Below are 1153433 nucleotides of genomic sequence, written 5' to 3' on the forward strand. Positions count from 1 at the left end.
GGCTCGGGGACAGGCTCAAAACCAGGCAGGTACTAGCCGCAAGGCTGGGCCTGCAGTTGGTGAAGAGTCTGCTGCCGGGACTGGGCAGGCTGGTGAGGGGACAAGTGCCGGGGATCCCAGCACTGGAGGAAGCAAAAAGGATTCTGATAAGGAAAAAAAAATTACGGCAGCTAGGGTCAGGCGGCAGGAACAATGCCGTAAACAGAGGGAGCAGGAGGCAGCTAATCCCTCAACTGGTACCCTAGTTGAGAATCCGGCCAATAGTGGCCAAAATGACAGTGATAATGGGAACCCCGGAGTTCATCCTGAAGAGGCTGACCTCTCCGCTGTCTCTGTCTCCTCAGGTGGGGATAGTGTGGATGAGGAGGACAGTGAATGGTTGGTAAGGAGGAGGAACAAGCAGGGTAAGAAGAGAAACAGCAAGAGAGAGGACAGGAAGGCCTCTCTTGAGTGGGATCCGTCCATCCCACTCTCCCTTAACCAGATACCAAGGAAGGTTTCGGCTGGTGCCCCTCTTTTGGAGGTCTCCAACCGGTATTGCATCCTAAGTGATACCTCCGAGGCTGGCTTGGCTGAGGGGGGGGGGGGGGCGAGGGATGCAGTGCCGGAGGGTGAGAAGGCCTCCTCGCGGGTTGCCGGGCCCTGCCCTTCAGAGGGGAAACCTTCTGGAGGGGGGTGGCAAGTCAGATCCTGTGGGCAAAGAGAAATGTGATATGGATGTCTCCCAATGCCTGAAAAGGCAGAAAGAAAGTGAGGAGTCAGATGGTTGTGATGGTGAGGGTGGCGGTGGGGTTAAAAAGAAAGCTATCTAGTTCAATCACTTATGATGGCGGAACTCACCCCGTTGACGCTAGCAAGCATTAATGTTGCTAGCATTAAGTCAGACATGGCTCGTTATGTGGCCTTTGATTTTTTCAGCCATCTTGATGCTGATGTTTTATTTTTGCAAGAGACCTGGTTGATTTTCACTAGAGGTGGGACGAATCCAAATTTTTTCGAATCCAAATCCGAATCCGAATCCGAAAAGGTTCTCGAATATATCGAATCTTTCGAATCTCGAATCCTACGAATCCTGTACATAATTGTGTGAACGCATGGTGTAAGAAACAAAGTCAGACGGCGTCAGTTTGTCTGAACCTCCACCTCCCAGTCACGGTCGCACCCTATATGACCGCGATGACCCCTGCTATGACCCCTGCTCCTATCACTACAAAACATACAGGGTAATACAGCCACATACCTCTTACATCCAGTGACGTCTCTTGTAGATGTTCTCTTTCCTCATCTTCTCCTTTCAGACCTTCAGACCAGACACCAGTTTTCAGCCATTTTTCATCTCTGCAGCTTGACAAAAAAAAAAAAATCTTAGTTTACTACTTTTCCATCATCCTCCCATCTTCTGGACAAATCATCCTAACACCCCCAATACTGTGCCGCTGTGCTCCCCAATACTATACTGCAGAAACTACCCCTGATAATACTAGTACCACACAGAGCCCCCCATATAAAATACCCCTTCTTTGTGGCCTCAGTAGATGCCCCCACAGTGCCACCCAATAATGTGCCAGTAAGTGTCCCCATAGATGCCCCCCTAATCATGTGCCAGTATCAAGTGCGGAGTGCCTCTCTCCTCCCCCCATGTGCCGGTATGATAGTGCCATCTCCCCCCCAATGTGCCCGTATCATAGTGCCACCTCCCCCCATAATGTGCCCGTATCATAGTGCCACCTCCCCCCATAATGTGCCCGTATCATAGTGCCATCTCCTCCCATAATGTGCCGTATCATAGTGCCACCTCCCCCCATAATGTGCCCGTATCATAGTGCCATCTCCCCCCATAATGTGCCCGTATCATAGTGCCATCTCCCCCCATAATGTGCCCGTATCATAGTGCCTCCCCCCAATGTGCCAGTAGTATTATAGTGCCTCTCACCTCTCCCCTTGGCATTCACAGACCCCCCCCACCCCATAACGGTGCCATCCACAGACCCCCCCCACCCCATAACAGTGCCATCCACAGACCCCCCCCACCCCATAACAGTGCCATCCACAGACACCCCCCCACCCCATAACAGTGCCATCCACAGACCCCCCATCCTATAACAGTGCCATCCACAGACCCCCCCACCCCATAACAGTGCCATCCACAGACCCCCCCACCCCATACCAGTGCCATCCAGAGACCCACCCCACCCCATTACAGTGCCATCCACAGACACCCCCACCCCATAACAGTGCCATCCACAGACCCCCCATCCTATAACAGTGCCATCCACACCCCATAACAGTGCCATCCACAGACCCCCCCACCCCATAACAGTGCCATCCACAGACCCCCCCACCCCATTACAGTGCCATCCACAGACCCCCCCACCCCATAACAGTGCCATTCACAGACCCCACCACCCCATAACAGTGCCATCCACAGACCCCCCATCCTATAACAGTGCCATCCACAGACCCCCCCCACCCCATAACAGTGCCATCCACAGACCCCCCACCCCATAACAGTGCCATCCACAGACCCACCACCCACCCCTTAACAGTGTCATCCACAGACACCCCCCCATTGCCGCTCCAGTAGTAATATAATGTATAATTGTGATTAATAATCATGCTGCCCCCTCTGTGTGTAGTATTACATTGAATAAATCTTACTTACAGCCGGCTACTGCTATCATAACAGGCCGGCCGGGCAGACGAGCGGCAGCGTCACTGACTGACGTCACCTGCCTGAGCCGCCTGCTTTATGAATGAAGCGGCGCAAGCAGGTGACGTCAGTCAGTGACGCTGCCGCTCGTCTGCCCGGCCGGCCTCTTACGATAGCAGTAGCCGGCTGTAAGTAAGATTTATTCAATGTAATACTACACACAGAGGGGGCAGCATGATTATTAATCACAATTATACATTATATAACTACTGGAGCGGAGGGGCCGGAGCACAGTGAACGCACCGGCCCCCAGCTCCGCCTCCCAGTCCCTCCCACCAGAGATTCGTCGGATTCGTTTCAGGCAAATTACGTCTGGATTCCAGTCCACGAATCCCACGAATCCAGCAAGATTCGAGGGATTTGTGGATTCGACGAATCCCCCGTCCCATCTCTAATTTTAACTGAGTTAATAGAGAAAGCAAAGAGAGAGTGGAGACATGGTCCATCCTTCTGGTCTCTTGCGGCCAAGCCATATAGCGGGGTAGCGGTACTTTTTAAAACCGCTGGAAGAGTGGAATGCAGGAAAGTAATTAAACTAGAAATGGGAAGGTGCCTGATCCTGGATGTGCTCATGGAAGGACAAGAGCTGAGGCTCATTAACATCTATGGTCCACAAACTGTGTGGGACCGTAAATGTCTCCTCATGAGGATTAAACCTTACCTTTTTTCCAGCCGTCAGGTGATCTTTGGTGGAGACTTCAACAATGTGACAAGAGTCTGTGATAGGGGAGGATCCAGAGTCAGGCTGGATACTGATAGCGTCGTATTAAGTAAGATAGTTGAGGAAGCTAGTCTGGTGGATGCTCATTTAAAGCATAAGCCAGACCACGTGGACTTCACCTTTCAGCAGGGTAGCCATAGGTCTAGGATAGATAGGTTTTATTTGAAGGGGGAAGCAGTTTTTTCGGTCTTAAAAACTGAGGAAGTGGTTTTCTCTGATCACTGTTTAATTAGTTTTTCTTTGAATATTGCAGAGACCCCCTGTATGGGCAGAGGTTTGTGAAAGTTGAATTCATCTCTCCCGGAAGATGCGGCAACAAGACAATCCTTCGAGGAGTTCTTTCAGGGCCAGGAACCGTTAGTGGACCTCTGCAACAGTAAGTCAGAGTGGTGGGAGATGTTTAAAACAAGGACGGCGAGGTTCTTCTGGGAGCTCTCGTACCTCAGGTGCCAGGACAGAAATCATCTGTACCAGGAACTGAGGAAGAAACGTGAAAATCTTGTCTCGACGGAAAGTAGCCGCGAGGATATCTCTCGTGTGAAGTCCTTGCTTAAGAGGTGTCAGTACGATAGGTACGCATCTTTGGTTGCTGAGAGGGATTTCAGGAAATACCGCTCGCCCGACCCTTATGGCAACTGTAATATGTCAGTAAGAAGTAAGTTGGTGACAGGCCTGATTGATAGTACAGGATCCCTGAACAGGTACAAATCCGGGATCCTGGTGGTTGTCAGGTCTTTCTACTCTCACCTCTTGGGTAGGAAAGAACTAGATCGGGACAAGTTTTCAGCTTTCTTGGCTGAAGCTGTTCCCAAGGCAGGAATGGACCCCTCTATTGCCGTTTTGTCTGAACCAATCAGGGAAGAGGAAGTGAGACTGGCCATTGAAGGGCTTAGGCCCAAGAAATCGCCAGGTCCAGATGGCTTAACATCTGAGTGGTACAGGACTTTCATGAAACAGTTAGTTCCTCCATTGACTGAGGTCTTTAATGAGTGTCTTTCCTCGGGCACTTTACCAAAGTCAATGGGTAAGTCAGCCCTGATTATTCTGTCAAAGGGTAAAGATCCATCCCGTATTGAGAATTGGAGACCCATATCGCTTCTCAATACGGACAGAAAGGCAAAAATACTTTTTAATAGATTGGTGAAGTTTGCACCGAGACTTCTTTCGGGGGCTCAGCACTGCATAGTTCCCGGTCGGAGCGCTTTTAGCGCCATTCTCAGTGTCCGAGAGGCCGTGGAGCGAGGCAGGGCGGGCCTTTGAAAAGGGTTTCTTCTGACTTTGGATCAGGCTAAAGCTTTTGAACGGGTGAACCACGAGTACCTGTAGTCCGTCCTTTTGTGGTACGGTCTGCCGGGGAGGTTTGTGAATTGGCTAAAGGTCTTGTACAAAGGGGCTGAGAGTTTCCCGTTGGTCAATGGTTGGTCAGGACAGCCTTTCGAGGTGGCTTCCGGTGTCTATCAAGGATGTCCCTTAAGCCCCTTGCTGTACGTGTTTGCGATCGATCCCTTCATTAGAAGGGGAGATCGTGGACCGTTGGCAGGGGTGGGGATGGAATTGGCGGGGGCCGTCTTTGAGGGTGGTAGCGTATGCGGATAATGTCACCATTTTCGGGAGGTGGGGTGGGTGATGTCGGAAGTGGACGGCTATTCAGAGGTTTCTGGGTCTCGGATCAACCGTGATAAATGTGAAACTCTGTGGTTGGGAGAAGGAGATCCTGCTTTTGATCTCCAGGGCACTCTCCCAGAGCCTCAGAAAACTGTCAAAGTTCTCGGCATCAATTTTGGCCAGGATGAGGACTATAATCAGAAAAATTGGGAAGGCAGACTGAAAGATGTCGGTCAAAAGGTGGAACGCTGGAAGGGTTGGTCTTTGACCCTCAGGAAAGGGTTCACCTGTGCAAGGCTTATCTGATCCCGGTACTATTGTACTTGGGCACTGTCTGTGTCCTGCGAAGCTCTCTCTGGGCAACGGTCTACAGCCTCTTTTTCCAGATGTTATGGGGAAACAGGATGAACCTAGTCAAGAGAGATGTCACTTACCGACCAAGGAGACTAGGTGGGTTAGATATGGTCAACCCAGTGGTATTCCTAATGAATACCTTTTTAAAAGCTAACATTGCAAACCTCTGGATGGAGAGGGCTCCTTGGTGGGTAAATTCCTGTAGGGAATGGTTTCGGCCCTTCTTCCAGGAATGGGAGACAGGAGGGCGTGTGAAAGACCTACGCTCGTCAAGGCAGAGATATCTCCCGGCTTATGTTTCCCCGGTCCTGAGAATTATCAAGCGATGGGGACTTGGGAGGGGAGAGATAGAGACCAGGTCAAGGTTCGCCCTTGATTTTAGGGTTCTGTCTACCTTCTTCCAGCCTCCGTTGGCCTTGAGGGATTGCCCAAGTCGGGATCTAGAGGGCGGGTTGACTTTATTAAATTCGGTGAGGATCCCCTTGGAAGTTTGGGATGTGGCTTGGCGCTGCTTCCATGGTAAGCTATATGTAAGGGATAATGTGAAGTGTAGAAACTCTGAGGAAAGGGGTTGTCCCCGGGAGAAGTGCGGTGCTGTGCTGGAAAGCATGGACCATTTCTTGCTTCACTGTCCTTTTAATATAGAGGTCTACAAAAGGGTGGGGACTTCCATGGGCTGGCCTAGGCTGGCTGCCCTATTCTATGCAGAGTGGGCCTCTGGTGCATTCAAAGATCTGGGTGGACGGGACCGTTGCACTTTATTCCTAGTTAGCGCAGTGGTCAGGTATCACATTTGGTGCGCAAGGTGTCTAGTGTCGACGTGTTGTAAAGTCCTCCCAGTGGAGACGGTATATAGCAGGGGTACTCAACTGGCGGACCGCGGTCCAAATACGGACCGCGGCCGCCAGTTGCCCGGACCCCGGCCATCCTTCAGAGAGCTCCTCCTCTCCTGCACACTGTGCCGTGCAGGAGGAGGAGCTTACCGGCACACTTCCTCCTGTCCCAGAGCGCAGTGAGACAGGGCTCCCTCCACATGTAGCGCTCCTCCTCTCCTGCACACTCTGGTACGTGCAGGAGGAGGAGCTTACCGGCGCACTTCTTCCTACCCCAGGGGCGCAGTGAGAGACGGCTCCCTCCACATGCAGGCACCAGCGCTTTCATCCGGCACCTGCACGTGGAGGGAGCTTTCTCCCTCAGTGCGCTCACAGGTCCCTCCTCCCCTGCAGCAGCGGCAGCACGTAAGGGAGCTTCAAGCTCCAAAGGACACTTACGTGCTGCTGGAGAGGGGAGGGACATCACCACTGCCACCAATGAAATAAATGTCACATTTGGGAAGGAAGGGGGGCGTGGAGAGGGCTACAGAGAGGCGGGAACACGTCACTGACTGCAGGAAAGGACTCCAGTCAGTGTCGTGTTCCCATCTCTCCTGGGCCATCTTCTTTAAAATTAAAGGTAACCTGATTAAATAAAGTGATAAAGCCCCATCAAACCATGATAGTTTTGTTCCGCATCCAATTCCCATTATTGGGGCATTGGATGCGGACCCCTTCGTTTCAATGGAGCGGAAAAAGATGCAGACAGCACACAGTGTGCTGTCTGCATCTCTTGTGGCCCCATTGTAATTAAAGGGTTTCTGTCACCCCACTAAACTTATATTTTTTTTTGGTGTACTTATAATCCCTATCCTGCCATATTGCCATACATTATGTTATTAATAATTTTCGTTCAGTAGATTTAGCAAAAAACTTAATTGTATGATATGCTAATTACCTTTCTACCAGCAAGTAGGGCGTTTACTTGCTGGTAGCAGCCGCAGAAAACCGCCACCTCCTTCTGTTGATTGACAGGGCCAGCCGCGATCTCCTCCTCCGGCCAGCCCTGTCAGCATTTCAAAAATCGCGCGCCTGTGTTGATTCGGCGCAGGCGCTCTGAGATAAGGAGGCTCACCTCCTCAGCACTCCCTCAGCGCGCCTGCGCCGATGACGTCTTCTCTTTCGGTGACGTCATCGGCAGTAAACGCCCTACTTGCTGGTAGAAAGGTAATTAGCATATCATAAAAGTACGTTTTTTGCTAAATCTACTGAACGAAAATTATTAATAACATAATGTATGGCAATATGGCAGGATAGGGATTATAAGTACACAAAAAAAAAAAAAAGAGAGAGTTTAGTGGGGTGACAGAAGCCCTTTAAGGGGCCGCATCCAATCCCCCAATAATGGGAATTGGATGCGGAACAAAGCTATCATATGTCTGTTCTGTGGCTTGGGTTGCCACGCGGCCAGTAGTTCACCAGCAAGGCTGGTATTTTAGTTCCCTTGCCGGTGCCAGAATTTTCCTGTAAGGACTGTTAGGGTGAACAGCCTGTCGGATCCGTCCTGCCGCAAGTGTGAAAGTACCCTGTCAGATCCGTCCTGCCGCTATTTCGCCAGACTGCCACTCCCCATTGACTATAGCGGAAGTGGAGCTACGGCGCAGCATGGCAGTGCACGGTGTGAGGCCGCCAGACAAAAAAGTCGGACATGTAGTACTTTTAGTCTGGCGGCCTCTCACCGTGCTGCGCCGTAGCTCTGCCCCCATCCCCATTATAGTCGATGGGCACAGAGCAGCGGCACGGCGAAGTAGTGGCAAGATGGATCTGACAGGGTGAGCAGCCTGTCGGATCCGTCCTGCTGCAAGTGTGAAAGTACCCTTACTAATGAGCGCTTCCATCATGCAACGCCCATTAGTACAGCATTTACCTCCACCGCTACTTGTGCTAGTAAAAAAAAATAAAAAATTACGGTACCTCCACCTCCATTTGCTCACGCTGTGGAGAACACTCCCTGCTGACTAGAAGCTCAGGACAGGACCTACAAGACGTCATTACGTTGGAGCACCGGTCCTGAGCTTGCAGTCAGCAGTGAATGTTCACCGCAGCCAGGTGAATGCAAATTTTTTATTATTTTTTGCAAAAGCAGAGAAGGGGGGCACTAATGGGGGCATTACTCTTACTGGGGGCACTAATGGGGACATTATTCTTACTGGGGGCATTATTCTTACTGGGGCACTAATGTGGCCATTACTAATTCTGGGACTTACCCGGGGCGCTCCACTATAACGTCAGAGCGCCCCACGCGCATGGATCACATGATCACATGGCATCTTTACTGTTGGCGTTCAGCTCGGAGCTTCACCTGACTGCAGACCCAGGTATGTGGACCTTTAATAAAACTAGTTGAGTACCCCTGGTATATAGGAACATCATGTGTGACCTGGATAAAGTGCGCTCTCTTGAGAACGAAAGGTTGGGCGGCCCTAAGGTCTCTCATCTGTGGAGGGGCTTTTGTTTCAAGGTACATTAACCGAGTAACTCTCAGCCCTGGTGGTGGGCTGGCATGACACTATTAGATTTTTGTTTTGTTTTATGATGAAGCAGGATGGTTTTATAGGCACTGAACCATAGCTGAAAAGTTGGATTTTGTGTCATGTATTGTCTAAGAATTATATGATATGTATATGTATAAGTTGATGATATAGGGACTTAATGTTTTGGGGTTAGTCAGGTTGGGAGTTTTTTTTTGTGGGGGGATTATGTATATATGTATATATATATATATGTGTCTATTTAAAAAAAGAATAATAATAATTCAAACCGGTCAGCCCCAGTCCGACTGGGGATGAGCTATGGAACTGGAGAAGCTCGGGGTTATACTCTTTGAACTTCTGTGGGAGACCGGTTTGGTGTGTTATGTGGAGACGGGTGATGGGCTAGAAGTTAGATTTAGGGTTAGTAAGTTAAGGATAGTGTAAAGGATCTCCTGGCACCCCGACCGGGTACCTCCGTTGATAGATGCTCCTAGTGCTTCCCGAGGCCTCCAAGCACTCCGCTCTATACCAAATCCCACCACAGGAACCAGGAACAGCTCTTACAAGAGCTAGGAGTTATAGCCAGGGGAGTATACACATATAGCAATCCCCACACACATGAGACGAGGCTCTATGTTGAATTTAAAATAGGAACTCTTTATTGAACACACAGCATTGACTTATATACACATGACATACTGAGGACATGACATAGCAGCCAATCCTGTACAGTTTAAACACAAAACTAACCCTATTCAACAAACACAATGGCATTGTCTGTGACGCAATTAACAAACACACTGGCATTGTCTTTGATGCAATCAACAAAATTCAATTACCAAAACACAATAGGCTCTGTCTGTGATACAATTACCAAACATAATGGGCTAACTTAATCACTCACAGACAGAAACCACACATTTTTCCCAAAACACAGAAAACACCTCAAAACCCCACATATCCCCATAATGTATACATCCATGGATAGCTCTGATCTGGGTGAACAACATATCCAAAAATCACCCAGATCTGAGCAGGGGTTCCCGAATTCCATGGAAGTCACATTTGGCCGGCCGCAAGCATGGCTTTCCTGCCCAAAACAGTTCCACAGATTTAAGCTGTGCGGCCGGTCTGTCTTCTCCTTCAAAGTTAGTATGGGCCATAATCCTGAGGCAAGAGGCTGGCAAACAGGCCCCTCCAAAACCCAGTGGCGAGGTTATTTTCGCCACAGATAGGTCCTGTATATATTGTATATATTGTTGTCTTTTAATTTATTTATTCTTTTGTCCTACTTAGTTATGTAAATATGTTTATATGTAAATATCTAAATAGAGTATGGATGTGCATGAATGGGTAATATGAATGTAGAAAGGAGTGTGGGGTGGGAGACTGGCCGGGTTAAGTCCTTTATTGGAAATGGTCCTTGTATTGTTTTGTTATGATTTAAAATAAAAAGTCCTTCCTCAGGTGCGAATAGGCGACAGAACCTGCAGCGGTATTTGGTCGGGCCTAATGCAGCTCTACGAATGATGAGGCCTGAACAAGTGCAGGCGATAGTAGATTGGGTTGCTGACAGTGGCTCCAGTTCCTTCACATTGTCTCCCACCCAGTCTCATGCTGAAAGACCACAGTTGGCACCTGCAGCCGATGTCCATCAGTTTTTCACCTCACCCCCTTGCAAATCAGCCAAGCAGTCTGAGCCCCAAGTCATGCAACAGTCTCTTCTGCTTTTTGATGACTCTGTTAGCAGGGTTTCCCAGGGCCATCCACCTAGCCCTGCCCCAGAAGTGGAAGAGATTGAGTGCACCGATGCCCAACCACTTATCTTTCAAGATGAGTACATGGGAGGACCATCGCAGCACGTCTCGGATGATGACGAAACACAGGTGCCAACTGCTGGGGCTTTCGAAAGTGTGCAGACCGACAAGGAGGGCAGGGGTGAAGACTGGGTGGAAGATGATGTGGAGGACGGGTGGAAGATGATGTGGAGGACGATGAGGTCCTCGACCCCACATGGAATCAAGGTCATGTAGCACAGCAGAAGAGGGAGCAGGGTGCAAAAGCGGAGCGGCCGTCCTCTAGACAGTACGCCTGCTACTGCCCACTGCAGCAAGGGATCGAGCACACCAAAGCCAGCTCCAAGGAGTTCCCTGGTGTGGCAGTTCTTCAGACAATGTGCTGACGACAAGACATGAGTGGTTTGCACGCTGTGCAATCAGAGCCTCAAGCGAGGCATAAACGTTCTCAACCTGAGCACAACCTGTATGACCAGGCATTTAAGTGCAAAGCAGGCACTGCGGAAGTCACTTAAAGGGGCGGGCACTGTGGAAGTCACTGTTAAAGAGGCAGGTTCTGTGGAGGTCACTGTTAAAGGGGCAGCCACTATGAAGGTAATTGTTAAAGAAGTGGTCAATGTTAAAGGGGCGGGCACTGTGGAGGTCACTGTTAAAGTGGCAGGCACTGTTAAGGGCAGGCATTGTGAAGGTCACTATTAATGGGGCGGGCACTGTGGAGGTCAGTGTTAAAAGGGCGGGCACTGTGGAGGTCACTGTTAAAGAAGCAGGCATTGTGGAGATCACTGTTAAAGGAGTGGACACTGTGGAGGTCATTGTTAAAGGGGCGGGTACTGTAGAGCAAGCATGTCAAACTCAAAGGCTAACATGGGCCAAAAAAAACAAAATTCAAGTTTATGTGGGCCGCATCAAAAAAAAAAAATCGTACATTTTCATAGAACAACATTTTTGTTTCATGACTGCTGACCCCCAACATCCCGTTGCCCAATAACACAAGTGAGACCTATATATATATATACAAATATTAAACTTCACTATAAGACGCACCTAGGTTTTTGAGGAGGAAAATAAGAAAAATATATTTTTAACCAAAAGTTGTGCTTTTGGTGGGCTTTGAATTAATGGTGGTCTGTGCATGACACTATTATGGGGGATCTGTGGATGACGCACTGTCATGTGGGGGATCTGTGGATGGCACTGTTATGGGGGACCTGTGGATGGCACTGTTATGGGGGATCTGTGGATGGCACTGTTATGGGGGATCTGTGGATGGCGCTGTTATGGGGGATCTGTGGATGGCGCTGTTATGGGGGATCTGTGGATGGCGCTGTTATGGGGGATCTGTGGATGGCACTGTTATGGGGATCTGTGGATGGTACTGCTATGGGGTGGGATATCTGTGGATGGCATTGTTATGGGGTGGGGGGATCTGTGGATGGCATTGTTATGGGGTGGGGGTTCTGTGGATGGTGCTGTTATGGGGGATCTGTGGATGGCATTGTTATGAGGTGGGGGATCTGTGGATGGAACTGTTATGGGGTGGGATATCTGTGGATGGTACTGCTATGAGGTGGGATATCTGTGGATGGCATTGTTATGAGGTGGGGGGATCTGTGGATGGAACTGTTATGGGGGGGATCTGTGGATGACACTGCTATATGTCATCCACAGATCCCCCTCATAACAGTGTCCCCCAATACACCGGCCCTCTGCTCACCGAAGTATTTATAAACGTGAATCCTTATCCTGTTATTAAGTTGAACTAACGCTGCGCTCTCCCATGTTCCCATGTTCCCCTGTATCCCCACAGCACTTACTTAAGCTTCCATAGCAGGCAGAGCGGACGGCACCAGTAACGTCACTCACTGACGTTGCGCGTCTGCTCCGCCTGCTTCATTCATAAAGTGGGCGGAGCAGGCGCTCGACGTCAGTGAGTGACGTTACTGCTGCCGTCCGCTCTGCCTGCTATTGAAGCTTAAGTAAGTGCTATGGGGATACAGGGGAACATGGGAACATGGGAGAGGGCAGCGTTAGTTCAACTTAATAACAGGATAAGGATTCACGTTTATAAATACTTTGGTGAGCGGCGGGGCCCGGTGTAAGAGTACAGTGACTGCATTGGGCCCCGCCCCTAGTTACGGACTCCAGCCCCTCCTCTCTCCCGGCTCATACATAGCAGTCTGCGATGCTGCATCTTTGCCGGGCCGCAAAGATATTCATTGCGGGCCGCATGCGGCCCGCGGGCCGCATGCTTGACACCCATGCTGTAGAGGTCACTGTTGTGGGGGACACTATTGATATCTTTTTACAACACATGGAAACATAAAATTATATACATGAAATATACCCGTGTGAAGCCGGGTCTTTCTGCTAGTCTCATATATATATATTAATGAGTTTCTGTCTGTCTGTCTGTTCTTTATGCGCGACCAAACGACTGGACTGATCTGTACCAAATTTGGCACACAGGTACATCAGGTGTCCGGGGAGGTTTTAGACTGGGTCTCAGCTCTCAGCTCTCTAGGACGTACTGTTCCTGACCCACATTAGACAATACAAGCCTGCAAGTCTTTCTCTTCACATCCCAACTGCCATAAACACAGTTTTTCTCCAGGTTTCCATAACAACCCAGCCATTTTCTTTACTGCTTAAAGGGGCGGGCACTGTAGAGGTCACTGTTATTAAAGAAGTGGGCACATTGGAGGTCATTGTTATTAAATGGGCGGGCACTGTGGAGGTCACTGTTATTAAAGGGGTGGGCGCCATGAAGGTCCCTGTTAAAGGGGCGTTCACTGTGAAAGTCACTGTTAAAGGGGCGGTAACTGTGAAAGTCACTATTAAAGGGGCGGTCACTGTGGTAGTCACTGTTAAAGGGGCGGTCACTGTGAAAGTCACTGTTAAAGGGGCTGTCACTGTTAAAGTCATTGTAAAAGGGGCGGTCACTGTGAAAGTCACTGTTAAAGGTGCGGTCACTGTTAAAATCAGTTAAAGGGGCGGTCACTGTGAAAGTCACTGTTAAAGGGGCGCTCACTGTGAAAGTCACTATAAAAGGGGCGGTCACTGTAAAAGTCACTGTTAAAGGGGCGGTCACTGTGAAAGTCACTGTTAAAGGGGCGGTTACTGTGAAAGTCACTGTTAAAGGGTTGGTCACTGTGAAAGTCACTTTTAAAGGGGCGGGCACTGTTGAGATCTCTGTTAAAGGGGCGGGCACTGTGAAGGTCACTGCTAAAGGGGTGGCCTCTATGAAGGTCACTGTTAAAGGGATGGTCACTGTTAAAGGGGCGGCACTGTGGAGGTCACTGTTAAAGGGGCAGGCACTGTTAAAGGGGAGGGCACTGTGAAAGTCATTGTTAAAGGGGCGGGCATTGTGGAGGTCAATGTTAAAGGGGCGGCCACTGTGGAGGTCATTGTTAAAGGGGCGGGTACTGTAGAGGTCACTGTTATGGGGGAAACTGTTGGTATCTTATTACGACACACGGAAATATAAAATGAAATAGATGAAATATACCTGTGCAAAGCCGGGTCCTTCTGCTAGTCTCTTATATATACAAAAAATTTGTTTCTGTCTGTCTGTCTGGGCATTCTGTATGGGCGACCAAATGACTGGACCAATCTTCACCAAATTTGGCACACAGGTACATCAGGTGTCCGGAAAGGTTTTAGACAGGGTCTCAGCTCTCTAAGACTTACCGTTCCTGAGATATTACCCAAAAATGACCTGCATTAGCCAATAGAAGCCAGCAAGCCTTTCACTTAAATCCGAGCTGCCAGTTACAAGGTCACATGTCCCTTATTAGCCAATAGAAGCTTGCAGGTCCTTCTCCAGGTTGCCATAACAACTGATCACAGGTTTTAGCAGTACGCAGGTCCTTAAATATTCAGTCATATGACGTATGACGGCACAACTACACCGCTACATGCATGGGGGGCATGGGCCACTAGTAAACGGACGGGCGCTGTGGAGTTCACTGTTAACCTCCTCAGGACCGCCGTACGCAGGATTGCGTCTTTGCGGCGGTCCTGTTTCTCTGGGTGGACGCGCCGGCCCGCGAGATTTCGGGCATTGCCGGCCCGAGCATGCGCATCGCGGGTCGGCAAAAGTTAAAGAAGTATTTCGTCACCAGCCTGCCAGCCAATGATCGTGGCTGGCAGGCTGGCGATTTTCAAAAAATCAAATCAAAAGCCAGATAACAGATCATATTAGTAAATATGATCTGTTAAATGGCTTGTCTGCTCCTCTGCTGGTCCTTTTCGTCGGTTGGTTCCAGCAGAGGAGCAGACATCACTGTGAGTACCCACCAAACACTACCCTTAGCCCCAGATCACCCTCCATCATCCCCATCATCCAAATTAACCCCTTGATCGCCCCCTGTCAATCACTTAGTGAAAGACAAAAAGTGATCAGTGTAAACTGTCACTTTTTTTTTTCACTAGTATTGGCTGTTAGGTTTTAGGATAGTTTAGGCCCCTTGGTTAGGTAGTTAGCGATCGGTTAGCGCCCAGCCCACCGCACCGCAGTCACTGATTCGCTGATTAGCGTATCGCTAATCAGCATTTGTACTTTTATAGTATCTGTAAGTGATCAAAACTGATCACGGTCAGATCTATAATAGCATTAGTGTCACTTTAGTTCGCCCTCCACCCAAAACGCAGTGCTTGCCCGATTAGGCCTGATCGGTCGCCCACACGTGCGTTCACCCACGCCCGCCCCGCCGCAGTCACAAAAAAAATTTTGTTTTTTGATCACTGCACAATCACTTTACACGCACTTCGGCGATAGAAAAATCAGTTTTGATATTTTTTATCAACCGCAGCGACCTCCGCTACTTCGCTAGCCTCCCCTTTGTAAGACAGGCTTGCTTTTTTTCTTGGGTAGTCTCAGGGAATACCCCTAAATTTAGTAGTCCAAATGGAAAACAGGGGGTATTCTTCTGAAGAGGCCTACAGGATTCTGACCCAGTCGGATGAGGAATGGGAACCCTCACCTGACGAATCTAGCGGGTCAGAATATGAACCTGTAGAAAGCAGTGGCTCTCTGACCCAAAGTTCGGACGAGGAGGTGGAGGTCCCTGATAGAACCAGGCGTACCCGGCCCCGTGTCGCTAGACCACAGGTTGTGCAGGATCCGTTTCAAGAGCAGCAGAGTGGGGCTGTCGCTGCCGGATCACGTGGTGAGGCATACACCAGCAGCGCAGCCCTTCCTGGACCTAGTACCAGCACTGCCGTACAACATGGTGACGTGGCGAGCACCAGAAGGGCAGTTGAAGCTGGTACGGTGGCACGTGCAGTAGTTACCATGTCGCAGCCACCGCGACAGGCCCGTAGAGCCCCTAGAATCCCTGAGGTGCTGGCAAACCCTGATTGGCAGTCACCAACTTCAGCCGCACCATTAGTTCCCCCTTTCACCGCCCAGTCTGGAGTTCGGGTTGAGACAGCTCAGATCGGTTCGGCCCTGGGATTTTTTGAGCTGTTCTTGACTGCGGAGCTCTTGGACTTAGTCGTGGCAGAAACAAATCGGTATGCCACACAATTTATATCCGCCAACCCGGGAAGCTCTTATGCCCAGTCTTTCCGGTGGAAACCAGTCCAAGTTTCCGAACTTAAAATTTTTCTGGGCCTTCTCCTCAACATGGGTGTAACTAAAAAGCATGAATTGCAGTCATATTGGTCCACAAACCCAATTCATCACATGCCCATGTTCTCTGCTGCTATGTCCAGGACACGATTTGAGACCATCCTGCGTTTTCTGCATTTTAACGACAACACCACCTCCCGTCCCAGAGGCCACCCAGCTTTTGACCGGCTCCACAAAATTCGGCCCCTCATAGACCATTTCAACCAGAAATTTTCAGATTTGTATACCCCCGAGCAAAACATCTGCGTAGACGAGTCCCTAATACATTTTACCGGGCGCCTTGGCTTCAAACAATACATCCCAAGCAAGCGTGCCCGGTATGGGGTCAAATTGTATAAGCTCTGTGAAAGGGCCACAGGCTATACCCACAAATTTCGGATCTATGAGGGAAAATATCAGACCCTGGAGCCGGTCGGTTGCCCTGACTACCTGGGGAGCAGTGGGAAGACAGTCTGGGACTTGGTGTCACCCTTATTCGGCAAGGGGTACCATCTTTATGTGGACAATTTTTACACAAGTGTGGCCCTCTTTAGGCATTTGTTTCTAGAACGGATTTGCGCCTGTGGCACCGCGCGAACTAGTCGTGTGGGCTTCCCCCAACGGCTCGTTACCACCCGTCTTGCAAGGGGGGAGAGGGCTGCCTTGTGTAACGAAGAACTGCTTGCGGTGAAATGGAGAGACAAGCGTGACGTTTACATGCTCTCCTCCATTCACGCGGACACGACAATCCAAATTGAAAGGGCAACCCGTGTCATTGAAAAGCCCCTCTCAGTCCACGACTATAATACGCTCATGGGAGGGGTGGACTTCAATGACCAGATGTTGGCTCCCTATTTAGTTTCCCGACGCACCAGACGCTGGTATAAGAAGGTGTCTGTATATTTAATTCAATTGGCTGCCTATAATAGTTTTGTTCTCTACAGTAAGGCTGTAATCCTTCCTCAAATTCCAGGAAGAGATCATCGAGAACCTCGTTTATCCAGGAGGTTCCGTGGCCCCATCCACCAGTGTAGTTAGCCGTCTACACGAACGACATTTCCCCAGTGTCGTTGCTGGTACCTCAACCCAACCGCCACCCCGAAAAAAATGTCGTGTCTGTAGCAGGAGTGGAATAAGGCGTGACACCCGCTATTTCTGTCCTGACTGTCCTGACCACCCTGCCCTATGCTATGGAGAGTGTTTCCGGAAGTACCACACACAGGTACACTTAGCATAGGGATTGCATCTCACAGGACAGGCACACAGGGCTATTAGGGCCCTTTTACTCACAGCTGCTGCAAACCTCTCCTTTCACCTGGGATAAAGTGCATAACGTACTTCGCCACATCTTTAGGCGATTTGCGCTTTGCACATTGTCCCATGGGGAAGGAGAGGTTTGTTCTATAAAGGTAAAAAAAACTAAACAAAAAAAAATTACCGGTAAGTAAAAAAGTTAAAGTTCAGTTAAAAAAGTTAAAAAAAAGTTTCTATGTTCTGTTCAACAGTTAATAAATTTATTGCGTTGCGGCCAGGTGGACCAACCGATCGACTAGCTGCAGCACTGATGTGCATTCTGACAGAAGCATTGCGCTGCTGTCAGATTACACGCAAGTCAGTGTATGCGGCGCTGCAAGACAAGATTTCTCCTCTGCAGTAAAAGATAAGTTTGCCGAGGCATATGAGCTGAGGAGGTGGCGGTGTTCATATACTTTGGCAAACACTTTGTATATATAAAAAAAAAAATCCCGGCAAGGATTTATTCATCCACATCGATTGATGTGAATGGAGAAATCTGGTTTGCCAGGGCATACGAGCTAAGTGGGTATGGATGTTGGGCGGAGCTCCTATGTCCTGGCAGACGCCTTTCCCCTCCTTTTTCTTTTTTTGGCAGAGATTTTTTCATCCACATTGATCGATGCGAATGAAGAAATCTGTGCCGTTCATTTTTTTCTTTCAGCCCAGAGGCTGAACGAAAAAAAAAAATCTCATTACCCGTATGCTCAATATAAGGAGAATAGCAGAAACTCCTAATGCTGGCCATACATGTAATGATTGCGGAGACCCTCAAATGCCAGGGCAGTACAAACACCCCACAAATGACCCCATTTTGGAAAGAAGACACCCCAAGGTATTTGCTGAGGGGCTTATTGAGTCCATGAAAGATTGAAATTTTTGTCCCAAGTTAGCGGAAGGGGAGACTTTGTGAGAAAAAAATAAAAAAAATCAATTTCCGCTAACTTGTGCCAAATTTTTATTTTTTCTATGAACTTGCCATGCCCCTCATTAAATACCTTGGGGTGTCTTCTTTCCAAAATGGGGTTACATGTGGGGTATTTATACTGCCCTGGCATTTTAGGGGCCCCAAAGCGTGAGAAGAAGTCTGGAATCCAAATGTCTAAAAATGCCCTCCTAAAAGGAATTTGGGCCCCTTTGCCCACCTAGGCTGCAAAAAAGTGTCACACATGTGGTATCTCCGTATTCAGGAGAAGTTGGGGAATGTGTTTTGGGGTGTCATTTTACATATACCCATGCTGGGTGAGAGAAATATCTTGGCAAAAGACAACTTTGTAAAAAAAAATGTGTGACACTTTTTTGCAGCCTAGGTGGGCAAAGGGGCCCACATTCCAAAGAGCACCTTTCGGATTTCACCGGACATTTTATACAGAATTTGATTTCAAACTCCTTACCACACATTTGGGCCCCTAGAATGCCAGGGCAGTATAACTACCCCACAAGTGACCCCATTTTGGAAAGAAGACACCCCAAGGTATTCCATGAGGGGCATGGCGAGTTCCTAGAAATTTTTATTTTTTGTCACAAGTTAGTGGAAAATTATGATTTTTTTTTTTTCTTACAAAGTCTCATATTCCACTAACTTGTGACAAAAAATAAAAACTTCCATGAACTCACTATGCCCATCAGAGAATACCTTGGGGTGTCTTCTTTCCAAAATGGGGTCACTTGTGGGGTAGTTATACTGCCCTGGCATTCTAGGGGCCCAAATGTGTGGTAAGGAGTTTGAAATCAAAATGTGTAAAAAATGCCCTGTGAAATCCGAAAGGTGCTCTTTGGAATGTGGGCCCCTTTGCCCACCTAGGCTGCAAAAAAGTGTCACACATCTGGTGTCTCCGTATTCAGGAGAAGTTGGGCAATGTGTTTTGGGGTGTCATTTTACATATACCCATGCTGGGTGAGAGAAATATCTTGGCAAAAGACAACTTTTCCCATTTTTTTATACAAAGTTGTCTTTTGCCAAGATATTTCTCTCACCCAGCATGGGTATATGTAAAATGACACCCCAAAACACATTCCCCAACTTCTCCTGAATACGGAGATACCACATGTGTGACACTTTTTTGCAGCCTAGGTGGGCAAAGGGGCCCACATTCCAAAGAGCACCTTTCGGATTTCACCAGCCATTTTTTACAGAATTTGATTTCAAACTCCTTACCACACATTTGGGCCCCTAGAATGCCAGGGCAGTATAACTACCCCACAAGTGACCCCATTTTGGAAAGAAGACACCCCAAGGTATTCGCTGATGGGCATAGTGAGTTCATGGACGTTTTTATTTTTTGTCACAAGTTAGTGGAATATGAGACTTTGTAAGAAAAAAAAATCAAAAAAAAAAATCATCATTTTCCGCTAACTTGCGACAAAAAATAAAAAGTTCTATGAACTCACTATGCCCATCAGCAAATACCTTAGGGTGTCTACTTTCCGAAATGGGGTCATTTGTGGGGTGTTTGTACTGTCTGGCCATTGTAGAACCTCAGGAAACATGACAGGTGCTCAGAAAGTCAGAGCTGCTTCAAAAAGCGGAAATTCACATTTTTGTACCATAGATTGTAAACGCTATAACTTTTATCAAAGACATGTAGAACAATAAATTTAGAGCAAAATTTATATACGGATCTCGTTTTTTTTGCAAAATTTTACAACTGAAATTGAAAAATGTCATTTTTTGGCAAAAAAATCGTTAAATTTTGATTAATAACAAAAAAAGTTAAAATGTCAGCAGCAATGAAATATCACCAAATTAAAGCTTTATTAGTGAGAAGAAAAGGAGGTAAAATTCATTTGGGTGGTAAGTTGCATGACCGAGCAATAAACGGTGAAAGTAGTGTAGGTCAGAAGTGTAAAAAGTGGCCTGGTCTTTCAGGGTGTTTAAGCTATGGGGGCTGAGGTGGTTAAAGGGGCAGACACTGTGGATGTCACTGTTAAAGGGGCAGACACTGCAGAGGTCACTGTTAAAGAGGCGAGCACTGTGAAAGTCACTGTTTAAGGGGCGGGTACTGTGGATGTCACTGTTAAAGGGGCAGCCACTATGAAGGTCACTGTTAAAGGGGTGGTTAATGTTAAAGGGGCGGCACTGTGGTTGTTACTGTTAAAGGAGCAGGTACTGTGGAGGTCATTGTTAAAGGGGTAGGCACTGTGGAGGTCACTGATAAAGGTTCGGGAAATGTGGAGGTCACTGTAAAAGGGGTAGGCACTATGGAGGTCACTGTTAAAGGGACGGGCACTGTGGAGGTCACTGTTAAAGGGGCAGGCACTGTGGAGGTCTCTGTTAAAGAGCAGGCACTGTGGATATCACTGTTAAAGGGGTGGCCATTATTAAAGTCACTGTTGAAAGAATTTGTCAATATTAAAGAGGCGGGCACTGTGGGGGTCAGTGTTAAAGGGGCGGGCAATGTAAAGGTCATAGTTAAAGGGGCGGGCACTGTGGAGGTCAATGTTAAAAGGGCTGCCACTGTGAAGGTCAATGTTAAAGGGGCGGGTACTGTGAAGGTCACTATTAAAGGGACGGGTACTGTAGAGGTCACTGTTATAGGGGAAACTGTTCATATCTTTTTACGAATACACGGAAACATAACATGAAATAGATGAAATATACCCTTGCGAATCCGGGTCCTTCTGCTAGTCTCTTATATATATAAAAATGAGTTTCTGTCTGTCAGTCTGGACGTCCTTTATGCGCGACCAAACGACTGGACCGATCTTCACCAAATTTTGCACACAGGTACATCAGGTGTCCAGGAAGGTTTTAGACCTTTTATGCGCGACCAAACGACTGGACCGATCTTCACCAAATTTGGCACACAGGTACATCAGGTGTCCAGGAAGGTTTTAGATCGTCTCTCAGCTCTCTAGGACTTACCGTTCCTGAGATATTCCCAATAAATGATCTGCAGTAGCCAATAGAAGCCAGCAAGCCTTTCACTTAAATCCGAACTGCCATTTACACGGTCACATGTCCTTTATTAGCAAATAAAACCTTGCAGGTCCTACTCCAGGTTTCCATAACAACTGATCACAGGTTTTAGAAGTTTGCAGGTCCTATTCAGTCATATGAGGTGTGTCAGTCAATATAAGTTCATACTAAATTTATCCATGTTTTCATAACAACACAGCTATAAATAGACTGTACACATGGTCACATGTCCCTTAGCCAATAAGTCACAGTTATAGGGGCCGTCACTGTTAAAGGGGCTGGCACTGTGGAGGTCACTGTTAAAGGGGCTGCAACTTTGGCAATCACTGTTAAAGGGGCGGCCACTGTTTAGATCACAGTTAAGAATAGGGCACCGTGGAGATCACTTTTAAAGGGGCGGGCACTCTGGAGGTCACTGTTGAGGGGGCGGGCACTCTGGAGGTCACTGCTATAGGGGGGGCACTGTAGAGGTCACTATTAACCCCTTAAGGATGTCACTTTATGTGGTGATAACTTTAAAACGCTTTGACTTATTCGGGGCCATTCTGAGATAGTTTTTTTCGTCACATATTGGTACTTCATGACACTGGTAAAATGGAGTCAAATTATTATTTTTTATTTATAAAAAAATACCAAATTTACAGAAAATTTAGAAAAAATACCAAATTTCCAAGTTTACATTTCTCTTCTTCTATAATACATAGTAATACCTACAAAAATAGTTATTATTTTACATTCCCCATATGTCTACTTCATGTTTGGATCATTTTGGGAATGATATTAAATTTTTTGGGGAAGTTACAAGGCTTAGAAGTTTAGAAGCAAATCTTGAAATTTTTCCGAAATTTTCAAAAACTCACTTTTTAAGGACCAGTTCAGGTCTGAAGTCACTTTGTGAGGCTTACATAATAGAAACCACCCAAAAATGACCCCATTCTAGACACTACACTCCTCAAGGTATTCAAAACTGATTTTACAAACTTTGTTAACCCTTTAGGTGTTTCACAAGAATTAATGGAATATAGAGATAAAATTTCAAAATTTCACATTTTTGGCAGATTTTCCTTTTTAATAATTTTTTTCCAGTTACAAAGCAAGGGTTAACAGCCAAACAAAACTCAATATTTATGGCTCTGATTCTGTAGTTTTCAGAAACATCCCATATGTGGTCGTAAACTTCTGTACGGGCACACGGTAGGGCGCAGAAGGAAAGGAATGCCATACGGTTTTTGGAAGGCAGATTTAGCTGGAATGGTTTTTTGACACCATGTCCCATTTGAAGCCCCCCTGATGCACCCCTAGAGTAGAAACTCCTAAAAAGAGGCCCCATTTTAGAAACTAAACCTCTCAAGGTGTTCAAAACGGATTTTACAAACTTTGTTAACCCTTTAGGTGTTCGACAAGAATTAATGAAAAATAGAGATATCATTTCAAAATTTTACTTTTTGGCAGATTTTCCTTTTTTATAATTTTTTTCCAGTTACAAAGCAAGGGTTAACAGCCAAACAAAACTCAATATTTATGGCCCTGATTCTGTAGTTTACAGAAACACCCCATATGTGGCCGTAAGCTGCTGTACGGGCACACAGCAGGGCGCAGAAAGAAAGGAATGCCATACAGTTTTTGGAAAGCAGATTTTGCTGGACTGGTTTTTTGACACCATGTCCCATTTGAAGCTCCCCTGATGCACCCCTAGAGTAGAAACTCCAAAAAAGTGAGTTTCTACTCTAGAAATAGGATAGGATCGGAGTTTTGTTGCTACTATTTTAGGGTACATATGATTTTTGGTTGCTGTATATTACACTTTTTGTGAGGCAAGGTAACAAGAAATAGCTGTTTTGGCACCGTTTTTATTTTTTGTTATTTACAACATTCATCTGACAAGTTAGATCATGTGGTATTTGTATAGAGCAGGTTGTCACAGACGTGACAATACCAAATATTACTTTTTTTGGTTGTTTGTTTCAGTTTAACATAACAAAGCATTATATTTTTTTTAAATGATTCTTTAGTGTCTCCACATTCTGAAAGCCATAGTTTTATTTATTTTTTGGGAGACTGTCTTGTGTAGGGGCTCATTTTTTTGGGGATGAGATGACGGTTTGATTGGCACTATTTTGGGGTGCGTATGACTTTTTGATCGCTTGCTATTACACTTTTTGTGATGTAAGGTGACAAAAAATTGCTTTTTTTTTTACACGTTTTTTTTTTTTTTTTTTTATCGGTATTTACCTGAGGGGTTTTATCATGTGATATTTTTATAGAACAGGTTATTACGGAGGCGGCGATACCTAATATGTCTACTTTTTATTTTATTTATGTAAGTTTTACACAATGATTTCATTTTTGAAATCCAAAAAAATCATGTTTTAGTGTCTCCATAGTCTGAGAGCCATAGTGTTTTCAGTTTTTGGGCAATTATCTTAGGTAGGGTCTCATTTTTTGCGGGATGAGATGAAGGTTTGATTGGCACTATTTTGAGGTGCATATGACTTTTTGATCGCTTGCTATTACACTTTTTGTGATGTAAGGTGACAAAAAAAGGCATTTTTTTTGCACTTTTTTTTTTACGGTGTTCATCTGAGGGGTTAGGTCATGTGATATTTTTATAGAGCATGTTATTACGGACGCGGCGATACCTAATATGTCTACTTTTTATTTTATTTATGTAAGTTTTACACAATGATTTCATTTTTGAAACCCCAAAAATCCTGTTTTAGTGTCTCCATAGTCTGAGAGCCATAGTGTTTTCAGTTTTTGGGCGATTATCTTAGGTAGGGTCTAATTTTTTGCGGGATGAGATGAAGTTTTACACAATAACAGCTTTTTTAAAACCAAAAAAATGATGTTTTAGTCTCTCCATATTCTGAGCCATAGTTTTCTTATTTTTTGGGCGATTGTCTTAGTTAGGGGCTCTATTTTTGCGGGATGAGGTGACGGGACATCATGCCGTACCGGTACGCCATATGTCCGTAACAGGTTAAAGGGGCTGGCACTGTGGAGGTCACTGTTAAAGGGGCAAGCACTGTGAAGGTCACTGTTAAATGGGCGTGCACTGTGGAGGTCACTGTTGAAAGGGCGGTCACTATTAAAGGACCAGGCACTGTGGAGGTCACTGTTAAAGGGGCGGTCACTTTTAAAGGGATGTGCACTGTGGAAGTCACTGTTAAACGGGCGGGTACTGTGGAGGTCACTGTTAAAGGGGCGGCCACTATGAAGGTCACTGTTAAAGGGGTGGTCAATGTTAAAAGGGCAGACACTGTGGAGGTCACCGTTAAAGGGGCGGGCACTGTGGAAGTCCCTGTTAAAGGGGCGGACACTGTGAAGATCACTGTTAAAGGGGCAGCTACTATGACGGTCACTGTTAAAGGGGTGGTCAATGTTAAAGGGGCGGGCACTGTGGAGATCACTGTGAAAGGGGGAGCACTGTTAAATGGGTGGGCACTGTGGAGGTCACTGTTAAAGGGGCGGTCACTGTTAGAAGGGCGGGCACTGTTGAGTCACTGATAAAGGGGCAGGCGCTGTGCAGGTCACTGTTAAAGATGAGATCATTGTTAAAGGGGCGGGCACTGTGGAGGTCACTGTTAAAGAGGCGGGCACTGTGGAGGTCAATTTTAAAGTGGCAGCCACTGTGGAGGTCAATGTTTAAGGGGTGGGCACATTGGAGATCACTGTTAAAGGAGCGGGCACTGTGGAGGTCACTGTTAAAGGGGCAGGTACTGTAGAAGTCACTGTCATGGGGTATACTGTTGATATCTTTTTACGACACACGGAAACATGAAATGAAATAGATGAAATATATCCATGCAAATCCAGTTCCTTCTGCTAGTCTATGAATAATTTCGCATGTTGCTTTTATCACATAGTATTAATGCAAGATACTGTACAACACGGTTAACTGCTGATTCAATAACGCATCATGTGAATTATATACCTATCCAAGTGATCCAGGCCAGATATTTGATTTTACTTTGTTTAAAATAATTAAAAAAGGATCCAATATGGAGTCCGAGGTTTATATTTATTTGATTATATACCACTGAGGAAGAAAGAAGATTGTTTAGAAACGCGTCTGGTGAAAGTTGAATGCTGACAGAAAGATAGTATGGACGGAAACCTACTTTTTAAACAATTGGAACATTACCAAACTGACATACGGTGCTTTGGGGGGTTTCGGAGGAGTGCGCTAAGTGTCCTGAGACGGTGCAGAGTAGAGCCATAAAGCCGATCACAAGCTGACTGGAAACCACGCAAACCCGATTAACAGAACAGCGGGGAGATACACGAAAACAACGTGGTTGTGAGTAACAAAATAAATCCATCCTGCTGAATGTGAACACATAGCAAATAACACAGTGACACAGCACACGTACACCAACCATATCCAAACAAATGCCGCAAGAGCGCCAGTCAGTGCAGAGATTAAAACCCATGTGCACGGACATATGTATATGGAGTTAGTTGCAGCCAAGTTGCTGCTATATTATTTATATGGACAACAACATCCATTAGACAAATATACCGTCCGAAAACACTGCTACAATAAACTGTTTGGCCATTTTTATACATTTTTATATTTTTTAGTTTTTATGCGTGAGCTCTGTATGATTTATACCTGGGTCAATAATTAATGTATAATTAATGTATAACAATCTGATGCATTTTTTTAAAAAATGAAGGTTATATAAACGGTGAATTAACAAAATACAGGTGATTTGTTGAGAAGCTAGTCTCATTAATAGATTGTTTGTGTTTCTTGGTGCCGTGGGGTGGACGGCGGACTGTGCTCCAGAGTAGCGGGTGAGCTCCCTCAGATTGTGAATATTTGAATGATGTCATTTATACCTAACTATATTTCACTTCAGTTTGGGTGATAATGTTTTATAGTTTTTTTTATTTTATTTGCAGAACCACTGATGTTTCAATAGCCGTTTTGGGGTGGGGATCTACATACAATTTCTGATCACATTTTTGGCAGGTATGATGAACAAATACGGTGCCTCCGGAGCCTGTAGGCTTACAGAGGAGGCCCCTCCCTTTACAAAACCTCTAGGGTACTGGAATTTCTGTTAAACTAAGGGGTGAAATGAACGAGATCGGAGTTGGTCTCTATCCTTGTTATTGTAGCAAAGTGTACCAGAGCGAGGATACAGTTTTTTCCTGCACGCCGTATCCCTTCTAGTGGCGGTGCAGTATAAGATTGAAGAGGATTCAGAGTTAGCACGAGTGCTGCAACCCTTTCAAACAGCTAATCAGTTGGGGGCAGGGGAGAAAAGGTCCTGCAAAAAGTACTTTTTCTCCTGTCAAAAATAACATCTCTGACGGAAGTTACACAAACTGATCTGATGGATTAGAAGAATGGAAAGCTAAATGTTGATGTGAACTGAGCCTTAATACAACTAATATACATTGAGCTGAATGAATGAGAAGTTGAACCTTCACAGCCATAAACTTATAATGTATTACATGTTCCTAATATAAGCAGGTCTGTGGATAACCTGCACAGAACACACGGGTTTACTTTCATCCTGTAAATGACTTGAGGAGGTGGGTCTTAGGCTACCAGAGCCAGTGACATCACCGGCAACACTGCTAAGCAGAAGCCTCCTCTTAGTAGTGTTATAAACATAAAAAATCCCTTGCCCTGCTGTAAAGCGCAGGGCAAGGGAGAGCATCAGAGCATCAGATGCTCCAATGCTCATATCAGGGGGGGGGGGGAGAAAATGGGGGTATGTCCGGGTTCAGCTCTGAACCCAGACAACCCCATTAACCTGTTAAGGACACAGGGCATACCTGTATGCCCTGATGTCCTGGTACTTAAGGACACAGGGCGTACAGGTGCGTTCTGTGTAGTTCAGATCACTGCCGCGCGGCGGGCGGTGATCGGAACTGGATGCCTGCTGAAATCAATCAGCAGGCACCCTGGGTCAATGCCGAGGGGGCTCCTGTGACCCCCCGTATCGGCGATCGCTGCAAACCGTAGGTCAATTCAGACCTCCAGTTTGCAGCGCTGTCGGAAGTTTCTGATCCCCGCAGTCACAGACCGCGGGGATCAGAAACTTCAAAATGACCTAAATTTTCATTTTTAACTACCCCCCCCTGCAGCCGTCATTATCTGCTGGCGGGCTGTGCTGGGGGGGGCGGGCGCGCGATCATCCCGCCTGCCCCCTCTCATTTTCAGGATGGCCGAGCAGCTAGCAAGCAGAGTGTCAGCGAGTGATCGTTACCATGGCAACCGGACGCCTTCACAGGCTTCCGGCTGTCCATGGTGCTGATCAGACTTCTGCTAAAGGCAGAAGTCTGATCAGACTTTGTAAAGTGAAAATACAGTACAGTACACTATATAGTGTACTGTATTGTACTGTATTATACAGACATCAGACCCATTGGATCTTCAAGAACCAAGTGGGTCTGGGTAAAAAAAAAGTAAAAAAATAAAAAAACACATTTATCACTAATTAAAATAAAGAAATAAATGCACTACACATATTAGGTATCGCCGCATCCGTAATAACCTGCTCTATAAAAAAAAACACATGATCTAACCTGTCAGATGAATGTTGTAAATAACCAAAAAAAAAACGGTGCCAAAACAGCTATTTCTTGTTACCTTGCGTCACAAAAAGTGTAATATAGAGCAACCAAAAATCATATGTTTCCTAAAATAGTATAAAGGGTTAACAAAGTTTGTAAAATCGTTTTTGTATACCTTGAGGGGTGTAGCTTCTAAAATGTGGTCACTTTTTTGGGAGTTTCTACTCTAGGGGTGCATCAGGGGGGTTTCAAATGGGACATGGTGTCAAAAAACCAGTCTAGCAATATCTGCCTTCCAAAAACCGTATGGCATTCCTTTCCTTCTGCGCCCTGCCGTGTGCCCGTACAGCAGTTTACGACCACATATGGGGTGTTTCTGTAAACTACAGAATCAGGGCCATAAATATTGAGTTTTGTTTGGCTGTTAACCCTTTCTTTGTAACTGGAAAAAATAGATTCAAATTGAAAATCTACCAAAAAAGTGAAATTTTGAAATGTTATTGTCATGCCCCACTCTGACGATGTGCGGAGGTCAGCCAGGATTGCAGCACGAGTCTAGTATTTGTTTTGATGCTGTGCTGGATCCGCCTCGCATCAGGTGCACTGGGTGGAGTCATTAGTTTAAATAGTCTCCAGCCAAGGTGCTCTGAGCGGATTATACTCTTCATTGTGGTCTTGGAAGGAAGGTTGGCTGTTTGTTCCTGCTCTCAGCAGATAAGTGTATTTTCTTGTTTGGTTGTTTATGTCATCTATCCCATCCAGGTTCTGTGCGAGCTGGCAGCTCCTTTCTCCCCACTTCACCATCTCAGGGAGTTCAGGGTTCTGTTAGTATAGGCTGGTGGACACAGCAAATCTACCATCAAGATTTGGTCTGTGGGCTGAGCATTGTAGGGAAAGAGGTCAGGGATAAATTAGGAGGTGACCCTTCCCCCGTCTCTCGTCCAGAGCCTGGTTGGTGTGTTATCTGTTTAACTGTGCACGTCCGCCGTGACATTATAATCCGCCATACTGTGACCGCCATTTCTCAGTGTTTTTGGGATGGCGTCAATTGAAGCACTGGTTGACCGCATGCAGGGTTTGTCCCTGGAGGTTGCGGATCTACGTAGTACGGTCACACAGTGTCAGAGGGTGTTGGCTTCAGGTACAGGTCAAATTGTTGGGGAGCCTAAAGTCGCTCTTCTGGAGAAATTTGCAGGGGGTACTGATGATTTTTTCCGTTTCAAGGAATCATGTAAGTTGTACTTTCGTTTGTGCCCATTTTCATCAGGTAATGAGGATCAGAGGGTGGGTATCGTCATGTCTTTGCTGAAAGGGGACGCGCAATCCTGGGATTTTTCCCTGCTGCCCGATTCTCTGGCTCTCCGGTCGGTGGAGGAATTTTTTAAAGCCCTGGGATTGATTTACGATGACCCAGATCGAGTTTCAATGGCAGAGTCAAAATTACGTAACTTACTACAGGGTAAACATACTGCTGAGATTTACTGCACAGAGTTTAGGAGGTGGGCTACTGAGTCGGGGTGGAACGACCCCGCGTTACGTAGCCAGTTTTATCAGGAGTTATCTGAAAGGTTGAAGGATGCTCTGGCTTTTCATGAATACCCTGATACTTTGGAAAATGCAATGTCTTTGGCGATACGTTTGGATAGACGTATCCGAGAGAGGGGTAAGGGTCCCTCTGTGCAGGGGATTCCTCCCGCGTGTAGTTTTGTTCCACCAGCTGCCCAGGGAGATATTGCTTGTTATTCTGGCCTAGGAGAGGAACCCATGCAGTTAGGTCAGATATCTTTCCATTCGGATAGTAGAGACTTTCGTAAAGCGCACAATTTATGTTTCTTTTGTGGAAAGAGGGATCATTTTGTTTTTTCTTGTCCGTATGTTGAACCACAGGGGAGAGTGATAAAGAAAAAAGAAAAAGAAAAAAAACCTCCCTCACACTTGGTGGTATGAATAGTGTGGTGGAGCAGACTGGTGTGCAAGTTCCCTGCAGTTCATGTTTTCTCCTTTCAGCTATGGTGGCGCTAGAGTCTCGAAATGTGTTTGTTGATGTTTTTCTTGATTGTGGTGCTGGGGTAAATTTAATTGACTTTCTGTTTCTTCAGGGTTTGGTAAGGCTCCCTCTTTCTCAAGGGAGCCTTACTCACGTTGTTCATGATATTCATTTAAGGGTGGGTGGTTCACATACTGAGATTATTTCCTGTTTCGTCATGAAGGATTTGCCAGCTCCAATAGTTTTGGGGTTGCCATGGTTGTCTAAACATAACCCAACTATAGACTGGCAGGCGAGACAAATCATTGGTTGGAGCAAGTTTTGTTCGGATAATTGTCTTGTCACATCTATTTCTGAAGTGTCCGTTACGGCCTTGCCTCAGTATCTCTCAGATTTTTCGGACGTGTTTGCGGAGGGTGGGGCTCAGGAATTGCCCCCTCATCGTGACTATCATTGTCCTGTGAATCTCATTCCGGGGGCTAAGTTGCCTAAGTCTCGGCCCTACAACCTCTCTCAACCCGAGAGAGAGGTCATGCGAAAGTATGTCGCCGAGAGTTTGGCAAAGGGTCCTATTAGACCATCTAAGTCTCCAGTGGCTGTAGGTTTGTTCTTCGTGAAGAAGAAAGATGGATCACTGAGACCGTGTTTGGATTTCCGGGAGCTGAATCGTATTACAGTACGGGATCCATATCCCCTGCCTTTGATCTCTGATCTTTTTGATCAGATTGTTGGAGCCAAGGTGTTCTCCAAGTTGGATTTGAGAGGAGCATACAATCTGATCAGGATCAAGGAGGGGGATGAGTGGAAAACGGCCTTCAATACGCACGAGGGTCATTTTGAGAACCTGGTAATGCCTTTTGGGTTGACGAATGCGCCAGCGGTATTTCAGCGATTCGTCAATGATATTTTTCATCATTTGGTGGGGAGGTTTGTAGAAGTCTACCTTGATGACATTTTAATTTATTCTCCTGATCTGAAGACCCATCAGGATCATGTGAGACAGGTTTTGACGATCCTGCGGGAGAATAGGTTATACGCCAAATTGGAGAAATGTTTGTTTGCGGTGCAAGAGCTTCCATTTTTGGGATACATGCTTTCTGATTCTGGTCTTCGTATGGACCCCGAAAAGGTCCGGGCGGTTCTGGAGTGGGACCGACCGGAGAATCAGAGAAAGCTTTGATGCGATTTTTGGGGTTTACGAATTATTATAGAAAATTTATTTAGAATTATTCCACGCTAGTCAAACCTCTTACTGATATGACCAAGAAGGGCGCTGATGTCTCTGTCTGGTCGGATGAGGCATTGCAGGCCTTTTTGGCTATTAAGGAGCGTTTTGCGTCTGCTCCCATTCTGGTGCAGCCGGATGTATGTCAGCCATTCGTGGTCGAGGTTGATGCATCAGAGGTGGGGGTTGGGGCGGTGCTTTCGCAGGGTCCTTCTCCTGGCAAGTGGGTCCCATGTGCCTTCTTCTCCAGGAAGCTCTCGGTCGCTGAGAGGAATTATGATGTTGGAGATAGGGAGTTGTTGGCGATCAAGTTGGCCTTTGAAGAATGGCGTCACTGGTTAGAGGGGGCTTCTCACCCCGTTACTGTGTATACAGACCATAAGAATTTGGCTTACCTGCAATCTGAAGAAAAGAGCCCACTACCCTAGGTGTGGGGAAATATCCTTATTAAAATTTAACTTTTATAAAGTATACAATAAAATTTATACACCCAGGGATGCAACAATGTAACACATAAACAAACATATAAAGGGGTCCTTGTGAGGGTACCCCACTGCTGGTATAGCAAAAAGGAATTGGACCTGCTGCGCCTGTCCAGACGCAAGCAGTCTTACCCGACCAACACGAGGGCTAGGATCAGCTCAGGTATGGAGTGGTCTCCTGGGCCAGATGGAGTCTGTGCAGGCAGAGGGAGTGTTGGTTCTGTGCCCTATGTCACCCTATATACTTGGTAGGAAGGGGACTGCTCCCATACTACCTGTCTATACAGAGCACTCGCCCTGAAAAGGGCGACCCCGTCTGGATACCTGTCCCTAGTTATGGACCTGATCCCTAGCACTGTTGAGAAAAGATGTGGAATCTTCAGACCTCCTGACGTGGCACGTTTCTGTCGTGTCGACTCCTCAGGGGAAGTTGGTACAAAAAGAAGAAAAAACCGCATATAGCATGAATGACCGCAGGTACACAATCAAGTGGACCATACACCCAGAGATGCAAAGCAGGGCTCTATCAGCCAGAGAGAAAACCAATAGACAGACACCCCTGGTGTTGAAGTGCTGTATAGTGGCATACACAGCCGTGGGTCCAGAGAATGATCCCCACGGCCGGAGATGCCAGAGGTAGCTCTATCAGCAAAAATCAGAGCCGATGGGCAGGCACTCCCAATGTTGAAGTGCCGTGCAGCAGAGTTATGGATGTTCCTCTGCACGTTGGTGTGTGGGGATATAGTGATCCTCACTAAAGGTAAAGTCCCACTAGTTCCGGGGTTCCTACGTTTACCTGCCACACCGGTACATACCTTTGTGGGGTTTAAATAAAGCCCACACGCGCCTCTCCTGAATGGACCGCCCTGTGATCGTCCGTGCCGGCGTCTGACGTCATGCGCACGCGCCGCACATGTACTGCGCATGCGCCGCGCCGAAAAGACGCCAGACCCCGGCGCCCGACACCACGTGATAGCGGCAGCCAATCAAGGTCATGAGAAGGCCGTGGGAAAGTGCGGTTGCCTTGGAGACTATGACAACAAAGCGGCAACCTTATGGAATGCCTCCTAATAGAAGCGTCCATAGCGACGCTGTGACACAGAATCGCAGCAATGTAAAGACTGACATTTCCTGCAGGGTACCTGTTGGACTAGAAAATGCTGCAGAGGGCTGACGGAAAGGATTGAACATATAACTGAAACCCAGAAGGTAGTCTCGGTTCCTATGTCAATCATATGAAGCACCCATAATCCAGCCTTTCATTGAGGCCTAGTGGTGCGGTGGTTTTTAAGCAGAATATCCAACGGGATTCACGTTGGAGAAGAAGATTGTCCCAGTCACCCCCTCTAATGGGGGGCTTAACTAGGTCAATGCCCAGAAACACCAAGGATGCCCTACCATTGTGTACAGAGTGTACATGTTTGGATAGTGGGGTATCCCGTTTATGTGAGAAGTCCCCCTATCCGTTTCCTAAACTCACGTATTGTTTTCCCTACATACTCCATCCCACACTCGCACTGAATGCGGTATATGACCCCTCGAGATTTACAGTTGATAAAGTGTGGGATGGTGTATGCATGGCCTGTCACGTGACTTACAAAAGTTTTTGTGGTCTGTACGCGTTTGCACGCAATACAGTTCCCACATTTGTGGCAACCCACGATGTTTGACCGTAGCCAAGTGGACTTAGTGCGGCTAGGTGCAAAGTGGCTGTGGACCAGTTTGTCACGTAGATTAGGCCCCCTTCTGTAAGTGATCTGAGGCTGGTCTCCCAGCACATCCTGCAAGTCTGGGTCCATTTTAAGGACCTCCCAATGCCGTTCAATGATGCGCCTAACCTGTTTGGAACCTCTATCATAGTTAGTGATAATCCTCATCACTTTTTGTTGCGGGCTAGGGGATTGATTGGGAGTGAGTAAGGAGGATCTTGGTCGAGACAAAGCGGTCTGAAATGCAGACCTTAAGACATGGTCAGGGTATCCCCTTATCTGGAATCTCCTCCTCAGATCGGCTGCTTGATTGATGAAATCACGTTTATCCGAGCAGTTCCGTCTGAGTCGCAGATATTGGCCCTTAGGAATTCCACTCCTGAGAGGGAGCGGATGATTACTCTCCCATCTCAGGAGGGAATTCGTGGAGCTGACCTTCCTGTAAATGGAGGTATCAAGTTCACCTCTATTATTTTTGGAGATTTTGATGTCCAAAAAGGGTAAACTCGTGGGGTGTGATTCGCTCGTGAAGTGCATCCCTATTTGATTTTGATTAAGGTGCAGGACGAAGGCCTCAAAACCCACTTTATCTCCATTCCAGAGGATGAAGATGTCATCTATGTATCGCGCCCACAAGCCAATTTCAAGAGTGTCCAATGCTTCATCCTCACTGAAGACTATAGTCTCCTCCCACCAGCCCAGGAATAGGTTTGCGTACGATGGGGCACACAGGCTCCCCATCGCCGTACCCCTGAGCTGGTGGTAGGTCTTACCATCGAAGGAGAAAAAGTTTCGTGTGAGGGTGAATTCGAGAATGCGCAGGACAAATTGGCTGTGGGCGCGATACTGACATCCCCGTGATCGAAGGAAATGCTCCACGGCGAGAAGGCCTAAATGATGTGGTATAGAAGAATATAATGCCTCCACATCGATGCTGGATAGGAGGCATGTCTCCTCCAATGTCAGACCCTCCAATCGTTTAAGGAGGTCAGTGGTGTCTCTGACATGGGAGGGGAGAGCCGTCACGAAGGGTGCCAATATCTGATCAATGTAAATCCCCAAATTCTGGTTGAGATTACCTGCAATCTGCCAAGCGTCTGAACCCTAGACAGGCCAGATGGTCATTGTTTTTTACCAGGTTCAATTTCGTGGTTACCTTTCGCCCAGGGGTCAAGAACGTCAAGGCAGATGCCTTGTCTCGCAGCTTCCCTGGGGGAGGTGATTCAGAAGATCCAGCGCCGATTTTGGCGGATGGAGTGGTGGTCTCCGCTCTGTACCCTGAATTAGAGATGGAGGTGTTGGGAGCTCAGGAGGGGGCTCCTGGTTCGTGTCCCCCAGGGAGGTTGTTTGTTCCTGAGGGCCTACGATACAAGGTGTTCAAGGAACATCACGATACTGTTCTCGCTGGACATCCTGGTGGTAAGTCCACCTGTGATCTGGTGTCCCGGAGGTTCTGGTGGCCAGGTTTGCGTAAGAGTATTGAGAATTACGTGGCAGCTTGTGAAACCTGCGCTCGGTCTAAGGTTGCTCATACTCGACCGCCTGGTTCACTTCTTCCATTGTCTATTCCATCTCGTCCTTGGACACATTTGTCCATGGACTTTATTACGGACCTACCGAGTTCCTCCGGGAGAACAGTGATCTTGGTGGTAGTCGATCGTTTCAGTAAAATGGCTCACTTTATACCACTAACAAGTCTGCCTAACGCTAAGACTCTTGCGCAGATTTTTGTGGATAATATTGTTAAATTGCACGGTATTCCTTCGGATATTGTCTCTGATAGGGGCACGCAGTTTGTCTCCAGGTTTTGGAGGGCATTCTGCTCTCGACTTGGCATTCAACTTTCTTTCTCGTCGGCTTTTCATCCACAGTCGAATGGTCAGACGGAGCGTACTAATCAAAACCTGGAGACCTACTTGAGGTGCTTTGTGGCTGAGAATCAGGAGGACTGGTCCTCATTCTTGCCCTTAGCAGAATTTGCATTGAATAACCGTAGGCAGGAGTCCACAGGTAAGTCGCCATTTTTGGGCGCATACGGTTTCCATCCTCAGTTTGGTACCTTTTCTGGGTCTGGTTCCTCCGGGATGCCAGAGGAGGAGAGATTCTCTTCTGCCTTATCCTCTATCTGGCGGGGGATTCAAGGGAATTTGGAGTGGATGGGTGAGAGGTATAAACGAATGGCTGACAGGAGACGTGTGACTGGTCCGGACCTGTGTGTGGGTGATTTGGTGTGGTTGTCCACTAGGAATATCAAGTTGAGAATGCCATCTTGGAAACTGGGTCCAAGATTTGTTGGTCCATATAAGATTTCTGCTGTGATCAATCCTGTGGCATTTCGACTTGATCTGCCGCAGACTTGGAGGATCCACGATGTCTTCCACAAGTCTTTACTAAAAAAATATGTTAAACCGGTGGTACCATCGCCATTGCCTCCTCCTCCTGTTCTGGTCGAGGGAAACTTGGAGTTTGAGATCTCCAGGATTCTCGACTCAAGAGTTCTGCGGGGTTCCCTCCAGTACCTGGTTCACTGGAGGGGATACGGTCCTGAGGAGAGGATGTGGGTTCCGGCGTCAGATGTCAACGCCAGCCGTCTGGTGAGGGCCTTTCATAGGTCCCATCCGGATAAGGTTGGTCCAGGGTGTCCGGAGGTCACCCGTAGAAGGGGGGGTACTGTCATGCCCCACTCTGACGATGTGCGGAGGTCAGCCAGGATTGCAGCACGAGTCTAGTATTTGTTTTGATGCTGTGCCTGATCCGCCTCGCATCAGGTGCACTGGGTGGAGTCATTAGTTTAAATAGTCTCCAGCCAAGGTGCTCTGAGTGGATTATACTCTTCATTGTGGTCTTGGAAGGAAGGTTGGCTGTTTGTTCCTGCTCTCAGCAGATAAGTGTATTTTCTTGTTTGGTTGTTTATGTCATCTAACCCATCCAGGTTCTGTGCGAGCTGGCAGCTCCTTTCTCCCCACTTCACCATCTCAGGGAGTTCAGGGTTCTGTTAGTATAGGCTGGTGGACACAGCAAATCTACCATCAAGATTTGGTCTGTGGGCTGAGCATTGTAGGGAAAGAGGTGAGAGATAAATTAGGAGGTGACCCTTCCCCCGTCTCTCGTCCAGAGCCTGGTTGGTGTGTTATCTGTTTAACTGTGCACGTCCGCCGTGACAGTTATCTCTATTTTCCATTAATTCTTGTGGAGCACCTAAAGGGTTAAAAAAAATAAAAAATCTGTTTTGAATACCTTGAGGAGTGTAGTTTGTAAAATGGGGTCATTTTTGGGTGGTTTCTATTATGTAAGCCTCACAAAGTGACTTCAGACCTGAACTGGTCCTGAAAAAGTGGGTTTTAGAAATTTTCTGAAATATTTCAAGATTTGCTTCTAAACTTCTAAGCCTTGTAACGTCCCCAAAAAATAAAATGGCATTCCCAAAATGATTCAAACATAAAGTAGACATATGGGGAATGTAAATTAATAACTATTTTTTTAAGTATTACTATGTATTATAGAAGTAGAGAAATTGAAACTTGGAAATTTGCTAATTTTTCAACATTTTGGGTAAATTTGGTATTTTTTTTTATAAATAAAAATTAATTTTTTTACTCCATTTTACCAGTGTCATGAAGTGCAATATGTGACGAAAAAACTATCTCAGAATGGCCTGGATAAGTCAAAGCGTTTTAAAGTTATTCACACATAAAGTGACACTGGTCAGATTTGCAAAAAATGGCCTGGTCCTTAAGGTGAAATATGGCCGTGTCCTTAAAGCGAACCTTTCACCTGGATTTCACTTAATAAACTATCACCAGTACCTTATAGATTATCCTCATTGTGTTTCCATACAGTCTTGTGCCGCTTTCCTGCGATGTATATTCATAAAAAAAACGACTTATAAAGTACTCTTCTCCAGCTCCTGAAGTCACGGTAGAAGTCAAGGGGGTAGCCCTTCCCTCACTCCAGGCTGTAACTCCCCTGCCCTAACCCCGCCTCTAAGCAGTGTAATTGACACCCGGCTCAGTCGCCGGGACCGCGCTTGTACAGGCGGTGCATGCGCCGTCGGACTCAAGCACGATCCTGTAACTGAATCGCGCGTGAGGAAGAGAAGACAGGCAGGCATCGGGGACGGCGCATGCGCAATTCAGTTACAGGATCGCGCTTGAGTCCGCGCGATAGACGGGATCGCGCTGCTACTGAGGCCGATGGCGCATGCGCCGCCTGTACAAGCGCGGTCCCGGCGACTGAGTCGGGTGTCAATTACGCTGCTTAGAGGCGGGGTTAGGGCAGGGGAGTTACAGCCTGGAGTGAGGGAAGGGCTACCCCCTTGACTTCTACCGTGACTTCAGGAGCTGGAGAAGAGTACTTTATAAGTCGTTTTTTTCATGAATATACATCGCAGGAAAGAGGCACAAGACTGTATGGAAACACAATGAGGATGATCTATAAGGTACTGGTGATAGTTTATTAAGTGAAATCCAGGTGAAAGGTTCGCTTTAAAGGGATTCTGTCATCAGAATTTAGGCATATAACCTAAACCAGATGTCGGCAACCCGGCTCTTTTGAACCTTTGCCGCGGCTCCGGCATGGACGTAGGAAGCGGGGTATCAATTCCCCCCCAGGCCAGTGGCAGTGTGTGCGGAAGCGGCGGGGCAGGCACTGTGCGGCGACGGCTGGGCAGGCACTGAGATGAGCGCTTCCATTGTGGAAGCAAAGCGCTCATCTCCATAGTGATCTGTTTGTATCGCCGTCCTCAGGACAGTGATACAAACAGAAGGCTGTGCGGAGGAGCAGGGCAGGGAGGTGTGTCCCTTTCCTGTTCCTCTGATAGGCTGCCGGCACTACTAGGCCGGCAGCCTATCGGAGGCCGGCGTAGGCGGCGCGATGACGTCATCGCGCCGCCTGAGCCGTACAGCGCTGGAGTCGGGACACAGGCCGGAAGAGGCCTGCATCGCATCGCTCCAAAGGAGGTAAGTAGAAGTGTTCATTTTTTTTTTTTTTAACTGGCAGTCTGGCACATAATGGGGGGGGCCCTGGTATTATACTGGCACATGATTGGGGAATTTGGGGGGCCCTGGAATTACTGGCACATGATTGGGGGGGGGGTCTGGTATTACTACTGGCACATGATTGGGGGGGTCTGGTATTACTACTGGCACATGATTGGGGGGGGGTCTGGTATTACTACTGGCACATGATTGGGGCGGTCTGGTATTACTACTGGCACATGATTGGGGCGGTCTGGTATTACTACTGGCACATGATTGGGGGGTCTGGTATTACTACTGGCACATGATTGGGGGGTCTGGTATTACTACTGGCACATGATTGGGGGGTCTGGTATTACTACTGGCACATGATTGGGGGGGGGGTCTGGTATAGTGGCACATGATTGGGGGGTCTGGTATTACTACTGGCACATGATTGGGGGGTCTGGTATTACTACTGGCACATGATTGGGGGGTCTGGTATTACTACTGGCACATGATTGGGGGGGGTCTGGTATAGTGGCACATGATTGGGGGGTCTAGTATTACTACTGGCACATGATTTAGGGGACTGGTATTAATGGCACATGATTGGGGGGGTCTGGTATTACTGGCACATGATTGGAGGGGGGTCTGGTATTACTGGCACATGATTGGGGGGTCTGGTATTACTGGCACATGATTGGAGGGGGGTCTGGTATTACTGGCACTTGATTGGAGGGGGGTCTGGTATTACTGGCACATGATTGGAGGGGGGTCTGGTATTACTGGCACATGATTGGAGGGGGGTCTGGTATTACTGGCACATGATTGGAGGGGGGTCTGGTATTACTGGCACATGATTGGAGGGGGGGTCTAGTATTACTGGCACATGATTGGGGAGTCTGGTATTACTGGCACATGATTGGGGGGGTCTGGTATTACTGGCACATGATTGGGGGGGGTCTGGTATTACTGGCACATGATTGGGGGGGTCTGGTAAAGGTAAATTCTATATTTTAATTAGCTATTAATTTGCAAAAATATATTTTACATTGTTAAGTGAAAAAGTCCTTTTTTTCTTCAGATTGACAGCTGACTGCACAATCCTGTATATAGCATTAAGGTAAGAAACAATATATGCAGTGTTATATTTGTTTTAAATGTCGCAATGGTTTTGCGGCTCCCATTTTTTTTTTCCCTTCGGAAACGGGTCCAAGTGGCTCTTTATGTCTTAAAGGTTGCAGACCCCTGACCTAAACATATGGCGATGTCCCTACTAATACACTGAATCCTAAAGTGACCTTATCAAATGCGCCTGTGGCTCTATAATCATAAAAAACAGGTTTATATAACCTGTCACTCATGTCAGAAATGTGTCCAAGGGAACGCCTCATGGTGCAGGGTGCCCGGCTGCAGCCATCTCGTTTTGGTGCCCAGCGTCGCCTTCTGAATTGAAATTACCGCCCTCCCTTTCATTAGAGCCGCCTACCTCAGTTCATCGCCGCCTTTCTAACGTCCGCTCTCCTCAGCCAGATCCCGCGCATGAGCACTAGGTATAACCTGATGCGCCCGTGCGGACTCCTGGCCTCGTTAAGCGAAGTGCGCATGCGTAGGCTGGCGCACTTCGCTCGAACCTGCCTTTGACCGCCCTATTACAGCCATCCAACCTCCCACAGCTAGGTTATACCTAGTGCGCACGCGCGGGATCTGGCTGAGGAGAGCGGACGTTAGAGAGGCGGCGATGAACTGAGGTAGGCGGCTCTAATGAAAGGGATGGCGGCGATTTCAATTCAGAAGGCGGCGCTGGGCACCAAAACGAGATGGCTGCAGCCGGGCACCCTGCCCATGAGGCGTCCCCTTGGACACATTTCTGACGTGAGTGACAGGTTATATAAACCAGTTTTTTATGATTATAGAGCCACAGACGCATTTGATAAGGTCACTTTAGGATTCAGTGTATTAGTAGGGACATCGCCATATGTTTAGGTTATATGCCTAAATTCTGATGACAGAATCCCTTTAAGGAGTTAAATTGGTTATCTGAGATTTGCTGCAGTCCCATGCAGCCGCCACTTCCGGGATCATGTGCAGTACACTGGGAATGCGATGCCAGCCTGTGATTACAACCTGCAGCGTAACCGTGATTCTCTCGCCAAAGCACTTGCAAAAGATTCAGACTCGTGCATGCACCATGGGTTGTTACACCAGGCTGGGATCACATCTTCAATGCATGGCACGGGATCCATCACATCTCGAGTAACCCCCAGTAAATCTAAAATGAAAACTTAACATGGTTTTATTACATTCTGTGTCTTCATGGTAACCAGAAAGTGAACACATTCTGTGAAATGTTGGTCTCTTTCTTTAATATGTCACCTACTTTGTACTGAGGTACATTTCGTAGGTTAACCAAAAGTAAAGGACATATTGAAGGGAGTATGACTATCGGACCAAAACTACACAGTTTGTTAACGTGGTCATAGATTGCATAGGAGCTGTACAGACAAAACAATAGAAAATTAAGTCATGTTACACAGTTGCTCTTTATTTCATATGTACTGATAGAGTACATCCCCCAGCAGAACTTCTGGAATCTCCAAATTTGAAGAATCTTCTGTCAGATTTTACACGGGCATCAAATACATGAATCACAAATATGATTCTAAACAATGCTTTTTTTTTTAAAGGGGTTGTCCAATGCCAGAACAGCATGTTCGGTGGATAGCAAATAAATATAAAATAAAGAAAAAAAGACTGGCGCTCTCTGCCACCTGAGGCTGCGTAGTAGCATCAACATTTACAGGGGAAGACCTTAACTTCCAGGACCATGTGACTGCTGTTAAACTGGGCTATCTATGAAGTTTTGAAAAGTAGAGTATAAGTTTATTTTTTATCTTGCAAATCGACACAACCGTTTTTTGCATAACAAACCAATGAATGGCTTCATTGAAACATATGTCAAATTATCGAATCCCTCAATGTTGTGGAAAAAACTTTTATCGTAGAAAGAAACACATTAGTACTTTGTTGCACCTTCTCAGCCTGATACAATTTTCTACATTACGCTGGGATCAACATTCTTAAAGAGAAGTTGACAAATCAGTGGTGCGGGATGGTGCCTTGTCATGGACATGACCAGAAGAAAAGCTTTGAAGGTAACATGTCAGATCTGTTATAGTGCCCTCACTTAACCACTTCAAGACCAGACCATTTGCGCTCCCTCATGGCTAGAAAAATTTTCATTTCACTCACCTACAGCTTTGATAGGCATTTTTATGCCATCTTGATTGTAGTGTTTTTTGTCTTTGTTTTTTATACCTTGCAAAAATGATTCTCTTCACATTTTTTAGATTTTTTTTTTAGCATTAAGATATTTTCTTAATGGTACAAAGTTCAACTAAAATAGTGTTTTAAGTTCTGTCCCTTTTCCATTATGGTTGTTTTGATATAGGAGATACATAGTTTATGTGGGTGTGAACAGCAGCTGCGCTGTGGGCTTGTGGTGGTTTTGTTTTTTTATTTCTAGTCTTTATTAGTATTATTTTTTTTATTTTACAGATTGTTTTCCCCCTAAGCTCATGCAATACCTTTTGGGGAGTATTTAACATCTTCACGACATACACCGTACATGTACTGCGAATGTCAGCACTTTAAAGATGGCATCCACGCCATGTCGCTGATCATGGTGTATGGCATTTGAGGTAGCTTTCTCTGGGAGAGCTGTGCTCCTGGGATCCAAATGGCTTCTCCGCGATCAGGGAAGCCATTCTTTCCTTGTAATAGCCTGGGTCTCTCTGAAGCAACCCAGGCTATTATAGCTGTAATTCCTGTGTAGGCCTGAAGGTGGCAGAGCTGCCTAGGAACATACAGTATCTGCCATACATTGCAGTAGAAATTCATTTGTAAGGGAGAAAAGCTCACATATGCAAGTCCCCTAAAAAATTTCAAGATTTAAAAAGGTAAATAAAAATGCTTTAAAAAATATAGAGGGACATATATTAAATCAGATATGTCAGTTTTGTGGCTTAAAAAAATTCAAGTTGTGGCAAATGCACAATTGTGAGAGATTTGGTCAATTTTTGCAACATTTGGTGTTCCTCACCACTTTTTGAAGTGGTTTATGTTTTGAGGTGAAAGTGAGATTTGACTTGGATTACGGCATAAAAAGTTGTAACCTACGCCAGGCAACCCCCTGGTGTACTTTTAGACAAATAGGTGTAAACCACATTGCACCCAGGAACATCCTTGCAGAGATAAACGCTAACCACCTGGATGTATACACGCCTCCCAACTTTTGAAAAGCCCAAGGAAGGACAATAGGAGCATAGTGCATAAGTTTTACACTATCACGCCCCTTACTCTGCCCAGTGCTTTTTGAGCTCCCAGTAGTTATGCCCCGTTCATATCCTCACACAGTAGTTATGCCCCCTCAGATCCCCCTACACACTAAAATGCCCCCTTAGTGCCCCCACACAGTTATGTCCCCTTAGTGCTCCTACACAGTAAAACACCCCCCTCCTAACTATCGCGGATCCGGCAAGACAGTCCCGATAGGACCAAGGTATGTCCCACTCTCTACTGTCTCTTGTGTCCTTTGGCACAGAAACAGTTGATTGCAGTGGTGAAGGAGGCATCTTATTAACTATTTCAGTTAATTTAGCCACTTGATCTGCCAACTGATCAAACCGATCATTTGATTTGTGCACAGTATGGTTTTGTGGTGTACCCTTAGGTGGGTGACCGACTTCTAGGTGAAGTAGAGGGTTTAGACCTACCTTCCTTCTGTTGTATGGGCCTATTATTCCAGTGCCTGTATCCCAGAGGACCCCTATTGTAATATTTGGGATGGTAGTTAGAACTTTTATGACCATTATTATCCCCCTCTGACCCATTAGGGCTATGAGGCTTTGTTTGCTTATGTCCTACCTGTTGTCTCCGGGTTTGTTGGAAAGGTCCTGTAGACGGAGGGTACCTGTGTGGCTGCTTTTCAAATCCCAGGTTAGGGTTTATTTTAGCCTCTGCTATGTTTTGTTCTGGGGACTTTTTGTATCTTTTTTCACCCCTAATATGGCACTCATTGATCATCAATCTGTCCAAGGGAGCTTTACGATCGAGATCTCTAGCTAGGCAAAATTTAATTTGCATAGGCATTGCATCATAAACCTGTTGTTTGAATTCCCCAGTTTCCCAATTTGGGGACCTACAGTACAGACCAAAAGTTTGGACACACCTTCTCATTCAAAGAGTTTTCTTTATTTTCATGACTGAAGGCATCAAAACTATGAATTTAACACATGTGGAATTATATACATAACAAACAAGTGTGAAACAACTGAAAATATGTCATATTCTAGGTTCTTCAAAGTAGCCACCTTTTGCTTTGATGACTGCTTTGCACACTCTTGGCATTCTCTTGATGAGCTTCAAGAGGTAGTCCCCTGAAATGGTTTTCACTTCACAGGTGTGCCCTGTCAGGTTAAATAAGTGGGATTTCTTGCCCTATAAATGGGGTTGGGACCATCAGTTGCGTTGAGGAGAAGTCAGGTGGATACACAGCTGATAGTCCTAATGAATAGACTGTTAGAATTTGTATTATGGCAAGAAAAAAGCAGCTAAGTAAAGAAAAACGAGTGGCCATCATTACTTTAAGAAATGAAGGTCAGTCAGTCAGCCGAAAAATTGGGAAAACTTTGAAAGTAAGGGCTATTTGACCATGATGGAGAGTGATGGGGTGCTGCGCCAGATGACCTGGCCTCCACAGTCACCGGACCTGAACCCAATTGAGATGGTTTGGGGTGAGCTGGACCGCAGAGTAAAGGCAAAAGGGCCAACAAGTGCTAAGCATCTCTGGGAACTCCTTCAAGACTGTTGGAAGACCATTTCAGGGGACTACCTCTTGAAGCTCACCAAGATAATGCCAAGAGTGTGCAAAGCAGTAATCAAAGCAAAAGGTGGCTACTTTGAAGAACCTAGAATATGACATATTTTCAGTTGTTTCACACTTGTTTGTTATGTATATAATTCCACATGTGTTAATTCATAGTTTTGATGCCTTCATAGACATGAAAATAAAGAAAACTCTTTGAATGAGAAGGTGTGTCCAAACTTTTGGTCTGTACTGTATATGCTAACCTATAGGCATTTTTAAGGGTAGAGAGGAATTCTCGGGGACTTTGATTGGGTCTACATGTGAGTTTATAAATCTCATATTTTGCAGCAGTAATAGTCTGGTAAGGGCCGAATTCTAATTTTACCTCGTGCAAAGCATCCTGCCAATCCCGGATCCTCCTGTCTCTGAAGGAAATAAAGTAATGGCAATATTTATTTTCAAATGCCCATGGTAGGAATCTGATCCTGTCCATATCAGAATACAATTTTAAAGAATCCATGGTGGACTGGTACAGTTCTAAGTGATCAGCAATTTCAGGAGAACCTCTCTTAGAGAATTTAGGTACAGTGGCATTTAGAAATTTAATGATACTCGAGGAACTTTGATCCCCTTCTGGACACTGAGCATTTTTCTTTCTAGAGACCACTTCAGCATATGATGGTCGCCTGGAACTCTCATCCCTCTTGTGGGCAAACTCATGTGCGGTGGGGTATAAGCCACACGCTTTTCCACATCACTGTCATAATCACTCATACGCTGATCACTTCCATCATACCCACTTGGCACAGGTGACTTAACCCTAACATCCCTCTCTAGGGCAAGATGTAGGGGGGACACTTCAATGCCCTTTGGTGTCGCTAGCGCCTAGTAAGGCGGTTACAGCTTGAAACGCCTTACTTAATTGGGTTAATACCTCCCGTGTAATCATGCCATCACCCTCGGGTGCCTTAGGGTCTCAGATGGATTCCGCTTTAAGAGCCAGTGATGATAACATATCTATATTTTGGGGTGTGAGAGCTGGAGGATCCAAAAATCTCTCATTATCGAACAGATCACTTTCAACATTGACTATAGAATGACTTGGTCTGTCTGTTTGCTGAAGACTGCAATAATGGAGGTTCACCTCACCTGCCTCCCTTTTTAATTGCTGATATGCAGCATGGCCGAGATCGAGCTCACCCTTTAAGTCCTCGATCAATGCTTTTTCAGATTCTAACTTTGTCTCTATACAGGATATATAGGCCTGCATGTCTGCTATGCGCATATTTCTACTCTTTAAGAGGGTACTGACTTCTAATATTGCATACAGGAATGGGGGCAACATCTTTAAGAGGTTTTAGTCTTTACTGGCGTTACTTTGAAGCACATCAAAATAGGTTAGATATCTCCTGACTGTACCAAGTGATGTCCATACATCCACACATTCTCTTTTGGCTTGTGCCTGCAGCTCACTTAACCATGCAGTTACATCCTGATTCAAACACAACCGTGAATTTACATATTCAACAATATCATGGATTAACTGTTCTGGGCTAGATGGACTACCTCCTGTAGCTTCACCAGAACCCGGTTCACTATCGGCTGCACTCATTTTCCTTACCAATAATTAGTACACAGATGAATAATCTGGTTAGCCAAGAAAATTATGGAACGCTTTACTATTTGCACAAATAATTAATAAATTAACTATCTCAGCAGGGCCTCCATTTTATGTTGGGATATAAAGCAAAAGGCTTTATATAAAAGAAAGGATCAAAGAAAAATTTCAAATGGAACTAATCCTAGGGGTGGACATATAAAACACCTAAAAAAAAATATTTCTTTGTTTTTTAATTATGTTGTGCAATCAGTAAATCACGTTACAAGCGTCTATGCAAAAATATAAATAATTTATTATACAATAACTTAAGATAGGAAAAGAGAAATGTAGCAGCTCTCACCTGCCCTTCCTTTAGTTGTGAGCACGGATGGCCCGTGTCAGGTGCGGGCAGCAAATGCAGAAAGAAGTTGAGAAAAATCCAGCTCCACTTTAAAGGAATTGCGTTTATTCAGCTTGCGGTTAAAAACTCATCCAAGAAATACAAAATTTAGCAGTCTTGTCTTGTCTACATGTTTCGGGCTATCAGAGACATTTCCAGCCCTTCTTCATGACACAGAAAGACATTAAAAGTGAGACCTTTTAAAGGGGAGGGTACACCTGTGTTCACTAATTGTTTCCACAGGCCTGTAACCGCCCCCAGGAAAAGGTGCCACACTTCCAGTTAACTCTTCTCATGAAAATTAAATAAAAGAAAAAACAAAAATATATAACCATATGTATGCATAGAGAAAATAAAAGTATAATGACTATGAAAAAAAACTATGTCATACAAGGGTATACATATATAGAGGATACATGGGGTATGAGCCGGATATACAGCAATATTCTAGCAAACCATGGTGGAATGTAATGGAAATCAGGTCACCAGAAATGTGTTGTAGCATTCTCAGGAAAGGAAGAAATTCACATGCCAAAATATTATTAGCATGAGAATTATTGCTGCAAAATCAGATCTAGGCGTTTATTGAGCCCCTCAGGTTGGCGTGTATTCAGTGAAAAAATCCAAAAGGATTCCCTGTTTAATAATTTTCTTCTATAGTCTCCTCCACGTTTAGGCAGAAAAACTTTTTCTATGCCTTGTACTATCATATCTGATGTGTCCCCACCATGGCAGACAGCAAAATGCAGACTAGCTGCAGACACATTGCGACTGCCATGGTGGGGCACATCAGAGATGTGTTTGCGTATCCTAGATTTTATTGCATTAATAGTACAACCCACGTATTGCAGTTTGCACTTTGTGCAGGTGATCAAGTATACAGCGTGGGTTGTATTGCAGTTAAGATACGCTTTCATTGGAAAAACTCTGTTGTTTGCAGTTGAGGAAAAGGTTTTGGATTTCATCATATGTGTGCAGCAAATGCATCTGTGGTGTCCACACCTATAACTCCCCTTGGTCCTAAGCCACACAGGTTGCGACTTTTTGTCTTCTTGGTATAGGCTAGGGCTGACATAGTTTGCAATTGTGGGCGCCCGTCTGGCTGCGCATTTAACCCCATCTGCAACTATGTCAGTCCATTCTCTGTCATAAGACAGGACAGGAAAATGTTTTTTTATAATATGACATATCTGTTGGTACTCTGTACTATATTGTGTTACAAACAGATTCCTTCTGTCCTTGTCCTTGATAATGTTGTTTGTGTTTCTATTTTTGTTTTCACTATTAGTGCCTATATCCAGTAGTGGAACCTCCTTATGCACAGGATTTTGCTGTTTAGGATAAAGGAGGGATCCCCTTTCAATGGTTGAGACCTGAGCTATAGCATCTTTTACATGTTTAATGCTATAGCCTCTTTTACCCAGTCTATGGCAAATATGTCCAGCTTCCTCCATGAAGCCAATTTCCTCCGTGCAATTAATTTTTTTTTTTTTTTTTTTTTTTTTTTTGCACGGATGATTTCCCCCCTGGGTATATTGGCAGTTACATGTTTAGGATGACATGATGTCGCATGTAATGTGGTATTACCTGCCATAGGTTTCCTATATGTGCAGGTGGATACCTGACTGGTGGCGGGGTCCCCCCTCAGGCGCAAATCCAAAAAGGCCACCTCCAGCGTGTCAAAATGGACACTAAAGGAGATGGTATCCACACAGGAATTGATGTAACCACAAAAGGATGGTATGGCCGCCACATCGCCCGTCCAGATCAGGATCAGGTCATCGATGTAACGGCCATACCACCTGATGTGGTGCCAGAAAGGGTGGGTGTCGATGAAGAGAAAACACCTCTCCCACCATGCCATAAAAATATTGGCGATGGAGGGAGAGAATTTAGCCCCCATCGAAACCCCCGATGTCTGGAGATAAAATTTGTTGTTGAACATGAAGAAATTGCGCCTGAGGAGGAAGTCCACCACCATCAGGACATATTCCTGCAAGCCTGCAGTAATGTTGCCATATATCTGTAGGAACCAGGTTAGGGATTTAATGGCCAATTCATGGGGAATATTGGTATACAGGGACACCACGTCTGCTGTGATCCAAACATAATTTGAGGACCATTCAATGTTATCGATTGTTTGTAAAACAGACGTGGTGTCCCTGAGATAACCCGGTATTAATGGTATGAGTGGCTGAAGTATGGAATCAACCCATTGTGACATTCTCTCTGAAAAGGAGCCAATGCCAGCTACAATTGGCCTAAGGGGAGGTGGAAAAACATTTTTATGTGTTTTTGGAAGTGCATGGAACACTGGGATGACTGGGGACATGGTATAAATATACTCTGATTCTTTTTTGGTTAGGAAGCCTGATTGGATCCCTAAATCCAAGATGGCCCTGAGTTCCTTCTGAAAAGAGGGGAGGGGGTTGTCGCTGAGAGTGACATAAACTGATGTGTCACTGAGCATGGATTCTATCAGGGTCAGGACTGCGTGCACTCCCTGCCTCAGCTTCACTAAGCGGTTTGCATAAGGGTGCTTTTGTCATGGCACATGCTTCGCTGCGTCCCTTAGAGGACGATGAAAATAGACTACAGCGAATGAATGCTATATATGATGCACCCAATAGATCCATCCAGGAGAACATACAACTTACTATGTCAATGTCTTCACTTGAAAATCTCATGTCTAGAGAGCTCCGCACATGGTGGGATCTTACTTCCTTGAAAAAATATACAGATAAAGGAATGATCCCTAGAGGGCTCAGACTAAAGAAAAAACCTACCACCATATATTCGGATACTTTTTTGCAGGAATGGGAAATCATTCTGTCAGAATGTTCTCTGAAATTAATGGACTTAATCATCACCAATGAAAGTCAGGCTCTTGTGGATTACAGGGCAAACATCAAAAAAATACAAGAAACCCTATGCACACAGATTAATAACCCTGAATTTATTAACCTGGACAACAAACTAAAGGATGATCTTCAAAAAATGGAGGACGATCTCATTAGATTCAAGCAGAGGAAATTTAACCGTGATCTGCTAGACTATCAGTCCAACCAGGTGTATACATGGACAGACTCCAAACAGAACACACCTCGTTCAATCCTTAAAAAGTTGCGCAATAAAAATAAACAGAAAAGAAACAATCAACAAAGGGTCTCATTCAGCTCAACAGATTTGGATTCTGCTGATTCCGAACAGGATTTTATCTCGCCATCGGCGCAGGCCGCACAAAGTCAAGAGACTGTTTCACATAAAGCGGTTTCAAAAAACGGAGAGCAGGCCGAAAACATGGCAAACCGCCGATATCCGATAAGATACAAAAAGGACAGGATGAACTGGAAGTAATTAACCTATCTGCTTCCATATTGTCAGCTGATGATATCAGCATACTCAAAAGAGGCTTAACCTTTTCTCCTACCTGTCAATTTGACCTATACAGGACGCTCTTGGATGTTAACAGACTGGCCCGCGCCCTCACTCTCCGCCGGCATTTTCAGGTGGGTGGTAATGATGTTAGTGCTGCGGGGGCTGGGGACGCCGATCACCCTGTTGCATCCAATAGTGATCCCACCGTCTGTGTTGATGCGATTACTTTAGAAAATAGATATATGAGTTTCCATGAAATGATGCATATTTGTGAATTACAAGAGTCTAATACAGTTCTGGATGATCTGGATCTACATAATAGGTCCATGCATTTTCATACTAAAAATCAGGATTTTTATCCGATTCAGTCCAGATCTCCAGCACTGGATAGATATCAGGATTTGGTGGAACGTGATCTAGTTTTGCTGCATGATCAGATCAAACATGATAGTGGGGGTTGCAGCAATATTTCCAAAAAAGAAAAAAAGGCACTCCAGGATCTTAAAACAAGAGCTGATGTTGTAATTAAACAATCTGATAAGGGGGGCGGGGTTGTCGTGCTGGACAGTGGTCTCTACAGGACCCTGATAGAATCCATGCTCAGTGACACATCAGTTTATGTCACTCTCAGCGACAACCCCCTCCCCTCTTTTCAGAAGGAACTCAGGGCCATCTTGGATTTAGGGATCCAATCAGGCTTCCTAACCAAAAAAGAATCAGAGTATATTTATACCATGTCCCCAGTCATCCCAGTGTTCCATGCACTTCCAAAAACACATAAAAATGTTTTTCCACCTCCCCTTAGGCCAATTGTAGCTGGCATTGGCTCCTTTTCAGAGAGAATGTCACAATGGGTTGATTCCATACTTCAGCCACTCATACCATTAATACCGGGTTATCTCAGGGACACCACGTCTGTTTTACAAACAATCGATAACATTGAATGGTCCTCAAATTATGTTTGGATCACAGCAGACGTGGTGTCCCTGTATACCAATATTCCCCATGAATTGGCCATTAAATCCCTAACCTGGTTCCTACAGATATATGGCAACATTACTGCAGGCTTGCAGGAATATGTCCTGATGGTGGTGGACTTCCTCCTCAGGCGCAATTTCTTCATGTTCAACAACAAATTTTATCTCCAGACATCGGGGGTTTCGATGGGGGCTAAATTCTCTCCCTCCATCGCCAATATTTTTATGGCATGGTGGGAGAGGTGTTTTCTCTTCATCGACACCCACCCTTTCTGGCACCACATCAGGTGGTATGGCCGTTACATCGATGACCTGATCCTGATCTGGACGGGCGATGTGGCGGCCATACCATCCTTTTGTGGTTACATCAATTCCTGTGTGGATACCATCTCCTTTAGTGTCCATTTTGACACGCTGGAGGTGGCCTTTTTGGATTTGCGCCTGAGGGGGGACCCCGCCACCAGTCAGGTATCCACCTGCACATATAGGAAACCTATGGCAGGTAATACCACATTACATGCGACATCATGTCATCCTAAACATGTAACTGCCAATATACCCAGGGGGGAAATCATCCGTGCAAAAAGGAATTGCACGGAGGAAATTGGCTTCATGGAGGAAGCTGGACATATTTGCCATAGACTGGGTAAAAGAGGCTATAGCATTAAACATGTAAAAGATGCTATAGCTCAGGTCTCAACCATTGAAAGGGGATCCCTCCTTTATCCTAAACAGCAAAATCCTGTGCATAAGGAGGTTCCACTACTGGATATAGGCACTAATAGTGAAAACAAAAATAGAAACACAAACAACATTATCAAGGACAAGGACAGAAGGAATCTGTTTGTAACACAATATAGTACAGAGTACCAACAGATATGTCATATTATAAAAAAACATTTTCCTGTCCTGTCTTATGACAGAGAATGGACTGACATAGTTGCAGATGGGGTTAAATGCGCAGCCAGACGGGCGCCCACAATTGCAAACTATGTCAGCCCTAGCCTATACCAAGAAGACAAAAAGTCGCAACCTGTGTGGCTTAGGACCAAGGGGAGTTATAGGTGTGGACACCACAGATGCATTTGCTGCACACATATGATGAAATCCAAAACCTTTTCCTCAACTGCAAACAACAGAGTTTTTCCAATGAAAGCGTATCTTAACTGCAATACAACCCACGCTGTATACTTGATCACCTGCACAAAGTGCAAACTGCAATACGTGGGTTGTACTATTAATGCAATAAAATCTAGGATACGCAAACACATCTCTGATGTGCCCCACCATGGCAGTCGCAATGTGTCTGCAGCTAGTCTGCATTTTGCTGTCTGCCATGGTGGGGACACATCAGATATGATAGTACAAGGCATAGAAAAAGTTTTTCTGCCTAAACGTGGAGGAGACTATAGAAGAAAATTATTAAACAGGGAATCCTTTTGGATTTTTTCACTGAATACACGCCAACCTGAGGGGCTCAATAAACGCCTAGATCTGATTTTGCAGCAATAATTCTCATGCTAATAATATTTTGGCATGTGAATTTCTTCCTTTCCTGAGAATGCTACAACACATTTCTGGTGACCTGATTTCCATTACATTCCACCATGGTTTGCTAGAATATTGCTGTATATCCGGCTCATACCCCATGTATCCTCTATATATGTATACCCTTGTATGACATAGTTTTTTTTCATAGTCATTATACTTTTATTTTCTCTATGCATACATATGGTTATATATTTTTGTTTGTTCTTTTATTTAATTTTCATGAGAAGAGTTAACTGGAAGTGTGGCACCTTTTCCTGGGGGCGGTTACAGGCCTGTGGAAACAATTAGTGAACACAGGTGTACCCTCCCCTTTAAAAGGTCTCACTTTTAATGTCTTTCTGTGTCATGAAGAAGGGCTGGAAATGTCTCTGATAGCCCGAAACATGTAGACAAGACAAGACTGCTAAATTTTGTATTTCTTGGATGAGTTTTTAACCGCAAGCTGAATAAACGCAATTCCTTTAAAGTGGAGCTGGATTTTTCTCAACTTCTTTCTGCAATAACTTAAGATAGAATCAAAGCTTAATCAGTATAAAAGTCAATAATATGCAATAACACAGTGATATGCAGTACCCAAAACTCCAAGACTGTCATGGTCTTACCTTCTTGCTGTTCTCCTTCGTTTGACATGTGCTGGCGGCCATCTTGGTTTCTGGGTTTCTTGTAGCCTTCCACCCTGCGGCTCCTCCTTCCCACTAGGAGGAGCTGGATGCCTAGCTCATATATATAGGAGGTCTGTGGCTTCAGTTCCTTGCTTGGTCCTCCTGTGTTCACATGCTTCTAAGACTGCTGCTGCTTCTGGTTCCTGATCCTGGCTTCGTCTGACTACCCTGCTGGTTCCTGATCCTGGCTTCGTCTGACTACCCTGCTGGTTCCTGATCCTGGCTTCATCTGACTACCCTTCTGGTTCCTGACCTCTGGCCTCTCAAAGACTCTGCTTCGGTTTCACCATCCGTTTGGACTTTTGCTTTACAGCTTTATTTTCAATAAAGCCTTCTTATTTTCACTTATCTCTTGTTGTACGTCTGGTTCATGGTTCCGTGACAAAGACCAACATATACAAAATACCTCTCAAACTTAAAATGTAATACAACCGTCTCGACGACAATTATTAGATATAAAACTCTATAATGATAAGGACAGATACGAACCCTTGTTCTGCTCAAACTATGACAAATCTCGGATAATTGGGTAGTATTGTCACACAACTTATAAATTATTAAGCCTGGTATTGACTATGGAATGAAATTATTCCAATCAGACAGTTTCCTCTGAAATCAATATTTAGATCTTTTATTCAGTAATATGCATCTTTACTGAATATTGATGTAGCACTTTATTAACTCTATACATCCGCCATACAAGGGGGAGTTTTCTAAATATCAGGCTAATTATTTATATCAAGTTATATTTTACTTGAGAATGCAGATGATGTGCAGAGACTAAGGGAAGTCAGCTCCTAAGTCTGTTCTCCTGGGCTCTCTTTGTTTCTGTGTTTTCCTTGTTCCCCCTGTCTTTTCTCCTGTTGCTGTTCTTTTCCCTCATGAGTGTGTGGTTTATGATCACAAACATATCAGTTAGACACACCTTCCTAGCTTGGAGTTTTCTAATCATTGTCGGCTAGGCGTGATAATGACTGTGATGTCATTGTATTATCCAAAATGCATTTCTGATGTTGGTGTAATGTTACTCATTTACCCCTAGGTGACACTATTACTTAAGCTATTAGTATCATCCTAGTAAGGGTTGAACATTCCATACACATGACATATGGAACTTTAAATCAGAGCTAGGGGATTCATTTTTGACCCAAAACTAACTAAAACACAGACTTTGTGGTACCATTTGTATGTTTCCCATACTCTCAGATTTATGTACCGATAATAATATAATGAACCTTGTTCTCTCACAGAGATGTCTGTGCCTCCTCTGATACTCCAATAGGTGATTTATGGTTAGTTAAAATAACACATTTTTCCCTGAACAGAGACTCATTAACAAAGTCCATACTCAAAACGTTTCTCATCATGCTTTAGGAATGTATGTGTTCCTACTGAGAAATATATATATGATAATAGATACATAAATGTCCTTCATAATATTCAATATAAAACAATACATACAGTTGTGTTCAAAATTATTCAACCCCCACTGAAATTGAGTGTTTTGGCCAGTTTGACATTGATTTTGATCATTTCAGTCATCTTGTTTACAATTAAATCAAAGAGGCACTTGTAAGTCAGACAAATATAACATAACATTTATAATGAAATAACCACAAATGTATTTTCTGTGCTCACATCATTATCAGTTTTATTCAACCCCCAAGTGACATTCAATCTTAGTACTTAGTACAACATCCTTTTCCAGTTATAACAGCTTTTAAACGTGAAGCATAGCTTGACACAAGTGTCTTGCAGCGATCTACGGGTATCTTCGCCCATTCTTCATGGGCAAAAGCCTCCAGTTCAGTCACATTCTTAGGCTTGCGCGCTGCAACTGCTTTCTTTAAGTCCCACCAGAGGTTCTCAATCGGATTCAGTCTGGTGACTGCGATGGCCACTTCAAAATGTTCCAGCCTTTAATCTGCAGCCATGCTCTAGTGGACTTGGAGGTATGCTTGGGATCATTGTCCTGTTGAAAGGTCCAACGTCTCCCAAGCCTCAGGTTTGTGACGGACTGCATCACATTTTTATCCAATATCTCCTGGTACTGAAGAGAATTCATGGTACCTTGCACACGCTGAAGCTTCCCTGTACCTGTAGAAGCAAAACAGCCCCAAAGCATGATTGACCCCCCGCCATGCTTCACAGTAGGCAAGGTGTTGTTTTCTTCATAGGCCTTGTTCTTCCTCCTCCAAACATAGCGTTGATCCATGGGCCCAAACAGTTCTAATTTTGTTTCATCAGTCCACAGAACACTATCCCAAAACTTTAGTGGTTTGTCCACATGACTTTTGGCATACTGCAGTCGACTCTTCTTATTCTTTGGAGACAGCAAGGGGGTGCGCCTGGGAGTTCTGGCATGGAGGCCTTCATTACGCAGTGTGCGCCTTACTGTCTGAGCTGAAACTACCCACATCTGACAAATCTTTTTTCAGTTCCTCAGCAGTCACACGGGGACTTTTCTCCACTTTGCGCTTCAGGTAGCGAACAGCAGTCGAAGTCAGTATCTTCTTTCTGCCACGACCAGGTAGTGTTTCAACAGTGCCCTTTGCCTTGAATTTGCGAATGATGCTTCCTATGGTGTCTCTTGGTATGTTTAACATCTTTGCAATCTTCTTATAGCCATTGCCCTTCCTGTGAAGAGAAATCACCTCTTCTCTTGTCTTCCTGGACCATTCTCTTGACTTCACCATGTTTGTAAACACACCAGTAAATGTCTAGAAGGAGCTGAGTATCACAGTCCTTTTAAATCTGCCTAATTGGTGCTTATTATGCTTGATTGCTGCTCCTTGACATCCACAGGTGTTTTCAATACCTGATCGAAAACACTTGAATGAACCTCTGTTCTTAAGAGTGGTAGTCTTTAAGGGGTTGAATAATTGTGTCAATGAAGAAATCACAAAAAAAACATTTAATACTGTATTACAAAAACAATTGATGTCATTTTAGTTGCATTTGGTTCTTTAAAAAGTCCTTGCAAGATTTCATTCTGAACACAATTACAAATGTACACTAAATTCCCTAAAACCCTTTACAGCATTGGGGTTTGAATAATTTTGAACACAACTGTAGGTCCTATTGATTTTCTTATACAAACTAAGGTTGATTATAAGCGTATTTAGATATTACAGATTTTCTTCTTTATTAATAGATACCAAACTGTAGAGGTAATTAGCACCAGCTGCATCTAGAAAATATCCTTATCTTAGTAATAAATCTATAAGGAGACAAGAATTCCTTTTTTTAGACTGGTACATCCATGAGAAGAAATCTTATGAACAGTGTCCTTTCCATTACCCTCTCTCGGCCATCTTTAAAATACATAACATATAACAATATGGCCTCTTATAGGTCTAATAAAATCCACTATAATTAGGATATTTTGATATAAATGTTGTATATCTATGAAAAGGCACAACACATTGAATCAGTTTTCCCCAGGGTGATCCTTTATTTCCATTTGAGACATTTATGGCACATCTCCAGATACTCTTTTTGGCAATCCAGAGAGAAGAAAATGAGGTGTGCATTGCGATCTCTAAGTATTTTATGGGAGTTTCAAAGACACTCATCTGTTTCTGGGCTTTTCTGGAAGTTGAGAGACCCAAAAGTGTACTCTCGCATGTCAGACATTTATGGCATACACTGTTAATATGCCCCTCAAACCATAAAGGTTGTGCACTTTTGATCTAGTACTGGTTATAAAAATCCTTTTACAACTAGATTTATGCCACTATAGAGCTTTGTGTGTCATAAAATTTCAAGTGTGTTGCTTATTTTCTGTTGCATATATCTGTGATTTAGTTTTGCAAGTGCTTTGTTATACATAATATTGAAGTACTCTCTATATTTCTTTAATTTGGTTTACTCTAAATTTATTGTATGTGGAAGAAATTTAAACTACATGGCACTCACCCAAATGTTAAATATCTTTATTAGGCTTGCAGGTACATGTTTCATGCCTGCTCTCACTTTGTCTGGCTTGTCAGTGGACTAACTGTTATTTTCTAAAACTTTTCATATAACATAGTAACATGTTATAAGTTTTTATTGGTGGAGTCTTGGTGCTGAGATCTCTAACACAAAGGGACAGAAGCCCACTCCTGAGTGAGAAGTGTACAAATTCAGAGGGGAGGGGATTTATCAAAACTGGTATAAAGGAAAACTTGCTTAGTTGCCAATAACAACCAATCAGATACCTCCTTTAATTTTTCATTGCTCCTTTGAAAAATGAAAGCTGGAATCTGATTGGTTGCTATGGGCAACTAAGCCAGTTTTCCTTCACACCAGTTTTGATAAATTTCCCCTATAGACTCTATATGAGCCTGTTATGCTTGTTTCATTCTCTGATGAAAGCTGGGCCAAATTAAAACAATGGGGCACACAGGTCAGCTGAGCACTTCTGCCTTTCCTTTTTTTTTTGGTGATCATTGGAAGTCTCAACATCTGGACCACCGCTGATCAAAACTCACTATGATGTGTAAGAAGTTTTATTAACCCCTTCTCTACCAGCACCGTACATGTACGGCGCTGGAGCGATAGGCAGACATGGCGCCCGCTCGCACGTGCAGTGGGCGTCATGGCCAGCAGGTCTCTGCTGTTTCAAGCAACAGACACCTGCAGCTAATTACCGTGACCGGCAATAATGCTGATCACGGTAATTAAAGGCTTTAGATGCCGTGATCAAGTGAGATCATAGCATCTAAATGCACAAAAAACGGAAGCTCGCGCTTCCAGTAGCGTTACCAGCATCACCTGCGGCCAATGGGGACAAAAGGAAATTTATTTGAATGGGCTCTGCCTCGGTGAAGACATAAAAAATTTGCAATTCTCAATAATAAGTGCAGTTTAAAAATACGATTTTTCAAAATTAAAAAAGAAAAAATATATTTGTAGGCTCATACAGTTGTGTTCAAAATAATAGCAGTCAGACATCACTAACCTGATCAATCACTGTTTTTGGTAGAAATTATATTTTTACATGGCAAATAATTTACTAGCAGGTGTAGTAGAGTAATAGAAAGCCAACAGACCCAACAGTCATGACATGCATGCTGCTGATTCTGTGTAATTGAATCACTAATTGAAAGGGGCATGTTCAAGATAATAGCAGTGTGGAGTTCAATGAGTGAGGTCATTCATTATTTGAAAAACAGGTGGAAATTATTGCCCTTATTTAAGGAAGGAAGGCAGCAAATGTTGTACATGCTGGTTACAGTGCATTCTGAGGAATATGGGTTGTTCCAGACAATGTTAAGAAGAACAGCGTACCTTGATTAAAAAGTTGATTGGAGAGGGGAAAACATATAAAGAAGTGCAGAAAATGATAGGCTGCTCAGCTAAAATGATCGCAAATGCTTTAAAATGGCAACCAAAACGTGAAAGATGTGGACGAAAGTGAAAAACTACCATTCAAATGGATAGACGGACAGCCAAAATGGCAAGGACTCAGCCAACAATCAGCTCCACGAAGATCAAAGAACTTACCTGTGAGCACTGTTACAATTAGAAGACGCCTATGTGAAACCAAGCTATCTGCAAGAAGCCCACGCAAAGTCCCACTGTTGAAAAAAAGACGTGCTGAAGAGGTTACAATTTGCCAAAGAGCACATTGACTGGCCTAAAGAGAAATGGCGCAACATTTTGTGGACTGATGAAAGTAAGATTGTTCTTTTTGGGGCGAGTGGCCGGAGACAGTTAGTCAGACGACCCCCAAACACTGAATTCAAGCCACAGTACACTGTAAAGGCAGTAAATCATGGTGGCGCAAGCATCATGATATGGGGATGTTTCTCATACTATGGTGTTGGGCCTATTTATCGCATACCAGGGATGATGGATCAGTTTGAATACATCAGAATACTTGAAGAGGTCATGATGCCTTATGCTGAAGAGGAAATGCCCTTGAAATGGGTGTTCCAACAAGACAATGACCCCAAGCACACCAGTAAACGTGCAACATCTTGGTTCCAGACCAACAAGATTGACGTTATGGACTGGCCATCCCAATCCCCGGATCATAATCCAATAGAAAACTTGAGGGGTGACATCAAATATGCAGTTTCTGAGGCAAAACCAAGAAATAGAGAAGAACTGTGGAATGTAGTCCAATCATCCTGGGCTGTAATACTTGTTCACAGGTGCCAGAAGTTGGTTGACTCCATGCAACACAGATGTACAGCAGTTCTCAGAAACAGTGGTTATACAACTAAATATTAGTTAAGTGATTCAAAGGAAAAAAAATTGAGTTCATATACCGTATTTTTCGCCCCATAAGACGCACTTTTTCCCACCCAAAAATGGGGGGAAAATGCCCCTGCGTCTTATGGGGTGAATTCTGACAGTTTAACACCGCAGTTTGCGATGTACGAGCGAGCGGGGGAGGGACTGGGAGGAGGAGCTGGGGGCCGGCAATTGCAGCGGGGCGGTGCAGTCACTGTACTATAGCCCCGCCCCGCCGCTCCAGTGCTGAACAAATATAAAATGTGTTATTCAATTAAAAGTTATTAAACATGCCCCCCAACTCCTAATAGTACCGTACATCCTAATAGCTTCTGTACAATGCCGGCAGGCAGGCCGGGCGGGCGGCAGCGTAACTCCCTGATGTCATGTGCCTGCGCCGCCTACTTTATGAATGAAGCAGGCGGCGCAGGCAAGTGACGTCAGTGAGGGACGCGCCGGCCGCCCGGCCTGCCTGCCGGCATTGTACAGAAGCTATTACGATGTACGGTACTATTAGGAGTGAGGGGGCATGTGTAATCATTTTTAATTGAATAAGACATTTTATATTTGTATACTGGGACGGCGGCGTCAGCGGCGTCGGGGGGGGGGATCTGTGGATAACATCCGTGGATGGCACAGTTAAGGGGTGGGGGTCTGTGGATGGCACTGTTATGGGCTTGGGGGGTCTGTAGATGGCACTGATCCCCCCTGTACCAGTGCCAGCCACAGATCCCCCCCGTAACAGTGTCCGTCATCCACAGATTCCCCCCATAACAGTGTCCGTCATCCACAGATCCCCCATAACAGTGTCCGTCATCCACAGATCCCCCCATAACAGTTTCTGTCATCCACAGATCCCCCCATAACAGTGTACGTCATCCACAGATCCCCCCATAACAGTGTCCGTCATCCACAGATCCCCCATAATAGTGTCCGTCATCCACAGATCCCCCCATAACAGTGTCCGTCATCCACAGATCCCCCCATAACAGTGTACGTCATCCACAGATCCCCCCATAACAGTGTCCGTCATCCACAGATCCCCCATAATAGTGTCCGTCATCCACAGATCCCCCCATAACAGTGTCCGTCATCCACAGATCCCCCCATAACAGTGTCCGTCATCCACAGATAATAGTGCCATCCACAGACCACCATTAGTTCCAAACCCACCAAAAGCACACCTTTTGGTTAACAAATTTTTTTTTTCTTATTTTCCTCCTCAAAAACCTAGGTGCGTCTTATGGGCCGGTGCGTCTTATAGGGCGAAAAATACGGTAGTGAATGTTTGAGTTTGTAAAGAAGAATACAAACACCGCAATTTTTTTGAACAGTCTGATACTCACTTTTCTTAAATTTGTTTAGAGGAACAACACAAATTCGATATATTTTTCTTCATGTTTTGATTTGGAATAGAATGTGTAGTGTTCCCAATGCATTTGTGTGTATGGAAATAAAAGCTATTAGAAGGATTTTGAGCTTTATTCACTTTTTTAAACACACTGCTATTATTTTGAACACAACACAGCTTCAAAATCATCACAAAAATAAAAAAACAGTTAAATTTTTTTTCAAATATAAAAGTTTAAATCACCCCCTTTCCGTATAATAAAAAAATGATAATACCTAAATAACAAAAAAATCTAAACTTCATAGGTATCACTGCGACCAAAAACGCCCGTACTATTAAAATATAAAAATATTTTTCCAATGCGGTGAATGGTATAATGGAAAAAAGGGTCAAAATGGCCAATCTGCCATTTTTTCATTGCTTCTCTTACCCAAAAAAAGGAATAAAATATGATCAAAAAGTCACACAAACTCCAAAATGGTATCAATAAAAACTATTGTCCCACAGAAAATGAGCCCCCACACAGCTCAGTAGATATATCTATAAAAAAGTTATTAGGGTCAGAATATGGTGATGTAAAAAATATCTTTTTTCCCCTAAAGTTTAAATTTTACATTAATTTTACACTATTTAGGACATGAAAAACCTATACATATGTGGTAACGTTGTAATTGTACTGACCCATAGAGTGAAGGGCATGGGTCAGTTTTGCGCAAATGGACGTCGTGAAAACAAAACCCATAAAATGGTGGAGGAATTGCGTTTATTTTCCAATTCCACCCCATTTGGAATTTTTTTCCTCTTCCCACTAGATTGAATGCCATAATTAATTGTGGCACTAGAAAGTACAACTTCTCACAAAAAATAAGCCCTCGTACAGCTATGTGAATGGAAATATATAAACGTTATGACTCAAGGAAGATGGGGAAGAAAAATGTAAACGCAAAAATGAAAAAGTCTCCGGTATCCTAAGGGTTAAACAATAGGTGCACTTTTAAAGTGTAACTGTAGTTTCTGTTTATTTTAAATATAGTGTATAGTGACAGGGATTTTTTTAATTTTTTGTAATATACTTTATTATGGAAAGGTATCTCTTCTACAATAAAACAGGGTGTACAGAGTTTTCTTAGCAGAGGCTCCTGCTAACCCACATAAAAGTTGAAGCTGTTTTGTACAGAGGAATGTGCTAAATTTCCTCCAAGCCAATGTGCAGGACTAATAAGCAAACCATTCCAGTTATTGCTGCACAATGAGGTCACACCAGACACTGAAAGGTTTACATACCTTTTCTCCCTCACAGACATGGGATATTGGATCATTTCACTCAAATAAATGGCCAAGTCTAATATTTTTACTGATTTGTTTGATCTGGTTATCTTTATCTACATATAAGACATTTTTTGAAGGGTTAATAAACTTTCAAGCAAGGATGTTGATGCAAACTGCAAAACCCAGTGTTTCACACACCATTCTTAATACAAATTCCACTGCAATATTATGCAACCAGTTAAATAACCACTTAGTGACCACCGATACATGTTTTTACCGTGGTCAATAAGGGGCCTTAGGCTGGGCCACTGCTTTTTTACAGCGGAGACCCAGCTCTCAAATGAGAGTCGCAGCCCTGCTTTAACAGCCTGGACCGGCTGTAGTGCCGATCCAGGCTGTTTAACACTTTACATGCCGCGGGCAATGGCGCCAGCCACATGTAAAGTACTGACAGAGAGAGCGGACTCCCTCTGCCTCCCATCAGCACCCCGCAAATGCGAAGGCTGTGTAAAGGCTGGCTGGGGTCTGAAGTAGCTGGCTGGGGTACCTTGAGTAATTTGCAGCAGGCTGCGCCTCTCTGGCGCAGCCTGCTGGTCAATGTTAGAATAGGATTGCCATTAAAAGGCATTGCACTATAGGGATAGTGCATTGCATTTTAAAAGCAATCAAAATACTGTCTGTTATAGTCCTCATTTATTAAATAAAAAAATTCCATAAAAGAAAAAAAGCTTTTATTTCCAATGAAAGTACACTTTTCAATGACAAAATTGAAAAACAAAAATCTCCCCCATATGTTTGGTATTGCTGCATCCGTAACGACCCGGGCTATATAAATATCATGTGAATTATACCATACTTATACCCTACGTAAATTATTCTTAGTTGCCACGTAAAAAACTTAATAACAAGCGATCAAAAGGTGTCATTTACTCCAAAATGATACCAATGAAAAATACAAGTCGTCTTGCAAAAATCAAGCCTCACACAACTCCATAGAAAGAAAAAGAAAAAAGTTCTGGTTCTTTTGAAGCGGCAATGAAATATTTTTTTTTCCTTTTAGAAAAAGGGGTTTTATTGCAAAAAAGTAGTAAAACGTAAAAAAAACTATATGTATTTGGTATCACTGTAATCATACTGACCCAGAGAATAAAGATATTATGTTATTTATGCCGAAAAATGAACGCTGTAAAAACACAGTGGCAGAATTACTGTTTTTCCCAACTCCCTCCCAGAAAGAGTTAATAAAAGTTAATCAGAAAATAATGTGTACCACAAAATGGTGCCATTAAAAAGTACAACTATTCCTGCAAAAAAACAAGCCCTCATACAGCTATACAGACGGAAAAATAAAAAAATGTATAGCTCTTGGAACGCGACGATGAAAAAAGGAAGAAAAACGCTAAGGGGTTAACAGGCCTCCTAATACATTTGTTGCATCTGTGATTTTTGTGCATCACAAAGTGAAACTTAAACTAGATTTAAGATATATTTTATGTCAGCTTTCTGGCATGAATTAAAGTAAATACGTTGGGCCAGGGTGGCTCGGTCTACATTTTAAAAAAGTGGCAAGAAAGGGAAAAGGTGAGAACTCCAACTGTGTTGCAAAAAAGATGAATCGTTTATTTGAAGTGCGGCTTCAGCATACAGTAACACTTCGGCCGGGTATGGCCTTTATCAATCCGCACACTCGATATAGTATAATACAAATGGTTTTTGCCCAGTAGCATAAGAAACATTTTTTTTTGTTGCGTGGTGAATGATAATTTACAATGTAAGCATGCGTTCTATTTCACTCGACTCCATATAAAAGGTTGTTAGATAAGATTCGAAACTGTATTGCAGATTGCAAAGTATTAGAAACTCTCTTCTGTATAAATTCCATTTGAAAAATAATAAAAAATTCTATGTCTCGCAAAAGTTGGAAACTTGCGCAAATGGCATTTTTAACAAATATATGTGACCTTTTCCCTTTCTTATGGTGTAGAACTTTGTGGCACTCTGCCAGTACACACTTGGAGTCGGGTTCCCACCCCTCGTATAATAAAGAAGAGAACTCCAGCAGTTGTGTTGCAAAATAGATGAATCATTTATTTGAAGTGCGGCTTTAGCATACAGTAACGTTTCGGCCGGGTATGGCGTTTATCAAACTGTGACAAAAAGGGAGTGAGAAAACAATGTGTCAATATATAAGCAACTCATGGTGTAAATCAGTTATTACATAGTATAGGCGACTACGGTGCTCTGCGGTCCCGTGTGGTTACAGGGAACAATAAGATAGGGTATCTAGAGTGGTCATCTAAGGAAAACCCCTAATCATAGAGGCTGTGTACAATATGTCACATATATAATTCATGTGTAATATACAATATATACAATATATACATATTCCGGTATTTATACTGCAAGGTATTGCGTAAGCATTGGCATACAGGTATTGCAAATCAGAAGTTATACCATAGAAGTTATACCGTAGGGTAGACTTATCTTAGACGGGGAGGCAGTGATCAAAATTGTGCCAGAGGGACCGATCATTTAACAGGTGATAGAAAGCAGAGAAGCAAGAAGAATGATTAGATACAGTTAATCTGGTAAAGGTGCTAGTAATTACCTGCTGCCGCTATGTAGAAGATGGAGATGTGTAGTAGAAAAGGCTGCGCTCAGTGGGTAATGTTGGCGTGCAGTTGCACGAACAGGTAGATGCGCCACATGTGGTAGGGAAGGCGCCTATTTAAATCTGTCAGGCACGCTTAGTTCGGGCCGGTGCGCATGCGCATTGTGGTCTGACTCCGGAAGTGTGTGTGCCGGCTTTGAAGTGTGCGGTCCAAGCCTCGTTTTCATCTCAATGTTAGTTCTCTGGTACGGTCTCACTCAAAGCGCATGGTACCTGGCGAGCGCTACAGGTTATATTATACACAAATTGATATGTTTATAATTGGCACATAGAATATTACAGGCAAGACAGGACGCTAAATTATTATAAGGGATGTACAGGGAAACTATAGGAGATATAAGAGGAAGCAGGATAAGAGGATAGAAAGTGCAAATGGAGATGTATAGGAGATATGTATATGCATACATATACACATATATACATGCATACATATACACACACACACACACACACACACACCCATATGAGAGAGGAGGTGGAAAAAAGGGGGTAAGAGAGGAACAACTAGTTCTGTTAGTATATAGTACATTAACTGCAAATGTCAAGATAATACATTAACTGTAAATGTAGAATATAAAGGATATGGGAGGTTGTTTCAGCAAAGACCCGCTAGTTGATCTGTAGAGATGTCCCAAACATTCGCCGGCGAACAGTTCCTGGCGAACATCACTTGTTCGCGTTCGCCGCGGCGGGCGAACATATGCGATGTTCAGTCCGCCCCCTATACGTCATCATTGAGCAAACTTTGACCCTGTACCTCACAGTCAGCAGACACATTCCAGCCAATCAGCATACCCTCCCTCCCAGACCCTCCAACCTCCTATCAAAAAGCAAGGACAGCATCCATCTTAGATTCATTCGAAGCTGCAGTGTTAGTGAGAGGAGGGACAGTGCAGCTGCTGCTGATTTAATAGGGAAATTCTTAGCTAGGCCAGTGTTCTGTGTCCACTCCAGTCCTCAAAGACTCATCTGATCTGCTGTAAGAACAGCGTCCTGACAGCACCCCAAAAAGCCGTTTTTAGGGCTAGTACATCAGTCTGCTTTTTTTTTATTTTTCTCTGTAATATAATTGCAGTTGCCTGCCCGTGTGTGTCAGGCCCACAGAGTGTACTGTGCCCACTGCCAGTGCCCACCACTCATATCTGGTGGCACAGTAGCTTGCAGATAAAACAGTAAAAAAAAAATTTTTCCGTAATATAATTGCAGTTGCCTGCCAGTGTGTGTTAGGCCCACAGAGTGTACTGTGCCCACTGCCAGTGCCCACCACTCATATCTGGTGGCACAGTAGCTTGCAGATAAAACAGTAAAACAATTTTTTCTCGGTAATATAATTGCAGTTGCCTGCCAGTGTGTGTCAGGCCCACAGAGTGTACTGTGCCCACTGCCCACCACTCATATCGGGTGGCAAAGTACCTTGCACACATAGTACCACTAATCTAAAAAAAAATGACAGGCAGAGGCAGGCCACCCCGCAGGGGCCGTCGTGGTCGTGGTGCTGTGATTTCCTTTGGCCCTAGAATAATGCCCAGTGTTCAGAGGCCACATACCCTGAACTCGAAAAGTTCTGAGGACATAGTTGACTGACTAACACAGGACACCCAATCTTCTACAGCTTCCGCTCGGAACCTTGATGCACCATCCTCCTCCAGCTCAGCTTCGGGCACCTCTCAAGTTACCACTCGCCCGCCCGCCGCCACCACCAACACTAGCACCACAGCCGCTTCACTTGGTCTGTCAGAGGAGTTACAGTTGCAAGAAAAAGTATGTGAACCCTTTGGAATGATATGGATTTCTGCACAAATTGGTCATAAAATGTGATCTGATCTTCATCTAAGTCACAACAATAGACAATCACAGTCTGCTTAAACTAATAACACACAAAGAATTAAATGTTACCATGTTTTTATTCAACACACCATGTAAACATTCACAGTGCAGGTGGAAGAAGTATGTGAACCCTTGGATTTAATAACTGGTTGAATCTCCTTTGGCAGCAATAACTTAAACCAAACGTTTCCTGTAGTTGCAGATCAGACGTGCACAATGGTCAGGAGTAATTCTTGACCATTCCTCTTTACAGAACTGTTTCAGTTTAGCAATTTTCTTGGGATGTCTGGTGTGAATCGCTTTCTTGAGGTCATGCCACAGCATCGCAATTGGGTTGAGGTCAGGACTCTGACTGGGCCACTCCAGAAGGCGTATTCTCTTCTGTTTAAGTAATTCAGCTGTTGATTTACTTCTATGCTTTGGGTCGTTGTCCTGTTGCAACACCCATCTTCTGTTGAGCTTCAGCTGGTGGACAGATGGCCTTTAGTTCTCCTGCAAAATGTCTTGATAAACTTGGGAATTCATTTTTCCTTCGATGATAGCAAGCCGTCCAGGTCCTGACGCAGCAAAGCAGCCCCAAACCATGATGCCCCCACCACCATACTTCACAGTTGGAATGAGGTTTTGATGTTGGTGTGCTGTGCCTCTTTTTCTCCACACATAGTGTTGTGTGTTTCTTCCAAACAACTCAACTTTGGTTTCATCTATCCACAGAATATTTTGCCAGTACTGCAGTGAAACATCCAGGTGCTTATGTGCAAACTGTAAACGTGCAGCAATGTTTTTTTTGGACAGCAGTGGCTTCCTCTGTGGTATCCTCCCATGAAATCTAATCTTGTTTAGTGTTTTGCGTATCGTAGATTCGCTCACAGGGATGTTAGCATATGCCAGAGACTTTTGTAAGTCTTTAGCTGAGACTCTAGGATCCTTCTACACCTCATTGAGCAGTCTGCGCTGTGCTCTTGTAGTCATCTTTACAGGACGGCCACTCCTAGGGAGAGTAGCAGCAGTGCTGAACTTTCTCCATTTATAGACTATTTGTCTTACCGTGGACTGATGAACAGCAAGGCTTTTGGAGATACTTTTATAACCCTTTCCAGCTTTATGCAAGTCAACAATTCTTAATCATAGGTCTTCTGAGAGCACATTTGTGCGAGGCATCATTCACATCAGGTAATGCTTCTTGTGAAAAGCAAACCCAGAACTGGTGTGTGTTTTTTATAGGGCAGGGCAGCTGTAACCAACACCTCCAATCTCATCTCATTGATCGGACTCCAGTTGGCTGACACCTCACTCCAATTAGCTCTTGGAGATGTCAATTATTCTAGGGGTTCACATACTTTTTCCACCTGCACTGTGAATGTTTACATGGTGTGTTCAATAAAAACATGGTAACATTAAATTCTTTGTGTGTTATTAGTTTAAGCAGACTGATTGTCTATTGTTGTGACTTAGATAAAGATCAGAACACATTTTATGACCGATTTGTGCAGAAATCCATATCATTCCAAAGGGTTCACATACTTTTTCTTGCAACTGTATTTACACATCAGTTGGAAGAAATGAGTGATGCGCAACCATTATTGCCAGAAGATGTAGATAACAGGGATATGTCTCAGTCAGGCAGCATTACACACATGGACGTGATAGAGATGTGTGAATTTTATTCTATGTTTTGTATCTCTAGGATTGTAATTGGTTAACTTTTTCTCCCTTACAAGTGCCTCCCACCCCCCTTTTTGTTTCAAGACTGGAGAAGAGAGGGGGGGGGGGAAAGAGCTGTGCTGTGGGAAGTGTCTGTTTTCTCACCTTTGTACAGGTGTCCCAAGTGAGGTGTATAGACTGTGGAGGAATGCATAAGCCAATTATATGGCTTGATGATATATACATATTATTCACTGGAAAATACAAATGTGATAGCACTCTGCATCCAGCATTCTGCCCTGCCTCCATGCTGGATGAGGCATTGGTGTACATTTTGGCCAAAGCGTAATAAGCCACTCACCACGTCAAGGTCGCCTCTATTGAGTGGTCCCTAACACTAGTTCCTACCTGTTCATGGGCCATGACAGCCACACAAAGTCCAGGGAATGCAGGTCAGCATACACGCCAGGCACACTCTGCTTTTAACCCCGTCCGGTGCCATTACAGCTTTCATCGGATCCAGGGATGCAAGTACCAACATGCATGCTGAGCCCACCATATACTTCTCCTGGAGCCAAATGGCTACTGGTAGGTTCTATATAAGCAGACTCAGTTTTATACTGACTTTAAAACCAGCCTCCAGGACAGATTGACTGGTCAGGTGTGCATGACTCCAAGGAGATCGCCACGCCTCCAATATATACTACAAAGAAAAAATGTGGGGGATTGAGTCAGCACAACCTGTATGTAGGTGCACATCACTATGGTGAAATACATATACAAACGGAAAATACAAATGTGATAGCATTCTGCATCCAGCATTCTGCCCTGCCTCCATGCTGGATGAGGCATTGGTGTACATTTTGGCCAAAGCGTAATAAGCCACTCACCACGTCAAGGTCGCCTCTATTGAGTGGTCCCTAACACTAGTTCCTACCTGTTCATGGACCATGACAGCCACACAAAGTCCAGGGAATGCAGGTCAGCATGCACGCCAGGCACACTCTGCTTTTAACCACGTCCGGTGCCATTACAGCTTTCATCGGATCCAGGGATGCAAGTACCAACATGCACGCTGAGCCCACCATATACTTCTCCTGGAGCCAAATGGCTACTGGTAGGTTCTATATAAGCAGACTCAGTTTTATACATACATGACGTATGCAGTATTCTTGTTAGAATAGACGCCATGAGAATATGGCGTCTACTTGATGTTTACATTAGTTCACATTCCAAAGTGGTGCACAGTGCGCAGATGTTAGAGTTTTATCTCTGTTTCTCTTATCTCTTTTTCCCCTTTGACCAATGAAACAATGTTTAAGCCTCAGAGAGGACTCCCCTCTTCTGAAGATGTATATAATATTTACTCTTTGTAATAAAAGGTAGAGATTGCTTTGACCAGCGTCTGTGTCAGTGTCTAGTCTCTCAACCAGGCGTGGATATTAACCCCTGGGGGGTACATTGATTTGGAGCACCAGAGTGCATCTCAAATGCTCTAATTTAGGGCGACTTTAACAGTTGGCACCCCAGATGGGACTCTAAGCGAAGGTAGCATCCAACAGCTGACCAGAGGGGCCCTGAGCTTGACGAACGGCAGAGGTAAGAGCACTGCAGCCTCAAAAGAAAGGTGAGAAAACTTTTTTATCTTATCCGCCTTTCTGCTATTTCATGCTCAGATAGCTCAGTCTGCTGTGAGGTGGTACTGATGTAAGTATAGTAGTCGGCTGTAATGCTGAAAGCTTCGAGTCTATAGAACCAATAGTCTGAATTTATAGATCACTCTGGTGTGTATATGTTTTGTGTGTGTCTGTGATTTATCTGAGGAGTGAGTTGAGCACAGACGGTAAGACCACAGACAAAGGGAGGGGAGAGTAACCGCCTGGTTTGGAAGGGGGCGCTGTAGCGCCGAGGTGTGGGACAAAGTAAACTCCGGCTGACCTGGCCAGGAAGACGCGTGGAGCAGCCTGACCCTCTAGAAGGGAAGACTGCGGAGATATTCTCCACCTGACTTGACCCCAGGAAGACGCGTGCGGAGCCACCTGACCCTCTGGGGGGAAGACGTGCGGGGAGTCCCAGCTGACTAGTCAGATGTGATAGTCAGATTTGAGCCAACCAGAGGGGAGGGTGAATCCTTTGTCTGTGGAGGAAAGGGTTAAAGGTGCTGATCACTCTTCTGTTTTGTGTGTGTGTCAGTCTGAAATACTGCTGTTGAGATGGGCCAGTCCCACTCACATGAAGAAGGAGAATATACTGCTCCTCAGCTTGTAGCAAGAGAAGAAGGAAGTCAACATGTAAAAAAATTATAAGAAGATAATGAAGATTGCAGGATGTGATATTAATGGAGAATTGAATGTTGAAATATTGAAAAGACTGGTACAGCGATGTCGGGGAAAGCTGAATGATGAAGGATTATTAGGTGCAGCACAGGCATGGCACCGAGCGGCAAGTCGATTTATGTCAACTGGAGGGACAGAAAGATGGGATGAAAAAACAAAGATGTATATGTATACTGTGGGACCAGATGAGCCACCACCCTATCATGGTGCTCACAAACAAAGGAACTCGCAGGCCCTGTTGAAAAGTGCCCTCCCCCAACAGAGACCTGAGGGGTGGGTTTGTAATGTATGCAGGCAGAAAAACCCAGATGCACATAACACTTGCCTGGCATGTGGAGCCCCCAGGCCTTGTAGCACCTCCTCTCTGATAGCAGTAGCTGCAAATCCCTCAGCTCCCCCCCCTTGTGGCTCCAGATAATAATGTACCGCCTCTCATCTCCCTTGGGGAAACACAGGAGACAACTCAGCCCATGTTCCCCCTGCCAGCGCCCATATATCCAGTCATAAATGCTGACGGCACGTACTACGTACCAGAAAAGGGAGTGTCACAAAGAGGGAAACCAGTGGTGCCAATCATGATGGGGGAGTGAAGAGGACAGGAGCTGCAAAATTCAATAGAACGGAGGACCAGAGAACAGACGATGAGGACAAGGAGAGTACAGGTGTAGCAGATGAGGAACCACCTGAATTGGATGATATGTCCAGGATAGAGAAAGAGAAGGAACTGGATCTGATGGTAGCCAAACTGTCTGGACAAATAGACATCTTAGTACGACAAGCCCAGACCTCAATAGCCAGGTCCAGTGAAGAGTATAAAACAGGAGGAAGATATGTTACGTTTAGCCCCACCCAAGTTACAAATTTAGTGAACTCACTCCCGGATCCAGAACTGCACCCTATGCCTTTCTACAGAGCAATAGAGCAGATAAGGAAGACGCATTCAGCTGCATGGAGGGACTTGTCTGGGCTGGTACAAATCAAAGCAGGGGAATCCTTCTGGCCCACCATGCAGCGAAAATTGAATCTCCCACCGTATGCATCAGAAGAACACTTAAAGACATATGAGTCAGGGGAGGAATTTAGTCAGAAGTTGGAGGAATGGGCAAGGGGAAGATTGGCTGATCAAGCTACTCAGATACAAGATATGAAGCAGGACAAAAGTGAATCCGTAGAAATATTTGCTAACAGGATGGAACAGATGTTCTGGGATCTAGGATTCAATCGTAATGATACAGTGCAAGTAAGAATGTTATCCAGTGCCTTCGTGGATAGGCTAAAAATACCCATCCAAAAAGCCTTAAAAATTGCCCGCCCTGAGTATCGGACGGTTGACCTGGAAACACTTGTAGTAATAGCAAAAAGCATTGAGGCGGCCCCTCAAACTCATCCTGTCATGGTTAGCAGGGAAGGGCCCAGGGGAGCAGAAGAAAGATTTCAGGATCCGGCCTGGAGAGCCCATATCACCTGCTATGGATGTGGACAACAGGGACATTACAAATGGGAATGCCCACATCGGCCAAGGGGGGGCAGAGGAGACCTCCCCAATTTCCTTGGGCACTGGCCCAAACTACCCAGGCAGTTCAACAAATGGGGGCAGCCCCAAATTAACCGTAGGCCGGGGGCAAGCCAGATCCACACGTCGGAGAGGCCATTAATACTATGGCTTTGTGTCCTCCCCAGTGTGGCCCTACACCAACTGTGCAGCTGCAGGTGGGGGGGAACCCACACACCTTTCTTGTGGATACTGGTGCAGCCAGAAGTGTGCTCCGACTTGAAGAGATCTATGACCCGTGCTTTCTGGACAATATTACTGTACAATGTATTGGCATTGATGGAGAGGCAAAAACATCTGTGCTGACTAAACCATTGCCTGTGTCCTCAGGTTTAGTCCTTTCTCCCACGGTCCTGTCACAATTTGTAGTGTCTACTACCTGCCCCCTCAACCTCTTGGGGGCAGACCTACTTCAAAAAATGCAAGCAAACATCCAGTTCCATGAAGACGGAACAATTACACTTTCTTCCCTCCTACAACCAGAAGAGACAGTTATGCTTGCTGCCCTACAAATAATACAGGATGAGATATCGGGAACAACTATCCCATCAGATGTAATGAAGCTGATACCTCCCCATTTATGGTCCTCAGGGCCACAAGATATTGGAAGACTAAAGGTCCAGCCGGTAGTAGTGACGCTCAAGCCAGGTGCCATCCTACCACGCAAACCCCAATATCCATTGTCAGTGGCACAAATAGATGCAGTGACTAAGCAAATTCTGGCATTCCAAGGAAAGGGAGCAATAATTAAAACAACCTCTCCGTGTAACACGCCTCTTTTCCCAGTTAAAAAGAAGGGGAAAAAAGGACAGCCAGACACTTATCATATGGTACAAGATCTACGGGCTGTCAATGAAGTCACAGTCCTGGAAACACCAGTGGTATCAAACCCATATACCCTTTTTTCATGTGTGCCTCCAGAAGCCACCCATTTCACTGTAATTGATTTGGCAAATGCTTTCTTCTCAGTGCCACTTCATCCAGACAGTCAATATCTGTTTGCTTTCACACATGCTGGATGCCAATATACCTGGACGGTCATGCCTTAAGGAGCACAGAACCGTCCTTCTCAGTTCAGTAAAGCCATGTCTTCCATACTGGATGAATGGAGAATGGAGCATGATACAGTGACACTCCTGCAATATATGGATGATTTGCTCTTGTGTGCTGACACTGCACAAACATGCAGAGAAGCTTCTGTTGCACTACTACTCTTCTTGGCTCAACAAGGATGCAAGGTCAGTCTTACAAAAATCCAGTGGTGTCAGGACAAGGTGGTTTTTCTGGGTCATTGTCTCAGCCCTGGGGCTAAACACCTGACTGAAGATAGAAAGACAGCGGTCATGAAGATGACTGAGCCTACAACACCAAGACAACTTCAAGCCTTTCTAGGACTTATCTCATACTTCCGACCATGGATTCTGGATGCTTCAATCCTCATGCAGCCCTTGTATGATTGTGTTACTACTCAGACTTTCTACCTCACCTCTGAGGCCAAACAATGCTTTGAACTATTAAAACAAGCAGTCATATCCTCTCCAGCCTTGGGCCTCCCGAACTACAACTTAACATTCAGACTCTACGTCATGGAACGTCAAGGATATGCCACAGGTGTGCTAACCCAACTACATGGAGGCCGCAGTCGCCCTCTGGGCTACTACTCGGCCAGACTTGACCCAATGGCCAGAGGAAGTCCATCATGTATCCGAGCCATTCATGCATGTCACTTGCTATTGGTCAAAATGGCTGATGTTGTCCTGGGTCATTCACTTCAAATCCTGGCCCCTCATGACATATCAGCCATCCTTCAGCAGACTCAGCCAAAACACTTGTCTGCAGCTAGACATCTCAGAATGCAGTGTTCTCTCTTACTTCCGGATAGGGTCACTATCGGCAGATGCCATGTCCTCAATCCAACTTCACTCCTTACTTTCCCTCAAGGGGGGTCTCAAGAAGGTAAGGATGACAACATCGATGCCACATACTCAGATGATGAGTTTTATAACTGGGAAGCCCATGACTGCCTACAATTAATTGAACAGGAAACTGAGCCCCTATGGAACATCAAAGAAACTCCTATTCTGGACCCAGACTTGACACTGTTTGTGGATGGATCTAGATACGCAGATGAAACAGGAAACTTCCACACAGGAATGGAAACAGTATTACAGCAACAACCCCTTCCACCGGATAAATCAGCACAGGAGGCTGAATTAATAGCTCTGACTGAGGCTTGCAAGATGGCAGAAGGGAAAACTGCAAACATCTATACTGATTCACGTTATGCTTTTGGAGTAGCCCATGACTTTGGACCAATATGGAAAAGCAGGAAGTTTCTGACAGCAGGAGGCACACCTGTGAAGAATGCGGAAGCTGTGCAGGCACTGATGGAAGCTCTGAGCCTCCCCATACAAGCTGCAATTTTGAAGATCAAAGCCCATTCAAAAGCTGAAACTCGAGAGGCCCAGGGGAATGCTCTAGCAGACAAGGCAGCTAAAGAAGCGGCAGTGAGGGGAATGAAGGATCTCAGCACCATAATGGCTTTCGCTCCGGGTAAAGTGGCCAGGGGAGAAGGTGGAATTCCAAAGGGATTCTTTCTCACTAAGGAGATCTTGGAAGACAGACAACGTGAGGCTACAGATGATGAGTATGATGTGTGGGCTCAGAAAGATGCTGGCCCAGATGAAGATCGAATATGGAGATTGGACCACCTGCTGTGCCTACCGAGAAGTTTATATCCAAATGTAGTCTGTTGGGCCCATGGACCCACACATCTAGGGAAGACAGCCATGAACAATCTCATATCCTCCATATGGTTTGCACCCGCCATCTCCACTTACACCTCTCAATATGTGAACAGCTGCATGGTCTGTGCCAAGTGCAATCCAGGGAAACTGGAGAAAGTTCCCACAAAGTGCCTAGCAAAACCCTTGTACCCTTTCCAAAGGATCCAAATTGACCACATCCAAATGCCCCCTGCACAGGGGTTCCATTATGCTTTGGTGGTTGTAGACATGTTCTCTGGATGGCCAGAAGCCTACCCCGTAAAGAACCAGACAGCAAAAACTACTGTGAAGAAGTTGCTGAACGAAGTGGTTTGCCGGTTCGGGGTACCTGAAGTGATCGAGAATGATCAAGGGACTGATTTCACTGCGGACATTGCACAGGAAATATGGACAGCTCTGGGAACGCACTTGGCCTTTCATACACCATACCGACCACAAAGCAGCGGAAAAGTAGAGAGAATGAACGGCACTCTGAAACTAAAGATGCTGAAGGTGGCCCAAGAGACTGGCAAACCATGGCCAGAAACCCTTCCAATTGCCCTAGCCAGTGTTCGCCATACCCCCAGGGGAAAAGAGAAACTATCCCCCTTTGAGATCCTATTTGGTAGTGCCCCTAAGTTAGGACAGTATTTTCCAGAACAGCTTGCATTACAGTATGACTGTCTAGCTGATTATGTGATTGCTCTATGTAAACATTTGACTGATCTACATTTCCGAGTTTTTTCTTCACTTCCAGATCCTGAACAGATTCCTGGAAGTCACAAGTTGCAGCCCGGAGACTGGGTCCTAGTAAAGAAACACGTCAGAAAGACATTGGAACCCAGATTTGAGGGGCCTTACCAAGTACTGCTCACTACAGCTAACTCAGTGAAACTAGAGGGAAAAAAGACTTGGATACACGCATCCCACTGTAAAAGAATCACGAATCCTGACCCACCTCCTGAACAATGATGATATCCTTTTTCATGCTATTCATCATATGGGGGGGTTATGTAAGTTCAGACAAATGTTTCTACAAAGATGTGTGCCCAAAACCTCAGCTGAAATGTCATTATTGGGAATCACATTCAGACAGAAGTTCTTTGGTCTTTTGGGTCAACTTAACCAAAGAACTTCAAGTATATGACTTTGATTACCGTGATGTTGCTGATTGCAGATGTTATTATTTGATGACAATACAGGAGTATAAACTGTTCCAATACTATATTTGTGTTACTGAAGCAGGTAACTCTTACTGTTCCTCCTGGTCTAATGTCATCACTAATACAGGGGTAGATTGGGGATATATGCCCCAAAAGGCTTTAAAAAGTAAGGATAAACAGGGAAAGAACCTGATACATAGAATGCGTTTATTTGACAGAAATGTGGGGAAAACTTGTCCCAGTGGTTGTCAGCTATATCCAAATACTATAACTTGCAAGGGTCCCCAAAAATGTTACCCCCTGACCCTAACATTGCAGAACCCACAAAGTACAGATCTGGGCATGTACGTACTCAGAATTATAGACACTGTGCACCTTGGGGGCAGTTCTACCTAAAGGATTTGGCAAGTAGGTAAGCCAGCCCCACTCCAACCCCTGGAAACCCCTTACTGACCCTTGCTCGCAGTCAGGAGGGAAGGAAACCCTACACAGTGAAAGAAACCTTAGTCACAGAAACTGGCTTTGCAGATCGTAATGTGTGGCTTGATTGGGTGAGATATACTACAGCCCAGGCCAATAGGAGAGCGTGTATAACTTGTGCTGCAGCCTGGCCCCACCTAGGTACCGTTTCTCTGCATCTCCCTCGAGATCACTTCACCTGTTTCCTTGGCCTATACACCAACTCCACATCTAAAGAGATAGCCTGTGAACGATGGAAAAACCCGTACCCTCTTCTTAATTAAGGCCCCAAGATAATTGGTATTACTATATACAAGGGCAACTACACTTGTTTTGAGATAGAGGGCAAGGAAGGAAAGGAGATGGGAAAGTTCCCAGAAGGATATTGTGGTGAGATAGTAAATACCACTGGACAGGAGTATAAAATCCATTTGGTGAATCAAACCCAGGCTCTAGGAGATATAATATGGATATGTGCAGACATGAAATTGAGAACAAAAATCGAGGTACAATGGCATGGTCAGTGTGCATTAGCCATGGTATTGATGCCCTTCCATATCTTCGATATCCCTGATTGGAAGAAGGTTGTAAGTCATATACAGCAGTCTCCAAGATCCTAGGGGCACATAGGGACAAGGGAAAAATGGGAGACTATTCCAGGTGGTAGTTTGGACGCCCATGTATATATAGATGCTATTGGAGTCCCGAGGGGGGTCCCTGATGAATTTAAGGCACAGAATCAAGTTGCAGCAGGATTTGAATCTATATTCCCAATAATTGTGGTAAACAAAAATGTGGATTGGATAAATTATATCTACTATAACCAGCAACGCTTTGTGAATTACACTCGGGATGCCCTAAAAGGTATAATAGAACAATGGGTCCCACCAGAACTATGGCATTCCAGAACAGAATGGCTTTAGACATGTTGCTACCAGAGAAAGGGGGAGTTTGTAAAATGATAGGAGAATCCTGCTGTACTGTCATACCCAATAATCTAGGGCCCAACGGGCAGGTCATGAATGCTTTAAAGGGATTGACCTCCCTATCTGAAGAATTAAAAAGGAATTCAGGAATAGACAATTCATGGGCAGAAGGGCTAGAGAACTGGTTCAAAAATTGGAAACAGATGTTGTTGCAAATTGGTATCATCATCATCGTTGTTTTGATTTTGCTTGTTCTAATTATCTGCTGTATTATTCCCTGTGTAAAAAAATTGTTCAACAAGGCAGTTGATGAGGCCACACCAGAGATGATGATGGGAGAATTGTATGAAGACTTCGATCCAGAAAATCAGGAGCACTGATGACCTCCAGTCCCCCCATATAATGTCAACGCCAGTTAGGGAAAGATCATCTGACTTCCCCGTGCTCAAATCCAGTGTCATGGGAGGCTGTTTGCTAGGAATGGCTTGTCGTGGAAGCTGGTGAAGAGGATGTCGGAGCATTGGGACAGATGTTTAGGTTTAGAAAGAGAATGAAATTCAAGGGGGGACTGATAGAGATGTGTGAATTTTATTCTATGTTTTGTATCTCTAGGATTGTAATTGGTTAACTTTTTCACCCTTACAAGTGCCTCCCACCCCCCTCTTTGTTTCAAGACTGGAGGAGAGAGGGGGGGGGGCAAAGAGCTGTGCTGTGAGAAGTGTCTGTTTTCTCACCTTTGTACAGGTGTCCCAAGTGAGGAGTATAGACTGTGGAGGAATGCATAAGCCAATTATATGGCTTGATGATATATACATATTATTCACTGCCTATAGAGAAGCACCTCCTTGAAGTGTCACACATGACGTATGCAGTATTCTTGTTAGAATAGACGCCATGAGAATATGGCGTCTACTTGATGTTTACATTAGTTCACATTCCAAAGTGGTGCACAGTGCGCAGATGTTAGTGTTATCTCTGTTTCTCTTATCTCTTTTTCCCCTTTGACCAATGAAACAATGTTTAAGCCTCAGAGAGGACTCCCCTCTTCTGAAGATGTATATAACGTTTACTCTTTGAAATAAAAGGTAGAGATTGCTTTGACCAGCGTCTGTGTCAGTGTCCAGTCTCTCAACCAGGCGTGGATATTAACCCCTGGGGGGTACATTGATTTGGAGCACCAGAGTGCATCTCGAATGCTCTAATTTAGGGCAACTTTAACAGACGTACGGTGTGATGATGATGATGTTGTACCCACTGCTGCTTCCTTTGCTGAGTTGTCAGATACAAGTGAAGCGGTTGATGATGACGATGTGTCCGTGGATGTCACGTGGGTGCCCGCTCGAAGAGAAGAAGAACAGGGGGAAAGTTCAGATGGGGAGACACAGAGGAGCAGGAGACGAGTTGGAAGCAGGGGGAGGTCGTCGCAAGGAGCTAGTGGCACAGTCAGACAGCATGTATCGGCACCCGGGGTCAGCCAGACAGCACGCCAATCAACGCATGCTGTTGCCACCACCAGAATGCCGTCATTGCAAAGCTCAGCAGTGTGGCATTTTTTTGTGTGTCTGCCTCTGATAACAGCGATGCCATTTGCAACCTGTGCCAAAAGAAGTCGTGGGAAGTCCAACACCCACCTAGGTACAACTGCTTTGCGAAGGCACATGATCTCACATCACAAACGCCTATGGGATCAACACATGATGAGTACAAGCAGCACACAAACTCAAAGCCACCATCCTCCTCCTGGTCCAGCATCTTCAGCCACGTCAACCACTGCTGTCCTCCTTGCCAACTCTCAACCACCCGCCACTCCGCCTCTGGCCAAGGGAGAGGAAAAGATGGTGACCCCTGACTCACCTTGCGGCTGGCACCTGACTGCCCTGACGTCCCTAGACGGGTTCCTCACCCGTACGCCGATCACGTGCCTAAACCCTGGCTTTCCCTAAGAAGAGCCCTATGTAGTGAACGGGGCGGTGGGATCACTAGTCCGCACCACTGACACTAAGAGGAAAACACCAAGGAGAGGACAGACAATACAGACAAACATATAATCCCAGGTGGGCGACAACAGCAGACCACCAAGGCCCAACAGGGATCCGGAGGGTAACGTTCTGGAACAACAACCAGGGAACACAGCTACACAGCTCCAGTGGGTCAGTATAGAAGTCCAGGCAGGAAGCTCTATATCTGGCAACCAGAGAAGTGAGAGATGGGAATATAAGGAGGTTGGGATTGCTGGACAAGAAACAGCTGAGGAGGAGAAGCTACAGATCCCTGAGTGAGCCAAAAAGGATTGCAAGGCAAACCCAGAAAGCTACCATTAATAAACAGCACTGTCTTTAGACATAGAGCGCGCAGCCACCCGCTGCGACTTCCTGACCCCGGGTATAATGGAGTCAGGCGTGGCTCTTGACACCCTTGTGACAGTACCCCCCTCTCTACGAGGGGCCTCCGGACACTCAGGACTAGGTCTCTCAGGATGAGAGGCATGAAAAGCCTGAACTAACCTGTCGGCGTTTACCTCAGACGCTGGAACCCACATTCTTTCCTCGGGACCGTAACCCCTCCAATGCACCAGATATTGAAGAGAGCGGCGGACCCGATGAGAATCAACAATTTTGGATATTTGAAACTCTAGATTACCATCCACAACAACAGGAGGAGGTGGCAGCGGTGACGGTTCTAGAGGTGGAACAAACTTCTTGAGTAACAACTTATGGAAGACGTTATGGATTTTAGAAGTCTGAGGTAGCTCCAGGCGAAAAGCCACGGGGTTAATGATGGCTACTATTTTGTAAGGTCCAATGAACCTAGGACCCAGTTTCCAAGAGGGAACCTTTAATTTAATATTTCTAGTAGACAACCACACATAGTCATTCACTCCTAGGTCCGGACCTGGCGACCGTCTCTTATCAGCCATGCATTTATATTTACCTCCCATATTTTTCAAATTAGCTTGCACTTTCTGCCATACAGAAGAAAGAGATGACGAAAACCATTCCTCTTCGGGAAAGTACAGAATTGGGGATGAAAACCATATGCACCAAGAAATGGTGACTTGCCAGTAGATTCCTCACGGCGATTATTTATGGCAAACTCGGCTAACGGTAAATATGATGACCACACCTCTTGGTTTTCAGACACAAAACATCTTAGATATGTCTCAAGGTTTTGGTTGGTACGCTCAGTCTGTCCATTCGACTGAGGATGAAAAGCTGAGGAAAAGGACAAGTGTACCCCCAAACGGGAACAAAAAGCTTTCCAAAATTTAGAAATAAACTGGGTTCCCCGATCCGAAACAACATCGGAAGGGACCTCGTGAAGCTTCACGATTTCACTGATGAATACCTGAGCAAGAGTCTTAGCATTAGGTAGTGCGGGTAACGCAATGAAGTGTACCATTTTGCTAAACCTGTCCACTACTACCAAGATAACTGTTTTAACCGCAGACAAAGGTAAGTCAGTGATAAAATCCATTGACAGATGTGTCCATGGCCTATTGGGAATGACAAGTGGCAATAAAGACCCTGCAGGACGTGTATGAGAGACTTTCGCGCGCGCGCACAAGTAGAACAGGAAAACACAAAATCCATTACATCCTGACGCAACCTTGGCCACCAAAAACGATGAGACAATAGCTCCAAGGTTGCTTTACTACCCGGGTGCCCATCAAGTGCCGAATTATGATGTTCCTTTAATAATTCGAGACGCAGGTTTAACGGTACAAACAATTTCTCTGAGGGGCAAGAGACCAGGGCGTCCCCCTGGGTCTCTAACACCTTCCCCTCCAGAACAGAGTGTACCGCAGAGACAACCACTCCTCTTTGTAGAATGGGTACCGGATCACTCACATTACCCCCTCCAGGGAAACAACGAGATAGTGCATCTGCCTTGGTATTTTTTGCCCCAGGACGATAGGTAATAACAAAGTTAAACCTGGTAAAAAATAGCGACCACCTAGCTTGTCTAGGGGTGAGACACTTAGCTGATTCGAGGTACAGAAGGTTTTTGTGGTCCGTAATCACAGTGACAGGGTGGATTGCCCCCTCTAAAAAGTGACGCCATTCTTCAAATGCTAGTTTAATAGCTAATAGTTCCCTATTGCCAATATCATAGTTCTTCTCTGCTGCAGATAGTTTTTTAGAAAAGAACGCACAAGGACGCCATTTGCCAGGAGACGGACCCTGAGACAGCACAGCCCCTACTCCCACCTCTGACGCATCAACTTCAACAATAAAAGGCTGGGAGACATCCGGTTGGATTAGTACAGGTGCCGAGGTAAACCTCTCTTTTAGAGAGGAAAAAGCAATTTTAGCGGCGTCAGACCATTTAGAAAAATCAGTCCCCTTCCTAGTCATGTCAGTAAGGGGTTTTACAATCACCGAATAATTTTTAATGAACTTTCTATAGAAATTTGCGAAGCCCAAGAACCGTTGCAGTGCTTTGAGGTTCTCAGGAAGATCCCAATCTAAAATTGCCTGGACCTTCCTAGGATCCATACGGAAACCTGAAGCAGATAATAAATAACCTAGGAACTGTATTTCCTGAACGGCGAAGACACACTTTCAATTTTAGCATATAATTTATTCGTCCGTAGGACCTGCAGTACCTGTCTGACATGCACCTCATGTGTTTTCAGATCAGACGAATAAATTAAAATATCATCTAGGTATATCACCACAAACCTGCCGATAAGATGACTAAAAATGTCATTAACGAAATGTTGGAAGACAGCAGGAGCATTGGTCAGACCGAAAGGCATGACTAGATTTTCATAATGCCCCTCAGGGGTGTTAAAAGCTGTCTTCCACTCATCCCCTTCCTTGATACGAATCAGATTGTAAGCCCCCCTAAGATCAAGTTTGGAGAACCACCTAGCACCCGCAATCTGATTAAACAGGTCAGGAATAAGAGGAAGAGGGTATGGGTCTCGGATGGTTATCCGGTTTAATTCGCGAAAATCTAGGCAAGGACGCAGGCCCCCATCTTTCTTTTTAACGAAGAAAAACCCTGCAGCCACGGGTGAAGAAGAGGGTCTGATGTGTCCCTTAGCCAAGCTCTCGGAGATATAATCTTTCATGGCTTGTCTCTCTGGACCCGAAAGATTATATAACCTGGTCTTGGGTAATTTTGCGCCGGGAATAAGGTTAACCGGGCAATCATAAGGACGATGAGGTGGTAACTTCTGACAACCCTTTTCAGAAAAAACATCCTCAAAGTCCGAAATAAATGTAGGTAGGGTAGGTATGGAGGCGACTAAGCAATTGCTATTTAAGCAATTTTCTCTGCAATGCTCACTCCACTCCAATATCTCCCTGGCCTGCCAATCCACCACTGGATTGTGCGCTACCAACCAGGGAAGACCCAACACCACAGGAGTGGGAAGCCCCTCCAGAACATAACATGAAAGCCACTCGTTATGGTGGTCCCCTACCCGAAGGTTTAAGTTATGCACAATGTGACTGAGGTTTCTCTGAGACAGAGGAGCAGAATCAATAGCGAATATGGGAATAGGTCTCTGTAGCGTACAGAGAGACAAACCCATAGTGTGGGCAAAATGGGCATCTATCAAATTTACTCCTGCTCCACTGTCTAGAAAAAAAGAAATAGTCTCCGTCTTAACACCAAAAACAACAACCGCTGGCAACACAAATTGCGATGTTCGTATGGAGGAATTGTATACCCCCCGGCTGACATCCTCCACACAGCCTGGGGTTAGTAGTTTTCTGACGGTCTTTTGTTTTTGAGAAAGGAAGGACAGACATTAATAAAATGACCCCTCTCCCCACAGAAAAAACAAACCCCACGCCTACGGCGAGCCTCAGGAGGACGGACCTGACGAGTAGTTCCTCCTAGCTGCATAGGCTCGTCTAAGTTCGTACAGACTAACTGCTGCTTGGGAGGGGTTACCAGTTGCTCCGGATTTTTCAATCTGTCCCTAAGATGTCTATCTATCCTGATAGAAAGGGACATAACCGCATCAAGGGAAAAGGGAGTCTCATACAGCGCAAGCGCATCCTTAATCCTTTCGGATAACCCAGAGCAGAACTGACTCCTGAGAGCCGGGTCGTACCACTGGGTATCCGTAGCCCACCTACGGAACTCTGAGCAATACTCCTCTACTGGCCGCTCTCCCTGTAGGAGTCTCTGTAACTTTGATTCAGTCAGTGCGATTCGGTCAGGGTCATCATATATGAGACCCAAGGCCCCAAAAAATTCATCCACTGACCGGAGAGCCTGTGAATCAGTGGGTAAAGAGAACGCCCAGGATTGCGGGTCCCCCTGAAGCAGGGAAATAACAACCCCCACCCGCTGTTCTTCATTACCAGAGGAGTAAGGGCGCAGTTTAAAATATAATTTACAGGCCTCACAAATTTGTCCCTTCCCCCAGACAATCTGTCAGGAAGAGCAACCTTGGGTTCCGCAACAACCTGGTTACCTGTAGCAACCGCTGGGCTTGCGGTCTGTAGCAATTGCTGCTGTTGCTGGAGGACCGACACCTTCAATCCTGCCACCTCCAAAGACAGGCCTTGAAGTTGCTTTGATAAAGCAGCAATTGGATCCATACTGGATTCTAAGTAGGTGGAAAGAAAAAGTTTTTATTTTTTTTTTTTATTTTTTTTTTACCTACACAAAATAAGGGCCAGATATAATGTAATGACCGGCATCACGCCAAGGGAGGGAAATGGGAAGGCCCTGTCCAAGGGAGAGGGAAAGATGGTGACCCCTGACTCACCTTGCGGCTGGCACCTGACTGCCCTGACGTCCCTAGACGGGTTCCTCACCCGTACGCCGATCACGTGCCTAAACCATGGCTTTCCCTAAGAAGAGCCCTATGTAGTGAACGGGGCGGTGGGATCACTAGTCCGCACCACTGACACTAAGAGGAAAACACCAAGGAGAGGACAGACAATACAGACAAACATATAATCCCAGGTGGGCGACAACAGCAGACCACCAAGGCCCAACAGGGATCTGGAGGGTAATGTTCTGGAACAACAACCAGGGAACACAGCTACACAGCTCCAGTGGGTCTGTATAGAAGTCCAGGCAGGAAGCTCTATATCTGGCAACCAGGGAAGTGAGAGATGGGAATATAAGGAGGTTGGGATTGCTGGACAAGAAACAGCTGAGGAGGAGAAGCTACGGATCCCTGAGTGAGCCAAAAAGACATAGAGCGCACAGCCACCCGCTGCGACTTCCTGACCACGGGTATAACGGAGTCAGGCGTGGCTCTTGACACCCTCGTGACAGATTGACGCATAGAGGAATAAAATTTATGTCATGAGTGTGTCAACTATTGACAACTCTTTGCGGTTGTCTAAAATCTATTCAATACACGTCCCCTGATAGGGGACGTAACAGGGATTAAACTGATAAGAATAGTACTACTTAACACACCACTCATATAGGGTGGCACAGTACATTGCACGGCGCACGCGCAGTGCCCCAAATTGGAAGTAAGAGGACCGACCAACCATCTTTTTCCATCTCCCGGTTCCTAAAATCTATTCCATACACCGGCCCCTGATAGGGGACGTAACAGTGATTAAACTGATAGGAATAGTACTACTTAACACACCACTCACATAGGGTGGCACAGTACATTGCACGGCGCACGCGCAGTGCCCCAAATTGGAAGTAAGAGGACCGAGCAACCATCTTTTTCCATCTCCCGGATCCTAAAATCTATTCCATACACCGACCCCTGATAGGGGACGTAACAGGGATTAAACTGATAGGAATAGTACTACTTAACACACCACTCATATAGGGTAGCACAGTACATTGCACGGCGCACGCGCAGTGCCCCAAATTGGAAGTAAGAGGACCGACCAACCATCTTTTTCCATCTGCCGGTTCCTAAAATCTATTCCATACACCGGCCTCTGATAGGGGACAAAACAGAGATTAAACTGGTAAGAACAGATTTTTTTTATTTAAAAAAAAGAGGACAGCCTCTGCGGAGCTGGGTATTTTTTGGCCACGTTACTGAACGCTCATGCACAATGGCTATAGGAGGTGACAAACCTGGTCAGTCAAACCCAAGGCAACATCATCGACCTCATCCCATATGCGTTTTTTCTGCAGCGTGCCCTGCGAAGAGTGCTGGATCAGGCCGTAGATGAGCATGAAGAGGAAGAGTTGTGGTCACCATCACCACCAGAAGCAGCCTTGTCGTCGTCGATTGCTGGACCTGCGGCAACGCAGAGAGAGGAGTCTGAAGAAGAGGAGTCAGAGGAGGAAGGTGGCTTTGAGGAGGTGGAAAACCAACCACAGCAGGTGTCCCAGGGGGCTTGTTGTCACCTTTCGGGGACCCTTGTTGTTGTACGTGACTGGGTGGAGGAAGAGACCTTCAATGACGTCAGTGAGGACAAGGAATGGGACATGGCTAGCTTGGTATCCAACCTTGTGCAAATGGGGAGTTTGCGGTTGTGCAAATAAATCTGTTTGCGGTTGTTTGCGGTGCGTTAAACGGGGAGTTTGGTCTGTCAGAGTTTGGTCTGTCACTGTGAAGCGGGCGTAACCCTTACACTACCTGATCGATACAACATCATACCTGATCGTATACACACACTGGATGTTTTAAAGCACGTTATTCCAAACAATTTAGGAATGTTAGGTGATTTATGCCCTTTATGGATTAAAACCCGACTCTGCGTCAACTACGTAATTTTCCATGGGAGTTTTACCATGGATCCCCCTCCGGCATGCCACAGTCCAGGTGTTAGTCCCCTTGAAACAACTTTTCCATCACTATTGTGGCCAGAAAGAGTCCCTGTGGGTTTTAAAATTCGCCTGCCTATTGAAGTCTATGGCGGTTCGCCTGTTCGCGAACGGAAAATTTTATGTTCGCGACATCTCTATTGATCTGTAGGGAAGAAGGAATATCCGTCATAACTAGGTCTAAATATACCATCAATCAGACCTGAAAATAGTTTGATACATATTGATATAACATCGTGATCATGATATATCTATGGATAATACAAAATTGGAAAACTACCACTAATCAGATCTGAAAATGAGAGGTTCATAACATATCGTACGGTGTAATCATAATATGCATAGGGATGAGGGACTGGATCATGGTAAATTTAACATGAACCCCCAGCGGTAGGTAATGGCACCTTAGTAAAAACCTTGTATTTCATATTCTCCGTTTAATCCTTTAGGTTCCAGGCTGTCGAGCATATGGATCCAAAATGCCTCTCTTCTTTTCAATTGCGTTGTGCGATTGCCCCCTCTCCTGTGTGGCATTACTTGTTCAATGACCTGGTACTTTAGTTGCGCCAGGTTGTGTCCCGCCGTATCAAAATGGGACGGGACCGGCAATAGGAGATTCTTGGTCTGATGGTCGATTTATGTTGGCATACACGGTCACGGATTTTTTGTGTGGTTTCACCCACGTAGATTTTTCCACAAGGGCACTTAAGCAGGTACACCACGAATGAAGATTCACATGTGAAGTACCCCTTAATGGGGAAGCTCTTCCCCGATTGTGGGTGGTGAAAGTATGAGCCCTTTTGTACAGGTGAAATGTCGATACTGGAGAAGGGATTATCCTTTTGTCCGTCCGGACAATTCGACACCTTCCAACTTGATCTGGACATTCAAAGATTTTTTAGAAATATTCGCCTTAACCCCTTAAGGACACAGGGCGTACAGGTATGCCCTGATGTCCTGGTACTTAAGGACACAGGGCGTACCTGTACGCCCTATGTAGTTCCGATCACCGCCGCGCCGCGGGCGGTGATCGGAACTGAGTGACTGCCGAATTCATTCGGCAGGCACTCTGGCATAATGCCTAGGGGGGTCCTGTGACCACCCGCATTGGCGATCGCAGCAAACCGCAGGTCAATTCAGACCTGCAGTTTGCTGCGTTTCCGGGTTATTCGGGTCTCTGGTGACCCGATAACCCGGAACAGGATGGTGATCGGTGGTGTGATAATACACCACCAATCACCATCCTAAGATTCTGTGAGGTGATGGTGACATCACCTCACAGGATCTCTTCTGATTGGCTGCACGGGCGGCGGGGGTTAACTCCCCCATTCTCTCCTCTCCTCCTCCTTTCGGCCATTGGACGTCGCAGAGAGAGGAGCCTGCGGCCCGATCTCCACAGTGCACCCCCTTCTCTGTGCCCAGCACCCCCTCTTTCGATCCTCCACAGTGCCATCTGGCACTAAAAGGTAGGTTAGGGACAGGGTAGGGAAAGGTTTAGTTCAGGCAGGGAGACTTTAGGGAAAGTTAAAATTTTTACTGTTGCATAATCCTCTTAGGGTGTCTGGGGTCCACAGCACAGCTGTGTGACCCTAGACCCCCCCAGGGGTGCTGCAGCTTGCCCCCTTGCCCCTCCCCTCCTTCACCCTTTTTTGGGGGGCGCAAGCTTTTTTTTTTTTTCTTGCGTACGCTGACAGTGGCCGGCACTCTTTAGCGTCCGGCCACTGTTAGTGCATCGCCCACCCCACCACTGATCAGCTTTGGGCGGCTGATCAGCGATTTTGAATAATTTTTTTCTTTTTCACATTTTTTTGGGCTCTTTTTTTTTTTAGTTAGTTTTTTTTTTGTTACTTTTCCCTGTTAGGTTTAGGGAAAAGTCCGGGAACACCCGTGCCCCCACACATGCACACCTAACAAAGATTTACACGCACGCACACACAGACACACTGTCATGGCTGTATGTGAGCAACAAGAGCATACACAGTAAGTAGAGCTACTGATCGGACCCAAACTAGGGAGGATAAAGGGTGACCCCTGTCAGACCCTCAAAGCTCTCCCTCTGCTGCTAAAGCACATGCCCGGATCCAAATGGTGGAACGAGGCATGCCCGCGTACCTAAGACTGATGACCACTGTAAGCCCTACAATAGTGGAAGGGGCACGGCAGGTGCCCTGCTCAGTATATGGAGGGAACCGTGGTCGCCTCAGATCCAGTCAGAAAATAAACAGATACACTACAATGTCTGCACACTTAGCTGAAGGAGCTGCAGCAGCAGAGAAGATGGATCCAAAGACAGCTGGCAATATCCGGAGTACTTGCTGCAGCAGAACACAGGTCCAGTGAAATGATAGCTTACAAGTGAAGATACTCAAGCAAGAGCTACAACTCAAATGAGAAATATAATCCACACCCTACAAAAGGAGGAGGGGTGATTTAAAGGCAGGGAAATCAAACGCAGGAGGAACAGCTGGGAGGAAGGAAACAGAAAGTAAAAACCTCATCACAGGGGCGGAGAAACAGAGCAGTGAGAACTCCTCCAAGCTCTAGTAGTGACATCATCCCAGGGGTGGAGAAACAGAGCTGTGAGAACGTCCCAAAGCTCTGGTAGTGACACACACAGACACACACTGCCCTATGGCCTGCCAGACGTTCTCGGCCGAGGAGGCATACGCCCTCCTTGCCTCCGAGAGCCCCAGTGAGGATGAGGATGACCCCAAGTTCCTTTTGTCATCCGCGTCCACCTCATCCATCAAGCGATGATGAGCCTCCACGGCGGCGGAGACGCCGCCAGGCGGTTCGAGGGGACCCCCATGCTAGGGACCCTGTTGCCCACCCTAGTACGAGCAGCTCTGGGGCTCGTACTAGTTTTCCGGCCCACCAGGTCAGTCCACCTGAGCCCCCTGCAGGTGAACTTGGTTGGTGTACCCCAGAGCGATTTGAGCCCGTGATTCCTGATTTTGTTGGACAACCAGGAATCCAGATTTACACAGTGGGCTGAATACAACTTTTTTAGTCATTTTTTCAGTGACCAACTGGCAATCTAATGGTGGTGCAGACGAACCTGTACGCCCAACAGTTTGTCGCTCAAAACCCGGGCTCCTTTTTGGCTAGGCCCGGTCAGTGCAGCCGAGATGAGGACATTTAGGGGCCTCGTGCTGCACATGGGCCTAGTCAAAAAACCTATTGCCAGGCTGTACTTGAGTGGGACGTCTTCTACCAGACCCCACTCTACAGTACGGCCATGACACACTCCCGGTTTGAGGCCATCCGGAAATGTCTGCATTATGCAGATAATGCAGCATGTCCCCCCCGAGGTGATCCTGCCTATGACCGCCTGTACAAAATCAGGCCGGTCATTGATCACTTCGGGGCCAAATTTTTGGAGGCCTACGTACCTGGAAGGGAGGTCGCGGTTGATGAGTCTCTCATTGCGTTCAAGGGGAGACTCATTTTCCGCCAGTATGTTCCCTCAAAGCGGGCGAGGTATGGCGTGAAGCTGTACAAACTTTGTGAGAGTACCTCAGGGTACACTTACAAGTTTTGTGTGTACGAGGGGCGAGATTCCTGTATTCAACCGCCAGAATGTCCCCCCACTCTGGGTGTTAGCAGGAAACTTGTGTGGGACCTTATGCACCCACTGCTAGATAAGGGTTACCACCTTTATGTGGATAACTTTTATACTAGTATCCCCTTGTTCAGGTCCCTCGCCGCCAGATCCACGTCCACTTGTGGGACCGTGCGGAAAAATCAACGCGGCCTCCCTGCCCACCCCCTCCAGGTACCTATCCCCAGGGGTGAGACCCGTGCCCTTACCAGTGGAAACCTGCTGCTGGTCAGATATAAGAACAAGAGGGATGTCCTTGTACTGTCCACAATTCACGGTAACGGCATCACCCCTGTCCCTGTGCGAGGTACCGCGGCAACGGTTCTCAAGCCCGATTGTATCGTCGACTACAATCGGTATATGGGAGGAGTTGATCTCTCTGATCAAGTCCTCAAGCCATTTAACGCCATGAGAAAAATGCGGACATGGTACAAAAAAGTTGCGGTCTACTTGGTGCAGGTTGCCATGTACAACTCTTTTGTACTGTTCCAGTGCGCTGACAACACAGGGAAATTCCTCCAGTTCTATGAGGCAGTCCTCAAGGCCCTGATCTTTTCGGACCGGGAAAGAGCAGGCCGGAGTACCTCGGGAACTGTAGGCGCCCGGATCGTCCCTGGCCAACACTTTCCAGGTGTGGTCCCCCATACTGGAAAGAAGGGACGGACCCCAAAAAAGTGCAGAGTGTGTCACAGGAGGGGGATACGGAAGGACACCACTACTCAATCTGACACGTGCCCCGATCATCCGGGCCTCTGCATTGACGGTTGCTTCAGGGAGTACCACACTTCCATGGATTACTAAATTTATAATCCCCTTCCCCAATTTTAATTCCATTTAGCCACTGACAATCGATAAAAACTATGGTTCTCAGACTTGAGACACCCAAAAAAATTTGTTCAAAAAGTTTGTAAATCTAAAATAATTTTTAAAAAGTAGACTTATTAGGTATCGCCGCGTCCGTAAGAATCTCCTCTATAAAAATACCCCATGACCTAACCCCCCAGATTAACGATCAAGAAGTCATATAGCCCTCAAAACAGTGCCATTAAAGCCGTCCCCTCATCCCGCAAAAAATGAGCCCCTACCTAATAAAATCGGCTAAAAAACAAACAAAAAAATGACTCTTAGACTTTAGAGATACAAAGAAATTATTTTTGGATAAAAAAGGATAATATAGTCTAAAACCTAAATAATTGTAAAAACATAGACTTATTAGGTATCGCCGCGTCCGTAAGAATCTCCTCTATAAAAACACTCCATGACCTAACCCCCCAGATTAACACGGTCAAAAAAAAAACTGTGCAAAAAAAGACATTTTTTTGTCACCTTAGATAACAAAAAGTTTCATAGCAAGCGATCAAAAAATAATATAGCCCCCAAAATAGTGCCATTAAAACCGTCCCCTCATCCCGCAAAAAATGAGCCCCTACCTAATATAATCGGCTAAAAAACAAACAAAAAAAATGACAGACTTTAGTGATACAAAATTATTTTTTTTGTATCAAAAAGGATAATATAGTCTAAGACCGAAATAATTGTAAAAAAGTAGACTTATTAGTTATCGCCGCGTCCGTAAGCATCTCCTCTATAAAAATACCCCATTACCTAACCCCCCAGATTAACACGGTCCAAAAAAATACAAAAACGGTGCCAAAACAGCTATTTTTGGCACTTTTCCATTTCAATAAATTTTTTCCGGTAACAAAGTAAGGGTTAACAACCAAACAAAACTTAATATTTATTACCCTGATACTGCAGTTTACAGAAACGCCACATTTGTGGTCGTAAACTGCTGTATCACTAAAAGGCAGGGCGCAAAAGGAAAGGAAAGGACCGAGATGGTTTCTGGAAGGCCGATTTTGATGGCCTTTTTTATTGACACCATGTCCCATTTGAAGCCCCCCTGATGCACCCCTAGAGTAGAAACTCCCTAAAAGTGACCCCATCTAAGAAACTACACCCCTCAAGGTATTCAAAACTGATGTTACTAACCTTATTAACCCTTTAGGTGTTCCTCAACAGTTAATGGCAGATGAAATTTCAGAATTTGAATTTTTGGTAACCTTACCTCACAAAAATGAAATATAGAGCAACCAAAAATCATATGTACCCTAAAAATAGTCCCAAAAAAACCGCCAACTTATCCCGTAGTTTCCAAAATGGGGTCACTTTTAGGGAGTTTCTACTCCAGGGCTGCATCAGGGGGGTTGAAACAGGACACAGTGAAAATAAACCGATCCATAAAAATCAGCCCTCCAAAAACCACACGGCGCTCCTTTCCCTCTACGCCGCGCCGTGTGGCCGTACAGTAGTGTACGACCACATATGGGTTGTTTCTGTAAATGGCAGAGTCAGGGCAATAAAGATTCAGCCTTGTTTGTCTGTTAACCCTTGCTTTGTTAGTGGAAAAAATGGGTTAAAATGGAAAATTTGTCAAAGAAATGAAATTCTGAAATTTCATCTCCATTTGCCAATAACTCTTGTGGAGCACCTAAAGGGTTAACATAGCTTGTAAGATCAGTTTTGAATACCTTGAGGGGTGTAGTTTCTTAGACGGGGTCACTTTTAGGGAGTTTCTACTCCAGGGCTGCATCAGGGGGGTTGAAACAGGACACGGTGTAAATAAACCGGTCCATAAAAATCAGCCCTCCAAAAACCACACGGCGCTCCTTTCCCTCTACGCCCCGCCATGTGGCCGTACAGTAGTGTACGACCACATATGGGGTGTTTCTGTAAACGGCAGAGTCAGGGCAATAAATATACAGTCTTGTTTGGCTGTTAACCCTTCATTTGTTACTGGAAAAAATGGATTAAAATGGAAAATTTGCCCAAAAATTTTAATTCTGAGATTTCATCCCCATTTGCCGATAACTCTTGTGCAACACCTAAAGGGTTAAAAAAGTTTGTAAAACCAGTTTTGAATACCTTGAGGGGTGTAGTTTCTTAGATGGTGTCACTTTTATGGCGTTTCTACTCTAGGGGTGCATCAGGGGGGCTTCAAATGGGACATGGTGTAAATAAACCAGTCCAGCAAAATCTGCCTTCCAAAAACCACACGGCGCACCTTTCCCTCTACTCGCTACCGTGTGCCCGTACAGTAGTTTACGGCCACATATGGGGTGTTTCTGCAAACGAAAGAATCGGGGCAATAAATATAGCATTTTGTTTGGCTGTTAACCCTTGCTTTGTTTCTTTCTTTGATATCTTTATCAGCGAAATTGCAGAAGGCCTCAATGGTAAGGTGTGTCTTTTTGCTGATGACACAAAGATTTGTAACAGGGTTGATGTTCCTGGAGGAATACACCAAATGGAAAAGGACTTAGGAAAACTAGAGGAATGGTCGAAAATCTGGCAACTAAAATTTAATGTTGATAAGTGCAAGATAATGCACCTGGGACGTAAAAACCCAAGAGCAGAATATAAAATCAGTGATACAGTCCTAACCTCAGTATCTGAGGAAAGGGATTTAGGGATCATTATTTCAGAAGACTTAAAGGTAGGCAGACAATGTCACAGAGCAGCAGGAAATGCTAGCAGAATGCTTGGGTGTATAGCAAGAGGAATTACCAGTAGAAAGAGGGAGGTGCTCATGCCGCTCTACAGAGCACTAGTGTTGCAATCCTACAGGCTTACCTGAGTCAGAGGACAGCTGGCTGGAGGTTGAGCCCAGTGGCAAGGACCGCAGGCAGGTTGTAGTTGCAGGAAGTCAGGCAGAGGCGTAATCGGTTAGCAGGCGGTGGGTCAGGGCAGGCGGCAGTGAGCGTGGTCAGACAATCCGGATCGGGAACGGTGGAAGCAGTTCAGTTGGTAGGGACAAGCAGAAGAGTAGTCGGGGACAATTCCAAGGTCGGCAGCAGTCAAGTTGGTAGCAGTAGCAACAGAGGAACAGCAGTAGATGCAGCAGGATCAAGTCCAGAAGAACAATAACCAGCAGGGATCTGGTGCAAGAGGCTGGGCTTATAAAGAGGAAGTAGCAGGTGCAAGGAATCACAGAGATTAACAAGGCAAGGCTGGAACAAGGTAGATCAAAGAGTTCAGTAGAAGGAAATGTCCAGAAGGGTTGGTAGTCTAGTGGCTAGAGCTACTGCCTGGGACATGGCTGGTCACTGGTTCGAATCCTGACAGTACTCCCCCACTTCCAAGGTGACCTCCGGGCACCGCACATGATGGTTTATCGGGATGTCTTTGGTGGAAAGATTTTACCAGTCTGGGGGCATGGACATTTTCCTCCGGCTGCCAGGAGTTATCCTCGGGGGAATAGCCCTTCCACCCAACTAGATACTGCAGCCTTCCACGGTGGAGTCTGGAGTCAAGGATCTTGGCCACAGTGTATTCCTCCTGGTCTTGTACTCTTACCGGAGGAGGAGGAGGGGGGTGGCGGCCTGGAAAAGTGTTCTCAACATGTGGTTTCAGGAGAGAGCAGTGGAAAACCGGGTGCACTCGGATGGAGTCGGGAAGGTCGAGTCGGAAGGTGACTTCGTTGATTCGAGCCGTGATCCGGAAAGGACCCATGTATTTTTGGCCCAACTTCCGGGAGGGAACCTTTGGGCTTAGGTTTCTGGTGGAGAGCCACACCTTGTCCCCTACCTGGAATTCCGGAGCGGGTTTGCGGTGTTTATCCGCTGCCTGCTTGAAGCGGCTCTGGGCTCGATGTAGATTGTCCTGAATATTTTCCTGTGCCTGTTGTAGACTTGCAAGACGTTCGGCCACAGCTGGGACTGTGGTGGAAATGGGCAAGTGAGGGATGAAGGTTGGGTGTAGGCCGGTGTTAGCGTAGAACGGGCTGTATTGGGTAGAACTGTGCTCCGCATTGTTATAGGCGAACTCGGCCGTAGAGAGGTGGTCCAGCCAGTCGTCCTGCAGATGGGTGACGAAACAGCGCAAATACTGCTCGAGGGTTTGATTCGTTCTCTCGGTCTGCCCATTGGATTGGGGGTGGAACGCAGAAGACAGGTTCACCTTGATCCCAAGGGCTTGACAGAAGTTTCTCCAGAACCTGGAAGTGAACTGTACTCCCCGATCCGAAACAACATCGTCCGGGGCCCCATGTAGCCTAAAAACCTCTCGGAGTACGAGATCGGCCGTCTGTTTGGCGGTAGGTAGGCCCTTGCAGGGGATGAAGTGGGCCATTTTGGTGAGACGGTCGACGACGACCAGAACGGTGTTCATGCCTTTGGAGGGAGGAAGTTCCACAATAAAGTCCATGGAGATTGAACCCCAGGGGCGGGAGGGAACCGGGAGTGGACATAGCAAGCCCACGGGGGAGGAGCGGGGGGTCTTGTTGCGGGCGCACGTCGTGCATGAGGAGACAAACCTCTCGGTATCTTTTCTGTAAGTTGGCCACCAGAAGAAACGGGAGAGGATCTCCTGGGTCCTTCTGATACCCAGATGGCCGGCCGGTTTGGAATCGTGGTTGAGTTTAAGTACGTCAAGTCGTGCAGATTCTGGTACGTACAACTGCTGATCCCGGTACAACCAGTAGCCACCCTTGAGAGTAAGGTTTACAGCTCCAGGTGGGTAGGTGAGGAGGTGATCGTTCTCATACCCTTCCTTGAGGGAACCCAGGAGTTCCCTCAAGTAGGTGGCTCCTATGATGCTTCTGTCGGGAAGGATACCGGCCGGAGCCTCATTGATCTGAGAGGGTTCAGAGAACATCCTTGAGAGAGCATCCGCTTTGCCGTTCTTCGACCCAGGGCGATAGGAGATAACAAAATTGAATCTGGAGAAAAACAGACTCCACCTGGCCTGTCTGGCGGTGAGTCTCTTGGCGCTGCGGATAAACTCTAGGTTCCGGTGGTCAGTGTATACAGAGATGGGATTATGGGCCCCCTCCAGCAAGTGTCTCCACTCGGTGAAAGCGTCCTTGATTGCCAGCAGTTCCTTATTCCCGATGTCGTAATTCCGCTCAGCGGGGGACATCTGGCGGGAGAAGAAAGCGCAAGGGTGTAGGAGCATCTTTTCCCCTGAACGTTGAGACAGAATTGTGCCCACCGCAGCGTCGGAGGCGTCCACCTCGACCGTAAATGGTAATTCAGGGTTTGGGTGGGCCAGGATCGGGGCAGAGGTGAAGAGGGACTTCAGTTTAGCAAAGGCCTCCTGTGCCTCCGGAGTCCACACGAAGGGGACAGTCTTTTTTGTTAGTTGAGTGATTGGGGTGATGATTTTCGAAAAGTTCCTGATGAACTTCCGATAAAAGTTTGCAAAACCTACAAACCTCTGGACCTCCTTTTCGTTCTTCGGGGCGGGCCACTCAGTCACGGCCTGGATCTTCCGGGGATCCATACTTAAGCCCTCCGGTGAAATAATATAGCCGAGGAATTGGGTGGAAGTCTGTTCAAATTCGCACTTCTCCAGTTTAATATAGAGAGACTGTTCACGGTGTTTCTGTAGCACCCAGCGGACATGCCCACGATGTTGTTCAGGGTCTTCTGAGAAAATCTAAATATCGTCCAGATATGCTACCACAAATTGGTCAAGCATGTCCGTGAGGACGTCGTTGATAAAATGTTGGAAGGTAGCAGGGGCATTGCAGAGGCCGAAAGGCATGACCAGATACTCGAAGTGACCATAGCGGGTTCGGAAGGCGGTTTTCCACTCGTCCCCCGGGCGAATTCGGACCAGGTTGTAGGCTCCTCGGAGATCGAGCTTAGTGAAGACTTTTGCCGCCCGAAGTCTCTCAAGGAGTTCAGAAATCAGAGGGAGAGGGTACCGGTTCTTCACAGTAACGTTGTTGAGCTTTCGATAATCTATGCAAGGGCGTAGAGAAGAGTCTTTTTTCTCCACGAAGAAGAAAGGGGCCCCTGCAGGGGATGTGGAAGGTCGGATAAAACCTTTTTTTAGATTTTCGTCTAAGTACTCCTTCAGGGCCTTTAGTTCCGGCTCGAAGAGGGAGTATATACTGCCGAAGGGTATTTCGGCTCCAGGTAGCAGCTCAATCGGGCCGTCATAAGGCCGATGCGGGGGCAGTTTGTCTGCATTTCTTTTGTCACAGACATCCTGAAACTCCAGATATTGAGGGGGTAAAAGCTCCTTGGTGGATAGTCCGAATATGGTAGGTTCTTCGGGCGGAGAAGGGACGGATTCACGTAAACAGTTCTGAGAACAAAAGTCCGAGCGGAACCGTATGCAGCGGGCATCCCAGTCCACCGAGGGGTTGTGGGTTTCCAACCAAGGGATGCCTAGGATCACCGGAAACTTAGGGGAGGTGATCAGGGAGAAGTGAATGGTTTCCTGATGATCGGGTTTGACGAGAAGTTGAAGATCAGCGGTCTGGTGCGTAACCGGCCCAGAAGAGAGCGGGGTCCCATCGATGGTTTCCAGATCGATGGGGGCTGCCCTGGTTACCAGTGGTATGTTGTTCTCATGGGCAAAGGTCAAGTCCATGAAATTTCCGCCGGCCCTCGAGTCAAGCATTGCGGAGCAGGGAAGCTGTCGTTCACAATGGTGATAAGGATGGGAACAATGAAGTGGGACCTGGTACTTGTAGTGTCCATGGTTTCAGAGGCCAAGGGTGAAATTGTAGCTTGTTGTAATTCCCGTAATTCAGTGACAGCAATGGTTCGGCAAGTCTTATTGGGGCACCTAATAGCGAAGTGCCCTGGCTCGCCACAGTAAAGGCAGAGGCCCGCGGCCAGTAGTCTCTCCTTTTCAGCAGCCGATAGAGTCTTGCGCAGTGTGTCGACCTGCATCGGTTCGGTGGAGGGCTGGTGAGCCGGCTGAGTCATTGGAGTGAAAGGGTACGCGGGCCTGTTATCTAAGGACCAGAGTCTTTCTCTCCTTCTTTCCGCGAGTCTCCGGTCAATTCGGATGCACAGTTGGATGAAGTCATCCAGATCGTCTGGGGCTTTTACCCTGGCGAGCTCATCCTTTATAAGTTCGGAGAGTCCGCGGCGAAATTGACTTTTCTGAGCAGCGGGGTTCCAGGTGGTGTCCGTGACCCAGCGGCGGAACTCGGAGGTATACTCGGCTACAGAGCGTCTTCCCTGCCGTAGACTGTGCAGCCTAGCCTCGGCAGTCGCGCAGCGGTTAGGGTCGTCGAAGACTTGGCTCATGGCTGCGGTGAAGTTGTCTAGATTATTTAATAAGGGACTGTGGGACTCCACATATGGGGATGCCCATGCCAGTGCCTCGTCAGTTAGAAGGTTAATGATGAACAGGATCTTCTTTCTGTCCGAGGAAAAGGAGCCCGGCTGCATCTGAAAGTAGATACGGCACTGGTTGAGGAACCCCCGAAACTGGCTCCGATCGCCGTTAAACTTTGACGGGAGAGGCATGCGGGAGTCTGTGACCGCGCCGCGTACGTCCAGTAGTTGACGCTGCAAGTCGATAATTTCCCTCTGTTGGCTCTGGATTGCGCCTTGAAGTTGAGCCATTTCCTTTTGGGCAGAGGTGCCAAACTCCTGAAGTTCGGAGACTTGTTTGCGCAGGGTGGCCATCGCGGACTCCATTTTTGGGCTGGTTATTCTGTTGCAATCCTACAGGCTCACCTGAGTCAGAGGACAGCTGGCTGGAGGTGGAGCCCAGTGGCAAGGACCGCAGGCAGGTTGTAGTTGCAGGAAGTCAGGCAGAGGCGTAATCGGTTAGCAGGCGGTGGGTCAGGGCAGGCGGCAGTGAGCGTGGTCAGACAATCCGGATCAGGAACGGTGGAAGCAGTTCAGTTGGTAGGGACAAGCAGAAGAGTAGTCGGGGACAATTCCAAGTTCGGCAGCAGTCAAGTTGGTAGCAGTAGCAACAGAGGAACAGCAGTAGATGCATCAGGATCAAGTCCAGAAGAACAATAACCAGCAGGGATCTGGTGCAAGAGGCTGGGCTTATAAAGAGGAAGTAGCAGGTGCAAGGAATCACAGAGATTAACAAGGCAAGGCTGGAACAAGGTAGATCAAAGAGTTCAGTAGAAGGAAATGTCCAGAAGGGTTGGTAGTCTAGTGGCTAGAGCTACTGCCTGGGACATGGCTGGTCACTGGTTCGAATCCTGACACCTCATTTGGAGTATTGTGCTCAGTACTGGAGACCATATCTCCAGAAGGATATTGATACTTTGGAGAGAGTTCAGAGAAGAGCTACTAAACTGGTACATGGATTGCAGGATAAAACTTACCAGGAAAGATTAAAGGACCTTAACATGTATAGCTTGGAAGAAAGACGAGACAGAGGGGATATGATAGAAACTTTTAAATACATAAAGGGAATCAACAAGGTAAAAGAGGAAAGAATATTTAAAAGAAGAAAAACTGCTACAAGAGGACATAGTTTTAAATTAGAGGGGCAAAGGTTTAAAAGTAATATCAGGAAGTATTACTTTACTGAGAGAGTAGTGGATGCATGGAATAGCCTTCCTGCAGAAGTGGCAGCTGCAAATACAGTGGAGGAGTTTAAGCATGCATGGGATAGGCATAAGGCCATCCTTCATATAAGATAAAGCCAGGGGCTATCCATAGTATTTAGTATATTGGGCAGACTAGATGGGCCAAATGGTTCTTATCTGCCGACACATTCTATGTTTCTATGTTTCTATGTTACTGGAAAAAAAAAAATCTCAAATTTCATCTCCATTTGCCAATAACTCTTGTGCAACATCTAAAGGGTTAACGACGTTTGTAAAATCAGTTTAGAATACCTTGAGGGGTGTAGTTTCTAGAATGGGGTTATTTTTGGGTGGTTTCTATTATGTAAGCCTCACAAAGTGACTTCAGACCTGAACTGGTCCCTAAAAATTTGTTTTTTTTAAATTTCTGAAAAATTTCTAGATTTGCTTCTAAACTTCTAAACCTTGTAACATCCCCAAAATATAAAATATCATTCCCAAAATGATCCAAACATGAAGTAGACATATGGGGAATGTAAAGTAATAACTATTTTTGGAGGTATTACTATGTATTATAGAAGTAGAGAAATTGAAACTTGGACATTTGCAATTTTTTACTTCATTTTTGGTAAATTTGGTATTTTTTTATAAATAAAAATGATTTTTTTTTTTACTTCATTTTACCAGTGTCATGAAGTACAATATGTGACGAAAAAACAATCTCAGAATGGCCTGCATAAGTCAAAGCGTTTTAAAGTTATCACCACTTAAAGTGACACTGGTCATATTTGCAACAAATTGGCCTGGTCCTTAAGGTGAAATATGGCTGTAGTCCTTAAGGGGTTAAAGTACATTTCGCTAATGGTCCTAATACCACTGAGTCTAACACAGATAAACCTAGATTTCAAGTCTCTTTATGGGACTTTGGTCTAAGGAATAAGAGTAATTTCATGCCCCCCAAAAACCAACCTGCCTTAGAAACATTTGTTTCCCTAATACAACACGATATGACACAGTTCAGAATTGATCTCGCTAGGTGCAAATACAAATTTATGCAAAATTTGGATAATATACAGAAACAATCAACGGAAATAAGCAAATAACGCCATATCAGCATGGCTTCGTGAGGGATCGGTCATGACAAACTAATTTAATCAGTTTCTATGAGGAGGTAAGTTCTAGACTTGACAGCGGCGAATCAATGGATGTCGTGTATCTGGACTTCTCCAAAGCATTTGACACTGTACCACATAAAAGGTTGGTATATAAAATGAGAATGCTCGGACTGGGAGAAAACGTTTGTATGTCGGTAAGTAACTGACTCAATGATAGAAAACAGAGTGTGGTTATTAACGGTACACACTTAGATTGGGTCACTGTCACTAGTACTGACCTCAGGGGTCAGTATTGGGCCCTATTCTCTTCAATATATTTATTAATGATCTTGTAGAAGGCTTGCATAGTAAAGTATCAATTTTCGCGGATGACACTAAACTGTGTAAAGTAATTTACACTGAATAGGACAGTATACTACTACAGAGGGATCTGTATAGATTGGAGGCTTGGGCAGATAAGTGGCAGATGAGGTTTAACACTGACAAATGTAAAGTTATGCACATGGGAAGGAATAATGCAAGTCACCCGTACATACTAAATGATAAAACACTCGGTAACACTGACATGGAAAAGGATCTAGGAATTTTAATAAACAGCAAACTAAGCTGCAAAAACCAGTGTCAGGCAGCTGCTGCCAAGGCCAATAAGATAATGGGTGGCATCAGAAGGGGCATAGATGCCCCTGATAAGAACATAGTCCTAGCACTTTACAAATCGCTAGTCAGACCACACATGGAGTACTGTGTACAGTTCTGGGCTCCTGTAAACAAGGCAGACATAGCAGAGCTGGAGAAGGTCCAGAGGAGGGCAACTAAAGTAATAACTGGAATAGGGCAACTACAGTACCCTGAAAGGGTTATTCACTTTAGAAAAAAGACGACTGAGGGGAGGTATAATTAATATGTATAAATATATCAGGGGTCAGTACAGAGATCTATCCCATCATCTATTTATCCCCAGGACTGTGACTGTGACGAGGGGACATCCTCTGCGTCTGGAGGAAAGAAGCTTTGTACACAAACATAGAAAAGGATTCTTTACGGTAAGAGCAGTGAGACTATGGAACTCTCTGCCTGAGGAGGTGGTGATGGTGAGTACAATAAAGGAATTCAAGAGGGGCCTGGATGTATTTCTGGAGCGTAATAATATTACAGGCTATAGCTACTAGAGAGGGGTCGTTGATCCAGGGAGTTATTCTGATTGCCTGATTGGAGTCGGGAAGGAATTTTTTATTCCCCTAAAGTAGGGAAAATTGGCTTCTACCTCACAGGTTTTTTTTTTTGCCTTCCTCTGGATCAACTTGCAGGATAACAGGCCGAACTGGATGGACAAATGTCTTTATTCGGCCTTATGTACTATTTTACTACTATGTTAATCCCTCTCCTCCCTTCTTAAAAGAAAATAACTAATAATTAAACCAGCATAACCTAATGGACAAAGGCCAGTACAGGGCAGAAATACACCGTCAACTCCATGATGACACAGTATACCGTAAACTCACATGTGATCCAACTAAACAAATAAGAGAAAAAATACATAAGACACTTCAACACTACTTAACACAGAATGTGATTGACAATGCCACATTGACCTTTCTTTCAAACAGTGATCATATAACACCGGTATTGTACACATTACCCAAGATACACAAGGATCTACAAAAAAAAACAGGCCGCCCCATAGTGGCATCTACCAACTCCATCTTGTCCCCACTATCTATTCTTCTTGTGAAAGTGTTGACCCCGATTATCAAACAGACATGATCCTTCCTACTGGACACTTCCGCATTCTTAGACATCATCCATCACCTACCACCACTTCCAGCTAGTGCGTTATTGGTCACATGGGACGTAACTAGTCTCTATACATCCATACAGCATGAAAATGGCCTTAGCGCTGTCCATAAATGTCTTCTCTCCACCTACATGCAGTCAATCAATCGTAGTAGCCTTTTACATGGACCTATTAGAGCTAGTACTGACCAATAATTTCTTTCTGTTTGAAGATGATTTCTACCTACAGCAACAAGGGACCGCAATGGGATCCAATGTGGCGCCTCCATATGCAAATTGTTACATGGCTGATTTCTACATCTACCTGGACGATCGTTTTAACACCCAGGCTCTAGTGTGGAAACGCTATATCGATGACATCTTTTGCATATGGAATGGCCCATTGGATACCTTATTTGAATTCCATACCTTTCTGAATCAAATCTACCTTGAACTACAATTCACTATACATTTCTATTCTGAGTCCATCAATTTCCTAGACACGACAAACACAGACCTTTACAGGAAATCCACTGATCGCAATAACCTACTCCACTATTCGAGCTTCCATTCCCAAAACACTAAGAAATCTCTGCCACATTCCCAATATGCACGCCTTAGACGCATAGTCACATCAGAACAAACACGACAACTGAGGTTAACCGAAATGAGGCAAAGGTTCTTAGATAGAGGGTATCCGAACCACTTCTAAAAAGCCACACAAGATCAAAAATTCCTCAAAGGACCATTACCACAACGCGCATTCCGTTTGTTCACACATACCTTCCGAGCATCAACAAAATCCTGAATAACATCAGAGGCCATTGGCCAATTCTGCAAAATGCATACCCCGATATAATTGAATTTAGAAATCCCATAGTAGCGTGCACAAGACGACCCAAAAATTTACGCGATCTTCTAGTCAGAGCAGATATAGGATCCACCTATAAGATCCCTAAACAGATGGTCCTGGCCACACAGAAAACCGGGACCTTTTCATGTGTGCACTGCCTGCAGTGCTCCAATATTCAAAAGGACTCATACTTTCACCACCCACAATCGGGGAAGAGCTTCCCCATTAAGGGGTACTTCACATGTGAATCTTCATTCGTGGTGTACCTGCTTAAGTGCCCTTGTGGAAAAATCTACGTGGGTGAAACCACACAAAATCTGTGACCGTGTATGTCAACAACATAAATCGACCATCAGACACAAGAATCTCCTATTGCCGGTCCCGTCCCATTTTGACACGGCGGGACACAACCTGGCGCAACTAAAGTACCAGGTCATTGAACAAGTAATGCCACACAGGAGAGGGGGCAATCGCACAACGCAATTGAAAAGAAGAGAGGCATTTTGGATCCATATGCTCGACAGCCTGGAACCTAAAGGATTAAACAGAGAATATAAAATACAAGGTTTTTACTAAGGTGCCATTACCTACCGCTGGGGGTTCATGTTAAATTTACCATGATCCAGTCCCTCATCCCTATGCATATCATGATTACACCATATGATATGTTAATATAGACCTCTCATTTTCAAATCTGATTAGTGGTATTTTTCCAATTTTGTATTATTTATAGATATTTCATGATCACGATGTTATATCAATATGTATCCCTCTATTTTCAGGTCTGATCGATGGTATATTTAGACCTAGTTATGACGGATATCCCTTCTTCCCTACAGATCAACTAGCGGGTCTTTGCTGAAACCACCTCCCATATCCTTTATATTCTACATTTACAGTTAATGTATTATCTTGGCATTTGCAGTTAATGTACTATATACTAACAGAACTAGTTGTTCCTCTGTCACCCCCTTTTTTCCACCTCCTCTCTCATATGGGTGTGTGTATATGTATGCATGAATATATGTGTATATGTATTGTAAGCATGCAGTGGGTGACATCATAGATGGTAGGTATGTGTCACTGAGGCTGCTACGCTCAGTGATGTAAATCCCGGAGATAAGTAGTGACCAGTGGTGGTAGATCACTGAGTTGGTGGTAGCTGGAATTTGGGTCCGGGATTTAGGAGTGACTGAAGAGCTTGGGTGGGAAGGTCACTCCCATACTCCATCTCGGGTGTTACCGCCACACACACAGGTGCGAGGGTGATTTAAAAAAGACACTCTGCCAGAGAGCAGGGTGTGTGGATGGTGGTCTGAGAGGAAGACTACTGAACCAAACCTCTTGGCAGTGAGGATTTGCTGGGAGAAAACTGCAGCTGGTGAGAAGCCTGTATCACTGTGTTTTGTTATTTCACTTTGACTGTTCTGTTATTTGAAGAAAGCAAGCCTGTACTGTACTGTGTGCCTAATAAACCCTGAAAAGAGACTGTTTGAGTGGTCCCGTCTCACATATGGTGGAGAATGCGGGCAATTGGTTGCTAGGAGCAACGACATGAAAACCTGTCAGTGGTGAATGTCGTGGGTTAAGGCAGCAGCAGGATTGCAACAAGAATCTGTTGAAATGGAGGAGCTCCTCAAGCAGATGGTGCAGAGCAATCTGCAGCAGCGGCAGGCACTGGAGCAGCAGCAAAGAGCCCATGCAGAGGCTTTACAGGCTCAACGGCAGGCTAATGCGCAGCAACACGAGACTAACCGTCTATTGACTGAGCAAATTGCGGCCCTCAGAGATGCTGTGACAGCACCACAAGTGGTGCATATGGCTGGACAAGCTTCAGGTGGTGTGCGGAAAACTGTGCAGTCTGCTTTACAAAGAATGACAAATGAGGACGACGTGGAGGCTTATTTAACTGTCTTTGAACGTATTGCAGACAGAGAGAAACTGCCTGTAGATCAGTGGGCTGAGGTGCTGGCTCCATATTTCACTGGGGAGCCGCAGAAAGTATACTATGACCTGACCTTGCAGGATTCGAGAGACTACCGCAAATTAAAAGCGGAAATACTGGCTCGCATGGGAGTCAGTCCTGCACTCCAGGCCCAGCGGGTACAACAGTGGATCTTTTTCCAAGACAAACCACCGAGGTCACAGATGTTTGATCTGTTCCACTTGGTACGGAAGTGGTTGCAACCAGAGTCGTCGTCCCCAGAGCAGATGGTGGAAAAAGTGGTAATGGATCGTTACCTGCACTCTCTTCCCGGGCCAGTACAACGCTGGGTTGCCCAGGGAGACCCCCAGAATGCTGACCAGCTGATAAACCTGGTTGAGAGGTACACTGCAGCGGAGAACCTCCTTGCAGGAGCTGAGAAAATAAAAATAACTCCCGGTAACCCAAGGTTTATGCGGAACCCAGTAAGAGGGGGTTTAAACCCAGGGGAGAGCGGGGAAAGTGTCCGTGGAAACGAAAAAAGAATTACCAGAAACTGGTTCTAGACCTCCACCCCGCCGTCTTGTTTGTTGGAGGTGTCATAACCTGGGGCACATTGCAGCTCACTGTCCCATGACAAATGAACATATGGATTCTGATATGGCACGACGGTGCTCCCTGTTTGCCCATCCCGCCTGCAGTGCCATCCAAGTACCAGGCAACCGGGCTCATATGTGCAGGTGACTGTCAATGCTAGCCCCTGTGACTGCACTACTAGACTCAGGAAGCCTGGTTACACTTGTTAGAGAAAATCTTGTTCCCGTATTGCCGGCACCTGGACAGGGCATGGGGGTGATGTGTGTGCATGGGGATGTTAAGAACTATCCAGTTGCTCAGGTCACCATAGCCACTGAATGTGGGACTGTAATGCATACGGTGGGCATGGTGAAGAACTTATTGCATGCCATGATAATAGGGCGGGATCTTCCGTTGTTTTGGGAACTGTGGGGTAAAATGTCACCCAAACAAGTAAAATTTGTACCTGCTTATGATGTGTCTCATGTTGAGGAAATCACAAACCAGGCTATGCCTAGTGAACCAGCTGAGATAGTTGAGGGATTTCCGCTATCTGTCTTGGTGGGAGACGAGAGTGAGACCGTAGAATCTGAGCAGACCATACCTGTTCTGGATATCCCGCAAGGGAATTTTGGGACAGCCCAGGCGCAAGACCCCACTCTAAAAGGGGCTTTAGCAAATGTGACTGTTCTAAATGGTGTTCCCCAAGAGCCGGGTGCTGACCACAGGTATCCGTATTTTGAAATGCACAATGACCTCTTATATCGGGTTACCAAAGCTCACAATGAGGTGATAGAACAGTTAGTGGTTCCCGGGCCCTATAGAAAAATGGTCCTAGAAATGGCTCATACTCATGTGTTAGGGGGTCACCTAGGTACAGATAAAACCCGCGAACGAATATTTCAGAGGTTCTATTGGCTGGGGTGTTATAAAGAAATAGACGAATACTGCAAATCCTGCCCTACATGCCAATTAAAGGCCCCGTTGTCTCATTTTAAAAGTCCGTTGGTGCCACTTCCTATTATTGAGATACCGTTTGAAAGGATCGCCATGGACTTAGTGGGACCATTAGACAGATCAGCTAGGGGACACCAGTATATTCTAGTAGGGCTGGATTATGCTACCCGGTATCCAGAGGCCGTGCTGTTACGAAACTCCTCCGCTAAAACTATTGCTCGGGAGTTGTTTCATATCTGCACGAGAGTGGGACTCCCCAAAGAAATCTTGACTGACCAAGGGACCCCATTTATGTCCAGGGTCATGGTCGAGCTGTGTAAACTACTGAAAATTAAACAGTTAAAAACTTCAGTGTACCATCCCCAAACTGATGGCCTTGTAGAAAGGTTAAATAAAACCTTGAAAGCCATGTTGAAAAAGGCCATTGAGAAAGATGGCAAGGATTGGGATTGTTTGTTGCCATATCTGTTGTTTTCAATCCGGGAAGTTCCTCAAGCTTCTACAGGGTTCTCACCTTTTGAATTGCTTTATGGTAGACACCCTCGGGGTTTGCTTGATATAGCTAAGGAGACATGGGAGACTGAAGTTACTCCATACAGACGTGTCATTGATCATGTGGTACAAATGCAAGAGAGAATTGCCAAGGTGATGCCCATAGTGAAGGAACATCTACAGAGGGCCCAAGAAGCTCAGAGAAGTGTGTACAACCGTTCTGCCAGAATTAGAGAGTTCAAGCCAGGGGATCGGGTATTAATTCTGGTACCTACGGTTGAGAGCAAGTTATTAGCTAAATGGCAGGGACCTTTTGAGGTGATGGAAAAAGTGTCCATCAGCCAGGGAAAAGGAAACCAGTGCAGGTCTATCATGTAAACTTAATGAAACTTTGGAGAGAACGGGAGTCCTTGTCAGCTACGCTCTTATCTCCCACTGTTTCAGGTCCTGAGTTTTGAAAGGATACAATTGCTAGTTCCTTATCAAGTCCCCAAAGACAGGAAACTAAAGAGTTGTTGCAACGTAATACGGACATATTCTCTAGCTTACCAGGTTGCATTAATGTGGTGGAACATGATGTCATCACTGAACCCCACATAAGGGTTAAAGTAAAACCGTATCGCATCCCAGAAGCCCGTAGACAGGCAGTCTCAGAAGAGGTTCAGAGGATGTTACAATTAGGGGTAATTGAAAGGTCCAAAAGTGAATGGTCCAGCCCAATTGTGTTGGTCCCAAAACCAAATGGAAGCTGGCGCTTTTGTAATGACTTTCGGAAAACTTAATGAGGTTTCCAAGATGGATGCTTGCCCTATGCCTAGGGTGGATGAACTGGTTGAAAGGTTGGGTCCCGCAGGTATATAAACCACATTAGACCTCACAAAGGATATTGGCAAATACCCTTAGCAAAAGAGGCCGAGAGAAAAACAGCCTTTTCTACGTCAGAGGGATGTTTCCACTATGTGAGGATGCCATTTGGGTTGAAAGGGCCCCTGCTACATTTCAAAGGGCAATGGATGACATTTTGCTTCCCACAGGGAATATGCAGCAGCCTACTTAGATGACATTGTTATCTACAGCTGGATTGGAAAAGCCATTTAAGTAAAGTCCAGGCCGTTCTAGACTCACTCAGAGAAGCAGGATTTACAGCCAACCCAGAGAAGTGTGCCATAGGTATGGAGTAGGCCAAATACTTGGGTTATATTGTGGGAAAAAGGCATGATTTAAACCCCAGGCCAACAAGGTAGAAGCCCATACAGAGTTGGCCCGGCCCTCTTACAAAAAAACAAGTGCAGGCGTTCTTAGGGATAGTCGGGTAATACCGGCGATTTGTCCCAACTTTGCCAGTATTGCTGCTCCTTTGTCTGACCTCACGAAAGGGAAAAAGTCAGTCTATGGTTCAGTGGTCCTGGAGGCAGAAAAGGCATTTGTAGAACTAAAGTCCGTTCTTTTGTAGGCAACAGTGCTAATAGCGCCAGATTTCTCCAAGGAATTTATAGTACAGACAGATGCATCAGAGGTGGGACTAGGGGCTGTTATGTCCCAGGTGGTTAACAGTGAAGAGCATCCTGTCATGTATATAAGTAGGAACTGAACCCTGTGAGAGGAATTACTCGATTGTGGAACGGGATGAATGTCTGGCAATAAATGGGACCTAGAGTCCCTAAGGTATTACCTGCTAGGCAGAAAGTTCAGACCTCGTCTCAGACCATGCCCCACTGAAGTGGATGAGTCAAAACAAGGGAAATATTGTAGGGTAACAAGGTGGTTCCTGGCATTACAGGATTTTGACTATGTGGTGGAACACAGGCCAGGTAACTTGCACATCAATGCAGAATGCCCTGTCAAGAGTCCATTGTTGGTTATGGAAGGTGCCAAGCCCCCCGGCTTTAGCAGAGGGGGGGGGATATGTAAGCATGCAGTGGGTGACATATAGATGGTAGGTATGTGTCACTGAGGCTGCTAGCTCAGTGATGTAAATCCCGGAGGGTAAGTAGTGACCAGTGGTGGTAGATCACTGAGTTGGTGGTGAGCTGGAATTTGGGTCGGGATTTAGGTGTGACTGAAGAGCTTGGGTGGGAAGGTCACTCCATACTCCATCTCGGGTGTTACCGCCACACACACAGGTGCGAAGGGGTGATTTAAAAAGACACTCTGCCAGAGAGCAGGGTGTGTGGATGGTGGTCTGAGAGGAAGACTACTGAACCAAACCTCTTGGCAGTGAGGATTTGCTGGGAGAAAACTGCAGCTGGTGAGAAGCCCTGTATCACTGTGTTTTGTTATTTCACTTGGACTGTTCTGTTATTTAAAGAAAGCAAGCCTGTACTGTACTGTGTGCCTATAAACCTGAAAAGAGACTGTTTGAGTGGTCGTTCACAGTATGCATATACATATCTCCTATACATCTCCATTTCCACTTTCTACCCTCTTATCCTGCTTCCTCTTATATCTCCTATAGTTTCCCTGTACATCCCTTATAATAATTTAGCATCCTGTCTTGCCTGTAATATTCTATGTGCCAATTATAAACATATCAATTTGTGTATAATATAACCTGTAGCGCTCGCCGGGTACCTTGCGCATGCGCTTTGAGTGAGACCGTACCAGAGAACTACACTGAGATGAAAACGAGGCTTGGACCGCACACTTCAAAGCCGGCACACACACTTCCGGAGTCAGACCACAATGCGCATGCGCACCGGCCCGAAGTAAGCACGCCGGACAGATTTAAATAGGTGCCTTCCCCACAACACGTGGCACATCTACCTGTTCGTGCAACTGCATGCCAACAATACCTACTGAGCGCAGCCTTTTCTACTACACATCTCCATCTTCTACATAGCGGCAGCAGGTAATTAGTAGCACCTTTACCAGATTAACTGTATCTAATCATTCTTCTGGCTTCTCTGCTTTCTATCACCTGTTAAATTTTGATCACTGCCTCCCCGTCTCAGATAAGGCTACTCTATGGTATAACTTCTATGGTATAACTTCTGATTTGCAATACCTGTATGCCAATGCTTACACAATACCTTGCAGTATAAATACCGGAATATGTATATATTGTATATATTGTATATTACACATGAATTATATATGTGATATATTGTACACAGCCTCTATGATTAGGGGTTTTCCTTAGATGACCACTCTAGATACCCTATCTTATTGTTCCCTGTAACCACACGGGACCGCAGAGCACTGTAGTCGCCTATACTATGTAATAACTGATTTACACTATCAGTTGCTTATATATTGACACATTGTTTTCTCACTCCCTTTTTGTCACAGTTTGATAAACGCCATACCCGGCCGAAACGTTACTGTATGCTAAAGCCGCACTTCAAATAAACGATTCATCTATTTTGCAACACAACTGCTGGAGTTCTCTTCTTTATTATACGAGGGGTGGGAACCCGACTCCAAGCGTGTACTGGCAGAGTGCCACAAAGTTCTACACCATAAGAAAGGGAAAAGGTCACATATATTTGTTAAAAATGCCATTTGCGCAAGTTTCCAACTTTTGCGAGACATAGAATTTTTTATTATTTTTCAAATGGAATTTTTACAGAAGAGAGTTTCTAATACATTGCAATCTGCAATACAGTTTCGAATCTTATCTAACAACCTTTTATATGGAGTCGAGTGAAATAGAACGCATGCTTACATTGTAAATTATCATTCACCACGCAACAAAAAAAAATGTTTCTTATGCTACTGGGCAAAAACCATTTGTATTATACTATATTCAGTGTGCGGATTACGAATACGAAGTCAGAATTGTTGTAACACATCATGAAATTTGTATGTATAATAAGTATGCCTAAATGAATTAAGCACTTGGAAAGCATTTAATAATTTTGAACAGAACGAGTTTCACTCCAACAATTACCTGATCAACAACAAAGTTTGCGTAGTAAAAAGTGTATGAAAATGTAATGGAATAACAAAATTTCAAAAAGGCTTGTTTTTCAGTTTAACCCCTTAAGGACTTAGGACGTGTCGGTATGGCATGGGTCCTGAATCCTTAAGGACCCATGACGTACCGGTACGTCATGGGTTTAATTCGCGATTCCGGCGCCGCGGGGGTTAATCGGAATGGGATGCCGGCTGAAATCATTCGGCCGACATCCCGTAACAACGCAGGGGGGGTCATTTGACCCCCCCGTATCGACGATCGCAGAAAACCGCAGGTCAATTCAGACCTGCGGTTTGCTGCGCTTTTAGCCGATTCTGATCCCCGCGGTCTCTGACCGCGGGGATCAAACTTTAAAATGCCCCAAATTAAGTTTTATTAACCCCCCCTGCACCCCTGAATGATATTATGTGGGCGGGTGGTGCAGGGGGGGTGTCGCAGGCGGTGCGGGAGGTGCGGGAGGCGGGCGGTGCGGCAGGCGGGATCGCGATCCCCCGCCCGCCTCCCCTTGAATAATCGTTGGCGTCTAGTGGGTATACCAGGGTGCCAGCACATTGCTGACACCCTGGTATAAACGGCTGACATCGGTGATGCGATGTCAGCCGTTTAACCCTTTCCATACAGCGGTCCATACGGACTGCTGTATGGAAAAGTTTAACAGCTCAGGGAGCTCCCTCCCTCTCCCATCAGGGGGCTGCTGTGCCTTTGCAGCCCCCCGATGGGAGAGGGAGAGAGCCCCCAGACAGCCCCCCGACAGCCCCGTCCTTACCCTTCCCCGTCTGCGAAGTTCTGACCAGTACTGAGCAGACGGGGAAGGTTCCCATGGCAACAGGACGCCGTCTCAGGCATCCTGCTGTCCATGGTGCTGAACAGATCTGTGCTAAAGGCAGAGATCTGTTCAGACAAAGTGTAAGTAACATACAGTACAGTACAATATATATTGTACTGTACTGTATTATACAGACATCAGACCCACTGGATCTTCAAGAACCAAGTGGGTCTGGGTCAAAAAAATGTTAAAAAAAAGTGAAAAAAGTTAAGATTAAAAAAAACACATTTATCACTGAATAAAAAATAATAATATACTACACATATTAGGTATCGCCGCGTCTGTAACGACCTGATCTAAAAAACGGTCATGTTACTTTCCCCGCACGGTGAACGCCATAAAAAAAAAAAAAAAACTATGAGAGAATTGAAATTTTGCCCACCTTACTTCCCAAAAAAGGTAATAAAAGTGATCAAAAAAGTCGCATGTACGCCAAAATAGTACCAATCAAACCGTCATCTCATCCCGCAAAAATCATACCCTACCCAAATTAATCGCCCAAAAAGTGAAAAAACTATGGCTCTTAGACTATCGACCGGCCCTATAAAAATATCACATGACCTAACCCCTCAGGTGACCACCGTAATTTTTTTTTTTTAAAACGGTGTAAAAAAAGCCATTTTTTGTCATCCTACGTCACAAAAAGTGTAATAGCAAGCGATCAAAAAGTCATATGCACCCCAAAATAGTGCCAATCAAACCGTCATCTCATCCCGCGAAAAATGAGACCCTTCTTAAGATAATTGCACAAAAACTGAAAAAACTATGGCTCTTAGACTATGGAGACACTAAAACATTTTTTTTGTTTTAAAAATGAAATCATTGTGTAAAACTTACATAAATAAAAAAATTGTATACATATTAGGTATCGCCACGTCCGTGACAACCTGCTCTATAAAATTACCACATGATCTAACCTGTCAGATGAATGTTGTAAAAAAAAAAAAAAAAAAACGTGCTAAAAAATCTATTTCTTGTTACCTTGCCGCACAAAAAAGTGTAATATAGAGCAACCAAAAATCATATGTACCCTAAACTAGTACCAACAAAACTGCCACCCTATCCCGTAGTTTCCAAAATGGGGTCACTTTTTTTGAGTTTCTACTCTAGGGGTGCTTCAAATGGGACATGGTGTCAAAAAACCAGTCCAGCAAAATCTGCCTTCCAAAAACCATATGGCATTCCTTTCCTTCTGCGCCCTGCCGTGTTCCCGTACAGCGGTTTATGACCACATATGGGGTGTTTCTGTAAACTACAGAATCAGGGCCATAAATAATGAGTTTTGTTTGGCTGTTAACCCTTGCTTTGTAACTGGAAAAAAATTATTAAAATGGAAAATTTGCCAAAAAAGTGAAATTTTGAAATTCTATCTCTATTTTCCATTAAATCTTGTGCAACACCTAAAGGGTTAACAAAGTTTGTAAAATCAGTTTTGAATACCTTGAGGGGTGTAGTTTCTTAGATGGGGTCACTTTTATGGAGCTTTTACTCTAGGGGTGCATCAGGGGGGCTTCAAATGGGACATGGTGTCAAAAAACCAGTCCAGCAAAATCTGGCTTCCAAAAACCATACGGCGCACCTTTCCCTCTACGCCCTACTGTGTGCCTGTACAGTAGTTTACAGCCACATATGGGGTGTTTCTGTAAACGTCAGAGTCAGGGCAATAAAGATACAGTCTTTTTTGGCTGTTAACCCTTGCTTTGTTAGTGGAAAAAATGGGTTAAAATGGAAAATTAGATTTCATCCCCATTTGCCAATAACTCTTGTGCAACACCTAAAGGGTTAACGAAGTTTGTAAAATCAGTTTTGAATACCTTGAGGGGTGTAGTTTATAGAATGGGGTCATTTTTGGGGGGTTTCTATTATGTAAGCCTCGCAAAGTGACTTCAGACCTGTAGTGGTCCCTAAAAATAGTTTTTTTGTAAATTTCTGAAAAATTTCAAGATTTGCTTCTAAACTTCTAAGCCTTGTAACATCCCCAAAAAATAAAATATCATTCCCAAAATGCTACAAACATGAAGTAGACATATGGGGAATGTAAAGTCATCACAATTTTTGGTGGTATTACTATGTATTACAGAAGTAGAGAAACTGAAACTTAAAAAAAAATTCAAATTTTTGACCCAATTTTAGCAGTGTCATGAAGTACAATATGTGACGAAAAAACTATCTCAGAACGGCCTGGATAAGTCAAAGCATTTTAAAGTTATCAGCACTTAAAGTGACACTGGTCAGATTTGCAAAAAATGGCCAAGTCCTTAAGGTGAAATAGGGCTGAGTCCTTAAGGGGTTAAAAGTCTTACTTGAGCAAGGCCCAGTACTGTTAAAAGTGCTTCAGGCATCTGCTTTTGCATTTGTGAACGGTCATATTTTCCCGTTGCAAAACCAGCAGTAGTCCCCCATCATGTTGGGATTCCAGCTGCCTTGATCCATTCTCCATTGTAGAAATATCTTTATGGAACCTCCATGTTCGTCATTTACGTGTCCCAAATTGGGTGGGAAAAAGTCTAGATGAGAATGTAAGAAATGCACTTTCAATGACATTCGACAGCCAAGTTGTTCATATTCTGTAAGCATGTTGTCTACTAATTCAGCTTAGTTTGCAGCTCGTCTGTTCCCAAGGAAGTTCTGCACTACTAGCAGAAATGTATCCCAAGCTGCAAGACGCACTCGCTTTGTCAGATTCTTGCGCTGATCATAAGTAGTGTATTTGCCACATATGTAGCAGAAATTGTCTGGATCGTTAACACATTTGCGTTTACCCATCTTAAGTTTCAAAACTGATAGCACTATAACAGATCACTTTATCAAAATCGGTCCGGATTGCCTTATATACTTACTGCTGACATTAGCCTGAGTGCGTCCGAACAAGTCTGGACATGTCCATTGGAATATCTCCAATATAATGCATTAATATTATAACTGAATAGGCTTTGCATGTATAACTTTAAATCTAGACGTGTCAGGCAAATTTTGAGTTCATATTTGGAATCAGGGCGCTCATTTTAGTATAAATCACATGTTTTTCTCTCAGTAGCAAAATCATTGTTGCGTGGTGAATTATTAGTGTACAATGTTATTAGTGTACCTAATCCGGAGAATGGTGCAGACCTTTATTTCAAAGGGTCTTGCATTGTCATTTTGCACCACAGGAAACTGGGTACACCCTTTGTAAATTACCGCATGTGTCTGATCAGCTGTGTAACATATTTATTAAACATTGCTACCAGAAAGGTCACTTGCACCACTTGTAAAAGTTGAGTGAAAAGTGGACATGGCTTGCTGCTTGGTGCTTAGTCCGGATTTGTGACATGCAACTATTGTTAAAAGAAAGTTGTATCTCACCTCCACACATGCCCTAGCAAGCAAATAGTGATATTAACTTCCTGTTTGTGGCACATTAGTATATGGGGGAAACTTTGAAGATGGGTGGTGACCATGGTGGCCATTTTGAAGTCGGACATTTTGAATCCAACTTTTGTTTTTTCAATAGGAAGAGCGTCATGTGACACATCAAACTTATTGGGAAGTGTGCTTGATTTTAACGTAACTTTATTCTTTCATGAGTTATTTACAAGTTTCTCTTTGTTTACAGCCATTGACATGTCGCCGAGGTTAACATGTGAGGAGCGGATAGAAATTGTGTTGATGTCTGGTGAACGCAGTAACCGGGTCATTGCAGCAGATTTCAATGCAAGACACCCTACGAGACCACCCATCTCCCATGCTACGGTTAGCAAACTGCTTGCCAAGTTTCGTGAAACTGGTTCAGTGTTGGATTTGCCAAAATGTGGACGCATGAAATCTGTCTCTAATGAAGAAACATCAGTGGCTGTCCTAGCTTCATTCAGCAAGAGCCCACAGCGTAGCACCCGCCGCATGTCACTGGAGAGTGGCATTAGTCGAACATCCCTTCGGCGGATATTAGCTACTCACAAATGGCACCCTTACAAACTCCAGCTACTGCAGCATCTCAACGAGGATGACCCAGATCGGCGCACTGAATTTGCAGAATGGGCAAAACAAAAATTGGAACAGGACCCTCAGTGATGAGGCAAACTTTTATGTGAATGGTGAAGTTAACAAACAAAACCACCGCTATTGGTCTGACACTAACCCACATTGGATAGATCCCTCCAAGACTGTTGGAACAAAAAAATTGATGGTATGGTGTGGTATATGGGGTACAAAGATAGTGGGGCCATTCTTCATCAATGGAAACCTCAAGGCCACTGGATATGCGAAATTGCTACATGATGATGTGTTTCCCTCTTTATGCACTGAAGCTGGCACGTTCCCTGAGTTTTTCCAGCAAGATGGTGCACCACCACATTATGGGTGTCTGGTCCGAGCATTCCTAGATGAACAGTTTCCTGGAAAGTGGATTGGTCATTGTGGGCCAGTTGAATGGCCCCCAAGGTCTCCCGATCTGACCCCCTTAGACTTTTATCTTTGGGGTCATCTGAAGGCAATTGTCTATGCTGTGAAGATACGAGATGTGCAGCACCTGAAACTACGGATACTGGAAGCCTGTGCTAGCATTTCTCCTGCGGTGTTGCTATCAGTATGTGAAGAGTGGGAGAAGAGGGTTGCATTGACAATCCAACACAATGGGCAGCACATTGAACACATTTTATAAGTGGTCAGAAACTTGTAAATAACTCATGAAAGAATAAAGTTACGTTAAAACCAAGCACACCATTGTTTTTCTTGTGAAATTCCCAATAAGTTTGATGTGTCACATGACCCTCTTCCTATTAAAAATACAAAAGTTGGATTCAAAATGGCCGACTTCAAAATGGCCGCCATGGTCACCACCCATCTTGAAAAGTTTCCCCCCTCACATATACTAATGTGCCACAAACAGGAAGTTAATATCACCAACCATTCCCATTTTATTAAGGTGTATCCATATAAATGGCCCACCCTGTAGAATCGCTGTAATCATACTGATACAAAGAATGAGGTTAACAGGTCAGTTTTACCTCATAGGGAAACCAATAAAACTATGGTGGATTTGTGTTTTGTTTTCCCAACTCCACCTCATCAACTTCCACTACATAATATGCAATATAAAAAGGCACCATTAGAAAGTACAAATTTTTCTGCAAAATAAGCCCTTATACAGCTAAAAGAAAAACAGGGTGTCACTGAATACATAAATAGGAAGAAATCAAGTGTACCTAGCACCCCCATCAAAGAAAACTGGTCAGTTTTATCGCACATCGAACATCATAAATAAAAAACCCATAAAACTGTGGTGGAATTGCTTTTTTTTTGCAATTTCACTCCATTTGGATTTTTTTCCCAGCTTCCCACTACATCATATGCAATATTAAATTGTGGCGTTGGAAAGTACAGCTTTTGTGAAATTCCTTAAAAGTCTAGGAATAGATTTCAATTTGGTTAAATCAAAAAACAACAAGGGACCAAGATGACAAGGTGCGTTTTATATCTACGTATAACCCTCAGTGGAAAAAGATGAGATCTGCCCTGATGAAATACTGGGACATAATGCGATTGGACCCAATCCTGAAAAAATTCTTCCCGTGGTTCCATCTATCACATACAGGAGATCAAAAAATCTAAAAGATATCTTGGTGGGAGTTACCACCCGGGTGAACACCCTTCTAGAACCTTTGGCTCCAGGGGCCCTAGGTGGGGATGCTCTCCATGTGGGAAGTGTATGTACAAATGTTGATAGAGCCTCAAATTTTTTGAATCCGACGAAATCTAAAAAACAATAAATAATTACCTACAATATTACATGCAGTACACCAGGGTGATTTATTTGACTTTGTGCCCATGTCAACACATTTATGTGGGTATGACCTCGAGAGAATTGAGAAGACGGGTCCGTGAACATGTTTTAGGAATAGAGGGAGCAAAAGAGGAGAATGATTTAACCAAATTGAAATCTATTCCCAGACATTTTAAGGAATTTCACAAATGCGACAGCTCGGGATTTCGCGTTAGAGGCATTGACCGGGTGTTCATCTCCTTGCAAGGGGGAAATTGGAAAAAACTGTTTGCCCAGAAAGAGGTGAAATGGATCTATGAACTAGATTGTGTGGCACCTGGGGGTTAAATGAAGAAATATCCTTTTCACCATTTCTATAATATGGTATTACTGTTTCTTCCTGTTCTGTTTTCTTTTGACTTGTCGATCTTTGTTTTTATCTATGTTTTAACTCCGTGGTTTTATCTAGTTTATTTAGGCTGTTGTGATTTTTGATATCGGTGGCTGTCTGGAACCTAACAGGATTGATGGTTTCATGAAGTGTTTGAAAATGGACCGACACTGCGAAGAGGGGACTGTGTTCCTTGTTTTTGGCATCGTATGAACGTCTGATGAATCGATAAAAACATATTTTTTATTTTTTTACTTATATAATTATATGTGTATTTTAATTATGTATACTCTCCAGAGGTGATTTTCTATATCTGATTATTATTGAGCACTATGCACTTTATCACCATGGGTTTCACAGCATGTTTCACCCTCACTATTTTTTGCAGTTTTATTAAACTTTTTTTCATTACATTAATTGTTCGTTTTGTTATATATAGATGTGAATTACATGAGATATCCCACTAACATATTATTATTCAATCTTTCACGTTGCATTTATGCATTGGTATGCACATATAATGGTTGTTATGCATATGAAATTTATGCACGTGTATATAGGATCGAGCAGTATATATTATAGAATGCTTGATTATGTATTTCTAAGGTTTTTAACTATTTATATATTGAGCTTTTCACATGGTTTTGAGTCGTCACTAGAGTTGAGTGGACACCTGGATGTTCGGGTTCGACGGGTTCGGCCGAACTTCGCAAAAAAGTTTGAGTTCGGGACCCGAACTTGACCCCTAACCCCATTAAAGTCAATGGGGACCCGAACTTTTGAGCACTAAAATGGCTGTAAAAATGTCATGGAAAGGGCTAGAGGGCTGCAAATGGCATACAAATGTGGTTAAGAGCATGGCAAGTGCTCTTCAAACAAATGTGGATAGGGAAATGACTTTGAATAACATAAAATATGTAAAAATAAAAAATAATAATCTTGATCTAGGAGGACGAGGTCCATATGGAGTAGGAGGTTGAGGAGGCGGTGGATGTGGCGGTGTATTTGGAAGCGGCGGTGGAGGAGGTAGCCTACACTGCTTTTTGGTTTTAAATTTATTTATATTTTTTTAAATTAGGGTACACCCCAAAACATTGGGAAATATAACCTGTGATAACCCCCTTCAGTCGTGCTAAACACACGTTCAGACAATACACTGGCTGCAGGGCAGGCCAGCACCTCCAAGGGGTAAAGGGCAAGCTCAGGCCATGTGCCCAATTTGGAGAGCCAGAAGTTGCAGGGGCTGACCCCTGTCAGTCAGTTCGTGTAGGCGTGTGCACACTTACTGCACCACCATGTCGCACATCCCCGTGATGTTCACAATCCAATTTGATATCTGCTCTATCAGCTTTCGATGTTCTTTTATGCGCCTACCATGGTGATCACGGGTGGCGGCGAATCAGGGTTCCAGGCCGGAGAGGGAGCCTGAGAAAAGGATATCACATGCAAGGGAGGTCAATGGATGAAATGAAATGTAATCGAGCTGAAATGTGGGACAAAGTATTGAAGCATAAGCTTCCAAGTTAAGGAGGGGGCGCACAGCAATTACCCACTCCCGACTCGGGGAGGTAGTGACGATAAATAACAATACAGGACTCTTAAGATGCCCTGTTATTGGAATGATTAATAAAAAATTATAGGGAATGTCACTGTGGTACTTTTGATTTGTAAAACTTAGCCAGGAGAGGCCCTGCTGCCGCTTTGTTGACTCTAGCTAACTTCTGCCTGATCGCACGTCCCTGTGACGTCCACCATCCATTTGGATATCTTCTCTATCAACTTTTGATGTTCTTTTCTGAGCCTACCATGTTGATCACTGTTATCGGCGAATCAGGGTTCCATGCTGGAGAGGGAGCGCGAGAAAGAGAGACCACATCCAAGGGGGGATTAATTGTTTCAAATAAAAAATTATAGAGTGGAAATTTGGGACAAAGTATTAAAGCATAAATGTGGGACAACTTTTTAAAGTTTAAGCATTGAATGAAAGGATGTGGCGAGCATCAATTAATTAAGAATTTCTTACATTTTATTCCCTGTCAACTATGCAGAACAGGGAGTTCTATCCGGCAAAATTTTAAAAATGTCACCTGACAATGTAACAGACGATTCTTTTAAATTTATGTTCCTGTCACCTATGCAGAGGTGCCCCAGTGACGTCCACCATCCATTTGGAGATCTTCTCTATCAACTTTCGATGTTCTTTTCTGAGCCTACCATGTTGATCACGGTTATCGGCGAATCAGGGTTCCACGCCGGAGAGAGAGCGTGAGAAAAAGACACCACATCCAAGGGGATAAATGTATTAATTTTTTGGGGGATCGAGCCGAAATATGGGAAAAGTTATTGAGGCGCAAATGTGGGACAAATTACTGAAGCGCAAATGTAGGAATAGTTATTAGGGCGCAAATGTGGGACAAATTACTGAAGCGCAAATGTGGAAAAGTTATTGAGGTGCAAATGTGGGACAAATTACTGAAGCACAAATGTGGGACAAATTACTTAAGCGCAAATGTGGGAAAAGTTATTGAGGCGCAAATGTGGGACAAATTACTGAAGCGCAAATGTGGGAAAAGTTATTGAGGTGCAAATATGGGACAAATTACTGAAGCGCAAATGTGGGAAAAATTAGTAAAGCGCAAATGTGGGACCAATTATTGAAGCGCAAATGTGGGACAACTTGTTAAAGTTTAAGCATTGAATGAAAGGAAGTGGCGCGCATCAATTAAAGAAGAATTTCTGAAATTGTATTCCCTGTCATCTATGCAGAGCAGGGGTTTATTCACGTCCAAAATTGTAAAATGTCAACCCAAGAATGTAACAGAAAAATTACAGAAATGTATTAACCTGTCTACTTGGTAGAGCAGGGGTCTATGACAGAAAAAAATTGTTTATTGTCACCCGAAAATGTAAAAGAAAAATGATGGAAATTTATTAAGCTGTCAACTAGGTATATTACACCCCAAAATTTGTGAATTTCACACGAAAATGTAACAGACAATTTTTTATTTTTTTTTACCTGTCTACTAGGTATAGCAGTGGTACATCACACCCAAAAAATTTTGAATTTAAACCGAAAATGTAACTGACAATTTTTTTTATTTTTTACCTGTCTACTAGGTATAGCAGTGGTACATCAAAAATTGGTGAATATCACCCGAAAATGTAACTGACAAAGTAGTGAAATGAAATGACAGCTAAGACGATATCCCGTCAGAGGGAGAATAAACACGGGTGGTATGTATATATTATTTAGTCACAGGGTACCTCCTGTTGTAAAACGTAGCCTTTAATGTTTTATACGTATAAAATAACAAACTCCCACAAAAAACAACACACAGAAAGAAAAAGAAAAGAAAAATGCACTTTGTATGCTCTGAGGAAATGTTCCTGGTACTCTCCAGAGTGCTTGAGGAGACCGTGATATAGGCAGGGTGGTCGCTTCTTGGTTTTGGCCTGTCCCTAAATATGACCCTATACTGCGTGGTCCCTGCCTAAAAACGGAATGGCCGATAGGGGCGATCCCGTGTTCAGGGCCGTCTTGAAATACCCTAGACTGACCCTGTTAAGGGATATAACGGGCAGAGCCAGATCGGATGCCCAGTTGATAATGGCCTAGTCTAGGTACAAAAAATAATAAACCTTCAGTACATAGAGCAGTAGAATAACCAGTGCTATATATGTACTGTATACTGGATGATAAGTGCTCAATACAATATGTCGTTTAAATGATACAAAGTAAAGATGCTCGTAATATACGGTTATCTATGTACATATTTATACAGCTGCTGAGTACAAACATTAATATAATTCACAGTGCAGCTGTCTATCAAGATGCCAAACACATTATTGGTTTAGATGCAATATTTTAGGTTCCTAGGATTGCTGCCCTAAAGCAACAACACATACATAGGCACCTCAAACCCAACGCGTTTCGCCCACACCAATAACCTGGGCTCATCAGGGGACATCCGATTCAGTGTCCTAATAGGCATCAATGCTTAACCCTAAGGACACAGCCTTATTTCACCTTAAGGACCAGGCCATTTTTTGCAAATCTGACCAGTGTCACTTTAAGTGCTGATAACTTTAAAACGCTTTGACTTATCCAGGCCATTCTGAGATTGTTTTTTCGTCACATATTGTACTTCATGACACTGGTAAAAGGAAGTAAAAAATAAAATAAAAAAAATTTGCATAAAAAAATACCTAATTTACAAAAATGTTTGAAAAATTAGCAAATTTCAAAGTTTCAGTTTCTCTACTTCGGTAATACATAGTAATACCCCAAAAAATTGTGATGACTTTACATTCCCCATATGTCTATTTCATGTTTGAATTATTTTGGGAATGATATTTTATTTTTTGGGGATGTTACAAGGCTTAGAAGTTTAAAAGCAAATCTTTAAATTTTTCAGAAATTTACAAAAACACAATTTTTAGGGACCACTACAGCTCTGAAGTCACTTTGCGAGGCTTACATAAAAGAAACCACCCAAAAATGACCCCATTCTATAAACTACACCCCTCAAGGTATTCAAAACTGATTTTACAAACTTCGTTAACCCTTTAGGTGTTGCACAAGAGTTATTGGCAAATGGGGATAAAATTTGAGAATTTCATTTTTTTGCCTAATTTTTCATTTTAACCCATTTTTTCCACTAACAAAAACAAGGGTTAACAGCCAAACAAGACTGTATCTTTTTTTTTTTTTTATTATCTTTTTATTTTCATTTTAATAGCAAAGACAGGTAGACAAGTTGACATCACTTATCATTTTTTACAAAATGCCAAACATTCACAAAAGACTATTTGTTATCAATAATCTTAGAGTACAGAGAACATAAGTAAATGTTGGTACAATTATGCAATATCGTATCCAATTGTAAAGGATATGAATAGAATAAAAAGAAAAAATCAGCAATAAAAATAATCCTAACCTAGGCAAGTAAAGAAAAAGAAATAAATAATTGTCACAAACAACGGGGGTATTGACAAGGACACGACACAAAAGGAAAGGTAGTAAAAGGTAGACGCCATATGCTCACTGATTAAGCTCATGAAAGTCGTCCCATAACTGCCATATTTTGTTGAACCTATCCAAACTATTAGTTAGGCTAGCTGATAGATATTCCATCCTTCTAACTTCAGTGATATTGGTAAGGAGGTCTAGGTGGGTGGGGGAAATTGTTTTCTTCCAGAATCTAGCTATAAGACGCCTGGCTGCTGTCAGAATGTGTAAAGTAAGAAGTAAAACATGTTTCTTCAGTGATATCGGCGGCATATTTAACAAATAAAAGAAAGGGTCAAGTGGGAATCTGATATAGAGCAGACTGAAAAGAGCCTCCTGTACCATATGCCAAAAAGACTGAATCAAGGTGCATTCCCAAAAAATATGTAAATGAAAGCCTTCCCCTGTAGCACATCTGCAACATCTATCTGAGATGCTAGGGTTAAGGTGACTTAATAATTTTGGGGTGTGATACCAAAAGATAAGTATCTTATAAGAATTTTCCTTATGTGTAACGCAGGAGGAGGTCTTTGCAGTCCTTTCCCAAATCAGCCCCCATTCAGCAGGCAAAACAGAGCGACCAAGGATAGATTCCCATTTAATCATATAAGGATGTTTCACAGTTGAAGACGACAAAATACCATAAATCTCTGAAATGAGACCCCTAGTGGTGTTTGACAACTTGCATAATTTCTCAAATGTTGAAGGGGTGGCGACGCTTGAGGATTTAAAGAGGCCAGAAAGCAAATGTTGAAGTTGTAAATATTGATATCCAGAGGATTCAGGTAACTGAAAGGACATTTTTAACCTATCCAGTGGCAATAAGCGGAGCGTTTTATAGTCAGTTATATCCACAAAGCGAAATAATTTATTAGAGAACCAAGGCTTAAGAAAAGAGGCGTGCATACCCATCGGGAACAGGGGTTAAATAAAAGGAAGTCATTGAAGACTTTTCAGGTGCTAGAGAGAATTTACGATTACAACTGCGCCGAATGTTATATGTATGAATCATTGGACCTAACATTTCCGGAACCAAGGTGGTCAGAAGTGGTGTCCATAAAAGTGAATTGGGATGTATAGGAGCTAACCATAATTTTTCTATCTCTAGCCATCTGGAGTAAGCATATAAAGTAGACCAAGCTGGGAGCCTTCTGAGATGCGTGGCCCAATAATATCTCGTAATATCTGGAGCTGCCAGACCACCCTGAGATTTGAGTGCCGTAAGAGTTGCACATCCTATACGATGTCTCTTCCCATTCCATATAAACTTCAGCATACTTGCCTGAAAGGCCCTTAGTTCCTTTAGAGGAACAGGGATCGGCAGTGTTTCAAACAAATATAAAAGTTTGGGCAAAATTGTCATTTTGACCGCGGCTATGCGACCTAGTAAGGAAATGGGAAGAGACATCCATCTGGTCATGAGCATCCTTAGTTCACGGAAAGTATTTGGAAAATTTTGACCATATAGTGAACTATATGTCGGAGTTAGGCCAATTCCAAATAACGCAATTTTGTGTCTTGCCATCGAAAGCGAAAGTTAGTTTTTAGTATATTTAAGTCATCCGGGGAGAAGTTAAAGGGTAAGGCTTCAGTCTTAGCAGTATTAACCTTGTAACCCGATAGCCTGCCGTAAGTCTCCAGAAGGCGAAAGAGGTTAGGAAGTGAGATGTGCTGATTTGTCAATGCAAGCAAGATATCATCAGCGAACAAGGACAATTTGAACTCTACTTTGTTCACCAATACTCCATGGATATCAGAGTGAGCCCTAATGGCTGCTGCGAGGGCTCAATGTAAAGGACAAAAATTCATGGGGACAGCCCTGGCGTGTACCATATATATGGGGAAGATCGAGGAATGTGCATGAGACATTTTTACTGTAGCCGTAGGCTGGGCATATAGGACTTTCAGGGCATTAAGAAATGGTCCGGCAATGCCAAAGGCCCCCAGGGCGGAGAACATAAACGGCCAATTAATCGATCAAACGCTTTCTAAGCGTCGAGACTTAGCAAAAGTGCTATGTCGTTGCGCTTATTAACGATTTCTACTAAATCGATAGTTCGCCTAGTATTGTCTCCTCCCTGACGGTCCCTGACAAAACCCACCTGATCCTTGTGTACTAAATGGGGAGCCAAATGGAAAGGCGATTAGCTAAAGTTTTGGTAAATATTTTGAGACCGAATTAAGAAGGGCTATAGGTCTATAATTGGCACATTCTAGTGGGTCTTTTCCGGGTTTTGGGATTACTGTAATGTAAGAATGTGAAAGCGATGGAGGTATTGGGGATCCCTGCAAAAAGGAATTAAATAATATAACATTTGGGGCATCAGGATATCCGAAAAGGTTTTATAGTATACATACGGCAGGCCATCGGGTCCAGGGGACTTGTTATTGGGAAGCTGCTTCAGTACCTCTTGCAATTCCTCTGGCGTTATAGGGGCATTCAATGAAGAAATAGCTTCATCTGATAGTTTAGGTAGTTTGCATTGCGTCAGGAAGTTATCAAAAAGTTGTTGACGCTTTTCATGATCCATTGGCGTCTGTTGTGGTATAAATAAAGCGATGTGAAAAACTTTGAAAAAGTTCCGAGATAACAATAGGATCATATACTAGCGTATCATCTGTTTCCCACCAAGTTGGACTCGCGCAGTTGACGTGCCAAAAGGGTGTGTGATTTATTGCCCCATGCATAGAATCTTTGCCTGGAGTACAATAAAAGTTTTTCAGTCCTATGGCATATAATATCCCGTAGTCTGTCCCTAAGAACCACTATACGGCGAAGCAGGTGTCGTGAACGGCGCGAGTCCAACTTACTTTCTAAGTCCTTGAGTTGAGCAGTGAGAATGACCTGTTGTTGATTGCGGTCCTTTTTTAGTTTAGAACCCATGGCAATACAATTACCTCTAAAAACCGCTTTATGCGCTTCCCACAACGTAGAAACCAAGGAGACGGAAGACTGATTGAAGGCAAAGTATTCTGTTAAGCTATCCTTAAGTTCCTGTCTAAGTGTAGACTATTTAAAAAAGTCTCATTTAGGCGCCAGTGGCACGTTTTTACGTGATAACCCGAAGTTTTAAGGGTGATGGTGATCGGAGCATGGTCTGACCATGTGATATGGCCAAGATCAGCATCCTTTAGCATTCGGAGGATTGGAACATTTCCAAAAAAATTATCTATCCTAGAGTGGGTGCTATGTGGTGAGAGAAAAAAGTGTATGATTTTGCCGAAGGATAATTAACTCTCCAGAGGTCATAAAAAGCGAACGCCGGATGAGACGCCTAAAAAGACGTGACAATCTGCATTGTTTACGCGAGGGGGGGGAGCTATTTAAGGGCAACCTATCTATATGCTCAGAGAAAGAGATGTTGAAATCTCCTCCCACAATCATAGGGGAAGGTAGGTACTGGGATCATTTAAAAAATACCTTGTTCAAAAAGGGAATTTGGGCCGTGTTAGGCGAGTATAAGTTACTGGGTGTAATCGGTTGGCCCTTAAGTGTAGCCTTAAGTATGATATACCTTCCTTCCACATCAGAGATGCAAGATTCTACATGTATCGGACAATGAGTAGCTAAGAGGATGGCTACGCCTGCCACTTTTTTCCCTGACGTTGCAGAATAAACTCGGGGAAATAATATTTGTGCAAATTTAAAGGTACCCTGCTGATTAAAATGGGTCTCTTGAAGAAAGACTATATCTGCTTTTTGTGACCTACACTCATTAATTGCTAACCTTCTTTTAGTGTTGGAATTGAGGCCTTTTACATTCAACGACATACATTTGACCATCATAAGTAAGCTTGAAAAGGAATACTTGCTATACTCATGTCAATCTGCAGAGACCACAACATGTGCATAGTCACCACTTCACGTAGTAAGGGACGATTATACCATGGACATCCAGCTGTGAAAAACATAAAAGGGGAACACAAAAGGAAAGACGGGGAAGACACAAGACAATATACAGTTAAAGAACATAACCTTAAGGTGATTGTAACATTGGACCAAAATGTCCAGATAGGGATCAGTGGACCACATTGAAGGTGATTTAGTTTAATTTGTAACCATCTCATAATCCCTAAAAAAAAAGGGGATAAAGAGAGGGTCAAAGTACTCATCCCATATGAGAAGGTATGACTGAGCGTAACCCAAAAACGCCGCCCATAAAGGACAACTGATTAATAAGTAGAACAGTGTTATCAATAAGGAAACCATATAGATTCCTGAAACACTAAACATGGTTTCTGGAACAAGAAAGCAAGAACGCCGCACAGTAGCGGTCAATAAAAAAGAAAGAAAAAACAGGAGACGTGCAATGTATAGCACTACACAGTACATTACTCAAGGAGGTGCATCACGGGACTCCATATGAGACGAGGAATCTTGTGGAGGTGATCTTCTTCTTTTCTGTCGCACAGTCTGCCAGACTGGTTCCAGAGCAGGATTCGGATCTTGTATTTCACAGTCTGCAATAGAAGGCATCTCAATATCCAGAGCTGAACAGAAGGCTAGGAGATCCGCATGCTGATGTAGAATAGATGTCCTGCCATTTTTGGACGCTATTAAAGCAAACGGGAAACCCCATCTGTACGGAATCTTCTTTTCTCTCAGGAGATTCAATAAAGGCTGTAGAACTCTTCGTTTCTGAAGTGTCCACCAGGAGAGATCCTGGTATAGTTGGACGGTCTGGCCCTTAAAATCAATGGTTTTCATAGCTCTGGCCTTGGCCATTATGCTTTCTTTCAGCTGAAAATCATGCACACAGCAAATGATGTCTCTCGGCTGTGCTGCTGAAGATTTAGGACGAAGCGCCCTATGAGCGCGGTCAAGCTTGATGTCTTGTGGCGACTGAGACCCCAAAATAGTGTTGAAAAGTTCAGACAGCATGACTGGTATGTTTTCATCAGTGTCTGGTTCAGGCAGACCTCTAATACGGATATTATTTCTGCGTCCCCTATTATCCAAGTCTTCCAAATGACGGTATTCTCCCTGATGACTTGGGACTGGAAGTTATAATTGAGTGCAGGTTAGCAACACTTCTGCGTGTATCATCATGATCCACCTCCATAGAATCCATGCGACCAGACAATTGCTTAAAATCTTGCCTAAGTGCTGATATTTCTGACTTACAGGCGCTCCTGACCTCAGCAATCAATACTTTAAAATCAGCTTTGGTGGGTAAGTGTTGCAATGTCTGGTGCAAAAGCGCTGAGGATTGCGTGGAAGGCACAGACCTCTCGTCTCCTTCATCCATCGAGTCAGATAAACGATCCCATGTAGTTGTGCCTCCATCTCCTACTGCATGATGGCTTGGTTCATGAGGGTCCCCAGGGGGTTCACTCCAGTCACGCCGTCGTTGCGATGGTGTGGCCGACTGCCTAGTGTGTTTAGGCGCTTGTTTAGGTGGCATAATGGCGGCGCACTCTTCTCTTGGAAGCGTGATGTCTTTCAGCAGTGCCGTGGATTCGCACTCACCAGAGGCGGAGGACACAGGTAGGCTGCACTCCATGGACGTCTTCCCCGAGGCTCGACAAAGGTAAGAATCCAGTGTATTATTCGGTTTAGCGGCCATTCCTGCAGATGCTCAGGCCACGCCCAAGACTGTATCTTATTGCCCTGACTCTGCCGTTTACAGAAACACCCCATATGTGGCCGTAAACTACTGTACGGCCACACAGCGGGGCGTAGAGTGAAAGGTGCGCGGTTTGGTTTTTGGAAGGCAGGTTTTGCTGGACTGGTTTTTTGACACCATGTCCCATTTGAAGCCCCCCTGATGCACCCCTAGAGTAGAAACTCCATAAAAGTGACCCATCTAAGAAACTACACCCCTCAAGGTATTCAAAACTGATTTTACAAACGTCGTTAACCCTTTAGGTGTTGCACAAGATTTAATGGAAAATAGAGATAGAATTTCAAAATTTCACTTTTTTGGAAGATTTTCCACTTTAATATTTTTTTCCCAGTTACAAAGCAAGGGTTAACAGCCAAACAAAACTCATTATTTATGGCCCTGATTCAGTAGTTTACAGAAACACCCCATATGTGGTCGTAAACTGCTGTACGGGCACACGGCAGGGCGCAGAAGGAAAGGAATGCCATACGGTTTTTGGAAGGCAGATTTTGCTGGACTGGTTTTTTTGACACCATGTCCCATTTGAAGCCCCCCTGATGCACCCCTAGAGTAGAAACTCCAAAAAAGTGACCACATTTTAGAAACTACGGGATATGGTGGCAGTTTTGTTGGTACTAGTTTAGGGTACATATACATTTTGGTTGCTCTTTATTACACTTTTTGTGCGGCAAGGTAACAAGAAATAGCTTTTTTGGCACCGTTTTTTATTTTGTTATTTACAACATTCATCTGACAGGTTAGATCATGTGGTAATTTTATAGAGCAGGTTGTCACGGACGCGGCGATACCTAATATGTATACAATTTTTTTTATTTATGTAAGTTTTACACAATGATTTCATTTTTAAAACAAAAAAAGTTTTAGTGTCTCCATAGTCTAAGAGCCATAGTTTTTTCAGTTTTTGGGCGATTATCTTAAGTAGGGTCTAATTTTTTGCGGGATGAGATGACGGTTTGATTGGCACTATTTTGGGGTGCATATAACTTTTTGATCGCTTGCTATTACACTTTTTGTGACGTAAGATGACAAAAAATTGCTTTTTTTACACCGTTTTTATTTTTATTTTTTTACGGTGGTCACCTGAGGGTTAGGTCATGTGATATTTTTATAGAGCTGGTCGATACGGACGCAGAGATACCTAATATGTATACTTTTTTTTTATTTATGTAAGTTTTACAAAATGATTTCATTTTTGAAACAAAAAAAATCATGTTTTTGTGTTTCCATAGTCTAAGAGCCATAGTTTTTGCAGTTTTTGGGCGATTATCTTGGCTAGGGTATGATTTTTGCGGGATGAGATGACGGTTTGATTGTTACAATTTTGGCGTACTTGCGACTTTTTTGATCACTTTTATTACCTTTTTTGGGAAGTAAGGTGGGCAAAATTTCAATTTCATCCTAGTTTTTTTTTATGGCGTTCACCGTTCTGGTAAAGTAACATGACCATTTTATAGATCAGGTCGTTACGGACGCGGCGATACCAAACATGTGTAGGGAATTTAATTTTTTTCATTTTTAATCAGTGATAAATGTGTTTTTTGATTTTTACTTTTTTTTTACTTTTTGTCACTTTTTTTTTGACCCAGACCCACTTGGTTCTTGAAGATCCAGTGGGTCTGATGTCTGTATAATACAGTACAGTACAATATATAGTGTACTGTACTGTATTTTACTTACACTTTGTCTGAACAGATCTATGCCTTTAGCACAGATCTGTTCAGCACCATGGACAGCAGGATGCCTGAGACGGCGTCCTGTTGCCATGGGAACCTTCCCCGTCTGCTCAGTAGTGGACAGAACTGCGCAGACGGGGAAGAGTAAGGAGGGGGATGTCTGGGGGCTGTCTCCCTCCCATCGGGGGGCTGCAAAGGCACAGCAGCCCCCCGATGGGAGAGGGAGGGAGCTCCCTGAGCTGTTAACCTTTTCCATACAGCGGTCCGTACGGACCGCGGTATGGAAAGGGTTAAACGGCTGACATCGCATCACAGATGTCAGCCGTTTATACCAGGCTGTCAGCAATGTGCTGACACCCTGGTATACCCACTGTACACCAACGATTATTCAAGGGGAGGCGGGCGGGGGATCGCGATCCCGCCTGCCGCATCGCCCGCACCGCCCGCAACCCTCCCCCTGCACCTCCCGCTGCCATAAAATCCTTTGGGGGTGCAGGGGGGGGGGGTGAATAAAACGATATTTTAGGCATACACTGCGTGCAGAATTATTAGGCAAATTAGTATTTTGACCACATCATCCTCTTTATGCATGTTGTCTTACTCCAAGCTGTATAGGCTCGAAAGCCTACTACCAATTAAGCATATTAGGTGATGTGCATCTCTGTAATGAGAAGGGGTGTGGTCTAATGACATCAACACCCTATATTAGGTGTGCATAATTATTAGGCAACTTCCTTTCCTTTGGCAAAATGGGTCAAAAGAAGGACTTGACAGGCTCAGAAAAGTCAAAAATAGTGAGATATCTTGCAGAGGGATGCAGCACTCTTAAAATTGCAAAGCTTCTGAAGCGTGATCATCGAACAATCAAGCGTTTCATTCAAAATAGTCAACAGGGTCGCAAGAAGCGTGTGGAAAAACCAAGGCGCAAAATAACTGCCCATGAACTGAGAAAAGTCAAGCGTGCAGCTGCCAAGATGCCACTTGCCACCAGTTTGGCCATATTTCAGAGCTGCAACATCACTGGAGTGCCCAAAAGCACAAGGTGTGCAATACTCAGAGACATGGCCAAGGTAAGAAAGGCTGAAAGACGACCACCACTGAACAAGACACACAAGCTGAAACGTCAAGACTGGGCCAAGAAATATCTCAAGACTGATTTTTCTAAGGTTTTATGGACTGATGAAATGAGAGTGAGTCTTGATGGGCCAGATGGATGGGCCCGTGGCTGGATTGGTAAAGGGCAGAGAGCTCCAGTCCGACTCAGATGCCAGCAAGGTGGAGGTGGAGTACTGGTTTGGGCTGGTATCATCAAAGATGAGCTTGTGGGGCCTTTTCGGGTTGAGGATGGAGTCAAGCTCCACTCCCAGTCCTACTGCCAGTTTCTGGAAGACACCTTCTTCAAGCAGTGGTACAGGAAGAAGTCTGCATCCTTCAAGAAAAACATGATTTTCATGCAGGACAATGCTCCATCACACGCGTCCAAGTACTCCACAGCGTGGCTGGCAAGAAAGGGTATAAAAGAAGAAAATCTAATAACATGGCCTCCTTGTTCACCTGATCTGAACCCCATTGAGAACCTGTGGTCCATCATCAAATGTGAGATTTACAAGAAGAGAAAACAGTACACCTCTCTGAACAGTGTCTGGGAGGCTGTGGTTGCTGCTGCACGCAATGTTGATGGTGAACAGATCAAAACACTGACAGAATCCATGGATGGCAGGCTTTTGAGTGTCCTTGCAAAGAAAGGTGGCTATATTGGTCACTGATTTGTTTTTGTTTTGTTTTTGAATGTCAGAAATGTATATTTGTGAATGTTGAGATGTTATATTGGTTTCACTGGTAAAAATAAATAATTGAAATGGGTATATATTTGTTTTTTGCACAGTAATAGTCACCTGCACACACAGATATCCCTCTAAAATAGCTAAAACTAAAAACAAACTAAAGACTACTTCCAAAAATATTCAGCTTTGATATTAATGAGTTTTTTTGGGTTCATTGAGAACATGGTTGTTGTTCAATAATAAAATTAATCCTCAAAAATACAACTTGCCTAATAATTCTGCACTCCCTGTATAAAGTTTCTGATCCCCGCGGGTGATCCCCAGGACTGGGCATTTTCTTTACCTGCTGACGCCAGTTGTTTAACATCAGTGGAGGTTTTTTTTCAGGCCCTGGGTACCCTTTATGATGAACCAGACAGGACACTGGTAGCCGAGACTGCTCTAAAGGTTCTGGTTCAGGGCGATCTACCTGCGGAGGAGTATTGCACCCAATTCAGAAGGTGGTGTGTTCCCTCAGGATGGAATGAACCAGCACTTAAGAGTCAGTTCAGGTCAGGTCTGTCTGATAACTTAAAGGATCTTCTAGTGATTTATCAGCTTCCAGAGACTCTAGAGGAGATGATGACCCTTGTAGTCCGACTTGACCGACGGGTCAGAGAGAGACAACAGGAACGACAGTTCTCTTCTCAGATGGTGGTCCAGCCTGAGGTCTATCCCAGAAACAATACTGAGGTGTGTTTTTACTGCGGAGATCCTGACCATTGGATCAACCAGTGTCCTAAGAAGGCCCTCTCCGTTAAGTCTCCCAAGGCAAGGCAACCTAAAGACCAAGTACACTCTGATATTACGAAATGTAAGCTTTTGGTACCTATAACAATATCTCTGGGGGTTAATAAATGGCCGGGTAAGGCCTTTATGACTCTAGTTCAGCGGCCAGCTTTATTGACTCTGAGTAACGCCATTAGACTGGGTATTCCAACTTTTTCTCTTCCTACACCTGTCCATGTCATGGCTATTGACGCCACTCCCCTGGTAGGTGGTATGGTGAGGTCATGTACCTCAGATTTCTTTAACCGTGGGGTGTGCCACTCTGAGAAATGTTCCCTCCTCGTCCTGGAGAACTTACCTGTCGAGGTGGTACTAGGGTTGCCTTGGCTCCGATTACACACCCCACTATTGATTGGTCCAGGGGGGAGTTCGTGAAATGGGACCTAAGTGTGACTCGTGCTTGTCTGTGGTACAAGCTGGGGTCTCAGTAGAATCTGATATATTACCCACGGTCATTACAGAATATTCTGATGTGTTCTCATCACCTACTCCAGGTTCTACCACCCCATAACCTTATGATAGCCATAGAGTTAGTAGAAGGTGCCAGGTTTCCTGAGGGGCGTATTTATAATCTCTCTAAGCCCGAACGCAAGGCCATGGAGGTTATATTAAGGAAAGCCTCTGTAAGGGGCTGTCACAACCAGACAGTTGAGAAGCTCTGACAGGAGCTTTCCAGATCCTCCTCCTTGAGTTTCTTTGTTTTGGTTAAGTTCCTCATCTCGTTAGTCTATCTCAGTTGGACTGATTGCTTCCCATTAAGTTCCTCCCCATGATGCATTAGGTTGCGGCTTATACAACTTCCTGGAGTGTGTGCGCATGCTGTTTCTATTCCTCAGTCCTCTGCAAGATAAGTGCTGTTCCTTTATTTGTGATTTTCTGTCTGCTGGATTTTCAGGTGACCCTGACTCCCTCCGTGTCTTGTGTAGGGAGCCGGTGGTCGTGTCCCCTCACTATTGTAGGGTCTTCAGGTATTAGATAGCCGAGGTACGTGGATATGCGCCCATCCACCTTTGGGGTGTTCGCATAGGCTGAGCAATTAGGGAGAGTGGCAGGTCTCATGTAGGGGTCTCCCTTTTGTTCCTTAGTTGTGGTTCCAGTGAGTCATTAATTGTATTGCATTGTCTTGTTTCCTGTACACCATCCGTGACATTATAAGCCGCCAAAAACCGTCTCAAGCATGGTCCGGTTTCACTTTTGGCTGAGCGCTTCCAGGGTCTTTCATTGGAGGTAGCTGATCTCGTAAGACTTTTTCTCAGTTTCAAGTGACCGGTTCAGCTTGCGTTCATGGAGTTTGTTCTGAGCCTAAGATCTCGCTCCCGGATACGTTCTCCGGGGTAGTGAGTATTTTGTGCGTTTTAGAGAGGCTTGCAAACTCCATTTTCGCCTTCTTCCCCATTCCTCTGGTGATGAAGAACGGAGGGTGGGGATCATTATCGCTGCTCAGGGGTAACGCTCAATCCTGGGCCTTTTCGCTGCCGGAGGGGGCACGGCCCCTCCGTTCAGTGGATGAATTCTTTTTAGCCCTGGGTCAGATATATGATGATCCGGATCGTATTGCTCTGGCTGAGTCTAGACTACGTCTGTTATGCCAGGGTAAACAATCCACAGAGATATACTGCTCAGAATTTCGGAGATGGGCAGCTGATACTGGTTGGAATGATGCTGCACTCCGAAGTCAATTTTGCCATGGTCTTTCAGAGGGATTGAAAGATGCATTTGCCTTTCATGAGAGACCTACCTCCTTGGATTCTGCTATGTCTCAGGCCGTTCGTATTGACAGGCGTCTTAGAGAGAGAGGAGCGATCTCTCCTTCCTGTCATACTCAGTCCCGGGACAGTGCAGCGGTCTCTTTCTGTGCGCAGGGATCTCAGTCGCTGTCAGCCCCTTCTGAGCAGGAGCCCATGCACTGGGGGTTGATTGCCTCTGACAATAGAAGATTCAGCCCGCATGGGAGGGTTTGTTTTTGTTGTGGAGGTATAAATCATTTGGCAAATGTTTGTCCCTAGGAGATTCAGGCAGTCTTCTGGGAGTAATAAAGAAACAAAAAGGAAAAATCTTTTAAAAATGTTCCGTCTGTTACTATTGGCAGGGTTGAGGGGGAAATTGAAGGTTTTCTGTTTGCTTGTACTTCCCGTTTTGTCCTGCCTGCTAGGGTGGCGCTAGAGAGCAAGAGTATTTTCTTTGTGAGATTTTTGTGGATAGTGGAGCAGCTGTCAATCTCATTGATAATCAATTTGCAATAACTCATGGTTTCCAGGTATGCACTTTGGGAAAGGATATTCCTGTTTTTGCTATTGATTCCGCTCCACTTTCTCAGAAATCATTAAAGGACATAGTTCACAATATCTGTTTAATTGTGAGTGATGCTCATGTTGAAGATGTGTCATGTTTCGTCCTTAGCGGTTTGCCTACTCCTTTAGTGTTGGGGCTACCCTGGCTCACTAAACATAACCCCACCATTGATTGGCAAGCGAGGCAAATAAATGGTTGTAGTGACTTTTGCAGAGAGAATTGCCTCATGACATCTGTTTCTGAGGTTTCTACTAAGACTGTACCACCCTTCCTCTCTGAATTTTCGGATGTCTTCTCTGAGAGTGGAGTTCAGGATTTTCCCCCGCACAGGGAGTACGATTGCCCTATTAATCTCATCCCAGGCGCCAAGCTGCCTAAATCTCGTTTATACAATCTTTCCCAACCTGAGAGGGTCGCTATGCGTGCTTATATCGCTGAGAGTCTGAGAAAAGGACACATACGACCCTCGAAGTCACCTGTTGCCGCTGGTTTTTTCTTTGTTAAGAAAAAAGATGGTTCTTAAGACCTTGTCTGGATTTCAGGGAGCTGAACAGTATCACTATTCTGACCCTTATCCGCTTCCTCTGATCCCGGACCTGTTTAACCAGGTTGTTGGGGCTAAAGTCTTTTCCAAATTAGACCTAAGAGGGGCATACAACCTGGTCAGGGTCAGAGAAGGAGACGAATGGAAGACGGCTTTCAATACCCTGAGGGCCATTTTGAGAATTTGGTTATGCCTTTGGTTTGATGAATGCCCCAGCCGTTTTTCAGCATTTCGTGAACAGCATTTTTTTCATTTAATGGGAAAATTTGTATTAGTGTATTTGGATGACATTTTGATTTTTTCTCCTGATTTCAAGACTCATAAGGAACATTTACGTCAGGTCTTGCTCATCCTGCAGGAGAATAAATTATACGCGAAACTGGAAAAATGTGTGTTTGCGGTTCCAGAAATTCAATTTCTGGGGTTTCTTCTCTCCGCTTCTGGTTTTCGCATGGACCCCGAGAAGGTCCACGCTGTGCTTGAGTGGGAGCTTCCTGAGAATCAGAAGGCGCTGATGCGTTTTTTGGGCTTTGCCAATTATTACAGGAAATTTATTTTGAATTATTCCTCTGTTGTTAAACCACTCACTGATATGACCAGAAAGGGGGTAGATTTTTCTTCCTGGTCGGTAGAGGCGCGTAAGGCCTTTTCTAATATCAAGGAGAGTTTTGCTTCCGCTCCCATCCTGGTACAACCTGATATTTCGTTACCCTTCATAGTTGAGGTTGATGCTTCTGAGGTAGGGGTGGGTGCGGTCTTGTCTCAGGGTTCCTCTCCTGCCAAATGGCAACCATGTGCCTTTTTCTCGAAGAAACTCTCCTCCGCAGAGAGAAATTATGATGTGGGAGATAGGGAATTGTTGGCCATCAAGTTGGCTTTTGAGGAATGGCGCCATTGGCTAGAGGGAGCCAGACACCCTATTACCTGTGTTTACTGACCATAAAAATCTGGCCTACTTGGAGTCAGCCAAGCGTCTGAACCCGAGACAGGCCAGATGGTCTTTGTTCTTTTCAAGGTTTAATTTTGTTGTCACGTTCCGCCCTGGGGTTAAGAATGTGAAGGCAGATGCCCTGTCACGTTGTTTTCCGGGAGGTGGGAATTTTGAAGACCCGGGTCCCATTTTGGCTGAAGGTGTGGTGGTCTCTGCTCTTTTTCCTGAATTGGAGGCAGAGGTGCAGGCAGCCCAGTCAGAGGCTCCTGATCTTTGTCCTCCTGGGAGGTTGTTTGTGCCTCTTGCTTTGAGACACTAGATTTTTAAGGAACACCACGATACGGTCCTTGCTGGGCACCTGGGGGCAAGAGCCACACTGGATCTCATCGCTCGGAGATTCTGGTGGCCTGCGTTTCGTAAGTCGGTTGAGGGTTTTGTGGCAGCTTGCGAGACTTGCGCTCGTGCCAAAGTCCCTCATTCACGGCCATCAGGTCCTCTCCTTCCCTTACCCATTCCTTCCCGTCCTTGGACACATCTGTCCATGGACTTCATAACGGACTTGCCTCGTTCCTCGGGGAAGACTGTGATTCTGGTGGTGGTGGACCGTTTTAGCAAAATGGTGCATTTCATCCCTTTTCCTGGTTTGCCCAATGCTAAGACGCTGGCGCAGGCATTTATTGACCACATTGTCAAATTGCATGGTATTCCTTCAGACATAGTCTCTGATAGGGGCACGCAGTTTGTTTCCAGATTCTGGAAGGCTTTCTGTTCTCGCTTGGGGGTTCGGTTGTCATTCTCTTCTGCTTTCCACCCGCAGTCGAATGGCCAGACAGAGCGCGTCAATCAGAATCTGGAGACATAAATGCACTGTTTTGTGGCGGAGAATCAGGAGGATTGGTGTTCTTTTTTGTCCCTTGCTGAGTTTGCTTTAAATAACCGTCGTCAGGAGTCCTCTGATAAGTCACCATTTTTTGGTGCATATGGGTTTCATCCGTAGTTTTGGGACTTTCTCGGGAGAGGGGTCTTCTGGTTTACCTGATGAGGACAGATTCTCCTCGTCTTTGTCATCTATTTGGCAAAAGATTCAGGATAATCTAAAGAGCATGAGTGAGAGATATAAGCGTGTGGCAGATAAGAGACGTGTGCCTGGTCCGGACCTGAATGTTGGTGATCTGGTGTGGTTGTCTACCAAGAATATCAAATTGAAGGTTCCCTCCTGGAAGTTGGGTCCTAGGTTATTGGGCCTTACAAGATCCTGTCTGTCATCAATCCTGTTGCCTACCGTCTTGATCTTCCTCAGACTTGGAAGATCCATAATGTTTTTCATAAGTCCTTATTGAAACCTTATGTTTAACCTATTGTACCCTCGCCTTTGCCTCCTCCTCCGATTATGGTTGATGGAAATCTTGAATTTCAGGTCTCTAGGATTGTGGATTCTCGTCTTGTCCGCGGTTCCCTCCAGTACCTCGTTCATTGGGAGGGTTATGGTCCTGAGGAGAGGATGTGGATCCCAGTGACGGACATTAAGGCCACTCGTCTCATCAGGGCTTTCCATAGGTCCCATCCTGAGAAGGTGGGCCCTGAGTGTCCGGAGTCCACTCGTAGAGGGAGGGGTACTGTCACAACCAGACAGTTGAGAAGCTCTGACAGGAGCTTTCCAGATCCTCCTCCTTGAGTTTCTTTGTTTTGGTTAAGTTCCTCATCTCATTAGTCTATCACAGCTGTCATGCAGTTGGACTGATTGCTTCCCTTTAAGTTCCTCCCCATGATGCATTAGGTTGCGGCTTATACAACTTCCTGGAGTGTGTGTGCATGCTGTTTCTATTCCTCAGTCCTCTGCAAGATAAGTGCTGTTCCTTTATTTGTGATTTTCTGTCTGCTGGATTTTCAGGTGACCATGACTCCCTCCATGTCTTGTGTAGGGAGCCGGTGGTCGTGTCCCCTCACTATTGTAGGGTCTTCAGGTATTAGATAGCCTAGGTACGTGGATATGCGCCCATCCACCTTTGGGGTGTTCGCATAGGCTGTGCAATTAGGGAGAGTGGCAGGTCTCATGTAGGGGTCTCCCTTTTGTTCCTTAGTTGTGGTTCCAGTGAGTCATTAATTGTATTGCATTGTCTTGTTTCCTGTACACCATCCGTGACAGGGGCACATTAGACCTTCTGTCTCTCCTATGGGAGCGGGGGTTTTCTTCTTTAAGAAGAAGGATGGTGGTCTTAGGCCTTGTATCGATTACTGGAAATTGAATAAAATCACTATCCAGAGTAGATACTCTCTCCCATTGATTCCGGATTTATTTAACCAGGTTCTGGGAGCAACCTGGTTTTCTAAGATTGACCTGAAAGGGGCATATAATCTAATCCGAATCAAGGAGGGAGACGAATGGAAGACGGCGTTCAATACTCCAGCAGGACACTTTGAATATCAGGTTATGCTTTTTGTACTCAGCAATGCCCCAGCTGTGTTCTAAAACTTTATGAATGATATTCTTAGAGAGTTTTTAGGTAAATTTGTCATTGTCTATCTTGACGACATTTTGATATTTTCTCCTGATTTCAAATCTCATTTGTCTCATGTTAGACAAGTATTAGAGGTGTTGAGGGAGAATCAGTTGTCCGCTAAACAAAAGAAATGTGTCTTTGGTGTACAGGAGATACTGTTTCTAGGGCATGTCCTGACCCCTCACGTCTTCAAGATGGATCCTGGTAAGGTACTAGCTATTAAGGAATGGGTAAGGCCTTCATCCTTAAAGGCCTTACAACGGTTCTTAGGTTTTGCCAATTACTACCGTAAATTTATTAAGAATTTTTCAGTAATTGCTAAACCGTTGACCGACCTTACTAAGAAAGGGGCGGATTTGGAGAACTGGTCTACTGAAGCCATTACTTCGTTTGAAACACTAAAAAAGGCATTCAGTAGCGCTCCCATTCTGATCCAGCCAGATCAGGAGAGACCTTTTATTGTGGAGGTGGATGCGTCTGAGGACGGCGCAGGAGCAGTCCTTTCACAAGGTCCTGCTAGTATAACTAACCTGAGACCGTGTGCATTCTTTTCCAGAAAATTTTCTTCCCCCGAGAGAAACTACGACATAGGGAATCGGGAGTTGCTGGCCATTAAGTGGGCATTTGAGGAGTGGAGGCATTTTCTGGAGGGGGCAAGGCATTGTGTAACTTTTGTCACTGACCATAAGAACCTTATGTTTCTCGAATCTGCTAAGAGGTTGAATCCCCGTCAGGCTAGATGGGCACTGTTTTTTACTCGTTTTGAATTCTCCATTACTTTTAGGCTTGGAAGTAAAAACGTGAAGGCTGATGCATTATCTCGGAGCTTCCATGCTTTTCAGTCTACAGAGGCACCGCCTGAATCCATCCTACCAGCAAATATCTTCGTAGCAGCCTTAACCCACGATATCTCGGCTCTCATAAAGGCTGAACAACATCTGGCACCGGCAACCACCCCAACAGATAAGTTGTTTGTCCCCATACAATTTTGTCTCCAGCTGTTGGGTGAGTGTCATGATTCTGCCTTTTGTGGACATCTTGGTTTTGAGGGCACTAGAGAGCTGGTTTCTAGATCTTATTGGTGGCTCACTGTATTTAGGGATGTCAAGTCCTACGTGCCATTATCTGGCTACGATTCATTGACAACATTTTCTGCCTCTGGGGGGGACTATTATCCAGTGTACTTCTTTTTCATCAGTATCTAAACAACATTTATCCGGAACTGGGCTTCACCATACAAACTGACATAAAATAGTATCAGTTTCCTGGATACACTAATACTCAAAAACCAAGATGGACATTTTGAGTTTGATCTGTACAGTAAACCCACAGACCGAAATAGTCTTTTACATTTTTATAGCAACCATCCAAGGGCTACAAAACAATCATTACCGCATTCTCAATTCACACGGGTAGATCGCATTGTTTCAAATCCTTCCATGAAAACTAGGACAATGGATGAGATGGCTTTAAAATTCAGACAAAGGGGATACCCAATACAAATAACCGAGCATGAAAATATACGGACACAGGTAAGGCAGACTGAGACACAAAAACAGAAAAGAATACCATGCATTCTCACTTACCACCCCCTTGCTCCTAAATTACAACATACCATTAGAAAACAATGGCATATCCTCTCAAGAGCCTTTCCTGAAATAGAGGAATTTCAGAACCCACCACTGACATGCTATAAATGATCAAAAAATATCAGAGATCAACTGGTTCGCGCAGATATAGGCCCGCTATCCAAAATACCACGCCAAAGATTCTTGGGCACCCCTAAGTTGGGAACATTTCCTTGCCTTCATTGTGCACAGTGTTCCAGTGTTATTAAGGGAGACATTATCACACACCCCCAGTCAGGTAGGAAATACCCTATTAAAGGATACTTTACATGTGACTCCACTTATGTAGTCTATCTTATAAAATGCCCTTGCGGACTGATTTACATTGGTGAGACCACTCAACACATTAGAGATAGGATCTCTAAACACAAATCTACTATCAGAACAGATCAACTCTTGTTACCTATTCCTGCCCATTTTAAGCGACACAACCATCAGATCTCTTCTTTGCGGTTCCAAGTCTTGGAACAAGTCCCGATCCCCCGGAGGGGAGGCAATCGGACACTATTACTTAAACAACGGGAGTCCTATTGGATACATCGTCTGGATACGTTATCACCCAAGGGACTCAACAGGGAATGTGACTTTTATTACAATCTATGAAGGGTGTAATATACCATGAGACTTATTGTATTTTTGCTTTCTACAGCATTATTTAATGTCATAATGTTCTCATAATGTGTCTGATATATTACCCCTTTCTATTCACAGATCCGCTAGTCTTGATCTTGGTCCATAATGATCTAGCTATGGGTGAGAACCATACCCCTTCCCCGACCCACTCCCTCCCCCTTTCCCCTCCCCATTTCTCTCCCACCTTTCCCCCCTCCTTCCCCCCCTCCCCCCTTCCCCCTTCCCCTTCCCCCTCTTTCTGTCTCTTCCGCCTTTTCCTTCCTTTTTTCTTCTTTTTTTCTTCTTTTTTTTCTCTTTTTTCTCCTTTCCTTCCCCCCCCCCTTTTTTCTCCCTTTCCCCCTCCATGCCTTACCCCCCTCCTTCTTCCCATTCTTTACTTCTTCACTTCTCCTCTTCACTCTTCTTCTTTTTTTTTTTCTTTCTTTCTTTCTTTCTTTTTTTCTTTTCTGCTTTTCTTCATTTTTTCTTTCCTTTGGTTCACTTCCGCCACAATATAACACAATAATATTCTTAATATTTTCTCCATCCTTTATCACATACATTCCCTGTGGCTCCAAATTATATTTCCTCTTATTTATACACCCAGTACTTTCATTTAATATATTTCAAATAATATATTTACCACAGTCCTAACTCCAGGTTCTGATTGCATATTTTTACAGTGCATCGCTCTATTAATATTTCTACAGTGGATCGCTCTATTAAACACCTTAGCAGCGCCTATAGAGAAGAAGGGCATAGTCTTTGCCCTCCTCTGCCTTCAGATTATGCCATGCGCATGCGCCCGTCCTTAGACGATACTGACGCAAGACGTCAGATATCACGTTCTTTAGTAATCGCATTTAACGATAATGCGCGCGCCGTCTGCTGACGTTAGACGTAGGCGCCACCACATGCGATACGCTACATTTTTACACCTGCATATTAGCATCTCGCCAAAAAAAAAACTGCTAACTCTGATGACCACAGCATATATGTTTTAGCCTTGCTCTAGGAATACTCTATACTTACTTTATACTGTCTCTGTGTCTACTCCTCTGGGTGCCATGTCAATGTATCCCTCGATAATTTAGCCTATCTATCCTTTGTGTTTATCCACCCCCCCTACCCATTAGTGCCCCCCTCCTCCTAATATGGTCCCTTACTCCGTTTATATGCATCTTATAGCCATTACTAATATTTATTATTTAAAGGCAATTATTTTGAATATTTATCTATGTATCAAGGTACTAACAGTGTCTCACATCCTAGCAATGTACAAGCTGTATAGGTTTACTATTTTCAGTTCTTTTACTCTGGTTTTGTGATTTTCATTCCCCTTATTTTTTCCTCCCACCCTGGACCTCTGAGCAGAAGCTGTTGGTAGACTCAGACTTAAATTTTTAAATTATAAGACAAGACATCTCACAACGTTATGTATTGTTTAGTTTATTCATAATCTCTAGTGCTGCATCATTGTTCCGTCCTTATTACTTATTATTTTATTATGCATTCTTCACAGATCCCTTGATAAAGGTCGACACCGACCGAAACGTTGGGGTTGTACTGCTTAACTAAAATATTTTGCTCAAATAGATATAATGGAATGTTGCACTCGAATGGGGTGGTGATCTAAACAGAGGTGCTCCCACTAACAGACAACACCCAGTCTGAAAATTGGATAAATATAATAAATAGAAGTGGGGCACTCTCTAAGCAAAAAGGGATCTCTTAATACATATAAATACAATAAATTCACAATAAAATAGATATCTTCACAATAAAATAAATATACGGTTATTTGATAATAGCAGCAGATAATATATGAAACAGGAATCCTAAATATGATAAAAGAGCAAAAATAAAAAATACATTAAATTACGATCAGTATAAATATAGATCCCAAAAGGTGTTCCAGTTTTTAGATATTCAATGTTGTTCAGAATAACTGGTATTCCTTTATATTTTTCCCATTTAAAATATTGAAGCGGTAAGGTGTTATGAATAAGTCCAAATTGGAAACAATCTCCAATGTGTATCACAATCACTGAGCGATTCCAGAGCTTGCAAACTTATGGACAATCACGGCTGTAAGTGGATGAACCCGCAATATGTATCAAAGTCACAAACATACAATGATCAGAGTTCCAAAAGATGTAGCCTTCAGTCCTATAATTTTGTATCGAATGCGTCTCACAACAGAAGCTCCAAGCCAGTATGGCTTTCAGTAATTCATATAGGGCAGTAATGTGACTGCCGATGCGTGCAGCGGCGTCCCGCTGTAGTCAAATAGAGCGATCGCTTAATTAGAATATAAGGTATGCACACTCTTACCCGGTCGTCTTTGAGCTGGACGGGGAAGCCCTCGACTCGGTGAGTTGTGTAGGTGTACTCCCGGTCTCAAGGGCTATTACCTCCAATTTGAATCCTAGCGCCAAAATGATTTGTTTTTCCACGTGGTTTCTATGTCACCAGTAGCGTGGTCAATGGCTTAGCGGTTCCTTTGTTCTTATAATGATGTCCAGACTTCACCGGAGTGGCAGTGACCTTTCTTTCTTTAAGGGGGGGATTCACACCAGACGCGTTTCGGGGATTTTAATTGACCCTTCCTCAGTGGTGGATGGGGTCAATTAAAATCCCCGAAACGCGTTAGGTGTGAATCCCCCCCCTTAAGAAAGAAAGGTCACTGCAACTCCGGTGAAGTCTGGACATCATTATAAGAACAAAGGAACCGCATAAGCCAATTGACCACGCTACTGGTGACATAGAAACCACGTGAACAAACAAATCATTTTGGCGCTAGGATTCAAATTGGAGGTAATAGCCCTTGAGACCGGGAGGTACACCTACACAACTCACGAGTCGAGGGCTCCCGTCCAGCTCAAAAGACGATCCGGGGTAAGAGTGTGCATACCTTATATTCTATTTAAGCGATCACTCTATTTGACTACAGCGGGACGCCGCTGCACGCATCGGCAGTCACATTACTGCCTATATGAATTACTGAAAGCCATAACTGGCTTGGAGCTTCTGTTGTGAGACGCATTCGATACAAATTATAGGACTGAAGGCTACATCTTTTGGAACTCTGATCATTGTATGTTGTGCTTTGATACATATTGCGGGTTCATCCACTTACAAGCCGGTGATTGTCCTTAAGTTTGCAAGCTCTGGAATCGATCAGTGATTGTGATACACATTGGAGATTGGTTTCCAATTTGGACTTATTCATAACACCTTACCGCTTCAATATTTTAAATGGGAAAAATATAAAGGAATACCAGTTATTCTGAACAACATTGAATATCTAAAAACTGGAACACCTTTTGGGATCTATATTTATACTGATCGTAATTTATGTATTTTTTTATTTTTGCTCTTTTAATCATATTTTACGATTCCTGTTTCATATATTATCTGCTGCTATTATCAAATAAACCGTATATTTATTTTATTGTGAAGATATCTATTTTATTGTGAATTTATTGTATTTATATGTATTAAAGATCCCTTTTTGCTTAAGAGATGCCCCATTCTATTTATTTATATTTGCTCAAATAATCGCTCTGGATGGAACAACGAATTGATGTAAAACTACTATGAATTAAAAATGATTAATTGATGAAATGCATTTGGTGGTGCCGTGGATTCTCAAGTGAATCTATTGACGTCTGTCCTCTACGAGCACCCACCATCTAGGGTGTGCAGATCTCATATATTCCTTGTCTAAATCCTTCGTGTCAGCCTGTGAGGTTTGTGCTAGGTCTAAGACACCTAGGACTCGCCCTGCTGGTGACCTAAGACCCCTACCATTCCAGTAGACCCTGGTCCCATATCTCGATGGACTTTATTACTGACCTGCCGCCGGCGGAGGGTAAGACTGTAGTTTGGGTAGTGGTCGATAGGTTTAGCAAGATGGTTCATTTCATTCCTCTGTCTAAACTCCGAATGCCAAGACCCTGCGTCTATTTTTGTGAAAGAAATTGTATGGTTACATGGTATCCTGGAAAATATTGTATCTGACAGGGGTGTGCAGTCTGTGTCCAAATTTTGGAGGGCTTTCTGTCAAAGATGTCAGATTTCGTTGTCTTTTTCCTCTGCCTACCACCTGAGAGTAATGGGCAGTAATGGCAGATTAATCAGTCTGTGGAACAATTCCTGAGGTCGTATGTTGCTGATGACCAGCAATTATGGGTTAAATACCTTCTGTTGGCAGAATTTGCTTTGAATAACCGTGTTAATTTCTTCTGCTGGGGTCTCCCCTTTCTTTTGTAACCATGGTTTCATCCCCGTTTTCATTCTGGGTCGTCCGTCTCCTCCTCTAACCTGAAGCGGATAAACTCTCCTCCGAACTGTGCACAGTTTTGGGCCCGGGTTCAATCGAACTTAGAAAAGGCTCAAAGTTCCCAAAAACTCAAGGCCGATAGGAGACGTTCCAAGGGGGTGAACTTTCAGGTTGGGGATAAAGTATGGTTGTCCTCCAAGAATCTATCTCTCAAGGTAGCTTCTAGAAAATTTGCTCCTCGTTTTATTGGACCGTATAAGATCACGGAGGTGATTAATCCTGTATCGTTTAAGCTGGAGCTGCCCGAGTCATTCCACATTCATAATGTATTTCATAAATCTCTTCTTAAAAAATATTTTGAACCTGTTGTACCGTCGAAAGCATCGCCTCCGCCGGTTCTTGTTAATGATGCTGTCGAGTATGTGGTGTCTAAGATAGTGGATGTCAGGAGAGTGCGTAATTCCTTACAGTACCTGATTCACTGGAAGGGGTATGGACCCGAAGAGAGATCTTGGGTTCCTGCTAGGGAGGTTCATGCTCCTAGACTAGTTCAAAAATTTCATTTAGACACACTGAAAGGCCATCGCCTGAAGTCTTGGGTCTGGTGGCCCCTCGTAAAAGGGGGGGGTACTGTCACGGGGCGCCAAAGGCGCACTCGGTCTCCCATCAGCCGCAGACCTGCTGCTTAGCTTCGGGGAGCGAGGATCTGTGTTTGGCCTCTGTTCCCAGGGCGGCTTTGCTAGCTGGGAGGCTCCCTGCTCCTAAGTCTGCCTTGAGCGCCGAGCTGATCACTCAGTGCTCGACTTGTCTGTCTGTCGGTCATGTGACGCTGGCCACGTCACATGACCCTCAGACCCCCTATAAATACAGGCAGCCTGCTGGCCACAGGTTGCCTGTTAATTCTAGGTTCCTGATTACTCACCTGATCCTGTTCCCTGACGATCCTTTGCCTGCTCCTCCTGTACTGCGCATCCCTCCTGGTATTGTGAACTCGGCTCCCACCTGACTACTCTTGCGGACTCCTCTGGTACTTCTCTACTCTCTAGAATTTGACCGCAGCTTCTCCTGACCATTCTTTGCTTAACCCTTTGTACTGCGTAGCTCTCTTGGTTCTGACCCGGTCCGTTCACATTCCGTTATTTGTCTTGTCTGTCTTCCCAGCACGTATCCTAAGTTAGGGACTGCCGTTTAGTTGTCCCCTGTCATTAGGACTTGCGAGGCAAGTAGGCAGGGCCAGGGGTGAGGGTGGAGCGCAGTGGTCACTATTCTCCCCCCTGTGTGTAGTGTACGTGACCGTCACAGTTGTCATCCATAACAGGCGCTGTCATTAGTTACAAATGTACATTAATCATTCACGACGGATAACTCTTATGATATAATATATCGTTCCTGCCAGACAAATAGAGGTAAATTCATTTGGGTGGTAAGTTGCATGACCGAGCAATAAATGGTGAAAGTAGTGTAGTGCAGAAGTGTAAAAAGTGGCCTGGTCATTAAGGGTGTTTAAGCTAGGGGAGCTGAGGTGGTTAATGACAGCAATGAATGCAGTGGAAAGTTTTTTGGGGGATTAAGTTAATTTTCATGGCAAGAAGGACTATGCAATTCATCTGATCACTCTTCATAACATTCTGGAGTATATGCAAATTGCTATTATAAAAACTTAAGCAGCAACTTTTCCAATTTCCAATATTTATGTAATTCTCAAAACTTTTGGCTACGACTGTAGACTCTATCAGAAAAATAGTGCGCATCCTCCACTAACGGGGACAGTGGTGCACACCCCTTTATAACCAGGACAGCGGCGCACACCTCTGGAAGTCCAGAACAGCAGCGCAAACCCAGTAACAGGGTAAATAAAACATTTTTTTTTTTCTTTAAAAAAAAAAGGGCACTATCTCTGCCTCTCAAAAATTTGGAATGCCATTTTCTTTTCTGACTGGTCCTTATAAACCCCAGAGGTGTGTTTTCATTGATTCTTCCCTCTGATTGGCTCTCATGACCGTGGGAACATCTATCTCATTGGCTGGCTATGCTATGAGGTGTGTTTTCATTGGTTCCAAGAGTCACATGCCCTCCCCTGCCCATTCACAATAAAAAAGAAAAAAATGGTTTTATTCAAAGAATACAGCATAGCCAGCCAATGAGATAGATGTTCCCATGGTCATGAGAAGAACCAATGAAAACACACCTCGGGAGGCACTTTCATGGCTGGAGCCCTTATGATGTTAGCAACTTCAATTAGACTCATGTACACAGAGTTGTCACTGCAGGCACTGTATCTTCAGAGTGCCGATCGCTGTGTTGCGTGGGTGGGTGGGTGTGATGCCACGGCTTTTGGGAGTACTGATGAAAGGCTCAGTGTGTGAGATGTCTGGGGTATCTGTAGAGTCGCATTTACCTTTTGCTCATGTATATTTAGCTTTGAGGGATGTGACTCCTATACAGTAGTAGTTATATTGTATACTCTTTGGACTGAATTTTCATTACTAGGAACAGACAATATTGAATTGCCAGATTTTTTGTGGTCCCTAAAATCATTGCTTCTCTCATTTAAACATAAAAGCTTGACCTGATAAATAAAAGTAGAGCGCCACTGAACATACATTAGTATGTATATACAGACACATCAAACACATTATTATTATTATTATTATTATAATACAAACACATACTACAAAGCAGAGTAGCCTTTACAGAAAATTGATAATAATCATGATAAACATATAGACTATACCAGATAGCCAGTTCCTTACAAATGCCAGCCATCTACAGATATATATAACACTACCTTATATACAATGCGAAAAAGTAGGATATAGACCTCCAGCTTCTATTCAGTGACAGCCGTTATTAATGGTGTTGCAGTAAAAACAGCGGTGTGTTCCCGTCTACGTGTTTCGGATCAATAGATCCTTTCTCATGACAAAGGTAAGCACTTCCACTCTAGTTTAAGTAGACAGAGCCACTGATTACCAGGTGGATGCAATTAGCATAGCATACACCCACCTTACATTCACTAACAGTTTATAAAAGACAATAAAATACATACAGTGGCGGAAATAATTATTTGACCCCTCACTGATTTTGTAAGTTTGTCCAATGACAAAGAAATGAAAAGTCTCAGAACAGTATCATTTCAATGGTAGGTTTATTGTAACAGTGGCAGATAGCACATCAAAAAGGAAAATCGAAAAAATAACTTTAAATAAAGATAGCAACTGATTTGCATTTCATTGAGTGAAATAAGTATTTGAACCCCTACCAACCATTAAGAGTTCTGGCTCCCACAGAGTGGTTAGACACTTCTACTCAATTAGTCACCCTCATTAAGGACACTGTCTTAACTAGTCACCTGTATAAAAGACACCTGTCCACAGAATCAATCAATCAAGCAGACTCCAAACTCTCCAACATGGGAAAGACCAAAGAGCTGTCCAAGGATGTCAGAGACAAAATTGTAGACCTGCACAAGGCTGGAATGGGCTACAAAACCATTAGCAAGAAGCTGGGAGAGAAGGTGACAACTGTTGGTGCGATTGTTCGAAAATGGAAGGAGCACAAAATGACCATCAATCGACCTCGCTCTGGGGCTCCACGCAAGATCTCACCTCGTTGGTGTCAATGGTTCTGAGAAAGGTGAAAAAGCATCCTAGAACTACACGGGAGGAGTTAGTTAATGACCTCAAATTAGCAGGGACCACAGTCACCAAGAAAACCATTGGAAACACATTACACCGCAATGGATTAAAATCCTGCAGGGCTCGCAAGGTCCCCCTGCTCAGGAAGGCACATGTGCAGGCCCGTCTGAAGTTTGCCAATGAACACCTAAATGATTCAGAGAGTGACTGGGAGAAGGTGCTGTGGTCTGATGAGACCAAAATACAGCTCTTTGGCATTAACTCAACTCGCTGTGTTTGGAGGAAGAAAATGCTGCCTATGACCCCAAAACACCGTCCCACCGTCAAGCATGGGGGTGGAAACATTTTGCTTGGGGGTGTTTTTCTGCTAAGGGCACAGGACAACTTATTCGCATAAACGGGAAAATGGACGGAGCCATGTATCGTGAAATCCTGAGCGACAACCTCCTTCCCTCTGCCAGGAAACTGAAAATGGGTCATGGATGGGTGTTCCAGCACGACAATGACCCAAAACATACAGCAAAGGCAACAAAGGAGTGGCTCAAGAAGAAGCACATTAAGGTCATGGAGTGGCCTAGTCAGTCTCCGGACCTTAATCCAATCGAAAACCTATGGAGGGAGCTCAAGCTCAGAGTTGCACAGAGACAGCCTCGAAACCTTAGGGATTTAGAGATGATCTGCAAAGAGGAGTGGACCAACATTCCTCCTAAAATGTGCGCAAACTTGGTCATCAATTACAAGAAACGTTTGACCTCTGTGCTTGCAAACAAGGGTTTTTCCACCAAGTATTAAGTCTTTTTTTGTTAGAGGGTTCAAATACTTATTTCACTCAATGAAATGCAAATCAGTTGCTATCTTTTATTTAAAGTTATTTTTTCGATTTTCCTTTTGATGTGCTATCTGCCACTGTTACAATAAACCTACCATTGAAATGATACTGTTCTGAGACTTTTCATTTCTTTGTCATTGGACAAACTTACAAAATCAGTGAGGGGTCAAATAATTATTTCCGCCACTGTATATCAATATAATAATAAACATGAGAACAAGGAATCAATAATGTAAAATTAGATTTTGCTATCGATTTAAACCCATGGGTACAGAAGTACCCATGGAGAAGATCCAGAAGACCTCTCTCTTCAGTAACTTACGCCTGTAGTCACCTCCCCTGATGGGGGGGTTAACCCTTTTCAGGGCTTGTACTTGGAAACCTATGGTGTTGCCCTGGTGAATTGCAGCATAATGAAGGCTAACTGCTGATACATTCCTGACCTTAGTGAGGGATATGTCTGAAAGGTGTCTGTGGATCCTAATTTTAAGGCTGTTAGTAGTACAGACTGAAAAGAATGGCGTGGTATTAAACAGGCAGGAAATGCTCAAACCCACATGCAGTTGTGCATATATATACAGGGGAGCAAATACTTCACTTGTGGCCCGTTGCTAATGACGATCCCCAGCAAAAATGCATACAGTGGAGGATGCCCGCAGCGAACCACAAGTACCACAATAGACATCCTACACAAGAAGCAATTATGTGGATGTGATAATCAATATAACAATATAACAAAATAATAGCAAAGACAGGTGCACTCTGCGGTCTTACTAAACCTCAAAATGATTTTAAATGAGAGATTAGCCAACATGTCCTACTGTGTAGGACATGTCTGAGCCCGAGCACCGCGCCAAGGTTTCTCAAGTAGCTCGGGACCTAACACTCACCTACAGTACAGACCAAAAGTTTGGACACACCTTCTCATTCAAAGAGTTTTCTTTATTTCAGACTTTGAAGGCATCAAAACTATGATTAACACATGTGGAATTATATACATAACAAACAAGTGTGAAACAACTGAAAATATGTCACATTCTAGGTTCTTCAAAGTAGCCACCTTTTGCTTTGATTACTGCTTTGCACACTCTTGGTATTCTCTTGATGAGCTTCAAGAGGTAGTCCCCTGAAATGGTCTTCAACAGTCTTGAAGGAGTTCCCAGAGATGCTTAGCACTTGTTGCCCCTTTTTCCTTCACTCTGCGGTCACAGCTCACCCCAAACCATCTCCATTGGGTTCAGGTCCGGTGACTGTGGAGGCCAGGTCATCTGGCGCAGGCACCCCATCACTCTCCTTCATGGTCAAATAGCCCTTACTTTCAAAGTTTTCCAATTTTTCTGCTGACTGACTGACCTTCATTTCTTAAAGTAATGATGGCCACTCGTTTTTTCTTTACTTAGCTGCTTTTTTCTTGCCATAATACAAATTCTAACAGTCTATTCAGTAGGACTATCAGCTGTGTATCCACCTGACTTCTCCTCAACGCAACTGATGGTCCCAACCCCATTTATAAGGCAAGAAATCCCACTTATTAAACCTGACAGGGAACACCTGTGAAGTGAAAACCATTTCAGGGGACTACCTCTTGAAGCTCATCAAGAGAATGCCAATAGTGTGCAAAGCAGTAATCAAAGCAAAAGGTGGCTACTTTGAAGAACCTACAATATGACATATTTTCAGCTGTTTCACATTTGTTTGTTATGTATATAATTCCACATATGTTAATTCATAGTTTTGATGCCTTCATAGTCATGAAAATAAAGAAAACTCTTTGAATGAGAAGGTGTGTCCTAAATTTTGGTCTGTACTGTATATATATATATATATATATATTAAAAGTAGAAAAATGGCAGCACCGGGAAAAATGAGGAAAGATTTCCTCTCCTGAGTGCGGGGGGTGACTCTTTGTGAGTCGGGGGTGTGCCATGTTCAGTGCCCTATTCATAGCGATTGGCCTGAGAATAAATTGGAGGCACTGAATAAAAATACAATCATTGAATGTTAAATAAATTCTCTCTATTTAACACCCAATTTAAGTGTTTTGTGCACTTTTTTAATAATCTTTAGTTTGGGTGGTATTGCTTGGGAGTGAGCGTCCATTAAATATTGCATAGTGACAAAGCCAGAAGTCCAGGGGTGCGTTTTTAAACCTGTGCAGCAAGAGAATGGAGCAGAGATGACAAGCTTTTCAACGGTGACAAATTTATCAAAAAGGAACTCGTCTCATGATAAAGTTGATGTGCAGCGCCCTGGCTCATAGAAAAGGCACCAGGTGAGGAGAGAGGAGAGGGTAGGAGCGATGACTGAGGCAGTGAGGGTGGCTGTGGTCCTCAAGGGTGCCTGACACTGTGAGCCTGTGGCTTCATTTTCCAGCTAAGTGCATAATGATCAACCCTGGTAGTTGAACAAACATGGCCACTCATTGTGTCCTGAACACAGTTCCATCGCCCCGGGTACCGACCTCCCATTCTCTTGTTGCATGGACCTCAGGTACTGGGGGTGTGAAAGGATGCTAGCTCCAACTCAATAGAGGTCAGTCATGCCGAGAGGACTGCTTCACCTTCCTCCCTGGGGCTTAAAGGGTTTGTGTAGGTGCTATACATTGATGAGTCATCCACAGAATAGGTCATCAATATCTGAGTGGTGAGGGTCCGACACCAGGCACCCCAACCGATCTGCTGTTTGAAGAGGAGACTGTGCTCCACTGCCCGTGGTCTCGGAAGTGAAGTGTAATCACAAGTACTCACTCTGTTCACTTGAATGCCACCACTGCAAAGTAGCCGCCGCCGAGTGTAATGAAGAGGAAGCAGCTCTCGCATGGAGCGTCACCTCTTCAAACCGCTGATCAGCTGGGTTGTCAGACCCCCTCCCATCAGATATTGATGACCTGTCCTGAGGAGAGGTCATCAATATATTCCTTCTGCACAAACCCTGTAATCTTCTCCTGGAAATGTAATGGGACCCTAGCAGTCGCTGAGCCCACACCAGAGATCCTTGTCTCCGGGAACCAGTGGCGCTTTTCCCCCCAGTGACCCTGAACGGGTGGGGATTGGACCATGGAGTAGGACGGTGCTTGGGAACCATCTCCTCATAGCAGGGCACATGTTGATTTTTAAAGCAAGCTCAAAGAGGTAAGGTTTGAATTTGCCATCGGAGGAGGAAATCTGAAATTGCTCCCTTATGGAGCATCAGCAGACGCTGTGTCTAGGGCAGAGTTTTGCAGCCTTGAGTACCAAATTGAAGTTTTACCAATGCCTGGATCTTGGCTCCTAGAGTTTGCGGAAGGAAGAAGCAGGCGGTAGACTGCAGATCCATCCCAGCAGGGGCCATACATCCTGGGTCCAGAGGTTTAAAACTGTGTTTAAATGGGTCTTGCAAACATTTAGTAAGCTTACCATGTCAATTCATTTGAAGACTATTGGCCGAGATACTCAACTTTCAACTTTCTGCCTGGCCCTCAAGGACTCGGTGGTGGGATAAGTTACCCCACAGCGGGCTTCATATTCCTCCCAGAAGCTCAATCTTCCTTCCTGGGGCTTCATCTCCACCCTGGGAAGTTCACCAGTAATGACAGTGAAATCTGTTATTCTGCACAATCCACTTTTCCCCATCCCCATGCCACATTTACATCAGCCAGTTGTGCTCACCCAGGTGCTTTTGAGTATTTCTACAGAATTGGGATGCAAAATATATAATAATGCCCTCAGGCCTTATTAAAGACATAAATGAATAATAGGGTAATGAGTGCTAATACCCTATTATTCATTTATGCCTTTATGCCTTTAATAAGACCTGAGGGCATTATTATACATATTACACCCCAATTCTGTAGAAATACTCACCAACTTCTGATTGCTAGTCATCTTTTAAATGCCCAATTGATAAGGGCCTGTCTAGTGATGTGTTTATATTAGAGGCTTTTGTAGACCCACAAAAACCCACACATGGGTGAATTTATTAGGGAAAGAAGAGTTTCCAGTGAAGAGTCTCCATTTGAGAAGAAATGTGAACACATCATGATCAGATTGAGCAACCGCGGGTATAATGCCAATCATTTAAGTGGGGCCAAAGAAAGGGCTGCTGCTTGAAGAACCCGTGTACACAACAAGAAGATCATCTCAAGATAGATGTGCCTCTACATGTGACAAATTTACCATTAGTACACATTTCAGCCATATCTGTAAGGATATTGTGGCAATCATCTGCAAATCCATACTTGTCCTGTGTAAGGATGCTGACCTACGTTTCATTTTACAAAAGAAAGTTACGTTTATATAAAAAAGAGCTGTTACAGAGGGAAACATTTTTTTCCCCCACAGCATTTAAAGGGGTTGTCCCACAGAAAATATTCTACAGTTTTCCAACCAGCACCTGGGTCTGAATATTTTTATATTTATATGCAATTAAAAATTTTGCATAGCCACAGAGTTATTCAATAAAATGTATCTGTGTAGCGCCACCTGCTGTTTGTTTTTTTTCTTATTTCTTTGAACTGCTCACTGAGATGGCCGCACATGCTCAGTTTCATACTTCAACTGGCTCCTGAGCTGTGATAGAGAAAGCATGCACATGCCCCATTAGCTGCAGCAGAAAAGACACTCCCTTTGAGCTGCCAGCTTGATATAAATCTAGCAGAGCATTAAATGGGGAGATTTCTGGATCCATGTGAGGTACAGGGCTGGTTCTAGCTGTGTTAGAAAAAGGTTGTCATGTACTATATGATGTGTGATTTAAATTTTTTACATTAGTCATGGGATAACCCTTTTAAGTATAAAACAGGGTCAGTGTCTACCTGCTTCTACCTCAGAGGATCACACAAATGTGTTTACAGTCACTCCAATAACTGTAGAATGGTAGAACATGTCCTATTCTTGTCTGCTTTGTGGACAAGGATTGGACATTTCTACAGAAGTTGAAAAAATAAATAGTGGCATGCACTTGGCTGGGATCCGGCTTTTGCGGATCCGCCATTTACAAACAATAAACATTTACGACCGTTTACATGAGCCCTAATATGTAACAGTATATTTACTCATATTCCTATGTAGTCCTACAGCCTGTCAACCTCATTCTGTGAGTAGAGACTTTATCTCTAGACCTACATACATTTCCATGGGATTGAGTGATTTGCTTGTGTGAAGATTGGTGCTTATCTTATTAAACAATACCACAAGGGCCCAGTTGACCCAACATCTGGTATTAGCATAATTGATTGGATGAAAAATAGATGTTCCACCACCACACAGGCTCGCAGATTCAGCAGAGCCGAAAGGCATCCTTTATCAAATACAGAAGGATCAGAACAATATGGGATACAACTCACACAATAAGATATATAATCGCAGGTCCGATTCTACCTAACTGGTCAGAAAATTCCATACTGGATGAATAAACTCAACCCGAATTCAAAGTCCTCCAACTGTCCTGAAAATTCTTAGATGAGACTTAACGAGTTCTGTTTCAAAATGAAAGTCATAGCGTACTTCCGTGTAAGTGGTCATAGGGGTAAACAGCAGGACACTTTTATTTGGGTTCCTTATCACATAGAGAAATAAACATAAGAGACGGTTATCCATTTCAAAATCATTTATTAAAACAAAATCCCTGCAGAGAAAAATTGTGATCCAAAAGAAGGCAAAAATCTGGACACATTTGGCCAGTTTGTGTCACAGCGAAAAAAATCCTTCTTGACCCTGAGAAAAGGCCATCGGTCGGAAGCCTTGATCAGAGCCCATGATAATTCCACCTGGTTGGGGTCTACTTACCTGTATATCTCACTTACATATTGTGAAGGATGGAAATATATTGAAATATGCCCATCTGACCTCCATGTTGGATGTGCACACGGAGACGAAGACTGTTGTGATCTCTGTTGACTCTTGGTTTCTCCATCTGGGACTCTGGTCTGGGACTTGTATCCTGAAAGCTTCTTGCCTTAACTATCAGTCTGGCGTCCACCGGCATGCCACGCAGATAGGAAGACTGTTGTAACCGTCTCCGTGTGGTTGGTGATTGAACCTGCTTGGTTGCTGCATCATACATTTTGGTGATGCTATGACTGCTGTGTGTTTAATCCATAATCCAAGTCGAGTTCCTATTGAAACACAGAAAAGCATAGTAAATATGTGGTTGGAAAACAACTGTTTCCGATTGAAGACAAATCCTGTGCTGCGGGGTAAAATATCTGCCCATTAACGGCATATCCATATATAAAATATCACATCCGAAAAGAGCGGCGCTCGCCTACTTGGCTATTTTCTTAAGCCCTACTAAAGTGAAAGGAGAGAGCAGCACAACGTCGGCCACTTCCCCCTTTCCTGGCTGTGTGTGACAGGGTCCCATTCTTGAGACAGCAGCAGGTGTTAGAGCTAGGAACCTAGACACTGTAACCTGGGGATGTGACATACATTTCCAGATAGAACAAGCCCTTTAATAACAGAGGACACAGCACCCTCTAAGCAGATCCTAGAATGTCACCTTCATTATGTTGTAGGGCTGGTAGGACATACGCACGTGCACTAACAGTCCTGGCTGCTATGGCATGGCCACATGGGGAAGATTGCCCAACATGGAAATTTTACATCAGATTTTGCTGACATTCCACAGTGGATTTTGGTGCGGATTTACCAAAGATCTAACTCTATGCATTGCAAACGGTGAAATATACAATGGAAATCTGTAGCATAAATTAAACCAATCAAATTCCATCTTTTATTTTGGACAGCTCTTTTGGAAAATTAAATGAGGAATCTGGTTGGTTGCTATGGGCAACTAAGGCAGTTCTACTTTACACCAGTTTGATAAATGACCCCCATGATTATTTTCTGTGCCAATCATGATTCCTATTCGTTTTGAATGTGTACTCTTTGTAGAAGCTTCCATGCTGATTTTTTTTAGATGAGGTATTGGTCATTTCAAAGACAATGTATAAGAAACTGGTTATACTAATATCTTGTTAATGTGATAGTTTGGTAGATCGCTACTTATTGGCACCAAAAGAAAAGTCCACTGCAATATCTGTAAATTCAGATGTAGCAAATGGACTTGAGGGCATGGATGTGAATATTACACCTCAAATCTGTCATTACACTCCCTAACTTACTATTGTTAGGGCAGCTTTTAAATGCCATAGGGATTAGGGGCCTTTCTAGTGACAAGTACATTGTAGAGTCTCCAGTCAGTCAAGAAAGGGTTAATACTTGGGACCACTGTGGCTGACTTCATAGTTAAAGTGCATGAGATAGGTATCAATAATAAGCCCCTGTAGTAACTATAGTAATTGTGCTGCTGATGTCATAGATGCATAAGTCTATAACATAAAGAACCCACAGATGAAGGTTCCATAACAGAAGGACAAACGGCCATTTGCAGAGCCATGCTTGATGTGTCTGGAGACCTGGAGCTTCACCATCTGTAGAGGGAGGAAGGGGACGCCCGCCTAGCCAGCCAGATCAGCCCTATCGCCTAGCCAGCCAGATCAGCCCAATCCACCTAGCCAGTCAGATCAGCCCTATCCGCCTAGCCAGCCAAATAATCCAAAATAGCCCTAGCCATCAATGGGTCGACAGATGCTGCAGCCAGATCTCCCTCACATCCAGCGCCAGCTGCTGAAAATTTACATGTAAGGCCAGGAGTGGTTGAATATTGTGTACCTGCTTACCAATCTGTTTCTTTAACTCTTCAACATGTATGACTATTTAATGTCCTTTCTGTGATATCTTTAATGAATTTCTATCATGTCTCATTGAAAATGTGCACCTTCTGATAAAATATCTTGTTCCATTTTTGCATTAACCTTCTAAGCCCAAGGGAAGGGCAACCCTCCAGCCATGGTTCCCTAGAGGTTTCCCCCACAGGGTTTTTTCCTCTTCTGAGTGCGGGGGGTGACTCTTTGTGAGTCAGGGGTGTGCCATGTTCAGTGCCCTATTCATAGCGATTGGCCTGAGAATAAATTGGAGGCACTGAATAAAAATACAGTCATTTGATGTTAAATAAATTTCTGTCTATTTAACACCCAATTTAAGTGTTTTGTGCCCTTCTTTCATAATCTTTGGTTTGGGTGGTATTGCTTGGGATGAGCGTCCATTAAATATTGCATAGTGACAAAGCCAGATATCCAGGGGTACATTTTTAAACCTGTCCAGCAAGAGGATGGAGCAGTGATGACAAGCTTTTCAGCGATGACAAATTTATCAAAAAGGAACTCGTGTCATGATAAAGTTGATGTGCAGTGCCCTGGCTCATATCAAAGGCACTAGGTGAGGGGAGAGGAGAGGGTAGGAGCGGTGACTGAGGCAGTGAGGGTGGCTGTGGTCCTCAAGGTGCCTGACACTGTGAGCCTGTGGCTTCATTTTCTTCAACCCTGGTAGTTGAACGGACATGGCCGCTCATTGTGTCCTGACCACAGTTCCATGGCCAAGGGTACCGACCTCCCATTCTCTTGTTGCGTGGACCTCAGGTACTGGAGGTGTGAAAGAATGCTAGCTTCAACTCAATAGAGGTCAGTCATGCCGAGAGGACTGCTTCATCTTCCTCACTGGGGCTTACAGGGTTTGTGTAGGTGCTATACATTGATGAGCTATCCACAGAATAGGTCATCAATATATGAGCGGTGGGGGTCCGACACCAGGCACCCCGACCGATCAGCTGTTTGAAGAGGAGACAGTGCTCCATTGCCCGTGGTCTCGGAAGGGAAGTGCAATCACAGGAAGGCAAAGAAAGAGTATAGGCGTGCTCAAACCCTGTCACACCAAGCAGGGTCCACGCCAAGAACCACAGCGCTGCTTGAGTAAAAAGAGAAAAAGGTCCAGCTCGGTTAAAATGTTACATTTATTTTTCAGTGCAGATAAAAGCCAGTTACAGTCCAGTCTACATGTTTCGGATCAGAGACAATAGCGATCCTTACTCATGACATACACATACTGAGGAGGGGGTTAGATATATAGAGCCACCACTTGAAAACAGGTGGACACACTAACTGCAAGCCCCTCCTTCAAATGAAATTGACAACATGTGCTAAAAAGCATGGTTAATTAAAACAAGAGAACACACAATGACATGACTTGTGTGTGTTCTCTTGTTTTAATTAACCATGCTTTTTAGCACATGTTGTCAATTTCATTTGAAGGAGGGGCTTGCAGTTAGTGTGTCCACCTCTTTTCAAGTGGTGGCGCTATATATCTAACCCCCTCCTCAGTATGTGTATGTCATGAGTAAGGATCGCTATTGTCTCTGATCCGAAACATGTAGACTGGACTGTAACTTGCTTTTATCTGCACTGAAAAATAAAGGTAACATTTTAACCGAGCTGGACCTTTTACTCTTTTTACTGAAGTGTAATCACAAGTACTCGCTCTATTCTGTTGAATGCCAGTACTGCAAAGGAGATGCCGCCGAGTGTAATGAAGAGGCAGCAGCTCTCGCATGGAGCGTCACCTCTTCAAACCACTGATCAGCTGGGTTGTCAGACCCCCTCCCATCAGAAATTGATGACCTGTCCTGAGGAGAGGTCATCAATATATTCCTTCTGCACAAACCCTGTAATCTTCTCCTGGAAATGTAATTGGGCCCTAGCAGTCGCGGAGCCCACACCAGAGTTCCTTGTCTCCGGGAACCAGTGGCGCTTTTCCCCCCAGTGACCCTGAACGGGTGGGGATTGGACCATGGAGGGGGACGGTGCTTGGGAACCGTCTCATCATAGCAGGGCACATGTTGATTTTTAAAGCAAGCTCAAAGAGGTAAGGTTTGAATTTGCCATCGGAGGAGGAAATCTGAAATTGCTCCCTTATGGAGCATCAGCAGACGCTGTGTCTAGGGCAGAGTTTTGCAGCCTCGGGTTCCAAACTGAGGTTTCACCAATGCCTGAATCTTGGCTCCTAGAGTTTGCGGAAGGAAAAAGCAGGCAGTAGACTGCCGATCCATCCCAGCAGGGGCCATACATCCTGGGTCCAGAGGTTTAAAACTGTGTTTAAATGGGTCTTGCAAACATTTAGTAAGCTTGCCATGTCAATTCATTTAAAGACCATTGGCCTTGATACCCAACTTTCTGCCTGGCCCTCAAGGACTCGGTGGTGGGCTTAGTTACCCCACAGTGGGCTTCATATTCCTCCCAGAAGCTCAATATTCCTTCCTGGGGCTTCATCTCCACCCCGGGAAGATCACTAGTAATAACAGTAAAATCTGTCATTCTGCGCAATCCACCTTTCCCCATCCCCATGCCACATTTACATTAGCCAGTTGTGCTCACCCAGGTGCTTTTGCTCTACAGGCACATCAGATATACCAAGTGGACTGACATGCAGGCTTTCTCCGACTGCACCCAATCATTCCAAAGAGAACCAGGATCTTTTTCATCAGCCTCTCTGCGTATTTGACTGGCCAGGTGTAACACTCATTATACTATTATTCATTTATGCCTTTAATAAGGCCAAGTATTCCTCCATTTAATCCTTCCTGGTTTTTTGGTGGAGTTAATCTCCTTTAATCTGCATATTGTGTTGTTCCAATGTATGGAATTCTCCCTTTTTTTCTTTATTGGTTAGGGCCTCATTAGGGCTTCCAATATAGGATCAGAGTTCCAGTCTGGACCACCTCTTGCGGGGCTTTTTTGGACCCCGTCCCTTGGACACACGTTTTAGGGTGGACTAGGACAAGTAGGGAGGCACGAGGGCTAGTGAGTAGTACACACTTACACCCTCTTGCCTGACCCTCTACGTTCATATTTGTCCAGCCCACCATCAGTATTTATGTCTGTACTGTAACCGTCTATGCTCTCTCACCACACTTTGCTGAGAGTGCTCGTCTTACTTGTTGTTTGTCTGTAGGGGCCATTTTTATCTCCTACATCTTAAAAGTAAAGTTTTATCGAGTATACTGCCCCTTATAGTTTTCCCTGTTGCATTTTTGAGCAGTACTCAGGGGGGTTTCACTGCCTTTCCTGACCGACCATCTTTATTTGATTTCATCTTTTAAATGCCCAATTGATAAGGGCCTGTCTAGTGACGTGTTCATATTAGAGGCTGTTACAGAGGGAAACATTTTTTCCCCCCACAGCATTTAAAGGGGTTGTCCCAAAGAAAATATTGTACAGTTTTCAAACCAGCCCCTGGGTCTGAATACTTTTGTATTTATATGTAATTAAAAATTTTGCATAGCCACAAAGTTATTCAATAAAATGTATCTGTGTAGCGCCACCTGCTGTTTTTTTTTCTTATTTTTTTGACCTGCTCACTGAGATGGCTGCACATGCTCAGTTTCATCCTTCAACTGGCTCCTGAGCTGTGATAGGGAGAACATGCACATGCCCCCTTAGGTGCAGCAAAAAAGACACTCCCTTTTTTGCTGACAGATTTCATAAGGACAAGAGGGATGTCATTGTACTGTCCAAAATTCACTGTAACGGCATCACCCCTGTCCCTGTGCAAGGTACCGTGGCAACGGTCCTTAAGCCCGATTGTATCGTCGACTACAATCAGTATATGGGAGAAGTTGATCTCTCTGATCAAGTCCTCAAGCCATATAACGCCATACACAAAACCCGGGCATGGTACAAAAAAGTTGTGGTCTACTTGGTACAGCTTGCCTTGTATAACTCTTTTGTACTGTCCTGGAGCGCTGGCAACACTGTTACGAACGAGAGGAAATCAGACTAACATTAAGTATAACAATTAACATAATCTGCAATCTCTGAATTAAAATCACAAATTTGGACTTCTTTCATGATTAATAAGAAGCCATCATTCAATGACTTTCATTGTATATGCCCATGACTGCAGCACATGCTGCTGCTATCAAGGGACTAAGTAAGTCTATTATTGGTAAGTACTTTTTTTTTTCTAATTCATTTAAACACATATCTGTTTCTAACACTATAGATTTTAAACTGATTCTGACAAATAATGACTTTATATTGCTTGCTTACTCCTTAATACCTAAACTAAAACTAAAAAATCATTGAGGGTCATTTATCAAAGCACATACAACACTACAGCGGCGGTAAAAAGTCACAAGTGATGGTGCTCACCATATTCATGCATATCTTGTGACTTTTTGAGCTTCCCACCAATATTTTTAAAATGGTGAGGAACAAGAGGCACTTAGAGGGAGAGGGCAGGGCCCATCGCAGCCCTCTGAGTTTACTATAACATACGCCAGGAACTGGAGTAAGTTATACCTCAAGTTTTTGCCAGCCGCTAGCTGGCATAGACTGTAATTTCTGCTGCACAAAGTTCCAGAGATGCATAAGATTTAATAAAAAGGCATCTGCCTCTTAAAAAATGAGGCACATCTTACTCCAGAGCACAGGGAGATCAAGATTGGTGTATGGAAATACCAGTGTTGATAAATGCCCCCCAATGAGTTCCAAAACCAATAAACATTGAATACTGTCCTCTCTTATTCTACTTTATATACCTCCTCCCCTTCTTAGTTTCTAAATCCTCCTTTCTCATCCTTCACCTCAGCCTCAATTACCTGCCTCTTCATTCTCCTACTTAGCCTTTAACTCCTCTTCCCTCATCCACCTATTACTTCCTCTCCTCCTTAACCCCTTGTCTCTTCCACTACCTTCTAAGCTTCCCATCTTATATTCCTACTACTTAGACTCTATGTCTCTAAAAAATTTAATATAACAGAAATGCGCACTAATTAATAATGAAAAACTTTACTTATACAAAATAAAATAAAAGTAGCATAGATATGTGTATATTATAATTAGAAAAAAAAAAAAAAACTGGCCTCCTCATCATTCCCCTTAAAAGCCAGCCACACCTCTCCCAATCTCCTCATCGGTCATAACAACACTGTTACGAACGAGAGGAGATCAGACTAACATTAAGTGTAAAAATTAACATAATCTGCAATCTCTGAATAAACCACTTCTGCCCCCCTAGCTTAAACACCCTTAATGACCAGGCCACTTTTTACACTTCTGACCTACCCTACTTTCACCGTTTATTGTTCGGTCATGCAACTTACCACCCAAATGAATTTTACCTCCTTTTCTTCTCACTAATAGAGCTTTCATTTGGTGGTATTTCATTGCTGCTGACATTTTAACTTTTTTTGTTATTAATCAAAATTTAACGATTTTTTTGCAAAAAAATGACATTTTTCACTGTCAGTTGTAAAATTTTGCAAAAAAAAACGACATCCATATATAAATTTTTCTCTAAATTTATTGTTCTACATGTCTTTGATAAAAAAAATGTTTGGGTAAAAAAATGGTTTGGGTAAAAGTTATAGCGTTTACAAACTATGGTACAAAAATGTGAATTTCCGCTTTTTGAAGCAGCTCTGACTTTCTGAGCACCTGTCATGTTTCCTGAGGTTCTACAATGCCCAGACAGTAGAAAAACCCCACAAATGACCCCATTTCGGAAAGTAGACACCCTAAGGTATTCGCTGATGGGCATAGAGAGTTCATAGAACTTTTTATTTTTTGTCACAAGTTAGCGGAAAATGATGATTTTTTCTTTTTTTCTTACAAAGTCTCATATTCCACTAACTTGTGACAAAAAATAAAAACTTCCATGAACTCACTATGCCCATCACGAAATACCTTGGGGTGTCTTCTTTCCAAAATGGGGTCACTTGTGGGGTAGTTATACTGCCCTGGCATTTTAGGGGCCCAAATGCGTGCAAAGTAGTTTGAAATCAAAATCTGTAAAAAATGGCCGGTGAAATCCGAAAGGTGCTCTTTGGAATGTGGGCCCCTTTGCCCACCTAGGCTGCAAAAAAGTGTCACACATGTGGTATTGCCGTACTCAGGAGAAGTTGGGCAATGTTTTTTGGGGTGTCATTTTACATATACCCATGCTGGGTGAGATAAATATCTTGGTCAAATGCCAACTTTGTATAAAAAATGGGAAAAGTTGTCTTTTGCCGAGATATTTATCTCACCCAGCATGGGTATATGTAAAAAGACACCCCAAAACACATTGCCCAACTTCTCCTGAATACGGCGATACCACATGTGTGACACTTTTTTGATGCTGCTGCTATCAAGGGACTAAGTAAATCTATTACTGGTAAGTAAATTATTTTTTTTCTAATTATTTTATACACATATCTGTTTCTAACACTATAGATTTTAAACTGATTCTGACAACTAATGACTCTATATTGCTTACTTACTCCTTAATACCTAAACTAAAACTAAAAAATCATTGAGGGTCATTTATCAAAGCACATACAACACTACAGCGGCGGTAAAAAGTCACAAGTGATGGTGCTCACCATATTCATGCATATCTTGTGACTTTTTGAGCTTCCCACCAATATTTTTAAAATGGTGAGGAACAAGAGGCACTTAGAGGGAGAGGGCAGGGCCCATCGCAGCCCTCTGAGTTTACTATAACATACGCCAGGAACTGGAGTAAGTTATACCTCAAGTTTTTGCCAGCCGCTAGCTGGCATAGACTGTAATTTCTGCTGCACAAAGTTCCAGAGATGCATAAGATTTAATAAAAAGGCATCTGCCTCTTAAAAAATGAGGCACATCTTACTCCAGAGCACAGGGAGATCAAGATTGGTGTATGGAAATACCAGTGTTGATAAATGCCCCCCAATGAGTTCCAAAACCAATAAACATTGAATACTGTCCTCTCTTATTCTAATTTATATACCTCCTCCCCTTCTTAGTTTCTAAATCCTCCTTTCTCATCCTTCACCTCAGCCTCAATTACCTGCCTCTTCATTCTCCTACTTAGCCTTTAACTCCTCTTCTCTCATCCACCTATTACTTCCTCTCCTCCTTAACCCCTTGTCTCTTCCACTACCTTCTAAGCTTCCCATCTTATATTCCTACTACTTAGACTCTATGTCTCTAAAAAATTTAATATAACAGAAATGCGCACTAATTAATAATGAAAAACTTTACTTATACAAAATAAAATAAAAGTAGCATAGATATGTGTATATTATAATTAGAAAAAAAAACAAAAACAGGCCTCCTCATCATTCCCCTTAAAAGCCAGCCACACCTCTCCCAATCTCCTCATCGGTCATAACAACACTGTTACGAACGAGAGGAGATCAGACTAACATTAAGTGTAAAAATTAACATAATCTGCAATCTCTGAATAAACCACTTCTGCCCCCCTAGCTTAAACACCCTTAATGACCAGGCCACTTTTTACACTTCTGACCTACCCTACTTTCACCGTTTATTGCTCGGTCATGCAACTTACCACCCAAATGAATTTTACCTCCTTTTCTTCTCACAATAGAGCTTTCATTTGGTGGTATTTCATTGCTGCTGACATTTTAACTTTTTTTGTTATTATTCAAAATTTAACGATTTTTTTGCAAAAAAATGACATTTTTCACTTTCAGTTGTAAAATTTTGCAAAAAAAACGACATCCATATATAAATTTTTCTCTAAATTTATTGTTTTACATGTCTTTGATAAAAAAAATGTTTGGGTAAAAAAATGGTTTAGGTAAAAGTTATAGCATTTACAAACTATGGTACAAAAATGTGAATTTCCGCTTTTTGAAGCAGCTCTGACTTTCTGAGCACCTGTCATGTTTCCTGAGGTTCTACAATGCCCAGACAGTAGAAAACCCCCACAAATGACCCCATTTCGGAAAGTAGACACCCTAAGGTATTCGCTGATGGGCATAGAGAGTTCATAGAACTTTTTATTTTTTGTCACAAGTTAGCGGAAAATGATGATTTTTTCTTTTTTTTCTTACAAAGCCTCATATTCCACTAACTTGTGACAAAAAATAAAAACTTCCATGAACTCACTATGCCCATCACGAAATACCTTGGGGTGTCTTCTTTCCAAAATGGGGTCACTTGTGGGGTAGTTATACTGCCCTGGCATTTTAGGGGCCCAAATGCGTGCAAAGTAGTTTGAAATCAAAATCTGTAAAAAATGGCCGGTGAAATCCGAAAGGTGCTCTTTGGAATGTGGGCCCCTTTGCCCACCTAGGCTGCAAAAAAGTGTCACACATGTGGTATTGCCATACTCAGGAGAAGTTGGGCAATGTTTTTTGGGGTGTCATTTTACATATACCCAGCAATGCTGGGTGAGATAAATATCTCGGTCAAATGCCAACTTTGTATAAAAAAATGGGAAAAGTTGTCTTTTGCCAAGATATTTCTCTCACCCAGCATGGGTATATGTAAAAAGACACCCCAAAACACATTGCCCAACTTCTCCTGAGTACGGGGATACCAGATGTGTGACACTTTTTTGCAGCCTAGGTGGGCAAAGGGGCCCACATTCCAAAGAGCACCTTTTAGATTTCACCGGCCATTTTTTACAGATTTTGATTTCAAACCACTTCTCACGCATTCGGCCCCTAAAATGCCAGGGCAGTATAACTACCCCACAAGTGACCCCATTTTGGAAAGAAGACACCCCCAGGTATTTCGTGATGGGCATAGTGAGTTCATGGAAGTTTTTATTTTTTGTCACAAGTTAGTGGAATATGAGACTTTGTAAGAAAAAAAAAAATCATCATTTTCCGCTAACTTGTGACAAAAAATAAAAATTCTAGGAACTCGCCATGCCCCTCACGGAATATCTTGGGCTGTCTTCTTTCCAAAATGGGGTCACTTGTGGGGTAGTTATACTGCCCTGGCATACTAGGGGCCCTAATGTGTGGTAAGTAGGTAAATGACCTGTGAAATCCGAAAGGTGCTCTTTGGAATGTGGGCCCCTTTGCCCACCTAGGCTGCAAAAAAGTGTCACACATGTGGTATCGCCGTATTCAGGAGAAGTTGGGCAATGTGCTTTGGGGTGTCTTTTTACATATACCCATGCTGGGTGAGATAAATATCTCGGCAAAAGACAACTTTTCCCATTTTTTATACAAAGTTGGCATTTGACCAAGATATTTATCTCACCCAGCATGGGTATATGTAAAATGACACCCCAAAACACATTGCCCAACTTCTCCTGAGTACGGCGATACCAGATGTGTGACACTTTTTTGCAGCCTAGATGGGGGCCCACATTCCTTTTATGAGGGCATTTTTAGACATTTGGATCCCAGACTTCTTCTCACGCTTTAGGGCCCCTAAAATGCCAGGGCAGTATAAATACCCCACATGTGACCCCATTTTGGAAAGAAGACACCCCAAGGTATTCAATGAGGGGCATGGCGAGTTCATAGAATTTTTTTTTTTTGGGCATAAGTTAGCGGAAATTGATTATTTTATTTTTTTCTCACAAAGTCTCCCTTTCTGCTAACTTGGGACAAAAATTTCAATCTTTCATGGACTTAATATGCCCCTCAGCGAATACCTTGGGGTGTCTTCTTTCCGAAATGGGGTCACATGTGGGGTATTTATACTGCCCTGGCATTCTAGGGGCCCTAAAGCATGAGAAGAAGTCTGGAATATAAATGTCTAAAAATTTTTATTTTTACGCATTTGGATTCCGTGAGGGGTATGGTGAGTTCATGTGAGATTTTATTTTTTGACACAAGTTAGTGGAATATGAGACTTTGTAAGAAAAAAATAATAATTTCCGCTAACTTGGGCTAAAAAAATGTCTGAATGGAGCCTTACAGGGGGTTGATCAATGACAGGGGGGTGATCAAGGAGTCTATATGGGGTGATCACCCCCTGTCATTGATCACCCCCCTATAAGGCTCCATTCAGATGTCCGTATGTGTTTTGAGGATCCGATCCATGTATCCGTGGATCCGTAAAAAACATACGGACATCTGAATGCAGCCTTACAGGGGGGTGATCAATGACAGGGGGGTGATCAATGACAGGGGGGTGATCAGGGAGTCTATATGGGGTGATCACCCCCCTGTCATTGATCACCCCCCTATAAGGCTCCATTCAGATGTCCGTATGTGATTTGCGTATCCGATCCATGTATCCGTGGATCCGTAAAAAACATACAGACATCTGAATGCAGCCTTACAGGGGGGTGATCAATGACAGGGGGGTGATCAATGACAGGGGGGTGATCAGAGAGTCTATATGGGGTGATCACCCCCCTGTCATTGATCACCCCCCTATAAGGCTCCATTCAGATGTGTTTTGCGGATCCGATCCATGTATCCGTGGATCCGTAAAAAAACATACGGACATCTGAATGCAGCCTTACAGGGGGGTGATCAATGACAGGGGGGTGATCAATGACAGGGGGGTGATCAATGACAGGGGGGTGATCAGGGAGTCTATATGGGGTGATCACCCCCTGTCATTGATCACCCCCCTGTAAGGCTCCATTCAGACGTCTGTATGTGTTTTGCGAATCTGATCCATGTATCCGTGGATCAGTAAAAAACATACGGACATCTGAATGCAGCCTTACAGGGGGGTGATCAATGACAGGGGGGTGATCAGGGAGTCTATATGGGGTGATCACCCCCTGTCATTGATCACCCCCCTGTAAGGCTCCATTCAGATGTCCGTATGTGTTTTGCGGATCCGATCCATGTATCAGTGGATCCGTAAAAATCATACGGATGTCTGAATGGAGCCTTACAAGGGGGTGATCAATGACAGGGGGGTGATCAGGGAGTCTATATGGGGTGATCACCCCCCTGTAAGGCTCCATTCAGACGTCTGTATGTGTTTTACGGATCCGATCCATGTATCAGTGGATCCGTAAAAATCATACGGACGTCTAAATGGAGCCTTACAGGGGGGTGATCAATGACAGGGGGGTGATCAATGACAGGGGGGTGATCAGGGAGTCTATATGGGGTGATCAGGGGTGAATAAGGGGTTAAAAAGTGACGGGGGGGTGTAGTGTAGTGTTGTGCTTGGTGCTACTTATTACTGAGCTACCTGTGTCCTCTGGTGGTCGATCCAAACAAAAGGGACCACCAGAGGACCAGGTAGCAGGTATATTAGACGCTGTTATCAAAACAGCGTCTAATATACCTGTTAGGGGTTAAAAAAATCACATCTCCAGCCTGCCAGCGAATGATCGCCGCTGGCAGGCTGGAGGTCCACTCGCTTACCTTCCGATCCTGTGAACGCGCACGCCTGTGTGCGCGCGTTCACAGGAAATCTCGCGTCTCGCGAGATGACGCATATATGCGTGACTCTGCGCAGGGATGCCGCCTCCGGAATGCGATCCTGCGTTAGGCGGTCCGGAGGCGGTTAAAATCACAAATTTTGATTTTTCATGATTAATAAGCCATAATGCAATGACTTTCATTGTATATGCCCATGACTGCAGCACATGCTGCTGCTATCAAGGGACTAAGTAAATCTATTACTGGTAAGTAAATTATTTTTTTTCTAATTATTTTATACACATATCTGTTTCTAACACTATAGATTTTAAACTGATTCTGACAACTAATGACTCTATATTGCTTACTTACTCCTTAATACCTAAACTAAAACTAAAAAATCATTGAGGGTCATTTATCAAAGCACATACAACACTACAGCGGCGGTAAAAAGTCACAAGTGATGGTGCTCACCATATTCATGCATATCTTGTGACTTTTTGAGCTTCCCACCAATATTTTTAAAATGGTGAGGAACAAGAGGCACTTAGAGGGAGAGGGCAGGGCCCATCGCAGCCCTCTGAGTTTACTATAACATACGCCAGGAACTGGAGTAAGTTATACCTCAAGTTTTTGCCAGCCGCTAGCTGGCATAGACTGTAATTTCTGCTGCACAAAGTTCCAGAGATGCATAAGATTTAATAAAAAGGCATCTGCCTCTTAAAAAAAAAAAGGCACATCTTACTCCAGAGCACAGGGAGATCAAGATTGGTGTATGGAAATACCAGTGTTGATAAATGCCCCCCAATGAGTTCCAAAACCAATAAACATTGAATACTGTCCTCTCTTATTCTACTTTATATACCTCCTCCCCTTCTTAGTTTCTAAATTCTCCTTTCTCATCCTTCACCTCAGCCTCAATTACCTGCCTCTTCATTCTCCTACTTAGCCTTTAACTCCTCTTCTCTCATCCACCTATTACTTCCTCTCCTCCTTAACCCCTTGTCTCTTCCACTACCTTCTAAGCTTCCCATCTTATATTCCTACTACTTAGACTCTATGTCTCTAAAAAATTTAATATAACAGAAATGCGCACTAATTAATAATGAAAAACTTTACTTATACAAAATAAAATAAAAGTAGCATAGATATGTGTATATTATAATTAGAAAAAAAAAAAAAAAACTGGCCTCCTCATCATTCCCCTTAAAAGCCAGCCACACCTCTCCCAATCTCCTCATCGGTCATAACAACACTGTTACGAACGAGAGGAGATCAGACTAACATTAAGTGTAAAAATTAACATAATCTGCAATCTCTGAATAAACCACTTCTGCCCCCCTAGCTTAAACACCCTTAATGACCAGGCCACTTTTTACACTTCTGACCTACCCTACTTTCACCGTTTATTGCTCGGTCATGCAACTTACCACCCAAATGAATTTTACCTCCTTTTCTTCTCACTAATAGAGCTTTCATTTGGTGGTATTTCATTGCTGCTGATATTTTAACTTTTTTTGTTATTAATCAAAATTTAACGATTTTTTTGCAAAAAAATGACATTTTTCACTTTCAGTTGTAAAATTTTGCAAAAAAAACGACATCCATATATAAATTCTTCTCTAAATTTATTGTTCTACATGTCTTTAATAAAAAAAATGTTTGGGTAAAAAAATGGTTTGGGTAAAAGTTATAGCGTTTACAAACTATGGTACAAAAATGTGAATTTCCGCTTTTTGAAGCAGCTCTGACTTTCTGAGCACCTGTCATGTTTCCTGAGGTTCTACAATGCCCAGACAGTAGAAAAACCCCACAAATGACCCCATTTTGGAAAGTAGACACCCTAAGGTATTCGCTGATGGGCATAGAGAGTTCATAGAACTTTTTATTTTTTGTCACAAGTTAGCGGAAAATGATGATTTATTTTTTTTTTCTTACAAAGTCTCATATTCCACTAACTTGTGACAAAAAATAAAAACTTCCATGAACTCACTATGCCCATCACGAAATACCTTGGGGTGTCTTCTTTCCAAAATGGGGTCACTTGTGGGGTAGTTATACTGCCCTGGCATTTTAGGGGCCCAAATGTGTGCAAAGTAGTTTGAAATCAAAATCTGTAAAAAATGGCCGGTGAAATCCGAAAGGTGCTCTTTGGAATGTGGGCCCCTTTGCCCACCTAGGCTGCAAAAAAGTGTAACACATGTGGTATTGCCGTACTCAGGAGAAGTTGGGCAATGTTTTTTGGGGTGTCATTTTACATATACCCAGCAATGCTGGGTGAGATAAATATCTCGGTCAAATGCCAACTTTGTATAAAAAAATGGGAAAAGTTGTCTTTTGCCAAGATATTTCTCTCACCCAGCATGGGTATATGTAAAAAGACACCCCAAAACACATTGCCCAACTTCTCCTGAGTACGGGGATACCAGATGTGTGACACTTTTTTGCAGCCTAGGTGGGCAAAGGGGCCCACATTCCAAAGAGCACCTTTCAGATTTCACCGGCCATTTTTTACAGATTTTGATTTCAAACCACTTCTCACGCATTCGGCCCCTAAAATGCCAGGGCAGTATAACTACCCCACAAGTGACCCCATTTTGGAAAGAAGACACCCCCAGGTATTTCGTGATGGGCATAGTGAGTTCATGGAAGTTTTTATTTTTTGTCACAAAATAGTGGAATATGAGACTTTGTAAGAAAAAAAAAAAAATCATCATTTTCCGCTAACTTGTGACAAAAAATAAAAAATTCTAGGAACTCGCCATGCCCCTCACGGAATATCTTGGGCTGTCTTCTTTCCAAAATGGGGTCACTTGTGGGGTAGTTATACTGCCCTGGCATTCTAGGGGCCCTAATGTGTGGTAAGTAGGTAAATGACCTGTGAAATCCGAAAGGTGCTCTTTGGAATGTGGGCCCCTTTGCCCACCTAGGCTGCAAAAAAGTGTCACACATGTGGTATCGCCGTATTCAGGAGAAGTTGGGCAATGTGTTTTGGGGTGTCTTTTTACATATACCCATGCTGGGTGAGATAAATATCTCGGCAAAAGACAACTTTTCCCATTTTTTATACAAAGTTGGCATTTGACCAAGATATTTATCTCACCCAGCATGGGTATATGTAAAATGACACCCCAAAACACATTGCCCAACTTCTCCTGAGTACGACGATACCAGATGTGTGACACTTTTTTGCAGCCTAGATGCGCAAAGGGGCCCACATTCCTTTTATGAGGGCATTTTTAGACATTTGGATCCCAGACTTCTTCTCACGCTTTAGGGCCCCTAAAATGCCAGGGCAGTATAAATACCCCACATGTGACCCCATTTTGTAAAGAAAACACCCCAAGGTATTCAATGAGGGGCATGGCGAGTTCATAGAAATTTTTTTTTTTTGGCATAAGTTAGCGGAAATTGATTTTTTTTTTCTCACAAAGTCTCCCTTTCCGCTAACTTGGGACAAAAATTTCAATCTTTCATGGACTCAATATGCCCCTCAGCGAATACCTTGGGGTGTCTTCTTTCCGAAATGGGGTCACATGTGGGGTATTTATACTGCCCTGGCATTCTAGGAGCCCTAAAGCATGAGAATAAGTCTGGAATATAAATGTCTAAAAATTTTTACGCATTTGGATTCCGTGAGGGGTATGGTGAGTTCATGTGAGATTTTATTTTTTGACACAAGTTAGTGGAATATGAGACTTTGTAAGAAAAAAATAATAATTTCCGCTAACTTGGGCTAAAAAAATGTCTGAATGGAGCCTTACAGGGGGTTGATCAATGACAGGGGGGTGATCAGGTAATCTATATGGGGTGATCACCCCCTGTCATTGATCACCCCCCTATAAGGCTCCATTCAGATGTCCGTATGTGTTTTGAGGATCCGATCCATGTATCCGTGGATCCGTAAAAAAACATACGGACATCTGAATGCAGCCTTACAGGGGGGTGATCAATGACAGGGGGGTGATCAATGACAGGGGGGTGATCAGGGAGTCTATATGGGGTGATCAACCCCCTGTCATTGAATACCCCCCTATAAGGCTCCATTCAGATGTCCGTATGTGTTTTGCGGATCCGATCCATGTATCCGTGGATCCGTAAAAAACATACGGACATCTGAATGCAGCCTTACAGGGGAGTGATCAATGACAGGGGGGTGATCAATGACAGGGGGGTGATCAGGGAGTCTATATGGGGTGATCACCCCCCTGTCATTGATCACCCCCCTATAAGGCTCCATTCAGATGTCCGTATGTGTTTTGCGGATCCGATCCATGTATCCGTGGATCCGTAAAAAAACATACGGACATCTGAATGCAGCCTTACAGGGGGGTGATCAATGACAGGGGGGTGATCAATGACAGGGGGGTGATCAGGGAGTCTATATGGGGTGATCACCCCCTTGTAAGGCTCCATTCAGACGTCTGTATGTGTTTTGCGAATCCGATCCATGTATCCGTGGATCCGTAAAAAACATACGGACATCTGAATGCAGCCTTACAGGGGGGTGATCAATGACAGGGGGGTGATCAGGGAGTCTATATGGGGTGATCACCCCCTGTCATTGATCACCCCCCTGTAAGGCTCCATTCAGACGTCCGTATGTGTTTTGCGGATCCGATCCATGTATCAGTGGATCCGTAAAAATCATACGGACGTCTGAATGGAGCCTTACAAGGGGGTGATCAATGACAGGGGGGTGATCAGGGAGTCTATATGGGGTGATCACCCCCTGTAAGGCTCCATTCAGACGTCTGTATGTGTTTTGCGGATCCGATCCATGCATCAGTGGATCCGTAAAAATCATACGGACGTCTGAATGGAGCCTTACAGGGGGGTGATCAATGACAGGGGGGTGATCAATGACAGGGGGGTGATCAGGGAGTCTATATGGGGTGATCAGGGGTGATCAGGGGTGAATAAGGGGTTAATAAGTGACGGGGGGGGGGTGTAGTGTGGTGCTTGGTGCTACTTATTACTGAGCTACCTGTGTCCTCTGGTGGTCGATCCAAACAAAAGGGACCACCAGAAGACCAGGTAGCAGGTATATTAGACGCTGTTATCAAAACAGCGTCTAATATACCTGTTAGGGGTTAAAAAAATCACATCTCCAGCCTGCCAGCGAATGATCGCCGCTGGCAGGCTGGAGGTCCACTCGCTTACCTTCCGATCCTGTGAACGCGCACGCCTGTGTGCGCGCGTTCACAGGAAAACTCGCGTCTCGCGAGATGACGCATATATGCGTGACTCTGCGCAGGGATGCCGCCTCCGGAATGCGATCCTGCGTTAGGCGGTCCGGAGGCGGTTAAAATCACAAATTTTGATTTTTCATGATTAATAAGCCATAATGCAATGACTTTCATTGTATATGCCCATGACTGCAGCACATGCTGCTGCTATCAAGGGACTAAGTAAATCTATTACTGGTAAGTAAATTATTTTTTTTCTAATTATTTTATACACATATCTGTTTCTAACACTATAGATTTTAAACTGATTCTGACAACTAATGACTCTATATTGCTTACTTACTCCTTAATACCTAAACTAAAACTAAAAAATCATTGAGGGTCATTTATCAAAGCCCATACAACACTACAGCGGCGGTAAAAAGTCACAAGTGATGGTGCTCACCATATTCATGCATAACTTGTGACTTTTTGAGCTTCCCACCAATATTTTTAAAATGGTGAGGAACAAGAGGCACTTAGAGGGAGAGGGCAGGGCCCATCGCAGCCCTCTGAGTTTACTATAACATACGCCAGGAACTGGAGTAAGTTATACCTCAGGTTTTTGCCAGCACCTAGCTGGCATAGACTGTAATTTCTGCTGCACAGAGTGCCAGAGATGCATAAGATTTAACCGCCTCCGGACCGCCTAACGCAGGATCGCGTTGCAGAGGCGGCTCACCCAGGCAGAGTCACGCATCTATGCGTCATCTCGCGAGACGCAAGATTTCCTGTGAACGCGCGCACACAGGCACGCGCGTTCACAGGAACTGCAGGTAAGCGAGTGGATCTCCAGCCTGCCAGCAGCGATCGTTCGCTGGCAGGCTGTAGATGCGATTTTTTTAACCCCTAACAGGTATATTAGACGCTGTTTTGATAACAGCGTCTAATATACCTGCTACCTGGTCCTCTGGTGGTCCCTTTTGCTTGGATCGACCACCAGAGGACACAGGCAGCTCTGTAATAATTAGCACCAAGCACCACACTACACTACACTGCACTACACCCCCCCTGTCACTTATTAACCCCTAATTAACCCCTGATAACCCCATATAGACTCCCTGATAATCCACCTGTCATTGATCACCCCCCTGTAAGCCTCCATTCAGACGTCCGTATGTGTTTTGCGGATCCGATCCATGGATCTGTGGATCCGTAAAACACATACGGACATCTGAATGGAGCCTTACAGGGGGGTGATCAATGACAGGGGGGTGATCACCCCACATAGACTCCCTGATCACCCCCCTGTCATTGTTTACCCCCTGTCATTGATCACCCCCCTGTAAGGCTCCATTCAGACGTCCGTATGTGTTTTGCGGATCCACGGATTCATGGATCGGATCCGCAAAACACATACGGACATCTGAATGAAGCCTTACAAGGGGGTGATCAATGACAGGGGGGTGATCACCCGACATAAACTCCCTGATCACCCCCCTGTCATTGATCACCCCCCTGTCATTGATCACCCCCCTGTAAGGCTCCATTTAGACGTCCGTATGTGTTTTGCTGATCCACGGATCCATGGATCGGATCCGCAAAACACATACAGACGTCTGAATGGAGCCTTACAGGGGGGTGATCACCCCATATAGACTCCCTGATCACCCCCCTGTGATTGATCAGCCCCTGTAATGCTCCATTCAGACGTTTGTATGTGTTTTGCGGATCCGATCCATGGATCCGTGGATCCGCAAAACACATATGGACCTCTGAATAAAGCCTTACAGGGGGGTGATCACCCCATATAGACTCCCTGATCACCCCCCTGTCATTGATCACCCCCCTGTAAGGCTCCATTCAGAATTTATTTGGGCACAAGTTAGCGGAAATTGATTTTTTTTAGTTTTTTAGTTTTTTCTTACAAAGTCTCATATTCCACTAACTTGTGACAAAAAAGAAAATCTCAAATTAACTCACCATACCCCTCACGGAATCCAAATGCGTAAAATTTTTTAGGCATTTATATTCCAGATTTCTTCTCATGCTTTAGGGCCCCTAAAATGCCAGGGCAGTATAAATATCCCTTATGTGACCCCATTTCGGAAAGAAGACACCCCAAGGTATTCGCTGAGGGGCATATTGAGTCCATGAACGATTGAACTTTTTGTCCCAAGTTAGCGGAAAGGGAGACTTTGTGAGAAAAAAATAAATAAATCCATTTCCGCTAACTTGTGCAAAAAAATAAATAAATCTTTTATGAACTCGCCATGCCCCTCATTGAATACCTTGGGGTGTCTTCTTTCCAAAATGGGGTCACATGTGGGGTATTTATACTGCCCTGACATTTTAGGGGCCCTAAAGCGTGAGACGAAGTCTGGGATCCAATTGTCTAAAAATGCCCTCCTAAAAGAAATTTGGGCCCCTTTGCGAATCTAGGCTGCAAAAAAGTGTCACACATATGGTATTGCCGTGCTCAGGATAAGTTGGGCAATGTGTTTTGGGGTGTCTTTTTACATATACCCATGCTGGGTGAGATAAATATCTCTGTCAAATGCCAACTTTGTACAAACCGGATTCCAAAAAAGTTGGGACACTAAACAAATTGTGAATAAAAACTGAATGCAATGATGTGAAGATGGCAAATGTCAATATTTTATTTGTAATAGAACGTAGATGACAGATCAAACGTTTAATCCGAGTAAATGTATCATTTTAAAGGAAAAATACGTTGATTCCAATTTTCACGGTGTCAACAAATCCCCAAAAAGTTGGGACAAGTAGCAATAAGAGGCTGGAAAAAGTAAATTTGAGCATAACGAAGAGCTGGAAGACCAATTAAAACTAATTAGGTCAATTGGCAACATGATTGGGTATAAAAAGAGCTTCTCAGAGTGGCAGTGTCTCTCAGAAGCCAAGATGGGTAGAGGATCACCAATTCACACAATGTTGCGCAGAAAGATAGTGGAGCAATATCAGAAAGGTGTTACCCAGCGAAAAATTGCAAAGACTTTGCATCTATCATCATCAACTGTGCATAACATCATCCGAAGATTCAGAGAATCTGAAACAATCTCTGTGCGTAAGGGTCAAGGCCGTAAAACCATACTGAATGCCCGTGATCTCCGGGCCCTTAAACGACACTGCAGCACAAACAGGAATGCAACTGTAAAGGAAATCACAGAATGGGCTCAGGAATACTTCCAGAAACCATTGTCAGTGAACACAATCCACCGTGCCATCCGCCATTGCCAGCTGAAACTCTACAGTGCAAAGAAGAAGCCATTTCTAAGCAAGCTCCACAAGCTCAGGCGTTTTCACTGGGCCCAGGATCATTTAAAATGGTGTGTGGCAAAATGGAAGAGTGTTCTTTTTGGAAATCTGGGACGCCATGTCATCCGGACCAAGGAGGACAAGGACAACCCAAGTTGTTATCAACGCTCAGTTCAGAAGCCTGCATCTCTGATGGTATGGGGTTGCATGAGTGCGTGTGGCATGGGCAGCTTGCATGTCTGGAAAGGCACCATCAATGCAGAAAAATAGATTCAGGTTCTAGAACAACATATGCTCCCATCCAGACGTCATCTCTTTCAGGGAAGACCCTGCATTTTTCAACAAGATAATGCCAGACCACATTCTGCATCAATCACAACATCATGGCTGCGTAGGAGAAGGATCTGGGTACTGAAATGGCCAGTCTGCAGTCCAGATCTTTCGCCTATAGAGAACATTTGGTGCATCATAAAGAGGAAGGTGCAACAAAGAAGGCCCAAGACGATTGAGCAGTTAGAGGCCTGTATTAGACAAGAATGGGACAGCAATCCTATTTCTAAACTTGAGAAACTGGTCTCCTTGGTCACCAGACGTCTGCTGAGTGTTGTAAGAAGAAGGGGAGATGCCACACAGTGGTGAAAATGGCCTTGTCCCAACTTTTTGGGGATTTGTTGACACCATGAAATTCTGATTAAACATATTTTTCCCTTAAAACATTTTCTCAGTTTAAACTTGTTCCATGATTTATGTTCTATTCTGAATAAAATATTAGAAGTTGGCACCTCCACATCATTGCATTCAGTTTTCATTCACGATTTGTATAGTTTCCCAACTTTTTTGGAATCCGGTTTGTATAAAAAAATGGGAAAAGTTGTCTTTTGCCGAGATATTTCTCTCACCCAGCAAGGGTATATGTAAAAAGACACCCCAAAACACATTGCCCTACTTCTTCTGAGTACTGCGATACCAGATGTGTGACACTTTTTTGCAGTCTAGGTGGGTAAATGGGCCCACATTCCAAAGAGCACCTTTCGGATTTCACAGGGCATTTTTTACACATTTTGATTTCAAACTACTTCTCACGCATTAGGGCCCTTAAAATGCCAGGGCAGTATAACTACCCCACAAGTGATGCCATTTTAGAAAGAAGACACCCCAAGGTATTCCGTGAGGGGCATGGCGAGTTCCTAGAATTTTTAATTTTTTGTCACAAGTTAGCGGAAAATGATGATTATTTTTTATTTATTTTTTTCTTACAAAGTCTCATATTCCACTAACTTGTGACAAAAAATAAAAACTTCCATGAACTCACTATGCCAATCACGAAATACCTTGGGGTGTCTTCTTTCCAAAATGGCGTCACTTGTGGGGTAGTTATATTGCACTGGCATTTTAGGGGCCCTAATGCGTGAGCAGTAGTTTGAAATCAAAATGTGTAAAAAATTACCTGTGAAATCCGAAAGGTGCTCTTTGGAATGTGGGCCCATTTACCCACCTAGGCTGCAAAAAAGTGTCACACATCTGGTATTGCCGTACTCAGGAGAAGTTGGGCAATGTGTTTTGGGGTGTCATTTTACATATACCCATGCTGGGTGAGAAAAATATCTCTGTCAAATGCCAACTTTGTATAAAAAAATTGGAAAGTTGTCTTTTGCCGAGATATTTCTCTCACCCAGCATGGGTATATGTAAAAAGACAACCCAAAACACATTGCCCTACTTCTTCTGAGTACGGCGATACCAGATATGTGACACTTTTTTGCTTCCCATCTTATACTCCTACTACTTAGACTCTATGTCTGTAAAAAATTTAATATAACAGAAATGCGCACTACTTAATAATGAAAAACTTTACTTATACAAAATAAAATAAAAGTACCATAGATATGTGTATATTATAATTAGAAAAAAAACTAAAAAACTGGCCTACTCATCATTCCCCTTGATAGCCAGCCACACCTCTCCCAATCTCCTCATCGGTCATAACAACACTGTTACGAACGAGAGGAGATCAGACTAACATTAAGTGTAAAAATTAACATAATCTGCAATCTCTGAACTGAAATTACAAATTTGGACTTTTCATGATTAATCACCTTAGCCCCTATAGCTTAAACACCCTTAATGACCAGGCCACTTTTTACACTTCTGCACTACACTACTTTAACCATTTATTGCTCGGTCATGCAACTTACCACCCAAATGAATTTTACATCCTTTTCTTCTCACTAATAGAGCTTTCATTTGGTGGTATTTCATTGCTGCTGACATTTTAACTTTTTTGTTATTAATCGAAATTTACTGATTTTTTTGCAAAAAAATGACATTTTTCACTTTCAGTTGTAAAATTTTGCAAAAAAAAACGACATCCATATATAAATTTTGCTCTAAATTTATTGTTCTACATGTCTTTGATAAAAAAAAAATGTTTGGGTAAAAAAAAATGGTTTGGGTAAAAGTTATAGCGTTTACAAACTATGGTACAAAAATGTGAATTTTCGCTTTTTGAAGCAGCTCTGACTTTCTGAGCACCTGTCATGTTTCCTGAGGTTCTACAATGCCCAGACAGTACAAACACCCCACAAATGACACCCTAAGGTATTCGCTGATGGGCATAGTGAGTTCATAGAACTTTTTATTTTTTGTCACAAGTTAGCGGAAAATGATGATTTTTATTTTATTTTATTTTTTTCTTACAAAGTTTCATATTCCACTAACTTGTGACAAAAAATAAAAACTTCTATGAACTCACTATGCCCATCAGCGAATACCTTGGGGTGTCTTCTTTCCAAAATGGGGTCACTTGTGGGGTATTTATACTGCCCTGGCATTCTAGGGGCCCAAATGTGTGGTAAGTAGTTTGAAATCAAAATCTGTAAAAAATGGCCGGTGAAATCCAAAAGGTGCTCTTTGGAATGTGGGCCCCTTTGCCCACCTAGGCTGCAAAAAAGTGTCACACATCTGGTATCTCCGTACTCAGGAGAAGTTGGGCAATGTGTTTTGGGGTGTCATTTTACATATACCCATGCTGGGTGAGAGAAATATCTTGGCAAAAGACAACTTTTCCAATTTTTTTTATACAAAGTTGGCATTTGACAAGATATTTATCTCACCCAGCATGGGTATATGTAAAATGACACCCCAAAACACATTTGAGTACAGAGATACCACATGTGTGACACTTTTTTGCAGCCTAGGTGGGCAAAGGGGCCCACATTCCAAAGAGCACCTTTTGGATTTCACCGGCCATTTTTTACACATTTTGATTTCAAACTACTTACCACACATTTGGGCCCCTAGAATGCCAGGGCAGTATAACTACCCCACAAGTGACCCCATTTTGGAAAGAAGACACCCCAGGTATTCGCTGATGGGCATAGTGAGTTCATGGAAGTTTTTATTTTTTGTCACAAGTTAGTGGAATATGAGACTTTGTAAGAAAAAAAAGAAATAAAATCATCATTTTCCGCTAACTTGTGACAAAAAATATAAAATTCTAGGAACTCTCCATGTCCCTCACGGAATACCTTGGGGTGTCTTCTTTCCAAAATGGGGTCACTTGTGGGGTAGTTATACTGCCCCTGCATTTTCCAGGGGCCCTAATGTGTGGTAAGTAGGTAAATGACCTGTGAAATCCGAAAGGTGCTCTTTGGAATGTGGGCCCCTTTGCCCACCTAGGCTGCAAAAAAGTGTCACACATGTGGTATCGCCGTATTCAGGAGAAGTTGGGCAATGTGTTTTGGGGTGTCTTTTTACATATACTCATGCTGGGTGAGAGAAATATCTCGGCAAAAGACAACTTTTCCCATTTTTTAAACAAAGTTGGCATTTGACCAAGATATTTATCTCACCCAGCATGGGTATATGTAAAATGACACCCCAAAACACATTGCCCAACTTCTCCTGAGTACGGCGATACCAGATGTGTGACACTTTTTTGCAGCCTAGATGCGTAAAGGGGCCCACATTCCTTTTAATAGGGCATTTTTAGACATTTGGATCCCAGACTTCTTCTCACGCTTTAGGGCCCCTAGAATGCAAGGGCAGTATAAATACCCCACATGTGACCCCATTTTGGAAAGAAAACACCCCAAGGTATTCAATGAGGGGCATGGCGAGTTCATAGAAATTTTTTTTTGGCACAAGTTAGCGGAAATTGATATATATATTTTTTTCTCACAAAGTCTCCCTTTCCGCTAACTTGGGACAAAAATTTAAATCTTTCATGGACTCAATATGCACCTCACGGAATACCTTGGGGTGTCTTCTTTCCGAAATGTGGTCACATGTGGGGTATTTATACTGCCCTGGCATTCTAGGGGCCCTAAAGCGTGAGAAGAAGTCTGGAATATAAATGTCTAAAAATTTTTACGCATTTGGATTCCGTGAGGGGTATGGTGAGTTCATGTGAGATTTTTTTTTTTGACACATGTTAGTGGAATATGAGACTTTGTAAGAAAAAAAATAATAATTTCCGCTAACTTGGGCCAAAAAAATGTATGAATGGAGCCTTACAGGGGGGTGATCAATGACAGGGGGGTGATCAGGGAGTCTATATGGGGTGATCACCCCCCAGTCATTGATCACCCCCCTATAAGGCTCCATTCAGATTTCCGTATGTGTTTTGCGGATCCGATCCATGTATCAGTAGATCCGTAAAAATCATACGGACATCTGAATGCAGCCTTACAGGGGGGTGATCAATGACAGGGGGGTGATCAATGACAGGGGGTGATCAGGGAGTCTATATGGGGTGATCACCCCCGTCATTGATCACCCCCCTGTAAGGCTACATTCAGACGTCCGTATGCGTTTTGCGGATCCGATCCATGTATCAGTGGATCCGTAAAAATAATACGGACATCTGAATGGAGCCTTACGGGGGGGTGATCAATGACAGGGGTTGATCAATGACAGGGGGGTGATCAGGGAGTCTATATGGGGTGATCAGGGGTGATCAGGGGTTCATAAGGGGTTAATAAGTGACAGGGGGGTGTAGTGTAGTGTAGTGGTGTTTGGTGCTACTTTACTGAGCTACCTGTGTCCTCTGGTGGTCGATCCAAACAAAAGGGACCACCAGAGGACCAGGTAGCAGGTATATTAGACGCTGTTATCAAAACAGCGTCTAATACACCTGTTAGGGGTTAAAAAAATCGCATCTCCAGCCTGCCAGCGAACGATCGCCGCTGGCAGGCTGGAGATCCACTCGCTTACCTTCCGATCCTGTGAACGCGCGCGCCTGTGTGCGCGCGTTCACAGGAAATCTCGCGTCTCGCGAGATGACGCGTAGATGCGTGACTCTGCGCAGGGCTGCCGCCTCCGGAACGCGATCCTGCGTTAGGCGGTCCGGAGGCAGTTAATAATGAAAAACTTTACTTATACAAAATAAAATAAAAGTAGCATAGATACAGTCATGTGAAAAAATTAGGACACCCTTTGAAAGCATGTGGTTTTTTGTAACATTTTTAATAAATGGTTATTTCATCTCCGTTTCAACAATACAGAGAGATTAAAGTAATCCAACTAAACAAAGAAAACTGAAGAAAAGTCTTTTCAAGATCTTCTGTAAATGTCATTCTACAAAAATGCCTATTCTAACTGAGGAAAAAGATAGGACACCCTCACATGTATTCCCTCTTAAATTGGCTCAGATCTCGCACAGGTATATCACACCAGGTGCACATAATTAGTAGATCGTTACTCTGCATGTTGAATGAGGCTTGCCCTATTTAAACCTCAGACATTTAGTTTGGTGTGCTCCTGACTGTTGAAGTGAGAGTGAGCACCATGGTGAGAGCAAAAGAGCTGTCAGAGGACTTCAGAAAAAAGATTGTAGCAGCCTATGAGTCTGGGAAGGGATTTAAAAAGATCTCAAAAGATTTTGAAATCAGCCATTCCACTGTCCGGAAGATAGTCTACAAGTGGAGGGCTTTCAAAACAACTGCCAACATGCCCAGGACTGGTCGCCCCAGCAAGTTCACCCCAAGAGCAGACCGCAAGATGCTAAAAGAGGTATCCAAAAACCCTAAAGTGTCATCTCGAGAACTACAGCAGGCTCTGGCTACTGTTGATGTAGAAGTACATGCCTCTACAATCAGAAAGAGACTGTACAAGTTTAACTTGCATGGGAGGTGTGCAAGGAGGAAACCTTTGCTTTCCAAGAGAAACATCGAGGCCAGACTGACATTTGCCAGCGATAAAGTTGACAAAGACCAGGACTTCTGGAATAATGTTCTTTGGACAGATGAGTCCAAAATTGAATTATTTGGACACAACAGCAGAGGACATGTTTGGCGTAAACCAAACACAGCATTCCAAGAAAAGAACCTCATACCAACTGTGAAGCATGGAGGTGGAAGTGTCATGGTTTGGGGCTGCTTTGCTGCAGCAGGACCTGGTCAGCTCACCATCATAGAATCCACGATGAATTCTACTGTGTATCAGAAGGTGCTTGAAGAACATGTGAGACCATCAGTTAGAAAATTAAAGCTGAAGCGGAACTGGACCATGCAACATGACAATGACCCAAAACATACTAGTAAATCAACCAAAGATTGGCTGAAAAAGAAGAAATGGAGAGTCCTGGAATGGCCAAGTCAAAGTCCAGATTTGAATCCCATTGAGATGCTGTGGGGTGACTTGAAAAGGGCTGTACGTGCAAGAAACCCCTCAAACATCTCACAGCTGAAAAAGTTCTGCATTGAGGAGTGGGGTAAAATTTCCTCAGACCGATGTCGAAGACTGGTAGATGGCTACAAGAACCGTCTCACTGCAGTTATTTCAGCCAAAGGAGGTAACACTCGCTATTAGGGGCAAGGGTGTCCTATCTTTTTCCTCAGTTAGAATAGGCATTTTTGTAGAATGACATTTACAGAAGATCTTGAAAAGACTTTTCTTCAGTTTTCTTTGTTTAGTCGGATTACTTTAATCTCTCTGTATTGTTGAAACGGAGATGAAATAACCATTTATTAAAAATGTTACAAAAAACCACATGCTTTCAAAGGGTGTCCTAATTTTTTCACATGACTGTATGTGTATATTATAATTAGAAAAAAAAAAAAAAAAAATGGCCTCCTTATCATTCCCCTTGATAGCCAGCCACACCTCTCCCAATCTCCTCATCGGTCAGAACATTTTTTTATTTCTAATTATTTTATACACATATCTGTTTCTAACACTATAGATTTTAAACTGATTCTGACAACTAATGACTCTATATTGCTTACTTACTCTTAACTTACCAATATTTTTAAAATGGTGAAGAACAAGAGGCACTTAGAGGGAGAGGGCAGGGCCCATCGCAGCCCTCTGATTTTACTATAACATATGCCAGGAACTGGAGTAAGTTATACCTCAAGTTTTTGCCAGCCCATAGCTGGCATAGAATGTCATTTCTGCCGCACAGAGTGCCAGAGATACACCAGATTTAATAAAAAGGCATCTGCCTTTTAATAAGTTAGGCACATCTTTCTCCAGAGCACAGGGAGATCAAGTTTGGTGTATGGAAACACCAGTGTTGATAAATGCCACCCCAATAAGTTCTAAAACTAATAAACATTGAATACTGTCCTCTCTTATTCTACTTTATATACCTCCCCCCTTCTTAATTTCTAAATCCTCCTTTCTCATCCTTCACCTCAGCCTCAATTACCTTCATTCTCCTACTCAGCCTTCAACTGCTCTTCTCTCATCCTCCTATTACTTTCTCTCCTCCTTAACCCCTTGTCTCTTCCACTACCTTCTAAGCTTCCCATTTTATACTCCTACTACTTAGACTCTATGTCTCTAAAAAAATTTAATATAACAGAAATGCGCACTAATTAATAATGAAAAACTTTACTTATACAAAATAAAATAAAAGTAGCATAGATATGTGTATATTATAATTAGAAAACAAAAACTGGCCTCCTCATCATTCCCCTTGATAGCCAGCCACACCTCTCCCAATCTCCTCATCGGTCATAACAACTCTTACGAACGAGAGGAGATCAGACTAACATTAAGTGTAAAAATTAACATAATCTGCAATCTCTGAATTAAAATCACAAATTTGGACTTCTTTCATGATTAATAAGCCATCATGCAATGACTTTAATTTTATATGCCCATGACTGCAGCACATACTGCTGCTATCAAGGGACTAAGTAAATCTATTACTGGTAAGTAAATTATTTTTTTTCTAATTATTTTATACACATATCTGTTTCTAACACTATAGATTTTAAACTGATTCTGACAATTAATGACTCTATATTGCTTACTTACTCCTTAATACCTAAACTAAAACTAAAAAATCATTGAGGGTCATTTATCAAAGTACATACGACACTACAGCGGCGGTAAAAAGTGACAAGTGATGGTGCTCACCATATTCATGCATAACTTGTGACTTTTTGAGCTTCCCACCAATATTTTTAAAATGGTGAGGAACAAGAGGCACTTAGAGGGAGAGGGCAGGGCCCATCGCAGACCTCTGAGTTTACTATAACATACGCCAGGAACTGGAGTAAGTTATACCTCAAGTTTTTGCCAGCCCCTAGCCTGGCATAGACGGTAATTTCTGCCGCACAGAGTGCTAGAGATGCACCAGATTTAATAAAAAGGAATCTGCCTCTTAATAAATTAGGCACATCTTACTCCAGAGCACAGGGAGATTAAGATTGGTGTATGGAAACACAAATATTGATAAATGCCCTTTAATGAGTTCCAAAACTAATAAACATTGAATACTGTCCTCTCTTATTCTACTTTATATACCTCCTCCCCTTCTTAGTTTCTAAATATTCCTTTCATATCCTTCACCTCAGCCTTAATTACCTCCTTCTTCATACTCCTACTTAGCCTTCAACTCCTCTTCTCTCATCCTCCTATTACTTCCTCTCCTCCTTAACCCCTTGTCTCTTCCACAACCTTCTAAGCTTCCCATCTTACACTCCTACTACTTAGACTCTATGTCTCTAAAAATTTAATATAACAGAAATGCGCACTAATTAATAATGAAAAACTTTACTTATACAAAATAAAATAAAAGTAGCATAGATATGTGTATATTATAATTAGAAAAAAAAACTAAAACTGGCCTCCTCATCATTCCCCTTGATAGCCAGCCACACCTCTCCCAATCTCCTCATCGGTCATAACAACACTGTTACGAACGAGAGGAGATCAGACTAACATTAAGTGTAAAAATTAACATAATCTGCAATCTCTGAATTAAAATCACAAATGTGAACTTCTTTCATGATTAATAAGCCATCATGCAATGACTTTCATTGTATATGCCCATGACTGCAGCACATGCTGCTGCTATCAAGGGACTAAGTAAATCTATTACTGGTAAGTAAATTATTTTTTTTCTAATTATTTTATACACATATCTGTTTCTAACACTATAGATTTTAAACTGATTCTGACAACTAATGACTCTATATTGCTTACTTACTCCTTAATACCTAAACTAAAACTAAAAAATCATTGAGGGTCATTTATCAAAGTACATACGACACTACAGCGGCGGTAAAAAGTGACAAGTGATGGTGCTCACCATATTCATGCATAACTTGTGACTTTTTGAGCTTCCCACCAATATTTTTAAAATGGTGAGGAACAAGAGGCACTTAGAGGGAGAGGGCAGGGCCCATCGCAGACCTCTGAGTTTACTATAACATACGCCAGGAACTGGAGTAAGTTATACCTCAAGTTTTTGCCAGCCCCTTGCCTGGCATAGACGGTAATTTCTGCCGCACAGAGTGCCAGAGATGCACCAGATTTAATAAAAAGGAATCTGCCTCTTAATAAATTAGGCACATCTTACTCCAGAGCACAGGGAGATTAAGATTGGTGTATGGAAACACAAATATTAATAAATGCCCTTTAATGAGTTCCAAAACTTATAAACATTGAATACTGTCCTCTCTTATTCTACTTTATATACCTCCTCCCCTTCTTAGTTTCTAAATATTCCTTTCATATCCTTCACCTCAGCCTTAATTACCTCCCTCTTCATACTCCTACTTAGCCTTCAACTCCTCTTCTCTCATCCTCCTATTACTTCCTCTCCTCCTTAACCCCTTGTCTCTTCCACTACCTTCTAAGCTTCCCATCTTATACTCCTACTACTTAGACTCTATGTCTCTAAAAAATTTAATATAACAGAAATGCGCACTAATTAATAATGAAAAACTTTACTTATACAAAATAAAATAAAAGTAGCATAGATATGTGTATATTATAATTAGAAAAAAAACAAAAACTGGCCTCCTCATCATTCCCCTTGATAGCCAGCCACACCTCTCCCAATCTCCTCATCGGTCATAACAACACTGTTACGAACGAGAGGAGATCAGACTAACATTAAGTGTAAAAATTAACATAATCTGCAATCTCTGAATTAAAATCACAAATTTGGACTTCTTTCATGATTAATAAGCCATCATGCAATGACTTTCATTGTATATGCCCATGACTGCAGCACATGCTGCTGCTATCAAGGGACTAAGTCAATCTATTACTGGTAAGTAAAAAAAATTTTTCTAATTATTTTATACACATATCTGTTTCTAACACTATAGATTTTTAACTGATTCTGACAACTAATGACTCTATATTGCTTACTTACTCCTTAATACCTAAACTAAAACTAAAAAATCATTGAGGGTCATTTATCAAAGTACATACAACACTACAGCGGCGGTAAAAAGTCACAAGTGATGGTGCTCACCATATTCATGCATAACTTGTGACTTTTTGAGCTTCCCACCAATATTTTTAAAATGGTGAGGAACAAGAGGCACTTAGAGGGAGAGGGCAGGGCCCATCGCAGACCTCTGAGTTTACTATAACATACGCCAGGAACTGGAGTAAGTTATACCTCAAGTTTTTGCCAGCCCCTAGCCTGGCATAGATGGTAATTTCTGCCGCACAGAGTGCCAGAGATGCACCAGATTTAATAAAAAGGAATCTGCCTCTTAATAAATTAGGCACATCTTACCCCAGAGCACAGGGAGATCAAGATTGGTGTATGGAAACACAAATATTGATAAATGCCCCCCAATGAGTTCCAAAACTAATAAACATTGAATACTGTCCTCTCTTATTCTACTTTATATACCTCCTCCCCTTCTTAGTTTCTAAATACTCCTTTCTCATCCTTCACCTCAGCCTTAATTACCTCCCTATTCATACTCCTACTTAGCCTTCAACTCCTCTTCTCTCATCCTCCTATTACTTCCTCTCCTCCTTAACCCCTTGTCTCTTCCACTACCTTCTAAGCTTCCCATCTTATACTCCTACTACTTAGACTCTATGTCTCTAAAAAATTTAATATAACAGAAATGCGCACTAATTATATGAAAAACTTACTAACAAAATAAAATCAAAGTAGCATAGATATGTGTATATTATAATTAGAAAAAAAAACTAAAACTGGCCTCCTCATCATTCCCCTTGATAGCCAGCCACACCTCTCCCAATCTCCTCATCGGTCATAACAACACTGTTACGAACGAGAGGAGATCAGACTAACATTAAGTGTAAAAATTAACATAATCTGCAATCTCTGAATTAAAATCACAAATTTGGACTTCTTTCATGATTAATAAGCCATGATGCAATGACTTTCATTGTATATGCCCATGACTGCAGCACATGCTGCTGCTATCAAGGGACTAAGTCAATCTATTACTGGTAAGTAAATTATTTTTTTTCTAATTATTTTATACACATATCTGTTTCTAACACTATAGATTTTTAACTGATTCTGACAACTAATGACTCTATATTGCTTACTTACTCATTAATACCTAAACTAAAACTAAAAAATCATTGAGGGTCATTTATCAAAGTACATACAACACTACAGCGGCGGTAAAAAGTCACACGTGATGGTGCTCACCATATTCATGTATAACTTGTGACTTTTTGAGCTTCCCACCAATATTTTTAAAATGGTGAGGAACAAGAGGCACTTAGAGGGAGAGGGCAGGGCCCATCGCAGCCCTCTGAGTTTACTATAACATACGCCAGGACCTGGAGTAAGTTATACCTCAAGTTTTTGCCAGCCCCTAGCTGGCATAGATGGTAATTTCTGCCGCACAGAGTGCCAGAGATGCACCAGATTCAATAAAAAGGAATCTGCCTCTTAATAAATTAGGCACATCTTACTCACATCTTACTCCAGAGCACAGGGAGATCAAGATTGGTGTATGGAAACACAAATATTGATAAATGCCCCCCAATGAGTTCCAAAACTAATAAACATTGAATACTGTCCTCTCTTATTCTACTTTATATACCTCCTCCCCTTCTTAGTTTCTAAATCCTCCTTTCTCATCCTTTACCTCAGCCTCAATTACCTGCCTCTTCATTCTCCTACTTAGCCTTCAACTCCTCTTCTCTCATCCACCTATTACGTCCTCTCCTCCTTAAAGGGGTTGTCCCACTTCATTAAATCTGTTTAACCCAATATACTTTCCCCAATGAACATTTATTCCTATCTATGTCATTAAAAAAAATGCTTCAATCTTCTGCAAACAGCTTCTATTAGAAGCTGTTGTTTACCCTGGTGTCCCATGGATACGGCCGGCTTTTCGCCGGCCGCATCGTTTCGCCGCGCCTGCGCACTACAGGCAAAGAAATAATCGGCCGGCCTCTCCATTACATGAACGCGCACGACCGCGCATGCGCAGTATATCCGCGTCTTAGATAGAGCTGCGCATGCGTGGCCATCCGAACAGTTCGGGCGAGTCAGCGGAGTGAGCGGACGGACGTCGGAGGAACGGGATACTGTAAGTATAATATCTGCTGTCCCACTAATCGACCAACGATAATTGTATATTCTGCAATAAGGGGGGTTCATAGGAAATTCAATGGGGGCATTTTTGTGCACAACTGGGGGGCAACTATATTCTATCTATGGACACTGGGGGCAACTATATTCTATCTATGGACACTGGGGGCAACTATATTCTATCTATTGGACACTGGGGGCAACTATATTCTATCTATGGATACTGGGGGCAACTATATTCTATCTATGGACACTGGGGGCAACTATATTCTATCTATGGATACTGGGGGCAACTATATTATATCTATGAATACTGGGGGCAACTATATTCTATCTATTGGACACTGGGGGCAACTATATTCTATCTATGGACACTGGGGGCAACTATATTCTATCTATGGACACTGGGGGCAACTATATTCTATCTATGGATACTGGGGGCAACTGTATTATATCTATGGATACTGGGGGCAACTATATTCTATCTATGGACACTGGGGGCAACTATATTCTATCTATGGACACTGGGGGCAACTATATTCTATCTATGGACACTGGGGGCAACTATATTCTATCTATTGGACACTGGGGGCAACTATATTCTATCTATTGGATACTGGGGGCAACTATATTATATCTATTGGACACTGGGGGCAACTATATTATATCTATGGGCCCTGGGGCAACTATATTATAGCTATGGACACTGGGGGCAACTATATTATATCTATGGGCACTGGGGGCAACTATATTATAGCTATGGACACTGGGGGCAACTATATTATATTTATGGAAACTGGGGGCAACTATATTCTATCTATTGGACACTGGGGGCAACTATATTCTATCTATGGACACTGGGGGCAACTATATTCTATCTATGGATACTGGGGGCAACTATATTATATCTATGGATACTGGGGGCAACTATATTCTATCTATGGATACTGGGGGAAACTATATTATATCTATGGATACTGGGGGCAACTATATTCTATCTATGGACACTGGGAGCAACTATATTCTATCTATGGACACTGGGGGCAACTATATTATATCTATGGGCACTGGGGGCAACTATATTATAGCTATGGACACTGGGGGCAACTATATTATATTTATGGAAACTGGGGGCAACTATATTCTATGTATGGAAACTGGGGGCAACTATATTATATCTATGGGCACTGGGGCAAACTGAGTTTTATGCACAATGGGGGCAACTATATGAATTATATGCACAATGGGGGCAACTATATTATATCTATGGACACTGGGGGCAACTATATGAATTTATATGCACAATGGGGGCAACTATATTATATCTATGGACACTGGGGGCAACTATATTATATGTATGCACACTGGGGGGCAACTATATGAATTTTATGCACAATGGGGGCAACTATATTATATGTATGCACACTGGGGGCAACTATATGAATTTTATGCACAATGGGGGCAACTATATTATATCTATGGACACTGGGGGCAACTATATTATATCTATGGACACTGGGGGCAACTATATTATATCTATGGACACTGGGGGCAACTATATTATATGTATGCACACTGGGGCAACTATATGAATTTTTTGCACAATGGGGGCAACTATATTATATCTATGGACACTGGGGGCAACTATATTATATGTATGTACACTGGGGGCAACTATATTATGGGGGCGGATGGAGGAGGCACTTATGGGGACGGATGGAGGAGGCACTTATGGGGGCGGATGGAGGAGGTACTTATGGGGGCAGATATGCAGAGATGTGTATGTGGCGGTTTAGAATCAATGCGGGTGAAATATAGAATCAGATGTAGCAGAGCTGAATAAGCGCTGTTCAGTCACAGTACTAATGGTGAAGGAAATAGACGGATTTAGCAGAGATGTGTATGTGGCGGTTTAGAATCAATGCTGGTGAAAGAGAAACAGATGAAGCAGAGCTGAATATGCGGCTGTTCTGACACAGTGCTGGTTGAATAGAAAAACAGATGTAGCAGCGCTGTATATGTGGCAGGTCAGCATCAATGCTGGCAAAAGAGAAACAGATGTAGTAGAGCTGAATATGCGGCTGTTCTGATACAGTGCTGTTTGAAGAGAGAAACAGATGTAGTAGAGCTGAATATGCGGGTGTTCTGACACAGTGCTGTTTGAAGAGAGAAACAGATGTAGTAGAGCTGAATATGCTGCTGTTCTGACACAGTGCTGGTTGAAGAGATAAACAGACAGATGTAGCAGAGCTGAATATGCGGGTGTTCTGACACAGTGCTGTTTGAAGAGAGAAACAGATGTAGTAGAGCTGAATATGCTGCTGTTCTGATACAGTGCTGGTTGAAGAGATAAACAGTCAGATGTAGCAGAGCTGTATATGCATCTATAAAGATACATAGTGTGAGGTTTATACACAACTGGAGTACAGCTGTAATGGAAACAAATCTGCATCAGTGCTGGGGGGTGGGGGTCGGTCAAGCTTTTGGGCTAGTGTATAATATGGAATTATAGTTTTTGATGCACAGAATGGGTTTGTAAAAGATCAGACAGAGATTTTATGTGTAAAACTGTACACTGAGCTCACTTCACATGGCTCTGAGTGACCATTCCCCTCACAGACACTGCATACTGATGAGTCATACTCTTCACATGAACGAGCACATAAGAACTCAGTGCTCAGTGTGATGTCATAAGGAGGTGTGGCCGGCCTTCACTCTAGCTGCCTAAGCCCGCCCAGCCTTAGCTGCAGAAAACCAGGAAGTTACCAGCAGAGCTGGCTGCAGGTGAAGCTGATTTAGCAAAGTGGGAAAACCCCTTTAACCCCTTGTCTCTTCCATGACCTTCTAAGCTTCCCATCTTATACTCCTACTACTTAGACTCTATGTCTCTAAAAACTTAATATAACAGAAATGCGCACTAATTAATAATGAAAAACTTTACTTATACAAAATAAAATAAAAGTAGCATAGATATGTGTATATTATAATTAGAAAAAAAACAAAAACTGGCCTCCTCATCATTGTCCTTGATAGCCAGCCACACCTCTCCCAATCTCCTCATCGGTCATAACAACACTGTTACGAACGAGAGGAGATCAGACTAACATTAAGTGTAAAAATTAACATAATCTGCAATCTCTGAATTAAAATCACAAATTTGGACTTCTTTCATGATCAATAAGCCATCATGCAATGACTTTCATTGTATATGCCCATGACTGCAGCACATGCTGCTGCTATCAAGGGACTAAGTCAATCTATTACTGGTAAGTAAATTATTTTTTTTCTAATTATTTTATACACATATCTGTTTCTAACACTATAGATTTTTAACTGATTCTGACAACTAATGACTCTATATTGCTTACTTACTCCTTAATACCTAAACTAAAACTAAAAAATCATTGAGGGTCATTTATCAAAGTACATACAACACTACAGCGGCGGTAAAAAGTCACACGTGATGGTGCTCACCATATTCATGTATAACTTGTGACTTTTTGAGCTTCCCACCAATATTTTTAAAATGGTGAGGAACAAGAGGCACTTAGAGGGAGAGGGCAGGGCCCATCGCAGTCCTCTGAGTTTACTATAACATACGCCAGGACCTGGAGTAAGTTATACCTCAAGTTTTTGCCAGCCCCTAGCTGGCATAGATGGTAATTTCTGCCGCACAGAGTGCCAGAGATGCACCAGATTCAATAAAAAGGAATCTGCCTCTTAATAAATTAGGCACATCTTACTCACATCTTACTCCAGAGCACAGGGAGATCAAGATTGGTGTATGGAAACACAAATATTGATAAATGCCCCCCAATGAGTTCCAAAACTAATAAACATTGAATACTGTACTCTCTTATTGTACTTTATATACCTCCTCCCCTTCTTAGTTTCTAAATCCTCCTTTCTCATCCTTTACCTCAGCCTCAATTACCTGCCTCTTCATTCTCCTACTTAGCCTTCAACTCCTCTTCTCTCATCCACCTATTACGTCCTCTCCTCCTTAACCCCTTGTCTCTTCCACGACCTTCTAAGCTTCCCATCTTATACTCCTACTACTTAGACTCTATGTCTCAAAAAAAAACAATATAACAGAAATGCGCACTAATTAATAATGAAAAACTTTACTTATATAAAATAAAATAAAAGTAGCATAGATATGTGTATATTATAATTAGAAAAAAAAAACTGGCCTCCTCATCATTCCCCTTGATAGCCAGCCACACCTCTCCCAATCTCCTCATCGGTCATAACAACACTGTTACGAACGAGAGGAGATCAGACTAACATTAAGTGTAAAAATTAACATAATCTGCAATCTCTGAATTAAAATCACAAATTTGGACTTCTTTCATGATTAATAAGCCATCATGCAATGACTTTCATTGTATATGCCCATGACTGCAGCACATGCTGCTGCTATCAAGGGACTAAGTCAATCAGATTTAATAAAAAGGCATCTGCCTTTTAATTCATTAGGCACATCGTACTCCAGAGCACAGGGAGATCAAGATTGGTGTATGGAAACACCAGTATTGATAAATGCCCCCCAATAAGTTCCAAAACTAATAAACATTGAATACTGTCCTCTCTTATTCTACTTCATATACCTCCTCCCCTTCTTAGTTTCTAAATCCTCCTTTCTCATCCTTCACCTCAGCCTTAATTACCTCCCTTTTCGTAGTCCTACTTAGCCTTCAACTCCTCTTCTCTCATCCTCCTATTACTTCCTCTCCTCCTTAACCCCTTGTCTCTTCCACTACCTTCTAAGCTTCCCATCTTATACTCCTACTACTTAGACTCTATGTCTCTAAAAAATTTAATATAACAGAAATGCGCACTAATTTATGAAAAACTTAAACAAAATAAAATCAAAGTAGCATAGATATGTGTATATTATAATTAGAAAAAAAACCTGGCCTCCTCATCATTCCCCTTGATAGCCAGCCACACCTCTCCCAATCTCCTCATCGGTCATAACAACACTGTTACGAACGAGAGGTGATCAGACTAACATTAAGTGTAAAAATTAACATAATCTGCAATCTCTGAATTAAAATCACAAATTTGGACTTCTTTCATGATTAATAAGCCATCATGCAATGACTTTTATTGTATATGCCCATGACTGCAGCACATGCTGCTGCTATCAAGGGACTAAGTCAATCTATTACTGGTAAGTAAATTATTTTTTTTCTAATTATTTTATACACATATCTGTTACTAACACTATAGATTTTTAACTGATTCTGACAACTAATGACTCTATATTGCTTACTTACTCCTTAATACCTAAACTAAAACTAAAAAATCATTGAGGGTCATTTATCAAAGTACATACAACACTACAGCGGCGGTAAAAAGTCACAAGTGATGGTGCTCACCATATTCATGCATAACTTGTGACTTTTTTAGCTTCCCACCAATATTTTTAAAATGGTGAGGAACAAGAGGCACTTAGAGGGAGAGGGCAGGGCCCATCACAGCCCTCTGAGTTTACTAAAACATACGCCAGGAACTGGAGTAAGTTATACCTCAAGTTTTTGCAGGCCCCTAGCTGGCATAGACTGTAATTTCTAACGCACAGAGTGCCAGAGATGCACCAGATTTAATAAAAAGGAATCTGCCTTTTAATTCATTAGGCACATCTTACTCCAGAGCACAGGGAGATCAAGATTGGTGTATGGAAACACCAGTATTGATAAATGCCCCCCAATGAGTTCCAAAACTAATAAACATTGAATACTGTCCTCTCTTATTCTACTTCATATACCTCCTCCCCTTCTTAGTTTCTAAATCCTCCTTTCTCATCCTTCACCTCAGCCTTAATTACCTCCCTTTTCGTAGTCCTACTTAGCCTTCAACTCCTCTTCTCTCATCCTCCTATTACTTCCTCTCCTCCTTAACCCCTTGTCTCTTCCACTACCTTCTAAGCTTCCCATATTATACTCCTACTACTTAGACTCTATGTCTCTAAAAAATTTAATATAACAGAAATGCGCACTAATTTATGAAAAACTTAAACAAAATAAAATCAAAGTAGCATAGATATGTGTATATTATAATTAGAAAAAAAAAAAAAAAACTGGCCTCCTCATCATTCCCCTTGATAGCCAGCCACACCTCTCCCAATCTCCTCATCGGTCATAACAACACTGTTACGAACGAGAGGAGATCAGACTAACATTAAGTGTAAAAATTAACATAATCTGCAATCTCTGAATTAAAATCACAAATTTGGACTTCTTTCATGATTAATAAGCCATCATGCAATGACTTTTATTGTATATGCCCATGACTGCAGCACATGCTGCTGCTATCAAGGGACTAAGTCAATCTATTACTGGTAAGTAAATTATTTTTTTTCTAATTATTTTATACACATATCTGTTACTAACACTATAGATTTTTAACTGATTCTGACAACTAATGACTCTATATTGCTTACTTACTCCTTAATACCTAAACTAAAACTAAAAAAATCATTGAGGGTCATTTATCAAAGTACATACAACACTACAGCGGCGGTAAAAAGTCACAAGTGATGGTGCTCACCATATTCATGCATAACTTGTGACTTTTTGAGCTTCCCACCAATATTTTTAAAATGGTGAGGAACAAGAGGCACTTAGAGGGAGAGGGCAGGGCCCATCACAGCCCTCTGAGTTTACTAAAACATACGCCAGGAACTGGAGTAAGTTATACCTCAAGTTTTTGCAGGCCCCTAGCTGGCATAGACTGTAATTTCTAACGCACAGAGTGCCAGAGATGCACCAGATTTAATAAAAAGGCATCTGCCTTTTAATTCATTAGGCACATCTTACTCCAGAGCACAGAGAGATCAAGATTGGTGTATGGAAACACCAGTATTGATAAATGCCCCCCAATGAGTTCCAAAACTAATAAACATTGAATACTGTCCTCTCTTATTCTACTTCATATACCTCCTCCCCTTCTTAGTTTCTAAATCCTCCTTTCTCATCCTTCACCTCAGCCTTAATTACCTCCCTTTTCGTAGTCCTACTTAGCCTTCAACTCCTCTTCTCTCATCCTCCTATTACTTCCTCTCCTCCTTAACCCCTTGTCTCTTCCACTACCTTCTAAGCTTCCCATCTTATACTCCTACTACTTAGACTCTATGTCTCTAAAAAATTTAATATAACAGAAATGCGCACTAATTTATGAAAAACTTAAACAAAATAAAATCAAAGTAGCATAGATATGTGTATATTATAATTAGAAAAAAAAAAAAAAAACTGGCCTCCTCATCATTCCCCTTGATAGCCAGCCACACCTCTCCCAATCTCCTCATCGGTCATAACAACACTGTTACGAACGAGAGGAGATCAGACTAACATTAAGTGTAAAAATTAACATAATCTGCAATCTCTGAATTAAAATCACAAATTTGGACTTCTTTCATGATTAATAAGCCATCATGCAATGACTTTTATTGTATATGCCCATGACTGCAGCACATGCTGCTGCTATCAAGGGACTAAGTCAATCTATTACTGGTAAGTAAATTATTTTTTTTCTAATTATTTTATACACATATCTGTTACTAACACTATAGATTTTTAACTGATTCTGACAACTAATGACTCTATATTGCTTACTTACTCCTTAATACCTAAACTAAAACTAAAAAATCATTGAGGGTCATTTATCAAAGTACATACAACACTACAGCGGCGGTAAAAAGTCACAAGTGATGGTGCTCACCATATTCATGCATAACTTGTGACTTTTTGAGCTTCCCACCAATATTTTTAAAATGGTGAGGAACAAGAGGCACTTAGAGGGAGAGGGCAGGGCCCATCGCAGCCCGCTTAGTTTACTATAACATACGCCAGGAACTGGAGTAAGTTATACCTCAAGTTTTTGCCAGCCCGTAGCTGGCAAAGACTGTAATTTCTGCTGTACAGAGTGCCAGAGATGCATCAGATTTAATAAAAAGGCTTCTGTCTCAGAGCACAGGGAGATCAAGATTGGTGTATGGAAACACCAGTGTTAATAAATGCCCCCAATGATTTCCAAAACTAATAAACATTGAATACTGTCCTCTCTTATTCTACTTTATATACCTCCTCCCCCTTCTTAGTTTCTAAATCCTCCTTTCTTATCCTTCACCTCAGCCTCAATTACCTCCCTCTTCATTCTCCTACTCAGCCTTCAACTCCTCTTCTCTCATCCACCTATTACTTCCTCTCCACCCTTGTCTCTTCCACTACGTTCTAAGCTTCCCATCTCATACTACTACTACTTAGACTCTATGTCTCTAAAAAATCTAATATAACAGAAATGTTATACTAATTAATACTGAAAAACTTTACTTATACAAAATAAAATAAAAGTAGCATAGATATGTGTATATTATAATTACAAAAAAAATAAAAATAATGGCCTCCTCATCATTTCCCTTGATAGCCAGCCACAGCTCTCTCAATCTCATTGGTCATAACAACACTGTTACGAACGAGAGGAAATCAGACTAACATTAAGTGTAACAATTAACATAATCTGCAATCTCTGAATTAAAATCACAAATTTGGACTTTTTTCATGGTTAATAAGTCATCATGCAATGACTTTCATTGTATATGCCCATGACTGCAGCACATGCTGCTGCTATCAAGGGACAAAGTAAATATATTACTGGTAAGTACATTTTTTTTTTCATTTCTAATTATTTTATACACATATCTGTTTCTAACACTATAGATTTTAAACTGATTCTGACAGCTAATGACTCTATATTGCTTACTTACTCCTCCTTAATACCTAAACTAAAGCTATAAAGTCATTGAGGGACATTTGTCAAAATACTTCACACAACTGCGGTGGTAAAAAGTCATAGCTTCTGAGCTGTCCTACATTTAGACAATTTTCTACATTTAAAACAGGCATAGAAAATGGTGAATAAGACTAGTCTTCCGGCCTGTCCCCTTCCCTGCCCTCCCATTTTAGACCTGGCGTTAACAGGGCGAAGTCGCAGATAGTGGCATAACTGTTACGCTTGAAATATGCCTAATTTAGGTGTATTTCAGAATAATAAATGACCCCCGATCTAGTGTTGTTGATGTGATGTCACTCCTGCAGCAGGGTAAACAAAAGAACCTGAGGGCCAGCGCTGAATCTGTCAGGGAAGTGATGCTCAGTTCTTTATTGTAGTCCTTGGGTGGGATTCAAATTTTTAACAACAGGTTCCCCATTCAATAGGGAAAGGCAGACATGCAGCATCATGACACATATGTAAGAAGTCATAAATAAAAATACATCATATACTCTATATGGTCTTCACACATAAACATCAAAATAAAGAGAAATCCATGTTACTTAACACATTGCAGGTAATACAAAGGAGACAAACACATGTAGATTGGCCTTGAGAAAGCGTCAGAGGACACAAAACAGCCATTGGCTGATCTACATGTGTTTGCTTACCAAGTGTTACCTGCAATAAAGCACAACATTTTTTTAGGTGTCTATTGTTAATGGTGAGCGCCATGGAATATTATTTTATTTTATATGATGGTTTATCACTGATTGATGACATGTAGCACCATGATTTACTGGCAGTGTAGATTTTTTGCTTACTTACTAGCACTTTTGTAATGTAGAAGTTTGTGTTACAGTGCACCGAGTCATTTCAATTGCCCTTATAGTTCTCCCAGTAGTCATAATACCCCTTAGGCCTCTTTCACTTGAATGATACGGATTGGCTCAGGATGCGTTCAGGCTGTGTTCAGTGAAACTCGCACCATTTGGCAAGCAAGTTCAGTCAGTTTTGTCTGCGATTGTGTTCAGTTCACCGTTCCTTTCTCAGCGGGTGCGATGCATTTTGATTTGTTTTTTCCACGGGCGTGAAAAAAACCTAAAGATTTACATACTGTACAACATCTCCTAGCAACCATCTGTGAAAAACACACGGAACCCCTATTCACTTCTATGGGGCCACAGCTGCGTGAGAAACGCAGAATATAGAACATGCTGTTATTTTCATACAACGCAAAACACATGCAACGCTCATGTATGCAGACCCACAGAAATGAATGGGTCAGGATTCAGTGCGGGTGCTATGCGTTCACTTCATGCATCGTACCCACGCAGAAAACTTGCTCGTGTGAAAGGGGCCTTATAGTGCCCCCAGAAGTTATAATGCCCCATATAGTGTCCCCAGTTGTTATTATGCCCCCTATAGTGTCCCCAGTAGTTATTGCATCACCTACAATGTCTCCAGTAGTTATAACCCCCCTGTATTGCCCCGGTAGTTATATTGCCACCTACAGTGCTCCCAGTAATTATATTGCCCCTACAGTATACAGTAATGAAAATGCCCCTTTTGGGTCTGAGTAGTTATAATCCCCCTATATTGCCACCAGTAGTTATAGCATCACCCATAGCGTCTCCGATACTGCCCCCTATAGTTATATTACCCCCTATAGAGCCCTCAGTAGTTATCATGCTCCCTATAGTGCTCCCAGTAGTTATAATGTCTCCTATAGTGCCCCTAGTAGTAATAATACCCCATATAATATTCCTCAGAGTGCCACCAGTAGTTATGTCTTTTATAGTGTCCCCAGTAGTTATAATACAACCTATAATGCTCCCAGTAGTTATAATGCCTCCTATGGTGCTAACATTAGTTTTAATGCCCCATATAGTCCCCCCAATAGTTATAATGCCCCCTATAGTGCCCCCAGTAGTTATAATACAACCTATAGTGCCCTCAGTAGTTATTATAGTGCCCCCCTCTGGTGACTCCTCCATGCTTACACCGGCCTCTGCAGGCCTCAGCATGAGTTGGCATACGAGTTGGCGTATGAGGCCTGCAGCCTATGAGAGTGGGCATGGGAGCTAATGGCTCATGTGCACTACAGCAGTATTGAACTGTATCACCGTTCTGAGTATGGTGAAACAGTTGTCTCACTTCAGCAAGTGGCATTTATCATGTAGAGAAAGTTAAAACAAGCCACTTACTAATGTATGGTTATTACCAATATTGCTTCCTTGATGAATTTTTCTATCACATTATACACTGTTCGTTTCCATGGTTACGACCGCCCTGCAACCTAGTAACAGTGGGTTATAGCGTGCACACTATAGGAAAAATGCCGGCCTCTCTGGTCGCTGGGAACATGGGAGTGCACAAAGGCTGGTGATTTTCTATAGCTTGCAAACACGACCACTGTTGAAGGATTGTAGGATGGTCATAACCATGGAAACGAGCAGTGTATATTGTGATAGAAAAACGAATCCAGCCAGTAAAGGAAGCAATATGGATAATAACAATATTAACTTTCTCGACATAATAAATGTTATTTACTGAAGTGGCATAACCCCTTTAAGAGAAGGGGTTCTGAACTACTGTCAACATGAGAATGGGGTTCAGCCAGAAATATTGTTCTGCAATTCGGTTGCAATTTTAAAAACTGGATCTGGAGAACTGGTCAAATCCCTCCCCAGTTGCAGGCTATTCCCCAGTGTTGGTTTCTTACTGAAGCCAGTCAATCCCTTTAAAGAGTATAGTATATTTACATTTTACTGTAATTTATGCAATTGAAGATTATTTCCATAGACTTGAATGGGGTGGTTCTCAAAGAAGAATGATACAGTCGTCAAAATGTGTGCAACAAATCTGCCATGTGTCAATATACTGAAAATGAAAGAAGTAAACTGAAAGTATGAAGCAGCACTGTGGCCAAAGCAGGTGATGGGTGCAGATTCAGCTCACCAGTCCATAAACAACGACAGGAGGCAGCACTCCAGTCCAGAGCTGTCTGACACTGGGGGAATAAACATCCCTACTGCACTGGGTGCTGCTTCTTCTCCTTTGTTTCTGAAAATAAAAGATTTATTCTTCAGTTTTATAGCAGTCACATTTTTCCGATAAAGATCTTGAAATCCATTATATAAATATTTGCAACCAATTCTTTGTTTTAAGGTCCTTTACATATGTCGATGATCAGGAACAAAAACCATTGGTCCCGACCATTGTCCTGTGTAGAAGTGCCGCCAGTCCCATCTTTGTCAGGGGATTGCATCTTTTGTCAGCAGTACATTGAATGGAGATTCCAAAAATAGGGAAGTAAGCGTGTTCGGCCATAGCATTGAATAGAGAGAGCTGAACCTCCTTGCCATTCCCAGTGGAGGGCAACGGGTCCCTGTTCTTGAGATAGCAGACTAGACATTTATGGCATACTGTGTGGTTATGTTCAGCTGGTGTAAAGGAAACTTTTCATTTTTCAGAGCTCATTTGGAAAATGAAAGGTGGAAGCTGATTGGTTGCTAGGGGCAACTAGGACAGTTTTCCTTTACACCAGTTTGATAAACCTCCTTCTAAGTGTCTGGGTGGGACAACCCAGTTAAAAATGAAGCTATCCATTAATTCTGCTCCAATGTAGACTAATGTATCCACACGGCAACAGACAGCAAATAACCCCATGTAGCCGGATCGGTAGCTGTACTTTACTACACAGAGTTTGTTGTCTGTTACTATGGATAGCCAAAAGTTTGCACAGGAGGTGTACTAAAAAATATACAGAATAAAGACCTATTGCAAAGTTAGAGAACATGTCACCATGAAATGCAGTGTAATCTGCAGGCAGAGCTGAGCAATTTGATATACAGTTACGTGGTAAAAGAGTTAGTAAAAATTTTATTTTATTCATTTATATCTGCTATTTTATATTTCACTGTTCACTGGGGAGGTGTTATCAGTGATGACAGCTATCTATGTATACAAACTTACACAGAGAATGCTATCGATCACTGATAACACATCCCTTGTGTATAACTATCACTGACTGATAACTATGTATGTACACACTTACACACAGAATGCTATCAATTACTGATATCACCTCCTCTGTGTACAACTTTCAGTGACTGATAGCTATCTATTTATACACACTTACACAGAGAATGCTATCAATCACTAATATCACCTCCCCTGTGTACAACTATCAGTGACTGATAGCTATCTATGTATACACACATTGACAGAGAATGCCATCAATCACTGATAACACCTCCACTGTGTACAACTATGACTGACCGACAGCTATCTATGTATACACTTACACAGAGAATGCTATCAATCACTGATATCACCTCCCCCCTGTACAACTATCAGTGACTGACAGCTATCTATGCATACACATTTAGACAGAGAATTCTATCAATCACTGATAACACCTCCTCTGTGTACAACTATCACTGACTGACAGCTATCTATGTATACACACTTACACAGAGAATGCTATCAATGACTGATAACACCTTCCCTGTGTACAACTATCAGTGACTGACACTGACAGCTATCTATGCATACACACTTACACAGAAAATGCTATCAGTCACTGATGACTCCTTCTATGTGTACAACTATCACTGACTGGCAGCTATCTATGCATACACACCTTCACAGAAAATGCTATCAATCACTGATAACACCTCCACTGTGTACAACTATCCTTGATTGATAGCATTCTCTGTGTAAGTTTGCATACATAGATAGCTATCAATCACTGATAGTTGTACACAGGGGAGGTGTTATCAGTGATTGATAGCATTCTCTGTGTAAGTGTGTATGCATAGATAGCTATCAGTCACTGATAGTTGTACACAGGGGAGGTGATATCAGTGATTGATAGCATTCTCTGTGTAAGTGTGTATAAATAGATAGCTATCAGTCACTGATAGTTGTACACAGAGGTGTTATCAGTGATTGATAGCATTCTGTGTGTAAGTGTGTACATACATAGCTGTCAGTCACTGATAGTTGTACACAGGGGAGGTGATATCAGTGATTGATAGCTATCTATTTATACACACATACACAGAGAATGCTATCAGTTAGCGATAGTTGTAAACAGGGGAGGTGATATCAGTGATTGATAGCATTTTGTGTGTAAGTGTGTACATACATAGTTGTCAGTCAGTGATAGTTATACACGGGGAAGGTGTTATCAGTGATCGATAGCATTCTCTGTGTAAGTTTGTATACATAGATAGCTATCGATCACTGATAACACCTTCCCCGTGTATAACTATCACTGACTGACAACTATGTATGTACACACTTACACACAGAATGCTATCAATCATTGATATCACCTCCACTGTGTACAACTATCAGTGACTGATAGCTATCTATGCATACACACTCACACAGAGAATGCTATCAATCACTGATATCACCTCCTCTGTGTACAACTATCACTGACTGACAGCTATCTATGTATACTCACTTAGAGAATGCTATCAATCACTGATAACACCTCCTCTGTGTACAACTATCACTGACTGACAGCTATGAATGTACACACTTACACAGAGAATGCTATCAATCACTGATAACACCTTCTCTGTGTACAACTATCACTGACTGACAGCTATGAATGTACACACTGTGAGACAGTGACAGGTCTCACGCAGGTTAGAGGCAAGGAAGGGGTGGATAGTGCGGTCAAAACCCCTATTCCACCACAGGTGAGGCCAGCTGGAGGTACTCAGCCTGGCAGAAAGCACCTCCCAGAGTGTCAGCAAGGGGGGAGTGTGTTACCTGTGGACAGAGGCTTGGAGGCTCTGTCTGTGTGGTCTCAGCTGGGCAAGGCTGAGGGACCAAAAGGCTGGGAGATAGCCTGGAGTTGGGTGACGAAGCGACGCCTGGGAGGGTCGCAGGGCTATAGTCAGGCGGACTACTAAGCCCCAATCCCCCACCATAAACACTGAACTGGAGACAGTGGGCGTACTGGACTCTGTACAGCCAGAAGGCCATGGGACATTGGATTACAAAGCCGCATGAGTTCACAGGGTGTGAACTGGGACCTAGGTGAGTCAGGAAACTTTATGTTTAGTTAGAGCCTGGACGGGCGAGTGTTTATTATTTTGTCATTTTGTTGTTGCTGATGTTGCACAATAAATGCACTGTTTGGACCTGAAACCTGGTGTCCTAAAGGCGTATCTGTGTGAATGACCCCCGGAGAATAGCTAACCCCCCACAACACTTAGGCTCCATTCACACGTCCGTTATAACACTCAGTTTCCATTCCGTTTTAAATCGGAACGTTTTTTCGGATCTATTAATTTCAATTGCCTCAACAAAAATGCGGACACCAATCATAGTGCTGTCCGAATCACTGAATCTGTTCCGTTTTCCTATTTTCAAGTATGCGGATCCTGAAAAAAAATTAAGCTTGTCCTACTTTCTGTCAGTTTTTCTGGTCCGTTGTCCATTCAAGTCAATGGATCTGCATAAAAACGGATGACATGCACAAAACCATCCAAATGTCATCAGTTTTTTAACTGATCAGTTGACAGGAAACTAAAAAAAAATTAAGTCCAGCCCTCAGTGCCTGTGGTGAGAGAAGTTCAGGTCATCTTCTGCTCTCCTGCAAAATGGCATATGAAGTGGACCGATTGATCACTATGATCCAGGAACAGCCCTCTCTATGGGATACCAGACAAGAGGCCTACCAAAATAGGTCGCTAAAAGACTGATGTTGGGAGGAAATTGCCCATGAACTTTTGCCATCCTCCTGGGACTCAGGCAACTTAGCCAAGAGGGCAAAAATAAGTGAGTAAATATATTATAATATGTGTAATTTTACTTTTCCATCTGTCCTAGAGCAGTATACTGTACGTGCGTGTAATTTTTTTGTGCTAATTAGAAAATTGCAGCTTGCAGACATGTGGTTCACTGCATTTATCAGAGATTTCGTACACAGCTCCTACTACACCAAAAGCACAATAAAATGGCACCTGTTCTAGAAGATGTCATCTGTTTTCACCACTTTTTTTTTTTTTTGTACCCTAGCAACATCTATTCCTCCTCCTCTTTTTTCTTTTGGAAAAAAAACAAAAAAAACGGAATCACGGAAACACGGAATGGATTCGTAAGCACTTTAGTAAAAAAACGGAAAGTTGTACTGAAAAACGGATCCGTAAAAAATAGGAACGCTTATCTGGATAGGTAAAAATACTGACGTGTGAATGGACCCTTACACAGAGAATGCTATCAGTCACTGATAACACCTCCTCTGTGTACAACTATCAGTGACTGATAGCTATCTATGTATACACACTTACACAGAGAATGCTATCAATCACTAATATCACCTCCCCTGTGTACAACTATCAGTGACTGATAGCTATCTATGTATACAAACATTGACAGAGAATGCTATCAATCACTGATAACACCTCCACTGTGTACAACTATCACTGACCGACAGCTATCTATGTATACACTTACACAGAGAATGCTATCAATCACTGATATCACCTCCCCCCTGTACAACTATCAGTGACTGACAGCTATCTATGCATACACATTTAGACAGAGAATTCTATCAATCACTGATAACACCTCCCCTGTGTACAACTATCAGTGACTGACAGCTATCTATTCATACACACTTACACAGAAAATGCTATCAGTCACTGATAACTCCTTCTATGTGTACAACTATCACTGACTGACAGCTATCTATGCATACACACTTACACAGAAAATGCTATCAGTCACTGATAACTCGTTCTATGTGTACAACTATCACTGACTGACAGCTATCTATGTATACACACCTTCACAGAAAATGCTATCAATCACTGATAACACCTCCACTGTGTACAACTATCATTGATTGATAGCATTCTCTGTGTAAGTGTGTATAAATAGATAGCTATCAGTCACTGATAGTTGTACACAGAGGAGGTGTTATCAGTGATTGATAGCATTCTGTGTGTAAGTGTGTACATACATAGCTGCCAGTCACTGATAGTTGTACACAGGGGAGGTGATATCAGTGATTGATAGCATTCTCTGTGTAAGTGTGTATACATAGCTATCAGTCACTGATAGTTGTATACAGGGGAGGTGATATCAGTGATTGATAGAATTCTCTGTGTAAGTCTGTATAAATAGATAGCTATCAGTCACTGATAGTTGTACACAGAGGAGGTGTTATCAGTGAATGATAGCATTCTCTGTGGAAGTGTGTATACATAGATAGCTATCAGTTAGTGATAGTTGTAAACAGGGGAGGTGTTATCAGTGATTGATAGCATTTTGTGTGTAAGTTTGTACATACATAGTTGTCAGTCAGTGATAGTTATACACGGGGAAGGTGTTATCAGTGATCGATAGCATTCTCTGTGTAAGTTTGTATACATAGATAGCTATCGATCACTGATAACACCTTCCACGTGTATAACTATCACTGACTGACAGCTATGAATGTACACACTTACACACAGAATGCTATCAATCATTGATATCACCTCCACTGTGTACAACTATCAGTGACTGATAGCTATCTATGTATACACACATTGACAGAGAATGCTATCAATCACTGATAACACCTCCACTGTGTACAAGTATCACTGACTGACAACTATCTATGATGAAAAACAAATCTGGCACAATAGATGCTTTGCAGTAAAATCTTCCGTTTATTTCAGCAACATAACTCCACGTACAGACACGAGCGGTATGCCAGTTGACACGTCAACTGGCATACCGCTCGTGTCTGCACTGTCTGTACGTGGATTTATGTTGCTTAAATAAACGGAAGATTTTACTGCAAAGCATCTATTGTGCCATATTTTTTTTCATCATTACGTCTTGGATTCCCTGGTCCTTCCGTGCACGCGGAGTATTCATGCATAAAAAGAGCTGGAACCGCAACTTACTTTCATATAATTCAGGACTGTTTTCCGTGCTTCACCGCTTCTCCGCTGAATTTGCTTAGTAAACTTCCTAGCAACACTCCTGGTTCATCCAAAACCCACGGACTTGCTCTGACCTGTTGGTTTTGATTCACAATGGCTTTTTGTATTCCATCGGACCGCAAATTGAAGGCAGATTCAGTTTTTTCCATTGATGACAATGTCTCCCACAGTTCCACTGACCTAGGTGGCAAAATGAAAGAGCTTGAAAAATTGCTAACTCAAGAGGTTCGAGTTTGGTGGGATCATACCACATTAGTAAAGTATATTGAAAAATCCATGATTCCTAGGGGATTACGTATTAAAAAGATCCCTATCACTATTTTCTCAAATTCATTTGTGATTAAATGGAATGATATCCTCACATCCTGCTCCATTCAACTTATGACCATGATTATGGAATATGAAAATGAAAAATTGATATGTCTGCAAAATGAAATACAATCCTGCAAACAGACTTTGACATCATATGAAAATTCACAGGACTTTGCAAACATGGAACAAAAAATTATGTCTTCGATCAAAGATCTGGAATCAACTATAATGGAGACCAAACATATCAAGTTTCAACGCGATTTATACGACTACGCCCAGGACTAAGTTTATGAGTGGGGCAGGAGAGATAACCCACATTCTACTCCTAAATCCATTTTATAAAACAACTCAACAAAAAATCTACCAGGAAAAACCAACAAAAAATTACCAGAGTCAGCTTTTCGTCAGACTGTGATGTAACCGATGATCCAGAAATCTCACAAACAACGGTATCCGGCTCGAGACCTACCTATACAGGACATAAAGAGGGCACTGATAAACTTTCATATTACAATAAAAATCAGGGCAATACTAGTGGTGTTGAAAGCTCAAAAAACGGCCCAGAAGAGCCGGACGGAAACATAGAAAAACCACATATGATTTCAAAAAAGAAAAATGTAAATGAGGCCCCTCAATCTGATTTTGATGTCTTGAATCTGTCTAATGTTAAACTTAATAATAATCATGTAGAAGTTTTGTCCCTGGGATTAAATTTTGATTTGTTTTCTACTATTCTTGACATTAATAAGTTTGCACGTAATTTAACTGTCAAAAGACACTTCCATGATGTTCCAGCTCTGACTGAAATTTCTGACTGAAATTGCTAGCAACACAGAGACAATTGATATTAATATGTATGACAACAAAACATTTAAGGAACATGTCTCTTTTGTGTCTTGCTGATCTCCAATCTGAGTCAGAGCCTATTCATCATGACAGTATCAGCACTAAATTTAAAACACCTAATCCTAAATTCTATCCCACAGTCTCCCGGACACGTTCCAGGAGACATTGGAGAAAGAACTTTCCTTATTACACCTTCATAGTGCCAATACAAAACAACATGGTAACTTGAGTCATTCCCTGAGGATGGCCAAGGAGGAGTTAGCCAATCTGGATCAAATTGTGATCAAAATGGCTGACAAAGGGGGCGCAGTGGTGGTACTAGACAAGAGCATATATCACCAACAAATGTTAAATATTTTATAGGACACTTCCACCTACAGCAGATTAGATAGAGATCCTCTAACAGAATACCAGAGCAAATATAACAAGCTTTTAAATAAGGGTTATGCTCTGGGCTTCTTTGATCCTAAACAATATGCTTTTCTGTGCGTGGAATCTCCAACTACACCTATTATGCATGCGCTCCCTAAAATTCACAAGGGTATTAACCCACCCCACTGCGTCCCATATTATCTGGCATTGGCTCCCTCCTGGAACACCTTGGTGAATGGTTGGACTATTTACTTCAACCTCTAGTTAAAAGAGGGCTTGACAAATTTCCTTGGAATCTAGGAGCCAGCTAAAAAAGTTAGGAGACGTTTTTTGTTTTTTTTACCTTTATAAAGCCTTATTTTCAGCACCAAAAATAATACCTCTTAAATTAACATATAAGGAAGTCTAGAACCAAACAACATGGACATTGTTTATTATCAGTGTACTGTGACGTCACTGTGTGCAGCATCTCTTCAGTGTTTATAAGTGCACTGTGACGTCACTGTGTGTATGATCCCTGCGCTGTGACGTCACTGTGTGTATAATCCCTGCGCTGTGACGTCACTGTGTATAATCCCTGCGCTGTGACGTCACTGTGTATAATCCCTGCGCTGTGACGTCACTGTGTATAATCCCTGCGCTGTGACGTCACTGTGTATAATCCCTGCGCTGTGACGTCACTGTGTATAATCTCTGCGCTGTGACGTCACTGTGTATAATCCCTGCGCTGTGACGTCACTGTGTGTATAATCCCTGCGCTGTGACGTCACTGTGTATAATCCCTGCGCTGACATCACTGTGTATAATCCCTGCGCTGTGATGTCACTGTGTATAATCCCTGCGCTGTGATGTCACTGTGTATAATCCCTGCGCTGTGACGTCACTGTGTGTATAATCCCTGCGCTGTGACGTCAGTGTATAATCCCTGCGCTGTGACGTCACTGTGTGTATAATCCCTGCGCTGTGATGTCACTGTGTATAATCCCTGCGCTGTGACATCACTGTGTGTATAATCCCTGCGCTCTGACGTCACTGTGTGTATAATCCCTGCGCTGTGACTTCACTGTGTATAATCCCTGCGCTGTGACGTCACTGTGTATAATCCCTGCGCTGTGACGTCACTGTGTGTATAATCCCTGCGCTGTGACGTCACTGTGTATAATCCCTGCGCTGTGACGTCACTGTGTATAATCCCTGCGCTGTGACGTCACTGTGTGTATAATCCCCACGCTGTGACATCACTGTGTGTATAATCCCCGCGCTGTGACGTCACTGTGTATAATCCCTGCGCTGTGACGTCACTGTGTGTATAATCCCTGCTCTGTGACGTCCCTGTGTGTATAATCCCTGCTCTGTGACGTCACTGTGTGTATAATCCCTGCGCTGTGACGTCACTGTGTGTATAATCCCTGCGCTGTGACGTCACTGTGTGTATAATCCCTGCGCTGTGATGTCACTGTGTATAATACCTGCGCTGTGACGTCACTGTGTATAATCCCTGCGCTGTGACGTCACTGTGTATAATCCCTGCGCTGTGACGTCACTGTGTATAATCCCTGCGCTGTGACGTCACTGCGTGTATAATCCCTGTGCTGCAGCTGACAGAACTGAGATCCCTTCCCCAGGATGTTTGGTCCGGGCTCATTCATCTCATAGAACTGCAGCTATGAAATCCACAGCGTATTGCAGCAAATACCAGCAAAATGGATAAGATTTTACCAAAAATCCTCACACTTCATAAAATCCACACGGAAATGAACGTACTGTGCACATTTCAAATCCGCACAGTGGTAATATATGATTTCACCATGTGTAACTGATCGTGGCTGAATTCCACAGCAAATCCACCCGCTACATGTAGAGTCTGATATAAATCCACAACTGGTAATCCCAGGGGTCGAGTGGAGGGGGAACGCGTGGGAACGGCGTTCCTGCACTTTTTTCATGGCAGGAACGCCGTTCCCTTTCAGCCTCAAGCCAGGAGAACGCGGCTGAAATCAGATTCACAGGGCACAGGGGGCGGAGACGGAGCGGAGGCGAGGCCCTGCGTGAAGTGCACTGTGCAGGGCAGGCTAAGGGAGGAGGGGGGAGAAGGGAGGAGGGGAGAGAAGGGAGGAGCGGTGCTGCTGCCTGCGACTGCCTCACTGTGACTCCTCTCATGGCGCCTGAGAGCTCCCCTCCTCCTATCCTGAGCCAGCCTGCGACGAGTGCGACTGTCTGCTGACTGAGGTGAGCGTCCGTCATGTGGCTGGACCATCCGACTGTGACTCCCTGAGTGAGTGTCTGTCAAGTGATCGATCAGCCAGGGCAGGATTAATGTGCACAGCCTGGTTGGGAGGCCCCCCTTACCCTGACCTTAGGCAAGTGACAAACTGCCCCCCCCCCCTCCTCAATCTTAGACAAGTGACAAACCCAGCTCTGCTACAAACCCAGCTCTGTGATTGTGATGCCTTGGATAGCTTCCACTGGACCCACAGCCAGGGTCCAGTGGAAGCTATCCAAGGCATCACATAGAGGAACTGCAGTTTGGCATTACAGATTTGTTGTAGTTGCTAATTGTAGATGTAGAAGAGCTGAGTTTGTCACTTGCCTAAGAATGAGGGGGGCAGTTTGTCACTTGCCTAAGGGAGGCAATAGCTACGCCCCTGCTCACCGCCACCTTCCTGGTCCTCGGCTATCGGCTGTGAGGGCTGCGCAGAGGGGCCGAGTGAGTCGCTCTGTGACGTCACTCCGTGCACAGCCTACAGCAGTAGAAGAGGAGCGTCTGCGTCCAGGAGCAGGAGAGGTAAGTTTATTTTTTTTTTTTTATTTTATACTAAAGGTGTATAGGCTGAATGGAGAGGCACTGACTGGAGGCTGGTGGAGGGGGCACTCGGGGCTGGTGGAGGGGGCACTCAGGGCTGGTGGATGGGGCAGCACTGGGCGCTAGTGAATGGGGCCCTGGGGGCTGGTAAGAGGCACTGGGCGGCTAATGGAGAGACTCTGGGGGCTGATATAGAGGACTGGAGGGCTGATGAGAGGCACTGGGGGGCTGATGAGAGGCACTGGGGGGCTGATGAGAGGCACTGGGGGGCTGATTAGAGGCACTGGGGGGCTGATTAGAGGCACTGGGGGGCCAATAAATGTTGCACTGAATTTTCAGTGAAATATATATAATTTTTTTTGGGGGGGGGGGGGGTTGCAGTGGATCTTGGGTGAGTTCCCACACTTTTTTTTCCCAGGACTTGACCCCTGGGTAATCCTCTGTGGAAAATATTTCCATTGGAATTACCCTAGGAAGACTGAGGGGGCCTTCCAGCTCTCTCATGGATTGTCACCCAGCTTTCCTGGTCTCCTAGTCCTGAGGAGAACATATCTCAGTATGGGAACATATAGAGAAGTTATCAGAGGATTTAGCCATTCAGGAGTCTTATGGCAGCTCCTAGGAGAACTGTGTGGTATACAGCCTGTCACCCAGCTTTCCTGAGGAGAATATATCTCAGTATAGGAACATATAGAGAAGTCATCAGATGATTTGGCCATTCAGGAGTCTTAGTTCTCATAGGAGCAGCAACCCGGCTTTCCAAGACTCCTGAATGGGTAAATCATATGATAACGTATCTAAATGTTCCTATACTGAGATATATTCTCCTCAGCAGACCAGGAAAGCTGGGTGACAGACAGCCTGTATACCACACAGCTCTCCTAGGAGCTGCCACCCGGCTTTCTGTGTGGTATACAGGCTGTCACCCAGCTTTCCTAGAAAGGGAAAGAACTAAGAAATGGCCGAATGGTAACTGCAGGGATGGAGCACGGTGCAGGAATGGCCACCAGTTGTGGCTAGCAGGAGCTCCGGCCTAATGACGGCAGCAGGTATGCAGCTCCCCGCTGGGTTCATGGCCATGCTCGAGGCCAACTTGGCTGTAGCAGGCAGCCATTACAAACTTTGAGCCTGGCGGATAAGTGCAGAGCGAATCATTTACCGCCGCAGAGCCGGCCGTGCAGGGACCTGGCAGCACTTGGTGTCCTGGGATGTTGCGCTGCCCGATCATGTCCCCTGCAATATACAGCAGGAGGAATGATGATGGGCTGATTGTCTTCCCTCCACTTGTCAGCGAGTGCAGCGCCGCTTCCTGTGCTCCCGCTCTGCCTCCCCTGCACTAACTCATCTTCCTCCCCCGAGGCTCTCTCACCGGGACACGGGCTCTGATGTCTGCCGGACAGTTATCACATAAGTACCGGCCGGGCTCCGGTAAAGGCTTCGCCATTTTCAACTACCCTGGAGATGACGCACGGCGACTTCAGCACGCTGCGACCGATAGACGGCGAGAGAGAGTAGCCAAACCACGATGGAGCCGAAAGCTGCGGGGTCCGGGCAGGGTGGCAGTCCGAGCCTGGGCGCAAGTGATTAAAAAAAAAAAAAAAGGTTTCATTTTGCTCGCGGTCCTAACCCTCCAGTGGCTGCGCCCGGCTGCTGGTGTGCTGGGCCTATTTTCAAGCAGGGGCAAATACCCAGGCGCCAGAACAAAATTCCTAGTCGCCATGGCGACCTGGCGCCTGGGATTTATCGAGCCCTGAGTTAAAAGACTACCTGGTTATATTAAGGACTCAACGGACGTCTTTAAATCCATGTATCACACGATTTGGTCATCAAAATACACGTGGGTAACTACGGACGTTGTCTCCTTATATCCATCTATCCCCCACCATATTGCACTAGAGGCATTAGAATACCATTTACATAAGTATAGTTCCCACTCACCAGACTTTACTGATTTTTGGGACACACACACCACATATGTCTTCCCAGGAGAAGGGGGACCTCGATACTAGTCAGCCATCAACATATAAGATACCACCTACCTCTGCTAATTATTATACTGTAGCCCAACACAATAAACCAAATTATTATAAACAAAACCAACAAAAATACACGAAAGGAGGAGAACTTACCAACTCTTGTCCTCACATATAGCAGACAATTTACAGAAATTAGACGCATTGTCAAGAATTGTCTGCCTATTTTATATGATGACGATGTTCTCTATGGCATTTTGAAGGATGGTTGTAGTATAGTCTCTAGAAGGGCTCCTACTTTTGCAAACCAGTTATCACCTTCATTGTATTGATCTTCTGAAACTAAACCAGGCTCTTGGGTACAATACAAGGGCTTCACTAAATGCGGTTCTCATCCTTGCAAAACCCTTGCAATTTTGTTTATAATACTAAGTCATTCCATAATGCAGACCATTCTCTGACTTTTTCAATCAAATCATACATTAATTGCAATAGCACAGGTGTCATTTACGTGATCCAGTGCACACTATGCGATTTAATGTATGTAGGCAGCACGTCACGCAAGTTTAAAAACAGGATTTTGGAGCATTTAAACTACATATCCAATCCCACTGCATTAAATATTTCCAGTGCTGCCAAACATTTTATCATTAAACATGATCGCAAAGTGAATTATTTTTGCGCTTTCGCTTTTGAGAAAGTCTCCTCTTATCCCAGGGGAGTCGATCTCAAAAAAGCGATTCTGCTAAGGGAAGCCTTTTGGATATTTAGACTGAACACCAGAATGCCTTCAGGTCTCAATTTAAAAAGAGAACTTATGTACCTTTATCAATGATTTGTTTTCTAGACATGATTATTATCTTCATTGAATACATTATTTTCTGGAATACATCATGCCATTGTTTGTCAATAGATTCACTTTTGATTTTAATATGTAATTTATATATTGTCTTATTATGTGTCTGTTCACACCATGCGGTTTTTGCTGCACTGACCTAGCCATTTGCCATTGCAGATTCTGTTCCTTGGTATGCTAGTCAGTGCCACACCCGCATAGGATTGCCTCCAGGCGTCTGATGCTGGCTGAGTCAATTTCTCTTCCACCCCCACTACAAGGGGGCGGAGCTTCTATAGGAAGCATATATATTGTCTCAGTTCAGCATCCACCTGTGTTGCGACTAAGGACTCTGTCCGAAACGTGTCAACTAGCATACCCCTCGTGTCTGCACTGTCTGTACCTGGAGTTATGTTATTGAAATAAACGGAAGATTTTACTGCAAAGCATCTATTGTGCCGGATTTGTTTTTCATCATTATGTCTTGGATTCCCTGGTTCTTTCGTGCACGCGGAGTATTCATGCATAAGGTGAACTGGAACCGCAACTTACTTGACAGCTATCTATGTATACACACTTAGACAGAGAATGCTATCGATCACTGATAACGCCTCCCCCGTGTATAACTATCACTGACTGCCAACTATGTATGTATACACACTTACACAGAGAATGCTATCAATCACTGATAACACCTCCACTGTGTACAACTATCAGTGACTGATAACTATCTACGTATACACACTTACACAGAGTATGCTATCATTCACTGATAATACCTCCACGTGTACAACTATCAGTGACTGATAGCTATCTACGTATGCACACTTACACAGAGAATGCTATCAATCACTGATAACACCTCCTCTGTTTACAACTTTTACTGACTGACAGCTATCTATGTATACACACTTACACAGAGAAGGCTATCAATCACTGATAACACCTTCTATGTGTACAACTATCACTGACTGACAGCTATCTATGTATATACACCTTCACAGAAAATGCTATCAATCACTGATAACATCTCCTCTGTGTACAACTATCAGTGATTGATAGCATTCTCTGTGTAAGTTTGCATACATACAGTAGATAGCTATCAATCACTGATAGTTGTACACAGTGGAGGTGTTATCAGTGATTGATAGCATTCTCTGTCAATGTGTGTATACATAGATAGCTATCAGTCACTGATAGTTGTACATAGGGGAGGTGATATTAGTGATTGATAGCATTCTCTGTGTAAGTGTGTATAAATAGATAGCTATCAGTCACTGATAGTTGTACACAGAAGAGGTGTTATCAGTGATTGATAGCATTCTCTGTGTCAGTTTGTACATACATAGCTGTCAGTCACTGATAGTTGTACACAACTATCAGTGACTGACAGCTATCTATGTATACACACTTACACAGAGCATGCCATCAATCACTGATAAAGCCTCCACTGTGTACAACTATCAGTGATTGATAGCATTCTCTGTGTAAGTTTAAATACATAGATAGCTATCAATCACTGATAGTTGTACACAGTGGAGGTGTTATTAGTGATTGATGTGATTGATAGCATTCTCTATGTAAGTGTGTATGCATAGATAGCTATCAGTCACTGATAGTTGTACACAGTGGAGGTGATATTAGTGATTGATAGCATTCTCTGTGTGTGTATGCATAGATAGCTATCAGTCACTGATAGTTGTACACAGGGGAGGTGATATCAGTGATTGATTGCATTCTGTGTGTAAGTGTGTACATACATAGTTGTCAGTCAATGATAGTTATACACGGGGGAGGTGTTATCAGTGATCGATAGCATTCTCTGTGTAAGTATGTATACATAGATAGCTATCGATCACTGATAACACCTTCCCCGTGTATAACTATCACTGACTGACAACTATGTATGTACACACTTACACAAAGAATGCAATCAATCAGTGATATCACCTCCACTGTGTACAACTATCAGTGACTTACAGCTATGTATGTACACACAGAATGCTATCAATCACTGATAACACCTCCTCTGTGTACAACTATCAGTGACTGATAGCTATCTAGGCCTAATCATACCCAGTGTCACCCATAGCCAGTCTCCTGCCCCCCTTAATCATACCCTGTCACCTTTACCGAGTCCCCTGCCCCCCTTAATCATACCCAGTGTCAACCAAAGCCAGTCCCCTGCCCCTTAATCATACCCAGTGTCACCCTTATCCAGTCCCCTGCCCCCTTAATCATACCCAGTGTCTGTCACCCTTATCCAGTCCCCTGCCCCCTTAATCATACCCAGTGTCTGTCACCCTTATCCAGTCCCCTGCCCCCCTTAATTAGACCCTGCCCCCATTTAATGAAAGATATTTGGTAAAAAAAACTAAACAAAACAAAAAAACAATAAGAACAGGTACTCACTATTTGAAGTCTTCTGCTCCCTCCCTGTCTGCAGAGCACCGACCACCGCCCTCACACATTGAGAGGATCCTTCCGCTGCTCTCTGTGAAGGCGCAGCACTTAGAAGCTGCGCCTGCACCCCTAAGCTCCTCCGCCACGCTCCGTAACCTGACCTGGCAGCTGCAGCGGCTCAGCTCGTCAGGCTCGCCTCACACAATCTCGGGCCGGCCTGCTGTTGGAGACCGACTGCGAGCTGTGTCGGCCGCCGGGCGCCCCTGTTGCCTTGGCGCCCTGTGCGGCCGCACAGCTCGCACCATCCAAAGGCCGGCCCTGAGTAGAAGTCACGATTGGAAGTCTGTAATCATGAGCAAAGTCACTAGCAGGGCTGGCAGCATTCATGGGACAGGATTGTTGCATGTGAGACAGATTAGATAACTCATGGAAATAAAAAGATACAATGTTGTGTGGGTCCATACGTGTTTCTTGAGGAACCCTAATTGTCTCTTCCGAATTCTGAGAGTTAGCAAAATGTCTCTTTAAGGTAAGATTTCGAGCCAGTTTATTTACATCAAGGATGGTTCTATATATGTCAAAATAACACATAAGAGCAAAAGACAACCCCTTGGACAGGACATTAATTTGATCTTGAGAGAGTATAATTGAGGAGATATTGATAACTTGAAAATTACTCAGTACTTTTTGCTGCGTGAGGGATAGCGAGCGTTGCTTGGCGTGTTTCCGCCCATCTCAGCGTTTTTTTTGAAGATCTCCTTGGAGCTCTCGCGTGATCATCTGACATATCGCTGTGTGCACCTGACATATCAATCTCCGGGCCTGTTCGCAGAGTCTCGGCCGCCGAATCGAACAAATCAGGTTCTGTCGAGCTGAACACCACTCTTGGCATACGTGTCTTTTTTCCACTAGACATCCTTTTCATAATAGATCGTGGCGTGTGTGCTCTAGTATGAGACCAGGTGTACACGGCATTAGAGATGTCACAAACATAAAATTTTCCGTTCGCGAACGCGAATTTCCGCAAATGTTCGCGGACGGGCAAACCGGGCGAACCGACATAGACTTCAATAGGAAGGCGAATTTTAAAACCCACAGGGACTCTTTCTGGCCACAATAGTGATGGAAAAGTTGTTTCAAGGGGACTTACACCTGGACTGTGGCATGCCGGAAGGGGATCCATGGCAAAACTCCCATGGAAAATTACGTAGTTGATGCAGAGTCGGGTTTTAATCCATAAACGGCATAAATCACCTAACATTCCTAAATTGTTTGGAATAACGTGCTTTAAAACATCCAGTGTGTGTATACGATCAGGTATGATGTTGTATCGATCAGGTAGTGTAAGGGTTATGCCCGCTTCACAGTGACAGACCAAACTCTGACAGACCAAACTCCCCGTTTAACGCACCGCAAACAACCGCAAACAGTCCATTTGCACCACCGTATACTCCTCATTTGCACAGGGTTCGATACCAAGCTAGCCATGTCCCGTTCCTTGTCCTCACTGATGTCATTGAAGGTCTCTTCCTCCACCCAGCCACGTACAAGACCAAGGGTCCCCGAAAGGTGACAACAAGCCCCCTGGGAAGCCTGCTGTGGTTGGTCTTCCACCTGTCACGAGGGTGTCAAGAGCCACACCTGACTCCGTTATACCCGGGGTCAGGAAGTCGCAGCGGGTGGCTGTGCGCTCTATGTATAAAGATAGTGCTGATTCTTAATGGTAGCTTTCTGGGTTTGCCTTGCAACCCTTTTTGGCTCACTCAGGGATCCGTAGCTCCTTCTTCTCAGCTGTTTCTTGTCCAGCAATCCCAACCTCCTTATATTCCCCTCTCCCACTTCTCTGGTTGCCAGATATAGAGCTTCCTGCCTGGACTTCTATACTGACCCACTGGAGCTGTGTAGCTGTGTTCCCTGGTTGTTGTTCCAGAACATTACCCTCCGGATCCCTGTTGGACTTTTGTTGTCTGCTGTTGTCATCCACCTGGGATTATATGTTTTGTCTGTGTTGTCTGTCCTCTCCTTGGTGTTTTCCTTTTAGTGTCAGTGGTGCGGACTAGTGTTCCCACCGCCCCGTTCACTACGTAGGGCTCATCTTAGGGAAAGCCAGGGTTTAGGCACTTGATCGGCGTACGGGTGAGGAACCCGTCTAGGGACGTCAGGGCAGTCAGGTGCCAGCCTCAAGGTGAGTCAGGGGTCACCACCTTTCCCTCTCCCTTGGACAGGGCCTTCCCATTTGCCTCCCTTTGCGTACGCCGGTCATGACACCACCTCCTCAAAGCCACCTTCCTCCTTTGATTCCTCTTCTTCAGACTCCTCTCTCTGCATTGCCGCAGGTCCAGCAATCGACGATGACAAGGCTGCTTCTGGTGGTGATGGTGACCACAACTCTTCCTCTTCATGCTCATCTACGGCCTGATCCAGCACTCTTCGCAGGGCACGCTCCAGAAAAAACACATATGGGATGAGGTCGATGATGTTGCCTTGGGTTTGACTGACCAGGTTTGTCACCTTAGCAAAAGGACGCATGAGCCTACAGCCATTGTGCATGAGCGTTCAGCAACTCGGCCAAAAAATAGCCAGCTCCGCAGAGGCTGTCCTATTTTTTTTAAATTAAAAAAATCTGTTCTTACCAGTTTAATCTCTGTATTGTCCCCTATCAGGGGCCGGTGTATGGAATAGATTTTAGGAACTGGGAGATGGAAAAAGATGGTTGGTCGGTCCTCTTACTTCCAATTTGGGGCACAGCGCGTGCGTCGTGCAATGTACTGTGCCACCCTATATGAGTGGTGTGTTAAGTAGTACTATTCTTATCAGTTTAATCCCTGTTACGTCCCCTATCAGGGGACGTGTATCGAATATATTTTAGACAACCGCAAAGAGTTGTCAATAGTTGACACACTCATGACATAAATTTTATTCCTCTATGCGTCAATCTTGGTGTAGTGATGACTGTGCTCGTGCGCACGTTTGGGAGATTGCAGGCAATGGCGGTTTTTCAAAGCCTATGATCATGCTGAGGTAGTTCAGTGACAGTTAAGTGACCCAGAAAACAATGATTCTGCAGTGTGGGCCCATTGTTGGCCTAGTAGGCTTTAATGATCACCTTAGATGATCACAAAGAAAATGTTATGTTTTTTCTATGCAAAATTATCCAGCTGATCGCTTTTGGTCTGTTCACAATGAAGCAACGACCTTATCATCTGGGGTGTGCCAACATTGCCAACACACTCATAGAGGTGATCGCTTCATTGTGATACGCAAGCCCCTTCACCACAACAAGGTAACGATCACGAAGGGGAATTGACACATGTATGTGACTTTTTTTTGTTTTGTTTTTGCAGCCACAGTGCAGCACCAGAGGCCAGAAAAATTAGGCATGTACACATGCCTGAAAAATTACGTAATGTAGCAGCGGCCGGAAAAATTTGTGTTTTCCAGGCAGAAAGTGCACTAAAACATTGCGGCTTGAACCCTAGTTGCTGGCAGAGAAGTCACACAAGTCATCCGGCATGCAGAGATTAAATACAGCAGCGTGTGGACCATTTTTAGCCCAAGGCATCTCATCAGGCCTTTTTTAGTCAAATGTATCCCCCACTGTCAGTCCCTTCGGTATCCATGCCTCATTCATCTTAATAAAGGTGAGATAATCTAGACTTTTTTGACCTAGGCGACTTCTCTTCTCAGTGACAATACCTCCTGCTGCGCTAAAGGTCCTTTCTGACAGGACACTTGAAGCGGGGCAGGCCAGAAGTTCTATCGCAAATTGGGATAGCTAAGGCCACAGGTCAAGCCTGCACACCCAGTAGTCAAAGGGTTCATCGCTCCTCAAAGTGTCGATATCTGCAGTTAAGGCGAGGTAGTCTGCTACCTGTCGGTCGAGTTGTTCTCTGAGGGTAGACCCCAAAGGGCTGTGGCGATGCGTAGGACTTAAAAAGCGCTGCATGTCCTTCATCAACAACACGTCTGTAAAGCGTCCTGTCCTTGCCGGCGTCGTCGTGGTAGGAGGAGGATTACTTTCACCTCTTCCCCTGTTAGATTCCCGTTGTGCTGTGACATCACCCTTATACGCTGTGTAAAGCATACTTTTTAATTTGTTTTGGAACTGCTGCATCCTTTCCGACTTCTGGTAATTCGGTAACATTTCAGCCACTTTCTGCTTATACCTGGGGTCTAGTAGCATGGCCACCCAGTACAGGTCGTTCTCCTTCAGCCTTTTTATACGAGGGTCCCTCAACAGGCATGACAGCATGAAAAGACCCCATTTGCACAAGGTTGGATGCTGAGCTACTCATGTCCCGTTCCTCATCCTCACTTATCTCATTGAAGGTCTGTTTTTCCCCCCAGCCACGTACAACACCACGGGTACCAGATAGGTGACAACAACGAGCACCCTGGGATGCCTGCTGTGGTTGGTCTTCCTCCTCCTCAAAGCCACATTCCTCTTCCTACTCCTCTTCCTCAGACTCCTCTTCCAGCGTTGCCGCAGGTCCAGCAAACGATGATGATAAGGCTGTTTCTGGTGGTGATGGTGACCACAACTCTTCCTCTTCCTCTTGACGCTCATCTATGGCCTGATCCAGCACTCTTCGCAGGGCACGCTCTAGGAAGAAAACAAATGGGATGATGTCGCTGATGGTGCCTTCGGTGCGACTGACTAGGTTTGTCACCTCCTCAAAAGGACGCATGAGCCTACAGGCATTGCGCATGAGCGTCCAGTAACGTGGCAAAAAAATACCTAGCTCCGCAGAGGCTGTCCTAGAACCCCGGTCATACAAATACTCGTTGACGGCTTTTTCTTGTTGGAGCAGGCGGTCGAACATTAGAAGTGTTGAATTCCACCGTGTCGGGCTGTCACAAATCAAGTGCTTCACTGGCATGTTGTTTCGCCGCTGAATATTGGAAAAATGCAGCATGGCCGTGTAGGAACGCCTGAAATGACCACACACCTTCCTGGCCTGCTTGAGGACGTCCTGTAAGCCTGGATACTTATGCACAAAGCGTTGTACGATCAGATTCAACACATGTGCCATGCACGGCACATGTGTCAACTTGCCCAAATTCAATGCCGCCAACAAATTGCTTCCGTTGTCACACACCACTTTGCCGATCTCCAGTTGGTGCGGGGTCAGCCACTGATCCACCTGTGCGTTCAGGGCGGACAGGAGTGCTGGTCCGGTGTGACTCTCTGCTTTCAAACAAGTCAACCCCAAGATGGTGTGACACTGTCGTATCCGGGATGTGGAATAGCCCCTGGGGAGCTGGGGGGGTGCAGTTGATGTGGAGCAAGACGCAGCAGCAGAAGAGGACTTAGCCGAGGAGGTTAGCAAAGAGGATGGAGTAGGAGGAGTAGAGGAGGTGGCAGCAGGCCTGCCTGCAAGTCGTGGCGGTGTTACCAACTCCTCTGCAGAGCATCGCATTCCATGCTTGGCAGCCGTCAGCAGGTTTACCCAATGCGCAGTGTAGGTGATATGACTATGCTTTGCAGACCAGGTATCAGTGGTCAGATGGACCCTTGCCCCAACACTGTGTGCCAGACATGCCATGACTTCCTTTTCCACAATAGAGTACAGGTTGGGGATTGCCTTTTGTGAAAATTTTTTTGGGCCGGGTACCTTCCACTGCGGTGTCCCAATAGCTACAAATTTTTTGAAGGCCTCAGACTCCACCAGCTTGTATGGTAAAAGCTGGCGGGCTAAGAGTTCCGACAAGCCAGCTGTCAGACGCCGGGCAAGGGGTGACTCTGTGACATGGGTTTCTTATGCTCAAACATTTCCTTGACAGACACCTGACTGTGGGCAGATGAGCAGGAACTGCTGAAGGTGAGAGGCGGAGTGGCGGGTGGTTGAGAGGGGGCAAGGAGGACAGCAGTGGTTGATGTGGCTGAAGATGCTGGACCAGGAGGAGGGTGGTGGCTTTGAGTTTCTATGCTGCTTTTACTCATCATGTGTTGACCCCATAGACATTTGTGATGTGAGATCATGTGCCTTCGCTAAGCAGTTGTACCTAGGTGGGTGTTGGACTTACCACGACTCAGTTTCTTTTGGCACAGGTTGCAAATGGCATCGCTGTTATCAGAGGCAGACACACAAAAAAAATGCCACACTGCTGAGCTCTGCAATGACGGCATTCTGGTGGTGGCAACAGCATGCGTTGATTGGCGTGCTGTCTGGCTGACCCCGGGTGCCGATACATGCTGTCTGACTGTGCCACTAGCTCCTTGCGACGACCTCCCCTGCTTCCAACTCGTCTCCTCCTCCTCTCTGTCTCCCCATCTGAACTTTCCCCCTGTTCTTCTTATCTTCGAGCGGGCACCCACGTGACATCCACGGACACATCGGCATCATCAACCGCTTCACTTGTATCCACTCAGCAAAGGAAGCAGCAGCGGGTACAAGATCATTGTATTCAGCGATATTGGTCCACTGTTCATCTAAAGTCAGAACCGCCAAATGTTTCCTGACAATCCTGCATATTTTAGGGTACTCAGGACTAGAGATGCCCCAAACTATTCGCCGGCGAATAGTTCCTGGCGAACATAGCTTGTTCGCCGTGGCGGGCGAACATATGCGATGTTCGGTCCGCCCCCTATTCGTCATCATTGTGTAAACTTTGACCCTGTACCTCGCAGTCAGCAGACACATTCCAGCCAATCAGCAGCAGACCCTCCCTCCCAGACCCTTCCACCTCCTGGACAGCATCCATTTTAGATTCATTCGGAAGCTGCATTCTTAGTGAGAGAAGGGACAGTGTAGCTGCTGCTGATTTAATCGGGAAATCGATAGCTAGGCCAGTGTATTCAGTGTCCACTACAGTCCTGAAAGACTCATCTGATCTCTGCTGTAGGGGCCTTTTTTTAGGGCTAGAACATCAGTCTGCTTTTTTTTTTTTTTTTCCCTGTGTAATCTAATTGCAGTTGCCTGCCTGCCAGTGTGTGTGTCAGGCTCACAGCGTATACTGTGCCCACTTGCCCAGTGCCACCACTCATATCTGGTGTCACAGTAGCTTGCATTTAAAAAAAAATAAAAACTTTTTGGACTGTAATATAATAGCAGTCAGTTGCTGGCACGCGCGTGTGTTTCATGCCCTGCAAGTGCATAGTGTCACCAGCGCAACTCATATCTGGTGTCACATTCGATTCCATTTAAAGAAAAACAACAATTTTGACTGTGAATAAATAGCAGTCAGTTGCACACACGTGTTTGTGTGTTTAAGGCCCAGCTGCAAGTCCATAGTGTCACTTCAGCGCATTCATTTCTGGTGTCACATTTGATTACATTTAAAAAACAAAACAATTTTGACTGTGAATAAATAGCAGTCAGTTGCACACACGTGTTTGTGTGTTTAAGACCCAGCTGCCAGTGCATAGTGTCACTTTAGCGCCATTCATTTCTGGTGTCACATTCGATTACATTTAAAGAAAAACAACAATTTTGACTGTGAATAAATAGCAGTCAGTTGCACACACGTGTTTGTGTGTTTAAGGCCCAGCTGCAAGTCCATAGTGTCACTTCAGCGCCATTCATTTCTGGTGTCACATTCGATTACATTTAAAGAAAAACAACAATTTTGACTGTGAATAAATAGCAATCAGTTGCACACACGTGTTTGTGTGTTTAAGGCCCAGCTGCAAGTCCATAGTGTCACTTCAGCGCCATTCATTTCTGGTGTCACATTCGATTACATTTAAAGAAAAACAACAATTTTGACTGTGAATAAATAGCAATCAGTTGCACACACGTGTTTGTGTGTTTAAGGCCCAGCTGAAAGTCCATAGTGTCACTTCAGCGCCATTCATTTCTGGTGTCACATTCGATTACATTTAAAGAAAAACAACAATTTTGACTGTGAATAAATAGCAGTCATTTGCACACACGTGTTTGTGTGTTTAAGGCCCAGCTGCAAGTCCATAGTGTCACTTCAGCGCCATTCATTTCTGGTGTCACATTCGATTACATTTAAAGAAAAACAACAATTTTGACTGTGAATAAATAGCAGTCAGTTGCACACACGTGTTTGTGTGTTTAAGGCCCAGCTGAAAGTCCATAGTGTCTCTTCAGCGACATTGAATTCTGGTGTCACATTCGATTACATTTAAAGAAAAACAACAATTTTGACTGTTAATTAATAGCAGTCAGTTGCACACACGTGTTTGTGTGTTTAAGGCCCAGCTGCAAGTCCATAGTGTCACTTCAGCGCCATTCATTTCTGTTGTCACATTCGATTACATTTAAAGAAAAACAACAATTTTGACTGTGAATAAATAGCAGTCAGTTGCACACACATATTTGTGTGTTTAAGGCCCAGCTGAAAGTCCATAGTGTCACTTCAGCGCAACTCATTTCTGGTGTCACAGTAGCTTGCACGCATAGTACAACTTAACTAATCTAAAAAAATGACAGGCAGAGGCAGGCCACCCCGCAGGGGTCGTCGTGGTCGTGGTGCTGTGATTCCCTTTGGCCCTAGAATAATGCCCAGTGTTCAGAGGCCACGTACCCTGAACTCGAAAAGTTCTGAGGACATAGTTGACTGGCTAACACAGGACACCCAATCTTCTACAGCTTCCGCTCGGAACCTTGACGCACCAATCTCCTCCAGCTCAGCTTCGGGCACCTCTCAAGTTACCACTCGCCCGCCTGCCGCCACCACCAACACTAGCACCACAGCCACTTCACTTGATCTGTCAGAGGAGTTATTTACACATCAGTTGGAAGAAATAAGTGATGCGCAACCATTATGGCCAGAGGATGTAGATAACAGGGATATATCTCAGTCAGGCAGCATTACACACATGGACGTACGGTGTGATGATGATGATGTTGTACCCACTGCTGCTTCCTTTGCTGAGTTGTCAGATACAAGTGAAACGGTTGATGATGACGATGTGTCCGTGGATGTCACGTGGGTGCCCGCTCGAAGAGAAGAAGAACAGGGGGAAAGTTCAGATGGGGAGACAGAGAGGAGGAGGAGACGAGTTGGAAGCAGGGGGAGGTCGTCGCAAGAAGCTAGTGGCACAGTCAGACAGCATGTATCGGCACCCGGGGTCAGCCAGACAGCACACCAATCAACGCATGCTGTTGCCAACACCAGAATGCCGTCATTGCAGAGCTCAGCAGTGTGGCATTTTTTTTGTGTGTCTGCCTCTGACAACAGTGATGCCATTTGCAACCTGTGCCAAAAGAAACGGAGTCGTGGTAAGTCCAACACCCACCTAGGTACAACTGCTTTGCAAAGGCACATGATCGCACATCACAAACGCCTATGGGATCAACACATGAGTACAAGCAGCACACAAACTCAAAGCCGCCATCCTCCTCCTGGTCCAGCATCTTCAGCCATGTCAACCACTGCTGTCCTCCTTGCCCCCTCTCAACCATCCGCCACTCCGTCTCTCACCTTGAGCAGTTCCTGCTCATCTGCCCACAGTCAGGTGTCTTTCAAGAACATGTTTAAGCGTAAGAAGCCAATGTCACAAAGTCACCCCCTTGCCCGGCGTCTGACAGCTGGCTTGTCTGAACTCTTAGCCCACCAGCTTTTACCATACAAGCTGGTGGATTCTGAGGCCTTCCAAAAAATTTTAGCTATTGGGACCCTGCAGTGGAAGCTACCCGGCTGAAATTTCTTTGCACAAAAGGCAATCCCCAACCTGTACTCGATTGTGCAAAAGGAAGTAATGGCATGTCTGGCACACAGTGTTGGGGCAAGGGTCCATCTGACGACTGATACCTGGTCTGCAAAGCAGGGTTAGGGCAGGTATATCACCTACACTGCGCATTGGCTAAACCTGCTGACGGCTGCCAAGCATGGAATGCATGGCTCTGCAGAGGAGTTGGTGACACCGCCACAACTTGCAGGCAGGCCTGCTGCCACCTCCTCTACTCCTCCTACTCCATCCTCTTCCATAACCTCCTCGGCTGAGTCCTCTTCTGCTGCTGCGTCTTGCTCCACATCAACGGCAACCCCCCAGCTCCCCAGGGGCTATTTCACATCCCAGATACGACAGTGTCACGCCGTCTTGGGGTTGACTTGCCTGAAAGCAGAGAGTCACACCGGACCAGCACTCCTGTCCGCCCTGAACGCACAGGTGGATCAGTGGCTGACCCCGCACCAACTGGAGATCGGCAAAGTGGTGTGTGACAACGGAAGCAATTTGTTGGCGGCATTTAATTTGGGCAAGTTGACACATGTGCCGTGCACAAGGCCTGATGAGATGAGCTGCCTTGAGCTAAAAATGGTCCACACGCTGCGGTATTTTATCTCTGAATGCCGGATGACTTGCGTGACTTGTCCGCCACCAACTAGGGTTCAAGCCGCAATGTTTTAGGGCACTTTCTGCCCGGGAAACATAAATTTTTCGGGCCGCTGCTACAGCAGCGGCTGCAACAATACCTAATTTTTCAGGCATGTGTACATGCCTAATTTTTCTGGCCTCTGGTGCTGCACTGTGGCTGCAAAAACCAAACAAAAAAAAGGCACATACATGTGTCAATTTCCCTTCGCGATCGTTACCTTGTTGTGGTGAAGGGGCTTGCGTATCACAATGAAGCAATCACCTCTATGAGTGTTTTGGCAATGTTGGCACACCCCAGATGATAAGGTCGTTGCTTCATTGTGAACAGACCAAAAGCGATCGCCTGGATAATTTTGCATAGAAAAAAACATTAAATTTCTTTGTGATCATCTAAGGTGATCATTAAAGCCTACTAGGCCAACAATGGGCCCACACTGCAGAATCATTGTTTTCTGGGTCACTTAACTGTCACTGAACTACCTCAGCATGACCATAGGCTTTGAAAAACCCCCATCGCCTGCAATCTCCCAAACGTGCGCACGAGCACAGTCATCACTACACCAAGATTGACGCATAGAGGTATAAAATTTATGTCATGAGTGTGTCAACTATTGACAACTCTTTGCGGTTGTCTAAAATATATTCGATACACGTCCCCTGATAGGGGACGTAACAGGGATTAAACTGATAGGAATAGTACTACTTAACACACCTTATAATAATAATAATAATAATAATAATACTTGTGGACGTAACAGGGATTAAACTGATAGGAATAGTGCTACTTAACACACCGCTCCTGTCTGGTGGAACAGTAGATTGCACGTGCAGTGCCCCAAATTGGACGTAGGAGGACCGACCAAGCATCTTTTTCCATCTCCCGGTTCCTAAAATCAATTCCATATACACGTCCCCTGATAGGGGACGTAACAGGGATTAAACTGATAGGAATAGTACTACTTAGCCCAGGGGGCTTGTTGTCACCGTTCGGGGACCCTTGGTGTTGTAAGTGGCTGGGTGGAGGAAGAGACCTTCAATGACGTCAGTGAGGACAAGGAACGGGACATGGCTAGCTTGGTATCCAACCTTGTGCAAATGGGGAGTTTGCGGTTGTGCAAATGGACTGTTTGCGGTTGTTTGCAGTGCATTAAACAGGGAGTTTGGTCTGTCACTGTGAAGCGGGCGTAACCCTTACACTACCTGATCGATACAACATCATACCTGATGTTTTAAAGCACGTTATTCCAAACAATTTAGGAATGTTAGGTGATTTATGCCCTTTATGGATTAAAACCAGACTCTGCGTCTCTACTCAGGACTATAGCTGGTGATACTATAGCTTGTGCCAAATCCAGAGCCGACCTTGTTTTTTCTGACAAGTCTCTATCTGCCGCTGGTAGAGGGAGACACTCTGACAGGCAAAGGGAAGAGTCTGTGTCTTTTATCACCAGCTATAGTCCTGAGTACTTGCAGTTGGAAAGAACTTCTTAGCAAACCAATATGAACAATATATACATACAATGTTGAGAAACACATCCAAAAAATATCCTAGTAGTGAACTGATTCAGGAAATGATCACTTTTAAAGTGTTGAAAATGATTTGCGGAAGATTAAAAATACTATTAAATATAGACGCCAGAATTTAACAAGAGAAGAAATAATAGCTTTGAAAACACATCAAAAAAATTATGATATTATTATCTGCCCTGCGGATAAAGGGGGATCAATAGTCATACAAGACATAGACAAATTCAACTCAGAGTGTTTGAGATAATTGGCTGACGTTTACACTTACTCAAAATCGAGAAAAAAGATCCAACTTATCAGTTTTATTTGGAGCTGGTTAATTTCTGTGAAGAAGGGAAAACTAGCGGCATTTTAAATGAAGAGGAATACTATTTTATACTGAATAAACATCCACGTATACCAGTGTTTTATTGTATACCTAAAATCCACAAGGACGCGACTAAACCACCGGGACGTCCCATTGTTTCAGGGATTGATTCCCTGACTTCTAATCTTTCGCAGTATATTGATGTGCTATTGCAGCCAAGGGTTAAGAATAGAGTTGAGCGAACACCTAGATGTTCGGGTTCGAGAAGTTCGGCCGAACTTCCCGGAAATGTTCGGGTTCGGGATCCGAACCCGACCCGAACTTCGTCCTGAACCCGAACCCCATTGAAGTCAATAGGGACCTGAACTTTTGGGCACTAAAAAGGCTGTAAAACAGTCCAGGAAAGAGCTAGAGGGCTGCAAAAGGCAGCAACGTGTAAGTAAATCCCCTGCAAACAAATGTGGATAGGGAAATGAATTAAAATTAAAATTAAAAAAATAAAAATGAACCAATATCAATTGGACAGAGGTCCCATAGCAGAGAATCTGGCTTCACGTCAGCAGAGAATCAGTCTCTTCATGCCATAGCAAAGAATCTGGCTTCATGTCAGCAGAGAATCAGTCTCTTCATGCCATAGCAGAGAATCTGGCTTCATGTCACCCACCACTGGAACAGGCCACTGTCACATATTTAGGCCCCGGCACCCAGACAGAGGAGAGAGGTCCCGTAACAGAGAATCTGGCCTTATGTCAGCACAGAATCTGTCTTCATGTCATAGCAGAGAATCAGGCTTCACGTCACCCACCACTGGAACAGGCCACTGTCACACATTTAGGCCCAGGCACCCAGGCAGAGGAGAGAGGTCCCGTAACAGAGAATCTGGCCTTATGTCAGCGCAGAATCTGTCTTCATGTCATAGCAGAGAATCAGGCTTCACGTCACCCACCACTGGAACAGGCCACTGTCACATATTTAGGCCCCGGCACCCAGACAGAGGAGAGAGGTCCCGTAACAGAGAATCTGGCCTTATGTCAGCACAGAATCTGTCTTCATGTCATAGCAGAGAATCAGGCTTCACGTCACCCACCACTGGAACAGGCCACTGTCACACATTTAGGCCCAGGCACCCAGGCAGAGGAGAGAGGTCCCGTAACAGAGAATCTGGCCTCATGTCAGCGCAGAATCAGTCTTCATGTCATAGCAGAGAATCAGGCTTCACGTCACCCACCACTGGAACAGGCCACTGTCACATATTTAGGCCCAGGCACCCAGGCAGAGGAGAGAGGTCCCGTAACAGAGAATCTGGCCTTATGTCAGCACAGAATCTGTCTTCATGTCATAGCAGAGAATCAGGCTTCACGTCACCCACCACTGGAAAAGGCCACTGTCACACATTTAGGCCCAGGCACCCAGGCAGAGGAGAGAGGTCCCGTAACAGAGAATCTGGCCTTATGTCAGCGCAGAATCAGTCTTCATGTCATAGCAGAGAATCAGGCTTCACGTCACCCACCACTGGAACAGGCCACTGTCACATATTTAGGCCCAGGCACCCAGGCAGAGGAGAGAGGTCCCGTAACAGAGAATCTGGCCTTATGTCAGCACAGAATCTGTCTTCATGTCATAGCAGAGAATCAGGCTTCACGTCACCCACCACTGGAACAGGCCACTGTCACACATTTAGGCCCAGGCACCCAGGCAGAGGAGAGAGGTCCCGTAACAGAGAATCTGGCCTTATGTCAGCGCAGAATCAGTCTTCATGTCATAGCAGAGAATCAGGCTTCACGTCACCCACCACTGGAACAGGCCACTGTCACATATTTAGGCCCAGGCACCCAGGCAGAGGAGAGAGGTCCCGTAACAGAGAATCTGGCCTTATGTCAGCGCAGAATCAGTCATCATGTCATAGCAGAGAATCAGGCTTCACGTCACCCACCACTGGAACAGGCCACTGTCACACATTTAGGCCCAGGCACCCAGGCAGAGGAGAGAGGTCCCGTAACAGAGAATCTGGCCTTATGTCAGTGCAGAATCAGTCTTCATGTCATAGCAGAGAATCAGGCTTCACGTCACCCACCACTGGAACAGGCCACTGTCACATATTTAGGCCCAGGCACCCAGGTAGAGGAGAGAGGTCCCGTAACAGAGAATCTGGCCTTATGTCAGCACAGAATCTGTCTTCATGTCATAGCAGAGAATCAGGCTTCACGTCACCCACCACTGGAACAGGCCACTGTCACACATTTAGGCCCAGGCACCCAGGCAGAGGAGAGAGGTCCCGTAACAGAGAATCTGGCCTCATGTCAGCGCAGAATCAGTCTTCATGTCATAGCAGAGAATCAGGCTTCACGTCACCCACCACTGGAACAGGCCACTGTCACATATTTAGGCCCAGGCACCCAGGCAGAGGAGAGAGGTCCCGTAACAGAGAATCTGGCCTTATGTCAGCGCAGAATCTGTCTTCATGTCATAGCAGAGAATCAGGCTTCACGTCACCCACCACTGGAACAGGCCACTGTCACACATTTAGGCCCAGGCACCCAGGCAGAGGAGAGAGGTCCCGTAACAGAGAATCTGGCCTTATGTCAGCGCAGAATCAGTCTTCATGTCATAGCAGAGAATCAGGCTTCACGTCACCCACCACTGGAACAGGCCACTGTCACATATTTAGGCCCAGGCACCCAGGCAGAGGAGAGAGGTCCCGTAACAGAGAATCTGGCCTTATGTCAGCGCAGAATCAGTCTTCATGTCATAGCAGAGAATCAGGCTTCACGTCACCCACCACTGGAACAGGCCACTGTCACATATTTAGGCCCCGGCACCCAGACAGAGGAGAGAGGTCCCGTAACAGAGAATCTGGCCTTATGTCAGCACAGAATCTGTCTTCATGTCATAGCAGAGAATCAGGCTTCACGTCACCCACCACTGGAACAGGCCACTGTCACACATTTAGGCCCAGGCACCCAGGCAGAGGAGAGAGGTCCCGTAACAGAGAATCTGGCCTCATGTCAGCGCAGAATCAGTCTTCATGTCATAGCAGAGAATCAGGCTTCACGTCACCCACCACTGGAACAGGCCACTGTCACATATTTAGGCCCAGGCACCCAGGCAGAGGAGAGAGGTCCCGTAACAGAGAATCTGGCCTTATGTCAGCACAGAATCTGTCTTCATGTCATAGCAGAGAATCAGGCTTCACGTCACCCACCACTGGAAAAGGCCACTGTCACACATTTAGGCCCAGGCACCCAGGCAGAGGAGAGAGGTCCCGTAACAGAGAATCTGGCCTTATGTCAGCGCAGAATCAGTCTTCATGTCATAGCAGAGAATCAGGCTTCACGTCACCCACCACTGGAACAGGCCACTGTCACATATTTAGGCCCAGGCACCCAGGCAGAGGAGAGAGGTCCCGTAACAGAGAATCTGGCCTTATGTCAGCACAGAATCTGTCTTCATGTCATAGCAGAGAATCAGGCTTCACGTCACCCACCACTGGAACAGGCCACTGTCACACATTTAGGCCCAGGCACCCAGGCAGAGGAGAGAGGTCCCGTAACAGAGAATCTGGCCTTATGTCAGCGCAGAATCAGTCTTCATGTCATAGCAGAGAATCAGGCTTCACGTCACCCACCACTGGAACAGGCCACTGTCACATATTTAGGCCCAGGCACCCAGGCAGAGGAGAGAGGTCCCGTAACAGAGAATCTGGCCTTATGTCAGCGCAGAATCAGTCATCATGTCATAGCAGAGAATCAGGCTTCACGTCACCCACCACTGGAACAGGCCACTGTCACACATTTAGGCCCAGGCACCCAGGCAGAGGAGAGAGGTCCCGTAACAGAGAATCTGGCCTTATGTCAGTGCAGAATCAGTCTTCATGTCATAGCAGAGAATCAGGCTTCACGTCACCCACCACTGGAACAGGCCACTGTCACATATTTAGGCCCAGGCACCCAGGTAGAGGAGAGAGGTCCCGTAACAGAGAATCTGGCCTTATGTCAGCACAGAATCTGTCTTCATGTCATAGCAGAGAATCAGGCTTCACGTCACCCACCACTGGAACAGGCCACTGTCACACATTTAGGCCCAGGCACCCAGGCAGAGGAGAGAGGTCCCGTAACAGAGAATCTGGCCTCATGTCAGCGCAGAATCAGTCTTCATGTCATAGCAGAGAATCAGGCTTCACGTCACCCACCACTGGAACAGGCCACTGTCACATATTTAGGCCCAGGCACCCAGGCAGAGGAGAGAGGTCCCGTAACAGAGAATCTGGCCTTATGTCAGCGCAGAATCTGTCTTCATGTCATAGCAGAGAATCAGGCTTCACGTCACCCACCACTGGAACAGGCCACTGTCACACATTTAGGCCCAGGCACCCAGGCAGAGGAGAGAGGTCCCGTAACAGAGAATCTGGCCTTATGTCAGCGCAGAATCAGTCTTCATGTCATAGCAGAGAATCAGGCTTCACGTCACCCACCACTGGAACAGGCCACTGTCACATATTTAGGCCCAGGCACCCAGGCAGAGGAGAGAGGTCCCGTAACAGAGAATCTGGCCTTATGTCAGCGCAGAATCAGTCTTCATGTCATAGCAGAGAATCAGGCTTCACGTCACCCACCACTGGAACAGGCCACTGTCACATATTTAGGCCCGGCACCCAGGCAGAGGAGAGAGGTCCCGTAACAGAGAATCTGGCCTTATGTCAGCGCAGAATCAGTCTTCATGTCATAGCAGAGAATCAGGCTTCACGTCACCCACCACTGGAACAGGCCACTGTCACACATTTAGGCCCAGGCATCCAGGCAGAGGAGAGAGGTCCCGTAACAGAGAATCTGGCCTTATGTCAGCGCAGAATCAGTCTTCATGTCATAGCAGAGAATCAGGCTTCACGTCACCCACCACTGGAACAGGCCACTGTCACACATTTAGGCCCCGGCACCCAGACAGAGGAGAGGTTCATTCAACTTTGGGTTGCCCCGCAATATAATGGTAAAATGAAATTAAAAATAGTATTGAATGAGGAAGTGCCCTGGTGTAGAATAATATATTGTTAAGGGGAGGTAGTTAATATCTAATCTGCACAAGGGATGGACAGGTCCTGTGGGATCCATGCCTGGTTCATTTTTATGAACGTCAGCTTGTCCACATTGGCTGTAGACAGGCGGCTGCGTTTGTCTGTAATGACGCCCCCTGCCGTGCTGAATACACGTTCAGACAAAAAGCTGGCCGCCGGGCAGGCCAGCACCTCCAAGGCATAAAAGGCTAGCTCTGGCCACGTGGACAATTTGGAGACCCAGAAGTTGAATGGGGCCGAACCATCAGTCAGTACGTGGAGGGGTGTGCACAGGTACTGTTCCACCATGTTAGTGAAATGTTGCCTCCTGCTAACACGTTCCGTATCAGGTGGTGGTGCAGTTAGCTGTGGCGTGGTGACAAAACTTTTCCACATCTCTGCCATGCTAACCCTGCCCTCAGAGGAGCTGGCCGTGACACAGCTGCATTGGCGACCTCTTGCTCCTCCTCTGCCTTCGCTTTGGGCTTCCACTGGTTCCCCTGTGACATTTGGGAATGCTCTCAGTAGCGCGTCTACCAACGTGCGCTTGTACTCGCGCATCTTCCTATCACGCTCCAGTGTAGGAAGTAAGGTGGGCACATTGTCTTTGTACCGGGGATCCAGCAGGGTGGCAACCCAGTAGTCCGCACACGTTAAAATGTGGGCAACTCTGCTCTCGTTGCGCAGGCACTGCAGCATGTAGTCGCTCATGTGTGCCAGGCTGCTCAGAGGTAAGGACAAGCTGTTCTCTGTGGGAGGCGTATCGTCATCGTCCTGAGTTTCCCCCCAGCCACGCACCAGTGATGGGCCCGAGCTGCTTTGGGTGCCACCCCGCTGTGAACATGCTTCATCCTCATCCTCCTCCACCTCCTCCTCATCCTCCTCGTCCTCCAGTAGTGGGCCCTGTCTGGCCACATTTGTACCTGGCCTCTGCTGTTGCAAAAAACCTCCCTCTGAGTCACTTCGAAGAGACTGGCCTGAAAGTGCTCAAAATGACCCCTCTTCCTCCTCTTCCTCCTGGGCACCTCCTCTTCCATCATCGCCCTAAGTGTTTTCTCAAGGAGACATAGAAGTGGTATTGTAACGCTGATAACGGCGTCATCGCCACTGGCCATGTTGGTGGAGTACTCGAAACAACGCAACAGGGCACACAGGTCTCGCATGGAGGCCCAGTTATTGGTGGTGAAGTGTGTCTGATCCGCAGTGCGACTGACCCGTGCGTGCTGCAGCTGAAACTCCATTATGGCCTGCTGCTGCTCGCACAGTCTGTCCAGCATATGCAAGGTGGAGTTCCACCTGGTGGGTACATCGCATATGAGGCGTTGAGCGGAAAGGCCGAAGTTACGCTGTAGCGCAGACAGGCGAGCAGCGGCAGGGTGTGAACGCCGGAAGCGCGAACAGACGGCCCGCACTTTATGCAGCAGCTCTGACATGTCGGGGTAGTTGCGAATGAACTTCTGCACCACCAAATTCAGCACATGCGCCAGGCAAGGGATGTGCGTCAAACCGGCTAGTCCCAGAGCTGCAACGAGATTTCGCCCATTATCGCACACCACCAGGCCAGGCTTGAGGCTCACCGGCAGCAACCACTCATCGGTCTGTTGTTCTATACCCCGTCACAACTCCTGTGCGGTGTGGGGCCTGTCCCCCAAACATATGAGTTTCAGAATGGCCTGCTGACGTTTACCCCGGGCTGTGCTGAAGTTGGTGGTGAAGGTGTGTGGCTGACTGGATGAGCAGGTGGAAGAAGAGGAGGAGGAAGCTGAGTAGGAGGAGGAGGAGACAGGAGGCAAAGAATGTTGCCCTGCGATCCTTGGCGGCGGAAGGACGTGCGCCAAACAGCTCTCCGCCTGGGGCCCAGCCGCCACTACATTTACCCAGTGTGCAGTTAGGGAGATATAGCGTCCCTGGCCGTGCTTACTGGTCCACGTATCTGTGGTTAGGTGGACCTTGCCACAGATGGCGTTGCGCAGTGCACACTTGATTTTATCGGACACTTGTTTGTGCAGGGAAGGCACGGCTCTCTTGGAGAAGTAGTGGCGGCTGGGAACAACATACTGTGGGACAGCAAGTGACATGAGCTGTTTGAAGCTGTGTGTGTCCACCAGCCTAAATGACAGCATTTCATAGGCCAGTAGTTTAGAAATGCTGGCATTCAGGGCCAGGGATCGAGGGTGGCTAGGTGGGAATTTACGCTTTCTCTCAAATGTTTGTGAGATGGAGAGCTGAACGCTGCCGTGTGACATGGTTGAGATGCTTGGTGACGCAGGTGGTGGTGTTGGTGGTACATCCCATGTTTGCTGGGCGGCAGGTGCCAACGTTCCTCCAGAGGCAGAGGAAGAGGCCGAGGCGGCAGCAGCAGAAGATGTAGCAGGGGGAGCCTGAGTGACTTCCTTGTTTTTAAGGTGTTTACTCCACTGCAGTTCATGCTTTGCATGCAGGTGCCTGGTCATGCAGGTTGTGCTAAGGTTCAGAACGTTAATGCCTCGCTTCAGGCTCTGATGGCACAGCGTGCAAACCACTCGGGTCTTGTCGTCAGCACATTGTTTGAAGAAGTGCCATGCCAGGGAACTCCTTGAAGCTGCCTTTGGGGTGCTCGGTCCCAGATGGCGGCGGTCAGTAGCAGGCGGAGTCTCTTGGCGGCGGGTGTTCTGATTTTGCCCACTGCTCCCTCTTTTGCTACGCTGTTGGCTCGGTCTCACCACTGCCTCTTCCTCCGAACTCTGAAAGTCAGTGGCACGACCTTCATTCCATGTGGGGTCTAGGACCTCATCGTCCCCTGCATCGTCTTCCACCCAGTCTTGATCCCTGACCTCCTGTTCAGTCTGCACACTGCAGAAAGACGGAGCAGTTGGCACCTGTGTTTCGTCATCATCAGAGACGTGCTGAGGTGGTATTCCCATGTCCTCATCATCAGGAAAAATAAGTGGTTGTGCGTTAGTGCATTCTATCTCTTCCACCCCTGGGGAAGGGCTAGGTGGATGCCCTTGGGAAACCCTGGCAGCAGAGTCTTCAAACAGCATAAGAGACTGCTGCATAACTTGAGGCTCAGACAGTTTCCCTGATATGCATGGGGGTGATGTGACAGACCGATGGGCTTGGTTTTCATGCGCCATCTGTGCGCTTTCTGCAGAAGACTGGGTGGGAGATAATGTGAACGTGCTGGATCCACTGTCGGCCACCCAATTGACTAATGCCTGCACCTGCTCAGGCCTTACCATCCTTAGAACGGCATTGGGCCCCACAAAATATCGCTGTAAATTCTGCTGGCTACTGGGACCTGAGGTAGTTGGTTCACTAGGACGTGTGGATGTGGCAGAACGGCCACGTCCTCTCCCAGCACCAGAGGGTTCACTAACACCACCACGACCATGTCCACGTCCTCGTCCGCGTCCCTTATTAGATGTTTTCCTCATTGTTCCCGTTCACCACAATTTTGAGAATGGCAAATTTGGGAATAGTTTTTCAACCCAGAACAAAAAATGTGCTTTTACGGTCACTACAAATAACTTGACCAGCTAAAACAGTACAGATTTGGTTGAATAGAAATGTGAGGCCTGTTTTTTTTTGCGCTGTGTGACAGGTATAGGTTTAATCACAGAATCAGACTTCTATCTGCATGGTAGCGTGTGTCTTAGGTTTTTCTGAATGACACTATCAGCACCTTCAATGTAAGATATCCTTTTTGGGATAGATTTCAAGTAGGCCTCATATAGCAGAAACTAGTTATTTTGAGAATGGCAAATTTGGGAATAGTTTTTCAACCCAGAACAAAAAATGTGCTTTTACGGTCACTACAAATAACTTGACCAGCTAAAACAGTACAGATTTGGTTGAATAGAAATGTGAGGCCTGTTTTTTTTTTGCGCTGTGTGACAGGTATAGGTTTAATCACAGAATTAGACTTCTATCTGCACGGTAGCGTGTGTCTTAGGCTTTTCTGAATGACACTATCAGCACCTTCAATGTAAGATATCCTTTTTGGGATAGATTTCAAGTAGGCCTCATATAGCAGAAACTAGTTATTTTGAGAATGGCAAATTTGTGAATAGTTTTTCAACCCAGAACAAAAAATTTGCTTTTACGGTCACTACAAATAACTTGACCAGCTAAAACAGTACAGATTTAGTTGAATAGAAATGTGAGGCCCGTTTTTTTTTTTGCGCTGTGTGACAGGTATAGGTTTAATCACAGAATTAGACTTCTATCTGCACGGTAGCGTGTGTCTTAGGTTTTTCTGAATGACACTATCAGCACCTTCAATGTAAGATATCCTTTTTGGGATAGATTTCAAGTAGGCCTCATATAGCAGAAACTAGTTATTTTGAGAATGGCAAATTTGGGAATAGTTTTTCAACCCAGAACAAAAAATTTGCTTTTACGGTCCCTACAAATAACTTGACCAGCTAAAACAGTACAGATTTGGTTGAATAGAAATGTGAGGCCTGTTTTTTTTTGTGCTGTGTGACAGGTATAGGTTTAATCACAGAATCAGACTTCTATCTGCACGGTAGCGTGTGTCTTAGGTTTTTCTGAATGACACTATCAGCACCTTCAATGTAAGATATCCTTTTTGGGATAGATTTCAAGTAGGCCTCATATAGCAGAAACTAGTTATTTTGAGAATGGCAAATTTGGGAATAGTTTTTCAAACCAGAACAAAAAATGTGCTTTTACGGTCACTACAAATAACTTGACCAGCTAAAACAGTACAAATTTGGTTGAATAGAAATGTCAGGTCTATTTTTTAGGCGCTGGGTGACAGGCTCAACTTGCCCCTGATGTAGTATATGGCCAAAAAATAACCACACTATTGATGGTTAAATGCACTTGGGTGACACAGGCTCAGCCTGCACCAGATGTAGTATATGGCCAAAAAATAACCAGACTGTTGATGGTTAAATGCACTTCGGTGACACAGGCTCAGCCTGCAGCTGATGTAGTATATGGCCAAAAAATAACCAGACTGTTGATGGTTAAATGCACTTCGGTGACACAGGCTCAGCCTGCAGCTGATGTAGGATATAGCACAAAATAACCACACTATTGATGGTTAAATACACTTGGTGATAGCTTGTGCTGGCGCACCACAAGTCACAAAATGGCCGCCGATCACCCCAGAAAAAAGTGATCTAAAAACGCTCTGGGCAGCCTCAAAAAAGTGAGCAAGTCAATATTAGCACTTCAATGATCCACAGCTGCAGATCGATCACAGAATGAAGTCTTTTGGAGGAGTTAATCTGCCTAATCTCGCCCTAACGTCGCAGCTGCAACCTCTCCCTATGCTTGAATCAGCAGAGTGACGTGCAGCGCTACGTGACCCAAGCTTATATAGAGGCTGGGTCACATGCTGCACTGGCCAATCACAGCCATGCCAATAGTAGGCAAGGCTGTGATGGCCTCTTGGGGCAAGTAGTATGACGCTTGTTGATTGGCTGCTTTGCAGCCTTTCAAAAAGCGCCAAGAAAGCGCCGAACACCGAACCCGGACTTTTACGAAAATGTTCGGGTTCGGGTCCGTGTCACGGACACCCCAAAATTCGGTACGAACCCGAACTATACAGTTCGGGTTCGCTCATCCCTAGTTAAGAATATACCGTCATACACAAAAGATACGACACAAATCATCAAGATAATAAAAAAGGTAGCACTTGGGGAAGATTGGATAATGTGTCACGGCCAGGCCCATGACCGTGACTTCTTACCGCATGCAGTTGCCGGCGGTTTTGCATGGGTCTTCAACCACGGGTGAGGGCCGCTTGTCTGTGGCCTCACTTGTGGTTGCCGCAGGCAACCAGTGTTGGGGTTTAGCAGCAGAGCAGCCTGAGCGTTGCTTGGCAGCTTGCTGCCCTGGCATGCGGTCACACCTAGCAACCTTTTTGTTAGGTGTGTGTGTTGTGTGCACTGTGTTGTATGTTATTGTGTGCACTTTCCCTTTATGTATGTGTGTTTTCCCTTCTGTGGCATTGGAAGGGTTAACTTCCTTCCCAGTGTGTGTGTGATGTCACTGGGTGTGTCCAACCTTTGGGTGTGGCCACTTTGGCCTATATATACCCTCTCTCTAGCAGGGCTCAGTAGGTTGCTTCAGTCTTGCTAGCTGAGGCAGCCTCCTGTGCTTTCCATTCCTCTGTGAGAGCCACCACTGTGGTCATAGGTTTAAGTTCAGGTTTTATGTCTTATTAAGTTTATGCTTACCTGTATGTGTCATGTCTGGGTGATGGTCTGTTGGGATTTTCCTATGTTGGTTTGTGCAGCTAATGGTTTTGGATTCTCTGTGTCAGGGATCCAGTCAGCAAGGCTGTGGCAGGTTGGTTGAGGTACTGAGTTCACCTGCCATTTCCATTAGTCTGTTTATGTTTCCCCTTTTTCCCAACAGCTTGGCCGTTGAGACTCCTGCTCCTCCGTGCCTAGGAGGAGTGGGTTGTCTTACTCAGCTCCTAGCTTAGGGCCATCTTGAGGGCTAGCAGGGACTTCTAGGTTCCAGAGCATGAGCCCTCCTACCATCAAGGTTGGCTCATGTAGCTAGGAGCCAGGGTCAGGTTAGGGATGCTTTTAGGAGGTGACCTGCTCCCTAATCCTGTCTTCTTGGTCAAGCAGCCATACCATCACCTGGCTGCACACGGCTGAGGATTTCCCCCATCCTCAGCCGTGACATAATGGGGACGTTGGACGTCCAATCATCATATACTGTTATCAACCATGAACAAGGTAAACGAGCAGTCAATACTCAGTTACAACAAGAAGGTAGGTTGGCCCCAGAACAGATTAAGTTTTTAATTGATGGCATCGATTTTATCCTGTCCCACAATTATTTTAACTTTAATGGCGATTATTTTTTACAAATCCAAGGGACTGCTATGGGCACCAGGTTCGCCCCCAGTTATGCCAATTTATTTATGGCCAACTGGGAGGAGAAAGTTGTGGCTCCCAGACTGGGGACGGACCCGGTGCTATGGCAAAGGTATATCGTTTACATTTTTTTCATTTGGAAGTCAGGTAAAGAGAAACTGGATGTTTTTTTTAGAAGAAATTAATTTTAATGAATATAATCTTAAATTCACGGGTGTTACAAGTAGGGAATGTTTGGAATTTTTAGATTTGCAGATTTATGTTGAAAATAAAAAATTTAAAAGTTGCACGTATATTCAGCCGTCAACTAGGAATAGTTATATTTTATACAGCAGTTGTCATCTCCCTAGTTGGCTCATTAATATTCCTCAAGGTCAATTTCGACGAATAAAACAAAATTGTACACTGAACGCCTAATTTGAACAAGAAGCTGTCAAAATGAAAAATTTGTTTTTTAAAAAAGAATATCCCGTTGAACTGGTAGACGGAGCATTGAACAAAGTGAGGAACATGAGCTGATTTTTTTGGTGAAAATAAAGCCCAGAAGGAACAGAAGGCAGACCAATTACGGTTAATATTACCGTACAGTCATGACCACAAAAAGATTAAGACCATCATACAAAAACATTGGCACTTAATACAAAAAGACAAAATAATAGGCTCTACCATCCCTACAAATCCCCTTATTACATTCATCAAAGCTGCAAATTTAGGCAATAAAGTAGCACCTACAATTAAAAATATGAAACATACCACTTCGATCCAAAGTTGGGCGAATATTTTTTTTTTTTTTTTATATGTGGGCAATGTAACAATTGCAAGATTACTACTTTTCCTCAAATAACTAGTGAAGTGATATCAACTACAAATAAGCACACTGTATACAACATTTTTTATCTTGTAATTCTGAAAATGTTATTCATATTGTAGAGTGTCGCCAATATGTTGGGAGGACCAAAAGGTCCTTGAAGAAACATATATCTGAACATATTGCTAACATTAGGAAAGGTCTGGAAACCCATTCATTAGCCAACCATTTTAGAATTGCCCACAATAAAAATCCATCAGGCCTAAAATTTGCGGCCATTGATAAAGTAGAAAAAGATTGGAGGGGTGGGAATCATATTGCCAAGATGTCTAGGTTGGAAACCCAACGGATCTTTGAGTCGAATACCCTGCTTCCTGGTGGTCTGAATGCAGAGTTTGAACTCTTTGGTTTCCTTTAGACATCAGGTGGGCGCCCCTTGCCGACGGCTAACCTTGCCAGGTATTTTTAATTCCTGGCTGGTTTTCCCTTAGTAAGGGGCCCCTACCCTATGCTTCGCCATTATCTTTGCTAAGAAGTTCTTCCCAACTGCAAGAAACAGACTTATGTTCAGATGGGATATTATGTTCAACACAATCAATTTTGGGATGTATAGTATATTTATGCTATAATATACCCCTATTTGGAGGAGGGATTATTGTGGAAGATCCATTTAGCTATTTTTATACAAAATCGCAACATTACCGCATCGGGACCGCATGGGACCCGATGCATTTTATATACCAATTGAAAGAACAACTAAGTCTGTGTAACTGTATGTTGTGATTCTGAGCTACAATATTGCTTTGGCATTTTTTGACTGGTTTTATTATTCCTATTTTCTTTATTTTACAATTAATGAGATGGTCATATTTATTCATATTTGTATACTGATGTCTAAGTTATTATTCACACATAGCAGCATTTACTATATTCGAGTCAAGGATCGATACTAAATTTACTATCTGGTTCTGACAACAAAAAGATCCAGACCAGACTTTGTATGACATCACAACCCCTATAAAAGAGGGGCATTCTGGGGGTACTTGCAACCACTGAGGAAGGGGTTATTTAATACCCCGAAACGCGTCTGGTTTTAATCCCCAAAGGATCTTTCGTCAAGTGTGATGAAGAAAATCTATACGAAAGTGCCCACCCAATACCGTCTGCCACGCAGTAGGTGACTAAAATCTTGTTGATATAAAGACAGTGTACAACTATCGAGGTCCACGTGCAAACAAGCCGCCGGCGCTGGAGTTTAGACGGAAGAAAGTTCGTAAGACTACGGTCGATTACACTTGAAGACTGACGTCCAGAGCAATTTTTGGGCACTTGCTCCATCGAATGCCTAGACCTATTGTATCCCTAGAACGAACCTATATCCTATAAAGTGCTAGATAATTGGTATAACGTCTCTAGATAGACCTATATAGGAGACTACAAATAGTTATAGAGATATACACAACCCGACGCGTTTCTGCCGCTATGACGGCTCATCAGGGGGTGATGATTAAGATGTGTCATATACCTAATGGATGTAGTTTAAAGAAACAGATCGTGGGTGAAGATCAAAAAGTAAAATAGTGATACTTAGCTCCCTTAAGGTCAGTAATAAACATCCACATCAGAAAGATATGCCTAAGGCTCATAATATGAAATAATAAAACAGGTATTACAGATATTGAGTCCGAAAATAAAGCATATCGATAATGTGTATAACATCACTTACTGATGTGGGTCCTGACCAGGCTAACGCCGTCCGATGTGCGATATGGGGGCTAACACGGCTGGCTTCTAGTAGATGCGCTGGTTTATTTAAAGCTTGACGCCTTTCCTAACTATCCGGCATCATTTACGGTAATGTGACGGTCGGATGGACGTCACATCCGGCTTTTGGAACGCATTTGGAGGACGTCATATCCGGAACTTGAGAAGTACGGAAATAACGTCACTTCCGGTGAGTTGGACCGCATGCTGCGGTCATATCCTTCGCTTGGAACGCATCTAATCGCTATCTGTGAATATTACTGACTACAGGTCTCTATATTGCCTCTATCAGAGTACAGTAGCTTGAATTGTTCCTAGGGCGCATCCATTGATGGAGTTATATGAAATACCAGTCATATATATATTTTTTGTTAGGTTTTATGTGAATAGATAAAAAAGAAAAATCAGTGGTTGCTGTTATATATAAACAGTAATGATGGGAGAGGACATGGTCACTCAAATTATAGTGACTGACCAAGTCCAATCCCAAAGATATATCATGACTAGATAAAGCGTCATAATAAAGAAAACGGCACTTCACGTGCCAATCGACGCAGCTTGGGGCTCGTATTAATACAAGAGGTAGAGGCAGGATTAGAAACCGTAAAGAGAAAAGAACGGGTCATAGAAAACAAGTGTAAGTGAGTCTCTCATTAAGACCCACTGGTGACTGGGACTGAAAGCGACATATCCATTCTGTTTCTGTTTGCAGAATTTTTCGGTCCCAGTCGCCTTTCCTCAAAGGTAGAGGAATAATCTCAATTGCAGAGAAAAACGATGGACTTTGCGTTGCCGTTGTGATGTTCATTCACATGGTTTGCAATGGGGGTGTCCTTGTGTTTGGCTATATCGTTGACGTGCTCGCAGATACGTCGTCTAAGCTCTCTAAAGGTTTTACCAATGTAATCCTTTGGACACGAACATTGTCCTATATAGATTACACCTTTAGTTTTGCAGTTGATAAAATCCTTTACTGTATGGATGTATTTGGTTACTGAGCAAGTCACCGTCTTTGTCTGGGTACCAGCAATTCACTTCTGTCTTTCTGTACTGCCACTTTAAAGGCTTCTTTTAAAACAGGTTGGGGTAACCCCTTTGTAGGAGTCTATTTTGGAGCTTCTTTGATTCATGATAAAAGATCTTTTTGATCTTCACCCACGATCTGTTTTCTTTAAACTACATCCATTAGGTATATGACACATCTTAATCATCACCCCCTGATGAGCCATCATAGCGGCAGAAACGCGTCGGGTTGTGTATATCTCTATAACTATTTGTAGTATCCTATATAGGTCTATCTAGAGACATTATACCAATTATCTAGCACTTTATAGGATATAGGGTCGTTCTAGGGATACAATAGGTCTAGGCACGAGGACAGGGCACCCCCACCATCAGGAGGTGTCCCTGGGCTGAGTTAGCCATAGGGTTGTAATTAGGGACATTTGATCCCTCTTACATCATTAACCCAGATATCTATAACAGAGTTACCTATACTTTCTCCCTGTAAATTCGACCTTAGATAAAGGAAGAGGAAAATTTATTTATTTATTTTTTGTTTTTGTTTCTGTGAATTGACACGGTATTAATCTGTGTAAATAAATTTCACCAGGGCAACTATAGCCTACTACCCATAAATTAAAGGTATTTTTAGCACAACACGTTTAATTCTCTGATTCTCATTAACCAACCTCATTCGATCCAACAGCGATTCTTATGGGATTCAGACTTTTATCTTCATGCTTAGATTCACAATCGAACAAACATCGATCCTCAAGATCTTGAGGTTTTTGATTCCACACCATTGATTGCTGCTATTGTGTATGCTGTTTTACCAATTGTTCGATTTATCAGTATATGCACTTTGTTTTATACAGCGATTTTTTATCGATTATGTTATCGATTTTATTGTGATATTATTTTATTGTAGATGTCCTCGATTTTTATGTTCTAGCCCCCATTTGGGTAGGACTAGGTATATCTATTAAATTCAGTATTGGTCGAGATATCAGAGAATGTCCAGTTCATTTTTTTCAGATATGTCAGATATGTAGATATTTATAAATAAAATAGAAGAGGTAATATTATTACCATAAAAAATAGTAATAATAGTAGTACCATAAAAATATAAGATCGATAATTGATTGGTGGAAGACTATATAATTAATAACATAAATAAATAAATGATGAACCAGTAAATGAGGAATAGATAAATAACCTAAATTTTATAAAAGCTCATGTGGGGAGAACCATTTGCTTGATGGAGTGGAGAGCTCAAGGATGATGCTGATGTTTTATGAGTGGGGGAGTGGCAGCAGTGGGAAGTGCCGATATCAGTGGATGATGTGTGATGAATGAATGGGAATAAATGATAATGGAGAGATATATGATGTGGTAATACCTGACTCAATGATTACTTCTAAGTTATTAGAATGGTGAAGAATGTGTTGTAATATGGAAAAACAGAAGGGACGATAACATGATATGGCAGTACCTGACACGAATATATAAATGATTGGGTACAAAAGAATACATGATTGCTGCTAAATAGTAAATTGGAAAAGGATCTGAAAATATGTGCTTTAATATGGAAGAGCAGAAGGGACAGTGAAGCGTTACTGGTAGTGGTGCGCACTGAGAGGTGGAACCAGCGTCAGATAGATATTTTCTTGTAGCTGGGCTGGAAGTGTACGTCCACCGGTGTGACTCTCCGGTTCCAGCCAGCGCTGAATGCCGGCCAGTCGAGCTCCAGCAGCGGGGGCTCCACATCCTACACCTCTGGGTCATAAGTGACACGGACACCGGGTCTTCCTGGCACCGGACCGCGGCAGCAGAGTTCAGGATCTCCGCCACTTCAAGCTAGACAGGAAGTCCGGTAACCGTTCCCGCTGCAGGTAGACTCGCTGCAGATAAGCTCAGCTATGACTGCCATGTAATTTGTAATTAGAAAGGTAGCGGAGGAGGATCAGCATAGTGTAGTGTCATTACATACTTTAGGTTAACACTGCCATCTACTGGCCTTGTTGTGTATTGGTGTTTGAAGTCGGGATTGGTTAGTCTCGCTATGGATTGGTTAGTCTCGCTATGCATCAATTGTTAGCGCAAGCGATGCTACATCTGTACTTTTATATGTATCTTATATATATAAAAATGAGTTTCAGCGCTAATTTAAATAATTTGTGCCACATCTACTGTGTGTGCATTTGATCTATATCAATGACATATACTCTACTTTATCCATACACGGTGTATGCTAGTCTGTGACATTATCAAAGCTACATCTCCAGTGTAATGTGTGCACATCCCAAATAGCTATTTTTCTTTATTTGCACATACACTTACAAATCCTACGCTACTGTACGTGTGACATACTTTGAAGCTTATATAACATTTGATATTATGAAGGCGGCATAAACGAGCCGTGTAAGTGGCCGTGTTGCTGATGGTGCACGCAGAGGCCCAGGTCCTGTGCGCAATGAAACTGAGTAAAATAATGTAGGCCTACAGGTGCGCTAACACTTAAATACATTATTTGAAATGGCCTTCCGGTCAGCTAACCTTAAAAAATATTCTTTTCTAGTCCATTAGGTGACAGCGGTGATATATTGAATATGTTGTGTATATAAAGCATTGCTTTTTTTTTTTTTTTTTAGGCGTCTCCCCCTCTTTCCGACCAATTTGTCATAAACCTGTGGAGGCCTAATGATACTCACCTGATCATGTATGTGTTGGCTCACTATTGGTCACCTTATTTTCCAAACGTATATTTTACCTGTTACTTTGTGTGAGATTTTATTCTTTTGACAAAGGGCTAGTGTTGCCAGAAACGTGTCAAGAAAACTCAGTCTTTTTTAATTGCATGTGTACATTCCAATAAAGTCTATGGTTCAGAGAAAGGCAGTGCTGGATCCTTGTTTTCCATTTTGGGAGTGTTCACTCACCGTGACACGACGTACCTACTGACATACAATTTAATCCTGGTTTGGAGCTGGTAAGAGAGTTATCCTTTTGTATATTTCTTTGTCTGTGGTATATACATTGCTTCAGCACAGGTAATCTTCTTACCACAGGTAATCCTCTCCTCCCAATCCCTTACCATTTCAATCAACAAAAACACAATATATCACAACAGCGCTTCCAAATGGAGGTCAAAACATACAAGGTCTCAATACTGAGTACACTAGTGAAAGAAGGAAGAACAATCACAGGCAACCTGTGGCATCAGGCTGCCTGTTTAAATAGCCCTGGCTGGTGAGTCACATGAAGTGTCCAGCATCACGTGACTCACAATACACAGCCCAACACAGCCGAGCACCGATCATCAATATCGGCACTCAGTGCCCTGCGCATGGAGAGGGGCGAGGATGCAGCCTGCGTCCTCGTCTCCATGCGCAGGGCACCGGCGGCGCTGCAAAGGAAGCACGCACCGCTGGCCCCTCGTTACTGTACCCCCCTTCCACGAGGGGCCACCGGACCCATAATCACTGGACTGGGTTTCTCCGGGTGAGCTAGATGGAATTTCTTCACCAACCTCTTAGCATGCATCTTTCTAGCTGGTACCCAAGACCTCTCCTCAGGACCAAAACCCTTCCAGTGAACCAAATATTGCAATGAATTCCGGACCTTTCTCACATCAATAATTCTAGAAATTTCAAATTCCTGTGTAGGGACTACATTAGACACATATTTTTGGAGTAAGGCTTTATGGAAAACATTATGGATACGAAAGGAATCAGGTAACCGTAACTTAAAAGACACAGGGTTAATGATGTCAATAATCTCATAAGGACCAATAAACCGCGGTGCAAATTTATTCAAAGGTACTTTCAGAGACAAATTCTTGGTGGATAACCACACTCCCAACCCAAAATCCACTCCTCGAGACCGTTTTTTATCAGCATTCGTTTTTTGACTCTCCTGGACTTTTCTCAGGTTCGACTGAACCTGGGCCCAGACTGTGCACAGTTCTCTAGCTATTACTTCAGCCTCTGGAATCAGGGCCGGCGCCACCAGTAAGGCGACTTAGGCAGTCGCCTAGGGCGCCATTTAGCAGGGGGCGCCCGTTGCGGTGTACACTGCGTGCGGAATTATTAGGCAAATGAGTATTTTGACCACATCATCCTCTTTATGCATGTTGTCTTACTCCAAGCTGTATAGGCTCGAAAGCCTACTACCAATTAAGCATATTAGGTGATGTGCATCTCTGTAATGAGAAGGGGTGTGGTCTAATGACATCAACACCCTATATTAGGTGTGCATAATTATTAGGCAACTTCCTTTCCTTTGGCAAAATGGGTCAAAAGAAGGACTTGACAGGCTCAGAAAAGTCAAAAATAGTGAGATATCTTGCAGAGGGATGAGGCACTCTTAAAATTGCAAAGCTTCTGAAGCGTGATCATCGAACAATCAAGCGTTTCATTCAAAATAGTCAACAGGGTCGCAAGAAGCGTGTGGAAAAACCAAGGCGCAAAATAACTGCCCATGAACTGAGAAAAGTCAAGCGTGCAGCTGCCAAGATGCCACTTGCCACCAGTTTAGCCATATTTCAGAGCTGCAACATCACTGGAGTGCCCAAAAGCACAAGGTGTGCAATACTCAGAGACATGGCCAAGGTAAGAAAGGCTGAAAGACGACCACCACTGAACAAGACACACAAGCTGAAACGTCAAGACTGGGCCAAGAAATATCTCAAGACTGATTTTTCTAAGGTTTTATGGACTGATGAAATGAGAGTGAGTCTTGATGGGCCAGATGGATGGGCTCGTGGCTGGATTGGTAAAGGGCAGAGAGCTCCAGTCCGACTCAGACGCCAGCAAGGTGGAGGTGGAGTACTGGTTTGGGCTGGTATCATCAAAGATGAGCTTGTGGGGCCTTTTCGGGTTGAGGATGGAGTCAAGCTCAACTCCCAGTCCTACTGCCAGTTTCTGGAAGACACCTTCTTCAAGCAGTGGTACAGGAAGAAGTCTGCATCCTTCAAGAAAAACATGATTTTCATGCAGGACAATGCTCCATCACACGCGTCCAAGTACTCCACCGCGTGGCTGGCAAGAAAGGGTATAAAAGAAGAAAATCTAATGACATGGCCTCCTTGTTCACCTGATCTGAACCCCATTGAGAACCTGTGGTCCATCATCAAATGTGAGATTTACAAGGAGGGAAAACAGTACACCTCTCTGAACAGTGTCTGGGAGGCTGTGGTTGCTGCTGCACGCAATGTTGATGGTGAACAGATCAAAACACTGACAGAATCCATGGATGGCAGGCTTTTGAGTGTCCTTGCAAAAAAAGGTGGCTATATTGGTCACTGATTTGTTTTTGTTTTGTTTTTGAATGTCAGAAATGTATATTTGTGAATGTTGAGATGTTATATTGGTTTCACTGGTAAAAATAAATAATTGAAATGGGTATATATTTGTTTTTTGTTAAGTTGCCTAATAATTATGCACAGTAATAGTCACCTGCACACACAGATATCCCCCTAAAATAGCTAAAACTAAAAAAAAACTAAAAACTACTTCCAAAAATATTCAGCTTTGATATTAATGAGTTTTTTGGGTTCATTGAGAACATGGTTGTTGTTCAATAATAAAATTAATCCTCAAAAATACAACTTGCCTAATAATTCTGCACTCCCTGTAAAAAAATAATAATAATTGGTTATATAAGTTCGGCCGGCGGCGCCCCTCATGCTGCGCCTCCTGAATCTCCGGTGGAGTCCTGAGCGCTTGCCACTCTAATTTGAATCTCCGGCCGCCGGCTCATTGCTGCGCAGCCTGCGCCTGCTGTGTGTCAGCTCTGTGCTTTTGTTAATGTAGCGTGGCCGAGCTCTGTTCGGTCCGCGGTAGGAGCTTTTGTTTCCTGTACCCGGCCGGACTGACAGGAAGTGCTCATTTAGTGTGCACTTCCTGTCAGTCTGGCCGGGTGCAGGAAACAAATGCTCCTGTACCGCGGACCGAAGAGAGCTCGGCCACGCTACATTAGAGGTGTGTGTGTGGGGGGAATAATGAGATTGACAAGGGAGGGGGGGGGGGGAATAATGACATTGACAAGGGAGGGGGGGGGGATAATGACATTGACAAGGGAGGGGGGGAATAATGACATTGACAAGGGAGGGGGGGGGAATAATGACATTGACAAGGGGGGGGGGAATAATGACATTGACAAGGGAGGGGGGGGAATAATGACATTGACAAGGGAGGGGGGGGAATAATGACATTGACAAGGGAGGGGGGGAATAATGACATTGACAAGGGGGGGGAATAATGACATTGACAAGGGAGGGGGGGATAATGACATTGACAAGGGAGGGGGGGGGGGGAATAATGATATTGACAAGGGAGGGGGGGAATAATGAGATTGACAAGGGAGGGGGGGGAATAATGAGATTGACAAGGGAGGGGGGGAATAATGAGATTGACAAGGGAGGGGGGGGAATAATGAGATTGACAAGGGAGGGGGGAATAATGAGAGTGACAAGGGAGGGGGGGTGGAATAATGAGAGTGACAAGGGAGGGGGGTGACGGGGTGGAATAATGAGAGTGACAAGGGAGGGGGGTGACAGGGTGGAATAATGAGAGTGACAAGGGAGGGAGTGGGGGAGAAGAGAGTGACAAGGGAGTCCCCAGAGCCAGACTGCAGCCAGAGTCCAGATCATCTTATTGTCCTGGTGGTAAGTAGACAATGCAATATGTTTATTATGTAATTGTTTAGTTATTAATACTACATTGGAAACTAATTTACCTCACATTTAGGGTCCATTCACACATCCATGTGTGTTTTGCGGATCCACGGATCCGCAAAACACGGACATCAGCAATGTGCGTTCCGCATTTTGCGGACCGCACATTGCCGGCACTAACAGAATATGCCTATTCTTGTCTGCTATTGCAGACAAGAATAGGACATGTTCTATTTTTTTCCGGATCGGAATTGCAATTCCGGATCAGGCCCGCACGTCATGCGGCCCCATAGAAATGTATGGGTCCGCAATTCCGTTCCGCAAAAAAAGACAGCTACAAGAAGCTGGATTAACCCTAAGGGAAACCTAGCAGTTCTTTTTATTTAAAAGCTGAGAAAGGGATGGAACATATGTGATGTCATGATATGGGCAGATTATCTGATAAGGGAAGGCGGCAATTTTTATCTTGCCTAGGGCGGCAAAAATCCTTGCACCGGTCCTGTCTGGAATTTGCAAAGAGGTCGGCGAACAAGAATTAAATTGCGGATGAAAACCAAGATTACATTAAAAAGGTGACACACCAGTAGATGAGTTCACCTGGTTGTTAATGGCGAACTCAGCCAGGGGCAGAGGTTTCACCCACAGCTGTTGATTGTCGGAGACATAACACCTCAAATACTGCTCCAGGGACTGGTTCAAATGTTCAGTTTGACCGTTGGTTTCAGGATGAAAGGCCGAAGAAAAAGACAGCGAGATGATACATTTCTGACAAAAAGCCCTCCAAAATCTGGATACGAATTGCACACTTCTATCTGAAACTACTAGTTATGAGCAAGCATGCTCGGCTGAACTGCTGTTCGGCTCGAGCATCGCTATGCTCACCAGATCCGAGTGCTCGGCCGAATAATTCGGGTGCTCGAATACAATTGAATACAATGGAAGTCAATGGGAGAACCCCAGGCACCCGCTGCTCGGAAGAGAAGAAGGTGTCTGGTTCATAAAAAAAGGTTAGAAATTGATGGAAACCCCATCAAAATGGTTTGGAAACAGCATTAAGAGGATAGCTGGGTGTATCTTAGACTACTATTATGTATGACATACAATAGACAACCAAACAAAGGCTAAATGCCAAAAGACAGGTATGTGCAAGCCATCCATCTATCCATGAGACAGATAACAGCCAGCATACCTTACAATGGCAGCCTTGTGCACTATGAGATATTTCCAAACCAGCTCTCATCTGACTGAGAACCAGTAAACCTCAAAGTTATTTTGCATCTGTTGGATGGCTTGGGTGGACCTGCACACCTAGATAAATATCATTAGGGCGACAAAAAGTTTTCTGATTGTCCTAACATAATATCTAATCAAGAGCAGAATAAAGAGTAGAACACGGCGGCACTACCAGACAGGCAAACTATACATATCCCAGCGGACGGTATGGCATCGGCCAAACAGCCTCTTAAGTTAAAGGCAAAATATTTCGGTGGTGCACAGCATACAAAAACACAAGTCCATAGGATGCGAATGATGAAGAAATGAAGATGCGGCACTCACCAGATTGCGAAAATAATGTGCAGGCTTTATTCCTTACTGCAAAATAACAGACAGGCAGGGGAGCGGAACGAGCCAATCACAGAGGTTTGGCGGTGACGGCCGTTTCGCGCTGGACTAGCGCTTCGTTAGTGAGGTTTGATGACCCCTGGGAGAGTACTGCTCCTACCCCATCCTCAGACGCATCAACCTCAACTATGAAAGGCCTATCTTGGTCAGGTTGAACCAATATTGGGGCATTAACAAAACATTTCTTGAGTGTTTCGAAAGCCTTTATGGCCTCTGGTGACCAATTCACTAAATCTGCCCCCTTCCTGGTTAGGTCAGTGAGAGGTTTAGCAATAACTGAATTTTTTTAAATACATTTTTGATAATAATTAGAGAAGCCCAAAAAGCGTTGCAATGTTTTAAGAGAGGAGGGCCTCACCCATTCCTGAATAGCCTGTACCTTCCCTGGATCCATCTTACAGGACTGGGGTGTGAGAATATATCCTAAAAACAAAATTTCCTGCACACCAAAAACACATTTTTCACCTTTCACAAATAGTTGATTCTTACGAAGAACCTCCAATACCTGTCTAGTGTGGTTAATGTGAGAATCCAAGTCAGGTGAATAAATCAGAATATCGTCCATATAAACAATCATAAATTTACCAATGAATTGTCTGAATATATCATTAACAAAATTCTGGAAAACTGCAGGAGCGTTACTTAGACCAAACGGCATGACCAAATACTCGAAATGACCCTCAGGAGTGTTAAAGGCCGTTTTCCACTCACCCCCCTCCTTAATTCGAATAAGGCTACCTTCACACTTGCGGCAGGATGGATCCGACATGCTGTTCACCATGTCGGATCCGTCCTGCGGCTATTTCGCCGTGCCGCCGGCGGCGGTCCCCATTGACTATAATGGGGACGGGGGCGAAGCTCCGGCGCAGCACGGCGGTGCACGGCGAAAGCCGCCGGACTAAAAAGCCTGACATGCAGTAATTTTAGTCTGGCGGCCTTTCGCCGTGCACCGCCGTGCTGCGCCGTGCTGCGCCGAAGCTCCGCCCCCGTCCCCATTATAGTCAATGGGGATGGAGCGGCGGTCCGGCGGCACGGCGAAATAGCCGCAGGACGGATCCGACATGGTGAACAGCATGTCGGATCCGTCCTGCCGCAAGTGTGAAAGTACCCTAAGATTGTATGCTCCCCTGAGATCAAGCTTACTGAACCAATGAGCCCCAAGAACCTGATCAAATAGGTCTGGAATCAAAGGCAAGGAGTACTGATTTTTAATAGTAATTTTGTTTAACTCTCTGTAATCAATACAAGGTCTCAGACCCCCATATTTTTTCTCAACAAAGAAAAATCCTGCCCCCATAGGTGACACCAAGGGTCTAATACACTGCTCGAAAAAATAAAGGGAACACTTAAACAACACAATGTAACTCCAAGTCAATCACACTTCTGTGAAATCAAACTGTCCACTTAGGAAGCAACACTGAGTGACAATCAATTTCACATGCTGTTGTGCAAATGGGATAGACAACAGGTGGAAATTATAGGCAATTAGCAAGACACCCCCAATAAAGGAGTGGTTCTGCAGGTGGTGACCACAGACCACTTCTCAGTTCCTATGCTTCCTGGCTTATGTTTTAGTCACTATTGAATGCTGGCGGTGCTTTCACTCTAGTGGTAGCATGAGACGGAGTCTACAACCCACACAAGTGGCTCAGGTAGTGCAGCTTATCCAGGATGGCACATCAATGCGAGATGTGGCAAGAAGGTTTGCTGTGTCTGTCAGCGTAGTGTCTAGAGCATGGAGGCGCTACCAGGAGACAGGCCAGTACATCAGGAGACGTGGAGGAGGCCGTAGGAGGGCAACAACCCAGCAGCAGGACCGCTACCTCCGCCTTTGTGCAAGGAGGAACAGGAGGAGCACTGCCAGAGCCCTGCAAAATGACCTCCAGCAGGCCACAAATGTGCATGTGTCTGCTCAAACGGTCAGAAACAGACTCCATGAGGGTGATATGAGGGCCCGACGTCCACAGGTGGGGGTTGTGCTTACAGCCCAACGCCATGCAGGACGTTTGGCATTTGCCAGAGAACACCAAAATTGGCAAATTCGCCACTGGCGCCCTATGCTCTTCACAGATGAAAGCAGGTTCACACTGAGCACATGTGACAGACGTGACAGAGTCTGGAGATGCCGCGGAGAACGTTCTGCTGCCTGCAACATCCTCCAGCATGACCGGTTTGGCATTGGGTCAGTAATGGTGTGGGGTGGCATTTCTTTGGAGGGCCGCACAGCCTTCCATGTGCTCGCCAGAGGTAGCCTGACTGCCATTAGGTACCGAGATGAGATCCTCAGACCCCTTGTGAGACCATATGCTGGTGCGGTTGGCCCTGGGTTCCTCCTAATGCAAGACAATGCTAGACCTCATGTGGCTGGAGTGTGTCAGCAGTTCCTGCAAGACGAAGGCATTGATGCTATGGACTGGCCCGCCCGTTCCCCAGACCTGAATCCAATTGAGCACATCTGGGACATCATGTCTCGCTCTATCCACCAACAGACTGTCCAGGAGTTGGCAGATGCTTTAGTCCAGGTCTGGGAGGAGATCCCTCAGGAGACCGTCCGCCACCTCATCAGGAGCATGCACAGGCGTTGTAGGGAGGTCATACAGGCACATGGAGGCCACACACACTACTGAGCCTCATTTTGACTTGTTTTAAGGACAGTACATCAAAGTTGGATCAGCCTGTAGTGTGTTTTTCCACTTTAATTTTGAGTGTGACTCCAAATCCAGATCTCCATGGGTTGAAAAATTTGATTTCCATATTTTTTTTTGTGTAATTTTGTTGACAGCACATTCAACTATGTAAAGAACAAAGTATTTCAGAAGAATATTTAATTAATTCAGATCTAGGATGTGTTATTTTTGTGTTCCCTTTATTTTTTTGAGCAGTGTATGACCTTTTTGTAAGCTTTCCTTCAAATAATCCTTCATAGATATTCGTTCAGGGCTGGACAAGTTATAAATGCGACCCTTTAGGTATTTGGATCCTGGAACAAGATCGATGGCGAAATCGAATGGTCTGTGAGAAAGAAAGGCACTCAGCCTTGGACATAGAAAAAACATCTGCGAAGTCACTAATGTATGGGGGAAGAGTTTTAGACTCTGCAGTGATTCCAGCCTGAATAACAGGTAAACAATACGAGTCACATTTAGGTCTCCATTTCTGTACTTCACCAGTGGTCCAGTTAATAACTGGGTTATGAATCTGGAGCCAAGGCATGCCCAAAACTAACTTAATGGGTAAAAAAAATGTATATCAAGAATGAATGGATTTCAGTATGGCAAACCCCCACAGTCAAGGCTACTTCCGGAGTACACAATTCTACAGTACCGCCCACTAAAGGAGTAGAGTCGATAGCACCAATGTGGAAAGGGTTAGGAAGAGATACTATGGGTACCCCGATGGAAATAAAAAAATCATGATAAATGAAATTAGAGGCAAATCTTGAATCAATAAACGCTTCCCCAGAACCCTTACAGGACCACAAAGAAACAATCACCGGCCCTAATATTTTCTTTTTAGCTACTTCTGGGAGTACCTTATCCTTCAGGACATCCGGCCTTGAAGATCTTCTGGAGGGAGAAATCTTAGGGCATAGTCGTACCCAGTGGTCGGATTTTCCGCAGTAAAAGCAGGTAACCATTTGGCGTCTTTGATCCCTTCTGGTCATTCCGAGTTGCATGGGTTTTTCTGGAGGATTCTCTAACCTGGCTCTCAAGCGTGATAAATACGGGTTGACCACCACCTGCGGAAATGTCAGTAGTTCCCGTTGTCTTTCCCTAATACGTCGATCTAGTCTAACAGCCAACGTCATCATCTGTTCTAATGTATCAGGGGAAGGATAACTGACCAACATGTCTTTTAATTTTTCAGAGAGTCCTGACCTAAACTGACACTTCAGTGCTGGATCATTCCAGCCAGAGGAAACAAATCACTTCTGGAATTGGATACAGTACTCCTCCACCGGTCTGTCCCCATGTCTAAGAGATTTTAACTGAGATTCTGCCACAGTCGATTTATCGGGTTCGTCATGCAATTGTCATGCCCTGCTCAGGCTATGTGCGAAGGTCTGCCAGATTAGCAGCACGTGTCTAGCCTTTTGTTTTGTTTTGGAGTCAAGCTAGATCCGCCTCCCTTCAGGTGCACTGGGTGAGGTTGTTGGTTTCAGTTTAAATCACACCCACTCCCAGTGTTCCCTGCGGGTTATAGCTTCTGTCTGGCTCTGTGTTTGCAAGGAAGGAAGGATTGGCTGTTCCTGCTCAAAAGATAAGTTGGTTTTTGTTCTCTTGTGGTTTGCTGGCTAGGCTGTTAGAGAGACGCCTGCCCCTCCAGGTTCAGAAGGAGCAGGCTGCCTCTATTCCCCTTTCATAATTTTAGGGATTTTTAGGGTATTCTCAGCCCAGGCACGAGGACACGTTATTCCAACCTTAAGGGTCTGAAAATGGGCTTAGCAGTAAAGGGAGAGCTGGTAGGGATTTATCAGGAGGTGACCTTGATCCCCAGCTTCTCGTCTAGAAACTTGTTTGTTTATTTATCTGTGTTTCTATATCCTGTCCGCCATGACATTATAACCCGCCAATACTTTGACTGCCATTGCTCAGCGGTTTTGAGATGGAGTCAATTGATGCGCTAGTTGATCGCATGCAGAGATTATCCCTAGAGGTTGCGAATCTACGCAATTCGGTCACACGGTGTCAGAATGCTCTGGCATCAGGTGCAAGTCAAATTTATGGGGAGCCTAAAGTCGCACTCCCTTATAGATTTGAAGGGGGTGTGGATGACTTTATCCGCTTTAAAGAATCATGCAAGTTGTATTTTCGTCTGCATCCATCTTCATCTGGTGATGAAAATCAGAGGGTTGGTATAATCATTTCTCTGCTAAAAGGGGACGCGCAATCCTGGGCCTTTTCTCTGCCGCCCGGTTCTCTGGCCCTCCGGTCAGTGGAAGAATTTTTTAAAGCCTTGGGATTAATATATGATGATCCAGATCGGGCCTCGATGGCGGAATCTAAATTGCGCAATTTATTACAAGGTGAACATACTGCAGAGGCTTATTGCGTTGAGTTTAGGAGATGGGCTACCGAGTCAGAGTGGAATGACCCCGCGTTACGTAGTCAGTTTTGTCAGGGGTTATCTGAGAGATTAAAAGATGCCCTTGCCTTTCATGAGTACCCGGATACATTGGAGAATGCAATGTCTTTGGCAGTACGGTTAGATAGATGTATTAGAGAGAGGTGTAAGGCTCCCTCCACGCAAGGGATCCCTTCTGTGAGTGGTTTAGTCTCACCTGCTCCCCAGGGTGATATAACATGTAACTCTGGGGTAGCGGATGAACCCATGCAGCTGGGTCAGGTATCTTTCCATTCTGGTCGTAGAGACTTTAGAAGGTTGCATAAACTATGTTATTACTGTGGAAAAAGTGGTCATTTTATTTTTTCTTGTCCTTTCGTTAAACCGCATGTTGATAAGAAAGAATCACCAAGAGGTTTACTTAAAGAAAAAAAAAAAAACATTCCTGACACTTGGTAGTGTGAATAGAGTGGTGGAGCAAGTAGATATGCAAGCACCTTGTAGTACTCGTTTTCTCCTTCCAACTATGGTGGCGCTAGACTCAAGAAATTTTTTTGTTGAAGTATTCATTGACTGTGGTGCTGGGGTAAACCTTATTGATTTTCTTTTTCTTCAAACTCTGGGTCTAAGTACTTGCACTTTAGAAAGAGAGATTCCGGTTTTCGCAATTGATTCTTCCCCTCTTTCTCAAAGGAGTCTCACTCATATTGCTCATGGTATTCTGTTAAGGGTGGGTGATTCACATGTTGAAATTATGTCTTGTTTTGTCATGAAGGACTTACCCGCTCCTATAGTCTTAGGGTTACCATGGTTGACAAAACATAACCCAATTATAGATTGGCAAGCAAGACAGATCATTGGTTGGAGTGAGTTTTGTTCAGATAATTGTCTTGGCACATCTATCTCTGGTGTGTCTACTACGGCTCTACCTCTATATCTCTCAGATTTTGCGGATGTCTTTTCGGATGGTGGGGCTCAGGAATTGCCCCCTCATCGTGACTATGATTGTCCAGTTAATCTCATCCCAGGGGCTAAGTTGCCAAAGTTTTGGCTTTACAATCTTTCTCAACCTGAAAGAGAGGTCATGCGGAAGTATATTGCCGTGAGTTTGGCAAAAGGTCATATTAGGCCATCTAAGTCTCCAGTGGCAGTGGGTTTATTCTTTGTAAAGAAAAAGGATGGATCGCTGAGACCTTGTTTGGATTTCCGGGATTTGAACCGTATTACGGTCCGTGATCCGTATCCCCTTCTTTTGATCTCCGATCTTTTTGATCAGATTGTTGGAGCCAAGGTGTTCTCCAAGTTGGATTTAAGAGGGGCCTACAATCTGATCAGAATCAAGGAAGGGGATGAGTGGAAAAAGGGCCTTCAACACACATGAGGGTGATTTCGAGAATCTGGTTATGCCTTTTGGGTTAACGAACGCACCAACCGTATTTCAGCGGTTCGTCAATGACATTTTTCATCATTTTGTGGGGAGGTTCGTGGTAGTTTACTTGGATGACATTTTTATTTACTCTCCTGATCTGAAGACCCATCAGGATCACGTGAGACAGTTTTGACGATCCTTCGGGAGAATAAATTATATGCCAAATTGGAGAAATGTGTGTTTTCTATGCAGGAGCTTCCGTTTTTGGGACATCTGCTTTCTGACTCTGGTTTTTGTATGGACCCCGAAAAGGTCCGGGTGGTTCTGGAATGGGACCGACCGGAGAATCAGAAAGCTTTGATGCGGTTTTTGGGGTTTACTAATTATTATAGAAAATTTATTTTGAACTATTCTACCATTGTAAAACCTCTGACCGATATGACTAAGAAGGGCGCCGACGTCTCTGTCTGCTCGGATGAGGCATTGCAGGCCTTTTCGACTATTAAAGAATATTTTGCGTCTGCTCCCATTCTGGTGCAGCCCGATGTGTCTCAGCCATTCGTGGTGGAGGTTGATACATCAGAGGTGGGGGTTGGAGCAGTGCTCATCAGAGGTGGGGGTTAGCAAATGGGTTCCGTGTGCTTTTTTTTCCAAGAAGCTCTCGTCGCCGAGAGGAATTATGATGTAGGAGATAGAGAATTGCTGGCCATTAAATTGGCCTTTGAGGAATGGCGTCACTGGTTGGAGGGGGCGTCTCACCCTGTTACTGTATATACGGATCATAAGAATTTGGCTTACCTTCAATCTGCCAAGCGTCTGAACCCTAGACAGGCCAGATGGTCACTGTTTTTTACCAGGTTCCATTTTGTAGTTACTTTTTGCCCGGGGGTTAAAAACGTTAAGGCAGATGAGTTGTCTCGCAGTTTTCCTGGGGGATGTGATTCAGAGGATCCTGCTCCAATTTTGGCTGATGGGGTGGTGGTCTCCGCTCTGTATCCCGAATTGGAGATGGAGGTGTTGGGAGCCCAGGAGGGGGCTCCTGGTTCTTGTCCCCCAGGGAGGTTGTTTGTTCCTGACGGACTGCGATACAAAGTGTTCAAGGAACATCACAATACTGTCCTTGCTGGACATCCTGGTGGTAAGTCCACCTTTGATCTTGTGTCCCGGAGGTTCTGGTGGCCCGGGTTATGTAAGAGCGTTGAGGATTACGTGGCAGCTTGTGAAACCTGTGCACGGTCAAAGGTTGCTCATACTCGACCTGCTGGTTCACTTCTTCCTTTGTCTATTCCGTCTCGTCCTTGGACGCACTTGTCTATGGACTTTATTACGGATCTGCCAAATTCCTCCGGGAAGACAGTAATTTTAGTGGTTGTTGACCGTTTTAGTAAAATGGCTCACTTTATATCGTTAGCTAGTCTGCCCAATGCCAAGACTCTTGCGCAGATTTTTGTGAATAATATCGTGAAATTGCATGGCATTCCTTCGGATGTGGTTTCTGATAGGGGCACACAGTTTGTCTCCAGGTTTTGGAGGGCGTTCTGCTCTCGGCTTGGCATTCAAATTTCGTTCTCTTCAGCTTTTCATCCGCAGTCGAATGGGCAGACAGAGCGTACTAATCAAAACCTGGAGACCCTACTTGAGGTGCTTTGTGGCTAAGAATCAGGAGGACTGGTCCTCATTCTTGTCCCTAGCAGAGTTTGCTTTGAATAACCGTAGGCATTAATCCACGGGTAAGTCGCCATTTTTTGGCGCATACGGTTTTCATCCTCAGTTTGGTACCTTTTCTGGAACTAGTTCCTCTGGGATGCCAGAGGAGGGGAGATTTTCTTCTGCCTTGTCTTCTATCTGGCGGAGGATCCAAGTGAATTTGGAGAAGATGGGTGAGAGGTATAAGCGAATGGCTGACAAGAGACGTATGACTGGTCTGGACCTGTGTGTGGGTGATCTGGTGTGGTTGTCTACTAAAAATATTAAACTGAGAGTACCATCTTGGAAACTGTGTCCAAGATTTATTGGACCATACAAAATATCTGCGGTGGTCAATCCAGTGGCGTTTCGGCTGGATCTTCCGCAGACTTGGAGGATCCATGATGTGTTCCACAGGTCTTTTCTGAAAAAATATGTGAAACCGGGCGATTGAACCATCGCCTTTGCCTCCTCCTCCTGTTCTAGTTGATGGAAATTTAGAGTTCAAGATCTCCAGGGTTCTTGACTCAAGAGTTCTTCGGGGTTCCCTTCAGTAGCTGGTACACTGGAGGGGATACGGCCCTGAGGAAAGGATGTGGGCTCCGGCTCGGGATGTTAGTGCCAGCCGTCTGGTGAAGGCTTTTCACAGATCCCACCCGGATAAGGTTGGGCCAGGGTGTTCGGAGGTCACCCGTAGAAGGGGGGGTACTGTCATGCCCTGCTCAGGCTATGTGCGGAGGTCTGCCAGATTAGCAGCACGTGTCTAAACTGACACTTCAGTGCTGGATCATTCCAGCCAGAGGAAACAAATCACTTCCGGAATTGGATCCCCCTGCAGCAAAGATATAATAATGCCTACTCTTTGCTGCTCGGAGTCTGAAGAATGAGGGCGTAAATGAAAATAAAGCTTACAGCTCTCCTTAAACGCTAAAAAATATTCACGATCTCCTGCAAAACGGTCAGGCAATTTAACATGGGGCTCAATATTTTGGATGGAGGAAGCCTCGCTAGGTGGAGCCTGACGCAACTCCTGCTGCTGTAGCCTCTCTCCCAACTCCTGCACCATCTAAACAAGACTGTACTGTATACCTGATCTAAGAGGAATAGCATAGATTCCATGGTATTTGGTATGGCATGTGATTCTGTCACGGTGGGATAGAGTGTGCGCAGCCCTAATCTCCACTCACACCTCTGTCCCTGCTTGCTTGCAAGATCCGCCCTAGGCGACGGGGTACAACTAGATGGCGGTCCCTAAACTGAGTATGTGCAGGGCCTTAAAGATAATAATACTGTACGGGAGAAAACAACAAACAAAGTGACAGGTAGGCACAGAGGGGTAGAAAATACAACAAGATAAATACGAGCCGAGGTCAGTAGCCAGGAGGTAACGTCAATACCAGGGAGGATTCAAAGTCGAGGTCAGAAAGCAAAGCCGAGGTCAAAACATACAAGGTCACAATACTGAGTACGCTAGTGAAAGAAGGAAGACCAATCACAGGCAACTTGTGGCATCAGGCTGCCTGTTTAAAAAGCCCTGGCTGGTGAGTCACATGACGTGGCCAGCGTCACGTGACTCAAAATACACAGCCTAACACAGCCGAGCACCGATCATCATTATTGGTGCTCAGCTCTCCTGTTGCTCGCCTGCTGCCATGGAGAAGAGGATGCAGGCTGCGTCCTCGCCCCTCTCCATGCGCATGGCGCCGGTGGCACTGCGAAGGAAGCACGCGTCGCTGGCCCCTCGTTACAGTGGACCTGGAAAAAATACTAAAATTGGCCTAGTTTTGTAGTCCAAAACACAAGTAGTCAGGGCCAGCAATACCATATTGTGGCACTTTATGCCACCCCAAAAGAGCCAAATACCACAGTCCATCACAAAATACTGCCTCCAGCAGCACAAAATACATCCCCAAAAACTTCCACTGGCTGGCCGTGAGGAGGGCTCAGGCGGCCCCTGGGCATCAGCCCACTGGGAAATTTCCCTGTAAGGTCTATATGGCCAATCCGCCCCTTTGTCCAAGTGTGCCTTAATCCCAGATATAGTTGGTGGAGTATGCATCTGTACCTTGTGTAAGCTGTCAGTATGTTTGTTGCTCATGTGTGAACTTTTAGAGTGTGTATGTGTCCCTTGTTTGAGCTGTCATAATTTGCATGCATCCCTTGCATGAGCTGTCAGAGTTTGTATGCTGCCCATGTGTGAACTTTCAGAGAGTGACTGTAATCCATACGTGAGCTGTCAGAGTGTGTACTGTATGTCCCGTATGTGAGCTATCAGTCTGTATATGTCCCTTGTGTGAACTGTCCGAGTGTGCCTGTGTTCCCCGTTGTCAGTGTTCTTTTGTTGTCCATGTGACTAGGCCTCAGGGGCGTGCATGAGTGTGGGTGGCTGAATGGGTACAATGGTCATTCTCACATTTTTTGCAGAGCTCCCTGGGTCGGCATGCAGTAACAGGAAGGGCACACCGGTTCTTCCCTTCACAGAACGCTCTGGTTCTGAGGTTCTCCTGCCTGATGTTGGTATAGGTGTCCTTGATGTTGCGGTTATATGGCACGAGACAGGGTTCTGGTTGTCATGACACTAGCACCTTGTGGTGCAAATGTAGTGTGGTTTAATGATGAGACCGGTGTTGGTATAACAAATCCATAATAGTTTACTAAAGATGGTCAGCAGGGGATCCACACAGGCACTAGTCACATGAAATGCAGTCTTTAAAGTTGATTCAAGTAGTTCCCAAAGGTTGTATATGGAGGCTAGCCTTTCTCTCTCTCAATCAGAATGGTCAATTTTTCCTTTTACCAGCCTAAAGGAATGCACTTTCTCTATCATCAGATATATATAAGCATATGATATCCACAGTATCCTCAGAGTAATACAGTCTCTGAACAGAGGGCCCTTCTGTCCTTGGGTTATGGTGGGCAGCTTGCTTGTGATGGACGAACATCAGCCGGGACGATCAAATGTTTGCGAACCACGTGTTCGTGGCAGGCCACTTTCACTTTAATGGCAGGCGAAATTGCAGCCACCAAATACTTACTAGGAGTGCACAAAAAAATCCCACAACATGGACAGTGACATACCAGAGGAGGATCAAAGGTAAAAATTCCCATAAAAATCTGTATTTTATTCAGGGGCCATTTTTATGCGTTTTAAAGGGAAACTCTCAAAAATGTGCTTTGCTGAAGCCTAGAAAATTTTTATTTTAGGCCACGGGAGTACTGGCCCTAAAAATTAGGCTTTCACCTGACAGAAAAGAACAAGTGATTATGTGGTTGAGGTACACTCACCTAAAGAATTATTAGGAACACCTGTTCTATTTCTCATTAATGCAATTATCTAGTCAACCAATCACATGGCAGTTGCTTCAATGCATTTAGGGGTGTGGTCCTGGTCAAGACAATCTCCTGAACTCCAAACTGAATGTCAGAATGGGAAAGAAAGGTGATTTAAGTAATTTTGAGCGTGGCATGGTTGTTGGTGCCAGACGGGACGGTCTGAGTATTTCACAATCTGCTCAGTTACTGGGATTTTCATGCACAACCATTTCTAGGGTTTACAAAGTGTCGAGTATTTATTTCATATAAGATATGAAATCATAAAAATTATGATTTCATATTTTTATGAAATATGAAAAATGAAAAAATGAAAAATGTAATTGGCGGACATATAAACGCCAGTTCTTTTATTGATGAGATCTAAAGTTAATTTGTGCAGCTAATGAAACAGGGTGCAATTAATTATATAAAATATAATTTATTATAAATACATGCAGCAAAAATGGCATACAAATGAATACAAGGATAATATCAAAATTGATCACAAGATGGTGCTCCACTATTTACGCTCACTTAATTTAGTACACCAAGTACAATACAATACTACTCTTTTCTTTTATCAAATTATTACCGATTAGTGTATTGGTTATCAAAATATTATAATGTAACAACAACAACAAAAAAAAACAATAGAAATGAATCTGTGGAAAATCCCTTATTGCTCAATCAAAGAATATGGCAGTAAGAGACACCTTATAAATACGCTCGTTGGCCTAACTATGGATAATAAAATCCGATCAGAGATTTAGATATGTCCCGTCCTGTGGTACGTTCCTGACGTGTGAAGTGATGCTGATAAATGAATCTTTGTGAAGTGATCCCTGATCTTCCAAACTGGATCAGATATCCTAATCCTTATCTATGCCCATCCCCTCTTGGATTAGGGATTTCCAATTAGATAAGGTGGGTGTGATGTATGTTAAACATGGGGATGATGTCATTTAATTGGCATTCCCTAGAAACTTCTGTCCATCTACCACTTGATGGCACTGTTGTATCATATAACAATTTTAAATATTTTAAGAATTAACACATATATATTGCTTTATTACACCACTTAAACTTTGACCTTTTCCACCTTAAATCAATTAGGAGGGTTTGTGTACCCTAACTGTCTTAACTATTGAGTAATGATGTTTGAAATAACATCAGCTCCTCTGAATCAGATTTATGCAAATTCAACCTAAACGCTCTCCACATCCTTTTAAAATTATATATCCTACTCAGTGAGATATACATGTTATAAAATATACATTAATAATATTTGGTTATAATACCTCAATATCACATAGTATATATGAATCATTAACAAGTTCAAACGCTAAATAAATGCACATAGGAATATATATATATATATATATATATATATATATATATATATATGAATATATGAATAGATATCTGTTCCACACCAGATGTGTTTTATGGACGTTTCTTATCAGATCATGGTTTAGCCATGAAACACCCATTGTTCCTCAGACAGACAAGTTTGTCTCAGAAGGTGTAGCCCCCCTGGGAATTCATTCAGCATTGCGACTTCCTCATCTTCCAGCGCCCCGCACTGTTTTTGGTTCAGAGGTCACTTACCCACCGACCAGGGATGTCGTCTGTAGATGATCCGGGCAGGTTACTCTCGTAGCTCGGCTCTCTGGCTCGCGGCGTCCCTCGTGGTTCCTGAGCGCGTCTACTGTGTGACGTAATAAGGACACGTGATCAGGGGAATAGTCACGTGATCGGGATCCGCCGGGCTGTTTGAATGAGGCAATTTTGTTAATGGAGCGCTCCTAAATGGAAGGTTCTTGGTTGTAAGATATTATTCCTTGTTTGTTTGCAGTGATCCTCCACACTCTTAAACACGTTTCGGGTCTCCACTTGGTCCCTTCATCAGTAAGTGGAGGACTCTCATCATCTGCATGATATTTATTGGGTTAGCAATTAAGAGTTCAATCAATCCAATTGAAGTTGATTTGGCAATTGGGTTGGTGTGTGGCTTGTTAGGGAAAATGTCTCAATGCAGAAACAGGGATAAAAGTAGAGGCAAGATCTAAGGATATGCTGATCTTAGAAAAATGGAATGCTCCATTTAAAAAGGACACTCCATCACTGATAGTCCCTGGGAAAGATGACTACTCCACTGCATCTTTTGGGAAAGTGCTATACAACAGACATCATATAGATGTACTACAAGTTATACGGCTAATATAGCCATATCCATCAATATATTCTTTCCATTTTTACCCATTTTTTATTTTCTATTTTTAATCATCTCTAATTCTACACGAATATCTATGGACTTGACCAATTAAGCTTTTTCACCAAGTCTGGTACCAGCTACTATATTACACACCACATTCTTTAATTACCCAATCCGGAACACACATCTAGTGTCCGGTGGTCTCAGAAACATACTTCTAATTTTATCTTCACTCTACGTCACACCTCTATCTACATACTTGTAACTCTATATACAAGTTTTTATACAAATATTTAGAATAAACATTTTTGGTCCAATCCCAAATACGAGTGTGCCTGCTACTTTCTCTACAAAATACTACATTTCCTTTGACTGGGTGAGTCAAACCAGCAGATAGGCACCTCTGCCATTCAATTGAAAAGTTCAGCCGCCTTTTATACTCACTATCTCTACGACTTCATCATCTTCCAGCTCCTGCTCCTCGACGGCATGATCAATGACACAACGCAATGCACGCTCCAGAAAGAAGGCGTAAGGCACGATGTCACTGATGGCACCCTGGCTGCGACTGACCAGTTTGGTGATCTCATTAAATGGCCACAGAAGTCTTCATGCGTCGCGCATGAGCAGCCACCGGCGCAGTAAAAATAATCTAAGCTCCTCAGAACCTGTCCTGCTGCAGAGTTTGTTCAGGTAGTCATTAACGGCACGTTACTGCTGGAGCAGCCTATCAACCATATACAAGGTGGAGTTCCAGCACGTTGGGTTGTCACAAATCGGACATCTGACAGGCAGGTGGTGTCGCCACTCAACGTCAGCAAGGCAACTCATGGCCATGTAAGATCTTCTAAAATGACCAGAGATTTTCCTGGCCTGCCGCAAGACGCCCTGGACCCCGGAGTATTTGGCAACGAATTGCTGCACGACTAAGTTCAGGACGTGTGCCATGCACGGCACATATGTCATTTTGCCCTGTTTTAGCGCACTCAGCAGATTTGCACCGTTGTCGCACACCACTTTTCCAACTGTCAAATTGAGCGGGGTTAGCCACTGATCGGCCTGTGACCGCAGAGCTGAAAGCAGGTCAGGACCGTTGTGGCTCTTGGCTTCCAGGCACAACAGCTGCAGCACAGCATGGCAACTTCTCACCTGGCACGTCGAATAGGAGGAGTCAGCCAAGGAGGAGACGGAGGATGGAGTAGGAGGAGGAGAAGAAGAAGCAGGCCTACATGCAATCTGTGGCAGTAACACCAAATCCACACAGGTGCCACGGGTTACATGCTTGACGGCCGTGCCCAGTGGGCAGTAAAAGTTATGTACATTCCCTGCCCGTATTTGCTAGATCACGTGTCTGTGGTCAGATGCATCTTGGCACCGACACTGTGTGCCAGAGATGTATTCAGTTGCCGCTGAACGTGGCCACATAGCCCTGGGATGCCCTTCTGGGAGAAATATTTCCTTCTGGGGACCTTCCATTGTGGTGTGCCAATGGCCACAAATTTTCTAAAGGCTTCCGAATGCACCAGTTTATATGGCAGTAGTTGGCGGACTAGCAGTTCTAGCGGGCTAGAGAGTTATCCGGGATCATCAACTTTTTACGCTCGAACATTTGGGCCACTGAAGCCTGCCTTCTGCCAGATGAACGTGACGATGGCACGGTGGAAGGTGGAGTGGAGGACAAATGGGAGGAAAAGGAGAAGAGGCAGGACGTGGAGCGCCGGGAGTATAACTTTGTGGGTTCTGACGACGTTGCTCCCACTGGGCTCGGTGATGGGAGGCCAAGTGCCTTCTTAAGGCGGTTGTCCCTAGGTGAGTGTTGGGCTTAATGCGACTTATGCGTTGACAGCACAGGCTGCAGATGGCAACACTATTGTCAGCAGCTGACAAGTTAAAAAAAAGCCCACACTGCGGAGCCATGTGCCGGCGTCCTGGGAGCTCAAGATGTGACCGTGCATGGTGGATGGCTCGCTCCAGATACATTTGCAGTCTGATTTTTTCCTCCTGTGCAATGCGAGTTCTGCCTGCTTCTCCTCCTTCTCCTCCCTATCTGCTGGTCCATCTCTCCCTCTGAACTCCCCTCCTCTTCTCTCTTGTGGGCACCCACGTGACGTTCATTGACACATCATCATCGTCACCACCACTGACATTAGAGATCTCGCGGAGTAGGCAGCAACAGCGGGGACCACCCTCCTTGGGCTCATCTGGGTACTGACGTCAGACCGCTGGGTGGCGGCAGGTCATTTTCAAAAAGTCCCTAGAGAAGAGCAGTATTTGTGGAATCAGGAATATTGTAGGGCCTCAATCAGTATGTGGTGGAAGCAGGTATATCGCACCCCTCAATCAGTATTTTGTGGAAGCAAGTATATAGAACCCCTTAATCAGTATTTGGTGGAATTAGGTATATCGCACCCCTCAATCAGTATTTTGTGAAAGCAGGTTTAAAGAACACCTGAATCAATATTTGGTGGAATCAGGTATATGGCACCCCTCAATCAGTATTTTGTGGAAGCAGGTATATCAAACCACTCAATCAGTACTTTGTGAAAACAGGTATATAGAAGACCTGAATCAATATTTGGTGGAATCTGGTATATCGCACCCCTCAATCAGTATTTTGTGGAACCAGCTATATCAAACCCCTTAATCAGTTTTTTGGGGGGCAACAGGTATATCACACCAGTTGCAATTAGTTATTCCAATAGCGTTTGTCTTTCTATATAGCTGCTTTTTCGCAGCAGAACCGCACACAACTGCTGCACAATACAAATGCACTATAATATACTTTCTATGTTAGAACGTATATTATAAGTATAGCACACCTATACCAGTACTTAAAAGGACTTTTGTCGCCCTATTAGCTAGCGTTTGGTGTCCCTAACAGTCTGTTCCCTGCTCAACAAAGCAACCTCTTCCTACACTGGCAAAACACAGAATGTAAAATGGCTGCCAGATCGGGTTCTGTTATTGGGTGGGGATGTGTCCATGTGATGAAATGTCTCAATTGGCTGTCCTGTCCCACCTGATGGATGTGTCATGGGTCAAAGTTCGGCGCAATGCAAAAGAATAAGGCGCATGTGAACATCGCTAAATGTTTGCATGTTCGTCGAATCCCGAACGAGCAAAGTTCGCCGCGAAACGACGGCCGGGCAAACTGCAAGGCAATCTCTACAGCTTGCAGCTTAGTGTTTCTACCACATGCAGAGGAGGCTGCAGCCAGATTAGTGGCATTTACCTTCTTTGCCAAAGTCGGCAATCCTTTCCTGTTGGCTAAGACTACTTTCACACTTGCGTTGTTGTTTTCCAGTATTGATAGCTAAATAGCCTTAGGCTATCATGATTCTGTTTCTGGCCCCATATAATTTATAAAATGTAACTTTTATTATCTACCTTTAAAATGAAGAAAGCAAGAATAGTGCGCCCATTTTAAATTAAAAGTAACAAGATGCTTTTGGTCTTGATTTTTATGTATTATTCCTTCTTTTGTTATCATTTAAGGGATTGCAGTTAGAGTGCAGAGAACGTACAGTATCTGGAATGCTGATACAGTATGTGATCTCTTTATGTCGATATATTTAGAATTATTGTAGCAGTTGTAATTAAACCACGCTACTTTCTATTTATTATTTGTTAGGCTTGTAGCTATTCAGATCACCCTCTAGTTGTATCAGGCTTTTTTCCAGACTGCATTTGCAATTGGGATTATACAGTATCTGTGCCACTGCTAAAACCCCCTATTGCTGCTTCATTCACACTCTCATTATTATCACTACCTGGATCAGTATGTTCCAGCGCCTGCAGTACGTCCTGATGATCCTAGAAACGAAATGCGGCTTGCTTGTTTAAAACAAAGAATTAGCTCCTCCGACATGTTTCGCAGAGTACACAGCATCCTCAGCGATAATGGAGCGAAACATGTCGCATTTAGTTTATTGCCGGGATCAGCGTTGAACTGAGGGGTTAAATGACTTGGTGCGATCACCATTCCCCATCATTGAGCCCACTCCATACAATGGAAAGAGATTTGTAACAAAGTAATTCGTAACACATCTAATTTCTTGTCAAAATTTGGCAAAGTTGCTGAATAGGATTTTTCAGAACTTTGCTCAAACAATCTGTGTAATGAAGCACAGGAAAAAAGAGTACACAGTATGTAGGAGGGAAGGGGGCTGCACAGATCATATGGGGTGGGCAATACAATTATATTATATATGGCATTGTTTTAATCATTATACTTTGCCATTTCCTCACTGATCACTGGTTTCTTATTTTTATATATAGCTCTGGTTGCCTGAATACCCATACTTATACTATTATGTCCCTTTGCCAGCCTCCTCCATTGTACATATTATGCCTTTTGAATCCACCTATTTTTTATGGCTCCTATTCTATCTTGTCATGGCTTCTTCCCCTCCTCTTCTCATTATTTTTCTTTTTCAGTTCATTAAATAAATAACGATTACTACTTCATTCTGAGTGTGCCCTGAATATTATACATATTATAGATTGTGCATATTGCTCCATTGGTGAGCTGTCAAAATGTAGCTGACAGAGTGTCTCTGTGTCCCATATGTCAGTAGTCTGAGTGTGTCTCATGTGTGAGCTACCAGAGTGCGCATGAGTGTGTATGTGTGAGCTAGATATTTTGCCTATGTGTCAGCTGTTACAGGACGCTTGTGTCCCATGTGTCAGCATGTGCATATCTTTCTTATTTGAGCGGTTGGTGTGCTTGTTGCCCATGAGTGACATGTCAGAGTGTGCATAGGTCTCTTGTGCAGTGTCTGATATGGTAGGATTATTTTGAACATAATTAAATCTTGAATATACCTAGGGTGCAATACTTGGTATAAGATCTAGATGGCATTAGAGGGGACCTTATGTATCTGGACAAGGAATTTCTCTGTTGAGATTTTACCACACTGTAGTATCCTAATTGTGTTTAGATGTATACTATCAGGATTAGAGTTGAGTGGACACCTGGATGTTCGGGTTCGACCGAACTTCACAAAAAAGAACTTGACCCGAACTTGAACCCGAACCCGAACCCCATTGAAGTCATTGGGGACCCGAACTTTTTAGTACTAATATGGCTCTAAAAATGTCATGGCAAGTGCTCTGCAACCAAATGTGGATAGGGAAATGACTTTAACCACTTAAGGACCACAGGTTTATACCCCCCTAAAGACCAGGCCCTTTTTTACAAATCGGCACTACACTACTTTCACCGTTTATTGCTCGGTCATGCAACTTACCACCCAAATGAATTTTACCTCCTTTTCTTCTCACTAATAGAGCTTTCATTTGGTGGTATTTCATTGCTGCTGTCATTTTTACTTTTTTTGTTATTAATCAAAATTTAACGATTTTTTTGCAAAAAAATGACATTTTTCACTTTCAGTTGTAAAATTTTGCAAAAAAAAACGAGATCCATATAGAAATTTTGCTCTAAATTTATAGTTCTACATGTCTTTGATAAAAAAAAAATGTTTGGGTAAAAAAAAAATGGTTTGGGTAAAAGTTATAGCGTTTACAAACTATGGTACAAAAATGTGAATTTCCGCTTTTTGAAGCAGCTCTGACTTTCTGAGCACCTGTCATGTTTCCTGAGGTTCTACAATGGCCAGACAGTACAAACACCCCACAAATGACCCCATTTCGGAAAGTACACACCCTAAGGTATTCGCTGATGGGCATAGTGAGTTCATAGAACTTTTTACTTTTTGTCACAAGTTAGCGGAAAATGATGATTTTTTTTTTTTTTTTTTTTCTTACAAAGTCTCATATTCCACTAACTTGTGACAAAAAATAAAAACTTCTATGAACTCACTATGCCCATCACGAAATACCTTGGGGTCTCTTCTTTCCAAAATGGGGTCACTTGTGGGGTAGTTATACTGCCCTGGCATTCTAGGGGCCCAAATGTGTGGTAAGGAGTTTGAAATCAAATTCTGTAAAAAATGACCTGTGAAATCCGAAAGGTGCTCTTTGGAATATGGGCCCCTTTGCCCACCTAGGCTGCAAAAAAGTGTCACACATCTGGTATCTCTGTATTCAGGAGAAGTTGAGGAATGTGTTTTGGGGTGTCTTTTTACATATACCCATGCTGGGTGGGATAAATATCTTGGTCAAATGCCAACTTTGTATAAAAAAATGGGAAAAGTTGTCTTTTGCCAAGATATTTCTCTCACCCAGCATGGGTATATGTAAAATGACACCCCAAAACACATTCCCCACCTTCTCCTGAGTACGGCAATACCAGATGTGTGACACTTTTTTGCAGCCTAGGTGGGCAAAGGAGCCCATATTCCAAAGAGCACCTTTCGGATTTCACAGGTCATTTGTTACAGAATTTGATTTCAAACTCCTTACCACACATTCGGGCCCCTAGAATGCCAGGGCAGTATAACTACCCCACAAGTGACCCCATTTTGGAAAGAAGACACCCCAAGGTATTCCGTGAGGGGCATGGCAAGTTCCTAGAATTTTTTATTTTTTGTCACAAGTTAGTGGAAAATGATGATTTTTTATTTTTATTTTTTTTTTCATACAAAGTCTCATATTCCACTAACTTGTGACAAAAAATAAAAACTTCCATGAACTCACTATGCCCATCAGCGAATACCTTGGGGTCTCTTCTTTCCAAAATGGGGCCACTTGTGGGGTAGTTATACTGCCCTGGCATTCTAGGGGCCCGAATGTGTGGTAAGGAGTTTGAAATCAAATTCTGCAAAAAATGACCAGTGAAATCCGAAAGGTGCTCTTTGGAATATGGGCCCCTTTGCCCACCTAGGCTGCAAAAACGTGTCACACATCTGGTATCTCTGTATTCAGGAGAAGTTGAGGAATGTGTTTTGGGGTGTCTTTTTACATATACCCATGCTGGGTGAGATAAATATCTTGGTCAAATGCCAACTTTGTATAAAAAAAATGGGAAAAGTTGTCTTTTGCCAAGATATTTCTCTCACCCAGCATGGGTATATGTAAAATGACACCCCAAAACACATTCCCCACCTTCTCCTGAGTACGGGGATACCAGATGTGTGACACGTTTTTGCAGCCTAGGTGGGCAAAGGGGCCCATATTCCAAAGAGCACCTTTCGGATTTCACAGGTCATTTTTTACAGAATTTGATTTCAAACTCCTTACCACACATTTGGGCCCCTAGAATGCCAGGGCAGTATAACTACCCCACAAGTGACCCCATTTTGGAAAGAAGAGACCCCAAGGTATTCGCTGATGGGCATAGTGAGTTCATGGAAGTTTTTATTTTTTGTCACAAGTTAGTGGAATATGAGACTTTGTATGAAAAAAAAAAATAAAAAAAAAAATAATAATTTCCACTAACTTGTGACAAAAAATAAAAAATTCTAGGAACTCGCCATGCCCCTCACGGAATACCTTGGGGTGTCTTCTTTCCAAAATGGGGTCACTTGTTGGGTAGTTATACTGCCCTGGCATTTTCCAGGGGCCCTAATGTGTGGTAAGTAGGTAAATGACCTGTGAAATCCTAAAGGTGCTCTTTGGAATGTGGGCCCCTTTGCCCACCTAGGCTGCAAAAAAGTGTCACACATGTGGTATCGCCGTATTCAGGAGAAGTTGGGGAATGTGTTTTGGGGTGTCATTTTACATATACCCATGCTGGGTGAGAGAAATATCTTGGCAAAAGACAACTTTTCCCATTTTTTTATACAAAGTTAGCATTTGACCAAGATATTTCTCTCACCCAGCATGGGTATATGTAAAATGACACCCCAAAACACATTCCCCAACTTCTCCTGAGTACGGCGATACCAGATGTGTGACACTTTTTTGCAGCCTAGATGCGCAAAGGTGCCCAAATTCCTTTTAGGAGGGCATTTTTAGACATTTGGATACCAGACTTCTTCTCACGCTTTGGGGCCCCTAGAATGCCAGGGCAGTATAAATACCCCACATGTGACCCCATTTTGGAAAGAAGACACCCCAAGGTATTCAATGAGGGGCATGGCGAGTTCATAGAATTTTTTTTTTTTTGGCACAAGTTAGCGGAAATTGATATTTTTAATTTTTTTCTCACAAAGTCTCCCGTTCCGCTAACTTGGGACAAAAATTTCAATCTTTCATGGACTCAATATGCCCCTCACGGAATACCTGGGGGTGTCTTCTTTCCGAAATGGGGTCACATGTGGGGTATTTATACTGCCCTGGCATTCTAGGGGCCCTAAAGCGTGAGAAGAAGTCTGGAATATAAATGTCTAAAAAATTTTACGCATTTGGTTTCCGTGAGGGGTATGGTGAGTTCATGTGAGATTTTATTTTTTGACACAAGTTAGTGGAATATGAGACTTTGTAAGAAAAAAATAATAATAATTCCGCTAACTTGGGCCAAAAAAATGTCTGAATGAAGCCTTACAGGGGGGTGATCAATGACAGGGGGGGTGATCAATGACAGGGGGGGTGATCAATGACAGGGGGGTGATCAGGGAGTCTATATGGGGTGATCACCACAGTCATTGATCACGCCCCTGTAAGGCTTCATTCAGACGTCCGGATGCGTTTTGCGGATCCGATCCATCTATCAGTGCATCCGTAAAAATCATGCGGACATCTGAATGGAGCTTTACAGGGGGGTAATCAATGACAGGGGGGTGATCAGGGAGTCTATATGGTGTAATCACCACAGTCATTGATCATGCCCCTGTAAGGCTTCATTCAGACGTCCGGATGCGTTTTGCGGATCCGATCCATCTATCAGTGGATCCGTAAAAATCATGCGGACGTCTGAATGGAGCTTGACAGGGGGGTAATCAATGACAGGGGGGTGATCAGGGAGTCTATATGGGGTGATCACCAGTCATTGATCACGCCCCTGTAAGGCTTCATTCAGACGTCCGGATGCGTTTTGCGGATCCGATCCATCTATCAGTGCATCCGTAAAAATCACGCGGACATCTGAATGGAGCTTTACAGGGGGGTAATCAATGACAGGGGGGGGTAATCAATGACAGGGGGGTGATCAGGGAGTCTATATGGGGTGATCACCACAGTCATTGATCATGCCCCTGTAAGGCTTCATTCAGACGTCCGGATGCGTTTTGCGGATCCGATCCATCTATCAGTGGATCCGTAAAAATCATGCGGACGTCTGAATGGAGCTTTACAGGGGGGTAATCAATGACAGGGGGGTAATCAATGACAGGGGGGTGATCAGGGAGTCTATATGGAGTGATCACCACAGTCATTGATCACGCCCCTGTAAGGCTTCATTCAGACGTCCGGATGCGTTTTGCGGATCCGATCCATCTATCAGTGCATCCGTAAAAATCATGCGGACATCTGAATGGAGCTTTACAGGGGGGTAATCACCACAGTCATTGATCATGCCCCTGTAAGGCTTCATTCAGACGTCCGGATGCGTTTTGCAGATCCGATCCATCTATCAGTGCATCCGTAAAAATCATGCGGACATCTGAATGGAGCTTTACAGGGGGGTGATCAGGGAGTCTATATGGGGTGATCACCACAGTCATTGATCATGCCCCTGTAAGGCTTCATTCAGACGTCCGGATGCGTTTTGCGGATCGGATCCATCTATCAGTGCATCCGTAAAAATCATGCGGACATCTGAATGGAGCTTTACAGGGGGGTGATCAGGGAGTCTATATGGGGTGATCACCACAGTCATTGATCATGCCCCTGTAAGGCTTCATTCAGACGTCCGGATGCGTTTTGCGGATCGGATCCATCTATCAGTGCATCCGTAAAAATCATGCGGACGTCTGAATGGAGCTTTACAGGGGGGTGATCAATGACAGGGGTGTAATCAATGACAGGGGGGTGATCAGGGAGTCTATATGGGGTGATCACCACAGTCATTGATCATGCCCCTGTAAGGCTTCATTCAGACGTCCGGATGCGTTTTGCGGATCCGATCCATCTATCAGTGGATCCGTAAAAATCATGCGGACGTCTGAATGGAGCTTTACAGGGGGGTAATCAATGACAGGGGGGTAATCAATGACAGGGGGGTAATCAATGACAGGGGGGTAATCAGGGAGTCTATATGGGGTGATCAGGGGCTAATAAGGGGTTAATAAGTGACGGGGGGGGGGGGTGTAGTGTAGTGTAGTGGTGCTTGGTGGGACTTTACTGAGCTACCTGTGTCCTCTGGTGGTCGATCCAAACAAAGGGGACCACCAGAGGACCAGGTAGCAGGTATATTAGACGCTGTTATCAAAACAGCGTCTAATATACCTGTTAGGGGTTAAAAAAAACACATCTCCAGCCTGCCAGCGAACGATCGCCGCTGGCAGGCTGGAGATCAACTCTCTTACCTTCCGTTCCTGTGAGCGCGCGCGCCTGTGTGCGCGCGTTCACAGGAAATCTCGGCTCACGCGAGATGACGCCTATTGGCGTTAGTGTGACCTGGGAGCGCCTTTCGGCGTTAGCGTGGCGGGAAGTGGTTAAATAACATAAAATACGTAAAAATAAAAAATAATAATCTTGATCTAGGAGGACGAGGTCCATATAGAGTAGGAGGTTGAGGAGGCAGTGGATGTGGCGGTGTATGTGGAAGCGGCGGTGGAGAAGGAGGAGGAGGAAGCCTACAATGGTTTTTGTTTTTAATTTAATTGTTATTATTTTTTTTTATTTAGGGTACACCCCAAAACATTGGGAAATATAACCTGTGATAACCCCCTCCAGTCGTGCTAAACACACGTTCAGACAATACACTGGCTGCAGGGCAGGCCAGCAACTCCAAGGCGTAAAGGGCAAGCTCAGGCTATGTGCCCAATTTGGAGACCCAGAAGTAGCAGGGAGCAGACCCATCAGTCAGTTCGTGTAAGCGTGTGCACAGATACTGCCCCACCATGTCGCACGTCCCCGTGATGTTCACGATCCAATTGGATATCTGCTCTATCAACTTTCGATGTTCTTTTCTGCGCCTACCATTTTGATCACGGATAGCGGCGAATCAGGGTTCCACGCCGTAGAGGGAGCGTGAGAAAGAGAGACCACATCCAAGGGAGGTTAATTTTTTTACATTAAATATGATCGAGCGGAAAAGTGGGACAAATTATTGAAGCGCAAATGTGTGACAAGTTGTTAAAGTTTAGGCATTGAATAAAAGGAGGGGGCGCGCATCAATTAAAGACGAATTTTTGACATTTAATTCCCTGTCATCTATGCAGAGCAGGGGTTTGTATACAGCAAAATTGGTAAAATGTCACCTTGTAACAGACGATTTTTAAAAAATTTATGTCCCTATCACCTATGCAGAGCAGGGGTTTAATCACGGCAAAAATGGTCAAATGTCACCCAACAATGTAACAGACAAATTAGTGAAATAATTTTACCTGTCTACTAGGTATAGTAGAGGTATATCACAGCCAAAAATTGGAAAATATCACCTGAGAATGTAACAGACAAATTAATGAAATGTTACCTGTCTACTAGGTAGAGCAGGGGTATATCACTCCCAAAAATTGGTGAATTTCACCCGAATATGTAACAGACAAATGAATGAATTTTTTTTTACCTGTCTACTAGGTACAACAGGGGTATATCACACCAAAAAATTGGTGAATTTCAGCCGAATATGTAACAAACAAATTAGTGAAATATTACCTGTCTACTAGGTAGAGCAGTGGTATATCACACCCAAAAATTGGTGAATTTCACCAGAAAATGTAACAGACAAATTAGTGAAATGACATAAAATAAAATACGTACAAATTAAAAAAAATAAACTTGATTTATAAGGTGGAGGTCCGTATGGAGTAGGAGTTTGAGGAGGCGGTGGACGTAGCGGTGTAGGTGGAAGCGGCGGTGGAGGAGGACGAGGTAGCCAACACTGGTTTTAATTTTTTTATTTTTTATTTTTAATTAGGGTACACTCGAAAAGAGAGTGAAATATCCTAAATACAACAATGAGCAATTGCGCTGTAGTATTACAATGGCTGGTAAAGGCCGGTATACATGTCTATTCTGCACAAGGTATGGACAAGTCCTGTGGGAACAATGCATGATTCATTTTAATGAACGTGAGCTTGTCCACATTGGCTGTGGACAGACGGCTGCGCTTGTCTGTGATAACGCCCCCTGCCGTGCTAAACACACGTTCAGACAATTCACTGGCTGCAGGGCAGGCCATCACCTCCAAGGTGTAAATGGCAAGCTCAGGCCATGTGCCCAATTTAGAGACCCAGAAGTTGAAGGGGGCAGACCCGTCATTCAGTACGTGTAGGCGTGTGCACACATACTGCTCCACCATGTTGATAAAATGCTGCCTCCTGCTAAGAGCCACTTGTGAATGACTGGCCGGAAACCCTATGAAATGATCCCTCTTCCTCCTCCTCCTTCTCCTCCTGTGCCACATCCTCTTCCATCATCACTAGCAGCGTTTTTTCAAGGAGGCATAGAAGTGAGATAGTAACGCTGAAAACGGCGTTATCTGCACTGGCCATGTTGGTGGAGTACTCGAAGCAGCGCAACAAGGAACACAGGTCTCGCATGGAGGCCCAGTCATTGGTGGTGAAGTGGTGCTGTTTCGCAGAGCGACTCACCCGTGCGTACTGCAGCTGAAACTCCACTATCGCCTGCTGCTGATCGCACAGTCTGGCCAGCATGTGCAAGGTGGAGTTCCAGCTTGTGGGCGCGTAGCATATGAGGCGGTGAGCGGAAAGGCCGAAGTTACGCTGCAACGCTGACAGGCGAGCAGCAGCAGGGTGAGAACACCGAAAGCGCGCACATACGGCCTGCACTTTCTGCAGCAGCTCTGACATATCGGGGTAATTTTTAAGGAACCTCTGCACCACCAAATTCAGCATATGTGCCAGGCAAGGGATGCGCGTCAAACCGGCTAGTCCCAGAGCTGCTACGAGATTTCGCCCATTATTGCACACCATTAGGCCGGGCTTGAGGCTCAATGTCACCAACCACGCATCGGTCTGTTGTTCAAGGCCCGTCCACAGCTCCTGCACAGTGTGGGGTTTGTCCCCCAAACAGATACGTTTAAAACTGCCTGCTGTCATTTACCCCTGGCTGCGCTGAAGTTGGTAGTGAAGGTGTTACGCTGACCAGATGAGGAGCCGGTAGAGGATGAGGAAGCGGAGTAGGAGGAGGAAGCAACAGGAGGCAAACTGAAGCGCCCTGCAATCCTCGGTGGTTTAAGGACATGCGCCAAACTGCTAACCACCTCAGGCCCAGTCGCCACTTCATTTACCCAGTGTGCTGTTATGGAGATATAACGTCCCTGACCGTGCTTATGTATCCGTAGTTAGGTGGACCTTGCCACAGATGGCGTTGCACAGTGCACACCTGATTTTGTCCCCCACTTGGTTGTGCAGGGAAGGGACAGCACGCCTGGAAAAGTAGTGGTGGCTGGGCACGACGTACTGTGGGACAGTCACCACCATAAGGCTTTTAAAACTCTCCGTCTCCACCAGACGGAAGGACAGCATTTCAAAGGACAATAATTTTAAAATGCTGGCATTCAGGGCCAGGGATCGCGGTGGGTAGGGGGGTACTTCCTCTTATGCTCCAGTGTTTGGGAGATGGAGAGCTGAACGCTTCCGTGGGACATTGTGGAGATGCTTGGGGACCCAGGTGGTGGTGTTTCTGGCAGATCCTCTGTTTGTAGGGTGGCAGGTGGCACTGTCACTCCAGAGGTGGATGAAGAGGCCGAGACTGCAGCAGAAGAGGAAGCAGGAGGAGCGAGAGACCTTTCTTGGTTTTTGAGGTGTCTACTCCACTGCAGCTCGTGCTTTGCACTTAGATGCCTGGTCATGCATGCTGTGCCCAGGTTGAGAACGTTTATGCCTCGCTTCAGGCTCTGATTGCACAGCGTGAAAACCACTCGTGTCTTGTCGTCAGCACATTGTCTGAAGAACTGCCACACCAGGGAACTCCTTGGAGCTGGCTTTGGTGTGCTCGGTCCCTTGCTGCGGTGGGCAGTAGCAGGCGTACTGTTTAGAGGATGGCCGCTCCGCTTTTGCACCCTGCTCCCTCATCTGCTGTGCTGGTGGCTCTGTGCGACCACCGCCTCTTCCTCCGAACTACACAGGTCACTCGCATGACCTTGATTCCATGTGGGGTCGAGGACCTTATCGTCCTCCACATCATCTTCCAACCAGTCTTCACCCCTGTCCTCCTTGTCGGTCTGCACACTTTCGAAAGCCCCAGCAGTTGGCACCTGTGTTTCGTCATCATCCGAGACGTGCTGCGGTGGTCCTCCCATGTACACATCTTGAAGCATAAGTGGTTGGGCATCAGTGCACTCAATATCTTCCACTTCTGGGGCAGGGCTTGGTGGATGGCCCTGGGAAACCCTGCTAGCAGAGTCATCAAAAAGCAGAAGAGACTGCTGCATGACTTGGGACTCAGACTGTTTGGCTGATTTGCAAGGGGGAGAGGTGAAAGACTGATGGACATCGGCTGCAGGTGCCAACTCTGATCTTTCAGCAGGAGACTGGGTGGAAGACAATGTAAAGGAACTTGAGGCACTGTCAGCAACCCAATCTACTATCGCCTGTACTTGTTCTGGCCTCACCATTCGTAGAGCCGCATTAGGCCCGACCAAATACCACTGAAGGTTCTGTCGCCTACTCGCACCTGGGGAAGGTGTTTCACTTGTGTGTGTAGCTGGAACAGATCGACCACGTAATCTCCCTGCAACAGGAGCTCCACCAACAGCACCACGAACGGGGCCACGTCCCTTATTTGATGATCTCCTCATATTTCGCAAATTTAGGATCTTGCCCTAAATAGGTGTTTTTTGAATAGCAGAATAGAACTTGCACACTGACTAATGCGGCAGGGGCCCAAGATGGAGGGTATTGCCAAAAAAAATTGTTTTTTAAAACCCAGAAAACTATTGAATTATTTCAAGCTTGTTTTTAACATTCACAGATGCAGCAAAGGCTTCAATATTAAGTACTTTGCCCAAAAAGGGTGTTTTTTTTATATTTAATATATTTATTTATTTTTCTGGGTCACTGGGCTCAGGGCAGGGTAAAAAATCTAGGTAGATCACTGAGTTAACAAGCACTTCTGATTAAAGATTCTGTCCTATTCTCTCCCTCACAGCAGCAGCATCCTATCCCTACACTAATCAGAGCCGAGTGACGTGCAGCACTACGTGACTCCAGCTTATATAGAGGCTGGGTCACATGGTGCACTGGCCAATCACAGCCATGCCATTAGTAGGCATGGCTGTGATGTCTTCTAAAGGCACAGAGTTAAACGCTGGCCTCCATTATATCCAAGGAATGCAGACACCAACATGCCTGCCGAGCCCACTCCACACCTCTCCTGGTGCCAAATGGCCACCAAAGAATGCAATGAGAGTCAACACTATACCTCTCCTGGTGCCAAGTGGCTTCCAGTGAATGAGGGAGAGCAGGCCAGGCTATATACTCACACTAATTAAAATCAGCCTATGGGGCAGACGAGCTGGTCAGGAGTGCATTACTGAGGTGTCAGCCACACCTCCAGTACAAACTGCAAAGAAAAAAGGGGGTCATCAGCACATCCCAATGCACTAGGGCACATTGCTATGGCTGAAAACAACACTGTAAAACAAAACATGCAATGCAACAGCTCTCTGCAAACCAAATAGAGTTGGTTCACTAGAGTTGGTTCAATAGAGCTGTGGTGCTTATGCGTGTGTTTTAATTTACTCTTACAGAGCTTGCACAGGGCAATGCTTCTGTCTTCCAGCAGTGTGGAGAAAAACTGTCAGACAGGAGATACTTACCAAGCTTGGCTGAGCTATGGCATTTTTTGGCCTAATGTACCTGTAAGCCGTGTACCAGGGTGGCCTCCCCAGGATACAGCGGATAGGGTATATTTCCACTGGACCGGGGGTCGAGTGGAGGGGTGGACCGTAGGCGCAAAAACGCAACGGGAGTATTTTTTTATAAAACAATAGTTTTTTTTATTATTTTTACAGTGACAACGCGTTTCGGGGTTCTGCGGACCCCTTTTTCAAGTCTAAAACAACATATACAAAAAAACACACAAATTAGAAGCACACTGGCGTGCCTCAGGTGACAGAAATGTCCGGTAAAAAAAGAATATAATACTGAATAAAAAGTAGTGGTAACATGACCGTCACGAGTAATCGTAGTAATAAAAGTGATAACATGACCGTCATGAGTCATGAAGTCGTGATTGAATAAAAGGGTACATAAATACATAGGTTTAAAGCAGTTAATGCTATAAGAAGTCAATAAATAAATATTGAGAATTGTAAAGATAAAACATAAAAAGATATATAAAAATATATATATATAATATAATACAAAATAAAATAAAATGTATATAGGCATATAAGTATAAATATCTAAACATATGCACACATATATAGAAATGGGCGCCGATTGGAATTAAGGCAGAATATTAGGATTAGGCGGCGCAATCGCGGGTACTATATATTAGATGGTAGACAGCTGATTTTTTATGGCGCGTCTGGGCGTGAATCCTGTTGGAAATGTCTAATGCCAATCAGTAGGTAGTATCATGGTTGGTTAAGAGGTAAATTGTGCCAAAAATAGGCTTTTAACTTATTTACCCTATGAGCGCCTTTTTCTCTCATTGGGCATTTTTTTACAGGATACAGCGGAGTCACAAACAAGGAAAGCAACTCTAACACCAGTTTTTGCCAAAACAGAATTTTACTAACGTGATATAAACATAACCACAAATGCTGAGAACATAAAATGTATTTACATACACCCAGCCCAAAGGCTGAAACCCCTGTTTTGCACAGCACGGCGCCCTCTGATGGATTCCAGCAGAAATCTCGTGGTATTTTACCTACTAGGGGGCATAAAAAAAATAACTGCCTTGCCGTACCTACTATTACCCTGAAACAAACACAAACAATTGGTTGGGTGCTTAGTATGGGCTGGCCTGTGGTGTAACACAACAGTTCATAATCTTACTGTGCTCTATATTATTCCCCCTCCCATAACTAGTCTGGTAGCACGTGCCTGTTTATTACTCCTGAGCAAAACGCTAAACTGGATAGAGTTCGTGGGGGTGTTTATCAGCTCCCAAATGTGCAATGTCCCTTTTAGTAATGGAGTCCTTGTACTACCAGTAGTAACTCTTTAGACCTGACACAAAGCAGAGACCCTAACTAGCTAACTACAGGCCTGGTCTAAGTCTCTAGGCGCCAACACTGCAGTGTGATGCGTGCACGATATTACCGACCCGGGTCTGCTCTTTATCCACTGATGTCTCTGAACCGAACAGCCAGTCTCTCCAGAAAACATGAGGTCCCACAGGGTATGCAGCTTGTTCCTTAGCTCTTGTCAGCCTTTCTGGAAGCAATCCTCCTTTCCCCGGACAGGATCTGGGTCTTAGACAATGATCAGCTTCACTCAGCTGCAGCTGTGGTCACAAAGGAGGTCCTCTCACTCCTGGATCCATTAGCTTCTCTGCTCACACACCGTTCCTCAGCTCTCAGCTCGCTCCTAAGATGGCTGCAGCTCCTTCTTCATGCTCTGAAGAATCACACCTCTCATGAATACAAAAATATATATGCAGTCAGTCAGCTGTGCCTAGGAAACAGCAGCATCTTGTGGCCAACAGTAGTGATGAGCGTCAGGGGCAATATTCGCAAATATTTGGAATTTTCTTGATAATGAAAAATCGGCAATATAATATTTGCGTAATGCGCACTAAATACAGGCGTGGGTCACTATAGCTAAATTTTTCAAGCTGCTAGAAGTTTCCTGAGATAGGAGAAAATGGTTGGCATGGCAGAACATTACAATAGCTTTATATGCAGATAGAGTGCTCCAATGTATTTGCGATTGCGAAATTGGCACTAATGATGTGAATATTTGCAATACGTGCAACTTCACATTTTAACAGGTCTGACTACTTATTAGTGATTGGTGCACTAAGTATTGTTGTGAACTTGTGACATCACAGCACTATTTATGTATGTACAGTACAGTATGATAGACCTGATTGCGTTTTTTGTTCATTTTCTTTTCTATTTTTAATTGCTACCTTATAATCCTGTTTTTATGGCTCAGGCCACCGTTTGCGGACATAAACCCATTCACTTAGGGACACATTTATTAAGACCAGTGTTTTAGATTACGGTCTTAATAAAGCCCTAAATAGGCGGTCGATCCTCCGAAGTTTTGAAGAGGAACAGGCTTCTCCATAACTTCGGTGCATCCAATACCAGTTCTAAATGTAAGACAGCTTCCGAGCTATCTTACATTTAGACCTTTTTCTATGCCTAAAACAGGCATAGAAAATGGTGAATGAGATGGGCCTGCCCTGCTGGCCTGTACCCTTCCCTGTCCACAATTTTAGATCTGGCTTGAACTGGGCGAAGTCGTAGATAGCAGCGCAACTAACCATTTTAATTTAGTAAAGACTAGGGATGAGCGAACCCGAACTGTATAGTTCGGGTTCGTACCGAATTTTGGGGTGTTCGTGACACGGATCCGAACCCGAACATTTACGTAAAAGTTCGGGTTCAGTGTTTTTTTTGAAAGGTTGCAAAGCAGCCAATCAACAAGCGTCATACTACTTGCCCCAAGGGCCCATCACAGCCATGCCTACTATTGGCATGGCTGTGATTGGCCAGCATGTGACCCAGCCTCTATTTAATCTGGAGTCACGTAGCGCCGCACGTCACTCTGCTCTGATCAGTGTAGGGAGAGGATGCAGCTGCTGTTAGGGTGAGATTAGGCAGGGATTTACTCAGCAAAAACACTTAATGAAGTGATCGATCTACAGCTGTGAATCATTCAACTTCTGCTAGTTAATTGCTCACTGTTTTAGGCTGCCCAGAGCGTTTTTCAGTCACTTTTTTCTGGGGTTATCGGCGGCCATTTTGTGTCTTGTGGTGCGCCAGCACAAGCTGCCACCAAGTCCATTTAACCATCAATAGTGTGTTTTTTTTTTTTTTTTGCTATATCCTACATCAAGGGCTTGGCTGTGCTTGCTATTTTATTGAGGGGTGAAATACAATTGCCAAAATAGCAATACCCTAAATCTGGTGTTCCAGCTGTGGCTGGACAAGTTTTATAGTGTCCGTCAAAGCATAGTTTTTGTTCTGGGTTGAAATTCAATTCCCAAAATAGCAATACCCTAAATCAGTGGTTTCTGCTGTTGCAGGCCAAGTATAAATCTGTCCATAAAAGGGTATATTACACTCAGCGTGCATCTCCAATTGTATTTTTGTTCCGTAAAAGGGTATATTACACAAACTGTTAAATTACAATTGCTGAAAGCATAAGCCTTTAAATTTGCACGCACTATTGTGCATCTCACATAGTGTATTTCTGTCCGTAAAAGGGTATATTACATTGAAGGTGAAAATTCAAGTGCTGATAGGGTCATCCTCAATAACTTCACATGCTAATGTGCATCATCAAGTCTAATTCTCTCCGTAAAAGGATACCTGTCATCCAGGGCCTAAATACTAGACCTACAATTTATATTCAGCTAAATCTGTGGTTACTGCTGTTGCTGGTCAAGTTATTTAGTGTCCATCAAAGCATATTTTTTGTTCTGGGTTGAAATTAAATTCCCAAAATAGCAATTCCCTAAATCAGTGGTTTCTGCTGTTGCAGGCCAAGTTTAAATCTGTCCGTAAAAGGGTATATTACATTGAAGGTGCAAATTCAAGTGCTGATAGGGTAATCCTCAATAACTTCACACGCTACCGTGCATCTCCAAGTCTAATTCTCTCCGTAAAAGGATTTAGGCCCTGTCATCCAGGGCCTAAATACTAGGCCTACAATTTATATTCAGCTAAATCTGGGGTTACTGCTGTGCCTGTATTAGTGTAATACGGTACTTAAATAGATAGCCAGATAGTGTTAGGTGCCTGTAAAAAAAGGCCTGAATTTGAATTCAATACATTGGGCCAAATAATTTTTTTCTTATTGTGGTGAACGGTAACAATGAGGAAAACATCTAGTAAGGGACGCGAACGCGGACATGGTCGTGGTGGTGTTACTGGACCCTCTGGTGCTGGGAGAGGACGTGGCCATTCTGCCACAGCCACACGTCCTAGTGAACCAACTACCTCAGGTCCCAGTAGCCGCCAGAATTTACAGCCATATTTGGTGGGGCCCAATGCCGTTCTAAGGATGGTAAGGCCTGAGCAGGTACAGGCATTAGTCAATTGGGTGGCCGACAGTGGATCCAGCACGTTCACATTATGTCACGGCTGAGGATGGGGAAAACCCTCAGCCGTGCGATCGCGGAAGATGGTGGTCGCTGCTTGGCCAGGAGCACAGAATTAGGGAGCAGGTCACCTCCTATCGCATCCCTAATCTGACCTTGACTCCTAGCTGCATGAGCCGACCTTGAAGGTAGGAGGGCTCATGCTCCGGAACCTCGGATCCCTAGTAACCCTCCGCAGATCCCTAAAGCTAGGAGCAGGGTAAGACGACCTGTTCCTCCTAGACACGGAGGAACAGGAGTCTCACAGGCCAGGCTACAATAAAGGGGAAACATATACAACTTATGGCAATGGCAGGTAAATGCCATAAGCACAAAACCCACCTGCCACATACACAAAGCCTGGAACCCATGCGCAAGTGCTGCTGTCCTAAAACACAAACGGACACAGCACAAACCACACATCACACAGGAACCCAGGACCATAAGCTGCAATAAACAAGCATACCACAACCTCAAACTCCATTACACCGAGTAACAAGATTTATGACCACAAGGGTGCTCTCAGTGGCAGATGGTATAAACCAAGGGGGCCTCCAGCTTACAAACAAAGCTAGAGTACCTCTCAGCTTCAGGTCTCCACTGAGGCTTTATAGCCCAAGTAGCCACACCCATACAGACAAACCCAGTGTACACACACACAGAAGGGAGTTAACCCTTCCAACACAAGGCAAGGGAAGACGGCCACTTAAAGGGGAAGTACACACATAAACACACACTTCACCTGTTGCCGCGGGCAACGGCATGCGTGGCAACCATGTCCTGGGGATCAGCCATAGAGCTGAGACACTGCCACCACATGCACACAAACACCACACGTTGCCACGGGCAACCAAGTGAAGGAAAGTGTCACAAAACACACCATAGGCCGTGACACATTATCTCCCACCCAGTCTTCTGCAGAAAGCGCACAAATGGCGCCTGAAAACCAAGCCCATCAGTCTGTCACATCACCCCCATGCATATCAGGGAAACTGAAAAGTTATGCAGCAGTCTCTTATGCTGTTTGAAGACTCTGCTGGCAGGGTTTCCCAAGGGCATCCACCTAGCCCTTCCCCAGCGGTGGAAGACATAGAATGCACTGACGCACAACCACTTATGTTTCCTGATGATGAGGACATGGGAATACCACCTCAGCACGTCTCTGATGATGACGAAACACAGGTGCCAACTGCTGCGTCTTTCTGCAGTGTGCAGACTGGACAGGAGGTCAGGGAGGAAGACTGGGTGGAAGACGATGCAGGGGACGATGAGGTCATAGACCCCACATGGAATGAAGGTCGTGCCACTGACTTTCAGAATTCAGAGGAAGAGGCAGTGGTGAGACCGAGCCAACAGCGTAGCAAAAGAGGGAGCAGGGGGCCAAAGCAGTACACCCGCCGCCAAGAGAGTTCGCCTGCTACTGGCCAACGCCACCTGGGACCGAGCACACCAAAGGCAGCTTCAAGGAGTTCGCTGGCGTGGCAGTTCTTCAAAGAATGTGCTGATGACAAGACCCGAGTGGTTTGCACGCTGTGCCATCAGAGCCTGAAGCGAGGCATTAACATTCTGAACCTTAGCACAACCTGCATGACCATGCATCTGCATGCAAAGCATGAACTGCAGTGGAGTAAACACCTTAAAAACAAGGAACTCACTCAGGCTCCCCCTGCTACCTCTTCTGCTGCTGCCGCCTCGGCCTCTTCCTCCGCCTCGGGAGGAACGTTAGCACCTGCCGCCCAGCAAACAGAGGATGTACCACCAACACCACCACCTCCGTCACCAAGCATATCCACCATGTCACACGGCAGCGTTCAGCTCTCCATCTCACAAACATTTGAGAGAAAGCGTAAATTCCCACCTAGCCACCCTCGATCCCTGGCCCTGAATGCCAGCATTTCTAAACTACTGGCCTATGAAATGCTGTCATTCAGGCTGGTGGACACAGATAGCTTCAAATAGCTCATGTCGCTTGCTGTCCCACAGTATGTTGTTCCCAGCCGCCACTACTTCTCCAAGAGAGCCGTGCCTTCCCTGCACAACCAAGTATCCGATAAAATCAAGTGTGCACTGTGCAACGCCCTCTGTGGCAAGGTCCACCTAACCACAGATACGTGGACCAGTAAGCATGGCCAGGGACGCTATATCTCCCTAACTGCACACTGGGTAAATGTAGTGGCGGCTGGGCCCCAGGCGGAGAGCTGTTTGGCGCACGTCCTTCCGCCGCCAAGGATCGCAGGGCAACATTCTTTGCCTCCTGAAGCCTCCTCCTTCTATTCGGCTTCCTCCTCCTCTTCTTCCACCTTCTCATCTAGTCAGCCACACACCTTCACCACCAACTTCAGCACAGCCCGGGGTAAACGTCAGCAGGCCATTCTGAAACTCATATGTTTGGGGGACAGGCCCCACACCGCGCAGAAGTTGGGGCGGGGTATTGAACAACAGACCGACGAGTGGTTGCTGCCGGTGAGCCTCAAGTCCGGCCTGGTGGTGTGCGATAATGGGCAAAATCTCGTCGCAGCTCTGGGACTAGCCGGTTTGACGCACATCCCTTGCCTGGTGGTGCAGAAGTTTATTCACAACTACCCCGACATGTCAGAGCTGCTGCATAAAGTGCGGACCGTCTGTGCGCGCTTCCGGCGTTCACATCCTGCCGCTGCTCGCCTGTCTGCGCTACAGCGTAACTTCGGCCTTCCTGCTCACCGCCTCATATGCGACGTGCCCACCAGGTGGAACTCCACCTTGCACATGCTGGACAGACTGTGCGAGCAGCAGCAGGCCATAGTGGAGTTTCAGCTGCAGCACGCACGGGTCAGTCGCACTGGGGAACAGCACCACTTCACCACCAATGACTGGGCCTCCATGCGAGACCTGTGTGCCCTGTTGCGCTGTTTCGAGTACTCCACCAACATGGCCAGTGGCGATGACGCCGTTATCAGCATTACAATACCACTTCTATGTCTCCTTGAGAAAACACTTAGGGCGATGATGGAAGAGGAGGTGGCCCAGGAGGAGAAGGAGGAGGAAGAGGGGTCATTTTTAGCACTTTCAGGCAAGTCTCTTAGAAGTGACTCAGAGGGAGGTTTTTTGCAACAGCAGAGGCCAGGTACAAATGTGGCCAGCCAGGGCCCACTACTGGAGGACGAGGAGGACGAGGAGGAGGTGGAGGAGGATGAGGATGAAGCATGTTCACAGCGGGGTGGCATCCAACACAGCTCGGGCCCATCACTGGTGCGTGGCTGGGGGGAAACGGAGGACAATGACGATACGCCTCTCACAGAGGACAGCTAGGCCTTACCTCTGGGAAGCCTGGCACACATGAGCGACTACATGCTGCAGTGCCTGCGCAATGACAGCAGAGTTGCCCACATTTTAACGTGTGCGGACTACTGGGTTGCCACCCTGCTGAATCCCCGGTACAAAGACAATGTGCCCACCTTACTTCCTGCACTGGAGCGTGATAGGAAGATGCGCGAGTACAAGCGCACGTTGGTAGACGCGCTACTGAGAGCATTCCCAAATGTCACAGGGGAACAAGTGGAAGCCCAAGGCGAAGGCAGAGGAGGAGCAAGAGGTCGCCAACGCTGCTGTGTCACGGCCAGCTCCTCTGAGGGCAGGGTTAGCATGGCAGAGATGTGGAAAAGTTTTGTCACCACTCCACAGCTAACTGCACCACCACCTGATACAGAACGTGTTAGCAGGAGGCAACATTTCACTAACATGGTGGAACAGGACGTGTGCACACCCCTCCACATACTGACTGATGGTTCGGCCCCATTCAACTTCTGGGTCTCCAAATTGTCCACGTGGCCAGAGCTAGCCTTTTATGCCTTGGAGGTGCTGGCCTGCCCGGCGGCCAGCGTTTTGTCTGAACGTGTATTCAGCACGGCAGGGGGCGTCATTACAAACAAACGCAGCCGCCTGTGTACAGCCAATGTGGACAAGCTGACATTCATAAAAATGAACCAGGCATGGATCCCACAGGACTTGTCCATCCCTTGTGCAGATTTGACATTTATACCTACCTCCCCTTAACCATATATTCTTGTACTCCAGGGCACTTCCTTATTCAATCCTCTTTTTTTAATTTTACCATTATATTGCGGGGCAACCCAAAGTTGAATGAACCTCTCCTCTGTCTGGGTGCCGGGGCCTAAAAATATCTGACAATTGCCTGTTCCAGTGGTGGGTGACATGAAGCCTGATTCTCTGCTATGACATGAAGCCTGATTCTCTTCTATGGGACATCTCTCCTCTGTCTGGGTGACGGGGAGTAAAAATATCTGACAATGGCCTGTTCCAGTGGTGGGTGACATGAAGCCTGATTCTCTGCTATGACATGAAGCCTGATTCTCTGCTATGGGACCTCTCTCCTCTGTCTGGGTGCCGGGGCCTAAATATCTCACAGTGGCCTGTTCCAGTGGTGGATGACATGAAGCCTGATTCTCTGCTATGACATGAAGCCTGAATCTCTGCTATGGGACCTCTCTCCTGTGTCTGGGTGCCGGGCCTAAAAATACCTGACAATGGCCTGTTCCAGTGGTGGGTGACATGAAGCCTGATTCTCTGCTATGGGACCTCTCTCCTCTGTCTGGGTGCCGGGGCCTAAATATCTCACAGTGGCCTGTTCCAGTGGTGGGTGACATGAAGCCTGATTCTGTGCTATGGGACCTCTCTCCAATTGATATTGGTTAATTTCTTTTTTTTTATTATTCATTTCCCTATCCACATTTGTTTGCAGAGGATTTACCTACATTTTGCTGCCTTTTGCAGCCCTCTAGCCCTTTCCTGGGCTATTTTACAGCCTTTTTAGTGCCGAAAAGTTTGGGTCCCCATTGACTTCAATGGGGTTCGGGTTCGGGGCGAAGTTCGGGTCGAGTTCGGATCCCGAACCCGAACATTTTCGAACCCGAACATCCAGGTGTTCGCTTAACTCTAGTAAAGACCCCATTAGTTTGTATTTAACATAGTTTGCAAGGCTGAAAAAAGACATCTGTCTATCCAGTTCAGCCTGTTACTGTAACTTGAATCCGCTAGATTCACTCCACACCGTAAAAAAATACATGTGCTATTTTTTTGTAGTGTGGAAGCATGGATCGAAATCCCCCAGAGGTGCTCTGAAAATTTAGACTAGCACATCCATAGTCACCAGTGCACATCCATAAAGCTAGCATGCAGACAGCAAAAAAAAAAGTATGGCAGCACGCCATTACACATACAAACAATAGAACTAGGGATTAGGGATTATTCTGAATTAAAGTGATACTATACCTACTATCCATAAAAAATGGAAGCTCTTTGCGCACATTTTTGATCAAACCTGTGTTGGGCCCAGGAGAGGCAGTTCTGTTAGGTACCCATCTGCGGAAGCCACCTTTATGATGGTAGATGGGCCCGACACACGTTTGATCAAAAATGTACACAAAGAGATTCCATTTTTTATGTATAGTAGGTATAGTATCACTTTAATCCAGAATAATCCCTAATCCCTACTTCTATTGTTTGTATGAGTAATGTTGTGCTGCCATACGTTTTCACTTGCTGTCTGCATGCTAGCTTTATGGATGTGCACCTGTGACTATGGATGTGCTAGTATAAATTTGTAGTATATATTGAGGGTAACTCCCTCCATTAGATTGAGCACTCCCCGTCCATCTGCCCAGGGCTTTTGAGTAGAGTATAAATATAGCTGGTTCCTACACTGCCCTGAACATTGTCGGCTTAGGTTAGGCCCAGGAGAGGCAGTTCTGTTAGTGTTAGGTACCCACCTGCAGAAGCCACCTTGACACCTGGTAGACAGGCCCGACACACGTTTGATCAAGAATGTGTGCAAAGAGCTTCCATTTTATATGTATAGTAGGTATAGTACCACTTTATTTCAGCATAATCCCTAGTGCTATTTTTGCATGTGTAATGGTGTGCTGCCATACGTTTTTGTTTGCTGCCTAATGTACTCTGTTATAAAGTGGTTGTCATATTTTTTGAAACCCAATAAACATATTAAAATGGAAATTTTGCATATGCAAATAGTCACTAAAACAGACATGTCCGCAGAGGTGACAGATTCTCTTTAAATGTTTATTAGTACATTAAATCAATTGTGCAACTTTAGTTCTTCTAGTTCAACAAGTTGAGCATATAAAGAAACAGTTATGCTTGCAGTTTATTCAGCAAATGAGGAAGTGGTAAAGGAAATATGCTGTTGGCTTTTTCTGAGAACTGTGAACCAGTAAAGTGGAGGAAGTTGCAGCTTTTTTGTTTTAGAAAATGTGTCAACCTACTACTGTTTTTACTACAGTTTTTAAGCCTATATCCTGGGTACTTGTATAATCTCCATACTTCATCGTCCTACTGAATAAGAAATTCAAGATTACACAAAGAAAGTTTTAGTTCTGGATTTTATTACTTATTGTCTGTTATGAACTGAACTTCAAAGCTTTTTATTAAACAAAAGTCAAATGGATTTTCGAAAGGTGCCATCATGCACTGAAGTGAGCTTGTGGAGTCCTGATGCTCTTATTGATTATTTTAGAAGGGTAAGTACTTTTTGAATATTGCTAATATTAACATACTGCAGTTGCCAAGATGTTTTAGCTCATTGTACTGTATCCCTATAAATCACATAGCAATGCTAGAAAAGTGTTAATTTAGTTTATTGCCTCATCTAAATTTTTTCAATGTTTCATTTGGTTGACAAAAGGAAAAGCATGACTAGCACCCTACGCAGGGAATACTTACAAATCATATAATGATATAGTGCATTCAATAAACAGGGTATAAAGAGGGGGATGATATTACAAATATAGTAAGATATATAAACATTCAGAACGTTTAATTTAAACTTAATTCATGGGTTAAAAAAAGCCAGAAAATAATTAGAGTGCAAAATAACTGAACAACAGCTCCTAGTTTTAATATACATTTTCTAAATAAAAAACTGTTTTATAAATCATGAATTTCAGTAATAATTATCAACACGATCAAGCATTTGAGTGTATTTTTCCCTTTTTTATGTACTTTCTCAGCATTTTTTGTGTGTGAATAGTCTGTACTAAAACTATGTTTTTTTTTTCTAGTGCAACCTTAAGGATTGTGAGAAGTTGGTTAAAAAGCAAGGAATTGATGGAAAAAGGTTTTTGGTAAGCTTTTAACCTAGTGTGGTCTAATATACAGTATATCAAACACAATAGAACATGGCAACTTTAATCTATTTTTGATACGCTCTGTTCACATACCTTTTGTGAACTACAGTACATACGTTCAGCATATGCTGGAAAATATTACTGGTGGACATGATGAGAAATCCATATGGCCCCATTCTTCACTTGCACTTGACCCATATACATCGGCAACTAGTTTTTTTTTTTTTACTATATAGAATTAAGCGATTCTATACCTTCATTAGAGGACTCAAACAGTAAGTGAACAGAGACTAAAGCAGAAAAAACTTGTTTTCTAACTGGTTAAGCTTCTTTTTTATGTTATGAACAGAAAATAGTGCCATTCAATATGAGAATTTACCATGCTGTAACTTTGGTAACAGCCTGGGGTAGCCAGCATACTCCCCAAATTTTGCTTACAGAACAGTAGTAAACCAGGTTGAGCAGGGAGCTCAGTCCAGCAAAGTTTGTTATAAAAAACTATAAGAATCAAATAAAATATACATAAAAGTATACAGCGCCAATGATTGTATCAGCTGCAGGCTGTTGCCTTCGTCAGGCTGTTGCAAACATTGGCTTGGCGGGAAGTTTGTACAGCCACCAGGAAGTCAAAATAACAAAGTGACAATTTTACAACAAGCAGACCCAGAGGATCAGAACAATAACACAACAAATGTATAAATATATGTCTACAAATAAATACATAATAGAAATAAGGGTAAAAGAAAATAAATATAAAATATAAGACATTAGATCATATTGCTACATTGACATAATAAACTAGTTGTTCAAAAGCAGAGTTAACACCCTAGAGGGGGGAAGGGGAGAATAATATCTGATCTCAAAACATGATTCATTCAGAAAAGGGAGGGGTAAAATAATGATCAAAAAGTGAAGGGAAACCTATATTCAATAAAAATATGTAAATGACTAAGGCCTCATTCACACATATGTCCTGCTGAATGCAAGGCGTCATTGGTTGCTATGATGCCGTGCGTTTCGTGCCGCAGCTGCTGTACAGTAATACACTCGTATGATCTATATGAGTGTATTACTGTACAGCGGCGGCTGCACGAAGCGCACGGCATCATAGCAATCAATGAAGCTGTGCACTCATTAGGATGGTCCGTGAAAATCCATGTATGTGAGAGTTCACATCAGATCTGAAGAACAGAAAAAAAACAGGATCATGTAAAAAAAAATGCAGTGCTCTGCTTTTAAGGATTACTATAAGCTCATAAGGGATACTGAAGTCTAAGGCACTGAAGTGACTTAAGTGTTACTCTAAAACTTGTCTAAAAATTGAATACTGGAAAAAAAGGGGAAGCTATTAATCAGCTAATGTGAAAATGAAACCAAAAATAAAAGCAAAAAATGTTACATTAAAACAATTGGTTAAAGATCAATTCAGAGAGAAAAGGCAATTCCCTAAATGAAAAAAAAAAAAAACATTTAAAAACCCCAAAGTAAGGGAAAATGTTAAATAGGCATGTATACAGTAGGTGTTTTGGTGAGATGGCAAAGGTGGTATGAAGGTACATCTCTCACAATACCATATATTAAGGAAAGTCACGTAAAGCTGTTCAATAATGGAACCAAGATTTAGGCCTCTTGCACACAGCCGTAGTCAGTCTGTTCCGTGCATTGGGGTCCGCAATTTGCAACGGGCAACGTCCGTGCGGCGGCTGGGTCATATCGATTCAACTTGAATGGGTCCGTGATCCGTCCGCACCACAAAAAAATAGAACAAAGAACTCCGTAGTGCTTCCGTGGGGTTCCGATCTGTGCTTCCGTTCCGCATCTCCGTGATTGCGGACCCATTCAAGTGAATGAGTCCACATCTGTGATGCTGAGTGCACACGGGCTGATGCCCGTGTATTACGGATCTGCCGTATGCGGGCCGCAATACGGCCACAGGCACACAACTTTTTCATGTGCAAGAGGTCTTATAAGGATTTAGATCTCACTTAGTATGTTCATTAGTTTCATTAACCCCTTAAGGACACAGCCTTTTTACACCTTAGGACCAGGCCATTTTTTGAAAATCTGACCAGAGTCCCTTTAAGTGCTGATAACTTTAAAACGGTTTGACTTATCCAGGCCGTTCTGAGATTGTTTTTTCGTCACATATTGTACTTCATGACACTGGTAAAATGGAGTCAAAAAAAAAATTTTTTTTGCACCAAAAAATACCTAATTTAACAAAAATTTGAAAAAAATTAGCAAATTTCAAAGTTTCAGTTTCTCTACTTCTGTAATACATAGTAATACCCCCAAAAATTGTGATGACTTTACATTCCCCATATGTCTACTTCATGTTTGAATTGTTTTGGGAATGATATTTTATTTTTTGGGGATGTTATAAGGCTTAGAAGTTTAGAAGCAAATCTTGAAATTTTTCCGAAATTTACAAAAACTCAATTTCTAGGGACCAGTTCCGGTCTCAAGTCACTTTGCGAGGCTTACATTATAGAAACCACCCAAAAATGACCCCATCTAAGAAACTACACCCCTCAAGGTATTCAAAACTGATTTTGCATACGTTGTTAACCCTTTAGGTGTTGCACAAGAGTTATTGGCAAATAGGGAGGAAATTTGAGAATTTCATTTTTTTGTCTAATTTTTCATTTTAACCCATTTTTTCCACTAACAAACCAAGGGTTAACAGCCAAACAAGACTGTATCTTTATTGCCCTGACTCTGCCATTTACAGAAACACCCAATATGTGGCCGTAAACTACTGTACGGCCACACAGCGGGGCGTAGAGTGAAAGGTGCGCCGTTTGGTTTTTGGAAGGCTGATTTTTATGGACTGGTTTATTTACACCATGTCCCATTTGAAGCCCCCTGATGCACCCCTAGAGGAGAAACTCCCTAAAAGTGACCCCATCTAAGAAACTACACCCCTCAAGGTATTCAAAACTGATTTTACATACGTCGTTAACCCTTTAGGTGTTGCACAAGAGTTATTGGCAAATGGCGATGAAATTTGAGAATTTCATTTTTTTGCCTAATTTTCCATTTTAACCCATTTTTTCCACTAACAAAGCAAGGGTTAACAGCCAAACAAGACTGTATCTTTATTGCCCTGACTCTGCTGTTTACAGAAACACCCCATATGTGGCCGTAAACTACTGTACGGGCACACAGCGGGGCGTAGAGTGAAAGGTGCGCCGTTTGGTTTTTGGAGGGCTGATTTTGCTGGACTGTTTTTTTGGCACCATGTCCCATTTGAAGCCCCCCTGATGCACCCCTAGATTATAAACTCCATAAAAGTGACCCCATCTAAGAAACTACACCCCTCAAGGTATTCAAAACTGATTTTACAAACTTTGTTAACCCTTTAGGTGTTGCACAAGATTTAATGGAAAATAGAGATACAATTTCAAAATTTCACTTTTTTGGCAGATTTTCCATTTTAATATTTTTTTTCCAGTTACAAAGCAAGGATTAACAGCCAAACAAAACTCATTATTTATGGCCCTAATTCTGTAGTTTACAGAAACACCCCATATGTGGTCGTAAACAGCTGTACGGGCACATGGCAGGGCGCAGAAGGAAAGGAACACCATATGGTTTTTGGAAGGCATATTTTGCTGGACTGGTTTTTTTGACACCATGTCCCATTTGAAGCCCCCCTGATGCACCCCTAGAGTAGAAACTCCAAAAAAGTGACCCCATTTTAGAAACTACGGGATAGGGTGGCAGTTTTGTTGGTACTAGTTTAGGGTACATATGATTTTTGGCTGCTCTATATTACACTTTTTGTGCGGCAAGGTAACAAGAAATAGCTTTTTTGGCACCGTTTTTTTTTTTGTTATTTACAACATTCATCTGACAGGTTAGATCATGTGGTAATTTTATAGAGCAGGTTGTCACGGACGCGGAGATACCTAATATGTATACAATTTTTTTTATTTATGTACGTTTTACACAATGATTTCATTTTTAAAACCAAAAAAATGTTTTAGTGTCTCCATAGTCTAAGAGCCATAGTTTTTTCAGTTTTTGGGCGATTATCTTAAGTAGGGTCTCATTTTTTGCGGGATGAGATGACGGTTTGATTGGCATCTATTTTGGGGTGCATATGACTTTTTGATTGCTTGCTATTACACTTTTTGTGACGTAAGATGACAAAAAATGGCTTTTTTTACACCGTTTTTATTTTTATTTTTTTACGGTGGTCATCTGAGGGGTTAGATCATGTGATATTTTTATAGAGCCGGGCGATACGGACGCGGCGATACCTAATATATATACTTTTTTTTTATTTATGTAAGTTTTACACAATGATTTCATTTTTGAAACAAAAAAAATCATGTTTTAGTGTTTCCATAGTCTAAGAGCCATAGTTTTTTCAGTTTTTGGGCGATTATCTTGGGTAGGGTATGATTTTTGCGGGATGAGATGACGGTTTGATTGTTACAATTTTGGCGTACATGCGACTTTTTTGATCACTTTTATTACCTTTTTTGGGAAGTAAGGTGGGCAAAATTTCAATTTCATCATAGTTTTTTATTTTTTATTTTTATGGTGTTCACCGTTCGGGTAAAGTAACATGACCGTTTTATAGATCAGGTCGTTACGGACGCGGCGATACCAAACATGTGTAGGGAATTTTATTTTTTTCATTTTTTATCAGTGATAAATGTGTTTTTTGATTTTTACTTTTTTTTCACTTTTATTCACTTTTTTTTGACCCAGACCCACTTGGTTCTTGAAGATCCAGTGGGTCTGATGTCTGAATAATACAGTACAGTACAATATATATTGTTCTGTACTGTATTTTACTTACACTGAACAGATCTATGCCATTCAGCACAGATCTGTTCAGCACCATGGACAGCAGGACGCCTGAGAGGCGTCCTGTTGCCATGGGAACCTTCCCCGTCTGCTCAGTACTGCTCAGAACTTCGCAGACGGGGAAGGGTAAGGAGGGGATCTCTCGGGGGGCTCTCTGGGGGCTCTCTCCCTCCCCATCGGGGGGCTGCAAAGGCACAGCAGCCCCCCGATGGGAGAGGGAGGGAGCTCCCTGCGCTGTTAACCTTTTCCATACAGCAGTCCGTACGGACCGCTGTATGGAAAGGGTTAAACGGCTGACATCGCATCGCAGATGTCAGCCGTTTATACCAGGGTGCCAGCAATGTGCTGGCACCCTGGTATCCCCACTAGACACCAACGATTATACAAGGGGAGGCGGGCGGGGGATCGCGATCCCGCCTGCCGCACCGCCCGCCTCCCGCACCGCCCACACCGCCCGCAACCCTCCCCCTGCACCTCCCGCCACCATAAAAATCATTCGGGGGTGCAGGGGGGGGTAAATAAAACTTTTTTTATGGCATATAAAGTTTCTGATCCCTGCAGTCAGGGACTGCGGGGACCAGAAACTTCAGAAATCGCAGCAAACCGCAGGTCTGAATTGACCTGCGGTTTGCCGCGATCGCCGACATGGGGGGGTCACGGGACCCCCCCGCGCATTTAGCCTAGGTGCCTGCTCGATGATTTGAGCAGGCACCGGGTTCCGATCACTGCCAGCCGCACGGCAGTGATCGAAAATACACAGGGCGTACATGTACGCCCTGTGTCCTTAAGTACCAGGGCACAAGGGCGTACCTGTACGCCCTATGTCCTTAAGAGGTTAAGCCCACTGGGGTGCAGTGTCTGGAACTTGAAGATCTAAAAAGATTCCCCATTAATAAGTTGCTGATATCAGTTCTTTGTGTGTTTGGGGATTTGTTGATGATGGTCAAACTTAGAAGTGCAGGATAGCTATTATGATAAAGATGAAAATGCTGAGAGACACTAGTTTGTGGTTTTAAGTGTCTTTTTCCCACTGCCGCAAGTGAAACTTCCCCTATTGGATCTTAGAGCACTCAGAGGAAGGATGGACAGTTTTATCCTCTGCATCATAGAGGTAGCTCCCTTGAGACTTTCCAATCAGTAGCTTCAAAAGAATTTAGGAATTTAGACAAGTAAATGAAGTAAAGGAAGTTTCATAAGTAAATGGTTAATCTCACCATCGGATACTTAGAGCTATATACTCCCTCAGGTCCAATGATTCAACTGTAATCCACCCAGCTGACAAAGGTTGTGGAACTGTTATACATAATTTCACAGATTATATCCAGAAAGCATCCAAAAATAATGTCAGAGGGACACTGACATTTATAGCTGTGGGTAAACGTATGGTTGACATTGTTAACTAAAAGCGTGTTTAAAAACATACTGCACCATCTTATGTGTTATGCTTTTTCATATTAGAAAGCTTCCAAAAATTGTGCCTTATCAGAGGTAGATGGTGTTTAAATACATATGGTGTTATGGAAAAAAGACACTGTGGACCCACTGTGCGAACTAAGCAGTTTGGCTTTGGGCTAAATCTAAGGGCGTTGTCCTGGCAGTTCCCTGTTATTCACCCTTTAACCCCTGTACAGGGAACAGGGTTTGGCCACAAGGAACTAACCAGGCAGCTACCTCCTGTAGTAGTCCTGGTATCAGTGGTGTACCTACCATATAGGCAGACCACACAGCTGCTATGGGGCCCGTGGCATGGGGGGCCCAGAGCGCATAAAAGGCCCCGCCCCCTACATCTGCAGACAGTTTATCGGACATTGAGGCAGCCTGCCCACTTGTCCTCCATTCAGTCCTGGCCGGGCCCTGTTTGCTTCCCCTATGCTCAGTCAGGGCCCCCCTCCGAACCTCCCTCGTCCCCCCTATTCTCTACACAGAAGGAGCACACACTGCTGATGTCCCGACCCTCCCTGTCAGGCTCAAGCAGACAGAACTTGACCGACCACGCCAACATCCATGAAGCCCCGCCCTGCCCTTGAATCCACGCCCCCACTTCCAGACGGGAAAGAATCTCAGGTAGGAAACTAGCTGTCTGCCACCTCCCTCTATCCTGCTGTTGTTACCTATTATCTCCCTCCTGGCCCCCACAGAACCTCACTTGTATGCCCCTCTACTACTTTCCCCACAGAATAGCTGCAACCATCTGTGGCCTCCAGCCACTATCATCTTCTATGTTCCCTGAAGTCCCCAGAGACTCCTTGCCACCTTCTGTGACCCAAAGAACCTGTACCAGTTTCTGTGCCCCCTTCTCATAACAGAGCACCTGCCACCTTTTGTATTCTTTGTCACCACCACCCACTCACAAAGCCCATGGAACCCTCTGTCCTCCTCCAATCTGTTTCTGTCCATCCATCAGTAACTGAGCGCCTATCACCTATTGGACTTCATGTGCCCAATCCCTTAGCACAAAGCCCTTGTCAACTTCTGCCCCCTGATCTAACATGCCACCTGCTTCTTTCCCCTTTCATATAAAAGAGCCCATGCCAGCTGCTGCTAACCTCCCTCTAATAACAGATCTTCTCCATCTCCCTTTGTCTTTTATGTTCACTCCCCTCATATAGTCTCTAGCAGCTTCTAATCTCCCACCCACTGCAGTGTCCCTGACATCTGCCTCCTCTAACAGTGCCTAGTGGCACTGACTCTGTGGCAATTATGGGACAAAATTGCTAATAGCTGCCCTGTCCCACGGTGTACAGGATATGGTGGCTTTATCTGTGTACATTGTATAAGGGTCCATTCAGACGTCCGTTGAATGGGTCCGGATCCGTTCTGCAATAATGCGGAACGGGTGCTGACCCATTCATTTTCAATGGGGTTGGAAAAGATGCGGACAGCACACAGTGCATCTGCATTTCCGGTCCACTGCCCCAAAGTTCCGGTCCGCGGCTCCAGAAAAAAATAGAGCCTTTTCTTAAATTTGTCCACAGCTGCAGACAAGAATAAGAATGATCTATTAAGTGCCGGCGATGTGCGGTGTCAGTGTTTTGTGGTCCGCAATTTGCGGACCGCAAAACACTATGGATGTCTTAACAGGATTATTTATCTGTATAGCATATTATGTTATTATTTGTGCATAGTGTATGGGAGAAGTACTATATGGTGCAGTTACTGGTGTGTGCAAGGTTTAACAACATTATTGGTGTGTAACGTGTAATATATCATGTTTTTTGTGTATAATGTATGACGTTCACGCTTTTATTTCTTGCACGTTATGACAGCAATATCAAGTTAAACTCTAAAGTCATTATTCATGATAAATGGCTATTTTTTCTCATGGTAAACTAAGCATCAGCAGCAAGGAGTTAAAGGGGTTATCCAAACCCTATAGCTCCCCCCAAAATGCCAGGGCACCTCATACAGCTAATACTTAGCCCGGTCCCGGCACCAGCGTCTTTGATGTCCACACGGCCGCCACTGCATCCCCCCCGTCATATGAATGAAAACATCTAGAGACATGGGGGCAGTCAATAGCAGGCCACAATGGGAACGAGCCTCCTTAGCATCACGGGTGATGCTAGGGAGGTTCATTTCCTTCAGGGCCTGCTATTGGCTGCACCCTCCCGAGCATAAGTATAAGGCTGCGTTCACACTTTCATTATTTGGTCAGTTATTTCGATCAGTTATTGTGAGGCAAAACCAGTAGTGAAGCCTACACAGAGATCAGGTGTAATTATTTGATCTGCACCTGTTCTGTGTTTTTGACCCACACCTGGTTTTGGCTCACAATAACTGATGGAAATAACTGATCACATAACTGAAGTGTGAACGCAGCCTTACCTGTATGCGGTGGCGAGACATTTTGGGGGGCATAATAGGGGTTGGATAACCCCTTTAACAGTTAGGATACCAGAGTTTTTTTCATTTTTGCATTTTCTTTATTCTTCCCTATCTTCCTTGAGCCATAACTTTTTTATTTTTCCGGTCACATATCCATATGAAGGCATATTTTTTGCGGGACAAGTTGTACTTTCTAATGCCACCATTTAATATGGCATGCAATGTTGTGGAAAGCTGGCAAAAAATTCCAAATGGATTGGAATTGGAAAAAAAAAACGCAATTCCTCCACCATTTTACGGGTTTTGTTCCTACGGCATTCCCTTTGTGGCGAAACTGACCTGTGCCTTTTATTCTCTGGGTCAGTAGGAATACAATGGGGATGTGGCAGGGGAGGAGCTAGGGCAGGTGGTAGGATGGGCTATGGATGGGTAGTGGGCGGAGTTAGGGGGCCTAATTAAGATTCTTGCTATAGGGCCCAATGATTTCTATGTACGCCCCTGCCTGGTATAGTTGGCTGCTGACTCATGGGGATCAGAGACCCTGATGTAAAGCACCAAGGACACAGGCAAAAGCGTAGTCTGAACACAGTCTAATAGTCAGGGCAGGCTGAGTACTTGCGTATTCCAAATAGCAGTACCAAGGTGAGGGAAGGCTGAGTACATGTGTAATCCAGGTCACAGTTCCAAGGTCAGGGCATGCAGCAAGGAGCGGAATCCGAAGACAAACAAGGTTTGGTACATGTATATTTAGACAAGATCACCTTCACTGGTACTAGCAAGGAATAACCTCAAAGTTCAGGCAAGGAGGTGGAACCACAGCCCAGCTAAATAGGGAGACTGATCAGCAAGTTAACCAGCACATGGACAGGGTCAGGGAGCATTAACTCTCTCAGTGCTGAAGGAAAATTTACAGAGCTCTAATCCCAATTCACACAAGGAGAGCAGAGCGATGTCCAAGACCGCGGCTGTCACAGACAACCAGCATAACAACAGCACAGTGTCATCATGGCAGCAGTAGCAGCCATGCGCTATAGAACATGGTGATAGGAAAGCAGACAGCACAGTGGCATGATGGCAGCAGCAGCTATATGGTTTGGAACATGATGGTAGGCAGGCAGACAGTGGTAGTGGCAAGATAGGGCAACATCACCGAGCCACACCCTGAGGATACTGAAAATCCTTCCTAATCCCTGCCTTGTTCTTTTTTGACAAAAATTCTGTTTTGGACACTGGCGGATGCTAACTTGGTCCATTTGGGAGTCGTGCTGAAAATCCCCTTTGAGATGATACTGGAGGCTGGGCAAGAGAGAACAGCGTGCGAATTGGCATACTGAGCCAGTTCAGGCCACTGTTCAAGTGTAGCTGCCCAGAAGCCCATGGGGTCAGGGAACAAGGTATGCACTGGAGAAAAGTCAGAGTTCAGGTAGGACTGAACTTGTGCATTGAGGTGGTAGGTCTCTGATTTGCCCCCACCTGGCACAGCACATTGAAACATTTCTCTCACATGTTGATGATACTGAACTGCCTGCTGCTGCTTCTGCTGTTTTTGGTAGTGAAGAAAGCAAGAAAGCAGGAGGTGGGTGACCCTGCAAAGGGTGGAGGAGAATGGGGGAAGGGGGGGGGGGGGGGGCAGGCGCCTGCTCACCGAAAACTGTGAATAGCTGCATACAGAATGTTTCCTGGTAACAAAGTGATTTGGCCTCCCTTTCAGCAGGAGGGAAACATTCCACCATTTTGCTTTGATAGTGAGGGTCCAAAAGCATGGCTGGCCTGTAATCATCATTATCTCCCTGCCCCTCCACCACCAACTCCTCCTTTTCCTCCTCCAGTGGCAGCTCCTCATCCTATTCTACTTCCATGGGACTTTATCCTTGTGGGTCCCCAACAATTACAGGATGGACAGCAAGGTACATACGTAAGCTGTCCCTTTGTTGCATCAGTATGGAAGATAGGAGGGATGAATGCAGCATAAACTATCAACATTTTGTGGCCTCTTCAATGGCTTCAGTATAAAACTGGTGTCTCTGATGAGCTGCCACTGCCTGACCTTGAAGAAATACATACTCCCTGCTGAGGTGGTCTGGTGCATGTGCAACGGGCGGCCTTCCCCTTAGGGCCCTATATATATATTATGACATATCCCAGGTGTAGGAATGCCGAGTGGTATATTGCGGCCTAAAATGTCTCTTTATGTGTGTCACGGTGCTCCTACCTGGATACGGCTGGACCCCAGGCTTTGGCTCCGAAGCAATAAATAGGGGGTATAACTGAGGGATTTGAAAGAATAATTGAGTCCAGACCCTGTATAAAGTTGAACATCAGCTTTACTTTGCATAAACATTAATCAGAAACAGTCTTCAAGCTTTGTCTTGGTCCCAGCAGGATTTAGCATTAAACTGGCAGGCTTGCTCAATAACTCTGCTTGCTTTCTCTCTTACACTGCTGTACTGACAGGCTTGCTGAATACTCTGCTTTCTCTGTATGCTGCATCACACTTTGTAGTCTGACTCTAGGCTAGGTCAGGGAATTTTCCTCCTGGCTCCTGAGGCTTTAAGCTTTGGCCTCACTGGCCAGCAGAGCTTAAGGTGCCCTGGCAGGTGTGGGCACGTTCAGCAGAGACGTGCCATGCACACCTTTCTCCTAGCAGGGGTAAGCTAGACTAACTAGAAACTGGGCCCCACCCTTCCTGTAGGAAGTGTTACAAGCCCACTCCCCTACAGAGGGGGGTTAGAATGGAATGGAAAGCTCCATTCTACCTAAGGATAGCTCTGCCATTTACGCTGCCACCTGCTGGTGAACCAGGTACATTACATGAACACATGTATATCACCCGTATCGGTGATATGAGAAACCGGCGCTGGGTGACGAACTAGAAAGTTGCTCCCAATAGAGCTTGAATGCTATATTAATGCTCCCTCTTATATTGTGGTAGGGTCTGTGAAAAAAGGGAAGTGTGCTGGGGTCAGCCTATTTGTATCCTATTCTGTGATAAAATGTGTATAAGTGGTGGGAAAATGTTATTAAAAGTGCTGCAATGTATATACAAAAAATTAAAGCATACACTGATATTATTTTGTCCGGTCCGTTACCTACATGGAGTCTTCTTTTGATTTGCTGTGCTCTTCTCCTGCTCGTGAGTGATCCTTTCTATGTGGGTGCTTGTTGAAAAAGCATCCTCCTTGTTCACCTCCTAACACCAGCGCTGCTCCGGCCGGAAGCACGCGCAGTGCGGGGGAACCTGTGATACCATTACCCAGGAAACCACTGCTGGTGAAGTCACCATGGAAAATACTGAAGCCTCTGTGGGTCAAAAAGCAACCGACGCATTTCAGAGCCTCTAAAATTTACATTACATGAACAGTTACATAACAGGATTAGGAATGCACATTGTGGAGGACCTGGAATACATAACATGATATTTTGTTAGCCAATTAAAGACAGTAGCAAGGTGCAGAATTGGTAACACCACTCTGGGGTGTTACACATGACAAAATCATACATATATAGCAAGTGGAATTCAAGAAAGTTAGAACGTCATGGATCAAGCGGTATAACGGCAGGCAATTTTATCGCTGCAAAGTCCAGGAGGGCGTTCCTTACCACATAACAATGGTTAAAATGGGAGGACAGACTCCTGCCAGCACCTTCCGCAAGTGTTGCATGACTAGGTTTATCATGTGTGCTATACAGGGAGCATATGTTATTTCCTTCACAAGCAACATGGCCAAAATGTTCTGGCCATTGTTGCTGACCATCTTGCCCAGTTGGAGTTGGTGGGGAGACAGCCAGCGGGTAGTTTGATGCGCTTTAGCAAGTGATCAGCTGTGCAGCTACTCTTGCCCATGCAGAACAACACTGCATGGCAACACTTCACTTTACACGTGTGAGAGGAGGAGGAGTGGGAACAAAGCTCTGCTCTGCTGCTTTTGAGGACAGGAGCATGACCATGGAGGAGGTAGTGAAGAAGGTAGTTAAGTGGCTGGTGTGGGAACTGGGAACCAAAAAAATCCACAGTTCTGATCGATATGGATATCAGAAGTCCAAATTTGTCACTAGTGTCATTTTAATCAAAGAAGTCACACAGTGCACCTTCACCAGTAAAAAACGTAACCTTTAAGCCTCATGCACACGACCGTTGTTTTGGTCCGCATCTGAGCCACAGTTTTTACGGCTTGGATGCGGACCCATTCACTTCAATGGGGCCGTAAAAGATGCGGACAGCACTCCGTGTGCTGTCCGCATCCGTTGCTCCGTTCCGTGGTCCGCAAAAAAAATATAACCTGTCCTATTCTTGTCTGTTTTGCGGACAAGAATAGGCAGTTATATCAATGGCTGCCCATGCCGTTCCGCAATTTGCGGAACGCACACGGACGCTATCCGTGTTTTGCGGATCCGCAATTTGCGGACCGCACAACACACAACGGTCGTGTGCATCAGGCCTAAATGGTATTTGTTAAAAATACCCAAATCCGTGCCTAAAATCTCTATCCACTTAGGCTGGGTATATATGGACTATTGCTGGGGAAAGGAAAATTATCTGACCCTCCAGCTTGCCCTATAATCTATTAACCCTGTCTACAAAATGGAATAGCCACCCGATAGGGGCTATCCCATGTCAGGATCCTCCTAATCACCCTGTATGGCCCTGACAAGGGATAGATACCGCCACCTACAGAGACCCACTGTATAACTGTCAGGTGTCAAACATAAGTGGTCTAAATGTACATCAAAAACAAAAAAGATTAATAATGATGTTTCATCAGAAAATTATAGTTTCACACAAACTCCATATATATTGGTATGCCCAGTAATTTCATATATATAATACTGTGTCCATGATGTAACAGTCTATGTCCCGACCCGTTTCCTTGATACGTTTTGCAGGTATCAGTTAATCAGGGGACTTACAATAAAATTTTATCCTTTCCAATACATCCCAAAATTGCTACCTTTTATGGACTTCCAAAAGTACATAAAGGTTTAGATCTATTGAAAGGAAGACCAATTGTATCTGGAGTTGGTAATTAGAGATGAGCAAATTTTTCAAAAATTCTATTCGGCCGGTTCGCCGAATAAAATATATATTTTTTTATTTGATCCGAATTTATTTGCGGTGAATCGCGTTAAAAACTGCTATTTCCTGGCTGCAGAGAGCCTTTATAGTGGTGTAAAACACTGTGCCTTGCAGTAACACACATAGGGAGTCTGCTTTGGTAGTGAAACAATATTGTAAGTCAGTATGACATGCAGATGATAGACGTCGCTCTTAGAATCACTGCACACTTCACTTATTTTGGCAGTCACGGGGCCAAAACTGACCAAATAACTCAAGTATGAACTCAGTCTTACAGGTCGATGTTAGTGCCAAGAAGAAGGGCACTCCTTTTACACCATTGTCAGCTGATTCCACATAGATGTCTACAGAACCTGTTCTATTAAACGCTTATATAAGTAGAGCCCCCTGACAGAGTGGAGAGAGTGTCAGCAGTAAGTTTGTGTTGACGTCACTGATTATTTTGCCCTTCCTCGGATCTGTCAGAACAATAACTCCCAAAAAACGGATCCTGTCTGTTTAACAGTAATAGTAATAGAGATGGCTTTGCGGTTCGCCCAGCGGTCGTTTCGCAGTGATCTTTGCTCGTTCACGATTCGCCGAACATGCGAACATATGGCGATATTCGCACGCGCCATATTTTTTTGCATAGAGCCGAACTTTGACCCATGACACATCAGGTGGGACAGAACAGCCAATTGAGATGATTTAGCACATGGACACACCCCCTACCCTAAAAATAAACCCGATCTGGCAGCCATTTTACATTCTGTTTTTTGCCAGTGTAGGGAGAGGTTGCTGTGTGGAGCAGGGACAGACTGATAGGGACACCAAACGCTAGCTAATAGGGCCACAAAAGTCCTTTTAAGGACTGGTATAGGTGTGCTATCGATAGGTGTGACTTACTGAGGGGTGTGATATACTTATAATATACTTTATAACATAGAAAATATATTATAGTGCATTTGTATTGTGTAGCAGTTGTGTGCGGTTCTGCTGCGATACTGCAGCTAGATAGAGGGACAAACGCTATTGGAATAACTAATTGCAACTGGTGTGATATTCCTGTTGCCGCCAAAAAACAAATTAAGGGGTGCGATATACCTGCTTCCACAAAATAGTGATTAAGGGGTTTGATATACTTGCTTCCACAAAATACTGATAAAAAGGGTGTGATACACCAGCTTCCATAAAATATTGATTGAGGCCTGCGAAACACCGGCTTCCACCAAATATTGATTAAGGGGTTTGATATACCAACTTCCAGCAAATACTCATTAAGGGGTTCTATATATCTGATTCCACAAAATACTGATAGAGGGGATTGATACGTCGGTTTCCACCAAATATTGATTGAGGCCTGCGATACACCAGCTTCCACCAAATATTGATTAAGGGGTTTGAATTTTCGGCTTCCAGCAAATACTCAATAAGGGGTTCTATATACCTATTTCCACTAAATACTGATAGAGGGGATTGATATACCGGCTTCCACCAAATATTGATTGAGGCCTGCAATATACCTGCTTCCACAAATACTGCTCTTCTATAGGGACTTTGTCACAGGGTCATTTTGAAAATAACAGGCAGAAGAGTCAGGCTATTCCGCAAGGCCGGAGCCTAAGTGGGAAGTTGGATAAGGTGCGTGCGATTACTTCAAAGGATGCACCAGTTGGTTGAGTGGCTCACTCAGCCTTCTGTTTCTGCACCCTCCTCATCCTCTGTATCTGCACCCTCCTCACTCTCTGCTGTGTGCACCCCCAAAGACACCACCACCACCACCACTATAGCCCTTCCACTCGAGTCAGAGGAATTATTTTCCCATCCATTCCCAGACCTTACCAATGCGCAACAATTTTTGGCATTGGATGAGGAATTGGAGGTAGCAACGGCTGCCACCCAGGGGTCTGACGACAGTACCCAGGTCAGCCCAAGGAGGGGGGTCCCCACTGTTGCTGCCTACTCTGAGATCTCTAATGTCAGTGGTGGTGAAGGTGAAGAAGATGACGTGTCAATGGACGTCATGTGAGTGCCCAGAAGAGAGGAAGAGGAAGGGAGTTCAGAGGGAAAGACAGAGCAGCAGGCAGAACTCGCATTGCACAGGAGGCAAAAAGCAGACTGCAAATGTATCTGGTGCGAGCCATCCACTATGCGCGGTCACATCTGGCGCTCCCAGGACGCCGGCACATGGCTCCGCAGTGTGGGCTTTTTTTAACGTATCAGCTGCTGACAATAGTGTTACCATCTGCAGTCTGTTCTGTCAACGAATAAGTAGCGGTAAGCCTGGGGACAACCACCTTAAGAAGGCACCTGGCCTCCCATCACCGAGCCCAGTGGGAGCAACACCGTCAGAACCCACAAAGCCACACTCCTTGCGCTCCACGTCCTGCCTCTTCTCCTTCTCTTCTCTCCTCCCGTTTGTCTTCCACTCCAACTTCCACCGTGCCGTCGTCGTGTTCATCTGACAAAAGGCAGGCTTCCGTGGCCCAAATGTTCAAACGTAAAAAGTTGATGACGCCGGATAACCCTCTTGCCCAACAGCTGACCGCTGGCTTGTCAGAACTACTAGCCCGCCAACTACTGCCATATAAACTGGTGGACTCTGAGGCCTTTAGAAAATTTGTGGCCATTGGCACACCGCAATGGAAAGTCCTCGGAAGGAAATATTTCTCCCAGGAGGGCATCACTGAACTATATGGCCACGTTCAGCGGCATGTTAACATATCTCTGGCACAAAGTGTCAGTGCCAAATTACATCTGACCACAGACACATGGTCTAGCAAACACGGGCAGGGAAGGTAGATAACTTTTACTGCCCACTGGGTGAACCTTCTGATGGCTGTCAAGCATGCAACCCGTGGCACCTGTATGCATTTGGTGGTACCATGCAGGCCTGACTCTTCTTCTCCTACTCCATCCTCCATCTCCTCCTCAGCTGACTCCTCCTTTTCCACTGCTACCGCCTCTTTCGCTGCACCCCCCAAGCTCCCCAGAATCTATTCAACAGGCAAGGTGAGACGTTGACAAGCTGTGATGCGGCTGCTGTGCCTTGAAGACAAGAGCAACTTTCAGATCGGCAGTCACAGGCTGGTCAGTGGCTAACCCCGCTCAATTTGACAGTTGGTAAAGTGGTGTGTGACAACGGTGCCAATCTGCTGAGTGCGCTGAAACAGGAACACGTGCCGTGCATGGCACATGTCCTGAACTTAGTCGTGCAGCGATTCTTTGACAAATACCCCGGGTCCAGGACATCTTGCGGCAGGCCAGGAAAATCTCTGGCCACTTTAGAAGACCTTACACGGCCATGGCTCGCCTTGCTGACGTCCAGTGGCGACACCTCCTGCCCATCAGACGTCTGATTTGTGTCAGCTCGACGCGCTGTAACTCCACCTTGTATATGCTTGATAGGCTGCTCCAGCAGCAACGTGCTGTTAACGACTACCTGTACAAACTCTGCAGCAGGACAGGTTCTGGGGAGGTTTCTTTTCACCATGCCAGTGGTTGCTCATGCCCGACGCATGCAGACTTCTGCGGCCATTTGATGAGATCACCAAACTGGTCAGTCTTCGCCAGGGCGCCATCAGTAACATCGTGCCTTACGCCTTCTTTCTGGAGCATGCATTGCATTGTGTCATTGATCAAGCCATCGAGGAGCAGGAGCTGGAAGATGAGGAAGTCGCAATGCTGAATGAATTCCCAGGGGGGGCTACTCCATCTGAGACAAGTCAGCAGGAGTCTGAAGAGAAGTCAGAGGAGGATGATGCCTGGGGGGAGGAGGAGGAGCAAGAAGAGCAGGCTTTAAACTTTTTTTGGATCCCTGGTGTTGTCCGTGGATGGGGGGAGGAAACCAAGGACAACATTCTCCTGGGCGATGAGCAGGTGCCAGGGCGCTCCATTGGTTCCAATTTAGTGCAAATAAGGGCCTTCATGCTCCAGTGTTTGAAGAGGGACCCCCGTATTAAAAGCATAAAGGTTAAGGACCAGTACTGGGTGGCAACGTACTTAGACCCCCGGTACAAACACAAAATGGCGGACATGTTACCAGCATCACAGAGGGCTATAAGAATGCAGCATTTCCAGGCCTTGCTGTGAGATGCTGCATTCTGCTGTTGCGGGCGCTGGCAGAGGAATTTCCACCCACAGAGAAACAGTTGCGGGTACCAATCCTACCACGCATGCAAGAAGAGGGCGGTTTGAAGATGTGTTGGTCACTTCAGATATGAGATCATTCTTGCAGCCAACCCATCGACAGCCTCCCCCCGGATCCAGCCTCATTGAAAGCCTAGACCGACAGGTGTCTGTCTACATCGGTTTAACAGCCGATGTGGACACTCTGAGAAGCGAGGAACCCCTGGACTACTGGGTGTGCAGGCTTGACCTGTGGCCAGAGCTGGCACAATTTGCCATGGAACTCTTGGCTTGCGCCTCATCCTGTGTCCTGTCCAAAAGGACGTTCAGCGCAGCAGGGGGATCGTGACCGATAAGCGCACTCGCCTATCTAACGATAGTGTGGACTACCTCAAATTTCTAAAAATGAATGAGGCATGGATCTCGGAGGAATGCAACACCTGTGACAACCAAGTTTAATTGAATTTCCTCATGCCAGCCCACATATATCCGCCACCACCCAGAACAAAGAGTGGTCCCGGTCTTATGTAAATACAGTGGCATAAAAGGCCTTTTCTGTCCGGTGAATGCCTAATGTTTGGGGCCTGTACTCCATTGGCCTGCAGTTAAATTGGTATCCAATGGCCGTCTAATATACCTCCAGCCACATAATCACTTGATCTTTTCTGTACGGTGAATGCCTAATTGTTGGGGCCTCGGAGGAATCCAACACCTGTGACGACCACGTGTTATCGAATTTCACCTATTATCATTTGAGGTTAATTGAAGAGGGGGGATTTCGTTAGCCATGTTTTTAATCCAATTTTATATTTTTAGTTATTTTAAACATATGTATTTGACATGTATTTGTACTGGCCTACAGTAAAATTGTTATCCAATGACCGTCTAATATACCTCCAGGCACATAATCACTTAATCTTTTCTGTATGGTGATTGCCTGATGTTTGGGGCCTGTACTCCAGTGGGCTACAGTAAAATTGTTATTCAGTGACCACATAATGTACCTCGAGCCACATGATCACAATTTCTTTTATGTCAGGTGAATGCCTAATTTTTAGGGCCCGTACTCCCGTGGCCTAAAATAAAAATTTTCAAGGCTCCAGCAGGGCACATTTTTGAGAATTTCCCTTTAAGACGCATAAACCGCATGGCCCATGATTAAAATTCATACTTTTTGTGGGATTTTTTGTCATTGATCCCCCTCTAGTATGTCACTGTCCATGTTGTGGGACTATTTGTGCACTTCTAGTAAGTATTTGGTGGCTACAAATATGACCTGAAGGTTTTTCAAGTTTGGCTGCCATTAAAGTGAATGGGGCCCGCCGCGAACTTGCAGTTTGCGAACATTTGATCACGTTCACGCAATCGTATTCGCGAATCGTCCCGGCCGATGTTCGTCCATCACTAGTCAGTAATCCATCAGTATTGCTAATGCCAAAAAAATCTAATAAATAAATAAAAAGGAAATTAAAACACTGCAGAAAAGTCTGTAATTTTCTCACTTCACCACACGACTTATAAGCCCCTTTTTTCCCCCACTAATACACGCCAAAAAGGGCTGTCATTTTCTCACTTCACCACACAACGGCAAATACTTTTTTTGTGCCACTAATACATGCCAAAAAGGACTTTAGAACATATAACTGCACCACTGAATGGCAAATATATTTTTCCTTTCCCACTAATACATGACAAAAGGGCTTTAGAACATATAACTGCACCTCTGAACGGCAAATAGGCCCTTATTTTTTTCCACTTATACACTTCACAAAAGGGCTTTAGAATATATAACTGCACCGCTGAATGGCAAATATATTTTACTTTTGCAACTAATACATGACAAAAAGGGCTTTAGAACATATAACTGCACCACTGAAAGGAAAATATATTTTACTTTTGCCACTAATACATGGCAAAAAGGGATTTAGAACATATAACTGCACCGCTGAACAGCAAATATATTTTACTTTTGCCACTAATACATGACAAAAGGGCTTTAGAACATTTAACTGCGATGCTGAACGGCAAATATATATTTCTTTTGCCACTAATACACGACAAAAAGCGCTGTAATTTTCGCACTTCACTACTAATAAGCCTTTTTTTCCCACTAATACAAGTCAAAAAATGTTTTAGAACATATAACTGCACAGCACAAGGGCAAGTAAGATGTAGAAATATTTTCTTGTAATAAACCCTGCTAATGGCTATATCAAACAGCACTCGCACCCCAATAACAAGAATGTTTGCTGGAATGACAGAGCTGTATAATAGCAATTTGGATCCCCAGTCAGTGCAGCAAGGTGTAATAGGATTGTTCCTATTACCCAGGCTGTAACCTCCACTACTGAACCCTGTTCAACATAAATGCTGTGGAATGATTCCTCCCTATCCTTTCCCTACACCTTGAATAATCTTTCCCTGCACGTGTAAATAATTTTTTAGCACAATTAAGTTTTTTCTACCACTGTCCCTAGTGCCTGCTGACATCTCTCCCTGCACTAAGTACACTGGTAAATGGCAGAATCCAAGATTGCTGAGGCTAATTATAGGGCTGTGACATCACAGGGCTATGAAAGATATAATAAAACAAAAAGGAGTCGGGTGAACAGGGATGTAGGACGGCAAAGGAGGGAATAGGATATGAGGCGCCAATGGATATTTGCAATGAATGGTAGTGAAAGGTCTAGATGTGATGACTCAAAGGGAATAAGGCAGCTCCCCAAACCATGAAAATCAGTGCACCCCAGTGAACTGCTGGAATGATAAGAGATAAGATAGAAAGGTGGTTATACAGTGCTGTTCCAGGTATATCCTGGGAGCACAGTGGGGGCGCCAGAGGGCCAGAGAGCCAGACACCGGTCTGCAGTATTTAATTATCGTCCAATGCCAGAGTGGTGAACAAAATTAACTCTTAATTGAGTAGTAAGGTAAAAGTGTACCAGGAAGTGAATAAAAAGTCTCTAAGTGACAAACAAATAGACAGTATAAAATTTGTAATTGTAGTATAAAATCATATATAAAAATCCATTATAGAATACATGGATTGTATTTAAATATACTTAACTTGGTGTATATCAACAAATCTCAGTGTATCACCTTTATGAACATAAAATAAGCACTGGTAATGGACTTACTTTACCGGGGAGGGAAGTAAAGGATAAGCACATAACACCTATACTTGTACCTCCCCTGCTGAGATCGCCCTGTAATGGTGGATGTGACTTCTATGTCCCCCAAAGGATGACACCAGGGCTCCAAGTTCCAAAGTAGAGGTCTGTAATATATAAAAAGTGTCATCCTTTGGGGGACGTAGAAGTCACATCCACCATTACAAGGCGATCTCGGCGAGGGAGGTACAAGTATTGGTGTTATGTGCTTATCCTATACTTCCCTCCCCGGTAAAGTAAGTCCTTTACCAGTGCTTATTTTATGCTCATAAAGGTGATACACTGAGATTTGTTAATATACACCAAGTTGAGTATATTTAAATACAATCCATGTATTCTATAATGGATTTTTATATATGATTTTATACTACAATTACTAATTTTATACTGTCTATTTGTTTGTCACTTAGAGACTTTTTATTCACTTCCTGGTACACTTTTACCTTACTACTCTATTAAGAGTTAATTTTGTTCAGCACTCTGGCATTGGATGATAATTGAATACTGCAGACCGGTGTCTGGCTCTCTGGCCCTCTGGCACCCCCACTGTGCTCCCAAGATATACCTGGAACAGCACTGTATAACCGCCTTTCTTTCTTATCTCTTAACATCACAGGGCTGGCTGGCTGCATGCATGGCATTATGTGTGATCCCGCCATCCCAGAGTTCCTTGCTCCATGTCTTCACACGTGCAGCAGCAATTTTAGGAAAAAATGCAATTCGTTACCATGAAGCGTGAGGAAATTCGGATTTGGTGCAAATTGAATAATTCCGTCAGCTTCAATTCTGTCATCTCTATTGGTAATCTCACCCAGAATGCGGTTACTTACAGCTATAAAATTTTGCGCCCTTTTGTGTTATCTCTAACCTCATATTTACAAGAGACAATGGATCTATTTAAGACACAGGAGGGAATTGTGGTTGAAGCATATGTGTGGTTGGCCTCTATTGGTGTTGAGGCCCTATACACATCTATCCCACATCTATCCCACATTCCATGGGATTAAGGGCCACTAAATATTTTTTGGACACCAAAAGTAATAATTTTCAGGGTCATAATAGTTTGTTTTCCGCCTGTTGGTATTTATTCTGACTCATAACTACTTCGTGTTCAGTTCAAAGTACTGCCACCAGCTCAGGAGATGGGTAGCCTGTGCGCGTCGACTTACGCTAACTTGCTCCTGGGCTGGTGAGAGGACACGATAGTATTCTCAGACCAGTACAGCAAATGGACCTCTCGAATCCTTTTATGGGTAAGATTTATAGATGATATTCTAGTGTTGTGGTCAGGGGAGAAACAGGATGTCACGGGTAGAGGGACGGGAATCAAGATAGAGTGTAGGTGCACCCCCTGAGCTGCCACCCGGTCCCCTGTACCTGCCTACTTGCACCACCCACCCTAGGTGACGGAGCACAACTGGGGCGACAGTCCCTAACCTACTAAGTGCAAGCAGAGAGAAAGAGACAGCAGAGAAGAGGACAGCCACTGAGAAGTTACAATAGGCGGACAAGAGGTAGAACAAAAACGGAAGGCGAGGCGGGTCAACTAGCCGAAGTCAATCCAGGAGGTCACGTCAGAACAAAGGAAGAGGCAAAGACAAATTCGTAAACAAGCCGAGGTCAAAATCCAAGAGGTAGCGTCAAGGTACAGGGAGCAGGCAGAAGAGGTATCAAGAGGCGGATCGAGGTTCAATTCCAGAGGTAGCTACCGTAAAAAACAATAAAGTACACAGCCTATAGGATGAAAATCACAGGCAACCTGTAGCCAGCAGGCCGCCTGTATTTATAGTGGGCAGTGAGGGTCATGTGACGTGACCAGCGTCACATGACTGACAGACAGACAAGTCGAGCACCGAGTGATCAGCTCGGTGCTCAAGGCAGACCTAGGAGCAGGGAGCCTCCTAGCTAGCAAAGCCGCCCTGGGAATGAGGCCAAACACAGATCCTTGCTCCTGAAGCTAAGCAGCAGGTCTATGGCTGATGGGAGACCGAGTGCGCCCCATTACACAGGAATTTTATATTTTTAGTAAAGCACTTAATCAGAGCATTATTGGTTTATTCTTTACTCATGAGATACAGAAGGAATCAGTTGCATTCTTGGATATTCGGCTATGGAAAAAGGATAAAGTCATCCATACATCCCTATACCGGAAAGATACCTCAACTAACAGTTTTCTACAATGGGGAGTTTTCACCCTACCCCTTTAACGAAAGGTATCGTCAGAATACGGAGGAATTGTACAAGAGATAAGGATTTTGAGAAAGAGGGCAACATCCTATATCATAGATTTCGGGAGAGAGGATATCCAGATACAATTATGAAGGATGCCTGGGAACATGCATGTAGGTATGATAGAACTACACTACTGACCCCCATAAATAGAAAACAGGAAGACAAAACCATACGTATTATTGGAACCTATGACTAAGGAACACATTGGTTCATAGTCACTTTTAAAGAAACCTGGTTAACAAATAGACAATTGGGTACCTTCCGATGTGGTCATTGTAGGGCTTCTCTGATTCTGGCAGATACAAAATATACTACACCCGTTCATTTGCTACCTGTAACACCGAAGGTGTAATACACTTATGTAAATGCACGTGTAACATAAAGTATGTGGGTAAGACATGTTAAGAGTTTAAAAAACAGACTTTAGAGCATATAGGGGATGTGAGAAATAAATGTGATAAACCCATCTCTAGACATGTAACTTTGAAACATAGTGGCGATGTCCGAGTTTTGTCTTTTTCTGTAATTGAGACAATAAATACTGGCATTAAAGGTGGAGATCTTGATACCATCTTGAAACAAAAAGAAGCCAGATGGACTTATAGATTGAATACCATAACCCCATTTAGACTGAATGAATATATTGACTTTGCATGTTTTATCTAAATATGAAATGCTAAACTAACCATTCTAAATTAGTGTATTCCAATGGGAGGAGTGATAGCAGTACAGAATAAGTGTAATCAAACATTGCAATCTAAGTATTCTATAATGAGGTTGGTAACCACCTCTTTGTCCCTACCCCTTTTGATAGTTGGCATTGACTGATAATACATGACCCTAATTATTCGAATAATACTTTTAATGTGTACCCAAGTATTTGTTGAGCAATTTAAGAGACCGTGGTCCATATGAGATGAGGTTATTGATATGCCTAATGATGATTTTATCCTGTCCTGTATGTAGAATCACAGTTGTGATCTACTTCCTGTATTTGCGTTCCACCATGCATTCCACCGCAAGCCGGGACTTCTGTTTTTTTTTAGAGCGCAAGGGTATTTAGAGGAACGTCGAGCTTATGCAGGTATAGACAGGCACCAGACTTTCGTTCATGGAGGCAGCCACTGCACAACTAATGCCAAAACGTAGGATTTAACTACAGCTAGAGCAAGTATATTCTATAACTTGATATATATTGTTGCTGACACACAAGTATGCTTTTGATTACCCTTATATGAGTAGCATGTACAGTTGTGTTCAAAATTATTCAACCCCCACTGAAATTGAGTGTTTTGGCCAGTTTGACATTGATTTTGATCATTTCAGTCATCTTGTTTACAATGAAATCAAAGAGGCACTTGTAAGTCAGACAAATATAACATAACATTTATAATGAAATAACCACAAATTTATTTTCTGTGCTCACATCATTATCAGTTTTATTCAACCCCAAGTGACATTCAAACTTAATACTTAGTACAACATCCTTTTCCAGTTATAACAGCTTTTAAACGTGAAGCATAGCTTGACACAAGTGTCTTGCAGCGATCTACGGGTATCTTCGCCCATTCTTCATGGGCAAAAGCCTCCAGTTCAGTCACATTCTTAGGCTTGCACGCTGCAACTGCTTTCTTTAAGTCCCACCAGAGGTTCTCAATCGGATTTAAGTCTGGTGACTGCGATGGCCACTTCAAAATGTTCCAGCCTTTAATCTGCAACCATGCTCTAGTGGACTTGGAGGTATGCTTGGGATCATTGTCCTGTTGAAAGGTCCAACGTCTCCCAAGCCTCAGGTTTGTGACGGACTGCATCACATTTTCATCCAATATCTCCTGGTACTGAAGAGAATTCATGGTACCTTGCACACGCTGAAGTTTCCCTGTACCTGTAGAAGCAAAACAGCCCCAAAGCATGATTGACCCCCCACCATGCTTCACAGTAGGCAAGGTGTTCTTTTCTTCATAGGCCTTGTTCTTCCTCCTCCAAACATAGCGTTGATCCATGGGCCCAAAAAGTTCTAATTTTGTTTCATCAGTCCACAGAACACTATCCCAAAACTTGACTTTTGGCCTACTGCAGTCGACTCTTCTTATTCTTTGGAGACAGCAAGGGAGTTCTGGCATGGAGGCCTTCATTACGCAGTGTGCGCCTTATTGTCTGAGCTGAAACTTCAGTACCCACATCTGACAAATCTTTTTTCAGTTCCTCAGCAGTCACACGGGGACTTTTCTCCACTTTTTCTGCCACGACCAGGTAGCGTTTCAACAGTGCCCTTTGCCTTGAATTTGCGAATGATGCTTCCTATGGTGTCTCTTGGTATGTTTAACATCTTTGCAATCTTCTTATAGCCATTGCCCTTCCTGTGAAGAGAAATCACCTCTTCTCTTGTCTTCCTGGACCATTCTCTTGACTTCACCATGTTTGTAAACACACCAGTAAATGTCTAGAAGGAGCTGAGTATCACAGTCCTTTTTTTTTTTTTTTTTTTTTTAATTTTATTGAATAAATCAATACAATACAAAAATGGGGCAGAGGAGAAGTAACAAAACTCCACTACTCTTACATATGAGAAAACAGATTACAGGTCTGTCAAATATCAAATATACAATAATTATGATGTGGCGAAATCCAAAAGGTTAATCAGTAGAAAAACATCCAATGGAAAATTTACTTTGGGAAAAGCACATTTGACATCAAGGCGTCAATTATTGTCACAGAATGTCTAAGAATTACCTTAAGTCTTATTGTTATGATTCATCCGAGACGGGCCAAAGCGGGAGCAATAGTACCTTCTGAACAGCTCAACAATAGTTAGTATAAGAAGGTGTAGGAAGGAAGTAGAGGGGTAAATAGATGGGATGAACCCTTGAGACTGTACTTCCAGGGAGATTGTTAATTGCGTTATCCCTAGTCTAATAGCCTCTAAAGGAAATCTATTGATTCCAGATTTTTAGAAACCTATGATGGGATCTCAGTTCCCATGAGGATAGCTCCTCTAGTCGGTAAATTTGATCAATCTTCTGATACCATTGATCCAAAGAGGGAACCTCAGAGGATAACCATAATATAGGGATCAGCAGTTTTGCAGCGTTCACCAGATGTTTGAAAATAAGTAAATTGGGGGGGGAGGGGTCACGAGGGTAAAGATTCAGGAGGGCAACTTCCGGAGAAGGAGTAATATTGGAATTGCAAATTCCATTAAAGATTTGAAAAATCTTTTCCCACCAACTTAGTAAAATTGGGCATGTCCACCATATGTGGATAAAAGCGCCCCTTTCTTTTGAGCATCTCCAACATGTGTCTGATGCTGAAGCTGAGTATAAACATGTCTTGTCGGGGGTTTTATACCATCTTGTGATGATTTTATAGTTATTCTCCAGAATCTTGACACACCTTGAGGTTTTATGTGAAGAGTTATAAATGATGAAGGTATCTTCTGGGGAGAGACTTTTATTTAGGTCTTTTTCCCAAAGCCTTATGAAAGCTGGCATTAGGGCAGCAGGAGGAGTTCTCAACCTGTTGTACCATTGTGAGATCATTTTATGTGGGGAAGAATCTCGAGAGATAACATGTTCAAACCAAGTAATAGGGCGTAGCAAAGTATGTAATTGGACGTTTTGAGACATGTATGCTCGCAGGAAGTGAAGCCCGTTAAAGCTAGAGCGTGGAATTTTTAAGAGATCACATATTTCATTTATGGAAAGTAGTTGATCCTCGTTATAGAGATCAGTTAATTTCAGATTAGACTGAACAATCTCAGTGGGAAGGCTGCTCTGTAAGGCCCGGGGGGCTAAATGAAATATATCACCTATTTTAAGGATAGGAGATGGGAGTGGGGAGCTTAAGGGTGATTTCTGTAAGGCGTTCCACGCATTTAGAGTGGCTTTCATAACCGGGGTAATATTAGGATGAGGGGGCAATGGAGACATGCGTCCCAGTAGAGCCGCTCTGAACGGAAGCCCCAGCAAGGTTTCCTCCATCGGGACCCAGGATTTCTGTTTGGGGGCCGTCAACCAGTCTACTACTCTAGTGAGTAGAATAGCTCTGCCATAAAGTTCAGGGTCTGGTAAAGCTATACCTCCCCTCTCTCTCGGGTAAGACAAAGATTTGTAGGACATTCTGGCCTTTTTCTTATTCCATATAAAAGAACGGAACATGGACTTAAGTTTAGAGTAATACGTGGAGGGGGCGGGTATTGGTAAGGTCTGTTGGAGGTAAGTAAGTTTAGGGATGATGAGCGACATTAATATGTTTTTCCTCCCAAACCACGAGAGTGTAGGGATATCAAGAGAAGTTAAATCTTCCGACAGTTTATTTTGGAGTGGGATATAGTTCAAGTTAAAGAGTTGATTGAGATCTGTACTCATTTTGATACCTAAATAAGTTAGGAAAGGGGAAGACCAATTAAAAGGCGAACACGCTTCTAGATGATTCTTCAAAGACTTTTTAAGTCCTGTGGAAATTATTAGTGATTTATTGTGATTCACCTTGAAATTAGAAAGTGATCCATTTGTTTCTAGATGGCCGTAAATCTTTGGGAGAGCTATTTCAGGATTGCTTATTATTAAAAGCAAATCGTCCGCAAAGGCGGCTATTTTGTGTTGTTGGTCACCTAGATTTATTCCAAGTATGTCACCATCTAACCGAATAGTCTGTAGAAGGGGTTCTAAGGCAAGGACAAACAGGAGGGGAGATAGAGGGCAGCCTTGACGGGTGCCATTACGAATCTTAAAGGAATCAGACAGGGTATCGTTGACCCTAACTGAAGCTGAAGCATGCTGATACATTGCTTTTATTGCAGATATAAAGGGAAGGGGAAAATTGCGAGATTGCAACGCTGAGTACATAAAGGACGAGTTGACTCTATCGAAGGCCTTCTCAGCATCTGTGCTGAGAAGGACCAGAGGTAGGCCTTTTCTCTTGACATAGTGGATGATGTTAAGAATACGGGCTGTGTTATCCTTCCCTTCTCTTTGTTTCACAAAACCCACTTGGTCTCTGTGGATTAGTGAGGGAAGGAATTTTGATAACCTATTTGCGAGCATCTTAGCTAGGAGTTTTAAATCTATATTAAGAAGAGAGATGGGTCTGTAATTGGGACATAGAGAATGGTCTTTACCTTCCTTGGGAATTAGAGTGATGTGAGCTTTGGTCATATCAGTCGATAATGGTATACCTTGCAAGGCGCCATTATATACTGGTAGAAGGTGCAGGATTAGTACTTCATGAAAAGACATGTAGTAGGGTATAGGGAGCCCATCAGGACCTGGGCATTTCCCCTTGGGGGAGTTTTTAATGGCTTCCAAAAGTTCCTCAGAAGAGAATGGGGAAGCTAAGTGAACTTTATCCTGTTCCGAGAGAGGGGAGTGCTAAGCCACCAAAATATGAATTAAGAGGTGGCGGGACTACCGTGTCACCTGAGAGAGATTGCGGCGAGTTGAGGTTGTAGAGGGATTCATAATAATCTCTAAATAAGGAAGCAATTTTACTTGGTTCAAAGGTTAACACACCTTCTGGGGTCTTTAGTTTATGTACATAATTATTTAGTTTCCTACGCTTAAGTCTGGACATCATATATCAGGAAGCTTTATTTCCGTGGGCAAATATTTTGTATTTGGAGTGTAAGTAAAGTTTGGCAGAAGCCATATTTAAAAGGTTCTTGATGGAGGCCCTACATGAGGAAAGTTCCATTAAGTGTGATTCCAACTGGGACTTTTTGTGGGCACTTTCCAGGTAACTAATTTTTTCATGAAGGGAATCCAACTGTTTTTGTTTCTCTTTTTTGAGATGAGCCCCTATACTAATACAGTGGCCCCTTATAAATGCTTTATGAGCATCCCAAATTGTTTGTGGCGATACCTCACGGGTGCAGTTTGTGGTGAAGTATTCTTCAAGAAGGCATTTCAGTTTAAATTTAATGACTGGTAAATTGGTGAGTTGTTCATTAAGTCGCCAGTGGCTGGTGGGTTTATGGTTAAGGGGAGATTTCATATGTAGATATATGGGGGCGTGATCAGATAAAATTATGGATCCCATTTCAGCTCTGGAACACAAATAGAGATGTTCCTTTGAGATGAATAGATAATCTAGGCGCTGATACGACCTGTGTAGTGATGAATAAAAGGTATAATCTCTGGAATCTGGATGTATGATGCGCCAGACATCAATTAGGTGAGCTTTGGCTAGTGCTCGTAATAGAGAACGAATGCCCTTTTGGGATTGGGCCGATTTGTGTGAGGAGGAGTCAATAAAGGGGTTTAGGACCAGGTTTAAGTCCCCCCCTACTACCGTAACGCCACCTGTAAAAGACTCTAATTTTAGTAGAATTGATTTAAGCCAAGGTATCTGGCGATGTCACTACCAGAGCTTTGAGACGTTCTCACAGCTCTATTTCTCCACCCCTGTGATGGTGTCACTACTAGAGCTTGGAGGAGTTCTCACTGCTCTGTTTCTCCGCCCCTGGGATGAGGTCTTTACTTTCTGTTTCCTTCCCCCCCAGCTGTTCCTCCTATGTTTGATTTCTCTGCCTTTAAATCACCCCTCCTCCTTTGTAGGGTGTGGATTATATTTCTCATTTAAGTTGTAGCTCTTGCTTGAGTATCTTCACTTGTATGCTATCATTTCACTGGACCTGTGTTCTGCTGCAGCAAGTACTCCGGATATTGCCAGCTGTCTTTGGATCCGTCTTCACTGCTGCTGCGACTCCTTCAGCTAAGTGTGCAGACATTGTAGTGTATCTGTTTGTTTTCTGACTGGATCCGAGGCGACCACGGTTCCCTCCATATACTGAGCAGGGCACTGGTGGCCGTGCCCCTTCCACTATTGTAGGGGTTACAGTGGTCATCAGTCTTAGGTACGCGGGCATGCCTCGTTCCACCATTTGGATCCGGGCATGTGCTTAGCAGCATAGGGAGAGCTTTGAGGGTCTGACAGGGGTCACCCTTTATCCTCCCTAGTTTGGGTCCGGTCAGTAGCTCTATTTACTGTGTATGCTCTTGTTGCTCACATACAGCCGTGACATTATAATCCACCAAAACCGTCTTTTTTTACATGAATCCGCTTTCTGGCCTGGTTGACCGCATGCAGGGTCTTTCTTTGGAGGTAGCGGATCTCCGTCAATCTATGACTCAGCTTCAAGCATTGGGCTCTGCTCCGGCCCATGGAGTCTGTTGCGAGCCAAAGGTCTCACTTCCGGAAACGTTCTCCGGGGGCAGTGAGAATTTTGTTCGCTTCAGAGAGGCATGCAAACTCCATTTTTGCTTGTGTCCCCATTCCTCTGGTAATGAGGAGCAGAGGGTGAGGATTGTCATCTCCATGCTCAGGGGTAATGCTCAGACTTGGGCTTTTTCGCTGCCATCAGGGGATCCCTCCCTTCGATCCGTGGAAAGATTTTTTGTGGCCCTGGGGCAGATATATGATGACCCGGATCGTGTTGCTCTGGCCGAATCTAACTTACGTTTTTTATGCCAGAACAAACTGTCTGCGGAGCTTTATTGTTCTGAATTTCGGAGATGGGCAGCTGATTCAGGTTGGAAAGATGCGGCACTCCGGAGTCAGTTCTGTCATGGTCTCTCAGAGAGATTGAAAGATGCGTTTGCTTTCCATGAGAGACCAACGTCCTTAGAGTCTGCCATGTCATTGGCGGTACGCCTTGACAGGCGTCTAAGAGAAAGAAACGAGACCTCTCTGTCCTGCCATTGTCAGTCTAGGGGCAGTGGTGCGGACTCATTCAGTGTGCAGGGGCCTCATCCTGTCTCGGTCCCCTCTGAGGAGGAGCCCATGCAGCTAGGTCGACTTGCCCCTGATAAAAGAGGATTTAGTCCTCAGAGTATGGTGTGTTTTTGTTGTGGGGGCATAGGTCATTTGGCAAATGTTTGTCCGTCTAGGAGATTCTTGAACTGTACTAAGAGCGATAATAAGAGAAAAACCTCAAAAGGTAAATCATCAAACTCTGCTTCATCTGCTACTTTGGGCAAAGTTGATGTAGGAATTGATGCTTTTCCTCTGACCTGCAGTTCCCGTTTTCTCCTGTCTGCCCGGCCTGGCGCTAGAGAGCAAAGTCATTTCTTGTGAGATTTTTGTCGATAGTGGAGCGGCCGTCAATCTTATTGACACTCAATTTGTAGCCATGCATGGTTTTCAGGTTTGCACATTAGAAAAGGATATACCTGTTTTTGCTATTGACTCTGCTCCACTCTCACAGAGATCTCTGAAGGGCATTGTTCACAATATCCGGTTAGCTGTAGGTGACACTCATGTGGAGGATATATCTTGTTTTGTCCTTAACGGATTGCCTTCTCCTCTAGTTTTGGGGTTACCCTGGCTCACTAGACATAACCCCACTATTGATTGGCAAGGAAGGCAAATAAATGAGTGGAGTGACTTTTGTAGAGAGAATTGTCTCACAGTGACTTTTGCAGAGGTGTCTACTAAAACTGTGCCATCATTTCTCTCTGATTTCTCGGATGTGTTTTCCGAGAGCGGTGTTCAGGAGCTACCTCCTCACTGGGAGTTTGACTGTCCCATTAACCTCATTCCCGGCGCCAAGCTGCCAAAAGCACGCCTCTACAATCTCTCACAACCGGAAAGAATCGCAATGCGAACCTATATCTCCGAGAGTCTCGATAAGGGGCATATTCGTCCCTCAAAATCACCTGTTGCCGCTGTTTTTTTTTTTGTTAAAAAAAAAGATGGCTCTCTGAGACCTTGCCTAGATTTTAGGGAGCTGAACCGTATCACGATTCGCGATCCCTATCCCCTTCCTCTGATCCCGGACCTCTTCAACCAAATTGTTGGGGCCAAGGTTTTTTCCAAATTGGATTTGAGAGGCGCGTACAACCTGGTCAGGGTCAGAGAGGGGGATGAATGGAAAACGGCCTTTAATACCCCTAACGGGCATTTCGAGAATCTCGTTATGCCTTTCGGCCTGATGAATGCTCCGGCCGTCTTTCAGCATTTTGGTAACAGTATTTTCTACCATTTAATGGGGAAATTTGTATTGGTGTATCTTGATGATATTTAGATTTTTTCCCCTGATGTTCAGACCCATCGGGATCATCTTTTTCAGGTTCTGCAGATTCTGCGGGAAAATAAATTGTACGCCAAGCTGGAGAAATGTCTTTTTATGGTATCGGAGATTCAATTTCTGGGTTTTCTCCTCTCTGCTTCTGGTTTTCGCATGGATCCGGAGAAGGTCCGTGCTGTACTTGAGTGGGAGCTTCCTGAGAATCAGAAGGCATTGATGCGCTTTCTGGGTTTTGCGAACTATTACAGAAAGTTCATTTTGAATTATTCCTCTGTTGTCAAACCCCTCACTGACATGACAAAAAAGGGGGCGGATTTTTCCTCTTGGTCGGAGGAGGCGCTTGCAGCTTTTTCTAAGATTAAAGAGAGTTTTGCGTCTGCTCCCGTCTTGGTGCATCCCGATGTTTCCTTACCTTTTATTGTTGAGGTGGATGCTTCCGAGGTGGGTGTGGGTGTGGTTTTGTCCCAGGGCCCTTCTCCTGCCAAAAGGCGACCCTGTGCCTTTTTCTCTAAAAAACTCTCCCCGGCAGAGAAAAACTATGATGTGGGAGATAGGGAGTTGTTGGCCATCAAGTTGGCTTTCGAGGAATGGCGCCATTGGTTGGAGGGGGCCAGGCACCCTATCACCGTTTTTACCGACCTAAGAATCTGGCATACTTGGAGTCGGCCAGGCGTATGAATCCGAGACAGGCCAGATGGTCTCTGTTCTTCTCCAGATTCAATTTTGTCGTTACATTCCGCCCTGGGATCAAAAATGTGAAGGCTGATGCTCTCTCTCGCTGTTTTCCTGGGAGGAGGAAACTCCGAGGACCCGGGTCCCATTTTGGCGGAGGGGGTAGTTGTTTCTGCTCTATATTCTGATTTGGAGGCCGAGGTCCAGGCTGCCCAGACTGAGGCACCTGCCCGTTGTCCTTCTGGGAAGTTGTTTGTGCCTCCTGAGCTACGTCACAAACTCTTCAAGAAGCATCAGGATACTGTTCTTGCTGGTCACTCCGGGAGTAGAGCCACGGTAGATCTCATTGCTCAGAGATTTTGGTGGCCGGCTCTTCGTAAGTCGGTGGAGGGTTTTGTGGCTGCTTGTGAGACGTGCGCTCGCGCTAAGGTCCCTCGTTCACGGCCTTCAGGTTCCCTTCTCCCGTTACCCATACCGTCTCGTCCTTGGACACACCTGTCCATGGACTTTATCACGGATCTTCCTCGTTCCTCAGGAAAGTCGGTGATCCTGGTGGTGGTGGACTGTTTTAGCAAGATGGCTCATTTCGTACCTTTCCCTGGTTTACCCAATGCTAAAACGTTGGCGCAAGCTTTTGTCGACCATATTGTTAAATTGCATGGCATTCCCTCTGATATTGTTTCCGATAGAGGCACGCAGTTTCTGTCCAGATTCTGGAAGGCTTTCTGTTCTCGTCTGGGGGTTCGGCTGTCCTTCTCTTCTGCTTTTCACCCGCAGTCGAATGGTCAGGCTGAGCGCCTCAATCAGAATCTGGAGACATATTTGAGCTGTTTTGTGGCAGAGAACCAGGAGGATTGGTGTTCATTTCTCCCTCTTGCTGAGTTTGCTCTGAACAACCGTCGTCAGGAATCTTCTGATAAGTCACCATTCTTTGGTGCATATGGGTTCCATCCGCAGTTTGGGACATTCTCGGGAGGGGCTCCTTCTGGTTTACCTGAGGAGGAGAGATTTTCCTCGTCTTTGTCTACCATTTGGCAAAAGATTCAGAGTAATCTTAGAAAGATGAGTGAGAAGTATAAGCGTGTGGCTGATAAGAGACGTGTGCCTGGTCCGGACCTGAATGTGGGTGATCTGGTGTGGTTGTCTACAATAAATATTAAACTGAAGGTTCCCTCCTGGAAATTGGGTCCCAAGTTTATTGGGCCTTATAAAATCTTGTCAGTCATCAATCCTGTTGCCTTCCGTCTTGATCTTCCACGGGTTTGGAAGATACATAATGTATTTCACAGATCTCTCTTAAAACCATATGTTCAGCCCATGGTACCCTCCTCTTTGCCTCCTCCTCCGATTTTGGTTGATCTGGAGTTTGAGGTTTCCAGAATTGTGGACTCTCGCATTGTCCGCGGTTCTCTTCAGTACCTCGTTCATTGGAAGGGTTATGGTCCTGAGGAGAGGATTTGGGTTCCGGTGTCGGACATTAAAGCCACTCGCCTCATCAGGGCATTTCATAGGGCTCATCCTGAGAAGGTTGGTCCTGGGTGTCCGGAGTCCACCCGTAGAGGGGGGGGTACTGTCACTACCAGAGCTTTGAGACGTTCTCACAGCTCTGTTTCTCCACCCCTGTGATGATGTCACCACCAGAGCTTGGAGGAGTTCTCACTGCTCTGTTTCTCCACCCCTGGGATGAGGTCATTACTTTCTGTTTCCTTCCTCCCAGCTGTTCCTCCTATGTTTGATTTCTCTGCCTTTAAATCACCCCTCCTCCTTTGTAGAGTGTGGATTATATTTCTCATTTGAGTTGTAGCTCTTGCTTGAGTATCTTCACTTGTAAGCTATCATTTCACTGGACCTGTCTTTGGATCCATCTTCTCTGCTGCTGCAGCTCCTTCAGCTAAGTGTGCAGACATTGTAGTGTATCTGTTTGTTTTCTGACCGGATCCGAGGCGACCACGGTTCCCTCCATATACTGAGAAGGGCACCGGTGGCCGTGCCCCTTCCACTATTGTAGGGGTTACAGTGGTCATCAGTCTTAGGTACACGGGCATGCCTCGTTCCACCATTAGGATCCGGGTATGTGCTTAGCAGCATAGGGAGAGCTTTGAGGGTCTGACAGGGGTCACCCTTTATCCTCCCTAGTTTGGGTCCGGTCAGTGGCTCTATTTTCTGTGTATGCTCTAGTTGCTCACATACAGCCGTGACAGCTGCGGCTTTCTGCAGTGTGCAGACCGACAAGGAGGGCAGGGGGGAAGACTGGGTGGAAGATGATGTGGAGGACGATGAGGTCCTAGACCCCACATGGAATGAAGGTCATGCCAGTGACTTTCATAGTTCGGAGGAAGAGGCAGTGGTCACATCAAGCCAACAGCACAGCAAAAGAGGGAGCAGGGTGCAAAAGCAGAGCGGCCGTCTCGAAGACAGTACGCCTGCTACTGCCCACCGCACCCAGGGACCGAGCACACCAAAGCCAGCTCCAAGGAGTTCCCTGGCATGGCAGTTCTTCACACAATGTGCGGACGACAAGACCCGAGTGGTTTGCACGCTGTGCCATCAGAGCCTGTAGCGAGGCATTAACATTCTGAGCCTGGGGACAACCTGCATGACCAGGCATCTACATGCGAAACACAAGCTGCAGTGGATTAAGCACCCTAAAAAACAAGAAATGGCTCAGGCCCCTCCTGCTCCCTCTTCTGCTGCTGTCTCGGCTTCTTCCTCCACCTCTGGAGTAACATTGTCACCTGCCGCCCAGCAAACAGAGGATGTGCCACCAACACCACCACCTCCGTCACCAAGAATCTCCACCATGTCACACGGAAGCGTTCAGCTCTCCATCTCCCAAACCCTGGAGAGAAAGCGGAAGTACCCACCTACCCACCCTCGATCCCTGGCCCTGAATGCCAGCATTTCTAAACTACTGGCCTTTGAAATGCTGTAATTCCGTCTGGTGGAGACGGACTGTTTCAGACAGCTGATGGCGGTTGCTGTCCCACAGTACGTTTTTCCCAGCCGCCACTACTTCTCCAGGCGAGCCGTCCCTTCCCTGCACAACCAAGTAGCGGATTAAATCAAGTGTGCACTGCGCAACGCCCTCTGTGGCAAGGTCCACCTAACCACAGATACGTGGACCAGTAAGCATAGGCAGGGACGATATATCTCCCTAACTTCTCATCTGGTCAGTGAAAGACATTCACCACCAACTTCAGCACAGCCAGGGGTAAACGTCAGCAGACGGTTCTAAAACTGATGTGTTTGGAGGACAAACCCCACACCGCACAGGAGCTGTGGAGGGTTATAGAAGAACAGACCGATGAGTGGTTGCTGCCAGTGAGCCTCAAGCCCGGCCTGGTGGTGTGTGAAAATGGGCGAAATCTCGTTGCACATCCTTGCCTGGCGCATGTGCTGAATTTGTGGGTGCAGAAATTTATTAACAACTACCCCGACATGTCAGAGCTGCTGCATATAGTGCGGGCCGTCTGTGCGCGCTTTCAGCGTTCTCATCCTGCTCGCCTGTCTGCGCTGCAGCTTAACTTCGACCTTCCCGTTCACCGTCTCATATGCGATGTGCCCACCTTGTGGAACTCCACCTTGCATATGTTAGAGAGACTGTACGAGCAACAGGAGGCGATAGTGGAGTTTCAGCTGCAGCACGCACGGGTCAGTCGCTCTGCGGAACAGCACCACTTCACCACCAATGAGTGGGCCTCCATGCGAGACCTGTGTGCCATGTTGTTCTGTTTCGAGTACTCCACCAACATGGCCAGTGGCGATGACGCTGTTATCAGCGTTACAATACCTCCTTGAGAAAACACTTAGAGCGATGATGGAAGAGGATGTGGCACAGGAGGAGGAGGAGGAGGAAGAGGGTCATTTAAAAGGGTTTCAGGCCAGTCATTTAGAAGTGGCTCAGAGGGTGGCTTCCTGCACCAGCCGAGGCCAGGTACACATTTGGCCAGCCAGGGCACAGTTCTGGAGGACGAGGAGGATGAGGAGGAGGAGGAACCATGTTCACAGAAGGGTAGCACCCAACGCAGCTCGTGGCCATCATTGGAGCGTGGCTGGGGGGATACGGAGGGCACAGATGATACACCTCCCACAGAGGACAGCTTGTCCTTACCTCTGGGCAGCCTGGCACACATGAGTGACTACATGCTGCAGTGCCTGCGCAACGACCGCAGAGTTGCCCACATTTTAAAGTGTGCAGACTACTGGGTGGCCACCCTGCTGGATCCCCGTTACAAAGACAACGTGCCGTCCTTAATTCCCTCACTGGAGCGTGGTAGGAAGATGCGCGAGTACAAGCACACGCTGGTAGATGCGCTGCTGGTGGCATTCCCACCTGACAGCGGGGCACAGTGGAAGCACAAGGCGAAGGCATACCCACTCAGTGTACATAAAAATACACAAAGGATGAACTGAGACTAAACTGGTTTGAGTAGCAAAATATAAATATACTTTATTCAATAATTCATAAAAAATATGTATGTGATGTAATATTGTAATTATTACATCACATACATATTTTTTATAAATTATTGAATAAAGTATATTTATATTTTGCTACTCAAACCCGTTTAGTCTCAGTTCATCTTTTGTTTGTGTATGTTTATGTACACTGAATGGGTATGTTACTGTAGAGTACTCTCCTTCACATAGGATCACTAAATGTGAACGCAAATCTATGTGTATTATGTGACTTACAGTACAGACCAAAAGTTTAGACACACCTTCTCATTCAAAGAGTTTTTTTTATTTTCATGACTATGAAGGCATCAAAACTATGAATTAACACATGTGGAATTATATACATAACAAACAAGTGTGAAACAACTGAAAATATGTCATATTCTAGGTTCTTCAAAGTAGCCACCTTTTGCTTTGATTACTGCTTTGCACACTCTTGGCATTCTCTTGATGAGCTTCAAGAGGTAGTCCCCTGAAATGGTCTTCCAACAGTCTTGAAGGAGTTCCCAGAGATGCTTAGCACTTGTTGGCCCTTTTGCCTTCACTCTGCGGTCCAGCTCACCCCAAACCATCTCGATTGGGTTCAGGTCCGGTGACTGTGGAGGCCAGGTCATCTGGCGCAGCACCCCATCACTCTCCTTCATGGTCAAACAGCCCTGACTTTCAAAGTTTTCCCAATTTTTCGGCTGACTGACTGACCTTAATTTCTTAAAGTAATGATGGCCACTCGTTTTTCTTTACTTAGCTGCTTTTTTCTTGCCATAATACAAATTCTAAGTCTATTCAGTAGGACTATCAGCTGTGTATCCACCTGACTTCTCCTCAACGCCATTGATGGTCCCAACCCCATTTATAAGGCAAGAAATCCCACTTATTAAACCTGACAGGGCACACCTGTGAAGTGAAAACCATTTCAGGGGACTACCTCTTGAAGCTCATCAAGAGAATGCCAAGAGTGTGCAAAGCAGTAATCAAAGCAAAAGGTGGCTACTTTGAAGAACCTAGAAAATAACATATTTTCTGTTGTTTCACACTTGTTTGTTATGTATACATATGTGTCAATTCATAGTTTTTATGCCTTCAGTGTGAATCTACAATTTTCATAGTCATGAAAATAAAGAAAACTCTTTAAATGAGAAGGTGTGTCACAACTTTTGGTCTGTACTGTATATATTTTAATTAGTCTGGTTGCTGTGGTTTTTCACAGATTTTTTGGTCGCGGACCCTATGGATTTAAAGGCAAGAGAGCGTAATTGGCAAACTCGTCTTGCACAAGTATTTAGTGATGTTAATTCATCGGATGGTGGAGGCGATCGGAGAAATGTGAGTGAACTTCAGGGCACATTAAAAACGCAACTCCACCGGAGGATAAAAATCTGGTGGAATAAGGCTTTTCTAGAGAATTATGTCCAGCGGAAACTTGTCCCCAGAGGTTTACACATTCAGGTGTTCCCATCCTTTCCCATTTTGGATGAAGGGTTTACCGATAAATGGGAGGAGATCTGCACTAAGAGCTCCTTCCAATTTATGGAACTTCTGATAGATCTTGATGCTGAAAGATTATGCCAACTTGATCAGGACATCACATCCACACAGGGCCAATTGAAAGGGATCCTCACGGATGAGGAGTGGAATTCCTTCCATCGTCAGCTGAATTTGCAATTGGACACATGGGAAAAGGAAATCCAAGATATGAAGACAAAGAAATTTGAGAGAGTTTCAGCTGATGTACAATCTAATCAGGTATACCGATGGAGATGTACACAACAAACACATACCCTGGCTCGTACGTCCTCGATATCCTCAGTATCAACAATTAGTGACATGGAATATCATGCCGGTGGAGGCGTAATTACGCGATGGAGAGGGAAGAGCAAGAGAAAATGGGATAATAGAGGACAGCCTAACAAAAGAAGGCAAGATGATCGAACTGGGGGAACACAAAAAGTTGACGGCCTGAAGGTAATTAACCTATCCAACCATTGCTTTTCTGATACTGATATTTCAGTATTACAGAAAGTTCTAACTTTCTTGCCATGTTCGTCTCTTGATGTTTTCACAGCGGTGAAAGATCTTCACCTCTTTAGACGTCTCTTGGTATTTAAGAAGTGGTTTTATAGATCTGAGGAGGATAATGATTTTAACACACTGGCAGAAAAGGAAGCATCGGAACAATCGGTAGAGACATCAGGTGAGATCCCTATGTTTTTGAAGAGACAGTCTGAGAGGTTTCCGTCACTGTGTGTCCGGCTGTTGGCCTCTTTGTGAGATCAGTAACCAATGAACTCCACAGGCTGTCTCGTAATAATATATGTGACAACCTAACATTAGACCAACGTTCATCTCTAAAAAAAATTACAGTCCTTTAAGGACGTTATCTATAAACCTGCTAATAAAGGTGGAAATGTAGTTGTCTGGCCTTGTAAAATGTATGAGGTGGAAGATTACCGTCAATTGAGGAATTCATCTTGCTATAAGAAACTTACATTTAATCCCTTGTCATCTTAAAGTACACAACTACGAGACCTTTTAGACAAAGCAGTGGAAGAAGGCATCATCTCTAAACAGTTACAAGAGGAACTCACTGTGGATAATCCTGTGATGCCGACACTATATCTCCTACCTAAAGTCCACAAAAATGTGGAAAAACCTCCAGGTAGGCCCATTATATCGGGATGTGGGGGGCCCTTCTAAAACGTATTAAAATTTCTGGATCACAAACAAAAACCACTTGTTGAATGCCTACCATCATATACTCGTGATACGGCAGACCTACTTCAGAAAATAGATGGGATTCATGTAGATTCTGGTATGTTCCTTGTGACGTGCGATGTGGAATCTCTGTATACCAGTATTAAACATGTGGATGGAATGAAAGCTACATTGTATTTCCTATCCATGAGCGATAACGATAGAGCCATGGTTGGATATCTCATGGAACTTTTACATTTTGTGCTGACGCACAATTACTTTACATTTAATGTCTCCTTCTACCTGCAGCTCCAGGGGATGGCTATGGGGGCGGCCTTCGCGCCTTCATATGCCAACCTTTTCCTGGGGCTGTGGGAAAGAGAGCTATTCATGTCGGATCAGGGTACGTAGATGGACCGGGTCATCTTTTGGGCCCTGTACATTGACGATATCTTCTTAATCTGGCATGGTTCCGCAGAGGAACTACAAGGATTCATGGTTAACTTGAATGCCAATGCTTACAACATTCATCTAACCTATAATTTTATTCCTAAGATGGTGGACTTCTTGGATTTCATGATTAAAACCGATGACTTTGGTTATCTACATACAGACGTATATAGAAAGGAGACATCTGCCAATATGCTATTGTGTGCATCGTCATCACACCCAATTCAGACCATTAGGGGGATTCCAATTGGTGAATTTATTAGGATAAGGAGGATATCTTCCAGTAATGCTGATTTCGAGAGACAAGCGGGTATTTTGAAAAATCGGTTCCTCGAAAGAGGATATAGTAAAAGATCTATTAAAAAAGTTTACAATAGAGCAAGGAATACACCACTAGAAAGTCTGGTGAATCCCAAAGTAAGGCTACTTTCACACTAGCGTTCGGGTGTCCGCTTGTGAGCTCCGTTTGAAGGGGCTCACAAGCGGCCCCGAACGCATCCGTCCAGCCCTAATGCATTCTGAGTGGACGCGGATCCGCTCAGAATGCATCAGTCTGGCAGCGTTCAGCCTCCGCTCCGCTCAGCAAGCGGACACCTGAACGCTGCTTGCAGCGTTCGGATGTCCGCCTGGCCGTGCAGAGGCAAGCGGATCCGTCCAGACTTACAATGTAAGTCAATGGGGACGGATCCGTTTGAAGATGACACAATATGGCTCAATCTTCAAACGGATCCGTCCCCCATTGACTTTCAATGTAAAGTCTGGACGGATCCGTTCAGGCTACTTTCACACTTAGAATTTTTTTCAAACTATAATGCAGACGGATCCGTTCTGAACGGATACAAACGTCTGCATTATAGGAGCGGATCCGTCTGAGCAGACATCAGACGGACCTGCTCTGAACGGTAGTGTGAAAGTAGCCTTAGGCATCAACCAGTTGAAATAGTGAGGTACATTACCAACTATCATTCCCAATGGGAAGATATGTATCAGCTGTTAAGAAGATTTTGGACAATTTTGAGGACTGATTTGGTCTTGGCAAAATACTTGTCTCCAAATCCATCTTTGGTAGCTAGGCGATCGAGAAACTTGCGCGACCATTTAGTTAAATCCTACTATACGCCTGCAGAGAGTGGTAGGATTTTTGGGTCTAGGGGACCGAAATGCGGTTGTTCCCCAAGTGGCAGATGCGTAGCATGTTCGAACATAGAGAAGGCTACTGATTTTACAAATTCAACTCAGACAAAAACATACCAGATCAGACACAGTATTACCTGTACGACAAAAGCAGTAGTGTATTATGCAACATGCCCATGTCAGAAAATTGATGTTGGCCTCACTACCAGGGAATTAAAAATTTGATTAAGGGAACACATCCGAGACATAGTGAAAGCTAAAGATGTCGATGAGCTAGTCAATCTGAAACCCATTCCTAAACATTTTAAGAAATTCCATCAGGGAAATCCGTCCCTCCTAAAAATATGTAGCATTGACCACGTGAATTTAGGGATGAGAGGTGGAAATGTTATGAAGATGCTTGCTCAGCGTGAGACGAGATGGATCTGGACCCTGGACACCATGCAACCAAGGGGCCTTAATGATGTCCTGGGTTTCGCTCCATTTCTTTGAGTGGCACACCATTTTGTTTTTATATGTATATTACATCACATATATATTTTTTATGAATTATTGAATAAAATATATTTATATTTTGCTATTCAAACCCATTTAGTCTCAGTTCATCCTTTGTTTGTGATTGTTGCACTGCTATACCTAGTAGACAGGTAAACAAATGTCACAAATTTGTCTGTTACATATTTGGGTGAAATTCACAAATTTTTGGCTGTAATATACCACTGCTCTACCTAGTAGACAGGTAAAAACATTTCACTAATTTGTCTGTTACATATTCGGGTGAAATTCATCAATTTTTGGCTGGGATATACCCCTGCTCTACCTAGTAGACAGGTTAATAAATTTGACAAATTTTTCTGTTACATTGTTGGGTGACATTTTACAATTTTTGCCGTGAATAAACCCCTGCTCTGCATAGGTAACAGGGCCCGAAATTTTTAAAAATCACCTGTTCCATTGGTGGGTGACATTAACCCTTTTCTGGCGATGAAAAACCCCTTCTTTGCATAGGTGACAGGGACTTAATGTCACGGCTGAGGATGGGGAAAACCCTCAGCCGTGCGATGACAGAAGATGTAGTCGCTGCTCGGCCAGGACGACAGAACTAGGGAGCAGGTCACCTCCTATCACGTCCCTAATTCTGACCCTGACTCCTAGCTGTATGAGCCGACCCTGATGGTAGGAGGGCTCATACTCCGTAACCTTGGGGTCCCTACTAGCCCTCAGGGTGGCCCTGAACTAGGAGCAGGGTAAGACGACCTGTTCCTCCTAGGCACGGACGAACAGGAGTCTTACTGGCCAAGCTGCAAAGAGAAGGGGAACATAAACAGACATATGGATATGACAGGTGAACCAAGCAGTTCCACACACTAGGAAAGGGGTTAACCCTTCCATCACCAAACAAGGTAAGTGTCACTTAAAGGGGGTGTAAAATAAACAATTACACTGCAGCTGTTACCGCAGGCAACGACATGCGTGGCAACCATGTCCTAAGAGTCAGCTAGAAGGCCGAGACACTGCCACCACATGTACACAACACCAAACGTTTCCACGGGCAGCCACAAGTGAAGGGAAGTGTCACAGTGCACACCTACATAAACCTCGTGCACACCAGACATAGAAAGTGAGCACAAAAACCACACTTTACCAGAGGAAACCGCATGCCGTGACAGTGAGCGCCTAGCAAGCGCTCAGGCCACTCCACTGCCAACAACCTTATGTTGCCAACGGCAACCACACGTGAGGCAAGATACAGAGCTCACACCTGTGGTTGACAACATAAAACAAACCGCTGACAGCTGCATGCGAACCAAGGAGTCACGACCACAACCATGGTCGTGACACTTAAATTTCTAAAATTCATTTTTAATTGGCCCTTTCATTTGATCCTTCAGCTTAAATAGCTTCTCCCACATTTCCGCCTGATCATATTGCAGCCATTTATCTCCCTTGGATGTGGTCTCTCTTTCTCACGCTCCCTCTCCGGCGTGGTACCCTGATTCGCCAATAACCGTGATCAACATGGTAGGCGCAGAAAAGAACATCGAAAAATGATAGAGAAGATATCCAAATGGATGGTGGACGTCACGGGGGCACCTCTGCATAGGTGACAGGAGCATAAATTTCAAAAAATCGTCTGTCACATTGTCAGGTGACATTTTACCAATTTTGCCAGATAGAAACCCCTGCTCTGCATAGGTGACAGGGAATTAAATTAAAAAAATTCTACTTTAATTGATGCGCACCACCTACTTTCATTCAATGCTTAAACTTTAACAAGTTGTCCCACATTTGCGCTTCAATAGTTTGTCCCACATTTCTGCTCTATCATATTTAATTTGAAACAATTAACCTCCCTTGGATAGGGTCTCCCTTTCTCATGCTCTCGTTTCGAATCTGGAACCCTGATTCGCGGATAACCATGTTCAACATGGTAGGCGCCGAAAAGAACATCGAAAGTTGATAGAGAAGGTATCCAAATGGATGGTGGACATCACGGGGGCACCTCTGCATAGCTGACAGGGACATAAATTTCTAAAATTCATCTGTTACATTGTCAGGTTACATTTTACCAATTTTGATGGATAGAAACCCCTGCTCTGCATAGGTGACAGGGACTTAAATTTCTAAGATTCGTCTTTAATTGGCCCTTACATTCGATCCTTCTGCTTCAATAGCTTCTCCCACATTTCCGACTGATCACATTGCAGCCATTAACCTGCCTTGGATGTTGTCTCTCTTTCTCAAGCTCCCTCTCCGGCGTGGAACCCTAATTCGCCAATAACCGTGATCAACATGGTAGGCGCAGAAAAGAACATCGAAAGTAGATAGAGAAGATATCCAAATGGATGGTGGACGTCACGGGGGTACTTCTGCATCGGTGACAGGGACATAAATTTCAAAAATTCGTCTGTTACATTGTCAAGTGACATTTTACCAATTTTCACGGATAGAAACCCCTGCTCTGCATAGGTGACAGGGACTTAAATTTCTAAGATTCGTCTTTAATTGGCCCTTTCATTCAATCCTTCTGCTTTAATAACTTGTCCCATATTTCCACTCCATCACATTGCAGCCATTAACCTCCCTTGGATGTGGTCTCCCTTTCTCACGCTCCCTCTCCGGTGTGGATCCAAATGGATCGTGAACATCACGGGGACGAGCGCCTATACGTACTGACTGATGGGTCTCCCCCCTTTGACTGCTGGGTCCCCAAATTGGGCACATGGCCTGAACTTGCCCTTTACGCCTTGGAGGTGCTGCCCTGCCCTGCAGTCAGTGTATTGTCTGGACGTTTGTTTAGCACGGCTGGAGGGGGTTATCACAGGTTATATTTCCCATTGTTTTGGGGTGCACCCTAATAAAAAAAAAAAAAAAAAAAAAGACTGTGTAGGCTACCTCCTCCTCCTCCACCGGCGCTTCCACCTACACCGCCACATCCACTGTCTCCTCAACCTCCTACTCCATATGGACCTCGTCCTCCTAGAACAAGATTATTATATATTTTTTTTAAGTATTTTATGTTATTTTAAGTCATTTCCCTATCCACATTTGTTTGCAGAGCCCTTGCCATGCTCTTAACCACATTTTTCTGCATTTGCAGCCCTCTAGCCCTTTCCATGACTTTTTTAGAACCAAAGTTCGGGTCCCCATTGACTTCAATGGGGTTCGGGGTCAAGATCGGGTCAAGTTCGGGTCCTGAACTCGAACTTTTTTGTGAAGGTCGGCTGAACCCGTCGAACCCAGGTGTCCAGGTGTCTGCTCAACTCTACACGTGATTGGAAAGTTTACATGTCTTCTGTGTTTTGTACCCACTCCTGCTTTTGGATTTCAAATCATGAGCATATCCTGATGCAAAATAGGGACTGTGTGATACAGGCCTTACGATTACTCCAAAGACAGGATCCATTGTGTTTCTCATATTTCCGTCCTTCTGACAGATCAGAAGAAGGGTAAAATTAATTGTGATGTCAACAAAGCCAAACAGGGAGAATAGTGGCCCAGAGTGTTGAGCGTGGTAACCGCATGAGGAGTCAACACAGTGGCCAAGTCACAGAGTGGTGAGGTGGCAACCGCATGAGAAGTCAACACAGTGGCTCAGTCACAGAGTGGTGAGGGTGGCAACTGCATGAGGAGTCAAGATAGTGGTCAGTCACAGAGTGGAGAGGGTGGCAACCGCATGAGGAGTCAACACAGTGGCCAAGTCACAGAGTGGTGAAGTGGCAACTGCATGAGGAGTCATCACAGTGGCTCAGTCACAGAGTGGTGAGGGTGTCATCCGCATGAGGAGTCAACATAGTGGTCAGTCACAGAGTGTAGAGAGTGGCAACCGCATGAGGAGTCAAAATAGTGGTCAGTCACAGAGTGGAGAGGGTGGCAACTTCATGAGGAGTCAACATAGTGGTCAGTCAGAGTGGTGAGGTGGCAAATGCATGAGGAGTCAACACACTGGCCCAGTCACAGGGTGAGGGCAACAGCAGTGGCAGTAAGAGCACAAGATGGTGGGTGGCAGTAGGAAAACATGGCAGCTGAGGCAGCAGGTGTGTGATATCAGCCGTGTGGCAGCATCAAAATAGTGGGTAAAGCAGGTGGCCAGAAGAAATGGGTCTCTTTTCACAAAGTTTTGGTGTAGCAACCAAAATGATCTAATCTGATGCATCAGGCACTGACGTGTGGAAATCCTGGTTGATCCACACAAAGGTCAGTCTCTCCACATTTTGGGTGGAATGGTGAGTTCTCCTTGGGGAAACTATGCCCCCAGCTGCACTAAACACCTGCTCTGATGCCACACTAGTGGCAAGGCAGGAAAGCTTGTCCAGGGCAAACTCAGCCATTTGCAGCCACAAATTATGTTTAACTGCCCAGTAGTCCAGGGGATCTTCGTTGTCGGGTGGCAGAGTGTAGTCCAAGTATGCCACCACCTGCTAGTTCAGCAAGTCCATGTCTTTCTGCTGCTGGTGGGTGGTTTCTTCAGTAGGCGGGTGAAGAAATATGCTCATTAGAGACTCCAGACTTAAGTTGCTGCTTATGGAGCTGGTGCTGCTCCTGCCCCCCACCCCCCTTCTGCAGCCATAGCAGTGGAAAGTGAGCACAGAGGGCCCCCCGCTCAGACCTTCGGACAGCGGCCAACTGACTACATAGGATGTCTTGATAGTAGTTGAGTTTATCCTCCCTCTCAGCGGGTGGAAAAAAGGCCCCCATTTTGGTGTATCAGCAAAGGTCTAACATGGTGGAAAGCCAGTAGTCATGCCTCTGCCGAATGGTGTTAATACGACTGTCACTACACAAGCAACTCAGCATGCATCTGGCCATTTGCGCAAGAGACTCGGATGAACTCCTTGCCTCCATCTCCACTGCATACTGCCATGGTGTGTCAGGGTCATCTGCCTTGTCCTCCTCATCACCCTCTAGCTCTTCTTGCTCCTCTCCTGTCACTTGTGGAAAAAAAACACCCATTTCTATACACATTACTTGTGCGTGAATGTTCTCCTCCATCTTTTCAGCCTCCAGAGGGCTCAGGAGGCGGTGACATCTCGTGTCCCCTGGCCAGCTAGATTTATCAGCATCTGCTCCAGGACAAGAAAGAGTGGAATTACGTGATTCATCCCATGGTCCTGGCGACTGACAAATAGAGTGGCATCCTCAAAGGCCTGTGCTAACGGCAGGTGTCACACATGAGCTGCCACTGGCTAACATCAAAGCTACATAGGGGAGTGCTGCTGTCCGTCTGCATCATCACAAAATCGTTTATGGCCTTCTTCTGCTCATATAGTCAGTCCAACATGTGGAAGGTGCCGTTTCAAAGGGTGTAAACATCACATATCAGGAGATGTTGGGGAATGCTATTCTGCCTTCGCAGCTCAAGGAGGGCGTGTTTTGCAGTGTAAGAGTGGCTGAAGTGCATGCATAGTTTCCTAGCCATTTTCAGGATGTCTTGCAGTAGGGTAGAAGACTTCAGTAACCGCTTTACAACCACATTAAAGATGTGCACCATGCAGGGCGCATTGGTCAGCCCTTCTTGATGCAGCGCCAACACAATGTTTTTCCCATTGTCAGTGACCATGGTTCCGATTTTAATTTGGGGTGGAGAGAGCCAGGATTCGATTTCCTCTTGAAGGATGCAGAGCAGTTCCTCCCCGATGTGACTCCATTCGCCTAGGCAAACTAGGTGCACGCATACTGTTGTCTTCTTGCAATTGTCTCAGTGATTGATTGTTGATGAAACGAGTGAGGAGGAGGAGGAGGAGCAGGGGCATCAGGATTGGTAGATTTTGGGAAGGAAATACAGCTCCCTTCTGTTGAGGTGGTGGAGCCTTGACTGCAGGAGAAGGGGTGCAGGCCACTGGATGATGCAATGTGTCAGGCTGTACCACTACATTATCATGAACCTTGCTTTATTAGGTAAAGTATTGATCCAAGGGTAGGCACAGGGGGAGGGGAAATAACATAGGGAGGGTAAAGCTTTCCCTAGTCATTCCCTATATCTCTCGCAGCCCAGAGACGTGCCCTGATGCAGAGAACTCGCTGTCCTCATGCCTAACCTAAAAAAAAATGGGTTCCTCAGGGGGTAAGTACCAAGAGGGTAATTGAAAAAATAATTATAGGGTAATTAAGGCAATGGTGATAGGGTAGTTATTAAATTAAGTAGATGAACAAGGTATAAACCAAGAGGAGTAGGGATACAGATAGACTCTTACCCCAAGGAGACTAATATGTCCCCTTGTCTAGTACATATTAGAAAAACGCAGCTACATGCCCAGACATTGATGCCTAAAAATAATTACAGATGTACAAATAAGGAACAAAGTCACGTTACTGATAATACTCATATGGCAGGAGTGCTGGTCGTCGAGAATCAGGGGCAGATTAAGTGCATCATAGGCCGGGGGCTGTCTATCCAACTTGGGCCCCTCTCTCTATTTTCCACTCACATCCCCCCTTTCATGTGCTGCCCAATAGTTTTTTTCTGTATGAAGAGACTGCAGTGCCCCGTGAGCCACCTCTTCCTAGGCCAGTGACATCACATTCATCAGTCACATGGCCTAGGAGCAGGTCAGTCCCATCCAAGTGAATAGGGATGAGTGCAATACCAAATGCTGCCACTATCAAATGGTCAGCGCTGTGCTTGGTACGCAGCAAGGAGGCCGAGGCCTCACTGGAGCACCACAGTCTCCTCAAACAGCTGATTGACAGTGGTGCCAGGAGTCGGACCCCCGCCAGTTTCATATTGATGACTTAGGCCACATGCACACGACAGTATTTTTTTACGGTCCGCAAAACGGGGTTCTGTTGGTCCGTGATCCGTGACCGTTTTTTCATCCGTGGGTCTTCCTTGATTTTTGGAGGATCCACAGACATGAAAAAAAAATTGTTTTGGTGTCCGCCTGGCCGTGCGGAGCCAAATGGATCCGTCCTGACTTACAATGCAAGTCAATGTGGACGGATCCGTTTGACGTTGACACAATATGTTGCAATTGCAAACGGATCCGTTCCCCATTGACTTTCAATGTAAAGTCAGGAGTTAATATACCATATGATCGGAGTTTTCTCCAATCCGATGGTATATTTTAACTTGAAGCGTCCCCATCACCATGGGAACGCCTCTATGTTAGAATATACCATGGGATTTGAGTTAGATCGTGAAACTCATATCCGACAGTATATTCTAACACAGAGGCGTTCCCATATTGATGGGGACGCTTCAAGTTAGAATATTCTACGAACTGTGTACATGACTGCCCCCTGCTGCCTGGCAGCACCCGATCTTTTACAGGGGGCTGTGATCCGCACAATTAACCCCTCAGGTGCCGCACCTAAAGGGTTAATTGTGCGCATCATAGCCCCCTGTAAGAGATCAGCTGCTGCCAGGCAGGAGGGGGCAGACCTGAGGGGTTAATTGTGCGGATCACAGCCCCCTGTAAAAGAGGCAGCAGGGGGCAGTCATGTACACAGTTCTCAGTATATTCTAACTTGAAGCGTCCCCATCACTATGGGAAAGCCTCTGTGTTAGAATATACTGTCGGATATGAGTTTTCACAAAGTGAAAACTCATATCTGAAAAAGCTTTTATGCAGACGGATCTGTGATCCGTCTGTGTGAAAGTTGCCAGCGGCCACGGATCACGGACGCGGATGCCAATCTTGTGTGCATCCGTGTTTTTTCACGGACCCATTGACTTGAATGGGTCCGTGAACCGTTGTCCGTCAAAAAAATAGGACAGGTCATATTTTTTGGACGGACAGGAAACACGGATCACGGCCGCGGATGAAAGTCAATGGGTCCGCAGAAAAGCACGGAAAACGGAACAACTGCCACGGATGCACACAACGGTCGTGTGCATGAGGCCTTATCCTGAAGATGTTATTTGTAGTTTACATAGGACTGCAGGTACCATCTACTATATTATCTGTACCCCAAGAGTTATCACTGTGTTATCTGTGGTGTTACATAGGACTGCAGGTGATATCTACTACATTATCTATACCCAGAGACTTATCACTGTGTTATTACATAGGACTGCAGGTGACATCTACTACACTATCTATACTCAGAGATATCAATGTGTTATTGGTTGTGTTACATAGGACTGCAGGTAACATCTACTACATTATCTATACCCAGAGTGTTATCACTGTGTTATCTGTGGTGTTACATAGGCCTGCTGGAAACATCTACCTTAGTTGTTCACAGTGATAAACTCTCTAACACCCCATATAACACAGGGATAACTGTCGGAGTGCAAACAATGTAGTGGATGTCACCTGCAGTCCTATGTAACACCACATGAACATGGTGATCAAGTAACAGCGCCGGACATATACAGGCTATGCCTTGATAAGTCCTCTATGTGGTGCTGTGCTGGGTAAGCCATCCTTGGCCAGACAAGTGGATCACTAGGGAGTTCATCCTCCTGCCGGCGTGTACACTTCCGGTAATGGGGAACTTATCAAGGGAGCCATGCATTTCACTGTGTGCGGCCAAACGAGTTGGCAAATGCGGCCCGGATTATGTGGTAAATATCAAAAGGATCCTCTTCATATGGCCAGATAATGTTATCTGATTACGTTCTGCCATTTGATATTGATTATAACATCAATAAAATTTGCAGGTAATCAGATGCTATGTGAAAATAGAGGGCCAAAGGAAAGATCCGATTTATTAAACAAAATAACATCCTGCTAGGATGTTGAATACATCACTAATTGTACCACCATGTTATTACTAAAGAAAAGGGGCAGGCACTGAGGAGGTCACTGTTGAAGAGGCGGGCACTGTGGAAATCACTTAAAGGGGCGGTCACTGTTAAAAGGGCGGGCATTGTTGAGGTCACTGTTAAAGGGGGGGACACTGTGGAGGTCACTATTAAAGGGGCGGGCACTGTGGAGGTCACTGTTAAAAAGGTGGTCACTGTTAACCACCTCAGCTCCCCTAGCTTAAACACCCTTAATGACAAGACCACTTTTTACACATCTGCACTACACTATTTTCACAGTTTATTGCTTGGTCATGCAACTTACCACCCAAATGAATTTTACCTCCTTTTCTTCTCACTAATAGAGCTTTCATTTGGTGGTATTTCATTGCTGCTGACATTTTAACATTTTGTGTTATTAATCGAAATGTAACGAAATCTTTGCAAAAAAAAATTTCACTTTCAGTTGTAAATTGTTTTTTAAAAAACGACATCTATATATAAATTTTTCTCTAAATTTATTGTTCTACATGTCTTTGATAAAAAAAAATGTTTGGGTAAAAAAAAAAAATAGTTTGGGTAAAAGTTATAGCGTTTACAAACTATGGTACAAAAATGTGAATTTCTGCTTTTTGAAGCAGCTCTGACTTTCTGAGCACCTGTCATGTTTCCTGAGGTTCTACAATGCCCAGACAGTAGAAAAACCCCACAAATAACACCATTTCGGAAAGTAGACACCCTAAGGTATTCGCTGATGGGCATAGCGAGTTCATAGAACTTTTTATTTTTTGTCACAAGTTAGCGGAAAATGATGATTTTATATATATATATTTTTTTCCTTACAAAGTCTCATATTCCACAAACTTGTGACAAAAAATAAAAACTTACAGGAACTCACTATGTGCATCACGAAATACCTTGGGGTGTCTTCTTTCCAAAATGGGGTGACTTGTGGGGTAGTTATACTGCCCTGGAATTTTAGGGGCCCTAATGTGTGGGAAGTAGTTTGAAATCAAAATGTGTAAAAAATCCCCTGTGAAATCCTAAAGGTGCTCTTTGGAATGTGGGCCCATTTGCCCACCTAGGCTGCAAAACAGTGTCACACATGTGGTATCGCCGTACTCAGGAGAAGTTTGGCAATGTGTTTTGGGGTGTCATTTTACATATACCCATGCTGGGTGAGAGAAATATCTCGATCAAATGCCAACTTTGTATAAAAAAATGGGAAAAGTTGTCTTTTGCCGAGATATTTATCTCACCCAGCATGGGTATATTTAAAATGACACCACAAAACACATTTCCCAACCTCTCCTGAGTACGGCGATACCACATATGTGACACTTTTTTGCAGCCTAGGTGGGCAAAGGGGCCCACATTCCAAAGAGCACCTTTCGGATTTCACAGGGCATTTTTTACACATTTTGATTTCAAACTACTTCTCACACATTAGGGCCCCTAAAATGCCAGGGCAGTATAACTACCCCACAAGTGACCCCATTTTGGAAAGAAGACACACCAAGGTATTTCGTGATGGGCATAGTGAGTTCATGGAAGTTTTTATTTTTTGTCACAAGTTAGTGGAATATGAGACTTTGTAAGAAAAAACTAAAATAAAAAAAAAACATTTTCCGCTAACTTGTGACAAAAAATAAAAAATTCTAGGAACTCGCCATGCCCCTCACGGAATACCTTGGGGTGTCTTCTTTCCAAAATGGGATCACTTGTGGTAGTTATACTACCCTGGCATTTTAGGGGCCCTAATGTGTGAAAAGTAGTTTGAAATCAAAATGTGTAAAAAATGCCCTGTGAAATCCGAAAGATGCTCTTTGGAATGTGGGCCCATTTGCCCACCTAGGCTGCAAAAAAGTGTCACACATCTGGTATCGCCGTACTCAGAAGAAGTAGGGCAATGTGTTTTGGGGTGTCTTTTTACATATACCCATGCTGGGTGAGAGAAATATCTCGGCAAAAGACAACTTTTCCCATTTTTTTATACAAAGTTGGCATTTGACCAAGATATTTATCTCACCCAGCATGGGTATATGTAAAATGACACCCCATAACACATTTCCCAACTTCTCCTGAGTACGGCGATACCACATGTGTGACACTTTTTTGCAGCCTAGATGCGCAAAGGGGCCCAAATTCCTTTTAGGAGGGCATTTTTAGACATTTGGATCCCAGACTTCTTCTCACGCTTTAGGGCCCCTAAAATGCCAGGGCAGTATAAATACCCCACATGTGACCCCATTTTGGAAAGAAGACACCCCAAGGTATTCAATGAGGGGCATGGCGAGTTCATAGAAATATTTTTTTTTTTGGCACAAGTTAGCGGAAATTGATTTTTTTTTGTTTTTTTCTCACAAAGTCTCCCTTTCCGCTAACTTGGGACAAAAATTTCAATCTTTCATGGACTCAATATGCCCCTCAGCGAATACCTTGGGGTGTCTTCTTTCCAAAATGGGGTCATTTGTGGGGTGTTTGTACTGCCCTGGCATTTGAGGGTCTCCGCAATCATTACATGTATGGGCAGCATTAGGAGATTCTGCTATTCTCCTTATATTGAGTAGTGTTGATCACGAATATTCGAATTTCAAATTTTTATCGCATATATAGGTACTTCGAAAATTCGCGAAAATTTCGAATATAGTTATATATATTCGTATATATATATATATATATTTTTTTTTTTCAGCACACATGATCCCTCACTGCTTCTAGCTTGTGGGCCAATAAGAAGGCTGCAATATACTTGACTTTAGGAGTAGTAGTGTTTGCGAATTTAGCTCTATATTCGTTTTTTTAGAATATTCGCTATATTGCTATATATTCTTGTTTTAGAATATTACGAATATTCGAAAAAATGAAGTTAGAGCAAAATAGAGAATATTCTAAAAAAATCGAATAGAGCAATTTAGCTAATATAGTGATATAATCTTCTTTGTCTAATAGTTGTAAATTGAAAAATTCGAATTCCGAAAATTTGCATATTACACAATCATTACCTTTCCGATTTTTCGAGTAAAAAAAAAATCGCGAATTTGCGAATTTTCAACGAATATTCTACAAAATATTCGCTAAATATCGCGAATTCGAATATGACCCCTGCCGCTCATCACTAATATTGAGCATACGGGTAATGAGATTTATTTTTTTCGTTCAGCCTCTGGGCTGAAAGGAAAAATGAACGGCACAGATTTCTTCATTCGCATTGATCAATGTGGATGAAAAAATCTCTGCCAAAAAAAAAAAGGAGGGCGAAGGCGTCTGCCAGAACATAGGAGCTCCGCCCAACATCCAAACCCACTTAGCCCGTATGCCCTGGCAAACCCGATTTCTCCATTCACATCAATCGATGTGGATGAATAAATCATTGCCGGGATTTTATTTAATTTTTTTATATATACAAAGTGTTTGCCAAAGCATATGAACACCGCCGCCCCCTCAGCTCATACGTATCATTTACTGCTGAGGAGAAATCTCGTCTTGCAGCGCCGCATACACCGACTTTTGTGTAATCTGACAGCAGCGCAATGCTTCTGTCAGAATGCACATCAGTGCTGCAGCTAGTCGATCGGTTGGTCCACCTGAAAGGTAAAAAAAACAAAACAAAAAAGAAAAAAACCAGGCCGCAACGCAATAAATTTATTAACTTTATAATAACATTTGAACGGAACATATAAACTTTATTTAAATTTTTGGACAGAACGTTAACTTTTTTGCTTACTAACTTTTTTGCTTACCGGTGATTTTTTTTTTTTATCTTTATAGGAAAAACCTCTCCTTCCCCATGGGACAATGTGCAAAGCGCAAATCGCCCAAAGATGTGGCGAAGTACATTATGCACTTTGTCCCAGGTGAAAGGAGAGGTTTGCAGCAGCTGTGAGTGAAAGGGCCCTAATAGCCCTGTGTGCCTGTCCTGTGAGATGCAATCCCTATTCTAAGTGTACCTGTGTGTGGTACTTCTGGAAACACTCCCCTAAGCATAGGGCAGGGTGGTCAGGGCAGTCAGGACAGAAATAGCGAGTGTCAAGCCTTATTCCACTCCTGCTACAGACACAACATCTTTTTCGGGGTGACGGTTGGGTTGAGGTACCAGCAACGACATTGGGGAAATGTTGCTCGTGTAGACGGCTCACTACACTGGTGGTTGGGGCCACGGAACCTCCTGGATACAGGAGGTTCTCGATGATCTCTTCCTGAAATTTGAGGAAGGATCCTGTTCTCCCAGCCTTACTGTAGAGAACAAAACTATTGTACATAGCCAATTGAATCAAATATACAGACACCTTCTTATACCAGCGTCGGGAAACTAAATAAGGAGCCAACATCTGGTCATTGAAGTCCACCCCTCCCATGAGCGCATTATAGTCGTGGACTGAGAGGGGCTTTTCAATGACACTGGTTGCCCGTTCTATTTGTATTGTCGTGTCTGCGTGAATGGAGGAGAGCATGTAAACGTCACGCCTGTCTCTCCATTTCACCGCGAGTAGTTCTTCGTTACACAAGGCAGCCCTCTCCCCCCTTGCAAGACGGGTGGTAAAGAGCCGTTGGGGGAAGCCCTGGCGACTAGGTCGCACGGTGCCACAGCAGCCAATCTGTTCTAGGAACAAATGCCTGAAGAGGGGCACACTTGTGTAAAAATTGTCCACATAAAGATGGTACCCCTTGCCAAATAAGGGTGACACCAAGTCCCAGACTGTCTTCCCACTGCTCCCCAGGTAGTCAGGGCAACCGACCGGCTCCAGGGTCTGATCTTTACCCTCATAGATCCGAAATTTGTGGGTATAGCCTGTGGCCCTTTCACAGAGCTTATACAATTTGACCCCATACCGGGCGCGCTTGCTTGGGATGTATTGTTTGAAGCCAAGGCGCCCGGTAAAATGTATAAGGGACTCGTCTATGCAGATGTTTTTCTCAGGGGTATACAAATCTGCAAATTTGTTGTTGAAGTGGTCTATGAGGGGCCGAATTTTGTGGAGCCGGTCAAAAACTGGGTGGCCTCTGGGACTAGAGGTGCTGTTGTCGCTATAGTGCAGGAAATGCAGGATGGCCTCAAATCGTGCCCTGGACATGGCAGCAGAGAACATGGGCATGTGATGAATTGGGTTCGTGGACCAATATGACCGCAATTCATGTTTTTTGGTTAGACCCATGTTGAGGAGAAGGCCCAGAAAAAATTTTCATTCGGAAACTTGGACGGGTTTCCACCGGAAAGGCTGGGCATAATAGCTTCCCGGGTTGGCGGCTATAAATTGAGTGGCATACCAATTTGTTTCTGCCACGACTATGTCCAAGAGCTCCGCAGTCAAGAACAGCTCAAAAAATCCCAGGGCCGAACCGATCTGAGCTGTCTCAACCCGAACTCCAGACTGGGCGGTGAAAGGGGGAACTAATGGTGCGGCTGAAGTTGGGGACTGCCAATCAGGGTTTGCCAGCACCTCAGGGACTCTAGTGACTCTACGGGCCTGTCTGTGCGGTGGCTGCGATGGGGTAACTATTGCACGTGCCACCGTACCAGCTTCAACTGCCCTTCTGGTGCTCGCCACTTTACCATGTTGTACGGCAGTGCTGGTACTAGGTCCAGGGTGGGCTGCGCTGCTGGTGTATGCCTCACCACATAATCCAACAGTGCCAGCCCCACTCTGCTGCCCTTGAAGCGGATCCTGCGCAACCTGTGGTGTAGCAACACGGGGATGGGTACGCCTGGTGCTATCAGGGACCTCAACCTCCTCATCCGAACTTTGGGTCAGACTGCCACTGCTTTCTACAGGTTCATATTCTGACCCGCTAGATTCGTCAGATGAGGGTTCCCATTCCTCATCCGACTGGGTCAGAATCCTGTAGGCCTCTTCAGAAGAATACCCCCTGTTTGACATTTGGACTACTAAATTTAGGGGGTATTCCCCGAGACTACCCAAGAAAAAAAGCAAGCCTGTCTTACAAATGGGAGGCTAGCGAAGTACCGGAGGCCGCTGCGATTGATAAAAAATATCAAAACTGATTTCTTTATCGCCGCAGAGCTTGTAAAGTGATTGTGCAGTGATCAAAAAAAATTTTTTTTTTTGTCACTGCGGCGGGGCGGGCGTGGGTGAACGCACTTGTTGGCGACCGATCAGGCTTGATCGGGCAAACACTGCGTTTTGGGTGGAGGGCGAACTAAGGTGACACTAATACAATTATAGATCTGACTGTGATCACTTACAGATACTATAAAAGTACAAATGCTGATTAGCGATATGCTAATCAGCGAATCAGTGACTGTGGTGCGGTGGGCTGGGCGCTAAACGATCGCTAACTACCTAACCAAGGGGCCTAAACTATCCTAAAACCTAACAGTCAATACCAGTGGAAAAAAAAAGTGACAGTTTACACTGATCACTTTTTTCCCTTTCACTAGGTGATTGACAGGGGCGATCAAGGGGTTAATTGGGGTGATGGGGGGTGATCTGGGGGATAAGTGTGCTGTTTGGTGTACTCACTGTGATGTCTGCTCCTCTGCTGGAACCAACCGACCAAAAGGACCAGCAGAGGAGCAGAGAAGCCATTTAACACCTTATATTAATAAATATAAGGTGTTATATGGCTTGTGATTCGTTTTTATTTTAATCGCCAGCCTGCCAGCGATGATCATTGGCTGGCAGGCTGGTGATGTAATACCCCTCTAACTTTTGCCGGCCCGCGATGCGCATGCGCGGGCCGGCTTTGAGTGTAATCTCGCGTCTCGCGAGATGACGCGCCGATGCGTGACTCTGCCTGAGACTGCCGCCTCCGAAACGCGATCCTGTGTTAGGCGGTCCGGAGGCGGTTAAAGGGGCGGGCATTGTGGAGGTCACTGTTAAAGTTGTGGGCACTGTGGAGGTCTCTATTAAAGGGGCGGGCACTGTGGAAGTCACTGTTAAAGGGGCAGATACTGTTGAGGTCACTGTTAAATGGGCGGCCACTATGAAGGCCACTGTTAAAGGGGTGGTCAATGTTAAAGGGGAGGGCACTGTGAAGGTCACTGTTAAAGGGGCAGGTACTGTGGAATTCATTGTTAAAGGGACGGGCACTGTGAAGATCACTGTTAAAGGGCGGCCACTATTAAAGGGGTGGGCACTGTGGAGGTCACTGTTAAAGGGGCAGGCATTGTGGAGGTCACTGTTAAAGGGGCAGACACTGTGGAGGTCGCTATTAAAAGTGCGGGCACTGTGGAGGTCACTGTTAAAGGGGTGGTCACTGTTAAAGGGACGGGCACTGTGGAGATCACTGTTAAAGGGGCAGGCACTGTGGAGGTCTCTGTTAAAGGGGTGGGCACTGTGAAGGTCACTGTTAAAGGGGCGGCCACTATGAAGGTCACTGTTAAAGGGGTGGTCAATGTTAAAGGGGCGGGCACTGTGGAGGTCTTTGTTAAAGAGGCGGGCACTGTGGAGGTCACTGTTAAAGGGACTGGCACTGTGAAGATCACTGTTAAAGGGCGGCCACTATTAAAGGGGTGGGCACTGTGGAGGTCACTGTTAAAGGGGCAGGCATTGTGGAGGTCACTGTTAAAGGGGCAGACACTGTGGAGGTCGCTATTAAAAGGGCGGCTACTGTGGAGGTCACTGTAAAAGGGGTGATCACTGTTAAAGGGGCGGGCACTGTGGAGATCACTGTTAAAGGGGTGGGCACTGTGAAGGTCACTGTTAAAGGGGCGGCCACTATGAAGGTCACTGTTAAAGGGGTGGTCAATGTTAAAGGGGCGGGCACTGTGGAGGTCTTTGTTAAAGAGGCGGGCACTGTGGAGGTCACTGTTAAAGTGGCGGGCATTGTGGAGGTCACTGTTAAAGGAGCAGACACTGTGGAGGTCACTATTAAAGGGGCGGGCACTGTTGAGGTCACTGTCAAAGGGGCAAGCACTGTGAAGGTCACTGTAAAAGGGGCGGCCACTATGAAGGTCACTGTTAAAGGGGTGGTCAATTTTAAAGGGCCAGCACTGTGGAGGTCATTGTTAATGGGGCAGGCACTGTGGAGGTCACTGTTAAAGGGGCAGACACACGGAAAAAGTAGACACCTTTAAACTTGTACTATCAGGCCACAATTTCACACCAACTCCATAATTTAGCATTAATGGATATACACTCACCTAAAGAATTATTAGGAACACCATACTAATACGGTGTTGGACCCCCTTTTGCCTTCAGAACTGCCTTAATTCTACGTGGCATTGATTCAACAAGGTGCTGATAGCATTCTTTAGAAATGTTGGCCCATATTGATAGGATAGCATCTTGCAGTTGATGGAGATTTGAGGGATGCACATCCAGGGCACGAAGCTCCCGTTCCACCACATCCCAAAGATGCTCTATTGGGTTGAGATCTGGTGACTGTGGGGGCCATTTTAGTACAGTGAACTCATTGTCATGTTCAAGAAACCAATTTGAAATGATTCGAGCTTTGTGACATGGTGCATTATCCTGCTGGAAGTAGCCATCAGAGGATGGATACATGTTCTCATTCTGTTTACGCCAAATTCGCACTCTACCATTTGAATGTCTCGACAGAAATCGAGACTCATCAGACCAGGCAACATTTTTCCAGTCTTCAACAGTCCAATTTTGGTGAGCTCGTGCAAATTGTAGCCTCTTTTTCCTATTTGTAGTGGAGATGAGTTGTACCCGGTGGGGTCTTCTGCTGTTGTAGCCCATCCGCCTCAAGGTTGTGCGTGTTGTAGCTTCACAAATGCTTTGCTGCATACCTCGGTTGTAACGAGTGGTTATTTCAGTCAACGTTGCTCTTCTATCAGCTTGAATCAGTCTGCCCATTCTCCTCTGACCTCTAGCATCTACAAGATATTTTTGCCCACAGGACTGCCGCATACTGGATGTTTTTCCCTTTTCACACCATTCTTTGTAAACCCTAGAAATGGTTGTGTGTATAAATCCCAGTAACTGAGCAGATTGTGAAATACTCAGACCGGCCCGTCTGGCACCAACAACCATGCCACACTCAAAATTGCTTAAATCACCTTTCTTTCCCATTCTGACATTCAGTTTGGAGTTCAGGAGATTGTCTTGACCAGGACCACACCCCTAAATGCATTGAAGCAACTGCCATGTGATTGGTTGACTAGATAATTGCATTAATGAGAAATAGAACAGGTGTTCCTAATAATACTTTAGGTGAGTGTATGTACATTTAATAGAATTTGAGCACCCTGTAGTATCAGGCTGCAATTTCACTCCAGAATCAAGGATGAATAGATGTAGTTACCGTATATACTCGAGTATAAGACGAGTTTTTTGGCACATATTTTTGTCCTCAAAAAGCCCCCTCGTCTTATACTCGAGTCTAGGTCTGTATTATGGCAACTTACATTGCCATAATACAGACCATGACATGTTGGGGCCGGAGAAGCTGTTACTACCTTTACAGCTGCTCCGGTCAGCTCCCAGCACATCCGCGCGGCAGGGCCGGGCCGACACAGAAGCAATAGCAGGCAGTGCGGGGGGCGGCGCTCACTCACCGACGTCACGCGCCTGGCGGCGCAGGCACGTGACGTCAGTGAGTGAGCGCCGCCCGCACGTGATTACTGCTGTTACCGGAGCTAAGACAGAGTAAGGTATCCAAGTAAAGAGATCAGCAATGATTAAAGTTACTGATTAGTTTATAAATGTACTCCTGGGGGCGTCGGGGAGGGGGATCTGTGGATGGCACTGCTATGGGGAGGGGGATCTGTGTATGGCACTGTTTAGGGGAGGGGGATCTGTGAATGGCATGGTTTAGGGGAGGGGGAATCTGTGGATGGCACTATTTAAGGGAGGGGGGATCTGTGGATGGCACTATTTAGGGGAGGGGGATCTGTAGATGTCACTGTTTAGGGGAGGGGGATCTGTGGATGGCACTGTTTAGGGGAGGGGGATCTGTGGATGGCACTGTTTAGGGGAGGGGGGATCTGTGGATGGCACTATTTAGGGGAGGGGGGATCTGTGGATGGCACTATTTAGGGGAGGGGGATCTGTGGATGTCACTGTTTAGGGGAGGGGGATCTGTGGATGGCACTGTTTAGGGGAGGGGGATCTGTGGATGGCACTATTTTGTGGAGGGGTGATCTGTGGCTGGCACTGTTTAGGGGAGTGAGATATGTGGATGGCACTGACCCTAGTCTTATACTCGAGTCAATAATTTTTCCCATTTTTTGGGGGTAAAATTAGGGGCCTCGGCTTATATTCGGGTCGGCTTATACTCGAGTATATACGGGTATATAGAAAAATATTAAACACCTGCCAAAACTTGTAGTATCAGGCCGCAATTTCACAATTAGGGATTAATGGATATATTTATATATAATACAACTTGAGCACCCTAAAATCTGTAGTCTCAAACCTCAGTTTCACCCCAATTAGACAATCAAGGATTAACATATTGAATTATATATAAAAGAACGCGAAGACCCTAAAATCTGTAGTATCCAGCCGCAATTTCACCCCTAATTAGACAATCAAGGATTAACAGTTTGAATGATATAAAGGAACGTGAACCCCACAAATTCTGTAGTATTAGACCACAGTTTCACCCCAATAGCAGAATTAAGGATTACTGGAATTACTGATGTATCAAAGAATGCAAACAACCTAAAATCTGTAGTATTAGATCACTTTTTGTAACCCCAATTAGTGCAGCAAGGTGTAATAGAATAGCCCCTACTAACCAGGCTTTACACAGTTCAATTGTCCCTGATCTCTTCCCTATAGTGTGGATAATGCTTTCCTATTATATCCCTACACTATTAATTAGCTGTCCCTGAACTGCTCAATAGTAATTTTTTTGATAATAAAGCATTTCCTAACACTGTCCCTAGTGCCTGTAATGTCTCTCCCTGCACTAAGTTCACTGAAAAACCTTTTATAGGGCTGTGACATCACAGGGGCTGGCTATTTGCTGATTGTCTGCATGGCATTATGGGTGCTCCTTCGTTCCCGGGCTTCTTACTTCCTCTTTCTAACACGTGCAGCTGCCATTTTAGGAAAAATATGATTTGTTACCATGAAGTGCAAGGAAATTTGACTTCGGGACAAATCAAATTTTTCCTGAAATTCGGATCGAATTCCAATTTTTCCTTTATATTCCCTCTCATACTGCCTCACTTTGCGTTTATACTACTTCCTGGATGAAGTGTTCACTGCTGGAGGCTGCTGCTGCTGTTTGCTCCGATAAGTCTTTTCCTTTATTGTGTTTCCTTGCTGGCTTGAATCTAGGTGACCCTGACTCTGTCCGTATTAAGTGCAGGGAGCCGGTGGTCGTGTCCCCTCACTATTATAGGATTTTCAGGTGTCACACAGTCTTAGGTATGTGGGCATGCAATCGTCTACCCGTGAGACCCTTGCATGTGCATAGCAGTCAGGGAGAGCTCTTAGGGTTTTAAAGGGTTCACCTATATGCTCCCTAGTTTGGGATCAAGCCAGTTGGTCGTTTATTTATAAGTTCCAGCTATCTGCAAAATTCCTCAGTGACAATATGTACTAACCTTTTATGTGGCACTGTATAAAAATGTTTTGGAGAAGTCCAGATATATGACATCCAATGACTCACCCCAGTTTGACAGGACCGATCCATTATAAACCAGTGCTGAAACTGTGTTATACACTTATTTTCATTGAGATACTCCAGAATGGCATCTCTTAAAAACCTTCAAACTGTTTACCCACAACAGATGTTAGACTTACCAGTCTATAGTTTCCAGGCTCTGTTTTTGACTCCTTTTTGAATACTGGCACCACATTTGCTAAACGCCAATCCTGTGGAACAGACCCTGTAATTATACAGTTCTTTAATATCAGAAACACAGAGGTGTATGCCATCTGGCCATGTCTATTTTAATCTTTTTAAGATGCTGCTGAGCTTCTTCCCAGGTCAAGCATGCCACATTTAATGCCTTTATTCTGACATTTAATTTTCCTTGGTGAATACAGTGAAGAAATATGTGTTTAAAAATGTTGCTTTCTCCTCATCACTCTGTACAATTCCTCCCTCATCACTCCTTAAAGGGCCAACGCCTTTAGGTTGAAATTGTTTACCAGCTATATAACAGAAGAACGTTTTAGGGATAGTTTTATTCCTTTTGGCAATGAGTCTCTCTGTCTCCAGTTATCTGTCTTTTACATATTCTAATTTTCTCCTTGTATTTTTTTTAGCACTTCCTTAATGCATTCCTATTTTAGTAATTGAAATGCTTTCTTTTTGTCATGCAGTGCTCCCTTTACATTTCTATTTATCCACATTGGGTTTTTTGTTCTTGACCCTTTTATTCCCATAAGGTATATACTTCTCACAATGAGACTTTAGAATGCTTTTAAAAATATCCAATTTTGTGACTGTATTTTTATTTATTTTTGAGGACACTGTCACAATTAGTCAGGCTGATGTACTCTCTAAGCTTGTCAAATTTTGCTTTCAGGTTTATGATGCGGCGAATAATAGAAGATCTGCCAACTTTGTGCACTAATTACGGTTGCCCTCGGGGTCCATGGTGTTTTCATCTAGCGCCATTGTGTCTCAGTTTATGACCCATTATGAATCACTATACAATCTGGACTCTTAGGGACAGAACTTAGCTTATTCCTAGACTGAGAGCTCCATAGATTCCTTTCTAGATGCAATGGTGCTGCTATCTCTAACAGAGGACCAGCTGCAGTTGCTGTCCTCCCCATTTACTATGGAGGAACTTCTTCAGGCTGTACATCTGTCCCCAAGTGGGAAAAGCCCATCCTATAATTCTTCCTGCTTCCCCACTTTTTGACAGTTTGTATCCAAACCTTAACAGGTACTCCCCTAACCCCAGATATGATCCAGGCCTACGTTACTCCTATACCCAAGGAGGGCAAGGATTCAACCTAATTGCCTTGATTGCGGTGAATGGAGACCTGTCTTTGCCTTTCTGGATAACAAATGGGACAAGGCAGGGTTTTTTGCATTGATGCAGGAGCCCTTATTGGATATACTCCGGACATACCCTCAAATTAGAGGTATCTCTCTTGGGGAGCAGAACTCAGGAGCACAAGACTGCGGCCTTTGCCGACAATCTTATGGTCATGATCACCAATCCAGAGATATCTCACAATAAAATATATCAACATTTTGGAAACTTATGGCTACCTATCACATTTTAAAGGGAACAGAAGAAATTCCTGATTATTTATTCTGGACTGAACCCAACCAGACAACAACGATTGGCCCACGGTCTCCCTTTGACTGGTCCCCCCCATATCTCACTTTCCTAGGAGTAAAGATTAGCCCAGATACCTCGCAATTATTCTCCCTTAATTACTCCCCTTTACTACATTCTATTATATCCAGTCTAGCCAAATTAGATCTTCCCACATTGTCATGGTTTGGAAGGGAAAACTTTCTTATGTCACTAATTTTGCCTCGCCTGACCTATCGACAACAGGTACTTCCTATTCCGGTTCCTAAGATCTATTATGATCCCTGATCTGGAGTTGTATGATAGGGCAGTTATGATGTCTTGAGCTCTGGACTGCTTGAGAGCTCCACCTCACCTTTTCAGTCTCTACTTTTGGGAACTGAGTCTCCACCTTCTATACGATAGTCCACCCCCCCTAGATTTAATTATTTGTCACTTTTATAAATAATGATTAATAGTACATAATGACGAATGAGCCCTAAACATGCCTTCTTTTCATAGACTTGGCAAGGGCACCGTAAAATACATATTGCGGCTTGAAAAGTGACAAATACAGTGGGTTTGTAGTATTAATTGGACAAGAGATAGAAGTTTGGGCATGTGAGTGCCAGGGGACTAGATACAGATAACAGCTGTGGTGTTGGGGCCTGGAGGACTATAGTATATAAAGATAGAAACTGGGGGAAAGAGGACAGAACGTGGAGAAAAGAATACAGATAGCAGCAAGTGGTGAGAGACACAGGATCTTCTTCCTATAGTACTTCCTGTGTCACTGTTCAGTTCTGTGTCACATGTGCAATTCTATGCAGTGTTATATTTGTCTATTGTACTGTGGGATTTTATCTAGCAGGAGGAGGTTTTGGTTGGCAATGGCTGGCTGCAACAGGGTTTAACAACTCTGTTCCATCCCTCCTGAGAGAGTGGACAGCTGAGCTAGGGAGGTTCCTCTCCTGCTAGAGAGTGAGAGCACCAACTCATAGAGCACCAACTCCGCTGAATCAAAGTAAGGACTCAAGTAGAGTCTTGGGATCAGAGACAGCAGAGTGAACTGAGACATCCAGCTTCTGCTGACCCTGCTGTGATAAAAAATGGGCCAAAGACGTCCTCCTCACCAATAGGCCACTAGGCCAGTAACATCTAAGTGCAGAATTACAGACATCCCATTTGCCACCATACCTCCTTAGCTGGTGCCAGAAAAGAATTGCACTAAAGTCTGCTGCTTCTGTTTGTATTTGCAAGTTCTGTGTTGCACTTACTAAAAGTACCTTGTTACGTTCAAGTCTGGCCTCATTCTTCAGTGGTACAACTTTCGTTGCAACAGAAATGTATGTAGAACACTGTAACACTACAACACTACACCAGGGCCACTACCATTCCTCGACACCAGCTCCCACAGAGGCTCGCTGCACTATTTGCTGCTACATGTCAGCCTAGCAGTTCTACATTACATTAAAAATCCCCTGCAAGAACAGAGAGACTATTTTTTTTTTATTTTTTTTTTATTTATTTTTTATTTATTTTTTTAGAAACCTCAAGTTTCTACATAGTCTTATTACCAGCACAGGACCCAATGGAATTCTGCTGCAAAGGCGGTGCTGGCTTTTTTTTTAGTGCATTATATCAGTCCGTGTTATTAAATGCATTGCATTATAGCCATTATATAAAAGCATTTTACGGTAATAGCACCATTTTTATATCAATTATTTTAAACAAAGAGTTCATAGAATTTTTACGACCAACACAATACGGTTAAATTGGTGGTAGGTGGATGTACTATTGCATCACATTGTGCGTTTCATAGTACAATTTTTTTGTTTTTTGTTTTATTAAATGCAAACATAGTTAATATAAATTTAATCGCAAACACTGCATAGTTACATTGGTGGTAGGCAGACACATTATTGTATTGCACCGTGTATTTTATAGATAGTACAAAAATTTCATTTTTTAACCAGTGTTATAAAAACACATGCATAGTTCATAGAAATTTCACAGCCAACTACGGTACATTATTCCCAATGTCAATAGCAGGGGTAACAGCATTTCTCCTGCTTCTCCTCCTTGCAACCCCAGAGAAACCTGTCAGTTCTATTCTCTCTGTCTTCACTACATCCTCCTAGTGGAACACTTTTGTTGCAGTTTTTTTTAGCCAAAGCCATAAGTGAATCTAGCAGGAAGTATAAGTCCTTAATTCATATTTTTCACTCACCCACTTCAGGAGTTGGCTCAAAAAACGGCATCAAAAACTGACAAAAAAAGTATGACACCACCCTTAGTATTGTATCACTGTACAAACATCAGGTCTCTTAAAAATTAGAGTTCAGCTACATGTTATTTAAAGACAAACACTAACAGTATAAACCGCTTTTGTTAACAGACGCTGTGCATGGTGTGACTTAAAAATAGTCATGAATCATTTCATCAAAATATTATCATATATTTAGTATTTTTCTATTTACAGGATATGTCTGAAAATGACATGCAGAAATTCCCCAAAACAACAGTACCGTGAGTATACAACGTTCTTTGTATTTAAAACCTTTAAGGTACCTTACACAATGTGGATTACACACGGATTTTCAGCTCAGATTTACATGCAGCAAAATGACAGCGTATTACAGCAAAGTTTGTAAGATTAGACAAATCTCATGAAACTTTGCTTCTTTCTTTTGTGCGGAAACTCACCTGATGTGCAGATATAGAAATCTGCAAAAAAAAATTTGTGTGCAGATTTCACCCTTTTCAATAGAAGGGTTTAGGTGTAAAGAAACAGTACTATACAGTAAAAAAAAATTGAATAAGTGCATGTCAAAAATGTGTGAAAAAAGCTAAAATAACTACCAAAAATGTATAAAATTCAAGCCCAAAAAATTTAAAATCCACAAAAAAATACAGTAAGGGTGAGGAAAACATAAAACTGTAATACACAGAAACAATGGTTTGAGAATACATACAGCAAATTATGTATTTGTATAATTATGCTCCTGGGGATAGGTCATCAATATAAAAAAGTGTACAAAAGCCTTTTAAGTTAGACACCTAAAAAAGTAAAACAACATCAGGGCTCTTCCACACATGCTGTTTCATAGTTTTAAAACACATTTACTGTATGAAATTCTGCTACTATTTTTTATTTTGTTGAAAGTTTTAAAAAAATATTATGTTTCTGTTTTTTAAGCACGCTGTGTTCTGAACGTAAAGCTAAACGATCATTTGAACGCACCATTAGACACAGAATAAAGCAAGGTTAGGGTCTTACATGGACAGTGTGAGGGTGCTTGCTGTGCTGTATTTTAAATGTGGCAAAAGAAAGCATAAAAAAATGCATGCGGTTTTCAGAAAGTGCATGCAGTTTTTGTAGCAACATACCTGTGGTTATGGTGCATTTTCACTCAGCAAGGTAAAACACACAGCAGACTTAAATTACATTAACCCCATAAGGACCCATTACGTACATATATGTCATATCTGGACGGGACTTAAAGACTAGTGACGTACATGTACGTCACAAGGTCCGCGGGGTTCTGAAAAATGATTGGGGCGGAATCGCGGCACCATGGCTGCTCTTACCGGCAGGCAGCCATGCCGGGTAAGGGCAGCATGGTGCTGCACCGCCCCCTGCAGCTCCAAGCACTGCGATTGGCTGGTCAATGAAGACCACCACATCGCAGCGCTGGAAGCAGGAAGAAGGAGGAAGAAGTGTTTAGTTAGAGCCCAGCCGGGCAGGTGTTTATTTTGTATGATTTATGTTTGTTTTTCTGAGGTGCCAAATAAAAGCAATGTTTGGACCTTAAACTTGGTGACTGGTGAAGATACTTGTGTGAATGACCCCCGGAGAAGAGCTAACCCCCCACAATATATATATATACATATTTCAGTTAGTGTCAGTTTAGATTTTTGCAGAGCACTGTAGTGAATTTTTATACTACAGTTTTTGCACACATGAACGATCTGTGTGCGTGCATGCAGCAGAGCACCGAACAGTAGCTTATATATATACGTTTATATATATACACTCACCTAAAGAATTATTAGGAACACCATACTAATACGGTGTTGGACCCCCTTTTGCCTTCAGAACTGCCTTAATTCTACGTGGCATTGATTCAACAAGGTGCTGATAGCATTCTTTAGAAATGTTGGCCCATATTGATAGGATAGCATCTTGCAGTTGATGGAGATTTGAGGGATGCACATCCAGGGCACGAAGCTCCCGTTCCACCACATCTCAAAGATGCTCTATTGGGTTGAGATCTGGTGACTGTGGGGGCCATTTTAGTACAGTGAACTCATTGTCATGTTCAAGAAACCAATTTGAAATGATTCGAGCTTTGTGACATGGTGCATTATCCTGCTGGAAGTAGCCATCAGAGGATGGATACATGTTCTCATTCTGTTTACGCCAAATTCGGACTCTATCATTTGAATGTCTCAACAGAAATCGAGACTCATCAGACCAGGCAACATTTTTCCAGTCTTCAACAGTCCAATTTTGGTGAGCTCGTGCAAATTGTAGCCTCTTTTTCCTATTTGTAGTGGAGATGAGTGGTACCCGGTAGGGTCTTCTGCTGTTGTAGCCCATCCGCCTCAAGGTTGTGCGTGTTGTGGCTTCACAAATGCTTTGCTGCATACCTCGGTTGTAGCGAGTGATTATTTCAGTCAACGTTGCTCTTCTATCAGCTTGAATCAGTCTGCCCATTCTCCTCTGACCTCTAGCATCCACAAGGCATTTTTGCCCACAGGACTGCCACATACTGGATGTTTTTCCCTTTTCACACCATTCTTTGTAAACCCTAGAAATGGTTGTGCGTGAAAATTCCAGTAACTGAGCAGATTGTGAAATACTCAGAACGGCCCGTCTGGCACCAACAACCATGCCACGCACAAAATTGCTTAAATCACTTTTATTTCCCATTCTGACATTCAGTTTGGAGTTCAGGAGATTGTCTTGACCAGGACCACACCCCTAAATGCATTGAAGCAACTGCCATGTGATTGGTTGACTAGATAATTGCATTAATGAGAAATAGAACAGGTGTTCCTAATAATTCTTTAGGTGAGTGTATATATGTATACACACACACACATATATATATATATATATATATATATATATATATAAATGAAAAAATTCCACAGCACTTCCAAGGCGTAAAAAAGTAGAAAAGGCTTTATTATTATTGAATAAAGCCTTTTCTACTTTTTTTACGCCTTGGAAGTGCTGTGGAGGTGGATCGCCCCACAGCCACTGGCACTCCGACCGCACCTACAGACAGCTGTGCTGCCCATACCTTTCGACCTTTATATATATATACAAATACCGTATGTATATATATATACATATATTGTAAGAAGGTACAAGGAATCATCGTGGATGATAGGTACGTGTCACCGAGGTTCCTGGCCTCGGTGGAGTAAGAGCTGTTTTTTATGTGTCAGCAGCAGTTGCTGTTTGACACCTTAATACTTAGTATGGCTGTATAGCTGATCCGGGATGGCCCTTACTGGGAGTAGTCAAAGTGCTGGGTGGGTGACTACTCCCCATGTTCCAGGCCGAGTTTTGCAAGGCCTAAAAACCAGCCAGCACTGCTAGGTGAGGAGGATTAACTCAGTCTGGCAGTGGAGCTCAGGAGGTATGTGTGCTGGGGCCGTGCTGGAGGGCTGAGACCCGTCTGTAAGGGAAACGGGCCCCCTAAAAGCCTGCTATGGACTGCTGAAGACAGAACTGCCAACGAGGTGATTTTTGCTATGTGTACTTTCCATTGTGTGTGAACTAACACCAAGACTGCAAAGTGACATTTTGTTTTTGCTTTATGTGTGAATAAACACGGAAGTTTGATTTAAGAACTGGCAATTTGCCTCTGTACTGTGTCCGCACACCCTGTCTACCAGAACGAATCCCCACAATTGGTGGAGGATGCGCGCAAGAGCAGTGAGGCTGACGTGAACACCAATATTTTTGGGTTCTGCAGTTTTCCAGGCACGGTTGTATGCCATACATTAAACCAGCTGTATTACAACCAGTGCCCCACGACAAAATGGAGGCTGTTGTGAAGGCCCTCATGGGGGCTAATCTGCAGCAGCAAGAGACAAACCTGCACCAACGCGAGGCTAATAAGCAGCAGCAGGAGACCAAGCAGTTGGTGCTACAACACGTGATGGCTTTGCAGACAGCAGGAGCAACCCCGAGCTTCCACGATGCTCGGAAAGCAGTCCGTGCCACGATTCCTAAGATGACCCCCGCAAACAACATCAAAACCTACCTGGAGATGTACGAGAAAGTGGCCATCAGGGAGAAGCTACCCCGAGACCAGTGGGCTGAGGTCATCGCTCCGTTCCTTGCATCCAATTCCCAGCGAGTGTATTTCAACTTGCCGGACGATCAAGCGGCCGACTACCAAAAAGTAAAGGGTGTGATTTTGGCAAGACTGGAGGTGAATGTGTTGGTCTGGGCCCAGCGGGTACATCATTGGGGGTTTAAGCCGGCAGAGCCTGCGAGACCCCAGTATTATGACTTTTTCCACCTCTTGCAAAAGTGGCTACAGCCTGATGTGCTAAGTCCGACGGCTATGTTGTATAGACTATTGGCTGATATGTTCTGGAGGGCTCTGCCAACCCCTCTCCAGCACTAGATCGGCCAGGTGTCTCCTGGCAATGCCCTGGAAATGGTGGAGCACTATGAGGCTACTAAGAATCTTACGGGGGGTTCTTTTGGGAGGGGGGCAGTCAAACCCCATAAATCTCCATCCCAGAACCAGCGACTTGTACCAACCAAACCCACCCGGGATGTACCCCCTACGAACCTGGCTCCGATAGTCTGCTGGTGGTGTCAAGAGCCTGGCCATGTAAGAGCTGACTGTCCACATCAGGTGGAACCCATGGATACTAACTATGGCTACTGCCAGTCGTTATATGCCAGGAAGCTGTGTTCAGCAGGTACCCCAGAAACTCTAAACCACTTGTGCCGGGTGGAAGTGGGAGACACTCCAGCGGAGGCTCTGCTGGACTCAGGGAGTCTGGTGTCCCTAGTAAGGGCTCCCCTGGTACGGTCCACGGAGTATACTGGCCGGAAAGTCGTAGTCATGTGCATCCATGGAGATTTAAAAGACTATCCCACCACTCTGGTGTCTCTAACCACAGGGGCCGGCAGGTGGACTCACGAAGTGTCAGTTGCCACAAATTTACACTATGAAATTATAATAGGGAGAGACATCCCGGGCTTCCTGGAACTGTGCCTTGCCGCAAGAGTGACAGATACCTATGAGACAGGGGTAACCACATCAGAGTGGCCTGGCTCCAGGGGGGGGCCAGAACCCTGGGAACCCGAGGCCCAAGGGCCAGCGGTAGGGGTGACCGCCACTTCAGTGGAAGAGGGGGGGACAACCCCACTGAATGTAATGTTGGGAGATGTAGAGGACTTTCTGCCGGGGCCTGAGCTGGCCTACCATAAAGGGGTATTCCCATCTTAATGATCATTGGTAAATCTGTTAATGATTTAACAGTGATAATTTTTCTAAATATATTTAATTAACTAATTCCCACCCCTTAGAAGAAAATTAACATATACTTTCCTGACTGTTGTCTTCCGTCTCCCCTGGTTACGACCACCGCTCTTCTCCGGAATCGCGGTGGCTGCGCTTGCGCAGACAACTTCTTCTTTTCTCCCGGCCGCCCGCAGTCCCGAAAGCGCATGCCGATGCCGCGCATGCGCTATGGTGATTTCTTCCGGGCCAGTATACTGTAGTATACTTGCAAGGAAGAAGTCACCAGGGCGCATGCGCGGCGGCGTGCACATTCAGTCCAGCGCGCAGCCCGGCCGGGAGAAGACTTCAATCAAGATGGATCCCGCCCCCTGCCGAAACCAGGAAGTGGACAGCGCGCTGGGAGCAGCTAAGTATGAAACAGTGTGATGGGAATAACCCTTTAATGTCTCTGGGGATAATTTTGGTACTGCATAACACTGAGACCCAACCCTATCCCAAGCTTGGGGAAATGTATTAATAGTAGATGGTGAACCACAACAACCAGGGGCAGAGTTAGTGTTTCCCCGTTTTGTGGTTCATCAGGATATGTTGTATCGGGTAAACCAACTGCGGGCTGAACATATTGAACAGTTAGTGGTGCCCCAGGCTTATCGCAAACTCATGTTGGAGTTAGCCCACCCACATGTTCTCGGGGGGCATCTGGGAATGTAGAAAACACAGGAACGGTTTTACTGGCCCAGTGTGTTTATAGAGGTGGACGAATTCTTTAAGTCTTGCCCGACCTGCCAGGCAACTAGCCCCCAGCACTTTTTCCACAGTGCCTTGGTACCTCTCCCGATCATCGAGGTACCATTTGAGCGAACTGCAATGGACCTCGTAGGCCCAGTACCAAAGTGCGCTAGAGGACACCAACACATCCTGGTCGTCCTAGATTACGCCGCTCGGTACCCGGAGGCGGTGCCACTGCGACCTATATTGGCTGAACTGATACCTAAGGAGCTAATGGAAATGTTCTCCTGAGTGGGGCTACCTAAAGAGTTTCTGACTGACCAGGGGATCCCTTTTATGTCTTAGGTCATGAGGGAGCTCTGTAAGTTGCTGCATATCAAACAGTTACATACGTCCGTTTGCCACCCGTTTGAAAGGTTTAATAAAACATTAAAAACCTTGTTAAAAAGAGTGGTGTCTAAAAATGGGAAGGACTGGGACCTTCTTCTGCCCTATCTCAGGTTCGCTGTGCAAGAGGTGCCCCAGGCCTCTACTGGGTTCTTGCCCTTCGAATTGCTATATGGCAGACATCCTCGCGGTTTGTTAGATGTAGCCAAAGAGGCATGGGAACAGCAACCCACTCCACATAGAAGTGTCCTTGAGTATGTTACCAAGATGCAACAGCGGATAGAAACCATTTTGCCTCTTGTCAGGGGTCATATGGAGGCCGCTCAGCGAGCCCAGAGTGGGATCTACAGTGCCTTGTAAAAGTATTCACCCCCTTGACTTTTTTTTTTGTATTTTGTTACATTACAGCCTTAAGTTCAATGTTTTGTTAATTTTATGTGATGGATCAGAACACAATAGTCTAAGTTGGTGAAGTGAAATGAGAAAAATATATAAATAAAACTATTGTTTATAAATATAAAACAGAAAATTGGCATGTGCATATGTATTCACCCTCCTTTGTTAAGAAGCCCATAAAAACCTCTGGTGCAACTACCTTCAGTAGTCACATAATTAGTGAAATGATGTCCACCTGTGTGCAATCTAAGTGTCACATGGTCTGTCATTACATATACACACCTTTTTTTTGAAAGGCCCCAAAGGCTGCAACACCTAAGCAAGAGGCATCACTAACCAAACATTGCCATGAAGACCAAGGAACTCTACAAACAAGTAAGGGACAATATTTTTAAGAAGTACAAGTCAGGATTAGCTTATAAAAAAATATCCAAATCTTTGATGATCCCCCAGGAGCACCATCAAATGTATCATAACTAAACGGAAAGAAGATGGCACAACAGCAAACCTGCCAAGAAACGGCCGCCCACCAAAACTCACAGACCAGGCAAGGAGGGCATTAATCAGAGAGGCAGCACAGAAACTAAGGTAACCCTGGAGGAGCTGCAGAGTTCTACAGCAGTGACTGGAGTATCTGTACATAGGTCGACAATAAGCCGTACGCTCCATAGCAGAGTGGCCAGAAGAAAGCCATTACTTTCAGCTAAAAACAAAAAGGCACGTTGTGAGTTTGCAAAAAGGCATGTGGGAGACTCCCAAAATTTATGGAGGAAGATGCTCTGGTCTGATGAGTCTAAAATTGAACTTTTCGGCCACCAAAGAAAATGCTATGTCTGGCGCAAACCCAAAACAACACATCACCCAAAGAACACCATCCCCACAGTGAAACATGAGGGTGGTAGCATCATGCTGTGGGGATGTTTTTCAGAAGCCAGGACTGGGAAACTGGTCAGAGTTGAGGGAAAGATGGATGGTGCTAAATACAGGGATATTCTTGAGTAAAACCTGTACCACTCTGTGCGTGATTTGAGGATAGAACGGAGGTTCACCTTCCAGCAGGACAATGACCCCAAACACACGGCTAAAGCAACACTTTAAGGGGAAACATATAAATGTGAAGTCAAAGCCCAGATCTCAATCCAATAGAAAATCTGTAGTCAGACTTAAAGATTGCTGTTCACAAGCTAAAACCATCCAACTTGAAGGAGCTGGAGCAGTTTTGCAAGGAGGAATGGGCAAAAATCCCAGTGGTAAGATGTGGCAAGCTCATAGAGACTTATCCAAAGTGACTTGGAGCTGTGATTGCCGCAAAAGGTGGCTCTACAAAGTATTGATTTTAGGGGGGTGAATAGTTATGCACATTGACTTTTTCTGTTATTTTGACCTATTTGTTTGCTTCACAATAATAAAAAAAAAATCTTCAAAGTTGTGCGCATGTTCTGTAAATTAAATGATGCAAATCCTCAAACAATCCATGTTAATTCTAGGTTGTGAGGCACTAAAATAAGAAAAAAGTCAAGGGGGTGAATACTTTTGCAAGGCACTGTATAATCGTCATGCTCAGGTCCGGATCTTTAACCCGGGTGATTGGGTTTTGGTTCTGGTGCTGACCGTGGACAGTAAGTTCCTAGCCAGGTGGCAGGGGCCCTACAAGGTACTTGAACAAAATTGGAGAGGTAAATTACAAGGTACACCAGCCAGGGAGGCAAAAGTCGGAGCAGGTGAATCTACTCAAACCATGGAAAGATAGGGAAACCTGTACTGAAGACAGCCCATGGCCAGGTTTTCTAGAGGAAGTGGTTTCGGCCCCTCTGTCTGAAGCAAGGGAAGCAGCTACCACAGTAAGAATTGTTGACAGCCTCTCCTCTAAGAAGGCTCAGGAGGTCAGAGGGATGTGTTTTCGGATCTCCCTGGACGCACTTTTCGGTATGATATTGTCACTGAGCCTCAGGTGAAAGTCTGGCTGCCAAAGAGAAAACTGCCTTCATCACAACTGAAGGGCTGTATCAGTACAGAGTGCTACCCTTTGGTCTGCATGGTGCCCCCGCCATTTTTAAATGGCTTATGGACATTGTGCTGCGTCCACATCGTCGGCACGCTTCGGCTTACCTGGACGATATTGTCATCCACAGTACCGATTGGGAAAGTCACCTACCCAAAGTGCAGGCTGTAGTGGACTCCCTTTGGAAGGCAGAACTAATCGCTAACCCCAAAAAAAGCGCTAGAGGAGACTAAATACCTGGGGTAAGTCATTGGGCGCGGAGTGATCAAACCCCAAGTAAACAAAATAGAGGGTATAAGAAATTATCCCCGACCTGTCACCACTAAACAAGTAAAGTCATTCCTAGAAATTATAGATTATTACATGAGATTTATTCTCCACTTTTCTACTGTAGCCGCGCCATTGACAGGGTTATTGAAAGGACGCAAGTCCGTGATGGTTCACTGGAATGACCGGGCCACTTTGAAGTCCAACCTGTGTGGGTCCACGGTTTTGGTGACTCCTGACTTCAAGCGGGAATTCATAGTGCAGACAGACGCCTCCGAAGTATGCCTTGGTGCTGTACTGTCTAAGGAAGTCAACGGGGAGAAGCACCCTGTTGTCTTCCTAAGCCGCAAGCTCACCCCAGCCGAGACCAGGTACAGTATAGTGGAGAAAGAGTGCCTAGCTATCAAGTGGGCACTCGAGTCTCTCTGCTATTATTTGTTGGGGAGAACATTCCGCCTGGTGACCGACCACTCCCCTCTCAAGTGGATGAGCCAGACCAAAGAGAAAAATGCCAGAGCCAGCAGGTGGTTCCTGTCCTTACAAAACTTTAAGTTCTCCTTAGAACATAGGGCAAGCCGGTTGCAGGGAAACGCGGATGCCCTGTCCCGAGTATACTGTATGGCATGTGTTCACCCCCTTAGGGTTGAACAAAGGGGGGAGGTATGTAAGAAGGCACAAGGAATCATCGGGGAAGATAGGAATGTATCACCAAGGTTCCTGGCCTTGGTGGAGTAAGAGCTGGTTTTTATGTGTCAGCAGCAGTTGCTGTTTTACACCTTAATACTTAGTATGGCTGTATAGCTGATCCGGGACGGCTCTTACTGGGAGTAGTCAAAGTGCTGGGTGGGTGACTACCCCCCATGTTCTAGGCCAGGTTTTGCCAGGTCTAAAAACCAGCCAGCACTGCCAGGTGAGGAGGATTACCTCAGTCTGACAATGGAGCTCAGGAGGTATGTGTGCTGGGATCTGAGGCTTGTGCCGTGCTGGAGGGCTGAGACCCGTCTGTAAGGGAAACAGGCCCCCTAAAAGCCTGCTATGGACTGCTGGAGGCAGAACTGCCAATAAGGTGAATTTTGCTATGTGGGCTTTCCATTGTGTGTGAACTAACACCAAGACTGCAAAGTGACGTTTTGTTTTTGGTTTCTGTGTAAATAAGCACAGAAGTATTGTAATTTGCCTCTGTACTGCGTCTGCACACCCTGTCTACCAGAACGAATCCCCACAAATATATATATATATATATATATATACACACACACACACATATATATATATATATATATATATATATATATATATATATAAATTGAAAAATAAATATTATTTTTACTGCATGTATTACCACTATGTATGTGCATATACAGTTGCAATAGAAAGTATGTAAACCCTTTGGAATGATATGGATTTCTGCACAAATACACACATTTCTGGTCATAAAATATGATCTGATCTTCATCTAACTCACAACAATAGACAATCACAGTCTGCTTAAATTAATAACACACAAAGAATTAAATGTTACCATGTTTTTATTGAACACACCATGTAAACATTCACAGGGCCCTGGCCTATTAAAAAACACACACCAGTTCTGGGTTTTTCTTTTCACAAGAAGCATTGCCTGATGTGAATGATGCCTTGCACAAAACATCTCTCAGAAGACCTACGATTAAGAATTGTTGACTTGCATAAAGCTGGAAAGGGTTCTAAAAGTATCTCCAAAAGCCTTGCTGTTTATCAGTCCACGGTAAGACAAATTGTCTATAAATGGAGAAAGTTCAGCACTGCTGCTACTCTACCTAGGAGTGGCCATCCTGTAAAATTGACTGCAAGAGCACAACGCAGACTTCTCAATGAGGTGAAGAAGAATCCTAGAGTGTCAGCTAAAGACTTACAAAAGTCTCTGGCATATGCTAACATCCCTGTTAGCGAATCTACGATACGTAAAACACTAAACAAGAATGGATTTCATGAGAGGATACCACAGAGGAAGCCACTGCTGTCCCAAAAAAACATTGCTGCATGTTTACAGTTTGCACAAGAGTACCTGGATGTTCCACAGCAGTACTGGCAAAATATTCTGTGAACAGAGGAAACCAAAAATTAAGTTGTTTGGAAGAAACACACAACACTATGTGTGGAGAAAAAGAGGCACAGCACACCAACATCAAAACCTCATCCCAACTGTGAAGTATGGTGGTGGGGGCATCATGGTTTGGGGCTGCTTTGCTGCACCAGGGCCTGGATGGATTGCTATCATCGAAGGAAAAATAAATTCCCAAGTTTATCAAGACATTTTGCAGGATAACTTAAGGCCATCTGTCCATCAGCTGAAGCTCAACAGAAGATGGGTGTTGCAACAGGGCAACGACCCAAAGCATAGAAGTAAATCAACAGCAGAATGGCTTAAACAGAAGAAACAGAAGAAAATACGCCTTTTGGAGTGGCCCAGTCACAGTCCTGACCTCAACCCAATTGAGATGCTGTGGCATTACCTCAAGAAAGGGATTCACACCAGACATCCAAAGAATATTGCTGAACTGAAACAGTTCTGTAAAGAGGAATGGTCAAGAATTACTCCTGACCGTTGTGCACGTCTGATCTGAAAACTACAGGAAACATTTGGTTGAAGTTATTGCTGCCAAAGGAGGTTCAACCAGCTATTAAATCCAAGGGTTCACATACTTTTTCCACCTGCACTGTGAATGTTTACATGGTGTGTTCAATAAAAACATGGTAACATTAAATTTGTTCACGATCCAATTGGATATCTTATGTATCAACTTTCTATGATCTTTTCTGCGCCTACCATGTTGATCACGGTTAGCGGCGAATCAGGGTTCCACGCCGGAGAGGGAGCGCAAGAAAGGGAGACCACATCCAAGGGAGATCAATGGATGAAATTTAATAGTGATCGTGTGGAAATGTGGGAGAAGCTATTAAAACTTAAGAATTGAAGGAAAGGAGGGGGCGCGCTGCAATTACTCACTCCTGACTCGGGGAGGTAGTGACGATAAATAACGATACAGACTCTTAAGATGCCCTGTTATTTGAATGATTAATAAAAAATTATAGGGAATGTCACTGGGGTATTTTGGATTTGGAAACGTTAGCCAGGAGAGGCCCTGCTGCCACTTTGTTGACTCTAGATAACTTCTGCCTGATCGCACGTCCCTGTGACGTCCACCATCCATTTGGATATCTTCTCTATCAGCTTTCGATGTTCTTTTCTGAGCCTACCATGTTGATCACGGTTATCGGCGAATTAGGGTTCCACGCCAGAGAGGGAGCGTGAGAAAGGGAGACTTCATCCAAGGGAGGTCAATGGCTGCAATGGAATGAAGTGGAAATGTGGGACAAATTATTAAAGCAGAAGGATTGAAATAAAGGGCCAATTAAAGACGGATTTTAGAAATTTAAGTCCCTGTCACCTATGCAGAGCACGTGTTTTTTATCGCCAGAAATAAGTTAATGTCACCCACCAATGGAACAGATAATTTTTTAAAATTTGTCAGCTATGCAGAGCAGGGGTTTATTCACGGCAAAAATAGTAAAATGTGAACCCAAGAATGTAACAGAAAAATTTGTAAAATTTATTAACCTGTCTACTAGGTAGAGCAGGGATCTATCACAGCCAAAAATTGTTGAATGTCACCCGAAAATGTAAAAGTAAAATCTGTGAAATTTATTAAGCTGTCAAATAGGTAGAGCAGGGGTATATCACAGCCAAAGATTGGTGAATTTCACCCTAAAATGTAACAGACAAATTTGTGAATTTTTTTTAACTGACTACTAGTTATAGGAGTGGTATATCACACGCAAAAATTTGTGAATTTCACCCGAAAATGTAACAGACAAATTAGTGATTTTTTTTAACCTGTCTATTAGGTAGAGCAGTGGTATATCACAACCAAAAATTGGGGAATTTCACCCGAAAATGTAACAGACAAATTAATGATTTTTTTTTACCTGTCTACTAGGTATAGGAGTGTTATATCACACCCAAAAATTGGTGAATTTCACCCAAAAATGTAACAGACAAATTAGTGAAATACGTACAAAAAAATAAAAAATTTATTTATTTGAGGTGGAGGTCCATATGGAGTAGGAGTTTGAGGAGGCGATAGACGTAGCAGTGTAGGTGGAAGCAGCGGTGGTGGAGGACGAGGTAGCCAACACAGTTTTTTTGGTTTTAATTTAAATTTATTTTTATTAGGGTACACTCCAAAAGAGTGTGAAATATCCAAAATACAAGAATGAGCAATTGCGCTGTAGTATAACAATGGCTGGTTAAGGCCAGTATACATGTCTATTCTGCACAAGGTACGGACAAGTCCTGTGGGATCCATGCCTGGTTCATTTTAATGAACACAAGCTTGTCCACATTGGCTGTGGACAGGCGGCTGCGCTTGTCTGTGATAACGCCCCCTGCCGTGCTAAACACACGTTCAGATAATACACTGGCTGCAGGGCAGGCCAGCACCTCCAAGACGTAAAGGGCAAGCTCAGGCCATGTGCCCAATTAGGAGACCCAGAAGTGATCAGCTGGCGACGGCCGTTTCGCACACCTTGCGCTTCCTCTGGCCTCTGACCTAATCACGCTACCTGTGTGCTCCTTTTTAACGCGTCTTTTGTTGCCTAGGCAACCACCGACGCTAATGAAAACCAGCAATCAATTGCCTCGCTTACTCAACTGTGAATTCAGGTATCGGACTAAAAACATCCCTGACATCTACTTTGTCTGCTTACATTTGCTAATCTAGGTGATTGCTACTATTCTTAATTATAAAAATACGCTTAAGTCATTGCGGTCATTCAATCCCAGGGGGCCCATCGCACCTGTGCTAATGATCCAATCCGCCTCCCTCTGCATGAGGAGGCGGTTTCTATCTCCCCCCAATGTTGGGACAGGGACATGTTCCAGGGCCGCAAACTTTAAACATTTTATATTACCATCATGTATGCTCAGTATATGTTCAATCTATCTTGGGCATCCTTTTCCTGACCTAACGGAATTAATATGTTCCCTGAACCTCTCATACATAGGGCTAATGGTCTTCCCTATGTAGAAAGATCCACAGGAACATAGTATTAGATAAACCACATATTTTGTTTTACATGTGGTGAATTGTTTAATCCTGTGTTTGATACCTGCAAAAAAGATGTATTTGCCCTGTAAAGCATATTGACAGAAAGAGCAATCGCCACATTTATAACTCCCTACTGGTATACGTTCAGTGAGCCAATTTTTTATTTTTGTTTCCCTCAGTCTACTCCTCACTAATTTGTCCCTAATCGTATGGCACTTTTTGAAGGTAATCAACGGTTTATTGCCTACTAAATCCTGTAGACCCTCCTCATTTTTGAGGATGTCCCAGTTTTTAAATATAACCTGTTTGATCGTATCAGCTAAAGGACTATATTTGAAAACAAAGGCAAATCTCTCTGTAGTGTTTTCTTCTCAGGCTGCCTTTTTACTTTTTAAGTAACTCCCTTTGTGTAAATTGACCTGCTCTTTTTATGGCTGCATCAAGATCAGTTTCTGGGTACCCCCTAGCTAAAAGTCTTTCCTTTAGTTCCTGGGCCTGCTCTGTATATCCTGCCTCTGTACTGTTGATACGCTTTAGATGTATGAATTGTCCATACGGAACTGCTTGTTTTACGCTAAGTGGATGATAGCTGTCGTAGTGAAGTAATGAATTTGTGGCGGTGGGCTTTCGAAAACCTGTAGTGACTATGGTGTCCTTATCTATTGTGACTAGAGTTGAGCGAACACCTGGATGTTCGGGTTCGAGAAGTTCGGCTGAACTTCCCGGAAATGATCGTGTTCGGGATCCGAACTCAACCCGAACTTCGTCCCCAACCCGAACCCCCTTGAAGTCAATGGGGACCCAAACTTTTCGGCACTAAAAAGGCTGTAAAACAGCCCAGGAAAGAGCTAGAGGGCTGCAAAAGGCAGCAACATGTAGGTAAATCCCCTGCAAACAAATGTGGATAGGGAAATGAATTAAAATAAAAATAAAATAAATAAAAATTAACCAATATCAATTGGAGAGAGGTCCCATAGCAGAGAATCTGGCTTCAAGTCAGCAGAGAATCAGTCTTCATGCCATAGCAGAGAATCTGGCTTCACGTCACCCACCACTGTAACAGTCCATTGTCATTTATTTAGGCCACGTCACCCAGGCAGAGGAGAGAGGTCCCGTAACAGAGAATCTGGCTTCATGTCAGCAGAGAATCAGTCTGCATGTCATAGCAGAGAATCAGGCTTTACGTCACCCACCACTGTAACAGTCCATTGTCATATATTTAGGCCCAGGCACCCAGGCAGAGGAGTGAGGTCCCGTAACAGAGAATCTGGCTTCATGTCAGCAGAGAATCAGTCTTCATGTCATAGCAGAGAGTCAGTCTTCACGTCACCCAACACTGGAACAGTCCATTGTCAGATATTTAGGCCCAGACACCCAGGCAGAGGAGAGAGGTCCCATAACAGAGAATCTGGCTTCATGTTAGCAGAGAATCAGTCTGCATGTCATAGCAGAGAATCATGCTTTACGTCACACAACACTGGAACAGTCCATTGTCAGATATTTAGGCCCAGGCACCCAGGCAGAGGAGAGAGGTTCGGTAACAGAGAATCTGGCTTCATGTCAGTAGAGAATCAGTCTTCATGTCATAGCAGAGAATCAGGCTTCACGTCACCCAACACTGGAACAGTCCATTGTCAGATATTTAGGCCCAGGCACCCAGGCAGAGGAGAGAGGTCCCATAACAGAGAATCTGGCTTCATGTTAGCAGAGAATCAGTCTGCATGTCATAGCAGAGAATCATGCTTTACGTCACCCAACACTGGAACAGTCCATTGTCAGATATTTAGGCCCAGGCACCCAGGCAGAGGAGAGAGGTCCTGTAACAGAGAATCTGGCTTCATGTCAGCAGAGAACCAGTCTGCATGTCATAGCAGAGAATCAGGCTTCACGTCACCCAACACTGGAACAGTCCATTGTCAGATATTTAGGCCCAGGCACCCAGGCAGAGGAGAGAGGTCCCGTAACAGAGAATCTGGCTTCATGTCAGCAGAGAATCAGTCTGCATGTCATAGCAGAGAATTATGCTTTACGTCACCCAACACTGGAACAGTCCATTGTCAGATATTTAGGCCCAGGCACCCAGGCAGAGGAGAGAGGTCCCGTAACAGAGAATCTGGCTTCATGTCAGCAGAGAATCAGTCTGCATGTCATAGCAGAGAATCATGCTTTACGTCACCCAACACTGGAACAGTCCATTGTCAGATATTTAGGCCCAGGCACCCAGGCAGAGGAGAGAGGTCCCGTAACAGAGAATCTGGCTTCATGTCAGCAGAGAATCAGTCTGCATGTCATAGCAGAGAATCAGGCTTCACGTCACCCACCACTGGAACAGGCCACTGTCAGATATTTTTAGGCCCCGGCACCCAGACAGAGGAGAGAGGTCCCATAACAGAGATTCAGGCTTCATGTCAGCAGAGAATCAGTCTTCATGTCATAGCAGAGAATCAGGCTTCACGTCACCCACCACTGGAACAGTCCATTGTCACATATTTAGGCCCAGGCACCCAGGCAGAGGAGAAAGGTCCCATAACAGAGATTCAAGCTTCATGTCAGCAGAGAATCAGTCTTCATGTCATAGCAGAGAATCAGGCTTCACGTCACCCACCACTGGAACAGGCCACTGTCAGATATTTTTAGGCCCCGGCACCCAGACAGAGGAGAGAGGTCCCATAACAGAGATTCAGGCTTCATGTCAGCAGAGAATCAGTCTTCATATCATAGCAGAGTATCAGGCTTCATGTCACCCACCACTGGAACAGGCCACTGTCAGATATTTTTAGGCCCCGGCACCCAGACAGAGGAGAGGTTCATTCAACTTTGGGTTGCCCCGCAATATAATGGTAAAATGAAAATAAAAATAGGATTGAATGAGGAAGTGCCCTGGAGTACAATAATATATTGTTAAGGGGAGGTAGTTAATGTCTAATCTGCACAAGGGATGGACAGGTCCTGTGGGATCCATGCCTGGTTCATTTTTATGAACGTCAGCTTGTCCACATTGGCTGTAGACAGGCGGCTGCGTTTGTCTGTAATGACGCCCCCTGCCGTGCTGAATACACGTTCAGACAAAACGCTGGCCGCCGGGCAGGCCAGCACCTCCAAGGCATAAAAGGCTAGCTCTGGCCACGTGGACAATTTGGAGACCCACAAGTTGAATGGGGCCGAACCATCAGTCAGTACGTGGAGGGGTGTGCACAGGTACTGTTCCACCATGTTATTGAAATGTTGCCTCCTGCTAACACGTTCCGTACCAGGTGGTGGTGCAGTTAGCTGTGGCGTGGTGACAAAACTTTTCCACATCTCTGCCATGCTAACCCTGCCCTCAGAGGAGCTGGCCGTGACACAGCTGCGTTGGCGACCTCTTGCTCCTCCTCTGCCTTCGCCTTGGGCTTCCACTTGTTCCCCTGTGACATATGGGAATGCTCTCAGTAGCGCGTCTACCAACATGCGCTTGTACTCGCGCATCTTACTATCACGCTCCAGTGCATGAAGTAAGGTGGGCACATTGTCTTTGTACCGTGGATCCAGCAGGGTGGCAACCCAGTAGTCCGCACACGTTAAAATGTGGGCAACTCTGCTGTCGTTGCGCAGGCACTGCAGCATGTAGTCGCTCATGTGTGCCAGGCTGCCCAGAGGTAAGGACAAGCTGTCCTCTGTGGGAGGCGTATCGTCATCGTCCTGCGTTTCCCCCCAGCCACGCACCAGTGATGGGCCCGAGCTGCGTTGGGTGCCAGCCCGCTGTGAACCTGCTTCATCCTCATCCTCCTCCACCTCCTCCTCATCCTCGTCCTCCTCGTCCTCCAGTAGTGGGCCCTGTCTGGCCACATTTGTACCTGGCCTCTGCTGTTGCAAAAAACCTCCCTCTGAGTCACTTCGAAGAGACTGGCTTGAAAGTGCTAAAAATGACCCCTCTTCCTCCTCCTCCTCCTGGGCCACTTCCTCTTCCATCATCGCCCTAAGTGTTTTCTCAAGGAGACATAGAAGTGGTATTGTAACGCTGATAACGGCGTCATCGCCACTGGCCATGTTGGTGGAGTACTCGAAACAGCGCAACAGGGCACACAGGTCTCGCATGGAGGCCCAGTCATTGGTGGTGAAGTGGGGCTGATCCGCAGTGCGACTGACCCGTGCGTGCTGCAGCTGAAACTCCACTATGGCCTGCTGCTGGAGTTCCACCTGGTGGGCACGTCGCATATGAGGCGGTGAGCGGGAAGGCCGAAGTTACGCTGTAGCGCAGACAGGCGATCAGCGGCAGGATGTGAACGCCGGAAGCGCGAACAGACAGCCCGCACTTTATGCAGCAGCTCTGACATGTCGGGGTAGTTGTGAATGAACTTCTGCACCACCAAATTCAGCACATGCACCAGGCAAGGGATGTGCGTCAAACCGGCTAGTCCCAGAGCTGCAACGAGATTTCGCCCATTATCGCACACCACCAGGCCAGGCTTGAGGCTCACCGGCAGCAACCACTCGTCGGTCTGTTGTTCTATACCCCGCCACAACTCCTGTGCGGTGTGGGGCCTGTCCCCCAAACATATGAGTTTCAGAACGGCCTGCTGACGTTTACCCCGGGCTGTGCTGAAGTTGGTGGTGAAGGTGTGTGGCTGACTGGATGAGCAGGTGGAAGAAGAGGAGGAGGAAGCTGAGTAGGAGGAGGAGGAGACAGGAGGCAAAGAATGTTGCCCTGCGATCCTTGGCGGCGGAAGGACGTGCGCCAAACAGCTCTCCGCCTGGGGCCCAGCCGCCACTACATTTACCCAGTGTGCAGTTAGGGAGATATAGCGTCCCTGGCCGTGCTTACTGGTCCACGTATCTGTGGTTAGGTGGACCTTGCCACAGATGGCGTTGCGCAGTGCACACTTGATTTTATCGGATACTTGGTTGTGCAGGGATGGCACGGCTCTCTTGGAGAAGTAGTGCCGGCTGGGAACAACATACTGTGGGACAGCAAGCGACATGAGCTGTTTGAAGCTGTCTGTGTCCACCAGCCTAAATGACAGCATTTCATAGGCCAGTAGTTTAGAAATGCTGGCATTCAGGGCCAGGGATCGAGGGTGGCTTGGTGGGAATTCACGCTTTCTCTCAAATGTTTGTGAGATGGAGAGCTGAACGCTGCCGTGTGACATGGTTGAGATGCTTGGTGACGCAGGTGGTGGTGTTGGTGGTACATCCCATGTTTGCTGGGCGGCAGGTGCCAACGTTCCTCCAGAGGCGGAGGAAGAGGCCGAGGCGGCGGCAGCAGCAGAAGAGGCCGAGGCGGCAGCAGCAGAAGAGGTAGCAGGGGGAGCCTGAGTGACTTCCTTGTTTTTAAGGTGTTTACTCCACTGCAGTTCATGCTTTGCATGGAGGTGCCTGGTCATGCAGGTTGTGCTAAGGTTCAGAACGTTAATGCCTCGCTTCAGGCTCTGATGGCACAGCGTGCAAACCACTCGGGTCTTGTCGTCAGCACATTGTTTGAAGAAGTGCCATGCCAGGGAACTCCTTGAAGCTGCCTTTGGGGTGCTCGGTCCCAGATGGCGGCGGTCAGTAGCAGGCGGAGTCTCTTGGCGGCGGGTGTTCTGCTTTTACCCACTGCTCCCTCTTTGTCTTTTGCTACGCTGTTGGCTCGGTCTCACCACTGCCTCTTCCTCCGAACTGTGAAAGTCAGTGGCACGACCTTCATTCCATGTGGGGTCTAGGACCTCATCGTCCCCTGAATCGTCTTCCACTCAGTTTTGATCCCTGACCTCCTGTTCATTCTGCACACTGCAGAAAGACGCAGCAGTTGGCACCTGTGTTTCGTCATCATCAGAGACGTGCTGAGGTGGTATTCCCATGTCCTCATCATCAGGAAACATAAGTGGTTGTGCGTTAGTGCATTCTATCTCTTCCACCCCTGGGGAAGGGCTAGGTGGATGCCCTTGGGAAACCCTGCCAGCAGAGTCTTCAAACAGCATAAGAGACTGCTGCATAACTTGAGGCTCAGACAGTTTCCCTGATATGCATGGGGGTGATGTGACAGACTGATGGGCTTGGTTTTCATGCGCCATCTGTGCGCTTTCTGCAGAAGACTGGGTGGGAGATAATGTGAACATGTTGGATGCACAGTCGGCCACCCAATTGACTAATGCCTGTACCTGCTCAGGCCTTACCATCCTTAGAACGGCATTGGGCCCCACCAAATATGGCTGTAAATTCTGGCGGCTACTGGAACCTGAGGTAGTTGGTACACTAGGACGTGTGGCTGTGGCAGAACGGCCACGTCCTCTCCCAGCACCAGAGGGTCCACTAACACCACCACGACCATGTCCGCGTCCGCGTCCCTTACTAGATGTTTTCCTCATTGTTACCGTTCACCACAATAAGAAAAATATTATTCGGGCCAATGTATTGAATTCAAATTCAGGCCTTTTTTTAAAGACACCTAACACTATCTGGCTATCTATTTAGGTACCGTATTACACTAATACAGGCACACCAGTAATGACAGATTTAGCTGAATATAAATTTGAGGCCTATTATTTAGGCGCTGGGTGACAGGTATACGTTTACTGACAGAATTAGACTTGGATCTGCACTGTAGCGTGTGAAGTTCTTGAGAATTACCCTATCAGCACCTTGAATCTAATATACCCTTTTAGGGATAGATTTAAAGTAGGCCTGATACAGCAGAAACCACTAATTTTGAGAATTGCAAAATTGGAAATTGTTTTTCAACCCAGAACAAAAACTGTGCTTTGACGGACACTAAATAACTTGACCAGCTAAAACAGTAATGACAGATTTGGATGAATATAAATGTGAGGCCTATTTTTTAGGCGCTGGGTGACAGGTATACGTTTAATCACAGAATTAGACTTGGATCTGCACTGTAGCGTGTGTGTGAAGTTCTTTAGAATTACCCTATCAGCACCTTGAATCTAATATACCCTTTTAGGGATAGATTTAAAGTAGGCCTGATACAGCAGAAACCACTAATTTTGAGAATTGCAAAATTGGGAATTGTTTTTCAACCCAGAACAAAAACTGTGCTTTGACGGACACTAAAAAAAACTTGACCAGCTAAAACAGTAATGACAGATTTGGATGAATATAAATGTGAGGCCTATTTTTTAGGCGCTGGGTGACAGGTATACGTTTAATCACAGAATTAGACTTGGATCTGCACTGTAGCGTGTGCGTGAAGTTCTTGAGAATTACCCTATCAGCACCTTGAATCTAATATACCCTTTTAGGGATAGATTTAAAGTAGGCCTGATACAGCAGAAACCACTAATTTTGAGAATTGCAAAATTGGGAATTGTTTTTCAGCCCAGAACAAAAACTGTGCTTTGACGGACACTAAAAATAACTTGACCAGCTAAAACAGTAATGACAGATTTGGATGAATATAAATGTGAGGCCTATTTTTTAGGCGCTGGGTGACAGACTCAACTTGCCCCTGATGTAGTATATGGCCAAAAAATAACCACACTATTGATAGTTAAATGCACTTTGTGACAGGCTCAACTTGCCCCTGATATAGTATATGGCCAAAAAATAACCACACTATTGATGGTTAAATGCACTTGATGAAAGCTTGACCCTGATGTAGGATATCGCAAAAAATAACCACACTATTGATGGTTAAATGCACTTGTGTGACAGGCTCAGCTTGCCCCTGGTGTAGTATATGGCCAAAAAATAACCACACTATTGATGGTTAAATGCACTTGATGAAAGCTTGACCCTGATGTAGGATATAGCAAAAAATAACCACACTATTGATGGTTAAATGCACTTGGGTGACAGGCTCAGCTTGCCCCTGATGTAGTATATGGCCAAAAAATAACCACACTATTGATGGTTAAATGCACTTGATGAAAGCTTGACCCTGATGTAGGATATAGCAAAAAATAACCACACTATTGATGGTTAAATGTACTTGGTGGCAGCTTGTGCTGGCGCACCACAAGCCACAAAATGGCCGACGATCAGCCCAGAAAAAAGTGACTGAAAAACGCTCTGGGCAGCCTAAAAACACTGAGCAATTGAATAGCAGCAGTTCAATGATCCACAGCTGTAGATCGATCACTGAATGAAGTCTTTTGGAGGAGTTAATCACTGCCTAATCTCGCCCTAACGTCGCAGCTGCAACCTCTCCCTGCACTTGTATCAGCAGAGTGACGTGCAGCGCTACGTGACCCAAGCTTATATAGAGGCTGGGTCACATGCTGCACTGGCCAATCATAACCATGCCAATAGTAGGCATGGCTGTGATGGCCTCTTGGGGCAAGTAGTATGATGCTTGTTGATTGGCTGCTTTGCAGCCTTTCAAAAAGCGCCAAGAAAGCGCCGAACACCGAACTCGAACCCAGACTTTTATGAAAATGTTCGGGTTCGGGTCCGTGTCACGGACACCCCAAAATTCGGTACGAACCCGAACTATACAGTTCGGGTTCGCTCATCCCTAATTGTGACCAGTACGTCAAGAAACTCTAATGTTCTACCTCCAAAATTCACAGTGAATTTCATGTTCATCTTATTCTGGTTATTAAGGAACTGGACAAAATCTTCACAAAAATAGTTTTATATGTTGCAGATAAGCATTAGAGATGGAACAAACGTACCGGTCTTCAAACACTGCCAAATACAAATTGGCGAAAGTGCAAGACACAGGCGTGCCCATGGCCGTACCATAGATCTGCCTATACCAGTATCCCCCAAACATAAACACGTTATTGCTGAGTACAAAATTAAGTGCTTCCTGGACAAACGAGCAATAGACATAACTCTTATCAGTTTTGCTCAAGACCTTGATGACCGCCTGTACACCCTCCCCATGGGGGATATGGTTGTACAGGCTTTCTATATCAAGTGACACCAAATTAAATTCATCTTGCCACTGGAAATGCCTCAATGCTTCCAGGAAGGAATTGGTGTCGCAAAAAATACGTAGGAGCATATGATAAGAGTGGTCTAAGCAGCCAATCCAGGTATTTGGATAATGACTCTGTCACCGACCCTATCCCCGCCACAATGGGGCGTCCCGGTGGATGGGTCGGTGACTTATGAATCTTAGGTACGAAGTACCAAGTAGGTCTTTTGGGGGATGGTGGCACAAGCCGATCCATGATACGGGCCGTAAAGAAATCCATCTCTATGTATCGTGTCAATAATTTGCAGAGCTGTACTTGGATAGCAGGAGTGGGATCCTTTTCAAGTTTAGAGTAAACTGAGGTGTCTCCTAACTGTCTGTGTGCTTCCTGTAAATAATATTCCTTAGGGAGAAGTACAATATTGCCCCCCTTGTCCGCTGGTTTCACTATGACATCCTCCCTATTGGATAACCTTTTAATTGCGGACCATTCTTCGTTAGTAATATTATTCTCTACTTTTGGATAAACCTGGCTGGACAATTGTGTACCTGGCGTTTGTGGGTGCAGGAACCCACCCTCGGAGCCACTTGTGAATGACTGGCCGGAAACCCCATGAAATGATCCCTTTTCCTCCTCCTCCTCCTGTGCTACATCCTCTTCCATCATTGCCAGCAGCCTTTTTTCAAGGAGGCATAGAAGTGGGATAGTAACACTGAGAACGGCGTTATCGGCACTGGCCATGTTGGTGGAGTATCGAAAAAGCGCAACAAGGAACACAGGTCTCACATGGAGGCCCAGTCATTGGTGGTAAAGTGGTGCTGTTCTGCAGAGCGACTCACCCGTGCGTGCTGAAGATGAAACTCCACTATTGCCTGCTGCTGCTCGCACAGTCTGACCAGCATGTGCAAGGTGGAGTTCCCCCTTGTGGGCACGTAGCATATAAAGTGGTGCTGTTCCGCAGAGCGACTCACCCATGCGTGCTGAAGCTGAAACTCCACTTTTGTCTGCTGCTGCTCGCACAGTCTGACCAGCATGTGCAAGGTGGAGTTCCACCTTGTGGGCGCGTAGCATATAAGGCGGTGAGCGGGAAGGCCGAAGTTACGCTGCAGCGCTGACAGGCGAGCAGCAGCAGCAGCAGGGTGAGAACGCCGAAAGCGCAGACAGACGGCCCGTACTTTATGCAGCAGCTCTGACATATCGGGGTAATTTTTAAGGAATCTCTGCTCCACCAAATTCAGCACATGCGCCAGGCAAGGGATGTGCGTCAAATCGGCTAGTCCCAGAGCTGCTACGAGATTTCACCCATTATCGCACACCACCAGGCCGACCTTGAGGCTCACTGGCACCAACCACTCATCGGTCTGTTGTTCAAGGCCCGTCCACAGCTCCTGCGTGGGGTGGGGTTTGTCCCCCAAACAGATACGTTTTAAAACTGCCTTCTGTCGTTTACCCCTGGCTGTGCTGAAGTTGGTGTTGAAGGTGTTACGCTGACCGGATGAGGAGCCTGTAGAGGATAAGGAAGCAGAGTAGGAGGGGGGAGCAACAGGAGGCAAACTGAAGCGCCCTGCAATCCTCGGTGGTGGAAGGACATGAGCCAAACTGCTATCCGCCTCAGGCCCAGCCACCACTGCATTTACCCAGTGTGCTGTTATGGAGATATAACGTCCCTGACTGTGCTTACTGGTCCACGTATCCGTAATGAGGTGCACCTTGCCACAGATGGTGTTGCGCAGTGCACACCTGATTTTGTCCCCCACTTGGTTGTGCAGGGAAGGGATGGCACACCTGGAAAAATAGTGGCAGCTGGGCACGACGTACTGTGGGACAGCCACCACTAGTAGGCTTTTAAAACTCTCCGTCTCCACCAGTTGGAATGACAGCATTTAAAATGTCAGTAATTTTGAAATGCTGGCATTCAGGGCCAGTGATCGTGGGTGGGTAGGGGGGTACTTCCTCTTCCGCTCCAGTGTTTGGGAGATGGAGAGCTGAACGCTTCCGTGGGACATTGTGGAGATGCTTGGTGACCCAGATGGTGGTGTTGCTGGCAGATCCTCTGTTTGCGGAGTAGCAGGTGGCACTGTCACTCCAGAGGTGGATGAAGAGGCTGAGACTGCAGCAGAAGAGGAAGCAGGAGGAGCCAGAGACCTTTCTTGGTTTTTGAGGTGTCTACTCCACTGCAGCTCGTGCTTTGCACTTAGATGCCTGGTTATGCAGGTTGTGCTCAGGTTGAGAATGTTTATGCCTCGCTTCAGGCTCTGATTGCACAGCGTGCAAACCTCTTATGTCTTGTCATCAGCACATTGTCTGAAGAACTGCCACGCCAGGGAACTCCTTGGAGCTGGCTTTGGTGTGCTCGGTCCCTTGCTGCGGTGGGCAGTAGCAGGCGTAATGTCTAGGGGACGGCCGCTCCGCTTTTGCACCCTGCTCCCTCTTCTGCTGTGATGGTAGCTCTGTGCGATCACCGCCTCTTCCTCCGAACTACACAAGTCACTAGCATGACCTTGATTTCATGTGGGGTCGAGGAACTCCTCGTCCTCCACATCATCTTCCACCCAGTCTTCACCCCTGCCCTCCTTGTCGGTCTGCACACTTTCGAAAGCCCCAGCAGTTGGCACCTGTCTTTCATCATCATCCGAGATGTGCTGCATGAGTTGGGGCTCAGACTGCTTGGCTGATTGCAAGGGCGTGAGGTGAAAGACTGATGGACATCGGCTGCAGGTGCCAACTCTGATCTTTCAGCAGGAGACTGGGTGGGAGACAATGTGAAGGAACCGGAGGCACTGTCAGCAACCCAATCTACTATCGCCTGTACTTGTTCTGGCCTCACCATTCGTAGAGCCGCATTAGGCCCGACCAAATACCGCTGCAGCTTCTGTCGCCTACTCGCAACTGAGGAAGGTGTTTCACTTGTGCGTGTAGCTGGCACAGATTGACCACGTCCGCTCCCTGCAACAGGAGCTCCACCAGCAGCACCACGACCGGGGCAATGTCCCTTATTTGACGCTCTCCTCATAATTCTCAAATTTAGGATCTTGCCCAAAATGGGTGTTTTTTTTTATAGCAGAATAGAACAGTATCTAAAGGGTGTATCTCACAATGACATATGCAGCAAAGGCTGCAAAATAATTTTTTTTGCCCTAAATGGATGTTTTTTTTAATATTACAATCGAACAACAGTATTTAAAGGGTGTATCTTACAACAACATATGCAGCAAAGGCTGAAATATTATTTTTTTTGCCCTAAATGGGTGTTTTTCAAATAGCAGAATAGAACCACAGTATCTAAAGGGTGTATCTCACAATGACATATGCAGCAAAGGCTGCAAAATTTTTTTTTTTGCCATAAATGGGTGTTTTTTTAATATTAGAATCGAACAACAGTATTTAAAGGGTGTATCTCACAATGACATATGCAGCAAAGGCTGAAAAAATATATATTTTTTGCCCTAAATGGGTGTTTTTCTAATAGCAGAATAGAATTACAGTATCTAAAGGGTGTATCTCACACGTACAGATGCAGACTAGGCCGCAATTAAAGATTTTTTTTTTAAACCCAGAAAATTATAGCTGTATTTCTAGTTTCAATTGCACACTGACTAATGTGACAGAGGCACAAGATGAAGTTTATTGCCAAAAATGGGTGTTTTTTAAAACCCCGAAAATTATTGAAGTATTTCAAGCTGCAGCAAGGGCTGTAAAATTGAGTATTTTGCTCAAAAACTATGTTTTTTAAAACCCAGAAAATTATAGCTTTATTTTTAGCTTAAATTGCACACTGACTAATGCGGCAGAGGCCCCAGATGGAGGGTATTGCCAAAAACGGGTGTTTTTTCAAAGCCAGAAAATTATTGAAGTATTTCAAGCTTGTTTTTAACAATCACAGATGCAGCAAAGGTTGCAATATTTAGTATTTTGCCCAAAAAGGGTGTGTTTTTTTACTAACAGAATATGACAGCAGTATATAATGATTATAGCTGTATTTCTAGCTTAAATTGCACACTGACTAATGCGGCAGAGGCCCCAGATGGAGGGTATTGCCAAAAATGGATGTTTTTTCTAAGCCAGAAAATTATTGAAGTATTTCAAGCTTATTTTTAACAATAACACATGCAGCAAAGGCTGCAATGTTAAGTATTTTGCCCAAAAAGGGTGTATTTTAAAACCCAGAAAATTATAGCTGTATTTCTAGCTTAAATTGCACACTGACTAATGCTGCAAAGGCACAAGATGTAGGATATTGCCAAAAAAGGGTGTTTTTTTAAAACCAGATTATTATTGCAGTATTTCAAGCTTGGATTTGAATGTCACAAAAGCACATATGCAGTGCTGGTGCACTGAGCTTGCATAAAATGGCCGCCGCCGCCCACCTAACTAACAGACGGATAAAAGTTATTTTTCTGTGTCACTGGGCTCAGGGCAGGGTAAAAAGATTGTGCACTGCACCCACACAACAAAATCTATGTAGATCGCTAAGTAGATCGCTTGGAGTTCTGATTAAAGATTCTGTCCTATTCTCTCAATCACAACAGAAGCATCCTATCCCTACACTAAGCACAGCAGAGTGACGTGCAGTGCTACGTGACTCCAGCTTATATAGAGGCTGGGTCACATGCTGCACTGGCCAATCACAACCATGCCATTAGTAGGCATGGCTGTGATGGCTTCTAAGGGCACACAGTTAAACGCTTGTTGATTGGTTGCTCTGCAGCCTTTCAAAAAGCTCTAAGAAATCACCAAACACCAAACCCGAACCCGATCTTTTACAGAAATGCTTGGGTTCGGGTCTGGGGTCTAAAAATCCTTTACAGTTCGGGTCCACTGAACCCTAGTTGTGACTTAGATGAAGATCAGATCACATTTTATGACCAATTTGTGCAGAAATCCATATAATTCCAAAGGGTTCACATACTTTTTCTTGCAACTGTACAGGGAGTGCAGAATTATTAGGCAAGTTGTATTTTTGAGGATTATTTTTATTATTGAACAACAACCATGTTCTCAATGAACCCAAAAAACTCATTAATATCAAAGCTGAATATTTTTGGAAGTAGTTTTTAGTTTGTATTTAGTTTTAGCTATTTTAGGGGGATATCTGTGTGTGCAGGTGACTATTACTGTGCATAATTATTAGGCAACTTAACAAAAAACAAATATATACCCATTTCAATTATTTATTTTTACCAGTGAAACCAATATAACATCTCAACATTCACAAATATACATTTCTGACATTCAAAAACAAAACAAAAACAAATCAGTGACCAATATAGCCACCTTTCTTTGCAAGGACACTCAAAAGCCTGCCATCCATGGATTCTGTCAGTGTTTTGATCTGTTCACCATTAACATTGCGTGCAGCAGCAACCACAGCCTCCCAGACACTGTTCAGAGAGGTTTACTGTTTTCCCTCCTTGTAAATCTCACATTTGATGATGGACCACAGGTTCTCAATGGGGTTCAGATCAGGTGAACAAGGAGGCCATGTCATTAGATTTTCTTCTTTTATACCCTTTCTTGCCAGCCACGCTGTGGAGTACTTGGACGCGTGTGATGGAGCATTGTCCTGCATGAAAATCATGTTTTTCTTGAAGGATGCAGACTTCTTCCTGTACCACTGCTTGAAGAAGGTGTCTTCCAGAAACTGGCAGTAGGACTGGGAGTTGAGCTTGACTCCATCCTCAACCCGAAAAGGCCCCACAAGCTCATCTTTGATGATACCAGCCCAAACCAGTACTCCACCTCCACCTTGCTGGCGTCTGAGTCGGACTGGAGCTCTCTGCCCTTTACCAATCCAGCCACGGGCCCATCCATCTGGCCCATCAAGACTCACTCTCATTTCATCAGTCCATAAAACCTTAGAAAAATCAGTCTTGAGATATTTCTTGGCCCAGTCTTGACGTTTCAGCTTGTGTGTCTTGTTCAGTGGTGGTCGTCTTTCAGACTTTCTTACCTTGGCCATGTCTCTGAGTTATGCACACCTTGTGCTTTTGGGCACTCCAGTGATGTTGCAGCTCTGAAATATGGCCAAACTGGTGGCAAGTGGCATCTTGGCAGCTGCACGCTTGACTTTTCTCAGTTCATGGGCAGTTATTTTGCGCCTTGGTTTTTCCACACGCTTCTTGCGACCCTGTTGACTATTTTGAATGAAACGCTTGATTGTTCGATGATCACGCTTCAGAAGCTTTGCAATTTTAAGAGTGCTGCATCCCTCTGCAAGATATCTCACTATTTTTGACTTTTCTGAGCCTGTCAAGTCCTTCTTTTGACCCATTTTGCCAAAGGAAAGGAAGTTGCCTAATAATTATGCACACCTAATATAGGGTGTTGATGTCATTAGACCACACCCCTTCTCATTACAGAGATGCACATCACCTAATATGCTTAATTGGTAGTAGGCTTTCGAGCCTATACAGCTTGGAGTAAGACAACATGCATAAAGAGGATGATGTGGTCAAAATACTCATTTGCCTAATAATTCTGCACTCCCTGTATGTATGAGCAAGGTCTGGATTTTTATTTTGGGAGTGATTTATCTCATTTGCATAATCAAACACAGGTTGATTCAATTGTGTGTCACAGTCACAACTATGTAACCGAAAATTTTGTGAAATTTATTAAACTGTCAACTAGGTAGAGCAGGGGTATATCACAGCCAAAAGTTTGTGAATTTCACCTGAAAATGTAACAGACAAATTAGTGAAATTTATTTACCTGTCTACTAGGTAGAGCAGGGGTATATCACAGCCAAAAATTTGTGAATTTCACCCGATAATGTAACAGACAAATTAGTGAAATGACATAAAACAAAATAAAATACGTAGAAATAGAAAAAAAATTATCTTGATGTATGAGGTGGAGGTAGCGGTGTAGGTGGAAGTGGCGGTGGAGGAGGATGAGGTAGCCAACACTGGTTTTTGGTTTAAATTTTTTATTTTTTTTAAAATTAATGTACACCCTAAAAGAGTGGGAAATATCAAAAATACAACAATGAGCAATTGCGCTGTAGTATAACAATGGCTGGGTAAGGCTGGTATACATGTCTATTCTGCACAAGGTACGGACAAGTCCTGTGAGATCTATGCCTGGTTCATTTTAATGAACGTGAACATTGACTGTGGACAGGCGGCTGCGCTTGTCTGTGATAACGCCCCCTGCCATGCTAAACACACGGTCAGATAATACACTGGCTGCAATTGTGCCCAATTTGGAGACCCAGAAATTGAAGGGGGCAGACCAGTCATTCAGTACGTGTAGGGTGTGCACACATACTGCTCCACCATGTTGCGGAAATGCTGCCTCCGGCTAAGACGTTCCATATCAGCTGGTGGTGCTGGTTGTTGTGGCGTGCTGTTAAAGCTTTTCCACATTTCAGCCATGCTAAACCTGTCTTCTGAGGTGCTGGTGGTGCCCCAGCTGTGTTGGCGACCTCTTCTTCCTCCTCTGCCTTCGCCTTGTGCTTCCACTGTGGTCCCACCGTCAGGTGGGAATGCCACCAGCAGCGCGTCTCTACCAGCGTGCGCTTGTACTCGCACATCTTACGATCACGCTCCAGTGACGGAATTAAGGACAGTACATTGTCCTTGTAACGGGGATCCAGCAGCGTGGCGACCCAGTAATCTGCTCTAGTGATGATCGGGAGGTGCCATATTCGATTTCGCGATATTTCGCGAATATTCGATTGAATATTCGTCTTATATTAGTCAAAATCGAATATTCGTCATTATTCTATTTATCGCGATTCTGAGTTTTCACGATCTCAGGAAAAACTCAGATCCAATGGTATTTTCTAACCCACAGGCGTTCCCACGCTTGTCGGGGAGGAGTATGCGAACAACTGTACAGATAGGAAAAAATAATGCGAAAATTCAAACTAACGAATATATTCACTATATTGCTATATATTCATTTTTTAGAATATTGGTCATTTTATTTTCCATATGAAAACATGATTCCTTCCTGCTTAAGTTGCTTGTGGACCAATGACTTATTGACCCACAAGAAAGAAGCAGGGAGAAATCATGTTTTCAGATGTTAAAAAATGACGAATATTTGATATAGTGAATATAATGCACTATATTCGTAATATTCGCGAATTTATGAAGTTGCGATATTCGCGATTAATATTCGCTATTCAAATATTCGAGCTCAACACTAATCAGCACAAGTTAGAATGTGGGCAACTCGGTGGTCGTTGCGGAGACACTGCAGCATGTAATCGCTCATGTGTGCTAGGCTGCCCAGAGGCAACGAAAAGCTGTCCTCTGTGGGAGGTGTATCGTCTGTGTCCTCCCCCCAGCCACACATCGGTGATGGCCATGAGCTGGTTTGGGTGCCACCCTGCTGTGAACACAGTTCCTCCTCCTCCATCTACTCCTCCTCATCCTCATCATCCTCAAGAACTGTGCCCTGGCTGAACAATTGTGTACCTGGCGTTTGTGGGTGCAGGAACCCACCCTCGGAGTCACTTGTGAATGACTGGCCGGAAACCCTATGAACTGATCCCTCTTCCTCCTCCACCTCCTGTGCCACATCCTCTTCCATCATCGCCATCGGTTTTTGAGGTGTCTACTCCACTGCAGCTCGTGCTTTGCACTTAGATGCCTCGTCATGCAGGTTGTGCTCAGGTTGAGAACGTTTATGCCTCGCTTCAGACTCTCATTGCACAGCGTGCAAACCACTTGTGTCTTGTTGTCAGCACATTGACTGAAGAACTGCCACGCCAGGGAACTCCTTGGAGCTGGCTTTGGTGTGCTCGGTCCCTTGCTGCGTTGGGCAGTAGCAGGCATACTGTCTAGGGGACAGCCACTCCGCTTTTGCACCCTGCTACCTCTTCTGCTGTGTTGGTGGCTCTGTGCGACCACCGCCTCTTCCTCCGAACTACACAGCTCACTCGCATGACCTTGATTCCATGTGGGGTCGAGGACCTCATCGTCTTCCACATCATGTTCCACCCAGTCTTCACCCCTGCCCTCCTTGTCGGTCTGCACACTGCAGAAAGTCACAGCAGTTGGCACCTGTGTTTCATCATCATCCGAGACGTGCTGCGGTGGTCCTCCCATGTACTCATCTTGAAACATAAGTGGTTGTGCATCGGTGCACTCAATCTCTTCCACTTCTGGGGCAGGGCTATGTGGATGGCCCTGGGAAACCCTGCTAGCAGAGTCATCAAAAAGCAGAAGAGACTGCTGCATGACTTGGGGCTCAGACTGCTTGGCTGATTTGCAAGGGGGTGAGGTGAAAGACTGATGGACATCGGCTGCAGGTGCTAACTGATCTTTCAGCAGGAGACTGGGTGGGAGAAAATGTGAAGGAACTGGAGGCACTGTCAGCAACCCAATCTACTATCGCCTGTACTTGTTCTGGCCTCACCATTCATAGAGCCGCATTAGGCCCGACAAAATAACGCAACAGGTTCTGTTGCCTGCTCGCACCTGAGGAAGGTGTTTCACTTGTGCGTGTAGCTGGCACAGATCGACCACGTCCTCTCCCTGCAATAGCTCCACCAGCAGCACCACGACCGGGGCCACGTCCCTTATTCAACGCTCTCCTCATTCTCCGCAAATTTAGTATTTTTCCCAAAATGGGTGTTTTTTTTAATAACAGAAGACAACAGCAGTATCTAACGAGTGTATTTCACACTGACAGATGATGCAAAGGCTGCTGATTTAGTATTTTTCCCAAAATGGGTGTTTTTTTTAATAACAGAATATGACAACAGTATTTAACGCTTGTATTTCACACTGACAGATGCAGCAAAGGCTGTAAAATTTTGTATTTTGCCCAAAAATTGTGTTTTTTAAAACCCAGAAAATGATTGCAGTATTTCAAGCTTAAGGCCTCATGCACACGACCGTTGTTGTGTTCCGTGTCCGTTGGTCCGTTTTCCGTTATTTTCTGCGGACCCATTGATTTTCAATGGGTCCGTTGAAAACTCGGATAATGCACCGTTTGTCATCCGCGTCCGTGATCCGTGTTTTCTGTCCATCCAAAAAATAGGACCTGTCCTATTTTTTTCACGGACAACGGTTCGCGGACCCATTCAAGTCAATGGGTCAGTGAAAAAACACGGAGGCACACAGGATTGTCATCCGCGTCTGCGTAAGTTTTTTTCCTATCATTTGCAAGGCAAACTTGACTTAGATTTTTTTTTCACTTTTCATGTCTGGTGATCCTCCAAAAATCAAGGAAGACACACGGAAACAAAAACGGAAACGGATCACGGAACTCCGTTTTGCGGACCGCAAAAAATACTGTCGTGTGCATGAGGCCTAAATTGCACACTGACAAATGCTGCAAAGGCCACAGATGTAGGGTCCTGCCAAAAATGGGTGATTTTTTTTAAACCCATACATACACTTCGCTATGGTAGTTAGGACTAGCGGATGCAGTATAGAGGCAAAGTACACAGTTCTTGAATCAAACTGCGGTGTTTATTTACACATTGATGTATAACAAAATGCAGATAAAGTGGATCACAAAACGCAGGTGGTTTGGTGTTTGTTCACACACAAGGAAAGTCCATAAACAATAAAAGTCACCTTTTCTCCTGATTGTTAATTCACACCCTGTTAGCAGTTCAGCCTCATCAAGTCCATAGGTGGACTGTTCGCCTTTAGAGGGGCCTGAGTCCTCCAGCCTGGCTCAAACCTCAAATCCCAGCACAGCCCTCAGTTCACGGCACACAGACTCCTGAGCTACACTGTCAGAGGGAGGTAAATCCACACACCTGGCAGTGCTGGCTGGTTTTTATGCCTGGCTAAAACCCGGCCTGGAACATGGGGAGTAGTCACCCACCCAGCACTTTGACTACTCCCAGTAAGAGCCGTCCCGGATGAGCTATGACAGCCATGCTAAATCTCAAGGCATCAATTAGCAATAGCTGCTACTGACACACAAAATACCGGCTCTTACTTCACCGAGGCCAGGAACTTCGGTGACACATACCTTCCATCCACGATGATTCCAGGTACTTTCTTACAGTGGGTACAATTTTTTTAAAGTATTGGGGGGAACAGAGAAAGGACCCGCCCTGGGTGCCAAACACCTTAGACACGCCACTGTTGTCTTTTATGTAGTTCTGTGTTCTATGTCAGTTTGGGGGATATTTCTTGAGTGCTAGGACCAGCTCTTGGTGAACAATCATGTCTTTCCTTATGCTACTTTTGTTATGCCGTGTCTTTCTGTTTGTAACTTTTCATGGATTGTTTGTGCTTTGCTAGGGTCTATATGGAGATTCTGTCTGTCTGTGTATGCTGGGTTCTGTGTCTCAACTGTGTCCCAGGTCCTCAGACTTAGTTCCTCTGGTGAGCCTCGTTTACCCCAGTCCGACATTGCACATCAATGACTTCCTGACCACAGAGTGATGAGTTGGCAGCAGCATGAGGAGACTACAGAGTGGTGAGTTGTCAGCAGCAGCATGAGGAGACTACAGAGTGTTGAGTTGTCAGCAGCAGCATGAGGAGACTACAGAGTGGTGAGTTGTCAGCAGCATTAGGAGACCACAGAGTGATGAGGTAGCAGCAGCATTAGGAGACTACAGAGTGGTAAGGTGGCAGCAGCATGAGGAGACCACAGAGTGGCCCAGTGACAGAGTTTTGAGGTGACCGCAGCATTAGGAGACCAAAGAGTGGTGAGGTGGCAGCAGCATTAGGAGACCACAGAGTGGTGAGGTGGCAGCAGCATTAGGAGACTACAGAGTGGTAAGGTGGCAGCAGCATGAGGAGACTACAGAGTGGTGAGTTGTCAGCAGCAGCATGAGGAGACTACAGAGTGTTGAGTTGTCAGCAGCAGCATGAGGAGACTACAGAGTGGTGAGTTGTCAGCAGCATTAGGAGACCACAGAGTGATGAGGTAGCAGCAGCATTAGGAGACTACAGAGTGGTAAGGTGGCAGCAGCATGAGGAGACCACAGAGTGGCCCAGTGACAGAGTTTTGAGGTGACAGCAGCATTAGGAGACCAAAGAGTGGTGAGGTGGCAGCAGCATTAGGAGACCACAGAGTGGTGAGGTGGCAGCAGCATTAGGAGACTACAGAGTGGTAAGGTGGCAGCAGCACGAGGAGACCACAGAGTGGCCCAGTGACAGAGTTTTGAGGTGACAGCAGCATTAGGAGACCAAAGAGTGGTGAGGTGGCAGCAGCATTAGGAGACTACAGAGTGTTGAGGTGGCAGTTGCATGGGGAGACCAAAAAGTGGCCCATTGACAGAGTGGTGAGTTGGCAGCAGCATGAGGAGACCACAGAGTAGAGAGGTGGCAGCAGCATGAGGAGACCACAGAGTAATGAGTTGGCAGCAGCATGAGAAGACCACTAGTGATGAGCGGCAGGGGCAATATTCGAAATCATGATATTTCATGAATATTTGGGCGAATATTCGCCATATATTCGAGAATTCGCAAATTCATGATCCCCAGGCATTATTTTCTTGATTGCGAAAATTCGCATAAAATTCGGCTAAAATATTCGCATAAAAATTTGCATGAACATGGTATTTTAAAAAAAAAAGAATATTTGAGATTACGAATATATTTTGCGATATTCTAAATATTCGCGAATTCTCGAAGTGCCGATATTTGCGATTAACATTCGCAATTCGAATATTCGTGATCAACACTAGAGACCACAGAGTGGGCCAGTGACAGAGTGGGGAGGTGGGGGGCAAAAGCCTAGCCAGTACCAGCACCTGATGTTGGGTGGCAGTAGGATAACCTGGCAGCAGGTGTGTGGTATCAGGCGGGAGGCAGCATCAGAATAGTAGCTGAAGCAGGTAGCCAGAAGAAACAGGTCTCTTTTGACAAAGTTTGGGTGTGTGTGACACGATGGATGATTTAGGCCTCATGCAAATGGCCGTTGTGCATCCGTTCCGTGCATTGGGGACTGAAATTTGCGGTACCCAATTCATGGGCAAAGTCTGTGCGGTGGCCGGGACAGATCGAGACCCATTCAACTTGAATGGGTCCGTGATCCATCTGCACTGCAAAAAAATAGAACAAGTTCTATATTTTTGCGGTGCGGAGGCACAGCCAGAAACACCACGGAAGCACTCCATAGTTCCGATCCACATCTCCGTGATTGCGGACCCAATCAAGTGAATGGGTCTGCATCCTTGATGTGGAGTGCACACGGGCCGGTGTGTGGTATCAGGCGGGAGGCAGCATCAGAATAGTAGCTGAAGCAGGTAGCCAGAAGAAACAGGTCTCTTTTGACAAAGTTTGGGTGTGTGACACCATGAATGATTTAGGCCTCATGCAAACGGCCATTGTGCGTCCATTCTGTGCATTGGGGACCGCAATTTGCGGTCCCCAATTCACGGGCAAAGTTCGTGCGGTGGCCTGGGAAGGATCGAGACCCATTCAACTTGAATAGGTCCATGATCCATCTGCACCACAAATATATATAAAGGCGGGTTCTCCTTGGGCTAACTATGGCCCACACCGCACGAAACACAAGCTCTGATGCCACATTACTGGCCGGGCAGGAAAGCATGTCTATGGCAAACTCGGCCAGTTGCGGCCACAAATCAAGTTTGGCTTTCTAGTAGTCCAGGGGATCTTTGATGTGGGGTGGCATGGTGCAGTGTCTAAGTATGCCACCACCTGCTGGTTCAGGTTCTGCTTCATGTCTAGCTGCTGATGAGGAGTTTCTTCACTAGGCGGATGAAGAAACTGCTCATTAGAGACTCTAAACTTAAAGGGGTTGTCTCATCATGGACAATGGGGGCATATCGCTAGGATATGCCCCCATTGTCTTATAAGTGCGGGTCCCACCACTGGGACTCACACCTATATCAAGAACGGAGCCCTGCAAGGTTGTGGCTGGAGGACTCCGGTCCGGACAACGCCAAGCAGGCTCCCCATAGAAGTGATGCGCGGTCCCAGCTCCCATTCATTTCTATGGGGCCAACTGAAATAGCTGAGCCTTAAACTGCGTGGCTCCGTTCTCAATATAGGTGCGGGTCCCAGCGGTGGGACCTGCACCTATAAGACAATAGGGGCATATCCTAGCGATATGCCCCCTTTGTCCATGATGAGATAACCCCTTTAAGTTGCTGCTGATGAAGCTCGTACTGCTTCATGTGAAGCCAAGATTCAATTTCTTGATGGAGTATGCGGAGAAGATCCTCCCCTGTGTGACTCAGTTAGCCCAGGCAAGCTAGGTGCAGAACAGCGTGACACCGCCATGCCCTGTACATGTGGTATGCTGCAGGACCACTCTGAATTGTCCCTGCAGTGAAGGCTGAGGACACGGTGGAGGATGAGGAGGCAGAAGCGGACATTGGTGCACGACCCACAACTTGAGAACGTGGAGGTGGCAGTGGCGTCACCTGGCCAAGTTACTGGTGTGGCTAGGCAGGAACCACATTTACTCAGTGGGCCGTAAAGGACATATATTGTCCTTGACCATAGTTACTGCTCCACACATCAGTGGTGCTGTGAACTTTAGCGGACACCGACAGGCTCAAGGACTGGCCCACTTTCTGTTCAACATACGTGTGCACGGCTGGTACTGCCTTTTTCGCAAAGAAATGATGGCTTGGGACTCTCTACCTTGGCTCGGCACAAGCCATCCCTTCTCTGAAAGGTGTAGAGTCCACCACTTGGAATGGGAGGAACTGCAGTACCAGCAACTTGGCCAGGATCACGTTCTGCTTCTGCGCTGTTGGATGAGTGCACGCGTACTGCTGTCTTTTTGCAGTTGGTTCGGTGATCGATTGCTGGAGAAATGACTGACGGGGAGTAGGAGGAGGAGCATCAGGACCAGTAGATGATGGAAAGAAATGACAGCTCACTTCGGCTTGACTGCAGGAAAAGGGGTGCAGGCCACTGGGTGACACAGCGGTTGCTGCGGCAGGCTGGACCACTACATGGGAGCCACGGTTATCCCAGGCCACGCTATGGTGACGCTGCATGTGTTGACGCAGGGCCGTGGCGCCAATATTGGGACCCTGGCCACACTTCACCTTCTGCCCACAAATTCGGCAAATGGCCAGGTTCACCTCCTCCGGCGACTTTATGAATAACTGCCACACCGCAGAGCATGGCATTTTCCCCCCAACAGTCCGTGCTGACTGCCTGCTACCATTCCCTTCGTGAATCCCTGCATCACTACTTTCCAGGCAGGTAGGCTCCAGCAAAGAGGGTGGTGTACCCCGGGCATGTTTGGCTTACACTGCTGCCACCCTGCTGACTCACGACCACACTACCATCCTGCTGGCTCAGCCGCTGCCTCACGCGTAAGCTGCCACCCTCTTCTCCTGATGATGATGAAGCCCCTTCTTTACCCGACTCCCAGGTGCGATCGGATACATTATCATCCACTGCTGTCTGCACTTCACTGATGTCCCCCTCAACGGTCTCAGGGCCAGGAGCCTGACCGTTCGCAACACCAGCGCCCATGCGACTCTCATCAACACTACTTGCCCGCCTATCAAAGGAAGTGGTGGATCTCTCCTCCAGATCTTGGCTGGGCAGAAGCGGCTGACTGTCCTCTAGAAGCTCGTGAAAAGTGAAGCCGGGCTGAGGGAACTGAAAGTGACAGAGAAAGGTTTAGGATGGGTGGGGGAACAGGGCCTGCTCCCGGGCCATGCCAACTAAGTGTTGTGTCAGAGGAACCCACCGACTCTTGGCTGGGGGTGTCTGATGTCACTTGCGACGCAGTCGAAGACCGTGTCAACCATTAAAGCACCGCTGGGTTGCTTGTCAAGACACAACCGCTAGATGACACTGGGAGATTAGGCCTGTCGCTCCGACTCCTGCAGCCACCCCCGCCTTCTTCTGCTGCTACTTCTGCCTGCGTTAAAAATATTTCACTTCTCGTTCCCTTTGAAGGGCCTGTCACTTGTCTGTCTGACATACTGTAAAATAAAATACACCCCAAAAAGGCTGTGTCACAATGTGAATTCACCGCAGAATGGCTAATAAGATGTACTTGAATTTAAAAAAGTATATTATAGAGGCTCACCCGCCTATAGGTGTGGATATGGTGCTCTTGTCGCGTTTGACCCACCCAAAAAGATAAATGAATATAATCAGATTAATTCAAGCGACAGGCACTCAACCTTTGGTACCACTCAGTGAAGTTGTGAGAGTTGAGGTTTAAAAAAAACACTGATGAAGGAGTGAGTCAACACTCCGAAACGCGTATGGTTTGAGCTATACACCTGTATACCCCAGGACCCACTCCAGATATCCATGGATATATAAAATAGGAAGAAACGCTTCTCCTTGTGTGACTATCTGTACCACTTCCGATATTAAAGACTTGACCGAACAACTGGAAACCGACATACCTGAACACGTGGGATGCTGAATTGTCATCTCCAGGACCACGCAAGACGCTAGGTATTACATCCAGCGCAACTGGGAGGTGAGGCACTTTGGTCGAAGCTGTCTTCAGGAAGGAGATAACAGCAAGCCAGTTACCAACTGCTCCATGGGATGCCACGTAGCAGCGGCGGCACTGACTGATGAGAACCACTAGTATAAAAGGTTTTCACTACACACCTGCTATTTAATGTTTGAATGGACACATTTACTAACAATCTACTGGTATGAGATACAACTAACTCAGCTAACAACTAAATGGAGATGTGTGTTGATTACTTACCAACAACAGTTTGAGGATTATCCTGAGGAGCACTTATATCCCTGAGGAGCATCTATACCACAGGGAATATACTAATACGTCCCTATTGTCTGTTACAACTTAGGCTACTTTCACACTGGCGTTTCTGGGTCCGCTTGTGAGATCCGTTTCAGGGCTCTCATAAGCGGCCCAAAACGGATCAGTTTAGCACCAATGCATTCTGAATGGATAAGGATCCGTTCAGAATGCATCAGTTTGCCTCCGTTCAGCTTCCATTACGCTCTGGAGGCGGACACCAAAACGCTGCTTGCAGCGTTTTGATGTCCGCCTGACGATGCGGGGCCAAACGGATCCGTCCTGACTTACAATGTAAGTCAATGGGGACGGATCCGTTTTCACTGACACAATATGGTGCAATTGAAAACGGATCCGCCTCCCATTGACTTTCAATGTAAGTCAAAACAGATCTGTTTGCATTATCATGAAAAAAAAAAAATATTTTTTTTTTGATTTTTGTGTTCATGGTAATGCAAACGGATCCGTTCTGAATGGATACAAGCGTTTGCATTATAGGTGCGGATCCGTCTGTGTAGATTCCAGACGGATCCGCACCTAACGCAGGTGTGAAAGAAGCCTTAGGCCCCTTTCACACGGGCTAGTATTCCGCGCGGATGCGATGCGTGAGTTGAACGCATTGCACCCGCACTGAATCCTGACCCATTCATTTCTATGGGGCTGTGCACACGAGCGGTGATTTTCGCGCATCACTTGCGCGTTGCGTGAAAATCGCAGCATGCTCCTCTTTGTGCGTTTTTCACGTAACGCAGGCCCCATAGAAATGAATGGGGTTGCATGAAAATCGCAAGCATCCGCAAGCAAGCGATTTTCACGCACGGTTGCTAGGTGACGATCGGGTTGGGGACCCGATCATTATTATTTCCCCTTATAACATGGTTATAAGGGAAAATAATAGCATTCTGAATACAGAATGCATAGTAAAATAGGGTTGGAGGGGTTAAAAATAAATAAAAAATAATTTAACTCACCTTAATCCACTTGTTCGCGCAGCCGGCATCTCTTCTGTCTTTATCTGTGAGCAATAGGACCTTTGATGACGTCACTACGCTCATCACATGATCCATCACCATGGTGATGGATCATGTGATGGACCATGTGAAGAACGCAGTGACGTCATCAAAGGTCCTATTGTTTACAGATGAAGACAGAAGAGATGCGGGCTGCGCGAACAAGTGGATTAAGGTGAGTAAAAAAAAAATTATTATTTTTTTTAACCCCTCCAGCCCTATTGACGATGCATTCTGTATTCAGAATGCTATTATTTTCCCTTATAACCATGTTATAAGGGGAAATAATACAATCTAGACTACAACTAACCCAAACCTGAACTTCTGTGAAGAAGTTCGGGTCTGGGTACCACAGTCGGTTTTTTATCACGCGCGTGCAAAACACATTGCACCCGCGAGATAAAAACTGAACATCAGAACGCAATCGCAGTCAAAACTGACAGCAATTGCGTTCCTACTCGCGTGGGTTTGCCGCAATGCACGAGGCCTTAGAAAGAGGCCTTAGAAGGCTACCATTAGCCAAAGACCTGGAGGCTATTCTGTACATCAACAACCGCACATATTTGAGTGCTACCGCTAATACCCCAGAGGGGGCTATTCATAAGAGAGACCAGGATAAAGGACTGTACAAGATTAGTCCATATACCCTTGTACTCGCTCTTCCTATATTATTTTATGTGCAACCCATTTCTTAACAGATTTTATGTGCAATATATTTCTTAACAAATTGTTTTATTTATTTTTATTGACTGTTAATATTGATAGTTTTTTTCATTAAACCTAAAGTTTTTTTAAACCTCAACTCTCACAACTTCACTAAGTGGTACTAAAGGTTGAGTGCCTGTCGCCTCAATTAATAAGATGTACTTGTATTTCCTATAAATATACCCCAAAAAAGGCTGTGTTACAATGTAAGTTCACTGCAGAACGGCTAATAAGACGCACTTGTATTTCCTACAAATACACCCCAAAAAAGGCTCACAATGTAAATTCACCATAGACTAGTTAATAAGACTATAAATACACTCTGAAAATAGCTGTATAACAATGTATGTTCACTGCAGAACGGCTAATAAGACATACTTATATTTCCTATAAATAAACCCCCAAAATGGCTGTATCACAATGTAAATTCACCGCAGAACGGCTAATAAGTAGTGTTGATCGAGCACTAAAGTGCTTGGGTGCTCGGATGCTTGGGCCGAACACCTCGGAATGCTTGGGTGCTCTACCGAGCACCTGAGCCCAATGGAAGTCAATGGGAGAACCCGAGCATTAAACTAGGCACCCCCTGCTCTGAAGAGGGGAGGGTGTCTGGTTCACATGAAAAGGTCAGAAATTGATGGAAACACCACAAAAATGGTTCGGGAACAGCATTAAGAGGATGTCTGGATGCATCATGAACTCCCAGGTCGCTGCTGGGAACGATGTTATCCGAGTATTACGCCACTTTTACAGACTGACTTTTACAGATAATACGCACAAAACCAAAGATAAAATCGATTTTAGAGAAAAAATTGTTAGGAAACATACTTTCCCGTATATACTTGTATATAAAGTGCAAGTACTGCCAAAAATTACAAGGAAGAGGCACTCCGATACAACCTGTATATCACGTAAAAGAGGGCCTTATTCACATTGTGGTACAATAGTTCAGGTAGTGGGACTTCTACATTCATAAAGCCTATGCACTAAGTGAAAGGGCTTCCAAAAATTACAAGGAAACGGCACTCCAATACAACCTTCATTACACATAAAGAAGTGCATCATGCACCCTTGAAAAATTATGATTGATGGCTTGCTGGTGAGCTGACCCTCTAAAAAATTATATGCGAGGGCCTGAAAGTGAGCTGACCCTGTAAAAGATTGTAGGTGAGGGCCTGCTGGTGAGCTAACCCGGTAAAACATTATATGCGAGGGCCTGCAGGTGAGCTGACCCTCTAAAAAATTATATGCGAGGGCCTGAAAGTGAGCTGACAATGTAAAAGATTGTAGGTGAGGGCCTGCTGGTGAGCTGACCCTCTAAAAAATTATATGCAAGGGCCTGTAGGTGAGTTGACCCTCTAAAAAATTATATGCGAGGGCCTGCAGGTGAGCTGACCCTGTAAAAGATTGTAGGTGAGGGCCTGCAGGTGAGCTGACCCTGTAAAAGATTGTAGGTGAGGGCCTGCAGGTGAGCTGACCCTGTAAAACATTATATGCGAGGGCCTGCAGGTGAGCTGACCCTGTAAAAGATTGTAGGTGAGGGCCTGCAGGTGAGCTGACCCTGTAAAAGATTGTAGGTGAGGGCCTGCAGGTGAGCTGACCCTGTAAAACATTATATGCGAGGGCCTGCAGGTGAGCTGACCCTGTAAAACATTATATGTGAGGGCCTGCAGGTGAGCTGACCCTGAAAAAGATTGTATGTGAGGGCCTGCTGGTGAGCTGACCCTCTAAAAAATTATATGCAAGGGTCTGCAGGTGAACTGACCCTGTAAAACATAATATGCAAGGGTCTGCAGGTGAGCTGACCCTCTAAAAAATTATATGCGAGGACCTGCTGGTGAACTGACCCTGTAAAAGATTGTAGGTGAGGGCCTACAGGTGAGCTGACCCTGTAAAAGATTGTAGGTGAGGGCCTGCTGGTGAGCTAACCCTCAAAAAAATTATATGCGAGGGCCTGCAGGTGAGCTGACCATGTAAAAGATTGTAGACGAGGGCCTGATGGTGAGTTGACCCTCTAAAAAATTATATGCGAGGGCCTGCAGGTGACCTGACCCTGTAAAACATTATATGCAAGGGTATATATGCGAGGGCATTATAGGCAACGAATAAGCACTTTCCTCACTTTGCTCATCCTCCTGACTTGTTGACCTAACCACAAACTCAGTGATTGACAACTGTGTCTCATCCTCTTCATCAACCTCTTGAGACAGTAATTGCCGTTGACTTATTGGCAACTGTGTCTCATCATAATCCACCTCATTAAACAGTAATTGCCATTCCCCACCGTCATCTTCTTGTGACTGTGGATGCTCAAGAGTTTGGGAATCTGGGCACAAGCTCTATCCCTCTGAAAAGAGCTCATTGGAATATCCGAGTGTGGGATCACTTTTTTGTCCAGACTCTCCATGGTGGGAGGAAGGAGGATCAGGGTGAAGATTGTGTTGAGCAGACTCTTGGCTACTGAGACTGGACTTAGTGGAAGACAGGGTGGTGCTTAAGCGACTGGAAGCATTATCGGCTGCAATCCAACCGACCACCTGTTCGCACTGGTCTGACTTCAAAAGTGGTGTTCTGCGCCACCCTGCAAACTGGGACATGAAGCTAGGTATCGTGGATGATTGTTTTTCTTGTGCTCTGACAGCAGGCACAGTTTCATCGCTCCCAGGGCCATGGCTTCTCCGTGCACCATCAGCATCACGGCCACTGCCCCGTCCCTTACTGCTCGCCTTCTTCATATTAAATGTTATATATGCTTGAAAGTCTGTCACACATACAGTAGCGTAGGATTTGGAAGTGTATGGGCAAACAAATTTAAAAAGGTATTTGGGATGTGGAAACTTCACACAGGAGTTATCCCGCAGATAAATGTCAATGCTGTCACCAGCGGCTAATAAAAAATTACAGGGAATGTCACAGGTATTTGGGATGAGGAAACGTTACACAGTAGAGGTACCACCGGTAATGTCACTGTCCGCAGCGTCTACAAAAAAAGTACACTGTATGTCACAGATATTTTTTGGATGCGCACACTTTACACAGGAGATGTGGTGCAGGTAATGTCACTGTCAGAAGCGGACACCCTCTATTATAAAAGTTCACTGTATGTCACAGAAATTTTTTCAGCACACGTTACACTGCAGATGTGGCACTGGTAATGTCACTGTCAGAAGCGGACACCGTCTATTGAAAAAGTACACTGTATGTCACAGATATTTTTTGTATGCGCACACTTTACACTGGAGATGTGATGCAGCTAATGTCACTGTCCACAACAGACACCGTCTACAGAAAAAGTACACTGGATGTCACAGATATTTTTGGGATGCACACACTTTACACAGGAGATGTGGTGCAGCTAATGTCGCTGTCTGCAGCGGCCTAACTATTGCACGGATGCAGGATGCGCTAAAAATACAGAATAAGTATGTGAACCCTTTGGAATTATATGGATTTCTGCACAAATTGGTCATAAAATGTGATCTGATCTTCATCTAAGTCACAACAATAGACAATCACAGTCTGCTTAAACTAATAACACACAAAGAATTTAATGTTACAATTTTTTTATTGCACACACCATGTAAAAATTCACAGTGCAGGTGTAAAAAGTATGTGAACCCTTGGATTTAATAACTGGTTGAACCTCCTTTGGCAGCAATAACTTCAACCAAACGTTTCCTGTAGTTGCAGATCAGACGTGCACAACGGTCAGGAGTAATACTTGACCATTCCTCTTTACAGAACTGTTTCAGTTCAGCAATATTCTTGGGATGTCTGGTGTGAATCGCTTTCTTGATGTCATGCCACAGCACCTCAATCGAGTTGAGGTCAGGACTCTGACTGGGCCACTCCAGAAGGTGTATTTTCTTCTGTTTAAGCCATTCTGTTGTTGATTTACTTCTATGCTTTGGGTCGTTGTCCTGTTGCAACACCCATCTTCTGTTGAGCTTCAGCTGGTGGACAGATGGCCTTAAGTTCTACTGCAAAATGTCTTGATAAACTTGGGAATTCATTTTTACTTCGATGATAGCAATCCGTCCAGGCCCTGACGCAGCAAAGCAGCCCCAAACCATGATGCCCCCACCACCATACTTCACAGTTGGGATGAGGTTTTGATGTTGGTGTGCTGTGCCTCTTTTTCTCTACACATAGAGTTGTGTGTTTCTTCCAAACAACTCAACTTTGGTTTCATCTGTCCACAGAATATTTTGCCAGTACTGCTGTGGAACATCCAGGTGCTCTTGTGCAAACTATAAACGTGCAGCAATGTTTTTTTTGGACATCAGTGGCTTCCTCTGTGGTATCCTCCCATGAAATCCATTCTTGTTTAGTGTTTTAAGTATCGTAGATTCGCTAACAGGGATGTTAGCATATGCCAGAGACTTTTGTAAGTCTTTAGCTGACACTCTAGGATTCTTCTTTACCTTATTGAGCAGTCTGCGCTGTGCTCTTCCAGTCATCTTTACAGGGCGGCCACTCCTAGGGAGAGTAGCAGCAGTGCTGAACTTTCTCCATTTATAGACAATTTGTCTTACCGTGGACTGATGAACAGCAAGGCTTTTGGAGATACTTTTATAACCCTTTCCAGCTATATGCAAGTCGACAATTCTTAATCGTAGGTCTTCTGAGAGCTCTTTTGTGCGAGGCATCATTCACATAAGGCAATGCTTCTTTTGAAAAGCAAACCCAGAACTGGTGTGTGTTTTTTATAGGGCAGGGCAGCTGAAACCAACACCTCCAATCTCATCTCATTGATTGGACTCCAGTTGGCTGACACCTCACTCCAATTAGCTCTGGGAGATGTCATTAGTCTAGGGGTTCACATACTTTTTCCACCTGCACTTTGAATGTTTACATGGTGTGTTCAATAAAAACATGGTAACATTTAATTCTTTGTGTGTTATTAGTTTACGCAGACTGTGATTGTCTATTGTTGTGAATTAGATGAAGATCAGATCACATTTTATGACCAATTTGTGCAGAAATCCATATCATTCCAAAGGGTTCACATACTTTTTCTTGCAACTGTATATATTGCTGCCACACACAACAGTCCTTAAAAGGACTTTTTGGGTCTATAAAGTTTTAGCAATTTAGCACAGGTTGCGCTAAAAATATATATTGCTGCTGCCACACACAACAATAGTCCTTAAAAGGACTTTTGGGTCTGTTAAGTTTTAGCAATTTAGCACAGGTTGCGCTAAAAATATATATTGCTACTGCTGAACTTCTAAATCGTTTCTTTTGCTGAATAAAGTCTTTCCTAAAACTGTCCCTAGCGCCTGTCATGTCTCTCCCTGCACTAAGTACACTGGAAAATGGCAGCAACCAAGATGGCTGAGGCTATTTATAGGGCTGTGACATCACAGGGGTTGGCTGGATGCTGATTGGCAGCATGCATGGCATTGTGGGTGATCCCTCGTTCCCAGAGTTCCTAGCTCCATGTTCTAATATGTGCAGCAGCCAATAAAATTTGATTTGTTACCACACAAAGCGTGAGGAAATTCGACTTCGGTGCGAATCAAATTTTTCCTGATATTTGGATCGAATTCCACTTCGTCAGCATCGATTCACTCATCTCTATTGACTGCACAAGCACTTTAAGCACTTTGATAGAGAAGTCTAATTTATATTGTGTAATAGGTATGCCTAATGGATCTTCTTAAGCCAAATGTGGGAAGTTGAGCCCAGCTAAGGAAAGCGTCCGCCTCCATCGAATAAATCTGCTTAGAAGTCTCGGAAAACGTTGCAAATGTGGGTTGGCTCAGTAACTATAGAAATCTGGAGTTGAAATACTGGAGATCCAGAAATGGTTTCTTTAGTGAAGCCAACAGTCTTTCAGGTCTATTCCCCGACCTGAAATATATATTTTCTGATAGATTAGGCTAATTGATTAAACGCTTCTTCATGTAACAGAGTATCTTTTTTAAACACTTCAGCTGCACAGTATAATTTGAAGGCATTATAAGCTTGTGTAAACCTATTTAAAAGTGGGGTTAAAGATGACAGCAGGATCCTTTTTTTATTCATTGTATAGGCTTTTCATTGTGATGGATTTTTTGTTTTTGTTTGGGAAAATAGCATATGCGTGTGTCTTACAATACAGAGTGTAGCGGTTTAAATCTCTGAGTGATAACATGAAATACTAGGCCGAAATCCATGTCATTGCATCTCCAGACAGTTAAAAAATAATTTTTTTTTTAAAGAAATGTGTCACCAAAATTGTATCTGCCAGTTAAAACCAGATAGTAACACATATCCTTTTTTCTATTCAATTTTTTTTTTTTTTAAATTATTCTATTCCCTGAATATTATTATGGGTAGAGTTGAGCAAGTCAAAGTATCCAAAGTGGACTTTGATCCGAATTTCAGAGAAAATTTTATTTGAATATCCTTGTGCTTTGTGTTAACGAATCAATTTTGCCTGAAATGGTGGCTGGTAAAAAAAAATCATACTCACCTCATCCATTTGAGCGCGAAGAGGCATCCGTGGCCATCTTGATTAAATATCCTGCCTGAAGTCTTGTGCACGGTGACTTATGATGTCACCATGCCGGCCAGTGAGTGACGTCATCACGCACGGCACGAGATTTCATGCGGGATCTTCAATCAAGATGGCTGCGGAGGCCTCTTTACGCTCTAATGGATAAGGTGAGTATTTTTTTTTTTACCGATTAACCCCTGAAAGCCATCATTTTTTATCTCAGAAGCCGCGATCAACCATGAACGTTGCAACTGAGGGGTTCAATGACGGGGTGGCACAATTGTAATTCCCCGTCATTGCGCCCGCTACTAACAAAGCGCTTTGTCACAAAGTAATTCAGCGAAGCAGCCGAATCAAAGTTTTGTAAACTTCACTCTTCTCTAATTATGGGTGCAGTTATGGGTGCAGCCAGCCAAGAAAATTGCTTTATGGCAGCTACAAGGGCCATAGACACATTGGACAGGAGTTGACCCCATTGACTTCTATGGGAGAGTTTCCTAGGCATGCTGTGCAGAGGTCATTGTACAAGGAAAGAATAGATACGATGTGACAATCACCTATTGTGAACGGTGGATCCTGTCTTATCTAGTACTCTAATCCTGCCTGTAATTATATGCCCTATGTTTACAGATATACAGGTAGCTGAAGTAAAGAGATCTGTATGGACCAACATGTGGCATCCTATTATTAGGCTTAGTGGCCAGTGGGAAAACTGTAGGATTTTATGTTTTTTGGTTTAATATAGATATTGACTTGTAAAATTAAAAATAGTTGTAACAGCGGCTGCTGTGCGTCGCTGTTCCCCTGCTTACCGCCGCAGTCCCGGGCGTTGTGTTCAGTGGTGATCTGTGGCCAGTGCTTCCCATTCACCTCTGCAGTCCTGGGCTCTGTCTGTGTGGGTGCTGCTGTTCTGGGATCCGCTCCACAATTTGCTCTCAGCCCTGGCCACAGCATGCTTGATGTTTGTTTCCTGCAGCACTTCCTTAAGGGCCAGCGCGCGTAACTTCCTGGTCTTTATGAGTTACGTCATGTGACCTCGCTGACCTATCCTAGCCCTCCTGCGCATATATAAGAGGCTCAGCCCCCTTCCCAGATGCCTCAGTGTCAAAGACCTTGTGTCCTGCTAAGGTTTCTGTTTTCAGCTTGTGTTCCTGACTCGTATTTGTATTCCTGAACTCTGCTACCTGTTATATCCCTACCTGCTGGCCTTGACTCCTGTTGCCGATCCGGATTGCCTGACCTGTACCTGTGCCACCTGCCCTGACCTTTTGCTTGTCTGACTATGCCTCTGCCCCATCCTTTGGTCCTGCACCTCTGGTACCTTCCTCAGGTACCTCGGGGTCCGCCTGAAACAGCTGCCTCATGTGCCTATCCTCCTCAAAAGGTAGCGACCTGGTATTCCCCTTGGGAAAGTCTATCCCCACCATCAGTGGTACTGTGAAGATCCAGGGGTTCACTTAGACAACGCCCTTAGAGGAGGTAGGGCACGTGGCACAGTGGGTTCACACTTGCTGGTTTGTGACAATAATATAATCAAAAATTCTTAAAAAATATGTTAAACATGAAAATGATTTAAATAATAGGTCATTTTCTGGTGACACAATCCCTTTAAGTTTGATAAAATAGCATTTTTTATCAAATTTACAATACAGTGGGTAGCTATTTCAAGTGATAACTTGAAATACTAGGCCAAAATCCATGTCTGTGTATCTCCAGAAAGTTCAATTTATTTTTGATTTTTTATGGTTTTGGAAAATAGCATAAACAGTACATGTGTCTTACAATACAGAGGGTAGAGGTTTACATCTATAAGTGAAAACGTAATATAATAGTCCAAAACCTGTGTCAGTGCATCTCCATAAACGTGGTGGTTTACATTTCTGAGTGATAACTTGAAATAGTCTGAAATCCGTGTCGGTGCATCTCCAGACTTTTTTTTTTTTTTTTTTGGAAAATAGCATATACTTGTGTCTTACTATACAGAGGGTAGCGGTTTATATCTCTCAGTGATATTATGACATACTAGGCCCAAATCCGTGTCGGTGCCTCTCCAGACAGCCTCAGAGAAACCTTTCAGTGGAGTACCTTCACTGTCCCTTCCTAGTGGGGGGCCTTCCTTTTTACTAGGAAGTTGCAAGAAAACCTCACCACACCTTACGGCATACTAGTCTAGAAAGTCCCCCTGTTGACTACATGTGTGAGAACATTCACCATTTGGGCTGCCCTGCTTCTACGATGACTTGAGGAAGAAGCTCAGATGGAGGCTGGGGACCCCATGCATAGCTGTGTTGGTAGTGGTAATAGTGGCACCACTAGCCATGGTATTGGTGGTGGGGACTGTGACAGTGGCTGTCGGGGTAAATGCAGAGCAGGGGAGGGGGAGCATGGAGCCCACCATCATATTGCACTGTCTGATAAAAGTGGCAGGAAGGGGGAGGACTCAGATGTTGAGTGTTGGACTTAGATGTGTATTGGACAGGACCTCATTGCTGGATTGGGATGCTGAGAAGGAGGGAACATCAGAGAAGAAGGGTGGTGGCGGGAGCAAAAAGAGAGGTGACGTACCTCCCAAAGAACATCCAGGGCCATGTCTGCTTTGGGATCTGGTGATGAACTGGCCATTGACCCTAAAGGGACTTTTCCTAGCTGGACAATGTCCAGGAGGCCACCCAAGCCCTCCTCACAGTCACGGGCCAGTCAGCATTAATTAAAGATAATCGCATCTGCCACTTATGCACCTGGCCTTCAAAAGAAAGTGCCCTCCTGCAGTCAACTGTATTGTCGTCCTCAGAACGGGGACAGCAGTATTATGTGGTGCACTGTGTATTCGGTTCTGCTGAGGCAGTATTCTTTGCTGCGCTACAGAATTTCTAGGCCTGCCTATTTATTTTGGTCCTGCCTTCTGTCAATTTGGACCCGCCTACAACATAGAAACCACAATTTTTTTTTTCCAGAGCCATTTTAAGTTCCCAGTCTGCCATTGCTGGTGATGCAGCTGATACTGTATGTGCAGTAGGCCCAAAACACGCCAGAGCTAAGCCAAGCTCAGCTGCTTCTAGCTCTGTGCGAGTATCTCCTGTATGGCATTTCTTCTCCACAAGGCCTGCACACAAAACCACAGCTGTATGCGCAAGATCTGCAACATTAAAATGGTTGTTCAAACACAAACATATGTACCACAGCAATATTACAGCACATAAGGCAGCATCACTGGATCCTGTGGGAAAATACCACTGGCGGTTTTCCCAAACATGCCTGTCCTCCTCCCGGTCCTCTTTGTGGCAGCCAATCGGCACCTCCAAGCAATACAGTGTCCTTGTCATAATCATCATCAGCTTTTTATTCTCCTGCTAAGACTCCTCCTTGTTCTCTGATGTATCATGAGACATCCATAATGGAATGGGCAAAACCTTATTGTGGATGCAAGTAAGGGGGGACATGGTGTCATGAACCCTCTAAGCTTGCATGCGCAATACTATAAAATCTGTACAGATCTTACCTGGGTTACAGATGCAGTTGTTGCAGTCTGTGGGTCCTCGAGGTCAGAAGCTGATTGGAAAAATGTTCGACAGTCATCTCAGTGCACCTGTAAAAGAAAGAGAGCGGTTAGCAGCTGCGCAGATTCGGCCGGACCTTGGAAGAATCCCCCTCCCACCCACCCTGGTAACGTATGTCACGGTATGTCACGGTGTTTGATTGGGGTAATAGTCGCTCTTTGAGCGGACTAGGTATTTTGTGGTTAATAGCAACTATTTGTTGGTGTTAAATGTTTGGAGAATTTAATTGGTTAATGAATTAAATTTAGGTAACCAAAAACACTGTGGCCAATTATCTACCAATTTGAGTAAAGAAATAGTTTATACTTATAATTCAGTCAGTGTCTGAGTTATTTGTTTAGGTAATGGATGGGTAATTATAACACCATGTTTGGCCATAAAAAAAAATTCTCGACCAGCAATTAGCTTGTCTAGAAGCTAAACTCTAAGTTGACCAAGTTGCTGATGGTGCAGTCTCTTCCGTACCATTTAGCAGTGCAGTGTACTCTCATGTGGCAGAGGGCTGCTCCTTGCTATTCTCGCTGTGCAGCAAGCTGCATACCACAGTGGACACCTAAAGCAGCTGTTATGGGCAGGGACAGTACATGTCTTTCACAGGCCACTGGGTCAATGTTTTTTGTGACAGCGGTGAGGCAGCAACACAGCAACATGATCAGGTCCTTTTGACCCCCTCCTCACATGCTTACTTTGGGCTGGCTCGCACACCAGTCACTTATCTGCCTCCTTCACCTTCCCCTCCATGGACATGCTCCCATCCCCATCAGCAGCAGGGCACTTCCACTCCCTCTCTTTCCTATCACATGTGTCAAGACAAGCATTGCCATGCAGTTTTGGAGCTGATTGACCTGGGTGAGAGTAGCCAGACAAAAGAGTAGTTGCTAAAGCACATCAAGCAGCAAAAATCCCACTGGCTGTCAACCCACCGACTCCAACTGAGAAAGGTGGTCAACGACAGACGAAAAATTGTGGCCTCCAGGCACCGCAGGGAAATAACACATACTCCCTGCATGGCGCATATCATTCACCCAGTCATGCAACAGTTTTAGAAAAATTACGCTGGCTTGCTCAATGTCCAAGAGATTGTCCTCAGTTTTCAACCATTCTGATGTGGCGAGGAACGTTCTCCTGGACTTGCAGTTACAGGCCAGTCTACGTCTACACCGCTTAATCCGCGACGTTCCAGCTCCCTGTAATTCAACAATGCTCATGCTAGAGCATCTGTACAAGCAGTGGAAAGCCGTGACCAATTTTGTCATGCACCAGACTTCCTCAGCAGGCATCATGTGTTGTTTCCAGGTCAGGCAGTGGCAGCTAATGCTATTCATGCTGCAGTTGTCCCTTTTCCCCCTCATATGTATCTTAGAACAGACACTGACATTAATGCAGCAGGGGGCGACAGAGGAAGAAGAACAGGTAAAGCATCTTGCTGTCCGCCCTGTGGCAGAAACTCCAATGGAGAATAAAGATAAGGAACTGCCACTGGAGAAGGAGGAGGAGCTGGTCACCCAATCGTCTCAGTGGAGGTGGAGTTGGAAAGAACTGGCTCCTTGGGCACGCTGGCCAGAATGGCGAGCTGTAAACCTGCTTGCTTGCTACCATGACAAGCATATTGCTGACATCAAGCGATCTTATGATTACTGGATAGCCAGGCTTTTAGACGCTCGCTATCAAAGCAAAATGCAGTAATGTTTTCCTCCCTTTGACAGGGAGGCCAAATTACGTTATTACCAGGAAACACTATGTATCCAGCTTTTGGCAGCTTTCGGCGAGAAGACGACTTCCACCAGCATGTTTGAGAGAGGGGCCCCTCTATGTCCCCCGCAGAGTCACCCATCTCCCGCCACCACAAACAGCAGAAGTGGTAGCAGCAGCCAAATAAGTCTCCTCAACATGAGGGACTCCGGCGCATACCCTGTTTCCTGACCCAATTTACTTCTGAGGAGTGGGAGGTGGGAGCGGGAGTGGGCCTTTTGAACAGCTTACTCTGAGACAGCAGCACTGTGCTTTCTGAGTGTGAGCTGCAGGCAGAAAGTCACCCTCCCTCTCACCCCTGCAGCTGACAGAAGTTGATTTTTACCTTCATTTTTTCAATCCCCGTTGGCTGAGGAGTGGGAGGGGCGTGGCCTAACCATATCAGTCTCTTAGTGGGACCTGGGGGCGAGGTTTTAATTTAATCTTTTGAGGGTGGACACATTTCCTACAAGAGTGACGCCCCTCTGGGCACCTTACTGGCTCATTTGCATATCAAATAAACTGGATTTTCAAAGGACAAAAATATCTATTGCTGGAACAAAGGCACATCTAGAAATAAGGTACTAAGTGCTATTAGGCCATGGCTTTACTTCAATAGCAATCATCCTGGTGACAGATTTCCTTTAAAGCTCACCTACAGCAGTGAAGAAAAATGGCTGGGTTGTTTGGAAACCTGGAGTAAAACTGTGTATGTGGAGGCTAATGGCCTGTGAGCTTCTATTGGCTGATAAGGGTTATGTGACCAAGCTTCTATTGGCTAATGTATTTTTTGGGAATATCTCATGAACGGCACATCCTAGAGAGATGAGACCTGGTCTAAAACCTTCCCAGACACCTGATGTACCTGTGTGCCAAATTTCGTGATTGTAAATGCGTTGGTGCGGATTCCTTTAGCGGACATACATACATACATACATACACACACACATACACTCAGCTTTATATATTAGATTTCCAGGACAATTGGAGCAACTTTGGTTTGGGTAGAATCAAATTGGGTCTAAAACTTTTTGAAAAATTCTGCAAACCTGAACAAACCGAATCTCAAAAGGTTCGCTCATCTCTACTACAAAAAATAAAATGAAATGACAAAATTGATCTAAGATATAATTAGAGATGAACGTCACTGATCAGTGGGTGCAGGATACACACAAGTAGACATTTTGTGCATACAGTACATGCAAAAGCAGTTGTAAACTAGTAAAAATAAACATTTAGTTAGATAAAAAAAATGCATTCTTTATACCTTTTTAACTTTTTTCACATTTTGTTGCGTTGCTAAAATTAAAAAGAAAAACAAAAAAACATTTTTTCCTCCATCATCTGCTCTCGACCCCATAATGAGAATGGAACTGAATTTTAGACATTTTTGCAAGTTTGCTGAAAAAGGAAAAACAAAAATGTGAATGCACGCACAAGTTTTAATTGTGAGAAGAACAAGTGGCTCATTCTAAAAGGGCCTAGATAAATTATCCCTTTTAATTGACCGTAAGAGTAGTGGCGGCAGAATATAATGGAACATACAAATCAGTAAATTGTCTGTTTATGGGTAGTAGTAGTGGTGGATGCATAGCTTTAACACAAGTGGCAGTAGGAGATTTGCAATATGATGTAGGAAGGCAGGAAGTACCAGGATGGCCGGAGGCATATGGAACATGATGGTAAGCAGATAACATAATAGACAGGCAGACAGGAGCAGTGGCATGATAGGGCACTGTCAGCAAAACCAGATCTATTCATTGGCCTTAGCTGGAGGAGTGTGAAAATCCTCTCGGATCCATGCATAGTTCATTTTGACAAAATTGATGTTTTGGACACTGGCAGAAGACAACTTGTTACGTTTGGGTATTGCTACTCCCCCTGCCATGCTGAAAATCCTCTCTGAGATGACAATGGATGCTGAGCAAGAAAATAATGCAGCATACTGAGGAAATTTAGTCCACTGTTCTAGTCTGCCTGCCTAGAACTGCATGGGATCAGTGGACAGGGTATGCACCAGAGACAGAGCAGAATCCAGGTAGGACTGAACCCTGGTGTTGAGGTAGTAGTTCTCCTTTTGCTTATTTGCCTCAGCCTGGTGTTGCACATGAAAAAAAAAAAAAATGTTTCCTGGTAAAAAAATATATATAATTTAGGTAATTTGGCTACCTTTTTCTTTGATAACGAACATCTAAAGCATGGCTATCCAGTCATCATCAGACTACTTCATGTGAATGATAGGCCTGTCAGTGCAAAAGCAAGCAAGCATTCTGGCCAGTATGCCCGAGGAGTCAGTTCTTTCTGGCTCTGCGCCCCACTGAGACGATTCGGTGTCATGGCCGTTTTTGTTGTGATCATCCTCCTGCTCCTCATCCTCCTACTCAATGGGAGTTTTTACTTGTAGCTCCCCAATAACTACAGGGCAGAATTCAAGATGTGTTAGCTGTTCTTCTTCCTCTGTCAGTCCTTGCTGCATCAGCGTGAGCATCTCTTCTAAGATAAATATGAGGGGATGAGATTGTCCATGCTGCAGTTGTCTCTACTGACAAGTTTTGTGGACCCTTCAAAGGGCTTCAGCACATAACAGGAGTCTCTGATGAGATGCCACTACTTGACCTCGAAACCACAGATGTTTCCTGCAGAGGCAATCTGGTGCATGACAAAATAATTCACATCTTTATGATGCTGGTACAGACGTGCTTGCATGACTAGATTAATCACATGCACTATGCAGGGAGCATGTGTTTTTCCCCCCAGATTCAGCACTATGAGAGGTGAAACCTGCCACAATTAAAAGGACATTGAAAAACCTAAAATTATAGTTAAAATGTTGTAACATTTTAATTTCATTTAAAGTCTGCAAAATGCATGCCAAAATTAAAAAGAAAATTAAATTCCTCCATTTGAATTTTCTTTTCCAACTCCAGAGTGGGTCATATGTGCCAAAATAAATGTTAAATAAATAACGTACGGTATTTCATTTTAAATTTCCACTTTGTCAATTAAATATCCTCTTCCTATATTGGGTTTTTCATGTCAAAATCATAAATCAAAAGAAAACACCAAGTAGAAGTTGTAAATGGTAGATTGAGATTTCAATTGCATCTCTTGCAGGCATTTTCCCTATCAAAAGTCAAATGAAAAGGAAATCCCATTTGAATTTTCATTTTAACATTGTGCTAACATTCAAATTTATTTAACCCCTTCCCGACATATGACGTAATAGTACATCATGGCGGCAGGTGCTTTCCCGCATTTTTACGTCATGGTGATCGGGCGGGCACCGGAGCGGTGCTCGCCTGATTACTGCAGGGATCCGGCAGTCCCTTATAGCCGGGCCCCTGCTGTATCCACCGGCATCGCTGTACAAGCCAATGCCGGGAAATTAACCCCTTCTATGCCGCGATCAGCGCTGACCGGGACATAGAAAGGATTTGAGGCGGATGAGGGAACCCATCGAGTCTCCGGGCTGCTGTGGGTGAGAAGGCAGCCCGATGCCATGCAGAGGCTGCCCAATGCCCTGTACGGCATCAGGACCTGCCTTCTACGGGTGACCAGGAGATCCAGCCTCAGGGGAATACACTAACAGGCAATGCATTACAATGCAGATGTATTGTAAAGCATTGCAGAGGGGATCAGACCACCAAAAGTAAAGTCCCAGAGTGGGACAGAAATAAAGTAAAAAAAAAAGAGTTTTTAATAAAAATAATGTTTCAAGCAAAAGAAGAAAAAAAAGCCCCTTTCCCCTGATTTTCTTTAAAAAAAAAGAAAAAAAAATAGAAAACACACACATACAGTATTAGGTATTGCCATGTCCATAACAACCAACTCTATAAATATATCACATGATCCACCCCGTCCAATAAACACCGTTACAAAATAAATTAAAAAAATGTTTAAAAAAAAGCTATTTTTGTCTCTTTACATCACAAAAAGTGCAACACTAAGCAATCAAAAAGGCATATTCCCCCCAAAATGGTATCAATCAAGCCGTCACCTCATCCCGCAAAAAATGAGAGAATCTACCTAAGACAATCGCCCAAAAAATTTAAAAACTATAGCTCTCACAACATGGAGACACTAAAGCATCATTTTTTTGGTTTCAAAAATGCAATTATTGTGTTAAATTAAAATAATAAAAAAAAAGTATACATATTAGATATAGTAGCGTCCATAACAAATAGATCTATAAAAATATCAAATGAATTAACCACTGAGGTGAACACAGTAAAAAAAAATATATATATACACTGCGTGCAGAATTATTAGGCAAATGAGTATTTTGATCACATCATCCTCTTTATGCATGTTGTCTTACTCCAAGCTGTATAGGCTCGAAAGCCTACTACCAATTAAGCATATTAGGTGATGTGCATCTCTGTAATGAGAAGGGGTGTGGTCTAATGACATCAACACGCTATATTAGGTGTGCATAATTATTAGGCAACTTCCTTTCCTTTGGCAAAATGGGTCAAAAGAAGGACTTGACAGGCTCAGAAAAGTCAAAAATAGTGAGATATCTTGCAGAGGGATGCAGCACTCTGAAAATTGCAAAGCTTCTGAAGCGTGATCATGGAACAATCAAGCGTTTCATTCAAAATAGTCAACAGGGTCGCAAGAAGCGTGTGGAAAAACCAAGGCGCAAAATAACTGCCCATGAACTGAGAAAAGTCAAGCGTGCAGCTGCCAAGATGCCACTTGCCACCAGTTTGGCCATATTTCAGAGCTGCAACATCACTGGAGTGCCCAAAAGCACAAGGTGTGCAATACTCAGAGACATGGCCAAGGTAAGAAAGGCTGAAAGACGACCACCACTGAACAAGACACACAAGCTGAAACGTCAAGACTGGGCCAAGAAATATCTCAAGACTGATTTTTCTAAGGTTTTATGGACTGATGAAATGAGAGTGAGTCTTGATGGGCCAGATGGATGGGTCCGTGGCTGGATTGGTAAAGGGCAGAGAGCTCCAGTCCGACTCAGACGCCAGCAAGGTGGAGGTGGAGTACTGGTTTGGGCTGGTATCATCAAAGATGAGCTTGTGGGGCCTTTTCGGGTTGAGGATGGAGTCAAGCTCAACTCCCAGTCCTACTGCCAGTTTCTGGAAGACACCTTCTTCAAGCAGTGGTACAGGAAGAAGTCTGCATCCTTCAAGAAAAACATGATTTTCATGCAGGACAATGCTCCATCACACGCGTCCAAGTACTCCACAGCGTGGCTGGCAAGAAAGGGTATAAAAGAAGAAAATCTAATGACATGGCCTCCTTGTTCACGTGATCTGAACCCCATTGAGAACCTGTGGTCCATCATCAAATGTCAGATTTACAAGGAGGGAAAACAGTACACCTCTCTGAACAGTGTCTGGGAGGCTGTGGTTGCTGCTGCACGCAATGTTGATGGTGAACAGATCAAAACACTGACAGAATCCATGGATGGCAGGCTTTTGAGTGTCCTTGCAAAGAAAGGTGGCTATATTGGTCACTGATTTGTTTTTGTTTTGTTTTTGAATGTCAGAAATGTATATTTGTGAATGTTGAGATGTTATATTGGTTTCACTGGTAAAAATAAATAATTGAAATGGGTATATATTTGTTTTTTGTTAAGTTACCTAATAATTATGCACAGTAATAGTCACCTGCACACACAGATATCCCCCTAAAATAGCTAAAACTAAAAACAAACTAAAAACTACTTCCAAAAATATTCAGCTTTGATATTAATGAGTTTTTTGGGTTCATTGAGAACATGGTTGTTGTTCAATAATAAAATTAATCCTCAAAAATACAACTTGCCTAATAATTCTGCACTCCCTGTATATAAAAACAGCACCAAAAATAGTGATCAAAAAGGTGTATGCCCCCCAAAATAGTACCAATCAAACCGAAACCTCATCCTGCAAAAAATTAGCCCCTACCTAAGACAATTGCCCAAAAAATTAAAAAAACTATGACTCTCAGACAATGGAGACACTAAAATATGATATTTTTTTTTGCTTAAAAAATGCTATTATTGTGTTGAAGTGAAATATAAAAAAATAAAAAAAATGTAGATATGTTAGATATTTCTGTGTCCGTAACAACCTTCTCTATAAAAGTATCACATGACCTAACTCCTCAGATGAACACTGTAAAAAAATAACAAAAAAACAATGCCAAAAAAGCAATTTTTTGTCACCTAACATCATTTAAAGTGCAACACCAAGCGATCACAAAGGCATTTGCCCCCCAAAATAGAACCCAACCATCATATCATCCTGCAAAAAATGAGCCCCTACCTAAGACAATCGGTCAAAAAATAAAAAAGCTATGGCTCTCAGACTATGGAGACACTAAAACATCTTTTTTTTTTTCAAAAATGCTATTATTGTGTAAAACTTAAATAAATAAGAAATATTATACATATTAGGTATTGCCACGTCCATAACGACCTGCTCTATAAAAATATCACATGACCTAACCCCTCAGGTGAACGCTGTAAAAACAAATAAATAAAAACTGCCAAAACAACAAATTTTTGGGGTCACCTTGCCTCATAAAGTGTAATAATGATCAAAAAATCATATGTACCATAAAAAAGTCAACTCTTCGTGCAAAGAATGAGCCCCTGCACAAGACGATTGGCAGAAAAAAAAAATATGGTGTTCAGAAAATGGAGACACAAAAACTTTTTTTTTTAAACAAACAAACTAAAAAGTAGACATATTTGATATCACCGCATCAGTAACAACCTGCTCTATAAAAATAGCACATTATCTAACCTGTCAGATGAACGTTGTAAATTTTTTTAAATAAAAACAGTGCCATTTTTTGTTTACCTTGCCTCACAAAAAATATATAGAGCAATTAAAAATCATATGTACCCCAAAATAGTACCAATAAAACTGTCACCTTATCCCCTAGTTTCCAAAATGGGGTCACTTTTGGGAGTTTCTACTGTAGGGGTGCATCAGGGGGGCTTCAGATGGGACATGGTGTCTAAAAACCAGTTCAGTAAAATCTGCCTTCCAAAAATCATGCAGCAGAGTTTTCCTTCTGCGCCCTGCCATGTGCCCTTACATCAGCTTACGACCACAGGTGGGGTGTTTCTGTAAACCTCAGAATCAGGATAATAAATGTTGAGTTTTGGTTGGTTGTTAACCCTCAATGTGTTAAAGATTTTTTTTAATTAAAATTGAAAATCTGCAATTTAGACATTTTATCTCCATTTTCCTTTAATTCTTGTAGAATACCTAAAGGGTTAACAAAGTTTGTAAAATTTGTTTTGAGTAACTTTAGGGGTGTAGTTTCTACAATGGGGTCATTTATGGGGGGTTTCTATTATGTAAGCCCCACAAAGTGATTTCAGACCTGAACTAGTCCATAAAAAGTGGGTTTTGGAAATTTTCTTAACATTTTTTAGAATTGCTTCTAACGTCCCCAAAATATAAAATTACATTTAAAAAATGATGCAAATATAAAGTAGACATATGGGGAATGGTAAGTAATTAATATTTTTTGAGGTATCACTTTCTGTTTTAAAAGCAGAGAAATAGAAATTTTGAAAATTGCGAATTTTTGGTCAATTTGGGATTTTTTCATAAATAAATGTAAACTGCATTAACTCAAATTTATGACTGTCATGAAGTACAATGTGTAAGAGAAAACAATCTCAGAATGGCTTGGATAAGTAAAAGCGTTCCAAAGTTATTACCACATAAAATGACTCATGTCAGATTTGCAAAAAATGGCCTGGTCAGGAAGGGATTAAATGACCAATGTTGTTATTTATATTTTTGCCTGAGCAGACAGTGACTCTGTATGTCTACTAGAGGGTTCTCTGCATGTACGCATTTCCAACAGCTAACACAGCTGCTGATCAGATCAAGTTTACAATTCCAATAGATGGCACTGTGACAGTAAACTCTTAGTACTGTGCTGAATGCATAGGGTAAGATTATCAATCTAATAGATGGCACCCTCTTTTTGAGGAGTGAATTATACTATGATTATATCATCAACTCTGCTGCACTGTTAACCCTCTAGATGCCTTGGGGAGCATCCGGCAGCGCTGGCAGAAGAAGGGAACTATTGGTTTCCTGTCCCTCCATTTCAGGCATTTCTCTGGGACATTACACTAGAGCAGAACTGCCAGAAGAGGCCTTTCTGCGTCGCTGTATGATCATTGTGGGAGCGCACCAGGTCAGGTATGAGGTATAACAGTGGGTACAGATATTCAGTATATACAGCAGTGTACTGCTGTGAGGTATGATGTAAAATTTATAGTGTAACTCACTTATCAGTACACTGCAGTATTTACTATAAATCTGTAGCCACTGCGTCTATTATACTTCTTTGTGTATACTATGTGACTATGTGTCAGGTGTGAGGTTTAAAAGATACAATGGGTACAGATATGTATGGACAGTCATATATAATGGTCACTGTGTGTGAGGTACGTGAGATATTGGGGGTTGCAGGTAAGGTTAGGTCAGTATTAGGGTAAGTATCAGAGTTTGGTCGGTATTAAGTTTAGGGTCGGTTTTAGGGTAAGGATTAGGTTTAGTATATTAGAGCCAGTATTAGGTTTAGGGTCATTATTAGGGTTAGGATTAATATTATGGTCCGTATTAGGGTTACTGTCATTATTAGGGGTAGTATTACAGTTAGGAGTCAGTATTGGGGTTATGAATAGTAATAAGGATTAGTAATAAGGTTTGGATCAGTATTATGGTTAGGCTCTGTGTTAGGATTAGGGTTATTATTATGGTTAGGGTCAGTATTAGGGTAAGGGGTCAATATTACAGTTTGGATCAGTATTAGGGCCAGGGGAAGGTTTTCGGGCACATGAACAGTCTCTACTCACCTGTCCCAGCGGGGTCACAAGATGATCATGCAGCGATGCAGACAGGCCTCTTCTGGCAGTTCTGCTCTGGTGGAATGTCTCAGGCTGTGCAATGACATCGCCTACGTCACAGAGAAGCACCCAGAATGGAGGGACAGGGAACCAATAGTTCCCTTCTTTCGCCGGTGCTGCTGGATGCTCAATTGTATTTGTGTCCAGTGGACAAAGAGACAATTGAGTGCACGGTCTCCAGAAACCAGGTGACTTCACCTGGTGCCTGGGGCCAGTGTCGAACTGGGGTGCCTAGGGCCCACCAGAAGAACTGATTCTGGGGTCCACCCTATAGCTACATGGAAATATTATGGTACAACATGTCATGTTGGACATAAACGCTATAGATTTGCTGCACACAAATATGTGGTGGCAGGTCCACAGAGTTTACATGTAAGTAAAGTGGATACGATTTTAAGGGGTCTCAGCCACATGTTATGAACAAGGTTCACTGCACAAATTGCACTGTGGTGTGGATTTTAATTCAGTGGTATGATTTGCTGCGGATTTTTCTGCTGCAGATTTACAAAAGGACGGACCCTCCCCTGTTCTTTTTTCAGGACTTCACACACATGAAGACTGCACCACACAGAACTGTATTATGCACTGCCATATATTAATATTGTAGGCTGTGATATAAAAAAAGTCACTGATTATGGCGCACAGCATTTTTGTACTATAATTTTTGACTTTTTAAGCTTCTTGGCACTTTAGTGAGGATGTGGTGGCTGTTGCTCCACAAAAGTATGACAGAGCAGATTAACCCCATAGATTATGCGGGCGATTAGGGCACCATGGCATCTAGGGGGTTAACAGGGCAGCAGAGTTGATGATATAATCATAATCATAGTATAATTCACTCTTCAAAAAGAGGGTGCCATCTATTGGATTCATAATCTTATCCTATGCATTCAGCACAGTACTAAGATTTTACTGTCACAGTGTAATCTATTAGAATTGTAAACTTGATCTGTGTTAGCTGTTGGAAATGCGTACATGCAAAGCACCCTCTAGTGGACATACAGAGTCACTGTCTGCTCAGTCAAGAATTAAATAATAGCATTGGTCATTTAAATACATTTGAATGTTAGCACAATGTTAAAATGAAAATGCTAATGGACTTTCCTTTTCATTTGACTTTTGGTAGGGGAAATGCCTGCAATTGAAATCTCAATCTACCATTTTAAACTTCTACTTGGTGTTTTCATTTGATTTATGATTTTGACATGAAATTTTCTTTTTAATTTTGTCATGCATTTTTGCAGAATTTTGATAAAATTTTAATCTTAAAAACACTATTTAAATTTTATGTTTTTCAATGTCATAATAATTTTGGCAGGTTTCACTGAGCACCTTTTTTAGTTGAGTTAACAGGGTGACAGCTGGTGAGATTTTTTGCTGTTTGCTGTACTTTAGCAAGTGAACAGCTTTGTGACTGCCCCTGCCATGTCATCTCCAAAATGACATGGCAATGCTTGACACATGTGATAGGAAGGAGAGGGAGTGATAGCGATGCTCTAACCTGCTGATGTTGGGAACAAGAGGATGTCCATGGAGGAGGAGTTAGAAATGGTGGATAAGTTCTTGCTATGGGAGGCCAAGGTGTCAACAGGATGTGGCCTTGCTGCTGGCTACCTCACCACTGTCATGAAGAATATTAACCCAGTGTGTCCTGAAACACATACTGTCCCTGACAGGTGTTTCAGGTGCCCATAACTTACTTTACTTTTGCAGATCTTGCACAGAACAATGCTTTTTCCTTGAGGCAGCTTGGAGAACTGCCAGATGGGAGAAACTCAGGAGATACTCGCACAGACCTAGCAGCAGCTGAGCTTGGCTTAGCTCTAGCATATTTTGGGCCTACTGCTCCCACAGTATCAGTGGCATCACCAGTTCCCAAAAGGAGATGGCCCTGGCAGTTCTTTGGGAGATTCTGGCCATACACCGACGAGCCAAAGGTTAACAATGTTTTGAACTTTTGACTTTCAGGCTCCATATCTCACCATTCACTACAGCTTTGAACGTGAGATTGCTATCATTTTATAGACAATCATCTTGCTTACATGCAAACTGAAATGCAGTTCTCTTAGCTTAGCGGAGCTGGCAGAAGCAGGAGCCGCTCCGCTCAGCTAATCCTGGAATAGTACATGGGTACAGTGTACCCTTGTGCTATGCCAAGAGTTAGTAATAGTCCAGGAAGCACGGGCAGGAGCAGAAATGTGCACTCCTGCAAGTTCTCATAGCGCTGCTGCGGCCCCATTGATAAAATGTACTCCGTACTCAGCGGTGTACAGAGAACATAGTTTTAAGCGCACCAGTGAAATGGTGCGTTTTAGGTAGGAAAAACAGTAGTAAAAATAGAAAATTCATTAATAAAGTATATTGGAGTAAGTTTTATTAGGGCATTAGGGATCAAAAAGTTTAGATAAAGGTTTAGTTACTCTTTAAACATAAACCAAATCCGTAATGTGAAAGCACAGAAACTGTTTTGCTATATTGCTCATAAAATACAGTATACTTCCCTTCACATGTGCACAAATAGAAAGTTCTTTTGCTGTTAGATAAGGAAGGATGTACAAACCACAGATAGAAAATGTCTGAACAAGTTAAGATGCAACAATACAAAATGTTTGCTGATATACATTTCCTTCAGTGTAAGGGTTTTTAGTAATAAGATTTATATACGGGGGAATCGCATGAGGAATTGCAGGAGTCGTCAAAACAGTGGGCCAGTCACAGAGTGGTGAGAGTGGGAATCCTATGAGGAATTGCATGAGTCGCCAAAACACAGTGGGACAGTCAGAGAGTGGTGAGTGTTGGAAACGCATGAGGAATCACATGAAGCAGCACGGTGGCTCAGTGGTTAGCACTGTTGCCTTGCAGCGCTGGGGTCCTAGGTTCGAATCTGACCAAGGGCAACATCTGCATGGAGTTTGTATGTTCTCCCTGTGTTTGCGTTGGTTTCCTCCCACACTCCAAAGACATACTTACAGTGCATCGAGGCTCGAAGGGTACATCATCATCATGAGTCGCCAACACAGTGGCCCAGTCACAAAGTGGTGAGGGTGGGAATCGCATGAGTCAGCACAGTGGCTCAGTCACAGAGTGGTGATCGCTATTCAAATATTCACGCTCAATCACTCCTAGCTCTAGCATCCTTTTGATCTCTTGTGACATAACTTCCTTACGAGCCTCAGGGATTCTATAGGGTTTTATGTTTACCCGAACATGTGGTTTTATTCGAACCTCATGCTCAATAGAATTAGTGAGGCCTGGCAAATCTGATAACAGGGTACCTATTCTGTTGTAGCAGTTCTTTGCACTGCTGATTATGTGATTTGGACAGGGTCTCTGCAATTGTGACATCCTGACTGTTACTTTATGCCTCTACCACCAAACAGGTTGTTTCAGGGGAGTTTCGATCTTTCCATGGTTTTAACAAGTTCACATGATACAGCTGGATAAGTTTTTTTTTCCCAGGCTGGTGAACTTTGTAGTTAACTTCCCCAACTTTCTCAACAACCTCATAAGGCCCCTGCCACTTAGCTAGGAATTTGCTTTCTACAGTGGGTACTAAAACTAGCACTCGGTCCCCTTGGCTGCCCTGTTATACACTCGAGCTTGGTTATATTGAGCCCTCAGGAGATGTTCTTTTACTATGGGCATGACCTTAGATATCCTCTCCTGCATTTGTGCAATGTGTTCAACCACACTTTTATAAGGGGTGGTCTCATTTTCCCAGGTTTCCTTCTCCACATCCAGCAACCCTCAAGGGTGCCGAGCATATAATAGTTCAAAAGGTGAAAACCCAGTGGAGGTTTGAGGAACCTCTCTAATAGAAAAAAAAGGTAAGGTAGCAGACAGTCCCAATCACGACCATCCTTCTCTAACACCTTTTTTAACATACTCTTAAGCGTTTTATTGAATTATTATACTAGACCGTCTGTCTGCGGATGATATACTGATGTTCGCAGTTGTTTAATTTTCAATATCCGATACAACTCTTTCATGACCTTAGACATGAATGGTGTTCCCTGATCAGTTAATATCTCTTTAGGTATACCTGTTTTGGCAAACATCTGAAACAACTCTCTCACTATGTTTTTTGACGAGGTATTCCTTAAAGGGACTGCTTCCGGGGTATCTGGTGGCATAGTCTACTACCACCAAAATATACTGCTGACCTCTAGCTGAATTTACTAGGGGATCTACGAGATCCATTGCAATCCGTTCAAATCGGACTTCAATGATTGGCAGAGGGACCAAGGGACTTTTGAAATGAATGACAGGGGCTGTTAACTGGCAGGTGGGACATGACTGGCAATAGTCTGCTATTTCCTTGTAACACCTAGGCCAATAGAATCTATGCAGGATGCGTTCTTGGGTTTTACCTTCCCCCAAGTGTTCCCCTATATATAATAAAGTCACAAAGGGTTGAGGGTGGAAATTGCATGAGTCGTCAGCACAGTGGCTCAGTCAGAGTGGTGAGGGTGGGAATCGCATGAGTCGTCAACACAGTGGCCCAGTCAAAGAGTGGTGAGTGTTAGAAATGCATGAGGAATCACATGAGTCGCCAACACAGTGGCCCAGTCACAAAGTGGTGAGGGTGGGAATCGCATGAGGAATCACATGAGTCATCAGCACAGTGGCCCCAGTCTCAGAGTGGGCCATGCTGATCGTCCTCCGTTGGCTTGATGAAAAATTCCCACAACCGCCAAGTATGGCATTCCCCCCTCCCCAATACATGCTGACTGCAGGCTATCGCTAGCTCCATGGACCCATGCACCGCTACTTCTTTCCAGGCAGGTAGGCTCCTGAATAGCAGGCGGTCTACCCCGGGAATGTTTGGCTATAGATCTCACACTGCTGCCACCCTGCTGACTCATGGCCACAATACCACCCTGCTGGCTCAGCCACTGCCTCACACGCAAGCTGCCACCCTCTTCTCATGATGATAATGATGATGAAACGCCCTCTTCACTCGGCTCCCATGCGGGATCGGCCACATCATTGTCAGCCACTGTCTGCACGTCACTGATGTCACCCTCACCAGTCTAAGGGCCATGTGCAACACCAGCTCCCACGCGACTCTCATAGTCGCTACTTGCCCACCTATCAGAAGAAGCAGCGGATCTCTCCTCCTCACCTGTCTGTCGGACATACTGTACTGTAACATTAACTGCACTGGTAAAAGAGCAATAGTTTCAGGCCGCAATTTAATGCCAACTCCGCAACTACTGAATGCCGCTTCTAATTAAGTGTAAAAGAACACCCTAAAATGTGTAGTATCAAATAAGTTTGGGTAAAAAACACAGATCAGGTGCAGATCTTTACATTAGGCTTAATGGTTTTGGCTCACATAAAAATGATAGTGATAACTGATCAAATAACTGAAGTGTGAACTCACCCTAAAGTGTGTAGTATCAGTCCACTATTTCACAACTCCGCAACTACTGATTGAATTAAGTGTGAAAGAATTTGACCCTTTTTGGGTTATCTGTTCTCGGCCTTTATACCTCTAGTATCTTTTTTTTTTTTTTTTTTTAAGCTCGAGGAGTGTGCTTTCTTCATTACTGTACTGAAAGTGCTGCCAATGACTCAAAATAATGTACTGCCAAAATAAAAGCCAAAGGACACAGCTATAGAACAAAAAATGATGGGCCCCAAAGCAAATTATAGGCATTAAAACCCAGACCAGACCCCAATAATAACGAAACAGACCTCATAATAGACTCTAAAATTAATGCAGATGCCAGATTCACCCCAAATTCATACAAACCCCAGATTAGACCCTAGTGTGGCTCACTAAACTCTCTTCCCTCAGATGTCAGATCACACCGCAAAATTCATGTGCTCCCCTCCCTTTCTCAGATCCCTGCAGACCTCAAATTGGACCCCAATATTCATGTACACCCCCACTCAGATCCTTGCAGACCCAAAAATATATGTGCCACCCTCCCTCCCTCTAATCTCTGCAGACCTCATATTAGACCCCAATATTTATGCGCCCCCTTCCCCCACAGATCCCTGAAGACTGCAGATTGGACCCCTAAATTCAGGAGCCCCCACTGCCCAGCAGATATTGCAACTTACCTCTACAACTCCAGACAGCTCCTCCACTCTGCAGCTCAGCTCTTCTTGCAACTCTGCACTGTAACCTGACATCTGCACAGAGTCAAGTCATAGTGCATGTCTACGTCTACAACTGACTTTGTACTAAGCAGCTGCTGGAAGAAGAGCAAAGAGGGGTGATTAATACCAGAAATACACTCACCTTTCCCTGGATTGCAACTCCTGTGTACTAATGAGTGCTTGTAAAATGACAGTGCTCATTAGTAATAGTGACCCCCCGGGGGCCCCCCCCCCCCCTACCTTGAGAATCCTGGACATCTTAATAAAATAAAGAATCCCAGCCAGACAGTTTCTTCAAGTCCCAAAAATAGGACGGCCAGAAAAAGGAGGACGGATAGTCACCCTAAGTTCCTGTAGGTGTTCAAATGCTAACCTCTGTTTTGTAAGACACACGTAGCACACTTGTATTCTGTATTGTTATACTATGAAAAAAAACTAAACTTGAACTGTCTGGATATGACCTAACACAGATATTGGTCTAGTATTTCACATTTTCACTCAGAGGTTTAAACCACTACCCTCTATAGTGTAAGACACACATTGCACACTAGTATGGCTATATTTTACAAAAGGAAAAAAATAAAAATAGAACTGTCTGGAGATACCCTTATACAGATTTTGGTCTAGTATTTCATGTTTTCACTTAGAGATTTAAAATGCTACCCTCTGTATTGTAAGACACACATTGCTATTTCCCTAAAATATCCTTTCCACTCTAATTTTAGTGACACAGAAGCTATAGAGCTGTAAAACTGGTGGACAGTATGTGAAGTGATTGCTACAGAGGAGACCAGGGCTCCAGCAGAGTCCCTGATTTTCAAGATGGGTGATAGAGTACTAAGAGAGCTGGCCATGTAGGCCAGAAGCCTACTAGATTAAAGACCCATCTCGAAACCTTTGTTTGCAAAATATATTCTGCACTTGGGTTTTACAGCCAAGAACTGATTATATAATCTTTGTAGGCATCTACAACACTGCTGGGTAGGGTCAGTAACATAGGCTGTCTCTGCCCAAGTAAATTCTTTGCATTCTGCCCCCAATCTGTGTACAAAGGAAATTAAGAAATAAAGGCATAAAGGCAATGCACCTTTGTAGTGTCCCACACCAACCCAGATTTGGGTTAACTGATAAAAAGACTTCCAGTTTTTTGTTTATTTTACCTGGTTATGAGATCTCCAGGGGTGGAATCTATAAGCTATTAGATAACAAGAGTAGATCAACATTAGGCCTGCGGATCCGCAGTACACGGGTACTGTTCCGTGTGCATTCTGCAAATTGCGGCCCCTAATGCATGGAACAGAACAAATAAGTTTGTGTGCAGGAGGCCTTAATGTGGACAAGTATAGGTGAGAGATCAGAGATGTCTCTGGGAAGGTACTGAATCTCAGTTACGCGGAGAAGAGTCTTTTCAGATCAAAAGGCATTGGCAATGTGGGGAAGAGTTCTAGGAGTAATAGAGTAGCATAAGTATGTCTGTCACAGCATAGCGACAACACAATATGTCTCTCCAGCCTACTACAGTACATTCAGCCACAGACCCAGCACAGATCCCCCCCCTACCCCACACAAGGATGATTTAGACCCTTCTTGCCTGGTCAACCTGGTCATCCTATCCAGCAGGATCCCTAACACTTTATTAAAGTCATCTGCACAGATCACTATATAATCATGTTAAATTTAGCGTAAATAGCAAAGCTTGTTTTAACAAGCAATTGAGTAAGTAAATCATCTGGGGAGAAATTATTACCATTGGAAAATAAAAAGTTTCTCTTAAGTGGATTATTCATGCCTCAAACGTTCCTTATCATAATTTTGAGATTATGAACCGCCATATTGTGTGTAAAGCAATAAAATGAACAATGATTTACAGACACACAGGCACAAAGTTGAATCCAAATATATAGGTGAAGTAGCCAATAAAAGTATACATGCTGTCAGGTAAAAAAATATAATAGTACGTAGTAGGTGTGAGGAATATGGATTATTATTTACTGTCAGTAAACCTCTAGCAGGCCACCGTTGTTTACAATTTCTCACCTCAATTCAGCCAGCCACAAACCCAGCTAATGGAACATGAAAAACCTCTCTGCAGGGGGTCTAGGCCATTCCCCAGTTCAATGAACATTATCAGACATCATGGAACCGGCGATTCATAAGGAATTATAAATCGCCCATCCATCACAGACATAAACCAGACGCAAATTTGTGTCCCTGTGGCCACGATGAACAGGCCAGTGGTCATAGTTTGGTGGTGGGATGCCAGGGAGGGGAGATATACATATCTCCACACAGAAACCAAATAACGGTACCATGCTTGGTAGCCGGAACCCAGGCAGATCCATTGGTCCCAGAACCACCTACCTGGAACATTCTGGTCTGGAGCCATGAGCCCTAATCGGTTTTGTGGCTCATGTGCTGCCAGCCCAGCAGAGGGGGAGTGGCCCCCTCCCAGAGTGACCCAAGTTTATTCTTTTATATGTAGCTTTATTCATTTATTCATTGGTACGTGATTTTTATTACCTAACCGATTTTATCACCCATCTCCATTTATTATTTATTCATTGTTAATTCTCTATGTAAACACAAATTATATTGTATTTAATCATGAACTACATAATATGAATGGACGAACTATATTGCATTTATTCATGCACTACATAATATGAATGGAATCGATATATACAGATTTTTTATATATATTTTTTTATATATTTATATATATTTTTATATATATATATTTTTTTTATTCTTAATTTTATGTTTATGTTTTTGTATGTTTTTTTTTTTCTTTATTCCTATTACTATTATTATCTTCATTTTTAGTCCCTCTTGTCCCCATATATTGTGTGTGTGTGTATATATATATATATATATATATATATATATTATATGTATGTTCACATGCATTATATATATATATGTGCATATATTCCTTTATACCTTTGTAACCTTTCATGTCCCATTGGTTGTCCATTTTATTGTATAGTATATAGTTTTGTTTTGCCTGCATACTACCGACATTCTAATATGCCCCTTGCTCCTTTGGGCATTAAATGTAAACTATCACGGGTTCTTGTTGACCCGCACTGTGCGTGCCACCAGAGCCCTGATGTCACGGACCGGAAACCACTACTTGCGCTCCACAGAGCGGAAGTCAGGGGCATTTCCGGTCCGATATTCTGAAATTCTTTTATACAAAAGGCAACCCTGAATATATGTTTCTAGTTCGTTCGGCTTACTCTATTATATTATATACTATATATTCTACAATTTGTTGTTATGTTACCACTATTCAAGATGCTTTATCTGTAATTACGATGTGGAACGCATGTGTGTTCCAAATACCAGAAATGTGGTCACACCACTTCCGGTCTTTCGAAAAACGCGCCCTTTTCTGGGTTATCAAGGTATAAATTCTTTTATTTCATTGTCATTTGGTTAAGTAATGCTCCTGAAGAAGGGGAATTGTTGTCCCCGAAACGCGTCGAGCCACATATGTATATTAAAGGTGATTGATCAGAAGCACTGGATTCTTGCTGCCTTCCATCACTACGACTCTACATGCGATCCTGGCCGGGGGGTTCAAGTCACCGGTGTTTTATGCTTATCCTGATGACTACCCCCCAGTGAAGTGAGTGTTACTTGTGTGAAATTGCCCTGAGGGGCACTTCACATTTTTATCATTACTAACTGTACCATTTATACTATTATTATTATTATTATTCTACATGGTTTTAGTCGGGCCTTTTCTATAGCTGTGTGTATTCAGGGTCTTCTATCCGGAGTACTTACTATCTGTACTTCATGCTATTGCTTTTAGATACATTTTGTGTCACATAGTCGTCATCACTGCGAGTGGTGCTTTCTATTTCATCTCTAACTGTACTTTGAAATGGGGTTTGGTGCTCTCTTTCCCTCACTTTGTCCTTGGGGTCTATACTGCAAGTGATTGACCCTGTTCAACACTGTTGATATATCACCCTGCACACTTATATATTATTCCCCTCCCAGAGGCCGGGAGATAGGGGCCGGCTACAGGTTAAGAGGCTTGTGCCAGCAAGCGGGTGTGTCTTTTTCTGAAGGGAGGTCACATCATGCCATGTGTTTAGAGGGACCTGCAACCAGCTGACACCACTGCTTCCCATGTGACCACAGCTAAAAACTCATCACAACCCAAAGGACTCCTATACCTGGTAAACTGACTTTTGTTCTGCTTAACCCCGTTTGTACCACGCCATCTGTAATAGTAACCTCAGACCACTGTATATATTCTTTGTGTGTATAGTGTTATTTCTAATGAGCCCTTAAGGCGATTAAGTATATAATTTAATCTTGTGCTGTCTTGTATCTCGATCACAAATCCCCACGTTCGTGTTTTGGCCTAGTAATACGCTACTGTGGGTTAGTTTTTCAACCTATATAATCCCATTAGCGGACCTGGCTTCTATCAAATGAGAAGCTGGTGGCAGTATAGCCGGGCTGAGGAAGTGCTGTTTCACTGGGGCAGTAAAAAGGCTCTCTCAGCTTGTTGCCTCTCTGTGCCTGCGTGGACAGGGGGTGTCTGTGTAAACTGTATCAAGCTGACCTTACCTACTCCTCCAGGAGGGCGTAACGTCACATCTTGGTAACTAGTGACCATACTGTATCTTGCTGGCTCTACGTATTTGACATCCGACGTCAGTCAGAGTACGGTATTCATCACAGTAGGATTAAAAGAAAAAGGGGAAAAAGCAAAAAAAGAAGGGAAAAAACAGAAGTGCCCTACAGTGAAGTAAAAACACAGTCCCAACCCCCCAACTTTGAGCACCCTCCTCACCCAAAAATATGAGAAGAGCTAGCTAAATACAGATCAGATGTGCCAGTCTCATACCACTATAGCAAAGCAAGACTGCCGGCAAATAACACCAGGTTAATGGCAGAAGATTTCTTGCTAGGGATTCCAGTAAGCTGGCAACCAACTATAGAAAAAAAACTCTTACTCTAGAAAGAGATCCACAGGAGATTATGATCATTGCCTGGACTAGACCAGATTTAGGGCCAAAGAGCAGTGTTGTGTGAATTTCAGAGTCAGTATCTCTGTTTTGGATTACCAGGTAAAGTCTCATGAGAATTGGCAACAATGTTTTTGAAAGTCTAGAAAGTGTTTTTTTCACTTAACAGCATGTTCTATTGAAAAATGCCGCAAACATGCATATAAAAACACTTGAAAAGTAATAGGGGCAGATTTACTAATCCTGTAGGTGGTGTAATGTATCAATACACAACTTTTTGCACTGTTTGGCATGGCTGCTTAGTTTGAAGACATTTTTTTATTTAAAAAAATAGGCAAAATCACTCCACTTTTCTAGCACAGTGTGCTTGATAAATTACTCCCTTTGACAGGATGTCTAGACAGGCACCAAGTTCATCACAAATGCTTATGACAGATGATAAATTTGGTGTATGACTAAACACTTTTGGCTAACTTTATACCAAATCTTGGTTGCCTCACTTTGCACCCAAACTTTATGACAGAATTATGTGGTGCAATCGTGGAGCAACACATTACATCTTTGACTACTTTCCTGAGATGCCATAACCCTTCACAGTGATCTTTCTAAAAATTAGATATGCCAAATCATGCCAATTTACACAATATGTGCACTCACAGTACTAAATGTTGACCATAACATTTTATCCTTGCATTTTAAAACACAGAAAAAGGTGTGTGTGGAGGAGGGGGGATGGGGAAGCAAAGAAAATTCTTTTAAATGTCCTTTAACAATTCCATCCATCTTTTTTCTTTTTAGAATGTTAATAAGAATTCAACAAGAAATGATTAAAAGGGAAGAAAAAAAAGGATTTTTTCCATTAAGGTAATTTTTTAAAACAAAATCTTATTTATTTATTTGACAATTAAAAAAGGCATACTAAACAAGCTCTTGGCTGCTTTTGGAATTTTGATTTACGAATATGTGGACATTTTTACATTTTACATGGCAATACAGTAAAACAAATCAAAACAAAAACAGAATAGAAAATGAAGAAACATAGCTAGTTATAATTCATTTTAATTCATCATTTGTTTTCCATTCTGTTTCATTGCAGTGACCATTTTCTGCTAATGGGAAGCACAACTATATTGGTTGACAAAATTTCAGTTGAGGAAAGACTTCTACAAAAAAATGCAGCAACACTTGTGTTGCAAATGTGGCAACACTTCTTGTTCTGTAAAATTGCCTTTAGAACGGAAAAATGGCAATACCAACATATATTAAAGTTTGTTTGCTGCTTCTGATTCACTAAGATGTAGTTATGGTTAAATATCTTTAAATGGAGACTGTCATCTCCAAAATCAGTTTCAAAGTAAGTGTTCTGCCATGTAGGATAGGTGTCCCAAAACATAACCATATCTTTCTTGTGAAAATCCAACCCTTTAGTCGCGACATGCTTTTTTATATTTTTAACCCCTTTCCGTCTTTGCTTTTTCATTTCTCACTCCTGGCCTTCTCGCAGCCATAACTTTTTTATTTTTCTGTACACAGTCATATGTTTTTTTCAGGACAAGTTGTATTTTCTAATGGAACCATATTATATTGAATATAATATAGCGGGAAGCTGAAAAAAAAATCCAAATTGCGTGGAATTGGAAAAAAACACAATTCTGCCACCGTTTTTTGAGTTTTGCTCTTATGGTGTTCCCTTTATGGTAAAACTGACCTGTTACCTTCATCTTCTGGGTCAGTACAATTACAGAAATAACACATTTATATAGTTTTTCTTATGTGTTAATACTTTAATGAATAGTCGAACAGACATAGGAATAGACAAACATAAAGAAACACACATTAGTTCCTTGAACTCATAACAAACAAAGTTTTCATGGAGGTCTATACTCAATATGTAATATACATAAAACATGTAAGTAATTTCTCTCCACACTCAGAACCTCAATTTTATACATTTTTCCTGCTGTTGATATGCCTTGTTTTTATCTCTTTGTATTGCACACACTCCACTTTCACATTCCTCTAGGCCAGTCTCATTTATAATTTTCTACGCCTGTTTTAGCCGTAGAAAATGTTCTAAATCTATGCCAGTAAGGACGTAGCATAACAAAAAAAAAAAAGGCCAATTCACAATTTTTTGTCACTTCAATTCCCACAATTTTTTTTTTTTTAAAGTGATCAGAAAGTCACACACACTTGAAAATGGTATCACTAAAAAGCACAGATCGACCCACAAAAAAAATCAGCCCTCACATAGCTCCATACACATAACTAAAAAAGGTTATAGGGGTCACAATATGATGATGAAAAAAAAACTTTTTCTCAAGTTTTTTTTTTTTTCAGTATTAAAACAAAATAAAAACAATACAAGTGTAAAAAAACTGTGGCAAAATTCTGCTTTTTCCAATCCCACTCCATTTGGATTTTTTCCTGCTTCCTAGTACATTGTTTGTAACTGTAAATGGTCCCATTAGAAAGTAAAACTTGTTCTTCAAAAAATAAGCCCTCATAAGGCTACGAGAACGGAAAAATAAAAAAGCTGGGGAGTGAAAACTGGAAAATCGCAAGGTCATCTAAGGGTAAATAGTAACCAAAGTAACAGATGCAGAAGAGGAAGGGAACTGAGATCAATTCCAGGGAATTGATTATATGGCATTAACATATCACACTGGGACAGTCTGTTATCTTATCTGGATGCGCACATTTCTTTTGTGCAGACCTTTGCTGACCAATAAGGCAAAAGGAGATGGCATAGATCCCCATTTACAACTCTCTTTAAGATCTTTAGAGGTATGCCCATTAGACTGTAGAGCAGGTGGGGCTACATCTAGGACCCAATGAGAGCCTGAGAGTGAACAGAAGGACTGGGCATAAGGGAGGAGGAGGTTTTATTACCTGTAGCAGTCAATAGAGGCAAGTCAAGCAGCACAAAAAGAAAAGTATTACAATTTTTGGAATGCTGTGGATTTCCCTTTTTTGTCATAAGGAATGATAAATATAGTTTGGATAAGGCAGGCTGGTTGTAATTCCCATAAAATTGACTTGGGCCACAGTATTGCAGGAAGCTGAATGATGATAAAGTAAGGAGGCAGTGAATTCAGTGTCCCCAAAGCCAGTGAGAAAAATGCAGGTATTACCTAAGTGGGTACTGGAGCAGAGATTCCCAGTGGAACAGATGCCTTAGAAAGACTGCTCCAGCGCAGCAGCACATGGGAAGATGGCCAACGAGGAAATAAAGCATGTGACAGTAGCAAGCTTGTCTGGGAGAACAAAGCAGGTGCGGAGGGAAAGCGGGAATTGTGAAATATAAGCCCCAGTCTTCAGTACCAATCTTCCTTCTAGCGATGCTAGAAGTAGTGTAGCTCAATCTAGGAAGCAAGCCTGGATCTCAGTGTGGCTTGCACTGTGGTACAGTGGTTCCGGACCAGAGGTTGTGCAGACTAATACAGGTCCAATAGTTTGCAAGCCTGTGGGGGACTGTAGAGGAACACTGCAGAATGTGAGAGAGCAGGTTAGAGCTGCTGTGTGCTACAGTAGAGCATTAGGGAGGAAAAGACTGAGGGATCATCTTCTTCAGTGGTTAGGCTCCACCCTCCCTTTGTATTTGACCTGAGTGCCACTGTCACTACCATTGCCCTTACTCCCACCACTGTGGCTAATACCAATAGCAACAACACAACCATGTCTCCCCCTGAACCTACAGTACTCCTCATGGCAGTCCAAACTCTGACTGTTCTCACACAACTCCTTAACAGTGAGACTCTTTTGACTATCCTCTGGAGTGTGTGGAAGGGTTTTTCTTGCCTTTTGTTAGGAAATAAGAAGAAGCCTCACTAGGAGAAGCAGTGATGATAGAGAGGACGCAACTAAAGGCTTCTCTGGGGTTATAGAGGCAGAAGGAATGTTGTGAGCCCTGGCTCCAAGCCACGATGACAGACTCAAAAGTGATCTTTATGTCATCCTGCTGTGACTGAGAGGAGTGAGCCATCCAGTCCACAATTTCATATTTTTTGTCCTCAATATTAATACTGCCTTTCGGATGCCAGCGAGAATTGTAGCCTACTACTACTGACTGGATGGCTGGTCCTGCTACTGCGGTTACTACCCACATTCTGACTCTCGGAGGACGAGGCCTGGGTCTTTTGTTTTGCACTATTCTGTTTTCCAGACATTTTATTATGAGGCCTCTAAATGAAGGCTCACAGGTCTCCTATGAATCCAAAGTCACAGGGTTTCTAAATGAAGAGTCAAGGTACACACAAATTATTGAATGGTACTAGCAAAATTGCAAGTACGTTTTCTGTAATTTAAAGACAGAGGCACAATTTAAAATTCTTTCCCTTCTACAAACACACTCTATACTGCTATTAACAATTTACTTTGGGAAACTTCTATGAACTACTGTATGTATGGTATCTCTTGTACAACATTTCATTGTATTGTACATTGTATTACATTGTATTGTACAGTGACAATAAAGGCATCTTATCTTATGTGTTTTATAACACCGGTTAAAAAATGACATTTTGTATTATAAAAAACATGGTGCAATCCAATAATGCATCCACTACCAACAATATAACATTGCACTGTTGGCAGTGATGTTCCTTTGAACTATGTAATTTGTGTTTAATATCACTGGTTCAAAAGTGAAATTTTTGTGCTATAAAATTCATGCTGTGATGTAATAATGCATCCGCCTACTGCCAATATAATGATGCATTGCTGGTGCTGAAATTTCTTTCAGCTCTGCATTTAATATGACTGGTATAAAATGGTATTATTGCTGTAAAATGCTTTTGCTATAATGCAAAACATTTAATAACACAGATGGATATAATGCACTGAAAATAAGCCTATGCAGAAGCCTGAGGTTTTTAGAGGAAAAAGGCTGTCTGTCTGTTCACCGAGCACAGTGCCATATATTGTACAGCGACTATGCTTGCTATCGCAGCTCATCTCCATTCACATTACACGGTCTAAGCAAAGCTGCAAGATATCCCAGTGCTAGTGTCTTCTCAAACAGCTGGACCCCCACCAATCAGATATTGATGATCTATCCAACGGTTAGGTCATTAGTTAAAACAAATCTCAGAAAAACCCTTAAATTTTAGGTTTTATAAGCATTGTTGGAAGGCATTATTTGTTTTCCTTAACTGTGCTGTAGGCCACAGTGGTGTTTTGCTGAAAGACTTTTTAATAGGGACGCACTGGTCTAATAATTATCAATATAAAAGTGGTATCTCTTGTGCAATAGTGGATATATTAGGTCCCAGACTATTTTGCCACTTATAGTAAAGAAGTATTCCAAGTTTCTCTTATTGATGGCTTATTCTCTGGATAGACCATCAATATCCAGGGCTGGCGCCACCCATAAGCAAGGTACGCTACCGCGTACAGCGCACTCTTGCTGGAGGCGCCGGCCCCTCGCCCGTGGTGCCGCCTCCTAGCTAATTTATTCACTTCACTTGCCTCTGTTTAATCTCGTACAGGCGCACTGGCAGAGGCATCGTCGAGCGAAGTGCGCATGCGCTATCTTCCAGCACACCTCGTTCGACGATGCCTCTGCCAGTGCGTCTGTGCGAGTATTAGGCGCTTCTCTGCAATTACACAGAGGCAAGTGAAGTGAATAAATTAGCTAGGAGGCGGCGCTGGGCGGGGAGGGGATCTGTGGTTGACTCTTAGGGGGATCTGTGGTGGATGACACTTATGGGGGATCTGTGGATGACACTGATGGGGTATCTGTGGATAACACTAATGGGGGATCTGTGGATGACACTGATGGGGGATCTGTGTATGACACTGATGGGAGATCTGTGGATGACACTTATGGGGGATCTGTGGATGACACTGATGGGGGATCTGTGGATGACACTGATGGGGGATCTGTGGAGGACACTGATGGGGGATCTGTGGATGACACTGATGGGAGATCAGTGGATGACACTGATGGGGGATCTGTGGATGACACTGATGGGGGATCCGTGGATGACACTGATGGGGGATCTGTGGATGACACTGATGGGGGATCTGTGGATGACACTGATGGGGGATCTGTGGATGACACTGATGGCTTCTGTGGATGACATGGTATGTAGCAGGAGGGAGAAAACGTGGCCTTACCACAATGAAGGGTACAGTCTGTATAAATAGGTGGCCGACAAAAAAAGAGGCGGGTTAAAGGGCGTGGTCAATACGCAGAGTCAAGGTGGGCGGCAACATAAGGTTTTGCCAATCAGTTGTGGATAGTAGCTCCAGCTCATGCAATTTTTTTTACATTACAGGTCAGAAACACAGAAAGGATACCCGACAGGAAAATTGCACGTACCTTTTCAACCATCAAGTCATGACACATGTGAGTTTAGCAGTGCAGCTTGATGGGGAAACATGCATTTTTTTACTTTCGCATAAGGCGTTAACATAATAAAATGTGAAAAAGTAAAAGGGTTTGAAGGATTTCATAATTCATTGCGAGAGTGACTATTTACATTAACAGTAACTCACACAAAAATTTATTTTTTAGTTAAAATGGTTCAAATATATAAAAAAAACTGATCCAAAGATTTTTTAAGCCACGAAAAAAAAAAAATACACATATTAGGGATCACCGCGTCCGTAACGACAGTCTTTATAAATATATCACATGATCGACCCCATACGATAAACACCATAAAAAATAAAAACTGTGTTAAAAAGCCATTTTTGTCACCTTACACCACAAAAAGTGCAACACCGAGCGATCAAAAAGGCGTATGTCCCACAAAATGGTACCAATAAAACAGTCACCTCATCCCGCAAAAAATGAGACCCTACATAAGAAAATCGCTAAAAAAATAAAAAATATATATAGCTCTCAGAACACGGGGACACTAAAGCATCATTTTTTGATTTTAAAAATGCCATTATTGTGTGGAAAAAAAAAAAGTGTACATATTAGGTATTGGCGCGTCCATAACAACATGCTCGATAAAAATATCACATGACCTAACCCCTCAGGTGAACACCGTAAAAAATAAAAAATAAAAACAGTGCCAAAAAGCAAGCAAAGTGCAACACCAAGCGATCAAAAAGGCATATGCCCCCAAAAATAGTACCAATAAATCTGGCACCTTATCCCCCAGTTTCCAAAATAGGGTAACTTTTTGGGAGTTTCTATTGTAGGGGTGCATCAGGGGGGCTTTAAATGGGACATGGCATCTAAAAACCAGTCCAGCAAAATCTGCCTTCCAAAAACCATACGGCGCTCCTTTTCTTCTGCGCCCTGCCGTGCGCCCTTACATCAGTTTACGACCACATGTGGGGTGTTTCTGTAAACCGCAGAATCAGGGTAATAAATATTAAGTTTTGTTTGGCTGTTAACCCTCAATGTGTTAAAGAAGAAAATGTAATAAAATGGAAAATCTGCCAAAAAAGTGAAATTTTGAAATTTATTCTCCATTTTCCTTTAATTCTTGTGGAACACCTAAAGGGTTAACAAAGTTTGTAAAATCAGTTTTGAGTAACTTGAGGGGTGTAGTTTCTACAATGGGGTCGTTTATGGGGGTATCCACTATGTAAGCCTCACAAAATGACTTCAGATCTGAACTGGTCCTTAAAAAGTGGGTTTTAGAAATTTTCTTAAAAATTTTAAGAATTGCATCTAAAGTTCTAAGCCCTCTAACGTCCTAAAAAATGATGCCAACATAAAGTAGACATATGGGGAATGTTAAGTAATAAATGTTTTATGAGGAATCACTTTGTTTTAAAAGCAGAGAAAATGAAATTTTTAAAATTGCGAATTTTTCAAACTTTTTGGTAAATTTGGGATTTTTTCATAAATAAAGGTGAAATATATTGACTCAAATTTATGACTATCATGAAGTAGAATGTGTCACGAGAAAACAATCTCAGAATGGCTTGGATAAATAAAAGTGTTCCAAAGCTATTACCATATAAAGTGACGCATGTCAGATTTATAAAATTTGACCTGGACACTGGGGCATCAATGACCCTTGGTCATGAAAAGGTTAACAAAGAAATTTGTGACTGTGTCAAAACTGTACTACTTAAATTGATAATATTACTTTGTTCTAAGTTTAGTAGTGTTGTCTGTGGTTTCTTCTTCTTCCTTCCCCTTTGTGTTTTCTTGTTCCTGTTTGGTGAATGTGATATGATAGGTCTTGTGTTTCCCTTTGATTGTGCATTGGTGGCGTGGTCTGATAGTTCCTCTGTCTCAAAGTGCATGTGTGGTTGGGTGAGTGTTGTTGTTGCTGCTCCTGTCTCGATTGTGGATTGTTGTATCTCAGATTGTATTGATGTTTCTGTGGGGTTTGTAATGCCCTGTTGTGGTCTGGTGATCGTGACTGTCTGTGTTTTAATCTTGGTGAATGGTGAGGTGGGGTTCTGTCTAAAAAAGGTTGCTGGACAAGTGTCTCAAATCTATTTCTTGTCGGTACATTGTGCCTTACGTGTTCAATAGGAGTGTTAGTTAAAGTGTCTCTATTACCAGAATGGTTCTCATTTTTCTTATTATGTGATTTAGGAACATTATTGTATTTTTGGATTTTTTTTAGAAATGATTTCTAACTCCGTTTTATTTAGGCTTTTGCATATTCTTTCTTGCCACAAATTGAAAGTATTGTCTTTTGGTAGTTGTTCTATTATTGTCTTCATTTGATTAATTCTATCTGTAACAGATCCCAAAATTTAAACTTTTCTTTTAATTATGAGTTCCACAAGTATTCGTGATTGTGCGTGGAGGAGGTTGTCCCACTCCAGGTTAAATTCTTCCCCACATAAGTCTTGTGCAGGTGTTTTAGTTAATTGAAGACCCTTGGGAATTTTGTTTTGTTCTAGGTATTGTCGTAATGATCTAATTTCCCAGTGATGTCTTAATTGTTTTAATACCAGACTCTCTAATTCCCTAAATGTATCATGGGTAGATCTTTCTTCAAATGATGTTGTTCCAGCTGTCTCTGATGTATCAAAAAGAAAGGTATCTACCTTTTGTTTTTTCAATTCCATATGGTTCCAAATATTCATACTGAGAATGGAAGGAGCTAAATTCACACAATGGGTGATGGAAGGCATAGTGTTAAATGTTATTAGTGTGAATAGCTCACTGCCTTCTCAGTGTGGGATAGGTGCTCTAGTCTATACTGATCACCCTTTCAGAAAGAAACAAAATAGCAAAAATGTAAATAAGACTGGCCCTCACGTCTATCTGTACCATATGGAACCCTATACCTTCCATCACCCATTGTGTGAATTTACATTCTCAGTATGGATATGTGGAACCATATGGAATTGAAAAAACAAAAGGTAGATACCTTTCTATTTGATACATCAGAGACAGCTGGAACAACATAATTTGAAGAAAGATCTACCCATGATACATTTAGGGAATTAGAGAGTCTGGTATTAAAACAATTAAGACATCACTGGGAAATTAGATCATTACGACAATACCTAGAACAAAACAAAATTCCCAAGGGTCTTCAATTAACTAAAACACCTGCACAAGATTTATGTGGGGAAGAATTTAACCTGGAGTGGGACAACCTCCTCCACGCACAATCACGAATACTTGTGGAACTCAAAAAGCCCAAAAGTCAGACTGCAAGATTAAAAGTTGAATATACAGAGGCAAAGATGAGGGGGTGGAGAGATGGAGAGCGCAACGGCTATTAATAATTAGTAATTCCACTCCCCTGTATTTTTTTGTGAAAACCTTAAATGCTTTTGTTCAGAGGAACCTTGGATATTCTTATTGTGCAGATTCCTGAAGGCACCCAACCCCCAAAATCTCCATCTATTGTTCTCCATGGCTCCGGCTCCATCAGGGAAAAGACACACATCATCCTGCAACAGGGATGGCAGCACACATCCCCCGACACCCACGGAAGTCCCTTTTGCAGAAGCGCGCAGCCCCCCGCCCCCCCCCCCCCCCCTGCAAACCTTGCCATAACTAAGGACAAACTAATAAACAAATAAACACAATATATAATGACAGGGATGGCAGCGTGCAGCCCTCCATAACCAGGGCGGCAGCGCACATCCCCTGATTACCCAAATAACTGCACACGTCGCGCAACAACTAAGAACTACTAATAACATTGTGAATACAGTAAATAAGCACAGGTGTAAGCACTACTTGTAGGAGATTGTCATGGCAATTATTTTTAATAGGAAACATTAAGGTTAATTGCCTTGTTAACAAATATGAAACTTTGTTTTGACAACCTGTCAACACCAATTAAACTTAATTGCCTGGGAGCTTTTCTCTGGGAGTGCATGTGACTTGAGGAACTAATGAAAACACACCCCCTGGTATAAAAGGATCAGCCAGAAAAGAAAATGTTTTTTTTTTTTTTGTGAATCAGAGATGCTGCAATAATTTTTTTTATTAACCCTGGGTGTTCTGGAGTGTCCCCCTGACCTCCTGTCATACTGCCCATTAACCCTTTCATCCCCTTTCTTCCATCACTGCTCTAGCTCTTCAGGGGCTGAAGCGGTGATAGAAAAGGGGGCAGTGATTTATATTGAGCCCTGAGCAGCTCCTGCTCCAGGTTCCGTCCATGAAAGGGTAAATATTACCCCTTTCATCCCCTTTCTTCCTTAGTATTACAGCGGTATTTAACCATTTGGTGTAGTATGGCCCTATAGAAGATTTTGAATACTGTATTTTTCCCCCTTTTTTAACCTATTGCGATATAGGTACATCAAAATGATTGCATGTCAGTTTAACCCTTTGTTGGGTGGAGGACCAAGACAAAAACTATAAGCTATTCAGAATTTTTCCAAAGAAGTGATAATATTTTTATTCTACCTAAAAATACATGTCATGGTATTTAGTGGTGAAAGAAGGAAATCACACTTTCATGCTTTAATGCAGAGATTAGTATGTGATAATTTGCTATTTGTCTGTTATTCATAGACTATGCATGAATTACATTCTGCTAAGAAATATGATACTTAATGTACCTGTAGTATGGCCTGGCAGTCAGGAAAGCGATCATGACAAGATTACCTAGTTTTTTTAAGTTGTAATATTACTGATTAAACATATAATTTCTGGAACAGAATTCATGAAAGTGTATAACATATAAAATGGGCCTTTCATATTTTAACCCTTTAGAGTCTATGAACTGACTAAGATAGATTTATACCTCATATAGCCCTAATGCATGTTTTGTTGTAATTGATCTCTGAATAAATAAATGAATAAATCACTGTTGTGTTTTCTTTGGTGGGTACTTGGTACTAGGGGGAAGGGGGGTGTTTCGGTGGTGGTTTGTGAGAGTGTGCCCGGGATGTGCAGATGCCCGGGATGCTAGCGCTTATGCCCTGCTTGCAGTAGGGTCACTCCGTTGGCTCTCAATTACAGAGAGTGTGAGGGTAGATCTGGTAGTGTGCAAGCAATTTTGGTGGATCTACAGTAACAATATCAAGAAAGGGAGCTCACTGAAATATAGCTCGGGCTGCTATACCACTTAGCTGCTTATTCAATAAATGATAAAAGGATGGCTTTTTATATATAATATATCCACATTTATTTTCCAGAATATATATAAAATACCATAAACTTCTTTAAAAACACTACGTAAAAATAAAAATAAACATAATATAAGGTATAGTATAAAATATAGTCTCGGTCCCTCTATTAACAGATGGAAAAAAAATCCACAGCGGTATTAGGCCTCTTTCACACTTGCGTTGTCCGGATCCGGCGTGTACTCCACTTGCCGGAATTACACTCCGGATCCGGAAAAACGCAAGTGTACTGAAAGCATTTGAAGACGGAACCGTCTTCCAAATGCGTTCAGCGTTACTATGGCACCCAGGACGCTATTAAAGTCCTGGTTGCCATAGTAGTAGTGGGGAGCGGGGGAGCAGCATACTTACAGTCCGTGCGGCTCCCCGGGCGCTCCAGAATGACGTCAGAGCGCCCCATGCGCATGGATGACGTGATCCATGTGATCACATGATCCATGTGCTTGGGGCGCCCTGACGTCACTCTGGAGCGCCCGGGGAGCCGCACGGACGGTAAGTACACTGCTCCCCTGCTCCCCACTACACTTACCATGGCTGTCAGGACTTTAGCGTCCCGGCAGCCATGGTAACCACTCTGAAAAAGCTAAATGTCGGATGCGGCAATGCGCCGAAACGACGTTTAGCTTAAGGCCGGATCCGGATCAATGCCTTTCAATGGGCATTAATTCCGGATCCGGCCTTGCGGCAAGTGTTCCGGATTTTTGGCCGGAGCAAAAAGCGCAGCATGCTGCGGTATTTTCTCCGGCCAAAAAACGTTCCGTTCCGGAACTGAAGACATCCTGATGCATCCTGAACGGATTTCTCTCCATTCAGAATGCATTAGGATAATCCTGATCAGGATTCTTCCGGCATAGAGCCCCGACGACGGAACTCTATGCCGGAAGACAATAACGCAGGTGTGAAAGAGCCCTTAAATGGAAAAAAAATTCTTATTGATACAAGCTTTCTCGTTGTGCAGTTCTTAATTATTTTGCCAAAAATATTTTGTCATATTGATGTTTTGGCAAAATAATTAAGAACTGCACAATGGAACTGCATATAAGTTTATGGTATTTTACATATATTCTGGAAAATAAATGTGGATCTGTCAGACAAACAAAGGGGAGAGGCTCAGGTGAGGCGTGCGGGGAATGGGTAGCTTGACAAGAGGCATATTGCGCAGAGCATTCCAGCGTACGCTGGGACCCTTTTATGGCTGGAGCCCTCATGTAGTTGACAACTTCTGCCAGACTAGTCTATCCGGGGTTGGTGATGAGGGCACTGTCTCTTCAGAGTGCCGCTCGCGATGTTGCGCGGGTGGGAAGCGTGTAGTGTGTAGGTGGGATGCATGTCCTGGCAGCTGCCATCATCCATCAACATATCCATGTAAACCTACCACCTGGACATCTTCAGTGAGGGGAACACTGACAGGGGCGACCAAGCAGCACCAGCGTTAGTGAGAGCGGGAGGGATGAGGGTATCAGGTATCAAGGATGAAGCCGCTCTGTCACCGCCGGAGATAATCTGAGCTCTGACAGCCGGGGGGAAGCCGAGGAAATAGGGCATCACTCTAGTGTAGCCCCCCTCCCCCTGTGTTAGACTGTACAGCACCTCTTTCACAGCAGAAGGCTTACCATTTCTTACGAGGCTTATGATTGGCCTTCTGCTGTGAAAGGGATTGTTAAGCATCATTACTGTACATACTTTAGGTTAACACTGTCATCTACTGGCCTTTTAGTGTATTGCTGTTACAGTTGTTTAGTTCAGAGGAGAAGTCACGATTCGTTAATATAGCTATGCGAAAACTGTGATCGCTAGGTGTGCTACATCTGTACTTCCTCATCGTCCTTACGAGATCGCAGACATGTTCAGTTAGTCTTGGAACATTTACTGGAGAATAATCTTTATATTAAACTGGAAAAATGTGAATTTGAACAAACAAAAATCCAATTTCTTGGATATATCATCTCCCCAGAAGGTCTGAGTATGGATCCTAATTAAATCAAAGCTGTAATATATTGGCCCACTTCAAGAAATCTTAAAGATGTTCAGCGATTTATAGGGTTTGCAAATCATCTTACCAATCACTTTAGTTACAAAGAAAAAACTAGTATTTTCATGGTCTCCATAGGCACAAGTTGCTTTTGACCAGCTAAAGACTTTTTTTACTTCCAATCCTGAATTGCCTTTTGTTGTTGAAGTAGACGCCTCTGACTCTGCTGTGGGAGCGGTCCTGTCTCAACGAGTTGGAGACAAGATTCAACTCCATCTATGTGCTTTTCTTTCTCATACCATGTCATCGGCAGAAAGAAATTGACATAGGAAACAAAGAACTGTTGGCAATTAAAGTTGCTTTCTCTGAATGGAGACATCTTCTGGAAGAAGCTAATCATCCAGTGACTGTCCTTACTGACCACAAAAATTTAGATTACATCCGTACAGCTAAGAGACTGTCTGCAAGACAAGCAAGATGGGCCTTATTTTTCTCTACATTTAATTTCATCAATTCTTATCGGCCAGGTTCAAGAAATGGCAAGGCTGATGCTTTGTCCAGGAATCTTGCTAAACTAAAACAGAGTATACTATTTTATCTTCCCAAAATTTTGTAGGAATACTGGACTCCAAAGAACTTTTAACCATGTTCAGAGATGGATACCAGAATGACTCTTTTCTCAACCATCCTTCTAAAGATATGGATCTTTCTTTTAAAGAGAGGTTTTGGAAGCAGGAACACTGAATATATGTCTTTAAATCTGCTCGAATTAAAGTCCTCCAATTGGTCCGATTCTAAACTTGCAGGGCATCTTGGAGTCATTAAAACTTATGACCTATTGCTCCGTTCATTTTGGTGGCCTAATTGTAAGAACGATGTTAGAAAATATGTTTACTCCTGTTTAACATGTGCACGAAACAAGACACCGCAATCTCCTCCTCTAGGTCTTCTTCAATAACTCCCAGTTCTATCTAGGCCTTGGGGATCAATTTCCATGGATTTTATTGTGGACCTTCCTCTGTCTAAAGAAATGACTACCATCCTTGTTGTTGTAGACCGACTCACAAAGATGGCCCATTTCATTTCAATTAGAGGAATTCCTACTGCAGAATTAATGATTAAGGAGATATTTAGGTTGCATGGAATTCCTGACAATGTAATTTCAGATAGAGGTGTTCAATTGACATCAAGATTTTGGAAGAACTTCTGTACAGCTTTAGGAGTTACAGTTATTTGTGTTCTGCTTTTCATCCTTAGTCCAATGGCCAGACGGAAAGTACAAACCAAACTCTTGAACAGTACCTCCGCTGTTTTATTTCCTACCTTCAAGATGATTGGGTGGACTATTTACCAACAGCAGAATTTTCCTACAACAACTCCAAACATACTGCTACATCTCTAAGTCTATTTTATGCTAACTCTGGCTTACATCCAGTATTTATTCCTAACCTCCCTCTTAGTATACCTATTCCTGCTGTTTCTCACAGACTAAAGAAATTGCAAGAAACCCAGAGGAAACTAACAGGGATGCTACAAGAAGCGCAAGAAGACTATAAGAAAGCAGCTGATAAACATCGCAAAGTTCCTCCTAGCTTTAAAGTTGGTGATAAGGTTTGGGTATCTACTAGAAATCTGAAAACACATGTTCCATCTCCAAATTTGGGTCAAAAATTCATAGGATCTTTACATATTTCTGTACAAGTTAACCAAGTTACCTTCCATCTCAAAATTCCCAACAGATTGAAAATACCCCCTGTGTTCCACGAGTCATTGCTGAAACTATTCAACGAAAACCCCTTTCCAGGGAGAAGTCAGCCGCCTCCTGCACCAGTAAAAGTCCAATGAGAGGAAGAATACATTGTTGAGAAAATTTTGGATTTTAGAATTTTCCGAGGTCACGTGCAATATCTGGTGCAGTGGAAGGGTTATGGACCAGAAGAGAATTCATGGGAACCAGAAAACAATGTTCAAGCCCCTAGGCTTACAAGGGGATTTCATCACAGACATCCAGAGAAACCAGCTCCTAAGATGTCAGGAGGCCATCCTGAAAGGAGGGGATTACTGTGCTCCAGGTGGCAGCTCTTCCAAATAAGCTATTCAGCTTTCTGGACAGCTCCTGTGCTAAACTGAAGCCTAGTTCCCTGTGCCTCTTGTTCTGTTCCCGCCTCCCTGGTTTGCTCCACCTTGTTCCCTGATTGGACAACCTATTTAAACCCAGCCTTGTACTTCCTGCTTTGTGAGATTATTGTACTCTCAGCCTGTAATCAAGCTACGCTCATCCTGTGCATTGACCACTGGCTTCCTCCTGACTACAGTATTTGCCTACTCCTCTAATACTGACGCTCATCCTGTGCATCGACCACTGGCTTCCTCCTGACTACGTTATAGGCCGTGCAATAACCCCAAGTAGTTGCAATAAAAGACTCCGATCCAGACCCGGACCATTACAGGTGGAGTGTTATGTAGTAGTAATCCTATAGGAGAGTAAATGTTACAATACTGACATGTGGCACTGTACAGAAGCCAGAAGAGGATACAAGAAGAGACAGGTGCTGGGTCTATAACACCTGATTGGTGGTTCAGATTGAGATTAAGGCTACTTTCACACTAGCGTTCTATGCGGATCTGTCATGGTTCTGCAAAAATAATAATAATGCAACCGCATGCATCCATCATGAATGGATCCGGTTATATTATGTCTTCTATAGCCATGACGAATCCGTCTTGAATACCATTGAAAGTCAATGGGGGACGGATCTGTTTTCTATTGTGCCAGAGAAAATGTTTGGCTCTGCTTCGTCAGGCGGACAGCAAAACGCTGCAGGCAGCATTTTGGTGTCTGCTTCCTGAGCGGAATGGTGACTGAATGGAAGTAAACTGATGCATTCTGAGCGGATCCTTTTCCATTCAGAATGCATTAGGGCAAAACTGATCTGTTTTGGACCGCTTTTGAGAGCACTGAACGGATCTCACAAACGGAAAGCCAAAATGCTAGTGTGAAAGTAGCCTTAGAGAGAGGCGCTACATGTGACTGAGGAGTAAGTTTTTTTTTTGTCAGAGAGAGCAGCTGAGGAGAGTGACTGAGAGGATGGCACCAGAGCTGTTAGGCCTATTTCACAAGGGCAAGAATTCCACGCGGGTGCAATGCGTGAGAATGCGCGGGTGCAATTACATGGAATCCATAAGGGGTGTTGCATAATGGGGTTACTTCTCACGAGTTTCCACTGTATTGGTCTCTTCAAAAGCAATATGGTACATGTAAATAGTGTTGAGCGCGAATATTCTTTTTTTTTTTTTTTTTATTGTTATATTTTTTTCTTTCCCACTTCCCTAAAGTTGTTATTACCTGTCCTTTGGATTCCTGGCTTCCTGGCTTCCTGGCTGCTCCAGTCAGTGCCCGTTGCCGCTTCTGCCGACTTCCGTGCTCATGGAGCGTCCCCATCACCATGGGAACGTCTCCATATACTAGAATGTACTGTCGGATACGCGATTATTTAAATCACATATTAATCGCGATAACAAGAATAATGACGAATATTCGATTTCGACGAATATAAAATGAATATTCTATCGAATATTCGCAAATTTCGTCGAAATCGAATATGGCACCTGCCGCTCATCACTACATGTAAACTAATCTATCACAATCCACACTTGAAAAGCCAAAAAGTGCTCCTTCTTTCTAAGCCATGCATTGTGTCCATACAGCATTTTATACCCACATGTATGGCCTTTACACATCCAGTAGAACCCATATAGCAATTTAAAGGGTATGAGAGTCCCTGATAGTGCAAGCTGGGCATAACATATTGGGAACTGTATTGTCGTATCTGTGGGATATTTGCAATTTTCATTTTGCACTGCCTGCTGTGCATTTTCTTTTTATAAAACATTTGTGAGGTCAAAATGCTCATTATACCCCTTGATAAATGCCTTGAGGGAAATGGTCTCCAAAACTGTAAATGAGGCTGACTTAGGAAGGTAAAAGCTGTCCCTGTCTGCAAGAAATTACCGTAATATTATTCTGAAAGATTAAAATTAGTGGCTGAAGTCTTAGTGTAAAGTTTCTGTTACACATACGATGTAACAAATAATTATCGAGAATTAACCAAACATTCCTGATAATTACCGGTTCATCAGCAGAGACAAGTACAGCAATCATCTCCTGTGTTTAGGGGATGAACAATCACTAGTGCAATCTCTTGTCCTCAAAAAGATTCTTTGTTTATGGACAGCAGATGCCTGTTTCCACAGGAAGATCTGCTGCCCAGAAGAAATTATTTTGTGAGCCAGCCAGACGATATGATCACCCAAAGAACGAGCAAACTTGGGGTGATTGCCAGTACCTTTACACTTGGCAATTATCGAGAATAAGCATTTCTACAAACAACCATCCCTGGTAAATGACCTAATAATCGGTCCATGTAAAAGGATCTTAAAGGTGTATTCCCATCTGGGACATTGATGGCATATCGCTAGGATGTGCCATCAATGTCAGATAGATGTGGGTTCCACCTCTGGGACCTGCTTTTATTTCCAGAACAGGACCCTCAAAGTGAACAGAGAGCAGCCACCCTTGTTCACTACTATGGGACTTCTCGGAACTCCCATAGTGATGAATGGAGAGCTCTCGTATCACTTTGGGATCCCTGTTCTCTAGAAAGCACTTCCCGACAGGCATCTAGGCATACACGTATATGCATGGGACATTTACTCAGCAGCACTCTTGAAACATGTTTTTTTACAAAGGCTGTGATAGAATTTTTTTTTATATATATATATATATATTTGCTAAAAAAAAAAAACTTCCATATTTCGTTCTCCTTCTTATTACTTTCTCTTTTCTTATTTCTTCCTTAAAGGCCAGTCTGAAAACTGGGATGGAACAGACTCTGACTCATTTGTGAGTATTTTCTTTATATTATTTTTATATAATGAATTGTTATGGCATTACTGCAGGAATCTTTGAAAGTCTTCAGCTGATTCAACCTCTGCACTGCAAAGGACATGGATTGTGGATTGAAAACTCACAGCGCAATTAAGTTTAGGATTTTTCCACAATGTGTGGATGAGATTTCTGACACTTTGCTGATATTGTAAACTCTGTGGATGTCCCCACACGTAATTCTGTAGGGGGCCACCAGCAGTATTTACTCCATGTGTGGCAATACTATTTTAGTTTTAATAGACCTAAACCAGTGAATATACAACTGGTGAAAGGAACATCACATTTTAGCATTCTCTCTGACAAACAGATACCTGTATAATATACATTCTAAACTCATTTTTTCACAGTATACCTGCTACTTAATAAAAAAAAAGAATAGACCAGAATTTAGAATGATCACAATATAAAATATTGTGGGGGACGCACACAGATAAATCACATTTCTGCAACTTTTGACAACTGTTTGCGGTTGTCTAAAATCCATTCAATACACGTCCTGAGAGGGGACGTAAAAGGGATTAAACTGATGAGAATAGTACTACAGAAAACACCACTCATATCGGGTGTGACAGTAAATTGCACGGCGCAGATGCAGTGACCGTGAATTAAAACAAAGGGGAGGGAGCCAGCGTTTTTTTAACCATCTCCCCGTTCGAAAAATCAATTCAATAAATGGACTCCAGATTGGGGACGTAACAGGGATTAAACTGATGAGAAGAGAACTACAGAAAATACCACTCATATCGGGTGTGAGAGTAAATTGCACGGCGCAAATGCAGTGACCGTGGATTCAAACAAAGGGGAGGGAGCCAGCGTTTTTTTAACCATCTCCCCATTCGAAAAATCAATTCAATAAATGGACCCCAGATTGGGGACATAACAGGGATTAAACTGATAAGAAGAGAACTACAGAAAATAACACTCATATCGGGTGTGAGAGTAAATTGCACGGCGCAGACGCAGTGACCGTGGATTCAAACAAAGGGGAGGGAGCCAGCGTTTTTTTAACCATCTCCCCGTTCGAAAAATCTATTCAATTCACCTTTCGAGGACCCTTGGTGTTGTACGTGGCTGGGTGGAGGAAGAAACCTTCAATGACATCAATGGGACATGGCTAGCTTAGTATCCAACCTTGTGCAAATGGGGAGTTTGTGGTTGGGCAAATGGACTGTTTGCGGTTGTTTGCAGTGCATTAAAAGGGGAGTTTGGTCTGTCAATGTCTGTGAAGCGGGCGTAACCCTTACACTACCTGATCGATACAACATCATACCTGATCATATACACACACTGGATGTTCTAAACCACGTTGTTCAAAAAAATTTTGGATTGTTAGGTGATTTATGCCCTTTATGGATTAAAACCCAACTCTGCGTCAACTATGTAATTTTCCATGGGAGTTTTGCCATGGATCCCCCTCCGGCATGCCACAGTCCAGGTGTTAGTCCCCTTGAAACAACTTTTCCATCACTACTGTGGCTAGAAAGAGTCCCTGTGGGTTTTAAAATTCGCCTGCCTATTGAAGTCTATGGCGGTTCGCCCGGTTCGCCCGTTCGCGAACATTTGAGGAAATTCGCGTTTGCCGTTCGCGAACTGAAAATTTTATGTTCGCGACATCTCTATTTACAACCCGTGTCTCTCGACAAAAATGGAAGCTGTCGTGAAAGCCCTTGTGGAGGCTAACTTGCAACAGCGAGAAGCTACTAAGCAGCATCAGGAAACCAACCAGCAGCTATTGCAACATGTGATGGCTTTACAAGCGACAGGAGCATCCCAGAGCGTCCACAATGCCCGAAAAGCGGTCTGTGCGGCAATCCCTAAGATGCCCCTTACAGACCTAGCTCCGATAGTCTGCTGGCGGTGTCAGGAGCCTGGCCACATAAGGGCCGACTGTCCCCATCGGGGAGGACCCATGGATACTAACTATGGCTACCGCCACTCCTTGTATGCCAGGAAGCTGTGTGCAATAGATACCCCAGAGACTATAGACAATAGCCACCTGTGCCAGGTGGAAGAGGGAGACACTCTGGCGGTAGCTCTGCTGGACTCAGGGACTCTGGTGTTCCTGGTAAGAGCTTCCCTGGTGCAGCCCGCTGAGTATACTGGCCGAAAATTCGGGGTTGTGTGCATCCATGGAGACTTAAAGGACTATTCCACCACCCTGGTGTCTCTGTCCATGGTGGCCGGCAGGTGGACTCACGAGGTGGCCGTCGCCACCAATTTACATTATGAACTTATAATTGGGAGAGATTTCCCGGGTTTCCTGGCACTGTGGCCTGAAATTAAAGTTACCGATACCATTGAGAGTGGTGTAACCCCAGTAGAGAGGTGTCACGGACGGTGTTGCAGAAAACAAGAAGTAACAAATAAAGATCCGACTGACTTGATCCCAAACTAAGGAACAAATGGGTGAGCCCTATAATAGCCCTAGAGCTCTCCCTGACTGCTCAGCCCATGCAAAGATCTCTATGATAGAAAGTTGCATGTCCACGTACCTGAGTGACATCTAAAACCCCTATAATAGTGAGGGGACACGACCACCGGCTCCCTGCACTTAATACAGAGGGAGTCAGGGTCACCTAGAATCAAGCCAACAGGAAAACACAAATAAAGGAATAGACTTATCTGAGGAACCAGCATTTGCAACTTCTAGCAGTGAGCACAATCCAGGAAGTAGTATAAACCGCAAAGTGAGGCAGTATGGGAGGGGATATAAAGGGAAGCAATCACTGCTAATAGATGACAGCTGGAAGAGGCAGAAGAGATGTCAAAGCGAAACCAAAACAAAAGAACATCATGCAGGAGGTACTGAAGAACATCTGTCAGAACTTCTCAGAGATCTGGCAGTGACAAGAAGCCTTGCTCAGGGGGGAGGCCATAACCCTCGGAACCTGAGACCAAAGGTTCAGTGGTAGGGGTGGTCGCCACTTCGGTGGAAGAGGGGGATTCAACCCCACTGAGTGTAATGGTGGGAGACGTGGAAGATTTGCCGCCGGGTCCCGAGTTGGCAGACCTCAACGTCTCCGGGGAAAATTTCGGTACAGCACAGCACCGAGACCCAACACTATCTCGGGCCTTGGAAAATTTTGTAATAGTTGATGGTGAACCTCAACAACCGGGGGCCGAGTCGATACGAAGATGCGGTATCGGGTAAACCAACTACGGGGTGAGCATGTTAAACAGCTGGTGGTGCCCAAGACATATCGCAAGATCGTGTTGGAGCTACCCACTAACATGTTCTTGGGGGTCATCTGGGATGGCAGAAAACGCAGGACCGGATACTACAGCGGTTTTACTGGCCCAGTGTGTTCAGAGAGGTGGAAGAGTTTTGTAAGTCTTGCCCAACCTGTCAGATAACTAGCCCCCAGCCACATTTTCATAGTCCCCTGGTACCTCTTCCGATTATCGAGGTTATTGAGGATCTCATAGGCCCAGTACCCAGTACCGAAGTCCGCTAGAGGGCACCAACACATCTTGGTCGTCCTAGACTATGCCACTCCTGGACTATGCCACAGTACCTGGAGGCGGTGCCCCTGCGACATACATCGGCCAAACTCAGAGCTAAGGAGTTAATGGAGATGTTTTCCCGAGTGGGGTTACCTAAAAAGGTTCTGACTGACCAAGGGACCGCTTTTATGTCAAAGGTCATGAGGGAACTCTGTAAATTACTGGACATAAAACAGCTACGGACATCCGTTTATCATCCGCAAACGGACGGCCTGGTAGAAAGGTTTGATCAAACATTAAAAAACATGTTAAAAAGAGTGGTGTCTAAGGATGAGAGGGATTGGGACCTTCTTCTGCCCTATCTCATGTTCACAGTGCAAGAGGTGCCCCAGGCTTCTACTGGCTTCTCGCCCTTCAAACTGCTATATGGCCGACATCCTCGCGGTCTGTTGGACATAGCCAAAGAGGCATGGGAACAACAACCCAAACCGTATAAAAGTGTAATTGAATATGTCACCCAGATGCAAGAGCAAATAGAGACAGTATTGCGCTTTTTAGGGAACATATGGAGGTAGCCCAGCGAGCCTAGAGTAGGGTCTATAATCGGCAGGCTCGGGTCCAGATCTTAAACCCGGGAGATCGGGTTTTGGTTCTGGTACCGACGGTCGACAGTAATTTCCTGGCTAGGTGGCAGGGACCCTATGAAGTACTCGAAAAAGTTGGTGAGGTAAACTGCAAGGTACACCAGCCAGGGTGGCGAAAGCCGGAGCAGGTGCACCATGTGAATTTACTCAAACCATGGAAAGATAGGGAGACCAGTACAGACGACAGTCAGCGGACGGGTTTTCTAGGGGAAGAGGTTCCAGCCCCACAGTCTGATACAAGGGAAGAAGTTGCCACAGTGAATATTGCTGAGAGCCTTTCCTCTAAACAGACTCAGGAGGCCAGGGAATTTGTCAGCAGGAACATAGACGTGTTCTCGGACCATCCTGGACGCACTTCTATCATCCAACATGACATTGTCACTGAGCCTCAGGCCAGAGTCCAGTTGAAACCATACCGGGTACCTGAGGCTTGATGACAAGCCATCTCGGAAGAAGTGCAGCTAATGCTACAACTAGAAGTAATTGAGGAGTCCAAAAGTGAATGGGCCAGTCCAAAAGTCTTGATTCCCAAGCCAGATGGGACGTTCCGGTTCTGTAATGATTTCTGCAAACTAAATGAGATTTCCAAATTTATGCATATCCGATGTCTTGGGTAGATGAGCTTATTGAGAGGTTAGGCCAAGCCCGGTATTTTTCAGTTTTGGACCTCACCAAAGGGTACTGGCAGGTACCCTTAACATAGGCTGCAAAAGAGAAAACTGCCTTCATCACACCAGAGGGGCTGTATCAGTATAAGGTGTTACCCTTTGGTCTGCACGGCGCCCCCGCCACTTTTCAACGGCTCATGGACATTGTGCTGCGTCCACACCATCGGTGCGCTTCAGCTTACCTGGACGATATTGTCATCCACGGTACCGACTGGGAAAGTCACCTACCCAAGGTACAGTATAGTGGAGAGAGAGTGCCAGGCTATCAAGTGGGCACTAGAATCTCTCTGCTACTATTTGTTGGGGAGAAAGTTCCGCCTGGTGACTGACCACTCACTCCCCTCTCAAATGGATGAGACAGGCCAAGGACAGAAATTCCCAGGTCCCCCGGTGGTTTCTCTCTTTACAGAACTTTAAGTTTTCAGTGGAACACAGGGCAGGCCAGTTACAGGGAAACACGGATGCCCTGTCCCAGGTATACTGTCTAGCGTGTGTTCACCCCCTAGGGGTTGAATAAAGGGGGGAGGTATGTAGGAAGGTACAAAGGGTCGTCATTTATTGTAGGTATGTATCACAGAGGTTCCTGGCTTTGGTGAAGTAAGAGCCGGTATTTTCATGTGTCTGCGGCAGCTAATGCTGATTGACACTTTTGCTATTTAGTATTGCTGTAAATAGCTGATCTGGGACGGCTCTTATTGGGAGTAGTCAAAGTGCTGGGTGAAGTGACTACTCCCCACATTCCAGGCCTGGTTTTGACAGCACCTGGCTTTCTTTAAAAAGGCAGCTGGGCTCAGCAGCAGTGTTGTGATCTGAGGCCTGTGATGGGCTGAAAATCTGAGACTCGTGTGTTGGGAGAGCAGGCCACCTAAAGCCTGCATTTAGACTGCTGGAGGCAAAACCGCCGACAAGGTGACGTTTTTTGTTATGCATGAACTTTCTACTCGATGTGAACAAACATCAACCTTGCAAAAAGTGTTTTTTGTTTGACCTTATGTGTGAATAAACATGGACATTTGAATTACGAACTTGTACTTTGCCTCTCTACTGCACCCGCTCATCCCATCTTCCAGAGCGAATCCCCACAATATACAGTCCTGATCAAAAGTTTAAGACCACTTGAAAAATTGCAAAAAATCATATTTTACATTGTTGTATCTTAACAAGGTTCCAAGTAGAGCTTCAACATGCAACAAGAAGAAATGAGAGTGAGACAAAACATTTTTTGAGCATTCAATTAATTGAAAATAACGATTAAACTGTTTTTCAGCTGATCCAAATTTTAGCACCACATGCCTTTAAAAGGCCAAATCTGTGCAAGGTTGTGGATTCATTGTCATTTTCTGTCAGGTAGTCACACGTTGTGATGACAAAGGCAAAAAAACTCTCCCTTTTTTAACGTGGTCGGGTTGTTGAACTGTATAAGCAGGGTCTCTCACAGCGCGCCATCGCTGCTGAGGTGGGACGTAGTAAGACTGTCATTTGGAATTTCTTAAATGATCCTGAGGGTTATGGAACAAAAAAGTCAAGTGAAAGACCCCAAAAAATTTCATCAGCACTGAGCCAGAGGATCCAATTGGCTGTCCGTCAAGACACTGGACGATCCTCGACCCAAATTAAGGCCCTTACTGGTGCTGACTGCAGCCCCATAACCATCAGACAGCATCTGAGACTGAAGGGCTTCAAAAACAAAAAACGTCTTCAAAGACCTCGTCTCCATGAACGCCACAGAACTGCTCGTTTGGACTTTGCAAGAGAGCACCAAACATGGGACATTCAAAGGTGGAAGAAAGTTTAGTTCTCTGATGAGAAAAAATGTAACCTTGATGGTCCTGATGGTTTCCAACGTTACTGGCATGACAAGCAGATCCCACCTGAGATGGACAAGGGACTTCTTCCAGGAGAATAACATCATTCTTTTGGCCCATCCTGCGTGTTCCCCCGATCTAAATCCAATTGAGAACCTTTGGGGATGAATGTCAAGGGAAGTTTACAAAAATGGACAACAGTTCCAGACAGTAGATGGCTTTGTGCGGCTGTCTTCACCACTTGGAGAAATGTTCCCACTCACGTAATGGAAACGCTTGCATCAAGCATGCCGAAACTGATTTTTGAAGTGATAAACAATAACGGTGGAGCTACTCATTACTGAGTTCATGTTTGGAAGTTGCATTTCTGTTTTGGGGGGGTTTAGTTTTTTTTTAGAGGTGTGGTCCTAAACTTTTGATCAGCTGAAAAACACCCTGTTTCAGTTTATTCGTTGTTTTCATTAAATTGAATGCTCAAAAAATGTTTTGTCTCACTCCCATTTCTTCTTGTTGCATGTTGAAGCTCTACTTGGAACTTTGTTAAGATCCAGCCATGCTAAATATGATTTTTTTGCCATTTTTGAAGTGGTCTTAACCGCCTCCGGACCGCCGAACGCAGCAACGCGTCCTGGAGGCGGTCGATTTATTCCTCCTGGACGCATATACGCGTCCTCTCGCGAGACGCGAGATTTCGGTCAGAGCCGGCCCGCGCTTGCGCATCGCGGGCCGGCAAAAGTTCGAGGAGTATTTCGTCAGCAACCTGCCAGCCAATGATCGTCGCTGGCAGGTTGCTGATTTTTTAAAAATCGAATCACAAGCCATCTAACACCTTATATTTATAAATATAAGGTGTTAAATGGCTTCTCTGCTCCTCTGCTGGTCTTTTTGGTCGGTTGGTTCCAGCAGAGGAGCAGACATCACTGTGAGTACCCACCAACACCACACTTAGCCCCCAGATCACCCTCCATCACCCCCATCACCCCAATTAACCCCTTGATCGCCCCCTGTCAATCACCTAGTGAAAGGGAAAAAAGTGATCAGTGTAAACTGTCACTTTTTTTTTCCCACTAGTATTGACGGTTAGGTTTATGATAGTTTAGGCCCCTTGGTTAGGTAGTTAGCGTCAGTTAGCGCCCAGCCCACCGCACCACAGTCACTTATTCGCTGATTAGCATATCACTAATCATCATTTGTACTTTTATAGTATCTGTAAGTGATCAAAACTGATCACAGTCAGATCTATAATTGTATTAGTGTCACCTTAGCTCGCCCTCCCCCAAAACGCAGTGTTTGCCAGATCAGGCCTGATCGGTCGCCCACACGTGCGTTCACCCACGCCCGCTCCACCGCAGTGACAAAATTATTATTTTTTTGATCACTGCACAATCACTTTACAAGCACTGCGGCGATAAAAAAAAATCAGTTTTGATAATTTTTATCAATCGCAGCGGCCTCCGGTACTTCGCTAGCCTTCCATTTGTAAGACAGGCTTGCTTTTTTTCTTGGGTAGTCTCAGAGAATACCCCTAAATTTAGTAATCCAAATGTCAAACAGGGGGTATTCTTCTGAAGAGGCCTACAGGATTCTGACCGAGTCGGATGAGGAATGGGAACCCTCATCTGACGAATCTAGCGGGTCAGAATATGAACCTGTAGAAAGCAGTGGCAGTCTGACCCAAAGTTCGGACGAGGAGGTTGAGGTCCCTGATAGCACCAGGCATACCCGGCCCTGTGTCGCTAGACCACAGGTTGTGCAGGATCCGTTTCAAGGGCAGCAGAGTGGGGCTGGCGCTGTCGGATTACGTGGTGAGGCATACACCAGCAGCGCAGCCCATCCTGGACCCAGCACTGCCGTACAACATGGTGAAGTGGCGAGCACCAGAAGGGCAGTTGAAGCTGGTACGGTGGCACGTGCAGTAGTTACCCCGTCGCAGCCACGGCAAAGACAGGCCCGTAGAGCCCCTAGAGTCCCTGAGGTGCTGGCAAACCCTGATTGGCAGTCCCCAACTTCAGCCGCACCTGTAGTTCCCCCTTTCACCGCCCAGTCTGGAGTTCGGGTTAAGACAGCTCAGATTGGTTCGGCCCTGGGATTTTTTGAGCTGTTCTTGACTGCAGAGCTCTTGGACTTAGTCGTGGCAGAAACAAATCGGTATGCCACTCAATTTATATCCGCCAACCCGGGAAGCTTTTATGCCCAGCCTTTCCGGTGGAAACCAGTCCAAGTTTCCGAAATGAAAATTTTTCTGGGCCTTCTCCTGAACATGGGTCTAACCAAAAAGCATGAATTGCGGTCATATTGGTCCACAAACCCAATTCATCACATGTCCATGTTCTCTGCTGCTATGTCCAGGACACGTTTTGAGACCATCCTGCGTTTCCTGCACTTTAGCGACAACACCACCTCCTGTCCCAGGGGCCACCCAGCTTTTGACCAGCTCCACAAAATTCGGCCCCTCATAGACCACTTCAACCAGAAATTTGCAGATTTGTATACCCGTGAGCAAAACATCTGCGTAGACGAGTCCCTAATACATTTTACCAGGCGTCTTGGCTTCAAACAATACATCCCAAGCAAGCGCGCCCGGTATGGGGTCAAATTGTATAAGCTCTGTGAAAGGGCCACAGGCTATACCCACAAATTTCGGATCTATGAGGGAAAAGATCAGACCCTGGAACCGGTCGGTTGCCCTGACTACCTGGGGAGCAGTGGGAAGACAGTCTGGGACTTGGTGTCACCCTTATTTGGCAAGGGGTACCATCTTTATGTGGACAATTTCTACACAAGTGTGCCCCTCTTCAGGCATTTGTTCCTAGAACAGATTGGCTGCTGTGGCACCGTGCGACCTAGTCGCCGGGGCTTCCCCCAACGGCTCATTACCACTCGTCTTGCAAGGGGGGAGAGGGCTGCCTTGTGTAACGAAGAACTGCTCGCGGTGAAATGGAGAGACAAGCGTGACGTTTACATGCTCTCCTCCATTCACGCAGACACGACAATACAAATTGAACGGGCAACCCGTGTCATTGAAAAGCCCCTCTCAGTCCACGACTATAATGCGCTCATGGGAGGGGTGGACTTCAATGACCAGATGTTGGCTCCCTATTTAGTTTCCTGACGCACCAGATGCTGGTATAAGACGGTGTCTGTATATTTGATTCAATTGGCTGCATATAATAGTTTTGTTCTCTACAGTAAGGCTGGGAGAACAGGATCCTTCCTCAAATTTCAGGAAGAGATCATCGAGAACCTCCTGTATCCAGGAGGTTCCGTGGCCCCAACCACCAGTGTAGTGAGCCGTCTACACGAGCGACATTTCCCCAATGTCGTTGCTGGTACCTCAACCCAACCGTCACCCCGAAAAAAATGTTGTGTCTGTAGCAGGAGTGGAATAAGGCGTGACACCCGCTATTTCTGTCCTGACTGCCCTGACCACCCTGCCCTATGCTTAGGGGAGTGTTTACGGAAGTACCACACACAGGTACACTTAGCATAGGGATTGCATCTCACAGGACAGGCACACAGGGCTATTAGGGCCCTTTTACTCACAGCTGCTGCAAACCTCTCCTTTCAACTGGGATAAAGTGCATAATGTACTTCGCCACATCTTTGGGCGATTTGCGCTTTGCACATTGTCCCATGGGGAAGGAGAGGTTTGTCCTATAAAGGTAAAAAAAAAACAAAAAAAAAAAAACACCGGTAAGCAAAAAAAGTTAACGTTCAGTTCAATAAAGTTTATATGTTCTGTTCAAAAGTTATTATAAAGTTAATAAATTTATTGCGTCGCGGCCTGCTTTTTTCTTTTGTTTTTTTTTACCTTCCAGGTGGACCAACCGATGAACCAGCTGCAGCACTGATGTGCATTCTGACAGAAGCATTGCGCTGCTGTCAGATTACACAAAAGTCAGTGTATGCGGCGCTGCAAGACGAGATTTCTCCTCTGCAGTAAAAGATACGTTTGCCGAGGCATATGAGCTGAGGAGGCGGCGGTGTTCATATACTTTGGCAAACACTTTGTATATAAAAAATAAATAAAAAAATACCAGCAATGATTTATTCATCCACATCGATTGATGTGAATGGAGAAATCTGGTTTGCCAGGGCATACGGGCTAAGTGGGTATGGATGTTGGGCGGAGCTCCTATGTCCTGGCAGACGCCTTTCCCCTCCTTTTTTTTTTTTGGGCAGAGATTTTTTCATCCACATTGATCGATGCGAATGAAGAAATCTGTGCCGTTCATTTTTTCTTTCAGCCCAGAGGCTGAACGGAAAAAATAAATCTCATTACCCGTATGCTCAATATAAGGAGAATAGCAGAAACTCCTAATGCTGGCCATACATGTAATGATTGCGGAGACCCTCAAATGCCAGGGCAGTACAAACACCCCACAAATGACCCCATTTTGGAAAGAAGACACCCCAAGGTATTTACTGAGGGGCATATTGAGTCCATGAAAGATTTAAATTTTTGTCCCAAGTTAGTGGAAAGGGAGACTTTGTGAGAAAAAAAAAAAAAAACAATTTCCGCTAACTTGTGGCAAAAAAATAAATCAATTCTATCAACTCGCCATGCCCCTCATTAAATACCTTGGGTTGTCTTCTTTCCAAAATTCCCAGCTCCGCAGAGGCTGTCCTCTTTTTTTTTAATTAATAAAATCTGTTCTTACCAGTTTAATCTCTGTTTTGTCCCCTCTCAGGGGCCGGTGTGGTGTATGGAATAGATTTTAGGAACCGGGAGATGGAAAAAGATGCTTGGTCGGTCCTCCTACTTCCAATTTGGGGCACTGCGCGTGCGCCGTGCAATTTACTGTGCTACGAGATGAGTGGTATGTTAAGTAGTACTATTCCTATCAGTTTAATCCCTGTTATGTCCCCTATCAGGGGCCGGTGTATGGAATAGAATTTAGGAACCGGGAGATGGAAAAAGATGCTTGGTCGGTCCTCTTACTTCCAATTTGGGGCACTGCGCGTGCGCCGGGCGAATTTACTGTGCTACCAGATATGAGTGGTATGTTAAGTAGTACTATTCCAATCAGTTTAATCCCTGTTACTTCCCCTATCAGGGGACGTGTATGGAATAGATTTTAGGAACCGGGAGATGGAAAAAGATGCTTGGTTGGTCCTCTTACTTCCAATTTGGGGCACTGCACGTGCGCCGTGCAATGTACTATGCAATCCCAATATGAGTGGTATGTTAAGTAGTACTATTCCTATCAGTTTAATCCCTGTTATGTTCCCTATCAGGGGACGTGTATGAAATAGAGTTTAGACAACAGCAAAGAATTGTCAATAGTTGACACTAGGGTTGTCCCGATACCACTTTTTTAGGACCGAGTACAAGTACCGATACTTTTTTTCAAGTAGTCACCGATACCGAATACCGATACTTTTTTTAAATGTCATGTGACCGTTTTGGGGGATCTGTGGATCTGTGGATGACGCACTGTCATGTGGGGGATCTGTGGATGGCACTGTTATGGGGGACCTGTGGATGGCACTGTTATGGGGGATCTGTGGATGGCACTGTTATGGGGATCTGTGGATGGCACTGTTATGGGGGATCTGTGGATGGCACTGTTATGGGGGATCTGTGGATGGCACTGTTATGGGGGATCTGTGGATGGCACTGTTATGGGGGATCTGTGGATGGTGCTGTTATGGGGGATCTGTGGATGGCACTGTTATGGGGATCTGTGGATGGCACTGTTATGGGGGATCTGTGGATGGCACTGTTATGGGGGATCTGTGGATGGCACTGTTATGGGGATCTGTGGATGGTACTGCTATGGGGTGGGATATCTGTGGATGGCATTGTTATGGGGTGGGGGGATCTGAGGATGGCATTGTTATTTGGTGGGGGATCTGTGGATGGTGCTGTTATAGGGGATCTGTGGATGGAACTGTTATGGGGAGGATCTGTGGATGACACTGCTATATGTCATCCACAGATCCCCCTCATAACAGTGTCCCCCAATACACCGGGCCCCGCCGCTCACCGAAGTATTTATAAACGTGAACCCTTATCCTGTTGTTAAGTTGAACTAACGCTGCGCTCTCCCATGTTCCCCTGTATCCCCTGTATCCCCACAGCACTTACTTAAGCTTCCATAGCAGGCAGAGCGGACGGCACCAGTAACGTCACTCACTGACGTCGCGCGTCTGCTCTGCCTGCTTCATTCATAAAGTGGGCGGAGCAGGCGCTCTACGTCAGTGAGTGACGTTACTGCTGCCGTCTGCTCTGCCTGCTATGGAAGCTTAAGTAAGTGCTGTGGGGATACAGGGGAACATGGGAGAGCGCAGCGTTAGTTCAACTTAACAACAGGATAAGGATTCACGTTTATAAATACTTCGGTGAGCGGCGGGGCCCGGTGTAAGAGTACAGTGACTGCACCGGGCCCCGCCCATAGTTACGCCCATAGTATTCTATTTATGTATCGGGGCGGGGTATCGGCGGCTGAGTACCGCCGAGAAAACTCGGAATCGGTCCCGATACCGATACTAGTATCGGTATCGGGACAACCCTAGTTGACACACTCATGACATAAATTTTATTCCTCTATGCGTCAATCTTGGTGTAGTGATGACTGTGCTCGTGCGCACGTTTGGCAGATTGCAGGCAATGGCGGTTTTTCAAAGCCTATGGTCGTGCTGAGGTAGTTCAGTGACAGTTAAGTGACCCAGAAAACAATGATTCTGCAGTGTGGGCCCATTGTTGGCCTAGTAGGCTTTAATGATCACCTTAGATGATAACAAAGAAAATTAATGTTTTTTCTATGCAAAATTATCCAGCCGATCGCTTTTGGTCTGTTCACAATGAAGCAACGACCTTATCTCATCTGGGGTGTGCCAACATTGCCATTGCCAACACACTCATAGAGGTGATCGCTTCATTGTGATACGCAAGCCCCTTCACCACAACAAGGTAACGATCACGAAGGAGAATTGAGGTGAGGTAATCTAGACAATTTTGACCTAGGCGACTTCTCTTCTCAGTGACAATACCTCCTGCTGCACTGAAGGTCCTTTCTGTCAGGACACTTGAAGTGGGGCAGGCCAGAAGTTCTTTCGCAAATTGGGATAGCTCAGGCCACAGGTGAAGCCTGCACACCCAGTAGTCAAGGGGTTCATCGCTCCTCAGAGTGTCGTTATCTGCAGTTAAGGCGAGGTAGTCTGCTACCTGTCGGTCGAGTCGTTCTCTGAGGGTGGACCCTGAAGGGCTGTGGCGATGCGTAGGACTTAAAAAGCTCTGCATGTCCTCCATCAACAACACGTCTGTAAAGCGTCCCGTCCTTGCCGGCGTGGTCGTGGTAGGAGGAGGATTACTTTCACCTCTTCCCCTGTTAGATTCCCATTGTGCTGTGACATCACCCTTATACGCTGTGTAAAGCATACTTTTTAACTTGTTTTGGAACTGCTGCATCCTTTCCGACTTCCGGTAATTCAGTAACATTTCAGGCACTTTCTGCTTATACCGGGGGTCTAGTAACGTGGCCACCCAGTACAGGTCGTTCTCCTTCAGCCTTTTTATACGAGGGTCCCTCAACAGGCACGACAGCATGAAAGACCCCATTTGCACAAGGTTGGATGCCGAGCTACTCATGTCCCGTTCCTCGTCCTCACTGATCTCACTGAAGGTCTGTTCTTCCCCCCAGCCACGTACAACACCACGGGTACCAGATAGGTGACAACGAGCACCCTGGGATGCCTGCTGTGGTTGGTTTTCCTCCTCCTCAAAGCCACATTCCTCCTCTGACTCCTCTTCCTCAGACTCCTCTTCCAGCGTTGCCGCAGGTCCAGCAAGCAATGCTGATAAGGCTGTTTCTGGTGGTGATGGTGACCACAACTCTTTCTCTTCCTCTTCACGCTTATCTACGGCCTGATTCAGCACTCTTCGCAGGGCACACTCCAGGAAGAAAACAAATGGGATGCTGTCACTGATGGTGCCTTCAGTGCGACTGACTAGGTTTGTCACCTCCTCAAAAGGACGCATGAGCCTACAGGCATTGCGCATGAGCGTCCAGTAATGTGGCAAAAAAATACCCAGCTCCGCAGAGCCCGTCCTAGCACCACGGTCATACAAATACTCGTTGACGGCTTTTTCTTGTTGGAGCAGGCGGTCGAACATTAGGAGTGTTGAATTCCAACGTGTCGGGCTGTCGCAAATCAAGCGCCTCACTGGTATGTTGTTTCGCCGCTGAATATCTGAAAAGTGCACCATGGCCGTGTAGGAACGCCTGAAATGGCTACACACCTTCCTGGCCTGCTTGAGGACGTCCTGTAAGCCTGGGTACTTATGCACAAAGCGTTGTACGATCAGATTCAACACATGTGCCATGCATGGCACATGTGTCAACTTGCCCAAATTCAATGCCGCCAACAAATTGCTTCCGTTGTCACATGCCACTTTGCCGATCTCCAGTTGGTGCGGAGTCAGCCACTGATCCACCTGTGCGTTCAGGGCGGACAGGAGTGCTGGTCCGGTGTGACTCTCTGCTTTCAGGCAAGTCAACCCCAAGATGGCGTGACACTGTCGTATCCGGGATGTTGAATAGCCCCTGGGGAGCTGGGGGGTGCAGTTGATGTGGAGCAAGACGCAGCAGCAGAAGAGGACTCAGCCGAGGAGGTTAGCGAAGAGGATGAAGTAGGAGGAGTAGAGGAGGTGGCAGCAGGCCTGCCTGCAAGTCGTGGCGGTGTCACCAACTCCTCTGCAGAACAACGCATTCCATGCTTGGCAGCAGTCAGCAGATTTACCCAATGCGCAGTGTACGTGATATACCTGCCCTGACCGTGCTTTGCAGACCAGGCATCAGTGGTTAGATGGATCCTTGCCCCAACACTGTGTGCCAGACATGCCATGACTTCCTTTTCCACAATAGAGTACAGGTTGGGGATTGCCTTTTGTGAAAAAAAATTTTGGCCGGGTACCTTCTACTGTGGTGTCCCAATAGCTAAAATTTTTTTGAAGGCCTCTGACTCCACCAGCTTGTATGGTAAAAGCTGGCGGGCTAATAGTTCCGACAAGCCAGCTGTCAGACGCCGGGCAAGGGGGTGACTCTGTGACATTGGCTTCTTACGCTCAAACATTTCCTTGACAGACACCTGACTGTGGGCAGATGAGCAGGAACTGCTGAAGGCGAGAGGCGGAGTGGTGGGTGGTTGAGAGGGGGCAAGGAGGACAGCAGTGGTTGACGTGGCTGAAGATGCTGGACCAGGAGGAGGATGGGGGCTTTGAGTTTGTGTGCTGCTTGTACTCATGTGTTGATCCCATAGGCGCTTGCAATTTGAGATCATGTGCCTTTGCAAAGCAGTTGTACCTAGGTGGGTGTTGGACTTCCCACGACTCAGTTTCTTTTGGCACAGGTTGCAAATGGCATCGCTGTTATCAGAGGCAGACACACACAAAAAATGCCACACTGCTGGGCTTTGCAATGATGGCATTCTGGTGGTGGCAACAGCATGCGTTGATTGGCGTGCTGTCTGGCTGACCCTGGGTGCCGATACATTCTGTCTGACTGTGCCACTAGCTCCTTGCGACGACCTCCCCCTGCTTCCAACTCGTCTCCTCCTCCTCTCTGACTCCCTATCTGAACTTTCCCCCTGTTCTTCTTTTCTTCAAGCGGGCACCCATGTGACATCGACTGACACATCGTCATCATCAACCGCTTCACTTGTATCTGACAACTCAGCAAAGGAAGCAGCAGCGGGTACAACATCATCATCATCACACCGTAAAAAAGAAAGATATCTAGTCACCAGTCCACAAAAATGTTCCGCTGCAGGTCCGAGGAGTGTTGTGGGGTGAATCACACTTTCATGCAGTATACAGGGAGTGCAGAATTAATAGGCAAGTTGTATTTTTGAGGATTAATTTTATTATTGAACAACAACCATGTTCTCAATGAACCCAAAAAACTCATTAATATCAAAGCTGAATATTTTTGGAAGTAGTTTTTAGTTTGTTTTTAGTTTTAGCTATTTTAGGGGGATATCTGTGTGTGCAGGTGACTATTACTGTGCATAATTATTAGGCAACTTAACAAAAAACAAATATATACCCATTTCAATTATTTATTTTTACCAGTGAAATCAATATAACATCTCAACATTCACAAATATACATTTCTGACATTCAAAAACAAAACAAAAACAAATCAGTGACCAATATAGCCACCTTTCTTTGCAAGGACACTCAAAAGCCTGCCATCCATGGATTATGTCAGTGTTTTGATCTGTTCACCATCAACATTGCGTGCAGCAGCAACCACAGCCTCCCAGACACTGTTCAGAGAGGTGTACTGTTTTCCCTCCTTGTAAATCTCACATTTGATGATGGACCACAGGTTCTCAATGGGGTTCAGATCAGGTGAACAAGGAGGCCATGTCATTAGATTTTCTTCTTTTATACCCTTTCTTGCCAGCCACGCTGTGGAGTACTTGGACGCGTGTGATGGAACATTGTCCTGCATGAAAATCATGTTTTTCTTGAAGGATGCAGACTTCTTCCTGTACCACTGCTTGAAGAAGGTGTCTTCCAGAAACTGGCAGTAGGACTGGGAGTTGAGCTTGACTCCATCCTCAACCCGAAAAGGCCCCACAAGCTCATCTTTGATGATACCAGCCCAAACCAGTACTCCACCTCCACCTTGCTGGCGTCTGAGTCGGACTGGAGCTCTCTGCCCTTTACCAATCCAGCCACGGGCCCATCCATCTGGCCCATCAAGACTCACTCTCATTTCATCAGTCCATAAAACCTTAGAAAAATCAGTCTTGAGATATTTCTTGGCCCAGTCTTGACGTTTCAGCTTGTGTGTCTTGTTCAGTGGTGGTCGTCTTTCAGTCTTTCTTACCTTGGCCATGTCTCTGAGTATTGCACACCTTGTGCTTTTGGGCACTCCAGTGATGTTGCAGCTCTGAAATATGGCCAAACTGGTGGCAAGTGGCATCTTGGCAGCTGCACGCTTGACTTTTCTCAGTTCATGGGCAGTTATTTTGCGCCTTGGTTTTTCCACACGCTTCTTGCGACCCTGTTGACTATTTTGAATGAAACGCTTGATTGTTCGATGATCACGCTTCAGAAGCTTTGCAATTTTAAGAGTGCTGCATCCCTCTGCAAGATATCTCACTATTTTTGACTTTTCTGAGCCTGTCAAGTCCTTCTTTTGACCCATTTTGCCAAAGGAAGGGAAGTTGCCTAATAATTATGCACACCTAATATAGGGTGTTGATGTCATTAGACCACACCCCTTCTCATTACAGAGATGCACATCACCTAATATGCTTAATTGGTAGTAGGCTTTCGAGCCTATACAGCTTGGAGTAAGACAACATGCATAAAGAGGATGATGCGGTCAAAATACTAATTTGCCTAATAATTCTGCACGCAGTGTATATATGGGGTTCGGAACGCGCGTATCATAAAAAGACGGTCTACAAACAGTTTTTTTCTTTCTCCTTCTCCTTTTAGAAATAAAACGAGAGCTGCAAATGTCCTATTTGTGGATATCCTGCAACTAATAAAAATTATAATAGTGTAAATCCGTACGGTTGTTTTACCCTGCAATGCACAGATTGTACTTACACGGCACTCCACCAACAAAAAGCGTATCTACGATATCCTCCGCAGATGGCGGAGATCCACGTTCATACACCACCAAACAGGGCTAAAACCACGGACTTGATTTCAGCACACACCAGATGAGTCTGCTAGTATTCCCAATTTCTTTTCCTTAAAAGTTTCTGTGGATACAAGTGGCTCCTACCATAGTGGAGCTCCGATGACTGTTTTAAAAGGTTTATTAGTACATACTTACAAACATGAACTTTAAAATTCGCATTAAAAATCCCAGCGTCTTATTCTTTGCCCGACCCAGGTTTCGCTCCTTAAGCTTCGTCAGGGGCAATAAGACGCTGGGATTTTTAATGCGAATTTTAAAGTGCATGTTTGTAAATATGTACTAATAAACCTTTTAAAACAGTCATCGGAGCTTCACTATGGTAGGAGCCACTTGTATCCACAGAAACTTTTAAGGAAAAGAAATTGGGAATACTAGCAGACTCATCTGGTGTTTGCTGAAATCAAGTCCGTGGTTTTAGCCCTGTTTGGTGGTGTATGAACGTGGATCTTCGCCGCAAATAATCTAACCACCTGCGGAGGATATCGTAGATACGCTTTTTGTTGGTGGAGTGCCATGTAAGTACAATCTGTGCACTGCAAGGTAAAACAACCGTACGGATTTACACTATTATAATTTTTATTAGTTGCCGGATATACACAAATAGGACATTTGCAGCCCTCAGTTTATTTCTAAAAGGAGAAGGAGAAAGAAAAAAACTATTTGTATACCGTCTTTTTATGATACGCGCGGTCCGAACCATATATATACATCATCATCACACCGTACGTCCATGTGTGTAATGCTGCCTGACTGAGACATATCCCTATTATCTACATCCTCTGGCAATAATGGTTGCGCATCACTCATTTCTTCCAACTGATGTGTAAATAACTCCTCTGACAGAACAAGGGAAGCAGCTGTGGTGCTTGTGTTGGTGGTGGCGGCAGGCGGGCGACTGGTAACTTGAGAGGTGTCCGAAGCTGAGCTAGAGGAGGATGGTGCGTCAAGGTTCCGAGCGGAAGCTGTAGAAGATTGGGTGTCCTGTGTTAGCCAGTCAACTATGTCCTCAGAAATTTTCGAGTTCAGGGTACGTGGCCTCTGAACACTGGGCATTATTTTAGGGCCAAAGGAAGTCACAGCACCACGACCACGACGGCTCCTGCAGGGTGGCCTGCCTCTGCCTGTAATTTTTTTTCCGATTAGTTGTACTATGCGTGCAAGCTACTGTGACACCAGATATGAGTGGCACTGTGCACTGGCAGTAGTTGGCACAGTACATGCTGTAGGCCTGACACACATGCTTGCAGGCAACTAACTGCAATTATATTACAGTCAAAAAAGTTTATTTTCTTTTTAAATGTAATCTACTGTGACACCAGATATGAGTGGCACTGGTGGCACTGTGTACTGGCAGTAGTTGGCACAGTACACGCTGTAGGCCTGACACACATGCTTGCAGGCAACTAACTGCAATTATATTACAGTGAAAAAAGTTTATTTTCTTTTTAAATGTAATCTACTGTGACACCAGATATGAGTGGCACTGGTGGCACTGTGTACTGGCAGTAGTTGGCACAGTACACGCTGTAGGCCTGACACACATGCTTGCAGGCAACTAACTGCAATTAGATTACAGTGAAAAAAGTTTTTTTTTTTATTCAAGCTACCTTGACACCAGATATGAGTGGTGGCACTGGGCAAGTGGGCACAGTATACGCTGTGGGCCTGACACACACGCTGGCAGGCAACTGCAATTAGATTGCAGAGGAAAAAAAGGGCTTTTTGGGGTGCTGTCAGGACGCTGTCCTTACAGCAGAGATCAGATGAGTCAGGACTGGAGTGGACACTGAATGCACTGGCCTAACTATCGATTTCCCTATTAAATCAGCAGCAGCTGCACTGTCCCTCCTCTCACTAAGACTGCAGCTTCCGAATGAATCTAAGATGGATGCTGTCCTTGCATTTTGCTAGGAGGTGGGAGGGTCTGGGAGGGAGTGTACGCTGCTGATTGGCTGGAATGTGTCTGCTGACTGTGAGATACAGGGTCATTAGGAACCCAGCTCTAAGTTGAATTCGCAATGCGATTAATATAACCTTTATTAATCGCATTGCGATTACAACTTAGATCTGAGTTCCTAATGGTTGTATTGCTAGAATTGACGAATATAACGAATATAGCACTATATTCTCAATCTTATATTCTAGCAATACAACAACCATTAGGAACCCAGCTCTAAGTTGAATTCGCAATGCAATTAATATAACCTGTATTAATCGCATTGCGATTACAACTTAGTCAAATTTGTGACACTGTAGCTTCTGAATGAATCTAAAATGGATGCTGTCAAGGAGGTGGGAGGGTCTGGGAGGGATGCTGATTGGCTGGAATGTGTCTGCTGACTGTGAGGTACAGGGTCAAAGTTTACACAATGATGACGAATAGGGGGCGGACCGAACATCGCATATGTTCGCCCGCTGCGGCGAACGCGAACAATCTATGTTCGCCGGGAACTGTTTGCCGGCGAATAGTTCGGGACATCTCTAGTCTTAAACTTTTGATCAGGACTGTATATATATATATATATATATATATATATATATATATATATCCATCCAACAAAGAAAAAACAGCAGCACTATATGGTGAATCCTGGTGCAAGTTCCTCAGACTACGGGCAAAGTAGTCATCAATGGTAGTAGTTCTCCAAAAAAGAGGCAGCACTCCAGTGTAAAAGGTGAAACGACCCGCTTTATACCCCTTTGCAACGTTTCAACTGCTCATTGCAGTCTTTATCAAGCATACAAGCTGGTGCCAAAACATCCACATTTATACCCACAATCCCTTGTGAGTCAATTAGTGATAATGACAGAATCAAATATACAAAATGTTATAAAATACATAATCAAGTATAAAAATGATATAGAAGATACAAAACATGTAATCAAATCAGTGACATGACAACGTGTGATACATCTCGTGTTACTATGATTCAAAAATCACATACTTAATTGCATATTCGCATAAAGTGCCATGTGCATTCATCAGTTTGATCACCTGTGTGTATTTAGATACCCGATCAATCGGCCACATAAATTATATAAGAGACAACTTACACAGCAGTGTACTTGGATGGCGCTCATCTCGGCGTCCCTGGTCTGTCTATGCGCATGCCCGGTAACCAGGAAACCAGTACACACTTGGTCACGCGACCCGTCACCTGACCACGTGTGATCAGTGACGTCAGTCGCGAGGCGTGCACCGGCAACCCGACTCCACCATAGGTGCATGTGACGAACCAGGAAGAGGCACTCCAGCTACCAGGCCACCAGGTCACATGACAACGTCACATGAACCGTAACCCGCCAACCGGAAAGCATCCCAAAAGCCGTCAAGTCACAGCCACCCAGGGCGAACAGGGCATCGCTAAAGCCAGACCTGAAAGGGAAAAAAATCACATGTGGGGCATGATAAGGTAGTCTAGTGCTGTTATACACATCATGAAGCGATAATCCAGAAAGAATGAGATATCAAGCCGTCTATATAGGAAGAAATGGAGTCATAAGTTCCCAAAAGGAAACAATGTCTCAGTATAGGTAAAGGATAAAGGATAATAGGAGAGAGGGTGTAGTTTATGCGGATATGCCACATTAGTGACCATCAGCACACACCAATTATGGCACCAAGGTGTCAAGTGCGGTCAGCACCCAACATCCTCAGAGCCAAGGTCCACCCTTTTTCCTCCTCATGAAACTATAAGTGACAATCTTCCATTCATGACTTATCCACAATACATTTGTCTTGATTTATAAATTATAGTTCCAACCAGGCTCCCTATCATGAGACTAAAAACACCGTAGATGGCTGCCATCGTTTTCCACTGCTGTGATGAACTTGAAAAAATCTATCAGATCTGATAAAATCTGAAATAAAAAGAAGAAAAGAACATGATAAGTAAAATATTTGACACCGTAAGTGATCATTGTTAGAGGTAAGAAAAATGAATATGGCGGCACTGCCCACACTTGATTTACAGCCCTGGATTGCGGGAAGCCGGTTCTGTGGTATAATGAACTTCGTTTGTGGTGCTCAGCGTGAAAGAGGTCAGGTACAAACAATTCACTATGTGTAGAGAAGAGAGGAAAAGATTTGCGGCACTCACCGAAGTAGATATTCTGTTGCGGCTTTATTGAAACTTCATACGAAGACAGTGCATTATGGGATCCTGGGGCGGACACTCTGTAGCAAATGGTAGCGGCTGCGGCCAGAGGAAGCGCGATCTCATGCACAAAACATCCGTAGCCGCTACCATTTGCTACAGAGTGTCCGCCCCAGGATCCCATAATGCGCACTGTCTTCGTATGAAGTTTCAATAATGCCGCAACAGAATATCTACTTCGGTGGGTGCCGCGAATTTTTTCCTCTCTTCTCTACACATAGTGAACCAGAAGTGATCATACTACCAGAGTACCGAATACAAACCGGATTCCAAAAAAGTTGGGACACTAAACAAATTGTGAATAAAAACTAAATGCAATGATGTGGAGATGGCAAATGTCAATATTTTATTTGTAATAGAACGTAGATGACAGATCAAACGTTTAATCCGAGTAAATGTATCATTTTAAAGGAAAAATACGTTGATTCCAATTTTCACGATGTCAACAAATCCCCAAAAAGTTGGGACAAGTAGCAATAAGAGGCTGGAAAAAGAAAATTTGAGCATAACGAAGAGCTGGAAGACCAATTAACACTAATTAGGTCAATTGGCCACATGATTGGGTATAAAAAGAGCTTCTCAGAGTGGCAGTGTCTCTCAGAAGCCAAGATGGGTAGAGGATCACCAATTCCCACAATGTTGCGCAGAAAGATAGTAGAGCAATATCAGAAAGGTGTTACCCAGCGAAAAATTGCAAAGACTTTGCATCTATCATCATCAACTGTGCATAACATCATCCGAAGATTCAGAGAATCTGGAACAATCTCTGTGCGTAAGGGTCAAGGCCGTAAAACCATACTGGATGCCCGTGATCTACGGGCCCTTAAACGACACTGCACCACAAACAGGAATGCTACTGTAAAGGAAATCACAGAATGGGCTCAGGAATACTTCCAGAAACCATTGTCAGTGAACACAATCCACCGTGCCATCCGCCGTTGCCAGCTGAAACTCTACAGTGCAAAGAAGAAGCCATTTCTAAGCAAGATCCACAAGCTCAGGCGTTTTCACTGGGCCAGGGATCATTTAAAATGGAGTGTGGCAAAATGGAAGACTGTTCTGTGGTCAGACGAGTCACGATTCAAAGTTCTTTTTGGAAATCTGGGACGCCATGTCATCCGGACCAAAGAGGACAAGGACAACCCAAGTTGTTATCAACGCTCAGTTCAGAAGCCTTCATCTCTGATGGTATAGGGTTGCATGAGTGTGTGTGGCATGGGCCGCTTGTGCAGCACGCCAGACCCGCAGGGTATTGCGATAGTGAGGTCACGGTTATGGGCAATCGAGGGTTACTCACTGTATTGGAGAACCCTGGGCAGGCATGCGGCAGTGAAGGAGAGGTAGACACAAGTTCCTCTGGGGCACACTCCGTATGTAGGGACCAGGCCTGATGGTGGATGAGGTGCCCTGGATGTTACAGGTATTTTGAGTGACTGAAGCAAGGTCCCTTTTTGGTTTTGTGACGCCAGTGCCTGTAACGGTGGCACACCGATTTATAGTAGTAATAAGTGAGGTACACAGGTGGTATAGTGAACCAAACGTTGCTTTACTTAAACAGTCCAACTTTGTACATCAAGATGGTAATGCAGTCCCTTATATCAAGTGCTTCACAAGCAGGCTTCAATACAAATACTGGCAGGTATAATTCTGTGCAAGATACTCAGAGGGTAATCCACAACACACTCAGAATCAGGTTGTACCTTTCCTCAGAAATAGTGTACGCTGTTCTTTAGAACTCCTGTCTGGTTTCTATCCCAAGGCCCGGATGCCTAAATGCTGGCTTAAATCCTTGGTAAAATATATCTTCCTCCCGTATGGATTCTTGCTCTCACTCTATAGTTCCTCTGCCCATTAGCTTACTTATCTGAGCTGATGACACTGTCTCTGCTTGACTTGAGGGTAACTGCAGGTTTTCTCCCAGGAGGTTCTGTCCTACAACTGGGGTATCTCAACTGAGCTAATCCTAGCCTCAGGAGCTTCAGGTAGACGAAGTGACTCCTCTAGTCCCCTGGAATGCACTACCACTCCCCTGTCTGGGCCTACCTATATATATCTAGGGCTCTCTAGCTCCCTCTAACGTCTGGGAGGCTAAACTGCACCCTGACAGGTCTGACACCCAGTTAACACAGGGAAATGCATACACATGACATTAAATGTAATAAGGCACATTAACCCTTGTGTAGTGCCCACCTTTGCCTAGTGGGACACTACATACAACCACGCTATAACGTTGCCCGACCTCGGCGCAACATGGAGGGGCCCTGCCCGGCTGGATACTGCAGCCTGAAAGACAAAATAGAGAACAGGCATACGCAGCAACAATATAAAGATTAACAAACAGTGTCACTGAAAGGAATGGTGAAAAGGGGCGTCGTTCTCTTCTCTCAGGATAATGTAAGGGAACAGGGGCGCTGACCTGGTGCAGCGTATCAATAATACCAGGATAGTCCATTATAAACTTTGAATGCAAATTATCCATAATAATGCGAACAACCATAAGTCCTTGGAGGCTCACAGGATTTCATGAGTCCGTACCCAGGCTTGCAAAGGGTTAAACAGGGGTTTCCCGTGAGGGGCTACCTGGGCCCATAATGTAGTCCCCAAACCTCACAGGTGGGTGTCCCCTGGTAGAACGAGTGGACCTCCTTAGTGGCAGGGATTCTTCCTGCCTGGACTCAGGAAGGTCAGGGGAGCTCACCGCCTCTGGAGCCACTTCAGGAGCTCTCTGGGGTAAGATGTCCTAAGACGGAGGACCAACAGGAACAGGAGCAGGAACCAGTAAATTCAACCAAGGCGTGAGGGCCCAGTGGAGCGACTCTTTATCATGGATCAAGTTCTCCACAGCCTGCATAGGGTCCATAGGTGGAGCCGGCAACTCTTCCTCAGAAGGCTCAGGCTCCATTTCCTCTGCCGCTGGTTCTCCTTCTATACAAGGCTGTTCCTGTGAATGACTTGGGGACCTTTTCCTTCTCTGGAGACCTGGTAAATGTGGGCTGCAGCATTAGGTATGGCAGTAATAACGTAGGGAATGCTTTCCCATTTGCTGTCCAACTTGCTGGTCCGGTGGTTGTTTTTTAACTACACCTTGTCTCCAAGAGCCATGGTGTCACGGATGGTGTACAGGAAACAAGACAATGCAATACAATAATGACTCACTGGATCCAAAACTAAGGAACAAAAGGGAGACCCCTACATGAGTCTTGCCACTCTCCCTAATTGCTCAGCCTATGCGAACACCTCAAAGGTGGATGGGCGCATATCCACGTACCTCGGCTATCTAATACCTGAAGACCCTACAATAGTGAGGGGACACGACCACCGGCTCCCTACACAAGACACGGAGGGAGTCAGGGTCACCTGAAAATCCAGCAGACAGAAAATCACAAATAAAGGAACAGCACTTATCTTGCAGAGGACTGAGGAATAGAAACAGCATAAACACACACTCCAGGAAGTTGTATAAGCCGCAACCTAATGCATCCTGGGGAGGAACTTAAAGGGAAGCAATCACTCCAACTGCATGACAGCTGAGATAGACTAACGAGATGAGGAACTTAACCAAAACAAAGAAACTCAAGGAAGAGGATCTGGAAAGCTCCTGTCAGAGCTTCTCAACTATCTGGTTGTGACAGTACCCCTCCCTCTACGAGTGGACTCCGGACACTCAGGGCCCACCTTCTCAGGATGGGACCTATGGAAAGCCCTGATGAGACGAGTGGCCTTAATGTCCGTCACTGGGACCCACATCCTCTCCTCAGGACCATAACCCTCCCAATGAACGAGGTACTGGAGGGAACCGCGGACAAGACGAGAATCCACAATCCTAGAGACCTGAAATTCAAGTTTCCATCAACCATAATCGGAGGAGGAGGCAAAGGCGAGGGTACAATAGGTTGAACATAAGGTTTCAATAAGGACTTATGAAAAACATTATGGATCTTCCAAGTCTGAGGAAGATCAAGACGGTAGGCAACAGGATTGATGACAGACAGGATCTTGTAAGGCCCAATAAACCTAGGACCCAACTTCCAGGAGGGAACCTTCAATTTGATATTCTTGGTAGACAACCACACCAGATCACCAACATTCAGGTCCGGACCAGGCACACGTCTCTTATCTGCCACACGCTTATATCTCTCACTCATGTTCTTTAGATTATCCTGAATCTTTTGCCAAATAGATGACAAAGACGAGGAGAATCTGTCCTCATCAGGTAAACCAGAAGACCCCTCTCCCGAGAAAGTCCCAAACTGCGGATGAAACCCATATGCACCAAAAAATGGTGACTTATCAGAGGACTCCTGACGACGGTTATTTAAAGCAAACTCAGCAAGGGACAAAAAAGAACACCAATCCTCCTGATTCTCCGCCACAAAACAGCGCAGATATGTCTCCAGATTCTGATTGACGCGCTCTGTCTGGCCATTCGACTGCGGGTGGAAAGCAGAAGAGAATGACAACCGAACCCCCAAGCGAGAACAGAAAGCCTTCCAGAATCTGGAAACAAACTGCGTGCCCCTATCAGAGACTATGTCTAAAGGAATACCATGCAATTTGACAATGTGGTCAATAAATGCCTGCGCCAGCGTCTTAGCATTGGGCAAACCAGGAAAAGGGATGAAATGCACCATTTTGCTAAAGCGGTCCACCACCACCAGAATCACAGTCTTCCCCGAGGAACGAGGCAAGTCCGTTATGAAGTCCATGGACAGATGTGTCCAAGGACGGGAAGGAATGGGTAAGGGAAGGAGAGGACCTGATGGCCGTGAATGAGGGACTTTGGCACGAGCGCAAGTCTCGCAAGCTGCCACAAAACTCTCAACCGACTTACGAAGCGCAGGCCACCAGAATCTCAGAGCGATGAGATCCAGTGTGGCTCTTGCCCCCGGGTGCCCAGCAAGGACCGTATCGTGGTGTTCCTTAAAAATCTTGTGTCTCAAAGCGAGAGGCACAAACAACCTCCCAGGAGGACAAAGATCAGGAGCCTCTGACTGGGCTGCCTGCACCTCTGCCTCCAATTCAGGAAAAAGAGCAGAGACCACCACACCTTCAGCCAAAATGGGACCCGGGTCTTCAAAATTCCCACCTCCCGGAAAACAACGTGACAGGGCATCTGCCTTCACATTCTTAACCCCAGGGTGGAACGTGACAACAAAATTAAACCTTGAAAAGAACAAAGACCATCTGGCCTGTCTCGGGTTCAGGCGCTTGGCTGACTCCAAGTAGGCCAGATTTTTATGGTCAGTATACACGGTAATAGGGTGTCTGGCTCCCTCTAGCCAATGGCGCCATTCCTCAAAAGCTAACTTGATGGCCAACAATTCCCTATCTCCCACATCATAATTTATCTCTGCGGAGGAGAGTTTCTTCGAGAAAAAGGCACATGGTTGCCATTTGGCAGGAGAGGAACCCTGAGACAAGACCGCACCCACCCCTACCTCAGAAGCATCAACCTCAACTATGAAGCGTAACGAAATATCAGGTTGTACCAGGATGGGAGCGGAAGCAAAACTCTCCTTGATATTAGAAAAGGCCTTACGCGCCTCTACCGACCATGAAGAAAAATCTACCCCCTTTCTGGTCATATCAGTGAGTGGTTTAACAACAGAGGAATAATTCAAAATAAATTTCCTGTAATAATTGGCAAAGCCCAAAAAACGCATCAGCGCCTTCCGATTCTCAGGAAGCTCCCACTCAAGCAAAGCGCGGACCTTCTCGGGGTCCATGCAAAAACCAGAAGCGGAGAGAAGAAACCCCAGAAATTGAATTTCTGGAACCGCAAACACACATTTTTCCAGTTTCGCGTATAATTTATTCTCCCGCAGGATGAGCAAGACCTGACGTAAATGTTCCTTATGAGTCTTGAAATCAGGAGAAAAAATCAAAATGTCATCCAAATACACTAATACAAATTTTCCCATTAAATGATAAAAAATGCTGTTCACGAAATGCTGAAAAACGGCTGGGGCATTCATCAAACCAAAAGGCATAACCAAATTCTCAAAATGGCCCTCAGGGGTATTGAAAGCAGTCTTCCATTCGTCTCCTTCTCTGACCCTGACCAGGTTGTATGCCCCTCTTAGGTCTAATTTGGAAAAGACTTTAGCCCCAACAACCTGGTTAAACAGGTCCGGGATCAGAGGAAGCGGATAAGGGTCACGAATAGTGATACTGTTCAGCTCCCTGAAATCCAGACAAGGTCTTAAAGAACCATCTTTTTTCTTAACAAAGAAAAAACCAGCGACAACAGGTGACTTCGAGGGTCGTATGTGTCCTTTTCTCAGACTCTCAGAGATATAAGCACTCATAGCGACGCTCTCATGTTGGGAAAGATTGTATAAACGAGATTTAGGCAGCTTGGCGCCTGGGATGAGATTAATAGGGCAATCGTACTCCCTGTGCGGGGGCAAATCCTGAACTCCACTCTCAGAGAAGACATCCGAAAATTCAGAGAGGAAAGGTGGTACAGTCTTAGTAGAAACCTCAGAAACAGATGTCATGAGGCAATTCTCTCTGCAAAAGTCACTCCAACCATTTATTTGCCTCGCTTGCCAATCAATGGTGGGGTTATGTTTAGTGAGCCAGGGTAGCCCCAACACTAGAGGAGTAGGCAAACCGCTAAGGACGAAACATGACACATCCTCAACATGAGCATCACTCACAATTAAACGGATATTGTGAACTATGCCCTTTAATGATTTCTGAGAAAGTGGGGTGGAATCAATAGCAAAAACAGCAATATCCTTTCCCAAAGTGCATACCTGGAAACCATGATTTATTGCAAATTGATTATCAATGAGATTGACAGCTGCTCCACTATCCACAAAAATCTCACAAAAAATGCTTTTGCTCTCTAGCGCCACCCTAGCAGGCAGGACAAAACAGGAACTACAAGCAAACGGAAAACCTTCAATTTCCGCCTTAACCCTGCCAATAGTAACAGACGGAACATTTTTAAAAGATTTTTTCCTTTTTGTTTCTTTATTACTCCCAGAAAACTGCCTGAATCTCCTAGAGGGACAAACATTTGCCAAATGATTTATACCTCCACAACAAAAACAAACCCTCCCATGCGGGCTGAATCTTCTATTTTCAGAGGCAATCAACCCCAACTGCATGGGCTCCTGCTCAGAAGGGGCTGACAGCGACTGAGACCCCTGCGCACAGAAAGAGACCGCTGCACTGTCCCGGGACTGAGTATGACAGGAAGGAGAGATCTCTCCTCTCTCTCTAAGACGCCTGTCAATACGAACGGCCTGAGACATAGCAGAATCCAAGGAGGTAGGTCTCTCATGAAAGGCAAATGCATCTTTCAATCCCTCAGAAAGACCATGGCAAAATTGACTTCGGAGTGCAGCATCATTCCAACCAGTATCAGCTGCCCATCTCCGAAATTCTGAGCAGTATATCTCTGCGGATTGTTTACCCTGGCATAACAGACGTAGTCTAGACTCAGCCAGAGCAATACGATCCGGATCATCATATATCTGACCCAGGGCTAAAAAGAATTCATCCACTGAACGGAGGGGCCGTGCCCCCTACGGCAGCGAAAAGGCCCAGGATTGAGCGTTACCCCTGAGCAGCGATATAATGATCCCCACCCTCCGTTCTTCATCACCAGAGGAATGGGGAAGAAGGCGAAAATGGAGTTTGCAAGCCTCTCTAAAACGCACAAAATACTCACTACCCCCGGAGAACGTATCCGGGAGCGAGATCTTAGGCTCAGAACAAACTCCATGAACGCAAGCTGAACCGGTCCCTTGAAACTGAGAAAAAGTCTTACGGAGATCAGCTACCTCCAATGAAAGACCCTGGAAGCGCTCAGCCAAAAGTGAAACCGGATCCATGCTTGAGACAGTTTTGGGCGGCTTATAATGTCACGGATGGTGTACAGGAAACAAGACAATGCAATACAATAATGACTCACTGGATCCAAAACTAAGGAACAAAAGGGAGACCCCTACATGAGTCTTGCCACTCTCCCTAATTGCTCAGCCTATGCGAACACCCCAAAGGTGGATGGGCGCATATCCATGTACCTCGGCTATCTAATACCTGAAGACCCTACAATAGTGAGGGGACACGACCACCGGCTCCCTACACAAGACACGGAGGAAGTCAGGGTCACCTGAAAATCCAGCAGACAGAAAATCACAAATAAAGGAACAGCACTTATCTTGCAGAGGACTGAGGAATAGAAACAGCATAAACACACACTCCAGGAAGTTGTATAAGCCGCAACCTAATGCATCCTGGGGAGGAACTTAAAGGGAAGCAATCACTCCAACTGCATGACAGCTGAGATAGACTAACGAGATGAGGAACTTAACCAAAACAAAGAAACTCACGGAGGAGGATCTGGAAAGCTCCTGTCAGAGCTTCTCAACTGTCTGGTTGTGACACAGGGGTTCTGCATGGGCAGTCTGGTCATAGTCCTTTTTGCTGGCGTTCCCGGACATTTTCCATGCATTCTTGCACGATTACTTTGGCATTAAGAAGACGCCTTTGGTGCTCCACTACCCAATCAGTCCTGGGCAGTGGGTTGATCACATGCGGCACTTGTACCCCCAGGGAGTGATCCGCAGGTAATCTCCCTTGTCGCCCAAACATCAGATAGAACGGGGTGTAACCGGTGGAACAATGGATGGTGTTGTTATAGGTGTACATAAGCTGTGGCAACAGAGTAGGCCAATCACCCCTCGTCTCAGAGGGTACTGCTCTCAGCATTTCAATGAGAGTCTTATTCATTTTTTCACAGAGTCCGTTACCTTGCGGATGATAGGCGGTGGTCCGGACTTTCTGGCAGTTGTGCAGCAGGCACATCTCATGGAACAGCTGCGACTCAAACGCGGACCCTTGGTCGGTGAGGATACTTTCTGGGCAGCCGTAGGGCAGCAGGAAATGCTTCCAGAACGCCTCCGCTGTAGTCTTAGCTGTCAGGTCTTTCACCGGCACTGCTACGACAAACTTAGTGAAGTGATCAATTATAGTCATGGCATACGTATACCCAGAGCGACTCGGTTCCAACTTCACATGATCAATAGCGACAAGTTCTAAAGGAGCTGTACTTACAATAGGATGGAGAGGCGCCCTCTGGTCATGGCACTCAGTTCGCCCCACAGCGCAGGCAGTGCATTCTCGGCACCATTTCTCGATATCTTCTCTCATCCCAATCCAATAGAACCTTCTACGTATGGTGGCCTCAGACTTTTGCACACCGAAGTGTCCGGACTGGTTGTGGTACATATCCAGTACCAGGCTGGCATCCCGACGTGGCAGGAGAATTTGGTAAACTCTATCACAGGACACTGGATCCAGACTCCTTCTGAGCAACAGGCCTCTTTGAAGGAATAGTTGGTGGCGGTGTCTCCACAGTCTCACTAGTTCTGGGTCTGCACTCTTCCTGCGGATTCTCTCAGGGATTTTCCCACTGGTAAGGAAGTCGAGCAGCTCACCGAGGACTCTACTTTCGGACTGGAGCTTAATCCATATTTCTTGATCGCCTCTGGACTCAGGATCATCTGATGAGGGAGGATCAGCAGCAGAGAGATTTTCAGTACGGATATTATCCTGCTGGGCAAATTTATTGTAGAACGCGGGCATTTCCACTTCTTCCCAGGCATCTTTCGGTTCATCTGGGGCCTCTGTAGTGGGAATCCGCGACAGAGCATCGGCATTATCATTGGAGCGGCCTGCCCGGTATTTCACAGCAAAGTCATAGTTGGCAAGGCGGGAGGCCCATCTTTGCTCCAGTGCCCCTAATTTGGCTGTATTCAGATGTGCCAGGGGATTATTGTCCGTGAAGGCAACAAATGGTGTGGCAGCGAGATAGTCTTTAAACTTTTCGGTCACAGCCCACACTAAGGCAAGAAACTCCAGCTTGAAAGAACTGTAATTCTGGTCATTCTTTTCAGCTCCCTTCAGGGATCTGCTGGCGTAGGCAATTACCCTTTCTTTGTTATCTTGCACTTGAGCCAACACGGCCCCCAGGCCTCTTTTACTGGCATCTGTGTAGAGGTGGAATGGCTTCTGATAATCTGGGTAACCCAGAACAGGGGGTTCAATCAACTTCTTCTTCAGGAGTTGAAAGGCAATTTCTCGTTCTTGGCTCCATTCAACAGGAATAGGAGTTTTCGGGCTCTTCTTTGGATGCCCCCTCAGGAGTTCCTGGATGGGATCCGCAATTTGTGCGAAATGCGGGATGAAACGCCTGTAGTACCCTGCAAAACTGAGGAAGCTTCTCACCTCCTTCACGGTCGTAGGAGTAGGCCAGTTGCGGACAGCAGCAAGTTTATCAGGATCAGGCTGTACTCCTTCGGCACTGACAACGTGCCCAAGGTATTTGACCGCTGGTTTCAGCAGGTGGCACTTGGATGGCTTGATTTTGAGGCCATATTTAGCAAGAACTTGAAACACCTCACCCAGGTGCTTTAAATGGTCCTCATACGTCTTGGAGTATACAATGACGTCATCCAGATATAAGAGTACAGTCTCAAAATTCCTATGGCCTAAACAACGTTCCATCAGCCTCTGGTACGTTCCTGGAGCGTTACACAGTCCAAACGGCATATAATTGAATTCAAACAGGCCCATAGGTGTAGTGAAAGCAGTCTTTTCTCGATCTTCTGGGGCCATGGGTACTTGCCAGTACCCACTGGTTAAGTCCAAGGTGGAGAAATAGGCTGATGACCCCAGGGCAGTCAAGGACTCTTCAATGCGTGGCAATGGATATGCATCTTTGTGGGTGATTTGATGAATTTTTCTGTAATCCACGCAGAACCTTATGCTGACATCTTTTTTCCGGACAAGTACTTGGGGTGCAGCCCAGGGACTATGACTGTCCCGGATTATATTAGAGTCTTTCATCTCTTTTATCATCTCTTTCACAGACTGATAGGTAGTAGGCGGTATGGGTCTGTGCCTCTCCTTAATAGGAGGATGAGAGCCAGTGGGTATGGTGTGTTTGATTACACTGACCTCTCCGTAGTCCGTGGAGTGCTTGCTGAAAGCCTGGTGGTGCTCCTTCACCAGCTTCAGGACTCCCTCTATTTGCTCCTTTGGGGTGGATTCGTCCCCCACATGTAGTTCTTCCCACCAGGATGTTGTAGGGGTGCTGCTGCTCTGTGTGGTCTGGAACGCCTCCGTGGCAGGCAAACGGATCACATCCTGAAAAGACACCTGAAAAAGCTGAGCAACGGGGCAGTGTTTAAGGAGAGTAACGGGATGATCACCAAAGTTAATTAAACGGACAGGCACTTTACCTTGAGACATGGTCACCAGGCTCTTGGCTGTCCGTACGAAGGGATGATTTTCAAAGGGAATAGGTTCCACTAGGGCTTGATAGTCCTGGCCCTGGATCCCTAACACCGCACGGCACCACAGGATGATCTGGGAATTTGGAGGCAGAATTACCGGCCGGTTATCCCGGATCCAGACAGTGCAAATTTCCCCTTTCTTGTTGGCGAACCTTTGTTGGGCACACAGCACACTGATAGTCTTTTGAATAACTCTCCTAGAAGCAGGTGAGGCTGAAGATATAGTTTGATTCAATGCTTCAAGTACTTCGGAGTAGCAACTTTTCAGGACGTTAGTCCCTAGGATCACAGGGTGTCCTCCTTTATCTCCTGCTTGCACCACAATCACGCCTTGCTGTGGTAAGGTGGCTTCTCCCACCTGAAGGGTAGGTTCCCAATACCCATGCACTTTCACTGGCTTACCGTTGCTGGCAATGATATCTAGCCAGGACTCTGGTGGCTGGGTGAGGAGACTTGGATCCCAGAATTTGTCAAAGGCAGGCCGTTGAATGGTGGTGACCTGTGACCCAGTGTCCAACAGGGCTTCAAAGGGTATCCCGTTGATACATATATTGACTTTTGGATGGGATCCTACATACTTAGGCATCCAGCTTGGATCCTTTGGACCTACTGTTCTACCTCCCGAGGGGCGGTCTTCTGCCTCAGGGGTTGCCCGTTTAACTGCCAGCACATTGATTCAGTATGTACATATTTCTTGCAGTGGTGGCAGACAGGCTGTTTTCTACTTCTGGGCCGGTACCTCGGTCGCCCATCAGGCTCTTTTGGGTATAAATCTCCATATGCAGGTGGGAGCCTTGGAGGAAAAGGACCTTCGTCTTCCAGTAACAATGGTCTCTCCCACTCCTCTATTTTCTTGCACACTTTCTCTAGACTTAGAGTAAGATGGTTCACTTGCTCCATGAGGGCTGCCACTACATCTGTGACTGGAGCTTGGGTGGCCTGACTGACCCCTGCAGACCCCACATTCACAGTCTTTGGCTGACAAGCCTGGGGTTCATAGGAGGCTGCTGGCCTGGGAGCAGGGTTCTGGCCTAATATACTGATGGCCAATTCCTTAAAGTCCAGAAAATCACAGTGGGGGTGTTGGGCTGACAACATGCGTAGCTGGCCCTTTAAGTGCTCAGTACCTATGCCCGCAATGAATTGCTCCCTAAGAGTCCGGTCCTGGTCCTCAGCTTCTTTAGGATCCACTTGGACTACAGCTCTCAGTGTCTCTTGTAAGGACAGGGCAAAATCGTGGAGCGACTCTCCAGGCTGCTGCTTTCTGCTGAAGAAACGCATTTTAACTTCTGACACCGTTCTGGCCTCAAATGTGGTGTCCAAGCGATCAAAAATCTGTTCCAGGCTACTCTTCTCAGAGCGGGGCCACGACATGACTTCCCTGCGGGCGGCCCCTTCTAACTGAGCTAGGAGGATCTCCATTTGTTGTTCAGCAGTTATGGGATAAAGCCGGAACAAGGCCAGTATCTGCTCCCTAAAGTCCTTTAACTTATGGGCTTCCCCTGAATAACGTGGGAACCAGGGGGCCCCAAAATAGTACGGCATGGTTAGCGGCATCATGCTTGACGGTGCCGCGGTGGCAGGGGCCCTAGGGTCGGCTGTGGGTACTTCAGAAGACACGACTGGGGCCACCTATCCGATTTCCTCAGGTGTGGACATGGCGTTGCTAGGGGGTATGGCCCTTTAAATGTAGCAGAGCGGACCGGAGCGGCAATGGTAATAACTTTTTTTTTTTTTTTAGAAAAGTCTTTGGTGACTAACGGGGCTACCTCCGGTGCCCTGGGAGGAGTCGGGAAGGTTTCGGTAAGGTGATCGGAGGAGCCGGCACAAGTTTTAAGTCTGTACTTACTCCGGTGGTGCTCGCTCCAAGTCTCGCGAGATGCTTGGCTACGGGCATTGAGCGTCCTGCGTACAGCGTTAGCAGGTGGGCGCGGCCTCTCGTAGCTCCGGGACTCAGGTAGGCGGCACTTTTTCCTCCAGACAGGGCGGCGTTCTTCCTCCTTGCTGGCTGGGTGATGACTCCGCCTGGTTCTTTTCGCGCCAAAGTCCTCTTTTTCGCGCCAAACGGTTCCACAAGGCGCACTTATAATCCACCTCAGGTTAAGTAGGCAAAATCGCTGTCTATTCACTGACAGCAAGCAGTGGCTCAAATAAGCAGGAAACAGTCCAGAAAATATTATCTTCACACTGCTAATTTTTACAGTTCTTTGGCCCAGCAATTTTTAATAAAGCAATAGGGCTTGGTCACTTTAAGGCAATTTTTAGCACACAGTTTTATATCTGCAATGGCGCAGGAATGTTCGTTATCCTGTTCGTGACGCCAATTTATGCAGCACGCCAGACCCGCAGGGTATTGCGATAGTGAGGTCACGGTTATGGGCAATCGAGGGTTACTCACTGTATTGGAGAACCCTGGGCAGGCATGCGGCAGTGAAGGAGAGGTAGACACAAGTTCCTCTGGGGCACACTCCGTATGTAGGGACCAGGCCTGATGGTGGATGAGGTGCCCTGGATGTCACAGGTATTTTGAGTGCCTGAAGCAAGGTCCCTTTTGGGTTTCGTGACGCCAGTGCCTGTAACGGTGGCACACCGATTTATAGTAGTAATAAGTGAGGTACACAGGTGGTATAGTGAACCAAACGTTGCTTTACTTAAACAGTCCAACTTTGTACATCAAGATGGTAATGCAGTCCCTTATATCAAGTGCTTCACAAGCAGGCTTCAATACAAATACTGGCAGGTATAATTCTGTGCAAGATACTCAGAGGGTAATCCACAACACACTCAGAATCAGGTTGTACCTTTCCTCAGAAATAGTGTACGCTGTTCTTTAGAACTCCTGTCTGGTTTCTATCCCAAGGCCCGGATGCCTAAATGCTGGCTTAAATCCTTGGTAAAATATATCTTCCTCCCTTATGGATTCTTGCTCTCACTCTATAGTTCCTCTGCCCATTAGCTTACTTATCTGAGCTGATGACACTGTCTCTGCTTGACTTGAGGGTAACTGCAGGTTTTCTCCCAGGAGGTTCTGTCCTACAACTGGGGTATCTCAACTGAGCTAATCCTAGCCTCAGGAGCTTCAGGTAGACGAAGTGACTCCTCTAGTCCCCTGGAATGCACTACCACTCCCCTGTCTGGGCCTACCTATATATATCTAGGGCTCTCTAGCTCCCTCTAACGTCTGGGAGGCTAAACTGCACCCTGACAGGCCTGACACCCAGTTAACACAGGGAAATGCATACACATGACATTAAATGTAATAAGGCACATTAACCCTTGTGTAGTGCCCACCTTTGCCTAGTGGGACACTACACTTGCATGTCTGGAAAGGCAACATCAATGCAGAAAAATATATTCAGGTTCTAGAACAACATATGCTCCCATCCAGACGTCATCTCTTTCAGGGAAGACCCTGGATTTTTCAACAAGATAATGCCAGACCACATTCCGCATCAATCACAACATCATGGCTGCTTAGGAGAAGGATCCGGGTACTGAAATGGCCAGTCTGCAGTCCAGATCTTTTACCTATAGAGAACATTTGGCGCATCATAAAGAGGAAGGTGCAACAAAGAAGGCCCAAGACGATTGAACAGTTAGAGGCCTGTGTTAGACAAGAATGGGAGAGCATTCCTATTTCTAAACTTGAGAAACTGGTCTCCTCGGTCCCCAGACGTCTGTTGAGTGTTGTAAGAAGAAGGGGAGATGCCACACAGTGGTGAAAATGGCCTTGTCCCAACTTTTTGGGGATTTGTTGACACCATGAAATTCTGATTCAACATATTTTTCCCTTAAAATGGTACATTTTCTCAGTTTAAACTTTTGTTCCGTGATTTATGTTCTATTCTGAATAAAATATTAGAAGTTGGCACCTCCACATCATTGCATTCAGTTTTTATTCACGATTTGTATAGTGTCCCAACTTTTTTGGAATCCGGTTTGTACTTATAATATACAGGGTGGGCCATTTATATGGATACACCTTAATAAAATGGGAATGGTTGGTGATATTAACTTCCTGTTTGTGGCACATTAGTATATGTGAGGGGGGAAACTTTTCAAGATGGGTGGTGACCATGGCGGCCATTTTGAAGTCGGCCATTTTGAATCCAACTTTTGTTTTTTCAATAGGAAAAGGGTCATGTGACACATCAAACTTATTGGGAATTTCACAAGAAAAACAATGGTGTGCTTGGTTTTAACGTAACTTTATTCTTTCATGAGTTATTTACAAGTTTCTGACCACTTAGAAAATGTGTTCAATGTGCTGCCCATTGTGTTGGATTGTCAATGCAACCCTCTTCTCCCACTCTTCACACACTGATAGCAACACCGCAGGAGAAATGCTAGCACAGGCTTCCAGTATCCGTAGTTTCAGGTGCTGCACATCTCGTATCTTCACAGTATAGACAATTGCCTTCAGATGACCCCAAAGATAAAAGTCTAAGGGAGTCAGATCGGGAGACCTTGGGGGCCATTCAACTGGCCCGCGACGACCAATCCACTTTCCAGGAAACTGTTCATCTAGGAATGCTCGGACCTGACACCCACAATGTGGTGGTGCACCATCTTGCTGGAAAAACTCAGGGAACGTGCCAGCTTCAGTGCATAAAGAGGGAAACACATCATCATGTAGCAATTTCGCATATCCAGTGGCCTTGAGGTTTCCATTGATGAAGAATGGCCCCACTATCTTTGTACCCCATATACCACACCATACCATAAATTTTTTTGTTCCAACAGTCTTGGAGGGATCTATCCAATGTGGGTTAGTGTCAGACCAATAGCGGTGGTTTTGTTTGTTAACTTCACCATTCACATAAAAGTTTGCCTCATCACTGAACAAAATCTTCTGCGTAAACTGAGGGTCCTGTTCCAATTTATGTTTTGCCCATTCTGTAAATTCAGTGCGCCGATCTGGGTCATCCTCGTTGAGATGCTGCAGTAGCTGGAGTTTGTAAGGGTGCCATTTGTGAGTAGCTAATATCCGCCAAAGGGATGTTCGACTAATGCCACTCTCCTGTGACATGCGGCGAGTGCTACGCTGTGGGCTCTTGCTGAATGAAGTTAGGACAGTCACTGATGTTTCTTCATTAGAGACAGATTTCATGCGTCCACATTTTGGCAAATCCAACACTGAACCAGTTTCACGAAACTTAGCAAGCAGTTTGCTAACTGTAGCATGGGAGATGGGTGGTCTCGTAGGGTGTCTTGCATTGAAATCTGCTGCAATGACCCGGTTACTGCGTTCACCAGACATCAACACAATTTCTATCCGCTCCTCACGTGTTAACCTCGGCGACATGTCAATGGCTGTAAACAAAGAGAAACTTGTAAATAACTCGTGAAAGAATAAAGTTAGGTTAAAACCAAGCACACCATTGTTTTTTGTGTGAAATTTCCAATAAGTTTGATGTGTCACATGACCTTCTTCCTATTGAAAAAACAAAAGTTGGATTCAAAATGGCCATCTTCAAAATGGCCGCCATGGTCACCACCCATCTTGAAAAGTTTCCCCCTCACATATACTAATGTGCCACAAACAGGAAGTTAATATCACCAACCATTCCCATTTTATTAAGGTGTATCCATATAAATGGCCCACCCTGTATTTTCTAACATAGAAAGTATATTATAGTGCATTTGTATTGTGCAGCAGTTGTGTGCGGTTTTGCTGCGATACCGCAGCTTTATAGAGGGACAAACGCTATTGGAACAACTAATTGCACCGGGTGTGATATACCTGTTGCTCCCCCAAAAAACTGAATGAGGGCTGCGATATACCTGTACATAAAGGTTCGGACCGGGCGTATCATAAATATTCGGTATAAAACAGAATTCTTTTTTCTTCCTCCCTTCAAAAAGTAACCAAGGGTAGATCCGTAGGTTTAAACTGCCCTGTGGTGCACAGATTATACTTACACGGCACTCCACCAATATCAAGCGTATCGCAGATATCCTCTGTTAGCTGGTTGGTTCTCTGCGGGGAAGATGCGCGCTCACACGCTGTTAAACAGGGCTCAACCACGGATTTAGTGACAGCACCTGGTGAGTCTACTGGGATTCCCAACTTCTATGGTTCAAGATTTTCTGTCTGCTCCACCACACCATTCATACAACCAAGTGTGAGGGAATTTTTATTTATTTATTTATTTATTTATTTTTTTCTCTTCCACCTTCCTGAGCTGGAACAGACAGCCAACCTTCCTTCCTAGCTTCCAAGACCACAATGATGAGATATACCTGTTGCCCCAAATAAACAGGGTGGTGTGATATAACTGTTGTGGCAAAAATATTGATTGAGGAGTGCGATATACCTGCTTCCATAAAATACTGATTAAGGGGTTTTATATACCTGTTTCCACCAAATATTGATTGAGGCCTGCAATATACCTGTTTCCACAAAATACCGATTAAGGGGTTTGATATACCTGTGTCACACCGGTGACAGGTTTTAGAAGGTCTGAAAGATTATCTGCACATTAGTGATCTGACAGCCTCTTTTGGTTTTGGTTTAACTTTGTGTGTTGCTTGTATGTCCACACCTCCTGTTCAGGTGTGGATCATGTGACCTTTACCTCCCCCTAGTTAGTCTGACTTTACCCATCACTCCTTGCTTTGGATGACTTTATTTGGTTTTTGGAAGAGCTGGATTTTGGTTCTAGTTAAAGTCCTGTTCATCCATCATCCATCAGCCTCAGAAGTTAAGTGTTCCGCTTGTTGTATTTTGTATTCCCCCCCACCTTTGTTGTTTACTAGGCCTCAGCGAGACACTGGTTCTTCACCAGGGAAGGAGCGGGTTGTCTCTGCCCTGTCATTACCATTAGGGCAACCGAGGACCACCAGGGTTTTCTAGGTTCCTGTGTATGGGCATCTCTACCATCGAGAGGTGCCCATACGGATAGGAGCTAGGGCCAGGAGCAGGGTTTTATAGGTGGTGACCCTTTTCCTTCCCTAGCGGTGAGGCCTAGTGTCTTTTCCCTTTCTTATGTTGTCTTTTGGTGTTCTCCCCTACTACATCCGTGACAACCTGCTTCCACAAAATACTGATTGAGGGCTGTGATATACCTGCTTCCACAAAATACTGATGAAGGGGTTCGATATAACTGTTTCTACCAAACATTGATTGAGGCCTGTGATATAACTGCTTCCACAAAATACTGATTAAGGGGTTTGATATACTTGCTTCAACCAAATATTGATTGAAGACTGCAATATACCTGCTTCCACAAAATACTGATTAAGGGGTTCGATATACCTGTTTCCACCAAATATTGATTGAGGGGTGTGATATACCTGTCTCCACAAAATACTGATTAAGGAGTTCGATATACCTGTTTTCACCAAATATTGATTGAGAGGTGCGATATACCTGATTCCACAAAATACTGATTAAGGGGTTTTATATACCTGTTTCCACCAAATATTGATTGAGGCCTGCAATATACCTGCTTCCACAAATTACCGATTAAGGGGTTTGGATATACCTGCTTCCACAAAATACTGATTGAGGGCTGCGATACACCTGCTTACACAAAATACTGATGAAGCGGTTCAATATACCTGTTTCTACCAAATGTTGATTGAGGCCTGTGATATACCTACTTACACAAAATACTGAATAAGGGGTTCGATATACCTGTTTCCACCAAATATTGATTGAGGGGTGCGCTATACCTGCTTCCACAAAATACTGATTAAGGGGTTCGATATACCTGTTTCCACCAAATATTGATTGAGGCCTGCAATATACCTGCTTCCACAAATACTGCTCTTCTCTAGAGACTTATGCACAGGGTCATTTTGAAAATGACAGGCAGAGGAAGAGGCAGGCCGTTCCGCTGGGGTGATAGGGTATGGGCAGGTGCACCATGCTGGAGCCTAAGTGGGAAGTTGGATAAGGTGCGTGCGATTACTTCAAAGGGCGCACCAGAGTTGGTTGAGTGGCACACTCAGCCTTCCGCTTCTGCACCCTCCTCATCCTCTGTATCTGCACTCTCCTCACTCCCTGCTGTGTGCAACCCCAAATACACCACCACCACCATAGTTCCTCCACTCGAGTCAGAGGAATTATTTTCCCATCCATTCCCAGACCTTACCGATACGCAGCCATTCTTGACATCGGATGAGGAAGAGGAGGTAGCAACGGCCGCCACCCAGCGGTCTGATGACAGTACTCAGATCAGCCCAAGAAGGGAGGTCCCCGCTGTTGCTGCTTACTTCGAGATCTCAAATGTCAGTGGTGGTGAAGGTGACGATGATGACGTGTTGATGGACGTCACGTGGGTGCCCAGGGCCTTCTTTAAAGCGGGGAAAAGGCGCAGCTTCCCAGGGCCTAGTTGCTCCTGGGGGCCCAAGGTAGCTGCCTCTTGAGCCCCACTGTCCACTGGAGGACCTTTCATGGGTCTATACTTTATTAACTAAGTAGCAGGACATGTAGGGCATACATGGGGGATGTCCCTGCACTTACTATTATTTCTGGGCACTGCTCCCTTGCGCCGCTGTGGCTCCAGATACATTCTCCGGTGCTGTATGCTAAGTAACCGCATCGGAACACCAGGGAGGAGACATCAGCTTTTCTCTGTGGGCGTTCCTTCTCCCTGGATGTGAAGTTCTGTGCTGCGATTGGACAGCACAACAGCCAAAAAAAACGGAACGGACATGGAAAGAAACAACGTTCGTTTGTATGTAGCCTTCGTGTGCATGTAATTCCTCTAGCGCCGTTCTATGAAAACAGTAGGTTTAAAGAGCACACAAAATGTTTGAAATAACTTCATTATTAACTTCAACTTTTCTTCATATATAACACTGCCACCTCCGCAGCAGATAGTCCATGTACAAAACAGGTAACATAGTAACGTAGTATATCAAGCCTCAAAAAAAGACATTTGTTCATCCAGTTCGGCCTGTTATCCTGCAATTTGATTCAGAGGAAGGCAAAAAAAACAGAGAGGTACAAGCCAATTTACCCCACTTAAGGGGTGAAAAATTCCTTCCCGACTCCAATAAGGCAATCAGAATAACTCCCTGGACCAACGACGCCTCTCTAGTAGCCATAGCCTGTAATAATATTACACTCCAGAAATTCATCCAAGCCCATCTTGAATTCTTTAATTGTACTTACCATCGCCACCTCCTTATGCAGAGAGCTCCATAGTCTCACTGCTCTTGCCGTATAGAATCCTTTTCTATGTTTGTGTACAATCTTTCTTTCCTCCAGATGCACAGGCTGTCCCCTCGTCACAGTCATAGTCCTAGGGATAAATAGATGATGGGAGAGATCTCTGTACTGCCCCCTGATATATTTATACATAGTAATTAGATCTCCCCTCAGTCGTCTTTTTTCTAAAGTGAATAACCCTAATGTTGATAATCTTTCAGGGTACTGTAGTTGCCCCATTCCAGTTATTACTTTAGTTGCCCTCCTCTGAACCCTCTCTAGCTCTGCTATGTTGAATAAAGTATCATAATATGGCGGCATGCATAAGATAGTGGTTCAACTGTTCAATGTTGTCATTCAACATAAAATGGTGGATATATTTTTCTATCTGTACTCTCACTTTAAGTTATTTAAGCACTTTATGATCTCTCTGAGAGGTATATCTGAGGTTAACCAATAGTTCACTTGCTCTACTTGGTTTGCAATTTGCTCTATACAATTGCTTATGATCTGGTATGAGTAGTTCACATTTGTATGCAATATTTTTGGATTTTATGATTGTATGGTTGTAATTTGTATGGTGGAACTTTGTAGTTTGCAATTGTAATTTGGTGGAACTGTAAGTAATCATACATATAACCAGTTCAGTATACAGTTCTAATCACTATATTAACAGTAGGAACATTATATAACTGTTTTAAATACCTATTTTGGCCTCTCTACTTCCATAAAACACAACTCTTAGTGGAGTTAATGTTGGGTTCAGCTTCTCTCCTCTGGTGTAATGATTCTAGCAGCTCCTGCTAGGGGAATTTCCCACACAGGCTGTGTGTGAGGCTGGCTGTAATTGGTCAAAACGCTTGCTGTGTGTGAGGCTGGCTGTGATTGGTCAAGACTCCTGCCCAGCAACAACAGTTTAACTCTATGTTTTCTGTTGTTGCTGCTGTGTCATTGAGATTACCTTACATTATATAATGAATCTTAAAGGCAAAATATCTTTTCTGCTTCTGTGAACACAATATATAACAGTTTTATCACATCCAAACATGAAGTCACTGTAAATAACTCTGCTTTTGTCTTTAACACACAAAACATAGGAACTGTATTAAGGTTATTGGCAGGTCTAGCTGTATGCACATATAAGCCATATTAGCAACTTAGGACAGGTATTAGCTGGCCAGCTACATGTTGTGCCTGGAAGCCAAGAGCCACACCGGTCCTGCACTGCTTTCAGCTCTGCGTTCACAGGCCGATTAGTGGCTAACCCCGCTGAATTTGACAGTAGGTAAAGTGGTGTGCGACAACACGTCCTGAACTTAAGCTACTTTCACACTAGCGTTGTTTGAACCTGGCATTCAATTCCGTCACCGGAACTGCCCGCCGGATCCGGAAAAACGTGTGAAAACAGATTACATTTGAATCCTGATCAGGATTTTGATCACAATGAAAAAAATAAATGCATTGGAAAAAACGGATCCGCCATTTAACTTTAGCTTTTTTTTCAAATTTTTCGGGTTTAACATGCAAAAGCCGGATCCGAGGTTAATGCAAGTCAATGGGAAAAAGGCCGGATCCGGCGTTCAGTCAAAGTGTTCCGGATTTTTGGCTGGAGGTAAAAATACAACATGCTACAGTTTTCTGAAAAGCCTGATCAGTCAAAAAGACTGAACTGAAGACATCCTGATGCATCCTGAACGGATTACTCTCCATTCAGAATGCATTGGGATAAAACTGATCAGTTCTTTTCCGGATTTGAGCCCCTAGGACGGAACTCAGTGCCGGAAAAGAAAAACTCTACTTAGGGCTCTTTCACACCTGCGTTATTGTCTTCCGGCATAGAGTTCCGTCGTCGGGACTCTATGCCGGAAGAATCCTGATCAGGATTATCCTAATGCATTCTGAATGGAGAGTAATCCGTTCAGGATGCATCAGGATGTCTTCAGTTCCGGTACGGAACGTTTGTTGGCCGGAGAAAATACCGCAGCATGCTGCGCTTTTTGCTCCGGCCAAAAATCCGGAACACTTGCCGCAAGGCCGGATCCGGAATTAATGCCCATTGAAAGGCATTGATCCGGATCCGGCCTTAAGCTAAACGTCGTTTCGGCGCATTGCCGGAGCCGACATTTAGCTTTTTCAGAGTGGTTACCATGGCTGCCGGGACGCTAAAGTCCTGACAGCCATGGTAAGTGTAGTGGGGAGCGGGGGAGCAGTGTACTCACCGTCCGTGCGGCTCCCCGGGCGCTCCAGAGTGACGTCAGGGCGCCCCAAGCGCATGGATCACGTGATCCATGTGATCACGTCATCCATGCGCATGGGGCGCTCTGACGTCATTCTGGAGCGCCCCGGGAGCCGCACGGACTGTAAGTATACCGCTCCCCCGCTCCCCGCTCCTACTATGGCAACCAGGACTTTAATAGCGTCCTGGGTGCCATAGTAACACTGAAAGCATTTGGAAGACGGTTCCGTCTTCAAATGCTTTCAGTACACTTGCGTTTTTCCGGATCCGGCAGGCACCTCCGGCAACGGAAGTGCATGCCGGATCCCAACAACGCAAGTGTGAAAGAGGCCTTAGTCGTGCAGCGATTCGTTGCCGAATACCCCGGGGTCCAGGACATCTTGCGGCAGGCCAGGAAAATCTCTGGCTATTTTAGAAGATCTTTCACGGCCATGACTCGCGAAACCACTTGCCCGTCAGACGTCTGATTTGTGACAGCCCAACGCGCTGAAACTCTACCTTGTATATGTTTGATAGGCTGCTCCAGAAGCAACGTGCTGTTAAGGACTACCTGTAATAAGTCTGCAGCAGGAAAGGTTCTGGGGAGCTTGGTTTCTTTTCACCGCGCCAGTGGTGGCTGCTCATGCGCGACGCATGCAGACTTCTGCGGGCATTTGATGAGATCACCAAACTAGTCAGTCGCAGCCAGGGCACCATCAGTGACATCGTACCTTACGCCTTCTTTCTGGAGCGTGCATTGTGTCGTTTCATTTATCAAGCCGTCGAGAAGCAGGAGATGGAAGATGAGGAAATCTCAATGCTGAATAAATTCCCAGGGGCGGTTACTCCATCTGAGACAAGTCAGCAGGAGTCTGAAGAGGAGTCAGAGGAGGATGGTGGCTGGGGGGAGGAGGAGCAAGAAGAGCAGGCTTCAAGAAGGGGGCTTTAAACTTTTTGGGGATCCCTGGTGTTGTCCATGGCTGGGGGGAGGAGACTGAGGACGACATTCTCCTGGGTGATGAGCAGGAGCCAGGGTGCTCCACCACTTCCAATATAGTGAAAATGGGGGCCTTCATGCTCCAGTGTTTGAAGAGGGACCACCGTATAAAAAGCATAAAGGGCAAGGACCAGTACTGGGTTGCAACGTACTTAGACCCCCAGTACAAACACAAAATGGCGGACGTTACCAGCATCGCAGAGGGCTGTCAGAATGCAGCATTTCCAGGCCTTGCTGCAAGAGATGCTGCATTTTGCTGTTAAGGGCGCTGGCAGAGGAATTTCAACCAACAGCGAAACAGGTGCGGGTACCAATCTTACCGCACCTGCAAGAAGAGGGCAGTTTGAAGATGTGTTGGTCACTTCGGATATGAGATCATTCTTGCAACCAACCCATCGACAGCCGACCTCCGGATCCAGCCTCAGGGAATGCCTAGACCGACAGATGTCCGACTACATTGGGTTAACGGCCGATATGGACGCTCTGAGAAGCGAGGAACCCCTGGACTACTGGGTGTGCAGGCTTGACCAGTGGCCAGAGCTTGCACAATTTGCCATGGAACTCTTGGCTTGCCCCTCATCGAGGCATGGATCTTTGAGGAATTCAACACCTTTGACGACCACGTGTAATAGAATTTCCTCATGCCATACTTGTCTTATGTAAATATAGCGGCATAAAAGGCCTTTTCTGTCAGATGAATGCCCAATTTTTGGGGCCTGTACTGGCCTACAGTAAAACTTTTATCCTGTGACCACCTAATGTACCTTCAGCCACATCATCACAATTTCTTTTTAAAATACATATTTTTTGTGGGAATTTTTGCCAATGATCCCCCTCTGGTATGTCACTGTCCATGTTGTAGGACTATTTGTGCACTTCTAGTAAATATTTGGTGGCTGCAAATATGACCTGAAGGTTTTTCAGGTTCGCCTGCCATTAAAGTCAATAGGGCCCGCCAGGAACGCGCGGTTCACACACATTTGATCGCGAACACGCATTTGCGAACCATCCAGGTTGATGTTTGTCCATCAGTATTGGTCAACAGGTTTTACTCTCTGCGTGGTGTGTGTGAGTGAGAGATTATATATGTGATTGATTGATTGGTAAAACTACAAGGATACAAATAGCATGTATAAGTATTAAATATAAGATAGCATGTACTATAACATTTATATTAACAATGAAGGCACATGGTGAAATGGATGCCTATACATATGATTGCATGGCTAGATAACAGTAGTAACTCCCTGAATAACAATTACAAACTGACTGAACAGCTCAGCATTACACAATATCCCTGAAACAGAGGTAGATCTCTTACCAGATATGCTTTTTCAAGGATAGTGGAGTGGATTTTGAGAAGGAGACATGCATAGGACACTATGATATTGGCAACAGGGAACTTTTGGCTATTAAGTTGGCCTTTGAGGAGTGGCGTCATTTTTTGGAGGGGGCGGTTCATCCCGTCACGGTGATTACTGATCACAAAAACTTATTATATCTGGAGTCTGCTAAACGCCTCACCCCTAGACAGGCTCGGTGGTCGTTATTTTTTACTAGGTTTAATTTTGTAATAACCTATCGCCCCACAATTTACTCTTAGCTGCTATGCAATAAACCTGACAGTAAAACAAGTTATAATGTATAAGCTATAGTATACTGCTCTGACTTGTTATAAAGTACAATAAAGTCAGGCACAAACACACTCAGCAATGCACACAGATAACTTAACAGGCCTTACAGATGCTCCCTCATTTATCTTAAGTCATACACTTAAGACAAACACACACTTGCAAACAAACGCTCGCACGCTCACAAACTCGCATTTCCAGTCTGCTTATATAGCTGCTACTCCCAGACAACTCAAAACCAGATTGCTGATTTTTTTCCCCTCTGGATTCCATAATCCATGTATTTATTATTTAAGGATAAATTACTCACTTATTGCTATCTTTATCTCCGTTCTCCATACTTATATATAATATAATCCATAATTTAGGATGATGATGACTATGAGGATCCAGATGAGCCAGAGAAAAATGCAGACTATGAATCCCCAGCTCCAGAAGATGAAGACAGTGAAAACAGTGATGGTTATGAACCACCTCCAACTAATAATGATATTCTACCAATTAGCACTCCAAAAAATACTTCTTCCAACCAAGATTACATTGGTAAGTTATTTTAGTATATATGTATATTACTCTATGAGTCCTTAGTTACAATTTGCATGAGGATAGTGAGGAATATGGCATATGGCTCAAAATTAGTTCAAGATAAATAATAGAAAGTATTTTGGTTATAGAAAGTTATCCCCTATCAACAGGGTAGGGGATAACTATCAGATCTTTGAGGGTCTAGTGACGCGCTTTTCCAACCAGCCTCTCTGTCCATTTCAGAAAGGCTTTGCGGGGTCCTGGGTACCCATTCTCATGACTGGTGGTGGTCCCATTGGGAGGACACCCATCAATCTGATAGTTATCCCCTATCCTGGGGATAACTTTCTATAACCTGAATACCCCTTTAACTGAACATGCTGACAGAATGAAAGTTTATCATCAGACGCCAATGCAAGGGTAACAAAGTATAGTAGAGTCATACCATACTAATGTGTATTACTTTGGAATATAGTAAAAAATGTGAGTCAGATATACCAAAGAACATTAGATTATGTTTAAACACATCGGGGCACATCTTTAAATTGCCTCAAATTTATGATCACTTAATAAATAAGCTTCATCATATTTGGCTTAAGTCTGACCTCTAGTGGTTGTTTTCTTGTAAAACAGGTTCAGAAGTTGCACAAATTCCCCCTCAAAACATATCAGAAAAATAAGGCTGGTCAGGAATGGAGTACAAATAAGAATTCAAGTGCAAAAAAAGGTGTGCCAAGATATATACATCGTAAATAAGGGGCAAAACAAACACAACTCGAAAATTTGTCTCAAAATAAGAATTAGATGAACAAGGCGCAAATGCCTCCTAAACAGGTGCAAAATCAGTTGTTAAATGAGACTTAAAAAAATAAGACAGTCTAAGGCTACATTCACACGTCAGTATTTTTCTATAATCCGATTTTCTGTCCGTTTTTTGCGGATCCGTTGTTCCTGAAAATGTTTCCGTATGTCATCCGTATGTCATCCGTTTTTTGCGGATCCGCAAAAAACGGAAACATGTATAAATTTCAATAAGCAAATAAAGTTGTTTGGATTTCTTGAAAAAAATAAAAATAAAATTTAAATGTAATTTCCAGGAACGGATTCCGTATAAAACGGATGACATACGGAATGACATCCGTATGTCTTCCGTTTTTTGCGGATCCATTGACTTTGTATTGTACCAGGATCCGATTTTTCAGGAAAAGAATAGGACATGTTTTATATTTAAACGGACATGCGGAACGGAACAACGGAAACGGACAGCACACATTGTGCTGTCCGTTTTTTTCCAGGACCCATTGAAAATGAATGGGTCCAGATCTGGTCCAGATCTGTTCCAGAAAAAACGGAACAGATCAGGAAAGAAAAAACAGACATGTGAATGGACCCTAAGGCCCCTTTCACACGAGCGAGTATTCCGCGCGGATGCGATGCGGGAGGTGAACGCATTGCACCCGCACTGAATACTGACCCATTCATTTCTATGGGGCTGTGCACACGAGCGGTGATTTTCACGCATCACTTTTGCGTTGCGTGAAAATCGCAGCATGCTCCTCTTTGTGCGTTTTTCACGTAACGCAGGCCCCATAGAAATGAATGGGGTTGCGTGAAAATCGCAAGCATCCGCAAGCAAGTGCGGATGCGGTGCGATTTTCACGCACGGTTGCTAGGAGACGATCGGGATGGAGACCCGAATCTTATTATTTTCCCTTATAACATGGTTATAAGGGAAAATAATAGCATTCTGAATACAGAATGCTAAGTAAAACAGGGCTGGAGGGGGTTAAAAAAAATAAAAAATCATTTAACTCACCTTAATCCACTTGCTCGCGATGCGGGCATCTCCGTCTGACTCTTTTACTGTATAGGACCTGTGGAGAGCATTAACTATAGTTTAAGGACGTGGGATGACGTCACTCTGGTCATCACATGGTACGTCACATGATCTTTTACCATGGTGATTCAGCTTAGATGCTCTCCATAACTCCCGTCAAAGTAAATGGTGAGAGCCATGCACATGCACTACCACAATGTTGAAGCTGTGTGGCTCCAGAGGGAGCTATAATTCCCAGGGATCTTTCTTAAACTACTGACCTAGAATCTTTGTTTTAACGCTGACAAATGAATCTTTAAAACAAGACCAAGATTGTGGTGCTAGCCCCTATGAAGCAGGTTCCAGTGAGAACTATAGGAATGGGAGTGCTGCAGTGGTCGCCAGAGAACAAGGGCAGTGTTCTTGACTCTGAAGACAAAGTAGTGGTAGCACTTATTGGTTAAATAGCTAAAGGGGCACAACTGGCAGATTAAATCCTGCCTGTTATGTATATCTCCAGGTTATGGGAATGCCGTTTTTAAACCTCCCTATCACACTTTGAAATCTGCCAGTTATGCCCCCTTTAGCTGTTCCGATTTTCTCAGAAAAACACTTTTATTCATAATGTTAATTAGCTTCTGAAGGTGCCCAGGGGCGGCGTTCATGAGGCCGTTGCCCAGCCCCTCGTCGCTTTTCATATGAAACCCCTCCCCTTTCACCCCTCTGGCCCGCCCTAGGTTCTTCTGATTACGTCCTCCTCTTAGTGAGAAATCCAGCGCCAGCACTGTTCAACAAATTCGCTGCGCCTGCGTACTTCATTAAACGCTCTTGTGCCTCTACCCATAATGGGGAATGAAGTGCGCTGGCGCGGCGAATCTGTTCAACGGCAATGGCGGTGGATTTCTCACTAAGAGGAGGACATAATCAGAAGAACCTAGGGCAGGCCAGAGGGGTGAAAGGGGAGGGGTTTCGTCTGAAAAGCGACGAGGGCCCTGGGCAACGGCCGCATGAATGCCGCCCCTGGGCACCTTCAGAAACTAATTAACATATTGAATAAAAGAAAATCAGCGATGGACAGCAATATGGAAGGTAGCATTCTAATATGGAGAATGTAATGGAGATTCTGATGTTAGTGTTCTATAATGGTGAAAGACTCCCTTTAACCAATAAGCACTCCAAGCATCTTATCTTCAGTGGCAGGAATGTTGCTGAAGTGCTCCCTATCCCATCACATGATGACATTACACCATGCCTCCTCCCACTCTTGGGATGTACAGTGGGAGATGATGAGCACGCTGCAGCTTAAAACAAGCCTGAATCAGGTGAGACCTGCTGTCATATGCAAATTGTCACAATGCTCCGCATTAGGCTGCCAGGAGCCTCATCTTCTCACTGCAACATTATGCTGCACTAGCAGGCTCCTGTGAGTTTTATCACTTCACTGGAGTATTTTAGCATTGTCCCATGGCCCTCCATATCCCCTCATGAGTGAAGGTGAAAGTGACAAAGTGACATATACGGATAATGAGCTAGGGATGCTGTAAGGCACATTTACAACAGGGTCAGGTTCTGGAAGAAGTAGCTCATATCAGGGCAGATGCTCTGGGTCTAGGTCTATTAGGGCCAAAGCAAGGTCCACCCCAACTAGGGCTTTATAAGCACAGTGCAGATTTATCACATGTTTGCACTCAGTGACCTCTGCAACACCCCACCATTGCATCAGATTGGTGGGTGCCACAGTGTACTCTGTGATTTATATACCCTCTTAGCCATGAGGAGTTGTGCAATAGTTTCATAAAATATCATTGTGTGTTATTCTGTGTATGCATTTTAATTTTAGATTGAATAATGCCTCATTCACACGTCAGTGTTTTGGTCAGTGATTTCCATCAGTAATTGTGAGCCAAAACCAGGATTGGAGCCTCCACAGAGATAAGGTATAAGAGAAACTTTTGCACCTGTTCTGTGTTTAGAGCAGCACCTGGTTTTGGCTCAAAATCACTGATGGAAATCACTGACCAGAACACTGATGTGTGAATGAGGCATAAATAAAGCTAAGTTTTACTTATTACCCTGTATACTTTTGGATTTTGATTGCTGGTGGAATTCCATGGTACACACTGATAGCTTTTTGCAACTTTGGTCTTTTTTGTATACTACTGTAAAGCTATTGTGGATTTTCAGTGTGGACTCGGCACTAAGGCCCCAAAAATAAGTAATAGTGTATTGGTGGAATAAATATACCAATGATTGCTTAATCTTGTTCTATTGTAAAAAAGAAACTTGCTTATGCTACTATCATTTCTTTGATCCTTGAATATACCACCTCTTTGACGTCAAATACCAGAATGAGAAGGAATTAAAATGAATGAAATACAGGTTCTACTGGCTTTTTTCCCATAAAACTATATATAAATCTTCTCAGCTCCTCCTGCCTTATAACATGTCACCTGCAGCTCAGACACAGTGTTCAACAGGACAGGTTCCCTTTAATCCTAAATATAAATTACCTATAAAGTGATTTTGTATTTAATAATAATAAACTGGAAGATTACATCTAATCTTCTTGAAATATGCAGATAATCTATGAAAAGATAATAACATTTAGAAGTTGGAAAAAAGTATTTTTTTAGCCTTATTCCTGTCACGGATGAGGTATAGGAGAAAACACCACACTGACAACCAGAAAGGAAAGGGAAAGCCACTAGGCCTCAACGCTAGGGAAATGAAAAGGTCACCTCCTAGAGAACCCTACTCCTTGCCCTGACTCCTAACCGTATGGGCACCCATTGAAGATAGGAATGCCCATACACTGGAACCTGGGACCCTGGAGACCCTAAAGATCCCTATGGATATTGGCAGTGCTGAGACAACCAGTTGCTTCCCAGATGAAGAAACAAGTGTCTCCCTGAGGCCTAGTAACAACCAACAAGGAAGGGAAAACAAAACACAAACAAACGCGACACTTAACTTCAGTAGTGAGATGGACGAGCAGGAACTCCAGCTCTTCCAAAACCAAATTAAGCTATCTTACCGCACAGTCAGAAGGGTGGGGTAAGACTAAATAGGGTAGAAGTAATGACTACTAAGCTACACCTGAAACAAGGAATGTGGTCATTAACAACAACAACACTGAATCAAGAGTAATTAAAGAGGCTGTTAAATTCATCCACACTCCACCAGTCTCCTTGATCTCCTGACATCTGTCACAGGAGGGACTGTGACAATTCCACTGAATGGATTTCAAAACAATTTACTACAAACTCTGGCATCAAACAGTAATTAGTGATGAGTGAACTTGTGTTTTCATGTTCGGCGTACAAGGTTCGGGTTATCTCAGAATTCCGTTATGGATTCCGCTAACACAGAGCATTAGTTATAGTCCGTGGTAGTGGAATCCATAACAGAATTCTTAGATAACCCGAACCTTGTATGTCGAACTTGAAAACACAAGTTCGCTGATCCCCTACAGTAATCTAGGAAGCTAAGGGAAAGGTCTCATGCACACGGCCGTTGCCCGGACATGGCCGTATTGCAGCCCGCAAACAGTGGGTCTGCAATATGCGGGCACTGGTCGTGAGCTCCCTGCAAGACGGATGCGGACCCATTTACTTGAATAGGTCCACAATACAGAGCTTCGGTGCTGAACGGAGGCACGGAACCCCACGGGAGCACTATGGAGTGTTTCCGTGGTGTTTCTGTCTGTGCCTCAGCACCGCAAAAAAATAGAACATGTTCTATTTTTTAGTGGTGTGGATGGCTCACGGACCCATTCAAGTTGAATGGGTCTCGATCCATCCCGGCCACCGCACACACAGACGTTGCTTGTTGCAAATTGCGGTCCGCAATGCTTGGAACGGCCGCACAACGGCCGTGTGCATGAGGCCAAACAATGATGTTGCATTGAACATTGATTATACAATAATTTAGGAGACGAGTGTGTGATGGCAGAGAATATTTGTGATAATTTTAATCTGGTTAGGCTAATTTCAGACCTGTGACCAGGTGTTCCAGCCGGCAGACAATGGAACGGCAAAAACTGCTGCATGTTTGCCATGTAGAGGCCAGAGAACTATTTTTATGCTGAAGATGTTAGACTAAACTTTGGCGTCATTCTCTTTTCATTGCTTCTTTTCTATAAAATTGTGATTTCTTATATTTCAGACAGGCCAGTCCCAAGTGATTCTGTAAGATATCCTCCAAATCCTCCTACAAGAACTGGAGTGTCCACTTTTACATCACATGGCAACACTGTATGTATTTTTATAATGTAAACATATAACCGTGACTACTTGAACATATTTCAAAGAGGAAGCTGATGATTATGTGTAATACTGTTTTCAAAACAGAAAAAATACTTTATTAGTGTAGTATATTCATGTGTGACAGATACAATGCAGATTTTCTGTTGCAGAACCGTGTATTATAGCACCAATAGAGTAAGGACTCATTCATACAACCATATTTATGTGTCCGCATCGGTTCCACAATTTTGTGGAATGGGTGCGGACTAGTGATGAGCGAGCAGGCTCGGCTGAATATCGGTTCGGCTCGAGCATCTCTATCCTTGGCACATGGCGGTACTCAGCCGAGTACCGCATGTGCTCGAGCGCCATGCTCGAGTCTCCTCCCCGCATGTTTCACGGCTGCTAAGCAGCCAATAAATGTGCAGGTAAGTACTGCCATCATTGTAATGCCAGTAGCCTTGTTGGCTGCTGGCATTACAGTGATTGGCTGGCCGAAACGTGTCATCGAGTGGTATATAGCACCCAATGACACGTGCTTGGATCAGTCATAGTCAGAAAGAGCAGAGAGTAGGAAAGGAAAGGGAGTGTAGGGAGCGAAATTCTCAGTTATTATTCGAAGAAAGCTTTTCAAAGACCCAAAAGTCCTTTTAAGGACTACAGTAGGTGAACCCGATTTTGTGTCAATCTCGCTCTCTTTCTCGGCGAGATTGAGCACCTACGAGCCCCATCGCGGGAGCCAGCGCCGAGCTGGCTTGCCGCGATGGAGACAGAGCCGTCATAGAAGCGACGGGAGATCCGACTTGGATTCCCGCCAATTCTACACGTGTGCGGCGTTTGTTATGAATTCTGAGGGGGAAGTCCCCGCCGGATTTTAAATAAAAATCCGGCATGGGTCCCCCCCTCAGGAGCATACCGGGCCCTTAGGTCTGTTATGGGTTGTAAGGAGAGCCCCCCCTACGCCGAAAAAAACGGCGTAGGGCGTCCCCCTACAATCCATACCAGACCCGTATCCAAAGCACGCTACCCGGCCAGCCAGGAAGGGAGTGGGGACGAGCGAGCGCCCCCCCCCCCCCCCCTCCTGAGCCGTACCAGGCTGCATGCCCTCAACATGGGGGGGTTGGGTGCTCTGGGGCAGGGGGCGCACTGCGGCCCCCCCACCTCAGAGCACCCTGTCCCCATGTTGATGAGGACAGGGCCCCTTCCCGACAACCCTGGCCGTTGGTTGTCGGGGTATGCGGGTGGGAGGCTTATCGGAATCTGGTAGCCCCCTTTAATAAGGGGGCCCCCAGATACCGGCCCCCCACCCTAAGTGAATGAGTATGGGGTACATCGTACCCCTACCCATTCACCTGCAAGAAAAGTGGTAAAAACACAAATAAACCACACAGTGTATTAAAATATTTTATTTTTCTGCTCCGGAGGCCGCCCCCTGTCTTCTTTATTAGCTCTTTTACCAGGGGGGGGCTCTTCTTCTTCCGCTATCCCGACGGGTCTTCTCCGCTATCCGGGGGGTCTTCTCAACTCTCCGGGGTTCTCCTTCTGTCTTCGCCGCTCTCCGTTGTTGACTCGGCGCACCCCGGTTCTTCGTCTCGCTAAATTTTTATTTAAAATCCGAGATCTCGCCAGACGAAGAACCGGGGTGCGCCGAGTCAACAACGGAGAGCGGCGAAGACAGAAGGAGAACCCCGGAGAGTTGAGAAGACCCCCCGGATAGCGGAGAAGACCCGTCGGGATAGCGGAAGAAGAAGAGCCCCCCCTGGTAAAAGAGCTAATAAAGAAGACAGGGGGCGGCCTCCGGAGCAGAAAAATAAAATATTTTAATACACTGTGTGGTTTATTTGTGTTTTTACCACTTTTCTTGCAGGTGAATGGGTAGGGGTACGATGTACCCCATACTCATTCACTTAGGGTGGGGGGCCGGTATCTGGGGGCCCCCTTATTAAAGGGGGCTCCCAGATTCCGATAAGCCTCCCGCCCGCATACCCGACAACCAACGGCCAGGGTTGTCGGGAAGGGGCCCTGTCCTCATCAACATGGGGACAGGGTGCTCTGAGGTGGGGGGGCCGCAGTGCGCCCCCTGCCCCAGAGCACCCAACCCCCCCATGTTGAGGGCATGCAGCCTGGTACGGCTCAGGAGGGGGGGGGGGGGCGCTCGCTCGTCCCCACTCCCTTCCTGGCTGGCCGGGTAGCGTGCTTTGGATACGGGTCTGGTATGGATTGTAGGGGGACCCCCTACGCCGTTTTTTTCGGCGTAGGGGGGGCTCTCCTTACAACCCATAACAGACCTAAGGGCCCGGTATGCTCCTGAGGTGGGGACCCATGCCGGATTTTTATTTAAAATCCGGCGGGGACTTCCCCCTCAGGATTCATAACAAACGCCGCACACGTGTAGAATTGGCGGGAATCCAAGTCGGATCTCCCGTCGCTTCTATGACGCGCTTGCTGGGATGTGCTGTCACTATTCCAGTGAGTGCGAGATCTCGGCACCATGTCGCCGAGTATCAGCGCGACGCTGTCGTGCTAAAAGCACAATATCACAAACACCTACTGTACTGTGTGTGTGTTTTAGAGCAGCAATATATTTTTACCTGTGCTAAATTGATCAGTCTCAAGGACATCCGTGCTGAGGAAGGGACAGATAGTGCAGGGAGAGAAATTTGCTGTTTTTACTACCAAAAGCTTTTCAAAGACCCCAAAGTCCTTTTAAGGACTACTTTGTATGTGTTTGACAGCAGCAAGATATTTTTCTTTAATACCTATTAGTGACATATACTGTACATCATCCGCAGACTGTGTCTTTTTGCGTAAATTCAAATAATCAGTGTCACATTTATTGTCTATAGTGTGCGTTTAATACACATCTGTGACATATACAGTACTCCATCCGAAAACTGTTTCTTTAGTGTAAATGTAAATAATCAGGGGCCAGTCCTCATCTACTGTCTCTGTAGTGTGTGCGTGTAAAAGACATCCCTGACATATACAGTACTGCACCCGAAAACTGTTTCTTTAGCGTAAATTCCAATAATATGGGCCTAATCTAGTGTCCATAGTGTGTTGTTTTCTGTGACATATACAGTACGCCATCCGAAAACTGTTTCTTTATGGCAAATTCCAATAATCTGGGCCTAATCTAGGGTACATAGTGTGTTATTTTCTGTGACATATAAATTGCGCCATCCGAAAACTGTTTCTTTAGCGTAAATTTAAATAATCAGGGGCCAGCCCTCATCTACTGTCTCTGTAGTCTGTGCGTGTAATACACATCTGTGTCATATACAGTACCCCATCCGAAAGCTGTTTCTTTAGCGTAAATTCCAATAATCTTGGCCTAATCTAGTGTCCATAGTGTATTGTTTTCTGTGACATATACAGTACGCCATCCGAAAACTGTTTCTTTAGGGCAAATTTAACTAATCTGGGCTTAATCTAGTAACCATAGTGTGTGGATTTATGTGACATATACAGTACATCATCCGAAAACTGTTTCTTTAGCGTAAATTTTAATAATCAGGGGCCAGTCCTCATCTACTGTCTCTGTAGTGTGTGCGTGTAAAACACATCCGTGACATATACTGTCCTGCATCCGAAAACTGAGTTATTATTGGAATTTGCAATACACTGGGCCTAATCTAGTGTCCATAGTGCGTTGTTTTCTGTGACATAGTACGCCATCCGAAAAACTGTTTCTTTAGGGCAAATTTAACTAATCTGGGCCTAATATAGTGTCCATATTCTGTGGGTTTCTGTGACATATACTGTCCTGCATCCGAAAACTGTGTCTTTAGCGACAAAACTGTGTCTCTAGTGACAAAACCATTAATATGAAGAAGGCGAGCACTAAGGGACGGAGAAGTGGGCGTGATGCTGATGGTGCACGCAGAGGCCGTGGCCCTGGGCGCAATTAAACTGTGCCTGCTGCCAGTGTACCAGAAAAAAATATATATCCACTGTACCCAGCTTCATGTCCAACTTAGCTGGGCGGTGCAGGACAACACTGTCCAAGTCGGACCAGTGCGAACAGTTGATCGGTTGGATTGCTGAAGATAATGCTTCCAGTCGGTTAAACACCACCCTCTTTTCCACCAAGTTCAGTCTCTGTAGCCAAGAGTCTGGTCACCCGAATCCTCACTCTGATCATCCTTCCTCCCACCATGGAGAGGCTTGCCAAACGAGTGATCCCAAACTCGGATACTCCGAGGAGCTCTTTCCAGGGCCACTATTACATTTGGCCCTCGCGCCCAGCATGCTTGAAGAGGGACCTGAGATATTGTTCCCGATTCCCAACCTCTTGAGCCTTCACAGTCTCAAGAAGATGACGGTGGTGAACGGCAATCATTCGTTCACGAGGTGGATGATGATGAGACACAGTTGTCAATCACTGAGGTTGTGGTTAGGTCAAGTCAGAAGGATGAGCAGAGTGAGGAAGTGGAAGAGGAGGTGATTGACGATGAGGTCACTGACCCAACATGGGAAGGTGAAAAGCCAAGCGAGGACAGCAGTACAGAGGGGGAAGGAATCGGCAGCACCACAACAGGCTGGAAGAGGCAGTGGGGTTGCAAAGAGGAGAAGTCGTCCCATACCAAACAGGCCCACAACCGTTACACCTAGCACTCCTAGCACCCCTATGCATAAATCTACCTTGTAAAGGGGTAGGTGTTCCACAGTATGACGCTTTTTTGATGAAACTGCAGACGACAAAAGAGTGGTAGTTTGCAACCTGTGCCGTACCAAAACGAGTCAGGGTGTGAACATTAGCAACCTCACCACCACCAGCATGATCCGCCAGATGGCATTCAACACCCTAATAAGTGGGCTGAATGCCTGGGTCCACAATCTGGGACTGAGGGGTCACACCACTGCCTCCTCTTCCCCTGTGTTACGCATTGCTGGCCAATCCCTTGTCGAAGGCGCAGGCCCGGATGCCCCTCAGCCTGCACCTGGACCTTCGCATGAACCATCAGCAACAACATCCACTTCCCTGTCCCAGTGCAGCGTCCAAATGTTCATAACACAGTTAATTGAACGCAAGAGCAAATACCCACCCACAGGCCATAGCACTAAATGCACAACTTTCGAAATTACTGGCCCTTGAAATGTTGCCATTTAGGCTTGTGGACACTGAGGCCTTCCGCAGCCTGATGTCGGCGGCCGTCCCTCGGTACGCAGTCCCCAGCCGCCACTATTTTTCACTGTGTGCTGTGCCCGCCTTATACCAGCATCCCAGAACATCACTCGTGCCCTGACCAACACACTTACTGGAAAGGTCCACTTCACCATGGACACATGGACAAGTGCTGGTCGCCAGGGACGCTACATTTCCCTGACCGCACACTAGGTGAATGATGTGGAGGCTGGGAACGAGTCGTACCATGGGATAGCACAGGTGCTACCCATGCCCAGGATTGCGGGCCCTACGTTCATCAGGGTCTCCGCCAGCAGCTATGTTACTGGCTCCAACCCCCACTTCTCCTCCTCCACTTCCACCTCTAGCAGCAGTCAGCCATCAGTCGCTAGCTGGAAGCAGTGTAGCACTCCTGTGGGTAAGCGTCAACAGGCCATGCTGAAGCTGATCTGCTTAGGGGACAAACAGCACACCGCCGCAGAGCTGTAGCAGGGTATAGCAGGGTATAAGGGACCAGACCGAGCTGTGGCTCTCACCACTCAACCTACAACCAGGCATGGTTGTGTCTGACAATGGCCGTAACTTGGTGGCGGCTTTGGAGCTCGGCAACCTGACACACATCCCATGCCTAGCCATGTCTTAAACTTAGTGGTTGAGCGGTTTTTCAAAACCTCCCCCAATTTGCCAGAGCTACTAGCGAAGGCGCGCCGCGTGTGTGCCCATTTCCGCAAGTCGTCTACAGATTCATCCGGTCTGTCAACGCTACAGCAGCGCTTGCGGCTTCCAGCTCACCGACTGTTGTGCGACATAGCACGTGCTGGAACTCTACATTTCCCATGTTGGCCAGGCTTTGTGAGCAGCAGAGGGCAGTTGTGGAATACCAGCTGCAACATCGTCGCCTTTCAAGTCTAGTGCCACTATTCACAAGTGAGGAGTAGGCATTGATGTCAGACATCTGTGAGGTTTTAAAAAACTTTGATGAATCCACACAGATGGTTAGTGGCGATAATGCTATTATTAGCATAACCATCCCAACGCTGTGTCTACTCAAATGATCTCTGCTCACAATTAAGGACGACGCTCTGAATGTGGCAGACAAGGAAATGGGGGAGGACTTTACATAGGGTGATAGCTAGACCACCCACAGTTCGTCTACTCAGCGCAAATTGGTCCATGAAGAGGAGGAGGAGGAGGAGCTGGAGACAGTTGCTACAGAGGGTAGTACCCATGGAACTTTAATTCCATCTGTTCAGCGTGGATGGGCTCCACAAGAGGAGAGCTGAGCTGATGATGAACATAAAGGCAATTTCAATCTATCATTTATAATGTACTCAATCTACTGTAGTGTATTCCCATGCACCTTTTCCACCACAAAAAAAAAGAGTATTTGGTTGAATCTTGTTTTCTCCTCCTCCTCATCCAGATTGTATATATTCCCTCCACAATTTTTTTTTTTAATAGGGTCAGCTCAACTGCAGGCCCTCAACTCAAATTTTTTAATAGGGTCAGCTCAACTGCAGGCCCACAACTCTAATTTTTTTAAGGGGTCAGCTGAACAGCATGCTCTCACATATAATGTTTTAGAGCATCAGCTGTACAGCATGCACTCGCATATAATGTTTTAGAGCGTCATTTGAACAGCATGCACTCGCATATAATGTTTTAGAGCGTCAGCTGAACAGCATGCACTCGCATATAATGTTTTAGAGCGTCATTTGAACAGCATACACTCGCATATAATGTTTTAGAGCGTCAGCTCACCTGCAGGCACTTGCATATAATGTTTTAGAGCGTCAGCTGAACAGCATGCACTCGCATATGTTGTTTTAGAGTGTCAGCTCAGCAGCACGCCCTCGCCCCTCATGTTTTGGATGGTCAGATCAGCAAGCCCTTGCTCCGAATGTTTTTGAGGGTCACCAACAGCCCATCAATCATAATTTTTCAAGAGTGTGTATGATGCCCTCCTTCATGTGTAATAAAGGGTGTATTGTAGTGCCGATTCCTTGTAATTTTTGGCAGCCCTTTCACTTAGTGAATAGGCTTTATGAGTGTAGGAGTCCCACTACCTGAACAATTGTACCACAATGTGAATGAGGCCCTCCTTTATGTGATATATGGACTGTTTCGGAGTGCCTCTTGCTTGTAATTTTTTGCAGCACTTGCACTTTATATACAATTCAATATACAGGAAAGAATGTTTCCTAACAATATTTCCTATAAAATAGATTTTTACATACTGTGTCTCCTCCGGGATGGCGCCAACATATATGGACATACAGTATATTGGCTATTCACACTGTGTTCTCCTCCAGCAGATGATGCTTTTCTCTGCACCTATACTTGTTTTTAACTCATGTATTTATTACGTTACTAATACAAATTTACATTGATTGCAAGCGGTATGGCATCTATCTTATAGGTATTAGTGTAAATGTTGCCTTTGATCAGTCTGCAGCCTAGTGTAAATGCTACAGTTGAAAAGTGCTCTAGTAGACTGCATTAATTTGGTCCCAATTGTTGGGAACAATTGGCTCATATAATTGAGCAGCCGATGAAAGAGCTAACGCTCCTTTGTCGACTGATGGCCACCTTTCATCAGTCGGTTCATAGTGTAGGGCAGTGGTGGCACTCAGAGCCTTCTCTGTGGGCACCCTGGAAAAATTCTATGATGTACCAATATGCCTTAGACTTTTTCTGCCATTCATCAGCACAGAGTGCACTATGAACAGCACAGGTAGCACATTGAATTTAGGCAGACTATTATACTGTAGCTAAATTATAACGTCCATGGAATATATACTACGGATGTAGCAAGGGTAACACACATGCTCTAAACTAAATGCAACTAAATGCGTTAGGCAATTGCTTTTCAATGGCTTTTGTTTCAAGATAACGCGATGAGTTAAGAAATTTGAGTTAAGAGTGTGTGTGTTACCCCTGCTACATCTGTATATTGGACTGTAGTATTCAGGTTAAATTGCAGTGTTGACACTTTGCAATAAATAAGTGGGTTTTGGGTTGCAGTTTGGGCACCTGGTCTCTAAAAGGTTGTAGGGTAAACTAGGCACTGGTCAGTTTGCAGTCTAGTGTGTGTGTTTTCGTGTTTAACATGCAAAAGTCTTGATTTTTAAATTAGTAACAAACAGTAAGTCATTTTACTTCTGGGTGACTCTAATATGGTTCTATGTTACAAGTGGATTCAGCAGAAAACTGGCCATTTCATTCAGTACATTGGAAGTTTGCTGCAATATATTAAATTTGATGGGTATTTGAAAATCTGCATTTTTTAACCCTCCACCTTTCTTAATTCAAAATGTGTTAGAAATTAATGTTCTTATCAGGTTCCTATTCAGTAAATATATAGTATCTCACAAAGGTGAATACACCACTCACATTTTGTAAACATTTTATTATATCTTTTCATGGGGCAACACTCAAGATATGACATTTTGATACACTGTGTTACAAATATGGATTATTGTTCAATGTCAACCATGTTTCCACACCAGCCATCAGCTGTCCGATAGCAGAGGTAGTGACTTATGTATTTTTACTGAGCTGAGCTTATATTGCTTGAAACTATGCACCATATGTATATTTTTGTCTGTTCTCATTACTATTTTTAAAAAATGTTTTTTTTTTCTATACTGGGTTTATTGGAATCATGTTCACACCTTGCAGTTTTTGTTTTCATGGCCAATATCACTATATTTTTATGTACTCTTTAAATCTATATGGAGCTGCTTGTTGCAGTTTTCTTTGACCATAACAAAAATCTATTTCTTGCACTGAAGCCCCTATATGCTACCCCAATCTACCAGTATTTTTATTAATGTCTAACATGAATTGAACAGACGCCTGCCTTGCCTTTCAGTGTGATTACGGCCTTGCATACACCTGGATTTTTTTCCCCTCCCTGAAATTGGGGGATGGGCTCTCAAGACAGGGATATATATAGCCGCTCTCACACAGGCTAGACATGCCAGTCATGAATAAGAACCCACCTGTTCGAAACGCGTAGATTGCCAACAGGACCTGTGAATAAGTTTTATTGCTGTCTCTTTGTCACTGAAAATAAAGAAAATTTTCTCTCAAGAAAGCAGTGGTGCTGGAAAATTCTTCCCTTTTGCTACTACCAAGGCCTTACCTTCACTTCCATGCACCCGAGGTGGAACATCTACATCATCACAAAATAAGGGTGAGCTGGATATTTCCATTATCTAGCAGAGGTAGTGAACTCCACAGGGGAACCCCTGCTTCAAAGCCCAGCCAACAGTGCACTGATTTATATCGAAAAAATACAGACAGGAATAGTATCCTGCATTATCGCAGTGCACATCCTCCTTCTCTTAAAAAATCGATTCCAAAATTGCAATATATGAGAGTGAAGAAGATTGTGACAGATTCGAAAATGCAGGATGTGAGAGTGAATGAGATGACGTCCCGATTTCTGGAGAGAGGTTATCCTCATGATATTTTATCCACGGCAATAAGTGCTAGCGGGGTGCGATCTCCATCAAGAGATAACAGTAAGCGCATAGCACATATATATAAATATCATCCACTGAATCACCAACTGGACAATGTGGTGCGCAAACACTGGCATATTTTGGAGAAGGTGTACTCCACTATAGTAGAATTTAAAAACCCACCACTTATATGTAATAGACGCAATCCCAGTTTGAGAGATCGCCTCGTTCGCTCAGATATTGGCACTATGGAGAAGGCCCCATTACAGAGTACACTCACTAATCAGAAGGGAGGAACTTTCCCTTGTCTCCACTGTATGCAATGCAGCTGTAATGGTCACGTACACACACACACAGGGGGAAGGGAAGTGACCACTGCGCTCCACCCTTACCCCTGGCCCTGCCTACTTGCCTCGCGAGTCCTAATGACAGGGGACAACTGGACGGCAATCCCTAACTTGGAGTAAGTGCAGGGATGACAGACAGACAAACAACAGGACGTGAACGGACCGAGTCAATACCAGGAAAGCTGCAAAGTACAAATGGAGCAAGCAGAGAATTGTCAGGAGAAGCCGGGGTCATAAATTCCAGGAGAGCAGAGAAGTACAAGAGGAGTCCTAAGAGAGTAGTCAGGTGGGAGCCGAGGTCACAATACCAGGACGGATGCGCAGTACAGGAGGATCAGGCAAAAGGATGGTCAAGGAACAGGATCAGGTAAGTATTCAGCAGTCCAACAAATACCAGGAACCTAGAAATTAACAGGCAACCTGTAGCCAGCAGGCTGCCTGTATTTATAGTGGGGAGTGAGGGTCATGTGACGTGGCCAGCGCCACATGACCGACAGACCAACCAGTCGAGCACCGAGTGATCAGCTCGGCGCTCAAGGCAGACTTAGGAGCAAGGAGCCACCCAGCTAGTAAAGCCGCCCTGGGAATGAGGTCAAACACAGAACCTCATTCCAAAAGCTAAGCAACAGTTCTGCGGGCAATGGGGGACCGAGTGCACCTTCGGAACCCCGTGACAGTACCCCCCCTTTTACGAGGGGCCACCGGACCCAAGACTTCAGGCGATGGCTTTTCAGGGTGTTCTAAATGAAATTTACGAACAAGTCTAGGAGCATGAACCTCCCTGGCAGGTACCCAAGATCTCTCTTCAGGTCCATACCCCTTCCAGTGAATCAGGGACTGCAAGGAATTACGCACCTTCCTGACATCCACTATTTTAGACACCACATACTCGACAGCATCATTAACAAGAACTGGCGGAGGCGAGGCTTTTGATGGTACTACCGGTTCAAAATATTTTTTAAGCAGAGATTTATGGAACACATTATGAATGTGGAATGACTCAGGCAGCTCCAACCTAAAAGATACCGGGTTAATCACTTCCGTGATCTTATATGGTCCAATAAAACAAGGAGCAAATTTTTTAGAAGTTACCTTGAGAGATAGATTCTTGGAGGACAACCATACTTTATCCCCAACCTGAAAGTTTACCCCCCTTGAACGTCTCCTATCGGCCTTGAGTTTTTGAGAACATTGAGCCTTTTCTAGGTTCGATTGAACCCGGGCCCAAACTGTGCACAGTTCGGAGGAGAGTTTATCAGCTTCAGGGTTAGAGGAGGAGACGGACGACCCAGAATGAAAACGGGGATGAAAACCATGGTTACAAAAGAAAGGGGAGACCCCAGCAGAAGAATTGACACGGTTATTCAGAGCAAATTCAGCCAATGGAAGGAATTTGGCCCATAATTGCTGGTCATCAGCAACATACAACCTCAGGAATTGTTCCACAGACTGATTAAGGCGTTCAGTGTGCCCATTACTCTCAGGATGGTAGGCGGAAGAAAAAGACAACGAAATTTTACATCTTTGACAGAAGGCTCTCCAGAATTTGGACACAAACTGCACACCCCTGTCCGAAACAATATTTTCCAGGATACCATGCAATCGAACAATTTCTTTCACAAAAATAGACGCCAGGGTTTTGGCATTCGGGAGTTTAGACAGGGGAATGAAATGGACCATCTTGCTAAACCTATCCACCACTACCCACACTACAGTCTTACCCTCCGCCAGCGGTAGGTCAGTTATAAAGTCCATCGAGATATGGGACCAGGGTCTACTGGGAATGGGTAGGGGTCGTAGGTTACCAGCAGGGCGAGTCCTAGGTGTCTTGGACCTGGCACAAACCTCACAGGCTGACACATAGGACTTGACATCCCTAGTTAGAGTGGGCCACCAATAAGATCTAGAAATTAGATCCTTAGTGCCCTCAACACCCGGATGTCCACAAAAGGCAGAATCGTGACACTCACCCAACAGCTGGAGACGAAATTGTACGGGAACAAACAACTTATCTGTTGGGGTGGATACCGGTGCCAGATGTTGTTCGGACCTAATGCGAGCCGAGATATCCTGGGTAAGAGCTGCTAAGAAGATTTTTGCTGGTAGGATGGATTCAGGTGGTACCTCAGTAGGTTGAAAAGCCTGGGAGCTCCGAGATAATGCGTCCGCCTTCACATTTTTACTTCCCGGCCTGAACGTGATGGAAAAATCAAAATGAGTAAAAAACAGAGCCCATCTGGCTTGACGGGGATTCAACCTCTTAGCAGACTCGAGAAACATAAGGTTTTTATGGTCAGTGACAACAGTTACACAATGCCTTGCCCCCTCCAGAAAATGCCTCCACTCCTCAAATGCCCATTTAATGGCCAGCAGCTCCCTATTCCCTATGTCGTAGTTTCTCTCCGTGGGAGAGAATTTCCTGGAGAAGAAGGCACATGGTCTCAGATTAGTGAGGCTGGCAGGACCTTGTGAAAGGACTGCTCCTGCGCCGTCCTCGGACGCATCCACCTCCACAATAAAAGGTTTCTCCTGATCAGGCTGGATCAGAATGGGAGCGCTACTGAATGCCTTTTTTAATTTTTCAAATGAAGAAATGGCCTCAGTAGACCAATTCTCCAAATCCGCCCCTTTCTTAGTAAGGTCGGTCAACGGTTTAGCAATTACGGAAAAATTCATAATAAATTTACGATAGTAATTGGCGAAACCTAAGAACCGTTGTAAGGCCTTTAAGGATGAAGGTCTTACCCATTCCTTAATTGCTAGTACCTTACCAGGATCCATCTTGAAGGCGTGAGGAGTCAGAACATGCCCTAGAAACAGAATCTCCTGCACACCAAAGACACATTTCTCTTGTTTAGCGGATAGCTGATTCTCCCTCAACACCTCTAATACTTGTCTAACATGAGACACATGGGATTCGAAGTCAGGAGAGAATATCAAAATGTCGTCAAGATAGACAATAACAAATTTACCTAAGAATTCCCTAAGAATGTCATTCATGAAGTTTTGGAACACAGCTGGGGCATTGCTGAGTCCAAAAGGCATCACCTGATATTCAAAGTGTCCTACCGGAGTATTGAACGCCGTCTTCCATTCGTCTCCCTCCTTGATTCGGATTAGATTGTATGCCCCTTTCAGGTCAATTTTGGAAAACCAGGTTGCCCCCAGGACCTGGTTAAATAAATCCGGAATCAATGGGAGGGAGTATCTATTCTGGACAGTGATTTTATTTAATCTCCGGTAATCGATACATGGCCTAAGACCACCATCTTTTTTCTTAACGAAGAAAAACCCCGCCCCCATAGGAGAGACAGAAGGTCTAATATGCCCTTTACCAAGGCTCTCCTTAATATAATCTTCCATGGCCTTGCGTTCGGGCATAGAAAGATTATAAATTCGTCCTTTAGGAAACTTGGCCCCCTCTACTAGCTCTATGGTACAATCATAAGGTCTATGGGGGACTAGAACCTCTGGGGTTGGTGATGAGAATACATCAGAATATTCTTTAACAACAGAGGGTAAAGTATCAGACTTTACTGAGACCCCAGCCTGTACCACGGACAGGCACGAGTCACACTTAGGCCCCCATCTCACCAACTCTCCATTGGACCAATCTATAGTGGGGTTATGTAGTCGGAGCCAAGGCAACCCTAGTACCACCTCAGCAGGTAGGTTCTCCAGGACTAGAAGCGAACATCTCTCTGAGTGGCACACACCCACGGTTAGAGAAATCTCTGAGGTACATAAGCTCACCGTACCACCAATAAGAGGAGTAGCATCAATAGCCATGACATGGATAGGAGTTGGTAAGGCAAACATAGGAATACCCAATCTAACAGCATACTCAGAGTCAATAAAGCTAGCCGCTGAGCCAGAATCAATAAAGGCCTTACCCGCCCATTTATCTACTCCCAGAGAAATCGTAATGGGTACCGAAAGCTTACATTTAGAAAATTCAGGGTGTACCTGGTCTTTAGGTTGCCTTGCCTTAGGAGACTTGACAGAGAGGACCTTCTTAGGACACTGGTTGATCCAATGGTCAGAATCTCCACAGTAAAAGCATTCTCCACGTCTGCGGCGAAGATTCCCTCGGGTCATGCCAACCTGCATGGGTTCCTCGGTGGAGACCTCAGCATTGTCTCTGGGATAGGCCTCTGGCTGGACCACCATCTGGGAAGAGAACTGTTGTTCCTGTCGTCTCTCTCTAACCCGTCGGTCAAGTCGGACAACAAGGGTCATCATCTCCTCTAAGGTCTCTGGAAGTTGATAACTGACCAGAAGATCCTTTAATTTATCAGACAGACCTGACCTGAACTGACTCTTCAGGGCTGGTTCGTTCCATCCTGAGGGGACACACCACCTTCTGAATTGGGTGCAATAATCCTCCGCTGGTAAATTGCCCTGAACCAGTGCCTTTAGAGCCGTCTCGGCTACTAGAGCCCTGTCTGGTTCATCATAGAGGGTACCTAGGGCCTGAAAGAACCCCTCCACAGAATATAAACAACTGGCGCCAGCCGGTAAAGAGAACGCCCAGTCCTGGGGATCACCCTGTAATCGGGAAATGATAATGCCCACGCGTTGACTCTCGGGGCCAGAGGACACGGGGCGCAAACGGAAGTAAAGTTTACAACTCTCCTTAAAAGAGAGAAACTTCTTCCGGTCTCCAGAAAAGGTTTCTGGGAGCTTAATCTGGGGCTCAAAATGCGGACTGGAGGCCTGAGGAGTGGAAGAGCCTTGCCCTAACTCAAAAGAGCTGAGTTTTTCCCCTAACTCCTGCACCATCTGCGTCAGATTAGAGACATAGTCAGTCAGGGTCACCAGAGGATTCATAATACAGTGGTTATTGGGCCTGTTACTCTGTAACGGTCGCGTACACACACACACAGGGGGAAGGGAAGTGACCACTGCGCTCCACCCTTACCCCTGGCCCTGCCTACTTGCCTCGCGAGTCCTAATGACACAGGGGACAACTGGACGGCAATCCCTAACTTGGAGTAAGTGCAGGGATGACAGACAGACAAACAACAGGACGTGAACGGACCGAGTCAATACCAGGAAAGCTGTAAAGTACAAATGGAGCAAGCAGAGAATTGTCAGGAGAAGCCGGGGTCATAAATACCAGGAGAGCAGAGAAGTACAAGAGGAGTCCTAAGAGAGTAGTCAGGTGGGAGCCGAGGTCACAATACCAGGACGGATGCGCAGTACAGGAGGATCAGGCAAAAGGATGGTCAAGGAACAGGATCAGGTAAGTATTCAGCAGTCCAACAAATACCAGGAACCTAGAAATTAACAGGCAACCTGTAGCCAGCAGGCTGCCTGTATTTATAGTGGGGAGTGAGGGTCATGTGACGTGGCCAGCGTCACATGACCGACAGACCAACCAGTCGAGCACCGAGTGATCAGCTCGGCGCTCAAGGCAGACTTAGGAGCAAGGAGCCACCCAGCTAGTAAAGCCGCCCTGGGAATGAGGTCAAACACAGAACCTCATTCCAAAAGCTAAGCAACAGTTCTGCGGGCAATGGGGGACCGAGTGCACCTTCGGAGCCCCGTGACAGCAGCAATGTGCAGAAAGGTCAGTATTTTCAACATCCACAAACAGGAAAATCCTATAAAATCAAGGGTTATTATAAATGCGAAACAACAAATATGGTAAATTTAACCATGTTGTATATAGGGGAGACAATGCAGAAAGTAAAAGACCGGATCAACAAACACAAATCGACAATAAGGAACAAGAATCTTTTATTCCCTATACCGTTACATTTCCATAATCACAATCATTCCATATCACAATTGAAATACCAAGTCACTGTGTACATTTACCACGGAGAGGGGGGGGATCTGAAAAAGTTGTTACTCAAAAGGGAGGCATTCTGGATCCACACCCTTGATACTTTACATCCCAAGGGTCTGAATAGGGATTATGAAGTGATGTGTTTTTAATTAGATTTTTTATATGTTTCCTTGCAGACTACTACAACACGATCATGATGGGAGGAGACTCTTGCTATAAATATTTATAAGGGCACCTGTTCATCGTAGTATTCGCAAGGGTGTTACAAATGTGTTGATACTAATTGTGATGTGATGTCATTTCCTGTTTAAATTGATTGGCAGGGTCAGGTGACTAAGCCTATAAATATGTGATATCTTCAGTTGTTAAACATGCAGTTGAGGAAGGCTGGACGGGCCGAAACGCGTCCTGTGTATGGATCAATCTGTGTATGGATCAATAAAGCATTGAAAAAATCGATACGCCTGCTGGGATTTACTCTGATTCTGCAGAATCAGTACACTGAGATGTGATGGAAACTGGGGTTTTGCAGTTACTATCCAGTACTTTAACAGCACTGCGAGTCTCTAACTTTGATGACAATATTCACAGCCAAAATATTGGTTTCACCAATTAGCCACTGAGCACAGTCCCTTCAGCGTAGCTCCACTAAAAGCACTGTCTCTTTACACTCCGTCCACCTCTGGACTGAAATACATACAGCTTGGCTGCACAGGAAAGTTCTACAGTATCTCAACACACTCTCAATAAAGCACAGATGCCTGTCTTTTCTCTTGCCAAGATGGCTGCTGCTCTCTGTCTTGTTACAGCCTGCTTCTCTTCTCACACACTGGAAAAACAGGCAGGCTGATATCATCATTGGGGGCGTGTTACTCCAGCCTATATTACAGTAGTTGCTGTCTTAAAGGACCAGAAACACATAAACACATATACATTTAACTTTACCACAGTTTACACAGACTAATGAAACTTGGGACATCATTGGACTGTTTCTTACATATTACCCCCCCCCCCCCCCACACACACACACACATACTTTAAGATTGGCAGTCCCTGCCAATGACTGAATATCAAGAGGGTTGTACTTTTTTGCACAGAGTGGTAGTGTACCGTTGTATGGTAGGCTAAACAAACTCATCCTGCGCATACCGAATAGGGGGAGTGGCAGCATTTGGCCTAGTGGTACGTCTGAGGACCATTGGTATACTCTGGGGTGCTGCAGCCATGGGCTGAGAAGGACCAGCGGACTCCGCACCGTAGGGGGCACAGGCTGGAGGCACAGTAGTCACAGGTGGAACATCCTCAGGAGCAGGGATAGGCAAACAATCATCCTCATCGTCATAGGCCCATTCCACACCACCAGTCTCTGACTGTGGGAGCTCGTTGACATTGGCAGTTCCGTCGCAATTTGTCTCTTCAGAATGACACAGGTGGAGCATATTTCAGTGAAGTACTCAAACACAATCAGCTCCTTCCTTCTGGACATCATACATTGGTCCATTTGCATACTTGCGGCCAACAACACGATACGGCACAGCCTCCCATCTGCTTTCCAATTTCACTTGGGGCTTCTTGACACGCACCAGCACCAGCTCGCCTGGCTGGAATGGTGCTTCTTGCACCAGTGTCTTATCAGGATAAGAATTTTATTGCAGACGCTGCCGCACCAATCGATGGACTGTCTCAAGTCTCTGCTGGTGCGCCCGCACCCAGGAGTTTGGATCCCTTGGAGGGAACCCATCCACATCATTCAACTGTAATTCTTCTATACTTCGCCCAGGCCGTCCAAAGAGGAGAGTATGGGGGAATACCCCGTTGTAGAATGGACCTGATTGTTATAGGCCCACACCATCTCAGACAAGAACTGAGGCCACTGTACCTTCTTGTCTTCCTCCAGAGTCCGCAGCATCTGTAGCAGAGTTCGGTTGAATCTTTCAAAGGCCCCGTTTCCTTAGGGATGGTATGGAGTTATGTGTGACTTCTTTATCCCATAGATACATTAAACTTCTTTCATTACCTGTCCTTCAAAGCAGGCGCCCTGGTCGTGGTGGATGCGTTGGGGACACCCATACACTCAAATGAAATCTTGGCACAGAGCCCGTGCCACTGACTCATCTGTCTGGTCCTTGGTGGCGGTCCCCCCCGCAAATTTGGTGAATTGGTCCATCATTACAAGGCAATACTGGTGTCCGCTGTTAGATGGGCCCACCATAATTATGACAATTTCCAAAGGTTCCTGGGTCACTATGGTTTATAGGGGAGCTCTCTGTTCTATTGCCTTATGGACCTCGCAAGTTCGACAGCTGTGGCATGCTTCTTCGACCATTTGACGGAGACCAGGGCAGTAAATCAGTCGCTGTAACCAACGAAAGGTCTTCTCATGACCAAAATGTCTATTCTTATTATGAGCCTCAACCGCCAACAAGCGAGCCAATTCACTAGGCACCATAATTTGGTATCGAATGTCGATTTCAGAAGGTAGATAGACCTTTTGGCATAGCACTCCATTTTTCATCTCCAACTTCTCCCACTGACTCAGGACTGATAATATCTCACATGTCAGTTGTTCTCTTTTCTCTCTACAGGGCTTCTTGCCTTCCTCAACACACTTGATCATTTGTGTCAGCCCCTCATGGGCCCACTGTATCTGTGCCCATTCCTGTCGTGAGAAGCCAAAGAAAGGAGCCATTTTAGTCCCTTCCATCTCACACTGAATAGCGGCCACCAAGGCCTGTGAAAATATGTAGAAATCAGGCACCTCCACATGCTCCAACTCATGATCCACATCTTCAGTGGGGGTCTGGGCAGTTACCCTAGAAAGTTTGTCGGCATTCTGGTTCTCTATCTTGGACCGATACTTAATGCGATAATTGAACTTAGACATTTGGGTTATCCACCTCTGTTCTAAAGCCCCACGCTTGGCATTGTCCAGGTGAGCTAGTGGGTTGTTGTCAGTTAGTACTAAAACTTCAGCCCCGGTCAAATACTGAGAGAATTTCTCTGTCATGTCCCATACCAGTGCCAACAGCTCCAACTTAAATGAACTATAATTCTCGGGATTTCTTTCAGAATCCCGCAAAGGCCAGCTGGTGTATGCTATGACACGCTCCTGGCCATCCTGAAACTGGGAAAGCACCGCTCCGAGACCATACAGGCTTGCATCCATATATAGTTGGAATGGCAAGTGGTAATCAGCATACTCCAAGATTGGGGCCGTTGTCAGAGCATCCTTCAAATCCCGAAGGCTTGTTTCTGTTCAAGTCCCCACTTCACGGACCGGTTTTTCGGACCACCGGATGTGCCTCGTAGGAGAGCATTAAGTGGTGCTGCTACCCTGGCGAAATCCTTAATAAACCGTCGATAGTAACCGGCTACTCCAAGGAACTTCCCTCACTTCTCTCAGGGTAGTCGGTTTCTTGTCCCTCGACTGTCTCGTCTCGTCTCCTGATACGCGATGAGCCAAGTAATCAATTTCAGATTGGAACAACCGACATATACTGGGTTTCAATTTGAGCCAGTGTTCCCGCAATCATTGAAATACTTGCCCCAACTGGTGGAGATGGTCTTCAAAGGTTGCAGAATACACTATAATGTCGTTGAAGTAGATCAGAGTGAACTCAAAATTGAAGTCACCAAGACATTTCTCCATCAATCGCTGAAACGTTCCGGGGGCATTTGTCAACCCGAAGGGCATCCAGTTAAATTCGTATAGCCCAATGGGCAAGATGAATGCCGTCTTCTCCTTGTCTTTCTTGGCCATCGGCACCTGCCAACACCCACTAGCCAGACCTAGCGAGGAAAAGTACTGGGCTCTCCCTAGCGCCGAGAGGCACTCCTCAATCCAGGGTAAGGAGTAGGACTCTCGTATGGTGTAGGCGTTCAATTTCCGTTAGTCTACACAAAACCGGATGGACCCATCTTTTTTTCTTACTAACACCACCGGAGCTGACTTTGGCTTTCTTGGATGATCCCACCCTGCAGCATCTTAGTCAACAGGATTGGATGGGTTTCTCCTGTGGTAATCTCATGGTAGATCCCTGTCGTACATCCAAAATCTTTATCATGACGTGCGAAGGTTGCTCGGTTCTCCCACAACAGTTCATCTACCTTCTGGACCTGTTTAAGCGAACACAAAAAAGTCTCCATCTTCATCTGTTTTTGAATTGCACAGCCATTCCGTTGAGAGGTGGGGCCCTCATCTTCTCCCATGGACACAGTTACGGTCCACTCATCCCTTTCAGCCGGCTTCAGCTGCATTGAAGTTACTTTCCTTACTTCCTCCGGAGTCACATAGATGTTAGCCAGCAACCTTCCTGGGGTCAGGTCTACACTCTGGTCCTGAGTGTTTACACATCGGAGTGGTACTTTCCCATTGCGAACTACTGCCAAGGAATGGGCTACTAGTAGATCAACACCCCCTTCAGCTGCCTGCAGTGGTACTACCAACACAGCTATGCCTTCTAGTTTCCAACAGGTGCTTACAGACATGGACACTATTATAGAAACATAGAAACATAGAATGTGTCGGCAGATAAGAACCATTTGGCCCATCTAGTCTGCCCAATATACTGAATACTATGAATAGCCCCTGGCCCTATCTTATATGAAGGATGACCTCATGCCTATCCCATGCATGCTTAAACTCCTTCACTGTATTTGCAGCTACCACTTCTGTAGGAAGGCTATTTCATGCATCCACTACTCTCTCAGTAAAGTAATACTACAATTCCACTGGGTGGAAATGTAACTTTTGTATGCAAAGAGATTGAAATTCGAGCCATTGGACGCTGTGCATCTGAACTTTTCTGTAAGCCACATCAGCCTCTGGAACGCTGTTTAAATAGGCCAATGGTGGTGGTTTCTTTCCAATAACCGTGGTCCATGACCTTTCTTTTCAAAATGACAGGGGCCTTTACTTCATGTGACTCCCGTACCACCACAATGCCTTTCTTCCCTAGATCTTGACCACATAACCGGACATTCATCCAGGCCACTACCACCACAGGGGACTAGTAGCTGGTTAGCTGCGATCACTCGTACAAATGTATGGGGATCATATTCCACATGTTGCCGAAAGTACCATTCATAACAGTCTCTATTCAGAGTCGTTACTTGGAAACCCGTGTCAATCATCCAGGTAACGAAATACCGTTCAATTCCATCTATATGATGGGACTTGCAGCGATTAGGTCCTCATCAGGGCATTCTCCCCACATAGTCTCCTTCCCAGTCTCCCCTACTACACGCCCTACAGCCACAGGGGACTTCAGTTTTACCGGTGCTCTCTCATAAGCTTGTCGCTACTCTGGACATCTAGCAGCAACGTGGCCCATCCATCCACACTCCCAGCAGCATATCTTCCGTCGCTCTGGCCATTGGTTCGGGCCCCTTTGGTTTCTCTTGAGTGCTATACTAAATTATTTGGACCCCTTTGGTAGGTTCTGTCCTCATCCCTCAAGTGGGGTTGTGGGTGATTCTGACCTTCTTCGCGTGGACGGCCCACCCCTTCGTCTCTAGTTTTATGGAAGTCTGCTATTCTCATAGAATTTTCAGCACAACTGGTTTGCAGGGGTTCCATTTGCTCTTGCTATTTCTGCATTACTGTGAGAATTTCTTTAACCGTCCCTTTTTCTACTGTTTCTGGTCCAGAGCTAGCCCCCTGCGACAAAATGACTCCAACTGCGGTCTGAGGCTTCAGGACCATACTATTGGCATGTGAGATGGCCTCTACCTGTACATCATGAAATTTAGCATCAGTCTCTCGTCGTATAATGTCCTGCATGGTAACAGTCAAACTGCCCTCATGGATCCCCAGGACAAATTGGTCACGGAGAGTCCGATCAGGGTTACAGAAGGCTGGCGAGCTCTCTCTGTCCTTCCCTTGAATATCTTGCCGCCCCTCACTCTACATGAGCTCCCAGCTTTCACCCTGCCAAACATTTAACATCAAGGGCACCCAAACTACCACCAGACATACGCTCGAGAGTGTCAGGGAGTGCTCTGAGGGAAATAAAGGGTCCCCTCCATTCATTGGTGCACGGCCCCAGGGAGTGCCAGAGTGAGGACAGCCATTGTAAATCACTATCACTCCCATCCTTCTCCAATCCCTCTACCTGTGGGCTGCCTGCTGGATATTCATGCCCCGCCACACTAAATGCATGTAATATAATTATTTTAAAAAAATTACCTCTGGTGACACCTCTCTGTTTCAGTGCCTGTTCCAGAGACCCTGAAGTGAGCGGCAGCTTTGCTATTACTGGCTGGTAGGTTCAATGGACTGTTACAGGTACTGTGTGCAGGGTGGCAAATTAACCCTTTTAGTACCGGGACACTTTTCACCTTAAATCCCAGGCCGATTTTTGCAAATCTGGCATGTGTCACTTTATGTGGTAATAACTTTGGAATGCTTTTACTTATCCAAGCCATTCTGAGAATGTTTTCTTGTGACACATTGTACTTCATGACAGTGGTAAATTTGAGTCGATATATTTCATATTTACACAAAATTTAGAAAAATTCACATTTTTCTACATTTCAATTTCTTTACTTTTAAGACATATAGTAATACCTCATAAAATGGTTATCAGTCAACATTCCCCATATGTCTGCTTTATGTTGTCATAATTTTGTAAATGTAATTTAATTTTTTTAGGACGTTAGAAGGCTTAGAAGTTTAGAAGCTATTTTTCTAATTTTCAACGACATTTCCCAAACTATTTATTTAAGTAGCAATTCAGTTATACAGTGATTTTGAAGGGCTTACATAATGTAAACCACCCATAAATGACCCCATTTTAGAAATTACCAACTTTGTTAACCCTTGAGGTGTTCCACAAGAAGTAAAGGAAAATTTAGGTATTTCAAAATTTCACTTTTTTGGTAGATCTTTTCATGTTAATACATTTTTTCTTGCAACACAGCAAGGGTTAACAGTAGTGATGTCGCGAACATAAAATTTTCAGTTCGCGAACAGCGAACGCGAACTTCCGCAAATGTTCGCGAACTGGCGAACCGGGCGAACCGCCATAGACTTCAATAGACAGGCGAATTTTAAAACCCACAGGGACTCTTTCTGGCCACAATAGTGATGAGAAAGTTGTTTCAAGGGGTCTAACACCTGGACTGTGGCATGCCGGAGGGGGATCTATGGCAAAACTCCCATGGAAAATTACGTAGTGGACGCAGAGTCGGGTTTTAATCCATAAAGGGCATAAATCAACTAACATTCCTAAATTGTTTGGAATAACGTGCTTTAAAACATCCAGTGTGTGTATACGATCAGGTATGATGTTGGCACTGGCAGTGGGCACACTACAGTCAGTGGAAGAGGGCCTGACACACTGACTGGCAGCAGGCAAGCAACTGAATTTAGACTACTGTCTAAAAATTAAATGCCTTATTTATCGGCAAGCTACTGTGCCACCCGGTATCAGTGGTTGGCACTGGCAGTGGGCACACTACAGTCAGTGGAAGCGGGCCTGACACACACTGGCAGCAGGCAAGCAACTGAAATTACACTAAAGTGTAAAAATTAAATGCCTTATTTATCGGCAAGCTACTGTGCCACCCGGTATGAGTGGTTGGCACTGGCAGTGGGCACACTACAGTCAGTGGAAGAGGGCCTGACACACACTGGCAGCAGGCAAGCAACTGAATTTAGACTACTGTCTAAAAATTAAATGCCTTATTTATCGGCAAGCTACTGTGCCACCCGGTATCAGTGGTTGGCACTGGCAGTGGGCACACTACAGTCAGTGGAAGCGGGCCTGACACACACTGGCAGCAGGCAAGCAACTGAATTTAGACTACTGTCTAAAAATTAAATGCCTTATTTATCGGCAAGCTACTGTGCCACCCGGTATCAGTGGTTGGCACTGGCAGTGGGCACACTACAGTCAGTTGAAGTCGGCCTGACACACACTAGCAGCAGGCAAGCAGCTGAAATTACACTAAAGTGTAAAAATTAAATGCCTTTTTTATGCAAAGTCCTGTGCCAGCCGGTATGAGTGGTGGGCACTGGCAGTGGGCACACTACAGTCAGTGGAAGTCAGCCTGACACACACTGGCAGGCAACTAACCTTAGATTAAAGTGTAAAAATTAAGTGCCTATTTTTTAAGCAAAGTCCTGTGCCACTCGGTATGACAGGGGTGGGCACTGGCAGTGGGCACACTACAGTCAGTTGAAGTCGGCCTGACACACACTAGCAGCAGGCAAGCAGCTGAAATTACATTAAAGTGTAAAAATTAAATGCCTTTTTTAAGCAAAGTCCTGTGCCAGCCGGTATGAGTGGTGGGCACTGGCAGTGGGCACACTACAGTCAGTGGAAGTCAGCCTGACACACACTGGCAGGCAACTAACCTTAGATTAAAGTGTAAAAATTAAGTGCCTATTTTTTAAGCAAAGTCCTGTGCCACTCGGTATGACAGGGGTGGGCACTGGCAGTGGGCACACTACAGTCAGTTGAAGTCGGCCTGACACACACTAGCAGCAGGCAAGCAGCTGAAATTACATTAAAGTGTAAAAATTAAATGCCTTTTTTAAGCAAAGTCCTGTGCCAGCCGGTATGAGTGGTGGGCACTGGCAGTGGGCACACTACAGTCAGTGGAAGTCAGCCTGACACACACTGGCAGGCAACTAACCTTAGATTAAAGTGTAAAAATTAAGTGCCTATTTTTTAAGCAAAGTCCTGTGCCACTCGGGATGACAGGGGTGGGCACTGGCAGTGGGCACACTACAGTCAGTTGAAGTCGGCCTGACACACACTGGCAGGCAACTAACCTTAGATTAAAGTGTAAAAATGAAGTGCCTTTTTTTTAAGCAAAGTCCTGTGCCACACGGGATGACAGGGGTGGGCACTGGCAGTGGGCACACTACAGTCAGTTGAAGTCGGCCTGACACACACTAGCAGCAGGCAAGCAGCTGAAATTACACTAAAGTGTAAAAATTAAATGCCTTTTTTATGCAAAGTCCTGTGCCAGCCGGTATGAGTGGTGGGCACTGGCAGTGGGCACACTACAGTCAGTGGAAGTCAGCCTGACACACACTGGCAGGCAACTAACCTTAGATTAAAGTGTAAAAATTAAGTGCCTTTTTTTAAGCAAAGTCCTGTGCCACACGGAATGACAGGGGTGAGCACTGGCAGTGGGCACACTACAGTCTGTGGGCCTGCAGCTCCTCACACACAGGCAGGCCAGGCAACTGCAATATGTATATAAAGGAAAAAAAAAAAGCAGACTAATGTTGCAGCCCTAAAAAGGGCTTTTTGGGGTGCTGTCAGGACGCTGTCCTTACAGCAGAGATCAGATGAGTCTTTCAGGACTGGAGTGGACACTGAATTCACTAGCCTAGCTATCGATTTCCCAATTAAATCAGCAGCAGTTACAGTCTCCCTCCTCTCACTAAGACTGCAGCTTCAGAATGAATCTAAAATGGATGCTGTGCAGGAGGTGGGAGGGTCTGGGAGGGAGGGTATGCTGCTGATTGGCTGGAATGTGTCTGCTGACTGTGAGGTACAGGGTCAAAGTTTGCTCAATGATGATGTATAGGGGGCGGACCGAACATCGCATGTGTTCGCCCGGCAGAGGCGAACGCGAACAAGCTATGTTCGCCGGGAACTGTTCGCCGTCGGATAGTTCGGGCCATCTCTAGTTAACAGCTGATACTGCAGTTTACAGAAACACCCTATTTGTGGCAGTAAACTGCTATATGGATATGTGGCAGTGGTCAGAAAGAAAAGAGTGCCACATGGATTTTGGAGGCATATTTCGCTAGAATGGTTTTTAGGCACCATTTTGTATTTGAAGAGACCTTGACGTACCCCTACAGTGGAAACCCTCAAAAAGTGACCCCATTTTGGAAACTACACCCCTTAAAGAATATATTAATGGGGGTACTGAGCACTTTGACTCCCTAAGCGTTTTACGGAATTTGGAAACACTTGACTGTATAAATAAAAAGTTTTGTTTCTTCCAATAAAATGTTGCTTTAGCCCCAAATTTTTCATTTTCACAAGGGGTAACAGAAGAAAAAGTGGTGAACTGCTGTGGGGGCACATGGCAGGACTTAGAAAGGAAGGAGTGCCATGTGGCTTTTGCAGCGCAGAATTTGATAGATAGGTTTATGGGCGCCATTGGTTTTTGTTATTTAAGTGATTGTCTTATGTTGGGGCTAATTTTTGGCGGCATGAGGTGATGTTTGATTGGTACCATTTGGGGTACATAAGACTTTTTGATCGCTTGGTATTAAACTTTCTGTGAGGCAAGGTGAAAAAAAATTTTGGTATAGTATTTTTTTCTTTTTTCTTTTTTACAGTATTCACCTGAGGGGGCATATAATGTGATATTTTTTATAGAGCAGGTTGTTACAGACACAGCGATACCCAATATTTATATACTTTTTATTTTTGTTAAGTTTTACACAGTGAAATCATTTTTGAACAGAATAAAATCTTGTTTTTGTGTTGCCATTTTCTGAGAGCCCTATTTTTTTTATTATTTGGGCGATTATCTTAAGTAGGGGTTCATTTTTTTGGGATGAGATGACGGTTTGATTGGTACCATTTTGGGGTACATAAGACTTTTTGATCACTTGGTATTACACTTTGTGAGACAAGGTACATTTTTTTTTAACTTTATTTTTCGGAAAAGAATGCATTTTTTTTACTTGAAACTTTTTTCACTTTATTTTTTGTCCCACTCTGGGACTTCCACTTTTGGGGGTCTGATCCCCTGTACAATGCATTACAAGACTTCTTTAAAGTGTTGAGAGAACATGCTCGGCCGAACTGCTGTTTGGCTTGAGCATCGCTATGCATGGCACATGGCGGTACTCGGCCGAGTATCGCATGTGCCCGAGCGTCATGCTCGAGTCTCCTTCCCGCACGACCCAACCCAATTATCCCCGGATAGGGGAAATCTAGGGCACTGCAGGAGGTTCCTGAACACGGGATCGCCCCTATCCGGGTGGCTATTCCGTTCTTTAGGCAGAAATAAATATCTTAGGGCCATACTCAGGGACAGGCCCAAGTAAGAAGCCATTATCCTGCCTAGAACAAAGTGTTCTTTAGGTATCTCACTGAGAAATTGAAATAATTCTTCAGAGCGCAATAACTGCATATCCACCCATGAAGTGTCGATTTTTCATTTTCTTTTTGTGTTTGTCTTTATGAGAGTTTGTTATTTTATACGTATTATACAATTAAGGCTACGTTTTATGGCAGGTGGTACCCTGTGATTATACAATTTATACATACCATCCGTGTTTATTCTCCCTCTGACGGGATATCATCTTAGCTTTGATTACACAATACCTTCTGTGTGTAAGGGCCAGAGATTGGAGAAATATAAGTGAAAATCATTATACACTGCTCAAAAAAATAAAGGGAACACTTAAACAACACAATGTAACTCCAAGTCAATTACACTTCTGTGAAATCAAACTGTCCACTTAGGAAGCAACACTGAGTGACAATCAATTTCACATGCTGTTGTGCAAATGGGATAGACAACAGGTGGAAATTATAGGCAATTAGCAAGACACCCCCAATAAAGGAGTGGTTCTGCAGGTGGTGACCACAGATCACTTCTCAGTTCCTATGCTTCCTGGTTGATGTTTTGGTCACTTTTGAATGCTGGCGGTGCTTTCACTCTAGTGGTAGCATGAGACGGAGTCTACAACCCACACAAGTGGCTCAAGTAGTGCAGCTTATCCAGAATGGCACATCAATGCGAGCTGTGGCAAGAAGGTTTGCTGTGTCTGTCAGCGTAGTGTCCAGAGCATGGAGGCGCTACCAGGAGATAGGCCAGTACATCAGGAGACGTGGAGGAGGCTGTAGGAGGGCAACAACCCAGCAGCAGGACCGCTACCTCCGCCTTTGTGCAAGGAGGAACAGGAGGAGCACTGCCAGAGCCCTGCAAAATGACCTCCAGCAGGCCACAAATGTGCATGTGTCTGCTCAAACGGTCAGAAACAGACTCCATGAGGGTGATATGAGGGCCCGACGTCCACAGGTGGGGGTTGTGCTTACAGCCCAACACCGTGCAGGACGTTTGGCATTTGCCAGAGAACACCAAGTTTGGCAAATTCGCCAAATGAAAGCAGGTTTACACTGAGCACATGTGACAGACGTGACAGAGTCTTGAGACGCCGTGGAGAACGTTCTGCTGCCTGCAACATCCTCCAGCATGACCGGTTGGCATTGGGTCAGTAATGGTGTGAAGTGGCATTTCTTTGGAGGGCTGCACAGCCCTCCATGTGCTCACCAGAGGTAGCCTGACTGCCATTAGGTACCGAGATGAGATCCTCAGACCCCTTGTGAGACCATATGCTGGTGCGGTTGGCCCTGGGTTCCTACTAATGCAAGACAATGCTAGACCTCATGTGGCTGGAGTGTGTCAGCAGTTCCTGCAAGACGAAGGCATTGATGCTATGGACTGGCCGTTCCCCAGACCTGAATCCAATTGACCACATCTGGGACATCATGTCTCGCTCTATCTACCAACGTGACGTTGGTAGATAGAGCGAGACATGATGTCCCAGATGCTGGGTTGCACCAGATGCTGGGTTGCACCACAGACTGTCCAGGAGTTGGCAGATGCTTTAGTCCAGGTCTGGGAGGAGATCCCTCAGGAGACCGTCCGCCACCTCATCAGGAGCATGTACAGGCGTTGTAGGGAGGTCATACAGGCACGTGGAGGCCACACACACTACTGAGCCTCATTTTGACTTGTTTTAAGGACATTACATCAAAGTTGGATCAGCCTGTAGTGTGTTTTTCCACTTTAATTTTGAGTGTGAATCCAAATCCAGACCTCCATGGGTTGAAAAATTTGATTTCCATTTTTAAATTTTTGTGTGATTTTGTTGTCAGCACATTCAACTATGTAAAGAACAAAGTATTTCAGAAGAATATTTAATTAATTCAGATCTAGGATGTGTTATTTTTGTGTTCCCTTTATATTTTTCAGCAGTGTATTTTTCCCATCATTTTCAATACTTTTTCTATAGAGGGTGTCTGCAGTGACTTGTGACATCTGTCCAATACCTTCTGTGTAGACATGGGCGGATATTCGGGTTCGACGGGTTCGGGCGAACTTCACAAAAAAGTTTGAGTTCGGGACCCGAACTTGACCTGAACTTGACCCCATGGAAGTCAATGGTGACCCGAACTTTTGAGCACTAAAATGGTTGTAAAAATGTCATGGAAAGAGCTAGAGGGCTGCAAATGGCATCAAAATGTGGTTAAGAGCATGGCAAGTGCTCTGCAAACAAATGTGGATAGGGAAATTACTTTAAATAACATAAAATACGTAAAATAATATATATAATCTTGATCTAGGAGGACGAGGTCCATATGGAGTAGGAGGTTAAGGAGGAGGTAGATGTGGCAGTGTAGGTGGAAGTGGCGGTGGAGGAGGAGGTAGCCTACACTGCTTTTTAGTTTTTAATTTTTTTTAATTTTTTTTAATTAGGGTACACCCCAAAACATTGAGAAATATAACCTGTGATAACCCCCTCCAGTCGTGCTAAACACACGTTCAGATAATACACTGGCTGCAGGGCAGGTCAGCACCTCCAAGGCATAAAGGGCAAGCTCAGGCCATGTGCCCAATTTGGAGACCCAGAAGTTGAAGGGGGCAGACCCGTCATTCAGTACGTGTAGGCGTGTGCAGACATACTGCTCCACCATGTTGGTGAAATGCTGCCTCCTGCTAAGACGTTCCATATCAGCTGGTGGTGCAGGCTGTTGTGGTGTGCTGACAAAGCTTTTCCACATTTTGGCCATGCTAACCCTGCCTTCTGAGGTGCTGGCGGTGCCCCAGCTGCGTTGGCGACCTCTTCCTCTGTCTTCGCCTTGTGCTTCCACTGTGCCCCCGCTGTCAGGTGGGATTGCCACCAGCAGCGCGTCTACCAGCGTGCGCTTGTACTCGCGCTTCTTAGGATCACACACCATTGATGGAATTAAGGACGGTATGTTTCCTTGTAACGGGGATCTAGCAGCGTGGCCACCCAGTAATCAGCACAAGTTAGAATGTGGGCAACTCAGCGGTCATTGCGGAGACACTGCAGCATGTAATCGCTCATGTGTGCCAGGCTGCCCAGAGGCAACGAAAAGCTGTCCTCTGTGGGAGGTGTATCGTCTGTGTCCTCTGTATCCCCCCATCCACGCACCAGTGATGGCCATGAGCTGGTCTGGGTGCCACCCTGCTGTGAACATGGTTCCTCCTACTACATCTCCTCCTCCTCCTCATCCTCCACCTCGTCATCCTCCAGAACTGTGCCCTGGCTGGACAATTGTGTACTTGGCGTTTGTGGGTGCAGGAACCCACCCTCGGAGCCACTTGTGAATGACTGGCCGGAAACTCTACGAAATGATCCCTCTTCCTCCTCCTCCTCCTGTGCCACATCCTCTTCCATCATCGCCAGCAGCGTTTTTTCAAGGAGGCATAGAAGTGGGATAGATACGCTGAGAACGGCGTTATCGGCATTGGCCATGTTGGTGGAGTACTCGAAACAGCACAACAAGGAACACAGGTTTCGCATGGAGGCCCAGTCATTGGTGGTGAAGTGGTGCTGTTCCGCAGAGTGACTCACCCGTGCGTGCTGCAGCTGAAACTCCACTATCGCCTGCTGCTGCTCGCACAGTCTGGCCAGCATGTGCAAGGTGGAGTTCCACCTTGTGGGCACGTCGCATATGAGGCGGTGAGTGGGAAGGCCGAAGTTACGCTGCAGCGCTGACAGGCGAGCAGCAGGGTGAGAACGCTGAAAGTGCGCACAGACGGCACTTTATGCACCAGCTCTGACATATCGGGGTAATTTTTAAGGAATCTCTGCACCACCAAATTCAGCACATGCGCCAGGCAAGGGATGTACGTAAAACTGGCTAGTCCAAGAGCTGCTACGAGATTTCGCCCATTATCGCACACCACTAGGCCGGGCTTGAGGCTGACTGGCACAAACCACTCATCGGTCTGTTTTTCAAGGCCTGTCCACAGCTCCTGCGCGGTGTGGGGTTTGTCCCCCAAACAGATACATTTTAAAACTGCCTGCTGTTGTTTACCCTTGGCTGTGCTGAAGTTGGTGGTGAAGGTGTTACGCTGACCGGATGAGGAGCTGGTAGATGATGAGGAAGCAGAGTAGGAGATGGAATCAACAGGAGGCAAACTGAAGCACCCTGCAATCCTCGGTGGTGGAAGGACATGCGCCAAACTGCTATCCGCCTCAGGCCCAGCCACCATTGCATTTACCCAGTGTGCTGTTATGGAGATATAGTGTCCCTGACCGTGCTTACTGGTCCACGTATCCGTAGTGAGGTGCACCTTGCCACAGATGGCGTTGCACAGTGCACACCTGATTTTGTCCCCTACTTGGTTGTGCAGGGAAGGGATGGCTCGCCTGGAAAAGTAGTGGAGGCTGGCCACGATGTACTGTGGGACAGCCACCGCCATAAGGCCTTTAAAACTATCCATCTCCACCAGACGGAATGACAGCATTTCAAAGGCCAGTAATTTAGAAAAGCTGGCATTCAGGGCTAGGGGTCGCGGGTGGGTAGGGGAGTACTTCCTCTCCAGTGTTTGGGAGATGGAGAGCTGAACGCTTCTGTGGGACATTGTAGAGATGCTTGGTGACCCAGGTGGTGGTGTTGCTGGAAGATCCTCTGTTTGCGGGGTGGCAGGTGGCACTGTCACTCCAGTGGTGGATGAAGAGGCCAAGACTGCAGCAGAAGAGGAAACAGGAGGAGCCAGAAACCTTTCTTAGTTTTTGAGGTGTCTACTCAACTGCAGCTCGTGGTTAGCACTTAAATGCCTGGTTATGCAGGTTGTGCTCAGGTTGAGAAAGTTTATGCCTCGCTTCAGGCTCTGATTGCACAGTGTGCAAACCACTCGTGTCTTGTCGTCAGCACATTGTCTGAAGAACTGCCACACCAGGGAACTCCTTGGAGCTGGCTTTGGTGTGCTCAGTCCCTTGCTGCGGTGGGTAGTAGCAGGCGTACTGTCTAGAGGACGGCCGCTCCGCTTTTGCACCCTGCTCCCTCTCCTGTTGTGCTGGTGGCTCTGTGCGACCACCGCCTCTTCCTCCGAACAACATAGGTCACTCACATGACCTTGATTCCATGTGGGGTCGAGGACCTCATCGTCCTCCACATCATCTTTCACCCAGTCTTCACCCCTGCCCTCCTTGTCAGTCTGCGCACTGTCGAAAGCCCCAGCAGTTGGCACCTGTGTTTCGTCATCATCCAAGATGTGCTGCGATGGTCCTCCCATGTATCTTTTTTATGTAGCTTGATAAAGACTATTGTCGAAACGTTGCTGCTGTACTTTTGGTGGAATAAAGAACACTGACTAAGGAAGCTTTTGGAGTGCCGTGACTATCTTCATTTTTACTGGTAAACTTTGGGGGTCTTTGAGGCCGAGACCTGACGCCACGAGCACCGCCGCTAAGTATTTTTGAGCTTATAACAAGTAAGTGGTGCTGTCCTACTACGCATTTTTTCTGGTCCTCCCATGTACTCATCTTGAAAGATAAGTGGTTGGGCATCGGTGAACTCAATCTCTTCCACTTCTGGGGCAGGGATAGGTGGATGGCCCTGGGAAACCCTGCTAACAGAGTCATCAGAAAGCAGAAAAGACTGCTGCATGACTTGGGGCTCAGACTGCTTGGCTGATTTGAAAGGGGGTGAGGTGAAAGACTGATGGACATCGGCTGCAGGTGCCAAGTCTGATCTTTCAGCAGGAGACTGGGTAGGAGACAATGTGAATGAACTGGAGCCACTGTCAACAACCCATTCTACTGTACTATCGCCTGTACTTGTTCAGGCCTCACCATTCGTAGAGCCGCATTAGGCCCGACCAAATACCGCTGCAGGTTCTGTCGCCTACTCGCACCTGAGGAAGGGGTTTCACTTGTGCGGGTAGCTGGCACAGATCGACCACGTTCTCTCCCTGCAACAGGAGCTCCACCAGCAGCACCATGACCTGGGCCACGTCCCTTATTTGACGCTCTCCTCATATTTCTCGAATTTAGGATCTTGCCCTAAATGGGTGTTTAATTAATAGTAGAATAGAACGACAGTATGTACAGGGTGTATCTCACACGCCCTGAACCAGACTAGGCCTCAATTATTTGTTTGCCCAAAATGGCTGTATTTCAAACACCTGAACAGAACCCCTGTATTTAAAAGCTGTATCTCACACGCCCTGACTCACACTAGGCCGCAATTAAAGATTTGTGCCCAAAATGGCTTTATTTCAAATACCTGAATAGAACCCCTGTATTTAAAGGGTGTATCTCACATGCCCTGACCCACACTAGGCCGCAATTAAAGATTTGTGCCCAAAATGCCTTTATTTCAAATAACTGAATAGAACATCTGGATATAAAGAGTGTATCTCAGACGCCCTTACCCACACTAGGCCGCAATTAAAGATGTATGCCCAAAATGGCTGTATCTCAAATACCTGAATAGAAGCTCTGTATTTAAAGGGTGTATCTCACACGCCCTGAACCACACTAGGCCGCAATTAAAGATTTGTGCACAAAATGGCTGTATTTGAAATACCTGAATAGAAGCCCTGTATTTAAATGGTGTATATCACATGCCCTGACCCACACTAGGCCTGCAATTAAAGATTTGTGCACAAAATGGCTGTATTTAAAATATCTGAATACAACCCAAATGTATAAAGGGTGTATCTCACAATGACATCTGCAGCATATTTTTTTTTTTTCCCAAACGGGTGTTTGTTTAATAACTGAATATGACAGCAGTATATAACCCTGGAATTTCAAACATCTTGATGCTGCAAGGGCGCAACAATTGTGTATTTTGCCCAAAAAAGGGTGTTTTATTAATAGAAGAATATAACCCCTGTATATACAGGGTGTATCTCACATGCCCTGACCCACACTAGGCCACAATTAAAGATTTATGCCCAAAATGGCTGTATTTCAAATATCTGAATAGAACCCAAATATATAAAGTGTGTGTCTCACAATGACATCTGTATCAAAGGCTGCCAAATAAAAAAAATTTGCCCAAACTCGTGTTTGTTTAATAACTGAATATGTTTTTTACCCAAAAAAAGGGTGTTTTATTAATAGAAGAATATAACCCCTGTATATGCAGGGTGTATCTCACATGCCCTGACCAACACTAGGCCGCAATTAAAGATTTATGCCCAAAATGGCTGTATTTCAAATAACTGAATAAAACCCAAATATATAAAGGGTGTGTCTTACAATCACATCTGCAGCAAAGGCTGCCAATTATTTATTTTTTTGCCCAAACGTGTGTATGTTTAATACCTGAATATGACAGCAGTATATAACCCTGGAATTTCAAGCGTCTTGATACTGCAAGGCCTGAAAAATTGTGTATTTTGCATAAAAAAAGGTGTTTTATTAATAAAAGAATAAAACCCCTGTATATACAGGGTGTATCTCACACGCCCTGACCCACACTAGGCCACAATTAAAGATTTATGCCCAAAATGGCTGTATTTCAAATATCTGAATAGAACCCAAATATATAAAGGGTGTGTCTCACAATGACATCTGCATCAAAGGCTGCCAAATAAAAAAAAATTTCCCAAACTCGTGTTTGTTTAATAACTGAATATGTTTTTTACCCAAAAAAGGGTGTTTTATTAATAGAAGAATATAACCCCTGTATATGCAGGGTGTATCTCACATGCCCTGACCAACACTAGGCCGCAATTAAAGATTTATGCCCAAAATGGCTATATTTCAAATAACTGAATAAAACCCAAATATATAAAGGGTGTGTCTTACAATGACATCTGCAGCAAAGGCTGCCAATTATTTATTTTTTTGCCAAAACGGGTGTTTGTTTAATACAAACCGGATTCCAAAAAAGTTGGGACACTATACAAATTGTGAATAAAAACTGAATGCAATGATGTGGAGGTGCCAACTTCTAATATTTTATTCAGAATAGAACATAAATCACGGAACAAAAGTTTAAACTGAGAAAATGTACCATTTTAAGGGAAAAATATGTTGAATCAGAATTTCATGGTGTCAACAAATCCCCAAAAAGTTGGGACAAGGCCATTTTCACCACTGTGTGGCATCTCCCCTTCTTCTTACAACACTCAACAGACGTCTGGGGATCGAGGAGACCAGTTTCTCAAGTTTAGAAATAGGAATGCTCTCCCATTCTTGTCTAATACAGGCCTCTAACTGTTCAATCGTCTTGGGCCTTCTTTGTTGCACCTTCCTCTTTATGATGCGCCAAATGTTCTCTATAGGTGAAAGATCTGGACTGCAGACTGGCCATTTCAGTACCCGGATCCTTCTCCTACGCAGCCATGATGTTGTGATTGATGCAGAATGTGGTCTGGCATTATCTTGAAAAATGCAGGGTCTTCCCTGAAAGAGATGACGTCTGGATGGGAGCATATGTTGTTCTAGAACCTGAATATATTTTTCTGCATTGATGGTGCCTTTCCAGACATGCAAGCTGCCCATGCCACACGCACTCATGCAACCCCATACCATCAGAGATGCAGGCTTCTGAACTGAGCGTTGATAACAACTTGGGTTGTCCTTGTCCTCTTTGGTCCGGATGACATGGCGTCCCAGATTTCCAAAAAGAACTTCGAATCGTGACTCGTCTGACCACAGAAAAGTCTTCCATTTTGCCACACTCCATTTTAAATGATCCCTGGCCCAGTGAAAACGCCTGAGCTTGTGGATCTTGCTTAGAAATGGCTTCTTCTTTGCACTGTAAAGTTTCAGCTGGCAACGGCGGATGGCACGGTGGATTGTGTTCACTGACAATGGTTTCTGGAATTATTCCTGAGCCCATTCTGTGATTTCCTTTACAGTAGCATTCCTGTTTGTGGTGCAGTGTCGTTCAGTTCCTGCATGTACTTGGGGCAACTGTCTTCAGTTCCTGCATGTACTTGGGGCATTTTCCCTTCAGTTTCGTCTTCAGCAAGTGAAATGCATGCTCAATAGGATTCAGGTCAGGTGATTGACTTGGCCATTGCATAACATTGCACTTCTTTCCCTTAAAAAACTCTTTGGTTGCTTTTGCAGTATGCTTTGGGTCATTGTCCATCTGCACTGTGAAGAGCCGTCCAATGAGTTCTGAAGCATTTGCCTGAATATGAGCAGATAATATTGCCCGAAACACGTCAGAATTCATCCTGCTGCTTTTGTCAGCAGTCACATCATCAATAAATTCAAGAGAACCAGTTTCCATTGGTAGCCATACATGCCCACGCCATGACACTACCACCACCATGCTTCACTGATGAGGTGATATGCTTAGGATCATGAGCAGTTCCTTTCCTTCTCCATACTCTTCTCTTCCCATCACTCTGGTACAAGTTGATCTTGGTCTCATCTGTCCATAGGATGTTGTTCCAGAACTGTGAAGGCTTTTTTAGATGTCGTTTGGCAAACTCTAATCTGGCCTTCCTGTTTTTGAGGCTCACCAATGGTTTACATCTTGTGGTGAACCCTCTGTATCTGGTGAAGGCTTCTCTTGATTGCTGACTTTGACACACATACACCCACCTCCTTGAGAGTGTTCTTGATCTGGCCAACTGTTGTGAAGGGTGTTTTCTTCACCAGGGAAATAATTCTTCGGTCATCCACCACAGTTGTTTTCAGTCGTCTTCCGGGTCTTTTGGTGTTGTGAGCTCACCGATGCGTTCCTTCTTTTTAAGAATGTTCCAAACAGTTGTTTTGGCCACGGCTAATGTTTTTGCTATCTCTCTGATGGGTTTGTTTGTTTTTTTCAGCCTAATGATGGCTTGCTTCACTGATAGTGACAGCTCTTTGGATCTCATCTTAAGAGTTGATAGCAACAGATTCCAAATGCAAATAGCACACTTGAAATGAACTCTGGACCTTTTATCTGCTCATTGTAATTGGGATAATGAGGAAATAACACACACCTGGCCATGGAACAGCTGTGAAGCCAATTGTCCCATTACTTTTGGTCCCTTAACAAGTGGGAGGCACATATGTAAACTGTTGTAATTCCTACACCATTCACCTTATTTGGATGTAAATACCCTCAAATTAAAGCTGACAGTCTGCAGTTAAAGCACATTTTGTTTGTTTCATTTCCATTGTGGTGGTGTATTAAGCCAAAAATGTTAGAATTGTGACAATGTCCAAATATTTATGGACCTGACTGTATAAAGGGTGTATCTCACAATGACATCTGCAGCAAAGGCTGCCAAATAATTTTTTTTTGCCCAAACGGGTGTTTAATACCTGAATATGACAGCAGTATATAACCCTGGAATTTCAAACGTCTTGATGCTGCAAGGGCGCAACAATTGTGTTTTTTGCCCAAAAAAGGGTGTTTTATTAAAAGAAGAATATAACCCATGTATATAAAGGGTGTATCTCTTATGCCCTGACCAACACTAGGCCGCAATTAAAGATTTGTGCCAAAAATGGGTATTTGATTAATAACTGAATATGACAGCAGTATATAACCCTGGAATTTCACACGTGCTGATGCTGCAAGGCTAGGAAAATTGTGTATTTTGTCCAAAAAAGGGTGTTTTTAAAAACCCAGAAAATTATGGCTGTATTTCTAGCTCAAATTGCACACTGACTAATCCTGCAAATGCACCAGATGTTGTATATTGCCAAAAAAGGGTGATTTTTTTTACAACCAGATTATTAGTGGATTGGATTTCAATGTCACAAAAGCTCAGATGCAGTGCTGGTGCACTGAGCTTGCATAAAATGGCCGCCGCCGCCGCCGCCCACCTAACTGACTTCTAAAAGTAAAAAAAAATTCGGTCACTGGGCTCATTCAGGATAAAAAAATTGTGCCCTGCACCCACACAACAAAATGTATGTAGATCGCTGAGTTAGATTCACGTTTTGAACAAAGATTCTCTCCTATTCTCTCCCTGAAATCACCAGCCGCATCCTCTCCCTACACTAATACCAGCAGAGTGACGTGCAGCGCTACGTGACTCCAGCTTATATAGAGGCTGGGTCACATGCTACACTGGCCAATTACAGCCATGCTATTAGTAGGGCACACAGTTAAACGCTTGTTGATTGGCTGCTCTGCAGCCTTTCAAAAAGCGCCAAGAAAGCGCCGGACACCGAACCCAGACCCGAACTTTTACTGAAATGTTTGGGAACGGGCCGAGGTCCAAAAATCCTAAAGATCGGTACGAACCAGAACTTTACCCTACTTCTGTGTGTCAGGACCAGAGATTGGAGAAATAAGTAAAATATATTTTCCTTTTTCCATACTTTTACGTACTTTTTCGATATACTGTGCTTGCTGTGAACTGTGACATCCGTACCACATCTTGTGTGTCAAGCGTGCATATAACATTTAATATGAAGAAGGCGAGCATTAAGGGACGGGGAAGTGGCCGTGATGCTGATGGTGTACGCAGAGGCCATGGCCCTGGATTGTTGAAACTGTGCCTTCTGCCAGAGCACAAGAAAAACAATCCACGATACATAACTTCATGTCCCAGTTTGCAGGGCGTAGCAGGAGAAAACTCTTGACGACAGACCAGTGCGACCAATTGGTCGGTTGGATTGCAGCAGATAATGCTTCCAGTCGGTTAAGCACCACCCTGTCTTCCACCAAGTCCAGTCTCAGTAGCCAAGAGTCTGGTCAACAGAATTCTCTCCCTGATCTTCCTTCCTCCCACCATGGAGAGTCTGGCCAAACAAGTGATCCCACACTCGGAAATTCCAAGGAGCTCTTTTCATCGCCATTACTTGATTTGGCCGTCTCGCCAAGCACGCTTGAAAAGAGGGACAATTACTGTCTCAAGAGGTTGATGAAGCGGATGAGACACAGTAGTCAATCACTGAGGTTGTGGTTAGGTCAACAAATCAAGAGGACGATCAGAGTGAGGATGTGGAAGAGGAAGTGGTGGATGATGAGGTCACTGACCGAACCTGGGAAGGTGGAACGCCGAGTGAGGCCAGCAGTACAGGAAGGGGGAAGGATCTGCAGCACCGCAACAGGCTGGAAGAGGCAGTGGGGGTGGCAAAAGGGAGAAGGCGGGCCACACCAAAGAGGCCCGGAACTGTTCCACGAAGCACCCCCTTGCATAAATCTCCCTTGTGAGAAAAAGGGGCAGTAACAAATTAAAATCTATATTTAATTATGACGATTAAGAAATATGATGGAGAGCCCCTACTAGACAAACCACATAAACAATGACGAACAATAGTAAGATCACTTTAGGTCAGGTTCATTTAGGCCCATGAAAAGGACCCAAAGTGGAAGTGACCAAGATACATATACATTTAGAGGCCCTGGGTGGTGTACCCAAGGTCTACTGGTATGCCAATAGGCAGAAAAAACAGGGTGGGTCTTACCGGTAAGGATGCCCGGGTCGTGTGCTCCACTGTTCAAAACAGGTGTCTTTGAACCTGGTTGCGACCGTCAGTCGGTTAGGTCTTGATGGCTGAGGGCCACAGGGAAAAAAAAAAACTAACCCTGTTATTGCCCTACTTGGCCTATTGAACCCTAACCACCTAACACGAGGTCCTGGCCCCGCAAGGGGTGGCCCCGTCCGGAACCTGACCCTGAAACATGCACCCTAGATGGCCCTGTGAAAATGGGGAAAAAGGCCAAAGAGGGGCTATGATTATCAGGATGGTACGGTGTATAAAGGGAAAAAGAGTCCTTAGGACTAATATGAGGATGTATTCATAGTCCCAAGGGCATATATGGGGATATATTCATGGTCCCTACGCGTTTCATTAATGAATATATGGCAACCTATGATAGATACAATTCATCTGCTTCTACACGACCCCCTAATCTCCCTTGCCAAGGGGCAGGTGTTTTGCAGTACGGCGCTTTTTTGAGGAAAGTGCGGATGACAAAAAAATAGTAGTTTGCAACCTGTGCCACACCAAAATGAGCCGGGGCGTGAATACTGGCAATCTTACCACCACCAGCATGATCCGCCACATGGCATCCAAGCACCGTAATAAGTGGGAAAAACGCCTGGGTCCACAATCGGTGTCTGCGGGTTACACCACTGCCTCCTTTTCCCCTATAGTACGTGCTGGCCAATCGCCTGTTGAAGGTGCAGGCGAGGATGCCTCCTGCCCTGCACCTGGACCTTCGCAATCACCATCAGCGACCACATCAACTTCCCTGTCCCAGCGCAGCGTCAAAATGTCATTACCCCAGGCATTTGAACGCAAGCGCCAATACCCAGCCACCCACCCACAGGCCATAGCACTAAATGCACACCTTACAAAATGACTGGCCCTGGAAATGTTGCCATTTAGGCTTGTGGACACTAAGGCCTTCTGCAGCCTGATGTCCCGCGATACGCAGTCCCCATCCGCCACTCTTTTTCAAGGTGTGCCGTGCCCGCCTTACACCAACATGTGACCCGAAACGTCACACGTGCCTTGACCAGTAAGGCAGTTACTGGGAAGGTCCACGGTCGAGCACCCGAACATCCTGATGTGTTCGGACCGAGCACCCGAGCACTACGGTGCTCGATCAACACTACTTCTGTATTGTAATGCATTGACTGTAAATGTATTACTCACTGTAATACACTTACAGCTTCCTGCCTGTGAGATCCAGGGGGCTGGATCTCACAGTCTCTCACGGAAGGAAACCACGATGACTAAGGAAGGCATCGGGCTGCCATCCCTGCCATCGGGTCCCCGTCACAGCAACGCGGAGTCCCGATGGACACCCTGCACCTGGCAGGATACCGCACGTGCCGTGACCGCGGCAGTGCAAGGGTTAATGCGCCAGCATCGTTGTTTTCACCGATGCCGGTGCATACAGCAGGGGTCCGGCTGTCAGTGACTGCCGGACCCCTGCAGCTGATCGAGCGGGCGCAGGAGATCAGAGCACCATAGCTGTACTGCGCTGGGATTTCTATCCCAGTTTCCAGCGCCGTACATGTAAGGAGCTGGTATCCTACGGGTTGAAGAGCCTAGAGATATGCTACTTTAGCACTGTAATAAATGCTTATTTAACTTGCTACACCACACAGACCAGATCAACTATGGGGTCCATAACATAGTCTACAAACCTCTAACATAAATTATTACAGTAGTGTTAGTAGTAGTAGTAGTAGTAGTAGTAGTAGTAGTAGTAGTAGTAGTAGTAGTAGAACCAGGAGCCTGCAGCAACCAGTCACCAGCCAGCAACACTACAAACTAAATACCGGTAGGTATCTCATTTGCATTCACGTTGTTGCACTGGGTAACTAGCACAATGTTATCTGCTGTGACTGCGCACAGGAGTAAAGCAAGAGTGCTGCTCCTACTGACTTCATACACCTCTGGTCATGGTCATGGTCATATCGTTAATTTTCCTGATTACAACTCTACTTTTATTGTATTGCACAATGTATTAATATAACTGTCCCTACATGTACTGTATATCAACAGCATGCAATTGTGAACAGAAATAACAGGATCATATGTGAAAATAATACTACTGTTTTTATACAGTTCCCAGGATTCCAGTCTTCGAGTCAAGATGGTCCTAAGCTCAAAAAGTCAACAAAATGTATGTGGTATATCTCATTTACAACAACAGCACCAGAAGAATGCCATATTGGTCCTAAAATAATATTTATATGTTTGGTTTTGTAAAGTACATAAAGATGAACTTTTACTCGTTACTATAATAAAATAGATACACTACACCAAAAATACATAAAAGAAAAATTAAAGTAAATTACATACTATAGGGTCCCCTAGATCGGAACCATGAGGCAATACAAGGCCCATAGAACACAGCAAGGAAAAAATGGAATAATATCACCAATCTAGATGCCTTGGTGTACTTCATTAGATGTACAGTAATCCGACACCAATCCCAAATGGCTATTGGACAGTTTCTGACAGTTTTTCTAGTACCTTGGTGCACTTCAATGGATGCGATATGGGCATGCAGAAGGGTAGCTCTTATCCTCTTATATAGTTAGGACATCAGGAACAACTGACCCTAGAACACCCTATTAGTGGGAAGGGGGCTAGGAATGCCCTGCCTATCTATGCAGAGCTGTATAGATAGGCAGGGCATTCCTAGCCCCCTTCCCACTAATAGGGTGTTCTAGGGTCAGTTGTTACTGAAGTCTTAACTATACAAGAGGGTAAGAGCTACCCGTCTGCATGCCCATATGACCTTTTAAACAGACCTTGAGACATAATGTAGGGTTATAGCTGCCTTCAAATAGTTTGTACCAGTGGCACAGATTTCTTTTCCCATTTGGAAAGAGCTATTTTGCAGAACTTTCAACCAGTATTGCATCACCTAAGACTCCTTAAACCTACAGGGAATTCTCCATAAGGTGAAATAGTATCTCTGACCCAGATTACCGACAAAGGCCTCTCACCCAGCTCCAGGTTTACACCACTGTTTAGTTTTCTGTTCTACTGAATCGTCAGAAGAACAGAAAAAGAAACAACAAAAAAACAGATCCTGCATTGTAGACATTTGTTATGCTCAGTTCTACACATTTTGCATCCATTTAGCCATTTTCATCTGAGATCCGTTATTTTACACAGAAAAAAAAAAAATAAACTGTAGGATTTGTTTTTCCATTTAAAATAATGGATCTCAAACGGAAATGGCTAAAATAGATGAAAAATGTGCATAAGGCTCATGCACATGACAGTAGCTGTTTTTGTGATCCACAAATTACGGATTCACAAAACACAGATAACTGCATTACAGCTTTTTGCAGAATGAAATGTCTTGTCAGCTGTAGAACAGTCCTATCATTGCCCTTAATACGGACAAGCATAGGACATGTATATTTTTGTGGGTGTGGACATATGAATGCGGAGAGTACGTGGTGTGTTGTCCACATCTTTTGTAGCACCATTGAAGTTAATGAGTCCACATCCAACTCGCAAAAAAATGCGGATCAGGTGCGGACAAACAACACGGTTGCAGGTCCGTGCCCATATTGCAGTCAGAAAACAGCTGGTGTGCAATATTTGGGCACCGGCTGTGTGCGCACCGTATCACAGAGGAGGCACAATCTGGAAGATACAGTGCGGAACGGAGGCACGGATCAGAAGCCCGTAGAAGCACTAGGAGGACTTCTGTGGGTTTCCTGTCAGTAATTCCACACCGCCCAAAAAAATTTGCAGTGCAGACCGTTAGACGCAGATTGCGGACGCCATTCAAGTGAAACGATCCCCATAGCTTAAGATTATAGCTAAGCAAGACACTCATCTGCAGACAGCTGTTTCATGGTGATTGCCCTCTACAGTACAGAGAAGAGAGAAGCAGTTTAAACCAGGATCACATCACCGCTTTGTTTTCGATTCTTCTGATCGTCAGAAAAACAGGAAAAAAGAAAACAAATCCTGTATTTTAAAGGAAACCTGTCACCTAGATTTAGTGCATAGAGCTGGGGACATGGGCTGCTAGATGGCCACTAGCACATCTGCAATACCCAGTCCCCATAGCTCTCTGCACTTTTATTGTGTTAAAAAACCTTTTTGATCAATATGCAAATGACCTGATATGAGTCCTGTATCCGGAGATGAGTCAAGCGGAAAGGAGCCCAGCACCACCCCGTGTCCTCCGAATCTCCTCCTTGCTGGCTGACGTCACAGAGCTGGAGCGCCGAAATCTCGCAATGCGCGAGCTAGCGCATGCGTAGTTCGTTCCCTGTGCTGATGCCAGCACAGGGAATGAACATGATGCCGACACTGCGCATGCGCTAGCTCGCGCATCGCGAGATTTCGGCGCTCCAGCTCTGTGACGTCAGCCAGCAAGGAGGAGATTCGGAGGACGCGGGGCGGTGCTGGGCTCCTTTCCGCTTGACTCATCTCCGGATACAGGACTCATATCAGGTCATTTGCATATTGATCAAAAAGGTTTTTTAACACAATAAAAGCGCAGAGAGCTATGGGGACTGGGTATTGCAGATGTGCTAGCGGCCATCTAGCAGCCCATGTCCCCAGCTCTATACACTAAATCCAGGTGACAGGTTTCCTTTAAAATACAGGATTTGTTTTCTTTTTTCCTGTTTTTCTGACGATCAGAAGAATCGAAAACAAAGCGGTGATGTGATCCTGGTTTAAACTGCTTCTCTCTTCTCTGTACTGTAGAGGGCAATCCCCATGAAACAGCTGTCTGCAGATGAGTGTCTTGCTTAGCTATAATCTTAAGCTATGGGGATCGTTTATTATACTGAAAGACGCCTATAAGATGGCGACGCAATGGTTAGTTGTGCCGCTATCTGCGACTATCTGCTACCTGCCAGCCAGTCCCCTTCCCCGCCCACAATTTTAGAACTGGAGTTAGCGGGCAAGGGGACTGGCCGGCAGCCCTGTCTCATTCATCATTTTCGAAGGCCCCTTTCTAAGGCCCCTTTATAACCATGTTATAAGGGAAAATAATAAAATCTACAGACCACCTAACCCGAACCCGAACTTCATTGAAGAAGTCCGGGTTCGGGTCTGGGTACCACATTGTTTTTTATCATGCGCGTGCAAAACGCATTGCACCTGCGCGATAAAAACTGAACAATGCAACGCAATTGCAGTCAAAACTGACTGAAATTGCGTGCGCACTCGCGTGGGGTTCCCGCAATGCACATGCAACGCATCCGGAGCAAATCCAGAATGCCTGTGTGAAAGAGGCCTAAGCCTGTTTTAGGTTGAGAAGGTTGAATGTTGACTCAGAGGATAGCCACCTTACAACAAGTAGAACCAGATCTACCGATTTTCTTCTTTGGAAAGAGTGCTAATTTGCATACAATTATTGCTTTTTAAAACAAACTACTTTTTTCAATTAAATTGTACACCAATGTGGCCTTATGGAGGCTTGTTTTAGAGTAACTTTCGGTTCACTTTTATTAACTGTTCCTGGGAGTGACGGCAAAGCAACACTTTTTTCCCATTGTTTCATTACATTTGCCGTGCAGCATAAATAACTAACCTTTAAGGCCTCATGAACACGACCGTGTCTACAAACCACAGCTCCACAAGATACAAATGCGGTCAGTGTGCATGCTACATTTTTTTGCAGACCCATTGACTACAATGGGTAAGTGATTCGCACTTTGTGGACAAGTATAGAACATGTTATATCTTTTCTGGAACGGACACATGGATGCGGAAAGCACACAGATGACTTCCATGTGATTTCGGCATCTGTGTGTTGATACTGCAAACGATGGAACATGTCCTATATTTGTCCGCAAAGTGCATACCCATTGTCTGCAAAATGAACATGGTTGTGTGTACAGTATTATGCCTTATTATATGGGTCAAAAATTATTATGCAATACCAAATCTATACCGGGTAACTTTTGCACAATAATTTTTTTTATTTTTCGATGGAGCTGTGTGAGGGCTTGTGCTTTGTGGGCCAAGCTGTTTTTATTGGTACAATTTTGAGGCACATATGACTAAATAATGACTTTTTAGTTAGTTAGTTTTTAATTATTTTTTCCAGCATCCCCAGTGCAGGATAAATAATACATTTGTTTTATAGTATATATCGTTATGGATGCAGAGATAATTTTTAATAGGAAAATGATGTGTTATATTCTTAAACATTCTCATTTTATTTATCTTTTTTCAGTATAGTCCCACTATGGGGCTTGGCTACTAGGGAATTGATCACTTATAATACAGTGCATTGATTCTATATTATGCAACACGGACATGCATTCTATTACACCCTGCCTCTAGCAGGATATATGGGTGTGCAAAGATAGTGGATATGAAGACATTAATTAGTGCCCCCAATGTGATGACAACCCACTGTCAACCCGTAATCACGTTTTCTCTGTCAAAAGGCCTGATTTAGAGTTGCCTCTGACACCTGCTGTATGCCAATGCTGGCACACTCTGCTGATGATGAATGGTCAGCTCCTGAACCTGTGCCATTTTGATTCCATAACAGTATGCTATATCATGTTATGGCCAATCTGACCATGGCATAATAGTTGGAGATGAGCAAGGTTCTAAAAAACAACAAAAAAATGGTTATGTGGACATTGCCACTGATGGCGTTGCGCAGCGCACCCCATGATTTTCTCCAGCGCTTGTTTGAAGGGCAGAGATGGGCCACCTGGAAAAGTAGCAGTGACTGGGAGCCACGTCAGCCATCGTCCTCAGGTTTTTAAAACAGTCAGTCTCCACCAGATGGAATGGCAGCATTTCAATGGCCAGGAAATTTTTTAAATACTGGCATTCAGGGCCAGGGCTAACAGGTGGGTAGCGGGTACTTCTTCTTTCTTTCCAGTGTTTGGGGGATCGTCAGCTGAACGCTTCCATGGGACAGTATGGAGATGCTTGGTGACACTGCTGGTGAAGGTGGTGGTGTTGCCGTCACATCCTTTTTTTGCGGGGTGCCAAGTGGCCCTGTCACTCCAGAGAGAGAGGAAGAGAGGAAGAGGCTGAGACTGCAGCAGAAGAGGGAACAGGAGGAGCATCAGATCTTTTGTGGTTTATCAGGTGTCTGTAGATGCCTGATCATGCAGCTGATGCTTAGGTTTAGAAAATGTATGCCTCGCTTCAGGCTCTGACTGCATAGCGTGCAAACCACCCATCTCTTGTCGTCAGCACATTGCCTGAAGAACTGCCACGCCAGGGAGCTCCTTTGAGATGGTTTTGGAGTCCTCTGTCCCTCGGCACGGTGGGCAGTAGCAGGCATACTGACTAGGAAATGGCCAGTGTGGTTCTGCACAATGCTCCCTCTTTTGCAGTGTGGCTGGCGCTGTGTGACCACCACCTCTTCCTCCAAACTTCACATGTCACTCAGAGGACCTTGATTCCATGTGGGGTCTAGAACCTCATTATTCTCCGCATCATCTTCAACCCACTTCTCACCTCTGCCCCTCTGCACACTGCAGAAAGCCACAGCAGTTAACACCTTTGTTTCATCTTCAGAGACGTGCTGCGGCGGTCCTCCAATGTCCTCATCCTCAGACATAAGTGGTTGGGCATCAATGCACTCAATCTCTTCCACTTCTGTGGCTAGGCTAGGTGGATGGCTCACGGAACCCCCGCCAACGGAGACATCAAAGAGCATAAGTGACTGCTGCATGGCTTGCATGGCTGATGTGCAAGGGGTTGACGTGGAAGAGAGATGCCCATGGGCTGCCGGTGCCAACTCTGCACTTTCAGCAGGGGACTGCGTGGAAGACAATGTGAAGAAACTGGAGGCAGTGTCAGCCATTCAAACTACTACCTCATCTACTGGCCTCAACATTCATACGCCTACAAAATAATGCAGAACGCCCTGTCGTCTGCGTGCACCAGAGGAAAGTGTTTCATTTGGGCGCGTAGCGGACACAGATTGACAACATCCTCTCCCTGCAGCAGGAGCTCCACCATCAACACCACAACCACATCTCTTATCTGATGCTGTCCTAATTTTTTTAGGTCGCCCACAAAACTGGCTGACAGATGAACAATTGTTCAAATGGGGTGTTTTGCGCTCTAAAAAATGGCTATAGGTCACTGACAGAATTAACAGCTAGATTAAGCATTGTATTTCTGTGTCACGCATGAAAAGGAGATGTTTTGCACCCCCAAAAATGGCTTTATGTCACTGACACAATTAACAGACTCATTAACAATTCTATTTGTGTGACGGATGCAAATGCAGTGTTTAGAACTAGAGATGAGCGAATCGAAGCTGACTTAGTGGAATTCGATCTGAATTTCAGGAAAAATTTGATTCGCACCGAAGCCGAATTTCTCGCGATTCGTGGTAACGAATTGCAATTTTTCCTAAAATGGCAGCTGCACGTGTGAGGATATGGAGAAAAGAACTCTGGGAAGGCGGGATCACCCATAATGCCATGCATGCAGCCAAACAGCAACAGCCTGTGATGTCACATCCCTATAAATAGCGTCAGCCATCTTAGATTCTGCCATTTACCAGTGTACTAAGTGCAGGGAGAGACGTCTGCAGGCGCTAGGGACAGCGTTAGAAAACTTCATTGTGCTGAAAAAAACGATTTACAAGTGCAGGGCAAGATTATTCAAAGTGTAGGGAAAGGATAGGGAGGAATCATTCCACAGGATTTATATTGAACTGGGTTCAGTAGGGGAATGTTACAGCCTGGGTAATAGGAACAATCCTTTTACACCTTGCTGCACTGCCTGGGGATCCAAATTGCCATTATACAGCTCTGTAATTCCAGCCAACCGTTCTTATTAGGGTGCAAGTGCTGTTTAAAACAAGCATTAACAGGGTTTATTACAGGGAAATTTTTCTACGTCTTATTTGCCCTTGTGTGGTGTAGTTATATGTTCTAAAGCATTTTTTGGCTTGTATTAGTGGGAAAAAAGGGCTTATGGTAAAGTTGTGTGGTAAAGTGCTAAAATTGCAGCCCTTTTTGTTGTGTATTAGTGGCAAAACTAAAATATATTTGCCGTTCAGCGGTGCAGTTATATGTTCTAAAGCCTTTTTTGTCCTGTATTAGTTGAAAAAGAAAAATATATATTTTCCGGTCAGTGGTGCAGTTATATATTAAAAGCCTTTTGTGGCGTGTAATAGTGGAAAAAGAAAAAATATATTTGCCGGTCAGCGGTGCAGTTATATGTCCTAAAGCCTTTAGTGCCGTGTATACGTGAAAAAAAAAAATAAGGGCCTATTTGCCATTCAGCGGTGCAGTTCTAAAGCTCTTTTTGGCGTGTATTAGTGGCACAAAAAAGAATTTTTGGGGATGTTTTAATTTCCTTTTTATTTATTTGACCTAACAGTATGTCAGACAGAGAAGTGCAAGGCCCTGCACAGGGGAGTGGCAGCAGCCTAAATGTTTCTGGCGCAGGCAGAGGTTGCAGCAGAGTAAGGGGTCGTGGCAGCAGGAGTCGCAGTGAGAATCCGGCGTCTAGCGGTTGTGTCTTGACCTGCAATCCAGTGGTTCTTTAATGGTTGACTCGGTCATCTCTGTTTTGGATCCACTCCTGTTTTTTTTGTCATTAGCAATACTGATGGATTACTGATAGAGTTAAGCGGACACCTGGAAGTTCGGGTTCGACGGGTTTGGCTGAACTTTGCAAAAAAAGTTTGTGTTCGGGACGGGAACTTGACCCCGAACCTGAACCCCATTGAAGTCAATGAGGACCCGAGCTTTGGAGCACTAAAATAGCTATAAAAAAGTAATGGAAAGGGCTAGAGGGCTGAAAAAGGCAGCAAAATGTGCTTAAGAGCATGGCAAGTCTTGATCTAGGAGGACGAAGTTCATATGGAGTAGGAGGTTAAGGAGGCGGTGGATGTGGCTGTGTAGTTGGAAGTAGTGGTGGAGGAGGAGGAGGTCGCCTACATTGCTTTTTGGTTTTTAATTATTTTTTTATTTTTTTAAATTAGGGTACACCCCAAAACATTGGGAAATATAACCTGTGATAACCCACTCCAGTCGTGCTAAACACACGTTCAGACATTACACTGGCTGCAGGGCAGGCCAGAACCTCCAAGGCGTAAAGGGCAAGCTCAGGCCATGTGCCCAATTTGGAGACCCAGAAGTTGCAGGGTACAGACCCATCAGTCAGTTGGTGTAGGCGTGTACAAACATACTGCCCCACCATGTCGCACGTCCCCGTGATGTTCACGATCCAAATGGATATCTGCTCTATCAACTTTCGATGTTCTTTTCTGCGCCTACCATGTTGATCACGGTTAGCGGCGAATCAGGGTTTCACTTCACGCCAGAGAGGGAGCTTGAGAAAGGAATAGCACATCCAAGGGAGATCAATGGATGAAATTTAATTGTGATCGAGAGGAAATGTGGGAGAAGTTATTAATACTGAAGAATCGAAGGAAAGGAGGGGGCACGTGGCAATTACCCACTCCCGACTTGGGGATGTAGTGTCGATAAATAACAATACAGGACTCTTAAGATGCCCTGTTATTGGAATGATTAATAAAAAATTATAGGGAATGTCACTGGGGTATTTTGGATTTGGAAACGTTAGACAGGTGAGGCTGTAACATCCCAGAGTATGTCACTAAAACTCTTTCTCCCCGCTGCAACATGTCAGGTGCATATGTATTGTCATCTTGTGTAGTCTAACATTGCATTTTCCATTATATGTATTTTCTATGCCTGTTTCATATTATTGCTGTAAATTTCCATGTACACCAGCAGGTGGCAGCAGTATGTAACAGGATCTTAGCCAGTTTAGCATAGCTAGACTGGAATAGTACATTCCAATCTAGCTCCCCCCCCTCTCTGAGGAGGAGTGGAATGTTCCCACATCCTGCCTCATGGGGAGGAAGGAAAGTTCTAGTTAGAGTGTACCAGCCACCCCGGCTAGGGGAAGGCTGTGTTAGTAGGAGCTCCCAGAAACAGGGATCCCAAGACAGGATCGAGCCTCGGCTGAGGCCAAGATCACTCTTCCCAGCCTGAGCCATCAGCCTGAGCTGGTTGACAAGAAAAGCAGCCATCTCCAGCCTCCAGGAAGAAGCATTCCCTGTGAGCCAAGCTGTGAGTACATATCCAGAGACCAGGAGAAGCCAAATTCCTCCTCAGCTAGTCAGGCCCATATCAAGCAGAAGACAGACAGAGCAGAAGATAAATACCTGCCAGATTCTCCGGGCATATAGTATAGGAGCAGAAGAGGCATTAACCCCTGCCATACATTGCCAATACCTGCTGGGACCTAAAGACTATTGCTGTACTCATATGGATTTATGCTGCACCCTTTCAGTAAAGACAAGTTGGATCATATTACCTGTTTGGATCTCATTCATTCCTCAATTACTCCTACTGACCACACTCAATTTATTGCAAGTGAGCCAGGATCCAGGAGTCCAGCCGTACCCAGGTAGGAGACACTGTTGCCATTACACAGAGACATTATCCCCACTCTGGCATTCCTCACCTGGTACGTGAGTTGCAACATCTTAAAGGGCCCTGAGACTATAACCTGCGCACATTGCAATTGGCGTCACAAACTAAAAACCATTAATTTTGCGCCAGTGTTCATTAGTCACAATCCGGCTTACTGCAAGGCCCTGCTGCCGCTTTGTTGACTCTAGATAACTTCTGCCTGATCGCACTTCCCCGTGACGTCCACGATCCGTTTGGATATCTTCTCTATCAACTTTCAATGTTCTTTTCTGAGCCTACCATGTTTATCACGGTTACCGGCAAATCAAGGTTCCACGCCGGAGAGGGAGAATGAGAAAGGGATACCACATCCAAGGTAGGTCAATGGCTGCAATGTGATCAAGCTGATATGTGGGACAAGTTATTAAAGAAGAAGGATCGAATGAAAGGGCCAATTAAAGATGAATTTTACAAATTGAATTCCCTGTCACCTATGCAGAGCAGGGGTTTTTCATCGCCAGAAATGGGTTAATGTAACCCACCAATGGAACAGATGATTTTTTAAAATTTCGGTCCTTGTCACCTATGCAGATCAGGAGTTTATTCATGGCAAAAATGGTAAAATGTCACCCGACAATGTAACAGAAAAATTTGTGAAATTTATTAACCTGTCTACTAGGTATAGCAGTGGTATATCACACCCAAAAATTGGTGTATTACACCCGAATATGTAACAGACAAATGAGTGAAATGTTACGTGTCTACTAGGTAGAGCAGGGGTATATCACACAAAAAAATTGGTGAATTTCACCAGAAAATGTAACAGACAAATTAGTGAAATGTTTTTACCTGTCTACTAGGTACAGCCGGGGTATATCACACCCAAAAAGTGGTGAATTTCACCCAAAAATGTAACAGACAAATTATTGAAATGTTTTTACCTGTCTACTAGGTACAGATGGGGTATATCACACCCAAAAAGTGGAGAATTTCACCCGAAAATGTAACAGACAAATTAGTAAAATGACATAAAATAAAATACGTAAAAAAAATAAACTTGATTTATGAGGTGGAGGTCCATATGGAGTAGGAGTTTGAGGAGGCAGTGGACGTAGCGGTGTAGGTGGAAGCGGTGGTGGAGGAGCACGGGGTGCCAACACTGGTTTTTGGTTTTAATTTTTATTTATTTTTTATTAGGGTACACTCCAAAAGAGAGTGAAATATCCCAAATACAACAATAAGCAATTGCGCTGTAGTATAACAATGGCTGGTTAAAGCTGGTATACATGTCTATTCTACACAAGGTACGGACAAGTCCTGTGGGATCCATGCCTGGTTCATTTTAATGAATGTGAGCTTGTCCACATTGGCTGTGGACAGGCGGTTGCACTTGTCTGTGATAACGCCTCCTGCTGTGCTAAACACACATTCAGCCAATACACTGGCTGCAGGGCAGGCCAGCACCTCCAAGGCATAAAGGGCAAGCTCAGGCCATGTGCCCAATTTGGAGACCCAGAAGTTGAAGTGGGCAGACCGGTCAATCAGTACATGTAGGCGTGTGCACACATACTGCTCCACCATGTTGCTAAAAAGCTGCCTCCTGCTAAGACGTTCCATTATCAGCTATTGGTGCTGGTTTTTGTGGCGTGCTGACAAAGCTTTTCCACATTTCGGCCATGCTAACCCTGCCTTCTGAGGTGCTGGTGGTGCCCCAGCTGCGTTGGCGACCTCTTCCTAATCCTCTGCCTTTGCCCTGTGCTTCCACTTTGTCCCCCGCTGTCATGTGGGAATGCCACCAGCAGCGCGTCTACCAGCGTGCGCTTGTACTCGCGCATCTTACGATCATGCTCCAGTGACAGAATTAAGGACGGTACGTTGTCCTTGTAACTAGGATCCAGCAGCGTGGCCACCCAGTAATCAGCACAAGTTAGAACGTGGCCAACTCGGCGGTCGTTGCGGAGACACTGCGGCATGTAATCACTCATGTGTACCAGGCTGCCCAGAGGCAACGAAAAGCTGTCCTCTGTGGGAGGTGTTTTGTCTGTGTCCTTTGTATCCCCCCAGCCACGCACCAGTGATGACAATGAGCTTGTTTGGGTGCCACCCTGCTGTGAACACGGTTCCTCCTCCTCCATCTCCTCACCATCCACCTTGTCATCCTCCAGAACTGTGTCCTGGCTGGACAATTGTGTACCTGGCGTTTGTGGGTGCAGGAACCCACCCTCGGAGCCACTTGTGAATGACTGGCCGGAAACCCTATGAAATGATCCCTCTTCCACCTCCTCCTCTTGTGCCACATCCTCTTCCATCAACAGAAGCATTTTTCAAGGAGGCATAGAAGTGGGATAGTAACGCTGAGAACAGCGTTATCGGCACTGGCCATGTTGGTGGAGTACTCGAAACAGCGCAACAAGGAACACAGGTCTCGCATGGAGGCCCAGTCATTGGTGGTGAAGTGGTGCGTTCCGCAGAGCGACTCACCCGTGTGTGCTGTAGCTGAAACTCCACTATCGCCTGCTGCTGCTCGCACAGTCTGGCCAGCATGTGCAAGGGGGAGTTCCACCTTGTGGGCATGTCGCATATGAGTCAGTGAGCTGGAAGGCCGAAGTTACACTGCAACGCTGACAGGCGAGCAGTAGAAGGGTGAGAACACCAAAAACGCACACAGACGGCCCGCACTTTATGCAGCAGCTCTGACATATCAGGGTAATTTTTAAGGAACCTCTGCACCACCAAGTATGCTGTTATGGAGATATAGTGTCCCTGACCGTGCTTACTGGTCAACGTATCCGTAGTTAGGTGGACCTTGCCACAGATGGCATTGCGCAGTGCACACCTGATTTTGTCCCCCACTTGGTTATGCAGGGAAGGGATGGCTCACCTGGAAAAGTAGTGGCGGCTGGGCACAACGTACTGTGGGACAGCCATCGCCCTAAGGCTTTTAAAACTCTCCGTCTCCACCAGACGGAATTACAGAATTTCAAAGGACAGTAATGTTGAAATGTTGGCATTCAGGGCCAGGGATCGTGGGTGGGTAGGGGGGTACTTCCTCTTCCTCTCCAGTGTTTGGGAGATGGAGAGCTGAACGCTTCCGTGTGACATTGTGGAGATGCTTGGTGACCCAGGTGGTGGTGTTGCTGGCAGATCCTCTGTTTGCGGGGTGGCAGGTGGCAATGTCACTCCAGAGGTGGATGAAGAGGCCGAGACTGCAGCAGAAGAGGAAGCAGGAGGAGCCAGAGACCTTTCTTGGTTTTTGAGGTGTCTACTCCACTTTGCACTTAGATGCCTGGTCATGCGGTTGTGCTCAGGTTGAGAACGTTTATGCCTCGCTTCAGGCTCTGATTGCACAGCGTGCAAACGACTCGTGTCTTGTCATCAGCACATTGTCTGATGAACTGCCCCACCAGGGAATTCCTTGGAACTGGCTTTGGTGTGCTCGGTCCCTTTGTGTGGTGGGCAGTAGCAGGCGTACTGTCTAGGGGACGGCCACTCCACTTTTGCACCCTGCTCCTGCTCCTTCTGCTGTGCTGGTGGCTCTGTGCGACCACCGCCTCTTCCTCCGAACTACACAGGTCACTAGCATGACCTTGATTCCATGTGGGGTCGAGGACCTCATCGTCCTCCACATCATCTTCCACCCAGTCTTCACGCCCTTCTTGTCAGTCTGCACACTGCAGAAAGCCACAGCAGTTGGCACCTGTGTTTCATCATCATCCGAGACGTTCTGCGATGGTCCTCCCATGTACTTATCTTGAAACATAAGTGGTTGGGCATCGGTGCACTCAATATCTTCCACTTCTGGGGCAGGGCTAGGTGGATGGCCCTGGGAAACCCTGCTAGCAGAGTCATCAAAAAGCAGAAGAGACTGCTGCATGACTTGGGGCTCAGACTGCTTGGCTGATTTGCAAGGGGATGAGGTGAAAGACTGATGGACATCGGCTGCAGGTGCCAACTCTGATCTTTCAGCAGGAGACTGGGTGGGAGACAATGTAAAGGAACTGGAGGCACTGTCAGCAACCCAATATGCTATCGCCTGTAGCCTCACCATTTGTAGAGCCGCATTAGGCCCGACCAAATACCGCTGAAGGTTCTATCGCCTACTTGCACCTGAGGAAGGTGTTTCACTTGGGCGTGTAGCTGGCACAGATCGACCACGTCCTCTCCCTGCAACAGGAGCTACACCAACACCAGCAGCACCACGACCAGGGCCACGTCCCTTTCTTGAAACTCTCCTCATTTTTTGCGGTCACCCACCAAAGTAACAGATGTTTTTTACTAAATTAAGTACCTTGTGAACAATGCAGAGCAGGGGTTTTTGACGGCCAAAATGGGTTAATGTCACCCAACAATGGAACAGACGAATTTTTGAAATTTTAGGTCCCTGTCACCTAGGCAGAGGAGTGTTTTTTTTATGGGAAAAATGGCTTAATGTCACCCAACAATGGAACAGACAAATTTTTTAAACTTATTGCCTGGTCTTCTATGCAGTGCAGGCAGCAAAGGTACTTTATTGCCCAAAAAAAGTTTTTCTCACACACAATGAAACAGATGGATTTAACTGTATTTCTTTAACTACCAGATATGCAGCACAGGGCAAAAAGGTACTTTATTGCCAAAAAATAGTTTTTTTTTAACCCTAAATGAAACAGATGGATTTAACTGAGATTGTATTTAAATAAAAAATGGTGTATATGTCACCCCTGCAATGGAACAGATGGATTTGCTGAATTTATGTGCCTGCCTGTCACATGTGCAGGCCTCAGAGGTACTTTACACCCAAAAATGGGAATTTGAAGCCCAAAAATGTAACAGCGGTATTTACTGATTTTAATTGACTGACAGGAACACAGCGAAGGCCGCAAATGTACTTTATAGCAACAAATTTTCTCATTTTTCAACAAAAAATTTAACTGCAATATTTGGCAGTTTTATTGGACTGTCAGGAATGCAGCACAGGGCAAAAAAAAGTACTTTATTGCCCCCCAAAAAGGTTATTTTGTAACCCTAAATTAAACAGATGGATTTAACTGAGATTATATTACACCGTCACAAATGAAGCACAGGTTTTTTTTTACATAAAGAATGGTGTATATGTCACCCCTACAATGGAACAGATGGATTTGCAGAATTTATGTGCCTGCCTGTCACATGTGCAGTCCTCAGAGGTACTTTACACCCAAAAATGGGAATTTGAAGCCCAAAAATGTAACAGTGGTATCTACTGGTTTTATTTGACTGACAGGATTGCAGCGCAGGCCACAAATGTACTTTCTAGCACCAAAAAATTTAATTTTTCAACAAAAAATTTAACTGCAGTATTTGGCGGTTTTTTTGGACTGTCAGAAATGCAGTACAGGGCAAAAAGGTACTTTATTGGCCCCAAAAAAGGGTTTTTTAAATTATAAATGAAGCAGATGGATTTAACTGAGATTATATTTCAATCTCACAAATTAAGCACAGTGTTTTTTTACAAAAAAAAATTGTGGATATGTCACCCCCACAATGGAACAGATGGATTTGCTGAATTTATGTGCCTGCCTGTCACATATGCAGTGCAGGCCTCAGAGGTACTTTACAACCTGTAAGTACAGGTAAATATGTAAATATGTCACCCCACAATGGAACAGATGGGTTTAACTGATTATATTTCACTCTCAGTAATGCAGCACAGGGGTACTTTACAGAAAAAAAATTGGGATATGTCACCCCCTGGGTCCCTGAACTCACAGACAGTATTATTTTTCCTTCCCCTGGCACATATGCAGTGCAGGTGCACTTTAAAAATTTGTATATGTCGGCCACTGAACTACAAGAACAGGATTGTCCCTGGCACATATGCAGTGCTGGTGCACTGTGTTGCACAAAATGGCCGCCGACGCCTACCTAACTAACAAACGGATTAAAACTTTTTTTTCAGTCTCACTGGGCTAAGGGCAGGGTACAAAAATGTTGCATTGCACCCCCAAACAAAAAACGCTGTAGATCGCAGACTTCACACTAAGTGCAAATATCAGAGTCTTTCTTAATATCTCTCTCACCGCAGCAGCATCCTATCCCTACAACTAATAAGAGCAGAGTGACGTGCGGCGCTACGTGACTCCAGCTTATATAGAGGCTGGGTCACATGCTGCACTGGCCAATCACAGCCATGCCATTAGTAGGCATGGCTGTGATGGCTTCTAAGGGCACACGAGTTAAACGCTTGTTGATTGGCTGCCCTGCAGCCTTTCAATAAGTGCCATTAAATCGCCGAACACTGAACTCGAACTTTTACGAAAATGTTCGGGTTAACGTCCGGGTACAAAAAAAACTAAAGTTCGGTACGAACCCAAACTTTACAGTTTGGGTTCCCTCAACCCTAATTACTGACCAAATGCTGACCGAGTGAAGTTGGATGCTCAACAGACAGGATCAGTTTTTTGTGGGTTACTGTTCTGACGAATCAGAGGAAGGGCAAAATAATCAGCGACGTAGACACAAACTTACTGCTGACACCCTCTCCAGTCTGTCGGGGGGTATTACTTGTATAAGCGTTTAATAGAACAGGCTCTGTAGGCATCTATGTGGAATCAGCTGATGGTGTAAAAGGAGTGTGCTTCTTCTTGGCGCCAACATCGACCTGTAAAGCTACATGCACACGACCGCGTGTGTTTTGCGGTCAGCAAATTGCGGATCCGCAAAAAAAACACGGATGATGTTCCGTATGGCATCCGTTTTTTTTGCGGATCCGTTTTTTTTTTGCGGATCCATTTTAATAATGCCTATCCTTGTCCGCAAACTAGAAAAAAATAGGACATGCACTATTTTTTTTTTGCGGAGCAACGGAACAGACATACTGATGCGGACATCACACGGTGTGCTGTCCGCGTTTTTTGCGGACCCATTGAAATGAATGGGTCCTCATCCTATCCGCAAAAAAAACGGAACGGACACGGAAACAAAATACGGTCGTGTGCATGAGGCCTAAGGCTGAGTTTCTACTTCAGTTATTTGGTCAGTTTTGGTCCCGTGACTGCCCAAATAAGTGAAGTGTGCAGTGATTCTAAGAGCGATGCCTGTCATCTGCATGTCATACTGACTCACAGTATAATTTCACTACCACAGAAGACTCCCTATGCTTGTTGGGCCTCATGCACACGACCATTGTTGTGTTCTGTTCCACAAAATGGGGTTCTGTTGTTCCGTGATACGTTTCCGTTTTTGTTTCCGTGTGTCTTCCATTATTTTTGAAGGATCACCAGACATGAAGGAAAGTAAAAAAAAATCTAAGTCACGTTTGGCATGCAAATGATAGGAAAAAAATGGACGCGGACGCGGATGACAATCTTGTGTGCCTGCGCGTTTTTTCACGATCCCATTGACTTGAATGGGTCCGCGACCCGTTTTCCGTGAAAAAAATAGGACAGGTTATATTTTTTTTACGGACTGGAACCATGGATCACGGACGCGGATGGCAAACGGTGCATTAGCTGAGTTTTCAACGGACCCATTGAAAGTCAATGGGTCCACAGAAAATCACGAAAAACTGAACAACGGACACGGAATAAAAAAACGGTCGTGTGCATGAGGCCTTAATGCAATGCACAGTGTTCTACACCACTATAAAAGCTCTGCAGCCAGGAAGAAGCAGTTTTTTTAACAAAATTAACCATGAATAAATTCGGATCAAACCCAATTTTCCCCCAAAAATTTACCGAATCGGCGAATGGAATTTTTGAAAAATTTGTTTATCTCTATTTAGAACCCCAAAAAATGTCTTTATGTCATCAACATGATTAAAAGACTAAATAACTCTCCTATTACAGTAAGGGCTCATTCAGACGGCCGTATGCTGTCCGCAAAAATACTGAATGCTATCCGTTTTTTTGCGGATCCGCAAAAAAACGGATCTGCAAAAAAACGGATAGCATTCAGTATTTTTGCGGACCCATAGACTTCAATGGGGCCATGTCCTGATTTTCACGGACAAGTATAGGACATGTTTCATTTTTTTTGCGGATCCGCAAAAAAACGGATAGCATTGAGTATTTTTGCGGACAGCATACGGCCGTCTGAATGAGCCCTAAGACAGATGCAAAGGAGGTGTTTTGAACCCCAAAGTTATGGTTTGTGGAATCCATAACGGAATTCTTAGACAACCAGAACCCGAACCTTGTACGCCAAACTTGAAACACAAGTTCCCTCATCCCTAATACACACATCACTGCTGTACACACAAACAAAGCACTGCTACATATGCATCTTTCTCACAAGCACACTATTATCTTTAGTAATCAGTATCCCCTTCAGGACGTGATTGAGTGGAATTACATAATTGATCCTGTAGTCCTAGTGACTGACAAATAAAGTGGCCTCCTAAAAGGGCCTGAGCTAACAGCAGGTGTCACACATGAACTGCCATTGTCTAATGTCAAAGTTATACCGTGGAGTAGTCCTGTCCATCGGCATCATCAAGAAATATGTCACAGGATTCCTCTGCTCATACGGTTGGTCCAACATGTGGAGGGTGCAGTTCCAATGTGTGAAAATGTTGCATATGAGACGATGTATAGGAACACCATTCTGTTTTGCAGCTCAAGAAGGGCGTGTTTTGCATGGTAAGAGTGGCTGAACTGCATGCACAGGATTTTTTTCCCGCTATCGGTGACCATGGTTGACAAGGAGACAGCCAGGATTCAATTTCTTGGTTGATGACATGGAGTAGTCCCTGGTGTGACTCCATTTACCAGGCTGACCAGGTGCAGAACCGCATGACAACGCTGTTCTTTGCATAGGTTTTATGCTGGAGAACCACTTTGAGCCTACAGCAGAGGCTGAGGACAAGATGGAGGATGAGAAGGCAGAGGACTGGCCCACCTTCTACTCAACATACGTGTGCAGTGCTGGTACAGCTTTTTTAGAGAAGTAATGATGGCTTGGGACTTTCCACCTTGGATGGACACAAGACATCAGGTCTCTGAAATGCCCACCTTCTACTCAACATACGTGTGCAGTGCTGGTACAGCTTTTTTAGAGAAGTGATGATGGCTTGGGACTTTCCACCTTGGATGGACACAAGACATCAGGTCTCTGAAATGTTTCACAATATGAAAAGGGAGGGACTGTAGTACCAACAACTTGGTTAGGTGCACATTCAGCTTATGCACGTATACTGTTATTTTTCTGCAATCGTCTCGGTGATGAACTGCTGGTGAAACATGCGATGAGGACTAGGAGGAGAATCAGTAACAATAGATGAAGGGAAGGAATGACAGCTTCCTTCTGCTGATTTTGAGGAACCCTGACTGATGGAGAAGGTGTGTAGGTCACTGGGAGATGCAGCGTCAGACTGTACCACTACATTAGTGCCACGTTTTTCCCAGGCCACTTTATGGTGACGCTACATACATTGATGCAGGGCCATGGTGCCAACATTAGCAATCTGACTGCGCTTCAACTTCTGCCCTCGTATTCTGCATACCACCACACTAACGTCCTCCCATGACTTAATAAAAAGTTCCAACACTGTCGAGTATGGCATTTTGCCCCCAACACTCCATGCTGACTCCCTGCCTCTGCCTTTAAGAACCTGTGCACGGTTAGTTGTTTCCTGACAGGTAGGCTCCTGAGTAGCAGATGTTTGCTTCCAGATCTCCCACTGCCTCCACTCTGCTGGCTCAGAGGCATGCTGCCATCTTGTTGCTATCTCACAGGCCTACTCCCACCCTTACCCCTGATGATGATGCCTCTATTCACCCGGCTCCCACTTGCGATCGGCTACATTATCATCCATTAATATCTGTTCATCACTTATATCACCCTCACCAGTCTCATGGCCACGTCCCTGACCACTCGCAATATATCCTCCTACCCAAAAGTCATCATCGTTAGTTGCACGCCTAAGGGAGGATGCAGCAGACCTCTGCTCCAAGTCTGTGCTGGCCTGTAGCTGCTGACTGTCCTCACTAAGCTCGCCCTTGCTGAAAAGCTCAGCAGAGCCGGCAGCATGCATAACTTCCAGACCAGATGCAGCAGCAAAAGAAAGAGGCAGTTGCAGGACGGTGAGAGCACAGATATTGTTCCTCGGCCAGTTTAACTAAGTGTGGTGTCAGAGGAACCCACCGATTCCTGGCTGTGTGTATCTGTTGTCATCTGAGATCATGTCGAAGAGCGAATCAACCATTTCAGTACAGGTGGATTGTAGTTCAAAACACGACCACTGGATGACAGTGGCCTGTTGCTGCGGCTGCTACTACCACAACCCCTTCTTCTTCTGCTACTAGTGCCAAGTACAGCAACATTTTTGCCACTGCTCATTCTTTTTAAGGGCCCAGGCAACTGTCTGTTGGCCATAGTGTACAGTAACTAAATCAATAATGTGACATATTAAGTAATGTATAAATGGCACAGCAGATGAACTATATAAAACACGCCTATATGTGATACCGCTGGTTGACGGTATGAGTGTGATGCACAGTATCTCTATGTATAACTGAACAGATTGATTATTAATGGCGCAACGTATGAACTAGGTACATGCTCCTATATATTAACCGCTTTACGTCCGCCCATAGGATATAAACGTCCTATGGGTGGACGTCTATTTCTGAAAGCACGTTTTAAAACGTCCGTTCAGAAAGTGCAGCTGCACGCTAATCGTGCAGCTGCTGATCGGGTTGCCCACTGTCAGTGACAGCAGGGCAACCCTAAGACAAGGCAGGGAGAGTGCCCAGGTGTCCCTGCCTTCTGGATCGCTGCAGACACAGCGCTCACCGAGCGCTGTGTCTGCAGAGAAGTAAGCGCTGTGCGCTTCCTGTTCCGGCCCGGCGGTCATGTGACCGCCGTGACCGGAGAGTGCAGGGGCTGTGTGAGGTCTCTCAGAGACCTCGATCAGCCCTGCTCTGAGGCTGTACAGCGCTGGATTGCTGCTGTACAGCCTCTCTAGGGGTGCATTTGTCCTGTAACTGGGGCTACTATGTCAGCCCCAGTTACAGGAGAAATCAACAGTGAAAAAAAAAAAAAAAGTGAAGCAAATGTCCCCCAGAGGTCTTGTATGACCTTATGGGGGACGAAAAGTGTAAAATAAAAAAAATAAAAATAAAAGGTTGAAAAAAAATATATAAAAAAAAGTTTCACATGTAAAAAAAAAAAGTCCCCAAGTAAGGAATGAAAAAAAAAAGTTAAAAATAGAAAAAATTTAAAAAAGTATACATATTAGGTATTGCCGCGTCCGTAAAAACCAGCTCTATAAAAATATCACATGACCTAACCCCTCGGGTGAACACCGTAAAAAAAAAAAAAAAAAAAAACTGTGTCAAAACAAGCAATTTTTGTCACCTTGCATCACAAAAGGTGCAACACCAAGTGATCAAAAACGCGTATGTCCCACAAAATAGTACCAATAAAACCGTCACCTCATCCCGCAAAAAATTAGCCCCTACATAAGAAAATCTCTCAAAAAATAAAAAAACTATAGCTCTCAGAACATGGACACATTAAAACATAATTTTTTTGTTTCAAAAATGCTATTATTGTGTAAAACTTTAATAAATGAGAAAAAGTATACATATTATGTATCGCCACATCCGTAACAATCTGCTCTATAAAAATGTCACTTGACTGAACCCCTCAGGTGAACGCTGTAAAAATAAATAAATAGAAACTGTGCTAAAACAACCAATTTGCCCCATAAAGTGTTATAATGAATGATCAAAAAATCATATGTACCCAAAAATAGTACTAATAAAACTGGCACCTTATCCCCTAGTTTCCAAAATGGGGTCACTTCTTGGGAGTTTCTACTGTAAGGGTGCATCAGGGGGCTTCAAATGGGACATGGCATCTAAAAACCATGTGGAGTTCCTTTTCTTCTGCGCCCTGCCGTGTGCCCATACAGCGGTTTATGACCACATGTGGGGTGTTTCTGTAAACCGCAGAATCTGGGTAATAAATATTGAGTTTTGTTTGGCTGTTATCCATCGATGTGTTAAAGAAAAAAATTGATTAAAATGGAAAATCTGCCAAAAAAGTGAAATTTCAAAATTTGATCTCCATTTTCCTTTAATTCTTGTGGAACGCCTAAAGGGTTAACAAAGTTTGTAAAATCGGTTTTGAATACCTTGAGGGGTGTAGTTTCTACAATGGGGTCATTTATGGGGGTATCCACTATGTAGGCCCTACAAAGTGACTTCAGACTTGAAATGGTCCTTAAAAAGTGGGTTTTGGCAATTTTCTTGAAAATTTGAAGAATTGCTTCTAAACTTCTAAGCCTTCTAACGTCCTAAAAAAATAAAATGACATTTCCAAAATGATGCCAACATAAAGTAGACATATGGGGAATGTTAAATAATAAATATTTTATGAGGTATCACTTTCTGTTTTAAAAGCAGATAAATTGAAATTTAGAAAATTGCGAATTTTTCTAATTTTTGGGTAAATTTGGGATTTTTTCATAAATAAAGGTGAAATATTTTGACTCAAATTTATGACTATCATGAAGTACAATGTGTCACGAGAAAACAATCTCTGAATGACTTGGATAAATAAAGGCGTTCCAAAGTTATTACCACATAAAGTGAGATATGTCAGTTTTGCAAAATTTGGCCTGGTCAGGAAGGGGGCAAATGGCCCAGATGGCAGGTGGTTAAACTAAGTCTGATGCACTGTCAGTCTATGTTTAACAGAACAGGTTAAGAATGAATGGCGCAACAGTGGAACAAGGTGCACAGGATGATTACACATAGCCTGCACTGTCCATGCAGTCTCCCTATGCACTCCCTACAGTGTCTAAAAAAACCTCCCTTATGATCTCTCTACTTTGTCTGTGCACTGTTCCTATCCAATATTCTACAATTAAAAGATTGCTTAAACACTGTCCCTAGCACTTGCCAAGTCTCTCCCTATGCTCAGTTCACAGTAAAATGGCCGGAGACCGGGAGGGATTAGGCTTTTTATAGGACTGTGACATCACAAGGGATGGCTATAAGCGGTTTGGCTGGCTGCACACCATTATGGGTCATATAGAGTTCCCGGGCTTCTTTCACTTTGTAACATGTGTAGCCGCCATTTTAGGAAAAAAATAATAATTATTACCGTGAAGCACGATGAATTTCCAATTCATGACGAATCAAGGTTTTCCTGAAATTCAGATGGAATTCAGTTTGTTTCACTTCGATTCAATAAACACTAATTATGACAATACCAAATATATATATAATGTTTTCATGATTTACTACTTTAGCTTCATAAAATCACTATTATTATTATTTATTGTTTTGAATCACCATGTCTAAGACCCATAACATTTTATTTTTCTGTTGAAATAAATAATTCTCAGCCCATCCTGTGTACTTCACAACTCCTGGCAATCTTGTCCAGTTGTCAATGCATCGAGAACAGCAGAAATCACTGAACTGGTATCCAGTAGGGGAGCAGGACACTGGAGCAATATCTCCCTGACATACCGTTTAGGGTCCATTCACACGTCCGTAAGTGTTTTGCGGATCCACAAATTGTGGATCCGCAAAACACGGACACCTGCAATGTGCGATCCGCAATTTGCGGATCCGTACATCACAGACACTATAATAGAAAATGTCTTTTCTGGTCCGCAATTGCGAACAAGAATAGGACATGTTCTATTCTTTCCAGGAACAAAATTGCGTATCCCGAAAAAATGGATCCCGAAAAAACGGATGCGGATCCCGAAAAAATGGATGCGGATCCAGGAAATGTGGATTTGCATCCGTTCCAGCCCCATTGAAAGTGAATGGGTCCGCAAATTGCGGAACGAATGCGGACCCAAATTACGGACGTGTGAATGGACCCTTAGGCCTCATGCACACGACCGTTGTGTGCATCCGTGGCCGTTGTTCCGTTTTCCATGATTTTCTGCGGACCCATTGACTTTCAATGGGTCCGTTGAAAACTCGGAAAATGCACCGTTGTTCATCCGCGGCCGTGATCCGTGTTTCCTGTCCGTCAAAAAAATAGGACCTGTCCTATTACACCCCCCTCCCTCCCCAGTTTTAAATTCATTGGTGGCCAGTGTGCCCCCCCTCCCTCCCTCCCCTGTATTACATTCATTGGTGGCCAGTGTGCCCCCCTCCCTCCCCTGTATTACTGTACATTCATTGGTGGCCAGTGGGCCCCCCTCCCTCCCCTGTATTACTGTACATTCATTGGTGGCCAGTGGGCCCCCCCTCCCTCCCCTCCCTCCCCTGTATTACTGTACATTCATTGGTGGCCAGTGGGCCCCCCTCCCTCCCCCTCCTAATTAAAATCCCCCCCCATTATTGGTGGCAGCGGAGAGTTCCGATCGGAGTCACAGTTTAATCGCTGGGGCTCTGATCGGTAACCATGGCAACCAGGACGCTACTGCAGTCCTGGTTGCCATGGTTACTTAGCAATTTTTAGAAGCATTATACTTACCTGCGATGTCTGTGACCTGCCGGCCGCTCCTCCTACTGGTAAGTGACAGGTCTGTGCTATAAGCAATGCGCCGCACAGACCTTTCACTTACCAGTAGGAGGAGCGCCCAGCACTCTTAGCGTCCGGCCACTGTTAGCGCATCGCCCACCCTACTGCTGATCAGCTTCGTACCGCTGATTAGCACGTTTGAATCTTTTATTTATTTATTTTTTACACTTTTTGGGATTTTCAAATTTATTTTGTTATTTATTTATTTATTTTCTGTTAGGTGTAGGGCAAAGTACGCGAACACCCGTCCCCCACACACACGCACACTGAATAAAGTTTTCCACATACGCACACACACGCACAGACACTCCCCTATGGCCCGCCGGACATTCTCGGCCGAGGAGGCATACGCCCTGCTTGCCATCCCAATCCGAAAGTCCCAGTGTGGACGAGGATGACCCCACTTTCCTCTTGTCATCCGCATCCTCCTCATCATCTAGCGATGATGATGATGAGCCCCCAAGGCGGCGGAGCAAGGGGACCACCATGCCAGGGACCCTGTGGGCCACACTAGTACGAGCAGCTCTGGGGCTCGTACTAGTTTTCCAGCCTAGCAGATAAGTCCACCTGAGCCCCCTACTGGTCAACTTGTCTGGTGTACCCCAGAGCATTTTGAGCCTGAGTAATGCCATAGAGTGAGTGCTCGCTTCTATTATAATTTTTACCTATTCATTACATTGAGGTAGGGTGTCCTCAATTTTAGTTTGTAGCACCGTACCACCTGCAATCAGCAGTGAGCCACTTCATCCAATTCATTACATTTTGAGCCTGTGATTCCTGATTTTGTTGGCCAAGCAGGAATCCAGATTCCCACAGTGGGCTTCACTGAATATGACTATTTTAGTCTTTTTTTCAGTGACCACTTTGTGAATCTGATGGCGGAGCAAACGAACTTGCACGCCCAACAGTTCATTGCTCAACACCCGGGCTCCTTTTTGGCTAGGGCCGGTGGCTGGACTCCGGTCAGTGCAGCCGAGATGAGGACGTTTTGGGGCTGCACATGGGCCTAGTAAAAAAAAACAGTGTCAGGCATTACTGGAGAGGGGACGTCCTCTACCAGACCCCACTTTACAGTACGGCCATGACATGTACCTGGTTTGAAGCCATCCGGAAATGCCTGCATTATGCAGATAATGCAGCATGTCTCCCCCAAGGTGATCCTGCCTATGACCGCCTGTACAAAATCAGGCCGGTCATCGATCACTTCGGGGCCAAATTTTTGGAGGCCTATGTACCTGGAAGGGAGGTCGCGGTTGATGAGTCTCTCATTGCTTTCAAGGGGAGACTCATTTTCTGCCAGTATGTTCCCTCTAAGCGGGCGAGGTATGGCATGAAGCTGTACAAACTTTGTGAGAGTACCTCAGGGTACACTTACAAGTTTTGTGTGTACGAGGTGCAAGATTCCCGTATTCAACCCCCAGAATGTCCCCCCACTCTGGGTGTTAGTGGGAAATTTGTGTGGGACCTTATGCACCCACTGCTCGATAAAGGTTATGTCAGGACCATGGTCATGGTCGTGACTCCTGGACCCGCATGCAGTTGCATGCGGTTTGGTCTGTTGTCAACCACATGGTGAGGACTGCTGGTATTTTACCTCACATGTGGTTGCCGCTGGCAACATGATTGTTTTCACAGTATAGCAGCCTGAGCTGTTGCTAGGCAGCTTGCTGTGAAGGGCATGCGGCGGTAGCACCTGGCAACCTCTCTTTGGTTTGTGTGCAGTTTCCCTGTTTGTTGTGCACGAGGTTGCTGTATGTGTGTACTGTGAGACTTTCCTTCACTTGCGGTTGTCCGTGGCAACGTGTGGTTTAGTGTACATGTGGTAGCAGTGTCTTGGCCTTATGGCTGTTCCCTAGGACATGGTTGCCACGCATGTCATTGCCGGCGGTAACAGCTCCAGTGTGTTTATTGTGTGTGTATTCCCCTTTAAGTGGTTTCACTTCCCTGGTTGATGTTGGAAGGGTTAATTCCCTTTCCTGTCTGTGTCTGTGTGGGTGTGGCCACTTTGGGCTATAAAGCCTCTGTGGAGACCTGTAGCTGAGGGGTACTCCAGCCTTCTAGTAAGCTGGAGGCATCCTCTTGCTCTCTAATACCATCTGCCAGTGACGGCCACCCTTGTGGTCATAAACCTATGTATGATGTTATTTTATGTTTATGTGGTGTCTGTTATTATTGCAGCTATGGATCTGGGTTCCTGTGTGTTTATGTGTGTGTGCTGTGTCCTTTTATGTTTGGGTGTGGACATCAGCTTGTTAGCACGGGATCCAGTCAGTTTTTCTGTGGCAGGTAGGTGTGGAAGTGCTTTTCAATCTCCTGCCATATCCATAGGCTGTTTATGTATTTTGTCCCATGCAGCTTGGCCAGTTTTAGACTCCTGTTCGTCCGTATCCAGGAGGAACAGGTTGTCTTATCCAGCTCCAAGCTCAGGGATCTCTAGTAGGGAAGCGAGGTTCCTGAGTATGAGCTCTCCTACCATCAGGGTCGGCTCATACAGCTAGGAGTCAGGGTCAGATTAGGGATGCGCTAGGAGGTGACCTGCTCCCTAATTCTGTTGTCCTGTCAAGCAGCTTCCACTTAATATAACATCACACAGATTAGAGTTATCCCCACTCTAGTCCGTGACAGGTTACCACCCATACGTGGATAACTTTTATACTAGTATCCCCTTGTTCCAGTCCCTCGCCGCCAGATCCACGTCCGCTTGTGGGACCGTGCGGAAAAATCAACGCGGACTCCCTACCCACCCCCTCCAGGTACCTTTCCCCTTACCAGTGGAAACCTGTTGCTGGTCAGATATAAGGACAAGAGGGATGTCCTTGTACTGTCCACAATTCATGGTAACGGCATCACCCCTGTCCCTGTGCGAGGTATCGCAGCAACGGTCCTCAAGCCCGATTGTATCGTCAACTACAATCAGTATATGGAAGGAGTTAATCTCTCTGATCAAGTCCTCAAGCCATATAACGCCATACGCAAAACCCGGGCATGGTACAGAAAAGTTGCAGTCTACTTGGTACAGGCTGCCTTGTACAACTCTTTTGTGCTGTCTTGGAGCGCTGGCAACACAGGGAAATTCCTCCAGTTCTATGAGGCAGTCCTCAAGGCCCTGATCTTTTCTGACCGGGAGAGGGCAGGCCGGAGTACCTCGGGAACTGGAGGCACCCGGATCGTCCCTGGCCAACACTTTCCAGGTGTGGTCCCCCCATACTGTAAAGAAGGGACGGTCCCAAAAAAAAATGCAGAGTGTGTCACAGGAGGGGGATACAGAAGGACACCACCACTCAGTGTGACACGTGCCCCGATCATCTAAAAAAAAAAATATAAATGACCATAATGGGTTTTTTTTTGTTTATAAAAGGATAATATAGTGTAAAACTAAAATAAATAAAAAAGTAGACATATTAGGTATCGCCGCTGATAGGAAATCTCAACGTCCCACTTGGTACCCCTGGTACCGAACTTCTAGTATCGGCTTGGTTTGAGTATTGTTCTGACGTCAGGAGAGCGTTCATTCAGTACATCATTGTTGTGTCTGTTATTCCCTACTGCGCTTCAGCCGCGTCCGTAAGAATCTTTTCTATAAAAATACCCCATGACCTAACCCCTAGCAAGCAATCAAAAATTCATATGCCCCCCAAAATAGTGTAAAAAAAAACGTCCTCTCACCCCACAAAAATATGAGCCCCTACATAAGATAATCAGCTAAACAAATTAAAAAAATGACTACTGCAGATACTAAATGTTTTTTTTGTTTTGTTTATAAAAGGATAATATAGTGTAAAACCTAAATAAATGTAAAGAAAATGAACATATTAGGTATTGCCGCGTCTGTAAGAATCTGCTCTATAAAAATACCCCACGACCTAACCCCTCAGATGAACACGGTCAAAAAATAAAATAAAAACGTTGCCAAAACAGCTATTTTTGGGCAAATTTTCCATTTTAAGCCGTTTTTTTTCCAGTAACAAAGCAAGGGTTAACAGCCAAACAAAACTTAATATTTATTACCCTGATTCTGCAGTTTACAGAAACACCCCATATGTGGTCGTAAACTGCTGTATGACCAAACGGCAAGGCGCAGAAGGAAAGGAATACCGTATGGTTTCTGGAAGGCAGATTTTGATGGCCTTTTTTTTGTGGCAACATGTCCCATTTGAAGAACCCCTGATGCACCCCTAGAATAGTGACCCCATCTAAGAAACTACACCCCTCAAGGTATTCAAAACTGATTTTACTAACTTTATTAACCCTTTAGGTGTTACTCAACATTTTTTGGCAAATGGAGATGAAATTTCAGAATTTCTATTTTTGGTAACCTTGCCTCACAAAAATGTAATATAGAGCAACCAAAAATCATATGTACCCTAAAAATAGTCCCAACAAAACTGCCACCTTATCCCGTATTTTTTAAAATGGGTTCACTTTTATGGAGTTTCTACTCTAGGGGTGCATCAGGGGGGCTTCAAATGGGACATGGTGTAAATAAACCAGTCCAGCAACTTCTGCCTTCCAAAAACCACACGGCGCTTTTTTCCCTCTACGCCCTACCGTGTGCCCGTACAGTAGTGGATTAAAATGGAAAATTTGCAAAAAAATCTATTCTGAAATGTTATCTCCATTTGCCATTAACTCTTGTGGAACACCTAAAGGGTTAACGATGTTTGTAAAATCAGTTACCTTGAGGGGTGTAGTTTCTATAATGGGGTCATTTTTGGGTGGTTTCTATTATGTAAGCCTCACAAAGTGACTTCAGACCTGAACTGGTCTTTAAAAAATTGGGTTTTTGAAAATTTCTGAAAAATTTCAAGATTTGCTTCTAAACTTCTAAGCCTTGTAACGTCCCCAAAAAATAAAATGTCATTCCCAAAATAATCCAGACATGAAGTAGACATATGGGGAATGTAAAGTAGTAACTATTTTTGGAGGTATTACTATGTATTATAGAAGTAGAGAAATTGAAACTTGGAAATTTGCTAATTTTTCAAAATTTTTGGTAAATTTGGTATTTTTTTATGAAAATAAAAATGTATTTTTTTTTACTCCATTTTACCAGTGTCATGAAGTACAATATGTGATGAAGCAACTATCTCAGAATGGCTTGGATAAGTCAAAGCGTTTTAAAGTTATCGCCACATAAAGTGACACTGGTTAGATTTGCAAAGAATGGCCTGGTCCTTAAGGTGAAAATGAGTCCGGTCCATAAGGGGTTAAGCCTCCTGCACATGACCATATTCCTTTTTGTGGTTCACAAATCACGGATATACAAAACATGAATACTGATCGAGAGTCTGCTGTGTTTTTTTACTCCTTCAACAATGTCCTATCCTTGTCCGCATTTATTTGCGGAGCGCAGAATGAATTTACGAATGCAGACAGCACACTGGTGTGCTGTCCACATTGTTTGTGGCCCCGTTGCGATAAATTAGTCTGCATCCGATGCACAAAAAACAGATTGGATACAGGCCAAAACTACAGCTTTGCGTATGATCCCTTACTCTCAGGAGCACTGCTGGCTGGGCAGAATTATTTTTGGGGGCACTGTGTGGTAATAGTGCAGCGTACTCAAGTTGTGTGCAATAGGTGTTTCTGGGTGATGTAGTGCAATATACACTAACCTGGTACAGCTGACTCTCTGCAAGGGCAGGTATAGGTAAAGATAGTTCGTGACGCCAGTGCCAAGTAAACGGTGGCACGCCGTTTGCGGATGCAGGAATAAATTGAGGAAACGTAGTATTAAAACAGAACTCCAACTTTAGTAGTTTTGCAAGCAGAGACAATATTGGAAATGCAGTTCCTAAGCATACAGTCGATTTTGCAATTCGGTCGATGCAGGCAATTCAGTTATAGCAGGGTAATTACAGAGTGTTGAACACAGGACTTGCAGCACAGGAGCTTGCACTCTAATTCTGTCTGATCCTGGAATACAGCAATTCTTCACCAAGGCCCATTAACCTAATTCTGGCTTTATATCCTTGGCTATGGCTTCTATAAGTACCTCCTCTGTCTTTCTGAGTACCTCTGGCTTTCCTGATCTTTGCCTCTGTCTCTCTCAGCTGCTGGAAACTTCCTCAGGTTCTTGATCTAACATATTCCTGTTTCTGCATATGGGAATTCAGGAGGGAATCTTCTCCTGAACAGCAGGCTTCAGGCCTGGACTTGTCTCAGACATTGTCTAATCTCCAACTGTAGATTACAGACACTAGACTCCGTCTGTCTTGCACTTCCCTGTCTGGGCCTTATATAAACTAGGGCTCCCTAGCTCCCTCTATGGACTAGAAGCTGGAATGACACCCCTAGCAGGCCTGTACATGCAAGTTTCAGTAACCGGAAAATACATACATTACATGACATTTTATAAAACTGACATATAACAACTTCCCCATAATTAGGAGGGATGACAGCACACCAAGTGACACTTTGGTAGTGACGGGTATTACAGTTCCCGTACACTACATACCCCACTGCTTTAAGCTGAGTACGACCTCGTACTCCATCATGGGTCGCCCAACTGGAATCTCTACCTGAAATAGAAAATAGAGACATGCAGGCATACATACATGTAATTCATCTGCATTTGCATTTACATCAGGTCCAATTGGCAAAGGTGAAGGGTAGTGACAAGGGGCGTCGTTCTCTTCTCTCAGGATAATGAATGGAACGGGGGCGCTGACCTGGCACAGCGTAACATTATAACCAGGATAGTCCATGACAATGAATAAGTCCATGATAGAACAGCAAAATGGATAAAACAGTATAAAAGTTCTTGGAGGCTCAAAGAACAAACATGAGTCCTTACCCAGGTTATTTCTTATTAATCACAGAGGCTCTCATGCGGTGGAGTCCATCTCTGGGCACATTTCCTTTTAAAAGAATAAGAATCTCAGAGGCTCAGGTACTTTTGAGTCTGTCTCCGGGCACGGTTCCTTAGTATGAAGTTGCACAATAAAAGGACAGCAAAGACAAGTGCTGTAAGACCCCTGATCAACCTGAAAAGGGGGTGAAGGGTAAAAGGTGCAACTAAAGGAACAGGCACAACTTGGCGTGGGGTAACAAAAGCAGGCAGGAGATCCTGGAAACAAACGTGGCCTTGCTGACTTTGTGATTTCAGTGGTCAACACCTACCACTGAGCCGTGGACAAACTGGCAGCCGCAACAAAGGGCCAGCAACATAGGACTCCTGTCCTGGAAGGGTTAACATCAAACTTCTGCAGTGAAACAAATCAAAGGCCTAGCAGGCTGATTACAGTGGCATATCATATCCACTTGGCTCCGCTGGCAGGTATCGTCTGTAGTACTCTTCTACAGGCGGGTGTTCCCACATAACAGTGTCAGGGGGCAGCTGTAGGGTAAAGGGGCCCCTAATAGGTATTGGCCCCATAGGCCTAGGGGTGAACCCTCTGGTGGACCTTGCCGGTCCTGACATGATCACTGCAGGGTGTAACGTGCTTGGCACCGCCGCAGCAAGCGGTCCGGTGCTCTGGGTGCAGCAGTTTACGGCAATCGCGGGTCCGGTCTGGGGCACTGACGGAGCGGTGGCAACAGAAGGCGGTCTACGGGTGGTGACAGGCACCCTTACCTCATCCTTCCTCGGCGGTGTCTGGATCCTGGCGGTGTACCTCTTGCGCAACTCCCGCAACTTCTCCTCCAGATGGACGATCTGCTCACCGATGCTCTCTGTGTCGGAGTCGCTGTCATCTGCTGGCGCCGCCGGCGCAGGTACAGTCACCGATGGTGCGGACTCGGCCTCTGCAGGTTCGGGCGATGCGTCTGGTCTCCGACCCCTCCGGATGCTCTTAAAGGTAGCACTAAGTCCTTTTAACTGCTCCAGCTCCGATATTGTCTTCTCCCGACGAGGCAGCTCGGGGGAAGGATAGGGGCTCACCCATTTCTCCAACACGGTTGGCTGCCAGAAGACATTAGGCCCAATGAAGGAGCTCCGCTCCTGAAAGGCGTGATGGGCCGGCTCTGGAGAGCGTTCAGGTTCCCGCTCGCAGCCAGAGTAGTCTTCTCCTTCTTCTGCCTCCCAGTCCTCAGGAGTAGTGATGTCGCGAACATAAAATTTTCAGTTCGCGAACAGCGAACGCGAACTTCCGCAAATGTTCGCGAACTGGCGAACCGGGCGAACCGCCATAGACTTCAATAGACAGGCGAATTTTAAAACCCACAGGGACTCTTTCTGGCCACAATAGTGATGAGAAAGTTGTTTCAAGGGGTCTAACACCTGGACTGTGGCATGCCGGAGGGGGATCTATGGCAAAACTCCCATGGAAAATTACGTAGTGGACGCAGAGTCGGGTTTTAATCCATAAAGGGCATAAATCAACTAACATTCCTAAATTGTTTGGAATAACGTGCTTTAAAACATCCAGTGTGTGTATACGATCAGGTATGATGTTGTATCGATCAGGTAGTGTAAGGGTTACGCCCGCATCACAGACATTGACAGACCAAACTCCCCTTTTAATGCACCGCAAACAGTTCATTTGCACAACCGCAAACTCCCCATTTGCACAAGGTTGGATACCAAGCTAGCCACGTCCCGGTGATGTCATTGAAGGTTTCTTCCTCCACCCAGCCACGTACAACACCAAGGGTCCCCGAAAGGTCAATTGAATTGATTTTTCGAACGGGGAGATGGTTAAAAAAACGCTGGCTCCCTCCCCTTTGTTTTTATCCACGGTGACTGCGTCTGCGCCGTGCAATTTACTGTCACACCCGATATGAGTGGTATTTTCTGTAGTACTATTCTCATCAGTTTAATCCCTCTAACGTCCCCGACTCCCCAATCTGGGGGCCATTTATTAAACTGATTTTTCGGACGGGGAGATGGTTAAAAAAACGCTGGCTCCCTCCACTCTGTTTTAATCCACGGTGACTGCGTCTGCGCCGTGCAATTTACTGTCACACCCGATATGAGTGGTATTTTCTGTAGTACTATTCTCATCAGTTTAATCCCTCTAACGTCCCCAATCTGGGTGCCATTTATTGAATAGATTTTTCGAACGGGGAGATGGTTAAAAAAAACCTGGCTCCCTCCACTCTGTTTTAAACCACGGTGACTGCGTCTGCGCCGTGCAATTTACTGTCACACCCGATATGAGTGGTATTTTCTGTAGTACTATTCTCATCAGTTTAATCCCTCTAACGTCCCCAATCTGGGTGCCATTTATTGAATAGATTTTTCGAACGGGGAGATGGTTAAAAAAACGCTGGCTCCCTCCACTCTGTTTTAAACCACGGTGACTGCATCTGCGCCGTGCAATTTACTGTCACACCCGATATGAGTGGTATTTTCTGTAGTACTATTCTCATCAGTTTAATCCCTCTAACATCCCCAATCTGGGGGCCATTTATTAAATAGATTTTTTGAACGGGGAGATGGTTAAAAAAACGCTGGCTCCCTCCACCGATATGAGTGGTATTTTCTGTAGTATTATTCTCATCAGTTTAATCCCTGTTACGTCCCATATCAGGAATTGCCTTTTATGAAAAAAAATTTAGGCCGGGTACCTTCGACTGCCTTCACAGTGACAGACCAAACTCTCATACACTAAACTGAATTGATTTCAGGAACCGGGAGATGGAAAAAGCAGCTTGGTCGGTCCTCTTACTCCCAAATTGGGGCACTGCGCGTGCACAGAGCAATGTGCTGTGACACCCTATATGAGTGGTGTCTTAACTAGTACTATTGCTATCAGTTTAATCCCTGTTACGGACCCTATCCGGTCGAATTGATTAACCATTGTCGAATCCCCCATTGACATCCCCCTTATAAGCTGTGTAAAGCATATTTTTTAGTTTGGTTTTGAACTGCTGCATCCTTTCCGACTTTTGGTAATTTGGTAACATTTCTGCCACTTTCTGCTTATACCGGGGGTCTAGTAGCGTGGCCACCCGATCGCTTTTGGTCTGACCATAATGAAGCAACGGCCTTATCATCTGGGGTGTGGCAACATTGCCAACACACTTTTATAGAGGTGATGATGATTGCTTCATTGTGATACGCAAGCCCCTTCACCACAACAAGGTAACGATCACGAAGGGGAATTGACACTTGTATGTGCCTTTTTTTTTTGGTTTGTTTTTGCAGCCACAGTGCTGCACCATAGGACAGAAAAATTAGGCATGTACACATGCCTGAAAAATAATGGCACTGTTGCAGACGCTATTGTAGCAGCGGCCGGAAAAATTTATGTTTTCCAGGCAGAAAAGTGACTAAAACATTACGGCTTGAACCCTAGTTGGTGGTGGAGAATTCACGAAAGTCATCCGGTATGCAGACATTAAATACAGCAGCGTGGGGACCATTTTGAGGCCAAGGCATGTAATCAGGCCTTTTGTTAGTCAAACGTATCCCCCACTGTCAGTCCCTTCGGGATCCATGCCTCATTCATCTTTATGAAGGTGAGGTAATCAACACTTTTTTGACCGAGGCGACTTCTCTTGTCAGTGACAATGCCTCCTGCTGCACTGAAGCTCCTTTCTGACAGGACACTTGAAGCAGGGCAGGCCAGAAGTTCTATCGCAAACTGGGATAGCTCAGGCCACAGGTCAAGCCTGCACACCCAGTAGTGAAGGGGTTCATTGCTCCTCAGAGTGTCGATATCTGCTGTTAAGGCGAGGTAGTCTGCTACCTGTCGGTCGAGTCGTTCTCTAAGGCTGGATCCCGAAGGGCTGTGGCGATGAGTAGGACTGAAAAAGCTCCGCATGTCCTCCATCAACAACACATCTGTAAATCGTCCAGTCCTTGCCGCCGTGGTAGGAGGAGGATTACACTCACCTCTTCCCCTGTTAGATTCCCGTTGTGCTGTGACATCTCCCTTATAAGCTGTGTAAAGCATATTTTTTAGTTTGGTTTTGAACTGCTGCATCCTTTCCGACTTTCGGTAATTTGGTAACATTTCTGCCACTTTCTGCTTATACCGGGGGTCTAGTAGCGTGGTCACCCAGTACAGATCGTTCTCCTTTATCCTTTTTATACGTGGGTCCCTCAACAGACATGACAGCATGAAAGACCCCATTTGAACAAGGTTGGATGCAGAGCTTCTCATTTCCCGTTCCTCGTCCTCACTGATGTCATTGACGGTCTGTTCTTCCCCCCAGCCACGTACAACACCATGGGTCCCAGATAGGTGACAACAACGAGCACCCTGGGGTGCCTGCTGTGGTTGGTCTTCCTCCTCCTCAAAGCCGCCACATTCCTCCTCTGACTCCTCTTCCTCATACTCCTCTTCCAGCGTTGCTGCAGGTCCGGCAAGCGATGATGACAAGGCTGTTTCTGGTGGTGATGGTGACCACAACTCTTCCTCTTCCTCTTCACGCTCATCTACAGCCTGATCCAGAACTCTTCGCAGGGCACGCTCCAGGAAGAAAACAAATGGGATGAGGTCGCTGATGGTGCCTTCGGTGCGACTGACTAGGTTTGTCACCTCCTCAAAAGGACGCATAAGCCTACAGGCATTGCGCATGAGTGTCCAGTAACGTGGCAAAAAGATTCCCAGCTCCGCAGAGGCTGTCCTAGCACCCCGGTCATACAAATACTCGTTGACGGCTTTTTCTTGTTGGAGCAGGCGGTCGAACATTAGGAGTGTTGAATTCCAACGTGTCGGGCTGTCGCATATCAAGCGCCTCACTGGCATGTTGTTTCGCCGCTGAATATCGGAAAAGTGCGCCATGGCCGTGTAGGAACGCCTGAAATGGCCACACACCTTCCTGGCCTGCTTGAGGACGTCCTGTAAGCCTGGGTACTTAGACACAAAACGTTGTACGATGAGATTCAACACATGTGCCATGCACGGCACATGTGACAACTTGCCCAAATTTAATGCCGCCAACAGATTGCTTCCATTGTCACACACCACTTTGCCGATCTCCAGTTGGTGCGGGGTCAGCCACTGATCCACCTGTGCGTTCAGGGCGGACAGGAGTGCTGGTCCTGTGTGGCTCTCTGCTTTCAGGCAAGTCAACCCCAAGATAGCGTTACACTGTCGTATCCGGGATGTGGAATAGCCCCTGGGGAGCTGGGGGGAATCAGTTGATGTGCAGCCAGACGCCGCAGCAGAAGAGGACTCAGCCGAGGAGGAAATTAAAGAGGATGGAGTAGGAGTAGAGGAGGTGGCAGTAGGTCTGCCTGCAAGTCGTGGTGGTGTCACCAACTCCGCTGCAGAGCCACGCATTCCATGCTTGTCAGCCGTCAGCAGGTTGACCCAATGCGCAGTATACGTGATATACCTGCCCTGACCGTGCTTTGCAGACCAGGTATCAGTGGTCAGATGGACCCTTGCCCCAACACTGTATGCCAGAGATGCCATGACTTCCTTTTCAATGACATGGTAGAGGTTTGGGATTGCCTTTTTTGAAAAAAAATTTCGTCCGGGTACCTTCCACTGTGGTGTCCCAATAGCGACAAATTTTTTGAAGGCCTCAGACTCTACCAGCTGGTATGGTAAAAGCTGGCGGGCTAAGAGTTCCGTCAAGCCAGCTATCAGTCGCCGGGCAAGGGGGTGACTTTGTGACATTGGCTTCTTATGCTCAAACATGTCCTTGACAGACACCTGACTGTGGGCAGATGAGCAGGAACTGCTGAAGGTGAGAGATGGAGTGGCGGGTGGTTGAGAGGGGGCAGGGAGGACAGCAGTGGTTGACGTGGCTGAAGATGCAGGACCAGGAGGAGCATGGTGGCTTTGAGTTTGTGTGCTGCTTGTACTCATGTGTTGATCCCATAGGCGTTTGTGATGTGAGATCATGTGCCTTCGCAAAGCAGTTGTACCAAGGTGGGTGTTGGACTTCCCACGACTCAGTTTCTTTTGGCACAGGTTGCAAATGGCATTGCTTTTATCAGAGGCAGACACACAAAAAAAATGCCACACTGCTGAGCTTTGCAATGACGGCATTCTAGTGGTGGCAACAGCATGCGTTGACTGGCGTGCTGTCTGGCTGACCCCAGGTGCCGATACATGCTGTCTGACTGTGCCACTAACTCCTTGCGACGACCTCCCCCTGCTTCCAACTCGTCTCCTCATTCTCTCTGTCTCCCCTTCAGAACTTTCCCCCTCTTCTTCTCTTCGAGCAGGCACCCACGTGGCATCCGTGGACACATCGTCATCATCAACCGCTTCACTTGTATCTGACACCTCAGCAAAGGAAGCAGCAGCGGGTACAACATCATCATCATCACACTGTACGTCCATGTGTGTAATCCTGCCTGACTGAGACATATCCCCGTAATCTACATCATCTGGCAATAATGGTTGCGCATCACTAATTGCATCCAACTGATGTGTAAATAACTCCTCTGACGGATCAAGTGAAGCGGCTGTGGTGGCTGTGGTGGTAGTGGCGACGGGCGGGTGCGTGGTAACTTGAGAGCAGGTGACCGAAGCTGAGTTGGAGGAGGATGGTGCGTCAAGGTTCTTAGCGGAAGCTGTTGAAGATTGGGTGTCCTGTCTAAGCCAGTCAACTACGTCCTCTGAATTTTTCGGGTTCAGGGTACGTGGCCTCTGAAAACTGGGCATTATTCCAGGGACAGTGGAAATCACAGCACCACGACCACGACGGCCCCTGCGGGGTGGCCTGCCTCTGCCTGTCATTTTTTTTTTAGATAAGTGGTACTACGCGTGCTAGGTACTGTGCCACCCGGTATGAGTGGTTGGCACTGGCAGTGGGCACACTACAGTCTGTGGAAGTGGGCCTGACACACACTGGCAGCAGGCAAGCAACTGAATTTAGACTACTGTCTAAAAATTAAATGCCTTATTTATCGGCAAGCTACTGTGCCACCCGGTATCAGTGGTTGGCACTGGCAGTGGGCACACTACAGTCAGTGGAAGAGGGCCTGACACACACTGGCAGCAGGCAAGCAACTGAAATTACACTAAAGTGTAAAAATTAAATGCCTTATTTATCGGCAAGCTACTGTGCCACCCGGTATGAATGGTTGGCACTGGCAGTGGGCACACTACAGTCAGTGGAAGAGGGCCTGACACACACTGGCAGCAGGCAAGCAACTGAATTTAGACTACTGTCTAAAAATTAAATGCCTTATTTATCGGCAAGCTACTGTGCCACCCGGTATCAGTGGTTGGCACTGGCAGTGGGCACACTACAGTCAGTGGAAGCGGGCCTGACACACACTGGCAGCAGGCAAGCAACTGAAATTACACTAAAGTGTAAAAATTAAATGCCTTATTTATCGACAAGCTACTGTGCCACCCGGTATCAGTGGTTGGCACTGGCAGTGGGCACACTACAGTCAGTGGAAGCGGGCCTGACACACACTGGCAGCAGGCAAGCAACTGAATTTAGACTAATGTCTAAAAATTAAATGCCTTATTTATCGGCAAGCTACTGTGCCACCCGGTATCAGTGGTTGGCACTGGCAGTGGGCACACTACAGTCAGTAGAAGCGGGCCTGACACACACTGGCAGCAGGCAAGCAACTGAAATTACACTAAAGTGTAAAAATTAAATGCCTTATTTATCGGCAAGCTACTGTGCCACCCGGTATGAGTGGTTGGCACTGGCAGTGGGCACACTACAGTCAGTGGAAGAGGGCCTGACACACTGACTGGCAGCAGGCAAGCAACTGAATTTAGACTACTGTCTAAAAATTAAATGCCTTATTTATCGGCAAGCTACTGTGCCACCCGGTATCAGTGGTTGGCACTGGCAGTGGGCACACTACAGTCAGTGGAAGCGGGCCTGACACACACTGGCAGCAGGCAAGCAACTGAAATTACACTAAAGTGTAAAAATTAAATGCCTTATTTATCGGCAAGCTACTGTGCCACCCGGTATCAGTGGTTGGCACTGGCAGTGGGCACACTACAGTCAGTAGAAGCGGGCCTGACACACACTGGCAGCAGGCAAGCAACTGAAATTACACTAAAGTGTAAAAATTAAATGCCTTATTTATCGGCAAGCTACTGTGCCACCCGGTATGAGTGGTTGGCACTGGCAGTGGGCACACTACAGTCAGTGGAAGAGGGCCTGACACACACTGGCAGCAGGCAAGCAACTGAATTTAGACTACTGTCTAAAAATTAAATGCCTTATTTATCGGCAAGCTACTGTGCCACCCGGTATCAGTGGTTGGCACTGGCAGTGGGCACACTACAGTCAGTGGAAGCGGGCCTGACACACACTGGCAGCAGGCAAGCAACTGAATTTAGACTACTGTCTAAAAATTAAATGCCTTATTTATCGGCAAGCTACTGTGCCACCCGGTATCAGTGGTTGGCACTGGCAGTGGGCACACTACAGTCAGTTGAAGTCGGCCTGACACACACTAGCAGCAGGCAAGCAGATGAAATTACATTAAAGTGTAAAAATTAAATGCCTTTTTTAAGCAAAGTCCTGTGCCAGCCGGTATGAGTGGTGGGCACTGGCAGTGGGCACACTACAGTCAGTGGAAGTCAGCCTGACACACACTGGCAGGCAACTAACCTTAGATTAAAGTGTAAAAATTAAGTGCCTATTTTTTAAGCAAAGTCCTGTGCCACTCGGTATGACAGGGGTGGGCACTGGCAGTGGGCACACTACAGTCAGTTGAAGTCGGCCTGACACACACTAGCAGCAGGCAAGCAGCTGAAATTACACTAAAGTGTAAAAATTAAATGCCTTTTTTATGCAAAGTCCTGTGCCAGCCGGTATGAGTGGTGGGCACTGGCAGTGGGCACACTACAGTCAGTGGAAGTCAGCCTGACACACACTGGCAGGCAACTAACCTTAGATTAAAGTGTAAAAATTAAGTGCCTATTTTTTAAGCAAAGTCCTGTGCCACTCGGTATGACAGGGGTGGGCACTGGCAGTGGGCACACTACAGTCAGTTGAAGTCGGCCTGACACACACTAGCAGCAGGCAAGCAGCTGAAATTACATTAAAGTGTAAAAATTAAATGCCTTTTTTAAGCAAAGTCCTGTGCCAGCCGGTATGAGTGGTGGGCACTGGCAGTGGGCACACTACAGTCAGTGGAAGTCAGCCTGACACACACTGGCAGGCAACTAACCTTAGATTAAAGTGTAAAAATTAAGTGCCTATTTTTTAAGCAAAGTCCTGTGCCACTCGGTATGACAGGGGTGGGCACTGGCAGTGGGCACACTACAGTCAGTTGAAGTCGGCCTGACACACACTAGCAGCAGGCAAGCAGCTGAAATTACACTAAAGTGTAAAAATTAAATGCCTTTTTTATGCAAAGTCCTGTGCCAGCCGGTATGAGTGGTGGGCACTGGCAGTGGGCACACTACAGTCAGTGGAAGTCAGCCTGACACACACTGGCAGGCAACTAACCTTAGATTAAAGTGTAAAAATTAAGTGCCTATTTTTTAAGCAAAGTCCTGTGCCACTCGGTATGACAGGGGTGGGCACTGGCAGTGGGCACACTACAGTCAGTTGAAGTCGGCCTGACACACACTAGCAGCAGGCAAGCAGCTGAAATTACATTAAAGTGTAAAAATTAAATGCCTTTTTTAAGCAAAGTCCTGTGCCAGCCGGTATGAGTGGTGGGCACTGGCAGTGGGCACACTACAGTCAGTGGAAGTCAGCCTGACACACACTGGCAGGCAACTAACCTTAGATTAAAGTGTAAAAATTAAGTGCCTATTTTTTAAGCAAAGTCCTGTGCCACTCGGTATGACAGGGGTGGGCACTGGCAGTGGGCACACTACAGTCAGTTGAAGTCGGCCTGACACACACTAGCAGCAGGCAAGCAGCTGAAATTACATTAAAGTGTAAAAATTAAATGCCTTTTTTAAGCAAAGTCCTGTGCCAGCCGGTATGAGTGGTGGGCACTGGCAGTGGGCACACTACAGTCAGTGGAAGTCAGCCTGACACACACTGGCAGGCAACTAACCTTAGATTAAAGTGTAAAAATTAAGTGCCTATTTTTTAAGCAAAGTCCTGTGCCACTCGGGATGACAGGGGTGGGCACTGGCAGTGGGCACACTACAGTCAGTTGAAGTCGGCCTGACACACACTGGCAGGCAACTAACCTTAGATTAAAGTGTAAAAATGAAGTGCCTTTTTTTTAAGCAAAGTCCTGTGCCACACGGGATGACAGGGGTGGGCACTGGCAGTGGGCACACTACAGTCAGTTGAAGTCGGCCTGACACACACTAGCAGCAGGCAAGCAGCTGAAATTACACTAAAGTGTAAAAATTAAATGCCTTTTTTATGCAAAGTCCTGTGCCAGCCGGTATGAGTGGTGGGCACTGGCAGTGGGCACACTACAGTCAGTGGAAGTCAGCCTGACACACACTGGCAGGCAACTAACCTTAGATTAAAGTGTAAAAATTAAGTGCCTTTTTTTAAGCAAAGTCCTGTGCCACACGGAATGACAGGGGTGAGCACTGGCAGTGGGCACACTACAGTCTGTGGGCCTGCAGCTCCTCACACACAGGCAGGCCAGGCAACTGCAATATGTATATAAAGGAAAAAAAAAAAGCAGACTAATGTTGCAGCCCTAAAAAGGGCTTTTTGGGGTGCTGTCAGGACGCTGTCCTTACAGCAGAGATCAGATGAGTCTTTCAGGACTGGAGTGGACACTGAATTCACTAGCCTAGCTATCGATTTCCCAATTAAATCAGCAGCAGTTACAGTCTCCCTCCTCTCACTAAGACTGCAGCTTCAGAATGAATCTAAAATGGATGCTGTGCAGGAGGTGGGAGGGTCTGGGAGGGAGGGTATGCTGCTGATTGGCTGGAATGTGTCTGCTGACTGTGAGGTACAGGGTCAAAGTTTGCTCAATGATGATGTATAGGGGGCGGACCGAACATCGCATGTGTTCGCCCGGCAGAGGCGAACGCGAACAAGCTATGTTCGCCGGGAACTGTTCGCCGTCGGATAGTTCGGGCCATCTCTACTCAGGAGCTCGCTTGGGACGGGTCACGGCAGTTGCATAAGGGCCTCGTAGGCTCTCGGCAGGGGTGTACTCCACTTCCTCTCCCTCGCGGAGGCTGTGCTGGTACGAAGGGAGGTAGTCTCTTTTGACAGACCTTCGATTAACATAGAGGTCTCTGCCAGTTAGATAGTCCTGAATAAACCCGTAGCCACGGGGTTTGTCAAATGACAGCACCACTCCCTTTCTCCTTTCCAGGCGGGGTTGGGTGTGCGTATGCTTCTCATGTATGGACTTGGTTAGTTCCTCATAGATGATTTTGGTCTTTGTATTCCGCTTTATAGCGGCCTCCCGGATCTCCGCCATCAGGGAGGACCATTTAAAAGATGGTTGGAAAAAGTCCCTCCACGAGCCATAGCAGGGCTCGGGTTCTTTCTCCCTTGGGCGGCAGGCGGGTTGCTCCGGTCCCGGAGAGTAGGCCGCCCCCCAGGTATTCCAGTATATGGAAGGCGGTGTCCATGCTGGCAGACATGCAAATGTCCAGATAAGCCGTGGCGCCTGCCCTTGACCTTCTTCCCGCTTTTTCCTCAGAAAGGCGCCAATTTTTCCCGCCTTTTCGGGATGAAGGTGACGCAGCAATAAATTCAGCAAGCCCAGCAGCCATCTTTGCAATAAACGCTGTCTATTCACTGACAGCAAGCAGGAATGTAAAAAGTCCACAAAACCACATTCCAATGCGGCGGTTTTCTTCCTCTGTGCAGCGCTACACTGCACAGCGCTTTTTAGAGTTTTTTGGTACACTTTGGGTATGATTTTCAGTCCACAAAGTCCACTTGCAATAAACAGGCAAATTGTCACTTTGGTCACAGGGCAACTGTATAAGGCACAAAGTTCACGCTTCTTGCACTATAAAGCGTGCGTATCCTGTTCGTGACAGCCAAAAGAGAGGTGCAGCGTACTCAAGTTGTGTGCAATAGGTGTTTCTGGGTGATGTAGTGCAATATACACTAACCTGGTACAGCTGACTCTCTGCAAGGGCAGGTATAGGTAAAGATAGTTCGTGACGCCAGTGCCAAGTAAACGGTGGCACGCCGTTTGCGGATGCAGGAATAAATTGAGGAAACGTAGTATTAAAACAGAACTCCAACTTTAGTAGTTTTGCAAGCAGAGACAATATTGGAAATGCAGTTCCTAAGCATACAGTCGATTTTGCAATTCGGTCGATGCAGGCAATTCAGTTATAGCAGGGTAATTACAGAGTGTTGAACACAGGACTTGCAGCACAGGAGCTTGCACTCTAATTCTGTCTGATCCTGGAATACAGCAATTCTTCACCAAGGCCCATTAACCTAATTCTGGCTTTATATCCTTGGCTATGGCTTTTATAAGTACCTCCTCTGTCTTTCTCAGTACCTCTGGCTTTCCTGATCTTTGCCTCTGTCTCTCTCAGCTTCTGGAAACTTCCTCAGGCTCTTGAGCTAACATATTCCTGTTTCTGCATATGGGAATTCAGGAGGGAATCTTCTCCTGAACAGCAGGCTTCAGGCCTGGACTTGTCTCAGACATTGTCTAATCTCCAACTGTAGATTACAGACACTAGACTCCGTCTGTCTTGCACTTCCCTGTCTGGGCCTTATATAAACTAGGGCTCCCTAGCTCCCTCTATGGACTAGAAGCTGGAATGACACCCCTAGCAGGCCTGTACATGCAAGTTTCAGTAACCGGAAAATACATACATTACATGACATTTTATAAAACTGACATATAACAACTTCCCCATAATTAGGAGGGATGACAGCACACCAAGTGACACTTTGGTAGTGACGGGTATTACAGTTCCCGTACACTACAATAGTTATTGAAGGAGGAATGTTCTGTTTGGTACTGGTATTTTCCGTGGGTAGATATCTTTTTCTGCAGCATAGTATTGAGATGCACAGTATTTGGGACTTTAAAAAGGCGGGCAAACTCTGCAGAGATGAGTCATGGCTGAAAGAAGTCATTGTGGCAGTCCATTCTCTGAATGCAGAAGATGAGGATAGAGAACATGTAGATAAGAGGAGACATCACTGGATGTAATAGATATCTAGCGCTGTATTCTCCTGTATGTTTGGTAGTGTGGAATATAACAGGTAAAGTCATTAATCAGGAGTTCTAATGTGATGTCTGTTATTTTGACAGGAAGATTAGTGCTGCATGTTGCGCTATTCTTTCTGTCAAATCTGAAGGAATTGCAAACAAAGGCTCAGAATAGAGCCTTTAACTGCAGGGTAAAAATAGCCTTATTATTATTATAACGTTTATCACTATCGCTTCCACAGAAGTCAGTAGCGACTATGGCATCTAAGCAGTTAGAGAGAGGAAGGGGTTCCAAAATCACATTAAATTGGGAAAAGAAAAAACAACACATGTTGACTTTGTCTTCAGTTTTTACCTTTTTAGCAGCAGATCTACTAATTCTAGGGTTTCTCATCTGCCATCCAAGATGGCTGCACCACTTCTTAGTCTATCTGATGCACACTGTTCATCAGCATCCCTAGACACTTCCAACTTCTCAAGCCCTGCTATTGAATTGGACAACATAGTTCATGTGAGCAGTAGTAGCTAATCCAAAGGCAACAGGAAGTGTATTGGGCTATGAAATGCACAGTATGTATAAGGCAGTCTGAAAAGCCACCTGGTGTGATTATCTTGGATTGCAGAAGAGTAGAAAAAAAGGAGGCCTCCCTGTAAATGTTCTGTTTCCCAGTTAACATGAACACTGTATTAAATATTGAAATCACCCTCTTTCCCTATTGACATATAATAATAATAATAATAATCAATAAAAATCAACATAATAGTAAGGGCTCTTTCACACCTGCGTTCTTGTGTTCCGGCATAGAGTTCCGTCGTCGGGGCTCTATGCTGGAAGAATCCTGATCAGGATTATCCCCATGCATTCTGAATGGAGTGAAATCCGTTCAGGATGCATCAGGATGTCTTCAGTTCCGGAACGGAACGTTTTTTGGCCGGAGAAAATAGGGCAGCATGCTGCGCTTTTTGCTCCGGCCAAAAATCCGGAACACTTGCCGCAATGCCGGATCCGGAATTAATGCCCATTGAAAGGCATCCGGCCTTAAGCTAAACGTCGTTTCGGCGCATTGCCGGAGCCGACATTTAGCTTTTTCTGAATGGTTACCATGGCTGCCGGGACGCTAAAGTCCTGGCAGCCATGGTAAAGTGTAGCGGGGAGCAGTGTACTTACCTTCCGTGCGGCTCCCCGGGCGCTCCAGAGTGACGTCAGGGCGCCCCAAGCGCATGGATCATGTGATCACATGGACACGTCATCCATGCGCATGGGGCGCTCTGACGTCATTCTGGAGCGCCCCGGGAGCCGCACGGACTGTAAGTATACTGCTCCCCCGCTCCCCACTACTACTATGGCAACCAGGACTTTAATAGCGTCCTGGGTGCCATAGTAACACTGAACGCATTTTGAAGACGGTTCCGTCTTCAAATGCTTTCAGTACACTTGCGTTTTTCCGGATCCGGAGTGTAATTCCGGCAAGTGGAGTACATGCCGGATCCGGACAACGCAAGTGTGAAAGAGCCCTTAGCCAAAAATGTTCGAACTATTAAGATATATAAAATAAATTCCTATGCAGTGAATTCCATACAGAAATTTTTATTTATTTTTTTGGTCACCATGCCCCCTAAAAAATTTGAATAAAAAGTGATCAAAATGGCATATTTACCCCAAAATTTTACCAATATAGACTACAGCTTTCCCTGCAAAAAACAAGCCCTCATACAGTTTTGTAGATGAAAACATTAAAAAGATATGGGTATCAAAAAATTCTGATGCAAAGAAAAATTGTACTTATTCCAAGGGTTTATTTTTTAAAAGTAGTAAAACAAAATAAAACCTATGTAAATTTGGTATCAGTATAATCGTACTGACCCACAGAATATGTTTGTCATGTCATTTGTAGGTTTAAGTGAATGCCATAAAAAGAAAGCCTCTAAAAACATGGTGGAAATACATTTTTATTTTAGAATTTTTTTTCTTCCATTTTTTCTTTGAAGTTATAGTAAATTAAATGGTGCCATTAAAAAATACAAACAAAAAAAGTTGCTAAATAATAAAACATTTTTTTTTAAATGTATTCCACCAACTCAAAGCTTACTGATATGTACCCTAAAATGATGCCTAAACGTTTCCAACTCATTTTGCAAACAAGCCATTAAAGCTATGTATTTATTTATGTACAGTAGATATAAAAATAAAAAGTCTGATGACTATAAGGAGGCAAAAATGAAAGGTAAAATCTAATTAAGGCTCCATTCACATAGTCAGGCCTAGTTCACACTTCAGGAATGGAGGTTACACAGAGGTATAATGGAAAGATTTGCACCTGTTGTGTTTTTGACCCACACCTCAGTGATGGGAATCACTGACCAAATCACTAAAGTAGATGTATATAGATAAAGACAGCACTCCTAGTGAAAAGGTGATGTGTTCATCTTTAAAGGGGTGATGGGTGCTTCTTTAAAGGGGTTGCCCGAGTTATTATTTTTTTTGTCCTTTGTATGTTTCTAACTAGGCACATGTAAAGGCTTTACCATGCACTTATTGCATCTACAGTTGTTGCTTTCTCATATTTCACTGAGGGTCACATGACCTGTGATGTCAGCTTCTCTCTCTGCTCTGATGAGGTTTTGTGCACAAGCCTGAGAGAGCAGATATGTGACTGTACACGAGACGTCACTGTGCTGGCTACAAACCCCTGCACTGCCGTCTGCTCTCTCCATGGATTCTTCAGGAAAAACTTTAACCCCTTCAGCAGCACAGACTCAGGGCGGAACACTCGGGGCCTGATCCGGAATTAATGCATGTCAATAGGAAAAAATGCTGGATCCATCTCTCCGGTGTCATCAGGAAAAACGGATCCTGCATTTATATTTTTCACAGTCTGAGCATGCGCAGACCGCAAAAACGGATCCGTTTTTCCGGAACACTCGGGGCCGGATCCGGAATTAATGCATGTCAATGGGAAAAAATGCCAGATCCGGCATTCCGGCATGCTGCGGTATTATCTCCATCCTGAAAAGTTAAAAAGACTGAACTAAAGACATCCTGATGCATCCTAAATGGATTGCTTTCTATTCAGAATGCATTAGGATAAAACTGATCAGTTCTTTTCCGATATTGAGCCCCCAGGACGGAACTCAATGTCGCAAAAGAATAACGCTAGTGTGAAATTAGCCTTAGTTATATATTGCTACCCATCAGATTTACAGTGCTATTTTTTTTTTTCATAACTCGCACAACCCCTTTAAAATCCCTGGGCAATCAAAAAGTATGAGCAAAATAGAGACAGCATGTCCTATTTTAAGCTGGTGTTTATGCCAAATACATTGTTTTGGTTGAAGGACCTTTGTCAAGCATGCTTTATCCGGACACTACAAACCGTTCCATTATACTTTATCTATGTGTAGTCCACACTCCTGGAGACTCACAAACACTGGTTGACATTAGAGTTGAGCGAAAACCTGGATGTTCGGGTTCGAGAAGTTCGGCCGAACTTCCCGGAAATGTTCGGGTTCGGGATCCGAACCAGATCCGAACTTCGTCCCGAACCCCAACCCTATTGAAGTCAATGGGGACCCGAACTTTTGGGCACTAAAAAGGCTGTAAAACAGCCCAGGAAAGAGCTAGAGGGCTGCAAAAGGCAGCAACATGTAGGTAAATCCCCTGCAAACAAATGTGGATAGGGAAATAATTTAAAATAAAAATTAAAAAAATAAAAATGAACCAATATCAATTGGACAGAGGTCCCATAGCAGAGAATCTGGCTTCACGTCAGCAGAGAATCAGTCTCTTCATGCCATAGCAAAGAATCTGGCTTCATGTCAGCAGAGAATCAGTCTCTTCATGCCATAGCAGAGAATCTGGCTTCATGTCAGCGCAGAATCAGTCTTCATGTCATAGCAGAGAATCAGGCTTCACGTCACCCACCACTGGAACAGGCCACTGTCACACATTTAGGCCCCGGCACCCAGACAGAGGAGAGCGGTCCCGTAACAGAGAATCTGGCCTTATGTCAGTGCAGAATCTGTCTCCATGTCATAGCAGAGAATCAGGCTTCACGTCAGCCACCACTGGAACAGGCCACTGTCACACATTTAGGCCCAGGCACCCAGGCAGAGGAGAGAGGTCCCGTAACAGAGAATCTGGCCTTATGTCAGCGCAGAATCTGTCTTCATGTCATAGCAGAGAATCAGGCTTCACGTCACCCACCACTGGAACAGGCCACTGTCACACATTTAGGCCCAGGCACCCAGGCAGAGGAGAGGTCCCGTAACAGAGAATCTGGCCTTATGTCAGCGCAGAATCTGTCTTCATGTCATAGCAGAGAATCAGGCTTCACGTCACCCACCACTGGAACAGGCCACTGTCACACATTTAGGCCCAGGCACCCAGGCAGAGGAGAGAGGTCCCGTAACAGAGAATCTGGCCTTATGTCAGCGCAGAATCTGTCTTCATGTCATAGCAGAGAATCAGGCTTCACGTCACCCACCACTGGAACAGGCCACTGTCACACATTTAGGCCCAGGCACCCAGGCAGAGGAGAGAGGTCCCGTAACAGAGAATCTGGCCTTATGTCAGCGCAGAATCTGTATTCATGTGCAGCGTACTCAAGTTAGGGTTAATAGTGTTCCTGGGTGTTGTAGTGCAATTGTGACCACTAACCTGAGACAGCTGACTCTCTGTAAGGCAGGTAATGATAAGTAATGTTCGTGACGCCAGTGCCAATTAAACGGTGGCACGCCGTTTGCTGATAGCAGGAATAACTGAGGAATCACGTGATGTTAAAACAGAACTCAAACTTTAGTAGTCATCATACATGGACACAGATGGAAGCGCAGTTCCTTTGAAGACAGTTGGTTTCAATACATTTGATGCAGGCAATATATAGCAAGGTGACTTCAGAGTGTTAAACACAGGACTTGCAGTACAGGCGGCTTGCACTCTATTCCTGACTGATCCTGGAACTTAGAAACTCTTCTCCAAGGCCCGATGCCCTAGCTCTGGCTTATATCCTTGGTTTTATAATGATCAAGTACCTCCTCTGTTGTCTTTAGTACCTCTTGCTTTTCTGGGCTTGCCTCTGTCTCTCTCAGTTTCCTCAGGCTGGTTAACTGTGGTGTTCCTGCTTCTGCATATATGAACTCAGGAGGGGAACCTTCTCCTTGGATCTGGAACCCGATTACAGGGACTGCAATACCCTCTCCTGGTCTGCAAGCTCCAGGCCTGGACTTAACTCAGACATAGTCTGATCTCTAACACAGTCTAAATCTGCTATTCCTCTCCCTGACTGGGCCTTATATAACCTAGGGCTCCCTAGCTCCCTCTAGTGACTCAGAGCTGGAATGACACCCCTAGCAGGCCTGTACATGCACATTTTACAGTAACAGGAAAGTACATAGCATTACATTACATTATATTTTATGAAGATGACTTATACCAACCTCCCCATAAATAAGGGGAAACGACAGCACACAAGTGACCCTTCTGTAGTGACGGGCATTACAGCTCCCGTACACTACATACCCCGCTGCTTTAAGCTGAGTACGACCTCGTACTCCATCAGGACCCGCCCAACTGGAATTTTCACCTGAAATAGAAAAAGTCACATGCAGGCAATATATATACGTAATTCATCTGCATTTACGTTCATATCAGGTCCAATTGGCAAAGGTGAAGGGTAGTGACAAGGGGCGTCGTTCTCTTCTCTCAGGATAGTGAATGGAACTGGGGCGCTGACCTGGCACAGCGTAACATTATGACCAGGATAGTCCATATGTGCAAATTGTCCTTAATAGAACAGCAGAAAAGATAAAACAGTATAAAAGTTCTTGGAGGCTCAAAGAACAAATATGAGTCCGTACCCAGGTTCCTTTCTTATAAATCACAGAGGCTCGCAGGCAGTGGAGTCCATCTCTGGGCACATTGACTTAAAAACAAAGATCTCAGAGGCTCAGGTACTTTTGAGTCTATCACTGGGCACAAATCCTTGGAATCCAGTTGCACAATAAAAATGACATCTAAAAACAAGTGCTGTAATACCCCTGATCAACCTGAAAAGGGGGTTAAGGGTAAAAGGTGCAACAACGGAACAGGCACAACTTGGTGTGTGATAGCAGAAGCAGGCAGGAGGTCCTGGAAACAAACTTGGCTTTGTTGACTTTATTATTTCAGTGGGTGACCACTACCACTGAGCCGTGGGTAAACTGGCAGCAGCAACAAAGGACCAGAAACAAAGGACTCCTGTCCTGGAAGGGTTAAACTTTCAAAATCATCCCTTGGCGAAATAAATCAAAGGCCTAGCAGGCTAATTCACAAGGGCGCATCATAGTTGCCAAGCTCTGCTGGCAAATAAGGGCTGTAGTAGTTCTCTACAGGTGGATGTGCCCACATTACAGTGTCAGGGGGCAGCTGCAAAGTGAAGGGACCCCTAATAGGTATTGGCCCCATAGGCCTAGGGGTAAAGACTCTTGTGGACCGTACCGGTCCCGGCATAATTATAGTAGGCTGTGCTGGATTAGATACCGCCGCCTCAATCGGTCCGGTGGGCTCTGTGCAGCAAGTCACAGGATTAGCGGGACTTCTTTGGGGCCTTGACGGAGCAATGTTAGCAGAAGGTGGTTTACGGGTGGTGACAGGCACCCTTACCTCGTCCTCCTTAGGCGGCGTCTGGATCCTGGCGGTGGCAATCTTGCGCAGCTCCCGCAACTTTTCCTCCAGCCGGACGATCTGGTCACCTATACTTTCAGTCTCCGAATCGCTGTCCTCTGCTGGCGCCGCCGGCGCAGGTACAGTGTAGGATGCGTCGGACGCGGCCGCTGCAGGCTCCGGTGGCGCATCTGGTCTCCTACCCTTCCGGATATTCTCCAGGGTAACGCGAAGTCCTTTTAAATTTTCTATGTCTTGGATGGTTTTCTCCCGGCGAGGCAGCTCGGGGGACGGATAGGGACTCACCCATTTCTCCAACACGGTTGGCTGCCAGAATACATTAGGACCAATGAAAGAGCCCCGCTCTTGGAATGCGTGATGGGCTGGTTCTGGAGAGCGCTCAGGTGCCCGCTCGCAGCCAGAATAGTCCTCTTCTGCCTCCCAGTCCTCCGGTTCCTTCTTGGGACGGGTCACGGCAGTCGCATATGGGCCTCGCAGGCCCTCGGCAGGGGTGAATTCTACCTCCTCTCCCTCGCGGAGGTTATGCAGATGCTCAGGGAGGTAACCTCTCTTGACAGACCTCCGGTTGACGAACAAGTCTCTGCCAGTAATGTGGTCTTGTATGAACCCGTAGCCACGGGTTTTGTCAAAGGACAGCACCAACCCCTTTCTCCTTTCCAGGTGGGGTTGGGTATTGGAATGACGGTCATAAATGGACTTGGTCAGTTCTTCATAATATATTTTGGTTTTAGTATTCCTCATTATAGCGGCCTCCCGGATCTCTGCCATTAATGCGGACCACTTGAAAGAGGGCTGAAAGAAATCTCTCCCAGAGCCATAGCAATGCTCCGGTTCTTTCCCCAGTGGCGGGCAGGCGGGTCTCTCCGGTCCCAGAGAGTAGGCCGGTGGAGCCTCCTCTGGCTCAACACCAACGACATCCGTCTTCAATAGCTCAGGCGCAGACATCTCAGCAGAGCAGTCTTTACTCTCCAACATGCTCGATCCTTCTACGGAGAGCGACAGGGTGGCGCCAATAAGTTCAGCCAGATCCTCCCATTGCACTGGGAGGCCGCCCCCCAGGTATTCCAGTATGTGGAAGGCGGAGTCCATGCTGGCAGACATGCAAATGTCCAGACAGGCGGTGGCGCCTGACCTTGAACCTTTTCCCGCTTTTTCAGTAAAAAGGCGCCAACTTTTCCCGCCTTTTCGGGATGAAGATGACGCAGCAGTAAATTCAGCAAGCTCAGCGGCCATCTTTTAGCAAGAAACGCTGTCTATTCACTGACAGCAAGCAGGATGGTAAAAAGTCCATAAAAACACACTCCAATGTGGCGATTTCCTTCCTCTTGATAGCACAACACCGCACAGTGCTTTTTGGAGGTTTTTAGGGACACTTTTGGTATGTTTTTCAGTCCACAAAGTCCACTTTAAATAAGCAGGCAATTTGTCACTTTGGTCACAGGGTAACTGTATAAGGCACAAAGTTCACGCTTCTTGCACTAGAAAGCGTGCGTATCCTGTTCGTGACGCCAAAAGAGACGTGCAGCGTACTCAAGTTAGGGTTAATAGTGTTCCTGGGTGTTGTAGTGCAATTGTGACCACTAACCTGAGACAGCTGACTCTCTGTAAGGCAGGTAATGATAAGTAATGTTTGTGACGCCAGTGCCAATTAAACGGTGGCACGCCGTTTGCTGATAGCAGGAATAACTGAGGAATCACGTGATGTTAAAACAGAACTCAAACTTTAGTAGTCATCATACATGGACACAGATGGAAGCACAGTTCCTTTGAAGACAGTTGGTTTCAATACATTTGATGCAGGCAATATATAGCAAGGTGACTTCAGAGTGTTAAACACAGGACTTGCAGTACAGGCGGCTTGCACTCTATTCCTGACTGATCCTGGAACTTAGAAACTCTTCTCCAAGGCCCGATGCCCTAGCTCTGGCTTATATCCTTGGTTTTATAATGATCAAGTACCTCCTCTGTTGTCTTTAGTACCTCTTGCTTTTCTGGGCTTGCCTCTGTCTCTCTCAGTTTCCTCAGGCTGGTTAACTGTGGTGTTCCTGCTTCTGCATATATGAACTCAGGAGGGGAACCTTCTCCTTGGATCTGGAACCAGATTACAGGGACTGCAATACCCTCTCCTGGTCTGCAAGCTCCAGGCCTGGACTTAACTCAGACATAGTCTGATCTCTAACACAGTCTAAATCTGCTATTCCTCTCCCTGACTGGGCCTTATATAACCTAGGGCTCCCTAGCTCCCTCTAGTGACTCAGAGCTGGAATGACACCCCTAGCAGGCCTGTACATGCACATTTTACAGTAAAAGGAAAGTACATAGCATTACATTACATTATATTTTATGAAGATGACTTATACCAACCTCAGCACACAGGAAAGTACATAGCATTACATTACATTATATTTTATGAAGATGACTTATACCAACGACAGCACACAAGTGACCCTTCTGTAGTGACGGGCATTACAGCTCCCGTACACTACACATGTCATAGCAGAGAATCAGGCTTCACGTCACCCACCACTGGAACAGGCCACTGTCACACATTTAGGCCCAGGCACCCAGGCAGAGAAGAGAGGTCCTGTAACAGAGAATCTGGCCTTATGTCAGCGCAGAATCTGTATTCATGTCATAGCAGAGAATCAGGCTTCACGTCACCCACCACTGGAACATGCCACTGTCACATATTTAGGCCCAGGCACCCAGGCAAAGGAGAGAGGTCACGTAACAGAGAATCTGGCTTCATGTCAGCACAGAATCAGTCTTCATGTCATAGCAGAGAATCAGGCTTCACGTCACCCACCACTGGAACAGGCCACTGTCACACATTTAGGCCCCGGCACCCAGACAGAGGAGAGGTTCATTCAACTTTGGGTTGCCCCGCAATATAATGGTAAAATGAAATTAAAAATAGTATTGAATGAGGAAGTGCCCTGGAGTAGAATAATATATTGTTAAGGGGAGGTAGTTAATATCTAATCTGCACAAGGGATGGACAGGTCCTGTGGGATCCATGCCTGGTTCATTTTTATGAACGTCAGCTTGTCCACATTGGCTGTAGACAGGCGGCTGCGTTTGTCTGTAATGACGCCCCCTGCCGTGCTGAATACACGTTCAGACAAAACGCTGGCCGCCGGGCAGGCCAGCACCTCCAAGGCATAAAAGGCTAGCTCTGGCCACCTGGACAATTTGGAGACCCAGAAGTTGAATGGGGCCGAACCATCAGTCAGTACGTGGAGGGGTGTGCACAGGTACTGTTCCACCATGTTAGTGAAATGTTGCCTCCTGCTAACACGTTCCGTATCAGGTGGTGGTGCAGTTAGCTGTGGCGTCGTGACAAAACTTTTCAACATCTCTGCCATGCTAACCCTGCCCTCAGAGGAGCTGGCCGTGACACAGCTGCGTTGGCGACCTCTTGCTCCTCCTCTGCCTTCGCCTTGGGCTTCCACTGGTTCCCCTGTGACATTTGGGAATGCTCTCAGTAGCGCGTCTACCAACGTGCGCTTGTACTCGCGCATCTTCCTATCACGCTCCAGTGCAGGAAGTAAGGTGGGCACATTGTCTTTGTACCGGGGATCCAGCAGGGTGGCAACCCAGTATTCCGCACACGTTAAAATGTGGGCAACTCTGCTGTCGTTGCACAGGCACTGCAGCATGTAGTCGCTCATGTGTGCCAGGCTGCCCAGAGGTAAGGACAAGCTGTCCTCTGTGGGAGGCGTATCGTCATCGTCTTGTGTTTCCCCCCAGTCACGCACCAGTGATGGGCCCGAGCTGCTTTGGGTGCCACCCCGCTGTGAACATGCTTCATCCTCATCCTCCTCCACCTCATCCTCGTCCTCCTCGTCCTCCAGTAGTGGGCCCTGTCTGGCCACATTTGTACCTGGCCTCTGGTGTTGCAAAAAACCTCCCTCTGAGTCACTTTGAAGAGACTGGCCTGAAAGTGCTAAAAATGACCCCTCTTCCTCCTGGGCCACCTCCTCTTCCATCATCGCCCTAAGTGTTTTCTCAAGGAGACATAGAAGTGGTATTGTAACGCTGATAACGGCGTCATCGCCACTGGCCATGTTGGTGGAGTACTCGAAACAGCGCAACAGGGCACACAGGTCTCGCATGGAGGCCCAGTCATTGGTGGTGAAGTGTGTCTGATCCACAGTGCGACTGACCCGTGCGTGCTGCAGCTGAAACTCCACTATGGCCTGCTGCTGCTCGCACAGTCTGTCCAGCATATGCAAGGTGGAGTTCCACCTGGTGGGTACGTCGCACATGAGGCGGTGAGCGGGAAGGCCGAAGTTACGCTGTAGCGCAGACAGGCGAGCAGCGGCAGGGTGTGAACGCCGGAAGCGCGAACAGACGGCCCGCACTTTATGCAGCAGCTCTGACATGTCGGGGTAGTTGCGAATGAACTTCTGCACCACCAAATTCAGCACATGCTCCAGGCAAGGGATGTGCGTCAAAACGGCTAGTCCCAGAGCTGCAACGAGATTTCGCCCATTATCGCACACCACCAGGCCGGGCTTGAGGCTCACCGGCAGCAACCACTCGTCGGTCTGTTGTTCTATACCCCGCCACAACTCCTGTGCGGTGTGGGGCCTGTCCCCCAAACATATGAGTTTCAGAATGGCCTGCTGACGTTTACCCCGTGCTGTGCTGAAGTTGGTGGTGAAGGTGTGTGGCTGACTGGATGAGCAGGTGGAAGAAGAGGAGGAGGAAGCTGAGTAGGAGGAGGAGGAGACAGGAGGCAAAGAATGTTGCCCTGCGATCCTTGGCGGCGGAAGGACGTGCGCCAAACAGCTCTCCGCCTGGGGCCCAGCCGCCACTACATTTACCCAGTGTGCAGTTAGGGAGATATAGCGTCCCTGGCCGTGCTTACTGGTCCACGTATCTGTGGTTAGGTGGACCTTGCCACAGATGGCGTTGCGCAGTGCACACTTGATTTTATCGGACACTTGTTTGTGCAGGGAAGGCACGGCTCTCTTGGAGAAGTAGTGGCGGCTGGGAACAACATACTGTGGAACAGCAAGTGACATGAGCTGTTTGAAGCTGTGTGTGTCCACCAGCCTTAATGACAGCATTTCATAGGCCAGTAGTTTAGAAATGCTGGCATTCAGGGCCAGGGATCGAGGGTGGCTAGGTGGGAATTTACGCTTTCTCTCAAATGTTTGTGAGATGAAGAGCTGAACGCTGCCGTGTGACATGGTTGAGATGCTTGGTGACGCAGGTGGTGGTGTTGGTGGTACATCCCATGTTTGCTGGGCGGCAGGTGCCAACGTTCCTCCAGAGGCGGAGGAAGAGGCCGAGGAGGCGGCAGCAGCAGTTGAGGCCGAGGCAGCAGCAGCAGAAGAGGTAGCAGGGTGAGCCTGAGTGACTTCTTTGTTTTTAAGGTGTTTACTCCACTGCAGTTCATGCTTTGCATGCAGGTGCCTGGTCATGCAGGTTGTGCTAAGGTTCAGAACGTTAATGCCTCGCTTCAGGCTCTGATGGCACAGCGTGCAAACCACTCGGGTCTGTCGTCAGCACATTGTTTGAAGAAGTGCCATGCCAGGGAACTCCTTGAAGCTGCCTTTGGGGTGCTCGGTCCCAGATGGCGGCGGTCAGTAGCAGGCGGAGTCTCTTGGCGGCGGGTGTTCTGATTTTGCCCACTGCTCCCTCTTTTGCTACGCTGTTGGCTCGGTCTCACCACTGCCTCTTCCTCCGAACTGTGAAAGTCAGTGGCATGACCTTCATTCCATGTGGGGTCTAGGACCTCATCGTCCCCTGCATCGTATTCCACCCAGTCTTGATCCCTGACCTCCTGTTCAGTCTGCACACTGCAGAAAGACGCAGCAGTTGGCACCTGTGTTTCGTCATCATCAGAGACGTGCTGATGTGGTATTTCCATGTCCTCATCATCAGGAAAAATAAGTGGTTGTGCGTTACTGCATTCTATCTCTTCCACCCCTGGGGAAGGGCTAGGTGGATGCCCTTTGGAAACCCTGCCAGCAGAGTCTTCAAACAGCATAAGAGACTGCTGCATAACTTGAGGCTCAGACAGTTTCCCTGATATGCATGGGGGTGATGTGACAGACCGATGGGCTTGGTTTTCATGCGCCATCTGTGCGCTTTCTGCAGAAGACTGGGTGGGAGATAATGTGAACGTGCTGAATCCACTGTCGGCCACCCAATTGACTAATGCCTGCACCTGCTCAGGCCTTACCATCCTTAGAACGGCATTGGGCCCCACCAAATATCGCTGTAAATTCTGCTGGCTACTGGGACCTGAGGTAGTTGGTTCACTAGGACGTGTGGCTGTGGCAGAACGGCCACATCCTCTCCCAGCACCAGAGGGTCCACTAACACCACCACGACCATGTCCACGTCCGCGTCCCTTATTAGATGTTTTCCTCATTGTTCCCGTTCACCACAATTTTGAGAATGGCAAATTTGGGAATGGTTTTTCAACCCAGAAAAAAAAGTGTGCTTTTACGGTCACTACAAATAACTTGACCAGCTAAAACAGTACAGATTTGGTTAAATAGAGATGTGAGGCCTGTTTTTTTTTGCGCTGTGTGACAGGTATAGGTTTAATCACAGAATCAGATTTCTATCAGCACGCTAGCGTGTGTCTTAGGTTTTTCTGAATGACACTATCAGTACCTTCAATGTAAGATATTCTTTTTGGGATAGATTTCAAGTAGGCCTCAAATACCAGAAACTAGTTATTTTGAGAATGGCAAATTTGGGAATGGTTTTTCAACCCAGAAAAAAAAGTGTGCTTTTACGGTCACTACAAATAACTTGACCAGCTAAAACAGTACAGATTTGGTTAAATAGAGATGTGAGGCCTGTTTTTTTTTGCGCTGTGTGACAGGTATAGGTTTAATCACAGAATCAGATTTCTATCAGCACGCTAGCGTGTGTCTTAGGTTTTTCTGAATGACACTATCACCAGCTTCAATGTAAGATATTCTTTTTGGGATAGATTTCAAGTAGGCCTCAAATATCAGAAACTAGTTATTTTGAGAATGGCAAATTTGGGAATGGTTTTTCAACCCAGAAAAAAAAGTGTGCTTTTACGGTCACTACAAATAACTTGACCAGCTAAAACAGTACAGATTTGGTTAAATAGAGATGTGAGGCCTGTTTTTTTTTGCGCTGTGTGACAGGTATAGGTTTAATCACAGAATCAGATTTTTATCAGCACGCTAGCGTGTGTCTTAGGTTTTTCTGAATGACACTATCAGTACCTTCAATGTAAGATATTCTTTTTGGGCTAGATTTCAAGTAGGCCTCAAATACCAGAAACTAGTTATTTTGAGAATGGCAAATTTGGGAATGGTTTTTCAACCCAGAAAAAAAAGTGTGCTTTTACGGTCACTACAAATAACTTGACCAGCTAAAACAGTACAGATTTGGTTGAATAGAAATGTCAGGTCTATTTTTTAGGCGCTGGGTGACAGGCTCAACTTGCCCCTGATGTAATATATGGCCAAAAAATAACCACACTTTTGATGGTTAAATGCACTTGGGTGACACAGGCTCAGCCTGCACCAGATGTAGTATATGGCCAAAAAATAATCAGACTGTCGATGGTTAAATGCACTTCGATGACACAGGCTCAGCCTGCAGCTGATGTAGTATATGGCCAAAAAATAACCAGACTGTTGATGGTTAAATGCACTTCGGTGACACAGGCTCAGCCTGCAGCTGATGTAGGATATAGCACAAAATAACCACACTATCGATGGTTAAATACACTTGGTAATAGCTTGTGCTGGCGCACCACAAGTCACAAAATGGCCGCCGATCACCCCAGAAAAAAAGTGATCTAAAAACGCTCTGGGCAGCCTCAAAAAAGTGAGCAAGTCAATAATAGCACTTCAATGATCCACAGCTGCAGATCGATCACAGGATGAAGTCTTTTGGAGGAGTTAATCTGCCTAATCTCGCCCTAACGTCGCAGCTGCAACCTCTCCCTATACTGATCATAGCAGAGTGACGTGCGGCGCTACGTGACTCCAGCTTAAATAGAGGCTGGGTCACATGCTGCACTGGCCAATCACAGCCATGCCAATAGTAGGCATGGCTGTGATGGCCTCTTGGGCAAGTAGTATGACGCTTGTTGATTGGCTGCTTTGCAGCCTTTCAAAAAGTGCCAAGAAAGCGCCGAACACCGAACCCGGACTTTTACGAAAATGTTCGGGTTCGGGTCCGTGTCACGGACACCCCAAAATTCGGTACGAACCCGAACTATACAGTTCGGGTTCGCTCATCCCTAGTTGACATCACTAATACAGTGTTCATTTTAGGACATGATTAGATATCACAGTCAAATATCAGAATAATTTCAGTTTGAGGCAAATTACTCTCCCTCACATCTGACCTCTGACAAGTAGATAAAAATACAGAAAACTAGTACCCTCTTACTGCCCCAGACTCAATCTTGAACCCAAAACCCACAAGATATAGACCTTACCATTGAGCCACAGGCTCAATATTAGGGGTGGATTTTCTCTGGTTGTGCGATTTAGCATGCAAATACCCAGTGTATCTGGAAATCATTCTTCGGGTCCATTCACATGTCCGCAACTTGGGTCTGGATCCATTCTGTAAAATTGCGGGTGCAGACCCATTTATTTTAAATGGGGCCGGAACGGATGCGGAAAGCACACTATGTGCTGCCGGCATCCGCATTTCCGGATCCGCAATTCCTTTCCCGAAAAAAATAGAACATGTCCTATTCTTGTCCGCAACTGCGGACAAGAAAAGTCATTTTCTATTATAGTGCCGGCTATGTGCGGTCCACGAAATGCGGAACACAAAACATCTACGGACATCTGAATGGACCCTTACTTTGATCTTGAACTCAAAATCAGACATCACTTGAATTTATCATATATCTATCTATCTTCTGTCTGCTACTTTGTCTTGAAATCCTAAACCTTTGTGTTTAAGAAATAGAGGCTTTACCATTGAACCACTGGCTAAGCTATTAAGATGGGATTTTCTATGGCTATATCTCTATGTAGGAAATACAAAGTAAAGTACATGTGAAACTGATGGTGAAGTATGTAAAACACGTGAGAAAAGTCAGACATTAAATTCAAACATTTGAATTTGTCATCTAGCTAGTATATTTTAAAACAACTAAAAATGTATCCAACTTTTCTGCTGGCATGCTTTTAACCCCAAACGTACTAGATATGAAACAGATGCATTAACATTAAAAAGGCTTTATGAGACTTTAAGGCCTCTTTCAGATGGGCGTTGCGGGAAAATGTGCGGGTACGTTGCGGGAACACGCGCGATTTTTCCGCGCGAGTGCAAAACATTGTAATGCGTTTTGCACTTGCGTGAGAAAAATCGTGCATGTTTGGTACCCAAACCCGAACTTCTTCACAGAAGTTTGGGCTTGGGATCGGTGTTCTGTAGATTGTATTATTTTCCCTTATAACATGGTTATAAGGGAAAATAATAGCATTCTGAATACAGAATGCATAGTAAAATAGCGCTGGAGGGGTTAAAATACAAAATAATTTAACTCACCTTAGTCCACTTGATCGCGCAGCCCGGCTTCTCTTCTGTCTCCTTCTTTGCTGATTGCAGGAACAGGACCTGTGGTGATGTCACTCCGGTCATCACATGGTCCATCACATGATCCATCACCATGGTAAAAGATCATGTGATGGATCATGTGATGACCGGAGTGACGTCACCACAGGTTCTGTTCCTGCACACAGCTAAGATGAAGACAGAAGGAGATGCCGGGCTGCGCGATCAAGTGGACTAAGGTGAGTTAAATTATTTTTTATTTTTTTTAACCCCTCCAGCGCTATTTTACTATGCATTCTGTATTAAGAATGCAATTATTTTCCCTTATAACCATGTTATAAGGAAAAATAATAATGATCGGGTCTCCATCCCGATCATCTCCTAGCAACCGTGCGAGAAAATCGCACCGCATCCGCACTTGATTGCGGATGCTTGAGATTTTCACGCAACCCCATTCACTTCTATGGGGCCTGCGTTGCATGAAAAATGCTGAATATAGAGCATGCTGCAATTTTCACGCAACCCCATTCACTTCTATGGGGCCTGCGTTGCGTGAAAAACGCAGAATATAGAGCATGCTGCGATTTTCACGCAACACACAAGTGATGCGTGAAAATCACTGCTCATGTGAACAGCCCCATAGAAATGAATGGGTCGGGATTCAGTGCAGGTGCAATGCGTTCAACTCACGCATCGCATCCGCCCGGAATACTCGCCTGTGTGAAAGGGGCCTAATACTGATCATCAGTATCTGATCAGTGGGGATCCAACACCTGGGACTAGGAATGAGCGAATCGACTTCAGATGAAACATCTAAAACCGATTAGCATAAAATTATACTGTACGGAGCGAGTGCTCCGTACAGCATTAGAATGTATTGGCTCAGATGAGCCGAATTTATTACTTTGCGAAGTCTCGCCAGACTTCTGGTAATAACTTCAAATTTTAATTTCTACTGTTAAAAACCTTTTCCCGAACTCAGATTCGGTTCCAAGGTACCAATGAAGAATGTGTTCTTACTGACTTAGGAAAAACAGTAATATATAATATAGGTGTCAGAGTCAGATATCAGAGTGAGAAGTCAGAGGTCAAGCAGAGTGATTTGCCTCAAACTGACATTATTCTGATATTAAACTATGATCCTAAAATGGACACTGTTCACTGATCAAACACTGACTATGTGAAATTGGCCTAAGCTGGCATGCTGCAGAATTAAAATTCATACCACAGGTATGATGTGTTTTTTTATCCTGTTTGCATGTACTCTTAATGTGCATATACATTTGTTTACTCTTCTATTATAGCACTAGCTCCAAGTGTAGACAGAACAACCAAGCCAAGTATTCAAGCAAATGCTGGTAAATTGTCTTCCACTTCAGGTCAGTGAACAAAAATGTGCTTAACTGTTTATACTTATGCTATAAAGCTTCTTTCGCACATGTAGGGAAATCTGTCAACTGGTTTGCACCATTTTTGTGTGATAAAAAAAATATGTGGCCTCAGAGGCTATTGGTTCCCTGGCATCAGTGATATGCATGTCATGTTACATTTCCAATCCTACAGGGACTGGAAGCAGAGGAGAAGAGAACTTGCTGCTGGACCTAGAGTGCCAGTGAAAACTTTTTCACACTTTTAGCACCTTCATTTGGAATATTATCTTGAGAATGGAGATAAAATTATTTTACCCAACCCTACCATAATCCAGGACTAACAGTTTCCATTCTGAAACAAATTTCATAATCCATTATTTTTGGTCCAGGTAATGTCTGTTAAACAGTAGAGTAAATAAATGATATGCAGTTTCCCAGTAATCAATGATATACAGTACAGCAAATGGTGGTGATAATCAAAAATCAACGGCTTGGCTTATTGTAAACTTTTTCATGATTATTTGACATGCACAATAATCTGACTGGACATGCTTAAGACTACCAAACTGCCATATTATTGAATTGGCCAAAAGAAAAAAAAAACTGACAGGTGCAATGGCAGTGAGAATAAAAGTACTCTGATAAAATATCAGCATGGACAAGAAAGTATTTAAAGGGTATATACACCTTCAGGGGCATTTATTTTATGATTGCATTGTACTCATTTTGGGCTACAAATCATATTTTCCCTTACGCTTCCTCAACAGCACTGACATGAGGATAGACCTGCCCCGAGGATAGGAAGAAAAACACAAAAGCCCACAATAAAAATAATCTCCTCCTCTACCTTCTTCAGTTATTATTTCCTGTCTCTCAGGAACCTTCTGCCAGTGGGTGCTACTGTTTCTTTACTCGGGAGTGCTCTCCCTCTTCATTCCTTGGTATAGGTCCTTCCTATAAGACAACCTTGGCTGGTAATAGCATTCCTGACATATGGGATTGGCGCAGCATGGCGGCCCAAGCAGTCGGGATTCTCTAAACGCTTCTGGTGAGCTCCTTCCGGCACAAAGACTTACTTCCAGCACGTGGAGGTCCCAGCCTCAGCATGGGGGCAGGAGATAAAAAAAATCTGGAAATTGATAGTGTTTATCTCGCAGTTCATCCTGGAGGCTGCTACTGTGTGCTCCTATTACTGGAATGCTAATGCCATATCTAGACGATATTGGCCCTTCATATTCAGATGGTAATTTAGATTCTGTCTTCTCTTGGTTGGTTAGTAAACAGAGAAAAAGAGGACCTGTTACCCAGCCAACAAAAGATCTTCCTAGGAGTCTTTTTATTTTTTTTTTTTTTTTTTTTTTTTTTTTTTTTTTTTTTTTTTTTTTTTTTTTAAATCAGATATTTCTTTATTAACATTTTCCAGTCTTATTTTATCACATTAACATGATATTTTGTAGACCACAGATGTATACATTATCTGTCATATATAGTATATAATATATACATTCTATTACACATATCTACATAGGACATGGCATAAATCCACATATAGCCTCTGGTATCAAAAGTATCTTCAATGTGAGTACAATTATCCATCCTAAACAAATAAACCCATACCTCCCCCCCCCCCCTCCCTAATCCCTTTAAGGCAGGACACACTCCTAAAACATCTTCCTTAGTCATCACTCTCGGGGTGTCGGCACCACATTACTCTTAAATAAGCCATCTACCATCATCTAATTCCAATCAGCGATGTTCCATATAACATCCTAGTCCATCATCAATCTTCCCATACAGCCACATTCTAGTTCCAGGTAACCCCCTCACTATCAGGCTTCTATAAATGCCCCACACACCTGCCACCATCCAATATTCTATATATATCATCCATTCTCACTGCATTCACCTTGTCATAGAAAAAGTCCTTGTAAGTGCCAGCCAGGAGCTACAGCACCCAGAATTATCAATCCAGCTGCCCCAGATTGCTTCGAATTTGGACAGACACTTCCTTTTTTGATATACTCCTCTTTCTAGACGAATCACAATATTTAATCTAGCAACATATTCTGATATATCAGGAGGTATGGGCTGGATCCACTTTGCTGCCAATGTTTTCCTAGCTTGATATAACATTCTACCTATTCCAGTAGTTATAACAGACTGTAAATTATTATCTGGTACCAGGCCTAATACACACAGTTTGGGATCCAACTTAAAACTAGCACTATATACTTTGTTCACCAGATGTAGTATTGCTTTCCAATAAGATGACAGTGATGAACATGACCACATCATGTGTAGAAGGTCAGCTTCATCACTTCCACACTTCGGACAGGCTGGACTATTTCTGTAGCCTATTTTATGCAAGAACACTGGGGTCTTATATACCCTATGTATTAAATATAGATGGGATAACCGTGCTGCCTCACTAAGGGATAAAGTAGGGGTAAGTTCCACCGCCTCAGTCCACTGCTCATCCGTGAGTACCCCTAGATCTTTTTCCCACTGACGTCTACTTGTTAATGGATACCCTTTAAGAAAGTCCTCTAATAGGGCCTGATACACCCTGGAGATTGCTCCCTTCACTGAACCAGCTGCAACCACCATATTCAATGTCTGGCTTGACATAAATGTCACTGGGGCTATCTTAGATTGAGCTTCTAAAGCATGTCTAAGTTGTAAGTATCGATAGAACTGTGAAGAGGGCAGCCCATATTCAGAGCACAATTGTTGGTATTGTTTTAAAGTTCCTTTAAAATAAATATGGCTCAGATTCCATACCCCTTTTTTATTCCACTGGGAGAATCCATTCAGATTTTCCAATTCCTGAAGTGCGGGGTTATGCCATAAGGGCGAGATGTTCATCAATCCTGTCATCCCTAAAATACTCTTTGCCTTATTCCATACTTTCCTCATAAGAATCAAGGTCGGAATATTTCCCATTTCTCCTTTTATTTCTCCTTCAATGGCTACCAACGGGGGAGACCTATTTGCAGCCCACTTTATCAGCTGACCACTCTTCCCTCCCATGTCATCTATTACCCCCCACCCTTTAAAATGTTGGAGTTGAGCCGACAGAAATGTTATATCAGCATGGAGGGAGGAGGGGCTGGGGGCCGGCATCTTGTTTTGTAATGGCAGCGGGGCCCGGTGCAGTCACTGTATTCTATTGCACCGGGCCCCGCTCACTGTACTAATCGTATCTAACTGCAGGCAATGTTTAACTATAGAATATCTTCAATCCAGCAGTCTGTACTTACATCCGTAGCAGGCAGGAGGCAGGAGGGGGGGGGGGGGGGGGAGATCTGTGAATGACACATAGCATAAGATGCTATTTATTTGTCATCCACAGATCCCCCCCATAGCAGTCATGCCATCCACAGATGCCCCCATAACAGTGTCAGCCATTGACGCCCATTACAGTGTCAGCCATTGACACCCATAACAGTGTCAGCCACAGATCCCCCATAATAGTGTCATCCACAGATACCCCATAATATTGTCAGCCACAGACCCCCATAACAGTGCCATCCACAGACCTCCATAACAGTGCCATCCACAGATGCTCATAACAGTGTCAGCCGCAGACCCCCATAACAGTGTCAGCCACAGATCCCCATAACAGTGCCATCCACAGATGCTCATAACAGTGTCAGCCACAGACCCCCATAACAGTGTCATCCACAGATCCCCCATAACAGTGCATCATCCACAGATCCCAATAATAGTGTCATTCACAGGCTACCATTAGTTCAAAGCCCACCAAAAGCACACCTTTTGGCTAAAAAAAAATTTTTTTCTTATTTTCCTCCTCAAAAACCTAGGTGCGTCTTATAGGTTGGTGCGTCTTATAGGGCGAAAAATACGGTACTTTTGTTTCTGAGATAAAAGAGTAAATAAAAAAAAATCAGTCTGTGCGTTGTGTTTTCTTTGAATCCCATCATCTGACAGCACATGTGTAGTTCTTATCTTTGTTTTGCTGACTTCATAACATAGTAACATAGTAAAACCATAACATAAGGGGTCATTTTTTAATCTTATGCCAGGTCTAAATAAGTGGACATGGCATGGGCGGGGAAGGGGATGGGCCGGAAAGCTCATCTGATTTACCATTTTCTATAGCTAGGAAGCTGTCGTACATTTAGAACTGACGCTGGATGTGCCGAAGTTATGGAGCGGTGACTTTTCATAACTTCGGCAGATCAACCATCAGCTATGGGCCTTTATTAAGACTGGTGTCTAAAACGCCGGTCTTAATAAATGTGCCCCATACCGTAGTTTATAAAGCATAAAATAGACATCTGTCTATCCAGTTCAGCCTGATATTCTGCAAGTTGATCCAAAGGAAGGCAAAAAACAAAAAAACCTTGTGAGGTAGAAGCAAATTTTCCTCACTTTAGAGGAAAAAAATTATTTCCCGACTCCAATCAGGCAATTAGAATAGCTCCTTATATCAACAACCCATCTCTAGTAACTATAACCTGTAATATTATTACACTTCAGAAATACATCCAGGCCCTTCTTCAACTCTTTTAGTGAATTCACCATCACCACTTCCACAGGCTACATGCACACGAATGTTGTTTGTTTCCGTGTCCGTTCCGTTTCAATGGGTCCACAAAAAATGTGGACAGTGCTGTCCACATCAGTATGTCCGCTCTGTAGCCCCGCAAAAAAACTAGAACATGTCATATTCTTGTCCGTTTTAGGCATTTTTACAATGGATCTGCAAAAAAAAACAAAAAACGGATGTAATGCGTTTTTTTTTTGCGGATTCGCAATTTACGGACCTCAAAACACATACGGTCGTGTGCATGTAGCCTAAGGCTACTTTCACACCTGCGTTAGGTGCGGATCCGTCTGGTATCTGCACAGACGGATCCGCACCTATAATGCAAACGTTTAGATCCGTTCAGAACGGATCCGTTTGCATTACCATGAACAAAAAAAATAAAAAATTTTTTTTTTTTTTTGTTCATGATAATGCAAACGGATCCGTTTTGACTTTACATTGAAAGTCAATGGGGGACGGATCCGTTTGAAAATTGAGCCATACTGTGTCAACTTCAAACGGATCCGTCCCCATTGACTTACATTGTAAGTCTGGACGGATCCGTTTGCCTCCGCACGGCCAGGCGGACACCCGAACGCTGCAAGCTGCGTTCAGGTGTCCGCCTGCTGAGCGGAGCGGAGGACAAACGGTGCCAGACTGATGCATTCTCAGCGGATCCGCATCCACTCAGAATGCATTAGGGCTGGACGGATCCGTTCGGGGCCGCTTGTGAGAGCCTTCAAACGGAACTCACAAGCGGAGCCCCGAACGCTAGTGTGAAAGTAGCCTAAGGCGGAGAGTTCCATAGTCTCACTTCTCTTATAGTAAAGAATCCTCTTCTATGTTTCTTTAGAAACCTTCTTTCAGAGGATGTCCTTTCGTCACAGTCCGGGGTGTAAATAAATCATTGGAGAGATCTCTGTACTGACCCCTGATATTTATACATAGTAGTTATTAGATCTTCCCTCAGTTGTCTTTTTTCTAAACAATCATTATAGCTCAATTCTTATCAACCAGATAAGACTGTGGCCTAAATGTGTTTATGAGGTCATTAGGTCAGAGATAAGAACTACACATTAGCCGTCAGATGATAGGATTTTAAGAAAACACAAAGAGACAACTTGTATCTAATATTTCAGAAACTCCTGAATATTTTTAGACCAAATGAAAATATTATCTGTAGCCCAAAATGAGTAAAATGCAATCATAAAATAAATTTGAATCATTTCAATGTATTGTCAAAATTTGAGAAAAAATATTGGGGTCATTTATCAAACTGGTGTAGAGTATAACTAGTTTAGTTGCCTATAGCAACCAATCAGATTCCACCTTCCATTTTACAATGGAGCTGCCAAATCTATAGACCTGATAAAAAGAAGCTTGCCAACGCACATGATAGCAGTGGCGAAGCTATTAATCACAATGAAATGGAGAGCAGTGGAGCCTCTGACCATAGCTATGTGGTATGAGAAAATGAATGATCTCTGTCGCATGGAGGAGCTAGTTGGGTGGGAATGCAATAGCAGAGAACACTACCTGAAAACTTGGCAACTTTGGTTGTCCCACATGAAGGAGAGATATCTTTCAGGAGACAGTACCATGACACCTGTCACGAACAGTAGTTAGGAAGACCTTATCCAGATGGTGGGATGCACTAGTACCTTTAAGTGTATCTGTAGATACACCTATAATAATAATATTACATCTAAAGATGCAGATGTTATAAGAAGCAAATTAGAGCTGGAGACGACACCCCTACCCCAACATATATGTTAAATACATCTTGTAGCCTCACCTTCAATTCACTATGCTCTAGTATCGCTACAGAAGGTTATAGTTACACCCTACGTATTATGACAGGCACGAACCCCAGACAAATAAGACTCTTACTCTGTCTCATGGTGTAACAGAATTTATTTTGTATTAATGTACAGTTTTCTAATGCATAATCTACTACTTGGAGATGTATTGAGTAGGGAACCTGACATATAATAAAAAGAGATTTAACAACAACAAAAATGAAAGATGAAATCCAATTGGTTGCTAGGGGCAACTAAGCCAGTTCTACTTTACATCAGTTTGATAAATTACCCCATATGTGCTTCTTTTTCAGAAACAGGGGCACTTCTGTCCAATGGCACTTTAAATGAGGAAAAAGTTGAAATAAATTTTGGGTCCAAATTGAACAAATTGATCTGTAGATTTGAGTACAAATAAATTTGACCCAAATCAAAAGTGTTCAAATTGCTATGAAAGGTTATGTATGACATTCAGACAGGTAGCCAGTGACCAACATTTTTCAAGCTCTTAAACCTTATTCAAGCTCTTCAATACCAAGACAGCTCAAGTGACAGTGAGAAATATGACTGTGGGTACATGCATGGTAGCTGATGGTAGAAAACAGCCTATTTATAAACAGGCTACACTGACTGATTTCTTTGGGTGTATCGGAAGGCTTGTTTTGAACAAAAATGATCCCTTTTTGGAGATATATATAATATATAGTCTATCTCCACAAATTTCATTGCCACAAATACATGTGCTGGTGACACTGAAGAAGCAATGGCTTTTGTTTTTACAAAAACTGTGAATAAAAAAATTCTGCCTTTTAAGGGAGCAGCAGCAGTACAGTATAGGACCAGAAAAATAAAGAAGGAGATGTTTGGCTGTGTAGGGGTAGTAGTAGTGACAGCTGTAGCAGTACAGATTGGAACCTGATGGACAAGGCAGGAGATATACGGCCATGTAAGGGTAGTAGTAGTGGAAGCCGGGACATTAATGGCTGCAATGGCAACAGTACAATATGGGACATCATAGACAGGCTCACAGTGGGATCATTGGGCTAGTGTTATAGTAAGTAGCAGTTCCCACTGTCAACAAAGGCAGGTCTTTTAATTGGCATCCGTCAAGGTGTGTGAAAATCTGTATACTATCAGCATCAGGGTTAATATTGTAAAAGATGGTAGCAAATAGGAATGAGCCACACTGAGTAGTAAAAGTGAAGAATCCTATATAATATATGACCTAGTGAAATGTCTTTCATCCTGTAGCTCTCTGGTAGTGATATCGTTTTGTGTCTAGTAGCAAATTCTAGATATGCTATGGCAACTCAGATGCTACTAGTACACAGTAGACTGCAGAACTACCAGCAGCTGGAGAGCCAAATGCAGGGTAGCTTCCAAGTAACTGGTTGGCAAACAATGGTCTGGGTAACTGTTACAGTTGGGAACAGTAAGCCCTGAACTCCACCAGCACCACTGTCCCTACCTACTTGTACAATCCATTCTAAACATCCCGCAACTGGAGAGCAATCCCTACTTAACTAAGTGCAGGGGTTTAAGCTGGAACAAAGCAAGGAGGTGCACGGTACATTTTCCCACTCCGTCTTCTGAGTGGGCATTCTCCTCCAGGTGTGAAATTCCATACTGTAAGAACTATGCCCTTCTTCTACTGTTGTATACTGTTCATCCATCATTAGAATATGTTCACACATTTTTGTGGTTTATTATGTTTTATGTTTTGAAAATTGTGAACTTATTGTTAATTTTTTTCTTCAGGAAAAAATCTCTCAAGCAAAGCAAAGGTAATTATAAAATAAAGTCCCTCCGAAGCAAGCATTGTTTTATATATATATATATATATATATATATATATATATATATATATACACACAGTATATACAGTACAGACCAAATGTTTGGACACACCTTCTCATTCAAAGAGTTTTCTTTATTTTCATGACTATGAAGGCATCAAAACTATGAATTAACACATGTGGAATTATATACATAACAAACAAGTGTGAAACAACTGAAAATATGTCATATTCTAGGTTCTTCAAAGTAGCCACCTTTTGCTTTGATTACTGCTTTGCACACTCTTGGCATTCTCTTGATGAGCTTCAAGAGGTAGTCCCTGAAATGGTTTTCACTTCATAGGTGTGCCCTGTCAGGTTTAATAAGTGGGATTTCTTGCCTTATAAATGGGGTTGGGACCATCAGTTGCGTTGAGGAGAAGTCAGGTGGATACACAGCTGATATTCCTACTGAATAGACTGTTAGAATTTGTATTATGGCAAGAAAAAAGCAGCACTCAGGGCAGCACTGTTATTCACTCCATTTGCAGAGCAGGTGGAGGGGCACAAATATTCACAAGGAAAACATCAGAGATTGTTGTTATTGCAGGCAGGGGCGTACCTAGAGCATTTGGCACCCGGGGCGAACCCTTTGTTTGGCACCCCCCCCCCCCTTCCCCCCCAAGAAAGTTAAGAAAACATGCACAAACTTTTTTCAATGTTTTCAATAATATTTATAAATAAAAATAAAACCCCTTAATAAAATAAACCTCTGCACACCCCCTTAACGAAATAAACCCATTAACCCCCCTTAATAGACCCCTTAACCCTTCCTTAATAAAATAAAAACCTGCACCCCCTTAAACCCCAGTATAATAAACATTGGTGGCGCAGTGCGCGCCCCCCTAACATAATAAACATTGGTGGCGCAGTGCGCCCCCCCTCCCTAGTATAATAAACATATAAACATTGGTGGTGCAGTGCGCCCCCCCCAACACCCTAGTATAATAAACATTGGTGGCGCAGTGTGCCCCCCCAACATAATAAACATTGGTGGGCAGTGCGCCCCCCCTCCCTAGCATAATAAACATATAAACATTGGTGGTGCAGTGCGCCCCCCCCAACACCCTAGTATAATAAACATTGGTGGCGCAGTGTGCCCCCCCAACTTAATAAACATTGGTGGGCAGTGCGCCCCCCCTCCCTAGCATAATAAACATATAAACATTGGTGGTGCAGTGCGCCCCCCCCCAACACCCCAGTATAATAAACATTGGTGGCACAGTGCGCCCCCCCCCCCAACATAATAAACATTGGTGGGCAGTGCCAATGAGGGTTAAAAAAATAAATAAAAATTAACTCACCACCTCCAATTGATCGCGTAGCAGCCGGTCTCATGTACTTTCTTCAGGACCTGTGGTGATGTCACTGAGCTCATCACATGATACATCACATGATCCATCACCATGGTAATGGACCATGTGATAGAGGCTGGAGCTCAGTGACGTCACCACAGGTCCTGAAGAAATTACAATGAGACCGGCAGCATCTACGCGATCAATTGGAGGAGGTGAGTTAATTTTTTATTTTTTAACCCTCATTGGCACTTCCCACTGAGCCACCAATGTTTATTATACTGGGGGGGGGGGGGGCCGCACTCAATGTTTATTATACTGGGGGGGGGGGGCGCACTCAATGTTTATTATACTGGGGGGCCACACTCAATGTTTATTATACTGGGGGGGGGGGGCGCACTCAATGTTTATTATACTGGGGGGGGCCGCACTCAATGTTTATTATACTGGCCTGTTAATACAAATGCAGGAGGCGGGTGCCGGAATCAAATAGCGGCACCCGACCTCTATGACAGGGAGCGGCACCTGAGGGGTTAACTGCCGCTGATGAGGCTGATCGCAGCTCCCTGTCATAGAGGTCGGGTGCCGGCTATTTGATTCCGGCACCCGCCTCCTGCATTTGTATTAACAGGTCAGTTATCTTCATTGGTGGCGCAGTGGCCACAGCCCCTCCCCCGGCCCTGTCCCTCTTCTTATTGGCCTCGGCCACAGCAGCACAGGGGGAGGGAGAGACCATCTGGAGCCCTGCCCCTATCACAGCGCCACGCCTGGCCCACTCGCCACATTTTTTTTTTTTTTATCCTCAGTCGCGGCTGGCACCCCCCTTGTGAGTGGCACCCGGGGCGGGCCGCCCCCCGCCCGTCCCCCCGCCCTTGGTACGCCACTGATTGCAGGTAAACAGAGGGCAGAAGAGAACTAGGGAAAAGAGAAAATAGATTTTATTTTTTTGCCTAAAACTTTTTTAGCTTATGTATATATTGTTGACCATCAGAATTACAGTGCTATATATAATTTTTTTTTACATAACTCGGACCACCCCTTTAACCCCTTAGGGACCGGGCTCATTTTCCCCTTAAGGACCAGGCAATTTTTTGCAAATCTGACCAGTGTCACTTTATGTGGTGATAACTTTAAAATGCTTTGACTTATCCAGGCCATTCTGTGATAGTTTTTTCGTCACATATTTTACTTCATGACAATGGTAAAATGGAATCAAAAAAATTATTTTTTATTTATAATTTTATTTTATAAATTACCAAAAATTTGGAAAATTTTGAAAATTTCCAAGTTTCAATTTCTCTACTTCTATAATACATAGTAATACCTACAAAAATAATTATTACTTTACATTCCCCATATGTCTACTTCATGTTTGGATAATTTTGGGAATGACATTTTATTTTAAGTTTAGAAGCAAATCTTCAAAAACCCACTTTTTAAGGACCAGTTCAGGTCTGAAGTCACTTTGTGAGGCTTACATAATAGAAACCACCCAAAAATGACCCCATTCTAGAAAGTACCCCCCTCAAGGTATTCAAAATTGCATTTAAAAACTTTGTTAACCCTTTAGGTGTTCCACAAGAATTAATGGAAAATAGAGATAACATTTCAAAATTTCACTTTTTGGGCAGATTTTCCATTTTAATAATTTTTTTCAGTTACAAAGCAAGGGTTAACAGCCAAACAAAACCCAATATTTATGGCTATGATTCTGTAGTTTACAGACACACCCCATATGTGGTCGTAAACTGCTGTACGGGCACACGGCAGGGTGCAGAAGGAAAGGAGTGCCATATGGTTTTTAGAAGGCAGATTTTGCTGGACTGTTTTTTTGACACCATGTCCCATTTGAAGCCCCCCTGATGCACCCCTAGAGTAGAAACTCCAAAAAGTGACCCCATTTTAGAAACTACACCCCGCAAGGTATTCAAAACTGATTTTACAAACTTTGTTAACCCTTTAGGTGTTCCACAAGAATTAATGGAAAATAGAGATAACATTTCAAAATTTCACTTTTTTGGCAGATTTTCCATTTTAATCATTTTTTTCTAGTTACAAAGCAAGGGTTAACAGCCAAACAAAACTCAATATTTATGGCTCTAATTCTGTGGTTTACAGAAACACCCCATATGTGGTCGTAAACTGCTGTACGGGCACACAACAGGGCTCAGAAGGAAAGGAATGCCATACAGTTTTTGGAAGGCAGATTTTGCTGGACTGTTTTTTTGACACCATGTCCCATTTGAAGCCCCCCTGTTGCACCCCTAGAGTAGAAACTCCAAAAAAGGGACCCCAATTTAGAAACTATACCCCTCAAGGTATTCAATATTGATTTTACAAACTTTGTTAACCCTTTAGATGTTCCACAAGATTTAATGGAAAATAGAGATAAAATTTCAAAATTTCACTTTTTTGGCAGATTTTCCATTTTAATAATTTTTTTCCAGTTACAAAGCAAGGGTTAACAGCCAAACAAAACTCAATATTTATGGCTCTGATTCTGTGGTTTACAGAAACACCCCATATGTGGTCATAAACTGCTGTACGGGCAAACGGCAGGGCGCAGAAGGAAAGGAATGCCATGCGGTTTTTGGAAGGCAGATTTTGCTGGACTGGTTTTTTGACACCATGTCACATTTGAAGCCCCCCTGATGCACCCGTAGAGTAGAAACTCCAAAAAAGTGACCCCATTTTAGAAACTACAGGATAGGGTGGTAGTTTTTTTGGTACTATTTTTTTTATGATTTTTGGTTGCTCTATATTAAACTTTTTGTAAGGCAAGGTAACAAGAAATAGCTGTTTTGGCACCGTTTTTATTTTTTGTTATTTACAACATTCATCTGACAGGTTAGATCATGTGCTATTTTTATAGAGCAGGTTGTCACAGATGCGACAATACCAAATATGACTACTTTTTTGGTTGTTTGTTTCTGTTTTACATAACAAAGCATTATTTTTGGCCTTTGAGGAGTGGCGTAATTTTTTGGAGGGGGCGTTTCATCCCGTCACGGTGATTACTGATCACAAAAACTTATTATATCTGGAGTCTGCTAAACGTCTCACCCCTAGACAGGCTCGGTGGTCGTTATTTTTTACTAGGTTTAATTTTGTAATAACCTATCGCCCGGGGGCAAAAAATACTAAGGCGGATGCATTGTCCCGAAGTTTTCCTGGAGGGGGTGATGTTGATGTACCAGAGCCCATTTTGCAAAAGGGGGTGGTGGTCTCTGCATTACACTCAGATTTGGAGGGGAGGGTGTTGGAAGCTCAGGGGGACGCCCCGGCCTCCTGCCCCTCGGGTAAACTGTTTGTGCCGGAAAATTTATGACTGGAGATACTAAAAGAACACCATAACTCCACACTGGCAGGACACCCAGGTAGTAGGGCAACCTCTGAGTTAGTGTCTCGTTGGTTCTGGTGGCCTAAATGGCGCCAGGAGGTGTTGAATTTTGTGTCTGCATGTGCTACCTGTGCTCGTTCTAAGGTAGATCATACTCGTCCGGCAGGGCGTCTTTTACGTCTGGCCATCCCCAACAGGCCTTGGACGCACCTATCAATGGATTTCATTACGGATCTACCAGTATCAGCGGGGAAGACTGTTATTCTTGTAGTTGTTGACAGATTCAGTAAAATGGTGCACTTTATTGCTCTTGCCGCATTGCCTAATGCTAACACACTGGCTCAGGTTTTTATTGACCACATCGTGAAGCTTCACGGGGTCCATTCCGATATTGTTTCGGATCGTGGTACCCAATTTGTTTCTAAATTTTGGAAAGCTTTTTGTTCTCGTTTAGGGGTTCATCTGTCGTTTTCTTCATCTTTCCATCCACAGTCCAACGGTCAGACTGAACGTACCAATCAAAACCTAGAGACATATTTGAGATGCTTTGTTTCCGAAAATCAGGAGGAATGGTCATCTTATTTACCGTTAGCCGAGTTTGCCATTAATAATCGTCGTCAAGAATCTACCGATAAGTCACCATTTTTTGGTGCGTATGGTTTCCATCCTCAGTTTTGTACGTTTAGTGAGGGGGGGGCCGTCTGGGATTCCCGAGGAGGAACGATTTGCGTCTTCACTTTCTTCAGTGTGGCAGAGTGTGCAAGAAAGTTTGAAGAGAATGGGTGGTAGATACAAACGTGTGGCTGATAGGAAGCGCTCTGAAGGTCCGGACCTTGGGGTGAATGACTTGGTGTGGTTGTCTACCAGAAATATCAAGTTGAAGGTTCCTTCGTGGAAATTAGGTCCGAGATTTATTGGTCCTTATAGGGTAATTAAGATCATTAACCCGGTGGCTTTTCGTCTGGAGCTACCTCAGACTCTAAGGATCCATAATGTCTTCCACAGGTCTCTGCTTAAGAGATATGTAGAACCTCCTGAACCATTGCCGCTACCGCCTCCACCGGTGGTTGTTGATGGCAGTCTTGAGTTTCAGGTAGAAAAGATTGTTGATTCACGATATGTTCGCCGCTCTCTTCAGTACCTGGTGCACTGGAAAGGTTATGGTTCCGAAGAGAGAATGTGGGTTCCAGCATCAGAGATAAAAGCGGACAGACTCATTCGGGCTTTTCATAGCTCCCATCCGGAGAGGCCTGGTCTTGAGGGTCCGGGGGCCCCTCGTAGAAAGGGGGGTACTGTCACGACTGTGACTGATCCAGACAGGTCTGGGAGGAGAAGGTCGCAGCGATTTGCTACTCACGATAGCTTGTGAGTTTGCTCCGTGGTTCAGGGTATGTCATCCAGGTTTTGCCTTGTGAACCTTTTTGTCCTGACTGGGAGTTTGTAGGCATCCTTCTCAGGTGAGTCCTGTCTGCCACTCCCAGATACTATATTAGTTTCAGTTTCACTTGCAGTCATTGCCAGATATAGTCCTTACTTCCAGTGCTACTCTGACCTTTGAAGGAGATCGTTTGATGGTGTTGCTGTGGAGCTCTTGTCCGGCGTGGACTGTCGTGTTTGGGATCGCCTTCTCTGCTCGTGACTGGATAAGTCTATCTCTGCTGTTGTTTGTTTGTTGCTGTCTTCCCCTGTTGTTTTCCTAGACGTGAGTGATGGTGACTAGCTCTCCCATCGGCCTTTCCCCAGTCCAGTCTTGTTAGGGCGACTGAGGGTTTAGGCATCCTGCTCGCCGCACGGGTTCACACCCCGTCTAGGGTATCAGGGCAGACAGGTGCCAGCTTAGGGTTAGTCAGGGGTGGCCATTTTATTTCCCATCCGTAGATATGGGTCCCCCTTCCCCTCCGTCTGGTGCGACACGACTGCTGCTGGGATAGCGGTCGTGACAGAAACTCCATCCTTCTCCATCTGTCAAATCTAGTGTATGAGATGTTTCTCTTTTGTGGTAGTCGGTATTACTCAAGTGTGTAAGGCTGTTATTATGGAGCATCAGTTGATATTATAAGAGGAGTATAAGAGAGGAGAACTACAACTCCCAGCATGTGCAGAATATTATTATGGGGCATCAGTGGCCATCACATAGAGATGGATATAAGAGGAGAGAACTACAACTCGCAGAATGTTGGAATGTTATTGTGGACGTTACAGAAAGCGAGTGCAAGGTTCCCGTCTTACTGAGATCGCCTTGATGTTTGTCAGACGGGCCCAAATAATTTTGTACAAAATGTATTTGCCAAGCATCTCAAATTTATTAGCGTAGCATTAGCACCAGGATACTTTCTATTACTTTGGCATCATTGTGCTTTATTTTGTTTGCATAGAGTTGTTGCATTGTATTTTTTTTGTTTGTGCTTTCAGCCATGGCAACGCGCACCTGCGCACTGGATGTGCTGACTGACCCCCAATTTTTCTTTGCAGTTTGTATTGGAGGTGTGGCTGACTCTGTTAGGCCTCTTTCAGACGGGCGTTGCGGGAAAATGTGCGGGTGCGTTACGGGAACACCCACAATTTTTCTGCACGAGTGCAAAGCATTGTAATGCGTTTTGCACGCGTGTGAGAAAAATCGCGCATGTTTGGTACCCAAACCCGAACTTCTTCACAGAAGTTCGGGCTTGGGATCGGTGTTTTGTAGATTTAATTATTTTCCCTTATAACATGGTTATAAGGGAAAATAATAGCATTTTTAATACAGAATGCATAGTAAAATATCGCTGGAGGGGGGGGCGTGGCCAGCTATGCAGGAGTGAAGACGTGCGGCTGTGAGCTCCTCCACAGCACCGGAGCTAATCCACCGCCAGCGACCCTTTAAAGATGGGCAAACTACCCAAGAAAGCCAAGGCTCGTTCTGTAGCCCCCGGGCGTCTCCACAGGGGGACATCTCCAGGCTTTTCGCCCGGCAACCTGCAACTCCAGGCCCCGACCTGACTGAGCGCGCCAAGCGCTTCCAAGATGGCGCCGCCGGCCCTGGAGAATCTCAGCTCTCAGCAGCAGCTGAGCCTGAGGCTGAGCACCGGAACCAACGGCTGTACTCACCGGATAGAAGGAGAGTCAGATCTGCATCGGTGCCGTCCTTGGGCAGTGGCTCTGACCGGACCCAGATGTTGCATGCCCAGGTGGAAGGGGACCCTGAAGCACGCGCTGATCCCTCCTCTTCAGCCCAGAACAGAGGCCTAGCAGTCGCAGTGATGTCTCCCTGCGACCCGGCGATCCAGGTTAGTGAGGAGGAGTTCCCCCCGCTTCAGGGGACTTCTCAGGTGACCCCTCACCCTGTCGCCTGGGGCCCTAGAACCCCCACCTCTCCTGCAGCCCCACTGAGCCCACCAGTGAGATCCCCCACTGGGTCCCCTTGGTCGGGTACCTCAGCCAGCCTTATGGGGCACCCCCAGTCACAGAGAGACACTTCTCACAGGGGGCAACCTGAAAAGGATGATGAAAAGGCCTCAGATTCGCCACAGGCTGCGGCCTCCTCCCCGTATATGCTGCGGGAGCCCCCTTTAACTCATTCTCCTGAGCCGTCCCTAGCAAATTCCCCACACTGGTCCACGGGTTTGTCGTGGGACGGATCTCACCCACGCCAGGAGGGCATCGCATCATCGGGCACACAGACACTGGCTGCCCCTGCAGTACCGGCCTCATGGGGCTCTCCACCCTTGCCCCAGAGATCTGGGTCTCCTGTCCCTCTTCCGGATGAGGACTCCCGGCCACCTACTATGGCGGACTTACGCAACCTGATGTGCTCACTCCCCACCAAGGTGGACCTCTCTAGTTTTGCAGCTAACATTTTACAGGAATGTAAAAAAGAATTCACGCAAGTACGCTCTGAGATGGCCTTGATTGATACAAAATTGGACACTGTTCAACAGGAACATGATCACCTATCTGCAGACGTGCAGGTATTGAAAGACAAGCTGCAAGCCCACGATGCACAGATACACGCCTTGCAATACCATCTGGATGATGTCGAAAATAGGAGCCATCGCAATAATATTCGGATCAGAGGTCTCCCGGAGTCTATAACACAGGCGGTTCTTTTACCCACCATTGTAAAAATTTTCAATGACCTCCTGGGACGTCCGCCAAGTTCCAGCATTGAAATTGACCGAGCCCATAGGGCATTGAGGCCTCCCAACCCTGACCCCTCAAAACCAAGGGACGTCATATGCAGAGTTCATTTTTATGCCATCAAAGATCAGATTCTGCTCAGGGCTCGACAGATGTCGTCTTTGTCCTACGACGGTGTCCCCTTTATCTTGCTGCAGGACTTATCCCGTTACACCCTGGCCTAACGTGCTGCCTTGCGCCCACTGTTACACCTTCCCAAAGAGCGCAGTATCCCTTACCGCTAGGGCTTTCCTTTTGCTCTATTTGCCGGCCCTAAAGACCAAGTCGTCACCCTGCGGGACCCCACGGATCTTTCCCATTTTCTCCAGCAGCTGGACTTGCCACCGGTTGAATTGGGACCCTGGCCTTCCCTCCTCCCGCCTGCCTCTGAGTCGAGGGGGCGACAACGTCCATTATCTGTTGAAAAAGCGCTCAGCTCTTCTGCTCAGGCCTCAAGGGGACGACGCCAGAGAGGACCAGATTACTCAAGTCGTAGATCCTCACCTCCCCTTACCACCTGAGGGGATCCCTGCTTTAGCTACCTGGGACTACTAATGATCTAATATACTGATTGTTTCTTATTGGTTTTTAGCTGTTTGCTCATTTTCTTTATCTGTATTTATGCTCCAATTTTGCTGGTGCTTATAAGTCTTCACTTGCATCCATTGGTGCTGTGGGGGGCCAGCTCCTGTTTGGCTGACACTTTTTCCCCCGAATAACCGGAGACTCTCCCTTGGGGTATCTTCCCCAGGTGACAGCCTCTTTAGACCTCTGGGTCACATAAAAACCCCTTTTCGGGGTACTCCACCTGTTTGTTTGTTTATAACTGTTGTTCTTCTCTTTTTGTTTTTTATCGGTTGTCTCCCCGTGCCTTCCTCGTGTTTTTTCCCTTTCCCCCTCCTCCCGTACTAATGGGGTCTCTGAAGATTGCATCATTCAACGCGAAGGGCCTCAACACACCCGAAAAGCGGACCAGGTACTTCACCACTTTCATCGCCAAAAGGTACATATTATCTGTTTCCAAGAAACGCATTTTAAGGAGGGTAGCGCCCCGAACATCCGACATCGACACTACACCACCTGGCACTTTGCAAATAATGCGGTGAATAAGACCAAAGGAGTCGCCATAGCGATCCACAAGTCTTTACCCCATCAAGTGCTAGCTTGTACTGCCGACCCAGATGCAAGATACCTGGCCCTCACATTACTGATTGGTGGCCAGGAATTAACTTTCCTTAATGTATATGCCCCTAATCAAAATCAAGCTCTCTTCATTGTAAACCTCATTGATAATGTCATACCGTTGCTTAGGGGGACAGTTATCTTATGTGGCGACCTTAATCTGACACTTGACCCAACACTTGACAATTCGACGGGACGTGCATCCCTCACATATCCCACCATTAAAAAGGTAAAACGGGCACTGCTCCAACTGCAACTGAGAGATGCCTGGAGGATCCAACATCCATCTGATAAGGATTACACCTTTTATTCCGCCCCCCATGGCTCATATAGTCGTATTGATCATATCCTTATTCAGCAATCGGCCCTATCTTGGCTTGATTTCACACAAATAGGAAATATCCTTTGGTCGGACCATGCCCCCATATACTGCTCCTTGAATTTGCCCTTCCTCTCTAGACAGGAGTGGACATGGCGATTGAACGAGAGTCTCCTTCTGGACGCGGGGTGCGCTGCTGACCTTGCTAGCAGTATAACGAACTTCTTAGCGGATCATAAGGAGGATTCTACTCCAATACCGATCCGATGGGAGGCCTTGAAGTGTGTTCTTCGAGGTGTACTCATTAAGCACGGCTCCCGCCTCAAGAGGGAGAAAGCCCATTCACTTAAACTTGCTCTGCAAAAAGTCACATCCCTGGAATTGGCCCACAAACGAGCACTTACCCTGCAAACCTTGCATGATCTCCAGAATGCGCGTATGGAAGCTAAGCGCCTCCTAGATGCATCCTACAAACGTATGGTACACATTTGCAGGAGTAAATTCTACGAGTACGGGAATAAAAGTGGCCGTATGTTGGCAAGGGCTCTAAAGGGAAGACTGGCAGCCTCCCATATCCCCGCTATCAAAAACGCCCAGGATCGTTTGATCCACACAACCACTGATATTGCGGCTACTTTTCACTCCTTCTACTCGAAGCTTTACAACCTGCCCCAGACATCCTCTCCAGCAGTGGGCAAACACCCCGACCTACCTCTCTTACTTCCCAAGCTTTCTGAGCTTGATTCTGCCACGATGGAGGCTCCATTCACAGACACTGAACTCCATATGGTACTTAAGTCGCTCACGGGTGGTAAGAGTCCAGGCCCTGACGGGTTCACGGCTAGGTTCTATAAGGCCTTTTCCTCTAATCTTTCCCCTATTATGCTCCAGGTTTTCAATGGGGTGTCTCCTGGGCTCCCCTTCCCGGCGCAGACCACAGAGGCACACATTACGGTCATCCCGAAGCCAGGAAAGGACCCGCACCTGTGTGCCAGCTATCGTCCTATCTCCCTTTTAAATGTAGATCTCAAGATCTTCGCCAAATTAATGGCGAACAGATTGAGCGCTTATCTGCCTTCCCTGGTTTCTGCTGATCAGGTTGGGTTTGTGCCGGGGAGGGAGGCCCGGGACAACACTCTTAAAACCCTGGACATTATCCACTATGCCAAGTCCAAAAAGACCCCCCTCATGGTACTTTCCCTAGACGCAGAAAAGGCCTTTGACCGGATATCTTGGCGTGCCATCCATGAGACCCTTTCACATATAGGTCTGGGCCCAATATTCCTGTCAAAGATCCTGACACTGTACCAACATCCTACTGCTAGAGTCAAAATAAATGGTGCCCTTTCCCCCCCCTTCCCAATCCACAATGGGACACGACAGGGATGTCCACTGTCCCCCTTACTATACGTCCTGGTTATGGAACATCTGTTAGCTTCTATTCGGGCCAATCCAGACATAACAGGGTTAAAGATCGGATCACGAGAGTATAAATGTGCGGCGTTTGCGGACGATCTCCTTCTCTACATAACCAACCCACGTATATCTTTGCCGTCCTTACTTCGGGAAATAGCTCAATTTGGTACCTGGTCCAATTTTAAAATTAATATGTCCAAGTCAGAGGCCCTGGATGTCTCTTTACCGAGCGATCTGGCTCCTGCTCTTAAGGCTTCCTTTCCCTTCACCTGGCCACCCAAAGGCATAACATATCTGGGGATCAAAATGACAGCAGACCTCTCATGTCTCCATAAATTGAACTTTACGCCACTCCTCGTGCAGTTTCAAAAAGATTTAGACGGTTGGCGTAAACGAGACTTTTCTTGGTTTGGAAGGATTAGTATAGTAAAAATGACCCTTTTACCAAAACTACTGTACCTTCTACAAACTATTCCCATCCGCATACCGTCCACCTTCTGGTCCCAACTCCGTAGGTGCTTCACACAATTTGTATGGGCTCCTGGCCGACCACGAATCAAATGGGAGATAATGACCCGCACCAAAGAAACGGGAGGGGTGGGTCTGCCAGATTGCAGACTGTATTATCATTCTGCAGCATATGCCCGACTGTTGGACCTGACATGGGCTGAATCGCCCAAGGCGTGGGTGCAAATTACAAAAGACACTTCAATGTGTGCGGTATCAACCCTCCCATGGCTAATGGGCTCTTCAAGCCAGACGTCGTCACATTTGTCCTTCTCTGCTCATCATACCCTTGCAACTTTAGCATCCATTAGTCGTGCGACCTCATTGATTGACCCAAAAGGCCCTCTGGTGCCAGTCACTGACCATCCTAGATTTCCTCCAGGGCACTCTTCCAAACATTTTCTTCAAAGCTCAAGATCCCGACCGATCAGGTTCTATAAAGTTCTCTCTGGCCCTGCACTAAAACCCCTGCCCCAGATTTTAGAGGCTCCACTAACCCGCAATTCCTTTGAATACCTGCAGCTCCAACATTTTCACACCTCTCTAAGTAGAACTCACACTCTGGCCAGGAAACTCACTGAGTTTAAAAGGATGTGTATCTCCTCCTCAGCGATCTTACACCCCATATCCTCAGTATACAAACTTCTGATACATCAGCGATCCTCGTGCCTTCCTCCATATTGTCAAGCCTGGGAGAGGGATTTGGGGGATCATTATACCCCAGCCCAGTGGAACAGATGCTTCCTTCTAGCACACAAATCTACGGTCTCGGCCAAAGCTCAGGAAACGAGCTACAAAATTATATCTAGATGGTACAGGGTACCTGCGCTACTTCATAGATGGTTCCCGACGGTATCGGACCGTTGTTGGAGATGTCTTACAGAGGAAGGCACGATGATTCATGTGTGGTGGAACTGCAGCGGCTTAAGGCCTTTCTGGAATTTCGTTCATAAAATTATTAAAGAGGTCACGGGTATCCCTATCCAAAACTCCCCAGAAGCTCTCCTACTTTTTGATAGTGTCCTGAATGTCCCAGCATATAAGAAATCCCTCCTAAAATACATGGTTCAGGCAGCAAAGGCGGTGATTCCCAGGCATTGGAAATCCCCTTCTCCCCCTTCGTCTGAGGAGTGGTTTGACGAAATTGCCTTGTATCAGAGGTTGGAAGATCTCATTAGTATTACGCCCGCAGACATCACACGATATGTGCAGACTTGGGGCCCCTGGGAAATCTTTCGCTCTTCAACCGCATTTCGTGATGCGCAGGTCTAACCGCTTCAGTAGAATTGTACCCGTTCCCCTTCCTTTCCTTCCCCCTACTCCCTTGTCCAATGTCTTGTCTGTCTATATGTTACTGAGATTTCACATGTCCATTTAGATATGTCTAACTCATATTCTCCCATGAGCCATACTATGTGATAATGGGTATTTACCCAACACAGTTTTGTGGACATGATGTTTAAATTGTTAAACGCTTTTTACATTTGCATATGTCTTTATTTTGGCTGTACCGAAAAATTTCAATAAAAATCTTAATTGAAAAAAAAAAAAAAAAAAAATATCGCTGGAGGGGTTAAAAAAAATAAAAAATATTTAACTCACCTTAGTCCACTTGATCGCGTAGCCCGGCATCTCCTTCTGTCTTCATCTGATCTCTGTGCAGCAACAGGACCTGTGGTGACGTCATTCCGGTCATCACATGATCCATCACCATGGTAAAAGATCATGTGATGGATCATGTGATGACCGAAGTGACGTCACCACAGGTCCTATTGCTGCACAGAGATCAGATGAAGACAGAAGGAGATGCCGGGCTACGCGATCAAGTGGATTAAGGTGAGTTAAATTATTTTTTATATTTTTTAACCCCTCCAGCGATGTTTTACTATGCATCGCATCCGCGCGGGAATACTCGCCCGTGTGAAAGGGGCCTTAGTCGTGCACACCTGAGGAGTTAGGTAATGTGATATTTTTATACAGTAGGTTCTTACGGACACGGCAATACCTAATATCTATACTTTTTATTTATTTATTTAAGTTTTACACAATAATATCACTTTTGAAACAAAAAAAATAATTTTAGTGTCTCCAGAGTCTGAGAGCCGTAGTTTTTTTTTTAAATTTTTTGGGTGATTGTCTTAGGTAGAGGGTCATTTTTTGCGGGATGAGTTGACTGTTAGAATGGCACTATTTTGGGGGGCATACACATTTTTGATCGCTTGGTGTTGCACTTTTAGTGATGTAAGGTGACAAAAAAAGTGTTTTTTTAGCACAGTTTTTATTTAATTTTTTTTGACAATGTTAATCTGAGGGGTTAATTCATGTGATATGTTTATAGAGCCGGTCATTACAGACGTGGCAATACCTAATATGTATACTTTCTATTATTTATTTAAGTTTTACATAATAATATCATTTTTGAAATAAAATAGAAAAATCATGTTTTAGTGTCTCAATATTCTGAGAGTCATAGTTTTTGTATTTTTTGGGTGATTGTCTTAGGTAGGGTCTAATTTTTTGCGGGATGAGATGATGGTTTGATTGGCACTATTTTGGAGTGCATATGACTTTTTGTCACGGCCAATTTATGTTGACCGTGACGCTGTTGCGTGCAGGCTGGTTGCCGGGGGCAACGTGTAGTTTTCTGTTTGCACGTACACTTTTCTTTATTTGGTGCATTCCCCGTTTTGGTGGTCACGCGGTTAATTTAGGTGTGTCTGCCAAGTGTGGTGGGTGGTGACCTCAGGCCTCTTTATATGATGGTATGTTGGAGCCAGTCTTATTTTGTTGTCTGCCTGAGTAGGAGCTCTGCTCCCTGGCGGTATGTCTTTGTGTCTGTGTGAGTCACCCTTATTTATTATATTGTTTCCCTTGCTCTGTCTGTGTGTCCCCTACGGCGTGTTTCTGTTTTCCCTCTCCCACCTGGTGTATGTAGTTGTGGTGTGGGCCTTGTTGCAAGGTTATTGTGTTGTTGTGTGTTTCCTCCGAATTGGGGCTGCTTTCCCGGAGGGGTTTAAGCAAACATCTAGACAGTGCGTTTACGGTCCATCTCGTTGGCAGCAGGTAAGTTCTGGTAACCTAGGTTGTCTGTTGCCTTTTGTTACTTACCTGTCGTTCGGCTGTGATCCTGTCTAATTGGTGGCCAGCTGCTGGGATTCTGGAGACATCATGCATCCGTTGTACTGGATGAATGGGTGGTCTCTGCCCTGTCTTCAGGCTTAGGGCATAGCAGGGATACCTAGGGTTCTAGGTTGGAGAGCATGAGCCCCCTTACCTTCTGAGGCGGCTCATGCATTAGGAGTTTAGGGAGATCTGCAGGGTCGCATTAGGAGGTGTCCTGCTCCCTGTTCCCTGCTTTCCTGCGTTGCAGTGAACGCTGAGGCACGGTGGGGGGTTTCCCCTACTCCCCGCCGTGACACTTTTTGATCGCTTGCTATTACACCTTTTGTGATGTAAGGTGACAAAAAATTGCTTTTTTGTGGCACTGTTTCTATTATTTATTTATTTTGGCGTTCATCTGAGGGGTTGGGGTCATATGATATTTTTATAGAGATGGTTGTTAACCCTTTCCCGACTGCAATCTGTATATATACGTGATAGCTGCACATGCCCCGTGCAGCTATCAAGTCTATAAACGTCAAGACAGTTCTTTAATCCAAGCGCTGCAAAGCGCTTGGATTAAAGCTTCTGCCCCCGCACTGCTGCTGTCACGGACAGCATACAGTTCAGTAATGCCGGCAAGGGACCAATCAGAGTGGCCCCTTGCCGACAATCGATCCGATTGGTTAGTCTGTGCAGACTAACCAATCGGATCGCGGCAGTGGAAAAAATGCCGGTTTCAGGCTCTGATCTGCGCTCTGCAGATCACAGCCTGAAATCAGGTAGTGTCTCTGTGGCCCCCAATCTGTGCCCCCTTCCTGTGCCCCCCGATCTGTGCTCCTCCAACACCCCCCTGTGCGCGCCTGCCCCTGATGAAGTAGTTTCCCCGCCTGATCCATATTTATGTAGTCCCTCCCTGATGCGGTCCGCCCCATGCTGTCTCCCCGCCCGTCCTGCCCCAGCCTCCCTCACCCTCAAGGTTAGCCGCCGTACCCCAATACAACCCCCCCCCATTCCAGCGCTGCCCCCGATCCTGTGCCCCCGCTGTGTGTGATGGCGGCGGCTCCATTCCTGAGCCGCCGCCATCAGCAGCGAGTGTCAGCTCTATGCTGACACTCTGCTGTAACCCCATAGATTCTGCGGTTGCAGCATCCATGGGGTTAATAGAGGGAGGGAGCTCCCTCTCTGAACCATCGGGGCTGCAGCGCTGATAGCAGCGCCCGATGGTTGCCATGGCAACCGGACGCTTTGCAAAGGCGTCCGGTTGCCATGGCAAAGGCATCCGGTGCTGCCACCTACAGGGCATCTAATAGTATTATACTTTGCAATGCAAGAGCATTGCAAAGTATAGTACAGCCATCAGCCCCATTGGATCTTCATGATCCAAGAGGGACTTGATAAAAAAGGAAAGTGAAAATAATAAAAATGAAAAATAAATAAATAAAAATGTAAATTAAAAAAAGAAATTGCCTTTTCCTATAAAAAAAATAATAAATAAAATACACATATTAGGTGTCACCGCGTCCGTAACGACCGTCTCTATAAATATATCACATGATAGACCCAGTCCGATAAACACTATTAAAAAAAAAAAAACTGTGCCAAAAAAAGCTATTTTTGTCACCTTACATCACAAATAGTGCAACAGCAAGCGATAAAAAAGGCTTATGACCCCCAAAAAAGTACTAATTAAGCCGTCACCTCATCCCGCAAAACATGATACCCTATTTAAGACAATCGCCCAAAAAATATAAAAGCTATGGCTCTCAGACTATGGAGACACTAAAACATAATTTTTTTGGTTTCAGAAATGCTATTATTGTGTAAAACTTAAATAAATAAGAAAAAGTATACATATTAGGTATTGCCACGTCCGTAACGATCTTCTCTATAAAACTATCACATGACCTAACTCCTCAGATGAACGCTGTAAAAATAAATAAATGAAAGCTGTTCCAAAACAGCCAATTTTTTGGTCACCTTGCCATATAAAGTGTAATAATGAATGATCAAAAAATCCTATGTACCCAAAAATGGTACCAATTAAAACCTCAACACTTTCTGCAAAAAACGAGCCCTTGCACAAGACGATCGGCAGAAAAATAAAAAACATATGGCGTTCAGAAACCAATCCAGCAAAATCTGCCTTCCAAAAACCGTATGGCATTCCTTTCCTTCTGCGCCCTGCCGTGTGCCCGTACAGCAGTTTACGACCACATGTGGGGTGTTTCTGTAAACCGCGGAATCAGGGTAATAAATATTGAGTTTTGTTTGGCTGTTAACCCTCAATGTGTTAAATAAAAAAATGCAATAAAATGGAAAATCTGCCAAAAATGTGAAATTTAGAAATTTCATCTCCATTTTCCTTTAATTCTTGTGGAACACCTAAAGGGTTAAAAAAGTTTGTAAAATCAGTTTTGAGTAACTTGAGGGGTGTAGTTTCTACAATGGGGTCATTTATGGGGGTATCCACTATGTAGGCCCCACAAAGTGACTTCAGACCTGAACTGGTCCTTATAAAGTGGGTTTTGGAAATTTTCTTAAAAATTTTAAGAATTGCTTCTAAACTTCTAAGCCTTCTAACGTCCTAAAAAAATAAAATGACATTTCCAAAATGATGCCAACATAAAGTAGACATATGGGAAATGTTAAGTAATAAATATTTTATTAGGTATGACTTTCTGTTTTAGAAGCAGAGAAATTGAAATTTGTAAAATTGTGAATTTTTCAAAATTTTGGGTACATTTTGGATTTTTTCATAAATAAAGGTGAAATATATTGACTCAAATATATGACTATCATGAAGTACAATATATCACGAGAAAACAATCTCAGAATGGTTTGGATAAGTAAAAGTGTTCCAAAGCTATTACCACATAAAGTGACGCATGTCAGATTTGTAAATTTTGACCTGGACATTAGGGCATCAATGACCCTTGGTCATGAAAGGGTTAAGGACGTGGAGATACCTAATATGTGATGTAAGGTGACAAAAATGGCTTTCTTTTACACCGTTTTTTTAAATTTATTTTTTATGGTGTTTATCAGACAGGGTAGATCATGTGATATATTTATAGAGCCAGCCGTCACGGACGCGGCAATACCAAATATGTCTATTTTATAAATTTTTTCGTATTTTTTATATATTTTTCAATTACTTGATTGGGGACATTTTTTTTACATGCAAAACTTTTTTTTCTATTTTTTTTCTAAAACACTTTTTATTCTTTTTTTTTCTTTTTTTTTTTACACTTTGTGTCCCCCATAAGGTCAGTGGACATTTGACTTCTTTTTTTTACACTATTGATTTTTCCTCTAACTGGGTCTGACATAGTAGCCCCAGTTACAGGGGAAATACACCCCCCAGAGAGGCTGTACAGCACTATACTGTGCTGTACAGCCTTAGTGCAGGACTGATTGAGTTCTGTGAAAGACCCGACAGCTACTGCACTCTCCGTCTCCGTACAGTATTAGAATGTATGGGCTTCGATGAGCCAAAGTAAGTTATTCGCGAAGTCGCGTGACTTCGTTAAATAACTTCGGTAGCTGATATTCGCAATTGAAGCAAAGTTTGGTTAAAAGTTTTAAAGAGGTTTTCCACTTTAAAAATCAACTACCGAAGTTATTCAATGAAGACACGTGCGACTTTGCGCATAACTTACTTTGGCTCATGGGGGCACATACATTCTAATACTGTATGGAGATGTATCTCTGTACAGTATTATTCTGAAGTTTTGAACAAAGCGACTTCAGATAAAGGATCCAAAGATCGCTTTGCTAAACACTAATAAGGATACCTTACAAAATTGTTAAATTAACATTCACCGTATGTCTCTTTACATTGGAATAATTTTGTAATCAACATTTTATTTATTTAGGCTGCTAGAAGACTTTGAATTTCAGAAGCCATTTTCAAAATTTCTAGAAAATCTCCAAAATTTACTTTTTAATGGACCAATCCAGTTTTGAAGTGACTTTGAGTCCTTACATAATAGACATCTCCCACAAATTAGCATGTTTTAGAAACTACATCCCTCAAACTAGTCAATAGTGTTGGGCGCAAATATTCATATTTCGCCACTTCGAGAATTCGGGAATATTTAGAATTTAGTGCTATGTATTCGCAAATATTCTAGATTTTCTTTTTACTTGAACACATCATCCCGCCCTGCTTCTTGTTGTGGACCAATGAGAAGGCTGCAATGTCTTTGTCAGAGCTTAGCAACATCCCTAGCAACCAATAGGAAAGTTGCCTTCCCCTTTACTATATAAGAACCTCCCCAGCAGCTATTTTCAGCATTTTTCTGCATTTATCAGAGAGACAGCAGTGTCATTGCTGTGCTCTGTGCTTTGATGTGTCAAACTCATTACATTGGATAGTTAGTTAGTTAGCTTATATATAATACAGATAGTTAGTGTAGGTTAGATCATGATATAGCGTAGCTGATAAGTTCCAGTGCAGGGTGATAGGTAGTGTGATAGGTTCTGCTGTCCATACATACATGCTACAGACATAGTGCTGTGATGTCACAAGTTCACAACAATACTTAGTGCACCAATCAGTAATATGTAGTCAGACCTGCTAAAATGCGAAGTTGCACGTATTGCGCAAAAATATGCACATCATTAATCTGCTGATTTGACCTTATTTTAGGAACTACACCCCTCATGGAATTTAATTGAGTGTAGTGAGTGTTTTGTTCCCATAGACGTTTCACAGAATTTAGAGACACTTTGCTGTGAAAATGAAAACTTTCATTTTTCCAATAAAATGTTGTTGTTGTTTAGCCCCAGATATTTAATTTTCACAAGGGCTAACAGGAGTAAAAGCACCCCACAATTAGTTTCCCATTTTTTCCTGAATATGGCAACACTCCATATGTGGTCTTAAGCTGTTGGGTGGGCACACCAAGGGGCTCAGAAGGACAGAACCACCATTTGGCATTAAGAGGGAAGATTTCGCTAGAATTTTTCTTGGGTGCCATGTCACATTTGAAGATTTTCCTGGGGTACTAATACAGTATAAAATCCGATTTTTGAAACAAAACCCTTCAAGGAATTGACTTAGGGGTATAGTGATTGGCTTTACCTCACAGGTGCTTCATGGAATATTTTAATATTGGGACATGAAATGAAAAATAACATCATATTTCAATTAAATGTAGTTTTAGAAGCAAATATTACATTTTCACAAGTGATGACATGATTAAAAGCACCCCCAAATTTTGTTGCATAATTTTTCTCAAGTACAAAAATACCCCACATGTGGTCATAAACTGCTGTGCACAAACTGCAAGGTCAAGGATAGAAAGAGCACCATGTGCATTTGAGGCCTAGTTTAATGATTTATACAGCACTGGCCGACAGCTGAAGAGCCTTTGAGGTGAAATAAAAAAAATATTAATCCACAGCAGATGGTGAAAATTAACATAGTAACATAGTAACATAGTACATAAGGCCGAAAAAAAGTCATTTCTCCATCCAGTTTGGCCTGTTATCCTACAAGTTGATCCAGAGGAAGGCAAAAAAAACCTGAGGTAGAAGCCAATTTTCCCCACTTTAGGGGAATAAAAAATTCCTTCCCGACTCCAATCAGACAATCAGACTGACTCCCTGGATCAACGACCCCTCTCTAGTAGCTATAGCCTGTAATATTATTACGCTCCAGAAATACATCCAAAGTGAAAATTGCTATTTCATTGCCATTTCAGTGAACAAATTTTTTTAAACTACGCCCCTCATTTATTAAGTGGTGGAATAAGCATTTTTATGCATTTTACAAAAAATAAAGCACAGTAAATGGTGCAAAGTGAAAATAGCAATTCCATTTCCATTTCAGTGCCCAATATATTGTGCCTATCATGCATAGTGATGAGCGGCAGGTGCCATATTCGAATTTGCGATATTTCACGAATATTTTGCTAAATATTCATGATATACAGTATTTGCTAATTCGAGACTTCTTTATATTCGTACAATGCTATTCTATTGCTAAAGACCATCATTGAAATATTCGTGTGCGCATGCACATTTTTCAGATAAGATAAACTATATTAAATAATGAAGAATATTCTAATTCAGTACTGACTCAGATATTTTAGCCTTCTCACATTGGACCACAAGTAATGGTCCATTACCGGCATGCTTTTTGCTTGTGGGCTAATGTGAGAAGGCTAAAATATCTTAGTCAGTACTGAATTAGAATATTCTTCATTATTTCATCGAATCGCGTAAGGGCGTAAAGCAACTTTCCTAGTGGGTTGGCTTGGTAGAATTGTCGAATATGTAGAATATAGCGCTATATTCGTAATACGAATATTCGTTTTGTTTTGTTTTTTCATCTGAACCCATCACATTTACTATCACTATCATATTATAAATATTCGTGAATTATCGAAGTGCCGATATTCGCGAGAAAAATTTGCTATTCGAATATTCGCACTGAACACTAATCATGTGCCAGGAGGAAAACTAAGCAGTCTTATAATTATGCTTTGTTTTCTGGTTTTAACAACACCCTAGATGTGGCCCTATTCTTTTGCCTGAATGTATGAGAGGCCTCTGGAGTATAAGAGCACCATGCACATTTTGAGGCCCAATGTGGTGATTTACACTGCTTGTACTGACAACTGTAGAAGCTCTAGAGTGCAATAAAAAAATCACTAGGAAGCAACCCCACTTTGGAAACTCCGCCCCTCATAGGAGTGTAGTGAGTATTTGACACCACAGGTATTTTTCAGAAATTAAAGTGTAGCGGGCCATGCAAATTGAATTTTTTTTTTCCACAGATATGGCATTTCAATGCCCAATATGTTGTGCCCAGCTCATGCCATCTGAGATTCTCACCACACTTCTTGAATTCATGCTACTGGAAACGGAAAGGCCATAAATATGGATGTAAGTTGCTGCATGGGCATGGTTGGACTTAGAGTGGAGTCCCAGTTGGCTTTTGGAGTGCGGATTTAGCTAGAATGGTTTTTGGGTGCTACATCACATTTGCGGAGGTACCCGCACAGGGAAAAACCCCAATAAGTGACCTCATTTTGGTAACTACACCACTTAAATTATCGAGGGGTGAAAGGAGCATTTTGACACCACAAGTATTTTGCAGAAATTAGTAGCCATGTGACTGTGCAAAATGTAAATTGCAAGTTTTCCACTGATACAGCATTTCAGTCACCAATATTCTGTGGCAAGATTGTGCCATCTGAGACATACCACACTTCTTCATTTGTTAGGGGGTTCTATTGGCTAAAAAAAAAAAAGACATACATGTGGAGGTAAATAGGTGTTTGGGTATGCTACAGGGTTCAGAAGGGAAATACCACTGTTTAGCTTTTACATCGCATATTTTGATTAACTGGTTTACAGGTGCCATGTTGCTTTCAAACAGCCTCTGGAGTACCAGTACAGCTATTTTCTGACAACCATGCATTTTATTTATATTTTTTATCTCTACAGAGCTGTGTGAGGGCTTAATTTTTGTAGGTTGAGTTGCGATTATCATTGTTAGCGCTAAAGCACACGGCCATTACCCTTGCCGTGGCCATATTGCGGCCCACATACAGCGGGTCCACAATACACGGGCTCCGGCCATGTGCACCCCGCATGCGGGAGATGCGGTGCGGAACGGAGGCATGGATCGGAAGCCCACAGAAGCACTATGGAATGCTTCTGTTGGTTTTCTGTCTGTGCCTCCGCACAGCGAAAAAAGTAGTGCATGCACTAATTTTTGTCGGTGTGGACCGTTGGATGCGGATCGCGGACCCCATTCACATGAATGATCTGCAAGCAGCGGCCCCACGGTCGGTGCCTGTGCATTGCGGTCCACAGCACGGGCCCAGCCAGCACACGGTTGTGTGCATGAGCCCTTACTATTTTTGGGTACATATGACTTTTAATCGCAGGATAATGAAAAGGCAGCAATTTTGCCAATGCTTTTTGGGGTTTGTTATTGCTGTGTACACCATGCAGTAAAAAGGATATACTACATTTACGGGTCAAGCACACAAACGTATTTTCCGCTTCCGCTCCGTTTTTTTTGCGGACCGTATGCGGAACCATTCACTTCAATAGGGCTGTATAAAATACAGAAGTTACTCCGTGTGCATTCCGTTTCCGTTTGTCTGCATGGCCGTTCCGCAAAAAAGCAGTGCATGTCCTATTATTGTCCGCAAATCACGGTCTGAGGCCCCATTCAAGTCAATGGGTCCGCAAAAAATACAGAATGCTCATGGAACACATCCATATGTCATCCGTATTTCATCCGTATTTTGCGGATCCATACTGTAGAATTGCTATGCCCATCCCATGTTGCTCATGTGTTTGGTGATTAATAAGTTACTGTTTCTATATACGATCCGCAAAAACGTAGCAAATACGGAAACCATACGGATATGTTTTGTGCAATAATGGAACGGAAGAGGACTTAAATCAGAGGGAAAAAAAACTCAGAAACTGAACAACGAATCCATGAAAAACGGACCGCAAAACAACCACGGTCGTGTGCATGAGCCCTTATTCTGCTAGTAAGTACAATTACAGAGATAATTTTTATTTATTTTTTTACGTTTTTCTTCTTTTACGCAAAATCATGTCTTTCTGTTGCTATTTTCTAGGAGCCATTTTTTTTTAATTTTTTTTTTTGGCAATGGTCTTGTTTAACCACCTCAGCCCCTATGGCTTAAACACCCTGAAAGACCAGGCCACTTTTTACACTTCTGACCTACACTACTTTCACCATTTATTGCTCGGTCATGCAACTTACCACCCAAATTAATTTTACCTCCTTTTCTTCTCACTAATAGAGCTTTCATTTGGTGGTATTTCATTGCTGCTGACATTTTTACTTTTTTTGTTATTAATCGAAATTTAACGATTTTTTTGCAAAAAAATGACATTTTTCACTTTCAGTTGTAAAATTTTGCAAAAAAAAACGACATCCATATATAAATTTTGCTATAAATTTATTGTTCTACATGTCTTTGATAAAAAAAAATGTTTGGGTAAAAAAAAAAATGGTTTGGGTAAAAGTTATAGCGTTTACAAACTATGGTACAAAAATGTGAATTTCCGCTTTTTGAAGCAGCTCTGACTTTCTGAGCACCTGTCAAGTTTCCTGAGGTTCTACAATGGCCAGACAGTACAAACACCGCACAAATGACCCCATTTCGGAAAGTAGACACCCTAAGGTATTCACTGATGGGCATAGTGAGTTCATAGAACTTTTTATTTTTTGTCACAAGTTAGCGGAAAATGATGATTTCTTTTTTTTTTTCTTACAAAGTCTCATATTCCACTAACTTGTGACAAAAAATAAAAAGTTCTATGAACTCACTATGCCCATCAGCGAATACCTTGGGGTGTCTTCTTTCCAAAATGGGGTCACTTGTGGGGTAGTTATACTGCCCTGGCATTCTAGGGGCCCAAATGTGTGGTAAGAAGTTTGAAATCAAATTCTGTAAAAAATGGCCAGTGAAATCCGAAAGGTGCTCTTTGGAATGTGGGCCCCTTTGCCCACCTAGGCTGCAAAAAAGTGTCACACATGTGGTATCTCCGTATTCAGGAGAAGTTGGGGAATGTGTTTTGGGGTGTCATTTTACATATACCCATGCTGGGTGAGATAAATATCTTGGTCAAATGCCAACTTTGTATAAAAAAATGGGAAAAGTTGTCTTTTGCCAAGATATTTCTCTCACCCAGCATGGGTATATGTAAAATGACACCCCAAAACACATTCCTCAACTTCTCCTGAATACGGAGATACCACATGTGTGACACTTTTTTGCAGCCTAGGTGGGCAAAGGGGCCCAAATTCCTTTTAGGAGGGCATTTTTAGACATTTCGATACCAGACTTCTTCTCACGCTTTGGGGCCCCTAAAATGCCAGGGCAGTATAAATACCCCACATGTGACCCCATTTTGGAAAGAAGACACCCCAAGGTATTCAATGAGGGGCATGGCGAGTTCATAGAAAAAAAAAAATTTGGCACAAGTTAGCGGAAATAGATTTTTTTTTATTTTTTTCTCACAAAGTCTCCCTTTCCGCTAACTTGGGACAAAAATTTCAATCTTTCATGGACTCAATATGCCCCTCAGCGAATACCTTGGGGTGTCTTCTTTCCAAAATGGTGTTATTTGTGGGGTGTTTGTACTGCCCGGGCATTTGAGGGTCTCCGCAATCATTATATGTATGCCCAGCATTAGGAGTTTCTGCTATTCTCCTTATTTTGAGCATACGGGTAATGAGATTTTTTTTTTCCGTTCAGCCTCTGGGCTGAAAGAAAAAAATGAACGGCACAGATTTCTTCATTCGGATCGATCAATGTGGATGAAAAAATCTCTGCCAAAAAAATAAAGGAGGGCAAAGGCGTCTGCCAGGACATAGGAGCTCCGCCCAACATCCATACCCACTTAGCTCTTATGCCCTGGCAAACCCGATTTCTCCATTAACATCAATCGATGTGGATGAATAAATCATTGCCGGGATTTTTATTTTTTTATATATACAAAGTGTTTGCCAAAGTATATGAACACCGCCACCTCCTCAGCTCATATGCCTCGGCAAACGTATCTTTTACTGCAGAGGAGAAATCTCGTCTTGCAGCGCCGCATACACCGACTTGCGTGTAATCTGACAGCAGCGCAATGCTTCTGTCAGAATGCACATCAGTGCTGCAGCTAGTCGATCAGTTGGTCCACCTGGAAGGTAAAAAAAAACAAAACAAAAAAGAAAAAACCAGGCCGCAACGCAATAAATTTATTAACTTTAGAACAGAACATATTAACTTTTTTTTAACTTTTTTACTTACCGGTAATTTTTTTTTTGTTTAGTTTTTTTTACCTTTATAGAACAAACCTCTCCTTCCTCATGGGACAATGTGCAAAGCGCAAATCGCCCAAAGATGTGGCGAAGTACGTTATGCACTTTATCCCAGGTGAAAGGAGAGGTTTGCAGCAGCTGTGAGTAAAAGGGCCCTAATAGCCCTGTGTGCCTGTCCTGTGAGATGCAATCCCTATGCTAGGTGTACCTGTGTGTGGTACTTCCGGAAACACTCTCCTAAGCATAGGGCAGGGTGGTCAGGACAGTCAGGACAGAAATAGCGGGTGTCACGCCTTATTCCACTCCTGCTACAGACACAACATTTTTTTCGGGGTGGCGGTTGGGTTGAGGTACCAGCAACGACACTGGGGAAATGTCGCTCGTGTAGACGGCTAACTACACTGGTGGATGGGGCCACGGAACCTTCTGGATACAGGAGGTTCTCGATGATCTCTTCCTGGAATTTGAGGAAGGATCGTGTTCTCCCAGCCTTACTGTAGAGAACAAAACTATTATACAGCGCCAATTGAATTAAATATACAGACACCTTCTTATACCAGCGTCTGGTTCTGCGGGAAACTAAATAGGGAGCCAACATCTGGTCATTGAAGTCCACCCCTCCCATGAGTGCATTATAGTCGTGGACTGAGAGGGGCTTTTCAATGACACGGGTTGCCCTTTCAATTTGGATTGTCGTGTCTGCGTTAATGGAGGAGAGCATGTAAACGTCATGCTTGTCTCTCCATTTCACCGCGAGCAGTTCTTCATTACACAAGGCAGCCCTCTCCCCCCTTGCAAGACGGGTGGTAACGAGCCGTTGGGGGAAGCCCACGCGACTAGTTCGCGCGGTGCCACAGGCGCAAATCCGTTCTAGAAACAAATGCCTAAAGAGGGCCACACTTGTGTAAAAATTGTCCACATAAAGATGGTACCCCTTGCCGAATAAAGGTGACACCAAGTCCCAGACTGTCTTCCCACTGCTCCCCAGGTAGTCAGGGCAACCGACCGGCTCCAGGGTCTGATCTTTTCCCTCATAGATCCGAAATTTGTGGGTATAGCCTGTGGCCCTTTCACAGAGCTTATACAATTTGACCCCATACCGGGCACGCTTGCTTGGGATGTATTGTTTGAAGCCAAGGCGCCCGGTAAAATGTATTAGGGACTCGTCTACGCAGATGTTTTGCTCAGGGGTATACAAATCTGCAAATTTCTGGTTGAAATGGTCTATGAGGGGCCGAATCTTGTGGAGCCGGTCAAAAGCTGGGTGGCCTCTGGGACGGGAGGTGGTGTTGTCGCTAAAATGCAGAAAACGCAGGATGGTCTTAAATCGTGTCCTGGACATAGCAGCAGAGAACATGGGCATGTGATGAATTGGGTTCGTGGACCAATATGACCGCAATTCATGCTTTTTAGTTAGACCCATGTTGAGGAGAAGGCCCAGAAAAATTTTAAGTTCGGAAACTTGGACTGGTTTCCACCGGAAAGGTTGGGCATAATAGCTTCCCGGGTTTGCGGTTATAAATTGTGTGGCATACCGGTTTGTCTCTGCCACGACTAAGTCCAAGAGCTCCGCAGTCAAGAACAGCTCAAAAAATCCCAGGGCCGAACCGATTTGAGCCGTCTCAACCCGAACTCCAGACTGGGCGGTGAAAGGGGGAACAACTGGTGCGGCTGAAGTTGGTGACTGACAATCAGGGTTTGCCAGAACCTCAGGGATTCTAGGGGCTCTACGGGCCTGTCTGTGCGGTGGCTGCGACGGGGTAACTACTGCACGTGCCACCGTACCAGCTTCAACTGCCCTTCTGGTGCTCGCTACTTCACCAGGTTGTACGGCAGTGATGGTACTAGGTCCAGGAAGGGCTGCGCTGCTGGTGTATGCCTCACCACGTGATCCGGCAGCGACAGCCCCACTCTGCTGCTCTTGAAGCGGATCCTGCGCAACCTGTGGTCTAACGACACGGGGCCGGGTACGCCTGGTTCTATCAGGGACCTCCACCTCCTCGTCCGAACTTTGGGTCAGAGAGCCACTGCTTTCTACAGGTTCATATTCTGACCCGCTAGATTCGTCAGATGAGGGTTCCCATTCCTCATCCGACTGGGTCAGAATCCTGTAGGCCTCTTCAGAAGAATACCCCCTGTTTGACATTTTGGACTACTAAATTTAGGGGTATTCCCTGAGACTACCCAAGAAAAAAAGCAAGCCTGTCTTACAAAGGGGAGGCTAGCGAAGTACCGGAGGCCGCTGCGGTTGATAAAAAATATCAAAACTGATTTTTTTATCGCCGCAGTGCGTGTAAAGTGAATGTGCAGTGATCAAAAAATAATAATTTTTTGTCACTGCGGTGGGGCGGGCGTGGGTGAACGCACGTGTGGGCGACCGATCAGGCCTGATCGGGCAAACACTGCGTTTTGGGTGGAGGGCGAGCTAAGGTGACACTAATACAACTATAGATCTGACCGTGATCAGTTTTGATCACTTACAGATACTATAAAAGTACAAATGCTGATTAGCGATACGCTAATCAGCGAATAAAAGTCACTGCGGTGCAGTGGGCTGGGCGCTAACTGACGCTAACTACCTAACCAAGGGGCCTAAACTATCCCTAAAACCTAACAGCCAATACTAGTGAAAAAAAAGTGACAGTTTACACTGATCACTTTTTGTCTTTCACTAGTGATTGACAGGGGCGATCAAAGGGGTGATCAAAGGGTTAATTGGGGTGCAGGGGGGTGATCTGGGGCTAAGGTGTAGTGTTGGTGCTACTCACTGTGAAGTCTGCTCCTCTGCTGGATCCAACCGACGAAAAGGACCAGCAGAGGAGCAGAGAAGCCATATAACAGATCATATTTACTAATATGATCTGTTATATGGCTTGTGATTCGATTTTTAAAAAATCAGCAACCTGCCAGCGACGATCATTGGCTGGCAGGTTGCTGATGCAATTCTCCTCGAACTTTTGCCGGGCCGCGATGCGCGGGCCGGCTGTGACCGAAATCTCGCGTCTCGCGAGAGGACGCGCCGGCGCGTCCAGGCGGAATGAAACAGCCACCTCCAGGACGCGTCGCTGCGTTCGGCGGTCCGGAGGTGGTTAAGGCTCTTTTTTTGCAGGATGAGTTGGCATTTTCATTGGTATTGATATTTAGTTTTTTGCAGGGAGAGTTGATCAAAAATGGCTGTACTGGCATTGTTTCTTAATTTTTTTTTGGTGTTCAATTGACAGGGTATATCATGTGATATTTTTTACAGAGCTGATTATTACGGATGCAACCATACCTAATAGATCTATTTGATGGCTTGATGAGTGAAATGGGACTCATTTGAAACTTATAACACTTAAAAAAAAATTAATAAATAGTAGTAGGGCACTCTCTATAGTACTGGGATTTTTATTGAATGTAAGATAAAATTCAGTTATTAATAAGTACAATTCTATAGATAAGTAAATAGTATAAAATGGTTCAAAATGAATAACAGCAGTGGTAGAAAGCGGATGTTTATATAATAATTTAAAACCACATCTATATATGGACACGATAAAATATAGATCCCAAGTAACAATATTAATCTCTAAAACCAACAATCTGCCAGGCCTCTGATGATTTGAAATATTCACGGTAAAACAATCGACCCGATAAAATATTCGATGGTATAAATATTCGATAGTGAAATTCAGTAGTGAAGTTCGATGATAAAAGTTCGAAATAGGATAGGGACACCAAGTTCTTCCCAGTGTCAAGACAATATGCCAGATTCTTATCGATTTTAAGCACAGGTAGAAGTTAATAGCATATGGAGCGGCGTCCCACTCACTCGATGCAGACAGCGGCGTCCCGCTGTGTATTCAACAGAATGCGATCGCTTTTTTGAAAAGGAACTAACAGTCTTACCGGGAGGTCTTGAATGGACTTCGTTGCCCTCGACACGGTATACCTTGGTCAGGGTTCCGATCTCAAGGGCTGTTTGTTTTGTTTGAATTCCGAGCCAAAACTTTGAACACACGTGGTCTTGTGATGAAACTAGGTATCGTCCGTGCAACAGAAGTTATCTTGGGCGGTTCGATATTTCATATGGTAACGTCCATGCCTCCTCATTCGGTCGGTATGCTTTTCATGAAGATGGGGATAATACCAGACGCGTTTCGGGGTTTTGAGAAAGTGACCCCTTCATCAGTGGTTGACATCCCCCTATTAGTGCCCCTCCTTTATAGGGATCGAAGTTCGTAAGAAAACCTGGCTTGGAGTATATTCTTTCGAATATCCATGGGTCTTGAATTTTCCCGAAAGTCCTCACATATATCTATATATGTACATGTATATACGTACATCTAATTGTCCACATCTAATTGTCCACAATCTCAGTGGCCGGTCAGTTTTGCTGGGTAAAAAATATATATATTTGACACACTATAGAATTTATAACATATTTATCAAATATAAGTAAAAACCAGTTGTTGGCAATTTGCCAGACAGAAAACCTTTCATACAATTGTTCTATCTCGACTTCGGGATCATATTATATAAAAAACGCACCGGTATCGCATGCTTTTTCGGTGCGGTTGCAGTGCGCTTTTTCAAGAAAATGCTAAAATGATGATACATAGTATAATTTAGATTATAATAATATAAAAGAGGATAAAAATGTGTAGAATCACAACAATTGTGCATAAACTATCAATTTAATCACTTATCTCAGACTGAATAGTCTCACTATATCCAGAAGTTCCAAAAAGAAGACCCTCTCCTTGGGAGAGTCTTCGGATATGTCTAATATTAACTGAAGGGCAGGAAGTCAGGTTACAGGGTAATGCAGATGCCCTGTCCCGGGTACACTGTCTGGCGGGTGTTCACCCCCTCAGGGTTGAACAAAGGAGGGAGGTATGTAGGAAAGCGCAAGGGGCCGTCATTGACAGAAGATATGTGTCACTAAGGTTCCTGGCCTCGGTGGGGTAAGAGCCGGTAATTTTAAGTGTCAGCGGCAGCTAGTGCTGACTGACACTATTGGTTATTTAGTGTGGCTGTAAAGCCGATATTGGGAGCTCTTACTGGGAGCAGCTATAGTGCATGATGGGTGGCTGTTCCCCATGTTTCAAGCCGGGTTTTGGTTTGGGATAAAAACCCAGCCAGCAGTCTCAGCTGGATGGATTATCCTCCATCTGATACTGGAGCTTTGTCAGTCTGGGTGTTGGAGCCTTGAGAGTTTGGGCCGGGACTAAGGTCTGCTATATTGTTTGGGAAAAAGCACATGGACTTCTGCTTCACCCAAGGACTTATGTGCTGCAGCCTGAGGCTACTTTCACACTGCCGTTTCTGGGTCCGCCTGTGAGATCCGTTTCAAGGCTCTCACAAGCGGCCCCAAACGGATCAGTTTAGCCCCAATGCATTCTGAATGGATAAGGATCCGTTCAGAATGCATCAGTTTGGCTCCGTTCAGGCTCCATTCCGCTCTGGAGGCGGACACAAACGCTTGCAGCGTTTTGGTGTCCGCCTAGTGATCTGGAGCCAAACGGACCCGTCCTGACTTACAATGTAAGTCAAAGGAGACGGTACCATTTACATTGACACAATATGGTGCAATTGTAAACGGATCCGTCCCACGTTGAATTCAATGTAAGTCAGGACGGATCCGTTTGACTTACACTTAGGCCGAGTTCACACAAACGTGTGTGACCCGTGACTGTGCTGCGGCCCACAAATAGCGGGCCGCAATGCACGATCGCCGGCCGTAGGTCAGCCGCATCGGATCGCGGACCCATTCACTTTAAAGGGTCCGCGATACGCCCGTTCCGCTAAAAGATAGGACTTGTTCTATCTTTTTGCGGAACGGAAGTACGGGACGTAACCCCACGGAGGCACTCCGTAGTGCTTCCGAGGGGTCTTGTCCAGTGCGGCCGTTCCGCGATTCCGGATTTGCGGACACATTGAAGTGAATGGGTCCGCATCCGTGATGCGGAATTCACATGGAACTGTGGCCGTGTATTGCGGCCCGCGATTAGCGGGCCGTAATACGGCCACGGTTCACACACGTTCGTGTGAACTTAGCCTTAGGCTAAGTTCACACGAACGTGTGTGATTCGTGTCCGTATTGCATTTACTTCAATGGGTCCGCAATTCCGGAATCGCGGAACGGCGTCCGTACTTCCGTTCCGCAAAAAGATAGAACAAGTCCTATCTTTTAGCGGAACGGCCGGATCGCGGACCCATTAAAGTGAATGGGTCCGCGATCCGATGCGGCTGACCTACGGCCGGCGATCGTGCATTGCGGCCCGCTATTTGCGGGCCGCAGCACAGGCACGGGTCACACACGTTCGTGTGAACTCGGCCTTAGACTTAGACTTTTTTTGGACAGAATAAGGCAGACGGATCCATTTTGAACGGATACCAGCGTTTGCATTATAGGTGCATTATAGGTGCATTATAGGTATGGATCCATCTGTGCAGATACCAGACGGATCCGCACCTAATGCAGGTGTGAAAGTAGCCTGATGTGAACAAGCACCAGACTCAAGGTGACTGTTTTTCCTTGAAACTGCCTTTTTGTTGTCACTTTACTTATGTGTGAATAAAACACTGCACTGTTTTTAAAGATGTTGTCATTGCCTCTGTACTGTGTCCGCAAGCCTGTCTACCAGAGCAAATCCCCACAATACATATATATTTTATGGATTTTTTTTTTATACATTTTTTTTTTTTTCCAATGTGTACTACAATAATATGGATGTAACATACTAATCCATGAACCTATACTGCCATGGAGCAAATTATATATATATTTTTTTAATAATTACTAAGATAAACATTACTAACTATTTACCAACTATTTATAGTTTATAGTCTTTTGTCAGTGTAGGGAGAGGTTGCTGTGTGGAGCAGGGACAGACTGTTAGGGACACCAAACGCTAGCTAATAGGGCCACAAAAGTCCTTTTAAGGACTGGTATAGGTGTGCTATCGATAGGTGTGACTTAGAGGGGTGTAATATACTTATAATATACTTTTGGTGGCTGCAAATATGAGCTGAAGGTTTTTCAGGTTCGCCTGCCATTATGAATAGGGCCCGTCAGAATATGGCGATGCAAAAAAAAAATATATTTTTTCCAAGTTATTTTTTTTTTGTATTAAAACATAAGAAAAACTATAAAAAATGTGGTATTGCTGTAATCATACTAGCCAGAAAATGAAGGCAAGAAGTCAGTTTTAACGCATAGGGAACACGTAAAAACAAAACGCATAAAACTGTGATGGAAAATCATTGTCAGGAAGGGGTTCATTATTGTGGATAATAAACAGAATGAGGAGCTTCAGGGGAGAGAACCCCTCACTAGACATAGGACTGCTTTTTTGAATGTACATGGAGACCTTACCATTGTAGATTCCATTTAAAGCTCAACTAATTAACTGTAATCTCTTTGTACTAGGCTGTCACACTTCCTGCAACGATAAGGTAAATGATTTTACTGTAAGCATGTGCATTGCCATTCAAACATTACAGGGGTTTATAAAATATTTCTATCAATATGGAAAGTAGTTCAATTTGAAATCCAATCTGTAGTATACATCACCAAGAGTACAGCTTCTTTTCCGTTGCACTCTAACACTCTAGCACATACAGAAAGGAGAGTTGCATGCATTTAGATGTATGTCTTACCATACACTGTATAACACATTGCTGCTTTCAATGATATAATGTGAGAAACATAATAAGGACTCATACACAGTATGTGTGATGTCGAATATTTTCCTATCATTGTCCATCTGGTCTGGCATGTCAGTATAGTGTGCATAAACCATACACATCGTGGTTTGCTTTGCTTGTCTGTCTGTGTGTATATGTATATATATATATATATATATATATATATAACAGATTAATTGCCATATGTCTACCAAATGACTCACAGTTCTTGGTAAGGCATGTAAAAACATATGGGCATGTATTTTCTTTGACAAATGCCAATAACATTGCACGTGACATGAGTGCTGTCCGCAGCTCAGTGTTAAACCCACTGGTAAGCCCAGCCCAATGCTCCCCAAGCCTTGATTCATGGAACAAGCCTTTGGCGATATCACAGAATAAATAAATACAGACCATTCCAGTGGTTCTTTACTTCATAAAATAACAGAGTTCCACATACACCGTCTCACTTAGATACAGCCATTCACCTCTCATTGCTAGGAACAACCTCACTCCTCAGTCTGCTCTCTCATTCCATCCTTAGGCTGGGTTCACACTTGAGCGTTTTACAGCGCGTTCAAACGCGCTGTAAAACGCTCAACACATGAAAACCAATGCTTCCCTATGGCCCTGGTTCTCACTTGAGCGTTTTACAGCGCTGAAAAACGCGCTGTAAAACGCCCTACGCTCAAACAAGTACTTGAGCTTCTTTGGGGCGTTTTGACGCGCGTTTGTGGCCATAGGACATTGCAGTCAATCACACAAACGCGCGTCAAACGCGCGTTTACTATTGCAAAAAACGCTCGTCAAAAACGCGCGTTAAACGCGCATATCAAAGACGCTCAGGTCTGAACCCAGCCTTAAAGGAAAGCAGGGAAAAGGCACGCACATGGTGAAGTACCACTTGCACAACGCTTTTTTTGCGGATTTATTATACTCACAAACTCAGGCACATTGATAACATCACATCACTCTATAGGTCTACCCGACCAAATATTTGTCAGGGGGCACTTACTGTAGTAATCTTGCACATGTGCTGTTTGTTCTGGGCCCATTCACTGCATGGCCAAGGAGGAGATGTTGAGCAAGGTTTCTCAATGATGGATGCTAAACAGCCTAAATTGAAAACTGCATCCTGGATGCATGTCAGAACTGCACTGTGTGCCAGCACCCTTAAGCCTCATTCACACGTCAGTGTATTCCACGGACTGCACACGTCCCTATTCATTTTAGGCCTCATGCACACGACCGGTTTTTGCTTCCGCATCCGTTCCGCCGATTTTAGCGTTTCAGGTGTGGACCCGTTCATTTCTATGGAGCCGTTGAAAATGCGGATAGTGCACCGTTTGCCATCCGCGTCCGTGGTTCCAGTCTATCAAAAAAATATAACCTGTCCTATTTCCGCGGAAAACGGTTCACGGACCCATTCAAGTCAATGGGACCGCTAAAAAATGCGGAGGCACACAAGATTGTCGTCTGCGTCCTTTTTATTCCTATCATTTGCATGGCAAACCTGTCTCAGACTTTTTTTTACATTCCTTTATGTCTGGTGGTCCTCCAAAAATAAAGGAAGACACGCGGAAACAAAAACGGAAACTGATCACGGAACAACGGAACCCCATTTTGCGGAACGGAACACAACAACGATCGTGTGCATGAGGCCTTAATGTGTGCATTCAGACATCAGTGTTAGCACGGTCCGTGGGTCTGTGTTTTCAGCACGGATGCATGATCTATTTTGTCCGTGTTCACAGATCCATCACTTCCATTATAGTCTATGGGTCCGTGAAAACCACGGATGCAATCACGGATCATTAGGAAGAGATGCTTTGAAAATTATTTTTCAGCTGTTCAGTGTCAGTGAAACACGGATGGCACACGGACAGCAAAAAACAGACCCACGGACCCAACACGGATCCTTCACAGACAACTTCACTGATGTATCACTCACTACCTTCCCACGGATTTGAACACACGGGCATGTGAATGAGGCTTTACGGGGGGAATTTATAAGGGGAAAATTTGAAATCAGTTTTGCTTGAGTCTGCATTGGAGTATTTTATGCCACATTTTTCAAATGTCTGATGTTAGTTAATAAATTTGGCTTATCCTGAGACCTAACACTACTTCCTACTCCACCATCCTCCCAGAGTGAGACTGCAACTTTTTTGCGACAATGTTTTTTAGTTTTTTTTTTAAGTCTCAATAATAAATCTGGAGTGAAACTCATTAACATAACTAACCAGACCCACTTTTTCACCCATGTTACAAAACTGTATAAATGCAAAAAGTTGCTAAATTTTGCACAAGCACTTAAATTTTGTGCAAAAAGTTGCAAATATTTCTACGACTTTTTGATGCCAGAATTCTGGAGTGAAGTTATAATAAATCAGGGCTATGAGTCATTAAGTAGGCATGATTTATTTTTCAGTCTCACTTTAATGAATTAAATTTGTATGTATATATGTGCAAACAACTGTAACAAATGTAATCTTTAGACCTCATGGAAATCCAGAACCTTTGAGGAAACCTGCCCTGCCAAGTCAGTCCTCAGCCACAAAGTCCAGCTATCCAAGGTAAGAATGATTCTGAAAGACATTCAGTAGGAAAGACCATCCAGCTTTAATTAAGCTTTGACATGGCCCAGATCTACTACTCCTAAAATGTAAAAAACCCACACCAGATTTATCACAGTTGGCATACTTTGAGACAAATTTTATGCCAGAATAAAGATTTTGTCACAAAATAATGCATCTTATGCCCTGCCCTTTCCAGTGAAGCATCACTCACTTTCTAGAAAGCCCCACCTCTTGTCAAGCATGTCAGAAAAAAAATGTACAAAGATGCACCAGTTTGCACCAGATTTTTTTGGTGCAGAAACATTAGTAAATCTTGGCCAATGTTTTGACAATTGTTTACATAGTATGGCACCATGTGGTGTTCAAAGTGTATAGAAATGTGCAGATCTATCTACTGTTCTGAGTGCCAGTGGACACTGCTAATAGCCCTCTGTTTACTGCAAAGCAGTACATTTGTACGAATCACAGCCCCATGTTTAGATGCCCAACGATCAGCCAACTAATGAGCGTTTTCTTCTTGGTTGGCTCTCTTATGTGATTATGGCTCTTCCCTGAATAACCCCAAGTTTCACAATCTCTTTTGGTATAGCAATCCACCTATTTGTTTAATTACCTTGATTACCTTTCTCTGCACCTTCTGTTAATACACATCCTTCTTATAAACTGGGGACAAAAACTATGCACAATTTTCGACATGTGGTCTGACCAATGATTTATGAAAAGGCAAAACTATATGCTTGTGCATCAACTATATGCCTCTTGTTATGTATCCCATAATTTTATTTGCCTTGTTAGCAGTTGCCAAGGCACTGATTACTAAGGTGAATTTTACTGTCCACAATTGTCTTTGAATAGAGCTGTGCTTTCTGTTGAATTAAAGTGCTAGTCCCAACATCGGATGATGCAGGGAACGGTGGGGGTGTGTAATGTCAGAACCTCACTAATCAGATATTATTGACCTATCCTAATGATAGATCATCAATATCAGGAGCCTGGAAAACCCCTTTAAAGGGCAGAGCACCATTTTCAAATCTGGTATGTCACTTTATGTGGTAATTACTTTGGAATGCTTTCACTTATCTACGCGATTCTGAGATTGTTTATGTTCACACAGAGTCGTTTGTATTAGTGCTAAATTTTGATCAATATTCTTTGTTTTTATTTATAAAATATTTTTAAGGGATCAATTCAGTTCTGAAATCACTGAGAGGATTTAGGCTAGGTCTACACGACGACATTTGTCGCGCGACATTTTGTTGCACCAATGTCGCGCGACAATTTTTAAAATGGCAGTCTATGGTGTCGCACTGCAACATGCAACATGCTGCGACTGCGACGCAACAGTCGCAGAAAATCCATTCGAGATGCACTGCAGCATGTCACATGTTGCAGTGCGACACCATAGACTGCCATTATAAAAATTGTCGCGCGACATTGGTGCAACAAAATGTCGCGCGACATTGGTGCAACAAAATGTCGCGCGACAAATGTTGCGCCCTATCTGTCGCGCGACTTATTTTTGTCATGTAGACCTAGCCTAAATATTAGAAAACCCTACATAAAATACTCCCTTGTTTAACTGCATCCTCAATGTATTCAAACTTGCATTTAGTTTGTTTGTTAGCCCAAATAAAATTACCGACGCTGTTGGCTACACTCCGCCCTCCCTATATACAGAGTGAACAACAGCATAGCACACTGCTCACGGTTACAAGATTTGATTACCGTATGGCCAGCTTTCAGTCCAATCTTTGATCTGCAGATCAATGTGACTGCTGCATCCCTGCTGTGTGCTTGCACTCCTCCTCGTAGTTGGTGCATACACCGATACACAATATGATTCTGCTCGTTGGAGCCACCCTGGCCGGCGGCAAACTCCAAAACAAAAATTAAACAGATTGTTTACTAGCTAGTTCCAAACTAAAAATCGACACTGTTTATTTTAGGACATGGTCAGATATCATAGTTAGAGATGAGCAAAATTTTCAAAAATTTGATTCAGTCATCATAAAATTTGCTTCAATCCAAATTAATTTGTCACAAAGCTAGTTAAATCAGGTCTATCCCGGCCTGCAGTTAAACTTTAGGGAGAATGTATCCTGGTGTACATCACTGCATAGCAACCAATGACACCGTACGCTCCTGCTGTCAGCAGGAATTCCGGCTGGGTTACCACGGACCGCTCTCGGCCGTGGAACACGGCCGTGTGCATGAGGCCTTAGGCTTAGTTTACACTTCACTTTTTTTGGTCAGTTATTGTCAGATGCAGATCTATTCATGAACCACATTTACCCAGTGTTCTGTAAAGGACATACTGTCCTTGACCATAGTTACAGCTCCACACTTCAGCGCTGGCATAAACTGTACCAGACACAGACAGGCCCACCTTCTGCTCAACATAAGTGTGCAGGGCTGGTACAGCTTTTTTAGAGATGTAATGATGACTGCTTGGGACTCTCCACCTTGGCTGGGCACAAGCCATCAGTTCTCTGAAAAGTCCATGATATGGAAAGGGAGGAACTGTAGTACCAGCAACTTGGTTAGGTGCACATTCAGCTTCTGCTGCATTGGATGAGTGCACGCATACTGTTGTAGTTTCAGTAATCGATTGCTGGTGAAGCTGTAGAAGGAGGAGGAGCATCTGGAGAAATAGACGAAGGGAAGGAACTACAACTTCCTTCTGCTGAGGTTGAGGAGCCCTTACTGCTGGAGAAGGTGTGCGGGCTGCTGGGAGATGTAATGGTTTCTGCATCAGGCTGTACCACTACATTAGTGCCACGGTTTTCCCAGGCCACTTAATGGTGACACTTCTTGTGTTGACACAGGGCTGTGGTGCCAACATTAGCACCCTGACCCTTCTTCTCCTTCTGCCCACATATTTTGTATACTGCCATGCTAACATCTTCCAGCGACCTGATAATAAATTCCCACACTGCCGAGTATGGCATTTTACCCCCAACACTCCGTGTTGACTGACTGCTGCGGCCTTGATGAACCCGTGCACTGATAGTTGTTTCCTGACAGGTAGGCTCCTTAGCAGCAGACGGTCTCCCTTGGTGCATTTGGCTCCAGATCTCCCATGGCATCCACCATGCTGCTGTCTCAAGGTTGTTCCTGGGCAATGCCAATTAAGTGTGTTGTTAGAGGAACCCACTGATACCTGGCTGTGAGTATCTGTTGTCAGTTGTCACCTGAGATGATATTTTAAAGCGAGTCAACCATTCCAGTACAGCTAGATTGTTGGTCCAAACACGACCGCTGGATGACAGTGGCAGCTTTGGCCAGTTGCTGTGGCACCACCACTCCTTCTGATGCTACTTGAGCAGGCTACAGCAATATTTTTGCCAGTGCTGGTTCTTTTAAATGGCCCAGACAACTGCCTGTTGGCCATAGGGTACAGTAACTAAATCAGTAATGTAACAGATGAAATATGAGTCTGATCTACAGTAAGTCTAAGTATAACTGAATGGCACAGCAGAACAACAAGATACACGCGCCTATATATTAGACTGGCAGCTGAGACTAAGTATGATGCACAGTCTATGTATAACAGAACAGATTAAGAATGAATGGCACAGCAGTGGAAGAGCATGCACAAGGCGATTACAAAGAGCCTGAACTGTCCATGCAGTCTCCCTATGCTCTCCCTGCAGTTTCTGAAAACTCCCATATGATCTCTCTACTGTGTCTGTGTACTGTCCCTATCCGAAATTCTACAGTAAAAAGAATGCTAAAACACTGTCCTTAGCACTTGCCACTTCTCTTTCTCTATACTTATTTCACAGTAAAATGGTAAAGACCGGGTGGGATGAACCTTTATATAGGACTGTGACATCACAAAGGATGGCTATTTGCTGAGTGGCTGGCTGCACGGCATTTTGGGTTATATCATGTTCCCGGGCTTCTTACTTTGACTTTGTAACATGTTTAGCCGTCATTTTTGGAAAAAATACTATTTGTTACCACGAAGTGTGAGGAAATCTGGATTCGTGGCAAATCAAAGTATTCCTGAAATTAGGATTGATTCAGTTTGGTTTACTTCAATTCACTCAACACAAGTCATAGTCAAATATCAGAATAATGTCAATTTGAGGCAAAGTACTTATCTTGATAGCTGACACTGACATCTGAGTTTGACTGATGTCTAACTTTCTTCACTGGTCAAGGTCAAAGTCCTAGTAATAAGTATTCCTATACAGCAGAAGTCTCATATTTAATTTTTTTTGTAACTTGCCATGCAGCTCTATAGTGTAGTGGTTAAGGTTCTTGGCTGTAATGTAGAAGGCTAGGAGTTCAAATCCCGTTAAAAACTTTTCAGAAATAGAGGCTAAATTTAATTTAAACATATATATATATATATATATATATATATAAGTTTTTAGCCATAATATATTTACTAGTGCTCTGGCCGAACACATCGGGATGCTTGGGTGCTCTACTGAGCACCCGAGTATAATGGAAGTCAATGGGAGAACCCGAGCATTAAACCAGGCACCCCCTGCTCTGAAGAGGGGAGGGTGCATGGTTCATCGGAAAAAGTCAGAAATTGATGGAAACAGCACCGAAATGGTTCGGGAACAGCATGGTGAGGATGTTTGGATGCATCTTGGACTCCCAGTTTGCTGCTGGGAACCATGTTGTCCGAGTAGTACGTCACTTTTACAGACTGACAAAAATATGCACCAAACCGAAGATAAAATCGATTTCAGAGGCAAAATTTTTAGGAAACATTCTTTCCTGTATATGTACTTGTATATAAAGTGCAATTGCTGTCAAAAATTACATAGAGGAGGCACTCAGATACAACCTGTATATCACATAAAGGAGGGCCTTTGTTCATGTAATGGGACTCTTAAAGCCTATGCACTAAGTGAAAAAGCTGCAAAAAATTACAAGGAACCGGCACTCCAAAACAACCTTTGTTACACATAAAGGGGGGCATCATACAAAGCCTTGAAAAAATTTGATTGATGGCCTGCTGGTGACCCTCAAACATTTGGAGCAAGGGCCTGCTGATCTGACCATCTAAAACATTATGGGCGAGGGCCTGCTGCCGCTTTGGTGACTCTAGATAACCTGCGGCCGATCGCATATACCCATGATGGCAACGATCCATTCAGATGTCTGCCCTATCAACCTAAGGGTAACAGGAAACCATGGTTCGATTTCGGAGAGGGAGCCTAAGAAATGGCTACGGCTACCACATCCAAGCAAGGCAGCATGTGCGCAAATGACCTATTAGGTAAAATTTGGTAAGGGCCTGTAGGTGAGCTGACCCTGTAAAAGATTGTAGGTGCGGGCCAGCAGGTGAGCTAACCCTGTAATAGATTGTAGGTGAGGGAATGCTGGTGAGCTGACCCTGTAAAAAATTATATGCGAGGACCTGCTGATGAGCTGACCCTAAAAAGGTTGTAGGTGAGGGCCTTCAGGTGAGCTGACCCTGTAAAACATTGTAGGTGAAAGCCTGCTGGTGAGCTGACCCTGTAAAAAAATATATGCGAGGACCAGCTGGTTAGCTGACCCTCTAAAAAATTATATGCAAGGTCATGCTGGTGAGCTGACCCTCTAAAAAATTATATACGTGGGCCTGCTGGTGAGCTGACCCTGTAGGTGAGGGCCTGCTGGTGAGCTGACCCTCTAAAAAATTATATACGAGGGCCTTCAGCTGAGCTGACCCTGTAAAACATTATATGCGACAAATAAGCATGTTGATGTGATGGAAGAGGAGAAGGAGGATGAGAAAAGGAATATTCAACCATATACCCTTGTTTATGGTGGAAGGGGTGCATGGGAATACAGTGTATTCAGTACATTATATTATATTATATCTGTTATAATGCCACCAGCAGCACTAAATACCCGCTCAGACAAAACGCTGGCGGCAGGGCAGGCCAGCACCTCTAAGGCATAGAGCACCAGTTCGTGCCATGTGTCCAGCTTGGACACCCAGTAGTTGTAAGGCACTGAGGGATCATTCAGGACTGCTATGTACTCCTTCACCATCTTCCAAAATTTTTCCATCCTTGTGATACTAGGCCACGTATCAGGTTGAGGGTGCTGGTGGGGTGTCATGAAACTGTCCCAGGCTTTGGAGAGTGTTGCCCTGCCTCTGTTGGAACTGCTGTGTGTTCCCCTTGTCTCCCGTCCTTGGTTGGCCAAGGAACTACGGACTCTGCAGCCAGCGTTGTCAGATGGAAATTTTTTTTGCAATTTTTCAACAAGGATCTTCTGGTATTGCACTGTTTTGCTCATCCTCTCCACCAGAGGAATGAGAGATGAGAAGTTCTCTTTGTAGCGGTGGTTGAGAAGGGTGAACAACCAGTAATCCATCTAAAATGAATATAATGTAGCTGGCCAGTTAAGACCTCGGTTGCTAGTATAGCTTATGTGTATACAGCTAAACATGCTAATAACCCTAATACAGTTCCTATGTGTTTATGTGTTAAAGTTATTTACTGTGACATCATGTTTTGGATGTCATATAATGGTTATATTTTGTGTTGACAGAAGCAGAAAAAGATAATCTATGCCTTTAAGAATGATTTTGTAATGTAAGGTAAGCTCAGTGACACAGCAGAAACAACAGAAAGCATAGTGTTAATCTATTGTTGCTGGGCATAAGTCTAGACCAATCACAGCCAGCTTCTCACACAGCAAGAGTTTTCACCAATCACAGCCAGCCTCACGCACAGTCTGTCTGGGAATTCCCCTAGCAGGAGCTGCTGGAATCATTACTCACCAGAGAGAGGAGCTGAAGAGACATTCACTCCACTGAGAGCTGTGTTTTATGGGAACAAGAGGCCAAAATAGGTAGTTAGAACAGTTATATAATGTTCATATTGTTAGTATTGTAATTAGAACTGTATACTAAACCAGTTATATATGTATTTATTTACAGTTCCACCAAATACAAATTGCAAATACAAATTGCAAGCATACAAACCAGATTCCATACAAATTGCAAACAAACTGCAAACTGCTCATACGAGCAGAACTATTAGTTAGACCTCAGATATACCTCTCAGAGAGATCATAAAGTGCTTAAATAACTTAAAGTGAGAGTATAGATAGTCAAGAGAGAAATATATCCATTTTATGTTGAATGACAAGATTGAACCACCATCATAATCATTCCACCATTTTGTGAGATCTTTTCAACACGTGTTATATACATGGACTATCTGCTGCAGGGGCGGCAGTGTTATATGAAGAAAATGTAATTAATTAATAAATAAGTTATTTCAAACATTTGGTGTGCTCTTTAAACCTACTGTTTCCATAGAACGGCGCTAGAGGAATTACAGAGTAATAGACAGTCTGGTTAGACTAAAAGTCAGAGATACCAAAATTATTCTAATGCCACAGCGCAAAAGGCACTTCATAGTGCTGCGCCTGCCACAGTGGAACTATTGCCCTAAGAGGTCGAAGCGATAGCGCTCCTCAACTTGCACAGTAAAGAGCTCCTTAGAGCAGCGGAGAGCCAGCATATACCGCCGCGCAGCAACTGTTCCTTGAGTGAGCAAGCAAAGACATCTCAGCGGAGCTACCATAAAGGCTATAGAACGTGTGCATTAGTCAAACTGCAGTCGACTCTTAAAGTGGCAGAACGGCAAAGGCAAAATAGTCAGAGAAAGAGTGCCAACCCTCCTGCAATCCCTAGAGAGAGAAAGACGTATGGTGGGAGGCCAAAGTCCAGAGCTAGTGCCTGCACCGCTATCTACGAAGAGATCACATACTGCAGCCAGCTAGTTTCCCGCCACTCGGCCCAAAGCCTGCAGTAGCGTATCCAAGCCAGAGCATTGCAAGTCTGCACAGAGCATTGCAAGTCTGCGCAGCGCATTAAATCATATCAAGAAAAGACACGTCTCCCTTAAAATTGACATTTGTTTCTGCTCTTCAGAATAAGGTCAGAGCTTTCCTTTTATTACTTATCATCGCATATAGGCTTTGGCATAAAGAGACATTTTTTGTGTTCAGAAATATGAGACTTTAAATAAAAACAAAGGACAGTTTGTAGTACACGGACTCTAAAACATTTAAAGTGAAAGTCATTTATTGAATGCATTAATCTCTGTTGTATTTAAAGTGACAGTCATTTATTTCTGCATTTGTCAGTATTGCATTTAAACTGAAAGGACTCTTAATATTCGTATTGATTGTCAGTATTGCATTTAAAGTAAAATGTCTGAACCTAGTATTACCATGCCACTGTTAGAGGATACAAAGATAGATAGAGTAGAAAGGGAAGAGCAAGGGAACCTTTCTGAGGTAGAAGAGTCTGATGCAGCATTAGTCTTGCCTCAAACAAATATAGCCCAAACAGATGAACTAAGACGTTCATCACGTGCCAGAAAACCGACCCCAAAGATACTAGAAAATTTGCAGCAAGAAGCAGCATTAAAAGGAAAAAAGTTTACCAGAATATATGAGAAGTGGAAATTATACATTAAAGACATTTGTAAAAATCTAAAGCAAGAAAGTATAAAAGGGAACTTGAGTGATATGGTAGAGACAGTAGAAGAATCTGAATCAGAGCTTATGGCAGCATATGTCAACCTGCGGTCATTTACGACATCTTCCAAAGATATTGTAAGTAACATGGACACATGGACTTCCTTCGCTAGCAGACGTGCCATCCATATATCAGAGTCCTCAAATACTTCAGCCAAAAGAAAGGAATTTGCTGAACAACTTGCTGTGAAGAGGGCAGAAATTGAAATGGAAGCTGCCCTTGAGGCACAGCGCCAACTGATGGCTGAAAAGGATGCACAACGCCATCAGATGGAAGCTGAAATGGAGGCACAGTGCCATCAGATGGAATCTGAAATTGAGGCACAGCGCCATCAAATGGCGCTGAATTGAAAAGTCTGAAAAGGCAAAAAGAAGTTAAGATCATAGAAGCCAGACTTAGAGTACACGAAGAGGATATGAATCAGAGTAGTCATAGGTTCAAATCTGTACTAAGTGAAGAAGCAGATTTCCAGGAGAATGGAAGGAAATCTCTAGCACTTAGTGAGGAAATAAGTCATTATCCTTCCATCCCTGCTCAGAAAGACAAAGAGAGGCCTAGTCCAGTGTTAGGAAAAAAGTTTGTGGATTTACCTTCTATCTCTACCGGAAAAGATGAAGAAAAGGACTCACCTAATTCAGAAGTAAGTGAGAAAATTGAACCGGATGATTCTATTCCTAGATGCCACGGCAATGCTCAGGAGAATGTTACAAGCATTGTTCGAGCAAGACCACAGAGAACAGTCGTAGCTAGACTACTGTATTTTCAGGAGACATACTGAAGTTCATAGAGTGGAAGGCAAGTTTTGAGATGATCATTGAGCATTATTGCTTCAGTCCAGTTAACAAGTTATTCTACCTTCAGAAATATGTTGGTGGAGAAGCCAAGGAAGTTCTTAAAGGTAACTTCTGTAGAAAAGATGAAGAAGCCTACAAACAAGCTTGGAAAAAATTGAATGCAAGATATGGTCATCCTTTCTTAGTACAAAGAGCCTTTAGAGAGAACCTGAATAACTGGCATAAAATTGGTCCTAAGGATTTATAGAGATGTCCCGAACTATTCGCCGGCGAACAGTTCCCGGCGAACATCGCTTGTTCGCGTTCGCTGCGGCGGGCGAACATATGCGATGTTCAATCCGCCCCTATATGTCATCATTGAGCAAACTTTGACCCTGTACCTCACAGTCAGCAGACACATTCCAGCCAATCAGCATACCCTCCCTCCCAGAACCTCCCACCTCCTATCAAAAAGCAAGGACAGCATCCATCTTAGATTCATTCTGAAGCTGCAGTGAAAGTTAGAGCATGGAGAGTGCTGCTGCTGCTGAATTTATAGGGAAATTGTTAGCTAGGCCAGTGTTCTGTGTCCACTCCAGTCCTCAAAGACTCATCTGCTGTAAGGACAGCGTCCTGACAGCACCCCAAAAAGCCCTTTTTAGGGCTGGTACATCAGTCTGCTTTTATTTTATTTTTTTCTATATGCACTGCTCAAAAAAATAAAGGGAACACTTAAACAACACAATGTAACTCCAAGTCAATCACACTTCTGTGAAATCAAACTGTCCACTTAGGAAGCAACACTGAGTGACAATCAATTTCACATGCTGTTCTGCAAATGGAATAGACAACAGGTGGAAATTATAGGCAATTAGCAAGACACCCCAATAAAGGAGTGGTTCTGCAGGTGGTGACCACAGACCAATTCTCAGTTCCTATGCTTCCTGGCTGATGTTTTGGTCACTTTTGAATGCTGGTGGTGCTTTCACTCTAGTGGTAGCATGAGACTGAGTCTATAACCCACACAAGTGGCTCAGGTAGTGCAGCTTATCCAGGATGGCACATCAATGCGAGCTGTGGCAAGAAGGTTTGCTGTGTCTGTCAGCGTAGTGTCCAGAGCATGGAGGCGCTACCAGGAGACAGGCCAGTACATCAGGAGACGTGGAGGAGGCCGTAGGAGGGCAACAACCCAGCAGCAGGACCGCTACCTCCGCCTTTGTGCAAGAAGGAACAGGAGGAGCACTGCCAGAGCCCTGCAAAATGACCTCCAGCAGGCCACAAATGTGCATGTGTCTGCTCAAACGGTCAGAAACAGACTCCATGAGGGTGATATGAGGGCCCGACGTCCACAGGTGGGGGTTGTGCTTACAGCCCAACACCGTGCAGGACGTTTGGCATTTGCCAGAGAACACCAAGATTGGCAAATTCGCCACTGGCGCCCTGTGCTCTTCACAGATGAAAGCATGTTCACACTGAGCACATGTGACAGACGTGACAGAGTCTTGAGACGCCGTGGAGAACGTTCTGCTGCCTGCAACATCCTCCAGCATGACCAGTTTGGCATTGGGTCAGTAATGGTGTGGGGTGGCATTTCTTTGGAGGGTCGCACAGCCCTCCATGTGCTTGCCAGAGGTAGCCTTACTACTATTTGGTACCGAGATGAGATCCTCAGACCCCTTGTGAGACCATATGCTGGTGCGGTTGGCCCTGGGTTCCTCCTAATGCAAGACAATGCTAGACCTCATGTGGCTGAAGTGTGTCAGCAGTTCCTGCAAGACGAAGGCATTGATGCTATGGACTGGCCCTCCCGTTCCCCAGACCTGAATCCAATTGAGCACATCTGGGACATCATGTCTCGCTCTATCCACCAACATCACGTTGCACCACAGACTGTCCAGGAGTTGGCAGATGCTTTAGTCCAGGTCTGGGAGGAGATCCCTCAGGAGACCATCCGCCACCTCATCAGGAGCATGCACAGGCATTGTAGGGAGGTCATACAGGCACGTGGAGGCCACACACACTACTGAGCCTCATTTTGACTTGTTTTAAGGACATTACATCAAAGTTGGATCAGCCTGTAGTGTGTTTTTCCACTTTAATTTTGAGCGTGACTCCAAATCCAGACCTCCATGGGTTAAAAAATTAGATTTCCATTTTTTATTTTTGTGTGATTTTGTTGTCGGCACATTCAACTATGTAAAAGAACAAAGTATTTCAGAAGAATATTTAATTAATTCAGATCTAGGATGTGTTATTTTTGTGTTCCCTTTATTTTTTTGAGCAGTGTGTATGTATGTATGTGTGTATATGTGTGTATGTATGTATATATATATATATATATATATATATATAGTAAAATTCACAATTAATGCATACCAGTGAGCAGAACTTTAAACGAATATGTTTAAAAAGATATATAAAGATAGTGTTGTAGAAATATTAATAGTAGAAATACGCTCGCATCAGACTTTGTGTAAAGAAAGGTAAAAATCTCAACCGCAGTCATAGTCAGACAAAGGTGTTTTCATGTTCAATTCTTCTGAGCAACTGCCCTGCTCCCGCCCAGTCTGTACACTTTTATTGTTTACTCACAAAAGGTGTAACAATAGAAAAGGGGCTGGCCCATCACCCGACCACTTACTTCATGTAACAAGGATGCAGGAAGTGATGACATACAGGAAGTGATGAAATAGGAAGATAAGACACCATCATTTAGAATAACATAGCCAGCAAACAAACACATGTATCCTATAACCACTGGAGTTAACTTTATCCAGCCTTGCTCAGTGATCAATGACAGATATGGTTACTATGATCCTCATGCATGTTTATTTACAGGACAATGTCATTATCTCCAGCGGATGATCAGGCGCACTAGAGACAACAAACGTTCATTCCTTTCATAAAATGTTCTCTTAACAAATGCATCCACGCCAAGCCAATAAATCAGCGTCTTGCGCGGGGGCCCTAGCCGGCGTCCATACATCAGCCAACAAAACACTGCTCTGCTGAACACATCAGTCTCCCCCGGCCCACAGCCCAGTGCTTAGCACATGGACCATTCGCCGTCGGAGACCTCTGCGCCCAGCAGCTGTGACGGGACATACACAGGAAGATATGCACTCCAATGGTTTACCCTGACACTGAGAGAGATGATGACAATACACAATATATTAGAAACACATCCTAATAAAATTTCCACAATAGTCCCTCCTCTTTGTCATATGCTCCCCAGTGTCCCTCGACGAATCTCGATCTTCTTTGAAAAAAACTGTCTTGTCTACGAAAAGTCCTGAATACATAAAACAAAACAGATGATGGAAATCAAAGTCAATCTTGACACGTAGCTCAAAAACAAATCTTGACTCGGAGATTCTTTTCTTCGGGAGCTGACTCAGGAGGTGGTGTTTCGCGCTGGTTGCCGGCTGGTTTGGAATCCTCTGCATCTGGTCCATGGTTTGGTCTTCAGGGCATCTTGTCTGTTCGGGCTTCGGTAACTCAGTCGATTAGACATCAGGAACATCTCACTCCGGTGTAACCTGTAGCCAGCAGGTTGCCTGTATTTATAGTGGGGAGTGAGGGTCATGTGACATGGCCAGCGTCACATGACCGACAGACAGATAAGTCGAGCTCCGAGTGATCAGCTCAGCGCTCAAGGCAGACCTTGGAGCAGGGAGCCTCCCAGCTAGCAAAGCCGCCCTGGGAACGAGGCCGACCACAGATCCTCGCTCTCGACGTTAAGCAGCAGGTCTGTGGCTGACGGGAAACCGAGTGCGCCTTCGGCGCCCCGTTACAGTACCCCCCTTTTACGAGGGGCCACCAGACCCAAGCCCTTGGGTACAAATCTCCCAGGATGCTCATCGTGAAACTTCTTGATGAGCCTCGGGGCGTGGATCTCAGTAGTTGGGACCCAAGACTTTTCCTCGGGTCCATAGCCCTTCCAGTGGACAAGGTACTGCCAGGAGTTTCGGACCTTTCTAACATCCACAATTCTGGAGACTACAAACTCCTCTTTATCGTCAATTTGTATGGGAGGAGGAGCTGACTGCGACGGAACAATGGGTGGAATATATTTCTTAAGCAACGATTTATGGAAAACATTATGAACACGAAATGAGTCCGGCAATCTCAATCTAAAAGATACAGGATTAATAACGCCAATAATCTCATACGGCCCAACAAACCATGGCGCCAGTTTCCTAGAAGACACCTTCATTGGTAGATTCCGAATAGAAAACCAGACCCTGTCACCAAACTCAAAATTAACCCCCTTAGAACGCTTCCTATTAGCCATCCGTTTTTGTAGTTCTTAGGCTTTTTGCAGGTACACTTGGACCGTGCCCAAACTGTGCACAGTTGAGAAGTTGCTCTATCAGCTTCAGGATTAGATGAAGGTATCAACGAGCTAGAGTTAAATCGAGGATGGATTCCAAGGTTACAAACGAAAGGGGAAACCCCAGTAGAAGAATTCACACGGTTATTTATAGCAAATTTCGCCAGCGAAAGATATTTTACCCACACATGTTGATTTTCAGAGATGTAGGATCTTAAAAATTGCTTAAGAGTTTGATTTAGTCGTTCCGTCTGACCATTAGTCTCGGGGTGAAAAGCAGACAAAAAGGCCAAAGAAATCCCAATTCTCTGACAGAAAGCTCTCCAGAATTTAGAAACGAATTGAACGCCTCTGTCAGAAACAATATTTTCCAGGATCCCGTGAAGCAGAACAATGTGATCAATAAAAACAGTAGCTAGACTCTTAGCACTAGGAAGTTTACTCAGAGGAACGAAATGTGCCATCTTACTAAATCTGTCAACCACTACCCAAACCACTGACTTACCCTCAGAAGACGGCAGGTCAGTAATAAAATCCATAGAAATATGGGACCTGGGCTTACTGGGAATGGGTAGTGGTTGTAACTCTCCGGCAGGACGTGTCCTAGGAGTTTTGGATCTGGCGCACAGTTCACAAGCAGATACATATACATTGACGTCTCTTAACAAAGTAGGCCACCAGTATGATCTGGAAGCCAACTCACGAGTGCTTTCCATGCCAGGGTGACCACATAAAACTGAATCATGACACTCACCCAACAACTGGAGCCGAATATGTGCGGGAACGAAAAACTTATCTGAAGGTGTATGTGCAGGCGCTAGATGTTGAGCTGATTCAATATCAGAGGCCAAATTAGAGGATAATGATGCCATGATGATATTGGCTGGAAGGATGGGTTCCGGAGGGGTATCGGAAGGCTGAAAGGCAGAAAAACTTCTTGACAAGGCATCGGCCTTTTCGTTCTTACTTGGCCTGTAAGTAATGGAAAAATTAAATCGAGTAAAGAATAATGCCCATCTGGCTTGACGAGGGTTTAGACACTTAGCGGACTCAAGACATAACAAATTCTTATGATCAGTAAGAACGGTAATTCTATGTTTTGCCCCTCCAAAAAATGTCTCCATTCCTCAAATGACCACTTAATACCTAGCAACTCACGGTTCCCAATATCATAATTCCTTTCTGTAGGAGAAAATTTTCTGGAGAAAAAGGCACAGGGTGTGAGGTTAGAGAAGTTAGAGGGTCCTTGGGACAATACTGCCCCTACTCCATCCTCAGAGGCATCTACCTCCCCCATAAAAGGTTCCTCCAGATTTGGTTGAATTAAGACTGGGGCACTACTAAAACTTCTTTTAAGATTCTCGAAGGATTCAATGGCTTCCTCAGACCAATTGACTAGATCCGTCCCTTTCTTGGTAAGATCTGTTAACGGTTTGGCGATAATGGAAATTGTTTTAATAAACTTGCGATAATAATTGGAAAAACCCAAAAAGTGTTGTAAGGCTTTAAGGGATGATGGCCTCACCCACTCCTGGATTGCCCGTACCTTCCCAGCATCCATTTTGAAAGAATCAGAAGTGAGGACATACCCAAGATACAGAATCTCCTGTACTCCAAAAATGCATTTCTCAAGTTTAACTGATAATTGGTTAACCTATAAAATGTCTAGTACTAGTCTTATATGTCTCACATGCGAGTCCCAGGTGAGAGAAAAAATCTGAATATCATCAAGATAGACGATTAAAAACTTTCCCAATGAATTCCCTTAAAATGTCGTTCATTAAATTTTGGAAGACGGCTGGGGCATTACTAAGCCCGAAAGGCATAACTAGGTATTCAAAATGTCCCTCAGGAGTATTAAATGCCGTCTTCCATTCATCCCCCTCCTTAATTCGGATTAAATTGTAATCTCCCCTCAAGTCGAGTTTGGAAAACCAGGCAGGAAAACCTGATTTAACAGGTCGGGAACTAAAGGGAGGGAATATTGATATTTAACAGTGATCTTATTTAATTCACGGTAATCAATACAGGGTCTGCGTCCTCCGTCCTTTTTCTTAACAAAAAAGAACCCGCACCCATTGGAGATACCGAGGGCCTAATGTGCCCCTTGTTCAACTCTCTTTAATATATTCCCTCATTGAATTTCGTTCGGTACCAGATAGAATTTAAATTCTTCCTTTAGGATATCGGGACCCGGATACTAATTCAATAGCACAATCATACGGTCTATGGGGTGGTAATTCTTTCAGTTCGGATGATGAAAACACATCAGCATAATCTCTAATATATGGCGGAAGGGTTTGGGATACAGTATGAACCCCTGCTAAAACGACCGATAAACAGGACTTACACTGAGAACCCCATCTTTCTATCTCACCAGTAGCCCAATTAATAACCGGATTATGTAATTGGAGCCATGGCATACCTAATACTAAATTTACGGGTAGATTCTCAAGAATTAGAAATGAGCATATTTCAGTGTGGCACACCCCTACCGAAAGAGAGATCTCCGGGGTACAAAATTTGACCGTACCACCCGCCAGGGGAGTGGAATCAATGGCTACAATGTTCACTGGGTGAGGAAGGGCTAAAATCGGAATTCCTATTTGGATAGCGAATTTACGGTCAATAAAATTAGTTGCTGACCCGTAATCAATAAAGGCGTCACCAAAACTCCTGATTCCCCCCAGAGACACAGTAATAGGAACCAGCAGCTTTTTTCTTACCACCCCAGGGAGTACCTTGTCTGTTGAGCCCTCTGGTTTGGGTGGACCTCCGGAAGAAGGGATCTTAGAGCACTGTCGGACCCAGTGATCGGAACCGCCACAGTAGAAGCACACTCCACGACGACGACGCTGCTCCTTCCTGGTCATGCTCAGCTGCATGGGTTCATCAGAGAAGCCTTCTTTTGCTATCACCGGACCCATCTCCATCTTGGGAACCATCTGTGGAACAAGAAGTGCAGTAAGCCGGATTAGGGGAGATGCACACTGGCGCAATATTAATAGTTTTTAGTTCGTGACGCCAATTGCAGATTGCGCAGGTACTGTAGAAGGGCCCTTTAAGATGTTATAGCTCACGTACCAGGTGAGCTATGCCATAGGGGGATAATGTCTCTGTATAGTAGGTATAGTGTCAACGGTGTCTCCAACCTTGGTACGGCTGGACTCCTGGATCCTGGCTCACATGCAATAAATTTGAGTGTGGTCAGTAGGAGTAAATGAGATCCAGACTTGAGATATAATCCAACTTGTCTTTACTGAGTGGCAGCTTAAATCCATACAAGTATACAGCAATAGTCCTTTTTGGTCTCAGCAGGTATTGGCAATATGTGGCAGGAATCTATATCTATTCTGCTTCTTGTCATATGCCTAGTAGAACTGGCAGGTATCTGTCTTCTGCTCTGTCTGTAGTCTGCTTGCTTTGGGACTGACTAGCTGAAGGAGGTATTTGGCTTCTCCTGGTCTTTGGATTAAACACTCACAGTTCTGCTCGCAGCGAATGGCTTCCTGGAGATCTGTAGATCTAGAGGTAGCTGCTTGCTTGTCAACCAGCACTGAGGTAGATGATTCAGGCTGAGAAGAGGGATCCTGGGCCTCAGCCGAGGTCTGGATCCTAGTTTGGGATCCCTGTGTCTGGGAGCTCCAGCTAACACAGCCTTCCCCAAGGAGGGGGCTGGTACACACTGGATCTAACTGGTTTCTTCCCTCTCTTGCTGCAGGGCGTGGGACCAGCCCACTTCTGCTCCTAGAAGAGGGGGAGATAAACACTGGAATGAACTATTCCAGTCTAGCTATACTAAACTGAACTAAACACATTGCTGCCACCTGCTGGTGTGCATGGAAATTACAGCAAAATACATAAAACAGGCATAGAAAATACATATAATGGAAAATGCAATGTTAGATTACACCAGATGGAAATACATATACACCTGACATGTTGTAGCAGGGAGAAAGAGTTTAGTGACATACTCTGGGATGTTACAGAAGGTGTTCTAGCTGTTGTTCCCTAACCCGTTGGTCTAGCCTAATGGCTAACGTCATGGTTTGTTCTAAGGTTTCGGGGGGGGGGGGGGGGGGGGTGGATAACACACTAGCATATCCTTGAGGGTGTCAGACAAACCGGACTTAAATTGACTCTTGAGGGCTGGTTCGTTCCACCCAGAGGGAATGCACCATCTACGGAATAAGGTACAGTACTCCTCAACTGGACAGTCACCCTGTTTGGGGTATTTCAGCTGGGTCTCTGCTACCATGGCATGGCCAGGTTCGTCATATAACACACCTAGCGCCTGAAAAAATGCATCAACGGATCTGAGGCATTGCAAATCTGAAGGCAAGGAGAATGCCCAGTCCTGGGGATCCCCCTGTAATAAGGAAATAATGATCCCCACCCTCTGTTGCTCAGATCCAGAGAAATAGGGACATAAGCGAAAATAAAGCTTACAGCTCTCCTTAAACGCCAAAAAGCTTCTACGGTCTCCTGAAAATCGGTCAGGAAGCTTAACGTGGGGTTCCATACAGGAAGGTGCCGCTTGGGCAGCGGCGGGAGGTGCAGGAAGATCATGAGCAATCTCTTGTGCCTGTAATCTCCCCCAATTCCTGAACTATATGGGCCAGATTCTGCACGCGGTCAGTCAGGCTCTGTAAGGGATCCATAGTAAAAAAAACTTTTTAGGCCTGTGATTCTGTCAGGGATCAGAGAGGAAGAAAAGAGGGTGCACTCTGACTCCACCCTCAACTCCTGTCCCTGCCTACTTACACTACCCGCCCTAGGCGACGGGGCGTAACTGGGCGACAGTCCCTTACTTACGTAAGTGCACAGAGGAAAGATACGGAAGGTCAACAAGCCAAGGGTCAGAACCAGGAGAAGCGGGAGTACAAATGGAGTGGGCAAATGTAAGGTCAACAGTCAGAGCCGAGGTCAATCCAGGAGATCAAATACGTACAAAGGATGAGACGAAGTCGAGGTCAAAGAACGAGCCGAGGTCACAAGGTCAGGAGGTCAATCAGAACAAGCAGCCGCAGACTAGAACCAAGGAACAAGGGAGCACCAATGGACCAGTATCACAGGCAACCTGTAGCCAGCAGGTTGCCTGTATTTATAGTGGGGCGTGAGGGTCGTGACGTGGCCAGCGTCACATGACCGACAGACAGACAGACAAGTCGAGTACTGAGTGATCAGCTCGGCGCTCAAGGCAGACCTAGGAGCAGGGAGCCTCCCAGCTAGCAAAGCCGCCCTGGGAATGAGGCCAAACACAGATCCTCGCTCCCGAAGCTAAACAGCAGGTCTGCAGCTGATGGGAGACCGAGTGTGCCTTCGATGCCCCGTTACACCCTTCCAGCTCTCCCTGCCCTTCTTACCTCCTTCCACACCATCAGTTTCTCCCAATCGGCTGCAACGTAAGATACAGGGACAAGCTTCACCAGGACACATTAACCTCTGGCATTAAGGGGAATTACCTTATAAGCGGCTAACCCGCATAGGAAATAGTACGGGCCCGTCAACTCCACACAAGCACTTCGGACAGTCACGAGCTTCCAGTACTAACTGAGATCGGGGGTTTCATTAGCAAGATTGACCATTATACCTGCCTCACAACTGGAGGATCCCACAAATGTATGACCTTTACAGGACACCCATACAGGATTAACAAGCGAGGAGCAGGAGCCAGAGCTATTAATAAACCTATAGCTGATATTACCCTCTAGGAATGTAAAACCAGTGCTATCAACAAATGTCTCCTTGTGGCCCTTGCTAGTTTGAGGTGCGTTTCCCTCCCTAAAAATTAAACTAAACAAATAAACAAAAGTGATACTCTTCATTCTTTGAATTAGTTGAGCAGCTTCTTGCAGTGACTGGTGTGGATCCAGTTGTCTCATCCCTCGAACTTCCGCAGCACCTGGAATGGCCCAAGATATCTCTGCTCTAGTCCCGTCCTCGGATGTTTCTTTAGCATGACCTAATCGCCTGGTTGACTAGAATGAACACTGGTTATTGAGTCTGGGTACGGGAGAGACTCCCGAATCCGGTGGTGGACATCGGGTGATAACCCGTGGGGCTGCCTGGGGGCATACCTGATGGAATAAATGGTTACACTCGACTCGAGTCGATTGGGACTGCAGCTCTATTGGCACTGGATCCAACGTCTTCCCCTGACCGCAGTGTTTTGTGTCTAGACCATCTGAACGTTATAAGAAGTATATTCTGGAAGATGGCTGTATTTTGAGCAGGACAGTTATCTGACGGGTCACTAAAGCACATTGCAACATGTGTTCCTGACGTACTGTATGGAGGACGCACGTGGAAGAGCACTGATTGCAATCTCTTCATTGTGAACATCATAACTTACCCTTAAGCATACTTTGTGGTCAGTTTGGTGCGACACAGGGTGAACCATCATCTAAGGGTTCAGACCAGTGTGTGTCACTGTGATGGTATTTGAATGGCTAGACACTTGGAGTAACGTATGGAAGACGTTGAGATAATATAGGATTGCTATGGCTGCGAAGCTGTGGTATTTATGATTGTTATTGCCACAACATAAATGACTCTGTGATATTAGCTTATCGATTTATTATCATTTTTTTCTATCACTGACTTATTATCAGAACCTCCTGATTAACCCTCTAGATAGGGTGAAACGCATTGAGGTAGATGTAACACTTATTGAGCATAGGGAGAATCAGGGCGTATATAGGAAAAATACGTACCTGGGATTTTACTTTCCTTGAGTCCGGAGGCAGCACACCATGGGTTAACCCGACCTCATTAGCTCCTTGGACCGCCCACCTAGTTAAACAATCAGAGATTAGTTAGTCGGTACCTATATAGCAGGCCATCTAGGTTCACCTCCTTGTGTTTTTAAAAAATAGATTCAGACAAAAAATTCATGCTAGGAAAATATCTTTATTTGGGAGGGTATATATGTGCTGCCTCCGGACTCAAGGAAAGTAAAATCCAGGTACGTATTTTTCCTTTCCCTCTTCGTCCTCCGGCAGCACACCATGGGATTTTTATAGATCACAAAGGGGGGGGATCAAACTGCAAGGCTGCATTTAACACTCCAGTGCCGAAGGCTGAGCTTTTAGCGTTGATGTCCAGCCGATAGTGCTTGACAAAGGTGAGAGATTTGGACCAGGACGCAGCGTTACAGATGTCTTGGATAGAGACTTGCGCTTGTTCCGCCCAGGAGACCGCGGTAGCTCTTGTTGAATGTGCTCTTAGAGGGAATGGAGAAGAGAGACCTTCTAATTCGTATGATTCTATAATCGTAGACTTTATCCATCTAGCCAGGGTGTCTTTAGATGGTTGATGACCCTTCCTTAAATCTGAAAATGACACAAATAGGCTTTCTGCATTTCTGAAATCTGCCGTTCTTTCCAAATAGATTTCAATTGCTCTTTTAATGTCTAGAGTATGCAAGAGCTCTTCCTGTTCGTTAGCAGGGTCAGGAATAAACGCAGGTAGGAAAGCTTCTCTATTCATATTGTCTGAGGAAGCAATTTTTGGTATAAAGGAGGGCATAGTACGCAACAATACACCATCAGGCAGGAATCTTAGATAAGGATGTCTTGAGGATAAGGCTTGTAGCTCTCCTAGGCGCTTTGCTGAGGTGATAGCCACCAGAAACAGAACCTTGTATGACAACCATTTAAGATCAGTATCTTGAAGGGGTTCAAAAGGCGGAGTCAACAACTTCCTAAGGACCAGGGAGAGATCCCAGACGGGAACAGGTTCTCTTAAGGTTGGCTTCAGTTTCTTTATGGCTTTGAAGAACCTGGATATGAGAGGGTGATTAAGAAATTTATTCTCTGTCATCACATTGATCACCGTCATGTGAGCCTTCAAAGTGTTGGGCTTGAATCCCTTCTGGAAACCTTCTTGGAGGAATTGTAAAAGGGACTTGACTGTAACCTCTGGATAGTTAGACTCTGTTGACCAGGTCACAAATTTTTTCCAGATCCTTGCATATTTCTTATTAGTGGAATCCTTGCGTGAGCACAGTAGGATAGAAATTACTGATTCTGTAAGACCTTCCTGTTCTAGTCTGGTTCTCTCAGTCTCCAGGCCGTAAGGTGTAGCCTGTCCAGATGTTGATGGTACAGGCCGTTCTGAAGCAGTAAGTTGGGAACCATCGGTAGCTTCCAGCATTCTCTCTTCGACATCTGAAGGAGGAGAGGGAACCAGGACCTTCTGGGCCAGAATGGGGCTATTAGGATGGCTTGGGGTCTCTCCAGCATGATCTTCCTTAGAACCCTCAGGATGAGAGGAACAGGTGGGAAGAGATAGACAAATAGGTGCTTCCAACTGATGGAGAACACATCTACTACTGTGGGCCGATCCATCCTGTTTAGGGAGCAGTAGTTGGTCAGTTTCCTGTTTTCCTTGGATGCCATGAGATCCCAATCCGGACAACCCCATTTGTTTACAACTTGCTGGAAAATAACAGGATTCAATTCCCATTCTGACTGATCATCTTCCGACTCAGGAGATCCTCTCGAGTATTCAAGCAACCTTTTATATGCGTCGCTCTTAATTCTGAGAGATGCCCTTCTGCCCAAAAGAATATCTCCTTGCATAGATTCAGGAGTGCAGTATTCCTTGTACCTCCTTGCTTGTTCAGGTAAAACACTGCTGGAAGATTGTCTGAATGGATCATCACATATTTTCCTTTGATAAATGCCTGGAAGTGGAGCAGGGCTAAAAATATTGCTTTCAGCTCTCTGTAATTTGAAGAGCGCTTCTTCTGATGCGTCGACCATTCCCCTTGGATCCATTTGTCCTGAAGGTGTGCTCCCCAACCACTGCTGGAGGCATCCGTAGTGATTTCCACTGGAGCTCTGAATTGAAATATCTTCCCCCGGGAGAGGTTTCTGGACGAAAGCCACCACTTTAGGCTCTGTAAAGTTGAGGTTCTCATGTTCACTCTCGCCACCAGATTGTGCCGAGTGTGATGCCAGGTTCTCAACATATCCTGCTGAAGATCTCTGGCATGTATCAAGGCCCATGGCACCGCATCTGATGTTGCTGTCATATGGCCTAAGGTTTTCATAACCCTGCGGACAGTGGGAGAACGTAGGGTCATTAGGGTCTTTATTTCTTTCTTCAAGACCTCTATTCTTGTTGGCGTTAGGTATAGCATCATGGATTCTGTATTTATTAGGAGACCCAGGAACTTCTTGGAAGTAGAGGGAATGATGTCCGACTTCTTCCAGTTTATTAAGAAGCCCAGGGATTGAAGAAGTTCTATTGCTGTCTTGAGATGGACTTGCAGGATGCCTCTGGAATCTGCTGCAATAAGCCAATCGTCCAGGTAGGGAAAGACGTGGATTCCCTGGAGGCGCAGTTTTGCTGCTATGACGACCGCCATCTTTGTAAACACTCTCGGTGCAGAACACAGACCAAAAGGAAGTGCCTTGAACTGATAGTGAAGGGTTCTTCCCTTGACCTGGATTGCCACCCTCAGGAATCTCCTTGCTGAACTCTTTATAGGTATATGGAGGTATGCGTCCTTGAGATCCAGGGACCCCAGGAACTGATTCTGTTTGAGTACTGCTGTGATGGACCTTATTGTTTCCATCTTGAAGTGGATCTTTTTCATGTGGTGGTTCAGGTATCTTAGGTCTATAATCAACCTGTTTCCTCCGTCTGATTTGGGGACAGCGAAAATTCTGGAGTATACACCTTTCCCTTTTTGAGAGTAAGGTACCGGTTCCAGAGCACCCTTTTCCAGGAACTCCTGCAGAAGATGGAAGAGAAGCTGATTCCTTTCGTTTAAGACGAATCGATCTCGAGGAGACCGGTAGAATTCTAAATCGTATCCCTCCTTTACTATCTGGAGAGACCAGATGTCTGACGTTATTCGTCTCCATTCTGAATAGAAATGGGACAATCGGCCTCCTACTTGACTTTTGGCGTCAGAATTCGGTTTTGGACTGTTTGGAGTCTTCAGATTTTTTCTTATAACCCTCTGTGTTAGGCCTATTGCTTGATCTTCCCCTGTGGGGACGTCCTCTGAAGCTGGATCTTCTATAATCCTGGCCCTTGTAGGGACGAAAAAACTTCGTTTTTTCTCTCCTTTTAACTTGAGGGAAGTTGAGGACCTTCTCTTCAGTATTGGACTCCAATAGTTTGTCTAAATGGGAGCCAAATAGCTTGCCGGGCTCGAAGGGCAAGGAACACAAGTTGCTCTTAGATGCCGGATCACCCGACCACAACTTCAGCCATGTGGCTCTTCTTACAGAGTTGGCCAGGGCCATATTCTTTGCCGTCAATCTCAAGGAGTCAACAGGGAAGTCACATAAGAATTCCGCCGCCAACTTTACAGTCGGTAATTGTTGGAGCAATTCGTCTCTAGAAACTCCATCCTCTATGTCCCGTCTTAGATGACTCAGCCAAACACGCAGCGCACGTGCCACAGGGACAGTGGCCATAGCTGCTTTGTTCAGGGAGGCCATATATGTATGAAGCCTCTTCAGGAGGCCATCCGCCTTCTTATCCATGGGGTCTTTTAGTAAAGACGAGTCATCGCTGGGAAAGAAGGACTTCTTCGCAAGCCTTGTAACGGAAGGATCTACTCTAGCAGGGGCCTCCCAGCTTGTGGATTCAGCCGGATCAGTCTTATATGCAGCCCTGAATCTGGATCCCAGATTGATCTTTCCGATAGGCTGTTCCCATTCCTTGTGCATGATAGAGTTCAGCACAGGATGGCTGGGAAAAACCGTAGCCTTCTTTTTAGGGAAGTAGAACAGGTTCTCCTCATTCTGCTCAGAGGGTTTCTCTTTCCTAGACTCCATAATGTTTTTGACCTCTTTAATTAGGAGGTTAGCGTCATTTTTATTAAATAAGAAGTTGTCTTCCAAAACCGGCAACTCTGTATCCGATTCTGAAGATACTTCTCCCTCAGACCGGGAAGATTGATCAGATGAAGCAGGAGAGACATAACGCTTTGTCTTCTGGGTTTTCTTACTGGACTTTTCTAAAAAGGCCTTCAGTAAGGACATCAGCTTTTTGGTATCCGAATCTGATACTTCATCAGAATGAGAACAGTTCTTGCAAATGTTAGACACCGCATCCTCAGGGAGCGGCTGAACACAAGAAATGCATAAAACCTGCTTCTTAGGTTTTTTAGCGGACCTTAAAGGGGAGCTCTCCACGCAGTCAACACACACATCCTCCAAGCTTTTATCAGGAAGGGGTTGTTCACAAGCACGGCAGAGCCTGTGTCTGGTCTTCCTGGACCTCTTACTGCTGGAGCTGGACATCTGCAAAAAAGAAATAAAATACAGTCTTTAAATTTGCAGGGGGAGAAGGCTGCCTGACACAGGACAGGCAATTTACCTTAAAACGCAAAAAGCTCGGCTGCCAGGCACAAGGGCAGAGAGCTAGAGGTTTACCTGGTTTAAATATTTCAAATTTGGCGCCCAAACCGGAACTTCCTGTGACGTCAGATGCCCAGCGTCTGCGTTCCACATGGTGCGTTCCACCGCACCGGAAGTTAGGGACAAGACTTCCGGTCCCACGTTACTGCCAGGGCGCCGCTGTAATGGAGAAAAAGCGCCAGGGAACATACATGGCGCACAGAAAAAAACTTCCACCGGGTGGGCAAAGTCCAACTGGCCGTCAGAATGCCGGCCGATTTGCTGAGGACAAAGAAAAAACACAAGGAGGTGCACCTAGATGGCCTGCTATATAGGTACCGACTAACTAATCTCTGATTGTTTAACTAGGTGGGCGGTCCAAGGAGCTAATGAGGTCGGGTTAACCCATGGTGTGCTGCCGGAGGACGAAGAGGGAAAGCTTTAGGTACGAGGACAGGGGGGCCCTACCATTCAGGGTTTTCCCTGGGCAAAGGGGTAGATAGGGGTAGCAAAGGGTTGATTAGGTCCAACCCCATCTTATCTTCCCCCTCATCCTCTTCATGTCTGCACCTGTCAGGTCCCTAATTTTTTGTTTGTATGTCTGGCCTATAGATTTTGTATATCACTGGCCACCTTTATTTATTTTTGGATAATTGGGGTTCTTTCCCCCATTTTATGAGGATATAATAAATTATGCAAATTATTATTTCTGCTGGATTTACTGAAACCAAAAAAACATGCATTTGTTGTAATATCTTCTTCAGCGTAAACCCTTCAACCTGGTAGTTTTTTTTCTTAATCTTATAACTTTGATGGTCAAGATAATAAAACACAACACAATTAATATTTTTATTTATGCAATCTTTTAATATACCCAATGTTGTTTTGTGGTGTACTCTTAATACCCTTTGGTATTTTGGTTTGCAGATGTACCCAGATTTTCTTGATGTCGATTTTCCATCAAGGCATACACCGAAACTTTACTTCGTTCATGGGGTGTCCTGTAATTAAGGATGGGCAAAAGAGCGTTTTTGTGTCTGTGATGCCCACTCTTTCCTCCTCCCTCCCCTCTAGGCTTGAAGACAGATCTTTGGTGTTATCAGAACATTTAATATGTAACATCAAACATACATACAAACAAACTAATCAGACAACACAGGCATGAGCACACAAAGAGCCCATAGGTTATGTTTTCATCACACTTTGAGCTCTATAAAAATAAAAATTGGCGCCAATAATAAAATAAATCTCTCAAGAAAAAAAATAAATCCCTAATGCATTATATATAAAAAAACAAATACTGTACTCCATCTTATTTCATACACATTCACATTTGAATTCCCTTCTACAGCATAATGTATTTATATCCACACAAAGCACATCGTATTCTTGGAGTACACACAACTCTGCTGAGCATCCATCAAATTCTTCTCTGCTACAACTTCACATAAGCACAACAACAGTAACTCAAAGCCACACCCATTCACATGCATCTCTGTGTGACACTATACATCCACCCAGCTTTCCTGGAAACATATATGCACACACCACACCATCCCTTATCTAAGGAATGTTTATGGTGCTATTCAGTACTAGGAGAAGAGATTGGAGACTTAGCAAACTCTATGTCTCTTAACAAGTCTTCTCTGTTAAGGCTGGGGGGGGGGGGGGATCAGCTATGCATCTGCTAACCCTTCCCACATACAGCAGTCAGCCCCGCTTTCCTGATGCTTATCTTGCAATCATTCATCCAACTTTCCTGAGACACATGCAAAGGGATAAACACATAGCTATACAAAAGCTTAGATTAGAAGGAAGATGGGGTCATAAAATATCATCTGTGTGCATATACGTCCCTTAACAATCCATATCCACCTATTCGTCAAGGAAATCATCTATACACATTTCTTTTTATAGCCCTATTTGGGAGGGGGGGTATTAGTAATATCTCTCCCACCACAGACTCTGGCGCTGACCTGTGTGTATAATGCGACCTAGAGCCTTTGTTAAATGGAAGAGTGGGAACATACAGTTGCAAGAAAAAGTATGTGAACCCTTTGGAATGATATGGATTTCTGCACAAATTGGTCATAAAATGTGATCTGATCTTCATCTAAGTCACAACAATAGACAATCACAGTCTGCTTAAACAAATAACATACAAAGAATTAAATGTTACCATGTTTTTATTGAACACACCATGTAAACATTCACAGTGCAGGTGGAAAAAGTATGTGAGCCCTTGGATTTAATAACTGGTTGAACCTCCTTTGGCAGCAATAACTTCAACAAAACGTTTCCTGTAGTTGCAGATCAGACGTGCACAACGGTCAGAAGGAATTCTTGACCATTCCTCTTTACAGAACTGTTTCAGTTCAGCAATATTCTTGGGATGTCTGTTGTGAATCGCTTTCTTGAGGTCATACCACAGCATCCCAATCGGGTTGAGGTCAGGACTCTGACTGGGCCACTCCAGAAGGCGTATTTTCTTCTGTTTAAGCCATTCTGTTGTTGATTTACTTCTATGCTTTGGGTCGTTGTCCTGTTACAACACCCATCTTCTGTTGAGCTTCAGCTGGTGGACAGATGGCCTTAAGTTCTCCTGCAAAATGTCTTGATAAACTTGGGAATTCCTTTTTCCTTCAATGATAGCAATCCGTCCAGGCCCTGACCCAGCAAAGCAGCCCCAAACCATGATGCCCCCACCACCATACTTCACAGTTGGGATGAGGTTTTGATGTTGGTGTGCTGTGCCTCTTTTTCTCCACACATAGTGTTGTGTGTTTCTTTCAAACAACTCAACTTTGGTTTCATCTGTCCACAGAATATTTTGCCAGTACTGCTGTGGAACATCCAGGTGCTCTTGTGCAAACTGTAAACGTGCAGCAATGTTTTTTTGGACAGCAGTGGCTTCCTCTGTGGTATCCTCCCATGAAATCCATTCTTGTTTAGTGTTTTACGTATCGTAGATTCGCTAACAGGGATGTTAGCATATGCCAGAGACTTTTGTAAGTCTTTAGCTGACACTCTAGGATTCTTCTTCACCTCATTGAGCAGTCTGCGCTGTGCTCTTGCAGTCATCTTTACAGGACGGCCACTCCTAGGGAGACTAGCAGCAGTGCTGAACTTTCTCCATTTATAGACAATTTGTCTTACCGTGGACTGATGAACAGCAAGGCTTTTGGAGATACTTTTAAAACCCTTTCCAGCTTTATGCAAGTCAACAATTCTTAATCGTAGGGCTTCTGAGAGCTCTTTTGTGCGAGGCATCATTCACATCAGGCAATGCTTCTTGTGAAAAGCAAACCCAGAACTGGTTTGTGTTTTTTATAGGGCAGGGCAGCTGTAACCAACACCTCCAATCTCATCTCATTGATTGGACTCCAGTTGGCTGACACCTCACTCCAATTAGCTCTTGGAGATGTCATTAGTCTAGGTGTTCACATACTTTTTCTACCTGCACTGTGAATGTTTACATGGTGTGTTCAATAAAAACATGGTAACATTTAATTCTTTGTGTGTTATTAGTTTAAGCAGACTGTCATTGTCTATTGTTGGGACTTAGATGAAGATCAGATCACATTTTATGACCAATTTGTGCAGAAATCCATATCATTCCAAAGGGTTCACATACTTTTTCTTGCAACTGTAAGTAAAGTATATCAGTGCCTCCACCCAGGTTAGAGCCTCTGTATTACAGGAAGGATCTCTTCCTGGGACTTACATATGGAGTATAGTTAGCAGCCTAAACAAGGATTACTGTACTAATCTCACAGTCTGAAGAATACATATAGATACCACATAAGGTTATAGCAGTAACTTGGTAAGAATGATAACAGTACATACATGCAGTGTACTGAGAACGCAGCAGTATTGCAATAACAAGAGATCCTGCAAAATTCTTAAGTTATATACCGGGGTGTATATACAGTATATAGAAAGAGTCCTGTGCACGATACCTCCAGACAACAGAAAAGATGATCCAGGTGCAGGGGCCCCTGTAGATGACTGTAGATCCAGGACTCTTTCAGATGACAGACAGCCGATCAGAAGAAGATGATGAACGATGATGAAAGGATTTCTTCCAGGCAGCAATCAGGGCAGCAGCAACAGTAGTAGATACAGGCCTGACTACCCTAACACTAAGTCCTTAACCTGCCAACTAATCTACCAGTGCAACTGGGCCTCTAACTACCTTGTTGGCCGTCGGAAGCCTAACCTACCCTGAACTATATACTGATCCCTAACTACAATTACTAGCTAGATTCTGTGAATATATAAGTAACAGAGCAGAACTAGAGAGAAGCAGGTCGCAATCTATTCTTATACACTCCAGCCTCACTAGTTGATCTTAAAGAGGACCTTTCACCATAATAAAGTATCTAAACTGACTATACAGACGTGTAGAGCGGCGCCCAGGGATCCCCCTGCACTTACTGTTATCCCCGGGCGCCGCTCCGTTCTCCGGTTATAGCCTCCGGTATCTTCACATGTTAGGCTCCACCCAGGGGAACCTGCCGGCGTCTCTTTCTCCTATGCTGTAGCGCTGGCCAATAGCAGTGCTCAGCTCATTGCCAGGCTACCCTTTAAGGAATGCAATTTATCATGACAGGTCAATAGGTGAATCTCATGAGATGATTTCTAACCTTTGGGGAGGCTGTAATTCACATCAAAACCACTGGGTGTCAAGTGTACCACAATTACTTCAGTAGCCCATCTACCTGCATGTTTGTATCAGAACGGGGAGCGGAAGACTGTAAAATAGAAGAATACAATCTCTTACTCTCTGTTATCAGCCATTTCAGGCCAGGGAGAGGAACACTATAGGACAGGCGAACACTATCTATTGCTCCCTGTTACCAACCATTTCTGGCCAGGGAGAGGATGACTGTAGGACAGGAGAATACAATCTATTGCTCCCTGTTATCAGACAGTTCAGTGTTTTTATATTTTTATGGAGTTCACTATGGGGTAAAAAAAGCATCATAACTTTACAACTTGTTTATATATAATTTTTTGTTTTCTTACTTTCAGATAATAAAATATCTTTTTTAATTAAAATCATTTTGCATCACAATATTCTAACATCCACAAAATCTTTCTTTTATTGTCAAAAGCAGTTGTATCTGTAATGTTGAATATGGTGTTTAAGCTGAAGGCAGCATGTTACAGAGAAACTGAGCAGATTGATATTTAATAGTGTTGGCCGAATACCACGCGATGCTCGAGTCTCCTCCCTGCACGTTTGTTGGCTGTTACACAGCCAATAAACGTGCAGGTAAGTACTGCCATTCACTGTAATGCTGTAGCCATGTTGGCTGCTGGCATTACAGTGACACCAACCGAGATATATACCTCAACCATAGAATGAATCCTCATTCAAGTGATGCCCTAGCCTTTGGCAGTACAATACATATATATATATATATAACCTACATAGAGAAATGCCAGACCGCTGGTACTAATTAATTCTTTATTACAAAAACACATTATAATTTAACAACATACATGATTAAAAGAATCAGTGCAGGAGATAAAAAAGCAACATCGCTGGAGGAGACATACAGTGGACGGAGTCCTTATCCTTAAACATGATTAGTCAAAAAATAACATGCATGAAATCACCTCCTGTTTAACGTGTGTGCATCCTAAATATCAGTGACATTCATTCAGTTAAATTTTTTAATAGGCAGTGACAGCGACATTACTTGCGCTATACCTCCTAAAAATATCTGTGACATTCTGTGTTATTATTTGCACATACACTTAAGAAACCTGCGCTACTATACGTGTGACATACTTGCAAGCATATATACCATTTAAAATGTGCAAGGCAAGCAGTAATGGACGTGGCCGTGTTGCTAATGGTGCCGCAGAGGCCGTGGCGCGGTGAAACTGTGCCTGCTGCCAGAGCACAAAAAACACACTCGTCCACGATACCTAGCTTCATGTCCCAGTTTGCAGGGCGGCGCAGGACACCACTCACGAAGTCAGACAAGTGCGACCAGGTGGTCGGTTGGATTGCAGCAGATAATGCTTCCAGTCGGTTGAGTACCACCCTGTCTTCCACAAAGTCCAGTCTCAGTAGCCAAGAGTCTGGTCAACAGAAACCTCACCCTGATACTCCTTCCACCCACCATGGAGAGTCTTGGCAAACAAGTGATCCCACACTCGCCAAGCCCGCTTGAAGAGGGACATGAGGAGATCTTGTTCCCAGATTCCCAAACTCTGGAGAATCCACAGTCAGAAGAAGATGACGGTGGGGAACGGTAATTAGTTTTTCATGAGGTGGATGATGATGATGATGAGACACAGTTGCCAATAAGACAACAGCAATTTGTGTCTCAAGAGTTTCATGATGAGGATGTCAGGAGGAGGACCAGAGTGAGGAAGTGGAAGAGGAGCGGCTGGACGATGAAGTCACTGACCCAACCTGACCCAACCTGGGAAGGTGGAAAGCCGAGCGAGGACAGCAGTACAGAGGGGGAGGGATCCGCAGCACCGCAACAGGCTGGAAGAGGCAGTGGGGGGGGGGGGGATATAGAAGGCAGGCCACACCAAACAGGCCCACAACTGTTCCTCAGAGCACCCCCTTGCAGCAATCTCCCTTGCCAAGGGGTAGGTGTTCTGCAGTCTGTTGGTTTTTTGAGGAAAGTGCGGATGACAAAAGAATTGTTATTTGCATCCTGTGCCGTACCAAAATGAGCAGAGGCGTGAACCCTAGCGACCTCACCACCACCAGCATGATCCGCCACATGGCATCCAAGAACCCTAATAGGTGGGCCGAACGCCTAAGTCCACAACCAGTGTCTGCGGGTCATACCACTGCCTCCTCTTCCCCTGTCAGCCGGTTCAGACCTGAGCGTTTTACAGCGCGTTCCTACGCACTGTAAAACGCTCAACAAGGAGAAACCAATGCCTCCCTATCGGCATGGTTCTCACCTGGGCGTTTTACAGCGCATACGATCAGTTCAGGAGCTTCTTTGGGGCGTAGTGTCACGCGTTCCCGTACATAGACTTCCGGGAACGTGCAACAATGGGCGTTCGCTTCTGTCCGACGCGCAATTGTAAACGCTCAGGTCTGAACCCGCCGTAAGTTACGTGCTGGCCAATCCCCTGTCCAAGACGCAGGCCCAGATGCCTCCCACCATGCACCTGGACCTTCGCAAGCACCATCAGCTAGCACATCCACTTCTGTGTCCCAGCGCAGCGTACAGATATCTATACCCCAGGCCTTTGAACGAAAATGCAAATACCCAGCCACCCACCCACAGACCATAGCACTAAATGCGCATCTTTCCAAATTGCTGGCACTGGAAATGTTGCCATTTAGGCTTGTGGACACTGAGGCTTTCCGCCGCCTAATGGCAGTGGCTGTCCCGTGGTACTATGTCCTCAGCCACCAATTTTTTTCACGGTGTGAAGTCCCAGCCTTACACCATCATGTGTCCAATAACATCACCCGTGCCCTGAACAACACAGTTATTGGGAAGGTCCACTTATTGACTGACACATGGACTAGTGTTTTTGGCCAGGTAAGCTACATTTCCCTGACGGCACACTGGGTGAACCTTGCGGAGGCTTGGAGAGAGTTGTACCCTGGAATGGTGCTACTGACGCCAAGGATTGCGCCACCACCTACATTAGTGGCTGCATCCCCTCTTCTTATCCTCCTCCGCTTCCTCGTCCACTTCCACCTCTGAATTATTATCTTGCAGCACAAGTCAGACATCAGTCAGTAGCTGGAAGCAAAGTAGCACTGCAGTGGGGAAGCATCAACAGGCCGTGCTTAAACTGATCTGCTTAGGTGACAAACAGCACACCGCCACAAAGCTGTGGCAGGGGATAAGGGACCAGACTGAGCTGTGGCTCTCGCCACTCAACCTACAACCAGGCATGTTTGTGTCTGATAATGACCGTAACTTATCGGCGGCTTTGGAGCTCGGCAAGCTCACACACATACCATGCCTAGCCCATGTGTTCAACCTAGTTGTGTTCAGCGGTTTCTCAAAACCTACCCCAATTTACCTGAGCTACTGGTGAAGGTGCACCGCGTGTGTTCCCATTTCCGCAAGTCATCGCCAGCTTCCGCCGGTCTGGCAACGCTGCAGCAGAGCTTGCAATTGCCAGCTCACCGACTGTTGTGCGATGTAAGCACGTGCTGGAACTCCACGTTCCACATGTTGACCAGGCTTTGAGAGCAGCAGAGGGCAGTAGTGGAATACTAGCTGCAACATGGCCGTCACCTTTCCAGTCAGCTTTTGCTCTTCACAAGCGACGAGTGGGCATTGATGTCTGACCTCTGTGAGGTTGTACGCAACTTTGAGAAATCAACACAGATTATGAGCGGCGATAACGCTATTATCAGCGTAACCATCCCACTTCTGTGTCTACTCAAACACTCGCTGCTCACAATTAAGGACGACGCTTTGCATGTGGAAGAGGTGGAAATGGGGGAAGACAGTACACACGGTGATAGCCAGACCACCCTCAGTTTGTTGCCTCCGCTACAGAGGGTAGTACCAATGGAAGTTTTATTCCATCTGTTCAGGGTGGATGGGTAGAAGAGGAGGAAGCGGGTGAGGAGATTGAGAGTCATCCTCCTAATGAGGACAGCAAAGTCTTGTCTATTGTGACTTTGGCACACATGGCTGACTTAATGTAAGGCTGCCTTTCACATGATCCTCACATTGTACACATTTTGGCCAGCACAGATTACTGGTTGTTCACCCTTCTCGACCCCTGCTACAAAGAGAAATTCTCATCTCTCATACCTGTGGTGGAGAGGACGAGAAAAATGGTGCAATACAAGAAGGTCTTTGTGGAAAAATTGCTCCAAAAATTTCCAGCTGACAACGCTGGCTGCAGAGTACGTAGTTCCTTGGCCAATCGAGGAGGGGAGACGAGGGGAACACAAAGCAGTTCTAACAGAGGCAGGGCAACACTCTCCAAGGCCTGGGACAGTTTTATGACACCCCGCCAGAACCCTCAACCTGATGAGCGGCCTAGTGTCACAAGGAGTGAAAAATTTTGGAAGATGGAGTATGTAGCAGACCGTGTCAGCATCCTCAGTGATCCCTGTGTGCCTTCCAATTATTGGGTGTCCAAGCTGGACATGTGGCACGAACTGGCGCTCTACGCCTTGGAGATGCTGGCCTGCCCCGCCACCAGAATTTTGTCAGAGCGTGTATTTAGTGCTGCTGGGGGCATAATAAGTGATAAGCACATACGCCTGTCAACTAAAAATGTTGACCGGTTGACTCTTATAAAAATGAACAAGGCCTGGATTGCCCCTGATGTCTCTACTCCACCAGAGGAAAGCGGCTGAACATAAAGGCACTCTAAATGTGGCTTTTATGGTGTATTGAATACACTGTATTCCAATGTACCCCTTTCACCAATAAATGGTTCAATCTCCCTTTTCTCATCCTCCTCCTCCATCATATCAACATGCTTATTAGACTGCCCTCACTCCTAATGTTTTAGAGGGTCAGCTCAGCAGCAGGCCCTCACCCATAAAGTTTTAGAGTTTCACCAGCAGGACCTCACCCATAATGTTTTTGAGGGTCACCAGTAGACCCTCAACCATAATGTTTTAGAGGGTTAGCTCAGCAGCAGACCCTCACTCCTAAATTTTTAGATGGTCAGCTCAGCAGCAGGCCCTTGCCCACAAAATTTTTTAGATGGTCAGCTCGGCAGTAGGCCCTCACCCACAACATTTTTTAGATGGTCAGCTCTGCAGCAGGCCCTCATCCATATTGTTTTAGATGGTCAGCTCGGCAGCAGCCTCTCACCCCTAATGTTTTAGATGGTCAAATCAGCAGCAGGCCCTCGCCTGTTTTAGAGGGTCACCAGCAGGTCCTTGCTCCCAGGGCCGGCCTTAGGTGTCCAGGCGCCCTGTGCGAGCTAACCTTGTGGCGCCCCCCCCCCAAAAAAAAAAAAAAAAAAAAACATTGCTTGTTGCTGGCATTATGGCATAGGCTGGCTGACTATCCAACCAAGTAGTTACCAGCCCACACACCCCAAAGGCCGATGTAATGTCATACTTCCCTACTTCGTGAGATTTCCCTACCCTCGACACTTCCGGTCGCACCGGACATGACAAGAGGAGGTGTGCAGCACCGCGCAGGCGCACAACGTCAGGTTAGGGAAGTTTCACAGCAGAGTGCGCATGCGCCAGGAGCCTCGCCGGCGGTTAGGGTAGGGAAAAACTATGGGCCAGTGCGCAGGCGCAGTGATGGGATGGATGTTCTCAGCTGAACACCGGCCGACACTGCGCATGCACCGGGAGCCTCACCAGCGGTTAGGGAAGGGAAAAATTACGTACGGGCCAGTGCTTTTTCCCTACCCTAACCGCTGGTGAGGCTCCCAGCGCATGCGCAGTGTCGGCCGGTGTCCTGCTGAGAACATCCATCCCATCACCACACCTGTGCACTGGCCCATAATTTTTCCCTACCCTAACCGCCGGCGAGGCTCCCAGCGCATGCGCACTCTTCTGTGAAATTTCCCCAACCCATCTTTGTGCGCAGTGCGCCCCCCCAATATAATAAACATTGGTGGCACAGTGCGCCCCCCCCCCCAACACCCCAGTATAATAAACATTGGTGGCGCAGTGCGCCCCCCCAACACCCCAGTATAATAAACATTGGTGGCGCAGTGCGCCCCCCAACACCCCAGTATAATAAACATTTGCGCAGTGCGCCCCCCTCAATATAATAAACATTGGTGGCGCAGTGCGCCCCCCCTCAATATAATAAACATTGGTGGCGCAGTGCGCCCCCCCCTCAATATAATAAACATTGGTGGCGCAGTGCGCCCCCCCTCAATATAATAAACATTGGTGGCGCAGTGCGCCCCCCCTCAATATAATAAACATTGGTGGCGCAGTGCGCTCCCCCTCAATATAATAAACATTGGTGGCGCAGTGGGCAGTGCCAATGAGGGTTAAAAAATAAAAAAATAATTAACTCACCTCCTCCAATTGATCGTCTTCTGTTCTTTCTTCATGACCTGTCAAAGGACCTGTGGTGACATCACTGTGCTCATCACATGATACATCACATGATCCATCACCATGGTAATGGGTCATGTGATGAGCTCAGTGACGTCACCACAGGTCCTGAAGAAAGACCGGCAGCTACGCGATCAACTGGAGGAGGTGAGTTAATTTTTTAAAATTATTTTTTAACCCTCATTGGCACTTCCCACTGAGCCACCAATGTTTCTTATACTGGGGGGGGGGGGGGCGCACTGTGCCACCAACGTTTCTTATACTAGGGGGGGGCCACACTGAGCCACCAATTATGTTTCTTATACTGGGGTGTTTGGGGGGGGGGCGCACTGTGCCACCAACGTTTCTTATACAAATACAGGAGGCGGGTGCCGGAATCAAATAGCCGGCACCCGACCTCTGTGACAGGGAGCTGCGATCAGCGGCAGTTAACCCCTCAGGTACCGCACCTGAAGGGTTAACTCAACTGCAGCTGATCGCAGCTCCCTGTCACAGAGGTCGGGTGCCGGCTATTTGATTCCGGCATCCGCCTCCTGTATTTGTATTCAGGTCAGTTTTCTTCATTGGTGGCGCAGTGGCCACAGCCCCTCCCCTCCTCCTCCTGTCTCTTTTCTTATTGGCAGCGGCGGGGGCACAGCAGGCAGGTCAGACAGAGGAGGGGGAGATGGAGGGGGCGCCCCGAGGGAGAACACAAGTACAGCCTCGCCTGCCGCAGATTACATTGCGAGCTGTCGGCCGCCCAGCGCCCCTGTTACTATGTAGCCCTGTGCGGCCGCACAGCCCGCACACCCCAAAGGCTGGCCCTGCTTGCTCCTAATGTTTGAGGGTCACCAGCAGGCCATCAATCATAATTTTTCAACGGTGTGTATGATGCCCTCCTTTATGTGTAATAAAGGGTGTATTAGAGTGCCGATTCCTTGTAACTTTTGGCAGCCCTTTCGCTTAGTTCAAAGGCTTTGAGTGTAGGAGTCCAACTACCTGAACAATTGTACCACAATGTGAATGAGGCCCTCCATTATGTGATATACAGATTGTATCAGAGTGCCTCTTCCTTGTAATTTTTGACAGCACTTGCACTTTATACACAAGTAAATATACAGGAAAGAATGTTTCCTAACAATTTTTCCTCTAAAATTTTATCTTTGGTTTGGTGCGTATTATTGTCAGTCTGTAAAAGTGGCATACTACTCGGAGAACATCTTTCCCAGCAGCGACCTGGGAGTCCAAGATGCATCCAGACATCCTCCCCATGCTGTTCCCAAACCATTTCAGTGGTGTTTCCATCAATTTCTGACCTTTTACTATGAACCAGATACCCTCCCCTCTTCAGAGCAGGGGGTGCCTGGTTTAATGCTCGTGTTCTCCCATTGACTTCCATTGTGCTCATGTTCTCGGTAGAGCACCCGAGCATCCCGAGGTGTTCTACTCGAGCACCCGAGCACTTTGGTGCTTGACCAACACTAATATTTAGTTTTATTGGAAAAGATTAAGTAATGCTAGTTTCACACTAGCAGCAAGGGACTCTGGCAGGCTGTTCCGGCAGGTGAACAGCCTGTCGATCCATCCTGCGGGCTAGTGAATGCGTGCCCCCAGACTACCGCTCCGGCCCCATTGACTATAACCACCGGAATAAAAGTGCGAGATATCAGTGATTGGCAGCCTTCCCTCTATGATTGTGCATACACAAATAGTGTCAATCACTGATAGGACTACCTCCTTGACTTTGAAACTCAGAATAAGCAAGAATTTCAATTAATAAATTCATGCAAGTTATACTGAATAATTTCTCCCCAAAACAAAACCTTTATATCAATCTGTTCAGCTTTTTTAGCCCTATAAACTGCTGCGTGCAGATTACGTCACATTTTCATGGTAACAGGTTTGCTTTAAGAAAATGAATTATTTGTTTTTGTATCACTGTATTCTTAAATTTTTTGGGGGGAAGAGTTGTAAGTTCCTTTGGTACAATTTCTTTTATGTCCTTTTGATCACTTTTTATTCCATTTTTTGGGAGGCAAGGTGGCCAAATAATAGCTGTCAATGATTTTTCATCATATGGGGTAAATATTCTACGGGTTGATACCATGACGATGATTCCAAATTTATGTTATTTTTTATTGCTCTTGCATCATAAAATCTCTTAAAAATAACGATTTTTTTTTTTTTCTAAAGTAAGTTTATGGTGTAAAAATAACTATATAAAGTTGGTACCGTGATAATCCTACAAATCAGCAGATAAATTTTTCATGTTATTTATCCCACATATTTAATAAAATAAAAATATCACTCAGAAAATTTGTAATATTTGGCCACATTGCATCCCTAAATATGGAACAAAAAGTGAGTAAAAAGCCATATGTACCCCGTAATGATACCACTAAAAGCTACAGCCCATCCTAGCAAAAAATAAATAAAATAAAAGTTCTCACATAGCTGTCTCAACAGAAGAAAATTTATGTTACCTATTGGTGTTAGAATATAGTAATGCAAAATATTTATATTTTGCATGATTTTACGATGCAAGAAGGAAAACATGAAAAAATATATACATTTGGTATTGTCAAAATGTTATCAACCAGCATAATTAAAAGGGTTCTCTGGGAATTAAGAAAATGAAAATACGTAAATATTCCTTTATTATAAATATATTCCAAAATACCTCTCACTAGTTATAATGGCTCATTTTGTCTAGGGAGCAATGATTAGAAGAAATAAAATGGCTGTCGTCCTTTTAGTACATACAAAACCTGTCCTAATCACACAGGAGGATAAGTTACTTCACAACAGGGAATGTTTTTCCCCTAAAGTGAGTAAAATTGGCTTCTACCTCAGTTTTTTTTTTGCCTTGCTCTAGATCAACATGCAGGATAACAGGCTGAACTGGATGGACAGATGCCTTTTTTCAGCTTTATAAACTGTTACTATAAACTATGTTACTAACACTGAGCCAAAGACCTGCCTCATCCTCCTCCTACTTGTCAAGGATTATGGTCCCGAATACAGCTGATAAGATCTTCAGCTGAGTCTCTGTAGGAATAAAGTTCATGAGGAGACATGAAGTACAGAGAGGACGGACAGGACAGTGTGGCGGTAACGTACACTACACACAGGGGGGAGGATAGTGACCACTGCGCTCCACCCTCACCCCTGGCCCTGCCTACTTGCCTCGCAAGTCCTAATGACAGGGGACAACTAGACTGCAGTCCCTAACTTAGGATACGTGCTGGGAAGACAGACAAGACAAATAACGGAACGTGAACGGACCGGGTCAATACCTAGAGAGCTACGCAGTACTAAGGAATGAGCAGATAATAGTCAGGAAAAGCCGAGGTCAAATACCAGGAGAGAAACGAAATACAAAAGGAGTCCGCAAAGAATCGTCAGGTGGAAGCCAGGGTCAGGATACCAGGAGAGATGCGCAGTACAGGAGGAGCAGGCAGAGAATCGTCAGGGAACACAGGATCAGGTAAGTATGCAGGAACAAAACAATCACCAGATACCTAAAATTAACAGGCAACCTTTAGCCTGCAGGCTGCCTGAGTGAGGGTCATGTGACGTGGCCAGCATCACATGACCGACAGACCGACCAGTCGAGCACCGAGTGATCAGCTCGGCGCTCAAGGCATACCTAGGAGCAGGGAGCCTCCCAGCTAGCAAAGCTGCCCTGGGAACAAGGTCAAACACAGATCCTCGCTCCCTAAGCAGCAGGTCTGCAGCTGATGGGAGACCGAGTGCGCCTTCGGCACCCCGTTACAGACAGACTGTGGTGATGTGGGACTGTGGTGATGGAGACTGAAGACAAGTGCTGCTACTCATTAGCCATATCTGCTCATGAACTTCATTCCTACAGAGATTCAGCTGAAGTTCTTATCATCTGTATTCAGGATCGCAATCCTTGACAAGTAAGAGAGGAGGATAAGGCAGCTCTTTACCTCAGTGTGGTGAAGTAACTTGTCTTGCTGTGTGATTAGGTCAGGTTTTGTGTGGACTAATAGGACAGCGGCCATTTTATTTCTCCTAATGATTGGTCCCCAGACAAAAAGAACCATTATGACTAATGTAAGGTATTTGGGAATATATTTATAATCAAGTAATATTTAAGTATTTTCATTTTCCTAATTCCCAGAGAACCCCTTTAAATTGTCATTGATGCAGCAATTTGTGTCCACCTAAGCTTCAAAATAAATTTAGTAAAATGCTTTCAAAAAGCCATGTACCCCAAAATGGTACAAATATAAACTACACCTCATTTAATAATAAACAAGTCCTGATACATCGCAGAAAGCAAAAATTAAAACATGTAAAATATGTAAATATAAAATTGTAATTGATGCAAATTTCAAATGTTTCTAACCACTTCCCATCTGGGCCATTTGCCCCCTTCCTGACCAGGCCTAATTTTGCAAATCTGACATATCTCACTTTATGTGGTAATAACTTTGGAACGTCTTTACTTATCCAAGTCATTCAAAGATTGTTTGTTTTCTCGTGACACATTGTACTTCATGATAGTCATAAATTAGAGTCAATATATTTCACCTTTATTTATGAAAAAATCCCAAATTTACCCAAAATTTCAAAAAAATAGCAATTTTCTAAATTTCTATTTCACTGCTTTTAAAACAGAAAGTGATACCTCATAAAATATTTATTACCTAACATTCCCCATATGTCTACTTTATGTCGGCATCATTTTGGAAATGTCATTTTATTTTTTTAGGACGTTAGAAGGCTTAGAAGTTTAGAAGCAATTCTTCAAATTTTCAAGAAAATTGCCAAAACCCACTTTTTAACCTCTTCAGGACACATGACGTACCGGTACGTCATGATGTCCTGGTACTTAACCTCTTAAGGACATAGGGCGTACAGGTACGCCCTTGTGCCCTGGTACTTAAGGACACAGGGCGTACATGTACGCCCTGTGTATTTTCGATCACTGCCGTGCGGCTGGCAGTGATCGGAACCCGGTGCCTGCTCAAATCATTGAGCAGGCACCTAGGCTAAATGCGCGGGGGGGTCCCGTGACCCCCCCATGTCGGCAATCGCGGCAAACCGCAGGTCAATTCAGACCTGCGGTTTGCTGCGATTTCTGAAGTTTCTGGTCCCCGCAGTCCCTGACCGCGGGGATCAGAAACTTTATATGCCAAAAAAAAAGTTTTATTTACCCCCCCCTGCACCCCCGAATGATTTTTATGGTGGCGGGAGGTGCAGGGGGAGGGTTGCGGGCGGTGTGGGCGGTGCGGGAGGCGGGCGGTGCGGCAGGCGGGATCGCGATCCCCCGCCCGCCTCCCCTTGTATAATCGTTGGTGTCTAGTGGGGATACCAGGGTGCCAGCACATTGCTGGCACCCTGGTATAAACGGCTGACATCTGCGATGCGATGTCAGCCGTTTAACCCTTTCCATACAGCGGTCCATACGGACCGCTGTATGGAAAAGGTTAACAGCGCAGGGAGCTCCCTCCCTCTCCCATCGGGGGGCTGCTGTGCCTTTGCAGCCCCCCGATGGGGAGGGAGAGAGCCCCCAGAGAGCCCCCCGAGAGATCCCCTCCTTACCCTTCCCCGTCTGCGAAGTTCTGAGCAGTACTGAGCAGACGGGGAAGGTTCCCATGGCAACAGGACGCCTCTCAGGCGTCCTGCTGTCCATGGTGCTGAACAGATCTGTGCTGAAAGGCATAGATCTGTTCAGTGTAAGTAAAATACAGTACAGAACAATATATATTGTACTGTACTGTATTATACAGACATCAGACCCACTGGATCTTCAAGAACCAAGTGGGTCTGGGTCAAAAAAAAGTGAATAAAAGTGAAAAAAAAGTAAAAATCAAAAAACACATTTATCACTGATAAAAAATGAAAAAAATAAAATTCCCTACACATGTTTGGTATCGCCGCGTCCGTAACGACCTGATCTATAAAACGGTCATGTTACTTTACCCGAACGGTGAACACCATAAAAATAAAAAATAAAAAACTATGATGAAATTGAAATTTTGCCCACCTTACTTCCCAAAAAAGGTAATAAAAGTGATCAAAAAAGTCGCATGTACGCCAAAATTGTAACAATCAAACCGTCATCTCATCCCGCAAAAATCATACCCTACCCAAGATAATCGCCCAAAAACTGAAAAAACTATGGCTCTTAGACTATGGAAACACTAAAACATGATTTTTTTTGTTTCAAAAATGAAATCATTGTGTAAAACTTACATAAATAAAAAAAAAGTATACATATTAGGTATCGCCGCGTCCGTATCGCCCGGCTCTATAAAAATATCACATGATCTAACCCCTCAGATGACCACCGTAAAAAAATAAAAATAAAAACGGTGTAAAAAAAGCCATTTTTTGTCATCTTACGTCACAAAAAGTGTAATAGCAAGCAATCAAAAAGTCATATGCACCCCAAAATAGATGCCAATCAAACTGTCATCTCATCCCGCAAAAAATGAGACCCTACTTAAGATAATCGCCCAAAAACTGAAAAAACTATGGCTCTTAGACTATGGAGACACTAAAACATTTTTTTGGTTTTAAAAATGAAATCATTGTGTAAAACTTACATAAATAAAAAAAATTGTATACATATTAGGTATCTCCGCGTCCGTGACAACCTGCTCTATAAAATTACCACATGATCTAACCTGTCAGATGAATGTTGTAAATAACAAAAAAAAAACGGTGTAATATAGAGCAACCAAAAATCATATGTACCCTAAACTAGTACCAACAAAACTGCCACCCTATCCCGTAGTTTCTAAAATGGGGTCACTTTTTTGGAGTTTCTACTCTAGGGGTGCATCAGGGGGGCTTCAAATGGGACATGGTGTAAAAAAAAAACAGTCCAGCAAAATCTGCCTTCCAAAAACCGTATGGCATTCCTTTCCTTCTGCGCCCTGCAGTGTGCCCGTACAGTAGTTTACGACCACATATGGGGTGTTTCTGTAAACTACAGAATTAGGGCCATAAATAATGAGTTTTGTTTGGCTGTTAACCCTTGCTTTGTAACTGGAAAAAAAATATTAAAATGGAAAATCTGCCCAAAAAGTTAAATTTTCAAATTGTATCTCTATTTTCCATTTAAATCTTGTGCAACACCTAAAGGGTTAACAAAGTTTGTAAAATCAGTTTTGAATACCTTTAGGGGTATAGTTTCTTAGATGGGGTCACTTTTATGGAGTTTCTACTCTAGGGGTGCATAAGGGGGGCTTCAAATGGGACATGGTGTCAAAAAAACCAGTCCAGCAAAACCTGCCTTCCAAAAACCAAACAGTGCACCTTTCACTCTACGCCCCGCTGTGTGGCCGTACAGTAGTTTACGGCCACATATCGGGTGTTTCTGTAAACGGCAGAGTCAGGGCAATAAAGATACAGTCTTGTTTGGCTGTTAACCCTTGCTTTGTTAGTGGAAAAAATGGGTTAAAATTTAAAATTAGGCAAAAAAATTAAATTCTCAAATTTCATCCCCATTTGCCAATAACTCTTGTGCAACACCTAAAGGGCTAACAAAGTTTGTAAAATCAGTTTTGAATACCTTGAGGGGTGTAGTTTATAGAATGGGGTCATTTTTGGGTGGTTTCTATTATGTAAGCCTCGCAAAGTGACTTCAGAGCTGTAGTGGTCCCTAAAAATTGGGTTTTTGCAAATTTCTGAAAAATTTCAAGATTTGCTTCTAAACTTCTAAGCCTTGTAACATCCCCAAAAAATAAAATATCATTCCCAAAATAATTCAAACATGAAGTAGACATATGGGGAATGTAAAATCATCATAATTTTTAGGGGTATTACTATGTATTACAGAAGTAGAGAAACTGAAACTTTGAAATTTGCTAATTTTTCCAAATTTTTGGTAAATTAGGTATTTTTTTATGCAAAATAAAAAAAAAATTTACTTCATTTTACCAGTGTCATGAAGTACAATATGTGACGAAAAAACTATCTCAGAATGGCCTGGATAAGTCAAAGCGTTTTAAAGTTATCACCACTTAAAGTGACACTGGTCAGATTTGCAAAAAATGGCCTGGTCCTTAAGGTGAAATAAGGCTGTGTCTCTAAGGGGTTAAGGACCAGTTCAGGTCTGAAGTCACTTTGTGGGGCCTACATAGTGGATACCCCCATAAATGACCCCATTGTAGAAACTACACCCCTCAAGTTACTTAAAACCGATTTTACAAACTTTATTAACCCTTTAGGCGTTCCACAAGAATTAAAGGAAAATGGAGATCAAATTTTTAAATTGCATTTTTTGGGCAGATTTTCCATTTTTATCCAATTTTTTCTTTAACACATCGATGGTTAACAGCCAAACAAAACTCAATATTTATTACCTAGATTCTGCGGTTTACAGAAACACCCCACATGTGGTCATAAACTGCAGGGTGCAGAAGAAAAGGAACTCCACATGGTTTTTAGATGCCATGTCCCATTTGATGATGCACCCTTACAGTAGAAACTCCCAAGAAGTGACCCCATTTTAGAAACTAGGGGATAAGGTGCCAGTTTTATTTGTACTATTTTTGGGTACATATGATTTTTTGATCATTCATTATAACACTTTATGGGGCAAGGTGACCATAAAATTGGTTGTTTTAGCACAGTTTTTATTTATTTATTTTTACAGCGTTCACCTGAGGAGTTCGGTCAAGTGCCATTTATTTAAAACAGATTGTTATGGACGTGGCGATACCTAATATGTATACTTTTTCTTATTTATTTAAGTTTTACACAGTAATAGCATTTTTGAAACCCAAAAAATTATGTTTTAATGTGTCCATGTTCTAAAAGCAATATTTTTTTTTTTATTTTTTTAGGGAATTTTCTTATGTAGGGGCTCATTTTTTGCGGGATGAGGTGACGGTTTTATTGCTACCATTTTGTGGGACATCTGCCTTTTTGATCACTTGGTGTTGCACTTTTTGTGATGTAAGGTGACAAAAATTGCTTGTTTTGACACAGTTTCTTTTTAAAAAATTTTTACGGTGTTCACCCAAGGGGTTAGGTCATGTGATATATTTATAGAGCTGGTTGTTACGGACGCGGCAATACCTAATATGTATACTTTTTCTTATTTATTTAAGTTTTACACAATAATAGCATTTTTGAAACCCAAAAAATCATGTTTTAATTTGTTCATGTTCTGAGAGCTATAGTTTTTTTATTTTTTGAGAGATTTTCTTATGTAGGGGCTCATTTTTTGCGGGATGAGGTGATGGTTTTATTAGTACCATTTTGTGAGATATACGCCTTTTTGATCACTTGGTGTTGCACTTTTTGTGATGTAAGGTGACAAAAATTGCTTTTTTTGACAGTTATTTTTTATTTTTATGGTGTTTATCGGACTGGGTCGATTATGTGATATATTTATAGAGCTGACAGCAATACCAAATATGTCTATTTTATTTTTTCTATTTTTAACATTTTTTTGTTTATTCCTAACTTGGGGAATTTTTTTTTTACATGTGAAACCTTTTTTTAATTTAATTTTTTTTAACACTTTATGACCTCTGGGGGACATTTACTTCACTTTTTTCTTCACTGTTAATTTCTCCTGTAACTGGGGCTGACATAGTAGCCCCAGTTACAGGAGAAATGCACCCCCCAGAGAGGCTGTACAGCGCAATACAGCGCTGTACAGGCTCAGTGCAGGGCTAATTGAGGTCTCTGAAAGACCTCACACAGCTCCTGCAAGCTCCGGTCCCGGCGATCACATGACCACCGGGCCGGAACAGGAAGCGCATAGCACTTCCTGCTCTGCATACACATAGCTCAGCGAGCGCTGTGTATGCAGCGATCCAGAAGGCAGGGACACCTGGGCACTGTCCCTGCCTTCTCCCTGGGTTGCCCTGCTGTCACTGTCAGCGAGCAACCCGATCAGCAGGTGCACGATTAGCGTGCAGCTGCAGTTTCTGAATGGACGTTCTGGAACGTCCATTCAGAAATAGAGAACCACCTCCCGAACGTTTATAGTCAACATGCGGACGGGAGGTGGTTAATAAAAAAAGTTATTTTATGATGCCAAAGCTACATACATTTAGTATCTTCATAAGTGTATCAACCCACAGAATAAAGTTATGTCACTTACATAAACCACATAAAACCTAAAAATAAAAAAGACTTACATTTTTGCCCACCTCACCTCCAAAGAATTGAAATAAAAAAATATCAAAAACTCATATGCACCCAAAAAGGGTGCTAATAACAGTTCAACAGTCCTTAAACAAAGAAGCACTCTCATAGCTCAGACAAAAAAAAAGTTATGGCTCTTAATACTATAATTTCAGCAAAATCCATGTTCAAAAAAATAAATGGCGCACTTTCCCTTCTGAGTCTGTTTGCAAACAGCAGTATATGATCACATGTGGGGTATTTCCATACTCATGAGAAAATAACTGTGTAGGGTGCTTTTTTCTTCTGTTACACCTTGCTAAGATTCTAAATTTGGGGCTAAAGCAATTTACCATTGGGAAAAAAAATGAATTTTTCATTTTTATAGTCCATTGTTAATTTTATGATACATCGGTGGGGTAAAAACCACTACTACATGGGGCAGTGTAGTTTTAAAAATGGGGTAATTTCTTTGGAGTTTCCACTATATTAGTACCTCAGAGGTATTGCAAATGTGACATGGTGCCTGTAACCCATTCCACCAAAATCTGCACTTCTAAAGTCAAATGGCACAGCTTCTGAGCCCTGCATTTGTCTAGACAGCTGTTTATGACTGCATATGTGATATTTCCATACCCAGGAGAAATAAATTTTCATGTCCCATTTCTAAGAAATTCTATGGAACACCTGTGGAGTTCAAATGTTCTCTACACCCATACATGAAAACATTGAGGGGTGTAGTTTCCAAAATTGGGTCTTTGGGGGAAGAGGGTTATGTTTTGACCACTCAAGGCTTTGCAAACCTGAAATTGAGATCTCAAAATCCATAAGGTGCACCTGCATTTATGAAGCCATTATTGAGTCAAGTAGCATTCGAGGGCCAAATATGGAATATTTATAAAAAATAAAAAATGCAAATGTAGGGCAATGAACATGGAATTTTATTTTACAAAAAAGTGGATAAAAAATTAAAAGCTTCAATAAAACACAGACGTTTTTAAATTTCACCCCTGTTTTAAATTAATTCCTGTGAAACAGCTAAAGGATTACAAAAACTTCCTTAGGCCTCATGCACATGGCCATTGTGCGGCAGTTCAGTGCATTGGGGACCACAATTTGCTGTCCCCAATGCACGAGCAACGTCCGTGCGGCGACCGGGACGAATCAAGACCCATTTAACTTGAATGGGTCAGTGATCCGTTCGCACCGCAAAAAAATAGAACATGTTCTATTTTTTTAGCGGTGCGGAGGCACGGACAGAAACACCACGGAAGCACTTCGTAGTGCTTCCGTGCCTCCGTTCTGTACCACAGCTCCGGATTGCAGACCCATTCAAGTGAATGGGTCCGCATCCGTGATGCAGGGAGCACACGGCCGGTGCCCGTATATTGCGGGCCGCAATGCGGCTGCGGCCGGGCAACTGCCGTGTGCATGAGGCCTAAATGCCATTTTGAATACTTTGCAGTTTTAAATGGGGGTGTATTGTGGGGGTTTGTAATATTTTGGCCTCTCAGGCAGTTCACAACAGAATTAGTCACTTAAAAAAATTGGTGTCCGAGATTTTCTTGCAAATTTGATAAATTGCTGCTAAACTTATAAGCCTGTTAATATCTCCAAAAATAAAAGTGCATTTCAAAAATAATGCCAACATAAAGTGGATAATTGGTAATACAAATTATTAACTATTTTGTGAGGCATGACTGAATTAAAAGCAGAGGAATCCAAATTTGACAAACTGCACATTCTGTTAAATTTTAATTATATTTAGTTTTTATAAACAACAGCCAAAATTTAACACTAACATAAAATATTATGGGGAGATTTATCAAAATCAGAATCAGATTCCACCTTACAATTTTTCAGGGCTCCTTTGGAAAATGAAAAATGGAATATGGTTGCTATGGACAGCTAAACCAGTTTTTCTTTGCTCCAGTTTTGATAACTCTCCCCCTATGTGACACAAAAAACGGTCTCAGAATTGCTTGGGTAATAATATTCCAATGTTATTACCACATAAAGTGACACATCAGATTTGAAAAATTAGACTCTGCCCTCAAAGGGGTTCTCTGGGAATATTGTTTTTTTCTGGACAGCCTGCCTCTGTAAATAGAAGATCCATACTTACCTGCTCCCCACCCCACTTTGGTCCGCTGCGCTGGATCCCGCATGTTCTTTTTTCAGTCCCCCGGACTGTTTACATCTGGCGGTGCATGGGTGTAGTCACATGCTCTGTTGCAGCCAATAATCAGTCCAGGGACCAAACCATAGATATGTGGGGGCCAGCACAGAGGACCAGAGCAGAGGGGAGCATGTAAATATGGCAAGAAAAAATGAATGAATGCAAAACCTCTTTAAAGGTTTTGTGCATCTTTAATTTTACTCATTTTTGGAAAAAAAAATGTTTTTTTCAAATAGCCTTTATTAAAAATGGTCAACAGTTTTTCTCTATGGTGTTCACTTTCACATCTACAGATGATTGCTTTCTGTTTTAGGCCTCATGCACACAAACGTTGTTTTGGTCCGCATCCGAGCTGCAGTTTTTGCGGCTTGGATGCGGACCCATTCAGTTCAATGGGGTTGCAAAAGATGCGGACAGCACTCCGTGTGCTGTCCGCATCCGTTGCTCCGTTCCGTGGTCCACAAAAAAAAAATATAACCTGTCCTATTCTTGTCCGTTTTGCAGACAAGAATAGGCAGTTATATTAATGGCTGTCCATGCCGTTCCGCAAATTGCGGAACGCACATGGACACCATCTGTGTTTTGCGGATCCACATTTTGCGGACCACAAAACACACAATGGTCGTGTGCATGTAGCCTTACATTGAATCTGCCAGAGCTTTTGGCTCAATCTGTAACTTTTTAAGTCCAAGACTGGCTTATTCCTTAAGGCCTCTTTCACCGTATGGCTTTTTCAGTGTTTTGCGGTCAGTTTTTCACGGATCCGTTGTTCCATTTTTTGTTTCCGTTGTGTTTCCGTTTCTGTTCCGTTTTTCTGTAAGGCATATACAGTATACAGTAATTACATAGAAAAAATTGGGCTGGGCATAACATTTTCAATAGATGGTTCAGCAAAAATGAAACAGATACGGAAGACATATGGATGCATTTCCGTACATATTCCGTTTTTTTTTTTTTTTTGCGGACCCATTGACTTGAATGGAGCCACGGAACATGATTTGCGGGCAATAATAGGACATGTTCTATCTTTCAACGGAACGGAAATATGGAAACGCAATGCATACAGAGTACATTCCGTTATTTTTTGCGGAACCATTGAAATTAATGGTTCCGTATACGGAACGCAAAAAACGGCCCGTAAATAGAAAAAAAATATGGTTGTGTAAAAGAGGCCTAAGGGTCTAATACATAGATTAGGTCACGTTTACCAATAAAGTAACAAAGGGGCCATATTGGGGCCCTATGCTTTTAAATCTGAGTATGCTCCTTTATTTATTATAAAAGTTCTCTTTTCTTGTAGTCATATTCCAGATAGTGAAGACATTCTTTTGGTAAGTACCTAATTTAGGGTTAAACGTATTTGATTGATTATGTAGACTTGGTACTGTATCTTTTTGTTCAGAAAAATGTGACAAATCTGCAGTGTGAAAACATACAGTTAGGCCTCATGCACACGGCCGTGCCGTTTTTTGCGGTCCGCAAACCGCGGATCCGCAAAAAACGAAAGCCGCCCGTGTTGCCTTCCGCAATTTGCGGAACGAAACGGGCGCTGGCAATGTAAATGCCTATTCTTGTCCGCAAAGCGCGGACAAGAATAGGACATGTTATATTTTTTTAACAGGGCCGCGGAACGGAGCCACGGATGCGGACAGCACACGGAGTGCTGTCCGCATCTTTTGTGGCCCCATTGAAGTAAATGGGTCCGCATCCGAGCTGCCAAAACGGCGGCTCGGATGTGGACCCAAACAACGGCCGTGTGCATGAGGCCTTACGGTACTGTCACGGCCATGGCCATGACTGTGACTCCTTAACCGCATGCGGTTGCCTGCGGTTTGTTTTTGGTTGTTCAACCACAGGTGAGGGCTGCTTGTGTGTTGCCTCACTTGTGGTTGCCGCGGGCAACAAGTGGTTTGAGATTGTCGCAGATAGCAGCCTGAGCTGGTGCTAGGCAGCTTGCGGCATCTTCATGCGGTTACACCTAGCTACCGCTTTGTTAGGTGTGTGTGTATGTATGTATGGTGTGCACTGTGTTTATATTACGTGTGCACTGAGACCTTTCCCTTCACTGTGGCTGCTCGCAGCAACGTTTTGTATAGTGTGTACATGTGGTGGCAGTGTCCCGGCCTTTGGGCTGACTCCCAGGACATGGTAGCCACCCATGTCGTTGCCTGCGGCAACAGCCACAGTGTGACTTTCGTTTTGACACTTCCCCTTTAAGTTGGTGTTTTCCCTTCCCTGTGGTTTTGGAAGGGTTAACTCCCTTTCTGTGTGTATGAGTCACGGGGTGTGTCTGATTGTGTGGGTGTGGCCACTTAGGCCTATATAGCCTTGGTGTTTGGCATGGCTCAGTAGGTTGCTTCAGCCATGCTTAGCTGGAGCAGCCTCCTGTGTTTACCAACTGCCAGTGAGAGCCACCCTTGTGGTTCATAAATATAATGTCACTTTAAGTTTATGTTCATCTTTATGTGTGATGTCTATGCGATGGTCTGTTGGGATTTTCCTATGTTGTTTAGTGCAGCTTATGGATCTGGATTCCTGTTTGCACAGGGATCCAGTCAGCAAGGCTGTGGCAGGTAGGTCGAACTCGGATAGTTCACCTGCCATATCCGTAAGACTGTTTGTGTTCCCCTTTTCCCTGCAGCACGGCCAGTGAGACCCCTGTTCCTCCGTGTCCAGTAGGAACAGGCCGTCTTACCTTGACTCCTAGTCTAGGGACCGGTCGGAGGGTGAGTTAGTAATCCGAGGTTCCGGAGCATGGGTCCTCCTACCTTAAAGGTCGGCCCATGCAGCTAGGAGTTAGGGTCAAGTTAGGGACGCTTTAGGAGGTGACCTGCTCCCTAATCCTGTTGTCCTGGCCGAGCAGCCATAACATCATCTGGCATCGCACGGCTGAGGATTTCCCCCATCCTCAGCCGTGACAGGTACTTTCACACTAGAGTTATTCTTTTCCGGCATTGAGTTCCGTCCTAGGGGCTCAATACCGGAAAAAAACTGATCAGTTTTATCCTAATGCATTCTGAATGGAGAGCAATCCGTTCAGAATGCATCAGGATGTCTTCAGTTCAGTCATTTTGCCTTTTCAGGACGGAGATAATACCGCAGCATGCTGCGGTTTTATCTCCGTCCAAAATTCCACACTTGCCAGAATGCCGGATCGAGCATTTTTTCCCATTGACATGCATTAATGCATATTGTTGAATGGATTAGGCAGTGGCTGAGGGACAGACAACAGGGTTGTAGTCCATGGAGTATATTCAGACCATGGTCTTGTTACCAGTGGGCTACCTCAGGCATCTGTTCTGGGACCCATATTGTTTAATATCTTTATCAGCGAAATTGCAGAAGGCCTCGATGGTAAGGTGTGTCTTTTTGCTGATGACACAAAGATTTGTAACACGGTTGATGTTCCTGGAGGGATACACGAAATGGAAAAGGATTTAGGAAAACTAGAGGAATGGTCAAAAATCTGGCAACTAAAATTTAATGTTGATAAGTGCAAGATAATGCACCTGGGACGTAAAAACCCAAGAGCAGAATTTAATATCAGTGATACAGTCCTAACCTCAGTATCTGAGGAAAGGGATTTAGGGGTCATTATTTCAGAAGACTTAGGCTGGGTTCACACGAGCGTGTCCGGATTAGTTCCGGATGCGTCCCGGTGTGTTGCGGCAAACCCGCGCGAGTAGGAATGCAATTGCAGTCAGTTTTGACTGCGATTGCGTTCCGATGTTCAGTTTTTATCGTGCGTGTGCAATGTGTTTTGCACGCGCGTGATAAAAAACCGACTGTGGTACCCAGATCCGAACTTCTTCACAGAAGTTCAGGTTTGGGTTCGGTGTTGTGTAGATGTTATTATTTTCCCTTATAACATGGTTATAAGGGAAAATAATAGCATTCTGAAAACAGAATGCATAGTAAGTGATCAGTTGAGGGTTAAAAAAAATAAAAAAAATTAACTCACCTTCTCCGTTTGTTCGCGTAAGTCCCGGTCTCTTCTTTACTTCTCAAAAGATGAACTATGGGCTAAAGGACCTTTGGTGACGTCAGATCACATGCTCCAATCACATGGTCCATCACCGCGGTGATGGACCATGTGATTGGAGCATGTGATCTTACGTCACCAAAGGTCCTTTAGCCCATAGTTCATCTTTTGAGAAGTAAAGAAGAGACCGGGACTTACGCGAACAAACGGAGAAGGTGAGTTAATTTTTTTAATTTTTTTTAACCCTCAACTGATCACTTACTATGCATTCTGTTTTCAGAATGCTATTATTTTCCCTTATAACCATGTTATAAGGGAAAATAATACAGTGAATAGACTGTCACCTAGCAACCATGCGTGAAAATCGCACAGCATCCGCACTTGCTTGCGGATGCTTGCGATTTTCACGCAACCCCATTCACTTCTATGGGGCCTGCGTTGCGTGAAAAACGCAGAATATAGAGCATGCTGCGATTTTCACGCAACGCACAAGTGACGTGTGAAAATCACCGCTCATCTGAACAGCCCCATAGAAATGAATGGGTCAGGATTCAGTGCGGGTGCAATACGTTCACCTACCGCATTGCACCCGCGCGGAATACTCGCCCGTGTGAACGCAGCCTTAAAGGTAGGCAGACAATGTCATAGAGCAGCAGGAAATGCTAGCAGAATGCTTGGGTGTATAGGGAGAGGCATTACCAGTAGAAAGAGGGAGGTGCTCATGCCGCTCTATGGTTTGCGGCTTTTACATGATGCGGCGGCGGTGCCATCGGATCCCCATGCGGCTGTAGGGGGAACCCGATGGCATGGAAAGCAGTGCGATGCCTTCCTTAGGCATCAGCGCTGCCTTCCTGTGATGAACCTGTGAGATCCAGCCCCCTGGATCTCACAGGCCGGAAGCTGTATGAGTAATACACACTGTATTAATCATACAGCCAATGCATTCCAATACAGAAGTATTGGAATGCATTGTAAAGGAATATACCCCCCAAAGTTCAAGTCCCAAAGTGGGACAAAAAATAAAGTGAAAAACAAAGTTGAAAAAATTAAGTTTCAAGTACAAATAAACAAAAACGTAATTTTCCCCAAATCAAGTAAAAATAAATTGGTAAAAATAGGAAAAAAAAAAAGTAGACATATTAGGTATCGCCGGGTCCATATCGACCGGCTCTATAAACATATCACATGACCTAACCCCTCAGATAAACACCGTAAAAAATATAAAATAAAAACTGTGCTAAATATGCAAAAATGAAATCATTGTGTAAAACTTACATAAATAATAAAAAGTATACATATTAGGTATCGCCGCATCTGTAACAACCTGCTCTATAGAAATATTACATGACCTAACCCCTCAGGTGAATACCGTAAAAAAGAAAAAAAAAAACTGTGTAAAAAAAGCCATTTTTTGTCACCTTACATCACAAAAAGTGTAATAGCAAGCGATAAAAAGTCATACACACCCCAAAATAGTGCCAATCAAACAGTCATCTCATCCTGCAAAAATTATACTCTACCCAAGATAATTGCCCAAAAACTGATAAAACTATGGCTTTCAGACTATGGAAACACTAAAACATGATTTTTTTTTTTTTTTTATGAAATCATTGTGTAAAACTTACCTAAATAAAAAAAATTGTATACATATTAGATATTGCCGCATCCGTGACAACCTGCTCTATAAAAATACCACATTATCCAACCTGTCAGATGAATGTTGTAAATAACAAAAAATAAAAACGGTGCCAAAACAGCTATTTCTTGTTACCTTGCCTCACAAAAAGTATAATATAGAGCAACCAAAAATCATATGTACCCTAAATTAGTACCAACAAAACTGCCACCCTATCCCGTAGTTTCTAAAATGGGGTCACTTTTTTGGAGTTTCTACTCTAGGGGTGCATCAGGGGGGCTGTCAAAAAAACAGTCCAGAAAAATCTGCCTTCCAGAAACCGTATGGCATTCCTTTCCTTCTGCCCCTGCCGTGTGCCCGTACAGAGGTTTACGACCACATATGGGGTGTTTCTGTAAACTAAAGAATCAGAGCCATAAATATTGAGATTTGTTTGGCTGTTAACCCTTGCTTTGTAACTGGAAAAAAAAATAAAAAAATTGAAAATCTGCCAAAAAAGTGAAATTTTGAAATTGTATCTCTATTTTTCAATCATTCTTGTGGAACACCTAAAGGGTTAGCAAAGTTTGTAAAAACAGTTTTGAATACCTTGAGGGGTGTAGTTTCTAGAATGGGGTTATTTTTGGGTGGTTTCTATTATGTAAGCCTCACAAAGTGACTTCAGACCTGAACTGGTCCTTAAAAAGTTGCTTTTCGAAAATTTCTGAGAAATTTAAAAATTTGCTTCTAAAACTTCTAAGCCTTGTAACGTCGCCCAAAAATAAAATGTCATTCCAAAAATGATCCTAACAGGAAGTAGACATATGGGGAATGTAAAGTAATAACTATTTTTGTAGGTATTACTATGTATTATAGAAGTAGAGAAATGAAAACTTGGAAATTTGCTAATTCTTCAAAATTTTTGGCAAATTTGGTATTTTTTTTATAAATAAAAATGATTTTTTTTTACTCCATTTTACCATTGTATGAAGTACAATATGTGACGAAAAAACAATCTCAGAATGGCCTGGATAAGTCAAAGTGTTTTAAAGTTATCACTACATAAAGTGACACTGGTCAGATTTTCAAAAATGGCCTGGTCCTTATGGTGAAAATAAGCCCAGTCGCTAAGGGGTTAAGCGATTTTTTTTCCGCTAACAAAGCAAGGGTTAACAGCCAAACAAAACTCAATATTTATTACCCTAAGGACTCTGTGTTTCCGTTTTTTGTTTCAGTAGTGTTTCCGTTTGAATTCAGTTTTTTGCAGAACGCAAACGGAAATGGAAGCATGGCATATACAGTATACAGTAATTTCATCGAAAAATTTGGCTTGGCATAAAATTTCTAATAGATGGTTCCGCAAAAACAAAACGGATACAGAAAACATAAGGATGCATTCCGTTTTTTTACAGCCCTATTGACTTGAATGGAGCCACGGAATGTGATTTGCGGGCAATAATAGGACATGTTCTATCTTTGAACAGAACGGAAAAACTGAAATATGGAAACGGAATGCATACGGAGTATATTCATTTTTTTTTTTTGCCGGACCCATTGAAATAAATATTTCCGTATACGGAGGGCAAAAAACGGAATGTAAATGGAAAAAAAAAATTTGTGTGCAAGAGGCCTGATTCTATAGTTTACAGAAACACCCCATTTGTGATCGTAAATCGCTGTCTGGGCACACGGCAGGGCACAGAAGAAAATGAGCGCCATATAGTATTTATTTGTCATGTCACATTTGTAGACCCACTGATGCACCCCTAGAGTAGAAACTCCAAAAAAGTGACCCCATTTTGGAAACTACGGGATAAGGTGGCAGTTTTGTTTGTACTATTTTTGGGTACATATGATTTTTAGTTGCTCTATATTATACTTTTTGTGAGGCAAGAAATATCTATGTAGTGAGATAAATTGGATGTGATGGTCCCTATTCCTGAGATGATGGGTCTGCCAGGTGGTTGTTGTAGGTTTTTAGGTATTTTTGCTAAATAGTAGAAGAACGGAGTTTGGTGATGCTTGACGGTGAGGAAATCTCTTTCTTTTTTATTGAGTATATCATAATCAAAAGCTTCTTGGAGCAGAGATTTATATTTTTCCAGAATGGTATCAGTGGGGTCAATTAATAGAGGGCTGTAATACGCATTGTCGGACAGTATTCGCATAGATTCTAATAAATAATAGTCTTTGTTTAGAAGTACGATACCGCCTCCTTTATCTGCAGAGTGAATAATCAGGTCAGGATTGTCTTTCAAGGATTTTAGAGCAGATTTTTCATTTCTACTAAGATTATTGCGTGTGATGTGATGTTCTTTTTCTAATTCTCGAAATTGCACGGACACAATAGATTGGAATGTCTCTAAATGGTTTCCTCGGTGGTGAATTGGATATAAACTAGATGGAGGTTTCACTGGTACATGTAAAACTACTTTGGGAATTGCTAGTTGAGGAGTTCTCTTTGGAAGAACTATTTAAGGAGTTCTCTCTTTTTTATTTCAAAATGTCGATTTAGGCCTCTTTTACACTGGCGTGTGCGGCCAGTTGCCGTATTGCGGACCGCATTTGCGGATCCGCAATACACGGGTGGCTTTCTGTGGGCATTCCACATCATGGATGCGGACCCATTCACTTGAATAGGTCCGCAAATCCGGAGATGCGGAATGGTGCTGAACAGAACCACGGAACGGAACCCTACGGAAGCACTACGGAGTGCTTCCGTGGGGTTTCGTACCGTACTTCCGTTCCGCAAAAAGATAGAACATGTCCTATCTTTTTGCGGAATGGCCGGATCGCGGACCCATTCAAGTGAATGGGTCCGCGACCCGCTGCGGCTGCCCCACGGACTGTGCTCGTGTATTGCAGCCCGCATTTTGGACTGCCGCTCATCCTTTGTTATCTATCTTTTGGAGTGTCCCTGCAACCTGCAATATATAGGACGAACAACTCAGTGTATGAGAACCAGATTAAAAAAACAATAGATGTAATATAAATAATGAAAAACACCATAGCGTTTCTAGACATTTTGATACACAGCACAACCGCAATATATCTGTTCTAAAACTTACCATCATCGACTGGATTCCTCCAAACACCAAAAATAGATTCCAACAATGAGTAAAAAAAGAATCCTATTGGATATTTTGCCTGCAGACGCTGGTACTTGAAGGTCTCAATGAAGTCCTAGAACATACTAAATAAATAATATTCAAGCTTCCTACCACAAGCACTTACTATAGACGAATAAATATTCACTATAGAATAATAAATAATTATTTTAACAGAGTCTTTTATTTTATCAGAGCTCTCTATCATAAATAATGATTTTATGTCAGCCCTCCCCCCTTTTTTTTTAAATATATATATTTTTTTATTAGTACGTTAGAATGTGTTACCAAAACAGTTTATCACTGTTTTTCAGATGTGTGTATGTGTATGTATGTATATATTTATGTACATTTGTATATGTGTGTATGTATATATATATATATATATATATATATATATATATATATACACTATTAATTATTTATTGCTTTTATATATGTTTACATAATATTTTTAATTATTTATGCTACCAAATGTATTTGTGGACTGAACCTGTCAATCCAATGATGTCCTTTCCAGTTTTTTTGTATAAATCCTGGTGTGTGCCACTCTTCTGGGTAAGCCTGAAGAAGCCGACGGAGCGTCGGTGAAACGCATAGCTAAGCTAAGACCCGATCACTTTGTTTATGTCTAGTTTTATACTAAAATAAAGTGTGGTTAAATCTTAGCGCCCCGGTAGTACTGCCATTTTTTACCTAAATTTACCTCTGATCATCGGGACCTACTCTTGATGCCTGCAGCAAAAGGGAGCTGCTTCGATACCGCACAAGCTAGTCCACATATGCTTTTCAAATGTTGTGCATGGCGTTCACAACCTGATCTGGTGAGTTACGATCCCTGACAATTAGGGGCTCTCTCCGAAAGATAGTCTACACACAGGGGGCGCGGTCCATCTCTATTCTCTTCTAATCGGAGTATAGATTAAGTGGTCCAAATTAGCAGTGTCTTTTTTTTTTTTGTAAATGAGGGGAGCAGACCAGGGCTGCTAATAAAGGCATCTGTGAAGCTATGTCACATATTGAGGCTGTATCACAGCCAGATCCCCCATAACAGTGTGTCATCCACAGATCCCCCATAACAGTGTGTCATCCACAGATCCCCCATAACGGTGTGTCATCCACAGATGCCCCATAACAGTGTGTCATCCACAGATCCCCCATAACCGTGTGTCATCCACAAATCCCCCATAGCAGTGTGTCATCCACAGATCCTCCCACAACAGGGTTTGATCCACAGATCCTCCCACAACAGGGTCTCATCCACAGATCCCCCACAACAGCGTCATCCACAGATCCCCCCACAACAGTGCCATCCACAGATCCCGCCACAACAGTGTGCCATCCACAGATCCCCCCACAACAGTGTGCCATCCACAGATCCCCCCCAACAGTGTGTCATTCACAGATCCCCCTAACAGTGTGTCATTCACAGATCCCCCACAACAGTGTGTCATTCACAGATCCCCATAACAGTGTGTCATCCACAGATCCCCCATAACAGTGTGTCATTCACAGATCCCCCCATAACAGTGTGTCATCCACAGATCCCCCCATAACAGTGTGTCATCCACAGATCCCCCCATAACAGTGTGTCATCCACAGATCCCCCATAACAGTGTGTCATCCACAGATCCCCCATAACACTGTGCATGTACAACATTATCTCCATTCTATGGAATAAAATAAAAAATGCAGAGCCAGTGATCAGCTATTTTCAGAACACTCATAGCATAATGGAGGATGAACATGCATGCACACTGTGCTCTCCCTTCACTTCAGAGACCGAGATTGGACAACCCCTTTTTTCCAGCTTGTGGTTTTATAAACTGCACCAGGGAAAAAAAGAAGTGCCTTGGCCATTTTTCATGCAGGTTCTTTGTCCAGATTTCCTTTTGAAAATGGTCACAAATGAAAATCCACGCAAAAACTGTATCAAAAGGTGTTATAAAATGCATTAAAAAAAAACACATCCAAAAAACCTGATGCGGATTCTGCATTAGGTTTTTTTAAGCACAGAAAATACTCTGTGTGAACATACTCTAAAGGCTGCAGGATCAGCAGTTTACAGTGAAAATGCTAAAGCAATCAGTCACTGTGGTTGCAACCACTGCCTGTGCCTACAAAGTCCTGTCAGACTTCTGGTCCAGTATTTCAGGATTTGGGGCCCAATTTAAATTTTTACCAGGGCCACACTTTGTCTAAAACCGGCCCTGGCTCTGTAGACCGATATATAAAAAGTTATGGTTGCCCAAAGATGGTGATGCAAAGAAAATTTTGATTTTTTTTTCAAAGGTTTTTATTTTTAAAAAGTAAAAAAAGATTTTTTCGTATCACCGTGTGTTTATATGTGGTTAAATATGAAAAAAAAATTGATGCACTAGCACTACACATGTTTGGTATCACAGCGTCAATAACAACCTGATATACAGAAAGATCATGGTACTTTTACCACACGGTGAACACCACAAAAAAATAAAAATAAAACTATGATGGAATTGCAATTTTGTCCACCTCAATAAAAAAAAAAAAAAATACATAAGACAATCTCCCAAAAAAATAAAAATAATAATATACGGCTTTCTGAAAATGGACACAAAAACATGATTTTTTTAAATGCTTTTATTGTGTACAACCAAAATAAATTAAAATAGACATTAGGTATCACCGAAACTGTAACAACTTGCTCTATAAATATATCAAATCTAAACTGTCAGGTGAAAACAGCAAAAAGCATAAAATACTAACTATGCCAGAACCACCATTTTTTGGTTACCTTGCCTAACAAAAAGCGTAATATCAAGCATTCAAAAAGCATATGTTCCCCATAATATTACCAATAAAACTGTCACCTTATCCCGTGGTTTGCAAAATGGAGTCACTTTTTGGTCCTTTTCAGAAATACCTGTGTGTCGTCTCACGCAGTGTAATTACTGATGCTGGTCTCATTGAAGCGAATGGAATGATCAGTTGTAATTACCCGACGTCACCTCTACAGGTGAGATGAGGTGCAGGTACTTAAGAAGCGGAAGCAGTGCTTGCACATTTTACAGGAAATTAACTTGTTATATTTTTGTTTTCTTTTAAAATATTTGTTTATTAACATTTTCAAAATGAAAAAGAGTAAGTTAGATTTATATTACACATATGGTGATACATTGTAAATGTCACAAGTTAGATTTTCCATATGCAGTACAAGCTAACTTTTGCACTGTTCTATGCTTTTTTTCAGCCAGAAGAAAATGGTAAGTGTGGACTTTGTTCTAAGCATACTCATGTGTCTTTGTGTAATAACAGTTTCAATCAAGGAATTATTTCAGCATTTAAAGGGAATGTATAACGAAGCCGGCCAGCACTCAATCGAACCCCACAAGTACTGCATGAAAAATCCCAGCAGCAGTGTCTTCATAAATATATATACTTTATTCTTTGGTGAAATCATATGTCCCAAACAACCAGGACGCGTTTCGGCAATATGCCTTCATTAACAGGTACCAAAGTATATATATTTATGTAGACACTGCTGCTGGGATTTTTAAAGGGAATGTGTCTTTAGAAAATGACCTACTGGTTAAATCAAAATTTTATGTTAACGGCTGTGGACACCTTTGAGGGCATTCTTTTATTACATTGTACTCATTCTCTTAAAAATCATTTAATTGAATTGGTCTTCATTAATAATTTTCTACCCCTTTTTCTGTAATGTGTTGAGATTCTGTAGTAGCAAGCTTTGTGTTTACACTGCGTCTCTGTCAGGGACTTCAAATGAGCTGTCAGCTGAGGCTTATCTCTGATATCCTGACAGCTCATAAACACTCATTATAGCTCAATTCTTCTCTTACTGGTAAGAGATATCTTACAAGGATACAGAACCATCTTGCTAGCGCCAACTTGTGGAAGTGGCTCCCTACAAGTCAAAATCCAATTTTTTTTTAACTAAGGCTTGGACATGACAAGGGAATATTGCCAAGCTAAATATTCATCTGTAGACAGCAGTTTCAGAGAGCTTGCCTCTCATCAGTACAGAGTAGGATTATGGCTGTCTTTATGCAAGACTATTACTATTATGAATATGATAATACGATAATGTGTCACCAAAAATGTTATCTGCCTGGTAAAACCAGATAACACATATCCTTTTTTCGTATCTCTTTTTATTTTTCTGATTGCTGATTTATTTATTCTATTTCCAGAACATGAATGGGGCCTGCCATCTTGCTTGAGCTGTTCTTTACAGCATTTAGAAAGCATTTAAGAAAATTGCTTTACAACAGACACATGGTCTATAGACACAGTGGTCTGGAGATGACTGATCAGTGTTCGGTCAGTGATTTCTTTCCCCTTATACCTTATGTCTGTGAAAGCTCCAATCCTGGTTTTGGCTCACAATCACTGATGGAAATCACTGACTGAACACTGACTGTGTTAATGAAGCTTTATACAGGAGAGTTTTCTAGGCATGACCTGTGCAGAGGTCATTGTATAAGGAAAGAATAGACAAGCTTTTACAATCACCTATTGTATTAGGGGTGCCGGCGACGCACTTCCACCTTGCAGCGCCGCTGGCATCCCGCATCTGTGCAGGAGCAAGGATGCGGCCTGTGTCCTCGTCTGCATGGGACCAGGGATGACCCGGCCGCGCACGCCTCCTCAGCGCGGCTGGCATCCTCCTAGCTGAAAGAGATACTGAGCGCTGATCGCAATTTATCAGCGCTCAGATGGTTTGGGCTGGACTTGGGTCACGTGACGCTGGCCACATCATGTGACCCAATTGTTCTGCTATTTAAACAGGCAGCCTGCTGGCTACAGGTTGCCTGTGAATGGTCTTACTACCCCCACCAGCATTTTTGTATTGTTCCTTCTGTGTGTTTTTTACCTCAACCTTGTGACCTCTTGGCTTCAGACTCCGGATTGTGTTTTTACTTCATTATCGGATTGCTTCCTGTGTAACTGCGTGACCTCCTGGATTTGACTTTGGCTTGTCTGACTCTGTTACGGTACTTCTTTAAATTCTTAGGCCCCTGCATATATTTAAGCGAGGGACTGCCGCCAAGTTGTACACTGTCGGTTAGGATGGGCCATGCAAGTAGGCAGGGGCAGAGGTGGGGTGGAGTTTAGGGCTGCACTTATCCCTACCCTCTGTCGTGACACCTATTGTGAATGGTGGATCCTGACTTATCTATACACAGAGGTGATATCATTACAGTCAAGATTAGAATGACAGATTAGCAGGTTACTGCAGTAAAGTGATATGTACAGACTAAAGGTACCTTTACACAAGCAGATTATCCTGTACATTATCATTAAATGGAGTGAAACTGCACAATTATCGAGCAGTGTGAAAGCAATGAACGATAGACCAACAACAGACAATTGGCAGATTTCTTATTGTTTCTATCACTTACTTTTGCACAAAAATCATAGGATATTAACATTTCATATGTGTAAACAGGAATCATTCACTGCACACATGATTACAGATGATTAATTTGTCCACAACATCATGCAACACAATGCAACTGTCTGCTTTACAAAAGATGGAATATGTGATCGAAATTACGATTTTTGGAACGATAATCAACGCGTCTAAAGGGTCATTATTGAAATGTTCACTACACAAAGAAAGGATTCATTTGTCGCTCAAACGTACCGATCATCACTTTGTGTAACAGTACCTTAAGAGGTGGCGCCTATTATTAGGCTTAGTGGCCAGTGTGAAAACTGAAGGATATTATATTTTTTGTTTAATACTAATAATAATCAGTATTTAGATAGAACCAACATATTCTGCAGTGATTTACAATTCAGGGGTTCATGTACAAACAGTCATAAATTGCATAGCAACAGACAAGTCAATAATTACAACAAGAGGAATAAGAGCACTGCTCGCAAGAGCTTACAATCTATGAGAAGATAGGGGTGACACAAAACGTAAAGTGCTTGTTTGTACAATGGACCAGCCATCTTGGGAAAATAGGGGAGCTGCATGAGCCAGTCACCAGCCAATATCAGTAGTGCCTCTGGTGAATGGGTGTGGTGGAGAGTTTGGTGGAGGATCAGGTTCAGAAAATGATAAAAATGAGATATAAGTGGAGAGGAGTTAAATCAGGGGATGTGACAAGCCGCCCTAAACAGATGTGTTTTTAGGGAGTGCTTAAAACTGTGTACATATGGTAGGGCATTGCAGAGAATTGGTGCAGCTCGGGAGAAGTCTTCAAGCCAGGAATGAGAAGTTTGGATTTTGGTAGATGTCAGTTGTAAATTGTTTGCAGAGTGTAGAGCACAGGTAGGGTGATAGAAAGAGATTATTTTGTGGTGCATCTGACTTTATGATCGCTTGCTATTACACCTTTTTGTGATAAAAGTTGTCCAAAAAAATGCCTTTTTGGAGAGTTTTAAATTTTTGTTTTTAAAGGTGTCCACCTAAATGGGTTAGTTGGTATATTTTTATACAGCTGGTTGTTACAGATGCGGCAAGACCTAATATGTTTTCTTATTTTTTTGTTATTTATGTTTTACACATTAAAAGCATTGTTGAACCAAAAAGAATTCATGTTTTAGTGTCTCCATAGTTTGAGAGCCATATTATTGTTTTTATTTGGCGATTTTCTAATGTTAGGGTCTCATTTTTGGCCGAATGAAAGACCGATTGTTACTATTTTGGGGGGCATATGCCTTTTTTGATAGCTTGGTGTTGCACTTTTAGTGATGTTAGGTGACTAAATTAGTATTTTTTTATTGTTTATTTTCTTTTTTTTTACAGTGTTCACCATAGGATATTTTTATAGAGACGGCCGATATGTACCCAGCGGTACAAAATATGTCTGTTTGTCTATTTTTTACCTTGTCTTTATACGCATTGACGATTTAAATCTCAATATTTTAGTGATATTTATGATGATTATATAGTTTATTAGTTAGTGATATTTCAGTACAGTATAATTTTATTTTGTTTGTTAGTTAGTGATAGTTCTATAGAGTTTAATATTATTTATTTGTTAAGTTAATGGTTTTAATGTAGATTAAAGAATTATTGTCCAGTGTTCTTTTGTTGTATTACTATGCCATATGTTGTCCCCTCATTGTTGGCCCATTTAATGTTTATGTACATGTTATGGATATATAATCATATTACTATGTGCACATATTTACCCTCCTGGCGGGGGCTGGTGATCGCCTCCTCTTCCTCCGAGTCCTGAGATAGGGCGGTGCTGGAGGGTCCAGCACTTTCCACCTCCATGTCTTTCACTTCTCCCACATCTGGTGGGATGGCTCAATAGGCTTGGAGGGTCCGGCCTCCTTCTCCTCTTCCTCCTCAATCTCCACAACCTCCACGGCCTCGGCCGATCGCCTTCTCCGAATGAAGGGAATAGGAACTTCTGTGATCACAGAATGTTCAGATTTTAGATAAACAACTCCGAAATCTTAACAACATTAGATATAAAGAAATTCCAATATGGAGGGATCTATATACACTCACCTAAAGAATTATTAGGAATACCTGTTCTATTTCTCATTAATGCAATTATCTAGTCAACCAATCACATGGCAGTTGCTTCAATGCATTTAGGGGTGTGGTCCTGGTCAAGACAATCTCCTGAACTCCAAACTGAATGTCAGAATGGGAAGGAAAGGTGATTTAATCAATTTTGAGCGTGGCATGGTTGTTGGTGCCAGACGGGCCGGTCTGAGTATTTCACAATCTGCTCAGTTACTGGGATTTTTACGCACAACCATTTCTAGGGTTTACAAAGAATGGTGTGAAAAGGGAAAAACATCCAGTATGCGGCAGTCCTGTGGACAAACATGCCTTGTGGATGCTAGAGGTCAGAGGAGAATGGGCCGACTGATTCAAGCTGATAGAAGAGCAATGTTGACTGAAATAACCACTCGTTACAACCGAGGTATGCAGCAAAGCATTTGTGAAGCCACAACACGCACAACCTTGAGGCGGATGGGCTACAACAGCAGAAGACCCCACGGGGTACCACTCATCTCTACCACAAATAGGAAAAAGAGGCTACAATTTGCACGAGCTCACCAAAATTGGACTGTTGAAGACTGCAAAAATGTTGCCTGGTCTGACGAGTCTCGATTTCTGTTGAGACATTCAAATGGTAGAGTCCGAATTTGGCGTAAACAGAATGAGAACATGTATCCATCCTCTGATGGCTACTTCCAGCAGGATAATGCACCATGTCACAAAGCTCGAATCATTTCAAATTGGTTTCTTGAACATGACAATGAGTTCACTGTACTAAAATGGCCCCCACAGTCACCAGATCTCAACCCAATAGAGCATCTTTGGGATGTGGTGGGATGGGAGCTTTGTGTCCTGTTTGTGCATCCCTCAAATCCCCATCAACTGCAAGATGCTATCCTATCAATATGGGCCAACATTTCTAAAGAATGCTATCAGCACCTTGTTGAATCAATGCCACGTAGAATTAAGGCAGTTCTGAAGGCAAAAGGGGGTCCAACACCATATTAGTATGGTGTTCCTAATAATTTTTAGGTGAGTGTATAATTGCAGTGGCTGCCAGCTTTATGACGCATAACTCAATAAAAAATGAACAGCATGCAAAAAGACATCCCCTCCACAGTGTATTGATAAAACAATAGGGCGAGAGGAGACCCATGGGATGGGATTATCTCCTGAGTGTATCATAGGATGATATACTTCTCTACACCAGAGTCGGCTACTTCTTAATCCCATCACTAACACAATAGAACAAAGGGACAAATAAACTAACACATTCATTGAGAGTCTCAGAGTAGAGTTAACCCTTATTACGTTTATGGATTCACACCATGCAACTTGAATGGGGAATAGGAAAGATGTGGCCTATAAACTCAACCAAAAAATCATGGTTTATAGTTCCCTCTAACCCAAATATAGAGTGGGGGTCCTGGGTCCATCGCCCGTAGGAAGGAGGCTAGCCCTCAGGCTTTTACTGCAGACACAGTGATGGTTCAGTCCATCACTTGTCTGCCACAAAGCCAACACATCACATCACCCAAAGAACACCATCCCCACAATGAAACATGGTGGTGGCAGCATCATGCTGTGGGGATGTTTTTCAGCATCTGGGACTTGGAAACTGGTCAGAGTTGAGGGAAAGATGGATGGTACTAAATACAGGGATATTCTTGAGCAAAACCTGTCCCACTCTGTGCGTGATTTGAGGCTAGGACGGAGCAGGACAATGCCCCCAAACACACGGCTAAAGCAACTCTTGAGTGGTTTAAGGGTAAACATATAAATGTGTTGGAATGGCCTAGTCAAAGCCCAGATCTCAATCCAATAGAAAATCTGTGGTCAGACTTAAAGATTGCTGTTCACAAGCGCAAACCATCCAATTGAAAGGAGCTGAATCAGTTTTGCAAGGAGGAATGGGCAAATATCCCTGTGGTAAGATGTGGCAAACTCATAGAGACTTATCTAAAGCGACTTGGAGCTGTGATTGCCGCAAAAGGTGGCTCTACAAAGTACTGACTTTGGGGGGTGAATAGTTATGCACATTGACCTTTTCTGTTATTTTGTCCTATTGGTTGTATGCTTTACAATTAACCAATTTAAAAAAAGGTCTAAGTTGTGGGCATGTTTTACAAATTAAATGATGCAAATCCTCTAACAATCCATGTTAATTCCGGGGGTTAGGCAACAACAAAAAAGAACGAAGTCAAGGGGGGTGAATACTTTTGCTTAGCACTGTATACATTACAGAGTGTTGGCAAAACATATGAAAGTTATTTACGCATGTATCTGGGAATTTTTCGTCCCGTATTCTTTTTATAAACCGGGGATGTCTTCGCTTCACATCTGACAATTTTTAAATGATGGCCAGACGTTGGTGTTTGAGACCCGTTTTGCGCCAGATCTCAAATGCCAGCTCCCGCACAATCCGCTGCTTCTTGGCATGAGACCGGGTGCGGTCATATCCCCGCCCCAACATCCGCTCCAAGATAAAAATGCAAGCATATAATCCCAATTTTTAACAATAATAGTAATGAAAATAAAATACTCAAGTAAACTGCAAAAAGTATTTAATGCTTTGAAGTGGAAATATTAGATTTAGGCAGCCTGCACACGGGCGTGTTTTTTCACAACTACAGACCGTACAAACCCGTCCTGCAGAGTGGACAAGCGCACGGCGTCATTGGTTGCTATGACGACGTGCGCTTCCGGCCACCACCACTGTACTGTGATACACTTGTATGATCTATACAAGTGTATTACTATACAGCGGTGGCGGCAAGAAGCGCACGGCGTCATAGCGAGTTAGCAACCAATCACGCCGTGCGCTCGTCCACTCTGCAGGACATCAACCTAGGTTTTTATGGTCCTTAGTTGTGAAAAAACACACCCCTGTGCATGCGGCCTTACTGTTACAGTTAGAAGATGGGATTGTTTTACGACTGTATGTGGGTGGGGTCGGATACTGTCTAGCTAAGCAGAGATGTACCTGTCTAGTGAAGTGACGGTACGGTATGGGGTGTACAGCTGGTTCGTCTCCCCGGGATGCACCCTGGGTAACTCTAAATGAACCAGCAAATACTGGCTGTCTGACAAAGAAAGCTTCTCCTGAGTCCTGACCAACAGGATACAAACTATAATCTATTGTCACGGCCATGGCTATGACCGTGACTCCTGAACCGCATGCGGTTGTCAGCGGTTTTCTTTGGTGTTCAATCACAGGTGAGGGCTGTGGTATTTGCCTCACCTGTGGTTGCCGCTGGCAACAGTGTGTATGTGGCAGCGTAGCAGGCTGATCTGTGCCATTGCAGCTCGCTACGTTGTGCATGCGGTTTTGAGTTATGTGTGTATGTGTGCACTTCCTTTTTATGTTATTGTGTGCACGTCTCCTTTAAGTGGTGTTTTCCCTTCCCTGGTGTTGGAAGGGTTAATCTCCTTCCTAGTGTGTGTGTGCACTGGGTGTGTCCGACTGTGGGGTGTGGCTTCTTGGCCTATATAGCCTCACTGCTTTTGCAGGCCTGCAGGTTGCTTCAGCCATGCTTAGCTGAGAGCAGCCTCATGTCTTTATTACCTGCCAGTAAGAGCCACCCCTGTGGTCATAACCATAATGTCGCTTTAAGTTATTTCTAGTTATGTCTGATGTCCGTGTGATGTTTTATATGTGATTTTGTGCAGCTATGGATCTGGGTCCCTGTGTGGGGATGCGTTTGTGATCTGCACCCTGCTAACACAGGGATCCAGTCAGCAAGGCTGTGGCAGGTAGGTGGAACTCCTTGTTCACCTGCCATATCCATAGAGCTGTTTATGTCTCCCCTTTTCCTGCAGCTTGGCCGTTGAGACTCCTGCTCCTCCGTGTCTAGGAGGAGTGGGCTTGTCTTACTCAGCTCCTAGGTGAGGGTCATCTTGAGGGCTAGCAGGGACTTTTAGGTTCCGGAGCATGGGCCCTCCTACCATCAAGGTTGGCTCATGTAGCTAGGAGCCAGGGTCAGGTTAGGGATGCGTTTAGGAGGTGACCTGCTCCCTAATCCTGTCTTCATGGCCAAGCAGCCGTAACATCACCGGGCTCCACACGGCTGAGGATTTCCCCCATCCTCAGCCGTGACATCTATAGACTCAGAAGGTCCCACTGGTGATTTATTTTATAACACTCTTTATGCATATAAAGCGATTGTTCAGACATGCAGGTAAAATGTAATCAAATACACTACATTAATGTAAGATTACTTACAGTCACCAGGAGTTCTTCCTCTTCGTCGCTGAACTTCGTTTTAACCATCGCATCCATTTAATTGCTAGACGGTGCAAACCAGTTGCTGTAGTAGGCCACGCATTCCTAGAGCATGTGCTCTTACGATTAATACTTTCCCGAAATTTCGCCGATAAAAAAATAATGCTTGTAGATCGCAGATTTTGCTTAATACTTCTGGTATGTCAGTGTCCATGTTGTGGGACTATGTGTGCACATCTAGTAAGTATTTTGTGGCTGCAAATATGACCTAGAAGTTTTTCAGGTTCGCCTGCTATTAACCCCCTCCCGACCGCCTAACGCACGGATGCGTCCGGAAGGTGGTTGATTCATTCCTCCTGGACGCATCCGTGCGTCATCTCGCGAGACGCGAGATTTCGGTCAGAGCCGGCCCGCACATGCGCATCGCGGGCCGGCAAAAGTTAAAGAACAAGTTCGTCACCAGCCTGCCAGCAACGATCATTGGCTGGCAGGCTGGCGATTTTCAAAAAAACCAATCACAAATCATATAACAGATCATATTAGTAAATATGATCTGTTATATGGCTTGTCTGCTGGTCCTTTTCGTCGGTTGGATCCAGCAGAGGAGCAGACTGAACTGTGAGTAGCACCAACACTACACTGTAGCCCCAGATCACCCCCCTGCACCCCAATTAACCCTTTGATCACCCCTTTGATCGCCCCTGTCAATCACTAGTGAAAGTGTAAACTGTCACTTTTTTTTTTTCACTGGTATTGACTGTTAGGTTTTAGGGATAGTTTAGGCCCCTTGGTTAGGTAGTTTAGCGTGAGTTAGCGCCCAGCCCACCGCACCGCAGTCACTTATTCGCTGTTTAGCGTATCGCTAATCAGCATTTGTACTTTTATAGTATCTGTAAGTGATCAAAACTGATCACGGTCAGATCTATAATTGTATTAGTGTCACCTTAGCTCGCCCTCCACCCAAAACGCAGTGTTTGCCCGATCAGGTCTGATCGGTCGCCCACACGTGCGTTCACCCACGCCCGCCCCGCCGCAATGACAAAAAATATATATTTTTTGATCACTGCACATTCACTTTACACGCGCTGCGGCGATAAAAATCAGTTTTGATATTTTTTATCAACCGCAGCGGCCTCCGGTACTTCGCTAGCCTCCCCTTTGTAAGACAGGCTTGCTTTTTTTCTTGGGTAGTCTCAGGGAATACCCCTAAATTTAGTAGTCCAAAATGTCAAACAGGGGGTATTCTTCTGAAGAGGCCTACAGGATTCTGACCCAGTCGGATGAGGAGTGGGAACCCTCATCTGACGAATCTAGCGGGTCAGAATATGAACCTGTAGAAAGCAGTGGCTCTCTGACCCAAAGTTCGGACGAGGAGGCTGAGGTCCCTGATAGCACCAGGCGTACCCGGCCCCGTGTCGCTAGACCACAGGTTACGCAGGATCCGCTTCAAGAGCAGCAGAGTGGGGCTGTCGCTGCCGGATCACGTGGTGAGGCATACACCAGCAGCGCAGCCCTTCCTGGACCTAGTACCAGCACTGCCGTACAACATGGTGAAGTAGCGAGCACCAGAAGGGCGGTTGAAGCTGGTACGGTGGCACGTGCAGTAGTTACCCCGTCGCAGCCACCGCACAGACAGGCCCGTAGAGCCCCTAGAATCCCTGAGGTGCTGGCACACCCTGATTGGCAGTCACCAACTTCAGCCGCACCATTAGTTCCCCCTTTCACCGCCCAGTCTGGAGTTCGGGTTGAGACGGCTCATATCGGTTCGGCCCTGGGATTTTTTGAGCTGTTCTTGACTGCGGAGTTCTTAGACTTAGTTGTGGCAGAAACAAACCGGTATGCCACACAATTTATAACCGCAAACCCGGAAAGCTTTTATGCCCAGCCTTTCCGGTGGAAACCAGTCCAAGTTTCCGAAATTACAATTTTTCTGGGCCTTCTCCTCAACATGGGTCTAACTAAAAAGCATGAATTGCGTTCATATTGGTCCACGAACCCAATTCATCACATGCCCATGTTCTCTGCTGCTATGTCCAGGACACGATTTGAGACCATCCTGCGTTTTCTGCATTTTAGCGACAACACCACCTCCCGTCCCAGAGGCCACCCAGCTTTTGACCGGCTCCACAAAATTCGGCCGCTCATAGACCATTTCAACCAGAAATTTGCAGATTTGTATACCCCCAAGCAAAACATCTGCATAGACGAGTCCCTAATACATTTTACCGGGCGCCTTGGCTTCAAGCAATACATCCCAAGCAAGCGTGCCCGGTATGGGGTCAAATTGTATAAGCTCTGTGAAAGGGCCACAGGCTATACCCACAAATTTCGTGTCTATGAGGGAAAAGATCAGACCCTGGAGCCGGTCGGTTGCCCTGACTACCTGGGGAGCAGTGGGAAGACAGTCTGGGACTTGGTGTCACCCTTATTCGGCAAGGGGTACCATCTTTATGTGGACAATTTCTACACAAGTGTGGCCCTCTTTAGGCATTTGTTTCTAAAACGGATTTGCGGCTGTGGCACCGTGCGACCTAGTCGCCGGGGCTTCCCCCAACGGCTCGTTACCACCCGTCTTGCAAGGGGGGAGAGGGCTGCCTTGTGTAACGAAGAACTGCTCGCGGTGAAATGGAGATACAAGCGTGACGTTTACATGCTCTCCTCCATTCACGCAGACACGATAATCCAAATTGAGCGAGCAACCCGTGTCGTTGAAAAGCCCCTCTCAGTCCACGACTATAATTTGCTCATGGGAGGGGTGGACTTCAATGACCAGATGTTGTCTCCGTATTTAGTTTCCCGCAGAACCAGACGCTGGTATAAGAAGGTGTCTGTATATTTGATTCAATTGGCTCTGTATAATAGTTTTGTTCTCTACAGTAAGGCTAGGAGAACACGATCCTTCCTCAAATTCCAGGAAGAGATCATCGAGAACCTCCTGTATCCAGAAGGTTCCGTGGCCCCATCCACCAGTGTAGTTAGCCGTCTACACGAGTGACATTTCCCCAATGTCGTTGCTGGTACCTCAACCCAACCGTCACCCCGAAAAAGATGTCGTGTCTGTAGCAGGAGTGGAATAAGGCGTGACACCCGCTATTTCTGTCCTGACTGTCCTGACCACCCTGCCCTATGCTTAGGAGAGTGTTTCCGGAAGTACCACACACAGGTACACCTAGCATAGGGATCACATCTCACCAGGACAGGCACACAGGGCTATTAGGGCCCATTGACTCACAGCTGCTGCAAACGTCTCCTTTCACATGGGACAAAGTGCATAACGTACTTCGCCACATCTTTGGGCGATTTGCGCTTTGCACATTGACCCATGGGGAAGGAGAGGTTTGTTCTATAAAGGAAAAAAAAAAAAAAAAAAAACACCAGTAAGCAAAAAGGTTAATGTTCAAAAAGTTAAAGTTTATATGTTCTCTTCCAAAGTTAATAAAATTATTGTGTTGCGGCCTGGTTTTTTCTTTTTTTCTTTTTTTTTTACCTTCCAGGTGGACCAACTGATCGACTAGCTGCAGCACTGATGTGCATTCTGACAGAAGCATTGCGCTGCTGTCAGATTACACGCAAGTCGGTGTATGCGGCGCTGCAAGACGAGATTTCTCCTGTGCAGTAAAAGATACGTTTGCCGAGGCATATGAGCTGAGGAGGTGGCGGTGTTCCTATGCTTTGGCAAACACTTTGTATATAAAAAAAAATAAAAAAAATCCCGGCAATGATTTATTCATCCACATCAATTGATGTGAATGGAGAAATCTGGTTTGCCAGGGCATACGAGCTAAGTGGGTATGGATGTTGGGCGGAGCTCCTATGTCCTGGCAGACGCCTTTCCCCTCCTTTTTTTTTTGGGCAGAGATTTTTTCATCCACATTGATCGATGCTAATGAAGAAATCTGTGCCGTTCATTTTTTTCTTTCAGCCCAGAGGCTGAACGAAAAAAAAAAATCTCATTACCCGTATGCTCAATATAAGGAGAATAGCAGAAACTCCTAATGCTGGCCATACATGTAATGATTGCGGAAACCCTCAAATGCCAGGGCAGTACAAACACCCCACAAATAACACCATTTTGGAAAGAAGACACCCCAAGGTATTCGCTGAGGGGCATATTGAGTCCATGAAAGATTGAAATTTTTGTCCCAAGTTAGCGGAAAGGGAGACTTTGTGAGAAAAAAATCCAAAAAATCAATTTCCGCTAACTTGTGCCAAAAATTTTTTTTTCTATGAACTCGCCATGCCCCTCATTGAATACCTTGGGGTGTCTTCTTTCCAAAATGGGGTCACATGTGGGGTATTTATACTGCCCTGGCATTTTAGGGGCCCCAAAGCGTGAGAAGAAGTCTGGTATCCAAATGTCTAAAAATGCCCTCCTAAAAGGAATTTGGGCACCTTTGCCCACCTAGGCTGCAAAAAAGTGTCACACATGTGGTATCTCCGTATTCAGGAGAAGTTGGGGAATGTGTTTTGGGGTGTCATTTTACATATACCCATGCTGGGTGAGAGAAATATCTTGGCAAAAGACAACTTTTCCCATTTTTTTATACAAAGTTGGCATTTGACCAAGATATTTCTCTCACCCAGCATGGGTATATGTAAAATGACACCCCAAAACACATTCCCCAACTTCTCCTGAATACGGAGATACCACATGTGTGACACTTTTTTGCAGACTAGGTGGGCAAAGGGGCCCACATTCCAAAGAGCACCTTTCGGATTTCACCGGCCATTTATTACAGAATTTTATTTCAAACTCCTTACCACACATTTGGGCCCCTAGAATGCCAGGGCAGTATAACTACCCCACAAGTGACCCCATTTTGGAAAGAAGACACCCCAAGGTATTCGCTGATGGGCATAGTGAGTTCATAGAACTTTTTATTTTTTGTCACAAGTTAGTGGAATATGAGACTTTGTAATAAAAAAAATAAAAAAAATAATCATAATTTTCCGCTAACTTGTGACAAAAAATAAAAAGTTCTATGAACTCACTATGCCCATCAGCGAATACCTTAGGGTGTCTAATTTCCGAAATGGGGTCATTTGTGGGGTGTTTGTACTGTCTGGGCATTGTAGAACCTCAGGAAACATGACAGGTGCTCAGAAAGTCAGAGCTGTTTCAAAAAGCGGAAATTCACATTTTTGTACCATAGTTTGTAAACGCTATAACTTTTACCCAAACCATTTTTTTTTTTACCCAAACATTTTTTTTTTTATCAAAGACATGTAGAACAATAAATTTAGAGCAAAATTTATATATGGATCTCGTTTTTTTTGCAAAATTTTACAACTGAAAGTGAAAAATTTCATTTTTTGGCAAAAAAATCGTTAAATTTCGATTAATAACAAAAAAAGTAAAAATGTCAGCAGCAATGAAATACCACCAAATGAAAGCTCTATTAGTGAGAAGAAAAGTAGGTAAAATTCATTTGGGTGGTAAGTTGCATGACCGAGCAATAAACGGTGAAAGTAGTGTAGGTCAGAAGTGTAAAAAGTGGCCTGGTCTTTCAGGGTGTTTAAGCTATAGGGGCTGAGGTGGTTAAAATGAATGAGACCCGCCGCGAACCTGCGGTTCGCGAACATTTGATTGCGTTAGCGAACCGTCTCAGCAGATGTTCGTCCATCACTGCTCAGCAGATCAGCACACAAATGCTGCACAATACAAATAGTAAGGCTGTGACCAGTCTGGCTACTTATTCCCCCACCTACCGCTCAGCCAGGCGCCCGAGCCTCACGCATTCCTGCGGTATCGCGCTCCTTCCCCTCTGACCCGAGACCTACCTTCCGGTTTCTGCGCACACGCACCGCCGGCGTCTGAACCATCGCTCACCACTCCAGCCTTCCAGGTAATCGAGCCCCCTGATGGTACAAGTCAGATGCCGCTCTCCCCCAGCCTAGTCCCGCTCGCTGGACACAGGCAGCAGGGTCGGGGAGCTGCGTCCTGGTTTACTATTCTGCCAGTCACGTGCCGCGCAAATTGGGGGTGCTAAGCAAGATTCAGTATGGGTAGACAGTATTGTGCACTTATTTCGCCACCCATGCACTCTCTATATCTTTAGTTTTCTACAAGTTTTCAGGACAAGGAATTTTGGCATTATTCTGGTTCTGTGATACAGGCAGCGCGCCTACTTCGGGGGGGGGGGGGGGGGCAGTTTTCACTTGTGCCTCTGACAGCTTGCTCTGGGGCCCTGCAGTGCCATGGTTCCCTCTGTGGGCTCTCACCAGATTATCTAGGGGCCACAGCACCCGTCCTTAAAACTATGTGCCCTTTTGATACGCGGTTCGCAAACCAAAAAAAATAAATAAAAAAAATCTATCAATAAGGGGGGGAACGATTATCAACAATTAGTCCGCTCTTGTCGCTGCCTTAGCATCACATTGCCAGAATTTGCGCCGTGAAGTTGGTGATTTTACTTTACTGTTCAATTCAGCGGTTTTCTGTCTCACTCTGCTTCCGTCGCCGGATCCACCCACATTGTCGGGGTCCTCTGGATCACCCGGGGTTTCAGTGCCTTGTGGTTCACCCAGGGTGTCACGTTCCTGGATCGCCCAGGTTGTCAAATGTTCCTGGATCGCCCAGGTTGTCAATGTTCCTGGATCGCCAGGTTGTCAATGTTCCTGGATCGCCCAGGTTGTCAATGTTCCTGGATCGCCCAGGTTGTCAATGTTCCTGGATCGCCCAGGTTGTCAATGTTCCTGGATTGCCCAGGTTGTCAATGTTCCTGGATCGCCCAGGTTGTCAATGTTCCTGGATCGCCCAGGTTGTCAATGTTCCTGGATCGCCCAGGGTGTCTGTCTTTGTTTACCCAGGGTTATTACATCTGTTCTGATGTCGGTTGTTCCTTCCATTAGATTGGGCAGTAGTTATTTTCCTTCCTCTCCTTCGTTTCGTCTAGGAATTTCGAGGCAATTCCAGGTAAGTCGGCTCAGAGACGGTCATTGGGGCGGGGTTAACCGTCAGTTCGATACTCAAGTCCGTTCTTTTTCATTAGTTCCATTTAAACGATTGGGGTTTTTGGAGCCGTGCTTCCAAATCCGTTCGTATCCCGTCAGGTAGGTTCATACGTTGGTCACTTTCACACACCTTCAGTCTCTCACATTCTTTCGGCCGCTCTCCCCACATCCGTCTGTGCTTCTTTTCGTTTTACAGGTAGACATAAATTCGCCTTTTTTTCTCAGGTCAGCATGTCTCACATGTCCGATATGGATGACAACCTCTCCTTGCCAGGATCGTCCGTCTCGGGGCATAATAGCAGCACATCCTTAAGGAATTGGACAGTGCCAAAGTTGATTGCCGAGCTTAATCTTAGGGGGATTCGGCATCCCGCAACTGCCCGCAAGGCCGAATTATATTGTCTCCTGATGACTACTCCGGGTTCGACAGCTGAGCAGTCCAATACCGACTCCATCCGGCTGGCACTAGCTCAGATCCAGTCGTCCATCGCCGGACTCGCTAGCTCAGTCACGGACATTCAGACTAGGGTAGTGGTCTTAGAAACCAGGCCAGCAGCCTCACCGCAATATCCAGGTTCGGCAGTTATTCCTGCCATTCCTCAGGACGTTGCAGGTAGGCCTTCTGCCACCCCCCAAATTGCTCCTTCCCATTTTGTTCCAGAGCATATTAAGAAGGATATCCTGGCAGGCAAGGACGTAAACTTGGCATCCATTTTGATTGCCTCCCAGGATATTTCCGAAAACCGAGTGATTAACTGCGGAGAGGTTTCCGTGGTTTTGAAGGCCAAGGATGCTCGGCTAAATAGGAAGTTGTCTGTTTCTGAGTTCGTTCTGGCCTTCAGCCTCTACAGGGACGTGATGTGCTCCGCTTAGCCTAATCGCAGAGAAGAGTTAGATACCTACTTGTACTGGATTACGGATTTGGGGCACAAGTACGGCGGCTCGGCATTTTATGACTATCATCGTTCGTTTTCTGCCAAAGCCGCCGCGGCCCTGAACCAATTTCAGTTCATGTCCAACTGGGCAGACTTGGACATGGAGTTATTCTCCCGACACTTTGCGGGTCTGAAGGCTCCTCTGTGTGCTATCTGCCAATCCATTTTTCATTCTACGGAATGGTGCCCTAATCCGGTGCAAGATCCGCAGTCAGCGCCCACGCCAGGTCCTTCCGGGTCCTCCAGGTCTTCCTCTTCTTTAGATAAACTGGGCAGGCCAATTGTGTACCTTGGTAGTAGCCATGTTGCACAATTTCAAGGCCAAGGGCTGTGCCTTCAATGCGTGCCGAGCGCTGCACATTTGCTCTCTTTGTTTTCGGGCTCACCCCCGTCCTTCCTGTCCCAGGAAGACAGCCAGGGACTCCTGACTAGCCGACCTCAACTTGGAGTTACTGGCTGCACTCCTGCAGGGCCACCCAGACCGTCCCTTCGTCGCCTTCTTGTTGGATGGGTGCAGAGAAGGGTTCCACACCGGCCTTGTCACGCTCCCCCAGGGCTGCTGGATGGGCCCCAATCTGCTATCCGCCTCCAGTGACCCTGAGGCGGTGACCACCCTCATTCAAGCAGAGGTCGACAAGGGGTTCGTCATTGGTCCCTTCCTAAAGATTCCGTTCCAGTCATGGCGCATCAATCCTATCGGTCTTGTCACAAAACAATCTTCCAATAAAAAACGTCTCATTTATGACCTCTCCGTGCCTCATATGTCCCCCATTCCCAGTCTCAACTCACTCATTCCCTCTGAGGAATATTCCATGCAGTATTCTTCAGTTGATGAGGCCATCCAGTATATTCTACAAGCAGGTGTCGGGGCTTGGCTGGCCAAGGTAGATATCGCCGATGCTTTCAAGCTGCTTCCAATACATCCGCAGCTTTGGAAGTACTACGGCATCAAGTGGGCAGATACATTTTACTTTGCCAACCGGCTTACTTTTGGGTCCAAGAGCAGCCCTTGGCTTTTTGAACAACTTGCCAAAGCCCTGCACTGGATTCTCATCCATCACGGTGGGTTATCCATGATCGTCCACTACTTGGACGACTTTCTTCTCATTGAAAGGCCCAGTCAGGCCCCTTCCATTCCCCATTCACTCCTGGATATTTTTTCCCGTCTTCAGGTTCCCGTGGCTACGGCCAAGACTGAGGGTCCGGCCACCAAGGTCACCTTCCTGGGCATCATATTAGATACCGTCAAGATGGAGGCTAGCCTCCCCAGCGAGAAGTTGCTCAGGATCCGCTCAGCCATTTCCCGGGCGGTTCAGTCTCACTCTCTGACCAGGGTGGAGCTCCAATCCTTGCTGAGGATGCTTAACTTCGCCTCTAGAATTATGCCTCAAGGCAGGGCCTTCCTTTCCAGGTTGTTATGTCTCCTGCCCTCTGCCCCAGAGCAGGATTCTGTCATCCATCTGGACAGCCAGGCCATTGCAGATCTGAACATGTGGAACAGTTTTCTCTCTGACTGGAATGGCATTTCTTTGTTCATTCCGCAGTGGGACTCTTCTTCCCCCATGGTTTTCTCAGACGCCGCCGATTCCTCCGGGTTCGCTGCCATTTTCAGGTCTCATTGGCTGGCTGCCGGATGGCCGCCAGAATTAGCCTCAGACTCAGCAGCTCTAAAATCCTCCCCCCTTTTGGAACTGCATCCCGTCGTGGCGGCTGCCCAGGTCTAGGGTCACCTTTGGTCTAACACTTCTGTGACGTTCATTACGGATATTCAGACCTTGGTGGACATTGTCAACAGGGGCAGGGACCAGTCCCCCAGGATCATGGCCTTGTTGCGCAAGTTAGTGTGGTTATCCCTCCACCACAATTTCCACATGCGTTGCGTACACATTTCAGGCGAACAGAATAGGGCCGCGGACGCTCTTTCCCGTGCTAATTTTGCGATTTTCTTTCAGGAAATGCCCGACGCGGATCAGTCAGGCACGCCGGTGCCCCAATTCAGCACTCTCGTTCTGGATTAGATTCGCTCTTAGAGGACGCCAAGGGTCTGGTTGCAAAATCATTGTCGCGCAATACGGCGAGGAATTATCAGGCCGGCTTAAGAGCTTTTGATAAATTCTCCAAGAGTCATCCGAGGGGTCAACACTCCGAAACCTCCTACATCATGGCCTTCTTGGCCTATTGTCACTCACATCTCTCTCTGTCATATAGTACCATCAGACTTTATTTAGCCGGACTACAACATCACGCTATGTTGGCCACTCCTCATCACAGGTCCTTTTTTTCCATTCAAGCTATTAAAGCCACCCTTCGGGGTATTCAAAAGGAGGGTAAGGGGTCTGTGAGCCATAGGCAACTAGTGTCTAGCAAATTGTTCAGGGATCTCTCCTCGTCATTGGATGGTAATCCTTTTGGGCCCTCCACTAGCCTGATTCTGAAAGTGGCCATGTATCTCACCTTTTATGGGTTCCTCCGGCCCGGAGAGGTTCTGGCCGGTCCAAATCGTCAAAACCATCCTTTGATGCAACATCTGTCATGGGGCCAGGGCCATTACACTCTCCTGCTACCCTCCACCAAAACCAATCAGACGGGTCCCCCCTCGGAGGTCAAATTCTACCCAACCTCGAACAATTGGTGTCCAGTTCAAGTGCTGCATCAACTGCTATCGCTTATCCGAGGTTCATTGCCAGACAGCCCGCTCCTGCCGCATGCAGGCAAGCCTCTCAGCACCTCTCAGTTCATATCCTATATCCGTGCCCTCGCCCAGGGTCTAGGTTATGACCCCAAGGCAATTTCGGGGCATTCGTTCCGCATAGGGGCGGTCTCCGCTGCTTCTCGGCATCAGGTGCCAGCCCATGTCATTCGGTCCATGGGGCGGTGGCGGTCCTCCTGCTTTACCAGGTATATGCCCAATCCTCAAGTAGAGATATCTCATGCCTTTCGTTCACTCGCTTTGTAATTTTATAATAAAGTGTTGTACCTAACTATTGTTTTTTGCCCCCTTTTTTCACTGGTGTACCCGCGCCCGTGGCTCCCGGCACAATTCAGCCACTATGTTCAGGGCAGGTTTCTCTGCGTACGCCGACGTTGTCCTAGCCCTGACCATAAATAGTAAGGCTATGACCAGCCTGCAATTGTGGGAGGGGCGTCTGGCTACTTATTCCCCCACCTACCGCTCAGCCAGGCGCCCGAGCCTCACGCCCCTCCCTCCCGCCCCTTTTCTCAGCTTCCATCAGGTATGCCCCCTTTTTTCACTGGTGTACCCGCGCCCGTGGCTCCCGGCACAATTCAGCCACTATGTTCAGGGCAGGTTTCTCTGCGTACGCCGACGTTGTCCTAGCCCTGACCATAAATAGTAAGGCTATGACCAGCCTGCAATTGTGGGAGGGGCGTCTGGCTACTTATTCCCCCACCTACCGCTCAGCCAGGCTCCCGAGCCTCACGCCCCTCCCTCCCGCCCCTTTTCTCAGCTTCCATCAGGTATGCCCCCTTTTTTCACTGGTGTACCCGCGCCCGTGGCTCCCGGCACAATTCAGCCACTATGTTCAGGGCAGGTTTCTCTGCGTACGCCGACGTTGTCCTGGCCCTGACCATAAATGCACTTTATAGAAATTACATTTTATGTATATCGCACCCCTGCATCAATCAGATTTTTTTGGGGGAAACTGGTATATCACACCAGTTTCAATTAGTTGTTCCAATGTCGTTTGTCCCTCTGTATAGCTGTCTAGCAGACCCGCACACAAATGCTGCACTATACAAATGCACTATATAGAAATTATATTCTATGTATATCGCACCCCTGCCTCAATCAGATTTTTTTGGGGGCAACTGGTATATCACACCAGTTGCAATTAGTTGTTCCAATGACGTTTGTCTATCTGTATAGCTGCGGTATCTCTTCAGAACCGTACACAAATGCAGCACAATACAAATGCACTATATAGAAATTATATTATAAGTATATCACACCCCTGCCTGAATCAGATTTTTTGGGGGGCAACTGGTATAGCTCACTAGTTGCAATTAGTTGTTCCAATAGCGTTTGTTCCTCTGTATAGCTGCGGTATCTCAGCAGAACCGCACACAACTGCTGCACAATACAAATGCACTATAATATACTTTCTATGTTAGAAAGTATATTATAAGTATATTACACCCCTCAGTATGTCCCACCTATTGATAGCACACCTATACCAGTCCTTAAAAGGCCTTTTTTGGCCCTATTAGCTAGCGTTTGGTGTCTCTATTTTCTCCAACAGTCTGTCCCTGCTCCACACAGCAACCTGTCCCTACACTGGGAAAAGACTGAATGTAAAATGGCGGCCAGACCGGGTTTATTTATAGGGTAGATGGTGTGTCCATGTGCTGATATGTCTCAATTGGCTGTCCTGTCCCACCTGATGGATGTGTCATGGGTCAAAGTTCTGCACAATGCAAAGAATATGGCGCCGGCGGACATTGCCATATGTCGCCTATTCGGCAAACAGCGAAAGAGCAAAGTTCGCCGCAAAATGACCGCCGGGCGAACCGCAAGGCCATCTTTAGTATTTCATATAGGTGATCTTAACCACATCCACACCTATATTTCTATAGTTCAGTTAGGACATAAATATAGTTCATCATTTCATCCCCCCTTACTTTATAATAATTTAAGAGGTCCTCCGTTATGTACATCTGCGATCCACGGCTTAAAGGGAACCTTTCACTGGGATTTTGTGTATAGAGCTGAGGACATGGGTTGCTAGATGGCCGCTAGCACATCCGCAATACCCAGTCCCCATAGCTCTGTGTGCTTTAGTTGTGTAAAAAAAAAGATTTGATACATATGCAAATTAACCTGAGATGAGTCAGGTAGTTTCAGGTGCTGCACATCTCGTATCATCTGAAGGCAATCGTCTATGCTGTGAAGATACGAGATGTGCAGCACCTGAAACTACGGATACTGGAAGCCTGTGCTAGCATTTCTCCTGCGGTGTTGCTATCAGTGTGTGAAGAGTGGGAGAAGAGGGTTGCATTGACAATCCAACACAATGGGCAGCACATTGAACACATTTTATAAGTGGTCATAAACTTCTAAATAACTCATGAAAGAATAAAGTTACGTTAAAACCAAGCACACCATTGTTTTTCTTGTGAAATTCCCAATAAGTTTGATGTGTCAAATGACCCTCTTCCTATTGAAAAAACAAAAGTTTGATTCAAAATGGCTGACATCAAAATGGCCGCCATGGTCACCACCCATCTTGAAAAGTTTCCCCCCTCACATATACTAATGTGCCACAAACAGGAAGTTAATATCACCAACCATTCCCATTTTATTAAGGTGTATCCATATAAATGGCCGACCCTGTGTGTGTGTGTATATATATATATATATATATATATATATATACACATACATACATACGCTGCTCAAAAAAATAAAGGGAACACAAAAATAACACATCCTAGATCTGAATTAATTAAATATTCTTCTGAAATACTTTGTTCTTTACATAGTTGAATGTGCTGACAACAAAATCAGCCAAAAATTAAAAAATGGAAATCACATTTTTCAACCCATTGAGGTCTGGATTTGGAGTCACCCTCAAAATTAAAGTGGAAAAGCACACTACAGGCTGATCCAACTTTGATGTAATGTCCTTAAAACAAGTCAAAATGAGGCTCAGTAGTGTGTGTGGCCTCCACGTGCCTGTATGACCTCCCTACAATGCCTGTGCATGCTCCTGATGAGGTGGCGGACGGTCTCCTGAGGGATCTCTTCCCAGACCTGGACTAGAGCATCTGCCAACTCCTGGACAGTCTGTGGTGCAACGTGACGTTGGTGGATAGAGCGAGACATGATGTCCCAGAAGTGCTCAATTGGATTCAGGTCTGGGGAACGGGCGGGCCAGTCCATAGCATCAATGCCTTCGTCTTGCAGGAACTGCTGACACACTCCAGCCACATGAGGTCTAGCATTGTCTTGCATTAGGAGGAACCCAGGGCAAACCGCACCAGCATATGGTCTCACAAGGGGTCTGAGGATCTCATCTCGGTACCTAATGGCAGTCAGGCTACCTCTGGCGAGCACATGGAGGGCTGTGCGGCCCTCCAAAGAAATGCCACCCCACACCATTACTGACCCAATGCCAAACTAGTCATGCTGGAGGATGTTGCAGGCAGCAGAAAGTTCTCCACGGCGTCTCAAGACTCTGTCACTTCTGTCACATGTGCTCAGTGTGAACCTGCTTTCATCTGTGAAGAGCACAGGGCGCCAGTGGCGAATTTGCCAATATTGGTGTTCTCTGGAAAATGCCAAACGTCCTGCACGGTGTTGGGCTGTAAGCACAACCCCCACCTGTGGACGTCGGGCCCTCATATCACCCTCATGGAGTCTGTTTCTGACCATTTGAGCAGACACATGCACATTTGTGGCCTGCTGGAGGTCATTTTGCAGGGCTCTGGCAGTGCTCCTCCTGTTCCTTCTTGCACAAAGGCGGAGGTAGCGGTCCTGCTGCTGGGTTGTTGCCCTCCTACGGCCTCCTCCACGTTTCCCGATGTACTGGCCTGTCTCCTGGTAGCGCCTACATGCTCTGGACACTACGCTGACAGACACAGCAAACCTCCTTGCCACAGCTCGCATTGATGTGCCATCCTGGATAAGCTGCACTACCTGAGCAACTTGTGTGGGTTGTAGACTCCGTCTCATGCTACCACTAGAGTGAAAGCACCGCCAGCATTCAAAAGTGACCAAAACATCAGCCAGGAAGCATAGGAACTGAGAAGTGATCTGTGGTCACCACCTGCAGAACCACTCCTTTATTGGGGGTGTCTTGCTAATTGCCTATAATTTCCACCTGTTGTCTATCCCATTTGCACAACAGCATGTGAAATTGATTGTCACTCAGTGTTGCTTCCTAAGTGGACAGTTTGATTTCACAGAAGTGTGATTGACTTGGAGTTACATTGTGTTGTTTAAGTGTTCCCTTTATTTTTTTGAGCAGTGTGTATATATATATATATATATATATATAATCTCTATACCCACCTCTTTAGACAAGCCTACAACCATTGACCCTGCTGCCTCTATACCGCCATTACCAACTTTACCCTCTCCTACTGTGTCCTTCTCCTATACCATGTAGATTGTAAGATTCTATTACTTTAAAAAAAAAGCACAGATGCTGAACAGTGGTTTACCGACTAAGCAGCACTTGGCGGTCACAGCTCACATGCAGAAAAAGTATTGCAGAGCTGGAAAATTGTAAAAAAAAAAAAAAAAAGCGCACGGACCAAATGGCATCCGTAAAAAAAAGGACGGGGGGGGGGGAGGCTGGGAAGGGACAGGGATAGAGCGTGGTTTCGGGATCTGGAACAGCTGCAAATGAAAAAAATAAATCTGTGCAGCAATTCCAGATGTTTTTCTACTTTTCTTCTTTCAGCAGGAAAAGCTCAAATCACAGTGGTGGCGCACCATAAGTCCCAGCAAGCTAACAAGCAGCACAGAGAAGCACAGAACCTCTCTGCATGCAGTCACCAGCTAGAATGGCTGAATGCAGGGAGGTTCAGCCCTTTCCTGTGCAGCTATAGTGCTGCCATTGGCTGGAGCATTGTTCCAGCCAATCGCGGCGCTTGCAGGGGATGCCAAACACTGGAGTCCCCTGCCTGACCTCAGAGGAGACTGGTGCTTATAATTTCAGCCCCGGTCACCTCCCCATGTCTCCCCCCGCCCCACCCTGCAACCCTGCAGATCACTTCTGATTCTGGTGCTGAGATGTGCCGGTCTTCATTGACCGGGCAATCGCAGCGCTTGGAGCTGCAGGGGGGCAGAAAGACCATGCTGCCCTTACCTGGCATGGATGCCTGTCGGTAAGAGCACCCATGGTCTCCCGATTCCCTCGCAATCCTGCCCCAGCACCCGGCGTACCTTGCACCATACATGTACGGCGCTGGTCCTTAAGTCACGTCCAGCTTTGCCGTACATGAATGGCGCGGGTCCTTAAGGGGTTAAAAAGATATTCCCTACATAGGTACTATTTTCAGCACCATTCACTACATATAACATCTGGCTGCTTTATTACTTTAAGGAACCTCATAAGAATACACCCCATTCCAAAAGTAGCTCAACTGTATATTACATATGCATTTTATTTTTAACATTTTATTTATTACAGATTAATTTGTAAAACAGAAATACACTATAGCTATGACTAGCACACAGGAATCTATATTCTGTATATTTTATGAGTCACTTTCAAATATGATGGCAGAAGATGCTGATCAAAACTAAAAAGTAGAAGGGAAGTAGTAGGGAGTAGTAGGGAAGATTCTTAATAAATATATGGCCTAGTGCAGGAGTACTAAATTCATTTTTGTAAAGGATTCACATACCTGTCTGCTGTAGGATGAAGGTCCGAGCTGCAAAAAAAAAAGTAAAACACAAAAAGTCCACAAGACGTGGCACTTACCATAGAAGTATCCTTCTTTATTGTTCCATTAAAAACAGCATGTTTAGGATGCAGTGTAGGCATGAGGCAACAGCCATTTTGCGCAGCTTTGTGCTTTCTCAAGTGCAAAGCCTACACCACGTCTTGAACCTGCAGTTTTAAATGGAATATTAAAGGAGAATATTTTTATGGTGAGTGCCACATCTTATGGACTTTTTTAGTGTTGAGTAAATCAAAGTATCCAAAGTGGATTTGATCTGAATTTCAGGAAAAATTCGATTCGCCGCAAAGCCGCATTTACCACGCTGCTTCGTGGTAACTAATCAATTTTCCTTGAAATGGTGGTAAAAACAAAAAAATACATACTTACCACATTCATTTGTGCGCATAGAGGCTGCTGCGGCCATCTTGATTGAAGATACTGTGCAAAATCTTGCACGCGGTGACGTATGACTTCATCGCACAATATTTTGCACAGTGTCTTCAATTAAGATGGCCGCGATCAATTAGAAAAGGTTTTTTTTTGTTTTGTTTTTTGCAGGATTAACCCTTGAAATCCCTCAAAGCAGAATTTGAGTTGTTCAATGACGGGGAGTGGCGCAATCGCCATTCCCCGTCATTGCGCCTGGTACATACAAAGAAATGCATTTTGTGATGAAGTAATTCGGTTTTGATTTTGGAGCATATTCATGCTGTGCACCACCGGTAACCTCTTACTGAGATGGGTGTGTAACTCTGGCTGCAATGGTGATACATGGCTCAGTAGTGCCAATCATTGGTGTTACTTTTGTTTGGAAAAAAAATGTAAGGAGTGACAACACCAGTCGTGTGTAGCGCTGCATTATATATATATTTTTTTATCAGCCACACTTCTAAGCCAACATAATCTCCATTATGCCGACCAAACAGTAAGAATGCACCCTAACAATAATGATGCCCCTTAGTGCCACTCATATAGTATGATATCCCTTTAGTGCACCCACAGAGTATGATACCCCTAAGTGCCCGTGACATATTGCAATGCCTTAGTTACGCCCCCCTCATAGTTATTCTCTCCCACAGACTAATGCTTCTGGTGTCAAAACTCACCTATCCCACCTTCGGTTGTCGAACAGAGCCACGTCACTCTTTGCTCTGCTGTCTGTGGCTGAGTGCAGCAGGCGTGATGATGTCACCTTATCACGCCTGCATGCGCTGAACTATTAGCAGCGGGGAATGGTGAGGCAGGGAGCTGAGGTCTCCTTGCTTTACCATTCTGTTGAATCAGGAAACAATTCTCAGTAGTTTTGGTTGCCACCAACAGTTGGAGAGCCCTATATGACACTGGTACTGCTCTATACGAACAATACTATCAAACTGTTTATTTCTGTCTATTTATTTCATTGTTTAATTATTATAGTTCCCAGAAGATTGTATACTCCTCACCAGTCAAACACATTTCCTTCAAGATCACCAAAACCCTCGATCAGAAATATGGGATCAAACACTCTACATACTACAGATATGTAAGTATATTTATATTTGTGTATATATTTTTCTCTAGCATTCATGTGTTTTCAGATTAGGTTTTGTATTACTGTATTTTTTAATCAGTTTATAGTGGGTTTATAGCCTCCATATTCTTTTTATGGCTTAAATTCTCTAAATGGGTGGGCACCTTCATTATTTTCTAATAGAGGATAATAAAAATATGTCCTGGTCATGCGATAAAACACAGAGTACTACTGTGCATCTATTTAACGCGGGGCAAAAGGTGCAGCTGCCCCAGGCCCAGTTGCTCCTGGGGGGCCCAAGGCAGCCCCGTGTCCCGACTCCTGATCCTATCCTTCATTATGCGAGCGGCATGCCCGCGCCGACTTGCAAAGGTAAGCGAGACTGCGTCACCAGTCACCTCTATGGAAGTCTCTGGAGTGCTGGCAGTGGCAGGGCGTGCTTTTCTGAAGGAATGGAATGGAATGGCTGTAGTGGCATATACTGCGTCTGCTGATAAAGACCTCCGTCATCTCATCTGACTGCCATATGTGTACATACTGGTCCTGTGAGGCTGCGAGGCAGGGGTGTCGACTCCTGAGAGCATGTGCATCATACAGTCCCTAAATAATACTGCCAAATAGCAACCATACACTACTGCTGCTTAATGTCCACATATAACCCCATACAGACGTGTTCACATAATACTGCCATATTTAGAACACCAACATTAAACTGCCGCTTCTATGTAATACCCACATATTACTTTCTCCATACCGTGTTCACATGCTATACTGGCCGTCACCATCCCTATTGATCTAGACAAGGGAATGGGTTTATAGTATTTCCCAGCTACAGACGTTTATCACCGATCTTCAGGACGACCGTGGCTTGGAAGAGCTTAAATAGAGTAGGGGAAAAGCATTCTTCCTGCACCTCTATTTAAATGCCATGATGCTGATGGAAACGCATAAGGCCCTTAAAGTTTGAATAGTTAAATCACTGGAGGTCTAGGGCAATGATGGGTTTAAAAGTGAAATCCCTCAGAAACATAACAGAGATTTAATGATCACAGATATCATACATCCCGACTGATAGTGGCTCCTGTTACTCTCCTGTATGCTGTGTACTGCCCTCTACATGTACCAGGGTGAGCAGCACCTTTGTATCCTGGATAATTTGCACGACACATAGGACACAACAATGTTTATAAAGAAAGTCTATGGTGATAGTCTACTCTATGAGGTGTGTGAATTATTTTTTTTTGTGTGTTGTGGAGGAAGGCGTGATTGCATGCTAGGGTGTGGGAAGGCGGGATCCAGGGGGCCCAAGTAAATTATTGCCCAGGGTCCAATCAATATTAAAGGCGGCCCTGCATCTATGTGACCATTACATGAGCAGGGCAGACCTTGATATCCTGGAAGTAAATATGGAAGGCTCCTAGTGAATGACTACTAATAGAGGTGTGAAAACAATGAGAAATACTGTGTATACAGTGCCTTCAAAAAGTATTCATAGTTTTCCAAATGTTTTACGTTACATACAAACAAATGCATTTTATTGAGATTTTGGATGATAGACCAACACAAAGTACCAAGTATGTGTGAAGTAAACAGAAAACAATACATGGTTTTCAAAATGTCATTACTTTGTATGACCACCTGTCTCTGCATTTACAGTCTTTTGGGGTATGTTTCTACCAGCTTTGCACATCTAAAGGCTGAAATGTTGTCCATTCTTCTTTGCTAAATAGCTCAAGCTCAGTTAAATTGGATGGAAAGAGTCTTTTAACAGCAATTTTCAAGTCTTGCCACAGATTCTCAATGGGATTTATGTCTGGACTTTGACTAGGCTCCATCTATCTTCCCAACTTACCAGTTTCCGTATCCCTGCTGAAGAAAATAATCCCCACAGCATGATGCTGCCACCACCATGTTTCACAGTGGTGATGGTGTGTTCAGGGTGATGTGCAGTGTTAGTTTTCCTCCACACATCATTTTGCAATATAGGTAAAAAAAGTCCAACTTTGGTCTCATCTGACCAGTGCACCTTTATCCACATGTTTGCTGTGTTCCCTACATGGCTTGTGGCAAACTGCAAGTGGGGCTTGCTTTCAAAAAGGACTGGGTCACTTCTTGCCTCTCTTCCATAAAGGCCAGATTTGTGGAGTACATGACTAATAGTTGTCCTGTGGAGAGAGTCTCCCACCGGAGAAGTGCATCTCTGCAACTCCTCCAGAATAACCATTCACCTCTTGTCTGCTTCTCTAATTAGCGCTCTCCTTGCCTGAGTTGTCAGTTTAGGTGGACGTCATGTTTGGTTTGGTTTGCAGTTATGCCATACTCCTTTCATTTTCTGATGATGCATTGAACAGTGCTTTGTGAGATGTTCAGAGCTTGGGATATTTTTTTATATAACCTAACCCTGCTTTACACTTTTCCACAACTTTATCCCTACCAGTCTGGGGTGTTCCTTGGTTTTCATGATGCTGTTTGATCACTAATGTTCACTATCAAACCTCTGAGGCCTTAATTTACTAATTAGGTGACTTCTAAAGACAATTGGTCACACAGGATTTTATTTAGGGGTATCAGAGTACAGGGGGCTAAATACAAATACAATTTCAGATTTTTATTGATTAAAAAGTTTGAAAACCGTGTAGCATTTTCTTTTCACTTTACATATACTTGCTACTTTGTGTTGGTCTATCACATAACATCCCAATAAAATACATTAAGTTTGTAGGTGCAATGTGAAAAAAGGTGGAAATGTTCAAAGGGTATGAGCACATTCTCAAGGCACTGTATAAGGTCTGGACCACAGTCACCAGAACACCAAAATGGAGAAAATAACATGCCTTTGTGTTTTGTTACTGTTGTTTTAGAGAGGTAATAAGCAAATCAATTAACATTTAGAAATTTAAATATGTTTTACAGCTCCCAAACAGCTGGACCATTACAAATGCATGGAGGCCTCCCATATTCTTCTTATAAGCCAGGTAAGCTGTAATGAAAATCTGTATATGCAGTACCCCAGAGCAAGGAATACTTGCAAACTGTTTTGTTCATTTCTGTTATGTAATTGTATGCTTTGTATCCCCAGTATGGTAATGTATGGGAGTGAGAGAGAACCATCTGAGGCACCTAGGGTAGCTCCACCCCTAAATCAAACAAATCAAATAAAATTCCCCATTACGTTGCCTGTTCGTAGCGCTGCATGTCTCAAGGTGGAGAGGGTTCAATTCACACTGTAAGTCAGCAATTCACAGTAAAGACCGCGCTACTCGAATTAGCCAGTAGGCATCCGGATTATAATGGAGTCAGGTACAGAATTCCAAAGCCCCTGATGAAGTGAAAGGGAATCCTAGGTTGGGCAAGGACACGAGGGCTGATGGTTTTTGATATGCCTATTTTCTTTTAACCTTTGTGAGTACAATAAATTATTTATCTTACGTTTATTGGTGGTTCTTAACTATCTGTGCTACCTTTTGGCCCCTATAGACGGACCAAATTCAAAGTAGAAGGGATTTCTGCTGGTGTATCCGATAGTCGTCTATATCTGAATTCTGTACCTGATTCCATTATAATCCGGATGCTTACTGGACAATTCGAGCAGCGCAGTCTTTTTACTGTGAATTGCCACCACTAGATCAGTCTAGTCTAAATGAGTCTAATGTTAGCAGGGAAGGTGATATGAGTCAAAGTCTATGTGCTCCACTCCTCAGTACTAGGCCTTTAGCTACAGAGAGTAGCAATCTCTGCATGATCTACCAAGAGAGAACCATCTGTACTTTGAAATAATCCTGGAGTGAGAGAGATAAAAATTCTAGAATCTGTATTGGTTAAACAAACGAGTCAGTAAGGTAGACTACTATCAAAAGCTCTAGACATTACTGCAGTGAGTGGAATACTGCTAAGACACCAACCACACCCAGAGATGACCTGTTTGGTCATTTCCCTAAATCTGTACGTCGCAGTAGCTATCTTACCAAAAGTATTGGTCAGGTATTATTGTCAGCCTCAGATTCTGCAGAAGAAGAGTGAAAGAGTACATTGAATCTAAACCTGATGTATACGCATACAAAACCATCTGGGAGGAGATTTGCACTGTACACTGTTGGAACAGTGTTCCGAGACTGTTGGAAGTACTACAACCCTCATTTTGCACTACAGTAAAGAGAGACATTAATTTAGTTTAATCTGGTCTGGTTATTGACTCCATCATACGTATGCCGACCATTGCACACCTTACACACCCTGCCTCACACCCATGCAAACATTATCAGCATGGGCACCTCACAATACCAGCAGGCAGGAGTCCTAACAACAGGCAGTGGCCCGAGGGAAGAAAGGGAGCATCCTTCTTTTACTGCACTGCCCTAAGGAGCAATAGTGTGAGGAATGGCACTGTGATAGAATTTCTACAGCCATAGCCACTACCACTCCCATACTCCACTCCGGCTCCTCAGGATCTTACTGCATATACAGTATAAGGGGGGGGGGGGGGGAAGCCACAGCACAGTTTTTTCATACTATCTCAATTTCTTGAAATACCACAACTAACATTTATCAGCACAACAACAGCAGAATGTCATAACAGTAATAACATTAGATGTATGAATTGTAATAACTGAGTTTTTTTTATTTTTATCTATAGATAACCAGTTTTCAGACATATTACCTAATGGTAGACAACCAGTGCCAAATCCTATCATTAATACCTCAACATCTGGAAATGAAGTAAGACCATTATATTATTCTTATTGAATATACATGTAGCATTGTTTTCAACAAGGCCTTGATTTTGATTATATTTTGATTTAAGTGTAAACTGAACTTGGTAGAATTTAGCATCCGAATTTAAGGATAACAATAAAATAAAATAAATGTACAGCCTGTTAGCCAGCTCTCTCCCTGGTTAATATTGGATGCAGGAGAACAAGTGCACAGTTATGCTGGTACCCAGTCCCAGCTGTACAGAGTGTTGATTGAAAGTAATCCAGCCATAAATTGCAAATATAGTATAATATGAAGGATATATGTATTAGGTAATTAGAGGAAAATATTGGAAAAGGGGCTAAGTAGAGAGGGATAGGGATTTCTCTAACAGCCCAGTGTCATATAATAGAATATAAAAGTAATCTTAGGCCTCTTTCACACTTGCGTTGTCCGGATCCGCCGTGCACTCCATTTGCCGGAGGTGCCCGCCGGATCCGTAACACCGCAAGTGAACTGAAAGCATTTGAAGACGGATCCGTCTTCAAAATGCGTTCAGTGTTACTATGGCACCCAGGACGCTATTAAAGTCCTGGCTGCCATAGTAGTAGTGGGGAGCGGGGGAGCAGTATACTTACAGTCCGTGCGGCTCCCGGGGCGCTCCAGAATGACGTCAGAGCGCCCCATGCGCATGGATGACATGATCCATGCGATCACGTCATCCATGCGCGTGGGGCGCCCTGACGTCACTCTGAAGCACCCCGGGAGCCGCACGGACGGTAATTATACTGCTCCCCCGCTCCCCACTACACTTTACCATGGCAAACAGGACTTTAGCGTCCTGGCAGCCATGGTAACCATTCAGAAAAAGCTAAACGTCGGATCCGGTAATGCGCCGAAACGACGTTTAGCTTAAGACCGGATCCGGACTAATGCCTTTCAATGGGCATTAATTCCGGATCCGGCCTTGCGGCAAGTGTTCAGGATTTTTGGCCGGAGCAAAAAGCGCAGCATGCTGCGGTATTTTCTCCAGCCAAAAAACGTTCTGTTCCGGAACTGAAGGCATCCTGATGCATCCTGAACGGATTTCTCTTCATTCAGAATGCATGGGGATAATCCTGAAATGTCATAGCTGTGGCAAACTTGCAATTTTAATTTTTCAGTCTCTTGCTCTTTAATTTCTACAAAACACATGTGTAGGTCAAAATGCTCACTCCATCCCTTGATAAATACCTTGAAGTTTCCAATATAGGGTCATTTCTTAGGGATTGCATTCATTACTTCACCCCAGAGCCTCTATAGTTGTCAGCACAAGATGCATAAATCACTGCAATGGGACTCAAATGTACATGGTGCTCTTTTACTCCTGAGCCTTATGGTATGTCCAGGCAACATGTAGGGTGTTTAGAAAACCAGGAATCAAAGCACAATGATAAGAGAGCTTACTTACAATTTTCACTTTGTACCATCTGCTGTGAATTGATTTTTGAAAAACACCTATGGGGTCAAAATACACTACACTCAGTACATCCCTTTGTAATTTCTCTGAGAGGTGTGGTTTTTAAAATGGGGGTCACTTCTTGGGGGTTTATTTTTTATATTTCACCATCAGGCAGGGGAGCACCCAGGAATTTTGTCTAGGGGGGGTCCGAAAGGCAAAAAAATGTGGCACTTGTAGTGATGTGTGCCAATTCTTTTGCCTACCCATTTTTCAAAGCCCCCTTTATATTTAACCATCTCAGCCCCCCTACCTTAAACACCCTTAATGACCAGGCCACTTTTTACACTTCTGACCTACACTACTTTCACCGTTTATTGCTCGGTCATGCAACTTACCACCCAAATGAATTTCACCTCCTTTTCTTCTCACTAATAGAGCTTTCATTTGGTGGTATTTCATTGCTGCTGACATTTTTACTTTTTTTGTTATTAATCGAAATTTAACGATTATTTTGCAAAAAAATGACATTTTTCACTTTCAGTTATAAAATTTTGCAAAAAAGAACGACATCCATATATACATTTTTCTCTAAATTTACTGTTCTACATGTCTTTGATAAAAAAAATGTTTGGGTAAAAAAATAATGTTTTGGGTAAAAGTTATAGCGTTTACAAACTATGGTACAAAAATGTGAATTTCCGCTTTTTGAAGTAGCTCTGACTTTCTGAGCACCTGTCATATTTCCTGAGGTTCTACAATGCCCAGACAGTAGAAAAACCCCACAAATGACCCCATTTCGGAAAGTAGACACCCTAAGGTATTCGCTGATGGGCATAGTGAGTTCATAGAACTTTTTATTTTTTGTCACAAGTTAGCGGAAAATTATGATTTTTTTTTTCTTACAAAGTCTCATATTCCACTAACTTGTGACAAAAAATAAAAACTTCCATGAACTCACTATGCCCATCAAGAAATACCTTGGGGTGTCTTCTTTCCAAAATGGGGTCACTTGTGGGGTAGTTATACTGCCCTGGCATTTTAGGTGCCCAAATGCGTGCGAAGTAGTTTGAAATCAAAATCTGTAAAAAATGGCCGGTAAAATCCGAAAGGTGCTCTTTGCAATGTGGGCCCCTTTGCCCACCTAGGCGGCAAAAAAGTGTCACACATGTGGTATTGCCGTACTCAGGAGAAGTTGGGCAATGTTTTTTGGGGTGTCATTTTACATATACCCATGCTGGGTGAGAGAAATATCTTGGCAAAAGACAACTTTTCCTATTTTTTTATACAAAGTTGGCATTTGACCAAGATATTTATCTCACCCAGCATGGGTATATGTAAAATGACACCCCAAAACACATTGCCCAACTTCTCCTGAGTACGGGGATACCAGATGTGTGACACTTTTTTGCAGCCTAGGTGGGCAAAGGGGCCCACATTCCAAAAAGCACCTTTAGAATTTCACAGGTCATTTTTTACACATTTTGATTTCAAACTACTTACCACACATTAGGGCCCCTAGAATGCCAGGGCAGTATAACTACCCCACAAGTGACCCCATTTTGGAAAGAAGACCCCCCAAGGTATTCCGTGAGGAGCATGGCGAGTTCCTAGAATTTTTAATTTTTTGTCACAAGTTAGCAGAAAATGATGATTTTTTTTCTTACAAAGTCTCATATTCCACTAACTTGTGACAAAAAATAAAAACTTCCATGAACTCACTATGCCCATCACGAAATACCTGGGGGTGTCTTCTTTCCAAAATGGGGTCACTTGTGGGGTAGTTATACTGCCCTGGCATTTTAGGGGCCCGAATGCATGAGAAGTAGTTTGAAATCAAAATCTGTAAAAAATGGCCGGTGAAATCCGAAAGGTGCTCTTTGAAATGTGGGCCCCTTTGCCCACCTAGGCTGCAAAAAAGTGTCACACATCTGGTATCCCCGTACTCAGGAGAAGTTGGGCAATGTGTTTTGGGGTGTCATTTTACATATACTCATGCTGGGTGAGAAATATCTCGGTCAAATGCCAACTTTGTATAAAAAAATGGGAAAAGTTGTCTTTTGCCAAAATATTTCTCTCACCCAGCATGGGTATATGTAAAAAGACACCCCAAAACACATTGCCCAACTTCTCCTGAGTACGGGGATACCAGATGTGTGACACTTTTTTGAAGCCTAGGTGGGCAAAGGGGCCCACATTCCAAAGAGCACCTTTTGGATTTCACCGGCCATTTTTTACAGATTTTGATTTCAAACCACTTCTCACGCATTCGGCCCCTAAAATGCCAGGGCAGTATAACTACCCCACAAGTGACCCCATTTTGGAAAGAAGACACCCCAAGGTATTTCGTGATGGGCATACTGAGTTCATGGAAGTTTTTATTTTTTGCCACAAGTTAATGGAATATGAGACTTTGTAAGAAAAAAAAAAATAATCATCCTTTTCCGCTAACTTGTGACAAAAAATAAAAAATTCTAGGAACTCGCCATGCCCCTCACGGAATACCTTGGGGTGTCTTCTTTCCAAAATGGGGTCACTTGTAGGGTAATTATACTGCCCTGGCATTCTAGGGGCCCTAATGTGTGGTAAGTAGGTAAATGACCTGTGAAATCCGAAAGGTGCTCTTTGGAATGTGGGCCCCTTTGCCCACCTAGGCTGCAAAAAAGTGTCACACATGTGGTATCGCCGTATTCAGGAGAAGTTGGGCAATGTGTTTTGGGGTGTCATTTTACATATACTCATGCTGGGTGAGAGAAATATCTCGGCAAAAGACAACTTTTCCCATTTTGTTATACAAAGTTGGCATTTGACCAAGTTATTTATCTCACCCAGCATGGGTATATGTAAAATGACACCCCAAAACACATTGCCCAACTTCTCCTGAGTCGGCGATACCAGATGTGTGACACTTTTTTGCAGCCTAGATGCGCAAAGGGGCCCACATTCTTTTTATGAGGGCATTTTTAGACATTTGGATCCCAGACTTCTTCTCACGCTTTAGGGCCCCTAAAATGCCAGGGCAGTATAAATACCCCACATGTGACCCCATTTTGGAAAGAAGACACCCCAAGGTATTCAATGAGGGGCATGGCGAGATCATCAATTTTTATTTTTTTGGCACAAGTTAGCGGAAATTGTTTTTTTTAAAATTTTTTTCACATAGTCTCCCTTTCTGCTAACTTGGGACAAAAATTTCAATCTTTCATGGACTCAATATGCCTCTCAGCGAATACCTTGGGGTGTCTTCTTTCCGAAATGGGGTCACATGTGGGGTATTTATACTGCCCTGGCATTCTAGGGGCCCTAAAGCGTGAGAAGAAGTCTGGAATATAAATGTCTAAAAAATTTTACGCATTTGGATTCCGTGAGGGGTATGGGGAGTTCATGTGAGATTTTATTTTTTGACACAAGTTAGTGGAATATGAGACTTTGTAAGAAAAAAAATAATAATTTCCGCTAACTTGGGCCAAATAAATGTCTGAATGGAGCCTTACAGGGGGGTGATCAGGGAGTCTATATGGGGTGTCATTGATCACCTCCCTATAAGGCTCCATTCAGATGTCCGTATTTGTGTTTTGCGGATCCGATCCATGTATCCGTGGATCCGTAAAAAACATACGGACATCTGAATGCAGCCTTACAGGGGGGTGATCAATGACAGGGGGGTGATCAATGACAGGGGGGTGATCAATGACAGGGGGGTGATCAGGGAGTCTATATGGGGTGATCACCCCCCTGTCATTGATCACCCCCCTGTAAGGCTCCATTCAGACGTCCGTATGTGTTTTGCGGATCCGATCCATGTATCAGTGGATCTGTAAAAATCATACGGACGTCTGAATGGAGCCTTACAAGGGGGTGATCAATGACAGGGGGGTGATCAATGACAGGGGGGTGATCAGGGAGTCTATATGGGTTGATCACCCCCCTGTCATTGATCACCCCATATAGATGTCCGTATGTGTTTTGCGGATCCAATCCATGTATCCGTGGATCCGTAAAAAAACATACGGACATCTGAATGCAGCCTTACAGGGGGGTGATCAATGACAGGGGGGTGATCAGGGAGTTTATATGGGGTGATCACCCCCCTGTAAGGCTCCATTCAGACGTCTGTATGTGTTTTGCGGATCCGATCCATGTATCCGTGGATCCGTAAAAAACATACGGACATCTGAATGCAGCCTTACAGGGGGGTGATCAATGACAGGGGGTGATCAATGACAGGGGGGTGATCAGGGAGTCCATATGGGGTGATCACCCCCTGTCATTGATCACCCCCCTGTAAGGCTCCATTCAGACGTCCGTATGTGTTTTGCGGATCCGATCCATGTATCAGTGGATCCGTAAAAATCATACGGACGTCTGAATGGAGCCTTACAAGGGGGTGATCAATGACAGGGGGGTGATCAGGGAGTCTATATGGGGTGATCACCCCCCTGTAAGGCTCCATTCAGACGTCTGTATGTGTTTTGCGGATCCAATCCATGTATCTGTGGATCCGTAAAAAACATACGGACATCTGAATGCAGCCTTACAGGGGGGTGATCAATGACAGGGGGGTGATCAATGACAGGGGGGTGATCAGGGAGTCTATATGGCAGGGCTGGCCAACCTGTGGCTCTCCAGCTGTTGTAAAACTACAATTCCCACCATGCCCTGCTGTAGGCTGATAGCTGTAGGCTGTCTGGGCATGCTGGGAGTTGTAGTTTTGCAACAGCTGGAGAGCCGCAGGTTGGCCATCCCTGCTATATGGGGTGATCACCCCCGTCATTGATCACCCCCCTGTAAGGCTCCATTCAGACGTCCGTATGTGTTTTGCGGATCCGATCCATGTATCAGTGGATCCGTAAAAATCATACGGACGTCTGAATGGAGCCTTACAGGGGGGTGATCAATGACAGGGGGGTGATCAGGGAGTCTATATGGGGTTATCAGGGGTGATCAGGGGTTAATAAGGGGTTAATAAGTGACAGGGGGGGTGTAGTGTAGTGTGGTGCTTGGTGCTACTTATTACTGAGCTACCTGTGTCCTCTGGTGGTCGATCCAAACAAAATAGACCACCAGAGGACGAGGTAGCAGGTATATTAGACGCTGTTATCAAAACAGCGTCTAATGGGGCGGAGCTAGCCGCGTCAGGGAATGGCTGCTTGACTCGTGTGCTCCGGTCCACAGCGCTTTTAACAGCCTTATACAGCACTCCCATCACCCTAAAATATGGGGAAACCGTCGAAAGACAAGACCAAAGAGTCACAGGGAACCCCTAAACATAGTAGGGGACAATCCGATATGGACAAATACCTGAAAAAGAAGCTGTCTTCGCCGGCATGCAGACCCAAGATGGCGCCGGAAGCTGCTGCGGCACAAAGCTATACAGAGGACTCGGATGATGAAGGCTCCTGCGCTATGTCGGATGCCCAATGTGGAAGTGACTTAATGCCAATCACTAGGACCTTTCTCAGAGAGTCCCTGACTACAGCCTTTGAACCAGTTATGAAAGAACTGTCTGCTATTAAAGCCGACATCAAACAAACGGGCCAGCGGGTTGCAGTTTTAGAAGAAACACAGGTAGCGATCACTAAACATAGCGGCGCCATGCAGTCTAACCTAGAAGAAATGCAAGATCAGCTGAACGCTGCCTTCCTACACCTCGAGGACCAAGAAAACAGAAGTCGGAGGAAGAATATCCGTATACGAGGTGTCCCTGAAGAAATTCCAACAGAGGCGATACTTACCACGGTCAGTAACATCTTTTCTTCTATCCTGGGCCCAGACAGAGCTGCTGCGGTGATAGTAGAGAGAGCTCACAGAGCCCTCAGACCGAAGCCCATAGCAGAAGCCCCACCACGGGACATTATATGCGGTCTGCTAAATTACCTAGACACCGCCGCCATTTTAAGCGCAGCCAGGGAGAAAGGCGACATACTCCTGGATAACTCCAAGATACAGATCTTCCAAGATCTGGCTGCCAGCACATTAGCTAAACGGCGAGCTCTAAAGCCACTGACTGACCTATTGAGAGCTAAAAAATACCCGCTAAGATGGCTCTTTCCTTTTGGGTTATACACTTCTATCAATGGCAAGCAAGTCATCATTCGTCATCCGTCTGACCTTAATAAGATATGGAACATTCTGAAGATAGAACCCTTGGATATTCCTTCTTGGTTGCCGCTTGCTGGAGGAACAAAGATCCCACCATTACCATCAGAAGCAGATTGGCAGATAGTTAGAAAATTCAAATCGCCTGCCGCCAAGAAGCGCCAAACTGAATTAAAGGACACTTGAAGAAGAAGTCCAGCTTTAAAGTTGTCTACACTTTATGTAGTAGGAGTTTGGTATGAGCTTCTACTTACACCCGAATTTATTGTTTGGGACACTTAATTTTATTTCTAAACGTGCATATATGTTTAGATTGATTATCCTTTTTGAGCTTAGTCAGACATATGAGCAGTTATAAGGAGACATGCTCCGAATTCTTTGACATGCTTGTTCGGATGTCTGCTTATTAGCATATGTTTTTACAATGTCATTATCCTCACATGTTGATGGAATTACACATATTGCTTCTTCACTGTTCTAGTGGTATATGTGTCCACAATTCCCCAGACAGTCCCTGTAATGGAGACTAACTGTGCTCCAATTGTTCTGCAGGTTCTGTCTGGGTAATTTAAGTGATAGACATATTGCGAACTTACACATACAGAGCTGTAGGATGCCATCTCCCCTTAATTTGGGTATCTTAATGTGATTAATAACTAACCTATATTCCACATAACCTTAGTAACACCTTTACCCTGTAACCATAGCCTGTAACTCACTCCATAGAAGAAATGAAGTGTAATCCAAATACATACGGTGATGGGAATATCTGGAGACGTGCTGGCTGGGAAGGACGATATGCTTGATTTGCGTGGTGAAGTTAGGATTGTAGTTGTCCTCAGCCGACACGTCTACATTTTGAATGCGCTGTGTGACCCCACACAGGCTTTGTGTGAAACACAGCCTCTCCCTCCCCTGTCTTTTAACCCTTTCCCTTTCCTTCCCTTGATGCTAATATTCCTTTACCTATATTAGTCATCCTATTTCTTCCCCTTACATCCTTCCACTCTTCATTACCTAATCAGGTCCTTAAAGAAGGGGTGGTTGGGTACTTCACTTTTAGTGAAACACCTTACTATACAGTATTGTTGGTCTGATGGACCGTCAGTTAACTTCTTTGATTAGTTATTATGTATTTAAGTTTTTTCTTTGGGTCAAATATACTTTTCTACTGGATCAGATGGGTAATAATTACCTAAAATCTACTTTACTGTCAACATTATGGGTTCTATGAAGATATGCTCCTTTAATGTTAAGGGGCTGAATATACCCCAAAAGAGGAGTCAGATTTTTCAGGTACTCAAAAAAGAAAAGGCAGATATCCTGTTCCTGCAGGAAACCCACTTTAGGCACAACCGGGTCCCTAATCTCTTTACTAAAAGATATAAAAAATGGTACCACAGTACACACTCCTCTGCTTCTAGAGGAGCCTCAATAGGGATCGGAGCTAATGTTCCATTTAAAGAACATGCACACTACATAGATCCTAGTGGTCACTATGTATTTCTGAAGGGAATGCTGCACGAAAATAAAGTCACGCTAGTTAACATTTATGCCCCTAATATCAAACAAATTCCATGGCTCATCAAACTATTACAATCCCTACAGGATTTCAGGGAAGGTTTGTTGATATTGGGAGGGGATTTAAACATAGCTCTAGACCACTCCCTGGACTCTACCTCAGCTGTGCCTAAATTTACGACTAAACAAATTGGCAAGCTGAAGAGAATGTTAGCTTCCCACCAAATCTCAGATACCTGGAGAATAGTCCACCCAGATAAGAAGGACTATTCCTTTCATTCTGCGGTACACAGAACATATCAACGCTTAGACTACTTATTCTTATCCAATCACATACTGGAGAGAATTAAACAAGCAGCGATCGGTGACATATTGGTCTCAGACCATGCCCCGGTCTCTTTGATGGTACAGTTGAAAGGTATTCCACCCAGGGAGTGGTCATGGAGACTAAACGAAACTCTTTTAGAGAACGAACAAGATAGGCTTAAACTAGAGAATAAACTAAATGCTTTCTTTGAGATTAATGCTTCTCCAACTATGAGTGAAGCTATACTGTGGGAATCACACAAAGCTTACATCAGGGGTGAACTCATAGCCTTAGGAGCCTGGGTACGCAAACAAAGGACTGCAAAAATAGACTCTATAATTGCCCAAATCTCAACTATTGAAAATATTAACAAACTTTCTCCCACGGATGCTAACTTCGTAGATATCACCAAACTTAGAAGCCAATTAAGAGATCTTCTAAATATAAAATCAGCCAAAGCCCTTAGAATAGCCAAATTCAAACAGTATCTTCATGGCAACAGAGGCTCTAAACTCCTCACACAAATGATAAAGGGACAAAGAGAAAAAGCATTTATACCTAACATAAAAACTGATAAAGGGCTTAACGTCTCCAACACGCCTTCCATAGCCAAAGAATTCGCCAATTTCTACTCACAACTTTACAATTTAAAACAAGATGACCCTTCTCAAACAGCCGGGAAAATAAATTCATTCCTTAAGTCAGTTCAGGTTACAAAATTAACTGAAAACGACAGAAATGTATTATTGGCGCCAATATCAATAAACGAAGTCACAGAAATATTAGCAAGTATCCCCCCTGGAAAATGCCCAGGCCCAGATGGACTTCCTATAATATATTATAGGAAATTCCAAAAAGCTCTTACTCCGCATTTTACAAATATGTGTAACTTTTTAATAAAAGGAGGTTCACTTCCCCCACAAACACTTATGGCCCATATTTCAATAATCCCCAAAGAGGGGAAAGACCCTACTAAATGTAGTAGCTATAGGCCAATTTCCCTTCTTAATGTGGATGTTAAGCTTTGGGCTAAGCTACTGAGCCGCCGTGTCGCAGGGCTCCTCCCAAAATTAATAAATGAGGAACAAGTTGGCTTTGTTAAAGGAAGAGAGGGTAAGCATAATGTTAGTAGAGCTCTCCATGCTATTTATTATGCAAAAAAACACAATATCCCCCTAGTGCTTCTAGGAACAGACGCAGAAAAAGCCTTTGACAGAGTCAACTGGGCTTTCATGGAGGGAGCTCTGCGACACTTTGGTTTCCCACCTGAACTCATAGACGCAATCTTCTCTTTGTACCGTGGTCCATCAGCTAGAGTTTTGGTTAATGGTGTACTGTCTCCCCCATTTAATATTTTGAATGGGACGAGACAAGGCTGCCCCTTGTCCCCGACCTTATTTATATTAACCCTAGAATTACTTTTGCAGAAAATCAGGTCTTCTGAGATTATCAAAGGTTTACACGTCAGAGGGAGAACCCACTCTTTGGCAGCTTTTGCTGATGATTTGTTATTGTTTATAACTAACCCCAAAGAAGCTATCCCGGAAATCCTGAAGATCTTAACGGAATACGGGGATATTTCAAACTTTAAGGTCAACTATGATAAATCAGAGATTTTAAACATATCTGGCAACACTCAACATATGGAAGAGATTAAATCACATACTTCCTTTCAGTGGCCAAAGGAAGCTATCAAACACCTAGGCATCATGTTACCAGCAAATCCCAAAAACCTCTTTAGGCTTAATTATGTTCCACTTTTTTCTAAAGTTAAAACCTTCTTATATTCAGTCAAACTCCCTTACTTGTCCTGGATTGGCAGGAAAAATCTATTAGCCACTTACATACTGCCCCAGATACTATACACTTTAAGATGTCTCCCAGTTCCGCTTTCGAACAAGTTTCTCTCAGACTTTCGTAGCCTTTTTATCACATACCTTTGGCAAAACAAAAGATCGCGTCTGGCTTACCCCCTTATCATAAGGAAAAGAGCAAATGGAGGTTTATCACTACCTGATGTTAAGACCTATCTTCATGCCATCCAGCTGGAAAGGTGGATGGACCTAAATAGATTTAATAACACTGCTTTATATGCGGACTTAGAAAAAGCCTTACTGGGAGAAGAAAATATACATCTCCTATGGGTTAAAGCCCATTCACTTAGCAAAAGTAAGATATTGAGTGATATCACTCGTTGTATGCTACAATACTGTGGAAAGTCGGATGACTTAAATCTCTCGGCTAACTTATTATCCCCCTTAGCCCCCTTATCGGTTCTGCCGGCTTTTCTTACGCCCAAAATAGGCGGAAATTACAAAGCTTGGAATAGCCTTTCCAGTATTAAAATTTCTGAACTAAGTAAAGCAACAGACATATCTGAATTCCTTCAGAATACTTTAAGGCGTATCCCTAGACACATTAGGTCAGATCTTGTTGACATGGACATCACTCTCACATGTAAGAAATTTAAGAAACTCCAGGCAACTCCTACTGACCCAACCTGGATAGAAAACTACACTTTGATTGCCTCCCCCCAGACCAAGATACTGTCTCGACTATACTCTAAATTAATGTTAGATACCTCTCACACCCGACCTTACTTTCTCCGTTTGTGGGAAAAAGAGCTTGAAATATCCCTGACTGACGAGGAAGTTAATTTCATTCTTAGACATTCACACGGGTTTTCCAAATGTGTCCGTTTACAAGAAAACTCATACAAGATTATTTCAAGGTGGTATAGAACCCCTAGCTTTCTCCATTGCATTAGACTTACACCTACGGATGAATGCTGGAGGTGTATGATGGGATCAGGAACCATGTCCCACATTTGGTGGTTTTGTGATAAAATTAAAGTTTTTTGGAAAAATGTTGAAGACACAATTAAGAAAATTTGTAAAAGGTCCTTCTCTCTTACACCTGAACTGGTTTTGCTTTGGAAACCGCAGAAGGATTTTAAGCCCAAAACTAACTGCTTAATAACACATCTAATTGCAGCTGCAAAATATATTATACCCACCAAATGGAGAGATGTGGAACCCCCCACCTGGAAGGAATGGATGGACAAAGTCCACCAAATCTGTTTAATGGAGGAACTGGTGGGTTGGGACAGGGGATGCAGAAAATCCTTTTTATCAACATGGCAACCATGGTTAGAATTTTATAAGGAAGAAACAAATATCTAATGGGTACTAATTTATAATGACTCACAGGCAAGATATCGCTTCATAGACCTGTAGTTTTGTCCTCTTACTCTAACTCACCTCCTTAACTCTACCTATGCACCTATATAAGTCCCAGGATTTGATGTGAAATGTCAATTTACTGACTCACTACAGATTGACCCATACTAGCCAAACAATTATTGCCCGTAAATTTTCCTCTGACATATCCTTCCAGAGGAATACAGATGTATTAATGATCCATAAATAGGAAGATCGCAGTAGTTATATATTGACCCATGTTCTTGTTAATGTTCTACTCTATTTTTCTTTAACCTAAGATTTCTTATGTGCTCCATTTCATGATACATTTACCTTTTGGTATTTCTCTAAGTCACTACCACAAGAAAGTGAAATTCTGCTCTCAAATTACCTTAAATCCTACGCATTAGCACCATAGCTTGATCCAATTTATATGTATTTGTATGCATTAAGTTGTTCTTATCTCCTATTCTCAGAAATGGACTTTAAGTCGATAATTGTGCCTTAATATGACTGGACGAGATTGCTTTATTGGATTGTAACGTATAAATATGACCGGAAGTATGTGTGTCATGATTATGTCAAATTACCATTGTTACTTTTACTATGAAAATTCTTGAAAAATAAAGAATATACAAAAAAAAAAAAAAAAAACAGCGTCTAATATACCTGTTAGGTGTTAAAAAAATCGCATCTCCAGCCTGCCAGCGAACGATTGCCGCTGGCAGGCTGGAGATCCACTCTCTTACCTTCCGATCCTGTGAATGCGCGCGCCTGTGTGCGCGCGTTCACAGGAAATCTCGCGTCTCGCGAGATGACGCATATATGCGTGACTCTGCGCAGGGCTGCCGCCTCCGGAACGCGATCCTGCGTTAGGCGGTCCGGAGGCGGTTAAAAATGCAGGGGGGTATTGTGTTGCGCTGATTCTTTTACTTGGCGATTCTAAAAGCTCTGCAGGAATAGAACAATGTGGCGCGCTTAGCCCACCCATTATTAAAAGCCCCTCCTACATATAATAGGCCACTCCCAACAAACACTGTACAGCTGACATTCTATAGTTGAGGCCTGTCTCTACACATCATACGAAGAGGGGAGGGTCTGTCCTGGCTGCACTGCCTGCTTATACAACAAGCTACAGCCAGGAAGCTCCTCCGCTCTCCTCCCTCCCGAGATCCTGCTCCAGACCTGTGGTTCCCCCCTACCATCTGCCACCCGCTCATGGCCTGTTCCCCCCTTTGGCCGTCCTCACCCAGCTCTGAATCCTCCTTCTGCAATTCGCAGGGGGAGGAGCCGGATCATCTCCTCTCCTACATAGCGCCCCATACCTCTTACATCCAGTGATGTCACCTTTGTTGAGACGTTCTCTTTCTTTATCTTCTCTATTCAGACCAGACCGCCATGATGATTTTTCAGCCATCTCCCATCTCTGCAGAGATTAACAAACAGATATTAGTTTCCCACATTTCCATCATCTTCACATCTTCTGAACACCCTTTCCTGCCACCCCCAATACTATACTGCAGAAACAGTCCCCTGGAAATACTACTACCACACAGATAGTGCCCCCTTCAACAATTATTGGCACACACACTAATAGTATAAAGATAATGTCCCCCAAATTATTGTGCTAAGCTGATACTGTGGCAGGCTGCCCCCCAAAGTAACAGTGCTCCCCAAAATCCTACCAATAGAAATAATTATCTGCCAGAGCACACTTAGTAGTAATAATGCCCCTATAGTGCCCATACTAGTAATCATGTTCCTCATAGCCCCCCAGTAGTAGTAAAGCTCCTCATGATACCTCCCAGTACTAATAATTCTCCCTACAATATGACAGTACATGAAATACCCCCGCTTAGTGCCCGCTGTTGAGCTAATGTCCCCATAATGTATGCCAGTATAAAATACCCCTATATAGTGCCCCAGTAAATGCCCTCATAGTGCTCCTCTCCCCCTTCCCCATAGTGTCCCCCATAATATGCCAGTAAAAAATGCCCCTTCTAAGTGCCACCATATGCCCCAATAGTGCTCCACTCCCCCATAGTGCCCCCAAATAATGCCCCATAGTGCCGCTCTCCCCTATAGTGCCTCCCATAATGTGCCAGTAAAAAATGCCTCCCCTATAGTGCGACCAGATGCCATAATGCCCCCCATAATGTGCCATTAAGAAAAAAAAGGCCCCTTTAGAACCCCCACTTGCCCATAGTGCCCCCAAATAATGCCCCTATAGTGCCACCAGATGCCCCATAGTGCCGTTCTCCCCTTTAGTACCCCCCATAATGTGTAAAAAAAAAAGCCCCTTTAGAGCCCCCAGATGCCCCCATAGTGCTCCTCTCCCTCACGGTGCCCCCCCCATAATGTGCCAGTAAGAAGTGCCACCCCCAAAAAAATTGGGCTGCAAGAATTGTCAGATGCCCCCATAGTGCTAGCTCCCCCCACCTCCAAAAAAAAAGAGAAAAAAAAAAAAAGAAGACACTGATACTTACCTCCATCAGCAGCGATGTGAAGCAGGCCTCTTCCGGCCTGTGTCCCTGCTGTGTGCTGCCCGGCTCAGGCGGCTCGATGATGCCTCTGATAGGCTGCAGGCATTAGTGCCTGCGGCCTATCAGAAGAACAGGGGAGGGACACACCTCTCCCTCCTCTGCCGCAGCACAGGCATCTGTATCGCTGTCCTGAGGACAGCGATACAGATGGATATGGAGATAAGCGCTTCCACAATGGAAGCGGTCATCTCCTACTGTCCCCCCGCCCCCCCCCCCCCCCCCCCCCCCCCCCCACCGCTGCTGCAATTACATCCAGGGCCGCGCCGCCTGTGGTGATCGGCGGTGCGGCCCTGAAGGATAAAAAAAATAATATTGGCTGGTTGTTCTAGGGGGGGTCCAGACCCACTGAACCCCCCCCTGTAGGTGCGCCACTGCCTTCAGGGCCTCTGTAGTTGTCAGCAAGTGCTGTATAAATCACCAAACTAAGCTTAACATGCACATGATGCTCTTTCTCTTCTGAGCCCTTCTGTGTGCCCATACATTAGTTTACTACCACATATGGGGGTTTCCATATTCAGGAGAAAATGGTTAAGTTGTGCATTTTCTCCTGTTACCCTCCCTTTGCGACATTAAAAAATGTGGGTCTAAAGCTACTTTTTCTTGTAAAATATGCAATTTTTCATTTCACAGCCAAGTGTTTCTAGACTCTTATAAAATGCCTGTTGGGCCAAGGTGCTCACTCTACCTTTTAAAAAATTTGTTGTAGGGTATGCCTAACATCTGCCAAATTTTAACCTTCATTTTTGTTTAATTCTTCTGGAGCACTTAAAGGGTTAATAAAGTGTGCAAAATCAGTTTTAAATAATTTGAGGGATGCATTTTGTATTTATGTAGGGTTTGTATTGTATGAGCCCTCAAAATTACTTTTTAATTGAAGTAATGTTTTTGAAAATTGGAAATGCTCTTGAAAATTTGAAAACATGCTTCTAAAAATCTTAGCCTTCTAACACTCTAAAAATTAAAATATCAATTATACAATTATGCAAAAATAAAGTACACATACTAAATGGTGAATTACTGTTTTACAGATATACATTCTGAATTACTTATGGTATATCTGGTATAACTATTTGAAAAGCAAAGACATTTTCTCTTTTGCAGCACGTCATTCCTCCTCTTTTGCAGCACACCATGCTCCCTCGCCACTCTAGTTTTGTTGACACAAGTGCAGCGGGATAACACCTTCACCCCCCCCCCCCCCCGGGGCAATCAAGTCTCAGTGTTTAGGAATGCTGAGTGGTGATGTGCTCCTATTTGGATACTGTCGATCCCCGAGGCTAGGCTCTGTAGCAATAAAGGGGAGAGTGATAGTTGGTGGAGTAATAGTCCAGACTTGGTAAAAGTTCAACAGCTTTAGTTGAATAAACTTGCATCCAGACAATAAGTGCTCTTTCTCTTGGCTCCAGCAGGCTAAGGGTAAACTGGCAGGTAGACTTGAATACTTTGATTTCCCTCTCTGCTGTGCTAAGCTTTGGCTTCAGTCTGGTTTCTATCAGCTTTAGTTACAGTTTCTTATGAGAGTGAGGAATCCTGTGACCCGTTTGGCGAGTAGGGCTCTTTGGCACGGTTTTCCGGGTTTCAGAGGTACTGTCCTTTTATATATCAGGAATGGGCTGCTCTCTGAGCCACTTTCCATAAGCTCCTGAATAGAGATGAGTGAATTTTAAAAAAATGTGATTTGCTGGTTTACAGAATTTTTGGGGGAAAAATTCGGTTCGATCTGAATGAATTTGCCGCAAATTACATTAAACAGCTATTTCCTGGCTGCTGAGAGCCTTTATAGTGGTGTAGAACACTGTGTCTTGTAGTAACACGCATAGGGAGTCTGCAGATGACAGGCGTTGCTCTTAGAATCACTGCACACTTCACTTATTAGGGCAGTCATGGGCCAAAACTGACCAAATAACTGAAGTATGAACTCAGCCTTACAGGTCGATGTTAGCGCCAAGAAGAAGCACACACCGTCGTCAGCTGATTTAACATAGATGTCTACAGAACCTATTCTATTACACGCGTATACAAGTAGAGCCCCCCCGGACAGAGTGCAGAGGGTGTCAGCAGTAAGTTTGTGTTGACGTCACTGATTAATTTGCCCTTACGCTGATCCAACTGCAGGACGCCATGGAGGACACCCCCACCACCTTTCTCTGAACCATGCACACTGAACATTGAACAGATGAGTATATTATTGGAGCAGTGATCTGCCATCTGACTATCGCTCTGAGCATTGTGCATACTATACTGTATGTGTATGGAACATGTTTTGGCTATATCTGGCCATAACAATTCATTCAGCTTATAGGATTGATCACTGGACTACTTTTGAGCATTGACTATAGGATACCATCTTTGTTAGGTTGATTATATCACATCATCCTTGTTTAGAGCATGTTTTGGGATCATCAGACCATAACATTTTTGGAGCATTGATCATCCCTCTTTGTAACATGATTTGGCATTGTTTGGCCACAACAGCATACTAGTCCCCTGAGGAGTTGACAGATGCAGATGAAACGCGTCGGGAAATTTGTTTGTGTATTATAGGGTGCTCTTTGGACTTTGTTATATACAGCAATGTCGGTGTGACTCTATATCTGTCACAGTTGCAATTGCACTGCGCAGTACTGCAATGTAGTCGGTGAGCAGGTAAATAATGAGAAGAAATTACAAGTTACATAAGACTAGAGATGGCCTTGCTGTTCGCCCAGCGGTCGGTTCGCGGAGAACTTTGCTCGTTCACGGTTCTCCGAACATGCGAACATATGGCGATATTCGCCGGCGCCATATTCTTTTACATTGTGAAGAATGACCCATGACACATCCATCAGGTGGTACAGGACAGCCAATTGAGACATTTCAGCACATGGACATACCCCCTACCTTATAAATAGACCCGATCTGGCTGCCATTTTACATTCTGTCTTTTGTCAGTGTAGGGAGAGGTTGCTGTGTGGAGCAGGGACAGACTGTTAGTGACACAAATCGCTAGCTAATAGGGCCACAAAAGTCCTTTAAAGGACTGGTATAGGTGTACTATTGTTTGGTGTGCAGTATATAGGGGTGTAATACAATTATAATATACTTTCTAATATAGAAAGCATATTATAGTGGATTTGTATAGTGCAGCATTGTGAATGGTGATCGGTTCTGCAGCAATACTACAACTACAAAGAGTGACAAACGCAATTATAAAAAAGTATTATAACTGGTGTGATAGACCAGTGTCCCTCAAAACGACAGATTGAAGCGGGGTGTTATATACCAATATACTTTTATAATAGTGTATTTGTGTACTGCAGAATTTTTTTTTCTGTTTAGCTGCATTCCCTCTGCTACACACAGTGACAAACGTTACTGGAAAAAAGTATTATAACTGGTGTGATAGACCAGTGACCCCCCAAAACGACAGATTGAAGCGGGGTGTTATATACCAATATACTTTTATAATAGTGTATTTGTGTACTGCAGAATTTTTTTTTCTGTTTAGCTGCATTCCCTCTGCTACACACAGTGACAAACGTTACTGGAAAAAAAGTATTATAACTGGTGTGATAGACCAGTGGTCCCCCAAAACGACAGATTGAAGTGGGGTGTTATATAACAATATACTTTCATAATAGTGTACTTGGTTACTGCAGAATTTTTTTTTCTGTTTTGCTGCATTACCTCTGCTACACACAGTGACAAACGTTACTGGAAAAAAAGTATTATAATTGGTGTGATATACCAGTGGCCCCCCAAAACGACAGATTGAAGTCGGGTGTTATATAACAATATACTTTCATAATAGTGTATTTGGGTACTGGAGAAATTTAGCCTCTTTCGCTGCGTTACCTCTGCTACACAAAGTGACAAACGTTACTGGAAAAAAAATTATTATAACTGGTGTGATAGACCAGTGGGACCCCAAAACGACAGATTGAAGCGGGGTGTTATATAACAATATACTTTCATAATAGTGTATTTGGGTACTGCAGAATATTTTTTTCTGTTTTGCTGCGTTCCCTCTGCTACACACAGTGACAAACGTTACTGGAAAAATTGTATTATAACTGGTGTGATAGAACAGTGGCCCCCCAAAAAGACAGATTGAAGCGGGGTGTTATATACCTTCTTCCACATACACTGCGCTTCTCAAGAGACTTTTGTCACAGGGTCACTTAAAAAATGACAGACAGAGGAAGTGGCAGGCCCTTCCGCAGGGGTGGTAGGGGTAGGGCAGGAGCACCAGACCAGAGCCAAAGTGGGAAGTTGCAGAAGGTGCGTTTGATTACGTCAAAGGACACACCAGACTTGGTTGAGTGGCTCACTCGGCCTTCCGCTTCTGCACCCTCCTCATCCTCTCTATCTGCATCCTCTTCACTCTCTGCTGTGTGCACCCCCAAAGACACCATATACCCTCCGCTTGAGTCACAGGAATTATTTTCCGATCCATCACAAGACATTTCCGATGCGTAGCCATTCTTGGCATCGGATCAGGAAGAGGAGGTAGCAACGGCCGCCACTCAGCAGTACCCAGATCAGCCCAAGGAGGTTGGTCCCCGCTGTTGCTGCCTACTCCGAGATCTCTAATGTTAGTGGCGGGGAAGGTGACATTGATGATGACGTGTCTATGGACGTCACGTGGGTGCCCACAAGAGAGGAAGAGGAGGGGAGTTCAGATGGAGAGATGGACCAGCAGATAGGGAGGAGAAGCAGGCCGAACTTACACTGCACAGGAGGGACAAACCAGACTGCTAATGTATCAGGAGCGAGCCATCAACCATGTAAGGTCACATCTGGCGCTCCCAGGACACAGGCACATGGCTTTGCAGTGTGAGATTTTTTTAACGTGTCCGCTGCTGACAATAGTGTTGCCATCTGCAGCCTTTGCAGTCAACGCATAAGTCGCGGTAAGCCCAACACTCACCTAGGAACGACCGCCTTAAGAAGGCACCTGGCCTCCCATCACTTAGCCCAGTGGGAGCAACGCCATCAGAACCCACAAAGCCACACTCCAGCCTCTCACCGTCTCCTCTCTCCGTACATTTGTCCTCCACTCCCATGCCATCCTCCCGTTTTTCTGGAAAAAGGCAGGCTTCCGTGGCCCAAATGTTCGAGCGTAAAAAAAATGATGAAGTCGGATAACCCTCTTGCCCAACGGTTGAGGCTGGCTTGTCGGATCTGATAGCCCGCCAACTACTGCCATATAAACTGGTGGACTCGGAGGCCTTTTGAAAATTTGTGGCCATTGGAACACCGTAATGGAAGGTCCCAGGAAGGAAATATTTCTCGCAGAAGGGCATCCCAGAGCTATATGGCCACGTTCACCGGCAAGTGAATGTTTCTCTGGCACAAAGTGTTGGTGCCAAGATACATCTGACCACAGACACGTGGTCTAGCAAACACGGGCAGGGAAGGTATATAACTTTTACTGCCCACTGGGTGAAACAGCATGCAACCTGTGACACCCGTGTAGATTTGGTTTTACCGCCACGGATTGCATGCAGGCCTGCCTCTTCTTCTCCTCCTCCTACTCCATCCTCCCTCTCCTCCTCGGCTGACACCTCCTTTTCCACTGCTACTGTCTCTTCTGCTGTGCCGCCCAAGATCCCCAGAACCTATTCGACATGCCAGGTGAGATGTTGCCATGCTGTGCTGCGTCTGTTGTGCCTTGAAGCCAAGAGCCACACTGGTCCTGCACTCCTTTCAGCTTTGCGTTCACAACCAGATCAGTGGCTAACACCACTCAATTTGATAGTTGGTAAAGTGGTGTGCAACAACCGTGCCAATCTTCTGAGCGCTCTGAAACAGGGCAAAATGACACACGTCCTGAATTGGTCGTGCAGCGATTCGTTGTCAAATACACTGGGGTCCAGGACGTCTTGGGGCAGGCCAGGAAAATCTCGGGCAATTTTCTGAAGATTTTTCACAGCCATGGCTCGCCTTGCTAACATTCAGCGGCGACACAACCTGCCCGTCAGACGTCTTATTTGTGACTGCCCAACACGATGGAACTCAACCTTGTATATGCTTGATAGGCTGCTCCAGCAGAAACATGCAGTTAAGACAGGTTCTGGGGAGCTTGTTTTTTTTTCACCGAGCCAGTGGCTTCTCATGCGCGAAGCATGCAGACTTCTGCGGCCATTTGATGAGATCACCAAACTGGTCAATCGCAGCCAGGGCGCCATCAGTGACATCGTACCTTACGCCTTCTTTCTGGAGCATGCATTGCGTCGTGTCATTGATCAAGCCGTCGAGGAGCAGGAGGAAGTCGCAATGCTGGATGAATTCCCATGGGGGGGCTACTCCATCTGAGACAAGTCGACAACAGGAGTCTGAAGAGGAGTCAGAGGAGGATGGTGCCGGGGCGGATGAGGAGGAGAAAGAAGAGCATGCTTTAAACCTTTCTGGGATATCTGGTGTTGTCCGTGGATGGGGGGAGGAGAACGAGGACGACATTATCCTGGATGATGAGCAGGAGCAGTGGCGTACATGCAGGGGTCGCAGTTGCGACCGGGCCCGGCACTCCAGGGGGCCTGGCTGCCTGTGGACCCCTGGCCCCTGCAGTAGTGCAAGTGCGACTCAGGTGGGCCCGCGGCAGCGACAGCCGCAGGTGACAGGGAGATGAACGCTTCCATTGTGGAAGCGTTCATCTCCATAGTGATCTTTATCGCCGTCCTCAGGACATCGATAGATTGCTGTGCTGCGGCCGGGCAGGGGAGGGAGGCGTCTCCCTTCCCTGTTCCTCTGATAGGCTGCGGGCCTTGTGCCGGCAGCCTATCAGAGCGGTGCAGGCGGCGCGATGATGTCATCGCGCCGCGCGCCGCTTGAGCAGTACAGAGCGGGACACAGGCCAGAAGAGGCCTGCATCGCATCGCTGCTAAGGAGGTAAGTATAAGGGTTTATTATTATTTTTTTAATACCGGACTTTACTTGGGACATGAGGAGACACTTGATACTGGAAAATGGGAGGGGGGGAAGGAAGGTTGGAACTTAATACTGGAAAATGGGGGGGGGAAGGAAGGTTGGCACTACTGGAAAATGGGGGGAAGGAAGGTTGGCACTTGATACTGGAAAATGGGGGGGGGAGGGAAGGAAGGTTGGCACTTGATACTGGAAAATGGGGAGGGGGGAGGGAAGGAAGGTAAGAAAGGTTGGTACTTGATACTGGAAAATGGGGGGGGGAGGAAGGTTGGCACTTGATACTGGAAAAAGATGGGGGGGGAAGGTTGGCACTTGATACTGGAAAATGGGGGGGAAGGTTGGCACTTGATACTGGAAAATGGGGGGGGAAAGGTTGGCACTTGATTCTGGAAAATGAGGAGGGGGGAGTTGGCACTTGATACTGGAAAATGGGGAGGGGGAGGGAAGGAAGGTTGGCACGTGATACTGGAAAATGAGGGGGGGAGTTGGCACTTGATACTGGAAAATGGGGAGGGGGAGGGAAGGAAGGTTGGCACTTTATCCTGGAAAATGGGGCGGGGAAGGAAGGTTGGTACTTGATACTGGAAATAGATGGGGTGGGGGAAGGTTGGCACTTGATACTGGAAAATGGGGGGGCAGTTGGCACTCGATACTGGAAAATGAGGGGGGGGAGTTGGCACTCAATACTGGAAAATGAGGGGGGGGGGTTGGCACTTGATACTGGCACACGGGGCGGTTGGCACTTGATACTGGCAAAATATTGGGGGCACTATTGGGGACCACAGGGCACAGTTTTGGGGTAGTAGGATGTTTTGTCCAGAAGATGGTAGGATGATGGAAAAGTAGTAAACTAAGATTTATTTTTTTTGTCAAACTGCAGAGATTAAAAACGGCGTAAAAATGGTGGTCTGGTCTGAAAGGAGAAGACGAGGACAGAGAACATCTACATCGAAGGAGACGTCACTGGATGTAAGGGGTACGGGCGCTTATGAGTGGGGCTGTGTGTGTGTGTGGTTGACACAGGGGCCCTATAATCTCCTATTGCCCAGGGAAATGCCCCTCCCGAGATTGGGGGGGGCCCATGGATCAGTTTCTCACCGGGGCCCCATGGATTGTGTGTACGCCACTGAGCAGGAGCCAGTCCACTACACCGCTTCCAGTTTAGTGCAAATGGGGGCCTTCATGCTACAGTGTTTTAAGAGGGACCCCCATAAAAAAAGCATAAAGGGCAGGGACCAGTACTGGGTGGCAATGTAATTAGACCCCCGGTACAAAAAAAAATGGCGGAAATGTTACCACCATCACAGAGCGCTGTCAGAATGCAGCACTTCCAGGCCTTGCTTCGAGAAATGCTGCATTCTGCTTTTGCGTGCGCTGGCAGAGGAATTTCCACTCACAGAGAAACAGTTATGGATATCAATCCAACAGCGCATGCAAGAAGAGGGCGGTTTGAAGATGTGTTGGTCACTTCTGATATGAGATCATTCTTTTAGCCGACCCATCGACAGCTATCCTCCGGATCCAGCATCAGGGAACGCCTAGAACAAAAGGTGTCTGACTAGATCGGGTTAACGGCCGATGTGGACGCTCTGAGAAGTGATGAACCCCTGGACTACTGGGTGGGCAGGCTTGACCTCTGGCCAGAGCTTGCACAATTTGCAATGGAACTGTTGGCTTGCCCCTCGTCCAGTGTCCTGTCCGAAAGGACGTTCAGCGCAGCAGGGGGGATCGTGACCGATAAGCGCACACGCCTAGCTCACGACAGTGTTGACTACCTCACATTTCTAAAAATGAATGAGGCATGGATCTCGAAGAAATTTAACACATGTGACCAGTAGACCATGTTTAATTCAAATTCCTTATGACAGCCCACAAATATCCGCCACCACTTATAATAATTCATTGTCCCTGTCTTAGGTAAATACAGCCGCATAAAAGGCCTTTTATGTCCGTGAATGCCTAATTTTGGGGCCTGTAACGGCCAACACTTACTTCTGTATCCGGTGAATGCCTAATGTACCTCCAGCCACAAAATACAAAGTTTTTTGCTGTCAGGTGAGCGCCTGTTGGCTAATTTTTGGGGCCTGTACTGGCCGACACTTATTTATCCTGTAAATGCCTAATGTACCACCAGCCACAGAATACAAAGTTCTTTGCTGTCAGGTGAATGCCTGTTGGCTAATCTTTGGGGCCTATAATGGCTGACACTTACTTCTTTATCCTGTGAATGCCTAATGTACCTCCAGCCACAGAATACAAAGTTCTTTGCTGTCAGGTGAACACCTTTTGGCTAATTTTTGGGGCCTGTACTGGCCGACACTTACTTCTTTATCCTGTAAATGCCTCATTTTTCAGACTGGAATTGAAAATCAATGGGTCTGTAAACATTCCGCTAAATTGTGGAACGGATGTGGACCCATTTTACAGACGTGTGAATGGACCCAATATGTATTTGACATGTATTTACCGGCTGCTGTCAGTTCTGGCTGATTTAGGCCGAGCTATTACACTAAAACAGATCAATATTACAAAAAACAAAATACACGTTATAACTGTATAAATGATTTATATAACTTATTAGAAAAAAATATATGTTATTTTATGGCAACTTTTCTAATAGCAGGATCATCTCCTTCACCCCCTTCATGGCCTGGCGTTACCTCTCCTCCATGGCCTTCATGGGTTCCTGAATGGCCCGCATATTGTGGTGGTGCTCCTTCTCCATTTTGGCCAATTTGGCCTTCAATGTCTTCAGTACTGTTTGAAAAAATATATATATGAACATTATTTTCAATTCTTATTAAACCTTTATTTTGTGGTGCATCTAACTTTGATCGCTTGCTATTACACCTTTTTGTGATAAAAGTTGTCCAAAAAAATGCCTTTTTTGAGAGTTTTAAATTTTTGTTTTGAAAGGTGTCCACCTGAGGGGTTAGTTGGTATGATATTTTTATAAAGCGGGTTGTTACAGATGCGGCAAGACCTAATATTTTTCATGTTTTACTGTCTCCATAGTTTAAGAGCCATATTATTCTTTTTATTTGGCGATTAGTCTAGTGTTAGGGTCTCATTTTTGGCAAAATGAAATGACCGATTGTTACTATTTTGGGGGGCATATGCCTTTTTTGATAGTTTGGTGTTGCACTTTTAGTGATGTTAGGTGACTAAATTAGTATTTTTATTTTTATTGTTTATTTTTTTATTTTTACAGTGTTCACCTGAGGGGTTAGATCATAGGATATTTTTATAGAGACAGTCAATATGTACACAGCGGTACAAAATATGTCTGTATTTTTATTTTTTATTTTTTTTATTTAAAGTCTTTATACACATTGACGATTTAAATCTCAATACGTTAGTTAGTGATATTTATGATGATTATATAGTTTATTAGTTAGTGATATTTCAGTACAGTATAATTTTATTTTGTTTGTTAGTGATAGTTCTATAGAGTTTAATATTATTTATTTTTTAAGTTAATGGTTTTAATGTAGATTAAAGAGTTATTGTCCAGTGTTCTTTTTTGTATTACTATAGTGTATGTTGTCGCCTCATTGATGGCTCTTTTAATGTTTATGTACATGTTATCAGGGCTGGGACAAGGCCATTTGGTGCCCAGGGCGAAGATGGCAAACTGCGCCCCCCCCCCCCCCCCCCCCGTTTTTAAGAAAGAATCAATGTTGTTTCAAAACAAGAATATACTTAAAGCAATAGAACAAAGGACTGTGGGACTTTGAAAGTCACAGACACTATAAAGTTCCCCCCCATCATCATGTGCCAGTATAAAGTCCCCCCCATCATCATGTGCCAGTTTTGTAATAAGCCCCCCCAATGTGCCAGTAACACTATTGTAAAAAAAAACAAAAAAAAAACACTTATACTTACCTAAGTGTCAGCGATGCGATGCAGCCTCTTCCTGTGTCCCACGCTGTAATGTAAGGCTCAGGCGGCACGATGACGTCATTGCGCCGGCCTCTGATAGGCTGCCGGCCTAGTGCCTGCAGCCAGGGGCGTACATAAAAATCACTGGGCCCCATAGCAGGAATCTAAATTGGGCCCCCATTCCCCTTTTATAGCCCCTCCCTTTGTTCCATGAACTATTCTTGCTGCTGCGTTTTATAATTTATGCCATCAGGGCCGGAATGGGATTACAAAACAGCCCTGGCACACAAAAGAGGTATAATAGATGCAGATGTATATTATATACAGCAGTGTACAGTTATGTGAGGTACGCGGTATAATAGATGCAGTGTGTACAGGTATATAGTATATTCCCTAGTGTCCTGATATGTGAGGTACAGGGTATAATAGATGCAGTGTGTACAGGTATATAGTATATACAGCAGTGTACTGATATGTGAGGTACGGGGTATAATATATGCAGTGTATACAGTATATACAGTAGTGTAATATGTGAGGTACGAGGTATAATAGATGCAGTGTGTACAGGTATATAGTAAATACAGCAGTGTATTGACACCTCGTACCTCACATATCAGTACACTGCTGTATATACTATATATCTGTACACACTGCATCTATTATACCTCGTACCTCACATATATAGTATATACAGAAGTGTACTGATATCTGTACACACAGCATCTATTATACCTCATACCTCACATATCAGTGCACTGCGGTATATACTATATATCTGTACATATTGCATGTATAATACTGTGTAATATATGCAGTGTGTGTGCATGTATGTGTGTGTATATATATATATATATATATATATATATATACAGAGCAGTGTATTGATGTGACACATAGAAGGTATAATACTGTAGATGCAGTGTTTATAGAAATATGTGGTCAGTTATGCATTATAGTCACTGTGAGGTACATGAGGTAGTGGTAACTGTCTGAAGTAGTATACATGAGTGAGCAATGAGTAAAAACAGGGCATGGAGGGGGGGGGGGGGGTAAATGATGAAAAGTGGAGGACCTCCTCTTACCTCTCCATTCCAGTCTGTATGGATCAATACAGAGCTGCTTGTGAACTTTTAATACTTGCTGTTAGGGGTTGAAGGACCTGTGATGATGTCATCACAGGTCCTGGCAGATGTACCTTTGAAACCTAGGAACTACACCATTTTTGGTGCAGTTCCTTTGCTAGATTTTGCAGGACCTGTGATGTTGAAGATGATGTCATCACAGGTCCTGGCAGATGCACTGTTCTAACCTGGGAACTACACTTTACACTGTGCAGTTCCCTTACAGGACCTGTGATGACATCATCAAAGGTCCTTTAGCTTTAGAAAGGTAAACAGGAGTAATTAGGGGGCGGGGCCTCTCCTCCACTTCGGTGCCTGCCTGCAGCCTATCAGAGGAAAGGGAAGGGACACGCCTCTCCCTCCCCTGCACCTCCGCTGGCACAGACAGTTTACAATGGAGATGAGCGCAATGGAAGCGCTCATCTCCCTGTGCCCGGCGGCGGCTGCTCACTTGGGGGGGGGGGGGGTCATTTTAGTTGGGGGGGCACAGCATGATGTAGGGGGGGCCGTGGCCCCCTCTGGCCCCCCCCTGGCGACGCCACTGCTGCTGGCACTTCACCTGCGCCCCCCTCCTGTCCGCAAATGGTAGCGCCCAGGGCACCCGCTCCTTCGGCCCCTGCCTTGTACCGGCCCTGCATGTTATGGATACATAATCATATTGCTATGTGCACATATTTACCCTCCTGGCAGGGGCTGGTGATCGCCTCCTCTTCCTCCGAGTCCTGAGATGGGGTGGTGCTGGAGGGTCCAGCATTTTCCACCTGCACCTCCTTCACTTCTCCCACATCTGTGGGGGTGGCTCAATAGGCTGGGAGGGTCCAGTCTAGGCTGGGAGGGTCCAGCCTCCTCCTCCTCTTCCTCCTCAACCTCTGCAACCTCCACGGCCTCTGCCAATCGCCTACTCCGAATGGAGGGAATAGGAACTTCTGTGATCACAGAATGTTCAGATTTTAGATAAACAACTCCGAAATCTTAACAATATTAGATATAAAGAAATTCCAATATGGAGGGATCTATATATAATTGCAGTGGCTGCCAGCTTTATGACGCATAACTCAATAAAAAATTAACAGCATGCAAAAAGACATCCCCTCCACAGTGTGTTGATGAAACAATAGGGAGAAAGGAGACCCATGTGATGGGATTATCTCCTGAGTGTAGCATAGGATGATATACTTCTCTACACCAGAGTCGGCTACTTCTTAATCCCATCACTAACACAATAGAACAAAGGGACAAATAAACTAACACATTCATTGGGAGTCTCAGAGCAGAGTTAACCCTTATTACGTTTATGGATTCACACCATGCAACTTTAATGGGGAATAGGAAAGATGCTGCCTATAAACTCAAACAAAAAATCATAGCTTATAGATCCCTCTAACCCAAATAGGTCAGAGTGGGGGTCTCCATAGTCCTGGGTCAATAGCCCATAGGAAGGAGGCTAGCCCTCAGGCTTCTACTGCAGACACAGTGATGGTTCAGTCCGTCACTTGTCTGCCACAAAGCCAACACATCACATTACCCAAAGAATACCATCAGCAGCCGGGACTGGGAAACTGGTCAGAGTTAAGGGAAAGATGGATGGGGCTAAATACAGGGATATTCTTGAGCAAAACCTGTCCCACTCTGTGCGTGATTTGAGGCTATGAAGGAGGTTCTCCTTCCAGCCGGACAATGCCCCCAAACACACTGCTAAAGCAACACGAGTGGTTTAAGGGGAAACATGTAAATGTGTTGGAATGGTCTAGTCAAAGCCCAGATCTCAATCCAATAGAAAATCTGTGGTCAGACTTAAAGATTGCTGTTCACAAGCGCAAACCATTTAATTGAAAGGAGCTGAATCAGTTTTGCAAGGAGGAATGGGCAAAAATCCCAGTGGTAAGATGTGGCAACTGTTCATAGAGACTTATCCAAAGAGACTTGGAGCTGTGATTGCCGCAAAAGGTGGCTCTACAAAGTATTAACTTTAGGGGGGTGAATAGTTATGCACATTGACCTTTTCTATTATTTTGTCCTATTTTTTGTATGCTTTACAATTAACCAATTTAAAAAAGGTCTAAGTTGTGGGCATGTTCTACAAATTAAATGATGCAAATCCTCAAACAATCGATGTTAATTCCAGGTGGTGAGGCAACAAAAAATGGGGTTCACATCAGGTGAACAAGGAGGCCATGTCATTAGATTTTCTTCTTTAATACCCTTTCTTGCCAGCCACGCTGTGGAGTACTTGGACGCGTGTGATGGAGCATTGTCCTGCATAAAAAACATGTTTTTCTTGAAGGATGCAGACTTCTTCCTGTACCACCGCTTGAAGAAGGTGTCTTCCAGAAACTGGCAGTAGGACTGGGAGTTGAGCTTGACTCCATCCTCAACCCGAAAAGGCCCCACAAGCTCATCTTTGATGATACCAGCCCAAACCAGTACTCCACCTCCACTTTGCTGGCGTCTGAGTCGGACTGGAGCTCTCTGCCCTTTACCAATCCAGCCACGGGCCCATCCATCAGTCTTGAGATATTTCTTGGCCCAGTCTTGACGTTTCAGCTTGTGTGTCTTGTTCAGTGGTGGTCGTCTTTCAGCCTTTCTTACCTTGGCCATGTCTCTGATTATTGCACACCTTGTGCTTTTGGGCACTCCAGTGATGTTGCAGATCTGAAATATGGCCAAACTGGTGCCAAGTGGCATCTTGGCAGCTGCACGCTTGACTTTTCTCAGTTCATGGGCAGTTATTTTGCGCCTTGGTTTTTCCACACGCTTCTTGCGACCCTGTTGACTATTTTGAATGAAACGCTTGATTGTTCGATGATCGCGCTTCAGAAGCTTTGCAATTTTAAGAGTGCTGCATCCCTCTGCAAGATATCTCACTATTTTTGACTTTTCTGAGCCTGTCAAGTCCTTCTTTTGACCCATTTTGCCAAAGGAAAGGAAGTTGCCTAATAATTATGCACACCTAATATAGGGTGTTGATGTCATTTGACCACACCCCTTCTCATTACAGAGATGCACATCACCTAATATGCTTAATTGGTAGTAGGCTTTCGAGCCTATACAGCTTGGAGTAAGACAACATGCATAAAGAGGATGATGTGGTCAAAATACTCATTTGCCTAATAATTCTGCACTCCCTGTATAGTCTATAGACTCTGTGTGTGTGTGCGGTATATAGTGTGTGTCTGTGTGTGTGCGGTATATTGTGTGTGTGTGCGGTATATTGTGTGTGTGTGCGGTATATTGTGTGTGTGTGTGTGGTATATAGTGTGTGTTCGGTATATAGGGTGTGTTCGGTATATAGGGTGTGTCTATGTGCGGTATATAGTGTGTGTGCGGAATATAGTGTGCGGCATGACAATGGATGTGCAATGTGCATGTTAAATATATTTCTATGGCCCCTGGCGGAGGCTTTACGCTTATCAACGGAGGTCAAAGGACTTGCATACGGGTCGATAACTGAAAAAGTAGCATTATACGCAGACGATTTGCTCATGTTTCTAGATGAATGGGAAACGTCCCTGCCGGCTGCTATGGAAATTATTAATAGATTTGGACAGATGTCGGGCCTAAGAATCAACTGGTCAAAGTCGGTACTAATGCTGTTTGCTGATGGCATTGCGGTAGATCCTGTTTCGGCAGGGGGGCTGCAAATAGTGTTGAGTTTTAAATATTTGGGGATACAGGTCTCCAGGAATAACAGGGATTTTATAGATCTGAACGTAATACCGTTATTGGATAAGTTTAGGAAGAAAGTACAGACATGGTCGAAATTACCTCTATCTATGGTTGGCAGAACAAACCTGCTTAAAATGATTCTTATGCCCCAGCTCCTTTATGTGCTGCACAACGCCCCCATGTGGATTCCATTAAGTATGTTTTATACTATCAATGCTATCTTTAGAGATTTAATCTGGAAGAAGGGGAATCCTCGGATTAAATTGAGTACCATGTGTAGGTCTAAGACCCAGGGAGGACTGAGTGTCCCTGACCCCTTGGCTTACTTTCTGGCGGCCCAAATGCAGCATTTGAGGGGCTGGGGTGAAGTAGAGAAGGTGAATAAGACAGGTACAATAGTAAAACACTTGCTTAACAGGAGGTGCCTCCTATCAGCACTAGAGGATGGTGCTTTTAAAGAAATTGGGAAGAAATATGGGGAATTAGATCTAATACATAGGGTATGGTGGAAGACCAGGAAAATGGCAGGAATTGAAGGATATACGAAGTTTACTCCAATTTGGCCAAATATCATGTATGCTGAACTTAATAAGGTTTCAAGTGTTAGGACATGGAGGAAATTTGGTTTGGACAGGATATGGCAACTATTTGGAGACACGTCCCTCAAGGACTTTTCTACATTACAACAGGAGTTCAATTTGCCCAAATCTCTCTTTTATGTATACCTACAAGTGAGACACGCCATCCAGGTGCAGGAGCGTCAGGAGAAATTGATACCTGACCAGAAGCACCTGATTATAGACCTCACGGCCACTGGTGGCGGCTCGGGGGGAGTGATATCGCTGCATTACCTTAGCCTGATGGAGGCCATGCATAAAAAAAATCAGTTACAACTGTTTGAAAAATGGGAAAAAGATGTACCAGGATTGAAGGAAGATCAATGGGAAAAGGTGCTAGCTGATTTTCCTGATATAGCAGTAAGTGAGGCTCATAGAGTTTCGCAATTGCTACTGCTTCACAGGGTATATAGGACTCCGAAAATGTTATATAGAATAGGATTTCGTACTGATGATACATGCCCAAGATGTGGTGCTTTGTCGGCTGACTTAATACACTTAATGTGGAACTGTCCGCGTCTACGCAGATATTGGAGGGAGGTGGTAGATCTTATTGTCAAGGTCTATAAGATTTCGATTGAATGTTCTCCTATTTCATGTATTTTGGGATATGTTGGGGAAGTGTCAGGATCCAGAGAGGCCAAGCTGGCAATTCAGCGCATTCTATATCAGGCTAGGAAGAGGATAGTGTCCCGATGGATAGCTCAAGACCCACCGGAGTTAAGTGAATTAATAACAACGACACACACCTTGGTGCAACTCGAGAGTTATGTTTATCAAAAGAGGGGAAATAACAAAAAGTTTAACAAAATATGGTATACATGGATTGAACACTTTCATCTTACTGTTTAATACAAATGACTGAGAATGGAAAGAGAAAGGGAAGTCATAGGCAGTAATAAAGGAAAATGAGTATAATATTACATAAGCTACCTTAAAAAGCAATAAGTAGGAGCTGATGTGCTTGTGGCGTGAATGTGCACTGGATCATAATCTGCAATACGCTGTGGACTTTTTTCTTTTTTTCAGGGATAGACTGCACCTGGACTTTGGGGCTGGGGAAGGGGGGGGGTGAGTTCGGGGTGGGTTTATGTGTGTTATTACTTTTGTTCACATGTAAAAGAAATAAAAAGATTTGCTAAAAAAATATATATATTTCTATGCTTTCCATACAAATATGCTACTAACATAGTGGGTGTGATGTCACAGGAATACTTGCAAAAATCACTAATATCTAGTGAGACCTTATAAAATGTGAAGTTTTGTGCACTTAAGAAAAATTAGAATCGCAGAAGGTCGCACTGGCGATTTATTTTATAACACTCTCATGCATATAAAGCGATTGTTCAGACATGCAGGTGAAATGTAATCAAATACACTACTTTAATGTAAGATAACTTACAGTCACCAGGAGTTCTTCCTCTTTGTCACTGAACTTCGTTCCAACCATCACATCCATCTAATTTCTAGTCGGTGCAAACCAGTTGCTGTAGGCCACACCTTTCTAGCGCAATACTTTGACGAAATTTTGCAGATAAAAAAAGAATACTTGTAGATCGCAGATTCGCTTAATACTTCTGGTATGTCAGTGTCCATGTTGTGGGACTATGTGTGCACATCTAGTAAGTATTTTGTGGCTGCAAATATGACCTGGAGGTTTTTCAGGTTCGCCTGCGATTAAAATGAATGGGACCCGCCGCAAACCTGTGGTTCGCGAACATTTGATCGAGTTTGATCGATCGCGTTCGCGAACCTTCCCATCAGATGTTCGTCCATCGCTACATAAGACCCCCCCTCCCAGCCACAGATCAGACATACCTCTTCTGCTCTATGCGGCGCTGCCACTCACTGATCCCTGGCCTTTTTCCGGTCCACGCTACACTGTGAATGGACGTTGCCGGAAGAAAACCAAGGAGAGGTGAGTACACCTAGTAGGGCGCTAGAATAATTGCTTCCCACAGCTCCTGCATACTGATGACTGCTTCCATAATAGAAGCGGTCATTAGCATTCGCCCTGTAAGACGCATTACAATTTGTTTCATCATTTTTGGTGGAAAAAAGTGCATCTTATAGGGTGAAAATATTATCACCCACAACAAATACCTGGATAGGCATATATAGACAATAGGTAATATATATACAGTGGATATAAAAAGTCTACACACCCCTGTTAATATGTCTGGTGTCTGTGATGTAAAAAAAAATTAGACAAAGATAAATAATTTCAGAACTTTTTCCACCCTTTTTTTTTATGTGACTATAAACTGAACAACTCAATTGAAAAACAAACTGAAATCATTTATGTAGAGGGAAGAAAAAATATAAAAATAAAATAATATGGTTGCATAAGTGTGTACACCCTTAAACTAATACTTTTTTGAAGCACCTTTTGATTTTATTACAGCACTCAGTCTTTTTGCGTATGAGTCTATCAGCATGGCACATTTGGACTTGGCAAGATTTGCCCACTCTTCTTTGCAAAAACACTCCAAATCTGTCAGATTGCGAGGGCATCTCCTGTGCACAGCCCTCTTCAGATCACCCCATCGGATTCGGGTCTGGGCTCGGCTGGGCCATTCCAAAACTTTAATCTTCTTCTGGTGAAGCCATTCCTTTGTTGATTTGGATGTATGCTTTGGGTCGTTGTCATGCTGAAAGATGAAGTTCCTCTTCATTTTCAGCTTTCTAGCAGAAGCCTGAAGGTTTTGTGCCAATATTGATTGGTATTTGGAACTGTTCATAATTCCCTCTAGCTTAACTAAAGCCCCAGTTCCAGCTGAAGAAAAACAGCCCAAAGCTGTGGGTATGGTTCTTTTGGTGATGTGCAGTGTTGTTTTTGCACCAAACATATCTTTTGGAATTATGACCAAAAAGTTCAACCTTGTTTTCATCAGACCATAACACCTTTTCCCACATGCTTTTGGTAGACTTCAGATGTGTTTTTGCAAAATGTAGCCTGGCTTCGATGTTTTTCTTAGTAAGAAAAGGCTTTCATCTTGCCACTCCACCCCATAGCCCAGATATATGAAAAATACGAGAGATTGTGGTCTGGGAGGCTACCAAGAGGCCTACAGCAACATTAAAGGAGCTGCAGGAATACCTGGCAAGTACTACACACCGCCAGTACTTGCCAGATATTCCTGCAGCTCCTTTAATGTTGCTGTAGGCCTCTTGGTAGCCTCCCAGACCAGTTTTCTTCTCGTCTTTTGATCAATTTTGGAGGGACATCCAGTTCTTGGTAATGTCACTGTTGTGCCATATTTTCTCCACTTGATGATGACTGTCTTCATTGTGTTCCATGGTATATCTAATGCCTTGGAAATTCTTTTGTACCCCTCTCCTGTCTTATACCTTTTAACAATGAGAGAGGCACAGATACTGGATATCTGTAGAACTAAAAGACTGTTTGCTTGCCCACCAGACTTGAACAGAGACATCTGAGGATTGAGGGATGAAATCAAATAACCAGATCCATGAGAGACAGTTAAAATATGATGAGGAAAATGGTGCAGATTCTGCACCAAAATCATAAAATCAGCTAATTTTCCACATCCAAAACAACTGAATGGGACTTCTGTACCCCTAAATATGCACTGGAAAAAAAGCAGACTGCTGGTATTCAGGAACGGGGGGTTAGGGTGAGAGAGCTTACCACAGGCCCCCCTCCCACCTTTTACCACCTTTACCAGAACAAAGGACACGGACACTGTTCATAACTTCAACTTGTTTTACTGGGTGATAATCGGCCACAGCTTAAACATTTTAATGGCAAGATTAAGCTCCTTCCCCAACCATTCTTCCGGTGCGGTGTGCCAACCCCTGGACCCCAGGGGGCACGTGCACCAAATCTTTTATCACCAGCTCCTTTTGTCTAACTTGCCGCCAGCTGTGACTTCCAACTCCATTTCATAACCAGGAACCTCAAAAGAAAAGAAAAACAACATGACCATCCAATCATAAACAATAATAAACCGTAAAAAGGGAGGGAGGGCGGGACCAGCTTGCCTTCGCCGTAAAGAGGAAGGGCCAGGAGCATGAAGGGAGTATTCAACCCTTCCCAATGCCACCTCCCCTTCCTGTTTCATAACTCCACCACTCTCCATTTAACTCTTTAGCTCCCTCTTTGGCATCCCACCCTTATCATCCATTTACAGCCCGTCGGGCAAACCTTTATATGAGGGGGCCATATTTATTAACCACACGGGAAGGGGAACCACCAGTCCCTCATCACCCTCCCTAAACCGTCGGGTGCTGTCCATTAAGAAGAATGAGCATGCTAACGGTACTTTCACACTAGCGTTTTTCTTTTCCAGCATAGAGTTCCGTCACAGGGGCTCTATACCGGAAAAGAACTGATCAGGCATATCCCCATGCATTCTGAATGGAGAGTAATTTGTTCAGGATGCATTAGGATGTCTTCAGTTCAGTCGTTTTGACTGATCAGGCAAAAGATAAAACCGTAGCATGCTATGGTTTTATCTCCGGCGAAAAAACCTGAACACATGCCTGAATGCCGGATCCGGCATTTTTTCCCATAGGAATGTATTAGTGCCGGATCCAGCATTCGAAATACCGGAATGCCAGATCCGTCCTTCCGGCCTGCGCATGCGCAGACCGGTAAAAATGTGAAAAAAGATACAAGACGGATCCGTCTGTCCGCATGACAAGCGGAGAGATGAATCCGTCCTTGCAATGCATTTGTGAGACTGATCCGCATCCGGATCCGTCTCACAAATGCTTTCAGTCAGCGGCAGATCGGCGGATCCGGCGGCCAGTTCCGACGACGAAACTGCCCGCCGGATCACACTGCCGCAAGTGTGAAAGTAGCCTAACTTCCACATGGAAAGGTTAACAGATTAGCCAAATTGAATAGGTCTAATTCTAATCTTGATCGGTGGGCACATCTGAAGCACATGCTTGGCAGAAATCTAGCATCAGCCTCTAGTAAACACATCTTACACCTTAAACTCACTTTCTCCAGTGATGTTCCAGGAGGGTCAAATGCCTATTGAGTAGAGTTGATCACGAATATTCGAATTTCGAATTTTTATCGCGAATATAGGTACTTCAAAAATTCGCAAATATTTCGAATATAATGATATATATTCGGAATTTTGAATATTCAATTTTTTTTTTAATCGGTACACATGATCCCTCCCTGCTTCTAGCTTGTGGGCCAATGAGAAGGCTGCAGTATATTTGACTTTAGGTGTAGTGTTGTTTGCGAATTTTCGTAATGCAAATTTTTCAACTTACAACTATTAAACAAAGAAGATTATAGCACTATATTAGCTAAATTGCTCTATATTCGTTATTTTTTTTAAATATTCGCTATATTGCTATAACTTTGTTTTTTTAAATATTCGTAATATTCTAAAACAAGAATATAAAGCAATATAGCGAATATTCGAAAAAAACGAATATAGAGCAATTTAGCTAATATAGTGCTATAATCTTCTTTGTCTAATAGTTGTAATTTTTTTCTCATCTGAAGTTCAGATTGGAAAAAAATTACAACTATAAAAAAAAAGATTATAGCTATATTAGCTAAATTGCTCTATATTAATTTTTTTCGAATATTCGCTATATTGCTATATATTCTTGTTTTAGAATATTACGAATATTCAAAAAAAATGAAGTTATAGCAGTATAGCGAAATAATCGGAAAAAAAACTAATATTGAGCAATTTAGCTAAAATATTGTGCTATAATCTTTTTTTTAATAGTTGTAATTTTTTTATAATCTGAACTTCAGATGAGAAAAAAATTACAACTATTAGACAAAGATGATTATAGCACTATATTAGCTAAATTGCTCTATATTTGTTTTTTTTCGAATATTCGCTATATTGCTATATATTCTTGTTTTAGAATATTCGAAAAAACAAAGTTATAGCAATTTAGCTAATATAGTGCTATAATCTTCTTTGTCTAATAGTTGTAAGTTGAAAAATTCGCAATAAAAATTCGTATAACGAAAATTCGCATAACGAAAATTCGCATATTACACGATAATTACCTTGCCGATTTTTCGAGTAAAAAAATCGTGTAATATATAACGAATATTCGAATTTGCGAATATTCGATGAATATTCTACAAAATATTCGCGAAATATCGAGAATTCGAATATGACCCCTGCCGCTCATCACTACTATTGAGAAAAATTTGCACACTGCAAGATTTCCCCCATTACAAATGTATGTTGACAACTGATGACTCTGCCTTTTACACTGCCAAAAGACCATTTCATGATGCTGATCTCCTCACTATCCAATAATCCAATTTTCACTCCATCCTCAGTCCAAAAGTGCAGGCGCATATTACAGACTCCTCTCTTCTTCTTGCCCTACCACATTTACTACTGAACTATTCCCTCACACCTCGCCTAACTAAAATTTTCAACCTCTATTTCTCTCTTCTGGTTCTTTCCCTCTTGTTGCAAACATCTTGTCATAACCCCATTATAAAAAAAAAACTTCTGCTGACCTGACCTGTACAACTAACTACAGGCCTGTCTTTAATCTCCCCTTCCTCTCTAAACTTCTGAAGCATCTACTCTTGCCTCATCCGTCATTAGTGTTGGGCGCGAATATTAATCACGAATATCGGCACTTCAAGAATTCGCAAATATTTTGAATATAGGTTATATCCTGATATAGTGTAGCTGTCCCGGTACTGCTGTCCATACATACATGCTACAGACATAGCGCTGTGATGTCACAACAATACATAGTGCACCAATCAGTAATATGTAGTCAGACCTGCTAAAATGTGAAGTTTCACGTATTGCGCAGAAATATGTGCATCATTATTTGCCGATTAGCGCATAATATTAGCGAATATATTGGAGGAAACTTCTAGCAGCTTGGAAAATGTAGCAAAAGTGACCCATGCCTGTATTGCGCACGCTTTATGCGAATATTACATTGCTGATTTTTGCAATCAAGAAAATAATTGTGAATTTGATTATTGCCCCTGCCGCTCATCACTATCCACTATCTTTTTTTTTCATCCATTACAATCTGGTTTTCGTACCCTACATTCTACAGAAACTGCCATTAACAAAGTGATAAATGACCTCCCGACAGCTACTGTAAATGCAACAGTGACTACTCTCTACTAATTATCCTCGACTGGATCTGTTGTCCAGATCCTTTCCCATCTCAATTACTGTAATGTGAGTGGTGAATATGGGCATGTTAGGTTGTAATAATGTCTGATAGACTTCACCGTTTCCAGTCAATCTCCAGAAATAGCGCCAGTCCCCTTATGGATGGATAAAAAGATGGATGGATAAAGAAAAAATGGGGAATCTTAGTGAGTATTTATTTATTTGTTAAGACGGGAGCGTCAATGGTCCAAAGAATTACTGTAACTCATTATTAATTGATCTTCTCGTCACTAGTATTGATCGAGCATACTCGGCCGAACACCAGTTCGGCTCGAGCATTTCAATGCTCTGCACATGGCTGTACTCAGCCGAATATCGCATGTGCTAAAGCGCAATGCTCGAGTCTCCTCCCCGCACGTTTCTTGGCTGCTACACAGCCAGTAAACGTGCAGGAAGGTGCTGGCACGCACTGTAATGCCGTAGCCGTGTTGGCTGCTGGCCGGAACGCGTCATCGGGTGCTATAAAGCACCCGATGACATGTGTTCGGCTCAATCTTAGTAAGGGAGAGCTGAGCATAGGAAGGGTCAGACAGTGTAGGGAGTGTTATTGGAAGATTTTTATTTGAAAAACTTTTCAGAGACCCAAAAGTCCTTTTAAGAACTACTGTGTGGGACAGCAGCAATATATATTTTTAGCGCATTCTGCGCTAAATAGCATCTGATAGGCCGTTGCGGACAGTTAAATTATCAGCGCCACATCTCCTGAGTAAAGTGTGTGCATCCAAAAAAATATCAATGACATTCAGTGTACTTTTTCCGTAGACGGTGTCCGCTGGGGACAGTGACATTAGTTGCGCCACATCTCCAGTGTAAAGTTTGCGCATACAAAAACTAATAGACAGTGTCCTCCTCTGACAGTGACATAACCAGTGCCACATCTGCAGTGTAACGTGTGCGCTTCAAAAATTTATATGTGACATAGTGTGCTTTTTCCGTAGACTGTGTCCACTTCTGACAGTGACCTTACCAGGGCCACATCTGCAGTGTAACATGTAAGCTTCAAAAATTTATCTGTGACATACAGTGTACTTTTTTGCATAGACGCTGCTGACAGTGACATTGCCGTTGGTACCTCTCCTGTATAATGTTTCCTCATCCCAAACACCTGTGACATTCCCTGTAATTTTTCATTAGCCGCTGGTGACAGCATTGACATTATCTGCTGGATATCTCCTGTGTGATGTTTCCACATCCAAAATACCTTTTTAAATTTGTTTGGTCGGTTGGATTGCAGCAGATAATGCTTCCAGTCGGTTAAGCACCACCCTGTATTCCACCAAGTCCAGTCTCAGTAGCAAAGAGTCTGCTCAACCCAATCCTCACCCTGATCCTCCTTCCTCCCACCATGGAGAGTCCAGGCAAACAAGTGATCCCACACTCGGATATTCCGAGGAGCTCTTTTCAGCGCTATTCCTATTTGGGGATCTCGCCAAGCACGCTTGAAGAGGGACAGATCTTGTACCCTGATTCACAAACTCTTGAGCATCCACAATCACAAGAAGATGACGGTGGGGAACGGCAATTAGTGTTTCATGAGGTGGATTCTAATGATGAGAAACAGTTGCCAATAAGTCAACGGCAATTAGTGTCTCAAGAGGTTGATAAAGAGGATGAGACACAGTTGTCAATAACTGAGGTTGTTGTTAGGTTAGGAAATAGAAGAGGAGGCGGTGGACGATGAAGTCACTGACGCAACCTGGGAAGGTGGAAAGCTGAGCGAGGACAGCAGTACAGAGGGGGAGGGATCTGCTGCACCACAACAGGCTGTAAGAGGCAGTGGGGTGGCAAAAAGGAGAAGGCGGGCCACACCAAACAGGCCCGCAACTGTTCCATGGATCACCCCCTTGCGGTAATCTCCCTTGCCAAGGGGTAGGTGTTGGGCATTCTGGCGCTTTTTTGAGGAAAGTGCGGACGACAAAAGAATAGTAGTGTGCAACCTGTGCCGCACCAAAATGAGCCGGAGCGTGACCACTAGCAACCTCACAGCATGATCTTCCACATGGCATCCAAGCACCGTAATAAGTGGGATGAACGCCTGGGTCCACAATCTGTGTCTGCGGGTCACACCACTGCCTCCTCTTCCCCTGTGTTACATGCTGACCAATCACCTGTCGAAGGCACAGGCTCAGATGCCTCCCACCCTGCACCTGGTCCTTCACAAGCTCCATGAGCGACCACATCCACTTCCCTGTCCCAGCTCAGCGTACAAATGTCCTTACCCAAGGCATTTGAACGTAAGTGCAAATACCCAGCCACCCACCCACAGGCCATAGCTAGAGATGGCCCGAACTATCCGACGGCGAACAGTTCCCGGCGAACATAGCTTGTTCGCGTTCGCCTCTGTCGGGCGAACACATGCGATGTTCGGTCCGCCCCCTATACATCATCATTGAGCAAACTTTGACCCTGTACCTCACAGTCAGCAGACACATTCCAGCCAATCAGCAGCATACCCTCCCTCCCAGACCCTCCCACCTCCTGCACAGCATCCATTTTAGATTCATTCTGAAGCTGCAGTCTTAGTGAGAGGAGGGAGACTGTAACTGCTGCTGATTTAATTGGGAAATCGATAGCTAGGCTAGTGAATTCAGTGTCCACTCCAGTCCTGAAAGACTCATCTGATCTCTGCTGTAAGGACAGCGTCCTGACAGCACCCCAAAAAGCCCTTTTTAGGGCTGCAACATTAGTCTGCTTTTTTTTTTTCCTTTATATACATATTGCAGTTGCCTGGCCTGCCTGTGTGTGAGGAGCTGCAGGCCCACAGACTGTAGTGTGCCCACTGCCAGTGCTCACCCCTGTCATTCCGTGTGGCACAGGACTTTGCTTAAAAAAAGGCACTTAATTTTTACACTTTAATCTAAGGTTAGTTGCCTGCCAGTGTGTGTCAGGCTGACTTCCACTGACTGTAGTGTGCCCACTGCCAGTGCCCACCACTCATACCGGCTGGCACAGGACTTTGCATAAAAAAGGCATTTAATTTTTACACTTTAGTGTAATTTCAGCTGCTTGCCTGCTGCTAGTGTGTGTCAGGCCGACTTCAACTGACTGTAGTGTGCCCACTGCCAGTGCCCACCCCTGTCATCCCGTGTGGCACAGGACTTTGCTTAAAAAAAAGGCACTTCATTTTTACACTTTAATCTAAGGTTAGTTGCCTGCCAGAGTGTGTCAGGCCGACTTCAACTGACTGTAGTGTGCCCACTGCCAGTGCCCACCCCTGTCATCCCGAGTGGCACAGGACTTTGCTTAAAAAATAGGCACTTAATTTTTACACTTTAATCTAAGGTTAGTTGCCTGCCAGTGTGTGTCAGGCTGACTTCCACTGACTGTAGTGTGCCCACTGCCAGTGCCCACCACTCATACCGGCTGGCACAGGACTTTGCTTAAAAAAGGCATTTAATTTTTACACTTTAATGTAATTTCAGCTGCTTGCCTGCTGCTAGTGTGTGTCAGGCCGACTTCAACTGACTGTAGTGTGCCCACTGCCAGTGCCCACCCCTGTCATACCGAGTGGCACAGGACTTTGCTTAAAAAATAGGCACTTAATTTTTACACTTTAATCTAAGGTTAGTTGCCTGCCAGTGGGTGTCAGGCTGACTTCCACTGACTGTAGTGTGCCCACTGCCAGTGCCCACCACTCATACCGGCTGGCACAGGACTTTGCTTAAAAAAGGCATTTAATTTTTACACTTTAATGTAATTTCAGCTGCTTGCCTGCTGCTAGTGTGTGTCAGGCCGACTTCAACTGACTGTAGTGTGCCCACTGCCAGTGCCCACCCCTGTCATACCGAGTGGCACAGGACTTTGCTTAAAAAATAGGCACTTAATTTTTACACTTTAATCTAAGGTTAGTTGCCTGCCAGTGTGTGTCAGGCTGACTTCCACTGACTGTAGTGTGCCCACTGCCAGTGCCCACCACTCATACCGGCTGGCACAGGACTTTGCATAAAAAAGGCATTTAATTTTTACACTTTAGTGTAATTTCAGCTGCTTGCCTGCTGCTAGTGTGTGTCAGGCCGACTTCAACTGACTGTAGTGTGCCCACTGCCAGTGCCCACCCCTGTCATACCGAGTGGCACAGGACTTTGCTTAAAAAATAGGCACTTAATTTTTACACTTTAATCTAAGGTTAGTTGCCTGCCAGTGGGTGTCAGGCTGACTTCCACTGACTGTAGTGTGCCCACTGCCAGTGCCCACCACTCATACCGGCTGGCACAGGACTTTGCTTAAAAAAGGCATTTAATTTTTACACTTTAATGTAATTTCAGCTGCTTGCCTGCTGCTAGTGTGTGTCAGGCCGACTTCAACTGACTGTAGTGTGCCCACTGCCAGTGCCCACCCCTGTCATACCGAGTGGCACAGGACTTTGCTTAAAAAATAGGCACTTAATTTTTACACTTTAATCTAAGGTTAGTTGCCTGCCAGTGTGTGTCAGGCTGACTTCCACTGACTGTAGTGTGCCCACTGCCAGTGCCCACCACTCATACCGGCTGGCACAGGACTTTGCATAAAAAAGGCATTTAATTTTTACACTTTAGTGTAATTTCAGCTGCTTGCCTGCTGCTAGTGTGTGTCAGGCCGACTTCAACTGACTGTAGTGTGCCCACTGCCAGTGCCAACCACTGATACCGGGTGGCACAGTAGCTTGCCGATAAATAAGGCATTTAATTTTTAGACAGTAGTCTAAATTCAGTTGCTTGCCTGCTGCCAGTGTGTGTCAGGCCCGCTTCCACTGACTGTAGTGTGCCCACTGCCAGTGCCAACCACTGATACCGGGTGGCACAGTAGCTTGCCGATAAATAAGGCATTTAATTTTTAGACAGTAGTCTAAATTCAGTTGCTTGCCTGCTGCCAGTGTGTGTCAGGCCCTCTTCCACTGACTGTAGTGTGCCCACTGCCAGTGCCAACCACTGATACCGGGTGGCACAGTAGCTTGCCGATAAATAAGGCATTTAATTTTTACACTTTAGTGTAATTTCAGTTGCTTGCCTGCTGCCAGTGTGTGTCAGGCCCGCTTCCACTGACTGTAGTGTGCCCACTGCCAGTGCCAACCACTGATACCGGGTGGCACAGTAGCTTGCCGATAAATAAGGCATTTAATTTTTAGACAGTAGTCTAAATTCAGTTGCTTGCCTGCTGCCAGTCAGTGTGTCAGGCCCTCTTCCACTGACTGTAGTGTGCCCACTGCCAGTGCCAACCACTCATACCGGGTGGCACAGTAGCTTGCCGATAAATAAGGCATTTAATTTTTACACTTTAGTGTAATTTCAGTTGCTTGCCTGCTGCCAGTGTGTGTCAGGCCCGCTTCTACTGACTGTAGTGTGCCCACTGCCAGTGCCAACCACTGATACCGGGTGGCACAGTAGCTTGCCGATAAATAAGGCATTTAATTTTTACACTTTAGTGTAATTTCAGTTGCTTGCCTGCTGCCAGTGTGTGTCAGGCCCGCTTCCACTGACTGTAGTGTGCCCACTGCCAGTGCCAACCACTGATACCGGGTGGCACAGTAGCTTGCCGATAAATAAGGCATTTAATTTTTAGACAGTAGTCTAAATTCAGTTGCTTGCCTGCTGCCAGTCAGTGTGTCAGGCCCTCTTCCACTGACTGTAGTGTGCCCACTGCCAGTGCCAACCACTCATACCGGGTGGCACAGTAGCTTGCCGATAAATAAGGCATTTAATTTTTACACTTTAGTGTAATTTCAGTTGCTTGCCTGCTGCCAGTGTGTGTCAGGCCCGCTTCTACTGACTGTAGTGTGCCCACTGCCAGTGCCAACCACTCATACCGGGTGGCACAGTAGCTTGCCGATAAATAAGGCATTTAATTTTTACACTTTAGTGTAATTTCAGTTGCTTGCCTGCTGCCAGTGTGTGTCAGGCCCGCTTCTACTGACTGTAGTGTGCCCACTGCCAGTGCCAACCACTGATACCGGGTGGCACAGTAGCTTGCCGATAAATAAGGCATTTAATTTTTAGACAGTAGTCTAAATTCAGTTGCTTGCCTGCTGCCAGTGTGTGTCAGGCCCGCTTCCACTGACTGTAGTGTGCCCACTGCCAGTGCCAACCACTGATACCGGGTGGCACAGTAGCTTGTCGATAAATAAGGCATTTAATTTTTACACTTTAGTGTAATTTCAGTTGCTTGCCTGCTGCCAGTGTGTGTCAGGCCCGCTTCCACTGACTGTAGTGTGCCCACTGCCAGTGCCAACCACTGATACCGGGTGGCACAGTAGCTTGCCGATAAATAAGGCATTTAATTTTTAGACAGTAGTCTAAATTCAGTTGCTTGCCTGCTGCCAGTGTGTGTCAGGCCCTCTTCCACTGACTGTAGTGTGCCCACTGCCAGTGCCAACCATTCATACCGGGTGGCACAGTAGCTTGCCGATAAATAAGGCATTTAATTTTTACACTTTAGTGTAATTTCAGTTGCTTGCCTGCTGCCAGTGTGTGTCAGGCCCACTTCCACAGACTGTAGTGTGCCCACTGCCAGTGCCAACCACTCATACCGGGTGGCACAGTACCTAGCACGCGTAGTACCACTTATCTAAAAAAAAAATGACAGGCAGAGGCAGGCCACCCCGCAGGGGCCGTCGTGGTCGTGGTGCTGTGATTTCCACTGTCCCTGGAATAATGCCCAGTTTTCAGAGGCCACGTACCCTGAACCCGAAAAATTCAGAGGACGTAGTTGACTGGCTTAGACAGGACACCCAATCTTCAACAGCTTCCGCTAAGAACCTTGACGCACCATCCTCCTCCAACTCAGCTTCGGTCACCTGCTCTCAAGTTACCACGCACCCGCCCGTCGCCACTACCACCACAGCCACCACAGCCGCTTCACTTGATCCGTCAGAGGAGTTATTTACACATCAGTTGGATGCAATTAGTGATGCGCAACCATTATTGCCAGATGATGTAGATTACGGGGATATGTCTCAGTCAGGCAGGATTACACACATGGACGTACAGTGTGATGATGATGATGTTGTACCCGCTGCTGCTTCCTTTGCTGAGGTGTCAGATACAAGTGAAGCGGTTGATGATGACGATGTGTCCACGGATGCCACGTGGGTGCCTGCTCGAAGAGAAGAAGAGGGGGAAAGTTCTGAAGGGGAGACAGAGAGAATGAGGAGACGAGTTGGAAGCAGGGGGAGGTCGTCGCAAGGAGTTAGTGGCACAGTCAGACAGCATGTATCGGCACCTGGGGTCAGCCAGACAGCACGCCAGTCAACGCATGCTGTTGCCACCACTAGAATGCCGTCATTGCAAAGCTCAGCAGTGTGGCATTTTTTTTGTGTGTCTGCCTCTGATAAAAGCAATGCCATTTGCAACCTGTGCCAAAAGAAACTGAGTCGTGGGAAGTCCAACACCCACCTTGGTACAACTGCTTTGCGAAGGCACATGATCTCACATCACAAACGCCTATGGGATCAACACATGAGTACAAGCAGCACACAAACTCAAAGCCACCATGCTCCTCCTGGTCCTGCATCTTCAGCCACGTCAACCACTGCTGTCCTCCCTGCCCCCTCTCAACCACCCGCCACTCCATCTCTCACCTTCAGCAGTTCCTGCTCATCTGCCCACAGTCAGGTGTCTGTCAAGGACATGTTTGAGCATAAGAAGCCAATGTCACAAAGTCACCCCCTTGCCCGGCGACTGACAGCTGGCTTGACGGAACTCTTAGCCCGCCAGCTTTTACCATACCAGCTGGTAGAGTCTGAGGCCTTCAAAAAATTTGTCGCTATTGGGACACCACAGTGGAAGGTACCCGGACGAAATTTTTTTTCAAAAAAGGCAATCCCAAACCTCTACCATGTCATTGAAAAGGAAGTCATGGCATCTCTGGCATACAGTGTTGGGGCAAGGGTCCATCTGACCACTGATACCTGGTCTGCAAAGCACGGTCAGGGCAGGTATATCACGTATACTGCGCATTGGGTCAACCTGCTGACGGCTGACAAGCATGGAATGCGTGGCTCTGCAGCGGAGTTGGTGACACCACCACGACTTGCAGGCAGACCTACTGCCACCTCCTCTACTCCTACTCCATCCTCTTTAATTTCCTCCTCGGCTGAGTCCTCTTCTGCTGCGGCGTCTGGCTGCACATCAACTGATTCCCCCCAGCTCCCCAGGGGCTATTCCACATCCCGGATACGACAGTGTAACGCTATCTTGGGGTTGACTTGCCTGAAAGCAGAGAGCCACACAGGACCAGCACTCCTGTCCGCCCTGAACGCACAGGTGGATCAGTGGCTGACCCCGCACCAACTGGAGATCGGCAAAGTGGTGTGTGACAATGGAAGCAATCTGTTGGCGGCATTAAATTTGGGCAAGTTGTCACATGTGCCGTGCATGGCACATGTGTTGAATCTCATCGTACAACGTTTTGTGTCTAAGTACCCAGGCTTACAGGACGTCCTCAAGCAGGCCAGGAAGGTGTGTGGCCATTTCAGGCGTTCCTACACGGCCATGGCGCACTTTTCCGATATTCAGCGGCGAAACAACATGCCAGTGAGGCGCTTGATATGCGACAGCCCGACACGTTGGAATTCAACACTCCTAATGTTCGACCGCCTGCTCCAACAAGAAAAAGCCGTCAACGAGTATTTGTATGACCGGGGTGCTAGGACAGCCTCTGCGGAGCTGGGAATCTTTTTGCCACGTTACTGGACACTCATGCGCAATGCCTGTAGGCTTATGCGTCCTTTTGAGGAGGTGACAAACCTAGTCAGTCGCACCGAAGCCACCATCAGCGACCTCATCCCATTTGTTTTCTTCCTGGAGCGTGCCCTGCGAAGAGTTCTGGATCAGGCTGTAGATGAGCGTGAAGAGGAAGAGGAAGAGTTGTGGTCACCATCACCACCAGAAACAGCCTTGTCATCATCGCTTGCCGGACCTGCAGCAACGCTGGAAGAGGAGTATGAGGAAGAGGAGTCAGAGGAGGAATGTGGCGGCTTTGAGGAGGAGGAAGACCAACCACAGCAGGCACCCCAGGGTGCTCGTTGTTGTCACCTATCTGGGACCCATGGTGTTGTACGTGGCTGGGGGGAAGAACAGACCGTCAATGACATCAGTGAGGACGAGGAACGGGAAATGAGAAGCTCTGCATCCAACCTTGTTCAAATGGGGTCTTTCATGCTGTCATGTCTGTTGAGGGACCCACGTATAAAAAGGATAAAGGAGAACGATCTGTACTGGGTGACCACGCTACTAGACCCCCGGTATAAGCAGAAAGTGGCAGAAATGTTACAAAATTACCGAAAGTCGGAAAGGATGCAGCAGTTCAAAACCAAACTAAAAAATATGCTTTACACAGCTTATAAGGGAGATGTCACAGCACAACGGGAATCTAACAGGGGAAGAGGTGAGTGTAATCCTCCTCCTACCACGGCGGCAAGGACTGGACGATTTACAGATGTGTTGTTGATGGAGGACATGCGGAGCTTTTTCAGTCCTACTCATCGCCACAGCCCTTCGGGATCCAGCCTTAGAGAACGACTCGACCGACAGGTAGCAGACTACCTCGCCTTAACAGCAGATATCGACACTCTGAGGAGCAATGAACCCCTTCACTACTGGGTGTGCAGGCTTGACCTGTGGCCTGAGCTATCCCAGTTTGCGATAGAACTTCTGGCCTGCCCTGCTTCAAGTGTCCTGTCAGAAAGGAGCTTCAGTGCAGCAGGAGGCATTGTCACTGACAAGAGAAGTCGCCTCGGTCAAAAAAGTGTTGATTACCTCACCTTCATAAAGATGAATGAGGCATGGATCCCGAAGGGACTGACAGTGGGGGATACGTTTGACTAACAAAAGGCCTGATTACATGCCTTGGCCTCAAAATGGTCCCCACGCTGCTGTATTTAATGTCTGCATACCGGATGACTTTCGTGAATTCTCCACCACCAACTAGGGTTCAAGCCGTAATGTTTTAGTCACTTTTCTGCCTGGAAAACATAAATTTTTCCGGCCGCTGCTACAATAGCGTCTGCAACAGTGCCATTATTTTTCAGGCATGTGTACATGCCTAATTTTTCTGTCCTATGGTGCAGCACTGTGGCTGCAAAAACAAACCAAAAAAAAAAGGCACATACAAGTGTCAATTCCCCTTCGTGATCGTTACCTTGTTGTGGTGAAGGGGCTTGCGTATCACAATGAAGCAATCATCATCACCTCTATAAAAGTGTGTTGGCAATGTTGCCACACCCCAGATGATAAGGCCGTTGCTTCATTATGGTCAGACCAAAAGCGATCGGGTGGCCACGCTACTAGACCCCCGGTATAAGCAGAAAGTGGCAGAAATGTTACCAAATTACCAAAAGTCGGAAAGGATGCAGCAGTTCAAAACCAAACTAAAAAATATGCTTTACACAGCTTATAAGGGGGATGTCAATGGGGGATTCGACAATGGTTAATCAATTCGACCGGATAGGGTCCGTAACAGGGATTAAACTGATAGCAATAGTACTAGTTAAGACACCACTCATATAGGGTGTCACAGCACATTGCTCTGTGCACGCGCAGTGCCCCAATTTGGGAGTAAGAGGACCGACCAAGCTGCTTTTTCCATCTCCCGGTTCCTGAAATCAATTCAGTTTAGTGTATGAGAGTTTGGTCTGTCACTGTGAAGGCAGTCGAAGGTACCCGGCCTAAATTTTTTTTCATAAAAGGCAATTCCTGATATGGGACGTAACAGGGATTAAACTGATGAGAATAATACTACAGAAAATACCACTCATACCGGTGGAGGGAGCCAGCGTTTTTTTAACCATCTCCCCGTTCAAAAAATCTATTTAATAAATGGCCCCCAGATTGGGGATGTTAGAGGGATTAAACTGATGAGAATAGTACTACAGAAAATACCACTCATATCGGGTGTGACAGTAAATTGCACGGCGCAGATGCAGTCACCGTGGTTTAAAACAGAGTGGAGGGAGCCAGCGTTTTTTTAACCATCTCCCCGTTCGAAAAATCTATTCAATAAATGGCACCCAGATTGGGGACGTTAGAGGGATTAAACTGATGAGAATAGTACTACAGAAAATACCACTCATATCGGGTGTGACAGTAAATTGCACGGCGCAGACGCAGTCACCGTGGTTTAAAACAGAGTGGAGGGAGCCAGTTTTTTTTTAACCATCTCCCCGTTCGAAAAATCTATTCAATAAATGGCACCCAGATTGGGGACGTTAGAGGGATTAAACTGATGAGAATAGTACTACAGAAAATACCACTCATATCGGGTGTGACAGTAAATTGCACGGCGCAGACGCAGTCACCGTGGATAAAAACAAAGGGGAGGGAGCCAGCATTTTTTTAACCATCTCCCCGTTCGAAAAATCAATTCAATTGACCTTTCGGGGACCCTTGGTGTTGTACGTGGCTGGGTGGAGGAAGAAACCTTCAATGACATCACCGGGACGTGGCTAGCTTGGTATCCAACCTTGTGCAAATGGGGAGTTTGCGGTTGTGCAAATGAACTGTTTGCGGTGCATTAAAAGGGGAGTTTGGTCTGTCAATGTCTGTGATGCGGGCGTAACCCTTACACTACCTGATCGATACAACATCATACCTGATCGTATACACACACTGGATGTTTTAAAGCACGTTATTCCAAACAATTTAGGAATGTTAGTTGATTTATGCCCTTTATGGATTAAAACCCGACTCTGCGTCCACTACGTAATTTTCCATGGGAGTTTTGCCATAGATCCCCCTCCGGCATGCCACAGTCCAGGTGTTAGACCCCTTGAAACAACTTTCTCATCACTATTGTGGCCAGAAAGAGTCCCTGTGGGTTTTAAAATTCGCCTGTCTATTGAAGTCTATGGCGGTTCGCCCGGTTCGCCAGTTCGCGAACATTTGCGGAAGTTCGCGTTCGCTGTTCGCGAACTGAAAATTTTATGTTCGCGACATCACTAGCCATAGCACTAAATGCACAGCTTTCCAAATTACTGACCCTGGAAATGTTGCCATTTGGCTTGTGGACACCGAGGCCTTCCGCAGCCTGTTGCCAGCGGCCAACCTGCATTACGCAGTCCCCAGCCGCCACTATTGTTCAAGGTGTGCCGTGCCCACCTTACACCAACATGTGTCCCGTAACATCACACGTGCCCTGACCAACGCAGTTACTGGGAAGGTCCACCTAACCATGGACACATGGACAAGTGCATTCGGCCAGGGACGCTACATTTCCCTGACTGCACACTGGGTGAATATTGTGGAGGCCGGGAGCGAGTCGTACCCTGGGATGGCACAGGTGCTACCGATGCCAAGGATTGCAGGCCCTACGTCAATCAAGGTTTCCACCAGCACTTAAGTTAGTGGCTTCAACCTCCCATTCTCCTCCTCTTCCTCCTCTTCCACTTCCACCTCCGAATTATCCGTGTGCAGCACCAGTCAGTCATCAGTCAGTAGCTGGAAGCGGCAACAGGCCGTGCTGAAGCTGATATGCTTAGCGGACAAACAGCACACCGCCGCAGAGCTGTGGCAGGGTATAAGAGACCAGATTCTCGCCACTCAACCTAGAAAAAGGAATGGTTGTGTCTGATAATGCCCGTAACTTGGTGGCGGCTTTGGAGCTCGGGAAGCTCAGATACATCCCATGCCTAGCCCACATCTTAAACTTAGTGGTTCAGCGGTTTCTCAAAGCCTACCCCAATTTGCCTGAGCTACTGGTGAAGGTGCGCCACGTGTGTGCACATTTCCGCAAGTCATCGACTGCTTCAGCTGACTGTTGTGCGACGTGAGCACACGCTGGAACTCGACGTTCCACATGTTGGCCAGGCTTTGTGAGCAACAGAGGGCAGTAGTGGAATACCAGCTGCAACATGGGTGTCACCTTTCCAGTCAGCTTCCGCTATTCACAAGCGAGGAGTGGACATGGATGTCTGACCTCTGAGGTTTTAAGAAACTTTGAAGAATCAGCACAGATGGTGAGCGGTTATAACGCTATTATCAACATAACCATCCCACTTCTGTGTCTACTCCAACACTTCCTGCTCACAATTAAGGACGACGCTTTGCATGTGAAAGATGTGGAAATGGGGAAATACATTAAACTAGGTGATAGCCAGACCACCCTCAGTTCGTCTTCTCAGCGCGAATTGGACGATGAAAAGGAGAAGGAGACGGTTGCCCCCGTCTCCTTCTCCTTTTCATCGTCCAATTCGCGCTGAGAAGACGAACTGAGGGTGGTCTGGCTATCACCTAGTTTAATGTCTTTCCCCATTTCCACATCTTTCACATGCAAAGCGTCGTCCTTAATTGCGAGAGGGTCTTTCCCCATTTCCACATCTTTCACATGCAAAGCGTCGTCCTTAATTGCGAGAGGGTAGTACCCATGGAAGTTTAACTCCATCTGTTCAGTGTGGGTGGGCAGAAGAGGAGAAAGAGGATGAGGAGATTGAGCGTGATCCTCCTGATGACGACAGCAAAGTCTTGCCTGTTGGGACTCTGGCACACATGGCTGACTTCATGTTAGGCTGCCTTTCCAGCGACCCTCGCGTTATACGCATTTTAGACTACATGGATTACTGGTTGTCCATCCTTCTTGACCCCAGCTGCAAAGAGAACTTCTCATCTCTCATTCCTCTGGTGGAGAGGATGAGCAAAACGGTGCAATACCAGAAGATCCTTGTTGAAAAATTGCTTAAGAAATTTCCATCTGACAACGCTGGTGGCAGAGTCTGTAGGTCCTTGGCAAACCGAGGAGGGGAGACAAGGGGAACACACAGCAGTTCCAACAGAGGCAGGGAAACACTCTCCAAACAGTTTCATGACACCCCGCCAGCACCCTCACCCTGATGCATGGCCTATTGTCACAAGGAGGGAAAAATTTTGGAAGATGGTGAAGGAGTACATAGCAGACCGTGTCGGCGTCCTCAATGATCCCTCAGTGCCTTACAACTACTGGGTGTCCAATCTGGTCACGTGGCACGAACTGGCGCTCTACGCTTTGGAGGTGCTGGCCTGCACTTCTGCCAGCGTTTTGTCTGAGCAGGTATTTAGTGCTGCTGGTGGCATTATAACAGATAAGCATATCTGCTTGTCAACTGAAAATGCTACAGGTTGAACAAAGCCTGGATTGACAATGACTTCTCGACTCCACCAGAGGAAAGCTGATGAACATAAAGGCACTTTAAATGTGTTGTTTACAATGTACTGAGTACACCGTATTCCCATGCACCACTTCCACCACAAAGGGTATATGGTTGAATCTTCCTTTTATCATCCTCCTTCTCCTCTTCCATCATATCAAGATGCTTATTCGTTATTGTTTTCACTAATAATAACATCAAAAGTGGATAGGCCAGACATACGAAAGGATCGTCGCCATCACGAGGACGTGCGATCGGCCACAGGTTATCTAGAGTCACCAATGTGGCAGCAGGCCCTCACCCATAATGTTTAAGATGGTCAAATCAGCAGGCCCTTACTCCAAATGTTTTTGAGGGTCACCAGCAGGCCATTAATCATAATTTTTCAAGGCTGTGTATGATGCCCTCCTTTATGTGTAACAAAGGGTGTATTGGAGTGCTGGTTCCTTGTAATTTTTGGCAGCCCTTTCACTTAGTGCATAGGCTTTATGAGTGTAGGAGTCCCACTACATGAACAATTGTACCACAATGTGAATGAGGCCCTCCTTTATGTGATATACAGGTTGCATCGGAGTGCCTCTTCCTTGAAATTTTTGGCAGCACTTGCACTTTATATAGAAGTTAATATATAGGAAAGAATGTTTCTAACAATTTTTCCTCTAAATTCAATTTTTTTTCTTCGGTTTTATGCGTATTATTGTCAGTCTGTAAAAGTGACTTACTACTCGGACAACATCGTTCCCAGCAGCGACCTGTGAGTCCAAGATGTATCCAGACATCCTCCCCATGCTGTTCCAGAACCATTTCGGTGGTGTTTCCATCAATTTCTGACTTTTTACTATGAACCAGGCACCCTCCCCTCTTTAGAGCAGGGGGTGCCTGGTTTAATTATCAGGTTCTCCCATTGACTTCCTTTATACTTGGGTGCTCGATTAACACTACTCATCACCAAATGTTCCCCTCGCCAATCTATCCTTAATACAGCAGCTAGATTGATCTAAGTACTGTTCCTGATGCTTCTGCCCTTTGGCAGTCATTGCACTGGTTGCCCATACATATAGGATTCAATTTAAGCTAATAAATTCTCCCCCTACAAAGCTCTTCACAGTGCTGCACCCCCTACATCTCTCTTATTTCTGTCTATCATCCTATCTGTGCTGTCTGTTCAGCCAATGACTTATGACTAACATCCACGGTAATCTGAAACTCTTGCTCCCGTCTTCAAGACTTGCTGCATCAGTTCTCTGGAATGTCCTACCCCAAGTAATTAGGTTAATTGACAACATGCACATTTTTAGGCACTCCCTAAAAGCACATCTTTTTAGGTTGGCTTATAGCATCCCCTGATCTAACCCTTCTTAATTCCCTGTGTCCCCCTTCAGAATTATTCCTCTGAACCTGACCCATCACCCCATACACTCAGAAGCACTACAGATAGGTAGTACAGGACAGGTAACTGGCTCGTACAGCTTTATATCTACTCCCGTATTGTGTTAAGATGGCAGGATGATTGTACAAAACAAGCACTTGTTGCCTTCTGTGTCACCCCATCTACTCATAGATTGTAAGCTCTCACAAACAGGGCTCTCATTCCACTTGTTTTAACCCTTTAGTTACCAGTGCTGTACACGTACGGTGCTGGAGCAATAGACAAAAATGTCTGGTGCTTGCACGTGGATATATTGCCAATCGCGGTAACTAAAGCCTTTAGATGCCATGTTCAAGTGAGATCACGGCATGTAAAGGGTGAAAAACCCAGAATCTCACGCTTCTGGGCTTCATACTGACATCCTCTGTGGCCAATGAGAATGCTGGTAATTGGTTTCAATGTGCCCAGCCTCGCTGAAGACACTGAGGGCATTGAAGCTGCAATTCTTATTTTGGCCACCAGGTGGCAGGCCAACATAATAAATGAGCAATAGTCAGTAATAAATGCATTTTAAAAATCCATGGTTGTTCAAAGTAAAAAAATAAAAAATATATTTTGTACGCTCAAATAAGAGCTTCAAAATCATAACAAAAAAGTAAAAAAAAACTTTTAAATTAAACCCCTTTCTGTATAATAAAAAAATAAAAAAAAGTCTACTGTTAAAATATTAAAATATTTTTCAAATAACGTAACGGAAAAAAAGGGTCAAAATGGTCAATTTGTCATTTTTTCATAGCTTGTCTCAACCCAAATTTTTTTTATAAAATGTGATCAAAAAGTCACACACACTCCACAATGGTATCAAAGTTTAAATACATTTTTACACTATTTAGACATAAAAAATCTATAATTCAGAAATAAAAGGATAAAGTCTCTATTGAAAATACTTGTCCTCTCTAGCGCTGCAAATCCAAAAGACAATGTGGGAAAAGTCCGCTATGTGAGGAAATGTAGGAGAGGATTGCGCTGCAGGAAAGAAATCTTTTTTGTGGATAAAAGTTCTCTTTTGAAAGTCTTCAACCTATGGGATCACAAACCAACCTCACAATCCTTCACTGGTATGGAAACCTGTGGTATAAAGAAAAACGCACTATGGTGTAGCGAGTTCAGACACCTGACGCACCATGTGAATAGGATATACTCACAAGATTCCAGATAGGTAAGTGCACGTAGAGATCTAAAAGGTGTCTCCTATAGGGCTCTGCTGAAAGGAGAAAACTATAGTGTAGTATGTAAAGACACGGTGCATGCCTGCAAACAGATTGTACTCACAGAACTTCTGTCACGGCTGTATGTGGGCAACAATAGTAATACACAGTACAGAGCTACTGACTGGACCCAGAACTAGGGAGGATAACGGGTGACCCCTGTCCGACCCTCAACGCTCTCCCTATTCTGCTAAAGCACATGCCCGGATCCAAATGGCGGAAAGAGGCATGCCCACGTGCCTAAGACTAATGACCACTGTAACCCCTACAATAGTGGAAGGGGCACGGCCACCAGTGCCCTACTCAGTATATGGAGGGAACCGTGGCCACCTCAGATCCAGTCAGAAAATAAACAGGAACACAACAATGTCTGCACACTTAGCTGACGGTGTTGCAGCCGCAGAGAAGACGGATCCAAGGACAGGCTGGCAATATCCGGAGTGCTAGCAGCAGCAGAACACAGGTCCAGTGAACTGATAGCTACAAGTGAAGAAACTAAAGCCAGAGCTACAACTGAAGTGAGAACTATAATCCACATCCTATCATAGGAGGAGGGGTGATATAAAGAGAGGAAAATCAAACACATGAAGGACAGCTGTGGTGAAAGAAACCAAAAGTAAACAGAGTAGTGAGAACTCCTCCCAGCTCTAGTAGTGACATCATCACAGGGGTGGAGAAACAGAGCTGTGAGAACGTCCCAAAGCTCTGGTAGTGACAGTACCCCCCCCTCTACGGGTGGACTCCGGACACCCAGGACCCACCTTCTCAGGATGAGCCCTATGAAATGCCCTGATGAGGCGAGTGGCTTTAATGTCCGACACCGGAACCCACATCCTCTCCTCAGGACCATAACCCTTCCAATGAACGAGGTACTGAAGAGAACCGCGGACCATGCGAGAGTCCACAATTCTGGAAACCTCAAACTCCAGATTGCCATCAACCAAAATCGGAGGAGGAGGCAAAGAGGAGGGTACCGTGGGCTGGACATATGGTTTTAAGAGAGATCTGTGAAATACATTATGTATCTTCCAAACCCGTGGAAGATCAAGACGGAAGGCAACAGGATTGATGACTGACAAGATTTTATAAGGCCCAATAAACTTGGGACCCAATTTCCAGGAGGGAACCTTCAACTTAATGTTTCTAGTAGACAACCACACCAGATCACCCACATTCAGGTCCGGACCAGGCACACGTCTCTTATCAGCCACACGCTTATACCTCTCACTCATCTTTTTAAGATTACCCTGAATCTTTTGCCAAATGGTAGACAAAGACGAGGAAAATCTCTCCTCCTCCGGTAAACCAGAAAGAGCCCCTCCCGAGAATGTCCCAAACTGTGGATGGAACCCATATGCACCAAAGAATGGTGACTTATCAGAAGATTCCTGACGACGGTTGTTCAGAGCAAACTCGGCAAGAGGGAGAAATGAACACCAATCCTCCTGGTTCTCTGAAACAAAACAGCGCAAATATGTCTCCAGATTCTGATTGAGGCGCTCAGTCTGACCATTCGACTGCGGATGAAAAGCAGAAGAGAAGGACAGCCGAACCCCCAGACGAGAACAGAAAGCCTTCCAGAACCTGGACACAAACTGCGTGCCTCTATCGGAAACAATATCAGAGGGAATGCCGTGCAATTTAACAATATGGTCGACAAAAGCTTGCGCCAACGTTTTAGCATTAGGTAAACCAGGGAAAGGTACGAAATGAGCCATCTTGCTAAAACGGTCCACTACCACCAGGATCACCGACTTCCCCGAGGAACGAGGAAGATCCGTGATAAAGTCTATGGACAGGTGTGTCCAAGGACGGGAAGGAATGGGTAACGGGAGAAGGGAACCTGAAGGCCGTGAACGAGGGACCTTAGCGCGAGCGCACGTCTCACAAGCAGCCACAAAACCCTCCACCGACTTACGAAGAGCCGGCCACCAAAATCTCCGAGCAATGAGATCCACCGTGGCTCTACTCCGGGGTGACCAGCAAGAACCGTATCATGATGCTCCTTAAAGAGTTTGTGACGTAGCTCAGGAGGCACGAACAACTTCCCAGAAGGACAACGGGCAGGTGTCTCAGTCTGGGCAGCCTGGACCTCGGCCTCCAAATCAGAATATAGAGCAGAAACAACTACCCCCTCCGCCAAAATGGGACCCGGGTCCTCAGAGTTTCCTCCTCCCGGAAAACAGCGAGAGAGAGCATCAGCCTTCACATTTTTTATCCCAGGTCGGAATGTAACAACAAAATTAAATCTGGAGAAGAACAGAGACCATCTGGCCTGTCTCGGATTCATACGCCTGGCCGACTCCAAGTATGCCAGATTCTTATGGTCGGTAAAAACGGTGATAGGGTGCCTGGCCCCCTCCAACCAATGGCGCCATTCCTCGAAAGCCAACTTGATGGCCAACAACTCCCTATCGCCCACATCATAGTTTCTCTCTGCCGGGGAGAGTTTTTTAGAGAAAAAGGCACAGGGTCGCCACTTGGCAGGGGAAGGGCCCTGGGACAAAACCGCACCCACACCCACCTCGGAAGCATCCACCTCAACAATAAAAGGTAAGGAAACATCGGGATGCACCAAGACGGGAGCAGACGCAAAATTCTCTTTAATCTTAGAAAAGGCTGCAAGCGCCTCCTCCGACCAAGAGGAAAAATCCGCCCCCTTTTTTGTCATGTCAGTGAGGGGTTTGACAACAGAGGAATAATTCAAAATGAACTTTCTGTAATAGTTCGCAAAACCCAGAAAGCGCATCAATGCCTTCTGATTCTCAGGAAGCTCCCACTCAAGTACAGCACGGACCTTCTCGGGATCCATGCGAAAACCAGAAGCAGAGAGGAGAAAACCCAGAAATTGAATCTCCGATACCATAAAAAGACATTTCTCCAGCTTGGCGTACAATTTATTTTCCCGCAGAATCTGCAGAACCTGAAAAAGATGATCCTGATGGGTCTGAACATCAGGGGAAAAAATCAAAATATCATCAAGATACACCAATACAAATTTCCCCATTAAATGATAGAAAATACTATTAACAAAATGCTGAAAGACGGCCGGAGCATTCATCAGGCCGAAAGGCATAACGAGATTCTCGAAATGCCCGTCAGGGGTATTAAAGGCCGTTTTCCATTCATCCCCCTCTCTGACCCTGACCAGGTTGTACGCGCCTCTCAAATCCAATTTGGAAAACACCTTGGCCCCAACAATTTGATTGAAGAGGTCCGGGATCAGAGGAAGGGGATAGGGATCGCGAATCGTGATACGGTTCAGCTCCCTAAAATCTAGGCAAGGTCTCAGAGAGCCATCTTTCTTTTTAACAAAAAAAAAACCCGCGGCAACAGGTGACTTTGAGGGACGAATATGCCCCTTTTCGAGACTCTCGGAGATGTAAGTTCGCATAGCGATTCTTTCCGGTTGTGAGAGATTGTAGAGGCGTGCTTTTGGCAGCTTGGCGCCGGGAATGAGGTTAATGGGACAGTCAAACTCCCGGTGAGGAGGTAGCTCCTGAACACCGCTCTCGGAAAACACGTCCGAGAAATCAGAGAGAAATGATGGCACCGTTTTAGTAGACACCTCTGCAAAAGTCGCTGTGGGACAATTCTCTCTACAAAAGTCACTCCACTCATTTATTTGCCTTCCTTGCCAATCAATAGTGGGGTTATGTCTAGTGAGCCAGGGTAACCCCAAAACTAGAGGAGACGGCAATCCGTTAAGGACAAAACAAGATATATCCTCCACATGAGTGTCACCTACAGCTAGCCGGATATTGTGAACAATGCCTTTCAGAGATCTCTGTGAGAGTGGAGCAGAGTCAATAGCAAAAACAGGTATATCTTTATCTAATGTGCAAACCTGAAAACCATGCATGGCTACAAATTGAGTGTCAATAAGATTGACGGCCGCTCCACTATCGACAAAAATCTCACAAGAAATGACTTTGCTCTCTAGCGCCACCCTGGCAGACAGGAGAAAACGGGAACTGCAGGTCAGAGGAAAAGCATCAAATCCTACATCAACTTTGCCCAAAGTAGCAGATGAAGCAGAACTTGATGATTTACCTTTTGAGATTTTTCTCTTATTATCGCTCTTAGTACGGTTCAAGAATCTCCTAGATGGACAAAAATTTGCCAAATGACCTATGCCCCCACAACAAAAACAGACCATACTCTGAGGACTAAATCCTCTTTTATCAGGGGCAAGTCGAGCTAGCTGCATGGGCTCCTCCTCAGAGGGGAGCGAGACAGGATGAGGCCCCTGCACACTGAATGAGTCCGCACCACTTCCCCTAGACTGACAATGGCTGGACAGAGAGGTCTCGTTTCTTTCTCTTAGACGCCTGTCAAGGCGTACCGCCAATGACATGGCAGACTCTAAGGACGTTGGTCTCTCATGGAAAGCAAACGCATCTTTTAATCTCTCCGAGAGACCATGACAGAACTGACTCCGGAGTGCAGCATCATTCCAACCCGAATCAGCTGCCCATCTCCGAAATTCAGAACAATAAAGCTCCGCAGACCGTTTGTTCTGGCATAAAACACGTAGGTTAGATTCGGCCAGAGCAACACGATCCGGGTCATCATAAATCTGCCCCAGGGCCACAAAAAATCCCTCCACGGATCGAAGGGAGGGATCCCCTGATGGCAGCGAAAAAGCCCAAGTCTGAGCATTACCCCTGAGCAGGGAGATGACAATCCTCACCCTCTGCTCTTGATTACCAGAAGAGTGAGGACACAAGCAAAAATGGAGTTTGCATGCCTCTCTGAAACGAACAAAATTCTCACTGCCCCCGGAGAACGTCTCCGGAAGTGAGACCTTTGGCTCGCAACAGACTCCATGAGCCGGAGCAGGGCCCAATGCTTGAAGCTGAGTCATAGATTGACGGAGATCCGCTACTTCCAAAGAAAGACCCTGCATGCGGTCAACCAGGCCAGAAAGCGGATCCATGTCAAAAAAGGACGGTTTTTGGTGGATTATAATGTCACGGCTGTATGTGGGCAACAATAGTAATACACAGTACAGAGCTACTGACTGGACCCAGAACTAGGGAGGATAACGGGTGACCCCTGTCCGACCCTCAACGCTCTCCCTATTCTGCTAAAGCACATGCCCGGATCCAAATGGCGGAAAGAGGCATGCCCACGTGCCTAAGACTAATGACCACTGTAACCCCTACAATAGTGGAAGGGGCACGGCCACCAGTGCCCTACTCAGTATATGGAGGGGAACCGTGGCCACCTCAGATCCAGTCAGAAAATAAACAGGAACACAACAATGTCTGCACACTTAGCTGACGGTGTTGCAGCCGCAGAGAAGACGGATCCAAGGACAGGCTGGCAATATCCGGAGTGCTAGCAGCAGCAGAACACAGGTCCAGTGAACTGATAGCTACAAGTGAAGAAACTAAAGCCAGAGCTACAACTGAAGTGAGAACTATAATCCACATCCTATCATAGGAGGAGGGGTGATATAAAGAGAGGAAAATCAAACACATGAAGGACAGCTGTGGTGAAAGAAACCAAAAGTAAACAGAGTAGTGAGAACTCCTCCCAGCTCTAGTAGTGACATCATCACAGGGGTGGAGAAACAGAGCTGTGAGAACGTCCCAAAGCTCTGGTAGTGACAACTTCACTGGAAAAGTGCATAAAAGGATCCTGACAAAATCTTCACAGACAGCTGGGCAGATCGAACAAGCGGAGGTCCAGGGGCGTCGGTATAGGAAATCCCAAATATCAATCAACAGATTGAATACCTCTACACCTGGATGGCATCGAATCACAGCTTTCAAAAAGATCTCAGTAGAGGAATCGCAGATGTAATACGCACCAAAGGGTCAGATAAAAATATATTTAATAAAAACAAAAATAACAGCTAAAAACCGTATTAAAATATCTCTGTAAAGCCCGACCCGGGTTTCGCCGTGATGCTTCGTCTGGGGCATTGATAGGTAATAGGATACCGCTGGGTTTAAATTATCAGGAAAACCTCCCCCATCCCACGTCATAGGCATCCAAAAAAAACAGGGCATGGAACAGACATACACAAACAGACTAAAATTGAACAAATAAAAATGCAGCAAAGAGACAAAACCTAATAAGCTGGCGGAAAATAAACATTAAAATAAGCAAGCATTAACGTCGCACTCAATATTTAACCCTTGGGGTTGAATGGTGCCCAAAAGGAACATCCATTCCACCTCTTTTTTATTTATTAAGGCAATAAAATCCCCTCCTCGAATAGGAGTATGTACTAATTCTAATCCAAAAAACCGCAGACCTTTAGGATTTTTATTGTGATTAATCTTAAAATGTAATGAGACACTGTGGGTCCCCCCCAGGAGAGAATAATCAAAGAGACAACCAGAACGCCCCAAAAAAGAAGCTACATCGAGGACATAGAGGTGGGGGGACGGAAATCCCATCCCAGGGGGGAAGAAAAGCAAGGGGAGCCAATAGGAATTTTCAACCTAAGCAGACATCCGTTATCTAAAGAAGAAAAATTGGTCTTACAGAAGGGATTAAAATTTGCACCCAGTAATGGCATCAATAAGTTCAGTTTATTTCTTGATATACATAGATACATTAGAAAATTGAATATAGCCAAGTATCATTTGAATTTACAACCATCCCTGCCGGCAAACATTGTGACTACTACAGGGGTCGTGCATACTGATCTGCGTAATAGATCTAAATTTTGCCCAAAAAATAAAAATAACGAGTGCATTGATGCTTTTAAACGTAGCCTCCTAAACGAATTAGAGAAGATAGATTATAAACCTAAAAAACAGAATCTCTCTAGGGGGGAAAAGGAGGCATTAAAACAGTTGGAAAGGAATGATACGATAGTGATTAAACCGGCTGACAAGGGGGGAGGAGTTGTCATAATGGATGTTGACCAATATACTAGGGAAATGGATAGACTGCTTTCTGATGGAGACACCTATTTAGTTTTGAAGAATAACCCACTTGTTCTGTTCAAGGGACAACTGGAGGTTATCCTAAAGAAGGGTTTGGAGAAGGAAGTGTTAAACAAGAAAGAATTTGAATATCTTTTCCTCAAATGCCCTGTTACTCCTGTCATCTATTTTTTGACAAAAATGCATAAGGATCCCATCAATCCACCAGGGAGACCTATTGTTTCAGGGATTAATTCCCTGAACAGTAGGGTGTCCGAGTACATTGATTTCTTTTTGCAAAAATACGTGACAGTGGCTCCCTCTTACCTCAAAAATTCCACCGATGTCATTGATCTTATAGATGACATTGGTGAGGTACATGGACCAGTGTGGTTGGCCACAGTTGATGTTTCATCTCTCTATACCTGCATCCCTCAGATTAGTTGCTACTTCTGTAGATTTCCTCGATTTGGCCATCTTTGTGGAAGATGGCAGATTCAAGACTAAGACCTTCTTCAAAAGCGTGGATGTGAACACGTACATTGAGCTTAATAGTTGTCATCATCCATCATGGCTTAAAAATATTCCCAAAAGCCAATTCCAGCGCATCTCAAAAAACTGTAGTAAGGTAGAGGACTATAGAGAACAGGGACAGATGGTCAAAAATAGATTTCTGGAAAAAGGATACGAAAAAGAATTTTTAGATCACTGTAAGGATGAGATAGAACAAAGACGCACCAATACTAAACCACAGATAACCAATAATAAAAAAGAATTTATTAAGGATTTTAGATATACATTTCTGACCCAATATAACAGCAAAATGGGCTGTATTAAAAATATGATTCAAAAAAATTGGCATATTCTTCAGAATGATCCTGTTCTTAGTAAGGACTTGCCAGTAAGGCCTCCTGTGGTTTTTAACCACCTCAGCCCCCAGTGCTTAAACACCCTGAAAGACCAGGCCACTTTTTACACTTCTGACCTACACTACTTTCACCATTTATTGCTCGGTCATGCAACTTACCACCCAAATGAATTTTACCTCCTTTTCTTCTCACTAATAGAGCTTTCATTTGGTGGTATTTCATTGCTGCTGACATTTTTACTTTTTTTGTTATTAATCGAAATTTAACGATTTTTTTGCAAAAAAATGACATTTTTCACTTTCAGTTGTAAAATTTTGCAAAAAAAATGACATCCATATATAAATTTTGCTCTAAATTTATTGTTCTACATGTCTTTGATAAAAAAAAAAATGTTTGGGTAAAAAAAAAATGGTTTGGGTAAAAGTTATAGCGTTTACAAACTATGGTACAAAAATGTGAATTTCCGCTTTTTGAAGCAGCTCTGACTTTCTGAGCACCTGTCATGTTTCCTGAGGTTCTACAATGCCCAGACAGTACAAACACCCCACAAATGACCCCATTTCGGAAAGTACACACCCTAAGGTATTCGCTGATGGCATAGTGAGTTCATAGAACTTTTTATTTTTTGTCACAAGTTAGCGGAAAATGATGATTTTTTTTTCTTACAAAGTCTCATATTCCACTAACTTGTGACAAAAAATAAAAACTTCCATGAACTCACTATGCCCATCACGAAATACCTTGGGGTCTCTTCTTTCCAAAATGGGGTCACTTGTGGGGTAGTTATACTGCCCTGGCATTCTAGGGGCCCAAATGTGTGGTAAGGAGTTTGAAATCAAATTCTGTAAAAACTGACCAGTGAAATCCGAAAGGTGCTCTTTGGAATGTGGGCCCCTTTGCCCACCTAGGCTGCAAAAAAGTGTCACACATCTGGTATCTCCGTATTCAGTAGAAGTTGGGGAAAGTGTTTTGGGGTGTCATTTTACATATACCCATGCTGGGTGAGATAAATATCTTGGTCAAATGCCAACTTTGTATAAAAAAATGGGAAAAGTTGTCTTTTGCCAAGATATTTCTCTCACCCAGCATGGGTATATGTAAAAAGACACCACAAAACACATTCCCCAACTTCTCCTGAATACGGAGATACCAGATGTGTGACACTTTTTTGCAGCCTAGGTGGGCAAAGGGGCCCATATTCCAAAGAGCACCTTTCGGATTTCACTCGTCATTTTTTACAGAATTTGATTTCAAACTCCTTACCACACATTTGGGCCCCTAGAATGCCAGGGCAGTATAACTACCCCACAAGTGACCCCATTTTGGAAAGAAGAGACCCCAAGGTATTCGCTGATGGGCATAGTGAGTTCATGGAAGTTTTTATTTTTTGTCACAAGTTAGTGGAATATGAGACTTTGTATGAAAAAAAAAAATATATAAAAAAAATCATCATTTTCCACTAACTTGTGACAAAAAATAAAAAATTCTAGGAACTCGCCATGCCCCTCACGGAATACCTTGGGGTGTCTTCTTTCCAAAATGGGGTCACTTGTGGGGTAGTTATACTGCCCTGGCATTTTCCAGGGGCCCTAATGTGTGGTAAGTAGGTAAATGACCAGTGAAATCCAAAAGGTGCTCTTTGGAATATGGGCCCCTTTGCCACCTAGGCTGCAAAAAAGTGCCACACATGTGGTATCTCCGTACTCAGGAGAAGTTGGGGAATGTGTTTTGGGGTGTCTTTTTACATATACCCATGCTGGGTGAGAGAAATATCTTGGCAAAAGACAACTTTTCCATTTTTTTATACAAAGTTGGCATTTGACCAAGATATTTATCTCACCCAGCATGGGTATATGTAAAATGACACCCCAAAACACCTTTGCCCACCTTCTCCTGAGTACGGAGATACCAGATGTGTGACACTTTTTTGCAGCCTAGGTGGGCAAAGGGGCCCATATTCCAAAGAGCACCTTTCGGATTTCACTCGTCATTTTTTACAGAATTTGATTTCAAACTCCTTACCACACATTTGGGCCCCTAAAATACCAGGGCATTATACCTACCCCACAAGTGACCCCATTTTGGAAAGAATAGACCCCAAGGTATTCGCTGATGGGCATAGTGAGTTCATGGAAGTTTTTATTTTTTGTCACAAGTTAGTGGAATATGAGACTTTGTATGAAAAAAAAAAAAAAATCATCATTTTCCACTAACTTGTGACAAAAAATAAAAAATTCTAGGAACTCGCCATGCCCCTCACGGAATACCTTGGGGTGTCTTCTTTCCAAATGGGGTCACTTGTGGGGTAGTTATACTGCCCTGGCATTTTCCAGGGGCCCTAATGTGTGGTAAGTAGGTAAATGACCAGTGAAATCCGAAAGGTGCTCTTTGGAATATGGGCCCCTTTGCCCACCTAGGCTGCAAAAAAGTGTCACACATCTGGTATCTCCGTACTCGGGAGAAGTTGGGGAATGTGTTTTGGGGTGTCTTTTTACATATACCCATGCTGGGTGAGAGAAATATCTTGGCAAAAGACAACTTTTCCCATTTTTTTATACAAAGTTGGCATTTGACCAAGATATTTATCTCACCCAGCATGGGTATATGTAAAATGACACCCCAAAACACATTCCCCAACTTCTCCTGAGTACGGCGATACCAGATGTGTGACACTTTTTTGCAGCCTAGATGCGCAAAGGGGCCCAAATTCCTTTTAGGAGGGCATTTTTAGACATTTGGATACCAGACTTCTTCTCACGCTTTGGGGCCCCTAGAATGCCAGGGCAGTATAAATACCCCACATGTGACCCCATTTTGGAAAGAAGACACCCAAGGTATTCAATGAGGGGCATGGCGAGTTCATAGAAATTTTATTTTTTTGGCACAAGTTAGCGGAAATTGATATTTTTTATTTTTTCTCACAAAGTCTCCCGTTCCGCTAACTTGGGACAAAAATTTCAATCTTTCATGGACTCAATATGCCCCTCACGGAATACCTGGGGGTGTCTTCTTTCCGAAATGGGGTCACATGTGGGGTATTTATACTGCCCTGGCATTCTAGGGGCCCTAAAGCGTGAGAAGAAGTCTGGAATATAAATGTCTAAAAAATTTTACGCATTTGGATTCCGTGAGGGGTATGGTGAGTTCATGTGAGATTTAATTTTTTGTCACAAGTTAGTGGAATATGAGACTTTGTAAGAAAAAAAAATAATAATTCCACTAACTTGGGCCAAAAAAATGTCTGAATGGAGCCTTACAGGGGGGTGATCAATGACAGGGGGGTGATCAATGACAGGGGGGTTGATCAATGACAGGGGGTTGATCAATGACAGGGGGGGTGATCAATGACAGGGGGGTGATCAATGACAGGGGGGGTGATCAATGACAGGGGGGGTGATCAATGACAGGGGTGGTGATCAATGACAGGGGGGGTGATCAGGGAGTCTATATGGGGTGATAACCACAGTCATTGATCACGCCCGTGTAAGGCTTCATTCAGACGTCCGGATGCGTTTTGCGGATCCGATCCATCTATCAGTGGATCCGTAAAAATCATGCGGACCTCTGAATGGAGCTTTACAGGGGGGTGATCAATGACAGGGGGGTAATCAATGACAGGGGGGTGATCAGGGAGTCTATATGGGGTGATCACCACAGTCATTGATCATGCCCCTGTAAGGCTTCATTCAGACGTCCGGATGCGTTTTGCGGATCCGATCCATCTATCAGTGGATCCGTAAAAATCATGCGGACGTCTGAATGGAGCTTTACAGGGGGGTAATCAATGACAGGGGGGTAATCAATGACAGGGGGGTGATCAGGGAGTCTATATGGGGTGATCACCACAGTCATTGATCATGCCCCTGTAAGGCTTCATTCAGACGTCCGGATGCGTTTTGCGGATCCGATCCATCTATCAGTGGATCCGTAAAAATCATGCGGACGTCTGAATGGAGCTTTACAGGGGGGTGATCAATGACAGGGGGGTAATCAATGACAGGGGGGTGATCAGGGAGTCTATATGGGGTGATCACCACAGTCATTGATCATGCCCCTGTAAGGCTTCATTCAGACGTCCGGATGCGTTTTGCGGATCCGATCCATCTATCAGTGGATCCGTAAAAATCATGCGGACGTCTGAATGGAGCTTTACAGGGGGGTAATCAATGACAGGGGGGTGATCAGGGAGTCTATATGGGGTGATCACCAAGTCATTGATCATGCCCCTGTAAGGCTTCATTCAGACGTCCGGATGCGTTTTGCGGATCCGATCCATCTATCAGTGGATCCGTAAAAAATCATGCGGACATCTGAATGGAGCTTTACAGGGGGGTGATCAGGAGTCTATATGGGGTGATCACCACAGTCATTGATCATGCCCCTGTAAGGCTTCATTCAGACGTCCGGATGCGTTTTTGCGGATCCGATCCATCTATCAGTGGATCCGTAAAAATCATGCGGACGTCTGAATGGAGCTTTACAGGGGGGTAATCAATGACAGGGGGGGTGATCAATGACAGGGGGGTGATCAGGGAGTCTATATGGGGTGATAACCACAGTCATTGATCATGCCCCTGTAAGGCTTCATTCAGACGTCCGGATGCGTTTTGCGGATCCGATCCATCTATCAGTGGATCCGTAAAAATCATGCGGACATCTGAATGGAGCTTTACAGGGGGTTGATCAATGACAGGGGGGTAATCAATGACAGGGGGGTGATCAGGGAGTCTATATGGGGTGATCAGGGGTGATCAGGGGCTAATAAGGGGTTAATAAGTGACGGGGGGGGGGGTGTAGTGTAGTGTAGTGGTGCTTGGTGGGACTTTACTGAGCTACCTGTGTCCTCTGGTGGTCGATCCAAACAAATGGGACCACCAGAGGACCAGGTAGCAGGTATATTAGACGCTGTTATCAAAACAGCGTCTAATATACCTGTTAGGGGTTAAAAAAAACACATCTCCAGCCTGCCAGCGAACGATCGCCGCTGGCAGGCTGGAGATCAACTCTCTTACCTTCCGTTCCTGTGAGCGCGCGCGACTGTGTGCGCGCGTTCACAGGAAATCTCGCGTCTCGCGAGAGGACGCGCCGGCGCGTCCAGGAGGAATGAATCAACCACCTCCAGGACGCGTCTGTGCGTACAGCGGTCCGGAGGTGGTTAAAAGAGCCGACAATCTCACCAACAAATTGGTTCGTAGTGCCAGTCTTGCCACTAGTAAAAAACATATTAGTACTAATAAAGGCAGGTTCACATGGTGCGGCTTTTGCTTACCATGCAAAAACCGCAACTTAAAAGACCGAGCAAGATCTGTAGATACCATCACAACCAAAAAAACAAAAGACACTACCCTGAAAATTAGAGGCCATTTTTCCTGCAACAATGTTGGTGTAATTTATTTGTTGGAATGCCCTTGTGGGCTCCAATATGTCGGTAGGACCACACGGAGTCTCAAAACTCGGGTGCAGGAGCACATTCGTAACATTAAAAAGGGTCTTGAGACCCACAGTGTCTCATTACATTTTAAGATTAATCACAATAAAAATCCTAAAGGTCTGCGGTTTTTTGGATTAGAATTAGTACATACTCCTATTCGAGGAGGGGATTTTATTGCCTTAATAAATAAAAAAGAGGTGAAATGGATGTTCCTTTTGGGCACCATTCAACCCCAAGGGTTAAATATTGAGTGCGACGTTAATGCTTGCTTATTTTAATGTTTATTTTCCGCCAGCTTATTAGGTTTTGTCTCTTTGCTCCATTTTTATTTGTTCAATTTTAGTCTGTTTGTGTATGTCTGTTCCATGCCCTGTTTTTTTTGGATTCCTATGACGTGGGATGGGGGAGTTTGCCTGATAATTTAAACCCAGCGGTATCCTATTACCTATCAATGCCCCAGACGAAGCATCACGGCGAAACCCGGGTCGGGCTTTACAAAGATATTTTAATACGGTTTTTAGCTGTTATTTTTGTTTTTATTAAATACATTTTTATCTGACCCTTTGGTGCGTATTACATCTGCGATTCCTCTACTGAGATCTTTTTGAAAGCTGTGATTCGATGCCATCCAGGTGTAGAGGTATTCAATCTGTTGATTGATATTTGGGATTTCCTATACCGACGCCCCTGGACCTCCGATTGTTCGATCTGCCCAGCTGTCTGTGAAGATTTTGTCAGGATCCTTTCATGCACTTTTCCAGTGAAGTTCTGTGAGTACAATCTGTTTGCAGGCATGCACCGTGTCTTTACATACTACACTATAGTTTTCTCCTTTCAGCAGAGCCCTATAGGAGACACCTTTTAGATCTCTACGTGCACTTACCTATCTGGAATCTTGTGAGTATATCCTATTCACATGGTGCGTCAGGTGTCTGAACTCGTTACACCATAGTGCGTTTTTCTTTATACCACAGGTTTCCATACCAGTGAAGGATTGTGAGGTTGGTTTGTGATCCCATTGGTTGAAGACTTTCAAAAGGGAACTTTTATCCACAAAAAAGATTTCTTTCCTGCAGCGCAATCCTCTCCTACATTTATAAAAAATCTATACATATGCGGTATCGTTGTAATCGTACTGACCCAGAGAATGAAGGGCATGGGTCAGTTTTGCTGCAAACAGAACAAAGCCTGTAAAATGGTGGAGGAATTGCATTTTTTTTCCAATTCCACCCCATTTGAATTTTTTTTTCCGCTTCCCACCACATTGTATGCCATACTTATTGGTGGAATTAGAAAGTACAACTTATCCCTCAAAAAAACAAGCCCTCGTACGGCTATGTGAATGAAAATATAAAAAAGTTATGGCTCAAGGAAGATAGGGAAGAAAAATGAAAACGCAAAAATGAAAAAAACATCAGGTATCCTAAGGGTTAATTGGCGATTTGTTTGTTGCTATGTTATTTATGTATCTGTTTGTACATAACCCCTTGATTGTAAAACCTTGCGTAAAATGTTTGTCTTATATAAAGAAAAAATTAAACGCTATGAATAACTCCTTAAGGACTTAGGGCGTACCGGTACGCCCTATTTCCCGAGTCCTTAAGAACTCAGGGCGTATCGGTACGTCGTAAGTTTAAATCGCGATTGCGGCGCGGCGGGGGTTAATCTCAACAGGATGTCCGCTGAAATCATTCAGCGGGCATCCTGTCACAACACCGGGGGGGGGGGGGGTTCCCTTGACCCCCCCGTGTCGGCGATCGCCGCAATCCGCAGGTCAATTCAGACCTGCGGTTTGCGGCTTTTACCTTATCTGGCAGTTGCGGGCGGCGGTGCCATCGGGTCGCCATGCGGCTTCAGGCGGGACCCGATGGCATGGAAGGCAGTGCGATGTCTAAGGCCTCTTTTACACGACCGTATGGCTTTTTCAGTGTTTTGCGGTCCGTTTTTCACGGATCCGTTGTTCCGTTTTTTGTTTCCGTTGTGTTTCCGTTTCTGTTCCGTTTTTCCGTTCCGTTTTTCCGTATGGCATATACAGTATACAGTAATTACATAGATAAAATTGGGCTGGGCCTAACATTTTCAATAGATGGTTCAGCAAAAAACGGAACGGAAACGGAAGACATACGGATGCATTTCCGTATGTGTTCTGTTTTTTTTGCGGACCCATTGACTTGAATGGAGCCACGGACCGGGCAATAATAGGACATGTTCTATGTTAAAACAGAACGGAAATACGGAAACGGAATGCATACGGAGTACATTCCGTTTTTTTTGCGGAACCATTGAAATGAATGGTTCCGTATACGGACCGTATACGGAACGCAAAAAACGGCCAGTAAACGGGGAAAAAAAAAACGGCCGGGTGCAGGAGGCCTAAGGAAGGCATCGCGCTGCCTTCCGGTGATGAGCCTGTGAGATCCAGCCCCCTGTATTACTCATACAGCCAATGCATTCCAATACAGAAGTGTTGGAATGCATTGTAAAAGGGATTAGATCCCCAAAAGTTGAAGTCCCAAAGTGGGACAAAAAATAAAGTAAAAAAAAGTTGAAAAAATAAAGTTTTCCCCCCCAAAAATTAAAAGTTTCAAGAAAAAATAAACAAAAACATAATTTTCCCCAAATAAAGTTAAAAAAAATTAGTAAAAAATAGGGGAAAAAATAAGTATACATATCAGGTATCGCCGCGTCCATATCGACCGGCTCTATAAACATATCACATGACCTAACCCCTCAGATGAACACTTTTTTGGTCACCTTACAGAACAAAAATTACAACAGCAAGCGTTCAAAAAGGCATATGCACCCCAAAATAGTGCCAATCAAACCGTAATCTCATCCCGCAAAAAATGAGACCCTACCTAAGATAATCGCCCAAAAACTGAAAAAACTATGGCTCACAGAATATGGAGACACTAAAACATGATTTTTTTTTGTTTCAAAAATGATATTATTGTGTAAAACTTACATAAATAAAAAAAATATACATATTAGGTATTGCCGCGTCCGTATCGACCGGCTCTATAAAAATATCACATGACCTAACCCCTCAGATGAACATCGTAAAAAATAAAAAAAATAAAAACTGTCCTAAATAAACCATTTTTTGTCACCTTATATAGTACCAATAAAACCGTCATCTCATCCCGCAAAAATCATACCCTAACCAAGGTAATCGCCCAAAAACTGAAAAAATTATGTCTCTCAGACTATGGAAATACTAAAACATGATTTTCTTTGTTTAAAAAAAGAAATCATTGTTTAAAACTTACATAAATAAAATAAAAAGTATACATATTAGGGATCGCCGCATCCGTGACAACCTGGTCTATAAAAATATCACATGATATAACCTGTCAGATGAATGTTGTAAATAACAAAAAATAAAAACGGTGCCAAAACAGCTATTTCTTGTTACCTTGCCTCACAAAAAGAGCAACCAAAAATCATATGTACCCTAAAGTAGTACCAACAAAACTGCCACCCTATCCCATAGTTTCTAAAATGGGGTCACTTTTTTGGAGTTTCTACTCTAGGGGTGCATCAGGGGGGCTTCAAATGGGACATGGTTTCAAAAAAAACAGTCCAGCAAAACCTGCCTTCCAAAAACCGTATGGCATTCCTTTCCTTCTGCGCCCTGCGGTGTGCCCGTACAGTGGTTTACCACCACATATGGGGTGTTTCTGTAAACTACAGAATCAGGGCCATAAATATTGAGTTTGGTTTGGCTGTTAACCCTTGCTTTGTAACTGGAAAAAAATTATTAAGATGGAAAATCTGCCAAAAAAGTGAAATTTTGAAATTGTATCTCTATTTTCCATTAATTCCTGTGGAACACCTAAAAAGGGTTAACGACGTTTGTAAAATCAGTTTTGAATACCATGAGGGGTGTACTTTTTAGAATGGGGTCATTTTTGGGTGGTTTCTATTATGTAAGCCTCACAAAGTGACTTCAGACCTGAACTGGTCCCTAAAAATTGGGTTTTTGAAGATTTGCTTCTAAACTTCTAAGCCTTGTAACATCCCCAAAAAATAAAATATCATTCCCAAAATGATCCAAACATGAAGTAGACATATTGGGAATGTAAAGTAATAACTATTTTTGGAGGTATTACTATGTATTATAAAAGTAGAGAAATTGAAACTTTTTACTTCATTTTTGGTAAATTTGGTATTTTTTAATAAATAAAAATATTTTTTTTTTTTACTTCATTTTACCAGTGTCATGAAGTACAATATGTGACGAAAAAACAATCTCAGAATGGCCTGGATAAGTCAAAGCGTTTTAAAGTTATCAGCACTTAAAGTGACACTGGTCAGATTTGCAAAAAATGGCCAAGTCTTTAAGGTGAAATAGGGCTGAGTCCTTAAGGGGTTAAAAGCAGAGTGGTAGAAAACCACTCGTAAATACAAGCAAGTTAGGCAATGGGTAGGGAAGATGGTACACACTCGTTTAATGCTCATATCCCTTTTCCATATCATTCGTTCATTGGGTGATTACCGGCACATTTACACAGGCAGATTGTTGGAATCAAGCGTTTGCCGGAATGGTCATTCAGGATAATCTGCCTGATAATTGGCTCCTGTAAATCCCCCTTTAGTGATTTGTTAGCCGACCCTGAGATATTATTACTGACCATTCAGTGCCTGCACTACCATTGTTCCATGCTCTGTCTGCACTCTTCTGACTAGGGAAATACCAGCACTATATGCTAAGCTACCTGTTAATAGATTATTTTCTCTGTAAATTCACATGCTGTATGCATTTCTTCAGTGTATGTTTGTCATCAGGTGCTTAATCGAACCAGAGCATAAACTAACGAGGAGCATAGTGACGACCACCACATGAGTGGTATGTGGAAGCGTCTATATCAGGGCTGGCCAACGGCTCTCCAGCTGTTGCAAAACTACAACTCCCAGCATGCCCAGTCTGCCTACAGCTATCAGCCTGCAGCAGGGAATAGTGGGAGTTGTAGTTTTACAACAGCTGGAGAGCCACAGGTTGGCCAGCCCTGGTCTATATAAAGGGGGTGATCCTCCTCCCTGGAGTTCCGTGCCAGGTGTGCAGTGACTCCTTTGGTGATATCATGTCACTGACATGCACCAAAGTATGTATAGGGACCAAACTGTGATTTTGAAAAGCAACCAACACAGGTGGAGGCACCTAGGATTAGACAGGGATAGTATGGATCAAGGCACAAGTAACATAATATGCCAACAGCATCAACAGATGAAGGGCATACACAGCTTGGAGTGCTGTCAGTGTCCCCTACCATCAGATAGGGAACCACCATATATGTGCGTATACAAAGAGCAGGTAGGTAAGTATGGATCAATGGACACGGGGCAAATCTAGATTGATCAGATAACTGTACCTATGATTAAATGATACTGGCATACACCGTAAAATCGAAACCCATATTGTTTTGTTTTTTTTGTTGTTTTTTTTTTTTTCACCTCATTTGGATATTATCCCAGATTCCAGCTTACATCATATGTAATATTACGCAGTGCCATTAAAAAGTACAACTTGTCCTGCAAGAAACAAGCAATCATATGGCTATGTGAACAGAATGAAAAGGCTGCTGGAAGGAATTGAGTAAAAAAAAAAATATTAAGAAAACGGAAATTGTTGCATTAGGAAGGGGTTAAAATTGACAGTTGGAAACAATGCATCAACTGACATAAAAATGAAGGAGGATGTGCAGTATACATATGTGAACCTGTCAAATTGAACATGGTGTCTGAGCTGCAGGCAGCATGTTGTAGAGCAGGAGGAGCTGAGCCGATTGATACATAGTTTTATGGGAAAAATATTTTTGTTAAACTTGTATTTTATACATTTAAATTCCTGCTCATTGTGGGTTTGGAAGTCAAGGAGGTGGTCCCATCAGTGATTGACAGCCTTCCCTTTATGTGCATACAGAGATAGCCATCAATCACTGATTGGACCCAGTTTTACTGAATCTTTTCCAATAAAACTATAAATCAATCTTCTCAGCTCCTCCTGCTCTTTAACATGCTGCCTGCAGCTCAGACACCATGTTCAATGTGACAGGTTCCCTTTAACAGGACCCCAGTGATGATAAGGCTTGAATAATATGAGTATACTGTACATCCCATGCTGCCTCTAGCTTAGGTTGCATTTTCATGGTGACAGGTTCCCTTTAATATCCTGCAGGCAGTAGTCATCATCTTAACATTACAGTTTTTGATGCTGTTTAAGTTTACTTCATACACTGCATGCAGAATTATTAGGCAAATGAGTATTTTGACCACATCATCCTCTTTATGCATGTTGTCTTACTCCAAGCTGTATAGGCTCGAAAGCCTACTACCAATTAAGCATATTAGGTGATGTGCATCTCTGTAATGAGAAGGGGTGTGGTCTAATGACATCAACACCCTATATTAGGTGTGCATAATTATTAGGCAACTTCCTTTCCTTTGGCAAAATGGGTCAAAAGAAGGACTTGACAGGCTCAGAAAAGTCAAAAATAGTGAGACATCTTGCAGAGGGATGCAGCACTCTTAAAATTGCAAAGCTTCTTAAGCGTGATCATCGAACAATCAAGCGTTTCATTCAAAATAGTCAACAGGGTCGCAAGAAGCGTGTGGAAAAACCAAGGCGCAAAATAACTGCCCATGAACTGAGAAAAGTCAAGCGTGCAGCTGCCAAGATGCAACTTGCCACCAGTTTGGCCATATTTCAGAGCTGCAACATCACTGGAGTGCCCAAAAGCACAAGGTGTGCAATACTCAGAGACATGGCCAAGGTAAGAAAGGCTGGAAGACGACCACCACTGAACAAGACACACAAGCTGAAACGTCAAGACTGGGCCAAGAAATATCTCAAGACTGATTTTTCTAAGGTTTTATGGACTAATGAAATGAGAGTGAGTCTTGATGGGCCAGATGGATGGGCCCGTGGCTGGATTGGTAAAGGGCAGAGAGCTCCAGTCCGACTCAGACACCACCAAGGTGGAGGTGGAGTACTGGTTTGGGCTGGTATCATCAAAGATGAGCTTGTGGGGCCTTTTCGGGTTGAGGATGGAGTCAAGCTCAACTCCTAGTCCTACTGCCAGTTTCTGGAAGACACCTTCTTCAAGCAGTGGTACAGGAAGAAGTCTGCATCCTTCAAGAAAAACATGATTTTCATGCAGGACAATGCTTCATCACACGCGTCCAAGTACTCCACAGCGTGGCTGGCAAGAAAGGGTATAAAAGAAGAAAATCTAATGACATGGCCTCCTTGTTCACCTGATCTGAACCCCATTGAGAACCTGTGGTCCATCATCAAATGTGAGATTTACAAGGAGGGAAAACAGTACACCTCTCTGAACAGTGTCTGGGAGGCTGTGGTTGCTGCTGCACGCAATGTTGATGGTGAACAGATCAAAACACTGACAGAATCCATGGATGGCAGGCTTTTGAGTGTCCTTGCAAAGAAAGGTGGCTATATTGGTCACTGATTTGTTTTTGTTTTGTTTTTGAATGTCAGAAATGTATATTTGTGAATGTTGAGATGTTATATTGGTTTCACTGGTAAAAATAAATGATTGAAATGGGTATATATTTGCTTTTTCTTAAGTTGCCTAATAATTATGCACATTAATAGTCACCTGCACACACAGATATCCCCCTAAAATAGCTAAAACTAAAAACAAACTAAAAACTACTTCCAAAAATATTCAGCTTTGATATTAATGAGTTTTTTGGGTTCATTGAGAACATGGTTGTTGTTCAATAATAAAATTAATCCTCAAAAATACAACTTGCCTAATAATTCTGCACTCCCTGTATATAGTCTTAAACATGGCTCATCATAGCACTGCTACATAGCACCGGCTATGGCCTAGCATTGAAAAGAAGGGTATCTCTGCCATTTAGGCAAATGAGACTAAAGTAGCATGGATACCTCCAGGAGATCTTAGAAAGGCAGTTATACAGAGACATGCATAGATCTCGTTGGGAACTATAGCAAAACTTAATATAACCCCATCAACACCATGAGATTTCTGACAAATTTAAATTTTTCTTAAAGAGGACCTTTCACTAGAATAGAAAATGTAAACTAAGTATAAAGACATAGAGAGCGGCGCCCAGTGATCCCCCTGCACTTACTGTTATCCCTGGGCGCCTCTCCGTTCGCCCGGTATAGGCTCCGGTATCTTCATATGTTCGGCTCCACCCAGTTGAGCCTGCCGGCGTCTCCTTCTCCCAGGCTGTAGCGCTGGCCAATCGCAGCGCTCAGCTCATAGCCTGAGAGTTTTTTTTTCTCTCAGGCTATGAGCTGAGCGCTGCGATTGGCCAGCGCTACAGCCTGGGAGAAAGATTTTCTATTCTAGTGAAAGGTCCTCTTTAAGTGGAGAAAATCTTTAATAAAAAAAAAAAAAAAATGCATTGTTCCCCTCTGCCTTCCACAACCAGTGATAGTCAGTGCATAGGAATGTATACAGTTACAATTAAAAGCAGTAACAATGTATTTGCACTGAGCAACCGCTAGTATCAGTTATAGTGCCATGGTGCGAGAGTACTTTGGACTGTGGACATTTCTGGACATTTGCCCCTACTACCATTACGCAAAACCATGAACTCACTAACTTAGTGCACTTGGAAGGTTAAAGGGACACGGTCACCTGGATTTTACTTACTGAGCTAATAACCACCACATCAGTCTCCACGATTTACATTAAAATATACTAGTATTACTGCCCTGTGTCTTATTTTGTCTCTGTGACAGACCCATCCGTATGGACTAAAAATGGTACCCAGATAGCAAATTTTATGGTATTTGTGTATTCTGAGTGCTATTCATCTAATGATATGCACTCAGACTTGAGCTATCTGGGAATATGTTAAATGTCTGTGTTTGCTGTGAGGGTGTGACATTGTGTGTTTGGGTGGTGATTCCTGTCCTGTTGTTCCCACATGTGTATTGGTGATTTCCCTTTGTCCTGAGAGATAATTGAATTGCTCCTCGGGTGTCTCCAGGGCAGAGAGGAGGAAACCATGATGCATTGTGGGGATGTGTTGTGTCTGTGTATCCTGAGTGCTACGTATCTGTCCTGTGTCACAGTCTTCCTTCTGGTCCCCTAGGGGCGTGTACACCAGATGGGGACCTGCAAAAATACGGGCGAGTAGCCTTCAATAAAGTGTTCGTGTTTTACCCTCAAAGAGGAGCTTGGTCTCGTTATTGGGAGGGGGGATTTTATTACCGGCGACTAGAGACTGCTTATTGGGATTGTTTGCCGCTTGGAAACTATTGCCGTTCGGCTGCTAATGGCGATTTGTGCATTTACTACTTGAGGTACCGTAACAACTGGTGGCAAGCGACGGGATGATCCTCAGCGCCCAAAGAGACCACTACAACCAGGATCAAATGGAATTACAATACCAAAACCTGAGAAGAGCTACTCTAAAAGATTTATTAGAGCAAAGAGGCGGACAGGCCAGTAACCTCAGGAAGAGGGACATTATTGCGTTATTGCTGGAAATGGATGGACTACCAGCGGCAGAGGGAACCAATGGACCCAGCACAGCTGACAGAACCCCCTAGGAGGCAAGCTTTGACCGGGCGGTAAGAATCAGGCTGGCCCATTATGGTCCCAACCCATCTGCAGAGATCATCACCCAGGTCATGGCCGCTGTGGAGGCCAACCTGCTACGCCAAAACGGGGATGCAGCAGCCCCAGTCACAGCAAACCCGGGGGAAAGAAAGAAAGTGCTGTTTACTGCATTTAAAGCCTTCAGTGAGACAGAAGGAGAGATTAATGGGTACCTTGCTGATTTTGAGCGGCAATGTGCCCTGCACAAGGTACCCCTGGAAGACTGGGTTACTATATTGTCCGGCAAGTTATCCGGCCGGGCCAGCAAGGCTTTTCGGGCCATCCCTGATGAGGAGATTGGGGATTATGTGGCTGTCAGGGAAGCTTTACTCTCCCGGTATGCCATTACACCCGAGGCATACCGGAGGAGGTTCCGAGACACTGTTAAAACAGCTGGGGACTCTTTCGTTGAATGGGCATGTAAGGTGCACCGCACAGCCGCCCACTGGATGGCGGGGTGCCAAGCTGTGTCCGGAGAAGAGGTGCTACAGATGTTTCTATTGGAACATTGTTTTGACAAATTACCAGCAGGGGTCAGAGAGTGGGTAAGGGACCGTAAACCCTCCACTCTACATGAAGCAGCTCGCCTGGCGGATGAGTATACAGATGCCCGCAAACTGGACAGTTCCATCAGCAATGTGATGTAGCAGGCTGGTTTTAAATCTGTAGAGAAACAGATGGGCGCACCATAGGGTAATTCTGTGGGTGTATAATGGTGAACAAAAAGAATTGGCAAGGCTCACCTTGTGTGGTTGTGCGGATATAGGCACAACACTATTGTAGGTATTTTCAAACAAGCCTGGACGTCTGGATATGGCGGTCTGCAGCCTCGGGACCACGAGGGATCTTCAAAAGGAGAAGCCTGGAGCCCCCAAGAAGCTAGTAGTGCAAGAAAACAAAACACGTCCCACGGCGCGAATTACCGTCTACCAGTCACCAGGGTCAAGAAGGAATCTTGCTGCATTAAAAGATTTCTTCTTGACCCTGGTGACTGGTAGACGGTAATTCGCGCCGTGGGACGTGTTTTGTTTTCTTGCAGTTCCATCAGCAAGGCTCCCGCCAGAGTGGAATACAGGCCAGCAGCACCAACAGCAGCTACCATCTATCAGCCTCCAATGAATCGGCCATCAGCACCCCCTCCGTCTGCCCAGTATCAACAGCCACCCCGGTTTAACTCACGGGAATACTCCCAACCTATTCGGTGCTACCTATGCAAGCAGCTAGGGCACAAGCGACCAGAGTGCCCGATGAACAGTGCCAACCAGAACCAGTCCTGGAGGAGACCCGCAGGGGGCAATCCACGACCACCTCTCCCAGCAGCTCACTGTGTAGAGGAAGAGGACTGCTGGGGCATCCTGTCTGAGGCAGACCCCGTTGAGGCTGCCCACCGGGATAACAGACAGCACCACCGGCAATGTGTAAAGGTCAACGGGAAAGAGGTCAGTGGTCTACGGGATACCGGTGCAACCATGACTTTGCTCCAGAAGCACCTGGTATCCGAAGCCCAACATACCGGGGACACGGTCGCAGTGCGAGTAGCCGGGGGTGCCGTGTTTCGTCTACCCGTTGCCCGGGTACATTTGGATTGGGGAGTGGGCACTAGACATGTAAAAGTGGGGGTCATGAAGGATTTACCCGCAGATGTTCTCCTTGGCAATGACTTGGCGCCCCTTGTTTCAGCCTTCGCTCCCATGGGTCCCGCTGAAGTGGACGCTGTCACGACCCGGGCCCAGACCCGTGCCGCCGAGACCGGCCCACCTGCTGCTGAGACCCAGGTAAGACTCTCTACCCCGACTTGTACCTTAGATCAGGCCCCTTTAGGCTGGGATACCCCAGAGATGTACGGGAAGGAAACTAGGGAAGACCCAACGTTAGCGAAGTACAGGGCCAGGGCCGACTCTGGGGGAGAAGGAGTAGATGGGGAGCTCTACGAGTGGGTGGGGGATAGGCTGTACAGGATCCCGAAACCGTCCCAGAAACCGAGTACCCCTCCGCAGAATCGACAGCTAGTGGTACCTGCAAAGTACCGGCAGGAGATTCTGCGGATTGGGCATGATGTGCCGTTAGCGGGCCATGTAGGTTCCCGCCGCACAGCTCATTAAATCACCCAAAACTTTTTCTGGCCCAATTTTAACCGAGATGTGCGGGTTTATTGTAGCATGTGTGACACCTGTTAACGGGTAGGTAAGCGGGGGGATCACCCAAAGGCTAGGCTTCAGTCGATGCCTATCATTGGAGAACCCTTTTCCCGCATAGCCGTTGACATTGTGGGTCCACTGGCCAGGGCTAGCCCATCAGGTAAGAAATACATTCTTACCGTGGTGGACTATGCCACACGTTATCCAGAGGCAGTAGCGCTGTCTAAAATAGAGGCAGAGATGGTTGCTGATGCCCTGGTTAAAATTTTCACTAGGGTCGGGTTCCCTCAGGAGATCCTCTCTGATCAGGGAACTCAGTTCACCGCTGTGCTTACCCAGCAGCTGTGGAAGGTGTGCGGCATTAAACCGCTGCTTAGCTCACCTTATCACCCACAGACTAACGGTCTCTGCGAACAATTTAACGGCACCCTCAAACCGATGCTGAGGACCTTTACTGACACTTGCAGAGACTGGGAGTGATTCCTGCCTCATCTGCTATTTGCATACAGAGAGGTGCCCCAGGAATCTACTGGGTTCTCCCCCTTTGAGTTACTCTATGGGAGAAGGGTCCGTGGACCCCTAGATCTCATTAAAGGACACTGGGAGGGGGAGACAGAGCAAGAAGGGACCCCCATAGTACCTTATGTCCTGGAACTCTGGGACCGCATGGAGAAACTATCCCTGATGGTAAGGGAGAATCTCCAGGCGGCCCAGGGGAGACAGAAGCGGTGGTACGATCGGGGTGCCTGACAGCGGGTCTTCCAGGTTGGGCAGAAGGTTCTAGTGCTCAAGCCTGTGAAGGCAAACAAGATACAAGCATCTTGGCAGGGCCCGTATAAAGTGTTAGCTCAGGTATGTGATACTACCTATCTTATAGCCAGCTGTGCAGATGAGAGGATTCAGCTATCCTTTCATGTGAACATGCTGAAGGAGTTTCAGGAGAGACCAGAGGATGTTGCGGCAGTATGTGCCCCAGCTACTGACGACCCCGAGAACTTACCTTTACCTGACTTGTTAGAGAAGGATCCCCAGACTGACCTTACTAGTCTTGTGCAGCTAGGGGACCGGCTAAACCCGGCAGAGAAGGTACAGGCAAGACAGCTTCTGTGGGAGAAGCAGGCGACGTTCTCCCAAGAACCCGGGTACACCACCCTAGCTGTGCACAAGGTCGAGACACCCGGACAGAACCCCCTACGACAACCCCCATACCGTATCCCTGAAGCAGTCCAAGAAGGAATGTGGAAGGAGATACAAGAGATGACTAGGCTGGGGGTTATCGAGCACTCAGACAGCCCTTGGGCCTCGCCTGTAGTCCTGGTGCCTAAGAAAGATGGGACCACCCGGTTCTGTGTGGATTACAGGCGGCTCAACGAGCGGACCACCACTGACGCCTACCCGATGCCCCGGGTAGACGAGTTATTAGACCGCATTGCCAGGGGGCGCTATCTGACCACCATTGAGCTGTGCAAAGGTTATTGGCAGATCCCCCTGGCCGAGGATGCTATCCCTAAGTCGGCATTCGTCACCCCATTTGGCCTGTACCAGTTTAAGGTTATGCCATTTGGGATGAAGAATGCTCCGGCTACCTTCCAGCGTATGGTGGATAGACTCCTCGATGGCTTCCAGGAATTTGCATGTGCATACCTGGATGACATTGCGGTCTACAGTGAGTCCTGGGAAGACCATTTAGTACACGTGGGGGTGGTGCTGGACAAGATTCGGGTCGCAGGCCTGACCTTGAAGCCAGACAAGTGCCATTTAGGCATGGCAGAAGTGCAGTACTTGGGTCACAGGGTAGGATGTGGGAGCCAGCGACCAGAGCCAGCCAAGGTAGAGGCTGTAGCTAACTGGCCCACACCTATCACCAAGACCCAAGTGCTGGCCTTCCTGGGGACTGCAGGGTATTACCGACGTTTTGTCCCCGACTACAGTACGGTTGCCAAGCCCTTGACTGACCTGACTAAGAAGAATTTACCTAAGCAGGTCCTGTGGTCTCCAGCTTGTGAAGCCGCGTTTCAGGCCCTGAAGCAAGCTCTTGCGAATGCCCCTGTCCTGGCTGCCCCAGTCCCTAACAAATGTTTCCTTGTTCATACAGATGCTTCCATGTATGGACTGGGGGCTGTGCTGAGCCAGGTCGGGGAAGATGGAGGAGAGCACCCTGTCGCATATCTCAGCAGAAAGTTACTACCTCGGGAAGTGAGTTATGCGGCAGTGGAGAAAGAGTGTTTACAAGAATTTTCCCTCATCACAGACCACAATCCCCTTGTCTGGCTTAACCGGGTCTCAGGAGACAATGGCAGACTGCTGAGGTGGAGTCTGGCACTGCAGCCTTACAACTTCACCATCAGCTACCGACCCGGTAAGCAGAATGGGAATGCGGATGGGTTATCCCGGCAAACAGACGTCCCTACTCCTTCCCAGTCCGGTCATCCCCAAGTTGACCCGCCAAAGGGTCAAGCCGGGTCTGCCGGAGTGTTCCACAAGGGGGGAGCTGTGTGACAGACCCATCCGTATGGACTAAAAATGGTACCCAGATAGCAAATTTTATGGTATTTGTGTATTCTGAGTGCTATTCACCTAATGATATGCACTCAGACTTGAGCTATCTGGGAATATGTTAAATGTCTGTGTTTGCTGTGAGGGTGTGACATTGTGTGTTTGGGTGGTGATTCCTGTCCTGTTGTTCCCACATGTGTATTGGTGATTTCCCTTTGTCCTGAGAGATAATTGAATTGCTCCTCGGATGTCTGCAGGGCAGAGAGGAGGAAACCATGATGCATTGTGGGGATGTGTTGTGTCTGTGTATCCTGAGTGCTACGTATCTGTCCTGTGTCACAGTCTTCCTTCTGGTCCCCTAGGGGCGTGTACACCAGATGGGGACCTGCATAAATACGGGCGGGTAGCCCTCAATAAAGTGTTCGTGTTTTACCCTCAAAGCGGAGCTTGGTCTCGTTATTGGGAGGGGGGATTTTATTACCGGCGACTAGAGACTGCTTATTGGGATTATTTGTCGCTTGGAAACTATTGCCGTTCGGCTGCTAGTGGCGATTTGTGCATTTACTACTGGAGGTACCGTAACAGTCTCTAAAATCGGTTTTATTAATATGCAAAGTACCTCAATAAGGAGCCCAGCCGCGCCTATTACTTCGGAGTCCAGCACCACCCCACTGCTAATTTATTCACTCCTCTTCGCCGACGTAATTGTGCAGCGCCCATAATCCCGCACATGCGCCCTGGATACACAAGTCAGCACCCGCGCGGTGTCCTGGCATCGACCCCACAGAATTCATTGCGCATGCGCCAAGAGGAGTGAAGAGGAGTGTATAAATTAGCAGTGGGGCATTGCTGGGCTCCGAAGTAATAGGTGCGGCTGGGCATCAACTGCCGGAGAGACGTCCCCTTGGGATCCTTATTGAGGTACTTTGCATATTAATAAAACCGATTTTATAGACAAAATAAAAGACACAGGGCAGTAATACTAGTATATTTTAATGTAAATCGTGGAGACTGATGTGGTGGTTATTAGCTCAGTAAGTGAAATCCAGGTGACCGTGTCCCTTTAACTGGCACTATGATTTGTCATTGTTTACATATACTGTTTTATATTGTTGAACCTTGTTGTTATCTGTCGAATCCGGCTCTCTGTCATTTTCGTTGTTCTGCTGCTCCTATTGAGTGGAACAATGTAAACTACAAATGTTGATGTGAACGTGGCCTTATACAGTATGAACAATTGGCATGGCAATCTATCATTGGTCGCAGTAGAAACCGCAGCACAGATCACACATAGAATTAGCAACAGATACCCAAAAAACTGATGCCAAGAGAAGGATATCCCGTTGTATTAGTTGTATATAGACTTTAGTGTTAAGAAAAATCATGTCCGTCACAGTTAGTTTTTTACCAGAAAAGTCTATCATGTTTTTGTGTCCAGCAGAAAAAATGGACAGTGATGGATGTCTTTTTTTTTTAAACATTGAAGTCTATGTATAATGGATGCAAACAGATACCCTTCTATTTGAATCAGTTTTTTGGGGATAACTGTTAATCAGATCTGCTAGGTGGAAGATAGAAACATGATGTGACACCAGTCAAAAGAGCTGTGGGCTGTAAAAATGGTGGCACAACTTGATGAATTTTGCTTTATATCCATTGTTATGATGATGCATTTCATAATATGGCTTTGTACAGTATATGAAAACCTTTCCAAACTACAATAAATAATGCATTATTAGGCTTAGGTAACCTGCTCTTGAGCCAAACGTAATCTCTAGCTCTCTATTTTCAAATAGGTATAATTTTTTAATACTGTGTTGCCATTGCACAATAATCTGTACACTGTATATTTTAGGGTATTTATTCAGAACAGTGGTATTTGGGTAATATATCAAGAAAGGATGCCGAAAATGCTTTACGATCTATCAATAAGGTAAGATAATGGTTTGTTTTTCTATAATTTTAAGAATTATTTATATAAAGAATACAAGTATTACTAACAGACATACGTTCCAGGTGATCTCATAGGTCTACTTAAATGCAGAATACTTATTTTATAACTTTCCTGAAAAAGTGATATGAATAGATTTAAATAATTCTCTATCCATAAGTATAGTTTCTTCCAGAACAAACACTAGTAATTGAAAGTTGGTACTGTAAACATCTCAAAATGTACCTGTTAAGGACCATGCATCAAAAATGTAGTCCGGACAACCCCTTTAAGTCTGCTACATCCATCTATATATATATATATATATATATATATATATTTATTTATATATTTATATATTTACACACTGTATATGTGTATATATATATATATATATATATATATAAAGTGTGCGTGTCTGGGATTCTGGCTCAGGCTTTTAGTCTGTGATCACTCTCTTTAGGGCTTCTGTATTTCGGATGTTTAATTTTACTTAAACAGGATAAAATAAAGTTATGTGATTATTGAACTTTGATGCCGTATAAGTCTTCATTCACATCTCTGGTGAATTGTATCTGGTAGAGAATATCCTGCCAGAGTTCACCAGATCCAGCATTGCTGGATTCTGCCCTTCACCAGTAGAACAGTTTTTGTCAGGCCGAAACCATGCTTGAAAGCGTCTGGATCCCATTATAGTCTATGGCAGGAAAGCTTAACCTATAGTCCTCCAGCTGTTGCAAAACTGCAACTCCCAGCATGCCCTATTAGCTATTGGTTGTCCAGGCATGCTGGGAATTGTAGTTTTGCAACAGCTGATCCATCAGAAGAGATAAATAAACAAAATGCATATCCCGTTATGCTCAGTTATGCACATTTTGTATCGTCTTTAACCATTTCTGTCTGAGATCATTTTTTTTAGATGAAAAAAAAAAGTCCCAATTCAGATTCCTGATATGGGGCCCAATGAATTCTATGTATGTCCCTGTGTGTGTTGTTCATGCAGAGGCACAATGACTGGAATAATTATGTTATTAAAGTAGTATGGGTGTGACTGTACCAGTGACAAAGTGTATGGAAGTTCTGTATTGACTAGACACACCTGCCCACACTGTAACACCACCATCACCAATAGCAAATAGTGGCTGATGCATAGCGCTCTCCTCTCCAACATCGTTGGTGGCTATCATTTATGCTCAGCGTGAATCGACTTTCATCGGTTAACAGCACTGACGCCCACTGGTCCCTCATCCAGTGTAGATGCTCCCTAGCCCATGCAATATGATGACGCCTATGGTCAGGTACCCTAGCAAGTCATCTAGCATGCAGACCACGCTGATGTAAATAGTTTCGGATGGTCTGACATCACACTTGGGTGCCTCTCACCTCCCTTAAATGTGCCTGGAGCTGTGTGGCATTCATCATCCGGTTCCACGGGTCACTGTTCACAATGAAGCGGTCATCAGTGTGGGATGTGGCCAAAGGATGTCCACTTCTATGCCTTTCTGTGTCACTCAGTATCTCTGTTGCTACCTGCTGATGACATTCTGTGACACTCTAAGCTCAGTGGCCTGTCTGAGAACATCCTGCTTGAATTCTAGCGATGGCGAGGTACTGTTGATCAATTGTTAGGTGTCATCTTGGTCTCATGATGTCACAATGTGAACAACATGATGAGGAGGACTGTTTAAATATAAATTCTAATTGAACCAGGAAATTTATTGGGCAATTCATGTATCAAACACTTGTTGTGAATTTGGCTGTAAAGCTCCTTTTTAGAGAACAGCAAGTTGTGCAAAAAGTACTGAAACATTGAACAGGTATATTCAAAAGTTTAGAAAACATCACATTAAGTTCACCTGTAAAGGTTAGAGTGCATTTTAGGTTCATCCTGAAATTTCACCCACAAGCCATATATCCCTAACTTTTAGTGAGTAGCGTATGCTTCGGGTCATTGTGTTGCTGGAACACTATGTGTACTGTGTACAAAGTAACTCATGTTTTAGGATACTCACATATAGCTCAGCATTGAGACCACCATCAATCCTGGTCAAGTATCCAATGCCTTTGGCTGTGAAACAACCCCATATTATCAGGCTTCCTCCACCAAACTTGATAGTTCCCTCAATCTCTCAGTCCATTAGGCCCCTTTTCCTTTGTTTCGTCCAGAACCATTTCCACCCATCAGAGCCCAGTCTATTGACTTTCTTCTTATTGCTCCAAATCACCCATTTCCAATCTTCTACTGTCCACTAATCGTATTTTTTTGCAAACTTATAACGATATTGAAATTGAGGCTTCTTCACCTTTTTTTCGGGCCACCGTTTCAGACTTCTGTAATGTGCATCGCACGGTGGATGCATGGACTTCTGTGATCTCACTATTACGAAGCATACAAGCCACCTCCACTGCCGTGTTTGTCGCCCCAGAACTGATAGACCTTGATGAGCCGACTCTGATATTTTGCCTGGACATTCACCTCTTGGCTTTGGAATGGATGTACAGACTTCATTTCGTATTTTTCCAACTATCATGGCACTCACATGATGCAGATTGGCAATTTTCTTTGATGAGATACCGCTATCGATGAGCTGGATGAGGATGTTTCTCTTTTCTTGGGAAATCTTCTTCATGGCGGCTCCTGGATTCAAACTGGTGACCTTTCGCCTGGGAATCAAACTAATAACACACTAAGTGAAACGGCACCCCGGGCATAAAAGGGGATAAAAGCTATTACCTTACACAATGGGTTAATGCAATTATCACAGGCAGGAAAATACACAGTTTTACACAATATTCATAACTTTAAAAGTATGCATCACATTCACATAAAACTTACATTTACATAATCGGCATACTCCAAATACAAAAATACATCAAAATCATACAACTTAGTCCAGTGGGTCAAAAGTTAGATTGAAGTCCTTTGTGACCAAAGGAAGCATGGCTTTCTGGCCCAAACCAGTTTCAACAGAGTCTTCTGTCCTGGAGATAATTGGGAAGTAATCCAATTTTACTCCAAGGGCAGAGGCAAAACTCCATTAGCCACATGGTAGCAAAAGACAATAAAAGACATAAAAATATATAACTGTGCAGCTATTGCATAAAACAGGTACATTCAACATATCCACAGATAGCTTGGATCTGAGCGCACATTATTACTGAATGGTGCTCAGATCACATACATACAGTTCAATTGCCATGGAGCCAAATTCTTTCACATAGTCTTTCGTTATCCGAATGGGCTCCATGGCATAGCTATCTGGGGTATCACTGTTCAAATAGGGCAAGTACCAAATGACCCGGCTTTCATGTCTTTGCAGGGGAAAATCAAGCGTTTCAACATGGGGCCATAGTCTAAAGGGAGCAGGCGGGCAACCAGGCTTCTCCAATGCAATGTGGCGATATTGGTCTCGTCACATCTCTCCCCTTTTCCAAACAGCCTAACAGGGTATCTGACTTCCTTCCAGTCAGTGCCCTTGTTAGTCCAGCATCCCACCCACAAAGCAGAAACCCACCCACAAGAAATGGTTACTACACCTGAGCAAGGGAGAAACTTGTCCATATCCCTCACCACGGCTGTGTGGGGGACTGGTAGACTGCCTTGGTGGGTTGCTGAGTGGGCAGAGACCAGTGGTACTTTGCCCTGGTGCCAGCGCTACCACGGAAGAAGCCTGGTTGGAGCCTGGTTGTTGGAGGGGGAGACCGACTGTTTCCTCTTTGGATACCCAGCTCTGCTGCTGGAAGGGGAGACCGACTGTCTCCCCTTTAGATACACCGCTCTGCTGCTGGAGGGGGAGACTGACTGTCTCCCCTTTGGCTAAACATCCCTGTTGCTGGGGGACAGGACCGACTGTCCCTACCCCCTGTCCCTTAATTGCAGGGACCATGGTCCCATCTGCACTGTTGTGGGGCCTACTGTCTCCCCCTGGTACGTAAAGCTGCCGCTGGGGAGAGGGGGTAACAAGCTCCTCTCCCATACATACTTCTAGCCGCTGGGAAGGGTGACCGACCGTCTCCGCTCCCAATAGAGTGTCCTGCTGCTGGGGAAAGGAGACTGGGCTCTCTATTCCCTGCTGGACACTCTGCCGCTGGGGTGGGAGGACAAAGCTCTCCTCTCCCAATAAAACACTCTGCTGCTGGGGGACAGGACCGACTGTCTCTGCCCCCTGTAACTCAGCCTGCCGCCGGGGAATAGAGACTGGGCTCCCAATTCCCAATAAATCACATTGACGCTGGGGAGAGGGGGTAGCAATCTCCTCTCCCATACATACTTCCAGCCTCTTTGGAGGGAGACCGACTGTCTCCGCTCCCAATACAGTGTCCTGTTGCTGGGGAAAGGAGATTGGGCTCTCTATTCCCTGTAGGACACTCTGCCGCTGGGGGACAGGACCGACTGTCTCTGCCCCCTGTAACTCAGCCTGCCGCTGGGGAATGGAGACTGGGCTCCCAATTCCCTGCAGGACCGGTGGAGAGACCTCGGTCCCATCTCCACCGGCCCCCTGGGGTTCTTCCCAGTAAACCTCCACAATATCTTCCCAGCTGAAGGGGTCTGGCTCTGGGTCTGTCACTCTGCTCTCCTGCTGAGCCTTCTCACTGGAGTGGAACAGCTGCTAGTAGCCCTGTTCTAGCTCCATCTCTCGGGTCACCAGGTGGACCAGGTCCTGCTCAATCTCATGAGTGTCGTCCCAGTCATACCTGCTCTCCCTCCATTCAAAGAGATCACGGAACCGGGCTTGTGTAGGGCTCCCAAACTCCAGCTCTGAAAAAGTCTCCCATAACAAGCCAGGACCATCAAACTCCTCTCCCTCTGGCTTGTCATGCTCAGCTGTCCTGGGTAGGTACTGTGCCCCATACCACCAGAGCGCCTGGTAGTCATCTTCCAGCCACAGCTCCTGCCATACTAGGTGTTCCAATTTCTTTACCCATTCCTCCCGGGGCTGCTCTACTAGGAAGGGCATCCGCAGGGCTACTCGCTTCTGCAACCGCTGGTCTTGCGTGGGGAGTCTCTCGTCCCGCAGATACTCCACAATACCCAATGCCTGGTACCAGATGCCTTTGCGGACTGCATCTCTGTCATCCATGACACCCTCATCGTACTCCACTGCTGTTTCCATTGTGTTGCTCTTAGGCTACTTTCACACTTGCGTTCAGAGAGGATCCGTCTGGTGTCTGCACAGACTGATCCTCTCCTATAATGCAGACGTTTGGATCCGTTCAGAACGGATCCGTCTGCATTATAGTTAAGAAAAAATGTGTGAAAGTACAAACCGGATTCCGAAAAAGTTTGGACACTATACAAATCATGAATAAAAACTGAATCTAATGATGTGGAGGTGCCAACTTCTAATATTTTATTCAGAATAGAACATAAATCACAGAACAAAAGTTTAAACTGAGAAAATGTACCATTTTAAGGGAAAAATATGTTGAATCCGAATTTCATGGTGTCAACAAATCCCAAAAAAGTTGGGACAAGGCCATTTTCACCACTGTGTGGCATCTCCCCTTCTTCTTACAACACTCAACAGACGTCTGGGGACCGAGGAGACCAGTTTCTCAAGTTTAGAAATAGGAATGCTCTCCCATTCTTGTCTAATACAGGCCTCTAACTGTTCAACCGTCTTGGGCCTTCTTTGTTGCACCTTCCTCTTTATGATGCGCCAAATGTTCTCTATAGGTGAAAGATCTGGACTGCAGACTGGCCATTTCAGTACCCGGATCCTTCTCCTACGCAGCCATGATGTTGTGATTGATGCAGAATGTGGTCTGGCATTATCTTGTTGAAAAATGCAGGGTCTTCCCTGAAAGAGATGACGTCTGGATGGGAGCATATGTTGTTCTAGAACCTGAATATATTTTTCTGCATTGATGGTGCCTTTCCAGACATCCAAGCTGCCCATGCCACACGCACAGATGCAACCCCATACCATCAGAGATGCAGGCTTCTGAACTGAGCGTTGATAACAACTTGGGTTGTCCTTGTCCTCTTTGGTCCGGATGACATGGCGTCCCAGATTTCCAAAAAGAACTTTGAATCGTGACTCGTCTGACCACAGAACAGTCTTCCATTTTGCCACACTCCATTTAAAATGATCCCTGGCCCAGTGAAAACGCCTAAACTTGTGGATCTTGCTTAGAAATGGCTTCTTCTTTGCACTGTAGAGTTTCAGCTGGCAACGGCGGATGGCACGGTGGATTGTGTTCACTGACAATGGTTTCTGGAAGTATTCCTGAGCCCATTCTGTGATTTCCTTTACAGTAGCATTCCTGTTTGTGGTGCAGTGTCGTTTAAGGGCCCGGAGATCACGGGCATCCAGTATGGTTTTACGGCCTTGACCCTTACGCACAGAGATTGTTCCAGATTCTCAGAATCTTCGGATGATGTTATGCACAGTTGATGATGATAGAGGCAAAGTCTTTGCAATTTTTCGCTGGGTAACACCTTTCTGATATTGCTCCACTATCTTTCTGCGCAACATTGTGGGAATTGGTGATCCTCTACCCATCTTGGCTTCTGAGAGACACTGCCACTCTGAGAAGCTCTTTTTATACCCAATCATGTTGCCAATTGACCTAATTAGTGTTAATTGGTCTTCCAGATCTTCATTATGCTCAAATTTACTTTTTCCAGCCTCTTATTGCTACTTGTCCCAACTTTTTTGGGATTTGTTGACACCGTGAAATTTTGAATCAACGTATTTTTCCTTTAAAATGATACATTTACTTGGATTAAACGTTTGATCTGTCATTTACGTTCTATTACAAATAAAATATTGACATTTGCCATCTCCACATCATTGCATTAAGTTTTTATTCACAATTTGTTTAGTGTCCCAACTTTTTTGGAATCCGGTTTGTAGTTCAGACGGATCCGTCCAGACTTTACATTGAAAGTCAATGGGGACGGATCCGTTTGAAAATTGAGCCATATTGTGTCATCTTCAAACGGATCCATCCCCATTGACTTACATTGTAAGTCTGGACGGATCTGTTTGCCTCCGCACGGCCAGGCGGACACCCGAACGCTGCAAGCAGCGTTCGGTGTCCGCTTGCTGAGCGGAGCGGAGGCTGAACGCTGCCAGACTGATGCATTCTGAGCGGATCCGCATCCACTCAGAATGCATTGGGGCAGTACGGATGCGTTTGGGGCCGCTTGTGAGCCCCTTCAAACGGAGCTCACAAGCGGAGCCCCGAACGCTAGTGTGAAAGTAGCCTTAGGGTCGCTGTACTGGAACATGCATTGCCCCCAACTTGTAAATCCACAAAATGGTGTCTCCTGTAGCTGTCCCTCTGGCTGTGGGAATGATCCCACCGCTTGCCACCAATTGTAACAGCAGCCCGGGCATAAAAGGGGGTAAAAAACGTTTAAGAGATATTCCCTTTCCAGATACAAAGCTAGCTACTAAAGACACCAATCTCCCGAACTAGAAACCATATGAATGCTGCATACAGCTGAATAGGAAAAACCATATGAAAGGTTTACACTACTAGCAATCGAACTGGAACAGCATACAATAAATCCCCCCCAAGAACGAGACAAGGCGTCGTGTTGAGGGTCAAGCAGTGGTCAGCCAGAGCTGTGGGTTTATTGTTCTTATATACACATTCTTACACATTAGTACCACCCACAGGGTTTTGCAAAACAACCAGTAACAACGTACAATACACTCAGACACGCCCACACAAAATCCTCCCCTCTGCCTGTGATACAATTACCTTACACAATGTGTTAATGCAATTATCACAGGCAGGAAAATACACAGTTTTACACAATATTCATAACTTTAAAAGTATGCATCACATTCACATAAAACTTAGATTTACAGAATCGGCATCCTCCAAATACAAACATACGTCAAAATCATACAACTTAGTCCAGTGGGTCAAAAGTTTAATCAAAGTCCTTTGTGACCAAAGGAAGCATGGCTTTCTGGCCCAAACCAGTGTCCACAGAGTCTTCTGTCCTGGAGATAATTGGGAAGTAATCCAATTTATCTCTAAGGGCAGAGGCAAAAATCCATTAGCCACATGGTAGCAAAAGACAATAAAAGACATAAAAAAATATAACTGTGCAGCTATTGCATAAAACAGGTACATTCAACATATCCACAGATAGCTTGGATCTGAGCGCACATTATTACTGAATGGTGCTCAGATCACATACATACAGTTCAATTGCCATGGAGCCAAATTCTTTCACATAGTCTTTCGTTATCCGAATGGGCTCCATGGCATAGCTATCTGGGGTATCATTGTTCAAATAGGGCAAGTACCAAATGACCCGACTTTCATGTCTTTGCAGGGGGAAATCAAGCGTTTCAACATGGGGCCATAGTCTAAAGGGAGCAGTCGAGCAACCAGGCTTCTCCAATGCAATGTGGTGAGATTGGTCTCGTCACACTAATCTATTAGGGAATGTGAGAACAGGTTGTAATTTATAGTACACAAGAAGACAATGATTGTTCCATCACCTGGAGCAAAACAGTAACAATGCAGTTATATGACAAGAATCTGCATTACAAATCATGTCCAGTTTATGTCTGAGATAACCAAGATTATTGTCTATAAAATGATGGTAGTCTCACGTTCAATGCTGTAGTGGATGGTAAGATATGGAGCCTGAAAGTCAAAAATTCTAAATATTGTTATCCTTTTGCTTGTCAGTGTATTTAAATAGTTTTATGTCTAACATACTGGAGCATGTTTTTTTTTGTCATAGGATGGCACATTCTTGGTGAGAAATTGTTCCCAATCAACGACGTCCCAACCATATGTTCTCATGGTGTTATATAAAAATAAAGTCTATAATGTACGGATTCGTTTTCACCAGAAAAATCAAGTATACCTTTTGGGATCAGGAGGGCATGAGGTATAGTATTGAATGGAATATTGTATCCAGTTTTACTGTATTTAAAGTGGTTATCCAAAGATCTAAATTTACATGAGTACTTGTTTTTGCAGGACGAGTTGTAATGTTTTATTAGCACCTTTTTGTTGGGTTTCATTTTTTTTGTGTTCATTGTGCGGTATAAATAACATTTTAACTTTATTTTGTGGGTCAGTACGATTATGGCAATAAGTTTATAAACTCTTTTATACTTTTCATTCAATTGGTTGGGAGGTAGGATATATAAAAAACTGAAATTCTGCCTTTAAAAGCTTTCACCCTGTGGGCTCAGGCTGTTACAAATTTCTGAACTTGCACCAATTTGTCTCTTTATTACCACCAATACATGAACAACGTGACGTTTGGGTGTCCATAAATGGTGTGGGCCACCCACAGTATATGCTGATTGTCAGACTGCACTTGTACATGTATGGGCCGCCTTTATCAAGTGTACCATACCTCCAGATGAACACTAGTGGAAAATTAAAAAAGAACACATGGGAAACTTAATATGAGAGCTGAGATTGACAAAGTATAAACTGCTAGCAGTGCTTGGACAATGATCACACAACAAAGATGATGCACCCCTTATTTTACATTATGTAGCAGGGTATTTGTTGAGGCAGGGTCACATTTAATAATGGGTAGCATCTCCCCTTGCTGCGATACAGTCTACCACTCTGGCATGATAACATCATACAGATGCCGGATATTCTCTTGTAGTATGTCATTCCAAGCTTTTTTAACATGGACCCTGTAGTTTAGCCACTGTGGTTCTCTGTTATGCATCCAGTCCCGGATGTTCTTGAAGGAGGAGAAATCTGGCTGTCATGCTGGCCAGGGGAGATACTGGATACCCTGAAAAGCACATCATTATCTTGTTGGAACCCCACGTTTCCTAGCTGAGGCAATAAAGGCAGTGGGAATGGTCCCATGCTGTTGTGGACATACTGATGGCTGGTCAAAATTCTCTTCACAACGGGTTGTGAGATAGGCCATAGTAATGTAGTTAATAATACCCCACACCATGTCACCTGTTGTTGGTCCTGTGTGTCTCTACACTATGCATAATGGCAGTGGGCAATCTCAAGCTCTCTATTACAGACAACGGTGCCAACTTAACCGGTTTGAATACATTTTTTCCGCAGCGGTTTTCTTCTGGCCCATTCTCGTCATATTTGCCGAGTTGCGACTGGATCGCCGCCAATCCCGATTATCGTCGGATGTAGTCTAACGGAGTGAACATGTCCTATCTTTTTGCGGAACGGCCGGATCGCGGACCTATTCAAGTGAATGGGTCCGCGATCCGCTGTGGCTGCCCCACGGACTGTGCTCTTGTATTGCGGCCCGCAATAGGGCAACGGGCCGCACACGCCAGTGTGAAAGAGGCCTGATGCAAACTGATCATAACAGATGCTCAAAAAAAGATGGATCAGTTATTTTTAGTACAAACTGATACTAGCTGAGCATAATTGATGCTTAAAGATCCATAAGCGTCTTAATAATGGAGGACTATTATTGTAGGGGGCCTAGGTGGAAAAATGTTATGCACAGTGAGTAGAGTTGAGCGAACACCTGGATGTTCGGGTTCGAGAAGTTTGGCCGAACTTCCCGGAAATGTTCGGGTACGGGATCCGAACTCGACCCGAACTTCGTCCCGAACCCGAACCCCATTGAAGTCAATGAAGACCCGAACTTTTCGGCACTAAAAAGGCTGTAAAACAGCCCAGGAAAGGGCTAGAGGGCTGCAAAAGGCAGCAAAATGTAGTTAAATCCCCTGCAAACAAATGTGGATAGGGAAATGAATAAAAATAAAAATAAAAATAAAATAAATAAAAATTAACCAATATCAATTGGAGAGAGGTCCCATAGCAGAGAATCAGGCTTCATGTCAGCAGAGAATCAGTCTTCATGTCATAGCAGAGAATCAGGCTTCACGTCACCCAAAACTGGAACAGTCCATTGTCATATATTTAGACCCAGACAGAGGAGAGAGGTCCCATAACAGAGATTCAGGCTTCATGTCAGCAGAGAATCAGTCTTCATGTCATAGCAGAGAATCAGGCTTCACGTCACCCACCACTGGAACAGTCCATTGTCAGATATTTATGCCCAGGCACCCAGGCAGAGGAGAGAGGTCCCATAGCAGAGACTCTGGCTTCATGTCAGCAGAGAATCAGTCTTCATGTCATAGCAGAGAATCAGGCTTCATGTCATAGCAGAGAATCAGGCTTCACGTCACCCACCACTGGAACAGTCCATTGTCAGATATTTAGGCCCAGGCACCCAGGCAGAGGAGAGAGGTCCCATAGCAGAGAATCTGGCTTCATGTCAGCAGAGAATCAGTCTTCATGTCATAGCAGAGAATCAGGCTTCACATCACCCACCACTGGAACAGTCCATTGTCAGATATTTAGGCCAGGCAGAGGAGAGAGGTCCCATAGCAGAGATTCAGGCTTCATGTCAGCAGAGAATCAGTCTTCATGTCATAGCAGAGAATCATGCTTCACGTCACCCAACATTGGAACAGTCCATTGTCATATAATTTAGGCCCCGGCACCCAGACAGAGGAGAGAGGTCCCATAACATAGAATCTGGCTTCATGTCAGCAGAGAATCAGTCTTCATGTCATAGCAGAGAATCAGGCTTCATGTCACCCACCACTGGAACAGGCCACTGTCAGATATTTTTAGGCCCCGGCACCCAGACAGAGGAGAGAGGTCCCATAACAGAGATTCAGGCTTCAAGTCAGCAGAGAATCAGTCTTCATGTCATAGCAGAGAATCAGGCTTCACGTCACCCACCACTGGAACAGTCCATTGTCACATATTTAGGCCCAGGCACCCAGGCAGAGGAGAGAGGTCCCATAGCAGAGAATCTGGCTTCATGTCAGCAGAGAATCAGTCTTCATGTCAGAGCAGAGAATCAGGCTTCATGTCACCCACCACTGGAACAGGCCACTGTCAGATATTTTTAGGCCCCGGCACCCAGACAGAGGAGAGGTTCATTCAACTTTGGGTTGCCCCGCAATATAATGGTAAAATAAAAATATTAATAGGATTGAATGAGGAAGTGCCCTGGAGTACAATAATATATGGTTAAGGGGAGGTAGTTATTGTCTAATCTGCACAAGGGATGGACAGGTCCTGTGGGATCCATGCCTGGTTCATTTTTATGAACGTCAGCTTGTCCACATTGGCTGTAGACAGGCAGCTGCGTTTGTCTGTAATGACGCCCCCTGCCGTGCTGAATACACGTTCAGACAAAACGCTGGCCGCCGGGCAGGCCAGCACCTCCAAGGCATAAAAGGCTAGCTCTGGCCACGTGGACAATTTGAAGACCCAGAAGTTGAATGGGGCTGAACCATCAGTCAGTACGTGGAGGGGTGTGCACAGGTACTGTTCCACCATGTTAGTGAAATGTTGCCCCCTGCTAACACGTTCCGTATCAGGTGGTGGTGCAGTTAGCTGTGGCGTGGTGACAAAGCTTTTTCACATCTCTGCCATGCTAACCCTGCCCTCAGAGGAGCTGGCCGTGACACAGCTGCGTTGGCGACCTCTTGCTCCTCCTCTGCCTTCGCCTTGGGGTTCCACTTGTTCCCCTGTGACATTTGGGAATGCTCTCAGTAGTGCGTCTACCAACGTGCGCTTGTACTCGCGCATCTTCCTATCACGCTCCAGTGCAGGAAGTAAGGTAGGCACATTGTCTTTGTACCGTGGATCCAGCAGGGGGGCAACCCAGTAGTCAGCACACGTTAAAATGTGGGCAACTCTGCTGTCGTTGCGCAGGCACTGCAGCATGTAGTTGCTCAAGTGTGCCAGGCTGCCCAGAGGTAAGGACAAGCTGTCCTCTGTGGGAGACGTATCGTCATCGTCCTGCGTTTCTCCCCAGCCACGCACCAGTGATGGGCCCGAGCTGCGTTGGGTGCCACCCTGCTGTGAACATGCTTCATCCTCATCCTCCTCCACCTCCTCCTCATCCTCGTCCTCCTCGTCCTCCAGTAGTGGGCCCTGTCTGGCCACATTTGTACCTGGCCTCTGCTGTTGCAAAAAACCTCCCTCTGAGTCACTTCGAAGAGACTGGCCTGAAAGTGCTAAAAATGACCCCTTTTCCTCCTCCTCCTCCTGGGCCACCTCCTCTTCCATCATCGCCCTAAGTGTTTTCTCAAGGAGACATAGAAGTGGTATTGTAACGCTGATAACGGCGTCATCGCCACTGGCCATGTTGGTGGAGTACTCGAAACAGCGCAACAGGGCACACAGGTCTCGCATTGAGGCCCAGTCATTGGTGGTGAAGTGGAGCTGTTCCGCAGTGCGACTGACCCGTGCGTGCTGCAGCTGAAACTCCACTATGGCCTGCTGCTGCTCGCACAGTCTGTCCAGCATGTGCAAGGTGGAGTTCCACCTGGTGGGCACGTCGCATATGAGGCGGTGAGCGGGAAGGCCGAAGTTACGCTGTAGCGCAGACAGGCGAGCAGCGGCAGGATGTGAACGCCGGAAGCGCGAACAGACGGCCCGCACTTTATGCAGCAGCTCTGACATGTCGGGGTAGTTGCGAATGAACTTCTGCACCACCAAATTCAGCACATGCGCCAGGCAAGGGATGTGCGTCAAATCGGCTAGTCCCAGAGCTGCAACGAGATTTCGCCCATTATCGCACACCACCAGGATGGGCTTGGTGGTGCATCCCATGTTTGCTGGGCGGCAGGTGCCAACGTTCCTCCAAAAGCGGAGGAATAGGCCGAGGCTGCGGTAGCAGCAGAAAAAGCAGAGGCGGCAGCAGCAGAAGAGGTAGCAGGGGGAGCCTGAGTGACTTCCTTGTTTTTAAGGTGTTTACTCCACTGCAGTTCATGCTTTGCATGCAGGTGCCTGGTCATGCAGGTTGTGCTAAGGTTCAGAACGTTAATGCCTCGCTTCAGGCTCTGATGGCACAGCGTGCAAACCACTCAGGTCTTGTCGTCAGCACATTGTTTGAAGAAGTGCCATGCCAGGGAACTCCTTGAAGCTGCCTTTGGGGTGCTCGGTCCCAGATGGCGGCGGTCAGTAGCAGGCGGAGTCTCTTGGCGGCGGGTGTTCTGCTTTTGCCCACTTCTCCCTCTTTGTCTTTTGCTACGCTGTTGGCTCGGTCTCACCACTGCCTCTTCCTCCGAACTGTGAAAGTCAGTGGCAGGACCTTCATTCCATGTGGGGTCTATGACCTCATCGTCCCCTGCATCGTCTTCCACCCAGTCTTGATCCCTGACCTCCTGTTCAGTCTGCACACTGCAGAAAGACACCAGCAGTTGGCACCTGTGTTTCGTCATCATCAGAGACGTGCTGAGGTGGTATTCCCATGTCCTCATCATCAGGAAACATAAGTGGTTGTGCGTTAGTGCATTCTATCTCTTCCACCCCTGGGGAAGGGCTAGGTGGATGCCCTTGGGAAACCCTGCCAGCAGAGTCTTCAAACAGCATAAGAGACTGCTGCATAACTTGAGGCTCAGACAGTTTCCCTGATATGCATGGGGGTGATGTGACAGACTGATGGGCTTGGTTTTCATGCGCCATCTGTGCGCTTTCTGCAGAAGACTGGGTGGGAGATAATGTGAACGTGCTGGATGCACTGTCGGCCACCCAATTGACTAATGCCTGTACCTGCTCAGGCCTTACCATCCTTAGAACGGCATTGGGCCCCACCAAATATCCCTGTAAATTCTGGCGGCTACTGGGACCTGAGGTAGTTGGTACACTAGGACGTGTGGCTGTGGCAGAACGGCCACGTCCTCTCCCAGCACCAGAGGGTCCACTAACACCACCACGACCATGTCCGCGTCCGCGTCCCTTACTAGATGTTTTCCTCATTGTTACCGTTCACCACAATAAGAAAAATATTATTCGGGCCAATGTATTAAATTCAAATTCAGGCCTTTTTTTACAGACACCTAACACTATCTGGCTATCTATTTAGGTACCGTATTACACTAATACAGGCACACCAGTAATGACAGATTTAGCTGAATATAAATTTGAGGCCTATTATTTAGGCGCTGGGTGACAGGTATACGTTTACGGACAGAATTAGACTTGGATCTGCACAGTAGCGTGTGTGTGAAGTTCTTGAGAATTACCCTATCAGCACCTTGAATCTAATATACCCTTTTAGGGATAGATTTAAAGTAGGCCTGATACAGCAGAAACCACTAATTTAGAGAATTGCAAAATTGGGAATTGTATTTCAACCCAGAACAAAAACTGTGCTTTGACGGACACTAAATAACTTGACCAGCTAAAGCAGTAATGACAGATTTGGATGAATATAAATGTGAGGCCTATTTTTTAGGCGCTGGGTGACAGGTATACACTGCGTGCAGAATTATTAGGCAAATGAGTATTTTGACCACATCATCCTCTTTATGCATGTTGTCTTACTCCAAGCTGTATAGGCTCGAAAGCCTACTACCAATTAAGCATATTAGGTGATGTGCATCTCTGTAATGAGAAGGGGTGTGGTCTAATGACATCAACACCCTATATTAGGTGTGCATAATTATTAGGCAACTTCCTTTCCTTTGGCAAAATGGGTCAAAAAAAGGACTTGACAGGCTCAGAAAAGTCAAAAATAGTGAGATATCTTGCAGAGGGATGCAGCACTCTTAAAATTGCAAAGCTTCTGAAGCGTGATCATCGAACAATCAAGCGTTTCATTCAAAATAGTCAACAGGGTCGCAAGAAGCGTGTGGAAAAACCAAGGCGCAAAATAACTGCCCATGAACTGAGAAAAGTCAAGCGTGCAGCTGCCAAGATGCCACTTGCCACCAGTTTGGCCATATTTCAGAGCTGCAACATCACTGGAGTGCCCAAAAGCACAAGGTGTGCAATACTCAGAGACATGGCCAAGGTAAGAAAGGCTGAAAGACGACCACCACTGAACAAGACACACAAGCTGAAACGTCAAGACTGGGCCAAGAAATATCTCAAGACTGATTTTTCTAAGGTTTTATGGACTGATGAAATGAGAGTGAGTCTTGATGGGCCAGATGGATGGGCCCGTGGCTGGATTGGTAAAGGGCAGAGAGCTCCAGTCCGACTCAGACGCCAGCAAGGTGGAGGTGGAGTACTGGTTTGGGCTGGTATCATCAAAGATGAGCTTGTGGGGCCTTTTCGGGTTGAGGATGGAGTCAAGCTCAACTCCCAGTCCTACTGCCAGTTTCTGGAAGACACCTTCTTCAAGCAGTGGTACAGGAAGAAGTCTGCATCCTTCAAGAAAAACATGATTTTCATGCAGGACAATGCTCCATCACACGCGTCCAAGTACTCCACAGCGTGGCTGGCAAGAAAGGGTATAAAAGAAGAAAATCTAATGACATGGCCTCCTTGTTCACCTGATCTGAACCCCATTGAGAACCTGTGGTCCATCATCAAATGTGAGATTTACAAGGAGGGAAAACAGTACACCTCTCTGAACAGTGTCTGGGAGGCTGTGGTTGCTGCTGCACGCAATGTTGATGGTGAACAGATCAAAACACTGACAGAATCCATGGATGGCAGGCTTTTGAGTGTCCTTGCAAAGAAAGGTGGCTATATTGGTCACTGATTTGTTTTTGTTTTGTTTTTGAATGTCAGAAATGTATATTTGTGAATGTTGAGATGTTATATTGGTTTCACTGGTAAAAATAAATAATTGAAATGGGTATATATTTGTTTTTTGTTAAGTTGCCTAATAATTATGCACAGTAATAGTCACCTGCACACACAGATATCCCCCTAAAATAGCTAAAACTAAAAACAAACTAAAAACTACTTCCAAAAATATTCAGCTTTGATATTAATGAGTTTTTTGGGTTCATTGAGAACATGGTTGTTGTTCAATAATAAAATTAATCCTCAAAAATACAACTTGCCTAATAATTCTGCACTCCCTGTACGTTTAATCACAGAATTAGACTTGGATCTGCACTGTAGCGTGTGTGTGAAGTTATTGAGAACTACCCTATCAGCACCTTGAATCTAATATACCCTTTTAGGGATAGATTTAAAGTAGGCCTGATACAGCAGAAACCACAAATTTAGAGACTTGCAAAATTGGGAATTGTATTTCAACTAAGAACAAAAACTGTGCTTTGACGGACACTAAATAACTTCACCAGCTAAAGCAGTAATGACAGATTTGGATGAATATAAATGTGAGGCCTATTTTTTAGGCGCTGGGTGACAGGTATACGTTTAATCACAGAATTAGACTTGGATCTGCACTGTAGCGTGTGTGTGAAGTTATTGAAAACTACCCTATCAGCACCTTGAATCTAATATACCCTTTTAGGGATAGATTTAAAGTAGGCCTGATACAGCAGAAACCACTAATTTAGAGAATTGCAAAATTGGGAATTGTATTTCAACCCAGAACAAAAACTGTGCTTTGACGGACACTAAATAACTTGACCAGCTAAAGCAGTAATGACAGCTCAGCTTGACCCTGATGTAGGATATAGCCAAAAAATAACCACACTATTGATGGTTAAATGCACTTGGGTGACAGGCTCAGCTTGCCCCTGATGTAGTATATGGCCAAAAAATAACCACACTATTGATGGTTAAATGCACTTGATGACAGCTTGACCCTGATGTAGGATATAGCCAAAAAGTAACCACACTATTGATGGTTAAATGCATTTGGGTGACAGGCTCAGCTTGCCCCTGATGTAGTATATGGCCAAAAAATAAATACACTATTGATGGTTAAATGCACTTGATGACAGCTTGACCCTGATGTAGGATATAGCAAAAAAGTAACCACACTATTGATGGTTAAATGCATTTGGGTGACAGGCTCAGCTTGCCCCTGATGTAGTATATGGCCAAAAAATAACCACATTATTGATGGTTAAATGCACTTGATGACAGCTTGACCCTGATGTAGGATATAGCAAAAAATAACCACACTATTGATGGTTAAATGTACTTGGTGGCAGCTTGTGCTGGCGCACCACAAGCCACAAAATGGCCGCCGATCACCCTAGAAAAAAGTGACTGAAAAATGCTCTGGGCAGCCTAAAAACAGTGAGCAATTGAATAGCAGCAGTTCAATGATCCACAGCTGTAGATCGATCACTGAATGAAGTCTTTTGGCGGAGTTAATCACTGCCTAATCTCGCCCTAACGTCACAGCTGCAACCTCTCCCTACACTTGTATCAGCAGAGTGACGTGCAGCGCTACGTGACCCAAGCTTATATAGAGGCTGGTTCACATGCTGCACTGGCCAATCACAGCCATGCCAATAGTAGGCATGGCTGTGATGGCCTCTTGGGGCAAGTAGTATGATGCTTATTGATTGGCTGCTTTGCAGCCTTTCAAAAAGCGCCAAGAAAGCGCCGAACACCGAACCCGAACCCGGACTTTTACGAAAATGTTCGGGTTCGGGTCCGTGTCACGGACACCCCAAAATTCGGTACGAACCCAAACTATACAGTTCGGGTTCGCTCATCCCTAACAGTGAGTAGTACTAGTAAAATTCCCATATTCCTGCCCTGCTGTGCAGCAGCCTGCAGACTCCACTTTGGCCACCACAGTAATAATCCCCATTTCTCCCACAGACTGTCACTACCTATTAGGGCTCCCGTTTACATGCCCTGGAGGCAATTGGCAAATTAGACCCCCTTCCCCCTGGAAAATTCCCCCTCTGGGCAACAAGCCCGGGTCTTAACTGAAGAAAAATACAACAGTGTGCACTGCACTAGCAGTGCTGCCAGAGTCACTGCACTCCCTACTAACTGCAACACTGGCAGTGTGACACTGTTTACTTTAAAATTGTGCCTCAGTCGCTGGCTCGCTTGCTTAACTCAGGGGCAGGCTGTAACAGGAGTGACAAGCTGAACACTTAGCTGCGGCATGCGGCAGCCATCTCCTTATTGCTTTGCACTGCAGTGTTCTTCCCGCCAGGAAGGTGTGCGGCGCCGACAAACAGGGGCGGATTAAGTGCATGATAGGCTCGGGGCTGTCTAACCAACTTGCCCCCCCCCCCCCCCTCCATTTTAGTTTAGTTTTTTTTTTTTGTATGAAGAGGCTGCGGTGCTTCATGATCGCCACAGTCTCTTCTTAGGCCATACCCAAATTGGGTCCTAAATAGAGTTGAGCGAACACCTGGATGTTCGGGTTCGAGAAGTTCGGCCGAACTTCCCGGAAATGTTCGGGTTCGGGATCCGAACCCGACCCGAACTTCGTCCCGAACCCGAACCCCATTGAAGTCAATGGGGACCCGAACTTTTCTGCACTAAAAAGGCTGTAAAACAGCCCAGGAAAGAGCTAGAGGGCTGAAAAAGGCAGCAACATGTAGGTAAATCCCCTGCAAACAAATGTGGATAGAGAAATGAATTAAAATTAAAATAAAATATATAAAAATAAACCAATATCAATTGGAGAGAGGTCCCATAGCAGAGAATCTGGCTTCACATCAGCAGAGAATCAGTCTTCATGCCATAGCAGAGAATCTGGCTTCACGTCACCCACCACTGTAACAGTCCATTGTCATATATTTAGGCCCCGGCACCCAGGCAGAGGAGAGAGGTCCCGTAACAGAGAATCTGGCTTCATGTCAGCAGAGAATCAGTCTGCATGTCATAGCAGAGAATAAGGCTTTACGTCACCCAACACTGGAACAGTCCATTGTCAGATATTTAGGCCCAGGCACCCAGGCAGAGGAGAGAGGTCCCGTAACAGAGAATCTGGCTTTATGTCAGCAGAGAATCAGTCTGCATGTCATAGCAGAGAATCAGGCTTCACGTCACCCACCACTGGAACAGGCCACTGTCACATATTTAGGCCCAGGCACCCAGGCAGAGGAGAGAGGTCCCATAACAGAGATTCAGGCTTCATGTCAGCAGAGAATCAGTCTTCCTGTCATAGCAGAGAATCAGGCTTCACGTCACCCACCACTGGAACAGGCCACTGTCACATATTTAGGCCCAGGCACCCAGACAGATGAGAGAGGTCCCGTAACAGAGAATCTGGCTTCATGTCAGCACAGAATCAGTCTTCATGTCATAACAGAGAATCAGGCTTCACGTCACCCACCACTGGAACAGGCCACTGTCACATATTTAGGCCCAGGCACCCAGGCAGAGGAGAGAGGTCCCATAACAGAGATTCAGGCTTCATGTCAGCAGAGAATCAGTCTTCATGTCATAGCAGAGAATCAGGCTTCACGTCACCCACCACTGGAACATTCCACTGTCACATATTTAGGCCCAGGCACCAAGGCAGAGGAGAGAGGTCCCATAACAGAGATTTAGGCTTCATGTCAGCAGAGAATCAGTCTTCATGTCATAGCAGAGAATCAGGCTTCACGTCACCCACCACTGGAACAGGCCACTGTCACATATTTAGGCCCAGGCACCCAGACAGAGGAGAGAGGTCCCGTAACAGAGAATCTGGCTTCATGTCAGCACAGAATCAGTCTTCATGTCATAGCAGAGAATCAGGCTTCACGTCACCCACCACTGGAACAGGCCACTGTCACACATTTAGGCCCTGGCACCCAGACAGAGGAGAGAGGTCCTGTAACAGAGAATCTGGCTTCATGTCAGCACAGAATCAGTCTTCATGTCATAGCAGAGAATCAGGCTTCACGTCACCCACCACTGGAACAGGCAACTGTCACATATTTAGGCCCAGGCACCCAGGCAGAGGAGAGAGGTCCCATAACAGAGATTCAGGCTTCATGTCAGCAGAGAATCAGTCTTCATGTCATAGCAGAAAATCAGGCTTCACGTCACCCACCACTGGAACAGGCCACTGTCAGATATTTTTAGGCCCCGGCACCCAGACAGAGGAGAGAGGTCCCATAACAGAGATTCAGGCTTCATGTCAGCAGAGAATCAGTCTTCATGTCATAGCAGAAAATCAGGCTTCACGTCACCCACCACTGGAACAGGCCACTGTCACATATTTAGGCCCCGGCACCCAGACAGAGGAGAGAGGTCCCGTAACAGAGAATCTGGCTTCATGTCAGCAGAGAATCAGTCTTCATGTCATAGCAGAAAATCAGGCTTCACGTCACCCACCACTGGAACAGGCCACTGTCAGATATTTTTAGGCCCCGGCACCCAGACAGAGGAGAGAGGTCCCATAACAGAGATTCAGGCTTCATGTCAGCAGAGAATCAGTCTTCATGTCATAGCAGAGAATCAGGCTTCATGTCACCCACCACTGGAACAGGCCAGTGTCACATATTTAGGCCCAGGCACCCAGGCAGAGGAGAGAGGTCGCGTAACAGAGAATCTGGCTTCATGTCAGCACAGAATCAGTCTTCATGTCATAGCAGAGAATCAGGCTTCATGTAACCCACCACTGGAACAGGCCACTGTCACACATTTAGGCCCCGGCACCCAGACAGAGGAGAGGTTCATTCAACTTTGGGTTGCCCCGCAATATAATGGTAAAATGAAAATAAAAATAGGATTGAATGAGGAAGTGCCCTGGAGTACAATAATATATTGTTAAGGGGAGGTAGTTAATGTCTAATCTGCACAAGGGATGGACAGGTCCTGTGGGATCTATGCCTGGTTCATTTTTATGAACGTCAGCTTGTCCACATTGGCTGTAGACAGGCGGCTGCGTTTGTCTGTAATGACGCCCCCTGCCGTGCTGAATACACGTTCAGACAAAACGCTGGCCGCCGGGCAGGCCAGCACCTCCAAGGCATAAAAGGCTAGCTCTGGCCACGTGGACAATTTGGAGACCCAGAAGTTGAATGGGGCCGAACCATCAGTCAGTACGTGGAGGGGTGTGCACAGGTACTGTTCCACCATGTTAGTGAAATGTTGCCTCCTGCTAACACGTTCCGTATCAGGTGGTGGTGCAGTTAGCTGTGGCGTGGTGACAAAACTTTTCCACATCTCTGCCATGCTAACCCTGCCCTCAGAGGAGCTGGCCGTGACACAGCTGCGTTGGCGACCTCTTGCTCCTCCTCTGCCTTCGCCTTGGGCTTCCACTGGTTCCCCTGTGACATTTGGGAATGCTCTTAGTAGCGCGTCTACCAACGTGCGCTTGTACTCGCGCATCTTCCTATCACGCTCCAGTGTAGGAAGTAAGGTGGGCACATTGTCTTTGTACCGGGGATCCAGCAGGGTGGCAACCCAGTAGTCCGCACACGTTAAAATGTGGGCAACTCTGCTGTTGTTGCGCAGGCACTGCAGCATGTAGTCGCTCATGTGTGCCAGGCTGCCCGGAGGTAAGGACAAGCTGTCCTCTGTGGGAGGTGTATCGTCATCGTCCTGTGTTTTCCCCCAGCCACGCACCAGTGATGGGCCCGAGCTGCTTTGGGTGCCACCCCGCTGTGAACATGCTTCATCCTCATCGTCCTCCACCTCCTCCTCATCCTCATCCTCCTCGTCCTCCAGTAGTGGGCCCTGTCTGGCCACATTTGTACCTGGCCTCTGGTGTTGCAAAAAACCTCCCTCTGAGTCACTTCGAAGAGACTGGCCTGAAAGTGCTAAAAATGACCCCTCTTTCTCCTCTTCCTTCTGGGCCACCTCCTCTTCCATCATCGCCCTAAGTGTTTTCTCAAGGAGACATAGAAGTGGTATTGTAACGCTGATAACGGCATCATCGCCACTGGCCATGTTGGTGGAGTACTCGAAACAGCGCAACAGGGCACACAGGTCTCGCATGGAGGCCCAGTCATTGGTGGTGAAGTGGTGCTGTTCCGCAGTGCGACTGACCCGTGCGTGCTGCAGCTGAAACTCCACTATGGCCTGCTGCTGCTCGCACAGTCTGTCCAGCATGTGCAAGGTGGAGTTCCACCTGGTGGGCACATCGCATATGAGGCGGTGAGCGGGAAGGCCGAAGTTACCCTGTAGCGCAGACAGGCGTGCAGCAGCAGGGTGTAAACGCCGGAAGCGCGAACAGACGGCCCACACTTTATGCAGCAGCTCTGACATGTCGGGGTAGTTGCGAATGAACTTCTGCACCACCAAATTCAGCACATGCGCCAGGCAAGGGATGTGCATCAAACCGGCTAGTCCCAGAGCTGCAACGAGATTTCGCCCATTATCGCACACCACCAGGCCGGGCTTGAGACTCACCGGCAGCAACCACTCGTCGGTCTGTTGTTCTATACCCCGCCACAACTCCTGTGCGGTGTGGGGCCTGTCCCCCAAACATATGAGTTTCAGAACGGCCTGCTGACGTTTACCCCGGGCTGTGCTGAAGTTGGTGGTGAAGGTGTGTGGCTGACTGGATGAGCAGGTGGAAGAAGAGGAGGAGGAAGCTGAGTAGGAGGAGGAGGAGACAGGAGGCAAAGAATGTTGCCCTGCGATCCTTGGCGGCGGAAGGACGTGCGCCAAACAGCTCTCCGCCTGGGGCCCAGCCGCCACTACATTTACCCAGTGTGCAGTTAGGGAGATATAGCGTCCCTGGCCGTGCTTACTGGTCCACGTATCTGTGGTTAGGTGGACCTTGCCACAGATGGCGTTGCGCAGTGCACACTTGATTTTATCGGACACTTGGTTGTGCAGGGAAGGCACGGCTCTCTTGGAGAAGTAGTGCCAGCTGGGAACAACATACTGTGGGACAGCAAGCGACATGAGCTGTTTGAAGCTGTCTGTGTCCACCAGCCTAAATGACAGCATTTCATAGGCCAGTAGTTTAGAAATGCTGGCATTCAGGGCCAGGGATCGAGGGTGGCTAGGTGGGAATTTACGCTTTTTCTCAAATGTTTGTGAGATGGAGAGCTGAACGCTGCCGTGTGACATGGTTGAGATGCTTGGTGACGCAGGTGGTGGTGTTGGTGGTACATCCCATGTTTGCTGGGCGGCAGGTGCCAACGTTCCTCCAGAGGCGGAGGAAGAGGCCGAGGCTGCAGCAGCAGAAGAGGCCGGGGCGGCAGCAGCAGAAGAGGTAGCAGGGGGAGCCTGAGTGACTTCCTTGTTTTTAAGGTGTTTACTCCACTGCAGTTCATGCTTTGCATGCAGGTGCCTGGTCATGCAGGTTGTGCTAAGGTTCAGAACGTTAATGCCTCGCTTCAGGCTCTGATGGCACAGCGTGCAAACCACTCTGGTCTTGTCGTCAGCACATTGTTTGAAGAAGTGCCATGCCAGGGAACTCCTTGAAGCGGCCTTTGGGGTGCTCGGTCCCAGATGGTGGCGGTCAGTAGCAGGCAGAGTCTCTTGGCGGCGGGTGTTCTGATTTTGCCCACTGCTCCCTCTTTTGCTACGCTGTTGGCTCGGTCTCACCACTGCCTCTTCCTCCGAACTCTGAAAGTCAGTGGCACGACCTTCATTCCATGTGGGGTCTAGGACCTCATCGTCCCCTGCATCGTCTTCCACCCAGTCTTGATCCCTGACCTCCTGTTCAGTCTGCACACTGCAGAAAGACGCAGCAGTTGGCACCTGTGTTTTGTCATCATCAGAGACGTGCTGAGGTGGTATTCCCATGTCATCATCATCAGGAAACATAAGTGGTTGTGCATTAGTGCATTCTATCTCTTCCACCCCTGGGGAAGGGCTAGGTGGATGCCCTTGGGAAACCCTGGCAGCAGAGTCTTCAAACAGCATAAGAGACTGCTGCATAACTTGAGGCTCAGACAGTTTCCCTGATATGCATGGGGGTGATGTGACAGACTGATGGGCTTGGTTTTCATGCGCCATCTGTGCGCTTTCTGCAGAAGACTGGGTGGGAGATAATGTGAACGTGCTGGATGCACTGTCGGCCACCCAATTGACTAATGCCTGTACCTGCTCAGGCCTTACCATCCTTAGAACGGCATTGGGCCCCACCAAATATCCCTGTAAATTCTGGCGGCTACTGGGACCTGAGGTAGTTGGTACACTAGGACGTGTGGCTGTGGCAGAACGGCCACGTCCTCTCCCAGCACCAGAGGGTCCACTAACACCACCATGACCATGTCCACGTCCGCGTCCCTTATTAGATGTTTTCCTCATTGTTCCCGTTCACCACAATTTTGAAAATGGCAAATTTGGGAATACTTTTTCAACCCAGAACAAAAACTGTGCATTTACGGTCACTACAAATAATTTGACCAGCTAAAACAGTACTGATTTGGAGGAATATAAATGTCAGGGCTATTTTTTAGGCGCTGTGTGACAGGTATACCTTTAATCACAGAATTAGACTTGTATCTGCACTGTAGCGTGTGTGTTAAGTTTTTCAGAATGACACTATCAGCACCTTGAATCTAATATACCCTTTTTGGGATAGATTTAAAGTAGGCCTGATATAGCAGAAACTACCAATTTAGAAAATGGCTAATTTGGGAATACTTTTTCAACCCAGAACAAAAACTGTGCTTTTACGGTCACTACAAATAACTTGACCAGCTAAAACAGTACTGATTTGGAGGAATATAAATGTCAGGGCTATTTTTTAGGCGCTGTGTGACAGGTATACCTTTAATCACAGAATTAGACTTGTATCTGCACTGTAGCGTGTGTGTTAAGTTTTTCAGAATGACACTATCAGCACCTTGAATCTAATATACCCTTTTTGGGATAGATTTAAAGTAGGCCTGATATAGCAGAAACTACCAATTTAGAAAATGGCAAATTTGGGAATACTTTTTCAACCCAGAACAAAAACTGTGCTTTTACGGTCACTACAAATAACTTGACCAGCTAAAACAGTACTCATTTGGAGGAATATAAATGTCAGGGCTATTTTTTAGGCGCTGGGTGACAGGCTCAACTTGCCCCTGATGTAGTATATGGCCAAAAAATAACCACACTATTGATGGTTAAATGCACTTGGGTGACACAGGCCGGGCCTGCACCTGATGTAGTATATGGCCAAAAAATAACCACACTGTTGATGGTTAAATGCACTTGGGTGACACAGGCTCAGCCTTCACCTGATGTAGTATATGGCCAAAAAATAACCACACTGTTGATGGTTAAATGCACTTGGGTGACACAGGCTCAGCCTGCACCTGATGTATTATATGGCCAAAAAATAACCACACTGTTGATGGTTAAATGCACTTGGGTGACACAGGCTCAGCCTGCAGCTGATGTAGGATATAGCAAAAAATAACCACACTATTGATGGTTAAATGCATTTGGTGTTAGCTTGTGCTGACGCACCACAAGCCACAAAATGGCCGCCGATCACCCCAGAAAAAAGTGATATAAAAACGCTCTGGGCAGCCTAAAAAAAGTGAGCAATTCAATATCAGCACTTCAATGATCCACAGCTGGAGATCGATCACTGAATTAAGTCTTTTGGAGGAGTTAATCTGCCTAATCTCGCCCTAACGTCGCAGCAGCAACCTCTCCCTATGCTTGAATCAGCAGAGTGACATGCAGCGCTACGTGACCCAAGCTTATATAGAGGCTGGGTCACATGCTGCACTGGCCAATCACAACCATGCCAATAGTAGGCAAGGCTGTGATGGCCTCTTGGGGCAAGTAGTATGACGCTTGTTGATTGGCTGCTTTGCAGCCTTTCAAAAAGCGCCAAGAAAGCGCCGAACACCGAACCCGAACCCGGACTTTTACGAAAATGTTCGGGTTCGGGTCCGTGTCACGGACACCCCAAAATTCGGTACGAACCCGAACTATACAGTTCGGGTTCGCTCATCCCTAGTCCTAAACTGAAAAATTTGGTCGCCAAATTTAAAATACATATAATTATAATAAAAAAGACATGGAGGAGAATACAGCACCACATACCTCTTACATCCAGTGACATCTCCTGTCATGTAGACCTTCTCTTTCCTCTTCTCCTCCTTTTGACCCAGACCACCATGGCAAATTCTTTCAGCCGCATCTCGTCTCTACAGTTTGTAACACAGACACGTTAGATTTCTCAATTTTTCCATCAACCTCCTCATCCTGGTGTCCCCATAGTGTCATCCTGCTGCCACTCCTAATACTGTACCCGTTTTTGCTCTGCAATGTCCAAGGTACTATACTGCTTAAAAAATAGTGACCCTAATAGACATAATTGGAATCATTTATCAAACTGGTGTAAAGTAGAAGTGGATTTCCAAAAGAGCTGTCAAGCATGAAAGGTGGAATCTGATTGGCTGCTATGGGCAACTAAGCCAGTTCTACTTTACACCAATTTGATAAATTACCCCAAATGTTCCTATAGTGTCCACAGCAGCTATAATGTCCCCTAGAGTGCCCCGAGTAATAATACCACCCTCTATTGTGCTCCAAGCAATAATCCCTGTAAAGTGTCCCCAAAAATAATAGAATTGCCCCTACAGTGCCTCCCCAATAGCAACACCCCCATATAGTAATTTCCACCACACTGCCCCCACATAGTAATCCCCCCATAGTAATTTGCCCCCACACAGTAATTTCCCCCAAACTTCCCCCATATAGTAATTTGCCCCCACACTGCCCCTACATAGTAATTTCCCCCACACTGCCCCCACATAGTAATTTGCCCCCACACTGCCCCCACATAGTAATTTCCACCACACTGCCCCCACATAGCAATTTCCCCCACACAATAGTTTCCCCCACACTGCCCCCACATAGTAATTTGCCCCCACATAGCAATTACCCCACACTGCCCCCACACAATAGTTTCCCCCACATAGTAATTTGTCCCCACATAGCAATTTCCCCACACTGCCCCCACACTGTCCCCACATAGAAATTACCCCACACTGCCCCCACACAATAGTTTCCCCCACACTGCCATTTGCCCCCACACTGTCCCCACATAGCAATTACCCCACACTGTCCCCACACAATAGTTTCCACCACACTGCCCCCATATAGTAATTTGCCCCCACATAGTAGTCCCTCCCATCAGTGGCGTACATAGAGAAGTAAGGGCCCCATAGCAAGGATCAAACCAGGCCCCCCACACAGGACAGAAGCATTGCTGCCTAAACCCTTTTCAGTGACCCTTTGGCCATTTTTTCACTGCCTCTTTTGCTAAAAGTTGTTCCTTTAGAGGGTAGATTCCTGACCAAGTTTTCAACCCGAGTAGAAGAGGAGATAATCCCAACTAAGACTGGGCCCCCCTCTTGCCCTGGGCCCCCTCTTGCCCTGGGCCCCATAGCAGTCGCATGGATTGCCGCTATGGTAGTTACGCCCCTGCCTCCCATAATAATTTGCCCCCACACTGCCCCATATAGTAATTTCCCCCCGCATAGTAGTCCCTCCCATAATAATTTAGCCCCACAGCCCCCACATTCCCCCTCCCATGTACTCGAGGTCTCTTCCCTAATATGTCCTCCTCTGTGTGTCGTCCCCCACATGTCCTCCAAAGTAGGCACATGAAATAAAATTTAAAAAAATGAAAAGCTAAATACTCACCGTCCAGGTCCAGGCACTTGATCGCAGATGAAGGCGGAATGAGGCAGGCGTGCACACGTCAATGTGCTGTGTCCCGGCACAGGCGCGTGATGACGTCATCACACACGCCTGCGCCGGGATTTCACTACCGCATAGGCCTCAGGCCTGCTAGGCCTGAAGCCTATGGCGGTGATAGGCGACGGGACAGGGAGCTATGCGCTCCCGTGCCCCGCCGCAGTATGTGGGCGTTCGGGTCGGCGTTGGGCACCCCCGGGGCTGCCGACCCGAACGTCCCTATTGTAATCCGCCACTGCCGACAAAGGAGTGCTGTGCACACCTGACGATTCATCAGAGTGCGCACACTCAGTTCGTATGATACTGCTCCTCAGCATTGTGAAGTTCACCGGCTGCGCAGCTGCTGCAGCCTGCGCTTATCAGCAAGATTCAGCAGACACAGTTTAGACAGCACATACCACTTAGCAATCAAATTAAAAGTAAGTTGACGGCCATGCTGGCGCCCCCTGCAGTCCGGTGCCTGGGGCAATGCCCCCCCCAGGCCCTCCCCACATTATGCCACTGGTGTGACCTACCTATTTTGGTTGTTTAAAACACTGTACTTGCCACCGTCACAGATATATATATAATAGTTATTCAGCCGGTTAATTGAGTACAAGAGACCTACCTATTATTTTTTTTGTTTAAAAAACACTGTACTTGCCACCATTGCAGGGATATATAATAGGTATTCAGCCGGTTAATTGGGTCAGTGTGACCTACCTATTTATGTTGTTTAAAACACTGTACTTGCCACCGTCACAGGGATATATAATAGTTATTCAGCCAGTTAATTGGGTGGGTTTGACCTACCTTAAAAGTAAGCTTGGTAATTAAAAGCTACCTTTATTATAAATCATAAATGGATAAACGAGCAAAAATTGCCCCAGTGATAAGAAATATCAGGGGAGACTCCCACCAAAACGAAATAAGAAGCAAACATTGGAAGATAAAAATGGTATAGGAATCAGGAGAGGGGGATAAGGGGAAACTATCCCTGTAATACCCTAAATGGTCCTATGCCCAGGGACACCCCTTTATGGTAGAGATTCCCTGCCCTCGTACCTAAACCTGATCCTTACCCTAAATTGACCCTACATCAATGTATAAATATGAGACATATCAGATGGGGCACAGATGGCCCCTAATAGGTAAGAAAGAGAAAAAGAACAAAATAATATAAGAATGGAATAAGACCCCAACGTATTTCACCTGCACCTGGTGGTTCATCAGGGGGTGACAGAAAAGATAAATAGAAAAATTGTAGGAAGGAACAAACTAATAGATAGAGAAAGATATGGGAATGATACTTAGCTCACAGGACAAATAGTGGGAAGGGAATATGCCCAAATATAGATAACCCAGCCAGCAGATGTCAACCTGAAAATAAAACACCAAGAATGACCATCTCTGTAAACCGGCTAAGAATAAATGCAGTCAGTATACAATATACTGATTACTTACTGGCAGGGGGACCCACAACGTATGTCCGATGGATAAGGAGCTGATGCGGCTATTGAGTGGACGCCAGCGCTCAGAATTTTTAAGCGCTAGGAAACACGTTGAACTTCCGCACGCCAAGAAAGTTACTTCCGACGAGATGGAACGCAAGGATGGAGCGCAACACGTGACTTCCCTCAAATGGACAGCACGTGTGGGACGCACACGCCCCAAGCCATTGATATAAAGCGCACAGGCAAATAAGAAGTGCTGGAGGGGCATATACGAAAGCGTTGAAGACTAATAGGCAGAATTCACTAGCAACTAAGCTTTAGAGGGAGCCAGCAAATATTCTTAAGTATAAACAAGGATAAAAGAAAGGGGTTAACTCAAAGGATAATGAGAAACCCAAAATACAGTATCCAAGATACAATGACAGATGCATGTCACTGAAGAAAGGTGCTTCTCACACCAAAAGGTCCAGATAAGGACACAACATGGTATCAGAGGCGGAGCAACATTTTCAAAGAGACAAGAAGGCATCAGGAAAGTCGAAAAATCAGATAAAGCAAGTAAAAGTCAATCTTTCATTTAAGCCCCCGGGCGACTGGGAGCAAAAGCGATAAATCCATAAATCTCTCTCTGGAGAATCTTTCGATCCCAGTCACCCTTCCTAAGAGGCAGAGGGACAGCCTCAAGTGCAGAGGACCTAATAGATTTGAGGTCACCATTATGGTATTCATTATTGCGATTGGCAACAGGTGTATTATTAAGTTTGACAATATCATTCGCAGACCCGCCTTCTTAATTCCCAATAGGTTTTACCAATGTAATCCTTGCGAAATGTACATTGGCAAATGTAGATAACGCCCTTCGTTTTGAAGGTAATGAAATCCCTAACTGAGTAAGTACAACTGGTGACTGAGCAAGTTACGATTTTTGTAGTGCAAATAACGTTACAAGCCTTACAAGTTCCACATAGGAAGACATAGGAAGACCCCCAAAGGTCTTCTATCAAGCCAGGTGCCCTCTCTCTTAGGGCCGGTGTAATGGCTATGCACCAAGTAATCTTGTAAGCTCCTACCCTTACGATAGGTAATCCAGGGGAAGGGGGAAACAGCCTTCGAGAGGTCAGGAGCCATAGTTAAGATGGGCCAATAGGGCTTTAAAATGTTTCTGATTTCTCTATTAGCTACATCAAATGTGGAAATCAGGTGGATCAAATTGCCTTCTTTATTATCTCTCATTCTAGGCACTAGGAGGTAAGTCCTGTTACTTTGTTCCGCTAGCTGAAAGGCATCTACCCATAGACCAGGACGCAGATGGCAGAAATGGCAGAAAGCGAGGGAATGTTGGTCGAGCAGGTGGGGGCCATCTGCCCCCTCATCCTCTTCCTCGCTCACTCCCTCTACTCATCAGCCTTTGTCTCCTTTTTTATCCAGCAGCCAAAGTCCCTACCAGTTGAGAGATCGTACAAAGGGTGGCAACAACCACCCATAGCAGATAACCTTCAAATTATTAACCTTTCTTCACGTGTATTAACTGACATTGAAGTTAACTTATTACAGAGAGGCCTTTCTTTTGTACCTACCACCAAATATAATTTGTTTACATGGATTAAGGACCTGAATCTTTTCTGTAGAAGACTAAAATGGCAAATTCTTTCAGAACACTAATAGACAAACCTGTATTGAACTAGGGGTAAATCTTGATGACTTCTCTGATCTCCAGACCCTGATGGATCTTTGGGAGGAAGGATCGAGAAAACCTGGTGAGGGTCCCTTCACCAATTTACGTCCTACTAGCACTAAATTTCCGCCACCCATCAATTCTGAACACATTGATATATTTTTAAGCCTGGTAGTTTCTGATTTGGAACAATTAAGAATAAATCACCCTATTTATCAAAACCTGTCTCAGTGCAAATGAGCAGCACTCAGGAACCTTGAAACTGATAACAAGATTGTGATAAAACCCTACGATAAAGGAGGTAACCTGGCTATTCTTGATCATACCAAATACCAGAAAATGTGTTGATAAGAGTTGAGCGAACCCGAACTGTAAAGTTCGAGTTCGTACCGAACCTTAGGGTTTTCGGCACCTGGACCTGAACATTTATGTAAAAGTTCGGGTTCTGTGTTCGGCGATTTTTATGGCGCTTTTTGAAAGGCTGCACAGCAGACAATCAACAAGTGTCATACTACTTGCCCCAAAAGGCCATCACAGCCATGCCTACTATTGGCATGGCTGTGATTGGCCAACTGCAGCATGTGACCCAGCCTCTATTTAAAGAGGACCTTTCACTAGATTAAAAAATCTAAACTAACTATACAGACATGGAGAGCGGCGCCCAGGGATCTCCCTGCACTTACTATTATCCCTGGGCGCCGCTCCGTTCGCCCGGTATAGCCTCCGGTATCTTCACATGTTAGGCTCCACCCAGTGAAACCTGCCGGCATCTCTTTCTCCCATGCTGTAGCGCTGGCCAATCGCTGCGCTCAGCTCATAACCTGAGAGAAAAAAAAAACTCTCAGGCTATGAGCTGAGCGCTGTGATTGGCCAGCGCTACAGCATGGGAGAAGGAGACGCCGGCAGGTTCCACTGGGTGGAGCCTAACATGTGAAGATACCGGAGGCTATACCGGGCGAACGGAGCGGCGCCCAGGGATAATAGTAAGTGCAGGGGGATCCCTGGGCACCGCTCTACATGTCTGTATAGTTAATTTAGATTTTTTAATCTAGTGAAAGGTCCTCTTTAAGCTGGAGTCACGTAGCACCGCCCGTCACTGCTCTTATTAGTGTAGGGAGAGGCTGCAGCTCCTGTGAGGAAGAGATCAGGAAGAAATCTTATCAAGAACAGTTTTTTGTACTCAGCGATCTACAGCAAAAGTGTTTTGTGGGTGCAGTGCACAATTTTTTTAAGCCTGCCCTGAGCCAACTACTGCTGAAAACTAACTATTTTTTTTTCAGTTAGTCAATATCAATACATGATCGGCAGCCATTTTATGCAACGATAGTGCACCAGCACAGGCTATTTGCATGCCTGCAAGTCCAGAAATACAGCTTTTTGCTTACTGGGGTTAAAAAAATACATCTGTTAAATATAGTGCACATCTGGGATTACATGTGCATAAGTGACTGTCACATTTAGGCCATAAATACGGCTTTGGCATACTGGGTTGAAAAAAGCCTCTGATATACTGCACATCTGGGATTACACGTGCATAAGTGACTGTCACATTTAGGCCAGAAATACGGCTTTGGCATAGTGGGGTGAAAAAAGCCTCTGATATACTGCACATCTGGGATTACACGTGCATAAGTGACTGTCACATTTAGGCCAGAAATACGGCTTTTTGGTTACTGGGGTGAAAAAACCCTCTAATATACTGCACATCTGGGATTACACGTGCATAAGTGACTGTCATATTTAGGCCAGAAATACGGCTTTTTAGTTACTGGGGTGAAAAAACCCTCTAATATACTGCACATCTGGGATTACACGTGCATAAGTGACTGTCATATTTAGGCCAGAAATACGGCTTTTTAGTTACTGGGGTGAAAAAACCCTCTAATATACTGCACATCTGGGATTAGACGAGCATAAGTGACTGTCACATTTAGGCCACAAATAAGACTTGTAGGATACTGTGGTGAAAAAACCCTCTAATATACTGCACATCTGTGATTACACGTGCATAGGTGACTGTCACATTTAGGCCACAAATAAGGCTTTTAGGATGCTGTGGTGAAAAATCCCTCTGATATACTGCACATCTGGGATTACACTTGCATAGGTGACTGTCACATTTAGGCCACAAATACGGCTATTAGGATACTGTGGTGACAAAAGACCTTTTTTTCATATACTGCACATCTGTGATTACACGTGCATAGGTGACTGTCACATTTAGGCAACAAATACCGCTGTCATATAGAGTTAAAAAAAAAAATTTTTAGTGCAATACCCTACATCAGGGTTTATATTGGCGGTTAATTATTTTTAACATACTTAACCACTTTTTACTTTTCTTTGTGAACGCTAACTATGAGGCAAACATCTTATAAGGGACGCGGTCATGGTCGTGGTGGTGGTGTTGGTGGAGCCTCTGGTGCAGGGAGAGGACGTCGTCGTTCTGCCACAGCTACACGTCCTACTGAACCTACTACCTCAGGTCCCAGTAGCCGCCAGAATCTACAGTGATATTTGGTCGGGCCTAATGCCGTTCTAAGGATGGTAAGGCCTGAGCAAGTACAGGCGCTAGTCAATTGGGTGGCCGACAGTGGATCCAGCACGTTCACATTATCTCCCACCCAGTCTTCTGCAGAAAGCACACAGGTGGCGCCTGAAACCCATGCCCATCAGTCTGTCACATCACCCCCGTGCATATCGGGGAACCTGTCTGAGCCTCAAGTCATGCAGCAGTATCTTATGCTGTTTGAAGACTCTGCTGGCAGGGTTTCCCAAGGGCATCCACCTAGCCCTTCCCCAGGGGTGGAAGACATAGAATGCACTGATGCACAACCACTTATGTTTCCTGAAGAGGACATGGGAATATCACCTCAGCACGTCTCTGATGATGACGAAACACAGGTGCCAACTGCTGCTTCTTTCTGCAGTGTAGAGACCGAAAAGGAGGTCAGGGAGGAAGACTGGGTGGAAGACGATGCAGGGGACGATGAGGTCCTAGACCCCACATGGAATGAAGGTCGTGCCACTGACTTTCAGAGTTCGAGGAAGAGGCAGTGGTGAGACCGAGCCAACAGCGTAGCAAAAGCGGGAGCAGGGTGCAAAAGCAGAGCAGCCGTCGCCAAAACAGTTTGCCTGCTACTGGCCACCGTCACCAGGGACCGAGCACACCAAAGGCAGCTTCAAGGAGTTCCATGGCATGGCACTTCACACAATGTGCTGACGACAAGACCCAAGTGGTTTGAACGCTGTGCCATCAGAGCCTGAAGCGAGGCATTAACGTTCTGAACCTTAGCACAACCTGTGCATCTACATGCGAGACACGGGCTGCAGTGGAGTAAGCACCTTCAAAATCAAGAAAGGGCTCAGGCCCCTCCTGCACCCTCTTCTGCTGCTGCCTCAGCCTCTTCCTCTGCCTCTGGAAGAACGTTGGCACCTGCCGCCCAGCAAACAGAGGATGTACCACCAACAACACTACCTCCGTCACCAAGCATCTCCACCATGTCACACGGAAGCGTTCAGCTCTCCATCTCACAAACCTTTGAGAGAAAGCGTAAATTCCCACCTAGCCACCCTCGATCCCTGGCCCTGAATGCCAGCATTTCTAAACTGCTGGCCTTTGAAATGCTGTCATTCAGGCTGGTGGAGACGGACAGCTTCAAACAGCTCATGTCGCTTGCTGTCCCACAGTACGTCATTCCCAGCCGCCACTACTTCTCCAGGAGAGCCGTGCCCTCCCTGCACAACCAAGTATCGGATAAAATCAAGTGTGCACTGCGCAACCCCATCTGTGGCAAGGTCCACCTAACCACAGATACGTGGACCAGTAAGCATGGCCAGGGACGCTATATCTCCCTAACTGCACACTGGGTAAATGTAGTGGCGGCTGGGCCCCACGCTGAGAGCTGTTTGGCGCACGTCCTTCCGCCGCCAAGGATCGCAGGGCATCATTCTTTGCCTCCTGTTGCCTCCTCTTCCTACTCGGCTTCCTTCTCCTCTTCTACCACCTCCTCATCCAGTCTTTTTTGTCTGAGTCTGAGTCCCAAGTCATGCAGCAGTCACTAATGCTTTTTGATGATTCTGTTGGCGGTGGGCCATCCACCTAGCCCTGCCCCAGCAGTGACAGAGATTGAGTGCACTGATGCCCAACCACTTACGTTTGAGGATGAGGACGTGGGAGAACCACCGCAGCATGTCTCTGATGAGGATGACGAAACACAGGTGTCAACTTCTGGGGCTTTCTACAGTGTGCAGACAGCCAAGAGGGCAGGGGTGAGGAGTGTATGGAAGATGATGGGGAGGATGATGAGGTCCTAGACCTTACATGGCATCCAGGTCATGCCAGTGATGTGTGCAGTTCGGAGGAAGAGGAGGGGGGCATGCAGCACCAGCCGCACAGCAGGGTGCAAAAGCAGACCGGCCGTCGCCCAGCCAGTACGCCAGATACTGCCCAACGCGCCAAGAGACATAGCATACCAAAGCCGGCGCAAAGGAGTTCCCTAGGGTGGAAGTTCTTCAGGCAGTGTGATGATGACAGTACATTGGTGGTTTGCACGCTGTGCAGTCAGAGCCTGAAGCGAGGCATAAATGTTCTCAACCTGAGCACCACCTGCATGATCTGGCATTTAACCGCAAAGCACGAGCTGCAGTGGAGTAGACACCTCAAGAACTACGAAAGATCAGATGCTCCTCCTGCTCCCTCTTCTGCTGTGGTCTCGGCCTCTTCCTCCCCCTCTGGAGAGACAGGGGCACCTGCCATCCTGCAAACAGAGGATGTGGCAGCCACACCACCATCACCCGGCATCTTCAAACTGTCCCGTGGAAGCGTTAGGCTGTCCATCCGACAAACACTGGAGAGAAAGAGGAAGTACCCCCCTACCCACCTGTGAGCCCTGGCCCTGAATGCCAGCATTTTAAAATTGCTGGCCTTTAAAATGCTGCCATTCCATAATGGTGGAGATTGTCAGTTTTAATAATATAATGACTGCGGCTGTCCCATGGTACATGGTTCCCAGCCACCACTACTTTTTAAGACAGGCTATCCCTGACCTGCACGAACAAATGGCAGAAAAAATCAGGTGTGCGCTGCACAACGCCATCAGTGGCAAGGTCCAAATAACCACCGACACTTGGACCAGTAAGTATGGGCAGGGACGTTATATCTCCCTAACTGCCCACTGGGAAAATGTAGTGGTGGCTGGGCCTGAGGCAGACAGCAGTTTGGCACATGTCCTACCACCACCGCTGGATGTTTCCCGGTGCCTCATGTTGCTTCCTCGTCCTACTCCGCTTCCTCCTCTACCGTGTCCTCATCACGTCAGAGCAACACCTGTAACACCAACTTCAGCACAGCCAGGGGGAAATGACAGCAGACTGTTCTGAAACTCATATGATTGGGGGAAAGACCCCACACCACGCAGGAGCTGTGGGCGGGCATGGAAGAACAGACTTATGAGTGGCTGGTGGCGCTGAGCCTCAAGCCTGGCTTGGTGGTGTGTGATAACAGGCAAAATATCATAGCAGCTCTGTGACTAGCCGATTTGACGCATCAGGCCAGGGCTGACACCCGCTGCTGATAGTGGCAGTTCAGTTACTGAGCCGCTGCCATTTCCATGCTGTAAATATACAGCATGGTTTGCTAAGATTCTGTTCACCATGTGGTATATTTAGGACATGGTGCAAAAAGGGCACAGAGGGGGCAGCAGGGGGCACAAAGCGGACATCAGCGTACAGGCTCTAATCTTCACTAAAACGAGCTGTGAGGATCACAGTCTGTAATCAGCTCTTTTAAGTGAATTACCCTCTAATTAGTTAGCTTGTACAAACTAGCTAGAGATGAGCTAGGTCTTAAAAAAATTAGATTTGGTCAAATTCATCATAAAGCTATATAAATCAGGTATACCCATAACGTCCTGCTGGCCGCTCCATACACAGCAGGCACCCAGCCGCAATGACGGGGAACGGTGATCCTGTAATTTAACCCCTCAGATGCCACGGTCAATGAATAGGACAAGGGATCAAAAGATCCCAGGTGCTATCCGGCTAAGGGGGGTTAAAAGTTCTCTTTGTAAAAGCAAAACAAAATTAAAAATTTTATTTAAAAAAGCATTAAAATATTTAAAGTTTAAATCACGCAGCTTTCTCACAAAAAAAGATATAAACAATAAAAAAATTAAACATATTAGTTATTGCGGACCGAAAATGTCTGAACTATTAAAATATTTTAAAAAATGTCTTGTGCGCTGAACACTAGTGTTGAGCGAATCAAAACCAAATAAATTGATTTTGATCCTAATTTCAGGAAAAATGTAATTAGCCACAAAGCCGAATTTCCTTGTGCTTTGTGGTAACAAATCAATTTTCCTGTTATGGAGGTTAAAAAAAAACTTCACATCATCCATTTGCTCGCGGAGAATCCATTGCAGCCATCTTGAGTGAAGATACTGTGCAAAATCTTGTTAAATAATGTCACTGCTCCTGGCCAGCGTCATGGCATTATGATGTCATCTCATCACCACGCAAGATTTTGCGCAGTGTCTTTAAGGACATGGATTGACATGGATTGTCTTTGGTTTTTACTGCACTGAATTATTAAAGTTACCACGTTATTTGGAAGCTGGACTTTCTCTTTTTTATTTTATTTGGATATGTACCTTCATGCCCAGGTTCCCGGTGTTGTTCGTGCCGCCTCCTATTGGCTTCAGGTGAGCGCACCACCCTCGTTTTTCTTACTGCAGTGTCTTCAAGGAAGATGGGCGCGATGGCCTCTCCGTGAGCAAATGGATGAGGTGAGTATGCTTTTTTTTTTTAACCTGATTAACCCCTGAAAGGCCTCAATTGTAGCATCAGAGGCAGCAATCAGCGATGAACGCTGCATCTGAGGGGCTGTATGACAGGGGGTGGCATGATCACTGTTCTCTGTCACTGCACCTGCTACATACAAAGGAATGTGCTCCATGACAAAGTAATTTGTCACTAATAAAATTTATTTGTGAAATTCGTCGAAGCAGCCAAATCAAATTTTTCATAACTTTGCTCATCACTACTGATTGCCGTAACAGAAAAAAATGAAACGATTCACCTTTTTTTGTCACCTTTCAACCCCCCAAAACAGTAATCAAAAAGTCGTACATACCACAAAGAAGGTGCCAATAAAATCTACAGTTCGTGCAAAAAACAAGCCCTCTTATATAAGTTTTGTAGCGCCATATTCGTATTGAGCCACAAATTAAGGACGTCATGTCATTTTTAGCAACGTCGTAGTGAACGTCATGATGTCAAAACCCCAAAAACCTTTTTTTTTTACTCCACAAAGAATATTTTTTCCCATCTTCCAATAACAGAAATGGTAAATTAAATAGTGCCCTTCCAAAGTATAACTTGTCGCGCAAAAAATAAGCCCTCATATGGCTATATAAACAGAAAATGAAAGTTATGGTTATTGGAATGTAAGGAAGAAAAAATGAAAATGCAAAACCAAAAATGGGTCCAGTTGCTCTATAAACAATACAAAGAAGAGTTAAAAACAGACTGAGAAGAAATATAAATGGTACACATTAAAATTGTAAATGGCTCACATGTGCCTCCAAGAGAATTTACATACATTAATTTCTGGGCACTTCCCTCTACAGCTCTGTTCTGTCAAATTGGAAAACTACTGAAAGAACAGAAATAATTTTTTAACACTGTAGATAAGAATCCCTTTAAAAAATGAAGTATTTGCATATTCCATGTCTAATTCTCTGAAAAGATAAAAATGTATAGGATTATAGGTTATACAATGAAACACATGACAAGGCCTTTATTAAATTAACCTTGTTCATATTAACTTAAAACTTCATAACCAGGAAAACTAAAGCCAATAACTCAAGACTTAATAACCATTTCATACTGATACTGTAAATATTAAATAAAAATTATATAAAACCTGATCACAGCCATAAGCTCGAGCTGAATTCCATACCTTCAAAAAATAAGGTAAAAATACGGCAACCCCAGGTAAAAAATGGCATCAAAGCACACTAATAGGTGGGCCGAAAGCCTGGGTCCACAATCCGTGTCTACTGAAACGCTCACTGCTCACAATGAACGCGGACGCTTTGCATGTGGAAGAGGTGGAAATGGGGGAAGACAGTACACAGGGTGATAGCCAGAATTGGATGAGGATGAGGAGGAGGAGAAGGAGACGGTTGCCTCCGCTACAGAGGGTAGTACCCATAGCAGGTTTATTCCATCTGTTCAGCGTGGATGGGCCAAAGAGGAGGAAGAGGATGAGGAGATTGAGAGTCATCCTCCTGATGAGGACAGCAAAGTCTTGTCTGTTGGGACTCTGACACACATGGCTGACTTTATGTCTGGCTGCCTTTCCTGTGACCCTAGCATTATACGCATTTTGGCCAACACCGATTACTGGTTGATCACCCTTCTCTACCCCTGCTACAAAGAGAAATTCTCATCTCTCATTCCTGTGGTGGAAAGGACTAGCAAAATTTTGCACTACCAGAAGGTCCTTGTGGAAAAATTGCTCCAAACCTTTCCAGCTGACAACGCTGGCGGCAGAGTACGTAGTTCCTTGGGCAACCGAGGAGGGGAGAAGAGGAGAAAACACAGCAGTTCCAACAGAGGCAGGGCAACACTCTCCAAGGCCTGGGACAGTTTCATGACACACCGCCAGAACCCTCACCCTGATGCGTGGCCTACTGTCACAAGGAGGGAAAAATTTTGGAAGATGTTGAAGGAGTACGTAGCAGACCGTGTGTGCATCCTCAATGATGCCTCTGTGCCTTACAACTATTGGGTGTCGAAGCTGGACACGTGGCACAAACTGGCGCTCTACGCCTTGGAGGTGCTGGCCTGCCCTGCCTCCAGCGTTTTGTCAGAGCGGGTATTTAGTGCTGCTGGGGGCATAATAACTGATAAGCGAAACCGCCTGTCAACTAAAAATGCTGACAGGTTGACTCTTATGAAAATTAACAAGGCCTGTATTGCCCCTGACTTCTCTACTCCACCAGAGGAAAGTGGCTGAACATAAAGGCACTTTAAATGTGGCTTTTATGGTGTATTGAATACACTGTATACCCATGCACCCCTTAAAGGGTATATGGTTTAATCTTCCTTTTCTCTTCCTCCTCCTCCACCATATCAACATGCTTATTAGACTGCCCTCGCTCCTAATGTTTTAGAGCAGCGGTTCTCAACCTAGGGGTCGCGACCCCTTTGGGGGTCGATCGGCCCTTTCCGGGGGGGTCACCTGAGGTTTCCTATTGTGGGTCGCCCGCACAACGGCAGCGGCCCCTTATCCTCGCGCACAGGAAGTGATGTCCTATCACTGCCTGTACTTGAAGGAGCCTGACGTCTGGACGGGTAAGTCGGGCCACCTGTCTGCTGAGGTCCGAGTTTTTTCGTTAATGACACCGCCGCTGAGCACCACTGCCACCAATGATTTAATTGAGCCTGGCTGAGCCTGGCTAATTTTATTTTAATTATTTGGCTGAGCAAGGCTTAATTTATTTGGGGGGACGTGAAGCACCGCTGATTTATTTATTTGGGGGACCCTGAGCACTTCTGATTTATTTATTTGGGGGACCCTGAGCACCACTGAGTTATTTATTTGAGGGGTACTGTGCACACCACTGATTTATTTTTTTAGGGGGTATTTGTTGTTTATTATTTATTTTAAAGTTATTTATTTGGTTTACAAATATTTTGTATTTATGCTAAAGTTCTGTGGTTATGAATGAATACTTGTGTATTTGAATTAACATTTGGTGTATTGGTGTCTGTGCGTGTTTTTGGTGGGTCATCATAACAGTAGCAAAATTAGTTATGACGTAGCAAGGAAAAAGCAGCAGGCCCTCACCCAAAATGTTTTTGATGGTCTGCTCGGCAGCAGGCCCTCGCCCATAATGTTTTAGATGGTCAGCTCAGCAGCAGGCCCTCTCCCATAATGTTTTAGATGGTCACCAGCAGGCCCTTGATCCAAATGTTTTTGAGGGTGACCAGCAGGCCCTTGATCCAAATGTTTTTGAGGGTCACCAGCAGGCCACCAATCATAATTTGTCAAAGGTGTGTATGATGCCCTCCTTTATGTGTAATAAAGGGTGTATTGGAGTGCCGGTTCCTTGTAATTTTTGGCAGCCCTTTCACTTAGTGCATAGGTTTTGAGTGTAGGAATCCCACTACCTGAACAATTGTACCACAATGTGAATGAGGCTCTCCTTTATGTGATATACATGTATCGGAGTGCCTCTTCCTTGTAATTTTTGGCAGCAATTGCACTTTATATACAAGTAAATATACAGGAAAGAATGTTTCCTAACAATTTTTCCTCTAAAATCGATTTTATCTTTGGTTTTGTGCGTATTATTGTCAGTCTGTAAAATTGGTGTACTACTCGGACAACATCGTTCCCAGCAGCGACCTGGGAGTCCAAGATGCATCCAGACATCCTCCACATGCTGTTTCCGAACCATTTCAGTGGTGTTTCCATAAATTTCTGACCTTTTCATGTCAACCAGACACCTTCTCCTCTTCAGAGCAGGGGGTGCCTGTTTTAATGCTCGGGTTCTCCTATTGACTTCCATTGTGCTTTCTCACTGTGCCTGAAACGGGACGGCGCAGGTGCGAGATTTACATGGCAGACAGGGCCAGCAGGAGAACCAACGCTGGCCTGCCCCTGTCGATCATGACAGAAAGGCGTGGAAATGAGGTGGGCGAACTGAGCCTCTAGAAGCAGGTGCAACGCCCCCCCTGCTCCTAGAGGCTCATTTGCATATAATTAAAGTTAAAATTACAGGAAAACGGGGGCATACTTAAATGAAAGAAATGCAGAGTTAAATTCAGGTGACATTTTGACATCTATAATGTCCGCCTGTTAAACAGCAAAAATTGGGGTGACAGAAACCCTTTAATAAATGTTCCTCAGAATGTCCATTTTTGATGACTATTTTTTTTTCTCACTGTTGTGTGACAGTCAAATATCAGGTCAAAATGCTACCTACAACTCTTGATGAATTCCATGAGGTGTTTAGTTTCAAAAATGGGTTCTTTTTTCAGAACTTTCAATTACATTGTTACTTGAATGAAGTCAGTGAGGCACCAGTTTAGCGGAAAACTCTGAAAAAAGGTTTAACACGTTCAGGACCTTGGACGAGAATGCTCGTCCTAAATTGCAGGTACTTAACGCACTAGGATGAGCATTCTCATCCTAGGGTTAACGTGCTGCCCCACAACTGCTTCTGCGATCAGCAGCAGGGGCCCGGCTGATACTGGCAGCCAGGCCCCTGCTGTATCTGCCAGCATCGGTGAAAACACAGATGCCGGCGGATTAACCCACTGTATGCCGCGGTCACGCTGACCGCAGCATACAGGGGGTTTGCGGCAGCTTGTACATCCCCATCGGGTCCCTGTGCTGTGGTGACGGGGAACCGAGGGTTACTATGGCAGCACCGATGCCTTGAACAGGGCTGGGTCTCCTAGGCAACTGTTAGCGTCTTACAGCGTAAGACACTGACAGTTCAATACAGCACAATACAAATGTATTGTGCTGTAGTGAAACAGGGATCAGACCTTGTCCCATAGTGGGACAAAAAATAAAGTGAAAAAAGAAGTTAAAAAAAGAAAGTTTTACAAAAAAAATTAAACTTTTCAAGTAAAAAAAAAAAGCACCCTTTTCCCAAAATAAAGTACCAAAAAATTGTAAAAAATAGGGAAAAAAAGAAAAATAGACATATTAGGTATCGACACGTTTGTGTTGACCGACTCTACAAAAATGATAATCACATGATCTAACCCCTCAGGTGAACACCGTCAAAAATAAAATAAAATCTGTGCTAAAAAAAAAAAAATTGTCACCTTACATCACTAAAAGTGCAACACCAAGCGATCAAAAAGGCTTATGCCCCCCAAAATAGTACCAATCCAACTATCCCCTCATCCCACAAAAAATTTGCCCTTACCTAAGACAATCGCCCAAAAAATAAAAAAAACTATGGCTCTCAGCCTATGGAGACACTAAAACATGATTTTTTCTGTTTCAAAAAGGCCTCATGCACACGGCCGTGTTCCGCGGCCGAGAGCGGTCCGTGGTAACACGGCCTGGATAACTGTTGAGAGCAGGAGCGCATGGCGTCATTGGTTGCTATGACGCCGTGCGCTTCATGCCGCCGCTGCGCTGCAGTAATACACTATGCGAGTGTATTACTGTAGTGCAGCGGTGGCATGAAGCACACGGCGTCATAGCAACCAATGACGCCGTGCGCTCCTGCTCTCCACAGAAATCCAGGCCGTGTTACCACGGACCGCTCTCGGCCACGGAACACGGTCGTGTGCATGAGGCCAAATTCTTATATTGTGTTAAAAGTAAAAATAAAAATAAAAAAAGTTTACATATTAGGTATCGCCGTGTCCGTAACAACCTCTTCTATAAATGCCACATGACCTAACCCCTCAGATGAACACCGTAAAAAAAAAAAAAAAACGGTGTCGAAAAAGACATTTTTTGTTACCTTACATCATGAAAAGTGTAATAGCAAGCGATCAAAAAGTCATACGCACCCCAAAATAGATCAAATCATCATCTTATCCCTCAAAAATTATACCTTACCTAAGACAATCATCCCCCCAAAAAAATTATAATATATGGCTTTCAGAATATGGAGACACTAAAAAATATATTTTTTCAAAAATGCTTATTACCGTATATACTCGAGTATAAGCCGACCCGAGTATAAGCCGAGCCCCTAATTTTAACCCCAAAAAATGGGAAAAATTATTGACTCGAGTATAAGACTAGGGTGGGAAATGCAGCTATAATGCAGAGTGTATGTGTACGGTATATAATGCACACACTCTACATTATATACACACATCTGCAAGAGGGTGACTCCCTGTATTTAATGCAGAGTGTGTGCATTATATACACACACACTCTGCATTAAATACAGGGAGCCATCCACAGATCTCCCCCCTAAACAGTGCCATCCACAGATCTCCCCCCTAAACAGTGCCATCCACAGATCTCCCCCCTAAACAGTGCCATCCACAGATCCCCCTAAACAGTGCCATCCACAGATCCCCCCTCCCCTAAACAGTGCCATGATGGCACTGTTTAGGGGAGGGGGGGAACTGTGGATGGCACTGTAGGGGGATCTGTGGATGGCACTGCCATCCACAGATCCCCCTACAGTGCCATCCACAGATCCCCCTACAGTGCCATCCACAGATCCCCCTACAGTGCCATCCACAGATCCCCCTACAGTGCCATCCACAGATCCCCCTACAGTGCCATCCACAGATCCCCCTACAGTGCCATCCACAGATCCCCCTCCCCGACGCTCATAGCAGTATATTTAAACTAATCAGTAACCTTTAACTTTGGATATCTTACTTTGTCTTTGCTTCGGTAATACAGGCAGTGCGGGGAGCGGCGCTCACTCACTGACGTCACGCGCCTGCTCCCACTAGGCGGCGCAGGCGCGTGACGTCAGTGAGTGAGCGCCGCCCCCCGCACTGCCTGCTATTACCGGAGCTAAGACCTAGACTCGAGTATAGGACGAGTAGGCTTTTTGAGCACAAAAATATGTGCCAAAAAACTTGTCTTATAGTCGAGTATATATGGTATGTAAAACTGAAACAAACAACAACAAAAAAGTACCGTAGTCATATTTGGTATTGTTGCGTCCGTAACAACCTGCTCTATAAAAATACCACATGATCTAGCCTGTCAGATAAACATTGTAAGTAACAAAAAATGAAAACGGTGCCAAAACAGCTATTTTTTGTTATCTTGCCTCGCAAAAAGTGTAATATAAAGCAACGAAAAATCATATGTACCCTAAAATAGTACCAAAAAAACTGCCATCTTATCCCATAGTTTCCAAAATGGGGTCTTTTTTTTGGAGTTTCTACTCTAAGGGTGCATCAGGGGGTCTTCAAATGTGACATGGCAGCTTAAAATTATCTCAGTGAAATCTGCCTTCCAAAACCATATGGCGTTCTTTTTCTTCTTCGTAATGCCGTGGGCCCGTACAGCAGTTTACAACCACATATGGGGTGTTTCTGTAAACTACACAATCAGGGCAATAAATATTGAGTTTTGTTTGGCTGTTAACCCTTGCTTTGTTAGTGGGAAAAAATTTATTAAAATGGAAAAAAAAGTGAAATTCTGAAATTTCATCTCCATTTTCCATTAATTCTTGTGGAACACCTAAAGGGTTCACAAAGTTTGTAAAATCAGTTTTGAATACCTTGAGGGGAGTGGTTTCTAAAAGGGGGCCATTTTTGGTTTGTTTCTATTATGTATGCCTCACAAAGTGACTTCAGACCTGAACTGGTCCTTAAAAAGTGGGTTTTGGAAATTTTCAGAAAAATTTCAAGAATTGCTTCTAAACTTCTAAGCCTTCTAACGTCCCTAAAAAATAAAATGGCATACACAAAACAATCCAAACATGAAGAAGACATATGGGGAATATAAAGTAATAAATATTTTTGGAGTTATTACTATCTATTATAAAAGTAGAGAAATAGAAATTTTTGGTAAATGTGGTATTTTTTTTATAAATAAAAATGAAATTTTTTGAATTAATTTTACCACTGTCATTAAGTACAATATGTGACGAGAAAGCAATCTCAGAATCGCCTAGATAAGTAAAAGCGTTTTAAAGTTATTACCACATAAAGTGACACATGTCAGATTTGATAAAAATGGCCTGGTTCTTAAGGTGAAAAATGGCTGGGTCCTTAAGGGGTTAAACTGCAGCATGGCACCTGAAAGCCATACCAGCAAAATCTGCATTCTCAAAGCCAAGTGACAGACTTTCCCTTCTGAGCCTAAGAACCTAGGAGAAAAAAGGGCACCCATGCATAAATGTGGCACATCCTCTGAATGTGATTATGATAGGCTTACATAGAGAATCTTACTCATGGTAAGATTGCAGGTCACATGATACAGCAGAGGCAGGAAATTATGTTCTTTTATCCTGCAATAAAGCATTTGGTGGTGTGTTTCACTTTTAGGCCTCTTTCAGACGGGCGTTGCGGGAAAATGTGCGGGTGCGTTGCAGGAACACGCGCAATTTTTCCGCACGAGTGCAAAACATTGTAATGCGTTTTGCACTCGTGTGAGAAAAATCGCGCATGTTTGGTACCCAAACACAAACTTCTTCACAGAAATTCAGGCTTGGGATCGGGGTTGTGTAGATTGTATTATTTTCCCTTATAACATGGTTATAAGGGAAAATAATAGCATTCTGAATACAGAATACATAGTAAATTATCGCTGGAGGGGTTAAAAAAATTAATATTATTTGACTCACCTTAGTCCACTTGCTCGCGCTGCCGGCATCTCGTCTGTCTTCTTCTTTGCTAAACAGGACCTGTGGTGAGAATTCATTGCAGGAACAGGACCTGTGGTGACGTCACTCCGGTCATCACATGATCCATCACCATGGTAAAAGATCATGTGATGACCGGAGTGACGTCACCACAGGTCCTGTTACTGCAATGAATGCTCACCACAGGTCCTGTTCAACAAAGAAGGAGACAGACGAAATGCCGGCAGCGCGAACAAGTGGATTAAGGTGAGTTAAATTTTTTATTTTCTTTTTTTAACCCCTCCAGCGCTATTTTACTATCCATTCTGTATTCAGAATGCTATTATTTTCCCTTATAACCATGTTATAAGGGAAAATAATAATGATCGGGTCTCGATCCCGATCGTCTTCTAGCAACCGTGAGTGAAAATCGCACCGCATCCGCACTTGCTTGCGGATGCTTGCGATTTTCACGCAACCCCATTCACTTCTATGGGGCCTGCGTTGCGTGAAAAACTCAGAATATAGAGCATGCTGCGACTTTCACGCAACGCACAAGTGATGCGTGAAAATCACCGCTCATGTGAACAGCCCCATAGAAATGAATGGGTCGGTATTCAGTGCGGGTGCAATGCGTTCACCTCACGCATCGCAACCGCGCGGAATACTCGCCCGTGTGAAAGGGGCCTTATAGCAGAGGTGCAATGTAATTACAACTGCTCATCCCATTAACTTGAATGTTAAAACACATAGGGGGAGATTTATCAAAAATTTTGTAAAGTAGAACTGGATTAGTTGCACATAGCAACCAATTAGATCACAGCTCTTATTTTTCAGAATTCCTTTGGAAACTGTAAGGTGGAATCCAATTGGTAGCTATGGGCAAGTAAGCCAGTTTTCCTTTACACCAGTTTGATAAATCTCCCCCATACTGTTTCATATCAGCAAAACAAATTAATTTACTTTATATTTTATTGTTTTCCTTAACAGACATTTGACTCTGTGTCTGAAATAATTGACTACTTCCGGAAAACTCCTCTTCTTCTTATTGATGGAAAAGACCGCGGTTCAAGACAACACTGCAAGCTTACATATATTCCTGACAGAAGTTTTAACTAATTACGTTAATTTTTTAAAGGAGTTTTCTGGGACTTAGATATTGATGACCTATCTTCAGGACAGATTATCAATATCAGATATTGGGAGGCCGTCCGCTGGCATCACCCCCAATCAATTTCAGCAGCTACAATTGTGGAAACAATAATAGAGGATGGAACTGAAAACAGGAGGCTTTGTCCAGGGTCCCATGCTACAGTTCAGCTCCCATTCTCTTGAATTAGAACTGAGCTGCAGGACCCCGGGCACGGCCACTACACAGTAGACTGATCTTTCTGTTTTTGTCCCGATACACTATATAGTTTCTGGTGCTGGTGGCTGCCTGGTGGATGTCAGTAACCCACGATCTGTTATCCTGAGGAAGGGTCATAAATGTCTAAATCCTGGAACACCCCTTTAAGCCATGTTGTTTCACTTTTGTTAGCTGCACTATTAGGGTCCATTCACACGTCCGTTGTTTCTTTCCTGATCTGTTCCGTTTTTTGCTGAACAGATCTGGACCAGATCTGGACCCATTCATTTTCAATGGGTCCTGAAAAAAATCTGACATTGAGCTGTCCGTTTTTTTCCAGGACCCATTGAAAATGAATGGGTCCAGATCTGGTCCAGATCTGTTCAGCAAAAAACGGAACAGATCAGGAAAGAAAAAACGGACGTGTGAATAAGGCCTTAGGCCCCTTTCACACGGGCGAGAATTCCGCGCGGGTGCAATGCGTGAGGTGAACGCATTGCACCCGCACGGAATCCAAACTGATTCACTTCAATGGGGCTGTGTTCACTTGTGCGTTGTGTGAAAATCGCAGCAAGCTCTATATTGTGCATTTTTCACACAACACAGGCCCCATAGAAGTGAATGGGGCTTCGTGAAAATCGCAAGAAAGTGCGGATGCGGTGCGATTTTCACGCATGGTTGCTAAGAGATGATCAGGATGGGGACCCAATCTTTATTATTTTCCCTTATAACATGGTAATAAGGGAAAATAATAGCATTCTTAATACAGAATGCTTAGTAAAATGTCCATTGAAGGGTTAAAAAATAATAAACAAATTTAACTCACCCCATCCACTTGATTGCATAGCGGATCTCCTCTTCTTTCTACTTTCTTCAGGACCTGGCTAAAGGATCTTTGATGACGTCACTGCGCTCATCACATGGTCCATCACATGGTCCATCACCATGGTGCTACTGTGAGCACCACTGCCTGCTCAAGCAGCTGATTTTGGAGGTCCATGGTGTGGGATCCCCACCAATCAGATACTGATGACGTATCCAGAGGATAGGTTAACAGTTTAAAAATCTCAGAAAACCCCTTTAAATTCATAATTAACCCTATTCTTTGTAGACTAAAGGCCAGCTTATTGTACCCTGAAGTTATAGTTATTCATCAATTAACAAGCACACAGGATACTAGCAAGCACACAGGATACCATTCATATTTTTATATAGATGCAGTCATATTACAGAAACAGTAATTTGCATTTTATTGTTTAGTTGCACACTCTACGTAAATAGGCTATTTACATAAAGTGAATTTTAAAGGGCTTTTGCCTTTAAAATCTGTGGCAGTTACAGTATGCACATAATCTAGTTGTTCCTATAACTCTCATGGACTTTTCCTCAAAGCAGAAGTGGAAAAAGTATTTAAATGGTGACTCTTTTTAAAAGAATTTAGCAGCTTGGAGAACAAATCTGTCAATCCTGACAGCCACCCTAAGGCTGGGTTCAGACCTGAGCGTATTTGATATGCGCGTTTAACGCGCGTTTTTGTCGCGCGTTTTTATGCACGTTTTTTGCAATAGTAAACGCGCGTTTGACGCGCGTTTGTGTGATTGACTGCAGTGTCCTATGGCCGCAAACGCGCGTCAAAACGCCCCAAAGAAGCTCAAGAACTTGTTTGAGTGTAGGGCGTTTTTCAGCGCGTTCAAACGCGCTGTAAAACGCTCAAGTGAGAACCAGGGCCATAGGGAAGCATTGGTTTTCATGTGTTGAGCGTTTTACAGCGCGTTTGAACGCGCTGTAAAACGCTCAAGTGTGAACCCAGCCAAAGTCAAACAGACAAATCTGAGGGAAGATTATTGTCTAATGTTATGATGCAGTGTGTATTGCTATAAGGCCCCTTTCACACGGGCGTGTTTTCCGCGCGGGTGCAATGCGTGAGTGAACGTATTGCACCCGCACTGAATCCGGACCCATTCATTTCTATGGGGCTGTGCACACTAGCTGTAATTTTCACGCATCACTCTATTTTGTGCATTTTACACGCAACGCATGCCCCATAGAAGTGCACGGTTGCTAGGAGACGATCGGGATGGGGACCCGATCATTATTATTTTCTCTTATAACATGGTTATAAGGAAAAATAATAGCATTCTTAATACAGAATGCTTAGTAAAATAGGGCTGGAGGGGTTAATAAAAATTTTTAAATAATTTAACTCACCTTAATCCACTTGTTCGCACAGCTCAGCTTCTCTTCTGCCTTCATCTGTGAGAAAAAGGACCTGTGGTGATGTCACTGAGCTCATCACATGGTCCATTACCATGTTGCTGGATCATGTGATGCACCATGTGATGAGCGCAGTGACGTCACCACAGGTCCTTTTCCTCACAGATAAAGGCAGAAGAGATGCCGGGCTGCGCGAACAAGTGGATTAAGGTGAGTTAAATAATTTTTTATTTTTTTTAACCCCTCCAGCCCTATTTTACTAAGCATTCTGTATTAAGAATGCTATTATTTTCCCTTATAACCATGTTATAAGGGAAAATAATACAATCTACACAACACCTAACCCAAGAAGATGAAGTGTGAAGAAGTTCGGGTTTGGGTACAAAACATGCAGATTTTTCTCACGCGCGTGCAAAACGCATTAAAATGTTTTGCACATTTTCCCGCGATGCACCCGCATCTTATCCGGGCCAAAAACATGACGCCTGTGTGAAAGAGGCCTAACTACACAGTAAGTGAAAATACTGTTGCTTGTAAGGTGCTGCTCACCTAACTATCTTTAATAATAGATAACTATTCATTTTCATTTCTATTTTTGACTGATAAAATCATCCAGATAAGGATATTTTAACACTGCTGTTTTGGTTTCCGTTTGTGAGATCCGTTTCAGGGCTCTCACAAGCGGTCCAAAACTGATCACTTTTGCCCTAATGCACTCTGAATTGATAAAGATCCGCTCAGAATGCATCAGTTTGGATCCGTTCCGCCTCTATTCCGCTTTGGAGGCGGACACTAAAACGCTGCTTGCAGCGTTTTGGTGTCCATCTTACGAAACTAAGCCAAACGTCCTGACACACAATGTAAGGACGATCCGTCCTGACACACAATGTAAGTCAATGGGGATTGATCCATTTTCACTGACACAATATGGCACAATAGAAAACGGATCCGTCCCCCATTGACTTTCAATTAAGAATTGTTCAAGATGGATCCATTTTGGCAATGTTAAAGATAATACAAACAGATCCGTTCTGAATGGATGCATGCGGTTGTATTATCGGTGCGCATCCGTCTGTGCAGATCCATGACGGATCCGCACCAAACGGCAGTGTGAAAGTAGCCTTAATGCTCTGTAATTATTATTCTACCTACAAACTAGTAAGGGTTCTTTCACACTAGCGTTAAAGTTTTCCGATATTGAGTTCCGTCACAGGGGCTCAATACCGGAAAAAAACCTTCAGTTTTATCCTAATGCATTCTGAATGGAAAGCAACCAGTTCAGTATGCATCAGGATGTCTTCAGTTCAGTCCTTCTTACGGTATTTGGCCGGAGAAAATACTGCAGCATGCTGCAGTATTTTCTTCAGCCAAAATTCCTGAACACTTGCCAGAATGCCGCATCCGGCATTAATTTCCATTGAAATGTATTAATGCCGGATCCGGTACCAAGTGTTCCGGAAAACCGAATCCGGTTTTCTAGGTCTGCTCATGCGCAGCCCTTTAAATCTGTGAGAAAAATTAATACCGGATCCGTTTTTTCCGGATAACACTGGAGAGACTGATCCGGTATTTCAATACATTTGTCAGACGTATCCGCATCCGTTTGCATACGGATTTCCGGATCCGGCAGGCAGTTCCGTCAGCAAGTGTGAAAGTATCCTAAGGCAAGTGCTACACAGTGACATATGTCATGCAACTTCTTGTTGCTGAAAGGTTGTGCAACACTTTTGGTAATGATGACACATGTCTGCGTGCAGCCCCAGCCTTACAGAAGTTGTAGCAATAATAATGGTCAAAAAAATGCTGGAAAAAATACTGGATCCATATCTTTTAACCACACAGCAGGTAAACAATGCTTGTAAGATACTGCTTGGCTGACCACCTTTAATATTAAAAAACTTGTAAAAACTAAGATTCATTGTCTATTGTCTTTTTGGCTGATTATCCAGTTAAATGTAATTCTCATTCTTCCTACAAACCAGTGGAAGAGGATGTGCAGTAATAATGTTAAAAAAAATGCTGGATCCCAATTTTTTAACTCTTTCAAGACACCACCTGTTTTTATGTTTTTCATTTTAATTTTTTCCTTTCAAACTTTCAAGAGACCTTTTTTCTTTTCCTTTCAATCTGAGGTCTTGTTTTATGTGGGAGAAGTATTGTGCAATGGCATCTTTTAATTCACCATATCTTGTAACAGGAAAGTAATATTTTGTAGCGTAAAATTCGGCCATTGTTTTTTTATTTTTATTTTTGGTTTATGACTAATAATGACCTTATGATAACAGCAAGAGACAAGAGCAGTTTTGAAAAATTTGATTTGGATGATTAGCTGAACTACGTCAAGAAATGTTATTTGTTCCGAATTAATTCATCACAAATCGCAATAAGTCTTGTATACCCAGGCCCCTCTGCTTAATCCTATTCATCCTACTTGGTGGTCCAATCTCAGTGTGAAGGTTTGGAACTTAAACTGCAGGGAGAGTGCCAGGAGACTGCAGAGAGAGTGCAAGGAGAGGATATCGCCATGTGCATGTTTTATGTTTTGCAGGTACTGTGCCATCAGTATTACAGGCAGTTGTAATGTATTGCCATCTACATTACTGTGCATGGCACCAAGATTCATAGCTAATCCCTTCTGATAGCTGTCGAATTACTGTGCATTAGCTTTACAGGTCAATGTTAGGGTACTTTCACACTAGCGTTTTTCTTTTCCGGTGTTCCGTGTGCAGCGTCCCACTACATGTGTGTGGGCACTGCTTAAAAGCACTTTTTACTCTATTACAAGCACTAGGTTGTCATGTATAACTTTGCATTTGTGTATCTGCAAAATCCCTGTTAACAGACCTATTAGGTGTAATTTATACATGCCGCCACTAGATGGGGATAAAGTTCAGGTCCTATATTTACCTAGTACAGGATAAACAGCCGGCACTCACTCAATGTTGCACGCTGCACGGGATAGGACGAAATCTCCACGGATATTCAAAGAAGATCCCAGCAGTCGTGTCTTCAAGTATATGATGTTTTATTGCATCAAATCAAAAGATGTCCACAATCCAGGACGCTTTTCAGCTAGCATGCCTTTATCAACAGGTACATGTATACAAAATGACCAAGTATATATAATGGGATAGCTCCTCCCCTTGTGACATCATCACCAACTCCCATCACCTGCACAGGTGGTGGGAGGGGTAAGTAACAAACAGAAGTATCAATCAGTATGTCAGAAGCTGTAAAACAGGGTTCATGTCTCAAACTATGTTTCAAAAAATGCTTCAAAAAATATATATATATCTACCACAAATCATATTTCATATTTTCTGGTGTATGAGATCCCTCAATGGATATTTGATGTCTGAAAAATAAAGGTTATATATAAATAACACAACATCAGATATGCATGATCTCATAATCTCTGTTAAGGACCTTAGGGTGCAGAGTATCCAACATATGAATCCAATATGCCTCTCTGCGTAATAGCAGCTTCTTCAAATCCCCTTCTCTCCTAGGTCTTTTAACCTGTTCCAATACCTGGAACCTCAATTGAGAAATCCCATGTTTGCACTGATCGAAATGAAATGGAATAGGTAACATTAAATTCTTAGTTCGAATAGTAGATTTATGTTTCCCAATACGATCCCTAATCGTTTGTGTGGTCTCTCCAATGTATAATAGACCACAGGGGCATTTTATCAAATAGATCACATTAGTGGATTCACATGTGAAAAAACCTTCAATTGAGAAGGGTCGCCCACTATGTGGATGATAAAATGTAGAACCTCTAATTATACGGAAACATTGAGAACAGTGCAAACATGGGAATGTGCCCTTACGTTGACTTGCTAACACCATTTGTTTTAACGTCTTCTTTGTACTCCCAATATCAGAGTGTACAAGTTTATCCCTATAACTAGGATTCTTCTTGTTGCATATCTAGGGAGGGTTTTTAAACTCTTCTATGGTAGGATAAGCCTTCTCCAACAAGTGCCAGTGTCTACATATAATATTATCTAATTTCTGGTTATAGGGATGAAACTTATGTACAAGTGCCACTCTAGATAATTTAGTTTTTGCTGGTTTATCAGGATTAATAAGTTCTCTTCTAGTCTTACTCAAAATTGAATGGGGATAACCCCTTTGTTCCAATCTATGAGTCATCTCATTAATCCTGATAAGTTGCATGTCAGGGTCAGATACAATTCGCTGTACTCGCTGATACTGGGATTTTGGGATAGCCCTCTTTAATGCTGGTGGGTGAGAACTTGAGAAATTAAGAATGCTGTTCCTGTCCGTATCTTTCCTAAACAGGTCTGTGGATAATATACCGCATTGATCCTTTTTCACCATAGAATCAAGGAATCTCACTTTATGATTGTACATAGACTAATGTGAATTGTAACCCTTCATGTGCATGGTTCAAGTGATCGAGGAAGAACAACAGGGTCTCCTGTGACCCCGCCCATATGCAAAAAATGTCATCAATAAATCTCTTCCTTACGAGGACATTATTTTAATACCAACTGGTATTGTATACATGTAAATCTTCAAATTCTGACATATATGCATTTGCATAGGGTGGGGCCACATTCGACCCCATTGCGGTCTCTCGCCGCTGAAGGTAGTAGTCATCCTCAAACATGAAGTAGTTTTCATATAAGACAAGTCTTAATAAATGCTGAAAAAATTCATGTTCTTCCTTAGCATACTTACTCCTACCTAGCAATGATCTAACTGCTTCCATACCAGTTACATGGTCGATAGAGGTATATAAACTAACCACCTCTATAGTTACCAAGAGACTATCAGAGGGGACAGATTCTAAACTGGCAATTGTGTTAAGAAAATGTTGCGTATCAGACAAAAAAGATTTAGTACCCTTAATTAAAGGAGTCAATGCCTTTTCTAGCACAATTGAAAACCGGGGTGATAGGTGTATGAGTAATCAAGAACGTATGCAATTTTCCATCAATAACCCCTAGGTGTCACGACCATGGTCATGGTCGTGACTTCTGTATCCGCATGCTGTTGCCTGCGGTCGGGTTTGATTGTTCAACCACAGGTGGGGGGCGCTAGTATGTTGCCTCACTTGTGGTTGCCGCTGGCAACATGTGGTTGTATTGCAGTTTGGCAGCCTGAGCTGGTGCTGGGCAGCTTGCTGCAATGTACATGCGGTTGCACCTGGCAACCTGCCTTTATATGTGTGCACATTTCCTGTTTGGTGTGCACAGGGTTTGAGTTGTGTGCACTTTCCCTTTTAAGTTGCTGTCTTCCCTTCCCTGGTGTGAGAAGGGTTAATTCCCTTCCTAGTGTGTGTCTACTGGATGTGTCTGTGTGGGTGTGGCTACATGGGCTATAAAGCCTCAGTTGAGACCTGATGTCTGAGGGGTACTCCAGCCTTGTTTGTAAGCTGGAGGCACCCTCCTGGTCCCTTATTCCATCTGCCAGTGAGGGCCACCCTTGTGGTCATAAATTGTGATACACGATGTTATGAAGATGTGTTTGTGTTATGCTTATTTATTGCAGCGTATGGTTTCCTGGGTTCCTGTGTGGTGTGTGCTCTGTCTCTTGTGTTGTTGTAGACAGCAGCATTTATACTTGGGTTCCAGGCTCTGTGTCTGTGGCAGGTAGGTATGGTACTAGTTGCACTTACCTGCCATTGCCATATGTCTGTTTCTGTTCCCCTTGCAGCCCGGCCAGTTTAGACTCCAGTTTCTCCGTATCCAGGAGGAACAGGTGGTCTACCCAGCTCCTAGTTCAGGGATCGGCGGAGGGTGAGTAGGGATCCGAGGTTCCTGAGCATGAGCCCTCCTACCTTCAAGGTCGGCTCATGCAGCTAGGAGTTAGGGTCAGATTAGGGATGCATTAGGAGGTGACCTGCTCCCTTATTCTGTTGTCCTGGCCGAGCAGCCACTAACATCTCGTGGCATCGCACGGCTGAGGGTTTTCCCCATCCTCAGCCGTGACACTAGGGATAAGAAATGGTTAACAGTTTGCACGATTTTTTCTTTAATACGAAAAACTGGATCACTCGATAATTTTTCATAAGTATTTCCATCCGAAAGTTGGCGCATAACTTCTGCAACATATTTTCCTCGATCCATCAGAACAATCGCGCCGCCTTTATCCGCAGGCTTTAGTACAATATCTTTATCCTCCATTAATGATCGAATAGCCATTTTATCTTGCAGTGTCACATTATGCAAAAACCGTAATTCACCCCTCTTTATCGAATCCATCTGACTTTGTATATCTTTATTAACTAGATGAACATAAGTCTCTATAGGGTGGTATACCTTAGGAGGCATAAAATGACTCTTAATCTTCAGACCTAGATCAGCTAGGCGTAGGCCAGAATGTCCCTCCTCAACCTCATGCACACCATGAGGTTTTTCATGAGATTCCACAAAATGTGCCTTAAGACTTAATTTTCAAAAAAAATGATTAAGATCGATATCAAACTGAAAAGAATCTAATGGAGTCCATGGACTAAAAGAAAGTCCTTTTTGTAGAGCTTTCATTTAATCGACATTAAGACTCCTGGAAGACAAATTAATCACGAGAGACGTGCTCTTACCTGAGAGCGCGTCTGGATCGCTTGACTCAATCCCATCCCTTCACCAGTGTCTGCGATGCTTCCGGCCTGCGTGCCTCCTCCTCCATGCGGACGCCGACCGCTCCTCCGAGAAAAAGAGCGAGTCTCCTGTGGTCCCGCGGTTTCGTTTCCCGAACTGGAGGTATATGATCCCGGTTTTGCAGGTCTCCTGTAGCCCGACCTCTGGCGGGATGACGTGTCTTGCCATCTATACACTTTGTTTAGGTGGTAGTCCTCACTATCATGTAAGAGAACTTAGATATTTTTCTGTCTTCCGTCTCCTTTTTATATATTGCAATCTGTGAATCAACCGAATCTTTCAGTTGCTGAAATTCTTCGAATGTTATCGAATCTTTCAGTTGTTGTTCGGTGGCAGCAATTTGCGCTTGTATCTCATCTATAGCAATCTGTATGCGATTAATAGTCAGCAACATAAGATCATACGAGCATTTATTAATGATCCGTTCGAAATCTTTGCAGTATTCGATATCCTCTGGAAAAAAAGTTGGACGCAAATGCACCCTAAGACCCCTCGGGATTCTCTTCACCTTATGGTATTCAGCCAATGTAATGGCATATAACTCATATGATGTGAGTCGTCTGAGTTCACGTTCCCAGTGTCGCTTTTTAAATTCACTGGTAGGAATATTCAAAAAATCGGTAGTCGATGTCACTTGGGAAAGGATCCTTTCAGCATCGGCATTATCGAAGCTCAGAGTCATCGAAGTAGTCATCTGGGGTGGTTGACGACTCTCAAGAATCAATCACAGGAAAAACAGCCGGCACTCACTCAATGTTGCACGCTGCATGGAATAGGACGAAATCTCCACGAATATTCAAAGAAGATCTCAGCAGTCGTGTCTTCAAGTATATGATGTTTTATTGCATCAAATCAAAAGATGCCCACAATCCAGGACGTGTTTCAGCTAGCATGCCTTTATCAACAGGTACATGTATACAAAATGACCAAGTATATATAATGGGATAGCTCCTCCCCTTGTGACATCATCACCAACTCCCATCACCTGCACAGGTGGTGGGAGGGGTAAGTAACAAACAGAAGTATCAATCAGTATGTCAGAAGCTGTAAAACAGGGTTCATGTCTCAAACTATGTTTCAAAAAAATGCTTCAATATATATATATATATATCTACCACAAATCATATTTCATATTTCCTGGTGTATGAGATCCCTTAATGGACAATTGATGTCTGAAAAATAAAGGTTATATATAAATAACACAAAATCAGATATGCATGATCTCATAATCTCTGTTAAGGCCCTTAGGGTGCAGAGTAGCCAACATGTGAATCCAATATGCCTTTCTGCATAATAGCGGCTTCTTCAAATCCCCTCCTCTCCTAGGTCTTTTAACCTGTTCCAATACCTGGAACCTCAATTGAGCTATCCCATGTTTGCACTGATCGAAATGAAATACCTAGGTCAGGCCTAGTGAGACAGATTAGTCAAGGCAGTTGGAAAGAAGTAGTTCAGAAGAGAGCAGATCTGAGGTAGTCAGATCAAGTTAGTGGGAGGAAAGATAGAGTGAAGACTTCGGCACACAGATTAGTGAGTGGAGCCAACTTCAATAGGAGGTGTTTACTCAGATGTTAGGCACGGAAGAGCGTTTTCCTTCTGTAGCTGGACTTGCATCCCTGACCAGTAGGAGAAGAGTTTGCCTCCCTGGAAAAGAAACAAGCATTCCTAGGAATTCATCGGTGATAAGAGCCATTAGAGAAGGCCACAGACACCTTTGCATGGTGGAGGTTTTATAGCTTCAGGCAGCCGACACCAACCTTCTAAGAGACAGTTGAGTTTTCCTGTCTACAAATATTCAGCTTGTAGGGAAAGACAAGTAATAGGATTCAAAGCATCTAAAGGAACCAGGTACACCTAACCCACTTCTCCAAAACCACAAAAACACAAAATATCACTGTTTATTTTTCCGTTCTTCTGATTCATCGGAAGAACAGGAAACTAAAAACAAATACTGTATTTTGAGCATTCATAAACCTCTTTCAGACGGACAGTATTTGATCAGTATTTGTAAGCCAAAAATCGGAGTGGGTCCAAAACAAAGATAAAATGTAATGAAATTGTTTGCATCCCATATAATAAATAAAATAAAACTGTCATCTCATCCGGCAAAAATCATACCCTACCCAAGGTAATCGCCCAAAAATTGAAAATAATTGTGGCTCTCAGACTATGGAAACACTAAAACATGATTTTTTTTGCTTCAAAAATGAAATCATTGTGTAAAACTTACATAAATAAAAAAAAGTATACATATTAGGTATCGCAGTGTCTGTAATAACTTGCTGTATGAAAATATGACATAACCTAACCCCTCAGGTGAATACCGTAAAAAAAAATATAATACGGTGTAAAAAAAGCCATTTTTTGTCACCTTACATCACAAAAAGTGTAATAGCAAGCGATCAAAAAGTCACACGCACCCCAAAATAGTGCCAATAAAACCGTCATCTCATCCCGCAAAAATCATACCCTACCCAAGGTGGTGGTGCCCAAAAACTGAAAAAATTACGGATCTCATCTTATTGAAACACTAAAACATGATTTTTTTTGTTTCAAAAAAGAAATCATTGTGTACAACTTACATAAATAAAAAAAATGTATACATATTAGGTATCTCCACATCCGTGACAACCTGGTCTATAAAAATATCACATGATCTAACCTGTCAGATGAATGTTGTAAATTACAAAATATAAAAACTGTGCCAAAACAGCTATTTCTTGTTACCTAGCCTGACATAAAGTGTAATATAGAGCAACCAAAAATCATATGTACCCTAAACTAGTACCAACAATACTGCCACCCTATCCCATAGTTTCTATAATGGGGTCACTTTTTTGGAGTTTCTACTCTAGGGGTGCATCAGGGGGGCTTCAAATGGGACATGGTGTAAAAAAAAACAGTCCAGCAAAATCTGCCTACCAAAAACCGTATGGCATTCCATTCCTTCTGAGCCCTGCCGTGTGCCCGTACAGTAGTTTACGACCACATATGGGGTGTTTCTGTAAACTACAGAATCAGGGCCAGAAATATTGAGGTTTGTTTGGCTGTTAACCCTTGTTTTGTAACTGGAAAAAAATTATTAAAATTAAACATCTGCCAAAAAAGTGAAATTTTGAAATTGTATCTCTATTTTCCATTAATTCTTGTGGAACACCTAAAGGGTTAACAATATTTGTAAAATCAGTTTTGAATACCTTGAGTGGTGTAGTTTCTTAGATGGGGTCACTTTTATGGAGTTTCTACTCTAGGGGTGCATCAGGGGTTCTTCAAATGGGACATGGTGCCAAAAAAAAAAGGCCATCAAAATCTGCCTTCCAGAAACCATACGGTGTTCCTTTCCTTCTGCATCCTGCCGTTTGGTCATACAGCAGTTTACAACCACATATAGGGTGTTTCTGTAAACTGCAGAATCAGGGTAATAAATATTATGTTTTGTTTGGCTGTTAACCCTTTCTTTGTTACTGGAAAAAAACGGTTTAAAATGAAAAATTTGCCCAAAAATAGCTGTTTTGGCACCATTTTTATTTAAAAAATTTGACCGTGTTCATCTGAGGGGTTAGGTCATGGGGTATTTTTATAGAGCAGATTCTTACGGACGCGGTGATACCTAATATGTCTACTTTTAAATTTTTATTTTAGTTTTACAAAATAATATTTTGGAAAAAAAAATGTTTGGGGTTTTAGTGTCTCAAGTCTGAGAACCATATTTTTTTTTTCCGATTGTCAGTGGCTAAATTGGGGAAGGGGAATATAAATTTAGTACTCCATGGAAGTGTTCTCCCTGAAGCAACCAATAATGCAGAGGCCCGGATGATCGGAGCACGTGTCACACTGAGTGGTGGTGTCCTTCCGTATCCCCCTCCTGTGACATACTCTCCACCTTTTTTGGGTCCGTCCTTTCTTTCCAGTATGGGGGACCACACCTGGAAAGTGTTGGCCAGGGACGAACCTGGCGCCTCCAGTTCCCGAGGTACTCCGGCCTGCTCTTTCTCGGTCAGAAAAGATCAGGGCCTTGAGGACTGCCTCATGGAACTGGAGGAATTTCCCTGTGTTGCCAGCGCTCCAGGACAGCACAAAAGAGTTGTACAAGGCAACCTGTACCAAGTAGACCGCAACTTTTTTGTACCATGCCCAGGTTTTGCGCATGGCATTATATTGCTTGAGGACTTGATCAGAGAGATCAACTCCTCCCATATACCGATTGTAGTCGACGATACAATCGGGCTTGAGGACCGCGGTACCTCGCACAGGGACAGGGGTGATGCCGTTACCGTGAATTGTGGACCGTACAAGGAAATCCCTCTTGTCCTTATATCTGACCAGCAACAGGTTTCCACTGGTAAGGGCACGGGTGGGTAGGGAGGCCACGTTGATTTTTTCGCACTGTCCCACAAGCGGACGTGGATCTGGCGGCGAGGGACTGGAACAAGGGGATACTAGTATAAAAGTTATCCACATACACTTGGTAACACTTATCTAGCAGTGGGTGCATAAGGTCCCACACAAGTTTCCCGCTAACACCCAGAGTGGGGGGACATTCTTGGGGTTGAATACGGGAATCTCGCCCCTCTTACACATGAAACTTGTAAGTGTACCCTGAGGTACTCTCACAAAGTTTATACAGTTTCACGCCATACCTCGTCCGCTTAGAGAATCTGGATTCCTGGTTGGACAACAAAATCTGAAATCACAGTCTCAAAATGCTCTGGGGTATACCATGAAACTTCACCGGTAGGGGGCTTCGGTGGACTTAACTGGTGGGCCGGAAAACTAGTACGAGCCCCTGAGCTGCTCGTACTAGTGTGGGCCACAGGGTCCCTAGCATGGCGGTCCCCTTGCTCCGCCGCCTTGGGGGCTCATCATCGCTAGATGATGAGGAGGAAGCGGATGACAAAAGGAAAGTGGGGTCATCCTCATCCTCACTGGGGCTCTCGGACTCAGGGGCAAGCTGGGCAAGAACATCCAGCGGGCCATAGGGGAGTGTGTGTATGCGTGTGTGTGTGCGTGCGTGGAAATATTTATTTGGTGTGCGTGTGTGTGTGGGGGCACTGGTGTTCACGTACTTACCCTAAACCTAACAGAATTATTTTTTTTTTTTAAATGAAAAAATGTGAAAAAATAAATAAATTTATTCAAACTCTCTGATCAGCCGTCCGAAGTTGATCAGCGGTGGGGTGTGCGAACGCAGAAAAAAAATGAAAACTGCTTGCGCCCCCAAAAAAGTTGTGGGGGGTGGGGGCAGGGGGGCAGACACCTGATTTAGGGTGATGCAACAAAAAACTTTTTTTTTTTTTCCACTAAACTTTCCCTGAATATCCCTGCCTAACCTAACCTTTCCCTAAATACCTTTTAGTGCCAGATGGCACTGTGGAGGGTCAGAAGGTGGTGCTGGGGGTCAGGAGATCAACAGGAAGGAGGAGGAGAGGAGTGCTGCAATAATTTAAAGCGCCCGCCCGCCCTGCAGCCAATCAGAGCCTATCCTGAGAGTTGATGTCACCATCACCTCTCAGGATCGCAGGATGGTGATTGGGGTGTATTATCACACCACCAATCACCATCCTGTTCCGGGTTATTGGGTCCCCAGAGACCCGAATAACCCGGAAATGCAGCAAACCGCAGGTCTAACTGAGACTTGCGTTATAACACCTTGGAAGAGCCCTGGGATAGTACCCTGCACACGCTGCAATTGGCATCACAACAAATACAGACTATTATCCAGCTGACCCAGCCACTGCATTAAAGTGGCGTCAGTGTACACGTATACTGGTCATTGCATAAAGTGGTGTCACGAACAGGATCGGATTGTGTGCCTATCACTGCTACAACAGGATCGAATTGTGTGTCTAACACTGCTGCAAGGCCTAATAATTGTGTCAAAAACCCTGAAAATTGACTTTATTACTTTTGTTGCGGAACCAGCACTACAAGGGTTAATCCGCCATTTTGCCCTGATGGTGCAGTGTCTTCATGGCCTTCAAGAACGCGAAAATGATGACTACGCCCTCCTAGAAGCAGGAAGACTAAAGCCAAGAACTTTGCAATGTGAGCCAGGGGAGTGATGTCTCCTCCCCATGGGCTCCTCCCTCACTTCCTGCATCCAGCCTGACTGAGGAGCTGAGGAAGATGGCGCTCCCAAAGCCAAAGTGGGACCAAATGACCAGGACCTGAAAGGAGAACCTGTCTACGAGACTCACCCACCGGAGATCCGGGTCTCTCAACTCGTGAAGAGAGCAGGCCCCATCATCGTTGGATTACCCCCAGAGGTTGTGGATTCCTTAACGGAGGGCGAGACAGCCGCCACCGCTGACGTAAAGATGGCCGCCGTTCTCGAACCTGCTCCCGCGGAAGATGTAGTCAGCCCGCCAGTCCAGATCCCGGAGGCTGTGGATTCCTCCGCGGCTGCCGAACCCACAACCCAGATGGCCGCCAAGATGGCCGCCGCACTCGAGCCTGCACTCGCGGAAGTCATCGACAGGGCTACGCAAGTCCTGGAGACAACAACGTCACCGATGACATCGCCATCCACAGCTAACGACATTCCGGCCCAGAAGCAAGCCACGGCCCCTGCAGAGTCGCCTTCAGCTTCCAAGACAGCCGGGATTGTGTCACTTACCCAAGAGGACCCCGCGCACCAGCAGGAGGCATCGGCTGCCCGGTCTCGACATCAGGTAGTAGCAGTCCCGCTCCCTGATGCCCCGGTCCAACCTGTAGCTGCCCCTGCACCACACCCGGTGGTCCCCAACACCTTTGCTAGGCCCCGCTCCACACGCCCACTGGTGCGGTGAAGGCAGCTGGAGTTTCCACTCCGCCGCCCAGACCGGACAGCCCCAAACCAAGTCACCTTAACACCGAAGTGCCCCTGGAAATTACCTGTCATGCCCAGAGCCAGTGGGAATACAAGACAGCAGTTGAAGAGTGGGTTGAGCAAGTCTTGGATGTCCCCCGGCCCGGCGATCCTAAACTCGCCCGGCGCACAGGATCGGTGTTATGGTTCTCTGTGGACATGGGAGTGGGCTTCCTTCAAGATAATTATTCAGGAGCCGAAATATTCGTGGGCCGCAATTCTGTTAAGCGGGAACTATCTGCCACAGGCCCGCCACAACTTATATGTCGGGCATCAGGTGGAATACACCCTGATGAGGTCCGTACAAAGCCCCTTTGCCGCAGGAGTGACCCATTTGGCCAAGCCATTAACCCCTGCTTCTACCCCAGAGTCCTGGCAGGAAGACTCAGGCTCTGCAGGGAGAGTCCGATGCTTACAAGAAGCCCCGGATGGCCAATTGCATTTCAGGGAACGGGCACAACCTGAGCCAGAGCCCCTCATCCCTGACCTGGCAGCACCCCAACGTTACAGGTGGGTCAGATCAATAACTCAGTACTAACTTTTAATCCCAGAGTACAACCCTATGTACTACCCTGGAAGCTCCCACAGGCACCCCCAGTTTGCCTTCCAGAGACTCTTCAGCCAGAGGTTTTGCCCACCTCTGCACCGGCTAGGGATTCTGGCTTGCAGCAGGTCACTGCAGCATTCACCAGGCTGACTGCTCAGCCAAATCCTTCTCTAAAAATGCCTCTTTACCTTAATAAAGAACTTATGGGAGCCACAGTGTGGACTGGTCCTGAAATCTGAGAGACTGTTGGCCAGTTTTGTTTACTCCCTTGCCGTTAGTTACAGCATCAGCTGGATGGCCACGTTTGTCAGGACTCCCCCCATCTTCAACAACTGTTTACATCCCAGTTTGCGTATTGTTTGTCTTATCCCCTTTCTCAGGGTCCTTGAGAGCCTCACGGAACTATGGTTCTAATTTTTGCTGCTATTTTATGTGCTTTTATCTACTGTTTTATACTGTTCCTTGGATTACAAATATACCTCCTAATGGATTACAATTAACTCTATTGTTTTCAGTGGATTACAAGTTCCTTTAGTTAGGGACCACTTGTTGTATTATGTAGCAGCCAGACAGCCAGGTTTGTCTTTTTTTGTACTGTTTTGTGTAATATTGTGAATGCGGTCAGTTGCACCATACTTGCTTGGAATGGACTGTGTTTTGTGTGCCAATAGCACCCGTCTATCCCAGGAGATGGTGATCCTGTGAGCTAATCCCGTTACATATGGTGGAGGCTATGCTGACACAAAAATCCAGCAAGTTTTATGTCCTGGGTTATGTCTGCTGCTCTTGCAAAACCAAACACTTCAGACATGGAAGATGTTGTTAAACAGCTGATCCAGGATAACATTTAGCTCCATAAAGGCACATTTTTTGCAGGAGTGAAAGAATGCATGAAACCAATCTGTTGCTCATAGAGTCTACAGTCGTTTCCAAAAGTTTTGAGAATTACATAAATATTGGAAATTGGAAAAGTTGCTGCTTAAGTTTTTATAATAGCAATTTGCATATACTCCAGAATGTTCTGAAGAGTGATCAGATGAATTGCATAGTCCTTCTTTGCCATGAAAATTAACTTAATCCCAAAAAAAACTTTCCACTGCATTTCATTGCTGTCATTAAAGGACCTGCTGAGATCATTTCAGTAATCGTCTTGTTAACTCAGGTGAGAATGTTGACGAGCACAAGGCTGGAGATCATTATGTCAGGCTGATTGGGTGAAAATGGCAGATTTGACATGTTAAAAGGAGGGTGATGCTTGAAATCATTGTTCTTCCATTGTTAACCATGGTGACCTGCAAAGAAACACGTGCAGCCATCATTGCGTTGCATAAAAATGGCTTCACAGGCAAGGATATTGTGCACCTCAATCAACAATTTATAGGATCATCAAGAACTTCAAGGAAAGAGGTTCAATTCTTGTTAAGAAGGCTTCAGGGCATCCAAGAAAGTCCAGCAAGCGCCAGGATCATCTCGTAAAGAGGATTCAGCTGCGGGATCGGAGTGCCACCAGTGCAGAGCTTGCTCAGGAATGGCAGCAGGCAGGTGTGAGGCGACTTTTGGAAGATGGCCTGGTGTCAAGAAGGCCAGCAAAGAAGCCATTTCTCTCCCAAAAAAACATCAGGGACAGATTGATCTTCTGCAGAAAGTATAGTGAATGGACTGCTGAGGAATGGGGCAAATTCATATTCTCCGATGAAGCCTCTTTCCGATTGTTTGGGGCATCTGGAAAAAGGCTTGTCCGGAGAAGAAAAGGTGAGTGCTACCATCAGTCCTGTGTCATGCCAACAGTAAAGCATCCTGAGACCATTCATGTGTGGGGTTGCTTCTCATCCAAGGGAGTGGGCTCACTCCCAATTTTGCCCAAAAACACAGCCATGAATAAAGAATGGTACCAAAACACCCTCCAAGAGCAACTTCTTCCAACAATCCAACATCAGTTTGGTGAAGAACAATGCATTTTCCAGCACGATGGAGCACCGTGCCATAAGGCAAAAGTGATAACTAAGTGGCTCGGGGACCAAAACGTTGACATTTTGGGTCCATGGCCTGGAAACTCCCCAGATCTTAATCCCATTGAGAACTTGTGGTCAATCCTCAAAAGGCGGGTGGACAAACAAAAACTCACTAAGGCCTCATGCACACGACCGGTTTTTTTTGCGGTCCGCAAAACGGGGTTCCGTTTTCCCGTGATCCGTGACCGTTTTTTCGTCCGTGGGTCTTCCTTGATTTTTGGAGGATCCACGGACATGAAAAAAAAGTCGTTTTGGTGTCCGCCTGGCCGTGCGGAGCCAAACGGATCCGTCCTGAATTACAATGCAAGTCAATGGGGACGGATCCGTTTGACGTTGACACAATATGGTGCCATTTCAAACGGATCCGTCCCCATTGACTTTCAATGTAAAGTCTGGAGTCCCTTTTATACCATCGGATCGGAGTTTTCTCCAATCCGATGGTATATTTTAACTTGAAGCGTCCCCATCACCATGGGAACGCCTCTATGTTAGAATATACTGTCGGATATGAGTTAGATCGTGAAACCTCATTTCCGACTGTATATTCTAACACAGAGGCGTTCCCATGGTGATGGGGACGCTTCTAGTTAGAATATACTACAAACTGTGTACATGACTGCCCCCTGCTGCCTAGCAGCATCCGATCTCTTACAGGGGGCCGTGATCAGCACAATTAACCCCTCAGGTGCCGCACCTGAAGGGGTTAATTGTACTATCATATCCCCCTGTAAGAGATCAGGGCTGCCAGGCAGCAGGGGGCAGACCCCCCCCCCTCCCCAGTTTGAATATCATTGGCGGCCAGTGCGGCCCCCCCCCCTTCCACCCTCTATTGTAATAAATCGTTGGTGGCACAGTGTGCACCCCCCCCTTTCCTCCCTCTATTGTAATAAATCGTTGGTGGCACAGTGTGCGCCGCCCATCGGCCCCTCCTTCCTCTATAGCATTAACAACATTGGTGGCCAGTGTGCGGCCTCCCATCTCCCCCCCCCCCCCGATCATTGGTGGCAGCGGGTTACTAGCAATAGTACAATAGTAAAAGATTCATACTTACCTGGGAGCTGCGATGTCTGTGTCCGGCCGGGAGCTCCTCCTACTGGTAAGTGACAGTTCATTTAGCAATGCGCCGCACAAACCTGTCACTTACCAGCAGGTGGAGCTCCCGGCCGGACACGAACATCGCAGCAGCAGCCAGCAGCAGGTAAGTATGAATCTTCTACTATTGTACTATTGCTAAGTAACCATGGCCACCAGGACTGTAGTAGCGTCCTGGTTGCCATGGTTACCGATCGGAGCCCCAGCGATTAAACTGGGACTCCGATCGGAACTCCGCTGCCACCAATGATGGGGGGGGGGAGATGGGAGGCCGCACACTGGCCACCAATGTTGTTAATGCTATAGAGGGAGGGGGGGCCGATGGGGGGCGCACACTGTGCCACCAACGAATTATTACAATAGAGGGAGGGAGGGGGGGGGGCGCACACTGTGCCACCAACAAATTATTACAATAGAGGGAGGGGGGGGCCGCACTGGCCACCAACCTATTATTACAATAGAGGGGGGGGCCGCACTGGCCACCAATGATATTCAAACTGGGGAGGGGGGGGGGGGTCTGCCCCATGCTGCCTGGCAGCCCTGATCTCTTACAGGGGGATATGATAGTACAATTAACCCTTTCAGGTGCCGCACCTGAAGGGGTTAATTGTGCTGATCACGGCCCCCTGTAAGAGATCGGGTGCTGCCAGGCAGCAGGGGGCAGTCTTGTACACAGTTTGTAGTGTATTCTAACTAGAAGCGTCCCCATCACCATGGGAACGCTTCTGTGTTAGAATATACTGTCGGATCTGAGTTTTCACGAAGTGAAAACTTAGATCTGAAAAAGCTTTTATGCAGACGGATCTTTGGATCCGTCTGTATGAAAGTAACCTACGGCCACGGATCACGGACACGGATGCCAATCTTGTGTGCATCCGTGTTCTTTCACGGACCCATTGACTTGAATGGGTCCGTGAACCGTTGTCCGTCAAAAAAATAGGACAGGTATTTTTTTGACGGACAGGATACACGGATCACGGTCTCGGCTGCAAAACGGTGCATTTTCCGATTTTTCCACGAACCCATTGAAAGTCAATGGGTCCGCGAAAAAAAACAGAAAACAGCACAACGGCCACGGATGCACACAACGGTCGTGTGCATGAGGCCTAATTCTGACAAACTCCAAGAAGTGATTATGAAAGAATGGGTTGCTATCAGTCAGGAATTGGCCCAGAAGTTGATTGAGAGCATGCCCAGTCGAATTGCAGAGCTCCTGAAAAAGAAGGGCCAACACTGCAAATACTGACTCTTTGCATAAATGTCATGTAATTGTCTATAAAAGCCTTTGAAACGTATGAAGTGTGTGTAATTATATTTCACTACATCACAGAAACAACTGAAACAAAGACCTAAAAGCAGTTTAGCAGCAAACTTTGTGAAAACTAATATTTGTGTCATTCTCAAAACTTTTGGCCACGACTGTACACAAGCTGTTTTTTCAGAGAACAGCAATCGGTTAATAAAAGTCTGGTGGAGCAGATAAAGATGCTGGCTGAAAGGCCCTTAGGCCTCTTTCACACGGGCGAGATTTCCGCACGGGTGCAATGCGTGAGGTGAACGCATTGCTCCTGCACTGAATCCGGACCCATTCATTTCTATGGGGCTGTGCACATGAGCGGTGATTTTCACGCATCACTTGTGCGTTGCATGAAAATCGCAGCATGCTCTATTTTGTGCGTTTTTCACGCAACGCAGGCCCCATAGAAGTGAATGGGGCTGAGTGAAAATCGCAAGCATCCGCAAGTGCGGATGCGGTGCGATTTTCACGCATGGTTGCTAGGAGATGATCGGGATGGGGACCCGATCATTATTATTAGCATTATAATAACATTCTTAATACATAATGCTTAGTAAAATAGGGCTGCAGGGGTTAAAAAAAAATAATAATAATAATTTAACTCACCTAATCCACTTGTTCGCGCAGCCCGGCTTCTCTTCTGTCTTCTTCTTTGCTATGCAGTAGGAAAATGACCTGTGGCGACGTCACTGCGCTCATCACATGGTCCATCACCATGGATCATGTGACGGACCATAGGTCCTTTTCCTCCTGCACAGCAAAGAAGAAGAAAGGAGAGAAGCCTGGCTGTGCGAACAAGTGGATTAAGGTGAGTTAAATTATTATAATTTTTTTTTAACCCCTCCAGCCCTATTTTACTAAGCATTCTGTATTAAGAATGCTATTATTTTCCCTTATAATCATGTTATAAGGGAAAATAATAAAATCTACACAACACCTAACCCAAACCCAAACTTCTGTGAAGAAGTTCGGGTTTGGGTACCAAACATGGCGATTTTTCTCATGCGCGTGCAAAATGCCCAAAAAAAAATTGCACTAGCGTGGAAAATTTGTGCATTTTCCCGCGACGCACCTGCATCTCTTATCCGGGCCAAATCCATGACACCAGTGTGAAAGAGGCCTAAGTCTGGGAGGACTCTGTCCCTGCTGGTAGAAGAGTTCAAACTTCCCTTCAGAAAATGACCCCAGAGGATGATATGGAGACATACGTCACCATTTTTTAAAGAACTGCTGAAAGAAAGAAACTTCCAGAAGAAGAGGGGGCGGATACCCTTGATCCATTCCAAAGTGGGAAGCTGTAGAAACCCTACTTTTATTTAAGTGAGCAGCATGCCCAACAATACCACAAACTGAAAGCAGAAATTCCTTCCATCTGCTGTCAGAGCACAGCGAGTGCACAACTGGACTTTCCAACTGGATAAACCAGAGAGGTCTCAAATGTATGACCTTTTCCTCCTGGCTAAAAAGTGGCTGCAGCCTGAGGTCTCTACGACGGCTCAGGTTGTTGAAAGAGTGGTCCTGGACTGATATGTTCATGCTTTTCCAGTTCTGATGCAATGCTGTTTGGGACAAGCGGACCCCAGATATGCAGATCAGCTGGTTGCCCTAGTGGAGCAGTATGTGATTGAACACTGAGGAGTATTTCCAAGACCTCTCTCCTACTCGGCTGACCCCAAGAAGCCAGAAGACCTCTGATCTGGGTAAGACTGTTCCTAATCTAAAGGAGGACCATAAAGTAGGAACTGGGTTAGACCTGTTAGCCTGGCCTCCAAAGCCAGTTAGCCCTAAACAGCCTTTGGCTGTCAAAAACATAGTTTGCTGACGTTGTCAAGGACTGGGTTATGCGGCTGCCAATTGTGCTCTGGTGGATGAGCTTATGGAGTGTGACAGTGGGTGGAGAAAATCACTGTTTGCTAGATCCACCTACTCTGCCTTGCTGATACAAAATACAGAGCGACAAATTTGCAGCTTGGTGGTTGAATTACACTCATTTGGAGCTCTGTTGGACTCAAGTAGCCTAGTGATTGCTGCAAGAGTGACAGATGGGAGTCATCTGCATATATGGGGATACAAAAGACTACCCTACTGCTGTAGTGTCTTTTAAAACCACATTCAGAAAAGTAACCCATAAAGTGGGTGTTGCAAACGGTCTGAGGCATAATGTCATTGTGGGGTACAATTTTCCTCTGTTTTTGCAAATGTGGAAAATGCTTAAAAAATGTTTAAGTGTTCTGATGTAGAACCTCTCCCACTGGCTTAACCGTAAAATGTGCAAGCAGTAGGGGTGTAGGGAGTGAAACCAAGAGTTTTCATTAAGAAGTGTTTGCAGGGGATATTGATGAAGATATCTCTGGAAATCAAATCAATTCATGGACTCTACATTAACCCATGCACAAGAAAGTGTAAAAGTAATCAATGGGGTGTCTCAAGAACCTCAAGAAAATTAACCCTTGTATAGAGTTGATGAGCTGAATGGTCAAGTTGTGGAGCAATTTGTGGTCTCAAAACCGCACCACCAAAAGGTGATGGATCTAGCTCATTCCCATATGCTAGGGGGTACTTGGCTTATGAACAACCAAAGACCCTATTTTGCAGTAGTTATTGGCCAGGCCATAAATAGATAAAAGAATAATGCAATTCTTGTCCAGATTGTCAGTTACACAACCCTGTAGCCAGTGGCAGACATAGAGAAGTAAAGGCCCCATAGTAAGGATCAAACCAGGCCCCCCACACAAGACAAGCCCTAAACCCCTTTACATTTTTTCCACTGCCTCATTTGCTAAAAGTTGTTCTATTTAGAGGGTAGTTTAGCCAAGTTTTCACCTCCAGTAGAAGAGTGTCACGGACGTTCCCATGGCAGGTACTAGGAGATCAGAGAGACTGGCAACTCGTGGATTAAATTGACAAGTTCACTGTGGATCTTATTGCGTCTGTGTTTTGGTGAATGCCTCACCCCTTGCTTCAGGTGTTGCTTGTTGGTAATTTACTTTTCCCATAAGTAGCTGCTTCTCACTGTTGGAGGTGCGGTTTATAGATTTTCTTCCTGCCTTCAAAGTAGCTGGTTGGTTCTACTCTGTGGTGCTTCTGGAGTTGCCAGTTTTCTACTTTCAGATAAGTCTTGCCTTTTCTTATTGTTTTGTGTTTGTTATATTCCCTGTTGTTTTTATCTGGGCCTGAGACAGAGACTTCCATTCGTCCATCTGGGAAGGAATGGTTTGTCGCTGGTCCTATCCTCATTCCAGGGCCTTATAGGGATATAATTCCTACCTTCAAGGTCTATTCATATTGATAGGTAGTTATGGCCCGGATTAGGGTTGTTTAGGATGTGACCTATTCCTTCCCTAGTTTCCAGGCCCAGTTACTGTTTCCCTTCCCTCCTGTATTTAGTGTGAAGTTTTTCCCCCACACTGATCGTGACATTATAAACCGCCGTCATTTTGTTGTCTGTATCAGTTCATAGATGTTATCGGTGCACTGACCGGACAGCTACATGGGCTGTCTCTGGAGGTGGATGACCTCCACACGATCATCTCACAGATGCAGAGACCACTGTTGGCTGATCCTAGTAGTGGTTACCTGACCTGTCCTGAACCTAAAGTTGCTCTCCCGGATAGATTCTCGGGGGGGAAAGGAGTGATAATTTTATTTGGTTCAGGGAAGCGTGCAAATGGTACTTTAAGCTGCGTCCACACTCATCTGGGGACAAGAGCCAGAGAGTGAGTGTTATTATTTTGTTGCTTAAAGGGGATGCCCAGTCTTGGGCTTTTTCTCTACCGACCGAATCACAGTCTCTCCAATCAGTAGATGCATTTTTCGGAGCTTTAGGTCTCATCTATGATGACCTGGACCGAACCTCCCTGGCCAAGACTAAATTATGCGGTCTTCGTCAGGGAGAGCGTTCAGCGGAGATCTATTGTTCCGAATTTAGGAGGTGGGCTACTGAGTGGAACAAAGTAGCTGCTTCTCACTCTTGAAGGTGCAGTTTATAGATTTTTTTCCTGCCTTCTAACTAGCTGGTCGGTTGTACTCTGTGGTGCTTCTGGAGTTGCCAGTTTTTGTTAAATAATATGTGATATAATATTAATTGATATTTAATATAAAGTATGTATTACATTACACATTACACACCATTTATAGTAATACATTTGGCAATGGGAGGTCTGTATGGGAACGTCAAGACCTATATTTGAAGTCTACCATATATGACAATGCATAAGCCCATACATTAGTAAAGACACGCCTGTATGTATGATATACAGGGAGTGCAGAATTATTAGGCAAGTTGTATTTTTGAGGATTAATTTTATTATTGAACAACAACTATGTTCTCAATGAACCCAAAAAACTCATTAATATCAAAGCTGAATATTTTTGGAAGTAGTTTTTAGTTTGTTTTTAGTTTTAGCTATTTTAGGGGGATATCTGTGTGTGCAGGTGACTATTACTGTGCATAATTATTAGGCAACCTAACAAAAAACAAATATATACCCATTTCAATTATTTATTTTTACCAGTGAAACCAATATAACATCTCAACATTCCCAAATATACATTTCTGACATTCAAAAACAAAACAAAAACAATCAGTGACCAATATAGCCACCTTTCTTTGCAAGGACACTCAAAAGCCTGCCATCCATGGATTCTGTCAGTGTTTTGATCTGTTCACCATCAACATTGCGTGCAGCAGCAACCACAGCCTCCCAGACACTGTTCAGAGAGGTGTACTGTTTTCCCTCCTTGTAAATCTCACATTTGATGATGGACCACAGGTTCTCAATGGGGTTCAGATCAGGTGAACAAGGAGGCCATGTCATTAGATTTTTTTCTTTTATACCCTTTCTTGCCAGCCACGCTGTGGAGTACTTGGACGCGTGTGATGGAGCATTGTCCTGCATGAAAATCATGTTTTTCTTGAAGGATGCAGACTTCTTCCTGTACCACCGTTTGAAGAAGGTGTCTTCCAGAAACTGGCAGTAGGACTGGGAGTTGAGCTTGACTCCATCCTCAACCCGAAAAGGCCCCACAAGCTCATCTTTGATGATACCAGCCCAAACCAGTACTCCACCTCCACCTTGCTGGCGTCTGAGTCGGACTGGAGCTCTCTGCCCTTTACCAATCCAGCCACGGGCCCATCCATCTGGCCCATCAAGACTCACTCTCATTTCATCAGTCCACAAAACCTTAGAAAAATCAGTCTTGAGATATTTCTTGGCCCAGTCTTGACGTTTCAGCTTGTGTGTCTTGTTCAGTGGTGGTCGTCTTTCAGCCTTTCTTACCTTGGCCATGTCTCTGAGTATTGCACACCTTGTGCTTTTGGGCACTCCAGTGATGTTGCAGCTCTGAAATATGGCCAAACTGGTGGCAAGTGGCATCTTGGCAGCTGCACGCTTGACTTTTCTCAGTTCATGGGCAGTTATTTTGTGCCTTGGTTTTTCCACACACTTCTTGCGACCCTGTTGACTATTTTGAATGAAACGCTTGATTGTTCGATGATCACGCTTCAGAAGCTTTGCAATTTTAAGAGTGCTGCATCCCTCTGCAAGATATCTCACTATTTTTGACTTTTCTGAGCCTGTCAAGTCCTTCTTTTGACCCATTTTGCCAAAGGAAAGGAAGTTGCCTAATAATTATGCACACCTAATATAGGGTGTTGATGTCATTAGACCACACCCCTTCTCATTACAGAGATGCACATCACCTAATATGCTTAATTGGTAGTAGGCTTTCGAGCCTATACAGCTTGGAGTAAGACAACATGCATAAAGAGGATGATGTGGTCAAAATACTCATTTGCCTAATAATTCTGCACTCCCTGTAAATGACTGACAGGGACAGACAAGGGGTGGTCTTCTTACACTCACTCTCAAGTCTGTTGGAGGTTGTTGTTTTGCTGGCTAGAGATGAAAACACATGGAGCCTGAAGATTTCTTACCTTCAACAATGATACTTCAAGGACATTAAGACTTTTCCTAAACTATTTCTGTAAGAAATCAACTCTTATGGAGACTGAAAATAAATCGCATTATTCATTTTTTTATATAACTCTTGTTGAATCCTGGTGATGAGTCCTCCGGGTGTTCTTTACTCCAAATAAGCATACATTAGATTTGGAGTGGATTACCAAATCAGGTTGATATATTTTTCATATATAAATATTTTACATTTGGAGACATATTACAGTTTTCTACTTTCAGATAAGTCTTGTCTTTTCTTATTGTTTTGTGTTTGTTATATTCCCTGTTGTTTGTATCTGGGCCTGAGACAGAGACTTCCATTCATCCATCTGTGGAGGAATGGGTTGTCTCTGGTCCTATCCTCATTCCAGGGCCTTATAGGTATATAAGGGCTTAGGAATCCAGCATATGAATATTCCTACCTTCAAGGTCTATTCATATTGATAGGTAGTTAGAGCCCGGATTAGGGTTGTTTAGGAGGTAAAGAAAAAAATTCAGCTCACCAAATCTCCACCATGCAACGGACGAGCCCAGGCCAGCTCTATGCAATAAACCTTGAAAGAAAAACTTCCAGCACGTAGTGAGTATAAAAGATTGCTTCGTATTTATTCTATAGCACTCGCAACAAACATAACCTCAGGATGCCTCCCGTTAGATCTACATGTTTCGAACCATAAGGCTCTTACTCATGATCTGCTGACTGACTGAGTTTGAGTACCTTTAAGGAGGGCCACTCCAATCAGGTGTGTGGGGAGGAGGGGAGGGGGTGCTCAAATGAGGGAGGGGAAGAGGGGAAGAGGGGAAAAAGGAACGAAGGAAACACACACCCGAAAAGGGAGTGAAAACTCCTAAAGCGCCCGAAACTAAATCAGTCCCCACGTTACATATATATAAAATCACCATAACATAATAATCTCCAGTGCGATAAAATCTCAATTAAAAAACATACACAAAGAACACAACATTATACTTATGTTGGATAGCGAACAGACTGTTTAGTATAACATCAGACTAAAGATTATATAAACCGTACAATGTGTATGTAGTTCAATGAGATAACTTGCCAAACATGAAAAGGGAGAAAGCATACAGAAAATCTCTCATGCATATTTTATCTAAACCCCCCACACCCAGACAGACAACTACTATATAAATTTAAATATAATTCCCAGCATCAATAAAAATGCATTAACTCTTTTTTAAGATTCAATCCATATGTCATTCTAATATTAGGGTCCATTCACACGTCCACAATTTTGTTCTGCATTTTGAGGAACGGAATTGCGGACCCATTCATTTCTATGGGGCAGCACGATGTGCTGCCCGGACACGGAATTGCGGACCCACACTTCCGGGTCCGCAATTCTGTTCCCGAAAAAAATTGAATATGTCCTATTCTTGTCCGCAATTGCGGACAAGAACAGGCATATTCTATTAGGGCCGGCAATGTGCGGTCCGCAAAATGCGGAACGCACATTACCTCTGTCCGTGTTTTGCGGATTTGGATCGTGGATCCTCAAAACACGTTGCGGACGTGTGAATTGACCCTTAAGCCTGAAAATCCAGTATGCTTCTCGCAAGAGGATTTTCTTTTTGATATCACCTCCTCTTGCAGGAGATATGATCTTATTAATGGCAAATGTACACAGACTATCAATATTGCGATTATGTGACACAACAAAATGATTAGTTACATTGGATATTTTGGTAGCTCGTGGGTTTGCTATGTAATTAAGATGTTTGTGGAATCTTGTTTTGAAATAACGGCTCGTACTTCCCACATACATTAGGTCACATGCATAGACAACACTGCATGTGTTACAATTGGTGTAATTTTTTTATAGAAAAAATATCAGTGTGTGAAGAATTTTCAAACTTGGTAGTCTGTACTGCAAATTTACAGGTTTTACATGGGTTACCACTAGAGTTGAGCGAACACCTGGATGTTCGGGTTCGAGAAGTTCGGCCAAACTTCCCGGAAATGTTCGGGTTCGGAATCCAAACCCGACCCGAACTTCGTCCCGAACCCGAACCCCATTGAAGTCAATGGGGACCCGAACTTTTGGGCACTAAAAAGGCTGTAAAACAGCCCAGGAAAGAGCTAGAGGGCTGCAAAAGGCAGCAACATGTAGGTAAATCCCCTGCAAACAAATGTGGATAGGGAAATGAATTAAAATAAAAATTAAAAAAATTAAAATTAACCAATATCAATTGGACAGAGGTCCCATAGCAGAGAATCTGGCTTCACGTCAGAAGAGAATCAGTCTCTTCATGCCATAGCAAAGAATCTGGCTTCATGTCAGCAGAGAATCAGTCTCTTCATGCCATAGCAGAAAATCTGGCTTCATGTCAGCGCAGAATCAGTCTTCATGTCATAGCAGAGAATCAGGCTTCACGTCACCCACCACTGGAACAGGCCACTGTCACATATTCAGGCCCCGGCACCCAGACAGAGGAGAGAGGTCTCGTAACAGAGAATCTGGCCTTATGTCAGCACAGAATCAGTCTTCATGTCATAGCAGAGAATCAGGCTTCACGTCAACCACCACTGGAACAGGCCACTGTCACATATTTAGGCCCAGGCACCCAGGCAGAGGAGAGAGGTCCCGTAACAGAGAATCTGGCCTTATGTCAGCACAGAATCAGTCTTCATGTCATAGCAGAGAATCAGGCTTCACGTCACCCACCACTGGAACAGGCCACTGTCACATATTTAGGCCCAGGCACCCAGGCAGAGGAGAGAGGTCCCGTAACAGAGAATCTGGCCTTATGTCAGCACAGAATCAGTCTTCATGTCATAGCAGAGAATCAGGCTTCACGTCACCCACCACTGGAACAGGCCACTGTCACACATTTTGGCCCAGGCACCCAGACAGAGGAGAGAGGTCCCGTAACAGAGAATCTGGCCTTATGTCAGCGCAGAATCAGTCTTCATGTCATAGCAGAGAATCAGGCTTCACGTCACCCACCACTGGAACAGGCCACTGTCACACATTTAGGCCCCGGCACCCAGACAGAGGAGAGAGGTCCCGTAACAGAGAATCTGGCCTTATGTCAGCGCAGAATCAGTCTTCATGTCATAGCAGAGAATCAGGCTTCACGTCACCCACCACTGGAACAGGCCACTGTCACACATTTAGGCCCCGGCACCCAGACAGAGGAGAGAGGTCCCGTAACAGAGAATCTGGCCTTATGTCAGCGCAGAATCAGTCTTTATGTCATAGCAGAGAATCAGGCTTCACGTCACCCACCACTGGAACAAGTTACTGTCACATATTTAGGCCCAGGCAGCCAGACAGAGGAGAGAGGTCCTGTAACGGAGCGTTTCCGCAGACAAGGGGTTAAAATCCGTTTAGGCGATAAGCCCCTTTCTGAGAGACAGGCACAGCTACTGCAGGATACACCAAAGTCCCGAACTGGATACAAAATAGCACTCCAAACTGGAACCTCACGAATAGCTGCTACCAGACGAACAGGAATCAGCTTACACTTCTGGCAATCGGTCCTCTAGCAGCATACAGTGAATCCCCCCAATAACGAGACAAGGCTCCGTGTTGAGGGTCAAGCAGTGGTCTGACTGTACTTCACGTACAGCCTCTTTTATTTACAAACCACAAACATAGTACTGCCCACAGGGGTTTGAAATACAACCAATCAGTAATTTACAACACATACAATGTAACTACAGCAACCAATCGTTCACGCCCCCAGAGGACCAGAATGAAGACTGTGACATAGGACAAATACAACATATCCCCACAATGCATCATGGTCTCCTCCTCTCTCTCCGGAGACAACCTGAGGAGCAATCCAATTATCTCTGAGGACAAAGGGAGATCGCCAATACACATGTGAGGACAACAGAACAGACATCACCATTTAAACACACAATGGGACAATGGCACAATAGAAACAGACCCACATATTCCTCCCAAGCTGACAAGTTACACTTATTATAAATTGTTACAACTTTGTGAGTTTACATTGGCCATACATATAACTTACATTAATTCAAACAGTATAACGTGGGGACAAACCTATCCAAAATTCACCTGAATAGGTTTAGGGGTTTAAAAGTTAGTATATGGCCCATAATCCAGGGGCAAGAGGCCAGCAGCCAGTCCTCTCCAAAACCCAGTGGCGAGGTTGGTTTCGCCACACATCTCCCCCCCCTCCCAGGGAAGACTAACCAGATACCTGACCTCACTCCGGTCGGTACCTGAGTTAGTCTGGCAGCCCACCCACAACCAAATACTGGACCTGTTGACTTTAGTAGCCTGTCTCTGTCCAGTGAGTCCACCAAGGTTATGTTGGAAGCTGGTACTCCCAGTCTCTGTGTTGCTCCCTGGCTTGGAGTGGAGGTTGCTTTGTGGGCAGGGATCAGCGGTACTCTGCCCTGGTGCCAGCGCTACCACGGAAGAAGCCTGGTTGGAGCCTGGTTGTTGGAGGGGGAGACCGACTGTCTCTAACCCCTGTGCTGTAAGTGCAGAGACCACGGTCCCATCTGCACTGTTGTGGGGCTTACTTTGTCCCCCTGGTGCGTTAAGCTGCCGCTGGGGAGAGGGGGTAATGAGCTCCTCTCCCATACATACTTCCAGCCGCTGGGGAGGGCGACCGACTGTCTTCGCTCCCAATACAGTGTCCTGCTGCTGGGGAAAGGAGACTGGGCTCTCTATTCCCTGCTGGACACTCTGCCGCTGGGGGACAGGACCGACTGTCTCTGCCCCCTGTAACTCCGCCTGCCGCTGGGGAATGGAGACTGGGCTCCCAATTCCCAAAAAATCATGCTGCTGCTGGGGGGCAGGAACAACTACCTCTGCCCCCTGTAACTCCGCCTGCCGCTGAGGAGGGAGGACGCTGCTCTCCTCTCCCTGCACTTTACACTGCCACTGGGGAATGGAGACTGGGCTCCCAATTCCCTGCAATTCACACTGCCGCTGGGGAATGGAGACTGGGTCTGTCACCTTACTGTCCTGCTGAGCCTTCTCACTGGCGTGGAACAGCTGCTGGTAGCCCTGTTCCAGCTCCATCTCCCTGGTCACCAGGTGGACCAGGTCCTGCTCAATCTCATGAGTGTCGTCCCAGTCATACCTGCTCTCCCTCCATTCCAAGAGATTATGGAACCGGGCTTGTGTAGGGCTCCCAAACTCCAGCTCTGAAAAGGTCTCCCATAACAAGCCAGGACCATCAAACTCCTCTCCCTCCGGATTGTCATGCTCAGCTGTCCTGGGTAGGTACTGTGCCCCATACCACCAGAGCGCCTGGTAGGCATCTTCCAGCCACAGCTCCCGCCATGCTAGGAGTTCCAATTCCTTTACCCATTTCTCCCGGGGCTGCTCTCCCAGGAAGGGCATCTGCAGGGCTACTCGCTTCTGCAACCGCTGGTCTTCCGTGGGGAGTCTCTCGTCCTGCATATACTCCACAATACCCAGTACCTGGTACCAGATGCCTTTGCGGACTGCATCTCGGTCATCCATGACACCCTCATCGTACTCCACTGCTGTTTCCATTCTGGTGCTGTCAGGGTCGCTGTACTGGGACATGCGTTGCCCTCAAATTGTAATTCCAGGGAATGATGTTTCTTTGTAGCTGTCCTTCTGGGCTGTGGGAACGATCCCACTGCTGCCACCAATGTAACGGAGCGTTTCCGCAGACAAGGGGTTAAAATCCGTTTAGGCAATAAGCCCCTTTCTGAGAGACAGGCACAGCTACTGCAGGATACACCAAAGTCCCGAACTGGATACAAAATAGCACTCCAAACTGGAACCTCACGAATAGCTGCTACCAGACGAACAGGAATCAGCTTACACTTCTGGCAATCGGTCCTCTAGCAGCATACAGTGAATCCCCCCAATAACGAGACAAGGCTCCGTGTTGAGGGTCAAGCAGTGGTCTGACTGTACTTCACGTACAGCCTCTTTTATTCACAAACCACAAACATAGTACTGCCCACAGGGTTTTGAAATACAACCAATCAGTAATTTACAACACATACAATGTAACTACAGCAACCAATCGTTCACGCCCCCAGAGGACCAGAATGAAGACTGTGACATAGGACAAATACAACATATCCCCACAATGCATCATGGTCTCCTCCTCTCTCTCCGGAGACAACCTGAGGAGCAATCCAATTATCTCTGAGGACAAAGGGAGATCGCCAATACACATGTGAGGACAACAGAACAGACATCACCATTTAAACACACAATGGGACAATGGCACAATAGAAAAACACCCGCATATTCCTCCCAAGCTGACAAGTTACACTTATTATAAATTGTTACAACTTTGTGAGTTTACATTGGCCATACATATAACTTACATTAATTCAAACAGTATAACGTGGGGACAAACCTATCCAAAATTCACCTGAATAGGTTCAGGGGTTTAAAAGTTAGTATATGGCCCATAATCCAGGGGCAAGAGGCCAGCAGCCAGTCCTTTCCAAAACCCAGTGGCGAGGTTGGTTTCGCCACAGGTCCCGTAACAGAGAATCTGGCCTTATGTCAGCACAGAATCAGTCTTCATGTCATAGCAGAGAATCAGGCTTCACGTCACCCACCACTGGAACAGGCCACTGTCACATATTTAGGCCCAGGCACCCAGGCAGAGAAGAGAGGTCCCGTAACAGAGAATCTTGTCTTATGTCAGCGCAGAATCAGTCTTCATGTCATAGCAGAGAATCAGGCTTCACGTCACCCACCACTGGAACAGGCCACTGTCACACATTTAGGCCCCGGCACCCAGACAGAGGAGAGAGGTCCCGTAACAGAGAATCTGGCCTTATGTCAGCGCAGAATCAGTCTTCATGTCATAGCAGAGAATCAGGCTTCACGTCACCCACCACTGGAACAGGCCACTGTCACACATTTAGGCCCAGGCACCCAGGCAGAGGAGAGAGGTCCCGTAACAGAGAATCTGGCCTTATGTCAGCACAGAATCAGTCTTCATGTCATAGCAGAGAATCAGGCTTCACGTCATCCACCACTGGAACAGGCCACTGTCACACATTTAGGCCCCGGCACCCAGACAGAGGAGAGAGGTCCCGTAACAGAGAATCTGGCCTTATGTCAGCGCAGAATCAGTCTTCATGTCATAGCAGAGAATCAGGCTTCACGTCACCCACCACTGGAACAGGCCACTGTCACACATTTAGGCCCAGGCACCCAGACAGAGGAGAGAGGTCCCGTAACAGAGAATCTGGCCTTATGTCAGCACAGAATCAGTCTTCATGTCATAGCAGAGAATCAGGCTTCACGTCACCCACCACTGGAACAGGCCATTGACACATATTTAGGCCCAGGCACCAAGGCAGAGGAGAGAGGTCCCGTAACAGAGAATCTGGCCTTATGTCAGCGCAGAATCAGACTTCATGTCATAGCAGAGAATCAGGCTTCACGTCACCCACCACTGGAACAGGCCACTGTCACACATTTAGGCCCCGGCACCCAGACAGAGGAGAGAGGTCCCGTAACAGAGAATCTGGCCTTATGTCAGCGCAGAATCAGTCTTCATGTCATAGCAGAGAATCAGGCTTCACGTCACCCACCACTGGAACAGGCCACTGTCACACATTTAGGCCCCGGCACCCAGGCAGAGGAGAGAGGTCCCGTAACAGAGAATCTGGCCTTATGTCAGCGCAGAATCTGTCTTCATGTCATAGCAGAGAATCAGGCTTCACGTCACCCACCACTGGAACAGGCCACTGTCACACATTTAGGCCCCGGCACCCAGACAGAGGAGAGAGGTCCCGTAACAGAGAATCTGGCCTTATGTCAGCGCAGAATCAGTCTTCATGTCATAGCAGAGAATCAGGCTTCACGTCACCCACCACTGGAACAGGCCACTGTCACACATTTAGGCCCAGGCACCCAGGCAGAGGAGAGAGGTCCCGTAACAGAGAATCTGGCCTTATGTCAGCACAGAATCAGTCTTCATGTCATAGCAGAGAATCAGGCTTCACGTCATCCACCACTGGAACAGGCCACTGTCACACATTTAGGCCCCGGCACCCAGACAGAGGAGAGAGGTCCCGTAACAGAGAATCTGGCCTTATGTCAGCGCAGAATCAGTCTTCATGTCATAGCAGAGAATCAGGCTTCACGTCACCCACCACTGGAACAGGCCACTGTCACACATTTAGGCCCCGGCACCCAGACAGAGGAGAGAGGTCCCGTAACAGAGAATCTGGCCTTATGTCAGCACAGAATCAGTCTTCATGTCATAGCAGAGAATCAGGCTTCACGTCACCCACCACTGGAACAGGCCACTCTCACACATTTAGGCCCCGGCACCCAGGCAGAGGAGAGAGGTCCCGTAACAGAGAATCTGGCCTTATGTCAGCGCAGAATCTGTCTTCATGTCATAGCAGAGAATCAGGCTTCACGTCACCCACCACTGGAACAGGCCACTGTCACACATTTAGGCCCCGGCACCCAGGCAGAGGAGAGAGGTCCCGTAACAGAGAATCTGGCCTTATGTCAGCACAGAATCTGTCTTCATGTCATAGCAGAGAATCAGGCTTCACGTCACCCACCACTGGAACAGGCCACTGTCACACATTTAGGCCCCGGCACCCAGACAGAGGAGAGAGGTCCCGTAACAGAGAATCTGGCCTTATGTCAGCGCAGAATCAGTCTTCATGTCATAGCAGAGAATCAGGCTTCACGTCACCCACCACTGGAACAGGCCACTGTCACACATTTAGGCCCCGGCACCCAGGCAGAGGAGAGAGGTCCCGTAACAGAGAATCTGGCCTTATGTCAGCGCAGAATCTGTCTTCATGTCATAGCAGAGAATCAGGCTTCACGTCACCCACCACTGGAACAGGCCACTGTCACACATTTAGGCCCAGGCACCCAGGCAGAGGAGAGAGGTCCCGTAACAGAGAATCTGGCCTTATGTCAGCACAGAATCAGTCTTCATGTCATAGCAGAGAATCAGGCTTCACGTCACCCACCACTGGAACAGGCCACTGTCACACATTTAGGCCCCGGCACCCAGACAGAGGAGAGAGGTCCCGTAACAGAGAATCTGGCCTTATGTCAGCGCAGAATCTGTCTTCATGTCATAGCAGAGAATCAGGCTTCACGTCACCCACCACTGGAACAGGCCACTGTCACACATTTAGGCCCAGGCACCCAGGCAGAGGAGAGAGGTCCCGTAACAGAGAATCTGGCCTTATGTCAGCACAGAATCAGTCTTCATGTCATAGCAGAGAATCAGGCTTCACGTCATCCACCACTGGAACAGGCCACTGTCACACATTTAGGCCCCGGCACCCAGACAGAGGAGAGAGGTCCCGTAACAGAGAATCTGGCCTTATGTCAGCGCAGAATCAGTCTTCATGTCATAGCAGAGAATCAGGCTTCACGTCACCCACCACTGGAACAGGCCACTGTCACACATTTAGGCCCCGGCACCCAGACAGAGGAGAGAGGTCCCGTAACAGAGAATCTGGCCTTATGTCAGCACAGAATCAGTCTTCATGTCATAGCAGAGAATCAGGCTTCACGTCACCCACCACTGGAACAGGCCACTCTCACACATTTAGGCCCCGGCACCCAGGCAGAGGAGAGAGGTCCCGTAACAGAGAATCTGGCCTTATGTCAGCGCAGAATCTGTCTTCATGTCATAGCAGAGAATCAGGCTTCACGTCACCCACCACTGGAACAGGCCACTGTCACACATTTAGGCCCCGGCACCCAGGCAGAGGAGAGAGGTCCCGTAACAGAGAATCTGGCCTTATGTCAGCACAGAATCTGTCTTCATGTCATAGCAGAGAATCAGGCTTCACGTCACCCACCACTGGAACAGGCCACTGTCACACATTTAGGCCCCGGCACCCAGACAGAGGAGAGAGGTCCCGTAACAGAGAATCTGGCCTTATGTCAGCGCAGAATCAGTCTTCATGTCATAGCAGAGAATCAGGCTTCACGTCACCCACCACTGGAACAGGCCACTGTCACACATTTAGGCCCCGGCACCCAGGCAGAGGAGAGAGGTCCCGTAACAGAGAATCTGGCCTTATGTCAGCACAGAATCTGTCTTCATGTCATAGCAGAGAATCAGGCTTCACGTCACCCACCACTGGAACAGGCCACTGTCACACATTTAGGCCCCGGCACCCAGACAGAGGAGAGGTTCATTCAACTTTGGGTTGCCCCGCAATATAATGGTAAAATGAAAATAAAAATAGTATTGAATGAGGAAGTGCCCTGGAGTACAATAATATATTGTTAAGGGGAGGTAGTTAATATCTAATCTGCACAAGGGATGGACAGGTCCTGTGGGATCAATGCCTGGTTCATTTTTATGAACGTCAGCTTGTCCACATTGGCTGTAGACAGGCGGCTGCGTTTGTCTGTAATGACGCCCCTGCCGTGCTGAATACACGTTCAGACAAAACGCTGGCCGCCGGGCAGGCTAGCACCTCCAAGGCATAAAAGGCTAGCTCTGGCCACGTGAACAATTTGGAGACCCAGAAGTTGAATGGGGCCGAACCATCAGTCAGTACGTGGAGGGGTGTGCACAGGTACTGTTCCACCATGTTAGTGAAATGTTGCCTCCTGCTAACACGTTCCGTATCAGGTGGTGGTGCAGTTAGCTGTGGCGTGGTGACAAAACTTTTCCACATCTCTGCCATGCTAACCCTGCCCTCAGAGGAGCTGGCCGTGACACAGCTGCGTTGGCGACCTCTTGCTTCTCCTCTGCCTTCGCCTTGGGCTTCCACTGGTTCCCCTGTGACATTTGGGAATGCTCTCAGTAGCGCGTCTACCAACGTGCGCTTGTACTCGCGCATCTTCCTATAACGCTCCAGTGTAGGAAGTAAGGTGGGCACATTGTCTTTGTACCGGGGATCCAGCAGGGTGGCAACCCAGTAGTCCGCACACGTTAAAATGTGGGCAACTCTGCTGTCGTTGCGCAGGCACTGCAGCATGTAGTCGCTCATGTGTGCCAGGCTGCCCAGAGGTAAGGACAAGCTGTCCTCTGTGGGAGGCGTATCGTCATCGTCCTGTGTTTCCCCCCAGCCACGCACCAGTGATGGGCCCGAGCTGCTTTGGGTGCCACCCCGCTGTGAACATGCTTCATCCTCATCCTCCTCCACCTCCTCCTCATCCTCGTCCTCCTCGTCCTCCAGTAGTGGGCCCTGTCTGGCCACATTTGTACCTGGCCTCTGCTGTTGCAAAAAACCTCCCTCTGAGTCACTTCGAAGAGACTGGCCTGAAAGTGCTAAAAATGACCCCTCTTCCTCCTCTTCTTCCTGGGCCACCTCCTCTTCCATCATCGCCCGAAGTGTTTTCTCAAGGAGACATAGAAGTGGTATTGTAACGCTGATAACAGCGTCATCGCCACTGCCCATGTTGGTGGAGTACTCGAAACAGCGCAACAGGGCACACAGGTCTCGCATGGAGGCCCAGTCATTGGTGGTGAAGTGGGTCTGATCCGCAGTGCGACTGACCCGTGCGTGCTTTAGCTGAAACTCCACTATGGCCTGCTGCTGCTCGCACAGTCTGTCCAGCATATGCAAGGTGGAGTTCCACCTGGTGGGCACGTCGCATATGAGGCGGTGAGCGGGAAGGCCGAAGTTACGCTGTAGCGCAGACAGGCGAGCAGCGGCAGGGTGTGAACGCCGGAAGCGCGAACAGACGGCCCGCACTTTATGCAGCAGCTCTGACATGTCGGGGTAGTTGTGAATGAACTTCTGCACCACCAAATTCAGCACATGCGCCAGGCAAGGGATGTGCGTCAAACCGGCTAGTCCCAGAGCTGCAACGAGATTTCGCCCTTTATCGCACACCACCAGGCCGGGCTTGAGGCTCACCGGCAGCAACCACTCGTCGGTCTGTTGTTCTATACCCCGCCACAACTCCTGTGCAGTGTGGGGCCTGTCCCCCAAACATATGAGTTTCAGAACGGCCTGCTGACGTTTACCCCGGGCTGTGCTGAAGTTGGTGGTGAAGGTGTGTGGCTGACTGGATGAGCAGGTGGAAGAAGAGGAGGAGGAAGCTGAGTAGGAGGAGGAGGAGACAGGAGGCAAAGAATGTTGCCCTGCGATCCTTGGCGGCGGAAGGACGTGCGCCAAACAGCTCTCCGCCTGGGGCCCAGCCGCCACTACATTTACCCAGTGTGCAGTTAGGGAGATATAGCGTCCCTGGCCGTGCTTACTGGTCCACGTATCTGTGGTTAGGTGGACCTTGCCACAGATGGCGTTGCGCAGTGCACACTTGATTTTATCGGATACTTGGTTGTGCAGGGAAGGCGCGGCTCTCTTGGAGAAGTAGTGCCGGCTGGGAACAACATACTGTGGGACAGCAAGCGACATGAGCTGTTTGAAGCTGTGTGTGTCCACCAGCCTAAATGACAGCATTTCATAGGCCAGTAGTTTAGAAATGCTGGCATTCAGGGCCAGGGATCGAGGGTGGCTAGGTGGGAATTTACGCTTTCTCTCAAATGTTTGTGAGATGGAGAGCTGAACGCTGCCGTGTGACATGGTTGAGATGCTTGGTGACGCAGGTGGTGGTGTTGGTGGTACATTGTGACCCCTGAAACGCGTTGAGCCCTATGTTTTATCATTAAAGAGGATCGAATACGTACCCTTGGATTTGTCTGCTGCTTTACCAACCAGGCTGTACACCCAGGACGTAGACGTCTACCTCTGACAACTTACACGCGATCCCGGCTTAGGGGGGTGACTTGCCACAGGTGCTTTAGTTCATCCTTGTGGTGCCCCCCCTGTGAAGTGAGTGGATTTTTACCAATGTTTTTATTCATTACTATTATTTTTTTATTTCCATAGTTCCAATATTTTAAACTCTCTTGAAATATTCATTTTATGCATCCATTCGGTTATATTGCTACATGACTTGACCTAATAATTATACAAGCATCATTCTATTTTTCAACACCTATTCTCATTAGTGCTCTACATACCAGCCTATAGCACTTGAGTTTGGTGATCTTTGCTATTGTCAACAATTTTCCAACACCTCTATTCTGTCCCCTAGGAGTTTGGCGCTCAACTGTTCTTACACAGTGACCGGTTATAACTTGGGGTGGGTGACTACCCCCTGTTCCCTACCCTTCACTTATTATCTTGTTGGTGGTACATCCCATGTTTGCTGGGCGGCAGGTGCCAACGTTCCTCCAGAGGCGGAGAAAGAGGCCGAGGCGGCGGCAGCAGCAGAAGAGGCCGAGGCGGCGGCAGAAGCAGAAGAGGTAGCAGGGGGAGCCTGAGTGAGTTCCTTGTTTTTAAGGTGTTTACTCCACTGCAGTTCATGCTTTGCATGCAGGTGCCTGGTCATGCAGGTTGTGCTAAGGTTCAGAACGTTAATGCCTCGCTTCAGGCTCTGATGGCACAGCGTGCAAACCACTCGGGTCTTGTCGTCAGCACATTGTTTGAATAAGTGCCATGCCAGGGAACTCCTTGAAGCTGCCTTTGGGGTGCTCGGTCCCAGATGGCGGCGGTCAGTAGCAGGTGGAGTCTCTTGGCAGCGGGTGTTCTGATTTTGCCCACTGCTCCCTCTTTTGCTACGCTGTTGGCTCGGTCTCACCACTGCCTCTTCCTCCGAACTGTGAAAGTCAGTGGCACGACCTTCATTCCATGTGGGGTCTAGGACCTCATCGTCCCCTGCATCGTCTTCCACCCAGTCTTGATCCCTGACCTCCTGTTCAGTCTGCACACTGCAGAAAGACGCAGCAGTTGGCACCTGTGTTTCGTCATCATCAGAGACGTGCTGAGGTGGTATTCCCATGTCCTCATCATCAGGAAAAATAAGTGGTTGTGCGTTAGTGCATTCTATCTCTTCCACCCCTGGGGAAGGGCTAGGTGGATGCCCTTGGGAAACCCTGGCAGCAGAGTCTTCAAACAGCATAAAGAGACTGCTGCATAACTTGAGGCTCAGACAGTTTCCCTGATATGCATGGGGGTGATGTGACAGACCGATGGGCTTGGTTTTCATGCACCATTTGTGCGCTTTCTGCAGAAGACTGGGTGGGAGATAATGTGAACGTGCTGGATCCACTGTCAGCCACCCAATTGTCTAATGCCTGTACCTGCTCAGGCCTTACCATCCTTAGAACGGCATTTGGCCCCACCAAATATCGCTGTAAATTCTGCTGGCTACTGGGACCTGAGGTAGTTGGTTCACTAGGACGTGTGGCTGTGGCAGAACGGCCACGTCCTCTCCCAGCACCAGAGGGTCCACTAACACCATCACGACCATGTCCACGTCCTCGTCCCTTATTAGATGTTTTCCTCATTGTTCCCGTTCACCACAATTTTGAGAATGGCAAATTTGGGAATAGTTTTTCAACCCAGAACAAAACATGTGCTTTTACGGTCACCACAAATAACTTGACCAGCTAAAACAGTACAGATTTGGTTGAATAGATATGTGAGGCCTGTTTTTTTTTGCGCTGTGTGACAGGTATAGGTTTAATCACAGAATTAGACTTGTATCTGCACTGTAGCGTGTGTGTTAAGTTTTTCTGAATGACACTATCAGCACCTTGAATGTAAGATATCCTTTTTGGGATAGATTTCAAGTAGGCCTCATATAGCAGAAACTAGTTATTTTGAGAATGGCAAATTTGGGAATAGTTTTTCAACCAAGAACAAAAAGTGTGCTTTTACGGTCACTACAAATAACTTGACCAGCTAAAACAGTACAGATTTGGTTGAATAGAAATGTGAGGCCTGTTTTTTTTTGCGCTGTGTGACAGGTATAGGCTTAATCACAGAATTAGACTTGTATCTGCACGGTAGCGTGTGTGTTAGGTTTTTCTGAATGACACTATCAGCACCTTCAATGTAAGATATCCTTTTTGGGATAGATTTCAAGTAGGCCTCATATAGCAGAAACTAGTTATTTTGAGAATGGCAAATTTGGGAATAGTTTTTCAACCCAGAACAAAAAGTGTGCTTTTACGGTCACTACAAATAACTTGACCAGCTAAAACAGTACAGATTTGGTTGAATAGAAATGTGAGGCCTGGTTTTTTTTTGTGCTGTGTGACAGGTATAGGTTTAATCACAGAATTAAACTTGTATCTGCACGGTAGCGTGTGTTTTAAGTTTTTCTGAATGACACTATCAGCACCTTCAATGTAAGATATCCTTTTGGGGATAGATTTCAAGTAGGCCTCATATAGCAGAAACTAGTTATTTTGAGAATGGCAAATTTGGGAATAGTTTTTCAACCCAGAACAAAAACTGTGCTTTTACGGTCACTACAAATAACTTGACCAGCTAAAACAGTACAGATTTGGTTGAATAGAAATGTGAGGCCTGTTTTTTTTTGTGCTGTGTGACAGGTATAGGTTTAATCACAGAATTAGACTTGTATCTGCACGGTAGCGTGTGTTTTAAGTTTTTCTGAATGACACTACCAGCACCTTCAATGTAAGATATCCTTTTTGGGATAGATTTCAAGTAGGCCTCATATAGCAAAAACTAGTTATTTTGAGAATGGCAAATTTGGGAATAGTTTTTCAACCCAGAACAAAAAGTGTGCTTTTACGGTCACTACAAATAACTTGACCAGCTAAAATAGTACAGATTTGGTTGAATAGAAATGTGAGGCCTGTTTTTTTTTGCGCTGTGTGACAGGTATAGGTTTAATCACAGAATTAGACTTGTATCTGCACGGTAGCGTGTGTGTTAAGTTTTTCTGGAATGACACTATCAGCACCTTCCATGTAAGATATCCTTTTTGGGATAGATTTCAAGTAGGCCTCATATAGCAGAAACTAGTTATTTTGAGAATGGCAAATTTGGGAATAGTTTTTTAACCCAGAACAAAAAGTGTGCTTTTACGGTCACTACAAATAACTTGACCAGCTAAAACAGTACAGATTTGGTTGAATAGAAATGTGAGGCCTGTTTTTTTTTTGTGCTGTGTGACAGGTATAGGTTTAATCACAGAATTAGACTTGTATCTGCACGGTAGCGTGTGTTTTAAGTTTTTCTGAATGACACTATCAGCACCTTCAATGTAAGATATCCTTTTTGGGATAGATTTCAAGTAGGCCTCATATAGCAGAAACTAGTTATTTTGAGAATGGCAAATTTGGGAATAGTTTTTCAAACCAGAACAAAAAGTGTGCTTTTACGGTCACTACAAATAACTTGACCAGCTAAAACAGTACAGATTTGGTTGAATAGAAATGTGAGGCCTGTTTTTTTTTTGCGCTGTGTGACAGGTATAGGTTTAATCACAGAATTAGACTTGTATCTGCACGGTAGCGTGTGTGTTAAGTTTTTCTGAATGACACTATCAGCACCTTGAATGTAAGATATCCTTTTTGGGATAGATTTCAAGTAGGCCTCATATAGCAGAAACTAGTTATTTTGAGAATGGCAAATTTGGGAATAGTTTTTCAACCCAGAACAAAAAGTGTGCTTTTACGGTCACTACAAATAACTTGACCAGCTAAAACAGTACAGATTTGGTTGAATAGAAATGTGAGGCCTGTTTTTTTTTGTGCTGTGTAACAGGTATAGGTTTAATCACAGAATTAGACTTGTATCTGCACGGTAGCTTGTGTTTTAAGTTTTTCTGAATGACACTATCAGCACCTTCAATGTAAGATATCCTTTTTGGGATAGATTTCAAGTAGGCCTCATATAGCAAAAACTAGTTATTTTGAGAATGGCAAATTTGGGAATAGTTTTTCAACCCAGAACAAAAAGTGTGCTTTTACGGTCACTACAAATAACTTGACCAGCTAAAACAGTACAGATTTGGTTGAATAGAAATGTGAGGCCTGTTTTTTTTTGCGCTGTGTGACAGGTATAGGTTTAATCACAGAATTAGACATGTATCTGCACGGTAGCGTGTGTGTTAAGTTTTTCTGAATGACACTATCAGCACCTTGAATGTAAGATATCCTTTTTGGGATAGATTTCAAGTAGGCCTCATATAGCAGAAACTAGTTATTTTGAGAATGGCAAATTTTGGAATAGTTTTTCAACCCAGAACAAAAACTGTGCTTTTACGGTCACTACAAATAACTTGACCAGCTAAAACAGTACAGATTTGGTTGAATAGAAATGTGAGGCCTGTTTTTTTTTTGCGCTGTGTGACAGGTATAGGTTTAATCACAGAATTAGACTTGTATCTGCACGGTAGCGTGTGTGTTAAGTTTTTCTGAATAACACTATCAGCACCTTCAATGTAAGATATCCTTTTTGGGATAGATTTCAAGTAGGCCTCATATAGCAGAAACTAGTTATTTTGAGAATGGCAAATTTGGGAATAGTTTTTCAACCCAGAACAAAAAGTGTGCTTTACGGTCACTACAAATAACTTGACCAGCTAAAACAGTACAAATTTGGTTGAATAGAAATGTCAGGTCTATTTTTTAGGCGCTGGGTGACAGGCTCAACTTGCCCCTGATGTAGTATATGGCCAAAAAATAACCACACTATTGATGGTTAAATGCACTTGGGTGACACAGGCTCAGCCTGCACCAGATGTAGTATATGGCCAAAAAATAACTAGACTGTTGATGGTTAAATGCACTTCGGTGACACAGGCTCAGCCTGCAGCTGATGTAGTATATGGCCAAAAAATAACCAGACTGTTGATGGTTAAATGCACTTCGGTGACACAGGCTCAGCCTGCAGCTGATGTAGGATATAGCAAAAAATAACCACACTATTAATGGTTAAATACACTTGGTGATAGCTTGTGCTGGCGCACCACAAGCCACAAAATGGCCGCCGATCACCCCAGAAAAAAGTGATCTAAAAACGCTCTGGGCAGCCTCAAAAAAGTGAGCAAGTCGATATTAGCACTTCAATGATCCACAGCTGCAGATCGATCACAGAATGAAGTCTTTTGGAGGAGTTAATCTGCCTAATCTCGCCCTAACGTCGCAGCAGCAACCTCTCCCTATGCTTGAATCAGCAGAGTGACGTGCAGCGCTACGTGACCCAAGCTTATATAGAGGCTGGGTCACATGCTGCACTGGCCAATCACAGCCATGCCAATAGTAGGCAAGGCTGTGATGGCCTCTTGGGGCAAGTAGTATGACGCTTGTTGATTGGCTGCTTTGCAGCCTTTCAAAAAGCGCCAAGAAAGCGGCGAACACCGAACCCGAACCCGGACTTTTACGAAAATGTTCGGGTTCGGGTCCGTGTCACGGACACCCCAAAATTCGGTACGAACCCGAACTATACAGTTCGGGTTCGCTCATCCCTATTTATCTGCGATGATTACTATGACATGTGTACGACTTGTGGTGAGGTACGTTTCTTATATCTTAATAGAGGTAAGATGAAGTATAAAGAGAGGTCATGGGAAGTTCCTGTAACTCTTCCAGGGTGACCATATTTGGAGGAAGGTAGACCTCGTCCTCAATTCCCAGTGGGAGATTTCTTTGAGTCTATATACTGTATCTGATCTACTTTATTAACCCAATGGTCTATCTTTGGGGTCTCAGGGGAGAGCCATTGTGAGGGCAGGAGCATTCTGCCAGCTGCCAGTAGTAAGGAGAAGAGAGAAGCTTCATGTGCTTTTGATCCTCCTACCCCTAGAGTAAGCAAGACTAGCTCTGGGGTGCATGGAAAGGTGGTTTTGCAAATTTGGTTACTAAGCTTTACTATCTCAAACCACCAAGCTTTGATAGGATCACAAGACCACCATATATGGAAGTATGTCCCCTTTTCTTTGAGGCACCTCCAACAAATATCTGGAGATCCTGGTTTGTAAAGGCAGGTCTTGTCAGGAGTTTTGTACCAGCGTAGGAGAATTTTATAACTGTTCTCCTGGATGCGGATGCATCTAGAATTCTTGTGTGGTGCTAACAAGATTTTTGCAGTTTCGGAGGTTGAGAAGGTCTTCTCTAAATCTCTTTCCCTAAGTAAATCTTCTTGAATATTGATTTTTAATTATTATGCGGCTTAAATGTGACGTTTTGGCCAACACAGCATTTTTCAAACTGGTGCCGCTCTGTGAGGAACTTGAAAGTCGATGTCTAAGTCTAACCAAATGTGCTGCTGCACTGCCGGAGGATGCCACCAGTGCCATGCAGTGCCACCAGAAAGATCTGGAGTGGGTGGTAGGGTAACTCCCCAGAAGATTTTTTAAAGCTGGTGTGCTCTTATACAGCATGACCATTCACCCCCAAATACCAGAACAAAACATGCGTATAATTTTTTTTATATCCATTCCCAATTTCTAGTAGGACAGGAGTATATTGTAGGATAATGTAGGAAAATGATATACATGTGCAGACAAATCTTCAGATGAATAATGGTGTTGTTTATAACTTTTATTGACCAGAAAATTGAACAAAATATTGGAAATTAAACTATAGACAAGTAATATATCACATCACATTCAAATAATATTTGGCTATCCACTTGTTAAACTATGTACCGTAACTACATAAACAAGTGCTGCAGATTACAGAAAACTTCTTCACAACAGATTTCTCTTCATTTCTTCAGGTCGACTGCATTCTAAATTCAACTCACACAGCAATAGGTGGGATTTCTCTGCCAAACAAAACATTAACTATTACACTAAATAATTATACACATCAGATTAAAGGGGTTGTACATTAAAAGAAACTGTTGGTACGATGTGTTGAAAAAATAAAACAAATTATAATTACCAGTTCAACCCCTATCCGTTTGGCGACGGCTGCTCTGCTTTTGCACCCTACTCACGCTTTTGCTACGCTGTTAGCTCGATCTCACCACTGCCTCTTCCTCCAAACTCTGAAAGTCAGTGGCACGACCTTCATTCCATGTGGAGTCTAGGACCTCATCGTCCCCTGCATCGTCTTCCACCCAGTCTTCCTCCCTGACCTCCTTTTCGGTCTGCACACTGCAGAAAGACGCAGCAGTTGGCACCTGTGTTTCATCATCATCAGAGATGTGCTGAGGTGGTATTCCCATGTCCTCATCAGGAAACATAAGTGGTTGTGCATCAGTGCATTCTATGTCTTCCACCCCTGGGGAAGGGCTAGGTGGATGCCCTTGGGAAACCCTGCCAGCAGAGTCTTCAAACAGCATAAGAGACTGCTGCATGACTTGAGGCTCAGACAGGTTCCCCGATATGCACGGGGGTGATGTGACAGACTGATGGGCATGGGTTTCAGGTGCCACCTGTGCGCTTTCTGCAGAAGACTGGGTGGGAGATAATGTGAATGTGCTGGATCCACTGTCGGCCACCCAATTGACTAGCGCCTGTACTTGCTCAGGCCTTACCATCCTTAGAACGGCATTAGGCCCGACCAAATATCGCTGTAGATTCTGGCGGCTACTGGGACCTGAGGTAGTAGGTTCAGTAGGACGTGTAGCTGTGGCAGAACGACCACGTCCTCTCCCTGCACCAGAGGCTCCACCAACACCACCATCACGACCATGACCGCGTCCCTTATTAGATGTTTGCCTCATAGTTAGCGTTTACAAAGCAAAGTAAAAAGTGGTAAGTCTGTTAAAAAAAATGAACCGCCAATAAAAACCCTGATGTAGGGTATTGCACTGAATTTTTTTTTTTTTAACTCTATATGACAGCGGTATTTGTGGCCTAAATGTGACACTCACTTATGCACGTCTTATCCCAGATGTGCAGTATATCAGAGGCTTTTTTGACCCCAGAAATCAAAAAGGCGTATTTCTGGCCTAAATGTGACACTCACTTATGCACGTGTAATCCCAGTTGTGCAATATATTAGAGGGTTTTTTCACCCCAGTAACCAAAAAGGCGTATTTCTGGCCTAAATGTGACAATCACTTATGCACGTGTAATCAGAGATGTGCAGTATATCAGAGGGTTTTTTCACCCCAGTATGCCCAAGCCAGATTTCTGGCCTTAATGTGACAATCACTTATGCACGTGTAATCACAGATGTGCAGTATATCAGAGGGTTTTTTCACCCCAGTAAGAAAAAAGCTGTATTTCTGTCCTAAATGTGACAGTGACTTATGCACGTGTAATCACAGATGTGCAGTGTTGAGGGAAGTTTGGATTTAAAAATATATGTATATATGCCCTTACATATATGCATGTATATTGGCCCTTTTATATTGTGTATATGTACATGCAGGTAGATGTGCCCCAAACATCTATATATGTGTATCTGCCATGGCTCTCCCCAGGTATATATATATATATATATATATGGGCCTATAACTGCCCATGTATGCCCCAGGTTTATAATGAGTATATATATGTATATAGATGCGCCCCAAGTATCTATATACATATATATATATACTTAAATTCCCCCCATAGGCACAGCGTTCAGCCAGTTGCTGCAGGGGGTGGATATGTCTTCAGGTGGCTGGTGACTTCAAAGGTCTTTTGTTGAGTTTATCAGCCTAGTTACTATGCTCGGCCCCTCCTTATGTTTGTGACATGGCTGGGCGTGTGGTGCTGCTAGCCTCAGGGGGCCAACTGGCAGGCATACGTCACAGTCACACTATGATGTCACATCCCTGAGGAGGGGGGGAGGTGGGCTGTTTCTGAGGCTGATATAGGAGCCTGAAACCAGGAACAGGGGGCTCTTGGAATCTGGACTACAATCAGAGTCATATGGGATGGGAACAGCTCCCTGAAGGAAGAGTCAAGAGAGGCCACATGCGGCCACATGCTCCTGGAAATGGCTGAGTACCAACTATCCCCAGAATCCCCTGCTATATATTCCCCTGCTATATACTATATCCCCAGATTCCCCTGATCCCTGATTCCCCTACACTGTGTACCCCTATAGCCCTGCTCCCCTTGGTTTCCCCTCATACACCCTTACCCCTGTACCCTTGGTAATCATACCTAATCCCCCTGTGTTCCCCCAGGATCCCTCATATACACCGCTACCCTGGTATTACCCCGGATACCCCTTCCGGCTGCCCTGTTTACCCCCGCTGCAGCAGTGTCTGTATTTACCCCTTGTAATTTCCCCGTAGGGATAGTATATAATTAGGATTGGGTGGACTCCGGATAAAGTGTATGTATGTGTATTATTGTAATTATAGTTAGATACTGGGGAGGAATTGGGACTGTGTTAGCGTAGTCAGAACCGTATTAGTGTGTTATAGTGTGTGTACTTATATTGTTGTCTGCTGCTATAAATATATATATCTATTCCATTGATATAGATATATATAATTATAAGCAAATATTAGACTGTGATGTATGTAAGTGTATTATTGTAAGTATAGCTAGTGTGTGGGGTGGAATATGGGATTTTGCTGTGTTGTGTAGTTAGGTTTGTATTGTGCTTATTGTAGTACCGTTTCTATACTGCGGTGTGTACCTCTATATGTATATATATTCATATCCATTGATCTATGAATATATATAAATATAGCGTATTGTTAGATTTGTATAATTGTATTGTGTAATAAATATTCCTTATTGTTCATAATACAGTGTATGGTGTTTTTACTAGTCGCCGCCCTAGTATAGTGATAGTAAGGCACATGCAGCTAGTTTAGTGATTAGTGTAAGGCAATCAGTAGCGATTTGTTGTTAAGTAAGGCATAAATAGGCGGAGCTATCATAAGACGACTCACGCCTATTTATGAATATTAATTATTGAGATTTGCATAAATATCAATAATTAATATCCCCTTTAACATGCAGTATATCAGAGGGTTTTTTCACCCTAACCAAAAAGCTGTATTTCTGTCCTAAATGTGACAGTGACTTATGCACATGTAATCACAGATGTGCAGTATATCAGAGGGTTTTTTCACCCTAACCAAAAAGCTGTATTTCTGTCCTAAATGTGACAGTAACTTATGCACGTGTAATCACAGATGTGCAGTATATCAGAGGGTTTTTTCACCCCAGTAAGAAAAAAGCTGTATTTCTGGCCTTAATGTGACAATCACTTATGCACGCGTAATCACAGATGTGCAGTATATCAGAGGGTTTTTCTACCCCAGTAAGTTAACCCCTATCTGCTCAAGCTCCACTGTTCTGATCCTCCCAGCCAGGTGTTGTTTAGACAAAAAAAACATATACTGTACATAAGACTTGGAGTGGACTGAACAGTTTTTAAATCTTTTATGCGATTAGAATGCATTTTTTCTCAACACTCCCAAAGTCCGTATTACTTCTCCTCCAGATAAGCTTTGTCTCCAAATGAAGTCAGGGCTGAACCACACCCAGCTTTCCTTTGTTTCCACGTTTCTGTCAGTGGCTGAGGAACACAACCCCCCTTAGCAACTACTTCAGCAGCTGATGTTGGCGGCTTTGCTTTGTATTAGAGGGGCCTTTCCAGTGCTTCTCCCTCTCTCCTCTCTGGAAGGCTTTTTCTGGGTGGAAACTCAAGACGAACAAACGTACGGTGACCACAGGTAGAATTGTCAGTTAAAAAAGACACGCTAAAGCCTCATTCACATGTCATTTCTTTGGTCAGTGATTGTGAGCCAAAACCAGTTTTGGAGCCTCCACAGACATAAGGTATAAGGGAAAGATCTGCACCTGTTCTGTGTTTAGAGCCACACCCGATTTTGGCTCACAATTAGGGATGAGCAAACCCAGACCAGAATGTTTGGGTTCTTACTGAACATTACTGTGTCCGGGTACCCAAACATGGACATTGGTGCGAAAGTCTGTGTTTGGTGTTCAGATTTAAACAAAGCTTGTTGAAAGGCTAGCCAAACAACAAGCTTTTGAGCTGTGGGCACTTGGAAGCCATCACAGTCATGCCTAGTAGAGTTGAGCGGATACCTGGATGTTCGGGTTTGGCAGGTTCGGCCGAACTTGAAAAAAAAGTTTGCGTTCGGGACCCGAACTTGACCTGAACTTGACCCCGAACCCAAACCCCATTGAAGTCAATGGGGACCCAAACTTTTGGCAACTAAAATGGCTCTAAAATAGTCCTGGAAATAGCTAGAGGGCTGCACAAGGCATCAAAATGTGCTTAAGAGCATGGCAACTGTTCTGCAAACAAATGTGGATAGGGAAATGACTTAAAATAACATAAAATACTGAAAAATTTAAAATAACAATCTGGATCTATGAGTAGGAGGTTGAGGAGGCGGTGGATGGGTGGATGTGGCGGTGTAGGTTGACGTGGCGGTGTAGTTGGAAGCGGCAGTGAAGGAGGAATAGGTAGCCAACACTGATTTGTGTTATTTTTTATTTTTAAATTGGGGTATCCCCCAAAATATTTGGACAAATAGCAAAATAAAACTAAGAATAAGTGCACTTGAGTACAAAAATGGATGGTTGAGGCTGGCATAAATATATATTCTGCACAAGGTACTGACAAGTCCTGTGGGATCCATGCCTGGTTTATTTTAATACACGTAAGCTTGTCTACATTGGCTGTGGCCTGTGATAATGCTCGATGCCGTGCTAAACACACGTTCACACTATACACTGGCTGCAGGGCAGGTCAGCACCTCCAAGGCTGACAAAACTTTTTCACATTTGGGCCATGCTAACCCTGCCTTCTCAGGTGCTGGCGGTGCCCCAGCTGCGTTGGTGACCATTTCCTCCTCCTCTGCCTTCGCCTTGTGCTTCCACTGTGCCCCCGCTGTCAGGTGGGAATGCTATCATCAGCGTGCGCTTGTAGTCGCGCATCTTCCGATCAGTAACAGATGTTTTCACTAAATTTAGTTCCATGTCAGCAATGCAGTGCAGGGGTTCATTCATGGCAAAAGGGGGTACATGTCACCCAGCAATACAACAGAGGATTTGGAGAGATTTAGGCCCCTGGCACCCAGGCACAGCAGGGGTTCATTCACAGCGAAAGGGGGTTCATGTCACCCAGCGATACAACAGAGGATTTTGAGAGATTTACGCCCCTGTCACCCAGGCACAGCAGGGGTTCATTCACGGCAAAAGGGGGTTCATGTCACCCAGCAATACAACACAGGATTTTGAGAGATTTTGGCCCCTGTCAGCAATGCAGAGCAGGGGTTCATTGACAGCAAAAGGGGGTACATGTCACCCAGCAATAGAACAGAGGATTTTGAGAGATGTAGGCCCCTGTCAGCAATGAAGAGCAGAGGTTCATTCACAGCAAAAGGGGGTACATGTCACCCAGCAATAGAACAGATGATTTTGAGAGATTTAGGCCCCTGTCACCCAGGCACAGCAGGGGTTCATTCATGGAAAAAGGGGGTTCATGTTGTAAGAGGCAGCCCTTAATCAAACAGCAGCATTTCCAGCACTTATAACTATGCAGACTGTCATGTTTCCCTCCGGCCACCAGAGGCCACTGTGACTAAACAGGAACCTGAGTTGTGCTGGCCAGAGGCTAAGAAAGGCTTAAGAAGTTTTTCCCGGGCTGTTCTAGAAATTGCTGAGATAACACAGAGAGATGGACTGCTGAGCGATAACAGTAAAAAGACTGTAGCAGCAGGAGGCTATTTTAGCTGAGATTTTCCTGACACCTGTGGAGCTGCACACAGAGGACTTCACTGTGTGTTCCAGAAGAAGTGGGACCGTGTAGAGACCCGTACCAGACGAGTACCAGCCGGATCCCTCCTGCCAGAGGTGGAGAGCTGCATCTGTTGTGACCAGAGAGAGAAAGACAGACAAGCAAGTGACCGGACCTGGATCCAGACTGCATCTTAATGGATCCAAGAGAATCTGCAGAACTGTGAGTGGCACCGGTGCTTTCCTGTGATAGGTTATAGAGTCAGGGACTTAGTCAGTGCGCTGTAGAAGCATCCCCTGGGTAGCAGGGCTAGATAGAGAATAAGTGTTGAGAGTAGCCTGCAAGCTGACTGTTTGCTGTTTAGCTTATTCTGTGTCTATGCAAAATCTCATTACCACTGTTGTTGATTTATGTTCACCTGTTCATACCATTCCTGTCATTGACCCATTGTGCCTCTGGTGCGGTGGTACTGTATTGTTAGTCAGCTTTTCCGGCAGTTTCATTTTGTTCCTTAATAAAGCCGGCTTTTGCTTCAGTCTCCTTGTCCGCTGTACTGTACTTGAATCCTGCTTTGCGGTCTCTCCCTCCTCTGACCGCTACAATGTCACCCAGCAATACAACAGAGGATTTTGAAAGATTTAGGCCCCTGTCAGCAATGCAGAGCAGGGGTTAATTCACGGCAAAAGGGGGTACATGTCACCCAGCAATAGAACAGAGGATTTTGAGAGATTTAGGCCCCTGTCAGCAATGCAGAGCAGGGGTTAATTCACGGCAAAAGGGGGTACATGTCACCCAGCAATAGAACAGAGGATTTTGAGAGATTTAGGCCCCTGTCAGCAATGCAGAGCAGGGATTCATTAACGGCAAAAGGGGGTACATGTCACCCAGCAATAGAACAGAGGATTTTGAGAGATTTAAGCCCCTGTCACCCAGGCACAGCAGGGGTTCATTCATGGCAAATGGGGGTTCATGTCACCCAGGAATAGAACAGAGGATGATTTTGAGAGATTTAGGCCCCTGTCACCCAGGCACAGCAGGGGTTCATTCACGGCAAAAGGCGGTTCATGTCACCCAGCAATAGAACAGAGGATTTTGAGAGATTTAGGCCCCTGTCACCCAGGCACAGCAGGGGTTCATTCACGGCAAAAGGGGGTTCATGTCACCCAGCAATACAACAGAGGATTTTGAGAGATTTAGGCCTCTGTCACCCAGGCACAGCAGGGGTTTGTATACGCCAAAAATGGTAAAATCTCACCCGACAATTAAAAATGAGAATTATTTCAATTTAGGGCACTAAAATTGCCACTTTTTTAAATTAAAATGGCTCTAAAATAGTCCTTGAAAAGGCTAGAGGGATGTAAAAGGCAGTAAAATGTGCTTAAGAGCATGATAACTGCTCTGCAAACAAATGTGGATAGGGAAATAACTTAAAATGAAATAAAATAACTTAAAATTACAAATTATTAACCTGTATCTCAGAGAAGGAGGTGGATATGGAGTAGGAGGTTGAGGAGGCGGTGAATGTGGTGTTGTAGGTGGAGGCAGCAATGGAGAAGGAACAGGTAGCCAACAATGTTTTTTTTTATTTTTTATTGAGTAGGTAGCCCCCAAAATATTGGGACAAATAAAAAGAAAAGAAAACAAAGAATCATTGCACTTGACTTGAGTACAAGAATGTATGTTTGATGGTGGTATAAATGTCTATTCTGCACAAGGTACAGACAAATCTTGTGGGATCCAAGCCTGGTTCAATTTAATGAACGTGAGCTTGTCCAGGTTGGCTGTGGACAGGCGGCTGCGTCTGTCTGTAATGACGCCTCCTGCCGTGCTAAATACACGTTCAGAGAGTACACTAGCTGCAGGGCAGGCCAGCACCTCCAAGGCATACAGGGCAAGCTCTGACCATGTGGAAAATTTGGAGACCCAGAAGTTAAATGGGGCAGAACCATCAGTCAGTACGTGTAGTTGTGTGCACAGGTACTGTTCCACCATGTTGTTCAAATGCTGCCTCCTGCTAACACACTCCATATCAGCAGTTGGGGCCGATTGTTGCGGCGAGGTGACAAAGCTTTTCCACATGTCAGCCATGCTAACCCTGCCTTCTGAGGTGCTGGCGCTGACACAGCTGCGTTGGCGACCTCTTCCTCCTCCCCTGCCTTCACCTTGTGCTTCCACTTGTCCCCCAGCATCAGTCTGGAATGCTCTCAGGAGCGCATCTACCAGCGTGCGCCTGTAGTCGCGCATCTTCCGATCACGCTCCAGTGAGGGATATAAGGACGGAACATTGTCTTTGTAACGGGGATCTAGCAGGATGGCCACCCAGTAGTCAGCACACCTTAAAATGTGGGCAACTCTGCAGTCGTTGCGCAGGCACTGAAGCATGTAGTCGCTCATGTGTGCCAGGCTGCCCAGAGGTAAGGACAAGCTGTCCTCTGTGGGAGGCATATCGTCTGCATCCTCCGTATCCTCCCAGCTACGCACCAGTGATGTGCCCGAGCTGTGTTGGATGCCACCCCGCTGTGAACATGCTTCACCCCCATCCTCCTCCTCATCCTCCTCCTCCTCGTCCTCCAGTAGTGGGCTCTGGCTGGCCAAATTTGTACCTGGCCTCTGCTGTTGCAAAAATCCTCTTTCTGAGCCACTTCTAAAAGACTGGCCTGAAAGTGTTAGAGATGACCCCTCTTCCTCCTCCTCGTCCTGGGCCACATCCTCTTCCATCATCGCCCTAAGTGTTTTCTCAAGGAGACATAGAAGTGATATTGTAACGCTGATAACGGCGTCATCGCCACTGGCCATGTTGGTGGCGTACTCGAAACAGCGCAACAGGGCACACAGGTCTCGCATGGAGGCCCAGTCATTGGTGGTAAAGTGGTGCTGTTCCGCAGTGCGACTGACCCATGCTTGCTGCAGCTGAAACTCCACTATGGCCTGCTGCTGCTCGCACAGTCTCTCTAGCATGTGCAAGGTGGAGTTCCACCTGGTGGACACGTCGCATATGAGGCGGTGGGCGGGAAGGCCGAAGTAACGCTGCAGCGCTGACAGGCAAGCAGCAGTAGGGTGAGAACGCCGAAAGCGCGCACAGACGGCCCGTACTTTATGCAGCAGCTCAGACATGTCGGGGTAGTTGAGAATGAATTTCTGCACCACCAAATTCAGCACAAATGCGCCAAGCAAGGGATGTGCGTGCAACCGGCTATTCCCAGGGCTGCAACGAGATTTCGCCCATTATCGCACACCACCAGGCCGGGCTTGAGGCCCACTGGCAGCAACCACTCGTCGGTCTGTTGTTCTATACCCCTCCGAAACTCCTGCGCAGTGTGGAGCCTGTCCCCCAAACACATCAGTTTCAGAACGGCCTGCTGACATTTACCCATGGCTGTGCTGAAGTTGGTGGTGAAGGTCTGTCGCTGACCGGATGAGGAGGTGGAAGAAGAGGAGGAGGAAGCCGAGTAGGAAGAGGAGGCAACAGGAGGCAAAGAATGATGCCCTGCGATCCTTGGCGGCAGAAGGACGTGCGCCAAACAGCTCTCCGTCTGGGGCCCAGCCGCCACTACATTTACCCAGTGTGCAGTTAGGTAGATATAGCGTCCCTGGCCGTGCTTACTGGTCCACGTATCTGTGGGTAGGTGGACCTTGCCACAGATGGCGTTGCGCAGTGCACACTTGATTTTATCGGACACTTGTTTGTGCAGGGAAGGCACGGCTCTCTTGGAGAAGTAGTGGCGGCTGGGAACGACATACTGTGGGACAGCAAGCGACATGAGCTGCCTGAAGCTGTCCATCTCCACCAGCCTGAATGACAGCATTTCAATGGCCAGCAGTTTAGAAATGCTGGCCTTCAGGGCCAGGGATCGAGGGTGGCTAGGTGGGAATTTACGCTTTCTCTCAAAGGTTTGTGAGATGGAGAGCTGAACGCTTCCGTGTAACATGGTGGAGATGCTTGGTGACGGAGGTGGTGTTGGTGGCACATCGTCTGTTTGCTGGGCGGCAGGTGCCAACGTTCCTCCAGAGGTGGAGGAAGAGGCCGAGGCAGCAGCAGAAGAGGGAGCAGGAGGGGCCTGAGCCCTTTCTTGGTTTTGAATAGTGATGAGCTGCAGGGGTCATATTCGAATTTGCGATATTTCGTAGAATATTCGTCAAATATTTGCAAATTCAAATATTCGTTATATTCTACGATTTTTTTTACTAAAAAAATCGGCAAGGTAATGATCGTGTAATATGCAAATTTTCGTATTCGAATTTTCAAATTTTCGCATTTTTATTGCATTTTTATTGCGAATTTTTTTTCCAATCTGAACTTCAGATAAGATAAAAATTAAAACTTTTAGACAAAGAAGAATATAGCACTATATTAGCTAAATTGCTCTATATTTGTTTTTTTCGAATATTCGCTATATTGCTATAACTTCGTTTTTTCGAATATTCGTAATATTCTAAAACAAAAATATATAGCAATATAGCGAATATTCGAAAAAAACGAATATAGAGCAATTTAGCTAATATAGTGCTATATTCTTCTTTGTCTAATAGTTTTAATTTTTATCTTATCTGAAGTTCAGATTGGAAAAAAAATTACAACTATTAAAAAAAAGATTATAGCACTATATTAGCTAATTGCTTTATATATGTTTTTTTTCGAATATTCGCTATATTTCTATAACTTTGTTTTTTCGAATATTCGTAATATTCTAAAACAAGAATATATTGCAATATAGCGAATATTCGAAAAAAACGAATATAGAGCAATTTAGCTAATATAGTGCTATAATCTTCTTTGTCTAATAGTTGTAATTTTTTTCTCATCTGAAGTTCAGATTGATAAAAAATTACAACTATAAAAAAAAAGATTATAGCGCTATATTAGCTTAATTGTTCTATATTAGTTTTTTTTCGAATATTCGCTATATTGCTAAAACAAGAATATATAGCAATATAGCGAATATTCGAAAAAAAATAAGAATATAGAGCAAAATTCGCAAACAACACTACTCCTAAAGTCAAGTATATTGCAGCCTTCTCATTGGCCCACAAGCTAGAAGCAGGGAGGGATCATGTGTCCTTGAAAAATATTAAAAAAATATTAAAAAATAATCGAATATTCAAAATTACGAATATACAGTATTAGAGTTGAGCGAACACCTGGATGTTAAGGTTCGAGAAGTTCGGCCGAACTTCCCGGAAATGTTCGGGTTCGGGATCAGAACCCGACCCGAACTTCTTCCCGAACCCGAACCCCATTGAAGTCAATAGGAACCCAAACTTTTCGGCACTAAAAAGGCTGTAAAACAGCCCAGGAAAGAGCTAGAGGGCTGCAAAAGGCAGCAACATGTAGGTAAATCCCCTGCAAACAAATGTGGATAGGGAAATGAATTAAAATAAAAATAAAATAAATAAAAATTAACCAATATCAATTGGAGAGAGGTCCCATAGCAGAGAATCTGGCTTCACGTCAGCAGAGAATCAGTCTGCATGTCATAGCAGAGAATCATGCTTTACGTCACCCAACACTGGAACAGCCCATTGTCAGATATTTAGGCCCAGGCACACAGGCAGAGGAGAGAGGTCCCATAACAGAGAATCTGGCTTCATGTAAGCAGAGAATCAGTCTGCATGTCCTAGCAGAGAATCATGCTTTACGTCACCCAGCACTGGAACAGTCCATTGTCAGATATTTAGGCCCAGGCACCCAGGCAGAGGAGAGAGGTCCCGTAACAGAGAATCTGGCTTCATGTCAGCAGAGAATCAGTCTGCATGTCCTAGCAGAGAATCATGCTTTACGTCACCCAACACTGGAACAGTCCATTGTCAGATATTTAGGCCCAGGCACCCAGGCAGGGGAGAGAGGTCCCGTAACAGAGAATCTGGCTTCATGTCAGCAGAGAATCAGTCTTAATGTCATAGCAGAGAATCAGGCTTCACGTCACCCACCACTGGAACAGGCCACTGTCAGATATTTTTTGGCCCCGGCACCCAGGCAGAGGAGAGAGGTCCCATAACAGAGATACAGGCTTCATGTCAGCAGAGAATCAGTCTGCATGTCATAGCAGAGAATCATGCTTTACGTCACCCAACACTGGAACAGTCCATTGTCAGATATTTAGGCCCAGGCACCCAGGCAGAGGAGAGAGGTCCCATAACAGAGAATCTAGCTTCATGTCAGCAGAGAATCAGTCTGCATGTCCTAGCAGAGAATCATGCTTTACGTCACCCAACACTGGAACAGGCCACTGTCAGATATTTTTAGGCCCCGGCACCCAGGCAAAGGAGAGAGGTCCCATAACAGAGAATCTGGCTTCATGTCAGCAGAGAATCAGTCTTCATGTCATAGCAGAGAATCAGGTTTCACGTCACCCACCACTGGAACAGGCCACTGTCAGATATTTTTAGACCCCGGCACCCAGGCAGAGAAGAGAGGTCCCATAACAGAGATTCAGGCTTCATGTCAGCAGAGAATCAGTCTGCATGTCATAGCAGAGAATCATGCTTTACGTCACCCAACACTGGAACAGTCCATTGTCAGATATTTAGGCCCAGGCACTCAGGCAGAGGAGAGAGGTCCCGTAACAGAGAATCTGGCTTCATGTCAGCAGAGAATCATTCTTCATGTCATAGCAGAGAATCAGGCTTCACGTCACCCACCACTGGAACAGGCCACTGTCAGATATTTTTAGGCCCCGGCACCCAGGCAGAGGAGAGAGGTCCCATAAATGAGATTCAGGCTTCATGTCAGCAGAGAACCAGTCTTCATGTCATAGCAGAGAATCAGTCTTCACGTCACCCACCACTGGAACAGGCCACTGTCACATATTTAGGCCCAGACACCCAGGCAGAGGAGAGAGGTCCCATAACAGAGATTCAGGTTTCATGTCAGCAGAGAATCAGTCTTCATGTCATAGCAGAGAATCAGGCTTCATGTCACCCACCCCTGGAACAGACCACTGTCACATATTTAGGCCTAGGCACCCAGGCAGAGGAGAGAGGTCCCATAACAGAGATTCAGGCTTCATGTCAGCAGAGGATCAGTCTTCATGTCATAGCAGAGAATCAGGCTTCATGTCACCCACCACTGGAACAGGCCACTGTCAGATATTTTTAGGCCCCGGCACCCAGACAGAGGAGAGGTTCATTCAACTTTGGGTTGCCCCGCAATATAATGGTAAAATGAAAATAAAAATAGGATTGAATGAGGAAGTGCCCTGGAGTACAATAATATATTGTTAAGGGGAGGTAGTTAATGTCTAATCTGCACAAGGGATGGACAGGTCCTGTGGGATCCATGCCTGGTTCATTTTTATGAACGTCAGCTTGTCCACATTGGCTGTAGACAGGCGGCTGCGTTTGTCTGTAATGACGCCCCCTGCCGTGCTGAATACACGTTCAGACAAAACGCTGGCCGCCGGGCAGGCCAGCACCTCCCAGGCATAAAAGGCTAGCTCTGGCCACGTGGACAATTTGGAGACCCAGAAGTTGAATGGGGCCGAACCATCAGTCAGTACGTGGAGGGGTGTGCACAGGTACTGTTCCACCATGTTATTGAAATGTTGCCTCCTGCTAACACGTTCCGTATCAGGTGGTGGTGCAGTTTGCTGTGGCGTGGTGACAAAACTTTTCCACATCTCTGCCATGCTAACCCTGCCCTCAGAGGAGCTGGCCGTGACACAGCTGCTTTGGCGACCTCTTGCTCCTCCTCTGCCTTCGCCTTGGGCTTCCACTTGTTCCCCTGTGACATTTGGGAATGCTCTCAGTAGCGCGTCTACCAACGTGCGCTTGTACTCGCGCATCTTACTATCACGCTCCAGTGCATGAAGTAAGTTGGGCACATTGTCTTTGTACCGTGGATCCAGCAGGGTGGCAACCCAGTAGTCCGCACACGTTAAAATGTGGGCAACTCTGCTGTCGTTGTGCAGGCACTGCAGCATGTAGTCGCTCATGTGTGCCAGGCTGCCCAGAGGTAAGGACAAGCTGTCCTCTGTGGGAGGCGTATCGTCATCGTCCTGCGTTTCCCCCCAGCCACGCACCAGTGATGGGCCCGAGCTGCGTTGGAAGCCAGCCCGCTGTGAACCTACTTCATCCTCATCCTCCTCCACCTTCTCCTCATCCTCGTCCTCCTCGTCCTCCAGTAGTGGGCCCTGTCTGGCCACATTTGTACCTGGCCTCTGCTGTTGCAAAAAACCTCCCTCTGAGTCACTTTGAAGAGACTGGCCTGAAAGTGCTAAAAATGACCCCTCTTTCTCCTCTTCCTTCTGGGCCACCTCCTCTTCCATCATCGCCCTAAGTGTTTTCTCAAGGAGACATAGAAGTGGTATTGTAACGCTGATAACGGCGTCATCGCCACTGGCCATGTTGGTGGAGTACTCGAAACAGCGCAACAGGGCACACAGGTCTCGCATGGAGGCCCAGTCATTGGTGGTGAAGTGGTGCTGTTCCGCAGTGCGACTGACCCGTGCGTGCTGCAGCTGAATCTCCACTATGGCCTGCTGCTGCTCGCACAGCCTGTCCAGCATGTGCAAGGTGGAGTTCCACCTGGTGGGCACGTCGCATATGAGGCGGTGAGCGGGAAGGCTGAAGTTACGCTGTAGCGCAGACAGGCGAGTAGCGGCAGGATGTGAACGCTGGAAGCGCGAACAGACGGCCCGCACTTTATGCAGCAGCTCTGACATGTCGGGGTAGTTTTGAATGAACTTCTGCACCACCAAATTCAGCACATGCGCCAGGCAAGGGATGTGCGTCAAACCGGCTAGTCCCAGAGCTGCAACGAGATTTCGCCCATTATCGCACACCACCAGGCCGGGCTTGAGGCTCACCGGCAGCAACCACTCTGTTGTTCTATACCCCGCTACAACTCCTGTGCAGTGTGGGGCCTGTCCCCCAAACATATGAGTTTCAGAATGGCCTGCTGACGTTTACCCCGGGCTGTGCTGAAGTTGGTGGTGAAGGTGTGTGGCTGACTGGATGAGCAGGTGGAAGAAGAGGAGTAGGAAGCTGAGTAGGAGGAGGAGGCAACAGGAGGCAAAGAATGTTGCCCTGCGATCCTTGGCGGCGGAAGGACGTGCGCCAAACAGCTCTCCGCCTGGGGCCCAGCCGCCACTACATTTACCCAGTGTGCAGTTAGGGAGATATAGCGTCCCTGGCCGTGCTTACTGGTCCACGTATCTGTGGTTAGGTGGACCTTGCCACAGATGGCGTTGCGCAGTGCACACTTGATTTTATCGGATACTTGGCTGTGCAGGGAAGGCACGGCTCTCTTGGAGAAGTAGTGCCGGCTGGGAACAACATACTGTGGGACAGCAAGCGACATGAGCTGTTTGAAGCTGTCTGTATCCACCAGCCTAAATGACAGCATTTCATAGGCCAGTAGTTTAGAAATGCTGTCATTCAGGGCCAGGGATCGAGGGTGGCTAGGTGGGAATTTACGCTTTCTCTCAAATGTTTGTGAGATGGAGAGCTGAACGCTGCTGTGTGACATGGTTGAGATGCTTGGTGACGCAGGTGGTGGTGTTGGTGGTACATCCCATGTTTGCTGGGCGGCAGGTGCTAATGTTCCTCCAGAGGCAGAGGAAGAGGCCGAGGCGGCGGCAGCAGCAGAAGAGGACGAGGCGGCAGCAGCAGAAGAGGTAGCAGGGGGAGCCTGAGTGACTTCCTTGTTTTTAAGGTGTTTACTCCACTGCAGTTCATGCTTTGCATGCAGGTGCCTGGTCATGCAGGTTGTGCTAAGGTTCAGAACGTTAATGCCTCGCTTCAGGCTCTGATGGCACAGCGTGCAAACCACTCTGGTCTTGTCGTCAGCACATTGTTTGAAGAAGTGCCATGCCAGGGAACTCCTTGAAGCTGCCTTTGGGGTGCTCGGTCCCAGATGGCGGCGGTCAGTAGCAGGCGGAGTCTCTTGGCAGCTGGTGTTCTGATTTTGCCCACTGCTCCCTCTTTGTCTTTTGCTACGCTGTTGGCTCGGTCTCACCACTGCCTCTTCCTCCGAACTGTGAAAGTCAGTGGCACGACCTTCATTCCATGTGGGGTCTAGGACCTCATCGTCCCCTGAATCGTCTTCCACCCAGTCTTGATCCCTGACCTCCTGTTCAGTCTGCACACTGCCGAAAGACGCAGCAGTTGGCACCTGTGTTTCATCATCATCAGAGACGTGCTGAGGTGGTATTCCCATGTCCTCATCATCAGGAAACATAAGTGGTTGTGCGTTAGTGCATTCTATCTCTTCCACCCCTGGGGAAGGGCTAGGTGGATGCCCTTGGGAAACCCTGGCAGCAGAGTCTTCAAACAGCATAAGAGACTGCTGCATAACTTGAGGCTCAGACAGTTTCCCTGATATGCATGGGGGTGATGTGACAGACTGATGGGCTTGGTTTTCATGCGCCATCTGTGCGCTTTCTGCAGAAGACTGGGTGGGAGATAATGTGAACGTGCTGGATGCACTGTTGGCCACCCAATTGACTAATGCCTGTACCTGCTCAGGCCTTACCATCCTTAGAACGGCATTGGGCCCCACCAAATATGGCTGTAAATTCTGGCGGCTACTGGGACCTGAGGTAGTTGGTTCACTAGGACGTGTGGCAGAACGGCCACATCCTCTGCCAGCACCAGAGGGTCCACTAACACCACCACGACCATGTCCGCGTCCCTTACTAGATGTTTTCCTCATTGTTACCGTTCACCACAATAAGAAAAATATTATTCGGGCCAATGTATTGAATTAAAATTCAGGCCTTTTTTTACAGACACCTAATACTAAGTCTAACTGGCTATCTATTTAGGTACCGTATTACACTAATACACACACACCAGTAATGACAGATTTAGCTGACTATAAATTTGAGGCCTATTCTTTAGGCGCTGAGTGACAGGTATACGTTTACGGACAGAAACAGACTTGGATCTGCACTGTAGCGTGTGTGTGAAGTTCTTGAGAATTACCCTATCAGCACCTTGAATCTAATATACCCTTTTAGGGATAGATTTAAAGTAGGCCTGATACAGCAGAAACCACTAATTTTGAGAATTGCAAATTTGGGAATTGTTTTTCAACCCAGAACAAAAACTGTGCTTTGACGGACAGTAAAATTGACTTGACCAGCTAAAACAGTACAAATTTGGATGAATATAAATGTGAGGCCTATTTTTTAGGCGCTGGGTGACAGGTATACGTTTAATCACAGAATTTGACTTGGATCTGCACTGTAGCGGGTGTGTGAAGTTCTTGAGAATTACCCTATCAGCACCTTGAATCTAATATACCCTTTTAGGGATAGATTTAAAGTAGGCCTGATATAGCAGAAACCACTAATTTTGAGAATTGCAAATTTGGGAATTGTTTTTCAACCCAGAACAAAAACTGTGCTTTGACGGTCACTAAAAATAACTTGACCAGCTAAAGCAGTACAGATTTGGATGAATATAAATGTGAGGCCTATTTTTTAGGCGCTGGGTGACAGGCTCAACTTGCCCCTGATGTAGTATATGGCCAAAAAATAACCACACTATTGATGGTTAAATGCACTTGGGTGACAAGGTCAGCTTGCCCCTGATGTAGTATATGGCCAAAAAATAACCACACTATTGATGGTTAAATGCACTTGATGAAAGCTTGACCCTGATGTAGAATATAGCAAAAAATAACCACACTATTGATGCTTAAATGCACTTGGGTGACAAGGTCAGCTTGCCCCTGATGTAGTATATGGCCAAAAAATAACCACACTATTAATGGTTAAATGCACTTGATGAAAGCTTGACCCTGATGTAGGATATAGCAAAAAATAACCACACTATTGATGGTTAAATGCACTTGGATGACAAGGTCAGCTTGCCCCTGTTGTAGTATATGGCCAAAAAATAACCACACTATTGATGGTTAAATGCACTTGATGAAAGCTTGACCCTGATGTAGGATATAGCAAAAAATAACCACACTATTGATGGTTAAATGTACTTGGTGGCAGCTTGTGCTGGCGCACCAGCAAGCCACAAAATGGCCGCCGATCACCCCAGAAAAAAGTGACTGAAAAACGCTCTGGGCACCCTAAAAACACTGAGCAATTGAATAGCAGCAGTTCAATGATCCACAGCTGTAGATCGATCACTGAATGAAGTCTTTTGGAGGAGTTAATCACTGCCTAATCTCGCCCTAACGTCGCAGCTGCAACCTCTCCCTACACTTGTATCAGCAGAGTGACGTGCGGCGCTACGTGACCCAAGCTTATATAGAGGCTGGGTCACATGCTGCACTGGCCAATCACAGCCATGCCAATAGTAGGCAAGGCTGTGATGGCCTCTTGGGGCAAGTAGTATGATGCTTGTTGATTGGCTGCTTTGCAGCCTTTCAAAAAGCGCCAAGAAAGCGCCGAACACCGAACCCGAACCCGGACTTTTACGAAAACTTTCACCCCAAAATTCGGTACGAACCCGAACTATACAGTTCGGGTTCGCTCATCCCTATACAGTATATCGTTATATTCAGAAATATTCGCGAATTTTCAAAGTACCTATATTCGCAATAAAAATTCGAAATTCGAATATTCGTGATCAACACTATAGAGGAGGAGGACATGGTAGCACAAGCAATGTGTAGCAAAATGGGTAGTTTTTCTACATAGGTGACAGAAAAGGAGGAGCAGAAGGAGCACGACCAGCCAGAGCTACAGGGAGATAAGGCAGAGGACCCAGACACACCGTGGCAGTATGCAGTTGAGATGGAGGCAGGTAGTCCCTCCGAGTTACTTGCGCAAATGGCCCACTGCATGCTCACTTGCTTGGGTAGTGACAGCTGAATTGTCACCATTCGGCAGAGGGATGACTTCTGGCTCTCCACTTTGTTGGACCCTCGCTACCGCTCCAAAATGGGGTCCTTTTTTACACCCGCTGAGAGGGAGGACAAACTGAACTACTATAGAGACATCTTATGTAGTCAGTTGGCCACTGCCTATCTGCGCCATCGTCCATCCTCTTGCAGGTCTGACTGGGGGGGCCCTCTGCCCTCACGTTCCACTGCTATGACTGCTGGGGAGAGGTGGGTTGGCAGGAGCAGTACCAGCTCCATCAGCAGCAGCCTGATTCTAGAGTCGCTGATGAGCAGCTTTCTTCACCCGAATAGTGAAGGAACTAATCACCAGCAGCAGCATCTAGCAGGTGGTGGCATACTTGGAGTGCACCTGTCAGCCGTCATTGAAGAGCTGCTGGACTACTGGGCAGCCAAACTGGATTTGTGGTCAGAACTGGCAGAGTTTGCCCTGGAAAAGCTGTCCTGACCGGCCAGGAGTGTGGCATCAGAGCGGGTGTTTAGTGTGGCGGGGACCATAGTTACCCCAAGAAGAACTCACCTGTCCAAAATGTGGAGAGACTGACCTTTGTCAAGATAAATCAGGCGTGGATCAGCCAGGATTTCCACCCACCAATTCCTGATGCATCAGACTAACTCATCCATGGTGCCACACCAACACTTTGACAAAACAGACCGTTTTTTTCTGGCTACCTGCTTCAGCTACTATTCTGATGCTGTCACCTGCCTGATGCCACACATTTCCTTCTTTCACCCACCATCTTCAGCTGCTACTGGTATTGCCACCCAACACCACACCTTGCCACTCTGTGTCCTCCTGATGCTGCCGCCATCCCCATACTCTGTCATTGTGCCACTCTGTGGCCTCCTGATGCTGCCGTGACCTCCACACTATGTCACCTTGCCACTCTGTGGTCACCTCATGCTGCTGCCACCTCTACACTATGTCACCTTGTACCTCTGTGGTCTCGTGATGCTGCTGCCACCTCCACACTATGTCACCTTGCCACTTTGTGGCCTCCTGATGCTTCCGCCACCTCCAAACTATGTCACATTGCCACTCTGTGGTCAACTCATGCTGCTGCCACCTCCATATTATGTCATCTTGCCACTTTGTGGCCTCCTCCTGATGCTGCTGCTGCCACCTCCACACTCTGTCATTGTGCCACTCTGTAGCCTCCTAAAGCTGCCGCCACCTCCAGACTCTGTCATTGGGCCACTCTGTGATCTCATCATGCTGCTTCCACCTCACCACTATGTCATAGGGCCACTCTGTGGTCTCCTCATGCTGCTGCCACCTCCATACTATGTCACCTTGTCACTTAGTGGTCTCCTGATTCTGCTGCCACCTCCATACTATGTCACCTTGTCACTTAGTGGTCTCCTGATTCTGCTGCCACCTTCACACTGTCATTGTGCCACTCTGTGGCCTCCTCCTGATGCTGCTGCTGCCACCACCTCCACACTTTGTCATTGTGCCACTCTGTGGCTTCCTGATGCTGCCCTCACCTCCAGACTCTGTCATTGGGCCACTCTGTGGTCTCCTCATGCTGCTTCCACCTGATCACTAGGTCATAGGGCCACTCTGTGGACTTCTCATACTGTTCACACCCTCCCTACTTCATAACTTGGCCACTATTTTGCCTTTCTGCCTGGCTGACATCATTTATTTGACCCTTCTTCTGATCTGTCAGAAGGAAGGAAAAATTAGACGCACAACGGATCCTCTCTGTGTAGCAGTTGTAAGGCCTGCATGGTCCCATCAGACTTGGCATATGATTTGGTAGCCAAAAGCAGGAGTGGGTGCAAAACACAGAAGACATGCAAATATTCCGTTCACGTGTCATCTCTGTTTTGGATCCACTCCTGTTTTTGCTGGCATTAGCGATACTGATGGATTACTGACCAAATGCTGACCGAGTGAAAGCGGACGCTCCACAGACAGGATCCGTTTTTTGTGGGTAACTGTTCTGACGGATCAGAGAAAGGGCAAAATAATCAGTGACGTCAACACAAACTTACTGCTGACACTCTCTCCACTTTGTCGGGGGGGTCTACTTGTATAAGCGTTTAATAGAGCAGGTTCTGTAGACATTAATGTGGAATCAGCTGACTATGGTGTAAAAGGAGTGCGCTTCTTCTTGGCGCTAACATCGACCTGTAAGGCTAAGTTCATATTTGAGTTATTTGGTCAGTTTTGGCACCGTGACTGCCCAAATAAGTGAAGTGTGCTGTGATTCCAAGAGCGATGCCTGTCATTTGCATGTCATACTGACTCACAGTATTATTTCACTACCAAACAGTGGCGTAGGGATCGCCATAGCAACCATAGCAGTGGCTATGGGGCCCTACTCCACTGGGGGGCCCGTCCGACCGCATTAATTTTTTTTTATTTATTTTTTTATTAACACACAGAGACACTACACACAGGCAGCCAAGGAGGTGGCGTAACTACCGGGGAAGCAGCTGCTTCGGGGCCCGACAGTTTATTTTCAAGTTAGTTAAATATCGATGTCTTAATGTTCAGGGCCCCCTTCACAGCAGCGGTCTTAATGTTCAGGCCCCCTCGCTAATGTGATCTAATCTTACTGTATTCTAAAGTCTCCTGATGTGTCTGGGATTCGAACCCACAACCTCCAAAGTATCAGTGTATCAGAGGCAAAGCATTTACCCTCACAACCATAAAGGAGGCATTGCAACTGATTGAAAAAATTTGACACTTCTACTGTTATAGCTGGCTAAGTGTACATCTATACATATGACAGCTGCCCCAACACACCCAGCACTGATATATCTCTATGTGACAGCTATCCCAGCACACTCAGCACTGCTATATCTCAATATATGAGCAGCTGTCATGTGTATAGATGTACACTTAGCCAGCTATGACAGTAGAAAGTCTCATAATTTTTCAGTCAGCAGCAAGGCTTCTCTTATGGTCTTGTGGTTAGATGCTTTGCCTCTGAAACAGAAAGGTCGTGGGTTCGAATCCCAGCAGAAACCTTTTCTGAAATACAAGCAGTGACTCCATATATGGACATATAGGGCGGGACACAGGAAGAGGCCGCATCGCTGACATGGAGGTAAGTAGAAGTGTTTATTTATTATTTTTTTTTTTAATACCCGACTGTTACTGCCATGGGGGGAGCGGGGGGGGCACTTGATACTGGCACATGGGGGGAGGGGGGTTGGTACCTGACCTGATACTGGCACCTGGCGGGGGGGGGGTTGGCACCTGATACTGACTGGCACATGGGGGGGGGAGGCACCTGATACTGTGGATGGCACTGTTTAGGGGAGGGCGATCTGTGTATGGCACTGTTTAGGGGAGGGCGATCTGTGTATGGCACTATTTAGGGGAGGGGGATCTGTGGATGGCACTGTTTAGGGGAGAGGGGGATCTGTTGATGGCACTATTTAGGGGAGGGGGGATCTGTGGATGGCACTATTTAGGGGAGGGGGATCTGTTGATGGCACTATTTAGGGGAGGGGGATCTGTGGATGGCACTGTTTAGGGGAGGGGGATCTGTGGATGGCACTATTTAGGGGAGGGGGATCTGTGGATGGCACTGTTTAGGGGAGGGGGGGATCTGTTGATGGCACTATTTAGGGGAGGGGGATCTGTGGATGGCACTGTTTAGGGGAGAGGGATCTGTGGATGGCACTGTTTAGGGGAGGGGGGGATCTGTTGATGGCACTATTTAGGGGAGGGGGATCTGTGGATGGCACTATTTAGGGGAGGGGGATCTGTTGATGGCACTATTTAGGGGAGGGGGATCTGTGGATGGCACTATTTAGGGGAGGGGGATCTGTGGATGGCACTATTTAGGGGAGGGGGATCTGTGGATGGCACTATTTAGGGGAGGGGGATCTGTGGATGGCACGGGGGGGGGGGGGGGGGGGGGGCCCATAAATTTTTTTTGCTATGGGGCCCATGCATTTCTAGCTACGCCCCTGCTACCAAAGCAGACTCCCAATGAGTGTTACTGCAAGGCACAGTGTTCTACACCACTAAAAAGGCTCTATGCAGCCAGGAAATAGCTGCTTTTTTTTTTAATAATTATTTTTATTATATTTTAACCATAAGAGAAAAGGTACAAGCTAATGGTGATGGACACGTATATGTATCATACAGCATCACCTTACATTCGGTATTATGACAATAATAATAACATGAACAAGTGGAGTTCTGCGCTATACATCAAATGCGAATCTTACACTATATGGGTTGTGGTACCCATGTGAATAGAGTCACAGAGGAAGTTTCCTAAAGTCCTGCTAAGGTTTCCAGAGGGCGCTGAAGTTTCTGTAAGAGTGGTTTTCCCATGCGGACATTTCTTCAAACCTGTAAATGGAGTAAATTTTATTAAGCCAGTGCTCAAGTGGGGGAAGGACCGGTCATGGGTTAGCCAGTACCTGGGTATCAATAGACGGGCCGCCGTCAGTAATTTTTTGAACAGCTTTAGTGGTGAGGAACTGAGTAGATGTGAGTGAAGTCCCAGGAGAGCAATTTTGGGACAAGGGGAGAAATGTGTTTTGCAAATTAAGTTGCAATGCTTAAAAATTTTGGACCACCATGATATAATTAGTGGACAAGTCCACTAGATGTGGTAAAACGTCCCCTTTCCAGATTCACATCTCCAGCATACGTCAGAACCCGAGGATGAAAAACGGCAGGTTATTTCTGGGGTTTTGTATCATCTGGTAAGGATTTTGTATCCGTTTTCCTGGATTCTGACGCATCTGGATGAAGAATGGGGTTCAATAAAGAGGCGGTGTTGCTCCTCTACATTAAGTGGCATGCCCAGGTCCTTCTCCCAAGAGCCAATAAAGGATGGTTTGGGCAGGTTAACAGGAGATGTGAGTCTCCTGTAAATGAGGGAGATGAGTTTTCGGGGGGGGGGGGGGGGGGGGTTTGCCCAAATAAGCCCTTCAAACCATGTTAGAGGCCTGAGCATATCACTATATTGGACATTTTTAGAGATAAAGGATTGGAGAAAAGCTATGAAGAATATGGAGGGAGTGACCGTGGGGAAAAGGCTTTGGATGTTATGTCTATCCATCAGTTTTCCATCTTCTCCGAAAAGAGAGATCACTGGTAATGTAGAGTTTCTGATCGAGAGTGGGAGGCTTTGTGACAGTTCTAACGGAGCCAAATTCAAAAGGTCTCTCACTTGAATAAGGAAGGAGGGTGTGGGAACTGCTAGGGCCGAATTTAGAAATTTGTCCCAAGCTTCCAGGGTGGCCCTGATATTTAGATTGTGGTGAATACAATTTGGGAGGGATTTTTTAGGGTGAATTAGGAGAACTCTAAACGATGAAAGGAACAGAGAGAATTCCATTCCAAAGCAAGATTTGGATGATGGCTCCCTAAGCCAGTCTACGACTCTGGACATTAGGCTAGCCATATTATAGATCGCTGGATCAGGAAGGTTAATACCGCCTGAGGATTTAGGTCTCTGCAGGATATGGAATCTAATGCAAGCTTTTTTCTTATTCGGGTCCGGGTTCGGGTTCGGTGTTCGGCGGGTTCGGTAAAGTCCGGGTTCGGGTTCGGTGTTCGGCGCTTTCTTGGCGCTTTTTGAAAGGCTGCAAAGCAGCCAATCAACAAGCGTCATACTACTTGCCCCAAGAGGCCATCACAGCCTTGCCTACTATTGGCATGGCTGTGATTGGCCAGTGCAGCATGTGACCCAGCCTCTATATAAGCTTGGGTCACGTAGCGCTGCACGTCACTCTGCTGATACAAGCGTAGGGAGAGGTTGCTGCTGCGACGTTAGGGCGAGATTAGGCAGATTAACTCCTCCAAAAGACTTAATTCAGTGATCGATCTCCAGCTGTGGATCATTGAAGTGCTGATATTGAATTGCTCACTTTTTTTAGGCTGCCCAGAGCGTTTTTATATCACTTTTTTCTGGGGTGATCTGCGGCCATTTTGTCGCTTGTGGTGCGCCAGCACAAGCTACCACCAAGTGCATTTAACCATCAATAGTGTGGTTATTTTTTGCTATATCCTACATCAGGTGCAGGCTGAGCCTGTGTCACCCAAGTGCATTTAACCATCAATAGTGTGGTTATTTTTTGGCCATATACTACATCAGGTGCAGGCTGAGCCTGTGTCACCCAAGTGCATTTAACCATCAATAGTGTGGTTATTTTTTTCTATATCCTACATCAGGGTCAAGCTTTCATCAAGTGCATTTAACCATCAATAGTGTGGTTATTTTTTGGCCATATACTACATCAGGTGCAGGCTGAGCCTGTGTCACCCAAGTGCATTTAACCATCAATAGTGTGGTTATTTTTTGCTATATCCTACATCAGGGTCAAGCTTTCATCAAGTGCATTTAACCATCAATAGTGTGGTTATTTTTTGGCCATATACTACATTAGGTGCAGGCTGAGCCTGTGTCACCCAAGTGCATTTAACCATCAATAGTGTGGTTATTTTTTGGCCATATACTACATCAGGGGCAAGTTGAGCCTGTCACCCAGCGCCTAAAAAATAAGCCTGACATTTCTATTCCTCCAAATCAGTACAGTTTTAGCTGGTCAAGTTATATTTAGTGACCGTAAAAGCACAGTTTTTGTTCTGGGTTGAAAAACTATTCCCAAATTTGCCATTCTCAAAATTAGTAGTTTCTGCTATATCAGGCCTACTTTAAATCTATCCCAAAAAGGATATCTTACATTGAAGGTGCTGATAGTGTCATTCTGAAAAACTTAACACACACGCTATCGTGCAGATACAAGTCTAATTCTGTGATAAAAGGTATATCTGTCACACAGCGCGTAAAAAATAGGCCTGACATTTCTATTCCTCCAAATCAGTACAGTTTTAGCTGGTCAAGTTATATTTAGTGACCGTAAAAGCACAGTTTTTGTTCTGGGTTGAAAAACTATTCCCAAATTTGCCATTCTCAAAATTAGTAGTTTCTGCTATATCAGGCCTACATTAAATCTATCCCAAAAAGGATATCCTAGATTGAAGGTGCTGATAGTGTCATTCTGAAAAACTTAACACACACGCTACAGTGCAGATACAAGTCTAATTCTGTGATTAAAGGTATATCTGTCACACAGCGCGTAAAAAATAGGCCTCACATTTATATTCAACCAAATCTGTACTGTTTTAGCTGGTCAAATTATTTGTAGTGACCGTAAAAGCACAGTTTTTGTTCTGGGTTGAAAAACTATTCCCAAATTTGGCATTCTCAAAATTAGTAGTTTCTGCTATATCAGGCCTACTTTAAATCTATCCCAAAAAGGATATCTTAGATTGAAGGTGCTGATAGTGTCATTCTGAAAAACTTAACACACACGCTACCGTGCAGATACAAGTCTAATTCTGTGATTAAAGGTATATCTGTCACACAGCGCGTAAAAAATAGGCCTGACATTTCTATTCCTCCAAATCAGTACAGTTTTAGCTGGTCAAGTTATATTTAGTGACCGTAAAAGCACAGTTTTTGTTCTGGGTTGAAAAACTATTCCCAAATTTGCCATTCTCAAAATTAGTAGTTTCTGCTATATCAGGCCTACTTTAAATCTATCCCAAATAGGATATCTTAGATTCAAGGTGCTGATAGTGTCATTCTGAAAAACTTAACACACACGCTACAGTGCAGATACAAGTCTAATTCTGTGATTAAAGGTATATCTGTCACACAGCGCGTAAAAAATAGGCCTCACATTTATATTCAATCAAATCTGTCATTACTTGTGTGCCTGTATTAGTGTAATAGGGTACCTAAATAGATAGCCAGACAGTGTTAGGTGTCTGTAAAAAAAGGTCTGAATTTTAATTCAATACATTAATAATATTTTTCTTATTGTGGTGAACGGTAACAATGAGGAAAACAACTAGTAAGGGACGCGGACGTGGACATGGTCGTGGTGGTGTTAGTGGACCCTCTGGTGCTGGGAGAGGACGTGGCCGTTCTGCCACAGCCACACGTCCTAGTGTACCAACTACCTCAGGTCCCAGTAGCCGCCAGAATTTACAGGGATATTTCGTGGGGCCCAATGCCGTTCTAAGGATGGTAAGGCCTGAGCAGGTACAGGCATTAGTCAATTGGGTGGCCGACAGTGCATCCAGCACGTGCACATTATCTCCCACCCAGTCTTCTGCAGAAAGCGCACAGATGGCGCATGAAAACCAAGCCCATCAGTCTGTCACATCACCCCCATGCATATCAGGGAAACTGTCTGAGCCTCAAGTTATGCAGCAGTCTCCTATGCTGTTTGAAGACTCTGCTGCCAGGGTTTCCCAAGGGCATCCACCTAGCCCTTCCCCAGGGGTGGAAGAGATAGAATGCACTAACGCACAACCACTTATGTTTCCTGATGATGAGGACATGGGAATACCACCTCAGCACGTCTCTGATGATGACAAAACACAGGTGCCAACTGCTGCGTCTTTCTGCAGTGTGCAGACTGAACAGGAGGTCAGGGATCAAGACTGGGTGGAAGAAGATGCAGGGGACGATGAGGTCCTAGACCCCACATGGAATGAAGGTCGTGCCACTGACTTTCACAGTTCGGAGGAAGAGGCAGTGGTGAGACCGAGCCAACAGCGTAGCAAAAGACAAAGAGGGAGCAGTGGGCAAAATCAGAACACCCGCTGCCAAGAGACTCCGCCTGCTACTGACCGCTGCCATCTGGGACCGAGCACCCCAAAGGCAGCTTCAAGGAGTTCCCTGGCATGGCACTTCTTTAAACAATGTGCTGACGACAAGACCCGAGTGGTTTGCACGCTGTGCCATCAGAGCCTGAAGCGAGGCATTAACGTTCTGAACCTTAGCACAACCTGCATGACCAGGCACCTGCATGCAAAGCATGAACTGCAGTGGAGTAAACACCTTAAAAACAAAGAAGTCACTCAGGCTCCCCCTGCTACCTCTTCTGCTGCTGCCGCCTTGGCCTCTTCTGCTGCTGCCGCCACCTCGGCCTCTTCCTCCGCCTCTGGAGGAACGTTGGCACCTGCCGCCCTGCAAACATGGGATGTACCACCAACACCACCACCTGCGTCACCAAGCATCCCAACCATGTCACACGGCAGCGTTCAGCTCTCCATCTCACAAACATTTGAGAGAAAGCGTAAATTCCCACCTAGCCACCCTCGATCCCTGGCCCTGAATGCCAGTATTTCTAAACTACTGGCCTATGAAATGCTGTCATTTAGGCTGGTGGACACAGACAGCTTCAAACAGCTCATGTCGCTTGCTGTCCCACAGTATGTTGTTCCCAGCCGGCACTACTTCTCCAAGAGAGGCGTGCCTTCCCTGCACAACCAAGTGTCCGATAAAATCAAGTGTGCACTGCGCAACGCCATCTGTGGCAAGGTCCACCTATCCACAGATACGTGGACCAGTAAGCACGGCCAGGGACGGTATATCTCCCTAACTGCACACTGGGTAAATGTAGTGGCGGCTGGGCCCCAGGCGGAGAGCTGTTTGGCGCACGTCCTTCCGCCGCCAAGGATCGCAGGGCAACATTCTTTGCCTCCTGTCTCTTCCTCCTCCTACTCAGCTTCCTCCTCCTCTTCTTCCACCTGCTCATCCAGTCAGCCACACACCTTCACCACCAACTTCAGCACAGCCCGGGGTAAACGTCAGCAGGCTGTTCTGAAACTCATATGTTTGGGGGACAGGCCCCACACCGCACAGGAGTTGTGGCGGGGTATAGAACAACAGACCGACGAGTGGTTGCTGCCGGTGAGCCTCTAGCCCGGCCTGGTGGTGTGCGATAATGGGCGAAATCTCGTTGCAGCTCTAGGACTAGCCGGTTTGACGCACATCCCTTGCCTGGCGCATGTGCTGAATTTGGTGGTGCAGAAGTTCATTCGCAACTACCCCGACATGTCAGAGCTGCTGCATAAAGTGCGGGCCGTCTGTTCGCGCTTCCGGCGTTCACACCCTGCTGCTGCACGCCTGTCTGCGCTACAGCGTAACTTCGGCCTTCCCGCTCACCGCCTCATATGCGATGTGCCCACCAGGTGGAACTCAACCTTTCACATGCTGGACAGACTGTGCGAGCAGCAGCAGGCCATAGTGGAGTTTCAGCTGCAGCACGCACGGGTCAGTCGCACTGCGGAACAGCACCACTTCACCACCAATGACTGGGCCTCCATGCGAGACCTGTGTGCCCTGTTGCGCTGTTTCGAGTACTCCACCAACATGGCCAGTGGCGATGACGCCGTTATCAGCGTTACAATACCACTTCTATGTCTCCTTGAGAAAACACTTAGGGCGATGATGGAAGAGGAGGTGGCCCAGGAGGAAGAGGAGGAAGAGGGGTCATTTTTAGCACTTTCAGGCCAGTCTCTTCGAAGTGACTCACAGGGAGGTTTTTTGCAACAGCAGAGGCCAGGTACAAATGTGGCCAGACAGGGCCCACTACTGGAGGACGATGAGGACGAGGATGAGGTGGAGGAGGATGAGGATGAAGCATGTTCACAGCGGGGTGGCACCCAAAGCTGCTCGGGCCCATCACTGGTGCGTGGCTGGGGGGAAACACAGGACGATGACGATACGCCTCCCACAGAGGACAGCTTGTCCTTACCTCTGGGCAGCCTGGCACACATGAGCGACTACATGCTGCAGTGCCTGCGCAACGACAGCAGAGTTGCCCACATTTTAACGTGTGCGGACTACTGGGTTCTCACCCTGCTGGATCCCCGGTTCAAAGACAATGTGCCCACCTTACTTCCTACACTGGAGCGTGATAGGAAGATGCGCGAGTACAAGCGCACGTTGGTAGACGCGCTACTGAGAGCATTCCCAAATGTCACAGGGGAACAAGTGGAAGCCCAAGGCGAAGGCAGAGGAGGAGCAAGAGGTCGCCAACGCAGCTGTGTCACGGCCAGCTCCTCTGAGGGCAGGGTTAGCATGGCAGAGATGTGGAAAAGTTTTGTCACCACGCCACAGCTAACTGCACCACCACCTGATATGGAACGTGTTAGCAGGAGGAAACATTTCACTAACATGGTGGAACAGTACCTGTGCACACCCCTCCACGTACTGACTGATGGTTCGGCCCCATTCAACTTCTGGGTCTCCAAATTGTCCACGTGGCCAGAGCTAGCCTTTTATGCCTTGGAGGTGCTGGCCTGCCCGGCGGCCAGCGTTTTGTCTGAACGTGTATTCAGCACGGCAGGGGGCGTCATTACAGACAAACGCAGCCGCCTGTCTACAGCCAATGTGGACAAGCTGACGTTCATAAAAATGAACCAGGCATGGATCCCACAGGACCTGTCCATCCCTTGTGCAGATTAGACATTAACTACCTCCCCTTAACAATATATTATTGTACTCCAGGGCACTTCCTCATTCAATCCTATTTTTATTTTCCTTTTACCATTATATTGCGGGGCAACCCAAAGTTGAATGAACCTCTCCTCTGTCTGGGTACCGGGGCCTAAATGTGTGACAATGGCTTGTTCCAGTGGTGGGTGACGTGAAGCCTGATTCTCTGCTATGACATGAAGACTGATTCTCTGCTGACATGAAGCCTGAATCTCTGTTATGGGACCTCTCTCCTCTGCCTGGGTCTAAATATGTGACTGTGGCCTGTTCCAGTGGTGGGTGACGTGAAGCCTGATTCTCTGCTATGACATGAAGACTGATTCTGTGCTGACATGAAGCCAGATTCTCTGTTACGGGACAACTCTCCTCTGTCTGGGTGCCGGGGCCTAAATATGTGACAGTGGCCTGTTCCAGTGGTGGGTGACGTGAAGCCTGATTCTCTGTTATGACATGAAGACTGATTCTGTGCTGACATGAAGCCAGATTCTCTGTTACGGTACCTCTCTCCTCTGTCTGGGTGCCTGGGCCTAAATATGTGACAGTGGCCTGTTCCAGTGGTGGGTGACGTGAAGCCTGATTCTCTGCTATGACATGAAGACTGATTCTCTGCTGACATGAAGCCTGAATCTCTGTTATGGGACCTCTCTCCTCTGCCTGGGTGCCGGGGCCTAAATATGTGACAGTGGCCTGTTCCAGTGGTGGGTGACGTGAAGCCTGATTCTCTGCTATGACATGAAGACTGATTCTGTGCTGACATGAAGCCAGATTCTCTGTTACGGGACCTCTCTCCTCAGTCTGGGTGCCAGGGCCTAAATGTGTGACAGTGGCCTGTTCCAGTGGTGGGTGACGTGAAGCCTGATTCTCTGCTATGACATAAAGACTGATTCTGTGCTGACATGAAGCCTAAATCTCTGTTATGGGACCTCTCTCCTCTGCCTGGGTGCCTGGGCCTAAATATGTGACAGTGGCCTGTTCCAGTGGTGGGTGACGTGAAGCCTGATTCTCTGCTATGACATGAAGACTGATTCTGTGCTGACATGAAGCCAGATTCTCTGTTACAGGACCTCTCTCCTCTGTCTGGGTGCCGGGGCCTAAATATGTGACAGTGGCCTGTTCCAGTGGTGGGTGACGTGAAGGCTGATTCTCTGCTATGACATGAAGACTGATTCTGTGCTGACATGACGCCAGATTCTCTGTTACGGGACCTCTCTCCTCTGTCTGTGTGCCAGGGCCTAAATGTGTGACAGTGGCCTATTCCAGTGGTGGGTGACGTGAAGCCTGATTCTCTGCTATGACATGAAGACTGATTCTGTGCTGACATATAGCCTAAATCTCTGTTATGGGACCTCTCTCCTCTGCCTGGGTGCCTGGGCCTAAATATGTGACAGTGGCCTGTTCCAGTGGTGGGTGACGTGAAGCCTGATTCTCTGCTATGACATGAAGACTGATTCTGTGCTGACATGAAGCCAGATTCTCTGTTACGGGACCTCACTCCTCTGTCTGGGTGCCTGGGCCTAAATATGTGACAGTGGCCTGTTCCAGTGGTGGGTGACGTGAAGGCTGATTCTCTGCTATGACATGAAGACTGATTCTGTGCTGACATGACGCCAGATTCTCTGTTACGGGACCTCTCTCCTCTGTCTGTGTGCCAGGGCCTAAATGTGTGACAGTGGCCTATTCCAGTGGTGGGTGACGTGAAGCCTGATTCTCTGCTATGACATGAAGACTGATTCTGTGCTGACATATAGCCTAAATCTCTGTTATGGGACCTCTCTCCTCTGCCTGGGTGCCTGGGCCTAAATATGTGACAGTGGCCTGTTCCAGTGGTGGGTGACGTGAAGCCTGATTCTCTGCTATGACATGAAGACTGATTCTGTGCTGACATGAAGCCAGATTCTCTGTTACGGGACCTCACTCCTCTGTCTGGGTGCCTGGGCCTAAATATGTGACAGTGGCCTGTTCCAGTGGTGGGTGACGTGAAGCCTGATTCTCTGCTATGACATGAAGACTGATTCTCTGCTGACATGAAGCCTGAATCTCTGTTATGGGACCTCTCTTCTCTGCCTGGGTGCCTGGGCCTAAATATGTGACAGTGGCCTGTTCCAGTGGTGGGTGACGTGAAGCCTGATTCTCTGCTATGACATGAAGACTGATTCTCTGCTGACATGAAGCCTGAATCTCTGTTATGGGACCTCTCTCCTCTGCCTGGGCCTAAATATGTGACAGTGGCCTGTTCCAGTGGTGGCTGACATGAAGCCTGATTCTCTGCTATGACATGAAGACTGATTCTGTGCTGACATGAAGCCAGATTCTCTGTTACGGGACCTCTCTCCTCTGTCTGTGTGCCAGGGCCTAAATGTGTGACAGTGGCCTATTCCAGTGGTGGGTGACGTGAAGCCTGATTCTCTGCTATGACATGAAGACTGATTCTGTGCTGACATATAGCCTAAATCTCTGTTATGGGACCTCTCTCCTCTGCCTGGGTGCCTGGGCCTAAATATGTGACAGTGGCCTGTTCCAGTGGTGGGTGACGTGAAGCCTGATTCTCTGCTATGACATGAAGACTGATTCTGTGCTGACATGAAGCCAGATTCTCTGTTACGGGACCTCACTCCTCTGTCTGGGTGCCTGGGCCTAAATATATGACAGTGGCCTGTTCCAGTGGTGGGTGACGTGAAGCCTGATTCTCTGCTATGACATGAAGACTGATTCTCTGCTGACATGAAGCCTGAATCTCTGTTATGGGACCTCTCTCCTCTGCCTGGGCCTAAATATGTGACAGTGGCCTGTTCCAGTGGTGGCTGACATGAAGCCTGATTCTCTGCTATGACATGAAGACTGATTCTGTGCTGACATGAAGCCTGAATCTCTGTTATGGGACCTCTCTCCTCTGCCTGGGTGCCTGGGCCTAAATATGTGACAGTGGCCTGTTCCAGTGGTGGGTGACGTGAAGCCTGATTCTCTGCTATGACATGAAGACTGATTCTGTGCTGACATGAAGCCAGATTCTCTGTTACGGGACCTCTCTCCTCTGTCTGGGTGCCTGGGCCTAAATATGTGACAGTGGCCTGTTCCAGTGGTGGGTGACGTGAAGCCTGATTCTCTGCTATGACATGAAGACTGATTCTCTGCTGACATGAAGCCTGAATCTCTGTTATGGGACCTCTCTCCTCTGCCTGGGTGCCTGGGCCTAAATATGTGACAGTGGCCTGTTCCAGTGTTGGGTGACGTGAAGCCTGATTCTCTGCTATGACATGAAGACTGATTCTCTGCTGACATGAAGCCTGAATCTCTGTTATGGGACTTCTCTCCTCTGCCTGGGTGCCTGGGCCTAAATATGTGACAGTGGCCTGTTCCAGTGGTGGGTGACGTGAAGCCTGATTCTCTGCTATGACATGAAGACTGATTCTGTGCTGACATGAAGCCAGATTCTCTGTTACGGGACCTCTCTCCTCTGTCTGGGTGCCTGGGCCTAAATATGTGACAGTGGCCTGTTCCAGTGGTGGGTGACGTGAAGCCTGATTCTCTGCTATGACATGAAGACTGATTCTCTGCTGACATGAAGCCTGAATCTCTGTTATGGGACCTCTCTGCTCTGCCTGGGTGCCTGGGCCTAAATATGTGACAGTGGCCTGTTCCAGTGGTGGGTGACGTGAAGCCTGATTCTCTGCTATGACATGAAGACTGATTCTCTGCTGACATGAAGCCTGAATCTCTGTTATGGGACCTCTCTCCTCTGCCTGGGTGCCTGGGCCTAAATATGTGACAGTGGCCTGTTCCAGTGGTGGGTGACGTGAAGCCTGATTCTCTGCTATGACATGCAGACTGATTCTCTGCTGACATGAAGCCAGATTCTCTGTTACGGGACCTCTCTCCTCTGCCTGGGTGCCTGGGCCTAAATATCTGACAATGGACTGTTCCAGTGTTGGGTGACGTAAAGCCTGATTCTCTGCTATGACATGCAGACTGATTCTCTGCTGACATGAAGCCAGATTCTCTGTTACGGGACCTCTCTCCTCTGCCTGGGTGCCGGGGCCTAAATATATGACAATGGACTGTTACAGTGGTGGGTGACGTGAAGCCAGATTCTCTGCTATGGCATGAAGACTGATTCTCTGCTGACGTGAAGCCAGATTCTCTGCTATGGGACCTCTCGCCAATTGATATTGGTTTATTTTTATATATTTTATTTTTATTTTAATTCATTTCCCTATCCACATTTGTTTGCAGGGGATTTACCTACATGTTGCTGCCTTTTGCAGCCCTCTAGCTCTTTCCTGGGCTGTTTTACAGCCTTTTTAGTGCCGAAAAGTTTGGTTCCCCATTGACTTCAATGGGGTTCGGGTTCGGGACGAAGTTCGGGTCGGGTTCGGATCCCGAACCCGAACATTTCCGGGAAGTTCGGCCGAACTTCTCGAACCCGAACATCCAGGTGTTCGCTCAACTGTAGTCTTGGCGAATGGATTGTAGTAGGGGTTCCATGACCAGAACAAAAACCAAGGGGGATAGCGGGCAACCTTGGCGAGTGCCATTTTTGATGGGGAAAGGGGGGGAGAATGTGTCGTTTACCAGCACTGACGCCGACGCATTAAGATACAGGGTGGGCAATTTATATGGATACACCTTAATGAAATGGGAATGGTTGGTGATATTAACTTCCTGTTTGTGGCACATTAGTATATGTGAGGGGCGAAACTTTTTAAGATGGGTGGTGACCATGGCGGCCATTTTGAAGTCGGCCATTTTGAATCCAACTTTTGTTTTTTCAATAGGAAGAGGGTCATGTGACACATCAAACTTATTGGGAATTTCACAAGAAAAACAATGGTGTGCTTGGTTTTAACATAACTTTATTCTTTCATGAGTAATTTCCAAGTTTCTGACCACTTATAAAATGTGTTCAATGTGCTGCCCATTGTGTTGGATTGTCAATGCAACCCTCTTCTCCCACTCTTCACACACTGATAGCAACACCGCAGGAGAAATGCTAGCATAGGCTTCCAGTATCCGTAGTTTCAGGTGCTGCACATCTCGTATCTTCACAGCATAGACAATTGCCTTCAAATGACCCCCAAAGATAAAAGTCTAAGGGGGTCAGATCGGGAGACCTTGGGGGCCATTCAACTGGCCCACGACGACCAATCCACTTTCCAGGAAACTGTTCATCTAGGAATGCTCGGACCTGACACCCATAATGTGATGGTGCACCATCTTGCTGGAAAAACTCAGGGAACGTGCCAGCTTCAGTGCATAAAGAGGGAAACACATGATCATGTAGCAATTTCGCATATCCAGTGGCCTTGAGGTTTCCATTGATGAAGAATGGCCCCACTATCTTTGTACCCCATATACCACACCATACCATCAATTTTTTTTGTTACAACAGTCTTGGAGGGATCTATCCAATGTGGGTTAGTGTCAGACCAATAGCGGTGGTTTTGTTTGTTAACTTCACCATTCACATAAAAGTTTGCCTCATCACTAAACAAAAACTTCTGCGTAAACTGAGGGTCCTGTTCCAATTTTTGTTTTGCCCATTCTGCAAATTCAGTGCGCCAATCTGGGTCATCCTCGTTGAGATGCTGCAGTAGCTGGAGTTTGTAAGGGTGCCATTTGTGAGTAGCTAATATCCGCCGAAGGAATGTTCGACTAATGCCACTCTCCAGTGACATGCGGCGAGTGCTACGCTGTGGGCTCTTGCTGAATGAAGCTAGGACAGCCACTGATGTTTCTTCATTAGAGACAGATTTCATGCGTCCACATTTTGGCAAATCCAACACTGAACCAGTTTCACGAAACTTAGCAAGCAGTTTGCTAACTGTAGCATGGGAGATGGGTGGTCTCGTAGGGTGTCTTGCATTGAAATCTGCTGCAATGACCCGGTTACTGCGTTCACCAGACATCAACACAATTTCTATCCGCTCCTCACGTGTTAACCTCGGCGACATGTCAATGGCTGTAAACAAAGAGAAACTTGTAAATAACTCATGAAAGAATAAAGTTACGTTAAAACCAAGCAAACCATTGTTTTTCTTGTGAAATTCCCAATAAGTCTGATGTGTCACATGACCCTCTTCCTATTGAAAAAACAAAAGTTGGATTCAAAATGTCCGACTTCAAAATGGCCCATATATGGTGTATCCATATAAATGGCCCACCCTGTACATTGAGAAGACCGCTTGTATAAAGGGGTCTGGAAGCCCAAATTTCATCATGACGAGACGCATAAAGTCCCAATTGACTCTGTCAAATGCTTTTTCGGCATCGGTGCTGACAAGGACTAATGGACAAGATTTTCTTTTAGCATAGAAGATGGCATTTATAATTCTCGTTGAATTATCTTTACCTTCCCTGCCAGATACAAAGCCCGTTTGGTCTTTGTGTACTAAATAGGGGAGTAACGGGGATAAGCGGTTAGCGAGAATATTAGCCATTAGCTTTAGGTCCAAATTTAGTAGTGAAATGGGGCGATAATTTTCACAATAAGCGGGGTATTTATCTGTTTTGGGGATAATTGAAATATGTGCTCTGGTCATATCTTGAGTTAAGGGTGTTCCCTTCAGGGATTGGTTAAAGAGTGAAAGTAGGTGGGGAGCAAGGAGTTCACTAAAGGTGCCGTAGTATATGGCTGATAGCCCGTCGGGTCCGGGGGCTTTGTTTTTGGGGAGTTGTTTTATAGCCTCTTTCACACAGTAAATGTAAAAGGGGATTCTAGGGAGAACTTTTGAGAATGGTTCAAGTTTGGGAGAGATAGGGATTGGAGATATTTTTGGATTATTCCTAGATGAGAGCGAGGCTCTATTTGGGGAGTATTTTTGGGGATGTTGTATAAAGTGTGGTAATAGGTCGAAACTGAGAGCCTGTATCTTTGGTCTTGGTAACAGTTTTCCCTCTTTTGGTATGCAGTTTACATATACAGTATGGTTATGGGATTTCCTTTGCTTTATCCTGTTCATCATGAATCTCAATGCTTTGTCTCCGTGGGCAAAAAACTTAAATTGGGAGTTGAGAAAATGTTTGGCTGAAGCATTATTTAGAAGGTTTTTTAGTTCGGATCGAAGTCTGGTGAGTTCAACTAATTGTGTCTGAGAGGGTTTGTTTATGTTGGGTCTCTAGTTTTTTAATATGAAAGATCAGAGTATCTATTTGGGCCGATCTTAACTTTTTAACATAGGATCCTATACTGATAAATTGCCCTCGCATAAAAGCTTTATGCGGGAGGTTTCCGGGAGGGCGTTCAGAGTGAGGAAGTCTTCTAGGATTTTTCTTTTTGTTTGGAGACATAATTTGGGTTGGAAAGGAGTTGTTCATTGAGTCTCCATCTAAATGTTCTGGGAGGGGGTATTGTAGGGGAGATGGAAATGAATATAGGGGCATGGTCGGACATGTGAATAGAGTCAATGCAGGGGTCTTTACATGATTGAATATGTTCCTTAGACACTAATAAATAATCAAGTCTTTGATAAGAGCCATGCAAGTTTGAATAAAAGGTATAATCCTTTACAGATGGGTTTAATACTCTCCAAATGTCGACCAAGTGTAATTCCGCTAGTGAACTATAAATTGTGCGTAGAGCACGTTTGGATAGAGCAGATCTACTAGTGGATGAGTCTAGGGACGGGTCTAAGGTGACATTAAAATCACCGCCTAGGATCAATATGCCTTCTTGAAAGGGGGATATAATTGGGATAAGGTCTTTGAGCCAAGTAGCCTGGTCGACATTTGGGGCATATATATTAACAAAGGTGTACATACATTTGTCAATGGAGCCTTTGAGTAACAAATATCTGCCTTCAACATCTTTTTGATGGGAACAATATTGGAAGGGAGTATTTCTGTTAAAACTAATGCTGATCCCTCTAGAGGCAGATGAATTGGATCCGCAATGATACCATACGGGAAAGTTGGAGCGAGAAAGATCGGGATATCTGTTAAATTTAAAATGGGTTTTCTTGTAGGAACAGAATTGAAGTCAGTTTTTTTTTTTCATGAAGGATAGTATTTGACATCTTTTAGAAGGTGAATTAAAGCCTTTGACATTAAATGATGCGATTTTAACATTAGTCATCATTTCGATTTAAAGAAATCCCGATCCACCTGACCCGGTTCCAATGGCATCCCTTCCGGCCAATAGGGCCGACTCAGAAATCTCTGTAAAGATTCATTTAAACATAGTGTGAAATAGCAGGTCCACAAAATAAAAATAATAACAAATGGGGTATAAACGAAATACCATAAGAACATAAAAAACATTAACAAGTGCGCGCATGCGCATAATAATACGATAGTGACCATGGGGGTAGTGGAAATCAAGATTATCGCCCTGAGATAAAACTTTAGACGAACAAAAAAATCAGTTTGGAAATTAATCGAAAGGGGGAGTATATAAGATTGACAGAGAGAAGAAGGTTCAGTCGAGAGAGGAATCAAGGATTAGAAAGGAGAAGGGAAAGAAGGATGGGAGGAGCTGAGGAAGAAGGTGAGTATGGATAGATGATCCAGATAAACCTAGAGTCCACGGATACTTAATCTCCCATGGGCAGACGTCTTGGTGTGGAAAGAGAAACATCTCTCCTTTGCTTGCCAGATCTAGGGGTACGTTGTTTCTCCCAATGTTCAGCAGTAGGTAGAATCAGAAGGGAGGAAAGGTCTTGTACTATGTCCCAGTTCTGGATGTTTAGCGGGCTGATGTTCAGGTGGTCATATACTTGATCGAGATCAGCGTAGGAAGAGACAGCCATCCTGCATCCCTCATAAAAGAAGGATATGCCAAATGGAAAGGTCCATCTGTATAGGATGCCATGGGATCTGAGCCAATCGGTTAAAGGTTTCAGGGTTCTTCTTTTTTGAAGAGTGGTTTGGGCCAGATCTTGGAAAATAGAGAAGGTATATCCATCCCAGGTAATCTCTCCAGATTGTCGTGCTTTAGTAAGGATGGCCTCCTTAACTGGGAAGGCAAGAAATTTGCTTATTATGTCCCTCGGAGGGGCGTTCGTGGCCGGTTTTGGTCTTACTCTTAATGCCCTGTGCGCCCTCTTTAGAATCACATCGTGGGCAGAATCAGGACCCAGGAGGGATAAGCAGATTTGTGTTATTGTATGCGGGATGTCACCCGTAGCAACCGATTCCGGTATACCACGGAAGCGCAAGTTGTTGTGACTGCCGCGGTTTTCTTGATCCTCCAGGGCACAGTATAAGGCGTTTAGATTCGACTGAATAAAGCCGACGTGTTGGGAGACCGCTTGTTGGTGCTTTATAATAGCAGCTTGAGAGTCCTCTAGAGCCTCTACCCTCCGTCCTACATGTTTAATGTCCTGTTTGATGGTAGATAGGTCAGAGCTTATGGGTTCAAGGGCTGCTGATAGAGAGGACATTAGCATATCTTTGAAGTAAGCCCTGGATAGAGGAAGTGTATTCGGTTCCTCATCTCTTTCTGCTACAGCTTCGAGCAGTTCTTTTTGTGAGCGGCTGCTCGAGCGCGGGGAGACCGGCGCCATCTTGCTCTCCCTAGCTACATAAGAGGAGGCAGCTTTCCTAATAAATTTGTCCATTTCTTCCTTGCTCACTGTGGATTTTTGTGGATCGGAACCTTCGCTGGGTTTGGGTCCCCCAATCTTCACCATAGTGACTTCTTAAGGCTGAATTTCCAAGCTTTTAGGGTGATTTCTCACACGGAGCTGAGCACTCACACAGCCATTCACTGCAGGCGCAGGCTTCGCCCCCCGAAATAGCTGCTTTTTAACGTACTGTAATTCGCCGCAAATAAATTCAGATGGAACCAAATTTTTCCAAAAAAATTAGGCGAACTGGCAAATCATATTTTATAAAATTTCACTCATCTCTAGTTATAATGTACAGAGCTGTATGAAGGCAATCTGTACTTTTCAGTGATTATTCAAATTATTCAATTTCACCCAAATATGTAACAGACAAATTTGTGATTTTTTTTTACCTGTCTACCATGTATAGCAGTGGTATATCACACCCCAAAATTGGTGAATTTTACCCGAAAAAAAAAAAAAAGGAGTTCTAGTGCTGAGTGTGATTTTGTGGGAGTGATTGCAAGTGGCTGAGTGTGGTTTGAAGCAGAGATCCTTGAAAGTTAAGTTTTTGCATTTTAGTACTGCCATTTAAAACTTTTTTTTTTTCTCTGCTGGGTGTTGCCATTTAAACCCATTTTCTTCTCTCTGCTTGATTAAGGGGAGTGGTCTGGGCAACCAGGTGCTATAAATTGAACCACTAGACTCTCTAGAGCCTGCTCTTCCTGAGGCTTGCTCTACTAAATGGGCTTCTTATTAAGTGGAGTTAAAAAAAAAGGAGTTTAAGATAAGGAGTTGGAAACTAAGGTTGGTTATAATTTCCTTGTGTGTTGTTGGCTTAATTCTAGGTAGTCCTTCAACTACAGCAGACAGGGTCAAATTCTAAATCATATTTACTGTTTTTCTTTTTTACTGTTGTAATCCCCATTTAGTATGTGTTGCACAATTGACAACGCAGTCCAGTGCACATCTTGCATGATGTATGCAGTCCTGGAACAGCCGTTCAAGGGTGTATATCTTTGTTCAAGATGTGAGCAAATTACCCGTTTGGAATCGCTAATCGAGTCTCTAAACGGGAAAGTTGCAACACTGAGAGGCATTGACAATTTGCAAAAGAGTTTGCTTCTCACCGAGCAAGCACTCTTTGGGGTAGATAAGGGGGAGGGTGACAGAGAGGAGGCTGAGGAAAGTGAGGTAGCTAGCTGGGTAACAGTTAGAAAGCGGGGTAGAGGGAAGAGTGCCAGGGAGGCTAGCCTTGATCTGACACACCCCAACAAGTTTGCACGTTTGGCAGATGAGGGGGATGTCAGTCCAGGGACAGCACTGCTGCAGACGGACACTTCCTCTGCCAGTCAGGGAAATGTCAGCTCCAGTAAGCAGGGAACCAGGAGAGCAGGGCAGGCCAGACAGGTGCTGGTAGTGGGAGACACCATTATTAGGGGAACAGATAGGGAAATCTGTCACAAAGACCGTGATCGACGAATAGTGTGCTGTCTTCCTGGCGCTAGAGTTCGACACATCGCGGATCGGGTTGACAGATTACTGGGAGGGGCTGGAGAAGATCCAGCCATCATGGTCCATATCGGAACCAATGACAAAGTTAGAGGTAGGTGGAGAGTCCTTAAAAATTATTTCAGGGATTTAGGTCAAAAGCTTAGGGCAAGGACCTCAAAGGTAGTATTTTCCGAAATACTGCCTGTACCACGAGCCACACAAGAAAGGCAGTGGGAGATTAGGGAGATTAACAAGTGGCTCAAGAACTGGTGTAGGAAGGAGGGGTTTGGGTTCCTGGAGAACTGGGCTGACTTCTCTATCGGTTACAGGTTCTATCGTAGGGACGGGCTGCACCTCAATGGGGAAGGGGCAGCTGTGCTGGGGAGAAAGATGGCTAGAAGGTTGGAGGAGTGTTTAAACTAGGGACTGGGGGAGGGTAATTACACTATAGGAGGGGAAGATAGTGCAGATAGAGACCGGGGGCAAGGTAGTGGGACTGGGGGAGGAATGGAAGGAGGGACTAGAACAGTTCAGAAGGAAAGGTGTAGGGTAAAAAATATACATAAACCTCTCAAATGTATGTATACTAATGCCAGAAGCCTGACTAATAAAACTGGGGAGCTGGAATTAGTGATGTGTGAGGAGAACTATGACATAGTGGGAATAACTGAGACATGGCTGGATGATAGCTATGCCTGGGCAGTTAATGTACAAGGTTACAGTCTGTTTAGAAAGGATCGTCAAAACCGGAGAGGGGGAGGGGTTTGCCTTTATGTAAAGTCTTGTCTAAAGCCCACACTCCGTGAAGATATAAGTGAGGACATGAACATGTGGAGTCACTGTGGGTAGAGATACATGGAGCTAAAAACAACAATAAATTACTAATAGGAGTTTACTATAAACCACCTAATATACCAGAGTCCACAGAAAATCTACTACTAAACGAGATAGACAAGGTGGCAAATCATAATGAGGTGGTTATTATGGGGGACTTCAACTACCCAGATATAGACTGGGAAACTGAATCTTGTATATGTTATAAGGGAAACAGGTTCTTGGCAATAATCAAAGACAATTACCTCTCCCAACTGGTTCAGGACCCGACTAGAGGGACGGCCATACTGGACTTAGTATTAACCAATAGGCCTGAAAGAACAACAGACATGCAGGTTGGTGGACACCTGGGAAATAGTGACCATAAAGTAATAACCTTCCAATTATCATTCAAAAGAGCGTTTCTACAGGGAGGAACAAGAATACCAAACTTCAAAAAAGCTAAATTTAGCCAACTAAGAGAGGCGATAGGCCTAACTAACTGGGACAAAGTCTTAAAAAATAAAAATACAGCCACAAAATGGAATATCTTTAAAAACATCCTAAAATCTCATTGTGAAAGGTACATACCGTATGGGAATAAAAGGTTAAGGAACAAAAAGAAAATAATGTGGATAAATAGAACTGTAAAGAAAGCAATAAATGACAAAAAGAAAGCATAGAAATCACTAAAACAGGAGGGTAGCACGGAAGCACTGAAAAACTAAAAAAATAGAACATGTAAAAAACAAATAAAAGCGGCCAAATTAGAGACCGAGAGATTAATTGCCAAAGAGAGTAATACTAACCCTAAAATGTTCTTCAATTATATAAATGTTAAAAAGTATAAATCTGAAGGTGTCGGCCCTTTAAAGAGTAATGAGGGGGGAGTCGCAGAGAGCAACGAGGAGAAAGCAAAGCTGTTAAATATTTTTTTCTCCAATGTATTCACTGAGGAAAATAAACTGTCAGATGACATGCAGAATGTAAAAATAAATTCCCCATTAAAAGTGTCCTGTCTGACCCAGGAAGAAGTACAACAGCGACTTAAAAGGATTAAAATAGACAAATCGCCAGGAACGGATGGCATACACCCCCGTATCCTAAGGGAATTAATGTCATAGCCAGACCCTTATTTCAGATATTTGCGGACTCTATACTGACATTGAATGTCCCACGGGATTGGCGCATGGCAAATGTGGTACAAATATTCAAAAAGGGTCCAAAAACAGAGCCTGGAAACTATAGGCCGGTAAGTTTAACATCTGTTGTGCGTAAACTGTTTGAAGGTTTTCTGAGAGATGCTATCTTAGAGCATCTCAACGGAAATAAACAAATAACGCCATATCAACATGGCTTCGTGAGGGATCGGTCATGCCAAACTAATTTAATCAGTTTCTATGAGGAGGTAAGTTCTAGACTTGACAGCGGCGAATCAATGGATGTCGTATATCTGGACTTCTCCAAAGCATTTGACACTGTACCACATAAAAGGTTAGTATATAAAATGAGAATGCTCGGACTGGGAGAAAACGTCTGTATGTGGGTAAGTAACTGGCTCAATGATAGAAAACAGAGGGTGGTTATTAACGGTACACACTAAGATTGGGTCACTGTCACTAGTGGGGTACCACAGGGGTCAGTATTGGGCCCTATTCTTTTCAATATATTTATTAATGATCTTGTAGAAGGCTTGCATAGTAAAGTATCAATTTTCGCAGATGACACTAAACTGTGTAAAGAAATTTACACTGAAGAGGACAGTATACTACTACAGAGGGATCTGGATAGATTGGAGGCTTGGGCAGATAAGTGGCAGATGAGGTTTAACACTGACAAATGTAAAGTTATGCACATGGGAAGGAATAATGTAAGTCACCCGTACATACTAAATGATAAAACACTCGGTAACACTGACATGGAAAAGGATCTAGGAATTTTAATAAACAGCAAACTAAGCTGCAAAAACCAGTGTCAGGCAGCTGCTGCCAAGGCCAATAAGATAATAGGTTGCATCAGAAGGGGCATAGATCAGAAGGGGCATAGATGCCGGTTATAAGAACATAGTCCTACGACTTTACAAATCGCAGACCACACATGGAGTACTGTGTACAGTTCTGGGCTCCTGTGAACAAGGCAGACATAGCAGAGCTGGAGAAGGTCCAGAGGAGGGCAATTAAAGTAATACCTGGAATGGGGCAACTACAGTGCCCTGAAAGATTATCAAAATTAGGGTTATTCACTTTAGAAAAAAGACGACTGAGGGGAGATCTAATTAATATGTATAAATATACCAGAGGTCATTACAGAGATCTATCCCATCATCTATTTATCCCCAGAACTTTGACTGTGACGAGGGGACATCCTCTGCGTCTGGAGGAAAGAAGGTTTGTACACAAACATAGAAAAGGATTCTTTACGGTAAGAGCAGTGAGACTATGGAACTCTCTGCCTGAGGAGGTGGTGATGGTGAGTACAATAAAGGAATTCAAGAGGGGCCTGGATGTATTTCTGGAGCGTAATAATATTACAGGCTATAGCTACTAGAGAGGGGTCGTTGATCCAGGGAGTTATTCTGATTGCCTGATTGGAGTCGGTAAGGAATTTTTTATTCCCCTAAAGTGGGGAAAATTGGCTTCTACCTAACAGTTTTTTTTTTGCCTTCCTCTGGATCAACTTGCAGGATAACAGGCGGAACTGGATGGACAAATGTCTTTTTTCGGCCTTATGTACTATGTTACTAGGTATAGCAGTGGTATATCACACCCCAAAATTGGTGAATTTCACCCAAAAATGTAACAGACAAATTAGTGAAATGTTTTTACCTGTCTACTAGGTATAGCAGTGGTATATCACACCCAAAAAATGGTGAATTTTACCCAAAAATGTAACAGACAAATTAGTGAAATGACATAAAATAAAATATGTACAAATTAAAAAAAATTATCTTTGGTGGTGAAGTGGTGCTGTTCCGCAGAGCGACTCACCCGTGCGTGCTGCAGCTGAAACTCCACCATCGCCTGCTGCAGCTCGCACAGTCTGGCCAGCATGTACAAGATGGAGTTCCACCTTGTGGGCACATCGCATATGAGTAGAAAGGCCGAAGTTACGCTGCAGCGCTGACAGGCGAGCAGCAGCAGGGTGAGAACACTGAACGCAGGCACAGATGAACAAAGGGCAAGCTCAGGCCATGTGCCCAATTTGGAGACCCAGAAGTTGGAGGGGGCAAACCCGTCATTCAGTACATGTAGGCGTGTGCACACATACTGCTCCACCATGTTGCTGAAATGCTGCCTCCTAATAAGACGTTCCATATCAGCTGGTGGTGCTGGTTGTTGTGGCGTGCTGACAAAGCTTTTCCACATTTCGGCCATGCTAACCCTGCCTTCTGAGGCGCTGGTGGTGCCCCAGCTGCGTTGATGACCTCTTCCTCCTCCTCTGCCTTCGCCTTGTGCTTCCACTGTGCCCCCACTGTCAGGTGGGCATGCCACCAGCAGCATGTCTACCAGCGTGCGCTTGTACTCGCGCATCTTACGATCACGCTCCAGTGACGGAATTAAGGGCGGTACGTTGTCCTTGTAACGGGGATCCAGCAGGGTGGCCACCCAGTAATCAGCACAAGTTAGAATGTGGGGAACTCGGCGGTCGTTGCGGAGACACTACAGCATGTAATCGCTCATGTGTGCCAGGCTGCTCAGAAGCAACGAAAAGCTGTCCTCAGTGGGAGGTGTATCGTCTGTGTCCTCTGTATCCCCACAGTCACACAGCAGTGATAGCCATGAGCTGATTTGGGGGCCATCCTGCTGTGAACACGGTTCCTCCTCCTCCATCTCCTCCTCCTCCTCCACCTCATCATCCTGCAGCGTACTCAAGTTGTGTGCAATAGGTGTTTCTGGGTGATGTAGTGCAATAGACACTAACCTGGTACGGCTGACTCTCTGCAAGGGCAGGTATAGGTAGAAATAGTTCGTGACGCCAGTGCCAAGTAAACGGTGGCACGCCGTTTGCGGATGCAGGAATAAATCGAGGAAACGTGGTCTTAAAACAGAACTCCAACTTTAGTAGTTTTGCAAGCAGAGACAATATTGGAAATGCAGTTCCTAAGCATACAGTCGATTTTGCAATTCGGTCGATGCAGGCAATTCAGTTATAGCAGGGTAATTACAGAGTGTTGAACACAGGACTTGCAGCACAGGAGCTTGCACTCTAATTCTGTCTGATCCTGGAATACAGCAATTCTTCACCAAGGCCCATTAACCTAATTCTGGCTTTATATCCTTGGCTATGGCTTTTATAAGTACCTCCTCTGTCTTTCTCAGTACCTCTGGCTTTCCTGATCTTTGCCTCTGTCTCTCTCAGCTTCTGGAAACTTCCTCAGGTTCTTGATCTAACATATTCCTGTTTCTGCATATGGGAATTCAGGAGGGAATCTTCTCCTGGACAGCAGGCTTCAGGCCTGGACTTGTCTCAGACATTGTCTAATCTCCAACTGTAGATTACAGACACTAGACTCCGTCTGCCTTGCACTTCCCTGTCTGGGCCTTATATAAACTAGGGCTCTCTAGCTCCCTCTAGCGACTAGAAGCTGGAATGACACCCCTGCAGGCCTGTACATGCAAGTTTCACAGTAACAGGGAAATACATAACATTACATTACATGACATTTTATAAAACTGACATACAACAACTTCCCCATAATTAGGAGGGATGACAGCACACCAAGTGATACTTTGGTAGTGACGGGTATTACAGTTCCCGTACACTACAATCCTCCAGAACTGTGCCCTGGCTGGACAATTGTGTACCTTGGGTTTGTGGGTGAAGGAACCCACCCTTGGAGCCACTTAGGAATGACTGGCCGGAAACCCTACAAAATGATCCCTCTTCCTCCTCCTCCTGTGCAATATTCTCTACCATCATCTCCAGGAGAGTTTTTTCAAGGAGGCATAGAAGTGGGATAGTAATGCTGAGAACGGCGTTATCGGCACTGGCCATGTTGGTGGAGTACTCGAAACAGCGCAACAAGGAACATAGGTCTTGCATGGAGGCCCAGTCATTGGTGGTGAAGTGGTGCTGTTCCGCCGAGCGACTCACCCGTGCGTGCTGCAGCTGAAACTCCACTATCGCCTGTTGCTGCTCGCACGGTCTGGCCAGCATGTGCAAGGTGGAGTTCCACCTTGTGGGCATGTCGCATATGAGGCGGTGAGCGGGAAGGGCGAAGTTACGCTGCAGCGCTGACGGGTGAGCAGCAGCAGGGTGAGAACGCTGAAAGCGTGCACAGATGGCCTGCACTTTATGCAGCAGCTCTGACATATTGGGGTGATTTTTAAGGAACCTCTGCACCACAAAATTCAGCACATGCGCCAGGCAAGGGATGTGCATCAAACCGGCTAGTCCCAGAGCTGCTACGAGATTTCGCCCATTATCGCACACCAGCAGGCCGGGCTTGAGGCTCACTGGCACCAACCACTCATCGGTCTTTTGTACAAGGCCCGTCCACAGCTCCTGCGTGGTGTGGGGTTTGTCCCCAAAACAGATAAGTTTTAAATTTGCCTGCTGTCGTTTACCCCTGGCTGTGCTGAAGTTGGTAGTGAAGGTGTTACGCTGACCGGATAAGGAGCCGGTAGAGGATGAGGAAGCAGAGTAGGAGGAGGAAGCAACAGGAGGCAATCTGAAGCACCCTGCGATCCTAGGTGGTGGAAGGACATGCGCCAAGCTGCTATCCACCTCAGGCCCAGCCACCACTGCATTTACCCAGTGTGCTGTTAGGGAGATATAACGTCCCTGACCGTGCTTACTGGTCCAAGTATCCGTAGTTAGGTGGACCTTGCCACACATGGCGTTTCGCAGTGCACACCTGATTTTGTCCCCCACTTGGTTGTGCAGGGAAGGGATGGCACGTCTGGGAATGTAGTGGCGGCTGGGCACGACGTACTGTGGGACAGCCACCGCCATAAGGCTTTTAAAACTCTCTCCACCAGACGGAATGACAGCATTTCAAAGGACAGTAATTTTGAAATGCTGGCATTGAGGGCTAGGGATCGCGGGTGGGTAGGGGGGTACTTCCTCTTCCGCTCCAGTGTTTGGGAGATGGAGAGCTGAACACTTCCGTGGGACATTTTGGAGATGCTTGGTGACCCAGTTGGTGGTGTTGCTGGCAGATCCTCTGTTTGTGGGGTGGCAGGTGGCACTGTCACTCCAGAGGTGGATGAAGAGGCCAAGACTGCAGCAGAAGAGGAAGCAGGAGGAGCCAGAGACCTTTCTTGGTTTTTGAGGTGTCTACTCCACTGCAGCTCATGCTATGCCTGGTAATGCAGGCTGTGCTCAGATTGAGAACGTTTATGCCTCGCTTAAGGCTTTGATTGCACAGTGTGCAAACCACTCGTGTCTTGTCATCAGCACATTGTCTGAAGAACTGCCCCGCCAGGTAACTCCTTGGAGCTGGCTTTGGTGTGCTCGATCCCTTGCTGCGGTGGGAAATAATAGGCATACTGTCTAGGGGATGGCCGCTCCGCTTTTGCACCCTGCTCCCTCTTCTGCTGTGCTGGTGGCTCTGTGCAACCATCGCCTCTTCCTTTCGAATGACCTTGATTCCATGTGGGGTCGAGGACCTCATCATCCTCCACATAATATTCCATTCAGTCTTCACCCCTGCCCTCCTTGTCAGTCTGCACACTTTCAAAAGCCATAGCAGTTGGCACCTGTGTTTCGTCATCATCTGAGACGTGCGGTGGTCCCAGGGCCGGTGCCACCATTAGGTGAACTAGGCATTTGCCTAGGGCGCCGGCCTGCTGGGGGCACCCTGGTGGGCTCCCCCTGTCTGGGGCTGCAGCCCTGGGTGAGCGGACTAAGGAGCTGCACCACACTGGACCCCAGGGAGGTGAGTTTTTAAGTGTTTGACTGAGTGAGTGTCTGCCTGTGTGTGTCTGTCTGTCAGTGTGTAAGTGTATGTCTGTCTGTCTGTCTGTCAGTAAATGTATGTGTGTCTGTTATTGAGTGTCTGTGTGTGTATGTCATTGAGTGAGTGTGTGTATGTCAGTGAGTGTGGATGTCTGTCGGTCAGTAAGTGTCTGTGTGTTTGTTAGTGAGTGTGTGTATGTTTGTCAGTGAGTGTCTGTGTGAGTGTATATGTGTGTGTTTGTCTGCCAGTGAGTGAGTGTGTGTCTCAGGGAGTGTCTGAATGAGTGTATGTCTGTCTTTCAGTGAGGGTCCATTAACACGTCAGCGGACAGCGGACAGCGGTAATGTATGTTCTATTTTTTTTCGGGAACGGAATTGCGGACCGTGTCCGGGCAGAACATCGTGCTGCCCCATAGGAATGAATAGGTCCGCAATTCCGTTCCGCAAAATGCGGAACGAAATTGCGGACGTGTGAATGGACCCTGAGTGTATGTGTGTCTGTCAGTGAGTATGTCTGTCAGTGAGTTTCTGTGTACGTCATTCATTGAGTGTGTGAGTGCGTGTCTGTCTGTCAGTGTGTGTGTGTCTGTCAGTGAGTGAGTGACATGAGGGGGCGTCAAAATGGATCCTTGCCTAGGGCGGCAAAAATCCTTGCACCGCCCTGGGTGGTCCTCCCATGTACTCATCTTGAAACATAAGTGGTTGGGCATCGGTGCACTCAATCTCTTCCACTTCTAGGGCAGGGCTAGGTGGATGGCCCTGGGAAACCCTGCAAGCAGAGTCATCAAAAAGCAGAAGAGACTGCTGCATGACTTGGGGCTCAGACTGCTTGGCTGATTAGCAAGAGAGTGAGGTGAAAGACTGATGGACATCGGCTGCAGGTGCCAACTCTCTTTCAGCAGGAGACTGTGTGGGAGACAATGTAAAGGAACTGGAGGCACTGTCAGCAACCCAATCTACTATCGCCTGTACTTGTTCTGGCTTCACCATTCGTAGAGCCGCATTAGACCCGACCAAATAACGCTGAAGGTTCTGTCGTCTGCTCGCACCTGAGGAGGGCTGCAAATTTAGTTTTTTGCCCAAAATGGGTGTTTTTTTAAACCCAGAATATTATTGCAATATTTCTAGTTTGTATCTCACACTGACAGATGCAGCAAAGGCTGCAAAATTAAGTATCTTGGTCAAAATGGGTGTTTTTTTTAATAACAGAATAGAACACCAGTATCTAATGCATGTATCTCACATTGACAGATGCCGCAGATTTATTATTTTGCCAAAAAGGGTGTTTTTTTAAACACAGAAAATTATTGAAGTATTTCAAGCTTCTATTTCACACTGACAAATGCTGCAAAGGCACCAGATGTAGGGTTTTGCCCAAAATGTGTGTTTTTTTTATATCAGAATAGAACACCAGTATCTATTTTTTTGTCCAAAATTGGTGTTTTTTTAAACACAGAAAATTATTGAAGTATTTCATGCTTCTATTTCACACTGACAAATGCTGCAAAGGCACCAGATGTAGGGTTTTGCCTAAAATGGGTGGTTTTTTTTTTGAACCCAGAATATTATTGCAGTATTTCTAGCTTGTATGTCACACTAATAAATGCAGCATAGGCTGCAAAATTAAGTATTTTGCCCAAAATGGGTGTTTTTTTTATAACAGAATAGAACACAAGTATCTAATGCCTGTATCTCACGCTGACAGATGCAGCAAAGGCTGCAAATTTAGTTTTTGCCCAAAATGGGTGTTATTTTAATAACATAATAGAACACCAGTATCTAATGTGTGTATCTCATACTGACAGATGCAGTAAAGGCTGCAAAATTAGTTTTTTGCCCAAAATGGGTGTTATTTAATAACAGAATAGAACACCAGTATCTAATGCGTGTATCTCACACTGACAAATGCAGCATAGGCTGCAAATTATTTTTTTTGTACAAAATTTGTGTTTTTTTAAACACAGAAAATTATTGAAGTATTTCAAGCTTCCCTTTCACACCGATAAATGCTGCAAAGGCACCGGCTGTAGGGTATTGCCTAAAATGAATGTTTTTTTAAACACATAATATTATTGCAGTATTTCTAGCTTGTATGTTACACTAATAAATGCAGCATAGGCTGCATAATTAAGTATTTTGCCCAAAATGGTTGTTTTTTTAATAACAGAATAGAACACCAGCATCTAATGCGTGTATTTCTCACTGACAGAAGCAGCAAAGGCCGCAGATTTATTATTGTGCCCAAAATGGGTGTTTTTTTTAATAGCAGAATAGAACACCAGTATCTAATGCGTGTATCTCACACTGACAGATGAAGCATAGGTCCCTGATGTAGGGTATTGCCAAAAACTGGTGTTTTATTAAACCCAAAATATTATTGCAGTATTTCAAGCTTGTATGTCACACTAACAAATGCAGCTTAGGCCCCAGATGTATGGGATTGCCAAAAATGTTTTTTTTTTATTTTAAACCCAGAATATTATTGCAGTATTTCAAGCTTGTATCTCACACTGACAGATGTAGCATAGGCTGCAAAATTAAGTATATTGCCCAAAATGGGTGTTTTTTTAAATAGAATAGAACACCAGTATCTAATGCGTGTATCTCACACTGACAGATGCAGCAAAGGCAGCAAATTTAGTTTTTTGTCAAAAATGTGTGTTTTTTTTAAACCCAGAAAATTTTTGAAGTATTTCAAGCTTGTCTTACACACTGACAAATGCTGCAAAGGCACCAGATGTAGGATATTGCCAAAAATTGGTGTGTTTTTTTTAAAACCCAAATTATTATTGCAGTATTTCTAGCTTGTATGTCACACTAACAAATGCAACATAGGCTGCAAAATTAAGTATTTTGCCCAAAATGGGTGTTTTTTTTAAACCCAGAAAACTATTGAAGTATTTCAAGCTTGTCTTTCACACTGACAAATGCTGCAAAGGCACCAGATGTAGGATATTGCCAAAAATTGGTGTTTTTTTAAACCCAGATTATTATTGCAGTATTTCAAGCTTGTATTTCACACTAAAAAATGCAGCATAGGCCCCAGATGAGGGTATTGCCAAAAATGGGTGTTTTTTAAACCCAGAAAATTGTTGCAGTATTTCTAGATCAGATTTCACACTGACAAATGCTGAAAAGGCCCCAGATGAAGGGTCTTGCCAAAAATGGGTGTTTTTTTAAACCCAGATTATTATTGCAGTATTTCAAGCTTGGACTTGAATGTCACAAAAGCACATATGCTGTGCTGGTGCACTGAGCTTGCATAAAATGGCCGCCGCCGCCCACCTAACTAACAGATGAATAAAAGTTTTTTTTTTTGTGTCATTGGGCCCAGGGCAGGGTAAGAAGATTGTGCACTGCACCCACAAAACTAAATCTATGTAGATCGCTAAGTTAACAAGCACTTCTGATTAAAGATTCTTTCCTATTCTCTCCCTCACAGCAGCAGCATCCTCTCCCTACACTAGTAACAGCAGAGTGACGTGCAGCACTACGTGACTCCAGCTTATATAGAGGCTGGGTCACATGCTGCACTGGCCAATCATAACCATGCCATTAGTAGGGATGGCTGTGATGGCTTCTAAGGGCACAGAGTAAAACGCTTGTTGATTAGCTGCTAGCAGCCTTTCAAAAAGCGCCATAAAATAGCCGAACACCGAACCCGAACTTTTACTGAAAAGTTCGGGTCCGGGGTCCAAAAATCCTAAAGTTCGGTACTAACCCGAACTTTACAGTTCGGGTTCACTCAACCCTATATTTTTTTAATTGGTTATGTGATTTTATTTTTATTTTGGGGAAAGGGGGTGATTTGACTCGTCTGCTGTGTCCTCCCTCATTCGTGCAACTAGTCATGAGCACGTGTTGTGAGCCGTCAGGGAGTGGTCATGAGACTGGTGAGGGTGACATAAGTGACGAACAGACAGTAGTGCGTGATGATGTAGCCTATTGCAGGGGTGAGCCAGATGAAGAGGGGGTGGCATTATCATCATTAGGGGGTGAGGGTGGAAGCAGGTCCATGGGACCGCAGCAGGGTGGCACTGTGCTGATGAGCCAGCAGGGTGGAAGCAGTAGATGATATGGAGCCAAATGCGCCCGGGGTAATCCATCTTTTACTCAGGAGGCTTCCTGTCAGAATACAACTATCAGTGCACGGGTTCATAAAGGCAGCAGCAAGCAGTCAGCAGGGAGTGATGGGTGTAAAATGTCATACTCGTGGGAATTATTTTATTAAGTTGCTGGAGGATGTTAGCATAGCAGTATGCAGGATACAGTATGTGGGCAGAAAGTGAAGTGTGGTCAAGGTGTTAATGTTGACACCACAGCCCTGCGTGAACACATGGAGCGTCACCATAAAGTGGCCTGGGAAAACCATGACACTAATGTAGTGATAAAGCATAAAGTAGCAACCTCCTAGTGGCCCACTTGCTTTCTCTAGCAGTCAGGGCACCTCAATGTCAGCAGAAGGAAGCTGTCATTCCTTCCCGTTGTGTATTGCTCCTGATGCTCCTCCTTCTTCTCATCATGTGTTTCACCAGCAATCGATCACCGAGGCGATGGCAAAGAGACAACAGTATTTGTGTACTCATCCAGTGGTGGTACTACAGTCCCCCCCTTTCCATATCGTGAACTCTGAACATTTCAGAGAACTGATGGCTTTTGCCTACCCAAGATGGAAAGTCCCAAGCCATCATTAATTCTCTAAAATAGCTGTACTAGCCCTGCACACATATGTTGAGCAGAAAGATGGCCAATTCTTGAGCCTGTTGATGTCTAGTACAGTTCATGCCAGCGCTGACAGATAGAGCTGTAACTATGGTCAAGTACAATATATGTCCTTTACTGCCACCTGGGTAAATTTTGTTCCAGCCCAGGCACACCAGAAACTTGGCCAGGTGATGGCAATGCTGTTATCAAGGGATTTCTGCACCAATGTCCTCCTCATTCTCCACCTAGTCCTTAGCCTCCACTGTAGGAACAGTTCAGAGTGGTCCTCCAGCATACCACCTATGCAAAGCACGGCATTGTCAATCAGTTCTGAACCTGGTCAGCCTGGGCGAACTGAGTCCCATGCTTTGCCTCATCAACCACAAAATCGAATCCTGGCTGTCTCCTCGCTGGAGATAGGAACCATGGCCACAGATAATGTGTAGGACATTCTGTCTGTGGTGCATCAGGGAGGGATAACCCATATGTCCTACATGGCACAGGTCTTCAATCTGCTTGTCACCCGGTTCCTGAAGTCTTCCACCCAACTGCAAGATGTCTTGAAAATGTCAAGGAAACTGCATGCACTTCAGCCATTCTTACCATTCAAAACACACCCTCCCTGAGCTGCAAAGGCAGAATCGTGTTCCCCTACATCACCTCATATGCAACATTTCCACACGTTGGAACTCCATGGTCTAAATGTTGGACCGACTGTATGAGCAGAAGAAACCTATGACCGATTTCTTGATGATGCAGACAGAGGACTACTCTCTGGTGCAACTTTGACGTTAGACAGTGGCAGTTCATGCGTGATACCTGCTGTTTCAGGCCCTTCGAGGAGGCCATTTTATTTGTCAGTCACCAGGACGATAAGATGAATGATGTCATTACACTCCTTCACATGCTGGAGGAGATGCTGATAAATCTGACTGGCAAGAGGACAGAAGACATGGCGTCAACATCTCACGGCTACCTGAACTAGAGGCTGAACTGGCACAGGAGGAGAATAAGGTGGAGGAGAAGGAGGACATAAATGCCCAGGAATTCTATACACAACTAGGTGGTTTATCTGCCCAAGCGACAGTAGAAGAGCAGGAGGAGCATGGGGAGCTAGAGGGTGAAAACGCAGATGACCCCGACAGACCATGGCAGCATGCAGTTGAGATGGAAGCAGGAAGTCCCTCTCTGTCCCTTGAGCAAATGGTCAGATATATGCTGAGTTGCTTGCGTAGTGACAGCCGCATTATCACCATTCGGCAGAGGGATGACTACTGGCTCTCCACAATGTTAGACCCTCTCTACCAGTCCAAAATGGGGGCCTTTTTTTACACCTTCTGAGAGGGATGAATCTCAGCTACTATTGAGGCATCCTTTGTAGTCAGTTGGTAGCTGGCCATGTGCACCATCGCCCATCCTCATTAAAGCCTAACTGGGGTGACCCTCTGAGTTCACGCTCAACATCAGCCACAACTTAAAGGGTTTCTGCCACCAGATTTAACCCTATTAAGCTAGCTGACATTAGCTCTCCCACCTTTGTCGCCTCAAAAGGTGGGAGAACGGAGCCTCTAGGAGCAGGAATAATGCCCCCCCCCCCTGCTCCTAGAGGCTAATTAGCATATTATACAAGTTAGGTTTCTGGTGTAACAGGGGCATAGATAAAAGTAGGAATAGGCTAGTTAGGTTTAGCTGACATTAGCACATCGCTAATGTCAGCTAGCTTAATAGGGTTAAATCTGGTGACAGAATCCCTTTAAGTCTTGAGTCTCTGATGAGCACTTTTCTCACCCACCTACTGAAGAAACCAGACAGGAGTAGCAGGACTTGGAGCAGAACCTGAACCAGGTGGTGACATATTTGGACTGGACCTACTGGACAGCCAAACTTGAATAATGGCTGCAAGTGGCCGAGTTTTCCCTAGGCAAGCTTTCCTGCCTGGCCAGTGGTGTGGCATCAGAGCAGGTGTTTAGTACTGCGGGTGCCAAAGAGAACTTGCCATTGAACACAAAATGTATAAAGATGAATCAGGGGTGGATCAGTCAGGATTTCCACACTCCGGTGCCTGATGCATCACACTACAACATTCTGGCAGTAATCTTTATAAGTCATGGATTGGGGGGCACACTAGAATTATAGTGGAGTGCACAAGCGGTTCAAAATAACACATAATTAACAAAAAATGGGCCAACTGACCCAAGAGACCCCCAATAAAGTGCACATCCACAAATATAAAAGCATATGAATTTGTTGAAGCACAAAGACATACAAACAGCTTAAAAACTGTATACAATGAACCAAGTGCTGGTACACAAGTGCCAGACACAAACAACCCCCACCAGAGTCCACAAATAAGGACACAATATGTATAGTCCAGGTTTAACAATAACAGGTAGTACAAAAACAGAAGGGTCATATAATAATCTACCATATAATAGTGATAATGTGGCATCAAGACACCTAATACCTGTGGCAGACAAGCAGTGCCCCAAGCGTATCGCCGGTAGCGTCCGGCTTCATCAGGGGTGCACCATATCTGTTATTACCCTGTTGATGACACGAACGAGTGCTTAGTATGGGGTTTCTGCGGTGCAGCACAGCAGCTTACAATCTTACCAACTCTAGAATACCTCCCCTCCCATAACTAGTCCAGGAACCCGTATCAGAGTATTGTTCCTGAGCAATGCGCTGGATTGAATTGAAGTCGTGGACAGGTTGTTAGCTCTCAATTGCACAATGTCTCTTTTAGTTATGGAGTCCTTGGAGCAAACGTGGCAAACAGTTCTAGCCTTATATAACACAAAGTCCCTATCTAACTAACTTACAGACCTAGCCTCAGTCTCTTAGGTGCCAATCTGCAATTTGGTGCGTGCACGCTTTTACTGACCCGGGTCTCGTTCTGTATCCAATGATGTCTTTAACCACCTCAGCCCCCAGTGCTTAAACACCCTGAAAGACCAGGCCACTTTTTACACTTCTGACCTACACTACCTTTACCGTTTATTGCTCGGTCATGCAACTTACCATCCAAATGAATTTTACCTCCTTTTCTTCTCACCAATAGAGCTTTCATTTGGTGGTATTTCATTGCTGCTGACATTTTTACTTTTTTTGTTATTAATCGAAATTTAACGATTTTTTTGCAACAAAAATGAAATTTTTCACTTTCAGTTGTAAAATTTTGCAAAAAAAACGAGATCCATATATAAATTTTGCTCTAAATTTATTGTTCTACATGTCTTTGATAAAAAAAAAATGTTTGGGTAAAAAAAAATGCTTTGGGTAAAAGTTATAGCGTTTACAAACTATGGTACAAAAATGTGAATTTCCGCTTTTTGAAGCAGCTCTGACTTTCTGAGCACCTGTCATGTTTCCTGAGGTTCTACAATGGCCAGACAGTACAAACACCACACAAATGACCCCATTTCGGAAAGTACACACCCTAAGGTATTCGCTGATGGGCAGAGTGAGTTCATAGAACTTTATATTTTTTGTCACAAGTTAGCGGAAAATGCTGATTTTTTTCTTTTTTTTTTCTTACAAAGTCTCATATTCCACTAACTTGTGACAAAAAATAAAAACTTCTATGAACTCACTATGCCCATCACGAAATACCTTGGGGTCTCTTCTTTCCAAAATGGGGTCACTTGTGGGGTAGTTATACTGCCCTGGCATTCTAGGGGCCCAAATGTGTGGTAAGGAGTTTGAAATCAAATTCTGTAAAAAATGACCTGTGAAATCCGAAAGGTGATCTTTGGAATATGGGCCCCTTTGCCCACCTAGGCTGCAAAAAAGTGTCACACATCTGGTATCTCTGTATTCAGGAGAAGTTGAGGAATGTGTTTTGGTGTGTCATTTTACATATACCCATGCTGGGTGAGATAAATATCTTGGTCAAATGCCAACTTTGTATAAAAAAATGGGAAAAGTTGTCTTTTGCCAAGATATTTCTCTCACCCAGCATGGGTATATGTAAAATGACACCCCAAAACACATTCCCCAACTTCTCCTGAGTACGGAAATACCAGATGTGTGACACTTTTTTGCAGCCTAGGTGGGCAAAGGGGCCCATATTCCAAAGAGCACCTTTCGGATTTCACAGGTCATTTTTTACAGAATTTGATTTCAAACTCCTTACCACACATTTGGGCCCCTAGAATGCCAGGGCAGTATAACTACCCCACAAGTGACCCCATTTTGGAAAGAAGACACCCCAAGGTATTTCGTGAGGGGCATTGGAAAGTTCCTAGAATTTTTTATTTTTTGTCACAAGTAAGTGGAAAATGATGATTTTTTTAATTTTTTTTTCATACAAAGTCTCATATTCCACTAACTTGTGACAAAAAATAAAAACTTCCATGAACTCACTATGCCCATCAGCGAATACCTTGGGGTCTCTTCTTTCCAAAATGGGGTCACTTGTGGGGTAGTTATACTGCCCTGGCATTCTAGGGACCCAAATGTGTGGTAAGGAGTTTGAAATCAAATTCTGTAAAAAATGACCTGTGAAATCCGAAAGGTGCTCTTTGGAATATGGGCCCCTTTGCCCACCTAGGCTGCAAAAAAGTGTCACACATCTGGTATCTCTGTATTCAGGAGAAGTTGAGGAATGTGTTTTGGGGTGTCTTTTTACATATACCCATGCTGGGTGAGATAAATATCTTGGTCAAATGCCAACTTTGTATAAAAAAATGGGAAAAGTTGTCTTTTGCCAAGATATTTCTCTCCCCAGCATGGGTATATGTGAAATGACACCCCAAAACACATTCCCCAACTTCTCCTGAGTACGGAGATACCAGATGTGTGACACTTTTTTGCAGCCTAGGTGGGCAAAGGGGCCCATATTCCAAAGAGCACCTTTCGGATTTCACTGGTCATTTTTTACAGAATTTGATTTCAAACTCCTTACCACACATTTGGGCCCCTAGAATGCCAGGGCAGTATAACTACCCCACAAGTAACCCCATTTTGGAAAGAAGAGACCCCAAGGTATTCGCTGATGGGCATAGTGAGTTCATGGAAGTTTTTATTTTTTGTCACAAGTTAGTGGAATATGAGACTTTGTATGAAAAAAAAAAAAAAAAAATCAGCATTTTCCACTAACTTGTGACAAAAAATAAAAAATTCTAGAAACTCTAGAATTCTAGAAATTCTAGGGGCCCTAATGTGTGGTAAGTAGGTAAATGACCTGTGAAATCCTAAAGGTGCTCTTTGAAATATGGGCCCCTTTGCCCACCTAGGCTGCAAAAAAGTGTCACACATGTGGTATCGCCGTATTCAGGAGAAGTTGGGGAATGTGTTTTGGGGTGTCATTTTACAGAGAAATATCTTGGCAAAAGACAACTTTTCCCATTTTTTTATACAAAGTTGGCATTTGACCAAGATATTTCTCTCACCCAGCATGGGTATATGTAAAATGACAACCCAAAACACATTCCCCAACTTCTCCTGAGTACGGCGATACCAGATGTGTGACACTTTTTTGCAGCCTAGATGCGCAAAGGTGCCCAAATTCCTTTTAGGAGGGCATTTTTAGACATTTGGATACCAGACTTCTTCTCACGCTTTGGGGCCCCTAGAATGCCAGGGCAGTAAAAATACCCCACATGTGACCCCATTTTGGAAAGAAGACACCCCAAGGTATTCAATAAGGGGCATGGCGAGTTCATAGAAATTTTTTTTTTTTGGCACAAGTTAGCGGAAATTGATATTTTTAATTTTTTTCTCACAAAGTCTCCCGTTCCGCTAACTTGGGACAAAAATTTCAATCTTTCATGGACTCAATATGCCCCTCACGGAATACCTGGGGGTGTCTTCTTTCCGAAATGGGGTCACATGTGGGGTATTTATACTGCCCTGGCATTCTAGGGGCCCTAAAGCGTGAGAAGAAGTCTGGAATATAAATGTCTAAAAAATTTTACGCATTTGGATTCCGTGAGGGGTATGGTGAGTTCATGTGAGATTTTATTTTTTGACACAAGTTAGTGGAATATGAGACTTTGTAAGAAAAAAAAATAATAATTCCGCTAACTTGGGCCAAAAAAATGTCTGAATGGAGCCTTACAGAGGGTGATCAATGACAGGGGGGTGATCAATGACAGGGGGAGTGATCAATGACAGGGGTGGTGATCAATGACAGGGGGGTGATCAGGGAGTCTATATGGGGTGATCACCACAGTCATTGATCACCCCCCCTGGAAGGCTCCAGGGAGACGCCTGTATGTGTTTTGCGGATCCGATCCATCTATCAGTGGATCCGTAAAAATCATGCGGACATCTGAATGGAGCTTTACAGGGGGTTGATCAATGACAGGGGTGTAATCAATGACAGGGGGGTGATCAGGGAGTCTATATGGGGTGATAACCACAGTCATTGATCACGCCCCTGTAAAGCTTCATTCAGACGTCCGTATGCGTTTTGCGGATCCGATCCATCTATCAGTGGATCCGTAAAAATCATGCGGACATCTGAATGGAGCTTTACAGGGGGTTGATCAATGACAGGGGTGTAATCAATGACAGGGGGGTGATCAGGGAGTCTATATGGGGTGATAACCACAGTCATTGATCACGCCCCTGTAAGGCTTCATTCAGACGTCCGTATGCGTTTTGCGGATCCGATCCATCTATCAGTGGATCCGTAAAAATCATGCAAACATCTGAATGGAGCTTTACAGGGGGTTGATCAATGACAGGGGTGTAATCAATGACAGGGGGGTGATCAGGGAGTCTATATGGGGTGATAACCACAGTCATTGATCACGCCCCTGTAAGGCTTCATTCAGACGTCCGTATGCGTTTTGCGGATCCGATCCATCTATCAGTGGATCCGTAAAAATCATGCAAACATCTGAATGGAGCTTTACAGGGGGTTGATCAATGACAGGGGTGTAATCAATGACAGGGGGGTGATCAGGGAGTCTATATGGGGTGATAACCACAGTCATTGATCACGCCCCTGTAAGGCTTCATTCAGACGTCCGGATGCGTTTTGCGGATCCGATCCATCTATCAGTGGATCCGTAAAAATCATGCGGACATCTGAATGGAGCTTTACAGGGGGTTGATCAATGACAGGGGTGTAATCAATGACAGGGGGGTGATCAGGGAGTCTATATGGGGTGATAACCACAGTCATTGATCACGCCCCTGTAAGGCTTCATTCAGACGTCCGTATGCGTTTTGCGGATCCGATCCATCTATCAGTGGATCCGTAAAAATCATGCGGACATCTGAATGGAGCTTTACAGGGGGTTGATCAATGACAGGGGTGTAATCAATGACAGGGGGGTGATCAGGGAGTCTATATGGGGTGATAACCACAGTCATTGATCACGCCCCTGTAAGGCTTCATTCAGACGTCCGTATGCGTTTTGCGGATCCGATCCATCTATCAGTGCATCCGTAAAAATCAAGCGGACATCTGAATGGAGCTTTACAGGGGGTTGATCAATGACAGGGGTGTAATCAATGACAGGGGGGTGATCAGGGAGTCTATATGGGGTGATAACCACAGTCATTGATCACGCCCCTGTAAGGCTTCATTCAGACGTCCGTATGCGTTTTGCGGATCCGATCCATCTATCAGTGCATCCGTAAAAATCATGCGGACATCTGAATGGAGCTTTACAGGGGGGTAATCAATTACAGGGGGGTGATCAGGGAGTCTATATGGGGTGATAACCACAGTCATTGATCATGCCCCTGTAAGGCTTCATTCAGACGTCCGGATGCGTTTTGCGGATCCGATCCATCTATCAGTGCATCCGTAAAAATCATGCGGACATCTGAATGGAGCTTTACAGGGGGGTAATCAATGACAGGGGGGTGATCAGGGAGTCTATATGGGGTGATAACCACAGTCATTGATCATGCCCCTGTAAGGCTTCATTCAGACGTCCGGATGCGTTTTGCGGATCCTATCCATCTATCAGTGGATCCGTAAAAATCATGCGGACGTCTGAATGGAGCTTTACAGGGGGGTAATCAATGACAGGGGGGTAATCAATGACAGGGGGGTGATCAAGGAGTCTATATGGGGTGATCACCACAGTCATTGATCACGCCCCTGTAAGGCTTCATTCAGACGTCCGGATGCGTTTTGCGGATCCGATCCATCTATCAGTGGATCCGTAAAAATCATGCGGACGTCTGAATGGAGCTTTACAGGGGGTTGATCAATGACAGGGGGGTAATCAATGACAGGGGGGTGATCAGGGAGTCTATATGGGGTGATCAGGGGTGATCAGGGGCTAATAAGGGGTTAATAAGTGACGGGGGGGGTGTAGTGTAGTGTAGTGGTGCTTGGTGCTACTTTACTGAGCTACCTGTGTCCTCTGGTGGTCGATCCAAACAAAGGGGACCACCAGAGGACCAGGTAGCAGGTATATTAGACGCTGTTATCAAAACAGCGTCTAATATACCTGTTAGGGGTTAAAAAAAACACATCTCCAGCCTGCCAGCGAACGATCGCCGCTGGCAGGCTGGAGATCAACTCTCTTACCTTCCGTTCCTGTGAGCGCGCGCGCCTGTGTGCGCGCATTCACAGGAAATCTCGCGTCTCGTGAGATGACGCATATATGCGTGACTGTGCGCAGCGCTGCCACCTCCGGAACGCGATCCTGCGTTAGGCGGTCCGGAGGTGGTTAAACTGAACAGCAACAAGTCTCTTCAGCAATCATGAGGTCCTGCAGGCTAGGCAGCACTCTGTTCCAAAGCTCCTAACAGCCATCTTAGAAACAATCCTTTGACTCCAGACAGTATCTGGGTATGGGACAGCGATCAGTCCCTCTCTGCTGCGACTCCGGCCACTCCAGGACCCCCTGACACCAGGATGCGACCGGATTCTGTTCACACACAGTCCTTTTCTGTTCCTCTCAAGATGGAGGCCACAGCTTCCTGGTTCTCCTTCAGACTGTCCAACCCTACCTCCTATGAATATTTAAACACTTGCAATATGTTAGCGGTGTTAAGAAACAGTGACATCTTGTGGTTAAAGACCAGAATGACAGTGCTAATGAATCAGTATTCATATACACATTATTCAGACAATGGTGACTGTTTCTCCATCTCACATGATGACCTTTTTCGCGATCAAATGGATGAGGTAAGTATGATTATTATTTTTTTTATATGCAAACATTAAAATGCCTTAATATGAATATCAGATGCCGCAAAGTAGTTCATCACAAAGCAAATTTCTTCTTACAATTCGGCAAAGCAGCCGAATTGAATTTTAGAGAACTTCGCTCATCTCTAGTGAGGACCCTGCCCGCGGAGGCTTACAATCTACTAAGGAAGGGGAAGGAAACAGTAGATGAGAGTAAAAGCTGCTCATCTAGCTATGTAGTGGCAGAATGCTTTTAGCAGGCTGTAGGCTTTTCTGAAGAGGTGGGTTTTCAGGCTGCTTATGAAGGATTGGGTGTTGGAGTCTGATGTGCTGCGGTAGTGAGTTCCAGAGAGTAAGGCCTCATGCACACGACCGTTGTGTGCATCCGTGGCTGTTGTGCCGTTTTCCGTTTTTTTTCGCAAACCCATTGACTTTCAATGGGTCCGTGGAAAAATCGGAAAATGCACCGTTTTGCAGCCGCATCCGTGATCCGTGTTTCCTGTCCGTCAAAAAAATATGACCTGTCCTATTTTTTTGACGGACAACGGTTCACGGACCCATTCAAGTCAATGGGTCCATGAAAGAACACGGATGCACACAAGATTGGCATCCGCTTCCGTGATCCGTGGCCGTAGGTTACTTTCATACAGACGGATCCGAAGATCCGTCTGCATAAAAGCTTTTTCAGAGCTGAGTTTTCACTTCGTGAAAACTCAGAACCGACAGTATATTCTAACACAGAGGCGTTCCCATAGTGATGGGGACGCTTCTAGTTAGAATATACTCCCCCTCCCTCCCTTTATTGTAATATCATTGGTGGCCAGCATGCGGCCCCCCCTCCCTCTATTGTTGTAATATCATTGGTGGCCAGTGTGCGTCCTCCCCTCTCCCCCCCCCCCCGATCATTGGTGGCAGCGGAGAGTTCCGATCGGAGTCCCAGTTTAATCGCTGGGGCTCCGATCAGTAACCATGGCAACCAGGACGCTACTGCAGGCCTGGTTGCCATGGTTACTTAGCAATATTACAATATTAGAAGCATCATACTTACCTGCTGCGCTGTCTGTGACCGGCCGGGAGCTCCTCCTACTGGTAAGTGACAGATCATTAAGCAATGCGCCGCACAGACCTGTCACTTACCAGTAGGAGGAGCTCCCGGCCGGTCACAGACAGCGCAGCAGGTAAGTATGATGCTTCTAATATTGTAATATTGCTAAGTAACCATGGCAACCAGGCCTGCAGTAGCGTCCTGGTTGCCATGGTTACTGATCGGAGCCCCAGCGATTAAACTGGGACTCCGATCTGAACTCTCCGCTGCCACCAATGATCGGGCAGGGGGGGGAGAGGGGAGGCCCCACACTGGCCACCAATGATATTACAATAGAGGGAGGGTGGGGCGACGGAGGCCACACACGGGCCACCAATGATATTACAATAAAGCTAGGGGGGGGGCCGACGGAGGCCGCACACTGGCCACCAATGATATTACAATAAAGGGAGGGGGGGGGCGACGGAGGCCGCACACTGACCACCAATGATATTACAATAGCGGGGGGGCCGGGGGGGGCTGCACACTGGCCACCAATGATATTCAAACTGGGGAGGGAGGGGGGTCTGCCCCCTGCTGCCTGGCAGCCCCTGATCTCTTACAGGGCGCTATGATACGCACAATTAACCCCTTCAGGTGCCGCACCTGAAGGGTTAATTGTGCTGATCACAGCCCCCTGTAAAAGATCGGGGGCTGCCAGGCAGCAGGGGGCAGTCATGTACACAGTTCGTAGTATATTCTAACTAGAAGCGTCCCCATCACTATGTGAACGCCTCTGTGTTAGAATATACTGTCGGATCTGAGTTTCACAATGCAACTCAAATCCGATGGTATATTCTAACCTAGAGGCGTTCCCATGGTGATGGGGATGCTTCAAGTTAAAATATACCATCGGATTGGAGAAAACTCCGATCCTATGGTATATTAACTCCTGATTTTACATTGAAAGTCAATGGGGGACGGATCCGTTTGAAATTGCACCATATTGTGTCAACGTCAAACGGATCCGTCCCCATTGACTTGCATTGTAATTCAGGACGGATCCGTTTGGCTCCGCACGGCCAGGCGGACACCAAAACAACTTTTTTTTCATGTCCGTGGATCCTCCAAAAATCAAGGAAGACCCACGGACGAAAAAACGGTCACGGATCACGGACCAACGGAACCCCGTTTTGCGGACCGTGAAAAAATACGGTCGTGTGCATGAGGCCTAAGGGAGATGCAAGTGAGGATGAGGACAGGAAGGAAGAAAATAAAAATGACATAAAATTATAATCATACCCTGCACAATATGATAAACAGATGATATGCAGATGTACATAGCCTCAATTATTGCAGTGTTGGGTGGGCACAGATATATCTTGATCAAAATATATTTGCTAAGAACCTCATGTTTATTAATCATATCAAATGCCATATTAGTTCATAGATAGATTTTTTTTATATAGTACTTTGAGAGTGCTTTTATGTTGTCTTTTTCTTTAATTGTTGCCACTTACATCTTCATATCTATTTATCATATCATGTAGAATGTATTCATCATTTTTTTTTTTTTTTGTCTTTTTAGTACATACTTGGAGGTGTGGCCCCCTCCAAGTATGAATGCACCCCTATTATCCCATCCATTCCAAAAGCTCATTTTAATTAGTGTGATATATATAGCTAAGTCTGCTCTTCATCTCATTGGATGCCTGATGGCACACAGAGGTAACAATTGTAGCAATACAGGATATGTGTGAGTTCTGCTCTCCTGATGACCATACAGCATAGAGCTAGGTATTAAATAGAGTATGGACTGAGGTCACCTTGCCATGTTAGATAGGCTCAGATATTTTTTGATCAAAATATATTTAGGAACCACGTGTTTATTTATCATATCAAATGTTGTATTAGTTTATATATATATATATATTTTTTATTTTTTTTCAAAGTAATGACTGCCATTCTAGAAGTGACAGACCGTTAAAATCAGTGGGTCTGTCATTACACTATGCTGTCCTCAGTGAGGACAGCATAGTTTAGGTGATAGGTTCCCTTTAACAATATAGGTTTAAAATACATAGAAACATAGAAACATAGAATGTGTCGGCAGATAAGAACCATTTGGCCCATCTAGTCTGCCCAATATACTGAATACTATGAACAGCCCCTGGCCCTATCTTATATGAAGGATGGCCTTATGCCTATCCCATGCATGCTTAAAGGGCTTCTGTCACCCCACTAAACAGTATTTTTTATTTTTTTTTGGTTACTTATAATCCCTATACTGCGATTTATGCATACATACTGTAATTAATCATTTTGGTTCAGCAGATTATGTTAACCCTCCTCTTATGTTAGCTTTCTGTTACTATCCATGATGTTAACGGGTCGGTTTTGACCCGTGTCTTAAATCAGCCATAAAATACCCTCTGAACAATTATTTATCCTCCAATTTGTTTGTTACCTCTTGGTTACCTTGTTAGGCTTCTTTATCCTTGAAAAGATTGGTTTTAATATTTTTGGTGTGACCCCTTAGACCTTTCTTTTGATAGCATACCTCTCATTTTCAAATTTAAAAAATGGTAAAATAAACCTCAATAGAATATTTACTTTATTTAGAGAAGCAGACAAGTAGGCAAAGAGATCGGCCCCTCCCTAACTACAGCTCACAGGGCTGAGAGGTGATTGGCTGTCAGTGTTACTAAGCAGAGAGAGTGTTTATGATTTCAGTTTTGGCACTTATTAGTGTCCTATAATCCTATATTATAACTGGGTCAGAATTGACCCTAACACCATGAACGTCTTAATTTTCACCACAGTATTTTATAATTTAGTGAAAATGATTCTTTTTCTATTACATTGTTTAAATAGAGGTTCCTGACAAAGTAAAAAAATCTTGATGCAATAAACAAATTTATGTGATACTTATAGACATTCAAAACCTGAAAACGGGTCGGTTCTGACCCTAACATAAGAGGAGGGTTAAAAACGTATTTTTAAAATATGCAAATTACCTTGCTACCAGCAAGTAGGGTGGCTACTTGCTGGTAGCAGCCGCATCCTCCTTTCCTAAAGACGCCCCCTCCGCATGTTGATTGACAGGACCAGCGGACGGGATCTTTCTCTGCTGGCCCTGTTTGCATTCAAAATCTGGCGCCTGCGCCGTACCTGTCTTCAGTCGGCGCAGGCGCACAGAGAGGAGGACGCTCGCTCGGCCGCTCCTTCCTCAATGCGCCTGCGCCGGGTGTAGATGTGACGTCATCGGCACAGGCGCATTGAGCCTGCAGTTTTGTAGCAGTTTTTCTTCTTTTAAATTTTCTCTCCTCTTTTACCTTGTTGATTCCCTTTATGTATTTAAAAGTTTCTATCATATCCCCTCTGTCTCATCTTTCTTCCAAGCTATACAACATAACAGGACAGGACTCTCTTCAAAGATTTCTACTCACCAGTGAGCTTTTTCAGATCAAGCAAAATTCTGTCAAATATCTTAATCATTTCTTTAAGGTCAAATTGCTTAATATCTGATTCAGAATTTTCCTCAAGCATCTGAAAAATATAAAAAAATAAATGTTTACTACTGTGAAACAATACAGTATGGCTGGGTTAACATATGTGTAGAGTTGAGCGAAGCCGAACTGTAAAGTTCGGGTTCGTACCGAACTTTAGGTTTTTCGGCACCCGGACCCGAACATTTACGTAAAAGTTCGGGTTCGGTGTTCGGCGCTTTCTTGCCACTTTTTGAAAGGCTGCAGAGCAGCCAATCAACAAGCGTCATACTACTTGCACCAAAAGGCCATCACAGCCATGCCTACTATTGGCATGGCTGTGATTGGCTAACTGCAGCCAATTTATGCAACGATAGTGCACCAGCACAGGATATCTGCATGTCTGCAAGTCCAGAGAAGTAAAGAAAAAATCGGACCATTCTCGGTGGCGCTGGTGCAGTAAGGACTCGGTGCTCAGAAGGTACCAATCAAGGTAATCTTTTTATTAATAATAATAAAGTAAGTCTACGCGTTTCGGGGGCAAAACATCCCCCTTCCTCAGGACAATAAATCTTATTACATTAAAAACACAATGTTTCCAGTTGTTTTTATCTACTTCGTTTGGGCGCAATGTGTGCAGATCACATGGGTGGAGAGAGGGGGGGGGGCTGGGGGCGTGAGTGTTTTCCCTGTTGCTAGGATACCAGACACTCCCCCAGTGTTCAGTGGCCAATCATATTGTTTTTCAGGTTGGCTTGTGACGTCCTGTGGGCGTGGTATGGGCGGTGATTATGCTCGTTTGTGCAGTGTCTGTATGGCCTTATTCTGGGGGCGGCATCTGGGTGACGCAGCAGGGGAACGCCCCTCTATGATGTCAGTGGGCCGGTATTGCAGTGCGGCATATCTATCACATGCGGGGAGGAGTAATGCTCGGCTGACGTATTTGTCTTCAGCCTATCGCTGGTGTAAGTGGGCCGGTCGTTGGATGATGTCGTGGCTCCTAGGTCCTAGGTTGGTCTTTATTGGATCATGCTATAGCAGGCCAAGCCCATTTGATGACCTCAGTGGGTTGGTCTTTCTAAGTGGTATCTGGATGCTATCGGGGGCGGTATTTGCATGCGGTCATGTGATTCTTTGTCCGCCCACATAGTCAGGTGACTGCTGTGTGCTCCTACATCCACTGTCATCAGGTCTTTATCGGATCATACTGTAGCAGGCCAAGCCCAGTTTGTGACCTCAGTGGGCTGGTCTTTGTGATGTGGTATCTGGATGCTATCGGGGGCGGTTTTTGTGTGCGGTCATGTGATTTTTTGTGTCCGCCCACATAATCAGGTGACTGCTATATGTTCCTGCATCCACTGTCATCGTAGGTAAACAGAGAATTTTTGTATACATATGAATATATATATAGATAAATAGATAAATCAATAATTAAATACATAGAAAAAAGTTAAAAGTTAAAAAGGGGGGTTGAATTACTAAACAATTAACTAAAAGAGGCTAATGTAAAAAGACTTAAAAGGCTGATGTATGCATACTTATACCCACAGAAAACAACCTGAGTGTATGTGGGAAAGCGCAAACATTTACACTCAGCAGCATTGTAAAAAGGATTTTTCTAAAAGCATTCATATGGATTGGTTAGGATCCGTATGTGTATAGATGCATACACACCCATTCGCATGGTGTACATATATATCTATATGCCCACACGTACATATACACACACATACACACACATATATAAGGATGGGAGCCTAGTGTGATGGTGTTTCCTCCCTGTTTAGTCATCTTTATCTCCTTAATATGATAATATTATTGTTGTTTTGGTTTTAACAGCGTGTGGATACTTGGTACTATTTCTTTTGGGTCATAAAATGTTTTGGGGATTATAGAATGGTCTCACTTATCTCATTCAGACCGTATGGGGTCAGTGTATCTAATTGGTAGATCCAGTAGATCTCTCTCCTCTGGAGGCTGCTGAACCTATTGTAAGGGTTATCTGGGATGAAGTCTATGGGTGTGATTTTAAATGTATGTTTGCTTTTTTCTGGTGTTGTGGCGCAGTGTCGTGAGATGCTGTGTTTGGGGCAGAGTTTCTGTATGTTGTGTCTGTGTTGGTTAAGTCTACAATGTAATTCTTGTGTTGTTCGCCCCACGTATTGAAGTCCACATTTGCATTCTATGAGGTATATAACATAGCTACTTTTACAGTTTAGGTGATGTTTTATGGAGAAGGTGGCCCCATTTTTTGTGGAGCTGAAGCTCTTATTGTTGTGTGTGATTGTGTTACAGCAGAGGCACCGTTTTGTCCCACATTTGAAACTGCCTACTGGCTCTTTTTTAGTTTCTATTGGTTTTTTTGTATTCTTTTTGCTGGGGGCTAGGGTATTTTTTATGGTCGGTGCTCTCCTGTAGGTCACAGCAGGTTTTTTTGGGAGGTATTTTTCAAGGTATGGGTCACTTTTTAAAATATGCCAATGTTTGGACAGGATGTCTTGGACGGCCCTATTTGAGGTATTATATTGTGTTATCAAATTAAGGTGTTTGGGGTATTTTTCTGTTCTTGTGTTATTTTCTTCTTTTTTGGTGTTTTTCAGGCACTCTATTTGTGTTGTTTTTTTGCTCTTTTGGTAGGCATTCTTTATAATTTCTTTCGGGTAGCCTTTATCTATGAATCTTTTCTGGATGATTTTTGCCTGTTGGATAAAATCGATGTCCTCTGTGCAATTTTGTCTTATCCGCTTATATTGGCTGTAAGGGATGTTGTGGAGCCATTTTTTATGATGGAAACTCTTGTAGTGGATGTAGCTGTTGGTGTCTACTTGTTTGAAATACGTTTTAGTTGTCAGGATATTGTTTTTGGTAGTGATGGAGATGTCTAAAAAGTCTATTGTGTTTTTGTTGTAGTTAGGCGTAAAGGTTATTCCCCAAGGTGTCTTATTTAGATTGTTGCAGAAATTTTGTGCGGATTCTTCGTCTCCTTCCCAGATAATGAAAATATCGTCGATATATCTTTTATAATATACAATGTGTTTGAGTGTTACTGTATTCCTGTATATATGTGTGTCCTCGAATTGGCCCATGAAGATATTAGCGAAGGACGGTGCTACCTTCGTACCCATCGCGGTACCCCGGCATTGGTGATATGTAGTCTTATTGTAAATGAAAAAATTATTTTCCAAGACAAAACGTAGACTGTCTAATAAAAATTGGATTTGTGGTGATTTTAAAGTCCTATCGTTTCTCAGGGTGGTTTCCACACATTTGATACCTAGTTCGTGTTCGATATTAGAATATAATGCCGTTACGTCCATGGTCAATAGGGCATATGTGTCTTTCCATTTTATTTTTTCTATTTCTTGAATGAGCTGCCTGGAGTCATGCAAGTAGCTGGTTAGATTGCGAACGTACGGTTGGAGGAAAAGATCAAGGTAGTGAGATATATTGCTTGTGGATGAGTTTGTATTTGACACTATTGGTCTTCCCGGTGGTTTCACTGGGTTTTTGTGTATTTTTGGTAGATGGTAGAAATATGGGTTGGAGGGAGCTTTAGGGATAAGGAAGTTTTTTTCTTTTTTATTTATGTACTGTTGATCATGGGCATGTTTTACTAGATTTTTTAGTCTTTTAATGATGTCTGGGAATGGGTTATCTTTTATTACACGGTAGTATTCGGTGTTGCTCAGGATATTCTGTGATTCTGCTTCGTAATCTTCTATATTTTGAATTACTATGCCCCCCCCCTTGTCAGCCGGCCTTATTATTATGCTCTCATTATTTTTTAGGGTTTTCATAGCGCGTGTCTCACAGTGTGTTAAGTTTCCGCTAGTGGGGGGTCTTTTTTGTTGTTCCTTTTTTTGTGGGATTTTTTTCAGATCTGCTGTTACTAGGTCAAAGAAGGTAGGTATGAAATGACCTTCTCTGTGTACCGGGAAAAAGCCTGATTTTGGATGTACTTCCTGATGTTTATATGTATCTATCTCTTCTACTTCTGCAGGTGTAATATTTTCAGTTTTTTTGCGGTTTTCTTGTTCGAAAAATCTTTTTACGGTCAGGTTTTTTCTAAATTTCTGGATGTCTAAATATAATTGGAAGGGGTCTATGTTATGAAGTGGGCAGAAGGATAATCCTTTTTGTAGCAGACTATCTTCTTGTTTCGTGGTTTGGTAGGATGAGAGATTAAAGATTTTTACTGTTGGTATCTCATTTCTGTCTCTTTTTTTATTTTTTATGTGGGTTTTATTTTTCTGGTGTTGTCCTCCCCTGCAGCCTCGGGTTCGAATTTTCTCTTTCCGGGAGTGGGCTTGAAGAATTCCGTTATCTGTGGGGTGACTGTCTGGTTGGAATGTTTTTTGAGGATGGTGTCCTTGTGAATAGTCGGTTCTGTATATCTGACTTGCGGGGGTCTGGCACGATCTAAAAAAGGAACCAGGGCCGATGTGCCTACCGCAGTGTTGTCTATGATAATAAGCGGTGTGATGTCTATCTGATCTTCTGTGATAGAGGTTTGGTGAGTTGTAAAGATGGACAAGTTTATGCTAGTGTCTTGGGTAGGGATCCCCGGATGTTGAGTGCTGTCCTTTATTTTGCTGTATATGCCATATGCATGGTTCTCCTTGTGTTCTGTATTCGGAGGACTGAGTGATATCAGGGGTGTCGATGTGACTGTCTCCTGTTCTCTTCTCATTGTGTTTTTCTTTTTGTAGTCTAAATAATTAGTTTTTAGGGTTCTGAATCTTTCTAGAAAATCATCTGTGGTCGTGTCTAAATCTTTCTTCGTGGGACAATGGGGACTGTGTTCTATGTTGTCAGTCGTCATTGGGCTGTATACATACGGTGATTCTAAAATATCTTTTGTTGTTTGAGTGTTCTTCTTTGGTGTGGTTGTGGAGAGCATTGTATGTGATTGTATTGGTAGCAAAGGTATGCTATTTTCGGGTTGAGAGGTGTGGGTTTCTTTCTTATTTTGTACTGCTGTGTAAGCTGTATTTTTTGTCTTTTGTGATTCTTGCAAAGTTGTTATGGGAATGTATGTTGGTCTGAGATCTTTACGTCTTGTGCTGTTATATGATGTGGCGCTATTGTGGACTTGTGGTTTTGTGGTGTCTTTGGAAAAGGGTCTCTTGTGTGTTTGATTAGTAAAAAAGCGTGTTCTAACCTCCTGATGACTATTTTTCTTATGTTCGTGGTTAGGCTTAAGTCTGTGATCGTGTGCTGTACTGTCTGTGGTATGTTGGATTGGAATGGTGCTTGCAGGGTTTTGGTATGTGTTGTTTTTCCGTTGTTGTTGTGGTCTATAATTGCCTTGTTGTTTGTCTGTTCTATCTCTTTGTAGTTTGTTTGCTTTGGTAGCTACAATGTTTTGTTCATTTTGGTAGATTCTATTGCTTATGTTATGGTTCATTGTTGCGTAGTCTGGGTGGTCAGAAAAAACTTGTAGTTCCCTCATGGTTGTCTCTATGTTATCTATGTGTTTTTTTATACAGATTTCTCTTTTATGTGATATAATTCTCATTAGGCCTGCTGCGCATTGATCAAGATAGTCATTCCATTCGTATATGAAGGCCTGATCATCTGGAAATGTGGGGGCAATGCTTATTCTAAGTCCGCGTGGGGCTATATTTTCTTGTGAATAAATCTGTAGGAAACTAACGTCCAAAGCATGGAAGAGTTCACTTTTTAGGTTATCTTCTAATGTGTGAAACAAGGTGCACATAGTTTTTGTCTCTTCTGTGGTATAACTTGCCGTAATGTTGTCATCTATTGGCGTAGTTTGCTCTGCGGTCTGTTTCGCTGTAAATCTTGATATTAGCGATTTCCTTTGTTGGGTTCTTTGTGAGAAGTATTCCATTTTCTTTTTCTTTTTCTTTTTTTGGTGGTGTTGTTTGTTGAAGGTGCTGGTTCACTTTTCACACTGGTGGCTGCAGGTCCTCCTCAGGGTATTCGGACTTGGGATGTCCTCCGGGGTCCGTGTGTTCCCACCGGGCTCCGGATGCGGTATATAGAAGGAAAAAGAAAGAGAGGAGGCAGCGCCTCCTGTGTGGAACCTTACAGCACAGTATATAGGCACAAAAAAGCTACTGATTATGCTTACCAGAAGGGGTTGTGAAAGGTCACAACGCCTCCGAAATGCTTGTCTGGATTTATCCGTCCAGTTTACGGAGAAGAGAAGACTGCGTCTGCTGCCCCTGGTCTGTATCCCTTGCCGTGGTTGCGGTTGTCAGGATAAATTGAATGCAGAGAAGTAAAGAAAAAATCGGACCATTCTCGGTGGCGCTGGTGCAGTAAGGACTCGGTGCTCAGAAGGTACCAATCAAGGTAATCTTTTTATTAATAATAATAAAGTAAGTCTACGCGTTTCGGGGGCAAAACATCCCCCTTCCTCAGGACAATAAATCTTATTACATTAAAAACACAATGTTTCCAGTTGTTTTTATCTACTTCGTTTGGGCGCAATGTGTGCAGATCACATGGGTGGAGAGAGGGGGGGGGGGGCTGGGGGCGTGAGTGTTTTCCCTGTTGCTAGGATACCAGACACTCCCCCAGTGTTCAGTGGCCAATCATATTGTTTTTCAGGTTGGCTTGTGACGTCCTGTGGGCGTGGTATGGGCGGTGATTATGCTCGTTTGTGCAGTGTCTGTATGGCCTTATTCTGGGGGCGGCATCTGGGTGACGCAGCAGGGGAACGCCCCTCTATGATGTCAGTGGGCCGGTATTGCAGTGCGGCATATCTATCACATGCGGGGAGGAGTAATGCTCGGCTGACGTATTTGTCTTCAGCCTATCGCTGGTGTAAGTGGGCCGGTCGTTGGATGATGTCGTGGCTCCTAGGTCCTAGGTTGGTCTTTATTGGATCATGCTATAGCAGGCCAAGCCCATTTGATGACCTCAGTGGGTTGGTCTTTCTAAGTGGTATCTGGATGCTATCGGGGGCGGTATTTGCATGCGGTCATGTGATTCTTTGTCCGCCCACATAGTCAGGTGACTGCTGTGTGCTCCTACATCCACTGTCATCAGGTCTTTATCGGATCATACTGTAGCAGGCCAAGCCCAGTTTGTGACCTCAGTGGGCTGGTCTTTGTGATGTGGTATCTGGATGCTATCGGGGGCGGTTTTTGTGTGCGGTCATGTGATTTTTTGTGTCCGCCCACATAATCAGGTGACTGCTATATGTTCCTGCATCCACTGTCATCGTAGGTAAACAGAGAATTTTTGTATACATATGAATATATATATAGATAAATAGATAAATCAATAATTAAATACATAGAAAAAAGTTAAAAGTTAAAAAGGGGGGTTGAATTACTAAACAATTAACTAAAAGAGGCTAATGTAAAAAGACTTAAAAGGCTGATGTATGCATACTTATACCCACAGAAAACAACCTGAGTGTATGTGGGAAAGCGCAAACATTTACACTCAGCAGCATTGTAAAAAGGATTTTTCTAAAAGCATTCATATGGATTGGTTAGGATCCGTATGTGTATAGATGCATACACACCCATTCGCATGGTGTACATATATATCTATATGCCCACACGTACATATACACACACATACACACACATATATAAGGATGGGAGCCTAGTGTGATGGTGTTTCCTCCCTGTTTAGTCATCTTTATCTCCTTAATATGATAATATTATTGTTGTTTTGGTTTTAACAGCGTGTGGATACTTGGTACTATTTCTTTTGGGTCATAAAATGTTTTGGGGATTATAGAATGGTCTCACTTATCTCATTCAGACCGTATGGGGTCAGTGTATCTAATTGGTAGATCCAGTAGATCTCTCTCCTCTGGAGGCTGCTGAACCTATTGTAAGGGTTATCTGGGATGAAGTCTATGGGTGTGATTTTAAATGTATGTTTGCTTTTTTCTGGTGTTGTGGCGCAGTGTCGTGAGATGCTGTGTTTGGGGCAGAGTTTCTGTATGTTGTGTCTGTGTTGGTTAAGTCTACAATGTAATTCTTGTGTTGTTCGCCCCACGTATTGAAGTCCACATTTGCATTCTATGAGGTATATAACATAGCTACTTTTACAGTTTAGGTGATGTTTTATGGAGAAGGTGGCCCCATTTTTTGTGGAGCTGAAGCTCTTATTGTTGTGTGTGATTGTGTTACAGCAGAGGCACCGTTTTGTCCCACATTTGAAACTGCCTACTGGCTCTTTTTTAGTTTCTATTGGTTTTTTTGTATTCTTTTTGCTGGGGGCTAGGGTATTTTTTATGGTCGGTGCTCTCCTGTAGGTCACAGCAGGTTTTTTTGGGAGGTATTTTTCAAGGTATGGGTCACTTTTTAAAATATGCCAATGTTTGGACAGGATGTCTTGGACGGCCCTATTTGAGGTATTATATTGTGTTATCAAATTAAGGTGTTTGGGGTATTTTTCTGTTCTTGTGTTATTTTCTTCTTTTTTGGTGTTTTTCAGGCACTCTATTTGTGTTGTTTTTTTGCTCTTGACCGCACACAAAAACCGCCCCCGATAGCATCCAGATACCACATCACAAAGACCAGCCCACTGAGGTCACAAACTGGGCTTGGCCTGCTACAGTATGATCCGATAAAGACCTGATGACAGTGGATGTAGGAGCACACAGCAGTCACCTGACTATGTGGGCGGACAAAGAATCACATGACCGCATGCAAATACCGCCCCCGATAGCATCCAGATACCACTTAGAAAGACCAACCCACTGAGGTCATCAAATGGGCTTGGCCTGCTATAGCATGATCCAATAAAGACCAACCTAGGACCTAGGAGCCACGACATCATCCAACGACCGGCCCACTTACACCAGCGATAGGCTGAAGACAAATACGTCAGCCGAGCATTACTCCTCCCCGCATGTGATAGATATGCCGCACTGCAATACCGGCCCACTGACATCATAGAGGGGCGTTCCCCTGCTGCGTCACCCAGATGCCGCCCCCAGAATAAGGCCATACAGACACTGCACAAACGAGCATAATCACCGCCCATACCACGCCCACAGGACGTCACAAGCCAACCTGAAAAACAATATGATTGGCCACTGAACACTGGGGGAGTGTCTGGTATCCTAGCAACAGGGAAAACACTCACGCCCCCAGCCCCCCCCCCCTCTCTCCACCCATGTGATCTGCACACATTGCGCCCAAACGAAGTAGATAAAAACAACTGGAAACATTGTGTTTTTAATGTAATAAGATTTATTGTCCTGAGGAAGGGGGATGTTTTGCCCCCGAAACGCGTAGACTTACTTTATTATTATTAATAAAAAGATTACCTTGATTGGTACCTTCTGAGCACCGAGTCCTTACTGCACCAGCGCCACCGAGAATGGTCCGATTTTTTCTTTACTTCTCTGCATTCAATTTATCCTGACAACCGCAACCACGGCAAGGGATACAGACCAGGGGCAGCAGACGCAGTCTTCTCTTCTCCGTAAACTGGACGGATAAATCCAGACAAGCATTTCGGAGGCGTTGTGACCTTTCACAACCCCTTCTGGTAAGCATAATCAGTAGCTTTTTTGTGCCTATATACTGTGCTGTAAGGTTCCACACAGGAGGCGCTGCCTCCTCTCTTTCTTTTTCCTTCTATATACCGCATCCGGAGCCCGGTGGGAACACACGGACCCCGGAGGACATCCCAAGTCCGAATACCCTGAGGAGGACCTGCAGCCACCAGTGTGAAAAGTGAACCAGCACCTTCAACAAACAACACCACCAAAAAAAGAAAAAGAAAAAGAAAATGGAATACTTCTCACAAAGAACCCAACAAAGGAAATCGCTAATATCAAGATTTACAGCGAAACAGACCGCAGAGCAAACTACGCCAATAGATGACAACATTACGGCAAGTTATACCACAGAAGAGACAAAAACTATGTGCACCTTGTTTCACACATTAGAAGATAACCTAAAAAGTGAACTCTTCCATGCTTTGGACGTTAGTTTCCTACAGATTTATTCACAAGAAAATATAGCCCCACGCGGACTTAGAATAAGCATTGCCCCCACATTTCCAGATGATCAGGCCTTCATATACGAATGGAATGACTATCTTGATCAATGCGCAGCAGGCCTAATGAGAATTATATCACATAAAAGAGAAATCTGTATAAAAAAACACATAGATAACATAGAGACAACCATGAGGGAACTACAAGTTTTTTCTGACCACCCAGACTACGCAACAATGAACCATAACATAAGCAATAGAATCTACCAAAATGAACAAAACATTGTAGCTACCAAAGCAAACAAACTACAAAGAGATAGAACAGACAAACAACAAGGCAATTATAGACCACAACAACAACGGAAAAACAACACATACCAAAACCCTGCAAGCACCATTCCAATCCAACATACCACAGACAGTACAGCACACGATCACAGACTTAAGCCTAACCACGAACATAAGAAAAATAGTCATCAGGAGGTTAGAACACGCTTTTTTACTAATCAAACACACAAGAGACCCTTTTCCAAAGACACCACAAAACCACAAGTCCACAATAGCGCCACATCATATAACAGCACAAGACGTAAAGATCTCAGACCAACATACATTCCCATAACAACTTTGCAAGAATCACAAAAGACAAAAAATACAGCTTACACAGCAGTACAAAATAAGAAAGAAACCCACACCTCTCAACCCGAAAATAGCATACCTTTGCTACCAATACAATCACATACAATGCTCTCCACAACCACACCAAAGAAGAACACTCAAACAACAAAAGATATTTTAGAATCACCGTATGTATACAGCCCAATGACGACTGACAACATAGAACACAGTCCCCATTGTCCCACGAAGAAAGATTTAGACACGACCACAGATGATTTTCTAGAAAGATTCAGAACCCTAAAAACTAATTATTTAGACTACAAAAAGAAAAACACAATGAGAAGAGAACAGGAGACAGTCACATCGACACCCCTGATATCACTCAGTCCTCCGAATACAGAACACAAGGAGAACCATGCATATGGCATATACAGCAAAATAAAGGACAGCACTCAACATCCGGGGATCCCTACCCAAGACACTAGCATAAACTTGTCCATCTTTACAACTCACCAAACCTCTATCACAGAAGATCAGATAGACATCACACCGCTTATTATCATAGACAACACTGCGGTAGGCACATCGGCCCTGGTTCCTTTTTTAGATCGTGCCAGACCCCCGCAAGTCAGATATACAGAACCGACTATTCACAAGGACACCATCCTCAAAAAACATTCCAACCAGACAGTCACCCCACAGATAACGGAATTCTTCAAGCCCACTCCCGGAAAGAGAAAATTCGAACCCGAGGCTGCAGGGGAGGACAACACCAGAAAAATAAAACCCACATAAAAAATAAAAAAAGAGACAGAAATGAGATACCAACAGTAAAAATCTTTAATCTCTCATCCTACCAAACCACGAAACAAGAAGATAGTCTGCTACAAAAAGGATTATCCTTCTGCCCACTTCATAACATAGACCCCTTCCAATTATATTTAGACATCCAGAAATTTAGAAAAAACCTGACCGTAAAAAGATTTTTCGAACAAGAAAACCGCAAAAAAACTGAAAATATTACACCTGCAGAAGTAGAAGAGATAGATACATATAAACATCAGGAAGTACATCCAAAATCAGGCTTTTTCCCGGTACACAGAGAAGGTCATTTCATACCTACCTTCTTTGACCTAGTAACAGCAGATCTGAAAAAAATCCCACAAAAAAAGGAACAACAAAAAAGACCCCCCACTAGCGGAAACTTAACACACTGTGAGACACGCGCTATGAAAACCCTAAAAAATAATGAGAGCATAATAATAAGGCCGGCTGACAAGGGGGGGGGCATAGTAATTCAAAATATAGAAGATTACGAAGCAGAATCACAGAATATCCTGAGCAACACCGAATACTACCGTGTAATAAAAGATAACCCATTCCCAGACATCATTAAAAGACTAAAAAATCTAGTAAAACATGCCCATGATCAACAGTACATAAATAAAAAAGAAAAAAACTTCCTTATCCCTAAAGCTCCCTCCAACCCATATTTCTACCATCTACCAAAAATACACAAAAACCCAGTGAAACCACCGGGAAGACCAATAGTGTCAAATACAAACTCATCCACAAGCAATATATCTCACTACCTTGATCTTTTCCTCCAACCGTACGTTCGCAATCTAACCAGCTACTTGCATGACTCCAGGCAGCTCATTCAAGAAAAAGAAAAAATAAAATGGAAAGACACATATGCCCTATTGACCATGGACGTAACGGCATTATATTCTAATATCGAACACGAACTAGGTATCAAATGTGTGGAAACCACCCTGAGAAACGATAGGACTTTAAAATCACCACAAATCCAATTTTTATTAGACAGTCTACGTTTTGTCTTGGAAAATAATTTTTTCATTTACAATAAGACTACATATCACCAATGCCGGGGTACCGCGATGGGTACGAAGGTAGCACCGTCCTTCGCTAATATCTTCATGGGCCAATTCGAGGACACACATATATACAGGAATACAGTAACACTCAAACACATTGTATATTATAAAAGATATATCGACGATATTTTCATTATCTGGGAAGGAGACGAAGAATCCGCACAAAATTTCTGCAACAATCTAAATAAGACACCTTGGGGAATAACCTTTACGCCTAACTACAACAAAAACACAATAGACTTTTTAGACATCTCCATCACTACCAAAAACAATATCCTGACAACTAAAACGTATTTCAAACAAGTAGACACCAACAGCTACATCCACTACAAGAGTTTCCATCATAAAAAATGGCTCCACAACATCCCTTACAGCCAATATAAGCGGATAAGACAAAATTGCACAGAGGACATCGATTTTATCCAACAGGCAAAAATCATCCAGAAAAGATTCATAGATAAAGGCTACCCGAAAGAAATTATAAAGAATGCCTACCAAAAGAGCAAAAAAACAACACAAATAGAGTGCCTGAAAAACACCAAAAAAGAAGAAAATAACACAAGAACAGAAAAATACCCCAAACACCTTAATTTGATAACACAATATAATACCTCAAATAGGGCCGTCCAAGACATCCTGTCCAAACATTGGCATATTTTAAAAAGTGACCCATACCTTGAAAAATACCTCCCAAAAAAACCTGCTGTGACCTACAGGAGAGCACCGACCATAAAAAATACCCTAGCCCCCAGCAAAAAGAATACAAAAAAACCAATAGAAACTAAAAAAGAGCCAGTAGGCAGTTTCAAATGTGGGACAAAACGGTGCCTCTGCTGTAACACAATCACACACAACAATAAGAGCTTCAGCTCCACAAAAAATGGGGCCACCTTCTCCATAAAACATCACCTAAACTGTAAAAGTAGCTATGTTATATACCTCATAGAATGCAAATGTGGACTTCAATACGTGGGGCGAACAACACAAGAATTACATTGTAGACTTAACCAACACAGACACAACATACAGAAACTCTGCCCCAAACACAGCATCTCACGACACTGCGCCACAACACCAGAAAAAAGCAAACATACATTTAAAATCACACCCATAGACTTCATCCCAGATAACCCTTACAATAGGTTCAGCAGCCTCCAGAGGAGAGAGATCTACTGGATCTACCAATTAGATACACTGACCCCATACGGTCTGAATGAGATAAGTGAGACCATTCTATAATCCCCAAAACATTTTATGACCCAAAAGAAATAGTACCAAGTATCCACACGCTGTTAAAACCAAAACAACAATAATATTATCATATTAAGGAGATAAAGATGACTAAACAGGGAGGAAACACCATCACACTAGGCTCCCATCCTTATATATGTGTGTGTATGTGTGTGTATATGTACGTGTGGGCATATAGATATATATGTACACCATGCGAATGGGTGTGTATGCATCTATACACATACGGATCCTAACCAATCCATATGAATGCTTTTAGAAAAATCCTTTTTACAATGCTGCTGAGTGTAAATGTTTGCGCTTTCCCACATACACTCAGGTTGTTTTCTGTGGGTATAAGTATGCATACATCAGCCTTTTAAGTCTTTTTACATTAGCCTCTTTTAGTTAATTGTTTAGTAATTCAACCCCCCTTTTTAACTTTTAACTTTTTTCTATGTATTTAATTATTGATTTATCTATTTATCTATATATATATTCATATGTATACAAAAATTCTCTGTTTACCTACGATGACAGTGGATGCAGGAACATATAGCAGTCACCTGATTATGTGGGCGGACACAAAAAATCACATGACCGCACACAAAAACCGCCCCCGATAGCATCCAGATACCACATCACAAAGACCAGCCCACTGAGGTCACAAACTGGGCTTGGCCTGCTACAGTATGATCCGATAAAGACCTGATGACAGTGGATGTAGGAGCACACAGCAGTCACCTGACTATGTGGGCGGACAAAGAATCACATGACCGCATGCAAATACCGCCCCCGATAGCATCCAGATACCACTTAGAAAGACCAACCCACTGAGGTCATCAAATGGGCTTGGCCTGCTATAGCATGATCCAATAAAGACCAACCTAGGACCTAGGAGCCACGACATCATCCAACGACCGGCCCACTTACACCAGCGATAGGCTGAAGACAAATACGTCAGCCGAGCATTACTCCTCCCCGCATGTGATAGATATGCCGCACTGCAATACCGGCCCACTGACATCATAGAGGGGCGTTCCCCTGCTGCGTCACCCAGATGCCGCCCCCAGAATAAGGCCATACAGACACTGCACAAACGAGCATAATCACCGCCCATACCACGCCCACAGGACGTCACAAGCCAACCTGAAAAACAATATGATTGGCCACTGAACACTGGGGGAGTGTCTGGTATCCTAGCAACAGGGAAAACACTCACGCCCCCAGCCCCCCCCCCTCTCTCCACCCATGTGATCTGCACACATTGCGCCCAAACGAAGTAGATAAAAACAACTGGAAACATTGTGTTTTTAATGTAATAAGATTTATTGTCCTGAGGAAGGGGGATGTTTTGCCCCCGAAACGCGTAGACTTACTTTATTATTATTAATAAAAAGATTACCTTGATTGGTACCTTCTGAGCACCGAGTCCTTACTGCACCAGCGCCACCGAGAATGGTCCGATTTTTTCTTTACTTCTCTGCATTCAATTTATCCTGACAACCGCAACCACGGCAAGGGATACAGACCAGGGGCAGCAGACGCAGTCTTCTCTTCTCCGTAAACTGGACGGATAAATCCAGACAAGCATTTCGGAGGCGTTGTGACCTTTCACAACCCCTTCTGGTAAGCATAATCAGTAGCTTTTTTGTGCCTATATACTGTGCTGTAAGGTTCCACACAGGAGGCGCTGCCTCCTCTCTTTCTTTTTCCTTCTATATGTCTGCAAGTCCAGAAATACAGATTTTTGCTTACTGGGGTAAAATAAAAACGTATTTTCATATAGTGCACATCTAGGATTAGACGTGCATAAGTGAGTGTCACATTTAGGCCAGAAATACGGCTTTGTGCTTACTGGGGTGAAAAAACCCTCTAAAATACTGCACATCTGGGATTAGACATGCATAAGTGAGTGTCACATTTAGGCCACAAATACGGCTTTGTGCTTACTGGGGCGAAAAAACCCTCTAATATACTGTACATCTGGGATTAGACGTGCATAAGTGAGTGTCACATTTAGGCCAGAAATACGGCTTTGTCCTTACTGGGATGAAAAAACCCTCTGATATACTGCACATCTGGGATTAGATGTGCATAAGGCTTAGTTCACACGAACATATGGCTTTTATAGTTTTTTGCGGTCCGTTTTTCACAGATCCGTTGTTCCGTTTTTGAGTTCCGTTGTGTTTCCGTTTCTGTTCCATTTTTCCGTATGGCATATACAGTATACAGTAATTACATAGAAAAAATTGGGCTGGGCATAACATTTTCAATAGATGGTTCAGCAAAAACGGAACAGATACGGAAGACATATGGATGCATTTCCGTATGTGTTCCGTTTTTTTTGCGGACCCATTGACTTTAATGGAGCCACGGAACGTGATTTGCGGCCAAATATAGGACATGTTCTATCTTTCAACGGAACGGAAAAGCGGAAATACGGAAATGGAATGCATACGGAACACATTCCGTTTTTTTTGCGGAATCATTGAAATTAATGGTTCTGTATACGGAACACAAAAAAACGGCCCGTATACTCGCAAAAAAAAAGTTTGTGTGAACTAGGCCTAAGTGAGTGTCACATTTCGGCCACAAATACGGCTTTGTGCTTACTGGGGTGAAAAAACCCTCTAATATACTGCACATCTGGGATTAGACGTGCATAAGTGAGTGTCACATTTAAGCCAAAAATACGGCTTTGTGCTTACTGGGGTGAAAAAACCCTCTAATATACTGCTCGTGTTGAGCATGAATATTCGAATAGCGAATTTTTTTTGTGAATATCGGCACTTCGCTAATTTGTGAATATTTAGAATATAGCGCTATAAATTTGATATTTTCAAATATTTTTATTTTATTTTTTATTGCTATATTTTTTTCTTTCCCACTTCCCAAAAGTAGTTCTTAGGCTACTTTCACACTAGCGTTCGGGTGTCCGCTCGTGCGCTCCGTTTGAAGGGGCTCACGAGCGGTCCCGAACGCATCCGTCTGGCCCCAATGCATTCTCAGTGGAGACGGATCCACTGAGAATGCATCCGCCTGCCAGCGTTCAGCCTCCGCTCCGCTCAGTGAGCGGACACCTGAACGCTGCTTGCAGCGTTCGGGTGTCCGCCTGGCCGTGAGGAGGCGAGCGGATCCGTCCAGACTTACAATGTAAGTCAATGGGGGCGGATCCGCTTGAAGATGACACCATATGGCTCAATCTTCAAGCGGATCCGTTCCCCATTGACTTACAATGTAAAGTCTGAACGGATCCGCTCAGACAACTTTCACACTTAGAAAATTTTCTAAGTTTTAATGCAGACGCATCCGTTCTGAACGGATGCGAACGTCTGCATTATCGGAGCGGATCCGCTCCGAACGCTAGTGTGAAAGTAGCCTTACCTGTTCTGAGGATTCCTGGCTTCCTGGCTGCTCCAGTCAGTGCCCGTTGCGGCTTCTGCCGACTTCCGTGCTCATGGAGCGTCCCCATCACCATGGGAACGCCTCCATATTTGAATGTACTGTCGGATGTGAGAATTAAGTTGAAATCACAATGCGATTAATATAACTTGAAGTAATCGCATTGCGATTTCAACTTAGAGCTGGGTTTCTAATGGGTCAGCTTGCTACAATTAACGAACTTAACGAATATGGAATATAGCAGTGCTAAGTTGAAATCGCAATGCGATTAATATAACTTGAAGTAATCGTATTGCGATTTCAACTTAGACCTGGTTTACTATGGTTGGCTTGGTAGAATTAGCGAAGATGAGGAATATGACGAATGTATTCGTCATATTGCTCAAAACGAAGATAACACAATATTCTCCATCTTCGTTTTAGCTCCATATTCGTCAACTTCGCTAATTCTAGCAATCAAATCGCTATGCGATTATATTACTTAGCTTTTTTTTAATAAATAGAATATTTATAATACTTAATAATTATTATAATTATTCTATTTATAAAAAAAAAGCAAAGTAATATAATCGCATAGCGAATTAAACACAGCTGTCTCTATAGTCAACTACAGAATCTACAGCTATATTTGGTCGGGCCTAATGCCGTTCTAAGGATGGTAAGGCCTGAGCAAGTACAGGCGCTAGTCAATTGGGTGGCCGACAGTGGATCCAGCACGTTCACATTATCTCCCACCCAGTCTTCTGCAGAAAGCGCACAGGTGGCGCCTGAAACCCATGCCCATCAGTCTGTTACATCACCCCCGCGCATATCGGGGAACCTGTCTGAGCCTCAAGTCATGCAGCAGTCTCCTATGCTGTTTGAAGACTCTGCTGGCAGGGTTTCCCAAGGGCATCCACCTAGCCCTTCCCCAGGGGTGGAAGACAAGGAATGCACTGACACACAACCACTGATGTGTCCTGATGAGGACATGGGAATACCACCTCAGCACGTCTCTGATGATGACGAAACACAGGTGCCAACTGCTGCGTCTTTCTGCAGTGTGCAGACCGAAAAGGAGGTCAGGGAGGAAGACTGGGTGGAAGACGATGCAGGGGACGATGAGGTCCTAAACCCCACATGGAATGAAGGTCGTGCCACTGACTTTGAGAGTTTGGAGGAAGAGGCAGTGATGAGACCGAGCCAACAGCGTAGCAAAAGCGGGAGCAGGGTGCAAAAGCAGAGCAGCTGTCGCCAAAACAGTTCGCCTGCTACTGGCCACCGTCACCAGAGACCGAGCACACCAAAGGCAGCTTCAAGGAGTTCCCTGGCATGGCACTTCTTCACACAATGTGCTGACGACAAGACCCGAGTGGTTTGCACGCTGTGCCATCAGAGCCTGAAGCGAGGCATTAACGTTCTGAACCTTAGCACAACCTGCATGACTAGGCACCTGCATGCAAAGCATGAACTGCAGTGGAGTAAACACCTTAAAAACAAGGAACTCACTCAGGCTCCCCCTGCTACCTCTTCTGCTGCTGCCTCGGCCTCTTCCTCTGCCTCTGGAGGAACGTTGGCACCTGCCGCCCAGCAAACAGAGGATGTGCCACCAACAACACCACATCCGTCACCAAGCATCTCCACCATGTCACACGGAAGCGTTCAGCTCTCCATCTCACAAACCTTTGAGAGAAAGCGTAAATTCCCACCTAGCCACCCTCGATCCCTGGCCCTGAATGCCAGCATTTCTAAACTACTGGCCTTTGAAATGCTGTCATTCAGGCTGGTGGAATCGGACAGCTTCAAACAGCTCATGTCGCTTGCTGTCCCACAGTACGTCATTCCCAGCCGCCACTACTTCTCCAGGAAAGCCGTGCCCTCCCTGCACAACCAAGCATCGGATAAAATCAAGTGTGCACTGCGCAATGCCATCTGTGGCAAGGTCCACCTAACCACAGATACGTCTACCAGTAACCACGGCCAGGGACGCTATATCTCCCTAACTGCACACTCGGTAAATGTAGTGGCGGCTGGGCCCCAGGCGGAGAGCTGTTTGGCGCACGTCCTTCCCCCGCCAAGGATCGCAGGGCATCATTCTTTGCCTCCTGTTGCCTCCTCTTCCTACTCGGCTTCCTCCTCCTCTTCTACCACCTCCTCATCCGGTCAGCAACAGACCTTCACCACCAACTTCAGCACAGCCAGGGGTAAATATCAGCAGGCCGTTCTGAAACTGATGTGTTTGGGGGACAGGCCGCACACCGCGCAGGAGTTGTGGCGGGGTATAGAACAACAGACCGACGAGTGGTTGCTGCCAGTGAGCCTCAAGCCCAGCCTGGTGGTGTGCGATAATGGGCGAAATCTCGTTGCAGCTCTGGGACTAGCCGGTTTGACGCGCATCCCTTGCCTGGCACATGTGTTGAATTTGGTGGTGCAGAAATTCATTCTCAACTACCCCAACATGTCTGAGCTGCTGCATAAAGTGCGGGCCGTCTGTGCGCGTTTCCGGCGTTCTCATCCTGCCGCCGCTCGGCTGTCTGCTCTACAGCATAACTTCGGCCTTCCCGCTCACCGCCTCATATGCTACGTGCCCACCAGGTGGAACTCCACCTTGCACATGCTGGAGAGACTGTGCGAGCAGCAGCAGGCTATAGTGGAGTTTCAGCTGCAGCACGCACGGGTGAGTCGCACTGCGGAACAGCAACACTTCACCACCAATGACTGGGCCTCCATGCGAGACCTGTGTGCCCTGTTGCGCTGTTTCGAGTACTCCACAAACATGGCCAGTGGCGATGACGCCGTTATCAGCGTTACAATACCACTTCTATGTCTACTTGAGAAAACACTTAGGGAAATGATGGAAGAGGATGTGGCCCAGGACGAGGAGGAGGAAGAGGGGTCATCTCTAACACATTCAGGCCAGTCTTTTAGAAGTGGCTCAGAAAGAGGATTTTTGCAACAGCAGAGGCCAGGTACAAATTTGGCCAGCCAGGGCCCACTACTGGAGGACGAGGAGGAGGATGGGGATGAAGCATGTTCACAGTGGGGTGGCATCCAACGCAGCTCGAGCCTATCACTGGTGCGTGGCTGGGGGGATACGGAGGACGCAGACGATTACGCCTCCCGCAGAGGAAAGCTTGTCCTTACCTCTGGGCAGCCTGGCACACATGAGCGACTACATGCTGCAGTGCTTGCGCAACGACAGCAGAGTTGCCCACATTTTAGCGTGTGCTGACTACTGGGTGGCCAACCTTCTGGATCCCCGTTACAAAGACAATGTGCCGTCCTTAATTCCGTCACTGGAGCGTGATCGGAAGATGCGCGACTACAGGCGCACGCTGGTAGACGTGCTTCTGAGAGCATTCCTGACTGACGCCGGGGGACAAGTGGAAGCACAAGGCGAAGGCAGGGGAGGAGGAAGAGGTCGCCAATGCAGCTGTGTCAGTGCCAGCACCTCAGAAGGCAGGGTTAGCATGGCCGACATGTGGAAAAGCTTTGTCATCTTGCCGCAACAACCAGCCCCAACTGCTGATATGGAGCGTGTTAGCAGGAGGCAGCATTTAAACAACATGGTGGAACAGTACCTGTGCACACGCCTACACGTACTGACTAATGGTTCTGCCCTATTCAACTTCTGGGTCTCCAAATTGTCCACATGGCCAGAGCTTGCCCTGTATGCCTTGGAGGTGCTGGCCTGCCCTGCAGCCAGTGTACTCTCTGAACGTGTATTTAGCATGGCAGGAGGCGTCATTACAGACAGACGCAGCCGCCTGTCCACAGCCAACGTGGACAAGCTCACGTACATTAAAATGAACCAGGCTTGGATCCCTCAGGACTTGTCTGTACCTTGTGCAGAATAGACAGTTCTAACAGCCTCAACCATCTATCCTTGTACTCAAGTGCACTTATTCCTTTTTATTTTTTTAGATGTCCCAATATTTTGGGGGATACCCCTATGTAAAAATGCTAAATAACACATCTGTGTTGGCTAACTATTCCTCCTTCGCCGCCGTTTCCACCTAGACTGCCACGTGAGCCTACACGGCCACATCCACCCATTCACCGCCTCCTCAACCTCTTCCTCCTACATCATTCCTAATTTTTATTTTTTTAACCCCTTAAGGACTCAGGGCGTACCGGTACATCCTAACTTGATATCAGTATTCCGGCGCCCCAGGGGTTAATCAGAACGGGATTTCGGCTGAAATTATTCAGCCGGCATCCTGTGACAACGCCAGGGGGGGTCATGTGACCCCCCCCGTGTCGGCGATCGCAGCAAACCGCAGGTCAATTCAGACCTGCGGTTTGCTGCGCTTTTTGCAGTTTCTGATCCCCTGACCGCGGGGATCAGAAACTTTTGAGTGCGGGAGGCGGGCGGTGCAGCAGGCGGGATCGCGATCCCCCGCCCGCCTCCCCATGAATGATCTTTGGCTTCTAGTGGGTATACCAGGGTGCCAGCACATTGCTGGCACCCTGGTATAAACGGCTGACATCTGTGCAGATGTCAGCCGTTTAACCCTTTCCATACCGCGGTCCGTACGGACCGATGTATGGAAAAAGTTAACTGTCATCGGTCAGGGAGCTCCCTCCCTCACCATCGGGGGGCTGCTGTGCCTTTGCAGCCCCCCGATGGAGAGGGAGAGAGCCCCCCGACAGCCCCCCTTAGCCCTGTGCTTACCCTTCCCCGTCTGCGAAGTTGTGGCAGACGGGGAAGGTTCCCATGGCAACAGGACGCCTGCTCAGGCGTCCTGCTGTCCATGGTGCTGAACAGATCTGTGCTAAAAGCATAGATCTGTTCAGACAAAGTGTAAGTAAAATACAGTTCAGTACAATATATATTGTACTGTACTGTATTATACAGACATCAGACCCACTGGATCTTCAAGAACCAAGTGGGTCTGGGTCAAAAAAAATGTAAAAAAAAGTGAAAAAAGTTAAGATTAAAAAAAAAACATTCATCACTGAATAAAAATTAAAAAAATAAAATACACTACACATATTAGGTATCGCCGCGTCCGTAATGACCTGATATATAAAACGGTCATGTTACTTTACCCGCATGGTGAACGCCATAAAAATAAAAAAATAAAAACTATGAGAAAATTGAAATTTTGCCCACCTTACTTCCCAAAAAAGGTAATAAAAGTGATCAAAAAAGTCACATGTACGCCAAAATAGTACCAATCAAACCGTCATCTCATCCCGCAAAAATCATACCCTACCCAAGATAATCTCCCAAAAACTGAAAAAACTATGGCTCTCAGACTAAAGAAACACTAAAACATGATTTTTTTTGTTTCAAAAATGAAATCATTGTGTAAAACTTACATAAATAAAAATAAAGTATACATATTAGGTATCGCCGCGTCCGTATCGACCGGCTCTATAAAAATATCACATGATCTAACCCCTCAGGTGACCACCGTAAAAAATAAAAACGGTGTAAAAAAAGCCATTTTTTGACATCTTACGTCACAAAAAGTGTAATAGCAAGCGATCAAAAAGTCATATGCACCCCAAAATAGTGCCAATCAAACCGTCATCTCATCCCGCAAAAAATGAGACCCTACTCAAGATAATCGCCCAAAAACTGAAAAAACTATGGCTCTTAGACTATGGAGACACTAAAACTTTTTTTGGTTTTAAAAATGAAGTTATTGTATAAAACTTACATAAATAAAAAAAATTGTATACATATTAGGTATCGCCGCGTCCGCGACAACCTGCTCTATAAAATTACCACATGATCTAACCTGTCAGATGAATGTTGTAAATAACAAAAAAAAAAAAAACGTGCCAAAAAAGCTATTTCTTGTTACCTTGCCGCACAAAAAGTGTAATATAGAGCAACCAAAAATCATATGTACCCTAAACTAGTACCAACAAAGCTGCCACCCTATTCCGTACTTTCTAAAATGGGGTCACTTTTTTGGAGTTTCTACTCTAGGGGTGCATCAGGGGGGCTTCAAATGGGACATGGTGTCAAAAAAAACAGTCCAGCAAAATCTGCCTTCCAAAAACCGTATGGCATTCCTTTCCTTCTGCGCCCTGCCGTGTGCCCGTACAGCAGTTTACAACCACATATGGGGTGTTTCTGTAAACTACAGAATCAGGGCCATAAATAATGAGTTTTGTTTGGCTGTTAACCCTTGCTTTGTAACTGGAAAAAAAATATTAAAATGGAAAATCTGCGAAAAAAGTGAAATTTTGAAATTGTATCTCTATTTTCCATTAAATCTTGTGCAACACCTAAAGGGTTAACAAAGTTTGTAAAATCTGTTTTGAATACCTTGAGGGGTGTAGTTTCTTAGATGGGGTCACTTTTATGGAGTTTCTACTCTAGGGGTGCATCAGGGGGGCTTCAAATGGGACATGGTGTCAAAAAAACCAGTCCAGCAAAATCTGCCTTCCAAAAACCGTATGGCATTCCTTTCCTTCTGCGCCCTGCTGTGTGCCCGTACAGCGGTTTACGAACACATATGGGGTGTTTCTGTAAACTACAGAATCAGGGCCATAAATAATGAGTTTTGTTTCGCTGTTAACCCTTGCTTTGTAACTGGAAAAAAAATATTAAAATGGAAAATCTGCCAAAAAAGTGAAATTTTGAAATTGTATCTCTATTTTCCATTAAATCTTGTGCAACACCTAAAGGGTTAACAAAGTTTGTAAAATCAGTTTTGAATACCTTGAGGGGTGTAGTTTCTTAGATGGGGTCACTTTTATGGAGTTTCTACTCTAGGGGTGCATCAGGGGGGCTTCAAATGGGACATGGTGTCAAAAAAACAGTCCAGCAAAATCTGGCTTCCAAAAACCATACGGCGCACCTTTCCCTCTACACCCTACTGTGTGCCCGTACAGTAGTTTACGGCCACATATGGGGTGTTTCTGTAAACGGCAGAGTCAGGGCAATAAAGATACAGTCTTGTTTGGCTGTTAACCCTTGCTTTGTTAGTGGAAAAAATGGGTTAAAATGGAAAATTAGGCAAAAAAATTAAATTCTCAAATTTCATCCCCATTTGCCAATAACTCTTGTGCAACACCTAAAGGGTTAACAAAGTTTGTAAAATCAGTTTTGAATACCTTGAGGGTGTAGTTTCTTAGATGGGGTCACTTTTATGGATTTTCTACTCTCGGGGTGCATAAGGGGGCTTCAAATGGGACATGATGTCAAAAAAACAGTCCAGCAAAATCAGCCCTCCAAAAACCAAACGGCGCACCTTTCACTCTACGCCCCGCTGTGTGGCCGTACAGTAGTTTACGGCCACATATGGGGTGTTTCTGTAAACGACAGAGTCAGGGCAATAAAGATACAGTCTTGTTTAGCTGTTAACCCTTGCTTTGTTAGTGGAAAAAATGGGTTAAAATGGAAAATTAGGCAAAAAAATGAAATTCTCAAATTTCATCCCCATTTGCCAATAACTCTTGTGCAATACCTAAAGGGTTAACGAAGTTTGTAAAATCAGTTTTGAATACCTTGAGGGGTGTAGTTTATAGAATGGGGTCATTTTTGGGCGGTTTCTATTATGTAAGCCTCGCAAAGTGACTTCAGACCTGTAGTGGTCCCTAAAAATTTGTTTTTTGTAAATTTCAGAAAAATTTCAAGATTTGCTTCTAAACTTCTAAGCCTTGTAACATCCCCAAAAAATAAAATATCAATCCCAAAATGCTACAAACATGAAGTAGACATATGGGGAATGTAAAGTCATCACAATTTTTGGGGGTATTACTATGTATTACAGAAGTAGAGAAACTGAAACTTTGAAATTTGCAAATTTTTCAAAATTTTGGGTAAATATGACCCAATTTTAGCAGTGTCATGAAGTACAATATGTGACGAAAAAACAATCTCAGAACGGCCTGGATAAGTCAAAGCGTTTTAAAGTTATCAGCACTTAAAGTGACACTGGTCAGATTTGCAAAAAATGGCCAAGTCCTTAAGGTGAAATAGGGCTGAGTCCTTAAGGGGTTAAGGTCTTTTATGTTTTTTTAATTCATTTCCCTATCCACATTTGTTTGCAGAGCATTTGCCATGCTCTTAGGCTACTTTCACACTAGCGTTGTTTGAATCCGGCATTCAATTCCGACACTGGAACTGCCCGCTGGATCCGGAAAAACGTGTGAAAACAGATTACATTTGAATCCTGATCAGGATTTTGATCACAATGAAAAAATGCATTGGAAAAAACGGATCCGCCATTTATGGACTTTTTTTTCACATTTTTCGGGTTTAACATGCAAAAGCTGGATCCGGTTTGACGGAACACACGGCGCTGGCGTTAATGAAGTCAATGGGAAAAAGGCCGGATCCCGCATTCAGTCAAAGTGTTCTGGATTTTTGGCCGGAGGTAAAAATACAACATGCTACGGTTTTCTAAGAGCCTGATCAGTCAAAAAGACTGAACTGAAGACATCCTGATGCATCCTGAACGGATTACTCTCCATTCAGAATGCATTAGGATAAAACTGATCAGTTCTTTTCCGGATTTGAGCCCCTAGGACGGAACTCAGCGCCGGAAAAGAAAAACGCTAGTGTGAAAGTACCCTTAACCACCTCCCGTCCTCCCATAGGATATAAACGTCCGGGAGGTGGATCTCTATTTCTGAATGGACGTTCCAGAACGTCCGTTCAGAAACTGCAGCTGCACGCTAATCGTGCAGCTGCTGATCGGGTTGCCCGCTGTCAGTGACAGCAGGGCAACCCAGAGAGAAGGCAGGGACAGTGCCCTGGTGTCCCTGCCTTCTGGATCGCTGCATACACAGCTATGCGCTTCCTGTTCCGGCCCGGCGGCCATGTGACCGCCGGGACCGGAGAGTGCAGGAGCTGTGTGAGGTCTTTCACAGACCTCGATCAGCCCTGCACTGAGGCTGTACAGTGAAGTATTATGCTGTACAGCCTCTCTGGGGGGTGTATTTCTCCTGTAACTGGGGCTACTATGTCAGCCCCAGTTACAGGGGAAATCAACAGTGAAAAAAAAAAGAAAAAGTGAAGTAAATGGCCCCCAGAGGTCTTGTATGACCTTATTGGGGACAAAAAGTGTAAAAAATAAATAAATAAATAAACGGTTGAAAAAATTAAATAAAAAAAAGGTTTCACATGTAAAAAAAGTCCCCAAGTAAGGAATAAAAAAAAAATGTTAAAAATAGAAAAAATAAAATAAAATAGACATATTTGGTATTGCCGCGTCCGTAAAAACCAGCTATATAAAAATATCACATGACCTAACCCCTCGGGTGAACACCGTAAAAAAAAAAAAAAAAACTGTGTCAAAACAAGCAATTTTTGTCACCTTACATCACAAAAGGTGCAATACCAAGTGATCAAAAACGCGTATGTCCCACAAAATGGTACCAATAAAACCGTCACCTCATCCCGCAAAAAATGAGCCCCTACATAAGAAAATCTCTCAAAAACTAAAAAAACTATAGCTCTTAGAACATGGAGACACTAAAACATATTTTTTTTGGTTTCAAAAATGCTATTATTGTGTTAAAGTGAAACAAATAAAAAAAATATACATATTAGGTATTTCCGCATCCGTAAAAAACAGCTCTATAAAACTATCACATGAGCTAACCCCTCAGGTGAACACCGTAAAAAAAAAAAAAAAAACTGTGTCAAAACAAGCAATTTTTGTCACTTGACTGAACCCCTAGGTGAACGCTGTAAAAAAAAAAAATATAGAAACTGTGCTAAAACAACCAATTTTTTGGTCACCTTGCCCCATAAAGTGTTATAATGAATGATCAAAAAATCATATGTACCCAAAAATAGTAGCAATTAAACTGGCACCTTATCCCCTAGTTTCCAAAATGGGATCACTTCTTGGGAGTTTCTACTGTAAGGGTGCATCAGGGGGCTTCAAATGGGACATGGCATCTAAAAACCATGTGGAGTTCCTTTTCTTCTGTGCCCTGCCGTGTGCCATTACAGCAGTTTATGACCACATGTAGGGTGTTTCTGTAAACCGCAGAATCTGGAAATGGAAAATCTGCCAAAAAAGTGAAATTTAAAAATTTGATCTCCATTTTCCTTTAATTCTTGTGGAACGCCTAAAGGGTTAACAAAGTTTGTAAAATCGGTTTTGAATACCTTGAGGGGTGTAGTTTCTACAATGGGGTCATTTATGGGGTATCCACTATGTAGGCCCCACAAAGTGACTTCAGACCTGAACTGGTCCTTAAAAAGTGGGTTTTGGCAATTTTCTTAAAAATTTTAAGAATTGCTTCTAAACTTCTAAGCCTTCTAACGTCCTAAAAAAATAAAATGACATTTCCAAAATGATGCCAACATAAAGTAGACATATGGGGAATGTTAAGTAATAAATATTTTATGAGGTATCACTTTCTGTTTTAAAAGCAGAGAAATAGAAATTTAGAAAATTGCGAATTTTTCATTTTTTTAAATAAATTTGGGATTTTTTCATAAATAAACGTGAAATATTTTGACTCAAATTTATGACTATCATGAAGTACAATGTGTCACGAGAAAACAATCTCTGAATGACTAGGATAAATAAAGGCGTTCCAAAGTTATTACCTCATAAAGTGAGATATGTCAGTTTTGCAAAATTAGGCCTGGTCAGGAAGGGGGCTAATGGCCCAGATGGCAAGTGGTTAAGCACATTTTGCTCCCTTTTGCAGCCCTCTAGCTCTTTCCATGACATTTTTACAGCCATTTTAGTGCTCAAAAGTTCGGGTCCTTATTGATTTAAATGGGGTTCGGGTTCGGGGTCAAGTTCGGGTCCCGAACCCAAATTTTTTTTTCAAGTTCAGCCAAACCTGCCGAACCCGAACATCCAGGTGTCCGCTCAACTCTACATATGTGGTAATAGTGAAGGGAAGAACCTTAAGTGCATTATTGCACTTTAAACCCCTTCCGTTTCTGCATATTTAGGCAGGGTCTGTAAACCCCCTGAACCTCAGAGCTCCATAGCAAGTGCTATGGCTATAGTTTATAGTTGCACCTATGATGCAATTGCTAGGACTCACACAACATAAAAAAAGAAAAGTAACATATGGTTTATGTTCAAAACTCACTCCCAGAAAAATGAAAAATAAAAATCTATTTTTCTTAAGAGGTTAATGTGGTATGCAATTTAGGTGGATAACTTAGTATAACGACATAGGGGGGAGGGGGGACTTATTTATCAAAAGGGTAATACTTGAAGTCAGTTTTGATTGAGTCTGTGTTGACACACTGAACTTTATGCCTCATTTATCAAATGCCACATGTTAGTGATATATTTGTCTTTTCTTTAAATCTAACACTTCTGTCTAGAAAAGGTACTCCAGTTTTTCTACTCCACCCTCCTACTGAAGTGAGATTGTGAAATCTTTTGCAACTTTTTAAAAAAGTTTCAGCGATAAATCTGGAGTGAAACATATTAACATATCTAACCATGCCCAGTTTTCCAACCATATTTTAAAATTGGAATGAGTGGTGAAAAAAAAGCAATAATTAGCAAATTTTTTTAGCAACTGAGTCCAAAAAGTCACAAAAGCCCAATTTTTTTACTTTTAGGTAAAGGCATGATAAATCAAGACCATACTCCTAGAAAACCTGGGTACAGTATTATTCATTGCATATACTACCAATTCTCCTCAATCTCTTTGCAGCATTTGACACTGTAGACTACGATTTACTCCTCACCATGCTCCAATCCATCAGCCTTAAGTACACCGTTCTCTCTTGGTTTTCATCCTATCTCTCTGACCACTATTTCAGTGTATCATGGCTGTTGGGACTTTTTAGGGTTCAGTAGTAGGTACTCTCCTTTTTTCTCTCTACATAGCCCATATAAGCAGATTTGGTTTCCAGTACATTTCTATGCCGATGACACCTAACTATATACTTCTTTCTGTGGCATCACTCCTGCTGTGCTCACTGGCGTAACTAGAGTGTTATTGGCCCCAGGGCAAACTTTGGATCAAGCCCCACCCCCCCCACACACACACACCGTGCTCGGTCGCACCCTCTGTGACGGTAAGCGTTACACCCCTGGTCCCCCAGTAATGACCCCAGCAATGTCTCTCACTGCCCCAAGTAATGTTCCCCACTGCCCCCCGTAGTGTCCCCCAATGCCCCCAGTAATGTCCCCCAATGCCCCTGGTAATGTCCCCCACTAGTGTCCCCCACTGCCCCAAGTAATGTCCCCTATTGCCCCCAGTAGTGTCCCCCACTGCCCCTAGTAATGTTTCCCACTGCCCCCAGTATTCAATCACATGTAACGGGGTCCAGCATTGTCACTGTACTTCAAGCCAGGCCCTGTCAGAGCGCTCAACTCACCTGCATCATATGCGCTCCAGGCCTCGAGCATCAGGCCCCGATGCTTCCCTACTAGAATTAGTCACAAATTAAATGGTTGGGTGGAGCCTGATTAACCCCTTAAGGACACAGCCTTTTTACACCTTAGGACCAGGCCATTTTTTGCAAATCTGACCAGAGTCACTTTAAGTGCTGATAACTTTAAAACGCTTTTACTTATCCAGGCCGTTCTGAGATTGTTTTTTCGTCACATATTGTACTTCATGACACTGGTAAAATGAAGTCAAAAAAATAATTTTTTTTGCACCAAAAAATACCTAATTTAACAAAAATTTGGAAAAATTAGCAAATTTCAAAGTTTCAGTTTCTCTACTTCTGTAATACATAGTAATACCCCCAAAAATTGTGATGACTTTACATTCCCCATATGTCTACTTCATGTTTGAATTGTTTTGGGAATGATATTTTATTTTTTGGGGATGTTATAAGGCTTAGAAGTTTAGAAGCAAATCTTGAAATTTTTCAGAAATTTACAAAAACTAAATTTTTAGGGACCAGTTCAGGTCTCAAGTCACTTTGCGAGGCTTACATAATAGAAACCACCCAAAAATGACCCCATCTAAGAAACTACACCCCACAAGGTATTCAAAACTGATTTTACATACGTTGTTAACCCTTTAGGTGTTGCACAAGAGTTATTGGCAAATGGGGATGAAATTTGAGAATTTCATTTTTTTGTCAAATTTTCCATTTTAACCCATTTTTTCCACTAACAAATCAAGGGTTAACAGCCAAACAAGACTGTATCTTTATTGCCCTGACTCTGCCGTTTACAGAAACACCCAATATGTGGCCGTAAACTACTGTACGGCCACACAGCGGGGCGTAGAGTGAAAGGTGCGCCGTTTGGTTTTTGGAGGGCTGATTTTTATGGACCAGTTTATTTACACCGTGTCCTGTTTCAACCCCCCTGATGCACCCCTGGAGTAGAAACTCCCTAAAAGTGACCCCATCTAAGAAAGTACACCCCTCAAGGTATTCAAAACTGATTTTACATACGTCGTTAACCCTTTAGGTGTTGCACAAGAGTTATTGGCAAATGGGGATGAAATTAGAAAATTTCATTTTTTTGCCAAATTTTCCATTTTAACCCATTTTTTCCACTAACAAAGCAAGGGTTAACAGCCAAACAAGACTGTATCTTTATTGCCCTGACTCTGCCGTTTACAGAAACACCCAATATGTGGCCGTAAACTACTGTACGGCCACACAGCGGGGCGTAGAGTGAAAGGTGCGCCGTTTGGTTTTTAGAGGGCTGATTTTTATGGACCGGTTTATTTACACCGTGTCCTGTTTCAACCCCCCTGATGCACCCCTGGAGTAGAAACTCCCTAAAAGTGACCCCATCTAAGAAAGTACACCCCTCAAGGTATTCAAAACTGATTTTACATACGTCGTTAACCCTTTAGGTGTTGCACAAGAGTTATTGGCAAATGGGGATGAAATTTGAAAATTTAATTTTTTTGCCAAATTTTCCATTTTAACCCATTTTTTCCACTAACAAAGCAAGGGTTAACAGCCAAACAAGACTGTATCTTTATTGCCCTGACTCTGCCGTTTACAGAAACACCCAATATGTGGCCGTAAACTACTGTAAGGCCACACAGCGGGGTGTAGAGTGAAAGGTGCGCCGTTTGGTTTTTAGAGGGCTGATTTTTATGGACCGGTTTATTTACACCGTGTCCTGTTTCAACCCCCCTGATGCCCCCCTGGAGTAGAAACTCCCTAAAAGTGACCCCATCTAAGAAAGTACACCCCTCAAGGTATTCAAAACTGTTTCTTTATACGTCGTTAACCCTTTAGGTGTTGCACAAGAGTTATTGGCAAATGGGGATGAAATTAGAAAATTTCATTTTTTTGCCAAATTTTCCATTTTAACCCATTTTTTTCCAATAACAAAGCAAGGGTTAACAGCCAAACAAGACTGTATCTTTATTGCCCTGACTCTTCCGTTTACAGAAACACCCAATATGTGGCCGTAAACTACTGTACGGCCACACAGCGGGGCGTAGAGTGAAAGGTGCGCCGTTTGGTTTTTGGAGGGCTGATTTTTATGGACCAGTTTATTTACACCGTGTCCTGTTTCAACCCCCCTGATGCCCCCCTGGAGTAGAAACTCCCTAAAAGTGACCCCATCTAAGAAAGTACACCCCTCAAGGTATTCAAAACTGATTTTACATACGTCGTTAACCCTTTAGGTGTTGCACAAGAGTTATTTGCAAATGGGGATGAAATTTGAAAATTTCATTTTTTTGCCAAATTTTCCATTTTAACCCATTTTTTCCACTAACAAAGCAAGGGTTAACAGCCAAACAAGACTGTATCTTTATTGCCCTGACTCTGCCGTTTACAGAAACACCCAATATGTGGCCGTAAACTACTGTACGGCCACACAGCGGGGCGTAGAGTGAAAGGTGCGCCGTTTGGTTTTTGGAGGGCTGATTTTTATGGACAAGTTTATTTACACCGTGTCCTGTTTCAACCCCCCTGATGCCCCCCTGGAGTAGAAACTCCCTAAAAGTAACCCCATCTAAGAAAGTACACCCCTCAAGGTATTCAAAACTGTTTTTTCATACATCGTTAACCCTTTAGGTGTTGCACAAGAGTTATTGGCATATGGGGATGAAATTTGAAAATTTCGTTTTTTTGCCAAATTTTCCATTTTAACCCATTTTTTCCACTAACAAAGCAAGGGTTAACAGCCAAACAAGACTGTATCTTTATTGCCCTGACTCTGCCGTTTACAGAAACACCCAATATATGGCCGTAAACTACTGTACAGCCACACAGCAGGGCGTAGAGTGAAAGGTGCGCCGTTTGGTTTTTGGAGGGCTGATTTTTATGGACCGGTTTGATTACACCGTGTCCTGTTTCAAGCCCCCTGATGCACCCCTGGAGTCGAAACTCCCTAAAAGTGACCCCATTTTGGAAACTAGGGGATAAGGTGGCATTTTTTGGGGGACTATTTTTAGGGTACATATGATTTTTGGTTGCTCTATATTACATTTTTGTGAGGCAAGGTTACCAAAAATTGAAATTCTGAAATTTCATCTCCATTTGCCATTAACTGTTGAGAAACACCTAAAGGGTTAATAAAGTTTGTATAATCAGTTTTGAATACCTTGAGGGGTGTAGTTTCTTAGATGGGGTCAATTTTAGGGAGTTTTTACTCTAGGGGGGCATCAGGGGGGCTTCAAAAGGGACATGGTGTCAATAAAAAAGGCCATCAAAATCGGCCTTCCAGAAACCATGTCGGTCCTTTCCTTTTGCGGCCTCCCTTTTACTGATACAGCAGTTTACGACCACAAATGTGGCATTTCTGTAAACTGCAGTATCAGGGTAATAAATATTAACTTTTGTTTGGTTGTTAACCCTTGTTTTGTTACCGGAAAAAACGGATTGAAATGGAAAAGTGCCAAAAATTGTGTTTTTGGCACCGTTTTTTTATTTTTTTTAACCGTGTTAATCTGGGGGCTTAGGTCATGGGATATTTTTATAGAGGAGATTCTTACGGACGCGGCGATACCTAATAAGTCTACTTTTTTTTCACAATTATTTAGGTTTTTGACTATATTATCCTTTTTGATACAAAAATAAAATTTTTGGATCTCTAAAGTCTAGTTGTCATTTTTTTATTTATTTTTTATCCGATTATCTTATGTGGGGGCTCATTTGTTGCGGGACGAGCGGACGGTTTTATTGGCACTATTTTGGGGGCTATATGACTTTTTTATCGATTGCTATTAAATTTTTTGTTATGTTTGGTGACAAAAAATAATCGTTTTTTGCACTTTTTTTTTTTTTTTTTGACAGTGTTAATCTGGGGGGTTGGATCATGGGGTATTTTTATCGAGGAGATTCTTACGAACGCGGCGATACCTAATAAGTCTACTTTTTTTACATTTATTAAGGTTTTAGACTATATTATCCTTATTGATACAAAAAAAAAATTTTTGTATCTCTAAAGTCTAGGTGTCATTTTTTTTTTTTTTATCTGATTATCTTATGTGGGGGCTCATTTTTTGCGGGACGAGCGGACGGTTTTATTGGCACTATTTTGGGGGCTATATGACTTTATGATCGCTTGCTATTAAACTTTTTGTTATGTAAGGTGACAAAAAAAAATCTTTTTTTGCACCTTTTTTTTTTTTTTTCCTTGACCGTGTTAATCTGGGGGGTTAGGTCATGGGGTATTTTTATAGAGGAGATTATTACCGACGCGGCAATACCTAATATGTCTACTTTTAATAAATTATTTTCGTTTTTTTGGGTGTCTCAAGTCTGAGAACCAGTTTTTTTTTCCGATGTCAGTGCTAAATTGGGATATAAATTTAGTACTCCATGGAAGTGTGATACTCCCTGAAGCAACCAATAATGCAGAGGCCCGGATGATCGGGGCACGTGTCACATTGAGTAGTGGTGTCCTTCCGTATCCCCCTCCTGTGACACACTCTGCACCTTTTTTGGGTTCGTCCCTTCTTTCCAGTATGGGGGACCACACCTGGAAAGTGTTGGCCAGGGACGATCCGGGCACCTACAGTTCCCGAGGTACTCCGCCTGCTCTTTCCCGGTCCGAAAAGATCAGGGCCATGAGGACTGCCTCATAGAACTGGAGGAATGTCCCTGTGCTGCCAGCGCTTTGGGATAGTACAAAAGAGTTGTACATGGCAACCTGCACCAAGTAGACCGCAACTTTTTTGTACCATGTCCGGGTTTTGCGCATGGCGATATATATGGCTTGAGGACTTGATCCGAGAGATCAACTCCTCCCATATACCGATTGTAGGCGACGATACAATCGGGCTTGAGGACCGTTGCCGCGGTACCTCGCACAGGGACAGGGGTGATGCCGTTACCATGAATTGTGGACAGCATAAGGACATCCCTCTAGTTCTTATACCTGACCAGCAACAGGTTTCCAGTGGTAAGGGCACGGGTCTCACCCCTGGGGATAGGTACCTGGAGGGGGAGGGCAGGGAGGCCGCGTTGATTTTTCCGCACGGTCCCACAAGCGAACGTGGATCTGGCGGCAAGGGACTGGAACAAGGGGATACTGGTATAAAAGTTATCCACGTACAGGTGGTAACCCTTATCCAGCAGTGGGTACATAAGGTCCCACACAAGTTTCCCGGTAACACCCAGAGTGGGGGGACATTCTGGTGGTTGAATCCGGGAATCTCGCCCCTCGTATATACGAAATTTGTAAGTGTACCCTGAGGTACTCTAACAATTTTTGTATAGCTTTACGCCATACCTCGCCCGCTTGGAGGGCACATACTAGCGGAAAATGAGTCTCCCCTTGAACGCAATGAGAGACTCATCAACTGCGACCTCCCTTCCAGGTACATAGGCCTCCATGAATTTGGCCCCAAAGTGATCGATGACCGGCCGTATCTTATACAGACGGTCATGGGCAGGATCACCTCGGGTGGACATGCTGCATTATCGGAATAATGCAGACATTTCCGGATGGCCTCAAACCTGGAGCGTGTCATGGCTGTACTGTAAAGTGGGGTCTGGTATTGGACGTCCCCACTCCAGTACAGCCTGACACTGGATTTCTTGACCAGGCCCATATGCAGCACGAGGCCCCAAAATGTCCTCATTTCGGCTGCACTGACCGGCGTCCAGCCACCGGGCCTGGCCAAAAAGGAGCCCGGGTGTTGAGCGACGAACTGTTGGGCGTACAGATTCGTCTGCTCCACCATCAGATTTACCAGTGGGTCACTGAAAAAATGCCAAAAAAAGTCATATTCAGTGTAGCCCACTGTGGAAATCTGGATTCCTGATTGGCCTACAAAATCAGGAATCACAGGCTCGTATCGCTCTGGGCTACACCAGACAAGTTCACCGGCAGGGGGCTCCGGTGGATTTAACTGGTGGGCCGGGAAACCAGTACGAGCCCCAGACCTGCTCGTACCAGGCTGGGCCACAGGGTCCCTAACATGGCGGTCCCCTTGCTCCGCCTGGCGGCGTCTCCGCCGCCTTGGGGGCTCATCATCATCGCTAGATGATGAGGAGGACGCGGATAACAACAACAGGAATGTGGGGTCATCCTCATCCTCACTGGGACTCTCGGAGTCAGAGGCAAGCTGGGCGTATGCCTCCTCGGCCGAGAACGTCCGGCGGGCCATAGGGGAGTGTGTGTCTGCGTGTATATGTGCGTGTGTGTAACTCTTTATTTTGTGTGCGTGTGTGTGGGGGCACGGGTGTTCACGAACTCACCCTAAAACTAACAAAAAAAAACAAAAAACAACTAACTAAAAAAAGGGCAAAAAATGTGAAAAAAAAAAATCAAAACCGCTGATCAACCGTCCGAAGTTGATCAGCGGTGAGGTGTGCGATGCGGGGGGGAAGTGGCAGCACCCCTGGGGGGTCTAGGGTCACACAGCTGTGCTGTGGACCCCAGACACCCTAACTTAGGGTGATGCAATAAAAGTTCACAAACTAACTTTCCCTTTTTTTTCCCTGCCTAAACCAAACTTTCCCTGTGCTGTCCCTATGTACCTGATGGGGAGTGCTGGGGCACAGATCGGGTCCTGGGGGCACAGATCGGGTCCTGGGGATGCTGGCAGATACACGTGCAGGCAGCTCCTCTCTCCTCCGGCTCCGGAACACAAAAGGAGGAGGAGAGGAGCGCCTGCCTCTTTTGAATCTGCCGCCGGACCGCCCACAGACCAATCAGAAAGCGATCCTGAGTGGTGATGTCACCATCACCACTCAGGATCGCTGGATGGTGATTGGTGGAGTGAAATCATACCACCATCACCATCCTGTTCCGGGTTATCGGGTCTTCAGAGACCCGAATATCCCGGAAACGCAGAAAACCGCAGGTCTGAATTGACCTGCGGTTTTCTGCGATCGCCGACATGGGGGGGTCACAGGACCCCCCGACGCATTTGCCCCAGGTGCCTGCTCAATGATCGGCAGTGATCGGAACCATTCATGACGTACCGGTACGTCATGTGTCCTTAAGTACCAGGACATCATGACGTACCGGTACGTCATGTGTCCTTAAGAGGTTAACATCAGTTAGGCTCCTCCCACCTGCTTAATTTGTGACTAATTAAAAAAATGCTTCTTTTTAGGTTTGCCTAACTTGCCTCCATTCACTATCCCCACCCCTTTCATTGTTCTGAACCTGATTCATCCGTGTCCACCATACCCCATGCACTCAGAATTACTACAGATATCGGCTGGTGACTGGCTCATGCAGCCTTATAGCTACTCTCCTATTGTGTTAAGATAGCGGAACCATTGTACAAAACATACACTTGTCACGGCTCTATGAAAATACATGATCTACCCCATCAGGTGAAAAACTTTAAAAAAAAACTTTGTCACTTTGCCTAACAAAAAGATTAATATCGAGGAATCGGACCTTACTAGTGATGATCGAGCATGCTCGGCCAAGTACCGGTTCGGCTCGAGCATCGCTATGCTCGGCAGATCCGAGCGCTCTGCTGAGTACCACATGTGCTGGAGCGCAATGCTCGAGTCTCTTTCCCGGACGTTTGGCGCCTTCTAAGCAGCCAATAAACATGCTGGTAAGTATTGCCATCACTGTAATGCCATTAGACATGTTTTCTACTGGCATTACAGTGATTGGCTGACCGGAACACGTCATCGGGTGCTATATAGCACCCGGTCATGCGGGTTCGGCTCATTGCGAGTCAGGGAGAACTGCTGTTAGGAAGGGACAGATCGAGTGTAGAGCGAATTTGACCTCAAACCTTTCAGAGACCCAAAAGTCCTTTTAAGGACTATTGTTAGAGGTGGCAGCAAAATTTATTTTGGGGGAATTATTTTTTTGTGTCAGGGCGACCGTTAGTGACATTCATTTTCTGCATTCTACAAACGCTGCTTGCTGTAACCAGTGAGAAGCAAATCAGCACTGATATCTAGGCCGTGTGTGACGCCTATATTTAATCCAAATTGCAGTTACAGTCAGTTTCTGTATTATACAAACTCTGCTTGCTGTGACCAGTGAGAAGCAAATCAGCACTGATATCTAGGCCGTGTGTGACGCCTATATTTAATCCAAATTGCAGTTACAGTCAGTTTCTGTATTATACAAACTCTGCTTGCTGTGACCAGTGAGAAGCAAATCAGCACTGATATCTAGGCCGTGTGTGACGCCTATATTTAATCCAAATTGCAGTTACAGTCAGTTTCTGTATTAAACAAACTCTGCTTGCTGTGAGCAGTGAGAAGCAAATCAGCACTGATATCTAGGCTGTGTGTGACGCCTATATTTAATCCAAATTGCAGTTACAGTCAGTTTCTGTATTAAACCAACTCTGCTTGCTGTGACCAGTGACCTACTTTGCTCTTGCTATATATTTGTGGTCCGAACCTCATGCGAGAGGGAGTTGCCCAGCCGCCACCCCCCTCCCCAAATGGCCTGTGGTGTGCCTTGGCCTTACCAGGTCAGTATGCCTAAAAGGGGGCAAAAACCAACTGATAAGGGAAGGGCTGGTCTGACCTGTTACTCTGCCAACTTGCTGAAAGCTTGGACCAGCTCTGCCTGAGGCTCCGGGATGTATCGAACAAAGCATCCTGAACTCCAGCGCCCCAAATGTTTTATGATGTGTGCTGGGACCCCCTGCTTGGAAGCCGCGGATGCCGCCCCGATGCGAAAGGAATGCCCCGAGAATTGTGCAGGATTCAACCCTATGTTGGTCAACAGGATGCGGATGTGCTTGACAAATTGGCTAGATGTCGGCGGACCGGTGGGAAATGGGAGTAAGGGGTCAGTGGAGATGTGGAGACTAAGAGCCAAAAACAGATTGTAGAAGACTGTCACTGGACACCACGCGTTTGTGGTCTGGAAGAACTTGACTAAGTGGCCGGGACCCACCTGCCTGGTTTTATCGTGAAGCAACTGCAACTGATAGCTACTACCCAAGCTTGATTAAATCGCCCTTGCGGAGAGCCACCGACCCCTGTCTAGCCTGTGTTACCTCCCCTGGCCTCAAAAACCCGTAGAATGCTAAATACATAGCTGATTTGATCACTAGACTGGGAAGAACTCCGAACGGTGATAGTGACAGAACTTCTGACAGTCTGCGAAAGATGTCCCCCGTGATAGGCCGACGGATCGACTTGACCGTGACCTGACTTTTCTGTATACCCCTGAGGGCAGCCTTGATTGGGTGAGCCGAAAATATGGACGGTCTGTCCGGCTCCTGAAGTGCCAAAAAATGCTGCACCCCTGTCAAATATAACCTTATTGTATTGTAAGATAAGGCCAGAACTGAGTGACAGTATGATACAAAGGCCACCATGTACTTGACCTGACCCGTGTCACCCCTAGGACACTTCAACTGAAAATCGGAGAAAACCACCCACGCTCGGTGGTATGCCCTTAATGTACTGCCCGACAATGATTTCGTGATGAGTGAACTGGCGACCACCATCAGAGAATCTAATCCAATACCAGCAGCCGCCAGTCCGGTACCGGGGTGCCCACTGCGTCCGCTTCTGGATTCTGTAAGAAAAAGCGTGGAAAATCAAAACGAGACAAAGCATCAGCTGCAACATTGCTCGCCCCATCAAAAAACAAGGCATGAAAATGAAACCCCTGCTTCAGAGCTATCCAGGTCAACCTGCGCATGAAAGACATGATGAGTAAAGATTTGGATCTACCCTTATTTACGATTTCTGCAGTCGCCATGTTGTCAGTGTCAAAAACCACTGTGTGACCCGACCACCTGTGCCCCCAAACTATAGCAGCTGCCACGATAGGATAGATCTCAAACAATGCCGACGTCTGAGAAAAACCCGGCATCTGTAGTACCTCCGTGGGCCATGAGCCGGCGAACCAGTGTGAGCCAAACAAATATGGCAGAGAAACCTGCCGAGGCAGCCGCATCTGAAAATACGTGTGGGGAATCGATAATAGCCTTCGGAACAAACATGGAGATGCCATTCCACCCACTGAGAAATCTGTCCCACATGAACAGATCTGCCCGGGCGTTGGCATTAAGATGAACTGATGCGTCCAAATCACTGGTTTCTTGCAGTAACACTAACAACCTTGAAATAAATTACCTACCCTGAGGAATAATCCTCATGGCAAAGTTTAACATGCCCAACAAAGACTGTAACTCTCTTTTAGTGCAGACTTGAGAAATGACCAAGGAACGGACACCTGACTTGATCCTGTCGAGTTTCTCTTGGGGCAGACTAGCCGACATCTCGCATGAATTTAAGGAGATCCCTAAAAACGTGATGACTTGCGCAGGCCCTTCTGTTTTGTGATCAGCCACCGGAATGTTTAACTGCTTAAAAACTTGCAAAAGAACATGCAAGTCAACAGGCGCCTGTGAGGGGCTCTCAATCAACAAAAAATCGTCACGGTAATGAATGATGTTCTGCCAACCCCGTACCTCCAACAAAATCCACTCCAGCGCCTGCGCTAATTTGTCGAAAAGACTGGGGCTGCTTTTGGAACCAAAGGTCAATTTGGTGGCGAAATAATATGCATCTCTCCACTTGATACCATGCCACTGCCAGAGAGATGGGCTAATGGGCAGCAATTTGAACGCATCAGAGATATCAGCTTTGGACAGCCAAGCACCCTTACCTGTCTGCAGAATGACCTGGATAGCCTGGTCCACAGAAGTACATTTCAAAGAAAACTCCTCAGACGGGATCAATGAATTGAGACTTGGGACGTGAGAAGAATGAGGAGCAGACAAATCATAAATCAAACAAAATTTATTAGAATATTTCCCCTGCACCACCCCCACCGGGCTCACCCTCCATGTGTGAAAAGGAGGGGACTGGAAAGGACCTACGACAAAGCCCTTGTCCAGCTCACTCCTCAACAATTTGTCCACCAGACCAGCATGTTTGGAAGCAGACTGAAGGTTAGGGCATTCAAAAGTCTGCTGTGGCAAGGTGATGAGACCAGTGTGGAACCCCCGGGAAAACCCTTCCACCAGGAATGAACGGAACGGCTGGTCTAATAACTCCACATCCACCCGGCTCAGTCATGCCGACTTCAAGGTGCAGACCGTGACCGGATGTGCCCTGAAACACGTGGCACAGACGTGCAACAACCTACACTGAATGTAGTTGCAAATGGCATAATTAAGATTGTTGCACAGCTGGGCTTTGCCTAAAAAATTAATTGGTCTCCCTAGTCTATCATGCTGGGCTGACTGCTGACTAGGACCCGGGTTGGGTGTTCCCCTGGAGGTACTGGGAACAGCTGTAAGGTCAGCCAATGGACACCAAGTGGTAGTTTGGGCAGGAGACTGACATGTGGCGCACACCAGGGATTTCAAACTGGCGAAGTGCCTACAAAACAACTCCATGTCAATGTTGCTCCAGTTTGTGACTACCTGAAACTGGGCCCAAATGGCTGCCGCTTTGGCCGAGAAGGACCTATGATAGTCATAGAACGCTGAACCCCCGTACTTATGTGCCAGATCCACCACCCTGTAAAGGTAAGTGTCCAACTCTTCTCTTCTGTGGGGGCTGGCGGAACACAAAAGTCTCTGAACAGACTGAAGGCCAGGACAAATTCAGCTAGCGACAGTTTGCGGGCAAGCCTGGGGTCCTTGGTTTTCAGCACCACCGACACCTCGCTACAGCCGAAGGATTTATTCTCCGCCACGTCATGGGATGCTATTAACAAGGACGCCAGGTTGACATCCTTGCCCTCCAAGATATCCCTCTTAATACTAGGCCTGACAAAATACACTGGCGCAACTGAAGGTATCCCACCACCCTGTGATAGATTGGGTGTTGGTACCAAAGTAGATGTAGTACCTGCTACCAGGGCTTTTTTTCTGGCGGAACGCACCGAAACGGTGGCACTGTTATGGGGTGGGGGGGTCTGTGGATGGCACTGTTATGGGGTGGGGGGGTCTGTGGATGGCACTGTTATGGGGTGGGGGGGTCTGTGGATGGCACTGTTATGGGGTGGGGGGGTCTGTGGATGGCACTGTTATGGGGTGGGGGGGTCTGTGGATGGCACTGTTATGGGGTGGGGGGTCTGTGGATGGCACTGTTATAGGATGGGGGGGGGTCTGTGGATGGCACTGTTATAGGATGGGGGATCTGTGGATGCCATCCCCAGATCCTCCACCCCATAACAGTGCCATCCCCAGATCCCCCATTAACAGTGCCATCCCCAGATCCCCCATTAACAGTGCCATCCCCATCTGGGGGGTTTCTTTGCTGGGCTGGACTTTCATAGCCCCCCCCCAATTTTTTTTTACTTGCATCCCTGTTCTCTAAAGGGGCGGTTTTAGGGGTGGGTAGGGGGGAGGTCCTAGGGTTGGGTAGGGGCGTGGTCAGGGGAGGGGGGGTGAGTTCCACCACCTTTTCTCTGAGAAAAAAAGCCCTGCCTGCTACCACAGCCGGAGGTGCCGCAACACTGGTTGGCCCGACTACTAGGGGGGGTCACGACGCTGCTCCATCACCTCCATCCGGGTTCGTAAATCCTGGATGGAATTTGTGAGCGTGTTCAACACTGCATGTATCTGCACCAACGAGGTGTTGATGGAAGTGTTGTCACTGTTCGTAGCAGGTCTGACTGGTGGTGTACCGGGAAAGAGTAATTTGAATAGTTCCGCCTTTCTGGAAGTAGCCGCGAACGGAATGCCTCTCCTCACCAGTTCGGCCGTCAGTTTAGGTACTGTCCATGACCTGAGAGATGGGATGCTACCATGTTCGGACCCTCTGCCTGGAGATGGAGGCAAGGACGCAAATTCCTCAATATCAGAAGGCTGAGACATGACCACTGAAATAACCAAACAAAAATAACTTGTTAACCCTGCGACCTGCTGTCCGCAAGCTGGCAGACAAGGTGACAGACTAGAAAACGCCCCCCTCCTCCCCCGCAGAGTGATACGAATGAACGAGAACCCGACGAGGCTGACAGGAAGTATGTTAGTCGTTTCGACTGACGTATGAAGCGAGCCCGAGTTTTAGATCTGCGACGTAACAGATCAATTATAAACGAATACTGCGGGCTAAATGAACCTACAGACGAGGTAGGTAAGTATAGGAATAGGAATTGGGGAAAACAGACCGTATGATGTATGACACTAGTCTACGAGATATGAGACAATGTGTGCCTGACTGCCGTGACAGCGTGGTTGTACTAGCAAATGAACCTATCCTAGCGGTGTCAGCATGAAGTTTTGAGGGGGAAAAAAAAAAAAATTTTTATTTATTTATTTATTTTTTCTTCTTTACACTTTCTTTCCTTCGACGTCAAAAGCTAACCGATGTGAGGAAAATACTGGCTAAAATAAGCATGTACTGTATGTAAATGCAAAATGGTGTGCACAACTTGATGAAACTTGGAAGCAACCCCAAGGAATAGCACCTGACGCAGCCAACGGAGCCCTTTCAAACAATGCCCAGGTAGCTTGCAACCCCACACATGCACTTAAAGAGGACCTTTCACCGATTCTTACCCTATGAACTAAGTATACAGCCATGTAGAGCGGCGCCCGGGGATCTCACTGCACTTAATATTATCCCCGGGCGCCGCTCCGTTCTCCTGCTATGTCCTCCGGTATCTCCGTTCCCTAAGTTATGGTAGGCGGAGTCTGCCCTAGCGCTGGCCAATCGCATTGCAGAGCTCACAGCCTGGGAGAAAATAACCTCCCAGGCTGTGAGCTCTGCGCTGTGATTGGCCAGCGCTAGGGCAGACTCCGCCTACCATAACTTAGGGACTGGTATCTCCGCCTACTATAACTTAGTGAGCGGAGATACCGGAGGGCATAACGGCAGAACGGAGCGGCGCCCGGGGATAATAGTAAGTGCAGTGAGATCCCCGGGCGCCGCTCTACATGTCTGTATAGTTAGTTCATAGGGTAAGAATCGGTGAAAGGTCCTCTTTAAGGAATAGCCATAGAATGTTGCAGCAGTGCTGAGCAGATATGAACCTTATGTGTTGCAATGCTGCCACCTAGTGCCATGTCCAGAATTGCATGTGAGAGATTTGAGACGAGGAGCGATCCTCCAGCGTACCACCCCCTGCCTCCCTCCCTGCTACCCTCCCTCACCTTCCCACACCCAGTTTGCACAAACCAGCGATCCTGAACGTAAATCCTGTGGAATTCTGGCAAGAAGAAAAGTTTCCACCCGGCGTCTGAAAGCTCCGACTCGTGGGGCGCTTGGTGATGACGTCACTGACCCGGAAGTAGGCACGGACGTCCGAAGCAGCCAGCGTGCTGCCTGTGTGAGCGGAGCCGAATAAGAAGGTACCGGCTCCTCCCACAAATCCAGGCTAGCCAACAGCTAGCCTTCAAACATATGCTGTGAACTGTGAATAGTAATGCTTTCTAGTGCAATGGTTTTTTTTTTTCTAGTGTAATGCTGTCAGTTCTTGTTCCTCTGTCCATGGCATCTAGGATTGCTCCAAACAACATTTCATTGTATTGTACATTGTATTACATTGTATTGTACAGTGACAATAAAGGCATCTTATCTTATCTTATCTTAGAAGCAAATCTACATTTATTACTAAACAGTGTGTGAGGCCTATATTTAATCCAAATTGCAGTTACTGTCAGTTTCTGTATTGTTCAAACTCTGCTTGCTGTGACCAGTGAGAAGCAAATATACGCTGATATCTAGGCTGTGTGTGACGCCTATATTTAATCCAAATTGCAGTTACAGTCAGTTTCTGTATTGTTCAAACTCTGCTTGCTGTGACCAGTGAGAAGCAAATATACACTTATTTCTAGACAGTGTGTGAAGCCTATATTTAATCCAAATATCAGTGACATCCAGTGTCAATATGAAGAAGGCGAGTATTAAGGGACGGGGAAGTGGACATGATTCTGATGGTTCACGCAAAGGCCGTGGCTCAGGGCACGTTGCAACTGTGCCTGCTGCCAGAGCACAAGGAAAACAGTCATCCACGATACCTAGCTTCATGTCCCAGTTTGCAGGGCGTCGCAAGACAACACTCTTGAAGTCAGACCAGTGCGAACAGGTGGTCGGTTAGATTGCAGCAGATAATGCTTCCACTGGGTTAAGCACCACCCTGTCTTCCACCAAGTCCAGTCTCAGTAGCCAACAGTCAGGTCAACGACACAATCCTCACCCTGATCATCCTTCCTCCCACCATATAGAGTCTGGCCAAACAAGCGATCCGGTACTCGGATGTTCCGAGGAGCTATATTTCACCCCCATCACTTAATTTGGCCCTCTCCCCAAGCACTCTTGAAGAGGGACATGAGATCTTGTGCCCTGATTCTCAACCTCTAGAGCCTTCACACTCATAAGATGATGTGTTTAAGGAGGTGGATGATGACGAGACACAGTTGCCATCAAGTCAACCACAATTACTGTCTGCAGAGGTTGATGAAGAGGATGATATACCGTTGTCAATCACTGAAGTTGTGTTGGGGGTCAGAAAATGAGGAGGATGATCGGAGTGGGGAAGTTGAAGAGGACTTGGTGGACGATGAGGTCACTGACCCAACATGGGAAGGCGGAAACGCGAACGAGGACAGCAGTTCCGAGAGGGAGCGATCTGCAGCACCGCAAAAGGCTGGAAGAGGCAGTGGGGTGGCAACAGGGAGAAAGCGACCCTGCCAAACAGGCCCGCAAGTGTTCCACGGGGCACCCCCTTGCGGAAATCTCCCTTGCCAAGGGGTAGGTGTTCCGCGGTATGGCGCTTTTTTGAAAAAAGTGCAGACGACAAAAGAATAGTAGTTTGCAACCTGTGCCACACCAAAATTGCAGATTTTGGGCCCTACTTCCATCAGGGTTACGGCCAGCACCTATGTAAGTGGCTCCTCCGCCTCCTCCTCCACTTCCACCTCCGAATTCTCCGCATGCAGCACCAGTCAGCCATCAGCTGGTAGCTGGAAGCAGTGTAGCACTGCTGTGGGGATGCGTCAACAGGCCGTGCTGAAGATGATATGCTTAGGGGATAAACAGCACACCGCCGCAGAGCTGTGGCAGGGGATAGGAGACCAGACTGAGCTGTGGCTCTCGCCACTCAACCTGCAACCAGGCATGGTTGTGTGTGATAATGGGCGTAACTTGGTGGCGGCTTTGGAGCTCGGCAAGCTCACACACATCCCATGCCTAGCCCACGTCTTTAACTTAGTATTTCAGCGGTTTCTGAAAACCTACCCCAATTTGCCCGAGCTACTGGCGAAGGTGCGCCGCATGTGTGCACATTTCCGCAAGTTATCAACAGCTTCAGCTGGTCTGTTAACGCTGCAGCAGCGCTTGAAATTGCCAGCTCACCGGCTGTTGTGCGACGTGAGCACACTTCGGAACTCCACGTTACACATGTTGGCCAGGCTTTGTGAGCAGCAAAGGGCAGTAATGGAATACCAGCTCCAGCACGGTCATTGACTTTCCAGTCAGCTTCCGCTCTTCACAAGCGAGGAGTGGGCATGGATGTCTGACCTCTGTGAGGTGTTAAGAAACTTTGAGGAATCGACACATATGGTGAGCGGCGATAACACTATTGTCAGTGTAACCATCCCACTTCTGTGTCTACTCAAACGCTCTCTGCGCACAATTAAAGCCGACGCTGTTCGTGGGGAAGAGTTGGAAATGTGGGAAGAAGACATGACCCTGGGTGATAGCCAGAACACCCTCAGTTTGTCTTCTTAGCACGTATTGGAGGAGGAGGAGGAGGAGCAGGGGACGGTTGCCTCCGCTACACAGGGTAGTAGCCATGGAACTTTAATTCCATCTGTTCAGCGTGGGTGGACAGAAGAGGAGGAAGAGGATGAGGAGATGGACAGTCATCCTCCTGATGACGACAGCGAAGTCTTGCCCACTGGTACTCTGGCACACATGGCTGACTTCATGTTAGGCTGCATTTCCCGTGACCCCCGTGTTATACGCATTTTAGATAACAGGGATTACTGGGTGTTCACCCTTCTGGACCCCTGCTACAAAGAGAACTTCTCTCATTCCTCCGGTGGAGAGGACGAGCAAAATGGTGCTATACCAGAAGTTCCTTGTTGACAGATTGCTGAAAAAATTTCCATCTGACAGCGCTGGCAGCAGGGTCCGTACTTCCTTGGGCAACCAAGGTGAGGAGACAAGGAGAACACACAGCACTTCCAGCAAAGGCAGGGCAACACTCTCCAAGGCCTGGGACAGTTTTATGACACCCCGCCAGCACCCTCAACATGATGCACGTCCTGGTGTCACAAGGAGGGAAAAGTTTTGGAAGATGGTAAAGGAGTACGTAGCAGACCATGTCAGCGTCCTCAGTGATCCCTCAGTGCCTTACAACTACTGGGTGTCAAAGCTGTACACGTGGCACAAACTGGCGCTCTACGACTTGGAGGTGCTGGCCTGCCCTGACGCCAGCGCTTTATCTTAGCGGGTATTTAGTGCTGCTGGTGGCATTATAACAGATAAGCGTATCCGGCTGTCAACTGAAAATGCTGACAGGTTGACTCTTATAAAAATTAACAAGGCCTGGATTGCCCCTGACTTCTCAACTCCACCAGAGGAAAGCCAAGACTGAACATAAAGGCACTTTAAATGTGTTGTTTAGAATGTACTGAATACTCTGTATTCCCATGCACCCCTTCCGCCACAAAAAAGGGTATATGGTTGAATCTTCCTTTTCTCATCCTCCTCCTCCTCGTCCATCACGTATATGCCAGCTCACCAGCAGGCCCTCACTCATAATGTTTTAGATGTTCAGCTCACCAGCAGGCCCTCACCCATAATGTTTTAGATGGTCAGCTGACCAGCAGGCCCTCACCCATAATGTTTTAGATGGTCAGCTCACCAGCAGGCCCTCGCCCATAATGTTTTAGATGGTCAGCTCACCAGCAGACCCTCCCCCATAATGTTTTAGATGGTCAGATCACCAGCAGGCCCTCCCCCATAATGTTTTAGATGGTCAGCTCACCAGCAGGCCCTCACCCATAATGTTTTAGATGGTCAGCTCAGCTGAAGACCCTCACCCCTAATGTTTTAGTGGGTCACCAGCAGGCCATCAATCATACTTTACCTCTCCTGTATAACGTTTCCTCATCCTAAATACCTATAACATTCCCTGTAATTTTTTTGTACTCGTTCCAATGACAGGCTCTCTTAAGAGTCCTGTATTGTTATTTATCATCACTACCTCCCTGAGTCGGTACTGGGAAATTTGCACGCCCCCGCCTGCCTTTCTTGGAAGTGGTAGCCATGGCCATCCCTTAGGCTCCCTCTCCGGAAGCGAACCCTGATTCCCCATTACCCGTGGTCACCATGGTAGGCGCAAAAAAGAACATCGGAAGTTGATAGAGCAGACATCCGAATAGATCGTCAACATCACAGGGACGTGCGATCTTTGTCCATATTGTCAATGCTTCAATTTTTTTTTCCTTTTATATACAGTAGTTACTTACTTTTTGTCTGTAATGTTCTGATAAGACATAGTTCAGATCATACCCATCCTATTATTATAATCTAAGTAGCTATCTCCTCAGGAGCATTTTCTTTATGATGGGACACCGTTGACATTTGTCCCTTTTTCTTTTCGAAAATACTCGAATACATAAATTGCTCTTGATTTTAGATGCTTCATTTATGTTTCTTCTGCCCAATGCTTTGTACACATTGTCTTGCTCACTTCACTTTGTACATTGTACAAAAGATTAAGCAAATTTGTACTGTTGTATTTCAATAAAAAAAACTATTATATAAAAACATACTGAGCAATCAAAAAGTTCTATGTACACCAAAATGGTACCAATAAAAACATAAACTTATCCCACAAAAATAAGTCCTCATACAAGACCATCATCTGAAAAATAAAAAATAAATTGGCTCTGAGAAAATGTTGACACAAAAACATAATTTTTTTAAAATAAAAAAAGGTTTTATTGTGAAAAACTGAAAAATAGGTATTTTATGGGTCGGCATACATAATGCATAAAAAAAAAAAAAGGATTATGTATTGCTGCATCCTTAATGACCTCCTTTATAAAATGATTACATGATATATCACATCAGGTAAAAGCGTCAGAAAAAATAATAAGAACAGTGCCAAAACAACCATTCTTTGGTCACCATGCAAAACCATAATATTAAGCGATCAAAATCTCTGTCTACCTCAAAATTGTACTAATGAAAATGTCATGTCTAGAGATGAGCGAATCAAAGTTGATGAAGTGGAATTCGATCCAAATTTCAGGAAAAATTTGATTCATCCCGAAGTCGAATTTCCTTGCGCTTTGTGGTAACGAATCATATTTTTTTTCTAAAATGGCTGCTTCACATGTTAGAAAGAGGAAGTAAGATACCCAGGAACAAGGGTTCACCCATAATGCCACGCAGATAGCCAATCAGCAGATAGCCAGCCCCTGTGATGTCACAGCCCTATAAAAAGTCTCCGCCATTTTCCAGTGAACTTAGTGCAGGGAGAGACGTTACAGGCACTCGGCCAGTGATTAGGAAAGGGAAATTAGGGAGGCATTATCCACACTGTTGGGAGAGAGCAGGGACCAATTGAACAGTGTAAAGCCTGGCTAATAAGAGCTAGTCTATGACACTTTGCGGCACTAATTGGGGTTAAAAAGTGATCCAATATTGCTGATTTTAGGTTATTTGCATTTTTTTTTATACATAAGTAATTTCATTAATCCTTGATTCTGTTATTGGGGTGAAACTGCGGCCTGATACTACAGATTTTGGGGAGTTCACATTCTTTTATATATATAATTTAGTCCGTTAATCTTTGATTGTGTAATTTGGGTGAAATAGCTGTTTTATAGTAAATTGTAAAAAGTGTTCTGATACTACAGATTTTGGGGTGTTAACATTCTTTTAGACATAAGTAAATCCGTTAATCCTTAATTGTGTATTTGGAGTAAAATTCCGGTCTGATAGTACAAATATTGTTGTGTTTACGTACTTTTTCAAAAAATTCAATTCTTTAATCCCTAATTGTGTAATTGGGGTAAAATTGCAGCCTGATACTATAGATATTAGGGTGCTCCCGTTCTCTTATATATAAGTACATCCATTCATCCTTGCTTCGAGGATAAAATTGCAGCCTTACGCTACTGCTATTTTACACTTACAGTTACTGTTACAGTACAGTATGTCAGACAGACAGGTGCCAGGCCCTTCTAAGGGAATGGGCAATGGCCAAAATGTAACAGCAGAAAAAAGAAGGGGGAATGGTAGCAGCAGTCGCAGCGACAGGCCAGAGCTGCCACTGTCATCCTGCGGTTGTGTTTCGACCAGCAACCCAGTGTGTCTTTGAATGGTTGACTCGGTCTTCAACCTCATCTTAAGTGACATCAGACACCCCCAGTTCCAACTAAGTGACATGGCCCAGGAACAAGCTCTGGGCCCCCACCTGTACTGAACCTTCCTCTTTCATTTTCTTTTTCTTCTGCTATATTGTCACGGGGTTCCGAAGGTGCACTCGGTCCCCCATTGCCCGCAGACCTGTTGCTTAGCTTTTGGAATGAGGTTCTGTGTTTGACCTCATTCCCAGGGCGGCTTTACTAGCTGGGTGGCTCCCTGCTCCTAGTCTGCCTTGAGCGCCGAGCTGATCACTTGGTGATCGACTGGTTGGTCTGTCGGTCATGTGACGCTGGCCACGTCACATGACCCTCACTCCCCACTATAAATACAGGCAGCCTGCTGGCTACAGGTTGCCTGTTAATTTCTAGGTTCCTGGCTATTTGTTGGACTGCTGAATACGTACCTGATCCTGTTCCCTGACCATCCTTTTGCCTGCTCCTCCTGTACTGCGCATCCGTCCTGGTATTGTGACCTCGGCTCCCACCTGACTACTCTCTTAGGACTCCTCTTGTACTTCTCTACTCTCCTGGTATTTGACCCCGGCTTCTCCTGACCATTCTTTGCTTAATCCTTTGTACTGCGTAGCTCTCTTGGTTCTGACCCGGTTCATTCATGTTCCGTATTTTGTCTTGTCTGTCTTCCCTGCACATATCCGAAGTTAGGGACTGTCGTCCAGTTGTCCCCTGTCATCAGGACTCGTGAGGCAAGTAGGCAGGGCCAGGGGTGAGGGTGGAGCGCAGTGGTCACTATCCTTTCCCCTGTGTGTGTGTGGACGTGACCGTTACATATATGAAAGAAAAAAATCAAGTACTTAACTTGATAAAATGGACAGCATTGATGAGATTACCACATCATACAAAAATAAATAACTCTGTGCCCTGCCGAATTACCAATTTACAACACATGGTGTACCAGATTAGATGTAGGTATTTTTCCAGAACAGTACTACTACAAACAGGGAATTTGATCGATAATCAAATAAGTCAAATAACTATAAAGGCATTTACACCCAAAAACCTGCTTCTGCACTTTACAGAGGATAACATTTCAATAAATGAACAGTAAAGATTTTATCTATATTCAGTAACAAAAAGGATTTTTTTCATTGGAGTGATCAGAAATATATTTTTATACATAAACCACCCTCTTGATTACACGTGATACAGCATTCTTACCTATTTACCAAGTACACAATAGACTATAATTTGATTCAAAGAGAACATAACCGCTTCAAATCATAAATGCAGGATTTGTGCTAGACATGCAGTATCATGCAATAGATATTGTGTATTAAAATTAGTGCATTTTTTAACTACTGTAGTATTAATTATATCTTTATCTGTCATGGTTATAACTCAACTGGAAATTCCTGCCAGATGGTTTTGCTTCGATAAGATTATTCAGGGAACCAAATGAAACCTAAAAACCTAATTTTCAAACCTGTTCAAATCTTTATCCGGGGGAGGAAAGATAACCTGACGAATTGAGATCTGCACCCTTCCTCTATCTTAACAACATTTATAAATTTAAATACTCGTGTTGAATTATACTGATTTTCTCTTTTAAATATGGTTCAATATTAGCAACTTCTCCGCAACAGATTGATTCCCCTTCTGTTGACATCTGTTCACAATTTCCAAACATACATCATGCATTGTTGACAAGTCTGTTGCTTGACTGTTCGGCTGCAATGCTATCTTTATTGGTGGGTGATCTCCTGGGATTCTCAGGAAAGCACAGTTCAGAATCACCGGGGCTTCCGTATTTCCTCTTAGTCTCCTCTTAGTCCTCTAAGTCTCAGCTTTAGCCATTGCAACTATTTAGTTAGTGAAGACAATTATAAATTGTTAATAAGGAAATAACTAGAATATCTATTAGCTAACACAATTTAATTGAACAATAATTATAGAACATGTATGGCAAACAATGGTGCCACATAATCCATTTTGTTTTACAGATGCATGATTTTCTACAACTATTGCTAAAGCTAAACAGATACGTCATTAGGTGCAAAAATGAAAATTTCATAATTAAAAAAATCTAAAGTATAAGCGTATAACACTAAGAAAAAGTACAACCGCTTGCTTTTGTGTTGTCTTTGAAAAAAATGCATTTGTTTAGGAAACGCACTTTTTTCAGAACGTGGTGCTGTAACAACAGGGGGTGATTGTTCAGAGTTTGCATCCAAGTTGAAACCTTTAAATATACAGTACAGACCAAAAGTTTGGACACACCTTCTCATTCAAAGAGTTTTCTTTATTTTCATGACTATGAAAATTGTAGATTCACACTGAAGGCATCAAAACTATGAATTAACACATGTGGAATTCTTTACATAACAAACAAGTGTGAAACAACTGAAAATATGTCATATTCTAGGTTCTTCAAAGTAGCCACCTTTTGCTTTGATTACTGCTTTGCACACTCTTGTGATTCTCTTGATGAGCTTCAAGAGGTAGTCCCCAGAAATGGTTTTCACTTCATAGGTGTGCCCTGTCATGTTTAATGAGTGGGATTTCTTGCCTTATGAATGGGGTTGGGACCATCAGTGGCATTGAGGAGAAGTCAGGTGGATACACAGCTGATAGTTCTACTGAATAGACTGTTAGAATTTGTATTATGGCAAGAAAAAAGCAGCTAAGTAAAGAAAAAAATTACTTTAAGAAATGAAGGTCAGTCAGTCAGCCAAAAAATTGGGAAAACTTTGAAAGTAAGGGCTATTTGACCATGAAGGAGAGTGATGGGGTGCTGCGCCAGATGACCTGGCCTCCACAGTCACCGGACCTGAACCCAATCGAGATGGTTTGGGGTGAGCTGGACCGCAGAGTGAAGGCAAAAGGGCCAACAAGTGCTAAGCATCTCTGGGAACTCCTTCAAGACTGTTGGAAGACCATTTCTGGGGACTACCTCTTGAAGCTCATCAAGAGAATGCCAGGAGTGTGCAAACCAGTAATCAAAGCAAAAGGTGGCTACTTTGAAGAACCTAGAATATGACATATTTTCAGTTGTCTCACACTTGTTTGTTATGTATATAATTCCACATGTGTTAATTCATAGTTTTGATGCCTTCATAGTCATGAAAATAAAGAAAACTCTTTGAATGAGAAGGTGTGTCCAAACTTTTGGTCTGTACTGTATATATATTTTAAAAATATTAGTTTTTATGCCACAGCCAGATCGTCAGGAAGGGGAGAGAAGCAGTACTGATTCACATTCATGATTGTGGCCTAGGGGCATGGGGGGAGTAGTAGTAGTCATTCCCCAGCCTGTTCCATGCATAAGGGTGTGGTGTCGGGACGATAAGTAGTATTTATGAGGCTACACAACAGTGAAAAAAAAAAGACAGTTAAAAATGGAAAAACTGTCAATTTTTTATGTCCATTTTCAACCATTTGTGCATCCATTTTCTGTCCGTTTTGCATCCTTGACAAAGAAATACAATACTTAATCTGTCTGTTAATTCTGTCAGTGACCTATTGAGTATTGACCTCATTTGCACCCGTGACCTATAGCCAATTTTGTAGTTCGACCATAAAAAAATTAGTAGAGCATCAAATAATGGATATGGCCGTGGTGCTGCTGGTGTTGGTGGAGCTCCTAATGTAGGGAGAGGACGTTGTCGATCTGTGCCAGCTATGCGCCCAAATGAAACACCCTCTGGTGCACGCAGGGACAGGAAGTTCTGCGTCATTTTATAGGCCCGAATACCTCTTTACAAATGGTGAGGCCAGAAAAAGTAGAGGTAGTAGTAGATTGGTTGGCTGACAGTGCCTCCAGCTCCTTCACATTGTCTTCCACCCAGTCCACTGCTGAAAGTGCAGAGTTGGCACTGGCGGCCCACTGGTATCTGTCTTCCACTTTAACCCCTTGCACATCAGTCAAGCAGTGTCACCGCCAGCTCTCTGAGAAGCTCTGGCAGACGTTCTTCTGTACCTCTTGCATGATGTTCTTTGTTTTGGTTTCACTTTGTCATCCCTTTTCCTTCTCCCAGCTGTCATCTATTTACACTGATTGCCTCCCTTTATATCTCCTCCCATACTGCCTCACTTTGCAGTTTATACTACTTCCTGGATTGTGCTCACTGCTAGATGCTGCAACTGCTGGATCCTCAGATAAGTCTTTTCCTTTATTTGTGTTTCTGTGCTGGCTTGATTCTAGGTGACCATGACTCCCTCCGTATTAAGTGCAGGGAGCTGGTGGTCGTGTCCCCTCACTATTATAGGGTTTTCAGGTGTCAAACAGTCTAGGTACGAGGGCATGCAATTTTCTATCATAAAGATCTTTGCATGGGCAGAGCAGTCAGGGAGAGCTCTAGGGGTTTTATAGGCCTCACCCATATGTTCCTTAGTTTGGGATCAAGTCAGTCGGATGTTTATTTATAACTTCCAGTTTTCTGCAACACCATCCGTGACATTATAAACCGCCAAAACCGTCTTAAGCATGGATCCGGTTTCAGCCTTGATGGACCGCATGCAGGGTCTTTCACTGGAGGTAGCAGATCTCCGTAAAACTGTGTCTCAGTTTCAGGTGACCGGTTCTGCTTGCGTTCATGGAGTTTGTTCCGAGCCTAAGATCTCACTTCTGGATATGTTCTCCGGGGGTAGTGAGAATTTTGTTTGTTTTAGAGAGGCTTGCAAACTCCATTTTCACCTACTTCCCCATTCCTCTGGTGATGAGGAGCAGAGGGTGGGGATCATCATCTCGCTGCTCAGGGATAACGCTCAGTCTTGGGCCTTTTAGCTGCCGGTGGGGGCACGGCCCCTCCGATTGGTGGATGAATTTTTTCTAGCCCTGGGTCAGATATATGATGACCCGGATCGTATTGCTCTGGCTGAATCTAAACTGCGTCTTTTATGCCAGGGTAAACAGTCCGCAGAGATATATTGTATAGAATTTCGGAGATGGGTAGCTGATACTGGTTGGAATGATGCTGCACTCCGAAGTCAATTTTGCCATGGTCTTTCGGAGGGATTGAAAGATGCATTTGCCTTTCATGAAAGACCTGCCTCGTTGGAGTCTGCCATGTCTCGAGCTGTTCGTATTGACAGGCGTCTTAGAGAGAGAGGAGAGATCACTCCTTCCTGTCATATTCAGTCCAAGGACAGTGGGGCGGTCTCATTCAGTGTGCAGGGGCCTCAGTCTCTCTCAATCCCCTCTGAGCAGGAGGCCATGCAGCTGGGTTTGCTTGCCTCTGATAGTAGAGGATTCAGCTCTCAGAGGAGGGTTTGTTTCTGTTGTGGAGGTATAAATCATTTGGCAAATGTTTGCCCCTCTAGGAGATTCAGGGAGTTTTCTGAGGGTAATAAAGAAACAAAAAGAAAAAAAACCTCTAAAAACTTTCCATCTGTTAATATTGGCAAGGTTGATGCGGAAATTGAAGGTTTGCCGTTTGCTTGTAGTTCCCGTTTTGTCCTACCTGCCAGGGTGGCACTAGATAGCAAGAATATTGTTTGTGAGATTTTTGTAGATAGTGGAGGAGCCATCAATCTCATTAATAATCAATTTGCTATAACACATGGTTTCCAGGTATGCACTTGGGAAAGGATATACCTGTTTTTGCTATTGATTCTGCTCCACTTTCTCAAAAATCGTTAAAGGGCATAGTTCACAATATCCTTTCGACTGTGGGTGATGCTCATGTTGAGGATATGTCATGTTTCGTCCTAAGCGGATTACCTACTACTCTAGTGTTGGGGCTACCCTGGCTCACTAAACATAACCCCACCATTGATTGGCAAGCAAGGCAAATAAATGGTTGGAGTGACTTTTGCAGAGAGAATTGCCTCATGGCGTCTCTTTCAGAGGTTTCTACCAAGACTGTACCATCTTTTCTCTCAGAATTTTCGGATGTGTTTTCCGAGAGTGGTGTCCAGGAGTTGCCCCCTCACCGGGAGTATGATTGCCCTATTAATGCCCTATTAATCTCATCCCAGGCGCCAAGCTGCCAAAATCACGTTTATACAATCTCTCCCAACCTGAAAGGGTCGCTATGCGTACTTATATCTCTGAGAGCCTGAGAAAGGGACACATTCGACCCTCGAAGTCACCTGTTGCCTCAGTTTTTTTTTTTGTTAAGAAAAAAGATGGTTCTTTAAGACCATGTCTGGATTTCAGGGAGCTGAACCGTATCACAATTCGTGACCCTTATCCGCTTCCTCTGATCCCGGACCTGTTTAACCAGATTGTTGGGGCTAAAGTTTTTTCTAAGTTGGATTTAAGAGGGGCATACAACCTAGTCAGGGTCAGGGAAGGGGATGAATGGAAGACGCCTTCAATACACCTGAGGGCCATTTCGAGAATTTGCTTATGCCCTTTGGTTTGATGAATACTCCAGCAGTCTTCCAACATTTTGTGAACAGCATTTTTTATCATTTAATGGGGAAATGACATTTTGATTTTTTCTCCTGATTTTAAAACTCATAGGGACCACCTACGTCAGGTCTTGCTGATTCTGCGGGAGAATAAATTGTACGCTAAACTGGAAAAATGTGTGTTTGCGGTTCCAGAAATTCAATTTCTGGGTTTTCTTCTCTCCGCTTCTGGTTTTCGCATGAACCCTGAGAAGGTCTGCGCTGTGCTTGATTGGGAGCTTCCTGAGAATCAGAAGGCGCTGATGCGGTTTTTGGGTTTTGCCAATTATTACAGGAAGTTCATTTTGAATTATTCCTCTGTTGTTAAGCCACTCACTGATATGACTAAAAAGGGGGTAGATTTTTCCTTCTGTTCGGTAGATGCGCTTAAGGCCTTTTCTAGTATCAAAGAGAGTTTTGCTTCCGCTCCCATTTTGGTACAACCTGATGTCTCTCTGCCTTTCATTGTTGAGGTGGACGCTTCTGAGGTGGGTGTAGGTGCGGTCTTGTCTCAGGGTCCCTCTCCTGCCAAATGCCGACTATGTGCCTTTTTCTCAAGGAAACTCTCCTCCGCAGAGAGAAATTACGATGTGGGAGATAGGGAGTTGTTGGCCATCAAATTAGCTTTTGAGGAATGACGCCATTGGCTAGAGGGAGCCAGACATCCTATTATCGTGTTTACCGACCATAAGTATCTGGCCTACTTGGAATCAGCCAAGCGTCTAAACCCGAGACAGGCCAGATGGTCTTTATTCTTTTCTAGGTTTAATTTTGTTGTTACGTTCCGCCCTGGGGTTAAAAATGTGAAGGCTGATGCCCTGTCATTTTGTTTTCCGGGAGGGGGGAACTTTGAAGACCCAGGTCCCATTTGGGCTGAAGGGGTGGTCGTCTCTGCTCTTTATCCTGATTTGGAGGCAGAGGTTCAGGCATTCCAGGCAGAAGCTCCTGATCTTTGTCCTCCTGGGAGGTTGTTTGTGCCTCTCGCTTTACGACACAAGGTTTTTAAGGAGCACCACGATACTGTCCTTGCTGGGCACCCGGGGAGTAGAGCCACAGTGGATCTCATTGCTCGGAGATTCTGGTGGCCGGCTCTTCGTAAGACGGTTGAGGGTTTTGTGGCAGCCTGCGAGACCTGCACTCGTGCCAAGGTCCCTCATTCACGGCCATCGGGTTCTCTCCTCCCGTTACCCATTCCTTCCCGTCCTTGGACGCATCTGTCCATAGACTTCATTACGGACCTGCCTCGTTCCTCAGGGAAGACTGTGATTCTGGTAGTAGTGGACCGTTTTAGCAAAATGGCGCATTCCATTCCCTTTCCTGGGTTACACAATGCTAAAACGCTGGCACAAGCATTTGTTGATCACATTGTCAAATTGCATGGCATTCCTTCAGACATAGTTTCTGAAAGGGGCACGCAGTTTGTTTCCAGATTCTGGAAGGCTTTCTGTTCTCACTTGGGGGTTCAGTTGTCGTTCTCTTCTGCTTTTCACCCGCAGTCGAATGGCCAGACCGAACGCGTCAATCAGAATCTGGAGACATATCTGTGCTGTTTTGTGGTGGAGAATCAGGAGGATTGGTGTTCTTTTTTGTCCCTTGCTGAGTTTGCTTTAAATAACCGTCGCCAGGGGTCCTCGGATAAGTCACCATTTTTTGGTGCATATGGGTTTCATCCGCAGTTTGGGACATTCTCTGGAGAGGGGTCTTCTGGTTTACCTGATGAGGAAAGATTTTCCTCGTCTTTGTCATTTTTTTGGCAAAAGATTCAGGGTAATCTGAAGAGGATGAGTGAGAGATATAAGCGTGTGGCGGATAAGAGACGCGTGCCTGGTCCGGACCTGAATGTGGGTGATCTGGTGTGGTTGTCTACAAAGAATATCAAAATGAAGGTTTCCTCCTGGAAGTTGGGTCCTAAGTTTATTGTGCCTTACAAGATCTTGTCCGTCATCAATCCCGTTGCCTTCCGTCTTGATCTTCCTCAGACTTGGAAGATCCATAATGTTTTTCATAGGTCCCTATTAAAACCTTATGTCCAACCCACTGTCCCCTCCTCTTTGCCTCCTCCTCCGATTGTTGTTGATGGTAATCTTGAATTTCAGGTCTCTAGGATTGTGGATTCTCGCATTATCCGTGGTTTTCTCCAGTATCTCGTTCATTGGGAGGGTTATGGTCCTGAGGAGAGGATGTGGGTCCCAGTGGCGGACATTAAGGCCACTCGTCTTATCAGGGCTTTCCATAGGTCCCATCCTGAGAAGGTGGGCTCTGAGTGTACGGAGTCCACTCATAGAGGGAGGGGTACTGTCACCGCCAGCTCTCTGAGAAGCTCTGGCAGACGTTCTTCTGTACCTCTTGCATGATTTTCTTTGTTTTGGCTTCACTTTGTCATCCCTTTTCCTTCTCCCAGCTGTCATCTATTTACACTGATTGCCTCCCTTTATATCCCCTCCCATACTGCCTCACTTTGCGGTTTATACTACTTCCAGGATTGTGCTCACTCCTAGATGCTGCAACTGCTGGTTCCTCAGATAAGTCTTCTCTTTTATTTGTGTTTCTGTGCTGGCTTGATTCTAGGTGACCCTGACTCCCTCCGTATTAAGTGAAGGGAGCTGGTGGTCGTGTCCCCTCACTATTATAGGGTTTTCAGGTGTCAAACAGTCTAGGTACGAGGGCATGGAATTTTCTATCATAAAGATCTTTGCATGGGTAGAGCAGTCAGGGAGAGCTCTAGGGGTTTTATAGGGCTCACCCATATGTTCCTTAGTTTGGGATCAAGTCAGTCGGATGTTTATTTATAACTTCCAGTTTTCTGCAACACCATCCGTGACAAGCAGCCTGAGCCCCAAGTCATGCAGCAGTCACTTATGCTTTTTCTTTTTTAAAATCTGTTTATTGATTTTAAACATATAAAAGAGGTATTACAAACACAGTTCTTACACTATGGATGTTTCAGGAGGTAACATGCCTGCGTTTAAAGAGTAAATAGTGTTTAGTGTAAAATTGGACATCTATTTAGGTGGTGTATGCATTCCAGTATTTAACTGGTGAACAAATAACATCAAGGGAAAAAAGGACAGTGGGGGGAGGGATGAATAAGGGGACAGGGGGAGGGAGGGATGAATAAGGGGAGGTGGGAAGGGAGAAAAAGTAGATGAACCAGGTTGTATATAGGGTTCGAAACCTGCTATTCAGTGAAAAGTAAATGATATAATTAAGTTCAGGAAGTATGAGTCAGGCTAAAATCGTATGTCTGTGGGGCCAGTTGTAGTGCAAAAGCCTTGATGTGAAAGTAAATATCAACTCAGTGAAAATGGTGGAGTGCAAAATAACTAGAGATGGGGCGGGGGATTAGTCGAATCCACGAATCCCTCGAACCTTCCTGGATTTGTGGGATTCGTGGACTCGAATCCGGACATAATTTACCGGATACGAATCCCACGAATCCCGGTGGTGCCCAGACTGGTGGCGGCGGCGGCAGGGCAATCTAGAAGATGAGCGCTTCGCTGCTGTGACAGGGGAGGGAGAGGCGTTTCCTTTCCCTGTTCCTCTGATAGGCTGCCGGCACAAGGCCCGCAGCCTATCAGAGGCCGTCATCGCGCCGCCTGAGTTGTACAGTGCGGGACACTGGCCAGAAGAGGCCTGCATCGCAGCGGAGGTAAGTACAAGTTTTTTTTTTTTTTATCTGTTACTGGCACATTGGCGAGGGGGAGAGGTGAGAGGCACTATGATACTACTGGCACATTGGGGGGGGGGGAGGCACTATGATACTGGCACATTATGGGGGGAGATGGCACTATGATACTGGCACATTATGAGGGGAGATGACACTATGATACTGGCACATTATGGGGGAGATGGCACTATGATACTGGCACATTATGGGGGGAGGTGGCACTATAATACTGGCACGTTATGGGGGGAGATGGCACTATGATACTGGCACATTATGGGGGGAGGTGGTACTATAATACTGGCACATTATGGGGAGATGGAACTATAATACTGGCACATTTGGGGGAGATGGCACTATGATACTGGCACATTATGGGGGGAGGTGGCACTATAATACTGGCACATTATGGGGGGAAATGGCACTATGATACTGGCACATTGGGGGAGATGGCACTATGATACTGGCGCATTGGGGGGGAGATGGCACTATGATACTGGCACATTATGGGGGGGAGATGGCACTATAATACTGGCACATAGGGGGGCAGATGGCACTATGAGACTGGCACATTATGGGGGGAGATGGCACTATGATACTGGCACATTGGGGGGGTGGCACTATGATACTGGCACATTGGGGGGAGATGGCACTATGATACTGGCACATTGGGGGGGTGATGGCACTATGATACCGGCACATGGGGGGGAGGAGAGAGGCACTCCGCACTTGATACTCGCACATGGGGGGTGGAGAGAGCCATTTGATACTGGCACATGATTAGGGGGTATCTATGGGGAAACTTACTGGCACATTATTGGGTGGCACTGTGGGGCCACTTCTTATTGGCACATTATTGGGGGGCACTATGGGGGCATCTACTGAGGCCACAAAGAAGGGGTATTTTATATGGGGGGCTCTGTGTAGTACTAGTATTATCAGGGGTATTATCTGTTTCTGCAGTATAGTATTGGGGAGCACAGCGGAACAGTATTGGGGGTGTTAGGATGATTTGTCCAGAAGATGGGAGGATGATGGAAAAGTAGTAAACTAAGATTTTTTTTGGTCAAACTGCAGAGATGAAAAATGGCTGAGAAGATGAGGAAAGAGAACATCTACATCAAAGGAGACGTCTCTGGATGTAAGAGGTATGTGGCGCTGTATTACCCTGTATGTTCTGTAGTGATAGGAGCAGGGGCGTAACGATCGCGGTCATATAGGGTGCGACCGTGACTGACTTTGTTTCTTATACCGTTCACACAATTATTAAACAGCAGAGCTATTTCTGGACAGCTAGGAAGCACATCTTCTTTCAAATCAAGAATATCCCTCACCAGCTCAAAAACTAGGTCCCAAAAGGTTTTTATTTTGGGGCATAACCACCATATATGTAAGAAAGAACCTTTTTCGGACAGACATCTCCAGCAACTGTTAGATATGTCCCCGTACATCAGGCTTAGCCTTACAGGTGTTAAGTACCACCTTGTGAGGACTTTGTATGCATTCTCTTGTATGGTTATACATCTTGAGATACTTTTCGGAGCGCTTAGAATAATCTGAGTCTCTCTTTCGGAGAACTTCTTGTCTAAGACATTCTGCCATTCCTTTATGAAGTACAAGGAGGGAGGGACTTCTAAAGGCAATAAGTTTCTGATCACCAGAGATATGATCTTCGAAGAGTATTGAGTTTGTGAGGCTAATTTCTCAAACCAGTTTAATGATGAATTTGCTTGGTTCTTTTTAAGAATAGGACTGGTTATAGTTTTTAGGCATGAGAGTTGCATCTGGCTAAGGTTAGGGAGTTTAAATTTATTTATTAAGGAGGCAGAGTCGAGAAAGGTGCCTTCATTGTCCAGTAACTCATGGATAGGCAAGGTAGAGTTTCGTAATTGGGGGGGTAGGATATTAAAACTATCCGTATTGAGGCTAATGCAGTCCCTGATATTTAGAAGTGCTGATGGGTATGTCAGGCAGGTTCCTCTCACATCTGGGTTTTTCCATAGTGACAGTGAGACTGACGCCAATGGATCTCCTGTAGCGGAATAAAGGGGCTTCCCAAAATCAGATAATAACAAGGGTCTGATAGGACAGCCAACCAACTTTTCTTCCAAAGGAATCCATAGTTTGTAATCAGGTCTCCTTATCAGATCAATGATTCTATTAAGATGAACAGATCTATGAAATCTTTTAATGGACGGAAACCCACAGAGGAGCTCATCTTCCTGAATGACTCAAAGAAGCTGTTTGGCAATTTTATTGGGAGAACTTGCAGTAGGTAGGTAAACTTGGGGACTATTAGAGAGTTGAAAATGTTACGTCTACCTATCCAGGAGATAAAGGAGGGAGACCATGGGTTTAGTGTTGCAGGTATGGATTTTAGTAGGGGGAGAAATTAGCTTCGTATAGTCAATTTAAGTCTGGTGTGATGTTTATTCCCAAGAATTTTATATGTGAGTGAGTCCATTCAAAAGGAGAGTTTTCTTTAAGTTTCTGAAGGAGTATGGGTGGGAGATTTATATTCATCGCTACTGATTTAGCCAAATTTATTCTAAAGTTTGAGATGAAGCCAAATGTATTAAAGGTCTTGATTATAGCAGGGAAAGCTTGAGTTGGGTTAGAGATCATTAGGAGTAAATCATCGGCATATGCCGCTTGTTTAATCTCCAATGTACCACAGGTCAAGCCTTTTATTTCTTTAGACTGTCTAATGTATTGTAAAAGAGGTTCAATCATGAGAATGAAGAGTATAGGTGAGGTGACAGGGGGCAGCCTTGTCTAGTCCCATTATTTATCAACACAGGCTGAGAGAGAATATCGTTGACTCTAATATTTGCACTAGGAGATATGTACATAGAGAAGATAGCCTCTATAAAGGGGGTAGGGAAGCCTAGTTTGGACAAGGTACTTTTAACAAAGGCCCAAGCCACTCTGTCAAAGGCTTTTTCAGCATCCGTCCCCAATACCACAAAAGGAGTCCTAGTCTTTTTTGCATAGGCTATAGCATTTATAACTTTATATGTGTTGTCTTTACCTTCGCGTCCAGGAACAAATCCTGTCTGGTCAGGGTGGATGAGATCTTTTAGTAAAGGTTTTATTCTGTTAGCCAATATTTTTGCATATACAAACCGGATTCCAAAAAAGTTGGGACACTATACAAATCGTGAATAAAAAACTGAATGCAATGATGTGGAGGTGCCAACTTCTAATATTTTATTCAGAATAGAATAGAACAAAAGTTTAAACTGAGAAAATGTACCATTTTAAGGGAAAAATATGTTGAATCAGAATTTCATGGTGTCAACAAATCCCAAAAAAGTTGGGACAAGGCCATTTTCACCACTGTGTGGCATCTCTCCTTCTTCTTGCAACACTCAACAGACGTCTGGGGACCGAGGAGACCAGTTTCTCAAGTTTAGAAATAGGAATGCTCTCCCATTCTTGTCTAATACAGGCCTCTAACTGTTCAATCGTCTTGGGCCTTCTTTGTTGCACCTTCCTCTTTATGATGCACCAAATGTTCTCTATAGGTGAAAGATATGGACTGCAAACTGGCCATTTCAGTACCCGGATCCTTCTCCTACGCAGCCATGATGTTGTGATTGATGCAGAATGTGGTCTGGAATTATCTTGTTGAAAAATGCAGGGTCTACCCTGAGAGAGATGACGTCTGGATGGGAGCATATGTTGTTCTAGAACCTGAATATAATTTTCTGCATTGATGGTGCATTTCCAAACATGCAAGCTGCCCATGCCACACGCACTCATGCAACCCCATACCATCAGAGATGCAGGCTTCTGAACTGAGCGTTGATAACAACTTGGGTTGTCCTTGTCCTCTTTGGTACGGATGACATGGCGTCCAAGATTTCCAAAAAGAACTTAGAATCGTGACTCATGTGACCACAGAACAGTCTTCCATTTTGGCACACACCATTTTAAATGATCCCTGGCCCAGTGAAAATGCCTGAGCTTGTGGATCTTGCTTAGAAATGGCTTCTTCTTTGCACTGTAGAGTTTCAGCTGGCAACGGTGGATGGCACGGTGGATTGTGTTCACTGACTGGTTTCTGGAAGTATTCCTGAGCCCATTCTGTGATTTCCTTTACAGTAGCATTCCTGTTTGTGGTGCAGTGTCGTTTAAGGGCCCGGAAATCACGGGCATCCAGTATGGTTTTACGGCCTTGACCCTTACGCACAGAGATTGTTCCAGATTCTCTGAATCTTCGGATGATGTTATGCACAGTTGATGATGATAGATGCAAAGTCTTTGCAATTTTTCGCTGGGTAACACCTTTCTGATATTGCTCCACTATCTTTCTGCGCAACATTGTGGGAATTGGTGATCCTCTACCCATCTTGGCTTCTGAGAGACACTGTTACTCTGAGAAGCTCTTTTTATACCCAATCATGTTGCCAATTGACCTAATTAGTGTTAATTGGTCTTCCAGCTCTTCGTTATGCTCAAATTTACTTTTTCCAGCCTCTTATTGCTACTTGTCCCAACTTTTCTGGGATTTGTTGACACCGTGAAAATTGGAATCAACGTATTTTTCCTTTAAAATGATACATTTGGGGGTATGGCTAGGCTGCCGAACGAGATGGCCGCTTGAGTGAAGAGCTCCTGCACCTCAGCGACTACAATCTAGCCTGCTCGTTTCGATCCACCGCAAAAACATCATTCTCCTACCTTCCCAGATTCTCTACTCCTCTGCAGTCGCAATGGGGAAATCGAGGAAGCACCTGCAGAAGTTGCAGGATGGGAATCTTGAGAACTACTTTGGGGTCGGTCTAAAGATGGCGCCGATGGTACAGACAGGCCGGCACTGGGATCCCCCATTAGCGCGATGTCACCAGCGCTCACAGCCCGCTCACCCTCCCCACCGATCTTACCAGGCAGCACTGACCTGCTGCATGTGTCTCCCCCGTCGCTTCCACCGACTCCAGAGGAAGCCAGAGTTCTGCAGCACAGCACACAAGGGATCCAAGATGGCGCCCGCTCCCTGGCGCAGCAAGAGCAGCCGCTCAGCCTCCAACGCCAGCAAACGATACAACGGCAGCTGAGTGAGTACACCCCGCATATTACTGCACCCCTGGACCCCTTTCAATCACTCCCTACCTCAGATAAGCCAGTCACTGAGGATTTGCTTAAGAACATGCTTCTTGCCCTGAAATCTTCCCTGCAGGCAGACATAGCAGGACTGATTAACCCTCTATCCGCCAGGCTGCAAACCACAGAGGATAAAGTGCAGCATGTGGAGGTGAAAATGGGCGAATTTGCCGAATCACAAAATGTCATAATTGATGCCCATAACGCCATGGCTGATGAGCTGGAGGCTATTAAATGGAAAATGGCGGATCTAGAAGACCGTTCCAGACGGAACAATGTCAAATTTAGGGGTATTCCTGAGGATGTAGCCCCACAAGATCTGCAAACGTACCTGAAAGGGCTAATAAAAGCTCTACTGCCACATATCCCAATTCCTGATTTGATCATTGATAGAGCCCACAGGCTTCCTAAACCTCCACACCTGGGCCCTAATATACCGCGTGATACTTTAGCGCGTATTCATTTCTTCCATACTAAAGAAGCAATTATGGCTGCAGCAAGAAATAAGACTGCACTACCTGTGCCGTATCAGAAGATTAAACTATTCACAGACCTCTCCATGGTCACCCTCCGTCGACGCAGAGCACTTCAACCTATCACAACAGCCTTAAGAGATAATGACTTCCCGTACAAATGGGGCTATCCTCTAAAGATCCTCGTCCGCAAGAATGGACAAACGCACGCCATCAAAACCCTGGAAGAAGGGAAGCAATTACTTCACCTCTGGCAGATTCCACTGTCCTCCAGCAATGTGGGAACTGACCCCACCACCAAAACTTCTGAGGATCCACTTATAATGGAGGGCTGATCCCCGATGCCTAGTAATAGGAACTTCTACAATGGAGCTGAATAGCTTTGTTCATCATATAGGGACTTCCTGTGTTTTATGTTCGGGCGCTGAACCAGCAGAGTTTATATAATTGGGTGCAGGTCCCTCTGTCACCATTACCTTTTTGAATTTACTTTAATCTAGTGTTGAACTTTCGCCCTGTCTTCACCTAGACGGTTATATCCGTCCTGTTCAATACCTACTGAGTCTTAGACGGATATTTAAGTTATATTTGTTTGTTTGTTATTATTTTCTCCCTCCCTCTCTCCTCCCTCTCTTCCCCGGTGTTGAACCATAAGTGCCAGCAATCCCTGTCTCATTGATATTGAATTCTAGTACGGTGTTTACACACCGAAATCTGAATTGGTAGTTCCCTCTTGACATCATGGGTCTTAAAATCATGTCCCTTAATGTTAAAAGCTTGAACTGCCCTCAGAAGAGGTCTTATATGTGGAAAGAAGCTTTAGCAGCTAACGTTGATGTTTTGTGTATTCAGGAGACTCATCTACTACAAGCAGATGCTGACAGAGTGCGCCATCGCCTATTTCCTGATATCCTGCATTCACATTGTAACAAGAAAAAGAGAGGTACCATGATCGCGGTAAAAAACACTGTCGCCCACACTCATATTAAGTCTAAAATTGACCCACAAGGTTGATACATTATCCTAGTCTGCTCCATTAATAACATTATATATACGCTAGTTAACCTATATGCCCCCAATTCACACCAGTTAGCTTTTTTACATAAACTTGTACGCAACGTGAACAGGCTTAAACAAGGGAAATTGGTTGTATGCGGGGATTTCAATACTGTTCTGCATCCCAATATTGATTCCTCATTTTCCGCCAGACGCTCTGATGCGGGAGTTGCCACTTTCGTGCACTCTGAGGGTCTCACAGACGTGTGGAGAGCGCAGCACAACCTTGAGAGAGATTATACCTTTTTCTCTCCGATACATCTGTCCTACTCACGAATAGACATGTTTATGGTAGATCACACAACCTTACTTCATACTATTTCAACTGATATTGGCCTCATTAAATGGTCTGATCATGCCCCGATTACTATCACCCTAGAAGAGCAGTTTCAGTCCATTAGACCCCCTATTTGGAGGAATAATACTTTTCTCTTTAATAACCCAATCCATGTCTCTGAGCTTTCTGCACAGTTGAATGAATACTTCCAATTTAACAACGGTTCGGTTTCTAATAAATTTGTCTTATGGCAAGCCCATAAAGCGTATATACGAGGCTCTCTAATCAAACTGAACTCTGTTGTGAGGAAGCGCAGAGAACGGGACATTACACAAACCTTAGAATGTATCGCCAAACTGGAGGCAACTAATAAACCGGCCCCAACATATCAGTGCTCCAATGAGCTTAGAGAGGCACGTAATAAGCTTAGTAGCCTACTTCTTCAAAACTATCATAAGTCTCTCTTAAGGCTTCGCTCCAAATACTATTACCAAAGCAATAAAGCTGGCAGGCTCCTAGCACAACAACTAAAATCTCAACAATCAAAATGTAAAATTCCACATCTGTTACATCCCGAGAATAAAGCAAAACTGACAGACCCCCGAGAGATTGCTAACCAATTTAAAGGGTTTCTGTCACCCCACAAAACTCTTTTTTTTTTTTTGGATAGTTAGATTCCTTATAGGGCGATATAGGAGAATATAATAGTCTTACTTACTTTCATGCGGCCGATTCTTTATAAAACGAAGTTTTATAATATGTAAATGAGGGCTCTACCAGCAAGTAGGGCGTCTACTTGCTGGTAGCCGCAGCAGCAATCCGCCCCCTCGCCGTGTTGATTGACAGGGCCAGCCGTGATCTCCTCCTCCGGCCGGCCCTGTCAGTAATTCAAAAATCGCACGCCTCTGGTCCTTCGGCGCAGGCGCTCTGAGATGAGGAGGCTCGTCTCCTCAGTGCGCCTGCGCCGATGACATCACCGAAAGAGAAGACGTCATCGGCGCAGGCGCACTGAGGAGACGAGCCTCCTCATCTCAGAGCGCCTGCGCCGAATGACCAGAGGCGCGCGATTTTTGAATTACTGATAGGGCCGGCCGGAGGAGGAGATCACGGCTGGCCCTGTCAATCAACACGGCGAGGGGGCGGATTGCTGCTGTGGCTACCAGCAAGTAGACGCCCTACTTGCTGGTAGAGCCCTCATTTACATATTATAAAACTTCGTTTTATAAAGAATCGGCCGCATGAAAGTAAGTAAGACTATTATATTCTCCTATATCGCCCTATAAGGAATCTAACTATCCAAAAAAAAAAAGAAAATGAGTTTTGTGGGGTGACAGAAACCCTTTAAAAACTACTCCTCTTCCCGGTGATTACTCTACTTTGGTGGAAAATTTCCTCACTCAGGCGTCTCTCCCGGCTCTCTCCCAGACACAATTACAGTCCCTCAATACACAATTCTCGCTCGCTGAAATTAATAAGGTTATCAAATCCCTTAAGATAGGTAACTCCCCAGGTCCTGATGGACTCTCTAATGAATATTTTCGCCACTTCCAGAGTACTCTTGCTCCCTACATGCTTGAAATATTTAAGTTAGTGCAAGACGGTCATCCTTTTCCCCCAGATATGTTGGAAGCACTAATAGTCACTATCCCGAAACCAGGAAAAACCCCAGATGTTCCCCAGAACTTCCGCCCCATCTCGCTGCTTAACTCTGACATAAAATTTTTTGCCAAAATTATTGCCAATAGATTAGCTCCACTCCTCCCCTCTCTGATTCACCCTGACCAAACTGGGTTTGTGAACGGCCGACTAGCGTCTGACAACACTAGACGGATTGTTGACTTATTTAATTATGCTGAAATACATAGCCTCCCAATGCTTGCGATCACATTAGATGCAGAAAAGGCATTTGACCGCCTGCATTGGGATTACACATTCTCTGCTCTCCGGCAGATGGGTTTCTCAGGGCAGATTCTGCAGACTATCTACAGTTTATATTCCTCTCCATCCGCAAAAGTCTGGGTTAATGGTGTGGTGTCAGATCCGTTCAAAATTACCAATGGAACCAGACAGGGATGCCCCCTGTCTCCCTTATTGTTTATCTTGGCATTGGAACCCCTAGCACAATCCATAAGAAACTCACCTTCAATAGCCGGAATGAAAATAGGAGGCAGATCCCATAAGATCACACTCTATGCGGATGACATCATCCTTACGTTAACCAACCCCAGTAACTCGTTGGACGCTGCCCTAGATATTATCTCACAATATGGGTCTCTTTCCTACTATAAAATTAATAGCGCCAAGTCTCAGGCTTTACCTATCAATATTCCGCCAGATGAGGTTGCTTCCCTGAAATCCTCCCAGGACTTAGACTGGCAAACTTCTGAAATCCCATACCTAGGTGTTAAGATAACCTCTCCTTGTTCCTTGCTTTATAATAGAAATTATCTCCCCCTTCTCGATACCATGATAAAAGACCTTAACAGCTTTTCTATGAAGGCTTTATCCTGGATAGGTAGAGTAGCATCATTTCAAATGATGACCCTCCCCAAATTTATTTACATATTTCGAGCCCTCCCAATTCCTATGACATTCTTTAAAAAAGCACAGATGACCTTGGGTAAATACATTTGGGGTCCGACCAAGCCGAGAGTAGCACGGACACTATTATCCAAAAAGAAGCAAGTGGGCGGACTAGGCCTCCCAGACATTAGAGATTATTTTCAAGCAATAGCACTCTCCTTTGCCCGTGAATGGTGGTCCCCGGATGACAATAAGGCCTGGATCCAGATTGAACAACACACTATAAAACGAGCTTCATTGAAGGATTACCTGATCCATTTGTTGTGGAATCCATCAAGGCCAAGTGGAGGCTTACTGACAATGAGACTAGTTAGTAGCCTGTGGTCTTCCATACATAAAATACAGAGTGATAAGGCGGCCACTCTTCTCCCACAAGCCACTATAGGAACAATAGAACTGACCATCCCTGACATCAACTTGACGGTATGGCGAGAGAGGGGAATCACTTCTGTCTCCCAGATTATGTCGAATGGCTGTCTTCTCCCCTTTGAATCCATCCATCGCCTGTTCACGTTGCCGCATACAGAATTCTATAACTTTCTTAGAGTCAGACATTTTATTGCTAAGATTACGCAAAATCCACCCTCCATAAACTCCGATATATGGAGACTGTTCCATTCCCCGTCTCTTTTTAAAAAGCATACTACGCGTTATGTGTATGATGTTTTGGGGGAAAAAGCTACTTTTACCAAAACTTTACCCATCAAAAAATGGGAAACAGAATTGGGGGAAACCTTTCTAGATGAGCATTGGTCTCAAGCTATTAGATTCCTAACCTCCAATTTCAAATGTGTCTCCCATTATGAAGCAGGGCTGAAGACCCTCTTGCATTGGTACTTCACTCCACAGAGACTGAGAAGGATCTACCCTTCATCCTCCCCCTACTGCTGGAGGGAATGCGGAGCTAGGGGCTCATTACTCCATATCTTATGGACATGCCCCATACTTACCCCATACTGGCGCAGTGTTTTTGATCTGATCACGGAGATAACCTCTCAGGTTGTTGACCCCCGTCCTGAACTGGCTCTTTTGTTTTTAGGCATACACAATATCCCCCCTGAATGCAGGAACCTAGTTGGACACATCCTACTTAGTGCTAAATTGGTTATCACACGTTACTGGAAACAAACAGTTTCACCAACTATAGCAGAGGTTATTCTAGAGATTAACAAGTCCTGTAGGTATGAAAGTCTAGTACCTTCCACGATTCTACCCCTGAAGTCTAGGCTACTCACTTGGAGCCCATGGCTCAATAACTCTAATTACTCAACCTGAATAATAGAAGATCCCTAGGCCTGAATTGAAATTTGAGTGTAGCAACATGAACAAAGTAGAAAGGGCCCTTTGAATCAAGACAAACTGAGATTGGACTACCTCACTTCCCCCTCTTTCCCTCCCCGGTCTTCCCTCTCCCCTCTTTACCTTTTACATTTTGATATTAAGGTCCAAATGTTGCGGACCCTACTTTTATACTATTATGCAAATTGCAAACCATTGATGTATCCAAATGTCTCTTCAGCAAGCCTATTGTATAGGCGTATATTAGTAACATAGTACATAAGGCCGAAAAAAGACATTTGTCCATCCAGTTCGGCCTGTTATCCTGCAAGTTGATCCAGAGGAAGGCAAAAAACCCTGTGAGGTAGAAGCCAATTTTCTCCACTTTAGGGGAATAAAAAATTCCTTCCTGACTCCAATCATGCAATCAGAATAACTCCCTGGATCAACGACCCCTCTCTAGTAGCTATAGCCTGTAATATTATTAAGCTCCAGAAATACGTCCAGGCCCCTCTTGAATTCCTTTATTGTACTCACAATCACCACCTCCTTAGGCAGAGAGTTCCATAGTCTCACTGCTCTTACCGTAAAGAATCCTCTTCTATGTTTGTGTACAAACCTTCTTTCCTCCAGACGCAGAGGATGTCCCCTCGTCACAGTCACAGTCCTGGGGATAAATAGCTGATGGGATAGATCTCTGTACTGACCCCTGATATATTTATACATATTAATTAGATCTCCCCTCATTCGTCTTTTTTCTAAAGTGAATAACCCTAATTTTGATAATCTTTCAGGGTACTGTAGTTGCCCCATTCCAGTTATTACTTTAGTTGCCCTCCTCTGAACCCTCTCCAGCTCTGCTATGTCTGCCTTGTTTAGAGGAGCCCAGAACTGTACACAGTACTCCATGTGTGGTCTGACTAGCGATTTGTAAAGTGGTAGGACTATGTTCATATCACGGGAATCTATGCACCTTCTGATGCAACCCATTATCTTGTTGGCCTTGGCTGCAGCTGCCTGACACAGGTTTTTGCTGCTTAGTTTGCTGTTTATTAAAATTCGTAGATCCTTTTCCATGTCAGTGTTACCGAGTGTTTTACCATTTAGTATGTACGGGTGACTTGCATTTTTCTTTCCCATGTGCATAACTTTACATTTATCAGTGTTAAACCTCATCTGCCACTTATCTGCCCAAGCCTCCAATCTATCCAGATCCCTCTGTAGTAGTATACTGTCCTCATCAGTGTAAATTACTTTACACAGTTTAGTGTCATCTGCGAAAATTGATACTTTACTATGCAAGCCTTCTACAAGATCATTAATAAATATATTGAAATATATTGCTATGCTTTCTAATTTTGCGAATTATGGCTCAATTTGCCAACCATTGAAAATACCAATAAAAAAGATTTACTCTAAAATGATACATTTACTCGGATTAAACGTTTGATCTGTCATCTACGTTCTATTACAAATAAAATATTGACATTTGCCATCTCCACATCATTGCATTCAGTTTTTATTCACAATTTGTTTAGTGTCCCAACTTTTTTGGAATCCAGTTTGTATTTTAATATCTAAATTCAGCAAAGTTATAGGTCTATAACTGGAGCATAAGGTAGGGTTCTTTTGTGGTTTGGGGATTAGAGTTATGTGCGCGTTTACAGATTGTGGTGGGAAAGCTTTGCCAGCAAATGCTTCATTAAAGGAGTTAAGTAAGTTGTGCAATAAAGTCTCTTTAAAAGAGAGATAGTACAGCATTGGGAGACCATCAGGCCCGGGAGACTTCCCTTTAGCCATCTTTTTTAATGTGTCCGATAATTCTGAGGGTTTATTTGGAGAGCATAATTTAATGGCTTGTTTAGAGGTCAAAGTTGGGAGATGAATTTTACTAAGGAACTTTTTCGTTATAGCTACTTTTTCCTCCTTAAGGGCGACAGAGTCAGATTTATCTATGTTGTACAGCTCTGAATAGAACATGTGGAAGGCCTTCGCTATTTCCAGGTCATTATTAACTAATGTATTCCCCTCTGTCTGAATAGCTGAAATTCTGGATTTCCGTTTACGTTGTTTTATTAATGCCAGCACGAACTTAGTGGGTTTATTTCCATTAGCATAAAATTTATGATTGGTGGCTAGGTATAGCCGATTGTTTATTCAGAAGTTCTTTAAGCTCATCTCTAGTAGAGGAAAGTTCCAGTAGTTGTTGTTTATTATGGGAGCTTTTGTGCGAGGATTCCAATAAGGAAATTTTTTTGTATAGATCGGCCAATTTTGCTCGTCTTATTTTGTTTACGTGGGAAGCAATTGAAATAATTTCACCTCTGATCACTGCTTTGTGAGCTTCCCATAACATGTGTGGGGACACTGTTCCTGAATTATTCAGTGAGAAAAATTCCTTAAGCTTAGCCTCGATTTTATCTTTAACTTGTAAATTATCTAGTAGCATCTCATTAAGTCTCCAAATGTATGTTCTGGGAAGCGTATCAGGTGTTTTAAATGTGAGAAATACAGGGGCATGATCTGAATGTACTATATTTCCAATATGAGTCTCTGTACAACAGTGGATCTGGGTTGAGGGAATTAAAATATAGTCTATTCTATGATATGTATTATGCGGATGGGAGTAAAAGGAGAAATCTCTCTCATTTGGGTTATTAGCTCTCCAAGCATCAATGAGGCTACTATTATGAACTAGCCTTTTAATGGCCCTAAGCGTTTTTAATGGGACTGAGGACTTGCCCGAAGAAGTGTCCAAGTGAGGGTTAAGTGCGACATTAAGGTCCCCTGCTACAACAGCAATTCCCTCTCTAAATTCCTCAAACATCTACCAAATATTTTTGCACCAGAATTTTTAACCTACATTAGGTGCATAAAGGTTAGCAAAGGTATAAATTTGGGAATTTATAGTCCCCTTTGCAAACAAATATCTTCCTTTAGGGTCAGATTTTAATTCTGTCAAGCTGAAGTCAGTATGTTTGTGGAGGCCAATACTCACACCGAGTTTATTAGAATGCTCAGAGGAACTATGGTACCAGAGGTTAAAATAAGATCTCAATATAACAATATAGAGAAGCTGCACCAGCAACCTACTGGAGCCCAGTCTTTCAGTTACCAACTGAAAACCAAGTAAATCCGTAAAAAGCAATCAGACTGGCTCACAGTATTTTTGCATTTATTAAAATTACTTTATTGACCCAATACAATGTTACACATATCCTAGTTAATTGTCAACATAACAGCATATATAAATAGGTACTTTAAATGCGGAGCTCTCGCATATACCTAAATGACAGGAGTACTCCAAATATGACCTCTGGTTTTGCTATGTGGTGTCCGTCTGCTACGTATTGAGATAGAATATCTCTAATGTTCAGATAGTTTATCTGTTTGTTTGTCTTGATCTAAACATAAATTGTTCAGCCACTATTCCGTTAGCGGTCGCTGATAAATAGTCTCAGCAACTATGTTGCTTAATATTGCGGTTAGTTTCCTACCTCCTGCCACGAGGTAGTCACTCTGCTCGTTCTTCGCGGCGTCTCACGTGATCCGACCAGAGAGTGGTTTACTGGTCGGTGATGGTATCCACCTGCGCCGATCGAAGTAGCGGAAGTTGATGTAGCAGAGCCGCGCCGGTGTATTCGGCAAAGACGTCAATATTAGCACACCAATAAGTCAGTCCACTATAATGGTATTATACCGCTTGCACCGCTTGAGGTTATGGCTGATATCGTGCTCACCCTTTTCAAACTGCATCTAGATGAGATGGTCAAGGCAAAAATCTTTTTAAAAAAAGATGAAAGCAGAAGCAAAAATAACGCACCACTAGCTGGGTCAGGTTCACACTAGTTCGCACTAGACGCGTTTCGGAACCGTAGTTCCTTCCTCAGTAGGCAAATGTGTAATGCTGGATGTGGACAAACTAGACACGTCTTTATATCCCCTTGTTGGGTCAATTAGAAAATATGGTCTGGATTCCTGATTATGCAGCTGCCGGTCATTTGCAGACTGCACTCTCCTGAATCCCTCTTTAGACCAAAAGTGCTTATATAAATATATAATAGTTTAATAAATCATGAATATAAACAATATATAATACGAAGATATATATAAAAATACATATAAAATACAAAATCTATAAAAATGACAAAATCTATAAAAATGATGTTATACATATTATAAATGGATCTCAGGTTCATGGATCTGTATGTACTGATGGCGTGGATCTGTGAACATCAGCGGAATGGGGAGAGGGGGGGAGGGCCGCAGGGAAAGCCAGCGTGTTGCTGAATAGCCCAACACTGGCTATCCATGTGGACCTGCCCACCTCTCCTATAAGAAGCCGAAGATTTCAATCTCCGAGTTCAATCCTAGGGGCATTAGAGATCCAAATTCAAAAATCTTCTTGGATTCTTGTCTGGACATTTTTGCTAAAAAATCACCCCCTCTCCAGTCTTGTTTGACTGATTGGATGGCACAAAAACTCATCTTGCTGGGATCTCCTGTGTGATGTAATTTAAAATGTTTTGACAGGGGATGTGTTTCTGACTGTTTTTTAATATTGTTGATATGTTCTGCGATCCTAGTTTTAAATACTCTTTTTGTACGCCCTATATATTGTTTTGGGCATGGGCATTGGATGACATAGATGACTGCTTTACTATTACATGACAGAATTTCTTTAATTTCCCACTTGAAATTATTGGACGTTGATGTTATAATTTTTGTATTTCTATCAAAATGTGTCTGTCTGCAATTTTGACAGCAGCCACATCTGAAAAAACCTTTCAGGTTGGACCATGGAGTTATCATTGGTTCCATGATCTTCTTTCGTATTGTCGGAGCTACCTGGAGTCCTAAATTAGGAGCGCGGGTATAGACTATTGGGGGATTAGCTGGAAGTATGGGACCCAAAGTTTTATCACCTTTTAATAGATGCCAATGTTTATATATAATGTTATTCACCATCCTATAGTCTTTATTGAATGGTAGAATAATTTTGGCCATTATATCATCTTCTTGGGGGATATTGGATGTTTCCTTGGATTTGAAAAAGGAAGTTCTATCCAATTGTCTCACTTTTCCTATTGCATCCTCCAATAGTCCATTGGAGTGCTCTTTAGCCAGGAATTGCATTTTCATTTGTTCTGCCTCTACCTCAAATAATAAAATTAATTATACCACCGCTATTGGTGTATATGCAGTGGTATGTGATTACACCCAAATATAGCTGATAAATTTTGTAAACTGGGACTAATTAAAACGTAACCTTTACTAGGTCATTTAAAATATTGTTTCACACTTAGTGGGAGACGACAGTAACAGTAAATTCCCTCCACTATATCACATTATATATGGTCATAGAAAAAATGCAAAAAGGGTAGATCTCACCTCGTCCGAGCTGGATCCACATCCGTGGAGGTAGGTCCTGGCAGTTAGTGGTGCCTATGACCGGTGTGACCAGGGTGCTTGTGTTGTATTGGCATTACATCCACTCCTACGCCACCCTATAATGGCTTTCCTGCCTGTCTAGGGGTAGGGGGCTGTAAAATGGACCTGCCTACCACACATGGAGCACCCGCCCCGACAGGGGCGACCCCACACCGAACCTTTCCCTGGGGTATGGGTCTAGTGTTCTATAAAGCCCTAATTACAATGCCCTACATGCCATGTTTCTGTCTTTCTTGACATCATCAGGGGCTTCACATATGTATTCAAGGACAAACTACAAAAAAAGTTACAGACATACACTCAATATAGGTCACAAATGGTACAGAGTACCGCAAACGCAAAAACTTGTAAGCAGACTCAATGTACTTACTAGAGATCAAGGTGGTTTTAGCCTCGTATCATCACACGGGATAGTGGGTAATTCTGCCTCTACCTCAAACTGATCTTGTTCAGTACAATTGTGTTTTAGGCGTCTGAACTGAGAAAAAGGAACATTCAGAAGCCACCTAGGGAGGTTGCAGCTTGTACTTAAAATAAAACTATTTTTGGCTACATCTTTTTGGTATGTACTACAAACAAAAGTTTTCTGTTTTTTGTGTATATGTAGGTCCAAAAATTCAACTGTTTGAGGATCGATATTTGCTGTAAACTTCAGGTTGAGCTCATTATCACTGATCTCTTGTATGAACTGTAATAATGTAGCGTGTGGACCTCTCCACACTAATAAAATGTCATCGATATAGCGCCGCCATAGGACCAGGTCCGCCCCGAGTCTGGGAGTGATGGTATCCTGTTCCCATGCTGCCATAAATATATTGGCATAACTCAGGGCGAACCTGGTACCCATGGCGGTGCCAGTAGTTTGTAAATAATATCTGGACTCTAACTGAAAGTAATTGTGACTCAGCACAAAACTGATCCCATCCAGTATGAATTGCAATTGTTCTGTAGCTAGATTATCTTTCTGCGATAAGATTTTGGATATTGCTTGCATACCCTGACTGTGATTGATGCTAGTGTACAGGGAACTTACGTCTAGCGTAGCGAGTAGCCAATCTGGATGACAATACATATTTTCCAAAAGAGCAACAACTGTTGACGTATCCCCAAGATACGAAGGGGTGTCTCTGACATAGGGCTGGAGGAACCTGTCTAAATATTGAGACAAGTTCGATGTTAGTGATCCTATGCCAGAGACAATTGGTCTTCCAGGAGGGTTGACCGAATCCTTATGTATCTTGGGGATACAATAAAATATAGACAATCTTTTCTGGGTGCCCAAAATGAAATTGTACTCTGCTTCATTCAAAATCCCTTGTTCCTTTGCTTTGTTACATAATAGTAATAGTTTTTTATTATATCCAACTAGAGGGTCCTCACATAATTGTGTATATGTTGTGGTGTCAGATAGCTGTCTCAAACATTCTTTGTTATACATTTCGGTGTCAAGGATCACAATTGCCCCTCCATTATCGGCTGGGCGTATTGTTACCTCTAAATCTTTTTGTAGTTCCTTTATAGCCTTAATTTCTTGTTAGGAAAGGTTAGTATTAGCTTTTTGTTTTGGATTGAGTCTTCTCAAATCTGCCTCTACTGCCCCTCTACATGTGATCATTTCATTACTCAATTCCTGTTTAGGATACATTTTGGATCTGAGTTTCACATCAACATGCTGATATTCTGGTGATTTTTGCCTCGACCATCTCATCTGGATGCAGTTTGAAAAGGGTGAGCACGATATCAGCCATAACCTCAAGCGGTGCAAGCGGTATAATACCATTATAGTGGACTGACTTATTGGTGTGCTAATACTGACGTCTTTGCCGAATACACCGGCGCGGCTCTGCTACATCAACTTCCGCTACTTCGATCGGCGCAGGTGGATACCATCACCGACCAGTAAACCACTCTCTGGTCGGATCACGTGAGACGCCGCGAAGAACGAGCAGAGTGACTACCTCGTGGCAGGAGGTAGGAAACTAACCGCAATATTAAGCAACATAGTTGCTGAGACTATTTATCAGCGACCGCTAACGGAATAGTGGCTGAACAATTTATGTTTAGATCAAGACAAACCAACAGATAAACTATCTGAACATTAGAGATATTCTATCTCAATACGTAGCAGACGGACACCACATAGCAAAACCAGAGGTCATATTTGGAGTACTCCTGTCATTTAGGTATATGCGAGAGCTCCGCATTTAAAGTACCTATTTATATATGCTGTTATGTTGACAATTAACTAGGATATGTGTAACATTGTATTGGGTCAATAAAGTAATTTTAATAAATGCAAAAATACTGTGAGCCAGTCTGATTGTTTTTTACTAAAATAAGATCTCGACATATTGGGAATCTTATTGTTTTTAAAGAAAGTAAGTTTCCTGTAGAAAGATCACGTTAGTTTTTTCTTTGTGCAGGAAATTAAGGATCTGGCTCCTTTTTGCAGGGGTTTTAAAACCTCTGACATTGTATGTGGCTATATGTAGGGATGAGCGAACCCGAACTGTATAGTTCGGGTTCGTACCGAATTTTGGGGTGTCCGTGACACGGACCCGAACCCGAACATTTTCATAAAAGTCCGGGTTCGAGTTCGGTGTTTGGCGCTTTCTTGCCGCTTTCTGAAAGGCTGCAAAGCAGCCGAACAACAAGCATAATACTACTTGCCCCAAGAGGCCATCACAGCCATGCCCACTATTGGCATGGCTGTGATTGGCCAGTGCAGCATGTGACCCAGCCTCTATATAAGCTTGGATCACGTAGCGCTGCACATCACTCTGCTGATACAAGTGTAGGGAGAGGTTGCAACTGCGACGTTAGGGCGAGATTAGGCAGTGATTAACTCCTCCAAAAGACTTAATTCAGTGATCGATCTACAGCTGTGGATCATTGAACTGCTGCTATTCAATTGCTCAGTGTTTTTAGGCTGCCCAGAACGTTTTTCAGTCACTTTTTTCTGGGGTGATCGGCGGCCATTTTGTGGCTTGTGGTGCGCCAGCACAAGCTGCCACCAAGTACATTTAACCATCAATAGTGTGGTTATTTTTTGCTATATACTACATCAGGGTCAAGCTTTCATTAAGTGCATTTAACCATCAATAGTGTGGTTATTTTTTGGCCATATACTACATCAGGGGCAAGTTGAGCCTGTCACAAAGTGCATTTAACCATCAATAGTGTGGTTATTTTTTGGCCATATACTACATCAGGGGCAAGTTGAGCCTGTCACCCAGCGCCTAAAAAATAGGCCTCACATTTATATTAATCCAAATCTGTCATTACTGCTTTAGCTGGTCAAGTTATTTAGTGTCCGTCAAAGCACAGTTTTTGTTCTGGGTTGAAAAACAATTCCCAATTTTGCAATTCTCAAAATTAGTGGTTTCTGCTGTATCAGGCCTACTTTAAATCTATCCCTAAAAGGGTATATTAGATTCAAGGTGCTGATAGGGTAATTCTCAAGAACTTCACACACACGCTACAGTGCAGATGCAAGTCTAATTCTGTGATAAAACGTATACCTGTCACCCAGCGCCTAAATAATAGGCCTCACATTTCTATTCAACCAAATCTGTACTGTTTTAGCTGGTCAAATTATTTGTAGTGACCATAAAAGCACAGTTTTTGTTGTGGTTTGAAAAACTATTCCCAAATTTGCCATTTTCAAAATTGTGGTGAACGGGAACAATGAGGAAAACATCTAATAAGGGACGCGGACGCGGACGTGGACATGGTCGTGGTGGTGTTAGTGGACCCTCTGGTGCTGGGAGAGGACGTGGCCGTTCTGCCACAGCCACACGTCCTAGTGAACCAACTACCTCAGGTCCCAGTAGCCAGCAGAATTTACAGCGATATTTGGTGGGGCCCAATGCCGTTCTAAGGATGGTAAGGCCTGAGCAGGTACAGGCATTAGTCAATTGGGTGGCCGACAGTGCATCCAGCACGTTCACATTATCTCCCACCCAGTCTTCTGCAGAAAGCGCACAGATGGCGCATGAAAACCAAGCCCATCAGTCTGTCACATCACCCCCATGCATATCAGGGAAACTGTCTGAGCCTCAAGTTATGCAGCAGTCTCTTATGCTGTTTGAAGACTATGCTGCCAGGGTTTCCCAAGGGCATCCACCTAGCCCTTCCCCAGGGGTGGAAGAGAATAGAATGCACTAACGCACAACCACTTATGTTTCCTGATGATGAGGACATGGGGATACCACCTCAGCACGTCTCTGATGATGACGAAACACAGGTGCCAACTGCTGCGTCTTTCTGCAGTGTGCAGACTGAACAGGAGGTCAGGGATCAAGACTGGGTGGAAGACGATTCAGGGGACGATGAGGTCCTAGACCCCACATGGAATGAAGGTCGTGCCACTGACTTTCACAGTTCGGAGGAAGAGGCAGTGGTGAGACCGAGCCAACAGCGTAGCAAAAGACAAAGAGGGAGCAGTGGGCAAAAGCAGAACACCCGCCGCCAAGAGACTCCGCCTGCTACTGACCGCCGCCATCTGGGACCGAGCACCCCAAAGGCAGCTTCAAGGAGTTCCCTGGCATGGCACTTCTTCAGACAATGTGCTGACGACAAGACCCGAGTGGTTTGCACGCTGTGACATCAGAGCCTGAAGCGAGGCATTAACGTTCTGAACCTTAGCACAACCTGCATGACCAGGCACCTTAATGCAAAGCATAAACTGCAGTGGAGTAAACACCTTAAAAACAAGGGAGTCACTCAGGCTCCCCCTGCTACCTCTTCTGCTGCTGCCGCCTCGGCCTCTTCTGCTGCTGCCGCCGCCTCGGCCTCTTCCTCCGCCTCTGGAGGAACGTTGGCACCTGCCGCCCAGCAAACATGGGATGTACCAACAACACCACCACCTGCGTCACCAAGCATCTCAACCATGTCAAACGGCAGCGTTCAGCTCTCCATCTCACAAACATTTGAGAGAAAGTGTAAATTCCCACCTAGCCACCCTCGATCCCTGGCCCTGAATGCCAGCATTTCTAAACTACTGGCCTATGAAATGCTGTTATTTAGGCTGGTGACACAGACAGCTTCAAACAGCTCATGTCGCTTGCTGTCCCAATAGTATGTTGTTCCTAGCCGGCACTACTTCTCCAAGAGAGCCGTGCCTTCCCTGCACAACCAAGTATCCGATAAAATCAAGTGTGCACTGCGCAATGCCATCTGTGGCAAGGTCCACCTAACCACAGATACTTGGACCAGTAAGCACGGCCAGGGACGCTATATCTCCCTAACTGCACACTGGGGAAATGTAGTGGCGGCTGGGCCCCAGGCGGAGAGCTGTTTGGCGCACGTCCTTCCGCCGCCAAGGATCGCAGGGCAACATTCTTTGCCTCCTGTCTCCTCCTCCTCCTACTCAGCTGCCTCCTCCTCTTCTTCCACCTGCTCATCCAGTCAGCCACACACCTTCACCACCAACTTCAGCACAGTCCGGGGTAAACGTCAGCAGGCCGTTCTGAAACTCATAAGATTGGGGGACAGGCCCCACACCGCGCAGGAGTTGTGTCGGGGTATAGAACAACAGACCGACGAGTGGTTGCTGCCGGTGAGCCTCAAGCCTGGCCTGGTGGTGTGCGATAATGGGCGAAATCTCGTTGCAGCTCTGGGACTAGCCGGTTTGACGCACATCCCTTGCCTGGCGCATGTGCTGAATTTGGTGGTGCAGAAGTTTATTCACAACTAACCCGACATGTCAGAGCTGCTGCATAAAGTGCGGGCCGTCTGGTCGCGCTTCCAGCGTTCACATCCTGCCGCTGCTCGCCTGTCTGCGCTACAGCGTAACTTCGGCCTTCCCGCTCACCGCCTCATATGCGACGTGCCCACCAGGTGGAACTCCACCTTGCACATGCTGGACAGACTGTGCGAGCAGCAGCAGGCCATAGTGGAGTTTCAGCTGCAGCACGCACGGGTCAGTCGCACTGCGGATCAGCCCCCCTTCACCACCAATGACTGGGCCTCCATGCGAGACCTGTGTGCCCTGTTGCGCTGTTTCGAGTACTCCACCAACATGGCCAGTGGCGATGACGCCGTTATCAGCGCTACAATACCACTTCTATGTCTCCTTGAGAAGACACTTAGGGCGATGATGGAAGAGGAGGTGGCCCAGGAGGAGGAGGAGGAAGAGGGGTCATTTTTAGCACTTTCAGGCCAGTCTCTTCGAAATGACTCAGAGGGAGGTTTTTTGCAACAGCAGAGGCCAGGTTCAAATGTGGCCAGACAGGGCCCACTACTGGAGGACGAGGAGGACGAGGATGAGGAGGAGGTGGAGGAGGATGAGGATGAAGCAGGTTCACAGCGGGCTGGCACCCAACGCAGCTCGGGCCCATCACTGGTGCGTGGCTGTGGGGAAACGCAGGACGATGACGATACGCCTCCCACAGAGTACAGCTTGTCCTTACCTCTGGGCAGCCTGGCACACATGAGCGACTACATGCTGCAGTGCCTGCACAACGACAGCAGAGTTGCCCACATTTTAACGTGTGCGGACTACTGGGTTGCCACCCTGCTGGATCCACGGTACAAAGACAATGTGCCCACCTTACTTCATGCACTGGAGCGTGATAGTAAGATGCGCGAGTACAAGCGCACGTTGGTAGACGCGCTACTGAGAGCATTCCCAAATGTCACAGGGGAACAAGTGGAAGCCCAAGACGAAGGCAGAGGAGGAGCAAGAGGTCGCCAACGCAGCTGTGTCACGGCCAGCTCCTCTGAGGGCACAGTTAGCATGGCAGAGATGTGGAAAAGTTTTGTCACCACGCCACATCTAACTGCACCACCACCTCATACGGAACGTGTTAGCAGGAGGCAACATTTCAATAACATGGTGGAACAGTACCTGTGCACACCCCTCCACGTACTGACTGATGGTTCGGCCCCATTCAACTTCTGGGTCTCCAAATTGTCCACGTGGCCAGAGCTAGCCTTTTATGCCTTGGAGGTGCTGGCCTGCCCGGCGGCCAGCGTTTTGTCTGAACGTGTATTCAGCACGGCAGGCGGCGTCATTACAGACAAACGCAGCCGCCTGTCTACAGCCAATGTGGACAAGCTGACGTTCATAAAAATGATCCAGGCATGGATCCCACAGGACCTGTCCATCCCTTGTGCAGATTAGACATTAACTACCTCCCCTTAACAATATATTATTGTACTCCAGGGCACTTCCTCATTCAATCCTATTTTTATTTTTATTTTACCATTATATTGCGGGGCAACCAAAAGTTGAATGAACCTCTCCTCTGTCTGGGTGCCGGGGCCTAAAAATATCTGACAGTGGCCTGTTCCAGTGGTGGGAGACATGAAGCCTGATTCTCTGCTGTGATATGAAGACTGATTCTCTGCTGACATGAAGCCTGAATCTCTGTTATGGGACCTCTCTCCTCTGCCTGGGTGCCTGGGCCTAAATATGTGACAGTGGCCTGTTCCAGTGGTGGGTGACGTGAAGCCTGATTCTCTGCTATGACATGAAGACTGATTCTCTGCTGACATGAAGCCTGAATCTCTGTTATGGGACCTCTCTCCTCTGTCTGGGTGCCGGGGCCTAAAAATATCTGACAGTGGCCTGTTCCAGTGGTGGGTGACGTGAAGCCTGATTCTCTGCTATGACATGAAGACTGATTCTCTGCTGACATGAAGCCTGAATCTCTGTTATGGGACCTCTCTCCTCTGTCTGGGTGCCGGGGCCTAAAAATATCTGACAGTGGCCTGTTCCAGTGGTGGGTGACGTGAAGCCTGATTCTCTGCTATGACATGAAGACTGATTCTCTGCTGACATGAAGCCTGAATCTCTGTTATGGGACCTCTCTCCTCTGTCTGGGTGCCGGGGCCTAAAAATATCTGACAGTGGCCTGTTCCAGTGGTGGGTGACGTGAAGCCTGATTCTCTGCTATGACATGAAGACTGATTCTCTGCTGACATGAAGCCAGATTCTCTGTTACGGGACCTCTCTCCTCTGCCTGGGGCCTAAATATCTGACAATGGACTGTTCCAGTGTTGGGTGACGTAAAGCATGATTCTCTGCTATGACATGCAGACTGATTCTCTGCTGACATGAAGCCAGATTTTCTGTTATGGGACCTCTCTCCTCTGCCTGGGTGCCTGGGCCTAAATATCTGACAATGGACTGTTCCAGTGGTGGGTGACGTGAAGCATGATTCTCTGCTATGACATGAAGACTGATTCTCTGCTGACATGAAGCCTGAATCTCTGTTATGGGACCTCTCTCCTCTGTCTGGGTGCCGGGGCCTAAAAATATCTGACAGTGGCCTGTTCCAGTGGTGGGTGACGTGAAGCCTGATTCTCTGCTATGACATGAAGACTGATTCTCTGCTGACATGAAGCCAGATTCTCTGTTACGGGACCTCTCTCCTCAGCCTGGGTGCCTGGGCCTAAATATATGACAATGGACTGTTACAGTGGTGGGTGACGTGAAGCCTGATTCTCTGCTATGACATGCAGACTGATTCTCTGCTGACATGAAGCCAGATTCTCTGTTACGGGACCTCTCTACTTTGCTTGGGTGCCTGGGCCTAAATATCTTACAATGGACTGTTCCAGTGTTGGGTGACGTAAAGCATGATTCTCTGCTATGACATGCAGACTGATTCTCTGCTGACATGAAGCCAGATTCTCTGTTATGGGACCTCTCTCCTCTGCCTGGGTGCCTGGGCCTAAATATCTGACAATGGACTGTTCCAGTGTTGGGCGACGTGAAGCTTGATTCTCTGCTATGACATGAAGACTGATTCTCTGCTGACATGAAGCCAGATTCTCTGTTACGGGACCTCTCTTCTCTGCCTGGGTGCCTGGGCCTAAATATATGACAATGGACTGTTCCAGTGGTGGGTGACGTGAAGCCTGATTCTCTGCTATGACATGAAGACTGATTCTCTGCTGACATGAAGCCAGATTCTCTGTTACGGGACCTCTCTCCTCTGCCTGGGTGCCTGGGCCTAAATATATGACAATGGACTGTTACAGTGGTGGGTGACGTGAAGCCTGATTCTCTGCTATGACATGAAGACTGATTCTCTGCTGACATGAAGCCAGATTCTCTGTTACGGGACCTCTCTCCTCTGCCTGGGTGCCTGGGCCTAAATATATGACAATGGACTGTTACAGTGGTGGGTGACGTGAAGCCTGATTCTCTGCTATGACATGCAGACTGATTCTCTGCTGACATGAAGCCAGATTCTCTGTTACGGGACCTCTCTCCTCTGCCTGGGCCTAATTATATGACAATGGACTGTTACAGTGGTGGGTGACGTGAAGCCAGATTCTCTGCTATGGCATGAAGACTGATTCTCTGCTGACGTGAAGCCAGATTCTCTGCTATGGGACCTCTCTCCAATTGATATTGGTTAATTTTAATTTTTATTTTTTTTCATTTCCCTATTCACATTTGTTTGCAGGGGATTTACCTACATGTTGCTGCCTTTTGCAGCCCTCTAGCTCTTTCCTGGGCTGTTTTACAGCCTTTTTAGTGCCGAAAAGTTCGGGTCCCCATTGACTTCAATGGGGTTCGGGTTCGGGACGAAGTTCGGGTCGGGTTCGGTTCCCGAACCTGAACATTTCCGGGAAGTTCGGCCGAACTTCTCGAACCCGAACATCCAGGTGTTCGCTAAACTCTAGCTATATGTAATTCTGTCATGGTGTAGATTGAGTGTGTAAAGCACTGTACTTACATAACCCTGAGCACATGAGTTTGCTGTAAAAATTACTGGACACAGAATAAGTCAAAGGTATCACTGGTTCACGGAGTTTGCGGATGAGGAGGGGTGGGTAAGTGCTAAAAGGTAAGAGAAATAACATTAACAACAGTGGCGTAGGGATCGCCATAGCAACCATAGCAGTGGCTATGGGTCACTACGCAACTGGGGGCCCGTCCCGGCCGCCTTCTGTTGATTTTTTTTATTTTTTTTATTTACACACTACACACAGCAGCCGCCTAGTGGGAGGAGCAGGCGCGTGATGTCAGTGAGTGATTGCCGCCCTCCCGCACTGCCTGCTGTTACCGGAGCTAAGACAGAGTAAGATATCCCAGTAAAGAAATCAGCAATGTTAATGTTTAAAGTTAAAGTTACTGATTAGTTTATAAATGTACTCCTGTGAGCGTCGGGGAGGGGGATCTGTGGATGTTACTGTTTAGGGGAGGGGGATCTGTGGATGGCACTATTTAGGGGAGGGAGATCTGTGGATGGCACTATTTAGGGGAGGGGGATCTGTGGATGGCACTGTTTAGGGGAGGGGGGATCTGTGGATGGCACTGTTTAGGGGAGGGGGGATCTGTGGATGGCACTGCTTAGGGGAGGGGGATCTGTGGATGGCACTATTTAGAGGAGGGGGATCTGTGGATGGCACTGTTTAGGGGAGGGGGATCTGTGGATGGCACTGTTTAGGGTAGGGGGATCTGTTGATGGCACTGTTTAGGGGAGGGGGATCTGTGGATGGCACTGTTTAGGGGAGGGGGACCTGTGGATGGCACTATTTAGGGGAGGAGGATCTGTGTATGGCACTGTTTAGGGGAGGGGGATCTGTGGATGGCACTATTTAGGGGAGGGGGGTCTGTGGATGGCACTGTTTAGGGGAGGGGGATCTGTGGATGGCACTATTTAGGGGAGGGGGATCTGTGGATGGCACTATTTAGGGGAGGGGGATCTGTGGATGGCACGGGGGGGCCCCATACATTTGTTTTGCTACGGGGCCCATGCATTTCTAGCTACGCCCCTGATAATCAAAAAAGGATAAAGCAATAACATTCCTCTGAAAATATTTGAGACCAGGGATATTATTTCCCCTATGAGGGACCTAATTAGATCAAGACCTCTAGCTGAGGTTAGAGGAAGCGGAAGGGTCAAGCCCGGAAAAACTGTTCAGGACTGACATAAATGTAGAAATCTTACATCTTAACTAGGAGTTGAAAAGATTAAGGAAGAAGTGAGTAAAACAAGTAGCGATCAGTTATTTGGAACTATTCTCACTGATACATTCAATTGTTTTAGCAGGAGTGTAATTATGACTTATCGTAGTGAGCAACCTAGGCGTAAGCTGCTGATCATGCAGTCCCCCCGATCGGTTCCCTGAGGACCAAGGATCGCACAATGAAGTTAGCAAAAGGAATAAGGGGTAACTAGAGGGACTAAACAATCAGCAGCCACACCACCACACCCGTCTATTAACATGTTGACAGGTCAAATAAACTGTTCTAGAGAACATGGATGTGGTCAGTCCTCTTCTGCAATAATGCGTCTAGGGGTGAGTTTACCCTGCTTTTTCTTAGACTTTTGCGGCTTTCCTCCACCGACGGTTTCCCATGAGGTGGGAGGTATGATGTCTTGTGGGATCAGGATGTCATTGGTGGCTGACCAATCAGGAATGTCCACGTCCTGTATTTCCAAGGCAGCGAGAATATCTGGGAGATCTTTAGGAGATCTCAGGATGTATTTCTTCTCCTTGCAGGTGATCAACATCCCAAATGGAAACAACCACCTGAAAGCAATGCGTTTTTGTCTAAGGTGGTCTGTAAGAGGTTTTAGGGCACGTCTCTTATTTAGAGTGGCAGGGGCCAGATCTTGAAACAGGAGGATTTTAGAGCCTTCATATTCAATGTTCCCACTTTCTCTGGCTCTTTTCATAATTAGGTCTTTCTGTGCGAAATTTAGGAGCTTGCAAATAATGTCCCTTGGGGGTTCGCCCGGTTTAGGTTTAGGATGTAGGGCACGATGAGCTCTTTCTATTATGATGGGGTCTGGGTAGTCTTCCCCCAACAAGGATAGGCAAATTTCTTTTGTTGCTGAGGGAATTGTTTCTATGGAGACAGTCTCTGGGACTCCCCTAATGCGAATATTATTCCTCCTACCTCTATTATCCTGATCCTCCATATAGTTGATGTGCTGTTGGTAGACAGAAAGGGCTGTAGAGTTCTTGCTTGTGTATTCAGCTACTGCATATTGATTGGACTCTAAGGCTTCAACCCTCTGTCCTATTTGCCTCACTTCTCTCTTTATTTCAGAAAGTTCCTCTAACACAGGATTTAATGCTGTGGATAAAGCTTGAGAGATGAAAGATCTGGCTATTGGGAGATCCGAGGCAGCGTCTATTTTGTCTTCCTCCTCACTTTCTCTATCTTGTTGTGATAATAATTGTCGTTGAGAGTTGCTTTTGGGGGTGGTCTGAGATGCCCCCTGGGTGTACAAATTCTTCTTCATCATAAACCTGTCAAGGTCCGATTGAGCAAGAGAAGGTGCCTTAGACTGTTTGTGAGAGTCTTGGGTAGCCCCCCTGCATCTTCCGAACCTTCACCATATGTGAGTATGATTAGGCCCCTGAAGCTAAATACTCACTTCTTCATCTAACGGTTAAGTGAATTAACACATCACTGGATTAGATGTATCGATGGCTTGTTTTCCATCCTCTATAACCTCATTTGAATGTGGTTAGACGTTTTCTGTCATGTTGCACCGACCGCCTAAATAGGTTACTGTCTCTTTAAATGTGTAAATTTAGTGCAGGCAATCTTTAAACAACAGATATTCCTCCCGATTTGGCTCCAGTCTGCTGGAGGGCCTATTGATATGTAAGACCACTCAGGCCTAGCACTTGACAAAGATCTATGGGCTGTGAGGCTGTAAGGGGCCGCCGTAGGCAGGATATGTCCGCAGCTGAATGCGGTTCAACAGCTAATTGGCCTGCGGCTTTTGTGACAGTCGGGCTCCTGTGTTAAATGAATCACATCAGCTGAAAGGCTCATTAAACTGTGCGATTCCAAGGAATGCAGCTGTCGCTGGAGTCAGTACATTCGGTCGTTATGACCGGGTGACAAAATGGCGCCCGCACAGCGTTACTGCCTTCGGTATGGAGCTATGACCTCTTCTGTTGCCGGGCTGAGGTAAGCACACTTGTATGAATGGTAATCTTACCCCAAGCTTGCAGTGTTGTTAATCTTGCCGGCTGGAGCTGAAGAGAAACTTTATGGATGTCCTCGCTCTGCTTCCGAACTAGGCCGGGGATGCCTTCTCCGTTTGGCCTCACCTGAGACTTTGGATTGGGGCAGTTCTTTGGCCCTAGAAAGGATCTCAAAGTGGGGCAGATGCTAATCGGCTTCTCCAGAGAACTTGCATCAGGCTTGCGTAGGCGTTATTTCTGCCGGCCGGAGCGGAAGAAAGGCTCTCTGGTCGGCCTCGCTCTGCCTTAAATCTAGGCCGAAGATTCCTTCTCCACTAGGCCTCACTTTAAACTCCGGAACGGAGTTGTCTTTGGCCCCAGAAAGATCGCTATATGGGGCAGATGTTAGTCGGCGTCGCCTGAGCTCTGAAATAAGGTTTTTAGACTTTATATAAAGGGCAGATGAGGTTAGATTAGATCTACTTTGACAGAGCTGCTGCCATAGAAGTCTTTCCCGGTCAGCAGCTAGCCACGCCCCCCACTTATGCTTTTTGATGACTCTACTGGTGGGGGTTCAGTGGGCCATCCACCTAGCCCTGCCCCAGAAGTGGAAGAGATTGAGTGCAGTGATGCCCAACCACTTATGTTTGAGGATGAGGACGTGGGAGGACCGCCAAAGCATGTCTCTGATGATGATGATGAAACACAGGTGTCAACTGCTGCGGATTTCTGCAATGTGCAGACCAGCAAGAAGGACTGGGGTGAGGAGTGGGTGGAACATGATGTGAAGGATGATTAGGTCCCGCTTATCCGAGTGATGTGTCCGTTCGGAGGAGGTGGTGGTCACATAGCACCAGCCGCACAGCAAAAGAGGGAGCAGGGTGCAAAACCACAGTGGCTGGCCCCTAGCTAATATGCCTGCTACTGCCCACTACGCCGAGGGACAGAGCACACCAAAGTCAGCTCAAAGGAGTTCTCTGGCGTGGCAGTTCTTCAGGTAATGTGCTGACTACAAAACACATGTGGTTTGTACGCTGTGCAGTCAGAGCCTGAAGCGAGGCATAAATGCTCTAAATCTGAGCACCACCTGCATGACCAGGCATCAAATGCAAAGCACGAGCTGCAGTGGAGTAGACAACAGATTTGAGGCTCTTTCTGTTCCCTCTTCTGCTGCAGTCTCAGCCTTTTCCTCCTCCTCTGGAGCGACAGGGACACCTGGCACCCCACAAAGTGTAGTATACGGGAGTTGTAATACCCGTTACTACCAAAGGTCACTTGGTGTGCTGTCGTCCCTCCTAATTATGGGAAGTTGCTTTATGTCAGTTTTATAAAATGTAATGTAATGTGTGTATTTTCCTGTCACTGAAACTTGCACTTACAGGCCTGCTAGGGGTGTCATTCCTACTTCTAGTCCATAGAGGGAGCTAGGGAGCCCTAGTTTATATAAGGCCAGACCAGGAAGTGCAGGGCAGACGGAGTCTAGTATCTGTAACCTACAGTTGGAGTTTAGACAATGTCTGAGACAAGTCCAGGCCTGAAGCCTGCTGTTCAGGAGAAGATTCCCTCCTGAATACCCCTATTGCAGAAGCAGGAACATCTTAGCCTAAGGGCCTGAGGAACCATTCAGAAGCTAGGAGAGACTGAGGCAAAGATCAGAGGAGCCAGAGGTACTAAGAAAGACAGAGGAGGTACTTATCTAAGCCCAAATCAAGGATATAAAGCCAGACTTAGGTTAATGGGCCTTGGTGGAGGATTGCTACATTCCAGGATCAGACAGAGTTAGAGTGCAAGCTCCTTTGCTGCAAATCCTGTGTTCAACACTCTGTAATTACCCTGCTGTACTGAATTGCCTGCATCGACCGAATTGCAAAATCGACTGTATGCTGAGGAACTGCGTTTCCAATATTGTCTCTGCCTGCAAACTACTAAAGTTGAAGTTCTGTTTTAACACCACGTTTCCTCACATTTATTCCTGCATCCGCAAACGGCGTGCCACCGTTTACTTGGCACTGGCGTCACGAACTATTTCTACCTATACCTGCCCTTGCAGAGAGTCAGCTGTACCAGGTTAGTGTATATTGCACTACTACACTCAGAAACACCTACTACGCACAACTTGAGTACGCTGCACCTCTCTTTTGGCGTCACGAACAGGATACGCACGCTTTCTAGTGCAAGAAGCGTGAACTTTGTGCCTTATACCGTTGCCCTGTGACCAAAGTGACATTTTCCTGTTTTATTCAAGTGGACTTTGTGGATTAAAAATCATACCCAAAGTGTGTCAAAAACTTCTAAAACGCGCTGTACAGTATTGCGCTGCACAGAGGAAGAAAATCGCCGCATTGGAGTGTGGTTTTGTGGACTTTAAACATTCTTGCTTGCCGTCAGTGAATAGACAGCGTTTGTACCTAAAGATGGCCGCTGGGCTTGCTGAATTTACTGCTGCGTCACCTTCATCCCGAAAAGGCGGGAAAAGTTGGCGCCTTTCTGAGGAAAAAGCGGGAAGAAGGTCAAGGGCAGGCGCCACGGCTTATCTGGACATTTGCATGTCTGCCAGCATGGACACCGCCTTCCATATACTGGAATACCTGGGGGGCGGCTCCCCAGTGCAGTGGGAGGAGCTGGCTACTCTAATTGACGCGACCCTATCGCTCTCCTCAGAAGGATCGAGCATGTTGGATTGTGAGCAGAGTGTTGCTGCAGCGTCCGCACCTGTAATTGAAAAAATGACCGACACCGGTGTAGAGCCAGAAGAGGCTCCACCGGCCTACGCTCCGGGACCGGAGCAACCCGCCTGCCGCACCAGGGAGAAAGAACCCGAGCCCTACTATGGCTCATGGAGGGACTTTTTTCAGCCATCGTTCAAATGGTCTTCCCTGATGGCGGAGATCCGAGAGGCCGCTATCAAGCGGAACATAAAGACTAAGATCGTGTATGAGGAATTGACCAAGACCATCCACGAGAAGCATACGCACACCCAACCCCGCCTGGAAAGGAGAAAGGGAGTGGTGCTGTCGTTTGACAAATCCCGTGGCTACGGGTTTATTCAGGACTATCTTACTGGCAGAGACCTCTATGTCAATCGAAGGTCTGTCAAAAGAGACTACCTCCCTTCGTACCAGCACAGCCTCCGCGAGGGAGAGGAAGTGGAGTACACCCCTGCCGAGGGCCTGCGAGGCCCCTATGCGACTGCTGTGACCCGTCCGAAGCGAGGACCTGAGGATTGGGAGGCAGAAGAAGGAGAAGACTACTCTGGCTGCGAGCGAGAACCGGAACGCTCTCCAGAGCCGGCCCATCACGCCTTTCAGGAGCGGAGCTCCTTCATTGGGCCAAACGTCTTCTGGCAGCCAACCGTGTTGGAGAAATGGGTGAGCCCCTATCCTTCCCCCGAGCTGCCTCGTCGGGAGAAGACAATATCTGAGCTGGAGCAGTTGAAAGGACTTAGTGCTACCTTCCAGAACATCCGGATGGGACGGAGACCAGACGCATCGCCAGAACCTGCAGAGGCCGAGTCCGCGTCATCGGTGACTGTACCTGCGCCGGCGGCGCCAGCAGAGGACAGCGACTCCGACACAGACAGCATCGGTGAGCAGATCGTCCGGCTGGAGGAGAAGTTGCGGGAGTTGCGTAAGACCTACACCGCCAGGATCCAGACACCGCCGAGGAAGGATGAGGTAAGGGTGCCTGTCACCACCCGCCGACCGCCCTCTGTTGTCACCGCTCCGTCAGTGCCCCAGACCGGACCCGCGATTGCCGTGAATTGCTGCACCCAGAGCACCGGACCGCTTGCTGCGGCGGCGCCAAGCATGTCACACCCTGCAGTGATTATGCCAGGGCCGGCACGGTCCATCAGAGGGTTCACCCCTAGGCCTATGGGGCCAATACCTATTAGGGGCCCCTTTACCCTGCAGCTGCCCCCTGATACAGTCATGTGGGCCCATCCTCCTGTAGAGGAATACTACAGACGATACTTGCCAGCAGAGCAAAGTGGATACAATATGCCACTGTGATCAGCCTGCTAGGCCTGTGATTTATTTCTTCATAAGAAGTTGATGTTAACCCTTCCAGGACAGGAGTCCTATGTTGCTGGTCCTTTGTTGCAGCTGCCAGTTTGTCCACGGCTCAGTGGTAGGTGTTGACCACTGAAATCACAAAGTCAGCAAGGCCGCGTTGGTTTCCAGGACCTCCTGCCTGCTTTTGTTACCCACGCCAAGTTGTGCCTGTTCCTTTGTTGCACCTTTTACCCTTCACCCCCTTTTCAGGTTGATCAGGGGTGTTACAGCACTTGTCTTTGCTGTCCATTTTATTGTGCAACCAGTTACCAAGGAACCGTGCCCGGAGACAGACTCAAAAGTACCTGAGCCTCTGAGATTCTTATTCTTTTAAAAGTATTGTGCCCAGAGATGGACTCCACCGCATGAGAGCCTCTGTGATTTAATAAGAAATAACCTGGGTACGGACTCATGTTTGTTATTTGAGCCTCCAAGAACTTTTGTACCGTTTTCTACTGTTTTATCATGGACTTATTAATTGTCATGGACTATCCTGGTTCTAATGTTACGCTGTGCCAGGTCAGCGCCCCCGTTCCATTCATTATCCTGAGAGAAGAGAACGACGCCCCTTGTCACTACCCTTCACATTTGCCAATTGGACCTGATGTAAATGTAAATGCAGATTAATTACATGTATGTATGCCTGCATGTCTCTATTTTCTATTTCAGGTAGAGATTCCAGTTGGGAGACCCATGATGGAGTACGAGGTCGTACTCAGCTTAAAGCAGTGGGGTATGTAGTATACGGGAGTTGTAATACCCGTTACTACCAAAGGTCACTTGGTGTGCTGTCGTCCCTCCTAATTATGGGAAGTTGCTTTATGTCAGTTTTATAAAATGTAATGTAATGTGTGTATTTTCCTGTCACTGAAACTTGCACTTACAGGCCTGCTAGGGGTGTCATTCCTACTTCTAGTCCATAGAGGGAGCTAGGGAGCCCTAGTTTATATAAGGCCAGACCAGGAAGTGCAGGGCAGACGGAGTCTAGTATCTGTAACCTACAGTTGGAGTTTAGACAATGTCTGAGACAAGTCCAGGCCTGAAGCCTGCTGTTCAGGAGAAGATTCCCTCCTGAATACCCCTATTGCAGAAGCAGGAACATCTTAGCCTAAGGGCCTGAGGAACCATTCAGAAGCTAGGAGAGACTGAGGCAAAGATCAGAGGAGCCAGAGGTACTAAGAAAGACAGAGGAGGTACTTATCTAAGCCCAAATCAAGGATATAAAGCCAGACTTAGGTTAATGGGCCTTGGTGGAGGATTGCTACATTCCAGGATCAGACAGAGTTAGAGTGCAAGCTCCTTTGCTGCAAATCCTGTGTTCAACACTCTGTAATTACCCTGCTGTACTGAATTGCCTGCATCGACCGAATTGCAAAATCGACTGTATGCTGAGGAACTGCGTTTCCAATATTGTCTCTGCCTGCAAACTACTAAAGTTGAAGTTCTGTTTTAACACCACGTTTCCTCACATTTATTCCTGCATCCGCAAACGGCGTGCCACCGTTTACTTGGCACTGGCGTCACGAACTATTTCTACCTATACCTGCCCTTGCAGAGAGTCAGCTGTACCAGGTTAGTGTATATTGCACTACTACACTCAGAAACACCTACTACGCACAACTTGAGTACGCTGCAAGAAAGCATGTGACAGCAACACCACCACCACCAGTGTCACCGAGCATCTTCATACTGTCCCATGCAAGCGTTCAGCTATTTATCCCCCAATCACTGGAGAGAAAGAGAAAGTACCCTCCTACCCGCCCACGAGCCCTGGCCCTGAATGCCAGCAGTTCAAAATTCCTGGCCTTTGAAATGCTGCCATTCTGTCTAGTGGAAACGGACAATTTTAGAAACTTGATGACGGTGGCTGTCCTGCAGTACGTGTTTCCCAGCTTCCACTACTTTTGTGTGCGCCATCATTGGCAATGTCCACATGACCACTGATACTTGGACCAGTAAGCATGGGCAGGGAAGTTATATCTCCCTAATTGCCCACTGGGTAAATGTAGTGGTGACTGGGCCTGATGTGGAAAGAGGTTTACCGCCACCGAGGATTGCTGGGCATTTCTCGGTGCCATCTGTTGCCTCCGAGTCCGCTTCCTTATCCTCCTCTACCACCTCCTCATCCGGTCAACGTAATACCTGCACCACCAACTTTAGCACCGCCAGGGGAAAACTTCAGCAGACTGTTCTGGAACACATCTGTTTGGGGGAAAACCATACAGGAGCTGTGGACGGACATTGAAGAACAGACCGATGAGTGGTTGGTGCCGCTGAGCCTCAAGCCCGGTCTGGTGGTGTGCGATAATGGGAGAAATCTCGTAGCAGCTCTGGGCCTAGCTAGTTTGATGCAAATCCCTTGCGCATGTGCTGAATTTGGTGGCACAGAGGTTCCTGAAGAATTACCCAGAGATGTCAGAGCTGCTGAAGAAAGTGGGGCCGTCTGAGCACACTTTCGACAATCTCACCTTGCTGCTGCTCGCCTGTCTGCGCTGCAGCGTAACTTCAGCCTTCCCACTCACTGCTTCATATGCGACATACCCACAAGGTGGAACTCCACCTTGCACATGCTGGAGAGACTTTGTGAGCAGCAGCAAGCTATAGTGGAGTTTCAGCTTCAGCACGCACTGGTAAGACACTCTGTGGAACAGCACCACTTGACCACCAACGAGTGAGCCTCCATGCGGGACGTGTGCGCCATGTTGCGCTGTTTCTAGTACTCCACCAAGATGGCCAGCGCCGATGACGTTTCACCTCTATGCCGCCATGAAAAAACTTTCAGGTGATAATGGATGAGGATGTGGCACAGAAGGAAGAGGAGGAGGAACAGGGATCATTCCCACGGTTTCAGGACAGTCGTCCTTGGAGGGTGGGTTCCTGCACCAACAGCGGCCAGTTACACAACTGTCCAGCCAGGGTACAGTTTTGGAGGAGAAGGAGGAGGATGATGAAGAGGAGGAAACATGTTCACAGCAGGGTGGCACCCAAATCAGGTCACAGGCATCAATTGAGCGTGCTGGGGGGGATACAGAGGACACAGACAATACACCTCCCACCAAGGACAGCTTGTTGTTGTCTCTGGGCAGCCTGGAACACATGAGCAACTACATGATACAGTAATGCCTGTGCACTAAATGTCGAGTTGCCCTCATTGTTACCAGTGCTGATTACTGTGTGGCCACCCTGTTGGATACCTGCTACAAGGAAAACGTGCCGTCCTTCCTTCCGTCACTGCAGTGTGAGCGGAAGATGCTTGAATACAAGCGCACGCTGGAAGGCATGCCACTGACGGGATTCCCACCTGACAGCGGGGCTCAGTGGAAGCACAAGGCAGAGGAGGATGTCACCAACGCAGCTAAGGCACCGGCACCACCTTAAAAGGAAGGGTTAACATGGCCGAAATGTGTCAGCACGCCACAACATCCAGCACCACCATCTGATACGGACCATCTTAGCAGGAGGCAGCATTTCAGCAACATGGTGGAAGAGTACGTGTGCACACGTCTGCATGTACTGACAGAAGAGTCTGCACCATTTAACTTCTGGGTCTCCAAATTGGACACATAGACTGAGCTTGCCCTTTACACCTTGGAGGTGCTGGCCTGCCCTCTGGCAAATGTATTGTCTGAACGGGTGTTTAGCACAGCAGGGTGTGTAATCACGAACAGGCGCATCGGCCTGTCCACAGCCAATGTAGACAAGATTAACCTCTTAAGGACTCAGCCCTATTTCACCTTAAAGATTTGGCCATTTTTTGCAAATCTGACCAGTGTCACTTTAAGTGCTGATAACTTTAAAATGCTTTTACTTACTCAGGCCGTTCTGAGATTGTTTTTTCGTCACATATTGTACTTCATGACACTGCTAAAATTGGGTCAAAAAAGTAAATTTTTTTGCATAAAAAAAATACCAAATTTACCAAAAATTTGAAAAAATTAGCAAATTTAAAAGTTTCAGTTTCTCTACTTCTGTAATACATAGTAATACCCCCAAAAATTGTGATGAGGTTACATTCCCCATATGTCTACTTCATGTTTGTATCATTTTGGGAATTATATTTTATTTTTTGGGGATGTTACATTTTTACAGAAAGTTTCCAAATCCCACTTTTTATAGACAGGTTCAGGTTTGAAGTCACTTCGTGAGGCTTACATAATAGAAACCATCCAAAAATGACCCCATTATAGAAACTACACCCCTCAAGGTATTCAAAACTGATTTTACAAACGTCGTTAACCCTTTAGGTCTTCCACAAAACTTCATGGCAAATGGACATAAAATGTAAGAATTTAGATTTTTAGGAAAATTTTCCAATATAATCAATTTTTTCCAGGAAAAAAAACAAGGGTTAACTGCCAAACTAAACTCAATATGGGTTGCCCTGATTCTGTAGTTTGCAAAAACACCCCATATGTGGTCCTAAACTACTGTTTTGCCAAACGGGAGGACATAAAAGGAGGGGAACGCCATATGGGTTTTGGAAGGCAGATTTTGCAGGACTGGATTTGTTTATACCATGTCGCATTTCAAGCCCCCCCTTGCACCCCCTAGAATAGAAATTCCAAAAAAGTGACTCCATCTAAGAAAGTACACCCCTCAAGGTATTCAAAACTGGGTTTACACACTTTGTTAACCCTTTATGTGTTCCACAAGAGTTAATGGCAGATGGAGAAACAATTCTGGAATTTCTATTTTTTGGAACATTTTCCATTTTAACCCTTACTTTATTACTGGAAAAAATGGGTTAACAGCCAAACAAAACTCAATATGGGTTGCCCTGAGTCTGTAATTTTCAGAAACACCCCATATGTGGTCGTAAACTACTATTTGACTAAACGGCAGGATATAGACGAAGGGGAACGCCATATGGTTTTTGGAAGGCAGATTTTGCTGGACTGGTTTATTTACACCATGTACCCTTTCAAGCCCCTTGATGCACCCCTAGAGTAGAAACTGCATAAAAGTGACCCCATCTAGGAAACTACGGGATACGGTGGTTATTGTTTTGGGACTCTTTTAGGGTAAATATGATTTTTGGTTGCTCTATATTGCACTTTTTGAGGCAAGGTAACAAAAAATTTAAATTCTAAAATTGTTTCTACATTCGCTATTTAGTTTTGTGGAACACCTAAAGGGTTAACAAAGTTTGTAAAGTAACTTTTGAATACCTTAAGGGGTGTAGTTTCTTAGATGGGGTCACTTTTTTGGAGTTTCTAGTCTAGGCTACATCAGGGGGGGCTTCTAATGGGACATGGTGTAAATAAACCAGTCCATCAAAATCTGCCTTCCAGAAACCATATGGAGTTCCCTTTGTTCTATGCCCTGCCGTGTGGCTATATAGCCATTTACGACCACATATGGGGTGTTTCTGCGAACTACAGAATCAGGGCAATAAATAATTAGTTTTGTTTGGCTGTTAACCCTTGCTTTATTACCGGAAAAAAGGATTCAAATGGAAATTTGGCACCGTTTTTATTTTATATTTTTAACGCTGTTCATCCGAGGGGTTTGGTCAAATGTTATTTTTATAGGGCATCTCCATAGCCTAGGAGCTACAGTTTTTTTTTTTTGTTGGGCGACTGTCTAATGTAGGGGCTCATTTTTTGCAGGATGAGATGGCGGTTTTATTGGCACTAATTGGGGGTGCATATCACATTTTGATCGCTCGCTATTACACTTTTTGTGATGTTAGGTGACATTCGGGGGGGGGGGTTTACGGACGCGATGATGCCCAATATGTATGGCTCTCAGGCTTTGGAGACACTAAGCAGGCATCCTCAAACTGTGGCCCTCCAGATGTTGTAAAACTACAATTCCCACCATGCCCTGCTGATGGCTGTAGGTTGTCTGGGCATGCTGGGAGTTATAGTTTTACAACATCTGGAGGGCCGCAGTTTGAGGATGCCTGCACTAAAACTAATATTTTTGGGAAAACAAAAAAAAATTCTGTGTCTCCAAAGTCTGAGAGCTATAGTTTTTTATGTTCTCTAGGTTTTCATTAGTAAGGGCACGGGTCTCACTCCTGGGGATAGGTACCTGGAGGGTGTGGTCAGGGAGGCCGCGCTGATTTTTCCGCACGGTCCCACAAAGCGAACGTGGATCTGGCGGCAAGGGACCTGAACAAGGGAATGCTAGTATAAAAGTTATCCCCGTAAAGGTGGTAACCCTTATCTAGCAGTGGGTACATAAGGTCCCACATGAGTTTCCCGCTAACACCCAGAGTGGGGGGACATTCTGGGGGTTGAATACGGGAATCTCGCCCCTCGTACACACAAAATTTGTAAGTGTACCCTGAGGTACTCTCACAAATTTTGTATAGCTTCACGCCATACCTCGCCCGCTTAGTGGGAATGTATTGGCGGAAACTGAGTCTCCCCTTGAACGCAACGAGAGACTCATCAACCACGACCTTCCTTCCAGGTACGTAGGCCTGCTCAAATTTGGCCCCGAAGTGATCGATGACTGGCCGTATCTTATACAGACGGTCATGGGCAGGATCACCTCGGGGGGACATGCTGCATTATCTGAATAATGCAGACATTTCCGGATGGCCTCAAACCGGGGATGTGTCATGACCATACTGTAGAGTGGGATCTGGTAGAGGACGTCCCCACTGTAATATTGCCTGACACTGGGTTTTTGCACTAGACCCATGTGCAGCACAAGGCCCCAAAATGTCCTCACCTCGGCAGCACTGACCGGCGTCCAGTCACCGGGTCTAGCCAAAAATGAGCCTGGGTGCTGAGCAACGGACTGTTGGGCGTACAGGTTCGTCTGCTCCACCATCAGATTCACAAATGGGTTACTGAAAAAAAAACGTCAATCCATCTGTAAAATTCCCCAGTGTCTCAGAAGAATATCCCGAATCGGACCGTTGGCTCAAAATTACCAATGAGCCGAACCTGTCCCTGACCACTCTCCCTTTCTCGGGGGTTAAACATTGATTCATGTGTACAGGAAAGCAAATGCTGGTATGCGGTGGAAAGGACCTTTTGGGGGTAACCTCGGTTGGTGAATCTATTGGTTAAATCATTAGCCTTGGTCTGAAAGTCAGAAAGGGATGAGCAATTACGGCGTACACTGAAAAATTGCCCCTTCGGTATTCCCTTTTTATGGAGATATGGGTGGCAGCTGTCCAAATGCAATAATGTATTCGTTGCCGTATTCTTACAATATAGACTCGTATGTATGCTGCCATCCTCAGCTTTGACAATGGTCAGGTCAAGAAATGTAATCTTAGTATGGTTGATTTCGGAAGTGAAAAAAAGGCCATATTTGTTTACATTCAGGGCCTTCACAAAATCATTAAACTCTTGTGCAGTACCGTCCCAAAAGATCAACACATCATCGATTTATCTTAGTCACATCGTGATGTGACCTGACCAGACATTTATCTCATCACCGAATACAGTCTCCCTCTACCACCAGCCCAGTTACAGGTTTGCATAGGACTGTGCGCAAGGACTACCCATGGCCATGCCCATGAGCTGGTGGTAGTTAAAAAAAGAAGATATTGTGATGTAAGATTAAGTCTAACAGGCTAATGACGAATTCATTGTGCTGACTATATTCACTGCCTTGTTCCTGTAGAAAATGCCGTACAGCTCCGCATCCTTCTACGTGACAATTTCCATAGAGTCCCTGGCGTACGAACGCAATGCCACCACAAACAGTTGCAAAATTATGTCAACATACGTGCTGATTGGTTGAGTAAGACTATTGGTGCCCGATACAATATGCCTGTTAATGGGTGTAGGCCCTTGTGCACCTTTGGCAAACTATAAAAGCAAGCCATCTGAGGATATCTGGATATGAGTGCATCCAGTTCCGTCTTGATGATTAAATGGGCTTCCAGGGCTGAGCTCAAGATGTGCTTCAGCTCTTTAGAGTACTGTTCAGTTGGATTAGAGGAGAGGACGTCATAACAATCATGATTACTGAGGATATCCATACACATCTTGACGTACACTTCCTGATCCAACACAACAATGTTTCCCCCTTTATCGGCAGGCTTGATGACGATGGTATCATCACTCTCCAAGGCTAGAAGACCCTCAAGCTCCGGCCTGGTAAGATTGTCAGTACCCCATTTGTGTCCCTCTAGTTGAACTAGTTCATCAATAACTACCCTTAAGAAGACATCCAGAGGGGTCCACTCGTTGATGGGGGGATTTAAATGGGAGCGCTGCCTCATAGATGTAAAGGGGCCTTCCCCAGGAAGCCTTTCTTCCTCATTAAGGAGGTCTACAAGGTTGCGTACAGCCTCTAGATTAGCCAGGTCAATGCTCATTGTCTCACATTGACGTTTGTTATGATGGACAAAAAATGTTTTCCATTTAAGGTCCCTTATAAATAAATGTAAGTCCTTGACCCAGGTAAAGAGGTCAAAGGTGTGAGTTGGAACAAATGAAAGGCCTTCCTTAAGAAGGCTTATCTCGCCCTCAGTCAATGTCCTATGAGACAAATTAATGGCCTGTAGCTCATCCGTTATGGGCGCACAATGTGGGGATTTTGAGAGACACATATTCTTTGATCCCTTCTCTCCCGCAAAATATACATTGACAGGGGAGGGCCCTGGCCTAAAAAATTCCCCCTAGACTGAGCCCCCCTGCCTCTACGTGGTTTACCCCTATTGTATCCCCTTGATGGTTTAGGGGAATGGGGATATGACCTCCCACTCTGTGGGCCTTCCATATCAGTCTCAGTGTCTGATGAGGAGGGCTCAGTCTCGACTTCCAGGCCTTTGACAGATTTGGCCTTATAGTCATATAGACGCCCTTCTCTGAAGTCAGTGGTATCACGCAGGTATTGTGCGTGTTTTCTCTCCTTCAACTGTGCAGTGTACTTTTTGACAGCCTGTTCTATATGCTGCTCCTTGCGTTGAAACTCAGTATGAGTTGAACATGTTTTTGCGGATTCAATTAGTTCCTGCAAAGCTGCGGTACTTTTCTCAAACAGGGATTTTTCTTCCTCTGTCAATAAGCCCATAAGCCGGAAGGATGACTCAATTGATGTTGTTTCCCACTTTTTAACAAATTTGGGGGATCTCAGACGTGTCACAGTGAATAGTGGGATCCTAAGACCCCTAGGCACAATCTTATTGGTTAGATACGTGTCAGGGGTCTGGATCTCCCACCACCCTCGGATGTTCTCTTTATAAGCTCTGGTAAGATTTTCAAACGTCTCATTAATCGTCACTGTACTGTATATTCTGTGGCTGGAAGATTGCTTTCAGAGAACACCAGCCTAGCCTCACTGTCCCATAAGTCTTTATTAATTCCACCTGCGAGGAACCCTGCCATGCCTCAAGGTACAGTATATTAACAGAAAATAGATAAATAACGTATCACGGACAAACTGAGTATAAGATAATGCGTCTCTGGAATGGGGAAATTCACGGAATGAAAAGGAGGTGCTAGAAAAATAACACTTTAATCGATATGCATTAAAAAGGGAAAAGGACTCATGAATCCCTTGGACAAGACTATAAGTGGAAAACACATATAATGACACACAGAGGACTATAATATGTGAGTCTTGATTGTCAAGGGTGAAAATTGTGTGTTTGAAACATCACCACCCCCCTGTTATTGCCACAGGTGGAGTGTATTGGCTGAATAATATTTCTAAGCTGTGAGTCCGGCGTGTGTCAAATATGCACTACACTACATACACAGGCCCAACAAGCTAGAAGGTAAAAGGCCAAATTGCAACAAGAGACCATTTCACTGCAGAGCCATCATTAACCCCTTAGTTGCTGGGGAAAGTACAGACAATCTGAGGCTCTGTTGATACAGTGAAGCGAACATGCCTCCTTAGTGCAGATCCACAAGGGTGCCCCACTTACACTGGGAAATTTGTATACACCCTCTAAGTGGAATATACAGACGGTGAATGATATTTAATGCAGATAAGGGGACCAGTCCTCTGCACTAGCGAGGCATGGATACATTTAATAGCTCAGCTAGTAAAGGTATGGCAGCGCGTCCTAGCTCGATGCATTTCTTCTAATTAGAGCCATCAGGAGCTTAGACTGCCTAAAGGAATGCAGAGCATCAGGTGTCACACTGACGTGATGACAGCATCTGCGCTAGTTCGGCCGTGAAGCGGCGACCAAACGCGCTCATTTTTAAAGGCAAGGTCCCTCCTCTAATATGACGTGGGGATTCATACGGACGAATCAGGGGCCAGGGGGAGGCACACACCAGCTGTATACCCCAATCGCCGCGGTCCAGCGCATATGATGGGGATGCCCACGATCGCAAGGTCATATATACAGCAGGGATAAATTCCTACATGAGAAGGAATATCAGGGACATTTATTGGTACAGAAAGGAATGGGATGACGTTAACCACAGGGGGACATTCAGATATTTACAATAAATTCGCAAATTCTAGAATTTGTGATCTCCAGTCATAATTTTCTTGATTGCGCAAATTGGCAATGTAATACCCTGCACTGGAACCAGCTACACTATATCACTATCTAACCTACACTGACTATCTCCCACTAACTATCTGTATTATATATATATGAGCTAACTAACTAATATAATGTAATTGACTCAGCAAGGTAAATGACTAAGAAAAGCACAGAGCATAGCAATGACACTGCTCTCTCTCAGAACCGCAAAAAAACTGCAGACAATGGCTGCTGGGGAGTTTCTTATACAGTAAGGTGTAGTCAACTTTTCTATTGGTTGCTAGGGATGTTTCTAAGCTCAGACAAAGATATTGCAGCCTTCTCATTGGCCCACAAGCAAGAAGCAGGAGGGTACTGATAAAAAATAATCTAGAATATTCTCAATTACGAAGATATAGCACTATACTCTAAATCTTCACGAATTCTCAAAGTGCCGATATTCGCGATAAAAATTTGCGATTAGAATATTTGTGATCAACACTATTGGCTACCTCCTCTGCCTTTTCCACCTACAACGCCACATCCACCTCGTCCCCCACTCAGAACTCCACCTCCTGGCTCAATATTATTATTTCTTATATTGAGTAGAGAAGTATACCAGCCACACCCAGCCATTGTTATACTCCAGCACAGTTTGTTCGTTCTGTTTGCCATTTCCCATGTTTTGGGGAAAAAAACAAAAACAGTGTTGGCTCCCTCCTCCACCTCTTCCACCACTGCCTCTGCACCTCCTGGTTCAAGATTATGATTTGTTAAAGTGGCAGAGTAGAGAAGTATACCGGCTGCACCCCAAAAAAATGGCTATAGGTGACACACAGAATTAACAGACAGATAAAAAATAATAATAAAATAAAAATTTGTGTTGGCTTCTTCCTCTGCCTCTTCCACCTACACCGCCACGTCCACAGCCTCCTCAACTTCCTAATCCACATGGACCTCCGCCTCCTGGTTGAAGATTATTATAATTTGTTTTTAAGTATTCTATGTTAGTAATTTCCCTATCCACATTTGTTTGCAGGGCCATTTTACCCCATTTTGCTTCCTTTTGCAAACCACTATCCCTCTCTATTAAGGCTCATGCACATGACCATATGTATTTTGCGGTCCACAAAAAACGGATCTGCAAAAATACGGATGACATCCGTGTGCATTCCGTATTTTGCGAAACAGAACAGCTGGACCCTAATAGAACAGTACTATCCTAGTCTGTAATGCGGACAATAATAGAGAATGTTCTATTTTTGAACAGAAATATGGACATACAGAAATGGAATGCACATGGAGTAACTTCAGTTTTTTTTGCGGACCCATTGAAATGAATAGTTCTGCATATGGTCCGCCCAAAAAAATAATAATGGACACAGAATGAAAATTTGTTTATGTGCATGAGCCCTTACTATTATACAGCAATTTTTCCGCAGCAAAGTTCAGGCTCAAGTTCGGGTACTCGAACCTAACTTTGAAACAAAGTGCGGCCGAACCCGTCGAACCCCAAGCAGTGGCCAACCAACAACACAGTATGTCTCTATAGTAGTCCATTTTTGCATCCCTCTCAGAAGGTCTAAAAAATGCACTCATTTATGACCAGTAGCGAGGGTCTAAGAATGTGGATAGCCAGTAGTCATCTCTCTGTTGAATCCTGACAATGCGGCTATGACTACACAAACAAAAACACATGCATTTGGCGATTTGCGCAAGGGACTCAGAGGGCCTCCCTGCCTCCATCTCCACTGCATACTACAACAGTCTGTTGTGGTGATCTGCATCATCCTCCTCCAGCATCTCATGCTCCTTTCCTGTTGCTTGGGCTGATAAACCACCTAGTTGTGTATAAAATTCCTGGGCATTTATGTCCTCCTCCTCATCTTTCTCATCTACCAGTTCATCCTCCTCAGGGCTCAGGTGGCTGTGAGATGTAGGTGTCACGTCTTCTGTCCCCTCACCAGTTTAGATTTATCAGCATCCTCTCCAGGATGTGAAGGAGTGGAATGACATTATTCACCCCATAGTTCTGCCGACTGACAAATAAAGTGGCCTTCTCAAAGGGCATGAGCAAAGGGCACGTGTCACTAATGAGCTGCCACTGGCTAAGATGGAAGTTACACCGGGGAGTATACCTGTCTGTCTGCAGCATTAAGAGATTGTTGACCACCTTCCTCTGCTCGTACAGGCAGTCTAACGTGGAGTTTCAACAGGTGGAAACATTGCATATCAAGCGAAGTTGGAGAAGAACATTTTGCCTTTGCAGCTCAAGGAGGATGTGTTTTGCAGGGTAAGAGTGGTTGAAGTGAATGCACAGTTTCCTGGACATTTTTAAAAGCTCTTGCAGTTCAGTGGAAAACTTGAGGAATGAGGTGACAACGAGATTGAAGACATAAGCCATGCAGGGCGCATGGGTCAGCTCTCCCTAACACAGCGCAGACAAAATGTTTTTCCAGTTATCAGTAAACATAATTCTTATCTATAGTTGGCAAGGAGACAGCTGGTGTTTGATTTCTTTATTGATAACGCCGGACAGTTCCTTCCCGGTGTGTCTCAGTTCACCAGGGCTGACCAGGTGCAGTACCGGCATGACAATGCCAAGGTTTGCATAGGTAATAAGATGGAGGACCACTGTGAACTGTATCTAGAGGGGAGGGTGAGGACAAGGTGGAGAATGAGGAGGCAGAAGAGGACATTGGCACAGAAGTCCCAGCATTACAACGTGTAGGCGGCATAGCCATCACCTTGCCAATTTGCTGGTGTGCCTGGGCCGGAACCACATTTACCCAGTGGGAAATGACATACAGTATATTGTCTATGACCATAGTTACAACTCTATATGTCAGCATTCTACCAGACACTGAGAGGCCCAAGGACTGGTCCACAGTTCTCTGAAATGTGTAGGGTAAAGGATGGGACTTAGTACCAGCAACTTGGCCAGGTGCACATTTAGCTTCTGTACCGTTGAATGAGTGCAGGCATATGGGAGTTGTAACCTGCCAAAATTAAAATGACATTGAAAAACCTAAAATTATAAGTAAAATAATGTTTTAACATTTTAATTTCATCTAAAGTATGCAAAATGCATGCCAAAATTAAAATGAAAATTCTGCGTTGGTCATATGTGCCAAATATAAATGTAAAAATAAATAGCCTATTTCATTTTAAATTTCCACTTTGTCAATTTATTATCCTCTTCCTATAGTGGGTTTTTGCATGTCAAAATCATAAATCAAATGAAAACACCAAGTAAAAGCTGAAAACGGTAGACTGAGATTTCAATTTCATCTCTTGTAGGCATTTTCCCTGCCAAAAGTCAAATGAAAAAGAAAGTCTATTTGAATTTTCATTTTAGCATTGTCCTAACATTCAAATTCATTTAAATGACCAGTAGTGGGCGTAGTGCAGCATGCAAAATGCTATTATTTCATTTTTCACTGAATAGACAGTGACTCTGTATGTCTACTAGAGGGCGCTCTGCTTCTACACACAGCTGCTAAAATCTTAGCACTATGCCAAATGCATAGTACTAGATGGTGCCCTCTTTTTGAGGAGTGAATTATACTATGATTATATCATCAATTCTGCTGCCCTGTTAACCCTCTAGATGCTGTGGTGCCTAATAGCCCACAGCATCTATGGGGTTAATCTCCTCTGCCATGCTTGAATGAGGACATGGTGGCCATGCTCCAGAACAGTGCCAAGAAGCGTAAATAGTCAAAATTATGGCACACATATGGCGTGCACAATAATTTGTGACTTTTTTTACATCACTATGGTGGCTTAAAATGATTAGTAAATGTCCTCCATTGTGTCTGTGTAACCAAAAATCGGGGTGCCTGACTTGCAGAAATGCGGATCATCCTTGGCATCACTGTGCTGACTAGTGAGAGACCTAGAGTTCAGACCCCAATGATCAGTATTGATGGCCTACAACAGCGCTCAGCAAACTTCGGCATGCCAGCTTCTGTGAAACTACAACTCTGAGCATGCACATTTAGGGCTCATGCACACAACGATTTTTAAAAAAAATCTGATTTAAGTCCGTATGGTTTCCGTATTTGATTAGTTTTTTGTGTTTTGGAAACCGTAATTTATTAATCACATTAATCACAGTATGGATCCGCAAAAATATGTACCCCCAAAATAGTAGCAATAAAACAGTCACATTCTGTAGTTTCCAAAATGCAGTCACTTTTTAGGAGTTTCAACTACAAGGATGCATGAGGGGTTCTACAAATCGGACATGGCAACTTAAAATTATCCCAGTGACATCTGCCCTCCTAAATCCATATGTTGCTCCTTCCCTTCTGCACCCTGCCGTATGTCCATACAGAAGTTTACCACCACATATGGGGTGTTTCTGTAAACTGCAGAATCAGGGTAATAAATATTGAGTTTTGTTTGGCTGTTAAACCTTGCTGCCTTAGGCCTCTTTCACACGGGCATCATGTTTTTGGCCCGGATAAGATGAGGGTGCTTTGCGGGAAAATGCACGATTTTTCCACGCTAGTGCAAAACAATGTAATGCGTTTTGCAAGTGCGTGAGAGAAATCTGCATGTTTGGTACCCGAACCCGGACTTCTTCACAGAAGTTCGGATTTGGGTTAGGTGTTGTGTAGATTTTATTATTTTCACTTATAACATGGTTATAAGGGAAAATAATAGCATTCTTAATACAGAATGCATAGTACAATAGGGCTGGAGGGGTTAAAAAAATAATAAAAATAATTTAGCTCACCTTAATCCACTTGTTCGCGCAGCAGACAGATATCCCAATAGGCAGGCGGCCGCCCAGCTCCGCGTTGTTTTTTTCGTTCAGGTTTTTTATCCCCATTGTTCTCAACCGTTCCCCGTTTTTTTCAGATAACACCTGAAGTCGGCACGAGACCTTCTGGAGGTTCTCAGGGAGAAGGTTAATAAGGAGGTTTCCCTGGGTCGGATTAGAGGTCCGTTCATTGACATACCGTTCCCTAATCTACGGGTTTCCCCATTAGGCATGGTCCCAAAAAAAAAGAGGTCGGGAAATTCTGTTTGATACATCATCTCTCCCACCCGAAGGGATCATCCGTGAACGACGCCATCAGTCCTGAGGATGCTTCGGTGTCATATGTCTCTTTTGACAGGGCGGTTGCGCTGGTCAGGGAGGCGGGGAGAGGACATCGAATCGGCTTTTCGTCTTCTCCCTGTTCATCCCGATTGTTTCCATTTGTTAGGTTGCTACATAGATGGCCAGTTTTACTACGACACAGGTCTCCCCATGGGTTGTTCCATTTCATGCCATTACTTTGAGATGTTTGGGTCCTTCTTAGAGTGGGTCGTTTGCTATGAGGCAGGCTCTACATCGGTTTTACATTATTTTGATGATTTTCTTTTTGTCTCCCCCGGGAAGGATAATGGTTGTTTATCCCTGTTGAATATTTTCTTGGAGAGGATGGCCCAGTTTGGGGTTCCCATTTTGGCGGAGAAAATGGAGGGTCCGGCCACACGGCTGTCGTTTCTGGGTATCGAAATCGACACGATTTTTACTGGCACATTATGGGGGCACTATATGGGAGAGGAGCACTACAGGAGCATCTGCTGGGGGCACTAAGAAGGGGCATTTTTTACTGGCACATTATGGAGGGCACTATGGAGGCATGTGCTGGGGGCACTAAGATGGGGTATTTTATACTGGCACATTATGGGGGCACTATGGGGAAGGGGGAGAGGAGTACTATGGGGGCATTTACTGGGGGAACTATATAGGGGTATTTTATACTGGCATACATTTGTAGTGTCCCACTAGGTAAATGTGGGCACTACACAAGGGTCAATTGGGCCACGTTCTCCACCTCCTGTGGAACAGTGGCATTGTATTTTATACCACATTTTAATGTGTATTGCTATGCTTTTATGTGTATTTCCCTGTTGTATCTGAGTATCAGGCCTGTTAGGGTGTAGTTCCTCCTCCAAGACAGTAGAGGGAGCTAGGGAACCCCTAATATAAATAGTCAGGTCCTGTTCAGGGAAAGGAGTGTAGAGTCAGAAGTGAGTGTGGACTTTAGCTAGGCAGCAGCTAAAGGGAGCTTCTGACATGCAACTAGACAGCCCAGGCTTCTAGATGCTACCAGGAGGCTAGTGAGAGCAGTCTAGCCTGCCTGAGTTAGGCTACTTTCACACTAGCGTTCGGAGCGGATCCGTCTGATGTTTCATCAGACGGATCCGCTCCGATAATGCAGATGTTTGCATCCGTTCAGAACGGATCCGTCTGCATTATTACTTAGAAAATTTTCTAAGTGTGAAAGTAGCCTGAGCGGATCCGTTCAGACTTTACATTGAAAGTCAATGGGGAACGGAGTAAGTAAGTCTGGACGGATCCGCTCGCCTCCGCACGGCCAGGCGGACACCCGAACGCTGCAAGCAGCGTTCAGGTGTCCGCTCACTGAGCGGAGCGGAGGCTGAGCGCTGGCAGGCGGATGCATTCTCAGTGGACCCGCCTCCACTGAGAATGCATTAGGGCAAGACGGATGCGTTCGGGGCCGCTCGTGAGCCCCTTCAAACGGAGCGCACGAGCGGACACCCGAACGCTAGTGTGAAAGTAGCCTAAGGCTACTTTCACACCTACGTTAGGTGCGGATCCGTCTGGTATCTGCACAGACGGATCCGCACCTATAATGCAAACGCTTAGATCCGTTCAGAACGGATCCGTTTGCATTACCATGAACAAAAAAAAATATATATATTTTTTTTTTTTTGTTCATGATAATGCAAACGGATCCGTTTTGACTTTACATTGAAAGTCAATGGGGGACGGATCCGTTTGAAAATTTTGCCATACTGTGTCATCTTCAAACGAATCCGTCCCCATTGACTTAGGCTACTTTCACACCTGCGTTTAGGTCGGATCCGTCTGGTATGTGCCCAGACGGATCCGCACCTATAATGCAAACGCTTAGATCCGTTCAGAACGGATCCGTTTGCATTACCATGAACAAAAAAAAATATTTTTTTTTTTTTTGTTTTTTTGTTCATGATAATGCAAACGGATCCGTTTTGACTTTACATTGAAAGTCAATGGGAGACGGATCCGTTTGAAAATTGAGCCATACTGTGTCAACTTCAAACGGCAAGCTGCGTTCAGGTGTCCGCCTGCTGAGCGGAGGACAAACGGAGCCAGACTGATGCATTCTGAGCGGATCCGCATCCATTCAGAATGCATTAGGGCTGGACGGATCCGTACGGGGCCGCTTGTGAGCCCCTTCAAACGGAACTCACAAGCGGAGCCCCGAACGCTAGTGTGAAAGTAGCCTTACATTGTAAGTCTGGACGGATCCGTTTGCCTCCGCACGGCCAGGCGGACACCCGAACGCTGCAAGCTGCGTTCAGGTGTCCGCCTGCGGAGCGGAGGACAAACGCTGCCAGACTGATGCATTCTGAGCGGATCCGCATCCACTCAGAATGCAGTAGGGCTGGACGGATCCGTTCGGGGCCGCTTGTGAGAGCCTTCAAACGGAACTCACAAGCGGAGCCCCGAACGCTAGTGTGAAAGTAGCCTTAGCTCAGAAGTTGTTACCAGGGGAAGAGTTTACCTCCTGAGAAACCTGCAGTTCCTACCAAGTACAGTACAGGGCAGAGCAGAAGTGTTTCCAGCCAGACAAGTGAGCTGAAGGGCAGAAGGATCTATCTAATGCCTGAGGAAGTTTCTTTACCAAGGATAAAGCCACCAATAGGGCATACGGGCCTTGGTATCAAGACAGACAGGAGTTCTGAGGAATAGTGCACCGGATTTCTGAGGAAAAGGTGCAGCCTGATCTGTCAGAGTATTTAACCCTCTGAGTATCTTGCAAGAACATTGTTGCCTGCCATCATTGTAAAAGCCTGCTTGACACTGTTTCTGTCATATGGAACTGAACCTAAAAGAACTGTATATAGTTAACTGCTTCAGTAAAGAAAGTTTTGGTTCACTATAAACTGTGTTCCTCACTTATTACTGCTATCAATCGGTGTGCCACCGTTACCGGCACTGGCGTCACGAATCTTAAAGGGATCTTGCCACAGGCACATTAAACCTGCAACACCCAGGGCACCTCACCTACCACCGGCCTGGTCCCTATATACAGAGAGTGCTCCAGAGGACTACTGTGCCAGCCTCTCCATCACTGCTGTACGCCTGCCCAGGGTCATCCTATAAACTGTGAGTAACCAAGAGCAACCCTCGTTTGCCTATTACCCGTGACCTCACCATTGCAATACCCTGCAGGGCTGCATACTGCACATTATGGAAGCACTATGGGGACATTAGCTCAACTGCAGGCACTAAGAGGCGGTGTTTCTTGTACTGTCATATGATAAGGAGAATTATTACTACTAGGGGGCATTATGGTCACCTTTACTGCTACTGTTGGGTTAAGGGGAACATAATTACTAGTATGGGCATTATACATAGTAACATAGTAACATAGTACATAAGGCCGAAAAAAGACATTTGTCCATCCAGTTCGGCCTGTCATCCTACAAGTTGATCCAGAGGAAGGCAAAAAAAAACCCTGTGAGGTAGAAGCCAATTTTCCTCACTTTAGGGGAATAAAAAATTCCTTCCCGACTCCAATCAGGCAATCAGAATAACTCCCTGGATCAACGACCCCTCTCTAGTAGCTATAGCCTGTAATATTATTACACTCTAGAAATACATCCAGGCCCCTCTTGAATTCCTTTAATGTACTCACCATCACCACCTCCTCAGGCAGAGAGTTCCATAGTCTCACTGCTCTTACCGTAAAGAACCCTTTTCTATGTTTGTGTACAAACCTTCTTTCCTCCAAACGCAGAGGATGTCCCCTCGTCACAGTCACAGTCCTGGGGATAAATAGATGATGGGATAGATCTCTGTACTGCCCCCTGATATATTTATACATAGTAATTAGATCTCCCCTCAGTCGTCTTTTTTCTAACGTGAATAACCCTAATTTTGATAATCTTTCAGGGTACTGTAGTTGCCCCATTCCAGTTATTACTTTAGTTGCCCTCCTCTGGACCCTCTCCAGCTCTGCTATGTCTGCCTTGTTTACAGGAGCCCAGAACTGTACACAGTACTCCATGTGTGGTCTGACCAGTGATTTGTAAAGTAGTAGGAATATGTTCTCATCACGGGCATCTATGCCCCTTTTGATGCAACCCATTATCTTATTGGCCTTGGCAGCCGCTGCCTGACACTGTTTTTTGCAGCTTAGTTTGCTGTTTATTAAAATTCCTAGATCCTTTTCCATGTCAGTGTTACCGAGTGTTTTACCATTTAGTATGTACGGGTGACTTGCATTATTCCTTCCCATGTGCATAACTTTACATTTCTCAGTGTTAAACCTCATCTGCCACTTATCTGCCCAAGCCTCCAATCTATCCAGATCCCTCTGTAGTAGTATACTGTCCTCTTCAGTGTTAATTACTTTACACAGTTTAGTGTCATCTGCGAAAATTGATATTTTACTATGCAAGCCTTCTACAAGATCATTAATAAATATATTGAAGAGAATAGGGCCCAATACTGACCCCTGAGGTACTCCACTAGTGACAGTGACCCAATCTGAGTATGTACCGTTAATAACCACCCTCTGTTTTCTATCATTGAGCCAGTTACTTACCCACTTACAGACGTTTTCTCCGAGTCCGAGCATTCTCATTTTATATACTAACCTTTTATGAGGTACAGTGTCAAATGCTTTGGAGAAGTCCAGATACACGACATCCATTGATTTGCCGCTGTCAAGTCTAGTACTTACCTCCTCATAGAAACTGATTAAATTAGTTTGACATGACCGATCCCTCACGAAGCCATGCTGATATGGCGTTATTTGCTTATTTCCCATAAGATGCTCTAACATAGCATCTCTCAGAAAACCTTCAAACAGTTTACCCACAACAGATGTTAAACTTACCGGCCTATAGTTTCCAGGCTCTGTTTTTGGACCCTTTTTGAATATTGGCACCACATTTGCCATGCGCCAATCCTGTGGGACATTCCCTGTTAGTACAGAGTCCGCAAATATCAGAAATAAGGGTCTGGCTATGACATTACTTAATTCCCTTAGGATACGGGGGTGTATGCCATCCGGTCCTGGCGATTTGTCTATTTTGATTTTTTTTAGTCGCTGTTGTACTTCTTCCTGGGTCAGACAGGACACTTTTAATGGCGAATTTATTTCAGCATTCAGCATTTCATCTGACAGTTTATTTTCCTCAGTGAATACATTGGAGAAAAAAATATTTAACAGCTTTGCTTTCTCCTCGTCGCTCTCTGCGACTCCCCCCTCATTACTCTTTAAAGGGCCGACACCTTCAGATTTATACTTTTTAACATTTATATAATTGAAGAACATTTTAGGGTTAGTTTTACTCTGTTTGGCAATTAATCTCTCGGTCTCTAGTTTGGCCGCTTTTATTTGTTTTTTACATGTTCTGTTTTTTTCCTTATAGTTTTTCAGTGCTTCCGTGCTACCCTCCTGTTTTAGGGTTTTATATGCTTTCTTTTTGTCATTTATTGCTTTCTTTACAGTTCTGTAAAGGGGACATTAATACTACTAAGGGTACTTTCACACTAGCATTATTCTTTTACAGTATTAAAATCCGGTAAAGGGTCTCAATACAGGAAAAAAACGCTTCCATTTTGTCCCAAAGTATTCTGAATGGAAAGCAATCTGTTCAGTATGCATAAGGATTTCTTCCGTTCCGTCCCTTGTACGGTATTTGACCGGACAAAAATTTTTCCGACTAAAATTCCATAACACTACCGCACTTTTAATTTCCATTGAAATGTATTAATGCCAGATCCGGTACCAAGTGTTCCGGAATTTGCCGAATCTGTTTTTCCGGTCTGTGCATGCGCAGCTTTGAAAAAATTAAATACCAGATCCGTTATTCTGGATGATACCGGAAAGACGGAGTCGGTATTTCAATTAATAATTATAACAGATCCATAACTGGATCCGGAAAAAAAAGATATCCGTTTGCATATGGATTTCCGGATCCGGCAGGCAGTTACGGCAACGGAACTGCCTGCCGGATTCTAACAACACTAGTGTGAAAGGGCCCTAAGTGTGCTCTGGCATAGAATTATTTCTACTGGTGGGATTTTGGGGAGCACTATTACTGTGGGGGGGCACCCTGGCACAATATCAGCTTAGCACAATTATTTTTGGGGTACATTATGTTTATACTATTAGTGTCCGGGATACTATTTGCTGGGCGCAATTATTATTTTTAGCGCACTGTATTTAGGATTGGGGAGCACAGTATTGGGGATGGCAGGATGGGGTGTTCAGAAGTTGTGAGGATCATGGAAAAGTGGGAAATTAATGTCTGCTTGTGAATCTCTGTAGAGACAAGAGATGGCTGAGAAATCATCATGGCGGTTTGGTATGAATGGAGAAGATGAGGAAAGAGAACGTCTACATCAAAGAGGACATCACTGGATGTAAGAGGTATGTGGCGCTATGTAGGAGAGGAGATGCTCCGGCTCCTCCCCCTGCCATTTTGAGAAGGAGGATTCAGAGCTGGGCAGCTATAAACGTGGTGGTGGCTGCAAATGGGGCATGGGGCTTTGGCCTGGTGAGGAAAGGCCGAGGGGGACAGTAGGCTAATGGTGGGTGGCGGATGGTGGAGAGAACGACAGGCCATGAGCAGGATCCCAGGAGGGAGGAGCTTCCTGGCTGTAGTCTGCTGTTGTCTATTGTATAATGTAAAGCAGGCAGCGCAGCCAGGACAGGCCCTCCCCTCTCTGTATGAGGCTTAGAGCTGGGCTCCTCCACTCGGATCTACGCACCTTAAATATTGTCCAGCTCCTCCTCCACTGCTCTTTTGGCACCTTTAGGACTAGGAGGGAGGAAGTGAAGCTGCAACAGCTCCTGCCACGCAGCCACGTCGTGGGCAGTCTGTTAAACAGACCTGGATGGTGATTCCTGTCACAGGGAGGGAAAAAGAATAGAGTACAGTAGCTTAGTTGGGGCCTGAGTATTAAGTACAGTGTGTCTACGTAGGATGAGGATGAGGGGCTTATAGCAATGGGCAGGGCCTAACATTTTGCACTGCACACCGGATTTTTTTTTATACTTGGACCCCACCTAGATAAAATTTCTGGGTGCTTCCCTGCTCAAGGCAGAAACAAAAAATGAATCCTTTGGTCAAAGTCATGGAGCTACACATGCTTCCAAAGTTCATCACTTCACCTGAATAGTTTCATTGCAGAGATCCCCTGCTGTTCCCTACTAGGCCTCAGCTGAAGCCTGTGCTGCTATAACTACAGAGCGGTGCTGTCCTGAGCCACCTCAGGGTCAGTATAAGAATTATACACCGTGTGCTCTGCAGGACAGTTAAGAAGTAAAATTACCTCAGGTTTATGTCTGTCGAGCTCCATGACACATCATTCACACTCCAGTTTCACACTTTCACTTCTGTGGGAGGGGCTTAGTGGTGTGCAGCTGCCTATTGACATCCATGTACTGAGAGGTAACTATTCGAATCACAAATTTTTATTGCGAATATCAGCACTTTGAGAATTTGCGAAAATCTAGAATATAGTGCTATATATTCATAATCTCAAATATTCTATTTATTTTTTTTCCTCAGTACTACTGCTTCTTGCTTGTGGGCCAATGAGAAGGCTGCAATATCTTTGTCAGAGCTTAGCAACATCCCTAGCAACCAATAGGACAGTTGACTACACCTTACTGTATAAAACTCCCCAGCAGCCATTTTCTGCAGTATTTTGCAGTTCTGAGAGAGAGAGCAGTGTTATTGCTGTGCTCTGTGCTTTCACCTGCATCCTATTCCTTATCCAATTACATTAGATAGTTAGTTAGCTCATATATATAATACAGATAGTTATTGGGAGATAGTCAGTGTAGGTTAGATAGTGATATAGTGTAGCTGGTTCCAGTGCAGGGTGTTAGGTAGTGTGATAGGAATTACTGTTTCTCTGCTGTCCATACATACATGCTACAGACATAGTGTTGGGATGTCACAACAATACTTAGTGCACCAATCAGTAATATCTACTCAGACCTGAAGTTTCATGTATTGCGCAAAAAAAATGTGCATCATTAGTGCCGATTTGAGCAATTGCGAAAATAATGACTGGAGATCGCGAATTTTAGAATTTGCTAATTTATTGCGAATATTATGCGAAAAATTAGCAAAATATTGCGAAAACGAATATTGCCTATGTCGCTCTCCACTAGTAACTGCTATATAGCTGACTCAGTTACTGATCTTGAGTTCATAGGGTTAGACTTGTCATAGACCGGCGCCTAAACAGAAAACTACTGCAGCTTCGAAGAGCACCGAGCATAGGGTTAAAGAGCATTATGGGGCACCATGTACAGTGTCCCACTCTGTGTCAGTAGTGGGGCTCTGTATATGTTTGGGTATTTGCACAATGTAATTTCCTTATATGCATGTTTATTCCTGTAATTCCTTTTTAAAGGCTGTTTATATCCTGCATGTCATTACATCTATTCACCCCTAGGTGGTGCTGGCTCGGCTTCGCTCGGGTATATTTAATCTATTTCATTTAATGTTTGTGTGTTGTTAAAAGATATCAACACTATCTACAATAACAGTGACATCTACAGCACCCCGCCCCCAAAACAGTGACCTCCACAGTCCCCCACCCCTTAACATTGACCCCCCCACAGTGCCATGTCCCTTAAAATTGGACCTCCACATTCATTTTTCTTCATCGCTGTAGTTCAGCTTTAACGGGGAAGGGCGCTGTGGATGACACTGTTAAGGGAGCAAAGTGCTGTGGAGGTCACAGTTCAGGGGCAGGTAGGGTGGCCATTCAGGCCACCCTCAAAAGACGGGCTTAAAACCCCCGCCTCCAGGTCCCGCTAAGCCATGCCCCAACCCAGTTAACCACACCCCTCCCACTCTTCAGGATACGGGGATTGAAAAAATGAAGGTAAAAATCAACTTCTGTCAGCTGCAGGGGTGGGAGAGAGGGTGACTTTCTCCCTGCAGCTCACGCTCAGTGGGACACAGTGTTCAAAAGGACATCCCTGTGTCCCTCCAGGCCCTGTTCTGGACGGAGTACAGGGAGTCTGTACAGTAGAGGTCACTGTTAAAAGGGCGGTCACTGTTAAAGGTGTGGGCACTGTGAAGGTCATTGTTAAAGGGGCTGCCACTATGAAAGGGGTGATCAGTGTTAAAGGGTCGGGCACAGTGGAGTTCACTGTTAAAGGGGCAGGCACTGTGGAGGTCACTGTTAAATTGTCTGGCACTGTGGAGGTCACTGTTAAAGGGTAGGTTTATGTGGAGATCACTGTTAAAGGGGCGGGCACTGTGAAGGTCTCTGTTTAATGGGCGGGCACTATTAAAGGGACGGGCACTGTGGAGGTCACTGTTAATGGGGCAGGCACTGTGGAGGTCACTGTTAAAGGGGCGGTCACTATTAAAGGGATGGGAAATGTAGAGGTCACTGTTAAAGGGGCGGGCACTGAGGAGGTCACTTTCAAAGGGGCGGGCAGTGCAGAGTTCACTGTTAAAGGGGAGGCACTGTGGAAGTCACTGTTAAAGTGGCGGGTACTATGGAGGTCACTATTGAAGGGGCAGCCACTGTGAAGTTCACTGTTAAAGGGGTGGTCAATGTTAAAGGGGCGGGCACTGTGGAGGTCACTGTTAAAGGGGCGGTCAGTGTGGAAGTCACTGTTAAAGGGGCATCCACTATGAAGGTCACTGTTAAAGGGGCGGTCAATGTTAAAGGGGCGGGCACTGTGGAGGTCACTGTTAAAGGGGCGTGCACTGTTAAAGGGGGGGGTGCTGTTAAAGGGGCGAGCACTGTGGAGGTCACTGTTAAATAGGCGGTCACTTTGGAGGTCACTGTTAAAGGGGCAGCCTCTATGAAGGTCATTATTAAAGTGGTTGTCAATGTAAAAGGGGTGGGCATTGTGGAGGTCACTGTTAAAGGGGCGGGCACTGTGAGGGTCACTGTTAAAAGGGCAGGCACTGTGCAGATCACTTTTAAAGATATAGTCTTTGTTAAAGTGGCGGGCATTGTGGAGGTCACTGTTAAAGGGGCGGGCACTGTGGAGGTCAATGTTAAAGGGGCGGGCACTGTGGAGGTCAATGTTAAAGGGGCGGCCACTGTGGAGGTCAATGTTATGGGGCGGCCACTGTGAAGGTCACTGTTAAAGGGGCGGGCACTGCGGAGATCACTGTTAAAGGGGCGGCCACTGTTAAAGGGGCGGCCACTGTGGAAGTCACTGTTAAAGGGGCGGGCACTGTGAAGGTCACTGTTAAAGGGGCAGTCATTATGAAGTTCACTGTTAAAGGGGTGGTCAATGTAAAAGGGGCGGGCACTGTGGATGTCACTGTTAAAGGGGCAGGCACTGTGGACGTCACTGTTAAAGGGGCAGGCACTATTAAAGGGACTGAAAATGTGGAGGTAACTGTTAAAGGGGCGGGCATTGTGGAGGTCACTGTTAAGGGGGCGGACACTGTGGAGGTCACTATTAAAAGGGCGGGCACTGTGGAGGTCACTGTTAAAGGGGCAGACACTGTGGAGGTCACTGTTAAAGGGGCGCGCACTGTGAACATCACTGTTAAAGGGGCAGCCATTATGAAGCAAAAATCAAACCACGGTCACCTAACCAAAACTCCTTTTAGGGGCCCTATCTATATGTTAAAACTTTAACCTTTATTATTTACTTTTAAAACAAAAATACTTTGATAATTTAAAAATATCAGGTTGCAGTTACGGGCTAAGTCAGTTAATTTATGTCTTTTTTGGGCCGCTGTCGCTCACTCTACATTCTATTTAAGAGGTGGTTAACCTCATGGATACTCTGTGGCCATGTATCACCTCAGGTTAGCAGGTGTGTTTTCAATGGTGAATTGCTTGGTGTCCCTATAGGTACTAAGTATAGGAGTTTCTATTGTAAATAGATGAGATGTATTCCTATATCCCTATGTGACAGACATCCATCATTCATTCACACATCTCACACGCTGGGAGATCAGGCAGTTTGCCTCCGAACATTTGCACAATATGTATTGAGCTGGACAATGATTGCGACCCTACTGGTTGTGGATCTTGCCCTATACTGCAACCTGTCTATGTTTCGCAGCAATGCGGCCTCACCAGGGGGGTATGGGGTAATAGCATGACACGCTCTGTTTTTCCTGCCTAAATAAACTATCTATCCCCTCCCAAACTATTGGTTCCACCAATCGAGTTGTGTTGCTGCGATTGACATGTGTATAAGCCCATCCTGTGGGCTTCACCAGGATTGGCAGATGGGCGGGGGGAGTGACATCAGCCGAGTGCTGCTCCTCTCCACCAATGAAGTGAATTGCAGACCCCCTTACATAGTATCGCATCACTAATGATGCTTTCTTGCCTCCTATCACGAGTTGTATTGCTACGATTGACATGTGTATTAGCCCATCCTGTGGGCTTCACCAGGATTGACAGGTGGATGGGGGGAGTGACATCAGCCTGGTGCTGCTCCTCTCCACCAATGAATTGAATCGCACACCCCCTTACATAGTATCGCATAACTGATGTTGCTTAATTGCCGCCTGTCACTCACGTCCTTCTGGGTAATGCACGATTGGCATGTATATTAACCCATCCTGTGAGCCTCGCCGGGAATGACAAGTAGACGGGGGGAGTGACATCAGCCGAGTGTTGCTCCCCTCCACCAAAGGCACACCCCCTTCCATTGTATCGCATCACTAATGATGCTTTCTTACCGCCTATTGAGCGCGTCCTTCTGAGTGCTGCATCGAGCCAGGGGGTGCGGCGTCATGGAAGCGCCGCTTCCTTACTTCCAGTACGATTCACCTTCGGCACAGACATGCCCCCATCCTTCATATCACGTGACCAGTGTCTCTTGACAGGGGTAGGAGGTTGGACTATGTCATTCTCAATGCAGTAACCCTTTCCTTTCTGCTCATGTAATAGTCAGCAAGTGATCACTGTGATACTAAGGGAGTCCATGGATACCCTAGCAATGCCATAGGTGCCTCTCACACGGGCTATCCTATACCTTATCGCTTTCATGTATAGCAGGGATGGCCAACCTGAGGCTCTCCAGCTGTTGCAAAACTACAACTCCCAGCATGCCCAGACTGCCTACAGCTAGCAGCATACAGCAGGGCATGGTGGGAGTTGTAGTTTTACAACAGCTGGAGAGCCTCAGGTTGGCCATGCCTGATGTATAGGATCAGTGACAAGGGAGGGGAATATGGTATGTATTGCAGGCTAATTTACCCAAAAATATGGGCTTCTCTAATTTATAGTGTATTAGCATCTAATACAGTATCTATACTAATGCCAATATCTGCATTATATGGCTACTAGGGTTGAGCGATCCTGCTAAGTCTCCAAATTGGGCACATGGCCTGAGCTTGCCCTTTACCCCTTGAAGGTGATGGCCTGCCCTGCAGCCAGTGTATTATCTGAACGTGTGTTTAGCACGGCAGGGGGTGTCATCACAGACAAGCGCAGCCGCCTGTCCACAGCCAATGTGGACAAGCTCACATTCATTAAAATGAACCAGTCATGGATCCCTCAGGACTTGTCCGTACCTTGTGCAGAATAGACATGTATACCGGCACTAAGCAGCCATTGTTATACTGCAGCGCAATTGCTCATGTTTGTATTTTGGATATTTCACACTCTTTTGGAGTGTACCTTAATTTTACAAAATTAAATTAAAACCAAAAACCTAATTTCACCATAAAATGTAACTGACAATTTCTTTTCTTTTTACCGGTCTACTAGGTATAGCAGTGGTACTATACACCCAAAAATTGGTGAATTACACCCGAAAATGTAAATGAAAAAGTAGTGAAATGATATAAAATAAAACACATTTACATTTACATTTTAGGGTGAAATTCACCAATTTTGGTGTGTATAGTACCACTGCTATAGCTAGTGGACTGGTAAAAATAAAAATTGTCAGTTACATTTTATGGTGAAATTAACAAATTTTGGGGTGTAATATACCTAGTTGACAGCTTAATAAATTTCAATAATTTTTCTGTTACATTCTTGGGTTGACATTATACAATTTTAGACGTGAATAAACACATGCTATGCATAGGTGACAGGGAATAAAATGTAATATATTATTCGGTAATTAATGCGTGCCACATCCTTTCATTCAATGCTTAAACTTTGAAAAGTTGTCACACTTTTACACTTTAATAATTTCTCCCATATTTCAACTCTATAATTTTAAATTTGAAAAAATGAATCCTACCTTGGATATGGTCTCTTTCTCGCACTCCCTCTCTGGCCTGGAACCCTGATTCCCCGCCACCCGTGATCACCATGGTAGGCGCATAAAAGAACATCGAAAATTGATAGAGCAGATATCAGATTGGATCGTGAACATCACGGGGACGTGCGACATGGTGGGGCAGTAAGTGTGCACCCGCCTAAACGAACTGACTGACAGGGGTCAGCCACTGCAACTTCTGGGTCTCCAAATTGGGCACATGGCCTGAGCTTGCCCTTTACCCCTTGGAGGTGCTGGCTTGCCCTGCAGCCATTGTATTGTCTGAACGTGTGTTTAGCATGACTGGAGGGGGTTATCACAGGTTATATTTCCCAATGTTTTGGGCTGTACCCTAATTTAAAAAATAAAATTTAAAACCAAAAACCAGTGTAGGCTACCACCTCCTCCACCGCCGCTTCCACCTACACCGCCACATCCACATTTGTTTGCAGAGCACTTGCCATGCTCTTAACCACATTTCATTTTGATGACATTTGCAGCCCTTTAGCCCTTTCCATTACATTTTTACAGCCATTTTAGTGCTCAAAAGTTCGGGTCCCCATTGACTTCAATGGGGTTCGGGTTTGGGGTCAAGTTCGGGTCAAGTTCGGGTACCGAACTCAAACTTTTTTTCCGAAGTTCGGCCAAACCTGTCGAACCCGAACATCCAGGTGTCCGCTCAACTCTATCTGTTACCAAAAAAAAACACTTATTTGGCAATATACAACATCTGGATTAGTCAGTGTGCAATTTAAGCTAGAAATACACCCATCATTTCCTGGGGTTTTCCAAACACAAATTTTTTTGCCAAAAAACACTATTTTCCTGTTCTGCAAGTGTTAAATTCAAGTTTAATATATACAGCTTTCATATTCTGTTACCAAAAAAAACACTTTTTTGGCAATATACAACATCTGGATTAGTCAGTGTGCAATTTAAGCTAGAAATACAGCCATCATTTTCTGGGGTTTTAAAAACACACTTTTTTGCCAAAAACCACTATTTTCAGGCCTTGCAGCATCAGCACGTGTATAATTACAGACTTATATACTGCTGTCAAATTCAGTTATTAAACAGACTCGTTTGGGCAAAAAAATTTTAGTTGGCAGCCTCTGATGCAGATGTCATTGTGAGATACACCCTTTATACATTTGGGTTAGATTCAGATATTTTAAATACCGCCATTTGGTGCACAAATCTTTAATTCAGGCCTACTGTGGGTCAGGCCGTGTGAGATACACCCTGTATATACAGGGCTTATATTCTTTCATTAATAAAACACCCTTTTTGGGGCAAAATACACAATATTTCAGGCCTTGCAGCATCTTGACGTTTGAAATTCCTGGGTTATATACTGCTGCCATATTGAGTTATTAAACAAACACCCGTTTGGGCAAAAAAAGTTTATTTGGTAGCCTTTGCTGCATATGTCATTGTGAGATACACCCTTAATACATTCAGGTTATATTCCGATATTTGAAATACCGCCAATTGGTGCACAAATCTTTAATTCAGGCCTACTGTGGGTCAGGCCGTGTGAGATACACCCTGTATATACAGGGTTTTGATTCAGATATTTGAAATACAGTCATTTTGGGCAAAGAAAACTTAAATTGAGGCCTACTGTGGGTCAGGCCGTGTGAGATAAACCCTTTACATACAGGGGTTTGATCCAGGCATTTGAAATACAGGCATTTTGGGCAAACAAATCTTTAATTGAGGCCTACTGTCGGTCAGGACGTGTGAGATACACCCTTTACATACAGGGGTTTGATTCAGTCATTTGAAATACAGCCTTTTTGGGCAAAGAAATCTTTAATTGAGGCCTACTGTGGGTCAGGCCGTGTGAGATACACCCTTTACATACAGGGGTTTGATTCAGGTATTTGAAATACAGCCATTTTGGGCAAATAAATCTTTAATTGAGGCCTAGTCTGGTTCAGGCCGTGTGAGATACACCCTTTACATACTGTCGTTCTATTCTACTATTAATTAAAGAAATATGAGGAGAGCGTCAAATAAGGGACGTGGCCCAGGTCGTAGTGCTGCTGGTGGAGCTCCTGTTGCAGGGAGAGGACGTGGTCGATCTGTGCCTGCTACACGCACAAGTGAAAACCCTTCCTCAGGTGCGAGTAGGCGACAGAACCTGTAGCGGTATTTGGTCGGGCCTAATGCGGCTCTACGAATGGTGAGGCCTGAACATGTACAGGCGATAGTAGATTGGGTTGCTGACAGTGGATCCAGTTCATTCACATTGTCTCCCACTCAGTCTCCTGCTGAAAGACCACAGTTGGCACCTGCAGCCAATGTCCATCAGTCTTTCACCTCACCCCCCTTGCAAATCAGCCAAGCAGTCTGAGCCCCAAGTCATGCAGCAGTCTCTTCTGCTTTTTGATGACTCTGTTAGCAGGGTTTCACAGGGCCATCCACCTAGCCCTGCCCCAGAAGTGGAAGATATTGAGTGCACCGATGCCCAACCACTTATCTTTTAAGATGAGTACATGGGAGGACCATTGCAGCACGTCTCAGATGATGACGAAACACAGGTGCCAACTGCTGGGGCTTTCGAAAGTGTGCAGACCGACAAGGAGGGCAGGGGTGAAGACTGGGTGGAAGATGATGTGGAGGACGATGAGGTCCTCGACCCCACATGGAATCAAGGTCATGCGAGTGACCTATGTAGTTCGGAGGAAGAGGCTGTGGTCGCACAGAGCCACCAGCACAGCAGAAGAGGGAGCAGGGTGCAAAAGCGGAGCGGCCGTCCTCTAGACAGTATGCCTACTACTGCCCACCGCAGCAAGGGACCGAGCACACTAAAGCCAGCTCCAAGGAGTTCCCTGACGTGGCAGTTCTTCAGACATTGTGCTGACGACAAGACACAAGTGGTTTGCACGCTGTGCAATCAGAGCCTGAAGCGAGGCATAAACGTTCTCACCCTGAGCACAAACTGCATGACCAGGCATTTAAGTGCAAAGCACGAGCTGCAGTGGAGTAGACACCTCAAAAACCAAGAAAGGTCTCTGGCTCCTCCTGCTTCCTCTGCTGCTGCAGTCTCGGCCTCTTCATCCACATCTGGAGTGACAGTGCCGCCTGCCACCCCGCAAACAGAGGATCTGCCAGCAACACCAACACCTGGGTCACCAAGCGTCTCCACAATGTCCCAAGGAAGCATTCAGCTCTCCATCTCCCAAACACTGGAGAGTAAGAGGAAGTACCCCCCTACCCACCCACGATCCCTAGCCCTGAATGCCATCATTTCTAAATTACTGGCCTTTGAAATGCTGTCATTGCGTCTGGTGGAGACGGATAGTTTTAAAGGCCTTATGGCAGGCGCTGTCCCACAGTACGTTGTGCCCAGCCGCCATTACTTTTCTAGGAGAGCCATCCCTTCCCTGCCCAACCAAGTAGGGGACAAAATCAGGTGTGCACTGCGCAACGACATCTGTTGGCAAGGTGCACCTGACTACGGATACGTGGACCAGTAAGCACGGTCAGGGACGTTATATCTCCATAACAACACACTGGGTAAATGCAGTGGCGGCTGGGCCTGAGGCGGATAGCAGTTTGGCGCATGTCCTTCCACCACCGAGGATTGCAGGACGCTTCAGTTTGCCCCCTGTTTCTTCCTCCTCCTACTCTGCATCCTTATCCTCTACCAGCTCCTCATCCGGTCAGCGTAACACCTTCACCACAAACTTCAGCACAGCCAGGGGTAAACGACAGCAGGCAGTTTTAAAACTTATCTGTTTGGGGGACAAACCCCACACCGCGCAGGAGCTGTGGACGGACCTTAAACAACAGACCGATGAGTGGTTTGTGCCAGTCAGCCTCAAGCCCGGCCTGGTGGTTTGCGATAATGGGCGAAATCTCTTAGCAGCTCTGGGACTAGCCGGTTTGACGCACATCCCTTACCTGGCGCATGTGCTGAATTTAGTGGTGCAGAGATTCCTTAAAAATTACCCTGATATGTCAGAACTGCTGCATAAAGTGCGGGCCGTTTGTGCGCGCTTTCGGCGTTCTCACCCTGCTGCTGCTCGCCTGTCAGCGCTGCAGCGTAACTTCGGCCTTCCCGCTCACCGCCTCATATGCGACGTGCCCACAAGGTGGAACTCCACCTTGCACATGCTGGACAGACTGTGCGAGCAGCATCAGGCGATAGTGGAGTTTCAGCTGCAGCACGCACGGGTGAGTCGCTCGGCGGAACAGCACCACTTCACCACCAATGACTGGGCCTCCATGCGAGACCTGTGTTCCTTGTTGCGCTGTTTCGAGTACTCCACCAACATGGCCAGTGCCGATAACGCTGTTCTCAGCGTTACTATCCCACATCTATGCTTCCTTGAAAAAACTCTCCTGGCGATGATGGTAGAGGATGTTGCACAGGAGGAGGAGGAAGAGGGATCATTTTGTCGGGTTTCCGGACAGTCATTCCCAAGTGGCTCCGAGGGTGGGTTCCTTCACCCACAAACCCAAGGTACACAATTGTCCAGCCAGGGCACAGTTCTGGAGGATGATGAGGTGGAGGAGAAGATGGAGGAGGAGGAACCATGTTCACAGCAGGGTGGCACCCAGACCAGCTCATGGCCATCACTGGTGCGTGGATGGGGGGATACAGAGGACACAGACGATACACCTCCCACAGAGGATAGCTTTTCGTTGCCTCTGGGCAGCCTGGCACACATGAGCGATTACATGCTGCAGTGTCTCCGCAATGACCGCCGAGTTGCCCACATTCTAACTTGTGCTGATTACTGGGTGGCCACGCTGCTGGATCACCTTTACAAGGACAACGTACCGTCCTTAATTCCGTCACTGGAGCGTGATCGCAAGATGCGCGAGTACAAGCGCACGCTGGTAGACGCGCTACTGGTGGCATTCCCACCTGACAGTGGGGGCACAGTGAAAGCACAAGGCAAAGGCAGTGGACGAGGAAGAGGTCGCCAACGCAGCTGGGGCACCGCCACAGAAGGCAGGGTTAGCATGGCCGAAATGTGGAAAAGCTTTGTCAGCACGCCACAACAACCAGCACCACCAGCTGATATGGAACATCTTAGCAGGAGGCAGCATTTCACCAACATGGTGGAGCAGTATGTGTGCACACGCCTACACGTACTGAATGACCGGTCTGCCCACTTCAACTTCTGGGTCTCCAAATTTGGTACATGGACTGAGCTTGCCCTTTACGCCTTGGAGGTGCTGGTCTGCCCTGCAGCCAGTGTATTATCTGAACGTGTGTTTAGCACGGCAGGGGGCGTTATCACAGACAAGCGCAGCCGCCTGTCCACAGCCAATGTGGACAAGCACACGGTCATTAAAATGAACCAGTCATGAATACCTCAGGACTTGTCCGTACCTTATGCAGAATAGACATGTATACCGGCACTAAGCAGCCATTGTTATACTGCAGCACAATTGCTCATTCTTGTATTTTGGATATTTCACACTCTTTTAGAGTGTAACCTAATTTAAAAAAATAAAATGAAAACCAAAAACCTGTGTTGGCTACCTCGTCCTCCTCCGCCGCTTCCACCTATACAGCTACGTCCACCGCCTCATCAAACTTTTACTCCATATGGAACTCCACCTAATAAATCAAATTTTTTATATTTTTTTGTACGTATTTTATTTTATATTATTTCACTACTTTGTCAGTTACATTTTCAGTTGAAATTCAACAATTTTTGGGTGTGAAGTACCACTGCTATACCTAGTAGACAGGTTAAACAATAAAAAAAATTGTCTGTTACATTTTATGGTGAAATTCCCAAATTTTTGGGTGTGATGTACTACTGCTATACCTAATAGGCCGTTTAAAAAAATATATATAAAATTGTCAGTTACATTTTCAGTAGAAATTCAGCAATTTTTTGGTGTGATGTACCACTGCTATACCTATTAGACCGTTATATACCTAGTTACATTTTAGCGTCAAATTCACAAATTTTTGGGTGTAATATACCTCTCCTCTACCTAGTTGACAGCTTAATAAATTTCAATAATTTTTATTTTACGTTTTCGGGTGACAATAAACAATTGTTTTCTGTCATAGACCCCTGCTCTACCAAGTAGACAGGTTAATAAATTTCTGTAATTTTTCTGTTACATTCTTGGGTTGACATTATACAATTTTAGGCGTGAATAAACCCCTGCTCTGCATAGGTGACAGGGAATAAAATTTCTGAAATGCTTCTTTAATGTCTACCCCCTTTGTTTTCTTGTATTTAAAAAAATAAAAAAAATTAAAAATAGATATTGCAAATTATGAATATATAATATAAAGCAGATAAAAATAACGTAAAACCATATAGGTAAAAAACATATAGGTAAAAATACACAATGTTCACACTTAGTGATCCATATATAAGTTATGGCCACTTGAATAGAATAACACATATAGTGATAATCTTGTGGTCTAGTAACGGCTTGATCTAAAATCCACCATCCAGTATGTCGTAAACCAGTGATATCCAATTATAAAGGAGAGCGAGGCAATATTAGTCCATAGATGATTTATCTTGTAGTGCCTATTTGGGCAGAGTTAAATAGCAGATAGTCTATTTATTAATGCCTCTAAAGCTAGGTTAAGGTGCCATGAATATCATAAACAGTATGTAGTTTGTCAGGTACTTTACCGCTCCTGTAGTCCGTTCCTTGTGTGCAATCGCTGGTTGCGGGATTCGTGTAACCAATGTTGCGTCCCACGTGTTACTGGCGTCTGACTTGGCGTCTCTCACTTGATGCTAAAAATGTACCGCTATTGGTTCCACGGGAGCGGGCTGTTTTGAAAGATTCCAGAAGTCAGCAGGTTAAGTTGTTGTACGCCTGGTAAGCATATACAGGGTCTCAATAGTACCCGAACTTAAAAAGTAGTATATACAGGTCTTCTTATGTCACTGTTTGTTCATCAGACGCTTTTCGAAACGGAAATGCTTATTTTTCAGTGTTCTTCAGCATTTATTATGTAAGGAAGTTGGTACAGGCCACTTACTGATGTATTGTTGTTGTCCGTGTTGTTTCCTTTGCTGGCTGGATTCGTTTTTCCATCGCGTCGTGCACTGCTTTTTTCCACGGCTGCGACCACTCTGCGGTCCAGTAGCGGTGGCCGTGCTTGTACACTGTAGTAAAAGGCACTAACCTATATGCACTCCCACAATCCTGGCCACCGGAGAGGCCGATGCTTTTTCCTGTGGTGTGCAGGCACGGCCGCCGCGGATGGATTGCGGGTTGGTCGCAGCCGTGGAAACGAGCAGTGTGTAGTGTGATGGAAGATTGGGTCAGGCTAGTAGAGGAGACAGTGTGGATGGTGACGGTACATTGGTAAGTGGCTTGTATTGGCTTTCTGTATTGTAAGGATATTTTTAAGAACTGATTGGCTTTGTCCCCTTTAATTCTGTCCCTTTTATATTATCTTCTATACATACACAAATCCCCCAAACCAACCCCCATTGTGCTGAAAAAGCAAAATCCTGAGTGATCTCAAAGACATGCGTGCTACACACTTGAGGAGGGACTGAAAGGTATAAACCTGGCAAACGCAGAAATTTATTTGGCACTCCATTGAAGAAATCATCAAGGTAGAATGAATTGATTATCCTTATCTGTTGTATCCCTGTGGGTTGTCGGCCATGTGCTATGATATGGTGAACTCTGAGTCACCCCCACCCCCAATTTGTTTGTGTAGGCAAGTGATGATTATTTACTTTTTACTACTCTGTATGTGATTTGTCTCATTTACCTTATTATTTAATCACACTTAGTAAATATATTTATTCACTTAAAAAAAGAAAAGTATATATGTATATATACTGTATATATATATATAACAACTAAAAATGCTTAAGCAACTATACAGCAATATACAGTTTTAGCAAAGGATATTCGTTGCACGCAATACTGTTTTTCAGATTTGGGGACTCCAGACCCCTTTTTTTCTTCAGGAATATCAGATTCCTGGGGGACTTCAGATCCCTCTTTTTCTTTAGGAATATCAGATTCCTCGGGGACTCCAGAACCCTTTTTTTCTTTAGGAATATCAGATTTCTGGGAGACGCTTATCAGAAGCGCTTATCGGGTTCAAATAATCCACTCTTACAGTATAGGGTAGTAATAATATATATAAAAAATATAGAATCACTTACCTGATACACCTTCTGACACCAAACTGTTAGCGGTTTTTCTTCTGGAAGGTTTATGCTGGTTATATGATGAGGCATCAGACCTCCAACCCGTGCATATTTCCCTGTACAACGAATATCCGATTTTCTCTGATCAGGAGATAAATAAACAGTCGAGACTGAACTCAGGTTGTTAAATATCTGAAATCTGTATTTCACAGCACATACTTATAGGGCATTTGGGGGTGTGAACATAGTGTCAAGATACAACTAAAACTTTGTTAAACAATACTGGTATCTGCTATATATAATACATGAAAAGGGTTATTTTACATGTTGAACAGGTTTACTCTACATGCTAATACATTGAATGACTTGTCATAGGTTGCTGTCATTGTATGTGAGGTGTGATTTTAAATAGCCTTTTGTTAAGGAAGGCTGCTATTGTGTCCAGCAAATGGCATGTTGCATACGTACAAAATGGAAACCCTGAAGTGTTAAAATTCAGGGGTATTGCAAGAATAAAACTGGGACCAAGAAGTGGAAATTTGGATCTGAAATTACTACAGGAGGAAGCCAGATGGATTTATAGACTACAATCCTTGAGTCCGAGGGGCCTCAATGAGGGCTTCTCATATACAGCTTTCATTAAGTAAGCTATGATCCATGTAAGGAGTTAAGTAGCCATTAGAGTTGAGCGGACACCTGGATGTTCGGGTTTGACGGGTTTGGCCGAACTTCCCAAAAAAGTTCTAGTTCGGGACCCGAACTTGGCCCCGAACCCCATTAAAGTCAATGGGGACCCGAACTTTTGAGCACTAAAATGGCAGTAAAAATGTCATGGAAAGGGCTAGAGGACTGCAAATGTCGTCAAAATGTGGTTAAGAGCATGGCAAGTGCTCTGCAAACAAATGTGGATAGGGAAATGACTTTAAATAACATAAAATACGTAAAAAATAAAAAATAATAAACTTGATCTAGGAGGACCAGGTCCATATGGAGTAGGAGGTTGAGGAGGCGGTGGATGTGGCGGTGGAGGAGGAGGAGGTAGCCTACACTGCTTTCCTTTAGTAAGCTATGATCCATGTAAGGAGTTAAGTAGCCATTAAAGTTGAGCGGACATCTGGATGTTCGGGTTTGACGGGTTAGGCCGTACTTCACAAAAAAGTTCGAGTTCGGGACCCGAACTTGACCGAACTTGACCCCGAACCCGAACCCCATTAAAGTCAATGGGGACCCGAACTTTTGAGCACTAAAATGGCAGTAAAAATGTCATGGAAAGGGCTAGAGGGCTGCAAATGTCGTCAAAATGTGGTTAAGAGCATGGCAAGTGCTCTGCAAACAAATGTGGATAGGGAAATGACTTTAAATAACATAAAATACGTAAAAAATAAAAAATAATAAACTTGATCTAGGAGGACCAGGTCCATATGAAGTAGGAGGTTGAGGAGGCGGTGGATGTGGCGGTGGAGGAGGAGGAGGTAGCCTACACTGCTTTCATTTAGTAAGCTATGATCCATGTAAGGAGTTAAGTAGCCATTAAAGTTGAGCGGACATCTGGATGTTCGGGTTTGACGGGTTAGTCCGTACTTCACAAAAAAGTTAGAGTTCGGGACCCGAACTTGACCCCAAACCCGAACCCCATTAAAGTCAATGGGGACCCGAACTTTTGAGCACTAAAATGGCAGTAAAAATGTCATGGAAAGGGCTAGAGGGCTGCAAATGTCGTCAAAATGTGGTTAAGAGCATGGCAAGTGCTCTGCAAACAAATGTGGATAGGGAAATTACTTTAAATAACATAAAATTTGTAAAAAAAATATATATATATCTTGATCTAGGAGGACCAGGTCCATATGGAGTAGGAGGTTGAGGAGGCGGTGGATGTGGCGGTAGAGGAGGAGGAGGTAGCCTACACTGCTTTTTAGTTTAAAATTTATTTTTATTTTTTTAAATTAGGGTACACCCCAAAACATTGGGAAATATAACCCTCCAGTTGTGCTAAACACACGTTCAGACAATAAACTGGCTGCAGGGCAGGCCACTACCTCCCAGGCGTAAAGGGCAAGCTCAGGCCATGTGCCCAATTTGGAGACCCAGAAGTTACAGGGGCTGACCCCTGTCAGTTAGTTCGTGTAGGCGTGTGCATACTTACTGCCCCACAATGTTGCACGTCCCCATGATGTTCACGATCCAATTTGATATCTGCTCTATCAACTTTCGATGTTCTTTTATGCGCCTACCATGGTGATCACGGGTGGCGGGGAATCAGGGTTCCAGGCCGGAGAGGGAGCGTGAGAAAAAGAGACCAAATTTAAGGGAGATAAATTTATTTAAAAAAATTGGGATCAAGCAGAAATGTGGGAAAAGCTATTGAGGTGCAAATGTGGGACAAATTACAGAAGCCCAAATGTGGGCCAAAAGAGTCAAGCGGAAATGTGGGAAAAGCTATTGAGGCGCAAATGTTGGCCAAAAGAGTATAGCGGAAATGTGGGACAAATTATTGAAGTGCAAATGTGGTACAACTTGTTTAAGTTTAAGCATTGAATCAAAGGAGGTGGCGCACATCAATTAACCGCCTCCGGACTGCCTAACGCAGGATCGCGTTCCGGAGGCGGCAGCCCTGCGCAGAGTCACGCATATACGCGTCATCTCGCGAGACGCAAGATTTCCTGTGAACGCGCACACAGGCGCGTGTGTTCACAGGATCGGAAGGTAAGCGAGTGGATCTCCAGCCTGCCAGCGGCGATCGTTCGCTGGCAGGCTGGAGATGCGATTTTTTTAACCCCTAACAGGTACAGTACAGACCAAAAGTTTGGACACACCTTCTCATTCAAAGAGTTTTCTTTATTTTCATGACTATGAAGGCATCAAAACTATGAATTAACACATATGGAATTATATACATAACAAACAAGTGTGAAACAACTGAAAATATGTCATATTCTAGGTTTTTCAAAGTAGCCACCTTTTTCTTTGATTACTGCTTTGCACACTCTTGGCATTCTCTTGATGAGCTTCAAGAGGTAGTCCCCTAAAATGGTCTTCCAACAGATTTGAAGGAGTTCCCAGAGATGCTTAGCACTTGTTGGCCCTTTTGCCTTCACTCTGCTGTCCAGCTCACCCCAAACCATCTCGATTGGGTTCAGGTCTGGTGACTGTGGAGGCCAGGTCATCTGGCGCAGCACCCCATCACTCTTCTTCATGGTCAAATAGCCCTTACTTTCAAAGTTTTCCCAATTTTTCGGCTGACTGACTGACTTTCATTTCTTGAAAGTAATGATGGCCACTCATTTTTCTTTACTTAGCTGCTTTTTTCTTGCCATAATACAAATTCTAACAGTCTATTCAGTAGGACTATCAGCTGTGTATCCACCTGACTTCTCCTCAACGCAACTGATGGTCCCAACCCCATTTATAAGGCAAGAAATCCCACTTATTAAACCTGACAGGGCACACCTGTGAAGTGAAAACCATTTCAGGGGACTACCTCTTGAAGCTCATGAAGAGAATGCCAAGAGTGTGCAAAGCAGTAATCAAAGCAAAAGGTGGCTACTTTGAAGAACCTAGAATATGACATATTTTCAGTTGTTTCACACTTGTTTGTTATGTATATAATTCCACATGTGTTAATTCATAGTTTTGATGCCTTCAGTGTGAATCTACAATTTTCATAGTCATGAAAATAAAGAAAACTCTTTGAATGAGAAGGTGTGTCCAAACTTTTGGTCTGTACTGTATATTAGACGCTGTTTTGATAACAGCGTCTAATATACCTGCTACCTGGTCCTCTGGTGGTCCCTTTTGTTTGGATCGACCAACAGAGGACACAGGCAGCTCAGTAATAAGTAGCACCAAACACCACTACACTACACCCGCCCCTGTCACTTATTAACCCCTTATTAACCCCTGATCACTCCTGATCACCCCATATAGACTCCCTGATCACCCCCCTATTATTGATCACCCCCCTGTCATTGATCACCCCCTTGTAAGGCTCCATTCAGACGTCCGTATGTTTTTTACGGATCCACGGATACATGGATCGGATCCGCAAAACACATACGGACATCTGAATGGAGCCTTACAGGGGGGTGATCAATGACAGGGGGGTGATCACCTTATATAGACTCCCTGATCACCCCCCTGTCATTGATCACCCCCCTGTCATTGATCACCCCCCTGTAAGGCTCCATTCAGACGTCCGGATGTTTTTTACGGATCCACAGATACATGGATCGGATCCGCAAAACACATAGACGTCTGAATGGAGCCTTACAGGGGGGTAATCACCCCATATAGACTCCCTGATCACCCCCCTGTCATTGATCACCCCCCTGTAAGGCTCCATTCCGACGTCCGTATGTTTTTTACGGATCCACGGATACATGGATCGGATCCGCAAAACACATACGGACATCTGAATGGAGCCTTATAGGGTGGTGATCAATGACAGGAGAGTGATCACCCCATATAAACTCCCTGATCACCCCCCTGTCATTGATCACCCCCCTGTCATTGATCACCCCCTTGTAAGGCTCCATTCCGACTTTTTTTTGGCCCAAGTTAGCGGAAATTTTTTGTTTATTTTTTTCTTACAAAGTCTCATATTCCACTAACTTGCGTCAAAAAATAAAATCTTACATGAACTCACCATACCCCTCACGGAATCCAAATGCGTAAAATTTTTTAGACATTTATATTCCAGACTTCTTCTCACGCTACGGCGATACCACATGTGTGACACTTTTTTGCAGCCTAGATGCGCAAAGGGGCCCAAATTCCTTTTAGGAGGGCATTTTTAGACATTTGTATCCCAGACTTCTTCTCACGCTTTAGGGCCCCTAAAATGCCAGGGCAGTATAAATATCCCACATGTGACCCCATTTTGGAAAGAAGACACCCCAAGGTATTCCGTGAGGGGCATGACGAGTTCCTAGAATTTTTTGTCACAAGTTAGCGGAAAATGATGATTTATTTATTTTTAATTTTTTTCTTACAAAGTCTCATATTCCACTAACTTGTGCCAAAAAATAAAAACTTCCATGAACTCACTATGCCCATCACGAAATACCTTGGGGTGTCTTCTTTCCAAAATGGGGTCACTTGTGGGGTAGTTATACTGCCCTGGCATTTTAGGGGCCCGAATGCATGGTTTGAAATCGCCAGAAGTGGTTTGAAATCAAAATCTGTAAAAAATGGCCGGTGAAATCCAAAAGGTGCTCTTTGGAATGTGGGCCCCTTTGCCCACCTAGGCTGCAAAAAAGTGTCACACATCTGGTATCACCGTACTCAGAAGAAGTAGGGCAATGTGTTTTGGGGTGTCTTTTTACATATACCCATGCTGGGTGAGAGAAATATCTTGGCAAAAGACAACTTTTCCCATTTTTTTATACAAAGTTGGCATTTGACCAAGATATTTATCTCACCCAGCATGAGTATATGTAAAATGACACCCCAAAACACATTGCCCAACTTCTCCTGAGTACGGCAATACCAGATGTGTGACACTTTTTTGCAGCCTAGGTGGGAAAAGGGGCCCACATTCCAAAGAGCACCTTTCGGATTTCACCGGCCATTTTTTACAGATTTTGATTTCAAACTACTTCTCACGCATTCGGGCCCCTAAAATGCCAGGGCAGTATAACTACCCCACAAGTGACCCCATTTTGGAAAGAAGACACCCCCAGGTATTTCGTGATGGGCATAGTGAGTTCATGGAAGTTTTTATTTTTTGCCACAAGTTAGTGGAATATGAGACTTTGTAAGAAAAAAAATCATCATTTTCCGCTAACTTGTGACAAAAAAATAAAAAATTCTAGGAACTCGCCATGCCCCTCACGGAATACCTTGGGGTGTTTTCTTTCCAAAATGGGGTCACTTGTGGGGTAGTTATACTGCCCTGGCATTCTAGGGGCCCTAATGTGTGGTAAGTAGTTTGAAATCAAAATGTGTAAAAAATGACCTGTGAAATCCTAAAGGTGCTCTTTAGAATGTTGGCCCCTTTGCCCACCTAGGCTGCAAAAAAGTGTCACACATGTGGTATTGCCGTACTCAGGAGAAGTTGGGCAATGCTTTTTGGGATGTCATTTTACATATACCCATGCTGGGTGAGATAAATATCTTGGTCAAATGCCAACTTTGTATAAAAAAATGGGAAAAGTTGTCTTTTGCCAAGATATTTCTCTCACCCAGCATGGGTATATGTAAAATGGCATCCCAAAACACATTGCCCAACTTCTCCTGAGTACGGCAATACCACATGTGTGACACTTTTTTGCAGCCTAGGTGGGCAAAGGGGCCCACATTCCAAAGAGCACCTTTCGGATTTCACCGGCCATTTTTTACAGATTTTGATTTCAAACTACTTTGCACGCGTTTGGGCCCCTAAAATGCCAGGGCAGTATAACTACTTCACAAGTGATCCCATTTTAGAAAGAAAACACCCCAAGGTATTTTGTGATGGGCATAGTGAGTTCATGGAAGTTTTTATTTTTTGTCACAAGTTAGTGGAATATGAGACTTTGTAAGAAAAAAAAAAAAATCATCATTTTCCGCTAACTTGTGACAAAAAATAAAAAGTTCTATGAACTCACTATGCCCATCAGCGAATACCTTAGGGTGTCTACTTTTCGAAATGGGGTCATTTGTGGGGTGTTTGTACTGTCTGGCCATTGTAGAACCTCAGGAAACATGACAGGTGCTCAGAAAGTCAGAGCTGCTTCAAAAAGCGGAAATTCACTTTTTTGTACCATAGTTTGTAAACGCTCTAACTTTTACCCAAACCAGCAATGAAATACCACCAAATGAAAGCTCTATTAGTGAGAAGAAAAGGAGGTAAAATTCATTTGGGTGGTAATTTGCATGACCGAGCAATAAACGGTGAAAGTAGTGTAGTGCAGAAGTGTAAAAAGTGGCCTGGTCATTAAGGGTGTTTAAGCTATGGGGGCTGAAGTGGTTAAAGGGCCGATAACGTCACATGTACACCTGGCGCAGGCGCACTAAGGATGCAGCGGCCGAGCGAGTGTCCTCCACTCAGTGCGCCTGCGCCAACTGAAGACCGGCGCGAGATTTAAAACGCAGACAGGGCCAGTCAGAGGACGAGCGCATTGGCTGGTCCTGTCAATCAACATGAGGAAGGGGGCGTCATTATGAATGGAGGATGCGGCTGCTAGCAGCAGGTAGCCGCCCTACCTGCTGCTAGAGAGGTAATTTGCATATTATAAACTCTGTTTTTTTATATAACTAATGAACCAAACTAAGTAATAGCCCTATATATTGAGAAATCGCAGCATAAGGATTTTAAGGAGACTAAAAAAAAAAAATGAGTTTAGTGGAGTGACAGAAGCCCTTTAATATACCATCGGATCGGAGTTTTCTCCAATCCGATGGTATATTTTAACTTGAAGCGTCCCCATCACCATGGGAACGCCTCTATGTTAGAATATACCATCGGATTTGAGTTAGATCGTGAAAACTCAGATCCGACAGTATATTTTAACACAGAGGCGTTCCCATAGTGATGGAGACGCTTCAAGTTAGAATATACTAAAAACTGTGTACATAACTGCCCCCTGCTGCCTGGCAACACCCGATCTCTTACAGGGGGCTGTGATCCGCACAATTAACCCCTCAGGTGCCGCACCTGAGGGGTTAATTGTGCGGATCTCAGCCCCCTGATCGGGTGCTGCCAGGCAGCAGGGGCCAGACCCCCTCCTTCCCCAGTATTAAAAGCATTGGTGGCCAGTGCGGCCCCCCTCCTTCCCCAGTATTAAAAGCATTGGTGGCCAGTGCGGCCCCCCTCCCTCCCCAGTATTAAAAGCATTGGTGGCTAGTGCGGCCCCCCCTCCCTCCCTCCCAAGTATTAAAAGCTTTGGTGGCCAGTGCGGCCCCCCCTCCCTCCCCAGTATTAAAAGCATTGGTGACCAGTGCGGCACCCCCCTCCCTCCCTCCCCAGTATTAAAAGCATCGGTGGCCAGTACGGCTTTTAATACTGGGGAGGGAGGGAGGGGGGGGGTCCGCACTGGCCACCAATGCTTTTAATACTAGGGAGGGGGGAGGGTGTGAGGGGGGGCCGCACTGGCCACCAATGCTTTTAATACTGGGAAGGGAGAGAGGGTGGGGCCGCACTGGCCACCAATGCTTTTAATACTGGGGAAGGAGGGGGTCTGGCCCCTGCTGCCTGGCAGCACCCGATCAGGGAGCTGAGATCCGCACAATTAACCCCTCAGGTGCGGCACCTGAGGGGTTAATTGTGCGGATCACAGCCCCCTGTAAGAGATCTGCAGGGGGAAGTTATGTACACAGTTCTCAGTATATTCTAACTTGAAGCATCCCCATCACTATGGGAACGCCTCTGTAGAATATACTGTCGGATCTGAGTTTTCACGATCTAACTCAAATCCGATGGTATATTCTAACATAGAGGCGTTCCCATGGTGATGGAGATGCTTCAAGTTAAAATATACCATCGGATTGGAGAAAACTCTGATCCGATGGAGTGTCTGCTGATTGGTTTGTGCGCCGCGCATGTGCACTTCACTAATCGGCACACACGCACGGACAACAGCCCTGAGCACGTACACAGGACTTTTATTAGTATAGATATGAGCTATCTAATGTAATGAGTCTGACACAGCAAAGAACAGAAATGACACTCCTCTCTCTCTCACAACTGCAAAGAATAGCAGGAAATGGCTGCTGGGGAGGTTCTTATATAGTGAAGGGGTAGCCACCCAGGGCTGGCCTTAGGTGTTCAGGCGCCCTGTGCGAGCTAATCTCGTGGCGCCCCGAACCCCCCCCCCGGTTAACCTGAACGTACACAAAGAGGAAAACAATCTTTGTAACAAACAGTTTTCTTTAATTACAGATAATTTAAGTGCAAGTGCAAACAAGTACAATCATACCCAGTGTCACCCATAGCCAGTCCCCTGCCCCCCTTAATCATACCCTGTCACCTTTTCCCAGTCCCCTGCCCCCCTTAATCATACCCAGTGTCACCCAGAGCCAATCCCCTGCCCCCCTTAATCATACCCTGTCACCTTTACCCAGTCCCCTGCCCTTCTTAATCATACCCAGTGTCACCCTTACCCAGTCCCCTGCCCCCTTAATTAGACCCTGCCCCCCTTAAATTAAGGGTGACAGACACTGGGTATGATTAAGGGGGAAGGGCACTGGAAAAGGGTGACACTGGGTATGACAAAGGGGCAGGGGACTGGCTTTAGTTGACACTGGGTATGATTAAGGGGGGCAGGGGACTGGCTATGGGTGACACTGGGTATGATTAAGGGCGGCAGGGTCTAATTGAGGGGGCAGGAGACAGGGCAAAGGTGACACTGGGTGTGATTAAGAAGGGCAGGGGACTGTGTAAAGGTGACAGGGTATGATTAAGGGGGGCAGGGGACTGGGTAAGGGTGACAGGGTATGATTAATGGGGGCAGTGGACTGGCTCTGGGTGACACTGGGTATGATTAAGGGCCTTAATCATACCCAGTGTCACCCATAGCCAGTCCCCTGCCCCCCTTAATCATACCCTGTCACCTTTACCCAGTCCCCTGCCCTTCTTAATCATACCCAGTGTCACCCTTACCCAGTCCGCTGCCCCCCTTAATCATACCCAGTGACTGTCACGGTGTCACCCACCTTATCCAGTCCTCTGCCCCCTAAATCATACCCAGTGTCTGTCACCCTTATCCTTATCCAGTCCCCTGCCCCCAGGCCCCATTTAAAGAAAGATATTTGGTAAAAAAAAAAGAGTACCACACCATACCTGTTACATCCAGTGACATCTCCTGTGAAGTACACTTTCCTCAGCATCTTCATTCGGAGATAGGACTGTCATGATAACTTCTTTCAGCCGCGTCTCATCTCTGTAGAGTTTCACAGAAAATATTGGGGATTTCTCACTTTACTATTATCCTCAGATAACAGACCTCCCCTCCCCCGTAGTGCCCATAACTATAATGCCCTCTGTATAATTATAATATATACTATGCCCTCTGTATAATTATAATATATACTGGCCCCTCTATATTATTATTATTATTATTATTATTTCCTCCTCTGTATTATTATTATTATTAATATTATAATGGCCCCCTCTGTAGTATTATAGTAATAATTATGCCCCCCCCTCAGCCCCTCCAGCATACAGTCCCATGTAAGATACAACCTTCCCCCTGCCTTCAGCCCCTCTAGCATACAGTCCCATGTAAGACACATTACTTCCCTGCCTTCAGCTCCTCCAGCATACAGTCCCATGTAAGGTAGATCACTCTCCTGCCTTCAGCCCCTTCAGAATACAGTCCCAAGTAAGGTACATCACTCTCCTGCCTTCAGCCCCTCCAGCATACAGTCTCATGTAAAATACATCACTCCCCGCCTTCAGCCCCTCCAACATACAGTCCTATGTAAATAATATCACACTCCCTCTCTTTGCCGCCTGCCTTCAGCCCCTCCAGCATACAGTCCCATGTAAGATACATCACACCCCTGCCTTCAAGTCCTTCTTGCACAGTCCCATGTAAAATGCATCACTCATCCTGCCTTCAGCCCCTGCAGCATACAGTCCTATGTAAAATACATCACTCCCCCTGCCTTCAGCCCCTCCAGCATACAGTCCAATGTAAAATATATCACTCCCCCTGCCTTCAGCTCCTCCAGCATACAGTCCCATGTAAGATACAACGCCCCTCCAGCATACAGTCCCATGTAAGACACATCACTTCCCTGCCTTAGCCCCTCCAGCATACAGCCCTATGTAAAATAATATCACCCCCTTGCCTTCAGCCTCTCCAGCATACAGTCCCATGTAAATAATATCACCCCAACTACCCTCTCTTCAGACCCCTCTAACATACAGACTCCAGTACAAAGATGATTCCTTCTCCCTTCAGCCCCTGCAAAAGCCCCCCAAGTAAAAATAACAGTCACTATTCTCCTCCACATACTTACCTGCAGACTTTGCTCCTGCTCTGTAGAATCTCCTGCACATCGTTAGGCCCCGCCCCCTGGATGACGAGACTCCGCCTCTTTCCCTGACATCATACCTCCTAGGATCAACTACATTCTAGACACTAGGCTCGCTCTACTGCCTCATAGGCTACAGGCGCTGAAGCCTATGAGGAAGAACGGAGGGACTGGAGCCATAGGCTCCCATGATCCTCATTTTAGTGTTTGCTGCCTGGCGCCCCCTGCAATTTTGCTCCCAATCTCGGCTCAGGTCGGGCCGGCTGCTGTAGCCTGTAGAGACCGACTGCGAGCTGTGTCGGCCGCCGGGTGCCCCTGTTGCCATGGCACCCTGTGCGGCCGCACAGCTCGCACACCCCAAAGGCCGGCCCTGTAGGTACCTTTCCTATTGGCTGTTAGGGATGTTGCTAAGCTTTGACAAAGATATTGCAGCCTTCTCATTCGCCCACAAGCTAGAAGCAGGGAGGGATTATGTATGCTGGTTAAAAAAAAATCTTGAATATTCGCGATTACGAATATATATCGCTATATTTGAAATATTTGCGAATTCTCGAAGTTCCGATATTCGCGATAAAAATTTGCAATACGAATATTCGCGCTCAACACTAGTTTCCATAACAACCCAGCAATTTTTCTTCACTGCTATAGGTCAGATTTAGGCTAGGGCTACACGACGACATGTGTTGCTTAACAATATTTCTCATGACACATAGGGCACAACTACACTGTGACATTGATGTCGCATGACAATTTTTATAATGATAGTCTATGGTGTTGCACTGCGACATTCGACATGCTGTGACTGTGATGTGAGAGTCACAGAGCAGGGCGCTGTGGAAGTTACTGTTAAAAGGGCAGCTGCTGTGGAGGTCACTATTAAGGGGTAGGGGCCACTATTAAAAGGGCAGCTGCTGTGGAGCTAACTGTCAAAGGGGCCAGGGCCGTCTTTAACAAGGGGCAAAAGGGGCAGCTGCCCAGGGCCCAGTTGCTCCTGGGGGGCCCAGGGCAGCTGCCTCTTGAGCCCTGCTGGCCACTGCCCCGGGTGTCAGGCTGTCAGCTACACAGGGGGGTGCTGCCATGCCTGCCTGCCGGTGTTCTGTGAAATTATGGTACCTGTTAAAATCTGGTACCCTCGTCACTTCCGGTAGTGACATAGATGCACCGGAAGCTTCAAAAGCAGGTGCGATCTTAGAGCCCGGCACCTGATTGGCTGAAAAGAAGGCGTGTTGGCGCCTGCGCAGAACCAACCTGGGTAGCGTCATTTTTCATGCTGTGCCTGTGAACGCGCACAGGGAGGGAGGAAGGGTACCTTTGATTTATGGGATGAAAAGAAGATATGTTGGCTCCTGTGCACAACCAACTTGGGTACCGTAATATTACATGCAGCGCCTGTAAACGCGCACAGGGAGGGAGGGTACCTATGATTTACGGGCTGAAAAGAAGGCGCGTTGGTGCCTGCGCACAACCAAACTGGGTACCGTAATTTTACACGCAGCGCCTGTGAACGCGCACAGGGAGGGAGGAAGGGTACCTTTGATTTACGGGCCACCGCGCATGCACGAACCAGGTTGCCTTGTGAAGCAGACAGGGGAGGGGGGGAGGGAGGGTAACTTCGATTCTGGTTCTCGCATGCGCGGTGGCCTGTAAAGATAGTAAAGATAAAGGATACAACAGTAAAGATAAAGGATCCAAAAAACATGCACTGCAGTTAAATGAACGGTTACTACAAAGAGGTTATCCTGAGAAGTTATTAGATGAGAAGATGGAAGAGGCAGGAAAATTCTCCCAGGATGAGCTATTAAGGGGTAAAAGGGAAAATAATGTGAGAGGACAACAGAAGAGTAAAAGTAGTAATATCTGGCGACCTCAGGAATTTTTTTAATGCGACATGGCACCTAAAATCTATGTCTGTTTATTCAAGCCTGCAAAAAACATATTTTGCACTTTGCCTCTAGAGCCCTGCTCTGCGCCCATACAGCAGGCTACAAGCACACTTGTTTGCTGAAAGTACCCTTTCTACCACTTAAAATAGCTCTTTCCAAAATGGGGTCACTTCTTGCGGTTTTTAATTTCTAGGGACCTCAGGAATCTTTTAAACGTGACATGGCACCTCCACGCAACAAAAAAAAACTTTTTGTCTGCTACTGGGCAAAACCATTTGTCCTAAACTAAATCGAGTGTACGGATTACAAATCCGAAGACAGAATTGTTGTAACACATCACAAAATTTTACTATGCATAAGTATGCCTAAATGAATTAAGCACTTGGAAAGCATTGAATAATTTTGAACAGAATTAGTTTTACTCCAACAAATACCTGATCTACATCAAAGTTTGCATAGTAAACAGTTTATGAAAATGTAATGGAATAACAACATTTCTAAAAGTCTTGTTTTTCAGTTTAAAAGTCTTACTTGAGCAAGGCCCAGTACTGTTAAAATGCTTCAGGCATCTGCTTTTGCGTTTGTAAACGGCCATATTTTCCCGTTGCAAAAACCAGCATTAGTCCCCCATCTTGTTGGGATTCCAGCGGCCTTGATACCTGTTCTCCATTGTAGAAATATCTTTATGGAACCGCTCTCCATGTTTGTCACTTACATGTCCCAAATTGGGTAGTAAAATGTCAAGATGGGAATGTAAGAAATGCACTTTCAATGACATTCGGCAGCCAAGTTGTTCATATGCTGTAAGCATGTTGTCTACTAATTCAGTATAGTTTGCAGCTCGTCTGTTTCCAAGGAAGTCCTGCACTACTAGCACAAATGCATCCCAAGCTGCAAGTTCCAGAGGGTTGAGTTTTGCTCTGAATGTGTCATCATGCATTAGTTTCTTAATTTCGGGGCCAATAAATATTCTGGCCTTCATTTTAGCATCAGTTTTCAGTGTGCTAAACTTCTCCTTCAAATACTGAAAACCATTTCCATCACGATCTAGTGCAATTACAAAATTTTTCATTAAACCAAGTTTAATGTGAAGTGGTGGAAGATAAACTTGAAGTGGATCGACCAGTGATTTGTGTTGTACATTGTACTGACCAACTGTGTGCTTGACTCGTAGAGGTCTCTTTTTGTAATGGGCAAGAGCATGGGTCTCTTTCATTCCAACCGCATGAGCCAATGGAACAGATCGTTTTTCGTTACCATTGTGCAACAAGACAGACATCGCTTTCCATTGCATAGCATGCAGCTAACTTGGTGTGTCGATGATGAAAGTGTGAAGTTGTGGTGCCTTGTTGTAGAAAATTCCATTCCTGAAGTCTAGAAGCTAGTAGTTTTGACTTTTATTTAGATAAAGACAGATCTCTTACCAGATCATCTAAATCTGATTTACTCAGCAAGTGCGGCTGACCCTCCAGTTATTCTGGATCAGGAAATATATTGTGACAATCAACATCTTTTTCATCAGGATCAGAACCGTCTGTTTCAATTGCCGTTCCTGCTGTGGGAGGGGCAGGCACTGGATTCTCTACATCGTGTGGTACTGGTTTAAGAGCAGACTCACAGTCAGAATACACAATTTGTGACTTGTTTCTCTTTGAATATCCAGTGATTTTAGTCATGCAAAAGTAACAGTCTGAATGGTGATTTTTCTGCTCACGCCAAAACATAAGCACTGCAAAAGACATTCCTTTCCTTTTACCATTCAACCACTGCGATAGCCCAGAGTAACACACAGTGCAACAAACATGAGGTGCCCAGCTTTTATCTTGATCTCCAATTTTACAGTCAAAGTAATACTTGTAAGCAAGACATACTCGCTTTGTCTGATTCTTGCGCTGATCATAAGTAGTGTATTTGCCACATACAGTATGTAGCAGAAATTGTCTGGATCGTTAGCACATTTGCGTTTATCCATCTTAAGTTTCAAAACTGATAGCACTATAACAGATCACTTTATCATAATTTGTCCAGATTGCCTTATATACTTAATGCTGACATCAGCCTGAGTGCGTTCGGACAGGTCTGGACATGTCCATTGGAATATTTCCAATATAATGCATTAATATAACTGAATAGGCTTTGCATGTATAACTTAAAATCTAGACGTGTCAGGCAAATTTTGAGTTCATATTTGGAATCAGTGCGCTCATTTTAGTATAAATCGCATGTTTTTCTCTCAGTAGCAAAATCATTGTTGCGCGATGAAATCAATGTCTGCCAATTCAGGTCATGAAAATCCATATGTTTCTGTTTGAATCTAGAGCCCTGCTGTGCGACCATACTTAATTTTTTTTAGCACAAATGGGGTTTTGTCGTATTCGGGGGAAATGGGTAACAAAATGTGGGTGCATTTTGTCCTGTTACCCCTTGTGAAAGTGAAAAATGTGGGTGTAAAGCAACTTTTTCAAGAAAAAGATATAGATTTTTTTAGAATATGCTCTATTTTTTTGCGGAACAAAAGGATCGCAGACCAATTCAAGTGAATGGGTCTGCGATCCCAATGCGCCTGCCCCACGGACGGTGCCCGTGCGTTGCGGACTGTGTGAACGAGCCCTAATTCAGTGAAATGCCTGATGGGTCAAAGTGCTCACTACACACCTTAAAATATTCCTTGAGGGGTGTAGTTTTCAGAATGGGGTCACTTTTTGGCATTTTCCACTGTAGAGCCACCTCAGGGTGTCTTCATATGCGACATACCTCCCAATTACCATTCCAGCTAAATCTGCTCTCCAAAAGCCATATGGTGCTCCTTACACTCTGAAGCCTGCTATGTGCCCATACATCAGATTTTGAGCACACATGGGTTGTTTCTGTAAACTCCAGATTAAAAGAAAGTTTTATTTGGCTGTTAACCCTTGATGTGTTGCAGAAAATAAATAGATAAAAATTTCAAATCTGCAAAGAAATTTGAAATTTTGAAATGTAATTCCCATTTTCCTTTAATTCTCGTGGGGCACCTAAAGGGTTAAAAATGTTTGTAAAATCAGTTTTGAATAGCTTGAGGGGTGTAGTTTCTAAAATGGGGTGGTTTCTAATATGTAGGCCCCAGAAAATGACTAAAAGTAACTCAACTGATCCTGAAAATAATTGGGTTTTGTAAATTTTCTTAAAAATTTTAAGATTTGCTTCTAAACTTCTAAGCCTTCTAACGTCCAAAAAAAATGAAATGTCATTTTTAAAATGATCCAAACATGAAGTAGGCATATGGGGAATGTAAAGCAGTAACTATTTTTGGAGGTATTACTATATATTATAAAACTGGAGAAATTGAAATTTGGAAATGTGCTAATTTTTCAAAATTTTGGGTAAATTTGGTATTTTTTTATAAATAAAAATTAAATATTTCGACTCAATTTTACCACTGTCATAAAGTACAATATGTGACGAGAAAACAATCTCAGAATGGCCTGGATAAGAAATAGTGTTTTAAAGTTATTACCACATAAAGTGACACGTCAGATTTGCTAAGGTCCTAAGGCTGGTTTCACACGGGCGTTGCGGGGAAATGTGCGGGTGCGTTGCGGGAACACGCACGATTTTTCCGCCCCAGTGCAAAACATTGTAATGTGTTTTGCAGTCGCGTGAGAACAATCGCGCATGTTTGGTATCCAAACCCGAACTTCTTCAAAGAAGTTCGGGCTTGGGATAGGTGTTCTGTAGATTGTATTATTTTCCCTTATAACATGGTTATAAGGGAAAATAATAGCATTCTGAATACAGAATGCATAGTACAATAGGGCTAGAGGGGTTAAAAAAAATTATAATTATTTAACTCACCTTAATCCACTTGCTCGCGCAGCCCGGCATCTCCTTCTGTCTCCTTCTTTGCTGATTGTAGGAACAGGACCTGTGGTGACATCACTGTGGTCATCACATGGTCCATCACATGATCCATCACCATGGTAAAAGATCATGTGATGGATCATGTGATGACCGGAGTGACGTCACCACAGGTCCTGTTCCTGCACACAGCTAAGATGAAGACAGAAGGAGATGCCGGGCTGCGCTATCAATTGGATTATGGTGAGTTAAATAATTAGTAATTTTTTTTAACCCCTCCAGTGCTATTTTACTATACATTCTGTATTCAGAATGCTATTATTTTCCCTTATAACCATGTTATAAGGGGAAATAATAATGATCGGGTCTCCACCCCAATGGTCTCCTAGCAACCGTGCGTGAAAATCGCACCGCATCCGCACTTGCTTGCGGATGCTTGCGATTTTCACGCAACCCCATTCACTTCTATGGGGCCTGCGTTGCATGAAAAACGCAGAATATAGAGCATGCTTCGATTTTCACGCAACGCACAAGAGATGCGTGAAAATCACCGCTCATGTGAACAGCCCCATAGAAATGAATGGGTCGGGATTCAGTGCGGGTGCAATGCGTTCAACTCACGCATCGCATCCGCGCGGAATACTCGCCCGTGTGAAAGGGGCCTTAAGGTGAAAAATTGCTGGGTCCTGAAGGGGTTAAGCCTCTTCTGATCCCTTGGATGACAAACTCTTTTAAAGTATTTTTGGGTAAGTCTTTATTTATATCCTGGCAAAATAGTCAATGATTAACATATGCCCTCCTAGGTGCTTCTGACCTTGTCTATGAAACTGCTGTTTTGTTTGTGAGAACACAAAGCAGGAGTGGACACCAACTTTCTACTTTTACAACTGGCAAAACAAGTCATGTTATTTGTTGAAACGTGTGGATCTTCTGAAATAAATGACACTATTCTGAATATTTTCTTAGTAGTAAATAAGAGCTCAGTGTTGACAATGATAATATTATATTTTAAAATATATTTGTATTTCTGTATTTTGTAAATCTCATTACACTTATATCATGCTTTCTTCCAGAGACTTCTCATTCCTCTTCAACCAAGGAAGGATATTGTTCTGGACATGGGATTTTTACAATTATTTAACATCACCTGGATTATGAGTTTTATCTACATGGGGCATAAAATAATATTTCCTTGAACCGGGATTATTGGAGCCTTCTGATGGAGACACTGACCACTATGGAAATGTAGCTTTGCTATACTGTTGTAATGGACAATCTGTAAGGATATGGATTTATGAAATTCATCTTGTCCTCTTCACTTGAATTATATTTCACAATACTAAAGACTTTCCAGGATTACTATAATCATAATCCAAATAGATAATATATGTATAATCTGTCTAGCAATATATACAGTAGGAATCTAAAACAACAGCAAAGCCCCATTTCATTCTAAACTTTTGTGATAATTATTGTTCCAGTAAGACTGAAATGTGATTATTATAAATAATAATAATGATGATACCTATATTTCTGTTGGTATCATATTTGTAAATAATTAGATTACATTTAACTATTTTGTATTAGGGCTGAAAGTGCGTTTAAGTTAAACTGTTACCCAAAGATATTTCCATTTACCGTACAGATATTATGTATTTAAGTGCATTCGATTTTTATCTTGTAGTGATTTGTACATCGGTATGAGTTGGACATGAATAGGGTAGGTTATTAGCTTCTGGACAATAGTGTTTTCTGGCGCTTATAGTAAGCAGACATCTTGAAAATGATAAAGAATGGAAACTCAAAGTATATAAGAAAGTTGCTCAACTTTACTTTGATTTATTTATTTGCATAAAACACTGATTCTATCTAAACTTTTTCTAAAGATGAGCTTAGATCCAGATCCAATGGTGCTCTAGACACTCAACTAACACAGAAATACTAAGTCTTCTTCAACAAAGCAAACAGATCCATACAGTAGTGCATGGAGACTAGTGAATTGTAATAAAGACTCCTTGACATTTTATATGCTGCCCTATGATGTCCCTGCCAGGCTCCCTAATCTCCCTTAGAGGCAATGCTTATAGGGAAGAACACCTGCAACAAATAAACTGCTTATGAATATACCTTTAGCTATTACTTTTAGTAACTGGTTGTCAGCAATAGCAGCCCCATCCATATACAGACTATAATAGCAACGGACTGGACCAGAGGTTTGACGATACGTATAGAAGAAACAGGGCACAGACTGATGAAATCTATAGGGAATACATTAGGAAATGTACTAGGAAAACTTTCACTATTGCAGCTGTTGTCTAAAGAAGGTATATTCAATAAGATTTTATGCAAATTCATAAGGTGTTGCCAATTTTAAATGTGCAGTATTAAATATATTAGGCTTGTATAATATATCACATAGGTAAAACAAATTGCAAACAATTGAATAATTATTATAGTCTAATATTATTTGTAGGTGGGATAATAATATTGTATTATCTATATTTGTATTTTATTGATATACACTATCACCTCATTGGGCATTTTGTAAGTATCAGGAAAAACCTTTTATACTATTTTCTATTGGGCTTGTCTTTTGGGGCAAAAAAAATATTCCATCAATTTCGTATTACTTGTGCAGATTTTTTTATTTTATTTTGTAAACGTTATTAATAGACAATAATTAAATGGGTTATCCAGGACTAGTAAAACATGGCTGCTTTATTCCAAAAACAGCACCACATAGAAATGTAAAATGTATTCTTCGTATGAACCGAAGTGATTGAATTAAATGTTGAACCATTTCGTACCATGAAAAGTGTGTAAGTCACTGTTGTCCTCCTTTATATACCAGAATTGTTATACCCGTAAATTAATGTAAAAGATATATGGCAATTTTCAGTATAGAGACATATAATACAGGCTAGTATTGCTGAAAAGAACAAAGAGGAAAGACTTGTACAGTTAAGAGTCTCTTCTTCACTTTGTTTACACTTACACATAATATTCATTGATCCAAATTTGTAATGTGAAATAAGCAGGCAGAAAAGCTGTTGATTGTATACATTCATTTACATTTTACATGATGTCCCACAATTCTACTGCGGAATGCTATGTAAAATGTAAATAAATGTAAATACATATAACATATCACATGCTGAAAGTGAGACATTATACTGTTTCAAGAAAAAATAAACTTATTTAGAACTTGATGACAGCAACGCATCTCAAAAAAGGGACAGGGCTATGTCTACCATTTTGTGTGGCATCCCCTCTTCTTTTAACAAAGGTCTGTAAATGTCTGGGAAGTGCGGAGATGAATTGCTCGAATTTTAGGAGAGGAATGTTGCCCTCTTCTTTTTTTATGTACTGTATTCTAGATGCCCAACAGTCCTGGATCTTCTTTGCTGTTTTTTTCATTTCATGGTGTGCCAAGGGTTTTCTGTTGATGAAAGGTGTGGACTGCAGGCAGGCCACTTCAGCAATTGGACTCTTATTCTGTGAAGACTTGATGTTGTGATGGATTCACTATGTGATTTAGCATTGTGTTACTGAAATACGCAAGGCCTTTCTTGAAAGAGACATTGTCTGGATAGGAGCATATGTTGTTCTAAAACCTCTATATATAGTTCAGCATTGACAGTGCCTTTCAAGATGTGTAAGCTGCCCATACCAAAGGCAATAATGCAACCCCATACTACTTGAAATGCAGGCTTTTGAAATGTGCAAGCAATTCCAAAAAGAATTTTAAAAAAATTATTAATCTGACCACAAAACAGTTACTTCTTTTTTCCTCAGTCCATTTTAAATGAGCTTTGGCCCAGAGAAGATGGTGGCATTTCTGGATCAGGTTGACAAATGGCTTCTTCTTTGCATGATACAGCTTTAACTTGCATTTGCATTTAACTTTGCGTTTAACTTGCATTTAACTTTTTCTTGCGTAGTTCGGCCGAACTTGTCAAACCCTAACTTCCAGGTGTCCGCTCAACAAATGAGACATAACACTGTTCTAATCATTAATCCCAACTTACTTTTCACTCCAGTTCTGAAAGTATCGCAAAAATTTGGGCAAGTGTTGCATAAATATGTACAGCATGTTGCACAGAGCATCATTTGCAATGTTTTATGCCACAAAACCGGCGTAAGAATTGATAAATGACCCAAATGTTGGCGTTTTTTGTGACACACGAAATATGCAGATTTATTAAGCCTGACAATGTTGTACATTTGCATAAAATAGTAATGCACATTCCTACAAATAATATCGAATATACTAGAGGGAACAAAGAATTGGAAGGGGATCTGTCAATAGCGACCTCCCTTATTAACTGTTTGCGTAGACACAAAGCTGTGGTTCACTTGATAAAAACACTAGGGAACATTTATATTTGTGGCTGTTTTTGCGTCAGTTTTAAGTCAGTTTTGCTGTGTGTTTTTGCACCAAATTTATAAAAAGGTGATCCTTAATAATATATTTGGTGTGAGTACAATCTGGTTTTCACCTATATGTGTGTACGTTGCAACTTTTTTGCCACTTTTTTGTCACTGCCATAATGCAGGTCTAATATCTCACATTTTGAAAAGTGGCGAAGATCATCAAATGTCACAAAATTTGACAAATGTCGCAGAAAGCACCACAATCGCGTTGACTTGCGACATTTTTTAAGCTACAAAACAGACATCTGATTTGATAAATGTCCCCTACTGTTTTTCTTTGCTGATCTGATGCTCTGAGTTTTGATTAGACAAGAGTGAAGTTCTAGAAAATTCTATTTAGTTGCTTCGCCAAATTTCACAAAGAAATTACTTAATCACAAATCGCATTTCTTTGTATCTAGCAGGTGAAATGACAGGGAACGGCGATCGCGCTGCCCCCGTCATTAAACCCCTCAGATGCTGCATTTATTGCTGATCGCAGCATCTAACGGTACCATTTAAGCCTTTCAGTAGTTAATCAGGGTAAAAACAAAAACCTTATTCATTTGATCCCGTAGAGGCTGTTATGGCCATCTTGATTGAAGACACTGCGCGAAATCTCACGTGGTGACATGATGACGTCATCACACTGGCCGGCGTGGTCCACGTCATACGGCATCGCGTGCGAGATTTTATACAGTGTCTTCAATAAAGATGGCCACGACTGCCTCTTCTCATGTAAATAGATGAGGTGAATGTGTATTTTTGTTGTTTTTTTCAGGGAAAATTGATTCGTTACCACAAAGTGTGAGGAAATTCGGATTCGCAATTAATCTAATTTTTCCTGAAATTCTTTTGACTTTGATTCACTCAACTCTAGTTTTGCAAATTAGGGCTTTGGTGCAATGAGGATGCCACCATTGCTCTTGTTGCATCCAAGTTCCACTCATTTCTGTGGCCACCCCTCCCCCTTTCATTCGAACTGGCTCCTTTGATTCACAGGACCAGGCTTTGGCAGCGCAGCCAGGGAGGGGCTGGCCACAGAAAGGAGTGTAGCTTGGGTGCAACAAGAGAAACATTGATGTCGTCACTGAACCAAAGGCCTCATTTTCATATTAGGAAAAAGTATCATAATTCCGTAACAGTGTTTTACTCAGATAAACCACAGCTATGTGCAAACAGTTTGATAGGAAGGTTGCTGGTTAAAGATTCCCTTGAATGTGGCCCATGCTGTTTTACTATGGAGCCCAATGTTTTACCTCTGCTGTGTGCTGTATCCTTTTCTGTGGCATTAGTTTTTGCATTATACCTGTACTGTGTGCATATTAACTGCATATAACACTTTAGTCTAGAACTATTACTCCAGTTTCCTACACCACCCCTCTACTGGAGTGGCTTTGGCACCTTTTTCGTGACTTAAAAAAAAAAAAGTCCCAGAGATAAATCTGGAGTGAAACTCATTAACATAGCTAACCACCCCACTCTCACACCCACTTTTAAAACTTGAGAGAGTGATGTAAAAATGGAAAAAGTCCTAACATTTTTCACAAAGGACAAAAAGTTTCAAAGGCCCTATTTTGTGAGTTTTTGAAGACAGAATTCTGGAGTGCAGGGTGTGATAAATTCCCCCAAAGTCTCTGTACTGCGACATCAATGTGCATATCATCTCCATACTTTATGATACTTATACACATATTCTGTACACATTTTCACTGGTTTAACAATAATATGTCCTATAACATTCCAGTAACAATAAACCTTTTTGAACACAAATAAATAAATGTACATATTTGGACACTGAAGCTATAGAAAGTAACAATTTGTATGGTAGTTTAAGTTTTCAAAGTCACATTTTAATAATTTTTAATTATATTTGGTGACATGATACAGTTAAAGTTAGTTGAAGAGAAAATGATATTGTCGGGATTTTCCAGATATTTCCTTTTGCCTCTGGCACTAACACCTTGTCCTTTTATTTATGGAACACCCATGTCTACTTGTATTTACACAAAATAAAGGAAGCCTGTGTGCCTCATAGTATGCGGATTCCAGTCAAGGGTATGATGGCATTACCCAGTTCTAGCAGGAAGGAAGCCACTCATATAAGTATGCGAATACTGAGTTCATATAAGTTTAAGTACCAACATGTTGTATGTACAGTACCAACATTCAATGTTTATCACTCCAGCTGCTCTTTCTATGTTGATGGTGATAAGCGTCTTCTAAAAACAATATGTCCTGTGTTATGATTTTTTGTGTGTAGGGCTGCAAAGATTACAGCGTTATCCAGCACTACTTTGAAGACCTTACAAATATGCACACTTAGAAAGACATAGAGGGTCATTTAAGAAATCCGATACATCAGTTTTGTGGTATAAGAAAGTCACAAGACATTTCAACTGTGACATTTCAATGGGAACTGCAACATTTTTGTGACATTTCGTGATCCTCGTCACTTTTCACAGTGGTCTATATTTGAGAGCTAGAAAGTGAGATTAGTCCTGGATTATGGCTCATTTACCGTGTGCGACTTTTGCAAAAGTTGCAAAAAAGTGGCAACCCATGCCAGACAACTCCCTGGTCTACTTTTACACCTTATGTGCAAACCACATTACACTTGCCCCACATATGATTGAGGTGCACCAGTTCATAAATTTGGTACAAGCACACAAACCAAAGCCAGACTTAAAACTGACATAAACACAACCTTAAGTATAAATGACCCCATAGACCCTAAATTTATCAAGACTGGTGTGTGCTATGCAGGCTTTGATAGGTCCGGAGCTGTTAGAGGAGGCATGTAATTTATGACGAGTCTCAGGCCTAAATAAAGATGAAGTTGCTGGGTCCCATGGCCCTGTCCTCACAATATCCTCACTCTACCTTTACCATGCCCCCTTTTCATAATTTTGGCAAGGAGAGCGTAAAATGCAGATTGCAACTAGAAAAGTCATGAATTCATTGAAAAGTTTGTTTGCCTGTTTTGTTTTGCACCCTCCTGTATGTAGTTGAATCAAGCATTGGATCATCATGCTTTACAATCTCTATTGTAACCCAAGTTAATAAAAATATGTATGTATGTAACTGAATTCATGTTCCACCTCTTGTGAGAGCCCATCTGCACTTGCAAACCATACATTAGGCTCAGGTCTAGATTTATGTGGGCCTTTGGGCCATAAAGTCACACTGATGGCCCACAGATAATACTGTACACCAATAATACTGCCAATTGATTTTGTCACCTAAAATTTAGAATTCATCAGACTCCCAAGCTCCATCAGCCTCAGATCAGGCCCCCCAACCTCCATCAGCCTCATATAAGACCCCTATCAGCCTCCGATAAGACCCCCATCAACCTCAGATCGGAGTCCCATTAGACCTCAGATCAGACATTAAAAAATTTATAAATAAACTTACCTCACTTGCTCTGGACGGCGCTGCCACTCTGCAGATCCAGGACTCATTCCTGGTCTTCTTTTGGCCCACGCTGCCCTGTGACCTAATGTCATATAGCATCAGGTTATAGTGTGCGCCCACGTGCACCATGCTGTCAGGACATAGTGCAGAGTGGGGCCCAGAAGAAGACCAGTGTAACCTGCAGTGTGTGGACCCACTGTGCCAACTAACCAGTTTGGCCTCTACATAACTTCAGCATATCCACCGCCTGTCTGAATCTATGCCAGCTCCCTTGTTTGCGTACATTTAGACTATTTGCTATGCCTACACGCCCCCTTCCTGTCCCACACCACACCCCCTTTATTAGATCTGGTGTGAGCGGGGGAAAGTTGCAGACTGCAACACAAATCTTTGTGCCACAATCTGGGGCGGATGTATGCCAAAGAGTGGTGTACTGTATATCTGTTTGTAAATGTTCCCCGAATGTGTTTAGAAAGGCTGTGTGTCATGAACTCACCTATCTGGGCTCCACCGCTGCCGTCTCTGGCTTCAGCGCATTCACGCCGGGTAAAGTTCACCGTTAGCCCGTGCCCCCCTTTGACAAGTCCCTAGCAACAGAGCTCAAGTCTCTGTTTCTCCCTGCAGCATGCGTACGCTGTGGAGAATGGCGGTGGGCTGAGTGAAATGGCAGAGAGGATACAACAGCAAGAGTCCTGTGCCCTGTCATTTCAGCTCCATCACTGGTAGAACTGAAAGTAAAGATCCATGACCAGTTCACTGGTCATCAAACAAATCTGGAGAGCTGCAAACTGTATTTCCGCCTTAGGCCTCAATCATCGGGGACGGAAGCTCAGAAGATGGGCATCATTATCTCTGCTTCAGGGGGACTCACAGTAATAGGCATTTTTCCTATCCCCCAATTATGTATGATGAGCTAGACAGGATGGCTTATGTGGAGAGCCAGTTTATATATTTGCGCCAGGGCAGATGAGTTATGGAAGAGTACTGTTCTGAATTCCGCAAGTGGTGTACTGCCTCGGGTTGGAACGACCGAGCTCTTAGATCACAATTTAGACTAGGTCTTTCTGACATGCTGAAAGATCTTCTTGTTAGCCATCCTACCCCAGGGTCCCTTGACAAAGCTGTGTCTTTAGCTATTCGACTTGACAGACATCTTAGGGAACGTAAGCAGGAAAGATCTGTCTATCCTTCTCTTTACTCTGTCTCTAAACCCTCTATGTCCAAGTCCCCTGAGGAGTGTAAGGAACCCATGCAAGTCGGTGCTATGTCCTCTCAGCAGCGGAAGGCACATTGTCTTAAGAATAGACTGCTTCTACTGCGGCAGCTCTGCTTATCAACTGCAGTCCTGTCCTGCTAGGCCAAAGGCGGAAAACTTCACTTTCTGAGTGATGTTCGGGGGAGGTCACTCAGATGAACAGGTATTTCCTGAAAAATATATGATAGAGTTCTCTTGCTGGTTAATTTATCTTCATTGGGAAGGTCAGTTTCTGGCCTGACTTTTGTTGATTCAGTGGCTGCTGCAAATTTTGTTAATTATAATTTTGTATCTGCTTTTGGTCTCGTGGTCTGTAAATTACCTGCACCCATTCCAGTGTCTGGGGTGGATACCACTCCGTTATCTAGGGGATTTATTGAATATCAAACAACTGATTTGGCTATGATGTCTATGGGTCTATTCATTCTGAAAAATGTTCATTACATTCACATTGTCCTGTTTTTGATTAAATGGGGTCTTCAGTGCTCTAATCATTGTTTGTCTGTTCAGGTCTCAATCTGGAAGAGGTTCATATCCCTGGGTTCATCAAGGACTTCCAGGATGTATTCTCCAAAGAGGCTCCTTAAGACTTACCTTCTCATCAGGAAAACAATTGTGCCATTGAGCTGGTCACTGTTGCAAAACTCCCCAAGGGATGAGTTTTTCAATCTTTCTGGGCCTGAAAGACTGGCTATGAAAAACTATATTCAGGATAGTCTAAGAAAAGTACACATTTGACCGTCTGCGTTTCCTTTTTTGTTGGGAAAAAAGACAGTGGTCTGTGTCCTTGTATTGATTATAGGGTTCTCAAAAATCACTATCCAGAACCAGTTCCCCCTTCATCTCATTCCTGATTTATTTAATCAAATTGTCGGTGCTCAATGGTTCTCCAAAATTAACCTCAGAGGAGCCTACAATTTGATCAGAATCAGTAAGGGGGATGAAAGGAAAACTGCTTTCAACACCCCCGAAGGGGATTTTAAATACCTTGTGACACCCTTTGGGCTGTGTGATGCCCCAGCAGTGTTTCAGAATGTAGTTAATGATATTTACTGGGTCAGTTTCCCGGATTGGTTTTCCCAGATTGGTCATCTCATGTTTTACATGTTCAGAAAGTCCTTCAAAAATTGAGGGACCATAATTTGTTTGCAAAACTAAGCAAATGTGAGTTTGGTGTAAGAGAAGTGTCTTTCCTTGGTTATATCTTGTCTCCCCAAGAATTCTGTTTGGATCCTGCTAAGGTGCGAGCCGTTGTCAGATGGGCCAGGCCTACCTCTCTCAAGGCTCTTCAAAGGTTTCTCGGTTTTTGGTAATTATTATAGGAAATTCATTAAAAATGTTTTGGTTATTGCTAAACCGTTCACCGATTTAACCAGGAAGGGGGCTGATCTTCTCCATTGGTCGGCTGAATCTCTGTCTGCATTTGATACAGTGAAAGGAAGTTTTATTGAGGCACTGGAACTCATCCAGCCAGATGTAAGCAAACTGTTCTTCATTGAGGTGGATGCCTCTGAGGTAGGAGTGGGTGCTGTACTATCTCAGGGGTCATCTTCCTTATCTAATTTGAAACCCTGTGCATTATTTTCCAGAAATCTCTCCACCGCTGAGTGGAATTTTGATATTGGCAATCGTGAACTGTTGGCCATCATGTGGGTCTTCGAGGAGTGACACAACTTCCTAGAGGGGGCTTAGCACTAAATCACCATGCTTACAGATCACAAATACTTGATTTATTTAGATGTTGCTACGTGTTAAATCCTTGGCAAGCACGGTGGGCCCTATTTTTCACTCGGTTTAACTTTGTTGTCACGTATCATCCTGGGTCTGTTAATGTAAAGGCGGATTTCTTATCACATAATTTTGGTATTGGAGATGCCACTGATACTGAACCTGGTAACATTCTGTCCCCTGGTATTATTGTTACCGCCATTAATCCTGATCTTATTGCAGAAATACAATGTTGTCAGGACTAGTAATCTTCCCCCTGGTAAATTATTTGTTCCTCCAAATGTTTGCCTTGATGTTTTGAAGGAATCTCATTTCTCTCTTCTGGCTGGTTATCTGGGTATTGCGGGGACTAAACATCTGGTCTCCCGAGCCTACTAGTGGCCTACTTGGTCGTGAGATATGGATACCATTGTCTCGGAATGTGATGTGTGTGCTAGGACCAAGGTACCCAGGAGATGTCCTGCAAGTTTACTTTGTCCCCTGTCCATTCAACAGAGATCTTGGACCCACATCTCTATGAATTTTATTACAGGCCTTCCGCCCTCCCGGGTAGGTCATCTAGGTAGTCATAGATAGATTCTCGATGTGTAATCTGGTGTCATTAAAGAAACTTAATCCAAAAGAATTGGCTACTTTGTTTGTGGACAACATCCTTAGATTACATGCATACCTGCGTCCATTGCCTCGGATAGGGGTGTCCAGTTTATCTCGAGATTCTGTAGAGAGTTTAGCAACAAACGCAGGATCAATTTCGCCTTCTCATCTACATTCTATTCCGAGACATATGGACAAACCAAAAGGATCAACCAGATTTTGGAGCAGTTTTTAAGGAGTTTTGTTTCTGACTACCAAAATTATTGGAAAAGGGTTTTGCCCCTAGCGGAGTTTGCTATTAACAACCATATCAGCTCCTCTAGTGGCATCTTACCTTTTTATTGTAACTATGGTTTTAATCCATGTTTTTCTTCTGTCTCTGTGTCCAGCATCCTACAGTGGATGCTATTGTTAATGATCTGTGCACAGTTTGGGCTCAGGCTTGTAAGAACCTGAAAAAAGTTCAAAGCATCCAATGTAAACAGACTAATAGGAAGCGATCTGTAGGTCCCAACTTTGTGTTGGGTGAGCTCGTCTGGCTTTCTACTAAAAACTTGCATCTCAGAGTACCGTCTGGTAAATTTGCACCAGTTTATTGGACCATACAGAATCATGTCTGTGATTAATCTGATATCTTTTCATCTCGGTTGCCTTCCTTGCTCAGGAGACTTCAGGTCTTCCATGAGTCATTGCTTAAGAAGTACATTCCTCCTGTGAGTTCTCCACCTAACCCTACTAACTGTGGCAGTTAGCAGTGCTAAATATCAAACCCTCATTTATGTATTTATTATTTTTCATAGACGTTTAATAGGTAAAGTAAGGTCTATAGGCTTGGAAAGTATAGTTTGTAATTGGATTGAAAACTCGTTGAAGGACCGTGTCCAGAGAGTTGTGGTCAATAATTCCTATTCAGAATGGTCCAGGGTTATAAGTGGTGTACCTCAAGGCAAAGTGCTGAGTCCTCTATTATTTATTTAATTTATTTATTAATGATATCGAGGACGGGATTAATAGCACCATTTCTATTTTTGCAGATGACACTAAGCTGTGTAGTACTGTGCAGTGTATGAAAGATGTCCAAAAAATACAAGCTGACTAGTGTTGATCGAGCACCAAGGTGCAATGCTTGGGTGTTCTACCGAGCACCCGAGCATGATGGAAGTCAATGGGAGCACCCCAGGCATGCACTGCTCTGAAGAGGAGAACATGTCGGGACTCTAGTTCGGCTTAGGAGTCCCTGCTCTGACTCCATATATAGCTATATCCATGTATGGAGTCAGTGCTTGGGGACACCCTAGTGTATTTAAATCTAATTTCTGAAAAGTTTCTGCCAGCATTTGAACTCCCAACATTGTACATTAGAGGCAAGGACATTATCCACACAGCTATAAAGATGAACACTAAACTGTGTCAAAAAAACCTCATAGTACACCGTAGTTTCTGATGTAGAGAAAATTCCTATTCAGCAGAAGAATTATTTTATATTTCTGTGCAGGTTAACATGTAGCTGTATAGTGGTTAACATCCTTGCCTCTAATGTACAAGGTAGGGAGTTAAAATCCAGGCAGAAACATTTATATATACTGTATATATAAGTTTTTTAGCCATAATATATTTACATATATTATAATATATGTAAATATATTATGGCTAAAAACATCAGTAGTAGTTTCCCACATATTATGCATTCATATATATCAGAAGTATGATTATATATATATTTTTTTTTATATATTTTTTTTACTAATTACACATTTATTTTGTTACATAAATTTTTTACAATTACAAAAAAATATATAAAATATATAAATTGAATCTCTATTTCTGAAAAGTTTCTGCCAGGATTCAAACTCCCTACCTTGTACATTAGAGGCAAGGATGTTAACCACTACACCATACAGCTACATGTTAACCTGCACAGATATATAAAATAAGTCTTCTGCTGAATAGGAATTTTCACTACATCAGAAACTACTATGAGGTTTTACTAACACAGTTTAGCATGCAGCTTTATAGCTGAGTGGATAAGGTCCTTGCCTCTAATGTACAAGGGGTTGGCAGTTAAAATCCTGGCAATAAATTTTCAGAAATAGATGCTAAATGACATTTAAATACACTGGCTCGAGCACACGCGGTGTTCGGCTGAACTCCGCGATTTGCCAAGCATAGCGATGCTCGAGCCGAACTGGCATTTCGCCGAGCATGCTCGATCAACACTAAAGCTGACTTAAACACTCTGAGTGATTGGGCATCCACTTGGCAAATGAGGTTTAATGTGGATAAATGTAAAGTTAAGCATCTTGGTAGTAAATAATATCTGTGCATAATATGTCCTAGGGGATTTAACACTGGGAGAGTCACTTATAGAGAAGGATTTGGGTGTCCTTGTAGATGGTAGATTTAATAACAGCATACAATGTCAATCAGCTGCTTCTAAGGCTACCAGGATATTGTCATGCATTAAACGAGTCATGGACATTTGTATTGTGCAGCAGTTGTGTGCGGTTCTGCAGCTATACAGAGGGACAAACGCTATTGGAACAACTAATTGCAACTGGTGTGATATACCAGTTGCCCCCCCCCAAAAAAATGATTAAGGGGTTTGATATACCTGCTTCCAGCAAATAATCATTAAGGGGTTCTATATGCCTGTTTCCACAAATACTGCTCTTCATAGGACTTTGTCACAGGGTCATTTTGAAAATGACAGGCAGAGAAAGAGGCAGGCCATTCCGCAGGGGTGGTAGGGCTCGTGCAGGGGCACCAGGCCGGAGCCTAAGTGGGAAGTTGTAGAAGGTGCGTGCAATTACGTCAAAAGACGAGTGGTTGAGTGGCTCACTCAGTTGGTTGAGTGGCTCACTCAGCCTTCTGCTTCTGCACCCTCCTCATCCTCTGTATCTGCACCCTACTCACTCTCTGCTGTGTGCACCCCCAAAGACACCACAACCACCATAGTTCCTCCACTCGAGTCAGAGGAATTATTTTCCCATCCATTCCCAGACCTTAATGATGTGCAGCCATTCTTGGCATCGGATCAGGAAGAGGAGGTAGCACCCAGCGGTCCGATGACAGTACCCAGATCAGCCCAAGGACAGAGGTCCCCGCTGTTGCTGCTTACTCACAAGAGAGGAAGAGGAGGGGAGTTCAGAGGGAGAGACAGAGCAGCAGATAGGGGGTAGAAGGAGGAGAAGCAGGCAGAACTTGCAGTGCACAGGAGGCAAAAAGCAGACTGCAAATGTATCTGGAGCGAGCCATCCACCATGCACTGTCACATCTGGCGCTCCCAGGATGCCGGCACATGGCTCCGCAGTGTGGACTTTTTTTTAACGTGTCCGCTGCTGACAATAGTGTTGCCATTTGCAGCCTGTGCTATCAATGCATAAGTTGCGGCAAGCCCAACACTCGCCTAGGGATGAACGCCTTAAGAAGGCACCTGGCCTCCCATCACCGAGCCCAGTGGGAGCAACACCCTCAGAACATACAAAGCCACGTCCTGCCTCTTCTCCTTCTCCTCTCTCTTCCCATTTGTCCTCCTCTCCACCTTCCACCATGCTGTCGTCACGTTCATCTGGCAAAAGGCAGGCTTCCGTGGCCCAAATGTTCGAAAGTAAAAAGTTGATGATGCCGGATAACCCTCTTGACCAACGGCTGACCGCCGGCTTGTCGGAACTGCTGTAGGAACTACTGCCATATAAACTGGTTGACTCGGAGGCCTTTAGAAAATTTGCGCCCATTGGCACAACGCAATGGAAGGTCCCCCGAAGCAAATATTTCTCCCAGAAGGGCATCCCAGAGCTATATGGCCATGTTCAGTGGCAAGTGAATGTATCTCTGGCACACAGTATCGGTGCCAAGATATACCTGACCACAGACATGTGGTCTAGAAAACACAGGCAGGAAAGGTACATAACTTTTACTGCCCACTTGGTGAACCTTTTGACAGCTGTCAAGCATGAAACCCGTGGCACCCGTGTGGATTTGGTGTTACCGCCACGGATTGCATGCAGTCCTGCCTCTTCTTCTCCTCCTCCTCCTCCATCCTCCGTCTCCTCCTCTGCTGACTCCTCCTTTTCCACTGCTACTGCCTCTTCCGCTGCACCCCCCCAGCTCCCCAGAATCAATTCAATGTGCCAGGTGAGACGTTGCCATGTTGTGCTGCGGCTGTTGTGCCTGGAAGTCAAGAGCAACACCGGTCCTGCACTGCTTTCAGCTCAATTTGGTAAAGTTGTGTGCGACAATGGTGCCAATCTGCTGAGCGCAATGAAACAGGGAAAAATGACACACGTGCTGTGCATGGCACACGTCCTGAACTTAGTTGTGCAGCAATTCGTTGCCAAATACCCCGGGGTCCAGGACGTCTTGCGGCAGGCCATTAAAATCTCTGCCCATTTTAGAAGATCTTACATAGCCATGGCTCGCCTTGCTGACATTCAGAGGTGACACCACTTGCCTGTCAGACATCTGATTTGTGAATGCCCGACGCGCTGGAACTCCACCTTGTATATGCTTGATAGGCTGCTGCAGCAGAAACGTGCCATTAACGAATACCTGTATGAACTCTGTGGCAGGACAGTTTCTGGGGAGCTTGTTTTTTTTTCACCGCGCCAGTGGCCGCTCATGCGCAACAAATGCAGACTTCTGCGGCCATTTGATGAGATCACCAAACTGGTCAGTCGCAGCCAGGGCGCCATCAGTGACATCGTACCTTACGCCTTCTTTCTGGAGCATGCATTGCGTCGTGTCATTGATCAAGCCATCGAGGAGCAGGAGGATGAGGAAGTAGCAATGCTGAATGAATTCCCAGGGGGGGCTACTCCATCTGAGACAAGTCGGCAGGAGTCTGAAGAGGAGTCAGAGGAGGATGGTGCCTGAGGGGAGAAAGAGGAGGAGAAGCAAGAAGAGCAGGCTTTAAACTTTTATGGTTGCTTCGAGAGATGCTGCATTCTGCTGTTGTGGGCGCAGGCAAAGGAATTTCACCCACAGAGAAACAGTTGTGGGTACCAATCCTACCGCGCATGCAAGAAGAGGGCGGTTTGAAGATGTGCTGGTCACTTCGGATATGAGATCATTCTTGCAGCCAACCCATCAATAGTCGTCCTCCGGATCCAGCCTCAGGTAATGCCTAGACCGACAGGTGTCCGACTACATCTGGTTAACAGCCGATGTGGATGCTCTGAGAAGCGAGGAACCCCTTGACTACTGGGTGTGCAGGCTTGACCTGTGGCCAGAACTGGCACAATTTGCCATGGAACTCTTGGCTTGCCCCTCATCCAGTGTCCTGTCCGAAAGGACGTTCAGTGCAGCACGGGGGATCGCGACCAATAAGCGCACTTGCCTAGCTCACTACAGTGTGGACTACCTCACATTTCTAAAAAATGAGGCATGGATCTCGGAGAAATTCAACACCTGTGACAAATTTCAACACCTGTATTTGACATGTATTTGTACTGGCCTGCAGTAAAATTGATATCCAATGACCGTCTAATATACCTTGAGCCACATAATCACTTGATGTTTTCTGTCCGGTGAAAGCCTAATGTTTGGGGCCTGTACTCCACTGGCCTGCAGTAAAATTTATATACAATGAAGGTCTAAAATGGTTGAGCGAACCCGAACTTTAGGATTTTTGGACCGCGGACCTGAACCTGAACATTTCAGTAAAAGTTCGAGTTGGGGTTCGGTGTTCGGCGATTTCTTGGGGCTTTTTGAAAGGCTGCAGAGTAGCCAATCAATAAGCGTTTAACTGTGTGACCTTAGAAGCCATCACAGCCATGATGAAAAACACCCTTTTTTGGAAATATCCTACATCTAGTGCCTTTGCAGCATTAGTCAGTGTGCAATTTAAGCTAGAAATACAGCTATAATTTTCTGGGTTTTTAAAAACACCCTTTTTGGGCAAAATACACAATTTTACAGCCCTTGCTGCAACTGCATGTGTGAAATTCAAGCGTTATATACAGCTTTCATATTCTGTTAGTAAAAAAACACACTTTTTGGGCAAAATACTTAATATTGCAGCCCTTGCTGCATCTGTGATTGTTAAAAACAAGTTTGAAATACTTCAATAATTTTCTGGGTTTGAAAAAACACCCATTTTTGGCAATAACCTTCATTTTGGGCCTCTGCCGCATTAGTCAGTGTGCAATTTAAACTAGAAATACAGATATAATTTTCTGGGTTTTAAAAAACACCCTTTTTGTGCAAAATACTAAATTTTACAGCCCTTGCTGC

The 1153433-nt window shown here is 44.8% G+C and overlaps 1 protein-coding gene and 1 non-coding gene across 3 annotated transcripts; one reads left to right on the forward strand and one right to left on the reverse strand.

The window, feature by feature from the left end:
- Positions 1-292704: 292704 nt before the first annotated feature.
- On the forward strand, positions 292705-876566 carry LCP2 (lymphocyte cytosolic protein 2). Of its 2 annotated transcripts, XM_040442789.1 has the most exons (21): positions 292705-292954; positions 293495-293557; positions 360033-360079; positions 433697-433762; positions 439180-439250; positions 451262-451302; positions 499421-499595; positions 505558-505646; positions 546847-546904; positions 608020-608094; positions 616195-616220; positions 649821-649846; positions 652576-652653; positions 702232-702262; positions 712865-712877; positions 739055-739160; positions 742062-742123; positions 743782-743864; positions 828320-828397; positions 837114-837263; positions 876010-876566. In XM_040442789.1, exons 1-21 carry the CDS (start codon positions 292877-292879, stop codon positions 876136-876138), a joined length of 1545 nt encoding a protein of 514 aa, XP_040298723.1. In that variant the 5' UTR covers positions 292705-292876; the 3' UTR covers positions 876139-876566. The 2 variants fall into 2 exon arrangements, with proteins under 2 accessions (XP_040298723.1, XP_040298731.1); XM_040442797.1 differs by lacking the exon at positions 433697-433762.
- Positions 452096-452291, reverse strand: LOC120987374. The gene has a single exon (XR_005775998.1). It is a non-coding gene; the product is annotated as a U2 spliceosomal RNA (small nuclear RNA).
- Positions 876567-1153433: the final 276867 nt, after the last annotated feature.

Source organism: Bufo bufo, chromosome 1, assembly GCF_905171765.1.
Source record: "Bufo bufo chromosome 1, aBufBuf1.1, whole genome shotgun sequence".
In the NCBI taxonomy this organism is placed as follows: Eukaryota; Metazoa; Chordata; class Amphibia; order Anura; family Bufonidae; genus Bufo; species Bufo bufo.

Bases quoted from the DNA above. Each gene is read 5' to 3' on its own strand.
- LCP2 (XM_040442789.1), top strand. From the start codon at position 292,877: ATGGATTTTCGAAAGGTGCCATCATGCACTGAAGTGAGCTTGTGGAGT. The intron at 360,080-433,696 runs GTGAGTATACAA...TTTTCTTTTTAG, and splicing joins TTCCCCAAAACAACAGTACC to AATGTTAATAAGAATTCAAC. The intron at 499,596-505,557 runs GTAAGTTATTTT...CTTATATTTCAG, and splicing joins TTCCAACCAAGATTACATTG to ACAGGCCAGTCCCAAGTGAT.